At 51.1% G+C, this 1,136,503-nt stretch overlaps 20 protein-coding genes, 16 long non-coding RNA genes and 1 pseudogene across 102 annotated transcripts; 16 read left to right on the top strand and 21 right to left on the bottom strand.

Annotated features, from left to right (window-relative positions):
• Positions 1 to 8,860: 8,860 nt before the first annotated feature.
• Positions 8,861 to 17,802, bottom strand: NAGA (alpha-N-acetylgalactosaminidase). Of its 3 annotated transcripts, none has more exons than XM_082420656.1 (10): positions 17,675 to 17,802; positions 16,956 to 17,047; positions 16,008 to 16,143; positions 15,288 to 15,459; positions 14,230 to 14,407; positions 13,809 to 13,903; positions 12,885 to 13,046; positions 11,148 to 11,345; positions 9,957 to 10,100; positions 8,861 to 9,492 (listed from the first exon to the last, which is right to left on the bottom strand). In XM_082420656.1, exons 2-10 carry the CDS (start codon positions 16,969 to 16,971, stop codon positions 9,358 to 9,360), a joined length of 1,236 nt encoding a protein of 411 aa, XP_082276782.1. In that variant the 5' UTR covers positions 16,972 to 17,047; positions 17,675 to 17,802; the 3' UTR covers positions 8,861 to 9,357. The 3 variants fall into 3 exon arrangements, with proteins under 3 accessions (XP_082276782.1, XP_082276781.1, XP_082276783.1); XM_082420655.1 differs by lacking the exon at positions 17,675 to 17,802 and adding an exon at positions 17,469 to 17,621; XM_082420657.1 differs by lacking the exon at positions 17,675 to 17,802 and adding an exon at positions 17,500 to 17,521.
• Positions 17,803 to 18,371: 569 nt separating this feature from the next.
• On the top strand, positions 18,372 to 24,754 carry PHETA2 (PH domain containing endocytic trafficking adaptor 2). Of its 6 annotated transcripts, none has more exons than XM_082420705.1 (3): positions 18,372 to 19,890; positions 21,647 to 21,730; positions 22,542 to 24,754. In XM_082420705.1, exon 3 carries the CDS (start codon positions 22,547 to 22,549, stop codon positions 23,333 to 23,335), a length of 789 nt encoding a protein of 262 aa, XP_082276831.1. In that variant the 5' UTR covers positions 18,372 to 19,890; positions 21,647 to 21,730; positions 22,542 to 22,546; the 3' UTR covers positions 23,336 to 24,754. The 6 variants fall into 6 exon arrangements, with proteins under 6 accessions (XP_082276831.1, XP_082276828.1, XP_082276826.1 ...); XM_082420702.1 differs by lacking the exon at positions 18,372 to 19,890 and adding an exon at positions 19,899 to 20,114; XM_082420700.1 differs by lacking the exon at positions 18,372 to 19,890 and adding an exon at positions 19,899 to 20,240.
• A 304-nt stretch (positions 24,755 to 25,058) lies between these two features.
• Positions 25,059 to 28,405, top strand: SMDT1 (single-pass membrane protein with aspartate rich tail 1). The gene is made up of 3 exons (XM_082420753.1): positions 25,059 to 25,487; positions 26,947 to 27,087; positions 28,160 to 28,405. Exons 1-2 carry the CDS (start codon positions 25,302 to 25,304, stop codon positions 27,082 to 27,084), a joined length of 324 nt encoding a protein of 107 aa, XP_082276879.1. The 5' UTR covers positions 25,059 to 25,301; the 3' UTR covers positions 27,085 to 27,087; positions 28,160 to 28,405.
• Positions 28,406 to 29,911: 1,506 nt separating this feature from the next.
• On the bottom strand, positions 29,912 to 36,514 carry NDUFA6 (NADH:ubiquinone oxidoreductase subunit A6; the record flags this gene model as incomplete). 2 transcript variants are annotated; one of them, XM_082420738.1, is made up of 4 exons in its annotated part: positions 29,912 to 30,117; positions 30,835 to 30,950; positions 34,265 to 34,309; positions 36,376 to 36,514. In XM_082420738.1, 4 exons carry the CDS (start codon positions 36,512 to 36,514, stop codon positions 29,986 to 29,988), a joined length of 432 nt encoding a protein of 143 aa, XP_082276864.1. In that variant the 3' UTR covers positions 29,912 to 29,985. The 2 variants fall into 2 exon arrangements, with proteins under 2 accessions (XP_082276864.1, XP_082276865.1); XM_082420739.1 differs by lacking the exon at positions 34,265 to 34,309.
• Positions 36,452 to 62,081, top strand: LOC309641057 (uncharacterized protein). 11 transcript variants are annotated; one of them, XM_082420731.1, is made up of 9 exons: positions 36,452 to 36,557; positions 53,144 to 53,225; positions 55,050 to 55,088; positions 55,931 to 55,974; positions 56,492 to 56,568; positions 60,485 to 60,550; positions 60,702 to 60,740; positions 61,021 to 61,209; positions 61,923 to 62,081. In XM_082420731.1, the coding sequence occupies exons 2-9, from the start codon at positions 53,200 to 53,202 to the stop codon at positions 61,980 to 61,982; spliced, it is 540 nt and encodes a 179-aa protein (XP_082276857.1). In that variant the 5' UTR covers positions 36,452 to 36,557; positions 53,144 to 53,199; the 3' UTR covers positions 61,983 to 62,081. The 11 variants fall into 11 exon arrangements, with proteins under 11 accessions (XP_082276857.1, XP_082276851.1, XP_082276856.1 ...); XM_082420725.1 differs by lacking the exon at positions 36,452 to 36,557 and adding an exon at positions 36,739 to 36,872 and having other exon boundaries at positions 37,374 to 53,225; XM_082420730.1 differs by lacking the exon at positions 36,452 to 36,557 and adding an exon at positions 36,739 to 37,603.
• Positions 62,082 to 63,505: 1,424 nt separating this feature from the next.
• CYP2D6 (cytochrome P450 family 2 subfamily D member 6) lies at positions 63,506 to 67,926 on the bottom strand. Of its 2 annotated transcripts, none has more exons than XM_082420622.1 (9): positions 67,617 to 67,926; positions 66,725 to 66,896; positions 65,991 to 66,143; positions 65,760 to 65,902; positions 65,156 to 65,332; positions 64,861 to 65,002; positions 64,459 to 64,646; positions 63,859 to 64,000; positions 63,506 to 63,758 (listed from the first exon to the last, which is right to left on the bottom strand). In XM_082420622.1, the coding sequence occupies exons 1-9, from the start codon at positions 67,800 to 67,802 to the stop codon at positions 63,580 to 63,582; spliced, it is 1,482 nt and encodes a 493-aa protein (XP_082276748.1). In that variant the 5' UTR covers positions 67,803 to 67,926; the 3' UTR covers positions 63,506 to 63,579. The 2 variants fall into 2 exon arrangements, with proteins under 2 accessions (XP_082276748.1, XP_082276747.1); XM_082420621.1 differs by having other exon boundaries at positions 65,742 to 65,902; positions 67,617 to 67,922.
• A 6,407-nt stretch (positions 67,927 to 74,333) lies between these two features.
• On the bottom strand, positions 74,334 to 243,782 carry TCF20 (transcription factor 20). 7 transcript variants are annotated; one of them, XM_082420562.1, is made up of 7 exons: positions 243,704 to 243,780; positions 179,146 to 179,196; positions 122,880 to 128,624; positions 89,359 to 89,452; positions 81,423 to 81,472; positions 80,217 to 80,344; positions 74,334 to 74,449 (listed from the first exon to the last, which is right to left on the bottom strand). In XM_082420562.1, the coding sequence occupies exons 2-6, from the start codon at positions 179,149 to 179,151 to the stop codon at positions 80,261 to 80,263; spliced, it is 5,979 nt and encodes a 1,992-aa protein (XP_082276688.1). In that variant the 5' UTR covers positions 179,152 to 179,196; positions 243,704 to 243,780; the 3' UTR covers positions 74,334 to 74,449; positions 80,217 to 80,260. The 7 variants fall into 7 exon arrangements, 6 of the variants coding, with proteins under 6 accessions (XP_082276688.1, XP_082276690.1, XP_082276685.1 ...); XM_082420564.1 differs by lacking the exon at positions 179,146 to 179,196 and having other exon boundaries at positions 243,704 to 243,782; XM_082420559.1 differs by lacking the exon at positions 243,704 to 243,780 and having other exon boundaries at positions 80,217 to 80,311; positions 179,146 to 180,097.
• Positions 243,783 to 252,433: 8,651 nt separating this feature from the next.
• LOC309641071 lies at positions 252,434 to 265,978 on the bottom strand. The gene is made up of 3 exons (XR_014252496.1): positions 265,733 to 265,978; positions 259,097 to 259,217; positions 252,434 to 254,955 (listed from the first exon to the last, which is right to left on the bottom strand). It is a non-coding gene; the product is annotated as an uncharacterized lncRNA (long non-coding RNA).
• On the bottom strand, positions 254,970 to 259,086 carry LOC309641088. Its single transcript, XR_014252518.1, has 3 exons — positions 258,062 to 259,086; positions 257,656 to 257,724; positions 254,970 to 256,742 (listed from the first exon to the last, which is right to left on the bottom strand). It is a non-coding gene; the product is annotated as an uncharacterized lncRNA (long non-coding RNA).
• Positions 262,937 to 274,737, top strand: LOC309641083. Its single transcript, XR_014252512.1, has 3 exons — positions 262,937 to 264,645; positions 264,869 to 264,976; positions 266,317 to 274,737. It is a non-coding gene; the product is annotated as an uncharacterized lncRNA (long non-coding RNA).
• A 1,990-nt stretch (positions 274,738 to 276,727) lies between these two features.
• Positions 276,728 to 310,307, bottom strand: NFAM1 (NFAT activating protein with ITAM motif 1). Of its 3 annotated transcripts, none has more exons than XM_082420698.1 (6): positions 295,099 to 296,011; positions 293,843 to 294,172; positions 292,559 to 292,671; positions 287,837 to 287,935; positions 278,965 to 279,051; positions 276,728 to 277,256 (listed from the first exon to the last, which is right to left on the bottom strand). In XM_082420698.1, the coding sequence occupies exons 1-6, from the start codon at positions 295,196 to 295,198 to the stop codon at positions 277,197 to 277,199; spliced, it is 789 nt and encodes a 262-aa protein (XP_082276824.1). In that variant the 5' UTR covers positions 295,199 to 296,011; the 3' UTR covers positions 276,728 to 277,196. The 3 variants fall into 3 exon arrangements, with proteins under 3 accessions (XP_082276824.1, XP_082276823.1, XP_082276825.1); XM_082420697.1 differs by lacking the exon at positions 295,099 to 296,011 and adding an exon at positions 310,029 to 310,307 and having other exon boundaries at positions 276,748 to 277,256; XM_082420699.1 differs by lacking the exon at positions 295,099 to 296,011 and adding an exon at positions 296,018 to 299,246 and having other exon boundaries at positions 276,748 to 277,256.
• A 1,088-nt stretch (positions 310,308 to 311,395) lies between these two features.
• LOC309641074 lies at positions 311,396 to 324,243 on the bottom strand. Of its 3 annotated transcripts, XR_014252501.1 has the most exons (8): positions 323,533 to 324,243; positions 323,243 to 323,378; positions 322,062 to 322,336; positions 320,952 to 321,481; positions 319,729 to 320,137; positions 319,197 to 319,361; positions 315,970 to 316,132; positions 311,396 to 315,175 (listed from the first exon to the last, which is right to left on the bottom strand). It is a non-coding gene; the product is annotated as an uncharacterized lncRNA (long non-coding RNA). The 3 variants fall into 3 exon arrangements; XR_014252499.1 differs by having other exon boundaries at positions 323,243 to 324,243; XR_014252500.1 differs by having other exon boundaries at positions 322,062 to 322,275; positions 323,243 to 324,243.
• On the top strand, positions 323,470 to 341,615 carry LOC309641089. Its single transcript, XR_014252519.1, has 3 exons — positions 323,470 to 323,481; positions 331,857 to 334,145; positions 334,506 to 341,615. It is a non-coding gene; the product is annotated as an uncharacterized lncRNA (long non-coding RNA).
• Positions 341,616 to 347,335: 5,720 nt separating this feature from the next.
• LOC309641085 lies at positions 347,336 to 354,189 on the bottom strand. Its single transcript, XR_014252514.1, has 2 exons — positions 352,158 to 354,189; positions 347,336 to 350,697 (listed from the first exon to the last, which is right to left on the bottom strand). It is a non-coding gene; the product is annotated as an uncharacterized lncRNA (long non-coding RNA).
• A 13,713-nt stretch (positions 354,190 to 367,902) lies between these two features.
• Positions 367,903 to 376,606, top strand: LOC309641253. Its single transcript, XR_014252583.1, has 3 exons — positions 367,903 to 370,928; positions 371,454 to 371,729; positions 376,337 to 376,606. It is a non-coding gene; the product is annotated as an uncharacterized lncRNA (long non-coding RNA).
• A 5,001-nt stretch (positions 376,607 to 381,607) lies between these two features.
• On the bottom strand, positions 381,608 to 387,743 carry LOC309641252. Its single transcript, XR_014252582.1, has 2 exons — positions 387,400 to 387,743; positions 381,608 to 383,671 (listed from the first exon to the last, which is right to left on the bottom strand). It is a non-coding gene; the product is annotated as an uncharacterized lncRNA (long non-coding RNA).
• A 44-nt stretch (positions 387,744 to 387,787) lies between these two features.
• SERHL2 (serine hydrolase like 2) lies at positions 387,788 to 403,834 on the top strand. Of its 3 annotated transcripts, none has more exons than XM_082420940.1 (12): positions 387,788 to 387,896; positions 388,709 to 388,858; positions 388,972 to 389,085; positions 389,468 to 389,509; positions 389,933 to 389,952; positions 390,406 to 390,480; positions 391,988 to 392,097; positions 392,489 to 392,568; positions 397,980 to 398,014; positions 400,392 to 400,474; positions 402,349 to 402,445; positions 403,371 to 403,834. In XM_082420940.1, exons 1-12 carry the CDS (start codon positions 387,893 to 387,895, stop codon positions 403,488 to 403,490), a joined length of 930 nt encoding a protein of 309 aa, XP_082277066.1. In that variant the 5' UTR covers positions 387,788 to 387,892; the 3' UTR covers positions 403,491 to 403,834. The 3 variants fall into 3 exon arrangements, with proteins under 3 accessions (XP_082277066.1, XP_082277065.1, XP_082277067.1); XM_082420939.1 differs by lacking the exon at positions 387,788 to 387,896 and adding an exon at positions 387,903 to 388,041; XM_082420941.1 differs by lacking the exon at positions 387,788 to 387,896 and adding an exon at positions 388,075 to 388,212.
• On the bottom strand, positions 402,653 to 411,824 carry RRP7A (ribosomal RNA processing 7 homolog A). Its single transcript, XM_082420942.1, has 7 exons — positions 411,716 to 411,824; positions 409,942 to 410,084; positions 407,307 to 407,432; positions 406,449 to 406,566; positions 406,038 to 406,135; positions 405,463 to 405,661; positions 402,653 to 404,304 (listed from the first exon to the last, which is right to left on the bottom strand). The coding sequence occupies exons 1-7, from the start codon at positions 411,786 to 411,788 to the stop codon at positions 404,219 to 404,221; spliced, it is 843 nt and encodes a 280-aa protein (XP_082277068.1). The 5' UTR covers positions 411,789 to 411,824; the 3' UTR covers positions 402,653 to 404,218.
• Positions 411,825 to 425,154: 13,330 nt separating this feature from the next.
• On the bottom strand, positions 425,155 to 448,002 carry POLDIP3 (DNA polymerase delta interacting protein 3). 6 transcript variants are annotated; one of them, XR_014252494.1, is made up of 10 exons: positions 447,807 to 447,975; positions 437,161 to 437,551; positions 436,308 to 436,394; positions 435,013 to 435,108; positions 433,068 to 433,247; positions 432,430 to 432,507; positions 429,949 to 430,078; positions 428,495 to 428,561; positions 427,081 to 427,496; positions 425,155 to 425,460 (listed from the first exon to the last, which is right to left on the bottom strand). XR_014252494.1 is itself a non-coding variant. In XM_082420649.1 (9 exons), exons 1-9 carry the CDS (start codon positions 447,863 to 447,865, stop codon positions 427,319 to 427,321), a joined length of 1,266 nt encoding a protein of 421 aa, XP_082276775.1. In that variant the 5' UTR covers positions 447,866 to 447,975; the 3' UTR covers positions 425,155 to 427,318. The 6 variants fall into 6 exon arrangements, 5 of the variants coding, with proteins under 5 accessions (XP_082276775.1, XP_082276776.1, XP_082276778.1 ...); XM_082420649.1 differs by having other exon boundaries at positions 425,155 to 427,496; XM_082420650.1 differs by lacking the exon at positions 447,807 to 447,975 and adding an exon at positions 446,985 to 447,031 and having other exon boundaries at positions 425,155 to 427,496.
• A 1,299-nt stretch (positions 448,003 to 449,301) lies between these two features.
• Positions 449,302 to 457,609, top strand: LOC309641078. 2 transcript variants are annotated; one of them, XR_014252507.1, is made up of 3 exons: positions 449,302 to 449,413; positions 450,628 to 450,805; positions 457,495 to 457,609. It is a non-coding gene; the product is annotated as an uncharacterized lncRNA (long non-coding RNA). The 2 variants fall into 2 exon arrangements; XR_014252508.1 differs by lacking the exon at positions 457,495 to 457,609 and adding an exon at positions 452,020 to 453,288.
• On the bottom strand, positions 452,905 to 477,846 carry CYB5R3 (cytochrome b5 reductase 3). 2 transcript variants are annotated; one of them, XM_082420693.1, is made up of 9 exons: positions 477,709 to 477,846; positions 468,606 to 468,737; positions 465,387 to 465,459; positions 464,922 to 465,028; positions 462,549 to 462,678; positions 461,965 to 462,048; positions 461,658 to 461,743; positions 457,616 to 457,715; positions 452,905 to 454,033 (listed from the first exon to the last, which is right to left on the bottom strand). In XM_082420693.1, exons 1-9 carry the CDS (start codon positions 477,727 to 477,729, stop codon positions 453,861 to 453,863), a joined length of 906 nt encoding a protein of 301 aa, XP_082276819.1. In that variant the 5' UTR covers positions 477,730 to 477,846; the 3' UTR covers positions 452,905 to 453,860. The 2 variants fall into 2 exon arrangements, with proteins under 2 accessions (XP_082276819.1, XP_082276820.1); XM_082420694.1 differs by lacking the exon at positions 477,709 to 477,846 and adding an exon at positions 474,354 to 474,848.
• Positions 477,847 to 477,968: 122 nt separating this feature from the next.
• LOC309641080 lies at positions 477,969 to 827,028 on the top strand. The gene is made up of 2 exons (XR_014252510.1): positions 477,969 to 478,301; positions 826,804 to 827,028. It is a non-coding gene; the product is annotated as an uncharacterized lncRNA (long non-coding RNA).
• Positions 494,039 to 793,996, top strand: LOC309641093. Its single transcript, XR_014252523.1, has 2 exons — positions 494,039 to 495,678; positions 793,665 to 793,996. It is a non-coding gene; the product is annotated as an uncharacterized lncRNA (long non-coding RNA).
• On the bottom strand, positions 515,448 to 541,324 carry A4GALT (alpha 1,4-galactosyltransferase (P1PK blood group)). Of its 6 annotated transcripts, XM_082420672.1 has the most exons (6): positions 541,185 to 541,301; positions 533,791 to 533,880; positions 533,461 to 533,495; positions 527,295 to 527,455; positions 518,738 to 518,879; positions 515,448 to 517,323 (listed from the first exon to the last, which is right to left on the bottom strand). In XM_082420672.1, the coding sequence occupies exon 6, from the start codon at positions 517,278 to 517,280 to the stop codon at positions 516,216 to 516,218; it is 1,065 nt and encodes a 354-aa protein (XP_082276798.1). In that variant the 5' UTR covers positions 517,281 to 517,323; positions 518,738 to 518,879; positions 527,295 to 527,455; positions 533,461 to 533,495; positions 533,791 to 533,880; positions 541,185 to 541,301; the 3' UTR covers positions 515,448 to 516,215. The 6 variants fall into 6 exon arrangements, with proteins under 6 accessions (XP_082276798.1, XP_082276800.1, XP_082276802.1 ...); XM_082420674.1 differs by lacking the exons at positions 527,295 to 527,455; positions 533,791 to 533,880 and adding an exon at positions 536,097 to 536,434 and having other exon boundaries at positions 541,185 to 541,303; XM_082420676.1 differs by lacking the exon at positions 518,738 to 518,879 and having other exon boundaries at positions 541,185 to 541,302.
• Positions 527,405 to 531,383, top strand: LOC309641091. Its single transcript, XR_014252521.1, has 2 exons — positions 527,405 to 527,494; positions 530,909 to 531,383. It is a non-coding gene; the product is annotated as an uncharacterized lncRNA (long non-coding RNA).
• ARFGAP3 (ARF GTPase activating protein 3) lies at positions 568,375 to 627,756 on the bottom strand. Of its 3 annotated transcripts, XM_082420611.1 has the most exons (16): positions 627,536 to 627,756; positions 621,045 to 621,163; positions 613,430 to 613,502; positions 610,933 to 611,064; positions 609,921 to 610,004; positions 607,095 to 607,182; positions 603,258 to 603,320; positions 601,906 to 601,952; positions 601,181 to 601,323; positions 595,929 to 596,057; positions 594,903 to 595,025; positions 584,088 to 584,219; positions 576,546 to 576,666; positions 575,441 to 575,531; positions 570,837 to 570,958; positions 568,375 to 569,457 (listed from the first exon to the last, which is right to left on the bottom strand). In XM_082420611.1, exons 1-16 carry the CDS (start codon positions 627,602 to 627,604, stop codon positions 569,440 to 569,442), a joined length of 1,554 nt encoding a protein of 517 aa, XP_082276737.1. In that variant the 5' UTR covers positions 627,605 to 627,756; the 3' UTR covers positions 568,375 to 569,439. The 3 variants fall into 3 exon arrangements, with proteins under 3 accessions (XP_082276737.1, XP_082276738.1, XP_082276736.1); XM_082420612.1 differs by lacking the exon at positions 609,921 to 610,004 and having other exon boundaries at positions 627,536 to 627,708; XM_082420610.1 differs by lacking the exon at positions 568,375 to 569,457 and having other exon boundaries at positions 570,642 to 570,958; positions 627,536 to 627,713.
• Positions 627,931 to 633,585, top strand: LOC309641079. The gene is made up of 2 exons (XR_014252509.1): positions 627,931 to 628,359; positions 633,150 to 633,585. It is a non-coding gene; the product is annotated as an uncharacterized lncRNA (long non-coding RNA).
• PACSIN2 (protein kinase C and casein kinase substrate in neurons 2) lies at positions 638,635 to 774,324 on the bottom strand. Of its 5 annotated transcripts, XM_082420630.1 has the most exons (12): positions 774,166 to 774,319; positions 746,325 to 746,415; positions 678,152 to 678,290; positions 661,892 to 662,048; positions 659,655 to 659,890; positions 657,307 to 657,462; positions 653,177 to 653,352; positions 650,997 to 651,117; positions 647,184 to 647,305; positions 644,971 to 645,093; positions 644,332 to 644,528; positions 638,635 to 640,428 (listed from the first exon to the last, which is right to left on the bottom strand). In XM_082420630.1, exons 3-12 carry the CDS (start codon positions 678,209 to 678,211, stop codon positions 640,316 to 640,318), a joined length of 1,461 nt encoding a protein of 486 aa, XP_082276756.1. In that variant the 5' UTR covers positions 678,212 to 678,290; positions 746,325 to 746,415; positions 774,166 to 774,319; the 3' UTR covers positions 638,635 to 640,315. The 5 variants fall into 5 exon arrangements, with proteins under 5 accessions (XP_082276756.1, XP_082276755.1, XP_082276757.1 ...); XM_082420629.1 differs by lacking the exon at positions 746,325 to 746,415 and having other exon boundaries at positions 774,166 to 774,324; XM_082420631.1 differs by lacking the exons at positions 746,325 to 746,415; positions 774,166 to 774,319 and adding an exon at positions 726,105 to 726,211.
• On the top strand, positions 731,889 to 746,418 carry LOC309641075. The gene is made up of 3 exons (XR_014252502.1): positions 731,889 to 733,964; positions 734,005 to 745,761; positions 746,316 to 746,418. It is a non-coding gene; the product is annotated as an uncharacterized lncRNA (long non-coding RNA).
• TTLL1 (TTL family tubulin polyglutamylase complex subunit L1) lies at positions 797,622 to 834,678 on the bottom strand. Of its 8 annotated transcripts, none has more exons than XM_082420642.1 (13): positions 834,516 to 834,678; positions 831,111 to 831,142; positions 826,075 to 826,148; positions 825,536 to 825,676; positions 822,620 to 822,736; positions 816,186 to 816,394; positions 814,326 to 814,506; positions 813,009 to 813,143; positions 812,137 to 812,245; positions 807,906 to 808,049; positions 804,229 to 804,315; positions 802,268 to 802,431; positions 797,622 to 797,883 (listed from the first exon to the last, which is right to left on the bottom strand). In XM_082420642.1, the coding sequence occupies exons 5-13, from the start codon at positions 822,730 to 822,732 to the stop codon at positions 797,754 to 797,756; spliced, it is 1,272 nt and encodes a 423-aa protein (XP_082276768.1). In that variant the 5' UTR covers positions 822,733 to 822,736; positions 825,536 to 825,676; positions 826,075 to 826,148; positions 831,111 to 831,142; positions 834,516 to 834,678; the 3' UTR covers positions 797,622 to 797,753. The 8 variants fall into 8 exon arrangements, with proteins under 8 accessions (XP_082276768.1, XP_082276772.1, XP_082276767.1 ...); XM_082420646.1 differs by lacking the exon at positions 834,516 to 834,678 and adding an exon at positions 834,290 to 834,373; XM_082420641.1 differs by lacking the exon at positions 825,536 to 825,676 and having other exon boundaries at positions 834,516 to 834,668.
• LOC309641095 lies at positions 798,423 to 800,184 on the top strand. Its single transcript, XR_014252525.1, has 2 exons — positions 798,423 to 798,894; positions 799,207 to 800,184. It is a non-coding gene; the product is annotated as an uncharacterized lncRNA (long non-coding RNA).
• Positions 834,679 to 839,955: 5,277 nt separating the features above from the next.
• LOC309641304 (mitochondrial import inner membrane translocase subunit TIM14 pseudogene) lies at positions 839,956 to 847,352 on the bottom strand (annotated as a pseudogene). Its single transcript has 3 exons — positions 847,299 to 847,352; positions 842,985 to 843,167; positions 839,956 to 842,476 (listed from the first exon to the last, which is right to left on the bottom strand). The product of its transcript is annotated as a mitochondrial import inner membrane translocase subunit TIM14 pseudogene (transcript).
• Positions 847,353 to 876,408: 29,056 nt separating this feature from the next.
• Positions 876,409 to 885,318, bottom strand: MCAT (malonyl-CoA-acyl carrier protein transacylase). Of its 2 annotated transcripts, XM_082420541.1 has the most exons (4): positions 884,829 to 885,311; positions 883,551 to 883,638; positions 880,717 to 880,934; positions 876,409 to 877,731 (listed from the first exon to the last, which is right to left on the bottom strand). In XM_082420541.1, exons 1-4 carry the CDS (start codon positions 885,246 to 885,248, stop codon positions 877,312 to 877,314), a joined length of 1,146 nt encoding a protein of 381 aa, XP_082276667.1. In that variant the 5' UTR covers positions 885,249 to 885,311; the 3' UTR covers positions 876,409 to 877,311. The 2 variants fall into 2 exon arrangements, with proteins under 2 accessions (XP_082276667.1, XP_082276668.1); XM_082420542.1 differs by lacking the exon at positions 880,717 to 880,934 and having other exon boundaries at positions 877,527 to 877,731; positions 884,829 to 885,318.
• Positions 885,319 to 892,254: 6,936 nt separating this feature from the next.
• On the top strand, positions 892,255 to 903,679 carry TSPO (translocator protein). Its single transcript, XM_082420555.1, has 4 exons — positions 892,255 to 892,396; positions 900,507 to 900,717; positions 902,627 to 902,765; positions 903,243 to 903,679. Exons 2-4 carry the CDS (start codon positions 900,536 to 900,538, stop codon positions 903,429 to 903,431), a joined length of 510 nt encoding a protein of 169 aa, XP_082276681.1. The 5' UTR covers positions 892,255 to 892,396; positions 900,507 to 900,535; the 3' UTR covers positions 903,432 to 903,679.
• A 3,400-nt stretch (positions 903,680 to 907,079) lies between these two features.
• On the bottom strand, positions 907,080 to 925,516 carry TTLL12 (tubulin tyrosine ligase like 12; the record flags this gene model as incomplete). 3 transcript variants are annotated; one of them, XM_082420540.1, is made up of 14 exons in its annotated part: positions 907,080 to 908,514; positions 908,978 to 909,116; positions 909,718 to 909,786; positions 911,392 to 911,473; positions 911,846 to 911,997; positions 912,740 to 912,851; positions 913,188 to 913,382; positions 913,498 to 913,614; positions 914,827 to 914,903; positions 917,878 to 918,011; positions 918,092 to 918,251; positions 919,095 to 919,293; positions 921,418 to 921,590; positions 925,307 to 925,516. In XM_082420540.1, 14 exons carry the CDS (start codon positions 925,514 to 925,516, stop codon positions 908,363 to 908,365), a joined length of 1,971 nt encoding a protein of 656 aa, XP_082276666.1. In that variant the 3' UTR covers positions 907,080 to 908,362. The 3 variants fall into 3 exon arrangements, 1 of the variants encoding a protein (XP_082276666.1); XR_014252481.1 differs by lacking the exons at positions 907,080 to 908,514; positions 908,978 to 909,116 and adding an exon at positions 910,260 to 910,404; XR_014252482.1 differs by lacking the exons at positions 907,080 to 908,514; positions 908,978 to 909,116 and adding an exon at positions 910,260 to 910,401.
• Positions 925,517 to 925,806: 290 nt separating this feature from the next.
• Positions 925,807 to 938,782, top strand: LOC309641004. 6 transcript variants are annotated; one of them, XR_014252487.1, is made up of 5 exons: positions 925,807 to 925,937; positions 930,380 to 930,631; positions 936,300 to 936,391; positions 936,678 to 936,850; positions 938,518 to 938,782. It is a non-coding gene; the product is annotated as an uncharacterized lncRNA (long non-coding RNA). The 6 variants fall into 6 exon arrangements; XR_014252489.1 differs by having other exon boundaries at positions 936,161 to 936,391; XR_014252485.1 differs by lacking the exon at positions 936,300 to 936,391 and having other exon boundaries at positions 936,693 to 936,850.
• A 4,370-nt stretch (positions 938,783 to 943,152) lies between these two features.
• On the bottom strand, positions 943,153 to 1,077,160 carry SCUBE1 (signal peptide, CUB domain and EGF like domain containing 1). 2 transcript variants are annotated; one of them, XM_082420538.1, is made up of 23 exons: positions 1,076,956 to 1,077,160; positions 1,073,179 to 1,073,310; positions 1,055,129 to 1,055,257; positions 1,030,620 to 1,030,754; positions 1,006,748 to 1,006,873; positions 1,001,874 to 1,001,990; positions 999,141 to 999,230; positions 982,368 to 982,484; positions 975,890 to 976,012; positions 973,314 to 973,430; positions 971,729 to 971,851; positions 961,084 to 961,203; positions 960,616 to 960,720; positions 959,517 to 959,633; positions 958,594 to 958,731; positions 957,171 to 957,374; positions 953,883 to 954,044; positions 952,384 to 952,551; positions 950,301 to 950,462; positions 948,487 to 948,684; positions 946,775 to 946,927; positions 946,309 to 946,388; positions 943,153 to 944,141 (listed from the first exon to the last, which is right to left on the bottom strand). In XM_082420538.1, exons 1-23 carry the CDS (start codon positions 1,077,041 to 1,077,043, stop codon positions 943,989 to 943,991), a joined length of 3,057 nt encoding a protein of 1,018 aa, XP_082276664.1. In that variant the 5' UTR covers positions 1,077,044 to 1,077,160; the 3' UTR covers positions 943,153 to 943,988. The 2 variants fall into 2 exon arrangements, with proteins under 2 accessions (XP_082276664.1, XP_082276665.1); XM_082420539.1 differs by lacking the exon at positions 999,141 to 999,230 and having other exon boundaries at positions 1,076,956 to 1,077,148.
• Positions 1,077,161 to 1,136,503: the final 59,343 nt, after the last annotated feature.

Genomic DNA, 1,136,503 nt, shown 5'->3' with positions numbered 1-1,136,503 from the left:
TTTTCTCATCATAGATGACACGGTAGCACTGAATTGCATTCTGAACAGCTGCTGCAACCTTCGTGTACTGTTCTACATTCGGGTCCTGTGCCTCAAAAACTAACAGTACCTCCTCAAATAAAGAAAATCCCCTTGCTATTTCCTGCATCGTGAATCTCTTCAGTTCTTCAGTTACTTCTTCCTCTTGTCACTCCACTCCCTCAATTATTTTCGTTTCCATCGTTATTGCTTGGTGCTTCTTAGCAGTACCAGCTACATCACCACTGCTTTTATGCTTGCTTCCAGACATCCTGGGCTTGAAATAATGATACTGTACTGCTGTACTCTATACAGTACTGTACAGTAAAGTACACAAAAGCACAACCACTTATAGAGGATACACGCATGTGACAATGTACGCCAGACCCATGAACTAACTTGTGTGACTGGACATGGGAACGCACGTTCGCATCTTTGAAAGTTCACAACTTGAAGTTTCACATATAGGGGACTTACTGTATTACAGTATCAGAGTATTCTGGATTTGACTATATACTTACCTTTACCATTGTGTTATGTAGTTTCATGTCACCAATTAGCCTACTTTCATTTCAGCTTGAAGAGCTCCTTGCAGCATTTCTTGTAAGGCACATCTAGTGGTAATGAAATCCCTTAGCTTTTGTCTGGGGTGATCTTTATCTCTTCTTCATTTTTGAAGGACAGCTTTGCCAGATAAAGTATTCTTGGTTGGCAGTTTTATTCTTTTATCACTTTTAATATATCATCCCATTCTCTCCTGCCCTATAAGCTTTCTGTGGAGAAATCCACTGATATCCTTATGGGGATTCCCTGGTAAGTTACAAGCTTCTTTTCTCTTGCTGCCTCTAAGAGTCTTTCTTTGTCTTTGATTTTTGACACTTTTTATCATAATGTATCCAGGAGAAGATCTCTTGAAGTTGGGTTTGCTTAGTGACTTATAAGCTTCATAAACTTGGATAACCATATCTCTCCCCAGATTTGGGAATTCTCAGCCATTATTTCTGCCTTCTCCCTCTATTCTCCTTCTGGGACTCCAATAATTTGCAGATTGCTTCTTTTGATGGTATCCTATAGATCATATAGGCTTTCTTAATTCTTTATTTTGAATTTTATTTTTTTTATATAGAAGGTTCTTATTAGTTATCTATTTTATATATATTAGTGTATACATGTCAATCCCAATCTCCCAGTTCATCCCACCACCACCTCCCCCCCGCCAGCTTTCCCCCCTTGGTGTCTGTACGTTTGTTCTCTATGTCTGTATCTCTATTTCTGCCTTGCAAACTGGTTCATCTGTACCATTTTTCTAGATTCCACATATATGCATTAATATACAATATTTGTTTTTCTCTTTCTGAATTACTTCACTCTATGACAGTCTCTAGATCCATCCACGTCTCTACAAATGACCCAATTTCGTTCCTTTTTATGGCTGAGTAATATTCCATTGTATATATGTACCACAACTTCTTTATCCATTCATCTGTCGATGGGCATTTACGTTGCTTCCATGACCTGGCTATTGTAAATAGTGCTGCAATGAACATTGGGGTGCATGTGTCTTTTTGAATTATGGTTTTCTCTGGGTATATGCCCAGTAGTGGAATTGCTGGGTCATATGGTAATTCTATTTTTAGTTTTTTAAGGACCCTCCATACTGTTCTCCATAGTGGCTGTATCAATTTACATTCCCACCAACAGTGCAAGAGGGTTCCCTTTTCTCCACACCCTCTCCAGCATTTGTTGTTTGTAGATTTTCTGATGATGCCCATTCTAACTGGTGTGAGGTGATACCTCACTGTAGTTTTGATTTGCATTTCTCTAATAATTAGTGATGTTAAGCAGCTTTTCATGTGCCTCTTGGCCATCTGTATGTCTTCTTTAGAGAAATGTCTATTTAGGTCTTCTGCCCATTTTTTGATTGGGTTGTTTGTTTTTTTAATATTGAGCTGCATGAGCTGTTTATATATTTTGGAGATTAATCCTTTGTCTGTTGATTCATTTGCAAATATTTCTCCCATTCTGAGGGTTGTCTTTTCATCTTGTTTATAGTTTCCTTTGCTTTGCAAAAGCTTTTAAGTTTCATTAGGTCCCATTTGTTTATTTTTGTTTTTATTTTCATTACTTTAGGAGGTGGGTCAAAAAAGATCTTGCTGTGATTTATGTCATGGAGTGTTCTTCCTATGTTTTCCTCTAAGAGTTTTACAGTGTCCGGTCTTACATTTAGGTCTTTAATCCATTTTTAGTTTATTTTTGTGTATAGTGTTAGGTAGTGTTCTAATTTCATTCTTTTACATGTAGCTGTCCAGTTTTCTCATCACCACTTATTGAAGAGACTATCTTTTCTCCATTGTATATCCTTGCCTCCTTTGTCACAGATTAGTTGACCATAGGTGCATGGGTTTATATCTGGGCTTTCTATCCTGTTCCATTGATCTGTATTTCTGTTTTTGTGCCAGTACCATATTGTCTTGATTACTGTAGTCTTAATTCTTTTTTATTCTTTTTCCTTTGTTGTCCTCTGACTGGGTAATTTTAAAGTTCCTGTTTTGGAATTCACAGATTTTTTTTCTCCTGATTGCTCCATTCTGCTGGTCATTGATGCTCTCTCTCTATTGCATTTTGCATTTCATTCATTGTATTCTTCAGCTCCAAAATTTCTGTTTGGTTCTTTTTTTAAATGATTTATCTCTTTGTTAAACTTCTCATTTTATTCATGTCTAATTTTCCTGATTTTGTTGAATTGCCTTTCTGTGTTTTCTTGTAGCTCGTTGAGCTTCCTTAAAACAGCTATTTTGAATTCTTTATCAGGTAAACTGCAGATCTCCATGTCTTTGAGGTCAGTTACTAGAAGATTGTTGTGATCCTGTGGTAGTGTCATGTTTCCTTGATTTTTCACGTTCCTTGGAGTCTCACATTTTTGTCTTCACACTTGCAGTAGTGGGCACCTTCTCCAATTTTCACTAACTGACTTTGGGAGAGAAATCCCTACCATCAGTCCTGCTAGAGATGCTGAGGCTTTCTCAGACCATCTATGGATACACCTCCACCATGCTTCTTGCGCCCTCTTGTGGCAGAATTCTTAAGCTTGTTTACCTTCTCTGGATCCTGCAACACACCAAGCCAGGTGCTGACAGCCTCCCTTTTGTTTTCCCAAGGGCTGAGCTAAAGCTCAAGTGTGTGGTCTCTCCCTCGCCTGCAGACTCAGGCTGGCTTTCTACATATGCTCACAAGCTGTCTGCCAAAGCTCACTCTCACCACCCCCAGGAGTGTGCACAGAGAGCTGGCCACAGGGTAGGGGTGTGAGTGGGTGAGGCACACGGAGCACTGGAGGTGCCTACAGGCCAGGTGGGGGGATCTGCAAGCAAGGTGTCCCCAGCAGCTCCTGGGCAGGCTCCTTGGAGTCTGCAGCACAGTTAGTAGGATCTGCATCCTTTAATGCCCTCCAAGAGTCCTATCTGCCACTCTCCCAGCCTTTCCCCACCCCCGCATCAGCCAGCTCACGACTCCGTACTCTGGATGGAATGAGAGAGAAATGTGCCTCTTTGGCAATGTCCCACGCAGCTGGGGAAGTCAGGTGCGCACTGGCATGCTTCACTTTCCCCTGTGGGAGAAATCAACGGCCAAGAACGTCTCACCCGGTACTGAGCTGTGCTGCCTTGGGGGAGGGGTGATGTGGGTAAAATCAAACTCTTCCTCTTTTCCTCTCCAATGTGTCCAGACCTCTATTTTCTTTCTCCAGTGGTGTGCTGGAACTTCTCCACTGGAAACCTGGACTTCCACAAAGGCTCGTTCGTCTGTGGGTGATTGTCTTTTTTTTTTTTATAAATTTATTTATTTATTTATTTATTTATTTTTGGCTGTGTTGGGTCTTAGTTTCTGTGCGAGGGCCTCCTCCAGTTGCGGCGAGCGGGGGCCACTCTTCATCGCCGTGCGCGGGCCTCTCACTGTCGCGGCCCCCCCCGCCCCCGTTGCGGAGCACAGGCTCCAGACGCGCAGGCTCAGCAGTTGTGGCTCATGGGCCCAGTCGCTACGCAGCATGTGGGATCCTCCCAGACCAGGGCTCGAACCCGTGTCCCCTGCACCGGCAGGCAGACTCCCAACCACTGCGCCACCGGGGAAGCCCAGGGTGATTGTCTTAAGACATTGTTCTCCAGGGTCTCCCACACTGTGGCTGAGAGGGGCTGGAGCCGGTTCACAGGCCACTGCAGGGTCTCCAGCCAGGACCGAGGTCCGCATGCCTATTACCTGATGCACGGGTGGGTGAGACTTCTCCTGGGTCTCTTGGCACATGGTGCTGGATCCCACAGGTGCTACAAGGCACTTCTGTCTGTGGATGGATGCCAAATTGTTGTTGAGTGCAGGGATATGTGAGGGCTGTCTTATTCAGCCATGTTGCTGACGTCACCCCACTTGAAAAATTCTTACTCTTTACCCTGAATATCCAACTGACAGATGATATTCTTCTCCCCCTCTTCTTGTTCACCCTTTCATGGATGGGAATGATCTGGGAAAGAGTGAGGATGGCTCTATTCCTGGAGCCATCTGATCGGGTAAAGACGGCAGAAAAGTTTGGATAACATTGAATGGGAGAAAGGGAATATTACAAGATTGTACTGCATTTTACCAGGAGTCTGGAAAAAGAAGGAAATAGAGCAAGAATCATTAATGGGAAGCTGACATCTGACTCTGATATATCTGATACACACAATCACCAATAGTGGTAGAGAAGATGTCCATTCCTAATGACACCCAGTTCCATCCTTCTTCATTCCTTCTCTTGGGCATCCCAGGGCTGGAAGATGTGCACATCTGGATTGGATTCCCCTTTTGTGTATACTGTTGCTTTCCTGAGGAATGCTGCTGTCTGTAATCCAGACTGAGCGTATTCTCCACGAGCTCATGTACTGTATTCTAGCCATGTTGGACTCTTATTGACCTGGACTTTTTCACAGCCACCATCCCTAAAATGCTGGGCATCTTCTGGTTCACTCTCAGGGATATATATATATATATATAGTAAAAAACACAACACAGTTTATCTTCTTAACCATTTTTAAGTGTACACTGCAGTACTGTTAACTATACTCACATTGTTGTGCAATGGATCTCTAGAACTTTTTCATTTCGCAAAACTGAAACTCTATACCCATTGAACTCCCATTTCCCTCTCCCCCAAACCCCTGCCAACTATCATCCTACTTTCTGTTTCTATAGACTACTTTAGATACCTCATATAAATGGAATCATATAGTATTTGTTTTTTTGTGACTGGCTTATTTCACTCAGCCTAATATCCTCATGCGGCAGTTCTTTACTTTTGTGGTTGAATAATATTCCATTGTATGGTGAACCACATTTTGTTTATTCATTAATCAGTTGGAGGACATTTAGGTTGTTTCCACTTTTTGGCTGTTATGAACAATGCTGCTATCAACATCTGTGTATAAGGTTTTGTGTAGACGTATGTTTTCATTTTTTTGGGGTACATACCTAGATGTGGAACTGCTGGGTCATGTGGTAACTCTGCTTAACCATTTGAGGAATTGCCAGACCATTTCCCACAGTAGCTGTACCAGTTTTACATTCCTATCAGCAGCATATGAGCATATGAGGGGTTCCAATTTCTCCACAGCCTTGCTAACACTTATTATTATCTGACTCTTCTAGCCACCCTTTTGGGTGTGAAGTGGTATCTCAGTTGTTTTTATTTGCATTTCCCTAATGGTTAGTGATGTTGAGCATTGGCCATTTGCATATCTTCCTTGGAAAAATGTCTATTCAGATCCTTTGCCCAGTTTAAAATTAGGTTGTCTTTTTACTGAGTTACGAGTTATTTATATATTTTAAATACAAATCCCTTATCAGATATATGAATTGCAGATATTTTCTCCCATTGTGTGGGTTGTCTTTTCACTCTTTTTAATATAGGCAAATCACAGCTATTAATTTCCCTCTGGTCACTACTTTGACTCCATAAGTTTTGGTATGTTCTGTTTTAGTATTTTTGGTGTTGTGTACTTGTCTTCATTCATCTCAAAGTATATTCCCTTGTATGTGATGAGTCACTTCTGTCTTGCTTTCAAAATTCTCCCTTTGTCTTCTGAGAGTTTGATTATGATGTGTCTAGGTACGGATCTCTTTGACTTTATCCTACTGGTAGTTTGTTGAGCTTTTTTGATGTATAGATTAATACTGGTCATCAAATATGCAAAGTTTTGAGCCATCATTTCTTCAAATATTCTTTCTGCCCTTTCTCGTCCCCTTATATCTATGCTGCATGGTGTGTCATAGGTCTCTGAGCCTCTGTTAATTTTTCTTCATTTTCCTTTCTATTCCTTGGATAGGTTAATTTCAACGGACCTATCTTCAAATTTGCTGATTTTTTTCTGCTTGGTCATGTCTGCTGAGCCCCTCTAGTGAAATTTTTATCTCAGTTACTGTACTTTTCAACTCTAGAATTTCTATTTGGTTCCTTTCTATAAGTTGTCTCTTTACTGATAGTCTCTATCTGGTGAGACACCATTCTTATCTCCTCTAGTTCTTTAGACATGGTTTCCTTTAGCTCTTTGAACATATTTTAAATAGCTGACTTAAAATCTGGTACTAGGGTAAGTTAAAAACTCTAAAAAGCTTTCTGTTCTTACCAAGATTCTACTGTCTTTTTTGACTGAACACTCTCTGGGTTACTGAAAGCCTTTGGTTAATTTCCAGAGTTTAAAGTTGATTCTGATTATATATGGCAGATTTTTCATTGGTCTTATAGAGAGAGCAAACTTTCGGTGGTTCTTATGGGACCATTTTTGTTGACCCTTTGCTTGGATTTTGATTCAAATAAACTATGGAAAAATATTTTTGAAACAACTGGTGGGAGTCCCCTGGTGGCCACATGGGTGAGGATTCCAGACTTTCACTGCTGTGGCCCGGGTTCAGTCCCTGGTCTGAGAACTGAGATCCCGCAAGCTGTAGGGTGCAGCCAAACAAACAAACAAAACAACAACAAACAAAACAGAAACAAACAAAAAACCAACACAGCTGGCAAAAACTGAACACAGACTGGTTATAAGATTAAAAATTTTATTTTGTTGGAAAAGAAAATTGTATATTCAAGACCCTATTATCTGTTAGAGCTACATAGAGGTGGTTAGAGTTTTCTTTGATTTGCTCTCAAATACTCCAGCTTACATGCAAAAAAAGTATGTGTGGGAGGAGAGATATGAAATAATGGCACATGTTGATGGTTGTTGGATCTGGGTGATGGGTACATGGAGGTTCACTTACCATTTTATTTTTATGTTCAAACATTTCTATAATAAAATGTATTTTAAAAAACAGAAGGGGTACCCTTGGGTCCAGACAAGGCTGCCTTGAACTGGGAAAAATTAATTTAGTCCCATACTGGCCTTGGGCGGAAGGGAGTAAAACAATGTCCTGGAAGACAGAGTGTGCGTTAAGAGAATAAAGGCTAACGTGATAGAACCAGTCAGGTACCCTCAGGATAAAGTCATACAGCAAGTAAAGACATGTAACTATCTCTGTGTCTGGGAGGCAAAGGAATTGACTGGTCAAATCCATGCTGGTCCTTGGCCCCAACTCCCAAGTCTGGTAGTCTCCACCACATCCCGGGGGGGTGGAAAAGATTTCTTTCCTGGGGCTAGCGAAAGGAGTGTTCCTGCCCGAAACCATTCCTCTTGGCTTGAACAGCACTATGACCAAGACCCGAAGCTGGAGCTATGCATAGGGTGACAGACCTCAAAGGGCAGAGGCCTGGGATGAAGTAGGCTTCTGTCCTAAGTGATCCACAGCCTCAAGACACCAACTGGGGAAAGGGAGCTTCCTCTGATGACCCCAGACTCAATCAGTGAAGCTCCAGAAATCTTAAATTACACTATAAAATGTACGTTTGTGAGCTCTTTATAACATACTCCAAATACAACGACCTTAAACCCTGAGGGAGGGAAAATGGGAGATCCACCCAGAAGAGTTCCCACAGGGCAGAACCATGCAAAGCCTGAGGTACTGGGCACTCCCACATTCAAAGCACAAGGAGAACTTACCTAGCCTGGTCTGCTGCCAGCTTTCCAAAGGGGAACAAGAGCCACTAAGGAAGACAGGTGCCCTGAGGCCGTAGCTAAAAAGAGGGCTTGGGAAATAGGTACCAAAGGAAGGCAGTCAAGAACCTGCCATTCTTTAATACCCCTTTCCCTAGGAGGAGGAGCAGGATATATATTTTAAGACACAAAGAGCCCCTGGACCTTTCTTTGGACATAGCTGAGGGATTTGAAACTCCTCTGCAGCCAGGTTAGGAGAGGAGAAACTAAGGGAGGAGCTGGGGCCACTGGTGGGCAGAGGACAAGCTACACAAGCCCTGTGGGAGAAAGGCAGAGCTGACTGCCCTCGGCTGCACCCAGCCCAGGAGCGTCACTGCGCGAAGCCCTGTCAGAAAGGGGGAGAGGAGCTGAAAGAGGCCGAAGACGGTAACGCAACGTTCCTTAGCAGGTCAAGGGCCTTTCACTGTGCAGCAGAGGGGCTGCTGAGTGGGGGCAGTGGCTGGCAGACCCTGTAACATCTGAATGGGGTGGGGAAGAGGGCCTGGGACCATCACTAGTCTGCCTCACTGTGCTGTTACCACCACCATGATGCTGGGCACAGCAGGGATAACTGGGGTGGGACGCAAGCCTGGCATGGCCAGAAGTACAATCTGCAGGTCGCTGTGGAATGAGGGGCCAGAAGAGGCCATACATCTTCCATGTGAGGTGAAATCTGAAACCAGCACCTTGTGTAGTGCCACCCAGAGTCCCCACCTGACCAGCCCATGGCCCCAGGTCCATATTACAACCACTTGACTAAAGAACAGCTTTATTGGTGACCCGAAGGAACCAAGGTCACTCTCAGGCAGTGTCAGCCTGTAAGGCCTTCTCCGGGCAGGAAAGTCAATCACATAATTCACGGGACTTCCCGACAAGAGGTCAGAGCTCCACTCCTAATTTTAAGAAAATTCCAAATCCTGATTTCAGAGTCAGTAAAAAGAAGGTCAGAGACTAGAATCCTGACAAGTATCGGTGCCTCTGCCTATGGGGGCTGAGGAGGCTGGCTGAGTTGTTCAGCAACATCCGTGGGGCTGTACAGATGAGGTAGAGGCCAGAAAGGCCACAGGAAGTCTCCCGAAGACAAGTTTCCAAGAGAGTTCACACTTGTGCAGGGCGTAGAACCTGGCCCTGAGATTGCACTTTGGGTCTGATGGGTAGCAGAGGACCCCACCTACTGGCCCTCAGCACGTGGAACCTCCGTGGTCTGGGCTCAGTGGTGCTGCCACAGCCTGTCACACGTCCCAGCTCCTCACTGCTGGGGCGTCCCCAGCTTCCTGATAGGATACAGGTACCACATCACCACCCCGGAAGGGTTGATGATCAATGTGAAGTTGGTTTTATCCTGGAGGCCACTGATGATGTCACCCGTGTAGACGTTCTGGGCCTGCAGGGGGGAGGACAGCACTGTGCCACCCTAAGAATGGCTGCACAGGGACAACCCCCCACCCGCCAGCCAAGGGGATGTAAGAGCCTGGACTTTGGCCTGTGTTGAGCCTCCAGCATGCCCTACAGAAGTGGGAGCCTGAGTCCCCATCACTTCCCCTCTGGCAAAGCCAACAGATGCCCAAGTACTGGCAGTGGTGAGGGCTCAGCCCACCAAGAACCTGAGAAATGTGCCAGCAAGACTGAAGAGGGGAAACACGCGGCCTCGGGGGCTGACGGGACTCATTTACACACGGTAGTTCATTTGTGTAGCTTGAAAACACCAGTGCAGAGCACAGCACCAGCCAGAGGACCCAAGGCCCACGGCTTAGGGGACGGTGTGTGAGTGAAGGGGCCCCTGTGTGCGTGAGGACCCAGCAACACCCTCAGGGAAACCCAAAGCGCTGCAGGTAGCAGGGCACTCACCTCATACACCTTGGAGCTGGAGAAGTTCAGCCGGGCGAGGGAGGTCCGGTAGTGATACGGCATATCTGTCCTGCGGCTGAAGAAGACTATGGCGCTGGCCTCATTGGCCAGGGGCCGCACGTACACTTCAATGTGGGATTTCTCCTGGGCGCAGAAGGTGGCTACTGGCTGGGGTCCCTGCTCAGCAGGCCCTGAAGCTCCCTTCCCAACCCTCCCTTGAGCTCTGGGTCTCGCCAGCTCACAGTTCCGTGTCAGGCAGAAGCTTGGAGGGGAAACCACAGCCCTCCAGCACCCAATTCGTCTAACTCTACCTTCCTTTCTTCCTTCCCTGACTCAGCAGACGCTCCCCGACACTCACTCTGTGCCAGGCCCCAGGCCAGGACACAGATAAATGCTGCATGAGGTCCTGCCTCAGAGAGCTTACAGGATTACGGGAGAGACAGACGTGGACAGCCCCTGGCACCGTCCAGTTAGAACGATGAGCTCTGCCCTGAGCAGCCAGGAGGGTGAAGCCACAGCCTCCAGAAGGCCCCTGGGCCTGGCTCCACCATCAGCCCCTCTGGCAGGATTAGTTATCGCCTCTGGGCATCACCAGTTCAGCAGGTGCCTCCTATATTGGTGTAGATTTCCTTTTACTAGAGAGGCAAGGATCTGGGCAACGAGCACAAGCTTTGAGGTGACACTATTGGCATCTAGTCCTGTTGTACCACTTACCAATTGTGTGGCCTTGGTATAAAGTTACTGAGACTCTTCAAGTCTAAGTTTCCTCATTTGTAAAACAGGGAAGGAGCATCGACCTTCTGAGAAAATCTATCTAGAATGTCTAGCACACAGTAGGTGCTCAACAACTAGTATACACTAGAACTAGTTAGTAGTTGTCCTCCATGGCTCAAACAACTCCTAAACTCTGAAGGCAAGCCCTAGTTCTCTGCCAGCCCTCACAGACTTGTGCAGAAGTCTTGTAGTTCCAAACCGAGGGGCCACACTGATCCCGTGTGCACCTGTGGTGATGTCTCCCTTCCCCAAATCCCACGAGCTGTCCTGCTCTGGCCCTGCTCTTACCCAGGCAAGTGAGGGACAGTCGAAGCAGCTCCCAGTACAGACTTCGACTGAATGCAACTACGAGGGATTGAGCGGATTTCAGAGGCCCAGTCCCGACCCCTGAACCTCTGGCCTGCAGACCCCCAGTACCTTGAGAATCCTGCGTCCTTGGATGCCTAAGGGATCCTGGTTGATTTTGATCATGAGTGGATTCTGCAGAATGTCCATGTTCTGGGCGGAGATGGTACGCAGGTCCGTGGACATGAAGAGGGGGGCTGCCAGCACCGTCCACAGGGCCATCTGGGCCCGGGCTTGCTCGAAGCTGAGGCCAAAGTTCCCAATGAGCAACTGGGGGCAGAAAAGAGGATTGCTCAGCTCTGCCCTCTTCAGGGCGGTGGGCGTGGGGACCAACCCTAAACTTGTAGCAAGAGAAGACAGAGATGGGGGAGGACGGCCAGGTGTGGGTCCTGGTTCTGCAAACACCATTCCCCAGCAGCGTGGCCTTGGGGTGGGTCAGGTCACTTTTCAGAGCCTCAGGTTTTTTCTTCCATCAAGAAGATAGGGGTGATAATATGCTCTGACCATGTCACAGGTTGTTCAGAGGATCCAATGGATCCTGTTGCCAAAAGCATTTATAAACTGGAATATGCAAGTCAAGAAATACAGCCAGGATGGTAGTAAACCAGACCTGGACAGAGTCTCTGCTCCTGCCACTAGCCACCCACCTGCCCTAACGACAGCTGACTACACCCACGGGCACTCCTGTCCCCAGGGCAACCAATACACCAACAGGACACAAACGATTATTGCTAACTCAACACTGTTGTGTACTTAGTGACACCAATTTAACTAAGCACTGTATATGTGCCAAACCATGCCAAGCATTTAAAGGGTCATCCTTTGGGGACTTCCCTGGTGGTCCAGCAGTTAGGACTCCTCACTCCCACTGCAGGGGGAGCAGGTTTCATCCCTGGTTGGGGAACTAAGATCCCGCACGCCGTGTGGCACGGCCAAAAAATAAAATAATTTTTAAAAAAGTACTTGGCCCTGGGCCTGGTGCCTAGCAGGTCAGTGAAGGTCAGCTCCCTCGCATGGCTGTTTGCAACATCAGCCATGCGCTGGCCTAAAAAAAAATAAAATAAAAATAAAGGGTCATCCTTTGAACCCTCAAAACAACCCTATACATATAGTAGCTACTATTATTATTTCCATTTTCCAATTGACAAAGCTGAGTCACAGAAAAAATTAAGTCACGTGCCCAAGGTAAGTGGCAGAGCTGGAGCTGGAACTCTAAAGCAGGTCAATTTCTGTTTCTCCAGGCACCTCTACATCTGGCCTAGTATTTGTAATTATTATAATCATCACTGAAAGTAAATACTTGTTGACTAAATGAAGAGATAGCTATAAAACTGTAAGATAAATTGCAAAGAAATTTAAGTGATCAGGGCTATGAGTGAGGTAGGTATGAGAGGCCAGTTCTGCCTGTGGAGAGTAACACTACAGAGCATTGAGCGAGGGGTCAGAGGCAGACCTGGCAAAGCGTCTAGGGAGGGAATGGCAAGAGAGTGTGGACTGTTTGTGATCTTCACCCTACAGAGGAATAGTGTCTTACACAAGAGTCACTACAGATCAAGTTCTCAAGTTTCAAGACACATCAGAACCGCCTGGGAAGACTGTTAACAATGGGCATTCCCAGGCCCTCTCTGAACATTCTGAGCCAAGAGGTGGGGTGGGGCCCTGGGAACAGAATTGTAAGCCCCCAAGGCAAGTCCAGCACGGCTGGTTCAAGGACACGTTTCTGAGATGCTGATCTAGAACCTGGCAATGAGCGTCCAGGAAGACAGCATAGGGCAGTTGGCCTTGGGCCATCCCCCTCCATGCTGGTACCATGTCTGGGTCGTTCCAGTGCCCAGGGCCTGCCACCGGCTGCAGAATGTCCTGGTGGGTCACAAACCAGTCCAGGATGGAGAGCACGCTCCTCCAGGAGTCCTGGATGTCGTCATAGTTGCGCCAGAGGTTGCAGATGTCCGCCAGCAGAGTGTAGTTCACCTGGATTTGGGGGGAAGGCAGAGTCCAACACCAGAGTCACACTCTGCTGCCTGGGGCCCTACACAGGGGCTGGGGAGCCTCAGCAGGAGACACAGAGGGTAGGGAAGGGGGAAGAGAACAGACCTTGAGCGTGTTCAGGATGAGGAAGGCCTCGGAGGGAGTGGCTCTGCTCTGGGGCTGCCCAGGCCTCTCCTCCATGCGCGCTGGTGCCAGAAGCCTACCCCTCCCTCTCATGCCAGCTGGGGCCAAGCCCAGGGTATGGACCCAGGCTGGTGTACTCATAACCTTCCCTACCACACACCCACCCCCGTGTTCTCTCAGTGAGTCCCACCCTCTGCCAGGGTTCTCCCTCCAGTCTGCAAGTCTGATTCCACCCTTTCTAGCACCCTACATGCTGAAGGGTCCTTGGTGAGATGCCCACAAGGCCTTTCAGAGGCTAGGCCCCGCCTGCCTGGCCTCACCAGCCTTCTGGATCTCCTAGCCTACTCGGCAAAACCCAGGATTCTGACTGCTTGTTGGGTGCTGTGTCAGCACATGACATATGGTTCCCATGCCTTGGATACCCATCCCTTCAGCCCACCTGACAAGTGTCTCCTCTAAGACCCTGGGCTGCCTCAGGCCCACTCAGGTGCTTATGACCCTTTCCTAGACCTACAAATCAGCATGTGAGCAACTATGATGAGAGGAGCCCTGACTGCACAGAAGGCAAGGATTCCTGGGTATGAGGAGCATTGCACAGAACGGGTGCACAGAATGGCTTACCTTTGGGGGGAGGCCCCCTTCGTAGGCTGGCCAACTGCAGGAGAAGGCGATGGGGCGGCCTGTGGCATTCAGGGCAGCAGCCATCTTGGGGTACCCTGGAGAAGTCCAAACCTCACGTTTTAGGATGAAGAGACACAAGATGAAATCTGGGGCCTCAGCCCAAACCTCCCACCAAATGGGAGGAAACTACGGTTCAAGGAGGTGCTTCCCCTGTACCCAGAGCTGCAAACACTTCCCAGGTAGGGCATGGTACCATCCCATCTTTAGGGAGTCTGGGAGCCAAGATCCCCCTAGGCCCTGGGTGAGGGGAATTGGGAAACGCTACCCCCTAGGGGCCATACAGACAGATGGGCACTGCGGGGCCCTCCATGGCCACCCCTCCCTGTCTACCTCATGGCCCCCAGCCAGTTGTGGGACCCACCCTCGGCCCGTTCCTCGGGGGTTGAGAAGCAGCCATCCAGCTTCAGCATGTCCACCTTCCACTTGGCGAAGGTTTGAGCATCCTGGACCACCTTGTCTAGCGTGGTGCCTGGGTAACCCATGCAGGTGAAGTTGCCCATGTCCCCGTAGATGCCCAGCTTCAGGCCCAGGGAATGAGCCTGTGGGGGGTTGAGAACACACTGGGCTCAGGCAGGACCTCAAGGAGCCGCCTCCCAGGCATATCTGACCAGGCCCCATTAAAACCTTCAATGATGGGACTTCCCTGGTGACGCAGTGGTTAAGAATCTGCCTGCCAATGCAGGGGACACGGGTTCGAGCCCTGGTCCCGGAAGATCCCACATGCCGCGGAGCAATTAAGCCAGCCCGTGAGCCACAACTACTGAGCCCGCATGCCACAAGTACTGAAGCTCACGAGCCTAGAGCCCGCACTCTGCAACAAGAGAAGCCACCGCAATGAGAAGCCTGCGCACCCAACAAAGAGTAGCCCCCGCTCACCGCAACTAGAGAAAGCCTGCGCACAGCAACGAAGACCCAACGCAGCCAAAAATAAATTAATTAATTAATTTAAAATAATAAATAAATAATAAATAAATAAATAAATAGATAGATAGATAGATAGATAGATAGATAGATACCTTCAATGACTCCCTAAAGCCCAAAGGAAAGGGTCTCAGCTTGCTGGCCTGGCCTCTGCCAACCATGATGCTTCCCCTCCCTCCAACACACACACCTTGCATGGGCTGTTTCTGGCCTCTAAGCATTTGCTTCTGCCATTCCCTCTGCCTTGAATGCCATCTCTCCGGTATCAGCTCAAGAACTGCTTCCTCCAGAGAACCTTCCTGAAATCCCAGGCTGAATAAGATGTCCTTCCTTGCTCTCACCCACTACAGTGGGTCAAAACTACCTGTCCATGAATCTATTTCCTCCACCAGACTGTGAGTTCTCAAGCAGGGATTATAGAAATGAGCCCTAAGTCGGATGGGGTGGAAAGAGGGGTCTGGCCCCCAGGCCAAGGGGCAGGGCTGGGGTGGGGCTCACATAGTCTGCCAGGAAGGCCATGCCGTTGGGGAAGCGCTTGGGATCAGGCACCAGGTTGCCTTTGGCGTCACGTCCACCAATCCAGCAGTCATCGATGTTAAGGTACACGTAGCCCAGGTCCCGCCATCCATCCTGTGCCAGCCGGTCAGCCATCTCCATGAAGAGCCGCTCACTGGCGAGGGGTAGGGGCCAGGGCTGCTCAGTGGCCCAGCACAGGCCTAACCTTAACCCCACCCCACCTTCCTCAGAGCTTTTCAAACTTCTTAGATGCTCTGAGTGTGAATCCGGCCTACAAGTACCATGGCCTTGCTGTCAGCTGAAGACTAAGCCAGGTAACAAGTGTAAGGGATACCAAGGATTATGTCATGAGCCATGAGCAGGGTAGAGCAAGAGGAGTGATTCGGCCCCCAAGCCAAGAAGCAGGACTGGGCCAGTGGGAAGCACGTGGGGTCTGGCCTGGCCCTTAACTGTTATCTCCTTTCCATTATCTCAGGGGCTGCGTCCACCACAGGGTCCCTGCCCCACAGGCCTGAGGTCACCACAGAGGCCCCAAGCTGGTCATGAAGCTGAGTGTCAGAGGTCTCAAAAGTCACCTCTGGTTGCTTTCTCTCTGGGATGGGGGGCTCTAACCCTGCCCTCTTTCCTAGCTGACCCCCACTCCCTGCTCCCACTCTGTGAGGGCCCTAGGCAAGCCTGTCGGGTGGTGCAGACCTTACTCACCTGATGCAGTTCTTCGGGTCCTCGTTACAGTCAGTGTTGCAGCGGAAGCGTTCCCAGGCCAGCCAGCCCATGGGTGGCTTCCGCAGGAGCCCATTCTCCAGAACCAGCACCTGGGCCACCAAGGCCAGCAAGAGCACTGCAGGGGGTTGGAAGGATAACTGTGAGTGGCTCCTATAGCTCCAGCCCTCACCCCACCCCATCCACATGCTGCCCAGCCCTGCAGAGGCTGCTGGCCTGCACATTAGGGGAACTAGACTCTCGCGCTTAAGGTGGAATGGGCTCTTCCTGCAAATCCTGGCTCCAGGAGTGCTGCGAGTGGGCCGGACGGTGCCTGGGGTGGGGCGACGTGTTTGAGGCCCAGATTCCCACTTTGCTGTTACCACAGCAGTGCTGGAATTATCAAAAACTAACACCTGAGGTCATATCCTTTCTACACCCTGACCAGCTCCTCCCACTCCATTCACACAGAACTTGACAGTACACTGTAGCCGGACTCCAGGTCTCCTGAGTCCCATCCAGGGCTCTCTGTTCTCCATAGACACCCAAGAGGCTTCAGAAGGGCTTAAGAGGTCAGCCGGTTGGACCTGCACCCAGCCAGCTCACTTTCCCTCTAGGGCCTCAGTTTCTTTATCTGCAAGATGGAATCACTGTACTGACTTTACAGGGCTGTTCTCATTACATGTTGATGTTAATAAGATAGGGCCTCTGTGCTTTGGGGTAGAGGGGGTGAGCAGGGAAGAGGCCCCTTTGGAGGGGAACTGATTCCTAGGTGGGGAGCACCTTCTCCTTTCCTGGCCCACTTCCAAGAATAAGAGAGGAACATGTCTCCCCACACACCCACATCAGGGAAGGAGGCCCAGACACCACAGGACTGGAACTTCCTCCAGGTAGCTCCCACCCCCAACTGGTCACCTACCCTCCCAAAGCCACCCCCGTCCGTGTAGGTACCTGTCTTCAGCAACATCGCTCTGGACTCAGCGTCTCAGGACCTGACCAGATCTGCTCTGCTTTTACCAGCTTTATATGTTGGGCTTTGGAAGCTAAGAAACGTTAGAAAAGCACTGGGGTCACTACTGCCTGGCTAGCCCTGCAGCCCTTAACCTTGGGTGTGGATCCCACACTGGGTCCCCACGCCCTCTCACAGCTCCCCCCCTCCCCCAGCCATCACTTCCCCGAGCCTGGGTTCTTCCTGAGGAAATACTAAACAAGGCATCTTGGACGTTAGACCGCACCCCCTCTGCACTGCTGGGAACCCCGAGCGCCCAAGGGCGGCCCTCTGCCAGACTGGGGTCAGAGAGAGGCAGCGACAGGCTCGAGGACGCCCAGGAAGAACGGAAGCGGCGGGCCGGGACCAGGCTCCGCATTCCCTCCGAGTCTGGGTTGCCGCCCCTCGTCCCCAAAGACCGCAGGCCCAGCGGCCCAGCACGGGGACCCCAACCAGAGTCCACATTTGACACTCACCCCTTCCAACTCCCGCGGAACTGCCGCCTGCCTCGGTCTCCGGAACCAGCCACCACCGCAGTCACCTGATTCGCCTCTGGCGTTCCAGAGGGGCGGGGCCTCACTGCGGCTAACCTTCCCCGGAGAACCTAACAGAATCCCCCTAGCAACGTCCCGCCCCGCCCTCTACCGGCCCAGTAAGCCCTCGGAACCTCCCAAAGCCCCACCTCCTTCGAGCTCCGGCTCTGCGCGCCCCCGAGGCAGGCACGAGCCAACCGCGGCTTCACGTGAAGCTAGTCCTTTCACCTCTGCTGGGTTCCCTGAAGGCGAGGATAGTGCACTGTAGATGACGCTCAATAAATAGCTGTGGCGTGAATACCTGCTGAGGGCTTTTTTAAGAAAAATGGGAGAATGCCCTGAAGCAGGGCCCGTAGTAAGCCGCTCACAAACAGTAGTGGAAGATGAATAGGCACCACGAGGAGGATGGGTGGGAGAAAGCAAACCAGGTGGAGGACACAGCTCTTTCAAAGCCAGGAGACCCTCCTTCCCTACCTGACACTTGGACCACCCATTATTCTTATCCAGGCACTTTGCATATTCCTTCCTCTTTCATTCATCAAATACTTATTGAGCAACCGCTAGGTACCAAGCACTTCATTCTTGGCACCTTCACTTGGATGATCACTGGGCATCTCAAACATAACTGGCCCCAGACACCTGCCACTTCCATATCTCAGGTAATGGCAACTCTCCTTCCAGGTGCTCAGGCCAAAACGTTGGAGTCCTCCTTGCCTCCTCTTTCCCTCACTCCCTACATCCAACCTCTCTGCAAACCTTGCACTCTCTACCTTCAAAACCCATCCTGAATTTGGCCACCTCTCTCTACTCTCCCAGCCCCCATCACCTCTTGCCTGGATTACTCCAGCAGCCTCCTCACCGGTCTGCTTCCACCCACATTTATTCTCTCCTTAGCAGCCAGAGAAATCCTTTAAAACAGGGGTCCTCAACCCTCGGGCCGCGGACCGGTATCGGTCTACGGGCTGTTAGGAACCAGGACGCACAGCAGGAGGTGAGCGGCGGGCAAGCATGTGAAGCTTCATCTGCCGCTCCCCGTCTCTCGCATTACCGCCTGAACCATCCCCCCACCGCCCCCGCTCCCCACTTCCGTGGGTAAATTGTCTTCCGCGAAACCGGTCCCTGGTGACAAAAAGGTTGGGAACCGCTGCTTTAAAACATAGCTCAAGACCGTGTTTATTTCAGCCTTGAGTATCAGCTCTCGCAGATTTACAAAGCCCCAAGCCGCACATTCTGACCCCACCTCCTGCTGCTCCTCCCTGCCCCCCTCCCCGCCCTTGCAGTTCCTCAAACACAACAGGCCTCTGGGCCGTTGCACTAGCTGTTCCATCTGCCTGGAATACTCTTCCTCCAGATTTTGGCACGACTGGCTCCCTCATTTCCTTCAAGTATTTCCCAAAGGTCACCTTCTCAGTGAGCCCTACCCTGACCATTCTTTTTAAAATTGCAACTGCCCTACTCCCCCAACTCCCAGTCTCCTTGCCCCTGCTCTATATTTTCCACAAAATTTATTGCCTTCTAACACATTTATTATGGTTTCTATTACTTTTTAAATTTTTATTTATTTATTTTATTTTTTGGCTGCCTTGGGTCTTCCTTGCTGTGGGCAGGCTTTCTCTAGTTGTGTCGAGCGGGGGCTACTCTTCATTGTGGTGCACGGGCTTCTCATTGTGGTGGCTTCTCTTGTTGCAGAGCATGGGCTCTAGGCGCGCAGGCTTCAGTAGTTGTGGCTCGCGGGCTCAGTAGTTGTGGTGCACTGGCTTAGTTGCTCTGCGGCATGTGGGATCTTCCCGGACCAGGTCTCAAACCCATGTCCCCTGCATTGGCAGGTGGATTCTTAACCACTGTGCCACCAGGGAAGCCCAAGGTTTCTATTATTAACTGAATAAAAGTTAATGGGGGAGACATAATAAACAGGAAGTAAAAGCATGAATGTAGGGAAGCTTTTTTTATGAGTGGTTAGTGCTATAATGAAAATACAACCCAGGGATGTGACAGAGACCTGCAGGTAGGCTACTTTCTCATGGCCAGGGAGGGGACATTTGAGCTGAGACCTAAATGATGTGAAGGAGCCCTGAGGAGTTAGAGCCGAGGGGTAGGGTTGAGAAGGAAGAGCATTCTAGGCTGCAGGAACTGCAAGGGCAGAACTCTGACGCAGGAACCAGCAAATTCATGGGCAGATGTTCTGAGCTCACCGGTTTCCAGGGCTGTTGGGAAACCCTAGCCTCCTGCGTTTGGTTGTGCACTCCTGAAACCTTCACTGCAGGCCTAGCTGTCGACTAACTCCAGGCAGAGTCTGGCCGCTGAAGTTGCGTTTCAGGCCGGCGGGAGTGGCGGAAGCAGAAATGGATAATCCCCAGAAGCAGAGGTCCGGGCGACTCCAGGGGCCGGGTTGGGTGGCTGGGAAGCTGGGCCGGGCCTCGCGGGCTGGATAGGAGCCCGCCCAGAGGAGGCGTCTGGGCCGAGGCCGTCCCAGACTTGGCTCTGCGGGAGAAGTGGGCCGGGCGGGGAGAGGGGGACTGGAGGGGGGAAGGGAAGGTCTCCGAGTTCTCTGGGAGGTGGACTGGGTCCGAGGGCCCCGGACGGCCTGAGGTGGGACTCTGCGTTCGAGGCCTCCCGCCACTGACCAGCACTGTGGCTCAGGCGGGTCACGGCCTGTCGGGCCTCAGTTTCCCTCGGGCATGGATCGCGGGGCGGCTTCGCGGATCGCGAGGCCTAGTGAGTCGTGGGCGGGGAGGGGCGGGGGCGGTAACTCGAGCCGCCCAAGCGGGGTCTTTCGCTCCCGTGGCCAAGTTAGCGGCGCGGGCGGAGGCGTGGGGTCCCGAGCCGGAATCGCCCCTGGCCGCGGCCGCAGCCCACCCCGCGGGTCGCCCTCCTGGGCTTCGGGGGCGCGGAGGTGAGAGCGGGCCCGGCGGGCTCGGGAGGAGGCGGCCTCCGGGAGGGCGTGGCCCGCGGGGACGTGGCGGGACAGCTCCGTGCGCGATGGGGAAACCGAGGCGGCAGCCGCACCCGGAGTCTGCGGCGCTCGCCGAGGAGTTCCTGGTGAGGCCACCCTGTTTCAGGGCGACAGCGGGTTAGGGGCTCACGGCGGTGGCCACCGGCCAGTGGGTCCCACGCCCCAGCCCGCCGCTCCTCTAACAAAAGAATTCAGAAAAACGCGGTGCACCGGCTTCCCGCCGGGGTTGAAGTCTGGGCCTCGCATCCCCGGAGCGGGGAGGTGGGTAGGAGAAGACGCCTGTCCCTGTGAGGGGGTGCGGAGACAGTTCGGTGGGCTCCGGATCCCCTCTCCGCGCCCCGGAGCTGAGGCCACTCCTCGAGGAAACATCTGTGTTCTCACCCTCCTTCTCCTCGACCACCATCGGAGAATGGCCCCTCCCCATCTCAGGACCCTGCTTGCTTCACTCCATAGCCCTTGTCAAGACCGGTCCTTACGTTATTATTTAATTTTAAAATTCACTAATTATTATTTATTTTTGTCTTTTTTTTTTACAGCGTGTCTCCCCCGCTGAAATGTAGGCTCCAGGAGGGAGAGACTTTATTTTGTCCACTGTTGTAGTCACAGTTATTTTAACAAATCCTTTCAGAGGGCCTTTCCAAGCCCTGCAAGGGGCTGGATATTGGGGGTTCCACTGGGAGCCAAGCCCAGTCCTGCCCTAGACATTCTGGGGCTGGGGACAGCAGTGTAAACACAAAGGAGATCATTGCGGGATGAAGGAAATGAAAACAGAAGTGAGGGGGTGCTAGTTGGGTCACCTTAGATCAGACCACCTTGGTGATCAGGACAGGCCTCTCAGATTAGGTTACTTAAAGACCACAAATAAACTGTGACAAGTGCTAGAAGGGAAAAGCAAGAAGCTATGAGGGCATTTAACTCTGACCTAGCATTAGAGGGCAGGGCAATGAGGTCTGAAGAGTGATGATCAGGACAATGGGACTCAGCTCCTTAAACTGGTCATAAGTGCAGGGCCTGGGTGGTCCCGTGATGGTGGTGGTGGTGGTGGGGCGATTATCAGGGGTCAGGGAAAGCTTCCTGGAGGAGGTGGTGGTTTCATTTGGCCCCAAAGCCTGAGTAGGAGCTTTCATCCTTTAGGATGGGTTGACTGGGTTTGAGAATTCTTTTGCAGGTGCCCCGGAAACCACGTGGTCAAAGGGCTGAGCCGTGTGGCCAGACAAGAGAGGCCCCTGCCCCTGCCCAGTGAGCTCTGCTGGTAAGTGGGTCATTGCCAAGACTTGCCCCCAAAGGGTGTGAGGGAATCAGGAGACCAAGCTCCGCTTCTCACTGGCCATGTGACCGTGGGCAGTTCACCTTCACTGTCCTGACCTCAGTTTTCTGTGAGTCAGGAGGACAGTTGGATGAGATGCCACTTGTGACCTATGGGGCACCAACGTTCATTGGTTGAGGTTGATCCTACTCAATCATGCCCTGTGTTTGTACTTCGCTCTTATTTACTGAGCAGGTCCCTGTCTGAACCCACACTGATGGAGGAATGAGGCAGGCCTGCCCCACCCCAGCCCTATCTGGCCCTGAAGGCTACTAAAGGACAGCTGTGCCATTAACAAATGAAAGGCCAGCAGGGGTCCACGGGGGTCACAGAAACCCTGGATGTTTGGCTTCAGGGTTGGAGCTAAGGGGCCCTCAGATTAGGGGATGGTTTAAGCACGATGGTTTTTATGAGTTTGGGGTCCATTTCAGCTCAGCTGATGACTTTTCCTTTGGGTTTTAAACAGCTGTGTCAAAGCCCTGCCATACCTCCTGGTCTGATACAATCGCATTATCCTTTTCTCTGAGTCCTCTGATGTCCAGTTTTTTGCATGATCCTCACAACAGCGCTTTGAGAGAAAAGGCAGGGGAGACGAGCCCATTTCACAGAGGAAGACACTGAGAGCCTCAGGGCACAGCAAGTGAGAAGAGCCCACAGGCCTGGGGCCCAGGTCTTTCCAGAGCCAGTGCTCTTTTTCCCACAGGGGCACAAGGGCTGCCTCCCTCTCTGATCTGTCTCCACCTCTCTCACCTCACAGTTCTTATGGGAGCCATGAAGCTGAACGAGAGGAGTGTGGCCCACTACGCCCTGAGCGACTCCCCAGCAGACCACGCAGGCTTCCTGCGCACTTGGGGGGGTGCAGGGACTCCACCCACCCCCAGTGGCACTGGCCGAAGGTGCTGGTTTGTCCTTAAAGGCAACCTGCTGTTCTCCTTTGAGAGTCGAGAGGGCCGGGCCCCACTGAGCCTAGTGGTGCTGGAGGGCTGCACAGTGGAGTTGGCCGAGGCTCCCGTGCCTGAAGAGTTTGCCTTTGCCATCCGCTTCGACGCCCCTGGAGTGCGCCCACACCTGCTCGCGGCAGATGGGCCAGCGGCCCAGGAGGCCTGGGTGAAGGCACTGTCCAGGGCAAGCTTTGGCTACATGCGCCTGGTGGTGCGTGAGCTGGAGAGCCAGTTGCGTGATGCCCGCCACAGCCTGGACCTGCATCGCCACTCATCCTGGAAGGCCATTCCCAGCCGCTGTAAGCCCCAGGCTCCTGACCACTGGTCTCTTGGCCTGGAGAATGGTCACTCCCTCTCCAGAGATTGCAGCCCTATGGGCTTGGTGGAAGAAGGGGGCAGCAGGCCAGCAGGGCGGGGCTTGGCCGAGTGGGAGTTGCAGGGCCCTGCCAGCCTCCTCCTAGGCAGGAGGCAGAGCCCTGTGTCCCCGGAGACCTCCTGCTTCTCTACTCTACATGACTGGTATGGCCAGGAGATTATGGAGCTGAGGCGGGCGTGGCTGCAGAGTGCCCAGGGGAGCCAGCCAGATTGCGAGGAACAAGATAGGCCCTGAGCCTGGGCCCTTCGGGTTCAGCCCTTGTCCTGCTGGTCAGGACACCAGGGCCAGTGCTTTTTCAAGAGTTTAATGTTTACTGGTTTCTGAAGTTGCTGTTGGATGTGAGTTCTCCCCTTCCTGCTTTTTAGGCTTACTCCAGGTTCCAAATCCACCCTTATGCCTAGAGGGGACTGAGGAATCATTAACTTTCAACCCCTTTATTTCCTGAGGGCCAGAGAGGAGAGGTGGCTTGCTCAGCAGCCACAGACCTAGGTCTCCTGACTCTGCCCCTCTCTCAGGGGATATTAATGAAATGGAGGAAGTGGGGAATATTACATGACCACAGACCGCTCTGCCTTTCACCTACACACGATTCTACAGACACAATTTCCAACATGGGGAATCTTGTATAAATACCAGAAGTTGACTGCAGTGTTGGCTTGAGGGACTGATACTGTCAGAAAAAGTGGGTTTACTGTGTTATGGGGGTTTCTGGGGCCCGGCTCATCCTGAGTGATGAGAAGATTGGGCATGGGACCCCCACTCTGCAATTTGGACAGGACCCTTTGGAGGGAGAGGGCACTTAGCCAGTCAAGAGGGATTTATCCTGCTCCGAAAGTGTTAGGGCCCCGTCTTCTTTCCCTGGCTGCCCTGTCAACAGACAGTGCTTGGTCATTGCCCCAGGAGGGCCAGTAGCTTTTATATGTCAGCAGAAATCCTTCCTGTACTCTGTCCTCAGCTGCCAAGTAGGAAGCTGAAGTGGGGAGGCAGTGAGGCTCCCTGGGAAAGCCAGTTTCTTACTTTGGTTTTCAGTCCTGGGCATTCTAGGAGCTTGGGCACAGGATTCCTGGCACCCTGTGATAAACTCTTCTGTCTTGGCTGGACTCCCAGAGAGATGTTCCTGATCCTGAAACCCCCTAGGAACTCGTTCACAGTCTTGCTCGGCACCCGGTGTGTACCTGCCAAGATCCTCTTGTTCCTACTCTCACCAGCATGGCGCCAAGCATTTGCTTTATCGATTGTTCTGAGAGGAAAAGTGGCTGGTTGGACAGAGCCAGAGGCCAGATCAGCCTGATAGCCTAGGGGTGTGGTGGCAGAGGCTGGATGGAAGATGCAGAGCCTGGTCCAGTCATCCCCCTACTCCAATATACACAGTCTCCCCCTTCTTAGCCTCTCTCCCTTACTGGGGCCTTGGACAGCCTGAGCTTGAGGCTTGGGCTCAGAGCCTCTTAAGTCCAGGAGGCTGACATGCCGTCCAGGGTCCTGGACCAGTTCCTAGGAAGCCAGGCCTGTTTCCCAAGAAGAGGGGCCACCTTCCCAGCCCTGTATGGGAGCCCCACAGCCCCGATGCATCTTGTTTTATACACAGACACTATGGGCTTTTTGTTATCTTGCCTATTGTTATACGATTAAAACATTATGGTTTTTTATTACTTATTTTGGCTCAAGTTTACTTTAGCAATCACCTGGACAGTTTGTGTGAAAGCCCCCATTTCCCCCCTTTTCAGATATATTTTCCATTTAACTATACATAACATATACCTTGGCATGAAATAAAATTCCAAAATCATTCAAGTAGCACGAGTAATAAATTTGTATTTTTAAATTGTTAAAAAAAAAATACAATAGTTTGAAGTTCAATTAAAGTGGTTTCTCATTTCAACAACCCCCTGCTCTGCCACGCCCTGGCGGTCCTGGGTGCGGCAACAATGCCAGAAATCTGAAGGCTTCACAAGGACAACGCCAGTCAGGTGGTCCCGCCCACCAGGCCCCGAATGAGGGGTGTACCGGGCCTTTGGGGTCATCCTCCTGACGTCACCATGTCGGGCCGCAACAGGAACTAGGCGCATTGCGCAAGTCTGTGAGCTGGCCCTCTCGTCTGCTCCCTAAAGCCTCGCGAGGCTTCCGGCGGCGTTCTTCCAGAGGGCGGCAGGGGGGCCGGGTGGTGGGGTGCAGGTGCCCGGACGGGGAGGGGAGCTGGGAGATGGCGTCCGGAGCGGCTCGCTGGCTGGCGCTGGCACCCGTCGGATCTGGGGCTTTCCGGAGCGGGCTGAACTTGGGGAAAGGTGGCGATGTCTCCGCCGGTCGGGGCGGCTTAGTTCGGAGTCTGGTACCATCGAGGTCAGTCATCGTTACTCGCAGCGGCGCCATTTTGCCCAAACCGGTGAAAGTGAGTGTCTGCCTGGAGGCGGGGCGAAGGGGCCGAGGACTGTCATTGTGGGGAGTGTGTGCGGGCTCACGCTGATTGATAGGAGCAAAGGCCAGTCGAACGACCGCCTTAGACCGGAAGACGGATCAAGGACAAAGTTTTGCGCTAATGCGCTGCTAATTTTGACAAATGGGAGGAAATGGTCGGGTTAGATCCGGGAGTTGAGTAGGGTGCGTGGAGACAGAAGATGGGGGGCAAGAGCGGAGAAAGACGGCACTTTGCACTAGCTCATCGTGAGGAGTGCGGTGCCCTGACTCTCCGGAGCCACAAGACTCCGCTTTATGCATCCAGTATAGACAAGTCATGTAACCTCTCTACCATAGAGTTGATGGGATGAAAAACGAATTGTGGAATGACTTTGTAAATAAAGGGTAAGTGGGACAGACCTTATCTTTTTGCGAGTTTTGACCTAGTATTTAATTCATGTGATTGGGTATGCAGAGAATTATTACTATCAGTGTTTTTACAAATGAAGAATCAGGGGCCAGACTAGTGAAGCCACTGTCCAAAGCTAGCAGCTGACTTAGGTTCTGGAATTCAGATTTCCTGCTGCTACAACTCCCACCAGATCCTATTTTTTCCCACCACTGTTATCACATGCCCTCAGTACCCTTGGAGTTTTCTCAGTAAAATAGGAACAGTCCCTTATACCAAGTAAGTTTGCTTTTTGACTCCAGCGCTGTGTGAGAGTTACAAAACATTCTTTTAAAGCTAGTCTGGCCGACGCAAGCTCACACAAGGTGAGTTCAGGGTTGTTTCACAGCAAGAAGCACGGTCATGTTGGGGAAGAGCTGCCTTTAAAGAGGCACAACTGAAGAGAAAAAAAAACTTTTTTTTGAAACTCCGTAGGAAAGTATGAGAGGAAATGTTGAAATTTTACTGAAACTCCGCCAGTCCATTTAAATAGCTAGTCTTTTAATATAAAGACATGCTCAATTTTCAAAACATATTTCTAAAATTTAATGTAGTGAAATCACATTTCTCAGGCACCAGGGAACCAGTTAAAGAACTGTATAGAATATCCCTTCACTGTACATGTTCATTTTTTTGTAATCTGTTTTCATGTATTTAGTAGTTTCTTCAAGGAGAGCTGAACTCTATTCCCTAGTCCAGCTCTTGGTACTTTCTCACCTGTTTATGAGTATCTGCAAGTAATTAATAGGTTGGGCCCTAACTTTTAGATGTCCATAAGAGTGCCTTGTACTTGTCTTTCCAGTGTACAGTTTGATGGCCATAAAATCACTTTATCTCTTCTTGTAATTTTTTTTCTTGCTCTGAACTTTTCCAAGGACTTTAAAATCAAGTTGCTTATGATGGATATCAGGTCCACAGGAGGGAATGCCCCTGAGAGGGCCAGGCCTTCTGTGGTCCTACTAGAGTGGGCTCTGGCGCTCACAGCCACCACTTTGACCCTCTGCAGATGTCCTTCGGCCTTCTCCGTGTGTTCTCCGTTGTGATCCCCTTTCTCTATGTCGGGACGCTAATTAGCAAGAACTTTGCTGCTCTACTTGAGGAGCATGATATTTTTGTTCCAGAGGATGATGATGACGACGACTAACAGGTAAGACTTGCTTTTGATGCAACTGTGATGCAGTTTAGCCTGGTAGCAGAATGTGGACACTCGAAGCAGAAGCACAGACTTTTAATGCATTGACTCTCTTGGTGACTAATGTTTTTATGTCACCTTTTCTCTATGCTGGATGAAGGAAACTATCTTATTGACTTAGGAATTCACTGGCGTCTCTTCCAACCAGGTTGGATCCCAGCCAGCCTTTTCTATTTGCCCTTTTATGTACCCTCAATTTTCTCAACCCACAAATTTTCTTGACAATTTAATATGCCTTACACACCCACCACAAACAACTTCATTTCACCAGCTCCACATTGAAATTTAGAAACTGCAGGCCCTCATCAGTGAGCTCTGGTTACCAAGCTCTGCACCAGCACAGCCTGTACACAGGCACTGCCGCCCGGTTCATACACTGCTCACAAACCCTTCCCCTGTGCCAGTTCCATTCAGCTTTCTTGTGCTGACTTCCTGTGCCCTAATATGTGCTGACTGGCTGCATTACTGTTATAAACAAGGGCCCTCCTGACTCTTTAGTCTGGCATTTAAGGCTTGCGATGATCTGGTCACACCTGTTCTTCCAGCCTTATCTTCCATATTCCCAACCACATACCTATCCCCAATATTCACTATCTCTTGAGTTACTCACTCTCTTACCCACTCCCAGTGGCCCATTATTCCTCCCAATTGAAAGATTCTCACTGCTCTGTCTCATTTCCACCAATTCTTCATTATATTTGATGAAGTCTTTCCTCCATTTGAAAGTGACTGCTCTGTCTCCTAACTGACCAGTACCTCTTGTGACAGTCAGTATTATATGCTTAAGATATACCCTAAACTCTACTTGACCATATTCTTGCTGCAGGGAACATGTCTTTTTATACCTTTAGGCCCCCAGTGCCTGGTCTCTGGTGAATGTTCAGTATATATATGAATGAATAATTGAATGTACTCAAAACTGCCTATCTCCTGCCATGTTTGGTAGAACCACTCTATGGAATTCTTTCAGTATATGGTAAGAGGAAGGCTCTGTCACCCAGTTCACTGCTGCTTTCCTTTCTTGCAGGGCATGGAGAAGTATAGAAAGGAGAAAGCCCTAACTTAAGAAATGGTGATGCTCGCAGCCTCTCCTCCTTCCCTATCAATCAGCAGATGGGCCCAGGGAAAGCCCTCAGCCTCCCAACCCCAGTGAAGCCTCCTGCATGGTCTGTGACCATAGCTCAGATCCCCAGGCTCCGGGAGGTTCCTAGAGATGTGCTGTCCACTGAGCATAATCAAATTATGAATCAACATAATAAACATCAGTTCTGTAGGACTGAGTGATGGCTGAAGTGTCTCAATACAAGTAGGCTCTAGTTGCAGTTTCTTCACCCTGCTGTCCTATCTCTATCAGCTGAACAAATAGGTCTTTGATTTACAACCCAGGGCCTCCAGGCCCCTATGGATCCACAAGGTAATCATGGGGACCTGGGACCAAGTTTCATTATTTACAAAAGCCCAACAGCTACACAGGCTAACTAAAGGCTCAAGCTTTTGTGTTGAGTAACACTGGCTAGTTATCCCATGCAATCAGAAGAAGCTTTGATTGTTTAAAACTCCTTGAGAAATACCACTTTTTAGAATTCTTTCAAAACTTGGTTTCCTTAGATGAAAAAATAATAAAGGGCAAGAGAAAAACAAATACCGTATGCTAACACATATATATATGGACTCTAAAAAAACAAAAAAAAGGTCATGAAGAACCTAGGGGCAATATGGGAATAAAGACACAGACCTACTAGAGAATGGACTTGAGGATACGGGGAGGGGGAAGGGTAAGCTGGGACAAAGTGAGAGAGTGGCATGGACATATATACACTACCAAACGTAAACTAGATAGCTAGTGGGAAGCAGCCGCATAGCACAGGGAGATCAGCTCGGTGCTTTGTGACCACCTAGAGGGGTGGGATGATCGGGTGGGTGGGAGGGAGATGCAAGAGGGAGGAAATATGGAGATATATGTGTATGTATAGCTGATTCACTTTGTTATAAAGCAGAAACTAACACACCATTGTAAAGCAATTATACTCCAATAAAGATGTTAAAAACAACAACAACATAATAATAAAGGGATTGTTGGTGCTGAAAAATTTGGGAATCCTCAGGGTGACTGTACCTATAGATACTGAACCCCTTTCTCCAGCATTTAGACTGTCCAGGGAAGGAACAGAGAAGACTACCATCCAAAGCAAACAGATCAGGTCTTTAACCTGGGTCAAGACTTATTCTCGTCGCTAGAGCTACATTCCAGTTTGCAAAGGGAATACTTCTGTGCGTGCATTGAACAGCTGTGTCCCTAGCAGGATGCCTGATTGAGAAGGAAGTTAATTTCATCTTAAGGACCAGTGCTTGTTGCGGATAGGGGGTTAGGCCTCTGAGCAGCCATTTTCTTCAGAACCCAGGGAAAAATAGCCCAGCTTGTCAGCTCTACTTCTGGGCCTCTTAGTGCTGCTCGGATCCTCCTCCAATAGCAAGAGCTGGCGGATTTTGGATGATCTGTGCCATTACACCAAAATATCCAATCCTGGGGGCTGTAGAAACAGCTAAGTTAACAAAGCCATCCAGCATCATACCCAGAATGGCAGTTTCTGAGCAGATGGCCTCACCATTCCTGTTTACCAACATGCAAGGCTCTGAGAAAAGAGAATCTAATTTACTAGAAACACCACACTTCAGGAGAAGGGAAAGAACAGGTGGTGTGTTCAACTTGTTCAGACAAAAAGTGAGACTGCAGAAGTAGAGCTTCTCATTGGTTCACCAATGGAATTCTATCATGAAATGACCATCATATATTGAGTTTATTTGTGCTCTAAAATATTTAAATATCAACATGCACTTTTCCATTGAGTGATTTCACGGGTCGTGCCCAACATAGAACTTGGACAGGAAATCCTTTGGCCTTGGTGCTTCTGTTTCATGGAAAAACCGCATAACGTGTGTCCGCTGCTTCCACACTTTAATTGTTTCTTCCAGTTCCATCTTTCCCTGCACAAGTGAGGGGAGAGGTCTTCAGTCAGAGTGGTTGAGTGGAAGGAATACAACACTGAAGGCCAGGACTCGATTCTCTGCTCTGGCACTGACTTGCTGAGTGACCTTGGGCAAGTAACATATTGTGTCTAGACCATACTTCCTGCATCTGGACACTGAGGTGGTTGGACTAAGTAATCTCTGAGACCTTTCAAATACTCCTTAACTCTCTGGCTGACTGGTTCCAAGAGGAGATTTTAGGTCACCAGGCCTCTGCCCCCTGACTGCCTAACCTGACTGGCTTAAGTTACATTCCTGCTTAACATTCTTTCCGTGTTATTTACTGGACCATGCTGAAGTTGCCACTGACGCTAATGAGATGGACCAGAGAGACAGAATCAGGCCCAGGATCTGACTCCATGGCCTGCTCTTCCGGCTGAAAACTGGCAACCAGGTGAAGCAGTAACTTCCAGGGATGAGGTTCAAGAAGAGTTCAAACTTTCCTCTGTTTTTAGTTTTAAAATGTAAGCCCCAGTGGATTTTCCCTTGAATAATCTTATAATCTATTTAACCAGGTGAGAACCTCCAAGTTGAACTATTCCTTTGAAACACTATGTAACAGTTGCTGACCTAGTAGTTGCTTTTAAACTTGGAGATAAAGTGTTCATCTGAGAAGACTGAGAAGCTCTGGATAAGTTGGCTACTCTTTTAAATCAGTCAGGGAGAGTCAGTTACCTTAATGACCAGAAGATCAACCACCCTGGGGTCTATGACGTGGGCATTCTTCATAAACATTTCTCGGACTTTATCCCGTCCCTGTTTCACAGAGATGTCTAGCTGGAATAAATGCACTAAAAAGAAAACATGATTCAGGGTAGAGATGGTTAAAACGTGTTTTTAAAAAAATTGAGTCAACGGCTAGTCATTGAACACATAGGTTGCCCGTCTATTCCATTCACCAAATACTAGCCTGACCTTAAGCTAGGTGCTTGAGGATGTGAAGAAGTGTGAGATATGGCACTTGCTCTCAAAGAGCGTAAATTTGTTTGGGGAGACAAGCCCACTGCATCTGAAGAGGCAGTATAGCACAGTTCAAGAGTATGAACAACCTGGGTTCAAATCCCAGCTCTGTCACTTATCAGCTACATGATTCTGTGCATGTTCCCTTCTCTATGCCTGAGTGTTTTTATTTGTGAGTGAAATAAGGACGACAACAGCACATATGACTACAGAGCTGTGGTGAGGATTCTATGAGAGAACAGTGCCTGGCATGGAATAAGCTCTCCATAAATGTTAGCATAACAGCTGGCAGAAGATGACACGGTTGAAATGAATGCACAGTGACACGGTGTAGGCTTGTGCACCACGCAAACTCAAGAGTTGAGGGAGCCTGCGGAGTGTGCAGGTGGGGAAAGGCATCAATCCAGCAAACAATTACTACCGTATCAGGTTACCTGGAGGAAAGAGAGAAGTTTAAGATGTAGCTCCTGCTCTCTAGGTCTTAAATCCATGAGTGCAAATATTAAAATCACAATATTCAGCAATCCCTGATTAAGCGCTAAAATAGTGGCACAGACTCAGTGACCTGGGAGTTTGACAAGGCATATAGACGTCCTTTGAAAATTAGGTGATTTTATTCTCATCCTCTGGCAGTTGGCCTTCAGTGGATTTGCTGATGGCAAGGACATGAACAGGGCCTTGTGTGGTACGTGGAATAAGGAGAGAAGAGAGGGGCACACGAGGCTCAGGGGGCAGCATAACCAAGACTCAGGCTAGAATGAGCGCTGGGGTTGAGGAGAGCAGCGGGCTCATGCGGTGAGGACACCCGGTGGTGTGGCCATTCCTGTGACATGTCCGCTCTGGTCTATGGAACTATCACAACCAGCTCTGAAAACCATGAGGGCTATCTAGTGACTGGATTAATCAACAACCAAGTTTGAATCTTTAATTATACTCATAACTTAGTGATAGCAATAGAAAAATAAAGCTTCTGCTGAGGGAGAGATCATGCCAGGCCGATTCAACCAAAGAATAAGCAATAGCAGAAATCTGATAGGAGAAACTGCATCCCAGCTTTGTAAGTAAGTGTTAACAGAGAAGACAGAGGATCACATGAGAAAGAACTCAGTATCCAGTGGTGTGCCGGAGCAGGCCGCCATGGTGAGCCAATTATACACATCTCTTCCCAAATCGGCCGTCACTGACTTCACTTTGATAGCTCAAAATCAACCGTGGTGGGAGTACTTACATCATTGAAAATGGTAAACACTATAAATCTAGATTTCCTGACAGAGAGTTAGCTGTTAAACACCACAGTATCACATTTGGAATTTTAGAAAAGAGCAAACAAAGGGACCATAAGAAGACAGAGACACAAATTAATGCAAACTAATATGGATCCTGGAATTTAGAATCTTACCACTAGAGGCCTGTGGGGACTTGCCTTAAGTCAGACTACTGGTCCCTGGCAAACATGGGCCTAGAATCCAGGTTGCTTATTGTTTTTTAATTTACAATTTTGTGCTCTTTTAAGGAAAGGAGTATGAGGAATGTTCCCCTGCTATCAGTGCTTACCTTCCCTGCGTTTTCATATTAGAATCCTGCCCAACCTTGGGAGACAAAAGCAAGGTGCCTCTGTGCGTACTGGGGGAGCTGGTGTCCACCTACTCCCATTCCACAAGGTCTCCTGAACCACACACCAGCGCACTGGCTGTATGAATCTTCTCCTCAGGAAAATATTCACAGGCACAAATGCAAAGTTTTGCCTACAATGTCAGTTCACGGATCCCTGAATGCCCATCTTCCCAGGTTAAGAATCCTTGTCTCTAAAGAGGCAAACTCATAGCTTTGTCCTAGTCATCCTTCTCCCACCTCAACCCCCTGAACACACCCCCTCCGCCAGTGAGAAAGGCTGCAGGAAGGCAAACAGGAACAGCCTAAGCTATAGCCCACTGAACTGTCCTTTGGTCTAAATCAGTGGTTGTCAAACCAGTGACGACTTCTGCCCACCAGGACATCTGGCAGCATCTGGAGGCATTTTTGATTATCACAACTAGCGGGGAGAATGCTAATGGCATCGCTGGGTGGAGGTCAGGGATGTTGCTAAACATCCCACAATGCACAGGACAGTCTCTACAACAAAGAATTATCCAGCACGAATGCCGCTGCTGAGAAGCCCTGGTGTAAGTCATTTCCAACTGTTCTTTCTCAACTCTGACTCCTGGCTTAATCTTTGAATCCTGAATATTTTAATTTCAATTTGAAAAAATCTGAGAGGCACAAAAAGAAGATATGGAAGTGCCCCTTTTGGATGAAGGTAACTTCCATAATCTGTGTGTTTTCCTTCAGTTACTGTTAAGGCTTTTCTGAGTCAGGGAGGCTCTGACAGGTTAGGAAGGATGACACTGATCTGGTTCTCAGCCGTCTGCTCCAATTCATTTTGGAAGCATTCATACCAAGCGCCGGGAGATCCTCAGATGGGAAGGCAGCATGGTGTGATGAAAAAAGAGCACGGGACCTGGGGTCAAACAAGCTGGGTAAGGTCTCCACACCATCATGAACTAGGACCTTGCCTGGGGTGCAGCCTCCTCAGTCTATTTCTGCATCTACAACATAGGGAAGACAATAACCTCTTACCTAACTCCTCTACAGGAATGTGGCGAAAATCAAGTGACAACATCTTATAAACAGTAAAGCATCGATACAGATGTTAACTATTAAACATTTCAGCACTTACTTCCCATACCTCTATTATATTTTGGGTTTTAATGATCTGGTTATATATGCCTATCTTCCTGACTAGACCATAAGACCCTTGAAGGCAGGGTTGTGGTTTAGTCACTTTCATCTCTCTAGGCATCTAGTACTGACCCTGTAGTACAAGAGGTACTCAATGAAATGGAAATTAAACAAATGGATAGTTTCTATAGAAAGTCTCCTGTTATGTTGGAACCAGCAAGCAGCATGTAGTATTTCTTCAAAGGAGGGAATCCAAGGCAGTTTTGTTCTGTGCTCCCATGCGGAGGCAACCACCCAGGCAAATGCCACTCTGTTCCACAAGCGCAGCATAACTGGGTCCTGTGAGATTCAGGGAAAACTACAGCAGAAGCTGAGCCAAGTTCAACAGTTGGACAATCAGGGTCTGAAGTCTGGCTCTTCCACTTACTAATGGTGTGATGTGAGACAAGTTTATGTGCCTCAGTTTTCTCATCTGTAAGACAGGGAAATAATTAGAACCCACCCTAAAATGAGGCAATGTAAAGCATTTAGCATAGTGCTGGGCCATATGTATGCATTTCAATGAATGTTAGTTATTATCAATACTTTTACTTATTTCCAGTCCTTAGTTTGGATCTTCAGCTGGAATCCCCAATGATGGATGTCATGACACCAGTGTACACACAGGCCTGAGCAAACGACAAGCTACAGATCACTGATCCTCCCCATAAGGGTGTACCACCCCACTGACCCCCCGCCAACCTCCCCCTGCTCTACAGGCTCCTATAACCCCCTGCCTTCTCCTCTTCTCAGGACCCTTCTGACTGTGGGCTTATCTTCTCAAACAGTATTTGAGGGAAAGTCTTGGAGGGTGTTGATTTTGAATGAGCTAGATACCTGGGTTCTATCCTCAACTCAGTCACTGATTTTTTTACCCTTTGCCAACTATTCTTTCTGCCATCTGGGTCTTGTTCGCCACCCCCTGCTCCTCCCTGCAACAAGGAAGCATTCTTGGGCAATCATAGAAGTATTCTGCTAGGCAAACCTGCTTTTAAACATTTGCATTTGAATACACCCTCCACACACACACACCCAAGCTACTGTCACTCCCCTACGCCTATTATCCATCTGTCCCCTGAAGGCATGTGAGTTTGTAGTCCCTGAACCCGCCCTCGATCACTCCGGGTTTCTCCCTCCCTTGTATCCTGTGGGTCTAAGTTATGGTCATGGGCAACCTCTCAAAAAGTCAGCTTGAAGACAAGTGACACTGTGAAGCAGACACAGCTCCCGTACATTAAAGAGCTGGGTTCTGCATGGAGAGTAAGCCCTACACATAACAGTAACAATAATAACAAGACAGCAGTAGCAGCCAGCACTTAATGAGCGTCTAAGTAAGTGTCAGACACTATCCTAAGCACTTCAGATTCATTAACCTATTTAACAGAGCAACTCTCTGAAGAAGGTACTATATATTATCATTTTACAGATGAGGAAACTGAGGCATAGTGAGATGAAACAACTTGCTCACGGTCACCCAGCTACTAAGGGGAAAGTGGAGGCAAGTCCAGTAACCACCACATTCTACTGCTTCTCACACATCGGCAAGGAAGTGGCAGCCCTAAGGGGTGCTACGGTGCTCTAGCTCACTTAAAAACACGATGAAACACACTAAATCAAATCAACAAAATTACCAAATATCGACAGTCCCTGACATCTGTACTGCCCTTGACAGTTCAGATGGGATTTTCCCCAAGTTTTCTTTCATCGGGTACACTGGGCAGCGCTGAGGGGGATGCCAAGATGAAAAAACAGTCTCTGAACCCGGGGAGCTTATATTTTAATCCTTCGGGTGAACAGATTGGTTCTCTGACATCTAAGCGAAGACAGGGGTTCTGGGGGGGCAGGGGAAGGAGTTCCTAAGGAATACTAGGGGCCTGTGGAACTAGGTAAAAAGACTTCGGAGACTGGGGAGGGAGCCACCTCACCCGGAGGGACTGGAAAAGACACCACTGTCTTACTGGATGACCTTGGGAAAGTCACTTCCCTGCTCCGGTTCTGCTTCTTTCTCTGTGGGGGATGTGGGAACCAGATGATCGCTCAAATCCCACCGCCCCTTTGTTTATATAACCTAATGGATGTCTGTAAACACATTCAGGAACTCTAGAGTTGACTCTGGGTTCCAGATCCACCAGGGGCTGGCTCTGGGCCATGCGCGGATCACTTCGCCTCTAGGTGCCTCAGCTGCCTCACCTATAAAGTGAGTGTGTCACTGACAGTCCTTGCTCTCCCTCCCAGGGGTTCGGGAAGAATTACGGGGGACAAAAGGGCAAGGGCGCCTAGCAGCGCGGTTCCGACGCAGAGCACGACTGGTCTGACCCTGGCGCCGCCGCCGCCAGGTCAGGCCCACCAAGGCTCGTGTGACCCTCCTCCCCTGAAGCGCTCGGAATCACCTCTGCCCAAGTTGGTGACCTCGGCTCGGCCCGGCAGAAATGGGAGGCCGGGACGGCGGCGACCTTGGGCGGCTGCCTCTGGGGCCCCGCGTGCGCCGCTGCCTCTCACCAGTGTTCGGCACCTCCCGATACCAGGCGCGGTAGAGCTCGCGCACCCTCCGCTTGGCCTCGTTCATGTCCCGACTGAAAATGGGCTTCACCGAGGTGGTGGCCGCAGCAGCAGCCCGGCGGAGGCCGCTCGCCGCCATCTTGCGAAAGAAACCACCTCCCAACTTCACCCCGTTTCAACCCGTAAGTCCGGCCGAGGGACGAATCTTTTTTCTCATTGGCTAAAACTTAAAGTCCCGCCCCTAAACTACTGGTGGGCGGGAGAACGGCTATGGGGCTCTCTGCTTGGCTGAGAAGCCTCTCGCTCCTCTCTCCCTCTCCCCCTCCCTCCCTCCCTCTCTTCCTCTCTCCCTCCCTCCCTCTCTCCCTCCTCTCTCCCTCTCTCTGTGTGAGAGAGGCAGGTGGAGGCTGCGCAGGCTAACTTAAGGAATCGTACGCTCGGCCGTTGAACGTCCTAACGGTCGCCCGACCGCGCCGCCAGGGGGCGCTCGGGCCCAGGTCAGCCGTTGTGCCGCGAGTTGGCGCGTGCCTGCTGTCTGGCGTCCACTGCGTCACGCCCGCGAACTGCCCCGGGCGCTGGTGTAGTAGCGCTCGTCCGCACGCACGTCGTGGATCTTCCTTCCGCGCCCGGGCCGTGGGCCCTGCTGAGGCAAATAGTGGCGCCTGGGCTGCTGTGGTGTTGGCCTGGCACCTCTGCGGCTTTTCCGCAATAACTTTTTTCCGCCCTATAAACCAACTCTTTCGAAGCGCGGTAGAGACGTGAAAGCGCTCTCCTGGCCTTGAGCTTCTGAGCTTCTCGGCCCTTCTCCACAGCCCAGGGAGGTGGGTTATATCATCAGCCCTATTTTAGACGGGGACGTTTTCATCCCAAACTCTGGATCTCCATGAAAAACAGCCCAGAATTTTGGGGCTGGAAGGAACCTTAGGTCGTCCATTCTGGGTACCTCTCTCTTTCCTGGCATTTTTCTTTTCTTTTCTTTTCTTTTGGCCTTGCTGCAGGGCATGAGGGATCTTAGTTCCCCCACCAGGGATTGAACCCGCGCCCCTTGCAGTGGAAGCACAGAGTCTTAAGCACTGGACCAGCAGGGAAGTCCCTTTCCCAGCATTTTTCTACTGAGGATATCTCTGAACATCAAGGGAAGCCTGGAAGGGTAAAGGGAAAAATAACAGCTAACATGTCAGGCCATGCGTGGATATTCTACTTAGTCTTCGTTAATCTCATAGATCAGGTAGGTACTGTTAGCATCCCCATTTTACAGGTGAGGAAACTGAGGTGGTGCAGCCTAGGTCACTTGCCATTTTAGGTTCTGCCCCAAACTGACTCCTGCCTGGAGTCCATTGGTCATTTCTGAAAATGCAGTTGATAGATACTTTGTGAATTTTGGGGAAGGAGCAGGGGTCAGGGCTGAGCTTAGCTCTGGGACCCCAGCCAGCATGGGGGATGGCCCTGCATCTAGCCCAGTCTTACCCATTTTAAAGGGTAAAAAATTGGATTTTTTCCCTGTATTATTTTTTTAGATGTATTTGTACATTTAAATGAATTATGCATGAAAAGAAAGCATGTAACATTGTGACCACCTAGAGGGGTGGGATAGGGAGGGTGGGAGGGAGATGCAAGAGGGAGGAGATATGGGGATATATGTATATGTATAGCTGATTTACTTGGTTATAAAGCAGAAACTAACACACCATTGTAAAGCAATTATACTCCAATAAAGATGTTAAAAAAAAAAAAAGCTGAGATGATAAAACAAAATGAGACAATGTATCTATAGCCTGCTGTTAAAGGCATCTACTAGATATTAGTTAAGAAAGCACTTTTGAAATATAAAAATGTGGTAACTGTGAGATGGGGTAGTGGAAAGAAATAGAAACCAAGAATAAAAGCCTTACCCAAAAGTTAAAAAAGCATGTAACATATGTAGGTGATAAAGCATGGTAGAATGGGAACTTTTGAACTTCAGTACCCACCTCAAGAAGTTGTAGTACAGTTAAGATTTATGTAATGTGTACCATGCTCCTGGTAACCACTGTTTTACATTCTCCAGGCACATTAACTTGTTTAAGCCTCGAAACACACCTGTGAGATAAGTGCTGTTATACCCATTTTATAGATGAGGAAACTGAAATACAGAGGCTAAGTTACTTGACAATACTGGGTTGAGACCCAGGTAGCTGACTCCAGAGTCTGTGCTCTACCTCTGATACCTACCTGTGTAATTCTAACCTGGTTCATGCTCCTGCCTCCTCTAGGAGTAACCACTGTCATGAGTTTAGTGTTTAATATTCTTATTCATTGAAAAAAAAAGGTCTCTAATACAACTCACAACTGGGGGAAGATATTTGCAAATCGTATATTCCATAAAGGACTTGTATCTGGAATATATAAAAGACACTTACAACTCAAAAAAAATAGTCCAATTTAAAAATAAGCAAAGCTGACAACACCAAATGCTGATCAGGATGTGGAGCAGCAGGAACTCTCATTGCTGGTGAGAATACAGCTAGTTTGGAAGACAGTTTGGCAGTTTCTTGCAAAACTAGCATACGCTGGACTTCCCTGGCAGTCCCGTGGTTAAAACTCCGTGCTTTCACCACAGCGGGCTTGGGTTCGATCCCTGGTCTGGGAGCTAAGATCCCACATGCTGTGAGGGGCAGCCAAAAAAACCCAAAACGAACAAACAAAAAAACCCAGCACACTCTTACCGTATAATCCAGTAATCACACACCTTGGTATTTACCCAAATGAGTTGAAAACTTATGTCCACACAAAAACCTGTACATGGATGTTTATAACAGTTTTATTCATGATTGTCAAAACTTGGAAGCCACAAAGAAGGCCTTCAGGAGGTGAACAAATAAACTGTCGTACATTCAGACAATGGAATATTCTGGAGCATTAGAAAGAAATGAGTCATGAAAAGACATGGAGGAAACTTTAATGGATATTACTAAGTGAAAGAAGCCAATCTGAAAAGGCTACATACTGTATGATTCTAGCTATATGACATACTGGGAAAAGGCAAAACTATGGAGACAATAAAAAGATCATTGGTTGTCAGGGACTAGGGTAGAAAGAGGGATGAATAGGTACAACACAGAGGGTTTTTTTTAAATTTAAAAATTATTTATTTATTTATTTTTGGCTGTGTTGGGTCTTCGTTTCTGTGCGAGGGTTTTTTTCCTCTAGTTGTGGCAAGCGGGGGCCACTCTTCATCGCGGTGCGCGGGCCTCTCACTATCACGGCCTCTCTTGTTGCGGAGCACAGGCTCCAGACGCGCAGGCTCAGTAGTTGTGGTGCACGGGCTTAGTTGCTCCACGGCATGTGGGATCTTCCCAGACCATGGCTCGAACCCGTGTCCCCTGCATTGGCAGGCAGATTCTCAACCACTGCGCCACCAGGGAAGCCTAACACAGAGGGTTTTTAGGTCAGAAACCATTCTGAATGATGCTATAATGGTGAATACATGTCATTATATATTTGTCCATACCCACAGAGTGAACCCGAATGTAAACTATGGACTTTGGATGGCAATGATGTGTCAATCTAGGTTCTTCCATTGCAACAAATATAGCACTCTGATGGGGGATGTTGGTAGTGGGGGAGGCTGGAGGGTGGTCAGGGCAAGGGGTATATGGAAACTCTCTGTACTTTGCACTCAGTTTTTCTGTGAACTTAAAACTGCTCTTAAAAAATAGCCTTTTTGTTTTTTAAATGGGCAAAGGCTTTGAATAGCTGTTTTTCTCAAGAAGTGATACAAATGACCAATAATACATGAAAAGACACTCAACATTCATTAGGTAAATGCAAATCAAAACCATTAAGATACCATTTCTCACCCACTAGAATGCCTAAAATAGAAAACACAGACAACAGTCAGTGTTGGTGGGGACATGGAGAAATTGGAACCCTCGTACGTTGCTGATGGGAATGTAAAATGGTACAGCTACTTTGGAAAACAGTCTGGCAGTTTCTTAAACAGGTAGACATAGACTTACTATATGATCCAGCAATTCCAATCCTAGTATCTACCCAGGAGAAATGAAAACGTTTGTCCACACAAAGACTTGTATGTGAATTGTTATAGCAGCATTAGTCACAATAGCTAAAAAGTAGAAACAATCCCAAAGTCTATCAACTGGATATACCAACAAAAAATTTTTTTAAGTGGATAAACAAAGCATGGTACATCCATACAATAGAAAACTCTTCAGCCAGGATGAACCTTGAAAACATTATGCTCAGTGAAAGAAGATAGACACAAAACAATACAGTATGATACCATTTGTATGAAGGGTTCAGGAAAGGCAAATCTATAGAGACAGAAAGTAGATTAGTGAGCTGAGTAGAAATGAGGAATAAATGTAGCATAAGGTTTCTGTTTAGGCTGATGGAAATGCCCTAAAATTAGTTCATGGTGATAGTGTACAACTTTGTAAATATACTAAAATTTATTGAATTGTACACTTAAAATGGGTGAAGAATGAATTTTATGGTATGAAAATTGTATCTTAATAAAGCTGTTGGAAAAAAATGGTCTCAGGACTTCCCTGGCGGTCCAGTGGTTAAGACTCCGCACTTCCAATGCAGGGGGCGCGGGTTCGATCCCTGGTCAGGGAACTAAGATCTCACGTGCCACACAGCGCAGCCAAAAAAAAAAAAAGTCTGATGATTTTTCAAATGTGTAAAGTCCACTGTATTTTAATAATGCCTTCTTCCTTTCATCACCTTAAGAAAGGAAAAAACCCTATTTGTCCTCATTAAAAACAATGATTTGGGCTTCCCAGGTGGCGCAGTGGTTGAGAATCTGCCTGCCAATGCAGGGGACACGGGTTCGAGCTCTGGTCTGGGAAGATCCCACATGCCACGGAGCAACTAGGCCCGTGAGCCACAACTACTGAGCCTGCGCGTCTGGAGCCTGTGCTCTGCAACAAGAGAGGCCGCGATAGTTAGAGGCCCGCGCACCGCGATGAAGAGTGGCCCCCGCTTGCTGCAACTAGAGAAAGCCCTCGCACAGAAAGGAAGACCCAACACAGCCAAAAATACAGAAATAAATTAATTTAAAAAAAAACAAAAACAATGATTTTAGAAAATTGGACGGGACAGCACAGTACAGAAAATAAATACCCTCTATAAAATTAGAGGCGATGTAGCATATAGTGAAAAGAATTTGTCAGTCCCTGATACCAGTTACAAGCTGCATGTTATCTTTCCTCCATGAACGTTGGTTTCCACATCTGTAAAACGGGCATAACAATGGCTACCACGCAGGGTTGAGAGGATTAAATGAGATAATGTATATACTATGAAGCGCCTGGAAGAGTGTCTGGTTCACACAGATGTTTGATAAATGTCAGTTTTCTTTGCCTACTAATCAGATTATGAGAATCCCGTTAACTTTCTTTAGCCTCAATCCCTACAACACGTTTACAGAGTAGATCCTAGTGACCAAGAACCAGTGGAGGGTGGTAGTCTTGTTGAGGTGGGAGGGTTGGAATACACCCAGGGGATTGCCTAGATGCTGTGTTTGCATCTTAAGCCCCCGTTTTTTACTTACATTATATGTTATGGATTAATACAAATAGAGATTTCTAAAGGTGATTTTATGCACATTTAACCCAAGTTTTTTTTTAAATGTCAATTTTCTGTAGAAAAGAATATTACTTGTTTTTGGTAGGGGACATTGATGTACATATAGGTTAAGGACTAACCACTACCCCTAGCCACCTCTCGCCACTGTCGTTCATGCCCAGTGAATGTTAAATTGGGTTGAATTGAAGACCTCAGCATTTAAGATACTTGTGCTGTTGGTAGTGGAGTGAGAACTAGATCCCAGAATTTTTTTTTTTTAAGGTTTTTTTGACGTGGACCATTTTAAAGTCTTTATTGAATTTGTTACAATATTACTTCTGTTTTATGTTTTGGTTTTTTGGCCTCGAGCTATGTGGCATCTTAGCTCCCCGAATAGGGATCAAACCCACACCCCCTGCACTGGAAGGCAAAGTCCTAACCACTGGAGTGCCAGGGAAGTCCCAGCTCCCAGAATTTTTTACGTGGGTTCGGTGTTGTTCTTCTACTCCATCCCTCCTCTCACCCCACTTTTGGCCTTGATTTAAAGCTCTTCTATCTAAAATGGTTGCATCCTTCTTCCTGAGACCACCATCTTAGAGTCAGAGATTTGAGCAGAGGGTCTTTTGGGTTCCAGTGGTATATGGGATCATGGGGTCCCAAGATGGAAGCAAAAGCAAGGGGGAGGTATCAGGAATTGATCCATCAGGGCCAAGATACACAGCCACACGCCTTATACTCAGCCTTTTCTTTCTGGCCCCTATAGGGAAGGGAAAGCAGCTTTTATAATTTTCCCTGTATTATACTACACATTTTAAATTAAACTTTTAAGATAATTATAGATTCATATGTATAAGAAACAACACAGAAAAGTCAGATGTACCCTTTACCCAGTTTTTCCCAATGGTAACATATTGTAAAACAATAGTATTATATCACAACAAGGATACTGACATTGTTATAATCAAGGTACAGAACATTTCCATCACCACAAGGATCCCTCATGTCATCCTTTTCCTTCCTTAGTCCCTCCCTAATAAGGGGACTCCATTTTTATAATTTTCTTATTTGAAGAATGTTTTATAAATGAAATCATACAGTATGCAACCTTTTGGATGGGCTTTTTTTTTTTCACTCAGCATAATTCTCTTGAGATTCATCCAGGTTGATATATGTATCAGTGGTTTATTCCTTCTTATTTCTGAGTAGTATTCCGTGGTATGGATTTACCACAGTTTAACCATTCACCCCTTAAAGGACATCTGGGTTGTTTCCAGTTTGGGGCTATTATAAGTAAAACTGTATGTATTTGTGTACAGCTTTTGTGTTAACACAGGTCTTCATTTCTCTAGTATAAATGCCCAGGAGTGCAATTGCTGGGTTATGTGTTTGTTGCATATTTAGTTGTGTAAGAAACTATTAAATTGTTTTCCAGAGCAGCTGTACCATTTTGCATTCCGATTAGCAATATATGAGTGACCCAGTTCCTGTTCTGCTTTTGGTGAAGCAACTTTTAAATTTTAGCCATTTGATAGATGTATAGGAATAGCTCATTATTGTTTTAATTTGCATTTCCCTTATGGCTAGTGATGTTGAACATCCTTTCACGTGCTTATTTCCCATCTTATATTTTCTCTAGTGAAATGGCTTTTCATGTCTTTTGCCCATATTCTAATTAAATTGTTTACCTGTTGAGTTTTGAGAGTTCTTTATATGTTCTAGGTGCTAGTTCTTTGTCAGATACGTGGTTTGCAAACATTTTCTACCATTCTGTAGCTTGATTTTTCATCTTTTCCACAGGGTCTTTCACAGAGCAGGAGTGTTTAATTTTGATGAAAGCCAATTTATAATTTTTTTTTCCTTTTGTGGACTGTGCTTTTGGTGTCAAATTTAAGAACCCTAGCCCTAGGTCCAGAAGATTTTCTATGATTGTTTTCCTAAGAGTTTTATGTTTTACATTTAAGTACATGGCCCATTTTGAGTTAATTTTCATATAAGCTGTTAGATTTAGATTGAGGGGTTTTGTTTTGTTTTGTTTTTGCCTATGGATGTCCGATTACTCCAGAACCATTTGTTGAAAAGCCAGCTTTCCTCCATTGAATTGCTTTTGCACCCTTATCAAAATTCAGTTAAAAGCTACAATAATCAAAACAGTATGGTATTGGCATAAAAAACGGACAGACAGATCAATGGAACAGGAAAAAAATGAAAAGGAAAAAAGAAGGAAATCTTGACATTTGTGACAACATGGATGGATCTTGAGAAAGACAAATACCATATGATTTCACTCATATGTAGAAGCTAAAAAACAAAACAAAACAAAGCAAGCAAAAAACAATGAGCAAATAAAACAAAAACAAACTCATAGATACAGAGAACAGATTGGTAATTACCAGAGTGGAAGGGAGCTGGAGGGTAGGCGAAATGGGTGAAGAGGGTCAATTGTATGGTGATGGATGGTAACTAGACTTTTGGTGGTGATCACTTTGTAGTGTATACAAATATCAGATTATAATGTTGTACAACTGAAACTCATAAAATGTAATATACCAATTTTACCTCCAAAAAAAAAAAGTCAGTTGAGCCTATCAGTTGGTGACAAATTCTCTTGGTTTTCCTTCATCTGAGAATTTCCTGATTTCCCCTAGCATTCCTGAAGGATATTTTCAATGGATATGGGATTCTGGATTGACATTTCAACACTTGAAAGGTACTGTGTCACTTCCTTCTGGCCTCTATGGCCTCTAATGAGAAATTACCTGTCATTCAAATTGATTTTTCTCATATAGGTCCTAGATTTGTTTTTCTCTGGCTACTCTCAAGGTTTCTCCTTTATTTTAGTTATAATATCCAAAGTATGTAAAGAACTCAGTAGCAAAACAAACGAACAGAAAAACCAAATAACCCAATTAAAAAATGGGTGAAGGACCTGAATAGACATTTCTCCAAAGAAGATATATGAAAGGCCAACAGGTACGTGAAAAGATGCTCAACATCACTAGTCATTGAGAAAATGCAAATTAAAACCACAATGAGATATCACCTCATGCCTGTTAGAATGGCCATCATCAAAAAAACAAGAGATAACAAATAATGGCATGGTTGTGGAGAATAGGAAACCCTGTTGGTGGGATTGTAAATTGGTACAGCCACTATGAAACACACTATGGAGGATCCTTAAAAAATTAAGAATTAGAATTACCATATAATCCAGCTATTCCATTTCTGGGAATATAGCCAAAGGAGATGAAAACACCAACTTGAAAAGATATCTGCATCCCCATGTTCATAGCAGTGTTATTTATAATAGACAAGACATGGAAGCAACATAAGTGCCCACTGATGGATGAATGGATAAAGAAGTTGTGGTCTAAATATACAATGGAATATTATTCAGACATGAAAAACCAGGAAATCCTACCATTTGCAACAGCATGGATGGACCTTGAAGGCATTAGCTAAGTGAAATAAGTCATACAGAGAAAGAAAAATACTGTATGATCTCACTTACATGTGGAATCTAAAAACAACAACAACAAAAAAACCAAAGTCACAGAGGCAGAGGGTAGAGGGAGGGGGAATTAGAGAAAGGAGGTCAAAAGGTACAAATTTCCAGTTTTAAGGTAAATGAGTACTAGGGATGTAATACACAACATGACTATAGCTTACACTGCTCTATGATACATAGGAAAGTTCTTAAGAGTAAATCCTAAGAGTTCTCATCGTAAGGAGAAATTTTTTTTCTTTTTATTGTATCTGTATGAGAAGATGGATGTTAGCTGAACCTGCTGTGGTAATTATTTCACAATATATGTAAATAACACCATCATGCTGTATGTGTTAAAATTTTACAGTGATGTATGTCAGTTATTTCTCAGTAAAACTGGAAACAAAAAACTAAACAGAAAATAATATAATATCATCAGGATTTTGATTGAGATTGCATTGAATATGGATTATAATTGAATATAGAAATGACATCTTGGGAATTCCCTGGCTGTCCAGTGGTTAGGACTCTGCGCTTTCACTGCTGAGGGTGTGGGTTCAATCCCTGGTGGGGGAACTAAGATCCCACATGCTGTGGGTGTGGCACCCCCCCCCCCAAAAAAAATGACATCTTTATACTGCTGAGTTTTCCTAACAGGGAACATAGAATGCTTTACACGTAGTATGTGTATGTATATTCAGACCCTAAGAGAAACTCAAGACCTTTGGATGGGGATCAGAGAACAGAACATTTGTTACTCACAAAGCATCTTGTACCTGTTCCCCACACTAATTCTATTTTCTGCTGTGTCTGCTGTTAACCCATTTGGTCCAGTGAGTTCTTTTTTTTTTTTTTTTTATGGAATCTGTTATGCTAACCCACATATTTATTATTTGCAGTGCTCTTTATTTTTCCTGTGGTTTTGAGTTACTTTCTGGTGTCTTTTCCTGAAGGACTTCCTTTCCTCAGTATATCTTATAAGACAACTGCTAGCAACAAACTTACTCAGTCAATTGTGTATCTGGAATGTCTTTATTTTGCCTTCATTTTTGAAGAAGAGTTTTAAATTTTTATTTATTTATTTATTTATGGCTGTGTTGGGTCTTCGTTTCTGTGCGAGGGCTTTCTCTAGTTGCGGCAAGCGGGGGCCACTCTTCATCGCGGTGCGCGGGCCTCTCACTATCGCGGCCTCTCTTGTTGCGGAGCACAGACTCCAGACGTGCAGGCTCAGTAATTGTGGCTCACGGGCCTAGTTGCTACGCAGCATGTGGGATCTTCCCAAACCAGGCCTCAAACCCGTGTCTCCTGCATTGGCAGGCAGATTTTCAACCACTGCACCACCAGGGAAGCCCGGTCCAGTGAGTTCTTAATGTCAGATATTGTATTTTGTTCTAGAATGTCTATGTTATCTATTGCTATGAACAAATTACCTCGAAACTTATCAGCTAAAACAACAAACATTTATTATCTCATGGTTTCCTATGGACCAGGAATCCAGGTGAGGCTTAGTTGTGTGCCTCTGGCTCAAGGTCCCTCATGAGGTGGTCGTCAGTCAGCTGGCACTGTGGTATCATTGAGGGCTCACCTGGGCTGGGGAAGAGAGTGTGAGGTGGTATCCACTTCATGGTTGTTGGCAGGCCTTGGGCCCTCATCACTTGGGGCTCTCCACAGGGCTGCCTCATTATAAGGCAACTGTTTTCCCCCATAGCAAGTGTTCAGAGAGTGAGAGTGAGTACAGTATTCAAGATGGAAGCCACAGTCTTTTTTGTAAACCTATTTTGGAAGTGACATCTCACTTCTACCAAATTTATTCAATAAATCCAGACCACACTCAAATGAATACTAGGAAGTGGAGGTTATTAGTGACTATCTTAGAGGCTGTCCTACCACAGCGTCTATTTGATTTTTTACTGATTTGAATTCTCTGTTGAATTACTCTAGCTCATCATCTGTTTTGTCTTTTTGTCTATTTTCTTTAACATGCTAATCATAGCCATTTTTAAAAGTCCCTATCTGCTAACTCCAATATCTAGATTATCCCTGGGTCAACTTCTTTGACTGTTTATCTCTTAATTATCAGTTAATTTTTCCTGCTTCTTTATAAGTTTAGTAACTTTTAACAAAAATATTTATTTATTTGGTTGCACTGGGTCTTAGTTGCGGCTTGCTGGCTCCTTAGTTGTGGCTCATCAGCTCCTTAGTTGCAGCACATGGGCTTCTTAGTTGTGGCATGCATGTGGGATCTAGTTCCCTGACCAGGGATTGAACCCAGGCCCTCTGCATTAAGAGCGTGGAGTCTTAACCACTGTGCCACCAGGGAAGTCCCAAAGTTTAGTAACTTTTATTGTTAGCTGGACATCATGGATATGTTGTAGATTATGTTAATTTTTCTCTAAAGGAATATCAAAAAAAAGAATAGATACATGTATATGTATAACTGAATCACTTTGCTGTACACCTGAAACTAACACAACATTGTAAGTCAACTATACTTCAACATAAAATAAACGTTTTTTAAAAACCACAAAAAAATAAAAAAGGAACATCAAGTTTTGTTTTGGCAGGCTTTGAGGCTTGAATTTAGGTTTCAGTTGATTGGAAGTATTTTAGTTTTGCCCATACTTGTAGATGTAGTCCTTATTCCTAGGGTGATGCTTTTCTGGAGTCTTAACTGAATGCCTGGAGTATACACCAAAATCTCTTCACTTTGGCCAGGCCAGAGTGTTTGTGTTTGTTTATTGTGGGAAGGTAAATCCAATACCAGCTACTCCCTCACGGCTGAAACTTTTAAGTCTTTGAAAAGCCTTAGTGGGAAGCCGATATTTCACCAGCTCTATTTTTATTTCCACTGTAGCTGTTTCTTTTCCCTAATAGACAATTCACTTTTATGGGTGCCATATCCTCTCTTATCTTTTTGAGGATTTTAATATTTACTTTAAAGGCTCTTTTGATTTTCTCTATTAACTCTTTTCCTTAGTCATTAGGTTTTTTTTGTTTGTATAGTGTTGTGCCTCTCTTTTCTACTGTTGGTTTTCTCCAAATATTTGGCAAGTTCTGGCTAAGTGCTCAAGTCTGTCTTTGAGATTCTCTGATGGATTCTCCTTGAATGGTTTTATTTACTGTGAAGTGGCATTAGTCTCTATGGAGTCAGGATAAGACATTGCTAGGAAGGGTACACTTGTGGTTAGACTTTGGGATACTGGGGGTCCCCATTCCTGCTGGGTGTTACCAGCCATCCAGCAAGGGGCCTCACAATCATTGCTCTCACCTGGTGGTTGATGCATCTATTTTTGTCTGCTTGGCACAGGTGGGGAAAGAGAGGAAGTCAGTCATCTTTTTGCTTCACATGAATCCCCAAACCAATCATCCCAATAAGTTTCTCTCCTACTCCCCAGATCTGTCACTCTGACGGACAGAGACTCCCAGGGACTCTCTGCCTCTCACAGTGATGTTCTCCTGCCTATATTTTGTTCTTTGGTTTCCTCTGTCAACCTCATCCTGCCTGCCTTCCATTTCTGAGAGATTCCTTATGGCTCCTGGTTCAACAGGGTACCACATTTTGCTTTCCAGCACTATTACGGATTTATTTAAAGATCTACTTTCTTTTACCTCTGTTGTTTGAGGTAGGAGAGAGAGGCACCGTACACAGATGGCAGTCTGAGGTCTGGCCTTAGTGGCTCCTGAGAACCTTTCTGTTGTCTTGACCCCGAAAGCTGACTTGGCTCAGCATAGAATTCTTGAGTCACATTCATTTTTCCTCAAAACTGTAGAACATGACTACACTGTCCTTTAACATTTAGTATTTCATGTGGTAATTCTTATGCCATTCTGATTTCTGATTCTTTATTCTTTTTAGGTAACCTTTTTTTTTTTTCCTGCCTTAATGTCTTCTTGTTCTTTACATTCAAAAATCTTAACCAGGATATGTATACATATGGAAACCTTTGTGTTACTTTTGCCTCATTAAGTCAATTTAAAATTATATGATTTAAAGGTCAAGGCTTCCTTCACTTCAAGGAATTGCATTTGCACCTTTGTCTAAAATCAACTGACAATATATGGGTCTATATATCTAGACTCTATTCTGTTCCATCTATCTTGACATCAGCAATCTCATACTGTCTTGATTACTGTCCAACTTTACTTTTTCAAAATTCTAGGTCGTTGGCACTTCCATATGGACTTTAGGAACAGCATATCAATTTCAACAACCAAAAAAGTTTGCTGAAAATTTTATTGAGATTACACTGAATCTATAGATCAGTTTGAGTGTGGAATTCACATTTTAATAATTTTGAATCTTCTGATTCACGACCTTGGTTTATCTCTTCATTTATTTAGGTCTTTAATTTCTTTCAATAATGTTTTGTAGTTTTTAGTGTACAGATCTTCCACATATTTTTTGTCAGAGTATTTCATATTTTTGATGCTATAATAAATGGTATTTTTAAAATTTCAATTCCCAGTTGTTCAGTGCTATGAACAATTGACTTTTAATACATGTTTTTAAGAGCAGTTTTAGGTTCACAACAAATACAATTGATTTTTATATATTGATCTTATATCCTTCACTTTGCTAAACTCTGGTAGCTTTTTGGATGATCCCACAGGATTTTATACACAATTATGTTGTCTGCAAAATACAGGCAGTTTTATTTCTTCCTTTCCAATCTGGTTACCTTTTACTTCTCTCTTTTATTTTTTAATTTTAATCTTTGTAGTTCATTGAAAGAAGTGATCATCATTTAATGGCTGATTGTATCAAATTTGAAAAACATTAGTATAATCAATGAGCAAAATTATGATATAGATGCAAGTGAGAGGTTTTTGTCTCATTTGCAATTTGCAGCATAAATTGATGAGAGAATGTTAACACAAGTAGTTTTGTAAGTTGTACATGTAAAGGGCTGAATCATCGCAGTGATGAGGTTCTGACTCTAGAAATCTGTTACTAAAAGTATACAATTTGACTTCAGGAAAAAAATCAACAAGTGATAATAAATCAGATTTTAGGTTGATTACTGGACTAGATGAGGCATGGTAAGGGAAGTCTGATGTTATGCTTTTTCTTTGACATCATTGCCCCATTCAGGAGTGTGGTAGGTTTACCGATGGTGTAGGGATAATTACTTCTATTTCTCAACTTAGTTCACTGTCTAAAACTTCCAGTACAATGTTGTATAGAAGCAATGAGAGCAAACATCCTTGCCTTATTCCTGAATTTAAGGGGAAAACCTTCAGTATTTTACCATCGGGTATACTGTTCGCTCTAAGTTTTTCATAGATGTCCTTCATCAGGTTGAGGATGTTCCAACTACTCCTAGTTTGCTGGAAGATTTTTTTCAGGAACAGATGTTGATTTTGTCAAATGTTTTTTATGCATCTGTTGAGATAATCATATGATTTTTGTTTTTTAGTCTATTAATATGGTGAATTATAGTGATTGGTTTTTGAATGTTGAATCAACCTTGCATTCCCGAGGGTAAACTCTTTTGGTAATGATGTATTATCTTTTTATATGTTGTTGGTTTCAATTTGCTAAGATTTTGTAAATAATATTTGCATCAATGTTTATGAGGGATGTTGTTTTGTAGTTTTCTCATGTCATCTTTGTCTGGTTTTGACATCAGATAATGCTGCCCTCATGAAACAAGATGGGAAGTATTTCCTCCTTTTTTTCTGGAAGAGTTTGTGTAGAACTGGTATTATTTCTTCCTCAGAAGTTTGGTAGAATTTACTAGTAAAGCCATGTGGACCTGAAGTTTTCTTTGTGGGAAAGTTAAATAAATTCAATGTCTTTAATAGATATAGAGTTATTCAGGTTATATATTTCTTCTTGCATGAGCTTTGGTACTTTGTGTCTTTTAAAGATTTTGTCCATGTCATCTACGTTGTCAAACTTATCCTCATAGCATTGTTCATAATGTTCCCTTATTTTAGTATCTATAGACTCTGCATCAGTCACCTTTATCATTCTTGATATTGATAATTTGCATCTTATTCATTTTTTCCTGATCTATTCTATCTAGAGGATTGTACACTTTGTTGAGCTTTTGGTTTTATTGACTTTTTTCTTTTATTTGTCTGTTTTCTATTTCATTTCTTTTCACTCTGATTTTTAAAATTTCCTGTGCTTACGTTGGCTTTTATTTGCTCTTCCATTTCTAGTTTCTTTTTTTTTTACAAATTTATTTTTATTTATTTATTTTTGGCTGCATTGGGTCTTTGTTGCTGCGCGAGGGCTTTCTCTAGTTGCGGTGAGCGGGGGCTACTCTTCATTGCAGTGCGCGGGCTTCTCATTGCAGTGGCTTCTCTTGTTGCGGAGCATGGGCTCTAGGTGCACGAGCTTCAGTAGTTGTGGCATGTGGGCTCAGTAGTTGTGGCTCATGAGCTCTAGAGCACAGGCTCAGTAGTTGTGGCACACGGGCTTAGTTGCTCCGCAGCATGTGGGATCTTCCCGGACCAGGGCTCGAACCCATGTCCCCTGCATTGGCAGGCAGATTCTTAACCACTGTGCCACCAGGGAAGTCCCATTTCTAGTTTCTTAAAGTAGAAACTGAGGTCATTGATTTGAGACATTTCTTATTTTCTTTTTTAATTATTTATTGAAGTATAGTTGATTTACAATGTTGTGTTAGTTTCTAGTGTAGAGCAAAGTGATTCAGTTATACATATTCTTTTTTATATTCTTTTCCATTACAGTTTATTACAGGATGTTGAATTATAGTTCCCAGTGCTATACAGTAGGACCTTGTTTTTTATTATTTTTATTTTTTTTACTTTTTGGCTGTGCCACGTGGCATGCAGGATCTTAGTTCCCTGATGCCCCCACGCCCCCTGCAGTGAAACCCACATCCCCTGCAGTGAAAGTGCAGAGCCTTAACCACTGGACTGCCAGGGAAGTCCCATGTTTATCTATTTTATATATAGTGGTTTGTATCTGCTAACCCCAAACTCCTAACTTATCCTTCCCCCACCCTCTTTCCCCTTTGGTAACCATAAGCTTGTTTTCTAGACACATTTCTTATTTTCTAATATAGGTGTTTTAGTGCTATAAATTTCCCTCTATGTACTGCTTTAGCTGCATCCCACAAATTTTGATATTTTTTCTTTTCTTTCAGTTCAAAATGCTTTCTAACTTTCCTTTTGATTTTTTATTTCATATATATACATATATATATATATATATATATATATATGTATACACACACACACACACACACACACACACACATATATATATTTTAGCTGCACCGCAAATCCTGTGGGATCTTAGTTCCCTGACCAGGGATTGAACCCAGGCCCTCGGCAGTGAGCACAGAGTTCTAACCACTAGACCGCCAGGGAATAAATATTTCATGTGTATGTGAAACTAAGGCATTCTTCAGTTTTAACCACCATAGTTTTGTAATTATTATTTAGTTACATTTATAGTAATTTGGGGGAGGGTATAAAAGCTATTGTCTTGAATCAGAAGATGTCTATTTGACTTCTTCAAGCACCTTGAGGGCAGTCTGTGTGTCCTATTTACCTTTCTATCCCCTCAGCATTTTTCCTGGACCAGAATGAAAGCTCAGCAGACACTGGCAGAATAAATGGATTACACTTAGAAATGGTCAGGCTGTGTTCTTGTTTTTCATTTTAAAAACAAGATTATTGTGTTATGTGACAAGACTGAGTCTTATACACCTTTGTGTCTTTGTGTCCCTACAGGACTTTGCATAGAGCTTGGCACATTGCAGGTGCTCAAGCAGCATTGATGGCATTGAATGGAACAAAAGAGATACCTACAAAGGTGCTTTCTCTGACTGGTTGGGATTTAAAGCCACCCTGAGGCAATGACAAGCTACTCTGGCCAAGGTTGGAGAGGTTGTCCTGTCATAAAGCCCCCTAAGACATGATGTCACACACAGACAGTGCTCTCCTGTGAAAGGGAGGAGCTGTGCACTGGACTGCCAGAGCTCCAGTGCCTTTCTCAGTCTCGGTCCTGGAGCCTGAGGGGAGGTGAATAGGTTGCCTGTACACTGATATGGTCAAAGGATACTCTGCAAATCACTAACGTCATCAGGATCGGTAGATTTGGTAAGCAGTTTCAAAAGGTTGCCCTCAATAAACCACCCAAGCAGGTGAAAATTGTCTTTACGACTACTAGCCTGCCTTTCCTGCATCCCTTTCTACTTGACGTTCCCCCTTTCCCCCTCTTCTTCTCTCACTCAGGACTCATTTTCTCTCCTCCAAATCTTCCCTCAGAAAAAGCCTGATAACTTTGCTCACACCAAGTTATAAATAACTAAAAAGCTTACTGTTGAGTATACTGCTAGCAGTATTCTCAGAGAAGGTAATTCAGTATGAAGAGAGGTGCTGTAGTTCCCTGCAGAGAGGTGAAGTGAGCTGAGGCCCGAAAAAGGCCCACTGGATTTGGTGACTAGGAGCATATTGGTGACCTTGGTGAGACAGGCTTCAGAGGTTGATGGGGACAGAAACAGATTGAAGTGGGCTGTGGAGTGAGGGAGAGGTGAAGGGGGTGAAGACACGTACTGCAGTCGGCTCTCTCAAGGAGCCTGGTGTGAAGGGTAGGGGACAATAAGGACGGTATCTGGAAAAGGGATATGGGTTCAAGGGGGAAGGCCTTTCTTTTTTTAGTGGAAGAGATGAGTGATATGTTTAAATACTGATGGGAAGGAGCCAGGAAAGGAAAGGATGAATATACAAGTGAGAGAGGGGACCCCCAAACACCCAGGTCATGAGAAGCCCAGATGAATGGAGTACACGAGGGGGCTAGCCCTAGAGAGGGGGGCGCAGCCTCCTCCCCTGAAGAGGAAGTGACCTGTGAGAAGCAGAGAAAGGGTGAGTTGGCGGCAGAAAGTCGAGGGAACACCCATCGGATAGTGCCTGTGTTCCCTGGTGAAAGTGAGGAAGGCAGAGGAGGGGCTGGAGGTTTAAAGAGAGATTCAGAAGTAGTCCCTGTGGAGAATGGGGAACTCACTTGGGAAACAGAGGCTCACCAGGCCACACTGAGGTCCACCTCACCCTGGAGACCTTGACTGTACCACGGTGTCAGCTTATATGCAATTTGACACTGAAGGTGGGATTCTAGACAGGGAATTTCTGAGGCGGCTAGGGAATCTCCCCCAGTACTCCCAAGATTATTCCAAAAATGCCGCATAGCACAGAAAATACTTTAAACTGTTGGTAGTTTTTAATCATTTTTATTTACTATTATAATTAGCCACCTACACCTGGGGTCATTTTACACAAATGTTTAATAGAGCTATACCTTTTTCCTAATCCTCTCCCAACCCCGCTTTTCCCATCCTGATTCCCTGGGACCTACCTTTCCAGCTCTGAGGACATTGAAACCAGCTTTTGTTTGGGGCTCTGCGGTCTCGGGAGAAATTACTGAGCATTTTCCAAGCTCCTAGTGCTAGCCCACTCCATCCTGAGTTTAGCCTCCAGCTGTGACCAGCAGGCTCTCCCCTGGATGAACCCTGCTTGTGGAGGTCCTGCCATCCCCCCAACTGCCTCTAGCCCATTGCAATCCCTGCAAGCCACGGAGTAAAGGAACACCAGGACCCTGGGTCTATGTGATGCATTGACTGTTGCCATCTTTTCTTCTTAGACTGAAAATGGTGTTTGGTCTGTGCTGCCAGAGAGAGAGGTAAAGTTTAGGTGGGCCCTGTTACCATGCCCCAAAAGACCAGGAAAGGGGACCCCTCACTTGGTGCCACAAGGACGGGAAAATAGGGTTCTATATTCCCTTTTCCCTGACTGTTATAGTGTCTCTGGGACTCAGGGTCAGAGTGGAGGGCCTGGTACTGACAGGTGGGACATGCCTTTGTGTGTGTGTGTGTAGGCAGGGAGCCATCATCCTGGCAGTGCCAAGATGCTCTGTTTGAGGGAGTTCCCTGGTGGTCTAGTGGTTAGGATTTGGTGCTTTCACTGTGGAGGCCCGGGTCGAGGAACCATCCTGCATGCAGCGCAGCACAGCCAAAAAAAAAAAAAAGATGCTCTGTTTGTCCCAAGGGAGGGGTCCTAGAAGAGGAGGATGGACAATGAGATATTATTTCTAATCCAGGTTGTGGGATCTGTCAGTCCAGAGTAGGGAGGGCTTTGGGGGGAAGAGCTAATCCAGCACTTGAATGAACAACTATGAATGTCCAGCCAAGGCTAAGTCCCTGCCTTCTGGCTGGAGAGGCAAGATGGACCTGTGTAAACAAGTAAAGAAGGAAAGGAGAAGGGAGTGGGTCAGGGGGTCCTTGTGGGTTCCAGGCGCCAAGTCTGGCTTTCTCAGCAGTAGGCAGAGGCACAGAGTCATGCTGGCCAGTCAGCAGGGAGCCCAGGCTGAGCCCTGTTACAGCTGATGGATTCATTCATCCACAAGTATTGATTGGACGAGTGCTGGTGGAATAGGTCCTGGGGCTTGGACTGGGGAGGAAAACCAGCACCCACTGGTGAGGGCACGAGGCCCCAGCCTCACACTCAGCTCTGCTTCCCTTCCAGGCTATACACGTTCCTGTATGTGGTACACATCTTCATTCTTGCAGGTAAGGGTCTGGGTGCTGGGGTAATTTGGGGATGATGGCAGGACCCAAGGAATGGGTTCTTGTCTCAAAGCCACCCCAGTCTCCAGCTACTCACCGGGATTCCCAGAGGCCCCCTCCTGCGACTGCCATGTACCTGGCTCCCCAGGGCTTGTCACACTGCTCAGAGCCAAGGCTAGTCTTCTTTCTCCCTTTCTTCCCTCTGCACCTTCATGGTGAGTCTGGGATTTGAACCCATATCTCACTCTAAAACCCAGGCATACCCCACAAAACCCGGAAACAAACCAAAAAATGCATACAACCAAATAATGTCCTACAGCAGTGATCTTCAAATTTTTGCTTGCATACCTTTTGAAAAACTATCCCTTCACACATTGTAAGTTAATATCTAATATCTTTCATCACACATTAAAATAATTTAAAAGGATATAATTTCTGGCATATTGTAAATACTGACATTTTGAAATAATTACATCACTCTTTTAAATGTTTTAACGAGTCTTTCTTCATCTACCTGCAGGAGTGGTGTACTACTATTTTCAGGGGTGTGTGGGGAAAACAGCCCCTGACCATGAGATTGCTGGGGAATCATCACAGGTAGGGACCTCTGTCAGAGTTTAGAGGGACCGTCTCACTGTAGCAAAAAAAGAGGTCATACTCCTTGATCTCAAATGGTCAACCGTGTGTGTGTGTGTGTGTGTGTGTGTGTGTGTGTGTGTGTGTGAGAATGTGAGGGCTCTGGAGAAATTCCCTGTGTTCCTGGCAAAGTGTCAAACAGAGGTCCCACCCCCCATGGGCTGGCTGTATGGTCACCTCAGGGCTCCGTAGCAGTGACCTAGACAAACCTAAAGGAACAGATGACCCCTAATGCATGTGAGTAGCCCTGGAATATGGTTCTACACTGATATGTGAATGGGGTGGTGGTGAGCAGGACACCTGCCTGGGGTTACATACCCTCTTTAATGTCCCAGGTCCAGGAACCTATGGCAGAAGCCCCTACTCCCAGCCCTCTGTCAGGAAAACACAAATGGACACTGGATGCCCACTAAGGGCCACGTGCTGGATTAGGTGTTGCCCGTCTATTGAAACCTCACAGCAAGCCAGCAGCTCCCACTTTATAGAGGAGGAAACGTAGGCTCCCAGAGGAACGGTGACTAGACCCAGGCTGCCCAAGGTGACGGGACAGAGCCACATACCTGCTCTCTGGAGGCCTCCTGCTCTCCATCTAGTGCTATTGGCAAGAGAGGCTTTTCGTGGGGATGAGCTTATCTGTGACCCAGCAACACTGAGAAGTGTGCGCTGCATATTTAGGGAGGGACTATTCAGAGGTTGGAGAGCCCCTAAGAAGGCCCATGTTGGCAGGTGCCTTAGAGACAGAGTCCTATGTTGCTTCCTTTTTTTTTTTTTAATTAACCAAATTTTCATTTTAAAAGTTTTATTGTCATCAAAGATATACATATACATAGTTCAAGGAGTCAAAGTTTTCAGACTTGAAACAAAAAACTAGCTGTCTTTTGTCCCAATCCTCTTCACCCATGATTCCCACAACCCAGGGTGGGAGTCTTTCCAGCTTCCAATTTTCTAGCTGAAGCCTTTGATTTTGCCTCCATGGTTCTAAATAGGAAGTTTATCCTGCTTTGTCTCAATTTTTCAGATTTAAACATTATCCAATGAATTCCTACAACGAAAGATGAGGATTTAGCTCTCGTAACAGCTGCACACTTACTGCCACCTCCAGCATACATCTCACCTTTCTCTAGTCTTCCAGTATAGTTATATCCTAGTTTTTGGCATTGTAAATGTTTTATTCTGAGTAATGACATCTTCAGTTGTTAAAAAATTTTAAGTATCATTTTTGCTTTTTTGCTGACTTTTATATCATTTTGGCTTTTTTAAAAATAATTAATTAATTTTTATTATTTATTTATTTATTTTTGGCTGTGTTGGGTCTTCGCTGCTGCGCACGGGCTTTCTCTAGGTGCGTCGAGAGGGGGCTACCCTTTGTTGTGGTGTGGGGGCTTCTCACTGCGGTGGCTTCTCTTGTTGCCGAGCACAGGCTCTAGGCGCGCGGACTTCAGTTGTTGTGGCACATGGGCTAGTTGCTCCGCGGCATGTGGGATCTTCCCAGACCAGGGCTCGAACCCGTGTCCCCTGCATTGGCAGGCGGATTCTTAACCACCGAACCACCAGGGAAGTCCTCATTTTGGCTTTTAAGTCCCTCTCCCACACAGTGGGCTCTTTTCACTCATTTTTTAAAAATTAAGGTATTATTTATACAGAGTGAAATCCATCCTTTTTAGTGTGCAGTTCTGTGAGTTTTGACAAATGTATGCAATTGTATAATTGCCACCACAACCAGGATACAGAAGAGTTTCATCATTTCAAAAAATTCCCCCATACTCATTTATAGTCAACCTTTCCCCCACTCCCAGCCCCTGGCATCCAGTGAGCAGTTTTCTGTTCCCATAGTTTTGCCTTTGCAAGATGGTCATATAAATGGAAACATCCAGGAACTTCCCTGATGGTCCAGTGGTTAAGAATCCGCCTTCCAATGCAGGAACGCGGGTTCGATCCTGGTCGGGGAACTAAGATTCCACATGCCATGGGGCAAGTACTGAGCCCATGCGCTGCAACAAAGACCCAGCACAGCCAAAAGTAAAATAAATTAATAAATAAATAAACAACAAAAAAAAACCATCCAGTATGTAGTCTTTTATTTATTTATTTGGCTGTGCAGCAGGATTGTGGGATCTTAGTTCCCTGACCAGGGATTGAACCAGAGGCCCCTCCAGTGGAAGCACAGAGTCCTAACCACTGGACCTCCAGGGAATTCCCCAGTATGTAGTCTTTTGAGCCTGGTTTCTTTCACTTAGCACAAGGCATTTGAGGTCCACCCAGTTGTGTGTAGCAGTGTTTGTTCCTTCTTATTGCTGAGTAGTTGTCCATTGCATGGAGGTACCACGGTTTGTCCATTCACCAAGTGAGAAACATTTGGATTGTTTCTAGTTTTTTGGCAGTTACAGATAAAACCACTATAAATGTTCATGTACAAGTTTTGTGTGAACATAGGTTTTCCTTTTACTTAGGTAAATACCTAGCAGTGGGATTGTGGGGTCATGCGGCAAGCGTATATTTAGTTTTGTAGGAAACTGTACAACGTTTCCAAAATGGCTGGCACCCATTTTGCATTCTCACTGGCAATGAATGAGAGGGTCCATTTGTTCCATATCATTTCCAGCATTTACCTTTTTTTTAGTCATTCTAATAGGCTTGTATTGTAATTTTATTTAGATCAATATTGAGGATTTACATTGTGTTTATTTATTTTTTTATTAATTAGTTAATTTTTGGCTGCATTGGGTCTTTGTTGCTGCGCACGGGCTTTCTCTAGTTGCGGCGAGTGGGGGCTACTCTTTGTTGCAGTGTGGGGGCTTCTCACTGCAGTGGCTTCTCTTGTTGTGGAGCACGGGCTCTAGGCGCACGGGCTTCAGTAGTTGTGGCTTGAAGGCTCTAGAGCTCAGGCTCAGTAGTTGTGGCTCGTGGGCTCTAGAGCGCAGGCTCAGTAGTTGTGGCGCACAGGCTTAGTTGCTTCACGGCATGTGGGATCTTCCCGGACGAGGGCTCGAACCCGTGTCCCCTGCATTGGCAGGTGGAGTCTTAACCACTGCGCCACCAGGGAAGCCCCAGATGTTACTCTTTATTTGGGGGGAGCACAACCTCCGGTTGCTTCTTGAGGGGTAGTCTTGAGACACTACATATCTGAAAAGGTCTTAATTCATATTTAACTAAGTTTGGCTAGGTATAGAATTCTAGACGAGAAATAATTTTCTGACAGATTTTGAAGCTCCTCATTTTCTTCTGGCTTCAAAGGGTTGGTGTTGAAAAGTCTGATGAAAGTTGAATTCCTAAAACAGACTTTTTCTTCATATCTCGGGAAGTTTTTAGGTTCTTTTCATCCTCAGTGTCTTGAAATTTATTGATGGCATAATCTGGGGTGGGTCTCCTTCATCCATTGTCCTGGACACTTGGCAATTCCTTCTCTTCTGGAAAATCATGTCGCTCATCTTTGGGAAATTGTCTTGGTAAAAAATGAACATATTTATTTGATATCTCTCCCTGCCACCCCAGTTTGTTGTCTCTGTTCCCTCTTTCAGAAAGATCTATGATGATTTAGCTGTTGGACCTCCCACTCTCTTCTCTCTATTCTTTACCTTCTACAGTTTGACTGGATTTTTAATTCTTAATTTTTAATTCCTATTATAATATCATATTTGTTTTTAAAGAATTAGAGATTGTTGTTTGAACATTCCTATTTTAGCGCCTATACTTGTTTTGTAAATGCAAAGTTCATCTTTCTAAAGCCATCAATTATTGTTTGTGTGAAGTTTTCCTTAAATCCTTGGTAGTCTTTAGGTGTCTTCGCAGCAGGCATTGACAGTGGACTAGTACATAGCTGAGCCCTTAATATGTCACCTCAGCCTTCCTTCTCTCTCTCTTTCTCCTTGTCGTGCAGCCCTTAGGGGAGACCTTAAGGCCAGTGTGGGGACTGATGGATAAATGCTACCCTGTGACCGCTCAGGTGGGTAAGGGCTGGGGACTCCTCCTCCCCTGGGGTGGGGTGGCTGTCCTGGGCACCCTTGGTAGGCACACACAATAAGAGGATGGGCCAGGCAGGGAAGGCCTCCCAGACACTCATAGCTGAATGTCACTTCCCCTGTTTCCCGCTGTAGAGACACAGAGTCAAGAGTGGGGAGAAGCAAGACTCTGAGGTAAGTGAGGCCTGCCCTGGAAGGGCCCGGGCCCGGGGCTGTGTCCTGTCAGAGCTCCCTGGGACTCAGGGATGCCCCAGCTCACGGCCAGGGGTCCCAGGGAGAGTGGCAGGGCCCGTCTAGGAAACTTACAACCCTACCACAGCACGAGCTGAGAAGGGAGGGGCTTCCCTGGAAAAACAAAGAACTACTCACACTCCAGGTGTGGAGAACAGGGAGAGGGGTTAGGGGATCAGTGGGCCTTTCTGCCCATATTCTGCCCTCGTGTCCCTCCCTGCAGGCCATGACCCCCAAGGCAACAGGAGGACCGAATGATGCTGCCCCCAAGGAGGAGACTGATAGCTTATCTTCGGATGAGGGGGAGATGAGGTCCCCAGGAGAGGAAGCAGGCAGCCCCATTCCTTCCCCCATTCCTGCTGGGAAGGAGGTATCTGAGGAGGAGGAGGTGGCAGGGACCCCAGGCTGGGAGGTAAGGAAGCCTGGTGCCTCGACTGGAACATCCCAGCATGGGTCCTACTGAGAAGCCCCAGGGCACTGCAGGGTGGAGTGGAGACGCCCTGGGGAAGGAGGGCAATGGGGGCGGGGGCTGGGGCACCCCCAAGATGACTGAGCCTAACTGCCATCTCAGTCGAGCAACAGCTCTGTGAGGAGCTGAGAGGAGTAGACATGGCCTGAGCAGAGAGTGGATCTGAATCCTGGCCTCCCCTGACTTCTTGTGAAGTGAGGCCTATTTCCCCATCTGCTCAACGTAGAACCTGTCTCACCCCACCACCGTCTCCCTTCTTCCTTCCCAGGAAAATAAAAAGGTCTGAAAGGAGATTGCTGCATATACTTCTGGTAAGACAACTGACCCCACCCTGCTGTAGCAGGACTGCCCTCCTCTCTAATCTCAGTGACCCTGCAGAGGTCACAGACAGCTGAGCTCCTCCCTGACCCTCCTGCCCCAGGGAGGGGAGGGAAGAAACCCAGGTAGCCAGATGCCCTGTCTTTCCTGATGAGCCCCCCTGCCTCCTGCTTCCTTCTTGGGTTGGCAGGACTTGAGGCCACTGCGCTTGAGCTGGAGGAATGCCTAGCCTTATATCAACGCTGACCTGCTCCCCTGGCACCAGAGGGTACCCTGGCCCTGGGGAAAGGTTCCTCCCAGCAAGGAACCCACAGGGCATGTCTGTTTGTGCTTTTTAGAGGCTTCTGAGGTGGACATCATGGAGGAAAGCCCTGGGGGCTGGGTCCCCCATCTCCTGAGGAAGCTCTGGCTGGGCCGGTTCCCAGCCTCTGACATCCCCAAGACTCAGAGCCACGAATGACACAACATCCAATGAATCCACAGTTGCTGCTTCTGCAGGCCTGGCTGCTTCCTTTCAGGGGCCTCAAGTTTCCACAAACTCAGTGTGGTTTCATCCACGCTCCCTGTTCCAATAAGCTGCAGGAACACCACCTCCTGCCACTAAGCCCACGACAGGGGATACGCTGGAGACTGAACGGGGCCCTGGCTGGTCTTCTGACTCAGTGCCAAGGGAGAGGCCAAGTTCCCTTAATGCTAAGAGCTGTGGAGCTCACTGTCATGAAGGCGAAAGTGGCCTGGCTGGGGGCGGTGCTTCTGCCTTGGGTGTCTGTGGTCCCCCAGCTGTTAACCTAAATGTACCAGGAAGTCTGCTTACGACTCAGGTAAGCAGACAGTCATCAGAAGCCCCTGGGTGGTGCCTGTGCGTGCTTAGAGTCCAGAACAAACTGTCGGGGTGGTGGGCACAGGTAGAGGGTGGCAGTCCCCGCCCTCAGCTAGGGCTCCAGGCTAATGAGGTCCCAGCCCCAGAGTCAGAGCAGGGAGACAGGCCCCAGCAGCCATCTGGTGCAAACTTCTCATTGGCTGAAGGGGAAATAGAAGCCTGAGGTCACACAGTGTCATAGCAGAGCGAGGACTGGAGCCAGGGTGTCCTCCTCCGAGCTCCCTACCTGGCCTCCTTCTGCCCTGGCCACCCCATTGTCACATGGGCCCAAGGTTGACCCCTGTCCCTAGGGCATGCTTGTGGCCCACAGGGGCTCATTCCCTGACCCTGCCAAGCCTCCTGAGTGCCTGGCCTGACCGGGCCACTCAGAGGACGGAGCCCCGGGTTGGAGCCTAGATGAGTGTCCTCCCACTCCAGCGTGGCCATGAGTGGCAACTCCTATTGGGCAGGGGCTGGGAGATGAGCATCCCTAAGGGGCAGGGAAAGGGGGCCCATCCTATCTTGGGGTGACTAAGAGGCCCAGGGAGGTGGCTCACTCCTGGGCTGCCATCAGGCTTCCCAGGGAGAGCTCTGGCATCTGAAGACTGAGCTGCAGGTGCTAACCCAGCACATTGCTTCCCAGCCATCCCTGAGTTCGCCACCTTTTGGGGCAGCAGACTTGATGGTGCTGGCTGAGCTGCTGGCCTGTGGTGCAAGCTGAGTGTGGCTGGGCCTGAAATGTGGGCATCCAGGTTGAGTGGGGCCCTCCTCATCCCCACTGGGGCCTGAAATCTCTCACCAGCCTATTCTAGTTCCTTCCGGCAGAAGCCAGGACCTATTTATAGACTTTGTCACTAACCCAAGTAACCAGTATTGGGTCTCCAAGGGTGACTAGGGGGTAAGGTGTCACCTTCTGAGCCTCGGTATACCCATCTCTCAAATGGGGTCAAATGTCAGGTAAGGATGGATCAGGCAGGGGTAGGGGCTGGATCTGGGGAGGCTGCTGAGGCCCCATGACCACCAAGGGGCTGGTCAGGGGCCCCGGGTGGGACTCAAGGCAGGTTGGAGCCACCAGACTGGTTTATTGTACATCAGGGCTACTGCTGAGGAGTGGGTTGGGGGCTTGGTGCCCACCTCTAGCGGGGCAGAGCACAGAGCTGGTAGGGGGATGGGGTCACCAGGAAGGCAAAGACACCGTGGCCACTGGGGCGGGGCTGCCCAGCGGGCACTGAGAAGCTGAAGTGCTGCAGGAGGCTGGTGAAGAAGAGGAAGAGCTCCATGCGGGCGAGGGGCTCCCCAAGGCACGAGCGGCGGCCTGTGGGTGGGCATGGGGGGTCTGTGAGCCTGGGGGCCTGGGCTCCACCCCTCCAAGACTCCCTCAGGACAGGTAAGCAAACCGGGCACCCCACAGGTACCTGCTGAGAAGGGTATGAAGGCCTCCTGCTTGACGAAGCGGCCCTGGGCATCCAGGAAGTGCTCCGGGTGGAAGTGGAAGGGCTTCTTCCAGATGGTCTCGTCCTTCAGCACTGATGACAGGTTGGTGATGAGCGTCGTCCCCTGGCAGGAAATGTCTGGCATGGGGGGGTCTGGACTGGGGGGTGCCTGGACCCCTGCGACCAAACACACGTGGGCACACACCCTCTGCCTGGCACGCACCTGGACTCTGCAAGTAACCCTCAGCCCAAGAAGCTTCTCGGCACCCTCCCTGTCCCCATGGCAGGGTGAGTGACTTGCCTCCCATGGGTGCCCTTACTGCCACCTGTCCCTTGGTGAACGGGCTCCTCCAACACTCTGTGACACGCTTTAGTTTGTCTTCCCTACCCGACTACGGGCTCTGAATGGACAGGGCCAGCCCTGCCTCTGCTCTCATCCCCACACCCACCCAGCCTAGGACATTCAGTGCCTGAGGATTGGGGGGCTTGGATTCCAGTCCTGACCCCACCTGGCAATTCCCACGTTGGGGCTACCAGGTGGCAGGTGGTGCTGAGCTGGGGTGAGGAGAGCCGCAGGCCTACCTTTGGGATGAGGAAGCCCTGAACTTCGATGTCACGGGATGTCATGTGGGGCAGGCCCAGTGGGATGATGTCCCCAAAGCGCTGCACCTCATGGATCACGGCCATGGTGAAGGGCATGAGGGCCTGATCCGCCATCTCTGGTGGCCTCACCTGCCCTATCACCTCATCGATTTCCTGTTGGACACGTCCTGGAAAAACAAGCATCCTCACAGTGGTCAGACCCAAGGGCTGGGCTCTGACCTCCTCCTGACTCCTGTGTAGGGCTGTGCCCACTCGGAGGAGGAGGGCACTGTGACCTCTGCACAGAGCTGCTGCTGGTGGCCAAACCCACCAAGCTCAGGGGCCTCAGTCTGTCCCTCTCCTCCCTCACCCATGCCACCTGGCCCCTCGGGCTCGGCTCACGCTGCACGTCTGGGTGTAGGATCATGAGGAGGAGGGCCCAGGCCAGCGTGGTCGAGGTGGTGATCATCCCGGCAGAGAAGAGGTCAGACACCACCAGGCGCAGGTTCTCATCATTGAAGCTGCTCTCGGGGTTCCCCTTGGCCTGGGCCATGCAGAGAAGGTAAGCTCAGGGACAGAGGGAGGAAGCCTCCAAATGGCCTCCCACTCTGCTCCTGTCAGCCCAGGTGTCTAATCTCTGGGTGATACACAGGCCTGCGCTTGCCTCACGGGGCCCTCAACCCTCAACCCACCTCACCTTCTCCACCTCGTCCAAGAAGGCGTCAGTCAGGTCTCGGGGTGGCTGGGCCCGGTCCCGGGTCATCCTGTGCTCGGTGACCAGCTCATCAATCAGGGCCATGAAGGCCCTCTGCGCCGGAAAGACCTTGGCAGCCAGCCCTGGGATACGCAGGAGCACGGGGATTGCTTCCAGCACCTGTGGGGGTCACAGCTTTGGGGCCCTGGGACCTTGTGGTGCTCAGGCTTTCACCTGGACCAGTCAGGTCCTAGCCTCCTCCAGGATGTCCCCACCATTGACCTTGTTCCTCCCTAAGTGCAGGCCTCGCCCCTCTCTCCTGGCTCTGGGCCCAGAAAGATAAACCTAAAGTCCACATCTCATGGGTGCCGGTGCCTTCCAATGAAGGAACCCTCCCTCCCCTAAGCCCGCTGAACCTCGCCCCGCCTCTCCCATCTGTGTTGTCTGTCATTTCCCCACTTCCAGGCCTTTTCCCTTGCAGTTTCCTCTCCCGGAATGCCCTTTCCTCCTCTGGCCCTCTACGCAAATCCTCCTCCGGGGAGGCCCTTTGCAGGATGGAGGCCTCCTCTATGCAGCTCCCTTCCCGCACCTGGCGCACGAAGCCAACCTCCTCCTTCAGTCCATCCTCCAATATGTCCTGTAGCTTGAGGATGCGAAGGTCGTTGTACTCGAAGCGGCTGCCGAAGGTCAGGGAGGCGATCACGTTGCTCACCGCTTTATTCAGGAGGGCGTTGGGGCTAAAGGGACGTCCTGGGAGGGAACGGTGCAAGTCAGGGCGTCGCCTCCATCTCCTCTTCCCCAGCCTCTCCAAACCTGTTCCCTGTCCCTCAGCACCCACCGGCCTGATCGGCGAAGGCGGCACAGAGGCACGAGGCCTCCTCGGTCACCCACTGCTCCAGCGACTTCTTGCCCAGGCCAAAGTTGCGCAGGGTGGACAAGGAGAAGCGTCGCTGCTCGCGCCAGGCTTTCCCATAGCGCGCCAGAATCACTCCTGGGGGCGGAGCGGGCACGTGGGCGTGGCTCGGGTGTGTCCCGGCCCCGCCTTCTGCTCGCCCACCGCGCTGGCGGGCTCGCCGGTCCTCCTCGGCCCGCCCCTCCCGGTGTTCTGCTCACACAGCCCCGCCCACTTTGACACCCCCTTCCAGCTGGGGACCGGTCCCACTCTCTGCCCGCCCGCGTTGCTCGCCTACTCTCCCCTGCTAGGGTCAGGTCTTGGCTCCAATTTTTACTTTGCCCACCGGGACCCCCTTTCCCCTTCGGGGAAGGTCCTGGCCCGGCCCTGCCCCGCCCACTCTGACCTTGTCCTCATTCCTGCCCACCCTGACCTCCCCTTCGTGCCCGCGATGGCCCTGGGCCGCCCTCTCTCCGTAAGGCCCCGCCCCCTGCCTCGCCCGCATTCCTCCTCCCCCGACCCTTGGCACAGACTCCTTTCTCCTCCTGCTGCCCCTTCAAATTCGCTGGCTCTTCCCTGCACCGAATGTCCGCGACCCTGCCTCCGCTTGGCCCTGCCGGTATTGGGTCACTGCTGGCCCAGTGTCCGTCGGGACGCGGTCTGCCCCCTCCTCCTCTTGCCTTCCGAGCGCGGCCCGTAACCCAGGTGCTCGTAGACTGTCGCAGATGGGCGGTCGGAGGTATCCTGGCTGCGGTACACCAGCGCCTCTCGCACAGCCGCCAGCCCGTTGAGCACGACGACGGGAGTCCAGACCTGCTGCAGGCTGAACACGTCCCCGAAGCGGCGCCGCAGCTGCAGTCCGAAGGTCGAGGGCGTTTGTCAAGCCCAAGCCCCGCCAGGCTGCGGGCCCAGCCTCATGGCGTGAGCCCTGCGGGAACCCTGGGCCCCCACCAGGAGCGAGGGGGTGCAAAGATTTTATCCAGTCTTGTGAGCCTGGGGGTTAATTACATCCACCACGGTCTAGGACCTCAAGTTGGATCAGACCACCCAGCTATGACTGTGCAGAGGTCACCAAAGTTGTCAATAGACCAAGTTAGCATCCCAGTTTACAGGTGAAGAAACAGATTCATAGAGGTAAGCAGTGAGGTCCAAGGTCTCACGATGGCAAAAGATTTGAACCAGATCACTGTACCTCTCTCAGCCTCAACTACCTGATTTAAATAGGGCTCAAGACCAGACTCCTCTCCTCCATTCTCGAGACCTTTCCTCCTGGTGTAATCATAAGGGACTCAGGCTCACATAATGTAAGAGCTGGCCAGCTGAATCCCCAGCCTGTTGCCAAGTCGTACTCCCCCACTCCCTGTCCTTTGCCCTCTTGGACCTCTGTTGGGAAAATCCAAACTGTTCTCGGGCCCTGAACAAATGCCCTCCCTCAGGAGGCCTCTCAAATCTGCCTCCTCCTCTTGGCCCAGTTCCTTTTCCAGCCTGTGACTTCACCCACCACCCACTGTCTGCTGCTGGGTGGGGTCCCCAGGACCTCCGCTGCCCACTTCCCACCCCCACCTTCCTCACCTGGCTAAAGCTGAGAAGCGGGTCCTGGAAGTTCACCTGCAGCAGGTTACCCAGCCCAGGCAGTGGCATGGGACCTGGCGGGTAGCGTGCAGCCCAACGTGAGTGCCGGTGCATCTGGTCCACCAAGAGCAGGAAGACGGCCACGGCCACGGCCAGGGTCACCAGTGTATCCCCAGTCAGCAGCATGGCTGCCTCAGTGTGCACAGGGCTCCTCACCACATCAGACACCTAGGGCTAGGCCAGGCAGGGCACTCTAACTGCACCTCCAGGGCTCAACCAGTCTGGGTCTTCTTTATAAAAGGAGCTGAGACTGGCCTTTGCACTCTGCCCTGAGCCAACCTGCCAGAGAGAGTGTGCTGCCAGAGGGTGCAGGGAGGGGTCAGGGAAAGTGAGGTGCACAGATGGCCACTGTCCCTCCTGCCCTGTCCACGTGCTTACGGAGGGTAGGGCGAGGACACAAGAAGTCCTCCCCTCCCCCTAGCCAGACTCCCCAGCTCTGTAAAGATTCTGAGGAAGAATCAGGGGTCTTCAGACTTGATCCTGCCACCCACCTGTCACTTTAGGCTCACACTCTCTAATGTGCTCACAGCCTCACCCCTAGAACATGTCCTTGTCCTCCCATGTATCACCTGCCTCCTCCTGAGTGGCCTTCACCTCCCAAGTTGGTTACTGGCTCTTGCCCAGTGCTGGAGGGAGGTCCTAATGATCAGAGGGACCACTGTAGGGGGATAAAGTCCTTGGTGTCCCCTCACTTCACACTAGTATGCTCAACACACACACAGAATCACACACTCATAAACCACACTTACACACATTCACATACTGCCTGCTCACATGCTCACATGCATATTTACACACCCACAAAGCCAGACACATTAACACATATGTACCACTTACACGCTTGCACAGAGACCCAGCACCAAGTTCTCGTAGTTCTCAGTGGTTGCCTGGACCCAACCCACCTCCTCCCACCTCGAGGCTGCTCGCAGTGATGCTGGGGGCCTTCACCTGGCTGGCTGCTGGCTTAGCTTCCTTGGTTTCTACCCATTTCCGCCTGGTTGTGGCCATGACAAGTTTGAATCTGGGGGTGGGGAGGCGGCAGGATTGTCTTCAGAGCTCCCTAGTCACATGACCAGCTGGTCTGATGGCCCAGAGACCCTTTCCTAAGTTTGTCACAAATTGGTCCTTGGACCTTCTAGCTCTTGTGGCCACCCAGGTGATGAATCTCCTTCCTGTCTGTGCCCATTTCCTAACTTGGAGACATGTGAGGTGGGCACTTTACCTTGCTGACTGGACTGCCAGTAAGCTCAGGGTACTAGGGTGGCTTAGCATAGGCTGTGACTGTCCTCAGAGGAGTGGGCCTGCCTCCTCCTCCTTGATTTGTCCTTGAACATCAGCTGTTCAAACTCTAGAAGACAAGGGCATGGATACCAGATGGGGATGTAATTTCTTTACACCCTCACAGGCCTGCTGAGCACTACAAAGAATGGATTCTCAGGCCTCTCCCTTCGCAGGCCTCCTCCCTCTCCATGGGCCCAGTCCGCCCTGGCTCCAGCCCCACACCTTCCAATCCTGACTCTCTGGTCCCCTTCAGTGGCTCCAGTCCTCAACGAAATGTGCAAACCTTGGTACCACCCTGCACCGGTGTGTGCCACCTCCAGGCTGGAATTGTGGCATTTCCTGGGTAGGGGTCAAGCCCCCTCACCCGTCCCAGGGGTATGTGAGGCAACCTCTCTTTCTGAAAACAGCTGGAGTATTCCAGGGTCCTGGAGGTGCTCGCCCCTAGCTTAAGGAGAGCCTGGAGGAGGCACTCCCCACTCCCGTACCCTGACACCCCCATTCCCTCCCTCCCATCTCACTCCCCAACGGGGAGAGGACCAGGTTCTTCTCGGGGTGCATGACAACACAGAGTGCTTGTGGTCTTCAGGTATTGACTTTCAACATTTGCAATCCCTGCTTGGTTTGTGAAAGCTGCTCCTCCCCTTCCAAATTCTCACATCTCCACTCTCCTGCCAGGCCCAGGGCCAGAGGGTGTAGCTGGCTGGGGCCCGACTGGGCCTTCCTCAGTTTATCTGGCCTTTCCTGCATCTTGCCTTGGCCAAGGCTTGGGTCCTGTCCCACCCTATCTGGATGCACCCTGTGCTGGGTGCTGGGCTGGGCACTGGCAGCATGGCGGGAAGGCGACGGTGGGCCCCTGCTTCAAGGTGCTCATGACCAAGAGGAGTGGGAGCCAGAGAGCTGACACACCAGGCCAGCAGTGCAGGGACTGCGTTGAGGGTTGTGGGGACATTGCCCCAGGCTGGAGCACACTTTCCGGGAAAACTTCCCAGAGGACTTCTGCTGGCTTGGCTCTGCAAGCCAAGGTGACCTGGCAGCGGGACTAAAGCACCAATGCAAAGCAGCAGGACGGGGGCAACTTGAGGCTGGGGCTTTGCAAGTCTGGCAGAGGACTGGATTGTGGGAAACCGGGGTTCTTGGGCCTCAAAGAGGCGGGGAGACCAGTTTTGAGGCCACTCAAAAGACTGAGAGGGTAAGACCCATGGGCACCCTGGGGACTTCTCAGATCCAGCCTGTGGTCTTTCATCGGGCTCAGCCAGCTAGAGAATCAGGTGGTGTTAGTCGGGCTGGCAGGATGGTCCATCACAGGTTTGTCACAGTGGCCCTCGATAAATTGCATCTACCCTTTGTTTTGTATGTGTCATGCCCTCCCCAGTCACTCTAATGGACATATGAAAGGCAGTGACAGACATGCCTGTAATTCAGGCAGTGCCCTCCCGTTACTGGGGGCCTATTGTCCAGGACAGGACTTGAGGAAAACCTGTGATCGTGAGGCCAATGGCCTTTTTCAATCATTGTGCACACTCACATGCCAGGCACTGCTGTTCACTCCCCATCCTCTCCACACCCTGTAAGGTAGGTGGCTTTATGGTCCCCAAGGCACGGAGTCTCAGGGATCACGGGGTCAAAGTCACAGAGCACCATTAGGGTCTATCTCAAAACTCATGCTCTGAGCTACTGCTCTACAGTGGACAAACCTCTATGAGGGCCAACATTTAAGTTACTGAAATTTATTATTTTAGAAACATACTCAGCCTGCCCTTGCTGGCTTCCGCTCTGGTGAAGCTGCTGGTGCTAGAGGGATGAGCCCCCCATTCCCTCCCCTCCCCCAATCTCCGTGTCACAGGTGTTCGCCCGCGCAGGGAAGGCCCAACTGGACACTGCGACCTGAGACTGAGCCCGGGGTGACGTCAGCAAGATGACGGACCAGAAAGTGCCAGGCCCTTGGGCCCCCAAGCACGGAGACCCAGGCCTGGGACCCCAACGCGATGCGGAGCAAACCCCTTGGAGAGAGCTCTAGAAAGCAGGTACGGAGCTGCAGCGCCCAGAGAGGGCGCTGGAAAGTTGGTGGCATTTTACTCACTCCCTTCCTCCTCCCCCGCACCATGGCCAAGCCCGCGGAAGAAACCCCTCAATTTCCGCTCCTCCCCGGGGACAAAAGTGGGAGCTGGTATCCGACTCGCGGTACGGCCCACCCGGGCCCCACTGGGATCCAGGTGGAGGGCCGGCCGGTGGGGTGGGGTGGGGTGGGGGCGTGGCCGGGGAGCGCCACGGGCGGGCAGCGGGCAAGCGAGCGAGCGGGCGGGCGAGCGAGCGGGCGGGCGAGCGGAGGTGGGGCATGGCCGGCCCCTCCGGTAGTTCTCCGGCAACAGGACTTTGGCTGGACAAGATGAAAAAGTTCTGGAGCTCGGCTGCGCAATAATATGAATATGCCTCACAATACTGAACAGTACACTTACCGGTTAAGATGGTAGTTTTGCTATGTTTTTAAACCATGGCGTAAAAATTACTTTAAAAAAGTACATCACCACTGCACACCTATTAGAGTGGTCAACATCCAGAACACTGAGAACACCGAATGCTGATCAGGATGTGGAGCAGCAGGAAGTCTCATTCCCTGCAGGGGAGAATGGAAAATGGTACAGCCACTGTGGAAGACAGTTGGGCCATTCCTTACAAAAAAAACCTGTACACTGACGTTTATAGCAGTTTTATTCATAATTGCCAAAACTTGGAGAAACCAAGATGTCTTTCAGTAGGTGAATGGATAAACTGTGGTATGTCCAGGCAATAGAATATTCTTCAGCACTAAAAAAGAAATGAGCTATCAAGCCATGAAAAGAGGAACCTTTCATGGAGGAGGAACCTTAAAGGCCTATTACCAAATGAAAGAAACCAATCTGAAAAGGCTACATACTGTGTAACTCCAACTATATGACATTCTGGAAAAGGCAAAAACTATGCAGACAGTGAACAGTCAGTGGTTGCCAGGGCTCAGGGGAGGGAGGGATGAAGAGGGGGAGCACAGAGAATTTTTAGGGCAGTGAAACTACTCTGCATACTATAATGGTGGATACATGTCATTAAACGTTTGTCCAAACCCACAGAATGTACACCACCAAGAGTGAACCCTAACGTAAACTATGGGCTCTGGGTGACAATGATGTGTCAATGTAAGTTCACAAGTCATAAAGAAAAAGCACCACTTTGGTGGGGAACGCTGATACTGGGGGAGGCTGTGCACGTGTGTGGGGGCAGAGCATACGAGGGAAACCGCCGTACCTTTTGCTTAACACTGCTATGAACCTCAAGCTGCTCTAGAAAATAAAGTCTGTTAAAAAATACATAGAGCTCAAAAGTGGCAGGAGTTGAAATGCACATGAACAGCTGAGGCTTCCTGCAGAACCGGGAAAGCTAGTCAGGAGTGGAGCCTGGAACAGGGCCACTCCCCAGTTAACGGTCATTTCAGTAGCCAGTTTGAGGAACCATCAAAAGTGCCTTACTCAGAGTATCATCAGCAAGTCAAGAGAGGACAGAAGAACAAAAGGCAAAATGATGAACCGTCAGGAAAATATTTTCCTTAAGATGCATGTCTTCCAAGTTTTGTGGTTTAGTTCTCAACACCTGAAATCTATCAATTTCATTTGAACAGTGTTAATGCCAAGTCAAGACCAGATGGGAAGCCAAGGAGCTCAAAAAGCCGTCATTTCTATGCAGGTTCCGTGGCCCACACAGCACACCCACCCACACAGCTCCATCCTGGCCGAGCAAAATTATAAGTGGACCGCACTGCTTGATGTAGCTATTACAACAAAATTAATCTGCCATTTCTGCAGCCTCAAATTGATGAGCACACAAGAACTCATTTATAATCGCTTATTTCTACTTCACAACATTCCTTCCAGTATTACTGTTCTCTAAAATAAAGTCCGTTAACATTGCATTATTTTTTAATAACCTTTAAAATTAATGTTGATTGGAAATATGTCCTCGTATCAACTTAAGCAATCTGGCCATCTCCATACATGGCTGAGTTCCACCCTCGAGGGCAAGTGGCAGAGTCCTCGGTTTGTTTCATTCCAGGCTCTGCTGCAAGGGCTGCTGGGCCTTCGGGAGGCCAGGACGGCTGGACCAGTGAGCTGGCAGCCGCCCCTGCAGCAGAACCAGAGCCACCCTGGGGACTGGGATGGGAGGAGAAAGAGACGCATTTGCTTTAAACAAAAAAGGAAACAAGGTTAAAATGAAGTTTATTTTTTTTTTGATTTTTTTGTTTTGTTTTTTAAATAAAACTGTTTGTGAAACAGCTATTTTATCCCCACGGCAGAGTGACCCCTGAAAGATGCACTAACCCCTTCTTAAGGCCTTAAGATTTTTTTTGTACTTTTTTCTTCTTTTTTTAAAACTCAGATATTTAAAAATTGTACAATTTACAAAACAAAACAAAACAACATAAAGAATCATGTAGCATGGGGCTGCTCAACCGACAGGCCCCCTTTTCCTTTATAAAAATGAAAGCAAAAGAAAAAAGGGTGGAGTGGGTGTTCCTGGTCAGCTTACCTCACACGATCATACCTGACACTGTCCCTCCCTGTGTCCACTCTTACAGCTTAGATTTCCGTCCCGTCTGTCCTGGGGTTCAGGGCACAGCTGCCTGAAACATGCCCAGAGGCGGCCATCCCTTGACCCTGCCAGCTGAGCCACTTAGTGGGACGCTCGGGGCTCTCACCAGCCACAGTGACCCAGGATGCAGCTGTGACCTTGGGGCATGTGCCAATTTCACCCCCCCCAAAAGATAAAAATCTTAAAAGTAATAAATAAATAGTGTTTCTGGAAATGAAAAAATTTATTTTTGTGTTTAAACATCATTCTCCCACTCTTGAAAACACGGACCATCCCCACTTCCCTCCCCCTTGACCTTCCCACTTTGAGACAAATTACTGACAAAAGAATAGTTTGGTGTGGTTTGTTTGCTCTTCCAACCCTGGGTCTAGAATCTCTGAATTAGGTAAGTTGGGCTAAGGATCTAAGTCACCCCTGTCCTTGTGAGATGAGAGTTTGTTCAGTTCAATTTCACATTTAAATTTCACTGTCATTGGAACAAATTTGGAGTTCTTAAGCTAGATAATTTTAAAATAGAATCAAAAGGGATAGCGCACCTTTCATTTAAACAAAGTCTTTCCAGACTAAAAATAGATTTATATATATATATTTTTATCCCTCCCTTTTTTAATTCCCCCCACCCTTTCCCATCATCCCCCCTCCCCCCTCCCCCCACATTGTCACTATGGAGATTGTGTCCATGGAAACAGCCATTCCAACTTCTTGGGTCTTTCTTTCCTGTGGTGTCACCAGTCTGAGAGTGATGTAAGAACTTAGGAAGGAAGTGCTGGCACGGGCAGGCACGCGGGGTGGGGCGGGGTGGGGTGTGGCTGCACAGGAGGACCATTTCCATTCCATCACAAGGGTCCACCACCTTCTCATCTCCACAGTCTCACCTGCAAGACAAGCAGACACTGGGTGCTGGGAACCCCCGTGTGGTGCTGCAGCCAACAGCCCCTGCTCCGTGGCAGCGCCGGGGTGGGGGACTCTGCAGGGTCCAGTGGCTGCAGAACCGCTGTGAACACGCTGCTCACACTGCAGACACCCAAGACCAATGGCGGAGCCAGCCGTGTGGCTCTGGGCCTGGAACAGGGTAAAGGCAGCAATGACCCGGCCAGCTGTGCCAGGAGGATGGGACTCTTGAGTGCCCTGGCCCGGGTGTGTGGAAGGAACCGAGACCAGGAGAGAGTTCTCTGATCCGCCAGGTGGGGCTGCCCTGGAGTGGGGCAGCTCTCGGGGCGACCCCTTGCTCAGGACCCCACCATCTGGGGCCTGCAGGTGGGCTCGGCACTTGGTGGCAGGGACCAGTCCTCACAGAGGTGGCTGAGCGCCCAGCCAGTCTGTGGAAGAACCGGCTCAGGACCATGTGATGGCTGCTTCCAGTCACAGGCAGCTCTTTACACCTAACAGCGAACACTCCTCCCAGGAGCTCTGACAGAAGGCAGGTCTCAGCTCATCCTCTGAGGCTCCCCAGGCCCTGCCACTGGCGTCTCTCCTTCCAGCCCAGGCTCCAGGCTCAGGAAGACTATCCTGGTGATCACGTGGGGTACGTGGGGTTGTACCAAGCGCCTCCTCAAAATGCTTCGTGGGTCATTCACTACATGTGCAAAGATCTCAGAGAGACACAGCAGTTTCCAAGGAATTCAATCCAGAAAAATTACGCCAGAAGCCAAGAGTGGTGGCACCCTCACCTTTCTGCCAATCACAGCACTCTTGGAAAGTGTGTGTGTGTCAGAGGGCTCACCTTGCTTCTTCCTCAAACCCTCTTTGGTGCCCTCCTCCAACCAATAAACCTCAAGAAAACCCAGACACCACTATCCCCTTTTCTGTTTCCACGAAACTTACTAATACGCAAGATAGTTTAGACTGGTCTGTGTGCACGAGCCATAAAGAGGTTCCTAACTGCATGACAGAAAACATGAATCAACAGGAAGAGACTCACAGAGACAGCAGTACAATGTCGCCACCCTCAGGTAAAAGCAAACCCTGGGACTCCAGCTGGAGGCCCTGGGGACGTGGGCCAGCGGCTGAGCCATCCTCAGGACATCCCCGGCCACAGTGTGGCTTCCCCAGCACTGATGGTGGCTCTGGCCCCATCTATGTGGTCCATGCTTCCCCCTCCCCCAGCACGGACACTCTCCACTCCTCACTCTGGTTTCCTGAGGCTAAGGCTGCCAGGAAAGGGGGGAGAAGCAGCCTTCTCAGGCGAGGACGGAGGACAGGTGCCATGCATATCCTGCAAAGCTCTGCTGGCGGAGGGAGGGACAGGGCAGGGTTTGCCCTCTCCCCAGCACTTGGCACAGTCTTGGGCCTGCACTCCTATCCTGCTCTTTACTCACAACAGCAGGCCCCAGCCCAGCGCCCATCCTCAGAATGAAGGCTGTCTCGGCACCAGGGTCTGCCTGGCCGGCGGGCTGTGCAAGCTGCTGACCCTGGGCTCCTCCCCTGGTGCCACAGGGGGACCTGGTGGTCCAGGCAGCCTCGGCCCTTCTGCACCTCCCGTCTGGGGCTTTGTCTTCCAGCCTTCCCAGCAGGGACCTTCCCCAGGGTCTGATACTAGACTGGCCCAAACACATGATACCCTGAAATGTAATGGGACCCTAACTTCTCAGTTGCTCCTCAAAACTGTTCCTTCAGTAGGGAGAATGGGAAGAAAATTCTTTAAGCACCTAGTAGGGGCCAGGCACTATGCTAGGAGCTTTATAGACATTCTTTCACAGTAACACTGAAAGGCCTGACCCCCATATCTTGGAGATGAGGCAGCTGAGGGAGGTGACACACGTGGCCCAAGGCCACGTGGCTGGTTAGAAGTGGGACTGGGGCTCACATCCAGCAAAGCTCCTCTGCTTGGGCCCCAGGGACTCTGCCTTCCAGCCTCCATTGTTGTGGGCCCCATTCAAACGCACAGGACGTGGCTGAGAAGGCAGCACCCCAGGCAGAGCCACGGAGCAGGCGTGGAGCCGCTGCGCCAGTGAACGAGCGAGCGGCCCTCTGTGCTGAGGACCTGCACTCTTCTCTGTAAAAGGGCATCTGCACGTTCAGCTGCCGGCGAACGGGACTTCACGCTGGGCCAAAGCCTTCCAACACCCCCGCCCTCGTCACCCTCCTTCCTGCTGCCCTTCAGCTTCACCTCCGTGGCCTGAACCTGGGCCGGGTCAGTCTGTCCTCCAAATCCTCCCGCGTCTGAGGCCAAGCTGCCCTCTCCACCTGCGGCTAGGCGGCACCCCCTCAGCCCCACGGGACCTGGCCAGGGTGTGGAGGGCGGCCTCGTCCTCAACCTGTACCCATCCGGGCGCCGTGAGGTCAGCACTCTCCTCCCTGGGATGCAGGTGCTCCTCTGTTTAACACAGCTGTCCGCCCTGCGAGGACAGGGACTGCCATGTGCCCCCTCCGGCCAGTGCACGACGGGACGGAGACAGCGGTCCCTGAGGGCTGGGCAGACAGTCCAGTGGAGATGCAGACAATACGTGAACACACAAATGACTCGAGATTGTGGTGATGCCAGGAAGGCTGCAGAGTGGGGACAAGGGGACTTGGCAGGCTGCCATGAGGAAGTGACACAGAAGCTGAGAAGAGACGGAGGCACAATGTTCCAGCGCAGGGAGCTAAGCGCGAGCACCAGGGCTCCGCGGGAGGAAGCTCAGAGGACCCGAAGGAGCCTCGCTGGAGACTCCAACGGGCCCTCAGAGGCGTGCTGAGCAGTCTGGACTTAATCCTACCGGGGACGGGAACCTCTGAAGTTGAGCGGAGCTGCAGTTGTGGGAGGCAGTGAGGGGCTGCCGGAGCTGGGCTGGGAGGGAAGGGGAGCCCCGGGACATGACGCTGTTCACACGCGGGCCGCTGTGTGACATTCCGACCACAGAAGCTGCTCGGGAAGGCCCAGCTCCAGGGCAGGGAGGCTGCTGTGTGCAGCTGGCACCCCCTGGCACCCAGGACAAGGCAGCAGATGGATGGAGGTTACTACTTCCTGCCCACTGGATCGGGAGACCTGGGGGGTGGGGTCTCCTTGTTTACTTAGATGAGAATGGAAGACGGGGGGAGGGATTCCGCGGTCAGAGCCCTGCCCATTCGCTGCCCTGAGCCAGGGAGGCTTCAGCACTGGGGAGAGGGCGGCAGAGGCCAGCCACACGGCTCCCTCATCCACAGAGCCGGGAGGAGGCGGCCCACGGACGGCTGCCCGAGGAGCTGTCCTCTGCGGCACTGCTGGCCTGGTGAGGGACAAGCGCCAGGTACCTCACGTGGTGGTGGGAGATTAGAACTCACATCTCCTTGCCCCAGCCCTGGGGTTTTCTGCCAGACAGGGCAGCTGCAGGGTCCGATTTGCGGCTCTGACCCTCCTGCTCCTCCTGTGCACGGATGAGAGGGCAGTGCGCCCAGCACTTGCTGACGCCACACCCCAGGCCAGGCTGCACTGGGCACGGTGGAAGCATTTCTTAACTGAATCCTCACAAGGCTGGCCATTGCTATCCCTCCTTTTACCGAAGGAAAACTGAAGCACAGAGACATTAAGTGGCCTGAGCCTGGTCACACAGCACTTTGCACACCGCTCTGGGTGAGAAAGTGGGGCGCCACGAACCGGAACGCACATGTACAATCACTGTCCCTTCCCTGCCTTGTCGGGAGACCCAACGATGGTGGCTCTGTGTCCTCAGCACGGACCCCGAGACGAATGCTCCTTGAGGTGGGGGGCTGCGTCTCTGTCCCCAATCACTGGGGCTTCCGCACAGTCTGCAGAGGGCTGACAGCAAAGGCCTGCAATGTGACTGCTGCACCGCGAACCCAGGACGACGGGTCCAGCCTCGCGGGGAAGCACTCGATGACAAGCAGTTAAGGTGGACGAGACCAGAGGCGCATGTCCGTTCCTTCCCTCCAAGAGGTGAAGGTCTGACCTCAACAGACTCGAAACGACCCCAAACCGAGGGACACGCCACTTAATCACTCAGCGCCTCATTTCTTCTGTATAAACAGGAACAATAACACCAAGCTTCTGAGGAATGAACTATGAAGCTTACTGTCCCACGAGAGCCAAGGGCTCTGTCAGCTGGCAGAGCCCAAGAATGAGCAGAGAGAAAAGCGATGATGAACAAAATTAAAATTTCCAAGAGGAGATTTGCCCACCAGGCCCAGGGCCCAGAGTTCTTCTTTTTCTCAAACACGGGCTGGGATTCCAGGACGGGAACAAAAGGCACTGAGTAACCAACAGTTGGTTCTCTCCCTAACTGGCTCTTCCTGGACACTTCCAGGAACATTCCACGTGGCCTCCTATACAACCCAGCCCTAACCACCTGAGCCAGGAAGGTGGCAGAGCCGCCTAGACACAGTAGAAGGGCCAACAGAAACATTCTTGAAGACCACCCAGACTGCTGCTTGCCCTGAGGGTCAGTGGACCCCGCGGGTTCTAGAAGTGCACAGGGCTCCATGTGACGACCCACCCTCCCGCCCTGCTCTGCTCCCTCCACTCCCAGCCCTACTCCCTGGAAGAGCAAGACAGAAAAGTGTGAGTGCAAAGTCCTCACTCAAGGAAGCACTGTAACCCCCACTGGCCCCAGAGACTCATCACTCAGCGCAGGGGCCTTCTCTGGAGGTCAGTACCGGAACCCACCTAAGAAACAGGTGACTTCCCAGATGAAAACTGCCACATTCTGAGGTGAATTCTGTTTCTTCCTCAAATTACTGTTGGGTATTCCAGAGAAAGGCAGACACCCCCCACCCCAACTTGTAACAAGGGGGAGGGAACATTCCACAGAGACTCAGGCACACGGTGCTGCCCCAGAGAGCCAGGCCTAGCACACCTGTGTGGGTCTCAGACACCTGGAGTAAACACAGATGCCCTCACTTGCAGAGAAATAATCCCTTAATGAACAGGTCTGAGACAACCAGCCCCCCACCCCATCCTGTAGAAGCAAGTGCCCCAAGTTACATTTTGGTTTTTCTTCTCATGATCTGTTTTGCTCAGTGAGGACGGGGCAGGTGAGGAAGGCAGTGGGAGCACCGCAGGCCTGCTGCTTCTAGAGGCCCAAGTCCCATAATCCTGCTCTCACAGGCACACGCTGCCAGCCCGGACCACAAGCCCCCCCGACACACTCACAAAAAGCACAACTCAACCTCCTGAGATTTTAAAAAGTAAAGTTAAATGGGATGCTAAAGTCTACTAAATTGTTGAGGGGATTTTCCTTCCCTTTGTACTTCTAGGAAAAGGAATCCTTCATAGACCTGGGGGAAAAAAAAGATTTCAAATAACAAAACCTGGGATATTTTTGGTTTTTCAAAGGAGAACCCATCATAAGCTTTAGAGATATTAAGTAAATTAAGAAGAGGCCTCTGGCGAGAAGCCTTTCTGAGACAGGGAAAGAGCAAGGGCTGCCGGCACGAGAGCCCCCCCACCCCAGAAGCTCCGTCCCGGAAGCCAGCTGCGTTCTGCCCCCGGGGACTCCACACACACAAGGCCTGAACCCCAGCGGAGGATGGGACCATTTTAAAGCCCCACGCCACCTTTCCACACGTATTCTGGGGAGCTGAGCAACAGATGGAAAGACACTGAGTCCACCTGGTGCTGGAGCCCATGCGATTAAATGCCGGTGGGGCAGCCTGGCCTGGGGCAAGCAGGAGGCAGAGGCCCCGACACCCACTCGGAGTCCGGCAGGGGTGGCGGCCCCGACTCACCTGTGCTTGCTGTACTTTCCATTCCCACGAGCACACTGCCCCCCTCACCCCCGCTCCGACTGCTCTGTGCTGAGGCTGCCTTTCGCTGTCTTGTTCTGCAAGTGGGGGAGAGGGCACGGGAGGGGAGGCTGACGCCGGCAAAGCCAAGGAGACAGGACAGGAGGGACAGACAACGAGCGTGGGGGTCGGGGCAGGCGGAGGTGAGGAGAGGAACGCACATGGAAAAGGAAAGAAAAAGCAGAGTCAGTGCTGAGTGACAAACAGGAGATACTCAGACAGGGTCTTCTGAGGTAAAATGTGACCATTAAAAAAGGAAAGTTTTTAAAAATAAAAACATGTAAATTAAGTAAAAAATGGAGAGAAAATTGTAAGATCCTATGATCCATACTGGGAAATAATTGTTAAAGAAAACCATAAGTAAGCATCTTTCAGAAGCATTTTGAGGGCAGAGCTGTCAGGACGACCTCTTTCTAGTACTTTCTGGCCCCACTTAGAGACTGAAAACTGTTAGCACCAGTGGCCACCAGGGGTCAGTGTGACCTCAGCTGGAGGAGAGTCGCCGCTGCAGGGACTGCCAGGTGGCGGGTCTCCACCATCCCAGTCCTTCCCTCGGGTCCCTTTATCCACGCCCTCCCATCTCCACACTCGCATGTGGTGTCTTGGAAACAGGCCATTCACACACACCTCCGCCCCCATCTTCGTTCCTTTCCTAAATTTAAGAGGTGACCAAGTGACCACCTCCTCAATCAGCAGCAGACACCACCTGCTTCAGCTGAAGTAAAACCTGGAGGAAACTGTGAGTTTCCCCAAAAGCCTGGAGTCAACTCTCTTTAGTCTGGGAAGACACCTGTGCTTATGTACCTAGACCTACAACCAATCTCGCCTCACGCCAATCTGTGATCTGGGGTTTCACTCAACTGCGGGGGAAACCAGGAGTTGTGTGTGTTTCTCTTCCAATTTTTCTTAACAGACAAACATCTTTCTCCCCAGCTGCGCCACCCCATGGGTGCCGACCCCACGCCACGGGGCTCCCTCCCATGTGCATCTCGGCCCTTCCGGGGCCAGGAGTGCTCGGCAGCCCGGCAGCCTGGGCCCTGGCGGTGTGGCCGTGACTCTGCAATGTCTGGTCTCCAGGTCTTTCAGGAGGAGCCCCGCCGCCACCCCCAAGTCCTGCGGGGAGCACAGGCTCTGCAGGCTCTGACTCACCTTGTGCTTGGGGCATCTCACCGAGAAGTTCTCCTCATGGAGCAAACAATCTGCAAGACAGAAGGGGACAGTCAGGAGGAGCCTGGCGTGCGGCACAGCCTGAGGGGCATGGGGCCACGCTGGCCAGGACAGACAGGGTGACACATGGAGATAAGAGGTCTCCACACTATGATTTCTAATAGGAAAACACGCAAGACACCCCCAAATAAGCTATGGCACCTCAACATGGTGGAATGTCAGTCCAACGTTAAATGTTTCAGAATAGTGAACACAATGCAAATTGCTCAAAAAACCAGGATACATAAATGTACAAGTACAATCCCCATTTTACCAAAATATTTTATATGCATAAAAAAGGACAAAGGAAATCTACCAAAATATGACAGTGGTTCTCTTTGGATAGTAAGATTATAGGTGATTTTAATTTTCTTTATTTTTTCTGTATTTCCTTGATCATATTCTATTATTCTAATCATCAGAAACAATCTCCAATAAATATTATTTTTAGAATTCCTTATCTTAGGCTAAGGCCATTCCACAGGCCCACGCCAAAGCTTCCTTGTGAAAACACTTTGAATCTGGAGGCATCTTTTCTCCTCTGTGGAGAGTCACAGGTCAGAGACAGCAAGGAGGCCAGGCCCGCGAGCCCCGCTTCCACCCTTGCCCCCCACACAACCCATGGACACACTGCAGAAGCCCCATAATCCCTGCTAAATGCTTCAGAGGAATGTGAAATCCCATGGGGGGCGATTAATCCTTGGAGGAAAATCACTCATTCCAACCGTTAACACGGTGACACATCCTCCATGACGGCAAGGACGCGCACCTGCCTCCAGGGGCGTTGTGCTCTGCGGCACAAGCGTCGTGCGCGGAGCAGGGCAAGGAAACCGAATTATTACGAGCTCATTCTGCACACCACAGCTCCCGAAGACCGACAGCCAGGTCGCTGGTGCGAGATGCAGTGGCAGAATGTTAATAAATATTGATCACACATTCTCAGAGAGCTCCCAGGCACCAAGGCGGGAGGCGGCCGTGGTACTTAGCCTTGTTAAATTTACAATTTAACTCAGGTTTAAAGTGAGGTCCAGATTAGCGGCCTGTGTACCCACAGATTTCAAGTGAAACAGTAATAAGCAAGGCAGCACACAAATGGAAACTTCTGAGGTCCTCTATAATCTTAAATAAATAAAGACCCTTTCATAATTTGGCTAAGCCACCTCCCCTTCTGGAGTCCTAGAATCTCTAGGGTCGGATGGGTTTAGTCTTCACAGTTCCCGGGGCAAGCCTGGGGCAAGCCTCGGGGCACGAGAAACAGCAAGTCCTGCTAACCTTTGCATCCCCATCCCCTCCCCCCTCCAAGCAAACAGCACAGCAGTAAATGAAATGTGTTAATTTAAAACCCACAAGTACATGGTGTGACCGAGGCTCCTGCTGCTCCAATCTGCCAGAGAGCTCACGAACAGCAGGAGACGGACAGCTGGAGCTCGAGGGAAGCACCTTCTCCTTACCTGGGCTGTGGCAGCAGAGCATGCTGGCAGAGTCTATAGTTTGGGCCAAAGAGAAACAGCACAGGCCACGGGGGCGGGGGGAAAGGCCACCCTTACACCACAGGGGTTTACAGAAATAAGGAGGGGGGCCGTGTTAGCTGGAAAAGATGCCATCAGAAAGGCAGAGGTGGCTCAGGTACCCTCACTGCCACGGAACAGTGACCAGCTGTGATGGACCATTAGTAAAACATGCTTAAAGCTAGGAAACATGTTCCCTCAAAGTTAAAAAGAAGAAATAAAACAATGTAAGTAAACACTACAGGCAACTTGGAACTAATGCCAGGTACTCCTGGGAATGGAAGTCTCCGAAACAAATCTATGAGACGGGGTGCACCTTTTGGCTAGGCCTCCCGAGCAGGCAGGGGCTGCCCCCGCTCTCGTCATGTCCACCGGGCATCAGGAACTGCACTTCCTGCTCCTGGCAGGGTGAGAACCACAGCTGGAGGGCTTAGACACCTGCAAGGGGCCGGGGAGCCTCTCCTGGGCTGCCTCCAGCCAGGCTCTGCTGGGGAAGGGCCAAGAGTGGCAGGAAGTGCAGTAAAAGCTCTCCTGAGGGCTCTGGACAGGCGCCTGGCCCCACACTGCCGGCCCGCCAGCCTCTCGTTTGATTCCTTTAAGCCCCTGGCAACATCCCGCACTGTGCAGAGGGCCTGGTCAGCACTTCCCCACAGTGAGGTCAGAGTCAACGGCTGGATCGTCATGCAGGCTGGAAGAGACTCGCCAGCTTGTCTAGTCGGCAGGGTGGCTTCCAGGCACAAACATCAGCACCCCAGAACAGTGTTCCACTTTGAGTCCTCTCTTTAGGCTTAAAGGCAGAGGACTCTGCTGAGCTCCTCATAACAAGCTATGTGGAGCTTCAGATACCCACATGCACCCATATATACCCCATGCTGAGGACGGTGAGCCCGGGAAGGGAGAAAACGAAAGGATGTCTAGCGTCCTTTGGATCTGCTAAGCCCCGACAGTCTCCAACTCAGCTACAATCTCCTCAGAGCTACGCTTAGTACTCATAATGGCAAAATCCAGGCTGGGACTCAGGGACCCGCCAGCCTCACCCTACCTCGCTGAGAGGCAGCCTCAGCTCCTGGGGCCAAAGGAGGGGAAAAAGAGAGCAGGAGCAAGGCCCTGTGATGCAGAGAGCTCCTCTCCAGGGAGAGGCCAGACCACCAGTTCTTTCATATGACCCATCTGGGGCTCTGAACCCACTGCCGCAAGATCAAAGTCAGCAGTGGAGAGAGCAGCTTTAAAATGCTGCTGGAAGGGTGGCTACAGAAGTGAAATTCCCAGCTGTGTTTCCTCATGAGGGTAAAAGAAAAAGCCCCTCTAGGCAAGATTCTATATGCACAGTGGGATTATAAATGAGCTACCACAGCTCTTTTTTCCTTTGGTATTAATTGTTGTGGCTCATTGCATTTAAATACATTAAATCTTTTTTTTTTTTTTAAACAGCGCTCATGTTCTTATTACTGCATTCTCCCACCTGGAGACAAATCCTGTGCCTGTGACATAACAAGCAGCACAACACAGCAAACTGTGATGTCACAAATGTGCAATCACTATTAGGAAGGGGAAACGCTGCAGGAGCCACAGATCCTCATGTTTCCATGGAGATGTCCCTGGTGATAAAAGTTTTCCCTTCGTTATGAACAGCTCTCTAAGGTTTGGGCAGCTGGCAGCAAGGCAGAGATGAAAATGCCAAACTGTTCCTTACTCCATACAGAGATGGGGGACTCAAACTCAGGGACTTATTTTTATTGTAACTAGAAAGAAAGTCAATCAATGAATGCCTTTCCTGGATACAAAGATCCATTACATATAGAACAGAATTCCTAAGACTGTGTGGGATAAATACAAGCAGCAAGCTACACAGAGCAGTGCAGGCTCTGGGTCACTGTGACTCAGGTCATCCAAGAGACCAACAAATGCCCAAGACACGGTCACCTTGTTAAGCTGCTTCTTTGGTCCCAGCTCCGCACGGAGGAGCAGTTTGCAGCAGCTGGGACAGCAAAGCCAGAGGGCCAAGGCCCCGACCCAGACAGCCTCCCTCTCCCTGGATACTCGGCCACCAACTTCTGCCAAACAGAGACGTTACCAACTTATCTGGGCAGGCCACGCAAGGCAGGCTCAAACAGAGTGACAAGGAAGTCCTTTGCTTCCTAACACTCAGCTGGTAGAGCAGGCCCTGCTTCCCTGCTGGTGGTGCGCGCTGGAGGGCCTCCACTTGAGGGAGGAGAGCCCGGTGCCTGTCCCGAAGAACCCCCAGCGCCTGGGCTAGAGCAGGGCGTTCCATCTGCCAGCTGCACATGGCCATGGGAGTCTAAACGAAAGAAAAAGCTCAGTCCCTCATTCCCACTAGCCACCTTCCAAAGCGCTCAGTGGTCACACGTGGCTTGTGGCTACTGTATTGGAGAGTACAGATCTAGAACATTCCCTCACCGCAGCAAGTTCTACCGAGCGACTCCACTCAACCCCTGGAGAAACTGTACCTGAAGGCAGGTGCCCCGAGTGCACACAGGGAGCACGCTTGCGGGGGGGACGAGGCACCTGCCTGCTGCTCACCTGAGGCTGCCGGGCAGAGCCTCCGTGCAGGAGACCACCTCTCACCGCCCACCGACGGGGAAAGCCAATGCTTGCAGCATTCCCCACAAAAGACTTACGCACAACTGCCGAAAACCCAGAACTTGAACATCTTCATTAAAAACCACGAAGCTTAAACTAGAGAAAGAAACAAAACGTTCTGATGTAACCCTGGGCGGTATCATGAAAATGAGAAAAGGCAGTGGTTGGGCTTCTGAGAGAGAAGGATTTAACGGCTGTTCTATAGAGCATGCCAGACCACGACCCAGGGTGAATTACAGCTCAGACTCAACAAGTAAACATGTAGAGGAGGACAGAGGATGGAAGGGACAGACTGAAACCCAAACTCCCTGAACTGACATTTCAAGGCTTTTTTTTTTTAAATTTAACAAATTTATTTATTTATTTTTGGCTGTGTTGGGTCTTCGTTGCCGCACGCGGGCTTTCTCTAGCTGCAGTGAGCGGGGGCTACTCTTCGTTGTGGTGCGCGGGCTTCTCATTGCGGTGGTTTCTCTTGTTGCGGAGCACGGGCTCTAGGCGCACGGGCTTCAGTAGTTGTAGCACGTGGACTCAGTAGTTGTGGCTCGCGGGCTCTAGAGCACAGCCTCAGTAGTTGTGGCACACAGGCTTAGTTGCTCCGTGGTATGTGGGATCTTCCCGGACCAGGGCTCGAACCCGTGTCCCCTGCATTGGCAGGCGGATTCTTAACCACTGCGCCACCAGGGAAACCCTCAAGGCTCTCTTCTTACTGCCCACTTATCCCTCTGGCCACACGGCACCCTGGCCACCAGCTGCCCTTCAGCACATGCAAACAAACTTTCATGAGAATCTAACTTTGGCATAAGCATTATCTTTCTGTACCTTTCTTTCTTTTTTTTTTTCGCCACACTGTGTGGCTTGGCAGGATCTTAGTTCCTGACCAGGGATCAAATCCAGGCCCCCAGCAGTGAAAGCCTGGAATCCTAACCACTGGACCATCAGGGAATTCCCTTTCTTGTTTTTTTTTTAGCTGCACCCCCTACACAAACCTGGAAAGAAAAGAGGGAGGAAAGGAGGGGCAATGAGAAGGATGTGAAAGGCAGGGGGACGCGCTTAAGCAAACGTCAGGAGCGCTGGGAGGAAGGGTGGTCAAGAGGAACTCAGATTCCTCCCAGGCCTATTGGATCCGACTCCATGTGCTTTACGCCTCTGTACCTGCTCCCATCACCTGGTTAGCCACCAGGCCATTTGAGCACTCTCGTTTGTCTTCCCATTTTCTCTTCCTCCATCCTGACTGAAAGCATGAGAACCTGCTAGGTGAAGGTCTCAGACCCATCTGATGCTCAGAAAGTAACTGGTGAAAACAATCAACAAAAAGCCAAAAGTCAGGAGGAAGAAAGAGGATTTCCCAGGCTGCTTGAAGCTCTGAGTCAGAACTCCAGTCTTCTGCACTGATCATTGGATGGCACTTCTCAGACAAAAGGTGTCCTTCTTTCAACAGTTATCACACTGCAAAACACTGCTCTGATCATCTCCAGAGACCTGGAAAAAAGGTTTGATAAAACCCAACACCAGTTCACGATAAAAACACACAACAAACTAGGAACAGAAAGGAACCTCTTCAGTTGCATCAAGAACATCTATGAAAAGCCCACAGCTATCATCATAATAGGTCAGAAACAAGATAGGATGTCGGCTCTTGCCACTTCTTCTTTTTTTTTTTTTTTTTGGCTGTGGACCATTCTTAAAGTCTTTATTGAATTTGTTACAATATTGCTTCTGTTTTATGTTTTGTTTTTTTGGCCTCGAGGCATGTGGGATCCTAGTTCCCCGATCAGGGATCGAACTGCACCCCCTGCACTGGAAGGCGAAGTCTTAACCACTGGACTGCCAGGGAAGTCCCAGCTCTTGCCACTTCTATCCAACATTATCTAGAAGGTCTAGCCAGGCAACTAGGCAAAGAAAAGAAAAGGCATCTGATTGGAAAGGAAGAAGTAAAACAATCTACTCACAGATGACACATCTTGTATATAGAAATCCACTAAATAACTATTAGAACTAATCAGTGAGTGGAGCAAAGTTCCAGAATACAAGATCAATACACCAAAATCAATTATATTTCTATACACTCACAGTGAACAATCTGAAAATTGAATTAAGAAAACAATTCCATTTATAACCACACCAAAAATAATAAAATACTTAGGAATAAATTTAACAAAAAAGGTGCAAAATGTGTACTGTGAAAATTACAAAACACTGTTGAAAGAAATTAAAAACTGAAGTAAATGGAAAGACAGACACCCCATGATCATGGGTTGGAGGACACACTATTTTTTTTTTTATAAGGTGGTGACAACTCCTAACCTGATCTGCAGATTCAATGCAATCCCACCCCCCTCAGAAATGGATAAGCTGATCCTAAAATTCATATAGAACAGCAAAGGACCCAGAATAGCCAAAACAATCTTGAAAAAAAAAGGAACGAAGTCGGAGGATTCACACTTCCCAATTTCAAAATCTACTAACAAAGCTACAGTAAACAAGACGGTGTGGTACTGGAGAGAGTACAGAAATAGGTCCATACATCTATGGTCAACTGGTTTTCGACAAAGGTCATCGAATGAGATAAGAGTAGTCTTTTCTACAAATGGTGCTGGGACAACTGGAATCCATATGGAAAGAAATGAACTGGACCCCTACTTCACACCACATACAAAAATTAACTCAAAATGGATCGAAGACCTGTGTAAGGGCTAGAACTATAAAACTCTTAGGAGAAAACATAGGCATAAATCTTTGTGATTTTGGATCATGCAATGGCTTCTTAAATATAAGAAAAGCAACAAGCAACAAAGAGCATAAATGGCAAAAGAAAAACAGATAAACTGAACTTCACCAAAGATGCTCAATATCATTAGCGGACAGGGAAGTGCAAACCCAAATCACAATGAGATACCACTTCTTGCCCACTGGGATGGCCATAATAAAAAAGACATAAAAACAAGTGTTGGTGATGATGTGGAGAAACTGGAACCCTCACACACTGCTGGAGGGATGTAAAATGGTACAGCCACTTTGGAAGACAGTCTGACAGTTCCTCAAATGGTTACACATAGAGTTACCATATGACCCAGTAATTCCACTCCTAGGTTTATACCCAAGAGAAATGAAAACATTTAGTCCACACAAGGACTTGTCTGTGAATGTTCACAACAGCATTATTTTGTATTATTACTGTATAATAATACAAAAGTGGAAAACCTAAACGTGCATCAACTGAAGAATGATAAAATATGGTATATCCTTACAATAAAATATTGTTAGAAAATAAAACCAATGAAGTACTGACACATGCTGCGATGTGGATAAACCAGAGAAACAGGAAGATAAGTCACACGAAACCCATCACAAAGACCACATATTGTGTGATTCCATTTACATGAAATGGCCAGAAAAGGCAAATCCACAGAGATAGAAAGTAGATTAGTAGTTGCCAGGGGCTGGGGGTGAGAGAGAGACCACCAACAGGCAGTAGTTTAAGACGTGATGAAAATGCTCTAAAATTAATCGTGATTGTGCTTGCACAACTCTGTGAATATAATGGTAAAAATCATTTAATTGTACACTTAAATAGGTAAATCTTTTGTGAATTATAAAATTTATAAAAAATATCACCCCATTTAATTCCTTTTTATTATCTTCTCTGCATTCCTTCAGAATTTACAAACAGAACAAGGTCAGAAGAGACAAAAAGAACTATAAAGAGAGAATCAAAATGTTATTTCCTACCCTTCGGATGCTCTGAACAAGGGTCTGTGGTCCCATCTTACCTGCGTCAATGGCACACGGGTAATGGTATCGGAAGGAGCAGCCTTTGTTGTAGCAGCCCAAGGTGGCGCCCGCCTCCTGGCAGTGGGAACATTTCTGAAAGGAAGGAAGAAGTCAGGCATGTCAGCATCCCAACTTCACCCCTCTCCCCCAGGCCTTCCCCAGACCCCATGGGTCAGACCTCAGCGCATGTCTCTGTGGTTACAGGAGTCTGGCAGCAGGACGGGCTGTCAATTTCTAACCACCACTCACTGACCACACCATGCAAGGGATCCAGCAGTAATGTTTTAGGCCAGGCCTTACAAATGTTCACAAATAAATCAAACAGCACCCAGCCCTGCCCTTGGTGTGCCCATTGTCCACCCGCCTGCGAGCCTGCCTGTCCTTTCCTCAGTCCTCACCATTATGGTGAACTGCCTACAGATCTTGCCCATCTATTTCTGCTGTGGAAGTCTGGGGTAGGAGAAGAGGGTACGATAGTAGAGCTATATATAAACCTTTTAGAATTAAAAGTGGAATTTGGTTTCTAGTTTTTATTTTCATAAGAAGATTTTATTTTTATTCTGCGTATCCCAAATGCCCAATACAAGTATATTTCTCTTTTCAGAAAATATGGGCTCCTGTGTGCAAACGGTATTTTTACACACAAATCCTATTTTAAAGGCACTAGGAAACCTGCCATGAATTTCTGGCTGAGACATTATTCTGTAATTGAGATGCTCCTCCTTCTTCAGTCAGGTTTTCGTAAAGTGGGGCACATCTCTATCATGTGATGCGGCTGCCATGAGCGCTCAGTCCTGTGTCCTGTCAACAATAATCATACTTGGAAAAACTGCACTGGCCCTACTGAGGAAAGATGCAGACCCTTCTGGTGGCCGAGGACACACAGCTAAGGCTACCTGAACGATACAGACACTTGTTCCTGATTCTAGGGAAAATAAAAGTGCTCCATAAGCAGTTACACTTGTGGAAAATGACTCCCCAACACATACTGCACCCTTCCTGGGACAAAGTGACCAAAGGGCGCCCTTCCCTCTTTTCTCTTTTGTCTGGGATGTCAGCCTATCAGGGTCTGTGTGGCTTGCAGGCCTGCAGCAGTCAGGAATGCCTCACCTAGTGAAGTGAAGCCCCCCTGGACGGTGCCATGGAATGAACACCTCCAACTCACAGCAGCAGGAGCAGGGTGACAGGGAGCTGGATCAAGCTTCCCTAACGCTGATGCTGACGGAAAACCACACAGATGCCGGCAACAGCACAGTCCAGTGCTCACCCTGACTCACGCGTCACGCATCATCCGAATGATGCGGCTCATTTGGTCCTCAGAGCTACCCTGCGACACCCCCACTCTACAGATGAGCTTCCTAAACCACCATAAGGGGAAGCAACCTGCTCCAGGTCAGAGCTGATCCCAGCTGACCACGCCTGGCATCCTCCAGAGGCAAATGCGGCAGGAACAGGGCCGTAAGACAGCCCTAGAAGACCAATATTCTTCTGGGTGCTGACAATCAGTAAATGTTTATCGTGTGCCCTCACACCCTTGCCAAGAAACAAAAGACTACTTGGCCCAGAGTAAACCAAGGACAGTTGGCAGCTTCTCGGGCAGCCCTAGACTTTATCTGCTTTTCTCAGTGCCACAGGGCACCTTCAGTACAAAGGTCTCACCATCAACCAGAGGGAAGGAACATGGCTAATTTCTCAGTGGTCACCCACAGCCATTCCCATTACACCCCTTCTTCCTAAAGGAGCCCCGAACGGTCAGCCATCCAGAGGACTCATGCTCCAGTCCCTCCCCACCCCCCTGGGGGGTGAAGCTCAGTGGTGGCCATTTAGGAATGGGTGTGTCAAGCATTTCTGGTAGTGAAGTCTGCAGGGAAAGGGACTTCTGGGAAAGTTTTGCACTCTTAACAAGGACACAAGACAGAAAGGCAGGAACAGGCCATCTTCTCGCTCGACCTCTGTGAGAAGGGGATGGTGAGATCTGTAGCAACCACCTTGTCACCACAAGGGGACAGCTCTGAAGACAGAGCCCAACCAGCTGAGGGCTGCAGAGTGACAGGATGGAAAGAACCTGGATTTCTGTGACATGATTAAGCGCTAAAGTAACCAACCCCAGGACCATCCCATCTCCAGACTTGTTAAGGGGGAGGACACTTTTCTTAAAAAAAAACCAAACAAATCACTTTTTAGTTTAATTTTGTAACTTGCAGTCAGAATATCCTGATTGATACAGAAAGGGACCTAGTACTTGAGGCCCTGCTGTATAAGGTTAAGGATGTGGGCTCTGGAACCTAAATAACTCCCTGGTAAGTGATTCCACCACTGACCATCTTTGTGTTGTTCTTGGCCAAAGTCCTAAACTTTGTTTCTTCAAGCTGCAAACGTGAACCTGGTAATACGAGCTACCTCACAGACATATTGTGAGGGTTAAATGTGTTAATCCAGGCTTACAACAGTGGCTGATCAAAAGCGCTCAGTAAATGTGACCCAAGATGACCATGTGCCAGACACACGACACAGACTGCCAAACAGCCACCTGTGGAGCAGCCCTGTCATCACCCTCGGATCCGAACACTGTCCATTTCCTTCCTACCTCAACACACACCCCTCTGCCCCCAGCAGGGCTTCTCAAAGCTTCTTGCCCTGAACCAGCCCACAGGCCCCATTTTTCTCATAAAGAAAGCAAACCCATCCCTCACCAGGAAATCACATCAATAAAATGATGCGTGCTTCTTTCACTTAAAAAAGCACAATTAATTTACTATATTACTTCCAGAGGAGAAAGACCCTGCATGACCTATTAGGTAGGGCCTTAGAGAAAGGACCTTAAAGAGTTTAGGTCAGTGGTTCTCAAAGTATGGTCCCTGGACCAGCAGCATCAGCATCGGCATCAGCATCAGCTGGGAACTTGTCGAAATGCAAATTTTGGGATTCTGGGAAGACTGTAGAGTAGTAGCACTGGGAATCTGTCCCCACACCTGGAAAATAACTGCACTGGCAGAATCTGTCTGATGTAACTGCTCTGGAGCTCTGGAGTCTGTTGAAGACCTGCAACTTCCAGGGGAGATGTGGATGATAAATAGCAGTTAATTCTGCCCATCTCCCACTCCCAGCCAAGTGGCAGGCAACCTAACTATACAAGTTAAGGAACTATGAAAAGAAGAACAAACTAAACCCAAAGCTAGCAGAAGGAAGGAAATAATAAGGATTAGAACAAAAATAAATGAAACAGAGAACAGACAGAGAATAGTAGAGAAAAACCCAAGCGGGGACATTACTATTGATTCTACAGAAATAAAAAGGATTTTAAGAGAGTACTATGAGCAACTTGTACACTAGCAAATTGGATAATCTAGATGAAATGCACAAATTTCCAGCAACACAAAATCTACCAAGATTAAATCACAAAGAAATAAAGATTTGAATAGATCTATAATTAGTAAGGAGATCGAATCAGTAGTCAAAAAGCTCCCGAAAAAGAAAAGCCTTGGACCCGATGATGGCTTCACTGGTAAATTCTACCAAACATTTAAGAAGGAACTAATACCAGTCCTTGGGAAACTTTTCCCAAAAATTGAAGAGAAGGGGACATTTTCAAAATCATTCTACTGAGGCCAGCATCACCCGATACCAAAGCCAGAAAAAGGTGCGCACACACACACAGATGCAAACGTACACAGACACAAAAACCCTACAGACCAATACCTTTTATGAACATTGATGCAAAAATCTCCAACAAAACACTAGCAAACAGAATCCAACAGCACATTAAAAGAGTTATACACCATGACCAAGTGGGATTCACTCCTGGAATGCAAGGATGGTACAACACACAGAAATCAATATAATACGTTATGTCAACAGCATGAGGGAAATAACTATATGCATGATCACCTCATTATATGCAGAAAAAACATTTGACAAAATTTAACACCTTTTATGATAAAAACACTCAACAAACTAGGAATAGAAGGAAACAAAAGATGTATATGAAAAACCGACAAGGATTATCATACTCAATAGTGAAAGACCAGTGGCGTTTCTTTTAAGATGAGCAACAAACAAGGACACTTGCTTTCACCACTTCTATTCACCATAGTACTGGAAACTCTAGCCATAACAATTAAGAAAGAAAAAGAAATAAAAGGGATCCAAACTGGAAAGAAAAAGGTAAAATTATCTCTGTTTGAAGATATGATCTTATATGTAGAAAACCCTAGAGATCACAAAGAAACAAAAAACAAAAACCCTGCTAGAATAAATGAATTCAGCAAAGTAGCAGGATACAAAGTCAACACAGAAAAATCAGTTGCATTTCTGTACATGAACAATGAACAATGAACAATCTGAAAAGGAAATTACAAGAACAATTTGATTCTCAATAGCATCAAAAAGAATAAAATACTTAGGAATTAACTAAGGAAGTGAAAGACTTGTACAATGAAAACTACAAAACACTGCTGAAAGTAATTAAAGAAGACATGAATAAATGGCAACACATCCCATGCTCATGGATTAGAAAACTTAGTGTTATTAAAATGTTTACAAAGTGGGGCTTCCCCGGTGGCGCAGCGGTTGAGAATCTGCCTGCCAATGCAGGGGACACGGGTTTGAGCCCTGGTCTGGGAAGATCCCACATGCCGCGGAGCAACTAGGCCTGTGAGCCACAACTACTGAGCCTGCGCGTCTGGAGCTTGTGCTCCGCAACAAGAGAGGCCGCGACAGTGAGAGGCCCGCGCACCGCGATGAAGAGTGGCCCCCGCTTGCCGCAACTAGAGAAAGCCCTCGCACAGAAACGAAGACCCAACACAGCCAAAAATAAAATATAAATAAATTAAAAATGTTTACAAAGTGATCTACAGGGTGACCTACAGAGTCAATGCAATCTATCAAATCCCAACGACGTTTTTTGCAAAAATAGAAAAACCTATCCTAAAATTTATATGGAATCTTTTTTTTTTTTTGGTTGCGCCGCACAGCTTGCAGGATCTTAGTTCCCCAACTAGGGATTGAACCTGGGCCCTTGGCAGTAAAAGCACAGAGTCCTAACCGCTGGACCGGCAGGTAATTCCCATGTGGAATATTAAGGGAACCTGAATAGCCAAAACAATCTTGAAAAAGAACAATGCCGGAGGACCCATACTTCTCATTTCAAAGCTTACTACAAAGCTACAGTAGTCAACAGTGTAGCACTGACATAAAAACAGAGATACAGACCAATGGAATAGAATAGAGAGCCCAGAAAATAAACCCTTCCATATATGGTTAAATGATTTTTGAAAAGGGTGCCAAGATCATCCAATGGGGAAAGGACAGTCTTTTCAACAAATGGTGCAGGGAAAACTGGATATCCACATGCAAAAGAATGAAGTTGGACCCTTACCTAACAGCATATATAAAAATCAACTAACAAAGGATCAAGGACCTAAATGTAAGACCTAAAACAATAAAACTCTTAGAAGAAAACATGAAACAAAAGTTTCATGACATTGGATTTGGCAATGATTTTTTGGTTATGACACCAAAGGCCCACATAACAAAAAGTAGACAAACTGGACTTCATGAAAATTTTAAAATGTTGTGCATCAAAATACACTAGCAACAGAGTAAAAAGATAACATACAGGATGGGAGAAACTATTTGAAAATCATATATCTGATAAGGGATTAATATCCAGATTATATAGAGAACACCTAAAACTCCACCAAATAACAACAACAAAAACCCCAACCAAAACAAAAAACCCAACCCATTTCAACAATGGGCAAAGGACTTGAATAGACACTTCTCCAAAGGAGATATACAAATGGCCAATAAACAAAGGAAAAAATGCTCAACATCACTCATCATTAGGGAAATGCAAATCAAAACCAAAATGAGATACCACTTCACACCCATTAAAATAACTACTATCAAACAGAAAACAACAGTGTTGGTGAGGATGTGGAGAAACTGGAACACTTGGGCACTATTGGTGGGAATGTAAAATGGTACAAGCACTATGGAAAACAGTATGGTAGTTCTTCAAAAAATTAAAAATACAATTATCATATAATCCAGCAAGTCCACTTTTGCGTATTTATCCCACCAACATGAAAGCAGAGTATGAAAAATATTTGTACACCCATGTTCACAGCAGCATTATTCACAATAGCTAATATGTGGAAGCAACTCAAGTGTCCATCGATGGATGAATGGCTAAGAGAAATATGGTATATGAATACAATGGAATATTTTTCACTCTTAAAAAGGAAATTCTGACACATGCTACAACCTTGAGGACACTGTGCTAAGTGAAATAAGCTAGTCAGCAAAAAACAAATACTATATGACTCAACTTATATGAGGTATCTAGAATAATTTAATCATAGTATAATGGTGGTTGTCATGGTATGGAGAGAGGAGAAAGTGTGGAGTCTTATTTAATGGGTATAGAGTTTCAGTTTTGTTTTGTTTTTTTTTAAACCTGCACACAGATTTTTTTTTTAAATTAACTTATTTAATTTATTTATTTTTGGCTGCGTTGGGTCTTCGTTGCTGTGCGCGGGCTTTCTCTAGTTGCGGCAAGTGGGGACTACTCTTCGTTGCGGTGCGAGGGCTTCTCATTGTGGTGGCTTCTCTTGTTGCAGAGCACAGGCTCTAGGCGTGCAGGCTTCAGTAGTTGTAGCACATTGACTCAGTAGTTGTGGCTCCTGGGCTCTAGAGTGCAGGCTCAGTAGTTGTGGCACACGGGCTTAGCTGCTCCGCGGCATGTGGGATCTTCCCGGACCAGGACTGGAACCCGTGTCCCCCTGCATTGGCAGGCGGATTCTTAACCACTGCACCACCAGGGAAGCCTTAGAGTTTCAGTTTTACAAGATGAAAACAGTTATAGGGACGTATGGTGGTGATGGTTACACAACAATGTGAAGGTATTTAATACCACTATGTACTTAAAAACTATGTATTGGGTTGGCAAAAAAGTGCCTTCGGTTTTTAAGTAAAAATAAAAGACACATTTTTCATTTTCACCAAGAACTTTATCGAACAACATATGCACCCTTTTGTTCCACTATCTTCTGCCATTTTTCAGGCAACTTTGTAATTCCATCTTCCCAAAACTTTTTATCTTTTTGAGCAAAGAACTGTTCCAGGTGCCCTTTACAGTCTTCCAGGGAACTGAAATTTTTTCCATTAAGAGAATTTTGTAAAGACGGAAATAAATGGAAATCCGAAGGTGCAATGTCTGGTGAATACAGTGGATGAATCAGAACTTCGCAGCCAAGCTGTAACAGTTTTTGCCTGGTCAGCAAAGAAACATGCGGTCTTGCGCTATCCTGATGGAAGATTATGCATTTTCTGTTGACTAATTCCGGATGCTTTTCGTTGAGTGCTGCTTTCAGTTGGTCTAATTAGGAGCAGTACCTTGTTGGAATTAATTGTTTGGTTTTCCGGCAGGAGCTCGTAATAGAGGACTCCCTTCCAATCCCACCATATACAACTTCTTTGGTGTGGTTGGTGGTGGTTCATTTCGCTTGCCCCACAATCTCTTCCGTTCCACATTATTGTACAGTATATCCACTTTTCATCGCCTGTCACAATTTGTTTTAAAAATAGAATGTTTTCATTACATTTAAATAGAAAATCGCATGCGGAAATATGGTCAAGAAGGTTTTTTTCGCTTAACTTATGTGGAACCCAAACATCAAAGCAATTAATATAATCAAGCTGGTGCAAATGATTTTCAATGCTTGATTTGGATATTTTGAGTATGTCGGCTATCTCCTGCGTGGTGTAACGTTGATTGTTCTCAATTAATGTCTCGATTTGATTGCTATCAACTTCAACTGGTCTGCCCGACTGTGGAGCATCATCCAGTGAGAAATCTCCAGCACGAAACTTCGCAAACCACTTTTGACACGTTCGATCAGTCACAGCACCCTCTCCATACACTGCACAGATCTTTTTTTGCGTTTCAGTTGTGTTTTTACCTTTCTTGAAATAACAAAGCATAATATGCGAAAAATGTTGCTTTTTTCTTCCATCTTCAATATTAAAATGGCTACACAAAAATTCACCAATTTTGATGTCTTTTTTTAAATGCATGCTGATGCAACAGCTGTCACGATACAATCTAACAAAATTGTTTCCAATGAAGTTAAAGACAACCAAGCACTACTAGAGCCATCTTACAGAAACAAACAAACCTTTTGGACAACCCAATACTTAAAAACGGTTAAACCTACAGCTACTAACATCATACTCAATGGTGAAAAGCTGAAAGCATTTCCTCTAAGATCAGGAACAAGACAAGGATGCCCACTCTTGCCACTTTTATTCAACATAGTTTTGGAAGTCCTAGCCACGGCAATCAAAGAAGAAAAAGAAATAGAAGGAATCCAAACTGGAAAAGTAAAACTGTCACTGTTTGCAGATGATATACTATACACAGAAAATCTAAAGACGCTAACAGAAAACTACGAGAGCTCATCAATGAATTCAGTAAAGCTGCAGGATACAAAATTAATACACAGAAATCTACTGCATTTCTATACATTGACAACAAAAGATCAGAAAGAGAAATTAAGGAAACAATCCCATTTATCATCTCATCAAAAAGAATAAAATAGGGAATTCCCTGGCGGTCCAGTGGTTAGCACGCCACGTTTCCACTTCAGGGGGCACGGGTTTGATCCCTGGTCAAGGAACTATAAGATCTCACATGCTGCATGGCACAGCCAAAAAAAAGAAAAAGAACAAAATACTTAGGAAAAAGCCTACCTAAGGAGGCAAAAGACCTGTACTCTGAAAACTGTAAGATGCTTATGAAAGAAATTGAAGACGACACAAACAGATGGTAAGATATACTGCTTTCTCGGATTGGAAGAATCAATATTGCTAAAATGACTATACTACCCAAGTCAGCCTAGAGAGTCAATGCAATCCCTATCCAATTACCAATGGCATTTTACACAAAACTAGAACAAAAAAATTTAAAATCTGTATGGAAACACAAATAGCCTGAACAGCCAAAGCAATCTTGAGAAAGAAAAATGGAGCTGGAGGAATCAGGCTCCCTGATTTCAGACTATACTACAAAGCTACAGTAATCAAAACAGTACTGTACTGGACCAAAAACAGACATACAGATCAATGGAACAGGATAGAAAGCCCAGAAATAAACCCATGCACCTATGGCCAATTAATCTACGACAAAGGAGGCAAGAATATACAATTGAAAAAAGACAGTCTCTTCAGTAAGTGGTGCTGGGAAAACTGGACAGCTACATGTAAAAGAATGAAATTAGAACATTCTCTAACACCATATACAAGAATAAACTCAAACTAGATTAAAGACCTAAATGTAAGACTGGATACTATAAAACTACACTAGTAGAAGTAAAGCTGTCACTGTTTGCAGATGACATGATACTATACATAGAGAATCCTAAAACTGCCACCAGAAAACTACTAGAGCTAATCAATGAATTTGGTAAAGTAGCAGGATACAAAATTAATGCACAGAAATCCCTTGCATTCCTATATACTAATGATGAAAAATCTGAAAGTGAAATTAAGAAAACACTCCCGTTTACCATTGCAACAAAAAGAATAAACTATCTAGGAATAAACCTACCTAAGGAGACAAAAGACCTGTATGCAGAAAATTATAGGACACTGATGAAAGAAATTAAAGATGATACAAATAGATGGAGAGATATACCATGTTCTTGGATTGGAAGAATCAACATTGTGAAAATGACTCTACTACCCAAAGCAATCTACAGATTCAATGCAATCCCTATCAAACTACCACTGGCATTTTTCACAGAACTAGAACAAAAAATTTCACAATTTGTATGGAGACACAAAAGACCCCGAATAGCCAAAGCAATCTTGAGAACGAAAAATGGAGCTGGAGGAATCAGGCTCCCTGACTTCAGACTATATTACAAAGCTACAGTAATCAAGACAGTTTGGTACTGGCACAAAAACAGAAATATAGATCAATGGAACAGGATAGAAAGCCCAAAGATAAACCCACGCACATATAGTCACCTTATCTTTGATAAAGGAGGCAAGCATATACAGTGGAGAAAAGACAGCCTCTTCAATAAGTGGTGCTGGGAAAATTGGACAGGTACATGTAAAAGTATGAAATTAGAACACTCCCTGACACCATACATAAAAATAAACTCAAAATGGATTAAAGACCTAAGTGTAAAGCCAGACACTATCAAACTCTTAGAGGAAAACATAGGCAGAACACTCTATGACATAAATCACAGCAAGATCCTTTTTGACCCAGCTCCTAGAGAAATGGAAATAAAAACACAAATAAACAAATGGGACCTAATGAAACTTAAAAGCTTTTGCAGAGCAAAGGAGACCATAAACAAAATGAAAAGACGACCTACAGAATGGGAGAAAATATTTGCGAACCATGTGACTGACAAGGGATTGATTTCCAAAATATACAAACAGCTCATACAGCTCAATATCAAAAAAACAAACAACCCAATCAAAAAATGGGCAGAAGATCTAAATAGACATTTCTCCAAAGAAGACATATAGATGGTCAACAGGCACATGAAAAGATGCTCAACATCATTATTAGAGAAATGCAAATCAAAACTACACTGAGGTAACACCTCACTCTGGCCAGAATGGCCATCATAAAAAAGTCTACAAATAATAAATGCTGGAGAGGGAGTGGAGAAAAAAGAACCCTCTTGCACTGCTGGTGGGAATATATATTGATACAGTCACTACGGAGAACGGTATGGAGATTCCTTAAAAAGCTAAAAATAGAACTACCATATGATCCTGCAATCCCACTCCTGGGCATATATCTGGAGAAAACTATAATTCAAAAAGATACATGCACCCCAATGTTCACTGCAGCACTATTTACAATAGCCAAGACATGGAAGCAACCTAAATGCTCATCAACAGATGACTTGATAAAGATGTGGTATGTATACACAATGGAATATTCTCAGGCATAGAAAAGAATGAAATAATGCCATTTGCAGCAACATGGACGGACCTAGAGATTACCATACTAAGTGAAGTGAACCAGACAGAGACAAATATCATATGATATCGCTTATATGTGGAATCTTAAAAGAAAAAAAAAAAAAAGAAGATAAAAGTGAACTTATTTCCAAAACTTACAGTTACCAAAGGGGAAAGGGGGGGTGGGGAGGGATAAAAAAGGACGTTGGGATTAACATATACACATTACTATATACAAAATAGATAAACAACGAGGATCTACTGTATAGCACAGGGAACTATACTCAATATTTTGTAATAATCTATAAGGGAAAAAAATCTGAAAAAGAATATATATATATATATGTACAACTGAATCACTGTGCTGTACACCTGAAACATGATATTGTAAATCAACTATACTTCAATAAAAAACAAACAACAACAAAAAAACAGTTAAGATGGTAAATTTTATGTTAAGTGTATTTCAGCACAATAAAAGAATTTAAAAGATAAAGAAATCCAAATTCTCAAGCCCCATGTCAATGTGCAACAAATCTCCAGGGAATTCTGATGCGCCAATACAGTTTGAGAACCACTGGTCCAATTTCAACTCCCCAACTTTAAAAAATTAATTAATTTTATTTTGGTTGCACTGGTTCTTCATTGTGGCGCGCGGGCTTCTCTAGCTGCAGTGTGTGGGCTTAGTTGCGGTATGTGGGATCTTAGTTCCCCAACCAGTCATCGAACCCTGGCCCCCTGCATTGAGAGCGTGGAGACTTAACCACTGGACCACCAGGGATGTCCCGTCAACTCCCCAACTTTTTAGATGAGGAAAACAAAGACCCAGAGAGATGCTACGACTGGCTGAGGTAGGATTTCAGGATTCCTGGGAGCCATTTAGTGCTTTCGCCATTATACTTCTGTCCCCGGCAGACTAATGTAGACAGTGGGGCATGATAGGCAGAACTGACTCCCAAAGATGTCAAAGATGTCCAACCTCATCCTCAGAATCTTTGCCTCACAGCAATGGGACTGTGCAGATGAGGAGGGTAAGCTGGATTATCCAGGTGGCCCCAATCTAATCACACAGTTCCATAAAGTAAAGAACCTCTCCCAGAAGTATCAGAGCCGTAGGCTTTAGGGAGATGTAATGATGAAAGCAGGGTCAGAGAGATGCAACACTGCTGGATTTGAAGATGGAGGAGAGGCCATGAGCCAAGAATGTGGACAGCCTTTAGAAGTTGGAAAAAACAAGAAAAATTCTTCCCTAGAGCCTCCAGAAAGGAACACAGCCCTGCTGATGCCTTAATCTGAACTGTAAGATAACAAGTGTGTGTTTTCAGCCACTGAGTTTGTGGTAATATGTTACAGCAGTGATAGAAATCTAGTAAGTGGGGATTTCCCGAGAATCTCACAGTAAGAGAAGTGACCGTTCATTTTCCTGTTACATCCCTCAGTGTAACAAGCTTCTCCCTCATGGAAACCCCCACAATTTCACTCACTCTTCATTAGGCATCAGACTTGTCTGGCATCAGATCAGTGACACTGGAACTGGAAAGGACACTGGGTCTGTCTTCAACACCTTTTTTTTTTCTGGTTCAAGAAAGAGGCTAGAAGCAAGGTGACCTGCTGAAGATCCCATAACTAGAAGTACCAGAACTTAGAACTAAAGCCTCTTTTCTTCTGAATCCCAAGGTTCAACCATTCTTTATACCACACCATGCTGCCTTCTAGTCCCCTTCATTTACTCAACTATCCAACATTTGAAAAGTACTTCCTACATGCCAGGTGCCAAAGACAATATAAAAACTTATCTGTATAATAGCTTCTGTTTCTATTTGCCCTTTCTATCCTAAAATCAATACCCAGGCCAGTACCATTTCCAACTGGATTTTTTGTTCTTTAGTTTTCACCTGAAGAAACTATGCATACTACCACTCTCCCATAGTGCAAATAATTTAATAAAGTCAGTGTACAGCTAAATGTCCTTTGTTTTTGATGCCACTGTTGTTACAAGTTTAATGATATTCATCTCCAGGAGAGACAAGTCCACACAATACTGTTGCCCACACAAGTGAGACACACAGTGGGACTTTTCAATCATGGTTTCTAAATCAAAGTACTTTTAAAAACAAGCAACAGTCCAATCATCTCAACAGTGAATCTTTCGTTTATTTAGGGGGGAATAAAGGTTATTTTTAAGCAACTTTGCATTTCTTGATACTGTAAATCTTGGGAAATACTGGAGGTGGCAAATTGCTGGAGCCGAATCACCTAAAAGCAGTTTAGTCCATATCTGAAGGAAGCTCTGAGGGAGAATTTTGCATGCCTCTTCATTTACAGAAATGTCTTTCCTATGAGAGGTAATGGCGACCTGAATAGTCGCTCTGCTTAACGAGCATCTCTGAGCAGCCTCAGCGCACTGAAGCATTTGGGTCAGGGTATTGTTAGTGTTGATGATGATCAGTTCCGTTAGAGCTTTAAAGATCACAGACGTTGCCACTACTGTGCCCAAGATGGCTTTTAGCCAGCATTGCACACACTTCTGCTCGTGCTGACAGTATTAACTTTTTCATGTCTGTCCACCCTCCACCCCCCCAAACTGCGAGACTCATTCTTGTATCCTCAGGGCACGGCACACTGTAGGAACTGTAAATGTGGGCTGATGGAATGAACGCGATGCCTGACACACTTGAGAACATGGAGATAACTAACGAGAATACTCTTCAACATGAGTTAAAAAGCTGGTGCTAGTAGAGCGTGGAACATGTGGAACAAGGTATGTGTTAATTTTTGGCCACCAGCAAGATCTTCCTTTTCCTTTTAATTACGCCTTCCATATCTAGGACAGAAGCCTCTGCTGCCCGAGCAGTCTACTCCAGCCACGTGGCAGCAACACAGTCTACCTGTAAAGAGCTGCCCTTTAAGGGCCTGGGAGTGGCTTTCTTTGAGGCAACTCTGCACCCTGTCAATTTTCTTTCAAGAGCACTTCAAGGTGTTGGCCAAAGCAATACATATAAAAACCCTCTATGTTTTGGGTTCTTGCTTCCTTAGAGTTAGATAATCTCTTTATGTCCCCTGAAAGCTCATGAGACCAGCCGTAAAGTTCTGCTGCTGTTTGCCATTCTCAAGACCTGGAAGAAGGGATTGGCACCAGCCTCTGGAGCCTACACCACAGCCCAGAGCACCACTAAGGCTTCAGAGCCCCCCTCAGGGGGGAGAGACACCCAGTCCTTCCACATCCATTTACTCAGTACTACGAGAGGTATATATTTTAAAGTAGCATCTATGTCCCATAGCTGTTCCAGCAAAACCATTAAATCTTAAAAAATTATGATGATACTAGTTTAAATGCCATCAGTCATGTCAGCAGCATTCACTGGCTAACGGCTAACTGTGCCTTAAGACAAAAGCTCCCGGTCTGACTGGCTTTTCAGAATAAACATGGATGGTCTAATGTAAATACTACCCTCGTGTGAAGCAGCACAGGGACCAATGGAAAGAGAACCTGAGGGTGTCAGCTCTTGCGTGAAAGCCAAAAAAGTCACATCAATTTTATCATCTGTAAAATGGGGCTAACAATACAGCTGACCCTTGAACAACTCAGGTTTGAACTGCTGGGTCTTATATGTGGATGTTTTTCAATAGTAAACACTACAGTAGTACACAGTCCGTGGTTGGTTGCATCTGCAAAAGTGGAGGAACAGAGGGTATGGAGAGCTATCAGTTATACTCGGATTAATCCCCGTGCTGTTCAAGGGTCAACTTTGTTTTCCTTCCTCAAAAAGTTGTTCGAAATAACTGTGAGAGTGTTGTATAAGCTAGAAATAGTTATATAATTGTTAGGACTTATGTGTCTTTTTTTTTTTTTTTTGGCCACACCGTGCAGAATGCAGAATCTTAGGTCCATGACCAGGGATCAAACCCGTGCCCCCTGCAGTGTAAGCACACAGAGTCTTAACCATTGGACTGCCAGGGGAGTCCCTATAATGTGTCATATTTTTGGCAGTTATTGATGTCAAAATTAGAAAACACATACCAAGTAGATTCTATTAAATTAAGACAAACTAAGTTTAAAAATTGTTTTTTGGAACTAATTTTTTCCTTTAGAATACTGCCTGAAACAAGCAGACCCTGCGTGGTCCTGAGCATCTGCTGTCAGTCTTTTTGTAATTTGAGTTGCTGTGTGTGTTTCAACAGTATTTCACCTCTGAGGGTGTGTACGGACAGCTCTTGGCCAAATCTCTGAACACTGCATCTCTTAGCTACTATTCACTATTACTTTCATTTTATTTCCCCTCCTAATTCTATCCTTGAACAGTACAGATTAATGGGAAGTATTTTTAATGTTTTGTGAAGCACTTTTGCATTGGAAGGAAAGGTTTTAAATAAACAAGGAGGGGCTTCCCTGGTGGCACAGTGGTTAAGAATCTGCCTGCCAATGCAGGGGACACGGGGTATGAGCCCTGGTCTGGGGAGATCCCACATGCCGTGGAGCAACTAAGCCCATGCACCACAACTACTGAGCCTGCGCTCCAGAGCCCGTGAACCACAACTCCTGAAGCCCGGCGCCTAGAGCCCGTGCTCTGCAACAAGAGAAGCCACCGCAATGAGAAGCCCGCACACCGCAATGAAGAGTAGCCCCCGCTCTCCGCAACTAGAGAAAGCCCGCGAACAGCAACGAAGACCCAACACAGCCAAAAATAAATAAGTAAAATAAATAAAAACAAACAAGGAATAAAACAATCAAGTACAAATTAAACACTAGCAGGAGGTCAAAAGTGTCCAAAGCTGAGCAAAACCAGAATGAGGAAAAGGGCCCTGTGGGCTGGCCTGCTGTGCTCTGTAGGTACTGCCCCCTGCCTGTTACACGACGCCGATTCAGGCTCTCTGCACCAGTTGTCACCTGCCACGTGCTCCTAGCCACAGTTCTCCCAGCCTGTCCCCACCCCTGTTATGCAACCCCTCACTCACGTTAGGATAATCTACAGTAATTTCCACCTCTGCTTCTGGATCCCTCACGATGAGGGGCTGAGACCCAGCTGGTGGTACTGCTCCTCACAACATACCCAGAGCCCTAGCGGCACATCTTCTCTGCCTCCAGGATAGAGTCATCTGCTTCCCCTCAAAACCAGGAGACAAAACACACATGCACAACTTTCTTTAATCCAACTGTCATCTTTTAGATATAAAAATCTGGGATAAAATTACTCATTTAGATTCCCATTTTCCTCCCATAAAAACCCCAGTCAAAAAGTGGTTCTGCTGCTGACCCTGAAAAATATTAGCTTCTTTGAGAAAGCTTTTCAAACCACACTATAAACATATAAAAAATGTCTTTGTGGCTGAGTGGGAGCTGAGGGGTGACTGGCCCTGGAAGTGGAACAAAACGCATGACAGCATGACCAAGGTCAAAATCTAAGTGCGGCTGTTCTGGCAGCGTCTCCCAGCTACATCCCTGGCCTCTGTTTCGATCCATGAGGAAAGCCTGTTCCGTGAATTCCCTTCCTACAGTCTTTGTACTTGCAGATGGGTTTACACTGAAGTTTTGATGCTTTGAATTAGGCTACAAGGTTTGGGATTAAAGGACTTTTTTTCTTCATTAACAATGTCCTTTCTTGTTTTTCTGTACTTCGTCTGCCAAACAGAGGAGGCCAGAATTTACCCACAACCTTGAGCACATGAAGAATACATTTAGAGTGCACATGCCTTTCTACGATGGATTTGTTCACTTTACCATTCAGCAAACAAATAATGAATACCTATTAGTTCTAAGATGCAGCTGGGGAAGGGTGTCTTTTCTCTAGACGATTCTATCACATCTCTTTTTTTGTTGTTGCTATTTTACAAATCTGGACTTTCACACGTTAGGTGCACTGGAAGTAAGGCATCTGTTGTGCCTCCATCAGAGGTGAAGGTGAGTAACCACTGGCTAACAGTAAAAAGCCAGGCTGGTGCTTCTTTACAGAATCACGAAATACAAGTTATTCTACTGAAAATGAAGAAAGGATTTTGACTTCCTAATGAGCTGTTCTTGGGACTTTTAATTTGCCTTATTAACACGTCAATCCTGAGTCTACAGCATAGAACTGCAAAGTCGAGAAACTGGAAACATGGGCTAGAAGAAAATTAATAAGAACCCAATTAGTTTGGTCTGTGTTGGCTCAAGTTTCTCTATTCCTTATCTTTCCCTCTAATATCCTGGTTTCTCTATAGGTTGTAAGAGACCGTATGATCAAAGTGCCTTTGATTCTCAGTGGTCTTTGACTTGATATTTAAGTTTTCTTAAACTGTATCAACTTCAGAAACATAATCATCTTTCCTTCTTATTCATTCAACAGATTTTACCTGCCTATGTGCCAGGCAAGGGGGCTGAACTGAAGAACAAAAGTCTGCCATTGGGGAACTTATGGGATGGTTTGTAGGTAAGACACCAAAATTGTGGTGTGTTAAGAGGTAAATAGTACTTTAGAGCTTAGAGGTAGTATCCCTGACCTCGTGAGGCAGGTCAGGAAAGCATTCAGATGTCAGGGCAGAAGGAACAAACTGCCGTGTAGGAACAAGCACTCAGGGTGTGGAGAGCTGACACAGTGGAGCAGGATTCTGAAGGGGCAGAGAGCTGATGAGCAGGAATGTGGGGTCAAAGATGGCCTGTTGCTGGGTTAGGCATGTCATGGAAGAGTTTGGGTATGGGGGTTTGGGGGTGGAAGTGCATACAAGAAGCTGCACTTAGAGATCTGGAGATAAAACCAATAGGACTTGGTGATAAGCTACAGCCACGGGGGTCTGAGACGGGGGTCTGAGATGTGTCTCGTGAGCCCTAGGTGTGTGTGGCGTAAGTGGAGGGACCCTCACTTGGCAGGCACAGTGGAAGGGGAGCCCTTCCAGCATCTGTGCAGCAGGACTCTGATGAGGAGAGGACACAAGTGGCCCCTGCTCTGACAGCTACTTCCTCTTAGAAAAATTCCATTTAAGAATAGAATGTTGTGGACTTGGAGCAATATCTCAACTGGAATGACGAGGAAAGGGTTTAATTTCAAATGACATTTTCTGGGTAACTGAAGGTAAAACTAGAAACCCTTTCTGGAACACATGAGTCTACACTATTTTGAATTGAACTGATTATTCTCTATTGCCTCAGAGTGATGATTCTATTATTAGGAATACTCTTGTAAGATACTAGGTAGAGACTAGGCTTTTTTTTTTTAAATCAAAGTGACTCCGAGGTATAACTTAAAACTTGCTTTTCAAAATAAATCTCTGCTATCAAGCTTTTTTCCTTATCATTTTCTTGTTTATCCTAAAGTGGAGGGGAGAAAACAATCCAGTGAAAGACATGTTCCAGTTCGTTGCTGACATCTCCTGGATTTGCCTGCCTTATATTCAGTGGGCTCTTTTTCTTGGTTCCTGCCCCAAATATAGGCAGCCTCAAAAGAGACAAAGACACAAAAAGAGAAAAATGGAGAGACAGCTGGGTTGGAGAGGAGGCTCTGGGTTCTTTCCTGGGGCCGAGCTGTCCAGGGAAGTGGCGGTGGAGGTGGACCGGCAGCAGGGGCTCCACAGGAGACAGGAGACCAGCGTCTGGCCCTGCCTCCTCCGCTAGACCAGCTTGGGCCAGTTAATTAATTTCAGCCTCAATTTCGTCTCAACAGTAAACTGGGAACAGTACCCAGATGGGAAAAAAGGAGGAGGGTGGAGAGAATCTTTTAAGAAAATCAATGAGGAAAACAAACCAAAAATCCCCCCAATCAACCCAGAATGTGCTCGACAGGGAAGGAGAAGAGTATTTTTTAAATGACGTGTAGGGTATTCCTAAGACACTGTATAAAAACAGAAGGGATGGGACTTCCTTGGCAGTCCTGTGGTTAAGACTCTGCACTTCCAATGCAGGGGGCACGGGTTCAATTCCTGGTCGGGGAACTAAGATCCCGCATGCCACGCGGCCAGGAAAGAAAAAACTGATTAAAAAAAAAAAAAAAAAAAAAGTAGGGAAAATGAGGGCCTAGTAGCAGTCCCAGGATGGCCTCCTGAACAGCAGAGACCTTTGGGCTTATCTGCAAGGACACAGGAAGCTGGGGATGGCAGTGCAGGCATCCAGGAGGAGCTAGCTTGTAAAACAATCCACTACTAATGCTTACACCCAGCAATGTTGCCACTTCCATGCACTTGTTTTGAACAGCATTTTTTTAATAGGACAGGCATAGTATTTAACGACTTTTTTAAAATGACGATAATGTTCTCTAAACATGTATTAGTACAGGTACTAGTAATTATTTCTACCAAGGTGCTCACAAAGCTTAAAGTTTTAATGATCACATATGGAATGAACTTCAAACGTGGATATGGGGCTTCCCTGGTGGCGCAGTGGTTGAGGGTCTGCCTGCCAGTGCAGGGGACACGGGTTCGAGCCCTGGTCTGGGAAGATCCCACATGCCGCGGAGCAACTGGGCCCGTGAGCCACAACTACTGAGCCTGAGCGTCTGGAGCCTCTGCTCCGCAACAAGAGAGGCCGCGATAGTGAGAGGCCCGCGCACCGCGATGAAGAGTGGCCCCCACTCGCCGCAACTGGAGAAAGCCCTCACACAGAAACGAAGACCCAACACAGCCAAAAATAAAAATAATAAATAAATAAAAAATAAAAAATAAAAAAAAAAAAAACGTGGATATGGTGGGCACAGATGCTGGCCATTCACTGTGGGTTTTAAATATTCTATAATTCCCTGTCTAATTCTCATTCTCCTGGGTTAACAGTCTTCAGATTCAGCAATAACAAATTTACAGAGGCAAAACCAAAGCAATACAAAGCAATTTCCCAGATAAAATGTATCTACCTGCCACAATTAAGTTAAAACCAGTCTTCATCCCTGTCCCCCTTCTAGAATATTAAAGCATTATAAAAGAAGGCTTAATCATTTTTCTCTTGATCTTAAAATGTACATTGCTATGTAAATACATATTCTTCATAATTCCACTTACAAGAAAGTCAACACAGGCCTCACTAATTATGTTTCTTTTGGCTTAATCAGACTTTGGTTTTTTCTTGAAACAGTTTGCATTTTATCTAACTCACAGGTACATATATTCCATTAAAACAATTGTAATCAGAGGTTTTCTTTTACAGCTGGAGAAGAAAGCTGTAACTCTGTTGAGAACATTATATATTTTGTCTGAGGGGAGTTTCCACATGGTAGGAAGAAAAGGGATGTGTGCCCTTTAAGAAGTTAGAAAGGAGGTTTAAGGCAGTAATTAGCATGTTTGCTCTGAAAAGCAGCTGAGAACCTGAGAAAGGCTAGCTCAGCAGGAGGAGGAGCCCTGCGGCAACCCTGTGAGAAGAAAGAGAACAGCTTTCTCTCTGTGTACAGATAAATGCTTATAGACAGAGTTTAAAACACTGAAATTTAAGTTACACAAGACTACATACTAGCTTAATTTTTTTACCCTTTCCTCAAACAGTGGATTGGCCTACAAGGAGAAATGACTGCCTTTTGTGCTTTCTGAATCTAAAAAGGCATCTTTTTTTTTTTAAACATCTTTATTGGAGTATAATTGCTTTATAACGGTTAGTTTCTGCTTTATAACAAGGTGAATCAGCTATACGTATACATATATCCTCATATCTCCGCCCTCTTGCGTCTCCCTCCTACCCTCCCTATCCCACCCCTCTAGGTGGTCACAAAGCACCGAGCTGATCTCCCTGTGCTATGCGGCTGCTTCCCACTAGCTATCTGGTTTACATTTGGTAGTGTATATATGTCCATGCCACTCTCTCACCTCATCCCAGCTTACCCTTCCCACTCCCCATGTCCTCAAGTCCATTCTCTACGTCTGCGTTAAAAAGGCATTTTTTAAAAGAAATTACCTGCCAGGAAAGTGACTCTCAGTATAATCCTGCTCCTCTCCACTGCTCATCCAACACCGAGTTGGGTCTATGCATCCAGAAAGGCGCTTATATTTAACTGTTTACAATTTCAGTGGCAGAAATGATGAACCTGCTGCCACAACAGGCCTCCTTTAGCAAGATCTCAAATCTGTGCAGCTTATACTGGAACTTAAAGCTCCAAAGAAGTTCCAAACTCTTGGAGATCTTTTTCCTTATTTTCACTGCCTCTCTTCCTACTTGCATTTGTTTTATACTTTCTTGACCAGATCTGCTTCCACCTCACCCACCCCCATCTTCCCAACAGAACAACTGAGTATTGCAAGTCAAGATCTTGTCAGGCAAAGCCACCCTATTCCTGGAAGTGGCAGGTTCTTTAAGGACAGGGGCAGCCTAAAAAGGGACAGACAGCAGAGGCACTTTTATATGGGGGCATAGTCCCAGCAGAAAGGAACTTTAAAAAATGAGGACATCTTGGCATATTTAAGCTACCGCCACGCCAATTCAACTATCCATAGGGTCACTGGTCCCCACACCCTAGAGCCAGATCCCACCAACCCTCTCAGCAGGCTTTATGGGGCCACTTAATGAGGTGATAATGTGTGAGACACCTCACAGGGCATTTCAGGTCCTTCCATACCTTGACTTCCCAGAAACCTTGCACTGGAAAAAAAAAACTTGGTCCAAACCTAGAATGGAAACTTTGATACCAAAGTTAGTTGACTAGCTAAACACTGAGTTTTCAGAGTTGATTTCAGTCTGTCACCTGTCCCGGCATCACCAGAAGCGTTGTGGCCGCCACCCAGAAAGACTGAACATGCAGCATTCCAGGTGTTTCTTACCCCCAGGAAAGTCTAACAGCTATTGGCTCAATCCACCTTCGCGGATGGGGACACTTTCTTCTTCATTTCAAGAGCAGGAAGATACTCAGCAAGAGGCCATCCTCACTTCAACAGATGGAGGAAATGGGAATTTGGAAATAATATGACCAAGATCAGAATTAATTAAATTCAACGACTACCTCCCCCACCTTCAATTTTTTAATGTCAAGTGACTGTTCGACATTATCTCATTTTACCCCTTACAACCTGACAGGGTAGATCAGTTATTATTTCCACTTCACAAGTTAAGAAATTAGGTTGGGAGAGGCTGAAGTGACTTGTCTACCATAACAATTTTCCAAGAAGTCAATCCCTACCAATATTTGGCTGAAGGAAAAAATGAGATCTATAACGTTCTGTAATCATCACTCCTCCCCAACAATCTCTTCTAGTGTCTTCGGAGACCATCTGTGGGGTAAATCCAAGAGCCTCTTTTGCTCTCCTTCTGGTCCCTGTTCTCTGGGCAGCCTGGTCAGGACACAGCCTTTATGTGATGAAAGGTGGTTCCACTATATATGGGTTTTCTTTCATGAGTGAGATTACAAAGAAGCAACAGAAGATGGGGTTTCACAATTCCCAAGTCAAATTAAGGAGCTAAAGGCAACAACTGGTGTTTGCTGGTGGTCTCAGTGTGTGTGTGTATGTGTGGCTGGATCATTCCCTGGGCTTCTGAAAGTTAATTTGGAAGGTTTTGAATGGAGAGTCTTCCAGAGCTGAGCGATGAGATCTTGTTGGCATATTCAACTTAAATGGAATTCTCTTTTTTGCAAAGTGTGGGTGGGGTAGATGGTTATGGGAGAACGGAATTCCCTTGCTGGAGAGGTAGCATCCTTGGAGGTGACTGGCTTTAATGAGGAAAAGGTCTGCAGCACTGCAAAGCCTCTCCTGCCAGGAGGCAGCAGCAGCAATTTATAAGGATGCCACCCACAACCGCATGGTAGCTCTGCATGTTGTTCCTCAGTCTCTACTGCGGGTGCTTTGCCTATACCCTTGGGCTGACATGTCACTCTTGGAGAGTACCTGGACCAGAGTGAAGGTGCAAATATTAATGACTGTTTGTGTCCATCTGTGAGGGATAAGGGGACAGAGGTAGTGACACTGAGAAAGCCAGGGAGGGGTTGTTCAGAGAAGAGAATTAAGAGTGTGCTCCTGGCGGACTGTGAGTTTCAGAGGGCTTGATGGAAGGGTTTGGGAAAGCGGGAAGGTGTGGATCGTGACGTGGGCCTATTTTTCCCACCACTCACTCTGAGCTTTGGGCTGGTCCGAGCACACAGTAACTCTGGGCAGGTCGGGCCTCCGGAGGCTTCCTGACTCACCTTTCCCCTCGCCCAAGTTAGGTGCAGCTTTTCGGTGTTTACACAGACCCCACACCCTCACAGTCCTTACACACGTGCTGGTCTAAGCTAATCTAGAGCTGCTCTTAGCCGCAAGGAACTATCCATCAGAAATTCATTAATTCGTAAATGGTCACTTGGATGTCTAAAAGGGAGGCATCTTAGACTTAACATGGACATGATACACCTCCTGATCTCCCCACCAAAACCTGCTCCTCCTCCAGGCTTTCCTGTTTAAAGAAATGGCACCGCATTCACCCAGTTGCTGTTTCCACTCCTGCCCACACAGGCCATGGGGATTAGCTCCTGCCGACCTTTCCAACCTCATTACCCTCTCCTCTTTTCTGCTACTGCCTCACCACACTGGCTTTCTTCCTGATCCTCAAATCCACCAAGCTCCATTCCTCCCTGCAGCCCCTGTACCCTTTGTACCTCTCTGATCTCAAAGGCTGGCTCGTTATACCACTGCCACCTCAGCACCTCCAGGAACTTCCCCTGGGCTCCCAATCTAAAGCAGCTACCTGGTTACTTTCTACCACATTGTCTTCTTTTAATTATGTGCACCAATCTGTTCCTGGCACCTATCAGATGCCAACTAGTAAAGGGTGTAAGTAAACCAAGGTTGTAAGCAACGGCATGGCCACACTTGGGTTTTAGAAGGATCTCTTTAGAGTGGAAAATGGAAGGGGGTCAAACTAAAGAGCAGAGAGACTGATTAAGATGGTACCTAATTGAAAAGATGATGGTTGTGGGGGCTGGGGTGTTTCAATGAAGGTATGAGAGACTTGAGTTCTCTAGGAAACAAGAACAATGACTGTCTGAATAGGAAACAGGGGAAGGAGTCTATGATGGCTCCAAGGGTTTTGGCTGGGGCAGAGGAGAGCACAGAACTAGGCAGGGGACACACATATGCTGGTTTTGAGTGAGGCCAGTGGGCAGCTTCATAGACAGATCTGGAACATGAGTTCTGAGTGTCATTAGGTCATATTCTCATACAGGGACTGTTCCTCTCCCTTCTGAGTCAAATCTCTCCTCTAGGTGGTCAGTCTAGGACAATAAACCAGTGTTAGGACTCTGGGTGACTGACCTCTGGATCTCATATTTTTGTCTCAAAGGGCACACAATAAAACACAAACAACAAAACCTTTGGTGAGTGCCTTGTATACTGTGCCTCACAAAGAACTACCGGGATGAGCAATTAACACTACCATGGTTGACTATCTCTCAAACATTAATTTTTTTGCTGAAACTATAAAGTGGCATACAGAAAAAACTGTCACTCAGTCTCATTACCAAAACACACTTTAACATTTCTCTTCAATTATTGCATGCTTCGAAAAATACTTTAAATAACATCCAAAGGCCCACCTTCCTCCACCAGATATTACGTTGCTCATTACATGTCTTTCTTAAGTCACAGGTTCACCCTGTGCTGATCAGCCCTGTGTCATTCTCTACAGCGCGCCCCAGGGCTGACCTAGCCCCTGGGGAACCAATCTGGTGAGGAAGACAGCCACAGTACATGGTGCTAAGTAGCGCAACAGGTAAAATGGGAGTGCTGGGGACCTGCTGCTTGGGGAACCAGGTGACAGGTGAGCTGGTTTTTTAAAATCCATGTGCTTTTCATGAACAACAGTGGATTAAAATGCCCAGGCCTGTTGGGAGGTGCAAGGTCTTGTGTCAGCATACAAATATATTTTGAGGGGCTGCCTTTTCAAAGCATTAACATATTTTGATTCTTTCCAGAGAGAACTCTACCTAGAAACAAGCAAAGAGAACCATCTGGCAATTATCCTATTGCTTATCTTAACCAGTTTTAAGTAGTTTTTGAATGAAAAAAAAAAGTAACTCTCAAGCAAACAAAGGACCTACATCTGATATCTGTCTGAACCAAGATTTAAATTTCAAAGACACTATTTTCAAAGTCTGGAACCACCTGGCATCTCCACAGAGCCAGTCACAATGAGTATGCCTGAGAGTTGTTAAATGAACATACGTTTTACTAGAAACTCTTCTACTAGCTGCTTAGTGAAACAGGTGAGAAATAAAATGTCTTCAAAGGTGATGTCACAGGAGAAAAGGGAAACTTCCTACACTGTTGGTGGGAATGTAAACTGGTACAGTCACTATGGAGAAAAGTATGGAGGTTCCTTAAAAAACTAAAAATAGAACTACCATATGATCCAGCAATCCCACCCCTGGGCATATATTCAGAGAAAACCATTATTCGAAAAGGTACATGCACCCCAATGTTCACTGCAGCACTATTTACAATAGCCAGGACATGGAAGCAACCCAAATGTCCATTGACAGATGGATAAAGAAGATGTGGTACATATATACAATGGAATATTACTCAGCCATATAAAAAAGAACGAAATAATGCCATTCGCAGCAACATGGATGCACCTAGAGATTGTCACACTGAATGACGTAAGTCAGACAAAGGCAAATATTATATGATACGCTTATATGTGGAGTCTAAAAAAACGGTACGAGTGAACTTATCTACAGAACAGAAATAGAGTTACACATGTAGAAAACAAACTTACAGTTACCAGGGGGTAAGGGGTGGGGGATAAATTGGAGATTGGGATTGACATATACACACTACTATATATAAAATAGATAACTAATAAGGACCTACTGTATAGCACAGGGAACTCTACTCAATACTCTGTAATGGCCTATATGGGAAAAGAATCTAAAAAAGAGTGGATATATGTATATGTTTAACTGATTCACTTTGGTGTACACCTGAAAATAACACAACATTGTAAATCAACTATACTCCAATAAAATTAAAAAACAAAAGTTGATGTCACTGCAGCTGGGTCTCACTCCCATCAGAAGGGGCCTGCACCACTTCAGACTTGAAGTTTGTTATTTTGTTGGCCTTGGTCTCATGCGTCTGCTTATGTAGCAGCTCTTTAGTTCTGTTCTCACAAGGCACATTACTTGACAGCAGTATGCTGCCAATATATTCAAATCAAGCGTCAGTCATAAGCACACATAGCCAAAATCACTCCACTGTACCTGGATTAGTGGGACAGGGTCACATAGGGCTGAATTTTCTCTTTGGTTTGACTTCTACCCAATAAGCTTAATGACAGGAACACACTTTTACTAAAATGACATGTGAGGACACCTTCTAGGACTAACATCAGCCCACAGTACTTATTTCATCTAAAAACCACAACTCAAAAGCCTCCAGGAATAGTTTGGAACCAACCAATTGCTGGTGGTTTCGCACTGCCCATAAATTAAAGGCTCAATCTCAAGACTACAATAGAGCCCTCTGTGGTCCATATATACTACACATATTAACTATTTTTGGTGGGAGGTGGAATGTGGTTCTCCCGAATCATTCCATGAATTCTTAATTATTTTGGATCTCCTTTATAGTGCTGACCTGTCAAAAATGTTTATTTAAAAAATTTTCTTACTAGGTAGACTCTCTACTGTGGCCTTAGATAATCATTATCAAAAATTTACCAACTCACAAGAATATTAATGTCTTTACTTAATGTGAAGACAGATTTTATTCTCTTCCTTTTGCCTCCTCTCCTTGAGGACTCTAATTCCTGAGAGTGTTCATGTGGGCTAATGCTATTTCATGAGACAGTAATTAATATTACACCTTAAACACCATGCTCCCCGCTCCCCACAAACTTGAGTTTCCCACCAGAGTAATAAAAATGAGGAGAAACTGTTTGTTTCATATGCAGGGCAACTTTGCTATCCAGGAGGACACGTTCTGGACACTCCTGGGACGAATCACTAACTGTGCTAGGATGGAATGATATAAACCACAGCTTATTGAGCTAGCTTATAACAGGAACACATCTTTGCCAAAACAACATGTGAGGATGCCATTCTAGGGCAGACACCAGCCCACAGTACATGCCAAGCATTTCTCTATGTACTTTCCAAAGAGTAACTCATTTAATGCTCAGGACAACCTTCTTTACAGCAGGTGCCATCAGCTTCCATATTTTACAGATGAGGAAGGTGAAGTACAGAGGTTAGTGACTTGAGCAAGTGACCAGCTAGGAAATTCACAGGAAGCAACATGATTCCAGGTCTTTGACCTAGCCCCCTACCCCAACACACACACAGCTGCTGAGCAGAAGGGCAAAGGCAGAAAGGTGAGGACGATCTTTGAGGGCAACCATTAAGCTGACTGGACTTTCCCTTATTAGACTTCTTTCCAATACATGGGAAGATGGGAAGAAACTGGTCTGCAGCTGTGGCCTTCAGGTGTCTGCAAAACTGGCCTTGGCTTGGGATGAGGGGGCGGAAGCTCCATTTTTCTAACAAAGCTGGGTAAAAGAAGCTGTGCCTCCCTCGTGCAGGAGCTGTGCGGGGCAAGGCACTGCTTTCTGCAGGAAGCGAGCGAACCTTCCTGACAAGGTCCAGGAGCCCTCACACAGGGCTTCTCTTCACGTACCAGCCCTGGGGCCCGGGGCTGAGGCTCACTCACCTGTGAAGTGACAAAGGTCCCTCACAGCATTCTAACTTCAGACTTCTATTGGTTTTCTAACAAGGACTCAGATATTTGTTGAATTGAAATGAATACTTACTTTTACATACTATTTGATCATGTGAGCTCTTTTAACATATCAGCAATAACTAGCTTAAAATCTCAGGGATGAATTATTTGGCCTAATATACAGTGACTTGTCAATATTCTTATTTATGGTCCTTCAGCATTTTCAAAGAAGAGTCTGCCCCTTGTAAATTTTATTTAAAAATCAGGTGTAATGCTTCTCTCATCCCTAAAAGAAATAAAGAAATAGATTGTAGGAACACTAAGTCTTTCAATTTGTAAGGTAATATAAACAATAAAATTCTAAACTTCAAATTTCACAGGAGAGTCCCTAGAATTCAGAAAAACCAAATTCTGAAAGAAAATTAACCCTTTCTCTGGAGGTTCAGTCTCAAGGCCATCATGTAGTGTTATAAAAAGAGATATCTATCACACAGGTAAACGTTAAGAAAAATAGGAAATAAGGTAATTACACAACTTTCTGCTGTATGATAAAAGTCATGGGAATAGAGAGGTGAATGGGCCTCGGTGCCTTAATGTGTAATGTGGACAGGCTGTGACAGAAATGAGCTGTGATGACAAAGACCAAGTGATGGGGGCTGGGGAGGGAGGGAGTGTGAGGAAGACGGAAGAGGAGAACGAGGAGAGAGAGTGTGGGAATGCGAGAGAGGGAGGGGTAGAGTAGAGGAGCCTGCAGGGGTGATGAGCTGGGGGTACGGGGATGAGGGAAAGGAAAGAGTCAATGGGGGGAAGAGGGATACTGGAGCTAAGAGCAGAGACCAGGAGTCTACGGAAGGCTTCTGCAGGACCTGGGCTGGTGGCAGCATGCTTGCCAGGCTGCTAACTTAAGGAGCACATAGATGGGAATTCAGTGAGAATATGCGACAATGCCTTTATTTTACAAATAACCGGAGAAACTAACCTGTTTTTGACATTTTAACACGTAGTCACACTTCACAACATAATCAACGTATTAGTACTTTTACACTTGTCAAATTATGTTTTTTGTCACAATTTAAAGTAAATTAAGGAGGATGTTAGCCTGTTAGATGTGTGAAGGCAAATTATTATTGTCCATTATTTAAACTTGTAATAAAAATAAACTTTAAATACTTTAAATAACCTTTAAATATAATCTTTAATATACTTTTCAAGATTGAAAACCATCTATTTGCAAGGGGTGCCACCAGCCTAGGTAGTGGAGGAGGGGAAGGGAACAAGCACAGGCCGGCAAAGCTGAGATGTGCAGTCTCAAGGGACACACCAGAGATCCATGGCCACCAGATCCCTGAAAGCCTTCCCATTCCTAAACATATTGAACAGGTTTTTATGTAACAAATTATTTGTATGTCTGTTTAGAGGCAATTACTTCTGTCATACCACCCATGTCAGAGGATTCACATATATAATTACATCAAGGTAAATAATCAGAGGTCACAGTTAGACAAAACCAAAGAGGACACTCAGAAAAGTAAAGACAGTGAAGGCCGTTTGTACAGGAATGTTCTACTTTTCAGCTATTTTTAGATTAGTGTGAAGCTTACAGGGAGAGGAGCTATTGTTTGTCAAAGACTTTGTATTATTTTGTTATAATATCGTGCTTGTCAAAACACCTGATAAATACATAGGCCAAAATGGATCTTTAATCAAATATATGTGACCTTATCGCAACACGACAGGATTGAGAGCATGCTTATTAAGCAGACCAAAATCGAAGGCATCTGCTAAAACCCAAGATAAAACGAGACTCAAAGTGACCTTGACAAATTGAAACAGCATCCATCAAATTAAATAAAAGAAGGCAAGTTAGTGTAATTTGTTCTCGAGTACATTAAGAAAAGGAGAACAAAAGCTAGGCAAATAAAACTGAAAAGGATCTTGTAGTCATAGCGGAACGTCAGCTCCAAGAGCCAAGAAGCATAACTTTTTAAACCATTTTAAAAATCAACACATCACTGGGCTATACTACCTGAGCATGTGTCACTAAAGCCACGCCATCCTTTATTCTGAGGGTAATGGAATGGTATCTTCTCTCTTCCTATCTCATTGAGTGGCTTGTGAGAATAAAACAGATGTGCAGTGTACTGAAAAATTCAATATACAAAGCTAGCATTCTATTCTAAAAGAGGGATGTAAAAAAAATAGAATGGGATCAAGGGAAGAGAAAGGTAATATTCTTAAAGGGCACTGGTATAGTAAATGAGTACAATATAAGAAAATAAGCTTAAAGCTGCAGTATGAGATTTAAGATTGGTCATGAAACTAATATAATGTTATATGTCAATTACATCTCAATTTTTAAAAAAAGGGTTGGTCAACTGTTCTGAAACCTGTTATTAAAGGAGAGTGGAAGATGCAAGAGGGAAGAGATATGGGAACATATGTATATGCATAACTGATTCACTTTGTATAAAGCAGAAACTAACACACCATTGTAAAGCAATTATACTCCAATAAAGATGCTAAAAAAAAAAAAGGAGAGTGGAATCTGCAGCCCTGATGGTGCCATCACAGAACCCCAAGATCTAAGTTTAGAGCCTCTACTATATAGAAGAAGTGTAGGGACAAAAATACCTGTTTTTATGCCTTTTACCTTAAATGAAACTTTCCAACTTAAACAGTAGAGGCTGCAATTAATATTTTAAAAATCAAAAACTACTTTCAATGTTCTCTACCTAATGTGCTTCATGTTATTTTAACCATTTTAGTCAATGAAAGCTATGGGTTTCAATGAGGGATGGGTTGAAGAGACTGATTTATCATATTCCGTGTATTTGTTCCAATTATAACATTCCAGATTTTATTTTGGGATCAAAGCTGACAAGTAGAAGACTAAATTGTCACTTTCTGAAGACATGATTCCGGACTAGGAGTTTTAAAAGGCAGGCCTGCTGTTTGGCCCTTTTGAGGATGGAGGGAGCTGTGATTTAGGGTGGTCGCATCATTTTAGGGTGCTTTCTACTTTCTATAAACTAGACTTGAATTGAGACATGGGACCTAGTGGTTTGCTGAGAAGGATTTAGTCTGCTGATTACTGGTTACCAGTTATTACTAGAGAATGTTCAAAAGTTTACACACAAAAATTACTCTGAGAGATGTTAATAATGTTCTATGTTGAAATAAAGAAAACATGGGCAGATAGGGACACACACCAAAAAGTAACAAATAAAACAAACCAAACCACCAAATATTGTAACCTTCAGAGTAAAGTTGGCAAGCAGGCCATCAACTGGGGCAAGATGATGATTAATGGATTACTGAGCTCTCAGAACTGACTAAAGAATTTTGTGTTTACTTTAGAGTCTTAAATGTTATGTCCCTTTAGGACTTTTGCATTTTAAAATGCCACTGTGGGGGACTTCCCTGGTGGCCTAGTGGTTAGGATTCTGGGCTTTCAATGCCGTGGCCTGGGTTCAATCCCTGGGCGGGGAACTGAGATCCCGCAAGCCAAGCAGTGTGGTAAAAAAAAAAAAAAAAAAAAGCCACTGTGTCTAAGAAGCAAATCTATTTCAAACTTGGGGCTTTAGGAGTGACAATGATGGTGGAGAGAGGGAAGGAGGGAGAAAAAAGATCCTGTGGGGAAGTGGCGGGGGGAGGGTGGGGACAATGTCTTGGAGGGAAAGGCAAACTCCTTGTGTGGCTGAATTAGAATGTTCTAATTTAAAATATATGTAAATTTCACATTAATTACATTTTTTTGGACTATAGTTTACAAGCACTTCCTTTTCATCAGACACTGTTATAAATTCTGGGGATAATGCAATGATAAAATACAGTGCTTTGTAGGGAAGATGTAGTGGGGAGGAGAGGACAGTATGACGTGTCCAAGAATACTTTGACCCTGGCTGATAAAACCCTTATTAAGTATGACTTTAAGTCATCTGTACATCTGTCAAGCATGGAAAGTTTTAAATACAAATCAATACAAAAAACTCTCATCTGATTAAACATCACAGACTGAACATACATTTACACATCTGTTTCCTTTCCACAAAAATAAAGGGATAAACTTATAAATTCATGAGGACATGAAGAATGGGAGGGGAAACAAACAACACATAGGAGATGTCCAAATTCTGGAAACCGGAAATAAAACAGACAGAGCAAGTGCTTCAGCAGACTGAAGGGAAGAAGAGGGGAGAGTGCAGGGGAGGAGCCACTAGAAATCCAGCCACCTTGTGGCACAGAGCCTGGGAAGCACAGGTGTCTCAGAAAGTGGGGGGTACAAGGTGGGGCTGGAAACCAGAACATCAGCTCAAAGTCTGTATGAGGAGTTAGGTCCCTTACTCAGCCCAGTTTAAGCAGGTAACTGTCCCCACAGAGGGATATTCAGAGAAGAGAAAGTTGTTGAAAATATCAGAAATGAAAATAAATAAAAGGTTGATTAGATGATAAAGTTGTAGAAAGCATGGAGAAATCAGAACAAAAAGAGAGAAAGAACACAGAATAGGAAAGAAAAGACAAAGCCAGAAGATCAATCCAGGAGGTACAATTCCTAATTAATGGGAATTCCAGAAGGAGAGAATAAAGAAAACAGAGGGAAGGAAATTATCAAAGAAGTAACACGTAAACTTCCTGATCTAACAGCCATGAGTTACAGATGGCAAGAAAAGGCCAACCTCAAGGCCTATCATTTGAGATTTCAGAACTCTAGGGAAATGAGAAGATCCTTAAACTTCCAGAGGAGAAAGACTCAACACGTATTAGGGCCAGAAAATCAGAGTAGTTCCAGTCCTGTCGACTGCAACACTAGGAGGTAGAGGACAGGTCAGGAAGCATGACTCCAAGATAGTGAGAGGCAACTAGATTCTATACCCAACCAACCCTCCATCAAACATGAGGATGCGATAAAGACGTCCAGATACATAAGATCTCAATGTATTTACCTCCCAAGCATCCTTTTTCTCAGGAAAATACTAAAGGATGATGCACTCCATTAAATGAGGGCCCAGACTAAGTAAGGTAAAGACATGGGTAAGGTAACAGCATTCCACAGAGGGAAGAAGTAAATGATGATGATTGTGATGATGAACGCCCCAGGAAAAGTTATGAAAGAGACCTGACATATATGCACTAATATGTATAAAGTAGATAACTAATGAGAACCTGCCGTATAGCACAGGGAACTCTACTTCACTTCGCTGTACAGTAGAAACTAACACAACATTGTAAAACAACCATACCCCAATTAAAAAAAAAAAAAAAGACCTGAAGAACAAAAACCCCCTTGGAAGGAGCCGTTTGGATTGGAAAGATGTGGTCCAAGAAAATAAAAAGCAAATAAAAACATGAATTAATAATTCTAGAGAAGTGAAAAGTTTTAAAAGAAAGAAGTTATATCCATAGTATATATTTCATAAGTATTACAGAGTCAGATGTTGAAAAATGGGAAAAAAGATCCATAGATAACACAAGTAGCAGTATAAACTTATCGTTTAGAAACAGAGGAAACTGGCAGAGGAATCAGGTTTGGGAAGGGGTGAAACAGGGACGTTTGTTTTAATGAGCTGGAGGACAGTAGCATGACCCTGTAACCTGTGAACACATATTGCTGATAAAAGTAAAAAGTGAAACAAATGTCCAAATTACTTAATTTTCTGTTATTTGGGTCTAGGAGCTTTATTATTATTTTTTAATTGAAGCATAGTTGATGTACCATATTATGTAAGTTACAGGTGTACAACATAGTGATTCACAATTTTTAAATGTTATACTCCATTTATGGTTATTATAAAGCACTGGCTATATTCCCTGTGTCGTACATGAGCTTAGGGGCTTTAATTTGGAGGAATCACCATGTGATATGAAAGAATAAAAAATACGGCTGAAACAAGTGAAGGTGGAAGAAAAGGAATCAAAAAGAAGTAACAAAAAGAGCAACTGGTAATGGATTTCTCGTACTCACCATCTCTCTGGCTATTTCCAGCGCTTCCTGCAGGCCATAGAGCCTGCCACAGACCAGGTAGATTCCATTGGCCCAGAGAATACAACCCTCATGGACCCAAAATTCATTGCTGTCAAGAGGTAGTTCAGGGATTTGTAACTCCAACTCGGGGCCGCCTTCTGAAGTGGTGGGCACGGAGGGCTTTGAGTCCAAAACAGTCTTTTCGCTGCTGCCCTCGGTGGTTGCTTTTTTACAAGGGAGCCCTCTGGACAGGGAGCGGGGGCCTCCGCCACAGTCTTCTGAGCGGTGTCGCCGCTTAAACCTGGGGTGGGCGGCCAGGCTCCTCTGCTCCTTCTGCTGCTGCTGCTCTTCCTCCTCCTCAGTGTCCGTCTTGGAGCCATTGGAAGCGCTTTTGTGCCGTACCTTAACTTTGCTCTGCATTTCCGTGGCCCTCTTAGGAGGCGGATTCTTGGGGAGAGTGGCTGCATAATCTTGGGGATAAAAGGGTCCAAAGAGGTCGCCCATGTTCCGGTAACTGGCCCACTTGCCACACAGACAGCAAACCAGGTGCCCCATAACAGAAGACTCTGTCACGACAGGTCCCTGCAGCATAAAGGATGAAGCTGGGAGCACCTTGCTTTCAGTGCTGCTGGGTGGAGGGGTCAGGGACCTCTGACCCTTCCGACCCCTCACCAATTTGGTCTGTTCTTCTTCTTCAGCATTGATGATTGTACAAACGGCTCCAAGTTCACACTTATTTACTACATGGATATAAGGGAAAAAAGACTTGTTCTTGGCATCAGTTTTATCCAGTGGCTGAGTGGCATACTTCAGCTTGATCTCAGGTTCTTGGGGCTCTACGATGGGAACTGCTTGTTTGGTTTTCCGCTTCCTTGGCTGCGCCCCAGGCTTCCTTCTCTCCCTCCTTTGCCTCTGCTTTTTTGGCTTTGGCTCTCCATCTGCAGAACCTTCTGGTATCTGAGGGGGCTGAGGGGGTGCAGGTGGCGGCTGCTGTTGTTTCTTTTGCTTATTCACACTACCAATGGGTCTCCCCTTCTTCTTTCCTGATGGGAAATAACCCTTTGGGGGGAAACCCTCCTGTTTGGGGGAAATCGTCACTGTATCGTTCTCCTTCTCTTCAGCCTTGGGGTTTGCCTCAGGAGCCAAGGAGCCCGCTGGAGGTACATTCTTGGAGTCAGGAAAGATTAGAGGTGCTGTCCCGCCCAGGGAACCATCTGTTCTCCCTTGGTTACTCCCAGGCTTCTGTGAGGTTGAGGACATCATGGCACCAGGGGGTTCCTTTCCAGCAGTGGCCGTGTCTGGGTGTGTCTCGGTCTTCACTTTGTCATCCCCACTGCCACGCCACTCCTCCGAAGACCGTGCAAGAGGCTTTTCTATGCTCAACTCCTGGTTTGTTGGACAGACTAGGTCAGACACCACCTCACCTTTTCTCTTCTCCATCTCGGCATCCTGAACAGCACCACTCCCGCCTTCGGGAGGGCCGCTCTTCAAAGACAGGATGTCATCGAGAGTAACCGTGTCTCCCCCAGCCTCTGCACTGTTCGAGGATGCACTCCTCCTAATGTTTGGGGATGTGATCTTCTGAACGATAGCTTCCAATTTCAACCCCCGTCCTTTCCGTGGGGGCAGTATTTTGGTCTTAGCAGGACTTGTGAGGGTAACAGCAGGGCAGTTTCTACCATCTGGACTTGGAAGGTCCTTGGAGGATTCTCTCTTCGGGATGGACTTGATCTCCTGGCTGTGAGAAAGATGGGCATAGGAATTGAAGGCTTTATCAGCACCTTCTTTTGGTGGGTGAAGGAAGCGCCCTTTATCTTCAGCGTTACTGTTCTTCACATCTTGTGACTGTCTCTTACTGGGAATGGGAGAGATAAAAGAACGGACACGCCTCCTCATGATTAAGGGGTTTTGAGAAGAATGATCCTCTTGACCTGGAAGCCTTAGCATAACATTACTAGGTTTGGATGACTGTGTAGACTCAGCTAGCCCATGTCCGTCGGTCTCATGGGGTGGTCCATACCTTTTTTGACTGGACATTCCTGGAGGACCACTGCTTTTGGCTGGAGAAGTTTGCCGAGAAAGATCCCAACAAGATTCTTGTTGTAACTTCTGGGAGCTGTGCTTCAATTCGATGCCTTTGTTAGAAAGACCATCACTAGACATGAGGCAGCGCCCACCGTCCTGACCGCTGGGGTCATGGTAAGTCCCCATCGGTGGGCCATACATCATGCCATCTTTGTCATTCTTCAGGGGGCTCCGTACTCGGTCAAGAAACTGCTGCTGCCTTGGACTCTTGCGGGGTCCTTCCTGCCTGTGCTGAGCCGCAGCGATCACTCCCTGAGCAGAACTGCTGCTCCACTCCTTATATTCCTCTTGTTGCTGTTGGTACATCTGTCTCTTGTAATGGAGCTGAGAATTCAAACCTGCATTGGGGTCCCCATAAGCATGAGCGCGAGTGTTTGTGTGATAAGCAGAGGCCAGGCTTTCTGAGTTGGGAGAAAAGGGAGTGTGCAAAGAACTCCTGTTGGCCCTCTCTGAAAAGGTCATATGTGGGTTTATGTGATGAGGGTCTCCCCCTGGGCCTCTGCTCCTCCCAGGAGACATCTTCAATTTTTCTGAAAAGTCATGATACTGAGAAGGGGAACGACCCCTCATGCCCTCCCGACCACCAACTCGGCCAGGGACTCGCCGCATTGGCGTGGGTCTGCCGTCCTGTGGGCCATAGTCTGAGATGGAATCATGGGTAGCTGCTCCAGGGCTGGCGTTGCCTCGGTAAGACTCATGCTTGATGCTAGTAGGGTGGCAGTGGTCTCCAGATTTCTTGTTGTTGAAACTAGCTTGGGACTTGGATTGTTCAAAGTCTTCCTCTTTTATCTGCCCACTCTGCGATTTCAGCTTTGTTTCCATGGACACCAACCCACCTGGAAGAATGACCGACTGACTTAAACTTGGATTGAGACGTTCATTCCTCCCAAGTCTGGTGTCGGCACCCATGTGTCCCAGTGAGTGAGCCCCCGGGTCTCTGACAATCTGTCTTAGTGGAGAAATATCACAGATCACTGATCTTCTTTCAGAGAGGGAACCCCCGGGCTCATGGGCTGATGACTGAGGCTCTATTTCAAACTTTCTGGGAATTGGATAGTCAGCCAAATTGATCTGTTTCATTTCAGGAGCCGAGCCACTTGATTTCCTTTCCCAGGGGCCCCAATGGGGATTTTCTAATAGGGAACCAATGCTTTTGTTCAAAAGGCCCCTGCTAGCTAATTCATTGGTTTGACTAACTAACACATTAGGCCTTGTGGCTCCTTCTAGGCCACCAGCCATGCCCTGGTGCTCCTGAGTACTCCTAGAATATCTCCTGTCAGGGTGGTGGTGGTAACCCTGAAGCACTTCCTGCAGGAGGCTAGGGAACTTCTCATTCCTACCCTTTCGCTCCCCATGGCCAGTGAAGTCCCCCTTATCTTGTCCTGTAGGAAACTGAGGAAAGCCACTGACATTTCTTGGCACGGCTGGCCCAAAGCTATCTTTGTAACTATAGCGCAAGCTTCCAGGAGATTTGCTAGGCTCAGTTCTGCCTATAAAACCAGAGCCCCCTGTGGAGTGCCCGCTCTGGCCGTTTCCTTCTCCATTGTGGTTGGAGTTATTATCTCCATTTTTGTTTCCTTTATTTCCTCCTCCCGGAGGCTCTGGCTGTGGAAGTGACGCATGACTGGTTTCCTTTGCCCCGCCAGTGCTGGGTGGCCTTTGAGTGGCTGCAGGATCATCCTCTTGGGAGCCTTTTTCTTGCCCACCAGGTTTTTCTACCCGACTTGTCATAGCTTCCCGGGAGACAATCACCCCAACTGTCTTCTCACTGACTTTTGGGTTGCCCTCAGATGACAATGGCATGTCCTTAGCACCTGGCGAGGCAGTCTCTTCTCTGGCTACAGGACTGGCACTGAGTCTGGGGGCTTCATTCTGAGTGACTTGTGCTGGTGAGGAGCCTGCCTTCTCTGAGGCTCCACCCTTGTAGGTGGTGTCAGAACTGGTGCTCTGGCCACTCAGCTGCCTCACTCTCTCACCTGGGTCCTCGGAACTGCTGGAGCAGCCTCCATCCAGCGACTCTGCCAGAGGGGACTTCAGTTGTTCTTCAGCCTGTGAGGAGCCTTCGGAGTTTGTGCAGCTGTCTGCTTTCTTAGAAGATGAAGAAGGCCTCTTGGAGGTCTTCTTCTGAGGTGTCAGGGCATCGGAAAGTAGCATGTGTTGAACAGTATTAGGAAGATTGGCCACTTGCGTACTCAGGGCACTCAAACTACTCAACCCAGGATCTGTCAGCCGCTTTTCTGGCACCCCTTCTAGTCCAAACCCTTTGAAGCCTGCAGCATGAGAATTAGGACTGGGCATCATTGATGGGGTTGGGCTGAGTTGAGGCATTAACTGTAGAATTCTGTTTCTGGAACCCATCGGCACATTGCCTTGCCCACACTGGAGATTCTCCCCACTCTGCATAAGAGGAGATGGGGTAGAGCTACAGCTTGGAGACTGAACCACAGAGGCAGCCGGGGAAGGGTTAGAAATGGGGCTGAAGTTCTGGTGAAACTGCATGGGGGACCTCACAGGAACCTCGGGCTGGCTGTACTGCCCCACCTGGCTTTGCAGCGGCAGCTTGGTGGCAGTGTTGGTATACTGCATCACATGCTGAGGAGGAGGGGGATGCTGCTGTTGCTGTTGCTGCTGCTGCTGCTGCTGCTGCTGTTGCTGCTGCTGCTGTTGCTGCTGCTGCTGCTGCTGCTGCCCCTGCTGGGTCCCTTGTGGAATCTTCGTCTGTTCAAAATTCTTCATAGATTGAGGCTGATAGCTGTAATTCGATTGTGTTCCATAAGCCTGTGCATTAGAACCCACATTATGTCCTTCGTACTGGGATCCAGCATTCACACTGTAACTGCCGTCATAGCTCTGTCCAGACTGGCTGAAACGTTGTGGTGAAGGGAAGGAGGAGGAGGAGGTCGCGGCAGAAGACTGGTAGTGTTGGCCAAACTGACCCACTCTTAACTGGTAACCGGTGGCAGAGGCTGGCAGAGTTGAGGGCCGCTGCATCGGCTGCATGTGGGATGAGCCAGACGCTGGCTGGCCAGTGGCCTGCGGCAGAGGCTGATGGGACTGGTAAAGCTGCTGTCTCAACTGCTGCACTTGCTGCTGCTGTTGGCTGGAAGGCTGCTGCTGGTACTGAGCGCTCCCTGGAGAGAAAGGTCCCGTGTAATCCTGCTGATAATGAGACACGCCACCAAGGGCAGAGTGCTGTGCTTGAAACTGGCCCACATGACCCTCACTCCCATACTGATTGCCAAAGCTGCTCCCCTGGGGGGGTCCATAGCTCTGCACAGGCCCAGAAGGCCTTCGCTGAGCAGGCTGCGGGGTTCCGGCTGCCACGGGGTCTTTGCTGCCTGCCATGTAGTAAAAGTCTCCAGCCTCTTTCCTGAAACCCTGGTAGCCCTGATGGCCGGAGGTTTCGCTAGCCATTGCCGCTGCTGCAGCAGCAGACGCTGTTCCTCGTCGTCCACCACCACTGCTGCCGCCACTGCCACCACTACTGCCACCTGCACCCCCAAAATTCTGGAACATCTGGGCCTGGCGAGGGCTGAACTCTTCTATCCGGGATGAGCCGTGTACCTCTTGTGGGTAGCTCTGCTGGTTTCCGTGGTAACTGCTTTGCTCCCGGAAGGACTGCATACTGTTCAGCAGCACCGCAGCAGGCCAACAGCCCTCCTGGAAACGGAAGGAAAAAAACCCGAGTATTAGACATGCATCTCCTCAGTACAAATAAAATCAAGTTTAGAGATGGAGGGGATGTGAAAATTCAGATGCCCAGATGAAGTTAACTGGTTTGAATTTCATCTCCTTTATTTCATATCTTATCCATTTCTGAAGCTGCAAATAAGCAGAGAAACATCCATAAGAGTGAGGCAGAAGTCTATGGTAGTATGAAAAGAAACATTCTGGGCAAATACAAATTCAATACAGTAAAAACCTCACTATTAGATAAAAGAGCCCCCAAAATTCAACTGGGTTAAATATGGGGCTATATTATTATTGTCAATAAAAAATCCAACAATTTTTTAAAAGTCTTCCAGTTATGGTGGGGGAGGGGTGAGAAAAAAAACACTTTCATTTAGTTTGTTTCATGTATTATTAGACTGATTATTGAACTGAGAGTCTCACATAATGATGAGGCAGTTACTCCCCTCCCCGACTTTGAGAAATGGAACTGGCCTGAGAACAGAAGTCAGCTCCTTATATCCTAATGCATGTGACTGCAGGTTTACTATAATTACCAACAACCTGTGATGATGGGTGACCCCGGGACACTCAACTCTTAACACTGCATGGATTCCTTATTGCTTCAGTCAGCTATACAATCTTAGGGGTTAACCTCTTCTTGACACATAAGTATGTCCAAGCCCCACCACCCGCTCCCATCCTCAACTCCCAGGTACAAAGGGCTAGGCATCATAAGCCAAAGTAGCAGTGACTATTCGTCCAGATTCTTTCCGGAGGTTTGCAAGAAGTTTTAGCATCTCTAACTCCCATGTAGTTTTTGACTTGCCAATCTAGTATTCACAAAGTTATTATTGGCCATTCCTATGAAAAAGGGAATTCAGTCATACAGGAGAACAGCAAAAGATATAGAGGAAAATTAGAATTCACCAAGCCTAGGACCTAGACTCTTCCCAAAGTCATCTGATTGGGTCAACACTTTGCATGACCTTTGCTAATGTAATTCTCATGTAATATAATACTCCTCTTAAACAATTAATCAAGAGCTGTTTTTTTTTAATTGGCGTATAATTGCTTTACAATGTTGTGTTATTTTCTGCTGCACAACGAAGTGAATCAGCTATATGGATGCCTATATCCCCTCCCTCTAGTTCTTCCCTCCCACCCCTACCCCCCCACCCCGCCCATCTAGGTCATCACAGAGCACCGAGCTGAGCCCCCTGTGCTGTACCGCAGGTTCCCACTAGCTATCTATTTTACACCTTTTGCCTGGGCCTGTCTCCTCAGAGTCAGAGATGAATAAGACAAGGTCAAACTGCTCCAAATGACTTTAAAATCAATTATTCAAAAAAGAAATTACAAAACACACATGGGTTAGGGTAAGTTAAGACAAAGTTTTCCTACAATGGCTTATGAATCTACTTTAATTCCCTCTCAGGGGAGCTGAAAAAGAAGTTGCCGGCAGGAAAGTCAGTGATTCTTTTAAAAGGTAAGTTGGTAAGCTGGATTCCGTATCTCCAAGCCCTGCAGTGGCTCCCCATTTCATCCCAAGTGAAGCCGGTCTGGGAGGCCCGCCCCCCACCTCCTAACTTCTCTGACGTCCTCCTCTGCCACTCTCTGCCCTAGTTCTGCTGTCTCCTTGCCTCTGGGCCGGGCCACCAGCATTTCTACACAGGAACTTTGCTCGTGCCCGTGATGCTCCTCCTCCAGAGGCACATGGCTTGCCCCTTTACTTCCTTCCAGGAACCAGTCTGGCCTTCCCCTGGCCATCCTATTAAAAAACAGCTAACTCCACACCCTCACCTGGGCCTTCCTGATTCCCCTGCCTTGTTTCCTCCCCAGTATTTATTCCCAACAGGTACATACGCGCTACTTCTATACTATCTGTTCCTGCCCCCACTAGAATGTAAACTTCCAAGGGCAGAGACCTGGTGCCTTGCTGTAATCCTCCTGTCATTAAAACAGGAAGGAGCACACAGCAGGCATTCTATAAACCAGTAAATGCACAAGAAGTAAGCCTCAGAGAACCAGGCTAGAACTTCCATACTCAAGAGATGGTGGTGTGGCAGTGAGATGAGAGAAGAGCAGGAAGAGAAAATAGAATATGACTGATCTGAAAGCAGAGCTAGATGATGCTTAAGATCCTGCCTGTAAAATTATCCAGTTCCAGAGGGAAAAAACCCAACTTAAGTCCACATGAGAGCTGTGAGGAGACTGCAGAAATTAAACATGGACCACAGCTGAAGATGGTCAGTAACTCTAAACTCTGAAAGCTTGACCCACTTCTTCCTGAACTATCTTAAGTCTAAATAGCTAGACAAGAGTCTACTACTTGGATATTAAGTTTGATTATATAATCACATGACCCAAAGTCACCTTTAAACATTCAAGTACAAATAATCTCAGAATCTAAAGGAAACCTCTTCTCTTCCTCTTCAAAATGCCTCTGCAACAGACAGCTATTTTCTGTGTTCCAGTGAATCTGCTGGGCAACAGATAACTCCTACTGGAGGGCTTACTGTAGTGCTTGATACTGTACCAGCACCTTACAAGCACTGACTCACTGAATCCTCACAAAATCAGTATCCTCATCTTCCAGATGAGGAAACTGAAGCACAGAGTTCACAAGGCTGGCCTGGCAGTCTGCACCTTCAGGCCACGTTCTTAACACTACAGTACCCAGAGGATCTAATATGCAGTCAGTGACAACTGCCACTTGTCCTGTCAGAGGTCAGCCTTGAAAAGTGGATGACCCCACTAACAATACTTCGAAGTTATGTGCTTCTCTATTTCCCTCTCACAAGGACCTCCCCACTAAGCCACTCAGGGTAAGTTAGTAACCACCTTAGGAACTAAGACTGTCAAGACCAATTCTGTCCACACAGGTATTTTTCCTGTTTGTGGTGTCCTTCTACCCTAGCTCTTAATGCCAATGGCTTTCTCTACATGATAAAAGGCAGCTGATGGGTTAAATAGAACAAAAAGACTAAATCTGGCAGTTTAATGAAAAGCTTCCTTGAGAGATCATCTCTCCATAAATAAATATCTTACATGTTGTTTAATTAATCCTTCTGTAAATAAAATCAGTCTTCTGAAAAATGAGTGTATAAACAATGTTGCCACTTGCTCCAAATTTTTCCTCAACAAGGGCTGCTAAGAAGAACACGGTAACATCAGCACTTCCCGCCTCCACCTCCAGCTGCCTGGCTCCTCAGAGAATCCCATCTCCAGAGTGGGAGACAGATTTGGGTACGGTTCCTTCCGAGGTGTGCTCTCAGCCCTTCTCGGAGGTTTCCTGTCCTGTATGATGTCATCCTCTTCCCTATTGTTATTGTTCTGGTTTATGGACTAGATGAAAAAAGAAAAAAAAAAACCCCACAGCCAGATATCTCCTGCAGGGTACTAGTCAAGTTAAATACTCTCAGTACACATGAAGTATCTGATCACCAGCAAGTGGGTGCAAGTTCATTTTTTAGTATTTCCAAGTAAAGCAATTAGGAAAACCAAGTATACCAGCAATTGAAAATGTAAACCCAAAGTACTAATTTTAGCATTAGTGTATAAAATAAGCTACTAATAAATAATTCCAATACTGTCCCATCATTTAAGAAAAGCAGAGCATCAGTGTAATCAGTTTTATAGCTTCATGATTAATAGTGACAAATGCCTGAATTTCCTCATTTGAATGAGTACAGATGCAGTAAAGAAAATCTGACACACTCTAAAAGGAAGCAAAGTCACCCATAAGGAATTTCTATACCTAATATGAAAAAGGTTTACCAACTCGCCTCCCTCCCCAACTCTCCCTTTCCTGGTTCTCTCCCATTTTCCTAACCTTCTGAATGGTTTCGGGAGGGCTATGGAGGTGCACTGGTGAAGTCCAGAACGCAGTGCCTTATGTGTTCCATGGTCCATGATCCAGAGTCCACACTGACCTCACTACAAGCACTGCTTCCCCCTGCAGCCACACTCCCCACCCTACCCCAGGGGCCAACGACCTTGCCGTCTTGCAGAAAACCAACATTAGCCTTCTTTGTCCTTCTTCCTCCTTGTGTCCAATATCATCCCACTCCCCAAACCATTCTCTTCTCCACAAAGTTTTCCAAACTGTCTTCAAGACAGTTTCCTTGAGAGATCTTTTCAAGTACCTGCTTCCTCTTTTATTTCAGGTTTAACCTTTGATTTTCTGCTTATTGTCCTCCCTTACCTTGAAAAAATGCTTTAATCCTCAAGATGTTAACAACACAAATACTTCTAGTTATGGACCCTGTCTGGTGGATTATTCTGCTTTCCCTCCAACCTTACTCCTCACCCACCTCCATCCTACTGTCTCTGGGAGGGGGCACCATAGGGACTGTCAAGAGGCTCCACTGCCCCTCTGGCTTCTGGTCCAGTTGCCTGGAAGAGGCAGGAGGAGGGTGAGGAGGAGGAATTTACACTCCTGGCTCCCACCCTGCAGTGGCTGAGGCTGGCTGAGATGACCCACCAATGGCCAAGCCCCGGGTGGGCAACCTCAGCAGCCGCCTTCTCCAGGCTCGAGGAACGGCTTCCTCCTCTTGCCTTCCAGGCCCAGGGATACTAACACCTCCCGCTACTGCTAGCCCAGGAGACTCCACTTTCTCCACTGGTGTCCCCAGTCCCTGCTTGCCCTTTGTAAATCGTCCCAGTTCCGCACTGTGGACAACTCAGCAGCATTGTGACTACCCTCTTTCTAAGTTCTCCGCTGCAGATCAGAACCTGGGAGCTACCTTTTCAGAACCCTTTTTCCAGCATAATCTGGGTTGGAGTTTACAAAGAGGAGCACAAGCAAGATTTGAAAGGCAGAAGACAAGGAGAGGGTGATACTCCCGGAGGCGGCTGCAGCAGACATGGATTCACAGCGGCTTCCCCGTGAGCTCAGGAGAACCACTCACTGGGGTGTTTCAGTGTGAGATGATCGGTAGCAGCTTCCCTGACCTTCCCAATCCCAGTTCTTCCAACAGTTGGGTAAATCCTTAATTCCTCTATCAAAACTCTTCATACCTGGAATAGAAACCTTCCTTTTGCCTGAATGAAACAATTAAATGCTCCTTAAAGTACCCAGTTTGAGTGTGCCATCTGTTTCCACCAGGACGCTGACTAATACCGTTCTTCTCTCATTCCTAGGATTTCAGAGCAGAGTATTATCACTTGGGGAGCAAGAGACTTCTATTTCATGCAACATACCAGAGGGTCTAAAAATCCTCCCATAACAAAACACCTATCAATGTCAGACGAAATGCACAGCCAAGCTGCAAGGAAGAAAGAAACGCCCAGGATTCAAAATTGGTTGGGACTCTGACTGCCAGGGATGGGGTGGGTCAGGGGTGCAGGACTTATTAACCATATGGTAATGGTTTTAATGACAAGCCCTCCAGACCTCTTTTGGTGGTGGTGGGGAGACAGAACAGTCACTTTTGTATGTAAAGACTCTAGGCAGTGTCATTTGTGGCTGGATTAATTTCCATAAAGATGACAAAATACATTTTTAGGCAGTCACCAACTCATTCTCAAGGACAAAAATGTTCTTTCCTCAATTGACCCAACTTCCTATCCCCAAGGAGAATCACGATCACCTCTTAGATATCCCTAAGCAAGACGCTTTAGAACAACCTCAAACTCATCTCTTCCTTGAACTCTTTGTATTTATGGTGTTACCTAATCCTGTGACTTTTCCACCTCTTGGATTTGCCCTTTTCCTCTCCAGCCTTGTCACTGCCATTCTCATCTTTCTTGGACTAGAATAACATCTCTAGAAGGTCTCTTTCCCAGAACCGATCACCTGGAACAGCTTTTCTTCACCTGCTGTTTTGACAGCATTGCCTCCCCACATGCCTTGAAGCCCTCTGGCATCTTCCCAACCCAGTTTCTGCTCATCTCCACCCTCTCAATCAAACCTGCTCCGTCTGCTCTGGGCCATTGTCCTGCCCTCACCTTGAAGCCATCTCTGAAACATCCCTAGGTCCACAAATTCCTTCCTACTGAGTCAGGTCATATGGTTCCCAGAATCTTAAGAGCTCCTGAAATGTGACCTTTTCCACAAGTCTTCCTTAAAGCAGGTCATTTGTTGGCTTTTCTCTGTTAGTAAAAACAAACTTAGTGAAGTGCATTTGCCTTTAACCACTATCTAAAGGTATGTGCTATTGATGATGATAGCTACCATTTATTCTGTGTGTCAGGCACTGGGTAGTTTTACATATATTTCAACTTACAGGTGAGAAAAAAAAAACAGATAAATTATGTAATTTGCCAAAAGTCACTCTTCTAGGATAAACTGAAGCTGATATCCTATAACTCAAATTCTTTTGGTTCTAAAACCCACTTTCCCTTCTTTCACTGTACCACAAATTGAGCAAGGAGCGCTTAAATCCAGGTTTTAAATATTCCTAACACTTTGGGTCTTCCCTGGCGGTCCAGTGGTTAAGACTCCACGCTTCCACTGCAGGGGGCACAGGTTTGATCCCTGGTCAGGGAACAAAGATCCCACATGCCTAGCAGCACAGCCAGGAAAAAAAAAAAAAAAAAATTCCTAACACTTAGACAGTAACTGTAGCTATCACCTATTTCCTGCATCTCTAACACAAGCCACACACTGTACCAGGTGCTTTATGTAAATATTAATGTCTTTAATCCTCACCATGCTCTAACAAGTATTAGCACTCCTTTTTGTAAAGTGAGGCTCAGAGAAGTTAAATAAGCAAAACATTCATAGTAAACAGACAGGTGGGATATGGAATGCCCACCCCAGAACCCAACCTGTACTTCTGACAGAAGCCTTCCGTGAAACAGCAGCAAGACTTTGACAGATTGGGAGTTATTTTAGAAGGAAATCTTGAAATTTTCTAGAGTTGAATTGACTTTCTATACCTGGATAGTTCTGTTATTTGCTCTATGTATGTGCAAACATGGAATCTTCCTAAGTAGATCAGGCAAAAAGATTTACTCAAGGTTTTGATTTGATATTTCATATTCTATATCATATTTGCAGATGAACAGAGCCTAGACCTTTCTTGGTGGCTGACAGGTGTCTCAGTACAATTAGGCCTTAAGAGTAAGATAATGTGCTGATGGTGCTGGCCTGTCCCTGGCTTGGGAGCCCAGAAAGCAGCTTAAGGAACCAACTCGGAATTTGCAAGTCAGTCATCTAGAGGAAAAGACACCCACCAGAGTGCTACAGATCTAAAAAGTTTGCTCTGAGGGTCAAACCCTGTTTTGTATTAACCATGCAAGCTATAAAAAACATCCACCTTCAAACACGATCAAATACATGCTGGCAAAAAGTGGGAGCACAAATTTATAGCTATTAAATTAAAAAAAGAAAAAAAGCAGAGATGATATGACACCTGGTGAGGTTGGGGTGAAGCTGGTACAAACAATAGCAAAAGCAGCATAAATTATTACAACCCTTTGGAAAAGCAATTTGTTAATAAAAATATTAATATCTTTTGACCCAGTAATTCTATCAATATTTACTAGATTTCTATCCTAAGGAAATCTCAAAACAACCAAGCAAAAACGAAGGTACCAACATATTCACTCCAGTGATATCTATAAGCAGAAAAGATGGGCAAGAATCTAACTTTTTAGCATTTGAAAATGATTAAACACATTATGGTATTTTCACTCAGTGAAATAGTACATATTCATTGAAAACAACTGTGAAGATTCTAGCACCATAGGAAATACTTATTTTATATACTAAGATGAAGAAAAGTAACCATATCTGTGCTATGGTTACAACTATCTGGAAGTCATTTGGTCCAGGGCCAAACAGTACGGAAAAATGAAAACCTTTCTATTATTCAGCGTGGCAGGATTATGGATGCATTTTCATTTCTACAGACATTAATACCTGCATAGAAAATAATCACTTAAAATCTCATTAACCTTATTTTAAAAATATACCTCTCACACTATCTCAAAAATATCTTTGTTCTGCTGACAGCAAAGCACTTCCCTGACTGAGAAGGGAGAAAGGAAGGCAGAGGAGACCCTACAAGCCCAGGGGCAGGTGGGGGAGAAAGGCAATGTCAGGCAGGAATCCTCGCTCTAGAAAACCTGGCACCAACACCACACATACACTGTGGTGCCCAAGTGAGTGTGTACACAGAAAACGCCAGCTCTCTGAGCTATTTTTCAGAATTAGACCTAAAAACAGCTGAATTCCACCCCAGAGTGGGCAGCCCTATTTTTAGACATAATCTCAAATAGCTAAGAGACCACAGCATCCTATCACCACATGTTTCTGTAACTGCATGGAAACGCCATAAACTTCTCCTGGACAGGCCAAAGGGGCTCAACCCCATTCCCATTAGATAGTTGCCTGTCTCATATTCACAAGATCAATCTAGATGACCTCATCTGTGGGCAGGATGGCCAATAGTTTTGGAAAAGGGGTAGAGCTGGTGGTATCTCTGGATCTAGCTGGGGCTCCCTGTGGGTTTTTCCTAACTATTGAGCCTGAGGGCTTTTGAGATGTTATTAATTTTTTTTTCTCACTTAAAGGTTGTATAAGTACATAATTTCTAAACCTTCACAGGCAAAAAGGATCACAGAAAGCAATCAGTGTTGCCACTTATAGGCAAAAATGGCTTCATTTTATAATAGCAACAAAATTAAAAAGATACCAGAGGACTAATCCAAAGTAGAAGTAGGCAAAAGCTACATGTCGAAATAAACTTTACCAAAGGACTCCAAAGAAGAGTTCAAAAACAAAACAAAATAAACCAACCCACCAGGGAAACACATAACGTATCTAGATGAAAAGACACAGTATCATAAAGAGGTCAAGTCTCCACAGATCAGTTTATAAAACTGATAACGTTCTGGTCAAAATCTCAGTAGGGTCTTAAAAAATAATTTATTTTGAAATAATTTCACATGTACAGGAAAGTACAAGAATAGTAGAGTGCTCACATACCCCCTTTAACAAGATTCCCCAACTGATAATATCATTTTATTTTTTAGTTAATATTTCATATCATTTGCTCCACTACCTATACATATTCATTACCTATACAGTCAACCCTCTGTTATCTATGGGCTCTGCATCTGTAGATTCAACCAACCACAGACCAAATATATTAGGGGGGAAAAATTCCAGAAAGTTACAAAAAGCACAACTTGAATCTGCTTCCCCAGCAACTATTTATAATATATAGTACTCACACTGAGTTTATAACTATGTGTATGTAATGCAGCATTTACATTGTATTAAGTATTGTAAGTAATCTAGAGATGAAGTATGGAAGGATGTACATAGTTTATATGCAAATACTATGCCATTTTATATAAGGGACTTGAGCATCCACAGATTTTGGTGTCTGAGGGAGTCCTGGAACCACTCCCCTGCAGATACTGAGGGATGACTATATATACCCTGTATAAATACCTATTAGCTTCTTCCTGACCTCTCTGAGAGTAGGCTGAAGACATGAAGCCCCATCACCCCTAAATAGTCCAGTGTACATTTCCAAAAAAAGGAACATCCATCTACATAACCAGCATAAAACCCTCCACACCAGGAAATCAACATTCATACTACACCACCAATCCAATCCACAGAGTCCATTCAAATTTTGTTAACTGTCCCAACAACGGTTCTTTTTCCTTTCTGGCCCAGGATCCCATCCAGGAATACAAGTTGTCATGTCTCACCAGTGTCTCGCCAATCTGAAATAGTTCCCCAGTGTTTTCCTGACTTCCATGTCCTTAACAGAGCATAGCCCTTTCATTCTGTAGGATGGTCCTCAACCTGCATGTCCAGGCTCAGGTCCCGCTTTCTTGGCAGTAGTATCAGAGACGTGATGCTGTGCTCTTTTCAGTGTATCACATCAGGGATGGATGGCAGGCCATCCCTCCACTGGTGGTGATGTCAATCCCATTCACCTGGTCAAGCCCATCTCTGCCAGGTTTCTCCACTGTAAAGTTACCACTTTACCTTTGTAACCGGATGAGTATCTCATGGGAGAATCCTGAGATTATGCCAACATCTTGTTCTTTGTCAAACATCCACTCATTGATGACTCCCATGTGAATCAACCACCTCTAGGATGGTTACCAAATGGTGATTCTCTATCCATCACTAGCAGGCAGAACTTTCCCTCCTCACCCATGTATTCATTCATCTATTTGATTCTCAAACTATCCACATTTGGCGAGTGGAGACGTCTTCAAACTGGCTCCTGTATCCTTTTGACATATTCCATTTCTTGAGCATTCCCTTACTTCCTGGCACAAGATGTTTTAGGCTCATCATTTACTTTCCCCACCCCCACCCCTGGAACTAGCCATTTCTCCAAGGACACTTGATTCATTTTAGAGGAGGATAATATTTAGAAACAAGGATCTGGGTGCTAGGATTGTTCATTGCTACTGGGATGTCACTGTTTCTAGCCAGAAAATATTATGCACGTACACGAACACCCACACCTATAAGTACTTCTATATCTACAGTTGTATATACATTTAAGAACCACGTGTTCATCTTGACACCTCCAATTCCAACCCAACACCCTCAAGGATCTTTCCAACCTCCCATCTTTCCATGTTTGTAATTCCCTCCTCAGACAGTTAAGACACCTGGCTCCCATTATCCTCAATATATACTTACATACTTGCTTAATCAATTTACTTATTTTGCTCAACATAACTAATCTCCCAAGCTCTGAAGCCTCATCCTTCAAGTCTCCTCACCATCACCCCCTCAACCAGACGACTCTCCACTGTCTCTGTGAGGCTTTGATAAATGAATTCTAAAGCTCAATTAAAGAAAACATGTGAAGCTAGTCAAGAAAATTTGGGAAACTATGAAAAGTCAGAAGATATTTGTCCTACCATGTATCATAACTTTTTCTAAATTATAATTAAAATAAATTAAAGGGTACTGGGATAACATGTTACATTTCTGGAATTTTTCAGTGAGAAAAATAATTGTGTTAGATCTCATCTCATGATAACCATAAAAATAAACTCCAGGTGAATTAGAAAGTTAAACATTAAACACACACACACACACACAGGCATTGTAATTTTAGAAGAAAACGCTAATAATCCTAGGGAACCAAGCTGACATTCAGTTTTGAGTTTATAAATGCCATTCCTCACTAAATGGAACCCAGGCTTCTTAGAAAAATGGCTGATCCTCCAAGGGGCAAAGTACAAGGTATGAGCCTATAATACTTCAACCGTGCCAGAAAGCCAGGATATACTTTCAGCCGAATGGAGACATGTCAAACCAGCCTGAGGGGGTACTTGTGATTTTGTAGGACCACGCTTTTATTCCTTTTACTATATTAGATGAATTAACAATGGAAAAATTCCAAACTAGTTCTCTAGCTCTGTATGTATGAACATAGATAAATTTTAGAAATGATACATATGAAAAAGGCCTGGTGTTTGGGAATATGGTTCTAAGTGGAGGGAGGGAGGTACTCAGGAGGATCCAACCGTGACATCTGTTAAATCTGGGTGATGGGTACACAGGTGTCATTAGACTCTGTGCTTTTCTGCATGTTTGACACATTTTGCAAATAAACAAAATTCTGGTTTCCCACTTAACCAGTCTGAGGAAACACCACAGAGTTCACAGCATGGAATTTAAGATTCTTCAGCTTCTGACACCAACAGAATTTCCAGCTCCACATTTCATGATCTCATTTCACACCTCCTACTCCAGTGACACCGAACTTCTCTCCATACCCCAAAGGTGCTTCAGACCTCAGGTCTTTGCCCAAGCTGTTACCATGTCTAGAATGCTAGTTCTCTGTCCACTTGTACCATCTGATTAACTCAGACGCTTCTGGGAAGACCTGCTCAAACATCCCTTCCTCGGGAGCCTCCTTCCAGCAAGTCAACCACTCCTGTCTCTGTCCCCACAGCTCCTGGCAGCATGATGTAGCAGAAAGGGCATGCATGGACTCTGAACCCGGACACAGGCAGATTCTGAACTGGGTTTTGCATCATACTGTTAGTGAGATCTTGAGCACATTACTCACTTCTTAAGCTTCGGTTTCTTCAACTGTAGAACAGAACTGCCCTGGAGTTTGCCCTTGATAAGGTGAAAGATACAGTGCACTATTCCACTAAGAAGACTTCTCCTGATACTGGAAGCAAGTCCCATCTTTTCCTTTATTACTGATAAATTTCAAAATAATAAGTCTAGAAAATGGCTGAAAAGGATACATACCAAAACATTAACTAGGGGAGGAACAACTTTTTACTTGTTTGATTTTTTTTTTTTTTTAGTAAGACTATAGTCATGTGTTACTTATATAAAAAAAGTTTGGTTATGAGACAAAAAAGGTTATTGAAAGCCCCCAGAACGGTCTGGCAAACAGTAGCTAACAATCACTGAAGACTGATGCTATGAGGGTGAGGAGGGGTATGAGAGGACCAGAATGAGGATTCAGGCTAAACACCTAAAATGCAAAAAGGAGTAAGGAAGGTCCCTTCCCTCAAGGGGCCCATGTCTAACAGGAGAAACATTTACACATATGTATATTCATCTTTCAATACACATTTGAGCAAATTATCACGTTCCAGGCACTGATTCTAGGTTCTGGAGATACAGCTATGAACAAGTCTCAAGTCCCGACCTTCCATGAAAACAGCAAATAAAGACAAAACAATTACAAATAAATACACGCCAGGAACTAAGAAATGCTTAGGGAGAAGTAAGGGAGGCTAAGGGGACAGAGAGAAGGGTGTAGGGGAAAGGGTGGGATTTAAGCAGGATGGTTTACACAGGAAGAGAAGCCTCCTTGAGGAGGTGACGTGGGACTGGAACGAGGTGAGGGGATAGGCTGTGCAGAGACCTGTGGAAAGGAGCACAGAGGTGAGGCAGGAAAGGGCTTGGTGAAAGGATCAACAAAGTGGCCAACGTGGCCAAGTGCAGGGAGAACAGTGGGAGGCGCGGCCAGAGGAGAGGACCCTGAGCACACAGGCCTTGTTATCATGGGGTCTGCAGACCAGCAGCACTGCCGTCTGGGTTCTTGCTGGAGATGCAGAGTCTCAGGCCTCGTGAACCTACAGAATCAGAATCCGCACGTTAACACACTCAACAGTGAGTCATATACATGCGAAAGTCTGAGAAGTACAGATGAAAGGCCTTTTAAGCCACATAAGGACGTTGAATTTTATTAGAAGGCTTTGGAGGGTTTGAGCTAGAGAGCAACGTACTCTGGTTTCAATTCTCAAATGGCAACTCTGGCTGTTTTGTGAAAAACAGACTTTGGGAGGCGCAAGGGCAGAAGCGGGGAGTTAGTTAAGAAGCTATTTTGGTCGCCTGGGTAAGGGATGTTGGCCGCAGGGATGGATGTGGTGTTGATGAAGGTGGTGATGTGTGGTCAAAGAGAGGATACATTTTGAAGTCAGAGCTAATGGAAATTGCTAATGGATCAGAACTGGATGTGAGGGACCCAACAATGATGACAAATACCAGCAGCCATGTGCCAGTCAATGCTCTATGTCCTTTACAGGTAAAAGTCCATTCGGTCTGCACAACAGTCCCAGGAGGAAGGTATAGTTGAAAACCCCACTTTATTAAAATGAAGACAGTGAGGTAGAGAGAGGTTCAGCAACTGCCCAAGGCCTCAAACCTCATCAGGCGGCAGCGCCAGGTCCAGGGAGCTTATACTCCAGTATCATCCCTTACTGAGCAACTGTGACCACTGCACCGTTTATGGAGAGGGACAAGGCAGGGAGGGGGAGAGACTGAAGGAAACCAAGAGTGCTTCGCTGGACATGTTAACTTTGAGATTCCTAGTGACGTCCAAGTGGAGATGTCAGGTAGACAGCTGGCATGTCTGGATCTCAGGGGAAAGGTGGGGATGGAGATATAAATGGGAAGGTCATCAGCACAGAGATAGTATTTAAAACCAAAGGAGTGGATGAGATCACCCACAGCAGTTTTTCAAAATGAAGGTTGTGAAATCAATTTAGTGGGTCATGAACGGTACTTTAAAAAAATGAAATAGAACAGAATGGCAAATAACAGAGTCCATGGCTCAGAGTAAGATGAAGTATGAGAACTTTCTTATGAAACTTCTGCTTCAGGCGTGAGTGTCTAGGTGCATAAGTGAATGTAGTGTGCGTATACCAGGTTGGTGTGTAGTTTGGTCAAAAAAAGGTTTAAAGCCACTGGTCTAGGGATTATGTGTAGGATTGATCCCTTAATCACTCCAACATTTAGAGGCTGGGAAAGAGGAAAAGAAGCCACAAAAGGAGAGTGAAGAGAAGAAACAGCTCTTGAGGAAGAAAGGCAATGTGGGATCCCCGGAGCTGAGGGAGTGTGACATGCTGGACTCCAGATGTGCTAGTGAGGGTTGTGCAGTGTGATTCCAAACAGGTGTACACAAATGATTATGGGATGGAGAGGTAAGCACACAGTGCTGTGGAAGCACTGGGGAGGGTGACCTGTTTAAGGCCTCACAGCTGAGGGCAGAATGAAAGGGGGAGGGGAGAGAAACGAGATTAGGATTTTTAGACCCTGACTTTGAGGGGACAACAGGATATCCAGTCTATAATTTCCATAAACAGCAAATATTCAGTCGTTCAATTTTATTTTTTTTTAATAGCACCTACTATGTGCTGGGCTCTTTACCAGGCCTGGGAATACAGGGATGACTAAAACTATTCCGCCCTTTTGAAAAAGCTTACACTCTGGAAAGGAGAAAACTGCAAACAGTGAGATCAGTGCCACAAGGCAGAGCATGTAACAGATCTGACGAGGGCACGGGCAATTCTCCTTTCCAACCACACTGCTCACTGCTGGCCAACTCAAGTCCACCATTCCATCCAGACCAAGTGTCAATACCTGTACTCCTACCTCTTGACTTGTGATTTGCCCCTCCCAAAAATGTTTCCCAAATCTGCATCATTCTTCAAGGCTTGGCTCACATCTGACCTCCTCACTGAAGCCTTCAGGAAACACTCAGTGATCCTGCCTTCCCTGAAGAGCTACAGCATTCTTGTCCACACACCACTATCCAGTGCCTGGTCCCTGCCTGGTCCTCACTTCCCTACCTCAGCTGAGTGCCTCATTTCCCCAACTAGGGTTACATAGTTGAAAGCATGTAACAAACCTCTTTGACATCTGCCTGGCATTCTAACAGCCAAGCAAAGACTTGCTTCCCCACTACAGCCCAATCTGAATACATTTCAGCATTATTACTAAAACAGATCTGATCATGTCACTCCCTGACCTCTAAAACCTTCCCTGGCTCCTAATCATTAGTACCACACACAGACAGCTCAGTCTTGTCTTCTAGGAACGCCATACAGCGTTCCTCTTCCCTGCCTCCCAAACACTCTAAAGCTGGAACAATGGCAATCAAAACAAATATAAAGAAAAAAGATGTACAGACATGAAATTAAAAAGGAGACATTCATCCAACTGTTGACAACAGCTGTCTTTGGAGTGAGATTGCAGGGGACAGTCACCTAGGAACTGGTTTAATGAACATGTTAACTTTAAAACAAATAAAATTTAAAAAGCAAAGAAATTTAATGACTGCAGCTATTTTTACTGAGTCCTTACACTATGTGCTAGGCAATATATTAGAGTCTCATTTAATGTTAACAAGTCTATGATGTAGTTATTAGCCATTCTGCAGATGGAGAGACTGAGGCTCAGAAAGCTGAAGTAACTCTCACAAGGTTAGTTAGCTAGTCAGTGAAGAAGAAATGCTGGGATTTAAACCCAGGTCTAAAAAGAATGTGCCCTTAACCTCTCCTGTCCTTATTCCTGTTCTGTGCATTCGCCAGTGTCCCCACATACACCTCAGCAATCCTTCCTTTGTTCTAGTTGGTTCCTCTGCCTGAATAATGTTAGCTTTGCTGACATGCCATTCACCTTTAAGGCCTAGTGCAAATTCTGCTTTCCCCCTAACTCCTCCCTAGAGGAGTTTACCGACATTACCTGAGAGTAATTAAACCCTCTATTTCCCCAACACCTAGTGCTTTGGCTCTCCTACTGCCATACATGTAGCAAGCATTCAAAGGCTGGGTGAATTTAGTTAACAACGTAAATTCTCCTTCTGACAAAAGCAAAGATAACAGATGGAAACCAAAAGCTTTCATCTGTGAGGGAAGTTAATCTTGAGAACGAGTTTCTATGATCCCTCCCTCATTCCCCGCTTTCAGCCTCACCTCTCTGCACCTCTTCCACAAAAGCTGAACATTATAGATCGATCGCCACTTCTGATGAACAAAAACCACGTAACTTATTTAAAAATGTAAATAGTGTAAATCAAAAGTTTTCTTTTTTAGACATCTTAAATAGTTTTGAAAATTGGTTACCTTTTCCCAAAGGCTCTGACCTTTGAAAAAAAGTATTTTTTAAGTTTAGCACAAAGAAATGTAAAAATATTAAAAATACTATACATACACATAAACACGGAGAGACAAGAGCCAGTGAATCAGACATGCTTAAAATGCAAAAAGCTCTTTTAGCACCATCTGACCACATCTGAATTTATGAGCAGAAGTTGAGGCCAAACGAACAACAGACTGTAAAACAAAAGCATGCCCCAGCAATCTTAGAAAGGAAATACAGGATGGGATGAACAGATTTTAATGTGTCCTTAGCTTCCTGGGTAAAGCGATGAGAAATGCAGTCAACTGAAGCATTAAGACTTGATTTTACTGGAGGTACCAAGACCACTGGTCAACCTGCCAAATGAAGCAAAGGCAGAACTGAGCTCTATGGGTGTAGTCCACTCCAGATAAAAGCCAATGGACCTTTTTACAGTTTATGGGGTCCTCTCCGTATGGCTGGGGATGCAGGCATGGGAGGAATACTGTCTGGATGACTGATTCTTGTGAAACAGCACAGGAGTTAAGAGGAGCTGAGGTGAGCCAAGTGGACACACACTACAACTTGCACCATTGCCTCAAACTCACCACAACTTGAAAATACTGAGAGACAACGTTTTGGTTCCTGTTAAATGCATGTATAAGCTAAGTGTCCTTCTAAAGATTACTGAGCTTCCCACTTAAAAAGACAGAAACAAAAAACAGAACAAAAAACCCCACAAAAATTCCACACCTATAAATAGCTGGAAGAATTGTTTCAAACATGTAACAAACTTCTAAACCCCAACTCCAAACTAAAGAGAAAGAGTCAACTTTAAGTCTCCAAGAAGAGCCTCAAGAATCAGCAAATTGATCTGGGGTTGGAGGATTTTAAAGAAATAAAAAGACAGATCATTTCAGTAGCATAGGATCTTCGTGAATGGCTTTAGCTCTAGACTGTATTTTATGTTCTCATTTCATTTCAAAAAGGAAAAAAAAAAAGGGCAAGCCATAACCATAACAAGGATAGTGCCAAGTGTACAAATAACAGGCACTGAGAGACAAAAGAAACTACTCCTGACAACTGTTTGCTGTCTTTCTCTAGAGATTTGCAAAACGGGACTTCCCTGGTGGTGCAGTGGTTAAGAATCCGCCTGCCAATGCAGGGGACAAGGATTCGAGTCCTGGTCCGGGAAGATCCCACATGCCATGGAGCAACTAAGCCCGTGCGCCACAACTACTGAGCCTGCGCTCTAAAACCCGCGAGCCACAACTACTGAACGAGCATGCTACAACTACTAAAGCCCGTGCACCTAGAGCCCGGCTCCACAACAAGAGAAATCAAGGCAATGAGAAACCCACGCACCGCAATGAAGAGTAGCCCCTGCTGGCAGCAACTAGAGAGAAAGCCCGCATGCAATAATGAAGACCCAACGCAGCCAAAAATAAATAAATAAATAAATTTATTGTTAAAAAAAAAAAAAGAGAGAGATTTGCAAAGCAATAACCATGAAGCCATCCTTGACTGCCCCTGCCCAATCAGCACACAACCATTTCTCCCCTTACCGGACAGTGAGAGCACCAAGCCTTGCTTTCTTACCTAGGAGTCAAACCAAATGTCTTGAAGAAAGAGACCAAAAAAAAACATGTTTAAAAAACCTTCTGGAAATAGAATTTTATTTTAGTAACCCAAATGAACAAAAATACAACTTTATTTTTGCAAGGTACAATTGCTTTCCCTATTAAACCTGTTTTCAATAGATTCTCCTGAGTGATGCATTGGAAAAAATACTACATTTAGAATCAGGAAACCTATATTTAAATACTAGTTTTGCCGCACTTGTTCTGTGACTTGGGCAAATTACTTAACCTGAAAGTCCCACTTTCTTCATTTGCAAAAATGGAGTTACCTACCTTGTTGCCTCACAGGAATGCTCAACAATAAATCTGTAAACTGCTAAGTACCACATAAATTAAAGTGATCATTATCAGTACTACCATCATCTCTCACTTTCCCAGGTAAAAGTCTGAACCAGTGACAAAACAGGCAAAAGACAAGCAACAAGGAAAAAAACTGGGAGAAGTTATCTATCAATCAAACAAACAAAATACAACAAAACCCTAAAAAACAAAATAACAAATGACTGATAGAAAACCACTCTGTGACAGTTAATTTCTGTGTCATTCTCTAATTAAGAAAGCTCCCATACCCTGGGGTCTATAGTCCATTCATAAAAATCACAGCAGGGTTAAATTTAAATCTTCATCACTGCTCATAATTCACAATCAAAATGCCAACGGAGCACATTCTTATTCTATAGGCAGGAGCCGCAAGCCACAAGACAAATCCCCACCTTCCCCACTGAGGGACAGCGGCTTGACTGTCAAGACCCACTTGGAGGCAGTTAGTCTCTGACAAGCAGGGGAGCGTCTCTTCCTTCCCTGACCACTGGCATGGAATTAGCAAACACCAACTTTAGTTATTTTGAAATAAGCCCATAGAGAACAGGTGGCTGATGAAAAGGCATCACCACTTGCAATCCCTAATTTTGAAAATAAAAGTCAAAACAACATAAACATCTTCTGAATAATCAGCAATTTCCAAACTTTCTAGATGGTTATAACAGTAACTAAACTTTATCTGGTGATTACTATGAGTCAGGCAATATTCTAAAAGCTTTAGTTATTAACAAATTTAATCAGCACGACCACAGGTAAGTACAATTCATAGTTTCATTTTTCAGACAAGAAAACAGAGGCACAGAATAGTTATTTGCTTAAGGTCACACTGTTAATAAGTGGCAGAGCTGGGATTCAAAAATCGGGTAACTGGCTTTGGAGACCCTCTCTAGATACTGATTCTTGGAGAATCCTCTGACCAACACTGCTTGGTTTTCCTGACCAGTTGTGCCATCTTGTACTCAGTGTCACATTGAGATGTAACCGAGACCACAGTGTAGTGTCTCTCACCTTATGGTCACTTGTTTCAAGGTGAATGTTAAAATAACTTGAGCCCATGAAAATAAGGTCTCATTTTCTGCATTCAATAAAATAATTTGGGAAAAAAACTTAATGAAATATATATACATCTTTTAAAAAGTAACAAGAAGCTAACAGGATAGTGAGGAATTACCAAGTTAATATCCTAGAAGGAATGGAAACCCAAAGATGTAATAAGACCTGAAGGCAACTGCTGATCTGCCAGAGGTGGTCAAGGGGCCCAGTGGCATGCCTGCCCTTCTAGGCCCTGCACAGGGAGACACTCGGTAACCTCGGCCCAGCCCCAAACCAGGGGACTGAGGCCCTAAAGGGCTGCATCCTAGGAGTAAGAGTGAACTAGAAGTAAACCAGTCTTCTCATGGACTCAGCTTCAAATCACCAGGATAAGATCTCAAACTCTCAACCCGGATTAAAGTAATCCTAGTTCGCTAGTGCCCTCAGGCACCTGGAAAAAGCAAATGAAAATCTTCCTTGGAAAAAGACATGAAGGCCTCTAATTATTTCTATAAATAATGTTTCAAATACTACATCCAGCACACAAACACATGAATAGACAAAACACCATGAGTAAGAACCATCATAAACAGTCAAAGACCCAAAGGGACTCCAGATAAATGAACTGAGAAAAGGAGATTATGAAACAACTATATTCACTCTGTTTTAGGAAATAAAAGCCAAGCTTGAAAAATTTAGCAGGGAACAGGAATCCATAAAAAGCAACACAGCAAATTTGAAAGGACCCAAACTTTTCAGTTTTTATTGTATTTTTCAATACAATAAACCTATCCACTGAGTTCTTAATTTCAATTAAACGCAGATTAGTCAAAGAGAGAACTGGTTAAATGGAATACAGGTCAAAAGAAACCACCCAGAATGAAAAATAAAGAGGATAAAAAATACACGAGAGGGCTTCCCTGGTGGCGCAGTGGTTGAGAATCTGCCTGCCAATGCAGGGGACACGGGTTCGAGCCCTGGTCTGGGAAGATCCCACATGCCGCGGAGCAGCTGGGCCCGTGAGCCACAATTACTGAGCTTGCGCATCTGGAGCCCGTGCTCTGTAACAAGAGAGGCCGTGATATTGAGAGGCCCGCGCACCGCGATGAAGAGTGGCCCCCGCTTGCCACAACTAGAGAAAGCCCTCGCACAGAAACAAAGACCCAACACAGCCATAAATAAATAAATAAATATTTAAAAAAAAAATACACGAGAAGGGATAAGTGATCAAAAGGAAACAGTGAGAAGGTCTAACATACCCATATAACTGGAGTCGCAGAATGAGAAAAGAATGGGGACAAAGCAGTAGTATGTGGAGAGAATTGCTGGGAATCCTCCAGAACAGATGAGAGAAATCAAGCCACAGATTCAAGAAGCCTGGTGAATACAAAATCAGTGATCTTTATTATCCTAGAACGTCTTCTAAAAATAACATGGCCTGTTCTGTAAGTTTAGTGCCACATCTAATTAACTAGGGGCCAGACATAGAGAATGTAAAGACATAAAGCTCCCAGAATGTAAAGAGCTCAAAGTCAATCACTTAGAAGAGATATGTAAAATCACAATAATCTAATACTCTCTCTACCTTTGCACTACTGAAAAGAAGGGGGGGAAGAAAAGAAAAGGAAAAGGCAGAAAAAATGCTAGAGAGAAGTATTTAAAAGGAAAATGGGTTAAGCTTAAAGGCAATAAACTAAAAGGCGCTTGCAGGAGTAAAAGGACCCTCCAATGTTAGCCAAGTTCCAGGCCTAGATGCTATTTCCATTCCGTTCACTGTGCTAATTAAGCATACCTCACAATCTAAACTCAAAGTCCTTGGCATGAGAAATTCAAAGAAGAGTCTTTTCTTCATACCTTCTCCCCAATCTACCTAATTAAAATTTTTTTAAAATGTTAAATCTAAACAGACAATTCTGACTTAGCTCTTAGCTCTATTCATGGTGACATAAATAATTCTAATGAGCATCTTTTCCTCTATTAGTTGAGACAACATGGAGAAGCTGGCTCTTGGAAGATCAGGCAAAGGAAGGACAGTTCCACCAGGAGCTGAGGGAAGAGCAGTCATTTGGGAACAGAGACTACCTGTAGCAGATAATCAGGAAACAAGTGAAAAAGTCAAGTGCATTTTTCAAAAAACAAGTGAAAAATATAATTCATGGAATCCTCAAGCTATATGAAAATCAATCTTGTAAAAAGCCCAAGGATCTTTGCCTTCTAGAAAACTCAAACTGCTAAGGGAACCCTCTAATCCAAGGAGATAAAACACAGGGAGGGAAACAGCTTCTGTTGTTGCCCTTCCCTCAAGCTTCTGTAGCATGTACATTCCCGTACTGGGAATCAAGTGGGAGAGGAGCTGGCATTAATGCATAAACCCTGCTCCCAAGTCAGAAAGCTGACATGCAAAGAAGCAGGTGATACACTGAGCAATGTGTTGATGAAATAAGACAAACCCTTTCTGAAGCCTAGTGCTACTGAAGTTTCAGGATAGCCTGTCCATCACTTGGGAGCGCTCCTGTGATTCTGTGTTTGGAATATGACCTTCAGACTAAAACACAGAGACATGATTCAATTCATAACTGTAAATGCCTCTGTCTTAGGAATAAAGTGGCTTACAATATTTTATGCATACTAGGTCTGCCTCTCAAAGCTTGGTTTCTCCAGATCTCATGAGTCTTCTGAGCTGTACAGGCTTCAAAGAGATCAGGAAAAAATACAATGACTAAATAAATATACAGACATCAAACAAACTTCAAAATCATTCAAAATTTCTTCTGTTTCTGGGATTCAAGTACTGTTCAAATGTGCAGACAGGCTTATTCATATCTAAACCAATGTGTCAAAAAAATAAAAATAAAAATAAATAAACCAATGTGTCTTGGGAATTCCAGTGGTCCAGTGGTTAGGACTAAGAGCTTTCACTGCCAGGTCCCAGGTTCAATCCCTGGTCAGGGAACTAAGACAATGTGTCTAAACTAGCTTGTTCAAATGTTACTAGCAAAAAAGAATCCCAAATTCTCAGACAATGTAAATCATATATCTGATATCTGATCAGAGTCTAGTATCTAGAATACATAAAGAACTCTTACAACTCAACAATATAAAGACAACAACCCAATTAAAAAATAAGCAAAGGACTTTCATAGACATTTCTCCAAAGATATACAAATGGCAAACAAGCACATGAAAAGATGCTCAACATTATTAGGGAAATGCAAATCAAAACACAATGAGGGCTTCCCTGGTGGCACAGTGGTTGAAAATCTGCCTGCCAATGCAGGGGACACGGGTTCAAGCCCTGGTCTGGGAAGATCCCACATGCCGCGGAGCAACTAGGCCCGTGAGCCACAATTACTGAGCCTGCGCGTCTGGAGCCTGTGCTCCGCAACAAGAGAGGCCGCGATAGTGAGAGGCCCGCGCACCGCGATGAAGAGTGGCCCCCGCTTGCTGCAACTAGAGAAAGCCCTCGCACAGAAATGAAGACCCAACACAACCAAAAATAAATAAATAAATAAGCTTACAATGAGATACCACCTACCCGCTTGGATGGCTACAATCAAACAAGGGAAAATTACAAGTGTTGGACAGGATGCAGAGAAACTGGAATCCTCATATATTGCTGGTGGGAATGTGAAATGGTACAGCCACTTTGGAAAACGGTTCCGCAGTTCCTCAAAAGATTATATACAGAGTTACTATATGACCCAGCAATTCCACTCCTGTAAATACCCGAAAGAACTGAAAACAGAGACACAAACAGATGCCTGTATGCCAGTGTTCACTGCAGCACTATTCAAAATAGCTAAAAGGTGGAAACAACCCAAGTGTCCATCAACAGATGAATGGATAAACAAAATGTGGCATATACATACAATGAAATATTATTCAGCCATAAGAAGGAATGAAGTTCTGATATGTACCACAACATGGACGAACCTTAAGAACATTAAGCTATGCGAAATATGCCAGACACAGAGGACAAATATTGTACGATTCCATTTATGAAATATCTAGAACAGGCAAATTCAAAGAGACAGAAAGTAAATTAAGATGGTTAAAATGGCAATTTTGTCATATACTTTTTTTTTTTACCAAAATAAAAAAAAGAGAAGTTAACGTGCAGCCATTTTTTTTTTTATTTGGCCATTCCTTGCGGCATGCAGGATCTCAGTTCCCCAACAAGGCGTTGAACCTGTGCCCCCTGCAATGGAAGTGTGGAGTCTTAACCACTGGACCACCAGGGAAGTCCCATGTGCAGCCATTTTGGAAAATAGTTTGGCAGTTCCTTACAAAGTTAAAATAGTCTTATACAATCCAGCAGCCAGGTTCCTAGCTATTTACCCAAATGAACTGAAATTTATGTAAACACAAAAACTTGCACATTAATGTTTACAGCAACTTAGTAAACTGCCAAAAACTGTAAGCAACAGAAATGTCCTTCAATAGGTAAATGGATAAACAAATTGTGATATATACATACACTGGAGTATTATTCAGTCAAAAAAGGAAAGAAGTACTGATACATACTACAATGTGGATGAACCTAAAAACATGCTAAGTGAAAGAAGCCAGGCACAAAAGATCACATATTGTATAATTCCATTTATATGAAATAATCAAAATAGGTAAATCCACAGACAGAAAGCAGATTGGTAGTTGCCAGGGGCTGGGGGAAGTGGAAAACTGAACCATCTGCTTAAGGAGTATGGGGGTTTCTTTCGGAAGTGATGAAAATATTTTGGAACTAGATAGAGGTTGTGGGTGCATAATGTTGTGAATGTACTGAATACCAATGAATCGTTGAACTGTTCACTTAAAAATAGTTAATTTTGGTCAAAGGGTACAAACTTTCAGGTGTAAAATGAATAAATTCTAGAGATTTAATTTACAGCATGATTAGTATAGTTAATAATAATGTATTATATTAAAAATGGTTCGTTTTATATTGCGTGAGTTTCACATCAATTAAAAAAAGGAAATAAAACCAAACCCAAAGGAGGTATCTTGAACCTAGGACACCCAAGAGTGAGTCATCTCATTACTTCGTGCCCCCCACCCTTACTCATCTCCCTCAATCCTGGCTCACTCCTGTGACTTTCAATCGCCAGTCCTGCAAACACGTGAACTACTGAAGAACAAGCTGCTATATGGGTTTCAAACACTAAATTCACCATTGTTTCTTTTAATACTAACCTACTTCTCCCTTAAGATCTGAGCTCAAACACTAAAAGCTAACCTTTCACCAACATTGTTCTAAAATATCTTTGTGATACCTTCTGCGATGCTCACTTAAGGGGGACAGGACAAGGGATGTCTTGACCCTAAGACTGCCTCCTGCTGCATGACGCCAACCTTTCTGCCCACCTGTTCAGGACCACAATCTTGCTAAGATTGCTGGCTCTTACTGCTATCACTTCTCTAGAATCAACAAATGTCTTCTAGCACCTTCTCTTCTCTACGGCCAAATTTTTTATAATGTATAATCACTGATCTACCTGTTTGCTTCCCTCACTATACTGCTGAACACCCTGAGGACAAGTGCCGGCTGGGACTCATCCCAGAACTCTGAAAAACAACTGCTGCTGCTCACCCAGTCATTTCTGGCTTCTTGTCGTCTATTCTAACGTAGGAGACCTGCTACACTTCATTCTTTTTTTTTTTTTTTTTTTTTAATAAATAAATTTATTTATTTTTTATTTTTTTAAGAGCCTCTTGGCTCAAGTTGACTTTTTTTTTTTTTTTTAATTTATTTATTTATTTATTTTTGGCTGTGTTGGGTCTTCCTTTCTGTGCGAGGGCTTTCTCTAGTTGCGGCAAGTGGGGGCCACTCTTCATCGCGGTGCGCGAGCCTCTCACTATCGCGGCCTCTCTTGTTGCGGAGCACAGGCTCCAGACGCGCAGGCTCAGTAATTGTGCCTCACGGGCCCAGTTGCTCCGCGACATGTGGGATCTTCCCAGACCAGGGCTCGAACCCGTGTCCCCTGCATCGGCAGGCAGACTCTCAACCACTGCACCACCAGGGAAGCCCTACACTTCATTCTTTACCTACCTCCATCCTGACTTCTTTTCCAAAAGGTTCCTAACCACCAAAACAATCCTTGGATAAGGACAAGTCTTCCCTGTGCCCAAAGTAAATACAGTTGGCCCTCTGTATCCACGGATTCAACCAACCGTAGACTGAAAATATTTGGGAGAAAAAATAGATTCCAGAAAGTTCCAAAAAGTAAAACTTGAATTTGCTGCACTCTGACAACTATTAACTAGCATTTACACTGTATTAGGTATTATAAATAACCTAGAGATGATTTAAAATATATGGGAGGATGTGCATAACTTATATGCAAAACCTATGCCATTTTATATAAGGGTCTTGAGCATCTGCAGATTTTGGTATCCCTGGTGGGGGTGGGTGGGGTGGTGTCTCCTGGAACCAATCCCCAGCAAATACTGGGGGACAACTGTACCATCGATTCTGTGCTTTGCCTACTTTTGTTCTTCTCTACTTCAAAAACTATTCACAGTCTGCTCTCATATTCAATGCACTGCAGAAAACATAAGGAGTGTTGACAACCACAATCCTTGGCCTCAAAGAGGACTGGGAAAGGAGGGCAAGAACATGTTTAGAAGGGTATAATAAAAAGTAAAGATTAAATGTACCCAAGAAAATTACAAAATGCCACGAGAGAAACACCCAGTTAAGGGAAGGTTAGGCTTCATGGAAGAAAGAGCATTTAAGAAAGGCCTTGAAAGATGGTGATCCCAGTAGATGACAGAGAATGGGAAAAGAGGGTACAGATGTATGCATTGAAATGGGAACACAGAAGCTGCACTAGAGAATACGTGTAGGGAAACTGGGGGATGGGGCTGGAAAGGCAGGAAAGGCTCCTACTGCGGATAACAAAGCAAGGCATCTACATTTACTTCAGCGCACAAGAGGTGTATTTTATTTTTATTTCTTTAATTAATTAATTAATTTTTATTTATTTTATTTTTGGCTGCATTGGGTCCTCACTGCTGTGTGCGGGCTTTCTCTAGTTGCGGTGAGCGGGGGCTACTTTTCATTGCGGTGTGCGGGCTTCTCATTGCGGTAGCTTCTCTTGTTGTGGAGCACGGGCTCGAGGCGCATGGGCTTCAGTAGTTGTGGCGCGTGGGCTCAGTAGTTGTGGCTCGCGGGCTCTAGAGCACAGGCTCAGTATTGGTGGCACACAGGCTTAGTTGCTCCACAGCATGTGGGATCTTCCCGGACCAGGGCTTGAAACCATGTCCCCTGCATTGGCAGGTGGATTCTTAACCACTGCACCACCAGGGAAGCCCAAAAGGTGTATTATAGAAGATCTGGCAGTTGTTAGGAAGAGACCAAACCACGGTCCAGGGAAGAAGAGTTATTATTCAAGAGGCTCTGACAGGGCTTCCCTGGTGGCGCAGTGGTTAAGAATCCGTTTGCCAATGCAGGGGACAAGGGTTCGAGCCGTGGTCTGGGAAGATCCCACATGCCGCGGAGCAACTAAGCCCGTGCACCACAACTACTGAGCCCACGTGCCACAACTGCTGAAGCTCACGTGCCTAGAGCACATGCTGTGCAAACAAGAGAAGCCACTGCAATAAGAAGACCGTGCACCGCAACGAAGAGTAGCCCCCACACGCTGCAACTAGAGAAAGACTGCGCAGCTACGAAGACCCAGCACAACCAAAAATAAATAAATAAAATAAATAAATTAAAAAAAAAAAAAAAAGAGGCTCTGACAGAGCTCAGGCAGGTCTCCCACTACGCTCGTCCAAACCACTTCTAGTCCCCACCTCCACAACAGCCTTGTCTCCTACTCAAACCGGTTCCTCAGCATCTTTTCAAGCGACTCCTCCTTCAACTCCCTAACTTAAATCACTATACAAAAAGAAAAATAATTTAATAGTTTGTCCACAAAAGTAATTAAAAGCAAATCTTATAGACTGATACAGCCTATGGTACATATTCTTCATAACAAATATGTGGGCTCCTACTGGGTGCCATGTACTGCTCTAGGCAACAGAGATGCAAAGGTGAAGGAAGCACAGTTTTTAACCACGGAATTTACATTTTAGTGGGGGAAAAAAAAGATAGACAAAAATGTCGTTTAAATGCTGTGAGGAGAAAAAGTGGGGCGCAGAGAGAGAAAACCTGTGTGTGTGGAGGGGGGCTTCTAAGCTCAGATGGGGGGGAAGGAAGCAGTGATGCAGTATGTATTTTTACAAGGCACACACTTTATATTAAAAGGGAGAAAAAGGTTTTGAGCCACACAGAGTTGGGTTCCAGCTAGGTTTCATTAGAATTAAATAAAATAGTGAAAATAAATACTGTGCACTGTGCCTGGCACTTGGTAAAGGATGTATAAATGTTAGTCATTAAATCAGTGGTTTAATATACAAAGAAAAAAAAATTTTGCACTGCAATATTTAAAAACTAGGTAATAATTTAGCATCAACTGTCTGAAACAAATACTTAAGAAGTCTTCAGGAGGGACTTCCCTGGTGGCGCAGTAGTTAGGAGTCCACCTGCCAGTGAAAGGGACACGGGTTCGAGCCCTGGTCCAGGAGGATCCCACATGCCATGAAGCAACGTAGCCCGTGAGCCACAGCTGCTGAACCTGTGCTCTGGAGCCTGCGAGCCACAACTACTGAAGCTTGAGCAGCAACGAAGACCCAATGCAGCCATAAATAAATAAATAAATTAATTAATTAATTAATAAAAAATCTTTAAAAAAAAGAAGTCTTCAGGAGATGAACCACCTGCAAACAGAAACCTCGGAATATTTTGTAAAACAGTATTAAGAACCACCTTCATCTACAAATAAAAAGGCAGTTCTGTTATTCGGTGCTAAAAAGAAGTGAGCTATCAAGCCATCAACAGACATGGAAGAAACTTATGCATATTACCAAGTGAATGAAGCCAATCTGAAAAGGCTACATACTGTATGATTCCAACTATATCATATTCTGAAAGTCAAAACTATGGAGACAGTAAAAAAAAACAGTGGTTGCCAGGGATTAGGGGGATGGAGAGATGAATAGGTAGAACACAGAGGATTTTTAGGGCAGTGAAACTACTCTGTATGATACTATAATGATGGATACAGGTCATAAATTTCTCCCAACCACAGAATATACAATATAACACCAAGAGTGAACTGTAGCATAAACTATGGACTTTGGGTGAAAATGTGTCAAGGTAGGTTCATCAATTGTAACAAATGTATCACTTTGGTGGGAGACGTTGATAATGCGGGAGGCTGTGCATGTGCACTGGCAGAGGGTATGTGGCAAATCTCTGTACCTTCCTCTTAATTTTGCTGTGAATCTAAAACTGCTCTAAAAAATAAAGCCTATTTTTTTTTTTTAAGTACGGGATATGCACTAAACTGTAAACAATAGTTATCTCTGGAGAATAAGGTTATACACCTATGTAGTGTTTGAATTTTACAACAAGAGCATGTACTAATTTTATAATAAAAGGATACATTTCAAGAAAAAAAGTTCTAAAAGTTGTTTCAACTAAAACACTATGCTAACATTCTTGACATTTTTTCTTTAACATATGTAATTATTTCCATGTATAACTATTTCAACAAAAGTAACTATTTTCATATGACCATTTTAACTCAGAACAAAAATACCGTTAGAGTAGTAGGATTTTTTTCAAATTTTTAATTTAGTAGAGTTAAATCTTATTCTTAAAAGGAAATAAAATATTACGAAGTATATCTCTTAATACAGTATTAATAAGCTGAATCAAGTCAACAAGAAAAACAATATATTGGCTTATGGAACCAAGTCTTTATGTATCTCTAGATGGAAAGACAAAATTTCCCATTTTCCTATCCCAAATGATTTAATTTAGAATGAACTAAAGCAGAGCGAAAACATGTCTCTCCTCCTCAGAACCTATATCACCTATTAATTTGCTAATGAAATCAGATATGTGACTTCTACATAGTCAGTGTTGTGACTTTACATTAGCAGAGACACCTCTTGAGTTGTATTATCACTGGGTTCCTGGAAGAGATTTCCTAACGAATTACTCACTGAGGAAGGTTCTTTAGCAGATACAGAAGGACCAGTATCGAATATTAAGAATATCTGAATTGGCAAAAAAGGGGAAGTAGAGATAACGCTTGGTCTGCTGAGAAAAGATTCAATAAACATATAATCAACTACTATAATTAGAAATCAAGGGGCTTCCCTGGTGGTGCAGTGGTTGAGAATCCGCCTGCCAATGCAGGGGACACGGGTTCGAGCCCTGGTCTGGGAGGATCCCACATGCCGCAGAGCAACTGGGCCCGTGAGCCACAACTACTGAGCCTGCGCGTCTGGAGCCTGTGCTCCGCAACAAGAGAGGCCGCGATAGCGAGAGGCCTGCGCACCGTGATGAAGAGTGGCCCCCGCTTGCCTCAACTAGAGAAAGCCCTCGCACAGAAATGAAGACCCAACACAGCCGAAAATAAATAAATAAATAAATAAATATACAAAAGAAAAAAAAAAAAAGTCAATTTCAATTCTTAATAACATTTCCGAGGTTTACATCTTAAATATAAGCAAAAAGCATCAACAAAAGGAATCTTGTTTATATAAAAAGATTTCTGCCAAAATCTTAAAACCTAATATTTTGATTTTGAAAATAAGTTGCTGATTTTTTTTAATCTAGAGAACAGTAGACTGGGCTGGCATCCTTTGAAAGCTGACTAAGATAAGTTCAATAAAAACAGGTAATAAACGCATGGAACTCATTAATTCAGAAAGGGGAAAAAGAAACTGAAGCTTCCATGGCACATTCCTTTGAAAGCTGGCAGGAAAATTCTACTTCATTTATTAATTCACACAAAAACTATTTGCTGAGCACTAACTACACGCCAAGCACTATTCTAGGTGCCGAGGATATGATGGGGAACCGCCCTCACACAGATGTTGTTCTAACAAGTAGGCCCAAAATGGCAATTCTGGACTCCATTCTATTTTTTTCCCCCCTAAATCCAAACCCAAACTCTTCCCTTCAAAGGTGTCACAAACTTATTCTGCAAGAGTTATTTTCCAGTTCATCAAATTAAGCACAGAATCGCACAGTGCACAAGTTAAGGGCACAGAATGTGGAGTTAGGATGCCTGATTCCAAATCCTGGCTCTGCTACTTTTTAGATGAGACCTTGGGCAAAGCACTCAACCTCTCTGTTACAGTTTCCTCACCTGAAAAAATGGAGATAATAGTATGCCCTCATAGGATTTTTATAAGAATTAAGAGGGTTAATATTTTCAAGTGTTTAATTATATAATTATTTATTATTTATTCAAAGTTTTTCATAAATAAAATATCCTTGCCTATCTGTTTTGGAATTGAAGTGGGTTGATGCCAACATTTCCTATAAGCCCATGTTGTTTAAACCAGCTTTAGTTCCTTCTCATTCAGACTAGGGATTTGGCCATGGGAAAACCTCCGGAACAGGAACAGGAAAAGATGATCAATTCATCATTTGCTTCCAGCCCTCCCATCTCCTTCCCACCTCCACCTCTCCTCACAATCGACAAGTCTCTCAACCACATATCACAACTCTCTTCACAAAACCTTGTTTCATTAGTGAGAATAAAGTGCTCTAGCCCAGATTCAAGGCCCATCATCAAGCTATTCCCACTTCACCCTTGGCCCATACTTCCTCTGACAGTCCCTTTCCTGTGATCTCCAGGCCCCCCTAAGAGCCTGCACTTTGCTCTCTCTCTCTCTCTCTCTCTCTATATATATGTATATAACATGCCACATACTTCCAAGCCTTGCTTCTTGAAGGACCTTCCCTTGGAATGCTCTCTCCTATCGATCCTTGCAGATCCTGCTCACAGGTCCCCTCCCCTCAGTCTTCTCTGATATTCTTCCCATTCTTAATCAGGGGTAAACCTCTTCCCTAGTTCTCCCCTAGAACTCTGGCTGCACCACTATTATAGTCTTGCAGATCCTATATAGATTTTATGAATGTTAATTTTCCATGTCTGACTCCCACAGACACTGAACTCCAGGGAAAGGGAAGACATTTTATTTACTTTTGCATTTTTTGTGCCTAGCATGGTATAGATTTAGCAATCTGGGCTGAATTGAAATAGACATTTTCTTTTTCTTGTATTTTCTCTGATGTTTCATTCCCACAGGCTTCACTTGGCCTCTGTCTCTCATCTTTAGTGACAGCCAACTTTTAGCACTTCGCTAACCAATGTAGCAAAATTTCAGTTAAAAAAAAAAAAAGACATTTAATAAGTGACACAGGCTGCAATGTCCTTCACTCCAACTCAAACCTCTCTTATTCAATATGTTAGAACTTAACTCCACTTCCACAAAGACTTCTTAACTAAACGATGAAAATTCTACTCCCGTTATGTTTAAACTCACATATCCACTAGGTAAAAGCAAAACAGAACAGCAGCACTAAATTCAATGCAATGTGTACTTTTTTGCTTATGTCTGTTCACTAATGTACAGGTGCCTGTAAGTCTTCAGGTTCATTTACACTGTGTATGTTGAGGGTGTAGGAGTCATTTGGCTGGAATCTTGGAGGCATGTTCGCCATGCCTCTGCCATCAAGTAGGAATTATTGCACATAAATGAGTCTATTCTACTGCCTAAAACTCTCCAGGAGAAATTCCCAGAGTTCCTCACAGGGCAGGGAGTTCTTTGGTTTGTCCACCCAAGCCACTAGCACTCCCTCCTACCTCATCTGCTGCTGTTTTCCTTCTCAGAGTTGAGGAACAGCAGGCCATCACTCTTTAACATACCCTAAGACCCTCACTAACTCATTGCTTAGGATACTTTATCAGGCTAAATTAACTCGTTTCTTTGGCGGATATTTTCTCTGAATTTTCCCCCTATTCTTCAACTATTTTAGTTACTCTTAAAGATGCTTTGCAAGTTTTTTACAACAAATCCAAACTTAACATTACTTTAATACATACTATGTGAAGGGGACATAAAGAAAGATTAACAAGGCATGGTGACCATATAAGAATACAACCTTGTGGTGAAACAGACACATTCCATAGTAACTGTAACATATGGATAAAGACAGAGGAGAAAGATAGGGCATTCCAGGCAGGGGCTCAGAGGCAAAATGGTGCATTCACTCTCAATGCATTGATAGGCAATGTGCCAGCTGCTGGGGCTATAAAATAAAACACAGCCTTGACCGCAAGGGCCTTAGAGCCTAGTGCAGTGGTATTCGAAAATACTTTGCAGTTTTTCCAGCAATAGTCTTCCACAGATACCCAAGATAAGAAGAGAGAGATGGTGAGAGTTGCTCTAGCTGTGGCGTTGGGAAGAGGATGACTCTTACTTCTTCCACTACAGCCAGGCCACCTGGCGTACCTCAGGTCCAAGGGGATAAGAGTATCCCCCACCTTTCCTGTTTTGATACAACACTGAGAACACTGCCACCTACCCAACACAGTGAGTGCTTCATAAGCACTCGTTAAATAAAGCATGAGAGCTCTGGAATAATGTATAAGTCACTGGTCTAATGAATGGGAATGGCAGAAGCTTATGGGGACACCAGGCAGGAAAAGCTGAGTCTAAATCACTGGAATCCAAAACTAGACAAACAACTGTAAAGGTCTGACCAGTTTCTCTAAAATCCTGGAGGCAGAAAGCTCATCTTAACTACTTTTTACTTCCCCCTGCAGTTCTTGTTTCCTTAGCCGGCTCTATCTGCTTGCCGCAGCAGTTTCTTCAGACCTTTCCTGTATTCTTCAAGCTTCCAACTCTCCACCTCGCTCTTGCCCCTCCACAGAGGACCTTCACAGAACTCACAGAGAAGCACTCCTTACCTTCCTGCCCCCATGCCCATCTGTTTCCCGCCCACACACCTTGCTTTCCCCTGGAAGCGGGTACTCTTACTACCAAAAGCCAATCGCCTGGATCACACTGGGCCCTGAGTTCTACTGGAAGGTCCTCAACCCAACACTCTCCTGCATCTTCAACACAGCCCTGTGCTGGCTCCTTCCCACCTCAATTTACACATGCTTAAGGTTCTCTTATATTTAAAAAATGTCTTCGCTTGACCTGAGACTCTCCCTATAGCTACTTTTTACTTTCCTCAACAGCCAAATTTTAGGAAGGTTTGACTCCAAACTTGTCTCCACTTCTTCACCTCACTTTCTCATCAATACACAACCACCTGGCTTTAGTTATCCCCTCTCCTCCCAACTGACCCTTTTCAATAAACCTCAGCTACCGCCTCTGACTTGAGACACTTTCTTTCCCCATGCCATGCTCTCTGGGTTTTCCTCCTAACCTGTCTGGTTGCATCCTGTCTGCTCTTTAAACACTGCCCTGCTCCCTTAAACGTTCACATTCCTCAGAATTTTGTCCTGACCCTCTGAGCACTTGTCATTATTAGCCACAATAACATAACTGGGGCATGGGCTTGGGGGGTGGGGAGTGTCTAAAACTACAAAACCTTCTAGGGGCTGAGGTATGTAAAGTCCCTGTTACTGGAGGGAGACACCCATCACTCAGGCAGGAAAAAAGGAAGGAACCACTTCTCCACATACTGACATTCCCTGTTCACCCCCGAGAGCAATCTCATCTACTCCCAGGCTGGAACATACACGCTAACCTCTAAGTCTTACTCTACAGCCCAGTTCCTTCTCCTAAATGTCAGTTCTGTGTCTCAAACACTTGATGCCTTCCTTACAGGCATCTCAAACTTAAGTCCAAAATTAAATTCATCACTTTTACCCCACCCCAATCTTCTTGTTCTCCACTGTTTTCTATTTCAATGAATGGTATCACCACCACCTAATTTCCAAGCCAGAAGTCTTGACTCTCCTTGGTTGTTCCTTCTCCCTCACAAATCTACCTCCTAGTAAGCTTGCTCTCATCTCGTCATCACCAGCCTCAATATCTTCACTTAGTCAATACATATGGCCTACCATGTGTCAAATACTGCTGTTGACATTGAGTGTACAGCAGTGAACAAGCCAAGCTTAATCCTAGAGGGAGGAGACAGGCAAACAAATAAAAGGATGAGACAACTTCAGATGGTGACAAAAGTTATGAATAAAATAAAGCAGGCTGATGTGATGGAGCACTACTTTAGGCTGTGAGGACTAGAGAAAACCTCACAGAGAAAGAGATATTTAAACTGAACCTGGGGACTTCCCTGGTGGTTCAGTGGTTAAGACTCCGTGCTTCCAATGCACGGGGCATGGATTCAATCCCTGGTCCGGGAACTAACATCCTCCATGCTGCGTGCTGCAGTGTGGCCAAAAAAAAAAAAAAAAAAAAAGATAAACTGAACCAGAATGACAAACAGAAACAAGTCTCACACAGATTTGGGAAGCAGAGTGTTCCAGGAGGCAGAAGGAAGGGCTGAGGGCAAAGTTCCTAAGGTAGAAATGAGCTTATGAGCTTGAGGTGTTCAAGAAACAGAAGGAAGGTCAAAGAGGCTGGAACTTAAGGGAGCAAGGAGGAGGCCAGGTCAGATGGGCTCAGAGGGAGACAGGGGTCAGAGAGACCCCTGTCGGCCACCATGAAAGCAATGGAAAGCTACTGGAGGGTTGTAGGAAGACAACTGACATAACCCAATTTGAATTTTTAAAGATCACTTTAGCTGAAAAGCAGAAAAAATGGTTTGGGAGGGCAAAAAAAATTGGGAGTTGGAAAACCAGTCAGGAAGCTAATAATACAGTTGTCCGGATAAGAGGGGATGGTGCTTGAGATGGGAAGGAACAAGTTTACGATGTATTTTGGACATAAAATGAACAAAACTTGCTGGGAGATTAAATGTTGAGAGTGAGAGGGGAAAAAGAAATCTAGGACAATTCGTAGGTTGTGTTTAGGTATAATTTACATACAGCAAAATTACATACAGTATATCATTCAGTAAGATTTGATGAATGCCTATCAAGACACAGAACATTTCCATCACTCTAGAAAGTTCCCTCATGTCCCCTTCCCAGTGAACCCCCTTCCACCCAAGAGGCAAACACTGATTTGATTTTTGGTATCACAGACTACTTTTGCCTATTCTAGAATGTCTTATAAATGGGGTCATCCATTATGTACTTTTTTTGTGTTTGGCTTTTCACTCAGCATAATTTGTGTGAAATTCTTCCTTCTTCCTTGTTACATGTGTCAGTAGTTTGTTTCTTTTCACTGTTGAGTGGTCTTCCACTGTATGAACATGCCGTTTTATCTATTCTCCCACTGGATGGACGTCTGGACTGTTTCCAGTTTTCGACTATCATGAAAAAAGCTCCTAAGAAGATTCTTGTACAAGGCTTATTTGTGGACATATATTTTCATTTCTCTTGGATTAATACCTAGAAATGGAACCGCTGGGTCACAGGGTAGACATAACGTTCAACTTTTTAAGAAACTTCCAAAATAGTTTTCCAAAGTGATGGCATCATTTTATAGCCTCATCAGCAGTGTACTTGGGTTCTTGCTGCCTGACTCCCAGGTGTTTCACTTGAATAACTACCTACACCACAGCCAAACTGACACTCTTTTAGCTCTTCAAACATTTCTATTTTTTTTTTTTAAGACCTTTGTAGATGCGCTCCAAGGACACTTTTCCTCCTTACCCCATCCCCTTTATTGCCTGTCTCATGCTATTTATTTTCATTCAACAAATATCTTGAAAGATGAGAAAAGGCTGGGTTGGCCACAGTGTTCTGAGCAGAAGCAGCAGCATATAACAAGTCCCTGAGATGGGAAAGAGCTTGGAGCCTTCAGAGGACACAGAGAAAGTCCATGTGTCTGAAGGACGGCAAGCAAAAGCAGCAGAGAGGTGGCCAGAGAGGTGGGTAGGGGCCAGGGGACTCAGAGCCTTGGGAGAAATGGAAAGGAGTTTGGATTTTCTATTAAGTGCTATGAGAAACCATTAAACGACTGTAAGGGAGGAAAGACAGGTGACTATTTGGCTGCTCTGGGCACACTGGAATAGAGACAGACAGACGGGTAGAAATGGGGAGGCTGTGTTAAAAGGCAATCACAATGTTCCAGGTAGGAGATGATGGTGGCTCAGTGGTTGTGGCAGTAGAGTGGACAGATTCAAGTCGTACTATGGAAACAGCACTGGTGTCACCATTAACATGGTGATGGATTAGATATGGAGGGTGGTGAGAAAAAAGGAGGAATGTGATTTGAGAGAGTGGGTAAATGGTAAAGCCACTCATGGAGAAGGGGACAAATGGAGGAGAGTTTGAGAAATACGTGTTAGTTCTGGACTTACGAAGCTCAAGTTACTAGTGAGATATTCAAATGGCAGTGTCAAGCAGGAGTTGGAGGAGCTAGGAGAGGTCTGGCTGAAGATATCAACACGCGGGTCATCAGCTGATGGGCAATCATCAAAGCCTAGGGATATCCGACAGCACCCAGGGAGCGAGGGCGATGAAATAAGAGGGTCCAGAGAATGCCAACAGTTAAGCAGAAGAAGGGGAGGAACGAAGCACAGAGGTGGGAAGTGATTGGTGAGACAAGCGCCTGGGTGAGGAAGCGAATGGTCCTCCCTTGAGAAGCCTCCTGTGACCTTTCAAGTCAGGAGGACATATCTTGGTACAGCACCATGTACTCCCCCATCAGAGCACTTTCAATAGCCCTGTTTAATTGCCCTTCTCTACTGAGCAGATATTGGAGGATGTAAAATCAACAGGATTGTCAGGAACCAGCCCCGCTCTAGACAATGTCTTGGTACACAGTACTATGTGGAATGTTTGTTTAATGGACAACTACACTACCATGCACTGAGTGCCACCTATAGGTGGTGCACTCCACTATATACTCTTTCTATTTTAGTTCCTTCTCTCACCGGCCCTGAGGAAGATGTATCTCCATTTTACAGACAAGGAAACTGTGGCTCAAGCAAAATGCCCAAGGTCACTCACTGCTAATAAGTGATGGAGCCAGACTGAGGCCACACATCCTCCTTCACATGCTCTGCTGCCTCCATAACCTTCCCATCATATGGACTTTCTATTGCAAGAATGTCCTCTCATATTACTGTCAAAGGCATACAAACCTATCCCCAGGTAACTCACCCACCAGAGTACTAAGTCAGGGAAATGTCCAGGGAAGTAGTCCTGCTCAAGAATCCCTACTCTTGTCAGGCACAGTGAATAATCTCCAGGCTCCCAAAGTAATGCTTTACCTTAGGACGCTTCTAAATGTAGAAGTGAAACCTTCCCTGAAACTTGAGGTCTACAGGTGAAAAACTTAGGACTGCTAGGGCCTTACCTCTTTTGAATTCCAGAACTCAATTTTAGGCACATACCAGAAATTTCTCCCTACATCTAAAGGGCCTAATTTGAACCTCACAACTAATGCTGAATGTGGCAAAGAGCTTCTCCACGTCATCCACTGTGGACCAAGACATAATCAGGGTGAGGCTGTATCTCAGTGGGTCCAAAGAAACCAATACTACATAACTTTGTGAAAAGTAACAGTAGTACTCTGCTTTCAAGATTGATGTACTGTCTTTTCCCTGACTTCTTAAGATTCCAACTACACAGGTTTTTTCCTAAATGCATACATTAGCACCCAGAGGCTTCCTTTCTTTTTCTACTCAGGAGCAACTGTTAACTATCAACCCTCTGGTCAGAGCAGGGGCTACGGTGGAAAGAACACCAGCCTCGCTGGCAAAGAACAGGGTCCTAGCCTTGACTGTCAGTGTAAAGCCGCATAACTTTGGGCAGGTCACCACCTTCTTGGCGTCTTTCCTGAGTTGTAAAAGAAGTTGTAAAGTGCCAGACTAGACGATTTCTTAGGTTTCTTTCAGTTCTCTATATAACTCTACCAGAGAGCACAGAAAGGGTGGGTGAAGGTATGTAGGATGCCACTGGCTGGCTGGGAAAAGTGCGGAGGACGAACCCTCCTGGCTGTGGATGACGAAGCCTGTCTGACCTGCGCTGTTTCCTCTCCTGCCAGAGCCCCCACTCTCAGCCACCCTCGCTCCCTCCAACAACTCCCTCCCCAACCCAGGGTCACCTGGGATCCTCCATCTGAAGCAATACCTAGCAGAGTGTCCTGCATACAGATATCACTAACTTTTGCTGGCTTCATTTGAAGCTTTAGCAAAGTACAATGATTGTAACACCCCAATCCAACTCCTCAACAAAGAAACATAAACGTAATTAAACGATGTTTCTAATAATGCCTAGCACTCATCAACACAATAACACATCTCTGGCTTTTTTTTTTTCGGTCCCACGCGTGGCTTGTGGGATCATAGTTCCCCAACCAGGGATCAAACCGGTGCCCCCTGCAGTAGAAACATGGAGTCCTAACCACTGGACCGCCAGGGAATTCCCTACACATCTTTTTTTTATGAGAACAATTTTAATAAAGCAGACACGTTCTTTTTTCTTACCCTTTATAAGGTACCACTAATGATCCCCCTTAAGTTCTTCTGAGCCAGGTCCCCATTCACAAAGCATAGATATAAACAGAGGGAAGACTTCAACCAACCCACTTCTACTCTTTGTATTAACTTCTCAAGATGCTCAGGACTAAAGCACATTATTTACTTTGTTTAATGCCATTTTCATCCATCCCACAGATCAAGTTTGACTGCCCTGCTGGCAGAAAACACTTCATAAGAGGGTACATCTTCATGACCACTCTGAAGCAGCATCCCTCGAGTCACTATCATATTGTCTTTTTATTCTCTTCATAGCTATTATCACCGCCAGACACTCCTACTTACTGTCTACAATCCCTCTCCAGAGCAGGCTCCTTCTCTATCTTGCTCACCACTGCATCTCCCATGTTTAGAACAGTACTTACAAAAGCTTGTTAATGAAACTTATAACACAGAGGACCTTAATCCATGTTTACTGACGTGATGTTCAAACATGGTAACCACCTTCCAATCAGGATGATATTCAAGTGTTCCAATGAACTTCCACCCTTTCCCACAGAACAGCTTACATATGCAGACTGCAACAAGGATATTTTTCCCTGTAGCTAATGTTTTCTCTTTCTTCCCCACAATGAAGCATCAGATAACAAGCCACAGATACACCAATAAGTCACTTTATAGTTCTTCTTCCTGCTGGGTCATGCACATTACCTACAAAGTAAACACAGCTCTAATGCAGAAAGTACTGATTGTGTTTGTTGCCAAGAGAATCTTTCCATCCATACTGCATGTACCATAAGTACTAAGAGAACTTTCAAGGCTACCTAATAATATAAAAAAACTATTCAGTCTAAGTGCAATGTGACCAAATCATGCTCTATAAAAGCCCTGATTTCACTATATTTCAAATGTATGATTTTTATGTACAGTATTGCTCCAATATAAATAGGGTTTTATTGTTTTGGCTTTATTTTGTTACTCTTACCTCCACAAAAAGAAAATGAAGGCAGCCGAGTCAGAAGCCCCAGACAGATCTAACGAACACTAAGGTGCCTTGAACATAAGCCCCCATGAGGAAGAGAGCTTAAGGCATACTGGGGAAAGGGTTGTCTTTTGTAAATATATCTTTTGAGTCGCATCTGGTCAAACTGAGAGCAGGCACCAGATAATGATTCCTGTGCATTGTAAACCAGTAGTAACACAGACAGGAAGAGAGATAGCCCCTTACATATTCTATCACTCTTTGATCTGATATAAGAAGTTTTCAGCTCAAGATAGAATGGCAGAATTGGGTATGAAAGAGAAGTTTTTAGATTAAATCTCAGGTGCACTGGCAAAACTGGCCAGGTACGGGGAAAGTGAAATTTTAGAAAACTCCCAGAGGTCACTAAACTATATGGCACAGTCACAAAAACCATCCTTTCCAGTATTTTGCCCGAGTCCAGATTTCAGATTCATTATAACTTAAAAAAAAAGAAGGGGGACACAGCAGGAAATCTGTATTCCAAAGCCAACCTACCACTGGCTGATTTGTGTCTTGAGCTGGCAGTGAGCTATAACAGACCTAGTAAAGACTCTGGAGCCAAGGGGAGGACGGTCACAATCAAACCCTGACTCTCATTAGCTCTATGACCTCTTAGGAAAAGGAGAAGTGATATATCTCTCAGGTCTGCTGGGTGGATTGTGCAAGATAAGTTAAAATACCTCGGACAGAATCTAGCATTCTGAGGTGTTTCTGGTTTTGTTTTTTAAAACGAATGTTAGCATCCTTTCCTCTCTTTCTGAAGAGAAGGTTGAACTCACCAGAAGTCCAAATCTAATTTCTTGGTCTACATTCATTACATTTTATGAAGGTTAAAAAAAAAAAAAAAGGTTGCAGAACCTAAAACCCACATCTCCTGACATCTTACCACCTTGGCAACCTTATCTCACATACATAAACACAAACAAACTTTTACCTCTCTAAGAGTTCTATAACTTTTCCTCATAAGTTACGACAAAAATGTAAATTAACGTGTGGTAACTGTTTACAATTTAAGTAACTATAAGGTTTCAAAAAGGCCACAAAAAACACAAGGTCATAATTCAAACACCAACATAGAATAAATTGTTTAGTTTTGGAAATTCCAAATAATCAATCTTTATAGCCACATAAAAGTGTCTACCTATGTGACAGGCCTGATGTTAACATACAAGAAAAAGTCTACCAATGCGTCTCCAAAGTCAGCATTATGAGCATACCTCCCAATGCTGTGACCCTTTTTGAAACTGTCTGCACTGAATGAATAAAAAAAAGGTCCAAGAAAGACATATTACACCACATTAAGCACATGTCCTTCAAGCATCCCAGTACTAGAAATTTAAGACAAGCAAGACCAACATCTGAGGTTGGTCCAGAAGGACTAACCAGTCAAAGGCATGACCTAAGGCCCTCACACACCATAAAATCAGTGAAACTGACTGGGGTTCCTCAGCATCTGAGAGGAAGCGTCCAGCTCCCATTAAGGAATAAATTGGGGATGGGGATGCAAATAATTAGTGCACCCTGAGGTGACAGTTAACTCCACTAGCACACCACTTCACAAGCGATATTATGGAATTCCACTTTATCCCTACTCTGAGAATACTAAAGCTGGAAATTCCAAAAGTTAGCCGAACACCAAATACCCCTTAAAAGAACTTTAAATAAGATCCCTCCACAGTGCCCTGCAGAGAAAGATCTTGGAACTCCTAGGAGCCAACCAACACACACAGACCCAAACACACATTAGCCACAACTCCAAGTAGTCACATGTTCTCTGAAAAACGTTTTTCCTGATAACTACTTCTTGCAAAGAGAAAAAATACAAGGCACATTCAGCATAGGCTAGAATATTTCTGAGAAGCACAGACCAGCAACTGGGATTTGAGGAAAAACTGCACCCCGACCAAGTCTTACACTCTGTTGGAGAAGGAACAGGCTGAAAACTAAAAAGTGAGGCTTTTAAAAGCCAGGTAAGGGACAGCCTGCATTTCTCAGGAAGTCGCCTATGACTAAAACAAAAGCACAAGATGGGGGCGGCGGGGGGGACTACCTAAAACCCCTGTAATGTTTGACCTGAAGGAGAGCCTTCACTGAATGGATGAAAAAACTGGAGCCTTGGGGAGGTAGGTAACTTGGCCAGGGTTACAGTTTATTTGGTGGTAAAGCTGGAAGTAGATTCCTGGACCTCCAAGTCGAACTTCAGTGCAGTTTCCCACTTCACCAAGCTGCCACCCCATTTAAGACGTTTTATAAAACTCCTCACTGAGGCAGTTAACATAAGGGTCCAATTATCATTCAAAGATCTGTCTGTTAGATAATAGCTCGAAAATTCCATCCATTTTACAGCATTTATCAGAGTCATCTAATCTTCAAGGGAGAAAAAAAGCAAAGAGGAAAGGGGGAAAAAAAAAAAAAAATCCCAACTTCGATCTGTCCCCTAAGGGCAAACTAAAGGGTTGCAGACAGTGCTAGTATCCACAACCACAAAAACAAGCAATAATCCCCACCCACGGGCCCAGGAAGGCGGCCCCTCCTCTGCACCGCCCGCCCCCCGCAACTCAGTAAATTCCACTCCCATCCAGGCGCACGGGAGATGTTCCACCTCCCGCCGCTGACAGAGCGGGCTGGGCCGCATCGGCCACTCTCCTTCCACCACCACTTTCCCCCACCCCAAAAAGGACCAGAAGCCTAGAGCACCACCGGGCCCCCAAACGAGCGTTCGCTCGCACACGGGGACCACCGGATCAAACACCCCGCCCTGCTCACCGCGGCGGGGGAGGGGGAGAAAACCCCACGCAGGAAGTGTGTCCCGCGCTCCACTCCCCGCCCCCAGGGCCGGGACCTTGCGCCCTGCCAGCCGGTACCTGCCCTCCGCCCCCAACAGGCGAGAAGCAGCCGCGTCCACATGGCTTCAGGTGTTCACATGGCAATAAACGGGCCCCCGGCCCTCCCGTGGCAGGGGCGCGCTCCGGCGCCCCAGCTCCGCTCCCGCCCGCTAGCCCGCCCGGCCCCTCCCCAAGCCCGGCCCTCAGCCCGCCCGCCTCGCCCCCAGCGAAGCGGCGAGAGCCGCGGGATACCCGGGGCTGCCAGGGACCCCGGGGCGGGCAGCGCTGACCCCGCCGATCCCCGGGCGCCGCCCGCTCACATCCGCCGCCTTTGCGCCCGAGGCCGCGACGAGCAGGTACCTTCCCCCGGCACCCTCAGGCCAGGACCGGTGCCCAAGCCCGGCCAGACTCCCAGGCCGGCCCGAGACTCCTCAGCGCCCTGATGCCAGGCCGGAGCCTTTCCCCTCAACGCCCCGAGGCCAGGGCAGGCCGCTCCTCTCTGCACTCCCGGGTCGGGCCGGGCAGGGACAGTCGCCTCAGCAACCCGAGTCCCGGCCTCGGAGTCCTGGGGCTCAGCACTCCCAGGTCGGGCCGGGCAAAGACCTCTGCCCCCAGCCCCAGAGGCCAGACACCCTGCCTGGCCCTAGCTCCTCAACCCTGACCTCTGCCCCTCCCCCTCAGGCCCGGGCATGGGTTACCTGCGGGAGCCCCCCGCCCGGTCCCTCGGCTTTGGCCGGGGGCGGGAGGGGAGGGAGCGGCGGCGGACGGCGCTGCGCGGGGTGGGGGTGGGGGACCTCTGCCGCCTCCAGCTCGGGCGCCGGGGCCGGCGGCGGGGCGGGCCGGGGCCGCGGCCCCTGGAGGCTCGCTCCGGCCCGCGCGCTCGCTCCCCGGTCAGGCGCGCCTCAGGGCGGACTCTCCTGGCGGAGGCCGCGGCCGCCTCGCAGGGGCCGAAAGCGGCTCGGCTCGGGGTTTTTTCTCTCCATTCTCCCAACACACAGGAAATAACAGAGCGTCAGGTGACGGTTCGCGGCCAATCGAGAAGCTCCGGGCCGCGGCGCGCGGGCGGGCGGGAGGGAGGGCGCGCGGCGGGGGCGGGGCGGCAGGGGGCGGGGCCGGCGGGCGCGCGCGTGCCCACCCGCGTGCGGCGGCGCCGAGGCCTGTGCGCGCCGGGCCGCAGGAGACATCCGCCCCGCGGCCGGGGTCGCGCGGGTGTCCCCTCGGCGGCCGTGGGGTGCGTCGCGCGCGTCTCGCCGCTCGATCAGTGCCATCTTGGCCCGTAGCTCCCGGCCGTCCTGGGAGTGGCTGCGAGCCAACTTTCTGGGGAGTTGGTGGCCCTGAATCTCTCCTTAGGATTTCTGGAGTTCCCTGGAGCCGCCAAAGCCGGAATCGCCTCTGTCAGCCTTGGGGAGTCCGCGGGCGAGGGCCCACTCTCCTCCCCGTAACCCGCTTAGTGGTGCCGGCTCCTGCCCGCCTAGCGCCCTCCCGGCCCTCAGGCCTAGTGCCCTCAACGCCTCCGCCCCTTGGCGCCGCGTGTCCTTGGATGAATGACTTGGGCCCTCTTGGGACTCAGTTTCCTCCGCAATACAAGCAAGGAGTGGGGAGGCCCACCAACCTCACATGTAAAATAGATGCTCACCAAACGCCAGCCGCCTTCGCCTGAGGCGGCATTAAAAAGCTGCCATGCCTGGCTGACTGGACCCAGGGTCCAGAATTAATTTGGAGATAAGGTGGAGGATTTGCGGTGCCAAGGCCTCGGGCCGTTCCCAGCCTTCTTTTGCAAATCTCATGTATGTTTTATGGAGCAAAGAAATGGTTGTCATTTTTTTTCTTTTTAAAGAAAATCTCGGTTGTAAAACAGTCAGAGATGTTTGTGCCGCCTGACCCACTGCTATCAAAAGTGAGAAGACCAGTGAGGCCAGGTTGTGCTTGGAGTGTTTGTGACCCTCCCTCTGGCTCACCCAGAGACCTGGCCAAATTCTCTCCCCACTCCGGGCCTCAGTTTCCCGTTGGTACAATGGGAAGGAGAAGAGTGTGGACTGGATGTCCCTAACGTTGACTGAAATTGCTGATTCTAAATTAGACCCCATCTGCCCTAGATGTTAAGGGAGTATGTGGCTTCCTTTCCTGAAGCAACCCAACTTGAAAGTAAATTGGAATTGGAAGAAGAGGGTAGCAGGTGGAGGCTGATAGGAACCAGGTGTGGCCTGGGGGCCCAGTTTCAGTATATCTGAGGTCCATAACTCCCCAGGGCCTGGCTCTACCCTTTCACCTCTCACCCCACCTAGACAGAGACATTAACGCTTTGCCTTGCCTTGGGCCATGCAAAGAGGGTCCTGGCTGTGGCGGCACCTGCCCCCAGCAAAGGGATCTAAGGCAGGGCCTGAGTTGGTTCTGGCACCCCAGGAGGATATGGCTGGGGAAGGCAGTGATTTCTCCTGGCTTCTGTCCAATCACACAAAGTGGGGGCCGGCTCCAATGTGGGTCAGGGCTATTCTTGGAGACTTGATTCCCCAGCACCTCCTGCATGCCAGGCAGGGTGCCGGTCTCTTCCGGGGGCAGAGCTGAACAGGCCGCCAAGCCCTGCCCTCTGGCTGTTCCCATTGTTCTATGAGTTTCATTTTCAAATTCTCTGGCACCAAGACTCAAAAGGCCAGTGCTGGCTTCTGCTTGAGTCAGAGCTACAGAGGGAAAGAGGGAACTCTCAGCACAGACCCATGTTTTCTGGACAAACACAGAGAGATGCATGAGAGCTTCCACTTGGTGTTGGGAGCACCCTCAACTTCTTGAGAGACTTCAGGAAGAAAAGGGAAGGAAGCCCATTTCCTTAGAGTCTCCTGCCCCATCGTTCTTCCCTTCCTTTCCCTTCTTCCTCAGCTCATTCGGGTCTCAGACTCGGGGACCAGAACGTGAAATGGATGGTGACAAGCTATGCAAAGCCTCATGCAGAAGGGAAGGAATGCAGACAGATAACTGAAGTCCAGGCTCTTGTTTGTTCCTGCCTCCTGTCCTGAGACTGACCCTACAGCCCCCTCCCCACCCCTTTGGACCCTGCCGGAACAATGGCTAGTTAACCTCCACCTGGAAACTTCCCCAGTCCTAGGGCTAGGCCAGCCTGGACCTCTTCACCCCTAACAGCCACTTTCCCTTTCAGTACCATTTGGAAAAAGAACATGTGTGGGCATTATGACCAACAGACAGATTTGAGTTACGCTTGGGCTGTGTGGCCCTGGACTAGTCACTTCACCTCTCTGAACCTTGGTTTCCTCAGCTGTAAAATGGGGATAATATGACCTCACTCATAAGGTATTATGGGAATCTTAAGAGAAATGCATAAAATATTCAGTACAGTATCAGGCACACATTAGCAATAGCTACAGTTCTATGATGTGGACATACAAGCAGACTGAGGTTCAGAGAGGTTAAGGCACTGCTCAAGATCCCATAGTGGCCAGAGCACAATAACCGGGAGCTCCCTCCTCTTTGATCACATTAGTGTCTTCTATTGTTCTCTCACTGTCTCATCTGTGAGAATCCTGTTTTTCTTTTTTTTTTTGAATTTTACAATTTTATTTTTTAATACAGCAGGTTCTTATTAGTTATCCATTTTATACATATTAGTGTATATATGTCAATCCCAAGAGAATCCTGTTTTTCCTACCACGGTTTAAGGAAAGGACAGTAGATTAGTTGGAGGATTTTTTTGTTTTTGTTTTTTTCTCTCTCTTCTAGCCCAGTCCACTCAAAAAATACATATTGAATTGAATCAGTGTTTTCAATTCCAGAAGCAAAATTAATCCTTTCCTTCCTCCTCCAGCTCCGAGATGGCTTTTGGAAACCCTGTGTCACTCCCTTTATTACAAACTCCTCTGCCCTCCTCCAGGCGCCTGGGCCACTCCGGGATTACAAATGGAGCCTTCTGCCTCTAGGTCACTGATTCCGCTACCATCTGTCAGCATGGATTGATTGAGGAGACTGGCCCTGCTCGGCAGATCAGTGACTTGTGCGAAGTGAGCTGGGCTGTCGGTGCCTTCAGCGGCAGGCGGATGTCCTTCCTCTCACTCGCTGGCTCTCTTGAGCACAAGTACCGCCCTCACCTTTATCCTTCAGTGGGCCCCAGCTCTCCTTCCTCTTGGGAGGGGCCTCCCGCTAACTCTAGCACGCCAAGAGGGAGGCCTCCTGGAACTCCTGCTCAGTCCTCCAGGAGACAACTTACCAAAAAAAGCCTCTGGTTAACAGAGTGGGGAACCCCCCCCCAAAGCGTCCGGCAGAGCCTGTCCCAAGCCAGGCACTTTTCCCACGCAAAGCACAAACATAAGGGTGGCCTTCATTCCACACAGAGCACCTGCTGTGTGCTGGGCTGTAAACCCTGATGGAGGGAACATAGGGCCTCAGAATAAGTCTTTCTGGGGCAAGGGCAGGGCAGGCTCTAAGGCTAAGGGGGTGGGGAAGGCTCCAAATAGAGAGTCCGGGAATACCAAGCCTTAGCCACGTGGGGACAGCCACTGCAGGTCCCAGGAGGGCTGTATGCAGTGCAGGGCTAGGGGAGCGAGAGATGAGGCTGCAGAGGTGGGCAGGGGTGGGGTCCTACAGGGCCTTGTATCTGTGACCCACTTGGCATGAACTGGTTCCACAGGGTCTCACAGTGACCTCTGCTCAGGAGATTTGCCCCTCAACCCCGCCTTCCACCTCATTCCTCCAGGGCCCAAGTTGTGGCTCCCTCCTCCTCAGCTCTCACTGATCACACTGGGTTGTCTGTGCCTGTGTCTGCCTCTCCCACAGGACCGTGAGCATTCACAGGGCAGACACCTCTGCTTCCCTCGGGTCTCTGGCATCCTCTGCAGGGTAAGGCACCATAACCATAAAAATGATAACATTAATAATGACGATACAGCCCAGAGGAATCCAAGCTTACTGGGAACAGGCCCTGTGTGTCTGTAGCGACATGATGAGGTTGGTACTGATCTCATCCCCACTTTACAAACGGGACGACTAAGGGGCAGAGAGTTGAACAACTTGTCTCAAGTCACACAGCATGGAAGAGGCCAAGCTGGGATTTGAACCCAGGTCTTTAGAGGTTGCACTCTTAACCACCAAGTTTCCCAGCACTGGGTAAACACTGGAAGGATGGATGGACACAGACGGTTGGTGGGTCCCAAAGTTTGCAGGCGGATAGGGAAACAGACTTGAGGGGACAGCAGGGTCGGCACCAGTCTCCCCCCACAGGTAACATGGTAAAGCCCTGGAGACTGGGCAGTTTGCAGGCGTTGGACCCTCAGACCCCATGCCTGGAAGACCCAGGCCTAACCGACAAGCAGCAGGAGCCGTGCATCAGCACACTCGGGACACTGCGGGAGACAAAGGCAAGCAACGGGAGGCCCCTGCTGGCTGGCCTCACAGAAGATCACCCTTCAGCCCACTCAACACTCCTGCCACTAGTGCCTCGAGTCTCCCTGGGAAGTCCCTGGCATGGTGGCCCAGCACAGGTCACGGAGCTGGGGGTGTAGCCTGGTCTCACTGATCTGTGTCCTTTAGCAAATCATCCAATGGCTCTGTGTCTCGATTTCTTCATCTGGAAATTGGAATGCGTGGGAGGAGGGGCCAAGTGGCCTGCCTGCCTCCAGGAAGTCGGGTCCCTTACCTGGCTGACCCCGTTCACTGCTCCCAACAACAGTGGGAGGCAGGGATTGTCATCTTCATTGTGCAGAGCAGGAAATGGACACACAGAGAGGTTAAGAGACTTGCCGGAGGTCACACAGCTAGCAAGCAGCAGAGCTGGTTTGAACTCAGCCTTCTGGCCCCCGAGCCCCCGCTGAGTCACTTACAGCACTGCAGAGTGTTAAAGTGAAGATGGAATGATCTAACAATAGCAGTGACAAAGCCACGTCTAAGCACTTCACCTGCGCTAACTTGCTTAATCCTTACAACAGCTCTCCGAGGTGGGTACTATTATTACCTCATTCTGCAGATGAGGAAACTGAGTCACCGAACAGCTAGGCAGAGTTGGAATCTGAAACCAGGCAGGTTAGGCTGCAGAGCCCCTGCATCGCTTTATCACAAGAGAACAATAGGGAGGCTCCTTTCCATTGGGATTATTTCTGCTTGAAAGCTCAAGACTTTTAGCCCCATCACTGTTGGGCTCCACGGGAAGGCAGTGCCGCATGCTGAGGCATGCTGGGAAAAGACTTTGTTCCATCCTGCTTTGTTGACATGCTCTTCATTTTAAGCCTGAAACCCCAGCTTCCTGTGAAGAATTCAAACCGTGGAGAAAAATGTGGCCATGATACAGCCACTACTTCCTGCGCCTCCAGTGTTCCCTGAGCTTGGGGCTCCGTGTGTGTCCTCACACTTAACCTTCACAACACCCAAGTAGCCCCCGCTTCACAGCTAAAGAAACTGAAGCCCAGAATTGCTAACAAGATGCCCAGAGGCACACAGCTGCTAAGTAGTAGATCTGAGACTTGTCCCCAGGTCCTTCTTGAGAATCCTGGCTCTTCTGACCACAACAGCTGCACCCCCATGGGGTACGTGGAGGTGGGGAGGTGGGTCTTGTTTGCTGGGCGTTGAGGGAAATGCTGCTGCTCATCTTCCGCCACAGGCTGGTCCCTCAGTGTCACAGTCCCTGGGCCACAGGGAAAGCACCAGGACACAGGTGTGAGAAGTGTGGACATCAATGTCCCCTCCACTCCATCTCTCCCTCCAGTGATTCAAGAATGGCTCCCCTGCCACCAAGGTGATTGTCTTCCGGAAGCGGTCATGCCCTGTGAGGTTCCTCATCACTGCCCTGCATCTCCCCGGGAGCTCACAGGATAACTCCAAGGCACATGTGTGATTCCGGGGAAACAGAAAGCAGCAGAGTCAATGGATTCTCCAACTCCCAACTGGTCTTGTTGATTGCAGCCTCTTTTCCCGGCCCACCCATCCCTGCAGCAAACTCATTACAGTTTCCAGAAGCCAGAAGCCTTTGACCCTACTACCCCTGGCTCAGAGGTTGCTGGTGGGCCCCAAGGAGCTTCAGAATTCAAGTAAATTCTCATCCACCTGGAACACAAAGCCCTCGCCTGGCCCCAGCCACCTCTCCAAGCTTCTCTCACACGTCCCTTTCTGCTTCTTTGCCAAACCAAATGGGTTGTGTCCCTACCATGTGCCTGTCTGCTACCGGAAGCAGGAAGCCCTTCTCTCTTCCCTACAGAGTGAAATTATACCCTCTTTCAAGTCTTACTCAAATGCCACCGCCTCCACGAAGCCTTACCTTAACACTCATCATAAATTCACTCCACAAACATTGATTGAGCCCCTACCATATGCCAGGCATTGAGCCCAAGGGTCCCTGTTTTCATGGAGCTTACAGTGCCATAGGACCATTAGAGCAAACAAATGATCACATAAATAATCATTTGGTAACAGCCATGAAACACATTAGTAAGAAAGTGGGCAGGTGCACAGAGGGTGTATAATGGGACCCTGGGTCTTGGGGATCCAGGACATTTGAGCTGAGACCTGAAGGACAGATAGGAAGTTGCCACGTGATGAGGTTGGAAGAGAGCTCCAGGCAGTGGGCACAGCACAGGCAAAAGCCCTAAGGCAGGAGGGAGCGAGTAGATTTCCAGGAATGGAAAGGAGGCCAGTGTGATTTCAATGAAATGAGTAAGCTGGAGATGCAGTTAGAGCGAGACAGTGCAGACCACGAAAGGCTTGGGGACTTTATCCCAAAGGCAAAAGGGGGAACCGCTGAAGGATTCTGAGCAGAGAAAATAGTCAACATTCATTTATAAATGATCCTGCCCCGTGGCTGAGTGTCTCCTGAAAAGCCTAGGCTTTGCGTCCGGCCACCCCTGAACCTTGGCTGTCTGGTTGTTTGGGAGTGAAGTTTTCAAACCCCTCCTCCTGGACTGAGCTCTCGAGGGCAGGGCTGACCTCCGGTTCTCCCACGTCATCCTCAGCACGTGGAGCTACTCCAAAAACATTTGTGGAACGAACTAACAGATAAGACAAGACACTTACCAGCATTTCCCCCGGAAGAGGCCAGGCTGCCTGGGGGGCCTTCCACGTTCTCTGGAAATCACAAAATTCAAGGGTTTTAGTGAGGTCACTACTCAGGGAGCCCTTGATAGCACAGCCGGCATCCCATGGATGCCCACGCCCAGGGCCAGCATGACACCGCACAGGCATCTGCCCGTGACCGTGTCATGAATGACCAGAAACAGAACCAAAAGATCCCAACAGCTGTTAAGGTGCTTTCGAGTTTACAAAGCACATTTCACAAGCAGCCTCACCCAGGGTCAACCCTCTTGGGTGGATACAGTTGCTGCCCTGTTTTACAGATGAGGAAACTGAGGCCCAGACAAGGCAGGGTCTCTGGCAAGTCATCTCAAAGCCAAGACTAGAACCTGACAACAGCTCAGGCTACTTATGGCTCCCATGGGGTTAAGAGAGCTTTCTGGAAATTTTTTTAAAAAATGTTTTAAAGTGACATATTTCATCAGGATGTCTGTCAGCCAGCAGTGGGAGCCAACACACCAATTCTCACAGGCCGTTCCCCCTGCATGTCAAATCTGCACACTCAGCCCCAGGCCCTGAGGCTGGTGGCTTAGCCCAGGGCACGGGAGGGGCCTGAGTGATGAATCCTTGGCTCCCTGGGCTTGGTGCTGGCACAAAGCAGGTGCTCAGGAGACTCTTGAGTGTTCTCCAGGGGAACCTGAGCTGATCTGAGGGATAACAATAGAGAACACTCCCACGGCTCTCACGTGTGCCAGGAACCATGCTAAGTGAGTTACCCGCATTAACTCCGGTCACCCTCACAACAAGGCTATGAGGTGAGTACGCCAATTTATCCCTATTTATAGGTGTGGAAACTGAGGCTCAGAGCAATAGCTCATTAGCCTGTGATCACACAGCCAGTGAGTGGCAGAGCTGGGATTTGAACCCTTTAAGCAACCCCATGCCCTGGCTGAGTGAGTGAAGGTGGGCAGAAACCTGTGCATCCTCAAGGACTGTGACCATGTGGGGTGCCCCTCCTCCACACGCTTGATGACCGTTATTCCCATTCCCCATATATCCTGTGTGGGCGAGCAGTGACAAGCTGGCATGGTAACTACCTCATCTCCCCAGCCTCCCCTGCCCTCGTCCCGTGGTCTCTGGGCTCCCTTTACCTATCCTGCCACCTATGGGCTCCCGCCCCAGTTCCTTTTTGGTAGTAGGTGGGGTGTACAAAAGAAAGGGAGGGCAGAGGGCGATGCTACCTTGAGAAGGCTCCGTAAGCTCTGGAGCCTCAGCTTTTTCACCTGCAGAATGGGGATATTAACATCGCCCGCCACAGAGGGCTGCATCCACACAAGTGCTTAATCCATGACCTCACACCTAAGTGCCGGTTCCAATTATTCTGGCCTCAGATACCCCTTGAGGGGGAATCACTCGTCCCGTGAGCAGGCAGGCTCAGGGAAATACGGTGCCCACGGTCACCCAGCATCGATCACCCAGCACAGCACAGTGGAACAAGGAATGAGCGGTCTGTCTGACTCTGAAGCGTGAGTGGAGCAGAGGAGGGAGGGTAAATGAAACGTTTGGGTCTTCCACGTAACTCAGCGTCACACTGCCAGGTGTGGGCTGGGTTTGGCTCCCGAGTCCTGTATCCGCCCACTCCCAAGGCTCTCCCCAAATGGTGCACATCGAGTGGCGTTGGGGGAGTCCTGTGCCCTCCTGGGAGCCACTATCTTGCTGGACCCTCTCAGCCCCCTTCCCCAGACCAGGTGAGGTGTGCTGGTGGGGACAGGAGGAGCAGTGGGAAGGCCAGACATCGAAGTTGTTCAACTGTGGGCTGACTGCAGAATAAAAGGGAAGAAAGCATCCTTTCCGGAAAAATCAATGGACAGATGTGACCGCCCAAGTCACAACCTACACGGAAGCCATCCAAGAAAATCAAAGAGACGAGAGAATTGCCACCCCTTACAGCAGCTGAGAGAGGTGAGCGAGCCCAACCCCCCATCAGACAGATAGGAAAACTGAGGCCCAGGGTGGGGCCGTGACTGGTCCAGGGCCCCACGGTATGTCTGAGGCTCTGCCACATGTGAGGGTGAGGGGTGTCCAGTCCCAGGTGGCCCATTTGCAGTGGTGGGCGGGCCCTTGTGGTCCTCATGCCTCACAGCCCAGCCGTCGTCCAATTCCCTCTGGTCTTGCCCACATTACCAAGGGTGTCCGTTTAGCCTCGCGCAGAAAACACCAAATCTCTGAGGCTCTTCCCTGCATGCTTTTGGCTTCTGGGGTGCTCTACCCCCCACCCCACCCCCCAACCCTCACATGTTAGGCAGAGTGAGGGAAGACTGTATTCAATAAGCTACTACATAGTTGTGCAATTAGAACAGAGCCTGCCTGACTCGCAGTAAGTGCTCATAAATGTTAGCTTTTTTTTTTTTTTTTTTTGGCCGCACCAGGCGTCTTGTGGGATCTTCGTTCCTCAACCAGGGATCGAACCCGGGGCCCTCGGCAGTGAAAGCACCGAGTCCTAGCCACTGGACCGCCAGGGAGTTCCCAATGTTAGCTATTATTACTAGGCACGATTATCCTGGCCCACAGACACTAGATGCTAGAGCCTTCACTCTCCTGCGCTGACTTTTCTTTGAGCTAACAGTTGTTGAGTGCTTTCTGGGAGCCAGCCTCTGGGCCCACTGCTTTGTGAGAGTTATCTCGCCTAATCTTCACCACAGCCCTGTGACTTAGGTACTGTTATTACCCCAGGAAACCAAGGCTCAGAGAGAGCAGGTGAGTTGCCTGAGGCAACACAGCTGGTAAATGGCACAGCCAGGGTTGAACCCAGGCAGCCTGGCTCCCGCTATGAACTGGGGGGAGTTGCGGCCCTGATCTCTTGCAGGAGCTTCCAGTCACGTCAGGGTCCCAGGCAAGAGAAGCTGCTCCAGGAACCCTCACCCAAGTTGGGGACCAGGCATCTACTCTGATTCCCCAGCAATGTTGGCCCCGGCTCAGAGTGGGGCCTGGGCTGGGCCTGGCTGCCAGAAGTCCTGAGACTCCAAATTAAAAGGAGACCCAGGCTGGTCCTTAAATTCCCAGGCTGTCCAGGAATCCCAACACCACAAGGCCACCCTGAGAGAAGCTAGAACAAGCCAGCTTTGTGTGCATCCTGCCCACTCTCATCAAGTCAGGCTCTCCCTTCTTCCAGAACTGGCTCTCACTGCCGAGAGAAGGTGTTCCCTCTCCCCCTTCCCCTTCCTGGGCTTCAGCCACTCAAGGTGACTGGCCTGTTACACCTGCAGCTCTCTGCTCTTACCCTTCCTTCTGGTGGTACACCCTCCCCTGCCTTAGCCTGGCAAACTCCTACTCATCCTCCAAGACGTTCAAATGCCACCTCCTCTCTGAAGCCCCTCTTGATTGACCTGTCAGAATTCACAAGGGTACACCAGGGAAAACTTTTTTTGTTGTGCCTCTAGGGTGCTGGCATAGCCAGCTCCCTCATAATCACAGCTGCCATTAATTGAGCACCTGCTGTATACAGGTGCTGCACCTGCAGTCTCCTTAATCCCTACAACAAGCCTGCAGGTAGAGTTTACTACTACCAGGTCACTGCCTTTTAGAACTGCATCTCTGAGAGATTAAGTAACTTGCCTACGGTCATATAGCTAGAAAGTGGCCAGGGAAGACTGCAACTCAGGGCTGACTCCAAAGCTCCTGGGGTCCATCAAATTGGGGGCATACAGAGGGAAGGGGCTTGCTGTTCTTCTTCCATCTATATATGCCAGGAGGGTGGGCATACGGCTCCAAGTGGGCAGGCTCTGTGAGCCTGGGCTGGGTGAAATGAGCTGACCAGCCAGTTGGAACCTCGACTGGTACTCCCAGCACCTCTGAGAGAAGGGTCTCGAGCCCAGGCCTGGAACGGACCCAGCACCCTGGCCTTGAGGAGAGTCTATCCACTGTTCCTTCCTTCTCCATCTGACAAAGGAGGCTCCATGGGGCACCAGAGCCCCGCAGGCGAAGGCGAGGTGCTCCTCACACACAGCTCCCTGGCTCCTCTATGCAGGTTGGCTTGTGGGCCCAGGACCTGAAGGAAATGCTGGGGTAGATGAGTGAGCCCGCCAGCAGTTTCCAAAAGGACATTAGCCACATGAGGCTCTCCTGCTTGGGGCAGATGTCCCGGTCACAGGCATAGCTGTGGCTTGTCCCCACATGTCAGGCTCCGTGGGGAAAAATCCCCTTCGGGTGGGCTTGCCCAAAGGAAGTGAGCCCATCACCCCTTCCAGGGTGTGAGGCAGGGTGACTGTTCCATCCTGGTGGCCCACCTTCCTGGGGTATCAGCAGGTCTGGATCTGTTCCCCTGGCTTCCAGGCACACACCCACTCTGTGCTCAGCTCTGGGCGGGTGCTGGGAACACTGAGAGGAGGTCTTAAAAATCCTGTACCCAAGAGCCTGACAGTGGCCACACCTCTCACAGCACTGTGAGAGGGGGCATGGGGATGGGCAGGGCGCAGGCCCCCAGACCATCCAGGTTGAGGGCAGGGAAGGCTTCCTGGAGGAGGCTAACTGAATCCAAAAGGACTTGACCAGGCAAAAGAGGCAGTGAGGTCCAGGTGAGGAACCAGCTCCTGGGGAAGGAGGGCTAGAATGAGGGCTACAGTCTGAGGCCTAGTGTGTGACAGGCTGGACCCAGAGGGCCTTCCCCTGACCCTCCATCTGAGGTGGGCTCCTGCCTCGGCTTCTCAGCTCAGATGTCTCCATCCCTGCTGGGGTCTGAGCTATGGCCTGGCCCTACTAAAGCCCCACTCTCTGTGTTCTCTGGAGACCTCCTCTAGAGACTGACCACCTCTGTACATGCCACTGCTCCTGCCTGAGCCCTGCTGCAGCCCAGAGCCTAGAGCTGTGGTTGCTTCCCAGCCCAGGTCAGGCTCAAGCTCTCTGCCCTCATGTGCCTGTCAGAGGAGACAAGGTCCTGGGACACCTTGCCAACACCAGCCCGGCCACAGAACCCGTTGCCACCCTCCTGCAGCCGGGGGCAGACCCATCTCTGGCCTTGTATCTTCGAACCCCATCTGAGCCTCAGTCCCTGGCTCTCTGTCTCTGGTTACCCTTGGGAAGCAGCTGTGGGCAGAAGTAGCCTTCTGAGACCTCAGGCCGCCCAGGCTAAGAGAATGACAGGACCGTGACCCTGGCTGGGGACAGAGAGACCTTGCAGGGAGGCAGCCAAGATGGGGCAATGGCTGGGGGTCAGGAGAGCAGCCTGGGCTTCCTACAGAGTGAGGAGGGGGCTGGTGTGCCAGAGAGGAAGGAGGACCAGCTCCTCCCCGCCATGCTGGCCTGTCTGTCTCCAGCACTTTCACTGTAAAAATAAATGGAAAAAGCACACACCAGACAGAAAAAAGGGAGGAAAAAAAACAAAACAAAACCCCAAACCGCCCCACATGGGCTCCCTCAGCGGGTTTGGGCCAAGGCCTTGGCCTGGGTTACTTGCTGCTGCTTTTCCCGGGAAGCTGCTGGTGCCAAATTTGCATTTACCACAAACAGAGACAACACAATGTCATAATCCTTCTCCTGTCACTCTCCCCTCTCTTCCTCCTCCCACCTCAGACACGCACGCTAACACAAAATGACGGCTCCCTCGACAGCCTGAATGAGCAAAGCCCTCGATCTGCCTCTTAATTGCTGGCGTTTCTCTCCGGCCCGCGCTCCGTGCCCCTCGCCCAACTTGCAGCAGACCACCCACGGCCCCCTCCTTTGTCCCGAATCACCGCTGACAAATGGCCTGCTGGAGGTGGAAGAATAAGCCTGGAAATAACGGTGGGGGGAGAAGCCAGCCCCGGCCCACCCCCGGCCGCCTCTGCACCCTCACTGCCAGGGTCCCAGCCACGGAAGCTGGCTGGACCTCAGGGGACGGGGCGGCGGGGGCGGGGGGGGCGCAGCGAGAGTGACTCAGCCCCTGGGACTCTGACCCGGAGCCCTGCCCTTCACGCCCGGGCCGCCGCGCTCCCAGAGCAGCCGTCTCTCCCCCCTCCTCTCCCGGCCACCCTCCCGGGCACCGCTCTGAACATCCCCCGCGCTCCCCTCCCTCCATGGCTCTTTATGGCAGTTTCAAAGCTGCAGCCGCCGCTCGAGCAGCTGCGGCCTTTGATGGGGACAAGGCAGTGAAGGCCGCCCGGGAGGCCCCTGCCCGCCCCCGCCCGCCCCTCCCCGGGAGCCTCGGGCCCGGCAGCGTGGCGCGGCGGAGCGCCCAGCCGGCACGCCTCGCACGCCAGAGCAAACTTTCGTGACCGGAGGGAGACACACGGCGCATGCTGCGTTACCTTTGCAGCAGCATCCTTCCTGGCACTTGCTCCAGACCCCTCCAACAGCCCAGGGCGACCGGCCGGAGGAAGACAACTCCCAAGTGAGGCTAGGGAGGAGGGGAAAGGGAACAAGGAGAAGGAAAAGGAAAGGGGGCAGTTTCTCGTCTCTCAGCCTCCTCGCGGCTCCTCCTGCCCGAGCCGGCAAGTGAAGTCACAGGGCCGGGGCGGTGACATCAGCCGAGCCTCTGACATCACGGCCCCTGCCAGATCTCACCTCTGCAGGGTGGAGATGGAGGAGCAGCGGGGAGGAGGGGATGGATGGAGGAGGGAGGGGAGCACAGATTCCTCCATCGCCCTCAAATGCGGAGAGCGCGTGCCAGCGTGGGGGGGGGGCGGGCAGGGGAGGGGCGGGTGGCTCATCTCTGAAGAATATGTTTTATCTCTACAGATAGGGGCGATTATGTGTCTATAACTGGCCCCCGAGTGAATGGCTTAAAAGGGCCGAACGCCCACCACAGGCAAGAATCACAGCTGACCGCTGTTCTTGGAGCCCAGTGGGTCAAGGCCAGCGTGACGGGTCGTGGAGCACCTACTGTGTGCGGGAACTCGCACCCAGCATCTTGGGCGGTGATCGCAAACACCCGGTGTGGCACAGAGAAGGAAGGGCCTCCCCAAGGCGATGCAGAAGGAAGATGAGCTGGGATTTGAGGCACGTGGCAAAGAGGGTGGGAAAGGGCCAGTCACGGCCAGCAAGGGGGCCCAGAGGCTGAAGGGCCAGCCAGGCAGCTTCGGGGCTTTTTGAAGCCTTTCACCGGCTGCAGGATCAAGGCCTTGGATTTGATTACTCAGCCTAGGCCACCCCCCAGCAAAGTTGGGCTTCAGTAGGCGCAGGCAGAATGCAGCAGTCCCCATCACCCCAAATCCCATCTCCAGGGGTGGCAGCAGCAGGCAGCCTGCCCTCAGCGTGTGGCTAGCAGCACCAATTCAGTGGGCTGAGCACCTACTACTACGCGCAGTCCCAGCACCAGGCATTCATGCTCCCCCTCTTACTCCGTGGCAATGCCTGAGAGGCAGGCACCAAAGCCCCATGTCAAGGTGGGGAAACTGAGGCCCAATACATGGTGGGACAAAACAGAGACCCAGGTGTCCAGTGCCTGGACTCCAGACCACGGCCAGATCCTTGGCCCTGCAGTGCCCTCGGCCTGAGCCTCCTACTCTACAGCTGCACAGACCATCCCCGATGCCCACTTGCTTTAAGTAAACCATGAGTGCTCTAGCCTCTGCCCTCAGATGAGACACCACGCAACCTGCTCTGCTGTGTTCCCTTTAGCTCAAGACCCCAGCCCAGCCCAGGCCCCGCCAGGCCCCAGTGTGGCAATCCCACCACAGCACCCTCTTCCCTGGCACCATGGAGCACCTGGGCTGCTGAACATCGGCTGCCCCTAATTCGGCTCACAATTTCATCTGAGCTCCTGGGCCTGGCATTGGGTGAGGGCCTACTAAGCGCCAGACTCCAGCTATCTCATTTCACCCTTCCCACATCCAGGATGTCAGGGTTAGAGGCCAGGAGACCGGGCTGCTCCCAGGGCCTGGAAAGTACTTCCCTTTCTCCCAGGCTTTCCCCAAAGCCTGAAGCTAACGTTCCCACCTCAGTTCTCAGGACTCCGGCCATGCTTTGCACCGGTCCTTCCCCCACCAGGACCTGGCACGGTGCAAAATCCACACCAGCCACTCGGTAAAACCTTGTAGTAAATTGACCCTACTCACAAAAGATGTGCGCACAGGCGCAAACACCAGCGAGGAAACCCAGAAGAAACACCTCCATTCAGTTCCCTAAACAAACCACGCTCCCTCTGGTCTCCAGGCCTTCGCACCTGCTCTTCTGCTGCTTGGAACACCTCACCCCACCGTCACCCGTTCCCTGGCTGCATGAGGGTCTCAACTGAAACATCACTTCCTCCGAGAAGCATCTCCTGACCCCCAGGTCCAAGTGAGATGCGGCTTTCCATGTTTATCCCCCATCATAGCTCCTACTGAGTGTCCCGGGAGGCAGCAGGAAGTGGTGGAAAGGGATGGGGGCTCCAAGGCAGACTGCTCGGGTTCAAATCCCGGCTTCCCAACTCACTCACCGTGTGACCCTGGACAAGCCACCTGACCCCTCTAAGTCTGTTTCCTCCTTTGTGAAGTGTGGGCAAGAACAGCAGTGCTGTTGAGAGGGTCTCAGCACAGTGCAGACCCTCACCAGATCCAGCAGAACTGTGCCTGCCTGCCTCCCCAGCCAGGCTGCTCAACCAGCCAAGGAGACGGGTCTGCTTTGTCTTCTGACCCCTGGCACAGGGCCTGCACACAGTGGGGATTCAAGAAATATGCACCGAGGAAACCAGGCAAGGTTGGTTGACACAGTGAATTGGAGAACTTTAATTCAGTTCGGCAGGCACCTGGTTTTAAGTCTTGGCTCCACCACTTCCTTCCTGTGGGACTGTGGGCAAGTTACTTAACTTCTCTGAGGCTCATATGCTCCACCTGTAAAATGGGTATAAGAACAGAACCTGCCTTATAAGGTTGTTGTGAGATTACATGAGGAAGGGATGCAAAATGCTTAGACCAGTGCAGACTCGTAGCAGGAGCCAGATCCGTGTTAGATGCCATCATTACCTTACGTGATCTGGGCCTGCGAGGTGCCACAGAGGACAGAGGGGAGTCTGAGAGAGATGTGGTGCAAGTGGGAAGGAAGTGGACTTTGGAAGAACACAGACCGGGCTCTGACACAACCTCAGTGAGCCTCAACTTCCCACTCTTGAAGGAATGTAACTAACGCTCCTTACTTCGCTGAGTTTTTGAGTGGGTAACTGCAGACAAGGAATATGAATGAGCCTACCACAGAGCCGGGCACTTAGTAGATACAGAATAAATACGAGTTCCCTTCAGTCCCCTCAAACTATGGACACACATGGACAGTTATTCAGTAACTTTTCACAAACATCTCAACGTGGGTGAGGTGGGATCACCAAGTGGGGAGCAACAGATGCAGAGAAGAGGCTTAGAAGGGACGGCAGCTGGGGGAGGCACCAGGAAAGGCTTCCTGGAGGAGGAGGTGTGTGAGCTGGTTCAGGAAGGTTCAGGGGAAGGGAGGAGGGAGTAAGTGCATGGACAGAAGACCCAACCCCCCAAAGGCAAAGCACATTCCAAAACAGCAACTCAGAGGGTAGAGGGGGCACTGTCGCCTCTGTTTGGGAACATGGGGTTTTGGTAGCACAGTGGCTGAGCTGGAGGGCTCCATGAGCACCAAGGTTTTGTGCTGGGCATGTTGTCATGGATACAGGCCAACAACACAGAGACCAGAATAACTGAGCTGGGTGGGATGCTGGAATCATCTGCCCCAATCACTCTACAGATGGGGAAACTGAGGCCCAGAGAGAAGAAGGGACTTGACCAAGGTCACATGGTAGTTCAGTGGCAGGGACCTACCTGCCCACACTTAGTCTCACAACCCCTAGGTCAGAATTCTTTTAATGGTAACGGCAAAGACAAGTTAATGGTACTTACGTAGTGCTTATTGTGTGCACCTGTGTCTTAGCTTCTTAGGAAGATGAACTCATTTGAGCCCCACAACAACCCTCTGGTGAGGGTCTACCATTACTCCCATTTTACAGATGAGCAAACTGAGGCCTAGGGAGCTCAACTGAGTTGCCCAAAATCACACCGCCAATAAAGAACAGAGCCAGGATTCAACCCCAGGGTATCCAGCCCCAGAATCTGGGCACTTAACCAATACACCCGACTGCTCTCATCATAGCATGCATCCATCCCATCATGCAAGTGTGCACCCATCCACCCAATCAGGCATGCATGCATTCATTCAAGCAGTATTTATTTGAGCTCCTACTGTTCCAGGCACTCAAGAATCAGCAGTGAATGCACAGCCAACCCCACGGAGCCCTGCCCGCCTCTCTGTGACCCATGCTGCCTTGTACTGTGCCCAGCCAACTCAGAGCTCACTAAAAACCGTCCTCCTGAAAAGCCTGGTCTCAAATTTAGCTGCTCAAGACCACAGACCGCTCTATTGCTGGGAAACCACAAACCAACCCCCTTTTAAAAGCCATTATGTCGCTTGCTTAGGAAAGTGGGAGTGAAGACGATTGATCCAGTATCAATTTCTGGGTAGAATGGTGAATTGCATGGATGTCAGACGCCTCACTGGCCCAGGGGAAAAAAAAAAAAAAATCCTGCACATCAGATTTGGAAATAGTACACGGGGCTTGAAGCAGTCGAGCGAAGAAGTTTAATGGTTGAGTTTTGCCACCACAAGAGCTTTCAACAAGTCCAACCCCCTGGGCAAGGAGGACGCAGCCCAGTCGCATGCACTGGGCACCCTTTCAGATAGCCTTCGGGGCTCCCAGCAGACCCAGACCTTCTCCTGCTAATAGCAGACTGCCCGCTCTGCTCCAGGCCCACTACACTGTTCTGCCCCAAAGGCTGGCATGACTGTCCCACTCCCCAGAGGAGGAAACAGACTCAGAAGAAGGAAGACTTTCCCAAAGTCAACAGAAACCAGGCCTGGCTGGTTCCAAAGACTGTGGTCCGCCCTCAACATTGCCACTTCAGTGCAGCCTTGGGCAGGCCTTGTGCCTTCTCTGATCCTCCAGTTTCCTCTTCCTTAAAGTGAAGACACTGGGAAACAAGAGCAGGAGCTCCCTTCCAGCCCTGGCCTTCGGTGCGTCCATCTGACAAGGCTGCAAGATTGGTGCCAAGGACAGGAAGAAGGGCCGGCAGATGTTCCCCCAACCCACACCACCACCACCACCTTCATCTCACCTCCACTAGTAGCCAACAGCCCCAGAACAACATATCTTAAAACAGAAATCCACTTCAGGGAGGCGAGGTATTTTAATACCCATTCTACAGATGGGGCTATAGAGTCCAATCTATAAGGGAAGTACTCTCTCTCTGCCACTGCCTCCCCCAACACACTGAGAGGTTCTGAACATCATCTGCCATTGCCCGAAGCAGAGACAAAGCGAGAGGAACTGGGTGGCTACTGAAATCAGGTTATTAGTAGAATTATTAATAATAATCCCCAACATCTGCATAATAGCCACCTCCTGGCTGTGCAAAGGCTCACAGCCTCACTTTCCTCTTCCATAAGACGGGAATAATAGTGATTATTCTTCCCTGAGATGGCAGGACAAGAATCATGCATCCCATTTTGCAGATGAAGAAACCGAGGCCCAGAAAGGTGGTGTTAAGTGCACTGAAGCCACAACTCGAACATGGGTCTGTGACACAATGCAGGAGGCTAAAAGGAAAGAAACGTCTGGGGTGGCCTGAGATTCTGAACCAAGCACACTTTTATCTGCTGGTAGTCTGCTGATGGCCACAAATGAAGGGTGATTTGCCTGCCCGGGGGCCATCAGGGGCCTGCAGCCTGCTCTGGGCACAGCTGCCACCCTGGCAGACCCCCAAAGAGCCACCCAAAGAATCTCTGCACTCCTGAGCTTTTTTCCCATTCCAAACATGCCAGAGCCCCGCGGACCCCGGAGGCTGCTACTTAGCGCCAGATTAATCACACCCAATTCTCCATCCAGATACTGCGTGCAGGCCGAACTCCCACCGCTAATCGCCATAATATTCTCCTCGGCGTGTGCAGGCGGCCGGGGCGATGTTCCAGGAATATTAATTCTCCACCGCCGGCTCACTCTCGCCGCACGCATGCGCCCCCTGCATGGCCGGCTGCTGTTCGGGGATCAGGGGGCCGGGCAGGGGGACAGGGGGCCAGCAGGAGGCAGTGCCCAGGTCAGAAACCCTCCCTGGGGGCTGGGGCCTGCCCGGTGCTAAGCGGTGGCCCCAAGGCCTGGCTTACATTTTAACCTGTGCCACCGCAGGGCTGGAGGTGGCTCATGCCTGCAGTGAGGGTCGCCCCGCTCACCCTGTCTCTTCTCCCAGTTTTGCCCCCAAGCCCCCTGCCCCAGGACCTGCAGGAAGCTCAGGTCCCCTGAGAAGCCACAAAGCATGAGTCCGCTGATGTTCTCTCAACACAACAGAGCTTTGAGGAAACAGGCAGCTAGGGACCAGCTAATCCCAGCCAAAAAAAAAAAAAAAAAACAGAAGAACACACACAAAAAGGAATGAAAGTCTTTCATCTGCTCAAAATATAAAACCGTGGGTGGTGGAAGGGACTCAGGTGAAGGAAGTTGGGCTCTGCTGTGGGCCTGTCCCGGCCTGGAGGGGGCAGGCCTCTGCTGCTGGCAATACCTGACCCTTGCCTAGCACAAGGAGGGGACCCTCTCCCCATAGTGTGGCCACTAATAAGAGGAGCCCAGGAAAGGCTGGTGGGGACAACTTCTAGCTTCTGGAGGGTCCCTGAGGAGACGGATCACACCTCTGTCCCAAGCCCACTGGCTCTGGTCGAAGCGTATGCTGTTGGGTCTGGGGACAGAGACACTGGCCTGTCTTCAGGGAGCGCCCAGCAATTCAAGAAAAACAAGAGCTCCCCTGAACACAGGCCCTGGGAGCACGCCTCCTGCCCACCCTGACCCCTAGAACACCGCTGGGAAGAGTCGCATCCTCAGGGCCTTTGCAAAACACTCCTCTTACCTTATCCTGGTTCAAACTCAGTACAACCATGGGAAGCAACTTTAATAAGCCAGTTCACAACTAAGGAACCTGAGGCACGGAGAGGTGAAGTCAATGGCCCAGCCAGATGGGTCCCCCAGCTGTCAGAATTCAAAACCAGTGCCCTCTCCTCTCCAGGGCACAGCCTCACTCCACACCCCCGTCCCTCCCCTCTCCAGGGCTCCATCTCCTCTTTTCTGAAATGATCTTTAAGGTCCTTCCTGCTCTCACGTCCTGGCCAACAAGCAAAAGCATTTACTGAGCACCTCCTCTATACCAGGCCCAAGGATCCAGAAATGTACAAGGTTGTGTTGTTCAAGGAGTTCACAGTCTGGTGGGAGGAAAGAAAAGTAAACCAGTGACCACACTCCAGTCTGAACCGCAGGGGAAGGGGCCTTCCCCCATGGCCTTGGGGTTAGAGAGGGCTTCCCAGAGGAGGCAATCATTGAGGAGAAAGTGGGTGGGGAAGGGATCCCTGCACTGGAGTCTGGACCAGAGTGGACAGATCGGGCTGAGAGTGGTTTCTGTGAGTGGTACAGTGAAAGCTGCCTCTGTGTGAGGAATCAGATGAGAGCAGGAAGGGTGTGGCTGTCGGTGGGATGGTGTGCTGGGTTGGGCAGGGCCCCAGGCCCAGCGTGGATCCAGGTGGGCTGAGCCAGTACCTGGCTAGGTTGCCTAGGCTGGCCCAGGCCAGCCAAGGGCAGGGCCCTGGGCCATGGAGGGCTGAGGAAGGGGCCTCTTGAACCTGGGTCTCCTGACTCCTGGTCCAGTGATCTGACTGGGAGGCAGGGCCTGTAAGAATACCCAAAAAGGGGGGTCCAGCCTAAGAAAGTGAGCAAAAGGGGCCTACGTGAGGGTTTGGGGCTCAACCCAATTCCTTTCTGACACAGACAGGTTAAGAGAATCAAGGTTTAAACCACAGAGGTGGGAATTCCCAGGTAGTCCAGTGGTTGGGACTCCGCACCCAGGCTCAATCCCTGGTCAGGGAGCTAGGATCGTGTAGGCCACATGGTGTGGCCAAAAAATAAATAAATAAATATTAAAAACAAAAGAACAGAAAAACACAGAGGTGAGGGATGGAGTTCAAGCCCCGGGCCTCCCCCACAGCAGCCAGCTCCTGTCCAGCCTGAGGGCCACCAGTCACCCCCCGCCCCCTGTGAACACAAGGTGCCTGACCTGGGCAGGTGCCCGGCACCCCTCACACACCCCTCATAAGCCTCATGAGCATTAGAGAACCAAGGGGTCTCTCACCCATTTCTCAGATAAGGAAACGAGGCTGGGAGAGAAAGCACGGATGGAAATGAACACTCGGGGCCCTCCCACAGGCCGGGCTCTCTGCCCATAATCTCACAGGGTGGGATTATGAGGAGGGAGCTCACTCAGGTCCCACAGGCAGCAGGAGGCAGCTTTTTATGGCTCTTACGTTTGGGCCTGTGTGTTCACTGTCCTGTCCCCCAGGCCCCGCTGTTCCCGATCAGAACATGCACACAGAGGCCAGGCTGCAGTAAAAGGAAAGCTTCCTGCCCGGCTCCTGCCCTTACAGTCCCCAAGCACCAGTCCCACGCCTTGGACTCACTTTTGAGAAATCCAAGGCAGGGCTGGGCTTAGCTGGGACCCAGAAGTTACTCCGAGACTTGGGGGCAAGCCAGGGCCCAGCCCTGCCCTCAAGGAGGTAACATCCCAGCCTGTTCACTGTAACCAAGGTGGACCATGGGACCCCGGGAAGGTGGGCAGCAAGTTACCCTGGGAAAATCCCAGAAAGCTTCCTGGAGAAGAGGGCATTTGGCAGCAACCTAGAGGGCAAGGAGGCCTGTGTGAGCTCCAAAGCTCCATACACGTGAGACACAGGGCCCCATGACTTCGAGGGAGACTGGGCCCAGGTTCAACTCTCAGCCCTCACCTCCCTCCCAAGCCCATTCCAGGCCAGCCCCTCCCCATTCTCTGCATCCCTACCTTCTGCCTCCAGGGTACCTTATGCCTGTGGCCAAACCCAGTGAAGGCCCAGTCCCAGGAAAGTCCAACGGAATGACCAATATGACCACAGTGGCACAGACATGTGCTTGGCGTGCCCCTGGGCTCCAGTTCCACATACCACTCCCACTTGGCACTGACCACCAGGAGTGGCAGGGCCTGGGTCTCAGGTGCTGGGCCCTTGCAGGCAGGGCAGATGGACCAGGGAGTCAGGCTCTGGGCTTTCCCTAGATTCAGCCCTAAAGCAAGGCAGGGGATAGGGCACGAAGCCTGAGTGAACCAGGGGCCCAGTCCCCCCACAGGAGGCCTCCTGGTCAGACCAAAGTCCCTGGAGGAGGCTGACAAGTGTCCTTCCTGGGCACCAACCCCCAAGAGATTCAACAGTATCAAGTGTTGGCTCCCGGCCCCTCCAACCAGGGAAAGACCCGGGTCCAGGCCCAGCCTCCCCACTCCTGGCTGAGACTCTGAGAAAACCACCTCTTGGCTCTAAGCCTTAGTTTGTTCATCTGAAACATGGACCGGCCACACCTATCTTGCAAAGTTATTGTGAAGATTCCGAGTGATTAGTTGTCTGAAAGTGAATGACAAACGGAGGGGGTAAATGTTGGCTCCTTCCCTAGGGCTGAGCATTTAAAGAGACCCAGGGAAATAAAAACAGGTCCTCTCCTGGACAAGGGAATTCACATTGACCTCCTTTATGGTTCGTGACAGCCTGGAGAGGGAGGAACTACTATTCTAATTTTACAGGTGGGAAACTGAGGGCAGGCAGGTGAGGGGGCTTGCCCAACGTCACGGAGCTCCAAGTCCCAGGTGTTCCTTGCCTGATTCTCTAAGTGGGCGCTTTCAGGCTTTGCAAAGGGGTGGCAGGGAGGCCTGAGGCGCCAAAAACCAGCCCACTGGCCAACCCCAGCCTGAGGGCCAGGCTAGGGAGGCAAAAGGCTTAGCTTGGCCCCAAACCCCAGCCCAGGAAGAAAAGAGCCCGCACGGCCTGCATCCCCAAGCCTGCAGCCATCCTGGGCTCTGGCGGGGGCTTGTTTTGAAAGCCAGGAGCCTATCAGCCCTAGCATGGAAGTGAGGAAGGGGCTGGGAAGTGGGAACATCCCCGCAGGATGAGCTTCCTGGTGGGGAATCACCGCTGCCAGCCTCCTGCCCGCGGAGCCTGCAGTGCAGCGCATTAAGGGGGCACAAGCAGTGTGCTCACGGCACAGGCAGGCACCTGCCAATCTCAGCCCACGGCCCCCGCCCCAGCCCCCTCTCCCGGAGGACAGATAATTCTCTCGCTCTCCCAGCCTGACAAAATAACTAATGCTAACTCAATAAAGTCCCCCTTGAAGGTTTTTAATTACCAGACTGTGCTGAAGACTAAAGACTCCGGGAGCGGGAGGGAGGCCAGGGGAGGCTGATGGAGGTCGGAGAGGCGGAGGCAGGGAAGCAGCTTCCCTTCCAACCCAGGGAGAGGGCAGGGCCAGGCCGCTGCTGTCCAGGGTGCTGGGTCTGGCGGTCACAAGGATTTAGGATTCATCTCTGCAACAGCGGCCACTGATGGAGGCAAGGCTAGTTTCCTGGCAGGGACCTGACGAAGATTATCTCGTTTAAGCCTCACAGCCAACCACAGGGTAGCCACTGATGTCCCCACTGTACAGATGAGGACAAGGAAGCTCAGAGAGGGACCGTGGCGTGCCATGGTCACACAGCCAAGCCTGGACTGTCCAGCTATACTTGGCGACAGGCAGAGTGCCTGGCTGCCTGCGGAAGGAAACACAAGCCAGGGATGTGGTTGGAGGGTCTGGGGGCACAGGGCTGATCCTTAGGAAAGGTCTAACGGTGCGCAGTGGCTTCTGTGCAGTAAGATGGGCTGGGCCATGGACACAGCAAAGCCAGGAGCTGGCTGGCTAGAGGCTTCCCAGGGGGACCCATGCAGAACCTAAAGGCGGGAGGAGAACATCACCAGTTACGGGGCAAGGGGGCTCAGGGACCCCCATGATGAACCCTCGCTGCCACCAAGGGAGATGATGAAGAGAGGGAAAGGCGAGGGTGTGGCACAGCCTAGTACCCAAGCCAAGCCTCCCACCCCTGGCCTGAGCACTCCCCCTCTGATAATAACACCTGAAGGGACCTGCACGGCTGCCTCTGTCCCCGCACAACTCCAAACCCCTCCCTGCCCTGCCCTCTGCGGCTCCTGCCCACTCCACACTCCCAAGCCAGGGGCCTTACTTCTGCTCCTTCTGACTTGCCGAGCCTGTTCCCACTCCCTGGGACGGTCTCCCCTTACATTTTTACACAACTGGCTCATGTCATTCAGGTTACAGCCCAAAGGTCCCCTCCTCAGATAAACCTTCCTTGAACTCCCTACCTCGTCCTTCTCTGTCAAAGGCCCTGAGCAGCTGCCGGAAGAAATGTTGTGCAGCCTCCGGCCCCAGCCCCGCATCTATCCCCTCCTCTGGGCAGCCTTCCCATGACCCAGGCAGAGTGACCGGCTCCCCACGCGGTACAGGCCTCCCTCCACACTCAGACCCTAGGCATCCTTGAGAGGTTGACTCTGAAGCCCTCTTGCTGGGGTTCAAATCCTGCTTCAGTCACTTACTAGCTGTATGAACGTCTCTGAATCTGTTTCCTCATCTATAAAAAGTGGGAGTCGGGGGTGGGTGGGTAAGTCCTCTATTTGTAGAGGACTTGGTGCCTGGTAAGTGCGCGGCGTTGCCTAGAATCATCATCACCATCACCATCAGCCCATCCTCCCCCCGCCAGGCCTCAGCTAACTGGATGCTGTATCCTTTGGCCCCGGCACAAGCCCTAGACATGTGCGCATCAGTGAGTGCTTGTTAGCTGACTGACCCTGTGAGACAGGCCATGGAGGTACAACTGGCTCCTTTTTCTAGATGAGGAAGTGGAGGTTGCCAGAGAGGCCTACCGCTGTTCTGTGAACCCACCGCCCGGCTGTGCTCTTTTCGCTGCTGCTTCTGTGAATCGGCTCTTCTCAGCTCTTCGGAGGCACCAACTTCGGGGGCGGTGCTGAGAGCCGCCGCAGCTGTGCCTGGCTCCCGAGGGCTGTGTGCAGTGGCTGGAGGCCCCAACACCCAGCCCTGCCTGGAGCCTCCTGGCTGGGATCACAGCCCTGCGGCGTTCGAGCTGCTGCCCACCAGCCGGCCCCCTGGCATCAGGCCCGGGCCGCCAGCCAGCCGGGAGAGGAGGCAGCTTGGCTGGCAGCCAGCTCACAGTACCCGAGCTGTCAGCCAGGAGGCAGGCCAGGCAGGGCCGAGACCCCCGCCCCTGAACGGGGCCCTGGCCAGGCTACCGGGACAGGGCCAAGCTTCTCACTGCCACAGCTACAAGGGGGCCCTGTGGCTGCCAGCCCCAAGCAGGGCTCGGGACGTCATGTCTCCGGGTGGGGACCCAGGAGGACTCGTTTGCATTTACTCAGCTCAGCTTTTCACTATTGTGGAAGTAGCACGTGGAGCAGAGGGAATTTTCAAGTCAAATAATAATAAAAACAGCAACAACTACAGCTGACATTAGCAAGCAGTTACTCCGTGCCAGGTGTTTTATGTGTGACTGCACTGACTCCTCCCAAAGGGAGATGCTATTATTATCCCCTCTGCTGACATGGCAACTGAGCTCAGAGAGGTGCAGCAACTCACCCAGAACCACACAGCAAGCTGGGGGTGTACTCAGAATTTGAACTCAGGCTCCAGAACCCGTGCCCCAACCCTTCCACTCCACTGGCTCAGGCAGGCCTAGGTGCCCACACTGGACAGTCCAGCTGGGTGACCTTTGGCAAGGAAGCCACCCATCTGTGAAATGGGCACCATCAGAGAGGACCACTCTGTACAGTTGACCAGGGGCTGAAGATAGAAAATCAGGACTGGGCAGAGGACGTGTTCCCTAAATACAGCCTGGGGGTTGGTCACATTCATCGAGCAACAGAACAAGGAGTGAGCCCCAGGATGAGGAGACCCATCTCATCAGAGTCTCTGCGAACCTGCCTCCATCTCCCCCCACCAGCCTCCAGGGCACCCTCCACGGCCACGGCTGGCTAGAGGGAATGGGCGCTGGGGAGGGGCAGTTCCCAGGGCCAACTGTGAAAGTCCACCAAGCCAGGGCCCTGAGGATCAGCCCCAGGACCTGCCCCTTCATAACTGCCTCTCCCCACCCCAAGAAGGTAAACTTGGGAAAAACTGGCCAGAGAATAACAGGCCAACAGATTTAGACAAACATGTGCAGACACATCTTGTGTGATCTCTCTGGTCTCTCGGCCCAGATTCTCTGTCCCCCCAGCAGCTGGGGACCATCAAGTAGGGCCCACCATTCCTGGTTCAAGGTCTCATAGGAAGGACACAGAGCAGTCAGTGGTGAGTGCGTGCCAGGTTCAGGGCTGGGCACTGAGGGTGCAAAGGCAACCACTCAGCCCAGCTGCTCACATCTGTACAAAGTGCTGGGGGCTTTTTTTTTTTTTTTTTTACCATCTCTCTTCTTGTTCAATTCAAAACAAGCCCATGGGAAAGACGATATTGCCATCGTCCCCATTTCCTACATGCCCAGAGAGGGACAGTGCCTTACCCTAGGCCACACAGCTAATCAGGGTGCAAACCTGGCACACCTATCACCAGATACCCTAACCCAGGGAGGGCCACGCCCTTCTGCTCAGAGCCACTGCTCAGCTCCCAGAGCAACTCCTCCGAGAGGCTGAGGGGAGCAGAGGAAGGACTGCAAAGGATGACCCTCTGGGTGGGTAGAGGTCCTCTGGAGAGAGGGTAGGTGAGGATCGGCACACGGGCAGTCACCCTGACAAGCTGACTGTGGCCGGGGGCACCCAGTGGGCACCCAGAGGCAGGAGCCAGCCCCAGCATCACTGACTGAGGCTTCGAGGAGGGAAACCCGGCAGATGCCAGGAGCCCTCCTGGTGACTCCAGTGGGAGAGCTGGTGAGAAATGCCCAAGGTCCCAGTGGCATCACAGAAGCCTGCTCTGTGCCCTCCTGCCAGACACCCGGGCAGCAGGAGGCACCCTGATCCGGGATGGGGGTAGGGATGGCAGACGAGGGTCTGGTCTCCGGCTCGGCTGTGTGACTGTGCAAGTCTTGGCACCTCTCTGAGCCTGGGCTCCTCAACTGTGCAGTGCTGGAGCAGGACACACGACCCCCTCACTGCCTCTGGGACGCACTGGGCACACAGTAGGCCTACCGGCCTGCTGGCACAATTACAGTTTTTGCCCTAATTGCTTAGTCTCTGCACTTGCCTTTCACGGACACGCCTGCCAGGAGGACAAATTTAACCACAGAAAGTAGAGCAGGGACAGGCCAAAGCCTGGGGGCCAGCTGGTGGATGTCCCTCCCCCCAGCACAGATCGCCCTCCTCAGGCCAGTCTGGAAGCAGCCAGCCCAGCACCCTGGACTTCATCCCTGTTGCCAGCCGGCCTAGAGGAGGCCCCCGCTCACGCGTCCTCAGCCTCAGTGACTGCGGCCCAGTGCACTGGGCAGTGAATGACCCAGGATGGGGTGGGGTGGAATCGCAGCCACCCCTGCCCTCTGTGGATGGGGAGAAAAATGGAGGCTCTATGAGGCCACCAGACAAATCTGGATATGGGCCCTGGGGAGTCAGCCTTTAGAAGGCTTGGGGAGACAGGCAGGGGTGGTGGGCAGATGGCAACCAACTGGGGATCCCAGAGAGCATCCACTGGGCAGGAGAGGGCAGGCAGGAGGGGACGGAGGGCTCCTTCCCAGCTCTGCCCCTCCCCTCCCTCCAGCCCCCTCTGGGCGTTCACAGCCTTCCCTGATTGCCTCTCACACCCGCCTCCCACCTGCACCCCATCTGCTCTCTGCACTGCGCACTCCTATATTGCTTATTTCCCCCCCCAAATCACTCCCTGGCAGTCCACTCTCTCCCCTCTCCCCTCCCTCCTGACAGTGGGCCTCCAATGCCCCAGGCCCCAGTTTCCCGCCAGGACAAAAAGGCTGCAGCCCTGAACTGGGCAGCCTTGGCCTCAAGGCCTCATGAATAAAAGATGCTGGCAGTGGTGGGTCACTCAGGAACAGGTAGGACTGGGGCACAGGAGGAGGCAGGTCACTCCTCCACAGTGGACACAACCCTCACTGGTCAGGAGTTCTTCTCTCTTTCCCCAGCCAGCAACTCACCAACCCCCCCGCACCTCTCCCCGGCAAGGCAGCCCCCTCCCCAAAACTTCAACCTTCTGGGGTGACCTGGCCAGGTCTGTAATGTCAGGAAAGGAAAGCAATTAGCAGGCACCTGGAGGGGGAGGAGGAGTGGGGAAGAGAGAACGGTAGAGAAGAGGAAGTGGAGGGGAAGGGGGAGGAGGGAGAAGAAGGGAGGAAGGGGAGTAGAGAAAGGGGGGGAGGAAGTAGGGGAGAAGGGAGGAGGGGAGAAGAGAGAAAGGGGTAGGAGGGAAAAGTGGAGGGGGAGGGGGAGAAGGGAGGGGGAGGGGAGGAGAGAATGGAGGGGAAGGAGGGGAAGGGGAGAGGAGGAGGAGGGGAGGGTTGGGGGGGGGAGGGGCGCCTGAAATCCCGAAACATCAAAGCCTTCCCAGCCGCAGAGCTCAGTCACGTGCTCGGCCTCGTTCCTCTCGTTCCTTCGCTGGGAGAAGCCGCTGGGCCTGGGGCTGCTGAAGGAATTTTAAAACGAGGCAGATTGCCTGGAATATTGGGGGGTGGGGGGTGCAGTCCGAGAGCTTTGTCTCAAGGCAGGTTTTGAAAGCTTTCCCTCCAAGGAGGCTGTCAGGGCAGGAGGGGCCTCTGGTCAGCCGCTGGGCAGGTGGCCGAGGGCCAGGGCCACCCAGCGACTCCGAGCCCGCTGGTGGGAGGCCGGCGGCAGGGCCAGCCCAGTTATCCAGAGAAGCCGGAAATCTGGAGTTTTAGGTGAAGGCTTCCTCTTTTTAATACTGGAGAGAGAGAGAGAGAGAGAGAAAGAGAAAGAAAGAACGAACACCACATGGGCCAGATAGAGCAAGTGCCAACCTGGGTCCAGGACCCCAGTCTGCTGGGCTCCAAACCACTTGTATCACAGGTGAGGACACTGAGGCCCGGAGAGAAGAAGGGGCTTTTGCTCAAGGTCAGGCTGGAGCCTCCAGGTCAGGCAGACAAGCGAGGGTCCCGGAGCCCAAGGGGCGCGCAGGGCTGTGGCTGATAGGGAAAAGCTTGGGCAGGGGATGGTGTCAGAACCGCGCCCCCTCCACGTCCAGCGGGGGGCCAATGCGCCCACCACTCATCTCCCCCAGACCTGCCCCTCGGCCTCCACTCGGCCTGCTCTCCCTGCCCACTTCTCACATTCCGTCCTGACCCATCGGCTAACTCCTTCACTCCCTGAGGCCCCAGGCTCAGCTGCATTGTTATTAATTCACTCAGTTATTCATTCTGCTGTCCACTCACACCCCACAAATAAGGCCAGGACGGGGGACTATGGTTGGGACAGAGAGGCTGGGCTTCCAAGGAGGCGGCAGCTACCTCTGTGGAGTGGTGACTGGGGTGGGGGGTGTCTCTCCAAAGGAAGGTCCAGGGCCGGGGACTGAGAACTCCAGGCCGAAGATGATGGGGGCTGAGTGTAAAGGGCTGCGGGCGTCTAGAGGTAAGGCTGGGTGGGAGGTGGATGTGGGAGCCTCAGAAACCACACTCAGAAGCTTAGGAGGTCTCTCTTGAGGACACTGGGAGCCCCTGGAGGTGTCTGAGCAGCAGGGAGGTCAGCTCAGATCTTCGCTGCCGTGGAAGTCCTTCGTTCCTCCATTTGTTCCTTCCACAGGTATTCACCGCGCACTGACTCTGCGCCAGGCCCCAGGCGGACGGAGGAGAGGCAGTCAAATGGGTGCCGGCCCTCAGGTGGTGGGGGAAGCCGTGTGAACACCACAGACACCACTGCAGGGTGAGAGGGCTGTGGTGAGGCCTGGACTGGGCAGGCAGGCGACTCGGACTGAGCTGGCCTGGTCCCTCCGCGTAGGAGCCCACCTGCGAGCTGAGGGCCGAGGGAGCGGCAGGTGCACTGACCCAGAGATGAGACGAAGCAGGGCTTTTCCAAGTGTCAGTAGTAGATGCGGCTCAGCAGGCTGAGGTGACACGGCTTCCTGACTTTATCCCAAGGGCAATGGGGGGAGTGAGGGAGGGAGCGAGACAACTGATGCTTGCAGGGTGAGGGGACCTGGCTGCATGCCTTGGCCCTCTGAAGGCCATCACGGGGTTGGAGGGAGGACTCCCTTTCTATCTGTAGAACCCGAGCAGATGGGCAGCTGTTCCTGCAGACAGACTTCATTTCCAGTTAAGAAAACTTTCTGGGCTTCCCTGGTGGCGCAGTGGTTGAGAATCTGCCTGCCAATGCAGGGGACACGGGTTCGAGCCCTGGTCTGGGAAGATCCCACATGCCGCGGAGCAACTAGGCCCGTGAGCCACAACTACTGACCCTGCGCGTCTGGAGCCTGTGCTCCGCAACAAGAGAGGCCGCGATAGTGAGAGGTCCGCGCATCGCGATGAAGAGGGGCCCCCGCTTGCTGCAACTAGAGAAAGCCCTCGCACAGAAACGAAGACCCAACACAGCCAAAAATAAATAATAAATAAATTTTTTAAAAAAAAAGAAAACTTTCCAGAGCACAGAGCCTTTTGGCTGGGCAGCCACACGGGCTGGTGTGAGCAAGACTCAGACTGACAGGCCCAAAGTCCGGGCCCAGACAGCGGGATGACTTCCGGCGGGTCCCTCAACCTGAGCCCCAGGAGAGGAGCTACTGGGGGGCTCGAGAGAACCCCTACAATGGACCTAGCATGGCACTGACCCCTGACCCCGGAGCCGGCATCAGAGGGGCAGCTAAGGGGACAGTGGGGAAAGGGGTCAGTGCTTGGGGGGAGTTGGAGGGTACCCCTCACTGAGCAGGAGCCTTGACGCCACCAATAACAACACTACAAGGTGTTATGAGCCCTGTTCTCCAAATGGGGAAACTGAGGTGGGGCTCCCACACCAGAGTTAGGACAGGCACTGAGGCTGGCAGAGACCACAGTCAGGGTCTCTGGAAGGAACAAGGACAGGGCAGAAGGGCCCCAGCAGAGGGGCTGCTCTGGGACAAAGCCTAACAGAGCATCCAGAGGGTGGGCAGCTTTCTCCTCAATCCTGGACAATCTACGGATGGCTGAGAGTGGGGACTGAGGGGGTGGAAGGGAAGACCACCTGGGCGGCCTGCCTTCCTTACTGGTACTTCCATTCGTCCACGATGTGCCCAGCCCCGGGGAAGGTGGAGCTCAGGAGACCAATCTCTATACTCAAAGAGCTCCCACCCCACCTGCCAGCCACCAACGACCCCTCTTTTACAGATGAAGAAACCAAGGCAAGGAGAGGATGCTTTACCAAGGTCACCAGCCAATGAGAGGCGGAGCCAGGTGCCAACCCTCTGTTCCTTGATCCTTCATTAGTGGGATTCCTGGATGTCTCACGGTGGGGGTGGGAGCGTGAAGAAGGAAAGGAAAGGAAAGGAAAAGGGTAAAGGAAAGGAAAGGGAAAAGGAAAGAAATTGGCCGTGCTGGTGGTCCTGGCCCAGACAGCCTCTCCCAGGGCACCTCTCCACCATCCTCAGCCTACAGAGCACACAGCCCCCTCCTGCCTGGCAGCTCTGGAATGACTTCTTCACTGGGTAGAAGCCCTCCTGCTCCAGGGCTGAGGCCCCACTTGGCTTAACCCCAGCCTCCAGCCCTGCACACAGTAGGAGGTTCCTAAACACTGGGGTGAATTATTCGTGGAAACCACCATGTGCTAAGTCCTGTAACACATGATCCTTTTTATCCTCACCACCCCATCCTATGAGGGAGTGGGTGGGGAGTATGTTATTCATACCATTGTACAGAGGAGGAAACTGAGGCCCAGAAAGGTCCAGCCACTCCCCTCAGTCACAGAGAAGCAGTGACTTACAGCCAACACACAGCAGAGACCCAAGCACCTTGCATTTTTACTCACGTCACTTTCACCACAACCGCTTAGGCAGCTATTACTGTGTCCCCATTTTCCAGACGAGGACCTGGATGCACAGAGAATTTAGGGAACTTGCCTGACAAGCAAGAGCACTGGGGTTCAATCCCAGGCTGTGTGGCCCCAGTCCACACCTTCAACCACCTTCTCCCCTTATCAGCCTCCTGGTGAGGGAGGAAGCGGGACTCGCACCCTGCCTGGTCTCCGAGGCCTGTGCCATTTCCACACATTCACTGAGGGGACCCTCATGGATGCCAGGGGGTTGGCCTGTGGATGGGAGGTGTGCACAGGTCCGAACTGGCTCAGGCCAAAGGGAGGAGGAGGAAGAGAAGGGGGAGGAGGAGGAAGAGGAGGGGGAGGAGGAGGAAGAGGAGGGGGAGGAGGGCATGAGGGAAAGCAGAGGGGGAGGGAGAGGAAAGAGAAGGGAAAAGGGGTGAGGGAGGAGGGGAAAAGGACAAAGGGGAAGCAGAGGGGGTGGGAAGGAAGAGAGAAGAAAGTGAGGAGGGGGCCCCTCTCCCTCAGGGGCCACATTCCAGCCCAACTGGGACCAAGGCCCCAGCCCCCTCTGTGCCAGGGAAGATCTGCCCAGTCCCCCTGCCGCTAGTACATCAAAGCTGGTTCCCAGCCAGCCCCAAGGTAGCGTCCTTTGAGGTTTGGCAGAGATGGGGCCATATTTCAGGCTGATACAAAGCAGGCTGCACCCACCCCCTCCTGCCCAAGATCCCCATCTGGATTGTCTACTTAATACCCCATTACGGAAGAAAATATACAGTCAGCTCCTGCTGGCCTCAGCTGCCCATTCCTCCCTCCCTCGGAAAAGATCAAAGCTGTGCTAGATTCCCGCCCAGGAATTCCGTAACCAGAACACAGGCTGGGGGAGAGGCAGGTAGAGTCCAACGCAGTGGTGCCTCCAGAAAGTGGGGAGGCTGGGCAGGTGCAGGTGGCACCAGGCTTCCAGGTGGGTGCTGGGGTGGCTGGCTCAGGAGCTTGGCAGGGAGAGAGCCCTGGACTTGGGGTGGGGAGGGTCACATCTCACCCTGGGTCCTGGGTGCCTACCTGGCCAGCACCACCCACAATGCTCCCCCGAGCCCTCCCTTCTCACCGTCCCCTTGGCTCACAAAGCTGGTTGCCTTTATGTCCATGATGCCCTCTGAGATCTCCCCTGGCCCCACTGCAAGCATTGGGGGCGAATGACAGCTACAGATCAACCTGTATCTATTGTAATCAGCACATCACAGCTCAGGCCGGCTGTGGGCCAGGCCTATGCCAGGTAGGCACTTGGATGAACATTTCAGTGTCATAGCAATGCTGTGAGGTGGGCAGAAGCATCTCATAGCTGGGGAAACTGAGGCACAGGACTTGGGTGACTTGCCCAGGGTGGCAAGCAGCTGCAGGTTTGGGCTGCCCAGTGTCCATTCTTCCATATCGAGGCAAAAGACTTCCACTGAGGAACACCCTCACTTCAGGGTGGTCTTGGTGGGATGTGAACCAGGTGTCAGTCTCCCCAGAGAAGCTGACACCATGTCCTATACAGTGGGGGCAGGCACTGGACCCTCTTCCAGGCTGAGTCCCCGGAGTCTCCAGCTAACCTGGATAGCTTCTACCAGCAGCCCCATGCCCTAGGGTTTGTCTCCATGGCTTGTGCCCTTTCCAAACCAAGGAAATAAGTTCAGAGAGGTCCAGAGGCCTACAGAAGATGCACAGCCCCTGGGGAACTCTGGGCACATAATAAACCCTTTCCCTGGTCAGCCAGTAGGGAGGGAGAGAGAGCAGGACCATTACGGCACACCCTCTGGGTCCTAAAACACAACCAGAGCAAATATCAGCTCTGCTCCTCCAGCGCTGTCTCCTGGGCCCTAAGGCTGTGGGTGAGTTTTAGTTAATGAGCTGGGCCAGCTCCCTAATTCATACTAGGTAGTGGCTGACCCCTTCCTCCTGATGAGGACCACACCCCTCCTCCCTCCCCTGTATCTCCCTGCCTCTTTCTCCAGGAGAAGTCCTGACCACTGTCAGGACTTCCCTGCTGGTGCAGTGGTTAAGAATCCGCTTGCCAATGCAGGGGACACGGGTTCGAGCCCTGGTCTGGGACGATCCCACATGCTGCGGAGCAAATAAGCCTGTGCGCCACAACTACGGAGCCTGCGCTCTAGAGCCCGCGAGCCACAACTACTGAGCCCACGTGCCACAACTAATGAAGCCCACGTGCCTAGAGCCCGTGCTCCGCAACAAGAGAAGCCACCGCAGTGAGAAGCCCGCGTACCGCAACAAAGAGTAGCCCCCGCTCGCCGCAACTAGAGAAAGCCCACACGCAGCAACAAAGACCCAACACAGCCAAAAATAAATAAACAAATGAATAGATTTATTAAAAAAAAAAAAAAAAAGAAACGGCACTGTCATCTACCTGGGGCACCCCACCCCCTCAACCCACAGCATTCTCCCTGGTCTTCCTATGTCCCCCTCCCGGACACTCTCCACACTGGCCACCCCATCAGTCTCTCTACACTGTACATCAAACCAAGCCTCCCCCAGCTCCCAGGAGAGACCAAACTCCTTGCCCGGGATGGACACCTGGCTTGCCCTTAAGTCCATGTCATTATTTCCCCAGCAGCTGTTTAACTGACATCTCTGGGATGAAAGGATGGATGAAGTCCAGTTCCTCGGCACATGTTGTTCCAGAACTGGGGAATCTCTGTCCTGTCCCCGCCCCGCCCCCCCACCCATCCATCCTTCCAGACCCTGGGCTCCCCATTCTCTGGTCTTCATCCCTTTGGTCTGACAATGACCCTTGGCCAGGTGTCATCGCTGGCATGTCATCTGCCTCCCCATGGCGGGAGCTCTCTGAGGACCAGGTGATGTCTGCCCTTCATCTGCCTCCCCACGTCCACCCCACCCGGGCCTGGCCCTCAGAGGCACTCAGATGCTGGAGGGCAGGAAGAGCCTCTCAGGAGGGATGCTCGAGGCGCTGGCTGCCCCACGCTCATCCCATCAGGAATCAAACGCAGAGGCAGGGGTGCCCCTGGGGGCTCAGGGACCTCTGCCCCCTCACGGTCCACTCAGATCCCTCAGATCCCGGCCTCCACCCCCCTTCCCCACTGGCGATGGAGCAGCAAGCGCAGGGCGAACCAAGCAATTTTCCAGACCTAGTGGGGCTCGGCAAGACAATCTGAACATGGGACAAACCTCTGGCCTCTGCGAGGCGGCAGAGCGAACAACGTGAGCACAGTGGCTGCTGCGGTCCCTACAGCCACCCCCACCTCGAGCAGAGAGCTCGGCTGGTCAGGAGATGCTGCGCACGGCTGCCAATTCCCCGGCTCAGCGGAAAGCCTCCATTTTGCAGGGAGAAATTAATGAAAGGGAGAAGCCTGGGAAATTACGAGTTGCCACCTGCAATTTCTCCTTCCAAGGAAAGTGGCGCAATGGCTGATTAAAGCAGCAGCCGCCCTGCCCGGCTGGGCCAGCAGCTGAGGACCTTGTCTGCCTGCTAGGAGGCAGGTGGGAAGCAATGGGGGGTGGATTGTAGGGGACCTCAGGCTTATACAGCCCCCCCTGGGAACCTCCAAACTGGGGAAACCTCCAGCTGAGAGAAACTTCCTTGCCCCCTTTATCAACAGGCAGTCGGTGGGCCTCTGTTGTGACCCATGGAGCCCCATGGATTAAAAGTACACCCCCCTCTCCACCCCTGGGTGCTGGGTTCTTCGTAGGCCAGTGGGAGAATTAGGGAAATGGCGCTGATGGGGCTTCACCCATGCCTGGGGCTGTGCTGGGTGCCTCCATCTACTGAGTCCATAATGCCACTGGGATGAAGCTATTGTGGCCATTTCACAGACCAGGAAATGGAGGCTCAGAGACCAGCACTTGTCCGAGGCTGAGGACGAGGGAGAGCCAGGGCTGGGTGCCAACCCAAGCCACTTGGTGGCAACAGTGGGACTCTGTTGACAGCAGAGGGCAGCTCCTGAGATGAGCCGAGGGAGGACAGTTGGACAGGACACCCACTGCAGTCGCCATGACTTGCATCTGACGAGCGGCACTGAATTGTCAAATCACGGCCGTCCTCCCTCCCTGCCTGGTCACCACCCCAAGCTTCTCCTTCCATAATCAAGCCAAGTTCCCTGATCCTGGCCTGCTTTCTGTATCCAGGGCTAGGGCAGTGGACAACTCAGAAGGGTGACTTCAGAGCCACTGCTCTAGGTCCCACTGCCCCACCTAATCTGACAGGAGCCAGACCATTTCTCCCTTCCAACAGCCCACAGGTCTCCCTCAGATCTCAGCCCTCATCAGCATATGAATTCAGACTAAGGTGTGAATGACTGATACGAGCTTCATCTCCCCTCCTCTAGGGTTTATGCATTTGGAGGCACTAAACTTGACTTCCTAACTGTGAGGACGATGGTTCACACGGGTGAAGAGACCCCTGGGATGAGAACCTGGGAGCTCCAATCCTGGCACCAAGCATCAAACACAACAGAATGCAACCACCCCAGAGGAAGACCAGGACTCCTCTGCCAGCTCATCCTCTTTGGCTGTGCATCTTAGGGTAAGCCCCATGACCTCTCTGAGCCTGAATCTCCTCTCATTCTCCCATCTCCAACCGTGTGACTCCAGGCAAGTCCCTCAGCCTCCCTGGGCTCCAGCTCTGAGGGCCAGGAGGCAGCCTGCTGTGATATCCTTCAGAAGGCAAACTTTGAGGCACTATCTCCCAGCTCCATGGCCCTGGCCGTATATTATTATAATGGCCTTGGCCAATAGGGGTGCAGGCTATTAGAATGAGTTAAGACCAGATTAATCTGCTTAAAAAAATATGCCTGGTTTTTACGCTGTGTATTCCCTCCTAACAACTCAGGCTCCTTCCAGGCCATTATCTCGTTTTATCGTTAATTCAATTCCATAAACATGTATTAAGTGTCTATTATGTGCAGAACCCTGGTCTGGTAGCTGGGGTGGGGTGAGGGGGCTACGGTGCCGGCAGCCCCAGCCCCCAAGGTGCCTACAGTCAGGCAGGGGACCCACCTGACCCTCAGATCTCATCTCAACTGGGACATGAAGCGAGTGAGCCAGAGCTCAAAGGAAGGAGGTGCTCACCAACCTGGAGGATATAGGGATGCTTCCTGCAGGAGGGGGCCCATGAAAACTGGGATTGGAGATAGCAACACGTAACGTGGACAGAGGGTCTGCTATGTGCCAGGTACTGTTCTCAGCACTTTACACACAGAGACTCAATACTACCAACAACCCAGGGGGTGAGCACTAATGTCACCCCATTTCACAGATGAAGAAACTGATGTTCAGAGGGGTGATTTATTAGAGGTCCCAAAACGAAGCCATGAAATCTAACCAGAGTCTGGGCTTTGACCTCTATGTAGGACCCCCAGTGCCCAGAGGGTGCCTGAAGTGGAGGGCAGGCACATAGCATCCGGGAATGAATGAAAGAGAGAATGGAGGGAAGAACACTGAACCTCAGCCACAGGCCAGAACTGAGTCTGGTCCTTCCAAGCAAGGCCTTGAAGGACGGTTGGATTTGGGTGAGCAGAGATGAGGTGGGGCTGGGGGAGGGCCCCCCTGGGCAGGGCCACTCGGGAAGAAGCAGGACCGTGGAGCCAGTCAGACCTGGGTCCAAATCCTGGCTCCACCTCACTGGCTGGGTGCTCACACACTGTTACTTAACCTCTCTGAGCCTCAGTTTCCAGCTCTGTGAAAATGGAGCGGTAACACCTGCCTTGCTGGGCAGAGGTGAGGATGAAATGGGCTGGGACTGCCCACTTGTACCTAGGGTGGACACTGCTGCCTGCAGCCTGGGTAGAGGACTGACAGGACACACCAGAGAGGCCAGCTGGCCCAGACCACTGGCGTGGGAGGCCATGTCAGAAGCATGGACCATGGGTCTCAGAGAGGTAGCCCAAGACTGGACTTGGGGGAGCAGGTAGCACATGACCATTACGTAAATGAGAAGACAGGTAAAGGGGGACCCGGCAAATGCTGCGTGACAGTCACTGGGCTCCTTCTCCTGTTCTCTCCCAAGGATGTATAGACAGCAAACAATCCCCAGGGGCCCCCACCTGCCCTGTCAGCCTGGAGGGAACAGGGTAGAAGCTGGACAAGCAGAAACAAAGGACTGTGAGCCTGGAAGCTGCCAGAAACCAGAGCCCACAGTGGCCACATGCCGGGACCACAGCAACAGACCACATGCCCGGAGCTCCGATCCATCACCCAGGCCCTCTGCAAGCACCCGGGTCCTGGTCCTCCCTGCTCTGGCCTGCCCACTTCCCCAACCTCCTTCCTTATCATTCCCCTTCTCCCTGCTCCCAGCAGCCCCCAGGCTCCCGAGCCTCCCCACGTTCAGGAGTTCCCACTCCTACACCTCCGGTACAGCCTGCGGTACAGGGGTAGGCCCTGTCCCTCTACACCTTTGCCTGCAGTGCCCTCTTTGCCTGCAAGAACATGTGCTCTTCCTTCTAGTCTCACCATAGACAGTTTTTCCTCTGTGAAACCTTCTGTGTGACCCCACCCCTGGCCCACAGACATGGGAGGAGGGGGCTCCTCTACATTCTTACAGCCCTTCACATTCCCCTCAGTGGAAGCAGAGCAGCAAGTGACAAGGAATGCAGCTTTGAGTTCAAGTCCAACTTTTCATGAATTAGCCACAAGTTCCGTCACCTCTCTGAGCCTTGTTGTCCTCATCTGTAAAATGGGGTAATACTGGCACCTCACAGTGTGGTGGTGAAGATGAAATAAGAAAAGCATAAGACAATTGCTTGGAATAGTGCCTGGCTTTTATCACCATCAGGATGCTCTGAGGCTGCAGTCCATAGAGCTAACTCCTCACTGATCCTAATCTCCATCCCTCCCGGCCCTGTCTCCCCAGTGCCCTGCACAGGACCTGTGCCCAGCTGCTGCTGGATCAAAGGGCAGAACCACTCTGCCTGGAGCAGCCAGGAAGGCTTCATAGAAAAAATAGTACCTATTGAGGTTTTGAAGGATGCACGGGAGTTTTCCAAGAAGAGCACAGACAAGGAGAAAACTCCAGGCAGAGAGAACTGCTTCAGTTGGAGCCCACAGGCCTCAAATGCCGCACTGAGGAGTGTGGACTTTATCCTACCGGCCATAGGAAACAAATTTTTTAAGTAGGGCTATGGCAGTCACCTGATATTCATTCACGAAACATTTGCTGAGGGCTTACTACGTACCAGGTACTGGGGATACTTTGGAAAACAAGATGAATGTGGTCCTGGGGCCACAGAGCTGATGCTCCAGTGGAGGAAGACAAGACAGTAACAGGGATTCTCATAAATAATTGAGTGATTCCAGCTGTCTGGAGGGTTCAGCTGGAGAGGTAAGTGGTGCTATAAGACCACTGACAATTAACAGGAATCCAGCCTGGTGTAGGTGGGAGCTCTGAGGAAGTGGTATTTCAGCCAGACCTTAACAACAGGGCGTTAGCAGAGACAGGAGGGGACAGAGCGTGAAGAGAACATCCTAGGCAGAGTGAACAGCACGGGCAAGGTCCTGGGGTGGGAAGGAGTGTGGCCTGCGGGAGGAAGTGGTGGCCTGCATGGCTGGAACACGACAATGCGGCACCGGGTGGCAATGGGGTCCGGAGGGGCAGGGCCTGGGGGCTGAGGTGAGCAGCTTGGATTTTATCCCTCAGGCAATGGGTAGCCAGGCTGGGAGCCTGAGAATGGAAGATTGCCAGGTCCTGGTTACCCTGCAAATTCCTGGACAGGGAGCAATGAATCAGCCCCAACAGGTAGATTTGTGGTTTGAGAAGACCACGCCGGGAGCCCGGAACCTCCCACAGCCCAGCCCACAGGCCCGCCCTCTCCTCCCCAGCAGAGTGGCCACGGGCAGATTGATGGGGTGGAGACCCGCTCCATCTTGAGTTTAGTCTTGAGTTTAGCTCAGCTCCGGCTGTGTCTTGGGTGACAGGGGCTCATCAATATTTGAGGAAATACAGGCTGGAGGGTGGACCAGTTAGGAGCTGTACCGCTGACCAAGGGCCGGCCAGAGCAGCGTCCGTGGACCGCTCCCCTCAGGAAGGTGGACGTGGAGGGCGAGAAGAGGGGGAGCAGCGGGGAAGGTGGTCGGGCTGTGCTGCCGCTCCCCGACCTGCCGCTGGCGCCACGCCGGAGGCCCCGCAGGGACAGCAACTGGGGCTGTGGTCAGGGAGACCCAAGGGGGCTGTCCGAATGCTTCATCTCCTGGCACCAACACCAGCCCTGAGCCCCTCACCCCCCTATGCAGGCAGCGGGTGGTGTTGTGTACGAGTGGGTGCTCTGGCTCTCACACCCCGTCGCTGGAGGGCCACGCCTGAGGCCCCGGGCCTCTGCGTGCCTGTTTCCTCATCAGACAAATGGGAACGTTTCTGCCTCAGAGGGTGGCTGCAAGGCTCAGACCAGATTCTGGAGTGACTGCCTTTCGCTACGAGGCTACGAGGATCGGGCCCTCCTTCGGCAGCCGCGAGCCCAGGGGAGCTGCCCGTGGTGCCCTGCCAGTGCCCCACAATGTCTTGGGCAGGAGGGAGGCGCAGTAAAGGGCGTGGAGGGGAGCCACACGGACCCGAGTCCAGCTGAGGAACCTGCAGGGGGCCTCAGCCTCCTCCCCTGCACAACAGGAACAAAAACACCTTCAGCCCAGGGCTGTGGTGTCAGATAAGAGCAAGGAGAGGTAATCCCAGGCACAATGCAGGCGCACAGAACCTGCCACTTGTCCTCCTGACTCTGCCTCTTTTCCCTGTTTCTCTTGTAACCCCCTGAGCCGCAACCCTGTACAGTCAAGACAGTGTTAGCCTCCTAGGCACGTGGGTTACCCAGAAACTGGGACTCAAAAGGGTCTCCTCCCTGAAGTGGGTACTGAGGGTTTGCCTTTTAGGAGAGGAACTTGGACAGGGCAATAGTTATGCCAAAGGGATGAATCATTAACGGTAAAATTTCTGCCAACTGGCACAGACAAGGGAGGAAGACACTGAAGGCTGGGGAAAGACCTTCCTAGGATTTTGAAATCACCTCGTAGATATGGGCAGTAATTTACAAGGTACGCACTATATGGCTGGCAACATACCAGGCACAGGGGCCATAGAGAAAATGGAGAATCTCAGATGTCTAGGAGGTGCCCATCATGAATGAATGAATAAGCAGGTGACTGGGGGTTAAAGCATCAAGGACTCTACCACTGGCTGTTTCCTGCTGGTCAGTAGGCTGCCTGCCTGGCACCAGGACAGCACACTCAGCCATGGCCCTGCCTGCTCTGGCCAAACTTGCTGGGAATGGGATCCTAATGGGCGCAGCAGAAGAGGCAAATACCTTGGCTGGATTTGACCTTATAAATGGGGGTCTGACAAAGCCAGGCAAAGTGGGGCCCCAGGCCTTAGAAGAAGAATCCATGAAGGGAGCTGTGAAGGTGGGCGCAGGGGACCCGGGGTTGAGGGACCTTCAATTCTGGAATCCTCTCTCCTTGCCCTGGCAAAACAAGTGTCAAGACCAAAGCCCAAGATGACAGCCCACGTTCACGGCCACCACCATCCTCATTACCATCCCCCACTGTACCCCATGGGGACAGACAGCCCATGGCCGCCCTGGCTCAGCCATCATTGCTGTGAAGCCCCACCCCTCCCATCCCTGCTCTGAGCCTCGGGCTCCTCATCTGCAAGATGTAAATGGTCACCCCGGCCATGAAAAGCCAGGAGGCCACAGAACCCCGGAAGCTCACAGAGCATCTCCTTCCCCTCCCCGTGTCTGAGCAGGAGGTGAGGGCATGGGGTGCCCAGCTCCTGGCCTCCAACCTCCCCATACCCCTGCCCCACATCCCAACGCCCAGGCCTCCGAGCACAAGTCCACATAGCTCAGGGGAAAGGTGCCCAGAGGACAGCTGGACTTGGGGACAGGTGTCAGGTGTGCGTCATCAGTCCCTGTCCAGGAATGTTCAGGAAAACCAGGTTCTTGCAAACTTCCTGGCTCCCCTGCCTGGCTCACACCACCACCACATATGGCCCCTGGACAAGCCTCTTAACTTCTCTGGGCCTCAGCTTCCGCACCTGGGAGTGCAGGTGATAATGCCCCCCTGTGGGTGGTGTCCAGAGCACCTTCAGTGCCTGGCACTTGGTAGGCCTGCGATGAGTAGAGGTAGCTGCTGGGATGTGGGTGGGCTTCCTGGTGCATGGCCCGACTCCAACCCCACTGCTGCTGAGGCCCTGGGGCCGATGGTATGCGGCTGACCAGGTGCACTTACCAAGGCTTCTGAGAGCCCGAGGTGGCCCGCAATCACTCAGTCCAATATGGCATCGTCTCCCCAAGTCAGAGAGGAGCCCACGGCTGCAAACAGAGCCCTGCCCAGCAGGCATTCTCCTTCTCACCGTCTGGGCCTCAGTCATGCTGCTCCTGCCTCCTGCAAGGCCCCTCCTCATATCTTATTCCACCCGGCCAAATTCTGCTGCCCTTCATGGCTTACGCCCAACACCATCCCCCCCAGGGGTCTTCTTGATCATCCGCCAGAATTCTTCTTGCTTCCTTGGACACCTCCAGGGCACTGTTAGGACCCTGGCTCTAACCCTGGATAATTCCTGGGCACCTGAGATTCACAGCAGCCTAAACAGAATTCTGTTCTGTAAACACAGCAAGCTTAGTCTCACCCCAGGGCCTTTCCACATGCTGTTCTCTCTTCCCGAAATGCTCTTCCCCGAGACCTACGCATGGCAATCTCCTTCCTGACCTTTACCTCTCAGCTAAAATGTCACTCCCCCAGGCAAAAGCAGGGGCTCTGTCTGTTGTGTTCAAAGCTGTACCCTTTGCACCTAGAACAGTGTCTGCAGCGAGGTGGATACAGGGAAGCAGGGATGTTCCCCTCCTGAGGGGCCCCAGGCTCCTGCTGGGGCTGGTTCCACCGAGGGCCCCGCAGGGCCACCCCAGCGTTGGGGGAGACATGTCCACTAACCCAAGGGCCTAAAGACAGACTTGGAGGTGACGTGGTACGTATCTGAAACTGGCCAGAACCCATCCCTTCTGGATGTGTGCTCTGGGGCAGACGCCTAATGTGAATTGTTTCTGTCATCAGGACACAGAGGGGCTTGACACGGACCAGCTGCCGTTGCCGGGGACAGGCTGCTGGAGCGCCGATGGGCTCTCAGCAAAATTGATGACCGTTGTCAGAAAATGATTTCCCCGTGGCCCGACGCAAGGCCTAGGAGGAACTCAAATCCCAGGCAGTGATGCCTCCCAGGGCGGGTGGGCGGGCGGCCAGGCAGGCAGCCAGACAGGCGCCTGCACCTGGCCCAGCTGTTTCCCAGGGCCGGGGAGCCCGCAGTTCTCAGGCGAGAAGAGGAGCCAGCAGGGCCCACACCCGGGAGGCCCGCACCCCGGGAGCCCTGCCTCCCCGCGGTGAGAGCGGGGGCTCCTGCCCGCACCCCTTTTATTCACTCTGTACATCCAAGCCCAGCGCAGAGCCTGGCACAGTGCAAGCACCCAGAGAATGCTTGTTGAATTAATGAGCAAATAAATGACAATTCTAAAAAGCTTCAGAGGATACCACACCAGCATCTAGAGAAGAGATGTGCCAAATCGACAAGGAGAGCAAAGGGCATGGGAGTCTGGCCACCCAGTGCCTGCCCATCCACGCACGGACCCAGTGAGGGAGGGAGAGACTGCATGGCGGGAAACGGCAGAATGAGACCCCCACCGCGGTCCACCCTGGGCCAGAACCCACCTCCCAGCCCTCCTGACACAAAGTCTGCAGCTCATACCAGAGGTGTCCAGGCAGAGGGGACAGTAAGGGTGTCCAGGCAGAGGGAACCATGCAAGCAAAAATACGAAGACAAGAGATCGCATAAAGAGAGGGGCTCAGACTTTATCATTTATCCGAGTAGCAGGGGACCCAGGCAGGTTCTGGGATGGGAGTGACCGGGCCACATTCGCATGCTAGACCAGAAAGGTCACAGAGTAGAAATAGGGCAGAGGCTGCAAAGTGACATGCAGGTTTCTAGGGTCAGGGTAGTGACGAGGAGGTGCCCCGAGGAGGCTCCCAAATGCTGACCCTGTGAAAATGTGACACCCAGAAGTGCACAAGTGTGGGGAGTCTCACCTCAGCTCAGACCTCTGGGCTCATGGGGCCTGCATTTCACCCACCCCCAGGGCCATCTCCCAGCCGGGGGACACTGCAGCCACTCAGTAAACACAGACTGACCCACAGATTAACCTGTTGGTGCCGGGAGGATCGGAGGAGCCTGGAAGGGTGAGGCAAGCAGAGGCTCCCCACCTGTGCCCTGGCCCAGCCAAACCACACCTGCTCCCAGATCGGTGCCTTTGCTGCGGCTGTGCCCTCTGCCTGGAATGGCGTCTCTTCCTGTCTGGGCAACTCTTCCCTCAAGACGCCCAAACGTCCCCTTCTCCAGGAAGCCTCCCTTGACCTCAGGGCTGGGTGCCAGCCTCCTCTGGCCCTCGGTGCTGAGCCCACCCCAGCACTGATCCCCTGGGTGGGGTCATTATTCATCTGTACACCTCCAGCTCCACTGGTGAGCCCTACACCTGGCCATCACAGGTGCCCAGGGCCCTGTCCAACCCTGACACCTAGCAAGGGCTCTGAAACTATGAGATGAGGGGAAACGAGGTTTGTGGAGGGGAAGGGAGAGGTGATGAACATAGGGACCCCCTTGCCCGGGAATCCTCCTCACTGGCTGCCAGCAGCCTCAGGGGTGGCCCAGGCAGAATTCCCTCCCGCCAAATACACAAAGCCGCACCTGTGCCACGGCCCGAACACAACCCGTGAAAACCTCGGTCCCAGCACGAAGTCAGCAACCCTGCCCATCTCTGCTGTCCCCTCCTTCCAGAATATTTGGGGCAGTGGCCTTTCCCTTCCACTGCTCCCCACTGATCCCGGGGCCCAGGAGAACAAATGCTCACATCTGCTGTGCTAACACAGGCTCCACAGCCTAGGACACGTTGCCCGCAATGGTCAGATGAGGAAGCTGAGGCCCAAAGACAGATCATCTTCCCTGGTCCTTTGCCCATGGAAACAGCAACTCTTGGCTACAGGGGCTCCCAGAGGGACCGGAACCATCCATGACTATTTCCGCCTCACACTCAGCCCTCTTCAGCCCATCTTTTCTTTCTGAAACCAGGATCTGATCACATCGGTCCCCTGCTCAAGTGCCATCGATGGCTCCCACTGCCTCCAGGACCGCGTCCCGACTCCTTGGCTTCCAGCCCCTCTGGGGTTGGCACCTGAACTTGCTAGTGGCCTCTCCATCAACCTCCCCAGTCACAGCCAAGTATCGCCCCTCCCCCAAATGCTGGGTGTCCTTTCCCACCTCTGAGCCTCTGTGCCCACCCGCTTCTCTCCCTGGAATGTCCCCCACCCCCCCACCCCCCGCCTTCACTGCCAAGGGGACTCTGACTCACCCTTAAGGCATCAAAGGTCCCACCCCTCAACAATCTTCCCAGACGCCCCCAGTCCCAGGGAGCACCGGCGAGACCATCTGTCTGTCTCCTGAGCCCACTGAGCGCTCCTCATGCCTGGCCCGGCCTGACCCACCCCTCCCTCACTCAGCACACCCTCAGCATTTGCTGAAATGAATGAATTATCTCATTTAGCCACAGAGCACGCCCAGCTCAAATGTTGGCAGTTCAGCCAAGAGCCCTCGTGTGGAAATCACCACAATGAAGGTGGCAGTATTTCACCTCTCCCAGAAATTTACTGTAAGCTCTCAAGTCTCACCAGAATGTGCGTGTTTGTGTATGTGTGTGTGTGTGTGTGTGTGTATGTTGGGGGGAGGGGGCAGTGCCGGGTGACCGAGCTTCAATTTAAACTGAGATGACAGAAAATCTCCTCCTCCTCCAAATGTGTCCAGCCCATCAAGCTCACCCAGGCCCTTCCCCAGTGTCACCTCATTAACCCCTCACCACCCTGTCAGGTAGGTGGGCAGGGAAACAATACTCCCATTTCACTGAGGTGGAAACTGAGGCTCAGAGAGGCCAAGAGACCAGCGGGTAGTATGAAGCCACAAATGAAAGGCTCTGCTCTCTCCCCGCTATTGGGTCTAGGCAGGAAAGGGCGTGTTGGATGCAGCAGTGGAGCACCTGGGCGGGAGTCTGTGGGCCTTTCCCACGGCCTGGAGGTGGAGGGGGGAGCCAAGTGGGCACGGGGTGACCCCTCCCTCACAGACCTGAAGAGAAAAATGGCAGCAAGCCAGCAGGGCCCAATTAAGTATCTGGCTTCAAAGACACCCATAAGCCAAGGGGAGCCAGATTCCACTAGAGCCCGGGCAGGGAACCATCCCGGCTCCACGCCATGCATGCCCGCCCATCCCCTGGCAGCCCCGTTGGCCATGCTCCCAGAGCCCCACGGGGCAGGCAGGCCCGGACAGCCTGGGCCCCACACTGGAAGGCCCCTACCAGCCCCGCACAGGGATATGCCAGGGGGGGCTTGGGCCCTGACCCCACCACCAGCCCCAGCCCGCTTACCTGTCAGAGGCCCAGGCCATGGCCACAGGCCCTGCTGGGGCAGCCCAGGCCCCACCCTGCTCACCAGGCCTTATTTGCATATGCTAATTAGCTGCACATCCCTTGCTCCCCTTGCCAGCTTGTTTAGGGAACGGCTGGATCCGGCTATACCTGTACCGTGCTGATGTCACGCAGAGCTATTTCCAGCCTGGTTGCCATGGAAACCACAAGGCCTCAGCTCCAGTTAGGAGTTCAATATATAATTTACTTACTCCCCCATCCCCCCAGCCCCACCCCAAAGAGACTGGGGCATACAGGGAACAATCAGCTAAAATATACAATAACACCCTCCACTTTCCTTGGCCTGTGAGGGGAGAGGAAAGGGAAGGGGGAGGGGGCCATGTGGCACAGCAGAACGGTAAATCCATTCTGGAAGAAGGGGGGATGGCAGAGAGGAGAGAAATGCTTTCCTCATTAAGAGGAAAAACAGAGGCTGGCATTTAGGGATGATTCCAGAGAGTGGGCTCAGCCCTGGTGAAGGGGGCACGATGGGGCCTCTACCCAGCGACCCCAGCACTGCTTGGCCAAGCCTTCATCAGGGGCCTCCAGCGAGGAATGACTCCAGGCTGAGCCATCAGGCTGCAGGTGACCAGCTTCACTCTGAGAGACCCCAGGGCTTGGCAGCGCACTGCTCTCTCGGGTGTTGCCAGGGCCTGCTGTTCAGAAGCTATCCCAAGAAAGGGGCATTGGCCACCTCCAGGCCTGAGTGTGCAGGATACCCCCGATCATTGCCTAGCCAGCTGGGGCCTGGTGCCATGGAGTCAGCCAGGGGTGGCACTTGCCCAACAAGGTTTAGGGCCCTTGCATTCCCCTGGCCTGAGGTCCAGCCAGCTCTGTTCTACAGGCATTCACTGACATCAGCTCCATGCCATGCCCTGTGAGGGACACTGGGGGTGCGGGAGGGCTGGGACACAGCCCCACAAGCAGGGACACCCCAGGCTGGGTGGAGGAGGACAGATCCTAGCACCAACAAGGTCTACGCTGAGTGACATGAGCACAGGGCTGTGGGGGCACCAAGGTGGTGTGTGACCTTTGGGGACAAAGTCAGAGAAGGCTTCCTGGAGGAGGTGCTGGCCTGAGCTAAGACTTAAAAGAGTGAGGACTTGGCTGGGGGGCGGGGGGGAGGGCATTCCAGGCAGCAAGCACAGCATGAATGAAGACCATCACAGGTGTTCCTATGGTCCTGCCCTTGTGCCCCACAGGCAGGGAGACCTGAGGGCTGCGCCCACCTGCAGTGCTCCAAGCTCGAGTTACCCCAGACCGCTCCTGCTTGGGCAGACATGGAAAGCCATGCGGCCTCACTGTACGTGTGTGGAGGGAGACACAGGGGCCTAATTCCAGGTCTTTCTCTCTCCTCCACACTCCATAGCCCTTTGGGCTTGGCCACATTAGGACCCAGAGGGGCTCTGAGCAAGTCACTCCCTTTCTGACCTTCAGTTTCCTTCCCATAAAATGGGGAAACTTCATGCACCCCAATTGTTCATAGCAGCATTATTCCCAATAGCCAAGATAAGGATGCAACCTAAGTGTCCACCGACACAGATGAATGGATAAAGAAGACATGGTAGATATACACAATGGAATACTACTCAGCCACAAAAAAAGAATGAAATTTTGCCATTTGCAACAACATGGATGGACTTGGAGGGTATTATGCTGAGTGAAATAAGCCAGAGAAAGACAAATACTGTGTGATATCACTTATATGTGGAATCTAAAAGATAAACAAACTAGTGAATATAACAAAAAAGAAACAGACTCACACACACAAAAAAATGGGGTCATTATTTGAGCCCAGAGAACCCAATGAGACAGCAGGTGGTCAATAAGCAGCACCAGAACATTACAACCATTATATCTAATTCTCACGAGTATCAGGATTCCCATTTTCTGGATGAAGAGACTGAGGCAGGGAGTGGACAACGAAATAAAGCATCAGGGCTGAGCTCTGAGGGCCCTTCCTCACACCAGGCAGAGGCCTATGTTTCCCGGTGGGCAGGCAAGGGAGCCTGCTGAGAAGTCCTGTTTTTTTTTTCTTTTTTAAGTCTTTATTGAATTTGTTACAATATTGCTTCTGTTTTATGTTTTGGTTCTTTGGCCATGAGGCATGTGGGATCTTAGCTCCCCAACAGGGGATGGAACCTGCACCCCCTGCATTGGAAGGCGAAGTCTTAACCACTGGACTGCCAGGGAAGTCCCTGAGAAGTCCTGGTTTTCTGATCCCCAGAGCAGGGCTGCACTGCGGATGAGCAACTGGGATCCCCCAAATGGGTCTTTCCCGGGAAGCCTCCCTCTCCCTCCCACCCCAGCCCCTGGGCTCTCCCAGCCCTGCTCCTTCCAGGAATTTCCCTGCTGCTCATCCTGCCCCACAGGAACCCCTAGATCCTGCCCTACGGCACAGTTCTGCCCTCTTCTGTTTACCATCCCTGCTCTGCCCCACTGCTGCCTTGATTCAAGAATCAGAAAAGGGAGCACAGTGAGCCCCCAGTTCCTCAAGATCAAGCCCCTCAACTTCTCCACCCTTCCTTCTTCCACTCTCACCCCCAGTCACTCTGTTCCAGCCACACTAGCCTTCTGACTGCTCCTCAAATTCACCAACCACATTCTGGCCCCTGGGCCTTTGCATGTACTGTTCCACCCATTTGAAAGGCCTTTTTTTCCCAGAGAGCTGTGGAATAGAGCAGTGAGAACACGGACGATGGAGCCAGAAGGACTATGTTTGATGCCAGCCTTGCTACTTAGCAGTTGTTGACCTTGGGTACCGTCTGCAAAATGGGCACGATGACCCCCACGGCCTTGTTGTGCAGGTTGGATGAGTTAACACGTGCAGAGCAGGGCCTTGGTCAGGCACAATCAGCTACTGCTACCACGACCACCTTAGAGCCACTCGGCTGGTTCCCGACCTCCTTCGTGTCTCTGCCTTTCTCCCCAGGCTCCCAACTGACCTCCCCCCACCTCAGGCCCTACTCCCATCCCCCTACCCAGCTCTCCTTTCCTCTCAAGGCCGTCCCAGTCCCCGGCACCATCCGCCTGTCAGGTCAATATCCATTGCCCAGAACACCATCTCGGGAAGACAGGACGGTCAGCTCTGTGCGTGCTGTGTCTCCAGGCTGGGTGCACAACAGGTGCTCAGCATGTGTCTGGGGATGGATGAGGGGATGGACACACTGGGACATAAAGGATGAGGCACACGTGACCCACAGCCTCACCCGGGCTCCGGAGCGATCCCTAAGCGGGATCCTGAGTTCACCAGCCACACGGCGGCCTCCGCAGCTTCGGGGTGGACTCTGGACCGCGAGCGCCTGGCTGGCAGAGGACGCCTCTTGTGAGCGCTCACAGAGGCGCCCGTCCACTCGCCCCTGGTCGGCCCCCAGGACCAGGCACACTCACAGCTGTGCTTGTCCACGTGCATGGCCGTTCCCACTCCCCCACCGCCCCAGTGATGTACACACGGCCTCCCAGGAAACTGCAAAAAATGAGTTAATATAACATTATGGCTGAGAATTTAACTACACAGGAGTCAGGCAGCGCAGACTTACAGTTCCCCAAGCAACTGTAAAAATCGCACAGGCAATTCAGGAGTGAGGGCTGGGAATGGATTTAAGGCCTTCTCGTTCAGAGGCAGACCCGGGGGCTGCTGTGCCCTGACCTGAAGGTGACGGACAGAGGCTTCAGACAGACGGTTCTTCAGGGCACAAGGGAGCACCGGGCACCAGGGACACGCAACTCAGGCCACGTGGCTCACTGGACACGGCCCCTTTGGGGATCAAGGGAGGCACCAGCAGGGGCTGAAAGGAAGACGCCACGGCCCTATGAGCTGGGCTCCCCGTCTCCCCCATCTCTGATGCACCCACATCCCCCGCCCTGGCTTCTAAGAGCAGCTCACTCTAAGTCAGGACTCAGGACCCACATGCAGCCTGACACTCGTGTCCTCTCTGTCTGCAGAGGCAAGTGCCACAGGGCAGCTTCCCAGGCCTCCTGTGCCCTCTTCAGCAAAACAGATTCCTGCCTGTAATGACTGACTCAAGAACACAGGCTCTGGGGCCCTGCTGGGTTTACATCCCAACCCCCTACTTCGGAGCCCTGTGACCGTGGGCAAGTGGCTGGCTCAGTGTACCTGCTACCTCACGTGAATGGGGGCACTAATACCTGTCTCACAGGACTGGGACAACTGGATGAATTCACACACGTAAAACATTCAGAACAATGGCCAGCATGTAGCAAGTGCTCGGTAATATAAGCAATTATTATTGCTATCTTATCGTTTTCCTTTCCAATTCAAAAAGAATCTGAGGAATTGCAAAACACAGACAGTGGCACCTAAGTGAGGGAAATGGAGTAAAGAATTCATTCATCCACTTAGTGAAGACTGATTGAGGGCAGCCACTATGGAAAACTGTGGAGGTTCCTCAGAAAACTAAAAATAGAATTACCATATGATCCAGCAATCCCACTCCTGGGCATATACCCGGACACAATTATAATTCAAAAAGATACATGCACCCCTATGTTCATAGCAGCACTATTCACAATAGCCAAGACATGGAAACAACCTAAATGTCCATCGACAGATGAATGCATAAAGAAGATGTGGTACATACGTACAATGGAATACTACTCAGCCATAAAAAAGAATGAAATAATGCCATTTGCAGCAACATGGATGCAACTAGAGATTATCATACTAGGTGAAGTAAGTCAGAAACAGAAAGACAAATACCATATGATATCACTTACATGTGGAATCTAAAATATGGCACAAATGAACCTATCTACAAAACAGAAACAGACTCACAGACATCGAGAAGAGACTTGTGGTTGCCAAGGGGGAGAGGGGTAGGGAGAGGGATGGACCAGGAGTTTGGGATTAGCACATGTAAACTATTATATATAGGATGGATTAAACAACAAGGTCCTACTGTATAGCACAGGGAACTATATACAATATCCTGGGATTAAACCGTAATGGAAATGTATATTAAAAAAAAGAATGTCTCTATGTGTATAACTGAGTCACTTTGCTGTACAGCAGAGATTGGCACAGCACTGTAAATCAACTCTACTTCAAAAAAAAAAAACAAAACAAAAGACTGATTGAGGGCTAAGTGTGTGTCGGGCCGCATTCTGGGCACTGAGGGGCAGCTGTGAACACTCAGAAGATAAACGAGATGACCCTGGGGGAAGTGAGTCCCAACACACAGCATAAGCTCCTCCAGAGGCTGCTGCAGATCTGGCTCGGGGCGCCCCAGCATCCATCACACAGAGGGAGGAAGAGGAGGGGCGCTGGAAGGTATCAGAGCGACAGCAAGCCCTTTGCTTGATCACGACATCAAATGTCAGCAGGGAGGGTCCAGGGTCTCCCTGGGGAGGACGCGGGGAGGGACTTCCAGTGGAAGAGACAGGAAAGGCTGCGGAGAGGTAAGGACGGACATTCATTCCTTCACTGGAGAAGCATTCGTTCAGCACAGAGCATGTGGGCAGCAGAAAGATTCCTAATATGTTAGTGTGGAGTGAATGAATGAATGGGTGAATGAATGAATGGGTGAATGAATGAATGAATGAGTGAATGCAGGTGAATGAGTCCAGATTCGGATCACTCATCCAGCTCAGTTCTCTTTGACCTCTAGTTCAGAGGCTGAGGCCCCCATTGGACAACCCAACCAAGGACATTTGAGTTCCAGGACCCAAGTACGGGAGTGTCATAGAAGGCTGGGGTGGCAGCCCCTCCCACAGCCAGGAGAGGAGGGGGCCAGCACACGGGGGGCCACTCAGACAAGAGCTGCTGGGTTCTGAGGACGCTTGGTCAGTCAGGGGTGACCTGGGGAGGTGACGGCTGAGCTGAACCATGCACAGATCTGGAGTGAGAGCCTTCCAGGCAGGGGATCCTGCGAGCACAAAGACCAAGAGGCAGGGACAAGCCCTACGGGACGGAGAAACAGGAAAGAGGCAGGTGAGGTGAGCAGGGGGCGAGACCAGCACCAGGTCTCCTGCTCCAGCCGACCGGCCAAGTGCAGCCACGTTTTCTTCATTGAGGCAGGAACGCAGGCGAAGCTGAAAAACAGCGGGCACCATGGTTCAGAGCACAGACCCTGGAGCCAGGGTCTGGGTTTAAATCCAGCTCTGAGCCTCGGTTTCCTCATCTGTAAAATGGGGATGACAACTGTACCAACTTCAGGAGGCTGACGTGAGGATTGAGTCAATGTGCTCCAGAGCAGACTCTGCGGGAGGTGCTGTTATTGTTATTGTTATTATTATTATATGAAGGGGCAGGGACCAAGGGAAATGAGGACATAGGAGGGAGGAGGACAAATTAGCCAGCAACAATAACAAGTAAACATTAATTAATTTCACTAGGCCTGATAAGGAGCTGAGAAAAATGGAAGCTAGAAGACAAACAGTAGTGATAACAGAAAATAATCTACAATTGAGAAAATAATCACCATTTGTTCTGAATTGTATGGTTTGCTAATGTCCTTTCACAGCCACTGGCTTGTGTGATCTCCCGGCCACCCAGAGAGTACTATTGTCCCCATTTTTCAGGTGAGGACACCAAGGGCTAGAGAAGCCAAAAGGCTGGTTCAAGGTCACCAGCATGTCTGTGGATGAGGTGAGACCAGAAGAATCCCAGCCTGGTCCTTTGCCCCACGCTCTGCACAGGTCTGGGCTCAGGAAAAACTGCTGAATGAATGAATGAATGAAAAAATGTCAAGCAAACATGAGTCAGATCTCACACTGGCAGCCCCTGTTCCAGGCACTTCTTCCAGCTTTCAGGCCTCCCAGCTGGCCCTCCCTGACCAGAGTTCTGCTTCTCCTTCCCACCGGGCACAAGGACACTTCAACAAAGCCACCAAAAGGTACCAGGGACTGTATCCCCCATCATTGGGTTCCCCTGGCTGTTCCAGGGACAGGACCAGGCAAGGGGATGTTCTTCCCTCAGGAGCCCAGGAGAGCAGCAGCCACTCCCGGGCTGGCCTTGGGAGGGAAAAAGGCCCCCACGGTGTCCCCTCCTGCCTATTGGCCTCTCGTCAAACTCCTCTCTCTCACCTCACCAAACGGGGCCTCGGGGGCCAGGCCGCCTGCCTGTTCCAGCAACACCACTGTTTCCTACCCAGCAAACCCTGCCTCCCCTCCGTGGGCACCACCAAGAGACAGGGGCTGGCACAAGCCCTGACCATTCGTGACCGCAAGTCACGCTGGCTGGGCTGGGGGGTGCCAAAGGGGGGCTGCAGATTTCATGCAGCTCTGCTGGTGTTTGTGCAGCGCCACGGGCCTGGGCATTGTGCCAGGAGTCTTGGGTGGGCAGGACACCACGGTCTTGCCCTCAGGGAGCTCAGACTCCAGACCAGGGTCTAAGCTGGGCACGAGTGACCTCAGTGAGGGCTTGCACCAGAGAAAAGGGCCTCGAAGCTAGAAGGACCCAGAACGTTCACCTGCCAGGGCTTTGAGGAGAAGCTGTGACGGAGCTAAGACAGCCTTGAACAGAGAGAGAAGAGGGCACTCCTGGCAGAAGGGACAGCAGGAGCCCAGGCCGGGGTCTGACGGCGTGTGGTGTGCTGGGAAGTGGAGGCCGTGGGGTGCAGGGTGCCACGTTCAGAGCCCCAATTCTGCCACTTGCTGCCTGGGGGGCCTGTGCACCTCTGTGGGCTTCAGTCTCTCAGGTTGAAAGTGGCAATCAGGAGTCCTACCTCGCAGGGTTCCTGTGGTCAGAGGCACAGAAGGGCCAGGGGCTGTTACTGCCATCCTCGAGGAGATTAAGCCGCTTGGTGCCTGGCTGGTGATGCCACAGGACGCCTGTCGTAGTGCACCACCCAGACTCCCTTTAGGGCCAATGTGAGGGCTTCCCCAGCTGCCAGGGATGTTGGGTGCCAGGGACTCACAGCCACGTGCCTCATTAGAAGGGAGGCCCCCCAAGAGAGGCATGCCCTCTCCCCGGGAACAGCTGCACCAGTGATCAGTCAATGCAGCCCTGCAGGACCACCGCGGCTCTGGAGTGCACATGGGGTCCTGAGGTCTCTGCTGTGACTGCATCGCAGCCCAAATGCATCCCATGCCCCCAACAAGCACTGTTCCACGAGCGCTCCCCAGTAAGCCTCCCGCGCGGATACCCTGGAGTCTGTTTCTGGCGAAGCCAAACTGTGACAACGTCCCCTCCCACCTTGCCGGGGCCCAAGGCCGTGCAGCCAATTCCCAGCAGACATGAAACACGGCACCTTTGCCATAGGTTATTCTGCAGTCTCACTTGGGACAGACCTCGCGACGCACATCAAACGCGCTGCTCTTGGCTGGGATGTGTGCTGATGCCCTGCTGGCCGATGCCAGGTTCTGGGTGAGGAGAGGGGACCCCCAGCACAGGCCGGTGAAGGAGCACTGGACTCAGGGCCTCGTGGAGCAGGCAGCATCCTCAGCTGGGCTGTCCCAGGCCAGCACTTCACCCCTCTGGGCCCCCGTTTCCTCATCTGTGAGACCACCACTGTGGTTGGGACCAAGCTTTTAAGTTGGCAGAGAACTGCCACATTCACCCTCTCCGGTGGCTTTACCAGACCTTGTCAGCCTTGCTCACCTTCCACATAGGAGCCCAGAGAAAGCACGTGACCTGCCCAAAATCACACAGCCAGGGGACCCCAGAACTGCAGCTCCAGGCACAGCCGGCCCTGTTCTACTAGTGGCCACTCAGCCATTCAGTCCGTCCTTTAACGAGCACTTACCAAGTGTCTTTTCTGGTGAGGAAAGTGCACACCTTTCTCCACAGCCTGAAACGAATCCCCGTGGCCTCATATCAGGAAGGGGAAAGAAATTAATGTGTATTAAATGACTACTGTATGCCAGGCATGTCCCCAAGGGACTCCAACCCTCATGACAGCTGCATGAGGCAAGTGGCGCTATCTCAACTTAGAGGGGAGGGGCGGAGGGACAGAGCGGTCACAGAGCCAAGCCAGGGTTCACCCCACATCTGCCTCCAAGGTCGGCACTGCTGCGGTGGGGCCGCAGGGAAGCTGGGGGCACAGCGAATGAGAACACTGCTGGACGCAACCTCTCCTGACAACGTCTCCAGGTACAGAGATGCCTTGTGCTGAAGGAACAGAAGGGGGGAGTGGTGGGCACCTGCCACGGCCCTCAGAAGACCCATCCCGAGGCAGGGAACCTCTGACCTTGGCCATGAACTCATCCTTTCCCAACCTGCCAATGAGACGGAAGCCAAAGGCGGGGGGCACAGGCCTCCCCACCAACCTTCAGAGGGTGAGTGGGAATCCTGGGAAATGGGGGAGGGAGGAGGGCTCGCTCATATCATGGGTGGTACCTTCAGGGCTGGGGTGGGGGCACCTCACACAGGCATTTCACACACCTTCCCATACGGACGGAGTCCTCACATCTAGGCTTTGATGGGGGCAGTGAGCCCATGTTATAGATGGGGAAACAGAGGTACCTTCCTTACCCAAGAAAACACACAGGCCTTCCCTGGTCACGCAGTGGTTAAGAATCCACCTGCCAATGCAGGGGACACGGGTTCGAGCCCTGGTCCAGGAAGATCCCACATGCCACGGAGCAACTAAGCCCGTGCGCCACAACTACTGAGCCCGCACGCCACAACTACTGAAGCCCACGCGCCTAGAACCTGTGCTCTGCAACAAGAGAAGCCACCACAATGAGAAGCCTGCACACTACAACGAAGAGTAGCCCCCGCTCGCCACAACTAGAGAAAGCCCTCGTGCAGCAACAAAGACCCAACACAGCCAAAAATAAATAAAAATTAAATAAATTTATTTAAAAAAAAAACAAAACAAAATGAAAACACACTGAGGAAATGGTGGAGCTGGGCCATAAACCCTGAGATTTCCAGGCTTGGAGCTATGAGGATTCCCTGGATCCACAGAATCTAAAGGTGCATGTGTGGCATCTGATTTGATCACTCCTCAGCCTAAACCAACCCCCTGGGGGTCCTGCTCCATAAGGCACCACATCCCTGCCCCTAGATCTTCTTGTTCCTGCCACACGTGCCTTTCACGTCCTCGGATATATGGCACTCCCTACCACAGGGCCTTTGCACAGGATTTCCTTCAGCTTGACACACTGGCCCCTGCTTCTACCCATTTAATTCCTATCTCTCCCATCACAGCTCTGGGCCCCCCCGCTCCAGGAAGTCTCCCTGATCTCCCTCAGTCTTTGCAGCCCTTGTCTCTGCCGCAGTGTTATCTTTGTAGCTGAGAGCATCTAACCTGCCATTACTGTTGTTGGGTCATGCTCTATCTTCTCTTAGATTAGAGGATGAACTAATGCATCCTCTCCACCCACCCTCCCTGGCCTGGCCTGGAGAGGCTGTGAGCTGCTCTCTCCACAGTAAGACCACATTTCCGCACCTCTCTGCCTGCTCTGCCCACCTGTTCCCTCCAGCCAGGCTGAAGAACCCCCCTGCAGAGTCCAGCTCTCCAGAACCTGGTAATTTGCTGATAAACAGTAAATTACCAGGGTATCCTGAAGCCCTGGCCTCCCTGAGGGGTGACTTGGAGGGCTTCTGAGACAGGACAGAACAGGTGCCTTCAGGATCTGGGTGCCTGATGGCCCTGAGGTCCGGTCCTCACCAAGGGTGTGTGTGGAGGCAACTTGGTCCCAAGACCCCAGAAGCACTCAACCCACAGGGCTCAGGCCCGTTCTCAAGCACAGCTCCCACGCTACAACCCACCCTGAGCCTGATCACCTGTCCAGCCTCCTTACTTACCCCCCGTCTTTTGGTTACAAGCCCAGTCCTTAGCTTCAGACCGCCCAGGATGAAACCCAGCTTACTCCCTGGCTGTGTGACCCTGGGCGAGTCACTTAACCTCTCTGGGCCTGTTTCCTCACGTGTAAAATGGGGAGAGGGACCATACTCCCTTACCTGGCTGTGGGCTGGGGTCAAGGGTATGATATATGTGAAATGCTTAACGTGGGCCCAGCACGTGGCAAGGGCCTGACACACCTTTGGGAGCGTCACTGTTCATTCTCGCTGAATTCATTTGCTGTGCCCTGTTCCTGAAGCCGGAGGAAGCGCCTGACACGGGCCTCGGCCAGGGAAGGGCATAGCAGGTGGGAGAAGGAACATGAGCACAGGCTCAGGGACGAGGAATCACGAGTTTAGTTTTCCGGTGCTCTTTGCCAGCCCACGCCTCCCTGCCCACCATTCGTGAGGCCTGAGACGCCTGTAGCAGTTGACCTTCAGCCCAGGGGAAGCTGGGGCCCGCTCCATCCATACCTGCATCCCACCAGCCACCCCCCAACCCGGGCTCACTCCACATCCCCCCTTTGGCAGCCTCACCTCCCTGCATCTCTCTCTGAGCCAGTGCAGAAAGCTGGTGGGGTCTTCCAGAGGCAAGAGGCGGGTGAATCTGATAAACTAGTTCTCTTCCAGAGCCACCACCTCCCCAGACAGGCAGCAGCAATGGCAGCAGTCACACCACGCAGCAGTGATAAGGAGGGAGCAGAGTGGTGGGAATTCCTCCCTCCCTGCAGTGAGGCCATAAACCCGTCCTTCATCCCAGCCCTCAGGCTGCCGAGGGTTGCTCACGTCTGCCCTGCAGTGGAGGTGAGCGCCTGTCGAGCCTGGCACACACCTGCTCTGAGAGTGGCACACACAGGACGGATGGCCTCGCAGGACCCAGGGCCCCACACTCCCCTCTCCAGGAGGAAGAGGCTGTGGTCATTCAGGGCACAATAAGGAGAGCAAGGGGGCTAAGTAAGGAGAGGAATGGGGGAGGAGGCTGGGAGGCCATAAATGCTGGGCCAGAATGTGGGCTTCGTGCTGTGGCAGCAGGGAGCCATGGACAGTATGGGGGGCAGAGAGTGTCAGGACAGAAAGTGGGGAAGGATGGGCACAGTGGACACACGCTGGAAAGCCACCCAGGAGACTACTGCAGGGATACAGGAGGGTAGAGATAAGGCCTGGCTGTAGATGCCAGCAGAGAAAACTGGGAAGCAGCCAAGGGTTGGCCATGGGGGAGGCCGGTACCCTCCCCCACTCACACCCATTCCCCCAGCCTTCTCTGATCCAAGATCCAAGCCAAGCCCTCAGCAAAGGGTAGCCTCAAGCTACTTGGAAACAGCTCCCTGGGTGGTAGAGAAAGTGTGGGCTCAGGAGCCACTAGGTTCATACAGGTCCTGGCCCAGAGTAACAGGAGACCCATTCACCGTTCAGTAGAGGCCCCAGGCTGCCTGCTGGTCCATCTCCCTGCCCTCCTCTGCTGTGCAAGGCTTAAGCCCTGGACAGGGTCCCAGGCCCCAGCTCAGCCCCCTCCTCATCTGAGTGCCCATGTGGACTTAACCCACACTGAGCTGACCAATCCTGGTCCGGGGCCTCTCAGGGGGGCCCCAAGTAGACCTGAGGCTACAGAGGCCTGCAGGGTACCACACTCCCATGCTGTGGGCCTCAGTTACCCCATATGCAGCATAGGACCATGATCCTTCCTTCCAGGGCTGTCAGAAAGATTAAATGAAAGGTGAACTTGCCCAGAACAGGGCATGAACTAAGTCCTTTCCCTGGGAAGCACTGACACCTTCAGCATGTTTCCAGATGACTCACATTCCTCCCCAGCACCACGCTCTCTCCCTTCTACCTCAGGGCCTTTGCACATGCTATTCCTCTGCCTGGAACACTCTTCCCTGTGTCGCTCTCTCCTCTGGTTGTTCTGGGCTCAGTTGCCACCTCCTCCAGGAAGCCCTCCCCGGCTCCCCAGATGAGGTCCAGGTCCCATGAGTCTCTCCCACTAGAATGCAAACTCCATGAAGGCAGGATGGTGATTGGCTTGCCCACGGATGTGTGTTCTCATAAATATTTGCTGAATGAATGAATGAGACACAAGGACAACCGTCCAGATCTTCAGTGACAACACAGGGCCATAGGGGTAATGGAGCCTGTCTTTTTTTTTTTTAATATTTATTTATTTATTTATTTTGGTTGCACCGGGTTTTAGTAGTGGCAGGTGGGCTCCTCAGTTGCACTTCGCAGGCTCCTTAGTTGCAGCATGTGAACTCTTAGTTGCGGCATGCATGTGGGATCTAGCTCCCTGACCAGGGATCGAACCCGGGCCCCCTGCATTGCGAGTGCTGAGTCTTATCCACTGCGCCACCAGGGAAGTCCCATGGGGCCTGTCTTGAGGGCTGGAGGTATCTGTCAAGGCCTCTGACTCAGCCTGCAGGGTCTGAGAAGGATTCCCAGAGGACGAGACTCATCAGTCTGAACTCTCGATACTTAAAGCTGCAAGGAACACCCACTTTACAGGTGGGGAAACTGAGGCCTAGAGTCAGGGGGTTGCCCTCTAAGTGTCCTGAGAAGCTGCCCTGCTCCACTGTCCAAGGCTCTGACAGTCCCCCACCCCTGGGTGGCCCATCCCACCCCCCTGGGACTGCTCCACAGCCCACCCAGGGCCACTGCCTCCTCTCCTGGTCACCCCGGTGGCAGGGCCACTCGGGGCTCGCGTGGCGCTGGGCGTGCATTTGCACGGCTGAGTTGGGCAGCTGGCAGCAGCGCAGCTCCGAACCAGCTGTTTGGATGACAAACTGCGTTCAAGCTTCATTAGGGTAATCACGGGCTCCCCTCCTGGCAGCGCCGCGGAGCGCGACTGTCAACCTGAACTAATCAAACCCGGCCCCAGGACACCCGCCCGCCTGGCTGACAAGCCGCTAAGCCGCTGAGCCACCTCACGCTACACATCTCCCACACGGCTCCCAGCCGAGGCCCGGTCCGGCTGGGCCCTGGAGAAGGCCAGCCTCACAGAGACCTACCCTATGCTCCCCAAGATCTTGTGAACCTCAGAGGCCCCATCAGGGTGGGACGACTGTGACTGTCACTCCCATTTCTTACAGCTGGGGAAACTAAGCTCATGAAGGGAAGCCATCCAGCTGTAAGGGGGTGCAGCCACGCTCAAACCCAGGCCCCCATCACTCGTTCCCACTGCCTCCCATGCCCAGCCAACCCTACTTTTTCCTTCCCTTCCAGGCCTAGCAGGCCAAGCCTGGAGCTCAGAGGTTGGGCTGGCCACACGGCCTTGGCAAGCCCCTTGATGGCCCTGAGCCTTGAGCCCTGAGCCCCAGTAGGGACATCACAGGCTCTGGTGACACAGGTGTGGAAAGCACCATGCCAAGCGCTGGGGCCAGCACTTGAGCAGGCATTGCTGTCTGGGTCAGAATCTGTCCTCTAGCCTGCAGTCACCTCCCTGCTCAGCTGGGCTGCCCCCCCGGGCATCTGCCAATCAAAGCCAGCCCATCTGCCCTACAGCCTCAAAATCAGGACGTGGCTGGAAGGGGCAGGCCTGGTGCCTTCATCTGACAACAGGGGAAGCTGAGCCCCACAGAGGCAGTAACAGAGATGATGGAATGTAGTGGAAAGAGTATGGGCTTTGGAGGCAGATGGATATTCATTCATTCATTCATCCACCCATTCACTCCTTCAACAAATACTAGCTAAGAGGCTGCAGCATGGCAGGCACTCCGTATTTGCTGAATGAACGAACAGATGATGAGAAGGATAGGTGAATGAATCAATGAATGGCGCCGGGGACACAGCCGTGAACCCAACGGACACCATCCCTGCCTCCTGGAGTTTACTGTCTAGTGGGAGAAGCAGGTGCTTAACAGACAATTAATTACAATTGACACGGGCAGTGAAGAAAAAGCTGAACTAGCCTCGTGACATCCAGCAAGAGGGCCCAGCCTGGTCGGGGAAAGTCCAGGCAGGCAAGCTGGAGGAGGTGACGCTCCAGGTGGCCACTGGAAGGAAGCTGAGGGTGGACAGGAGGAAGGAACAGCATGTGAGAAGGCCCTGAGGTAGGAAGGAGCTTAGGGTTTTTGAGGACGAAAGGCCCACCCGTCTATGAGCCTGGGGGGCGGTGACAGGCGCAGCAGCCGACAGGAGCAGGGCCTGGGGGAGGATTTGGGTCTTTCCTCCAAGGGCGATGACGAGCCACTGGAGGGTTGTGGGCAGGAGTGTTCTCTCGGTGCCGTGGGCAGAGTCACTGGGAGGGTTCAAATCCCAGTTCTGCCAACTTCTGCAAGATCAACAGCACGGACAACTCGCCCAGACGTCACGCTGAACCAAAAGGCAGACACCAGACGGGGGCACACCGTGCGATCCTGTTTATGTGAAGAGCAGAGACGGACAAAGCCAGCCTCCACTGTTAACGCCAGGTGGGCGATGACTGGAAGGGGGTGCGAAGGAGCCTCCTGGGGTGCTGGGAAAGTTCTAGGTCTGGACCTGGATGGGGGTTACAAGGCTACACGTGTATGTGAAAATCTATCCCTCTGTACACCTAGGATTGGTGCACTTTCCTGTATTAAGTTATATCTCCAAAAACAAAGTAAATAAGAACAAATCCTGGCTCTGCCGCTCTGCCTCTCTCAGTCTGTTTGTGCCTCTGTGAAACAGGGAGAGTGACAGGACCCGCCTCGCTGCACAGAGGGTTGAAGAGGATGGTGTGTACCTCGGCTGTGTGCAAGCCTGGCCGACAGCCAGTGCACCGAGAACACAGGGCACGCCCAAGCAGAGACACATAAGGCTTCCCCTACACCTTGGCCCTCTGAGGGCCTCAGTTTCCCCATCTGCAAGGGGCCAGTATCTCCATCTGGCTCAGGGGCAACAGAGAAAAAGGGGTAAAAACCCTCATACCCAGGCTCCTTTGAGTTCCCCTCCTCCCAGCCACAAGCCTAAGAATAATTCAGAGGGTGGCACCCATGGTTCTCAGGCGTCTCTGCCAGCTCTGCACACAGTAGGTACTGAACCAGCAACCTAGTGCCCAAGGCCACACACAGCAGGACTGAGGCCAAGCCCAGACCTCCAGTTACCCACCCTTACAGGCAGAGAGTAGGCCCTTTCTGGGCACCTACTTTCAATGTGCCAGGCCCAGCCCGGGGCCTCCCCTCCAGCAGGAAAGCCAGCCCACCATGGTGGCTCCTCCAGAGCCCACTAGGATTCAGGACAATGGGCACGGGGGCAGTGGGAACCCAGGCTGAGGGGCGGGCCCCTGCCTGGAGCTGGAGCTTAGGACAGATTCCTGTGGAATGCACTCTGTGAGGCCCTGAACAAAGCTGATTCAATGTAACATCACCCTTGACATCGGAGGGGCCTCTGGAGGTAGGGAGAGGCCTGGCTCCCTGTCTGGAGTTTGAACGTCTCACTGGCCCCCCAGAGACCTTGGGCAGCCTTGGGAAATCAGATGGTGTCATTGCCAACTTTCCTGTGGGCTCAGGGCCCTTTTAGTATCATTTTCTCATGAGTCTGCCAACGACCGAGGATGGGTCACAGGGTTCAGGATCACCTTCAGCTCCATTTCTCAGAGGAGGAAACTGAGGCCTGGAGAGGTATGGTGTTCCAGGACTATCCAGATGGCTAGGATCCCAGTGGTCAGCCTACCAGGCACAGCCCAAGCTCCCAGAAGGGGAAGCCAGTGTAGTTTGTGCCCTGTCTTCCCCGCCACCTGGGGCCTGCTCACTCATGGTTATTTCATTCAGTCAGGCAGTCAGTCAACAAACACCAACAAAGAACCCACTGTGTGTCACAAGCACTGTTCTAGGAGTTGGAGGTAGAATGCTGAACAAAGCTGCTGCGACACAGATTCCAAATTAACAACAGCTCTGTCTGTTACTCACTCTGCAAATGCCAAGAATAAGCACAGTGGTAAGGGCAATACACCCGGTACCTGTCCTGTGCCGAGGGCTGCACTAAATATTATCTAATTTAATCCACAGCCTCATGAAGGAGGCGGCATTGTCATGCCCATTTTACAGATGAGGATACGGAGGCTCAAATTCAGTGACTGCCTGAGGCTGGTCTCACAGCCTCTAAGGGGAGCAGGATCTAATCCCAGGCTTGCAGGCTCCTCATTCCTGTCTGTCTGTCAAGCCCTTCACAGGCATTATCTCACAGGAGTCCGTGCCCATCCCGTGCTCACACTCAGGCCCTGGATGGGTGCACAACCTAGCTGCACGCTCCCAGGCCCACACCCGAACCTGGCTTTGGCCTCTGCCTATGTTCCCAGGATCTGGGCTCCACAGGGCCACCACACACCACCCCTGATCCTGGGAACCCTATGCAAATCAGCTTAGCCCCAGTGAAGACCGCAGCTCTGCGCTGGCTCCCATGAAGCATGTGGAGTAAGGGAGACACAGAAAAGCAGACAGCCCCGCCTGGAATGCTCTCCCCCTACACCTCCCATGGCTGGCCACTTCTCTTCCCTGAGGTCTCGGATAAAAGCCTCCCTGACCACTCTGCCTCCATTAGTGCCCTCCCCCGCCCCCCACACAGCCTCCCCGGCATCCCTCAGCTCTCCTACATAGCTCTGCCCACAATCTGGCACCAGACATGTTTTTGCTCGTTTACTAGGTGACTGTCTTTCCTACCATATTGTGAGGGTGGGGACCTGGTCTGTTTTATTCACAAGTGCATCACTCCCCACACCTCACCCCCCAACACAGTATCTTGTGCATAGTAGGGCCTCAATATCCTTATTAAGTGAATCAATTTGCTGAATAAATGACGCGGAGGGAAAAGCCCAGGGGTTGTGAGAACACAGCAGGGGCATGTTACCCCCGATCTGAGTCGGGGGAGGAGGGAATTGGGAAGTGTTTCAGGCAGAAGGCACAGCAAAGGCAAGAGCCTGATGGCAAGAAAGACCTGGGCTCTGGGGATCTCTAGGTGCAGTCACTGAGCATGAGAGGAACACAGAGTGTGAGACTGGGAGGCCAGCAGGGTCCCGGAGAGGGTGCCAGGGGGCTCTTTGCAGGGCTCCAGCTCTGGGGCAGGGGTCTCCCAGCACCCAGATCACGTACCAGCCCTGCCTAGGCCAGCCTGACACCCCAGCCCACAGGCACCCAGAGCACAGTCCTGGGTGCCCGCCTCTGGGTCAGGGAGCTGTCGACCACCCGTGACCGTGGCCACATTAGCACGGCCTCCTCCAGCAGAGCAAACGAGTTGGCACCAAGAGACAGAGCAGCTTGGGTGAGCTTCTCACTGCAGAGGGTGGCACAGCTATGGACAGCAGGCTATGTCACTCATGTGCTGCGGGCAGGACCTACGGGAGGCGGGCAGGTGGTGGTGGCAGTGGTGGCAGAGAGAACTGGCTGTGTTCAGGCCACCAGACAGCTCTCACATCCCATACCAGCACACCCTGGCACAGCGGGGTGGTCACGTGCGAAAAGCCACTCCAGACGCCCTCCCTCTCTCCAGGCCTAGGCCAGGCCTTGGCGCCCACCTCCCCTCCCCTTGGACAACTTCAGCTTTAACCACCACCAGCTCTAGCTGCCCCTGGACCCCTTCACCTAGATGTTCCCCAACTTAGGCCTGCTCCAGGCATCTCATCTCCACAAATCTCCACCCCCGCCCCCAGGTATTCAGCCCAGAAACTGGTGCCTTCTCCTGGCCTCCTCTCTCCCACCTCCTCAAACCACATGGACCTCTCTCAGCTCCAGTCCCGCTGCCATCTCCCTCCTTCCTCTGTCTCTGCCTCCAGCCCTGCTTCTGAGACCCTCTAAAGATTCCCCATCACAGGGAGAATAAAGCCCAAGCCCCTTCCTTTCTGCCCCTTGAAAGGCCAAACTCAGATCTGCCACAGGGCCTTTGCACCTGCCTCTGCCTGGGATGCTCTTCCCCCTGATCTCCCCATGACTGGCCCTCCTCGTCCTTCAGGTCTCAGCTCAAATGTCTCTTCTTAGAGAGGCCTCCCCCAGAGGACCCTGGCCAATGGCACCCACACTCCAGTCACCATCACTTCACTCTTTCACATTCTCATGTACCTACTTCCTGGCTCATTGTCTGTCTCCCCATCAGCCTAGGAGGTGCTTGACTCTGTGGCTGTGTCTGAATGGTCACTTGCTGTGTCCTCAGAGCCTGGCATATAGTAGGTACTCCATACATCTGTTCAACAAATTAGTCCATCAACTGTCAGTCAGTCTCCATGGTACAGCTGGACCTAACCACATCAGGGGCTCCCGGGACCCTTTGGATGCTGTGGCCTCATGTCCAAGGCCCGTGTGATCTGGCCTCTGCCTAATTCTCCAGCCTTGCCTCTGGGGCTCCTCCTCTCACTCTGATTCCCAGACTCACACTGTGCCAGGATGCCCTCCCTGACCCTTCTCTGCCAGCAAAGTCCTACTTATCCTCTCCACAGCACCTTCTCTGACCTGCCCAAGCCCATGCCTCCTGCTCCTGACCATCTCTTCCACAGTCCTCAGCACCTTCATTCTACACCCCTCCTCATTCACTGCCTCGCATCGGCTTCCATCCCTCACCTCCTTTCCTGTCCTTTGTGCTTACAAGCCCTGGTGCCACAGGCAGTACTTAGCGTCCCCCACATCCTGCACTTTCACATCTCCATGCCTTTGACCCCTGCTGTTCCCTCGGCCTAAGTGCTCTTCTCTGCTGCACAAACTCCTACTCATCCTTCAAGACCCAACTCAAAATGTCACCTCTTTTGTAAAATCCTGCCTGTTTTTTCCCATCCATCAGGATTCTTTTGGTTGTAAGAGAAAGAAATCAACTCAAGATAGCTTGAGCCAAAAAGGGGACACGTCTGTGTATGTAACTGAAAACTCCAGGGGTGGTTTCAGGCATAGCTGAATCCAGAGGCCCAAATGAAGTAATATATACTTTCATCTCAGCTTTCCTTCCCTCCATGTGATGACCTTATTGGAGAGTCCCCACCCTAGATATGGTCATGCAAGAGGGCAGTCAGAGGTCCCATATGCACACCCTCTGGGTTCAGCAACCATAGCCAAATCAATCTCCCCCACAGGCTGTAAGTCAAAGTTCCAGGAAAGCCTCTGATAGGCTCAGATGGGCCATGTGCTCATTTCTCAACCAATCATTGTGAGCAGGAGGATGGGGTGTTGGGCTCACCCTGGGCGGTGGAAGGCTGTGGGTCCCAGGACCTGTGGGTGCCAGGAAGACAAGCCTCTCAGGCCCCGGTCCCACTCTGGACACACCTCCCCCTCAGTCTCCATGCATCCCTGTGCTGTGGGTTCTGTCTACCCAGCCAGGTTCCTGGATGCTCACAGCTTCGCAGGACAAGGAATCCTATGTCCCTCACAGCTGGTTCCCTGGTGCCTACTCAGTGACAGCCCCAGAGGGCAGCCTGAGAAACTTTTTGCCTGAATGAACGGAGGTCGGCTGCACAGAGGAGTCTACACGTGCCGGGTGTGTAATAATGGGTTAACCGTCACCCCTGGCAGGCAGCAGATCTGCATTTCCACGGAGGCCTCAGGGGGACACAAAGCTTTAAATGGCAATGCAGAAGGTCTGAAGGGGGGTGCCCACAGCGGGGGTGGCGGGGGTGCCCTGCGGAGCCCAGTCCCAGCAGCCCAGCCTGCGGCGGCCACTCGGCCAATCCCGAAGAGCTGGCTAAGGGGCTGCGAGTGGAAGGGCTGGGAAAATAATTACTGAGGAGGCCCGGGAGGGAGGCGGGGAGGCTGGAGAGAGGCTTAATGAAACTGCTAACGCGTTAGTGATTCCTGCCTGCTTGGGAAGGCGGAGGCAGACAGCCATGTTGCCAGCTCCCGCGACTGAGTCTGCCAGGCGGGACGGGCTGGGCACGGCGAGGCGGCAACAATAGGCACCTCTTCATCATCTGCCTCTCAACATGCGACTTTCAAAGGGCAATCTTAATATACTGAAGTCGGATGACAGTATATTTCAACACATCTCATGTTACATCGGGCTGGAGCCCGTGCAGATCCATTACAAACAGAATGGCTAAAATTCTGATTAAACACAGCGTCACAGCGATCTAAGGGCCACGGTGAGCAGGGTGTCTGCTCCCATTTTCCAGCCAGGAAATGAGGGCCCCAGGAGGTCATCCACCTCTGGGGAAACAGGGTCATTCCAAGAAAGCATCCAGCCCTTTTAGCCCTCCTGTGAGCAGCCCCTTTGCCCAGACCCCACACGGCTTTTCATTCTCAGAAGAGCTCTGTGACGCAGGCAGATGCCACAGCTCCCTTTAACAGATGTGTCCAAGAGTCTTGCCCAGAGTCACAATGCAAGGCCAAGAGGGCCAGAGCACCACCCCGGGCTCAGGCTCTCGGTCCAGCGCTCCACCCTCCACACTAGGTGGGCGCTTATTTAGCAATGCAATCTGCACTGTGGTTTTCAGTTTACATCTCATTTCAGCTCCAGGTGAGAAAACGAAGGCACAGAGAGGTTACGTGATGTGCCCAAGTCCCCACAGCTGGTTGGCTACAGAGCAAAGACTCAGAGCTGGGGTTTTTGACTCCAAAACCATGTGCTTTTTGTTCAAACATTCCATGGTGCACAGTGGGTACTTGGTACCCCCTGGGCGGTTGACAGAGAGATTTGGGGCCTCAGAGAAGCCCACACTCCACTTAATCAGGGTTCTCTGGGGAGCAAACAGAAGTTGGGGCAGCTGCCCGAGGCAGAAATGACCACGCAACAGCACTCAGTGTGCTCCACTCTGAGCCAGGTGTGCGCCCAGCACATAGCAAAGTGCCATCTCCATTGTACAAATGAGGAAACAGGCTTGGAGGAGTGAAGTCAAATGCTTTACACAGTGACCCCCAGCTAGTGGGTGACACAGACCGAACCATTCAACAATTCCATGGGGTAGCCCTGACCCAACTGCTGCCTACCCCCAGCCTCAAGCAGGCACTTAGCCAGCCAGCTGCTCTTGGAACCCAGTCCCAGATACAGACTGGAGGCCAGTGATACCAGGAACCAAGTCGGGCCCACCCCCCTCCCCCCTCCCCCCCCTGCCCTAGATGCACAGGAAAGGTTGGGCGACAGGAGTGGGTGTGAAGAGAGGGTCTCGGTCCCTGCACACCGAGCAAAGCATCCCCTGCTCCCACGCTGGTCAACAGCCTAGTTGGGGGACTCAGGAGACCAGGAACTTGGTGCCTAGCTGGATGCCCATATCAGAGTGTAGTGCAGACGAGGCCTGCAAGGAAAGACTGCACCATCTCTACCTCACAGGTGTCCCCTTGGAGCCTTCCAGATATCCCCAGGCTTGGGGAGACTCCTTTCTAGGGGTTCTAGCAGCTCATCTGCTCCTGGGTTTGTTTCCCCAGGGAGGCCTCCAGAGGGTGAAGCCACTTCTCAACCCCCCTGTGAGTACAAGACGGCAGTGCAGGAGGCGTGTCCTGAATGAATGAATGAACGAGTAAGTGAATGAATGATGGGACAAGCCCATGCCTCCTGACCTGCCACTGCTGTCACTTCCCACAGCAGCCTCCACCCAGGGAGGAGGCTCTGTTTCTGTCCGCACAAAGGGACTCCCGCTTCCCGAGACCAGCCCTGGCCCTCAACCATTGCCAGACAAGGAAAATGAGCTTCGGAGAGCCCAGGGCCTCACGGGAGGCGGGAGCGCAAGGATTAGGACCCAGAAACCTGGACTTCAGTCTGTGCCTCAGCCGCAGGCTCTGACTTGTCCTCATTTCTAAAGACAAATCCACACATGCTCCCTTGTCTGACCCCACCCACCCCAGGGGGCACGACCATGCCCATCCCATGGATGAGGACACTCGGTGCAGAGCAGTAGAGGGCCTAACCCAAGGTCACATGTTCATCAGGTTGCACAGGTCTCAAATCCCTCTGATCTTCCCATTCTCATCATCCATTCCATGCTCCAAAGCTGCCTCCTTGCCCATCACCAACACAGTAAAGAAGGAGAAGGGGAGGGGGAGAGGAAGGGGGTGAGGCGGGAAGGTCCCCCCGTCCCCCCCCAGCGGGCTCCTTTCTGGTCAGGGGAAAGGCCTCTAATGAAGGCCCCACGGATGCTGCTGAGCTGGTGGTGTCAGCCTGGGAGCCCCGCGGAGCTGCAGGGCGCGCATCTCTGCTCCCAATTAGCACACAGGTCCTCCATCAAAGCGCACGCCTGCTGCCAGGAGCAGAGGCCAGAGGGACGGCCCCTCTAACAGTAGGAGGAGGCCACAGCTCTCTGGCAGGCCCTGGCCCCTGCACCTTGCCTTTCTGCGGGGAGTGCAAACCCCCCAATCCCCTCACTCACTCACACCCTCTCCAATCAGCCAGCTCAGGGCAGATGCCGTCACCCCGGGGGACACGCTAATGAAGATGGCCGACATTAATCTCTTCCCTCTCCCGACAGGTCAATTTATAGTTCCATGGGGAGACCTGGCACTTGGCCAGAGGGCCTGACATAACTCTCCCTGTTCCCCAGGAGGACGGTGCGGGTGGGCTTGATGGGGCAGAGGGGGCTAGGGGCCCCAGGGACAGGGTAGGGAGGCCCCTCCACTTGAGTGTCCACCATCATTGCCCCAACAAATCCAGGTGGGACCCTGGCCCCTGAACGCAATGGCTGAGGGTCAAGGCCTGCAGGTACCCGGAAGCAAATCTGGTCCTCAGCGCTTCAATCCAAGGAATGCTGCTCACCAGCAGGAGACCCCAAGGAGGCAGGAAGCTTGTGATTTCCCACTCCTCACAGATTCCCATGGGGTTAGGAGAGCCCCTCTAAGGAGCTACGGTTCATCTGCTTCTGACAGACTCCCCGGCGTTCATTCCTCAAAGATCACTGAGCTGGCCAGAGCTTGCAGTCTGGTGGGGGAGGCCGACGTGGAAGCATGTTGCCCCCTGCCGAACCGTGCTGAGAGCCATATGGAGGGACTCACCAAGAGCTGGGGGTGCCCAGGGGAAGGAGCATTGATGGCACCCACCCAAGAGAGGTCAGGGTCTGGGAGGACCATGGGGAGGAGAGGACACAGCTAGGCCCTGAGGATGAGCAGGAGTTCAACAGGCCAGAAGACATGGAGGAGGCGCTGTTTGGGGATGAGACCATCTCAGTCTCAGGGGTGACCCAGTGCTCAGGGGCTCTGCAACCAAAGGACATCCGGCTCACAGGAGTGAGGCTGCAGAGGGGGGCAGGGCAGACCACAGAGAAGCCCAGCCTCAAGAGACGGCTCAGGAGTTTGGCCTAGTTTAGGTTTGTGGACAGCTGAGGAGTTCAGAAGCTCAGAGCTGCTTTTAGAAAGACAGCTTTGGCTATGGTGTCCCAGAGCAATGGTGGAGGCTGGGGAAGAGAGGTGGGAATGTCCGGGTCAGAGGGTAAAAGGAGGGAGAGATGCTTGTGGGGTAGAACCAGCGGAACCCTGTGGTTGATTAGATGGATGGACAGGTAAAAGTGGCCGGGAGGCCATAGGCCTGGGGGTCTCCACTTTGGGCGCTGATGGAGGCGATGTCATTGGTCTGGGATAGGATAAGGAATTGGGCCTGATGCTAAACTTGTGAGTCTGGAAGGTCCCAGAAGGAGCAAAAACCCAGGCCTGGGCTTGGGAGAAGCCAGGACCCAAATGTTGGCCCTGGGGGGCAAAATTCTGAGCAGCGCTGGACTCCGCCCGATGCAATTCACTTCCTTGGCAAAGGTGAAGCCAGGGGACCATCCCCCCCCCTCCCAGGCACTCCAGGAGGAAGCAGGGGCCTGGCAGAGGCAGAGTGTGGAGGCAGGCAGTCAGTCCCACAGTGCTGGACAGAGCCCTCCTACAAGAAGCATATATGGGCCAGGCTGCCCCCACCTCCCCCAGTGCCAGAGCCCAGTGCTGGTTCTGCACTTAATAGGTGCTCCACGAGTCCCTGCTGAAGGGACTCCCCTTTCTTTCAGGCCCTGGCCCCTCCCCACCCCACCCCCCCTCAAGGCAACCCACCAGGTCTCATCTAATCCCCTCAGCAACCCTGGGAGTGTCTTCCATTTTCCTAAGCTGGAGGCCCAGGCCCAGAGAGCTAAGGGATCTGCTCAAAGCCTCTCAGCTTTCAGGTGCTAGAGTCAAGATGGAACCAGGGCCTAAATGACCCCAAAGCACACATTCTTAAAGAAAGGGGGAAAAAAGAACAAGGCTGAAATAAAGAACCTAAACGCTTACAGTGGCTGCATTATGGTGGTGGGACAATGGCTGATTTTTTCCTTCTCTTCTACAATGAAATATTCATACCCTCACTCTGTGGCTGTGCGTGCCCTAGTGGGGAGAGCTCCAGCTTTGGCGTCAAACAGCTGGGGGGGTCAAATCCGGGCTTGGCCACTTCCTAGCTGGGGACCCTGAGCAAGCTATTTGCCCTCTCCTGGCCTCTGCTTTCTCATCTGTACAATGGGGACAAAAAAACCCTACTTCAGACGAGCCGGTCACACCCGGCGCACAGTAGGCACGCAGTAAGTGCCAGCCTTAGAGCATCACTCCCCCGCGTTCTCGCCACCTGCCCGGCCTCCAGAGGGAACTTGAGACGCCCCCACGTGCCAGACGCTGGTGCTGGGCGGGCACCGGGTCCCCCGGGCGGGCGCCCACCCACCCTTCTGCCTCACCCCGCCGCGTCCGCGCAGCCCGCTTACCCTGGCGGCCGGAGGGCCGGCATCGGTCCCGCAGGAGAGCCCGGGCAGCTGGGCCGGGCTCCGGAGCGCAGGGCGCGGGCGCGGGCAGGGCGCGCGGGGGCGCGGGCCGCGCGCTCCGGGCCGTGCGCCCCGCGGCCGCCGCGTCCTCGCCTCCAGCGCGGGCCCCGCGCGCCCCGGCCGGCCCGGGGGCAGGCCCTGCGCAGCGCCGCGCCGGGTGGGGGCGGGCCTCGCGGGCCCTGGAGAGGCGCCCGGGCGGCGCGGGTTCCCGGCGGGCGCGGGCGGCGCCGCTGCGGTGGCCCCGCTGCTGAGTGGTGGGACGCGATTTACTGGCTGCAATTCCCGGCGCCCCTCGATGGCACTTAAGAGAGACCGGGAGGGAGCCGGGGAGAGCGCGCGGAGGGCGGGCGGGCGGAGGAGGGGCGGCGGGAGGCGTGCGCGCCGGCGGGGGAGGGGCGCGGGCGGGGGCGGGCGGGAGGTGGGGAGAGGCCCGGATGGAGGCGGCGGGCGGCCGCGGCGCGCCCGGCGGGGGTGGTGGGGGGGACCCTTGCCTGCAGCCCCAGCCCACCCGCGCCCAGTTCCCCGCAAGCACTGGCGCCGCTGGTGGGGTTAAGCCAGCGCCCACTCAACCGGCCCACCTCAGCCCAACCTCCCCATTCACAAATCCCCCACCGTCCAACCGGCCCAGCCCTTCACAGCCCCCCTAACTTCTAAGCAGCCGGCTCCACCTCCTCGCCCCCTGCCCATCACCACCACCACCGGAGGTCAGAAACTCTTGGCCCACGGGCCCGATCCAGCCAAAGCCGTGCTTGCTTTGACCTCATAGTAATTTTTATTTTGAATTAAAATTAATTCCCATCATTTAAAAGTCGGTAGTTTTCACAGACAAATCTCCATTTCCAGCTTAGTTCGGAAAAGAGGAGGCTCAGGCGGAAGCCTCTCCCCTTGCATTGCCGCTTGGCAGCAGCCTTGCCAGAACACTGGCCTGCAGCTCGCCCCAGTCCCCACCAGGCCCGCCTGCCTCGCCCTGGAGGCCTGTTCCTTGTCACACTGGCACCTGGCCTTTCACACACCGGCCCCCGCCCAGTGCCTTTGCAGGTCCCTTTCCATAGGATACCCACCCCCACCCCTTGAGGCCCTCTCCTGGGAAGCCTCCTCGACCTCCACACCCACAGCCGGTGGCCACCCAGCCCCTCCCTGCTCTCACAGCCCCCCAGGAGGTGGTGGCGCCTGCCCTGTCCTGCCTGATTCCTTGCTGGCTGGCACTGTGGCCTCTGCGGCTGCGCCCTCGCCACAGGGCTGCTGCTCTCTGGCTGGATTCTCCCTCCCATCCTGGCTCTGGGCCTGGCCCACAGTAGGCACTCAGTAAGTGCTGGCTGAGTGGCAACCAAAGAGGAACAGCCGGTCTGGGATTCCACAAGGCGGCCTGGGCCGTGGCGGGCACAGGGCACGAGTCCCTGCAGCTGATGTTCATTTTAAAAGCCCCAAATGTTCATTCCGGGCGGCTCTTGCCAACCAAGGAAACTAATGATTTCCACGCTTCATTTTTCTCCACCTTAATCCCACTGCCAAGGTTTCAGGGCCTCTGCTGCTGCTGCCCTCAGACTGGCATCAAATTCCTCCCTGAAGGTGCAGTCCACCTGGGGAGTGTCCAGGAGGCTCAGGGAGGGCCCAACTGTGCCTCCCTCACCCTTGTGAGGTCACAGCAGGCTTCAGGGCCACAGATCTGAGGTCAGAAGCTGGCCAGTGCCCATGGGGGAACAGAGTAGCCCAGAGAGCCCTCCTGGGCTGGTGCAGCTGTGATGACTCCCCCGGGCAAGTGTCTCTGGTACCCCTTCATCCTACTGCTTCCTGAGCAGAAGACAAGGGGGCGCCAGGCAAGAGCCACCCCTCTCCAGCTACCAGATACACCACAGAGTTTTCTAAAAAGCTGTCACAAATCCAGCCAGATACCAGGATCCCGTCTTACAGAGAAGAAACAAGTTGAGAGAGGGTGACCTTGCTAAGGTCACAGACTGTAGGGCACTAAGCCAGGAGCCTTTGTGGCCCTCCAGAGTGTCCCTGCCCCGTAGCAAAGTGAGACCCCCCTCAGGGCTGTATCCAAAGCTAAGTCTAGGAGGTGGGACTGGTCTGTAATGGAGGAGATGCAGGCACCTCGACCCCAGAGCTGGTTCTGGGCAGGCCTCCCTCGCAGAGCCTTGCGCACCTGAGCAAACGTCTCAGGACCCTGTCCCCATCCCCTCAACACCTGGCCACAGTGGCCCAACCAGGTGCCCTTTCAGTGCGGGGGCCAGGAAGCAGGCCTGGCTCAGCAGCCAGCAACCATGAACAAGTCAAAAACACCTTCCTGGGCTTTGGTGTGCCCATCTGCAACATAGGGGAACAACCCAGCCTCTATGGGCTTTCGGGGGCACAAACACGACAGCAGATAAGGAGGAGGGAGAGTCAGGAGGTTAAATGCTTAGGTTCTGAGGTGAGCTGGTCTGAGTTTGCAGTCAAATGCTCTACCCCTGATCTATACCCTCTGAGCTGGTCTGAGTTTGAATCCTGACTTCCCAACCTCTCAGCTGTGACTCACCCACTTGGGGCCTCAGTTTCCTTCTCTGTAAAAAGTGTAGCAGCAGATCATAAGACGATCAACTGGCTTCAGAGACTGTAATGAGGCTGACGTGGGACAGTGCGTGTAGAACCACTCAGCACAGCCTGGCAGTCATAAGGTTCAAGACTTATGACCTTGACCAGCAATAGTGAAAAGCATGGGCCCTGGAGGGTTCACATCCTAGCTCTACTGAACCAGCTGTGTGGTCTTAGGCAAGTTACACAAACTTGCTGGGCCTCAGTTTCCTTGTCTTTAAAATAGGAATATTAATGACAGTTCCCACACCATCTGGTTGTGCTGTAGATTAAATTAGACAACTCAGGTCCAATATTTAGAACAGTGCCTGGCACCAGGAACACTTAGACAGCATTAGCTCACTGCTCATTACTCTCAAGATTAGTAAAGGCAGCCAGTCCCAAGCTCAAGGACCCAGGACAGTCCCTTGACCGCAGGCCGGGGAGCCCCAAGGCTGCCTAGCCTAGAGGCCTTGGTAGCAGTGATTGGCAGTGGGGAGGGAGGACTAGCTGAGTCCCTCAGGGTCCAGGATTGTCCTGGAGGCAGTCCTGTCCAGAGAGAGGCCCACCTGGACAGAGGGGCGAGGGACCCTTACAGAGGCCTTTCCTGACCCCTTAACTTCAGTACTTCCCGATTGTCCCATCTTACTGTCTCTGTAGTAACGATCAGTATTTTAAATCGTCTTTATTCACCTGTGGATGGTCTGTCTGTCTTTGCCCTCCCTCCATATAAGCTCTGTGAGGACGGAAATTTTTGTCTGTCTTGATCCTTGTCATATCTGAGTCAGAGCCAAGCACATAGTAGGTGCTCAACAAACATTTGCCACTAGAAAAGAATGATCAGATGATAACATTTAGCCAGATGGGTGGAATGGCAGAGCTCCCCTTCCCAGAAGACAACCCAGCCCAGCTGCTGCCCCCTTGTTAGCTCAGTCCCCCACAGCGGGGGTCGGGGGGCCGGAGTCCTCGCTACTCTGCAGCCAGGAAGCATGTCACTGTCACTGCTGTGCAACTGGGCCTCTTGGGTGAGGGAGGGACCCAGGCAACCTTCTGGCTCGCAGCTCATTTCAGAGCTGCCTGCTGACACAGACGGGCCCACAGGCTCAGGAAGGCCCCGTTCCAGCAGATGCAGCCTGGGACTCCTGCCCTAGAGCCCGGCAGGGCTTCTCCACCCCCGGAACTGGAGGGGTTTCCAGGCTGAGTCCCAGGATGTCATTTGGGGGCTGGGCTACCACCCCCTCCCCAGCCACAGTCCCCTCACGTGTGCATGGCACTCCCCCGTTACAGTTTACAAAGTGCGTTCACAGACATTATCACATCGGCTCCTAAACGCCCCCTAAAAACCACAATAAATCTCTCTCTCTGGCTCCCAAGCCCACCGGCTGCTGCGTAATCAGCAATCAGCAAGCAGAGGGGCCTCAGGGCCCAGAGCCTGCCAAAGCCGACACCAGCAGGGGCAGAGGGGGTTCCACGTGGGCGGGTAGCAGGTGGTGGGTGGCAGGCCCAGCTGGGGCGCTGCGGGAGCGAGGAGCAAGCCCGAGGCCCAATCCTGCAAAGAAGAAAAACGCTGTCTGGGAGAGCAGCCAGCAGGGCTGGAGGGGAGAGGTCTGGGAACCACACTGAGGGGCGGGGCAAAAGCTAGGGAGGGGACAGGAGGGTTCCTTAGCACTTAGGAGCCTCACGGGGCAGCTGGGCCCATGGCGAGGCACCAGGGGCCCAGGGACGGGCAGCCTCATCCGGCTTTTCACCTGCTTCTCTCCACCCCTGAGATAACAGCCCTGACCAGTTGGTTCCCCAGTGTGCCAGGACTCCGTGCTTGCTGTCCTCTGCCTGAATGCCTTTGCTGCCTTTTTGACATCCTAACCCTCCTTGAAGGACAGTTCAGAACTCTCCCACCTGTAGATCCCTCCCTAGCTTCCGGAGGCTGCACCTCAGACCTCAGCTGTGCCTGGGACCCCTCTCCTTGAATTGTCAGGCCCCTTTCCCTCTTTGTACCTTGTGCCCCTGAGGGCAGCAGCTTTGCGGTGGTCCAGAGCCAACCTCCCTCCCCACCCCCCCTTCCCCCTGACACACACTGAGTCACAAGCAATGGCATGAGGCTGGGGGCTGCTGGCTGGCCAAACACCCCAGACCAGATGGTTGTAGAGGGAGGTGAGACCCCCCACATGACAGGCCCAGCCAGCACTGCTCCTGTGTTCTCAGCCCAGCACCCAGCTCCAGGCAGCCACCGAAAAAGAACTCCCCAACGTCTGAGCCAAATCAGCCAGCAGCCGTGGTTGGGTTTTGTTTTTTTTACCATTTGCCTTGATTCTCAATGTTATAGGAGCTCAGCTTACAAACTGTGGAAGGTTCAGGAAAGTTTAAATAAGCAGGGCGAGGGAGGGCCTGGCCCGAGGGGCCTGCGGCTGCCCTGGCAGGCGTCCCTCCCGCAGACAAGCCTGTGTCTTCCCCCTGCTGCCTGCCCATCAGGCGGGTGCCCAGGCAGGCTGCGGGCTTGACCTCTGGGATGCAGAGGCGGCTGATCTGTCGCAGCTGAGATTGTGGCTGTGTTGCAGAGGGCGTGGAACAGGTGGCAGCTTCTCTGCGGTCACCTCTGAAAGGATCGGCGTTTTCCCTTTTCCTTGATATGAAAACCAGCTGCTGGGCCCGGGCCCCGGTGGGTGGAGACACCGTAGTTCCTGTGAAGTGTTCATCATGCGGTGTCTCAAGTGGGTCAAGGCAGTGGACGCGAGGGAGCTGGAGGCGGAAGGTGACGCCGGAGTCCCTCTCTGAGACCTCGGAGACGGCACCCAGGACTGGGAGTGCGGAGCTCAGGGAAGCCCAGGGCCTGGCTCCTCGGCCTGGTGTCCCAACTCCTTTTCCCTGATGAGGGATTTGTATCCAGAAATATAAAGACCTCTTACAACCCAACAATAAAAGGACAGGAATTCCCTGTCGGTCCAGTGGTCAGGACTCGGCACTTTCACTCACGTGGCCTGAGTTCAATCCCTGGTTGGGGAACTAAGATCCTGCAAGCCGCGTGGCACAGCCAAAAAACAAACAAACAAAAAACAATAAAAGGACAAATAACCCAATTTTAAAATGGGCAAGGAATATGAACAGACATTCTCTAAAGAAGATGTGTAAATGGCCAAGAAGCACATGAAAAGATGCCCAACATCATCAGTCATTAGTCAAAACCACAATGAGATACCATTTCTCACTCACTGGGATGGCTGTAATCAAAAGACAGGCAATAACAAGTGTTGCTGAGAGGATGTGGAGAAATTGGGACCCTCATACACAGCTGGTAGGAATGTAAAATTGTGCAGCCACTGTGCAAAACAGTCTAGCCACTTGTCGAAAGGTTAAACAAAGAGTTACTGTACAGGGACTTCCCTGGCGGTCCAGTGGTTAAGACTCTGCACTTCCACTGCAGGGGCCACGGGTTCGATCCCTGGTCGGGGAACTAAGATCCCACATGCCATATGGCACAGCCAGAAAGTTAAAAAAAAAAAAAAAAGAGTTACTATATAACCCAGCAATTCCACCTCTAGGTATCCACTCAAGAGAAATGAAAACACACATCCATACAACAATTTGTATGGAATGTTTATAGCAGCATTATTCATAATAGGGCCCAAATGGAAAAAACCCATCTGATAAATGGATGAATAAAATGTGGAAATGTGGTCTATCCATTCAATGGAATATTATTTGGCCATAAAGAGGAATGACGTACTGATTCATGATACAACATGAATGAATCCTAAAAAAAAAAAAAAAAATTATGCTAAGTGAAAGAAGCCAGACAAGAAAGTTCACATATTGTCTGATTCCATTTATGTGAAATGTCCAGAATTGGCAAATCCATAGGGACAGAAAGTAGATTAGTGGTTACTCAGCCCTGGGAGTAGGGAGAAATGAGGAGGGATTACTAATGGGTACAGAGTTTCTTTGGGGGATGAGGAAGGTGTTCTGGAATTAGATAGTGGTGATGGTTGCACAACTCTATAAATATGCTAAAACTAGTGAATTATACACTTTAAAAAACATATATTTATTTTTGGCTGCGTTGGGTCTTCGTTGCTGTGCGCGGGCTTTTCATTGCGGTGGCTTCTCTTGTTGCGGAGCACGGGCTCTAGGCGCGCAGGCTTCAGTAGCTGTGGCTCGAAGGCTCTAGGGCACAGGCTCAGTAGTTGTGGCGCACGGGCTTAGTTGCTCTGCGGCATGTGGGATCTTCCCAGACCCAGGGCTCAAACCCATGTCCCCTGCATTGGCAGGCGGATTCTTAACCACTGCGCCACCAGGGAAGCCCGAATTATACACTTTAAAAGGATGAATTTTATAGTATGTGAGTTATATCGAAATAAAGCTTTTTTTAAAAAAAATGATAAAATGATAAATATCTCAATTAAGCTAATTTTTAAATGAGAAAAGGTCCCATACCTCAGTCTACCCCACAGGCCCCCAGGAGTTGGCCCTGCCACCTGCCCAGGCTTGGCCCCTGATGCTCCCAAGCTGCCAACTTTGGACAAAGGTGGGGTACCAGGTAGTGGAGGCCTTGCTATGTGCACAGGACCCTGCAATGAGTCCCACTGGTGTCTGCCTCAGGCCTTTTGCTCTAGCTATTCCTTCTTCCTGAAACACTCTCCCCCTCACCACCTCCTGCTCATCCTCTGGATCTCAGCTCAGATGTCTGGTCCTGAGAAAGGCCTTACCTGTTCCCAGACCCCGTGACCGAGTCTCTCTACCCTCACACAGTTCCCAACCTTCGATGCAAGCGTGGTGCCAGCACGGAGTACGTGCACAGTAAACCTTAGCCAAACGAGTGAAGCAGGAACAAGAAGTTCAGTCTGAGGCTGAACGTGTTGGGAAGCATGGGCTGCAGAAGGGAGCAGGCAGGCCGAGGAGGGCCTGTGCTGAGTGGGCTTTCCTCAGGGTAATGGGACACCATGAGAATGAGGAGGGTGGCACGCCAGACTCAGGTTCAAGAAAGATCTCTTTGGCTATTCTGCAGGGGATGGGGCAGCAGTACGAGGTTGGAGGCATAAGGCCAGGAGGAGGCCATGGCTTTGGTCCAAGCCTGGAGAAGCAGGGCCCAGCCTGCGACTGCACAGGCACAGGGGAGGGATACACTGGGAAGAATTTGGGAGCCAAAATCAAAGTGACTTGGAGATGGCACCAATGTAGGGGAGAGGGGGTCCAGGATGGCGCCAAGTACTGGTGGTGCAGAGGGCCAGGTGTGGATAGGGACATTTCCAAGGTGGGTGCACTGCAGTAGGACCACGTCTGGTGTGAGGTTATCCGAAGTGGCCAATTGTGGGACCTCAGCAAGTGGTGCCCCCACCCCACTTACCAGATCTATACAGTTACCCCCGATCCCATATCCATCCCCCTTGACCCCTCATTCTCCTGGGTCAGGTCTCAGCATCCCTACTGATCAAGGCCACAGCCTCCTCACTGGTCTACCATCTCAAAACAATTTGCCTTTTCTCATTCATCCTCCGTGGTGCCGCCACAGGGTGGGTCATTCCCCCAGCTCAGAAACCTTCAAAGGCTTCCCACTGCCCTCAGAACAAAGGCCAGATGATCCATCAGGGCCTATGAGACCCTCCGTGGTCAGCCCACCTGGCTTTGCAGAATCCCCCCACCCTCATGCACCCTGTGCCTTTGGGTATGCCATGCTTCCACCCCAAACGCTCTCTCCCCCTCTGTGTCCGGGTATAAAGACCACCTCCTCGGGACCGCCCCCCCCATCCCTGCCTCCCTGAGTCTTGGCAGCACGGAGCCCTCAATTCTGCCAGTCTTTCCTGGAACCCAAACCAGGTGACATGACCTGACCAAAGATTTTTAGTGATGGAGACTTTGTTTGAAATGACTTAGAAATGTTCAACAATGAGATCACATGTAGTCACAAACTTGTTGAGTGACCTTAAACTGGAAAGAAGCAAGACTATCCTTTGGTCTTATTCTGCCCCATGGAGAAGTTGCTTCAGGCCTGGACACGAGATGTCCGTCCACGAGAGCAGAGATTTGTCTCCTGAGTTCATGGACACAGGCCCAGTGTCTGGGACAGCACCCGGGTAGTTGGGGTGCTGAGGTGGGGCTGGATGGGTGGGAGGAGGGTGGGTGGGTAAGTGGATGGATGAGTGGATGGGTAGGAAGGATGTGTGGAGAGGGTTCATATCGGCCATGGACCACTTTAAGCCCAGCCCCCAGTCCAGAGCACAGAGAGGGTGACCCTTCCCGGGGTTGGGCTGGGGCCCGTGTAGCCCCCGTGGGCACAGAAAGCCCCAGCTTTCTAATCCACCAGGGGCTGCCAAGCTGGAGAGCCCTCTTGGCCATGGCATCTGCTTGTTTGGGGCTCAGCCAGCCCCCACCCTTCACAGCATCCCTGGCCTCCCTCAGGGTCTCTGCTGAGCCTCTAGGCTCAGCCAGCCTTTCCAGCAGTTTGACCAGAACTCTCTGGAGCCATCCTTGACACCTCTGCTTGCTCATGCGTTCCCTGTCTCTCTCTCTCTCTCTCTCCCACATCCAATCCATCAGCAAATCCTGTTAGATTATTTTCAGCAGCCTCCTATCCGTCTCCCTGGTGCTGCCCTTGCCCCTCCCCCAGTTTCTTCTCCACTCAGCAGCCAGAGGGATCCTTTTAAATGGTGAGTCCAGGAGGCCTCACCATCTGGCCCCCATTTCCTCTCTGAGCTCATCTGCTACTGCCTCCCCCTCCCTCACTCCCCTCCAGCCATGCGGGCCTCCTTGCTATTCCTTGACCGTGTCAGGCACGCTCCCCGCTCCAGGCCGTCGCCCTGGCTGATCCCTCTGGCTGGAATACTCTTCCCCCAGAGATCCATCTGACTCAGCCCCTCACCTCCTTGCCGTCTTTGCTCAAATGTCACTTTCTCAATTAGACCTTCCTTGGACACCTTATTTATAAATGAAAGAAAAAAAACCATCCACCCCTTGTTTCCCTTCACTGTTTTATTTTTCTTCTTAGCACTTATCACTCTGGACCACAATATATTTTACTTCCTTATTATTTTTTTTGTCTGTGTTCCTCCATCAGAAAGTGATCTCCATGAGGGCAGGGGTCTTGTCCACTGCCCTGTACCCAACACTGAGCATGGGGTCTGCATGGCACAAATGAGGTGCTCAACAAACACGTGTAGAATGAAGGAAGGAATGAGTGAACCTCTCCAGGGTCCAGGCTTTCTCCTCCCTGAGCTGGCCTGCCCTAGGCTCAGCGCCCATGCAGGCCCTCCCAGCCCCATCACTGCCCTTATCCCCTGGCCACTGGCAACTCTGGCCCACCATGCGGCCACTTTGAAGAGTCACAAAGCCCCTCCCCTGCCTGAGGGCTGCCCGCACCCTCTCAGAGGCTGCTGGGATGGGTGCAGGTACCGGCGGCTCCCAGAGCTGAGTTCAAGGCAAGATGATCCAGGGCTGGCCCACGCCCCACTTGGTTCAGAACCACGTACGGTTTACGCAGCACCTTCCCCAGCGGGCCCAGGTGGACCCCAGGAGCTGGGACTCCCCTGAATACCACCCCCAGCCACCACTCTACATTCTCCTGTTCTTCCCCCTTTAATCCTCCACGTTCATTGTCCGACTTGAGCCACAAATCCAGCCTGACCTGGTAGACAGAGTGGATGGGGTCCACTGAACAAATGAGGAAACTGGAGCTCAGAGAGGTCATGTGATCTGCCCAGGGCCCCCAGCAAGGGCCCGGGCTTCCCTGGTGCTGGGCTGGACGGGACTGGATGGAGGGTGCTGGCTCCTCCCTTGCGGGCGGTGGGGCCCATGCACGATGAGCCAACAGGAACTCCAGTGAAATCAGCTTGGGGACTGAGGCCAACAAATCGATCAGCAGTGACAGCTCGACTCAAATGTTTCACACAGGCTTCACGCCGTTGCGGTTGCAGAGACGTGGCGGAGACGTGGCTCTGGAGACCGGTGAGGGGAGCTTGTTGGCCGCGGAGGTCAAGTGTATGTGTGCGCATGTATGTGCACCGCATGCACATGTGTGTGCGTGTGCCACAGGGCACAGGACTCACGAACAGACAGATCACCATGGGTCCCGAAGTCTACATCCCCTCACCCCAGTGACTCCAAGGGGTGGCCTGGCGATGGGGAAGGGCACCCAGGAGGGAGAAGGGGGCGTCTGGACTATGCAGCAAAGGGCATAACAGGACAGAGTCCTAACCAACTCACAGCCAGACACAGGTGCGAAACCCAACTCAGCTGCTCGTTCTCTGCGTTTCAGGCCTAAGCTCTCTAAGCCTCAATTATATTATCTGCCAATTGGGTCTAACAATTCCCACGTTGAAGGTTAGTCAGGATTAAACAAGATGATGTAGGCATTCAATACACGATAACTATTTAGGTTACTGGTAGTTTTATTAGAGTTCACATTTGCACAGGAGAACAGGCTGCCCATTTGTTCTGGAAGCGATTGCCAAGCCCCCCGCTTCTGCCTTGCAGTGAGCAGGACATCAGACACAAGGCCTTACCCTCAAGAGACTCACAAATACTAATAATGATGTGCATGAACGTGTATGTCCCAGCTGGCTGACTTTCGGAGGCGGTGTGGTTTGCTGCTTTATAAGCACAACCTCATTTAATCCCCTAGAGAACCCTGTGAGTTGGGGGCAGCTGCTGTCATCCTACAGAGGAAAAAACAGAGAAGTGAAGTAGCTTGTCCCTGGTCACCCAGTGGGCGAGGGGCAGAGCCAAGATTTGAGTCAAGGACCTTGCTACCACGCACAGGCAGGACACAAACCTGCGTGACCTGAGACACTGACTGCTCACATCAAGGCGGCACTTGGGGCCGTGGGAACACCGGGGAAGGAGGATGTGGAGAGGGGTGGCTCAGGAAGAGACGGACAGGGAACTCCACTGCCCAGGGACTTAGAGGCATGACGGCTTGGACAGGAGAAGGGGAAGGGTAGGCCAGGCAGGGAAGACAGCCTGGGCAAAGGCCCAGAATGGTGACAGGGCAACCCAACCCAGGCCTCCTCCCTTCTGCCTGGCTCCACCCTCCCAGCTGATGCGGCTCTCAAGGGCCTACTCACAACCTCTTGCCTCTGCCCATGCTGTTCCCTGTTTGCATGCTGTGTCCCTTATTCTTCTCCCTTCCAAGTTCGGTGGGGGCAGGATTTGGAAACAAGCCTGTGGATCCCTGGCTACACTGCCTTGCTTCACAGAAAGGGTGAGACTTAAGCCAAGAGAGACCCAGGGTAGAGAGGAGTCTGCCAGGAAAAGCATAGTGAGCAGAGGGAACAGAATGTGCAAAAACACGAGGGCAGAGTCAGGACTGGGCCTGGATCTGTCCTCCTGCAAAGCCCAGAGTCCCCACCACCACCCACCGTGCTCCAGGGCTGCAAAGCCAGTGCTCCTTCCACTGCCCTGCCCGGGGGACGCAGAATGCAGAGAACGCTCACCCCTGGGGATAGAAGCCCAGCTCTGATGTTGTTCAGCCCAGATGCTGCTTCTCCCTGAGCCTTGGCTTTCTCTCCTGTGACGTGAGATGGTAGGCCCACCTCAAGAATTATTTGAGCAAAGGTAAGGAAAGTCTCTAGCACAGAGTAGGTGCTCTATAAATACCAACTGCCTGGAGCACCGTGACAGAGCCCATTGGAGTGAGATTTCACCAGCTCTCTGGGTCCTGGCATTGAGCCATTTCCTAACCAGGGAGGCAGGAAGCTCTGGAGGGCAGGGAGGCTCTGGGCTAAGCCTGGGTGGGGCTGTGATTTAGAGCAGTGAGGCTATTACGAAGATGAAATGTGAGCCCTGCCTCCTGGAGGCCAGTGTCAGTGGTGGCAAGAGGCCTGTGTCTGCCCTCAAAGCTGTGCTTTTCAAAAAGTCATCGTTGGGGGGTGGGGGGACTTCCCTGGCAGTCCAGTGGTTAGGACTCCACGCTTCCACTGCAGGGGGCCCAGGTTCGATCCCTGTCCGGGGAACTAAGCTGCACGGTGCAGTGTAAAAGAAAAAAAAAAGAAAGAAGTCATTGTGGGGCCTCCCCGTTACTCAAGGTACCCCATGGCCCAGCTGACACATGAGACCAGGAGGCAGTTGTCTGGGACTCCTAGCCTGACCTACCCCCCCAGCTCCCCATGTCAGGGAGGCAGCAGGGTCTGCGGGGCTGCTCCACAGGGACAGGGCTGTTGGAGGTGGCCCCTTTGCCACTCTACCCTCTAAGCTTGGCTGTTATAGGGGAAGCTTGGGAGCCCCAGGAGGGGACAGTGGCACTTACTGGGCACCTTTTGTGGGCTCCTTGACTCCTAATGCCTCTGACAGCTAGGTATTAGTTTCTCCATTTCACAGATAAGGAAACTGAAGCTTGGAGAGGTCAAAGAAACTTGGACTGCTCAATCCAACATGACTTTAATCTCCCCTCCCTCCACTTGCAGAGGTTGTTGAAACTCCTGCAAAGTGTCCATCTTGGGCATACCTGGAAGAAAGTTCTCAGTGTAGGCTGAAATTAGCCCCGTGAAACTCCCGCTTTAGGCCCCAGCACCAGCTCTCAGCTGTACATGGAGCTAGGCCCTCTGTCCCTAAAGCAGCCTCAGAGGATGAACCCAGCAGGACCTCCCCATTTAACCTATGTGCCTTCCCTGGGTAACTGCTCCTCTCCGAGCCTCAGTTTCCCGACCTGTCAAATGGGGATAAAAACAGCCCCTGTTCGAGGGGTGGTTGGGAGGCTCCAGGGAGTCAATAATCCTGGAATATTCCAGGAGCTTCCAGAGTCTTCAGAGAAGTTCCAGCCAAGGGAAGAGGCTTAGAGGGTTTCCAGAGGCCTGACTCACCTCCCCCAAAGGAGGAAGTGGCCTTGATCAGGGCAGCCCTGCGGTGGGGGCATGGGACTCAGTCTCAGAGCCTGGCATGAGCAGGTTCTCACCTGTGCGATCCTGGCTCCCCGAGACCTGGCCCACCCACAGGTTGTGGCTCAGTCTTGCGAAAGGACAGCAGGGAGTGGGGCCAGGTAGGTCTGGATTCAAGTCCCTTGTCTGCCACTTACCAGCCATGTGGTAATGTGGCTGCCAGTCACCTCTGCTCTGAGCCTTGGCTCCCCCAGCTTCGAGGGCCTGCCTCAGGGCTGTGGTGCTCAGCCGAGTGTGAGGCCAAAGTTGGGTGGCCCCTCAAGTGGAGAACCAGGCATGCTCCAGGGCTGGCCCCCGTTGGGGACAGGCAGGCTGCCCCTTTCATTGTCTTCTCTGTCTCGCTGCTCCCCGAGGGACCGACTGGAGAAACACATCCAGAAGAAAGGCCCCATGTCTTCGCATATTCTGTTCCCCCTGCTCACTATGCTCTTCCTGGCATTCTCCTCTCTACCCTGGATCCCTCCCTCCAGGTTTAAGTCTCACCCTCTCTGTGAGGCAGGACATGCAGCAGAAAAGGCACATAGTCAGGAGTCCACTGATGGGAAAACTGAGCTGCAGAAAAGAGAAGTGATGCATCCAGGATCACGCCGTTGGAGGGGAAGAGCCAGGATTCCAGCCCAGGCTCTGCCGCTCCTCCTAACGCCTCTCCAGGCAGCACTTAAGACCTTCCTCAGTCCATCCCCGCCAGCCACGCTGCCCACACTCATTCCCGCCTCGGGGCCTTTCCCCACATGGTGACCCCAACCTGGAAAACTTGCCCTTCTCTCCACCCACCTAACACCTATTGACTTTAATATGAGGTTACCTGCCCACCAGGCTGGTCCTCAGCCCCTGGAGCACACTGCCCACCTGTCTGCCTGACCCTCCTCCCTGCCCAATTCCTATTCACCTTCCAGGTCGCCCTGCGTATGCCCCCTCCTTCAGGAAGCTCCCTCGGACCGGCTGGACCAATTCCTCCTCTGAGCTCATTCCCGGACACCACCCCATTCCACCTGCTTCGTGATTTCTTGCTTGGCGTCTGTCTCCCTCCTCAGACTAGGGCTCTGTGGGTGGGACAGGAGGTCTTGTTCACATGTGTTGCCTCAGCACCCAGCACAGAACCTGATACAGACCAGGTGTTTAGTACTTGCTGTCCCTTCATGGAATCCATCCATCTAGCTTTTCATTCAACAAATGTTTATTGAGCATCAGGGATACAGCAGTGAGAAGACAGGCGGGGCTCTGCCCTAGTGCAGGTTACGTTCTAGTAACAGACACATACATGTATAACATAAGGTCAAGTGGGAATAGTTGCTGAGGAGCAACAGAGCAGGGAAAGAACACCACAGTGGGGAAAGGATGGGGCAGGGAGGTAAGGGAAAGTCTCTCTGAGCAGGTGACATTTGATCGATGTAAATACCAGAAGGAAGTAGATACTGGGGAGAAGGAACAGCAAGTGCAAAGGTCCTGAGGTGGGAATACACATGGTATGATGGAGGTCAGTGAGCAAGATGGGGGGTGGCAGGAGCTGAGGGCAGAGAGGGAGCAAGCGGGGGCCCCAGGCAGGACTCTGCTTTGACCCTGAATGAGCTGGGAACCATTGCTGGGTTTTGGGCAGAGAAGTGCAGGATCTGGCCTAAGTTCTAACAGGGTCACTCTGGCTGCTGCATAGAGAATGGATTCCAGGGGGCCGAGGGGGAAGCAGGAGAACCATGAGGAGGCTGCTGCACTCATACAGGTGGGCAGTTCAGGTGGAGAAGGGGTCAAACTGCTGGTATACTTTGAAAGTAGAACCAATGGTATTTGCTGATGGTGAATGGGGGGTGAGGGTGGGGTGGAGAGAAAGAGAGCTTGAGATTATGAAAGAGAGAGAGAGACAGGAGTCAAAGATGATCCCAAGGTTTTTTGGCCCGAGGAACTGAGTGGAAAATGAAGGTGCCGTTACCTGAGATGGGGAAGGTTGTGGAGATGAATTTCAAGAGCTCGGTTTATGATTGCTGAGGTGAAGCTGCCCCCTGGCCATCCAAATGGAGCTGTGGCAGGCAAAAGGCATCGGTTGGACAGGCCTGGAGTTTGGGAGAGAAGACCAGGCTGGGTGTGGGCACCTGCCGTATGCGTCCCCACATGTTGCACATAGTAGGTCGTCAGTGAGTGCCTTGTGAGGGACACAAAGCTGGCCACAGCACAGCTCCTGACCTGTAGGTAAGGTGGACCAGGGTCCCGAGGGCCAACCACGGAGAGCCGCATCCTGAGGGGGGCACAATGGGCCCCGCCAGCATTCCTTGGATGACATGACTGGAGGGTGGTCTGGGAAGGCCTCTTGGCCAAAGTGGCATAAGAATCTTGGCAGACAGAGATGGGGCGGGCATTCTGAGAAGGCAGGTGCTCTGGCTTTAGGGATGAGGTGGGAAACAGGAGGGGGAAGGCCCAGTGAAGCCAGTGGGGCTGGGATTAAGTGGATGGTGCAGGAGCCCAACCCCTGGCTCCAATCCAGGCTCTGGTACCTGAGGCAAGATACTTAACCCCTGAAGTCTCGTCTTTGCCTCTAAAATAGGAATGATAACCATATCCCCTGCATGGGTTGGTGTGAGGATCAAATGAGTTAATCCATTTGATCCAACCTGATGGCAGGTTCTCGAAAATGTGACCTACCCATTAGTACTGAGTCCAGAGAAGGCGGTGTGCTCCAGCTGGGAGGACGAGAGAGAAATGAGGGGAGAGAACAGTGCATGAGGTCCAAGTGTGAGGTACCTGGGGCCCAGTTAAGGAGGGGAACTTTATTCCCTTTGGGCAATGGGGAGCCACGGAATGTTCTGTGCAGAGAGAGGAGGGGTGCTCTATTCAGTCCTCGATTATCCTCTACCTGTGCTCAGCTTGACACACCCCCTCCCATCCCAGGCCCAACAGTCCTACCCAGCAACCCACCTGCTGGGCTCAGGGGCACGTCTCACGTAAGAGCTAACGCTTGGTGAGCGCTTACTACATTAGTTCTCTCAACTGCCCCGTGTATGAAGTTTGTCCGATTATTATTATGGTTTGACAAATGAGGAAACCAAGGCACAGAGAACGTCACACAGATCAATGTGGTCACGCAGATGGTGGCTGGCAGAGCCGGGACACAAACAAACCGAGGCAGTGGCCTCAGCTCCAGAACCTCCCCCGGCCTCTCCCGGCTCTGAGACAGACCCCAGAGCCCTTTGAAGTGGCCGGGCATCGTGTAGAGCATCCAGCACTAAGTTTCTCCCAGCAAGCAAGGTGGTGTCGTTATGCCCACTCCCAGGGGCAGAGGCTGCAAGGTGAAGGGCCCCACATCTTGTCCACGGAGGAGCTAGGACTCCAATCCCGGTCTCTTAGACTCCACATGCCCGCACTAGGGACCTGGCAGGTGCACCACCTGGAACCCAGAGCTTCCTCTAACCTGAGCCTGCAACAGGGGTGAGCGCCCTCAGCCTGGAGCTGTTTCTGAGGTCCTCGCTCCCCTTTGGGAGGATGGGGAAGACAGTGGATCCGTCCTCCCAGGCTGCCCGGGGGCTCGTATCGCAGGCTCCTTCACTGTCTGTTCTCCTCCTTTATCCTTTCAAAGTGGTTTTCATCCCAAGAACCGACCTGGCTCACCAGGTCCCGGCCCTGCCCTGCAGAGAGGAGACTGAAAATCAGGCTTAACTGCATCCTCTTAGCAGTTTCACAGCCAGAAAAACCAGCAGAGGGAAATACAATGTTTGCAGACCGGGTCAGGTCCAAGGTCACTCCATAAAAATGGATTCCTAGAAAAACATAAACCAGCAATTTACCCAATGAATTTTATTGGCTCAAAAAAAAAAAAAAAAGCTATCCCATTTGAATAACGAAGGGAGAGAAACCATTCCCAGTTCCTCCTTTATTAGTGAATAAGGACACACAAAACTCAACAGAAATGGAATGTTCACATGCAGCTTGAGGTCTGATTTATTAGCCGCTTTCGTTTCATAAAAACCAGCATTTTCTATTAAAATAGGATGATGTCCAAAAGGTCTGTTTGCTTTAAAATATTGTATTTAATACAGGTCAGGTCCTAGTTTTATTTTTTGTTTTTTAAACAAAGCTCATATTCTCCTGACTTCACGCCTGTTACTACAGCCAGAGGGAAACTGATTTCAGAATCCATCTGATATGTCGGATTTCTTTGTGGCATCCACTTCATCGCTCAGCAGCCAGCCATGATGTCATAAGCCCATCAGATTTCCGGTAGGGGGGAAACGCTGGGGAATTGGAAAGAATGGATGTTTCTTACCCGTCAGGAAGGGGAGGGAAGGGGCTGGGTGTGTTTGGGAGGCGGGGGACGGGAGGCAGCCTCAATGTTTGTGATATTAAATGTCAGGCAGAAACCTGAAAAATCCAGCCACCCAGATGTTTTCTAAATATCCAGATGTCTGGCACCGAGCAGACCACGCTCCTCCCGCCCCCTCGCGTCCCAAGAGGAGCTCGACATTTCGGCTTTGACCTCAGGTCTCCAGCGAGTGTGGGCTGCCAGGAGCTGTACATCCTTGAGGTTGCCCACCCTCGGGTTGGGAATTTTTTCTAAATCTTTACACATGGATGACAGGAGTAACCACGTCCAGATTTTTAAAAGCTGTTGAAGCAGTGATTTGAAAAGTTCAGTCCCTGGAATTAGCTTCCACGGAATACACTATGCAAGCCAAAAAGGAGGGAAAAAAAAATCCCTCAGCCAACACACACACAAACATATGTGACTCTTAAGCCATAGGAGTTAAAAACCCAAAACAAAACCAGCGAGTCTGAGAACCAAGGACTCGGAACTGACACTGAGAAGCGATGAGCCCTCCCACAGGAGCACGCTTCCCCCAAATCAGAAAAACACCAAACAGCTTTGTTCTTCCTGACAAAGCCCCTCGCTTCCAAGGAACAGACAGTTGCCAACAAAAGCACAGGGTAGAACTAATTTACACTCAGACTCGGGCTTCAAGGAGTCATAAAGTACAGAAATGGAAATGGCTTTGCCTGGGAATCTGCCTCCCCACCACTGGCAATGGGGACCCCCGGGCCTGTGGGAGCGCCGCAGGCCACAGACGGAGCAGAGTCCTGGCTTCCAGTGGCCTGGCCACACGCCCACTGAGGCCACCTCCAAGGCCTGTGGCTAATTGCTCCTGAAAATGAGCCAAGAACGGCAGGCCCCTGGGGCCCAACCCTGCAGACTTCACAGGGAGCCAGGAGGAGAGGCAGCTGGGGAGGGGGACCACCTCCAATTAGAGATGAGTGCTTGGATAACGAGGAAAGGGGTGGCCAAGGGAAGGTGTCTGGCAGAGGGCAGGAGGAGGTGAGGGGGGGCTCAGGGCTGGAGGTGGGGGGCTCAGTGGCATCATATCCTAGAACAACCCCTGTGCTTTTCAGATGCAGAAATAGAGGGCCGAGAGTGGCTGAGTGGCCCACCCAAGGTCACCAGGCTAATTAGAGGGACAGCCAGTACTGGGGAACAGAAAACACAGGCGTGGCATTGCATGGCTCTTCCCTGAACGTTATCTAATTTAATCCTCACAACACCCTGGGAGGGAAGGATTATCATTAACCTCAGTTTCCAGAGGAGCCAATGGAGGCGCAGAGAGGTTAAGTAATTTGCCCAAGGTCACACAGCTCATCATTAGCAGAACTTGGCGTGAACTGCTGAGTCGCTGCCCGACTCCAAATCCAGTGCTCTTTCTGCTGGGTGGGGGTAGGCAGTTAAGGTTTAACTGGGAGCAGTGAATCTGATTTAAATACATCTTTAAAATGCTGGTGATCCCCCTAGAACAAAAGGGAGTGAATCATTGCAAATTAATTTATTTTTATTTTTATTTTTTAACATCTTTATTGGAGTATAATTGCTTTACAATGGTGTGTTAGTTTCTGCTTTATAACATAGTGAATCAGCTATACATATACCTATATCTCCATATCTGCAAGTTAATTTTTTAAAGCAATTCCAGTCAGGAGGGCTGGCTGGGGGGCTGGGTGGGGAGGCCGTTTTTATTCCGTCCCTGCCAGAGCCTGAATAAAGCATGCAGACACTCTCTAGCTGCGCGTGGAGGCCGCTCAATCCCCTGAAGTGGGGAGGATGGGGGGGCACTAAAAGCTTTGTCAGGCATCCGTGAGAGCATAATCTGCCACAGGAAAGCTGCCAGGCGCACAGGTCTGTCAGAGCCAGGGGAGGGAGAAATTCACTGAGTATAAAACTATGAAAAATGAAAATAAGAATTGCCCCTCTAAGCCTGATTCCTACTTTCCAGCCAGGAGTTTAAATGAACTGTAGATCACCTGCGCTGCTATTTGTGGCCCAGAGGCCTGACTCTGGGTCAGAGAGGCACTGCCCTGAGTCCTGTCTGTCCAAGATGTGGGGGGAGGAGGGGAGTTGCTGTGGCCCTGTACCCTGGCCATCCTGGGGACCTTGCTGGCCACCACCTTCTCCCAGAGCGGCATTTGAAGGAAACCAAGCCTCCCAGAGCTGGGACAGAAAAATGAGGAGTAGGCTGATCTGAACTCAGAGAACAGGACAGTCACCTGTCCCCAGGCCTCCCCCCAGAAGGGTCTCTTCCCTTCCCGAGGGACAGGCTCGGCACTCCAGTGGGCCATCTGTGCCAGGCCTTTCCCTGCTCTCTTCCTCACCGGGCCTGCTGCTTTCTTTTACTTTGTATCTCTGAACAGCAAATGGGGTGTGGAGCCCAGGACTCAGGCCAGGGACGGGGAAAGAAAAATTTCTGCTGTCAGGATGCCTGACCTGGCTGAGCAGCTCCTGTTTTTCTGGGGAAATTCTACTCATCCTTTATTCGCTTGGCCTACCATCTACCCAGAAGAGATTCAGGTCCGGCCCTCATGCCTCTTACAGTTGAAGGGAGGAGACAAACATCAACCCAATAATGACATAAAAATGTCCACGGAGGGAGTGGTTCCCGGGCTATGAGAGCCTGGCATAGGGAAAGTGTCAGGTCAGGGAGGTCAGGGAAGGCTTCCTGGAGGAGGTAACTGATGATGAGGCATTAACCCTTCTGACTCACTGTCACCTCTGCAGAGAAGCCTTTCCTCATGCCCACTCAAGGTTGCCTCCTGTCCCCATTTCTTTCCTGACTGTTGTTCACCAGCTATGTCCCTGCACTGGTCTGGAAGTCCTGTGAGGGCAGAGACGGGGTTTGTCTTGTTCACCACCGAGTTGCCTGTGCCTGGGACACAGTCGATGTTTGATGACTACTTGTTGATCAGAAAAATAAATAACATGTGCAAAGAACCTGTGAGGAATCACAGAGACTAGGAGGGTGTGTGAGAGTAAGAACGGGGACAAAAGACACAGAGAGGTGGAGCCACCCCGAGAACCACCCTGGACCTGTAGGTGTCCCTCCAGCCTCTGGGCCCCCTTCTGCCTTTCCCCTGTGGCAGAGACTGGGGTTGGGTGTCTTCTCCTACAGAAGAGTGTCACATAGCTACCCTGCCCCACTTGATCTGCACCAGACACAGCTCCCCTGGGTCGAGGTAGGTGAGCGCTAGCATCACCTGTCCCATACTCTCCCCCCACCCCCTTCTTCCCTCCTCCATTCATTCCCTTGCCTGATGCTGTGAGGCCACCGGGAGACACAAAGGGGCAGGGGGAGGCAGATCCGGGGGTCCCGATCCAGGGCCTCCTGACACCCCACCCCCAGGTTTCATCTGCACTCCCCCCCCAACATCCTGGCGCCCTTTCTCCTCCCTGAGGCAGAAGTGGAAGGAGAGAAGGAGCAGGGCTCCGGGCTTGGACCAGACCGAGTTGGAGTCCCCTCAGCTGATGACCAGCGCGTGGACACCAAGCTGGCTCTGCCCCTCACAGGTGAAATGGAGATGCCCCAGGCTTCAGCGGGGACAGAGCAGGTGCTGGGTGGACCTGCCTGAGAGGCTCGAAATCAATCTCTGGTTTTCCTCTAGGGCTCAGTTCAGTTACTGCCTCCCCAGCTCCCTTTTCCGCCTCAGCTACAGAAGCTGAGGCTGGGGTTTGGGGTTCCCCCAGGGCGCCTCTGGCCCGGGGAAGCGGCTGAGGCCAGTGGCGGTGAGCGGGGTCCCAGCCCCAGCGCGGCACCTCCGTCGGCGCGCGGACCCTGCGTCCGCGCCGCGCGCTCCAGCAAACTTTCCGCGTGTGCCACCCGCCCGCGTGTACACCTGCTCGTGGTTCTGCGGCGCGGGTCCACACAGCCTCACCTGCCCCCGGGTCGCTGGAAGGTGCCTCAGTTATAGTCCGAGTCTCCAGTCTCACCCGCCGCGAGTTACGAGGACCGTCAACCCCAGCCTTAGGAATCAGTCTCCACTACCTCGGGATTTCGGGGGCGCCTCAGCCCGCTCCCCTGCGCTCGTCTACACCACCTCGGCAGCCCCCAAGTCACTGAACACGTCTCAGCTCAGAGGCCGCGTCCACACCGCCTCGGAGATGCCTCATCTCTGGGGCCGCGTCCACACTGCTCAAGGCTCACGAGACCTTTCAGAGCGCGGACCAGGACACAGACCCCGCGACAGCCGCTCAGCATGGGAGGTGGTGCCCCGATCTTCTCTGGGTGTCCCCCACGCCCGGAGACGCCCGCCGGGTGCTGCTTACCTTGCCCGCGGCCTCACGCTCCTGTCCAGGCGATACCGTCTGTTTCATACATTGTGCAAGATTGTCGATGGTGAAAGAAAATGTTATATATCCTCTGCCGGTCACTTGGCAGTTCCCCACCCTCCCCCCTTTCCTCTTTTTTCGGCCCTTAAGACAATACTTGGCCCCAGCGGCCGGCCGCCGGCCAGGGAACTCCGGGCAGGCGCGGCTGACCGTGGTGGGGCGGGCCTTAGGCGGGGAGTGGGCGGGGAGTGGGCGGGGCCGGGAGGGGCGGGGCACGCGGGCTCCGGCCGCCCTCCCTGGGGAAGCCTTGGTCTGCGACTAGAGCTCCTGTTCCGGCTGCTGATTAGTCGGCAGGCCGGCGATGCTGGCGCCTGATTGGCTAAGGCAAAGAAGGGGTTCAGACAGTGGGGGTGTGGGGTTTCGGCATCCATTCTTTGACTTTTTTTTCCCCCTGTGTCCGCCACTACTCTTTTGGGTCCTCCTGAGATCTGTATCCTTTTCCTCACTGCTTCTGTACACCTCATCATAACACTTAACTACCTCGAGGGTAATGCGTTTCTTTGTCTTTTTCTACCAAATAGGTAGCACCTTGAAGTCAGGACACCGGGTTTGTGCCGCTCACTGCTGTATCCCCAGGACCTGGCACTCAGGAAGTGCTCAAAAGATGTTGATTGAATTCATGGAAAATGTACATATAGGTTTTTAGAGCTATCTTTAAGGCTGGTAACATCCCTAGAGGGTGGTATTACTATTCTCCTTCTAGAATGGGGAGACTGAGGTGCAGAGAAACGCTGTCACTTGGGACATGCTTACATCACTGGACCTCAGATCCCTACACAGCGATGCCCTGTGGAGTGTCCGGGCCTGAGTTTCCCATCTATCAAAAGGGAGTGGATTAGAGCAGATGGGTTAGAAGGTGAATCGTTTCAATGAACAGGCTGCACCGAGCGCTGTGTTTGGCAGTATGAGTGAGACAGCCCTGCCTTCGTGTTAAAATCCTGGTAGCCTGCAGCGCCCTCTCCCTCTCTGACCACTCCCCCCCACCCTCCCCGCAATCACAGCAGAAGTTAAAAGCACTCTGCTCAAACCAGTGTACCTTGCCCACTTCTGAGGGTTTGCGGGCGTGTGGGAGGATTTTCCTGGGGGAGCCCCAGGGGTTATCATTAAGTAAACTGACTTGAGCAGGCATGCTGTTCTGGGGGGAGGGCAGTTCTTGGGAACCTCCACCTCCCAAGAGAGTCGTTTTGATTGCAGGTTGGTCTTTGATATGGGATAGGGGAGAGAGCTTCCTCTGACAGAGGAGGATGTAGGAGCTGCTCCTGGAGTTGGGTGGGGGAGGGTTAATCGACCAAAGAAATGCTGAGATCCTGGGCAGTCAGATGCAGGTGTGTAGAGGAGCCAGCTTGGTGGCACAGTGAGTTCTCCCTGTGTCTCTGTCTTCACATGCCCTTCTTATAAGGATGCCAGTCATTGGATTTAGGGCCCACTCTAATCCAGTATGACCTCATCTTAACGTCATTACATCAGCAAAGACCCTATTTCCAAATCAGGTTACATTCACAGGTACTGGTGGTTAGGGTTCCAACGTATCTTTTTTTGGGTCACAATGCAACCCACAACCAGACCCAATATGGAAAGACCATTCTGGTCAGAGGGGAGCAGCAAGAAGAGCAGGGGCCCTGAAGCTGCACAGGGTAGGTTACCCTCCTAGCTGCCCACTGCTCTTTTGGGGCTTCTCTCCAGCTCATCTCAGTTCCTGGTACGTGGCAGCTGCCTAAACAGAGCCAGGAGGGAGCTGACCCCCTGGATATCAAGCCTCTCCTTCCAGCAGACCCTGCTCAGCCTGGGACCCTGAGGAGAGCCCAGCCTGCCTTCCCTCCTCCCCCTGCCTGCCTGGTCCCCACCCCCACCCGCATCCCACATGCAAGATGGACAAGGACAATAAAAGCTGTTTCACAAGCAGGTGGTGATTAATTGCCAAGTTAATTAAAGAGGCAGTAATTACTCTCGGATTTCAGAGGAAGGAGTGATGTCTTAGGCAGGGGTGGGTGGTCAGCCTTCAGGTCTCCCTGAAGAGGTGGGGCCGGAAGATAGAATTTGAAAAGCCAGGAAGCATAAACAAACAACATTTAAAAAAAACAAGTAACGTTTAAAAGCTTCAGTCTTAGCTATATAGCTATAGTTTTATTTGACAGAATCAGGTGATGGGCTTAGATGTTTAAGCCTGTCTCCGTACTTTCCCATCTTTGAAATATTTCATTAACAACAACCAAAAAAAAAAAAAAAAAAAGGCAGCGGGGAAGTTAAATATTTCTAAACTCCAGTTTGGGATTTATAAATGGCCTCAAATACACGTTGCCTCGCTTTACACAATGGAGAGGACCTTAAAATTATGTGTAAATCGAATCCCGTTTGCCCACCCTGTACATCTTAATGCCAGTGATGCTCTGTCTTCATTTCTGATTGATTTTCCCTGGCAGAGGCGCAGAATTCTTTGCTTTAAGTGTCAGGCTCTCTCTGTCAAGTAGTTAATGACCTATAAAGCACTTAAAACGTACTGGAGGAGATGCTATTTGGAGGCACCCTGTGGTGTACCCTCTCCTATTGTCAGTAATCACCCCTCATTTATTTGCTCTTATTGGTTTGGAATTTGCTATCAGGTTTCCCTAAAGTGGAGCCCACCAGGAAAGGTCCAATTCCATACGGACCCAGATGAGTGCTGGGGTTGGCACCCAGGGGCAGCAGCAGCAGCTGAGGAGGGAAAGAGACCTTTCCTTAAGAGCCTTTCACCATGGGTGCCCTGGTCACCTCTCAGCACACCTTCCCTGATTACCTCATTCCTCCTGCCACTGTGGCCACCACAGCCTTCCCAGTTTCTCCCCATCCTCTGCAGCCTCAACCTGTCTCCTGTGTCCTGACCCATTCTCTCGGCTGCCTTCGGGACACCTCCCCCTGGTTGCCACCTGGATTTCCCCCCACGTTGCCTCTCTACTCCTGTACATCTGGTTCTGTTTACTGAAACCAGCCTCTGTCCACTGGATGGGGGCATGGACATCCCTTCACCCTTATGCCTTGAGGCCAGTAGGTCACCAAGTCTTGTTGTCCCCTCTCCAAAGTGGCTCTAGAGTCTGCTTCCCTGCCCCAACCTCTACCTCCTCGGTCTCAGTCCCAGCCCCAAAGCTTTTGCTTTTGGAGGCAGCAGCCTCCAAATGGAACAGGCCACCCTCCCCAGAGCAACTCAATCGAGTTGCCTCCTAAAGAACGATGTAGGGGATTTCGCTCTCCTGTTGCCCAAGCTCTGTGTGCTCCTCAGCCTCAGCCTGGTATCCAAGGCCCTTCATGACCTGGGCCTGGTGTCATCTCTCCAGGCTCCTCCCAGTGCTTCACCTTTCCTGCCATCTCACTCCTTCCATCTTCAGACCTTTGCTCATAATATTCTCTACTGGAGTGCCCTCATCCTTCAAGGGCACCTCTTCCAGGAAGCCTTCCTTGGTTTGCTCAGGCACAGTTACCACCCTCCTTGTGGATCCCATAGCCCTTCCCACGATGTGTTTTTCGTGGGGTTACTGTGTCTGCCTGTCTTGTCACTCATTCAGGGACATTTACCAAGTGTCCACCAGGAGAGGAGTTGTTGGGAGCACAAGCTCTGCTATCAGACAGGCCCAAATTCAAATCCGGCTTTGCCCCTTGCCAGCTAAGTGACCTCAGGCATTCACTGCCCCTCTCTGAGCCTCAGTTTCCTCCTCTGCCATGCCCTAGAGCTGGTGCATGTCCTTGGGCAACTGGAAGATGACGCCAACCTGGCAAGGTCAGTGCTGGGAGTGAGAGGAGAGGCCAAGGCTGGGGTGAGCAAAGAAGCTGTGGCTGCAGCAACCTCCAGGGTCAGAGCCGTGAGGAGGCATCACAAGGAGCACAGAGTGGGAGTGAGCCACTGACCGGGGGGTGGGCCTGGGAGGTTGAATTGGCTCTTCCAGGAGGAAAAGTGTATCCGACTCCTAGGTTGCTATAACCAATTGCCACAAGCTTGGTGGCTCAAAACAGTATACACTTTTCCTCTTACAGTTCTGGAGGCCAGAAATCCAAAATCAGTTTCACTGTGCTGAAACCAAGGTGTCTGCAGGGCCATGCCACTTCAGAGGCTTTGAGGAGAACCTGTTTTGTTGCCCTTTCCAGCTTCTAGAGCTGCATTCCTTGGCTTATGGCCTCTACGTCCAGCTTCAAAGCCTGCAAGGTAGCATCTTCAAATCTCTTTCTCTCCTTCCATCATCACATTGCCTTCCGCCTTCTGTCTGTAATCTCCCTTTGCATCCCTCTTATAAAGACACTTGTGATTGTAATAATCCAGGATAATCTCCCCATTTTAAAATCCTTAATCACAAGTACAAAGTCTTTGCCATATAAGGTAATAGTCACAGGTTCCAGGAATTAGGAGGTGGACATTCTGTGGGGGGGGGGCATTATTCAGCCTATCACAGAAGGCAACCAAGCGAAGCGGTTCAGATCACTAACTCTGAAGCCATTTCTGGGGCCTGAGCACCCTGAGCCTTCCTTACCAAGCCAGCCACTCTCAGGGTGGTTGTGACCTAGCCTGGACACTAGGACCCACAGGGCTTCGTCAGTGTTCCCACCCCACACTCCCCACTGGGCTCAGTCCTGCTGGCTGCTTGGAAGGTCCCAGGCCCCGCATGGTCAGGGCTGTCTGGCCTGGCCTACAAGCCTCTGAGGCAGGACATTGCTGAGTGGGCTGAGACATCCCCCTGGCAGTGACAGCGGCTTCTGGGATCAATTAGCAGGACCACCCTAACAGGACTCACGGCCCCTGATGTGCGCTCCACGGGCACGCATCAGCATCATCGACTGATCGGAGCCCCTGACAGCCTCCACGGCCCAGAGGTGAAGCGAGGGGCCGCTGCTGGCCTGTCTGATGTGCCTGGGCTTGGCTTCCAACAGTCCAGCACAGAGCTTGCCCCTTCCCATCAGGCGACAGGGGGCTGCCTTTTCACCACCTGCACTTTCATTGCCTTGCCTATCCTGGTGGTGTGGATGCAGCTACATGTCTTTCTCAATCTTCACATACGTAAAATGGGTCACCTACTAATTAGAGATCGCTTCCTGGAAATCTGGGGAAAAAATCATTCTCCCTTTTTCAGCAAGAACCAGCACTAAATCACCAGCAAAGGAATAGTTGAATTTATTCTTTAAGCAAATGGCTCTTGGGTCCCTGCTATGCGTCAGGCAGAAAGAGAGACGAGTAAGGTATTTGCATGCTCAGGGAGCTCAGACCCTCCTGGGGATGTGTGTGAACCGATTCAATGCAAGGAGGTCAGAGCAGTCAGAGAGATGAAGAAACTGCTTGGTGGGGGGAGGGAGTTTTAGGGAAGGCTTCGTGGAGGAGGTGGCATTTGAGCAGGAATTCCTGCTCAGGTTCAGAGGTGGGGAGTTTGGCACCAGGGGGAACAGCAGCCATGATTGGAGCATGGACAGGACTTGGGGTGACTTTGGGCCAGTGGGAGCTGGTCAGAAAGGAGGCTGATGGACTCCATGAGGAGAGAACTGTCTGTCTCTTATCCCAGCCCCAGCACGGGGCCTGGCACATAGTCAGAGCTGAACAAATGTTGAAAGAATGAAGGGATTGTAAGAGCCCTGTATACAGGGCTGAGGGGTCAAGCCTCCAACCTGTGGACAGTGGACGCCACTATGAGGTTTTGTACAGGTTGTAAGGTAGGGGTCCTGCTTCATCCTTTCGCGTGTGGATGTCCATTTCTCCCAGCGCTATTAGTTGAAAAGACTGTTTTTCCCCATTGAATTATCTTGGCCTGTTTATTGAAACGAATTGACCATAAATGTAAAACTACTGCAGGGTTTTGAGAGGGGAGTAACATGGTCAGATCTGTGCTATAGGACGATCAATTTGGTGGCAGAAACTGGGAAGGGCTGGAAAGAGGAGGGGTTGGAGACTAGATGGGTGGGCTCGAGGGAGGAAGGAAGGGGGAACTAGGGAGAAAAGCAGTCCCCAGATCAGCCGGGGCCCATGGTGGGGAGCCAGGTACAGGGCTGTGCCAGAATGTGACCACCCGGGGCCTGTGGCACTCACTGGGGAAGCAGGATGGGGTGGGTAAGGGGGTGACAGAGAAAAAGCCTGTGCTCCTCAGCCTCTCAATGGCCACAGAGTGGTAAAATTAAACCCTCTCTAGATATAGCCAATGCGAGTAGGTTTTCAGGTAACGAGAGGATTGTAAATGCAAAACAATGCCAATTACAGCAGCATTACCCCAGATTATAAAGCTTCCAAGAAGCAGCTCACACCTCCAGGCGTGCTGTGCCTGGAAATTTCCAGGGGAGGCTTGGGATCCAAACAGCCAGGCTGCCTGAGGCCAGGCCCCACGGTGGGTGTGGGCAGCTGGGCAGGCCTGGCCCTGTCACTCCTACTGACCTGCCTTCATTTCCCCAAGGAAATAGACCACTGAGGGGCAGGAGGACACCCCCGGATCCCCACAATTCTGAGCAATATTCTTAAGGAAATTTGTCCCTTCATGGGCCCCCCAGCTTGGGGGGCACAGAGTCCCTCCATGGCTCTTTCTGCCTCCCCCCCGCTGCCCTTTGCCTGCACACAGTTGGAACCAGCCCAGCGCTGCCCCTTCTGTGCTACATGACCTTTAGCCAGTCAGCTTTCCTGAATCGCAGTCTCTGCCTTGGTAAAATGGGGAGACAAGTCCCCCCACTTCGCAGTGTGTTTTCAGGAGTAAATGAGATCTTGTAGATAAAGAGTCTGAACAACAGAAACCGGTACAACCTCCATGCACGACGATTTGGCAGTGTCCGTTAAAATAGTAAATGTCCACGCCCTGGGCCCCAGCGATTTCTTCTCGTCATTTCCTGCAGAGAAAGTTTTGCAGACACGTCCAAGGGTGTTCCCTGCAGCACCTTCTGTGAGGTTAGAAAATCATAAACAACTGAAAAGGGCATTAACAGGGGCCTGATTGAATTAGGATCCATCAGTCCTGTGGAATCCTTTGCTGTAATTAAAGAGTCTGGCAGTTCCTGTGTGCTGTCACCGGCAGATCCCCACCACGTGGGACTGCATGAACAAAGCAAGAGCAAATAACACCTACAGATGATTCCATTTAAGCTTTTCAGAACCCCACACAAACACTATATATTTTATGTTTGCATATAGGTATGTAGATGCAATAAAAACAGCCCGGAAGAAAATATGCCCGAATGACCCAGGGTTGCCTCTGGGGAGGGGATTGGGATGGAGGCTGGGAGGTGGCAGGAACATCAAAGAGAATTTCGCTTTGCTGTATTGTCTACGTGTTTTACTGCAGTACATGCCTGTGTCCCCTGCGGAGAGACACACATACAAAACACACGCCAACACCAAGTGCAGAGAATAGTAACGGTTAGCCTGACCCACGCGCCATCAAGGCTCAGAGACCACAATTCTGACTGCAGGTCAAGGAAGGCACCTAGGAAGGAAGGTGTCTCAGTGCCTCCTGCCACTGTCCGCAGCTCTTAGAGTCTGGATTCAGGTCTGGGGAAGCCCCTCAGGTGGGCAAATGACATCCCCTGGCGGGCGGGAGGGATGCACTCTGTTAGCCTGGCTGAGCCGAGGCCACAGCCCGCCTCTCCTGGCTGAGCGTTCTGCCAAGAAAACTATTGAACTACATAAAAATCCATCCTGGAAATCCCAGAGGCATCCTTAGAATAGAGCATAGCCTTTCAATTAGAATGGGGAAAAAAAGGCAGATTTGCCTGTAACTTGATTTCAGGTGAGTGAGGCCCAGTGGCCAAAATGCAACGTCTGCGCCTGGCCGTGGCCCCCACGCCAAGGTCCTGCCATGTGCTGCGAAGGGGACCCCAGGCCCACCGAGGTTTCCAGTGTAACCAGCACGTGTTCCCATGGAAACTCTGCTTTGCAGAATCCTTTGGAAATTGTTTCCGAGGAGGGGGAACCGCTTCCCACACCCACTTTGCATTCCTGGGTTTGGTTTCCAGGGATGATTTTCTCCAAGCGCTGAGAGAAGCAGGAGCAGAGGGGAGGGCTGGAGGCTGAAACCTGCCCGAAGGGGCAGAATGGGCCATTTCGGAGCCACTACCCTGGAGAGGCGAGTGGAGGCTGAGGGTGTCAGCAGTGGTTGAGATGGTTCAGATGCCCAGAGGCCTTGAAGAGGGTGGCAGGGGTGTGACCTAGAGATGGTAGGAAATCCCAGGTCAGAGCTAGGGCGGGTCAGGCAGAAAGAAGCATCGGCCGAGACCGTGACATACATGTCCGCCCCCCTGTGGTGAGGCTGGGGCGGGGTCCGGACAGGAGAAGGCAGGGCCCTAGGCCTGGCCGTCAGGGGCTGCCAGGGGCTTCTGCTACAAGCTCTAGGCCCAGGGGTCTACCCTCAGGATGGCTGCCATCTACCCTCCTGGTCTAAGGCCCCCCTTCACCTGGGTCTCACCTGTTGCTCCTCAGCCCCCTCCCCTCCCTTCCCTGCTGGCTAAGCCCCTCTCCGGCCCTCTCAAGGCCCCTCCTGGGCCCAGACCACTACACACACACACACACACACACACACACACACACACACACACACACACACACGCCTCTCTGCTTGCCTCGCCCCCACCCCCAGGTGCTCCCTGCAGGGGGCCAAAGAGGGGGGGTCCCCACCTCCAGGGAGGCCTGCCCCTCACTTAGCAGATTCCCTCTGCACTGCCCAGTGGCAGCCTGTTTTTCCTGAAGGATGAGTGGAGAAGGAAACGCACACCCGCTGAGCCTCTGCAGAGCAGGGACTTCCCCATCTGTCCTCTCTGAGCAACACTCAGCGTCTTGATTGTCACTGAAGCCAAGGCTCAGGTGGACATGGCTGCTGGGAGGTGGAGCTGGGATTCGAGAGAGGCCAGCGGCCACCCAGCCCCGGATGACCCCCAAGGGCGGCTCCTCTCTCTTCTCTCCTCCGCCCACTCGGGGTCCACGCAGACCTGCCCTCCAGGAGCTCAGTTCGAGGCCCCCTCTGCCCCCTTCTCCCCCCTCGCGGCCACCTGCACCCCCCTGCAGTCATCGGCCACCCCTCACCCCAGCACCAGCCCCTCTCCGCAGGCTCCCGGTCCCAGGGGCTGGGGAATGAGGGGTGCTTAGTCTTCTTGGCTCCATGCTGGGTGTCCCAGAACATTCTCCCCTGAGGGTCCCCCCTTCCACCTTGACCCTCCTCCCTGCCTCTCTCCTTTCTCATTGAAGACCTCAGCGCCTGCCCAGCCTTGCCCTGAACTGAGTTTGGTCACCACACTTGACAACGTCTGTGTCCACGAGAGGGGTGATGAGTCGGTCCCTGAGGGCCTCATAGGCCGCAGGGAAGAGTTGGGATTCTGTTCCAAGTGAGGTGGGAACGGTGGGAGGTTTTGCACACGGGGAGGGCCATGGTCCTATGTAGGTCTCATCAGGATCTTTTGGCTGCTTCGTGGAGAGGGGACTGCAGGGGGCTGGGCCAGGGCCAGGGGCGCAGTCTCTCCAGGCTCCCCGCACTATCCCAGGGGCCAACCGGAAAAGGCTGATTCCCAGCCTGAGGGTCTGGGGCCAGGGGCTGAGGACGCTCCGGGGCCCAGCGAGGCAGCCTCCTCCTGGTCTTGCTGCCTTTGGTCTTCCCTGGAGAGGCTCCGCTGCACGCTGAGCGGCCTGCCTCCCTCACCCGGACCCCAGCCCCGGCCTCTGCCTCAGGCTGACCGAGTCAGGAGCCTGGAAGGCAGCTCTGCTGCAGGCAGCTTCGCCTCCCTAAACAAGCTGGGAGTTCCTTAAACTGCCTTCTGGCGAGCGGGGGCCTCTCCCCGCAGCCCCGTGATTCCACTCAGAGCCCTCCTTGCTGTGCGCTCCAAGGCCAGGCTCAGAACCAAGCTGAGAGGCTGTGAACCGTCCCGTGGGCCCGAGGGGGCCCCACACAGCCCTAGCGGAGGGGCTGGGGCTTCTTCCTGACGTCAGCCCAGGCCCACCCTGCCGCCCCCAGCCCATATCCCTGCAGGGGCGTGGGGTGGGGAGGGGGCCGACCTGCAGGGCTGAAGGTGCTACCCACAAGCCACCCGGGGTCCGGTCGGGGCCTGCGCCTCGGGCCACCATCCTCCCGGGCACATTGGGGTTTGTGTGCGAGGGCACCTGAGGGACCTCTGGGGGCAGCACTGGGTGTGTGGAGGGAGGACTGGCCTGCCCATTGCACGAATGACCAAATAGTGGAAAGCAAGGGAGGGATGGAGGAGAGCAGGGGAGGGAGGGCTCAGAGCCTGAGAGCCTGGGTGAGCCCCACCCTCAGCCCTGGTCTGCCTGTGAGGTAGGTTACCGTGCGGGGCTGCCGTGAGGTGAAATGAGGGGTAACATGAACACTCGACCAGCAGAAATGGCTCAGGGTCAGACACCGAGGGGCCGTGGGGCCTGAGCTTCTGCAGCACAAAGGGCCCCTCCGCCCACCCCAGGGGAAGGCCCAAGAACAGAGCCGTGCAGCTAGACCACAACAGAGAGGGCTGGCCTCCAGGCAGCTGGGACCGGCCCTGCGCAAGGAGGGAAGGGGCTGGGCTGGCCTCGATCCCCAGGGGCCGGGGCTGGGGCACAAGGCAGATAAACACAGAGGAGGTGGGAGGGGTCGAGATAGGCCAGGTGGGCGGGGGACTCTGGGGAACTGGGCTGTAGGGTAGAAGGAGGAGCAGCTGAGACCCTGAGGCTGGGGAAGGTTTGAGGTGGTGGTGAGCAGGGGGTGGTGAGGAAGCAGTTGGCACACAGAATGTAGGGGGCCAGGCTGATGGGAAACAACCTTGGGGTCCTTGCTGGGGGAGGCAGAAAGCTTCCTGCGTGTGCCCGGACCCTCCCAGTCCCAGGCCCCCAGAATGATGACCACCACTTAGCCACCTCCCCAGCCTCCAGCTCTGTCCCCGAGACCGGCCCAGCCCAGCCTCTGCATGGTTCATTCTTGCCCACACCCCATACCCCCCACGCCAGCCCCCGATCTACTTAGTGTGGTCGCCTTGTACCTTTGGCCTAGTTGGGCAGGGGGCGGGGAGGCGGGGGCCATTTGCCTAGTTGCTCCTTTATTCATCTACGCTGGGACTCCTGTGCACACAGTACTGACAAGGGTCCCTGGCTGGAACCTCCTGGTGGTTCAGGCTGGTGCAAGAGAGCCCGTGTGTCTAGAGAGGGTAAGAAGGGCTCTGGGTGGTGTTCAGGAGAGCCCTTGGGGAGGGAGGGAGGGCGGGCCCGCCTGGCAGAGGGAACAGCTTGGGCAAAGGTCCGGAGATGTGGCACACCCGGTGGGTGTGGCCGGGCTGCAGAACGGGGGGCGGGGCCAGCCAAGGCAAGAGGGCACCCTCTTAAATGTGGGTGTGAGGTGATGGGGCACCCCTGGGGCCTCGCTCCTGGTACAGATCAAGTCCTTTGGAGGGAGAGGCTGCCCCAGGGCCTCTGATCCAGGGCAAGACCCATGGGCAGGCAGAGCTTGTCCTAGAGATTTTCATAGACCAGGTTAAATTCACTGTCACCCTCAAATCTATGTTGTTTCTCCTGGAAAAAAAAAAAAAAAAAAAGAAATAAAAAACAGTAGGGAGGGAAAAGAACAAACTTGCACAACTTTAGTTTTAGGCAGAGGCAGACAAACAGATGGCTTCCCAAGTAGCTTTGACAGGGAGACCTGTCCTTGTCCCCAAGCCCACCTCACCAGCCTCTTCTCCCATCATTCCAGCCCATGCCTGCTCCCTGCCCTCCAACCCCGCAGACGTCTTCTTTCCTGCCTTGGGCCTCCCCAGGTGCCCTTCCCTCTGCCTGGGGTGCTCCCTCCGTCCTACCTGTTCCCTGGCTACCTCCTCCTCACTCTGCACCCCCGAGAGCCCCCTTCCCAGCTCTGGGCTAGTCCCTCCCCAGAGCCCACCCTTCACAGGGGGCTACAAATGTCTCTGCGTGTTTGTAAGATCAGTGACCCTGTTCCCGCAGACCCGAGGATCCTGGAGGGCCGGAACATTTCTAGTCATCCTGCCAGGACTTCAGGGCCTGGCACATGGTGGGCACTGCCTGGGACCGCCCAGACATCCTTGGGGAAGCTCTGCCTCCAATCAGAGCCTAGTTCAGGGATGAGTATAGAAAGGGCTTTGAGAATAGGAGATTCAACAAACAGAGTCAGCCTGGGCCAGCGGGGCCAAGCACTTGCTCCCCTCACTTCCTGATGGCTTTTCCAAGGTGCCTACCCACAGCCCTTGAGCTCCTGAATCCAACCTTGCACTTGATGGTGTCCAAAGCTCTGGTGTAGATGCTACTTAACTTGGAACTCATTTGAATTCAGGGGCAGTTGATTTTTCAGTAAAGTGTCACTCATCCACTTTACAGATGAGCAGACTGAGGTTTAAGAGAGAATCATGATCGGGCTTCCCTGGTGGCTCAATGGTTAAGAACCCACCAGCCAGTGCAAGGGACACGGGTGTGAGCCCTGCTCTGGGAAGATCCCACATGCCGCGGACTAACTAAGCCCGTGAGCCACAACTACTGAGCCCGCGTGCCACGCTACTGAAGCCCGCGCTCCTGGAGCCTGTGCTCCGCAACAAGAGAAGCCACCGCAGTGAGAAGCCTGCGCACCGCAATGAAGAGTAGCCCCCGCTCGCCGCAACTAGAGAAAGCCCGTGTGCAGCAACGAAGACCCAACACAGCCATAAATAAATAAATAAATGTATTTTAAAAAAAAGAGAGAGAGAGAGAGAATCATGATCAAGTGATATGCCTTAGTTCCCATCGTGATAATAACGAAGCCCTGTCCAGACCCTCCCAGGCTGGCATCAGTGTAGACTCCAGCTCCCAGCTTTAGCCACCTTCAGCCTGGGGACAGCTAGAAGCCAAACACCCTTGCTTTACTGGCCAGTGTAGACACTATACCGTGCTCAGTGGTAGTTACGATTGCTCATCTTGCACGGCGCCTACAGGGTCCCAGGACAGCATTTGATCCTCATGGCAAATCCAGGAGGTGAGTGCTGTTAGGCTCCTCAGTGTACAGACAAGGAGAAGCAGGCACAGAGGTTAGCCCCTTGGCCAGGGCTGCACAGCTGGTAAGGGGTGGAGCAGGGATTCAAATCTACCAGACCTCCTAACCACTAGGCCAGCTGCCTCGGAGAAAGGGCTCTGATTCAGCAGCAGGTGGCTCACTCCTCTGGTCCTATTGACCCCATTTCCCAGACGAGGAGCAGGACAAATGGAGTAAGAGGAGGCTTGCTGCCCAGCCCCTGCGTACCTGGGAGAGCAGGTCCTGGGGGGAGGGCGGGCTGCTGGCCTCACTCTGGATGCAGTCGTAGACCTCGGTCTCTCGGCGCTGCAGGTCCTGCAGGAGACGTGGGAGGGTCAGAGAAGGGTGAACAGAGGGGCAGGGCCCCGGCCGCAGCGGCCTGCTATTCCTTCCCCGCTGCCTGCGGGAGCCCAGGGGCCGGGCAGACCTGTGAGGGGACACCCACCGCCCCCCGCCTCGCCACTCGCAGTCACACGGCTGCACCTGTGCACCTGCCGTTCCCTCTCGGAGGCATCTTACCCCTTCCCCGCTGGTACAGTGCCACTCCTCTCTGTGCCCCTTGCCACCCCCTCACATCACCTCAAGGCTCTAGTACAGCCTGTGCTCAGCCCGGTGGGCTCTCCAGGCCCCCACCTACCTGGCAAGAGGAAGGGCCCAGGCCCCCTCCCACCGTCCCTGCCTGTCCTTAGTTCCTTTGGTGCAGCCAGCAACCCCCGGATGTGACTCCCATGGCCAAGGCTCCAATAGGAGGCTCTCCTGGCAGCACCCCCTCACTCCCCTGGGCCAAAGCCCTGTCCCTGTGAGGGTCCCACCCACGCATCCACCCCTCTAGGTCTCCCTTCACCCCTCACCCCAGCCTGTGCTCACAGATGACCTAGGTACCCGCTGGAGTCACACTCCTTTCCCACAGCTGTGCTTGGTTTGTTGCTGGGTCACTGTAGCTGTGGTTGGCACACTTGGAGAACAGCAGCAAATGAGCTATGATGAGGGGGCGTCTCGCTCAGCTAGATGTGTATCTTAGGGCCACACTCACTCTTGGCCCAGCTCTGAACAGCCTGACCAGAGGCCTCAGGATGGTAGAAAGAGACGGAGCTTTGAAATTAGACAAGCCTAGGTTCAACTCTCAGCTCTGACACCTGCCAGCTATGGGCAACCCCGGAACCTCCCTGTGCCTCAGTTTCCTCATCTGTAAAATGGGAATAATTGTATCTCTCTTTCAGGCTCAATGGATGATTAAATGAGATATTGTACATAAAGGGCCCAACAGAGGGTCTGGCAAATCACAGGTGCTTAATAACTGTTGAATGATCATCAAGGGAGGCTTGATGCCTCCCTCCCCTCTCTGTGGTCACAGCCTGGACCCTACCTCAGACCCTGATGGGCACCGGAGTCCCAGGCAAGGGGCAGATGCTGCTCCTTGGGGGATGTCAGAACAGAGCTACCAACAGCCTAAGCAAGAGGCAGGAACCTTTCCTTCCCACGTGTACATGTCATATGGATGCCGGCTGGTTGCCAAGGAGGTGGTTTCCCTGGCAACAGGCAAGCAGGGGTTGCCGAGGCAGGCTGGAGAGACAGGTGGTGCTCTGAGGCAAGAGAAGGGAGGGGAGGTGGGGTGAGGGGAAGGAGGCTCCGAGAGGCAGCGGGGCGTGAAAACCTGTGTAATAAGCCATTTGGCACTTGGGAGACCCTCACTTCAAGGGCATCACACACAGGGATGGCAAGTCTGCCCTAGGGACCTCTGCGTCAGAAAGAGGGAGGGTCGGGACTTCCCTGGTGGCTCAGTGGTTAAGAATCCGCCTGCCAGTGCAGGGGACACAGGTTCGAGCCCTGGTCCGGGAAGATCCCACATGCCGCGGAGCAACTAAGCCCGTGCGCCACAACTACTGAGCCCGCGTGCCACAACTACTGAAGCCTGCGTGCCTAGAGCCTGTGCTCCGCAACAAGAGAAGCCACCGCGATGAGAAGCCTGCGCACCACAACCAAGAGTAGCCCCCGCTCGACGCAACTAGAGAAAGCCCGCACACAGCAATGAAGACCCAACGCAGCCAAAAATAAAAATTTTAAAAAAAAGAAAAAGAAAGAGGGAGGGTCTTGGAAGGGGGGCTTCCAACCTGCCTCCGGGTAGGGACGGGGGCAAGGCTGTCCCAGGGAGGAGCCCAAATTCCGGTGAAAGGCATTTTCCAAGGCCTGCCCTGGCCTGTTGGGCTTTCATGCCTGCCCAGAGCACTAACCACTGCCGGCAGGCCTGGCACACGGGGTGGGAATCTGCTTCTCAGCAGCCCTGGGCCTCCACCGCCTGTGTACCCAGACCTGGATCCACAGATCTGACAGCCCCCCAAGCTGGTTGTTTCTGGTCACAGAGTGAAGGGAGAAAAAGGGCCTCCTGGCTGACATGTCAGCGGGAGAGCAGATCTCGGGTCCCACAGATGGTTCCCTTCTCCCTCGTGTCCAGTCCACGTGGGCTGCCCACCACGCATTAGCCCAGAGAGGCCCAGAGATATCTCAGGTCACACAGCCCCTCCCGCCCTCCGCGCCATGTGCTCCCACTGGCCTGGGCACACAGCTAAGTGATTTCCCAGCCAGAGAAGAGCATCCTGACCTGGGACCCCACAGGCCTGTGCCCCACATTGCGGGTGGTCATGCTGTGGGTTGGAGCAGCTGCAGGGCGGAGGGCAGGGGAGGCTGCAGAAGTTGCTGCCAATTAGCAGCTGCTGAGTGAAGCCTCTGACAAGTCCTGACCTGCTGGGCTGCATTTGCATGCAGGGAGGGACCTGCATCACTAGGCTGTGAAATGCAGGGCAGCCTTGTCAACAGGATACCTTCTTCGCCTTCCTTGATGGTGATGGGGACGGCCTCCCTCAGGGTATGCCTGCGGGGAGAAGGCCAGGCCTCTGAACGGGGTGGGCTGGGCTGGGCTGTACTGGGATACCGGTCTGGGATCCAGGCCCTCTGAGCCCTTTGCCTCCTGCTGCCCAGTATGGGCAGTGATGCTGAGCCGAGTGGTCACCAGCCCTGGCAGAGGTGTGAAGTCCGTGCCAAGGCCTTTGTCCAGGTGGGCTGAGGCCAGAGCTGAAATCAGCTGCCCTGAGCCAGGACCTAATCTGAGGGTCCTGGACATTGGTCCCCCTGTAATACCCACCCCTGTCACCAAGGAAACACAAGAGCTGTGCTCTCATGGACACCTGCATGTTGAGATTTGCATGATGCCCTCTGCGGGGCAGACGGGTGAGATCCGGGGGCCTTGTTGAGCAAGGAGTGGTACTCAGGAGAGACAGAGCACATCTGCTCTAGGTCAAGGTCCTGGCGTGTCTGAAGTAAACAGCCCACGGCAGTGACAGGAGTCTGGTGAGGCAGGGCTGGGTTTGGCCTCCAATGAAGGCCTCTCGTGCCAGGCTGAGGAGTTGGCAATGGGGAGCCACTGGAGGTTTCTGAGTGGGAAGCGACAGCATCAGTGGTATGTCGGAAAGGCCCCTCCTGCTGCCGTGAGGAGCGGGAGGGCTGGGGGCTGAGAGCAAGAATGAGGCACTGGGCCAGGCAGAGGATGGAACACAGCTGAGAGGGGGTAGTGTCCAGATGCTTCCAGGGAGCGTGAAACCACAGTCCTGATGCCCCACATTCGCCATGGCACCTGCTCTGTGCCCAGCACCGAGCCCCAGGGAACCCCAGCCAGCTGGGAGCTGAGAACAGGCCTCCACTCAGCTGATCGCTGAGCACCTACTATGTGCCAGGTACTGGGCTGGTGCGGCAGAGGGCACCAGGCAGACCACAATCAGAAAGAAATCAGTGGCCGTAAGGGCCACGCAGAGACCTAGAGAAGGAAGATGGGGATGTTGGCTCATGGAGAGGGTGGGGAGGTCAGAAAGGCCTCCCTACAAAGGTGCCCTCTGAGCAGAGAGCTGGGGAGTGAGGGAGCAGCCCCTGGACGGCTCCAGAAAGGACACTCTGGAGGGGAGGGCACAGCCAACACCAAGGCCCCGCTGCGAGGTGGGCATGGGGGGCAAGCCTGGTGCATCTGGAGAACAGCAAGGAGGCCAGTGTGCCTGGAGCGAGTGAGTGAGGGGAGAGACAGTGGGAGGGCCTGTGGGCAGCGCTCTCAGAGACCACTCTCAGGGCTCCGGTGTTGACTCTGAGTGAGACAGAATCTATCTCACTAGACGGCCGAGGCGGTCATGAGAACGTGATCCGCAGACCTCCAGCTCCAGGGATCAGCATCGACCCAGGGTCCCAGCTGCTGGGCTCTGAAACTCATCATTACATGTGCACAGAAGCCACCCCGCCATGGGCTACCGCCAGCCAATGGCTGAGCTCGGCAGGGATGCCGTCACAGCCTCCCGTCCTGGGAGACCTGGGGCTCCTCTGACTGGGCTCCCCATGGCCTGCTGAAGCTTCGCTAGATGGTGCGGCGGTTGGTGCATCCTCTCTGCCTTCCTTCGCCCTTTCCTTTACCCAGGATGAGATCTGCAAGAGTCTGACGGCTCTCCCAGTCTTCTGCATTTTCTCTCACAGGAGGTTTCCCTAATAAAACGATCACACATTTACCCCTGTCTTGGTGTCTGCTTCTCGGGGGACCTAGACTCACCAGGGGCTCTGAGCAGAGCGGGATGTGATCTACGTTTGGATGGGATCACTCCGCTCCTGCTGGGTGGAGCACAGACTGTGGGGCAAGGATAATAATGGGCCAGCTGATTAGAAACCAATTGCAGGACTCCAGGCACGAAATGGTGGTGGCTCCCACCAGTGTCAGCCCTGGAGGGGTGAAAAGGGTCAGATTCTGGATATGTTCGAAATAAGATGTGCTGATGGATCCGATATGAGCAGTGATGGAAGGAGAGAAGGAAAGGGCAATTTCAAAATGTTTAGCCTGAGCATCAGGAAGGATGGAGCAACCATTCACTGCATGAGGAGGACCGTGGGAAGAGGCACTTCGATGGGTAAAGAACTGGAGATTGGTCTGAGAGAGAAGCCGATGAGGGGTCCAAATGCAGTTGCTTCTGGTGTTCAGAGGAGGTGCCTGGGCTGGACGTATAAATTTGGGAGTTGTCAGAGTGTAGAGGGTCTCAAAACCTTGAGGCTGCTTCACTCCCAAGGAGGGGAGTGAAGATCAAAGAGAAAGGGCCCCAGGCCTGGACTCTAATGTTTAGACGTCAGGATTTCTCTGGTTCCTAAGAAGGAACCAGGGATGGAGGCTGAGGAGGCATGGTAGTGAGTCAGAGGGGCATTAGGAGAGAGTGGAATGTTCCGGAAGCAAGTAAAGAAAGTGTGTCCAGGAGGAGGGAGAGCTCGATGGTGTCAGATGCTGCTCATCAAGAAAGATGAGGACTGGGAACTGACCACTGGGTTTAACAATGTGGAGGTCAACGGTGACCTTGAGAAGGAAGGCTTTGGTGGGCAGAAAGAAGAGGTGTGCAGAAAGCCTGACTGAGTGGGTCGGAAAGGAGAGAGAGAAACTGAAGACAGGGAATTTTGACAGATCTGTTATAAGGAGTCGTTGAGAAAGGACAGGGTCACTGGAGTGGCTGTGAGCTCAAGATAAGGAATTTAAAATGGAAGAAATCATAGCATGTTTGCAAACTGTAAATGTAATACTGTATCATTGGCCCTATATTAAAGGTTATGAAACCTAGACTCAGAAAGTTTAAGTAGAACCCGTGAGGAAAAGAACTAGGCTTTCGGACTTCCCTGGTGGCGCAGTGGTTAAGAATCTGCCTGCCAATGCAGGGGACACGGGTTCGAGCCCTGGTCCGGGAAGATCCTACATGCCGCGGAGCGACTAAGCCCGTGCGCCACAACTACTGAGCCTGCACTCTAGAGCCCGCGAGCCACAACTACTGAGCCCACGAGCCACAACTACTGAAGCCCACGTGCCTAAAGCCCGTGCTCCGCAACAAGAGAAGCCACTGCAATGAGAAGCCCGTGCACCGCAACGAAGAGTAGCCCCCGCTCGCCGCAACTAGAGAAAGCCTGCGTGCAGCAACAAAGACCCAACAGAGCCAAAAATTAAATAAATAAATAAATAATTTATTTAAAAAAAAAAAAAGAACTAGGCTTTGAACCCCAGTCTGTCTGGCTTACTCCAAATCCATGCTCCTTAATAGGTCAACTTTTCACACACAAAAAAACTGGAGTAGTACAGCTTTTTTTTCCTATCACAATATATCATGAGCATTTTTTCACGTGAATAAAAAGCAACAATTGACATAATCAGAAGGAGAAATATACAATCTACAAACAAATGCGCAGATTTTAACTCAATTCACTCAACATCTGATAGACAAAAAAATCAATAAGGATATGGCATACTTTAGCAACACAATCAATAAACTTGACCTCACTGACACATATAGAACACTCACTCAGCCACGCACAATGCACATGAAATATAAGCCAACAACAAAGCAAGTCTCAAAAGACTTTGAAGGATTAAAATCCTACCGAATGTATTCTCTGATCACAGTGGAATTCGTGAAAAACAAAAAACAGAATGATAACTAAAAAATAAACGTTTGAAAATTAAGCAAAAGACTTTTAAATAACTCATGGGGCAAGTGAGAAATTTAAACTGAAAGACAACAAAACTATGACATATCAAAACTTGTGGGATACAACTAAAGCCATACGTAAAGGGAAGTTCATAGCCTTAAGTGCATAAATTAGGAAAAAAGAAAGATTGAAAATCAGTGATCTAAGTATCCATCCAAAGAAAGTAGAGGAGAAGTATACAAAAATCCTTCCCTGGATGTTGTCCACCGTCACCAGTCTTGTTCGCCATCACTGTCTGAGGCAGTGTGATAAAACAAGAAAAAAAGAAATAAAAGGTATGAAGATTAAAAAAGAAGAAATGAAACTTCCATTATTCATAGATGACATGACTGGGTTCATAGAAAATCCAAAGGAATTTACAGAGAAACTATTAGAATTAATTAGTGAATTCAGCAAGATTACTCTCTATATAAAGTCAATATACAAAAATCAATCATATTTCTACATACCAGCAATAGACAATTAGAAAACAAAATTAGGGACTCCCCTGGTAGTCCAGTGGGTAAGACTCCGCACTCCTAATGTAGGGGGTTCAGATTCGATCCCTAGTCGGGGAACTAGATCTCACATGCATGCCGCAACTAATAAGCCCTCATGCCGCGACTAAGGAGTCCACATGCCGCAACTAAGAAGCCTGCATGCTGCAACTAAGACCCAGCACAGCCAAAAATAAATGAATAAATTTAAAAAAAAAGAAAATTAAATTAAAATGGGGACAACACCTGTACCCTGAAGCCCTATTATGAGTATTAATGAGATAACAAGTGTAAAGTCCTACCACGGTACCTGGCACGTAGTAGGTACTCAACAAATGACTTCGTGACATCATCATTGCTCTTGTTAACGTCATTCTTATCTGCCCAGGTCCAACCCCAGCAGCTAGGGACTGGTCTCAAGGGCTAGCAGAGTCTGCGGCCTCCCTTCACATCTCCTTTCCAGCCCTAAAACCTTTTGAAGCCACCCTGCAACCTGGCAGAGCTTTTGGACCTCTTCCTCACACTCCAGATAAGTCAGCCTGAGCCTCAGAGAAGTCTAAACACAGGCAAGAAAGATGTTCCATGCAAAAGTGAGTCTCTTCCATTAAAAGTAATCTTAGAGAAGGATATTTATTCATGTGAAAAGATGTTCATGAGCTATTGTAACATGAACAAAAATAGCTGTACTACTCCAATTTTTTAAAAAAAGTATGTGTGAGTGTGTGTATGGGTCTCTTTGTATGTATTTACAGAAAAGACCGGAAGGTATAGAGGTCAATGTTACTAGTATTTATACTGGAAGAAGATAGGCTCAGGATGATGGCTATTTTCTTCTTTTTGATATATATAGAAAGATCTCGTGTGTGTGTGTGTGTGTACGGAGAGAGAGAGAGAAATGTTTTTATTTAACAGCTGACACCAGAATTCCTCCTAGGGAAAATACCACGATGAGTTGCTGGGAGAGAAGAGAGAATATGGGGAAGTGTGGGGCCACGTGGGAAGCAGTGGCTGCTGGAAATTCCCTGGGGTGGAGGGGCTGAAGGCCCCATGAGAACTGGCCGTGTTATGTTCTATTTGGGGTTATCGGCGCTGCCCTGTAGGAACGCTGCCTTTGCCTCGTCCCCATCTGCCTCATCCTTAGTAAACCGGGCCATATTCTGAGCGCCCTCTGTGCGGGGTTTTGTGGACATCGAGGAAGGGCCTGAGTTTCGTGTGTGAGTCTGGGTGGTGGGGACGGGAACAGCCCCAGCACATACAGGCAGGGTCCCAGAGCGCATGCCCCTGGAGGACCTGCAGGGCCCAGACATGGCCGTGCACCTCCCAGGCGTGGAGTCAAGACCGCTACCTGGCGGCCGGAGGCCCCGTGGAGTTGAGACCCCAGCTGACACTGGGTGGCATTTATTCTTCACTTTCTCCACAATGAGCACATGTTACTTGTTCAACTAAAATAGATGTAACTGAAAAAAGAATGTCTGTCACCATCCCAGCCACCGGGCAGAGTGACCACGTGCTGACCAGATGGGCAAGCCGGGCTGGGGGAACGAACAGCATCCCAGCCGTGTCTCTGCTTGACTGTAAGGACATAAAACAGTGTGTGTGTGTGTGTGTGTGTGTGTGTGTGTGTGGTGGGGAAGGCGAGTGTGAAGAATTGAAAATCATTGTTGTGTTAAGGGCATGGGACACTGCCTGACTTTTTCCTCTTTTTGTGATTCTTGTTGTTGCTCCGATGTTGTTTGTGCAATAAAAACAGGAAGGAATTGGTGAGCAGGTCAACGTCATTTGGTCAGATGAAGGACCTTTCTTCATTCCTCACCAACTGTGCCCTCACTGCCCCTCATTCCAGAAGTGGAGGGGCACGCCAAGGAGGGGACCCCAGTGGCACCTCACACCTACACTCTTTCCAGGGGCCAGGGCCACACACTGGTAACCTCGGTTCACCTTCACAGAAATCCCTCCAGGCAGGAATTCTTGTCCCCAGTTTACAGGTGAGGAAGTGGAGGCTCACAGAGAGGTCACACAGCTGGTGCACCGACCGGGCCAGGGAACCAGACCCCGAGCCAGGCCTGAGAGGGCGGAGGACTCACTGTGTAGATGGATTCGGATGGAGGCTGCTCCCGGCTGCTGGCAGCGCTGGGGCCCGGGCACTTCTGGGCACTGTGCTTCCGTGGAGCCTGCATCTGTCTCTGTGGGGAAAGGAGTCAGGGCTGGGGACCAGAGGCTCTCCTTCTCCCCACCCCCGACCAGACCCCACCAGAGGAAAGGATGGCAGGTTGTCATGAGGCCACTCAGAAGTGTATCACTCAGCACCTTCCATCCAACTTCTCCAGGGAAACGGGGCAAATACCTGCAAGACCTACATCAAACCACTCATCTGCCCAGGGACACCGGAAACGATAAAGATCCCGGCGAGGCAATTGCCCACCACCCAGTGCCTGGCTCTGGGGAGGGAGGCGCTGCAGGGCACAGTGCCAGCAGTGTGACAGGGTCCCCGGCTGCAGACGATTACTGTGGGTGTTGCTGAGTGAGCCAGCGCAGGTCAGACCAGGTGTCCAGTCCCTCTCTGCCCCTCACTGGCTCTGCGGCCTCACTCAAGCACTTACTCTCTCTGGACCTCAGTTTCTTCAGCCATCACCCTCCTTTGTGAGATTGCTGCACAGATTCAGGGAGGTGATGAGGAAGTCAAGCACTCTTGACACTCGTGTGCCACTTATGTAGCCCTTGGCCAACCACACACACTCTGGTTAGCCAGGCGGTGTGAAGAAGGGGACACCATCCCTGCCCTCCCGGAGCTTAAGACCCGGTGGGGAGACAGACAATGAACCAGCAGTTTTACCACGTGTGGTTCATGCGCTGACCGACAGGGACAGAGCCTCTGGCGCACGGGAGGGAACAAACGCCTCGCCTGGCAGGAAGGGATGTTCAAGGCTGAGAAGTTCGTTTGGAAGAGAGGGAGGAGAGGCAGAGGCAGCAGGTCTGGAAGAATTTAAAGACGGTCAGCGTGGCCGGAGAGGCGAACCTGCCCTGGTTGGGTCAGGATGGCCATGCTGGGCTTCGAGAAGAGGGTGGACGGTGGAAAACATCTGAGGGCTTTAACCAGGAGACGCCAGGATCAGAAAGTGGTTTCAGAAAGCTCACGCTGGGTGCTGCGTGAAGCGCTAATGGTCGTGGAGGCCGGGGCAGTGGGCCTTCGAGAGGGTGAGGGCTCAGCTCCTTCCAAGGCAGAGGGAGGCTGTCCGGACGCCCCCCTCATCTCAGGCACACCACGCAGCCAGCAGTGAAGCAACACAGCCTCATCTCGGGGCAGGACCTAATTAAAAACCCTAGCCGCCTGCCAATCCCCGGACCATTTACTTGGGATTAGCTCTCAAGAGCTACTTAACACTCAGGCAGAAGCCAGCGCCACCCCAGTCACAGCATAATAATGGCTCAGGCCTACCTGGAGCCTCACTGGGGGCCAGGTGGGGCTCTAAAGGCATTACTTGCCTTATCTCCTGCGCCGCTCAACAAACCTGCAAGACCAGTCTTCATATCATCCCTGTTCCACCCATGAGGCTGTGAAGGCTCAGAGAGGCCTGACACCTTGCCCGAGGTCACAGAGCCAGAAGTGGCAGGGGCAGGATTGGAACCCAGGTCTGTGTGATTCGCCAAGACGCTGAGCTGACAGTACCTGGAGTTTTCACTCCCCTGTTTTGTTTGAAAGTGTAGGTCTCACAGACAGATCGGTGCAGGCATCCGGGCAGCACGTTACAGTTTACAAAGAACTCTGGGACTTACTGTCATTTAATTCTCGTAGTAGCCTAAGGAGGTGGGCATGGACTTCCCACTTGCCAGAGGGGGAAACAGGTTTGTCCAGCTAGTCATTGACTGCCCTTGGATCAAACCCAGATGCCCTGTTCTCAAATCTAGTGCCCCTCCCCTGCACCACCTACTTCACTGCCAAGGCTGGTGGTGTGGGCTCATGGGCAGGGGCTCTCCTGGACCCCATGGTGAGCAAGACCCAGGCCTGGCCTCGTGGCATTCCTATTGAGGCTGGTGGGGCCGCCAGGGAGGTAAGTGCCACTGTGGGTTCGTGAGAAGGAGTCCACGTCTGCCAGGGCCTGGGGCAGACTTCTCAGGGCTTGCTTGTGCCCTGAACATAGGACAGGAGTGTGAGGAAGTGTCCCAGGCCATGGAAACAGTGTAATGTTATTACTGGGGTAGTGACGCTCCTTGGAGCCAGCCTTGCCCCATCTGGGTGCCCTGTCCCAGACCATCAACATTTACCCTTCCAATTGTGATTTTCAAATGAATAAACCAATCGGCAGCTCAGGAAACCTGCAGAGCCTCTGTTTCCCCCTCTGTGAAATGGGAGCGATACCATCACCTCGCCCACCTCACAGCCTGGCCACCTCCGACTCATCTTTCAGGTCTCAGCTCTCATTTACTCCATCAGTCCCTCCATAAGCACTGTGTGTCAGGGTCCCACAGACACTGGGGACACCAAGTCCCTTCTTTCTGGGGCTTATGTTCTGGTGGGGGAGACGGTAATGACACAGAAACAAGGGTGTGGGGAGCAAAGCAAGAAGAACCAAGCGAGAAGCAGGGAGACCCACATTCCAGGCGAGGGGTGATGGAAGCCGGGGCTGGGGGTTGGGGCAGGAGAGAAGGGGCTGGATCCTGGACAGACTGTGGGCAGGACTTGCCGAGGGATCAGCCGTAAGGGGAGGGAGGGGGCAAACACAGCACCAAGCCTTCTGGCCTGAGCATCTGGGGGCCTGGTGCCATGTGCTGAGCTGGGACCGACTTGGGGAGACTAAGGAGAGCTGTTCCTGACCAGGTGGGTGCAGACGCCCGTGGGTGCCCGCACGGAGTGGACGTGATCTGGAGCTCGGGGGTGGGGGCGGGGGGCTCTGGGCAGCCACATTGGGTGGGACTGTAATCCCGGGAGCGGGGCAGTCACGGAGGAGCGTAGACAGACGAGGAGAGCTCTGAGGAAGGGGCCTGGGAGGTGCCAATGTTCAGAGGCCACGAAAATGTGGGTGACCCAGCACAGGGCCACCGGGGGATCCTAGGACCAAGGAGGGAGTGTGCCATGGAGGAGGGAGACCTGCTGTGTCTGATGCCCTGCGAGGATGAGGACGGATCAGCATCGGAGGCTGCCTGCTCCGGGGAGCCAACCTTGACCCCAGGCTGAGCGTGAGCCCTCGAACCTGCTCTCGGGACAGGAATCAACCGCCTCTTCTGAGTCAGTAGCTCCCGGCTTTGATTCGCTTATCAGATGTGCTCCTGGCGTCCTCCATGCCTCTTCCTCCTCGGCCCTGTCCTCTCGGCCCCCGTGGCTGGCTGCCGGGCCTGTCTCTGGCCGGGGCTCCCACTGCATGCTTTGTTCCTGCGCTCAGCTCATGGTTCAAACGCTGGCCATCCAGTTCTGGGGCAGCATCTACAGGGGCCACGTCCGAATTTGGATCCAGCTCCGGGGAGCTCTGGGAACTTCTTTGGCAACACAAACCCAGCAGCAGCTTCTGGCCTCCTGAGTTCTCTCTCCTTTAAGACCAGGTTCTCACAGCAAGTGCAGGGAGGGACAGCAGGAAGTGTCCACGCACTGTGCTCCCCCAGGGGTCAGGCCCCAGCTGGTGACTCGCAAATGTGGTCTCTTCCACCCTTTTCGGGTAAGGGTGGGGATCCGTCCTTACCCCCATTTCTGGAGGAGAAAACAGACCCGGAGAGGGTCGAAGCTTGACAAGAGGACAGGGGCTGCATCTGTCTTGCTTTCCACTGCGTCTGGCACTTAGTCCAGTGCCTGGCACACACTAGACACTCAACAGCTATTCCTGGAAGGAGAGGAGGGAAGGCGAGAGGGAGAGGGACGAAGGAGGCAGGGTCTCCGAGGCCGTGTGGCAGGAGGAGGGGCTGGGATCTGAAGTCAAGCTGAGGCTTCGAGGTTCAGCCTCTCCTGTCCTCCCTTCGAGACTTTACTGAGCACCTACTCTGCACCACTGTCTCCCTGGCCTCTCAGGACACTGAGATCAGTCATTAAAATCCTCTTTTTGCAGAGCAGGGGCTGAAGTGAGGGCTCAGGGTCAAGGTCTTGCTCTGACCCTGCTCTGCCCTCACTGGCTGTGCTTCACACTTCACGGGAGGCATTTGTGTGGTCACACAGTAAGCCAAGTGGGGGGGTTCCACAGAAGGAGTGTGAGTCCCTCAGCACCCCTGCCTGAAGCCCAGGTACTGTGTCCACACCCAGGTTGCAGCCTGGGAGCTGCTCAGTGAGGGCAAACAACAGCTGTCCTGCCTGTACCCATCCTTGGAAGAACAGCAGGGTGGGGAGGAAATATATTAAGGGCCAGTCACCGCCTCTCTGAGCCTCACTTTTCAGAGCTGTAAAGTGGGAAGAAAACTCTCTCACCGAGTGACGCTGGGACGCGAACCAGAGCACGCCTGGGAGGGTGCCTGGCACCCAGCGGCCCTGAGGAAATGCTTCTTCCTTCCTTCTGGGCTGCTGGGGATCCTGAAAATCTGAGATAAGGTTTCCTAATCTGGAGAGCTAGAAATGGTAAGCATGCGGGCTCACGGCTTCCATCAGACACTCAGAGGGACCCATGACCCAGAAAAGGCTCAAGAGCCCTGATTTCCTGCAACAAGATCAGAAAGGACCTGGTGCTGATGAGTTGGCAGCACAGGCCCAGCCACAGGGCAGGGAGAGGGAGGGGGCCCTGGCGCAAGTGGCCACGAGGAACACTTATTCCAGGCACCCCCTCATGGGGTGGCGTCCCTAAGCCACAATGAGTGGGGTGGGGGCAGCGTTGCCGTGTGCCTGCAGCCCCTACCTTCTTCCAGAGCAGCAGGGCCGTGGCCAGGATGCTCAGGACAGTCAGGATGACGATGAAGCAAACAAGCAGGAGCTTCTGGGGGCCCTGCGGGGGCTCTCGGTACCCTGTGCCTGGGTGGAGGGCAGGGAAGCAGAGACGTTAACTGTCTGGGAGAGACGCACCCCACCCCCCAACCCTACTTACAACTCTCCCCCACCAGGACACCCCAGACCCCGCCTCTGCTGAGGTCCTCCTTCCCACACTCGCCTCGGCTATGTTTCTATGTTTGCTGCCTTGATTCTTGTTAAGGGTAAGGACTACATCCTTTGCTTCTTAGGTGCCCCTGCCTCGGTGCCTTGGCTCCACCGAGAGGTGCTTATGGGACCTGGGTGAGTCATTTCGCCTCCTGGGGCCTCCTCCTTTCCACACGTGAAGTAGCGATCATACGGGCAGGAGTGGTGAGGGTGAAGGGGGTGGGTTTGTACAAGGCCTAGCAGGTGCTGGCTGGCACCAGGGGTAGGTGAGAGCACAGCCCAGCCCTTTCCCTTGAGCCATCCAGCCTTTCATCCACCCCTTTCTCCTTCCATGCCTCTGTCCACCCCTCTGTCCGCCTGGTTGGCCAAAAATTGCGGAGTGCCAACCACATGCCAGGCACATGAGCGTCTGTTATTTAACTAGCACATCCTACTACCGGACGCCAACCCTTGCATTCAGAATCTCACTCATCCCAGGAAAAGCCTCTGCCAGGCAGGGTATTGCCATGAAGAGTAGGTGCAAGGTGACATCCTGGCAAGCAGCAGGACTGGGGGCCAAACTCAGGTCCGTGGGACTCTGTAACCCTGGCCCCTACCAGTGGGAGTCACAGAGGTGGCTCAGAGAATCATGACTTCAGTGATAGACTGTTTTAACCTTTTGGAGTCATTACTCTTCTGAGAATGTGATGAAAACTAGGAATCTGTCCCCAGAAAGGTGACACAAGCCGTGTCTTTGTTCACAGGTCTCTACAAACAGACGTGCACATGCCCCATTCTGTGCTCACCCAACTAATAGTGCCAAAGGGACCCTGAGAAAAGGGCCTGCCAGAGGTAGCCAGATCCACACCCCAGGCCTCTGTCCTTGCCACACAAAGATGGGCGTCTCGGCACACCTGTGCGGCCAGGGGCTCCCCGAGGCTGCTCTGTTCTGTTTTGCCAAAGCTGAACAACGAGGCAAACGTTCCCCACTTCAGCTCCTGTGCCCCAAAGTCTGACGGATGAAACCTCTGGGCCCTTTGCCCTGGGAAGGGCCGCGGAGGAAGCTCACCTCTGACCAGGATGAAGGTGCCGTTGCCTGTCACCGTGGAGTCCGGCCAGCGGACGGAGCAGTAGTAGGTGCCAGTGGCAGATGCGCCAGGCAGCTTGGGGGTGATCTGACACTCTTGGGTGTTGGTCTGGTTCTCTCTGCCTGGACCAGGTTTGCAGCTGGTCTTCTCCTCAGAGCTCCTCTGGCCCTGGAGGTCCACATGAAAGTAGCTGACTGTGAAGTCCTTGAACTTGGGGGTGTATGGGTAGGTAATCCTGCAGCTGAAGGAAACGGCCTTGTTGGCCAGAGAGACCACAATGGGGAGGCCGGTGTGGGTCACTGACTGCCCTCCTGCAGGGGAAGGAAAAGGAGAGAGTGGTAGCTTCAGTCCCCTGCTTCCCCTTGAGGACCGTGGCTCACACACATCCCACGCCCTCAGTGTGTGCAGGTGGTGTCCAGGTGCTTTACACGTTGTGACTCTATACTTCCCAACACACCCAAGGCACAAGTGTGTAAGGGCTCCATTTTACAGAGAAGAAGAGTCTGGGGTCAGGGAGGTCAAGCCGCTAGCTTTCAGTTTCTCTGCAGGTATGGAACGGAGTTGCCACCTCCCCCCCACCCCAACCTGGGCTGGAAGACCCCAGACCCCACGCTTCCAACCACTCTCTCTCCCAAAGGTCAAGAAGCCACGTTGGATAAAAGCACAGGTCTGAGACACCCCAAAGCTGGTGAAGGATGAGAAGTAAAGAGGAAAGAGGCAGGAAACAAAACAACGAAACACTTCCTGGCAGGAAGAAGCACTTCCTGGCATAGACAAACACACAGAAGGAGGCAGGTCTGCCCAGGGCTCTCCCCAGCCTGAGGGGGAGGCATGCCAGGCATCAATCAGGAGAGACAAACCTCTCCCTGAATCTGAGCTTGGAGAAGAATTTGTCAAGTTTTTATAGACTATAACAAGCAACGCCCCAGAAGCAGTTTTCCAACAACACAGAGGTGTTCCATATGCAGCCATTTGGCCGTGAGCATGACGAAGGCAGTTCTCTGGGAGCTGTCTTCTCCCGCACCCCCATGTACCACCCCCCTCTCATCAGAGGCACCTAGGAAAACAGTTTGAAAGCCCCCAAAGCAGCAGCCTGCCTGGCTGGGCGTCCCGCCCTCCCGCAGGCTCTGAGGCGCTGATCAGATCCTGTGCTGGGCCAGCAGCTGCCACCTCCCCCACCACGGACTTCAGCTGCACAAGCCACCCCCCAGCTTCAACATGCCCTGTCCCCCAGCACCTTCCTTCTCCTGCAGCTGAACAACAGACAGCTCTAAACTGAGGTCGGCATCGAGCAGCCAAGAACATGCTGGCCAGGTTGTTAATCGGGAGAAGATCATGTGTCGGAGCCACTCGGAGGGAGAAGCGGGATTTATCTGGCTGGGGAAGTGAGGCGCGGCCTCCCACCTGCGGTCGGTGTGCGTCTGGCGAGAGGCCAGGTCGGTTTCTTTGGTTTCTTCTTGGGTCTTTTCAGCTCAGCCCTGGGCCGGATCCTCAAGGGAGGTGAGGCCAGGCCCTCTGGGAGACTCGGCGACAGGGGCAGAGACGGCCCTCCACACCCGTTAATCCCTCCAAGCTCGGGCCAAACTGATATTTTGAGCTTCCTGGGGAGCAACTAAAGAGACACTCCCTCCCCCAAAGAACTCAAGCCAGTTCCAGGGAATCGACTGGCGTGTCTGGATGTCACAGTGGGTTGATTTTGTCATATGTGAAGCTCATGCATGGAGACGCCACTGAGCCAGCCCCGGGGGCTCCCCTCTGCTGAGCGGTGGGGAGACGACTTCACACCGCACTTTAGATCTCTGGGCTGGTAGTGGTTGTTGTTTAGCTATAACGATATATTCGTTTTGTCGTAAAACAAGGAGCCTTGATTCAGGGCTGAGGTTTGAGGTGTGGCAGGGGCAGGGTAGGGGTGCAGAGCCGGCGGGAGGGGGGTTGTGCACGATCCCCCAGGTCCCAGGTGGGCCGAGAAGGACAGAAGGCGAGATGAGCAGTGCTCGCCAGCCCATGCTGTGTCCTTCCTGCACACACAGGCCACCGCCCCGCTCTGCAGCCACCTCTGCTGTCCCCTCTGCCTGGGACCGCCACCTCCTCACCTGGCCAACTCCTAGTTAGTCCCCCAAACTCAGCTCAGGAACCGCTTGCCAACTCTTACGTACCTCCTCTCATTTGGTTCTCATGGTGACCCTGCGAGGCAGCCAGTCAAGCGCCAGCAACAGGCTGGTGTTTCCTCGTGAGGGTTGGGAGGTTGGAACCCAACCAAAACCACCGGGAAAGTGGCTATGCCGAGGCCTCTCCCCCTCCCCCAGGGCCTCCTGTCCTCCTCTCCCGTATCTAAGAGGCCACTCCAGGCCCGGGGAGGCTGGACATGCTGTCAGCACGGCGAGGCCACCTTCCTGTTTGTCCTGGCAGGAAGACATTCATCCAACTGTCTTAAAAAATTATCCCCATTTGAGGTATCTTTCTAGAAAATGAAGGAATCTGCTAGGGCAATTAAGCCAATCTTTTACATTTCTGGGGAAATCTATAAAAATAGATGACCATGGTTCTGTATTCTTCTGGGATTTGTTATTTTAAGGTCAGAGGGACAGGATTGTGGAAGTGTATGGTCTTGGCTCAGGTCTGCCACAGAGAGAACCTCAGACCTCAGGTGAAACTGCTGTCTCCAAAAAGTGAAGGGATGAGGCCATCTCTGTGGACCAGTAAGGACAGCCAATCAGGAGACAGCAGGCCAAAAACAAGGAGGAGGACGGGAGGCCTGCTCTTGCAGCAAAGGCGATTGGGTTCTGACCTGAGCATGTAGCTAACTGCTTCCAGTGGCCCTTCTTTTTACTGGGTGTCAGCACCCCAGAGCCTGGACCATGGCAGCCCAGCTCCCACCTCCTCTCCTGGACCTGTGCCTCCAAGAAGCCCCTCTGGGGTCCAGGCTGCTCCAATTGGCTGCCACCTAGAAGCATCCCCCAGTTAAGGCTCCGTGCTACAGACAGGTTCAGGGTAATTCCTGAGTCCACAGATGCTTTTCAGCTACCAGTTGTTTGCAGCTCCAGCAAACATTTAAGAGTATCAGTTAGATCACAGGCCCTGTTTGAGGTCCAGAGGGGCTCCCTGCCCTGGCAATGTCCCCAGTCTAACAGGGACGGGAGGGAGCCTGGAGTGGGAAGGCTGGTGGGGAGGTAACCACTAACTGTGACTAGGGAGGAGACGAAGGGGTGGTGATGCCCTGGAGGTCTGGAAGCAGGAACACACATGTACAGTGAGGCCAGAACTGGCCCAAGGACAGAGGGGAAAGAAAACATATTCTGGCTCGGTGTGACACAGACCCTATGTCAACTAAACACCGTGACAGGACTTCCCTGGTGGCGCAGGGGTTAAGAATCCGCCTGCCAATGCAGGGGACACGGGTTCGAGCCCTAGTCCGGGAAGATCCCACATGCCGCCCGTGAGCCACAACTACTGAGCCCGCATGCCGCAACTACTGAGACCTGCGCACCTAGAGCCTGTGCTCTGCAACAAGAGAAGCCACCACAATGAGAAGCCTGGACACCACAACGAAGAAGAGCCCCCTGCTCGCCGCAACTAGAGAAAGTGCATCAACGAAGGCCCAACGCAGCCATAAATAAATAAATACATAAATTAAATTAAAATAAACATCGTGACAATTCTATGAGGCAACAACTGCAACCCCATTTTGCAGAAGAAAAGAAAACAGGCGGTCTTAGAGATCCAAAGCCACAGAGTTCCTAAATGGTAGAGTTGGGATTTGAACCCAAGTTTGTCTGACTGTGCTTAAGGAAGAAAAGCCAGCACTCAGGCCAGGTAGCAGAGTCAGACCCAGCCGAGTGTGACCGGTGCCGGACTGTGAGCGTTCGTGGTGGCACCAAGCACAGGAGACATCAGATGCTAAAGAGACCGGTTTGTCAGACCCCTGGTAGGAGGCATACTTTTTCACAGCTGGAGGCTGACAGGTGGCTGCACAGCTGCAAGATCCCATGGAAACCACGGACCAGACAGTGTGGGTGAAGAGGGGGCTTGGACAGAGCTGCTGGGGCACCCAACCTGCCCTGCGGGGGCCTGCTCCTCACCCTAGATGCAGAGGGGCTTCCTTGGGACGCTCACAGAGCTTAAGGAGTGCCCCCTGAGTGCCACAGGGATGGCACACTGGCTGGCGTCTGTCTCATGCCCTGTATCAGCTGCATCACGCTTTGTCCCTAGCTCAGCAAAGGGAGTGTGTCTCCCAGGGCACAAGGTGGGCCAGGGCCGAGTGAGCCAGCCTGAGGATTCTCTTAGATTCATGGGCTGCCAAGAGGGGTAAACGGCCCAGGGAGGAGGACCGGGGTGGACCTTGGATTCCTGAGGCTGTAGCAGGAGGGAGAACCACAGGAGCCCGGTTGGGGGCCCCTGAGTGGCCACGAAAGTGCCCAAGAGAGTCCACTCCACACCCTGCAAGCACCGAGAGACAGGCCCCGTGTCCACCACACCTGATGGGCAGGGCTTCTCGCCCCTTCCCGCTCCACCCGGTTGACACGTGGGGATGCTCGAAGAGGGGATCTGAGCAGAGAAAGAGGGAAGAGGGCCCTCACCCCTTACTCTCACCCCATGGCCCCAGGAATGAGTTCAGTGTGAATCAGTTCTGAATCTTGGCTGTGACTCGGGTTCGGAGACTTGAAGAACTCATTTGCGATGGTAAGTGACCGCAGGGATCTGCCGTGCTCAGAATGGCTGGAGCAGCTCCAGGCACGGAGGACTCTCCGCACACCAAGAGATCTGGGCTGCAGGAGCATCACAAAGTTGCTTTTGGATAATTCTGTGCGTCCTGTTGCAGCCTAGGCCTGGACAGGCACCGGGAGGAAAGCATTTCAAGGAGCCTGGCATGTTTTCTGCAGGAGGGACGGATTGGTGGCAGGAGGGACGGATTGGTGGCAGGAGGGACGGATTGGTGGCAGGAGGGAGAAGGGGCTGGAGGTGGCTGCTCTTCCCGGTGCAGGTCTGAAAGGAAAAGAGGGGGCGGGAGGCGCAGGGAGAATTTGAAGTTCGAGTCCAGGGGGAGCTTTTCTGGATGGGAGAACTGTGAGCCTGGGTCAATGTGGATGGTACGGGACCCGGGAGGGGGATGCAGCCCTGTTGGGTGAGGTCCATGGCGAGTGGCAGGAGGCTGGGAGCAGGGCAGCCAGAGAAGGATTGGGAAAGGTTGCAGCAGGGCGTCTGGGAGGGCTCCACTCCCCAGGGCCACCACCCCAGCCCCACACAACCGCAAGCACCCAGAAGCTTGCACTGGGCAGCACAGCTACCCCCCAAGCCCTGCCCACTCCTACTTTGCAGGAGATGGTGTTTTCAGGGATGGTACATCCTCCATCCCTCACTTATTGGCAGCTCCAGGGACTGCTAGGAAGCCTGCGGCCTGAACAGAAATGGCAGGGGGAGGGGTGGGGGGCGTGGGCAGGGTGCCTGGGAGAAGACCAGTTTCCGGAGGTAGCAGGCCTGGGTTTGGATCCTGGCTCTGCCATTAAAAACTGTGCAACCTGGGCTTCCCTGGTGGCGCAGTGGTTAAGAATCCACCTGCCAATGCAGGGGACACGGGTTCTAGCCCTGGTCCGGGAAGATCCCACATGCCGCAGAGCAACTAAGGCCGTGCACCGCAACTACTGAGCCTGCGCTCTAGAGACCGTGAGCCACAACTACTGAAGCGCACGCACCTAGAGGCCCTGCTCTGCAACAAGAGAAGCCACCGCAATGAGAAACCCGCGCACCACAACGAAGAATAGCCCCCGCTCGCAGCAACTAGAGAAAGCCCGTGCGCAGCAACAAAGACCCAATGCAGCAAAAAAGTAAATAAAATAAAATTAATTAATTAAAAAAAAAAAACTGTGCAACCTTAGGCAAGTGACTTTATTTCTCTGAACCTCGGTATCTTCCCTGCAACAAGGGGAGAAAAACAATGCCAAACTTGCAGAGTTGTCATGAGATAAAATGGGTCCAAGAACACAGCATGCCTGCCACAGGGTCAGGCTGCCTTTCCCCAGTGACAAGGAGTCAGGGAAGCCAGACCAGTCCTAAGTCCTCACTGTGAATGTGGAAAGGCAAATGCCAGCCTGACTCTTCTGCCCATGTAAGTGAGAAGCCCACAGCACAGGGCACTGCAGCACAGGGTGGCGTCCGGGCATGACAGGACCCCCAAGGACTCCCTGCCTCCTGCCGCAAGCCTGTCTAACACCTCAGGCCCTGTGCCGGGCCGGATACCAGGGGGTAGGCGACACCGTGGGGCGTGGACCCTGGGCCTGGCCCTCGAGGCTCGCCTGCCTGGCTGAGCAGTGTGTGTGCAGGGGGCTCTGAGCCGGGAGAGCCCTCCCCACCAGCACCCTCCTGCTGCTCCTCCCCCATCCTGCCTGCTTGTCTGCCGCCCCTGTTGGGAAAGACTTTATCTACCACCCGCTGGCGCCTTATTCCTCCCTTTTCCGGATCTTCTTTTGAATCTGTGGGCGCTTGAACTGTGGGTTTGGGAGCTGGTTGGCAGTCGGTGCCTCACTCCCCACTCTAGCCCAGGGACTCCATGCTGCGTCTCTGGGGGAGGGATCTGTAATGAAGGAGCTTGACTGGGCGTGGGAGGGGTGCCCACGCCATCAGACCTTTCCATGCCCAGCACAGCAGCCTCCTCTTCCACCTTGACAGCTCCAGCATCCATCCTTCTCTTCTCCCCAGCCAGGCTTGCCGGGCATTGCCCTCAAGGGGGACCCACCAGCCATCCTGCTCCTGCCCTGCCTGGCCCTGCCTGGACGCCTCACCAGAGGAGGCCCAGGAAGGAGTCTGAAATCAATTTACAGGGTCAAGACATGCAATTAAAAAAAATAGAACATGGAGCATCTCGTTGGTAGTAAGGACGCTGTTTGTGACCTTCTGGTTTGTTATATTCCTACAACTGGATTCAGACAGGGTCACGCTGTAACGTGCATCCCTTAACTTTGGGCCACTGTTAAACAAAATTTTTTAAGTCCTTGTCCTGGCGGATCCAGTTCATTCCCTCAGACCCTGTGCAGCCCCACTCAGCTGCCCTCGGTCCTCACTCACTCGCTCCCCGACAGACGCCAAGTCTACTAGGCTCTTGAGCCTTTGCCCACACTGTTCCAGCTGCTCAGAATGCCCTTCTGTTCCCCTCCTCTCCCCAGGCTGTGGAGTCACCCTCTCAGTCTGCAGGACTCGCTCACCTCCTCCCTGAGCCACTCCTGGGTGCACGGCCCTGCCCATAGAGCACAGACACTCAGCCTTTGCTGTCAAGCCTCCAATGATAAGGACTAACCTCCACTGGGCGTGTTCCCTTTTGCAGATGAGAAAACTGAGGCTCAGAGAAGGGAGGAGTTTTGCCCAATTGGCACAGTAGTTAGTAATGGAGGAAATGGGATTTTAAGCTGTGTCTCTTTGAGCAGATAACCCTGCACTCTTATCCACTACTCTGGGCTACAATGTTAAAGTCTCAAAGCAAGCAAAAGAAAAAACTTTTCAAACGAAAGAACTGCCCTCTTTTAAAGGGAGACAAAAATTCAGAGGCCTTTCCCTTAAATTTGGGTCATCTAATAGGGAAACACATCTGACAGCCCAAAGGGGTCTGAGGATGGTGACTAAATAACCCTGCAGCATTAGGGGGACCGATACTGTTGCCCAGCTCAAGACAGCCTGTGGCTCCCAGAGCAGAAGCCAGTGGCCCCATGAGGCCTGTACAAACTGGTGCTGTGGCAGGGCCAGCCAGAGTCCCTCCCTCACCGCGGCCCTCACATCCTCTCGCCCCTAGAATCTGGCACTCTCCCCCCTCACGCCCCTCCCTCCCCGGTCTCTCCAGCTGTCCTGGGCCACTCACTGCTCCTCTCACCAACCAACCCCAGAGCAAGGCCCTGGCCCCAGCTTCCCCCTCTGCCTGGAACTCAATCCCTTCTAGGGCACCGAGCCAAGGGTATGAGAGCCCAGAGGTGGTGATCAAAGGTATCCATTCCAACTTAGGTCGATTTTTAAATGAAAACGCTTTGTCCAGCTACAGAAGAAAGCAGTTCCCACGGTCTTTATTTTAGGCATGGAGTTTTGCCCTCCAATTTAATTCTGGCGTCTCTCAGAGCCATGCCTTTTTGTCAAGGCCCTTCTGATGGGCTGCTAGGGAGACACAGATGCGGGGCTGCTGGTTTTATCACAGAGCTCTGGCCATTTGCCTGAGCATGAATCCCAGGATGCCACAGAAAAACAGGTGCGTCCTTCGGGACACACGCATCAAACATGACGGTGCGTGGCCAAGCAGCTGATTAGGGAGAAGCACAGAGCAGTCGTTGGAAGGCAATCTTTGAACAGAGCGTGTGTATCCTGGAGCTTTTAGCGCTGATGCCCTCGGAACGCTGCCATCAGACTGGCTGTCACATCTTTCAACACCTCCGAATGACAAAGATGCTCACGGATGTGGCTTGCCTGGGGGTGGGGGGGAGGGCATTTCCACGCCTGCCTGCGTGCGGTTCTCACGCCTCCAGACTCTGGACCCTGGGTGCACAGCGACCACACGGAGACACAAACCGAGGGCAGAATGTCAAATGTTTAGTCCCAGAAATATACAAGCTTCACCGGTGTTAACTGGTATTTTTATAGCAGTCACCTCCCTTTTGGCCTGTTTTGCAAGGCAAGTCGCTCAAACTTTGGAGCTCGTTTGAGGGTGTGGCCTGGGGACTCTGTTTCTCCCTTTACAACCGGCTTTACCCTTAAAGTAGGGGGTCAGGATGGGGTGGAGGTATGATAGAGCCAACGGGTGGAGAGAGGTCCTGCTCCTTGTCTCTGAAAGGGGAGAAATGGAGCAAGGGGGATAGACCCCACCAGGACGCCTCCTTCAGCAAGGAATGTGTGTCCCCCACAAAGTCCCACTGCCACTGGGAAGGGACCTGCCTCACGAAGCTGAAAGTGGTGAGATAAAGGGGAGTCTCAGGGATGGCAGAAGCCCAGTGGAGGAGACCCAGCCCAGACAGAAGGGGCAGGGGCTTCCTGGAGAGGCGACCCTTGGAGCTGGCGCTTTGTTGTTTAAATTATAACTCTTTAGGGCACACACACCCCTCCCCCCCGCATTATAAAAGCGCAGCGTGCTCACTGTATAAATTCTAGAAACCACAGCGAAGGATCAAGAAGGACGTCAAGCTTGTGTGCAGTTCTCCACCCCCCGTGACATCACAGCTGTGAGCATTTTGATCTTTCTTTCCCATCTCTTTACCGAGCTGAGCTTTGAAGGAAGAGTCATTGGAGGCGGCCAGGTTTAGACGGGAGGGTCGACGCGAGGGGGTTTAAGCACAGGAAAGCTCCTGGGTGAAGCTTCTACAAGGCTTCAAACAGGCCAAGGAGTTGGGGGACTCCAGAGCCGTGGTGGAGTTGAAAGAAAGGGTTTGAGTGGGGGCCAGGGGGAGGTTGAATGTTGTCCTGGAAACCTGGGGAGCCTCTGTGGGCCTCAAAATTGGGAAGCGACATGATCACACTTGATGTTAGGGAAATGACAAGAGAAATACTAGAGAGCTCCAAACAGCCTTCCTCAGCCGCCTAAAACCCTTGCGTTAGTGACTCGTTCTGTGGGATTCGGCGTCCCCCACCTCCAGCCTCCTTTTAAAATATAAATGCTTCTGGCTGACAACACACTAACTCCTTCCTGCGGATGCCTCCGCCAGATCACACTTTTATCCTGACTTCTCTTAAATCTCCCCCTCCCCAAAGATCCTATACCCTCCGGGCACAAAATCACTCAACTGCCCTCCATCTTCCTCTCCCACCCCTTCCACATCCTCCAGTCTGCCAGCCTGGTCCTTCCCTCTTGTCCCACCCCCTCCCCTTCCAACATCTGATGCTTTCCACCCAGGAGGTCAGCAAAGACCCTGGCGGCTAAGCTGTGGCTCCTGTTTTTTCTGGCCTTGACCCTGGCCCCATAGACCCCTTCCTCTCCAGCCTTCCCCTTCTCTCTTTCTTACACAGCCACCTCCTAAGGTTGGGTACTTGTTGCTTGGCTGTCTGTACCCTCACCTGACCCAGGTAAGCTCAGTCATGCGCCACACCTCTGAGCTCCTGCACATTCAGAACCACAGGTGAACACCCTGGGGAGCAAGGCTGGTTTGTCAGGGACTGGGAGAGTCGACCAGAAAGGGCACCACAGAGGAAGTAAGAAAGTACCAGAGTTTGACCTTGACCAACAGGTTGGAGTCACCAGGTGGGCAAGTGAGAGGACACCTTCCAGACCAAGGGAAGAGCAGGAGCAAAAGCTCAGGGGCAGACAGTCATCAGCATGGCTCAAAGTGGGGTGTGGCGAAGGGGGGCAGGAACCTGGGAGGAAAGGGTAGCCCAGGGCCGGGGTAGGGGGGGAGTGGGGAGGGGGGAGGGTTCTATCGAAATTCTCCGCAGCAAGAACCAGCTGATGGCGATGAGGTTGTCTGCAGCTGTGCTCCATGGACCCAGGGGTGACCATCCTTATATATACACACTCTCTCCTGGGCCCCTAGCTCCTTAGGACAGGTCTGAGAAGGGGAGGTTCTGATTTAAAGGGTATGCATGTTTTAAATTTTGGTATGTGTTGCCAAGTATGAACTTGCCTTCGGAAACGTACCCTTGGACCCTATGACCAACGCTGTAGCAAGTGCCTCGCCTGACTGTCTGAGGATGGGCTGCCTGATGGGAGGAGGCCAAACCTGCACTTGAGCTTGGGTCGCACCCACTTGGTGCCTCCTTCCCGCCCCCACCCCTACCCCACAACCTGCCCATGAGCAGCAAGCAGGGACCAGGCCTAGAGCCTCAAGAGGGCCCCAGCTCTAGCCCTACCCTGTCTCCACCACAGCCCACACAGTCTTAGGGTGGCTGTGTGTGTTGATGGGGGAGCAGATACTCACCAGGCCCACCCCCTCCTCCAGGCAGCCTGTCCCCACGATGGAGACCTACGAACCTTCCCTGAGGGGTCCCAGGTGACAGCCCTGGGGCCATCGGTGGTCCTGGATGTGCCCTCCTCTTGCTACTGGCAAGAGGCCTGCATAGGAGGGTACTGAGTGCCATGACAGGGAAATAGGAGCTCAGAGTGGTCAGGTGACTTGGCCAAAGTCTTCCAGGACTCAAACCCAGGTAGGTCACACTGTCCTTGCCAGGAAGCCAGGTGCTGCACCTGCCAATATCACATCTACTCCCTCTCCCTCCACCTCTCCAGGCTCATTTCAATCGCCCCCTTCCCTTCCTCTGGCTTTGGCCCCCACCCCAGTGCCTGACACCCGTACTCCCACTACCGTGAGGCCCCACCTAGATCCTTAACAAGCAAGCAATCAGGTGTAGGGTCAAATACTGTTTCCCGGCTTATGTTTACCCAGCACCCCGACATCCACTCCCTCATTCACGAATCAGGAGGGTTTTGTCACTCCTCTCCCGGTGGCATCACACCTCCACCCTGCTCAGAACTCCAGGGCTTGTCTGGCTGCGAGTTGAATTCATCCTGTTACTGTTAGTATTTCCTGGGCATTCTCTGGGTGCCAGGCGCCATGCTGTGAGTCAAGGATTCGAAGCCAAGTAAGTCCACACGTGTTCTGCCCTCTCGAAGCTCAGTCCATACAGGGAGACGGACAGCGCAGAGAGAAGCAGCCTTAATGGGAATATACCCCCTGGAGGCACCGAATACACGTGTGCCTGGAGACCACACATGAGCATTCACAGCCACAGACAGGAACACCTGGGACGTCAATCATAACTAAATAGATCGCAGTATATTCATTCAATGGGACGCTCCACAGCAGGGGTTGACAAACATGTTCTGTAAAGGGCCAAGTACTAAATACTTTACACTTTGCGAGCCATATGGTCTCTATCACAGCTACTCAACTCTGCTGCTGTGGGGCAAAAGCAGCCATAGATGAGCCGTGAATGGCTACGCATGGCTCTGTTCCAATAAAACTTTACTTATGGACACGGAAAAGGGGATACCGTCATCATTCGGTATCCACGGGGGATTGGTTCCAGGACCCATCACGGATACTAAAATCCACAGATGCTCAAGAGAGGGGGTATCTTGTGCAGGTTGAGGGGTACAGGGGCTTTGGGACACTAGAATGTTCTCTTTCTTGAGGTGGGTGGTAGACACACAGGACTATTTATTTAATATGTATTGTACTTTTCTGTGTCTGTATTATTTTTCATAACATAATGGCATAGGGTTCATAAAATGGCATAGACCGTCAACTGGATATATCTTAAAAAAACATAATGTTGAGGGACTTCACTGGTGGTCCAGTGGCTAAGGCTCCACACTCCCAATGCAGGGGGCCCAGGTTCGATCCCTGGTCAGGGAACTAGATCCTGCACGCATGCCGCAACTAGGAAGTCCGCATGCCACAACTAAAGATCCCACACGCCGCAATGAAGATCCACGTGTCGCAACTAAGACCTGGAGCAGCCAAATTAATTAATTATTTAACATAAATAAATAAAATTATTTAAAAAAACAAAGCAAAAAAACATAATGTCGAGTGAAAGATGCAGGTCACAAAGAACACCCACAGTATCATTCTGATTATACAAAGTTCAAAAACAAGCCAGACTAATCTATATTACTTAGGGACGCAAACTAAAGGATCAAAGTATAAAGAAATGCCAGGAAGCGATTGCCCCAAATTCAGGATCATGGTGCCTCTGAGGGGAGAGGGGTTGTCTTGGGGCTGTCCAGAGGCTTTGGGGCACTAGAATGTTCTCTTTCTTGACCTGGGTGGTAGACACACAGGATTTTGTTTTATAATATTTATTGTACTTATTTATTGTGTTTATTTATTTATTGTATTTATTGTGTATGTATGCTATTTCACAATTTTAAAAAAGAAAGCAATGACAATAGGACCAACTGGAATGGCATCTGAACCCCTCCCTGACGAGCATTTATAATCCACCTGGAATCATATCCCAGTGGGAGTTGTATCCCACAGCTCTGCTAAGAGACCCTCCACAGTCAAACTGAACCTCTCACCATTCCCTCCCCCTGGCTCTGCCTTCTGGCCTCCCAGCCTTTATTCATGCTGTGCCTGCCACCCACCCACCTGCTCTGTCTCCTCCCTGTCTCCCCTTCCAACACTTCCCCTGCCCCACCTCCAGCAGAGAGGTGCTTCTCCTCTGCCTGCCTTGAAAGCTCTTTATTGGGATTAGACGAAGATGAAAAGCAGAGGCCAGTCCTGACAGAGGCCCAGAGCTGCGGGAAGGGAGGCAGCAGACTCCTGAGCATCTTGTGGACAACAAAGGGAGCGGCGACCCTGAGCCCAGAGCAAACGGGGGAGGGGAGGCAAGCCTGCATCGGTACTCTGGCCTCGGGTCTTGTTCTGCGGGTGAGTCTCACGGACTCCACCAGGCTTGGGGTGGGGGCTGTGGCTTGTTCACCACCAGGTCCCCCCAGTGCCTAGAACTGGTCCTCTTCAATGAACATTTGAGAAATAAATACAGCCCAGAGCTCTGGAAAGGCCAGGGAGAGAAAGAGGACTGACTTTTTTGAGGACACTGAGGCTCAGAAAGGTTAAGTAACTTGCCTGAGGTCACACAGCAGTCAATATAAGAAGGCAGGACTTGAACATGGTCTGTCTGGCCTCAGAGCCCTTGGAGGTGACTTGAGGCCTGGTGGAAGCAGGGCTAGAGCAGGTGTGCAGCTGCTCCCAGGAAAGCTGAGCCTCAGACTCAGATGATTCACCTCTGAGGAGAGCAGATGCCCACGAGACCAGAGGTGGCTGCTACACCCTTTGAGAAAAGTAGAATTTGCCGAGGGCTCAAGAGACCAGAGTAGAGCAGGAGGAGGAGGGTTGGGAGCAACAGAGGTCCTGAGATGCCATCCGAGGGTGTGCTGGAGACCCCTGGAAAAGTCGAAGTGACCCCAAGGAACCCGTGGGCTCCCCAAGATGTAGAGCCAGCCAACTGAATCTTGCATTTCGATTGGCTCCTCTAGGCTGGCAGGTGGTTGACATTCTCTGAGCCCTATCCACATGCCCTAGCCTCAGTCTGGGGATGTGCCACCAGCAAGCACTACTGTCGCACCCACTTGACAGATGAGGCCATCGAGGCACAGCAACATTAAGAACCTGCCCAGGGGCCCAGGATGAGTTGCAGAGCTCAGACCCAAACTCAGGCTGAACGCCCCTGGCCTGCACTCAACGCTGCATCAGGGAAACGGTGCATTGAGTCCAAGCTTCATGGACAGTTCTCCGCAAGGCCCCCGGTGGACACAGTTGAGGCCACAGGCTGGGTCTTGGTGCTGGCAGTTGGTGGAGCTGTTTGCACCAGGCTGATGGGTGAGGTCAGGGGAGGTTTGGGGGACGTGGGAGAGGTAGGATTCCCTCCACCAAACCCTCAAAGCTCAGAGAGAAGAGGGTGGGGAAGGGGTGTGGCACAGCAGAGAGAAAGAGCCAGGCGCCCAGAGGGGAAGGACCAGGAATAATGGGGTGCTGTCTGCTGCTCCAAGAGGTTCTAGAAGGGACTTCCCTGGTGGCCCAGTGGTTAAGACTCCACGCTCCCAATGCAGGGGGCACGGGTTTGGTCCCTGGTCGAGGAACTAAGGTCCCAGATCCCGCATGCTGCAAGGCGCTGCCCCAAACTAAGAGAGTTTCTAGGAGACCACAAGGTGTTTCCACCTCTTGCGAAAGAGCAGACTTTCTCTTTTGTATAACGTTTGCTGCAATGCTGGGGGAAAAAAAATCTGTTGTTTCTTTGCAGTCAAGAGAGTTACAGAAATGCTTTTCACAGCAGTACCCCGAAAAGTCTCTTCCACTCAGGTACTAGGATGTGCCAGGTCCCTTTTGGGGAGGAGGGACCACACAAAGAGAAATGATGGGAATTGGGGGGAAATTAAGTTAAAAATGAAAAAGTAGGAGTTCCAACACATTGTCACCAACAAGCCACATTTCCTCAGGCCATCTTTGCATCTGTCCATGAGTGGGTGAGTGGGGGGGTGTGAGGTGTCCAGATGAAAGGAGATGACCTCACAGGGGGCCGGGCCTCGAGGCCTGCAGTAGGTACCACACAGTCAAGTCTTGCCTCCCCAGGGGGGTAGATTTTTCTGTGAAGAATGTTCTTTACAAAGAAAGGTAAGAGGATCCCCAGAGCCCACTGCCAAGGGTCCTGGCTCGGGGCTGAACCTGGCCTCTACTTACCCTCCAGGCCGTGGGCAAGCTACCTGGCCTCCCTGGGCCTCAATTTCCCAGTTCCTAAGTGGTGCCAGTGGGGACAGCACCCCAAGGGAGCCTCGAGGGGGCCTGAGTACGCGTGTGAAGCCCAGCTTATGTGCTCAAAGAGGCTAATTCATGATAATAAGAATAGCTGTTATTGTTTATGGTATAACCGAAAGGCAGAGGATGAAGTAGAAAGGTGGGGAGCAGCTCCTGGAAGGCTCATAAAAGTCAAGGTGAATGGGAAGGAAAGCACCTAGCCTGCACAGTGGGGTGGGAGGAATCCTGGGGCTACCAGAAGGTTGGCACTTCCCAGGTGAGACTGAGCCTCAGGGACCCCAGGGTGGGCAGCCCTGGCCAGGGACGCTCCTGGGAGTTCCCTGGCCTGGATGAACTCGCCCCAAAGCCACTCATCCCAGGGCCTGGCTTGGATCCAGGCCACCCAGCTTCTGAGGGAACCTGGGACCAGGAAAGGGGCACAGTGTCAGCCCCCGGAAAGTAATGATGTGGCCTCTGGTTGTATTTCAGGAAGTGGGAGGTGCCCCCCTTTCTGGCAACGGCGGCAATTCTGTGCCCCAGGCACTGCACTCCCATGGCCAGCAGCTGCCTCCCTCCTCCCCCGGCTAAGAGGGGCCACACCTGCGCAGGTCCCATGCGGTGGCTCCACTGTAAGCTGCCTTGGGAGTGGGCTGTCCCTCCCCAGGGATCCCGCACCCAACTGGATGCCCCCAGGCCGCAGCAACGCCCACCCACCTCTTTGAAGGGCCAGGAGGTCAGGCCGTGCTGGGAGGGAGGCTGCTCCAGCAGCGAGGGTGGGGAACGCTGCCCCCCCCTGCCTCTTCAAAAGCCACCTTGGCAAGGCCTTAGCTAAACATCTCCTGGTCCCTGAAGGCTTCCCCTGTGAAGTCTGCAATGTTCAAACGCAACCAGCAAATCCCCCGAGACAGGTCCCGGGAATTAGCCGCGGGGCAACACGAGCCAGCGAGGAGCGCGTGAGAGGAGGAGGATGGCGCACCTGTGCCTGCGAGCTGCAGGGTCCAGGAGAGCAGGAACAAGCCCAGGAGCCGGGGGGCTGGGATGCGGCCCGGCGGGGCCCGCCACCAAGGAGGCCCGCTCTCCATCGGGGCCTCCGGGTCAGTGTCCCTCCTTCCTCTTTAGCTCACAAGAGGGGACAGCCTGCTGGCAACCACAGTTCCCCTTCGCGTAGCCAAGAAGCTCCTCCCTGGCCGCCCGCCCTTCCGCTTCCTCAAAGCCTCAGTTGGCCCGCTTGTCCTCTCAATAACCCCAGAATTTCCACTCAAGTAGTGGGAACAGCCCCAGGCCAGGTGGCCGGCCTCCAGGTGAGGATCTGGGGCTCACACTTGTCCAGGAGAAGAGCTGGGAGGGGCTAGGCCTCCCAATCGCCCTGGGGGTTGGGCTTCTCCCCTCCTCGGCCCCTTTCCAGCTGGTGGCCTGTCCAGAAGACACTGGTGACAGAGGCGGGCACAGGATTTCCACGGGATTTCCAGGGCTGGTTTAGCTGCTCACGTCTGAAACTCTTTAAAACAAAAACAAAAACAAAAAACCAACCCCATTCACAGAAACTTCCCCCCAGAAATAGACCAGGAGCCCGTTGGATTGAGGTGCTCCTCAAAGAGTAGGGCTTTGGGTGTGGGAGCAGGGGGTGGAAGCGGTCGGGAGGATGGGACGGGGCAGGCCGTCAGGGGGAGGGCAGGCGCCCCAAGTTCCCAGCCTTCCACGGGGCCAAAAAGCCCGTCATTAGCCCAGCGAAGACCACCCTGGGTCCCCCGCAGAGGCCCAGCCAACGCCTCCCCTCTGACCGACCTCAAATGAGATGTCTTCCCTCCCTACAGCTTCCCTGAACTTGAGCCACCCCTTCCCCACCAGGAGACACGTGACTCTCTTCCCCATCCAGCCAGAACAACAGCCCCTGTGCTCCCCTCCACAGGCACCAGCACAGGTAATTCTCTGCCGCCTGGGCCTCTTTCCCCCACAGACTGGGAGCCGCTCGGCCTGGCCTTCTGGAGCCCAGCACCGGGCAGAGCCGAATGTGGGGGGACAGAGGTCTGCCGCGTGTCCGGAGTGGCAGAGGGAAGGGGTCTGGGGTGGCGGTGAGGAGCCAGCTGGCACGGGAGGAAGGCGGGCTGAATTGAAGGTGATGAGTTTCAGCACAAGCTGAGCACTTCCCCTCCTTTCCCCATTAGTGCCCATCAACCCTCAAGATAAAGGTTTTTATCCCAATTTGACAAACTATGCCCCCGAGAGGCAAAGCAACTTGCCGAGATCAGGGTGGGTACCTGGGGCCGGCATTCAGTGCCCAGCTGTGTGAAGCCGGAACGTCTCTCCCCACCCCTGACGCGGCCCCCAGGGATAGCAGGACGGGGTCCAGTTTCCGCCCTTCGTCTGAGTACTTTCCCCTCAGCCACTTAGCACACAAACAATGAAAACCAGAAGCCGTTTCCCACCAACTCCAGGAGTGCCAGGAGGATGGCGAGCAGCAGGGCCCGCCCACCAGGTGAGGAAGACGTATGAACACCAGACATTTCCTACCGGCTGGGGGGCGGCGGGGACCCCAGTGGTATTGACTGTTGATCCATCACAGTGATACATGATAGCATATGTCACAGTGAGACACAGATAATCTGCTTCACGCTGTTTCCGAGCTCCTGGGGGGAGCAGGTTGTCTAAGCACCTCGATGCCATGGTGATAGACGTCATGTTAATGCCTCCACGCACGGAGGGAGCACTATAAAGGCATCAGTCTGTGCCTCTGGGGTCCCTTTATGACTCGGCATCGGGAGGCGGCCGAGCGTCAGGCAGCCTCGGAACACGGACCCGGGCTCTGCCTCCACACTTGCCTGTCCACTCCGGGGCTGCTCTACCTTCCCCCGGCCACCAACACAAGGCCCTGGGCCCCCTAACAGCGCAGCCCACCTCCGGATCTGCACGCTCGGAGCCCCAGGAGCTTTGCCACCTCTGAGCCCAAGTCCAGCCCACGGTCTCTTGCCTGCCTGGGGCCTCCTGTTTGTCTTCTTTACCTCTGACCACCCCCCCTGAGCCTAGCACAGTGCCAGCACCTAGTATGTGCTCGATAAATATTGGTGCATGAATGATGGATGAATGAGCATAAGACGGGGGTAAAGTGCCTCCCTCCCAGGCTTGCTCTGAAGGTGGGTGCCTAACATCGAGCCTGGCACATAGTAGGCTCCCTTCAGGCCCCTGTGGGATGGCTGGACTCCAGGGTGGGGCGGGAGGAGGGCCATGCCCTCCCCGGGCAGATGTGACTTGAAAAGAAGTGGCTGGGGGTCTTGGGTCATTGTTGAGTTTCCTAGATGCTCTGAAGCCACCCAGTCTCCTGGGGAGAGGCAGGCATGGACCTTGGGTGGGGAGCCAGCGGGCCCAGGCTGTACTATCTGGGCCTCAGGAACAAGGGTGATGGAAGAGAAACCACAGCACATTCAGAAACCTCATTTTCTTCAAGACTCTCCACCTCCTCTCACTGAAGTGGCCACCGAGCAATGAACTTGCTGGACTTCGGTCCCTAGGCTTCTCCTCTCCCCTGCCCTTGGTGGGAGCTTCGAATAAGTGGGTGAAAGGAAGAGCAGAGGACATGAGGCTCTGTTGGCATCTCCGGTGGGCAGCCCAGGAGCTTCGCGGCCTTTGGGCCAGGCCTCCGCAGCTGAGTCTGCAGGCGAGGGCCCCGGGGCCGGCGCGCTCAGCTCCTGCTCCTGTCCAGGCATCTGTCTGCCTCTCCAACCATCCATCCATCCATCTCTTCACATTTTGCTGAGCACCTGTTCTTCACCAGGCACTGGCCTCAACAGAAGGATGCAGAAGTGAAAAACCCCAGCTTCGAGGAGCCCATGTCTCGGGGCAGGGGGAGAACTATAATCAGCACAATTATACAATCACATGGCAGTTCAGAGCAGTTACTCAATGCCATACACCATCCAAAATGATTTTAATCTACACAGCAATTTAATCCTCACTGCAATTCTACGAGGCAGGTACTATAATCACTACCATTTTACAGATAAGGACACTGAGGCACAAGGAGGTTAAAATAAAACTTGCTCAAGGTCACACAGCTAAGAAATGTGTCCAGGGGAAATGACTATGAGGATGACCCCAGTCTCTGCTCCTAACCACTGCTCCAGCCCGCCTCAATGGCAGAAGTGTGTACAGAGCAAAGAGGGAGGCAGGGGAAGAAGTGAACTACTCGGGGTGGAGGGAGGAGGGGCTACCCAGGAGGACTTCATGGAGGAGGTGGCAGCTGTGAAGCAAGAGGAAATGGGGGAGCACACACATCCCCTGCAGTCCTAAGGCGCCTTGTCCACACAAAGACTAAAGCTTTCCAAACTGGACCGCAATTGCTGGCCTCCATACACATATTAAGTGCCTACTGTATGCCAGGCAGTGGTAGTACAAAACATAAATCATAGTTTTGCCCTTACGGTGCTCCCTGTCTAGGGAGGAAAACAGAACCCCCAGACAGGATTTCCAACTGCCCCAAGTGAGTGAGGGTGAGTGAGCAAGTGAGGTGAGGCCCCTGGAGCCACGTTTGGTTCCGATGTTCAGGATCTGCCGTGTCTTCTCTGCGTTTCCTCCCCAGGCTGCACTGTGGGCAGCGGGTGCACGGGAAGCCGGAGGAGACCACTCTCCTCCCTTTCCCACCTGCAGGAAGTCACTTCCTTCCTCCGTATAGATGCCAGCACCAGGAGGAGCCCACCAGTTGGAGGGGCCCCCTGAGAACGCCCTCTCAACTGGCCTGGTGGTCGAGATGGAGAATGTCCCCTCTGTCGGGCCTCCACGTCCCCACTGCCCGGGGTACCAGGGGCAGCTGGGTCGGCTCCTTGTTTCCTTCCATCCTCTCCCTCAAGCACCCCCGCACTGGAGAGAGCGGTGTGGAGGGCAGCCTCCCTCCTCTCCTAGCAATACTCATGTTCGCCTTGGAGGCCCCCTTTCTGCACCATGTAGCAGCCTGCAGATGGGTGGTGCTGACGGACACCCCCCCCAACCGCTGACCTCACTCTGAGAGTGGACCTGACCACCAAGCCCAGGGGGCCTGAGGACTGGCTATAACTCAGTCGAACGAGACCCATCTAATTGTGAACTTTCTCAGGAGGGAATGAGCTCTCTGTTACTGTAGCTGTGCAAACCATCCACCCTGCACGCTGCTGGAAGATGCCTGCCTGGCCTGGAATGCTGACCTGGCCCATCTCCAAAGTCCCTTCGCAGTTCAAGCTGCTCCAATTTTGGCCTGTTTATGAAATATTTGTTTCATGCCAGATACCATTCTAAAGGCTTTACATGTATTGAATACTTCAGTCCTCATAGAAACCTCATGTGAGTAGGTGTTATTATTGCCCCTACTTTACAGATGAGGAAACTGAAGTTCAGAGACTGTAAGCCACGTAACCTAAGGCCACACAACTAGTAAGCAGTGGAACAAGGACTTGAGCTCCTCGGCTGCGTTTTTAATCACTATGCTCTCCTGCAATTCATTTGATTCTCCCAGGGGGGGCTAGTATTACAACCCTCATTTAGTGATGGAGAAAAATAGAGTAAGTGGCCTGCTTGGGGGTCACAGAGGGGACCAGAGTGCAGGGTTTTCCTACTGGACATATACCCAGAGTTAGATAAGACTTTCCTTGCTAACTCTGTTGTGGGGGAGGCAGCAAGGAGCTAGTGCCCCCTCCCCAGCTCCTGCCACACTGAAAATAATCCTGAAGATCTGAAAAACAAAGGTGGCATCATTTTTCAACCTTTATTTCATGTTCACCACGTGCCAAGGCCTTGTTAGGTTTAGGCTCTTGGTACAACTGTGTCCCCAGGAGAGACAAGCACCGACCAGGAGGCTAATCACTGGAGGTCCTTGGGTGGCGGGGACCAGAGCTTGAAGGTCCCGTATTCAAGCTGCCACCCCCTCCAGCCACGAGGACAGCCCCTGGGTTGTCCTGTGCTGATGGCGCCACCTGGTGGCACATGTGGCTCTCACCTGTGACGTCTTCCTCTCCAGGTTGCTTCTTCCCTCTCTGGGGTCTTGGGCTGCCCAGAGGCCACTACTCAGCAAGGTCAGAGCAGGACTTGAGAGGCCACATGATAAAGTCGCAGGGGGCAGGGGGTGGACAGGGCAGGCAGGACCAGGCATGTGCTGGGGGCCTGTGGGAACAGAGGGCAGGGCATGCGGCTGTAGGGCCCCAGCCCGCCTGCCTCCCTGATGCCTTTCCTGGGCACCCACAGGAGCCTCCTTCAGAGCCCGCCCCACTCTGTCCTAACAGCTGCTTTGGCTGGGAACACCTTAGAAATTCCTCTTGGGAAAGTTTCATAGGAGCCAGTTATTGGGCGCCAGGAAAACCAGTCCATGGCTTTGCAGGGACAACTGGGGACTTTCCTGGCAGGGCTCCCCATAGAGAGTTCAGCCAATTAAGGAAGCAATTAGCTTCCCCTGAGGCTAATTCATGCATTGTCACCTCACACAGTTTTATGGTTCTTTGGGACAGAGGGCCTCAGTTCCCTGTGGGCAGAGGGGGGTGTGTGGCAGCCACTCGTTACAAAGATTCCTGGTCCCACCCCAGCGATCCAGCTCCACAAGGCTTTGGGAGGCCAGAGGACCTGTGTTTTAACAGATGCTGGTTCACACACTTGAGAAACTGCCCGAAGTGCTTCCCAAGGCAGATTTCCAAGGGGCTGTGGGCAGGGTGATGGGCAGCTCTCCAGGGGGCCTGCTCGGAAGGGGCCCCTGGCCAGGAGGAGCCTTTCAAAGAGGCTGGGTCGTCCCTCCTCCCTTCCTTCTCCCCCCTTCTCCTCCACTCGTCCTCCCTCCCTTCTCCCTCCCCCCTTGGAAGGCCAGTGTGGTGGAACTGGAACAAGCCCCCTCCGTTTGCATCCCAACCTTACCTCCTAAGCCAGTGGGGGCAGTTTCCTCACCTACAGTATGGGGGTAAAATACCCACCTTGCACGGATTGGATGAAGAACAGTTGTGGTAACAGAGGTGAGAGTGCTTGGCAAAGAATGAGATGTTGGTTGAAAGTAGCTGTTTTGCCTTAAGCCTTTGAGCCTCTCTCGAGTAGGTCTCTTTACAAGAGGTGGGCCGGCGGCTCGGACGGGAGCAGGTTCTGCAGAGAACAACAAGGGTCCAGCATCAGGAGATGAGGCAGGTGTAGCCCCCAAAGGTGTGCGGTTATGGATGAGGAACTCTGCCTGGGGGACGGGTCTGGGGGCAGCAGGGAGACACGCGGGAAGGGTGGGGAGTGGGAACAGGAGGGGAGGCCTTCCAGGCAGCCTGGAGTCCTCGAGCTGGCCCCTGGTAGGTTCCAAAGCAGGGTGCAGGGGGCTGGACAGCAGCAGGGGACTTTCCCACCAGCTGACCCCTCAGGAAAGCTCTGCTCTCCCCTCTCCTCCCTGCCCAGAGGTACCTTTCACTTCTCTTCCCATCAAACTGTGTCTAGGCCCGCTCCCTCATACCCTCTGCCTGGGGAGACCTAGCTCAAGATCAGAAGGCCTTAGGTCTACAGCAAAGAACCCGGGCCACCACCTCTAGTTCCTACAGGAGTCCAGAAGTCCCTCCAATGACCCACAAGGAACTTTGGTTCGCTCATTCATTCATTCAGCAAACATCTCCAGGGCGCTGCTCTGGGCCAGGCCCTGTCCTGGGCACCTTCCATCTAGGACAGAGCTTGACACCCACACATCTAAGTCACAACCCAGTGGGAACCCAGTGTGAAGGGGACACAAGCCCAGATCAGGCTGAGCCTGCCATGGAAACCAAGGCCACAGCATTCACAGAGTCTTGGTAAGATGCTCCAGGAGTAGAAGAGAGAGGGCTGGCAGGAGGGTCTGGGACATCAGGTCCAGGCTAAGAAGCTGAGACAGGAGAGGGGTCCAAGGGAGCCAGAATGGGACGGACTCCCTTCTCCCCCATCCTCTGATGAAGCTACCTTCTCTGTCCAGTGTCAACAGTCAGATGAATAAAACCATTTATTTTTCTATTAAAAAATTACTGGTATTGCAACTAGTACAGATTCCTACTGTTTTCATTTCACATGTACAGATTTTCAGCCACACTCTGAGTTAAGCGGATTCCTGGCTGTTCCTGGAAGCCCGGCATCATTTATGACACAGTTTCTGAGTGGAAAGACTTTCTCCAGAAGACAGCTCATTTGGAAGTAAAGAGATTTCCTGCGTTCACTGGAGTGAAAATCCCGTTCTTTACAAAACCGCCTGCAACACTGAGGAGAGGCTGTGGGCTTTTTAGGACCAGAAATCTTCATGGGGTGTGCTGATCGAGAAGACCACAGTCTGCCCTTCGTCCAGGTAGAAAAAGGAAGGGAAAAAGTCAGCTGAGTCTAGACCTTTGGATGCTGTGCCGTGAAATTTCCACCAGGTCACAGCAGATGGGCAGCAGCCTGAGAGCCCAAAGATTTCACTCACCCGGAAACCTCCTCCCCAGGAAATTCCCCCACCCCCATGGAGCCCAAAGGAAAGTATTTTCAGGCTTCTTTCATTGGACTTGGGTGAAAGTATTCCTAAGCAGCGGCCCAGCCTGGCTGGGAGCCCGGGCCTGAGTCACCGCATCCCTGCGCCCTGCTGGCCACTTCTTTTCCTTTCTTCCCTCCCTGAATCTATCTGCTGATCTTTGTGTCACCACTTTCTGGAAGATGGGCCATGCACAGGCCGTGGCCATCCCTGAGCTGCCCATGGGACCGGGGCTGGGCTCCTTGCCAGATGCAGCTGACCTCAGAGTAGGCAGGAGGCCCTTTGTCACCCGGCCCAGGGCCTGGACCCAGGCAAGGGCCCCCTCTGACACCATCCTGCCCCCTCCACCCCAGAGGGGGAGGGGAGGAGACTAACAAATGGTCCTGGGGTCCGGGCAGCTGAGGGGACAGCTGAGCTTGGGGTCAGGTGGGAAGGGTGGCAGGAGGCCTTGGCTGTTTGGGGAACAAACTGGGGGAGGAGGAGATGAGGGGGGAATGGGCTCAGTGGGCTTCCTGGGGTCTGCAGGCAGCCTGGGGCTCCTGCCACCTCTCCCTGGAGCCCTTGTGGCTTTGCTCCCTCCCCTCCCCACCCCTCCCTCTGCTTGTGTTCCGCCCGTGATGGGAGGCTCTCAGGCTCACAGAGCCGCCCCTGCCCTGGATGAAAAGTCATTCCCTCGGAGGTTTTTTTTTTAAGAAGGATACAAGTCCTCCTTTTTTTTTTTTTTTAATCTATTTATTTTTGGCTGCGTCGGGTCTCCGTTGCTGCGCGCGGGCTTTCTCTAGTTGCGGCAAGCAGGGGCTACTCTTCGTTGCGGTGCGCGGGCTTCTCGTTGCAGTGCCTTCTCTTGCTGCGGAGCACGGGCTCTAGGCGCGCCAGCTTCAGTAGTTGCAGCATGCAGGCTCAGTAGCTGTGGCTTATGGGCTCTAGAGCACAGGCTCAGTAGTTGTGGCACACGGGTTTAGTTGCTCCGCGGCATGTGGGATCTTCCCAGACCAGGGCCTGAACCCATGTCCCCTGCACTGGCAGGCGGGTTCTTAACCACTGTGCCACCAGGGAAGCCCTTTCCCTCGGAGTTTTCACCTCCAGGTCCTTCTTCCATTTCCCGAGCAGGTCTCTTTCCTTCTCACAGGTGAGGACAGGGGGATATGGTCCCCTGCCTCCCCCTCTTCAGGACAGGACATCCCTGGTCCTGTTCATTCCCCCCACCCGGCTTCCAGACCCTTCCCCATAGAGGGCTCCTCCAGCCTGCATCTCCCTGGTGCCCAGCTGGGGTCTGACCAGGGCTGAGGTCAATGGGACCATGGCCCCGCCCACATTCTGGACAGATGCCTCCTGAGAATCCCCTACCTCCTTCTGGGTCCCTGTTTCCCCTGAGCTGCTGGCCGACCCTCTGCTGTGCCCCCTCTATGCCCCAGAAGCCACCCCCCACGTGGGTCCTCTTTTGAAGTAACTCATGATGTTGACTAACGTCTGCCTCTCACGTGGCAAAGCCTGCCCTTCCCTGAAGAGGCCCATCAGGGCGGCTCGAAGGGAGAGGCACTGTCTCAGAAGACCCCCTCCTTGTCTCGAAACTCTGATCCCAACCCCTCGCATCATTGGCTGAGATGGTTCACAGGTCATTTTGATTTAGAAAAAGGCTTTCTCAGGCTCTTGGGATCCACTCTCCATGCGGAAGTTCAGAGCAAAGGCAAAGATAATACTCACCCACTTAGCGGGGCCCATGGGAGGAACTGAAACCATCTTTGTGAGACACGCACCAGGAAAAGACGGAGGGAAGGGGCTAAGAACTGGCATCTGTTACGGACGCAGGAGGCCTGCAGGCACTTTACACACGTGATGTCACAGCCCCCCAGGAGGGACACGATCCCCCTGTTGACAGAGAAAGAACCGAGCTGGGGAGCCCAGCCAGCCAGGATCCAGAGCGAGGCAGTGGTAGGACCAAGCCCCTCTCTTCTCTGTAAACCGCCTGCTCTCAGCACAGAGGAAACTGGGGTCTGAGGCTTACAGTTTCAAGGGGATTTTTCACTGGAAAAAAATCCCTACAACTGCAAAGCCTATTTTAGGTATGACTGTGAATATTAACTTCCCCTTCTTGTGGGAACAGAACTCACAAGTTACAAGTTCTAAAAGGCTGACAAAACCATAAACGTCAAGCAACTCAGTAACATAAAATATTCTGTATTAAGTGCCCGACCGCCTCTATAAGGCATTCCCTGTGATTTTGTACACTGATCACCTCTTTGTTGGACAAGGATTCTGGAACGTCATATTCTATCGAGAGAATATAAACTTCGACCAAGTTTCCTTCATAGATGAGCAGGAAGGATTCAGGGCATGTCCAGTTTCCTCACACGGGGACCCTCCTGCTCCTTGGATGGACGACCCTCGATGCCCGGTGTCGCTGTGATGTCCTCTCTGCAGGGACCTATTTTGAGTTATGTGTTATGTTCACTGATGTCAATATTTCATGTCAAATCACCAGGAAATTTAAACCTTATTCCATCGTGTTCATCAGATGCCCTCTTCTTCATTCATCGGTGGGAGAATTCCTGGAAGCCATCTGGACCCTCAACAGCCCAAGAACTGGCCTCCACGTGGAGGAAACTGGGAGCCACATAACCCAGGGCCAGTCCAGCACCAGCCGCCTGGAAGAGAGAAGGGAAGGGAATCGAGGGGAAAGAGGTTTAACTAACTGAGGTTAAAATGTCTCACATCTGCAAACCTTACAGAAACCTATGGTCATGTGAACTCAATGCAATTGCGTATTGCAATTCAGTGGCCGAAACAAAGCCTGTGTTTTTACTGAATGGCACTGACTGAGCAGGTACATCCAGGCGGAGCCAAGCCACCCCTTGGCTGTTCCAGAGAAAGTGCCCCAAAGAGGATGCGGCAGCCAAACTCCCGCTAGTTTTCCGTCTCTCTCAAAAGGCGCAGCGTTGGAAATAACCCTTGCAGGTAGGGGTGGCCTCTCTGCCTTATAGGAAACTGAGTCTGGACTTGGAGGAGGCAGGAGATCTGGGTGCAAGGCCCGGCCCGGCCTCCTCCTACCTGTGGGAACTTGGGCAAGTCATGAGGGTCCGACCTGAGCCTCCCCTTCCTCCTCCGTGAGGCAGATGAGGAGAAGAACAGCCGCAAGGAGAGGGAGTGCCTGTGAGTGTGAGAGCCCGTGGATGTGCGTGGGGCTCTTCACTTCTGTTCGGGGATCCTTCCGTCTGGGGCTCTGCAGGGGGGCCCAGGAGCCCGGTTCTGGGAGCTCCTCTGTCTCCCCAGGCATAGAGAAGGGGTGATATCTCTGATCAGGATTCTGAACCAGTTCCCGCTAGGCTGTGGTTTACCAGCAGGCGGGGCGCCAGCCTCCCGCCCTGGCCTGGGCCTGCCCTCCACACTGGGGCGCTCTGACCAGCCCACCCGGCCACCTCAGCAGCCAGGCTCCGGCCTCATTTCCCTTTCCTTTCAGACCTGACGGATGACTGACGGCTCCTCCTCCAGCTGCAGAGAACTCCAGCCCGCGCTTTGCCTCCAGCTCGATCATGCAGGACCCAGCTCCCCTTCATCCTGGCATCAAACGTCTGTTTGATCAGCTTTTCATCCGTTTTCCGAAAATGTGGTGATTTGAGGCTATTCTGAATCTTGCAGAACTGTACGTGTTGCACCCTGGCAAGATATTGATGAAGCCCCAGAGCTGATACTGGATGGATGCCCTGCTCTCTGACAGCCCCTTCATCCCCTCACGGCCCCCGCCATGGCCCCCACAGCCCCTGGCTCTCTCCCCTTTGCCAGGACCACCGTGAGGGACGGAGGGTCAGCTGAATGTTCTTAGCAGAGGGTCAGAGAGGCGGTGAACCTCACTGGGTGGGGATCCTCTGTCCCGCCCCCCCCCCCGCCATCAGATGGGAGGGGTGGGGTGGGAGGGGCGTTGGGGTAGCATAGAACAAGTTGGCATCTCTGTCCAGACATGCTGGATTCCATGGCCCCTCTGCTCAGCCTTCCTGACAGTAAAAAAAAAAAAAAAAAAAAGATTGTTGCAGTGCTGGTTAAGTGTTCTGCATCTCACATCTTTAGTAATAAGCTTTCTCATTTGACAGCAAATCCCAGTTTTACAAAGCATTTTTTCAACCATTTTTTTCCCTTGTGCACAGACCCCTGTAAGGTAGCAGCTCCCCAAGTTTTCAGAGAAGGGAGCCAGGCATCGGAGAAGCTGTGGCAAGTTCACGAGTTACTGTCAAGGATGCTCATAGGTCGATCCAGCAACAGAAAGGCCAGGGGTACCCTGATTGGGAGCTGCGGGCGTCAGGGCAGGGAGCCAGGGGCCTGGCAGGCAGGGTTGTGGGTGGTGGCAGTGGACCTTGGACCAGGGCTCAGGATGCAAGCTCTGAAATCCCAAGGGTGAGGAAGGAGGGAGAACAGAGCAGGGCAGAAACAAGGACCCAGTGAGGATGCTGGGGGACAGAGTGAAATCAGAGCTCAGAAAGTGTAATAATCAAAGATCTATAAAGACAAAGCTCATCACCCCCGCCCTCCCACCCCTCAGTCCCTCTCCCCCAAAGGGGTCTACACCCTCAGGCTCACCTGCAACCCTCCTCACGCTTCTGACCTGCAAACAAACAAAGCACAGAGCCACACACAGCCAGGGAACTGGGTTTGTTGGTTTTTACTGCAGTAGGGCCATCCTCACCCTTTTCACCTGAATGCGTCTTGCTTCGGGCTGGTGGGCAGGCCGGTGTGGGCAGCTCCAGCCTGCGCCTGGCCGGTCAGCTAAATCAGGAGGGAGGGCCAGGCAAGGCTGCAGAAAAGCAAAGATCTGCTGATCTTCTCTGCCCGGGGTGGGGTTGTGGGGACTGGCCCTGGGGGAAGAGGCAGAGGGCAGGAAACTGAAAAAAGCCAGCTGCGGGTGGGGACAGCCCTGCCCGATTAAATGACCTGGAGAGGGCAGGAGTCCCCACAGGACAATCAAGGCTGTTCCTAGGGTGGGGTGGGGCGGCAGGGGGAGCAGGGGAGGATGCTGGCCCAGCAAAAACTGGCAGAACCGCCCCCATCATAAAAGGATATGTTTTCGTCAGGCTTTTTTCTAATCCATACTCCCCTCCCCCCCATTTCTCCCCGTCGCCTTGTTTCGCCACAGACACCACTGGGGAAATTGCTGGGAGAAGGAAGGAGGGAGAAGCAATGGGGTTTATTAGGAATGGTGACTTTGTGATTTTCTGCTGCTAAGTGGCAACGCTAGCTGCCCTCCCCCCGCCTGCCGGACAGAGGAGATGGGGAGAGTGAGGCGCAGCCCCAGCCCGAGGTCTGGGAGTGACAGCAGAGGACAGCGAAGGCTACAGGGCCACCAGCGAGCACCAAGGCTCCAGCTTCCCTCTGCCCTCTCTGAGACAGTCTTACTGAATGTAATCGGTCGAACTGTGTTCCCCAAAAGATATGTACAAAGACTAACCCCCTGTGATTGTGACTTTATTTGGAAATAGGGTCTTTGCAGATATAATTAGTTCCTTTCATCTCGAGATGAAATCATCTTGTATTTAGGGTCGGCCCTAAATCCAATGGCTGGTGTCCTTGTAAGAAGAGGAGGGGACACACAGAGACACAGGAAGGAAGTCCACATGAAGATGGAGGCAGAGACTGGGGTGATGTAGTTACAAGCCAAGGGATGCTGGGGGCCACCAGAAGCTGGGAGAGGAAAGGAAGGATTCTCCCCCGGAACCCTCAGCAGGAGCGTGACCCCGCCGACATCTCGACTTTGGAGCACTGACCTCCAAAACTGTAAGAAAACAAGTGTCTGTTGTCTGAAGCCACTCAGTTCGTGGTACTTTGTCACAGCAGCCTCAGGAAACGAATACACCGAATAAAGAAACCAAGCAGGGATCATTAGGAAGGATGATGACTATCCTGAAGAAGAGGCAGGTAAGGGATTTTAAACACCTCTGAATCCACTTGGGAGCAACCCTTTTACAACAAGGAGTAGTAAGAGAGAAGTAGGTAACCTTTTATTGTAAAGCCATATAACCTATGAAAAGTCTGGAAAATAGAAAAGCACATTTACCTGTTATCCCATGATACCCTTTGGAGTCTACAGACCTGGGTTCAAATCCCTGCTCCATCTTCCTTTTGACTTGAACGTAATTCACTTCTCTGAGCCTCAGTTTATTCATCTGTAAAGTGGGGATAATAATCCTGCCCTCCCAAGTTTGTTAGAATTAAACAAGAAAATACACACGAGGTCCTAGCACGTGCCTGGCTGGCTACTCACCAAATCTTAGTAAGGTGCTTGTTGAATACTGGTTCCTCCCTCTCTCTGATAAAAAGCTCCAAAATGATGAGATTGGGTTTGTTTTAAAATCCCTAAATGTGGATGTATCACAACTTTCTTCTTCCTTTATTTGGAAACAATGAAGGTTTGCGGGGTTTTTTTAACTTTTAGAAAGATTTATTTTTAAATTTACATACAGTAAAATTCACTCTCTTGGGTATATAATTCTCTGGGTTTTGACAAGCGCGTAGAGTCGTGTAACCACTACCATAGTCAATATAAAGAACATTCCAGGGACTTCCCTGGTGGCCCAGTGGGTGAGACTCCGCGTTCCCAATGCAGGGGGCCGGAGTTCGATCCCTGGTTAGGGAGCTAGATCCCGCATGCATGCCACAACTAAGGCACCCGCCTGCCGCGACTAAAAAAAAGGATCCCGCACACCGCAACGAAGATACCGCGTGCCGCGGCTAAGACCCCGTGCAGCCAAAATAAATAGATAATTTAAAAAAAAACAGTCCATCACCTCCCAAATTCCCTCTTGCAGCCCCTTTGTGGTCAGACCCCAGCCGCACTGGTCAGACTCCAGCAACCACTGGCCTGTTCTCCTTTTGTCTTTTCCAAAAAGAGGTTCATAGAAGTGGAATCGCAAGCACGTGGCCTATCGCGTCTGGATTCTTTCACTGGACATACGCTTCTGAGGTCCGTCCAAGCTGTCGCGTGGCTTCCCCCGTATCGCGGGGGGTTCCCGCCGAGTGTGCTCGGGTGTGGATGACCACAGTGGCTGGTCCCTCCAGGTGAAGGATGCGGGCTCTTCCTCGATTTCAGTGATTATGAATAAAATTGCTATAAGCATTCATGTCTGGGTTTTCGTGTGACCATGAGTTTCCATTTCCCTTGGGTAACACCTGAGAGTAGGGTTCCAGGTTCCCATCAGGTTTCTAATGGCCTCTGAGTCAGACCTGCTCAGAGGTGGGGCGGGGAGAGGAGCACGGTCTGGGAAGATGTGGGTCCCTGTCACAGCTCAGGGATGACAAAGGTCAACCAACTGAGGAACACACTGAGGCTGCGGTCACCTCAGCCTCCTCCTGATCTGCTTCCCTTCTCTTGGAACGACCAGGCCAGGGCGGGGAGGAGGCCAGCGACGGCCCCTGGGACTAACCCGAGTTTTGTGGTATAATCCACATGTTCCGCTGCAGCCCTCCGGGGTGGGGAGGTGGGAGCAGCTCTGTTTAGTTCTGGTGCTACTGGGCCTGCAAGCGGGTCTGTGCCATCCTTGCTCCTCGCGGCTGTTTCTGGACTATTCTCCTCCCTCCTCCTTACAAAGCCTCCCTCTGCGCCTCTCGTCCTCAGTTCTTCTTATGTGTCACCGGTTACCTCTCCTTGCAGCAGGCACCCAGACCTCCAGGTCACGCTGCCCCCGGCCCTTGAAGATCCTAGCGCATGGCCTACTGTCCCATCCACCAACCGCTCCTGTCTTCTCAGTGATTCCAGAATCCGTGTCGATAGTCCTTAGGCCTCTCAGTCCTTCACTTTCACTCCTCCAATGGCTTTGTCCTCCTTGAAGCCCAAGGACCCAAGGCACGCTCTAGACCTTGCACCTGTGCTCAGATCCTTCAGCCCCTCAATTTCCAGCACTTCTTTGTCACCACCTCCTACCATCCATTTCCTGCTTCTGGATTCCTGCTTCCAACAACCCTTGCCTGCCTCAGGACCTACGAGCCATGATCTTACCCTCACCCCATCCTCACTCAGCATCACAGTCACTCTGACACCTGGACCCCCCTCTCCATCCTCATCCTACTTGCCTGGGGAGAGCCCGGCTCTGGTCAGATCCCACCCTCCACCCACCTGTGCACACGCCCACTCTCCCCAAGGTGGCTGGAGGCCGACACACATGCCCGCGGACCGCTCTCACTCACGATCCAAACCGCCCACCCCGAAGGGCCCCACTGCCACCTGGTCCAGTCCCTGCCCCCGCTCCTTGGGGAATATCCCCACCTCCCCTCTCTGCTTCGCCCACCTGCTTTATTTTCCTGAGGAAAAGGAGAACCGGCCAGCAAAGAACTCAGGATCCCTCAAGATCCCTTGCCTCCATCCTTCTGCTTGTTCAGACTAAAACCTCGGGGTCGTCCCCACGTCCCCGCCTCCTCTCACACCCCACCCCTCCACCTGAAAGTATCCCCACAGTACAGCCCCTCACGTCCCCTCCACGCCACCGGGCCCCTCCGAGCCCCTGTCTCCCACCTGGTTCACCGTGGAGCCTCCCCACCAAGCGCCCGTCTCTGCCTACGTGTCCTTCCCCAGCTTGTGCTCAGCAGCAGAGGGATAAGCCGGGTCGCATCCCACCTGCACACCCTTCGTGTCACTCGGAGTCAAAGCCAGCGTCCTTGAGCCCTCACAGGCTCTCTAGGACCTGCTGCCGCCCCACCTGTTACTTTCCGTCCAGCCTCCTCCCCTTCTCTCTCAGGCTCACCCACTCACCACACTGGCCTCCTTGCTGGTTCTCCAGCCAAACTCGCTCCCCTCTGAGACTTGGTACTTGCTGATCCCTCTGCCTTGAGCCTTGTCCCCCCACCAATATCCATGACAGTCCCTCCTGTCACCGTTTTCCCAGCTTCACTAAAATGTTCCCCTCCTAGGGAGGTCTTTCCAGGCCACCCCATCTAAAATGGCACCTTCTCCAAGCTGCGTCTCCCTCCCTGCCTGTGTTCTTCTTTGGCACTACTGCAGTGTCTTTTTTATCTTTATTTACCTTGTTTGCTGTCCATCTCCCTTTACTGTACTGTGAGCTCCACGAGAGCAGTGAGTTGTCATTTACCCACTGCTGAGTTCCCAGCACTATCGCAATGCCTGGCACATAGCAGGAACTCAATAAGTTTCTGCTCTCCTACGCTGCCCGCGCCCCCCCGGGACCTCTCCTGGGGCCGTATCCTGTCCTTCTTGCCAACTCAAGCTGCTGCTTTGGAAATTCTCCCTGGCTCCTGCATCATTCCCCACTTGCTGTTGGGTCATTTCCATCAGTGTACAAACGTGCAAATACACTGTAATTTCTCCTTCTTAAGAATAAAACAACCAAGGACTTCCCTGGTGGCGCACTGGTTAAGAATCCCCCTGCCAATGCAGGGGACACGGGTTTGAGCCCTGGTACGGGAAGATCCCACATGCCGCGGAGCAACTAACCCCATGTACCACAACTACTGAGCCTGCACTCTACAGCCCGTGAGCCACAACTACTGAGCCCACGTGCCACAACTACTGAAGCCCGTGCGCCTAGAGCCCGTGCTCCACAACAAGAGAAGCCATGGCGATGAGAAGCCCGCGCACCGCAACAGAGTAGTCCCTGCTGGCCACAACTAGAGAAAGCCCGTGCGCAGCAACGAAGACCCAACACAGCCATAAATAGATAAATAAATAAATAAAATTCTAGTTCTTTAGGAAAAAAAAAAGAAAGAAAGAAAACCTAAAAAATAGGATCACACAAAGTGGGAGAGAGGGAACAGTGTAGAGAGGATAGGGGTAGAACTGGACCTCTCTAAACATACCTTGTTTTGTAGTTTTGACTCTGGAACCATGTAACTGCCTTATTTAATTATAAACTGAAATTAAATTGAAATGAAAGAATCCCCTAAAAAAACAGAAGCAAAAGGATGGGCTTCCCTGGTGGCGCAGTGGTTAAGAATCCGCCTGCCAATACAGGTGACAAGGGTTCAAGCCCTGGTCCGGGAAGTTCCCACATGCCACGGAGCAACGAAGCCCGTGTGCCACAACTACTGAGCCTGCGCTCTGGAGCCCGCAAGCCACAACTACTGAAGCCCGTGTGCCTAGAGCCCATGCTCCGCAACAAGAGAAGCCACCGCAATGAGAAGCCCATGCAGCTCAACGAAGAGTAGCCACCGCTCGCCGCAACTAGAGAAAGCACGCACGCAGCAAGGGAGACCCAATGCAGCCAAAACTAAATACATAAAATAAATAAATAAATAAAGAAAGAAAGAAAGAAAGAAAGAAAGCAAAAGGAAACGAATAGATGTAACTGTGTATAAAGTTGATGGCTCAACCACTCAGGAACTATTTCAAGAAAAAATAATTTGACTGTACATCCCAGAAAAAATACTGCAAAGATTAAAAAAAAGAGCAAATAAATCTTAAATTGTTTCCAGTAATCATATTGTTAGCAATAATATTGGTATTTTTCTGAAATATATAATATAAATAAAATATACTATATTCTATATTATAATACATATTATAAAATATATGTTACATATAATTATATATATGGATAAAACTAATAAGTAATTATGGTAATGTTTTTAGGAGCCAAGATTTTCAGGATGAAAGAAAAAAGAAACAAATATAAAATCAAAAAAAGATAAGTAAAAACCCAATCACCCTAAATTTAAGCTAGAAATATAAGCATTTATATTTCTATAAATAAATATAAACTCATTATGCATTTTCTTTTTAAAACAAAAGGTATTTCCCAGGTCTGTCCACTAAAAAAACCTAGAAACTAATAAGCAACAAGTAGCAAAGTATTCAGCTCCCAGCTTGCAGTCTCTAAACACCATTTGTCACTAAAAGGAGGTAGGGCTCTTTGCTTGATTCCAAATCTGGGTAAAAAGAAAGGACAAGATGAGCCTGTAATACCTGCTCACACTAGAAAGGTCTCACTGACTACTCCGGCTCTTCCTCTTCCCTTCCCATCTTTATACAATACTTACTTTATTTTTCCTTCCTTTTTTCACCCAAATCCACTGGGCAGATGTGAACAAGGTAGGTTGCTGGGAGCCTGCAGACCCTAATTAGGTTGGGGGTGGGGCGGGAGGTGTCAGGCCCCACACTCAAGGTAAATGGCAGTCCACAGAGAGAGGAGATTGGTGTCAAACAGAGAGCATGAAACAACAGGAGCCCAGTTTCTCTCGGCCAGAGAGTGGAGATACAAATATGGAAAGTGGGAAAGCTAGAATGAGCCCTGTAGTACTAGACTGGAGTTACAGGCAATGCTGGGAACTCACGGTGTCTTAATAGATGGGAGGGGAGAAATGGAAACACACTATGGTAAGGTTCTTACACTTTCCATGTAGTGGTATATTATCACTTAAAGGTAAACTGTAATTAATTGAAGTTGTACTACAAACCCTAAAGCAAACATTAAAATAATAAAAGTCTTATAACTAATAAACCAATAAATGAGATATAATAGAATGCTAAAAATATTCAATTATGCCAAAAGAAGGCAGAAAAAGAGGAAAAGGGAAATAAAAGACAGATAGGACAAATAGAAAATGAATAGCAAGATGGTAGATTTAAACCTAACCATATTAATGGTCACCTTAAATATAAATGGTTTATATATCCAAATTTAATGGCAGAGATTGTCAGATTGGATAAAAAAGCAAGATCCAGCTGTATGCTTTCTATAAGAAACACATTTCAAATATAAAGACACAAGTAGATTAAAAGTAAAAGGATGGGAAAAGATACACCTTGCTATCACTAATCAAAATTTTAAAAGCTGGAATGACTATATTAAGATCAGACAAAGTAGATTTTGGAGCAAAAGATGTTACCAGGGATAAAGAAGGTATATAATAATGACAAAGGAGTCAATTCATCAAGAAGACATAACAATCCTAAATATTTCTGCACCTAATAACAGAGCTTCAAGATGCTTGAAGCAAAAACTGATAGATCTACAAAGAGAAATAGACAAGTTGACAACTATAGTTGAAGATTTCAATACCCTTCCTTCAATAATTGATAGAACAACTAGACAAAAAATCAGTAACTACTTAGAAGACTAACAACATTAGTTGAACAAAAATTAGTTGAACAACATTATCAGCTAACTTGACCTGACATTTATAAAGCACTTTTCCCAATGATAGCAGAATACACATCCTTCTCAAGTTCACACAGAACATTTACCAAGATAGACAATATTCTGGGCCATTAAAAAAGTCTCGTTGCATTTAAAAGGACTGAAGTCACACAAGGTATGCTCTCTTATCAGAGTGGAATTAAATTAGAAATTGATAACAGGAAGATCTCTGAAAATGTCCAAGTATTTGGAAAATAACACATTTCTAAATAACCCATGGGTCAAAAAAGAAGTCAAAACAGAAATTTGAAAGTATTTTGAACTGACTAAAAAAGAAAACACAACATATCAAAATTTGTGGGACTATTAGCTATAGATATTTTGCAGATGCTCTTTATCAAGTTGAAGAAATTCCCGTCTATTCCCAGTTTGCTGAGAGTTTTCGGTTATTTTATTTTATTTTTTAAAATTATTTATTTATTACTTTGTTTGTTTGTTTGTTTTTGGCTGTGTCAGGTCTTAGTTGAAGTGTGCAGGCTCAGTAGTGGTGGCACTTGGGCTTAGTTGCCCTGTGGTGTGTGGGATCTTAGTTCCCCGATCAGGGATCGAACCCAGGTACCCTGTGTTGGAAGGCGGATTCTTAACCACTGGACCACCAGGAAAGTCCTGGGCTATTTTAAAATCATGAATGGATGTTGGATTTTGTCAAATGCTTTTTCTGCATTAATTGATATGATCGTATAATTTTTCTTCTCTAGCCTATTGATATGGTGGGTTACATTAATTGATTTTTGAATATTGAGACAGCCTTGCATACGTAGAATGTGTTCTGCTTGATTGTGGTATATAATTCTTTTTTATATTTGTTATAAATTTGATTTGTTAACATTTTGATGAGGATTTCTCTATGTTTGTGAAATATATTGGTCTGTAGTTTTCTTTTTTTCATGCTGCCTTTGGTTTTTATATCAGGGCAATACTGGCCTCATAAAATGATTTGAGAAGTATTCTCTTCTCAACTATTTCAGGAAGAGATGGCATCATAATATTGGTGTTAATTTTTCATTAAATGCTTGGTAGAATTCTCTATTGAACCCACCTGGACCTAGAGGGTTTTTTATGGGAGATTTAAAATTATGAATTCAATTTCTTTAATGGTTATAGGTCTTTTCAGATTATGTATCTCATCTTGCTTGAGTTTTGGTAGTCTGTGATTTTCAAGGAATTGGTCTGTTTCATCTAAATTATCAATTTATAAGTGTAAAGTTGTTTATAGTATTCCTTTATTATCCTTTTAATGGCTGTAGGATCTGTGGTGATATCCTTGTGTCATTCCTGATATTGGTGATTTGTGTATTCTCTCTTTTTACCTTGTCAGTCTTTCTAGAGGTTTTTTTTTTTTTTCAAAGAACCTGTTTTTGTTTCATTGACTTTCTGTATTGTTTTCAATTTCATTGATTTCTACTCTTTATCATTTCTTTCCTTCTGCTTGCTTTGGGTTTATCTTGTCTTTTTTCTAGTTTCTTGAGGTAGGAATTTAGGTTATTGATTTGAGACATTCCTCTTTTCAAACGTAAGCACTTCGTGCTATATATTTCCCTTTCAGCTTCACTTTACCTGCATCCCACACATATTTTCATTTTCAGTTCTATGTAGGGGATTATTTTTTAAAGTGGCACCAAGATGTCTGGAGGAGACAAAGACAGCTATCTACCAAAAGGCATGCTCTTCCTCTCAATGGCATAGATGTGTCGCCAGGAAGTGGCTACCCGACCAGGGACTAAGTTTCCAAGTTGTCCTTGTCGCTGGTGAGGCAATATGAACAGTTTTTGCCAATGGAGTGTGAGAAGTACTGTATGCCAGTTCCAAGCCAATGCAGTTAAGAAATAAATATTCTTTCTTCATCCTCTCCCTTTCCGTGATGGAGGCAGGTGATGATGATGAAGCCTTAGGGGGTAGTGGAGCCACAAGACGGAAAGGCTATGGTCCCTGAATCACTGTATGAAGGAACACCTCCCACCAACTGTGAACACTCATATTGGTCTGTTATAGGGGTGAGACACATGTCTTTTTGTGTTAAACTATTAATAGTTGGGATTTATTTAACAACAGCTAGCATTTCCTTGCTGTTAACCTCAACAATCAGCAGTGTAACTTGAAAGACATCTTTTAATAACCTGTTAAGGGCATGGCATCCATAAATATACCTGAACTTATTGATTTCATCCAGAATCAATTCTTGGGTATGAAAGGCCTCACTTTTTTTTTTTTTTTTAAGAATTCTGCTACCATTTAGTTTTTATTTATTTATTTATTTATTTATTTATTTATTTATTTATTTATTTATGGCTGTGTTGGGTCTTCGTTTCTGTGCAAGGGCTTTCTCTAGTTGCGGCGAGCGGGGGCCACTCTTCATTGCGGCGCGCGGGCCTCTCACTATCGCGGCCTCTCCCGTTGCGGAGCACAGGCTCCAGACGCTCAGGCTCAGTAATTGTGGCTCATGGGCCTAGTTGCTCCGCGGCATGTGGGATCTTCCCAGACCAGGGCTCGAACCCGTGTCCCCTGCATTGGCAGGCCGACTCTCAACCACTGCGCCACCAGGGAAGCCCAGGCCTTACGTTTATTGCCTCGTTATACCTACTATACTGAGAACATAAAACAGTAGAACATTTTGGACAAGAGACCCGATCAGAAATCCCAGTTCAAAAGCATTTGGCAGCAATTCAGAAAACCAAAGCCCCAGAGCTATCGTCTCTGACAATGCTGCTTCCGCTTTTCCCCCATGAACGTCTGCTGAAGACAACCGTCTGGAGAAATGAGAATCCCTGCACTGTCTCAGCGGACAGTTTCTGCTCCCTATGTCCCCATGGTATGGGCACATGGATGCCTTGGGAAGAACTGATGCTCTTAGGCTCTGAACCTGCTCTCCTGAATTTATGTTTCATTTTTGTAAATCAGAGAGGACGTGGTCCGGGACCGTCTACAAAACACAACCCCAAACTGCTTCTCGATGTATTTCCAGTTAAAACGAACAACTGCTCTAGTCTCAGATCTCCTTTGCATCATTTGCTGTAACTGTCTCATTGGCCTCCTCTTTTTCAGAAAAATGTACTTTCATTTAAAATAGAAAGTGGTTATATTTTTAAAAGCTAAATGTCTTCCTCGCCAGGCCAAATGAGGGTGCTTTCCCCCCTCTTTTTTCTCTGCACTTCCTCTCACATTAAAGCTATTGAATTTGAGCCCTTTTGACTCCTATCTGGTTTATAAGCTCTGATTTATAGAACAAATGACCTATGTAGCGCTCAGGAAGGCACCTGTCTGTCAGATAACCCTGGAGTTTGATTTCTCCCCCTGCCCCCGCGCTCGTTTGTTCATTCATGGCAGGGAGACATCCGGAGGGCCAGAACAATTTCATCAGCCCTTGGAATTCACGTACTGTGAGCCTCCTTCTCCCCAGACCACGCCGCTACCATAAATAGACGTCACGTGGCTTCCTTTTATGATAAGGTCGGAGGAAACGAGTGCACAGGGAGAAGCCGCTGGGAGAGTCAGAGCTCTGGGTTTCGGCTCTAAAACCTGATCAGTGCTAGTCCTCTTGCCTGGGGGCCAGCTCAGAAAGGAGGGACGAGGTGGACGACCTCGTGGGCGGGTCGCCTCCCGAGGGCTCCTCTGGATGCCTGAGCGACTCCCTGACTCGCAGCAGTCTCTGCCCTCAGCCATCCCTACCCCTCGTGAGGAGGCCCGCAGACTCCTTCCCGCCCCACATGCCCGGCCAGGCTCTGCGGCTCCCCCGGCTCATTTTCTGATAGAGCTGTCAGTTTTTATTGCTGATGGGAGAAATCATTTTCTCTCTTAGCTGAATGTTAATTGGCCTTTCCCCGCTCTTTCATTCAGCTAGTACATGCAGTCCCCTAGTTTGTTTCCACTCCCCAAGGGAAAAGCACCTTAGTAGAGAAGCATTCCAGCAAGACAAGGAAGGTGTTTCTTGCAAAACTGCTAATTGGTAATTGCTAAATCAGAGGTTAAGAAAAAGCTAAAGAGGAGAGCAAGGAGGCGGGTAACCAGGCATTTCGGTTGTTGCACAGGAGTTTTACCGCCTGCAGGCTCACAGCTACAGTACCTACCACTGTAGAGGGCTCAGTACTCAATAGGGAGACCCAGGAAGCCAGCTGGGTCTGGTTGAAGAATCAAATGAGCATCTTCAAGGTGCCAGGCACCTAGACAGACCCGAGAGGTGCAGAGATGACTAAGATGTAGTCACAGGAGGCAAACCAATAAACTGGGGACATTGGTTTCCATGTGACCACAGCAGTGGCAGAGGTAAGCCAGGATACTGCGGGATGCACAGAGCGTCAGAGAAACTTCCTGGAGAAAGCCACGCTGCAGCTCAGAGGTATAGGATCACTAGGAGGCCAGCAGCAAGGGCATCCCAGGTGGAGGAGACGGTCTGTGCAGAGTCACGGTGCCTGGAACGGGGTGGTGCATGGGAGGAGTTAAGGTCATGTGGAGGTTACGGTCACAGCAGGGCTTTGGTGCTCAAGCAGGTTTTTTTCCCCATATAATTTTATGCCCTTAAAAAAAAATAGTCTTGGAGTTCCCTGGTGGCACAGTGGTTAAGAATCCGCCTGCCAATGCAGGGGACACGGGTTCGATCCCTGGTCCGGGAAGATCCCACATGCCGCAGAGCAACTAAGCCCGTGAGCCACAACTACAGAGCCTGTGCTCTAGAGCCCGCGAGCCACAACTACTGAGCCCACGTGCCACAACTACTGAAGCCCGCGTGCCTAGAGCCCGTGCTCTGCAACAAGAGAAGCCACCCCAATGAGAAGCCCACTCACCACAATGAAGAGTAGCCCCCGCTCACCACAACTAGAGAAAGCCCGCGCGCAGCAACAAAGACCCAATGCAGCCAAAAAATAAATTAATTAATTAAAAAAAAAAATAGTCTTATTGAGATTTAATTTATACTCCATAAATTTACTGCTTAAAGTGCACAATTCAATGGTTTTAGGTTTTTTCATATATTTAAAGAGTAATATTCCTGTATATTTACAGAGTTGTACACCCATCACCATAATCTAATTGTGGAATATTTTCATCATCACCAAGAGAGACCTTCTGAGTGGGGTTTTTGATACGGGCCTGGCCAAATTATGCCTCACATCAGTTGGCAGCAGGGCAGAGAGGGGTTTGGAGGGGCCAGCCTGGCCTCTCCCTCATCGAGCCCAGAACATGAGCAAGGAGCACAGCAGGGACCGAGCACAGGGGCTAAAGATCTGTGGCAGCGGCAGGTAAAATTTACTCCATCTCTTAGAGTCTTCTTTCTTGACAGGAAAAGAACTAGGTTATGAACACTCAGGCTATTTTTTGCTGGCTGGCTATTTAGTGGTAGTGATACAAATCAGTATTTTAGATGGATGGTCGCCTACTTACAAAGAAAAAAGACAGAGGCCATATCACAGCAAAATGCAGAATTCTGAAGTTTCTGCAAAATGGGAGCAGCACAGAGCACTATTCATATGTTTCATACAGCAAAAACCACAGCTGGTCTGTCCCCAGAAAAGGGCAGGAACTCTGTCCTCAAAGTCTCTGTAGGGTGACTGAAGTGTGGTCACATGAACCAGGGTCTTGAGCAGGCCTGCCTCTGTGTAGTACAGATCGACCATTCATACCCAAAGTTCTTAGCAAAGCAAGGACCAGAGAGAATGGGTGTACCTCTGCAGTGGCTTTGGGGACAGGTGGGTCTGATCCGAGCATGATGCTATGATAATTGTGTGTTATTTTTTAATATTTGTTCATTTATTTATTTATTTGGTTGCACCGGGTCTTAGTTGCGGCAGGCGGGCTCCTTAGTTGTGGCATGCATGTGGGATCCAGTTCCCTGACCAGGGGTCAAACCTGGGCCCCCTGCATCGGGAGCACGGAGTCTTAACCACTGTGCCACCAGGGAAGTTCCTAGGTTTATTTTCTAAATTGCAACTAAGAAACAAAAGCAAAAACAAATTAAACCAGCTTTCACAATAAAGGGGACTCAGTTCTGACAAAATCTTGACCAGTGTAATGTGAAAAACTCTCCATACAAAAACATAGAAATACGGGATAAAATATAACTACATAAAGAAACTGTAAGTGCAGGCTGAGTTAGCAAGCAAGAAAGGGATCTCCCCAGGGGCCAGAACAAAGAGGGAGAAACCAGAGCAGTAATCATGTGATTTGACCCCACAGCTGCCTCAGGGAGGGATGCAATTAGAGCCAGTAACCCAGGGGCCTTGGCTTTGGCCTCCAGATTGGGATGAGATGTGGAGATGGAAGGTTAGATCTTCAGAGGACAGGAGGTGGAGAGGTGAAACTGACTCCCTGAAAAGCCAGGCTCCTCTGAAGGCTGATCTCTCAGTGAAGGGGTGAAGAGCTAGGAAAACCCTATCCCCTGGCATGAAAAGATAACAAGAAGCTTGTCTATCACAGCACAGGCAAGAACAGGCAACATACAAAAGGATCCTCTGAAAAATCCAAACCTCACCTACGTGCTTTGAATGGGTTTGAGGTCCAAATTGGTATTGTATGCATGGTCTGAGATCCTCATGCCAAAAGAAAAAATTGGTCCCAGGCTGGTGATAACCCTGGGCCACCTGGCAAAGCAGCTGCAAAATGGCTTTAGAGGGAAACTCTTACAACTCAGGTAGCAAGAAGTTCTCCTGGGAAAAACAATATCTCCTCCAAAGATGAGCTCACAATATCAAATTCCAGTACCGGCACGCCTTGTTTTATTGCGCCTTGCTTTATTGTGCTTCACAGATACCGCATTTTCTACAAATTGAGGGTTTGTGGCAACCCTCTGCCAAGCGAGTCTTTCGGCACCATTTTCCAACAGTATTTGCTCACTTCATGTCTCTGTGTCACATTTTGGTAATTCTCACAATATTTCAAACTTTTTCATTATTTTTTTTTAATCAGTCATCAATTTTATACACATCAGTGTATACATGTCAATTCCAATCGCCCTTTTTCATTATTTTTATATTTGTTACAGTGATCTGTGATGTTACTATTATGACTTGCTGAAGGTTCAGATGATGGTTAGCATTTTTTAGCAATAAAATATTTTTTAATTAAGGTATGTGCCTTGTTTTTTTTAGACATACTGCTATTGCACACTTCCCAGACTATAGTATAGTGGAAATATAACTTTTATATGCACTGGGAAACCAAAGAATTCGTGTGACTCATTTTATTTTGGTACTCGCTTTATTGTGGTGGTCTGGAAGCAAACCCACAATATCTCCAAGGTATGCCTGTATTCATGAAGAAAGAGGTCATCTTGAACACAGCAGATGCCACAAACAGAAGGATTAGAGGCCTAAGACTCTGAGATAGTACAACAGCAGGGCCAAAAGAGATTGTGCGATAAGAATGCTTATAATGATTCAAGGCCAAAATGAAAGGTTCAAACGCTCAAGAAAATAGCAATACATCATGAAACAAGAATAGGCAGATTTAAACAATATTTACAGATGAAATGATATGATATTTGAGATTGCCTCAAAATAATCTCAGAGTGGACAGCTGTGTGGGTTGGTACTTGTGGAAGGTGAATAAGCATAAGTACATAGGGGTTTCATATTCTATTAACTCTAATTTTATATATTTGAGATATCCATAATAAAAATTAAAAACAAACAAAATTAAAAGCTCCAAATAGAACTTCTAGAAATGAATAATATAAAAAATGAAATTTAAAGCTCAAGACAGGGTTAATGGCAGATCAGACAGAGATGAAGAGAGAATTGATGAACTGGAAGATATTAAAAAAAAATATCCAGGATGCAAAGTAGAGGAGAAAATGTAGGGAAAACTTCAAGAGAAATTAAGAGACACAGAGACACAGAGGATAGACAACCACTTTAGAGTGCAATTTTTAAAATATTTATTTATTTATTTGTCTGCACCGGGTCTTAGTTGTGGCATGCAGGATCTTCATTGCGGCATGCAGGCTCTAATTCCCTGACCAGTGAATCAAACCCCTGCCCCCTGCATTGGGAGCACAGAGTCTTAACCACTGGACCACCAGGGAAGTACCTAGCGTGTAATTTGACATTATCTGGTGATGCTATGACCTGACAGTTTTACTTCTAGTTTTGCTTCTCACGTAAAAGTATGAGCACTAGAGCTATGTGTAAGAATGTTCATAGCAGCATTACGTATAATAGAGAAAAGATGGAAATAAGCTGAATATCCTTTAGTGGCAGAGAAGATAAATAGCTTACATCTTGGTCATATAAAGCAGTAAAAATAAATAAGCAGCAACTACATGTCTCTCCATTAATAAATTACAGCAGGATATATATATATCTATATATATATATATAGCACATTTTCTTTGTCCATTCATCTGTCGATGGACATTTAGGTTGCTCCTATGTCTTGGCTACTGTAAATAGTGCTGCTATGAACATTGGGGTGCATGTATCTTTTTGAATTATAGTTTTCTCCGGATATATGCCCAGGAGTGGGATTGCTGGATCACATGGCAACTCTATTTTTAGGTAAAACTGTTTTTTTTAACCCATATGTTTTAAAATTTAAATTCACGAATCATCCAATATAAGGGTCAAAGAAGATATCATAAGGGAAATCAGAAAATATTGAGAACCGAAAGAAAATTAGATCACTATGTGCTAAACTAGAAGAATCCCACTGCAGGATTATGCAGGGGAAGAGTTATAATCGTAAACACACACATTAGAAAAGAAGAGGACTTCCCTGGCAGTCCGGTGGTTAAGATTCCACGCTTACAATGCAAGGGGCGTGGGCTCGATCCCTGGTCAGGGAACTAAGACCCCACATGCTGTACGGTGCAGCCAAAAAAAAAAAAAAAAAGAAGAAACACTCCAAATAAGTGTCCAACTCTAGAAGGAAGAAAGAGAATAGAATAAAGCAGCAAAATAAAAGTAGAAGGAAGGAAATTAGGAAATAACAAAGGTAAGAACTGAAATTAAAGAAAAAAATAAGAGGATCAACAGAACCACAGCTGGATCTTTGAGAAGACTGATAAAATAGGCAGATCTCTGGCAGGAGTGGCTGAGAATGGGAAGGAGAAGGGACGAGGCATGTTAGGAATGAACAAAAAGGACACAGCACAGCTAGAATAGAGATTCAAAAACTAATGATAGCTCATATCTACAAGTCAGTCTTTCATACCTCATTCTATAACGCAATACTTATTCACAGTTTAGGTTGAAATACAAATCTTTTCTACAGAATCTTCTGCCTGGGTATAGTAACAGTGATGGGCTAACATTTATACAGAACTTACTAGGAGCCCCTGCACCTGCCATGGGCTCTCTTGCCTCCACCCCTTTGGTTAGGCTGTTTCCTCAGCTCAAAATACCCTTTCCCTCTCACACATCTTGCAAGGTTCGGCTAAAATGCAACTCCTCTGGCTGTTCCTGGAAACCCATTATCCACTCTGCCCTTCTTCTTTATCAATAGAACGATAATTTTTGTTCAGGATAATAAGATGCCCCATTAAAATAACCACAACTACAATACTATAGCCCCAGCTTCCTCTACATCTCAGGGTGGCATGGGACACCATTTGGTCAATGAGATATAAGTAGGAGTTTGCTAGGTACATTTTTTGAAGATTTTTTTTTATAAGTTTATTTATTTATTTATTTATTTTTGGCTGCATTGGGTCTTCCTTGCTGTGTGCGGGCTTCTCATTGCGGTGGCTTCTCTTGTTGCGGAGCACAAGCTCTAGGCACACGGGCTTCGCTAGCTGTGGCTTGAAGGCTCTAGAGTGCACGCTCAGTAGTTGCGGTGCACGGGCTTAGTTGCTCCACGGCATGTGGGATGTTCCCAGACCAGGGCTCGAACCCGTGTCTCCTGCATTGGCAGGCAGATTCTTAACCACTGCACCAGCAGGGAAGTCCTGAAGATTTTTTTTATCTATCCACCCATCCATTCATCCACCTCCCATCGTTTCACTCATTCATTCACCCTTCCATTGTCCACCTGTCCATTCACCTACCCACCCACACACCTATCCATCCATCCATCCATCCATCCATCCATCCATTTCTGAGGGCCTTTAAAGTGCCAGGCACAATATTTAAGTACTTGACATAGAAAATGAGTGATATTTGTCCCCTGCCTTTAAGCAACTACACTCTATCTGGAAAGACAGATAAGGAAACAATTTCAGTACATTTGTGGTAAGTGCTATGCTAGAGGTAAAAGAGAAATAAAAATCTTGACATATTAATATTTTTTCCTTCTCTCATTCATCCAGAGGCACCTGTTTGTCTCAGGGAGGATTGTGATTTTTGTAGTAGAAATGTAACAAGAGAAAAAAAAAAAAGACCCTTTTACCATTGAGTGTTAAGAACAACTCTGAGTGCAGATGAGATAATAGTCTTGAAACTGAACTTGATTCAGAGAAGAAAGGGATTTTCTAAATTCGAAGGGCTCCCCTTTAAGAAACAACAACCGAATCTGGTGGACTTGGACCCAGAAGCAGGATACAAGGTCAAAGGATATGACTTGGGAAAGTTCCCATCAGGTAGGAAGAGGCAGGAGATCAGATACAAAGGCCTTGGCTCGCTCCCCCAGGTAATAACAGGCGTGGAAAGGCCCAAGGTGAACGTGGCTGGAGAACATGGGAGGCCGGGCGGTGGTTTCGGAGGGTTCTGTGGCCAGAGCCCTGGGCTGGAGCCCAAGGACCAGGCCGACTGCTGCCCAGTGGGCACAGGACAGGCAGCCCAGGAACCACCTCAGCCACACGCCTTGGAGGCAGAAGCCGGAGCCCGGACGCTGTCTGGGAAGGCGTGGGGAGAAGGAGCCCTGACAGGAAACCCGAACCTGAATGTACTTGAACGCTTATCTTGATGTGACTGAGTTAACTCGGAAGGAGTTCTTGAAGCCTGAAGAGACTGAGTTAGCTTTGATGAGCAAGTTCACGGTGTTTAAATTTTCTTTTTCTTTTTTTTGCCCTTAGCAGGAGTGGGGACTTGTGAGCAAGACAGAATCAATTATAGACCATTTTCGGTTGCATTTCTGTGCCCCTTTGCTTACAGCATGCAGATTTTATCCCATGAGGGAGGCTTGCACCGGGTGCTGAGAAGCCAGAGGGCTGAGAGGGGGTGTCAAGGGGGCTGTGGGCTTGCATCAGGGCAGTCACACAGGGCCCCAGGCTCAGGAGGGCCCCGTACTTAAGGATTTCATGCTCCGTGGTCGTGGTCTTGAAATGCTTAATAATTTTACCTTTGAATTTGTGTTTCGTAAGTGAAGTCTGATGGGGCAATAGAAGGCTGGGGGCTTGGGGTCCTGCGTCCCACTGCCTCCTGGGACCAGGAACTAGACGGTTCTCAGCGACCAGCTCCCCGGCCTCGCCCTCCCCACCCCAGCCTGCTGCTGCCCGCAGCCCAGGCCAGTGACGGGGTCATGTCAGTCGTGGGGGGGGAGTGACAGAGAGGCCAGTGTGTTTCTGGCGCCCTCAGCTCCCAGCAGGAGCCTCAGAGCAGGCAGCCGTCCTCGCCCCGGGCTGGCTGTGCCGTGGCGTGTTTAGCAGGTCCCTTGTAGGAGGCCCACCCCTCATCCAGGCACCAGGTGTGTCTGTGCATTCTCTCGGGATTCCCCTTCCACCATGAGCTTGGGTGGCAGGCCCGTGGGAAGGGGAGGTCGACTTCCCACCCCTGCCCGGGCCCTGTAGTCCAGTAGGTGGCGGGAACGGGACCCTGGCAGCCGCTGAGGGTCTGCACCTTCACTTTGAGTGCCCTCACGCCTGATGGAGCGTGGCATTAAGTAGCAAATAAGAAGCATCACGACAGGCTTACAAGAAAGGAAAAAGCTGTGTATTGTTAGTATCTTTAATAGCACCGTTTCCTACTTTTCAGACAAGAGGCCTGCATTCTCATTGCACACTGGGTCCCACAAATCATGCAGCCGGTCCTGGCCTCAGGGAAGCTTTACCAGAAGGAAGTCTGCTGGGTCTTAGGCCTGCAGCCAAGCTGGTCCACCAGGTAGCAGTTTTGACCACCTCGATGGTCAAAACTCAAAAGGCGGGCTTCCCTGGTGGCGCAGTGGTTGAGAATCTGCCTGCCAATGCAGGGGACACGGGTTCAAGCCCTGGTCTGAGAAGATCCCACATGCCGCGGAGCAACTAGGCCCGTGAGCCACAACTACTGAGCCTGCGTGTCTGGAGCCTGTGCTCTGCAACAAGTGAGGCCGCGATAGTGAGAGGCCTGCGCACCGCGATGAAGAGCGGCCCCCACTTGCCGCAACTAGAGAAAAGCCCTCGCACAGAAACGAAGACCCAACACAGCCAAAAATAAATAAATAAAAAAAATTAAAAACAAAACAAAACAAAAAAACTCAAAAGGCATCACCCTGCTTGGTAGGCTAGCCCAACCACACGATCAAAGCAGGGCTACTGTTTCAGAAACACTGAGGCCAGATTCTGGCCTCACCAGCAGCATCTCCAAGGCCCTTTCCACCAAATATCTCAGCGTCTCCAGGGACATCTCATTTCTTTTCAAGTACTATTTTCTCAGCTAGCACATGATTTCTGCCACATTCCTTCTCTCCTTCCCGGGATGGCTGCCTTTGGAGCTGTCTGCAGCCCTCAAAGCCCGAGAGTACATTCGCCACTGCCCACCACTGAGTGCCTAGATTCCGGTCCCCACTGACAGATTAGCGATGAGTAGCTAGGATGTCCGCTGTGCCTGCCATGCGCCAGGGACCCCCCTGAGCACTTGACTCATTGAATCCTCTCATCAACCCAACCAAGCATGCACTTAGCACTGCTTTCTTCCACATGAGAGAACAGAGGCACAGAGGGCACGGGTTGAGCAGGGGATGGACTTAGGATTTGAACTCAGGCAGAAAAAGTGATAATTTCATTGATAAAACAAACGATGTCACACCTGAGATGGTGTGCTGGAAACTCGAATGCAGTAGCTGAACACGTGTTTAAGCTGCCAGAAAGGATCTTACCAGCGAAAAGGAAACACTGACTCATTAACATGATGGTGACAATGCACCCAGTTTGGAGAGCTTCAGTGCGGTTGGGCGTCCCCTTTGTGATGCAGAAGGGCAGGGTGGACAGTTATGGGATGAGGAACGTGGGGTCAGACGGCTGGTGGTACAGATACATCTGACAGCCCGCAGCAAATCCCTCACCTCTGCCCCAGGCCCCAACTCGACCGGACCCAGGGGAGCAGCCTGTGTCTCCACCACCTGACACCCCCCAGACCCCAACTCTAGTCTCACAAGGCCAGTCACAGACAGTCAAGATGCTCAGTCTGGTTGGTTTAGAAGCCAGGGTTAGATTTAAATTTTTAATAAAAATGTTACATACTTGGCCATAGCTGATTTATTTGAAGGTTACCTTAATTTCTTTCAGTCCACAGGGGCCCAATTCAATTTGCAAGGTTGATTAATTCCTCCCTCCCTTCCTCACTGCGACAGTGATCCCACAGAGCCCTCTCCTTCCTCATCTGACCCCAGGGCCCCTCTCTGCGTTTCTCCTCCAGTGATACCTGGAGCCTTTGGTGTTTCTGTCCACCTGTGGTTTTTGATCGTCACAGCCCTTTCTAGGAACAGATAAAGATCTGCCCTGCCCAGAATCTTCAGCCTCCCCCAGCCTGAAGTTTGCTGGGGGTCTGTCCTAGTTTCACCATCTTAGGGCCAAAGAGGGTCTGGAGGAGGCAGATACTGCCTCTCCCGAGGGTCGGCCACCCATTCTCCAACGCAGCACAGGTTACACTTTTAAGGTAACTCTCTGCAAATTTAGAACCATGACATTTTGGATACAGTAGTTTCTGGGAAAGTGCCTGCATTTTGTTTAGACACATTCTTACCTAGATATTTGCCAAAGAATCCTGGAATTAAAATTCAGTCATTTGCCAATTAAAACTAATTTTTGAAAGGATATTTAACTCTGTGCTGCCAGTCTGTGTGTACATACACACATACATATTTTATGCATACATGCATGTGTATTTAAGTCTCTTTGGTTAACTGTGGAAACAAACAAAGACCAACCAAATGAGGAAAACAAGGCTATTTGTTCTGAACTTGCTATAGCGAAGGAGTGGGCCAGTGCCGCCTGCGTTTTGGCAAAGACTCAAAGGCAGGCAGAGTTGAAAGCTTTAAAGTGGGAAGAAAGGGAAGGCCTCAGGTGTGCCCTGATTGGAGGCTGTTGGCCTGGGGAAGCTGTAGGCAGGCTGACTACAAGCAGATGTCCTATGTGATTGGTTAAGGATACAGATTTGGCTTTCTCTGATTGGTCCTAAACTGGAAGAGAGGACATAGATTAAGAAAGCTGTTGGTTATTAATCTAGAGCTGGTCATTTGGGGTCAATTGTTATAGAATTTGTTGTTTAGTTTCTTGGATTGTCACAGAGGTAGGAATCTGGCTTCCTATCTCTGCAAATCTGATTTACAGCGGGCTGGCTTCCTGGGTTGTTTATTGCAGGGAAGGGGTCAGCTTCCCAGGCAGGTTGCTGCAGGCTGTGGGTAAAATTTCTGTTCTTATATATGGTCTAGCCATTGTCTTTATATATTCAGTCTCTCATGATAATTACGTAAGAATTGGTCAAATACGTCCATCCCTTCTCTTTGAAGGGTAAATCAGTCCATTCAGCAAGTTTAAAAGGTGACCTTATTAAAGAGTAGCAATTAATCTGCTTAATTCTGTCAGATCTCAGACAACTTCACTGAACAAATCCACAAAAATCACACATGATCAAAATGCAGCTATCTCACACATAGAACCAAGCTCGTGTTTGGCAATAGCGTGGAAATCGTACGTGACCTAGATTGGGAGAGAAAACCAAGGCATCTCCTCAGAAAGCTTCAGACAGCGCCTCCTTCCCACCTTCCCTGTCCCGACCCCCCTCAGCGTCTTGCCAGGCAGTGCTACTGGGTGAATTCTGATGGAGGACAGAACATTAAGGAAAGGAAAAAGTAGCTTGGTAACGCAATTCAGAAAAATGCATGCTCTCCTCCTGAATTATTAGGACAAATAACTCTGCTTGGCAAGAGCACCCTCCCTTCTGCAGTGGGGATGAAGCGGGTACTTTGGAGGACCCGTCCTCGGTGTCCCGTCAGTCTTGATGGTGGGAACAGAGGTGATGCTCCTGATTCTTTTGGGCCAGCCCAGTTCAGTGCCCTTTCTCATATCAGGAGCACTCGGAGCTTTTCCTTGGGAAATTAATTCCCCATCATTGGTGCCTCTGCTTTCCAACCTGGGCACTTCCAAGATGCTTACTTCACTATGGTACCAAATTTCAAACAAAGGCAAGGAAATGGACCAAGGATGTGAGGCAAGGAGGCCGTGAATCCACAGCCGCGTGCTGCGGTGGTGGAGTCGGACGACCTGGACTGATGCACAGTTTTGCCCAAGTCAGCAATGATTTGGGCAAACCATTTATTTAATTTCTTTTGTTTCAGATTTCACATTGGTGCAACGAAAATTAAAATGCTATTTCACTCCACTGTTTCACTCACGATACGTTGCACGGCTACTCTGTGCCAGACAGTATATGCTGGGTGCTGAGCAAGACAAAGTCCCCACCCCATGGCTCGCCCACCTACACAGAGGAAGATGATAAGCACATAGCAAATCAGAAACTCACAGACTTGGAAAGTCTCTGAAGATGAACATTCATCCTCGGCTTCCCTTTCCCTCACCCCACTTCCTGTCTGAAGACAATCCTCTCAGCTCCATCATCAGACGTGGTCTCTCCAAGTCCACTATGCAGGGGCCCCTGGGGATTCCAGGAGACTTTACTGGCCTCCTGCCTCTGCCCTCTTGCCCTGAAGGTCAGTTCTCACCCTGTCAGCTAGGAAAATCCTTTTAAAACATAAACTCAGTCATAGTTTTCTGCTCAAAACTCTCCCATAATTTTCCACCTCTCCTGGAGTAAAAGCCAGCGTGCGCACGGTGACCTGCAAGGCCGTACCACACCCGCCCCTTGCCTCTCAGACCTCATTCCTGCTCCCTCCGTCAGCCACTGTGATCCAGCCACCCGTCCTCGCTGCCGGGGGACCCTGCGCTGAGAGGGGCCAGGTTCATGACTGTTGGTCCAGCACGGTTATTAATGGTGCCACTTCCGCTCTCAGAGGCCCCGGTTTGGATGATGGATTAGACGGCCGCACTGGCTGCTCACTTGCTATTATGTTTTCTCTCCTCTGCCCGGCCTGCTCCTTCCCGAGAGAGCTGCTGCCTTCCCTCACCTGCTTCGGGTCTTTGCCCACATGTCGTATTCCGTGACCATGCCATTTACATGGCACACTCCCCAACCCCAGGACCCCCATCCTCCTCCTCGATCGGCTTTTCCTCCCTAGCACTTATCACCACACTGTTTATTTTTCTTATCTGTTTATTGTGTCTCCCTGCCCCCCATGCAGGCTCTGTGAGGGCAGAGATTTTTAATGTCTTGTTCATTACTGTACCCCTAGTGCCGAAAACACTGCTTCGCACATGGAGGTGCCTGAGAGAGTAGCTGGATGAGGGTGGGGTTGCTACTTTGGATACGGTGGTCAGAGGCGACTTATCTGAGGGGTTGGCACTGAAGTTAAGGTATTAGTTTCCTGTTGCTGCTGTAACAAAGTACTACAAACTTAGTGGCTTAAAACAACACAGATGTATTATCTGACAGTTCTGGGGGTTAGAAGTCCAAGATGCATCTCAATGAGCTAAAATCAAGGTGTTGGCAGAGATTCATTCCTTTCTGGAGGCTTCAGGAGAGAATTAGCATCCTTGCCTTTTCTAGCTTCTAAGGGTCACCCACATTCCTTGGCTCCTGGTACCTGCCTCCATCTTCAAAGCCTGATGGTCGGCCAAGTCTTTCTCACGATGCCGTCTCTCAGTTCTGAATCCTCTGCCTTTCTCATCCCAATTTAAGGACCCTTACGATTACACTGGGCCCACCCAGATAATCCAGGATAATCTCATTAAATCAGTTGATTAGCAAACGTCATTCCATCTGCAACCTTAATTCCCTTTGCATGGAACATAATATATTTACAGGTTCCACGGATTGGGACATGGATATCTTTGCAGGAGGGGCATTATTCTGCCCTAGTGGGGATGCTTCTTTGGATAAGGTGGTCAGGAAAGGCCTCCCTAAAGAGTTGGCATTGAAGGCAAGATCTGAAGGACAAAGAGGAGCCACCCGTGTGAAGAGTCAGAAGAGGTTTTCAGGCAGAGGGAGTAGCATGTGCAAAGACCCTGGGGCAGGGAAGAGCTTGGTGTATCAAGAAGCAGAAGGTCTGGGGCTTCCCTGGTGGTGCAGTGGTTGAGAATCTGCCTGCCAATGCAGGGGACACGGGTTCAAGCCCTGGTCTGGGAAGATCCCACATGCCGCGGAGCAACTAGGCCCATGAGCCACAACTACTGAGCCTGCACGTCTGGAGCCTGTGCTCCGCAACAAGAGAGGCCACGATAGTGAGAGGCCCATGCACCGCGATGAAGAGTGGCCCCCGCTTGCTGCAACTGGAGAAAGCCCTCGCACAGAAACGAAGACCCAACACAGCCATAAATAAATAAATAATAATTAAAAAAAAAAAAAAAAGAAGAAGCAGAAGGTCGCCCAGAGAGGCTACAGTATATCGAGCAAGGAGGAGAGTGGTCCCAAGTGAGGCTGGGGAGGGAGGCAGGAGTCAGATAGCACAGATGCCATGGTTTTCTCTCTCCCAGGCTAGGTGGTGTATGATCCCCATGCCGTTGGTTCTGTGTGTGAGGCAGCTGCATATTTTTTAATTTTAAAAAAATTTTTTATTTATTTTTATTTATTTATTTTTGGCTGCATTGGGTCTTTGTTGCTGCACACGGGTTTTCTCTAGTTGCGGTGAGCGGGGGCTGCTCTTTGTTTGCTTCTCATTCTGGTGGCTTCTCTTGTTGCGGAGCATGGGCTCTAGGCATGCGGGCTCCAGTAGCTGTGGCTCGTGGGCTCTAGAACGCAGGCTCAGTAGTTGTGGCGCACGGGCTTAGTTGCTCCGTGGCATGTGGGATCTTCCGGGACCAGGGCTCGAACCCGTGTCCCCTGCATTGGCAGGTGGATTCTTAACCACTGTGCCACCAGGGAAGCCCATGGGCAGCTGCATTTTAATAATATGATTCTTGTGGGTTTGCTCTATGAAGTTGTTTGCAATCTGACAGTATAAAGCAGATAATTGCTATTCATTGACAAGGCCACCTTTTAAACTTGATGAACTGACTGATTTACCCTTCAAAGAGAAGAAAAATAATTTATTCTCTCACAGTTCTGGACAGTAGAAGTCTGAAATCAAGGTTTCAGTAGGACCACGCTCCCTCTGAAGGCTCTAGAGGAGGATCCTTCCTTGCCTCTTCTAGCTTCTGGTGGTTCCCAGCTGTTATAAACTGAATACCTATGTCCCCCAAAATCCAGATGTTGAAACCCTAACCCCCCAGTGTGATGGTATTAGGACATGAGTCCTTTGGGAGGTAATCGGGTTTAGATTAGATCATGGGGGCGGAGCTCCCATAATGGAATTAGTGCCTTTATGAGAAGAAAGACAAGATCTCTCTCATCTTTCTCTTCCTCTCTCTGCCATGTGTGAACACAGGAAGAAGGCAGCCATCTACAAACCAAAAGGCTCAGGGAAGGAGGAGCTGAGTGACACTGTAGTCAGAATGCTGTTCTCCATCGTCTCCCAGCGGACACTCACTGCTGCATCCTGTTACTCAGATGGCCCTAGAACCCATGGAGGCCACTAGCCATCCTCCATTTGGTAAAGGAGGAAATTGGGGTTCTGGAGGTTTACAGGACTTCCTCAAAGCCACAGCAAGTATGTGATAAAAGGAAGGCTCTGGAGTGAAATTGATGAGTGGTTTCTTTTTTTTTTTTTGAGTGGTTTCTTAATATGATAAAATATATATACTTTGTTCCTAAAGCTAGACTCTAACTTAATGGGTAAATACTAAGGGCATTTCCATAAGATCAGCAATAAATCAAAGAAGCCCTCTACTATTCAACATTGTATTGGAGGCATTAGGCAAAGTAGTGAGAGAAGAGAAATCAATAAGAGGTACAAGAATTGGGGAGAAAAGGAGTAAATCTATCACTTGCAGGTGATATGATTGTGTACCTGGAAAGCCCTAAAAGTATTTTGTATTTGTCTTCATTGTTACATTTCTGGAGTTGTTCATTTCTTGGTGTAAATCCAGGTTTTTATCTGGTATCATATACCTTCTGCCTGAAAAACTTCCCTTAATGTTTCTTATAGCACACGCCTGCTGGGAATTAATTCTCTTGGCTTTTGTTTTTCTAAAAACATCTGTATTTTTGCCTTAATTTTTGAAAGATATTTTCACTGGGTATAGCCTTTTTTAAAAAAATATTTTTAAAAAATGTATTTATTTATTTGGCTGCGTCGGGTCTCAGTTGTGGCATGCTGGATCTTCTTTGAGGAATGCGGGATCTTTCATTGCAGTACTTGGGCTTCTCTCTAGTTGCAGCGCACAGGCTCAGTAGCTGCAGCATGGGCTTAGTTGCCCTGCACCACGTGGGATCTTAGTTCCCCAACCAGGGATCAAAACCACGTCGCCTGCATTGGAAGGCGGATTCTTAACCACTGGACCACCAGGGAAGTCCCTGGGTATAGCCTTTTGAGTTGACAATATTTTTTCTTTCAGCTCTTTAAAGATGCAATTCTTATCTTTGTTCCTCTGAATGTAATGTATCTTTTTCTCTGGCTGCCTTCAAGATTCTCACTTTACCTTTGGTTTTCAGAAGTTTTAATATAATGTGTCTAGATTAAAAAAAAAAAAGGAAGGCTCTGGAATCATGCCTCCACTTCTCTACCCAATCTCCCACCTGTTGGCATCCAAGCCTTGGCCACCAACTTGCCACCAACTGGTCCTGTAAGATGACAGCAGCTACACTTGGTGCTTGTAATAGCCAAGGGTCCCACCTCCAGCTAGCTCAGGTCCTAGAAAATGTGCCAGCTACACTGTGCCACACAGGGCCACAGCCGAAGGGATGTGGGATATTATTGCCTCTGGGGTGGGTAGTGGAAACTAAGAGGAAGAACTTACCAGCTGTTTAAACCCTGTTGCATCCACCCTTCAAACACTCTGCTGGCTCTGCTTCAGTAGCCCCCCGTTAGTTGGTTCCCATCTTTCAGGTTTTCTAAACATGCAAATGAACTGCGCAATAAATCCCCCCACAGGCAAAGCCACGATTTCCTCAGCAGGTGGATGCGGAACGCTCGGAGACCTAGAATAATCAACGCTTTGCAACAAGCACTTTTTCTTCCTACTCATTATCGCTGCGCTTTAAGAGGAGAAAGGAGTAACCGCTCTCGCACGGTTACAAAGAGACACTTGGAAACGTGCTGCTGGGGGCCGCTCTGTCACCAGGAAAGACAACGGAATACGTTTTAAATGTCTTTTCCCCTTGCTCTGCCAAGCAAAAGCATCGGAACCCTTCTGGGAATTCACTGTCCCAGGAAGGAAAATGAGGCCCCGCGGTCGGCGCCACTTGCGCCCCCTCCGCTCAGCCCCCGCCCAAGGTCGGTGGCCGCCGCCCGAGGTCGCAGGGGGCGGGGTCGCCAGCGCGGGCTCCCAGCGGTTGTGTAGTTGGGACGCGCTCTCTAAACGCAGTCGTTCTCTGCAATGGCTCACGGCCTTTTCTGTTTTGAAGGCGCCTCTGTTTATTCCCATTGAACCGCCTTCTGCAGAGGGCGACACCGATTGCAAAGTCCCCAAGCGCTGTTTTCCTCTTCTTCTGTCCCCACTGGACAGACCCTTAAGGCTCCGCGTACCTTTGGTGCCCAACAGAGGACCTGGAGCGCGGCGACGCCCGCTAATGCTTGAGGGATGGATCCCTACTCTGTCGCCAACGTGCGATCCCAAAGGGACACCCATTTCTCAGGCTTTAAAAAATTCCTCTTGAAAAAAATTTTTAAAGTCACCAAAGATTCTAGCCAGCAGGAACTTCAAAGATGGAGAGCTTGAAATTACTTGCTCCGAACGTCTTGCTAAACCAGCAATGTCCTGATCATCGATCTGCAAACCTGCTGGGTCAGGAATCAACGCTGGTCCCGGTGCTGGTGACAATGGTGTGTGACAATTTGGCCAATTTGGCCCACTTGAGGGAAAGGCCAATCTGAATCAGTGAAAGTTCTGAATTAGACAAAGTGTAATAAAATTTAAGCATTTTAAATGACTGATTTACAATCTTATTTATAAATTATTCATGCATACTATAAAGAAAGGGTTTATTAAGGTAAATTTGGGGCAGGCCCCTATCAGTCATACTTGAATGAAATAATGTTTTGACTCTTGCTGTAAATACAATTGAGGACCAAAGTAAATCATTTCAACTTTTGTCACTACCCAGGAGGAACAAAGATTCAGTATTTATCACCAAACAAGACACCAAGTAAAGAAAGTTTTTCTTTCGTTAACTAAACTTATAAAACAGCATAATAAAATCAACAATACTTAAATAAAAATAAATAAAAGTATAATAAAATATCTGCGAAAAACATGACCAAATGAACAATTTTTTTTTTTTTTAAAGTATTTTATTTTATTTTATTTATTTATTTTTGGCTGTGTTGGGTCTTCGTTTCTGTGCGAGGGCTTTCTCTAGTTGTGGCAAGCGGGGGCCACTCTTCATCGCGGTGCGCAGGCCTCTCACTGTCGCGGCCTCTCCCATTGCGGAGCACAGGCTCCAGACGCACAGGCTCAGTAGGTGTGGCTCACGGGCCCAGTTGCTCCGCGGCATGTGGGATCTTCCCAGTCCAGGGCTCGAACCCGTGTCACCTGCATTGGCAGGCAGACTCTCAACCACTGCGCCACCAGGGAAGCCCAACAATTTTTTTTTGATCAATTTTTAAAAAAATCAATATTTGCTATTTAGAAGCCAACATATCCTTACCCAGAAAATAAGGTTCCTAATACCAGAAAAATCATTTTAACCATGATCTTTGACCCATCTCTTACTAAATGTTCTTTGCAGCTAGGACTTTAAGAATGTTTAGATCTGGACCTAACTTGTGTTATTCAGAGTTCTGCAGAAAGGTTCACTAGGCAAAAATCAACTCTGAGTTAATGGGAATTCCCTGGCAGTCCAGTGGTTAAGACTCTGCTCTTCCACTGCAGGGGGCACAAGTTTGATCCCTGGTTGGGGAATTAAGATCCCGCATGCCGGGCGGCCAAAAAAATTTCAAAAAAAAATTTAAATCCTGAATTAAGACCAAGACTGAGCTTGAACTCCCCCCTCGAGTTGCAAAATATTTATTAAATACCTTTAAGGGAAAAAAAATATTTTTTTGGCTGCGCTGCTCAGCTTGTGGAATCTTATTTCCCCCACAAGGGACTGAACCCGGGCCCTGGGCAGTGAAAGCACGGAGTCCTAACCACTAGACCAGCAGGGAATTCCCATAAGGGAAAATCATTAAGTCCACTAAACTATGCATCACAGACAACCTATGTGGGGCATATGTTTCTGTTCTTTTAATTTAAAACATATTCACACACACAAAAATATTTTCCAGAATCCTTGTGCCTAATAATTGTGTGCTTACAGAAAATGTGGGCCAAATGGCTTAAAATTATTACCTTCAAGAGACATTTCGGGGGACTTCCCTGGTGGTCCAGTAGGTAAGACTCCGCACTCCCAATGCAGGGGGCCTGGGTTCCATCCCTGGTTGGGGAACTAGATCACGCATGCATGCCGCAACTAAGAATCCACATGCCACAACTAAGAAGTCCATATGCTGCAAGTAAAGATCCCGCATGCCGCAACTAAGACCCAGAGCAGCCAAAATAAACAAACAAACAAACAAAAAAATTTTTTAAGACATTTTCATAAAGATTACGGGATAATTCATCCCTCAATACCTAACTTCCCCATGGTGTGTTTTTTGGTCCCTTTTATTTTCTATTTGCAAGCTTCTTTGGTCAACACCCACTTTATAAACAAAAGAACTGGAGCACAGAGGCCACACGCTGAACCAGTGATAGAACTGATCACAGACACATGAGCTGTCCTCTTCCACCAGAAGCCACGGTCCTCGAGGGCTCCACACCCACCCACTTGTCTATCTGTAGGACTGAGTATTTTAGAGATGCATAGAGTTGAACAATTCAGTAACTAAGTGCAAACTTGTTTTAAAAGGCTGCCTACAGTTCCAGTAAGTTTTTAAAACCTGATTTGATGTTTAATATAAAATAAATATTGAATATCAACCATATAGTGAGGTTTTAATGAAAAATATAATCCAGAATCCAGAAGTCAGGTTTACAGGTGACTAAATGACATACAAAGCGTTGAGATGATAAATGATGCCCATGCATGAGATGCATACTACAAGATCCAGCATGCAATTCATTTATCAGGTGACCTTTTGTGCTGTTTCTATTTCCTTGCATTTTAGGGTTTGGACCCTAAACCTATAATTTTAGAAAAAGTACTGCTAACAATTTTTTAAATCAGGAATACATAATAATATCTCATAGAACTACTGTTTCATGAAATACAGTTTGGGAAATGGTGTTTTCATATAAATCCAACCAGTTTTAAGAGGATGAAAAAGTATTTTTTTTGAGGATGAAAATTTTTTCCTTTACCTCCAAAGTTTAAAAAAATCAAATCAAGACTACAATGGCCAGGCTTCCCTGGTGGCGCAGTGGTTAAGAATCCACCTGCCAATGCAGGGAACACGGGTTCAATCCCTGGTCCGGGAAGATCCCATATGCTGCAGAGCAACTGAGACCGTGCACCACAACTACTGAGCCTGCACTCTAGAGCCCACATGTCACAGCTACTGAAGGCTGCGTGCCCTAGAGCCCATGCTCCGCAACAAGAGAAGCCACCACAATGAGAAGCCTTTGCACCACAACGAAGAGTAGCCCCCGCTCGTCGCAACTAGAGAAAGCCCGCATGCAGCAACGAAGACCCAATGCAGCCAAAAATAAATAAATAAATTAATTAATTTTTAAAAAAAGAATACCATGGGCATAGTCTAGAAGAAAAACCTACAGGCTGAAGTCAGGAGGTCCTGGGAAAATGATTTCATTTCTCCAGGTCTTAATCTCTTTTCCCCAAGGTCCAGGGTTCAGCTTACACCAGGCTCTGTGACCTGGCCTTACACCTCACGCCATGGGCCTCCTCCGCAGCTATCAGTACAAGGCTGCTCCACAAGGGCTCAACATATTTTTGCTAAATGAATTAATGACCCTAAAAAAACACATACAAATTACCACGGTATGGCGGTGTTGTGAGGAAAATTGAACAGCCATCTCCCTATAAAGCACTGTCAGTAAAGAGGACATTTATCGGGCTTTTAAATTATTTCAGCTTTCCAATCTTTTATCTACGCATTAATATATTTTTGTAATATCCTATTTGGGGCTCACTTGCACAGTTTGCCAGGAGAAGAAGAGAGAGGAATAGTGGGAGGTGAAAAACCCATATTGCTTTCTGTGTGCTTCTACTGACACCAAAGGTGTATCGTGAAACTGACACTCTGAGCCCAATCTCGCTTGCCACGAAGACTGTCGAGTATACATCTGCTCTGGTTGTCCAAGAAAGGCACATGAGGAGCTGTCTGTAATAGGAAAACGAGGTATACCTACTGACTGAGTCTTTTTTTTTTTTTTTAATTTATTTTTTGGCTGCGTTGGGTCCTCGTTGCTGTGCGTGGGCTTTCTCTAGTTGCGGAGAGCGGGGGCTACTCTTTGTTGCGGTGTGTGGGCTTCTCATTGCGGCGGCTTCTCATTGCGGAGCACGGGCTCTAGGCGCGCGGGCTTCAGTAGTTGTGGCTCGCGTCCTCTAGAGCGCAGGCTCAGTAGTTGTGGCGCACAGGCTTAGTTGCTCTACGGCATGTGGGATCTTCCCAGACCAGGGCTCGAACCCGTGTCCCCTGCATTGGCAGGTAGATTCTTAACCACTGCGCCACCAGGGAAGCCCGAGTGTTCTTTTTAAGAGAAATTCCAAAAGTATTTCTTTTTTTAAAAAATATTTATTTATTTGGCTGTGTTGGGTCTTAGTTGCAGAGCACGGGCTCAGTAGTTGTGACGTGCGGGCTCAGTAGCTGCGGTGCGGCATGTGGGATCTTAGTTACCCAACCAGGGATCGAACCTGCATCCCTTGCGTTGAAAGGCAGATTCTTAACCACTGGACCACCAGGGAACTCCCCAAAAGTATTTCTTGATCAATGATATGATCAATGTAAACATTCTAAAAATTACTGATAAGGGTATAAAGTACATTGTCTATATCATTGGGGAAAAGTATATTGTACTTCCTATTTTACACATATTTCTACCTAATTTTTAAAAGGCTTTCAGGAACCAAATCTTCTGACTCAGATTTTGACTGAAGTCTGAACTCCCAGAGTCACAACACTGGCATAGTACAGTCCTCTGTGACACTAACAGGATTAATTGTAAAGTTTCCAGAACTGAGGCCCACCCTGCTGCGGAGGCCCTTCACCCCTCAGGCTATAATGCAATATTCAGTTATCTTCCAAGTTGAAATACAAATCCTTTCTACAGGATATTTTGCCCCAGTAGCATATTATTAGCGATGACAGCCCTATTGTATATTCAAGCTTACCATGAGCCACAGAACAGTGTGGGCCTTTATGTGAATTACCTTGTTCAGCAATGACTTACCCCCGCTCTACGATGAAGGGACTGAGGCTCAGAGAGGTGAAGTAACCGTCCAGAGTCACACAGCAGGGACTGGCTGGGCCAGTATTCAAACCCAGGCCGTCAGCTTCCTGAGCCTGCGCGCGTACCCTTTGCTGCACCTCCTCACAAAACTGGTCTTGAGAAAGTTACTGCACTATTTTTTGTTTTTATTTTTATACATTTATTTCTTTATTTTTGGCTGCGTTGGGTCTTCGTTGCTGTGCGCGGGCTTTCTCTAGTTGCGGAGAGCAGGGGCCATTCTTCGCTGCGGTGCGCGGGCCTCTTACTGCAGTGGCTTCTCTTGTTTCGGAGCACAGGCTCTAGGGTGCGCAGGCTCAGTAGTTGTGGCTCGCGGGCTCTAGAGCGCAGGCTCAGTAGTTGTGGTGCACGGGCTTAGTTGCTCCGTGGCATGTGGGATCTTCCCGGACCAGGGCTCGAACCCGTGTCCCCTGCATTGGCAGGCGGATTCTTAACCACTGCACCACGAGGAAAGTCCCATGCACCATTTTAAAGTGGGGAACCGGAGGCAGAAAGGGCCAACAGCAACTCTCACAGGCATCCAGGTGGCAGGCAGTCAGCAGCATTCAGCAGACACGTTTGGGGCTGTCCTGAGCCAGGGGCCCCTAACATTTTGTGAGTCAGGGGTCCTCCAAGACTCCAGTGAGGCCTCTGGCACACTCTCCACAAACATGCACAAGATACACACACACAAAACTTCACATAGTCCGTGGGATCGTCTAAAGTGCATGGGATCCCAATTAGGAATATGCCTTGCTCCCCTCCCCAATCCTAAAGGAATTTCTGTTTATCTGAAATTTTAGAATTTTTGATTTACTAATTCCAATAACTGAAATGTCGGGAAAAATAGGTCACTTTTTTTCTTCAAGACCAAATGTCAGGACTTCCCTGCTGACACAACTTCCCTGGTGACACAGCTAAGCCCCTGCGGCGCCACAACTGCTGAGCCTGCGCTCTAGAGCCCTCGAGCCACACCTACTGAAGCCCACGTGCCTAGAGCCTGTGTTCCGCAACAAAGAGAAGCCACTGCAATGAGAAGCCCGCGCACCGCAGCGAAGAGTAGCCCCAGCTCGCCGCAACTAGAGAAAGCCCGCATGCAGCAGCAAAAACCCAACGCAGCCAAAAATAAATAAATCAATTTATTTAAAAAAAAAAAAGACCAAATGTTCCACTCATCCTTGGCTCCTTCTATTCCCCCCCTCTATCTCCCCTCCTAATAAATCTGTGTAAAGCCCACGGGTTCGTTGCGGCATGCATATGGGATCCAGTTCCCTGACCTGGGATCAAACCCAGGTCCCCTGCATTGGGAGCGCAGAGTCTTATCCACTGTGCCACAAGGGAAGTCCTCACTTGTGACTTTAGAATCCATTGTAAGGATGCTGGCTTTAACGGAGGGAAAGGAGGAGCCATTGCAAGGTTTGGACAGGGCATTACTCTGGCTGCTGTGTTGAGAATAGATTTTAGGAAACAAAAGGTTATATAGGGTGAGGCACTCTGGCAGTATTTCAGATGCGAGATGAGGGTGGCTCCAACTGCCTGGCAGCAATAGAGGTGGTGAGGAGCGGACGGATTCTGCACTTATTTTAACGCAGAGCCAATGGCATCTCATGATAGATGGGTTCTGGGGTGAAAGAAGAAGAGAAAGAAAGGATGATTGTAAGGGTTTGGGCCTGAGTGACAGGGGCTGGAGTTGCAGTCAACAGAGAGAGGAGGACTGAAAGGCAAGATGAGACATGCGGATTGGGATGGCCCAAGACAGATGTGGACGCAGGGGTGCTGAGAAGGCAGCGGGGTGCACGAGAGGAGAGGTTCCAGCCAGAGATAGAAAGGTGGGAGCTGTCAGCCATCACCGAAGCCATGAGAAATTACTGCCAAAGGAGAAAAAAGGTAAAATTTAAAAATTAATTTCTGGTTCATTTAGAAATGTTCATTTCACTCAGAGAAATAGAAGATCATAAGTATAGTAATTAGGATTTTTACAGAAAATCAAGTTATCACATATAAATTTAGTACAAGCTACAATGGAGTAGATGATACTTTCAGCTCTTCGTTGGGCCTCTTTCCCTTGATGCTATTCCTGTCAGTTTTTTTAAAGTGTAAAACATTACATGACATCTTAGATTGTGTTAGCTATTGGGGTTATGTGTCTATTTTATTCAGCTCAGGATTATGCTGGCCTTTCCAAATGGCCAAAAAGTTTTGTAAACTTTTTGACATCAAATCAGGGAAGGTGAATATAATCTATTTTAAGATAAAAATTAGGTTCTGAATATGTGACTAGTATCTTATTTCAGAACTGCCATTGCTGCATCATTTAATAGTTTTCACCCATGATCTGATCTGATGCTGAAAACACCCATGAGGTGAGTAGGAAAGCACCATCCCTGAAGGCTGAGGGGATCACTGAATGCCTGACAATCTTCCAGGCTCTGAATGCGAAGCCTGGGGATTCAAGGACCTGCCCAGGCTCCAGTCAGACCCTCTGGCTCCAGGCCCAGTTCTCACTCTACTTCTCATGGTTCTTCTTGATTAAAAAGGAGAAACCCATCAACTTGAGGAGAGTCAGAAAACATGGAGCAAAGGGAAGCATAAAGAGAAAACATTCCCAGATAAGTAAGCATGAAGACAGCAACAAAGAAAGGGCAAGACAGCAGCTCTTAAACTCCCATTATTCACTTAAGACCCCAAATTCAACCATCAGTATTGCAGTTTGGCACATATTAAAAAGATTCTATATTTTAAAGGGTAAAATTCATCCCCTGTCCTACTGCGCAGTAATGCAGAGCCCTTTACCAGATGAGACCAGCTGCTGTCGAATTTCTTCAAGTGCGAGGAATCACGGGGGACCTGGCCACGCCTTCAGCTTCCAGGAAGCCTTCATATCCGTGTCCTTGACCCCATTTCCCTCTCCTTAAAAATGAGCCTCCATTTTTACCTCTGAGGAATGCTAGTTTATGAATATATAAATAGCCAAGAAGCCTCTATGACCTATTTTAAAACTCCAGAGAGAGTAGCCTCCACCTTTGAACTATTCTCCTACTTACCTCAAAGCTGATGCTATCTTAGAATGGATCCCCAACTAGAAGGGGAAGAAAGGCTATAATTTCTTACATGGTTACTGGTCAGACATGGAGGTGCTTCACAGGAGCTGGATTTGGAGTGTGTTCTCACAAGAGTCAGAAGACCTGGGTTATTGTCGTGGGTCTGCCCTTCATTAGCAGGGTGACCTTGGAAAAGCCCTTCATCCCCATCAGATGGTGATGTGGTTTTGCTGGCCTGTCTCAAAAGGATGCTGTGATCCAATGAGAAAATTCACTCAGTCAGTAAATATTTGGTAAATCATGCATGAAGAAATGTGGTGTAAATTGTAAAATGCTAACCAATGAAAGATATTGTTACTTTTCAACAGAAGGCAATGAACATTGTATTCTATTGGTATACAAGATCCCAAATGCCCATGGCACCCTCTGAGTTGTCAGTGGAGGAGGGAACAGCTATGAACAAAATCCTACTCATGACTTTAGGTGCATACTCGCCAGTCTTTTTGTTTTTGTTTTTGCTTTGTTTTTTCTATTAGTATTTAATGCATGCCTACTTTTTAATATAAATTTATTTTTATTTTTATTTATTTTTGGCTGCGTTGGGTCTTTGTTGCTGCCCACGGGCTTTCTCTAGTTGCAGAGAGTGGGGGCTTCTCTTCATTGTGCGGGCTTCTCATTGCGGTGGCTTCTCTTGTTGCGGAGCACAGTCTCTAGGCACGCGGGCTTCAGTAGTTGTGGCACGTAGGCTCAGTAGTTGTGGCTCGCGGGCTCAGTAGTTGTGGCTCGCAGGCTCTAGAGCACAGGCTCAGTAGTTGTGGTGCATGGGCTTAGGTGCTCCGCAGCATGTGGGATCTTCCCGGACCAGGGCTTGAACCTGTGTCCCCTGCATTGGCAGGTGGATTTGTAACCACTGCGCCACAAGGGAAGCCCCTACTCGCCAGTTTTTAAAAGAAGGAAGGAACAGGTATTTCGTGAGTGCCTGCTCTATATTATCCAAGGTCTTTTCTGTCTGTTTTGATCCTTGCTGTATCCTCAGCACTTTGAAAGATATCTGACACTTTTCTTTTCCATCATATCTAAGATGCCTTTGGTTGTAAAATGAAGCATTATTTTATGTACCATTAAGCAAGAAAAAACTCTGATGATTCAACTATGATATCCAATGATAGTAAAATTCATCCCAGTTTAGGAGATGTGAAAATGTGAAAAAAAAAATGGACATTTTGCAATCAATGAAATACAGACATTCAATAAATATTTTCTGAATGAATACACACTTTCACATTAAATACATTTTATCTTATGATCCCATCTAGCTAAAACTAAGCTGCCTAAGGGCAGAGAATGCGTCCTATGCTTCCTGTGTGCCAGCACAAGGCCACATGTAGAAGGCACTCAAAATGTTTACCTTCAGCGATGCCAACAGTAGATATTCTGAAGATCTAAAGTAAGGAGAAGAAAAAGTTATTCCAGAAAGTGGCTAGCCGGGCTCCTCTGGTGGCGCAGTGGTTAAGAACCTGCCTGCCAATGCAGGGGACATGGGTTCGAGCCCCGGTCTGGGAAAATCCCACACGCCGCGGAGCAACTAAGCGAGTGCACCACCACTACTGAGCCTGCGCTCTAGAGCCTGCGAACCACAACTACCGAGCCCGCGTGCCACAACCACCGTGCTCCACAAGAGAAGCCACCGCAATGAGAAACCCTTGCACCGCAACTAAGAGTAGCCCCCGCTTGCCGCAACTAGAGAAAGCCCGCACGCAGCAATGAAGACCCAATGCAGCCAAAAATAAAAATAAATAAAATAAATAAACTTACTAAAAAAAGAAAAGAAAGTGGCTCGCCATCTCTATTATTTGGACAAAAATACAAGCAAAGGAGGATTAGGAGATGAGGAGCTAGTGTTTAACAGGAACAGAGTTTCCTTTGGGAAAAAGACAAAAAAGTCCAGGCATAAGATGGTGGTGATGGCTGCACAACAATGTGAACGGACTTAATGTCACCAAACTGTACACTTACAAATGATTAAAATGGGGCTTCCCTGGTGGCGCAGTGGTTGAGAATCTGCCTGCCAATGCAGGGGACACGGGTTCGAGCCCTGGTCTGGGAAGATCCCACATGCCGCGGAGCAACTAGGCCCATGAGCCACAACTACTGAGCCTGCACATCTGGAGCCTGTGCTCTGCAACAAGAGAGGCCGTGATAGTGAGAGGCCCGCGCACTGCGATGAAGAGTGGCCCCCGCTCGCCGCAACTAGAGAAAGCCCTCGCACAGAAACGAAGACCCAACACAGCCAAAAATAAATAAATAAATAAATTTATTTTTTTAAAAAATGGTTAAAATGGTAAATTTTATGTAATGTGTATTTTTTCACTATCAAAAAAAAAAAAGCAAGGGCACTGATGGGTAAGTAATATGTCTTATCAATTTTGTGTCTCTAGAATCAGCCGTTAAAGAGATTTACAGGGACTTCCCTGGTGGTCCAGTGGGTAAGACTCCACGCTCCCAATGCAGGGGGCCCTGGTTCGATCCCTGTTCGGGGAACTAGATCCCGCATGCCTGACGCAACTAAGAGTTTGCATGCTGCAACTAAGAGAAGTCCGCATGCCGCAGCGAAAATCCCACGTGCCGCAACTAAGACCCGGCGCAGCCTAAATAAATAAATAAATAGTTTTTAAAAAGAGAGAGATTTACAAAAATGTAAAACAATGCCACTCGACTCACTACATGGTTTCTTTTTTTAATAGTTATCTTTCATAAAAATATGCTATTTATGTTAACATTTAATGGTGGGCTTATTGTTATTTTCAAACGCATGAATACCTATTTTTTTCAGTTTCTCAGCTTTAATATCGTTAGATGTAATCCACATAAACCACAGCTCTCTAGAGTCCTCAGTGTCTACGAGTAAGAAGGGGTCCTGAAACTAAAATGCTTGGGAACCGCTGGTTTAGTGGAAGAGACAAACAAGTGCATAGATAAATAATCAGGAAATGTCCAGCACATGTTGGTAGGAAGAGAAGGCCTCTCTAAGAAGTGGAGCCCTGAGGTCGGGAAGGAGCCAGCCCCGGAAGCACGGAGGCCAAGCAGGGGTCACAGGAGGGAGGCTGGCATTTCCTCAGGCCTGATTAAACAAAACAAAACAAAACACCTCAAAATCCAACTTCTGTGAAGCTGCATGGTGGTTAAGCAAGAGAGGGCTAGCACAAGAGGAGGGCCAGATCGTGCAGGGAGGGGCGTGGACCTGACCGATGCTGAGCGAAGGATGCGCTGGAGCCGGTGGTGGTGAACCGGGAGGTGCTGGGACCCCGGGGCGGGAGCTCGGGTGAGAGCAGGTGCCTGGCCTCGCGGGGAGGGGGCGTGCTCAGATCTTTAAAGACTCACCGGGGAGCCACGTCCTGCCCGGGCTCCCTGTACACACCTGGCGCGAGGAGGATTACCCTGAATTGTCAGAGTCTGCTACCCTGCTCCCCCACTGGATGGCGAGCTCCTTAAGGGTAAGAACTATATTCTCATCTCTGTGCATCCACCACCTGGAGCCGTCCCAGCACATGGCAGAAACAGTAGTAACAGCAATACTTGCAAGTTCACGTGCCAGCATGGTTCTAAGCACTCCACATACATTATTTCATCCTCCCAGCAAACAGATGAAGGAAATATGACTAACATGCCCACTTCATAGACTAGGCAGCTGAGGGACAGCAGGATGAAGGGCTGGTGTGAGGTCACAGCCCTGGTAGTGGCAGCGGCAGGATTCAGCCCGGGCTGCCTGGCTCGGGTCTGCCTCTCCATTGCAGGTAATCAACAACTATTTGCTATGGGAATCAATGTGTTAATAAACACAATGGAGCATTTTTTAATAGGTCCATGGTACCAGCAAAATGACAATGTCAGCCTTCCTGATTACTGTGCGGCAATGCTATACTCTCCATCTGCTGACATCTTCACCCAGCTCTCAGTCTGAATCAGTGCAACCCATCTGGCATGATTCCAGGAAACAAATGTCTACTGACCACCCATCTGTGCCAGGCACGGTGCTAGGCACAGAGGATGCAGCAGTGAAAGAGGCAACAAAGTCCCTACGCTCGGGAAGCTTCCATTCTAGCAGGTAGACAGACGGTAAACCCTGGAACAAATAAGAAGGGACTTTGCATGTGGTAAGTGGTCAGAGGGGAGATGGGTGAGGGGCTATTTATTTTTATTTTTTAATTAATTAATTTTATTTATTTATTTTGGCTATGTCGGGTCTTCGTTGCTGCGCGTGGGCTTTCTCTAGTTGCGGCAAGCAGGGGCTACTCTTTGTTGCAGTGCGTGGGCTTCTCATCACGGTGGCTTCTCTTGTTGCGGAGCACAGGCTCTAGGTACGCGGGCCTCAGTAGTTGTGGCTCGCAGGCTCTAGAGCGCAGGCTCTGTAGTCGTGGCTCACGGGCTTAGTTGTTCCGTGGCATGTGGTATCTTCCCAGACCAGGGCTCGAACCGGTGTCCCCTGAACTGGCAGGCGGATTCTTAACCACCGTGCCACCGCCACCGGGGAAGCCCTGGGGGGCTGTTTAGATGGGATGGTGCAGGAGCAATAGGGGCAAGCGCCCTCAGGGCCCTGGAGGTCTTGGTGGGGAGCTGGACTTAATTCTGAGTGGCTGGGAAGCCGGTGAAGGATTCTGAGGTGAGGCGTAGTCTGGTCTCACTTACATTTTAAAAGGATCATTCCATTTGCTCTGGGGACTGTTTCCTTAGTGCAGGGGCGGGAGGGGGTTGAAATTAGAATGGGCTTTGGGGTGGGGGGAGGAAGAAACGGACCGACTCTGGATTAATTCTGAATATAAAGCCAGTGGGATTTGCTGATGAACTAGAACACTTTTACCCATTTTTTAAATTCCTGCTACTACCTTCTCTATCGTGCCAGGTCCTACTGGTTCTACTTCATATGCATCACTCAAGTCAAGGCCCATTTTTCTGCCCAAATGTAAGTGGTCAGGGCAGCCCCTGTTGGCTGCACTGGCCTCCTGCCCTAATCCAGCAGCACCGAGCAAACTGTACAGGCAAACCTGAGCCCGAGATTCCACTGCAAGTGTTCACGTGCATTCACTGTGTGTGTGCTGTGTGGCCTTATCTAAAAGCATGAATGGATGGCAACAACTTGAATGCCCACCCACAGATAAATTACGGCACACCCATACTCTGAAAAACGACAAAATTGTTAAAAAGAACGAGGTAGATATATACGTGCTGACAGGAAAGATGTCTGCAACATAGATATTTTCAGTAAAAGTAAATTGCATAAAAATATGTACGCTTTCCGTTTTTATTTAAAAAGACATGATCTATATATTTGCATGAGTGTAGAACAGAGAGTTAGGGAGGACACGTACCCCATTGTGAACGGTTACTCCCCCTACGTGTGGGAGGAGAGAGGTCGAGAGGGAGGACCATATGTATCTCTGTGCTGTTTTACTTTTTTACAATTATTAAGTGTTGTTTTTATAATAAAAAATGAGATCTTTTCCCCAAGGGTCCTGTCCGGCTCTTGCAGGAACTAGGGGACCATCTCTGCCCCTTCCCACACCCTCCATCTCCTGCTCTCTTCTCTCCCAATACCTTGCCCCCCTAGTCCTGCCAGGCAGTGCCTGCCAGGCTGTTTCTGGCTCTCAGCTTTTGGCTTCACTCCCTGGACTCCATTAAAGCCTCTTTTCCATCTGGCAGTGCCCACAACCCGCCACCTGGGGATGGCCCACACTCCAGGATCCTACCCCGCCTGCCTAACCCGACCACTAAATGCTCCTGGGTCCCCTTCTCTAAACTGGCCCCCGTGCCCCTGCCCTGGAATGTCTAGAACACTGATACGCTTTGAATCACTTCTCTGCTGGGAAACTTCCAAGGTTTCCACTGCCTATGAAATAAAATCCAAACGCTCTGGCATGGCAATAAAGGCCCTTCACAAAACTTGGCCCAATTTCCCTGCCCGCTTCGGGCCATTCTCCTGCTTCCTGTTACCCAAGCTCAAGCCACACCAAACCGGTCAGGGTTCCGAATATGCCACGCCCTGTAGGCCTTGTGGTCCTCATGCCTTTGCTCAAGGAGCCTGGAATCAGCTCCCCATTGGTCCTTATGCTCCACCCCCTTCAACTGACCCCAGGCAAACAAATACTTAACTGTCAAAGCCTGTGTAAAATTCCCCTCCTCCTGGAAGCATTCTCAATCCTACCTCAGTCCTGCAGAAATAGTTAACCCCTGCCTGCTCTGTATTCTGTAGCATTTTGTACGTACGAGGTCTGTCATAGCCCACTCCAGGAGTCAACGAAACATGGCCCGTGGGCCAAATCTAGCCTGCCACCGATTTTTGTATGGCCTGCAAACTAGGTGTATCTTTCACATTGTTAAGCGGTGAGCAAAAATCAAAAGGAGAATACTTATGACACATGAAAATTATATGAAATTTAAATTTCAGTCCATAAGTAAATTTGATTGGAACACAGCAGCACTCGCGTACTTAGTTAGCTAGGGTCCATGGGTGCTTTTCACGCTGCAGTGACAGAGTTGAATAGACTGTATGACCACAAAGCTTAAAATATTTACTATCTGGCTTTTTATAGAAAAAGTTTGCCAACCCCTGGGCTACTCTTTTTTTGTTTGTTTTAATTTTGGCTGCCTTGGGTCTTAGTTGCGGCATGCAGGATCTTTTATTGCAGCGCGTAGGCTCTTGTTGCGGCTGGCGGGCTTCTCTCTAGTTGAGGTGTGTGGACTCAGTAGTTGTGGCATGTGGGCTTAGTTGCCCCACAGCATGTGGGATCTTAGTTCCCCGACCAGGGATTGAACCCACGTCCCCTGCATTGGAAGGTGGATTCTTTACCACCGGACCACCAGGGAAGTCCTTGGGCTACTCTATTTTTGTATTTATATAGATGTCAATTTTCAACAAGACAGTAAACCCACAAAAACAAGAATTTATTGTACTTCTCTGTTTATTTGTAGCCCTTAATACTGTATCCAGCATGTAGCAGAATTTCAATATTTAGTGAACAAACGCATTGCTGTGTTCTTGAAAGGGAGAATGTACTGGGTTCCTAATTCACAGAGGAAATGGCACCATAAAAGAAAGATCAATGCCAGATGCCACTGGGATCGGAGGTTAGCATTTTTTTCATGAAATGGAGACAGAATAAAATGTGTCACAATCTCAATTCCACTTACAATTCCTACTGATTAAGGACAAAAACTGAGATGTAAATAAACACTTAAAAGTTGTTTTTCATGAAAAATTCCCAGGCTGTATTGATTCCACTGATCTTATCATCCTAACACAGGCTCTTTTAGTAGGAGCTGTATTTACCTACGACTTTGTTTAAAATACACAGGGCTGGGACTTCCCTGGTGGCGCAGTGGTTAAGAATCTACCTGCCAATGCAGGGGACACAGGCTCGAGCTCTAGCTGGGGAAGAGCCCACATGCCGCGGAGCAACAAAGCCCGCGCACCACAACTACTGAAGCCCGCGCGCCTAGAGCCCGTGCTCCACAACAAGAGAAGCCACCGCAGTGAGAAGCCCGCACACGGCAATGAAGAGTAGCCCCCGCTCACCGCAACTAGAGAAAGCCCATGCGCAGCAACGAAGACCCACCGCAGCCAAAAATAAAAAAATTAATTTTTTTAAAAAAGAAAAGATACACAGGGCCTCTCCATTTCCTATCTTATCACATCTAAAGAGCTGATTAGTTTCCAAAGTCCACCATAATTTGGTCCCGTCCTACCCATCCAACCCCAAATCGGAATTCTCTCCCCACAGGCAAGGTTGGCTCTCTAGTCTGCCCAGGCACCTGTCTCCTGCCAAGGCCACCTATCAAACTCTAAGCATCCTTGAAGACCTACCTCAAGCCCACTCCTCCTTCCTTGAAGATTCTGACTCCTCTAGGTTTCCAGGACATGTATTAAAAACAAAGCAATTACCTGTGCTAGACCTTTTGGCACTTGATAGAGCTTGGAAAGCTAGTAGCCATAAAGGAACTGTATATTCTCTGTGAAAGAAAACTTCATCTCACCCCGTTTGTGTATCCCACATGAGTTGAGACCCTCAGCAAATGCTTAAAGGTTTCTTGAGTTGGTGGGGATCAAAAGATGAGTAGCCAAGATTAGACAAGAACCCAAAAACTGTAATGAATGGAGAGCTAAAGTTAATTCTATAATGGAAAATATACATAGGATGCTAATGGCAAGCCAGTGGGCTCAGCAAGGGGTTTAGGGAATAGGTACCTGTGAAATCATCGGTGAATGCTGGAGAAGTTTTTAAGATACAGAACTAGGATAGATATTGCAGACTAAAGGTACAAAAGCACCACATAGGGGCTCCCCTGGTGGCGCAGTGGTTGAGAATCTGCCTGCCAATGCAGAGGGCACGGGTTCGAGCCCTGGTCTGGGAAGATCCCACATGCCGCAGAGCAGCTAGGCCCGTGAGCCACAACTACTGAGCCTGCGCGTCTGGAGCCTGTGCTCCACAACAAGAGAGGCCGCGATAGTGAGAGGCCCGCGCACCGCGATGAAGAGTGGCCCCCGCTTGCCGCAGCTAGAGGAAGCCCTCGCACAGAAACGAAGGCCCAACACAGCCAAATAAATAAATAAATAAATAATAATTAAAGGTGCTAATAATTTAAAAAAAAAAGAAAGAAACTACACCTCTGCTTCATTTACTAGGTGATTATTAAGAAACTAGAAAAAGCTGGGTATGCCATTTATTAAGCTATTGCCTCTCAGCTCCCAGCCCAGCCTTAAAAAAAAAAAAAAAAAAAATTTAGTCGGGCTCCTCTGAGTCCTCTTCTCCACTAGACCTCAACCTTGGCCTGTAAGAATTGCAGCTTTTAGCACAATCTCAGCCACCTCCCCACACTAAGAGACTTGAACAAACACTAGCATGTTTCCAGCAGCTCAAGGCTGTCCCTAGGATGAGGACCCCAAGCCCCTTAAAATGTCTGTCTGAGAAAGCTCAGGCTCCCGAAAGAATGTACCTGAAGAATATTCAAGAATATTTAAAAATAAGTTATTTCTCTCATGGACATTTTTATTTTGACTATTATTTCAGAGGTCCAGCTAATAATAGCGATAATAACAGCTAAGCTGCTATTTAGCACATACTATATCAAAACTGTGCTAAATATTATATATTTTATAAAATTATTTATATAAAAATAAATTTAAATTAAATATAAGTATTTTCTTTAATCCTACAATAAGTTTTAAGTATGTAGCTCCATTTTTAAAAATACTTAAGCATTTTAAATCAGTAATGCTAAAATATAAACATTCAAATGAAATGTATGCAGCTTACAATAACTTGACATATTCTTAAACTTAAAATACATCACACCAAGAAGCTTAAAAAGCAGTTAAAATTGCAACCTTTGAACATTATATGTCAGTTTTCACATAGTAAAACAGAAGAATTTTGACTGTGTACATAAATTGCATTTCCAATAGGCTAAAGTGGCATTAAGAAGTTTTCTATCTATAGTCTCTTTTCTCATTGAATAAATTTTTCATGCTATTTTTATCTACCATTTATTTTGTGTAGGACACCGAGCCAGGCACCCTACTGGCATTATCTCATTGATTAAATGATTCAGTGCACAAAGTTCTAAGTAAGACCCATGCTGGGCATAGCAAGTGCTCAATAAATGTTGGCCATTATGATCTCACTTAAGCTTCACATGCTGCATCATTCCTAACGAGGGAAGGAGTATTATACTCCACCACAAATCTGGACACTGTGTTCAGTCCAGAGTGACCCATCTAGTACGTGGCAGAGCCCAGCCGAGGTCAGGTTTGTCCTTTCTTGCACTGCCACTTCTCACTTCATACTTGATTTCAGAACATTCTTGGAAAGGATTTGGTGGCTTGTTAAAAAATATAGTCCATTTCGGACACATGGCATAATGTAGATTCCATGTGGACAGGAGACAACTGACTCATTCCCTGTGGGAATTGGAGGAGATCCGTGGAAGAGGGAACACAGGGCGCGGAGACTGCCAGAAGACCACATGAGACCTGGTCCTACCCTGAACACAGCTTCTGAGAGGGCTCTGCCTCTGTGCCAGGCAGGGGACTGATGCTGAGGTGCTGACTGCCCTGGGGAGCTAACTGACTAGCAGCAAAACAGCCCAAAGACAAAGAGAAAAGAGCTGCAAACGGGGATGGATGACGAAAGCAAACAGGGTGCTGAGCTGGGGACTAGAGTTACAACTTTAGATGTTCAGGTAGCAGTTTCTTATACTTTTCCTACTAAATGTTTTATAATTAAATGCTATGGACAAGAGAAGCTATATACTCTCCTTCTTTCCTATCCACCTGGCACTTTCCATAATGGTAAACTGAATGGATACGTTTTCTTTTCTTTTCTTTTTTTTTTTTTTTTTACTTCATAGGACAAAATTCTACTCTTGGGTGACAAGTGCCAGAGTATCAAGAAAGTTTTGTTTATGTGCCTTGACAAGGAAACATCTAGAATGGGGGAGGGGGCGGAGGGCGGGGAGTGGGGGAGGGGCGGTGGAGGCGCGGCATTTGCTAGGTTAAATACCTTGACTTTTTTTTTTTCTCATGTTTGCTTTCAGGATCCTCCAACTGCGAGTTTCTGGGGCAAAGGGTAGATGCCCAGACATTCTTCTTTGGAGCTGTCTCCACAGACAGCGATTGATAAGAGGCAAAGGAAAACACAAAGAGCTCAAGGCAGATTTAGACACTGAGTAGGTGTGTGTTGACCTATGCATTAGTAATGAACTAAAAACCTACCAGGATGAACCAAACAGATGAGGGCTTTTTTTTTTTTTTTTTGGTGTTATAAACTTCAGTTACTCTCCAACTATGTATCTAAAGCATAAGGCTCCAAAAAAAACAAAAAAAAGCATAAGCTCCCTTGGGTAAAGCCAACAATATTTGCCTCATTGTCCTAGTAAAATCCCAAGTTAGGAAAGCAAAGTTTTATTTCAACTGAAGATATTAGTTGACCTGAAAACAGTTTTGAGAAACAGCTATATAAACAATATCCAATCTATTTTCAAGTTGAAGGCAGGGGGTAGCGTAGTGGGTGCTGGGAGTGGTTGGGTGGCTATTTTCACATATACTTGGTCTAAAACTTAGGACTATGAATTCCTCCAATATGAGCTGGTCTCCCACTGTCTCCAAGGATATGAAGTTAGTTGCAACGTATAAAGATGGCATTTGGGATGCTTAATTTACATATTCTTTGTGAGCATTATTATTATAATTATTATATATCATTGTACAGTTTCATGTTTGAAGATGGATGAAAAAAGCTAGAGAGAGAAGAGACAGAAAATACATGATATGAAGATAGGTTAAAGACTTTCATTATTTAACCTGGAGGAAAGAAGGTTGAAACGCATACAATTAATAATTGTCTTCAATTATTTGGAAATTTATCATGTAGAAGTTAATGATAAATTGCCCTCCATTTCCAAAAGCAACAAGAGATGGTGTGCTAAAAGTGTAACAGAAAGTGTTTAAGTTAGAACTTCGGAAGAATAAATGTTATGAGACCAAGGAAGAAGGTGAAATCTATTTCTTTCCAGCCCTGTATCGATGGACCAATAAGTATGTTCTTCTAAATGATGCAGATACGGTGGGTCTTATCACTAAATCGGTTACATTCGGAAGCCCTTTCTGTCTTACATTACTTTGATAAACCGTACTCTATCAACCGCTAGCCCAACTTGGACACAGTTCTAGAATACTCCGAGATCCCAGGATGTCCCTGGTGCCATCAATTCAACCTAAAACAAACTGACGATCCTTACAATTCCTGCCTGGTGAATCAAAAGTATTCTCCAATACTGGTTCTGAGTTGACCCCAAAGATCCTCCCGGCAGTTTAAGAAGCAACGTTCAAAGAATCAAATCACAAACGAATCAACAAGTTGTAAAAACAAACAAAAACATTATTCTGTTTTCTGTACATATCTGAAGCCCCATTCCCAAGTGCCAAATCTGACTTTTCAGTGACTGTCCAATTAAAAGCGCCCTAAGACTTTGTACGGCAGCAATAGGAGATGTGCTTTAGAATCTTTGACCCCGAAGTGGTCCTTGAACCAAAAACGTCTAGAGAACCCCACCGGAGTGTATGTGTATTCCTCTCCATTTTCTCACACAGGGGTCGGAAGGAAGACCCTTCTTCCCCTTTCTCTTTAAATTAAGGCCAGATCAGTAGCAGCCTAAGCGCGAAGGGACTGCAAGCCTTGGTAGGAAGCCGCTGCATGGTCTCGCGGCGCCTGCCCGGGTCCCCACGTCCGCCCGGGGAGGACGGCGGGCAAGGGCTGCAGTAAGGCGGGGGGCCGCCAGGGGGCGCTCCAGTCCCGCCCGGGAAGCGCCGCACGGCTTCCTGGGGGTTGACCCGCGCCCGAGGTCCCCGCCGCCCGAGGTCTGCGCGGCGCTGCGTGTTTGGGGTCCTGCGGCGGCCGGGGCCTCCGTGGACTGTCCAGCGCCCCCTCATGCGTCTCCCCCTTTCTGCTCGCACTCACCCTAAACCCCGCAGCGCCCACCTGCGTCCTCGCACCGGGCGGCTGCCGGCGCTGCCCGAGCCGCTCTCGAAGGGCCGAATTCCGGGTCTGCAGGAGGCGGGTCTTCTTCGAACTCTATGTCCCGGGTAAGATGAAATGCCTCCCTCCCCTTCTATTCGGCCTGTCACCCCACTGCCCTCAATTCAGGAAGCTCTCTTTCTCCAAAAAAGTGTCGCATAAGTCGCGGCCAGGATGGAGACTCGCCCCGCCCCCGAAGGGGTTCTAGAAGGAAGGAGAACGGGGGTTGGGGGGGCGGTGAGGACCACACACACACACACACACAAACACTCGCTCTCTCTCTCCTCCACCCCTTCACCCCACCTCCCCACCTCCCAGCCACGCAGGCAGCCCCCGGCCCCAGAACGGTTCCTCTGGCCCCAACCCGCCCCCGCTCCCATCCCCCACGGTACCCGCCCGCACCCCGCCTTCCCCGCGCCCCTTGCGCACCTGGAAGCAAATTCGCGCCTGGAAACCGTCCAAAGGGCGGGAGGCGGCTGGTGCTGGGCGGTGAGAGAATCAAATTGAAACGAACCTCTCAGTCGTTGGAAACGCATTTCCCCACCCGCTTGTCCCGGCCTGCAGGATTGGTTAAAATACTTCTGTTTCCTCAGTGGCAATACGAGAGGTTTGGATGAAATTTTTTTCTGGAGCCCATCTGAGGGCCTCTGAGCGTCTATACTGCCTTCAGCCTGGAGACTTTTCCAGATTCTAAATGGGGACTGAGCTGCTGTCTCACCAGAGGAGGAAATTCCTTGAGACCAGGAACAGGAGCCCAAGGGGAAGCACCGTGGTAAAAATGCAGCTGGTGGGAATTAATGCACGTGTGTGTCGCCTACTGCAGGGATCAGAGATGGGACCTGGTCCAGGGCACTGTGATGGCGAGATGGGTAAGGGAAGGAGCCCCGCACCTTGTGGGCCCTCAGTCCTTGTTGAAAGAGAGAAGCCGGCTGGGCTGGGTGAAGCACCTCACATCTCTGCCCTAGGACGGTGGGGGGACCTGATGGGCTGTGTGAGGGAGGTTCAGAAAAAGGATGAAGTGCCAAGGCCAAACTTTACCTCCCTTGCAAAGTTGTCCCCTGGCCTACCCTGCTATGCTGGAGGCTGAAATGATTACCACCCTGACCTCCCTCAAACTATGTTCCATTTAGTAAACATTAATCTAGGAAGACCCAGCACTAGAGCCAGCAAGGAAACAGAGATGCTTATTGGGAGGAACTACTGCATCGTCATAGCAACCATCAGTTACACCACCAGTCCCTTTCAACTATAAGCCTCTTATCTTAGGTTGGGTGCCCTGGGAAACAAAGCTGGAGTCTCTTATTAGTGCGTGCAGAAAGCTTATTGGGCAGCCTCTCAGGAACCGGCCTTTGAGTAAATCAGAGAAGCTGCACTGGACAAAAGTTGAACGTCGATGCAGCTGGGAGCCTGACCCAATTCCATAGGGAGCTCAGGAGCTGGGATGGTCCTTCAGAGTTGTCCTGAATCAAGGTAGGGGGCCAGCCCTTTGTACCCCTGCATGGACCAGTCATTGGTGGTGGACTGCGCTAGGGAGGTCATATCCTTGGTCATGGCTGGTCCCTTCAGTAAAGGGCAAGTCTCAGGGAAGAACTCAGCTGTGAGCTGTCACAGCCGATGGCTGGAGGAATGGCACCTCAGCCCTCGGAGGATCTGGCTGGCACACCACAGCACCCCCTCCGCTCCTTGAGGGCATCCTGTTTCATTCTCCGCTGCTCTATGCACATCTGATTTTTTTTTCCCCACCACTTAGGTTGCAGGGATAGATGATGATCATACTACAGCTCCTAATTTTTTAAAAAAATGTGTTCCATTCTGAAGACAGGCCTAGAGTAAGGCTGGAATATCAAACCCAATTCCAGATTTGCGGGACAACTTGGCCCAACTTGGATCAGGTTGCCCACCCCAGTTACTGGTTGTGGCCTAGGGACAGAATCCAAGATACAAACGTGGCTGTCCTGGTGACTCTGTGGATGGGAGGGGGACAGATCTCCCCAAAGGAGAATTCTTGTGAGTTAGGCACACGTCCAAAGGTAACCCCAGCAATGAGCAGGAGCTTCTAGACTGGAGTAAAACATACGCCAAGGCATGGGAGAGTGAAAAGTACGACATTTCAGAGAATTCATGCATTTATTCATTTGACAAACATTTACTGAGCACCTGCTATGTACCAGATGCAACTTCAGGCTAGAAATACAACTGCTAAGAAACTGGGAAACTGACGACAGAGACGTTAAGCAGCCTGCCCCGGAGCACTTCCCAGCAGTGCTGAATGTAGAACCTACCGTAATAATTCCCTGAGATGTTTTGGTGAGATGTTGATGTATAAAGTCGTGTTGGCAGGGACTTCCCTGGTGGTCCAGTGATTAAGAATCTGCCTTCCAACACAGGGACACGGTTTCGATCCCTGGTCGGGGAACTAAGATCCCACATGCCACGGGTCAACTGAGCCCACGCGCCATGACTGCTGAGCCCGTGCACTCTGGAGCCCTCACGCCACAACTAGAGAGAAGCCCGGGCCCTGCAACGAAAGATCCCGTGTGCCGCAACTAAGACCTGACGCAGCCAAATAAATAAATAAATATCATTTAAAAAATAAAATAATGTAGTGTAGGCAGAGTTGACCCTTGTCACAGTCATTGAGCAAAAAGAAAGAGAAAACCTCACTCTGTTACATGGTAGGAGTTGAAGAATTCTAGTCTGTGTTGCTCTGGTTGCTTAATAAACCATGAAGAACCTACCCCCTTTTACTGTGGAGACCCTGGCGGGCAGGATGCAGGATTCAGGGCAAGGACGTGCCCTGAAGCTGACTGGGGGGCGCTAACACACTAGAACTAGGAGACACGGAGACCACACACTGCTTCATTTTACAGCAAGAAAACGTGTCGCATACATGACTTGGAGTCAGAAGAACTAAACGCAGTTGGGCTCCCTGTTCTGTGCTCCTTTCATAACTCAGGGAAGATTTGGGTCCTGGGCTCCTCTGTCTGACGCTGGCAATAACTACATTGACAATCTGTCAGCCCTCCTCACTCCTGTCCCTCTCCCCGAGCTCTCCCTTGTGGCTTGAGGATAATGATATTGCCTATTATTACTGAATGCTGACCGAGTGCCATGCATTGGGCTAGGAGCTTTCTCTGCGTTATCTAGTCTACCCTATGAATCAGGTGTTAGGGATCTACTGGATTGCTTATCTTCTCTTCCCCTGCCTCTTATAAGACAATCGATTTGATAAAAGATAATCCATACTATGTGAATTTTTATAACAAGGATTTATTCATTTTGTGATTAAAAAGGTAAAGCAGTTGTCCATATGTGTGACCATATGTGAGCCCAAGCTGTAATGACATTTTAAGGAAGCAAGGACAACCTAGAATGCAGTTCCCTTAATTGTAACCTTTGAAAAAAAGAGAAGCCCAAAGTGAGAGAATCTCTGACTGCTTGTCAGGATTGTATTTCCTGGGCAACAGCAAAGGTCTGTGGGTTATGCAGTCCTAGGCAACTTAGGTCTATGGCTAATGCCCAGGTGGCAGCAAGGGTCTCTGGGTAATGCCCGGGCGGCAGCAAGGGTCTCTGGGTAATGCCCGGGAGGCAGCAAGGGTCTCTGGGTAATGCCTGGGCGGCAGTAAGGGTCTCTGGGTAATGCCCGGGCGGCAGCAAGGGTCTCTGTGTCGTTTAGTCCTGAAAAGTGCAAGGGTCTTTGAGGCATGTGTTTCTGGGTAACAGCCAGTGTCTATAGGTAATGCAGTCTGTCGCTGGTACGTGACATGAATGACATGGTTTTACTTAAACACCCAGAACATGTTTCTGGTGCATTTGGCTACACCTCCTCTTCCTCGTGGAAGGACTCTGTTTGGGTCAGCCCCTCACCCACTTTGCACTTGTTCATTGTCAGGATGGGTAACGGGAAGCCCTTCTGGAGGCTCACACCGTGTGGACTTCACTGTAGAGGCCCACGCGGCTATCATCCCATCCCAAAATATCCGTGACCAGGCTCCAGAACAAGAGATGCCTATGTATTGTGTCGTGTATAATTTTTGGTTATTAATTTACTTTTAAAAATTCAGTAATTCTCATCCCAGCATTCCTTCTCTGCTGCCTTTGTTTCATTTATGGGGGTACCGTGTTCTTGTGCCAGCCAGGGCCTCATGTCAGAAAGGCTGAATCTCAGCCTTGTGGAGCCTCTTGCCCTAAGCTTCTCAATCCTTCCTTATTCACTTTAACCTCAGCCCCAGAGGTGCTCGCCCCTGCTGGGTTGCTACCTCAGTTACACCTTAGAGTTCTCTTTTACTCCATCCAGTGGTTAACTATCTTTTACCTTGTTAATAATTCTTTGTATTGAAATTTTCCCTGTTCAAATTACTTGTATGATTTTTGCCCCCTGCCTGGACCCTGAAAGATAGATACTGGTGGAAATAAGAGCCTGTTTGACTCACAGACTTAGAGAACAAACTTATGGTTACCAGAGGGGAAGGGATAGTCAGGGAGTTTGGGATTGACATGTGTACACTGCTTTATTTATTTATTTATTTATTTCTGGCTGCATTAGGTCTTCATTGCTGTGCACAGGCTTTCTCTAGTTGCGGCGAGTGAGGGCTACTCTTAACTGCAGTGCGCGGGCTTCCATTGCAGTGGCTTCTCTTGTTGTGGAGCATGGGCTCTAGGCACACGGGCTTCAGTAGTTGTGGCACATGGGCTCAGTAGTTGTGGCTCGCGGGCTGTAGCACTCAGGCTCAGTAGTTGTGGCGTATGGGCTTAGTTGCTCCGTGGCACGTGGGATCTTCCCGGACCAGGGCTCTAACCCGTGTTCCCTGAATTAGCAGGCGGATTCTTAACCACTGCGCCACCAGGGAAGTCCGTACACTGCCATATTTAAAACGGATAGCCAACAAGGGCCTACTGTATAGCACAGGGAGCTCTGCTCAATGTTATGTGGCAGCCTGGATGGGAGGGGAGTTTGGGGGAGAATGGATACATGTATATGTATGGCCGAGTCCCTTTGCTATGCACCTGAAACTATCACAACATTGCTAATCAGCTATACTCCAATATAAAATAAAAAGTTAAAAAAAAAAAAGCCTGTTTGAAGTAGGTTCAAGACAGCTGGGCAGAGAGGGGGCAAGTCAGTGAGAGGAGACATCTCTGAAGGAATTTTGATATGAAGCTGAATTGAGAAATGGGGCCAAAGTTGAAAGGGGATTGGGGGGGTTGTTTTGTTTTGTTTTGCTTATTTAACATTTTATTATGGAAAATTTCAAACGTATACAAAAGTAGAGAGCATACACCCCATGTATAAAAAGAGTATAACAAACCCCCATATACCCATGTTATGGGTTGAAATGTGTCCCTCCCAAAAAAAATACGTTGGCATCCTAATCCTCAGTACCTGTGAATGTGACCTTATTTGGAAATAGGGCCTTTACAGAGGTAATCAAGCTAAAATGAGGTCTTAAGTGTGGGTCCTAATCCAATATGACAGGTGTCCTCATCAAAAGGGGAAATCTGGACACAGAGACAGACACACACAGAAGAAAGAAGATGTGAAGACACAGAAATCACCATGTGAAGATGGAGGCAGAGATCGGAGTGATGTATCTACAAGCCCAGGAACACCAAAGATCTCCAGCAACCCCCAAAGCTGAGAGAGAGGCCTGAAGAGATTCTCCCTCAGAACCAGCCTTGCTGACACCTTGATCTTGGACTTCTAGCTTCTACAACTGTGAGACAATAAATGTCTGTTGTTTAAGTCCCCCAGTCTGTGGTACTTTGTCCCGGTGGTACTTTTGTACCCAGGTGGGTTGGAAATTTCATCTCCACCCATACCCACTTCTCCTTCTCAGATGCTTTAAAGGCAACAGGAAGGAGGAGGAGACATTCCAAATGGAAGGCCATCCTGGGCCAGGGCCTATGCTGGGGTGGGGATGGGTGCCATGGTGGTCCCAGGAGCCCTCTGGGAGGAACACGCAGAAGAACTGGAAGCATTCAGTTGTTTCAATGATGGGGAGACAGGCGTGGACGGGCCTTTCCCTGCGGAGTGTGGTCCTCTCCACTGCAGAGGCCAGGCTGAGCCTTATTAACTTTTCCCTGAGCCTTTGCACTCACTCCAGACAGGTGGCCAGGATGTATGAATACGTAATTATAACACAAGTATACAAATTAAACAAATCCTTCTCCATTCCAATCTCTAGACAAACCCTAATCAGTTTCAGTTGGCAGGGATGTGACTTCACCCTTTTTTCTGACCCTTGTCTTTCCTCTTCTACTTTTTTGATTTGAGCTTTATTACACTTTTCTTTCAAACATTCCCAGGTGCCTAAGTACCTTGCCCTGCCCTTGAGACGGAGCCCCTGGAAACCGAGCCTGGCCTTGTTGCCTTCCCACCTCACCTTCTGTTCACTCCTCAATGCACTGTATCAGGATACTGACCCCATCTCACCAGTGAACTGAATGATAACCATCCCCTAACCTTACACTCCCATTAGCACAGCTCCAGCTTCAGCTTGTGTTGTTCTCTCTGCAGTGCTTGATTCTATTGACCACTCCCTTCTTTTTTTTTTTTTTTTTGGCTCTGTACATTAGACCGCTCCCTTCCTGACAGTCTCCTCCTTTGGCTTCCCGGAGATCGCACACTTCCATGGGTGGGAGACCACTTCTCCTCCCAAGGGTCTGACTGCACTACATAAGGCTCCCTTTGTGGGCTCCCCTCCCCTTGCCTGTCCAGGAAATGCCAGGGCTCCTTAGGATCTCCCAGACCTTTCCCCTTCCTGCACCACACGCCCTCCAAGTAGACCTCATTCATGTCCATGGCATCACCTGCCACCTGTATGCCCATGGTTCCAATTCTATATCTCCGTCCTTAAAGACACTAAACATTGTATTTTAAATTGTATGTCATATATAGAAGAGTATGTAAGATATCTGTAACACTTTGAAGATTTATAAAAACAAGGCAAACACTTACATAACCACCAAACAGTTTTGGAGCTAGAACATTGCCATCATTTTAGATGGTCCCTATGTGTCTCTCCCTGATCATATTCCCAAGACTAATATTCCTCCCCTTGCTATACCTTATAGTTTACCACTATGTATTAATCCGTAAGCTATATTTTTTATATATTCCACTTCTATTGAACCAAGTGGCTTCTATTGAACAAGCTTACACAGATAACAATTGCAAATTCTGGGAAAAATATAAAAAACAATGACCTGAAGGCACCAGAAAGCAACCAAAGCAAGGCAGATACTGGATGGGGGTTGACACTTGGAAAAGAAAGGAACTGAGTGAGTTTCCCACTTCTTAAAATGGATTTAGGCTAAAAGCAGGCCCCAATCCTCACAGCTAAAATAGGCATACAGGCAGCTAAAACCTGCATAGAACCCCACAGTCCTCCTAGTTTGGAAACTGAAAACCAGAGATTGTGGCAAAAGCACAACAGCTGGATAGTTAAGTAGGGAAGTTCCAAAGGAGAGAACCAGAGATGAGGAGCCCAAAAATCTGTATATATATCCTGTCCAAATCTCTGATTGACCACTGAATTATGTAGGCATGGGGTAGACTCCAAGAAGCCCAGCTGAAGCTAAAAGAACAAAACTGAAATTTGAGCTGCTTTTTACTAAAAGGGAGACCAAATTTGCAGAAGGAGTTCAGCCAAGTTAATTGCTAAAATAGATAAATCAATATTCTGTGGAAGAGCTGTATCCAGACTCCATATCATGTATTATTCACAATAACCAGAACAGAATCCAAATTACTCAACATATAAACAGGAAAATATGACCAAGAGAAAAAAAAAAAAAAAAGCAATGGAAACTGACCCCAAGAGAACCCAGATGTTGGAATTAGAAAAGATATTTAAAGTAGTTGTTATAACTATGCTTAAGGACATAAAAGAAAATACACTAATAACTATTGAAAAGACAGTAAATTTTAGCAGAGTAATAGAAGCTATAAAGAAGACCCAAATGTAAATTCTAGAACTGAAAAGTACAATATCTGAAGTTTAAAATTCATTGAATGGGCTTAGCAACAGATTGAAGATGACAGAAGAAATAAAGAACCTGAAGACAGATCAATAAAAATTATCCAATCTGAAAAACAGAAAAAGATTGAACAATATGTATGTATTAGTTTTCTATCACTGCTGTAACAAACTTAGTGGCTTAAAAACAACACAAATGTATTATCTCACAGTTCTGTAGGTCAGAAGCCTGACACAGGTCTCACTGAGCTGAAAATCTATGTGTCCACAGAGCTGCGTTTCTTTCTGAGGCTCTAGAGAAGAATCCATTTCTGGCCCTTTCCAGCTTCTAGAGGCCACCTACATTGCTCGGCTCATGACCACTTCCTTCATCTTCTAAGCCAGCAACATTTCACATCTCTGTGCCTTTCTTCTGTAATCACATGTTCCACTCTGACTTTTCTATTTTGCCCCCTTTTCTGCTTTCAAGGACCTTTGTGATTACTTTGAGCCCACTTAGATAATCCACATTAATCTCCCCATCTCAAGGTCCTTATTATTGCATCTGCAAGGTCTCTTTTGCCATGTAAAGTAACACATTCACAGGTTCCAGGTATTAGGACACGAGCGTCTTTGGGGGGCTTTTTTCTGCCTACTACAATGTACTTTATAGTTTTTCTCCTTTTTGAACTCCTTGTAAAGTGTATTACACTGTCATTCTCTCTTTTTTAAAAAAAAATAAGTATATATTTATTTTTGGCTGTGTTGGGTCTTCATTGCTGTGTGTGGGCTTTCTGTAGTTGTGTCGAGCGTGAGCTACTCTTCGTTGCGGTGCACGGGCTTCTTATTGCGGTGGCTTCTCTTGTTGCAGAGCACAGGCTGTAGGCGCGCAGGCTTCGGTAGTTGCAGCATGTGGGGCTCGGTAGTTGTGGCGTACGGGCTTAGCTGCTCTGTGGCATGTGGGATCTTCCTGGACCAGGGCTCGAACCCATGTCCCCTGCATTGGCAGGCGGATTCTTAACCACTGCGCCACCAGGGAAGTCCCTATCATTCTCTTTTGTGTACTGCTTCTTTCACTCACCATGATGTTTGTAACTTTCATCTCTGGTAATGTGTGTAGCACTCATTCATTTTTTTGTCATTGCTATATTGTAGTCCATCAAATTCATATACCACAATTTATTTATTCATCTTTGTTGATGGACATTTAGATCGTTCATCTTTTGGCTTTCACAAGCAATACTACTTGTGCATATATCTTAATGCATATGTGCACCATTTTCTCTAGGTTTATACCTAAAAGATAAACTGTTGGGTCATAGAGTATTAATCTTCAACTTTAATAGCTGATGTCAAACTGTTTTTCAAAGTGCCTCAATTTATACACACACACACACACCCCACCCCTGCCACCAGCAGCTTCAATTGCTCCACATCCTACCCAATACTTGGTATTATCAAACTTTAAAAATGTTGCCGGACTTCCCTGGGGGTGCAGTGGTTAAGAATACGCCTGCCAATGCAGGGGACACGGGTTCGAGCCCTGGTCCGAGAAGATCCCACACTGCCACAGAGCAACTAAGCTCGTGCGCCACAACTACTGAGCCTGTGCTCTAGAGCCCACGCACCACAACTACTGAGCCCACGCACCACAACTACTGAAGCCCGTGCGCCTAGAGCCTGTGCTCCGCAGCAAGAGAAGCCACCTCAATGATAAGCACGCACACCGCAACGAAGAGTAGCCCCCGCTCGCCGCAACTAGAGAAAGCCCGCGCGCAGCAACAAAGACCCAACGCAGCCAAAAATAAATAAATAAATTTATAAAATTAAAAAAAAATTTTTTTGTTGATCTGGTGGGTATGTAATCACAGCAACCAGTGTCTAGTTAAGTAAACAGAAAAACTCTAGGTACTTCAACAGAGGGAATTTAATGAGGGAAATTGTTTACAAAAATGTTGATACAAAAGGAAGGGCAAACTAAGAAAGATTGCAAGATTAGTAATTGCAAGAAGCTGACACAGCTCCTAGGGCTGATGCAACAGAAGAGAGGAAGGTTGACACATCCTCCAACACTGGCTGCTCAGAACTGATAGAGGCGCACTTGACATTCTCTGGGAACACAGAAGGGGCTCCTCCCGTGATGCTGTTCCTAGGGTGAGTCTGGGAGGAGAGTTAGTTTCACTGAGTCAAGATCTGTTGGTTTGGGTGAACTCTATTTTGTGACTTTTAAAATTAATTGATTGATTGATTAATTAATTAATTAATTATACAGTAGGTCCTTGTTAGTTATCTATTTTAAATATAGCAGTGTGTGGTTTATGACTTTCTGTTTTGTTTTATTTTAATAGAGGTATACTTGACATTCAATATTATTTTTAGTTTCAGGTGTATAACATAGTGATTCAACGTGTGTACACATTGTGAAGTGGTCACTACAATAAGCTCAGTTACCATGTGTCACCTTACAAAGTTAATACAATATTACTGGCTATATTCCCCATGCTGTACATTGTATCCCTGTGACTTATCTTATTAACATCTTGATTGGAGTATAATTGCTTTAAAATGGTGTGTTAGTTTCTGCTTTATAACAAAGTGAATCAGCTATACGTATACGTATATCCCCATATCCCTTCCCTCTTGCATCTCCCTCCCACCCTCCCTATCCCACCCCTCTAGGTGGTCACAAAGCACCGAGCTGATCTCCCTGTGCTATGCAGCTGCTTCCCACTAGCTAGCTATTTTACATTTGGTAGTGGATATATGTCATTTTGTGACTTTTTTTTAAAATTTATTTATTTGTGGCTGTGTTGGGTCTTCATTGCTGCGCGCGGGCTTTCTCTAGTTGCAGCGAGCAGGGGCTACTCTTCGTTGTGGTGCGCGGGCTTCTCATTGTGGTGGCTTCTCTCGTTGCGGAGCACGGGCTCTAGGCACGTGGGCTTCAATAGTTGTGGCACGTGGGCTCAGTAGTTGTGGCTCACAAGCTCTAGAGCACAGGCTCAGTAGTTGTGGCACACGGGCTTAGTTGCTCCGCAGCACGTGGGATCTTCCCGGACCAGGGCTCGAACCCGTGTCCCCTGCATTGGCAGGCGGATTCTTAACCACTGCGCCACCAGGGAAGCCCCATTTTGTGACTTTTAAGGTCTAAATGAAATGAGGTGAAAACCCAGACTCCCTGGGCAAAAGAGCTAAAAGGGAAGCTGTGGGTATTCTCAGAAGGGGATTGCTATGTAGCCCCTCAAAGAAGGGGTTTTGTTTGTGGCAAACAAAAAGAGAGCAGAGTCAATTCCCTCCACCTCATCAGTCACCTTAGGGCTCTAAGGAAACAGGTCAGGCCCTGCCTCAGGGCAGGAAGGGGAGGGGAGGCGGGAACAGCTAGCTTGGCAGAGGGTGCTTAGGCCTCTGCGCTTTAGGCCAGTAGGATAGGGCCGGCTGGCAGCCAACGCAGCCTAAGGACAGCAGGGCAGATGCAGCTCTTATGACTACACATAGTGGAGTGACAGAGTGTATTACCAGCCCTGGGTTCAGGTTTCAGCACAGGCTTTTAATAGCTCCAGAGGGTTTGCCAAGCTGCCCTGGACTATGTCACTTACTCTGAAGCTACTTGCCCAGGGCCAGGCACACCACAGGGACCCAGCATTTCTGTCCATCCCCACCTTCAGGCATTCAAGTACCCCTCGCCGAGACCCCGGGCACACCAGCCCCTCAGTCCGACCAGGTTGGGCCAACACCCGTCATTGTCTCAGTTGGCTCTGACTATACTCTATGTCCCCTAAGTTACAGCCAGTATCCCTAAACCCGTGCCCAAACCAAAGAGGATCTGCTGTCTTGAAGCCTCAGGAGCGTGCGGGCACTCACTCCTGCCCTCCACGCAGAGCCCCGTCTTCAGGGGGTGGAGGGGGGAACTGCCCTGAGCCCATGAGGGTCACCCTCTGTCAGGGCCCCCGTGACCAGGTGTGTATTTGTGTAGAGTAGGGAACTCTCTAACGGTTTTTTCTAACAGTGTGAAACTACCTGACCCACAGGGGACTGAAAATGCGATATGAGCAACGTCCCACACAGAGACTGACCCACAAAACTGGAAACCAGAGGCCCCGAACATCCTAGAGCACTCTCCAGGCACTCTAAGGAACTAAAAAGAAAAATACAATTTTTCAGGTACGCTGGTTTTCCGAGGTTATGTATCATTCCTTATTCTTTCATTCATTAATTCATTTAACAAATTTCCAAGCTCCTTTCATGTGCTATAGCTGTTCCAGTAACTTACTGCTGTGTAACCATCCACCCAAGACTTAATGACAAAGGCCTTTCTGCGGATGACTCAAATCTAGAAGTGAAATAAGAAAAGATGGCTGATTCGACTACATAAAAATTTAAAAACTTCTGGGTGGCAATAGATTCAAAAGTCAAATGACAAGCATTTAGGAAAAAAATATGCAACTCATATCACAGAGAAAGAACTAATCTCTCTAATAATTAAGAGTTCTAAAAAATGAGGGGGTGGAAATAGCAAAAATAGAGACAGCACATTCTAAAAATACAAATGGCCCTTAAGTTCATAAAGAGATCAAGCCCACTTAATCCAAAAAGAGAACTTCTAATTATAAGTGCCCTGTGATACAATTTCTCATCTATCAGACTGACATAAATTCAAAAGCTGGATACTGGCTCCCTCTGTCAAGGCCACGCGGGAGTAGGCAGGCTTGTCCAGCACAGGTAGAGGGCAGAATGAGACAGTCTGGCGATGTGGAAGCATCCAGCAACATCACAGATGTGTTAGCCTTTGCTCTAGCTCTCCCTCCTCTGGGAGATTCTTACAGTGATCCCTGACCGTGGTATCCTATGCAGCATTGCTGTGAAGCAAAAAATGGGAAACAGTCAATTTTCTCTCTGTAAGGGACAGATAAATAAAACTGGCTTATTCACACAGTTGAAGACTACATAAGTATAAAAAAAGCATGAGGACATTTTTTTTTTTTAATGAATATGGACAAAGCTCAAGGATATACTGCTAAGGCACAGAATAGTAAGTATAGCAAGCTACTCCTAGTGCCAGAAAAGTGGGAAGATTTGCCCACACGTACATTACAAACAAAAAACCAAAAAACCACGAAGAATACTAAGAAATTAATAGAAGTTTCCTGAAGTGAGTGGTGGGAGTGGGTTGGCCAGGGATGGGATGAAAACAAGATACCCCACTGCACACCTTCTTGTGTGTTTCTTCTTTGAACTACATGAGTACGTTATCTCTTTTAAAAATTAAATACGCATAACTCAATGAGAAGGAAATACACCATGTCGAGTTATACGGGACACAGCTAAAATCGTCTTTAGAAGTTTAAAGCTTTAAATACGTTGAATAGGATACAAGAGGGAAAAATTTTTTTTTTAGTTAAAGAAAGTTGGAGCAGAGCAAAACAGGCTTGTTAATAATGGCTGTACATTTCACAGTGCAACACACAGGCTAGTCCCTCGTGTATTATATTTAATCAAATCTAAATTATAAGTCAAGTTTCTTGTCAGGGTTGTTTTTTTTAATGAAACTCTTAAGTTTTGGTATAATTTTAACTCACAGAAAAAGTTGCAGAGGTACTACAGAATTTCCTCTGTGCCCTTCACCTAGTTTCCTGTGACGTTAATGCCTTGCATAACCATGATACAAAGCTATACATTAACATTGGTACATTACTGTGAACTAAACTCTGGATTTTAGATTTTTCCAAGAATGTCCCTTTCCTGTTTCAGGATCCAATCCAGGATACCACACTGCATTTAGTATCAAGGATTGCTTTTATTTCATAAACTTAACCGAGGGACTTTCCGCTTGCTGATGAAGGAGGAACTCCTGGGCACATTTCTGTCTCTCACTTATTAATACCTTCCCATCTCTCTGGATGTGGTCACTATTTTAACCTGAGGAACATAACCAAGGTAGTAAGGACATAAGACCTTAAGAATTACTCCCTGACTTCCCCCACTGTGTGCTGCTGCTTTTGTGAGCCCAGAGGGACAGGCTGGGAGGGAATGTTCTTTGTAATTCTCAGCCAATTCAATCGGCAGAAGTTGATTGAGCCTCTACTGTGTGCAAGGTACTCTGGTAGATGCTAAGGGGGAAAACAGAGTTGAGTAAGACCTTTTCCTAATTTTAGGAGCTGACCCACCCAGGGAGTGGACCCAGTTGAATACAACACCAGACAAGGGGTGAGAGGCAGCATACCAGCAGCAAAAACAAGAGATGGGGAGATGCATCCCACCTGAGAGGACTGAAGAGGGCTTCCTGGAGCAGGTGACTTTCGAACCATGCCTTGAAAGAAGGGTAGGGTTTCAATGGTTAGGCAAAGGGGAACAGAATTCTGGACCGAAGAAATGGTGTAAGCAAAGGTGCAGCAGCGTGAAAATGTGGGCACATGCAGAGAACCGGTAGCCCGGGATTCCTGGTGCTGGATACGGTGTTAAAAGGAGGGAGACTGACCTCAGGGAGGGCCTCCAGTGCTCGGCGGGAGATCCACCTCCCTCCAGCGGGTAGTGATGCCAAAGGTCAGAGCTGCAGCCATGCTGTAGGGCAAGCTGGTGGCAATGGGATACGTGGGGTGGAGCAGGGGGCCTGGGGGAAGGGATTTCTCTTGTCTTCCTGGGGTGATGTGCACCCAGCCCAGGGGGTGTCACTGGAATGCAAGGGGGCAGAGGCAGGCAGGGAAAGGCTGCGGTGGGATCACAGTCAAGATGTGAATGTGAGGATGAGGAAGGAGGCGGAGGTGGGTGACTGAGGCGAGCCTGAGGGACAGAGATGAGGCAGCGGATATGGCCTGTGCTGAAGGGGCTGGTTGGGCTGAGGGAATCTGAGGTCAAAGGTGCTAGAAGTCCCCACTCAGAGGTCAGGCTGGAGCCTGGTGCCAGGTATAAATGTGGCATCATCCATGAAGAGGTGGCAGTGTGTCCCCAGGGCAGAGGAGGAAGGAGCCTCTTCACAGGGGCCATGTCCCCATTGCTTCCGTCAGCTAAAAAAATATATTCACAACCTAAAAGTTGAGAGTTATGTTTTATTCGGCGCAAATTTTTAGGACTTCAAGCCTGGGAGGCAGCATCTCAAGTAACCCTGAGAGAACCGCTCAGAGGAGGCGAGGGGTGGGGGGAGCCAGGAAACATGGGAGTTTTGCAACAAAGGGCAGGTAGTTTGAAAATCAAAAGATTATTGTTAAGTAAAGAAAACCAGGGACTTCCCTGGTGGTCCAGTGGCTAGGGCTCCGCGCTCCCAGTGCAGGGGGCCTGGGTTTGATCCCTGGTCGGGGAACTAGATCCCGCATGCCACAAGGAAGATCGCATGTGCCGCAACTTAGAAAAAAAAAAAAAAGATCCCGCATGCTGCAAGGAAGATCCCGCACGTGGCAACGAAGATCCCTCGTGCTGCAACTAAGACACAGCGCAGCCAAATAAATACATAAATATTAAAAAAAATAAAATAAAAAATAAAGAAAACCAGATATCTCAAGGAATTCAGTGCTTTTCTGTGTATGGGAAGATGCAAGAGTCTGGGCTCACTGAAATTATTCCTTTGATACACAACCTCGGCTATCTGGGGCCAGTATCCTGTGTTTTCACATCCTGAGTTTCCTCAGGGCTCACCGTAGGGAGTGGCTGCAGTCTGATGGCTACTAGATGGCAGGTATTCTTTCCTTCCTGAGTTCCCTCAGGGCTCACCAGCTCACCACTGGCTGTGGCTGCAACTGCTGATGAACTGTGACATCCTTTGTTTACTGATATGGCAGGCAATATTCCATTGATCACTTCTGTCACCTCAGGATTTGTGACCCCCTGCATACCTTGTCAAGGAAGCCAAAGCATTTCTGGAACTAATGGACACCACTGTGCATGTAACCACCTAGAGATGGTCTTGTCAACCCCAGCTCCCAGCCTCCCCAGACCCCCACCACTCAGTAAGGTCCAAACTCCTTAGCTCCACACTCAGACCCATCCTCACCCTTATCCACATTTTCCAGCCACCAACTTTCCCTGCATTGTGACCCCCAGCCCCCAGCATGTCCACCACCCCTGTCTTCAGGACCAGGGTCTCTGATCACCTCCCCCCACCCCCACACACACCCCAGGGAGAATTCACTGTACAGCTCTCTCTCCAGCCCTCAGCTGGCTGGATTCTGGTTCCAGTTAGGAGCTCTGCTGGACCGCGACCCCTCAGGGACCACATGGGTTCTCTCCTAGGCCTTCCAACTAGCAAATGGTGCTGAGTGAATAGGAAATATTTTCCCTTATTTGTCCTAGACTAGCCACTTTCAGAGACTCAAAGGATGCACACTAAAGTGCCTTTATTATAGGATTTAGGACCCCAAACATCTCCTTGGGGTACTTGATCCTCTCCAGGCTCAATGTCATTGTCTATAACCCTTCCTCACCTGGGGGGTTCCTCATGTTCCCAGTTTATACATTCATTCCTTCACTCGTGCAACAACTATTAAGGCTGGCTCATGCCAGGCAGGGTGAGGACCCCAGGACACAGTGAGAACACGGTGGACGCAGCCCGGCCTTCCAGGAGGACATTAAACCACTAAATAAAGAGTCACCCCACCTTTAGCCCTACGGTGCTGGTCAGTGAGGACCCACGGGGTGCCCCGCTCGCTGGGGCAGCTCCTGGGCCTTCGCCAGCTCCTGGTCCCGCACAGGGGCAGGGGTGGCCATGTGGACTGTCCAAGGGTCGCGGTTCCACCACCCACGTGTCAAGCAGGGCCGGCTCCGCTCCCTGCGACGCGACCCCGGGTGTAGCCCGAGATTTTGAAGGTCGTTTGGCCACAGCCCCCGGGTTCCCCAGCCGCTCGGCTCACAGCCTGCGCCGGGCGGGCGCGGACGGCTTTCCCCGTGCAGGCGGCGGGCGGGAGCTGAGGGTCAGATCCCACCACCACTGGGATCCAGCCAGCCGGCCGGAAGTCCTGCGGGCGGGGCGGGGCGGGGCAGGGGCGGGGCTGGCCGCTGAAGGGCGGAACCCGGAACTCTGGCGTCTCTAGGCTCCGGCGCGACTTAGCTGGATGGAGAGACGGCCGCTTTGAGACCGCGGGACGCGAGCGATGGGTGAAAGTCCCCAGCCCGGGGCCCCCTAGACCGGAGTGTGATGGGGGAGGCCGGAGTGTGATGGGGGAGGCCACGTGTGCGCTTCCATCCGCCCACCCACTTACCTGGGACCGCGGAGGAGGGGGGGCGCGCCGCCCTCCTGACGGTAGCAAGTCCTGCGTCAGCAGCCTGCCGAGCCACACCGGCCCGGGGGCGGGGACATGGCCGCACTTGACCTCCCAGGGTTCCGGGAGCCCCAAGTTAGAGAAGCAAGCTCGCGGGCGTCTGGGGGCAGGCAGGTCTCAGGCCCGGCCGGGAGAGCCTGAAGGGTGAAAAGGTCAGCCCTGGGCGACGGAGGAAGCAGCCCTGACTTGAGCAGGCCGGAGACAGTGTAGTGCCCGGCGGTCGGGACTGGGGCCTGGGGTCGTGCCGCCCGCGCTAAATCCTCGCTCCACCTCATTCTCTCTGTGTGACCTGGAGAATGGCCTGCACCTCCCTGTGCCTCAGTTTCTGGGTTTGCGAAGGGACAGAAAAGGAAACTGAGGGTTGAGAGGTTTTAGTAACTTGCTCAAGGTCACACAGCCAGCAAGTGGCAGAGCCCAGGCCTAGCCAACCCCCCAACCTATTCTAGAAAGTTCTGCTGTGAAGCCCTCCCAAGGTTTTCCTCACCCAGTGGACCCAGCTTAGCTTTCCTCATCTGGCTCTCTCCCCATAACCCCCGGGGGCAGCGCAGGCAGCTGAGCCCCCGGGTAGTGCCGATGCTCTGGACACATTGGGTGTGGATGAGGGGCTCCGGAAGTGCAGGCTCCATGAAGGGTCACTCTGTGTTTCAGGTCTAATCTCAGAGCTGAAGCTCGCTGTGCCCTGGGGCCACATTGCTGCCAAAGCCTGGGGCTCCCATCAGAGCCCCCCAGTTCTCTGCCTCCATGGGTGGCTGGACAATGCCAACTCCTTTGACAGAATCATCCCTCTTCTCCCAAAAGGTGGGCGTGCGGCTGAGTGGAAGCCAAGGGGTGAGGCAGCGGGACTGCGGGAGAATCAGGAAGGGGAGGTGGCTGACCTAGACGCCTTCCCCTACCCTTTCCCTCTGTCTCAGACTTTTATTACGTTGCCATGGATTTCGGGGGTCATGGGCTGTCATCCCATTATAGCCCAGGTTTCCCGTATGACCACCAAAACTTCGTGAGTGAGGTCCGCAGGGTCGCGGCAGGTGAGTAAGAGACAGAGCCTGTATGTTCGTCTCTGTGTGTTGTTGGTGTGTGTGTGCGGGGGGGTGTGCTCTGGGACATGCCCTCATCCTTGGAGTTGGGTGTGGTGGCCAGGAAGCAACGCTGACCTGGGCGTGACTTGGGGTCTGGCCCCAGTTCTGCCAGGAATTCACGGGTGACTTCGGGAAAGCTGGAGAGAGCTGGCAAGAAGAGCTCGCTTCCCCCTGCGAGTTCCACCCCTGCTGTGGAACTGGGGCCCCTTTAAGTGGGTTTCCTGAGTGGGGCATCCCAGATGCTGGGGAGGGATTTCCAGAGCACAGCTACTGCAGGACAGAGGGTGCGGGGAGGCTGGGCCCATCCAGACCTGGCTCCGTGTGTTTTCAGCCCTGAAATGGAACCGATTTTCCCTCCTGGGCCACAGTTTTGGTGAGTACACTTTGACCAAGACCTGACTGGTCTTGGGCTGTGGGACTGTGAGGAAGGGAGGGGAGTTGGTACACAGGTACCTTTCCCCTGCACTTCTGGAACTGCAAGGAGAGATGGAGGGGGTTCATCAGACATTGACCCTTGGGCACCATGCCCTCTGGCCTCAGGTAGCTCCCCAAGGGACACGTGGCCCCATAGATAGCTGTCTGTGGATCTGACGAGGGAAACAGGTTCAGGTCTGATGCAGGGACCTCATGACCCCAGAGAGGGAGCCTCAAGTTTGATAGTGAATGCAGAGCCCGGCCTGCTGGTGGGAGATGGGAGCCTGGCCCCTGGCTCGGGGGTGGCTCGACCCCTGGGAGGGAATTTTAGAAGGACTTTGAGAGCTGGGGAACATCAGCCAACCATTCTTTTGTCCCCCAGGTGGCACTGTGGGTGGAATGGTGAGTAGATTACAGTGACCATCTCCGTTCCTGCTCCAGGTGGGGTGGGGAGAGCAGGAGGACGAAGGGGAAGTTACCTGGAAGGGGAAGTGCCTCCTCACATCAGGAGTTTCAGGCAGCGTTTTAGTGACTGTGCCAGCTTCCTTTGTAGGTCCCATGATAATCACTGTTGTGAGGACATTGCTGATGGAGTTAAGTGTTCCAACATTGCCCATCTCCTCTGTCACAGAGAACCCTGGAGTCCAGCCATCACCAGGGTCAGGAGCTTGATGCTGGATGCAGACTGTGGGAGAAGGGGAGAGAAAGGTGCCCTGAAGGGATAGGAGATTCTTGCTGGCCTCTTGGGCAGCACCCTTTCCCCAGCCTAAGACACCGGTGTCCCCGCAGGAAAGTGTGAGTCCCTTTCCCTGCCTACTCTCCCCTTCATTTTTCCCTTTTTGTGTCACATTATAGTTTTCCTGTATCTTCCCCGAGATGGTGGATAAACTTGTCTTGCTGGACTCCTCGCCATTTATCCTGGAAAGTAACGTAAGGACAGGGCTTTCATGCGTGCTGTCTCTGGGGGAGACCTGGGTCTGGTCCCAGGTAGTGCCCTCAGCCCTGCCTCCCTCAGTGGGGCAGGAGGAGGCGGCAGAGGGTAGACAAGGGGCCTCAGGGGCCCCCCCAGAGGACAGGGTTATGCTACTTACACCCTAGGAGTGGGCAAGGAACAGGGTATGCGGGCCTGGGTCATCCTTGGGAACCCCGTGTGTGGCCTGGAGTCTGCAGAATGCCAGCTGGGTCACGAGGCGGCAGGGCTGAGCGAGGGTAGAAGCAGTGGGTTGAGGAAGCTCTGGGGGCGCACGGTTGGGTGGACCCACCTGCACTCGCGCTCAGTCAAGTGCCTTTGAGCTGTGCACACACTGCACAACTGCACACAGGAGACCTGAGTGTGGACCAGTGGGAAAAGCGCTGACCCCTCTCGCCACCACCACCACCAGTGACAACAACCAGTGCTGTCTCTGCATCTGAGTGCTGGCTCTGCCGTTTCCCTGCTCTGTGACCCTAGGCAGGTCACTTTGCCTCTCTGGGCCTCAGTTTCCTCACCTGTAAAATGAGGAGGTTGGAGTAGAGGATTGTGGAGGTGCCCTCCAGCTCTGACAGGTGGTCATTCTGTTCCCGAGGGCTCAGCCTCACACAGGTCCTTCATCAGTTTCAGTTTTCTTGTCCATAAAATGACCACAAATTCCATAAGGGCAAGAACCATAGCTGTCTCTTTACCACCACCTGCCCAGTCCCGGCACATAGTAAGTGCCCGATAAACGGGCGTTGCATGAGCAGAGAGCTCGTAGGTTCCTGTGAGGATTCACCGAGCAGAGAGCTCGTAGGTTACCGCGAGGATTCACCGAGACAGCGGTGGCTGCCACTCTGCTTCTTTACCGGTTTCACCCACTGAGTTGACACACGCAGTGCCCCCGGGGGCTTCCTCCTGGGGGTTCTGGTGACTGCTCCTCCCTGTCTCCTGCACTCTCGGGGTGGATGGAAGTGTCACTTAACCACTGCCGCTCCAGGCAGTGGACCGTGGACAAGGCCAGGCCGTTCTGAGAGTGAGCTGGGCTGGAAATGGTACACTGGAAGCCCCCCGAACTGTACCCCCTCTGCCATCTCCTCTCCGTCACGTGGAGTGATGGCGTTAATTAAAACAGGTGAAGTTGCCAACCCTGGATGGTCTGTGACTTAGGGACCCCGATAGTGCACCTTTGCAAAGCACTTGGCAGAGATTTCCTTTCCCCTCCGTCTTCAACCTGGTCCCTCCAGCTATCCCGGGCCGCAGGCAGGGCTGGGCTGGCTGTGACCGAGGTGGTCACAGGGCTAACTAGCCGGGACTGATCCCATGCCCCCGCCCCCTGGGTCAGAATGCATCTTGGGCTAAGCGGGTGTGCAGCTGAGGGGCTGCTGAGGGTGGAGGGTGGGCTGGGCGAGGGAGCAGGCCCCTTTGTGTGCATGCAGCTGGGAGCCCCGCCCTGCCCACCCAGCAGAACCCACGAATCCTTAGGAACTGGAGAACATGCTGACCTACAAGCGGAGAGCCATAGAGCACATGCTGCAGGTGGAGGCCTCCGAGAAGCCCTCGCACGTGGTCAGCCCCGAGGAGATGCTGCAGGGGTGGGTGCCGGCGGGTGAGACCGGTAGCGTCAGAGGCCTGGGGGGGCTCTGGACCACGGAGGGAGGAAAGCTCTGGGGCACGGAGGAAGCTTCCTTCTCCTACTCCCAAATCCACAGCAAGCCTGCTTCTCTCTGTGCTCACCTGGCACTCCTTAGCCGCCCCAGCTGGGGCTTTATCTGCATTCTCCCCACTCTGTAGCCATGCCCTTCACCCCACCTCTCCGCATGCTCTCTGCCCCACTCTCCACACACACACACACACCCCACTGATGCGAACATCCCCATCGGTACAGGCCTGTGTCCTAGTGGGGTAGCCTTTTCCCTGCCCTCCTCTCCTTTCATCTGGCCTCCCCTGCCCCAAGGCATCCAGTGGTCTCCTTGTCTCCCCCAGGTTCCTGAAGAACAACAGTCATGTGGGAGACGAGTGTGCGAAACTCCTCCTGCAGAGAGGAACCACGCAGGTGGCCACAGGTAAGGGACTTGCTGTCCAAGGCCGTTGCTTATTGGCACTGTTCTTACTGAGGAATGTTGATGGCTAAGCTTTGTGGCTGCTTGCTCTGGCCCAGGCACGATACTTAGTGCTTTACAAAAAGTATCTCATTTAGTGCTCCTACTGCCCTATTTTCATCCCATTTAAAGCAGGAGAAACTGAGGCTCGGAAGGGCCAAGCGGCTTGTGCCGGGTCAGACGGCTACTGCCTACCCTGGAAAGCCACGTCCTGTGGGGAGCTTGGTCAGGGGTCTTGGGACTAAATGTTGGGGTACAGCACAGCCCTGCCCTGCTGATCCTGTGTGGTGGGCGTCTGGTGTCCGAGGCTAGGCTTTGAGGACTCCCGTGGGGCAAGCGACTTTGAAGATGGTTTTCAGAATGGAGAAGTGGAGTTGGGGGCACCTTGGCTTCAGGGCAGCATCAGGCCTGTGTTTTCTACACTTTATTTCCCAACATATTCATTCAGGAAACCTTTTACTCAGAGTCCGCTCTGTGCCCAGCCCCTTGCGAGGCTGCAGGAGCGTGGTGAACCAGAACAGACACCCGCCCTCTCCTGGTGGCCCAGTACCCAGCTAGCACAACTCCAGGGGGCGCCATCCACAAGTGCCCTTGCTGGCAGTGACTGCCCCAGGAACTCAGAGATTGTGGGCAAGCTCCTTCCCACCGTCAGACTCCGTGGTCTTCTTAGGTGACTTCAGTTTATAAAGAACCAAACGAGGCAGGGGTCAAAACCCCAAATGCCTGTGGGAGCTGAAGAAGTTGTGAAATTGTCCCGACTGCTGGGAGTGGGGCCATGAGAAGCGGTGGGGATCGTGGCGCTGAGACCGCGTGCCCTGCAGGAGGGCGGCTCCCAGTGGTTATCACGTGGGAACTCGGGTCTCCTGTGGCCAGAATTTCTAGCTGCTCAAAAGGAGCCAGAGGTCTGCTGTGCTGTAATTTTTTTTTTTTTTTTTGGCTGCACCACGTGGCATGTGGGATCTTAGTTCCCCAACCAGGGATCGAACTCATGCCCCCTGCAGTGGCAGCGCGGAGTCTTAACCACTGGATCGCTGGGGAAGTCCCTGCTGTGTTGTAATTTTTCTCAGAAGTTGCCAACACACCATTAGGTCGAGTGGAATATACCTAAGGGGATTGGAGACCCATTCCTGTCTTGGTTACCATCTCTGAGCCTTTGTCTGCCCCTCCCTGCAAATCCGTCATGGAGGAGGGAGGTCACAAGGGGAGAGGGCCGTGGGCCCCAGCTTCCCTGATGTGCTGGCACAGATGGCGGGCCAGAGGGGCCCCCGTGCAGAAGTGGGCTAATCCAGAATTAGATGTGCACCTGGCCTGGGAAGCCGATTTGGCCAGCCCAGGGTCACGTGAAACAGTGAGCAGAGGTCCGCTGAGCCACTTGTCAAGGGGGTGGGGAGAGGAGAAGGGAGGGGTGGGCAGTGGGCAGGCGGCTGGATCGATGTGTCGGGCCCAGCCCCTCCGCAGCAGTGTGGCCCTTTGAGGCCCGGGGTGAACCTAAAAGAAGACCAAGCAGCCTCCCAGACCCAAGTGGGCGGGGTGACAGTGGGAGAGCCGGGGTTCCAGGCTCCTCCTGAGCCCTTTCCCTCAGGCCTCAGAGCCTCTGACAGCCCCCGTTCCGTTCTGGGGCAGCACACACCCCCATCATCCAACCCCACACCCCCCAGCTCTGAATTCCTTCCCTAGGGCTGCCGTTACAAAGTCCCACAGATGGGGCAGCTTCAACAGCAGACGTTTACTGTCTCACAGTTTTAGAGGCCAGAAGCCAAGGCCAGAGCGTTGGCAGGGCTGTGACAGGCTGTCCATGCCTCTCTCCTGGCTTCTGGCGGCCTCAGGTGTTCCTTGGCTCGTGTGTGACCCTCTCCCCACGTCTTCACAGAGTGTGAGGTGAGAGCGCTTTGGAAGAAACAGCGGGTAAAGGGGTCAGGATGTTCAGTAGAAGGGCCTGGGTTGGCCTCGTGGAGAAGGTGACTTCTGAACCCCATGATGCAGATGAGCTGCCAGGAAGGGCTTGGTGCGCGAGCTGGATCAGGCTTGTGGGAGAAACGGGAGGCGGTGAGCCAGGGCGAGGAGGGAGGCCAGCTCCTATTTTATCTACCGCTTATCTGCGTTCCCACCACAGCCCTGGCCCAGGCCTTCGAGAAATGAGGTCAGCGCGTTAGCGCGAAGGAGGGAAGGTCCAGCTCCGGGTGGGGTTAATGACCGAGGACTGTCCGTTGTCCGTATCCACCCCCTGCAGCCGGCCCACCATGGGGGTGCTCAGAGCCTGTCACAGGCTGGGCTGCCCTGGGGCTGCGGGCATGTTTTCTTTTGACTTGCACAGTTTAAACGCAACAATTTGGCACGAGGGGGATTTTGAATAGGTTGCTCATATTTAGAAAAGAGAGAGTTTATGTAAAAATGGAGATTTCCGGTTTCTTTTGAAAAACGGGAACACCTGGCAGCACATTCTGCCTTCCCCATAGGCAAGAACAGCTGCGCGGAGACCCTGCTGTGTGCGAGCGGGCGCTGCACCCACTCTGCCCAGCCTCTGCGGGTGAGCCCGTGACCTCAGCAGGTCCCAGCAGAGGAAGCGGGTGGTGCAGCCACCATCCTGATACCTCCCCGCGTCCACCAACACAGAGGCTCTCCAAACTCCGAGATTTTTCTGGGGGCTTTATCACATAGGCGTGAATGATGGTTAACCCAGGCTCTAGCCGCTCTCCCTTCCCCGAAGGGCCGAAGGGCCGGGCTGGGGCTGGAAGTTCCACGCTCCTAATCACGGCTTGATCTTTCTGGTGACCAACCCCCATCCTGAAGCCATCAAGAACCCACCAAGGGTCACCTCATTAGAACAAAAGACACTCCTATCGCCCAGGAAATTCCAAGGGATTTAGGAGCTCTGTGTCAGAGACCAAATGTTAGGACAAAAGATGCTCCTTGCACTTTCACCACTTTAGGAAATTAACGCAGTTTTTAGGAGCTCTGGTTAGGAGCCCAGGACCAGGACTAAAATATACGTTTTGTTATATCACAGTGTCCCAGTCCCTAACTGTTGGCAGGGAAGCGGGGAGTCTATGGTCCTGACAATATCTCCTGCATTCAAAACCATTTCATTTTTAAAATTATTTAATTATTTATTAATTTTTGGCTGCGTTGGGTCTTCGTTGCTGCACACGGGCTTTCTCTAGTTGTGGCCAGCAGGGGCTACTCTTCGTTGCGGAGTGCGGGCTTCTCATTGTGGTGGCTTCTCTTGTTGCGGAGCATGGGCTCTAGGCGCGCAGGCTTCAGTAGTTGTGGCACGTGGGCTCAGTCTTGGCTCACAGGCTCTAGAGCGCAGGCTCAGTAGTTGTGGCGCACGGGCTTAGTTGCTCCATGGCACGTGGGATCTTCTGGGACCAGGGCTCAAACCCGTGTCCCCTGCATTGGCAGGCGGATTCTTAACCACTGCGCCACCAGGGAAGCCCCTGGACTCCTTATTTAAGTGACATCTGCGCTGGCCCACTGGTCTGAGAAACACCATTCCTGCCCTCACAAAGGTCATTGTCACAGGAGAGGCAGACAGAAAAGCAGCCGGCTGCGGGAGTGCCTGGGGCACATCAGGATGTGTCAGGTGGAAGCGAGGCTTGAAAAGAGCTGGAGGACTTGACCACAGGGAGGAGCAATTCTCAGGGCAGAGAAAACAGCACGATGGGGGTCCCCAATACCTTGGGGGTCACTCCACCCCCAAGAAAACCCCCTTTTTAAGTCTTTTCACATTCTCTCAGCACCTGAAACCCAGGCCTGGAGGAAGGAGGAGGGCAGTGAGCCTGGGGGCGGGGGGACCCAGGGGTCACCCCTGGTCCTGCACATGCAGCAGGGCCAGTCATCTGTGCAGGGAGGTTGTGGCCAGAACTGAAGGCAGCCCAGAAGCCTCAGCCTCGGTTTGATCAGGCTGAGATGATCTAGTAGTGCAGAAACCAGAAAACCTTCCAACGACATGGTCCTTCTAAGTATTTTGAGTCACAGATGCCTAAGAACCTCTATCAACAATTAGCTGTGGGGCTTCCCTGGTGGCGCAGTGGTTGAGAATCCGCCTGCCAATGCAGGGGACACGGGTTCGAGCCCTGTCCCGGGAAGATCCCACATGCCCTGGAGCAACTAGGCCCGTGAGCCACAACTACTGAGCCTGCGCTCTAGAGCCCGCGAGCCACAACTACTGAGTCCACGTGCTCTGGAGCCCGTGAGTCACAACTAGAGAGAAGCCTGCGCACCACAATGAAGATCCCAGGTGCAGCAACTGAGACCCGATGCAGCCAAATAAATAAATATTAAAGAAAGAAAGAAAGTGCTGGGAGTTTTGGAGAGAAATAAATCAGCGGGGGATGGAGGGGCTCCGGTAGGATGTTTGTGGGTGTGAAGGGGAGGTCCAGGAGGCCTGGCTGGGACGGTGGCATTTGAGCAAAGGCGTGTAGGGAGGAGGGAGCAGCCTTGCTTCTCCCGGCCGGCACGTTCTCCTGGGGTGACCCACATCAGCGTATCGTCTCCCCTTCTCCCTGCACTGCTCACATCAGGCAGCCTCCAGGGTCTGAGATTCTGTGACCTCCCTGAGACCTTGCAGCCCTTTTTTTTTTTCAGTATTTATTTATGCATGCATGCTGCGCCGGGTCTTAGTTGCGGCACGTGGGAGTTTCGTTGTGGCACACGGGCTTCTTAGTTGCCGTATGTGGACTCTCAGTTGCGGTATGTGGCCTCTTAGTTGCGGCATGCAGACTCTTAGTTGTGGCAGGCATGCGGGATCTAGTTCCCCAACCAGGGGTCGAACCCGGGCCCCTTGCATTGGGAGCACGGAGTCTTATCCACTAAACCACCAGGGAAGTCCCCTGGCAGCGCTTTCTTGAGGAGACATTACCCAGGCGGGAATTGCTGGGTGTCCATCCCCGCTAGGTGAGGCCAAGTTGCCCCCACTGGGACCGTGGCAGAGAATCCAGCTGGAGCTGGGACCACCCAGGCCTCTCGACCCCTCCAGCCTTTCTTTTTTGGCTCGATTTCTCTCCCCAACAAGTGCTGATGCGATCCTTAGCTCTTGGGCACTTCCTGGTGCTTAAAGATCTGAGTGAACATTTAAGGTTCTCAGAGATGAGACTACAATGCCGGGTGGGTAATTGTCCCACCACCGTCATTCTGTGCTGCCCTCTGGGACGGCCGGGGAGGCACCTGCGTGGGCGTTGCTGTCCGTGGCAGCGTAGCTGTGGGCAAGCTCTGCTCTGGCTGAACCCCAAGAGGATGTTGGGGGTGGTCCCCGCAGGTCCAGGCTGAAGAAATGAGCCCCGGCTGCACGGGCCCAGGGTCCCAGGGGAGCTGAGCTGAGTCCCCCCGCTCCCTGACAGGTGGCGCTGAGGCCATGTCTCCGTGTTTCCTTCCAGGTCTGTTGCTGAACAGAGATCGGAGGATCACTAGGGTGAGTGCTACTGTCTTCCCACCCTTCACAGTGTGACTGTCAGCTTCTTTCTTTTTCTTTTTTTATGGTAGTAAAATATACATAGCATGATATTTATACTATATGTAAATTCTGTGCCCAGTAATCCAATCCTAGATATATACCCGGCAACAATGTGTGCTGTGTGCTCCGAAAGACATGTATGAGAACATTCCTGGCAGCTTTCTTCATCATAGCCCCAAAGTAGAAATCACCCAAATGTCCATCAACAATAGAATGCATAAACTGTTATACATTCATACAATGGAACACCACACAGGAAAGAAAAAAACACATTTACAGAGCAAAAGAAGCCCAAACCAAAAAAGAACACAATGATTCTATGTATATGAAGTTCAAAAAGTGGCAAAATTGATCTGGGGTGGGTGCCCTTGGAGAAAACCCCTGAAGGGCGCCTGCTGGGTGCTGAGGGGTTCCAGGCCTTCATCCGGGTCATGGTTGCATGGCCGCATCCGTATGTCAGAGGCCATGATGGGCTGACACCCAGGTCTGTGGACTTTGCTGTAAGTTATACTTGAATTACAAAAGAAAAATACAGATCAGAGGATGGAAGTGGACTAGGAAAAGGAGGTCAAAGGAGAGATGGAGAGGAAGAGAAAAAAGAAGCCAGAGGGACTTCCCTGGTGGCGCAGTGGTTAAGAATCTGCCTACCAATGCAGGGGACACGGGTTTGAGCCCTGGTCCGGGAAGAACCCACATGCCGCGGAGCAACTAAGTCCGTGCGCCACAACTACTGAGCCTGCCCTCTAGAGCCCGCGAGCCACAACTACTGAGCCCACGTGCCACGGTAACTGAAGCCTGCACGCCTAGAGCCCGTGCTCTGCAGCAAGAGAAGCCACTGCCATGAGAAGCCGGCGCACCTCAATGAAGAGTAGCCCCCGCTCGCCGCAACTAGAGAAAGCCTGCGCGCAGCAACGAAGACCCAATGCAGCCAAAAATAAATAAATAAATTAAAAATAAAAAAGAGGCTGAGAAGCTGGGGTAGGAGGGGGTGAGGGGCAGTTCACGCCTGAGCTGAGTCCTGGCACCACCTCCTGTTAGCTGTTGACTGTGACACAGGGACTTAGCGTTTCTGATCCTTCAGGGAGGAGATAACGTGTGACGTGTCTGGGTCCTCAGTAAATGCTCATTCATTGGGCCTCGTGGTTGACAGGGGAGCCTCTGTTTCTGGAAAAGCACCTGAGGTCACTGCGGCCCGAGGAGCAGGAGGTGGCTGGGAGGGCTTAGGGCAGAGCAAGGACAGTGAGTGGCTGACCAGGTAGCTGTGTGCCTGTGTCTTCACAGGAATCGTAGCTTCATCACGATGCTGTAGCACAACGCAACAGTCAGTCCGTATGGGAGCTCTCTTGAATTAACCCACTCAGTACACGCTCACTGAGCCCCGCCTCTGTCGTGCTGTGTGCCGAGAGCTGTGAACACAGAGAAAATCCTGAGAGCTTCTGCCCTCAGAGGGTTCTTGGCCTAGAGCGGCACAGTCCAATAGAAGTATAATGTGAGCTCGTGTTAACGTCACGTCTTCTAGTGGCCATATGAAAAGAGTGAAAAGAAACAGGTGAAATCAACTTTAATAATATTTTCTAACTCAGTGTATCCAAGGTGTCACCACTTCAGCATGTAATCAACATAAAAAATTATTGAGATATTTGACATTGTTTTCTCATACTAAGTCTTCGAAATCCAGTGTGCAGTTTACATCTACAGCGTGTCTCAGGCTGGACTAGCCCCATTTCAAGCACTCAGTAGCCACAGATGGCTGATGGTTACGGTGTGGACAGTATAGACCTAGACCTCTTAAATGGTCATAAGACGGGGAGGTCAGGGCTGTGATGGAGCCCAGCAGCGGCTGCGGGGACACCAAGGTGCACTCTTTGTGCACTGTGGCTTAAGCAGATTTCTTTCTCATGGAAACGGTCGGTGGAGGTAAGTGGGCTCTGCTTGCCAAGAGTCCAGAGCCCAGGCTGGCTGGGCAGCGTTACAGGGCAGCCCGTGGACCAGGAAAGGAGGTGTGGAGGGGCCACGCCTCAGTCCCAAACCTAAGCCCAGAAGTAGCCCAGGTCACTTGTCTGCATTTAGTTGCATGGCCACACCTGGCTGAGGGGAGTCTGGGACGTGTTGTCTAGCTGGGCAGCCATGAGCCCAGCTTTGGAGGTGGAGGGGGGTACATCTCTGGCCTGAGGGAGTTAAAGCCCTCTGTTGAGGCAGTGATATGGTTGGGCAGTGGGCTTGGTCCTGGTTAGGTGGCCGAAGGGGCCCCCACTGCTCCCAAGAGAGACCGCTTTCTGCCCCCGGCAGTGCCAGGGCCTTGTGGTGAGAATTCACTGGGGTTTTGTCTCTGCAGCCAGAGTATTACTTCAATTTCATCAGCAGGGAGCTGTTTGTGCATTCCATCAGGAAGCTGCAGGCCCGCGTCCTGCTCATCAAGTAAGTCTGAACCAAGCGCCCCAGACAGACGTGAGTGCCAGGAATCTCCAGGTCTCCTGGTGTGAGACCTCGCCGCCATCTTTCTTGGGCAGCCCCCCGGCCGCTGGTGTGTGGAAGGAAGGCAAGGCAGTGGGAGGGCTTGGGCAGCTGGGGATGGGAAAGGACCGCACCGCACTTTTCAGCAGGTGTCTGTATCTGTGGGGGGCACGCCCAGGTAGGGCAGAGAGACTGGCAGACACTGGAGTCTGGCCCTTGCCCTCTGCAGTCCTCCAGCCACCCCAGGCCCCTGACATCCCCAGGCCTGCACTGCTCCTCTGTCTGCGGTCCTCCCCTCCCCCACCTGCTAGCCAGAAGCCATCCACTGCCTCTGGGTGCCACAGCACAGTGAACATCCTTTGGTGTGGCTTAGGTGCCACCACCCACTCCACTGCAGCCATCCTGGACTGGCAGGAACTGTGACTTCCAGGGACACATCTGCCGAGCCCAGGGGTTTAGAAGGCATGGACTCCATAGGGGCAAATCCAGACCACAGTGAGATACACTGCACATCCCTAGGATGGCTGGACTCTAAAAGTGAGATAACAAGTGTTGGTGAGGATGCGGAGAAACTAGAACCCTTGCACGCTGCTGTAGGATTGTAAAATTTTTTTTTTTTTTAATGGCTGCATTGGGTCTTCGTTGCTGCGTGCGGGCTTCCTGTAGTTGCGGCGAGCGGGGGCTACTCTGTTGCGGTGCGTGGGCTTCTCATTGCGGTGGCTTCTCTTGTTGCAGAGCACGGGCTCTAGGCGCGCAGGCTTCAGTAGTTGCGGCGTGGGGGCTCTAGGGCATGCGGGCTTCAGTAGTTGTGGGGCGCGGGCTCACTAGTTGTGGCGCACGGGCTTAGTTGCTCTGCAGCACGTGGGATCTTCCCGGACCAGGGCTCAAACCCATGTCCCCTGCATTGGCAGGCGGATTCTTAACCACTGTGCCACCAGGGAAGTCCCTGGTATTGTAAAATGGTGCAGCCGCTTTGGAAAAGTCTGGCAGTTTCTCAAGCCATTAAATTACCATGACCCAGCAGTTCCACTCCTAGGTGTGTGTCCAGCATCTGTGCACACAACAGCTTGTACTGATGGCACACAGCAGCATCCTTCATAATAGAATGAATAAGAGTGTTAGAGGCAACCCAAATGTCCATCAGTGGACAGATAAGCAAAATATGCTCCATCCATACAACGGACTATTTTTCAGTGACAAACGGAATGAAGCACTGATACACACTATGACATGGATGGACCTTGAAAACATTAGGCTAATTGAAAGAAGCCAGTCACAAAAGTCCAGGTAGCATATGATTCCATTCACATGCAAGTCCAAATAGAGAAACATATAGAGACAAGGCTGATCAGTAGTTGTGTAAGACTGGGAGCTCTATGTGGAAACTGTAGGTGCGGGATTTTTTGTTGTTGTTGAGGTGATCAATTATGTTCTAAAATTGACGGTGGTGATGGTTGCACAACTCTGAATATACCAAAATCCATGGAATTGTACACTTTAAATGGGTGACATTATCTCCATAAAGCTGCTAAAAAAGAGAACGAGAACGCATGGACTCAGCCCGTTCAGATCCCAGCTCTGCCGTTCAGTGGCTGTGACCATGGCCGGGTCCCCCGAGATAAACCTGAATTGCTTCACTTGTGCAGGCCTCAGTGAGCTGTGAGTGCCTGCGGGGACTGAATAACTCAATCCTGAATTAAACCTGGGCTCGAAGGGACCCAGCTGTGGGAAGATCAGAGGGATGCCCAGGCCGGTCTCGGTCTCAGAGCCTGGAGCCCAGGGCTGGGGGAGAGCATGCAAGAGGTGGTCCCAGGTGAACCTGTCTTCTCGTTTCCCAGAGCAACCCAAGGGTATTATGATGTGAGGAGAGAGAATGATGCCAACATGGAGCTCATGCTATTCGTGACCAACTCACTGAGATCCATCCTGAAAGAGGTGGGTACGTAGGGCTCAGGGCAGCTGGAGTTCAGGAAGGGCTGCCAGGCCGCCCCGTGCTCCACCTCACACATCTCTTTTCCTGCACTGGGACCCCTGGTCTGGCCCCAGGTCCTAACAGGTGACCCCCAGGAGCTACCAGGCCTCACTCCCTGCTGTGGTCCCTGGAGACCTGGGGTCACATATAAATCAGCACAGAAAGCAGACTTTTCATTGGCAGAATCTCCCGGTTTTATTGTCCTCACATATTCCCTGGGCCATACCCAACTCAGCACTGTCACAATTTCCTAGGGTCCCACACGGGAACAGATGACCAGTCCCATCAGTGGGTGCTGGCCTCCAAGTTGGAGGGCTGGGACGTGTGCTGTGATGTTGCCCTTTGCCTGGGTTCCTGGGAGCACCTGGCATTTTATGACCATCATCCACCAGAAACACCTGACCCTGGGGCCTGTGCAGACGACTTGGCGGTGTCACAAGAGGGAAGCCCGTATGGCTGGCCGGCCAACTGCAGTGCTTCCCTGCCTTGGCGGCCTGTCTCCCGGGCAAGGGCGAGTTTGAAAGGCTGATGGTCTATTCTTTTCGCAAGTGGACCTTATATGACGATCAGAGCCAGCAGCAGCCCCGACTACCAGCCCCCTCCCCGGCCTGGCTCTACAACTTCAGCTCAGAATGGCCTAGAACCCCAGGGTGTGGGCTCTTCCCTCCCAGACAGGCCTTTCTCACTGGCTTTGAGCCAGGCCCTGACTCCCCCCAGGGGGTGCTGTGACTGACGGGGGCCCGTGAGGCCGCCACTGCCAAGGCTCCTGTGGGGGACGCTTGGAAGCCCTAGGAGGCAGCAGGCCATGGGAAAGCCCTGCTGCGCCGGAGGGGCCCGCGGAGCCCCGCCACTGGGTCCACCTCACCACGTGTCCCCTCCCTTCCCCAGAGGTTCCAGTACGTGCAAGTCCCCGGCAACCACTACGTCCACATGAACCAACCCCAGCACATGGCTGGTGTCATCAGCTCCTTTTTACTGAGCAAGGAGAGGATCCGAGCCCAGCTGTAGCCCTGGGCCCGGGGCTACAGACGCCTGCTCAGCCCCGGACTCCCAGCTCCCAAGCCCAGGCCAGGCGTGGTGGGGACAGGGCCCCCTGGTCCTGAGGACCAGCATGGCCGGAAAGAGAATCCTGTGGCAGAGCTGAGGGCGGGGGTGGGGTGGTGTGCGCAGGGGATACAAGATTCTGACTCTAACATCTGTGACTTCAAGGGGGAGACAGTGTCTGGGTGTGGGAGTTACCTGTTTTGTGACTGGGTAGCGGGCAGAGGGAGGGGCTGGGATAGGCCCACCGGCCTTTTGTAGCCTTCTCTTGCCACCCAGCTGGATGAAAAATAAAATGTTCTTGTATTTTCTCTGCTTTTGAGGCTGTCTCACTGCGCGCGGGGGCTTCTCCGTTAGGAGGAAGGGGAGAACACAGCAGACACTCAGCCCTGAGAGGAGAGTCCAGAGACAGGCTGGGGACAGAGCCCAGGACAGGGAAGGAGCCACTTCCTGAGCCAGTGGCTTCCGGAGTCCAAGTCCTTGCGCCGGGCCCCAGGACTGCCAAAGCACAGGAACCAAAGGGTGACACTGTCCTGCACCCCACATCACATGGGCTCAGATCTCTGGGGCTGACGCGTGGCCCCTCAGCCTGGGCACGGCCACTGAGATGAGTATCGCAGGCCCTGTGTCCTCGCTGGCCGCGCGCTGCCACCCAGTCACCACCCCTCTCCACGGGGCCCGCGGGCGGGTGAGGCTCAGTAGGGTCGGAACTTGCGCTGGGCCCGCATCAGCTCGATCCTCTGCTTGTCCTCCTGGAACTTCTTGCGCAGCTGCGCGAGATCTGGGGCGAGAGGGGGGAGGAGACAGGGCCGGGATCAGGCCTGGCGGGAGCTGCCCCCGCTGCCCCCACTCGCGAGGGCAGCCGCCCCTCCCTCAGTCCCCACTCCCCGCTGGGGGCGCTCAGCACGGTGCCCCCATCGCCTCTGCGGTGGGAACCGGAACCGGAACCGGACTGCAGCCCAGTCGGAGGGCAGAGGCTGAAGTGGAGCGGAAGGCACGCCCGAGGTTTCAGACGGAAAACTCACCAGGTCAAAGAGAAAGCAGAGAAAGCAAAAGGGCACTTGCCCCCTTACCACCCCGCCTCCAACGCCCCCCCAAGGTGAAGGAAGAAGGTCCCGGGACACCTCTCCCAGCCCCTCCTCACGGCAGCTCTCAGGCCGGGGGCGCGCAAGTAAGGGGCCGCCACCCCGAGGCTGCCACAGAATTCACGCGGCGACTCTGGTCACCGAGTGACCGGGTCGGGGCGCCAGGTGTGGGGTTTTGAGCCCAAGGCAGGGGAGGCTGGTGGAGGCCCGTCAGGCGGGTCCAGAGGAACGCGGAGCGAAGGAGCGGAAGGGGGTGGGCAGGGTGTGGGCAGGAGCAGTGGGGCAGGTGAGAGCACGGTGTGACCAGGGCCTCCCCCGTGCAAGGCCAGGACCCTCTCCCGGGTCCACAGGGAAGCCGTCCTGCCAGCAGGAGACCAGGCGGCCCGGGCCGCGAGCTCAGCGTCACTGCCACCGAGAGCAGCCACAGGTGGTCAGGGGCTCCCCCCAGGCGCTCTCCCCGCAGGCCGCCCCCCGGCCCCGCCCCCAACACACCCCCGCCGTGAGCTCCTGAAAGCCACCCTCTGCGTGTGGCTCCGTGCCGGAGGCTGACGGGGGCCTGGAAGTGGGGCCTACATCCCAGGTGCCTGTGCAGCCTCAATACCCAGAGACACCTGCAGCTGCCTTGGGAGCAACAGGGAGCCCACGACACGGGGACGCTGCCAGGCTGGGACCCTAACCCCAGAGCCTGTTGGGAAGTCTGCGCCCAAGAACGCCCTACCCTCCCGCAGGCCTAGCGCCTGCCGTCAGGAGCTCCATGTCTGGCCAGGGCTGGCAGAGCGGCCACAAGACCGCGTCCACAGCCCGGGCGCCCAGGGCAGGGGGCCGAAGGACAGGGGCCTGGGGCGCGCCCTTACGCTCCATCTTGGTCTCGCGGTGCTGCCAGGCATAGAAGTTGAGCAACTCCTTGCGTGCACGCTTCCGCTTCTCCCTCTCCAGCACCCGCAGGCTGGCCGCCTCCGTCCTCGGGAGCACTGGCCGCCGGCCGCGGCGGGTCACCTTCACCCAGCCCTCCTCGTCGGGGACCCCTTCCTCCTCCTTGGCCTTAGCCTCCTCCTGCAAAGAACGTGGCCCTGTGACGGGCAGGTGCCTGGGAGCCGCCCTGCAGCCCAGGAGCACCTCACCTCCTCCTCTCCGCTCTCCCTCCCGTGCCCAGGACCACCCTGGCACCGGGACTGCCCTGGCACGGGGACCACCCTGGCACCGGGACCACCCTGGCACCAGGACCGCCCTGGCGCCGTGGCACAGCGTGAGCGGCTGAGTGTGGGGAAAGGGTGGAGAGCAGACGTGCCGACACTGCCTCCTCCTCTACCCTCGACCGTCCGTTCCCTAGAGACCATTCCGCGACTAGATGTTACCCAGCCAGGAGGCCCAGGACTCAGCAGAGAGAGAGGAGCCTGGACTCCACCAGCCGCCCGTGCGGAAGCCCCACCTCAGCCATCTTCTCGTCGTACGTCTCCATGAACGTGTCCACCTCGACCCTCAGGGCCTCGGGGTCCGGCACCGAGTCTGCGTAGTCTCTGATCCACTCTGAGGGAGGAGGGAGCGAGAGACACGGGATTCCAGGCCCGCCCCTCGGGGCCCCGCCCAGGACCTGGCAGGCCAGTCGGGATCTTCTCACACAGGCCGCAGGGATGGAGACTCGTGGGCCAGGGTTCGGGGGGTGAGGAGGAGCCTAGTGGTGGCAAGCTGGGCCCTCACCTATGCCCACCCCGAGTGCCAAGCTCAAGCCTCCCACACCTGCTCTGAGGGCGAGGGGACACGGCAGACGCCAGCCCACAAAGCTCCCCTCCCCGACCCCGGGCACAGGAAGGAGGCGCCCGCTGGCACCCGAGGTACTGACTGTGAATGCCACTCTTCACAGGTTGACTCTCTGTCGAGACCAGCAGAGGGCCCTTCAGGGCCAAGGCAGCTGACACCCCACGTGGCTTCTGGAACACCACGTAGGCCACCTGGAAGCCCTGGGAGGAGGAGAGATGTCAGTGCCGGCAGCCTTCCCATCCTCCCAGCCATCCCAGGCCTGGCCCAAGGGCTCCCCCCTGCCCTCAGCCTGACTTGTCGCGGGGCCGGGGGAGATGTGCCGGGCTGTTCCTGAACGTGAAGGTAACCAGGAGGTTGTTCTAATCCAGGGGTGGGGCGGCCACACTCCTAGTTATGCAACTTCTGCTAAAAATGACCCGATCCCACCTCTTCACCAGGGAGAGGTGAGACACTCAGGGCCTTTGTTCCAGGTGTGGGAGGGACTCAGTGAAGCGCGTGTCTCCCTGGGCCAGGAGTGGACAGACAGATGGGGCGCTCACTAGTTCACACTCCACTAAACAGGAGGAGGTGTGGACTCAAGGCACACAGGGAAACGAGGCCCAGGCCACCAAGCCTCAGGAAGAATCAACCTCAATGCGGGACGCAGGGGGTGGCTCAGGGAGGCCCCTCGGTCAGTGAGCAGAGATGCCTCTGAGCTTTCACCCAGGACAATGGAAAGAGCCAGACAGGAAGCTAAAGGACACGGCAAATCTGGGAAAGGAGTGGCAGCTGTTTACCTGACAGCCCTCCTAGACCACACAGGCCAGGACTGGCCTGAGCACAGGGAACGCTTGCAAGTCCCACTGCCGCCCCCGACGCCACCTTCCCCTTACGCACTGGGGACACCGCCCTAGCCCGACCCACACCATCATTCAAGCAGACCCCAGTACTGGAGGCTTACAGGAACTGGCTTGGGGTGAAAGAACTTTGACTTTGGCTCCTTTGGGCTCTCAGCAAGATCCGGCTTCTCCTGTAACTCCACCGACTGGACAGGGCCGCAGGGGGACAGCAGGCGGGACAGGCACTCCTGCCGTGGCCAGAGAGAAGCACAGTATGAGCGGCTACAGGGCTTTTCTGGAGCCTCCCTCCGCCCTGGGCAGCACTGCCAGGGGACCGGGGCCCAGAAGGTCTCGGAGTCCAACCTGGGGGCGTGCACAGAGGGCCTGGGCAAGCCACCACCTCCTCAACACAGAGGTCACAACCCCGGCCCCCCATGGCCCCAGACAGCAACCTTGTGAATTTTCACTTTCAAAGCTGTGGGGTCCACTGGCCGGGGACTCGGGAGGGAGGAGACAGAGGTGAGACAAAATTCAGGTATAAGCTTTTTGGCTTTATGACAGGACCCTGCTAGAAGCATGTGCCCAGGGTACGCTTGGTCTGTTCCTGAAAGGGATTTCTCTGTTTGAAAGTGAATGATCCGGGACTTCCCTGGTGGTGCAGTGGTTAAGAATCTGCCTGCCAATGCAGGGGACACGGGTTCGAGCACTGGTCCAGGAAGATCCCACATGCCATGGAGCAACTAAGCCTGTGCACCACAACTACTGAGCCTGCGTGCTAGAGCCTGCGAGCCACAACTACTGAAGCCCGCGTGCCTGGAGCCCGGTGCTCCGCAACAAGAGAAGCCACCGCAATGAGAAGCCCGCGCACCGCAACGAAGAGTAACCCCTGCTCGCCGCAACTAGAGAAAGCCCGCGCACAGCAACAAAGAGCCAACGCAGCCAAAAATAAATAAATAATAAAATAAATAAATTAAAAAAAAAAAAAAAAAAGTGAATGATCCGTAAAGTAGGAGTGGGTTCTCAACTTTTTTAAAAAAATTATTACAAGAGGTGGGAACATTTTTAGTTTTATTCTGAGTACTCTGATTTTATAAGACAACCAACTAAGTTTTACTACCTGAATCAGCCATTTAAAAAGAGTTAAATTTGGGAATTCCCTGGCTGTCTAGTGATTAGGGCTCCATGCTTCCACTGCAGGGGGCACGGGATCAATCCCTGGTTGGGGAACTAAGATCCCACATGCATGAAGCACAGCCAAAAAAAAAAAAAGAGTTAAATCTACTCCGTTGGAATCAGGATGCTGGTTATCCTTGGTGGGGGGGAGGGGCATGACGGGATTTCTGGGGGTGCAGGTGACGTTCTGTTTCTCGACCTGGGTACTGATGACACAGGTTTGCTCAGTTTGTGAAATGCAGTGAGTGCTACACTTGGGTCCAGGCCCTTCTCCATACATACATTAGTCTTCAGTAAAGGTTAAAAATGACACCCTCTCCTCTTACTGTTTCTTTTTCTCTTTAACGGTAGAGGAATCTTTTTGAAATTAGTATTTCTTTTCTGAAAAAAAACATCGAAAATCCAGCAATTCCCTTAGTTTCTCTTCTGTAAATTAATGAAATACTAAATTTAACAGCTTTTGTGAAAAAAAATTAAGACATGTCTGCATAGTAGACTCAGAGGTAATTTTATTTTCTTCTACTTTTCCTATGGACATGTATCAGATTTTTATTTTTTTTTAACATTTATTTACTTATTTGGCTGTGCTGGGTCTTAGCTGCGGCACGACGGATCTTTGTTGTGGCACGCAGACTCTTAGTTGCGGCATGCGGGATCTAGTTCCCCAGCCAGAGATCGAACCTGGGCCCCCTGCATTGGGAGCACGGAGTCTTTTTTTTGTTTTGTTTTTGTTTTTGTTTTTTTTTTTTGGTTTTTTGTAAAAAATTTTTATTTATTATGTTTATTTTTGGCTGTGTTGGGTCTTCGTTTCTGTGTGAGGGCTTTCTCCAGTTGCGGCGAGTGGGGGCCACTCTTCATCGCAGTGCGCGGGCCTCTCACTATCGCGGCCTCTCTTGTTGCGGAGCAGAGGCTCCAGACGCTCAGGCTCAGTAGTTGTGGCTCACGGGCCCAGTTGCTCCGCGGCATGTGGGATCTTCCCAGACCAGGGCTCGAACCCGTGTCCCCTGCATTGGCAGGCAGATTCTCAACCACTGCGCCACCAGGGAAGCCCAAGAGCACGGAGTCTTAACCACTGGACCACCAGGGAAGTCCCGTCCCTCAATTTTTTTAAAAAATGACAATGATTATGTTGTCAGATGTCACACAAGTAGTTGGCACAACTTTCACAATACTCAAGAAAAATGTTTGAGAACATGTGTCTCTGTCTTCACATGGAATTATGGTAGACAGAGACAGTTATGCATCGATCGCTTTAAGCGACAGAACATTTCAGCTGTATTATTAACAGTACCTGCAATGGACATGTATTAATTTTATAATCAGGAGAAAAAAACACATAACTCAAACAATTCTGGGTAACACATTAAAAGCTCTGGGTTCCCTAGAGAATTATATTTTTTACAACACACCTTTAAAAGGCCAATCTCCTGTCACAAGAGAGGCAGCCTTACAGATACCACCCCTCAGGGCTTCAGTTAGCTGTTTCCACTGCACCACTAAGGACTTGGTGGGGGGCCCGTAGGAGCCCAGCTCTGCCTGGAGCCCCCGCCCCAGGCTCAGGTTCCCTCCCAGACAACAGTTTACCTCTGTGCAGTATGGGGGCACATTGAGGACAAAAAGGGTCCTTTTCTGAGGCCAGGAAGACTTGGTGCCTTCTCGAACTTTGTGCTCTCTCACGTAGAGGTAATGAGAAGACTGCTGCTTTTCAGAGAATTTGATGGGAATGGCTGGAAGGAAAATGGGGGCGGGGAGGGACAGCATGAAAGTCAGGTTCAGGCTGTCCCTTTCTAGTCCTGTGTGTCTGTCTGTCCATCCACCCTTCACTGAGCCCTTCCCCTAGGCAAGGCCTGTGCAGGCTATTATGCAGGCTGGGAGGGTGAACAGATAATCTGCCCAGAAAGGGCTCCCAAGCTTGTGGGAGAGAGAATGTGAACAGGATGCGAAAGGAGAGAAGTTCAAACTCCGCTGCTCTTGGGGTAAACAGCCAAATCCTTACCGTGGCCACCTCTGCAGCCTCTTCTCACCCCACCCTCCCCCCTCCACACCACATGCTGGCCCCTCTGGCCTCCTCTCTGTTCCTCCAATAAGCCAGGGCCTCACACATGCTCTCCCCTTCCTGAAACATCAACCCTCATCCTTCCACCCATTCTTCAGGTTTTCACTTCACTTCCTCAGGAGAGCTTCACATGCCAGGTTAGATCCACCTGCTCTGTGCCTTCTTAACTTCTCTCACGGTCTCTATGTCTCTATTTGTGTGATTTTTTTTTTTTTTTTTGGCCACACCATGGCATGCGGGATCTTAGTTCCCCGACCAGGGATCGAACCCGTGCCCCCTGCAGTGGAAGCACAGAGTCCTAACCACTAGACCGCCAGGGAAGACCCTCGTGTGATGATCAAGATCATCGCTGGCATTCCCATAAACTCTAATCCTCATCAAGCTAAGGAATGTTCTGCTTTTCTCACCACCTTCTTCAGAGCACAGTGAGGATACAGTTGCAATCCCTGCACTCAGGAAGCTCGCATGGTGAAGGGAGAAAAGGACAACAAGTAAGCATGTAACAAGGTCGTATCAAACAGGAAGGAAACACACAGAGTGAAGTAGTGCAGGGTGATGGGTGGCAGAAGCCTTAGGACAGGCCATCGATCGGGACCACCTCTTTGAGGAAGAAACATTAAAGCCTAGACCAGAATGACAGGAAGCCATGTGGCAGCGCAGAGCTGTCTGAGGAAGAAGTCCCAGTAAGTACAAAAACGCTGAGGGTGTAAAGCTTGTTGCCTCAGAGGAACAGAAAGACAGAGCTGTAGGTTAGCCGGAGCCAGGCCATGCGGGGCCACGCAGGTCAATGGTGGGAAGTCTGGATTTTGTTTTAGGTGCTAACTTTAGCCACTGGAGGGAATTCAGTGGGTATGGGCGTGTGAGGCAAGATCTGCTTTAAATCTGACTTTAGAAAGAACGTTCTGGCTCCTGGGTGGAAAACGGAAGGCAGGAGAACCAGTGCGGAGGGCACAGGAGGTGAGCGCTGAGGGGGCGGACTAGGAACTGCAAAGGGGAGCTGGTAAGCGGATGGGCGCACCTCAGGGGGAGAGTGTAGACGGACGCGGGTTCGCCCTGGGAGAGTGTAGACAGAGGTGGCTTCACTCAAGGGAAGGGTTGGCCAAACTAGGCTCGTCCCGGGCGAGTGGAGCCAGATGGGAACAGGGCGCCGCGTGGGTCTTGGGGGGCCCCGGGCCTCACAACCTTCAGGGGCTCATGTCCAACTGTGTGGCTGCTCCTGGGGGCCCCGAGCCACTGCCGACCCCGAGCCTCCTCCCGACGAAGCCTGGCCGTCCCCCGGCCCCGCGTCCCGCAGCCCCTCACCTGAGTAGCCCGGCGGGCTCAGAATTCCCTTCTCAGGGTCCCGCGCCGCACGCTTCCTCCGGCGCGCCACCATCTTGCCAACCGGAAGCCGCGGGGGCCGCTGGGAGTTGTAGTTCGGCTCAGAGAGCCGTTTCCGTGACGACGGCGCCGCCTGGGGGTCCCGCCCCTCGGTTCCAGGCCCGCCTATCCCGGCCCCTACTCCCCGCCCCCCCGCCCGCTCCCTCCTGCAGTCCTCCCAGGGCGCCACCTTCATTTGCTCGGAATAAAGTCTGCGCGTGAATGTGGGGATAAATGGCGTAGAGCTGGGCCGCTCACGGGTGCGACCTCTACTTTCCGTTCATTCATTCATCCATTCCACAAATAGCAGTGAATACTCCTGGCACTGTCCTCAGCGCTAGAGATACAGGGGTGAAATAAAATAGAGTCTTCCCAGAGTTTATTTCCTAACGAGGGAAAGAAACTATGACCCCAGGGACTTCTCTGGTGGTTCAGTGAGTAAAACTCTGCGCTCCCAATGCAGCAGGCCGAGGTTCAATCCCTGGTCGGGGAACTAGATCCCGCATGCATGTCACAACTAAAGATCCCGCATGCCGCAACGAAGACCCGGCGCAGTCAAAAATAAACAAATAACTTGAAAAATAATAATAATAAAAAAGAAACCAGTAAACATCTAAAGAAGCAACGTATAAAGCATACGCATCAGTGCAAAGTGCGGGGAGTGTGGTGAGGGAAGGTGTTGTCATTTTAAATAAGACGAAGCCCTCATTGAAGTGACATTTGAACAAAATACTGAAGGAGGTGGGGGAGCAGGGCGTTCAGGTGAAGAGATTCTGGGCAGAGGGAACTGGCGAGGGGCCCTGAGGCTGGAGCCTACCTGGTGTGGTAGAGGAATAGCGGAGAGCACAGTGAGCCAGAGGAAGAATCGGTCAGGGGGCAGGGGGCTTGGTGGGTCAGGTAGGATCAGGTAGGCCACTGGAAGCACTTTAACTGTTACTCTGAGTGTGATGGGGGCCCCTGTGGGATTTTGAGCAGAGAGGAGTCACTGTGTTACAGTTAGACTGTGGGGGGCAAGGGCAGCAGTAGGGTTTTTAGGACACCATCACAATAATCTGGGGGAAAGATGATGGCTTGGTCACCAAGGAAGTAGCAGTGGAGGTGGTGACTAGTTGGATTCTGGGTATGCTCTGAACAATTCCAGTGGGATTTGCTGACCGATCGGATATGCAGTGTGAGAAAAAAGAGAGATCCAGGACTACTGCCAGGTTTCAGTGTCTGAGCAACTAGAAGAATGGTGTTGTCATTTACTGAGATGGGAAGACTGTTGGAGAGGTGGGGTTGGAGCAGGAAAGGGTGGGCAGATCTGGACTTCGCTGCGGACCACGTTGAGATGCCCATTAGACATCCCAGGGGAGAGGTCAGGTGGGCAGATAGATATGAAACTGAAGATCACAGAAGAGGTCTGACTTGGGAAATACATGTGGGAGCTGGTGATGTACAGATGTTATTGAAAGCTATGAGAGAGGGTGCCATCACCCAGGGAGTGAATGTAGACAGAGGAGAGAAGTCCAAGGACTCTATTTTTCTGATGACCAAAGGCCCACTCAGACCATGTACCCAACTCCCCTTGAAATTTCCAGTATTCCCCTTGTCCCAGTGTACAGTTACTTCTGGGAAGTGGCTGTGGGTCCCTTTGGGGAAGGCCTGGTGGAATTGCTACTGCAAATGTTCGCTCTGGCATTACAGCATTCTTCTCAAGGGGACCCAGCCTCCCTTTCAATCAGTGACCTCTGGGTCTGAGGACTGACTTGGGCCCAGAAACTGGATGAGGGGTTGAGATTTTTCCATTAGCAGCTGGCGTTAGCCTCCTGTTTACTTGTTTTCCATCTTTCTTTGATGATAAAAGTCAAGAAATATCATGGTTGCCATAGTCCCTGGGAATACCATGGTCTGCTAGCCATCAGCACAGAACCCTGCAGGCCCAAGCTCCCTGGCTGCCACTTGGCCTTGCTCCCGTTCTGGTAGTTACATCAACCCAACCTCTGCTCTCTGGAATCCTATCATCCCCACTGACCTCTGGGAGCCCAGCTCCAAGGTACTGTCCACCCCTCTGGCCTCAGAGGCAGCCCCCCGAGCCCCCTGTGGTATCAGTGCTCCTCACTCGTGCATTCATTGTGCTTGAGTGAAGGCAGCTCCTGTGGGCCCTCTGAGCATGCAGCCAGCTGGGTTCTCTGGTCTTACGTCCACCTCTGAGCCTTTTGGTCTCTTCTCAATACCCTGCCAAGATCGTTCTGTTACCTCCCTCTTATTTAGTGGGGCCACCATTTCTTCCACACTTCAAGGAGCCATCTCAGTGGTATATCAGGACTGGCTCCAGGGGTCTTGCCAGATCACATCCTGAGCCTCGAGGGAGTGGCTCCCTGTCTGTAAACTCTCCCTCACCCAACCTAATATTCTGCTCTCTTCCCACCAGAACCCTCAAGACCCACCTTGGACGTGTTCTTGTTCCTGCTGGCACATCTCAGCCAGTTTCTGCAGCCAGTGTGGGGAATCATCTCAATTCTCTCATGGCAGGGACAGGACTTCCCCAGTTGGGCTGTGGGGAGACTCGATCATAATTATTGGTCCAGAAGCAAAGAGGGAACTTAGGGGAGAAGATCTTGAGGAGGGAAAGCATTGCTTCAAGGCTTCTACCTTAGGGGGTGTAGTAGTCAGGGTTCTCCAGAGAAACAGAACCAATAGGGTATAGAGATGAAAGAAAGAAAGAAAGAAAAGAAGAAAGAAAGAAAGAAAGAAAGAAAGAAAGAAAGAAAGAAAGAAAGAAAGAAAGAAAGAAAGGAAGGAAGGAAGGAAGGAAGGAAGGAAGGAAGGAAGGAAGGAAGGAAGGAAGGAAGGAAGGAAGAAAGAAAGAAAGAAAGAAAGAAAGAAAGAAAGAAAGAAAGAAAGAAAGATTTATTATAAAAATTGGCTCATGTGATTATGGAGGCCAAGAAGCTCCACGATCGGCTGTCTGGAAGCTGGAGAACCAGGAAAGCCGGTGGTTTGGTTAAGTTTGTGTGTGGAGGTCTGAGAACCAGGAGCACGGATGTCCGAGGGCAGAAGAAGATGGACGTCCCAGGTCAAGCAGAGGGAGCCAATTTACCCTTCCTTTGCCTTTTTGTTCTGTTTGGGCCCCCAACAGATTAGGTGATGCCCACGCACACTGGTGAGGGCCATCGTCTTATCCAGGCTACCAATTCAAATGCTGATCTCTACTGGACACACCCTCACAGACACACCCAGAAAGAATTTGTTTACCAGTTGTCTGGGCTCCCTTATCCCTGTCAAACTGACATATAGAATTAACCATTACAGGGAGCTCCCTGCTGGCCTAGTGGTTGGGATTCCGGGCTTTCATTGCTGGCTGGGGTCCAGGTTTGGTCCCAGGTCAGGGAACTGAGGTCCCGCAAGCCTCACGGGGCAAAAAAAAAAGAATTAACCATCACAGGGGGTACTTTGCGTGGTCTCCAGGTAAGAGGCTGCTATTCTCAAGCAAGAGGGAATGGGCCACTTCTACTGGCTCAGGGGGTTAATGGGAATCTGGGGTTCAAGATCCTTAAGCCCATCTACCAGATGTCCCCGTGCTAGGTTTCAGTGTCTCACTCCTTCCCTTCTGTGACCACGACTGGAGCACAGGCTTTAGCAGAGTCATCTTTTTGGCCTGCTGCAGAACTCTACTCTTCTCAGGAAGGTTCTGGGCCTTCACCAGTACAGGCTGCCGTAGACAAGAGTCTTTAAACACTGATATTGAAGCCTCCTGGCTTTCACACTGGGCCATGGATTGATAAATGTCTGTCCTGAGCCTGTTATTTTCTTCCTCAGCACATCACTGCCACTTAATAATAATCAAGTTCACTTTCCATATAAATCACCATTGCCCCATGTATCTCAAATGTTAGAGACATTGCCTAAGCCAGTGTACCCCCTTCCCCAATGTGCCCCATCCCAGGGCAGAAGAGATGAGTCTTAGTAATTATGAGATTCAGCATGCCAAGTGTTATCACCACAAATTTCAGCTAGCTGTTGCTGCATAACAAATTTCCCCACAACTTAACTGCTCAAAACAACAGCTGTTTTATTATCTCTCATGATTTTGTGGGTTAGGAATTTGTGCCAGGTGATTCCTTTGCTCCATATAGCATTGACTGAGGTCACTCTGTGGTATTCAGTTTGCATATGGTCTGGTCTGAAGGGTCCAAGTCAGGTTCACACATATCTGGCATCTTAGCAGGGATGGCTGTAAGGCTGGGCTCATGTGGGACTGTCAGCTAGAGCACCTACCCATGGCTTTCCCAGTATATGGTCTCAGTAGTGAGTCTTCATACGTGGTGGCTCAAGGCCTCCAGAGGGTGTTCCAGGGGTAGGAAGTGGGGAAGTGGCCAACCTTTCAAAGTCTGGGGCCAGAAGCTGGCTGACTCATGTCTGGTTAAAACAGTTACAGAGCCTACTCAGATTCAGGAGGGGCACAGACCCCACCTCTTGAAGGGAAGAGTGTCAAATAATTTGCAGCTATCTTTAATCCACCATAATACCTACTCCAGTTACTGTCACCAACTGGATCTTTGTTGCCATCTAGCTGTTGAGTCTTCGAATTCCAGAATCTAATTCTGAGTATCTATTTCTTAGACTCCCTTCTGGTACCAATTGTTCTAGAGTGGGTTCTCCCAGAAGCAGACCTTGGGACAAGGATTGAGGCGCAAGTAGTTTATTTGGTAGGTAATCCCAGGAGATACCACTAGGGAATTCAGTGCACGGCTCTAAGTTCCAACACGCCACCTTGAGTAGACTGATACCTTTGTCTCCTCTTCCCTCTTTAGCCTTTGAAATCCAGTATTTAAGTCCTTGTATCAACAAATACCTGTAGGGTAGCTATATCTTCACTGCTAACTTAACATTCCAATATCTAGATTCTTCATTTTTGTGCCTGGAGATATTCCTTATTTTCACAGGTGTACAGCAATGAAAGGAAGGTTGTTATATGAAGAGTTTCTAGGTGTTTTGTAAGGAGAGGGTTTTCCATATAACTTAGTTCTGCTTATTGCTGGAAGCAAAGGTCCTATTTTTTCAGCTTCAAATAATCTCTGGGAGATTTTTTCTAAAGATAGCTGCCAACAATTCCTCCCAGCCCTGTAAATACCTGCCACTCCTTTCATCAAGAGCTGGAGGCTATGTCCCTACTTGAATCTGGCCAGTCTGTGACTTGCTTTGACCAACAGATTGTGACAGAAGTCATATACTGGGGTTTTCAAGCCCAGGATTTAAGCTTATAGCCTCCATCCTCCTGGGATCTAGCCATATAAAGAAACTTGACCTAGACTTCTGAGAGAGAGAGACCAAATGGAGAGAGGGAGGCTGCCAGCTGAGTTGTGTGAATTAAGTTGTATCAGTTGTTCTAGCCCCAGCTGTACTGATGGAACGAAGCTGTAGGAGTGAACCCCACTAACACCATGTGGCGGAGAGACGAGTCATCCCTGCTAAGCCCTGCCCAAGTAGCAGAATACTGAGAACATAAATTATTCTTGCTGTTTTAAGTCACTAAGTTTTTCATAACAGCTTTATTGAGATATAATTCACATACCATAAAACCCGCTGTTTCAAAGTATGTAATTCGGTGGGTTTTAGTATATTCACAAGGTTGTGCCACCATCACTGCTATCTAATTCTAGAACATTTTGAGAATCCTAAAAAGAAACCCCATACCCATTACCAGCCACCCAATCTTCTCCTTCTGCCTTCAGCCCCTGGTACCCACTAGTCGCCCGCTATGGACTTGTTTATTCTGGACATTTCATATATATGGAATCGTACAATATGTGGTCTTTTGTGACTGGCTTCCTTTGCTTAGCATAATTTTTTCAGAGTTCATCCATGTTGCAGCATGTATCAGTATTTCATTCCTTTTTTTAAAATTGTGGTAAAATAAACATAAAACTCACCATTTTAATCATTTTTAAGTGTACAATGTAGTGGCATTTGGTACATTCACATTGTTGTGCAACTGTCCCCATTATCCACCTCCAGAACTTTCTCACTGTCCCAAATTTAAAGTCTGTACCCACTTTCCCCTCTTCCCAGCCCCTGTTAACCACTATTCTACTTTCTGTTTCTATGAGTTTGACTACATTAGGTACTTCATATAAGGTCCTCTTGCATCTTATTTCACTTACCATGTTTTCAAGGTTAATTAACGTTGTAGCATGTATCAGAACTTCCTGTCTTTTTAAGGCTGAATAATATTTCATTGTATGTATGTACCACATTTTCTTTATCCATTCATCTGTCAATGGACATATGGGTGTTCCTACTTTTGGCTGTTATGAATAACGTTGCTATGAATATTCATGTACAAGTTTTGTGCAGACATGTTTTAATTTCTGTTGGGTATATAGCTAGGAGTGGAATTTCTTGGTTATATGGTAATCTATGTTTAACTTTTTGAGGAACAGCCAAACTGTTTTCCAAAGTGGCTGTCCCATTTAAAAATCCCACCAGGGCTTCCCTGGTGGTGCAGTGGTTAAGAATCCGCCTGCCAATGCAGGAGACACGGGTTCGAGCCCTGGTCTGGGAAGATCCCACATGCCGCGGAGCAACTAGGCCCGTGAGCCACAACTGCTGAGCCTGTGCTCTAGAGCCTTCGAGCCACAGCTACTGAAGCCCATGCGCCTAGAGCCCATGCTCCGCAACAACAGAAGCCACCACAATGAGAAGCCCGCGCACAGCAACGAAGACCCAACGCAGCCATAAATAAATAAATTAATTAATTTTTTTAAAATATCCCACCAGCAATGTATGAGGTTTCCAAGTTCTCCACATCCTCACCTTGACTTGTTATTATCTATCTTTGATTAGAAGTATCTTACTGGAAGATACTGTACTGAAGTGGTATCTTACTGGATTTTGATTTAATTTCCCTAATGACTAATGAGGTTGAGCATCTTTTCATGTGCTTGTTGGCCATTTGTGTATCTTTTTTTTCTTTTGAGAAATGTCTATTCAAATCCTTTGCTCATTTTGGGAGGTTATTTGTCCTTTTATTTTTATTTTTTAAACTATATATTTATTTATTTGGCTGTGCTGGGTCTTGGTTGCAGCACGCGGGATATAGTTCCCTGACCAGGGATCAAACCTGGGCCCCCTGCATTGGGAGCACAGAGTCTTAACCACTGGACCACCAGGGAAGTGCCAGTCCTTTTATTGTTGAGTTTCATTTTTCATCTTTTCTGAACACAATTCCCTCATCAGATATATGATTTGCAAACATCTTCTCCTATCTCCTGTGAGTTGTCTTTTCACTTTGTCAAAGGTGTCCTTTAAAGCACAAATTTTTAAATTTTGATGAAACTTATTTTTTGTGGATATCCAGTTGTCTGCACCATTGTTGAAAAGACTATTCTTTTTCCCCACTGAATTGTCTTGGCACCCTTGTCAAAAATTGATTGACCAGGGGAATTCCCTGGTGGTCCAGTGGTTAGGGCTCCACGCTTCCACTACATGGGGCATGGGTTCGACCCCTGGTCAGGGAACTAAAATCCTGCAAGCCACCGGACACAGCCAAAAAAAAAAAAATTAATTGACCGGATATGTGAGGCTTACTTTTGGACTCTCCACTGTATTCCATTGATCTATATGTCTATCCTTATGCTAGTACCATACTTTTTTTTTTTTTTAAGAATTTTCTCATTTTCAAGACTTTCTATACTTTATTATTAAAAAAAATTTTTTTCTATTTCTTTATTTAATTTATTTCTTTATTATTTTTTTGGGCTGTGTTGGGTCTTCGTTGCTGCACACGGGCTTTCTCTAGTTGCGGCGGGCGAGCGGGGGCTACTCTTGGTTGCGGTGCACGGGCTTCTCATTGCGATGGCTTCTCTTGTTGTAGGAGCACGGGCTCTAGGGGCACAGGCTTCAGTAGTTGTAGCACGCAGGCTAAGTAGTTGTGGCTTGTGGGCTCTAGAGCGCAGGCTCAGTAGTTGTGGCACACGGGCTTAGTTGCTCTGCGGCATGTGGCATCTTCCCGGACCAGGGCATGAACCCGTATCCCCAGCACTGGCAGGCGGATTCTTAACCAGTGCGCCACCAGGGAAGCCCTCTATACTTTAATTTTAATAGTTAGGTTTTTTTTTTTTTTTTTTTGGCCACGCCACACGGCACGTGGGATCTTAGTTCCCCGACTAGGGATCGAACCTGCGCCCCCTGCATTGGTAGCGTGGAGTCTTAACCACTGGACAACCAGGGAAGTCCCATTACCACACCGTCTTGATAGCTTTGTACTTAAATTTTGAAATCAGGAAGTGTGAGTCCTTCAATTCTTTTTCAAGACTGTTTTGGCTACTCAGGTTCCCTTTAAATTCTTTAAAAATATGTTTTATAGTTTTCAGACTATGAGTTTAACCCTTGTTATATTTATGTAAAACTATTCTAACACTTGTTACATTTATGTATAAGTAGTTTATTCTTTTTGATTCTATGCTAAGTGGAATTGTTTATTTTCTTAATGTGATTTTTAGATTTTTCATTGCAAGTGTATCGATATCCTGCAACCTTGCTGTGTTTATTAGTTCTAGTTGTCTTTTAGTGGATTACTTAGCATTTTCTATATACAAGACAATGCCATCTACAAATAGAGATGAACTTACTTCTTTCTTTTCAATCTGATGCTTTTTTTCCCCCACTGAACCCCCTGGCTAGAACCTCCAGTACAAAGTTAAATAGAAGTGGTGAAAGTGGACATCCTTGTCTTGCCTTTGATCTTAGAGGGAAAGCTTTCAATGTTTAACCCAGGGATTACTGATTCCACTGTGACCAAGGAGCTTGTATGGTCTCAATTCTTTCACATTTGTTGACTTTTGTTTTATGGGCCAGAATATGGACTATCTTTGTATACATTCCATGGATATTTGAAAAGAATGTGTCTTTTTTTGGGTGAGGTATTCTATATTGATTGGATCATGTTGGCTGATAGTGTTGTTAACTTCTTCTACATCCTTACTGGTTTTCTGTCCAGTTGTTCTACCTATTGTTAAGAGAGAGGTGTTGAAGTCTCCAGTGGAAGTGTGGATTTGCTATTCTTCTTTCAATTCTATCAGTTTTTGTATCAGTTTTGCAGCTCTATTGTTTCATAAATACATATTTAGGATTGTACCTTCTTGGTGGGTTGACCCTATTTTCATTATATAATGTCCCTCTCTGTCCCTGGTAACTTTTCTTTGCTCTGAAGTCTAATATATCTGATATTAATATACCTACTTCTTTTTTGATTGTTTGCATGATATATTTTTCTATCCTTTTACTTTCAACCTTATAGTTATATTTGAAGTGAGTTTCTTGTAGATAGCATGTAGTTAAGTCACACTTTTTCATCCACTTTGCCAATCTCTTTCAATAGATATATTTAGACCACTTGCATTTAACAGAATTAGTGATGTTATGGCTTGAGTCTCCCATCTTTTTTGTTTTCTGTTCTTTTCTTTTTTCTGCCTTCCTGTGGGTTACTTGAATTTTTTTTTTTTTGAATTCCATTTTGATTTATCTATAGTGTTTTGGGGTGTATTATCTTTTTTTAGAAGTTGTTCTAAGAATTACATTAAATATACATAAGTTACCACAGTATACTGTTGACATTTTATCAATGTTGTTGACATTTCTAAGTGTAGAAACCTTCCTTCTCTTGATATCCCTTAGTCGTTTCCCATTTATAAAGTAATTGTTTTAAATATTTCCTTTACATACATTGAGAACATCAATGTTATAATTTTTGCTTCAACCATCAACCATAATTTAGAAAACACAAAAGAAGGAAAATATTTACCCAAGTTTCACTATTTCTGCTGTTCCTTCTTCCTTCCTTTTTGATGCTCCAAGTTTTCTTCTTTTATTTTCTCCTTTATGTTCAGAGCTCTTCTTTAGCCATTCTTTTAGGGTAGGACTGCTGGCAACAAATTCTCCTAGTTTTCCTACATCTAAGAATGTCTAAGTCCCCTCTACGTTCTGAAGGGTATTTTTTACTTGATATAGAATTCTCAGTTGACGATAATTTTCTTTCACTACTTGAAGTGTGCCACTTCCTTCTGGTCTCATGGTTTCTGATGAGGAATCTCCTGTCCCTTTATAGGTAAGATATCATTTCTCTTTTGCTGTTTTTGAGAGTCTCTTTTCTTTAGTTTTCAGTTTAGCTGTGATGTGTCTTGGTGTGAATTTCGTTAGGTTTACCTTGTTTAGGCTTCTCTGAATTTGCAGGGGTGTTTTTTCTTTTTTTAATCTTTTGGCCATGCTGCGCAACACATGGGATCTTACTCCCTGACCAGAGATCAAACCCACGCCCCCTGCATTGGAAGCGTGGAGTCTTAACCACTGCCAAGGAAGTCCCACGCAGGTTTTCATCTTTTGCCATTTCTGGGAAGCTTACAGCCATTCTTTCTTTCTTTCTGTTTTTTTTTGCCATGCCACATGGCTTGTGAGATCTTAGCTCCCCAACCAGGAATTGAACCCAGACCATGGCAGTGAAAGCCCAGAATCCTAACCACTAGGCCACCAGGGAACTCCTGACAGCCATTATTTCTTCAACTACTTTTCAGCCCCACGCTTACTTTTCTCCTTCTGGGACTCTGATTACACAGATTTTAGACTTTTTTAGTACCATAGGTCCCCAAAGTCCTTCATTATTATTATTATTTTTTTTAAATTATTTATTTATTTATTTATTTATTTATTTATGGCTGTGTTGGGTCTTCGTTTCTGTGCGAGGGCTTTCTCTAGTTGCGGCGAGTGGGGGCCACTCTTCATCGCGGTGCGCGGGCCTCTCGCTATCGCGGCCTCTCTTGTTGCGGAGCACAGGCTCCAGACATGCAGGCTCAGTAGTTGTGGCTCACGGGCCTAGTTGCTCCGCGGCATGTGGGATCTTCCCAGACCAGGGCTCGAACCCGTGTCCCCTGCATTAGCAGGCAGATTCCCAACCACTGTGCCACCAGGGAAGCCCCCATTATTATTTTTTAAGTCTATTTTCTCTGCTGTTCAGGTTGGGTAGTTTCTATTGTTTTAACTTCAAGTTCATTGATTCTTCTCCATTTTGGGGGGTGGGGAGTAATTGTATTTTTCAACTTTATTTGGCTGCACCGCACAGCTTGTGGGATCTTAGTTCCCTGACCAGTGATAAAACCCACGGCCCCAGCAGTGAGAGAGCAAAGTCCTAACCACTGGACCTCCAAGGCATTCCCTGTATTTTTTTTTTTTTAATACCTTTAAAAAATTCATTTATTTTTGGCTGTGTTGGGTCTTCGTTGCTGCACACGGGCTTTCTCTAGTTGCCGCGAGCAGGGGCTACTCTTTGTTGCGGTGTGCAGGCTTCTCATTATGGTGGCTTCTCTTGTTGCGGAGCAGACTCTAGGCGCGCAAGCTTCAGTAGTTGTGGCACATCGGCTCAGTAGGGGTGGCTCACAGGCTCTAGAGTGCAGGCTCAGTAGTTGTGGCGCATGGGCTTAGTTGCTCAGCAGCATGTGGGATCTTCCCGGACCAGGGCTTGCACCCGTGTCCCCTGCATTGGCAGGTGGATTCTTAACCACTGCACCACCAGGGAAGCCCTGTATTTTTCAACTTTAAATGGTTCTTTACATTTTCTATTTCTTTACTGAGACTTATTGCAGTGTTAATTGCTCGACACATTTATGATGGCTGCTTTTAAATCCTTGTCAATAATTCTAACATCTCTGTCATCGTGGTGTTGATGTCCATTGTCTTTTCTCCTTCAGGGTGTGATTTTCCTGATCTTTGGTATGAGTGACTTTTGACTGAAACATGGACATTTTAGGTATTATGTTAAGAAGACTCTGGATCTTATTTAAATCTTGTTACAGCACACCTCCTCTGATGGGCATGAAAAGGCACTGCTTCATTACTGTCAGGTGTGGGTGGCAGTGAGCTCCATCATCCCACCACACCTCTGCTAATACCCTGGTTGGGAGGGGCTGGGGTGCCCCATTTCTCCTCAAGTGGCCTCCACGGACACCAACACCAAGTCCCAGCTCCCTATCTGGCCTTCTCTTGACCCCACCCCTGCAGAGATTTGGGGGTGCCCCCAGTACAGCCTAGCAAGGATTGGAAGTCTAAGACCCAACTTGGCATTTACTGGTGAAGGTGGGGCTGCAGTTCTTCCTGTGGTGTTTCACTAGAGTTTTCTTTCCATCTTGTTAAGCTAACCCCTTTCCGGTCCTCACTTGGGTTTTTTGGTTGTTGGTCTGCTTCTCCAGCACCCAGCTTGGCTTATTATGAAGCAAAAGAAAACCCAGGGAACTCAATGCCAGTCATTCATTGGGTCCCAAGGTCCCCAGCCAGTCTTTCTTCTCTCCACCTTCCAGTCTTATGTTTGTTTTATATAAAATATCCAGGGTTGTATTTAGTGGAAAGGATAGGGATAAGTACTTCCATCCCATCTTCCCATATAGGAATGTAAAATGGTGCAGCCACTGTGGAAATCAGAATGGTGATTCTTCAAAATATTAAAAACAGAACTGCCGCATGATCCAGCAATTCCACTTCTGGGTATATATCCAAAGAATTGAAAGCAGGGTCTTGAAGGTTTTGAAGAGATATTTGTACACCCATGTTCATAGTATTATTCACAACAGCTAAAACATAGAAGCAACCCAAGTGTCCAACAGATGAACGGATAAGCAAAATGTGGTGTATACATACAGTGGAATATTACTCAACCTTAAACAGGAAATCCTGACACAGGCTACAACATGGATGAACCTTAGGACATTATGCTAAGTGAAATTAGCCAGTCACAAGACGACAAACACTGTATGACTCCACTTACATGAGGAGTCAAAATCATAAAGGCAGAAAACAGAAGAGTAATTGCCAGGGGCAGGGGAGGATCTCGGAAGAAGAATGAGGAGCTGGTGTTTAATGCAGAGAGTTTCAGCTCTACAAGATGAAAAAGCTCTGCAGGTGGATGGTGGTGATGGTTGTACAGCAATGTGAATGTATTTAATACCACTGAACTGTACACTTAAAAATAGTTAAGATGATAAATTTTATGTGTGTAATTTTTTTTTCTAATGCATAGTTGATCTAAGAAGTAAATTTCACCCATAAGTGTAATTTCAAGGCAAAGGCTCCCCCGTTCCCTATGAACAGACCTAACTCTATGTTGGAGCTGACCATGCTTAATACACAGTGAGGCACTTTAGGCCCAGAAGGTACTGAGTTCCTCTGCCAGGTGTTTCCAAGACATTGATGCTCACATTCTCTCAGCTGTGGAGACTGCAGCTCAGCGAGTCCTGGGAACAACTGTCCCAAGGTCATAGCTGGTGAGCCGTAAAGCAGAGGCAAATCCTCGTTTTCTTGTGCCAAATTCCATGAGGCCTCTTAGCATAATCTTTTAAGAAATGACAGCTCAAAAATAGGAATAACAAATGTTTATTCAGAAATGGGTAACACATAGTCTCCTCCATCCCTTAATGCCTCTTCCTCTCCTTTTGAACAAGAGACACAGATGGGGAATGCAGGGGAGTGCGAGGCAAAGGACACAAGGATTGGCCTACCACCTTCTCTTCTGTCTCCCACGATGACATCCTGTAGAACAGTGGGGCAAACAGGCTCTGCCCTGCAATGTACCATATGGCCAGCCAGAGGACAGGGCCCAGGTGGCAGGCGGCTGCAGGCGGGCTCGCTGGAACCCTGTGTAAGCAGAGCAGCCTGGCGTGGTACTGGAGGGGAGACAGGAGGATAAAGCCGTGCAGTCAGGATACGCACCGTCCCTACCGAAAGCAGAGTCCGCGCAGTGATCTGTCTCCAGTACCTGCGAAACCAGGTCCTAGTGTCTTATGGACACTCTCTGGGGCCAAGGAGGGGAAAGTGTAGGAGGCATGTCTTCCAGCTGCTGAAGAGAACTAAGTTTGCACCCATTCAAAGGGGGAGAAGGGAATGAAAGCAGCCTTATTTAAAGTACTGGAAAGTGGAGCACCATCAGGCAGATTCCTTGGACTTCCCAGGCCTGGGCAACCTCAGACCTGGAGGACTGAGCTCGCTTCAAACCCTGGGTCCCCCCTGCTTGACAGATTTCGCTCTGTGGAAACGAGTTTCCAGGTTTTTCTTCATTGGACTGGCCCCAAGTAGGCCATGAGAGATTCTTAGTGTCTCAGGTCCCCTTTATACTTTCTAGGCTTGTGCCTTTCATACCACCTGCTACTGATTTGTAGCCCTCTCAGAATCCCGCTCCCCAAAACACGCCAGCTCTGCTAGGCTGGATTCCCTTTACAGTCCCAACAAACGGGCAGGAAACGGAGAATGAATGTCACTGGAGCAATGCTGTGCTGGTATATTCTGGGGCTGCCCCAGGTTCTACAGTTTTGCCCCAAATGCCTGGAACCATGCTGAGGGAACAACACACCAGCTTGCCTGGAAAGGCTGCTTTGCTCTCTCAACTCCCTCCCCACCACCCACCGCTCCCCTACCCCGACGGCTAAGGCAGGAAAATACCCTGCCATCAGGGATGGATGGGTCCCTCACAATAGTGGACCAGTGCCCCCTGGTGGCTGCTGGATATCTGCCGAATCTCAGCATCCCTAACTATTGTCCTGTACGTGTACCTGAGGCCAGAAGAAAAAATCTAGGAGTAAGTCAACAACTCTTATTCAAATAACCCCCCAGACCCACAGAGTCACAGAACGGGAGGCAGACCCTTTGAACACCCAACCAGCAGAGAGCTGGCGTTTGCACCAAAACCAGGGTGTGACAATGCTGTACTGAGTGAGAAATGGGAGGCTAATGATGAAAGCCCCTCCCAGCAGTGACACCCAGAAAGCCAAGAGAGCTGGGGTGGCGCACGCGGCACAACTCAAGGGAAGAGGGGAGCGTGAACTCAAGAATTTACTCTACGTTGACTGAGACGGTACGGGTCCCCCAAACCAAGAGCCAGCGGCGCACTCTTCCTAGCAGAGCAAGTCTCACCCTGCCCTTGCCACATGGTCCTCTCCAGACCACCCTGGTCTGGAGCCAACTGCGGTGAGAGGACAAGGGGCCTGTGACCTGATCCCCACCTAGGCCACCTCCACTGACCAGGAGAGTGAGCGGCAGAGTTCTTGAGCTGACCTGGTTCCTATTAGGATGGCAGGGGCTTCCATTCCCCACTTTGAAAAGTTTAAAAAAGAGAAAGGGGAGTCAAACCCTCACCCCTGAAGAAAGCAGTGTCCTTCAAACAGCCCCTGCCCTGCATTCCACGGGGCCACAAGAAGGCCACCCAGAGAATTCAGGGCATCATTTCCAGATTAAAAAAAACAATTCAGGGCTGAGTTTAGGGGGAGACACTCTGAGCAACACAAGCTTACCTTGGTGATGAGGCGAAGAGAGAAGAAACATACTACAGGAAATGTTAACATACAGAAGGGCACAGGGTAGAACACAACACAGAAAGGCGGGTACCATCCAGTGAGGAAGCTCTCTACCCCCGGCGACCCTTCCCACGCTCAGGGGCCTCCAGTCCAACGGCCCATAGGTCACAATCTTTGTTTTGGGAAACAGAGCCACCCTCCTCTGCCCCCGCTTCTGGCTGTCTCGCTCCCCCGCTCAAAGTTTGATTTTGAATTCTGTGGGCTGTGTGGTCACAGAGGCCCCTGAGGACTTGAAAAGTGCCTTCAGGATGGTGTCAGGGTCCACTTCAGCAGGAGGGTTGGATGAGGCGGCAGAATTCACCCTGCGAGGCAGCTCACTCTCCTTTTTCACTGAGGGGCTGTCGCTCAGCCGTCTGTAGAGAGCAGAGAAAAGTCAAAGTCCTTGTGGGTTTCCCTTAGGTAGAGAGTGGTCCCACCGTTAGCTGAGGATCTCTTAAAAGCTGGGCACCAAACATAATGCTTTCCATACCCTTTTACTCCATTTCTTATAGCAAACCTATCATTTTTCAAATTTGATGATGAGAACATTGAGATGCAGTCTGGGGTTCTAAGTTTAGGAAACACTGCATGTCCCTCAGGGATGGTCAAACACACACCGGCATATTACACGTTCTGAGAAGTCTCGTAGATTTAACTGGGTTTAGCCCAGTGGTTCCCAAACTCACTAGGTCATAAAACGCACATTTTTCAGAATACAACTTAATCCTGGAACACAGTTTAAGAAACTTATGTAAGTCACACAACGCAATATCCAGGGTTCAAAGTGCCGTCTTTCGGTATTTCAAAGTCTATTTCAGGCCTGCCCCACACTACCCCTCCCACCTCGGCAAGGCTAACATTCTCCCTGGGTCTCTGCATCCTTGTCTACAAAAGGACTTCCTCCTGAATGTCAGTCTAGACATTTTCTGCATCTCAGGCTTCAGAAAGTCCTCAGTGCTGGACCAGGCAATGTATGCCTGGGTATGTAACAAAACAAGGGGCAGCACCCAGCACTGTCCCCCAGAGTCAATCATGAGGCAGGATTTTCCGCTCACCTGGACAATGCACACACAGTTGTGCAAAGAGGGACACAACTGGCCTGCTCGCCACTTTCTTCTCAGGTGTTTCTAAATTATAAGGCTGGGAACGAGGTCTTAAAGTTAGCCCCTGTGGGGTCAATCCCCTGCAGAAATGATGTGACAAGCCACTTTGTACAAATTTAAGCTTCCTGATTGGCTGCCTATCAGAGCAGAGGAAATGGAATGGAGCTGTGATACAGGCAGTTTACCCCTCAGAACAGAGAGATGGTCATGCAGAGTAAGCGAGCAGAAAAGCTCATCCTGGTCCCCAGCACCCCACCTTTGGAACTTACAGCAGGATGGGCTGGTCTGAGGTGATAACGTTCCCATTCATGTGGAGGTTGCATTTCATCGGTTGCCCTGAAAAAAGAAAAGGCTCTGCCATGAGACTTCAGCTCCTCACACAAAAGGACAGGGACTGCCATTTTCATCACCAGGAGTCAAAGCATGCACCACTGGCAGCTCTGGCTGCACAGCCAGGGATGGGGCTGTCAGGTTTCGGCAAAGCCCAGAGACTGAGGAAACCCCAGGGTTATGAGGTCCATGAAACCTTGCCAATGATGGCACCAAGAAGCCAAGTGGCAACAGAGCTAGCTTCATGCAGGAGGTGAGAGTCCAAGGAAGGGAGAAAGTGGACTCAGCAGGAAGCAATCCGAACTAGTCTGTGACGCGAGTAGTAAGGAAAACGCTTACGGCAGAAAATTAAGTGAGAAAAAGATTCAGAGTGTATGTTCAGATTCTACTTTGTCCATGAAGGATTAACCTTACAAGTACTGGATTCCCACTTTATATAGCATGTGATAAGTGTAACAATAACAGGACAAAAAAAGGGGAAGAGGGAATACAGCCCTATAGGAGTGATATTTCTAAATCTCACTGCAACTGCGTTAATACTAATCTGAAATAGATTCTGATAACCTACAATGTATACTGTAAACCCTTGAGCAACCATTAAGAAAGTGACTCAGGGCTTCCCTGGTGGCGCAGTGGTTGAGAGTCTGCCTGCCGATGCAGGGGACACGGGTTCGAGCCCTGGTCTGGGAAGATCCCACATGCCGCGGAGCAACTAGGCCCGTGAGCCACAACTGCTGAGCCTGCGCGTCTGGAGCCTGTGCTCCGCAGCAGGAGGGGCCGTGACGGTGAGAGGCCCGTGCACCGCGATGAAGAGTGGCCCCCGCTTGCTGCAGCTAGAGAGAGCCCTCACACAGAAACGAAGACCCAACACAGCCAAAAATAAAAATAAATAAATTAAAAAAAAAAAAAAAAAAGAAAAGAAAGTGACTCAAAAAATATAGTGGAAAAAAATCATTAAAAGAACTAAAATGCTGCATTAGATTTTCATATAATGCAAAAGAAAGCCACATAAAATGTGAACGGATTAAATAATCCCATACAAAAGCAGAGGCTGAGATAACCAACATGGATCTACTGTATAGCACTATACTCAATATTTTGTAATGACCTATATGGGAAAAGAATCTGAAAAAGAAATGTGTGTGTGTGTTTGTGTGTGTGTGTGTATCTATCTCTGGATCACTGTGCTGTACATCTGAAACTAACATTGTAAATCAACTATACTTCAATTAAAAACATAACATCTCTGCTTGCTCTTAGTACATAGGTGGCCCCGGAGGGTTTAACGCACCAGGAGGTCCACCCACCCATCTCAGAGGAAGGCTTTCTCCGAAGGCCTGCTGTGAGCAGTGAGGAGCAGCAAGGTGAGGTGGCTGCTTTCTCCCTGACTTACCATCCAGACACCGGTTGTTATACTTCTTATATGCGGTGATGGCATCGTCCTTCTTCACAAAGACCACCTCTGCTACCCCAGGATGGACCAGCCGAGCTCGCTTCAGGGCTCCACAAACACAAAAAAGCTCCTGTGAAGAGCAAGGAGGGTTAGTTAGGGTTGGGGGAGGATTCTGGGCAGTCATCCTCCCTGCCTGCCGTTCACACACCCCAGACAGGGCTCTGGGCTCACTGGTGGCCGTGCTCTGACTGCATACGCCCAGCAGCCAAGATTTCAGGGAGGCTCCGTTTGAGGTGGTCCTGGGACACCCACAGGCCTCAACCTGGGACCAGATGAGGGGAACAGCTGTTCTGGCAGTGAGCACTGAGTCTGGGCTTACAAGCCTTGGAGTCCCTGTGACTCCAAGTCACCCCCAAAATCCTCCTGCCTCAGTGCCAACTTCCTCAACAAGGGTAATAGTTATGGAATACGGGATTTCTGTCAAGAGTGTCTGTAATGAGAATGGACAGACATATAGGCTCATCAAAGACAGTGGCTAATATATCACCTGGGAATCAGAAACACAAATTCTGGAGCTCTATGCAGGGTGACCAGTCATCCTGGTTTGGCTAGACTGAGGGGTTTCAACTGAAATCATTTTCAAGGCAGTGCTTTGTACACCTGTGTCATCATCATCATTTATTCCAACTCCAATCCCTCCTCAATTCACAGACTGAGGCCAGAGACGGAACCCAATATGGATACAGACTGCAAAGGCCGACTAGCACCCAAGCCATTTCTTCACCTGCAACTGCCTTCACAAGGTGGTTATGGGGACAAAAAGAAGATTTACGAAAAGGTCTTTGAAATGATTTGTTTCTAATGATAAAAGGGAAAATGCTACATATCAAAACCAAGATACGGAACTGAATACTAAGTGTGATTCTAACTCTATTAGTTTTTCTTTTAACATTACCTATTTGGGTAGAAAAGAGGTGCGAATGACTATTATTGGCAGTTCACTATGATTATTGGCAGTTTACTATGAGTAGTAATCATTACAGGTAATTCGTTTTTCATTCCTCTGTAATTTCAAAGATCCTGCATACAAAATGCCTGCCACACAGTAAGTATATAAATAATAATAGCTATAATTACTCAATAAATAACAGCTATTATTACTTTTATAATCAGGAAAAAACTGCTTTCTTTCTAATTTGTCAAGTCTTATACAAAGTAGGCGACAATTTCCATTCTCATGTGCACCGTTCACAAAGTGATCACCTAGCACTCATGTTTCACAATTAAAACCATTAACAAATGTGGCGGCCAGTGTGGGCTGTTACAGAACCTGGGACTCAGCTGCAGGGAGAGGCTGGAGTCCAGCTGCATTCATTCTGTGATCTAACAGTTGAGTGAAAAGGGCACCTGGATTCTTTAACTGTCTTATTGGTGCCTGAATGAAAATGAGGTTGAAAAGTCCTGGCTAACTCTGGGCCACCCTTCCCTAGGTACCTGAATTGGGTTTTGCCTATGACTGCCAAGGGTGGGACAGGATGACCAGAAGGGCAATCCAGAGGGCCAACCACCAGGTAACACCAATCCATCTCATTCCTTTTACTTTGGAGCTATCATGAATACCCCTAAAGGAGGAAGAAATTCCAAAGACTCAGGAAAATATGAACCACTGGATTTTGCACAGTGGGACTAAATGATCCCATTCTAGCACAATTCCCTGGCCCTGAGATTTAGGTTGGGCACCTGGCTCTGGTTTATTTGTTTTAGTTTTTTTTGGGGGGGCCACACTGCATGGCTTACAGGATCTTAGTTCCCCGACCAGGGACTGAACCCAGGCCCCGGCAGTGAAAGTGCCAAGCCCTAACCACTGGACCGCCAGGGAGTTCCCCTGGCTCTGGTTTAGAAGCTGTGAGGGACAGGGTTGCACACCTGGCCTGACTGCTCCCCCTGGAAGGCCTGCTTCCAAGGCCGGCCCTCGGCTGGCACCTGGGGACCTGGATCCTGGAAGGGCTCCCAGCACCCTAACTGACAAGAGTGGCGCACTGAGCCTCAACTGTTTGTGCCGACAATGTGGTTTATGCTAAACACTTGCTTTCCTTCCGAGTCTGGAATTTTGGTGTTAGGCAGAGGGTGCCTACATGACTCGTCCCTGATAAAAATCCTGGGCACTGAGTCGCTAATGAGCTTCCCTGGTTTCACACGTGTCATTACAACCAACTGCTGGGGGAATAAAGTGTATCCTGTGTGACTCCAATGGGAGAGGACTCCAGAAGTTGGAGTCTGCTTTCCTCCAGCCTTTGCCTCACGAACATTTTCCCTCTGTTGATTTTGCTTTGTATCCTGTAATGAATCTTAGCCCTGATACAACTCTATGCTAAGTCCTGTGAGTCCTCTTAGAGAATCAGCTAACCGGGCGGTGCTCTTGGGGACCCTTGAAACAGAAGTGGCCTGAGATTTGAAATTCTGGCCGGCCACAGTACTCACAACAATGTCCTCCTCGGTGACTCGAGGGTGCAGATTATTCACGGTCATCTTGGTGCCTTCCAAAGGGCTGAGGACAGGCTGCCACAGACAAAAGAACATTACCGGAAGTCAGTGAACAGCAGAGCTCACTTCAGGCAAACGACCAGGAAGGCCCAGAGGAAACCCCCATGGAGACCCTGTCACAACTGGGCCCCTCTAACCATGCCATCACCCTATGCTAGGGAATGGAACCTCTCATCATTTCCCAAATACGCCAGGCCCTTTCAGGCCCGAGCCTCTGCCTGGAATGCCATTCATGTTTCAAGACCCGCCAGGCTCAGATGGCACTTTCTCCTTAAAGCCTTCCCGTATCTGTCCAGTTGAATTAGATGCTCTTTCCTCAGTGCTCCTGGCAGCCCTCTGTTGTATCACCAGGCACAGTGCTCTGTCTGCAGCTCTGTTTTCCCTATTTGCCTGTGAGCTCTCTGAGGGCAGGGGCCACTGGATCTTGGTTTGCTCATTTGTAAAATGGGGGCGGCAACACCTACCTCACAGAGGCACTATGAGGACCCGACAGGATGCACACAGCACGCTGCCCACCCAGCACAGGCCAACTCTCAACTAGTGCGGTCACTTCCGCTCCTTCACCTTCACCTCACCTCAGCGGGCGGCAGCTCTTTGGGGGGACCCTCCTTGTTCACTAATGTCCGGGACATGCTGGTCAAGGCTTTAGTTCGAACAGAGGAGGGGAGAGCAGGAGCGGTGTATGCATCGTTCTGAACCACTTTGGTGAGAGGAAGGGCCTTGGACATGGAAAGCTTGGAACTGCTCACCCCAGCCTAAACAAAGAGGAAGAGAGGAATCTGAAAAGCTAGGGACCCAGACACCCCAGGGGGCTGACAACCCCCAGTATCTCAAGGCCTCCCCCACCTCCCCAGTTCCATTATCGATCTAAAGCCAGAAAGGTGCTAGGTGCCAGGGAAGGGGCAGGAGGAGAGAAAAGCAGCCTGCACGTGTGTTCACAGAAGCCACTTTCCAGCGCGGGAAGCCCTTTCCAAGAAGCTTCCACGCCGTCCTGAACAGGTGCCACAGGCTCACCCGTACCATTTAGACTTTATAAAAACCCTACAACTTGGAGTTAGAGACCAAAAGCTTGGGGTCAAGTTCACTCCTAGATATGCTTCTATCACGATGGGCTGGCTGGGAATAGGAACTCACTCGTAAGAAGGCCCGGACTCCCAGCTTTTTGGTCCCTGTTCTGCATAGAGGAACCATGTGTAGCCCTGCCTCCTCAGCTCCCAGACTGTCAGGGACGTGCTGGCAGAGTCAGCATGTGCCAAGCAGCAGAAACAGCTCCCTCCCTCCCCTGTTACCCCTAACTGCGGACGTGACCCCTTGGAAATATAAACCAATGAACTCCCTGGTTTTAATGTGTCTGAGGAAAAAAAATGCATGAGGCAGAAGTGGCAGGTGGTCTTGTCGACTTAGGAAAAAGGAGGAATGCAGCAGCCAGACAGGAAGATGATGGGACAGGGTCAATTCACCAGCTTCTCCCAATCCAGGTGAATCTACATTCATGCTGGATCCCACATTTCTCCAGCTGTTTTCTGAGTCTCAAGAGCCAGTGAGTGTAGTGGTTAAACACGTAGCCTGGGAGCCAGACTGCTTAGGCTTAAATCCTCGATCCACTACTTACAAGCTGAGCAGATTTATTTCACCTCTTTGTGCCTAATTCCTCATCCGTAAAATAGGGGTAAGAACAGTACCCATCTCACAGGGTGGGAAGGAAAGGAAGTCTTAAGTAAGTTAATATAAACACAGGGTTTTTTCCAATTAGGGTTAGCCACTAACTGAGTTAGGAAAGGCCCAGCCCCTTTGTAACAAACTGGCATCATTCAGCTTCACACATCACGTTAAGAGCTTCCATGGTAACCAGGAAATTAGTCCACATATTCAGTGCAGTGACCAAAACTGAGTCTTTGGGTCTCTGAAGACCAAACAAAGGCACTTAGCCTGGGCACCCACTCGCCTCCCTATGTGTCATTTGGCCGCGTGCACTGAGCTGAGCACGATGTTCAGAGGTCCCTGATACTCCGAGAAACGACTTCCTTTCCTTCTCTGCACGGCACCTCAGCATCCTAGTCCATCAAGCTTTCCCGGCATGCAGGCTGCACCTGGTGGAGCCTTCAGGCAAGGCTCAGTTTATTCTGGCTAACACACTAACCAAGGGAATCCAGACTCAAGAATGGAGCCAGAGCTGCTGACCATGGAAGGAAGGGGACCAGGCAGAATGTCCTGCCACAAAGGAAATAAAATGTGATTCTGTTCTGTGGGATCACTCATATTTCCCCTGCAGTGACTCAGACACAGCAATTGGGAGCTGCAGCTCTGCACTTCACTATCTGTGGGATCTTGAACAAGTCAGTGGACACGCTGCTGGTCTCAGCATTTATAAAAGCCAGAGGGTGGACTAGTTCCGGTTCTGATAATCTCATGACCCCAATGAAGAAATATTTCTGAATTGAAAGGCCCTACTCTCCACCACCTCTCCCATGAACCTGATCAGACACACCCAGAGTGTAGCAAGAAGGTAAGATGTCATACCACGTGGTGGAGAAAGCTGCCTGAGGCTGCAAATGTCATCTGTTTACTAGGAATGGGAGCTATAACATCATCGTCTTCATCCAGGTCATATAAATTCTGAAAATAAAGAAATATAAGCTAACGTGGTATGCAGGCTCTCAACAGACATTTGGAGTAAGGACAACAGGGAGATGAGGGCTGGAGTAAGTGAGGCGGGGGGAGAAGTGGGTGCAGGGGGAGTGTCTGGGGAAACTGGTCTGGGAGACTGGGGCTCAAGTCTTGGCAGGCTGCCTCCCTGCCCCCAAGGGCCCAATGAAAGTGCTGCAATTCCAGATACATCAGAAGTACCTTTCTACAAGTGGGTACCTTGTAGATACCTATCAAGGGCCCCTAAAATGTCTGTTTATATCCTTTGGCTTACAAAGTCTGTGCCGGGCAATCTGGCCTACAGAAATAAACCCAAACTCTAAAAAGAGCTTTTTTCCTCCAAGATGTTCATAGAAGGATTTCTAACAGTGAAAATTACAGGAAAATGGTTGAAATAAACTCAAATGTCAACTCAATGGATCAAGCAGTTATTAAAATGTTTACAGTAAATGTGAAACACAGAAAAACGCTTGAGTTATAAAGTGAAAACAAAACAACATGAAACTGGATAATAACATAATCACAACTACAACTATGCATTAAATAAATAATAATCACACACACACACCCCCACACACCACAGGAAGGAACCAGGGCAGAATTCCAACAGGGGTTGGCCGTAGGGAGCCAGAGCGTGAGGACTTTTTTTTCCCCCCTCCTTAACCTTTCTCTGTTTTGCAAATTTTCTGTATAAGCACATACTACTTTTATAAAAAAAAAAAAAAAAAACTTTCAATTTGCCTCTCTCTCCCTGTGCATTAAAGAAATTTCTTTTGAAAACTCATACACTGCAAAAAGTGTCAAATGTAATTAATCCCTCCTCCAACTCTTCAAATTGGAACCTTGGGCCAGGCCTCAGTTAATCCACTTGGAAGGCCACATCAAAACACGCAAGTGTGGGGGACTTCCCTGGCGGTCCAGTGGGTAAGAGGTAAGACTCCGTGCTCCCAATGCAGGGGGCCTGGGTTTGATCCCTGGTCGGAAAGCTAGATCCTGCATGCATGCCGCAACTAAGAAGTCCGCATGCTGCAACTAAGAGTCTGCACGTCACAACTAAGAAGTCCGCATGCCTCAACTAAGTCCCAGCACAGGCAAAATAAATAAATAAACATTAAAAAGTTTAAACAAACAAAACCACACACGTGTGTATACACACACACACAGTCCACCTGTTTGGCCTGATGGTTATTGACGACGTTGATCCTCATTCCAGCAGGATGGGCATGAGTCGGCGCCATGGCCTTCTGCTGCGGAACCTAGAAATACCCAGTGGTCACAATTCATCCCACAGGGCCTGCATGTGTTCTCTTTATGAGGAGAGGATCACTTAACTTAAAATACGGTGGCCACTCAGTTTTGGCCTGTGGTGAAAGGCCCTACAAGAGTGCCTCATGCCCAAAGCAGGAAAGCGACAGGAAGACTCATCATCCCAGAGATCATGTGACAACGCGTTTGCAGGGCTCAATGAACCTGGCTTAATAAATGTTCACTGCTGCTGCTGTTCCTTTTACCAAAGCTGCTGAGAAGATTAAATGATATTGTTTCCATTCCCTTTGGGGTGGCAGCTGTGCAGGTGGCCAAGACCCTGCACTAAGAGCCAGGTCTGATTGGGCTTCTATCCTGGTCCTCCCTCCCACTGACCGGTTGTGTAACTGTGCACAATTACTCACATCTCTGAGACTTAGATTCTTCTTTTATAAAACTGGGGTAATAGTCCATGGTTGCAGTGAGGAGTAAATGTTAAGTGCCTGCCACACAGCACGAGCTCAACAAATGTTTTGTTCTTTCCTCTCACTTCCCTCTACTACTATCTCACTTACAAAATCACTTAATTTCTCTGGACTACCCCCCACCCTTTTCTTTTACAGAAAAGTGAGATGATATCTTGCCTTCCTCATATGGTTACTATACTAACAGCTGGGGGAACTGTCATTTTGCCTAAACACTCCTGGTCCTTGGTCCCTGCCTGAAACTACAGCTGTTACTGCTTTCCAGGAATTTGTGACAGGAGCCACAACCTACCTGGATGGTTTTAGTGAGCTTCAGAGCAGGGGTCACTGTCCCGATGGGTGGGCTCATGAAGGCAGCAGGGGAATTCCGCTTCAAGCTTATCTTCTCCCGGGCATCAGCCACCTGGTGGGGCTTCTGGGGCACCGTGCTCTGCTGCTTGCGGGAATTCAGCATCTCTCTGGCATCTTGCACTTTCCCTTTGATCCGGAACCGGGCATCTTTCTGCAAAAGCTTTTCCCGGGCATCCTTGACTCCCAGCTTGAGCCGGGCATCTGAGAGGCCAATCTTCTGCCGAGCATCAAATCTCTGCTGGAAGGTGGTTGTGCGTGCTGGCTGGCCGAGAAGGCTCTGTTGGATCCCAACACGAGATCGGACACCTCCAACTCCTGGTCTGGCATTGAGCCTGCAAATAAAAACTGCAACATTAAGAGGATCTGGATATCAACAGCAGGCTGTGGAAGTAGAGCCATGGTAATACCGGAAACAGAGGAAGTCCTGGAGAAACCAGAAAGCTGCTCCTTGTCAGAGGAAACAATTAATAGAGACTTCTTTCGTAGTTTTATGACTTTTAACTCTGCATTGTAAACAAAGTTAGGAAGGAGGGCCTGCTGGTTTCTATCACCAGGTAAAACTGTTTTTGCTCCCCAGACCAGGTGTTTTTAGACACTATGATAGACACCTCCAAACAATATCACATAAAATAAGCATATCTCCCAGACATCATAACCCCACACACCTGAAGAGCAACTTCAGTTTCCAAAGTGCTTCCACATCCTTGCTCTCAATCAGCACTCTCAGCGCCCTGTGAAGCGGGCATTATTATGCCCATTTTACAGTAAAAGAAACAAGCTTAGAGAACTTAAGTGATTAACAAAGGGTGCCCAGCTGGCCTCTGGCAGCCTCCTGCCTCCAGGGCAGGCAGATACCCCCCCACTGGGCTGGGACCAAGAAAGCCAACACATGGGTCTGGCTTGGAGCCAGAGGACTAACAGACTAAGATATAAAGACTTGGTAGAAAGAAAAATAATCACTCTGAACTGTTTCTATTCACAACACTCTGACTCCAAATGTGTAGGTTTCTTCCTCACACCAACTAATTCTCTAAGTCTCTAGACACCAACTGGGTGTCTGACAGCTCAATTCTGACACTACCTACCTAGAGTTGGCACAGACTCCACAGGTTAAAGGCTCAGTCCCACAAGACTGCCCTCAAGTCAGAGGTCAATTCCAAGTCCTGGGCTTCCTGTTCATCTGATCGACGGGCTATAAATGGAGGGTTCACACGACCCCCCCTCCTCAAGTTACATAATTTGCTAGAATAGCTCATAGGACTGAGGAAAACAGTTTACTTATTATTACCAGTTTATTACAAAGGATACAATTCAAGAACAGCCAAACAGAAGAGATGTGTAAGGCAAAGTACAGGGAAGGGGTATGGCAACACCACCCTCCTGGCACATGGATGTGTTCACCAACCCAAAGTTTCTCCAAACTCAATTGTATAGGGGTTTCTATGGAGGTTCCATTACCATAATTGATCAAATCACTGGCTACTGATGATAAGCTCAATCTCTAGCCCCTCTTTTCTCCCTGGAGGTCCAGGGTGGGGAGTGGGGTGGAGCTGCAAGTTCCAACAGGCTAATCATGCCTAGGTCTTTCTGGTGACCAGCCCCTGTCCTGAAGCTCTCTAGGGGCCCACCAAGAGTTGCCTCATTAGAACAAAAGATGCTCCTATCACCCTTATCACTCAGGAAATTCCAAGGGTTTTAGAAACTGTGTGCCAGGACAAAGACCAAATATATACTTATCACAATCTGCAACAACAAAAATGTCAATCCAGAAACTGTTAAAACTGGAAAGGAACGAAGCTCATAAAACAAGCCCCATTCTCTGCTGGGGCTCCTTCGTTGGCTCTTCTAATGGCTTGCGAGGAAACAGAAGATGCTTCTAGTACAATCCTGGAAGTCCTCTCTGGGATCTGTGGGCTTCTGCCCACCCCACCATAAGGCTTCCAGCCACACAAACAGTCCTGCGGCAGGCACCCTGCCTGGGGACACCAACTCCTACACCTCCTCTTTGGGAAACCCTCTCTGATTCTTCCAGACCAGCCCTCCTTTGTGTCTATTATCCTTTGAGTTCTTCCTTTCTCTCCCTACCCTGGACTGGGAGGGAAGTGGCGGATGGGGCTCATTCCTGATTCACCGCCCCGTGCTTTTTAAGTGTTGCTGAGCCCTGGCTCAGTATCAGAAACATCTAAAGAGCTTCTTAAAAATATAGATAGCTCTAAAAAAAAAAAAAAAAAAAGAAAACTAACAAAAAAATACAGCTCTCTAAACCCCACCCCAGAGCTACTGAGTCCAAAATCTGGGTGAAGGCCTGGGCATATGCATTTTTCACTCAACAGGTGATCCTGGAGAACAGCAGTGTTGAAAATCTCTGACCTGGAATTCGAAGGCAAAACTACTGAATGAACAAGTTCCTATACCATGTCCCACATCACTGTGCAGGCCTCCCAGGAGGCATCCTTCATAGTGGGCAAGCCACTGGGTTCTCCTACTGCCTCTTTCTTCCTCAACCAGCTGGAGTGAGACTGTCCACCAGCTCCTCTGCTAACAGCAGGAGTGCAACCAAAGGTGAGTCTTCCTGGCACCAATAAAAGAAAACCTGGACCTTCATCTTGTTATTCTAAGCATAGTGGAAAAACACCTGCTGCCACTACTATGCCAGAGCCCGACCTAAGGCAGTGATGCATAATGTCATTTTTCTTTGAAAAACGGCAAATTAGGATTTAAGTACTTTCCGGTGGGTTTATACAAAAAACAGGTGGAAGGGACTTCCCTGGTGGTCCAGTGGTTAAGACTCCGCACTCCCAATGCAGGGGCTCCGGATTTGATCCCTGGTCAGGGAACTAGGTCTCACATGCCACAACTAAAAAAAAGATCCCACAGGCCACAACTAAAGAAAGATCTCACACGCATCAACGAAGATCCCGCATACCACAACTAGGATGTGGAGCAACCAAATAAATAAATAAATAAATAAATATTTAAAAACAACAACAACAAAAACAGGTGGAAGAGAGAGTGGAAGGGGTCATTTACAGAATCAATCAGATTAGGTTTAAGGTTGGTAGGTGGGACTGCTTGTCCATCCTTGCTCTATTTTCTGATGTAGAGACTCTGGGAGACTGAGGGGACTTCCCTGGTGGCACAGTGGTTAAGAATCTGCCTGCCAATGCAAGGGACATTGATTCGATCCCTGGTCCGGGAAGATTCCACATGCCACGGAGCAACTAAGCCTGTGCACCACAACTACTGAGCTTGCGCTCTAGAGCCCGTTGAGCCACAACTACTGAGCCCGTGTGCCACAACTACTGAAGCTGCGAGCCTAGACCCTGTGCTCCGCAACAAGAGAAGCCACCACAATGAGAAGCACGCACGCTGCAACGAAGAGTAGCCCCTGATCGCCGCAACTAGAGAAAGCCTGCGTGCAGCAACGAAGACCCAATGCAGCCATAAATAAATAAATAAATGTATATATATTTTAAAAAAAACCAAAAACCGAAATTGAGTTATTTGTAGTGAGGTGGATGGACCTAGAGTCTGTCATACAGAGTGAAGTAAGCCACAAAGAGAAAAACAAATACCGTATGCTAACACATATATATGGAATCTAAAAAAAAAAAATGGTTCTGATGAACCTAGGGGCAGGACAGGAATAAACACACAGACGTAAAGAATGGACTTGAGGATACGGGGAGGGGGAAGGGTAAGCTGGGACAAAGTGAGAGAGTGGCATGAAATATATACACTACCAAATGTAAACCAGATAGCTAGTGGGAAGCAGCCGCATAGCACAGGGAGATCAGCTCGGTGCTCTGTGACCACCTAGAGGGGTGGGATAGGGAGGGTGGGAGGGAGACACAAGAGAGAGGGGATATGGGGATATATGTATATGTACAGCTTTGTTGTACAGCAGAAACAGAACACTGTAAAGCAATACTACTCCAATAAAGATGTCAAAAACAAAACAAAACAAAACAAAGTCTGTGGGGCTGTGGGAGGGCTTAGAGGTAGCCCAGGGTTTCTGGAAAGAGTAGTGTCAAAAGGCACCCTAGGCAGACCAAATGTGGAGAGCGCCCCCTACAACCCACAGCTTGTAGCTTCTTTGCTCTCGCAGAGCGGGAGGGCGGAGCTGAGGAGGCGTTTACGTTTTCCCCATTTCCCCACCCTCAAGAGCATTCCTTCACTTCTCCCATATAACTTCCACAGCTGAAGGCTCTCTCCTTGGAGCCCTCAAAGCACTGAACAAAGCTTCTATTAAAGCACCTACCACGCAGCATCACAATGATTTGTTTACAAGCCTGCATCACCCACAGGATTAAGAGCTTCCCAGGGGGTACATCCTACAACTCCTCCCCTATGTCAACACTGCCCCAGGGGAATGACAAAGGCTCAAAGAGCTATGTCAGGGACCCTACAGGGCTACTAACTTACATTCTCCTTTTAGGTTCACAATCTCTGAGATTACCTGCCATCACTTCCATTTTACAGAGAAGAAACCAAATCAAAGAGCTACTGGCATGGCTGGGACTGGACCCCAGACTCCACTCTTTCCATTATAACAGATTCCAAGCTTCTCTCTTTCCTACTCCAAGCCCCGGGGGAGGTAAGACGGGAGAAGGGGTGGCTGCCCTGGAAGGGCTTCTCCTAGAGAAGACTGCCCCTGCAAGGCCAGTCCTCCACCCAGCCCTCACCAACTGGTCCAGTGCCCTGCTGGGATCCTGGCCACCAATCGCTCTCCCAGCTGAGAGAGGGGCACCAACACAGCCATGGCACAGGGCCACCCTGGCCCTTACTCCAAAAGTGGGACCCACAAGGATCTTGCCGAGCTGCAGGAGCTTCAGGAAAGGCCTCCTGGAAGAGAAAGCAGCTGGTCTCCGACTGAGTGGACATTACAAAGGGAAGCAGGCTGCATAAACACTGACAGTGGAATACTTCATTGATGACCAGGTCCACCACACAGTGGAGGTGAGACACATCTAACCCAAACTTGAGCCTGGCCTCCTGAATGAAGATTTCCTATCTTCATCTGTCTTCTCCAAATCCCACCTCCTCCCATCACCAGGGTACCCCTACCAAAGGTTCCTGATCTTTATAACTACAGGAGATGGGATGATCTTATCGTGCGATACACCATGATTTTACAATACCATAAAATTGGGCAAATCTAGACCCAATGGCATTATGCTTTCAAAAAGTCAAGTTACCCAATTTCACCAGTCATTCAAGCAATTAAACGTTATTGCCAAGAAAAAACGGAAAAAAGAAAAAGCTACTGAAAGCAACTATTTTGAATAATTAAAGGAACAATGAGATTTTTTTTAAAAATGGATGTAGGATTATCAGGTTATCTCGTTTTTTAAAAAAATTTATTTTATTTATTTGTTTTTGGCTGCGTTGGGTCCTCGTTGCTGCATGCGGGCTTTCTCTAGTTGCAGAGCGTGGGCTTCAGTAGTTGTGGCACATGGGCTCAGTAGTTGTGGCTCACAGGCTCTAGAGCGCAGGCTCAGTAGTTGTGGTAAACGGGCTTAGTTGCTCCGCGGCATGTGGGATCTTCCCGGACCAGGGCTCGAACCCGTGTCCCCTGCATTGGCAGGTGGATTCTTAACCACTGCGCCACCAGGGAAGTCCCAACAATGAGATTCTTGAAAACAAAATTCATATCCTTGAACAGAGAATGAAGAAAGGGGCAGATTCAAAAGTTTTCTGGTTCATTCCAATTGGGTCTGACCAGTAAACCTTTGCAGAAGGAGGGGCGGGGGAGATTAGGCTTCTGCAACCTTAATTTATTCATATTCCTCAACAATTTCCCTTCTCTGATAATTTGTAATGGCTGTTTGAAGTGTTGCATTGAGAATTCACAGAAGTCTATGGTTGATAAGCAATGTCTGCCATGGTCACACAAGGGGCAATTGGCTACCAGGGTTTATGAAATATTTTACAAAGAAGGCACTCTCAGCTAACAGTTTTGAGCACTTACTACAGATCCATAAACTTTGACCCACCTCCTTTAACCCTCACAACTCTGAGAATTAGGATATTATCCACCTTTTATAGATGAGGAAACTGAGATTCAAGGAGAGTAACTATCCCAAATAACAGAGCTATAATGGTGAAGGCTGGATTTGAACTTCACTATACCTAGTTAAAATACCAATAAATCAAGCGTGGGTCAAAAATAAAGAACAGGACTCGAGGAGTTAAGGAAGGGTGAATACTGTCCCCAGGCTAAGGAAAAAATTAGGACTGCAGTCACATCCAGGGATATAGCGTACCCTCTAGTGACGAGAGGGTGGGCACACACACTGAGGCTGGCGGACAGTGTACCCACCAGAGACCCACACACCATACTGCTTGTCTAGCAAGAAAGACCACCAAGATGTCCCGTGCTGGTATTTTTATCTATTTGAACAGCACAAAAGGTACATTTCAGGGAGGGAGGTGATACAGTTGTGGAGCTAAGAGCATGAGTAAGCTACTTTCCCTCAATTCCATATATTCAGTTCCCTGGTTACACCAATTCTTTCAACTCCTTTCATAAGCAGCTTTAAGGGGTTTCAGTGTTCAGGCTTTTTATAATCATTGCTCCTCTCCTTGCATGAAAAGACAGCCATTCATCCCAGCAGGCAGCAGTACTGCTTATATGGCGGGCATTAGTCATCAGGAATTTTTCAAATAAACATTCCTGCTAGAAGCAGGTCTCTAAAACATAGAACCAGTTATGTTACCCTCCTGCTCCAAGAACTGCTAAGAGTTCCCTAACAAAGCCCAACCCCTCAGTGGAACCACTAGTCTGGCCCCCACTGCCTGCAGCCTCACCTCCCACGGCAGACTATCTGATGTTCCCGAAACACATTCTGCACTTTTGGCCTCAGTAAATGTTCGGGAGGGGGAGAGAGGGAGGTTTTGAGCAAGTCTCTTAACTGCCTGGCCCCATCACACCTGAAACAGTGCAACTGTACACTGCTTCCAGACGCTCACCAGGTACGCCACCAGGTCCTAGGAAGAGTGGTGTGGGCGAGAGGGCAAACACCCTCTGGAGCCTGAGCCCCCTCCCCCAGTCCCCTACTGGAGCCTGGCATACACATGACCAGGGAGGGTCTGTCTGAGGCTAGAAATGCCTCACCCTCTTGGATCTACCTGTGGAGAGCAGAGTGGCAGCTGGCTCTGGACAGATGTCCAGTCCAAAGGATTCGGGCCCACAAGGGGGACCCTGGACTACTCTAAAGTGGGTTTTAATCCATGGGGGTCTCTGGGTTAGAATGTGTGTGTTGAGGTCATCTTAGGGAGAAAACACAGTTTCGTTTTAACAATTACTGAGGGTCTGAACTATGTGCTTTAGAGACACCAGGAAAAACAAGACACGATCCCCTTACCCTCCAAGAGAGTTTTGTGCAGATGTTCCATTTAAAATTATAATTCTTCCTTTCTAAGCTAATGTAACAACTCATTTCCCTCCTCTTTGTTTCAGATCTAATTTCCTTTACCTTATTTCAATAAGGAAACCAGCAGTGAGTACCACGACCAGAGCCCTGGCCTGAACTCGAAAGTTCCCTACCTCCTCTCCCCATGGCTCCAAGGACTCTCACATATGCATCTGGCCCAGAGCTGCTCACCTCCAGCACACTCAAGGCCCAACTTCCCCACTAAGGCTGCCATGTCACCTTCATCTAACTACATGGAGGGAGTGACAGATAGCTATCCTGTGAGGGGTGAACTGAGCAAACCAAAGACGGGGTGACTTGACTAACCAAATCAGTGATACTCTCACATCTAAAGGAAGAAATCGACAAGAGTGGCAGGCCCACGCTGCAGCTGGTGCCCAGTGCTGCCCTGGGAAGACTCATCTATGGGTCTTGAACAACTGGAGCCACTAGAGATGTGCTGTGTGTGGGGAAGGAGAGCACCTCACCATGGCCTGGATGAAGTACCATAAAATCATTCCCCCCTTTCTCTAATTTCATATTAATCAAGGAACCTTGTGATGATTAACTTGGGGCCAGGTAATAACGATGATAATGACACCCTTCTTGACTTACACGATGCGATGAACACAAAACAGAGTGGCTGCTCTGAAGAACAAGCACATTCCACGACCTGTGAAAAGGGGTTATTTACACTTCCACGGGCTCAGTCCTCTGCTATTTCCACTAAGAAGAGGAAAGAAGTTTTCTGAGATGGTCATAGGTTCTTTCTTCCTAAATTATTAAGCACAAAGTTCTTCCTGGGACAACCATGCTACATTAAACCAATGTTTCCAGTAAGGTGATTTCTTCTAGGAAGCATGTAAAATAGCCGTTTGTTTACTGTAGGAAATGACATTTGTTCACTGAAATTTGTTCAGACCTTTCAGTTCTTGATGGGGACTCCCTCCCCACCCCATCTAGTTTTTCCCTTTGCTGGCTGTGCAAGCAAACTAAAAATGGAGTTTCCAGCAGGTTTAACCCAAACACAGCATGCAGTCCAGTTTCTTCTACACTGTCTCTTGGCCTGCACTTCCCCCAATCCAATCTTCACATAAAAGCAAAGCAATATTCTCACACTGAAGACTGGATGTTACTTCTGTACTTAAAAGCCTTCAGTAACGATGATGACCACTAACATCTATTGGGCACTCAGTACCCATCAGATGCTTTTTGATGTACTTTAGATACATTGATTGACTTAGTCCTGACAATACCTAATGAAGCAAATATCATCCATATTTTATAGATAAGGGAAGAGAGGCATGAAGTGGTTAAGTAACTTTCATAAGATCATATGGAAAGTGGGAGAAGCAGGGATTGAAACTTGGCAGTCTGACTCTAGGACCCCAATGCTTAGCTATTATGTCCCCTGGGGGGAGGGATTTGGGCTTCTACTCCTTTAAAGTCACTTGCTAAACCCTTACTATCTGGTACAAACTTTAAAATATACATTCTTACATTCTCATTTAATTCTCTCAACCACATACCAGGAACCATTATTACAAATGAGGAAACTGCCCAGCTCAGAAGTCACCTGGCCAGGGAGGCACAGAACCCAACAATGGGGCTTGCCAAGGGACCAGGTCCGCCTGGCTGCACAGTCCCTGCTCTTCCCAGGGGCCCACACATCCTCCCTTCGCTGCACGCTCACCCAATGCCCAACACAAGCCTCTGCACGCATCAACACCAAAAAAGTACAGACCGCCTGCAGTCAGGAACTGAGGGGAGGGACTGCAGGAAGCGCAGGTCCTGGGAAGCTGGCTCCTTCAGCAGCTGTCGAGCAAACCTGTGAAACCTGGACGGCCTCAGAAGTGGCCCGAGGACCCAGCACCAATTCCACACCAGTTACTAGAGGGAAGACCTAGGAGACAACTACTCACACGTAATGGTAGAGAAAACTAATGCTGGGTGCCTGTCATGAACCAGAAGCCAGGTGAAGTGCTGGCTGGTGAATTCCGTGGTGGCGGGCGCAGTGGCAGTGGCTATGTGTGCAGAGGTGAGGGTGGGGGGGATACCTTTCAGAAAGTAAAAGAATCCATTTTCGAGCCACAGGCACGCAGGCAGTGTTAATAAATTCACGTCTGCTGAGTGAATGACTATCTGAGAAAACTACATCGACCTTTACAGCCTGGCTGTTTACAAGAACATCTGAACTAATTTAACGCGTGCTAGAAAACTACTGGCCGAAGTTTCCACTCTTTCATACAGGTGAACTGGACCACACAAAGGCTGGAAATGACTCACAACATTTGAGGGTCCAGCGGAAGTCTGGAGCACCTAACTGAGAACCACCCCCCCGACTCCTCACCCAGATACAGAACAGTCTTCTCTGCGAACCATCGAGAAACGGCCGGCCTCCAGCCCCGTCCCACCTGTTTTTCTGCCCAAGCCTGAGGCCAACTCAGCCAGCTCATAAAGTGCACTCGGCACCCATCTCAGCTCTCCGTGGCTTCGGGCAAGTCACTCCGCCTCCAGCTCCTCATCTGGAAAACGGGGAAAACATTAAGAGCGGGCCAACAGGATTGCGAAAAGAGCAAATGAGACCGCCTGGGCAGCAAAGCGCTTAGAGAACCTGAAATGCCGCACAAAGGGAGTCGAGTGTTAGAGGGGAGCCAGGCGCAAGATCTAGAAATTAAAGGTCTGGGTGTGGGTCTCGGTTTCGGCACTAACAGACCGGCAGAGTCTGAGCAAGTCACTTCCCCGCGCAACTCCAGTCGTCCTAACTCTGAGGCCGCGCTGAGACCGTGGAGCAGCGCCCGGCTCCTCAAACGAAGGGCTGCGCCGGAGAGACCCTCCGGGCCGCGAGCAGCGCGTCCCCTCCGCAACCGCAGCTCCGCCCCCCGCGAGGCGCCCCTCGGGCCGCTCCCACAAGCCCCGCAGTCCAGCCCCTCCGCCGTCAGCGGTCCCACCGGCCTACCCCCGGCCCGCCGGAGCGACGGCGCCTGCAGCCAGTGGGCAGCCGGGCGGCCGGGCCCGCGGCGGCGGCGGCGGCCGGGCCAATGGGGAGCGCGGCTGTGGCAGGGGGCGGGCGCAGACGGCCCTCCGCGTCGCGCCCAGACCGTTCCCTCCTCCGCCCCGAGCCCCGCTAAGACTCGGGCCGTGAACCCCGAAAGGAGAAAAGGCCGCTCACCGCCCCTTCGCCGCAGCCCCTCGCTTCCGGATGAGCTCGTCCAGGGAGATGTCCGCCATCTTGCACCACCGCGCGAGCCGCGAGCAGTTTACCGTCCCCCGGCCCTCGAGCCCGCCCCTTCGGCCGCTACGGAGCAACTAGCGGCTTCCGGCGTTCGGCTGAGGAAGTCTCGCGACAGATCAAACCGAGCAAGGACCGGAAGGGGCGGGGCTCTCCCCGTGAGCCTTTGCGACGTCCTCTGCTTATCTGCATACGGCGGGTCGTAGCCCTACGGTTCCCTCTTTCTCAAGATGAGCAAATGAAATGAAAAGCAACAGAAAAGAACTAAATAAGTAAGACAATCTTCAAAGGAAAGAGGTTCTCGGTTCTACGGTCAACTTTGACACTCACCGTAGGGCTAATGAGAATGGGATTCATTACCTAGGAACGTAAGCATTAAAGAAGTTTATGCCTTAAACTTATGAGTAAGGAAAATAACGATTCGGGGTGACGCCCGAATCCTCACTGCTAATGTGAGACGAATTTTTGAGCGGGTAAAGGTTGCCCCTATGGTGACTCGCCTACTTTGCGGGATGCCTGGGAGTTGCGATCTGCCCGTACCTCTTGCATCTGAAAAGCAGAATATAGTAACTTAACTGAGAAAAACGAAAGAGAAACTAAGGAGTTTTTCGAGTTCGCCGTTGTTGAGTAATGGAATGGTCAAACCTCACGGGGTTGTCGGGGACTGTTAACCCGTAGAGCTGTCAAGGTTGGGTTTAGTTAATATAGTTAGTTTTGTTGGAGCATATTAATTGCAGTAACGGAGAGTGTTATTAGTTCGTTCTTTGGGGGGCAATAACGTACTGCACACAGGAGGCTCGTTATGTGGTCTATAAGGCGGTGCTCATGTACCACAGCTCACATTTCCGGGCAGTAGAATTTTTACAACGAAATGTTTTCGCCTTCCTGACCTGTAAAATGGGGCAAATAAGCTAGATCGCTGCGAGCGTCAAATGGAGTGTTTCGAATGTGGAATTTTTTCACTGCTATAATTTCAGTCTCCAGCACTGATCCTGGCGTCAGGTTCAGTATGTCGAACCAATGAATGAAGAATACAACAACAGCAAGAAACGGAATTCCTGGGCGGTCTAGTGATGAGGTCTGCGCGGTTCTGCTTCCGCGGGCCCGGGGTCAGATCCTTGGTCGCGGAAGTAAGACCTTCGCCTGCCGCCCGGTGTGGCCAAAACAACACCAACAACAGAAAAACAGAAACATAAAGACTAAAGGTGCAACGCCCTTATAGCAGTGCCGAACATATAGACTAAGTGTTCTATGAATCACTACTGTAAGTACAACGCCGCGAGTGGAGTTGTGTGTTCTTGAGAGAACATAACACCACAGTTGAAAACCTGGCATCAGAAAGGATTGGAGAGACGAGCTAGTGAAGACTGGGAACCAGACCGAGGAGGGAAATCCAGGGTCCCGCCTGCGCAACCGTGATTGGGTGCTGGCTCGCCCTCCTTTCCTCAGCCGTGAAACAGGACTATTAACGCCTCCCTGCCGTGGGTGCCGGGAAAGAACGCGGAAACCAGGAACCAGCCGCGGGCCGGCTGTTCAGCGGAGGGCAGGTGCGGAGAACTAGGAAGGGACCAGAGGAGCGCGGGAGTTAAGGCCCTTTCGCGCCTCCACACGAAGAAAGCGAAGCGTAAAAATAGCGCTTAAATCTCCTTAAACTACCACAATAGGGTCATTGATGTCATGTAATTCTGTGACTGCGCGATGGCCCGCCCCCAGAAGCGTTTCGGAACTTCGTGGGGTCGTGTTTGGTTGTCGGAACGGCAAGGATCCGGTCACGTGGAGGCGGGGATGGGATGGGACGTCCCGCTGGCTCTCCCAATGCCCGGGGCGGAGGGGCCGCTTAACGATTCTTTGATCCTGGGTTTCGCTCCCTTTCTTGTATGAACACGCAGGACTTTTTGCCTGATGTAAACAAATATGGAATTGCCAGCAATGCACCTGCGCTGTAGCCAAAGGAACTGGGTCCCGCCTTATTTGGAGACTACCCAACAATTGTGCCCCGCCTCGGAAAACCGCACCCCTGTCGGCAGAGCGGGGAAGGCGGGCGGCATTAGGGGCTGCGCCAGTGCAGGGACCCTGCGTCCATGCAGACTCCTGATGCTTCCGTCTAGGGGCCTTGGGGCCAGCATTTACATGCTGAAATGTGCATCATTTTATAAAGTCCTTTCCTTTTTTGCTTTTATAATGTAAGTTGGAGTTTTGCGTTTTTGTTTTTAATATTCATTTATTTATTCGGCTGCGTTGGGTCTTAGTTGTGATGTGTATAGGCTCTTCGTTGTGGCGCTCAGGGCTTCCTCTCCAGTTGTGGAGCGCGGGCTCCAGAGTGCGTGGGGTCAGTAGTTGCACGCAGGCTCTAGAGCACGCAGGCTTAGTTGCCCCGCGGCATGTGGGATCTTAGTTCCCTGACCAGGGATCAAACCTGCGTCCCCTGCATTGGAAGGCAGATTCTTAACCCCTGGACCACCAGGGAAGTCCCCTTGGTGTTTTTTAAAAATTCTGTATAGGTAGGTGATATCAGTGGTGACTTCACTTCAGGAGAGTAAAGGGGCTGTTGTAAATGTTTTTAAATGGTGTCACGTCTGAGAGGGTGGAGAATCACGGGCCTCTTTACTCACCCATTTTACAGATGGAGAGACAGACTTATAAGAGAGTAGGGACCAGGTCCAATTTATGCCCTTCTTCCCAGCTTCAGCAGACAGCCTCTTGTGGGCTCAGGCAGTGTGCAGCAAGTCTCAACCCTCAAGCCTGTTTTCTTACCCTCCAGACGGGGACAGGCACCAGGAGCCCGAATGTGTGTCAAGTGCTCAGCAGAGCCCTCAGCAGACAGTAGGTGTGGAGAAGAGCCATCAGGGCCTGAGAGGCCCAGGCTGAGTCCTGCCCCTGCCCACTGAGGAGTCCCAGCCCTGCTCCAGGATGTGCGAGGGCCAGAGACAGAATGGAAAGTGAGAGATGAGAGGGGAAAGTGGCTCCCGGCCCCGAGGCCTCCTGTGAACTCCCCCGTCTTCTCCTCTTCCCCACTCCACTCCAGCCACACTGGCCCTCACTGTGTCCCAGGGCCTCTGCACTTGCTGGTCACTCCCTCTGGAGTACCCTAGTCCTGCCTCCTTCTCCAGTCTCATCCTCACTGTCCCCTCAGCCACCTGCCTTCCTTGATCTGTTTCTGGAAGTTTCTTCCACAAGCTTGTTCTAGCCACAAGGCCTTCACACTTGCTGTTCCGCCTTGAACACCTACCACAGCTGGGCCAGCTCCCTCCCTTCACATCCCAGCACAAAAGTCACCTCCTCAGAGGGAGTTCCTGCTGCACAACTCTGAGAACAGCCCTCATTCCCACACTGTCCCGTCTTTTTTAAAAATTTTATTTTATTTTTTGTTGCGTTGGGTCTTTCTTGCTGCACAGGGACTTCCTCTAGTTGCGGTGAGCGGGGTCTACTCTTCATTGCGGTGCGCGGGCTTCTCATTGTGGTGGCTTCTCTTGTTGCGGAGCACGGGGTCTAGGCATGTGGGCTTCAGTAGTTGTGGCACATGGGCTCAGTAGTTGTGGCTCGCAGACTCTAGAGCGCAGGCTCAGTAGCTGTGGCACACAGGCTTAGTTGCTCCGAGGCATGTGGGATCTTCCCAGACCAGGCCTCGAACCCGTGTCCCCTGCATTGGCAGGCGGATTCTTAACCAGTGTGCCACCAGGGAAGCCCCACACTGTCCCGTCTTTAACTTCCATCTTGGCATTTCCCATCACCTGTTACTTGTATAGTGTCTTTCTCGAGAGCACCCCAGGAGCAGGGAAGGGTGTGTCTGGAGCAGCCCTGGCCCTGGAACAGTGCCTGAATGAATGAAGGCACTCCCTTCCTCACCTGTAGCTTCCCGAGGACAGGGCGACACCTGCCCTGCCTCGGGCCCTGCCTCAGGCCCGACCTCCACCCTGAAAGCCATTCACTGCCCTGAGCCTCACTCTCCCTGTCGGAAAGAGGTGCTACTGACTTCTACTTCTCTCAGGGCTCTCCAGAGGACAGAGTAAAAAGGAAAACACTGGGGACACACGGGGCTGTCCAAAGTTGGGACTGGGGACACCTTTTAACACGGCTGAGATGTGAATAAGGCTGGGTGTGAGGGGAGGGTTAAAAGTTGGACCCCCACTGTCCACACTCCATCTATTCCCAGGTATCTACCCTAAAAGAAGTCATCAGAAAGGAGGGTGAAGGACTGCCCTGCTGGCGCAGTGCTTAAGAATCCGCCTGCCAGTGCAGGGGACACGGGTTCGAGCCCTGGTCTGGGAAGATCCCACATGCCGCGGAGCAAGTAAGCCCGTGCGCCACAACTACTGAGCCTGCGCTCTAGAGCCCATGAGCCACAACTACTGAGCCCACGTGCCTAGGGCCCGTGCTCCACGACAAGAGAAGCCACTGCAATGAGAAGCCTACGCACCGCAACAAAGAGTAGCCCCCACTCGCCACAACTAGAGAAAACCCACAAGCAGCAACGAAGACCCAATGCAGCCAAAAGTAAAAATAAATTAAAAAAAAAAAAAAAGAGGAGGGTGAACATGGCCACTGTTATTTACAAAATCCGCAAACTTTGAACAGCCTAACTGTCCAACAACAGGGATTTGCTACATAAAAAAATCATGATCCATCTGGGCCTATGGTGAGTTTCTGACCACAGGGGGAAAGCACATCTGACATTAGGGGGAAAGCAGAGGCCACACAGTGGATGATGTGGTTTCATCCAAGTTCTAAGTGTTGGCCTCTAGATTCCGGCATTTTTTTTCCTGTATATACTCTTCTGTACTCTCCCAATTTTTTTTTTTTTTTTTGGCTGCACCACATTAGCTTGTGGGATCTTAGTTCCCCGACCAGGGTTCAAACCCAGGCCCCCTGCAGTGGAAGCACAGGGTCCTAACCACTGGACTGCCAGGGAAGTCCCCAAATTTTCTACTACAAACACAAACAAACAGAAATAAAAGCCAGGCCCTACACAGCCCCTTCCTCCCCCACTCCCTTCCCCACAATGACGTAGGTCACAGAGCCTCCAGGAACTGCAAAAGTGTTCAGATTAGCAAAGTTTTACTTCAACGTTATGTTTGCTCATAAATGACTCTGAAAAGCCGATATGCAAGAGGCTGACACGCTGTGGTCTAAAGGCAACGTCGAGGCCACTGAGAATGTCCCTCAGACAAGAGGCTCTGCTCAAAATCTCCCCCACCCGGGGTGAGGGCAGCAGGAGGGGGGTCTGGGACAGAGGGATAAACACATCATCTTAGCTCTCCCATCAGGACTGGCGGCCCGGGACCCCAAGCTGGTCGATCAGAGGTCGACTGCTTGGAACTCCCAAAGCTGCCCGAATGTTTTGGTGTTTTGGGGAAATGCTAAGGCTTTGGGAGGGCCCATGTGCCAGATGGAAGGGCCCTTGGTCAGCCCCCTCCTCCTAGTCCAGCCCCAGGGAGAGCCCAACTCCCTGCTGGCCGGGCCTGCTGTGCCCTGGGGTTGGGGCAGCCTCTCACCCCAGCAGCCCCTGTCAAGAGGACTTTTTGGTGTTACCTATCACGTAGTGTCAGGTGCTGAGGCCTGGCTGTGGCCCTGAAGCAGGCAGTGGGTAGGGGCCTGGCACCTGCAGCTATGGGCTGCCCGTATATTTGTGTTTATTTCCAGAGTGTGGTATGTTCTGGGGAGGGTGGGCAGCATGGTGCTGGCAGCCTCGGCCCAGTAGTGTGTGTGTTTTGTGCGGGGGCGGGGGGGGGGCATCTCCAGTGAGGCCCAGACAGGAATCTGCCCTAAAGGTGGCCGACAGCGGCCACCTGTAACAGAGCCCTGCTCCCAAAGGGGCCCCTCGGGGGCCAGCCCAGCGGGGTGACCTCCCAGGCACGGGCAGGCCAGGCTGAACCCGGCTGCAGCAGGAGACGTGGGGGAGAGTGGTGTTAACAAACAACAGCAGGAGGGGTGGGTACAGACAGGGCGACAGGGCGCGGTGAGTGCGGGGCGGAGCCAGTGGCCAGGGCCGGCCCATCAGAAGGCGAAGCAGCGCTCCTTGGGGTGGCCCACGCGGTCCAGGTTGGGCAGGCAGGCGTACTGGATCATGGGCTGGGGTCCGCACATCAGCACCAGCGGCTCCTCCTCTGGGGGCGGAAGGTGGTCCCGGATCATCTCCTCGTTCACAAAGCCCTGGCTGTAGTCCCAGGCTGCGGGGTGGGAGACCAGGTGAGCCCGAGTACGGCCGTGTGACCAACTGCTGACTGCCCACCCGCCCAGCACCCTCTCCTCCGTGACAAAGTTCCTGTGCCATGAATTCCTCCCTTCTTTCCACAAACACTGAAGAATGAAGAGGCTGAGCCAAATAAACCCTCACCCTGATCCCCTGCCCCCAAGCCTGGCTCACCTGTAGCACAAAGGCAAGCCCATCAACGTTCCCCCACCACGCTTCACAGCGTGCAAAGCATTTCACTTCCACTGGCCTCTCATGTGGCCCTCAGAACCGCCCTGTGGGCGGACAGGGCAGGGGTTACTGATCCCGTTTTACAGATGTGGAAACTGAGGCCAAGAGGACCCAGAGTTGAGTTGTCCCAGGTCACACAAAAAGGCATGGACAGGGCTGGGACGTTAGCCCCAGGTCCCAGAGGTCCCCCAGCCAGCGCCAGGCTGGTCAGGGTGACATTTCCTACCCCACCACCCTCCATGCTACCTACCGGCCCTGTGCCCACCGTCTGACTCTTCCCTCTACTACGTGTCGGTACACGAGGAGCTGTGTCTGGTCCACAGCTGTGGTCCCAGTGCCCAGACAGCCCCCAACACAGTAGTTACTCAATAAATAATGAGTAAAGGAATGCGTCCCAAACAAGCAATCGGTGAGCCTGAAAACAGCAAGGCCAGGACCCAGGCTGAAGCTGCAGATGCAGGACCCTCGGGGCAGCAACAGCTCCTCTAGGTCCTGCTGGCCTCCCTGTCTTTCACACACACATGTACACGCACAGTGTGTCTCCAGGTTTCACCTGAGATCCAGAGCCACCTTTTATTCCTACAAGTCACTGCTGGTGCCCCGAGGCTGGCAGGGCTCTAGTCCTACCCGGGCCCTCAGGACTGACCTGCCAGCAGGGGCTGCTCAGGGATGGGGACCAGCCAGTTCCAGGCGCACGGTGGGCCCACGAGGACGGCAGGCTGTCAGGGCTCTGCCAGGAGAATGGGGCTCTGATGACTGGGGCCCGAAGAGAGGGGGAGGAGGCGGCACCCAGCCCGGCTCCGCTCTGGCTCCGATCTACGCCTTGGCTTCCACATCTGCGCTCAGGGCTGTCCTCCCCCATCACGGCGGACAATGCTCTCTGCATCACATCATGTACACTCCATGGGGGGGTCCCTTGCGAGGGGCCAAGCCGGTCCCAGCTGGTCTTGGGATGAGGAAGAGTCTGCTGTGCTGAGCAATGGGGAATTCTTTACCTCACGGACACTGAGCTAAGTAACTGACCACATCTCCCTTTTCACTGTGGCTGCTGGGAAGCTCAGAGTGACACACGTGGCCACCCACAGCGAGTGTGCATCAAAGTCCCTGCTTCTGTACAAACCTCAGTCCCAGCTCCATTCGATGGCCCTGCCCTTGTTTTTCTTTCACTCCCACTTTCCATTTATACCACTCTGACTCACTCTATGAGTCTTTGTAAGGTGCCTAAAATCCCTCTGGAACAAGGCGGGACATAGGTAGGTAGATAACATTTTATTAACAGATCTAAAATTACTTTGAAAAAAACTGCATGGGACTAAACCATATTTGCTAGTGTAATGAATGTACAGGTGTGTAAGACACATCTCAATTTCACAAGGACGTTTTTAGATAGTGTATTTTTCTTTACATGTATACTGAAGGTGACTTTGTAGGGGAAACATAGTCAGCTGGCCCCTCTCCCCTGTTCTTTTGCTTAGCTCCACAACTGCCCGCTGGCCTGGTACCATTTTCCTTCTCAGCACCTACCCTTTTCAGCTTATACCTAATGTTACGGCAGTACCCGAACTACTCTCGAACTGTGGTCAGGGTAATAATAAATGTTAGTGTAAAATACCGGGAGACTTCCCAACTGTATCTCTCCTTGGCCAGTAACTGGTTACTCTTAAAACTGTCCCCAGGAGGCACTTCGGTATAGGCGTTGCCGGGTGTCACCACCAGAGGGCAGTGTCCACTCCTCCTGCGGCCAGGCCGTGTGCAGGCAACAGGGGTAGAAGCCCCTGCAAGGACACGCCCACCGTGGCCAATGAGCCTACCTGACCACACTCTAGAACCTGCAACCAGAAGGGAGCTAAACCAGCTTTCATTTTCCCCTTTTGAACAAGACGTGGGTACAAGATGACTACTCCTTTCTTTATTGGAAGCTCGGACTCCCAGAACCAGTGCCTCCTGTCCGACCTCCACTCTCTATGACTCTACTTTGTCTTTCCTGGGTCTCACTAATCACCTGCTACTGTACTTTATAATTTACTAATAAACCTGTTTCCCATTCATCTTCCCCAACTAGAACATCAGCTCGGGCCAGGCTGGTTTCGGGAACACACAGAGTGAGGGGTCTGACCAGGAGGAGACTCACTGAGACGCGGGTGGGCCCAGGACGGCTGGTCCAGCCAGAGGCCCCGGAACAAGACTGTCGGGTCCACGGATCCACCAGGGGGCCCAGGATCTGATTTGGTCAACCCAGGAGGGTGGCTCCTCTCTCAGGGATGGACCCTCTTGAGATGGGTACCCCCAGAGCCTGCCTGCTCATTTCTGGGGGAAGCAGAGGGTGGCCTGTTCCCCACACTGTGGTGGTTGAGTCCCAGGGAACCGGTGGCTGTGTGAGGAGCAGGAGGCAAAGCACGGGCAGTGTGGCAGCAAGCTGGTGCCCATGTGGGTGCTTTGAAAATGTCCAGTTTCTAATATTTAAAAATTTCCCATGAAAGTTCAGGCCCCCAGCTTCCCTTGAAAAATGGAAAGGCTGGCCTCCAGGGCGGTACTCCTGCACAGCAGGGCTGCCCGCAGCTGGGACGGGGCTGCCCCTCTGCACAGGCAGATGCTCTCCAATTCACCACAGTCCCCACCACTCCCTATAGTCTCCTAACCCTGAAGCCAAACATCACTGGTGTTGTCTACCAAGAAGCCTCAGCTGCTGCTTTTCTTACAACAGAGAAGAAGTTAAGATATTTTTTGTAGCCACATCTACCTAAGGCAGGAGAATGGAGTAGAGTTTAGCTCCCAGAGGGCAACCTCGTTTCAGGTTTCAGGGGCAGCCCTCATTCACCACCTCCTATGTGACCTTGGCAAACAGTTTAAACACCTGGACAGGTAGAATGAAGGTAACTGTACATCAGCCCAGCCCACACTCCAGGGCTGATGATTAGAGAGAAAATGGGTGTAAAGTGCCTTACAGGGTATACATTGCAACGTGGAAACACTCACCCTCACCCCCAGCACTGGCCCTGGAGACCTGCCCCCGAGTGAGCCCCAGCCCAAGGGGAGAACGCCGGCCTTCTTTGTCCAGCTGAGAGCAGCGCAGGCAGGGGAAGGTCTGGGGCTCTGGAGGAGGCAGGTGTGAACTCAAGCCCTAGCTCTGGGCTTTTCTCACTGTGTGCTGTGGGGCACTTGCGTTCCCTCTGTAATCCCTCTTTCCTCATCACCTTCCTCTCACAGGGCCCCAGTGATGAGCACCAAAGGAGACCATGCGAGCACAAGCCTCCGCAACGGCGGAGGGCTCCGCCAGGCGAGCGTGGGCCGGCGCCTCCACCCAGCCCACCCGCCTGGGCGCGCTCACCTTCGGGGGCTCTGTCCACCGTGTACCAGAGCTTGAAGCGCGCAGAATGTTCGTTCCTCAGTTCCTCCAGCTCGGGCCGCAGCAGGATGTCCTTCTCAGTCTGCGGGGGGACAGGACCCAGCGGTCAGGAGGGACAGCAACAGGGACTGCCTTTGGAGACCCTCGTCACCCCGCCCACCCACGGGCCGCACACTTGGCGAAGCTTCCAGGGAAAATCCAAGTCTTCCTATGTTCTGGCGTCTCAGCTTGTATATCCACAGCCTAGGAAATACAGATACCACTTCCCCCGATCACACCTGTCCCTCCGCAGCCTTGCCCACGGCAATCTCTCTGCTTGGCCTGCAGCTCCCCACTTGCCATCCCCACTGATTTCATTTAGCCAGCCCCACGTGGCCCTGTAGAGTGCAGCTTGTCACCTCCTCCAGGAAGCCTTCTCAGACCCCCAGGGAGCATCAGCAATCTGCTCCCGAAACAGCCCCTTTCCATTCCTAACCACAGACTTTGCCCTGTATGTTTGCAGGTCACTCACAGACGGACAGGGCTCCTCAGGCCAGTGGGTGGCATGACTGATCTCATAAGACTGTTGTGAAACTGGGGGCCAAAGAACTCTGTCGACCAGAAAAGGTCACTGGCTCACAGACCTCTACTGAGCCCCGGGCTGGGTGAGGCAGACGACGGGAGAGGTGTGGAGATTGTTCTGAGCATACTCTTTTCTTTTTTTTTTTTTTTTTAAACATCTTTATTGGAGTATAATTGCTTTACAATGGTGTGTTAGTTTCTGCTTTATAACAAAGTGAATCAGTTACACATACACATGTATCCATCCCCGTATCTCTTCCCTCTTGCGTCTCTGAGCGTCCTCTTTATGAACAGTGCCTCTCTGACCACCCTCACTGCCCTGTTCCTGAGGATAAACTTGAGGGAGTGGAGTTCAGGGTAGAAAATTCCACATGGTTAGGGCGTTCAACACACGCAGCTGCTTTACAATCCCCCGGTAGGTCACACCAATGCACACACCAGCAGCATGCCCAGGAGTATCCCTCTCCCTACACCTCTACCAGCACTGGGTAATGATCCTGTAAGCTTTGCCAATCAGATTAATGGAAAATAAAGCTTATGTTTTTGGGTTTTTTTTTAAAAAAGCCAAGTTTTTTTTTTTTTTTTAATTATTTATTTATTTATTTATTTATTTATGGCTGTGTTGGGTCTTTGTTTCTGTGCGAGGGCTTTCTCTAGTTGCGGCAAGTGGGGGCCACTCGTCATCGCGGTGCGTGGGCCTCTCACTATCGCGGCCTCTCTTGTTGCGGAGCGCAGGCTCAGCAATTGTGGCTCACGGGCCTAGTCGCTCCGCGGCATGTGGGATCTTCCCAGACCAGGGCTCGAACCCGTGTCCCCTGCATTGGCAGGCAGACTCTCAACCACTGCGCCACCAGGGAAGCCCTAAAGCTTATGTTTTATTTTTTATTATTAATAAGTTTGTCACTGGTCTAGTAATATCTTTTATTAGTTCGTAAAAACTTTTTACATGAAGGATATTAATTTTCATTGGTGATGCATTGTATGTCTCATCCCCAGTTACTTATCTTTCTACCTTATTTAAACTTTGTGTTTTTCCCCAGGGGAGCTTTTCATTTTTAAGCAGATGGTTCCATCAATCTTCTCCTTGACGGGCTCTCCCTGGTGTCTTGCTTAGACTAACCATCCTTGTTCACTCATTCATCAATATTTCCTGTAAAAATGCTCACCTTCTACTTTTAAAGCTTCAATTTTTTACATGTATATCTTTAACCTAAACTCCATTTTTGTATAAGGTAAGGTAGGGATCTACTTCGTTTTTTCCAAGTGCATAGCAACTAACTCAACACTCCTTTTCCTTTCTCTTTTCAGGTTTGGTATGTCACCTGCATCAGATACAAAGCCTCACCTACACTTGGGTCTGTTTCTAGGCCAGGGCTGTTCAACGGAGTGTTCCACAACAGATCTGTGTTATCCAATAGGGTAACCACTGGCCACATGTGGCTACGGAACCAATGAAATGTGGCTAGTGAGACTGGGAAAGCGAGTTTTTAATTTTGTTTAATCTTAATTAATTTAAGTGTAACTAGCCACATGTTCCAGCATGTCCTAGCACAGTCTAGGTTTCCTGTTGTGCTATCCAGAAATGCTTAGTAAGTCCAGTAAGCCCAGGTCTCATGTGTGGCTCCAGAACCATGCTATTTTTATCACTGACACTTTTTAGTATGTTTTAATATCCAGTGCGCTAAGTTCTTCCTTGTCACTCTTCTTTTTCAAAACTTTCTTGGCTGTGCATGTGTACTTTGTCTTCCAGGCCATATTGCATCATTTTGTCATATTACAGGGGAGAAAATATCCCCACTGGGACTTCGAGTATTACTTTATGAAGAACCGACACCTTCAGAATATCAGTCTCCCTGTCCAAGAACCAGGTCGCCCCGCTGTTTATTAACACTCCCTAATGCCCTTCTGAAAAATCGTGCTTCCCTTAGGCTGAGGCTGGGGTCAGAGCCCCAGCCTCCCCTGGACTCAGGGTGCCGTCCTCAACCTGCCTCCCCACCAGCCTCCACTCCCGGTCACTCGGTCACTCCAGGAAGCATGCACATGTCTGCAATGTTAAACGCTCCTATCCAAGGCCATCTCAACCCTCACAACCTTCCCGAAAGGTGGGTCCCCCGTTACCCTACATTACGGATGGGGAAAGGAGGGGCTGTGGTCCCCGTCCAAACCGAGCACGGAGGTCACTGAGGAGGGGGGAGGGAGGGGCAACGACGCAACTGGAGCAAAGCAGCAGTTCCCATAGTGTGGCCTGCGGACCCCTGGGGTCCCCGAGACCCTTCAGAGGGACCTTGAGGTCAGAACGATTTTCATATGATACTTTATTTGCATTCTTCACTCTCCTCCCTCACGGGTGAGGAGTGGAACTTCCAGAGGCTACATGACTTGTGACATTGCACTGACTGAAATGCAGAAAGAGATACAGAATCCACCGCCCCTGCTAACGGGCACAAAGATGCCCGTCCAGGCGACAGAGGGCTGACGGCCTCCACAGAGACTGCCCCAGCACTACCAAGCTGAACGCTGCCCACCCTCTCAACCCCACCAGCCAGCTTGGAATTTCTGGCTGTTTCCACCCACCCCTAGTCAAGGCCACCTCAGTTGGCCTCAGAGCAGTTTTCTGCAGCTGTGTGGGACCTCAGCCCGGGGACCTCAGCCCGGCCCCTCCGCCTCCAGGCTCGGTGTCCTCACAGATGACACGGGGCGGAGCCTGGGCCAGATGGACCCAGGGGCAAACTGACCTGAACCATATCTGAGAGGCGCAGGGGGCCTGGGCATGACCCCCTCACAGGCGGGGGGGGTGCCTCGTCTTAGCTTCCCCCAAAAGGGGCATCACTATAAGATCCACATATTCAGTCATGAAACACTGAACCTAGAAAGACCCTTGTGATGACCTTGCTTCATCAGCTCATTCCACAGTGAGGGAGCAAAGCCCAGAAAGGGAGAGTGACTTGTCCAAGGCCACACAGCAGGCCAGGGCGGGCAGGCAGCGGGTGTGGGGAGGAGGACATGCATTCAGGAGCTGGGGAGCCCAGGTCCAAACCCTGTCCCAACTCCCCCAGCTCAGGGACCTCGCGCAGCTGGGACCTTGGCACATCGTCTGTGAAAACGGCCCTTCGGGCTCCTCCCACTTCACTGGTGGGTTCCAAACTCTGTGTGCGGTGAAGGGAACCCTGAGGTTCCAAGGCAGCAGCCGGAGGAGCGAACCTCGGGGTGTGGGTGCTCCAGGTGCCTCACCCCTCCACCAAAGCAGCCCCACTCGGGTCAGACGCTCTGAGCTCCGCACTGAAAAGCCCGACCCCACCAGCCCCTGCGAGGGCTGCTGTGCACAGAGCGTTCAGAGCACCCCCCCCATTTCAGCCTCCCTGAGCATCTCCGCAAAGCCGGGCAGACCCCTGAGCAGTGCCTGCTGGGCCTCGCCCCCTCTCAGCAGGAGTCGGGTTCGCAGACCTCAGGACCACCCACTGACCTGGTTGGCAAAGAGCAGGTGGCACACGGTCTGATCATCCGGGTCCTTCATGATGGCACGGATCAACTGCAGCATCGGGGTGATGCCTGCAACACAGCCGCCCCCCACGCACCGCGTGAGCGCCTGCCGCACACACGCAGGCCCGGTGCCAGGCAGATGCCCAGAGAGGTGCCAGGACAACGGGGTCTGGGTCCCTGACCTTGGGAAGCTCCCAGTCACTTGTTATCTGTGCCACGTCCCACACCCTGACCCCGAACCACGACATCCGCCCGCTAGGGACTCAGTGAGGGGCTCTGGGTCCACATACCCGTTCCTCCTGCAATCATGCCCACAGACTTCACCGTTGTGATGACAGGGTTGGATTTCTTGTCTGGACGGATGGCAAACTTTCCTGGGGAGAGGAGAAGGGGTGAGGCCCAGCTCTCAGACATGCTGTGCTTGGGGATCGGAAGGGCTGGAGAAGCTGCCCCCGCCTCAGGGGTTCGGGGGTGGCGGCCACCATAGCCCGCAGCCAGTCAGGGTGAGGGGGATGGGAAGGTGGGATGGGGACCAGCTCAGATGCAAAGAGGAGCACGAGGATGAGTTCCTCACTGCGGATGGCGGATGGCGTGGGGGGCAGGGAGGCTGGAGAATCAGGGGCGTTCCAGCTCAACCCTCCCCTTTGTTTTCAGCCAAACAAAGCTGGTCTGTGGGCCGCATCTGGCCCCCAGAGGCAGCTGGTCTGCAACCCCCGTGCTGGCCACCTTAATTCCTAACAGCCAGGGAAACGGAGGCCCCAGAGAGGAGATGGCTTGCCCTACGAGAGTCACCCATCCAGACAGCAGCAGAGTCGGGACCCGCACCCAGCATCCACCGCCCCCACTGGGTCCTCGGGGAGTCCAACCCGATCACCTTTGCCCTGGTAGACCAGCAGCCCATTTGGGCCTCGGAACTCAATGGTGTCTCCAATCTTCATGCTTTCCAGGTACTGGGACATCTTCCCTCCAGCGGGAAACTTGGGGTGGGTGTCTTTGAAGTAAATCTGCAAGACACCCATAGTCCTCAGCTCCCCGTTCCCAGGGCTGCCGGGGTGAGCTCTGGGCCACAGTGGGAAGACCCTCTTCTGGGGTCTTCTGCGGCCGTGTGTGGCCTTCTCACATGATGCCCCTTCCACCCATCAAAACTTACCCGTCTGTGTCCCGTCCCCCCCAGTGGTCTGCCCTCCCCATAACATCCCCTTGGAGGGCAAAGCATCAGCCTGGTGTCCAAGGCAGCGACCCGAGGGCTTGCTGCATAATGTTCTGCCACGAACCATCTCTGTGACCCCCCTCCCGGCAGGAGATCCCCATGGCTGTCAGCTCAGTAAAGGCTCTGGGAAGCCGGCTCACCAGGCCCTCCTGGTGGATGTTCAATTCTTTCCACTTTGTGCTACCATAAAAACATCACTCTTGGAACAATTTCCTTCCCTGTGCCCTTTGGGATTTCAGCTTTGGAAAAAGGGATGTGCTACAACCCTCGTACAAAGAGATGGGCAGACAGGGGAGGAGCTCCAGGGCTGGGGCGGCTGCACCAGGGGGTATTTCTGCTGGGCCTTGAAGGGCAAGCAGGAGTGATGAGCAGAGAAGGGGGAGAGGCAGTGGGGGAGGGACAGCGTGGGCAAAGGCCAGGAGGCCTAATAGGGTTTGGGGCCTTCGGGGTGGGGTGGGGAGAAGAGCTTGTGGCTACAGCACAGGGGATGTGTCTGTGTGTCTGGGGTGCAGGGCAGGGAGAGTGGAGGGAGAGTGGGCAGAGCCGACTGTGTGCCAGGCTGGGGCCCTGACCTTTAGCCAGGGCCAAGGGGAACAGTGAGGTCTCCAAGCCAGGAAGGGCCTGGTCCTGGTGAGTATTCCGTCTCTACTTGAATCCCCCCAACACCTTCTCCACATCTGGCTCGAGTGACTTCAGCAAGAACAGATGCTTGAACTCTCACCACCTTCCCTTTCCCTCCGGACAAAGCCCCAGACTACCAGGGCCTCCAAGCATCTGCCTGGCCCTGCTGACCTCTCCCTTTTCGGTCCCTCAAGGCCTCAAGCCTCCTCCTGACCTCAGGGCCTTTGCACCTGGAAGGTCCTCTTCCTCCGTCTCCAGCTGGCTGCCGCCTCGTCAGCCGCCAGATCTTGCCTCACTGCTGCCTGCTCAGGGGGGGCAGCTCTCATGACCCCACCCCCGCCCCAGCTCTGGTGCCCATTCTAGGTGCTCAGTCTCTTGCGCTTGTCCCCTGAACAAACACTGACCTCTGTGTGACCACCTGTTCAGTGTCCACCCTCCAGCCAAAGACAAGACACCGAGGCCGGGTGGGGCCTGGGCACCCAGCACAGGGTCTAAATGACACCAAGCGAAGAGGAGATCCAGGCCAGAGCCGGGACTGACAGGCCCAGCTCCCTTCCTGCCCTCACAGACACAGCGCCCAGCCCAGGACCCTATAAGACCCAGGGCTGAAGCTGAGGCCCAGCGGGGGTCTCTGCTCCTGTCCCCCCACCCAAGGGTCCAGGGAGGGGGCCCTGGGGCCTGCACAGTGGAGTTGAGAGAGCAAGCCTGGTCCCCGGGGGTGCTGAGCCAGGGCGGCCGTGGAGGTTTGGGCCTTGACTAGGGAGGGTCTCTAACACCCAGCCCACCGGCCTAGGCTGGTTCTCACTTTTGGGTGTGTAATCAGAGAACATGGATCACTGCTGGAAAGTTTGTGTTTCTAATTTTCATAAAAATGTACCGGGCTATAGCTGTCATTTCTCCTTCTGTTCAGCATCTTGTTTTTTAAGATCCTTGCTGGTTGTTCTCTGTCTCTCTGGTCTGTTGCTTCTAATGGCTACATCTTCCCACAGCGTACACCCAGCCCCTGACCGGTGATGGATCCCCGAAAGCCCCTCACCCCAGCTCCCAGACAACGTCCCGAGAGCCCCTCAGACTGCACCCCCAGCGGGCCTGCGGGACGCTTCTCAGGGGATGAGCAGGTGCCCAGCTCACTGGGCTTCGCCAGTCCGAGAGCAGGAAGGTGAGCCCTCCGCAGGCTGGTGGGCCCGCCCGGTCCCTCTTCTGCAGGTGCCCTGTCCTTGTCTGAAGATGCTCAGCCTGGCCCCAGCCCCTGCCCTCTGCCGAGACCCCGAAGCTTGGCTCGTGCGAAGAACTATGATCTGCTATTCACTCGGAAACCAGGCACAGCGAGCACGGGGCCTTCAGAGGTCAGACTGTGGGGCCTTGGCTGTGAGGTGGTCACCCCCGCCCCAAGCAGCTGTGGCCCCAAGACCTCACCTTGATGACCAGGTCCACAAAGCCCTTGTCGTCATCGCTGGAGATGGGCGTGTAGGGCCGAATGACCAGGTTCCCATCGATTCGAGCCGAGAGGTAGATGTGCTGGCCTGCAGGACAGCAGGGGTGAGTCTGGGCTGACTATCCCTGCAGGGCCCCCTGGGTCTTGTCAACCCACTTCCCTGCACCCCGTCCAGCGTTCAAAGCCTAGCCTGACCTCGGCTCCCACTGCTCGCTTCACCACCCCCAGCGATTCCCATCACGTCCCATCTCTTTGCCTTTGCTCGTGCTCGTGCCACTGCCGGGGACACTGAAGCATTTGGCCTCTTATTCTGACACTCACCCTTGAAGGCCCAGGGTGGCTGTCACCTCCTCCCTGAAGCCTTCCCTACACTAACTGAAATGCAAAGTCCCGACCTCTCTGTCCCAGCACCGGCTCCACGTGCGCTGGGTTGGGGCCGCACTCACCGACGGGGAGGCCCAGGATGTGCTGGGGCGACGGCAGAGCAAAGCGGAACCGGCGGGTATCGTGGCTGATGACCTGCAACGAGGCGTGAGCTGCTGGACGGCACCCAGGGCAGAGGGGTGGCTGGACTCAGAGTCCCCCCCCGCCCCAGCACCGGAGCGTCACTGAGAGAAGTGACACTGACATGCAGACATACAACCTGCACACGCGTGTGCAAGGGCACAGAGGTCAGGCACACACTGGGTGTGCCTCTGCTCTCACTGGCCCAGAGAAGGGCAGTGACCCACCCAGGGCCACAGGGCAAGGTGATCAGAGAAGAGAGTGAGCTCAAGATCCCAAAGGGAGGGACTTCACTGGGTGCAGTGGTTAAGAATCCGCCTGCCAATGCAGGGGACACGGGTTCAAGCCCTGGTCCGGGAAGATCCCACATGCCGTGGAGCAACTAAGCCCGTGCCCCACAACTACTGAGCCTGCACCCTAGAGCCCATGAGCCACAACTACTGAGCCCTCGTGCCACAACTACTGAGGCCTGCGCGCCTAGAGCCTGTGCTTTAAAAAAAAAAAAAAAAAAGATCCCAAAGGGAGGCTGCCAGACAGCCCAGAAAATTCCAGGGACAGGAGGAAAGGATCCACCTCCGCCACAGCTTGAGAAGTGTCCTGGGGTGGCAGAAACAGCTCAGGGACTGGGCCAGCAAAGTGGGGCAGAGCTGAGACAAGGCCCCACGTGCCCAGGCCTGGGACTCAAGAGAGGGGCTCTAGAAGCCACTACACTAAAAGCCCCCCCGAGAAGCGGGACGGCACGACCGTGGCTGGGCTGCAGAGGGCAGGAGGCATGGCAGCCGCGCTGCCCAGGAGGTCACTGGGGCTGGCCACGGCCAAGGCAGGGTGTGCACCCAGGGAGTGGGCAGTGGGTGAAGGCCACTCCCCCTCCAGGGCGGGGCAGAGGCTGCTTAAGAGCGAGGCTGGGCCGAGCAAGGAGGCCAGTCTTGACTGGGGCCAGGTAGGCGAGCATCCCACAGTGAGCTGTGTCAGACCTGGGAACCGAACCCAGTGCCCGGACTCCGACCTGGGCTCCGGAAGGCCCCTGTGAGGTCTCCCCTGCACCAGGTGCAGCAGGATGGTGGGTGTCGAGGGGCCGTTTGGAAGGCAGGCGGCTAGCGGTCCAGCACATTTTCATGCCCACACGAGGCAAGGTCCAGTGATGGACAGTGTTACCACCTGGAGGGGAGACGCCAGACCTCTCCAAAGGGACAGAGCATCACTCTAAGCATCACTGAAGCATGCGAGCCAAGGCAGGTGGCCTGGATCTCAGGAGAGACGGTGCCCAGCCACCACTTAGGACGCAGTGCTTGTTGGCAGCCGGTGGGCCTCTCTGCCCCACAGTCCAGGCCTGAAGCTGCAAACGGAGCCCTAGGGCCTCCCGCAAGTGGATCCCAGGATTATCAACTGGTCCTGGGGCTCAAGGTCAGAAACCCACGTGCCAGATGTTTTTGGAGGAAGAACAGAAATGAGAGAAAGACACTGATGATTACTAGCCCAGCACAGCAAAAGCCATGAGGCTAACGTCTGTGAGGGCTTGGCACGGTGCTGGCCGTGATGGCCTGAGCAGCAGACTCTCAGAGCTGTGGGCAACCTTGCTGACCACCTGGTCCAGTCCCGTTCAGAGAGGGGAAGGGCCGACAGCCGGGACCCCTCCCTGTGCCGCAGCAAAAGTATCAAGAGCAGCCCCACCTGCTGACCCACCACGAGGCTACAGTGGGGGAGGGTAACCGCTAGCACGTGTGCCTCCCGCTCAATCAAAGGGGCCTGGAGGGTCCACTGTGTGACATCCCTGTGACAAAATACCAGACAGTCGTCAAAAATAATGGATCAGCTTTGGGTTAGACATGTAAAGATGTCCATATTGTACAGCTGGGTAAAAACTCAGGTTATTAAAAAAGAGAAACTAAGTATACACACACCTGAACCTCCACACATCATGTACTACCAGAAAGGCTCACGGTGATCCGTGAAGGGGACCCTCTGCAAAGGGGTTATGGGGGAGGGGAACATTCACACCTCACGAACACAGCACATATAAATATGTGCTTTCATTTTATAAAGTAAAATTTTTATAGCGAGCACATATAAATCATACATTACTTTGGGAATTAAAAAACAACAAAGAAAAAGAACTTTATAAAAGGAAAAGCTTTTAAAACATTATTATTTCATTTTAGTAAGAAAAAATTGTGTGTAAGATATATTGAGAGGATAAGTGTGGTCTCATCTGGGAAGCAGTAATTTTTCTTTCTTTTTCTTTTCTTTTTGCCTCTCTCTGGTTTTCAGCTTCTGTGAAATCCTGGTACAAGTACAGTCACAGGAGCCCCAGCTCTCATGTGGAGCCCGGGTGCAGACTAGAGCTCAGGACTCAGGCTTCGGGCAAGTGACTGACTTTCTCTGCCCCATGACTCAGTTTTCCCTGTCACACCCCTCCTGAGGCAGCTGCGGTGGCCAGAAATAGCACTTGGGAGGGGCTCTGATGAGAGAGAGTAAGGAGGGAAACAGCCTTACAGGGTGGGCAGCTGGGCAAAGGAGGGAGAGGATGGTTTTAAGTCACGATCAGAGGTTTGAAAAGGAAAAGCATCAAGTGGGGAGGGCAGGAGCAAGCCTGTCGGAGGAGGAGATGGAGCCGATCGCGAGATCGCGAGATCACGCAGGGAATCTGACAGATGTGAAAGACTCTAGGGGCCTTGAGCAGGTGACCCTGCGGGCAGGGGAAGGAGGAGGGGAGGAGACCTTATCTTTAAGGAAGGGGCACTGGGATGGGAGGCAGCTGGGATGACCACGAGGCCTAGGCCTAAGTCCTGGTCCTGCCCCTAACTCCCAGTGCGACCTGAGTTACTCCTCTCTTGTCCTCTGTTTTCACAGCCATTAAATGGTTACTTGGACCCCAGAGTCCTTACGGGGTCCCTCCCACTCTGACCTTCTGGGGAATAGTGAGTGTGGTTCAACGAACCAGCTCTGTGGGCAAAGACCTGAGTTCAAATCCCTCTGTCGCTTACTGGTAGCCTTAGAAAGGGGCCACCTCGCTTTCCCCATCTGTAAAACGGGCAGATAATGGGACCTACTTCACAGGGGCCCATACCCTGAGCACATAGTAGGCGCCTGTGAAATGCTGTGATGCTGACAAGGACAGAGAGGTGCCCATGCCCCACGACCCCCTCAGGCCCCACACTGACCTCCTTGTCAATCAGCCGCAGCGGGTACTTGATGTCCGGGTTCTCGAGGGTGATGGCCGGGGTGGAGCGCTGGAACAGCTTCATGAGCAGGCTATACAGGAACCAGACTGGGGAGAGGACCACGTGGCCCAACTGAAACGACAGGACAGACCCACGAGGTCAGCCTGCCCCCTGCCCTTCCTCCAAACACACCTCCGGGCCTCTCCCCTACCAGGAACGCCCTCTCCCCATCATGTTCATTCAGGGAACCCCAGCTCCATTTTGGTGCCAGTTGGGAGAAGTTACAAAAATCAGACTCATGAAACCTATCACTGTGTTACTGAGTCGTTGGAAAAGCTCCATTTTCCCTGAGGAATGGGGACAAAGAAAGCTACATAACTGAGCATGTAGCCCTTTTCACTTTGGCTGCCAGGAAGCTCAGCATAAAGTTCCCAAGTACCTGTGCTTAATCTTGAGCACTGTGTATCTGTGCTCCCTCCCTCCCTCCCTCCCTTTAGTCAATTTCCCTGGCCCTATTAAGTGATGTCAAGTGCTAGCTCTATTTAGACAAACAGACAAACCCCTGAGCCCTGGGGTTCTGCCTTCAGGTGGGAGGGGCAGCCGAGGCAGAGCTAGACACTAGGAAGCTCTGCTCCTTGCTGGCTGTGTGACTCTGGACAAGTCCCTTCCCCTCTCTGAACCGAACTGGACCAGGTGATCTGCAAGATCCCCTCAAGCTCTGAGAGTCTACTGCTCAGCATCATGCAGAGCCCTGCACAGGGGTTAACCTCATGACAACCCTATGAGGTAGGCACTGTCATCACCACCACTTTACAGATGAGGAAACAGCTCAGAGAGGTGAAGCAACTCACCCACAGTCACACAGCGGGCAGGTGGGGAGCTGCAACTCAAACCTGAGTCCACCTGCCTCCCCAATCACACTCTTAAACATCAGGCCTCACCCTCATCGTCACTCACCCTCTTGCGTGGCTCTGAGAGCCTCTTCCTTGCCAGCCTGCTGCCCCCCATATCGCAGCCTCACAAAGACCCTAGAGGCAGTTTGGATTTTTTAAAAACAGAGAAAACATATTGCAGCCTCACAAAGACCCTAGAGGCAGTTTGGATTTTTTTAAAAACAGAGAAAACCCAAATCCCATGGCCAAATAAAACTGCTTAGGTTTACCTGGAGAGGACACCCTTGCAAAGAAAGACAACCAGCCTGCTGCCCTTTCTAGCTATTTGTGTCCCTGGGAAAAGCACTTAGCCTCTCTGCCCTGTTTCTCCATCTATGAAATGGGGGTCATAAGCTACACTCTCTGGCTGTGAAGATGGAGATCAGCCATGGAAAATGGCTAACCCAGGCCGTTCCCCCAGCAGGCACTTGACCTCACTGGGTATCTGTGTGCAGCAGCTACCCTTGGCCATCCGGAAGTCGAGTCCTGGGCAGCCTCCACTATCTGGACCACAAGTGAGACTCAGGAAGAAAACAACAACGGCCTCAAGACCGCTCAGACCAACCCTACAGTGGAGAACCTGGCAGACCCCACCTTAACCAGGGAGCAGCACAGGAAAGGGGCCAGCTGACACCGTGCACCTCCTGACACGAAGCAAGAAGGGCCCAGCACGGCTCTGTGCCTTCCTTCAGGAGCACACAACCTGCCTCTAACACAAGGAAACACCGAGGGCCTTTCTCTGCGATAACTGGCACCACTCTTCAAAAATACCAAAGCCATGAGAAACGAAGGCCAAGGAACGGGTCCAGATTAAAGGAGGCTCTGCTGGGTTGGAGGGTGCTCCCCTAAAACTCACGTCCACCCAGATCCGGGGGGCGGGAAAGGCTTTTTGCACGTGCAATTAAACAAAGGATCTTGAGATGAGATCCTCTCGGATCTCCCCGGTGGGCCCCAGATCCCACGACAGGTGTCCTTCTAAGACAGAGGAGAAGACTCCGAGGAGAAGGCTGTGTGAAAACAGAGACTGGAGTGATGTGGTGACAAGCCAAGGAGGCCAAGGACTGCCGGAAGCCACCAGAAGCAGGACGAGGAGGAAGGACCCTCCCCTAGGCCTCCAGAGAGCACGCCCTGCCAATACCTTGATTTCAGACTTCTGGCCTCCAGACTGTGCAAGAATGAATTTCCATTGTTTTATGCTACCTAGTTTGTGGTAATTTATATGCAGCCGTAGGAAACGAATACAGTTAAGTCCCCTACATACAAACGAGTTCTGTTCTGAGAGCACGTTCGTAAGTCCAATTTGTTCGTTAAGTCCAACAAAGTTAGCCAACTAACACAATCAGCTATACAGTACTGTACTATAATAGGTTTATAATACTTTTCACACAAATAATACACAAAAAACAAACGAAAAATAAAGAAAACATTTTAAATCTTGCAGTACAGTACCTTGAAAAGTTCAGTAGTACAGTACAACAGCTAGCATACAGGGGCTGGCATCGAGTGAACAGGCAAGAAGAGTTACTGACTGGAGGAGGGAGAGCAGGTGGGAGATGGTAGAGCTGAAGGATCGTCAGCAATAGGAGATGGAGGGCAAGCTGCAATTTCACTCACGCCTGACATTGACGTCTTTCACTCACACACGTTCGCACCTTTGAAAGTTTGCAACTTGTAGGGGACTTACTGTACAGAGGCCAAAGAGACAGAACAACTGAATACAATGCGTGGTTCTGAATTTGATTCTGGGCCAGGGGAAAAAAAAACAGTTGTAAAAGACAATCCTGAGACAACAGGTGGGATATGCATGAAGGCCCATAGATGAGACAATAGCACTGTATCAGTGTTACATTCCTGATTTGATCATCGTCTTGTGATTACGCAAAAGAATGTCCTTGTTCTTAGGAGATAGATGCTGAAGTATTTAGGGGCAAAGAACCATCATATCTGTCGTTTACTCTCAAATAGTTTAAAATACACACACACACACAATAAAGTAAATATAGCAAATGTTAATATCTGGTATATCTTGGTGAAGAGTATATAAGGGCTCTTTATACATTTTTCAACTTTACTGTAAGTCTGAAATTATTTCAAAATAAAAAGTGAAGAAGGGAGTCCACACTAGTGGTTCACATAGCGAGGTCAACAATCGTAAGTTCTCCCAAAATACCGGTTCTCAAGAAAATTGTTTCACAGCTTGTTCACTCACCTTCCCTAGTGTACCTCCCTGACTTTAGTTCTCACAGCAGATGACCGTGTGTATTCTTATCATAACACTACAAATTCCCCTTTTTGCCCTGGCTGCCAGGAAGCTCAGAGCCAAGTTCCTTGCTTACATGGAGGCCTCTCTGCTTCCTTTGCAGGCCTCTTGAGGTAGCATGTTCTGCAGAGAACAGAACTGGAATGGGCCCCTGCCCTATTCAGGGTCAGGTGAGAAGATTCTCACCTCTCAAGGCCCAGCCTCACTGCTCCCTCCCTTCCCGGAAGCCCTGCCAGGAACCCCCACTCTATCAACTGGGGAGGACACTCTGGCTGAGTACCTGAGGCCTCTCTGTGCCTTGGTATTCTTGGCTATAGAAGGAAGGTGAGGGCCACCGCCTGGCCAACAGCCCAGGGGAGCTGGGATATGAGATGAGATGGAGGGCTGAGGTCACCAAAGGGTCTATAACCTGGGGAATGTGGGCACACACACAGGAGGTTTTTCTACCACCCTCATGGGGCCACCATCACCCAGGAGACAGAATACCCAAATGAAGGAAGGGTAGAGGCACCAAGATCCCATACTGGGCCTGGCCCTGCCCCCCAAACCAGCCCAGCTGCTTCAAGTTGCCCAGCCGCAGCTTTGGTTACAGGCCTTTTGTTGGGCTCAGAACACCATGCCTCTCCCACAGGCAGAGCCTCCAGGCTGGCTGCAGCCACGGCCTCGCCCCACGGGGCCCCTGGTCTGTAACCAATGGGTCTGAACAGAAGGCCTGAGGGAGCTGGCCCCAGCGCACCCCTCCGGCCCGCACAGGGCCACACAAAGGGTCTCTGGCCACCTGCCTACTTAACCAGCACCTACCATGTCCTGGCCACCAAGTGGTATTTCACCCACCCCAGGTCGAATTTAAGGCCCGTTGGCAGCCCTGGACTCTGGGGTCAGGAGACTTGGGTTTGAGACCCAGCTCAGGACTTCAGGAGAGAATCTTCACCTCTCCACGCTCCACCTTCCTCAAGTTCATGAGGACAGTCCCACCTAGGGCTGGGGAGGAATCGAGGCTGCAAAAGGCCATGCATGGAGCAAACTGGCCAATGTCCCCGAGCTGGCACTGCTCCAAGAGTGGGATGTGAATTCTCTGGCATAATCCTCACTTCAGTCCTAGGCTATCGGTGCTGTGATTATCATCAAGTTACAGATAAGGAAAGTCAACCCTCAGAGGACTCACGCCCATTTCTCAGGGAGGTTAAGTGACTCGCCCATGGCCACGAAACCCAGGCCTGTCTAGCCCAAAGTGTGGTTCTTCCCAAGCCACCTCCCAGGACAGATGCCCTGGAGCCCACAGCCCAAGTCCCCTTGCTCCAGCACAGTCCCATCTCCCGGCTCCCGCAGTGAGGCCCCAGCTGCCCAGACTAAGGGGCTGCTCCGCCACCCCCAAACACCCACCACGGCTCCCCACTGCCAACACTCAAGGTCCCCACTATCCAGTCACAAGCCTTTCTTGCCTTAGGCCTTTGCACACTCTCACTTCTGCCCTGAATGCCCTTTCTCTTCCCTCATCCAACCACTCTTATTCCACTTCCAGAGCCCAGCTCAAACGTCAGCTCTTACCCTCTAGCTGAGCAAGCCCTCAGCAGACTTCCGGAGCCCCCGCCCAAGCTCTGCAAACCCCACGGGGATGAGGGCGACTCTGATGATTCCTCAGCTCCAGGCCTCTCCCACATCAATCAGGGAAGCCATATCCATGGAGAACATTGTTTAGGGGAAAAGTTGAGTGAAGTTACGTTTGCAGGAAATCACCATTGTTGGGAGTCCTGGAAATAAACTTAAACGACCTTAAGAGCCCAAGTGGAGTTATGTTTGGTGCTCTCTGGAGTTTTATTTCCCCCCAGCACAGCCGTTTAAGTGCTCAGCCAAGTTTAGTAACTAAGACCCCCTGGCCTGCAGCTCACTTCACAGCCTGCAAAGCACCTTCCCTTCCATTTCCTCACCGACCCTCAGCACTGGGAGACAGGCCAACTGCATTCTTCATTTGACAAATGAGGAAACTGTGGCTCAGGGAGGCCCAGGGTGGAGTCTGGGCTTCGGTTCCCAATTTTCTGTCGCTCACCCCAAATCCCTCACCTGCCCCAAATGCCAGCCCACGGTTACGTGCTGGGCCGTGAAAAAGACTCATTTGTCAACAGTTCTGAAGACGAGTCCTCAACACTGGCCTTGGCCCTTACACAGAACTTGCAGATCCCAGGCGCCAGCTTCGTGTGCCCTGGATGCCAGCCCTGGGCTCAAACGGCTGGGCCAGGGTCCCCATGTGAGGTCACAGACAATGCGCGACGGCAGACCCAGGAAGGCGGGGGACCTGGTGTCTCATCTCTAGCACTCAGAGCAGAGACACTCAGTAAATATTCGTGGATAAATTCACAAAGGGACAAGAACAAGCCCCTGCACTGCAGGCTCTCTCTGACTTTTCTTACTTTGTCGGAAAGTTTCAGCAACCAGGACAAGAGACCAGATGCCTCCAGGGGGAGGGTGGGGCTCGGCCCTCCACGGAGCACGGAGCACGGGGCTGAGGGGTTGGATCCTGAATTCCTGGCTGTTTCCACACGTGCTGGGCACACCTACCTCCCAGGGGTGTGGTGGGACTGGAGCCGCTGCTGGAAGGAGCTGTGCCAGTGAGTGGTGGATCACGTCAGCAGCCTTCCTTCCAGCGCCCGTGCCCAGACGCGACACTCTCGTATCTCACACAGTCCTTGAGCCCAGGACGCGGGCGCTATGGCCATTCCACTTCAGTGAGGACACTGAGGCAGGGTGAGAACTGGCATCCAGCTCGGCCCGTGCACTGAGCCCCAGCCCCGCACAGTCCCTCTGCATCTGCGGACAGTCTGGCCACTGAGAGAGCAAGGGTGGACTTCGTACAAATTCCTCTCTGGGAGGCAGCTGTGAGCCGACCCTCACTGTCAGTCGGTCCTTCAGGTCACAAACCCCAGTGGGCACAGCTGCCAGGGCCCGTGTGGGATGCGGCGGACACAGGTCAGGGGACCCCGTCCCTGGGGAGCTCAAGCCAGTGTGGGAGATGGACACGGGCAGAGAAAAGGGTGCCGTGGAAAGGCGAAGCTTCGTCTCTGGAAAACTGGAGGCTTTACCAGACTCACAAGGGGTTGGGATGCCCTGTTCCCCGTCCAAGGCACCACTCCCACCCCTGCAAGCAGTGGGCAGAGTAAACAGGAGGCAGGCGGCCAAAGCCAAGGTCCCACCCCAGCTCCTCCTCAGCTGTGCTGCTCACACACACACACACACCACGTCACCCCAGCTCCCCAGGGGAGCTAGGGGACAGCTGCTTCTCCAGGCCTTGACCTGGTGCCCCATAGGCCACACTCTGCCCACCAGGAAACCCACCACCTGCCTTTCCCCACCTCTGATAACACAGGAAGGGGAGAGGGAAACGGGGTGCCAGAGCCCCAGGATGTCTCCAGGGAGCCCCAGCTCACCCACCACAGCCGAGGGGCTGGGTAGCCCTACTACCCCCGTGTGGCACCCAGCCAGCTGCTCACCCCCTGGAACTCCCCACCGGGACCCTGCCATCCACTCTACCCAGGTCAGGTCTGGGTGGGCAAAGGGACCTGCCAGGACCCCCCAGCTGCCAGCCCCCTGTGCTGAGGCTTACCTGCCCGCTGCCTGCCCGCCAGCTGTCCGGCTGGGATCTGTGTGCCCACCTCCCTCATGGCCCCCTTCTCGGGAAGTAGGAGCAAGTGGGAGGGAGTGGAGGAAGCTCTGCAGTGAGGGGCTCCTGGCTCAGCGCATCTGGGAAAGGGAACCAGGAGGAGGGGCAGGTGGACAGCGGAGCTGCCCTCCATGGGGGAGACCCAGCCCTGCTTCCCAGGGGCTGCGGGTCTGGACCACGGACTGGGCACAGAGCTGCCAGGGGCAGGGGCAAAGCCTTGGACTCTACCTGTGGTGGCGGCCTGTCAGGGTCCACTGAGCACTCACAACTGTGCTGGGGGAAGGGAAGCCAGAGTCGGGGACGGCAGGCTAAGCCCCCAACATACCCCCAGGTGGCTGGCAGGTTCAAGTGCCAACCCCTCGGCGTCCCCCCTTCCGGTGTGTGGGAGGAGGCCTCCCTCTGGGCCTGCACATCTCAGATAAGATGCCTGGTGCCCAAAGCCCGGGCTGGCCTCCCGCAGACTGCGTGGAGCCGCTGTGCCAGGAGGCCTGGCTGGGGGCTGCTCCGGGTATTTGGGGCCAAGTGGGGACCCCGGCAGGGCCCACGAGGAAAGGGCAATCCTCCCACCCTTTGGATAGAGGAGGCTTAGGGTTGGTGAAGGTCTCCTGACGCTCAGGCGGGGCTCTGCCCCTCATAGAGGGGCTACAAGGGGTCCTTGGCTACTCAGCAAAAACACTGAGCAGCCAGATCCTGGGGACACAGAGACAAACCCAACCAACACGGCAAAAGGTGAGAAGCACTGTGGGAAAACAGCAGGGGCGGGGGTCTGGGTTCCCGTCCGGAGGCTGAGCAGTGAGGGAGGAAGGGGATTTCTGGCAACATGGTCAGGACGTTACGCTGAGCTGGGGTGATGCCCCCAGGCTTGCCCTGGGCAAAGCTGCCCCCTGGGCTGAATGTCACCCAGAGTCCTGGGCTGGGCCACACATTCACAAGCCAACACCCAGGCCAAGAGGCTTTCTGCCGAGTCCCCAAGGGGGAGCCCCACAGAGCCAGAGGGAGGAGGTGGAGGAGGATGCCAGGCAAGAGGCTCTGGGCCTAATCCTCCCAGTGGCAGCCCTCCCCAAGCGCCCCCAGCCAGCGCCCAGGCGCCCGAGTGTGTGGGTGGGGACCGCCCTCTGGCCACAGCCTCAACGTGGGTCATGCACCACCGCTGCAGCTTCTGAAAGGCCCGAGGGCGAGGGAGGGCAGCCCTGGGCCGAACCAAAGTGACAGCATGACGATGGACTTTGCAGCTCCACAAGGTCGGACTCCGCCAGCCCGGCCGGTGGCCAAGTCTGAGTGGCATTTCTTCATCTGTAAAATGGGGCCAACGGCTGGGGCCTCTCAAGTTTGCTGGGTTAAGAGAGACCAGAGCCTAGCTTGCAGCCCACGGAGAGGGCTCAGGGGCTGTTGTCGGTAAAAACTCTGCGATCCAGCAACACCGCACGTGCGTGCACACACACACTCACTCCACACGCACACACACGCGCACACACTCACACACTCACTCCACACGCGCACACACACTCCACACGCATGCACACACCTCACACACACTCCACACGCACACACACTCACTCCACACGCGCGCGCACACTCCACACGCACACACTCACTCCACAGGCACGCACACTCACTCCACACACGCACACACTCCACACGCGCACACACACACTCCACACGCACACACTCACAGGTACAGTCACACTCCCGCACACCTGCTCACTCTTTCACTGTCACTCACCCCCATACTCCTGCACACGCACACGTCACACCCGCACACCCGGTCACACACACGCCCTCACAAACTCACACTCACACGTACGCGCTCCCTCCTTCACACTTCACACGTGTTCAGTCACACTCACACTAACTCACACGCGGGGGCACCGGCCATGTTCACCCGCGCACTCGCTCAGCACTCGCGCACACATCCGCACTCCTCGGCCGGGCTGAGGGGGGCGGCGGCGGCGGCGGCGGCGGGCGGGGCTCCCCGAACGCGCGGCCGCCAGCCTCCGGGTGACGCCCCTCGGCCGGGAGGGCTGGGCCCGGGGGCAGAGGCCCGGGCGTGAGTCACGGCCGCACGGGGACCACCGGGGCGCGGCGGGCGGGATGGGGCGGGGCCGGGTGGGGTCCTGCGCCCGCGTCCGAGCCCGGCCCCCCCCCCCGCCCCTAGCGGCCGGGCGCAGTCGGCGCTGCCCGAGACGGGGGTCCGGCGCCCGCCGGCCCGCAGCGACGCCCCGGGCCCGCGGCAGCCGGCGTCCCCTCCCCGCCTACCGTGCTCAGCTGGGCCCCCATGGTGGCGCCGCTCTTCGCTCGCTCCGCCGCCGCCGCCGCCGAGACCGCCGCGCCCCGGGCCAGCCCCCCGGCTGCGTCACCGAGGAGGAGGGGCGGGCCCGAGCGCGGCCCAGTCGGGGCGCGGGGGCGGGAGGCCGAGCTCGAGGCCCGGCCCCACCCCGCCCGCTTCCGTCCGCGGGGAGAGGGTTGGAGGGAGAGGGGCCGTTGGAGCGCGAGGCCGGCCGCCTGCGCAGTCGCCCCGGCAGCCTGCGGCGGGGCTCTGACCCGCTGTGTGGCCTCGGGTGGGACGCTGGCGGTCTCTGGGCCTCGTTTGCCATCCTATAGGGGAGAAGATGGCGCCCCCCATTGATGGGATCTAAAATAAAATCCGGAAACTCCGCCTCCAAGGCCTGCAGGAGGAAGCCCCGCTTGGCCTGACCTCAGCCTGAGACCCTGAGCACGTTGCTGGGCCTCACAGGCCTTCTTGTTCCTCAAACTGCTTGGCTTGGTCCCACGTCCAGGCCTTCCCCTCTCTCTGGAACACCATCCCCAACTGCCTCAGGGTCAGCCCTGGCTTCTTGCTTGGGCATCAGGTGAGATGTTCCATCCTCAGCAAGGCCTGCCCTGACTCCCTCTCCAGGCAGCCTCTTGTGGTCTTCCTGGCACTTAGCATTGAGCTAAAGTCATCCTGTGTGTTTTTTCAGGGATGGGCTGCCCCCAGTCCCACCCCATCACAGTGGACTGTGGGCTTCCTGAGAGCAGGACTCTGCTTTGAAGTCCCCTGCCTGCCTGGAACCTAGCACAGAACATAGAGTAGCATGTAGTAGGTGCTCAATAGATACTTGTTGAATGAGTGAATTCAACACAGTGGGCAGGTGCCTGCTCTGTGTAGGCCCATGCTGGCCCGCCAGGGCTCTCTGGCCTTGATTGCAAAGCAAGTAATCAAATAGGAAAGCTTAACTTCAGCATGTGCAGCCAGTAAGTTCTCATTGCTAGGTGCTTCCTAGGCCACCCATGGCACAGGTGCTCTCTCCAGAGACACCTTCCACAGAGGCCAGGGGAGCCACAGACCACCCCGAACCTCAGCATTTCCCCCAGTCACTTCTGATTTTCTCCGTGTTCTTTGTTACACCTGGATTGATGATGGTTATCACGAATGTGGATGTCTGATGTTGGATTTTCTTCTCGTGAAATTTGGAGGTGACGAAGTTGGCTTTCTCCTTTTAATCATCACCTAAATGGCCTTAAATAAACAAAACGTAAATACTATTTAGACTAAGGCTATAAATGCTAGTCCAACAAACAGTTCTAAAAAATCACAATTAGGATGGAATCTATTTTTTCGTCTTGTCATTTAAATTATTACATGCACTTGTAGACTCAGAAAGGAAACAGCTTTCCTCCTAAAGTTATCATGCTGTTGTTGCCTCTCTTTAGATCATATTAACTGTCCATTTCTTTTCTTATTTATCTGTCTGAACCTTTTCATAATTGTTGCAGTATATAAGATCAACATTATAACAATATAAATTATTGAAGCATTTTGCTCTCACTACAGTAAAAGCTGTTGTGTTTACACCTCACCCCACTGAAACACTCCAGTGTGTGAAGCACAAAAGGAGATTTCACTCCTGGTTACATCTGGAAGCTTCCCTAGAAAGTATCCCACCTGCCAGGCTTGGCCTCGCATGAGGGAGTTGTGGTCCAGTTTCTTTGGAGAGGGGCAGGGTGGATCTCTCCCCACACTCCGGGAGCTGCTCACCTCCTATATGACTGTAGGGTGGCCCCAGGGGCAGAGTGTTGGCGGCTGAGGGACGGCGGGGAGAAGAACGAGAGGTGACACTGGTTAGGTGGCCCATTCCTGCTCTTGGGACTCAGACCAAGTGGGGAGGGTTCAGCTGCCACTCACTGTGTGACCACAGGCCAAGACCTTCCCCTCTCTGGGAAAGGGTCAGGGAACAAGGTCTTTAAGACCCCTTCTACTTCTGATATTTTATTCTGGGTGGGTGTTCCTTCAGACTTTTTATTTGGAAAAATGTCCAATGTACAGAGAAGTTGCAAGAATAGTACAATGAACTACCGGATTCACCAGCTGTTATCCTTTGACCTCTTTCTCCCTTCCTCCCTATCTATCTGTTTGCTCTGGCTGCACCATGGAGAGTTAGTTGCAGATATGTAGCCCTTCACCTCTACCCACTTCACCACACATCTCCCAAGAACAAGGCCATTCTCCTACATACCACTGTGCAAGTATCAAATTCAGGGAATTTAACATTGAAACAACACAGTTGTCTAATCCCCAGCCCACATTCCACTTGTCCCAGTTGTCCCATAATGTCCTTTCTAGCCATTATTTTTTGCGGTCCAGGCTGTAATCCCAGGTCAGGCATGGCCTTTACCTGGCCGGGTGTCTTTAGTCTCCTTTAGTCTGGAGACAGATTGGATCAAAGGGCAGGTGATGGGTCACCTGCCTGTTGGCGCCTGCCTGGTCTCCCTATTGTAAAGGTAACTTTTACTTTGATACCCTGTGAATGTCCTAATTCCCAACAAACTTTCACCCAATGCTTTTAGTTGATGATCATGTCTGAATCAATTACCACTGAGGTAGTTTAACTGGTTTACGAGGTACTTTGGGAAAAAACAAGCAAAAAAGGACCTTTGTCTTAATTATTCCTCAAGGCCCTTGGGTGAGCCAAAGAACAGAAACTCTCACAAGCCTGTTTGCCTTCTGGGTGCATTCGGTCAGCTGAGAATCCCCTACTCGACTCAGGTGTTTGATCCTTGGGAGAGGTTGGGAAACGGGGCAGAGAAACCATGAGTTTCATTTTACAGAGAAGGAAACTAGGCCCAGAGAGAGGAGAGAAGTGGGCAGCAGTGGAATAATTCCTCCCAAGGAGTCTCTGGGCTCCCGCCCCTTCCAGGTACCAGGGCAGAGGTTTGGAAAGGAGGCTTTCAGGCTGACTGCAGGGCAGAGTTTTCAGGGTCCAGGTTGGGGCTGTCTGACCCTTGCCATTCCCCCTGGTCCCTGTTACCTATGTAGGACCTAGGTTGCCAGATTTAGCAAATAAAAATGCAGGATGCCCAATTAGATTTGAATTTCAGATAAACAATGAATCAGTTTTTTGGTATAAGTATGTCCAAGATATTGCACTTAAATGTAGCTATACTAAAAAATTAAACTATAAGGGGACTTCCCTGGAGGTCCAGTAGTTAAGACTCTGTGCTTCCAACGCAGGGGGCGCAGGTTCGATCGCTGGTGCGGGAGCTAAGATCCCACATGCCGCATGGCACAGCTGAAAAAAAAAAAAAAAATTAAGCTAAAAAAAACCTCATGATGTTGTCCAGGGTGTTTGGACTGACATTAGCGTTGCCAGGTAAAATATAGAACACCCAGTTCAATTTTAATTTCAGGGAAACAATGAATAATTTTTTTGCTCGGATGTGGGGAATTGAAAAATGCATGGCACGTGTTATCAGATATAGGAAAGAAGGCAGGTAAAGTCAGTGGGGCCTTGAATGCTGGGATGAGCTCTCCTTCTGAGAGTAGCTGACAGCCTTGAAAGAAGGGACTTAAGTTTGGAGGCCCTTTGCCAGACAGTTCTAGAAAGTTCTCTTTGCTATGGAGCATGGGCAGAGGGGAGCAAGACTAAAGGCCAGGGACCAGTCGGGGGAGACTGCAGTGGCTGGTGACATGCCATGAGGCTCAGGCCAGTGGTCAGGGGATGAAAAGAGCATTCAGGAAGCAGGACTGATGGGGCCTGAGGCCCACCAGCTGGTGTGAGTGGGCGGGAGGCTTCTGGCCTGGCATGGGAGGGGGCGGGGAAAGCCTGAGCAGCAATGGAATCCGGTGTCTGGAGTTCAGCAGGGGCTGGGGCCGAGGAGGAGAGAGTGGCCCTGAGGCAGGGAAGGAGGGACACAGAGGTAGGGCAGTGTGATGGGCGGTGGAGTGACCTCCTAGGAGGCATTTCTGCCCAAATTACTCCCCCATGACATTTCTGCTGTGGGAGGAGCTGGCTGGACCTCTGGGCCCTGGGAGGGGAGGGCTGGGTCTCCCCACTCCTGGAGGTGGAGAGGGGTGAAGAGCCCAACCAGACAGGCCACCTGCCCACCCCCTCTCATAGCTGAATGTCAGGAGAGGCCAGTGAAATGATTTGTTAACCCCCTCGGGCATTTACAATTTGAAGAGAGAGCTTGTTAAAAAAAAAAAAAAAAAAAAAAGAAAGAAGCAGCAGGGACTGGAATAGCTTTTTAGCCGGTGACTGAGGCATTACTGGTAGAAGCAGGCACCTGCTCAGGCTGTGAACGGGCTTCAGCAGGGAGGGGGTGCTGGGACCGGAGATCGGCTCCGGTGTCACCAAGCCTGTCCTGCGGAGGCCTTTCTGGAAGCCACAGTCTGCTCCGGTGCAATCTCTGTGCCAGCAGAGCTGGGAGGTTGATGAAACAGGAATGGGTGCCGCGCATGCGCTGTGTGGCAACCGCATCAGAGTTCTCCAGAAGTATTCACAGCACAGTCCCAGCCTGCAGGATCCAAAACCCATGGAGCCAGTGGAGTCTGGCCCGCACCCCTGGACCAGCCGAGCCTGAGAGTGAGTCATCGCTTACCCAGGGCATCCTGTCTCCATCTCACAGCGGAGAGGCCGTGGCTCAGAAAGGGAAGGGCCTGGCCCAAGGTCACACAGCTGGTGAGGGTTGCGGCTGGAGTTTGAACCCAGTTCTACTTGCTTCTGAAACTCAGCTCTCCCCACGGCCACTTGCCCCCGGAATTAGGCATCTGTTTTCCTTTTCCTTGTTGGCCTGAGCCACCTTACAGAGAATGTCAGGGACTGACTCGGGGGCAAGGGGGTCTGTGTCGCTGCCCCCATATCTTGCCTTCTCCAGACCATAGATTTTCAAATCTTGGCTCTTGCTGTGTGACCTTGGGCAAATTACTCCCCTTTCTGGGTCTCAGTTTTCTCGGTTGTAAAATGGAGGATCATCTAGAATCTAGTAGAATCCAATAGAGCAAAGGTTGCAAACTGTTGGCCAAAGGTCAGCATCCAGCCCTCGGAAGAGGCTGTTCTGGGTTTTGGCTTCATTTGAATCAGTTGCCAAGTTAGGATTTCTGGCTTCTTGTGACAAATCTGAGACTCTTGCTGTACCAGCTCCCAAAGGCAGGCCCTGCAGGTGCTGGGTTTGCAGCCTCTGGTGGAGCTGATTCTACGATCTTCCCAAGGTGCCCCCATAGAGTGTAATTTTCACACTCTTTGCTCCCTGGGAAGCAGGAGACGGGTTCTAGGTGTGGCTCTGCCCCCAACCAGCTGTCTGACCTTGGGCCAGCCATCATTCCTCTCCCGGTCACATCTATAAACAGGGGCAACACACCCATGTCAGAAGGCTGTGGTGAGGATGAATCGAGATGCCAGGTGTAAACCTGCTTTACAAAGCTGGATGTGTGGACAGGTGGATATTAGACCTAGCAGCACCATTACCTGAGTGTCTGTGGTATGCTGAGGGCTAGGCTGGGGAATCACAGATGAATGCGGCTCAGCCCCCAGAGACACACAGAAGCACCAAGCTGAAAACAGTGGGTCCAGGCCATTCACGTGTGAGTGAAATCAAGGGAGACCTCATCAAGGAGGTGACATTTGAGTTGCTACCACCCGATTCATTCATTCATTCCTCATATCTTTACTGAGCCCCTACTTTGTTCCAGGCACTATTCTAGATGCTGGGGGTATAGCAGTGAGAAAGACAGACAAAAATGCCTCTGAAAAGCTGACATTCTAGTGGGGGTGGTGGTGTGGAGAATAAACAAGAAACGAGTTTTTAAAAACAGACATGTAACTTCGCTGAGAAAAGGAAAGGCAGAGCAGGGTCAGAGGGTACAAGTAGTAGTGGGAGTTGCTATTTTTTATACGGGCCAGGGAGGCCTTCCTGAGGTGATGCTAGCAGAGACCTAAAGAAAGTCAATGAGCAAGCCCTGTGGATAACTGGGGAAAGAGTGTTCCAGGAAGTAAGAGCAGCAAGTGCAAAGACTCTGAAGCAGGAGTATGCTTGGCTTCTTTTTTTTTTTTTAATTAATTAATTTATTGATTATTATTTTTTTGGCTGCATTGGGGCTTCACTGCTGCGCATGGGCTTTCTCTAGTTGCGGCGAGCAGGGGCTACTCTTCGTTGCGGTGCGTGGGCTTCTCACTGCAGTGGCTTCTCTTGTTGCGGAGCATGGGCTCTAGGCGCGTGGGCTTCAGTAGTTGTGGCTCACGGGTTCTAGAGCGCAGGCTCAGTAGTTGTGGTGCTCAGGCTTAGTTGCTCCGTGGCATGTGAGATCTTCCCGGACCAGGGCTCAAACCCATGTCCCCCGCATTGGCAGGCAGATTCTTAACCACTGCACCACCAGGGAAGCCTGCTTGGCTTCTTTAAGAAGCAGCAATGATGTCAGTTTGTTCCATTACTGTGAGGCTAGCTTTTCTTTTTTTTTTTAATTTTTATTTATTTATTTTTGGCTGTGTTGGGTCTTCGTTTCTGTGCGAGGGCTTTCTCTAGTTGCAGCGAGTGGGGGCCACTCTTCATCGCGGTGCATGGGCCTCTCACTGTTGCGGCCTCTCTTGCTGCGGAGCACAAGCTCCAAACGCGCAGGCTCAGTAGTTGTGGCTCACGGGCCTAGTTGCTCTGCGGCATGTGGCATCTTCCCAGACCAGGGCTCGAACCCGTGTCCCCTGCATTGGCAGGCAGATTCTCAACTACTGCGCCACCAGGGAAGCCCGTGAGGCTAGCTTTGACCACTTGGCCGAGCCAAGTCTGCCAGGCTTCTCCCTGTAAAGGTCTTTTCCCTCTATTTAATAAGTCATCCATGGGATGGTCCTTTGAGACTGTGATTATATGATTTGACTTAATCCTCACAGCAACCCTAAAGCAGTTTTAAAACATATCTGTAAATTCTTTGATATCCCATCCATTGGGAGAGGGGGGTCTGTGTCCCCTCCCCTTGAATCTGGGTTCTGTGACTTCTTGACCAATAGAAGCTCTGTGACATTGCCATTTTGGTGGGAGCCAGACCATAAGAAATCGGTGGCTTCCACTTCCTGTCTTTTGGGATGCTAGCTCTTGAAACCCAGCCACCATGCTATGAGGAAGCCCAAGCAGCCCATAGAGAGGCCCACGTGGAGAGGAGCCGAGGTCTCTGACCCTCAGCTTGGCTGAGCTCCCCAGCCAACAGCCGACACCAATTTGCTGGCCATGTGAGTATACCATCTTGGAAGCAGGTCCTCCAGCCCCCAGTTAAGCACCCCAGCTGACACCCTGTGGAGAGATGACCCACACCCCACAAGCCCTGCTCAAATTTCACATCCATAGGCAAATTAAAAGACTACTGTTTTGTTTTATACCACTAAGTTTTAGAGCGGTTGGTTACATGATAATAGTTGACTGGAGCAAACCTCATGAAGAAAGCCTCCCCATTTTACAGACAAGAAACTGAGGCAGAGAGGGTTGAAAAGTTTACCCAAGTTCTCACAGCCAGTTAGTGGGGGAACCAGCATTTGAAATCAGCTTCTTAATGTTATATTTTGGTGAACAGAGGTTTTTTTATTTTAACGAAGTCCAATTTACCCATATTTTCTTTATGATTAATATGTTTTGTGCAGATATACTATTTTGAAAATTTTTTCACATATGACTACGTAATCTCTTTTGATGTTAAACACATAATGGTGTTTGATAGTTGCCCGATGTTCTGTTACATGGGATGCTATCATTTATTTGACCAAGCTCCATTGATAGGTATTTAGTTCTTTCCTAACTTTTCACTGCGTTGAACAACACTGTGGGGAACACCTTGCACATATATCTCTGCATTGTTCCAATTATTCCGTAAAAATAAGTGCTCAGACATGGAATTGCTTGGGCAAAGAGTGAGCAAAGTTTTAAAGCTTCCTAGTAATATAGCCACACTGCCAGTGGGTACATTATGTAAGTGGGTATGGGTTTTCTGAGGCTGTCATAACAGATTACAACAAACTTACTGGCTTCAATAAACAGAAATTTATTCTCTCACAGTTCAGGAGCTCAGAAGTCTGAAATCAAGGTTGGTTCTCTCTGGAGGCCCCGAGGGAGAAAACTTTCTGTGCCTTTCTCCTAGCTTCTGGTGGTTGCCAGCAATCTTGGTGTTCCTTGGCTTGTGGCAGGATAACTCCAATCTCTGCCTCTGTTTCCATATGGCCTTCTTCTCTCTGTGTCTGTGTCCTCTCCTCTTCTTCTTTATTTTTTAATATTTATTTATTTATTTGGCTGTGTCAGGTCTTAGTTGTGGCACTTGGGATCTTCATTGGGGTGTGTGGGCTTCTCTAGTTGCAGCGCGTGGGCTTCTCTCTCTAGCTGTGGCGCACAGGCTCTCTAGTTGTGGCACGTGGGCTCCAGAGTGTGTGGGCTCAGTAGTTGCAGGGCACGGGCTTAGTTGCCCCATGGCATGTGGGATCTTAGTTCCCTGACCAGGGGTGGAACCCATATCCCCTGCATTGGAAGGCAGATTCTTAACCACTGGACCACAAGGGAAGTCCCTCTCCTCTTCTTTTAAGGACACCAGCCACTGGATTTAGGGCCCCCTAAATCCAGGATGATTTAATCTTGAAATCTTTATATAATTGCATCTGTGAAGACCTTTTTCCAAGTAAGGTCACAGTCTGAGGTTCCATGTGGAACCCACTACAACCCACTACAAACCTGGTCTTTCTTTGTTCCTTGGTTAGAAAGGTTGTTGGGGGTAGAAAGGATATCCCCAGGGCTTCCCTGGTGGCAGAGTGGTTAAGAATCCGCCTGCCAATGCAGGGGACATGGGTTCGATCCCTGGTCCGGGAAGATCCCACATGTTGCGGAGCAAGTAATGCCGTGCACCACAAATACTGAGCCTGCGCTCTAGAGCCCATGAGTCACAACTACCGAGCCCGCGTGCCACAACTACTGAGCCCGCACCACTAGAGTCTGTGCTCCGCAACAAGAGAAGCCACCGCAACGAGAAGCCCGCGCACCGCAACGAAGAGTAGCCCCCGCTCGCTGCAACTAGAGAAAGCCTGTGCAGCAATGAAGACCCAATGCAGCCAAAAATAAATATAAATAAATAAATAAATACATACATTTTTAAAAAGAAAGAAAAAAAGGAAATGATATCCCCAACTTGAGCTCAAGCTAGGGCTCAGGCAGATCTGAGCAGATCTGGGCAGGTCTGGATGGAAGTCCCTGATGGTGATGGGGCAAGCCTGGCTGATAGCTGTTTGTGTGAGGGGCTGAGCAGCCCCCTGGGAGGGCAGCTACCTTGGAGCAGGGAGCTGGGCACCTCGTACGACAGTACCTGCACTTCCTGAGCACCTCCCAGCACTGTCCGGGCACTTCCTCGGGTGCCATGTGAGGTGAGCTGGACCCCAAAACAAAGTTAACCACCAAGGGAAGGGGCAATTCTGAGTCTCTCTCATGGTGTCCATCACTGGCATTGGTCTCTGAGCCATCCCTGGGGCTGGGCTGCCTGCCATCTTGCCACTACCCATGTGAAAACAAGAGCCCGAGCAGGCCAGTGAAGGAAGGGCTGACCACTGCAGCCGGATCATTAAGGAAAGTCAGTGTGCAGGCTTCAGCAAGAAGGAAGCAAACCATACCCAGGTATTCTGATGGGCAGACTGAACGACTATGGGTACCACATGGGAGGGGTCAAGGGCCCGAGAAGGCGTAGGACCCAGAGTGCTCCTGGTTGAAGAGCTGATGTTATTGAGAGCTTCCTATTATAACTCATTCAATCCCCCAACAAGCTGAGGAAACTGAAGCACCGAGCTATTCAGTAACATGCCAAAGGCGACACACTAGTGAGTGCTGGAAGGGACTCAAAGCCAAGGCTGGCTTGCTCCAGGGTCCATGTTCTTAACGTGATCGCAACTGCCTGGGACGGAAACCTGATTCAAACCACCTGTGCAGGAAGAAGTTTACTGAAGGCCCCTGCCAGGACTCCCTGCCCCACTTCTTTGCCTCTTTTTGCCAACAACAGGTGTCTTCCCAGGGGGTGGACCTCCTGCCCCACAGCTGGGTCTGAGTAGAGAAATCCTAGAGAAGGACCTTAATTGGTCTGTTTTGCCACGTGCCCATCTTTGGACCAATGAGTGATGCCAAAGGGCTGGCACTCTCCAATTGGCCCAATTTGGGTCAGGTGCCTACCCCTTAGCCAATCACTCTGGTGAGGGAGGCGGAGTCAAGTGGGGAGTTGGTAACTCCCCTTGGGATGGAAAGGGTAGTGCAAGGTGGGCGCGGGGAGGGTTCCCAGGATAAAGGGCTAGCAGGCCTGTGACCACGGTGGGGTGGTGCTGGTGGTTAAAGCGAGCTGTGAGCTGGGTGCCACCCAATGGGAGTCACCACTGGATCCTAGAGCTAGAAAAGGCTCCATCCCTGACTTGCTTGGGCAAGGGGAGGATTGGAAGGTGCTCTGAGAACCTCAAAACACTGTGTGATTTTGTCCAAGGAGGAAGGGAGCCAGCCCCACGCGAGCTGCACTGTGCATGTGGCAAGGGCCAGGCGCTTTGCCTGTGTGGAGAGATCGGATCAGAGATGTTGATCTGGGCTCTGCTTTCTCTTGTTTTCCCCTGTATTTTCCTCCTTCCCTTTCCCTGTGCTCACTGCCTAAGGGGAAGGGTGAGGCAGAGCAGAAAGCCAGCAGCCTGCCTGGGGTACGGGGAGGATTCCCAGCATAGACAGAGCTCCTTGAGGACACACGGAGGAGGAAAGTCTCCCAGCCCTGACTGGAGAGGTGAGGTGGACCCAGGGCTGGAGCAAGTGGGGAGCAGCTAAGGGAGAGTGTAGATCCTGGAGCCAAGGCATCTGCCCCCAGCACTACTGCTGGCTAATAGGATGGCTTGTGTGAGTTCGAGGAAGGTGCCCCTCTGGAAGATGCCCCCACCTCTGCCCCATGCTGGGATCCAGGGCTTGGTGAGTGACCACACTGTGTGTCAAGCTGGGTTTCCACTCCCACCTCTGCTGGGTTCTTGCACAACGGGACAAGATGTTTCTAACTGTACCTGCTTCCTGAGTGGGCTACACTACCAGAGAGCAGGGGCCTTCCTGGTGTATCTGGGCCACTGGGACCCAGGCAGTCTCCCCAGAGAAGCCTCTTGAACCCCATAGGGATGAAGAGAAAGCAGGGAGCTGCTCAGTTTCAGCCATCCTATGCTGATTTGTGAAGATGGGTGACCAGCAGAAACCTGTGAGGACAGGTGACCAAGGACCAGCCCCACCCGGTCCCTCCTCTGAAACTCCCTCCCTTCCTTCTTCCCTCCTTCCCTCTCCTTCCCCTCCCTCCCTTCCTTCCTTCTTTCCTTCCTCCCTTCCTCTCTTCCTTCAGATTGTTCAATCTTTGCCTATTGGGAGCTCTTTCAGTTGGCCTGTGTCCCCTTAATGTAGTGTGTGTGTGTATGTGTGTGTGTTTGAGCCCTTCCTTAGTTTCTGGCACTGCAAGGTGCTCCAGGCTCATTTTGTATAATCCCTGCCCTAGTTCTAGAATCAGGCATTTCTCCAAGGAGACTGGGTTCCTTTTATTGGAGAATGGCATTAGAAACCAAGGTCTGGCTGCATAATATTCCATCATATGGATATATACTTATCCATTCATCTATTTATAGATGTTTAGACTGTTTCCACTTTTTGGCTATTATGAATAATGCTGCTATGAACAGCACTTGTGTACAAATTTTCTACAAATTTGTGTACAAATTTTTGCGTGGGCGTATGTCTTCATTTCTCCTGGTGATATACCTAGAAGTGGAGGTCATACAACTCTATGTTTACCTTGTTGAGGAACCACCAGTTTTCCAAAGTGGCTGCATTATTTTATATAACCACCAGCAGTGCCTGAGCTTTCAGCTTCTCCACATTCAAACCAGTGCTTGTTATTGTCTGTCTTTTTGATTCTAGCCATGCTAGTGGGTGAGAAATGGCATTGACCTGTATTTCCCTAATAGCTAATGGTGTCAAGAGCATCTTTTCGCTTCTTTGGCCATTTGTGTATCTTCTTCAGAGAAATGTCCATTCAGACCCTATGCCCACTGTTAATTGGGTTGTCTTGATTACTGCTTTTTGGTGCCCCTTCAACTTGGGCCTGAGGAGGTAGCCTCTCTGGCTTCTTCCAGCCCCGACCTTGACTTTAAAGAAACGAATGGGGCGCAGTGGGCCTTGGTAAGGGGCCACCTCATCAATTCCCAGAGGTTTTGGTGACCAGGTGTGTGATAAGAATGTGGCAGCCGCAAGGATGAGGAGCCCTAACTCTGTGAAGCGGGGAGGGGGCTGGAGGGCACGCTTCGTCCGTAAAACTGTAGGAGTGGGGACCATTGGGGCATCTGTCCTTGAATAGCTGACACAGAACAGAGGCAGAACTTGCTCCCTTCTCTGGCACCCCATCCCTCCATGCCCATAGGAGCCCTACTGGGCTCCTCCCCAGGCCACTGCACCTGAATGAGATCCAGGACATTTGTCCCCAAACTGGTTTGTCCCTGTTGAGTCTTTGCTATTGTAACCCCTGAAGTAATTGAATGTTATGTAAGCTGCTGAAACTTGAGGGCAAACAGAAAAATTGTGGAGGTTTCTGTGAAAATAAACTTGAATCCCGTGGAAAAGTTTGATATAGGTAAGTTACTTAACAATTTTCTGCGGAATGGGGAAATTCCCTGGCGATCCAGTGGTTAGGACTCTGCGCTGCCACTGCAGGGGGCACGGGTTCCATCCCTGGTCGGGGAACTAAAATCCCATGTGCTGCGCAGCGCAGCCGAAAAAAAAAAAAAAAAAATCTGCAAATGAGGTGAGTGAAATGACTGTTTAACATTGAGAAGAAATCATCAAAATCTAGATGGGCTCTGTACTTGGATGGCTTCTCAAGCCTCTGAAGGTTTGACCTCTACCTGGGAGCCAAGCATGGAAGTCCCAGATGCTGCCTGATGGGGGTGGGTTAGGCCAAAAGCATGATCGTGTCTCCAGGCAGCAGCCCCAGCCTCTAGAAAGGTCTGGGGTCCTCATCGACAGATTCCAAGGGGATGTCCACTTACACCAGTTAAAGCAAACTGTTTAAGGCACGTGTGTGCCGGGACTTCCCTGGTGATCCAGTGCATAAGACTCTGCGCTTCCTATGCAGGGGGCCTGGGTTCGATCCCAGTTGGGGAACTAGATCCCACATGCATGCTGCACTAAGAGTCTACATGCCGCAACTAAGAGTCCACATGCTTCAACAAAGAAGTCCACATGCCTGCAACTGAAAGATCCTGCATGCCACAACTAAAGATCCTGCGTGCTGCAACTGAGACCCGGCGCGGCCAAAATAAATAAATAAAGAAATAAATATTAAGGCACAAGTGTGCCTCTAAGTCCATGGGCTTCTTCACTAACTGACCATCCATGTCCCAGCTGGGGAGGACGAGACAGCTTGACCATATGACAGCACCCCGTGTGGGGAGATGGATGAGAGAGACCCAGTGTCAGGGAGAGGAGGGAAGCGCAGTGAGGGCCGGGTTTCAGTGTCAGCTTGCCTACCACCTCCCTGGTCCCCCACTGCAGCCCTGTGTGGGATACGGGCAGAGATTGCCCAGAGGCTGTGACTGAGGCCCACAGCAGCGCGGGAGCTGCCCACGGCTGGTTGGGGGGCCGGCAGTGCAGGGCTCTTTCATGCTTCTGGCTCTGGCCCCAGTACGGAGCATCATGGGAACAAACAGGCAAAAAGAACCGAGTCCAGAGAGAGCCCTGGGGTGGGTCCCTGAGGAGTCGGCCTCCAGGATTCAGTCTCAGTGCAGCTGGTTGGGCACAGGAAAGAACACAGGTCTGGTGTCCAACAGACCCAGGTTCAAGGCCCAGCCCCTCCACCCACTGGCTGTGTGACCTGCGCACGTGGCTAGGCTAGCGTCTGTTTCCCCATTTGCAGCGTGGAGATGATGACACACACGTCCTCCGTGTGACATACACCCCTTCTGTGGGTCTGTGCTCTCTCCTCCACAAGGGGGTACTTCTCAGGAACACGAGGGCCAGTGGCGAGTGCTTTGGAGACAGAACTGCTGCTCAGGCCCCTGACACTCCAGGGCTTTGCCATCCCAGCCCCTAAACCCAGCTGCTAGCCAAGGTGTGGGCTCCTGGCCCTGTGAGAAGGGGTCCAGGCTCTGGGGTGCCAGACGTGGGTATGGGAGTGGGGGGAGGCAGATTCCCACTCGGTCAAGAGGCTTTCACTGTCATGGTCACTTCCCCGCTCGGGGCCTCAGTTTCCTCATCTGCGCAAAGGGATGACACCACCTACCAGGTGTCTGGGAGGCTCGAAGAGCACACGCTCCATTTCCTAATCTCCAGCCATTCCAGGGCCTGCAAGAGGTTTGTTCCACTGAGCCCCATCTCTTTTGTTAAGTCTTTAAATGGATTCACTTTTTTCCTTAAAAAAGAAACTATGTCAGGGACTTCCCTGGTGGCACAGTGGTTAAGAATCTGCCTGCCAATGCAGTGGACACAGGTTTGAGCCCTGGTCCGGGAGGATCCCACATGCCCTGGAGCAACTAAGCCCCTGCACAAGTACTGAGCCTGTGCTCTAGAATCCGTGATCCACAACTACTGAAGCCCGCGCACCTAGAGCCCATGCTCCGCAACAAGAGAAGCCACCGCAATGAGAAGCCCGCGCACTGCAACAAAGAGTAGGCCCCACTTGCCCCAACTAGAGAAAGCCCGTGTGCAGCAACGAAGACCCAACGCAGCCAAAAAAAAAACAAAAAAGAAACTGTGTCATCACAAGTATCACTTGCCAGAAATAGAAACCATAAAGATAAGCCCAGTGGAAATAGACTACATTTCAACTGCGTGCTGTGGCTGGCCAGAGGCCTGAGCGGGGCCTGCCCTCCTCTGGGTATAAAGTGTGCTCAGCCCGAGTCACACAGGTGTCCTCACACTGAACCAAGCTTTCTCCTCTACCCAGACAGAAGGCTGGAAGGAGACTTGAAAAGGTAGGAGCTTTCTCTCCATGGAAGTCCACGTTAGTTAACGCCACATCCATGTAGCACTAAATGACCTAAGGACCCCCTGGCCCCAGCGGGACGTGCCCACACTCAGGGGAGCTGGGCAGGTCACCCCACAGGTGTGTCCTTCTGTGTAAACTAGGACCTGGCCGCTCTGGGTTCTTGGTCAGTTTCTTAGAGTCTGGTTAACAGAAAGTCAAGTCCCACAGTCCATTCCTGCTGGGAATGCCAGGGGCAGAGGACCCCACGGCGGCGCCCCTGAGGTCCTGTCCCGCAGAGCCCCTGTCCTGTCTGGACACACCTCTCTACCCACAAGGGGATCTTGTGCTGTTGGTGTACTCAGCACACTGCATGGAGGCCCCTGTGGGCCTGCCTTCAGGAGCTGCAGGAATGGGGGCTCAGGCCCAGAAACAGGTGGTGACAGAGAGGTAGATGGGGGTGGGCATCAAGAGGAGGGAAGGCCAGACTTCTCCCGTGAGCCTGTGAGCAGCCCCGTGAGGTCACAGCCATCTGTCTGGGCCCTCAGCTTTAGGACAAAGATGGAGAAGGAAGAGGAGGAGTTCTGGTGATGGAAAAGGCGAGGGGGCAGGGCCCGGGGCCTGGCTGGTCAGGTGAGAGGCCAGAGAAGTAGGGCCAGACCGCCCTTATCCTGATCTAGGCCGGATGTGTGATCTTGGTCAGTACAGGCCTGGCCTCTCACACTCAGGGCTCTGGAGGGTGAGCAAAAGATGCCCCCTGGTGGTCTGCCCGGGCCGCTGGGCAGGTGTTGGGGAGGAGCAGGTGAGCGGAAGCAGGAGGGAACAGTGCAGCCCAGAGGGGAGGCGTCCTAGGCCAGTCGGCGCACAGATCTCTCTGCAGAGCTCCCGCCGCAGCCTTGTTATCCAGCGCCCCCAGGTGGACAATATGAGAATGACTGAAAACCCTGAAAAAGGAGAGAGGAAACGGGCATTGCCCTCACTTTCCACGCAGAGCAGCGTCAGGCAACCCCATCTGAATCTGGCCTCCACCTCTTACCTGCTCCGGGGCCTCAGGCAGGCCACTGGAATTCTCAGTTTTGTCATTTGTAAAGTGGGGTTCAATCCCAGGAGGCCCTCAGCTAATTGGCAGTCCCTTCCTGCCCCTCACACTGTTTTTTTTCACTGGTGTGGCCAAGTGGTGACAGGAGGACGGAGCCCCGCGGTGACCTTGTAGGTCTCAGAAAGTCTACAGAAGGCTGGAATACTAACATCCCTGCCACCACCCCCCTGAACAACCCTGGGTACGTTATTTTCCCTCCCTGGGCCTCAATCTCCTCCTCTGTAAAATGGGGTAAATGAGATGGTATGTAAAACACTCAACACTGAGAAGACCTCGTCATCTTCCAGGTGGGACTATTCTGAGGATTTAATTACAATAAGTTAATTTAAAGCAAATGAGACAATGCATGCAAAATATATATATTTTTAAATATATATATTCCTAGGGCAGAGTCACCATAATAAATGCTCATCCTGCTGGGGCTCTGAGACACCTCCAGGCTCAGCTGTTCCAGGTGGGGGTGGGCAGGCAGCGCCTGGCGGTGGCACCCAGAGCAGAAAGCAAAGTGGGCCAGCTCCTCCCCTGCCGCCTACCTCACGTCCCAGCCCAGAACCCCAGGGTCCTCCTCATGGGTCTCTGTGCCTCAGTTAGCACCCAGAAACTGGGGCCCTGTCCAGATCACACAGCAAAGCCGGGGCAGAGACCTGGGATGACCAGGGTAGACTTGATATAAAGCCTGACGTTCTTCGTCTGAGCCCACATGCCCACCGGAACCTGCTCTCTCTGCCCCCTTTAGATCCTTCCTCTGCCTGGAGGGCAGCGGCCCGCTCCTCCCTCTTTATCAAACCTGGTGGAAGGGAGGGAAACGTCTTTCTCTCTTACCCTCCTACTTGTGACTGCTCCATACCTCTCCACTCACCAAGGCTAGTCTCCTGTGTTAAGCTGTGTTCACAGGTGAGACATGGGCGGCTGCTGAGCTGGGCCAGCTTCTCCTGCAGGAGAGCAGGGCCATGGGTGCCGCGGAAGCTATATGGACTGTGCCAGCAAGGGGTGGGTAAGGCCTGGCAGGGGACCAGGGGTGCGGGTGTCCCAGGAGCTGCAAGGTCACAGGCATTCAGAGCAGGCAACATTGGGCTCAAAGAAAGAGACCCTAGCTCTGCCACCTTCCCCTTGTGTGACCCTGGGCAGGTGACCTGACCTCTGTGAGCCTTGTTTACTGAATTGTAGAGAATCCTATCTTTCACCAAATATATTGATTATGGGAGAAACACCAAATAAGCATCTCAGTAGATGCTAAGGTGGTATTTGATAAAGTCCAACATCCATTCTTAATTTTAGAAAATGACTTTATTGATATAGGAACAGATTTTATGCTTTAACATGATAAAAATATGTAAATATATGACACTAAAAACCAGTATTATATTCACTGGTGAAACAGTAGATGCATTTCCATTAACTTCTGGAATAAGGCAAGGACTTCCTGTCACCACTACCATTTAATGCTGTTCTGGGGGAGCTAACCCAGGCAATTAGGACACACAAATAAAATAGATTAAGTTTTGGAAATGCAGATGCAAAATTTCACTGTTTTTAGATTATTACCCGGAAAAGCTAAGAGAATCAATTAGAAAAACTATTAGAAACTTCAAGGAGATTAGAAAAAATTAATATTTAAAAATCAAGTGAAACTACTCTGTGTGAGATTATAACGGTGGACAAATGTCATTACACATTTGTCCAAACCCATACAATGTACACCTAGAATGAACCCTAATGGACTTTGGGTGACAATGATGTGTCAATGTAGCTTCATCAATTGTAATAAATGCACCACTCTGCTGGGGAACATTGATATGGGAGAGGTTCTGCACGTGTGGGGCAGGGAGTATATGGGAAATCTCTGTACCTTTCCACTCAGTTTTGCTGTGAACCTAAAACTGCTCCAAAAAATAGTTTATTAAAAAAATCAATTGTCAAAAAGAACTTAAAAAAAGGAAAAAAAGAAAAAAAAATCAATTGTCTATTTATAAATATAGATATATAGTAATTGATTAGAATGTCTCTGAAGAAAAGACCTCATTCATCATGGCATTTAAGAAAAAATCCTTCAGCAAGGATTGTGTAAGCTCTATGTGAAGAAAGGGGTATAAAGACTTTAATAAAAAGACAGGCTTTAGGGACTTCCCTAGTGGTGCAGTGGTAAAGAATCCGCTTGTCAATGCAGGGGACATGGGTTTGAGCCCTGGTCCGGGATCCGGGAAGACCCCACATAGCGCAGAGCAACTAAGCCCCTGTGCCACAACTACTGAGCCCACGCACCTAGAGCCCGTGAGCCACAACTACTGAAGCCTGTGCTCTGCAACAAGAGAAGCCACCGCAATGAGAAGTCCGCGCACCGCAATGAAAACTTTTAGCCCCCGCTCACCGCAACTAGGGAAAGCCCGCATGTGGCAACGAAGACCCAACACAGCCTAAATAAATAAATAAATAAATTTATTAAAAAATAAAAAGACAGGCTTTATTCTTGTATGAGAAACCCAACATCATTAAAATGTCTATTTTTTCTAAATTACTTAATCATTTAATAAAATTCGAACAGGATATTTAAAAATTAATCAAATGATTCATCTAGAAGAGTAAATGTGTGAGAATAGCTGTAGGAAAATTCTGAAAAGGAAGAGTAACGAGGAAGGACTGACTCCATTAGCTATTAAAAGAGATAATGCTTGTTATTATAATCATCTAAGGTAATTGAGCATTTATTATATTCCAGGCCCTGTTCCAAGGGCTTTATAAAGACCACACCATTTGATCTTCATTACAACACTTGCAGGAGTAGGGATTAGGGTTTTAGGGGCTTAATACATGGACCCTTTTCCCCGGTCCAAGTTCAAACCCACTGAGAGGAGGACAAGGAAGTCAGGGATCGATATATCCTTCTTACTACTGATGGAAGCTGGGTTAGAGGCTGCAGCGTAGATGGTGGCAACAATGGGCTTTTTAAAGTAGAACTCAAGAGAATGAAAAGGCAAGTAACAGACTGTGAGAAAATACTTGAAAAACACATATCTGATAAAGAACTTGTATCCAAAATATACAAAGAACTCTTCTAATAAGAAACTCTTCAGCAATAAGAAAACCCAGTTTAAAACAGACAAAAGATCCAAACAGACACCTCACCAAAGAAGATATACAGATGGCACATAAGCACAGGAAAAGATGGCCAATATCATATATATTAAGCAATTGCAAATTAAAACAATAGTGAGATACCACTACAGACCTGTTAAAATCCAAACGGCTAAAACCCAAAAAACTCAAAAACAAACAAACAAACCAACAAACCCTCCAAATACCGACATGGAGGTGGAACAACAGGAACTCTCATTCATTGCTGGTGAAAATGCAAAACAGCCACTTTGGAAGACAGTTTGGTGGTTTCTCACAAAGCTAAACACGGCCTTACCATATGATCCAGCAATCACACTCCTAGGTATTTACCCAACTGACTTGAAAACTTATGTCCACACAAAAACCTGCACGTGGATGTTTATAGCAGTTTTATTCATAATTGCTCAAACCTGAAAGTAACAGTGATGTCCTTCCCTAGGTGAATGGATAGTGGAGTATACATCCAAACGACGGAATATTATTCAGTGCTAAAAAGAAATGAGCTATCAAATCACAAAAAGACACGGAGTAGCTTTAAATGCTATTGATTAGTTAAAGAGGCCAGTCTGGAAAGGCTATATACTATATGATTCCAACTATATGACATTCTGGAAAAGGCAAAACTATAGAGACAGTAAAAAGATCAACACCTGGGGTTCTGGGGGAGTGAGGAGAAGGATGAATAGGTGGATTTTGAAGGACAAACAGTGGATTTTCAGAGCAGTGAAATTATTCTGTGTGATACTGTAATGGTGGCTCCGTGACATTTTACATTTGTCAAAGCTCATAGCACTGTGCAACACCAAGCACGGACTCTAATGTAAATGGTGGACTTTTGTAAATAATAGCGTATCAATATTAGTTCATCAATTTTAACAAATCTAATGCTCTGATGGTGACACAACGGGCCAGAGATCTAAGTGTTGGGAAAAAATCCCTTCCAGGTAAAAGGGTTCAGAACATCCCACCTCAGAATATGCTGCTTTGGAACACTGATTACTTTGAGCTAAATGTACTTGAGAAACAGAAGATGCAGGAGGGACTCTCTGCCCTCCCCTTTCTACCTAAAAGCAGGTCATACACTTCCCAAGAGAAAGGTGCCCTCCCTGCACCAGGAAGAGAACATTCTTATCACCAGAGACTGGGGGTCGATGCTGAAGGGGATCTGTACAAACTGCTAAAATTACCCCAGTTGGGACTTCCCTGGTGGTCCAGAGGTTAAGACTCCTCGCTCCCAATGCAGGGGGCCCGGGCTTCAATCCCTGGTCAGGGAACTAGATCCCACAGGTGGTAACAAAGACCTGGTGCAGCCAAATAGATAATAAATAAATAAATAAATAAATAAATAAATAAAATAACCCTGATTTTCTATTAGTTTTCCCCACGTATTTCCTTGTCACTGTCCTACAACTTACTGCCCGGGCCCCAGCCCCTTCATCCTGTCACATCCCCACAAAGTGTCTTCTTTATGTAAAAAGGCATATAAGCTTTGGGGCCCAATGGCTTCCTTGGGTCTTCATTTTTCTTCTGGAGACTCCCATGTTGTACACCTAAAGATACTAAATAAGTTTATATGCTTTTCTCCTGGTAATCTGTCTTATGTCAGTTAATTCTTGGCCACAGAACCTAAGAGGGTAGCAGGAAGTCTTCCTCCCCTACACAGGGAAACCAAAGCGGGAGCAGGCGGTGAGAGGAGGCTCCCAGCCCCACGGAAAGCCCTATTGCTCTCCCTAGATGAGAATAATTGGTTCTGTCCAATGCAGAGTAGACATCAATGGAACCCTTTGAGAGTCCAGAAATAGACCTAAGTATAAAGGTGGCATTTCAAATTGAGGAGGAGGAATGATGAATTAGTCAATAAAGAGGCTGGGGGAGACTGCAGAGAGCCCGCCCCCCGCCTGTCACATGACCTAAAATTCCACCACCACGGCTCCTCACTCCGGGTTAAGGTGCAGTCACGCTAGTCATTGTCAACACCACTCTCACAACAGGGCTAGCTTATCCCGTATTCTGTTCCGGGGTGGGGGTGGGGGTGGGGGTTCTGGCACATGAGTGGGTCATGAGTGAGTGGGGAGTTTAAAGGCCTGGTCTGGAAGGTGGGCACCACCGGGGATTCCGGGAAGCTGGGGAATACCACCCCAGCCCTGCAACTAACCTGAGCAGCAAGAGGGATTGGGGAAGGGGGGCGGCAAGGCCTGGGGAGCACCATCTGGTGATGACCCAGGCGAGGTGAGGTGGGCAGAAGGGTGGACCACGCTTACAGAAAGGGCGGTGTGTCTACGTGTGTGCGCGCGCATGCACAGGTAAGGTGTGCGAGCGAGTGTCGTGTGTGTCAGTGTGTGCACAAGTGAGTGCATGTGTGGGGTGGGCCGTGCGTCAAGCGTGTGCACCCGGCGCGTGCGTGTGTGCGCACAGTGTGCGCGTGTCACCCAGAGGAGGGGGAGTCCGGGACGAAAGGCCGGGTCCGTGCTGATTCGGATCTGCCCTCCCGCCCGCTCCTTCTCGTCGCCCGGGTATTCATCGAGGAGGCGCACCCTCTGACTCACAGACCTATCGATACAGTCGGTCCTCCCAGACCACGAGGGCCCTGGGGAGAGGTGGGGGGAGGCTCTCAGAGGCGCCCGGGGTCGAGGATCAGACGCGGGGGCGCGCCGAGCCAGGGAACGTACCTGCTGGGCGGCTCCGGCCCCCAGGGGGCGCCCTCGGGCCAGGAAAAGGCTCCCTGCGCCCGCGCCAGGTCCTGCTGTCCCTTCAACCACGTAGCCGGTCCTGGGGGGCGGGTGTGCGAGTCGGCGGGGGTTTACCCTCCACGCCCCGCGTCTTCGCTGCTCCAGATATTCCAGTTCATTCGGCGTCTGTCCATCGCAGCCCTGCGGACCCCTCGGTGGGGAGGAGAGGACGCTGTACCCGAGGGCTGTGGGGCTCCGGGGAAACCGGAGGCAGGAGCAGAAACTCTGGCCAGGGGCGCGGTGCACGGCCAAGGGAGGCTGCCTGGGGAGGCCCGGGAGGACGAGGAGTTTAATGCCTGGATGAAGTGTTTCAGGCAGAGGGCACAGCTTGAACAAGCGCCCGGAGGTGGGAGAGCTGGGGATGCTGGGAGCGCCGAAAGCCCAGGGTGGGAGAGGCCGGCCGGGGCTCTGGTGAGGGGTCGGGGGTCCGCCTGCCGAGACCTGCGTCCCCACCCCCGTGGCTGTGGTCGAGGGCGCCCGCAGACTCCCCGGGAGGCGGCGGGTGTCCCCTGGAGCCTCCGGGCCCTCCGTCTAGGTCCCCCGCGCAACCTCAAGGAGGCAGCACCGAGCCTCCAGCGCTCACGATAATCCTCCCTGTCTCCGTCTCCAGCTCCTTCCCTCGCCTTCGTTTCTCCGGTTTATTCCCCCGCTGCCCTCAGCATTTCTAGCCCTGTCCCGCAGTTCTCCTGCGCCTGCGACCCAGGGGCTGCAGAGGTTGTTGGATGAAGCGCTCGAATGGAGGCCGAGTTGGCGTCCGCGGGGCGGGCCGTGTGGAGGGCTCAACGCTAGGCGTCCCCACCTGGCGGGTTCAATGAGGTCGCGCAGGTCAGGGCTGAGGACAGAGCCTGGCAAAAGAACGTGCTTAATCCACGTGAGCGCTTCTTAACAGCAGTCTTCCCCAAACCTCTCATAAGTGCCAGTCAACTCCCCCTCCGACTTCCACACTCTGGAACTTTCTTCCATCCCTTTCCACTACCCTCCCTTCAAAACAAACTACTTCCTTTCACTAAAAATCGAGAAACACACCCAGCCCCTCCCTTTCTTTCTTCAACCCATTAAGAACTCTTAATAGTCCTCCCTCAGGGTAATTTCTGCTTCGTGGGGAAGTTCCGGGTACATACCACCTTAAACCCAAAGGAAGCAATAATGGTGCAATTCAGGCAGAGCGCCAGGGCCCTCTGATCCAGCCAGCTGAGGGTGAGGTCCTGCGGGTCTCCAAGTCCAGCCCCCCTGTCTCCATCCACCTGGGCAGGCACAGGTGCTGAGCCCAGTGGGAGAGGGGGAGGGGCGTTCCTGAGCCAACATTTTCCAGGGGACTTCCTGCAGCACCTGAGCAGGTGAGACCTGAACGGGTGAGGCCACAGGCAGATTTGGCTGGAAGGTACAAGCTACTGCAGGACCTACACCATCTCAGGCCACCTGTCCTCTTGGCCATTGGTGACGAAGGCTACCTGTGCCCTCTGTGAAATCCTGCTGCGTTAGTGCAGAATTCCAAAGAGGGGGATATTACTGAGGGCAGAGGGGGAGCCTGGGCTAGAGCATTTAGGCCTGCCTTTGACACTGACTTTGACCTTGAGCTTGTTACTTATCTCCCTGAGCCTCAGTTTCCTCATCTGTAAAATAAGAATAACTGTACCCATTCTGTCTCTGCAACCTTTTTAATGCCTCTGAGCTTCAATTTCCTCATCTATAAAATGGGGTTAATTATAGCCTTTCCTGTCTATCTTACAGTTTTGCAATGAATTCCATTCATCTGTTCATCAGATGATGATAACGAAAGGAGAGTGCTTGCTATATGCCTGACACTGTGCAATACACCTTGAATCATCCATTCCTTCTGACCACTCTGGGAGGTAGATGTCTGTATTACCACCATTCCACAGATGAGGAAACTGAGGCCACCTACTCAGCATCACACAGCTGCATGTGATTCAGGCCTAGGCAGTCTGGCCCTAGGCTGGACACAGTCCACTGTACCAGGGACTGGTGCATGGTAGTCCACGATATATAGTAGTTGAATGAGTGACACTGCAAAAGTGCCCTGTGAAGAGAGCGTCTGGCCCAAGTCAGAGTGGGGTCTGGGGGTGTCCACACCCCACCCTGCTCATTGACACAGATGAGCTTTGCAGGTTTGTGCATTGTAACATGCAAAGGATGGGATTTGCCATGTAGTCTGTTTTCATTCCTATCTGAGATCGGGGACTCTGGTGGGTCCCCTGGGTAGTCACAGGGCAGGGTCTTTGGGAGACAGCTTGGGACTTCCTGGTGTGGTTGAAAGAGCATGAGTTTTATTCCCAGAGACAGGAGTTCAAATCTTGATGACTTCTCTGAGCCTTGATAACCTCATCTCTAAAATGGGAATGTTTATGACAACTTAGTAAGGTGGGTGTGTGACTTAAACAAGAAAACGTGGGTGAGAAAACCTGCATAGTGAACTGGACCTGTGGCAGCCTGACCTGCCCACTTCCTACATGCCCACTGGCTCCCTGGAGGAACCTCAGAGCGACCAGCCCCTGAGCCCTCTGCGTCCCCTATTTGACATCACTGACCATTTTCTCTGGGAAACAATATTATGGCGGTTGAAGCAGAAAAAATTAACTTTGCCTGGGAAATACTACCTTCTGGTACTTTTTGGTCATCTCAGCTCCCTAGGTGCCCTGCTTGTTGCTCCGGTCACTTGCTCTGCTTAATTAAACTGTTCACAGAAACAGACTATTTGCAGGTAAAGAACTTGCTGAAACTGACACAGGACCTGTGGCAGGACACAGGCATCGGAATGCATTTTTTCAAATAATAATGCAGTTAAGCAGCATGCCAGGCTCTGTCCTCGGCACAAACACAGCCAAGATTTTTTTGAAAACATTCATCCTGACAACCTCATTCCTAAAGAAATGAAATACATAATAGTTTATATGTCTGAAGCCAACAAATCCTAGCTCCTTTGTATTTCCTCTTAATTCTGCTTAAAACCTGACCAGCTTCTTTTTGGATCCTAATTCCTCTTGTATTTTATCACAGGCAGCTGGCAGAGGATACCTGGCATTTTCAACATTATGCCTGGTAGTTCCTTTAACCAGACCTACATCTTCACTGGACACTTGGTCTATCTTCCACACCACCACAGCCACTGGTTTTGCTAAGCATTGTGGTATAAAGACTAAAATTTAGGCCCAGTGTTATGTACTGCCTTGACTTCTGGTGAAATTGGGAGAACCTCAAATGGCCTGACAGCAAATGCCCTGCACAAGAACTCCGTTCCTGTGGATAAGGTCCCCTAGCTAAACAACCCACCTTGTCACACGGACCTGGTACAATTCCTGCTTATCCCTGTGAAGCGGGTTTCAGCCCCCTGGCAGCCTGAGGAATTATACAAACAAACCCCATCACATCCGCCCATGGGAACCAGAGGCACCTCACCCTCTTGATACTGCAGAGCCTGGCTTCCCCGCCCCTGGTTGTTCACACTGTTCCTGAGGGCAAGTTAGGTGTGGGTCTACATGGTGTACAGTGTCCTCTTTCCCTGGGCTGTGAGTATATATGATGCGTAAACAGATTGCTGTCTCATCTGTCCAGTGTTGGGTGTTGTATTTTCAGCCATTCCCACCACCTTCAGATGGGGGATCCCTCTCTCACCAAAGAGGTGAATAGGAGGAGATTAAAACAAGCGTCTGCTTTTATCCAACTTCGGCTACATAACTGGGGTCCTATTTTCTTCAGCATCCAATAGCACTCTCCTCACTGTTCTTTAAGCTTTCACAGTTTCCTCGAGGCCCTTCCTGCCATCTGGTTCCCAAACTAATGCCACATGTTTAAAGTTTTAATTTAATTTAATTTAATTATTTATTTATTAATTATTTTTGGCTGCGTTGGGTCTTCGTTGCTGCGCACGGGCTTTCTCTAGTTGCGGCGAGCAGGGGCTACTCTTCATTGAGGTGTGCGGGCTTCTCATTGTGGTGGCTTCTCTTGTTGCGGAGCATGGGCTCTAGGTGCACGGGCTTCAGTAGTTGTGGCACTCAGGCTCAGTAGTTGTGCCTCACGGGCTCTAGGGCGCAGGCTCAGTAGTTGTGGTGCATGGGCTTAGTTGCTCCAGGGCATGTGGGATCTTCCCGGACCAGGGATCGAACCCATGTCCCCTGCATTGGCAGGTGGATTCTTAACTACTGCACCACCAGGGAAGTCCCTAAAGTTTTTATTTCAATAGCATCCTACTTCTACATATCAAATTGCCTTCTGGTCGTCTATCACTGCATAAAAAACCACCCCCAAATTTAGTAGCTTAAAATAACAGTCATTTCTTTGCTCACAGTTTGCAATTTCATAGGCTCAGCAGGACCATCTCTCAGCTCTGTCGGGAACCAGCTGCAAGCTGACACAGTCCTTGCAGCTTAAAGCATGGCAAAGTCCTGCTTAATTCTTGACAGGACCCGAAAGAGTTATTAGAGAAGATATGAGTCTTGGCCTGTGAGGTTGCTTCCGGTTTCTCTAACTATAGTTTGTCCTTGGCATATTTTGGTAATCACAGTCTGTTCTCACGCACGTTTATATTCTGGTTTGCAGAATGTTTTGTACTATAACTTCAACATTAAGGAAATACTGTCTGATGATTCTGTCTTGTGATTTTAACAAAAACATGTATTGCCTACTGCAATCTATAAAAAGAGTTTTGATGGGAAATAAAGTGTGTGTGTGCTTGTACACCACCCTCCTGACCCCGTCTCGTCTTAATCCCCTCACCTGCTCTCAGGACTTGTTCCTCAGTCTAACAGCGACTGACACAGCTCCACATGGCATCAGCTGGGATAGCTGACTACCTGGAAGGTCCACTTCCCAGATGGCTCACTCACAAGGCTGGGAGCTCAGTGGAGACTGTGGGTGAGCTGGGAGCCTAGTAGCCTTCCATGTGGGCCTATCCATGCAGCTGCTTGGGCTTCCTCACAGCATGGCATTTGAGCTCCAAGAGGGAGGAAGTGAAAGCTGCCTGTTTTCTTAAAGGTCAGGCCCAGAGTGGCCATCACTTCCACTGGGTCCTAGTCCCAACCCAGACTCAAGGGGTTACATGTAAGCTCCACATCTTGATGGAGGAGGGGCATATGTGTACAGAGAGGGTAGGGATTGTTTGGATTCATCTTTGGAGACTAGCTACCACATCCCTGATTTTACATATGAGGAAACTGAGACTCAGAAATGGGACTAGAGGCTCAGGGGGTGGAAGAATAATAGAACTAGCATTTATCAAGCTTTTCCTATGTGCCCAGTATGGTGCTGGGTACTCCCACATGCAATCTCACAACAGTCAAGTAAGGCAGGGACAATGATTATCCCCATTTTACAGACGCGGAAACTGAGTCACAAACAGGTAGGTAACTTGCCCAAAGCCATTTGGCTTGTAGGAAGAGGGCCCAGAGTCAAACCTGAGCAGTCTGCCTCCAGAGCCCACCCTCTGAACTAGCAGCAAAGGCCAGTAGTCATTACATTTTTTCTTGAGATGCAATTTTGGCATTAACAACAAAGTGGAACTGTGCCCAAGATGCTAGCGAGTGCCAAATAAAACAAAATGTGACATTCATTATGTTTCAGCACAACTCATTCTGGAAATTTGTGCCATAGAATGACTTGCATTTTCCCCTAGGAGCCCTCTGTGGCAGACATGGCCAGTTCCTCCCCAATAGCCATTTCTCTGTCTTATGTAGCAGTAGACTTTTTAGCTGGGCACCTGGCTTCCCAAATAACAACTGCTTTTTTTTTTTTTCCCCCAGCTTCCCTTGAGAACAGAAGTGATGGGAGTGATCTCTGGGTCAGGTCTGCTGGCTGACTATGGGTGCAATGGCCGGAGCTGGAGCAACTGCTTTGGACCATGAGATGAAAGCTGAGTGTGGAGGGACAGACAGGGCAGCAGAAGCCTGGGGTGTTTGAATGACTTTGGGGAGCAGCTAAATCCTTGAGCCCTGACTCCCCACCTCTGGCCTCTTACCTAAGAGAGAAATAAAATTCTACCTTCTTTAAGTCATTGTTAATTTCAGTGTTTGTTTCCGCATCTCAAATTGTACGGTAATTTATAGACAATCCAAATGGAAGGGAAAGTGCTTATCCAGGGATGTAACAGCTGGGCCAGTAGGTCTACAGTTCCTCCCAGTCCTGAAATTCTGTGGCTTTGTGATGGGAAAGGGTTGGGCTGGGCTGAAGTCTTCCAGCAGTTTCTTGGCTCTGGATTGGATGCCGATCTCTTTTTCTTCGTGTGAATATTTTCCCTCAACCTCAGTTCCGAACTTCGGTAATCGAACTGGGGGTGGGACTGCATTTAAAACCCAAATGGAAAGTAAGAAGGTGATGGCAGATGAATTTTCTTTTCAGTCTCTCTGGGAAGTTGGGACAGTTTATGATCACTTTGCAATGGCCAGAAATCCATTTTGTGAAATGCTGCTTTTTGTTTGTTTTTTTCTCTACCAAAACATCACAAAGTCATCGGGGGTTTTATGAACTCTGATTTAAAAAAAAAAAAACAAAAAACTTTTTTTTCCTGCGTGGTTAGGATGTGGAGTTTCCTGGTGAAGAAATATTCAGGTTTATTTGGTTTCTCTGAGGTTTTTGGGCATGTAGAGACTTTCCTGGGACAGAGAGGGAAGAGAATGGGGAGGCTCAGGGCTTAGGGGAGATGACATCAGAAGTGAGAGGGGAGGTGGGGTTACCAGGGGATGGAGCCTGGAGCCCTAGCCATGGCGAGGCTCAGGCAGTGGCAGAAATGGAGGAGAGGGTGACGGGGCAGCATCGGCTGAGGACAGAGGTCTGAGGGCAGGGAAGCCAGGTAGCTGTTTCCAGGGGCACAGTCCCCATGCTGGCCTCTTTCTGATGGGGTGCTCCTATCCAGGCGGACTCACCTGGCATGGCTTGTCAGGAGTCAGACTGGCCAAACATGGAGGAAGCGGAAATTGGTTAAAGACCAATGTAAAAATGACATTGACTACAAATGAATTATCCTGACTTAGAAGGTGCTTCCAGATCTTGCAAAGTGGGGTCAATATACACCCTTCCTCAAAGGGTGAGTGTGAGGATTAAATGAGTTAACATGTATAAAGTGCTTATGCTAGTGCTTGGCTGAGAATAAGGGCTGGAAAACCAATCGTCACCATCATCATTCCCCCCCTCCTCCATTTAAATAGAAAATTATTCACTGGAGTCAGCTGTGTTCTTTCAAACCAAGAAAGGTTTTGTTATAAGAGAGTTCCATGCTGCTATTAAAACAGTGGATTGCTAAAGGCAAATAAGGAGGTGCTTCGATTTCCCTGAAATTTGAGGAAATCTAGGTTCAGGATTTCCATCTTTTAAGCACAAACTTGACGCACATCTTTTGCATGGCTTTCAAGTTCAGCCACTGACTTTGCCATAGTGCTTCCTGACCTTGCCTCACACTTCCCATCTCCTTTTTATTTTGATTTACAAAAATTAATTGTGGGGACTTCCCTGGCTGTCCAGTGGTTAAGAATCTGTTCTTCCATTGCAGGGGGCGTGGGTTCCATCCCTGGTCGGGGAACTAAGATCTTGCATGCCACGTGGCGTGGCCAAAAAAAAAAAAAAAACAAAGCAAAAACAAAAGATTGGTTGTGGTAAAATATACATAACATAAAATGTATCCTTTCAACCATTTTTAAAAAAATGTATTTATTTATTTATTTTTGGCTGCATTGGGTCTTTGTTGCTGAGCGCGGGCTTTCTCTAGTTGCAGCGAGCGGGGGCTACTCTTCGTTGCAGTGCGCGGGCTCTAGGCGTGCAGGCTTCAGTAGTTGCGGCACGTGGGCTCAGTAGTTGTGGCTTGTGGGCTCTAGAGCGCAGGCTCAGTAGTCGTGGCACACGGGCTTAGTTGCTCCGCGGCATGTGAGATCTTCCCGGACCAGGGCTCGAACCCGTGTTCCCTGCATTGGCAGGTGGATTCTTAACCACTGCACAACCAGGGAAGCCCCTCAACCATTCTTAAGTGTAAAGTTCAGTAGTGTTCAGTACATTCACATTATTTTGGCTCATCAGCATTTTCTTTTTTTTTTTTAATTAATTTATTTCGTTTTTTATAGAACTTTAGTTGCGGCATACGGGATGTTTAGTTGCAGCATGTGGGATCTAGTTCCCTGACCAGGGATCGAAGCCGGGCCCCCTGCATTGGGAGCGCAGAGCCTTAGCCACTGGACCACCAGGGAAGTCCCCATTATTTTCATTTTGAATATTATCTTGCAGGATCTTGGTGGTAAAATGTTCTCTCTCTCAGCCTTCACTATTCAATCCTTGTTGTTTCCTCCCAGACTCCAGTAAAATGAACTCTTGCTGAAAATTTCAGCTGGGGGTGGGGTGGGGGTCACATCTCGTGACTTTAGACCAAGCTGGGGTCAAAGGTGCTGCTCCCCCGGCCCTTCCTCTGCCACGGGCCCTGCTCAGCAGCACTGGCGAGCACAGCTGGGCACACTTCATCCACAACCCAGCAAGGGATCTTCCAGGGCAGAGTGAGCCTTTATTAAGCTATTGTCTCTAAGGTACTTCACCACCCAGAAACAGCTGGTCCAAGAATATGGGGCGTGACCTACTGAAGACTCAAGGTATGTCCCTAGTTGGGAGGCAACACCTGAAAAATGGGGTCCTGACTTAGAGGATAAAGCGTATGTGCTGAATCAGAGGCCAACATATCCCGTAACAGAACACACAGTGAGGAATCATGACTACACCCAGTAATCACTCATGGAATTTTTGTTTCCTGTTCCTGAAACTTGCAAGGGGAAATGTTTCCAACAGTGGACAGAACAATGGTTCCACTGAATTGGAAGCTGGGACTGCCAGGGGGCCATGTTAGGCTCCTTATCCAAGGGACCAAAATAAATAACTAAAATAAATATATATATATAATATATAAAATATAAATTATATATTTAAAATAATATTATTATTATCACCATAACATTTGCCCAGTGGTTTTTTGTAGTATATTCACAGAATTAGGCAATCATCATCACTAATTTTAGAACATTTTCATCATTCCAGAAAGAACTGCCATTCCTATTAGCAGTCACTCCCATTCCCCCCTCCCTCAGCCACTAATCCATTTTCTGTCTCTATGGATTTGCCTATTCTGGACATTCCATATAAATGGAACCACACGATATGTGGCTTTTTCTGTCTGGCTTCTTTCACTCAGCATGTTTTCAAGGTTCATCCATGTTGTAGCACGTGTCAGTACCTCATTCCCTCTAATTGCTGAATAATATTCCATTGTATGGATATATCCATTCATCAGCTGATAGATGTTTGGGTTGTTAATGCATTTGGCTATAATAATAGTACTGCTATGAACATTCACATACATGTTTTTATGTGGATATGTGTTTTCAGTTCTCTTGGGTATACAACTGGGAAGGGAATTTCTGGGTCATGTGGTAACTCTATGCTTAGCTTTTTGAGGAATTGACAGACTGTTTTCCAAAGCCGCTGCACCGTTTTTACATTCCCCCAGCAATGTATGACATCTCTCTGACACTTGTCATTGTCTGTCTTTCTGATTATAGCCATCTTAGTGGGTGTGAAGTGGTATCTCATTGTGGCTTTGGTTCCATTACCCTAGTGATTAATGATGTTGAACATCTTTTAATGTGCTTTTTGGTCATTGTATATCTTCCCTGGAGAAATGCCTTTCAAATCCATTGTCCATTTTAAAATTTTTTTGTTGTAAGAATTCTTTATATATTCCAGGTATAAGTCCCTTATCAGATATATGACTGATAAATAATTGATTCCATTCTGTGGGTTCTCTTTTCACTTTCTTGATGGTGTCCTTTGAAACATTAAAAAAAAAACTTAATTTTTTTTTGTTTGTTTTTTTTTGGCTGTGCTGTGCGGCTTGTGCGATTTTAGTTTCCTGACCAGAGGCTGAACCCTGGCCCTTGGCAGTGAAAGTGCGGAGCCCTAACCACTGGACTGCCAGGGAATTCCCCCCAAATTTTAATTTTAATGAAGTCCAATTTAACTATTTTTTTCTTTAGTTATTTGTGCTTTTGGTGTTATGTTTAAGAAACCATTGCCTAATCCAAAATTGTAACGATTAAATCCTATGTTTTCTTCTAAAAGTTTTACGGTTTTAGCTCTTACATTAAGATCTTTGATACATTTTGAATTGGTTTTCATATATGGTGTGAGGAGGGGGGTCCAACTTCATTCTTTTGCATGTGGATATCCAGTTTTCTAGCGCCATATGTTGAAAAAAACTATTTTTTCCCCATTGAATTGTCTTAGAAAAAAATCGATTGACCATAAGTGTAAGGGTGTATTTCTGGGCTCTTCAGGCAGCAGTGGCACTTAGTTCCAGTTTCAGATTTTTTTCCACACTCTGCATCCCACCCTCTCAGAGACTCTGGCACCAGCTGACTGGCACCCCATCCTCAGAGGCCTGGGGCTGGCTCAGTGGGATCCTTTCTCCAAGCTCCTGAGGCAGCAACACCAGGGGAGCAGCATTTGCCTGGGCTGAAGAAACTGGCTCATCCAAGGTCATTTCTTCTTCCAGAGACAGCCTGTATCCAGAGACTGATCAATGTGAACTATAAGGACCCAGCTCCTTGCCCCAGCTCAGTACAACTCTGCAAGGCCATCTCAGCTCCAGAGCGACAATGGGGTTGCCTGAGCCTTGTAATGGGACTGCATCACAGTTCAACTCCTCCTTTGCAGCTAAGTTGTCCTCTAAGTTCTTATAAATGAAATGACATAGAACTATCACATGCCCTGGGGGGTTATTCTCAATCGACCTAAGCCAATCCTGGTCATTCCACTGCCTTTGCTAGTAATTGGAGCAGGAATGCACACATGATGCTATTCTGGCCAAGGAAAGTTAGGGGAAGTCAGTTGGAGAAGGGGGCTTCTGAGAAAGTTTTCATAGACACAAGGGAGGAACATTCTCTTTTCTGCCTTTTTGCATTAGTGCCTAAGGGTGTGATGCTGTAGTACTGGCAGCCATCTTGAGGCCATGAGGGGACCAGCCTGAGACTAAAAGTCAATATACTGGATCCCTGAAGACATGAATATGTTGGTGAGCTGGTGAATTAATCAACCCTAGAGGTACCCTATCACCAGACTCCTGTTGCTTGTGGCAGGCACTGTTAGCGGTCCTCTAGTGTCCATTCCTCCTGTCATCCTTTTAGTAATAGAACCTACTGAGTTCTAGCTGGACATTTAGTGCCCCCCCCGCAGTTGCAGACTACACTTCCCAGCATCCTTGGCAGCTGAGTGTGGCCATGTGACTAAGTCTGGGCCAATGGGATGTGAGCAGAACATCCCATTGCAAATTCTGGATCATCTCCTTAAAGATGTTTGCCTTGGGCACTCTCTTCCCCTGTTCTCACTCGCTGAAAAATAGCAACAGCTGGAGCCCTTTGGAAGCCCTATCTCGGAGATGACAGAGTGGTCCCATTGGCCTTGGAGCACTCACGTTGGGGCTGCGATGTGAGAGAGAAACAGTCTTCTACCTTATTTAAGTGACTTTATTTGGGAGTCTTTTTGTTACCAGCAGCTTCCCAAGTACTTTAGCCAATATATCATGTGGGCTAATAAAGGCCCTCCTGATTTCAGCCACCTGAGTTGTTCCTAGCAGCCAGGACCTCGTCTCTGCTCTTTCTCTCCTTGGAAGTTGATGGGGGCTGGGGCTGTGTTCTGATTTTCACTGACTGTGGACTATGTGGCTACAAGGAACGTCTTCCTGTTTGGGGGCGTCTCCTCCCCCCGCCCCACTGAGTTCAGTCTCACCCACCACCTTGGTTCCCTCCTGCTGCTGCTTCCGGCCCAGGGAGGTGGATGCCCTCCCCACACCCCACCGCAGAGCCTACATCACACTTGAGCCCACGGTCAGTTGTCAGGCCCCGAAGCCGTGTCCAGTCCTGACCCCTCCACCTCACAGCAAACTTCCCAGCATGCCTTGCACTGGCTGGTCCACTTTAGGACAAACAGAGATTTAGGAACAAGTGAACCATGAAACCAGACTTCCAGGAATATGGTCCTAAGTTACTCCTCATCCTCGTTCTCAGATAGAGGACATTCCAACCGAACATGTAAACAAGAAGTTGAATATTGATACAGCAGCAAGGGGGAATTATTCCCCTACTCCAGAGCTGCTGGAAAAGCTACTTCCTTGCTTGCCTGTGCCTGGCCAGCCGGGAAGGTTCATTAAATAATTGATAGCAAACCTGCCTTGGGCCCCTGCTGCGCCACTTGCTGCCCCCCAATAAAGGAATGGGTCCACATCTTCTTCCCCAACCTCCAGACATAAACATCTGTAAACACATCTGCCAGAAACAAATAACATGGTTCCTAGGATCTGATGACTGTCCCCAGGGCAGCCTTCCCCGGGAGCCCGCCCCTCCCTTCCTTCTCCTTTCCGAGAACTTAAGAACAAATGCCCAACAAATGTTCCAGCTCCTACTCCAAAGGTGGGGGTGGGGCGTGGGGGTGGACAGCCTGAGGCTGCCAGGCGTCAGGCCGACCGTGGACTTGGGATGGGGCAGAAGGAAGCACGGCGTCTCTGGTCCAGGCAGAGGGGCCCAGGGAGGGCTCTGGGCTCCCGTCCGTGGGCGTTGCACAAAGGAGGTGATGAGGAGTGCAAGCTCCCACCCCAGGCTGGCACTGGAGCCCTCTCTAGCCCCCCAGCCAGCCTCCTTCCTGCCCTGAGCTCTTTCCTCAGGACAGCCAAGGCCTGGGTTCAAATCACAGCACTGGCTGAGCCTGTTTCCCCACGTAGAAACAGAGGTGTGTTGTATATAACGTGCTCCATGCCAGGCGCTGTGCTGGCTCCTGTGATCGTCACAAGCAGGCTAGGAGTGGGTACCATCCGTCTCCTCATTGTAAAAGAGGCCACAGGCACAGCTCTGGCCAGGGCCGGGAAGCAGGGAAGGGTGATCTTTGGGCCCCTCTGCCCTGCCCTGGGCATTAGGACGGTTCCTCCCAGCCCAGAGGAGGTACCAGAACACAGCACCAGGACAGGCGAGGCTGGGGGCCTCCAGGCTAGGGGGTGAGGGCAGCAGGGGGCACCGACTGGCCTCACAGCCTGGAGACGAATCAGCCTTTCTCCTGTTACCTTGGCTCCGCCTACACCCACCCTCGAGGCCTCTCTTCCCCAGGATACTGCTGTTATTTCTGGCTGGTGGATCCTGCCTGGTGTAGAGCTTGCTGCATTAAGAGGCTGGGTGTGGGGCAGCCTTAGTGAGGGGAGGGCTCAGCGAGGTACAGCCCACAACCATCCTGGCCAATGCATGGAGGGTCCTTACTAGAATGTGAAAGAGAAAAAAGTCAACCCCAAACCTCTGTGTCCCCTCTCTGTCCCTGCCTGCCCACCTTCTCAGAGACAAGGATGCCAAGAGCATCTGAGAGTTCGCCCATCCTTGGAGGGCCCTGCCTGGCATGGTGTGAGGAGACTCTAGGGATAAGGCTGCCGCCCTGACCACCATGCCAGGATGGGGTCCTCTGAGGCCTGTAAACCTGCACTCCTGCAGAGCTGGCCGCAGCTGCTCTGGCCTGGCCTGATTCTTTGGGTTAGAAGGTGTCCAGGGTGGCCAAGGGCCCAAGGAGCCCTAACTGATGCTCCCAGCGAGAGGGGGGTACAGAGCTGGTCCCTCCGGGCCCTCAGCTCTGCATGGACTGATGGGAACTTCTTGAGGCCTCTGCAAAGCCACATGGATGTCCCCCTGCCATGAGCCTGAGCCCAACCTCAGGAATGACCCTGAGAGAGCCTTGACATGGCTCTGCCCTTCAAGATCTTTGGAGGGACGGGCCAAGACTCCAGTGGTCACGGAGGATGCCTGAAAGCTGTGGGGCTGGAGGAGGGGGCAGTCAGGGAAGGCTTCCTAGAGGGGACATCAGCTTTATGGGAAAGAACAGGAGTTTGTTGGTGAAGGTGCTTGGGGAGGCACTGCAGGCAAGCAGCAAAGGCATAGAGAGTACCAACACATGGCCATTAGGGTGGGGAGGGGAGTCAAGAATGTAGTTTAATGCCAGTGGAAGGCAATGCTCAAGGCTGGAGAGGGAGGCTGGGCCAGATTATGGAGGGCCTTGAATGCTGGGCCCAGGAGTTGGGCTTTGTTCCCTAGGCAACAGGGAGCCAAGGAAGAGTTTAGGGTGAGGGAGTGACATGTCTGTTTCATCTCTGTATGTGACCACTTAGTAGGCACCCATGATATGATGGCCAAGTGACTAAACAATGCTTCGGGACTTCCCTGGTGGCGCAGTGGTTAAGAATCCGCCTGCCAATGCAGGGGACATGGGTTCGAGCCCTGGTCCAGGAAGATCCCACATGCTGCGGAGCAACTAAGCCCGTGAACCACAACTACTGAGCCTGTGCTCTAGAGCCTACGAGCCACAACTACTGAGCCCGCGTGCCACAACTACTGAAGCCCGCAAGCCTAGAGCCCATGCTCTGCAACAAGAGAAGCTACAGCAATGAGAAGCCCGTGCACCGCAATGAAGAGTAGCCCCCGCTCACCACAACTAGAGAAAGCCTGCACGCAGCAACAAAGACCCAACGCAACCAAAAATAAATAAATTTATACAAAACAAACAAACAAACAAAAACAATGTTTCACACTAAGAGGTCATCCCACTTGCTCGAGTATATATATATATATATATAGAGAGAGAGAGAGAGAGAGAGAGATTGTTTGTATTATTAAAGTAAAATCTACTCATTCTAAGAAAATTTTAAAAGATAGGTGAGGTGACGTTGTGGTTGGAGAAATAACTGACACAGTATTCATGGTTCTCATCAAAAACATTACCTGCTCTTGAATACCCCTACAGCCATGGATCTCACCTCCTTACCAGGCTGCCCAAGGCCTTTTTTTAAAAATTAATTAATTAATTATATTACTTTTTGGCTGTGTTGGGTCTTCGTTGTGGTGCGTGGGCTTCTCCTTGTCATGGCTTCTCTTGTTGCGGAGCATAGGCTCTAGGCACGCAAACTTCAGTAGTCGTGGCACGCGGGCTCAGTAGTTGTGGCTCGCGGTCTCTAGAGCGCAGGCTCAGTTGTTGTGGCGCACGGGCTTAGTTGCTCCGCGGCTGGGATCTTCCCTAGCCAGGGCTCAAACCCGTGTCCTCTGTGTTGGCAGGCGGATTCTTAACCACTGCGCCACCAGGGCAGTCCTGCCCGAGACCTTCTGCTGGCAGAATCCGGAGGCCTCTCAACACCTCCCCCTCGGCTGCCACAGAGCAGCCTGCTGAGGCCCAGAGTTTCTGACAGCATCGCCCATCCTAGCTTCCTACAGGGAGGGCTTCTCCAGCCCGGCGGAACGCCCAGCTCACAGGCAGCTTCCGTCCTCAACACAAACCAGCTGGGGCCTCACCCTGCAAGGAGCAGATTTTCCTCTGCCCATCCCTGGGGCTGCCGGCACGGTACTTCTGTCTCTCCTAGGTTCTCTGCCAGACAGCCAGGGTGAGGCAGGAGAGATCCCACAGGCCTCACACCACCCTCCCTGGGCCTCCCCTAAGCTTGGAGGTACACGCCCCCAGTCTGGTGGTGGGCTCCGTATTTGGCTCAGTTTAGAACAGATTCAGGCTCATTATGGGGTGGGGGCGGGCATGGGGCCTGACTGAGGCTGTCTGTGAGCCTTGAAAAGGGAGGTGGGAAGCAGGCTTCTCCCATTCCCCACCGCAGTCGCTCTCCGGCACCGGGGCCGTGAGCCTGCCCAGCGGCCAGGCCCCCGGGCCCCCCTGACCTAGGCAGGCTGCGTGACCTCACCGTCCCCACCACCACCACCGCCAGCCCCAGCTGCCTCCTCAGCTGCAGGGTGAGGCCAACAGTGCGAATGAATGTATATCATCAAGCAAAAAGCACTAAATATTGTATTTATTATTCTCACTTTTATTGTGTTTATTGCGGGTAGGGTAAGGGGTGTTTCCTTTAAAAGGCTTTTCCTGAGCCACAAGAACTCCAGGGCCCCTGCCCGTGAGTGGGCAGCTGGCACGTGTCACTCCTGCAACATTTCTGGAAAGAAGGATGAGGTGGGCAGGCAGGCCCTCCCCCAAAGAGCTCCCCAGGCCAGCTCTGCCGGCCTCGGCCCCCCTGAAAAAGAAACCCAAACCCCAAAAGCACCCCACCCCTTGGGCTCACGAAGCTGGGTGTGCACCCCGGCTACCCCACAAGCGGCCTCCTCTCCCTCCTTCCTACCCCCTTTCCTTGGGCTTCTCCGTGCCCCCCTCATGGGCACTTCAGCCCCAGCCTGCCTGCTTCCCGCGCTGCCCTGGAAGACGCTTTCATACTTGCCAGGCTTGCCTGTTGTCTACGAGACCCCAGATGCTTACCCGGTGCACTCCAGCTGATTCTGGCTGGGCACCCTTCCCCCACCACTGGTCGCCTCTGCCCTGTGACAGTGCACTGGCCTAGGGGGTAGGGGCGACCAGGCCCACCAGCCTCCCGCTAGCTTGAAGGGAGCAGGTCCCGGGGCCCGCAGCACGCCTTCCGGTAGCAGCTCTTGGGCCGACAGTTCCCCGCCCTCCCCGCTGCCTCTGCCCCAGATCCCGGGCTGCAGCAGCTCAGGTCTCCCCAGGAAGGGTGGCCGATCCCTTTCTTTCAGGACGCCGGGGGCACGGAGGGAGCCAGCCAGGCCCCTCACAAGTAAAGCTTCATGGCCTTGTGCGTCGTGGGGCAGTAGCGGGCGTGGAGCTGGGCCAGCAGTGCCCTGGACGTGGCCTTGAAGTGCGTGCCCTGGCTCTTCTTGTTCCACACGTGGACAGCGTAGGTGGCGTTGAGCAGCCGGGACAGCTCCTCGGGGCTGACGTCTTCGAAGTACTTCTTCCAGTTCTGCCAGGGGATGGGGTAGAAGGCCTCGTAGGGCAGGGTGGTGACGCCGCGGCAGGCGTGGCTCTCGCCCAGGCTGCGGATGGAGCACCACTTCTTGAAGACCCGCGTGAGCAGCTGCGGGCCCTGGTGGCCCCAGATCCAGCCGTTGTAGTGGGCCACGAAGTCGCGCATGCACAGCGCCATGAACTCGTGGTGGCGCTCGAAGGCCAGGAAGGCGCCGTTGAGGACATAGCGGGACTGGGTGCCCAGCGCGTTGGTCAGGTTCCCCAGGCTCTTGAGGACGATGAAGTCCGTGTCCAGGTAGATGCCTCCGAACTTCCACATGAGTGCAATCCTGGAGGCATCGGAGAGCACGGGCAGCACGTAGGGCTCCCACCGCCGCTGCAGGGCCGCGTACCAGGCTGCCAGGGGCGTGTCCCGAAACAGCTCCTGCAGGTCCAGCGGGAGCATCTGGACGTTGGGGAAGCAGCCCAGAAGCGAGAGGCCCAGGTGCCGGGGCAGGGAGGCGTTCCCGCCGGGCAGCCCCTTCATCAGGACCGCCACCCGGGACTCAGGCTGGGCCCTGGCTGCTGACTCCACTGAGCACATGAACAGGAAGTTGGGGTCCGTCCGGTCGGAGGTCTCCAGGAAGAAGATGTTGCCGGGAGGTGGGGTGCCGGAGGGCGGTGTGTGGGGGACCAAGCGCGGGCAGGGTATGTCAGCAGGCAGGTTAGAGAACTGCCCTTGGCCCCCGGGCTCTCCCACAATGTGCCAGTAGACCATGACGGAGACCAAAAACGTGAACTTGAAGCCGATGATGAACAGGGTGCAGACCCGCTGCCTCGGGGCACCCCGGAGCAGCCGCAGCAGGCAGTCGGGGGGCCTGGACGTCATCTCCCCAGGTGATATCAGGAGCCTCCAGCAGAAACTGGCTGGTCTGTAAGAGACGAGCACCGCATTCGGGCAGGCTGCTGGCATCCCTGACCCAAGAAAGACACTTCTTACAAACATCAGCCACAGCCGACGCCGGCTTCCAGAGCCCACGGGCCTGCCGGGTGGTCAGAGCCCCGTCTCCGTCCTCATCTGTAAAATGGGGGCAGCGGGCCATGGACTGAGACCTGAGCAGGGTCCCTTTCACTCTGTGACATACCTGTGAGCTCCCCAAGGGCTGGGCCAGCACCACCTACGACGTGCGGCCAACATGGGCCCAGGGCAGGGTCTGGCCTCTCTGCCTGGCAAGGCCTGTCCCCTTTGAACCACGAGGCTGGTAACCTATGATCTGAGGCCCAATGCATGCACCTCTCGGTCCCATTCAGTTCCACCAGCCGTGCCTGGAGCTGGTCCAAGAGGAAGAACTGCCAGTAGCCACAGGGACTTTTAGCAGGAGGCCTGGGGCTCTGGGGGGCCCGGGTGCTGGCAGCCAAGCTCACTCCGGAGCAGGACGGGCGGACTCTATGCACGTGGGCATGCTGGCCGGGTCCCGAAGCCCTTGGTCAAGACATGACGGGGTCTCCTGGGCCCCTGGCTTCCCCAGCCCCTGCCTGGAGGGAAAGCGACAGGGAGGTTGTGCTATATATAGTCTGTGACTTGACTAGTACTGTTGCCCTTGGACTCTCATTCTCTCCTGATGCCCAGGCTGCTGCTGGCCAGCAGCAGGAACATTCTTGGGTGCCTTGCAGGAGGTTGGGAGGAACAAGAGAGGCCTGCGGTGGGACTGTGTGAATGCCTGGGACATGAGGGGCCCCAGGTCTGCCTGAACCAGCAGCAAGACGGTAATACTGGAGCAAGGGTTATATTCATTCATTCAGTGAATACTGCCTGTCCTCCACGCACATGTCAGGCAACCTTCTCAGCATTTCACACATACTAACTCTTTAAACACTCGCAGCCACCCTGTGGTGAGGAAACTGAGGCACGGAAGTCTGGTAACTCATGCAGATTCCTCTGGCCAGCAAGTGGCAGGGCGGGGTCTGAACCCAGGCCACCTGGCTCCAAAGTCTGTGTTCTCTCCACTGCGCCATCCTGCCTGGCACACAGAGCTTGCAACCATGAATGTGCCTGGCACTTGGGGACTTGGTACACACTGACCAGGACAGTGCTCACTATTAAGAGAGTCCTGGCCACCATTTACTGTAACCCCAGGGGACAGCTGCATAGTTTCCCCTTTAAGGCCAGGAAGCCTGGGTGCAAAGCGGTGGGGGACTGGGTGTAGCCTGGGGCCAAGGGGGGCCGGTGTCAACCCCTCCCAGGACAGAGGGGCCTTGTGGCCTGAGGGTGGTGCCAGGAGCCCGTGACTTGCTCCCCAAGGCTGAGGCAGGGAACCGTGACCACGTCATGGACTGGAAACTGACCAGCCTGGCCGGCCCATGGTGGCGAGGTGGGGATCCAGGCAGCCTGGCAGGCCTCCTGGAGACACGCCCTGGCTCAGCAGCCAACCTCCTCTGCCAACAAGAACTCGGTCCTTCCACACGCTCTCCATGCCCGCAAATCCATCTGCAAAAGATGGCGAGAGACAGAGTGAGGCCAGGCAGGCTGGGCCTGCGGCTCCTTTGTTCATTGATTCCTCCAATCTCTGGGCCCCTCGGCCCCTTAGGGAACATGCTTGTGAGAAGAGACGAGTTAGGTGCAGCCCTGCCCTGGAGGAGCACTCAGCCTAAGGGGAGACCATTTGGAGAGAGACAAGGACAGTAAACTAGATGATGGCTGAATGGAGCAAAGGGGCCAGCAGAGCGGGAGAAGGTGGATTCCTGGGGGAGGTGACACTTGATGAGAAGGGAATTAGCCAGATGGGCCTCCATGAGCGCTGTGGGGGCCTGCACACCTCTCTCCCCAGGACCCGGCTCAGTGCCTGGGACACAGTAGCCACACAGGAAACGGACTCTCTGTCTGATTCACTCAGCAGCCAGAGGACCGCTTTAAAAACACAAGTCCAGCCAGGTTGCTTCTCTGCTCAGACCCTGAGTGATGGGGGAGGCCCAGTCCACGAGGGGCTGCGTGTCCCCATATCCTGACCTCACACACCCACTTCTCTCCCCATCACCGCCTGGCCTCCTTGCTCTTTCTCAAACCCATCCCCCCACGCTGCTGTCCCAGGGCCTCCGCACCTGCCGTTCCCTCTGCTTGGAACGCTCTTCCTGCAGGTGTTCACACGGCTCATTCTTTCACCTTCCTTTGGTCTTCACTCAACAATCATCTTCCCACAGGCCCTCCCCAGCCCCTCCAAGACTCCAACTCCCCCACCACTTCATAGCCTCCCCCTTTAGTTTATTCTCCCTAGTACTTATGCTAACATACTGTACGTTTTTGTACTTGTTTGTTTGGGTTATTTATTTGGAACATAACCCTATGAGGACAGGTATTTTTTTTGTGTTTGGTGTGCTTGGTTTAGCCTCCAGAATAGTGCCTGGGTCTTGGTATGCAGTAAATAAATATTGAGTGAGTGAGTGTCTCAGCGTGTGGACCAAGTGAGTGAATGAAGGAGCAAACCAATGAGTGAGCGGAGCTACGAGTGATCAGTGAATTAATGAATGAACAGATGAATGAGTTAGCGAATCAGCGAGTCACGAAATGAGCCAGTGAGCATGTGAGTGAGGAAACTGCGGGTCACGGGGAGGGTGAGCTGCCTGGGATCCCCCAGCCAGGGTCGTGAGTGGCAGAGCCATGATGTAAACCGAGAACCCTGTGTTCCCCTGGCCCTGGTTTTCCCCTGCAGGGAGAGAGGCTATTTCGGTCCTGAGTATTTTTAATCCACTATGAACCACACAGACAGGCAGATGGAGCGAGGCCGTGGTTGCCTGGGGGCCCGCAGCGCTGGAGTGACCTGGCGCTGCCACGGTGTGTGGGGAGTAGGAGCCCGTCAGGGAGGCGGGAGCCCTGGCCGGCCGTGGTCGAGGGGGACAGACACCAGTAGCACCGTATTTGGTGCTGGAGCCCAAGACCCAGGAATAGAAACTGTGTACGGGGCTAAGTTGGCCGCAGCCCAATACCCGTGTGACCTCAGGCCCAAAGCATCCTCCCGGTCCCCTAGATGGGCCTCCCAGCTGCAGCCCAAGTCCCGGCCTTTGTCAGTGGAGCCTGGCATGTTCCTGCCACCTCCTGTCTCCCTGCCCACCACTTCTAGCCCTGCACTGGGGAGATATTCCCAGTTAGCACAGAACTGTGGTCACGTCTCTGCTCTAAGTCCTTCTGTGGCTCCCTGTCATCAAGATCCCCTGTGATCCATCTCAGGTTGGAAGTAAGGGCGTGGCTGGTGGAGACAGAGGGCTAAAGGTCTGACCAGAGAGAGCCCTGTTGACCTGGCCCTCGGCACCAGCTCTGTGGACCCCACTTTGGGAGCACTGGCCTCGGGGGCCAGGCTCAAGCGCCTAGAAAAGGCTCCCGTACTGGGCACTCATCACCCCTTCATGGCCTGCACCCACCTCTGCCCCACAGCAGGGGCGCTCCACCCCTGACCCTCGCTGGGCTCCTGTGTCCAGCCCAGGGCAGGAGAAAAGGGTTATAAGTCACGTGTAGCTGGGGTTCCCAGGGGAGATGGAGTGGCTGTCTGCTGGTTTTGCTTGCCCAGCATCCAGTCCCACTTCTTTTTTTTCTTTTTTTTAAGTTTTTTTTTTGATGTGGACCATTTTTAAAGTCTTTACTGAATTTGTTACAATATTGCTTCTGTTTTATGTTTTGGTTTTTTGGCCGGGAGGCATGTGGGATCTTAGCTCCCCGACCAGGGATCGAACCCGCACTCCCTGCATTGGAAGGCAAAGTCTTAACCACTGGACAGCCTCATTCCCACTTCTGATAACAGCACTCCAATTTCCTTTGGGGAACCACCCCTGCCCCACAGATTCCACTCCCAACTCTGGGGTGGCCCCGTGATTCAGGTCTGGCTACTGCCCGTGTCGTGTTCCTCCAGCCACAGTGACTGGCCCCACTCTCTACCTTCATAGCTTAGAAGGTGCCATGGATGCTGGTGACCTGCTCACCGGGAGAGGACATGCACAGGACCAAGCGAACACAAGACAGAAGCCCTCTGGCACTTACCGGGTTTAGGAGCCACGAACTATCCCAAACTAGAGACAACCTGCCCAACCTCTCATGCTAGAGGGGGTGAAATTGAGGCTCAGATATGCTCAGACCCACACAGAATCACAGCTGAGGCAGGACCAGAACTCAGCTCTCACACCAGCACACGTGCAACTAGATATCAGGGTGGTGAATTCTCCATTGTTTCCCTCCCACGGGCCCTGGGGGATGGGAACCAGCTCTGGATGTGGCCTCAGGGGATGCAGGCAACTGCCAGTCTTCTTCTTCTGGGACAGGTCACTTAATGCCAGGGGCCTCAGTTTCCTCACCCGTGGAAGGGGAGCGCAGTGACTGCCCTAGGTACTGCGTGCATTTCTACCTGCACTTGGACCTTGCTGGCTCTGCTGTTGGTTGCGGGGCGGGGTGCGGTTTGGAAACCAAAGCCTGTGGGCAGATATGCATAGGAAGGGCAGAGGAGGCACTGCCAGAGGGTCTTTCTCTTCCTGGAGACCCACAGGACTGAGGAGATAGCAGCTGATGGGACCCTGTCCTCTGAAATGCAGGGCGGACCACAACCTGAGAGGAAAGGAGAGTCTCAAAGCAAATGATCACACCTTCTGAAGATTTCTCCAATCAGTCAATCAATCAGCAATCAATCAATGCCCTAACCCCACTCCGTCTCTTCCTCTCTTCCTGCTTTCTGTCCCTGGTCTCTCTCTTCCTCTCCCTGCTGCCCCTCCAGGTCTGTCTGTCTGTCTGTCTGTCCGTCTCTCCCTCCATCTCTCTCCCTCTCAGCCAACCCTGGGATGCCTTTTTTTGGTCCCTGATCCCACGACACCACATCGGGGGCAGGGTCACAATGGAAAGACACAGAGAGAGACAGGGGCCAGAGACCAGGTTGACAGGACCGAAAGGACCTGGAGGGGCAGCTGCCTCTTCCCTCGCCCCAAATAAGCTGCTCCCCGAGGGAGGGACATGAAGGCCCCAGCTGGCACCTGTGCCCCATGCCAAGCAGAAGAAACCAGGATTAATTATGTACTGGGAGGTTTGGGGCTGGGGACCCAGGGGGGATGCAGTGGGTGACAGAGAAGACAGGGGAGTCTGCTGCATCCTTCTGCTTGATGAGGAAGCATCTCATGGGGTCAGGAGGCCCTGGCCCGGCTTTAACTTTAGTGTGTTTCTCAGTTCAGCCTGACCACCAGTGAGGGGTGCAGCTCTTATTCCAGCTAATCCCAGCCCCCGCTCCCCTGTTTAACTTTCAGAAAATTTAGGTGACTTGTCCAAGGGGCCATAGCTAGTGGCACTGGGGCTGGAGCCAGCTTCCAGGTCTGCCCAACCCTGCTGAATTTGCTGTGTGACCTTAGGCAAATCACTTCCCCTTTCTGGAGAACAAAGCTAACCAAACATTCTAACTGTGGGGACACAGGGCATGTGCTGATCAACTTCCTTGATAAGTTAACATTTTGATAACCCGAGGCTATACACTGAGGTATCCAGGGGAAGGTCACCAGGCCAGGAAATGGAGCATAGAATTCAAACCCAGGTCCCTCCTGACAGCTTCTGTTCTGCCACTAAGTGGCTATGTGACCTTGGGCCTGTGCCTGCCCCATATCCTTTTCATCCACAAAACTGAGTGGGGTGGGCTCTTCGGTCTTAGAACTCAGACCCTCCTGGGTGTGAAAAATCAATACTTAGAGCTTCCAAACCCTACTTGAAGGGTCTGCTGTCCTGTCTACCCCCGCTCTTTCAGGGCATAAATAAATGATTTCTGCTCAAGAATTAAAAGTGACAGTTACTAGACGTCAGTGATCCTTGTAAAAGTGGCTGTTTTCAGAGCAGAGGTTATAAAATGTTCCCCCTCCAAAGCCTGTAAGGTATTCCAAAGCCAGAAATCAAGCAGGCAATGACTTGCTCTTTGGGGGATATTACAAACAGAAAAATAAGAGAGGCGGAGACCTCTTTTTCCAATAGGAATAAGGCAGATTCTTAGTTCTGAATCTTTCGTCTTCTACTGATGTCAGACAGAGCAACAGGGCAAAGAAAAAATAAAACACAAGCTACAGCATTAGGGAAATCAGGAGCAGGAAAACCCCCTAAACTCCAAGTTACATGTAAGTGTGGCACAAAGCACCTGAGGCCAGCAGATACAGCAGTGAGCGGGGGGCGGGGGGAGGGAAAGAATGGGGTGCAGGGGGCGCCCAGTAGTGCAAGATTGCAGAAATCACCACTTCTAAAAGGAAGATGGGAACTTCCCTGGTGGCCCAGTGGCTAAGAATCCGAGCTCCCAATGCAGGGGGCCCGGGTTCGATCCCTAGTCAGGGAACTAGATCCCACATGCCTCAGCTAAGGATCCCGTGTGCTGCAACTAAGACCCGGCTCAGCCAAATAAGTAGATAAATAAATAAATAAACAAAAGGGAGATTAATAAGACAGGAGCTGGGGGCTTAATGAACCAGGGGGGTTCAAGATTGGAGGCAGTGGCCTCATTTTATAAAATAATGGCAGTTTTATTTTATTTTTTTATTTTATTATTTTTTTTGGCCATATCATGCTGCATGTGGCATCTTAGTTCCCAGATCAGGGATCAAACCCGTGCCCCCTGCAGTGGAAGTACAGAGTCTTAACCACTGGACCGCCAGGGAAGTTCCCGGCAGTAGCCTCTTGAATCGGGTTGGGTACTGAGAGGCAACAGAAGAGTGGATGCAGACAAAGGCCATATTTTAAAGGAACAATCCATTCATGTAAAAACAGAGGAGGGGGCTTCCCTGGTGGCGCAGTGGTTGAGAATCTGCCTGCCAATGCAGGGGACACGGGTTCGAGCCCTGGTCTGGGAAGATCCCACATGCCGCGGAGCAACTAAGCCCGTGAGCCACAGCTGCTGAGCCTGCGCGTCTGGAGCCTGTGCTCCGCAACAAGAGAGGCCGCGATAGTGAGAGGCCCGCGCACCGCGATGAAGAGTGGCCCCCGCTCACTGCAACTAGAGAAAGCCCTCGCATAGAAACGAAGACCCAACACAGCCAAAAATAAATAAATAAATAAATTTATATATATATTAAAAAAAAACAGAGGAGGGAGTCTTTCAGCAGAGAAATCTAGAGAACAATCCTGGCCTCCCTCCCAATTTCCACCAAAACCTCCTGTTAGTTGCTGGTCCAGGAAAATTCAACTAATTCAAATAGAGAGAAAAAAAAATTGTTAAAGGCATAAACACAACATCCATACAAATATGCTACGTGAGTGAAGAGGGAAAGGAACACTGATGTTCCCTCATGTATAAAGAAGATTCACTATAAAAATATTGCCACAAAACAAAAACTCTAATCCAAAATTGCAGCATGAATTTAAAACAGTCAAAATAAAAACCTTGAGAAAGAGTAATTCCAGCTTGAAGAAAGACCAGAAAGCAGAAATACAAGAACTGGAGAAGAAATGGACAGAAAGAGTGATGGCAAGATATGAGGATGGGGACTTCCCTGGTGGCACAGTGGTTGAGAATCCGCCTGCCAATGCAGGGGACACGGGTTCAAGCCCTGGTCCTGGAAGATCCCACATGCCACGGAGCAACTAAGCCCGTGCGCCACAATTACTGAGCCCTCGTGCCCCAACTACTGAAGCTCACGCGCCTACAGCCCGTGCTCCACAACAAGAGAAGCCACCTCAATGAGAAGCCCACGCACTGCAACGAAGAGTAGCCCCCGCTCGCCGCAGGTAGAGAAAGCCTGCGCACAGCAACGAAGACCCAACGCAGCCCAAAAAAATAAATAAGCAAATAAAAATTTAAAAAAAGATATGAGGATGATAGGTGAGCACTGATAGACATGCTACATAAATAGTTGCATGTGTGCAGCAAATTCAAGTTTTGCTTTTTTGGAATGTCCTAGAATTTCTTTTCCTTTTAATATTTTCTACCCACAGTTGGTTGAATCTGTGAACGTGGAACCCACAGATACGGAGGGCTGAGGGTACAGCCAAGCTGTTCTTTAATACAAAGGTTAGAGGGACTTCCCTGGTGGCGCAGTGGTTAAGACTCCACACTCCCAATGCAGGGGGGCCGGGTTCCATCCCTGGTCAGGGGACTAGATCCCACATGCATGCCTCAACTAAGAGTTCGCATGCCACAACTAAGGAGCCAGTGAGCCGCAACTAAGGAACCCACCTGCTGCAACTAAGACCCGGCGCAACCAACAGCCACTATGGAGAACAGTATGGACGTTCTTTAAAAAACTAAAAATAGAACTACCATATGACCTAGCAATCCCACTACTAGGCGTATACCCTGAGAAAACCATAATTCAGAAAGAGTCATATACCACAGTGTTCATTGCAGCACTATTTACAATAGCCAGGACATGGAAGCAACCTAAGTGTCCATCGACAGATGAATGGATAAAGATGTGGCACGTATATACAATGGAATATTACTCAGCCATAAAAAGAAACAAAATTGAGTTATTTATAGTGAGGTGGATGGACCTAGAGTCTGTCATACAGAGTGAAGTAAGTCAGAAAGAGAAAAACAAATACCATATGCTAACACATATATATGGAATCTAAAAAAAAAAATGGTTCTGAAGAACCTAGGGGCAGGACAGGAATAAAGACACAGACGTAGAGAATGGACTTGAGGACACGGGGAGGGAGAAGGGTAAGCTGGGATGAAGTAAGGGAGTAACATTGAAATATATACACTACCAAAGGTAAAAAAAATAGCTAGTGGGAAGCAGCTGCATAGCACAGGGAGATCAGCTTGGTGCTTTGTGACCACCTAGAGGGGTGGGATAAAAAGGGTGGAAGGGAGACGCAAGAGGGAGGGAATACGGGGATATATGTATGCATATAGCTGATTCACTTTGTTATACAGCAGACACTAACAGAACATTGTAAAGCAATTATACTCCAATAAAGATGTTAAACAAATAGTAAAATAAAATAAAGGTTACACACTAATAGTTTCAAAATATAAGGACTTAGGCAATAATGTATTATGAGGAAAACTGAGGAATAAGCACAGCCAACCAAATGGTGATTGGAATAACTTTAGTAACAGGACTGAATATATTTAACTTCAGCTCCCCGCTCCCCCACCCGCCTCCAAAAAAGAGATGGTAGGAATAAGGATGACATAATGGAATGACAATGTTATCTAGTCAGGCCATGTAAAAATGATACAACTAAAAAAATTGGTAGGGCAGGCAGAAAGAAGGTAGAAAGTAGAACAAGCTCAGTGGTTGCCTTATCTTTAACTGCTAGGGGTAAAAGCTAAAGTAGTAAAAGTTTAAGCATATTTAAAGTACAAAGGTGATAGTAAGAAGGATAATACTACCCAATTTTATTGCATCTAATAAGATACATCATTATGTCATATAACACTAAGAAATTAAAATGCTGCCAACTAAGCAATGTTACTTTGCTTTCTTATTATGTAGAATTTTTCTTTTGCAAGAATGTTTTAGTCAGATTTTTTAGCGTTTATTTTTTTCTTTTTTGGCTGCACCGCACAGCATGTGGGATCCTAGTTCCCCGACCAGGGATCAAACCCTCACCCCCTGCATCCCTGCATTGGAAGGGCAGAGTCTTAACCACTGGACCACCAGGGAAGTCCCTTAGTCAGATTTTTAAATCACCTATCACACCTGTGCACACATAAGAAGGAAAATAAGTGAAATAAATTTAGTAGGGTGTTCCTGACACTTCACCACACGTAAAACCTGAATCTTCTGAATGACTTCAACTCAGTGTCACTGATGTCTGTGTTTTCCTACATGGTACCATCAAGTCCAGTTTACACAATGGACTTGAGCATCTGAGGATTTTGGCAGCTGTGGGGGTCCTAGAACCAATTCCCTGCTCGGATACCAAGGGATAACCATATATTAATCTTTGGCTCACACTTACCATCAAGCGTGGGTGACACAGCACCTCTTAAAAGAGTGCTTCACTCTTGTCTCCAGAATTTTCTTCTGAGCTGTGGACACCCCTTTAGGTTGTCCTGTCACTGCATGTGCAGGAAGTGGCAACTATCATGAACACCACCTGACTGAGAGCTTCCAGAGGCACTGGGATGGAAACAATATATGCCTTACTCACTCAATACAGTATCAGCTGAAACACGGTAGTGACAAGAGAAAGGAGAGGATGAAGAAACAAGTTAAATTTAATGTTGTTCATAGAAGACAAATAATAGATACTATCTAAAGAAAGAAGGAACTAAGAGGTTATTTTTTTCATTTATTTATCTCTTGGCTGCATCGGGTCTTAGTTGCAGCATGTGGGATCTTTTGTTCCGGCAGGCAGGCTCTTTGCAACACGCGGGCTTCTCTCTAGTTGTGGCACGTGGGCTCCAGAGCATGTGAGCTCCGTAGTTGTGGCACGTGGGCTCTCTAGTTGTGGTATGCAGGCTCCATAGTTGCGGTGCACGGGCTTAGTTGCCCCGCGGCACGTGGGATCCCTGACCATGGATTGAACCCACGTCCCCTTCATTGGAAGGCGGATTCTCAACCACTGGACCACCAGGGAAGTCCCTAAGAGTATTGTATAAAGGATAAATATCAATGTAGCCACTAGAACAAAAATACAAGCTTTCCTAAATATCAGACTATTTTTTTTAAATTTATTTTATTTATTTATTTATTTATTTTTGGCTGTGTTGGGTCTTCGTTGCTGCGCGCGGACTTTCTCTAGTTGCGGTGAGCGGGAGCTATTCTTCGTTGCGGTGCGCGGGCTTCTCATTGCAGTAGCTTCTCTTATTGTGGAGCACGGGCTCTAGGCGCGTGGGCTTCAGTAGTTGCTGCACACGGGCTCAGTAGTTGTGGCTCACGGGTTCTAGAGCACAGGCTCAGTAGTTGTGGCACACGAGCTTAGTTGCTCCGCGGCATGTGGGATCTTCCCGGACCAGGGATCGAACCCGTGTCCCCTGCGTTGGCAGGCGGATTCTCAACCACTGCACCACCGGGGAAGCCCAGACTATTTTTTTTTAAATCAAAGAAAACAGACCACACAGTCAAAGAATAAAGAATATAGCCCTCCCACATGCACAAAGACACATACATACATATGCACATAGCACGAGAGAAAAGATAACAGACATCAGTCATATCAATAAATATAAATAGATTTAACTCACTTATCTTTACAAAGAAAAAGATTTTTAGTTTAGATCTCAAGCAAAACCAAACTCTATCCTGTACTTGAGAGACAAACATCAAAAAACGTGATTTAGAAGGTTAAAAGTAAAAGAATGAGCAAAGGTTTAAAGACACATACAAACAAAAACAAAGCTGGGGCTATAATTTTAGTATCTGACAATGGGAGTTAAAGCCAAACATCACCAAATGAGACAAAGAAGCGTCATTTATAATGCTAAGTGGTATAATTCACAATGCACCAAAAACACTGCAGCAATTTTCAGGAAGAAGAAACTACAGGGATATCAGAATAACTAGACTGAAACACACTAATAACAGACTTTAATTCACCTCTCTCAGCCCAAGAAACACAAATAAGAATTCAGAAGACCTACAAAATAATCAGAAGGTACTACTCTGTATCAAACTCTCAATTCACTTTCTTTTCAAGAGCTGATGGAACATTTGTGAAAATTGAAAACCTCAGCAACACCCATAAACATAAAAAATGCAGACATTTTATAATCACAAGGCAGTATGACTAGAAATTAATTTAAAAGTCAGGAAATTAAAAAAAAAAACCCTCTCTTGGACAATTCTTGAGTCAAAACGGAAAATACAAACTGAACTTATAGGATTTCTAGAAAACAACCATAATCAAAATATCATGAATCTGAATCTATATGATACAGCTGCAGAAATAATCAAAAGAATATTTACAGGGCTTCTCTGGTGGCGCAGTGGTTGAGAATCTGCCTGCCAATGCAGGGGACACGGGTTCGAGCCTTGGTCTGGGAAGATCCCACATGCCGCGGAGCAACTAGGCCCGTGAGCCACAACTACTGAGCCTGCGCGTCTGGAGCCTGTGCTCCGCAACACGACAGGCCGCGATAGTGAGAGGCCCGCGCACCGCAATGAAGAGTGGCCCCCGCTTGCCCCAACTAGAGAAAGCCCTCGCACAGAAACGAAGACCCAACACAGCCAAAAATAAATTAATTAATTAATTAATTAAAAGAAAAAAAAGAATATTTACAGCCTCCAATACATGTGACAAGTAAAACAGGACAGTTTAAAAGAAAGAAAGAAAGCACCAGGCTAAAAATGTTAGAAAAAGAACCACAAAATAAACAGAAAGAATAAGGAAAGAAAGATTACAGTAGAAAAAGTTAGGAAGCAGATAAGCAGTAGGACTAAGAAATAGGGCCAAAAACTGGCTCTTTGGAAAAAATTCAATAAAATATATAAATCACCATTAACCTAATCAAGGAAAACAGAAAGTGAAGGGGATGAGGAGAGAGAACCCAATGCAAACCAAGACATGCCAAATGGGAAAATAACCAAAGAAGCAGAGGAAAACTTCTTTTTAAATCATAAGATAGTACTTTGCAAATAAAATTTAAAACTGGAAAAAAATAATTTCTAGACAAATGTAATAAATCAAGCCTGTTCCTGGAACAGACAGGCCAACTTTCACATAAGAAACAGAATTATACAAGATCATTAAGAAACAAAAGCAACAGGGCAAGACATTTTTAGAGAGGAATTTTACAAACTTAAATAACAGAAAATTCCAATGCTTTTAAAAGTGTTAAATAGCAAAATATATGAAGGAACACTTAAAAAAAATTTTAAGTGTAACATAGACACCAAAACCTCACAAAGATTGCACAAGATACCCTACTGACCGATATTGCTTATGAATATTATTGTAAAAATCCTAAGACAAGCAAATAGAATTCAGCAGCACATCAAAAGAATGAAACATCAAAACCAAGTGCGGGGGCTTCCCTGGTGGTGCAGCGGTTAAGAATCCGCCTGCCAGCGCAGGGAACATGGGTTGGAGCCCTGGCCTGGGAAGATCCCACATTCCGTGGAGCAACTAAGCCTGTGCGCCACAACTACTGAGCCTGCGCTCTAGAGCCCGCAAGCCACTGCTACTGAGCCCACGTGCTGCAACTACCAAAGCCCATGTGCCTAGAGCCCGTGCTCTGAAACAAGAGAAGCCACTGCAATGAGAAGCCCGCACACTACAACGACGAGTAGCCCACGCTCGCCGCAACTAGAGAAAGCCAGTGCACAGCAACGAAGACCCAACACAGCCAAAAATAAATAAAATAAATAAATTTATAAAAACAAAACCAAACGAAGTGGGGTTTATTCTTGGAATGCAAGGGTGGTTCAATATTAGGATATCATTAATATTATTCATCCTATTCCATAGATCTAGGGAGAAAAAAACATACTGTCTTCCCCAGAAATGCTAAAAAAATTTGATAAGATTTCCAACACTCTTTCTGGATAAATTAGGAATCAATGGATACTTCCTTAACAAAATTATATATATCACCATCAAAGCCAAGAGCCAGCTTCATAGGGGAGTATGAGTACTCAGCTTCACACATGAGGGAACTCCTGCTGAAGACAGGAGAAAAACAAAGGTGCCGGGCTTCCCTGGTGGCGCAGTGGTTGAGAATCTGCCTGCCAATACAGGGGACACGGGTTCGAGCCCTGGTCTGGGAGGATCCCACATGCCGCGGAGCAACTGGGCCCGTGAGCCACAACTACTGAGCCTGCGCGTCTGGAGCCTGTGCTCCACAACAAGAGAGGCCGCGACAGTGAGAGGCCCGCGCACCGTGATGAAGAGTGGCCCCCGCTCGCTGCAACTGGAGAAAGCCCTCGCACAGCAACGAAGACCCAGCACAGCCAAAAATAAATAAATAAAATTAAAAAAAAAACAAAAAACAAAAAAAAACAAAGGTGCCCAGAACCTCACGGGCGCTGGAGGTTTTCATCAAAGCAATTTGACAAGAGAAAGAAATTAGAGCTATAAAAACTGAATAGGATAAAAAACAAAAAACAAACCTGAAAAGAAAAAGTTGAAACAGTTATTATTTTCATACGATACTGCTGTATACCTGGAAAAGTCAAGAGAAACTATTGAAAAACTACTACTAATAAAAGAATACTGTAAGGTGGTGGGAGACACACACACACACACAAGCAGACAGAAGCAGAAGATACAATGAAAGAAAAGATTCCCACCTACAGCCACCACAATACTTAGGGTTAAACTTAACAAAAGATGTTCAAAATTTACGTGAGCAAAATTTTAAAGCTGCTGACAACACAAAATAAAGTTGAACAAGTGGAAAGTTGCACTATGTTTTTGGATAGAAGATTCAGCTTCATAAAAATGTCGATTTTCTCTAAGCCAATTTATAAATTGCACGCGATTCTGGAATTCAACAAATTGATTCTAAAGTTCATCTAGAAAAATAAACAAGCAAGACCTACAGGAAAACTCTGAGGAGGAGGAACACATGAGGAAGGACTGGCCTTTTAGGAGAGATATTAAACACAAAGTACCAATAATTAAAACAACCTAGTCTTAGCATATGAACAGACAGGGCAATGAAACAAAAGAAATCACAGAACTATTGGATTGGCCAAAAAGTTCGTTCAGATTTTCCATAAGATGTTACAGAAAACCCCGAGTGAAATTTTGGCCGTCCCAATAATATGGTACTTGCATATCCAGTAAAGGCAGTGTTTCCAAACAGTAAAGCAAAAATGGATCTCTTAATACAGGTGTTGGGCAAGCAGAGAAGCCACTAGGGAAAAAGAACCAGATGAATTCATACCTCAGAATGTGCCCTAGGATAAACCCCAAATACAAAATAATAAATGTTTCGAGGGGCTTCCCTGGTGGCGCAGTGGTTGAGAATCCGCCTGCCAATGCAGGGGACACGGGTTCGAGCCCTGGTCTGGGAAGATCCCACATACCGCGGAGCAACTAGGCCCGTGAGCCACAACTACTGAGCCTGCGCGTCTGGAGCCTGTGCTCCGCAACAAGAGAGGTTGCGATAGTGAGAGGTCCGCGCACCGCGATGAAGAGTGGCCCCCACTTGCCGCAGCTAGAGGAAGCCCTCGCAAAGAAACGAAGACCCAACACAGCCAAAAAAATATATAAAAAATAAATAATAAATAAATTAAAATAAAATAAAATAAAATAAATGTTTCGAACAAAACATGGGTGAATTCCTTTATAACCTTAGAGTTGGAAAGGTTTTCTTAATTATGTGTGAAATCCAGAAGCCATAAAAAAAAAAAAAAGAATAAACTTGACTCGAAAAAAAAAAAAACTTCCCACAATCTTTCGCCAAATACCAAGAAAGTCGAAAATACAAGTGACAACTTGGGAATGACTTTTGTGTCCCTGAGATCCCAGAAGTCTAATTTTTCTAAGTTATAAAGAGATCCTACAAATCAAGGAGAAAAAAACCCAACAATCCAAAAGAAAATGGGCCAAGGACAGTTCACACACACACACAAACACACACACACACACAAAATGATGCTTAAACAGGTAAGCAAGACGGGGGAGCTTTTTGTAAGTAAGAGAAATGCAAGTCAGAACACCCAGCATCTCTCACCTGTCAGATATGCATGAATCCAAACCTTTGACAACACATTTTTCTGGCAAGGCTGTGAGGAAACAGGCCCCCCCGCACAGTGCTGGTAGGCAAGCCAAATGGCCCTGCTTCAGGGGCGGAGGGCAAGTGAACAACATCTATCAAAATTATACATACACGTGGGACTTCCCTGGTGGCGCAGTGGTTAAGAATCTGCCTGCCAATGCAGGGGACATGGGTTTGAGCCCTGGTCCAGGAAGATCCCACATGCCGCGGAGCAACTAAGCCCGTGCGCCACAACTACTGAGCCTGTGCTCTAGAGCCCGCGTGCTGCAACTACTGAAGCCCACGCGCCTAGAGCCCATGCTCCGCAACAAGAGAAGCCACCGCAATGAGAGGCCAACACACCACAACGAAGAGTAGCCCCTGCTCGCTGCAACTAGAGAAAGCCCGCGTGCAGCAACGAAGACCCAACACAGCCAAAAATAAATAAAATTTAAAAAACAAAATTACACATACACATACCCTTTCGCCACACCATCCCAGTCTGTGAATTTATCCTACAGATAAGTGATATTTGTATTGGTCACAGGTTTGTTTGCAACTGCAAACGCTTAGAAACAACCCAAGGTCTTTCTTGAAGGGACTGATTAAATACTCAGTGACACCAATACCATGAAAAACAGTGTCTGCTCCCAGAGGGCAGGGACCAAGGCCACTTCTACTCATTAGTCTGGTCCCACATGGCCAGCACAGACCCTAGCACATAATAGGTACTTAATACATATTTTTTGAAAGAATGAGTAAATGATCCCTAAACTGCCCAGAAAGCCAGGATCAAATGAGGTAACCAACCTAGGGGAGTGCCATCTGCAAACTGTAAACCATGAGCGGGTGCAGATTACAACTGTTGGAAAGTGTAATTGGTACGTTCTGCCTCTCCATCTGAGGGTACAAAATAAGGTCAGAGGCTGTGTCCCTTAATATTGAAGTACCTGAGTACTCACCTGTCCCAGGAGAGAAAAGGTGACCTTCCCAGCTCAGCATGGCTAGTATACAGGGGAGGGGGAGTAGGGTTTGCCTCAGGTATGCCTGCCTCCAAGTCTCAGACCTCCTCTCTTCCCCGAGGCCATCCCTCCCTCCCAGGGTCACTGCAGCTCTGCAGTGAAGCCTGGGCTGAAGGCCAGGCTGCCTGGGGCCAGCTTCTCATGAGCAGGATGGAGTCACTTTCTGCTCAGTTCCGGGAGCTATAAGTCACCATGAATCTGGACACCCACACATTTGCTCTCAGGGAAACTGGGCTGGGAGGACTGGGGGCTGGGGTGCCACTTTATGAAGAATGGTTAGGGATGGCCTCTCTGAAAAGCTGACATTTGTGCAGAGACCAGAAGGAAGCGAGGCACACGCTGTATGGATATCTGGGGAAAGCGTGTCCAGGGAGGAAAATCAGTGAGTGCAAAGGCCCCGAGGCACGTGTGCCGGAGGTGCTGCCAGAGTAGCAAGGTGGGAGGATGAGGGCACCAGGAGAGGAGGCCAGAAGGACAAGGGGACACTGGGCCATGGGGGGGCCTTGAGGGTCACTGGGAGGACTTGACAGCTGATTGGGAGGGGCTGCCATTGGGAGATTTTGAGGAGGAAAGGGTTATAGTGTGACTCATGTCTTTTTTTTTTTTTTTTGGCAGCACCCTGCGGCTTGTGGGATCCTAGCTCCCTGACCAGGGATTGAACCCAGGCCCTCGGCAGTGAGAGCGTGGAGTCCTAACCACTGGACCGCCAGGGAATTCCTTAGTGTGACTTATGTCTTAAAGAAATCTTTAAGATCTGGCTGCTTTTTAAGACTAAACCCCAGGGGACATACAGCAACAAGAAAGCAGTTATGGGGCTATTGAGATAATCCAGGGGAGAGGGAGCTGTAGACAGGAAAGGAGGGGGAGAGCTTCTCTGAACAGATTTCCCCCATGCCTCTCCCTGCCCCTTCAGCGCCGCGGCCACAGCCCAGCTCAGCTCTCCCCGTCTCTCTGTCTCTGTCGGGGGACCCACTACCCCAGCCTCCTCCCTGGCTTCCTGCCTCAGCCCCGAGAAGGTCTACAGATCTCACAATGCTGAGGCCTTGCGGGCACTTCCCCTCAGCGCTGCCCTTCTCCAGGCCCACGACCTCCAGACCAGCCAAGCTGACATCTGCCATTTTGCTCAAACCATCAGGCTCTGGGAATTCCAGGCTTCTGCAACATGCTCTTTCCTCTTCCCAAAATGTCCCTCCAAGCTCCCCTGCCCAGGAACTACCGGAGCATAAGAGGTAGGAAGTTTGCCACCTGCCAAGAACACGCCGCTTGTCAGGCACCCTACCAAGCACCGCTCGTCCTGTGTTTTCATGTCCACCACAGTGGCCCCTTTTACAAACGACAAAACTAAGGTGCAGAGGAAAGGGGCTACCCGGCTAGTAAAGGTGGGAGGCAGGATTTGCACCCACCCAGGAGTGTCTGCACCCCAGTCTCAGGCCTTCCTTCCTCGGTCTCTCCCGACCTAGGTGAGTAGAGCCGCCACCTCCAGGAAGCTACCTGGATTTTGGCACAGCTCTCACTGTGGCCCATGGGCTGGGTCCCCAGTGCTGCCCACACCAGCAACAGTAGGAGCTCGTGGCTACCTTCCAAAGGAGCATGTGTGTAAGCAGCACTCACCGCAAACCCTGTGCTTCACCCACAGCCTAGACCACCGGCAGACCTTCAGCGCCCACGGGTACGTCCTCTGGGGAGGGGCCAGGGTGAATTTGGCCTTGGAGTTTACTGGGATCAGAGGAAAGTCGGCAACGAGCCAGACGCGGCCCACCCTGCCGAAGACTATAAATGACATTAAATTAGGGAGGGCCTGGCGCATAGCAGACGCGCCATAAATGCATGACGACTGACTGAGTGGTGAGGGATACAGCAGAGCCATCCGGATACCCTCAATGCCTTTGAAAATGATGGTAAAACCTTGAAAGGAAAACCAACTCCTCTCTATTGCTCAACTTGGGAATTCCAAGTTTCTGAAACATGCTCTTCCCTCTTCCCAGAATGTCCCTCCACCTTCCCCTACCCGGCAACCTCCTAACCCCATCATAGGTAAGATGAGGGCCAATTGCCAAGAATCCACCACAATTGCTGTCCCGGTTCTCTTCATACCTTTGGGTACTGCCTCTGTATTTCCACAGCACGCATGCACAGACACTTCGCCGACGGTGGGATCACAGCCGGTGGGGCTCCCAGTCTTTCTAGAGTGTGTGTGTGCGTGTGTGCATGTGTGCGTGTGTGCGTGTGTGTGTGCGCGCGCGCGCATGCGCACACGCACACATGGTGGAGGTGCAGGGGAGGTCCAGTCACCACCCTGCAGTGACACCTCCTGCTTTGCTCTTTATCTTGAAGACTTGAGGTGAGGGCACATGACATGTCAGCATTTTGGTAATACCCTTTCTAGTCCTTTTCTGACGCCTCCACTCACACAGAGCAGTGTTTACACAGAGCTGTGGACAGGAGACGCACAAAAAGTGATCCTATTACACCCACCGTTTTACACCTTGTTTTATTTTTCACTTAAAAATATGCGGGGCCCCTGTCTTCTAAAACTAGATGGTGGTGGTAGTTACATAACCAGACCCACTTCTTAAAACTCATCGAACTGTACGCATGCAATGGTATGTAAATTCTACCTGAATAAAACTGTTTGGAAATATATGCTATGCCTTCCCATTATGTCAGTAAACACAGCTCCATGCCCTAACGTTCCAGGGCTACACTGTATCTCATCATCTGTATCCCATCTTGACTACTTTGACTCCTGGAAATGTGGCTTCTATCTTTTTGCTTTTCTAGACAACACTGTGGTGAGTTTCTTAGCACTTACATATTTGAACACATCCTTAATTACTTCTATAGGACTGGTTCCTAGAAATGAGCTGCTTGGGTCAAAGGAAATGTCATTTAAGGTTTTAGATACAGATCATTCACTTGTCTCCGGAAGGGTTTTAAAAAGTCCAAGTTCTCTCCGGTGTCAGGGCGTGCTCGCCTTCCTATCCTCTCACTGCAGGAAGGGATGGGCGTGGCTGAGTTAACATTTATTAAAAGCTCCCTGTCAGGCATGGAGCTATGTGGTTTAATAATAACAAGAGTGTATATTTCCTGAGGGCTTACCATGCACAGCCAATGGTCAAAGCGGTTTTCCTTGAGTAACTCGTTTAATCCTCCCAATAGCTGCGTGAGGCAGGTCCTCTTATTATCAACTAGTTTGAGTTGGAAATGAGGCACAGCTGGGATTCAAACACCTTCTGCCAGGTGAAAGGAGCCAAGTTCACCTGGGACTGCACCACGGCCAGGGGCTCAGATCTCACTGTGGTAAAGAGGCGCTTGAGTCTGAGTCTCAGTTCCCTCATCTGTAAAATGGGGCTGACAGCACAGGATGGCTGAGAGGGTTTAAAAAAGATCAGGTAACAAAGTGTCTGGCACCTAGAGGGGGCTCAGTTCATGGAAGCCTGCCCTCAACTCAGGCGATTGCCTTGGAGGCCCCTGGGGAGAAGCAATTGAAGACTTCAGACAACTGGGAGGGGAGGGGTGCCTCTCTGGGCTCTGTATCTGTATCTGGGACAATGGCTTCTGTGCTTTCAAATCAAGCCTGCTCACAGAATGTAAAGATCTCTTTTCCCATTTTCTCATGTTCACCCAGCAACTCAGACTTTGCACAGGTGTGACATCCAGAAGGCTGTGTGCTCCTGCTGGTCTTGGCTCCTGCTGGGTGAGAGCATGGGCACAGGGGAGACTGTGCAGGCACCCACAAGGAAGGGAAGGGGAAGGGGCCCTCCTAGTCCTGTGGCCAGCCCTGTGGAGCTGGAAGCTCCTGGACTCACTGGGGTCTTTCCAGAGAGAAGAGACAAACAGAGGTAGACAGGGGAGGAAGGGACGCTCACTCACCAAGCACCAGACAGAGTAAGATGGGTACCGCTTCCCGATATCTACTAGAGATGGAGGCTCGGAGAGGAAAGCGATTCTCAAGGGCATGTGGTTAGTGCAGGGAGAGCCTTCTTTGAACCCAGCCCTGCCATTCATCAGCTGACTGACCCTAAGCAAGGCACTTCCCCTCCCTCTGGAGTTTGTCAGTGGGGGTGATAACACCTGCTACCTCCCAGGGAAGCAGGGAGGACTCAAGGGAATGAGGCGGGCAAACAGCAACAGGGAGCTGGGGACCTCGGGTGCAGAACCCTCTCTCCACTGATGCTTTTTTTACCTCCTTCTCTAGGAAGATCAAAGACGATTCATAAGATGTCCTCCCAGCCCCCTCCCTCACACCTCCTGTCCTCATCAGCTCAGAAGATCCCTCTGGACCAGTTCCAGACCCCTCCCACCTCCTGCATCCTCTGGGACCTCATTCTACCGACCTGCCCCTCCTTCTCCAGGGGCTGCAGCCACTCCCTCTTCTGGCTCTTTCCCATCAGTTTATAAGTGCAGCCAAGTCTACCTTACTGAAAAGCACACACACAGATAAAGTAAAATAAAAAGTAAAAACGTGCTGCTCAAATACACACACCATCAGCAGCAAAAATAGAAGCCGAATGATAACCTGGGAGATCTTTGCCGCAGAGACCAGACAAGGCGCAAATATCTCATTGATGAACTCAAACAAACGATTAAGAAACACACAAAGATCCTAGGCGTTCATGCTCCTTGACCCAGTAATTTCACTTCCAGGAAATAACAAGAAATGCACACTCATAGCCCAAGCAAGTAGGCAATGGTACACTCCCTTTGGAGAGCCTGCTGGTTCTGGGTATAACCATTCTAGAGGTTCATATACAGTGACTACCAAGTAATTCCCTTTCCAGAAAAAAATCTGGCAATGTATAAATTTATGTATGAACTCAATGTAACATCTAAAAGAGCCAAATATTTAAAAAACCCCAACAAAACCTAAATGTCAAATGAGATCCATTAACTAAATAAGATGTAACAATATCTAAGCACTGAAAAATATAAAAAATAATTTGAGAAAGGTGAGGAATTTAAAATGTTTGTATAAACAAGACACTCAAATATGTACCAATGTGTTTTTTAAAAAGTCTGGCAAAAAGGGCAACTTTTAACAATAGTTATCTCCAAGTGATGTGAATGTGGGATTTTTTCCCTACTTCTTTCAGTTAATTCATTCAAGCAAAATGTAGTGAATGCCTACTATGTGTCAGGCTGGGCACTGGGCTTCGGGCAAGCTTCCTCCCTCCAGGAGCTTCCAATCTGGAGAGAAGGGGTTAGGCAACGAAATGTAGATCAATCAACGGGAGTTGAGGGCACACCTAAGAGGTACCTGGCTGGAAGGAAGTGCATTCCAGAGAGCACTGCCTGAGCAGAGCTTGGGTAGCCAGGTCAAAGGTGGAGCCATCCCCTCTACCCACCTGGAGGTGCAGCAGCTGCGGGGTGGGGGAGTCGTGGTGGGGAAGAGCCGTTTTCACACGTCAAGCTTCCCTTTTCTCATCCAACCCTTCTTCTGGTCTTGTTAAAAATGTACCCGGCAGCCACCTTGTCTCACTCTGCCCTGGTACCTACTCAGACCCGAGGGGACCTGCATCCCCTGCTGCCCCGGGTCCTTGAAGATCTGGACCACCACGGCCGCGTGGGTTTGGGAGCTGCTGGCTGGGGCTGATTAGGTAATGTGGTGAGTCACAACTTTATGATGTTCCAGGTAAGTCACCTTGAAAGATTCTGCCAACCCTGCACACACTGGGGACCTGGGACCCTTGCACACACCAGGAGCAAGTCCACTAGCCTAGGCAGCTATAGGGCTTCGATGGGTACAGGGAAGCAAAACACATTTTACAGAGTTTCCACTTCGGTGTTTGTCCTCTGATATCTATCGCATGACCCTAGCAGACAAGGAGGGACAGGCCCCAGAGGCACTAGAAACATGTTTGGGAGGAAAATGAACAACTGAGAGGGTTCCATCTCGACCCTCCTTTTCTTTTTTTCCCGTTTTTATTCGGGCCTGATCTGGGGACTCCCCTAGGGGATGTGGCTGTGGGCACTGAGGGGACAGTCCCCCCAGCCTGGGCCCTGCTTTGTCACCCTGAGCAGGATGGCTCCTCCTTCATTGGGAGGAGGTAACAAAGGGGAAGTCCTTGGACAGCTGGAGTGGAGGCAGCGGGTGGGGGGTAGCGCCAGAGAGGGAGCATAGCAGGTGCTCCCGGGTGTTTGTTGAAGGAGGGCACAGATCGATTTCAGAGACCCCAAGGGGCCTCCACAGAGCAGTCAATCACTCAGCATTTGGGGGAGACCAAAAGGGTGTCCTTCTGAGAGAGGGGTGGCTTTTAACCCTCTCAGAGCTAGAGGCTCAGCTGAGTCTGACGAGGAGGAGGGAACCTCTACCCGCAGGTGTCAGATGTGGAAACTGAGACCAGGGGACTCCCCTAGCGCGAAGGGGCGTGGCCTCTGCGACTGCACCTCCGAGCCAGAGCCTCTCCCAAGCACACCGCCGCTCCCGCCGGGACTCAGGGTTTCCCATCTGGAGGAGAGGGAGGGAGAGAAGCACTCCCGAAAGAGGGAGTGGTCTAAGGACCCGGATCCTTGAGAGCGAGCGCTTAGGCCCGGCTTTCGCCGCTTCCCGGATCCGACCCAGGCCGTCCCTCCATCTGGAGAGCCCTCTCCCCTTGCCGGCCGGCCAAAGCCTCAGCATCCCTAAAGGCCCGGGGGGACGCCTCGCATCCCCCGCCGTCTCCCTCCAGCCGGCCGCTCCCCACCCCTCTCCCCAGCGGCGCCCCCTCCCGGGCCAGGGGCGAGCGCAGCGAGCGGTGAGGCCTCCCGGGGCGATTCCGTGCCCCCAGACAGAGCGGCGCGACTCGCCCAAGGACGCAGCGCGGGCCGGCGGAGCCCGCACTCGGACCCGGGCTTCTCGCCCCCGCGGGACCCCGGCCCGGGCGGCGCTGCCCGGAGGGCTCCCGGGCGGGGTGCGTCCTCCCTCCGCGGGCCGGGCTCCTGGCCCAGCCGCCGCGCTCAACTTGGGGCGCAGCTGGGGTGGAGGCGGCGGCCGGGGGACCAGGGCGCCCAGTCGGTGCGCACACAAGGGTCCCTCCGGGACAGGTGGCCCGGGCGGGCGGCGGCCGAGCCCTCCCCACCCCTCCGCAGCCCCTGTCCCTTCCCCTTCCTTCTTGGAGCGCTCCTCCCCACCGGTGCGCGGGGAGCCCCCAGGTCAGCGTCCCGGAGCCCGCCCAGCTGCACCCTCCGCAGAGCCCCTCATACCTCCGGCTCCCGCGGCTCCGGGAGGCGGCCAACTGGGCCCAGCGGGCCGGGCGGGCCGGCAGGAGGTCGGCGAGGCGGTGGGAAGGTAGTGCCCCGAGCCCGGCAGGCGGGAGCACCGCCCCTCAGGCCCGGGGCGTGGTCAGCACCGCCCCGCCCCGCCCCTGAGGGGTCCCGCGCATCTTCCCCGCTCCCGGCGCCCGGGGCTGGACCATCACCAAGCCGCGGGCCGGCAGGTATGGTGCGCTCGCCGTGCCTCCCTGCCGCCTGTTCTATGGGTTTATAATCCCATTTCCCCTGTTTAACAGATGAGAAGAACGAGGCTCAGAGCGGTTAAGTAACTCAACGTCAAGCAACTGGGAAGGGGCAGTGTCGGTGTTTGAACTCGGGCCTGCCTGATGCTACTGTATCCCCTCACAGTGTGACCCGTGCTAAACGTTTTGCCTGCATCACCCGGTGTTCTACCTTTGCCGCTCTGTCCTCTCCCCTCTCACTCTCCTCCTGGCCCACTGCACACTTGCTGTGTTGTCTTCACTTCCTCCTCGCCCGTCCTCTCACTCAGCTGATGACCAGTGCCCAGGCCACTGAGAAAATGCAAACACTCTATCCCAGCCCCGGGAACAGTCTGCCTCTTAGTATGTGCCGCTGAATGAACGACTCAGAAGAAAATTCCCACCAGCTTCCACCACCCATCCGTCCACCTCCTGAGATGGTGCTCAACCTCCCCTTCCCTCTAGGGACCAGGCTGAACTGGCCCAGCTGGCCCGGAAGCCCCCTCCACTTGTCCACAAGATCCCACCCTTCAAGCCAACACTGATCCAGTGATTCTGCCCTCTCTCCCCTCTCCTCAGTCATTCCTGTCAATTCACACGCTGTTACTTCTGCTATCCTAAAACTAAAACCAGAGAGAAAAACAACAACAACAAAACCCTCTTATGACCTGTCTGCCCCCTCCAGCTGCGGCTGCCTCATTTCCCCCTTCCCTTTACAGCAAAAGTCCTCCAAGGGTTGTTTCTCCAGGCTGTCTGCAGTCTCTCTCCCCCATTCTCCTTTAAAACCCATCTAATCAGGCTCTTGCTCCTCTCCCCACTAGTCCCCCAGATCTGTCATTTGGGGGCCCCAGTGATGTTCATGTTGCTGGATGCAATGCTGAGTCTCTGTCCTTGTCTTACTGGTCCCTCCAGCAGTATTTGTCAGCGCTGCCCACTTCCTCCCCTCTGATGCGCCTTCCTCTTTTGGCTTCCCAGACACCACATTGCCTGGTTCTCCTCCTCCTCCTTGGTGACCCCCCATTCTCTTTTGTAGCAGCCCCCCCAACTTCTAAATGTCACCCCAACCTGTGGCTTTGGAGGCTTCTTGCTGCGGATGACACCAAATGTGGCCTGCAGCCTGGACCTCTGCCTAAACTCACGTATCTAACTGTGTGCTGGAGACCTCCCTTATCTCACCCCATCCAACGTCCTGATCTCCCCCAAAGTTGTCCTCCTGCATCTTCCCCATCTCAGCTAACGAAAACTCCACGTTCTAGGTACTCAGGCCCTAAACCTGGATCCCTCTCTCTGCCCACAATCCGCATACCCCACATCCACTCCAAGAGCAAATCCCATCTGCTCCACCTTGAAAATATACCCAGAATCTGACATTTCTCACCCCACCCTCTTGTCCAAGCCAGCAGCCCCTCCCCAGGCTGAGTGCAGAGGCCTCTTCTCACTCGTATTCCTGCCTCCACCAAACCCCTGTCCAAACAGCAGCCAGAGAGATGATGGTACAACTAGGTCCACATCACATCCCTCCTCCGCCCCACCCCCTCCAGTGGCTCCTCATTGAACTCAGAAGCCCCACCTCTGCCCTCTGACCACATCCCCTTTTCCATCAGCCAGACCCTGCCCAGCCACACTGGCCTCCCTGCTGGCTCTCACCCCCTCCAGGGCCTTTGTTCTTGCCACTCCTCTGCCTGGAACAGCCTTGACTACGTATCTGCTCAGCTACTTCTGTCACCTCCTTCAGGTTCAAGCTTCAATGTCAGCTTCTTTGTGAGGCTTCCCTGACCTCCATTCACACCCCAACGCCTTCCCTCCTCAATTTCCCCCCCGTACACCTATCAGCATCACCATGTGACCTGCTTCACATTTCTCTTAGGCATTTATTTTATTGCCAATCCCCTGCCTAGAATGTGAGCTCCACAGGGCAGGGGGTTCCTGCTGACTTGTTCGCTGCTGTGACTCCCTCCTGGAACGGTGTCTGGAACAGTAACTGGGCACCCAGCAAGCATGTGTGGGATGGACAAACCTGTACCCTTTCACCGCTGGTAATACTCACAATACTTTTTCTGTATATTGGCTTTTTCATTCCAATAAATATATTTTAAAAGGAAACTTTATATCACTGCCCTGGATGGAGCGCCACCATCACTAGCCTAGAATAGAAGGAAACAGTGAAAATGAGAATAAAGCAGCGCTCTAAGGCTCTGGGGGTCCCGTGGCCTATCCAAGGGCTGAACCCTCTCCCGCTTTCTCCCTGTGAGGAAGTGAGATTCACAAGATATACAGAGGCAGTCAAGACAGGCCAGCACCTAGCAGAGACCTGCCCCTGGACCTAAGCAGAGAACTTAAAAAAAAAAAAAAAAAAATCCAGAATTGAGAAGGCAATGGCTTTCTTCTGGGAGCTATCTCTTGGGCTGTGCTCAGATATCCCCAGGGAATCTGCCTCCTTGCAGCTTAATTAATCTCACAACGATCCTCTGAGGTCATGCTATCCTCACCCTCATTTTACAGATGAGGAGGCTGAGGCTGAGATGGGAACTGGCCCGAACTCACAGAGCATGTTAAGATGGGCAGAGACTAGAATTTGAGCCCCTGTCAGACTCTGAGGCCAAATCCCTTCTAGTCTGACCTGGCCTGGCTGTTGGGGCAGTTTCGGGGGAGGCGATAATGGGGATGGAAGCTCTGGCCTCAGTTTACCCATCTATAAAGTGCTGCTCTGGCCTCAGTTTACCTATCTATAAAGTGCTGCCTGGGAAGCACAGCCTGGCCACCAGGGACTTTTGTTGAACTCTGGGAGAGAAGGGTATCCTCTCTCTTCTGTGTGGGCACTGGGTGTACTCTCTTTGTTCTGGACGAGGAGTGGGGAGTGTGTAGACCAGAGCTTTACGGTGTCTCGCCACCACCAGATGAAGGGACGACCCGTCTCAGAACAGAGCCCATCCCTCAGGGAGGCCAAGACACGTGCAGTGGAACTTGACCTCACTGGAGCCTCTGTGTCCCTCTGGGCTTGATCTGACTGGCCCTCGGCTTCCCCATTATAAAGTTTGGTTTAACCAGATGAGCTGGATTCTTTTTCCCTGTACACAGAAGAATCCTAATTGATACAGTTTTCACTACAGCACTTTCTGCTCTGCCTATAAGCAAGCTGGAGCCTGTCGCATTTTAATAAAAAGGATAAGAAAACAAAAAGCAAAGTCCCCCCTTTCAGCCCATTACCTCCAGTTCTCTCCTGCCTTCAACCAGGTTTCTCCAAAGAGTCACCTCCACTTGTTGTTTCTGTTCTTTCCCTTCCTAGTCTGCCTTGCCTGTTGTCATCTGCCTCCTGCCCCCTACTGGGAATGGAGGCTTTTGCCAGTATCATAGTGACCTGTTTGTGGCCAAATCCCATCAATATAGGATAAACAACAGTACTGTTAACCTTTGTTAACAAAACAACAGACTGAAAGAATTGACTGTAAACTTAAGACCTTAAAGATATCACTATTTCCAGCTTTGTTTCTGACTAGCGAGGCCCAAAAGCCACAGTAACTTTTGGTCTGCCACCTCCAAGTCTCAGGGACACCCCAGTGCCCAGACTTTGGTTTCTAAGACCTTCTTCACCAAAGGAAAACAGGGTTCCTTGGAACATTAAAAAAAAAAAATTTGGAGTGGGGGAACAGTCCAGAATGTCCTGTTGTGGCCAGGAAGTAAGGCCACCCTCAGAAATACTAGGAAAGCAGGGGAAAGATGATGAACAATCAAAAGTCTCCCCCAATGCTAGCCAGCCCATAACAATACAGGCATCAAAAGTTGTTAATGGAAATATAGTTAATTCGAATAAATTCACTCTGTGAAAAGCCATGGCTATAATGATACTCAAAAGTGAAACGTTACCATAATGTGCCTTCAAAGAGGGTTGTAGTATAAGAAAGATGACTGCCATATGACTTGTTTGAATTTTTATGGAACTTATTAAGTTGGGATGTGTTAGTTTGTGTATCTATCTTGTTTCTTTTATTGGTGTTAACTAATTAGAGAGACATGTTTGCTTTATCTGTGTAATCAGAAAAGAGTAAACTCAGAGCCCTGGGCTGGAGGCCGGGGGCAGGCAGAAACTGCACCATGAAAGGAAAGGCTGACTTGTGGTGGTCTCACAGGACCACCGGGTTGATGAGGCTCCTTCAGGTACGCAGTGTGGGGTCACCCTCAGCTGTCCAGGAGAAGGAGGGTTCACAGAAAATGTCCACAATGATTAATTAGCCAAGTGTCACCCCAGTAGAGATAGTCAAGCCCTGTGTCCTAGCCAAGGACCAAGGTCAAACATCCAGATGCAATGACCTCAGCTTATCTTGGGAGATTATCACAAACATGAGAGGGTATCCAAATTCCATCAGCAAAGCCCTGGGGAGAAACCACAACAAATACAGCAAAATCCCTAAGAAGAAATAAAAGCCAAGTTGGAAATGATGCTCACGGTCTTGACATTTTACAAGAGTTTTAAGTATAAATGTTATGACAGTGTTGTTCTCGGATGTAGCCATAAGAAATCTGTAACTGCAGTTTAAATCGACAGGGATTTACTTATTCAAGTTTGTAATCAAGGTTGGAATACTCAAGAAAAATTGGATTTTTAAGTTTTTTTTATGAAGTAGAAGAGCTTTAGGGTCCACATAGTTCTAGGGACTGAGGTGTCTTGATAGCAACAGCTCTGTCAGCAAATGCAGCGGGTGGTTTACAGGCTGCCTCTCGGATCCTCCCGGTGGCATCTGACAGTTGACCATGAACTCTCTGTGCCCTTGGCCTCCTGACCCTCTGACTCGTCATCCTCTACTGGACTCTTCCTTCTCAACCCACCCGTGCCACACACAGGAGTCCTCAGGCCCTTTTCCAGCCCCCTCTCTCCTTGCCGTGCACAGTCCCCATGTGTCTCCTGTACCTGTGGCCTGGCCTCCATTCCACCCTGGCCTCCTTCCAAAGCTGAAACCTTGTCCAGCCCGCAGAGGGGCTGCAGGTGCCCAGAGCTGCCATCTCCTCAACCTCCTGAAACGGCAGCATCAACGCTCCTGGGCCCTCATCTCTCCCGCTCCCTTGTCCAATCAACCACCAAGTCCTGCCAATTTCACCTTCTCACTCTCTAGAACACGCCTTCTCCTTTCTGTCCCCTTACAGCGGCCCTCAGCTAGCCATCAATCCATCACTCGGTACTTTCTGACAACTCACAATGTTAAGGTCCTAGAAATACAAGGCGGACCAGGGCCTGCCATTCGGAGCCTAAGCCAGCACTTCTCAAGCTTTACTGTGCACACCATTCCTGGGGGACTGGTTAAAACGCAGATTTTGATGCTACAGGTCTGAGCTGGGGCCTGTGACTCTGCATTTCTAAGAGGCGCCCAGGTGCTGCTGCTGCTGGTGGTGGTCCCAGGCCCACTCTCTGAGTACCAAGGTCCTAGATTACACAAGGGTTTTGAGTCTTGCCAGACAGAATGGGCAGAGGGCCATGGAGGGGCCAGGAAGGAGGGGTCTTTTCACCCAATTGACGTTAAGTCCTTCTCCAGGGCCAATGCAATAGACTCTGGTTTATTTCATCAAATCAATTTCCCTAGGACAGGGCTCTTCTGCTATTCTTGGCTGGATCAGGGAATTTCCCATGATGCTTAGTGGGCCTCTTGCCTCCTGAGCTTGGTAATTAAGATGCCCAAGGCTTTCACCCCGTCTCTGGAGAAAAAAACAAACAACACTGCCTTCAACCCCTTCCTCTCTCATTGCATCCACCCCAGCCTCTGAAAGGGCTTTTGCCTGGCCAGCCCTGCGCTCCTCCACCAGCAGCTCCTGAATGGTCTCCTGCTTCTAAGATACCTCATCTAATTTTTCTTTCGGAACTTCCCGAAGCTCCCAGGGCTAAGGATGAGGTCCAGCTCCTTTACACTGCCCTCCAAAGGTCACCCTCCTGGACTTCTCCACTGCCTTCCAGCCCAGGAGTCACAGGTTTGCTCTAACCAAGCAGAAACATCCTTTCCCTCCTGCTTCTCTGCTCTCCTCCTGCTGGTCCTCAGCCTAAGAATGTGCTTCCCAACTCCTTGACTGACCCTCTAACTTCTTAACAGGATTTTACAGTGTTTGCATTTATTTAATTTCTGTGCAAGCTTAAGAAGAACATATTATTTTGACCATTTTGTAGATGACAAATCTGAGGCTCGGAGAGGCTTGGTCACTTACCTCAGGTCACACAACCAGGAAGGCATTGGGTGGAGATTAGAGCTAAGCCTTTCACTCTGTCCTTCTGTTGGGCCACCAGAGTTCTGCTTGTTTTGAGCATTTCCTCGTGAGCCATACTTTGATGGAGGGCTATGCACGGTGTGATGTGAGCCCAGAGGAGGCTCATCCGCCTGTTCCGTGCCTGAGCTGACTCATGTCAGCTGGAGAGAGCTGATGGCGGGCATCTCTTCCCAACTCATGTTCAGTGACATCACATTGGTAGCATGAAGTTGTCTATGCTGGGAGTATTTACACCATGGAAGTTGGCAAATGCTACAAATCAGGGCTTCTTTCCTGCAAAGCAAGTGGTTAAACATTAGCCTGCACACCATTGCAGCTCATCCAGTTCTGGGAGGTAGAGACAGCCTCCCGGAGAAGATGACTTCTGAGCTGAGCCTGGCAGGATGGGTCGGGGGTGGGCAGGTGGACAAGTGTTGCCTTCACCTGGAACATTCTACCTGTCTGCTTAAGTCTCACAAAAAGTGAGCAAGGCACTTGGTCTATCCTAGAAAGGAAGCAAATGGTTTAGAAGAGAAGAATGCTAGGAGTGCAGAGGGGGTTCTAGTTGGAGGGCAGAGCAGGTACAAGGGCCACCTGACCTTGTGTTGTCACCTGGGAGAAACAGAGTTTACCCTGCATACACTTGGAGGCCAGTGGTGGTTTGCGTGCAGGAGAGAGACACAAGTGAACGTTTGGGGGGAAGATCTCCCTGCTAGCAGTGGGAAGGAGTAGAGGATGGCTGAGAGGGGCCGATGAGGGGGCCACTGAGACAACCCACGGAAGAGATGCTGAGGGCTCTAAGACAGCTGCCGGGGGCTGGCTGTGGGTGAACCAGCCAGCCGCAAACTCCATGACACCCTGGCTGACAGGTACTGTGGGGCGGGGAGAGAGGCAAGCGTCTAGAAGGAAGCTTAGATTTCTGGCTTGGGCACCTGGATGCCAGTCACTTGAGACAGGAAACCTGGGCTGTGGATTAGTTTTGGGGGAAAAGATGGTGAATTCAAGTTACGTGTGTGTGATATGCATTTGAGGCACCTGTGCCATCCAGGTGGGAGGTCAAAGGCAGACAGACGTTGGAGCTAGATCTCCAAACACAGATCTGGGCTGGAGATACACAGTTGGAGGTCATTGGCTCAGAGTGATAGACACCTGGACAGAGCTCTGAGGGGCACCAGCGTTCAAAAACCCATCAGGAGAGTCGCCAGATGTCCACTATCAGGGTGGTGGGGTTTTTTTCTCTTAAAAATAATGAGAACTTCCAGTTTCCAGTCCAGCACGTAAAGAACTTGAAAGTCATCACTCCCATTCTCCCAACAAGAAAAAAATCTGAACAAACTGAAAATCAATAACTCTTTTCAGATCCCTCAGAGAACTGAGGTCACAGGGCAAATCAGTGGCCTGAAAACTGGAGAGAGAGGTGGATGCAGAGCTACCCCAGAGCAGAAGCCCACAGCTAGATCCAGCGCTGCTGGTAGGACACTTATATGGCGGGTGACAATTGCTGGAGACTCCAGCATAGATTAGCCTGAGAGTTAAAAACTTAAGGGGACCCCAAACTTTCACGCTTTGGGCAGGGAGAGGGGAAACCAATTATTTGGAAATACATCATGAGCATTCTGTTCTCTGTAATGTAAGGGAAATAAAAATTGTTCTCTACCCTCTTAGGGTTTCCAGCTGGGACTGACATAAAAGAGATTAACGGCAGAAAAGCATACGGATTTTATTTACATATAAGTGGGAGCCCTCACAACAAAAACAGAGACCCAGAGAAGTGACTGAGACCCAAGTGAATTAACAGTTAGGGTTAGCTGGGACTTCCCTGGTGGCGCAGTGGTTAAGAATCCGCCTGCCAATGCAGGGGACACAGGTTCGATCCCTGGTCTGGGAAGATCCCACATGCCGCAGAGCAACCAAGCCCATGTGCCACAGCTACTGAAGCCCATGCTCCACAACAAGAGAAGCCACCGCAATGAGAAGCCTGCATACTGCAAACGAAGAGTAGCCCCCTCTCGCCACAACTAGAGAAAGCCCACGTGCAGCCCAACACAGCCATAAATAAATAAATAAATTTATTAAAAAAAAAGAAAACAATGACAGCAGCCATGAAGATTTAATTATAAGATTATAGAATGTTTCTCCTTCATAACCTTCCAAAACAGAAAGCACCAGGCCCAGATCGTTTCGCTGGTGGATTCTACCAAACATTTGAAGAAGAAATGACACAGAAGCAGAGGAGACACTTTCCTAACATTCTATGAGGCCAGCATTACCCTAATACCAAAACCAGATGAAGACATTATAAGAAAGGGAAACTATACAGTTCATACAGCACAATATCAAAACAACAAACAACCCAATCAAAAAAATGGGCAGAAGACCTAACTAGACATTTCTCCAAAGAAGACATACAAATGGCCAACAGGCACATGAAAAGATCCTCAACATTACTAATTATTAGAGAAATGCAGATCAAATCTTCCCTCCTGCTGCTTCGTGTCTCTTGCCATGGCTGTGTTATGGTTATTTAAATGGTCCCCTCTTTCTGGACACCCTTTTAATCTTTTTTTTTCCTTTTCTTTTCTTTTTTTTTCCCAAGGGGGAGTGGCTCTTACAAACAGTGCTGTAATTAAAATGTTTGTGCCTATTAAATCAGACTGGGTTCACATCCTACCTCAGTTCTGTTCCAGCTGTGTGATCTTAGATATGTTCTGTAATTTCTCTGTGCCTTGATTAATTTTCTTTCATTCTTTCTGGTTTGTTAACATAAACAAGTCCTGTCATTTAATATGTATAGAGCATTGCTTTATCCCGTATCCCAAAAGTTCTGACACGTGCTTTTATTATTGTCTTCTCTAAACGTTCTGCAGTTTGAATTTTGATTTCCTTTTCCCCCCCAAGTATTGTTTAAGATTTTCTGAGTGATAGGACCTTTGAGGAATTTGTTTATTTTACTGTCTGTCATGGGCTGAATTGTGTTCCCCCGCAAAGTTCATAGGCTGAAGTCCTAACACAGTACCCTCCCACAGTACTTTAGAATGTGACGGCATGTGGAGATAGGGTCTTCAAAAAAATTTTTTTTTTCTATTTTTTGGCTGCATGGCTCAGCACGCAGGATCTTAGTTCCCCCACCAGGGATGGAACTCGTGCCCCCTGCAGTGGAAGCACAGAGTCTTAACCACTGGACGGCCAGGGAAGTCCCGAGACAGTGTCTTTAAAGGGGTTATAAAGGATTCTTAACCACTGCACCACCAGGGAAGTCCCTGGATGACCTGCTTTTAGGTAGAAAGGGGAGGGCAGAGAGCCCTTCCTGTATCTTCTGTTCCTCAAGTACCTTCAGCTCAGAGTAATCGATTTCCAGAGCGGTGTATTTGGGGGTAGCATGTTCTGAACCTCTTCAAATCCAAATCTTGGGGAAGGCAGAAATGCCCCAAAACTGGGGCTCAAATGCCACCCCTCCCCACCCCCGCCAGAAGAAGAGGGCTCTCCCCCCACCCCCCCGTCCTGATCTCTCCTAGGGACCAGCTTCTTCCATGGGGTCAGAAACGGCTCTGCCAAAGGCTTCCAAGTTCCACCCTGGGGAACGTGACATTCTCGTCCTCGGCTCCAGTTTGCAAAATCCCGGTTCTGGGTTCTGACAGGTCCTCTCGGCCCGTTGGCTGTGGTTTGGACGCGCCATGGCTGGTCAGCATGTTCTCTCCCTCTGGGAGGACCCTCCCCTCAGTGGCCGTCTGGTGTGGCAGGAAATTGAAAACCTGTGAGGGTCTGGGGTGGGGGACACTCAGACGGGGCTGGAGCCAGAGTGGCCTCAGTCCCGGGCTGCTGACCGACCACTCAGAGGACGGATGCTTCATTTTCGGGCATGTCAGTGCTTCCGGGGAGCTCCACCTGTGCCCACCTGACCTGCCCCCTCTCACCTCCCCTACTAGGGCCCCCAGGGGATTGGAGGGAACATCTGGGGCCCCCTGACTGATATCCACCCCCAGAGACTGGGGTTGTAGCCCCTGGTGGGGTGGGGGTAGGCATTTGGAGCCAGGCTCAGGCTCGGCCCTGGGGATGGGCCTGGCAGGAGACCCGCCTGGTCTCCCCGTCTTGGAGCCTTTGTTCTTTCTGTCATTTGGCCTTTGTTTGCCCCCAGTTTCCTAGGAAATTTGCTTGAGGGAGATTCCCTCTGGTCTCAGCTAAACCAAGAAGACAACACTCTGGTCTGTGCTCATCCCTCAGGTTTGTCAGGCTGGGGCCTGGGAGCGTCCCTGGAGATTGGGTTTGGGGGCGCAGGGGAGTGTGAGAGGGAGGGAGAGAGATGCGGGGAGAAAGAGAGGATGAAAGAGTGATGAAAAGATACAGAGAGAGGACCAGAGGTGGGGCAGAGAGGGAAAGGGTCATGAGGGAGGACGGAGACCAGGCCCAGAGGCAGGGAGAGGAGGCCTTGGGAGGGAGCCCTAGAGGCTGACCCCCTGCCCACCACACACTCCATCCCCAGGGACCTGAGGTCAGTCTCAGCTCCAAGCAGTTTGAGGCCTTTGGCCACCTGGGCCAGAGGCTGAGAGCCCTGGGGGCCCCCTTTGATCCCAGAGCCTGGAGAGAAGGGAGTTGAGAGCTGCCGCTCGGGCCGTGGGCCTCCCGGGATGGACACGTTTGGGAGCCATGCTCCCAGGGTATTGCCACGAACAGTGGGAACACTGTTACTGGACTGAGCCAGGCCACACGCCACATCGGCCATGACCACACCACCCCTGGGCACTGGTTACGGGCCCGGGGCTCCCTCAGTGCGACCAGACCCGCAGAGGCTACTGGGGGTAAGGCTGTGGCCACACTCATAGCAGCACAGGGTATTCTCAGCGGCAGACCCTCTCATTCATTCAGCAGACCCTCTCATTCATTCAGCAGACCCTCTCATTCATTCAGCAGACCCTCTCATTCATTCAGCAGACCCTCTTGGAGCACCCTCGGAGCAGGATCTGTGCTGCCGGCTGGGGACCTGGCCACCCGGGGGGCTCACGCCTTAGCGAGGGGGACAGGCCAGTCCACAGTCAGGGCAGCACAGTGTGTCCAGGGGCCACGGGAGCCCAGCAGAGGCTTCCGCCCCAGCGAGGCACGTTGGAGAGGCTTCCTGGTGAGAAAGCAGAGAGGAAAATTTGGCTGGAAAAGGCGTTGCAGGCAGGGAGACAGCCTAAGCAAAGGCCCAGGGGTGGAAGGACAGGAGCCCACTGTGGTCTAACCTGTTTTTATATTGCTAAACATTTGAATCTTGGTTTTATAGTCTAAGTCTGATATCGACTACCTGTAGTCTTCGGTGTGGGGGGAATTATGGCTACTTTTCTCATGTGTTATATCAGCTCTCAGAGCCTGTGTGTGTGTGTGTGTGTGTGTGTGTGTGTTTGGTAAATTCATATGTTGTTGAACTTAATCTGGAAATCCAGAGAGCTTGAATTGGGGACGTTTCCCTCCGAAGAGGATTTGTACTTGCCCGTGCCAGGAGCCAGCCACAGGCCTCGTGAGCCAAGGCCACAACCAGGCTCAGAGCAGGGCGAGCACAGCAGAGGGGAACTGAGACCACCCAGCAGCGCTGAGAGGAGGGAACAGCGGAAGGGCTCACATCTCCCTCAGGCCCACGTGGGATGAAAGAAAAACTAAGCTCATTATAGCCGCATGAAGCTGGGATCTTCAAAGGGCACGAAAGTCCCAGGTTAGTGATAGATAATCCAGGAACCTGGCTCCTGGCACGGGCAAGTACAATTCCTCTTCGGAGGGAAACGTCCCCAATTCAAGCTCTCTGGATTTCCAGATTAAGTTCAACAACATATGAATTTACAAAACACACACACACACACAGGCTCTGAGAGCTGAAATAACACATGAGAAAAGTAGCCATAATTCCCCCTCCCCACCGAAGACTACAGGTAGTCGATATCAGACTTAGACTATAAAACCAAGTTTCAGATGTTTAGAAATATAAAAGATGGAGTAAAAATAGTGAGCAGGGAACAAGAGACCATCCAAAGCGGTCAAACTGATTTAAAATGAAACCAAATAGAACGTGTAGACGTTAAAAATACAATTTTTAAAAATTAAATTCTCAACCAAGAGGGGCTTAAACAGTACATTAGGCACACAGAAGAATTAGCTGGAGGGTATAGCTGGAAGAGAGATATAAAGACATTACTCAGAACACAGCACAGAGAGGCCAGGAGACAGAAGTAAGAAGACATAGCCCATCTAACCTGAGTCCCAGAGGGTGGGGGCGGGGGGGTGTGTGTGGCAAAAGAAGAGATAATGGCTGAGAATTTTCCAGAAACGGTGCAAGTTGTGAATCTACAAATATAGGAATCACAACATATATTAAGCAGAATAAATAAAAATAATCTAAACCTAGGTATGTTTTTGATGCCGAAAGCACAGCTTCTCTGTACACCGGTGCAGAACTGAATCTCAGAGACAGAGTTTTGGGTGAAGTAGAAAAGGATAGCTTTATTGCTTTGCCAGGCAAAGGGGGCCACAGCGGGGTCCTATCCTTGGAAACTACGTGTCCCAAGCCAGGGGAGTTTGGTGAGGAGTTTTACAGCAATGGTTCGAGGGTGGGGTTGCTGATAAGATTAGGGTGTGTGTAGGGCCTCTCTTCCTTTAATCTCACCCCAGGTAATCCTTTTTTTTTAACCTTAGTTTGGCTGTTCTACATGCAGGATCTTAGTTCCCCGAAGAGTGACCGAACCTGAGCCCCGGAGTCTTAACCATTTAACCACCAGGTCACCCTCAGGAAATCTTCTCTGGTCCCTTTAATCTTGCCTCAGGTGGTTTCTTGGTTGCTTCTCCCTTAATTGGCAACTGTATGAATCTGCTCTTTGGAACTCAGGGAAGGTCCTGGAGGCTGGAATCTTCCCTACAAGAAATGGGGGACAAAAAAGGCCTCCGTTCCCGGGAGCCCCACAGGGTCCCATTCGATTTCATTTTCACAAAACTGCAAAGTTCAGACACCTCCTCTGAGCTCCCGTGGCCCCTGCACACACCGTGCTGCTGCCCCGATCAAAGTCAGCTCCCCTGGCTTCACAGCTGGGCGGGATGCGGGCTCACAGACTTCCAGGGACTTGCCACTCTGCTGCTCCCCCAACCCCTTCCTCTCCTGAGAGCTGCGCTTCCGCCCTCCCCAGCCTCGTGGGCCAGGTGGCTGGCCCTCGCCACCCCCCGAGCCAGGTTGGGATGCCCCTGCGTCACTGCCCGGTCGCCAGGCCTGGCTGGGCCCGTTCCTGCAGGCTCCCTGTCCTCAGCCTCAGGAGGCCTGGGTCAGCCACTGAGCCTGTGTGGTCCTGGCTAAGCCCCTGGCCTTCTCTGGGACTCAGCTTTTTCCTCTTGAAGACGGAATGAGGCTCCCTGCCCCAGCAGCAGGAGAAGCATGGCAGCGCGGGGTGCAGCTCGCCCTGGAGCGAGGTTTGGATTCTTCCGTGGATGAGGGTCCTGAGCCCTCCTGTGGGGCTTAAAACACCTCCCTTCCTACCCTGTGCTCTCCTGAGTTCTCATAGGCTGGGGCTTGGCTGTGGGAAGAATGTCTGGCCTGCGTTTCCTTCCAGTGTCCGCCGGGCCCCACCGTCCCCGTGGGACCTTGGGTGAAACACGTCATCTCTCTGAAGCAGAAATAAGCGTAATTACTGCCGCACAGCACGTTCTCAGGGTGGACGGGAGCACCTGCTCAGAGCAGGAACTCAGCACAAGGTAGAGCTTGTATTGCTTCTTTGTTTCCTTAGAGTACGTACCTCATAGTAATTGTTCTTAACAAGATGGGATCATCTTGCAAAGCTCAGATGCTGCCTGATTGCACCTGAGGGCTGCCCAAGTGTCCCTGCAACTGTTATTTCCGGGTCCCCTGTGTGTGTGGAGGTGGCATCGGGACCAGGCATGATGGTGAGCGTCCTGGGCACTGAAGGTCCTGCCCCCCACCTCTTTTTGGGATGAGGGGTGTGTCCCCAGCATGTCCCATCTTACTGGGTGGTTTCTCCAGGTGCCCAACTGCCCCTGTCAAAGGCTAGGCATAGATCCAGCCAGGCCTCTCGTCACCCTGAGTGTAGGTCCATGGTTGGCCGATGACCAATGGCCTCAGCCTGGGCCCAGGTCCTTCATCACTACTGTTGATGAAAAATGAATCAATAGTCGATCTAAGACAGAAATGGAAAATTTTATTCGAGCCAACCTGAGGATTATAACCCAGGAGACGGTCTTTCAGAAAGCTCTGAGGACTGTTCTGCCCATGAGAGGTCAAGGCACAGTGATTAAGTGTTTGAGACAAAGGGTTATACGTCAAATGACATGTTATTGACGGTTTACACAATCCAGATCTACGTGTGGAAAGCAAGTCATAGGTCGTTGTGGCCTCTTACAAGATTAAGGAAGGTTATCTCCTAAGGAGTTTTGACCTTTGGTGAGATTAAGGAGGAATGTTTTCTCCTAAGAAGGTCTGGTTAATGCAGACGCACAATATACACTAAAGGGGAGGGAGGAGGCCCAAATGGACAAAGAAAAGGTTTATATTTAAATTTTTCTCATCTCGCTGTAATACAGGAACTTCATTTCATCATTATAAACTACAGCCCCGTGAGTTTTGCTTTCCCATCAGCCAGAGCTCTGGCTCCCCGTCCACTGAGCACCGGCTGCGGGGGCTGGCTCGGCTCCAGGGCCTTCTGGGCCTCTGTTCACCAAACAAAAGGCAAAATCAAGAACACACGCGGGGAGGGAGCGTGACGACCAGGTCGCTTCGCCCTCCTCCCCGAGCCTTGTGAGGTGGGACCGGAGGACGAGAAGGGGGACTGCAGCCAGCAAGGGGCCGGCAGCCGGGGCTGAGTCGGGCTTTGGAGCTGGGCCCCAGGACCCCAGGGCTCTGAGAAAGCCAAGAGCCAGGCCTTCTTCTTAACCTTCTTCCTTAGGCAGTGGGCCCAGACACAGCAGGATCAAGGCAAGGTCCCCCACGGCCAACATTTCACTATAAACATTGCTCCCGTGGAGGTGAGACCTCCCAAAGGGCGAGGCCAGGGTGAGTGGAGAGTGAGGGCCATGGCAGCTGTGCACACCCGCTGGCCCCCGTCCTGCCACCCGAGCTCAGAACCCGGGTCGTCTTTGTGGGGGGCCTGGGGCTGGGACCACAGCTCCACCGGCCTCTGGCTGTCTCACAAGTCGGCAGGATTAGGCTGCCCCTGGGTGGGATCTAACTTTCTCTCTCTGACTACCCCGCTTTAAGCTGCTTAGACCTGTTATTTGTAGTCAAGCCAAACAGGATATAAAAATAGTCCCCTAAGGAGTTCCCTGGTGGTCTAGTGGTTAGGATTCCGGGCTTTCACTGCCGTGACCTGGGTTCAATCCCTGGGGGAACTGAGATCCCGCAGGCCCCGAGGAGTGGCCCCCCCCCAAAAAAAAAGAAAGAAAAAGTCTCCTAATCGACTTAAAAATGGTTCCCCAGAAAAGCAGGACAGTTGCTGCCCAGAATGCGTCAACCATTTAGGAACCAAGAGAGGACTTTAAATTGTCCTTCGTATCACAGACACATGTGGGAGGGGGTGACAGGCGTTCCTGGTACTCAGGCAGCATTGAGAGGCATTGTCCCTGGGTCCCCCTGCTGGGCAAGGGGAGAGAAGAGGGGCAGGAATGCCAGGGCCCCCCAGTCCCTCTAGGCCAGAGGAGGAAGGGGCCGAGGCCACACCAGACTCCCCACCACCCACCCCATGGTCCACCCCGCCTTGGGCTTCCTTGGGTGTCACTCGGCTGTTCATCCTCCAGGAGACTGTGGGCCAGCCAGAGCCTCGTTTCCTCATCCTCAAACTAGAAATAATATTCATGCTTCCCTCCCAGGTTCAGCGTGAAGTGCCGGCTGCCTGGGGGCCTGGGCAGGGAGGGCACCATGGAGGTGGACAGGGTAACCCTCTCGCCACGAGGGCTTGTGCTTCTGCGGTCCGTGGCCTCACCCCCTTGTCCTCCCAGGACACTTGTCAGGCTGTCCGTCCACACAGCTTTGGCCCTAACCAAATTATCTGGGCATCTGGCTCCAGTTCTGGCAGATTCCCTTGCTGTTCCACTCTCCAAATGGATAAGACAAGCAGATTAAATACCAATTATGTCTCCATGATCCATGGCTGGGTTTTCCTGGCCTGATGTGGTATTCTTCTGAGTAAGAGGAAGAAGTCATCGAGGCAGACTCCTGCCATTTCCGAAGCGCCTTCGGTCTTCTGGGTGAGTTCCAGGGAGACTCTCTTACCGCCACTACCCCTACCCTCCAAACCCTGTCTGCATCGCCTCCAGGAAGCCCCAGGAATGTCTCAGCTACAGCCACCCTGAAATATGTCCCCTCCTCAGGCGGGTTTGTCTTTCTCTTTGGGCTCCGAGACCCTGTCCTCCAGCCGGAGCCAGCCGGGAACGATGGGCCAGAGTCACAGCCCCTCTCCGGTTGCAGGATGCTCTGAGAACTGTAAAGTCACCCCAAATGTTCATCGTCGTCACCGTTCTCCTCCAAAACAGCCGTGGGGCTGGATCTGTCTGGATTCAAATTCCAGCTCCGCCGTGTGAGCACTGCCTGTGCGCTGTGGGCACGTCCCCTGGCTCCCGAGCCTCAGTCTCCTCCCCAGCAGAATGGGGACGACAGTGAACCACAGGCAAGGCCCGGCTAGGGCCAGCCACGCCACAGGGCTCAGCAAATGGGGCCGATTTCAGGGTAGCAGCTGCCTAGGCCCTGCTTGTCCTTCCAGCACTGGTGTGGTCCTTCAGCTTTAAGGAAAATTTTAAGAAGATTCACAATTGTGTGTGTTCTTTTTCATAAATTTATTTATTTATTTTTATTTGTTTACGTTTGGCTGCACTGGGTCTCCGTTGCTCTGTGCGGGCTTTCTCTAGTTGCGGCGAGTGGGGGCTACTCTTCGTCGCGGTGCATGGGCTTCTCATTGCTGTGTCTTCTCTTGTTGTGGAGCATGGGCTCTAGGCACGTGGGCTTCAGCAGTTGCGGCACGCAGCCTCAGTAGTTGCGGCTCGCGGGCTCAGTAGTTGTGGCTGACGGGCTCTAGAGCGCAGGCTTCAGTAGTTGTGGCTCATGGGCTTAGTTGCTGCACGGCATGTGGCATCTTCCCGGATCAGGGCTTGAACCCGTGTCCCTTGCATTGGCAGGCGGATTCTTAACCACTGAGCCACCAGGGAAGCCCTCACAATTGTTGAAATAAGAGAAATAACATGTAAGAGTTCAAAAACTAACAATAGTAACAATAACACACGGCTTTAATAAATGGTGTTCAGTCCATGGGATATCCATATGGACATAAGTGAGTTTCAGCACCATTCCCCACATAATGGAGCAGGACCCTATGGGCCTTCCTAGGACAGAACGACCCCCGCAAAGTCCTCTGCCGGCCTCTTGTCTGTAGAAAACTTTAGTCAAACAATACATTTAATCAGAAAAATGAAAAAATACAGCAGCAAAGGAAAATAGTCAAACAAGACAAAATAATAACAGTTTAGTCATTAAACAAAGTCAAGGACCTTTAGTTCCTCCTCAAGGGCTGTAGATAATATTCTGAGCTGCATCCTTTGCGCTATTTTATAGGTACTGAAACCCCCACCAGGTGGAAGGAGTTAACTACATGATGACCAGACTGTAGCCATGACATAAGCTGCTCCATCTTACACAGTTCAGGGAACTGGCCTCAAGGAAATGAGAACAAACCGACCTTGGAGCTGAAGATTAACTGTATTTAAAATCATCAAGATGACCCTGATCAGACTACCATATGACCAATTTTAAGATGATTTTCAGAGCTAACTGTGCTGTTCTGCATGTAGCCTCCCTACACCCCTGCCTATGCACCCCTGAAATTCCCCTTTAAAAACTCTTGCCCCTCGGGACTTCCCTGGTGGTGCAGTGGTTAAGACTCCGCACTCCCAATGCAGGGGGCCTGGGTTGGATCCCTGGTCAGGGAACTAGATCCCACATGAATGCTGCAACTAAGAGTTTGCATGCCACAACTCAGGTGCCCACCTGTCGCAACTAAGAAGCCCGCCTGCCGCAACTAAGACCCAGTGCAACCAAATAAATTAATAAATAAATATTTAAAAAACAAAACAAAACCAAAAAACTCTTGCCCCTTGATCAACAAAGGGGAGTTGGTTCTTTGGGACATGAGTTCACCTTCTCCCCAGGATTGCCAGTTTCCTCAATAAAGCTCTCTTTCCTTTTACCCAACACTTGTCTCTAAGTATTGGATTCTTTCTTTCTTCCTTTTTTTTTTTTTTTGGGCTGTGCCCGCATGGCATGTGGGATCTTAGTTCCCCAACCAGGGATCAAACACATGCCCCCTGCACTGGAAGCTCAGATTCTTAACCACTGGACCACCAGGGAAGTCCCATCAGTATTGGATTCTTTTTTTTTTTTTTTTTTTTTAAATATTTATTTATTTATTTATTTATTTATTTAAGAGCTCCTGGCTTATTTATTTATTTATTTTTTTGGCTGTGTTGGGTCCTCGTTTCTATGCAAGGGCTTTCTCTAGTTGCGGCAAGCGGGGGCCACTCTTCATCATGGTGCGCGGGCCTTTCACTGTCGCGGCCTCTCGTTGCGGAGCACAGGCTCCAGACGCGCAGGCTCAGTAGTTGTGGCTCACGGGCCCAGTTGCTCCACGGCATGTGGGATCTTCCCAGACCAGGGCTGGAATCCGTGTCCCCTGCATTGGCAGGCGGATTCTCAACCACTGCGCCACCAGGGAAGCCCAGTATTGGATTCTTGAGCAACAAGCAGCCAAACCTGAATTTTGGTAACACCCATACCATACATAAATATCAACTCCCAGTGTACTGAGAGTCAAACAATGAGGACAGCGAACAAAGCTTCTAGAAGAAAACAAGGGAATATCTTTATTGGGTTATGCAAAGCCTTCTTAAAGAGGACACAAAAAGTGCTAACCATAAATGAAATGATTGCTAAATTAGGCTACACTAAAATTAAGAATTTCTGTTCATTAAGAGAGAGAAAAAGGTAACACACAGAGTGGGAAAAGATATTTGCAACATAGAACTTCCCTGGTGGCACAGTGGTTAAGAATCCGCCTGCCAATGCAGGGGACATGGGTTCGATCCCTGGTCCGGGAAGATCCCACATGCTGCAGAGCAACTAAGCCTGTGCACCACAACTACTGAGCCTGCACTCTAGATCCCGCGAGCCACAACTACTGAGCCTGCGTGCCAAACTACTGAAGCTCGCGCACCTAGAGCCAGTTCTCCGCAACAAGAGAAGCCACCGCAACGAGAAGCCCGCGCACCGCAACAAAGAGTAGCGCTACCCTGCTCGCTGCAACTAGAGAAAGCCCACGTGCAGCAACGAAGACCCAGTGCAGCCAAAAATAAAGAAAGAAAGAAAGAAAGAAAAAAGATATTTGCAATATAAATGTATGACAAAGGTCTGTATCTAGAATATATAGGAAACTCCTACAAATCAATATGATAAAGAAGATCAAAACAGGAGCGAATGACTTCACAGAAGAGGATCTGGAAAAGGTCAGTAATAAAAGCGTGGACGTGCAGATGTGTTAGTCATCAAGGAATGAGATTAAAGGTATGCTGCCACATCATAGCACTGTTTACCCGCCAGCAGGTTTCGAGTGAAAAGACAGATGCCACTCACTGCCGGTGAGACTGTGGAGGGGGAGGAACTGGGACACCCACGCTGCTGGTGAGTGTGCCCACGGTTACAGCCTCTTTGGAAAACATTTTGGCAATATCTTCCGAAGACACACACCCTATGACCTAGCAGTTCCACCCCTAGGTACATACAACAGAAAGTGCACAGATGTTCCCCCCAAATCTCATACCTGAATGTTCATAGCAGCTTCATTCATAATAACCCCAAACCAGAAACAACCCAAAAGTCTCAACAAGAGAATGGATACACACCCGTGGTGTATTCACAAAATGGAAAAGTAGCGCTGAAAATGAGCAAATCACAACACCACAACAACATTGTGGACAAAGCCCACCAATACAACATTGAGTGAGAAAATGTAGACACACAAAAAAGAACAAAACACGCAATGCTGATTGCGGTTTGAGAAGACCTCACGATGGGAGATAGTGACTGGGAAGGGGCCCAAGGAGACTTTCTGGTGCTGGTTTTATGGGGGCATCACTTGTGAAAATCCATTCTGCTGTGTGTATCTTTGTAGTCATGGAATACGTAATTCGAGAACCTACTTTAAAAAAGAAACAGTAATAATTTAAAATCCAACTCCAAATCCTGTCCCCAGGAGAAAGCTGACAGGTTGACAGCTTTTCCTAAATGCATTTTTCCCCAGATTAAGGATGCATATCAAGCCTTAGATCATGTTGGTTCCTGATTCTTCATTTCTACTAAACTGGAAAATTCTATAGGCCATCGGGGTTGACTGGAACCTGCAATGGTCAGTTTTATGTCAATGTGGCTGGGCTATAGCGCCCAGTTATTCGATCAAACACTAATCCAGGGCTTCCCTGGTGGTGCAGTGGTTGAGAATCTGCCTGCCAATGCAGGGGACACAGGTTCGAGCCCTGGTCCGGGAAGATCCCACATGCCGCGGAGCAACTAAGGCCGTGCACCACAGCTACTGAAGCCCGCGCACCTAGAGCCCGTGCTCCGCAACAAGAGAAGCCACCGCAGTGAGAGGTCTGCGCACGGCAATGAAGAGTAGCCCCCGCTCGCCGCAACTAGAGAAAGCCCGCATGCAGCAACGAAGACACAAGACAGCCAAAAATAAATAGTAAGTAAAATAAATAAATTTTAAAAAAAATTTTCACACACACACACACAAAAAAGCAGAGGACTTTCTTTGGCTGGAGGCAGGAGACGTGACGGCGATTCCAGGAGTGAGAGGGACTTGACGCACCGCAGCTGGCTCTGATGGAGGCTCCCTGGGTAAGGACGGGGAGCCCTCAGGGTGTCAGGGCAGCCCCAGCTGACAGCCAGCAAGACAGCAGAGATTCAGTCCATAACTGCAAGGAAGCCAATTCCACCACCAACCTGAATGAACCTGGAAGCAGATTCACCCCCCGATCCTGCAGAGAGGAACGCAGCCCTGTTCAGCAGGCATTAGGCCATCTCCAAGTTCCCTCTGACTTATATACGGGACCAGACTATGCCACTTTGGCATAAGGATGATTTTGAGCTGGAGGCATATGAGAATCAACAAATGCAGAAGGATGCCTTCCTGGAACCTCCCTCACCTGACTTAAAGCAGAAACCTCTGAAAAACGGGGACTGCCGCGAATCCCCTCTCCCGGGAGAGCTTTACGGCCACAAAGAAGATGGAAGCTCTGGGCCAAGATGGACCTGCACGAACAAACATTACTCCATTAGTTTCCCTGTATATTTACCTTCCCACAGTTTGCTGCTCTTGAAAGCCTAAATCCCTTTTCCTTTGTCTTCTCACTTCTCCAAGGATTTATTATTCTTTTCTTAAGATGCTGGGGGCTTCCCTGGTGGCGCAGTGGTTAAGAATCAGCCTGCCAATGCAGGGGACATGGGTTCGAGCCCTGGTCCGGGAAGATCCCACATGTCGCGGAGCAACTAAGCCCGTGCACCACAGCTACTGAGCCTGCGAGCCACAACTTCTGAAGCCTGCACACCTAGAGCCCGTGCTCCGCAACAAGAGAAGCCACCGCAATGAGAAGCCCGCACACCTCAACGAAGAGTAGCCCCCGCTCACCGCAACTAGAGAAAGCACGTGCACAGCAACGAAGACCCAACACAGCCAAAAATTAATTAATTAAATTAATTCATTAAAAAAAAAAAAAGATGCTATAGAAACCTTGCTCCTAACCATGGATGCTCCCATGTGTATGTGCGATACACGTGTTAACACACTTGTGTTTGCTTTTCTCTTGTTAATCTGCCTTTAGTCAGTCTAATTTTACAGGGCCCCAGCCAGAGAAGCTAGGAGGGTAGAAGGAAAAAGAATTTTTCCGCCCCTACACTTACTACACTGAAGCCAGGTTGGGCCTCTCTCAGCCTCCCCTCCAAAGCCTGAGGAACTCGGGGAGGGGGCAGGACAGAGGCCTGAATGGGGACAGAAGGGGCACAGGGAGCCTGCTGGGCGCTGGGTGATGGTCACTCGGGTGTGTGTTGAGAGCACACGGCGGGTGCTTCAGTGAAGGAAGGAGTGAGACCACTTCAGTGAGGCCGCCCTGCAGAGGGGGACCCCAGGCTGGCACCCCCCATACCCGCATTTACCCATGTGACCTGAGCACATCCTGGGCACACTCCATGCCTCCGTGCTTTCTCTGTGAAGGGGCAGGGATGCCTTACCTACCTTCGGGGGCCTCAGCCAAGGGCCCAAGCCGCAGGCCTACTGTGTGCAGGGGGGCCCCCACTAGGCGCCTCATGCACTTCCTGTGGCTCCTTCCATCACCCGCGAGGCGGTGGGCCCTGCTCTTCTCCCCATTTGGACGATGAAGCGGTGAGACTGTCATCGCCCCTCGTAGCCTGTTCACCTCCTGAATCAGCTCTTACCCACCACCCGTGAGGGTTCCTCCCAGCGCAGGCAACCGCTGGGGAAAGGCCCGGAGGAGAGACAGAGGCTGGCTGCCCCTGGGCCCGCGAGGGGCCGACAGGAAGGAGACCCGAGGGTCTGTGGACCACTCTGAGGGAGCTGGTGCAGGGCGCGAGCTGGGGGGACAGGGGGGCCTCTGTGTGTAAGTGAGCAGCTGGAGGAGGGGCCCCCGGGGCTGCAGAGCCCCCCTGGCCGGGGACAGCGAGGGCTCAGCTCGCGGGGAGGCCGTGGGATTGGGCACACGGGGGAAGGAGGCTCTGCACGAGCTCTCCGCATGCAGACGGTGGGAGCAGCAGCAGGGCGGCCAGAGCAGCCGGGCAGGGGCCTGGCAGGTGCCGCTCTCGCCACGGCCCCGGTGGTCCTTGGAGGACCAGGTGCGGGTGAGTTGGGGAGGCGAGGGGGGAGGCTGCCTGCAGGTGAGGGGTCGCAGGGGCCAGTTTGAGGGAGGAGGGGTGGACTCGAATGCCCGGCAGGGTTCACCTAAACTCAGGCCGAGCCCTGGGTGCCTGAGCCCCACGTGCGGCCCGGGGCCGTCTGCGCTGCTGGAAGGGAGGCCAGTTCCCACACCTGCGGCGTGTGGTGCAGACGGGGCGCAGTGACCCAGCCGACAGGAAGGTCAGAGAGTGCAAGAGAGGAACTGGGCGCTCAGAAGACTGAGGTCATGTCTGGTGCAGGCGGCAGGGTGGGGACGGGGTAGGAAAAGGGTGACCCAGGCGTGGGGAGTCAGCACCAAATCCTCAGGGCAAAGCTGGGACACTCAGCGGGCAGGGGGCCCCATGACCCGGCGCCTCGGGCCCCAGAGAGGGACCAGCACAGAGGGTGGAGGGCAGGCGAGGGAGCCTGTGTGGTCAGAGATACCCCTGGTGTCTCCGTCCGTCTGTCCATCCATTTGTCCAGGCCAGGCCCACGGCTGGCGTTCCTGCCACTGCGCTGTTGTTTTCAGCGAGACAAATGACCTGGGCAGGCAGGACGATAAGAACTACAAATAGAGGAAAATGGACCCGGAATGGAAGGGACGGGAGAAAGCACAGGTGCCTTTGTAAATCGATCACACGACTCAGTGCAAACAAGGGTGTCTGAGCCACGTAACCACGGAGAGCAGAGCAGTTTTCGGGTCTGGGGGGAAGGTCAGTGACCCCACATCCTGAGCGCAGGAGCACCACTGGGGGGAGGGCTGGGGCCTTAGGGTCTGACCCTGGGAGGTCACGGTCACCTTGAGTCCCAGTGGCGGACCCAGACCCTGTTGCCGGGCTTCCCGAATCCTCTTACGCCACTGCCACTGCCCACCGTGTGTCCTGGGAGGTTGTCACCCGTCTGCCCACCTTAGCAACCTGCTTTATATGGCAGTGGGCCCGCCGAGCTCTTGGGGGGGTGGGCAGGGAAAGCGTTGTGAACAAACCAAAACGAGTGGTGGTGAAAGAGATGGCTGGAAAATGTGCCTAAAACAGGGATTGCGGCACGGGGTTAGTGGTGCCGGGAAAGTCTGTCCAGGGTTCGAGCCCCAGCGTCCTGCCTGAGGCCTGGCCCAGCTCCTGCTTCAGCATCTCCTGTCACACTAGCACATCACCCTCTGCAGGGCAGGGCTGGGAAGACGGAATTCCTTCCCTCAAAATGTGCTCCAGCCACGGTTCTAGGCACCGGCAGAACCCGTGAACCAGACGGACCAACTACCCTGTCCTCAGGGCGCTTGTGTTCTACCAGTGCTGGGAAGACACAAGCAATAAACAGGACGAGGGAGGCAACTGTGGGAAAAGGCGGAAGGAGAGCAGGACTGGGGCATCAGAAGTGTCTCGGGGAGGGCTGCGATTTCTAGAAGGGAGATCGGGGTCACCGAGAAGGACGGAGACCTGAGGGTGGGGCCTTAGGTGGGAGGAGGGGCACGCCGGCCAGCAGCCAGGAGGCCGGCCTAGGTCCCAGAGGGGCCTGGCAGAGTGGAGGTCTGGGGGAGGCTCTGACAGCTGGACGGGGCCAGCGAGGAGACCCCGGCTTCCCTAGGTGGCGTCCCACGATTTGGGGGAGAGTCACATTGGAGCCAGGTGTTCAGGCTGAGTGTCCAGAGGCGAGAAGGATACAGGTGTCCTGAAGCCTCAAACTGCCTGTGAGCAAGTGGGAGGGGGTAGTCTGGCCGGAGTCCTGGCATCCGTCTGAGGCCTTTGGGTCGGCTCTGCTCAGGCCCCCAGCGTCACCCAGGCCCCCCAGGCTCCCCACCCCACTGGGAGCCCCATGGTCTCACTCTTGGGTTCAAGCTCACTGGGAAAGCCCCCTCCAGGCAGCACCTACATCTCCATTCACATCCATTTACCTACATTCCCAACAGCTCTTCAAGGTGATCAAAAAATGCCGCATTTTCACAGAGAGCTTGTTTGGTAAAACATTCCCTTCCGCTTCCCCTTTCTCTCCCTTTGCTTTTCCTAATTTCACAGAAATACCTGGCCCTCACTGGCTTTGCTCTCAAGAACAAAAGCATAATAAATATCTTTTTCAAAGCACCACTGCTTAACCCTACAGCTCAGTCTCGGCCAGTTTCCTTCAGGTCCTTGGATTGTCATATCATCATTTTCTTTTTTTTTTTTTTTTAATTAATTAATTAATTAATTTTTGGCTGCGTTGGGTCTTCGTTGCTGCGCACGGGCTTTCTCTAGTTGCGGTGAGCAGGGGCTACTCTTCGTTGCGGTGCGTGGGCTTCTCATTGCGGTGGCTTCTCTTGTTGTGGAGCACGGGCTCTAGGCACGCGGGCTCAGTAGTTGTGGCTCGCGGGCTCCAGAGCACAGGCTCAGTAGTTGTGGTGCACGGGCTTAGTTGCTCCGCGATATGTGGGATCTTCCCGGACCAGGGCTCGAACCCGTGTCCCCTGGATTGGCAGGCTGATTCTTAACCGCTGCGCCAGCAGGGAAGCCCACCGTTTTCTTTTATTTTTTTTAAAAATTTTATTTATTTATTTATTTATTTATTCATTCTTGGCTATGTTGGGTCTTCGTTTCTGTGCGAGGGCTTTCTCTAGTTGTGGCAAGCGGGGGCCACCCCTCATCACGGTGCGTGGGCCTCTATCGCGGCCTCTCTTGTTGCGGAGCACAGGCTCCAGACGCGCAGGCTCAGCAGTTGTGGCTCACGGGCCCAGTTGCTCCGCGGCACGTGGGATCCTCCCAGACCAGGGCTCGAACCCGCGTCCCCTGCACTGGCAGGCAGACTCTCAACCACTGCGCCACCAGGGAAGCCCACCATTTTCTTTTTTAATCAATAGATCCCAAATGTGACTTGTTAGAACAATTATTAACTACCATCTTGCATCATGCAAATTGATTACAAAACAAAACACCATGGGGCGGGTAGTGCTGTGCAGTGGGGCGAGCCCATCCAGATGGGGCTCCTGCCAGCCACGGCCCTGTGGTCCAGAGGCCCTTCGTGTGAAGAAGTTCAATGATGGAGAAAAGCAAGGCCACATTCAGAGTTGGGGGAGGACCTTTCACTGAGTCTCACTCGCTCCCCCTGTAAAATGGGAACATAACCTGCTCGGAGGGTTTCCTGGAGGTGGACTGAGCCCAGGCCCCAGCCTGGAGCAGGGCTAACTCAGTGTGGGAGCGTCTCATGGACACTGTTATGGACGGAATTGTGTCCCCCTAAAGTTCAACATGACTGCATTTGGAGATGGGGCCTTTAAGGAGGTAATTAAGGTTAAAGAGGCCCAGATCCCACAGGACTGTGCCCTTATAATAAGGGGAAGAGACAACAGAGGGACCTCTGGTTCTCTCCGACGAAAGGCTGGGTGAGACACAGAAGAGAAGGCAGCTGTCTGCAAGCCAGGGAAAGAGTCCTTTCCAAAACCACCCTGACGCCACCCTGACCCTGCACTTCTCGCCTCCAGGACTGTGAGAAAGTACATTCCACTGTTGAGGCTGCCTGGGCTGCGGCACCTTGTTAGGGCAGCGTTTTGGGCTTGAAAGACGCCACTCTGCACACCCTCACTTTCAACAAGGGCTCCAGCCCTGCTCCGGTGCTATGGACGACACCTCAGTTCAGGACAGCTGCACCTCAGGCCTCAGAGACACCCTAAAAACAGATCCATCTGGAATTACGTGCTAATCAAATGTACATCAATGTTACAACATGAGCCTTGATTTATGATTCATTGGGAAAGCTTTCGTTAAGAAAAAAAAGTAGGCAACACGATCTGCCGCAACTGTTTATTGTATTTAGAAGTCTACAAATTTGAGCTTTTAAGAAAAATTCACAAAATATTCAGTTGAAACCACATTTCTGGTTCATCAAATGTCAAATATATTTTACTGTGCTGAACAATATATTCTAATGCTGTCTAAAACACAGCCAAATTATTTTTCTTTCATTCATTTGTACACATTCTGTAATTTTTTGAAAACCAAGATTAAGATAAAAAATGTTAAGAAAACTACCCAATTACAATGACTATTTTCCCATGTACTGGAATATTTTCTGTGGGTGTGTCTTCTTACCTTATTCATTTTTACTTCTGTACACTATTCGATTTATAAATGCACTTAGGGAGTTCTCATCTTACATTTCTCATAAATTCAAACAGCAACGCCTTGTCAAAAAGATTAATTTGCTTGGCAATGTAGAAGCTTAGGCTGTTAAAAGCACTCACTGAAAATTATTTTTAAATTTATCGATCATCCAAAATAAACAATTTCAAAGGGACAGACGTCTTTAAACATTATTTTGAAATCACCTTAATATGTGGAAATATAAATGAAGCAATCTGTCAAATTAGACACCAGCCATTTTTGGTCTTTTGTTTTTATTCTTTGTTCCCTTTTTAATGAAATATACGTTGTGAATTTTGTTTCTCCAGGCCCTTCTCGTATCAGCTGACGCTGGTAACCCTTAGCCCATGAGCCTCACAGCACTGACCGCACCCCCACCGCCCCCAAGGAGAGGCGGAGGAGCCCTTGTTTCCAGACCCCCAGCTGTTGAAACCAAAGAGTCCAAGGAAATAAGGCAGGGGTGTGCACGGATATGCCAGAAGGAAGGTGTGTGCACGTAGTCACGCAAAACAGAAATCGCAAGGAAGCTTCTACTACATCAAAAATAACAATTTCTCAAAAGAAATATTAAAAATCAGTAATGTATGTATACCCTGTGAAAAAGTAGCAAAACAATCCACAAAACTGGCTGGTCTTCACTGCAGTCTGTGATGTGGTCACTGGTTCATTTAAAGAGGAATTTCTCCAGGAAATACATATCGCAACGTCAGTATTAAGAACCATAGCGATCCTACAGAAAGAACCAACACGAAAGTTTACGACTATCAGCATCAGTTCCTCATTCTCAGTGCCACCAAAACGGGTGCCGCAGCGACGGGAACCCGCACCCGAGGAAGTGGGAACTGGGAGCTCCTGGCCCCCGCGCCGCGGCCCCTGGGCTGTGGGAAGGACTGTGAGGGGTGCAGGGCCCCATGGTGAGCCCTCCGGGGGGCAGGTGTGATGGGGGGACAGAGGAACCCTGAAATTCTGGTTCAGCTGAGTGATCTTGCAGGAGCACCTGAACCTCTCTGTGCCTCTGTTTTTCAATCTATAAACTGGGGATGATCACCTACAAAAAACAGGGATGTCACCTCCGCGGGAGGACTGATGTGGGCTCGGCTGACCTAAGGGACGTGAAGGAGCTCTGCGAATTCTAACCAAAGGTTGTGTCACCAACAGCAGGAGCCCCACAGTGGGGACACCTCCCCAACCCGGGACAACAGAGGACCTCTCCACAGTGGGGGCGCCTCCCCAACCCGGGACAACAGAGGACCTCTCCACGGTGGGGGCGCCTCCCCAACCCGGGACAACAGAGGACCTCTCCACGGTGGGGGCGCCTCCCCAACCCGGGACAACAGAGGACCTCTCCACGGTGGGGGCGCCTCCCCAACCCGGGGGCCCCCTTTAGCGGCAGCAGAGCCCACATCGATTAGGTCCTACTCCCTACAGCCGTGTTTTACGTTAATAATGGCGTCCTAAAATAACGTGACGTAAGCTAGAAGGTTCACAAAAGAGTCTTCGTATAATCAGAGTCAGCCTTAAAGCGTTACACATGAGCATGTTCCACTCTTGCCTCATTTAAAAGATTGAAATACAATCTAAATACCCAACTCGGGGAATATTTAAATAAATGACATCTATTTTCACTCAGAATGTGGTTTCTGAAGACTTTTTCACAACATGGAAGTGCTCATAACAAAACATCATGAAGAAAAAAGAGGATGCAAAACCACATATACAATACAACCCTTTAAAAATTATAAACAGGTATGCACAGAAGTCTAGAATTAAAATAGAATAAACCAAAATATTAACGGAAGTCTCCCCTGTGAGGTGGGATTATGGGTAATTTTTTATTTTCTTAATATTTCTGTTTCAATATAGGAAAAACGTAGGTCATGATCATGACAATTCCTGTAACAATTCCTCTGGAGTCATAAATTAGAAAATTTAAACAAAAATGAAATTATAATTTCTGGTTTTCATGATGTCCTGGGTTACACTGTAGCAAACATATAAATCAATAATATAAAATCTAATTTTCCAGCAATTGAAGAGTGGCCCAAATCTCATTTTCAAAACTATGAACCCACCATCAAACTCAGTTAACGTCATCCCCGTTTCACTAACCTGAATCGAAGTCATGACTCCGTTAGCAAAGACGGAGAGCTTTCCAGCAACCGATCTCACTCCCTGCTTAAACTGGGCCATGTCGGGGGCCGTGGGCAGCATGCTCGTGAGGTTGTAGTTTCCTGCACACAGAGCAGACGCTGGCTCGTCACTACTGCAGGGATGGCACAGCCAGTGCCCAGGGACCCGATGGCTTTGGAGAACTCAGCCCCCCTCCCCTCCAGCCCATAAGCAGCAGCTGTGGTTAAGGGAAAAGGAGCCTGCGGTGGGTTTCAGCGCCAGCCCTACCACGAAGCAGCTGCAAGACCCCACGGTGAGAGAAGATGCAGCACTAGGTCTTAGGACCACCATGGGTTCAAATACTGGCACTGCCACTTCCAAGCTGTGTGCCTTTGGAGAGGTTCCTTACCCTCTCTGGGCCGCTGTTTCCTCCAGGCACTTAACACAAGACCTGACAGAGAAGTAGTCAGTCAATGGCAGACGGGTGGACATCTGTGGGTTTTTTCGGACTCAGCATCCCTTCCCTCTTTTGGGAAAAGCCCTCCTCCCTTCCTCTGCAGGAGATCTCTTCCCCAGCCCCCTAAACCACGCGTGGGCACGTGACCCAGACCTAGCCAATCAGAGTCTTCCTGGATTCCCGTATTCTCAAGGGAGGGGAGCCGTTTGCTTGCTCTGGGGTTACTGGTGGGGACGAGGCGCCGCCGCAGCCGTCTGGGACTAGGGCTGTCCCCTCCCACTCACTCCTCAAGGAGGGAAGGAGGGAGCCTCTGGCAGTGCGGGAGGAGGCTCACCCCAGGAGGAAAGCCAGATGGTGGGTGAGGCTGTCTGCCGACTCAGCAGGGCCAAGCGCACTGCCAGCGCTCCCAGGTAGAGGCCGAGCCCTCACCTTCAGCGAGGCCGCCGTCGGCTGGGTTTCTGTTGCTTAAGTTTTGGTTGTCCCAACACAGACAGCAGCATATTGCACACAGGTGAAGCGCATCAGAGTTACTACACATAAAGGGGTCCCTAGAGCTGACAGATGGGCTTTTGCGGCGCACTTTTGTCACACAGCTGTAATAAGGTGCCGGAGGGGCTCAGAGACTTTGTGAGAGAACCCAAACCCTGCAGATCCTCCAGGGAGCCAGCCCAGCTGCCCCATGGCTCCGCAGGTCACTCTACACCCACCTGCCCCTTAAGCAGCAGCAGAAGCCAGGTCCCTTTCCAAGAACCAAATAGGAGGCACGCATTTACCCTCCAGCACGGACGCCACCCAGGAGAGACAGTGTGTCTTCCCACAGCGCCGTCCCGTGCCCAGCACTTGGGCAGGGGCCACAGGTGCGGCTGCTTCTCCTCTCTGCCTCTGGGTGACATTTTAGAGTCTTGTAGCCCTTTGCCAATGACAGAGCGACAGCCCAGCCCAGTGACGGGACTTGGGTTCTAAGCCCAGCACAGTGGTGCTACCAGCCGGGAAGATGCATCTGAGAGGAAATGAAGAGCTAGTGGGACATCCTGAGCGCAAAGGGCCAGAGTCACAGCTGCTCCGTGGCGTAGCGAGGTCCACAGGGGCGAGGGAGCTGTGCCCCAGAGGTCAGCGGAGGTGACCTCAGCAGAAGTGCCTCCACTTACAAGCTTCCAACTCGAGAAACGTTGAAAGAGGAGAGCAGAGCTGAGGCAGGAGGTTTAACGTGGAACCAAAGCACTGCGGTGGCCGCTCCACTCGGGCGCACAGACGCCCCTTCTTTTCGCTCAGGTTGACAAGACTCTGGTTTGTGTAACTGAACCTGGCTGGCGACAGCACCGCACAGCTGTGACGTATGACAAACACGTTCAGCAAATCACCAAACAAAACCGCCCGACGGCCGACTGAAGTCAGTGCTTTGGAGGCCGACAGGCCCAAAGAGGCCAGGCTCCTGGACCCCGGGCCAGAGCCAGGAGGAAAGGAGAGAGTGGCCAAGGTGCCTCCAGGGAGCCTCGAGAGCCAGGGACAACAGCAAACGTGCCAGGAGCCCCTACGACCCTGGGCAGTGCGCACCGAGCCCGGACAGAGGTGTGCGTCCGCAGCGCCCTGGGCTTCCCAGGTGGCCCTGTTCAGACTCAAATGATCAGAATCAGGTTTTGGAAAGAAATACACCGGAGGGGCAAGCTGGGTTTCCAGCTTCGTTTGTTCCGACACTGCTCTCAACAAAGAACAAAGCCACCTCTGCTCTGTCATCTGGTTCCCTCTGAGCCTGAGTGGCTCCCTCTGAGGCAGTGCCCAGCGATGGCCGTCCCCCGTCCCCCAACCGACCCTGCTCTGGAGTGACGGCAGGGACGGACACTGTGCCAGCTGTGGATGCTTACGTGTGCTCCTCATCCACTCCCTCCAAGACCGTGGAAGGGAATGGCCTCCGAGCAAAGCCAGGGTTAAAGCACGCCCCCAGGAAGTATTTCACTTCACCAGGAGGCATTTCTAATTTGGAGCTATCTTCCCCTTAACCCTGAAGAAATTATAAAGGTGATCTACCCAGTGGCACTGATATTTCACGGATGGGGAAACATTTAAGATAAGGAACACAGAGTACTCTCTTAAAACCAGCTTTTGCTCTTTGCTGAAATGCACTCTAAATAAAAAGTAAATATTTAATGAGAATTGTTCAATGCCCTTGCATTTAGAGCAGTTATTAAAGGCATCTGATGAGAGATGGAGAATGAGGGTAATCGCGGTCTGAACCATCTGGGTTTGGGATGGAGGAGGGAAGGGGAGGGAGGGCAGGTGCTGCGAGCTGGACCACTGGCCGCCGGGGAGGGGCTGCCTCGCACCCCAGGATGGTCCTATCATGGTTGCGAGTCCCCAGGACGGGAGCTTGTCTGGGACCCACAGAGGGCCAAAAAAATCAATGGACCTTTGTTCTCTGAAAGGGGACAGGAAGGTAAACGTCATCGCTGGCTGCAACCTTCCTTCAACAATTGGAAAGGCTGCTCATTTGATCTCTGAAAGGTTTTTTTAACAAACAATAACCTTTCAGAGTGAAACTTCCAGTAACTTGAATTACAAAAACACACACGCCCAGGGGTGAGTTTCAACCTGTTAGGTTCTCTGGACTGCCCTGCCCCCTGTGCCAGGGCGCCCATGAGGCAGCCCAGCACTGACCCACGGGGGCGGAGGCGGGACCCTGGGAGGCCTCCACAGGAGCCGAGCGCCCCTCTGCCGGGCGGCCGCCCAAGGAAGCGCCCTGACAAGGGGCCCGGACACCGGAAGTTCACACAGGAGGACACAGGCCCGTGAGCCGCACCTGCCCCAGCCCAGGCGCAGTGCAGGAAACGGCCAGTCAGAAAGCAGCCCCTCGGCTCGAGGCCAGAGGGCGGCCTAGGATGCTTCCTGCCCGGGGCCGCGCACAGGGCCTGCGTCCCGCGGGTCTCCGGTCCGCCCACCTGGCTAGAACCCTCCCTCTCACTGCAGCACCGCAGCCTGGCAGTGCCCGCTTCACCCCGGGGCCACGGCGGCTCTTGAAACGCCCCCCAAGCCCCAACACAGAAGGCCCCAGGCGTTCGGGTCTCCCCCATGACCTTCTCTGTGGAGGCTGTTTCTCTCTGGACTCCGAAAACAGTTGTTCTCTGTGGCTGCAAGGCCCAGCGGCCGTCCGCGTGGGGTCCCTCCGTGCCCACGCCCAGCTCCTCCAGGGTTGGAGACGAGGGGTGGTCCCGGGCCTTGAAGGCCTTGGAGATTCCCCCCCGCTTGGGTGCTCCTGCTGACGAGTGGGCTTCTGAAATGACCTCAGAGGACCCTGCTCCTTGAACGTCGGCCACGACACAAAGGGGACACGTGGCCCTCCCCTTACCCCCGAGGCCTGACTCAGGGCTGACTGGGACCGGAACACGGCTTTCCTACGGCTCAGGGTCAGAGGGACAAGCAGAGAGGCGCTTGGTTCTGGACGCCCGTGACGGGCCTGTGTGCCGAGGCTTACTCCCTGGGGGGGCCCAGACATCTCCTCACCGGGGTCTGGACCCTCCTCTCCACCTGCCTGGCTCCAAAGCCCCACTCTGTCTCCCCTGGGAGGCGGAGGCTGGTGCACTCACCTGCTCTATCTGCTCTGACCAGCCCTGGGGTCCGGGAGGGGCCGGGGAGGGCCTGCCATGTGCCAGACCCCGAGGTGACACTTTACATAAAGGACCTCATTTCAGCCTCAGTACAAACTGGTGAGATAGGTATGGATATTACCCACCCATTTTACAGAGGAGGAGCCCGAGGCTAAAGGCGACCTGAAATCCCCCAGGTCTCACAGTTAGGGAGTGGGTCCCATCACACGGGAGCCCAGGGCTGTCCCCTCCAAGGCTGTGACACCACACGAGCCAGACACCAGGTTCACACCATGCTAGGCACCCCACCCCCCGTGGCGACAGTTCAGGGAGACGACATGCCAGGTAACTTTGGGGACGTTGCTTAAATTCCATGACTTGGTCTCTTCACGTGTAAAGCCCAGAATAATAACTTCTGCTCTGCCTGACTTACAGAGGCCATAGGAGCATCAGATAATGGCCGCTAACAATCCTGGAAAAGTGAAAAGTCCTATCCGGAGAAAACGTGTTCACGCCGCAGACATGGTGGAGGCCAGCCCCGCTACCCGCCTGCCCCTTCCCCACGCTACCTGCTGTCTGCTTCCTCTGCTCATCAAACAGATCAGCCGAACTGATGGACGAACTTGCCGAAAGCCTCTCCAGCCGGGCCCTGGTTTCATACTAGAGGAGACCAGGAGAAAAGAAACATTAGGCTCCAAAAACCATGAGCAATTTTGCAGAAAGAATCACTGAGGAGCTATCACGGCCGGGCTGGGGGCCGGCATGACGCTCACGTCCCGCGGGTCCCAAGCAGACAGATGAATGCACAACGCCACGGCCAACAACGGTCAGTGGAGGGGAACCCAGAGGGAGAGTGGCAGGGACAGCTCTGTCATGTGCCGCCCTCACCCAGCTGCCAGGAAAGGCCACTCCAAGAAGCTCTCTCCCAATAGCCTTATGTTATTTCTTAACTGAACTTGAATGTTGTCAACTTTAAAACAAGGCAGATTTTAGTGGGTGGAGAATAGCCAAGTGGCAACTCTAAATACACTCAAAATGCTAGTGGAATTTCTACTGCTACAAAATAAAATCGGTACACTTGAGGAAATAATTATTCTCTGTATCGTGCAAGAAGCCTAGTAATAACACTTATCTATAAGAGTTTTGCGTAAGCACATTAGTGCTTCACAATTAGAAGGAAACCTTTAAGCTTCCCATTTCCATTTGAGTCTTACTGCTTAGCCAGACTCCACTAAGATAAGCTCATTAACATTTCTGAGAAAAGAGGCAATAATCTCTTTTCTGAAAATAAATATACCTACCATTGAGAAACTATCTATATACTTCATTTAACTATGGTTAAAAAATTGCTAAGTAAATTACAGGTGTATCAAAAATCTCCTGAAATTTACTCAAAAGATATCGAATGGATGGCTATTCAAAACACTGCGAAAGGAATAAGAGAAATATGAGACACTGTCCCTACCTTCCAATCACTCCTCTAGCTGGAGCGGCAAAGTGGGGAGATTAGCCAGAAAGACCTGGGTTCGAGTCCTGCTCCAGCACGCTGGGGACAGGGGTCCCTTGCAGCTTGACTCCATCTCACTCAGCATCCAGCACCTCCTCCCACACCTCCCGTGGCCCTGCTGGCTTCCTGCTCTGTGGGGACCACACAGAAACCCCCTGGGCACTTACATCAGCTTTGGCTTGTCTTCCAAAGTACATATCTGAGGAAATGGCTTTGACATTGCCAAACTTCTTCTGGGCCTCATCTGTATTTTCAACTGGCTCATAGTCTGGCTTGCGGCGAGCAGGTCTACAGTTAGCAACAGGCAAAACAGGAATGACATCAGTAACATGATGGAATAGGAGTTTTCTACCATTACCCCTTAGAGAACATTGGTTTTGACAATCACCCACAGATGAGGATGCCTTTGTGGGAGTCCAGGAGTCCAGCAGAGAGGGTCCAGCACACTGCTGGAGCAAAAAATCCAAGATTGGATGCATTAAAGAGGGTAAGAGGAATAGTTTCACTGGGCCCATGTCACTCCTCCTCCAAGGCAGCACAGCTCAGTGCCAACAGAGATCCACGTGGCCTGCAATTTCTCCCACAGGGGAAGGTGAGAGGGTGGTGAGCGGGTGCCTGGTCTCCCCAGTTGTGTGGGACATTGCCAAGGGTGCCTATTTCTTTCTCATCCCACCCAGGATACTGAGGTGACCAACACGGCTTAGGGGCTGGGGGAGGCTGGAAGCAGAGCAGCCAGGGCTCAGAACTCATCAAAGCCACGTGGATTCCACTAACCACTTACCGAACTCCACGAGGAGGTCTGCTCACAAATCACTGGATACACTTTGCCCGGGGAGCCCCCAACTGGCCCTCCAGTGCTCTGCATGCCTCACCCATGCACCTTTGGCCCCGCAGCTGGCTCCCTGCACGTGCCCCTGCAGATGGTGAGGGCAAGTCTTTGCAGACAGCAAGTGAGCATGTGCAGAAAGTCAGCCCAACTCTGTGGGATTCGCAGAAAGCACACAGACTTGAGCATTTCAGGGCACCACCCTAGGGAAAGCAAGCAGGAGGCTCTCGGCACCTGGTCCTGCTTTGTGGGATTGAGAGAAGACGAACCATCCTAAGACGTCACCCCCCAAAAGGAATAAGAAGTGTGGAGTGAGTGCATCCATAGAAAAGGTCTGCGTAAGCCTCAGCGTCTCTAAGCAGGGCTGACTGTTGAAGGTATTTCCCACCCAAAGCCAGGCAGTACAGACTGGAGGGGGTGATTGCTCCTTCAAATGCAAAGACAGCAACACAAGACTCCAAGGAACATGAAAAACCAAGGAAACACGATACCACAAAGGGAAACAATAATTTTCCAGTAACTGATCCCAAAGAATTGCCTGACAAAGAATTCAGAATAATTGTTTTAAGGAAGCTCATCAACCTACAAGAACACAGACAACTCAATAAAATCAGGGAAATAATACACAGATAAAATGAGAAGTTCAACATAGAGATAGAAATCATAACCTCTCCCCATCGCTCGCATTACCGTCTGAGCTCCGCCTCCTGTCAGATCAGTGGTGGCATTAGATTCTCATAGGAGCGTGAACCCAGTAGGTTCGAACCAGAACTGCGCATGTGAGGGATCTAGGTCGGGAGCTCCTTATGAGAATCTGATGCCTGGTGACCTGAGGTGGAGGTGAGGCGGTGATGCCAGCGCCGGGGAGTGGCTGCAAATACGGCTTATCATCAGCAGGGAGGTTTGACTGCACAGAGACCGTAATAAATCAATTGCCTGCAGACTCATATCAAAACCCTATCAGTGGGGACTTCCCTGGTGGCACAGTGGTTGAGAATCCGCCTGCCAATGCAGGGGACACTGGTTCGAGCCCTGGTCTGGGAAGATCCCGTGTGCCGTGGAGCAGCTGGGCCCATGCGTCACAACTGCTGATCCTGCACTCTGGAGCCCACGGGTCACAACTACCGAGGCCCACGTACCTGGAGCCCATACTCTGCAACAAGAGAGGCCGCTGCACTGAGAGGCCCATGCACTGCAGCGAAGAGTGGCCCTGCTCGCCGCAATTGGAAGAGGGCTGGCGTGCGGCAGTGAAGACTCAACGCGGCCAAAAATAAAAAATAAATAAATAAATAAATAGGTAAAATAAATAAATTAAAAAAACAAAACAAAACAAAAAAACCCTATCAGTGAGTGGCAAGTGAAAACAAGCTCAGGGCTCCCATTGATTCTGCATTATGGTGAGTTGTATAATTATTTCATTATATATTATAATGTAATAATAATAGGAATAAATACAATAAATGTAATGCGCTTGAATCATCCTGAAACCACCCACCCCCCAATCCCGGTCCGTGGAAAAATTGTCTTCCACGAAACCGGTCCCTGGTGCCAAAAAGGTTGCGGACCGCTGAAGCAGAAGAAAGAATCTGTGAACTCGAAGACAACTCATTTGAAATTATCCAGTCAGAAGAGAAAAAAGAAAACAAGAAAAAGAGCCAAGAAGCCTATGTGAATTATGGGAGTCCCAGGGGGAGAAGAGAGGGAGAAAGGGGCAGAAAGCTTATTTAAAGAAATAATCTCTAAAAACTTCCCAAATCTGGAGAGAGATACGGACATCCAGATACATGGAGCTCATAGGTCCCCAAACAGATTCAACCCAAAGAAACCTTCACCAAGAAATATATAATAACACTGTCAAAAATCAAAGACAAAGAGAGAATTTTGATAGCAGCAACAGAAAGAAACTCATTCTATAAAATGGAAGCCCTGTAAGGCTATAAGCAGATTTCTCTGCAGAAATCCTGAAGGCCAGAATATAGTGGGATGATATATTCAAAGTGCTGGAAGAACAAAAACAAAAACAACTGCCAGCCACCAGACCTGTCCTACAAGAAATGCTAGAAGGAGTTCTTCAAGCTAAAATGAAAGGATGCTAATTAGTAACATGAAAACATATGAAAGTATAAAACTCACTGGTGAAGGTAAGCATATAGCCAAATTCAGAACACTCTAATACTGTAATAGTGGTATGTAAATCACTTAACTCTAGTATAAAGGTTAAAAGACAAAAGTGGTAAAAATAACGATAGCTACAATAATTTATTAGTGGATACACAATATAAAAAGATGTAAATTATGACATGAAAAACATAAAATGTAGGGAAGGAGAGTAAAAGAGTAGAGATTTTGTATGCAATCTAAGTTAAATTGTTATCAGCTTAAAATAGACTGCTATAACTATAAGATGTTTTATGTAAGCCTCATGGTAATCACAAAGCAAAAACCTATAGTAGAAACACAAAAGAAAAAGAGAAAGGAATCAAAACATACCACTATGGAAAATCATCAAATCACAAAGGAAGATAGCAAGAGAGGAAGCAACGAATAGAAGAACTACAAAAACAGCCAGGAAACAGTTAATGAGATGGCAATAGTATATGCTTAACTATCAACAATTACTTTAAATGCAAACAGATTAAATTCTCCAATTAAAAGACACAGAGTGTCTGAATGGATTAAAAAAAAACGAAAACAAAAACAAGATACAACTATACACTGCCTGTAAGAGACTCACTTCAGCTTTAGGGACACACATAGGGTGAAAGTAAAGAGATGGAAAAAGCTATTCCACATAAATGGAAACCAAAAGAGAGCAGGGAGAGCCATACTTATATCAGACAAAACCGACTTTAAGTCACAAACTGTAACGAGAGACAAAGGTCATTATAGAATGAGTAAAGGGTCAATTCATCAAGAGGATATAACAGTTGCAAATATTTATGTACCCAACACAGGAACACCTAAATATAATAAGCAAATATTAACAGATCTGAAGGGAGAAATAGACAGTACTGCAATAATAATAGGGTACTTTAATACCCCACTTTCAACGATGGACAGATCATCCAGACAGAAAATCAATAAGGAAAACTGGACTTGAACCAAATGGAACAAAAGACATATTCAGGACATTCCATCCTATAGCAGCAGAACACACATTCTCAAGCACACACAGAACACTTTCCAGGATAAATCACAGGCTAAGTCACAAACAAATCTGAATGATATTTAGGTCTTGACAAATTTAAGAAGGTTGAAATCATATTAAGTATCTTTTCCAACCACAATAGTATGAAAGTAGAAATCAATAACAGGAGGAAAAGTAAAAGATCCACAAATAGGTGGAAATTAAACAGCACACTCCTGAACAACCAATGGGTCAAAGAAGAAATCAAAAGGGAAATTAAAGGATATCTTAAAACACAATCTTCAACAAAGGAGCCAAGAATATACAATGGAGAAAAGACAGTCTCTTCAGCAAGTGGTGCTGGGAAAGCTGGATGCTGTAAATCAATGGAGTAGCACACTCCCTCACACCATACACAAAAATAAACTCAAAATGGCTTAAAGATTTAAATATAAGACATGACACCGAAAAACTCCTAGAAGAGAACATAGGCAAAACATTCTCTGACATAAATTGTACCAATGTTTTCTTAGGTCAGTCTCCCAAGGCAAAAGAAATAAAAGCGAAAGTAAACAAATGGGACCTAATCAAACTTATAAGCTTTTGCACAGTAAAGGAAACCATAAACAAAGTGAAAAGACAACCTACAGAATGGGAGAAAATATTTACAAGTGATGCGACCAACAAGGGCTTAATTTCCAAAATATACAAACAGCTCCTACAGCTCGATATCAAAAAAACCCACAAACAACCCAATCGAGAAATGGGCAGAAATAGACATTTCTCCAAAGAAGACATACAGATGGCCAACAGGCACATCAACAGATGCTCAACATCACTAGTTACTAGAGAAATGCAAATCAAAACTATAATGAGGTATCACCTCACACTGGTCAGAATGGCCATCACCAAAAAGTCTACAAATAATAATTACTAGAGAGGGTATAGAGAAAAAGGAACCCTCCTTCATTGTTGATGTGAATGTAAGTTGGTGCAACCACTATGGAGAACAGTATGGAGGTTCCTTAAAAAACTAAAAATAGAGCTACCACATGATCCAGCAATCCTACTCCTGGGCATATATACAGAAAAGGCAAAAACTCTAATTCTAGAAGATACATGCACCCCAGTGTTCATAGCAGCACTATTTACAATAGCCAAGACATGGAAGCAACCTAAATGTCCATCAACAGATGAATGGATAAAGAAGATGTGGTTTATATGTATGTAATGGAATACTACTCAGCCATAAAAAAGAATGAAATAATGCCATCTGCAGCAACATGGATGGACCTGGAGATTATCATACTAAGTGAAGAAAGTAAGACAGAGAAAGACAAATTTCATATGATATCACTTACACGTGGAATCTAAAAAAGATGATACAAATGAACTTTACAAAACAAACAGACTCACTGACAAAGAAAACAAATTTAAGGTTACCAAAGGGGAAAGCTGGGGGAAGGGATAAATTAGAAGTCTGGGATTAACAGATACCACTACTACATATCAGTGTAAAACAGAGGGCTTCCCTGGTGGCACAGTGGTTAAGAATCCGCCTGCCAATGCAGGGGATACGGGTTCGAGCCCTGGTCCAGGAAGATCCCACATGCCGCGAAGCAACTAAGCCCGTGCGTCACAACTACTGAGCCTGCGCTCTAGAGCCCGTGAGCCACAACTACTGAGCCCACATGCCACAACTACTGAGCCCACATGCCACAACTACTGAAGCCCACGCACCTAGAGCCCGTGCTCCGCAACAAGAGAAGCCACCGCAGTGAGAAGCCCACGCACCGCAACAAAGAGTAGCCCCTGCTCGCCGCAACTAGAGAAAGTCCACACACAGCAATGAAGACCCAATGCAGCCAAAAATAAATAAATTAAAAAAAAAAAAATCCCACCAATTTTCTAAAAAATAAAATAAAATAGATAAACAACATGGTCCTACTATATAGCACAGCAAACTACACTCAATATCTTATAATAACTTATAATGGAAAATGATATGAAAAAGAATATATATATATATTCTTACATATTCAGTTGCATCTATCTATCTATCTATCTGAATCACTTTGCTGTACACCAGAAACTAACACAATATTGTAAATCAACTATACTTCAATTATTAAAAAAAAAAGAAAAAAAAGGATATCTTAAAACAAATAAAAATGGAAACACTTATGGGATATAGCAAAAGCAGTACTAAGAGGGAAGTTTAAGACCAACAGGTATATGAAAAGGTGTTCAACATCAGTGATCATCAGGGAAATGGAAATCAAAACCACAGTGAGATATACCACCTCATACCTGTTAGGATGGCTATTATCAAGAAGACATGAGATAAGCGTTGGTGAGGATTGGAGAAAAGGGAACCTTTGTATACCACTGGTGGGAATGGAAATTAGTATAGTCACATGGAAAACAGTGTGGGAGTTCGTAAAAAAATTAAAAATAGAACTACCATATGATCCCACTTCTGGGTATATATATCTGAAGGAAACAAAATCAGTATCATGAAGAGATCTCTGCAGTCCCATGTGCACGGCCGCATTATTCACAATAGGCAAGATATGGAAACAACCTAAGTAGCCGTCAATGGGTGAATGGATAAAGAAAATGTAGTATATAATATACAATGGGATAATATTCTGCTATAAAAAAGAAAGAAGGAAATCCTGCCATTTGTGACAACATGGATGAACCTGGAGGAAGTCAGAGAGACAAATACTGTATGTCCTCACTTGTATGCAGAATCAAAAAAAAAGAAGTTGAACTCAAAGAAACAGAGAGCAGAATAGTAGTTCCCAGGGAGATGGGGGAAATGGGCAGATGTTGGTCAAAGGGTACAAACTTTCATTTATAAGATGAATAAGTTCTGGGGATCTAACGTACAGCATGGTGATTATAGTTAATAATCCTGTAGTGTTACTTGAACTGTGGGAAGAGAGCAGAGCTTAAATGTTCTCAGCACAAAGAACAAAAACAGCCAAACTAGGTTAAACTGATTTGAAGTAAGGCAAATGCACTTCTCATTTATAATGTATGCACATGCCATTTTACTTTTTAAAAAGCCAACAGCAGTAATTTTGTAAAAGGATTTTAGGCCACTTTGAAAAGCCTGAAAATTCTAATTAGAAAAATGAATAAATATCCAAACCACACAACATTTGAATGAATTTTGCTATTTAAAATAGGCCTGTTATTTCACTCTTCAGTTAGTTCCACAGATCAATTAGTAAATATTGAATATATTGTCATGCACGTAAGACACTGCTCCGCATTATGTAGGATACAAAATGAGTAGGATGACGGTATATCCCAGTCACCGAGGACAATCCCAGGTCACACCTGTTGTCCCAACGTACTAGTATTGTCCCCCTGCACTCTAAAGAGTTCCCTGGTTTGGATGATACATTACACAGCTCTTCACTCATAATCACCAAAAACTGGAGACAGTTCTTTGACAGGTAAATGGATAAACAGACTCAAAAATAAAGAGGGAGGAACACAGCAACATGACTGAATCTCAAGTGCAGAACGAAAAGTCAGAGAAGCCTGTCTAACAAGGCTGGTTACTGCACGACTCCAGTTACATGACGTTCTGGGAAAGGAAAAACTGTGAGGTCAGAATACAGACCAGGATACAAAGAATATTCTTGAAAGAGTACAACAAAATCATTTACTAGTGTTAGAGAATTTCCCTAGAGATGCATGGAGTCACTATTTACAATCCCACTGCTCTGGTATTCATACCTGTCTGTGTAGCCTGTGGTTTTCAGAATTACGTCAGTGTCTTTGATGGTCTCTTTTTTCCAGTAGGAATCCGAACTGTCATCCCAGCTAGAAAAAGAACTGCTCCTTAACTCCACTGGCTCGTCAAAGTACCTGTGTGAGAGAGAGCAGAACAGTGACTTGGGAGGACGTTTCCGATGACCACTCACATCCGGTACGTGGGGACTGCCCTTCCCAGCCTCTTCGAAGTTGGGGGCGGCCACGTGATCTGGCCAATGCAACAGGAGCAGACATAAGGCGAGTCATTTCCAAGGCCTTTCAGGTGCCCAGTCTTCTCTTCCCTCGCCGCATGGAAGAGGTCGGGTTTTCCAGGTGCTTCAGCCTCGGGCAGGTGAAACCACCATCCACCTGGACAATCAGGATTCCACCAGAAGGACAGGTAAGCTGGACAATCACCTGTACCCTCAGCTGACTTTAGTGAATGAGAGACAAACCATCACTGTGTTAAGCCCTTAAGATCGGGGCGGGGGGATGGGGGGCAGTATTTCTCCCTGCAGCATAACCTAGCTTATCCCAACAGCGCATGACGCCTTTGAGTGCTACCCCACTCTAGGTTAGTCACAAATAATGCTTCGACCCCATCCGAGGAGCTCTCTGCCGGCAACCCTGCCACGTCAGCCACGGTGTAAGGCATCACCCCGAACAGCAACCAGCACTGAGTGTAAGTGGTGCTGACCAGCCTCCTGCTGGAACCAGTCACAGCGCTGCGATCGCTGATCACAGGACCCCCGCCCCGAGATGCCCTCTCGGTCTGGAGCTGGATGTGAGCTTTGTCTGTAAGCATCTCAGGGGAGCTGCTGGCCTTCTGGGTGGGTTTACACTTTCATTAGCTGAGCGCCACTGAGCAGGGCATCGCTGAGAGAGCAAGACTCAGTGACAGCTTTTGGTCCTGGGTGGTGGGAGAAAAATCTTTGACCAAGAGCAGCAGGGTTTGCCTGGAACAGGACAGAGATTGATAGGTGAGGCGGATGTGCCAGAGCCGCAATGAAAAGTGACCGTGCCATCTCAGGATTCAGGACCGCTTAGGGTGGAAAAAAACCCGGCCAGGCATGCACTCCGTATAAAGGTGGTTCCCGAAGTTCAGAAGAGAGACGCGGATCCCAGTGCTTGGGCCTTAGGAGAGGAAGGATGATGGAAGAGGACACAGAGGCTTCAAAAATGTCACCAAGGTTTCTGCAGAGAGTAAGAACGGAAGCACACAGGAAACAAGGTGAGGGCCAAGCCCCGAGGGCATAAGGAGTTCAAAGATGAGCTAAGATGGGGGGCGGGGGAAAAGACTAAATATACTCTTTTATTCTCACAGAAAAAAAAACCAGAAGAAGGAGGGGGGATAAACCTGCCGTTTGAAGCAGATGGTATGACTTCATATGAATAACAGAAAAAAGGCAGAATTTCCAAATGTGGTTTCTGCATTCTCTGGCAAGGAGGTCATTAAGAACAAAACTTGTTACACTAGCCTTCTCTCCCCAGGAAGGAAAACATGCAGTGTTCAAAGCCTATCTGGATTTCAGCTAGAAACTGACCAGGCTCTCCCTGTGGCCAATCAGCGGATGAGCCCTGAGCCACTGCGCTCTGCTCAGAGGAACAGAGACAACCAATCCCTGTTCAGAGAAGAGATCAGAACAGCGAAGAGGCTTGAAGTCACGTCTGAGAAAGAAGCTTTGAAAGATGTGACTCACGTGTTGGCCTGCTAAGTTACCTTCAAATATTTGAGGGACATATTTCTAAGGGACCAAGTGAAAGAACTAGGACCGATTCAATAAGGAATTTTAAAACTACTTAATAATTAAAGACAAAGAAAAATTACTGAAAGCAGCAAGGGAAAAACGACAAATAACATACAAGGGAACTCCCATAAGGTTAACAGCTGATTTCTCAGCAGAAACTCTACAAGCCAGAAGGGAGTGGCACGATATACTTAAAGTGATGAAAGGGAAGAACCTACAGCCAAGATTACTCTACCTGACAAGGATCTCATTTAGATTTGATGGAGAAATCAAAAGCTTTACAGACAAGCAAAAGCTACGAGAATTCAGCACCACCAAACCAGCTCTACAACAAATGCTAAAGGAACTTCTCTAAGTGCGAAACACAAGAGAAGAAAAGGACCTACAAAAACAAACCCAAAACAATTAAGAAAATGGTCATAGGAACATACATATCGATAATTACCTTAAACGTGAATGGATTAAATGCTCCCACCAAAAGACACAGACTGGCTGAATGGATACAAAAACAAGACCCATATATATGCTGTCTACAAGAGACCCACTTCAGACCTAGGGACACATACAGACTGAAAGTGAGGGGATGGAAAGAGATATTCCATGCAAATGGAAATTAAAAGAAAGCTGGAGTAGCTATACTCATATCAGATAAAATAGACTTTAAAATAAAGAATGTTACAAGAGACAAGGAAGGACACTACATAATGATCCAGGGATCAATCCAAGAAGAAGATATAACAATTATAAATATATATGCACCCAACATAGGAGCACCTCAATACATAAGGCAACTGCTAACAGGTATAAAAGAGGAAATCGACAGTAACACAATAATAGTGGGGGACTTTAACACCTCACTTACACCAATGGACAGATCATCCAAAATGAAAATAAATAAGGAAACAGAAGCTTTAAATGACACAATAGACCAGTTAGATTTAATTGATATATATAGGACATTCCATCCAAAAACAGCAGATTACACGTTCTTCTCAAGTGCGCACGGAACATTCTCCAGGATAGATCACATCTTGGGTCACAAATCAAGCCTCAGTAAATTTAAGAAAATTGAAATCATATCAAGCATCTTTTCGGACCACAACGCTATGAGATTAGAAATGAATTACAGGGAAAAAAAACGTAAAAAAGACAAACACATGGAGGCTAAACAATACGTTACTAAATAACCAAGAGATCACTGAAGAAATCAAAGAGGAAATCAAAAAATACCTAGAGACAAATGACAATGAAAACACGACGGCCCAAAACCTATGGGATGCAGCAAAAGCAGTTCTAAGAGGGAAGTTTATAGCTGTACAAGCCTATCTCAAGAAACAAGAAAAATCTCAAGTAAACAATCTAACCTTACACCTAAAGAAACTAGAGAAAGAAGAACAAACAAAACCCAAAGTTAGCAGAAGGAAAGAAATCATAAAGATCAGAGCAGAAATAAATGAAATAAAAACAAAGAAAACAATAGCAAAGATCAATAAAATTAAAAGTTGGTTCTTTGAGAAGATAAACAAAATTGATAAACCATTAGCCAGACTCATCAAGAAAAAGAGGGAGAGGACTCAAATCAATAAAATCAGAAATGAAAAAGGAGAAGTTACAACAGACACCGCAGAAATACAAGGCATCCTAAGAGACTACTACAAGCAACTCTATGCCAATAAAATGGACTACCTGGAAGAAATGGACAAATTTTTAGAAAGGTATAACCCTCCAAGACTGAACCAGGAAGAAACAGAAAATATGAACAGACCAATCACAAGTAATGAAATTGAAACTGTGATTAAAAATCTTCCAACAAACAAAAGTCCAGGACCAGATGGCTTCACAGGTGAATTCTATCAAACATTTAGAGAAGAGCTAACACCTATCCTTCTCAAACTCTTCCAAAAAATTGCAGAGGAAGGAACACTCCCAAACTCATTCTATGAGGCCACCATCACCCTGATACCAAAACCAGACAAAGACACTACAAAAAAAGAAAATTACAGACCAATATCACTGATGAATATAGATGCAAAAATCCTCAACAAAATACTAGCAAACAGAATCCAACAACACATTAAAAGGATCATACACCACGATCAAGTGGGATTTATCCCAGGGATGCAAGGATTCTTCAATATACGCAAATCAATCAATGTGATACACCATATTAACAAACTGAAGAATAAAAACCATATGATCATCTCAATAGATGCAGAAAAAGCTTTTGACAAAATTCAACACCCATTTATGATAAAAACTCTCCAGAAAGTGGGCATAGAGGGAACCTACCTCAACATAATAAAGGCCATATATGACAAACCCACAGCAAACATCATTCTCAATGGTGAAAAACTGAAAGCATTTCTTCTAAGATCAGGAACGAGACAAGGATGTCCACTCTCACCACTATTATTCAACATAGTTCTGGAAGTCCTAGCCACGGCAATCAGAGAAGAAAAAGGAATACAAATTGGAAAAGAAGAAGTAAAACTGTCACTGTTTGCGGATGACATGATACTATACATAGAGAATCCTAAAACTGCCACCAGAAAACTGCTAGAGCTAATTAATGAATATGGTAAAGTTGCAGGATACAAAATTAATGCACAGAAATCTCTTGCATTCCTATACACTAATGATGAAAAATCTGAAAGAGAAATTATGGAAACACTCCCATTTACCATTGCAATAAAAAGAATAAAATACCTAGGAATAAACCTACCTAGGGAGACAAAAGACCTGTATGCAGAAAACTATAAGACACTGATGAAAGAAATTAAAGATGATACCAACAGATGGAGAGATATACCATGTTCTTGGATTGGAAGAATCAACATTGTGAAAATGAGTATACTACCCAAAGCAATATACAGATTCAATGCAATCCCTATCAAATTACCAATGGCATTTTTTACGGAGCTAGAACAAATCATCTTAAAATTTGTATGGAGTCACAAAAGACCCCGAATAGCCAAAGCAGTCTTGAGGGAAAGAAATGGAGCTGGAGGAATCAGACTCCCTGACTTCAGACTATACTACAAAGCTACAGTAATCAAGACAATATGGTACTGGCACAAAAACAGAAACATAGATCAATGGAACAAGATAGAAAGCCCAGAGATTAACCCACGCACCTATGGGCAACTAATCTATGACAAAGGAGGCAAAGATATACAATGGAGAGAAGACAGTCTCTTCAATAAGTGGTGCTGGGAAAACCGGACAGCTACATGTAAAAGAATGAAATTAGAATACTCCCTAACACCATACACAAAGATAAACTCAAAATGGATTAGAGACCTAAATCTAAGACTGGACACTATAAAACTCTTAGAGGAAAACATAGGAAGAACACTCTTTGACATAAATCACAGCAAGATCTTTTTTGATCCACCTCCTAGAGTAATGGAAATAAAAACAAAAATAAACAAATGGGACCTAATGAAACTTCAAAGCTTTTGCACAGCAAAGGAAACCATAAACAAGATGAAAAGACAACCCTCAGAATGGGAGAAAATATTTGCAAACGAATCAACGGACAAAGGATTAATCTCCAAAATATATAAACAGCTCATTCAGCTCAATATTAAAGAAACAAACACCCCAATCCAAAAATGGGCAGAAGACCTAAATAGACATTTCTCCAAAGAAGACATACAGACGGCCACGAAGCACATGAAAAGATGCTCAACATCACTAATTATTAGAGAAATGCAAATCAAAACTACAATGAGGTATCACCTCACTCCTGTTAGAATGGGCACCATCAGAAAATCTACAAACAACAAATGCTGGAGAGGGTGTGGAGAAAAGGGAACCCTCTTGCACTGTTGGTGGGAATGTAAATTGATACAGCCACTATGGAGAACACTATGGAGGTTCCTTAAAAAACTAAAAATAGAATTACCATATGACCCAGCAATCCCACTACTGGGCATATACCCAGAGAAAACCGTAATTCAAAAAGACACATGCACCCAAATGTTCATTGCAGCACTATTTACAATAGCCAGGTCATGGAAGCAACCTAAATGCCCATCAACAGACGAATGGATAAAGAAGTTGTGGTACATATATACAATGGAATATTACTCAGCCATAAAAAGGAACGAAATCGAGTCATTTGTTGAGAAGTGGATGGATCTAGAGACTGTCATACAGAGTGAAGTAAGTCAGAAAGAGAAAAACAAATATCGTATATTAATGCATGTATGTGGAACCTAGAAAAATGGTACAGATGAGCCGGTTTGCAGGGCAGAAGTTGAGACACAGATGTAGAGAATGGACATATGGACACCAAGGGGGGAAAACTGCGGTGGGGTGGGGATGGTGGTGTGCTGAATTGGGCAATTGGGATTGACATGTATACACTGATGTGTATAAAATTGATGCCTAATAAGAACATGCAGTATAAAAAAACAAACAAACAAAACAACTCATACTAAACTTTCATTGGGTTATTTGTATGGAAATATGTTAATATAAATGTTTCAGACATTACATGAAATTTCTAAAAATCTTATATTTGTATTTGTATGGAAATATGTATGGAAATATGTTAATATAAATGTTTCAGACATTACATGAAATTTCTAAAAATCTTATATGTTCTGGTATAATGTTATAAGTAATAATCCTAGTTATTACTTTAAAATGTATATCTCAGAAATAACTAATTTTCTTGTCAACTGCATTATTATGAACTTTCATCAAATCTTTAACTGTGGTCATTTTTAAGTCTTCTGTCATTTACAGACAGTTCTGGGTGTACTCTGATGCTTTTGCAAATATGTTCCTATAAAAGGGTTCCATCTTCAAGAAATTCATGGAAAAGACTCTGACAAGTACAGGTTTCTGGTAACTGACTGTACTGCTGAACTGAATGAATAAGCATTTTCAGAACTCTAATGAAAAACTGATGAACTCAAAAAAGTGCTAACAAAAGATCAAGATGAAAAAAAAATTTAATTACATGGGACTGAGTGAACTGATGAGGATGAGTATAATTTTTGTGACTTTCTGTCTGAATTAAAAAAAAAAAATCCCACAAGGACTCAGAGGCAAAGAATATACAAATCAATTTTCACTGCAAAGTAAAGGAGCTGTAACAGTGGAGGATTACTGGACTGAATGTCAATATTATGACATAGTATGAGTGTGTTTCAGGTTTGGTAATTGCAATCATTGTTGCTTTTGTTGTGGTCATCCATGTACAATGCTTGGTGTCAGTCTATTTATCTCTTGTAAAAATAAAATACAGTGTGTGTGTGTGAAAAAAAAAAAAAACTACTTAATAAGCACCTATGAGGGGCCAGGCACTTGCTGGGTGAGGATACTGGGCAAGGAGACATACTCAGACCCTGCCCTTACGCGGTTGGCTGATCTGAGCTCAGAAACCCGGGGAGATATGTAAGCATAGGGCCGTGTTTCTCATGGAGCTGCTGTCGGACTGAACGGCTGCCTGGAGGAGGAGGAGGGGGAGGGGGAGGAGGGAGGGGAGAGGGAGGGGGAGGAGGGAGGGGAGGGGGAGGGGGAGGAGGGAGGGGAGGGGGAGGGGGAGAGAGAGGGGAGGGGGAGGGGGAGCGGGAGGAGGGGGAGTGCTGAGGGGGAGGAGGGAGGGGAGGGGGAGGAGGGGGAGCGCTGAGGGGCTGCAGCGTCCCCTGGAGGGCTCTGGGGTGGGGCTGGGGGTGAGCACTGGATGGAGGTGGGTGGAACTTCCAGGCCCTTCACAACTCTGAGGCACTGGTACTCATGACTTTTCGAATTTAGTATCACTCTAAGGGAATATTCTTCATTCTGGTAAGCCAAAGTGCTTATCCTGGAATGTAGGGCCATCGGATTTTTTTTTTTTTTAAATGACTGGACAATTCAAAAATCAGGAGAGAGAAAGTCATTCTGCTAGGGTCCTACTGATTAGCAGGAGCCCGTTACGTCGCATTCTCTGTGCTGCGGCGGGGAGGGTGCCCTTCCCACCAATCACCAGCGAGGCTCCCTGTGCCTCCTACACGGTGTACACGGTGCGGGAGGGCCTCCAGATGCAGCAGGGAGGATGCGGTGGAGGATGGGTACCCACCAATGGCTGTGGGGCACCTGCCTTTCCTCGGAAACACAACAGCTGCCCTGGATCTCCAAATCTTTATTGACTTTCTAATGTTTTGATTTCTAGATCCTTGTTCTTAATACATTTCATTTTTATTTTTGCCCTCCCAGTCTGTCTTCACCCAACCTGAAAACATTCCTTACAATCCCTTGATAAGAGCCCCTAATAGCACATATCTGATTTACAGCTATAGACAACTGTCTATTCCCTTGAAGGCCACACTGGCTTTATAAGGCTGAACAAATTGTTCTAGTTTCATTATTTGGTACTCAATATATAATTACATTGTTTATATCCTGGAAATAATGGAACTCAAAAAAACAAACAAACAGAAAAACAAAAACAAACCCCCAAGATACGGTTGGTCTTATTTTTAATAGAAACAGTACTCTTTCATAATTCATAATATTCAAGTTCTAATGGGCTAATGAATTATTTGGAAGCAATGAGAGCTCTTCATGGAATATGCCTGCTTTCCGAGAGTCCATGTTTATTTGACTTCATTTGCCAAAGTAAGTATTGTTCTACCAATAGTGGCTACCACAAGGAGGACCAGCAGAGGCGCTTACGTTCCCATCAGACAACCTGCAGGTGATGACAAACAACACACCAAGGTCTCTGGCAGGAACCCAGCAAGTGCGGTCAACATACAAACGCCATCTGCTCCCCGGTTTCAAACCGTGAATAACTGTTCCATAGCAACGAAGGCCTTTAGGGCTAACTCTTTTGACTAAGCTTTTGGAGAGGGAGGCCAACAGGATTCCTAAAGCTCCCAACGGGCAGAGAAGCCCCACAGGAGCCCGGCGGCGGCCTGGAGTGGGCAAGGCTCCCCAGTTGCCCCCCCAGGGCCCGTCCTCACCCGTAGCCACCTCTCCTTCCAACCCTGTGACCAAGCGGCACCACTCATGGAGCTGGAAACCTACTTCCTTTACTTGCCTATGCTCTCCTCTGCAGGAGTTGTAATGAGCAGTGAAATAATCAAAAAGGCTTTGTGGAGAAGCCAAGCGGGCGAGTGTAGACCCTGCACCACTGGGACTTTTCTGGACCCGGACACATCCTCTCATCTAGTGTGCACACCTGAGGTGACCTGACACACATGCAGCCTTCAAATCAAGTTAGACATTTAATTTTAGCCTGTAGAAAATGTATTTAAATACTTTAAAAGGCATGATTTGGAAGTTACTTCTAAGTAACCTGAAACCCAGTATGTTATATAGGTTACTCACAAGCGGCAAACATCAAACCATCCCTGTCTCTGAAAGCACTGACAGGGAACACCTCTAAACTACTAACTTTTTTTTGGGTAAAATATCTGGACTTGAAGTAATCTGAAGCTATGCTAGGAGAATGATTTAAAGATAGTTCTCTGTATTACAATTCCTTACCTACGAACTTTGATAGGAGAATACAGAATTTCAGGATTAGATTCTAATTAGTTAACATATATTTATATCTGCTATGTATATGAAAACGCTTCAAGCCTGTATAATTGCCAGACAACAGTAATGCCCTTTGAGATGTGGGTGAGTGATGGCGTCTCCTTGTAAGGACCGCCCATTACTGATGGGCACACATTCAATTTCCCCAAACTCCAAACTTGAAGGTGGCCCTCAATGCGGTTAACTTAAGTATCTAACAATAGTAATTAAACATTTAGACTGAGTCACACGGCTCCTGAACTGAGTTTCTATATAATAATAGCAGCTAAACATGACAGCACTATTCCCAGTGCTCTGTATTAACTCATTTAACCCTTGCACACCCTGAAAGGTTGGTACTGCTGGTGTCCCTAACTTACAGCTGAAGAAGCTGTAGCACAGAGAGGTTACACAGCTCGGCCCAGGTCACACAGTCAGTAAGTGGCAGGGCCAGGGTTCAAGTCCAGGTCGCCCAGCTTCCCAGCTGGTGCCCACCTCCTGATATCCCAAGTTCACTTGGTGCCTGTGAAGCAGGCCTCTCCCTGTGCTGCTCAGTTTCTTGGAGGAACCGCACAGAGTGAGTCAATTCAAGTTAAACTTGTTTCCGGCCTCTGCGGGCGGCTTGAACCTGAACCACGGCCTCTCCATGGTCAGCTTCACACTGGAGTTAGGCAACTTGTCCCCGTCGGATGGGGAGTGCTGAAGGATGGGACCTAGGCTTTATCCTGGGACACCCCTCTGAAAGCAACAGTGTTTTACGTTCATAAATATGCACACACAAAGAGCATTTATTTAATATTCTATCCTGCCAACTGGAGACTCCAGAAGCTGGTATTCTGAAAACAAAAGAAGCTGCTGAAGGCGCAGCTGTGAAATATTCCAACTGTTAGAATAAGACTAAACAACTTAACATATACCTTTGGGATTTTACATATTTCTCCAATTTCACATTTTAGATAAATACAACTTTCCCACCTCTACTTTTAACTCTGGGTTGCAGAGTTTACTTTATTTTTTTAAAAATTATTTTATTTATTTATTTTTGGCTATGTTGGGTCTTCGTTTCTGTGCGAGGGCTTTCTCTAGTTGTGGCAAGCGGGGGCCACTCTTCATCGCGGTGCGCGGGCCTCTCACTATCGCAGCCTCTCTTGTTGTGGAGCACAGGCTCCAGACGCGCAGGCTCAGTAATTGTGGCTCACAGGCCTAGTTGCTCCGCGGCATGTGGGATCTTCCCAGACCAGGGCTCGAACCCGTGTCCCCTGCACTGGCAGGCGGATTCTCAACCACTGCGCCACCAGGGAAGCCCCAGGTTGCAGATTTTATTATCAAACATTTCAATATTAGCAAACATCATCCACTAAAGACGGTTACCCCAATTTTTTTCCAAAGGACATCCTTGACTCCAGCCAAAGCTTTTAAAAACAATGAACTAAACGGATTTGTATTTGTTCCTAATGCAAATAAACTCGTGAGTCCATAGTGATCACGGCTTTTCAAAAAGACACTTTAAAGATGATTTTTAACAGGTTACCTTGAGCTGGAAGCAAAATACGAGTCATCACTGTCATCACTATGCTTTTTTCTTGGTTTTGCTGTGATTGGCGTTTCCTGTTCAATGGTCTGCAAATCTGAAGTCACTGAATGTGAAATACCACTTGAGAAAATAGAGAATAAAATGGAAAAGAATAATATTAGTTCATGAAGACACTTGTGTGTTCACCAAAGAACGAATCGTTTTTTTTTTTTTTGGCCTCGCTGCGCGGCTTGCGGGATCTTAGTTCCCTGACCAGGGATCGAACCTGGGCCCCCAGCAGTGGAAGTGTGGAGTCCTAACCTCTGGACCGCCAGGGAATTCCCATGAATGTTTTAATTTATACTCTCAACAAAAATATACTTGTTAGTGGGGTTAAAAACATGAGCAATAAAAAAATATTCTTTTGGTGTAAGCATTGAAAGATACTGGACCTCAGTGAGGACTGTGACTGATTATACAAAACACAGTCACATGTGTCAGCTATGTTCACGGCATCCACTTAATGACAAGTCAGACCTGTTTCCTTTTACCTAAGAATCAAATGTGGAATTTTTCATGCTACAGTGAACACCACTGTCCCTCAGCTTCTGAGGGGGATTGCTTCCAGGACCCCAGCAGATAAAAAAAAATCCACAGTACTCCTTTGTACTTTAAATCATCTCTAGATTACTAATAACACCTAATACAATGTAAATGCTACATAAATAATTGCAAATACAATGTAAATACTATGTAAATAGTTGCCCTTAAGAGTGGTATATGCAGCAAATTCAAGTTTTGCTTTTTAGAACTTTCTGGAATTCCCCCCCCAAACATTTTCAATCCCCAGTTGGTTGAATCTGCAAATGCAGAACCCGTGGATACAGAGGGCTGCGGGCGGCCTGTATTAGAGCAAAAGCAAAACAACTGAAGAAAGTGAGTAATGAGAAAACATTTCTGAAGTTGAAATTAACAAGGAAAATCCGTTCATGATTAGCAAACTAGTTTAAATTCTGAAATCCAAGAAAGCAGAGTCTTACATACCTTCTGCAATTTCCAAATCCCATGCCAAGTCTCTCTGATTCCACCTTCTTTTTGCCACTCATGTTCATCTTTTCATCTTTCTTCATTTCAATTTTAAGATCCTTATAGGCTAATCGTAATGATGACACACTGCCAGAAAAACCAAATGCTCCTTAATTTAGCTTTAATTCTGTGTTCTTAAGTTAAAATACGAAGAACATTAAACATATCACTCTACTTTTAGCTTTGTGCTTCTTTCCATAAAATAACAATTATGAAGGCAAGTTGGCATTTTTTTGGGTAAAGGTCTTTTTTGAGTAGATGCTCAAGAAAATCTGAATGAGTTTACAGATACTTTTTGGTTGCTGCTGAACTTACACTACTATTCTAGTTTATATCACTTATTATCATGTCATAACATGATGTATACTGAAATTATTTCTCTAAAGGATAGTAAAAAGCAGAATTTCTTATTTGGACTAATATTTTACTATACTTCAACATTACATATCAAAAATACGAGGTTAGTCTTGTTGGTTTGCTCTGGTTTAAGATAAAAAATATATACAAATTTGACTTAACAAATAGATAAATTAAGAAGGGATTACTTCATTGCAAAAGGGTTCTTCAGTTTACAAGAAAATCTCCTGTAGGGTCTCTTTATGTAATCAGGCTCTGAGAGCATTTAAAATGGAGTTATCTCCAGTAATACCACTTCTGGGCATATATTCGGAGAAAACCATAATTTGAAAAGATACATGCACCCCAACGTTCATTGCAGCACTATTTACAATAGCCAGGACATGGAAGCAACCTAAATGTCCATCAACAGAGGAATAGGTAGAGAAGATGTGTGTGTGTGTGTGTGTGTGTGTGTGTGTGTGTGTGTATATATATATATATATATATATATATATATATACACAATGGAATATTATTCAGCCATAAAAAAGAACGAAATAATGCCATTTGCAGCAACATGGATGGACCCAGAGGTTGTCATACTGAGTGAAGTAAATCAGACAGAGAAAGACAAATATCATATGATATAGTTTATACGTGGAATCTAAAAAAGGGTACAAATGAACTTATCTACAAAACAGAAATAGAGTTACAGATATAGAAAACAAACTTACGGTTACCAGGGGGTAAGGAGCAGGGAGGGATAAACTGGAGATTGGGATTGACATATACACACTACTATGTATAAAATAGATAACGAATAAGGACCTACCGTAGAGCACAGGGAACTCTACTCAATACTCTGTAATGGCCTATATGGGAAAAGAATCTAAAAAAGAGTGGATATATGTATATGTATAACTGATTCACTTTGCTGTACACCTGAAACTAACACACCATTGTAAACCAACTATACTCCGATAAAAACTAAAAAAAAAAAAAAAGAAAAAACAATTGGAGTTGTCATTCCTCAACCAATAGTTTCCTCTGCACCACCAGGCAGATACTCATCACCTACCTCTCAAATATTTGTGACAAATAATGCACCCAGGTGAGAAACAACGAATAAAACACTGTCTTTTACTCTCAGATTTCCAAAAATGCTATAAATACTTAATTTTTCATAAAGAAAACCAGGCCTATATTAACAATTACAAGAGTATATTATCATATTAGTAAAACAGCAACAAAATTTCAGGACCTTGAAAAATGATATACCTACCTTATCATGATTTCTGAGCTATCATCCATTTTATAAAATTGTGTAAAACGTCACGAATGCTTCATAAGAAAGATACTGTATAAATTCCATAATAATATAAATACATTTCTCTGTAGTAAAAGGGAATGACAACAGAATTTCTTACTAGGAAAAAATAATCTTGCTTTTGCTGTTTCCCTCCTTAATGAGTCAAGCAGGATTTCTATTTTGTTTTAATCTGGCAGTTTGTCTTCTTTACTATTATTCCTACAGATCAGGTAATGGTAATATACCCACTTTATTACTTGGAAAATATAATATACTCTTTCAAGTATAATTTTTGGAGGAAAACAATAGATCTGTTTAAAATCAGTAGAACTGTGGTAACAGAGTCTTCTGGAGATGAATGGATAGGGGTGGTATGAGATGGGGAAGTTTTCCTTCTTGGGGTACTTGATGTACGATTGGGTCTATCCTCCATTAAAAGTGTGCACTTTTAACAGCCGGGCCCTGGAAGCACTAATGGAATAAGGAAGCCAGGACTCCAAGCTTCTCAGACCCGCAGAAGCCCTTCCAGCACCAGCTCGGCTCAGGGGAGGGCTGGCCAGACACTCAGGTCAGCAAGAGAGCAGCTCCAGCGGCGCCACTGTGTCTTCTTACTCTTTCTACCAACTGTGCACACAGACGCCTCCGAGGATGGGCCCAGAGACTGCCAGGCGAGGCTCAGGCTACTGCACGCAGAGTTTAGTTTCACAGTCCGACAACACAAGAAACGATACTGCTCCTGACAGCTGACTGAACTGAAATAAATTTATTTACAGCCGTTAAAAAAATGAACTTGCAGAAGACTAACATAAAGCTTGGGCACTTCCTCATAGCTGGCACAGCGCTAGTTTGGTGAAACTGACCTGTGATGTGTCGGAGCGGCAGGACGGTGATTAGGGCGTGGTGGTGCAGCTGCTCTGAACAAGGCCACGAAAGGGGTCAAACTGGGTTCCCGAGTCCAGTTCATAAATACCCCATGATCTGCATCTTTGCTTTTATGCTGTACTGAGTGGTCCTAATGAAAGAGCCACGTTGAGGCTGGTGTTGTTTCTAATAGTAACACGCTAGCGTCCGTCCACCTGACCTGCAGGGAGGGAGCTGCTGCTTCCTGTGTTCCGTGTCTCCTGCTCTGATCAGGCGGGGATTTCACACATTCTCTGGGAGAACCTCGTGCACAAGCAATCTGGACAGAGCCTGCTCCAAACATACTCAGATTTTTTAAAAACTATTTCTTAAAATTTATTTTATTTATTTATTTTTGGCTGCGTTGGGTCTTCGTTGCTGCACGTGGGCTTTCTCTAGTTGTGGCGAGAGGGGGCTACTCTTCGTTGTGGTGTGTGGGCTTCTCATTGCTGTGGCTTCTCTTGTTGCGGAGCGCAGGCTCTAGGCACGCAGACTTCAGTAGTTGCCACACGTGGGCTCAGTAGTTGTGGCTCGTGGGCTCTAGAGCGCAGGCTCAGTAGTTGAGGTGCACAGGCTTAGTTGCTCCGCGGCATGTGGGATCTTCCCGGACCAGGGCTCGAACCCGTGTCCACTGCACTGGCAGGTGCACTCCTAACCACTGCGCCACCAGGGAAGTCCCAAACATACTCAGATTTAACCTTCCCCCTTGCCCAGTGTCAAAAAGCCTAGCGAAGTCAGAGACATCAAAGTGAAGTCTGTGACAACTCAGCGTAAACCTGACATAGAGCATTTCAAATCACATTTTACCCAAATACAGTTTCGTGCTGCCCCCTAGGTTCTGTGAGTTAAAGGACAGTGAGGAATAAGGAGCGATTTCAAATGATCCGGGCTCATCACATGAGAGTCCTCTTAGCGCACCGTGAGCATCGATAGCAAGAAGTCGCACTGGCTGAGCACCTACTAGGCGCCAGGCACTGTTTGATGCACTTTAATGAGAATTCACTAAAGGAATCCGCAAAACAACCTCATAAAGTATTTTCTTCATTAGGCAACCCGTAGTAATTAACTTAAGCTAAAACAGATACACATGAAAATAAGAGAAAACACCGTATAAATAAAATAAACACGCATACAAAACAGGAGCCCAAGTCGCCTTTCCTCTATTCTCTCCTTACCATCCTCTATGCCCAGTCACGGGCACTTTCCAGACGGCCATGTGTCCCTTCTGTTTTCAACACAAACGAAAACCTCTCAGGAGCCTTAAGTATCTACCTAAAACAAGTCTCTAGTCTGGCCTCCTGGCCTCCAGTTTTTTCCCGTTCCTTCTGTCCTGGATATCGCCACCAAACGCACTTTCTAAAACACACCCCTTCTTCACAGCACTCCCCTCAGATGTGATGTAAAACTGCTGGCCTGACTTCAGGGTGACCCACAGCATCATTCCCATGTCCCCAATCCAGGCAGGACCCCAATACCACCATCTGGATTCCCTCTTCTTCATTCTCTTAGGCTCTTCCTGCTCCCCCTGCCCTGTGCCAAGTCTGACTCTGAGACTCCTTCAAGATCCAGGCTCAAAAGCTCTGGAGATGCCACCATACCCACAACCTTCCATCATACAATTAGAATTTAGTCACCAAGTTCAACGGGGCTTCACATTATAAACACTCTTTTCATTACTGAGATATAATTCACATACCATAAAATCCACCTTTCTAAAGTACACAATTCAGTTTAGCATATTCACAAGGCTGCCACCGTCAGCACTATCTAATTCCAGAACATTTTCATCACCCCCAAAAGAAACCCCTGCCCATTAGCAGTCACCCCGCGTTCTCTCCCCTGCCCCCAGCCCCTGGCAACCACTAGTCTGCTTTCTGTCTCTGGATTTGCCTAATTTGGACATTCCATTTCTAAGGAATCATACAATATGCGGTCTTCTGTGGCCAGTTTCTTTGTTAGCATAAAATTTTTAAGATTTATCCATGCTGCAGCACGCGTCAGTACTTTATTCCTTTTTATGGCCGAATAATATTTTATTGTATGGACATACACATTTTGTTTATCCATTCACTACTTGATGGACATTTGGGTTATTTCTACTTTTTGGCTACAGGGATTAATGCTGCTACGGACACGTGTACAAGTTCTGGTGTGGCTACATGGGCATATTTTAATTTCTCTGAGAATGTACTGAGGAGTGGAATTGCTGGGTCATATGGTAACTGCCACCAGCAAAGCACGAGGGCTCCAGTTTCTCTGCATTCTTGCCAGCACTTGCTGTCTGTCTTCTTGATTGCAGCTACCTTGAGTGAAGTGGCATCTCCCTGTGGCTCTGACTTGCATCTCCCTGACGACTGACGATGCTGAGCGCCCTTCCTGCGTAAGCACCTCCTGAGCGCGCTGTCTCTCCCCTCCCGCGACCCCATCCCAATCCTGCCTGCACAGCTGCAACCGGAAAGGGCGGCTGCCTCCTTCACCCCTGGTCTCTCCGCTTCTAATCTACACGTCCATGCAGTCTTCGTTATCATAAAACTGAATTTTGCATTATCCTCCTCACACACATGTGTAAGAATAAATGGCATTTGGAAAGCAAATCTCAAGAGTTGTTTAATTAATAGGGTTAGTCACTAGAAACATATTACTATGACCCAATCAAACTTACACTGATTCTTCATTAGGTGCCGCCCTGCCCAGAAGGTCTTCCTGTTCCTTCATTTTATCTACGGCTTGGGCTTGTTTTTCAATTTCATTAAAGCACGTATTCGTCAGTTTCTGGGCTCCCAAACTTCCTTTTTTGGCCCCAAGCTAGAAGATACAGTATAAGATTACATTCTACCCAAACTGTTTGAAAACGTTTACAACAAAAGTTAACATTTATCGAGGGTTACTACTTAGTCCTCACGACTCCATGAGGCCGGCACTGTCACCACCCCCGGGTGATGGATGTGGACCTGAAGCTCCCGCCAGTTTAGCGACTCAACCAAGATCCCACAGCTGGCAAGTGACGAGGTCGGGACTCAAACCCCGCACCCGCCTCCGGAGCAGGGGCTCTGACAGGAATCACGGCATCTCAACATTCAACCAATGACAACTCTCCCAGCCTCACCAGACAGCACTGCTTTTAGAACCGTAACCATGACAGAAACTCCCAGGGAGCCTCTGCTGATTTTTTTCAGAATTTTGTCATTGACAGAGAAATGTTAAACACTCATTCTAGAAAATCTTCACTAAGTATAACATCCCCTCATTGAACAAAACGAGCTTTTTATCAAAGCCACATTCATTATAATATGGCTCAAAATAAAAGTACAATGACAAAGGTGGCTTTTCTGAGTGCATAAGCCATTTTACAGCTAAACTACCAGATATTTTATACATAATACTCACTCCTCTTTTAGCTTGATTCGGTTTCTTTTTTATGATAGAGGAAACCTCTGTCAAAAAATAAAAAGTACAAAGTCAGACCAATGGAAATATATAACTTCAGTGTATATTTTCAGTGTATTTTTAAAAATTCTAAGATACTGTGTTTTATTATTTAAGAGCCTATAACATTTTCCACATTAGTTTGTCATCCAGAAGGCTCAAGTATACGAGTGTACTTTAGATGAACAGAGCTCCATCAAAATAGAGTCCTCAGTATTTCCACGTAGTATCCAAACTCAGAGAGTTCATATTTTTTTGGAACACCACACTAAAGAGAAATAAAGAGACTAAGTTTGCCCCATTCACTGCTTTCTTCAGGAGCATTTCATATTACCTTAGAACAAACCCTCCTATTAATCTCTACTCTTCAAAAATTTTCAAAATTGTTTTAAAGCAGAAAGTTAGCCAGGCATTACGTATACAACTAAAGCAGTGAAGTGCTTTCCACTCTGATTTATGTTATCATATTAACCAATAAGAAATATAAAACACTCTATTATTTTGGTAGCATTACATTCTAAATTGCACAAAAATATATGATGCTTTCAGATAAAGTTTCTTAAAAATTGCTTTCTGGGTAAATTTTAATCATAGATTACATATTCTGTGTTTAGAATTATGTTAAAGAGACCCAGTAAGAATAAACCATTATTTTCTTACAAAGTGAGAATGTGCTTTAATAGGAAAAAGATAGCATAAAACCACAAACAACAAAGATTAAAACTTTTAGTCCTAATGAGGGAATAACCTCATTACATTTCAAGTGTAAAAAAGCCATCCATGGAAATTCTCCTTTTCATCACTTTCTTTTAGATTTGTACTGCAGTAGTCACATAATCTGCTCCCAATCTCTTACAAGTCTATTATAAATACATGATGAAAATACCTGGAACATTTCTAATAGTTTAGTTATTTTTCACCAAAGCAGCTGCTTTCCAATTAATGCAGTGTAATATGCACTAATTTCAGGTTGTATTTCCCTGATAATGAAAAATTAGAAATTAAGTTCACCTACAATAAAATCAGAAAGAGAAGAAAATGCTAAGAGTTCTTGAGTAGCTAGGAATGACTTGGCTGCTCTGACCTCTGCTTATGCTGGGACATAAACCAGCAAATCAAAAGCATCAACAGCAACCTTCGCCGGGTACAGAGTCTGCTGCATTTCACAGGCATCAAGCTGGCCGAAACAGAACAGCATTTTTTGCTTAAATAAATCTCATTACATTTTAAGTTCTAGGCACAATGTAAGGACAGGATTCATTTTTTTCTTAGTTAATCTCACTCTCTAAATCAGAATATAGGGTAACACACACCACCTAAAGCAGCCTTTGTTGGTACATTAAGACCTTCCACACTTGGTCCTTGTTCTGGTCCACCTGAAAGTTGAAAATATTGATATTAACGCAGAATATAGACTCATCAAATGTACTTTTGAATATATAATACACTCAACTTGCTCAGTACTACGAATCTTATCCAATTCTGTCAATGATTGTCTTTTCTTTTTAGCTCCATATTCTATTTTATCATTTTAAGAATTTTAATTTAAAAGTCCATTAAAACAGAAGTATATTTTGTATCCAGTTGCTTTGTAGAATAAAAATGTTATTGGTCTCCTTACTTAATATCATTTGGAATTCTACCTTATGGTCCGGTGTTTTATTTTACTTTTCTTTCTTTCTTTCTTTCTTTCTTTCTTTCTTTATTTGGTTGCAATGGGTCTTAGTTGCAGCATGTGGGCTCCTTAGGTGTGGCATGAGAACTCTTAGTTGAGGCATGCGTGTGGGATCTAGTTCCCTGACCAGGGATGGAACCCGGGCCCCCTGCATTGGGAGCGCGGAGTCTTAGCCACTGCGTCACCAGGGAAGTCCCATGGTCTGGTGTTTTAAAGTAAACTGTTCTGAGGGACTTCCTTGGTGGCACAGTAGTTAAGAATCCGCCTCCGGTTTGCAGGGCAGAAACTGAGACACAGATGTAGAGAACAAACGTATGGACACCAAGGGGGGAAAGTGGGGGGCTGGTGGTGGTGGGATGAACTGGGAGATTGGGATTGACATGTATACACTAATATGTATAAAATGCATGACTAATAAGAACCTGCTGTGTAAAAAATAAATAAAATAGAATTCAAAAATTCAAAAAAAAAAAAAAAAAAAAAGAAAAAGAATCTGCCTGCCAATGCAGGGGACACGGGTTCGAGCCTGGTCTGGGAAGATCCCACATGCCACGGAGCAACTAAGCCCATGCGCCACAACTACTGAGCCTGTGCTCTAGAGCCTTCAAGCCACAACTACTGAAGCCCGTGCGCCTAGAGCCCGTGCTCCACAACAAGAGAAGCCACCGCAGTGAGAAGCCCGCGCACTGCAACGAAGAGTAGCCCCCGCTCGCTACAACTAGAGAAAGCCTGAGCGCAGCAACAAAGATCCAACACAGCCAAAAATAAATAAATAAATTAATTAATTTAAAAAAATGCTTTATAAAGGAAACTGTTCCGAGATACCAAGTACATATGTGGACTATACACCCAATATATGTTAACATTTGGAAATTCTAATACCAATTATATCAGTGATAGAAACCTAAATTTTCAGTTGCCAAGAAATCTGCTCTGTTTTCTAGTTGATCTAAAAAAAATGATTCTGGTTAGGAACTCTATTAAAGTTTTTATTTTAAAAATGTTGTTATTTTAATTTAATTTTATTTATTACGTTAAAAATGGATAAACAAAATATAGTATATCCATGCAATGGAATACTATTTGGCCATAAAAAGAAATGAAATACTGATACACGCTACAACATGGATGAACCTTGAAAACATTATGCTAAGCACAAGAAGCCAGTCACAAAAGACCACGTAGAGTATGATTCCATATATATGAAATGTCCAAAATAGGCAGATCCTTAGAGACAGAAAGCAGGCCGGTAGTTGCCAGGGGCTGGGACAGGAGAGAATGGAGACTGACTATTAACGGGTAGGGGTTTCTTTCTGGGCTGCTGAAAATGTTCTGAAATTAGATAGTACTGATGGAAGCACAACCTTGTGAATATACTAAAAACCACTGAATTGCATACTTTAAAAGGGTGAATCTTATGGTGTGCAAATTATATCTCAATAAAGCTATTTTTAAAAAAATAGCAGGCCCAACAGTGGTTTAGAGGAAACTCAAGTATTTTATTTTTTTTTAAAAGGTTTTTTTTTTTTTTTTTAACTTTCGGTTTATTTATTTATTTACTTATTTATTTATGGCTGTGTTGGGTCTTCGTTTCTGTGCGAGGGCTTTCTCTAGTTGCGGCAAGCGGGGGCCACTCTTCATCGCCGTGCGCGGGCCTCTCATTATCGCGGCCTCTCTTGTTGCGGAGCACAGGCTCCAGACGCTCAGGCTCAGTAGTTGTGGCTCACGGGCCTAGTTGCTCCGCGGCATGTGGGATCTTCCCAGAGCAGGGCTCGAACCCGTGTCCCCTGCATTGGCAGGCAGATTCTCAACCACTGCGCCACCAGGGAAGCCCTCAAGTATTTTATTTTTATACATTTTTTAAAAGTAAACTCTAGGGCTTCCCTGGTGGCGCAGTGGTTGAGAATCTGCCTGCCAATGCAGGGGACACGGGTTCGAGCCCTGGTCTGGGAAGATCCCACATGCCACGGAGCAACTAAGCCCGTGAGCCACAACTACTGAGCCCGCGTGTCTGGAGCCTGTGCTCCGCAACAAGAGAGGCCGCAACAGTGAGAGGCCCACGCACCGCGATGAAGAGTGGCCCCCACTCGCCGCAACTGGAGAAAGCCCTCGCACAGAAACGAAGACCCAACACAGCCAAAAATAAATAAATACATTTAAAAAAAAAAAAAAGTAAACTCTAGTTAAGGCATTTAAATAGGCAAAGCAGGATGAGTGAGGACAATGCCAATTTGTAGAAAGAGAACTGATTCTACATTTATTGATTACTTACTCTGGGCCAGGAACTGCTCCGGGCACTGGAGGAACAGCAGTGAACGACAGCACAGAAGCAGAGCATTGCAGGCCCCACATTCTATTTGTTAAAATTCTTTTGTTCTCTCGTTTTCACTGTGTGACCCTTACATTTACTAGAGACTGTACCTTGTCACCCGATGCTAACACATGAAATTCTGGGTCAAGCCTTGAGACGACAAGTCTCCCTAACTAACCACAGCTTAAGAAAAGTTCTAGATGGAGAAGAGAGAGGAAAATGTTGTTGCAGGTGCAAAAGAGGCGGGATTCCAAACAATAAAACCTTTTAGGGGAAATTCGTCAGCTAGGGACGCAGCTTCTGAGAGATTTCCAAGAAAACATCTTGGTCTGCATTCAGTTCCCTTAGCTTTCTGTTAGTAAAACAAACGGAGACATCTGAACTTCAGAGGTTACTAGACCTCCCGTGGCAGGTAACCCTCAATCTCAGAAAGTGTTTTATGCTAATAAATTGTAAGAGTTAGAATATTCAAATTAGGGGGCTTCCCTGGTGGTGCAGTGGTTAGGAATCCGTCTGCCAATGCAGGGGACACAGGTTCGATCCTTGGTCCGGGAAGATCCCACGTGCCGCAGAGCAACTAAGCCCATGAGCCACAACTACTGAGCCTGTGCTCTAGAGCCTGTGCTCTAGAGCCTGCGAGCCAGAACTACTGAAGCCCGCGAGCCACAACTACTGAGCCTTTGCTCTAGAGCCCGTGTGCCACAACTATTGAGCCCACGTGCCACAACTACTGAAGCCCGCGTGCCTGGAGCCCATGCTCCGCAACAAGAGAAGCCACTGCAATGAGAAGCCCGTGCACTGCCATGAAGAGTAGCCCCTGCTCGCTGCAACTAGAGAAAGCCCGCGCACAGCAACGAAGACCCAACGCAGCCAAAAATAAATAAAATAAAATACATTAAAAAACAAAACAAAAACTGTAGCAAGTTGAAAGTAAAAATCCTCAGTAATTTCATTCTCCAGTGAACAATTTGGTGTTAACTGTGTGATCTGGGTTCTGTTTTTTATAAAAATGAGATCATATTCCGTGCTCAGTAATCTTTTCTCCCCACTTTATAACTGACCATGGGCATCTTTCCCTAGCAAATGCAAGATTCTCATTTTCTAGTAGTTCCACAGATGCCAGTGAAGCACAGGACAGCTCTACAGGGCAGGTCTCAGCACTACCTTCATTGTTTGCTGGAGGAGCGTCCACGTTCCCTGGTGTTAAAGAAGATGGTTCTGGTTCTGCTGATGCCCACCCTGTGCCACTCACCTGAAGCAAGGGGAGAAAAGTCGTTACCAGCAAAGCAAGAAAAGTCATAAAAAAAAACAAATAACAGGGGAAGAACCTAGTAATTTAAACAGTCACCTTCCCACCTGGATTAGTGGGAAGGAAGGATAAGATTAAAATATACCTGTTCTTAAGTCTCTGTTTCCATGCTCAAATTCCTTATTTTCCTCCTTTTCTTTAAATAAAAATTTTATTATGCAATAATTTCAGACTTACACAAAAGTTGCAAAGATAAAAGTTTCTATGGACTCTTCACCCAGCTTCCTCTGATGTTAAAATACCCAGGGTACATTTGTCAAAACGAAGAATCATCACTGGTACACTATTCGCTAAACTCCAGACTTTATTTGGATTTCACCAATTTCCCCACCAGTGTCTCTTTTCTGTTCCAGGACCCACCCAGGACCCCACGCTGCATTCGTCAGGTCTCCTCAGTCTGCTCTGCTTTGTGACAGTTTCTCAGTCTTTCCTTGTTTTTCAGGACCTTGAAACTTTTGAAGGGTACTGATAGGTGGTTTGTAGAATGCCCCTCACTTTGAGTTTGTCTGATGTTTTCTTGTGATTACACTAGGTCTGGGGGAAGAACAGCAGAGAGGAGGTGCCCCCTCAGTGCCTCGTGTCAACACGACTGTGCACTGGTGATGCCAATCGTTTTCACTTGGTTAGGCTGGCGCCTGGCAGTCTTTTCCCTGTAAAGTTACCGGTTTCCCCTTTCCATCCTCTAGTCCTGGGAAGCGTCACTAAGTCCAGTTCACAGGCAAGGGGAGGGGGGTTAAGCCCCACCTCCAGAAGGGTGGAGAGGTGTATGCATGATTTGGATTTTCTGTAAGGAAGACTGTCCTTTCCCTCCGTTTCTTTGCGCAACCACCCGTTCGTATCAGTGAAGACTGTCCCTTCCCTCCATTTCTTTACGCAACCACCCGTTCGTATCAGTGAAGACTGTCCCTTCCCTCCGTTTCTTTACGCAACCACCCGTTCGTATCAGTCTGGATATTTCCTTATTCTTTGGATTAGAGTCCAATACTATCATTATTTTGTTGTTCAAATTGTTCCAGCTCTGACGACTGGCACCTCTTCCAGGTTGGTTCCTGAGTCCTTCAGACATGTCCTCGTCCATTCCCCCTGCCCGGCCTCCTAGCACTTCCTTTCTTCTAGCACCACAGGGCGCTCCAGGCTTATCTGCCGCAGCAGCCCCAGTCCTAGAACCGGCCATCTCTCCAAAGGTAGCCCTGGGTCCTTCCACTGGAAAACAGCATTTAGAAACCAAGGTGTGGGTGCTGGGTGTGCCTGCTGTCCCGGGGTGTCACTGTCTCTAGGCCTCTCAGTGGACAGAGCTAGGTCATATATCTGTGTGTACCAACCCGTGTGTACACACGTATCTGCAATTAGTTCTCCATCACGTGTATGTGTGTGTGTGTGTGCGTGTGCGTATAGATATATAAACACAGAGAGAGAGAGACACTAAAATAAACATGAATTCATACTAATATCTCCAACTCTAATCCATCCCAAACTGTTCATATCTCTCCTCTTTTTAGCCCATCATTTCTATTCCTAACATTTCTCAGCTACTAATCATGGATATTCTGTATCTAGTTCTATATTAAACAACAGCAGCAGATCACGATAGCACACCCTTCTCTTTTGTTTTCTGTTCCCATCTTTTTTGATAACTATTTCTGGTAACTATTGATTCTGTCAAAGATAACATGTACATAATGTGCAAATTACAATAGCAAAAAAAAAAATCAAGGTTTAGCAATGTATACAACTTTACATAATTTTCACTTGAAAATCAGTTAAAGGACTGAGTAGCAGTTAAGCGAACGGCGGCCCCGCCCCATCGGGAGTGGAAGACGCAAGGCAGCTAACAGAACATCTGGGGCTGTAAGCCGGGGTGGCAGCATTTTCTTAAAGGACCAGCTAGTAAATACTTCAGGCTGTGCAGGCCTCATGTTCCCTGATCTGAGCGATCTGGGGAAAACGCACAGAGGGACCACGGATTGTTGTTACTACTCCTATCGGACTACGAAGATGAGGTTAGTGAAACGGCACTTGTTGAAGGCTTCCTCTGCGCTAGGTACCAGCTACTTTTATCTGTGTTAACTCACTTCATTCTCACAATAGCCTTGAGATATGTTCTACGTACACAGCTAAATAGGGGCAATGCGTTTCAAACCGCTCTTAAAATCTGGGTTAAAAAAAAACCAACAAAAAACCGTCTTCATTCTTTGTCAGTTCCAAAGCTCTGAACTGCACTGGGAAGACCCCTAGTAAGACGTCCTCAGCCTCCCTCGAAGCTGGGTATAGGGCATGGGACTGAATTCTAGCCAGCAGGCTATGAGCAGAAGTGACGTGTGCTACCTCTAGGCTGTAAAAGGATGGGGCGCTTGCTTTCCCGAATGTTTGTCCTCCTCCCGCTGGCTGGGAAAGGTCATGAACTGGAGCGGCCACTCTGGACCCTGAGGTAGGAGCCACACAATGAGAAGAGCAAAATCCATACCCTGGTCAGCCCTGGACGGCCCACCTCTGCACTGCTGGTGGGAAATTAACTCCTACCTTATTCCAGGCCTGACTGTATCTCAGGGCTGTTTGTCACAGCAGCTTAGCCAATATCCTAACTGAAACATGGTAATATATGCCCTTTATAACTTTACTGTTGATAACTTTAGTTATGTCTTAGAAGCACACATGAAAATTATGTGAAGTGTAACACATACCTCAGGAGAAGCATGAGAGGCAAAAAAGTCTTCCTCCTTTGGTGGAGGGGACAAAGGTGGAACCACACAGCTATCAAGCCACAGCTGGAACAAAAACACATGCACCGCTCAGCATTTCACCTGCTTTAAAGTGTTTATTTAATGCTCTTCACTCCCTCTCTGGAGGCCTGTCTGCTAAAGATTTGTACTTTCCATTATTATAAAGTCAGGGCCCCTGAGCACATTTTAGTAACACATCAATCCAGTAACTTCTGCCACCAAACCCTATGGAAGACAATCGCCAGCTCCCCAAGCCAGTTCCGAAAAGGAAAGAGCCAGGGCTTCACGTCTAAGTGCAGGTTCCAAAGTACAGTCAACCCCCATCATTTGTGGATTCCATGTCTGTGAATTTCTCTACATGCTACAATTGACTCGTGACCCCAAATCTGCCGTCCTGCATGGACACACGCAGAGCAGCAGAGAATCTGTCACCCAAGGTGCACGTTCCCAGCTGAGGTGGAACAAGGCAATGCTCTGCTTCCTTGTTTCGGCTCCTGCTGTAAACACGGGTCCCTTTTACGGGCTGTTTACTGACACGCTTTCCACATTTTTGTGCTTTTTGATGGTGGATCCATTGTTTACAATGGTCCGGAGCACGGTGCTGAAGCGCCACCTCGCGTTCCTAAGCACAGGGATGCAGTTAGATGAGTGTCACTCAGCTCGAGCCACAATGCCCTTGGCCGCCAGCTCAGTGTCAGTGAGTCAACAATATACACTAAAGAAGGTGTCTTTAAACAGAAACACAGGTAAAATAAGGTTAGTGTTGATCAGCTGACAAAGGTGATGCTGCAGGACGCTCCTGCAGTGTTCACAGCCACGTTATCAAGCAGGACCGTGAATAGTAAGAATCCACTATATGCTGTTTCCTTGTAAGAGAATCCGGCTAGCAAGTTTTACTGTTTGGGGTAAAAACTACTTTTTCTACTGAAACAAATGTTCCTCTGAAGGAGACCCCCCAACCCGCTGTGCTTACGTCAGTGCCATGCTTCCGGGTTGCCTGGGAGGCCAGCCCCTTGATTCTCTCCCTGTAGAGCTGGGCAGTGCGACTGTTGTACTTGGCATTGGTGTCGTTGGTGTCACACCCGTGTTGATGGAAAAAGGAAGACTGCAGAGGAAAATATGTAGGTTAATAGCAACGCTGCATTAAATCTAACATGGTGATCAAAAATGTTACTGCATGCTATGAAGAATTTTTTGGAAAATACTAGTGAAAACCAAAATAATTTAAACCATGAAAAATTTTTATAAAATTTTTCCTTGTAAAAGGGGTAATACCTTCCACAGACGTAACATTAATATTCTGGTAAAAGTGGACATGAGATTTGCCTCACAAAACAAAATAACTGGCCCTTCCTTGCTCCACTAAGCCACCTCCATCATCCTGAATGTTATTTGGGGGGACGCTTTCCACTCAGGACTACTTTTAATTCGAGGAATCCACTTTACTTTAGATTCCACTAAACTGGAATATTTTTTCTTTTTTTCTTTGTATCTATACAAGATTTTTTTTTTTTTTTGGCTGCGCCGTGCAGCGTGTGGGATCTCAGTTCCCCGATCAGGGATTGAACCCGGGTCACGGCAGTGAAAGCCCAGAATCCTAACCACTAGGCCACCAGGGGGCTCCCTACATTGGAATTTTTGACAAGTCAGGAGCCACGCTAACCTTCTCCTTGTCGAGCACTATTTCTTCATCAGCGGAGACCACAGCATAGGCAAGGTGATGAAACAGATGCTTAGACAATTAGAGGACACTGCTTTCAACCACCTCTGATCTATGTACAGACATGAATTACAGTATTCATATCTTAATTGAAGCAGGTGTTCTAAAAGGCTGCATGAGGGAGCCTCTTATTAACTCAATGGGACGAGTAACGGTACGGAGCACCCACACGTACCAGGTCTTGTCTGGTCCTTTGTGGGCACCATCCCGTCAAATCCTCGTGGCCAGACTCTCAGACAGTCGGGGAAACTGAAGCAGAGAGGTTCAACAACTTGCCCAACGTCACACAGACAAGCGAGGGGCAGAGCTGGCACTCAGACCCAAGCAGGATGGTTCCAATTCCACTGCCTGAGCTGAAGGACCCCTGACTGACCTGCCTCACCCCATCTGCCCCATGTCCGCTGGCTGAGACAAGGAAGCTGCTCTCTGGAGTTGGTGGGGGACTCTGCAACCTAGGAAGGTTTAGTAACAAGGACAGATACTATCAAACCCACAGTATTAAGTTGAGGAACAAGTTCGTGGACATAATGAAAATGCGTATGGGTTTCTAATAACATGCTTGAAATACTTAAGGCACGCATTCTCAACAGGGGCAAAAATGGTTTCCTGGAAAGTGGAAAAAAAAAAAATCTTAGTTATTACAATGGTTTGTAGCCTTCCAAAGATCACCCTTACCTGACAAAATCATATTCCCTAGTATTTAATTTCTCTCACTAGGGAAAACTAAATCCAATTTAGATTTAAAATAAGTTAATCAATTAATTCAATTTTTCTGCTTAAGGAACAATAATGAAAAAAGGTTGAGATACACTGGTCCAGGGGCATCTGGGTATTTTGAAAACTACTATTTTAGATTTACTGTTTTAATTTTAAATATTTAATTGATGCTAGACATAATTTTTATTTGAAATGTAGACAAATTTGATTTCCAATACTTTGAATGTTTAATGGTATGTCTAAAGGAATTCTATTTACTCAACCTATATCATTTTGGCATACCATTATAAAAACACAATGGTATTTTATATAAAGGATGATTTTGCTGGCTAGGTTTATAAGGCTGACAGTTTAGCGTTTTAGAAATCAGATATACTGAATTTGTAAATGAAGTTTAAAATGTGCGAGGATCCTTAACTACGTTTGTAAACGGGGTTAAGGAAATTTGCTCTTTTAAAATTATAAATTAATTGAAAACTTAAAAAGTTATTTTTTACACAGAAATTACTAAGTTTATAAATTGATACATGATATTTAACTGAAGATTTGGAAAACAGGTTTTTTAATTTGTAGATTTAATAAATTAAATAAATTAAATAAAATTCAGGTAAAAGAAGCTAGAAGCATTCCATCTGAGTACAAATGTCACCCTCAGATATTAAAGAACTGTATTATCATAAAGAAGTCTCCCAATTCCTCTATGCCATCACCTCCTGGTTTAATTTTCTTCAAATCACTTATCACTACCTTTTACTTTGTTTATTTACTGCTTTACTTGCTCTCTGTCTCTGCCTGTAAGGGCGGCGTCTCATTGGTCTTGTTCATCACTGTATCCTAGCCCAGAGCTTCGTGTTTATTAGGTTTTTAATAGATTTCTGGATAAACAAGCGAGCTGGGTCGTCCAGCTCCTAAGCCCATGTCTTTCCGCGGTCCGACAGGGCCTCCCAAACTCTTACATGGAAACGTTGAACTTCTTTACTAGTGCAACACATACTTATACAAGAAGAAAACGACAAGTCTGAAATGAACTTACTGCATTAGCATTTCCTCCAACTTGCATGCATCGCAATTGAAACCAAGACCAGTTAGAATCCAACTCTGTAGATCTAAATGGAAAAAATATTCTTAAATGTTAATACTGTTCTTCCCCATAATCAAGCCACTAAACTTTTGAGGATAAGCTTTCCTCGATCTTCAGGATCCTGAAGAATTCTAAGTTTGTGTTAACAGTGACACATGCTTCCAGGATGCTAGGACTCCAGGGTGCACAATAGTTGGTACAAGCCACTCCTGGCCCCTCTCACCCTTCCTAGAAGCCAAGGCTCCAAAAATAGATGTACTGTTTGGATTTTTTTCAGGTTGGCTATCGATTTGTCCAGTGTGACCCCTAACAGGAGCCTGGAGGATGCTCACGGTCTTATCATCAAGTAGAAGGGACCTACTCAACATCACCACCATCAGGGAGCGGAGAAGACTCAGGTTTTAATGCTGCTTAAGTGAAAACTGCAAGTGCCTCCTATCCCCCACCGACACCTTATGCCCTACTTATCTATAATCCAAGATCAAATCAGAGCAAGAAAAAGGCAATAATTGTAGTCCCTAACAAAAAAAAATTCACCAAGTGATCACCGTAAAGCAAGATGTGACCGCGCGACAATATTGGAAATCTTTCTATTGAATCCATAGACATGAGCAAAAAGCAAGGCTAACCCACATTCAACACTAGCTTGTCCCTCACTAACTGGAAAGGAATGTGGACGTTTTAAAATGGGTATACGTTGAATACCCTTTACCAAATGGGCAAGGTAGAAAGAAAAGAAGCTTTAGATTCACCAAAAAATGTCTTTTATGCTGCCGTTCCTATTTCTCTTATTTCTCTGCCTATTGGTATGATTTAACTTTTGTAAATACTAGGATGTTATTTTGAAGCCAATAGCTACCGTAAGATTAATAATAATACTAATACATATTATTATTACATATACATAGGACAGATCGCCTTCATGGTAATATATAAAAAGTAAAAATTAAACCATACTTTATAAGAAACAGATTTCTTATAAAGACAAAAAAAAATCTCTTTTTAGAATTTGATTACCAAGCAAGGTGACTAAATTATATATCTTGCTCTGAAATCCTTTCCCTGAAAGATCTTGCTTAGTCACCACATTTTTAGGTTGAGTTAGGTGCCATCCCCACCCCCCTTGGTCACAGGGTGGCAGTTAACAGCACAGTCTCTGGAGGCAGCCTGAAAGTACAAATCTCACCTCTGCCATTATGAGCTGTACGGCCTTGGAGAAATTACTTAACCTCTCTGCACCTTACTTTCCTCATCTGTAAAGTAGGTTTAATTATAGTATTATCCATTTTGCTCTCATAGAAATTAAATAAGCTAATATCTGAAAGGTGCTTGGCTCATGGTAAACACCACATGGCTAAAATGCTCATCACCACCATCATGATGATGATAATCGTCATCACCAGTATTGTCACCGTCACCATCATCATCATCATCACTATCACGACCATCATCACCATCACCTTCATCACTACCACCATCATCATGATGATCACCATCACCATCATTATCATCATCGTGGTGACTCTGTCACACTGTTATAAGCGGCAAGCTCCAGAGGACAGGAGTCTCCCACATGTTTCTCTCAACTCCTCGCACAGGCACGTAATAGGTACCTGAATATGGGCTGACTTTAAACATTTTTAAAAGTCCTAAAATTGAGGATATACGTACTCAGATTTGCTCATCTGCCTTACAACACTTTTTAAATTAATTTTTACTTGAGGATAGTTTCTTTACAATGTTGTGTTAGTTTCTACTGTACAGCAAAGTGAATCAGCTATTCGTATACATGTCCCCTCTTTTTTAAAAAAAAAATTTATTTTATTTATTTATTTATTTATTTTTGACTGCGTTGGGTCTTCGTTGCTGCGCGCAGGCTTTCTCTAGTCGCGGCGAGCGGGGCTACTCTTGGATGTGATGCGCGGGCTTCTCATTGCCACGGCTTCCCGTTGCGGAGCATGGGCTCTAGGCGCGCGGGCTTCAGTAGTTGTGGTACGTGGGCTCAGTAGTTGTGGCACACAGGCTTACTTGCTCCGTGGAATGTGGGGTCTTCCCGGACCAGGGATCGAACCCGTGTCCCCTGCATTGGCAGGCAGATTCTAAACCACTGAGCGACGAGGGAAGTCCCTCCCCTCTATTTTTGGATTTCCTTTCCATTTAGGTCACCACAGAGCATTGAGTAGAGTTCCCTGAGTTATACAGTAGGTTCTCATTAGTTATCTATTTTATACATAGTATCAATAGTTTATATACGTCAATCCCAATCTCCCAATTCATCCCACCACCCCCTTTCCCTCCTTGGTGTCCATACGTTTGTTCTCTATTTCTGCTTTGCAAATAAGATCATCTATACCATTTTTCTAGATTCCACGTATTTGTGTTAATATACGATATTTGTTTTTCTCTTTCTGACTTACTTCACTCTGTATGAGTCTCTAGGTCCATCTACATCTCTAGAAATGACCCAATTTCGTTCCTTTTTATGGCTGAGTAATATTCCATTGTATATGTGTACCACATCTTCTTTATCCATTCCTCTGTCGATGGGCATTTAGGTTGCTTCCATGACCTGGCTACTGTAAGTAGTGCTGCAGTGAACATCGGGGTGCGTGTGCCTTTTTTTTTTTTTGGCTGTGTTGGGTCTTTGTTGCTGTGCTCGGGCTTTCTCCAGCTGCAGCGAGCGGGGGCTACTCTTCGTTGCGGTGCGTGGGCTTCTCACTGTAGTGGTTTCTCTTGTCGCGGAGCACAGGCTCTAGGCACACGGGCTTCAGTAGTTGTGGCACGTGGGCTCAGTAGTTGTGGCTCACACGCTCAGTAGTTGTGGCGCACGGGCTCAGTTGCTCCGCGGCATGTGGGATCGTCCCAGACCAAGGCTCGAACCCGTGTCCCCTGCATTGGCAGGTGGATTCTTAACCACTGTGCCACCAGGGAAGTCCCCATGTGTCTTTGTGAATTATGGTTTTCTCTGGGTATATGCCCAGGAGTGGGATTGTTGGGTCATATGTTAATTCTATTTTTAGTTTTTTAAGGAACTTCCATACTGTTCTCCATAGTGGCTGTGTCTGCCTTACAACTTTTAATCCTAAACTATCTTTAAAAAAAAAAAAAAAAGGCAAACATTTCTCTATATGTTTCTTAGAAATGAAGGTAAGAGGTAAGAACTAATTGTCCTTGAACTGACCTGACGGGGATTTTCTCTCCTAACACTGACATTTCGCAATAAAAGGTTGGTGGTAATGGACTCTGGACACAGTCGGCCGTAAGAGCACCCGAACTGCTCATCAGCTCCCATCCCTACAGCAGGGGCGGCTCCATGTGGGTGGCTTCTCACCTTAATTTAGATTAAGAGCTACGTGAAAGGAAGGGGTCTGTGACAGTGCTAAGAAAACAGTAAAGCAGAGAAAGTAAGAGAAGTTGGAGAATTCATGTCACTTTAACAAAATAGCTTCTGTTAACGAATTAGGTAAATGAAAAAACAGGTTTCCCACAACCTCTATAATCCTTATATGAGTCAAGACATAACCTCCTTAAAAATTGCAAGAATTAGCTTCACTAATGGCTACCATAGTCAGTATTTTTTTTTTTAAGTAGAGCATTTAAATGGATTTCAGAAACTTATGAAATTCCAATGACTCTCACAAATAAACATGACAAAGTTAGGTAAGCAAAATTTTTACTTTTATTTAGTTTTTTGGCTGTGCTGTGTGGCTTGCGGGATCTTAGTTCCCCAACCAGGGATCAAACCCTGCCCCCTGCAGTGGAAGTGCGGAGTCCTAGCCAGGGAATTCCCTGTAATCAAAATTTTTCAGTGGAGTAAATTACACCATACTTAATCCAGACTCGTACAGACAAGGCCAGCAACAGCTTCCAGGCAGCCATTTGTTTATAACTGGCTTGGTTGATTGATTTAAATCATGAGAGATGTTGCCTTTCTAGGCTAACATCATAAAAAGGTTCTCCTCGAGCTGGCACCCAGATAATTCAGATCTGATCATCATCAACAAGCTGGGGGGCTTCCCTGGTGGCGCAGTGGTTAAGAATCCGCCTGCCAATGCAGGGGACACGGGTTCGAGCCCTGGTCCGGGAAGATCCCACATGCCGCAGAGCAACTAAGCCTGTGCGCCACAATTACTGAGCCTGGGCTCTAGAGCCCGCGAGCCACAACTACTGAGCCCGCGAACCACAACTACTGAAGCCTGCGTGCCTAGAGCCCGTGCTCCACAACAGGAGAAGCCACCGCAATGAGAAGCCCACGTACTGCAACGAAGACCCAACACAGCCAAAAATAAATAAATAAAATAAATAAATTTATTAAAAAAATAAAAACCAAAAAAAACAAGCTGGGGTCTGGCCACGTGCCAGGATTCATGTGAGTTCATTTGCTCACTCCTCCCAAAGCCCTAAGATGAGTATAAGCCTTCCCATCTCCACTTTTCAGGGAAGGAAACTGAGACACAGAGAGGTAGGGAACAGGCGCAGAGCTAGTAGGGGACGGCGACGGCATTCAGCCCCCCAGCAGCCTGGCTGCAGTGTCCGCTCTCCTATCACCCACCCAGCACTGCCTTGTGACTCTCTGGGGCGCCTACTGCACCCAGGCTCACATCAGCCTTCCCGTCCCACGTGTACCCCCAAGGGTCTCAGGGGCATAAAGTTTAAGCTCCCACACTGGCCCTCCCAAGGTCACACAGATCTTCCCCTTTGAATCTTATTTCTCCTCATTTTCCTATGCATATAAAAACTAGCTACTAAACATTTCACTTTTTCCCATCTCTATATCTTCTCTTAAAGTCTGAGTGCTGCCCTCCTTTTTCCCTACCTTGTCTCCATTATCAAAATCTCACCAGACCTTCGAAGTTCACTGCAAATGTGACCTCCTCCTTTACACTTTGCCTAATTTTCCAACCGGAAGTAGACACAATGCTCTGTTTCTATCAATGTTCTTTATAGTTTATCTTCTTATTTATGTTGTATTTGTACCCCCAGCCCAACAACAGTGACGCAAGGGGGAGACCCCCTGCACGTGTCACAGCTCATGACATACTTAATGGTGAACTTGAGAATAAACAGAGCCAGAGACAGGAGCACTGGGAGACTCAGCGGCACAGGCACTGCGCGAAGCGCTCCGAGTCCCGGGGGGTGGGGAGGGGCCAGACAACCAGGTCCACTCTGCAGTCAGCTCCCAATGCAGCTTGCCATTTCCATAGCTGCCTAACCTGCCTTTTCCTTTTTGCTTGGCAAAAGCCGTAGTTTAAAATTTTTTTCCCTTTGTAAACTTGTTGACTTGAAATTCTACTTAAAAACAAAACAAAACCAAACCTCCTTTTAAATAAACATTCCACCCACGCCAAACTGTTAATATGTTCAAGCCTGGGAAATGGGACTCTGTGTGTGTGTGTGCACGTGTGTGTGCAGCCAGCTAGCACGGGGAGAGGAAGGAGAGGGAAGGGGGTTCTAGAGCGGGGACTTTCACTTCCTACTTTATCTACTCTGGGACTGTCTGGATTTTTTTCCCAGTGAACTAATGTTTGTAAATTTTTTAATCAATAAAAAATGTTTAAAGAGCAGCCCTCCACCTCTTAGAAAGAAAATCCTTAGTACCCTTATCATCCTTGACTTTCTCTTGCCCAAATCCTAGACTGTTGCCCTTGGGTTATATGTACAGTGATTTTTTTTTAAACAGTTGTTCTTGAATCATTTATAAGCATCATGATTCATACAGTTATATTTATCTAACTTTTAAAAGGGTAGCGATTAAACCTGCCACATCCCAAACAGGCCCTGCTGTCCAGCCTCATCAGGCTCTCAGGCAGCCCTGCCCTCAGCTGGGGAACACGTCAGAAAACCACCTGATTTCCTGGAATGGTTCAAACTGGTGTTGCGCTGCAGTGGTGAGGAAAAGGGAGGGCCGGGTTCTGATGGGCGGGACCTCGCAGAGAGGAAGAGGGAAAGAGCACAGTAAGAGAGAAAGGAAGACAACAAACTACGTATTGCCTCGAGTCTAGGCATCGCGGCCTCTGGACAGAGTGGGTCACCATGTGCCAGCTGGTGACAACTGACCTGGGGGAAAAAGTACATGAAGAATAAACTTGCCCTGGCAACCAAATCCCTCCACATTTCAAAAAGAGACAAGGTCAGGGGAGTGTATTAAAAATATCCTGGGTCCAGCATCTAAGAAAAAAGAAAAGACAGGAAACTGATAGATATTCTGAAAGTAGTAAGAACACCCAAGAGAAATCCCTTTTCTAAATCATGACCTATGGAGTTCTATGGCTATAATATTTAGCCCATTCTGCTTTGATAAACTGATTTCTGAAAAAAAGAACTCAGGAAAGTACACAGTTTTTTTCAGTTAATACATTAAAAAGAAAGCTATGGGGACTTCCCTGGTGGCACAGTGGTTAAGAATCTGCCTGCCAATGCAGGGGACACGGGTTCGAGCCCTGGTCCGGGAAGATCCCACATGCCGCGGAGCAACTAAGCCCATGCGCCACAACTACTGAGCCTGCGCTCTAGAGCCCGTGCCCCGCAACAAGAGAAGCCACCGCAATGAGAAGCCCGCACGCCACAACGAAGACCCAACGCAGCCAAAAATAAATAAATAAATATGCTTTAAAAAAAAAGAAAGAAAGTTATGTTGTTATTATTACTGTATAGTTTTTGCGCCAGGATACAAAATATCTTATTATAAATTATCATAGATTTTACCCTACAGGAACAAATGCTCTTTATGGTAATCACACTGTAGTATCAGTATTCCTCAAGTCATAATATAAAATAAAACTGCTTGCCATGATTTCAAACAGCCTGCCTGCCTAGCTGGCTCCTTCCCTGGAAAAATAACTGGCAGGGAAATAGGTGAACTAACCTGGGGAGGCCAGCCACACAGAGATCTGAGCCACGATTGCTCAGGGGTGCCCCTGCACTTCCAGCCTCCTACTGGACTGTGGGACTGTGTCCAGAGGGGGCATCTTTCTCTGATGGCCACAAAGGCCCCAGACAGGCTACTACCAAGGAGTCAGAGCAGAGACAGGGACTCGCCAGAGGGGCCCAGGCAGCCCACGTCTTTCACATTGCAAACATTTGAAATTGCCACTAAAATTCATGCAAAAATCATTCCCTCGGGCTCTGCTATAAGTGTCCTTGGAGGCTGAGCTGCCGGATTTTGCTGGGGGCACAGCCCTGCTCTGACAAGGGTCTCCCGCCACCTGCAGTGACTCTCCACCTGGAGGAGTGACAGAGACCCCATCCCCCAGGAGGCATCAGAGCAAGACTCCTGTGTGCTGCTAATCATCAGAGACAAGAAAGGAAAAGGAGATGCTGCCTCAAGCCTTCTGTTCTGACTGTGGCTTCAGCACCGCTTCCTCTCACACCAAGCTCTACAGCACAGCGACCAAGTAGAAAATAACTCATTTTCCGAGTTTACTCAATTACATAAGATTTAAATCTCCATAACTCATAACCAACCTCTCATTTTACTTGACGTCAAAACAAACATAAAGGAAAAGGGGAGAGAGACCCACGTAACGAGGTAATCACTCCCACCCCCAGTGAGGAAAGGTCCCCTTACCGAATAAAACTCAGGTGGACGCCAAGCGAGCGGTGTGACCCCGAGCAGTCTATGCACAGGAACACCCCGTAAGTGATGCTGGCCCAGCTGGGATTCTTGGCACCGCAGTCAAAACACACCTGAAAGAAAATTTCAAAATTCAGTAATTCATCGATTCTTATTAGCCAAATGAGCCATCCTATAGGACAATACAGGATTTGGCTTGAAAGCTGCTTAATCTTTACAATTTAAACTGATTATTAGAGGGAATCCCCTGGCAGTCCAGTGGTTAGGACTCAGCATTTTCACTGCCAGAGCCCAGATTCAATCCCTGGTGGGGGAACTAAGATCCCACAAGCTGCACGGTACGGCAAAAAAAAAAAAAAAAAAAAAAAAAGAATAGATAAACAAACCGGTTATTAGAAAAATATCTCACCTAGATTTTTTTTTAAAACCTCAAATTTCTGTTTCTTTTATTATTATAATAATGTTACTGTATTATGTAATTATATATCAATAGACTATTAACATAATGCATTAATTATAAAGTTATATAGTATTGCATATCTATTATAACAGTACGTAGTACGCGTGGTGAAGAGAACCTAGAGGTGTTTATTGTCTCAAGTATGACTCATGCATGAGCATCAACAGGGTTCCGACCAGTCACATGAACGAACACTAGACAGGGATGTCCCCTGCTGGAAAGGCCCAAGGCCTCACTGTGCCCTGGGCAGTGGCTCTCTACCAAATGGCCGGCGTCTGTGCAGATCTCTTCTCTGCCAGAGGAAGAGAGCCCCCGGGATGCCCCCCTCGATCCTGCCCTCCTGGTACTCCCCCCCTCATGTAATCCCCACCCTCGATTTGCCCAGGAGGCCTTTGTGACCAATGATACGGCAGAAGTGCTGGCGCGTCCCTTCCGGGGTGAGGTCATAAAAGACCCTGGGGCTTCCTTTCTCTCTCTCGCTCTCCCCCCTGGATCACTGGTTCTGGGGGACGCCAGGTGCCATGTCTTGAGGACACTGGGTCGCCCAGTGGAGAGAGCCACGTGGAGAAGAACTGAGGCCTTTAGTCCAACGGCCAGTGAGGAGGGGAGGCCGGCTGACCATCACGTGAGTGAGCGTGGAGTGGAGGCCCCAGCCTTCGGTGACTGCAGCCTCCTGAGAAGCCCTGAGCCTTCCTTCCTCAGCACCGACTAAAGTCAACATTCTTCACCTGATAACAAGAGCACAAACGTACTTTAGAATACACAGTGCTTGCTGTGGAAATGAAAACTTATGAGTAAGTAGAGCCAGGACAACAGGACAGTTAAAAATTCCGCAAATAATAGACTTGTTTTGAATTGTTTTCCAGGAAAAATAAAACCATATTTTAGCTAACTGAGCCACCCCCAGATTCCTGGCCCTCAGAACCTGTGTGAGACAACTTGTGTTTGTTGTTTTAAGATGCTGAGCTCCGCAATAGATGCTAATAGAGAGAGCTGTCCCTGTGTGAAATGCCGTGTCCTTCATGACCTCTGCCCCCTCCACTCTGTCCAGGTCACTGTTATTACTCAGACACACAGCTCACATCCAAGGAGTGGGCCCCCTACTGCACAGCTCGGAGCTCCTGCAGGGTCGGGGACCCTTCCCTCACCTTGCCTTCCTCCTGCATCTGCACAGAGCCCGGACGTGGCTAACGCTCAATAAATGTTTTCTGTGTGTTTTTTCCTCTCCCACAGAGCCTGAAAAATAGTGACCTACCCATACAAAGCATTCAGGAAATATATGTTAATCAAATGAACAACTTACAAAACTTATTACCAGCTCAAAAATTAGCACCAGCCCCCTCAACAATGAAGTCAAACATTCTTCATCTGGTAACAGGACACAAAAGTATTTTAAAATACACAGTGCTTGTCATGGAATTAATATTTGTAATGAATTAACATCAGCACAACGGAGTGGTAAAAATTCCACGAATAGGAGGTTTTTTAAAAGCCCGCATCTTTTAGTTATGCTTTATAGGCAGAGCCACCTATGTGAAGGTCGTCCCGACTAAAACCATCAAGAAAGATCTGGGGACTTCCCTGGCGGTCCAGTGGTTAAGACACCACACTTCCAATGCAGGGGGGAGCGGTTCAAACCCTGGTCTGGGAACTAAGATCCCACATGCCATGCAGTGTGGCAAAAAAAAAAAAAAAAGCAAGCAAGCTCTGGCTTCTGGCCTTTTGAGGGCAATACAAGCGTGAAAACACGCGTGGATTTTCCAAAGCCCCTCATGGTGACAGGTTCACCATAAGCAGGCAGGAGCAGTGGCAGAGCGGTGACAGCTGACACGAGAGGCACCAGGCCTTCACTTCAGTGTTTACTGATTGCCTGCTGTGTGCCAGGCACTGCAGCAGAGGCTGAGGTATTAAGAAGCAGATGGCGGCACTGACTCCACAAGCGCTTGCTGAGTCTCCCCACCTTCCCCTACCCCCCGCCCCGGACAGGCCACTGAAGTGGGAGTAAAGGACACGGAAATGAAGATGCCCTGTGGTAACAGCCATCAGAGTAAGGAATGCCCTCCCCTGGGATGCCAAACAGTGGGCCCGACTCTGCCAAAGGTGCCGTCCCTCTGCGAGAGGCCACTGTGATCCCTCACTCACTTAGCTAACAGCTGTCACTATCAGTATGCCCCCGGCACACACGGAGTGCACGTACAAAGGTGGCCCGGGAAGAGTCAGCCCGCATGGAGCTCACGGTCCAGCAGTCCCAGCGGGCAAGACAACTAGTTACAATGTTGAACCTTAGTAAGCAAGGACAGGATGCAAAAAGTTTTCTAGACAGAGTCCAAGTGGCATGTGGGATGTCAAGAATAGAGTCTAAAAGGGCAGAAGGGGCAAAAGCCTGTGCAGGAAACGGCCCTGTGCAGGGACATGACCCAGAGATTGGGAGCACACAGCCCAGAGCAGGCAAGTCTGAGAATCACTCCCGAGGTGGTCGCAAGGCTGGTTACGAAACGACAGCGGCGGGGTTTCTAACAAGAGGCCTCAGAATCCTCCTGACCCACCAACTAAGATGAGGAATTGCAGGCCTCTCGCCTTCGGAGATGGCCCACACTCTTGTCTGTGGAGTGTGTTTCTCCCAAGGCCGTTCTCGCCTTTTGAGACAGACCGCATTCGGTCTACAGAATATGTATCTCTCTAAATAAATCCATTTCTGGACTCCCCTGGTGGCGCAGTGGTTAAGAATCCGTTCCACAATGCAAGAGACACGCGTTCGAGCCCTGGTCCGGGAACACCCCACATGCTGCGAAGCAACTAAGCCCATGCGCCACAACTACTGAGCCTGTGCTCTAGAGCCCGCGAGCCACAACTACTGAGCCCACGTGCCACAACTACTGAAGCCCGTGCACCTACAGCCCGTGCTCTGCAACAAGAAAGCCACTGCAATGAGAAGCCCATGCACCGCTCGCCACAACTAGAGAAAGCCTGCACGCAGCAAACGAAGACCCAAGGCAGCCAAAAAAAAAAAAAAAAAAAAAAAAAAAATCCTTCTTTCTCCTGAAAAAAAAAAAAAAAGATGAGGAATTGCAGAATGTAGCTCTGTGAGGGCTGGGGCCTTGTTCACCTGAGCTGAGCGCTGAGCACTGAGCTTGGCACAAAGTAGGCACCAAATGCAAATACAGGTGGTGGAAGAGCTCACGAGCTGAGACTGGGCCCTGGGGAATCTGAGGTCAGAGGGCAGTTCGAAATCCAAGTCTGGCTCTCTGTTGGAGCAGGGACTCCATTTTGTTTTGATGGGCAATCCTAAACCAAAGTGGAGATATGGTTTTCTAAGCAGAATATCAGTTCTTATGGTGATAAAAAGTAGTCTGGGACGAACAATTTGTTTTGCCACATGGTGAGAATAATTACTATAGAAATCACAGCTAATATTTAGTGTTTGCTCCATGTCATGCACTGTTGTTGGCCAACGGAATCTTGATAACAACCCTATAAGAAGGTACTGTTCTTATGCCTATCGGAGCCAGCTTCCGGGCATGTGTGTGATCAACGCAGTCACACAGGACACTGCACACAGAAGGGCCCACGGGTGGTTAATGCTCTGCTGTCTCATCTTGAAATTCTTAGTACTTTTCAAACAAGGGCCCTGCACGTTCACTTTACACATTTCAAGTTCCCTGCAGAGTATACAGCACCAGTTTTCATCCCCGTGTTAGAGAAAACTAAGGAAACATGAAGTTAAGTGTCATAGCTAAGACGTGGTATCACAGGGACTGGACCCCGGGCAGTCTGCCCCGGATCGCACTCGTCACCCCTTCACTACACTGCCTCTTACCCTGCCAGGCAGCCCTTTATCTGTCCTCCAGGCACCAGATAGACCACCTGCTTCCTGAAGGCAGGAGCCTGTCTCTTTTTCCATCAGTACATCCTCAGTGCTCTGCAGTGCCCGGCACGCTGCAGGTGCTTAACCAATATTTGCTGAATGAATATTTGCTGAGTAACTCAAACAATCAATATAACACTAAGGGAACAGCAGAGACAAGGGAGGATTTCACAAACTAGAAAACTGACCCTTTGAGTTAAAACCTTTGATCCAGAGTAAAGATTCATCACACATGAGAGGGAGAATTGGACACCACATTCTAAAAGTAAACCGAGGTGTTTTTAAGTACTTTCCTGTCTTGTGTGTCTTAGAGCTCTTTTTAACCACCTCATTTTAAAAATGCTTATTAACTCTTCCACATCATTAAAACTAGTTTTCATCTTTGCTTAGGTAATGGTTTCTTATTAACAATCAAATAAAAAGTCTTAATCAAGAAATGTAGCACAATACTGTGGAACACTACCAGAAAATATTTTTGCTCGATGCTTTTATGAATCCTACTACAGAATATAAAATTTTCTACAAGTGTGTTGTTCATAATTAAAATAATAATAACAAAAAATTGCTGACATGTATTGAGGGCCAGTATATACAGGTACTGCTCTAAGTGCTTTTCTTGGATTTTCTCATTTAATCCTCACAATAATAATAATAATTCAGATCTCTGAATTAGATCTAGTTCATGCCCCATTTTCAGATGAGGAAAATAAGGCACAAAGTAGTCAAGTGACCTGCCCGAAGTGACAGTTAGGAAGTCCCAGGGTCTGGATAACAATTTACAAGCAAGCCCACACATGTCCCTCAAAAGTGTTCTTGGTATAAAGACACTGACTTCTTATTTAAAAGGGGCATCTTTTGATGAATTCAGTCAAAGAGAATATATGTTGGGTTTCTGAGATAAAGCAGACAAAACAATGTATAGTTTCTACACTGCTAACTGCAGATCCTAATCTGGTCTAGTTTACATCAACCCCTCTTTATAAACAGATTAACCTAAATTTGAAAATCAAGAAAATAGCACAGAAATTGGCACTGGAGAATTCCTGGACCCTTTCCCCTCCTGACTTTCCTATGTTCATCAGATAACACCTCCAATAAACTGTTTCCTCGCTCACTTCTCTTAGGCTGTAAAAACATGGGCTCCCCTCCACCTAGACCTAAAACAAAGACATCTAAGTTTTGTAAAACTCTGGGACTTTCTTTCTATGCCATCATGTCATGGCACACAGAGTCCACGCTGACACGACGGCCCTTTGCACTGTCCAGGTTCCACTCTGACCTGTGATCCTCAGCGGAGGGTGTCACTTTAGCCCGATGTGTCACCACAACATCTCCAGCCAGTAGCGAAAAGTTGTAAGAGTCATGGGTGGGGGGAAGGGACAGTCTCTGGAGATGAAAAAAAAAAAAGGAAAACCCCCATCTCCAAAGAGAGAGACAAAAGGGAAGGAAGGGAAAGGGGTCTGTGGTGGGCTTTCTTAGCAAGAGACAAGAGCTCGAAGCCACTTAGCAGTGATCACTTAGCAGCTTTATCAGACAGGGAAACTGAGGCTGCCGCAAGAGGACACAGCTTCCCTGAGGAGCTTCAGAGGTGAGCTCGGAGACGGGGAGGGGGCGAGCCGAGCTTACCCGAGCGCCCAGCGCTACCAGCTGGAGTTTCTGGCCCGGCGCATGCTTCCCGGCTGGGTCATAGGTGGCCTGCGGTCTCCGCCCCCAGTCGCAGGAGCCGCGGGTACGCCCCCTAGCCCTCTCTCGGGCCCCCGAGCTCGCCCCCGGCTCTCTCAGAACTCCTGTCCACTCCACCCCCACCAAAAGCCGCCTCCGCCCCCCGTACGTTCCCCGGCCCGGTGTTAGGAGCCCGCAAGTGTCCGCCCCCGGGCCCCCCAGATGCTCTCGCCTCCCTCCCGCCCCCAGGACTCCCAGGTGCCCGCCCTGCCTCGGACCCTGGGGTGCGCCCCCTCCCCCGCCCCTCCCTTGCTGAAGCTGGGGGGCGGCGCACAGTCCGGACCCAGGCGAGGCCCAGCCGCTGCGGCCGCATAGTGCGACGTGTCACAGGCCGGGGCGGCTCCTCCTCCCGCGGCCGCGGCCACTGGCGCCGCAGGGGCCGCCCGCAGGGTCCGGCAGGGATGCCAAGCAAGCCCGAACACGCACGGCGGCCGTTACCTTGTTGGTGGGCACCGACCGGAGGCGCCTGAAGATGGTCAGGATGTCCTGCTTGCTGGGGTCCCCCATGGTCAACAAAGAAACGAGGCGCAGCTGGCCCCGCCAACCGGGAAGGGGCAGAGCAGGAGTGGTTGCCGCCTCCGGGAGGTAGACGATGGCCGAGTGGCGGGGCTGCCCGTGACGAAGAGACCCGGCCTCTCGATGTCCCCGCCCACTGCCGGGGCGCACGCGCCCCTCTCCCCCGTGGCCCTCGCTTAACCGTGCCACTGGCTCCGTCCACTCAGGCCCCGCCCCAGTTCCTGCGCAGGAGGTTCGTGCGCCTCCTCCAGGCTTCCGCCGGGCCTCCGCTCCCGGCGGTGCGTGGCGAAGCCCGGCCCGGGTCGGCTTTGTGCCTACGCGCACGGCTGGTCGAGCCACCGCCGCTTCGGCTGACGAACTGCTTCCTCGGCCAAGGTCCTCTCACCTCCTCCCCGTGAGAGCGGCAGAACCTGTCACTCCAAGTGGCAAAGGAGGAAACTTGCGGGGCAAGGGCCTCCCCGCCGTCTCCCCACACCCGAGGACTCAGTCCAGGCGCCGGATTTTCGCTAGTCGCCTGAGCCCTGGTGGGAAGCGTCCTATGGCGAAAGGGATCAGTTTGGGTTACGTCAGTGAGAGAGTCAGCAGTTCTCCTGAGGCAAAAGGCGCTCAGTCAAATCTGATGAATATAGACAAGAAAAGAAGCTGGCCCTTTCCTACCCTTCGGCTGACATTACTAACTGGAGGGTTTAAACGCTTGGAGAAAGGTGCCTGTTTTGCGTTAGTGGGTGTGGAGCCACTAGGTAAGTGTCACCTGAGGTTCCGCGGGTCAGGAGAAGGATAACAGGTTTTGGAGTCAAATGCAACACCTTGGCTCCAAGCTCAGTCCAGCCAGCTCCTTCCCAGCTCTGTGACCTTGGTCAGATCACGTCTCTAAAGCTGGGTTTGCTCCTCTGTACAGTGGGGTGAGAGATGGGGTATCGGTGCTGAGCAGTGCAGGAGAGCAGTTCCCAGTGAAGCCCTGGGAAAGGCTTTGGCAGTGGTCTTCCAACCTGTCTGGTTAGATGCCCTCAGGGAAGTTGGAAGCTTGCAGGGTTGGAACTATTCTAAGGAAGGGAAATGTATTACCTTCCAGAACAGTAAGTTACTTTTACAGTAAGTTTCAGCTGTGACTGGAAGTTCTGCCTTGTATTGAGTCAAAGTATATACATACCCCTGTACCTTGTGTCCCTAGGTACGGGTTTGACCCTACACAGAATACCTGGCATGTTTATGAGTCCTGTGCTTTCTGATGGGAATGGGAACGATGGTCCCATTTACTCTTTGGAGTTGAAATCTTCTTACCAAGTTATATATCAGATTTCAGGATATTGTCTACTCCAGTCTCCAGTACAGAGATCCCTGAGAAGAAGGAAAAAAGTGCAATGAAGTGTAGACAGTATCTACACTAGTTGGGGCATAAGGAGACACAGACACCCCAAAAAAATACCATTTGTACACCCATCTTTCTCTTTTCTATCATCTGCTTAAGCATTCTTCATAGAACTTATTATCACCTAATGCCAATAATGTGTAATACTCCCCTCAACTGAATATAAATTTTTTGAGATCAGATGTATTGCATCTACCTCTCTATCCCCAGCACCTAGAACAAAGCCTGGCACATAGTATGCATTCAGTAAGGATGCGTGGAATGGGCTTAGAATGTAGAAAGCTGCAAAGAATGTCACTCCTAACATAATAATGAGAAAAGGCTGGATACCCTTTAAAATCATAACTTCTCTTGAGCCCATCAGAGAGCTGAGGTTGCAAAGCAACCAAGTAAACTGAATTCCAAAGAGAGCCTAGCCTCTCCAAAGACACTTTGAACAAAGAGCTCTTTCACCTTTGGCAAAGCACAGGGGAAAGAGGTGGCTGCCACACAAGTGGGCAAGAGGAAATAAGTTAAAATTTTAATGAATTCTTAGAGGCCAAGCATGGGCTAGCATGTCAATTTGGAATAGCTAGGAGCCTCAGAAACAACAAGAGTTTACATTCATTCACAAGCTCTTTTCCGTAAACCTCCATCAGAAATCTTTCTTCATGAGAAAGATGGAGACAGAGATCTCTGACACCAGAGAGAAACCCCTTGGTAGGGCAGGCATCCAACTTTTGGGGGACGGGCACAAAACCCCACCCGCTTCCCTTCTCTCTTAGAAAGCAAAAGCAGCAAATTCACTCTCCCTCAGGTTACAAGCAAAGATCCATTGCTGCCAGGAGTAGAAGCAAAATCTAGTCATACTAAATCCTGAAGAGGAAAGGAAATCCTCTTGCTCTCAAAGGAGGGTAGGCAGAAATTCATTGCTTCAGATCTGAGCATAATAGAACACAGAAGAGCTTCGAAAGAAGGGCCCAGCCAACAGGCAGGCCCACGTTGCTTTCTGGGTACTGTTCTTGCCATCTGTGTCTTATGGGGATATCCTGGTGTGGCTCTGGCCAAGTGAGACAACATTTAGTTTATTTAGTCCATCCAGTCGGACAGGAGCTTGCTGAAAGCCAAGTGCCACTCTAGGAAAAACTGGACATGCTTACATAGTTGTATGATGAGTCACAAAGTAAGAATAAGCGCAGATCTCGTCCTTGCCCTGGTGGACTTTAGTTAGTGCTGAAAAGAAAACAAATTGCTGACTTTAAAAAACAAAACAAAACAAAAAAAACACACAATGTAAGAGCTGTGAGTTGAATTTATTCAGCGTCTTCCTGAGGATTGTAACCCAGGAGACAGCCTTTCACATAGCCTTGATGTACTGTTCCAAAGAGGTGAGGGAGGAGCCAGGATATATATGAATTTGGGGGGGAGGGGCTGGAAAAAAACATGTATTTGAAAGTCAAAAGATTACTGGGAATCACAAAAACAGACATCTCAAGTTAATGATTTTAGTGCTTTTCTCTGTATGGGAAGATACAAGAATCTGGGGTTACTGAAATTTTTCCTTAGTTATGTATCTTAACTATCTCAGGGCCAGTATCCAAAGGACAGAATGATTCCTGTTTTTCTCCATCCTGAATTCCCCTCAGGTACACTGTCAGTGGGTGACTGCAGTGGCTGTTGGCTTGATCCTTGTAGAACTGGTATGGCAGGCAACATTTTTTTTTCTTTACAAAGTGAACACTATCTCAGACATGCCATTTCTGTACAGGTCAGATACTTTTGAAAATGAGCCCATGGAATCATGAGCAACCTTATCTGCTTTTTTTTTTTTTTAAATTAATTAATTAATTTATTTATTTTGGCTGTGCCGGGTCTTAGTTGCAGCACATGGGATCTTTAGTTGTGGCATGCGGGATCTTTTAGTTGCAGCATGCGGGCTTCTTAGTTGTGGCATACATGCGGGATCTAGTTCCCCGACCAGGGATTGAACCCAGGCCCCCTGCATTGGGAGCGTGGAGTCCTACCCACTGGGCCACCAGGGAATTCCCAGTCTTATCTGATTTCCACCAATCCATATATGCTCAGGCAGTGCACTTGTTACCAAACTGAACTTGGGTCTGCTTGCCCACTGCACAACAAAGCCAGTTTACTGACACTGGGTTGTGGTGAAGGAAAGCATAGTGTTTATTGCAGGCACCAAGCAAAGGAGAATGGGCAGCTCATGCTCCAAGACCCAAACTCCTCAATGGTTTTCAGGGAATGGGTTTTAAAGGCAACATTGGGGTGAGGGTTTCAGCTCGTGGGCTTTCTTCTGATTGGTTGGTGGTGAGTTAACAGGGTGATATTTCAGGAACCTTCTGGTTCCAACCAGTCTGGGGTCAATGTGCTTGGGGTCAGCGTGTAGTCAACAACCTCCACCTGCGTGGGGTCTTAGTTTCTTCAGAACAACTCAAAGATGCATCAGATTGTTATGACAATTGTTATGAGGAGGAACTAGGACTCTGCTCTATCGATGAACTAGTTTCTTGACTGCTTTTCCTTTGTTTCTGCATTTCCTCACTTCCTTGATTAGTAGCTGCTTGAGTCTGGTCTTTGGAACACAGGGAAGTTCTGGGAGACTAAAGCTGTTTTTCACAAACAAGAGACAGGGGACACAGAAGGGCTTTTGTACCCAGGAGGGCACCGTGGAGTCCTGCTTGGTTTCACACTTCTGGAAATTCACAAATGCCCTCTCTGCCCCCGTTTTTTTGGCTGCACTATGTGGCTTGTGGTATCTTAGTTCCCTGACCAGGGATCGAACCTGTGTCCCCTGCAGTGGAAGCGCGGAGTCCTAGCTCCTGGACCGCCAGGGAATTCACCTTGATTGATTTTTTAAAAATAGAAATTTAGGACTTCCCTGGTGGCACAGTGGTTAAGAATCCGCCTGCCAACGCAGGGGACACGGATTCGAGCCCTGGTCCGGGAAGATCCCACATGCCGCGGAGCAACTAAGCCCGTGCACCACAACTACTGAGCCTGTGCTGTAGAGCCCGCGAGCCACAACTACTGAAGCCCACACGCCTAGAGCCCATGCTCCACAATAAGAGAATCCATTGTGACAAGAAGCCCGTGCACTGCAACGAAGAGTAGCCCCCACTTGCCACAACTAGAGAAAGCCCGCACACAGCAACGAAGACCCAACTCAGGCAAAACTAAAATAAATAAATTTATTTAAAAAAAAAAAAAGAAATTTAAGCTGATGCCATTACCGCCCTTAATGGGATAAAAGATTTAGAATCCTCATTACTGTGACATTTGCAACATTACAATATTATAAAAAATAATTGGATAGTGAAATGAAAAATTATGTTTACACAAAACCTGTACTTGAATGTTTATAACACATTTATTTGTAATCAAAAACTAGAAACAACCCAAATATCCTTCAATTGGACTGACAAACCATGGTAAATTCATTCAATGTAAACTACCCACAATAAGTAGTAACAAACTGATCCATGAAACTACGTGGATGGATTGCAGACGAATTACGTGAAGTGAAAGATAAGACAATTTCAAAAAGCTACATATTGTATGATTCCATTCATATGACATTCTGGAAAAGGCAAAACTATGGAAACAAGACAGATCAGTGGTTTCCAGGGGCTGGAAATACAAGGAGGGGTTGATTACAGAGGACCAGGCAGAAATCTGGAGAGTGAGGGGACAGTTCTATATCTTGTTTGTGGTGGTGGTTACATGACTTATGTGCATTTGTCAAATTATACACTAAACAGGGTGCATTTTACTGTATGTAAATTATACCTTAAGAAGTAAAAAAAGATGGGAAACAAAGACATGCTCAGCAATATGAGACTTCTAACACATGGAATGTCATGCAGCCATTAAACATTTTTAGTGGAAGCATATTTAGGGACAGGAGAAAATGCTCATGATCAAATATTAAGAGAATGAAGCAGGGTACCAAACTACGTTTAGAGTATGATCCCAGTTTTGTAAAAAACACACACATTAATGATAAGGACAATGAAACATGGGCACATGTGTATGTTTAGAAAAAAGACTAGAAAAAATGCACCAGAATGTCAGCAGTATTACCTCTGGATGTTGGGACTTCAATGTTTTTCTGAATACTTTTGCTTAGTTTCCAAGTTTTCATCTGAACCTTTGTTCCTTTTACAACTACAGAGTGGTCATTAACATTGTTTTGTGAAAACTATCATAGAGGGGCAGGAGGAGCCTGGCTAATCTCGACCAGGAAGTGGCCAATGAGCTGCACACAGTTCGCTTGCAGTCAGTTTCACCTTGTTGATCAAATGCCATGCGGCTCGGGCTTCCCTGGTGACGCAGTGGTTGAGAATCTGCCTGCCAATGCAGGGGACACGGGTTCGAGCCCTGGTCTGGGAAGATCCCACATGCCGCGGAGCAACTAGGCCCGTGAGCCACAATTACTGAGCCTGCGTGTCTGGAGCCTGTGCTCCGCAACAAGAGAGGCCGCGATAATGAGAGGCCCGCGCACCGCGATGAAGAGGGGCCCCCACTTGCCACAACTAGAGAAAGCCCTCACACAGAAACGAAGACCCAGCACAGCCATAAATAAAAAAAAAAAAAAAAAAAAAAAAAATGCCATCCGGCTCGGGGCTTTTTGTTCTCAGACCTCTTGGCCAGGCACTCGGGTTTCTGTGGCTTTCGGTTGCCATGCTGCATGGCAGGGCTTTAGCCCGCTGACGGCCGGTGTTAGTTATCCTTTCCTCAGAGAGTGATGTTATTTATGCAGTTCATTTGTTCATCTGTTCCTTCCTTCCTTCATTTCCTAGCCTTTTCCACAGAGGATTTGAAGAGGTCTAAAACAGTCCAATCTGAGTTTTATTGGGTGGTCCAAAATTGATTTCATTTTTTCTTTTCAGTTTCGCTCCAAAGCACTGGGGCTAGAGAGAAGATTAAGGCCCAGTGTCTGCACCAAGGAGCTTGCTGTTTAAGCAAGAAGACGTGCCAGTAGTGGCACTGAGGTGCTCCAGAGCACGGAGGAGGGCCTTTCAGGTCCGCCGTCTCCGAAATGGGGTAACTCCCATTCTGGTAGGTATGTTAATGAGCGCCACTGGGGGCAGGCACATCCCCGCCCTCTGAGGCAGGCGACCTCGTTGTCCAATAGCACAGCCTAGTGGGCAGGGACTGTACTGCACTACCCACGTCTGAACCTAGCTCTCTTGGCTGTACGGTACCTTGGGCAAGTTACCTAACCTCTCTGTGCCTCAGGTTCCTTACCTATAGAAATAGGAATAATATTTACCTAGTTCATAGGGCTGCTTTGTTAAATATTAATAAATGTTAAAGAGTTTAGAACAGGGTCTGGCACAGAGTGAAATACAAATGTTTACTATTATTGCCATTTTATAGATGAGCAAACCAAGCCTCGGAGAAATTAAGTATTTTGCTCAAGGTAACGTAGCTACGTAAGGTCCCACAATTGGAGCCAAGTTTGAGTGCAGAGAATATGACCTCACAGTCCATGCTCTTAACCACTGGCTTCGTTTTCACACCTTTGTAAGACTCGTTAATTTTCAGAGAAGAAAAAAATATTTTGTCAAATTTTGGTGCGGAAAACCCAGCCTTCTTCCGTACAGTTTCAGAGATGGATGAATATACGGCTTGGAGGAAGCATTCACGCCCAGCCTCTGGCTGGGGAGGATCCGGAGTCTCCATCTGGGGTCTGCATACTTTGGTTATTACCGGCTTGAGTTAGGATGGTGTTTGGGGGTGAGACCACTTTCACAACAAGGTGCCTCATATTTGTGTGTTTAAACAAGCACTTTCACACTCTTGACACCAAATGATGATGAAAAAGAAAAGATAGGAACCATTTCCCCATTTTCCAGATGAGGAAACTGAGGGTCAGGGACACAGGGTGCCCATCCGACCCTCATGAGGCACCTCTCCCTCTACTACCTGGCTGCCTCCTAACCCTCCCTGCCCCTTGCCAGGGGTGGGAGGTCACGTTGGCCTGTGTCCCTTGCTCCCTGGGCTCTCTTTGTCCATACCGTGCCCACCTCCTCGGCCCAGACTGGTTGATCGGTCTCTGGGTCCCCAGAGCTGGGTTAGGAGCATCTGCTGGTTGTATGAACAAATCAAGGAGGACACGGAATCGCTGGTACTTTGGGCAGCTCTGACTTGCTCAGAGGGTGGTCCTGGGTCAGCGTCAGCTGGGGACTTGTTAGATATGCAAGCCCTGGGCCTCACCCCCAACCTGGTGACTCAGAAACTCTGGAATGTGGCCCAGCAAGCTGGGTTGTAACAAGCCCTCTAGATGTTTGAGAACCAGCAGTTTAGACAACAGCATCTGCTGTTTGGAGTTGGGCATCGGAGTTCAAACCCCACCTCTACCCTGACTTGCTGTGTGGCCCGATGTAAGTCACTCAAGCTCTCTCGTTTGTTTCCTCATCTATAAAATGGTGCTCATACATCGTGAGGAGATTTCTATGATCCTTTGCAGGGAAAGGTGCTCAGCACAGGGCCTGGCATGTAGCTGATACATGTTTAGCCCAAGGCTGGTTGGAAACAGCAGGCTGAGAAGCTGCCTGTCCCCCAAGAGTGCCGGCGTCAGCGTGGCTCCTCTGACCCTGTGCTTGGCAGTGGCCCTGCCTGGTGGGGCATGAGCCTCATACCTCAACCTGGGTCTGTCCTTCCCCGGGCAGCGGAGCTGCTTCTATCCCAGGCCCAGGCGTCTCCACCAGGGGGCCCCAGGTCTGTCCATTGAGGCCCTGTGGCCCGGCCCTTCTGCTCGCTCCCTCCAGAGACCACAGAGATCCAGCCCGGAGGTCACTGCGGGCCCGTCTAAGGGAAAACTAAGGCCCGGAAAGGGGCACACACCTCCTGCCGGTGTCTGGGCAGGGGCGCAGAGGGGGGCAGCTGCCACCCTGGAGAGAGCTGGGGCTGTGAGAGAGGGTGGGGGGATGAGAGGTAGTTTCCAGGACACCTTGAGAGCAGGGCCCCGACCTGGCAAGTTCTCCCGCTTCTGGACACCCAGCTCAGAGAGGCTCAGGCACCTGCTCGGGCTTCAGGGCCCCCAGGGGTGGAGGTCCCCCCAGTCTGCCCACAGCCCAGCCTGACCTCCACGCAGGCGGGGACGCTTCCCGCTGGAAGTGGGGGAAGCAGCTCAAGGACCCCATAGTGCTCCGCCCCTTAGGGTCTTGGAGCCGGGTTGGGAGGCCCTGTTTGTCCAAATTTCCTGAGACTTGTAGGCTGACCTCCAGAATCCACCGCGCACACTCAGGAGACCATCCTGCCCCCTCCTTTCTGGCCACTGCGGCCAGTATCACAGTGACTCCGTCCCTCCCTGATCTCTGGAGTCCCCTGAAGGCAAACGTGGGCCCTTCCTCATGTCTGTCCTGGCACCACCAAGTCTTGCACACAGTAGGTGCTCAAGAAATGCTTGGTGAATGAATACAACCCAGGAACAGAAAATAGGGAGGGAGGGAGCCAACTGCCTGCCAGGAGGGGCTACTCGGGGTCAGACCTGGCTCAGCTCCTCCAGCCACTTGCTCTGTGGCCACAGGCGCGTCACTCCTGACCCTCACTTGGCCTCAGTTTCCCCGTGAACAAGGAGGGGCCCCTCAGCCTCCCACACCCCTATCCCACGGATGGCAAGCGGCCCCCCAAGCCTGCCCCCTAGGACTTGAGGCGTTGGCACAGCCCAGACCCACAGGCCACCCAGAGAAGGCCAGGCCAGGCAAAGGGACCGGCCTGCCTGTGTTTAGGTGGATAAGGGCCCTGCAGGGAAGCCTGGGACACCGAGGCCAGCCCTGTCCTCCATCTGCAGGGACTTCAGAAGACCCAGTGTTTTAGCTCGTATTGTGGCAGCATCAGATCCCTGCCCAGGTCACTAGGCCAGAGGTCACTTGCCCTCTGGGCATTACTGGGGGGCTTGGAGAGGAGGAAATACTCCCCCCCGCCCTCCCCCCGCTGAGGGAAGTGGGGTGGGCTGCTGAGGGCCCTGGGGACCCCTGAGGGTGGTGTGGATGCAGCAGTGACCCAGGGGGAGAAGGGGCAGCTTGGCCCAGGCAGTGGCTGTGGGGGTGGGGAAGGACAGAGAGGCAAAGAGAGCTCAGTGGCCCAGCATGGAGGGCGTGGGAGGGGCAGCCAAGGATGCCAGGGGGTCCTGACGGGGGACCAGGAGGATGAGGTGTCACGCATAATCATGGCAAAAGTTATCACCTCCTGAGCACCTGTGGCCTTTCACCCCTTAACCCTGACCCCCACCCGGGGAGGCAGGTATCACTCTTGCCTGAGAAGATGAGGGCCAGGAGCGAGTTAAGGTTTCCAGGCTCACCCTGAGGGCCAGGACAGGAGAGGGCAGGTGGGCAGTGTGGGCCCTCCAGGCTTCCTTGCAGGAGCTCTGAGGATACAGGAAGCTGAGAAAAGGGCCTCGCCGAGCAGCGGTGGTGTCGGCCCGACTTTTGAGGGTTCCTCCTGCTCACCCACCTTGTTCTTTATCCGCCAGTGGAGGGAGCGAGGACGGGCTTGCCCTCGAGAATCCTGCAGATGTGGGTTTGAATCACGGTTCTGTCACAGGGCCTTGGGCAAGTCACTGGACTTGAGTTTCCAGACCTTCTGTGTCTTCTGCAAAGTGGGGTGACTCCAGCCTCCCCCGTGCGCTGGCATCACAGAACCTGAGCTCACCAGAAGCCCAGGGCTGGCTGGCCAGCAGGCCCAGCTCAGGAGATGGGAGTGGGAGCCTGCTCTGACCCCCCCTGTTCTGCCCTGGCCCAGCCTGTCTCTCGGAGGAGCCTGGGGCTGGCGAGGCAGAAGCTGGTGACCGCCCTGGGCAGCAGGCAGCGGCGATGGGCTCCATCCAACTCCTCCTCAGAAGCGGACAGCAGGGGCCCCATCACCATCAGACCAGGTGGCAGATGACAGAGATTCATCCTTGGCCCTTCATGAGCTGGGCAAAGTTTACCCCTGCCGTGGCAGCTACCCCCTCGCTCCTTCTGCTCCCCTGTGAGGCCCTGGTGCCCAGGTGGGGCGCTTCTCTGGCAGCCTGACCGATGTGAGTGAGTCCGGCAGCCCTCACATCTCTCCTTTCCCGCTTTGCCCCGGCCTCCTTTCGACTCAGGTCACCCCCGAGGGTGAGGGTGGAGGGCTCTTCAGGGATTTTACTTGGTGCCACAGACCAGCGGGGACTCCTTGGGTGAGTCTGGCTCTTGGAGCCTCTGCTTCTTTCTCTGTAAAATGGAGACGGGGAGACTCATCTCACTCACAGCGTGTTTGGAGATGGGCAAGCTCTTTGCAGATAAGGTAAGGAGAGAGGGCCCAGTGCACAGCGGGTGCTCGGGAAATACGTTCAAGGAAGCTCGGGTGAGGAGTGGCCTCTGGTCTGGTCCTGCTATTTGGGCCTTGGCGAGTGGGTAGGGAGGCGCCAGCCTGCTGCCCACACTGGGGGAGCCTAGGCCACACAGCGGCAGGTTTCGGGGAGAGGAGAACTGCAAGGGGCTCCGGTGCCTCAACTCCCCAACCTCTAGCTTGGCAGGGGCAGTGGGACAGGGACACGGTCCCCTGGGCAGTGGTCTTGTACCTGGGATCTTGCCCGGCTCCAGAGCTGGTGCATAAATGCCAATGAAGACACGTCCACCAGCTGATGAGAGCGTGAGGCACACGCACAGCACAGAGACTGTCATACTCACGAGATCAACTGTTTATTGATTTTTTTCTAAAATACTATGCGTTTAAAGAAACACCTAAACTGAAAAGACGTGACAATTTTTGGTACATCTGTAGCAAAGGAGTGAGGATTTCTGCTGGTAAGTGTTCATGACAGACAGACACACATCCATTTTCCAAGCAAGACATCAAGCTCACTGGAAACACTGAATAAAATGCATAGCTTGTGATGGCAGCAGCCATTTCTCCAATGTCTGAGTTACACAAAATAAAGGTTATCCCTCCCTCCCCTGCCCCGTGACTACAGTGTAGCTTCCTGCCCCAGCACGCCTGCTCCCTGATGACTAAGGATGCTGAGAAGAGACCCTTGTGCTAGGGGGGTGAGACCCAGCTTTTGTTTGCTCACGAGGAATACAGATGACAGTGAAATCTGCAACTGCTGGAAAGACACGGGAGGTTTGTACAGTGTTCTGCTACAGAAAGGACTAAGGCTAGTTAGAAGTTGGACCCACAGCCAGCCAGTGAGGACAGACTTCCCTACCGCAGGCTCCACTTCAGAGAGGCCCAGGGCCCGAGCCCGGAGGGTCTCAGCCGACCAGCCAGGCCTGTGCCCAAATGCCACGGTCTTCAAGCAGTTTACAAATTAAACCCACTGTCAAAAGCTGTTAAATCTCATTAACACAGTAGACGAGCTCTTTAGATTCTCTGAATATCAAATAATATATACAGATATACACCAAGACATGACAGTCTAATATAAAGCATCTTAACTATAGATGCATTCACTTGAAAAGTTAGTCTTCTTATTTTTTAACCTTTCAAATCACTGATAAAATTGTTAATTTGCATGAGTGAAGTTTTAAGCACAGAGTGAAAATAGTTTTTAAATATGGTGACTTTAGAGAGTACGACATAAGGTTATTTGCGAAACTCACATTTGGATGCCCCAAATGTGGACAGCATTCACAACAGGAATCCAACCATGTGTTCCCATCTTTCTACTGCAATCTCTTGTCTCAAACATTGTCTGTCCAAATGAGCTACCGGCTCTCGCAGCTTGCCCCAGGCAGTGGCATGGTTGATTAACAGTACGACATGGAAATAGAGATATTTCCTTAAGACTGGTGTACATCCATCTATGCCATAATTTAAGTATAAATGAATGGAAGAACATGTATATAAAAAAGTAACTGTACACAGCCTTTAAATTAAAAACCTCAAAGTCCTCCCTCAGAAAATGGCATTTAAGTTTGTTCATCTAAGTTGCAGGTGATGGGACTCGTCAGAGAAAGTAATCAGTGGAACCAGAATCAGTGTAACCCACCATTACCATGGACTTGGAGGAGAGGAGGAAAGACAAGGTCAAGAATATACAGATCCATGATAAGCCAACACACAGCGAGTAGGGGAGCGGGAGCGGGGGCGGGGAGGGGCCCGGCGATTTCTGTTGTATTGCATCTTCCTGTTTGCACATCTCTCCATTTGCACTGTGGAAAGGGTGCCGAGTCCCAGGTAAAATGACCAGCTTGTCTGCCTTCAAGAGACACCATGAAGCCAAGAGCAATGGAACCATCATCTTTTGCAGGAAAAGGAGTGGATGCCCACACAGCTGGCTGGAGGCACCAGAGCCCGGGGCCAATGGCTAACAGAGCTCCTGGGCCCTCCACCTCCACCCCTCCGCCAGCCAGCCCACCAGCCCGTCACTGGATCGCCTCGACGTAATTCGCTGGGTACAGGCCAACCTGTCCGTTGTCCAAGCGTCCCTTGCACCAGCCCTGCTCATCCTCATCCCCTATCTTGGTCAGCTCATCCCCTGCAAGACAAAAAGGAAGCGGTCTTGGTGACCACCGGGTCAGAGAGTCACCCTCGTGTTTTAGCCCCCACCGTGGGCCCACAAAGGGTCCCTAACTTGGGTGGGAGGGGCAGGCATTCTCCTGGGGGCAACGTGGCCCGAGGGCCTGGCTCTTTCTCTACCAAGTTGCATCTGAGGTTTTGTGTTTAGCCATGGGGGCCTCTGAGAGATCTAAAGACGCCGGTCTCTCACACAGTGACCCCAAAGCAAGCCATTCTCAGTTGCCAGCGGGGCTCCCAGAATTAAACGCTGCAGAATTAAACGCTGCAGGACTTTTGCCTTCCTGACTGTCCCAGGCCAGGTCATAGGAATCCTTTCACAGGGTCCGTGCCACCTCCCTCACAGCCCTGTACTGCCATCCTTCCTTGCCCTGGGCCCTGGCCCGCCTGATCTTGTATCTCCTCCAGCACTTGTTGCCATGGTCTTGGTGCCTTCATTTAATGTGTGTCTGGACTGCAGGCTGTGGGAGGGTTGGGGACCCATTATTCTATCCCCAGCACCTAGCTCAGAACATTTGTCCTCTGACTTAAAGAAATCAACCCCTCCCAACACTGAGAGTGTTGGCACAGTTCTGGAGTCTCCCCATGGCTCTGTGTTAGTGCAGTTTATCTGTCGTTTGTTCAAGCATGAAGGAGCCTCTACATCACGCCAAGGCCCTGTGTGGTGAAGGAGATACAGACATGAGAGAGGGACAGATGGAGCCCTGGCCCCTCCCGGAGACAGGCCAGGGGACGAGGACCAAAGGTGTGGTCAGGGCTGAGGTGGAGGGAGGTCCAGGCCTGGGCCTCTCCTGTTCAGGACGGCAGGGCAGCCCAGCCAGGCGACGGGAAGGAGCTCTGGCCGGTGAGCGCCCTGCAGCGACGGCTGTGGGAACTGGCGGAGGACAGGCCAGCTGAGGCCCCTTCTCACTGTTCAGTTTGCAGCTTTGTATTTCTTGCTGGCATTTTGGTCCATTTTTCAGGCTCAGTTGCATTTTTTTTCCTCAGGCAATTACGCCTTGTTTAGCAACATTTCCCTGACTCCTTACTTTGTGTAGCAGCGATACTGATCCAGATGCCTGGGGGGCCAATACCTGGGCTGCTGGGAGACCTGGCCAAGGCCCCGCCCCTGGGGCCTAGTTTCCTCATCTGTGGACCGGGGGAAGGGGTGGGGGGGCGCTGTGAGGACTAAGTGTTAAAACACAAAAGGGCCCTGGGTCTGTGTAGCGAGCACTCGGTAAACGGCGGCTGCCGTTACGCCCATGAGCGAGATGGTTCTCCTGCCCGCTGCTGTGCACACGACCCGCTTCTGGCAGCACCCGTGCTCGTGCAAGTCTGGCTTGGCAACATCAGGAGCGAATGCAGGGGGCCGAGGCGTGGCGTGCTGAGCAGTAAACCTCATCTTCGCCCACCCCCAGGTGCCCCCGTGGGCCCCCGGCAGGGCCGACACTGACGACTGGTGTTTCTCCCATCAGGCCCTGATGAGCGAGGCTCCCCGGAGCCGACAGGGCACCAGCTCTATGATGCTGTCACGTGGTGAAAAGTGCACCAAGCAAAGACTCCGCAGGCTCCCAAGGCCCAGAGACGTGGAGAGCGGCCAGAGCGTGCTGAAGACAGCGGAAGCGGTATGGGCCGGGAACTAATGTCACGTCGGGGAAAAGGAAAATAACACGGAAAACAGACGAAACTAATAGGAACCTTCCAAGTTGTGAAAATGTAAACCGGTGACTAGAAACATTCATTTCAGTTTGCTTTTGGTAATTCACTGGGAACGGAAGGAAACATTTTAAATCTATAAAACTGCTGACTAATCCAATAGGTAAAATTTAGAGGGAATTCCCTGGCGGTCCAGTGGTTAGGACTTGGCGCTTTCACTGCCGGGGACCGGGTTCAATCCCTGGTCAGGGAACTAAGATCCCACAAGCTGTACAGTGGGGCCAAACGAGAAAAAAAAAGATTTAGAAACAATGAGAAATTGAAAATCAATCAGTCAACAAACAAAGCAGGGGGGAAACAACCCCAACCAAAGATGTCAGAAAACTCGAGGTAATTCCCTGGCGGTCCAGGGGTTGGGACTCTACCCTTCCACTACGGGGGGGTACGGGTTCGATCCCTGATCAGGGAACTAAGTTCCCGCAAGCTTCAAGGCACGCCCCCCCCCCAAAAAAAAAGAAACAAAAAGAAAACTCAACAGAGGTGTTTAAAGACACGTAAGAACTTTCTACATCCAGGGCTTCCCTGGTGGCGCAGTGGTTAAGAATCCGCCTGCCAATGCAGGGGACACGGATTCGAGCCCTGGTCTGGGAAGATCCCACATGCCGCGGAGCAACTAATCCGTGTGCCACAACTACTGAGCCCGCGTGCCTAGAGCCCGTGAGCCACAACTACTGAGCCCGAGTGCCACAACTACTGAAGCCCACGCGCCTAGAGCCCGTGCTCCACAACAAGAGAAGCCACCGCAATGAGAAGCCTGCGCACCACAATGAAGAGTAGCCCCTGCTCACCGCAACTAGAGAAAGCCCACGAGCAGCAACAAAGACCAAACACAGCCAAAAATAAATTAATTAATTAATTTAAAAAAAAAAAAAAAAAAGAATTTTCTACAACCAGCCATAGGCACCCAATGACCAACCCTGGGGTCGAGTGTCTGGGGAGAGCTGGGTGGCCTGCTGAGTGCAGAGAGGAGGGCTTCCGGACACAGCCCCAGCCGAGGTGGGGTGGGTTCAGAAGTGAGGGTCTGTCCCAGAGATGGAGCGCGGAGGGCACACTTCAGCCTGTGCTGGTTGAGTCAGGGCCCAGCACAGCCCCTGCCCTGGAGGGATGGGTGCTGAATCTGGGCTGACTTTGAGGAGGGGCAAGGCAGAAGGAAGGAACTTGGCTCCCTTTGGGCCCACCTGGCGCCAGGCCGATCAGGCCTCTCTGGACAGGATCGAAGATAGTGCTCTTCAAATGGAGGGTTGCAACCCATTTGGTGAGCTGCAACCAGCATTAAAGAAAAAAAAAAAAAAGGACAGGATAGAAAATCTCCACACGCAGAGCTCATACAATCAGGATCCAGACTGTTCTATAAAACCGGGGCTTCAGCTACTGGCAGCAAAGGTGTGTTGGTGGTAGGCGTGCACACAGCATGGCTGCAGGAAGAGCGTGAAAGGCACTGCCCCAAGATGAGGCTCTGCGGGCCCACGGACACGCTGCCTGCTGTTCTGGGGTCTGGGCTCCTCTGCCAGCTGTGGGCCTCTGGAGAAAGGCTTCGCTTGGGGACCCGTAGGGCAGCTGCTTCCAGGGGGCCTGGCGATCAGCATCTCCCGTGCACAGGCCTTAGCCCTGCTGGGGCAGCATCTTGGGCAAAGGCACATGGGCACCTCGCTGTCTTCTAAGCTTTGGTGTTGAGGATCTGCTACTTTTTTTTTTTTAATTAATTTATTTTAATTATTTATTTATTTTTGGGTGTATTGGGTCTTCGTTGCTGCGCGCGGGCTTTCTCTAGTTGCGGAGAGCAGGGGCTATTCTTCGTTGAGGTGCGTGGGCTTCTCATTGCGGTGGCTTCTCTTGTTGCAGAGCACAGGCTCTAGGCAAGCGGGCTTCCGTAGTTGTGGCACGCGGGCTCTAGAGCGCAGGCTCAGTAGTTGTAGCACACGGGCTTAGTTGCTCCGCGGCATGTGGGAACTTCCCGGACCAGGGCTTGAACCCTTGTCCCCTGCATTGGCAGGCGGATTCTTAACCACTGTGCCACCAGGGAAGCCCCCATCTGCTACTTTTAAAATGGGGGGTGGATTGGCGAACACACAAATGAAACTAGCAGGAATTGTAGCAGACTTAAAACAACCAACCTCCCCCAGCAGGCTGGAAGCACTCGCCCCCGATGCCAGCCGGGAAGTCCACCTACCAGTCTTGAAGCTCAGCTCATCGTGCTCCTGCCCTTCGTAGTCGTAAAGGGCCCGGACCCGCACTTCCGTCCCCGAGGGTGTGTCCTCGTCAAATGGATTTGAGTCCCCGTTGGCGTCCGTGGAGGAGAACGGGTTGTTAGACTCGTCGTCGGACCAGTCCGTGGGGTAGCTCTGGGTCTTCTCGTAGCTGCTCACACTGCAAGAAAGGGTTGACCCAGGGGCCTGAGCACGGGGTTGGCAGAGGCCTGAGGCCCTGCCTGGAGCCGTGGTCCCCGCCCGGGTGGCCGAGGGAGCCCTGGGGCTGGGCTGGGACCCCTTCTGCAGGATCACGGCCCCCTCAGCAGCCCTGCGTGGGCAGGCTCCCTGCGGGGCCACCCGGCACGCCCATCTTCCTGTGCTGGTGTGCCGGGACCTTGACATGGGTTAACAGAGGGCAGAGAAAAAGCAACCACAGCTTGTTAACTGGTGCCTCCCTCCCTAAGAGATCGAGAAGCCAGAGACCGTCCACCAGCTGGCAGCCGGGCCACCTCCTGCAGGCCTCATGCATTGCTTTGAGTGCCGAGGGGGTGAGACCCTGGACAGAGAGGAGAGACAAAGGGAGCGAGGTGGAAACCAGAGGGAAACGTTTGTTCACCAACTTTTTGGCCTTAATGTCCTCCTTCTCACTGACGGTGCTCCCCGTGTCGTCCTCGTCCTCGAAGGGGTTGTAGCTGGACAGTGAGTGCGCTGACCGTGCGGGGTTGCTCGGGACACTAAGGTCGCTACGGGGAGAGAGAGAGCTTTCAGGGGACCCCAACTCGGCGGCCCCCACGGCCCCGGTGCTCCCAGCTGCAGGATCACAGGGCCAGGGTTTGAAGGGACAAATCAGCTCCCCGTCAAATAGGAGGACTATGTTGTTGCGCAGAAAGCCTGTTTCAGCAAAACACTTGGCAACGCTTTGGCTGTTAAATGCGCTTTAAGTGTCTAAGAGAGAACAACGTTTCCCTTTGCCCTCCTTGTGTCTGAACACAGTCTATCCTAACAGGAGCCCTGGGGTGCGCACAGGCTGTCGCTGGAGCAAAGGGCTTCTGGGCTCAGGGGTTCTCTCCATAGTCTGCCCCACCTGGCTCTCTGCTGAGAGCTGGCAGCCGACAGCCTGTGGGGCTCAGCCTGGGGAAGGTGACAGCCGGGGAGGCTCAGAGCCCTGCCGAGAGCAGGAGGGAGGCTCCCGGAGCTCTCCAGACCCCACAGCGCAGCGTACCCTCTCCTTCTGACTACAGAAGGGCCCAACAGCCTCCGCCCTGGTTCTCCTGGGTCTGCAACTTCCAAAATCAGAACCAAAGCCTGCTGAATAGCCCTTTCTGGGAAGAAAGGACCCCTTTTGTGCTCCAGAGAGGGAAAATCCATCTGCATAACTGTATCAACTGCCTACTGTGTGCCAGGCCCAGAGGGTACCAGAGAGAAATTTGACCCCAGCCTGGCCTGAGTGCTGACAGCCAGGCGATGAAATGCAGTGACTACAGGTACAGAGTGCAGAACAAGACAGTAGAGATAAGACAGGCCCCCGAGAGCCCAGGCACCCCACTGTAGAACTCTGAGCTGAGGGACCGCACCACTGAGCTGCAGGGCAGGGCTCCCCAGGCCAGCACCACCTCCCAAGCCAGGGCGGCATGGAGCGGGCCCACAAAGTGCTGGGGGGATGGCTCAGTCAGAACAGGGGAGGGTAGGCAAGGAAATGCTTCAAATGCCACCAGAGTGACCCCAAGTGGCCGGCAACTGCCTCACTGGTTTCAGGCCAGGCAAGAGGCACTGGGCCTACGCCTGCCTGCTGCCTACATCCGGGCCACATGTCTGAGACCACCAGGCCCTCCTCCCTCCTCGGCACCTTTCTCCAGCTGACCTGAGAGGGGGTTGGTGCTGGGCAGCTGAATTTGTGCAGCAGCCCTGGCCAGCCTAGGCCGCCCCACCCCGCCCCTAGTCACACAGGTGCTGGCCTGACCCCTGGCACGGTGCTCACTGCTGCAGTCACTTAACCAGGCCCACCTGCCCAGACGATGGCACAGCAGCTGAATGACAAGTGGCCATGTCAGCCCAGGGAGCCTGGGTGGGGGCTTCACTGCCCAGGGCTACAGAAAGGCCTGTGGAACCTGTGCTGACCCTTCCCAGAAAGCCACGAGCCTGAGGTGTGTTATCACCCAGCATGCCGTGGAGGCCTCTGGGCCCGGGGCCTGCAGGGCAGCCTCAGCTCTGCAGAGGACAGCAAGATTTATCTGCTGGGAACTCTGTGGCCTCATCTGGCACACGCTTTCCAGGAGGTTCTAAAGGACCTCAGTGCCACCTCTTTGATCCAAACTCAGTTTTAGCAAACAATGAGGTCAGAAATAACCAGTGCTCTCAGCAAAGAGGTAATTTGAAAAAGGGGGCACTTGACAATGCCCCACCCCCGAATCAGGCACCTGCATACGGCATGGGGAAGTAAGTACAAACCTGGCCAGGGCACCTGAACCCGCCTGAAGGACCCCACCGACAGTGACCTCCACCTGCCCGTGTGCACCACTGGGGACACATAATGACCAGCACCTAACATCAGTTCTTCCCCTCATTTGGGGACCAAAGCACGTTTGTGGCAAAGGCTCCCCCTCTGGATCTTTCTGCAGCTCTGGCACCAGGGGGACTGATGATTCTCCCCAGAGATGACCTTGGGCCACTGCCCAGCAGAGCGCGGGCAGCCAGGGAGTGTCTGGAAAGATGGCCCTGGGGTTCCCTGCGAAGCCCCATCGGGGAGTCTCCCGGTGTCCCAGGTGGGGGCGTCCCAGCCCGTGCAGAGGACCAAGGGGACCTTTCCAGGGATTGAGGCTGCCCCAGTGCCCACCTGCTAGGCTTGCTCTGCAGAGCCTGGTCGCCGGTCTGGTTGATGCCCGTCAGGGTCACACCATCAGCAGTCTTCTTCTTCTCCCTCCGGCTGAGAGTTCGGTTCAGGTCTGCAGACCACTCCTGAGCAACGGGCACCGAGGGAGAGAAGTCAGGAAGTTCATTTGTTTGAGGCCACATCAGTCTAAAACACCGGCCAGCGAGCCAGTGGCCTGCCCCGCACACTTAGTGACGTCTAGCCTTGCTGCCTCTGCTCTCCCTTGTTTCCCAGCAGACCCCGGGCTCATGACACCCACCACTGACCCCTCCTCACTGTGCAAAGTGTGGACTCCTCAGGGGGCCTGGAGGTCAGCACCAGGCCCAGCCTGCAGGGACGGATGGATGATAAGAAGACTGGAGCCGACACTCAGGGATCCTGCATTCCAGTCCCAGGGAGCCTCCCCGTCCTACCCCTGTCCCTGTGGCACTCAGCCTCTGGACCCTCAGGCCCGCAGCAGCAGCCAGAGGCCTCGCCAGGTTTCCTCGCGCTTCCAAAGGAGACAGAGCCCACCCTCCGAGGGGCTTGGCATTCAGTGCTGAAGACTCTCCCATCCATGCCCTGAACTGTCAGTAGGGCAGGAGAGCTGGGCGTGGGGGCCTGAGCAAGCCTGCAGTGCGGGAAATGGGCCCTGGGTGCAAACAAAATCAGGGGCCCAGGGGAGCTCCCGCATCACTGCAGGGGCAACCCGGCCACTCAAGTCTCCAAGGAGCAGTGCCCTCCCCTGCCCAGGAACATCCTCCCCCATCTGAGCAGCGTGCTGGGGGCTAGCTAACAAAGCAAAGCAGTGTTTATCTCCCCAGAGGTTCACTATTTTTCCAGCATGTGAACAGGCTTTTATCAACTGCACTGAAAACACTGGGAGAAAAGCACGTGTGTGTACACATTTAATGAACTCTTCCCCCTGCCCCATTTCCACCCATTATCAAACAACTTTATCTGAATTAATATTTGGGGTGACTTGGAGCTTTGCTTTGAGTCATGAGCTTTGCTCATGTGTAGTTATGGAATTTCAAGGCTAGAAGCCACCTTAGAAACATTCAAGTCTAACCTGCCAATTTGTCAGATGAGGAAACCAACACCCAGAAAGAAAAGTGACTTGCCCACGCAGAGTTGGTGGCAGACCTGGGCCCTCAACCCCAAACTTAGGTCACCTATTTATTTGTTAATTATTTTCTTAACTGAAATAAGCTGAGAACTCAACTGGCACTCAGAATCCCCATAGTGACCTTTTTTAAAAATTTTTCTTGAATTTTTGAATTTTACTTATTTTTTACACAGCAGGTTCTTTTTTTTAATTTTAAAGAGACATGACAGCTGAATGCAACACATGAGTCTGAACTGTATCCTTTTGCCCTAATTACATTATTAGGACAACTGAAGAAATTTGAATGGAATCTCAGCTATCTATCTATCTATCTATTTATTTATGGCTGTGTTGGGTCTTCATTTCTGTGCGAGGGCTTTCTCTAGTTGCGGCAAGCAGGGGCCACTCTTCATCGCGGTGCGCGGGCCTCTCACTATCGTGGCCTCTCTTGTTGTGGAGCACAGGCTCCAGACGCGCAGGCTCAGTAGTTGTGGCTCACGGGCCTAGTTGCTCCGCGGCATGTGGGATCTTCCCAGACCAGGGCTCGAACCCGTGTCCCCTGCATTAGCAGGCAGATTCTCAACCACTGCGCCACCAGGGAAGCCCTACACAGCAGGTTCTTACTAGTCATCCCTTTTACACATATTAGTGTATGTATGTCAATCCCAATCTCCCAGTTCATTCCACCACAACCACCGCCCCCCCGCCAGTCTCCCCCCTTGGTGTCCATACGTCTGTTCTCTACGTCTGTGTCTCTTTTTCTGCCCTGCAAACAGGACCTTTTGAAATATAAATCCGTCCTGATGGGGTGGCTTCCAAGGGCCGATGTGATCAACACCAGGCCAACTCTGAAGGGAAGGGTCCGCTATTAACTTGGACAACAAAACAGCCTGGGCTACACTGTGGCCACGGTTCTTTAACCAGCACACGCTGTTAGAAGCAGGCTGCGGACGCCACACACAGACCCACCTGGGCTGAACACACACTGCAAGAGGTTTGGAATTCAATAAGTTAGCCATAAAATAGGAACTTACTTCATCCTTGTGGCATGGAAAATAAAAACAAATAATTTCATTAGAGAAAGGAAGCATGGTCCTGTAAGAGCTGCAAGCATGCACCACATGCAGGCATGGGTTCCCGGCCCGTGGGACCCACAGAGAGAAGGGCCACCATGGGCTCTGGCCAGGACACCCACCCCAGCAAGACTGCCTGTCAAGTCTTCCTTTCCAGACCATTCTGTTCTCTGGGTAGGGACGAACAACCCTAAAGGACCTGGGGGCTGGAGGGGATGCATGTCACAGGGGGTTTCCTGAGCCTCTCCTGAGAGCAGCAAACACTCCCCCACAGAGGAGAATCCAGGTGTGTGCACAAGTCCCATCACCAACTCGCTTCTTGCCCGTGTGCCATCACCAGGGGGAGGAGAGGCCGGGCTGTGCTGTCTCCTCTAGGTCCACTTCCACCTGGGAAGGCCCCGGGCCTCTGCTCTTGGTCCCTGTTGGGAGCAGGTGTCCTAAAGGCAGTGCAGGGGGAATGCTCAGCTGCAGGGACCCACACTTTCATCTGGAGGAGCTTTCTTGAGAAACTCCAGGAAACAGAGGCACAGGGATGCGGACTGAAAAAACTATAGGCTAGGACGGGGCCAAACAAGCTTCTGTGTGGTGGGCCCAGGGGCAATACCCAGTACGGACCAGGTCACTGAACCGCCAGCCACCAAGAAGATCGGGGCTGTTGTCATCCCCGTTTTACACATGGGAAAACTGAGTCACAGAAAAGGGCAGATGACTTACTTGCTCAGCATCCCACAGCTAGTAAGTGCTGAGGCAGGATCTGAGTGCAGCCTGGGCTCCAGCCGCTACCGAGTCAGCGGGGCCAGGTGGTTGGAGCCCAAGGCAGGGGGGCTGCCTCCAGCATCCTCCCCGGGGGAAGCAGCAACCATGGCCCTGTGGGGCCCTTCCCAGCCCCTGCTTCGCCACGAGGTGGGGAGAATCCTTTCCCTCAGAGAACAGGGCGGTGGGACTCGTGGCCGCTGCCTTCTCTGCTATCAGCAGGAGGCCAGGTGGGGCCTGGGGACCCAATTCTAGGGCTGGAAGAGTCTTGAGATCCCCAGGCCCTCGAATTTTGCATGTAAAGAAACTGGACAGCTTGGACCCATGAAAATGGGAAAAGAAGAAAGTTAATCCTACACCAAAGCTGGTTGAATTTATATAAGAAGATAAGGAAAAGCCCTCATGTGAAGGGTGAGAACAGCTACACACTGAGACCATGCTCCCCTCTCGTCCTGGACCAGAGGCTGCTGAGCCAGTGCTCTTGGCCCACCAGGCCTGGAATGCACTGTGGCCACTCCTTCCCTGGCCATCCCGCAGGGCTGAGCAGGGAACTGTGACTCCTGCAACTCCTGGGACTCACCACGAAGGGAATGCCAGATGCTCAACAAGTGACCGTCAAAGTTGTCAATTACAAAGAACATAGCTGCATCTTCACCAGGGATTCAGAAGGCCCTTTGGTGATCCTGAAGCCCCCCGGAACATTAAACATCCACTTGGTGTCTAGGGTAGCCACGTGTAAAGGCTGCCACATAAACAGGGCACAGGCCAGCTCTGAGTTGGATGGAGAAAGAACCGTGTATGACTCGACCCTGTGGGCCTAGGCCCCTCCCAGGCCAACAGGTCACAGGCAGAGCCTCCTCTCACCTCAAACTGTGGCCAGTTCATGGACATGCCTGGCCCGTGGTTGGCTCTGAACCACCTCAGGTCCTCCACCGCGTCGGCAGCTTTGATGCTCTGCTCCAGGTCTTGGTAAATGTTTTTGTAGCTAAATCAGAGAGAGAGAGAAGCGTGACTCTTTTCGAAGGAAGGGAAGGCCAGCCCTCAGCCTCGCCCAGGGCCTGCCCAGAGCTGGCGCTATGGTCTGCAGCCGCACGAGAGTCGACTTCACAGGGCAGACCAGACCCCTGCCCTGGCTCAGCTGGACGGTCATCTGGCCGTGATGCACACAGAATGGGGCAAACAACAACCATGGCGTGGAAGCCACAGCTTCAGCTTCTGACAAATCAAACCAGGTGGCAACAACCTGGCTTTGCTCTGTGTCAGATAATACAAAAGGTGCTGGCATCTGGGCTACATGGGCCACCAATCTGTGTGGTCCCATTCAACCAGGTCCAGAATTGAGTGTCAGAAAGCTCCCCCTCATCCCTTCAAAAAAGCAGGAAGGTTTACACTCAGCTGTGCAAAAACAGTAAACAAAGATTGGCCAGTGCTGTGGTGGCTGCAGACCCCACGAGCCACCTGGGGGGGACTCCTGCTTCTGCGTGACCGCTCAGAGCAGCTCGCCTCCCTAGGAAGCTGACCGTGTCAGACAGGAGTGTGACCAGCGCGGGTCCTGGTGTTTTCACTTCTAGTCTGTACGGCTAGCAAGTCAGTTACCCTCTCTGGGCCTGGCCTCAGTGTCTTCCTTCACTGAGTGTGCATAATGCCACCTGTTATGGGGTGAACTGTGTCTTCCAAAAAAGATCATGTTGGAGTCCTAGGCCCCAGTACCACGGAATGGGGCCTTATTGGGAAATAGGATCTTTACAGAGGTCATCTGTAAATTAAAAAACCACCTTTTTATAAAAAGGGGGAAATTTGGGTACAGAGACAGAGGGAAGACAACGTGAAGACACAGAAGACGGCCATGTGACTGGAGTGATGCGTCTCATCTACAAGTCAAGGAAGGCCAAGGATTGACCCCAAACACCAAAAGCTGGAAGAGGCAAGGAAGAGTCCTCCCCTAGAGCAGAGCCGTCAGAGGGAGTGAGGCCCCGCTGACACCTTGATTTCAGAAGCGCAAGAGAAGAAATTTCTGTTGTTCTAGGCTGCCCAGGTTTTGGTATTTCATTATGGCAGCCCTAGAACACTACTACACCATCTCCTCCCCAGGGTGGCTTGGAGGACTAAGGGAAGCAAGGCACATCAACCGAGGACACGCCCTCGCACGATGGGAGTTACTCCACCCGCAGAAGAGCCTGGCAGCCCCAGCCCTGCGCCAGCCGGCGGTGCAGCCTTGGGCAAGTCCCTTAACCACGCCAGCCTGCTCCCTCATCAGCAAGATGGGGAATACTGCCCCTCCTTCATAGACACTCATAAGGACCCATTAGTTGTTGCCAGAGGAGCTGAACAATAATTGTTGCTTTTGATGTTTTTCCTATTAGAAGGAGACAAAAGGAATGTAATTTCCTATTCACGACAAGCTTTAACTTGTGAGTCATTTCTAAATGGCTCTGCTATGTGGATGACAGAAGTCTACGTCCAGGGTTAGCACGGGCCTCTGCCCCGACGAAGGTGTCATGGGACCAAAGACAAGGAAAGTACGGAAGGAATATCACAGCCTCGGCGTCTCCGTTCAGAACCGAGTCTCTGAGGGTCTGTGCTGCCCGCGGCCCAGAACCACTGGAAGTCAAGGAACAAGCTGGCAGCCAGTTGCTCTGGATTGAAAGGACCTCGTAAAGGTCCTCAAAGAAAGGCCATCCCGGGGGCAGGGTGTGCCAGCCCCGGAACTGCTCGACTCGCTCCCGGGTTGATTTCAAATGTGCAACTGTGGCGGGTCCGAGCCGCGGCCCTCCCTTCCTGCCCAGACGCAGAGGACTGCACCCAGAGCTGGCAGAGAGTGGCAGGCGGCTATCCGACTCAGGCCAGCGAGCAGCCGTCCCAGGCAGCAGGACACTGCATGGCCGCAGGCAGCCTCGGCCAAAGGGCCCTCCCTGGGCAGGGGAACTTAAGACCTTCTGACAAGCACTGCCACCCCAAGGCTGGAGAGCAGCAACCGATCTTTATTCCAAAGCAACTTTCCGCTGACTTCCCCGGGATGTGCTTTTCAGCTAAGGGACACTTACCTGGCCACGTTCGACAGGTCTAGGTGCTTCTGAACTTCCAGCAGAACTTCCCGGAAGAAGCGCAGGCGCTTCTCCTCAAACTGCTGGCACTGCTCAAACACCTGCTCCATGCCCTCCATGTACTGCGGCGTGCCCTGGCCCAGCTCCTTCAGGGACTTCTCGTACTTCTCTTTGGTCTACGAGAAAGTGCAGGCACACGAGTTGAAGACTAACTTCCACTCAGCCCGCTTCCCTCTGACCGAGAGCGAGCGAGCCCGGCTCTGCACTGCCCTGTCCCTCGCCCGGCCCTTGTCCCCCTCCGCCACTTCTGAATCCATCGGCATCTAGACTCCTCCTCAGGCGACCCCGCGTCCAAGAAGCACCCGATCTATCGCCTTTGCCCCGCAAGCTCCTGCCCAGAGGACTCACGCCCCACCTCTGCTCCTGACGGGGCAGCCACCCAATCCGGCCGTGAGACAGCCCTCCGCACTCCACACGCCAGGCCCCCCCGGCTCATCTTGGATGCTCTCCCCACCACCAATGTCACCCTTGGGGAAAGCTGCTCCGTCCCCCAGCCGCCCCAGATTCCAAAACCCAAAGAGCACAAGCTCCAGAGTCTGATAGAATTCCAAGTTCAAGTCCCAGCCCCTCCACTTCTGAAATGCAAATCACACTCCTGGCATCTGCCAGGGCTCTCAGCTGGTGTAAGACCGAAACAGGTAGCCACTGGGGAAGAGGCGGTCACTTGGAGCCCAGTGTGCGTGGCCTCGAGCCCCACGTCACTTGCCCGTGTCCTCTCTCCCACGGGGAAGGGCTGAGCCTCGGATCTTGCCCACAGCAGCAGTGGCTCGACAGTTACCTTAAAGGCGAGATCACAGGGCTCCGAGCGCCAGACAGACCCGTGGCCAAAGCCTGTGCCGCTCGTTTTCTGGGAGCTTCGCTTTCCTTCTCAGAAAACGGAGTACTTCTACTTCACAGTATCCGGATACTCAAATGAGGTGACAGACAAGGACACCAAGCAGCACCAAGGCGTTCAGAAGGGTCCTCGTCCCCTTTCCTCCAGCCCAAGACATCCCCAACACGGCTGTTCCTCCCCAGACTGTCCTCAAGAAGGGGTTTTACCAGAAAGAAAATATGAGTATAGGTATGCCCTATTCTCAAGGGTGTCTAGGGACAGTGTGTCATGTCTTTAGCCTAAGAGCCACGGCTAAAGTTAGCACGTTTACCTCGCAGGGATGTGCCCGGGGTCAGTAAACCCATGCAGTCTTCCCTGCACCCCACATCGTTTTTTTGTTTGTTTTTTGTTTTTAATATTTATTTATTTATTTGGCCACATCAGGTCTTAATTGCGGCCCATGGGATCTTTGTTGTGGCATGCGGGATCTTTTTAGCTGTGGCATGTGGGATCTTTTTTTAGTTGTGGCATGCGGGATCTTTTTAGTTGCGGCATGGGGGATCTTTTAGTTGCAGAATGCGGGATCTTTAGTTGCGGCCTGTGGGATCTAGTTCGCTGACCAGGGATTAAACCCGGGCCCCCTGTATTGGGAGCGCAGAGTCTTAGCCACTGGACCACGAGGGAAGTCCCCCTACCCCAACATGGTTTTGATAGTTGGTGGGACCATCAAAGTGATGGTAGCCTCCGAGGGTAAAGTTAGGGATGGCAGGGCTGGGGCCGCTCATTTATCACAAGTCTTTTCCACTATCAAGACCCTGAAAAATGGGGGTTGATCGCGGATGGGTGGGCTGGTCACCTAGGAACTTTGCTTTTCTGTTCCTGACGACAGCGTGGGGCCTTCTGAGGAAGGAATGAACCCTCCCTGAGCTTTTGCGGGACCCCGTGCTTTTAAGACCAAGCCCTGGCCTCAGGGCCCGGCCCCTGCCGCCTCTAGAGCAGCTTCTCTGCCCCCATTTGGGATCCAAGTCCACTCGCCACCTCCCCTGCTCCTCTCCCAGACGACTTTCTCTGACTCATGCCCTGGAAGACTCCCCTTTATGCTCCAAAGAGACCCTCTTCTTGAAGCCTTCCCCAACCTCCAGAGAGCAGGCCTGCCCACCCCCGGAGCCCCCACCTCTGCCCCTCACCCCTCGCCTGCTATCTTTGGTTCCTTGTTCTCTTCTAAGCCTCCTGCCTTGGCTGGGCTTGGGTCCTCTGTGACCCCAGAAGAAGGTCATCCCTGCCAGAGTTTGGGCATCCCCAGCGGGAGCAGGGCTCCACAGCTGCTCTGGTTATTCATCATCAACTGCCCGTGCCTATACGTGCGAGGCCCCTCGCAGCAGCTCGAGCTCAGACGCCCAGAGACAAGCAGCTGTGGGTTCAAACACTATAGTGGTGCCATCAGAGTGACACAGAGCAACCACTTCTTGGGCTCCTTCACCATTCGGTAACCTCCCAGGACCCCTGGTGGTGGCGGGGGGGCTTCACCCGGCCTGTGCTCACGAGCAGCCCCGTCCCAGCACAGGCCAGGTAGAGAGCACGGTCATTGGTCATCGCCATTCGGGGAACTGCTAGCACAGAGAAAGTTCCCAATAAATACTCACGGGGTGAAATGAGAGGCAGCCCCCCCCCCTCCCCCAGTGTGTACTGCGATGCTCAGCACGGAAGGTGAGAGGCCCCCCCGACGGCGCTGCGAGATGCAGGCGCTGCCTGGCCCACACGCAACACAGAGGACGTGTGCAGCCGGTTGGTGCTGGTTCTTAGAAACTGCTGAGAAGGGCAGCGGGAGTGAGCTGCCCTCCTCTCCGGGCCAGCTCTCCGCCTACAAGGACCATCGTGCCCCGAGGTCACCGGCCAGACCACAGGGGCAGGGAGGGAACCCTCTACAAAGCGCCCTGGTCATCCTGACACGTGCCTTACGTCTGACCTCAGGCCCTGGGTTTGTTGTGCCAGCGTATCAGTTTGGCGGAGTCTGTGCTGGGTGGTTGTAAAACATGAAAGGCACGCACCACTCTCTCTTTCACACACACACACCTGGGTATGGAGATGCCTCATCTCTCCTCTAGGCACTTTCCTGGGCACCCGATTCCCTGTGTACCTGATGAAGGCAGCCCCGAGAGTCCCCCGAGCCTGTGTTCCTTGAGTCCAGGTGCCCCCCACATTCAGCAGGTGGTCCCAGGTTCCTCACCTGATCCCACGGAGGAGGCCCCCAGGCTGCTCCACAACCCCAGATTCCTGGCTCAGGCCCAGTCTTAGAGACAGGCGCGGGCGTGGAGGGATTCTCCCCGAGGGATTCTGACACTCGCTCTGAGCAACGAACTCCCCTCTCCCACCCTCCTTGCTATGCGAGGAGCACTGGAGAGGGCACGGCCTCTCCCACGCTCACATCACTGGGTGGCACCTGACTGAACCTCTCCGAGGTTCCTCCGTTTCCTACGTCACAAAACAGAGATGACACCACCTAATTCCCTGGGGCTCAGCGATGCTCATCTGAGGCCCGAAAAGGTGGGCAGGTCGTAACACATCAGCTCGGGGCTCCTGCTTCCCCTTTCGGGGTCACGACCTATTCCTGAAGCGCACCTCCTCTCTAACGTCATCTTTTTCTCCAAATCCAGGCTGGGACTCTCTTCCGTGAACACTGCAGCAGGGCAGGCCCTTGACACGGGCAGCCTCCGGCCGCCCAGCCCTTAGAACAGAGCAAAGGAGGAGGGTGGGGCTGGGGGCCAAGCTGGGAGCCAAGGGTACAGGCCCAGAGCCTTGCTCACGTCGGCCCGCCCCTCCCAGGCTCTCGAACCTTCTCCCGGTGGCTCCCTGCCACAACGCCCCAAGCGCCTCACTTTGCCTGCGTTGCAAGGGCGCCGGCCGTCTGGTCCTCATAACCCTCCGAACCAGCTCGCCCATCAGCTCCCCGCTGTTGACATCCACAACTCGTGTCCTGCACAAGCTCTTCCCTCCCGCTGCCCCACTGCCCTGGCCCCCGCGCACAGGAGTCACCCGTGGCCCCTGCCTAACCAGAACTCGGTTCTGCCCTGGTCCTGAGGCGGGCACTAATGGCTGTGGTAAGGTGAGGCGTGACCCTGAGGGCAGGAATGTGTTTCATTGACGCAGCCGTCTGTCCGAGCATCCGACCAAGCAGCGACGAAGGTACACTGCGTGCCAGACACATGAACGGGTGAGGCGTGTGCTCTCAATATGTAAAGAGAAGTGCACGATTTACCTTAAGAACATCTTGCTTGCTTTTTTCTACTTTGTCTTGCAATTTCTTAAGCTGTTCAGGGTTGAGGGATGGATCCGCTTTGCTGTTGGTTTCTCGTGATATTGCCAGCTTCTCCTCTTTGCACGCTGCGTGGTAGGCTTTCTTTGCTGCTTCTACCTACAGGGAGAATGAGTTCCTGAACACCACGTTTAAAGTTCAAAATCCTCGCTAGAGGTTACACAGACTGTGGGAAGTGCTTGCGCTCTCAAGAGGAGAGGAAAGAGCAGGTACAAAGCTGTATGTTCAGTATAATTACAACAAGTAAAACAAAGGAGTTCATTCACCCACTGCTGGCGGAGCGCCTGCTTTGCTGTCAGGAAACATGTAGGCAGCAGGCGTACAGTGCCAGTCAAAAACCTGGGCTCTCATGGAGCTTACCGTCTAGCTGGGAGAGGCAACCCCAAGAAACAGTTCAAGTACACAGTAAATTAGAAGGTGGCAAATGCCAAGGAGGAGAATAAAGCAGGGAGGAGAGGCAGGTGCAGTGGGTGGGTCTGGGCTGGTAGAGCGGTCCATGGAACGGTTAGAGAAAACCACGCACACAACATGGAGCAAGAATGTGACGGAGGTGTGGATCTGAGGCAAGAGCCGCCAGGCAGCTGGAAACCTAACGCAAGAGGAGAGTAATGTTGGGAGGCAGGGTTATGGGCACATTCCACACACACACACGTGTATATATAGATATGGATGTGTGTGTATGTGTGTGTATATATGTAATTTAATAGACACTTCTTACTTGAGCCAAAGTCACAGATTTCATTCTAGAGAAGAAAGATGAGTTTGTAACCACTGCCTCATGAGGGGGATAGTGTCATTACAAATGGAAGCAGAGACAAGAAGGAAGGGAAAGGAGACGTGGCAAAAGCCAAGGCACAGAGCACAGAAGGAAAGCCTGTTGTTACAACCTGAAGACAGAGGTCTGTTCTGGGTGATTCTGAGAAGGAGGAAGGCGGTGCAGCTCCTGAGAAAAGCCAGTGGCGGGAGTGGGGTTGGAAGGAAGTGGCGTGTCCACCCCGAGCCCGGGCGGACCAGGCTGTAGGTCCTCACGTGCTGAAGGCTGGGGGGTAGGTATGACAGCCTCCAGCAAGCCAAGGCTGGGTGAGACTCAATGGTTTCCATTTGCTACTTTTACAAAAATGAGTATCAGTATCATTGCAAATTTGAGAGAAAAACCCATACAAGAGAAAGAACAATTTAAAATTATCCTTTTTACTAGTCCAAATGGACTTTTAAGTCTCTGTAATAGACAATTTCCCAGGGTTGGGGGAGGCATTGTTAGTGGTTAAGAGCTGGGGTTTTCCATCTAGGATATTAATTACTAGCTCCTGAGTGCTACCAAGAGCTCTTCTAAAACTGTGCTATTCAAAATGTAGTCCTTAGACCAGTGGGCGTGGCATCACTTGGGAGATTATTAGAACTGAGCATTAATAGGCCCCGCTTCTTTTTGTTTTTGTTTTTGTTTTTGGCAGTGCCACGTGGCATGTGTGATCTTAGTTCCCCGACCTGGGATCAAACCCAGGTCCTCGTCAATGTAAGCACGGAGTCCTAACCACTGGACCACCAGGGAAGTCCCATAGGCCCCACTTCGGACCTACTGAATCATTATATCTGGAGGTGGGGCCTGGGAATCTGGGTTTTAGCAAGTTGCTTAAATTTAAGAAGCACTATTCTGCAATAGTTTAACCTCAGATAACCTTTGGCAACTGTGGATTTAATTTTTTTTTTAACTTTTTTTTTTGAAGTATAGTTGATTTACAATGTCATTCCAATCTCTGCTGTACAGCAAAGTGACTCAGTTTTACACAGATATACGTTATTTTTTTAATATTCTTTTCCATTATGGTTTACCCCAGGAGATTGGATATAGTTCCCTCTGCTATACAGTAGGACCTTGGTGTTTATCCATTCTAAATGTAATAGTTTGCATCAATTTAATATTCTTGATAGACCAGAAGGTTCATGACATGGAGTTATTGGGAAAAAAAAAAAAAAGAGAGAGAGAGAGAGTTTGGGTTTTGAGTTCTACGCCCTGTGTGTGGTTTTCATCCTGTTTCCAAGACTGGGAAATGGGTTGATAAGGATTATGTAAAGGAGGCACATAAAGCACTCAGCGTCTTGAAAATGGGTAAACGTTAGGCACCACAGGCTCCGGGCCTGAGCGCGGGCCTTTGTCTACCAACTGCAGCATTCTGTGCCTAAAGCTGAGGCAGGAACCCCTGGGAGTGCAGGAGGGGGCGCTGCAGGTGGGAGGCCTGGCCAGCGAGAAGCAGGCTGCAGGGGCCAGGCAGGGGCCTGCAGGAGGGATGCACCTCTTTCAGCTTCTTGGCCCAGGGCTTCTGTGCCTTCCGAAAGCCATCTTCGGCTTCTTTGGTCTCCTTAAAGCCTCCCATCATTTGCTTGTGAAAGGCCTCCTTCTGCCAGTTCTTGATCTTCTCGAAGTCCTCATTCATCAGCGAGGCCTTCACCTCCAGGTGCAGCTCGCTCACCTTCTCTGCCTCGGACATGACGGCCACCCAGGCCTTCTCCACCGTCCCGTACTGAGGCCCTGGCACAGGAGAGAAGCGGGTGGGTTACTCGGCACTGCGGGGCCCAGACAGGCCCTGGGGGAGGGGATTTCCTCTATTAACCTCCCTCAGCTGTTGGGATGGGGTTTTAGGCCGGCAGTCTGGCTGCCCGGCGGGGAGGTTTCCTTTTGGTTGTTTCAGATATTTTTCTCTCAGTGCCGTTCCTTTTTCAGTTCCTGGGATGAAGAAAAGAATAAGGAACTGAAGCTGGATCTGTTCTTTTGTTAGGGAAACTGGGGGATTACACACATTTCCTTTCTGTAAAGTCACTGAGCTCTTGAAAAACTCAAGTTTCTTCATCTTGGAAGTTTTGACTTGCTTAAGGTTGGCTAGAGAAGGAGGGCCTTCTGAAATGAGCTGACCTCTCTGCCAGGCCACTCTGAGCCCACCCGCGTGGGCTCCTGCTGGCCCCCTGGCTCCCGCTCCACTGGACCACAAGTTCTCCCAAGGCCCATTCATTCCATGCAGAGCAGGACCCTGAGAACTGCTTGTCGAATGAAGGACTGTCTCCTCAGCAGAATGGAAGCTCTGTCCTGGGGAAGGAGAGGAGGAGACAGGAATCTACTCTGGCCCAGACAGAATTCTCTAGATAGCAGTGTGGGGTTGCCTGGGTCACCCCACTCACTGTTCTCAGGAAGAAAACTCCTAATCTGGCCCGTCATTTTGTTGAGGGTGTGGCGTGAGGTGATGGAGGGAGAGACGGGCTATGACAGAAGCTGAGGATGGAAATAGGAAGACCCAGCGCCTGCCCTCAAGGCGCTCCCGGGCGTCAATGACTGTTGGAGCCGGGTAATGACACAGAGAGGCGTGGTGTGTGGGTGGGTGAGTGTGTGCGTGTGTGTGTGAGTGTGCGCGTGCATGCATGAATAAACGTAGAACATTAGCCCCTCTGAACCTCTAACCCCTCATGTCTACAAAACGAGCAGCTCCCTGTCCTGCCTAGGTCTTGTGGCAGGATCCACAAAGTGAGCGGGCAAGAGTGCTTTATGAACCTCAGGTTCTGAATAAACAGAACGGGCGGCGCTGACAGCTGGATCCTAAGAGAGGGGATTCAGGCAGGTGGAAATAAAATAACAACAGCTACCGCTTCCTGAGGGGGCTGGCTCATCCCCAGTCACCCCTCACCCAAGCGCGGCTGCCCCACTCCCTGGCACCCACTCTGTACCATGGCACTGTGCTAAGCTCCACAGAAAACCCGTTTCAGCAACAGGTGAAAGACGGGCAGCTGCTCTAGACCCAACTGAAGTCGCCGGGGGGCCCCTCGCCCTAGCCTGGTTTCCCCTGGTCGGCTCCCCTGAGGACAGTCAGTCACGGTAGAAGAGTCTGCCCCAAAACATACCCTGAGAAAGCCCCGCTAACCCACTTCTGTCCCAGGACGTCCTGTAATCAATCGAGCTCCCCCTCTACTGCTGGGAAGTGCGTTCTGAGCACAGTCCGTATCCACAGCAGCATTGTCACTAAGCTCTAGAATCTTCTGAGTTTTTGCTAGGGAGGGAGGGGAGGCAAAACCTGCATCATACGACACCTGTAGTTATTCCTGTTAAAATTCAATATTAGAAAGCCTGCCCGATGTCGCCATCTAGGCTTATCTGACTTGCTACTTGGCCAGGCTTACAAATAAACAGCCGGAGTGTCAGACACCACGGTGCTGAGCAGCAAGGCCTTTGACCAGATAGGAGGCTACTCAAGTCTGGGCCCCAAAGGAGCCGTTCTTTGTTAACTCGGCAAGCGCAGCACGTCCTCTGGACAACAAGGACTGCCACAGGAGTCTTGGATGCTGTCCGAGGACAGGAGTCCTGTGTCCCCAGGAAAGGGGAGGAAAGCTCATGCAGCCTATGCTGCCGGGTGACGAATCACAGCCCCCCGAAACTGTGAGACAAACTCCTGCCCCGATCTTCCAAGAGAGGAAACTGGCTCAGAAAGGGTCGACGATTTGCCCTGGGTGCCTGGGGCTGAGACGCCCCGAGCGGTGGCCTCCCTACCCTTGTCCACAAGCTGCCTCCAGCGCCGGGCCCACTCGGTGAGCTGCTGCGCGTACGCCTTCTCGATGCGCGCCCGCTCGTGCAGGCAGTTCATGAGGTCGCTGCACAGGCGGTGGCCATCCTCGATCCGCTTCACGGTCCGCTTGTAGTTCCCGACCTAGGAAACAGAGCCACGCTGTGAGGCCTGGGGCCGCGGCTGCAGAAACGGCTTCCACGCCAGCCCGGCTCTCGGGTGCTCATGCCCCCCTCCTGTTTCAAAGGCACCCTGCGTTGCTAGATGACCAGCTCCCCGTTTTTATCACTAGCAGAAACACGCAAAACAGTGATTCGGAGCTTCTCAATGTCCATGCGGCCGGCGTCCATGCTCTGACCCGTGGGTCAGGGAGGGAGACAGGCCAGAGTGGGAAGGGCTCTGATGGAGGGAAGCGAGGGGCTGAGGGCACCCGGAGGGCATCTCACGCAGCTTCCCAGAGTGGGTAATGTCTAACTAGAAAGATGAAAAACAACAAAAACAGAAAAATAATTTTTTAGTAACTCAGATTAAAATGATTTTATAATTAACATTATAGACTCTTGGCTAAAGGCCTTTTGAGCATTACTGGAATAAGCAGGTTTTCAGGTGCCGACTGCTGAGATGTCATCCCATGCTAGATTACTATTACTTCCCAATTAGAGCAACAAACACTATTTCCCACTTTCTGAGCACATGCCAGGCACCACAGTAGGTGTTCTACACCCCCAACATTGCCACTGCCCTAATGAGTAGGAATAACTGTCCCCATCTTAAGATGAGGAAACCAAGGCTCAGGGAAGTTACACTGTTTTCTAAGATCCCACAGTCGCAGTCCTAGAGGCTGGGCTGCAGCTGAAAGCAGGTTTTCAAATGGTTCCAGGTAGGAGTCTCGATGGCAAAGCTCACACTCTTATCTGCTTTGACGAGAGCCAAGGTGAGGCTTGATTACTTTATCTCACATATGACAGGAGAGTTAGCTTATCTATATTATAAATAATAAAAGAGTCATTGAGAAAATATTAGCGGCTAATTTGGAGTGAAAAATCAAAGTGTTCCATATGTTCCATTCATTGACCTGCTGATTAGAAAGGATACCAGGTAGCTGATACTGGAGCACTTGGAGGAAATATGACAGAAAAATGATCAACTGTATTTTCAACCCTTTCCTCCCAACTGTCTCCAAAAACTGTAGTCACCTTTTTGTCAGTTTTTCCGTTTCTAAATGTCTCTGCCTGGCTAATCACTCTCATATTTCATCTCCATTTAGAGTCAGTCTGGAAGCTCCTGGAGAATATGGAGGACTAGTTCCCACTTCTACAGAAAAGGTCACAGTCCTCTCTCTGCCACGTAGCCTGTTTAACTCTGACTTATGAACAGTTCAAACTGCCTGAGTCCCTCCCATCTTGTGCTGAGTTAGCCAGGTGAAGAAGAGGCTACACTGGAGTGGCAGGAAGACCTTGCAAAGAGACAGAACACATGGAGATGGGCATCGGGAGGAAAGGGGACTGTGCTCCCCCCAGGAAGGGCTGTCCCTGAGGACAGAGCTCTGAACAGGCTGAGATGACCCACTCCCGTGGGAACCAGAACGCTGGGGAGCAGCGAGGATCCCTGGCAGGCAGGTGGTCTGGGCGGGCTTCTCCAGAGGTCTGCTATGATTCCCAGCAGTCTTGCTGAAGTGCGCAAACAGCTCTCAGGCCCCACCATCAGTCATCGTTTCCTCCACAGACCCCTCCCGCCCAGGCGTGGCCTGGCTGCTATCCCCAGCAAGGAGAGCAGGTCAGCAGCTCACCAAAACACAGAAGGCGAACCGGAGTTTTCAACTCCATCCTTCAGCGGCCCCTTTTTAGGAAGGAGAAAGCAAGCATTTCACAACCAATTAGAAGTGACATCACATGTTCACTTCCCTTAAAATAGGGCCTTGCTGTCATTTTGAAATTTACAGCAGGATGAAAAAAATAACCAACAAAACACAACTCAGTATTGCTGAGCTGGTGGCAAGAAGAGCTAAGATAATCACAGCTCAATACAGACTTGACAGCCGACAGGAAACCACGATGTAGATCTGGTTTTCATCCCACTGTTACCAACAATATTCAAATTGGCAATCAATATTAAAATATGTTGGCTCTCCAGAAACCTGCCCGCCTCTCTGATTTTCAAAACCCTTGTAAAAAGATTTAGGGAAAAGAAAAGGATATTTCTTAACAAGGTACACATTGGTACAGCCCATCAACACATACCATAGATACTGTTCTTATTTATGTATTTGTTTTATTTATTTATTTAACATCTTTATTGGAGTATAATTGCTTTACAATGGTGTGTTAGTTTCTGCTTTATAACAAAGTGAATCAGCTATACATATACATATATCCCCATATCCCCTCCCTCTTGCGTCTCCCTTCCACCCTCCCTATCCCACCCCTCTAGGTGGTCACAAAGCACCGAGCTGATCTCCCTGTGCTATGCGGCTGCTTCCTACTAGCTATCTATTTTACATTTGGTAGTATCCATATGTCAGTGCCACTCTCTCACTTCGTCCCAGCTTACCCTTCCCCTTCCCCGTGTCCTCAAGTCCATTCTCTATGTCTGCATCTTTATTCCTGCCCTGCCTCTAGGTTCTTCAGAACCATTTTTTTTTTTTTAGATTCCATATATATATGTGTTAGCATACGGTATTTATTTTTCTCTTTCTGACTTACTTCACTCTGTATGACGGACTCTAGGTCCATCCACCTCACGACAAACAGATAATGTTCATATTTAAATGACAGCTCTTGAAATCTGAAAAGCAGCAAGGAATACGAAGGTTGCTCCTGGAAGCATGCGTTTTAGGTTTAAATGCCGGGGGGGTGGTTCCTGCAGGCTGGACCTATCAGGTGGAGAGAGCGGAGTCCTCCTCCTTTCCAGAGTCCTCCAGAAACCAGTCTCCCGCCTCCCTCCACCCAATCACCAAAAGGCCTGCCTTGGGCTCACCAGGAGCCCGACCAGTCCTGCCGTCCTCCCGGGAATCTGAGTCGCTCTACCCTTTTCTACCCTCAGTGCCCTTCACCTGGGCCCAGAGGCCCCTTGCTGCCCGCCGTCCTCCCAGCTGCCTGTGAGTCTGGATCTCATCATTCCTCTGGCTTTCCTCTGCCCCAGGCCCTGAGAATCCAGCGTCACACAAGCCTTGGTTTCAGTCAGCTAAGACGAGTCTGGGGCTGGAGTTGCAGACATCCCCTGGCAGAAACTGCGTAATCAGGAATCAGAGCAGAGACAGTGGGCTCTGCCTAAAAACCAGCAGGTTTATAATTACAGGGGTGCTGGGAAGGACTGTTCAAACAGGTCGCACCAGTTCCTCATTTATCCTCTGGGTGTAAACAGTCTGGAACTGCCTTTCACAAGGACGCTGGAGAATGTTTGCTTCTCCGACTTTACAGCCTACTTACCTTGGCCAACTCCATTCTGTGGAACACAGTGGCCAAAGGCAACAGGAAAGCTGGAGGATTTCCGCAGGTCAGTGGGACCCCTGGGATCCCAGGTGGATGAGAGGGAGTGCGAATGCGGACGTGCAGCTCCTCCCACCTGTTGGCCCCCAGTGCCAGTGCTGGGCCCCCGTGCCAGCTCAGTTACCATTACCTCTGTGAACTGCGGGCTCAGGTCAGAGAACCTATGGGGTCACCTCACGTACATCTTCCATGTTATTCCTTTTACCCTTCTCTTTGGTCGGTGACCAGCGAGCCCATCTCGCAGACAAATTGCGTGATTACAACCAAAGTCCCAGGGTGAAACCAGTGGCCCAGGTGAGAAGGGAACCGGCAGGGACACCCCAAAGCTCACGCTCTCCCACCCCGTGCTGCCTTGGCCCTGAGGCACGAGCCTCTTCCCTCCAGTGGCTCATCTCAACATCACCGAGAATCCCTGTGGACTCTGGATGCCCCCAGGAACCCCAGCGAGCTTCTGGCTGTCTCACTCTGACTTGATGCACAACACAGAGGGTGCTCCGAGGCCTGCGGCCCGGACCGCCCTGCCCTCCCCCCGCCAGCCCCTCTGCCCATGCCGCCCCCAGACGGCCTCACTGCCCGCCGTCCCGGGCCTGGGCAGACCAGAGCCCGCAGCACACAGGACACCAAGCCCACGCACCTTCCGATGGTGCCGCAAAAGTATGCACCTTTGTCTTTCTTCACTGTTCTTTCTCGACTGCCTTCCACTCACTGGGTCTTGTCAGGCACTCAATAAAAATGTGAAAGGTAAAACCATAAAGCGACTCGAAGAAAATGTAGGCAAATATCTTTGTGACTTAGGGCAGGGCAGGATTCCTTAAACAAAATTTCAAAAGTAAAAGCCATAAGGTTACGTACACACACATCCGTGTGTGTGTGTGTGTGTGTGTGTGTGTAAATAAATTTTATTACTTCAAAAATTATGGATTTCTGTTCAGAAACCAATAACAAGGACAAAGTTAACAGATTCAAATACTGTCTACTAATCTGTCTAAATTGTCTAAATTGACAAGGGACTAAAATCTGGAATATCCCAGGAAATCCTACATATCAACATGAAAGAGAGGCCCCCGGGGAAGACGGGCAAAGGTATGAAGTGGTAACTTCAGAGGACCCAGCCACATGGCTCCAGAGTTTTATCCCCATAGATATGTTGGCTCGGGTCACAGGGCACGTAGGGGTCTCCTCCTTGGGGAATGCATGGGTGAATGTGGGGGGCACCCCAGTGTGGCAGCAAGAAGGAAGTGCAGGACTGTGTAGACACCGCAATGGAACAGACCTCACACACAGTGCAGAGAGGAGAAAAAGAAACAGAACGGCAGGGCACAGGATGCCTTGATGTGAATTAAAAATAGCTGCACATGAAGCAAGGGTACAAAGTTTACAAGAACACACGTTCACAAAAGCCATAATATTAGAAAGGGGGAGAGATTAGGTGCCAAAAGCACGGAAAGAAATGGAGAAGGAGGTGGTGCTGAACGAGTCCCCTCCTACCTGCCCCAGTTTCAGCTCTCTGCTAAGGCTCAGCTGGTCTTCCCCACAGAGGCTGCCCTGACACCGCCCGCCATCCCTGCCGGACCACCAAGAGGGCGGGCCTGGATCGCCTGCACTAGCAGACAGGCGACACCAATTCCCCACCATGGGGTCCTGCTGGCTGGTCCACCTGGGGGTCACGAGGGCCCTTCCAAACACTGCCCCCATGCCCCGCAGTCGTAGCTTGTTCCACATGGGTCACAACTGTGCATGTTAGCCTCCCTGCCCTAGCTGGACTGCAAACCACTTGGTAACAGCCGCCACACACAGAGTTTCTCCATCAGTGGCAGCATCATAATAGAGCACACCTACACTTTGCCAGGCAGCGTGCTCACAGCTCTACATGCAACCTCATTTAATCCTGTGATGATCCCAGGCAGGAGGATTTTACAGAATAGGAAACAGGTTTGAAGAGGCAAAGTCACCCATAATCATGCAGCCAAAAGGAGGCAGACCCCACCTTCTAGAACCTTCCTCAGGCTGAGAACAGAGAGCATGTAGAATGAAGACTTAACGGGTCCATATCAGGTGATGTGTATGTTTCCAACCAGCCCTGCAGGTTCCAGGAAAGGCCACAGAGTTCAGGACTGTGAGGCAGTATATGAGCCCCACTCCTGAACCCCCCGACTCCTCTTTGTGCCGGTGAGGCTCATGCCGGGACCCCCAAACCTGTACACTACTAAGACCGCTTGACAGAGATGACCTTGACTTTACTCTCAGAATGCTCATGCTCTTTAACCTGTGACTCTGAACTCCCAAGCCCCAGAGCTGCTCCCTCTACACCCTGGAGAGGCAGGTCCGAGAGTGAGCCAGCTGTGCCGAGCTGACCGGACAAGAAGGAAAAGCGGCTGGTGGTGCCCCTCCAGGCATGTGCACAGAGTCAGAGACCAACATTCTGTCCGAAGCTGCTGCAGTATGCCCAGAGGCTCCAGGAGCTTCTCCATCAGCCTGAAAGATAAGGATGAAAGACAAGCCTGAAGAGGTGGCCATCAGCCCCTGGCCCTCTCTGATGAGGCCGCCTTCTCTCTACCCCCTCTCACGAGGGGGGCAGCAAAGAGCTGGCCCTGCCCTGAAAGAAATGACCAGGTCTCTCTGCCTGCATTTCTTTTTTTTTTTTTTTTTTTTTAATTAAACCTTTCTTACAACACTTCTTAATTTTATTTATTTATTTATTTTTGGCTGTGTTGGGTCTTCGTTTCTGTGTGAGGGCTTTCTCTAGTTGCGGCGAGTGGGGGCCACTCTTCATTGCGGTGCGCGGGCCTCTCACTATCGCGGCCTCTCTTGTTGCGGAGCACAGGCTCCAGACGCGCAGGCTCAGTAATTGTGGCTCACGGGCCCAGTTGCTCCGTGGCATGTGGGATCTTCCCAGACCAGGGCTCGAACCCGTGTCCCCTGCATTGGCAGGCAGATTCTCAACCGCTGCGCCACCAGGGAAGCCCCTCTGCCTGCATTTCTATGCCTTCAGCTGTACGGTGGATTTTGTGAGGACGTACGCACTGGTAAGTTCACAGCATAGGGTGGGTTTTTTCCCAGTCAGACGTGCTCTTAGCCTGGGGCAGCCATCACTTGACAAGACCTGGCCATTTCTTCATCTTGTCCCTCCAAACACAAAATGAAGAGAGGGGACAGGAATAGGTGACCTCCAAGGGACCTTCATAATTCCAGGTAGCTGGCTGGCTACCTCCCGAAGCACTCAGAACTCTGTTTTTGAGGGTCTGGCAACACCCTCTTGCCACTCACAAATACGGGGTGAACACCTACTGTGCGCCAAGGACTATGCAAGGGGCTAGGGATGCAATGGTGAACGAACTGTCATCATCCCTACCTTTGTGGGACTTCGGTCAAGTAACAGTTACAGACGGTGACAAGTCCTGGAAGGAACACTCCAGGAGATCGGGGCTGCCTGGAGGAAACGATGTTTGAGGTAAGAGCCAAGGGACCTCTGGGGCAAGGCCACTTTCTGAAGGCTTGAGGCAGCATGTTGAGGCCCACAGAGCATGAGCTATATGCGATGCCACCCCCTCTGTGCAGGTCCCCCCTCCCCAGCAGCTCATCCCTCCCTGTTACTTTTGCCACGATGTCTGCTGTCACATGCAAAATGTGGTAACATATGGGTTTTGAGGGCAAGGACTGTGCCTTTATTCTTCTCCATCCACCATGCCAGGCACACAGAGGGCACCCTGTAATATCTTCTCAATGCCTGAATGATGCTGGGAGCAGAGATTCCATTCCATGTAGACAGGAGGGGACTGAGAAGTTGCTGAGTGCCCAGCTAGAGGCACAGACAATGAAATAAGTCACGATCCTTTATTTATTGAGTTCTTAATCCAGTGAGTCCCTTGAGCTCTCCCCACAAAAGCTAAAAAGGATCACCTCTCAGCACATTATCAGATATTAACTCCACAGATGACAAGTGAGCAACTAACTAACACTTCTGCCAAGCACAAACCAGCAGGAGAGCCTCGCAGTTCCTTCATTGCACCTGCACGGCTTTCAGTCAAATTCCAATTCCCAGTCAGTTTACCTCCACGTCCCGCCATGTCCACGCAGGCCGAGAGGGCTCCAGGACTGGGCCTTTCAGTGCCACTACTTCCCCACCCGCACTCCCTGCGGAGTGCACAGCAGAGGCCATATCCATACACACCAGCAGGGCCTCCCGTCTCAGGCACCCTTCTTCAATCCATCCCAACCCCTACTCTGAACCTCCCTTTCCAAACAAGGGGTCACAATCGATCTTAAGGTTGTAAAATCTGTGATGCGCTTGAAAGGACCAAGGAGTAAGGCGTATCCTTGGAGAACCATGAACTCTGTGCCTTGCTCTCAAACTGGGCTCTGGCAGTCCTCGTTTCTACAGGATTCCACTTCCAGTTCTCCAACCTACCTTCCAGCTCACCCACCATCGGGCTCCCAATTCGTCCTGCACTGGAGCAGAAGGTCTAGGATCTCCTCACCTCAGTGCTCCCCTGAACCTGACCTCACCGGGCTCCCCATGCTTGAAACAGGGTAATGCAGTTTACCTGGCAGGGCCCCAAGAGGGTTAGACATCAGGCTCCTTGCCGGCCTGCTGCTGCTGTCGTTTATTTACAGCCTCAGTTTCCAGCCACCTTGAGCCTGACCTGTGTGCTGACCCAAACTAGTCCTGTCACTGCCCCGGGCCTCACTCAGTCCCAACTCCTGGTTTTCAGATCTCACTCCCAACACTTACCAGCCCTACCCGCTATTCCTGGAATTTGTATTCATCAAGTAGGAGGGTGAAGAAATTGTGGCTCATCACCCTTGCTGTTTGAGAGTTTTAAAGCACAAATCCCAAACTTCAACAATGTTAAAAATAACTGCATTATCAATCTTTAATCTAAATGTTCAAAATGACAAGCTGAAAAATGGATGAAATGGAAAGTGAGAAATTCCAGTTCTCAGATCTAACTCAAAGCAGAACACATAGTAACGTACAGAGGAAGGATGTGTTTAAACAGTTATTTTAGACCTGAACTCCTCCTCAACACTGGTCAGCCAGGCTCACCGTGCTCTGCCCTCTCGGCACACGTTGCTCAGATGTCAGGATAAAGGCCCAGCGACGCCTGGGGACTTGTTCCTGAGCACAGCACATGCCCCACCTGTGAGCCACCGCCCCGAAGACCCTGCCCTGGAGCGCCCAGTCTCCCCGGCATGAGTGTACGTGCACACGCTCATGCTTCAGCCAAGCGTCCGGGAAGCAGCCTGAGCACACGGCTGCCTGGTGGCCAGGTCGCTGCCCCTCTTATTCCCCCTCATGCTCCAGTAGGTGCTGCATGAGTGGCACCTCCTCGCTCTAAGGGCTGCCGCCAACCCTGACGGTGAGATAAGTTCCGGCTCTGTTAAGTAAGGGCTCGCTGAAGACCAAGCCGCTTTTGGCAGAAACTCTAACAGTGAAAGGAGGCAGGGATGGTTAGAGAGATTTCTGAAATCGGTGAACCCCCGGGGTAAAAAGCCAAAAGACCTAGTGTGGAGATCATCAGATTGGAAACGTGGGAATGAACAGCACCTCCTCCAGGGAGCACCCCGCTTCCACCATGTCCACCCGCTCCCCAGCTTGCGGCTTCCGCCCCGCCCCGCCCCGCCCCCAGGTCCCTGGTTGAACCCTCCTGACTCCTGTTAAAAAAGGAAACCCTCCGCCCCAGGACTCGAGCGCCTCCGCCCCATCTCCGTGCCTGGGCCCCTCAGCACCAGGCCCACCGTACGCACCCACACATTGCATAAAGGTGTCCCAGTGCAGCCAGGCCACCACAGGCTAACTGAGCGCTCAGGACTTCTCCAGTTCTAAAATCATGCATTCCTATTTGTTACTGAGTAGAAATAGAAAACGTTTTCTCCTACAGGGCTTACACAAGTTACTTTGACATCACTGAAATCAAGAGAGAAAAAAAAAAATCTATCTTCAGAGAATAAGCTTGACAGCAAAACATCTTGAGTGTTCGAGTCTCTCAAGGCCAGAGCTGAGCGGCTCGCTACCTGGCATCTAGAACAGCGGCATTTAGGCAGGGGAGGGGCAGGCCTGCACGGACCAGGGGAAAGGCCACCTGATTCGTCTTCGCCTGTCTCCCCAGGTGCGACGCTCACACGTGAAGAGGTGACGCTTTGAGACCACTCGGGCTCGGAGCCATTCGGACCCTGGCGCTGCTGGTGTTGTCTGTTAATTCTCACAACCATCCTGGGAAGTAGGAATTAGCAATGCCATGTTCGCGCCTAGGACACTGAGCAGGTTACTTCTCTTCCCTGAATCCTCAGGGTCACACACTAAGAAACGCTGGCACCGGGCTTGAACCCAGACAGGATGCTACTTCCTCACGCCGAAGCAGAGGCATTTAAGTACGTGGCGGTCACTGCAAAGGAATGCCTCTCTTCTATAAGGAGCTCCCAGGAGGCTGAGAGCAGAGGCAGGAGAGCAGTTCTACAGAGCAGGTGCTTGGGCCCAAATCGCAGCTCCACCCGCTGCTAGCACCATCAGACCACCCGAGCCTCAGCGGCCCCACCTGTAAAGTGGAGCTCACAATCGCAGAGGCCGTGGAGAGGACCGAGAGCGCCCATGTGAAGCAGAGTAGGTGCCTGGCACAGAGCAAGTGTGCAATAAATGCTAGCCGCTGTCACCGGTTTCCACTGCTGAGCGTCTTGTGTGGCTTAACATTCCCACAGAGAGTGCACAGACCCTCGCAGAGAGCTTACGGGCACCCCGCTCCAGGACTTGGCAGCACATACACACCCATGCATGGGGTACAAGGGGCGGCAAAAGTCACTGCTCTCCTGACGCCACCCCTGACATGGCGCAGTCCACCCGCTCAGGAGGGAGGGCCCTCTTCCACAGCCTCACAGCATTTGCCAGATGTAAAAGTCACTTTTGTCTGTTTATTCATGCTGCACCCTCAAGGCCTAGAATAGGATCTGGCACGTAGTGGGTGCTCTGTAGGTGTTTACTGAAATAATGATTTCTGTTCAGTATTACGGCTATTTGCATACATATTTTAATTCCAAATATTTGTTTGTAAGCTTCTTATGAGCAGGGCATATCTTATTACCAGCATTAAACCTTATCCTTTCTCTGATTCACCTGTACATTCAATCAACAATCATTTACTGTGTCAAGCACTGTGCTAAGTATCAGATTCCCAGGAAAGAATCACGTCTTTGCCCCTAGGGAGTTCACAGCCTAGAGGGAGAAGCAAAGGGTACAGCATGCTAGGCAGGCATGCACGAAGGCTGCCTAGTCCTGCCAGGGAGGACCAGGGAAGGTTGCCTGGAGGAGGGGCTCCCCGGGAAAGAAATGGAGGTCAGGCTGGAGAAAAGACCACTGCTCTCAGCCCCTACCCTCCCAGGCAGGGAGACAGCTTTTGGTGGATGGGAGCCTGGGGGGGGCTCTGCTTGGCTGGAGCCCAGGGCAGAGCTCCTTAGGAAGGGCCAGGTGTCCAGCAGCTGCCAGCACATGCTCAAGTCTTAGGCATGCTAAAGAGTGCGGCTTTACTTTGAAGGTGATGCAGAAAAGTGAAGCTTCCTACCCGGGGCAGGGAGTTGCACAGGTTTGCTTTTCTGGATGGGCTACCCTGGTTGCAGGGTAGAGAACAGATGGAACGCGGCACAGGGGAGGCTAGTGCCCTAATGCTTGGTCATGGTTCAGCAAATGCTAGTTTGCTTGAAAGAATGAATTAATGGTTCTATTTAGAAACTTTAGTGAAATAAAGGTAAGCCACCAGCCTGCTGGGAGCTGTGTTCAAGTGCTGTGGAATAGTGATAAGGCTGACACACCCACAGTAAGGCTGCCATGCAGAGAAGTCCATCCAGATCTGTGTATGTGGGAGGTGGCTGGAGAACACATGGAATGGACCACTGCTGCTGAGAGGCAAGGTGACAGTTACTTTCATACACCTCGTGCTTCCACTCACGGCACCCACCCAACCGCCCATGACTGCCCGCCACTAAAAATGTTGGCTCTGGGGTCCCAAGACTGTGCCCTCATTTTGGGACCCCAGGACTCAGCCCAGGGCCTGGATCGTGGCAGGTGCCAAATAAGGCTTTATGGACTCCATGAACAGGGGGCAGCAGCATCTTCTAAATATGTTACCTACAAAATTGGTCTAAAAGGATGGGAAAAGTACACACCATTCCACACGGATGGCTTTCCAGACGAAACACTGATGCACATGGAGATGTTCTCATGTGATGTGCTGTGTCCACAGTGCTCGAGTCTGAGAGGACCCTGCAGGGAGAACCTTCTCTGAAGGAGACGGCAAATACTAGTCACGTGCCAACTCTTTAGGGCTAACGTTCCCAGAACATTTTACAGCAAGATATTTATGTCCTCTTCATCTCCAAAATATCCTTCTCCTCAAAGGCTCCTTGTGCCCACAGAGAGTGCAGTACAGGCCAGCCCCAGCCTGGCTTCAGCCGGGGAGATCTGAGCTCTAATTGCACGTACTGCTGACAGTTGAATAGAGCTCCTGCCTCAGGGATGAGGCAGATGCAGGGCCCAGTTCCTGAAATCAGCAGTTTGCCCTCCCAGCCTGGCCCCAGGAGCCCTCAGAGATTCAGGCAGCAGCCCTCAGGCCTGCTGGGGCCAAACCCGCTGTCGTGTTCCCAGAGCCTACGAAGGGCAGAGGGGGGCCAGGCTTCCTAGGAAGCACTGGTAACACTTGAAAAGCACCATGGCCTGCAGCCTAGGCTCTCTCTGTATCCCAGCCCCCAGAGCCAAAGAGGAGACCCAGAAGGAGGGCCTGGAAGTGAAGGACGTGGGGGACACCTGCAGGCTCCCTGCGCGAGCCAGGACTTGCCAGAAGCGACCGAGCCACCCACGCCCCACTGGGGAGCCTGTGGGCAGGATGTGCCAGCCTCCAACTGCAGCCAACTGGTGGCTAAAGGAGTCATCCTCTTGGGGAACCACCTCCACTAGGCCTCGACCTACCTAATCCCACATGACTTCTCACCTCCAAAACAGACCCTTGGCTCCAAAGAGGTCAAGATCCTCAGCCCTCTGCAAGGCCATGCTCATTCCAACCTCCAGACGTTGCTCCGGCCTAGAATGCTGTCCCTGCTCCCAACTCATAGCCCAGCCCCACCCACCCCACATATCTTCTCTGGTGATGCCAGCAGCAGACCCCTCTCCTCTGAATACCATGACCCTGAGAAGCAGAGCTGTGGCTTGGCCTCACTGCCCTCACTCTCCATGGAGGCCACCATCCTTTCTCCTCCCAACACCTTCACTGTGGGAATCAGATATCCAACCCTCTTCTCTTCTGAATCGTTTACTACGGTGTTGGGGATACAGAAAGTGTCCCCTCCAAATGCCCACTAAATACTTCTGGCTGATATTATGTCCCTGTGGGTAATCTCTCCTCCCAAGATCACTACTTGTTCACTCATTCATCTAGCAAACATCTGAGTGCTTAGTAAGTACCGATCCTGCCCATCTTCCATGCTACCTTTCCTGCCCCCCACCCTAGGGGGAGCCCTACCTCCCCCTTGCACCCCAGCAAATTCTGTAGCACCTCAAACAATGATCTGTCTCCTCCCTCAGGGAGCTTACCTCCAAATGTCACAGCCAAAGGCTCCTGGAGGGCAGGGCCATGTCCCTCCCGTGCAGGCACACAGCCAGCATGCAAAAGATGGTTCTGGAATGACCCACTTCAGTTAGCACCTTTTGGTGGGAAGGAGTAAAATTAAGCACAAAAGACTTTTCCACCTCGAGACCGCAAGGCTTTCTTTAGACTGTACAGCTCTGTGGGTCACACCAGTGAGAAGCGGCCTTCCATGGGGAAGAGGGAACTTGCTGGCAGCTTGGGAGCTGTGCACCTGGCAACGTGCGCCTAAGCTGCTCAGAGACGAGCAGGGCCGGTTCAGCCCGAGCAATCCAGGGCACATCCACCAGAGGAGGAGGAGGAGGGCGGCACTGCTGATTTATATGAGATGAAGAGTAATTTCAGGGACAGCATCACAAGATGAGCAGAGCCTGAAGAATCCTTAGGATTCTTCATACAAGAGATGTTCTTGTCTACCGACATCGCAGTTAAGAATTTAACAGGGTGCCTAAGGGTTTACATCAATGACAGGACTTGTTCAAGCTACTTGACTTAACATATGCTGACAATACACACTGGCAACTTTCACCTACTTTTTTCTTTTTTAACCAGCAGCTGAAGACTTCTGTAATAGCACTATATTCAGCTACTTAATTTTTCCACAGCAGCTTCTGGCATCTGGGTAATTACGGCAACGCTGACCAACACACCCCAGAGGAACAGATTATATGTCGTGTGTGTGCTGATGGCCCCCCATCCCCCAGAGCAGAGGGACAGAGCTCCCAGCCAGCACCTGTCTTGAGGCCCGACACCACTTTACATGCATTTGTTCCCTTAACTCTCACAATCTTAGGATGTGGGTACTGTTAGTATCCTCATTTTACAGATTGGGAAAGTGAGAAAAAGAAAAAAAAACTTGCCTAAAGCCACACACACACAGTTAAGTGACAAGGCAGGGAGTCAAACCCAGGCCACTGGCTCCAAAGCCTGTGTCTGAACCTGTCCTGCTGCCTCTCCTGGTCTATCCCTCAAAGGCCGTTCGTGTGCTCTAGCCTCTCCATACTACCACCTCGCTCAAGGCAGGCGCTGATGGCAATGTCACGACAGTTACCAAACAGAAAGTTTCCCCACGACTGTAAAGGATTCTGTCCATAGTTTCAGATCAGTGTTGAGAAGAACAGGAACCTGCATGTCTAAAGGCCAGCTTCACAGGAGCTCACAGGAAGTCTCTGCAGCCAGCGCCAGCTCCCCAAGTGCTTCTGCAGTGCTGGCGAGGCCACAGCCTCCCCAGAGGACAGCAGGCGGAGCTTGCCTGCCTGTGAACCCAGGACTGCATACGGGACCAGAGGGGCAGTCCTGAATCCCAGCGATGTCCCAGAGGCACCTCCACACTGCATCTTGGAACTGCCTGTTCTGATCCATTTTTATCTAGTTTTACCACCGACCTTCCCGCATGCTGTGAGAATGCACCTGACTATGCCAGGGAGCTGCTGCTGCTGAGCGGCTGGGATGCGCCGCGACTCCGTTGCTGCCCCGTCACTCTTGCTGCCTTCGGTGAAATGTTTCCCGGGCCACATGTGCCTCTCTGGCTACTGAAATTTGAGCTCCAGCCTGGACACCCACCAGGAAGGCTGCTACCAGCCGAGGGGTAGGGACTCAGGCTGTCACATTTCCCCCTGGAACTCACAGGGTCTAGCACACAGGAGGTGCTCAATAAACACACACTTTTAATAAAACGAAGTATTCAGCTAAAAGTCAATAATGACATTTCCCCCAATACCCAAAGAGGAAAAGTGTTGTGACAATTTTGAGTCCATCTTTTGAAAACTTGGGCTCCTGTGATCACTTGTCTCTGTTAGACTATAATATCAGATGGGGGGCTTCCCTGGTGGCGCAGGGGTTAAGAATCCGCCTGCCAATGCAGGGGACACGGGTTTGAGCCCTGGTCCAGTTAGATCTCACATGCCGCAGAGCAACTAAGCCCATGCGCCACAACTACTGAGCCTGCGCTCTAGAGCCCACGAGCCACAGCTACTGAAGCCTGCGCACCTAGAGCCCGTGCTCTGCAACGAGAAGCCGCCGCAAGAAGAAGCCCGCACACCGCAACGAAGAGTAGCCCCCTCTCACCGCGACTAGAGAAAGCCCGCGCACACCAGTGAAGACCCAAAGCAGCCAAAAATAAATAAGATAAATAAATTTATAATATCAGATGGTATTTGATGTCAGACAAAATTATACACCTAATTAATCTAAGTTCATAAAACTAATGTATTTTAGTTTCCAGCAAACCCCAGGGCCTCACCCTCATCTTTTGCAGCACTTGAGCCTTTTGTGTCAGGAAAGCACCCACATGGCGCCGATGTCTCCATTCTTATTTCATCCTGGCAACCTCCCTCGAAGACCAGTATCATTTTCCCTCTTAGAGATGAAAACCCTGAAGCTCAGATTAGTCAAGCGACTTGCCCAAGGTCACACAGACAGCTAGTAATGGCACAGCTGGGATCAGAACCCAGATCTTTCCAACTGCAGAGCCAGTGTTCTTTCCACTAAGCCCACAGATGCTGGGAAGGTTCCAGGGGTTTTGCCATACGAACAAAATTTTATCAAACATGGACTTTGCTTTAACCAGCAGGCAGGAAGTAAGTGGGGTTCAGGAAGAGTAACCTCCAAAAAAAAACCACACACACCACAAAATAATCTGATTAGGAAAGGAATTCCTCATGGGCACAGACTGACAAGAAGATGCTCCAGCAAGCTCAAGGGTAGTGTGTTCAGCCCTCCGGCCACTTGCCTGTACTGTCCAACATGATGTCACATCACCGCCGTCCATTTTTCTATACAAAACTCAAAAGTAATGCCGCTTCTCAGGCCAAGCCCGGTAATTAGTGTACATCACGCCAAGTCATATCAAGGCTAAACGTGGAAAGGAAGCTCTGAGAATGGACAGATTGACAAGACCTTAATTAACACCTCTAACCTCTCTCATTAATCCAACTCTCCTAACAAGGTAAGTTTACCACCTTCACTGAGAGCTAAGCCATACCTGCTGCCACCTAGATCTGACCACAAATGCCTGGCTGGTTTGGGGGTATGTTCATCTCATCCCCCAAATCCCAGCCAAAAAAGAGGGAGGGGGTGTCAGGCACGATAGGCGTGGTCTCTGCATTCATCCAGAAGAAATCATGGGCATTACCTCCCAGAAGCTGTCGCTGGACACTTCGACTCCAACGGAATCATCATAAGTGACAGACATCTCTTCAAAGGGTGAGGGAGCAGCAGGGAATGCTTAAATTCAGAGGTCAGCTTCAGATGCTCAAAATCCGTAGACAAACCTATAAAAGAAAAACATATCATTGTGGTTTTAAATTTCCAAGGTAAAAAAGCAAGCCATCTCCATTTCACTACTTCCATTTCCATTACTGCCTTCAGTACAGAGCAGTCTAAAATGTCTCCTTTTGGTGGGAGAAAGTCAATAAACTCTAAACTTGGCACTGACATACATGTGTGTGTTACATGCATGTGTGTGTGTATTTCACAGTAACAAGAAAACCTTTCAACATCTTAATTGAGGAGCTCAAAGAGCTTTCTGCAAACAGTCCGTGTACTTAAATCAACAGATTGATAACCTTAATCGGCCTCATCCCTTGGAGAAGGGGACAGAGAACATGTGAGGAGAACACGCCACAGCAGAGTCCCTGCATCTCTGGGCCCACTCTGTTCCAGCCTGTCCTACCCATCCGACAGGACTAGGACCTGGGGTAAAATGTGAGTGGAAATAACCCACCTTCGACACCTGACTCCACTCTCCAGAGAGTTTCCACCAGGCTTTGCTTGTGTTGGGCACTGTCTCCCCCTTTCCACGACTGGCTCATTTCAGCCACTGATGCCCCGATTCAGACCAATTTATTCTGATACAGTCTGTGTGAGGGTCAGTTAGAAAGAGTAAAGTTCTAAATCCAAGCAAGGGTAACAGGGTGATTATTTCCCTTGCCAGAGAGAAGAAGTTGAAGGACCCCCCGCTAGATTCACAAGCACAAGTCACATTGATGGAATGACCCGTCCACAACCAGATGAGATTCCCTGACTTCTTGGTGAAAAAGTGATTCCACCCTCCCTTATGTATCACTCTGCATTCAGACCACACAGCCAGAGATCTGAAACTTTCCTAACTGCCGCAGTCAGGAGTCCAAAGCCTCAGCTTAGCCACAGGAGGGAGAAGGTAGGGCAGGGTAGGCAGAGTGATCTACATTGTTACACTTACAAGGTACAAGACTTTGCTTTGTTCTACGTACTTTCCCACATGTTATCGTACTTAATCCTCGTAATTCCCTGTGAGACAGTCTAGAAGCAGAGTAAGGAATACCAGCTGCCTGGGCTCTAATCCCAGACCCATTACTCACTAGCTGGGCAACAGTGGGCAAGGTACCTAAGCTCTCTGTACCTCAGTGGCCTTATCTGTAAAAGAGAGACAATACTGCAAGGAACTACTGTGAGGGTCAAATGCAGCAGGACGTACAGGGGTGAATAGTACGTGGTCTCCAGTTAACTGCTATGTAGTAAATGATAATGTAATTATTATTAGATAGTAATTATTATCACTATCATTACTTTTATCTCTACTTTACAGCTCAGAAAACTGACGCTAAGGGAGGCTAAGTAACTTGTCCATGGTCACCCAAGCAATGAATGGTGGAGACCAGCAGGACACCAACTGTGCCTGTTTGTTAAGGTAATGTTCTCTCTATCATACCAAGATGTTTTCTAAAAATGATCTCAAATTTAAATAAATCAGGTATCTTATAACCTAAGATCTAATTGTTAATTAAAAGGTTTAATCTGATGTATTTCACAGCTTCCCAACTTGAACACAGCCCTGTACGGACAATAAATTTGAAGTAAAGAGCAAATTATGGTACCTCGAAGCCAAGTACTCCAAATGCACGCACTCTCTAACCAGGCAGAGTCGCATGGGTGCCACACACGCGCTCTTCCAGACAGCATGCTGGCAGGATCTCTGCTCCATAATCACAGAGGCAGCGTGTCCTTTTCATCCCTGGGATATAACAAAGGCCGGACAGGCTTCTCTGGCCTGGGCCCTGGTGCTACGTTTCACAGCATTCCCTTCCTGTGGAATCCGATGCTCTTAGCCAGGGCCCTCCTAGAAGCACCCCAGTCCATGATTGCAACAGCAGAAAGTTTTCTACCCAGAGCAGCTGGTCTCTGCTCCAGGCTCCTCAGGGAATATCTGGGCTTTCGGCTCAGGCGAGTCTCAAAGTGGCCAAATCCAGCCACTGGCTGGGCTGCCTGGCCAGCTCCGGGGAGCAGCTGCAGGGGACAGGTGCAGGGAGATCGGGCACCTGCTCTGGGCAGAGAAGCAGCTTGACACCTGAAAAGCTCATCTTCAGGAATTCATTTTCTGCCTGGGTTCAGCCCTGGTTTAGACCCTAACAGAAGATGAGTTTTGCACAAGATTTATTAAGAGCCTACTAAGTGCCAGGAGCCAAGAAGAGGTTGCCACCAGGCTCAGCACGAAAAGACACAGACTTCTAGGAGCAAGAGACTGAATCACCGAGTACGGATGCCCTGCCCAGTAACAAAACCAAGAAACACCAGAGCTGCAGAGGGCACTGGAGATGAGGCATGGGCATACCTGACCAGTGGAAACAAGGAAAGTCCACCTTTCTTTGCCCAAGTCACACAGTGGCAACTTGGTAATTTTCCCTGTCAGTGCAGGGACCTGTTTCTCACCGAAGCACTGTGCTCAGTGACTGCGACATTCCCAAGATCAAGGCCAAGCTGACTCCACCGGCACCCCGTGTAGCCACAGTCCAATGTGCAATGACTGCAGTCAGCTCACCTATCTGCATGTGTGTTGTTTAGAGTTGCTTCTAATGCAGAACCAGCTCCCCCGCACAGATTCTCAGCTCTTGTTCCCCATCTCCCCACTTACACATTCTCCAAGCTTATATATGAATGTCATTGAGTAAATGCCATAATCTAAGTAAAAAAAAATCAGGAAGGCCAATCTCTTTCTGTAAAATTGTGCAAGGCCTTCCATTTATATTACTAAATGACTTTTGGAAGCTCTGTGCCACCACTTCACTTCTGACTTGTAATAATTCAGAATTGATGACACTTCCCTTCTGAACCCTCAAAGCAGATCTGTTCAGTCTCCTCTAAGAAGTCAGAAGTCAGCAAAGACATTCGAAGTCCTAGAGAGGAAACCGAGGCAAGGCATAAAAAAAACCGAAGTAGACATAGAAAGTAAGAGGAAGAACTGAAGATCTCCTGCCCAAAGAGTTAGTGAGATAATGTAGATGAAAGCCTAGGATGGTGGCAATCAGGAAAGCTCAGATTCACAAGCTCTACCACTGATGAGCCAGGTGACTGTGGGAAAGCCATTCTGTTCTCTGAACCCCAGCTTCCTGAGCTGTGTTCTACCAGGTTTGAGCGAGGGTTAGACGAAATGGTGCATGAAGGCCCCAGGATCCCAGGTTGCAGCCCATGGCAGGGCCTCCCTCAGTGGGAGCCTTGCCCTGGGCCAACACCCTTGGCTCCAAGTGTCCTCACTCTTTCCTTCAGCTCCACATGACAGTCGTAAGGCAGACAGGAAAAAAAGAGGGGCCTGGGGGACCAGGGTCTGTACCACAGAGGAAAGCCCAACTGGTATTAAAGCACCAGTTGACCTGAAAACTCATCTCTGACATTCACAGAGCAACACCAACTTCTGCGGGGCTTGAGGTCAGGCCATCGCGGTCGCCCAAGCGGAATTCTCAACCAGCATCTCCCAAGGTCCCCCTTTCCTGCCCTGCAGTAGGGGTCCTGCCCAACCGTCCACCCCTCCCAAAGCGCCCTGTACCAACCTCAGTGATCCTGGTCTCTCCTGGCTCTCTCCTCCCTCTCTGATAACCCCCTCTCCTTCTCCCCATCACTGGCACGCCCCATGGTCCATTCTTGAGGCTCTCCCTGTACCTCCCAGCAATGTTTCATCCCTTCCTATGACTTCAAATGTCACCCATATGTGGGAAGCAGCGGCACCTCTTCCAAGAGTCAGCGCCTCAATAAAATAAGAATGAGAATATTTTCCTCACAGGACTGTAGGAGGATTAGAGACAGGGAATCAAAGTCATGTGGCATACATCTGACACCCTAGAAGTGGTAGCCATTGCTCTTAAAATCACCACCCAGCAAACCACCAAAAGGTAGTGAGAAATGCCAGTGACTGGGGCTGGATTTGCTTTTTGTTTTCCCATGACTGTTGCTACTGGGATAAACACTTGTACGAGGCTTCCCCTACCACCCTGATACTATCACCAGCCCTCCTTCACTCAGCAATGGGGAGGCCAGTCATCACCTAATGCCTGGGAAGACATTCTCATGAGCCGGACACTGCACTAAGTGCCTTGCATGTGCTGGCAATCTGCAAGGTGCTGACCTAGGATGAGCTTCCACTGAGGGAGGCCCTGCCATGGGCTGTGACCTGGGGCCCTGGGGCCTTCATTTAACCCTAATGACAACCCTCTGAGGGAAGTGTTAGAATCATGCTCCTTGTTAAAGGGATCCTGAGTCACAGGAAGGGTAAGGAGCTGGGCCAAGTGGTGGAGTTGAGATCTGAATAAAGGCAGGTTCACACCAGCCATGCTCTTAACCACTGACAGTAACCACCTCAGTGCTGAGCTCAAATCTTCTAGAACATAAAATGTGAAAAACAAAACACTTGCTGCTGTTTCTTTATGAGTTACTACTGAAGTCCAGTCCTCACGGACAGTCTGCTGATCTTAGCCTTCAGATGCATGTGAGTTGTAACACTGATTTTAATCTGATTTCCCTCACTAATGTCTTGTATAAATTATATGCGTTGCCCTATGTCCTACCTTTTCATTGCTTAATGGTGCCACCTGTTGCATAAATATTCTTAATTTTAATATAGTCTAACTTCTCAAATATTTTCTATTATAGTTAGTGCTTTTTATGTTCTGTTTAAGAAGTCTTTTCTTGGGCTTCCCTGGTGGCGCAGTGGTTGAGAATCTGCCTGCTAAAGCAGGGGACACGGGTTCGAGCCCTGGTCTGGGAAGATCCCACATGCCGCGGAGCAACTAGGCCCGTGAGCCACAACTACTGAGCCTGCGCGTCTGGAGCCTGTGTTCCGCAACAAGAGAGGCCACAATAGTGAGAGGCCCGCGCACTGCGATGAAGAGTGGCCCCCGCTTGCCACAACTAGAGAAAGCCCTTGCACAGAAATGAAGACCCAACACAGCCAAAAATAAATAAATTTAAAAAATAAAACAAATAAAATAACAAATGTTCAAGTACAATTGGTGTCTAAAAAAAAAAAAAAGAAGTCTTTTCTTATGCTGAGGTCATAAAGATATTCATTTGCCTTTATTATCTTTTAAATGGTTTTGTTTTGGTTGGTTTTTACTTTTCATACCGAAATTAATTTTGTATGTGATATGATATACAAGTCAAGTTTCATTTTTTTCCATATGGATATCCAACTGTTCCAGCATGATTTGTTAAAAAGAGCTTCTTTACTTCCGTATTCTGCAGTGCCACCGTTGTCCACGGATGTGTGGATCTTTACGTAGGCTCCCTATTCTGTATTCTGTCTGTTCTTGTGACAATACCACATTGTCTTAATTACCACAATCTTATAAGAATTCTTGGCATCTAGCAGAAGAAGTCCTCCGACTTTATTCTTCAAGAGCGGCTTGGCTATGCTTGGACATATGTACACATGTATTTATTTAGCTGCACTGGGTCTTAGTTTCGGCATGGGGGATCTTTTAGTTACAGCATGCGGGATCTTTAGTTGCAGCATGGGGGAATCTTGTAGCTGCGGCATGAGGTCTCTAGTTCCCTGACCAGGGATCGAACCCAGGCCCCCTGCATTGGGAGCATGGAGTCTTAACCACTGGACCACCAGGGAAGTCCCACGGCCCTCTGCATTTCCATATACACCTTAAAATCTCCTTGTTCAGTTCCAACCAACCAACCAACCAACTAACTCTGCTGGGATTTTGATCAGGATCTCGTTGAATCCTCAGACCACTCTGAGTTAATGGACAACTTTACAGTACTGAGCCTCCTAATCTGTGGAATGTATTTCATTTATTCAGGCCTTCTTTAATTTCTCTCAATATGGATCTGTACTCTTTTTATAGAGTTCACGCACACCTTTGGTCAGTGTACTACTCAGCATTTAATATGACATTGATATTATAAATAGTATTTTAAAGTTTTTTTCACTTTGTTTATTGCTAACATATAAAGCAACTGATTTTTGTATACTTACCATGTATCCACCAACTTTGCACTATTTATTTCCTTTTTTTGTACTTATTATTTCTAATTATCTATAAATTCATTTGGATGACCTATACACACATTCATATCATATTCAAATAATGACAGTTTTATTTCTTCCTTTGCAATTCTTAGGGCTTTTATTTCTTTTCCTTGCTTTTTTGCACTGGAGAGGACTTCCAATAAAATGTAGAGATCCTTTCTGGTCTCAAAGATGAAGTATTCAACAGTTCACCATTAAGTATAATGTTTGCTATAGGACTTTTTTTAAAATATCACTTTGCAGGTTAAGAAAGATTCCTTCTACTACAATTCTACTAAGAGCTTTTATCACATATGGATGTTTGTGTAAGATTGGATTTATTTTTCCTTAAATGTTTGGCAGAATTTGTCAGTGAAATAATCTGGGCCTGGAGTTTTCTTTAAACAGTTCTTTTTTTTTTTTTTAATTTATTTTATTTATTTATTTTTGGCTGTGTTGGGTCATCGCTGCTGCGCGCGGGTTTTTCTCTAGTTGCGGCGAGCGGGGGCTACTCTTCGTTGCGGTGCGCGGGCTTCTCATTGCGGTGGCTTCTCCTGTTGCGGAGCACGGGCTCTAGGCATGTGGGCTTCAGTAGTTGTGGCTCACGGGCTCTAGAGCACAGGCTCAGTAGTTGTGGCGCACAGGCTTAGTTGCTCCGCGGCATGTGGGATCTTCCCGGACCAGGGATCGAACCCGTGTCCCCTGCATTGGCAGGCGGATTCGCAACCACTGCGCCACTAGGGAAGCCCTCTTTAAGCAGTTTTAATGACAGATTCTAGTTAAAAAGTAGAAGACTAGTCACATATTTTCTATTTCTTTGTGATGATTTTGTAAAGTTGTGGTTTTCTAGAGAATCCAGTTCATTTTTTCAAATATATTAGCAAAAAGCTGTTCATATTATCCTCTTATGATCATTTTAAAGACTGAAAGACCTGTAGTAATGTTCCCCTTTTCATTCTTGACATTAGGTTTTTGTGCCTTTTCCCTTCATCAGTCTCATCAAAGGTTTATTGATTTTTGTTCCTTTTTTCAAAGAATCAACCTTTTTTTTTTTTTTTTTTTTTTTTTTTCCGGCCGTGCCGGATGGCTTGGTGGGATCTTAGTTCCCTCATCAGGGATTGAACCCGGGCCCCTGGCAGTGAGAGGACCAAGTCGTAACCACTGGACTGCCAGGGAATTCCGCAAAGAATCAACTTTTAGCTTTCTTTCAGCTGTCTATTGAATATTTGTCCTCTTTTTCCTTGATTTTTTCCCTTTATTATTTCCTTTCTTCTACCATCTTTGGGTTCAAGTTGTTCTTTTCCTAACTTATGGAAATTAAAGCTTAATTCATTAATTTTCAGCCTTTCTTTTCTAATGTATGCATTTAAAGCTATAAATTTCCTTCTAAGCACAGTGTTTTTTTGTGTGTTTCTGTTTTTGTTTTTACTATTTATTTTTTTATTTAGGCTGCGCCAGGTCTTAGTTGTGGCATGCATGCGGGATCTAGTTCCCCGACCAGGGATCAAACCCAGGCCCCCTGCATTGGGAGCACAGAGTCTTACCCGCTGAACCACCAGGAAGTCCCTAAGCACAGTTTTAGCTATATTCTACAATCTCATTTATTTTTTCATAAGAGTCCCACGAGGTAGGCATATTTATTTTCTTTTTTGCAGATGTGAAACTAAAGGTCAAGTAACTTTTAAAAAATTTTTTTATCGAAGTACAGTTGATTTACAATGTTGCGTTAATTTCTACTGTACAGCAAAGTAATTCAGTTATGCATATATATACATTCTTTTTTATATGCTTTTCCATTATGGTTTATCACAGGATATTGAATATAGTTCCCTGTGCTATACAGTAGGACCTTGTTGTTTATCCATTCTATATATAACAGTTTGCATGTGCTAATCCCAAACTCCTAATCCATCCCTCTCCCATCCCTCCTCCCCCTGGCAACCACAAGCCTGTTCTTTATGTCTGTGAGTCTGTTTCTGTTTCATAGATAGGTTCATTTGTGTCATTTTTTTAAAATTTATTTTAAAAAATATTTTATTTATTTATTGGGCTGCATTGGGTCTTAGTTGTGGCATGCGGGATTTTTCGTTGTGACGCACAGGCTCTTCGTTGCAGCACATGGGCTTCTCTCTAGTTATGGCGCACAGGCTCCAGAGCACGTGGGCTCTGTAGTTTGCGGCACACGGGCTCTCTAGTTGAGGTGTGCAAGCTCAGCAGTTGTGGCACACGGGCTTAGTTGCCTGCAGCATGTGGGATCTTAGTTCCCCAATCAGGTATTGAACCTGCGTCTCCCACATTGGAAGGAGGATTCTTGACCACTGGACCACCAAGGAAGTCCCTCATTTGTGTCATATTTTAGATTCCACATATAAGTGATATCATATGGTATTTGTCTTTCTCTTCCTGACTTACTTCATTTAGTATGATAATCTCTATGGCCATCCATGTTGCTGCAAATGGCATTATTTCATTCTTTTTTATGGCTGAGTAATATTCCATTGAATATATATATACCACATCTTCTTTATCCATTCATCTGTCAATGGACATGTAGGTTGTTTCCGTGTCTTGGCTATTGTGAATAGTGCTGCTATGAACTAAGGGGTACGTGTATCTTTTGTTTTCTTGTTTTTTTTTTTAATATTTTAATTAATTAATTTATTTATTTATTTTTGGCTGTGTTGGGTCTTCGTTTCTGTGCGAGGGCTTTCTCTAGCTGCAGCAAGCGGGGGCCACTCTTCATTGCGGTGCGCGGGCCTCTCACTACCACGGCCTCTCCTGTTGCGGAGCACAGGCTCCAGACGCGCAGGCTCAGTAGTTGTGGCTCACGGGCCTAGTTGCTCCGTGGCATGTGGGATCTTCCCAGACCAGGGCTTGAACCCGTGTCCCCTGCATTAGCAGGCAGATTCTCAACCACTGCGCCACCAGGGAAGCCCTTGTTTTTGTTTTTTAAATATATTTATTTATTTTGGCTGCGCCGGGTCTTAGTTGTGGCATGCGGGATCCTTTGTTGTGGCATACGGGATCTAGTTCCCCGACCAGGGATCGAACCCGGGTCCCCTGTATTGGGAGCATGGAGTCTTACCCGCTGGACCACCAGGGAAGTCCCTGCATGTATCTTTTGAATTATAGTTTTGTCTGGATATATGCCTAGGAGTGGGATTGCTGGATCATATAGTAGTTCTGTTTTTAGTTTTTTTGAGGAATCTCCATACAGTTTTCCATAGTGGCTGCACCAACTTACATCCCCATCAACAGTGTAGGAGGACTCCCTTTTCTCCACACGCTCTCCAGCATTTGTTATTTGTACACTTTTTAATGATGGCCATTCTGACTGGTACCTCATTGTAGTTTTGATTTGCATTTCTCTAATAATTAGTGACCTTGAGCATCTTTCCATGTGCCTGTTGGCCATCTGTATGCCTTCTTTGGAGAAATGTCTATGTAGATCTTCTGCCGATTTTTCTATTGGGTTGTTTGGTTTTTTGTTGTTGAGTTGTATGAGCTGTTTGTATATTTTGGAAATTAAGCCCTTGCTGGTTGCATCATTTGCAAATATTTTCTCCCAGTCTGTAGGTTGTCTTTTTGTTTTGTTTATGGTTCCCTTTGCTGAACAAAGGCTTGTAAGTGGGTTCCATCTTTTTTTTTTTTTTGCTTTTATTTCTAATGCCTTGGGAGACTTACAGGTCAAGTAACTTGCTCAAAATTATAAATGGTGACAAATGGTGAAATCAAGGTTCAAAACCAGGTTCTGTGCTTCTAAAATTCAAGTTCTTCCTATTATAGTACATTACATATAATTAGTAGTTTATAGGTATTATGAATAAAATGCTATGAAAATATCAAGAAAGCAAAGTCGGGTCTTTTCCTCCACAGGATGTGGGAAAAGCTAGAAAGGGACTTACAGGCAAATAGGCTCTGCTGAGGTACACAGAAGAAGGGCTTCCTATCTGTAAGCAGGGGAAGAGGGGAGGGGCAAGAGGGATTGACAAGATGGGTTAACAGAGGCCAAGAAAATCTCATCTGTCCCTGGAAATCCATGATTGGTGATTTTATAAAAGTAACAGAATCAGCTCTCAGCCTTCAGGGCTCACTCAAGAAATGCTCTCCATGATGAACAGTTCGATCCATTCTTTTATGACCAGGATTTGACTGGCATCACGATCAACCACTATCCCTGGGTCCACATGACCTCTTGAGTCATACCAGTGATAGCCAAGCTCAGAGACGGTCAGGAAGGGACTGGAAGAAAAGAGCACAGAAAGCATCTTGTGGCTTAATGACACACTGGTCTTGTGTCAACTTAAAACTGGAAAGAAGGGAAGACCTGTCATCCTCAGCTGCTCTTGGGGAGCCTCATTCATGCATTCAACAAAGATCTAAATTTCAAGAACTGAACTAGTGCTGGGAATACAAACAGCTTGTAGGCTAGACCTCAATTTCTTTTAAGTAAAAATGAAAAACTAAACTAGACTAGAATAATGGGAAAATCAGGAGATACTCAAATGTTAAATTTGTCAAACACAAACAGAATACTCTTTGCCCTTTTAGTACTGTAATTAAAGTGAAATTGGTAGTAAATGCTTGATGACAATCTAAATAAAATCACAGGATATCTGCTCTACAAATTTATATAAGACAAGAGAAACTGTGATACTCAATGCTATGGGGTCTTAATGTACCAATCAACTTGCAATGTTTTTTCTTTTAATGTATTTGTAACTAAAAAAAACAAAAATAACCCATGTTTTCCATAGAGAACTCAGAGAAGAGAGTTTGGGAGAGAAAGGAAGGACAGGAAGAAAGATTATCCATAGTTCCATCACTCAAAGACAACACAATGCATGCTCTTCCCTCAAAGCTTATTTCCAGTCATCACTTAATTCCCTCCTTAAAGTGCGAAGTGGGGTGGGAATAGGGGTGGACATGTGTGAATAGGGGGCTTGGAGCTGCAGACAAATAAGTCTAAGGTAAGAGGAGAGGGCACAGGGCACAGCCTACACACAAAGAGAAAAATAAGATTTCTGAACAAAGCCCCCGAATGTCCAGCCACACACTGGCGCTCTGTTCTAGTGTGTGCAGGTTCACTTTAGTATGCCCCCCTCCTGAGGGGGGACCAGCTGCAGACCAGGTCGCACCCCAGGAGCACTCTCAATCCCATAGTGAAACCAAGGCCACCAAGGAAGGAACTAGAAGAGCTGCCTAATGGCACCACTCAGGTGTTCAGTAACTATCTAATGACTGAAAGACGGCCCCAAAGAAGGCTCCCTGGGCTGAAGTCAGCCATGTCTGTGTCAAGTAAAGCAAGCCTGCTTCAACCAGGTGTGGTTCTGTTGCTCCACCTGGAGCCCAGGGTAGGCATAAACCAACATCTAAGCAGCTTCCACATACCGGGCACATCTTAGCACCAGCTTTAGACATATTATTTTTGTTCCTCAAAAACCCTGCAAAAGTGAATTACTGTGCCCATTTTACAGGAAGGCAACCGAGGTGCAAACCATTCAAACCATTCGTCAAGGGCCCCACAGCTTGCAAATGCGAGGCCGTGACTCAACCCAGCCTGTCTGACTCCATACTGCCCAACCCTAGCAGGACACCTCAACTCCAGCCTGAGTCATTCCCAGCTCTGGGAACCCTGCTTGGCTGGGAGGCTGCTGCCTAGAAAGGGGGCTTGATTCTCAGAGCTGTCTTATTAAGGGCCAAAGACCCTGACGTGTCAGGGAATATTACTCAGAATTTTTTTTTCCACACACAAACATCCTTAACCATAAAAATGAACCTGGTTTCAGTACACTCTGGGTAAAGAAACACGTAAGTTGGGGAACCTGAGGCTTCTGAGGGCAACAAGAGAACCTGCAGACTCTGTTTCAAAGGGAGATCAGGTTGGGCACATTTCCTAGTTCTGCTTCCTTCATTCTTTCAGGGTCTTAAAAGACATGCTATGGCACAAGTCGGTCTCTAATGCCAAATGGTACTGAATGCTCCTAAGATACATTTATCAATGCCAACAACATAAATGTATATTTAATAATTAATTGGGTGCGTCTCAACAGGAAGGTGAAGTTCCTCAGAAGACAGTGTGAGGATGGGTGGAAAACAAGTCTCAGCTTCACCTCTGGGAACCCAGCCCCCTATCCCTCCAGACGGCCCTGTCCGCCTCTGTAAGGCAACGGCATCACTGGTGCTCCTGCCCTCCCGAGTATGAAGAGGCTCAGGGGTGGTAACGGATGTGGAAGAACTTTGGGAAAGTGCAAAGTGACAGACAAGTGAGTTGGTACTGCTCTTCCCAAGGACAGGTACTGAGTCTGGCACTTCCGTAGTATATTTCAGACTGTCTAGCACCCAGCAGTTGACTGACTATGTCTCCCTAAAGAAACTGAACTACAGTACTCGACGATAATGCTGAATGAGCTCAGTTGCCTCGGAACACACGCTGCACGTGAGGGAGAGCACTCCTGTCGGACACTCCTCCTGCGCACGGACCCGGTCCTGATTCTATCTTGTGGGCTACACTGCGCGCCAAACACGCTGAAACAGGCTTTTACACTCTAACCTGGCGATAGGAGAATGCCATCTGAATCCCAAACAACCGCTCTGAAATGAACTTTTAGGATGAGGTAGTGTATACTGAGTCATTCTTGATCCCTTCCCATCACAACAGGAGAAACAGACAAGAAAATATGTTCCCCATGTATTTCCTTCAACTCTGTTTCTCTCCCCCAAATCACACTAAAACAGCCAGTTCAAGAGAGGTGCACACATCTCTCCCTCCCTGCCCCTAAGGGCCCACTAGGTTGACAAGAAGGAACCTGTAACAGTGCAGCAACAGAGCAGCAGGGAGGATGTGCTAGAGGAAAGCAGACAGGTCTGGGCTGGGAGGAAACTAAGAAAACCATCCCAGAGGCCAGGGTGGGGACGAGCCTTCCCAGGGCAGGGGTGCCGAACAGAGCTGGGGGAGGGGGGACTGAGAAGCAGCCATCACGGTAATTTTTAAAACTGCACTTGTGACCATCGAGCCCAGACACCCTTCAGGGAGGCCCACCTGGGGCCTTGCCCAGCCTCTGCTGAAACGCAGACATCCTCCCTCTTAAGGCAGAGGCCAACAGGGAAACCCGGATCAGCTTCTTAATCAACCCTCTTCCTCTCTCATGAACATGAACTGATAACCAAGGATCTTCAACCATTAAATAAATAATAATGAAATAAAAACCCAAACCATGAAAGAGTAGGACCAGGATAAGCAGGATGACTTTTACTTTGAATTGATCTCTGGGGAAAACACAGATATTTCAGGGAACAAGAGAGAAATTCTAATAAACGCTGGTAAGAATTCTCCAAGAAAGTCAAGGGTTATTGTACCCGTAAAACAGGAACAGGCTGCTATGAAAAAGGAGTGATTAGGTAGTAAGTAAATTTTTTTTCTTAATTTTTAAGAACCTTATTACCAAAATAAACATTTTAATGTTTGGTGTGTATAATAGAATGACAAGATTAAAGAGGAAGCTAGTGACCTAGATGATAAGATCACAGGAACCTCCAGTCACATAAAACAGGGGGAGTAAGAGGCTGGTTAAGGGACAGGGAGGAGCCAGGCTGGAGGTCTCGCAGGCGGGGAGGCGCAGGGGAAGCCCTGGACTGCAGGCTCTGCCATGTGTCTCACTTACCACTCGGCTCTAGTGCCCCCCAGTGCTGCACACAGTAGGTGCTCAACCAAGATCTGAGTGAGTGAATAGCAGGTGGGGATTTCCAACCTCTCCCTCCTTTTCTGAGGCCTCTGGGAGGAGTGCACCTCCACTGTGGCCACTCAGGGAACTGCTGGTCATCAGTGGAGTGGGCAGGCCCTCAGGCAGGCTCCTCTCGGAGATTTTAAAATTCCAGTTGCACAAGGGGTAGGGGCAGTGTGTTTCTGCCCATTGAAGGTGTAAAAGCAACAAATTTGAGACTTGAGAGCAAGAAAATCCTAAGTGTAAAGATGTACAAATCATCCCCCCTCCCCCTTCCCCTCCCAGTCCTGAAAAACACATTCGTGGTCCCCCATGTGTGTCCTGGGAACACAGTAGGCCCTCAAAAGATACTTGCTGAATACATTCAGGAATCCAGGAATGACCGAGGTGAGGGAAATGGTTCCCAGATCTCTGGATTCCAATGACTTCTGCCACTGATGTAAGTAAACACCGTGAGTCAGAGCCATTCCCAAAATGGTGCACAGAGTATCAGAGGTTAACGGAGGCTGCCAAGGGTGCCCTTGGTCCAGGCTGGGAGCTGGCATAACATCTTTCCTCCCCTCCGGGCCTGATAACACATATATCAAGTAAAGAAAGGTACAAATTACATAAGTACATTCAGCTCCCCCTTAATGCCCTTAATTCATTCCAAGAAATAAAAACAGAACAGGTCATTAGGCCAAAAGGATATTACTATAAAGCAAGAACATTCCGAGGGGAGGCACATGTTGCTCATCTCTCTGAAAGTCAGCCTTGGAGAAGCCATCTCTAATCTCTGTAACTGCAGAAGGCAGCACAGAAGGAAGGCGTCCTCACTGCTGCCCACATACAACGCTGGCCTGGCCTGTGCTGCCCTGCAGACCTCGCCGTGAGCACACACTGGATCTAAGGTTTGTTCCTCCTTCATTATCCAGGGTGGGAAATTCTTCACTCATTAGAAGTGACTACAATTTCTTCTAAGCCACTGCTTGGCCTGGAGTGAGGGGAGGATCAATCCTTAAGCAAGGAGTGGATTTACCCGTTCATTCTACAAACAGATGTTTGAGTACTTACTATGTGCCAGGCACTCTTCTAAGTCCAGGGTTTGGAGCAGTGTACAAGACAGACACGGCCTCTGCCTGCCTGGGCCTGACGTCCTAATAGGGCAGACTGACACACAGTAAAGTAAAAACAGCCACGAGTGTGAAAAGGGCTAGAACGGAGGTAAGTAAGGCGTTATGAGAGAGTGGAGGGAAGAACGGGGGGAAGGACTTGTGAAGGTAGAATGGTCGGGAGGACCCAAGGTGGAGAGCAAGTGGGGGTGTGAAGGACGGGGAGGGGCCTTTCCAGCAGAGGGAGGCCCCAGGGAACAAAGGTGGCTGTTCCAGTCCCAGCAGGGCAGGAGCCCACAGGCTTGCCTGAGGTGCCACTGAGGACGCCAGGGAGGAATGGTTGGCGTCACTGGTGAGCTGCGTGGTAACTCAGATCTTGTATCTGTGCTAGCAGATAAAAATTCAAGCCTCAAGTGCTTGTAAGATATGCTACTGAAAACCAAGCACGTATATACGCATAGTCTTCCATACCTGTCTGTACCTGTGCTGCCTCTCAACATGTGATATATTTAACCGAAGAGAAACACCTAGCCTTTGACCCAACTATTTCTTCTAAAATTTCTCCTACAGATAAACTCACCCAAGGATTACAGGTATTCACTGTGGCACTGTTTTCAGTAGCAAGAAAAATAAGACGCTGAAAACCACCTCACTGTCCATCAAGAGTCGCAAGTGCTGATACACCTGTGGAGTGGAACACAGGCAGCCAGAGGAGAGAGAGGGTGGGGAACTGCGTGTACAGACGCGGAAGAATGACACATCGGTGTTCCCCCATATCAAGCGGAATCAGCGGGTTGTACACGGTGATATAATCTGATCCCACTGTATTAAAACACAGTTAGGTACCCACCAAAGTGTGCCAACGCACAGAAAGTCCCAGTGGGGTCTCAGACTTGGCGGGGGGTTGGACTTTCACATTTCACCTCGTTCTAACCTGTTTGAAAATTTTGACTATCACCATGTAATACTTTTAGGATACAGCAACTAGTTAATAAAAAATACCCTACTTTGTTTCATTAATGGCCTGTGCTGGAATGAAGGAGGGGGCCCTGTGTGCCACGTGACTGCACCACAGCCTCAAGAGAGGACTGACCACCCCCTCTTCAGAGGTGCCCGAAGCCCCCGCCCCAGCACCTCTCCGTTGCATAACCGCAGTCATCTCCCAGTGGTGTCCTGGCTCCCCCACTGCCTTTCAGTCTATTCTCAACACAGCGACGCTTTCAAAACTCAAGTCAGACCACAGAGCAGTCACTCAGTAAAAACTTGCTAGATGAATTCAGGAGGAGAAAAGTTGAACTGAAAAGTCTGGGTAGTTTTGATTCATACAGACTGAAGATCCACAGATGGAAAATACTTGGGGCATTTATGTGAAGATGCTTTAACTCTAGTGGTTAGAACTCTCTTATAAATACTCTGCACATGTTAAACTAAACCACAGCTGGGTTTAGTAACCACCGTGCGGGACACGTGGCTCAGTCCCGGCTGTCTACCAGCAGCCACACAGGAAGCCCTCCTCCTGCTCAGCCACGGGGCCTGACCACCATGGGCGCCCACAAGCTCCTGGGTCCTCTCCGCCTCCAGCTCAGGCTATTCCTGTACGTCTAGTCAGTCCCTCCTGAGAAAGGACGGGCTTTCCTGCTTCTCTCTGGCCCTCAAGCCACCTCCCACCCGGCCGGTGTCCAGGGAGTAGGGCCTGAGGTAATACACTCCTTTGCACCATTAGCAAAGCAGGAACGCTTTTTTTTAATGGCTCAAATGTCCAGCACAGACTATTTTGTTGCCAACGATTTCATCTGGAAAAGTGAACATTCCTCAAAGGAAGAGATAGAGATCAGCAAATAAAGTGACTTATATCTCTGGAACATTGTGTAGTGCATTGACTTCAACAATGGAAAGCAGCTTGTGCACCGCGAGATGCTCAGTTTTAAAGGCTGCCCACTCCAAGGGAAGCACATGCCACACCTCGGCAAGTCCCAGGCCCCGGACGGGGCGGGGAGCGTCCTCCAGAAGCACCTACAAGGGCGGGCAGTGTGGGCCGAACACACTCAAAGGTACTTCCAGAGACGAAAACAACAGTCAGCATCTCTCACAGACAAAGTTGGTGCTGCTGTGAAAACCACCTCCTGAAACTAGTAAAGGATTCGCAACCACTTGATGGCACAGAACTACCTGCTGCGAACTGAAGTAAGAGCTGGTGAGAGGAAGGGGAATTTCAAGAACTCTATTAGGACACAGAGCCATTCTGCCAAAAACAAACATGGCTCAGACCCTGGAATGTCACAGTTCAGAAGAAAAGACAAAAAGAGTGGGGGAAAAAAACACATCTTATTTTGTTTAGTCAACACTACAGGGCCTCTTCCTCTCACAGAAAAAAATCATGTTGGGTTAGGTTAAAGAAAAACAAAATTTTCTAAACAGGGAAGCTATTCCACAATATCAAATGTGGCGCTGCTTTGGTTCAGCACAGCATCAGTTCCAAAGCAGGTGCGTTCCCACTCAGGTGTGACCACCCGGCTGCCATAGCTTTGCTCATTCAACCCGCCCTGTACTGCTAAGCCCGTGACAGTTTCAAGCCCAAATGTCTATTCTTTTGGTCACCACAGGGCCGTCAAAACCAGTGAGGGCTCCTCGTGGCGGGGCTCTGCTCTGCTAGCCTTCATTCTCATTACTCAGCCCTTTCTTCTCCTGTCATCCACTGTCTGTCTGTGCTGCAGTCACGGCCAGCAAGCCACCCTGAGAGCACCTCCCCTGCTGTCCACGCCGTCTCCCCATCACTCCTAACGGCTATACAGCATCGCGTCTTGGCCCCGCATGACCACGCCAGGCCCTCACAGTCACATCTCGGGGGTTTGGGTCTTTCCCAGTCAGAGCCAAGACTGGGGGAATGTCACGGTACATACAGCTTCCCACTCTGTCCAGTTACTTCACTGGGGGTTCTGGGCTCACACGTTCTAACGATATTTGGTGAACCTCTCAAATACAGTTTAAAAAGCAGGAGTTCAATCTGACATCCTCAATCTACATTTAAGGGGGCGATTACACACGCATGAGAAAGGATGGAAAGACACCCTGAGAGGCACGGAGAAAAAATGACCCCAAAACACACCTTGGCCTTTGGGGTCTTACTTGTTTCACACAATGAATCTGAGGATATTTTTTCTTTCTTTCTTTCTTTCTTATTTATTTATTTGTTTGTTTGTTTGTTTGGCTGCGTTGGGTCTTTGTTGCTGCATGCGGGCTTTCTCTTAATTGCGGCGAGCGGGGGCTACTCTTCGTTGCGGTGTGCAGGCTTCTCATTGCGGTGGCTTCTCTTGTTGCGGAGCACAGGCCCTAGGCGTGCAGGCTTCAGTAGTTGTGGCACACGGGCTCAGTTGCTCCGTGGCATGTGGGATCTTCCCGGACCAGGGCTCGAACCCATGCCCCCTGCATTGGCAGGCGGATTCTTAACCACTGCGCCACCAGGGAAGTCCCTGAGGATATTTTAGGAGATGAAATAGCACCAATAATATTACACATGAATAAGAAATGGACAGAAAAAGGAAAAGAATAAGCTCGTGTGAAAAGGAGACTTAGCTGCAGTGGGGACAAATGAGCCTCATCACAGCTTCTGACTTCTCGCTTGGTAAATACAGAAATCAGATAGGCTGTGGTTTTTTGTTTGTTTTTAAAAAGCTTCAAGTAAATAAACATGCATGAAACTTATAAATATGAAATTCCTGTGAGGTATACATTTGCAGAGTGTTCAGGACTCACTCCATTCAACCTTACCTGGACACCTGTTACCCACGCATGGATGTCCTGGTGGACCGACGTCCTTTAATCTTAGTGGGATGTTGTGAATGTCTGAACACAATTAATTCCCCCCAAGAGGCAGCGATGGTGGTGGTTAATCAGTCTGGTTTAGGGAATCACTGGGTACACCTTGCTGGGAATGCCAATTTTTAAAGAAAAATACACACAGATATTCATATACCTCAAATAAACAAATGAACTTGGTAAAGCGGTACTGAACATAATTTAATTTTTGATGATTCCGAAGTCATTTTTTACTCTTACAAAGGGCTCTCAGGGCCAAAATTTAGAAGACTCGTTCCAAATTTGCCACTAAACAGCTGCGGGACCTAGGGCATTTTCTCAGCATCCCACTACCTTCACCTAAAGAGTGTGGGATTAAGCAAACTCTTAGATGTCTCTGAGTTTAAAATGTTTTAAAAGAACCTCCAGGCTTCCCTGGTGGCGCAGTGGTTAAGAATCCACCTGCCAATGCAGGGGACACGGGTTCGAGCCCTGGTCGGGAAGATCCCACATGCCGCAGAGCAACTACGCCCGTGTGCCACAACTACTGAGTCTGTGCTCCAGAGCCCACAAGCAACTACTGAGCCCGTGTGCCACAACTACTGAAGCCTGCGTGCCTAGAGCCTGTGCTCCACAACGAGAGAAGCCACTGCAGTGAGAAGCCCGCGCACTGAAACAAAGAGTAGCCCCTGCTCGACACAACTAGAGAAAGCCCACACAGCAACAAAGACCTAACGCAGCCAAAAATAAATAAATTTTAAAAATAAATTTATAAAAAAAAAAAAAGAATAAACAGCATACTGATAAAAACAAAAAAAAACACCTCCATGATTTGGGTGATCCAATCTCTCAACCTGGTTTGAGTCAATGGGAAAATTTAAGAATTACAAAATGAAAGCTTCTGACAGTTCAGGTTCAAAAGTAAATTTATCATCCTAAGTGAAGTAAATCAGACAAATACCACATGATATCACTTACATGTGGAATCTTTAAAAATGATGCAAATGAACTTATTTACAAAACAGAAACAGACTCACAGACTTAGAAAACAAACTTATAGTTACCAAAGGGGAAAGGTAGGGGGAGGGATAAATTAGGAGGTTGGGATTAACATATACACAGTACTATATATACAACAGATAATCAACAAGGACCTACTGTATAGAACAGGGAACTCTACTCAATACTCTAATAACCCGTATGGGAAAAGACTGAAAAAGAACAGATTTATGTGTATGTATAACTGAATCACTTTGCTGTACACCTGAAACTAACACAACATTATAAATCAACTATACTCCAATATAAAATAAAAATTAAAAAAACAAAAGTAAATCTAACCTTGAAGTAACTGTATTTTATTTCTTACTGATATTCCTAATGTTAGAGACAGATGCTAAATGTATAGTGTAATGGTTTCTAATGAGATGTTAGATGAGCTTGAACACTTAAATTTGAACTAATATTCAAGTTCCTGGTATATTATATTCTGTGTAACTTAAATGTATTTCCATGTGCTTCACTGACTAAAAGAATGAAAATATTAAGCAAATGAAAGTAATAATCTTAGAAACATCACTACTAAGGCTGCAGCAGACACAGCAAAGGCATAACAGCATCTGGGCAAAAGTAGGTGATGAGGGGTCATTTCAGTTATCGGTTACTGTTGCTAAGAGGGGTACTGGCAACACATGAGCTGATATAATAATTTACTGGACTAAAACGTCAAGACTGATAGGCAGCGGGATGGGTAGAAGGGAGAAAACAAGTAGGACAAAACAAGGAAACCTGCCAAACCTAGGACAGTAGGAGAAAAGACCAGGAAAAATAAGGGGCCAAAAGCTGACCACAGTTCAGGCCGTCCTGCCCCTCACAAGGGTCCCACAGGGTCAGCATCCACGTGCCCCACAGCCACCAGACGCACACCAGCGTGGGTGGAACTCTAACCTGGACAGTCACATGCAGCCCAGTACCACATCCCACCTTTTCTTCCCTCATCCAACGTTTACAAGCCCTGAACCAGTGGCAGACACCATGGTAAGACTGGTGAGGGGTTCACAACTGCCCTTGGAGTTGTATGGGACACAGGTCCTGTCCTCACTAGATGGCAGAAATAACAGTAAGTCAATATTTATTGAGCACTTCCTAGGTGCTAGGCACCATTCATTCTCAGAACAGCCCTACAAGGCAGCTATTATCACCCTCATTTTACAGGTGAAGAAACAAGGCACAAAAGTGTTTAAATAACTTGATCAAGGCCACAGAGGTAGGAAGTAGCAGAGCTGGGATTCAAACCCAGGCCAGGCACCCCAGAGCCTGCCCTGTAGCCGCCAGGCTACATTCCTCCTGGGTGAGACAGAGGCGATGGAAGACTGAAGGAGAGGCAGAAGGGAGGAACGTGGTGAGCATGACTCCGACTAAACAAAAGGTTGGAGGCCTGACGGGATGGCGCTCCAACCAAGGCCCCAGTAAGGGTAGGATGTTAGCATTCACGCATTCATTCATTCAGCATTCACCAAGCACTGTGGAGGAGTCCTGTTCTGGAAGCGTGCCTGCTCAAGCAACTCAGGGTGGTTGGGGAGGGAGACAGACACATAGCCCACACCTGCCTCACTCACAGGTGTATTTCAGAGGTGGGCACAGCGGCCAGCATGACAAGGCAATAATGAGAGAAGGAATGAACAGTGAATGAATCCCTGCCGCACACTAGCTAGATAACCATGGGCAAATTACTTAACCTCTCTGAGCCTCAGTTTCCTCATCTAGAAAATAAAACTAATACTTCCTGTTACTCCTTGGGATTCTTGGGCGAATGAAATACCTTAGTTCAGGGTGGACATAGCTGCTCTCCACCACGGTGCTGAGGAAGGCTGGAATAGCACTGTCCAGCGCAGACAGTTTCCCAGCCTGGGGACGCCAAGCTGAACCCTGAGGAGCCAGTGGGAATCAGGCAGGTGTACAGGTGCAGGGGCAGGGTGTCCCAGACAGAAGAATCCTTGGGGAAAGGGTGGGGTTGGGAAGATGGGGGTAGAGAGGGGGCACAGGCCACCCGGGCTTCAGAGCGCTAGACAGCATGGTGGGGTGCCCACCCTGAAACAGGAACAGTGAGGAAGGAAGGAGGAACTGGTGTCACACTTCTATACAAAAATCCCCATGTGGTTTAAACTTGATGAGTTTCTCATAACTTGTAATCGTCCAGCTGCTGGCTATGCTGGGAACTATTTTACACACTACTGTATTAATAATTACAAGTTTTCATTGACAGGATCATGCAGAGATCATTTTACCATTATTAACAACCAGAGTACATTTACTTACACAATACCTCTCCTCAAAAAGAACCCAGAAAACTTCACAAAATCCCAGATCACTAGGAATGCAGGTGGTATTAATAACTCTAAAATTTCAAATCTAAAATGAGAACAAAAGTTTAATGTTTTTCTAAGTAACCCCAATGTTAGGTAGAACAGAAAATCTACCCTCACTTTCAATTTCTAGTCCCCTCAGGACAACCTTCAAAAATACTTAAATCCTGTCACTTCCCTGCTCCAAACCCATCGCACTCAGAGCTAAACCCTAATTCATCACCTTTGCTACCGGTCCCATCCTGACTGGCCCTTGCCTGCCACTTCGGCTGATCTCACCCACTGGCTGATCCTGTTCTATCTCAGCCACGATTATCTTCCTGCTGTTTCTCCAACACACTAAGCTCATCTCTGCCTCAGAGCCTTTGTACATGTTGTTCCCTCTCCTTAGAATGCTCTTCCTTGAGTTAAGTGTGTGGCCAGCTCCCTGACACCACAGGAGCCTCTGCCCAAAGATCCTGAGAGGAGCTTCCCTGACCATCCTCTCTCATCCAGCCCCACCTCCTACCACCATCACCTCTATAAGATCTATAAGATCTTTACAATAATATACTGTTGTTAGTAATTTCATTCATGAAGCTATACAGTGACATCTCTTGGATTACATAAGAAAGAAAAAAGAGACTAGTTACTCAGATTATTAATCACAAATGTTTCTTGAGCTGAGAGCAAAACTTAATTTTTCAGTGATTCTTTAAAAGTCAATTATTCTATAATGGCCAGCTTGTATAGTCACTCAGTCGGAAGACCTTCCCATGTGGAGCCTCCTGGGCAGCCTCCAGAGCACTCAGGACCACGTTTTATTTGGGTTTTGTTGTTGGAAAAGGGGTCCTCTCTGAATCAGTGGAAGCGGCTGTGTTAGTAACCAAAGGTCCAGTCAGTGATAATACACTTTAAATTCTCAAGTATTAGGAATTGCTCTATCATTAAGTCAGCATTAATATTTATAGTAGAATTTGAAAATGTTTGGCCAGACGAATCCCCTATAATATGCCTTAGATACAGGCCCAGAACCTAGTCTGATACTGGAAAATCTGGTTATCCCTGAAAAGTGGAAGAGGTCAAAAACTTTAAGAGACTGGAAACAAACTACCTCTACAACTCCATATTGCTCTGGGACTTTCTCTAAATCCTGAACAGTCCTTTAAGAAATACACATTTCTCAAAGCAGTAAAATTCAGAAAAGTATCTCCTTGAATAGTCCTGAAATGCCAGGAAGAGAGAGCAAGGCAAACTTCACCAGTGACTGCCAGGACCAGCACTGTTTTTCTTTTGACTGCAAAATCTTAAAACAAGAAACCTTCCCAAAGTGGAAGCCTCAATCAAGTCCAAAAATAAATGAATAAACAAATAAGAGCAAGAGAACAAACACACACTCGTGCTTAAGGAGAACCAAGAACCAAGTCTGTTGGATGTCTGGACCAAAACATCCAGTGCCATCACTTCCCAAGCAAAGGTGGCAGCTGCCTGTCTATCCTGTACGCTCACTATGGGACCTAAAGGGGAAGTGGCTCCAGACAGACACCACCGGTCCCCTGCTCAGACGGCCAATGGGCACCCCCTAATAATCTCTACCCACCCTACTCACTGCATGGTCCTTCACAGAACCAAACCTTCTCTCTCCCCAAAATCTGTACTGGGAAAAACAGCTAACTTTTTCAATTTGGAGAAAAATGCTATTGCAGCTGGAGAAACATTCTTGGATATCATGAATAAGATATTCTAATTCTAAGGAATTGTAAATTTGATACTAAAGTGTGTGAAAGTATGAACAAGCAGATTTAAGGAAATATTATGAAGCCATGGTAACAGAAACCACGGAAGAAACTCCAGTTGCACAGAACTGTTTAAAAATAAACCGGATACTAAAATACCAGCAAAAAGCTACAATGACTCACACTGTTCTCCTCAAATACTTATGAGAACAGCCAGTTCTTTGACAGTCTTCCAGGCATTTTCCCCATTGGAGAAACGTGAGACAAAGAAAGTGAAAAGAAGCTTTGAAATTTTCCTCTAATTTTATGAGCAACTTGATATGAATAGGACCTTATAGGTTTTAAAGTTTGATGGGAGTATGGACATGTACATTCATGAAGAGAGAACTTTTTTGAGGCTTTTAATAAAAGCCAAACTAATTCAAAAATAACCGAGGCCGCAGAGTGCGCTATACTAAGTGCTCAAATACTAGTAAATGTGGTAAAGAACTGCAGCACAATTTCTATCATTAATGTACAACCTTTCAAGGCATTTTGTGTGTGTGTGACCACCTTCTCCCTTTCTTCACCTGCATGAACACCCCACCTCCTTGTCCTGGACCCCATCTCCACTGCTTGTCCTTTAACTACACATACACACCTTTTAATGTGCAGCTTCACACAGAGGACCCTCTTGGGCCCACACAGAGAATAAACCCACAGGTCTCCGGCCTGGGGGCCCCACATGTACAGCACAGTGCTGCCTGAGACTGACCTTCCTCAACAACTCCTACTCATCCTGCAAGCGCCAGTGTGAGTGTCATCTTCTCTGAGGAGCCTCTCAACCACGCCAGTGACCCTCTGCCTAGCACTGTCCCAGTATAATTCCTCCATGGAGCTATTATTTGGCTGCTATAACTCCATCTCCACAACCAGACTATTAGCTCCTGGGGGTACCCTGGTGCCTATCACAGTACCTGAAGCTCAGTGACAGTCACTGAAGGAAGAAATGGAGCCAGGGAATGAATGCATCTCTCAGGAAACCTCAGAGTCCCGGCGTGTCTGTGCCATATCCTCATTAGTCAGGACCTGGCTCCTCCCTGTTCCCCCTTCCCCAGCCTTACTCACCATATCTCTTCTCTTCTTCTCCCACGAAAATAATTATTCTCCTGACCAAAATGCCACTCTTTCACATGCCCAAAGACCTGTTTTGGACATACTACATACTCACCTACAATTCTGTCTGGAGTCAGAGCACCAGAAGAACTTGTTGGCGAAACAGCTTTCAACTGTTTCAGTTTGCTGTCAACTGATAAACAGTTTCAATGAAGAAACTGTACTTAGGCATCCCTTAAAATTCACTTTGCTTGTTTAGGGCTAATTTTTTAATCTTTTGCAACATAAATTATTTATCAAGTCCCACAATCACTGCGATTCCAATTTGGTTTGTTACCAAAAGCCCAGAAGAACCGCCCCAACACACACTGGCTTTGAGCCACGGAAAGTGTTGCCCACAGAGACAAAGGTCAACTTGAGAACGAGCTCACGGCAAGAAAATGGAACACACTGAGCCAATGAAAACACAGGTGACCGACCAGCAGCAGCATCAAACACCACCAGGCCTGGACAGCAGGATCTCGATGCTCCCCGCCACCGCTGAGGAGGAGACTCCCTGTGCATGCCGTGCGGGGCTTCGGGGGTGTCTCCGAGAGCACCGGCTGGGAACAGGACTGGCCCAACCATCCAGGTCTGACTAGCCGTGTGCACCAAGCAAATCACATTACTGCCCTGTGCCTCTGGTTTTCCACTCATAAAACGAAGGGGGATGACCATGCACACCCTGCAGACTTCTTAACGAGGCTTAGCTTAGATAATGCAAGGAAGTGCCTGTCTCTCATGTGGCAAATGATAAATGTTGGTTCCCTTCCCTGGCTCTGGTGCAAATTTAGTGAGATGGAACAGAATGACCTTGGTCTCAGCACAAGACTCCTTGGGGCTTCGATTTCCCTGTTCATAAAGTAGGTGATCTTTAAGTCCTGCGTAGACTCTAACATGCTAAGGGGAGCCTGGGAATGCAGGCAAAGGATGGATGGGGCTGGCACTGGCTCAAAGTTTTAAGTGAAAATGTGTATTATGCATTTTGTTTCAAAACAAATGGAGAAAGATGATTTTTTTTTAATAAATCAAAGCAGCAACCAAAAGGAGGTTTATTTTTAATTAAATTAGCATATATCCATTGGGAATGCATTGGTAATCTATCCACCCTACTGCTTTTATTTTCCATTCTTTCCACACTCGTAGTCACATGATGTGCTAGGGAATCTAACAGGGTATGGAGCAGACAAAAATCTCTCCACCCTCATGGAGTTTATGCTCTAGCACAGATGACTGACAAAGAAAATAAATCACACAGTAGCAGCTATGCAGAGAAATAAAGCAAGGAAATAAAGCAAGGAAGAAGGATGAGGGTGGACGTGGAAAGGAGACTGTACTTTTAAGTAGGGTGGCTAGAGCAGGTCTCACTGAAAAGGTGACATCTGAGACAAAATGCGAAGGAGGAGCCCTGAGGACCTGTAGGGAGAAGGCCCCCAGCAAAAGGAAGATCACATATGACGGCACGGAAGGCCTGTCTGGCATGTCTGAGAAACAGTGAAACAGCTACCTAAGTATTTCCCAGGGAGGGATGACGGTGGCGGAGACCACACAGACAGCAGGAGAAACAATGATACATGAGTTTTGAAAGAATACCGAGGATAAAACAAAATGGCCTCATTCTTTCAACTTCTATCATACCACAATGTCTACCCCAACTCCCTGACTAGGTTTCCGGGCTCAAGCATTCAACAAACATGTGCCCAGCAGCAATCGTGCCCTGTGTATCCCTGAGCTCAGCTCTCCCTGACCCAGACTTTCTCAAGACCCGCTGCGGATAAGGAGCGGGGATGTGGGCCCCAAGCCCTTTCCGCTGAAGCCACGTAGTTCTGAGAAGCAGGAAAAGTCCAGCACCCCTGCGGGTCCCACACTGTTGGGGGGCCAGCTGCATAGACATGAACCAGAGCAGCTTCTCCTCCCCACCGAGCAGTCCTGGACCCCCATCTCCAGAAGCCTCAGTCTTCCACTCAGTAACTTCAGAACGAGACCGGGAGGTAAGAAGTCTTGCCTGTTCTGCGCAGCAGACTATTCCCAAGCTTATTTCCTCACCACCCCTACCCACACACGCACAGAGTAAAACAAAATCATCTTGCTGAATGCTAGATTGAAGCTGACAATCCTAAAAACCAATGCCATTGAAACTGAGCAGAATGTAAAATGTTTTTGAAGCACACCAGTCACTTCAGGTAAGTTTAGAGAAGATCTTTTGAAATCACTCACTCTGGATCTGCACAAGGACTTTAGTTTCTAAATTGTTTTCTGGACTCAAGAAACAGCAGAAGATATGAATAGTGAATACTCAGCTGTGAATTCCTAAAGCCTGAGAATGAAAATTAAGAGGGTTCTGTAGATCCGGAGAAAGGTGTGTCTGTTTATTTTATTTTTACAATTGGCCTGAAGAAGAAAGTAAAGCCCCAGATGCAGAAAGACCTTAATAAAGCCTCTACCTTTGGGATATGCAAGAAGGTGTTAAAAGGCTTGACCTTTCCTTTCCGATTATCTTACAGGAAATGAACTCAAATCTTAAAACTGTTCTATCACACAGCTGGCTTCAGAAGCAGTTAGGGAAGTTCTTTCTTTCAGAAGGGCTCACCGAGTACGTACTGTGTGTCAAGGACCACACCAAGCAGAGGGTGTACAAGCACGCCTGGCCCCAGACAGGCCGCTTGGCAATTTCCGTGTCCTTCAGGCTCCGCCGTTTCCTCCTGCCACGCGCCATCTGCACAGGCTCACAAAGGTCTGTCTCCTACTTTACTTGGAATCCCACAGGGGAAGGACTCTGCTGTCTTTTATCTATGTATAATCCAAAACAGGTGCTCAAGAAATGAGACTGGACCACAAGGTAAAGGGAAGAGAAGGGCAGAGAAGAGGTGCTGAGTTGGATCTTGAAGGTTACAGAAGGTGACAGATTTTCTGTGCAAGAAATCAGTATTAAAAAATACTAGATTTGGAGTCATGTAGTCACCCTTAAAATGACTATGTTTTGCCCCTCGTGTCTTTTACATCCTAATAGCTGAAAGAAAACAAGTGATGGCCAGCTCCCTGGTCATTTTCTGATGGCTTTTCATGTTCTGGGTAATAACCGTCTCAGGTTACAGAGAATCGGCAGCAAAGGTAGGATGAGACTCCAAGTCACCTGGCCTCGGTCCAGCCTATCAGCTGCTGGTTCACCCACATGATTTAATGAGGAGCTGGAGCAAACAGAATTTAGACGTGTCCCCAAAACTCATTTTTCTTATGTAATGGAAACATGTCAGCTGACAGGTCCGAGCCTTGGACTTCTTTGCAGTGGTACTTTATTAGACCTCTGGTTGGCAAGCACCCTGGGAACGTGGAGACTCAGGCTGAAGATTTCCCTAAGCTAAATACTGAGTTAATGCTCCATAGGTTTAAAAATAGAGAAAGTTACTTTAAAAATGACACATTTTCAAATCTACTCCCCTCCCCACAGCTCCTATGAGGAGCCAACCCCACAGTGGGAATGGGACACATCCCCACAGGGCAATATTTTTATGAGAAATATACCCATGTTTTTAAGATTGGGGTGGGACTGGAATGTACAGTGAGACCACAGAGCCAGGAGACCTGGACTCTAGTGCTCACTCTGGCTTTTACCTGCACAAGCCATTTCCCAGCCAGCCTCAGTTTCCTCGCCTACTAAAAGAGACACAATCCCTGCCCTGACTAGCTCTCAGACGATGGAAGGACTGTTAGAAATTGCTGCACAAACAGTATCACTGCACTGAGGCCAGTCCCTCTGGTCATTCGCTTATTTACCAATTAACATATCTTGTGCACCTACTATGTTCAGGTAGGGGAGATCACATGAGCAAGATAAAGTCTTTGACTTCATAGAGCTTGCTTTTTTTTTTTAATTGGAGTAAAACTGCTTTACAATGTTGTGTTAGTTTCTGCTGTACAATGAAGTGAATCAGCTATATGTATGCCTATATCCCCTCCCTCTTGGACCTCCCTCCCACCCCACCCCATCCTACCCATCTAGGTCGTCACAGAGCACGGAGCTGAGCTTCCTGTGCTGTACAGCAGGTTCCCACTAGCTCTCTATTTTACACATGGTAGTGGATTTATGTCAAACCTTATCTTCCAGTTCGTCCCACCCTCCCCTTCCCTCCCTGGGTCCACATGTCAGTTCTCTACATCTACGTCCATGTTGTTGGATTGGAAGAAGAGCTTGCATTTTAAACGTGGGATTTGCATATACCAGGCCGTTGATAAACTGTTGAATTTGAGAATGCTCCACCTAGCACCAGACCCAATTAGTAGATTTCGGAAGCTGGATTTTCTCCCCCTGGCCCGCTGCATTAGTGCAGCCTGTTGCAGGGAAGCTCCTCAGAGGGTGGTGAGGCTCGAGCAGGACGATCACTGTGATCAGTCTAACAAATGGTTTCGATCACTATCATTACACAGCCATTAAAGAACAAAAACTAAAACTAAAACTAAACGGAAAGAAGTCATGCTGGCGTAAAACCTCAAATTCCTTCTTAACCACTCAGCAATTAAGACAGCATTTTACTCCAAATACAGATTTTTATATTCTATGCATCAAAAGGAAAGAAACGCATCGCGAAGTATAATTAGATTGTGATCTGCTCCAGGCAACCCATGTCGTCTTCACCTCTGCATATCAGAATCTGCACGTGGCAGAGGGTCACCACGTGTCTGCTGTCGAGTAAGTCCCCACAGTTGGCGAGAATGAAGGTTACAGCAGAGAGCCTGTGGTGCTCCAGGGACTGTTCCCACTCTCTTTAATACCTGCTTGTCCTTCCGCAGACTCAGAAGCTGAGTCACCGTGGTCAGTGAGTTCAGTAGGAAGTGGTGTCACCAGAACGGAGCCCTGCACTAAGGACAGGTAAACTAACGTGGCCTGGAGATGGAGACCCGCCAGTCCCAGTCCCTCCCCTTCCAGCTGGCAGCCCACACCTCCCTCCTCCTCCTCCTCCTCCCTCACTGTGGGGTTTTGTGTTTAACCCTGAAAAATCACAGTTCAGGAGGTTCAAGAAAAAACAAAATTTTGTTTCTACAAGTGAAAAAGATCTGAACACATCTCAAGAAAAGACAAAGGAATGATATTATTTGCCAGGAGAAGTTGAGGGAGGGGTAATGGTTTAAGTACCTGAAACTTTTGCTATTTTTTCAACACCTTTATTGAAATATAATTCATACACAATTCAGCCATTTGACATGTACACAATGATTTTTAGTGTGTTTAGAGTTGTGTATCATGACCACAGTCAATTCTAGAACATTTCATCACCCCCAAAAAAAACTCTGCACCCCCATTCCCCTCTCCTCCAGTGCCTGGCAACCACTAATCTACTTCTGTCTCTATGGATCTGCCTATTCTGGACATTTCATATAAATGGAATCATACGATGTGATCTTTTGTGATCATATGTGATCTTTTGCGGCTAGCCTCTTTCACTTGGCCCAATGTTTTCGAGGTTCATCCATGTTATAGCACTTATCAGTAGTTCATTCCCTTTTATTGCTAAGTAATATTCCATTGTATAGATATACCACAATTTGTTTATACATTACCAAGTTGATGGGCATTTGGGTTGTTTCTACTTTTTGGCTATTATGAATAATGCTATGAGAATTTGTGTACAAGTCTTTGTGTGGACATATGTTTTCATTTCTTTCAGGTACCTAGGTATGGAATTGCCAGGTCACATGGTAACTCTATGTTTAACCTTCTGAGGAGCTGTTTTCCAAGTTAGTTGTTTCCAACAGTCAGCCAGACTGTCTTCCAAGCAGTTTTACATCCCCACCAGCAGTGTGTGAGGGTTCCAATTTCTCCACATACTCACCAACACTTGTTATTGTCTGTCTTTTTTATTATAACTATCACAGGGGGTGTGAAGTCACATCTCATTGTGGTTTCAATTTGCATTTCCCTAATGACTAATGTTGTTGAGCATCTTTTCATGTACTTATTGACTATTTGTACATCATCTTTGGAGAAATGCCTATTCAGATCCTTCGTCCATTTTTAAATTACGTTATTTGTCTTTTTATTGGTGAGTTTTACCTGAATTCTTTATATATTCTAGGTATGAGTCCTTTGTCAGAGATATGATTTGAAAATATTTTCTCCCATTCTGCAAGCTGTCTTTTCACTTTCTTGATAGCATGCTTTGAAGTACAAATGTTTTAATTTTTATAAAGTCTGATTTATCTATTTTTTTCTTTTGTTGTTTGTGTTTTGGTATCATATCTAAGAAACTATTGCCTAATCCAAGGTGACAGATTTATGCCTGTTTTCTTCTAGGAGTTTTATAGATTTAGCTCTTTACGTTTAGGTCTCTGATTTATTGTATCAGTTTTGTATGTGGCGTGAAGTAGAGGTCCAAATTTATTCTTTTACATGTAAATATCAAGTTGTCCCAGCACTATTTGTTGAAAAGACTATTCTTTCCCCCACTGAATTGGCTTGGCATCCTTGTCCAAAATCAACTGACCATAAATTTAAGGGTTTAGCTCTGTTCTCTAAATTCTATCCCATTGATCTATATGTCTATCCTATATGCCAATACCACACTGTCTTTTTTTTTTTGGCCACACTGCACAGCTTATGGGATCTTAGTTCCCCAACCAGGGACTGAACCTGGCCATGGCAGTGAAAGCCCAGAGTCCTAACCATTAGGCCACCAGGGAACTCCCCTACACTGTCTTGAATACTGTAGATTTGTAGGACTTTTTGAAATTGGGAAGTGTGAGTACTCCAAATTTTGTTCTACTATTTCAAAATTATTTTGACTATTTTGGGTACTTTGCATTTTAATTTCCATGTGAACTTTAGAATCAGCCTGTCAATTTCTACCAAAAAAAAAAAAGGCAGCTGGGATTTTGATAGGGGTTGCACTGAATTTGTAGATCAATTTGGGGAGTAGTGCCATCTTAACAATGTTTCAATCCATGGATGTGGGATATCTTTCTATTTATTTAGGTCACCTTTACTTTCTTTCAAAAATGTTTTATAGTTTTCAATACAGAAGTTGTGTACTTCTTTTGTTAAATTTATTCTTAAATATTTTATTCTTTTTGATTAAAAATTATTTTGATTATAAATGAAACTGTTTTCTTAATTTCATTTTTGGATTATTCATTGTCAGTTCATAGAAATACTATTATTTTTGTACATTGATCTTGTATCTTACAACCTTGCTAAACCTGTATATTAGTTCTAATAGGTTTTAAGTGGATTCCTTAGGATGTCCTACACATAAGATCATGTCATCTGTGAAAAGAGATGGTTTTACTTTTTCTTTCCCAATCTGTACACCTTCTATTTCTTCTTCTGGCCTAACTGCCCTCGCAAGCCTCCAGTGCAGTGACTAGAAGTGGTGAGAGTAGACGTCATTGTCATTTCAGTGTTTGACTTTGCAACCCTGTGAGTTTTCATTCATGCCTTTTATCAGGCTGAGGAAGTTCCCATCTATTCCTGTTTCACTGAATGTTTTTATCAGGAAGGGGTGTTGTACTGTTCTGCTTGTTTTTTGTTTGTTTGTTTTGTTTTTTTGTTTTTTACTGTTACAGAACAAAAAGGTACGACCAAGGACCAAAGTTAACTTAGATTAAAACCACTTGATGTTATATACTTGGATGAGTTTGAAGTGTCATATGGAGCCAAATAAAAATCTACTTTAAGCAACTCAAAGAAAATAGCTTATTCTCTGGCTTTCAGAAAATGATAAATTTGTAATGTTAAAGAAACAAAAGATATCAGAGAAGAAGATGGATGTGCCCCAAACTTATAATATTTAAACGTCTGCACAATAAAGTGTAATGCAGAAAGCAAAGAAAGATGGATTTGACACAACTGATAATCTTTCTCCCTAAAATATACTAAAGACTGATATGAAACTGAAGACCCATTTCCACTGCATAAAGAAGTTGTCAGAGATGAACATACAGGAGAGAAGACAGCTGGGGCACAGACAGGAACGCTCACAGAAGTTCTCTCTGCTAAGCCAGGTCACATAACTAGTGAAAAGCCTGTGCAAAGTCCCCAGCCTTCTCCTGCCTGCCTGTCATCCACTGAGGAGGATCACACTGCAGCTACAGGAGAGCAAGGTCTCCTGAGTCAGCGTGGCCCCAGAGTGACTGCGTGGACTTGCACCCCAATGCCCCACAAGGGACATGCAGAGCAAGCAAAAGAGACATTTTGTTATGTAAGCCTCTGAGATTTGGGGTTGGCTTGTTACTGCAGCTTAACCTAGCCAAATCTAACACAACAAATTAACGTGTGGGGAAAAAAGCACAGCTTCCTTTAAAAATGGAAATAACTTGTAAAGATGAGAAAAATTAAAATGACAATGCCACTGGGGCTACAGGAAAAATAGGAATGAACTCGAACATTGCCAATAGACTTCATGGAAAAATCTGGAAACACAGAACAAGGCAGATAACAGTTACCAACCTCTGACCCTGCAGTCCCACTCTGGGGAATAAGCCTCAAGCAAATACATTCAAAGAAAAAATAGCTTGAACAAAATGTTCATCCCAGTAATATTTATAACGGCAAAGACTGGAGACAAGTCAAATGCTCACAAACTGAGAAATCATTGGTGAACTGACAGAGTGGACACTACGTAGCCATTATAAAAGACAAGTAGGGGAACCACTTTATATTCGAAATTGGGCATACGCAAAAAAACAGAATAAAACAGCACACAGACCTTCATTACACACAAGTGTTAAAGGCAAGGATTATGTATTTTCATCTTTGTAACCCCAGTGCTTAGCATGAGGTAGACGCTCAAATATTTGCTAAGAGACTGAATGTCTGAACCAACAAATAACCAAGTCGGGGGGTGACAAGGTCTGGAGGAGACTCTGGGGACGGAGTTGAGTGCCCCTTATTTCTGTAAAATGACTTCAGTGTGTACACTTTAAGATGCATATATTTGAATTAGGAAAAGGGAAGTAGTATTCTTCCTTCATGTAACAAAGCTGGATTAATGTTTCAAGGGGATGGGTCATGACTTTACACAAAGAAAAACTCACTAAAATCCAAGCTCTGAAACACTAGGAAGGAATCCTCAGTAAGTGGTAACTGTGAAGTTCGAGGAGAGGCTGGCAGGTCGTGGTCTGTGCTGGGCAGTGGGAGAAGCAGGGTCAGGTCCCGAGGAGCTGGTTTAACGGTTTTACTTGTATTGTAGATGCCGATGTGCCGAACCACTTTATAGTGTGTGGACACGTACTGTAAAGGTGCATCATTCCGCCACCTGGACACTTTCTTAGACGTCCCCAGTGTCTACTTTCAATTGAGTCCTATCTGTAATCATAGAACCTCCTTCTGTAACTATAAATATCCTGTTTCTTCCTTTGGACTAATATTCACATTAATGGAAAAAATTCACCAGAAGCTCAAAAGAAGTAATGCTGAGTTGTCACCACACCTCCTCTCTCTCCTTTGTCCTGGACTGGCTGGTGCCACCTGTCTTCAACCCTCTTCAACGCTCAGGGCAGCACTGGAACTAACTATGTCAACTCCTTGAGTCGAATTCTTCCTTCACACCTGCCTGGTGAAAACTCTGCCCTCTACCTATCACGTGGCCCTCAGCCTCCTGCGCAGTTACAAGCAGTCTGCCTTCTGTCTCCCAGCAGCTCTCCCAAGCCCTGCACAACAGCTCTTGCAGACCTTCTCTCTGGTACCTCCCTGCCCTTCACAGAACATGGGCAAGTGGGCAGTCAGAAGCTCCTCTGTTTCTTGCCACCCACAGGCCGGCCTCTCCACACACACTCCCGTCTAAGGCTGACCCCTCATCTGCCTCTTCCCACTGCCACAGGACCCCCTCCAGCCATCAATCCCTTTCTCCGTCTTCAGCCTTGACTCCCAGACCCTCTCTAGCAGTCGCTCACCCCTCTTCCCTTCATAGCCAAGCTTCTTACAAGAGCTATCCACTCTCAAGTTCTCCAGTTCTCACCCCACCTGTTCATTTCTCAGCCTACTGCTTCCTCTCCCATCTTTCTTTCTCTTATTTTAAAATTGATTAATTTATTTATTTGGATGCATCGGGTCTTAACTGTGGCAAGCAGGATCTTTCGTTGTGGCGCACGGGCTTCTCTCTAGTTGTGGCACAGGAGCTCCAAGAGCATGCGGGCTCAGTAGTTGCACTGTGCGGGCTTAGTTGCCCCACAGCATGTGGGATCTTAGCTCCCCCACCAGGGATCGAACCCACATCCCCTGCATTGGAAGGTGGATTCTTAACCACTGGACCACCAGGGAAGTCCCCCTCTCCCATCTTTCTAATAAAACTGATCAGACTAGAAAGCCCAAGACCTTCCTGGTGTCAGGTGCCACCCTAGTGTTAAACCACCCAGCTCTTTCAGGTCTTCTCACTGCCCCTCCTGCACGCTCTCCTCCTACAAGCAAGCCCCTGGCGTCCACAACACTGCATCTCCTGATTTTTCTCCTCCTCTCTCCTCAGGATTCTGTCCCAGGCCCTGCTCTCTAGCTGCACACTCTACCTCAGCAAGATCCTCTGTCCCCACACATCAAACTACCTTTAACCTCATAACCCTGGATACGCATCTCTGGCCCCAAACTCCAGACCCACACATCTGACTGCCTACTGGATGCCTCCACTCAGCCATCACACAGTCCCTGCAAACCATTTCCTACCTTCCCTGAGCCCACTCCCATCCTCGGGTCTCCTCCATCAGGAAATGGTCCCACCATTCACCCAGCTGCTCAAGCCAGAAACTCCTTTTCTTCTCACACCCAACCCCTACCAACCCCTACCAACCCCACTACATTTAATCAGTTTCCAAGACCTGACAACACTAGTTCTTCAGTATCTCCTGAATCTTCTTACTTTGCCAGTTCCCACAACAATGGCTACCTTTATTAAGGCCACCATCATTTTTTGCCTAGTTCGCCAATGGCCTAACTGATCCCCCAGTCAACAGTCTGGTCCCGCCTCCTGTCTATCTCCATGATGCTACCATGGTGGTTGGTGGTATGTCTTTTGGAAGATCAAGTTATGCTTCTACTTGAAATCCCTCCAAGACTTCTTACTGTGGCCAGCAGGGCCTCCCAGCTCTAACCACTGCCCCCTCCAGGCTCAGCATTCACACCGTGCCCCCAGTCACCCTGTACTCCCTCCGCCAGTTAACAACCTGCAGTCAGCTCCACACAAGCACCACGCTCCTCTAGCCTCTGCGCCTTCACACATGCTGCTCCTGCTGAACAAACGCAGGAGTGAATGAGAGGAGGAGGAATTAATTTCTCGCTGCCAAACAGTTTCAAAAGCAAAACTATAAAACTCCTTTCAATTAGTTTTACAATATAAAAAAAATGTTTAAATTAATGTGAGTACAACGTAATATAGCTAATATAATCCAGGGTGAGTGCCCAAAGTCTGCCTCAGTCTAGAAGTGAAGAACAGAGGAAGATAACAAAGCCCCAGGACTTGTCAGGGCAGGGGACACCGCTGCCAGACTGAGCACACGTCACTGGTCCCTCCTGGCTTCTGACTTGGTGACAGCAGTAATGTGCTGTGTGCCCACCACGCTCCAGGCCATTCTCCACAAGGCCCCTCACGCTCACAGCAAGTTTGTAATAGGCCCCATTTCACATGTACTCGAACAAAGGCCGAGCCACCAAGTAACTCACCCCAGGCTTCTTCGCATGAATGGGGAAGGGGCTGGAGTCATTCACAGATCTGTCCCACTCACTCTCTTGACACTCAGTTTTCCCTTCTCCATAATGTGGGGGTGGGCTAAATGATAAGGGTCTTTGCAGTTCTGATTTTCTATCATTCCAAATGGAAAAGGGTTATGACCTGTGGTCATCAGAATCTCAAGGAAGTATCTGCCAGCCACGATTAAACACATTCAACAGATGTGGCTTCTTCTGTCCCCAAAATGTAAGCATTCTATGATGATCGCCCAGGCAGTCACATTCAACAAAGACTCATTTTACAGCTCCAAAGAACAAGTACTCATTGATTGGCTACCATGTCAACCCAGCAAGAAGCCCCAGTTACACCACAGCACGCAAAGCTGCCCGCCAAGGCTGAAGCAGTGTTATTCTAACATAATCTTAGAACGCCTTCACACAAGTGGCATCACGCATACACACACACACCATCCTGGAAATTCGCTGCTCCTCTCTCATGTCCAGCTGGCGGTCAGGGTTGGGAAGCAAGCACATGGGGACGCACTGGCTCATCACCACCACTAGCTCCCCCATTCACTTCAGGATGTCTTTACATCCTAACACAGCACCTAACAAGAGACAGATGTCACAGATACAAGAGATGTGTATGAAAGTTGCAGGGAACTGGGCTGTCGATTCGGGCACCCTCATTTCATCTTTATTCCTTGAAATTCTCTGTGCGGCTCCACCTCCCCTGTGCCAATCTTTGAGGAGCACCGCCAGAGACAGCTATTAAGCTTTATCAAACACTTCCCAAAGATTCCTTCTCTCAGTGAGAATCTCTTGTCCAGTGGGTTACTTCTTCCTTGAGCTGCAAGTTTTCCAACTCAAGAGACATACTTAAACACTAAAAAACAAAAGTCAGACGAGACAGAAAGATTCTTCTGGCAAATGTAGAAGGAAAAAATACAGAATGGGTCAGGAGGTTGTCCTTTGTTCAGGCAAGAAAATGGGGGTATTCAACAAGGGCAGATGTGATAGGGAAAGAGGGGAAGAGAAACACTGACCACTGAGAGCAGGCAGTTATGGGGCCGCCCTCCAAGCTCTGTTAAAGCAGGTTCCCAAGATTCGACAAAGGACATTATTAACAACAAGCATGAGTCAGAGTGGCCCCAGGTCAACCACTTCAGCTTCTTTCAACCCCTCCACTTTGAGGCGGCCCCTTCTAGAAGCAGGACTTCCTGTCACACAAAGGGCCTCTGTGGGCAGTTCCTCGGCCTCTTTTCCTGTGCAGAGCACCAGCACTTTCCGAGGCTCTTCCCTCCCTCAAAGTCTGACTGAGCACTGAGCACTCTAGCGGGGCTGCACCCCGGCTCAAGGGGTGAAACTTACCCGCCCTGAAAACTAGACACAGCAAGAGAGAACAATACCAAAGGACACGGCACACCTGGATGCATACAGCTAGAACTGAAATCTAGCCGCTGAAATCTGCATCTATGATGCTTCACAGGACATGCTACGGTGATCCCTTGATGGCCTCATCACCTCAGGCAAAAAACTCAAGAGGTCTGTGATTGACACTGCTCATCTGTAAAGTGGAATCCAATCTGCCTTAGAGGTAGTGCAGATCAAATGGAATCTGTCTGGTGCCTGGCCCAGTGCCACTGTGGGGGCCTCCAGAGTGATGGTGACTATGGGCCAGCTTCAGTCAAACAAGCCAGGCGCCATCACTGAGGCACTCCCCTTCCCACAGGCTTGACGGACATTTGAACAACCTCCTCCAACACAGCACCAAGGCCTAGGAGAGAACACACTATTGGAACAGGAGGGTCCTGAAAGGGTACATGGGGCTGACATTTCAGTGGGAATTCATCAGCTGGAGAAGTAGGGAAGGGCATTCCAGTAGAGGAACCTGCATGGCAAAGAGAAGGTGGGATAAACCAGTGCAGTAGAGGGTCACACAGATCCTGAGGGCAAGCCCTGGGAAGTGGCTTTTAAGGAAAGAGGAGAGATAATTTACAAAGGGCAGGGTGCTGATGGTCACACCATCTGGTAGCCAGCCTCAGTGGCTCATTATGCTGCAAGAAGAGTAACTTCTGCTCTGTCCACCTAACAGCAATAAAAAGCAGCACATCCTGGGGGACTTCCCTAGTGGTCCAGTGGTTAAGAATCCGCCTTCCAATGCAGGGGACGTGGGTTCGATCCCTGGTCGGGTAACTAAGATCCCACATGCCGCGGGGCAACTAAGCCCTCGTGCCGCAACTACTGAGCCACGCGCTCTGGAGCCTGCGCACCACAGCTAGAGAGAAGCCTGCGCGCTGCAACTAAGAGCCCATGTGCCGCAACTAAGATGCGATGCAGCCAAATAAACTAAAAAAAAAAAAGCACATCCTGAAAAAAGCCCACCACGAGAAGGCTAGGAAACCACTGACTAGACTTCACACCCATCAGAGCTCTGTCAGGAAACAAACTACTCAAATACTTCTCAAGCAGTGCTGTAAATATGTGCCTTTGAAGTCTAAAAAAAAAAAAAAAAAAAAAAAAGTCATGCAAACCACAAAAGGGTTTGGTTTTTAAGTATTTTGTAGGTATCTACGCACTCAACTACGGGGCCACTTTCTCAAGACACTATTACATTTCATTCAAACGTACAAGCTGGAGCCAAAGCATTCTGTTCCAGGGGAGGAAGGACACAGTGCCAGTGTGGACCTCGAGTGACAAACTGACAACTAAGTTCTAACTTGACTGTGATTTTATTTTTTAAAAAGTTCCCATAACGTGAAGGACTATCCAGTAATTTGGAAAAAGGAACAGGGAACCCACTTATCAAGCAACAATCTAAGGCTACTGAGCTAAATAAAGTTTCCCTTAAATGGGGAAAGAGAGAGCAGGGCTTGAATTAGCAGTGGTAGCTATGATAGGTGTAAGTTTTAACTTCTAAGCCTCATTCTTCTCACCTGTAAAATGAGGATAAACATGGCTGACCTGGGGCTTCCCTGGTGGTGCAGTGGTTGAGAATCTGCCTGCCAATGCAGGGGACACAGGTTCGAGCCCTGGTCTGGGAAGATCCCACATGCCGCGGAGCAACTAGGCCAACTAAGCCCGTGAGCTACGATTACTGAGCCTGCGCGTCTGGAGCCTGTGCTCCGCAACAAGAGAGGCCACGACAGCGAGAGGCCCGCGCACCACGATGAAGAGTGGCCCCCGCTTGCCTCAACTAGAGAAAGCCCTCGCACAGAAACGAAGACCCAACACAGCCAAAAATAAAAATAATAAATAATAAATTAAAAAAAAAAAAAAAGAATCTAAAGATACCAAAAAGGTAAATTTAAAGGAGAAACCCTAGAATAGAAGTAGATAAGTCAGCTTTCTCTCTGAGGTGACAAAGAGAGAAAATACAAAAGAAAGACTAATAGACTTGGAAGAAATAGTGAAGTCTAACTTACAACTCATGAAGTTCCAGAAGGAGATAACATTAAGAGCGGGGAAGAAGTAATATTTAAAGATAATTTTTCAGAACGCTGAAAGACATTACATCACAGATCAAGGAAGCCCAGTGAACTCAAGCAAGACTTTAAAAAGAAAGAGAGAACCATACCAAGACAAATTAAATTAAAATTGTAGAACCTCAAAGGTACAGAAAAGATCATAAAAGCAGCCAGACAGAATTGATATATTTAACATGCTAAGCAACAAAAACTGCCAACCAAGAATTCCAAACCCAGCAGAATTAGTTTTTAAGAACTAAGAACTAGACATTTTCAGAAAGACAAAATATATACCACCCAAAAAACCCCTGCAGAAAGGGAAATTTTAAAGGATATACTTCAGGCAAAAAGAAATGATCTCAGCTGGAAAGCTTGAAGCACAAGAGAGAATGGTAAGTAAATATACTAGTAAATACATGGATAAATCTAAACAGCATTGACACTATAAAACACAGTATCTAATTTATAGGATTAAAAAATTCAGAAAAGAAATACTGGACAAGTTGGGAGGGGATGTGGAGTTAAAATGTTTTAAATCCTTCCATTAGTCAAGAGAAACATAAAGTCATCACTTTAGATTTTGTTAAATGTTTTTGTTAAAAATGGATATCTAGGATAACCACTGAAGGACTAGACAAAATTTAATTTCCAAGCTAAGAGAGAAAAACAAATGCAATGATTGGGGTTGGGGGGGGAGCAGGAGCATGGTGGAACTCAATCAAAACAAAAAGGCACACGAGCACGCACACACACGTAAACACACACACACACACACACACACACAGAAGAACTGTAGCAAAGAGAAGGCACAGGAACAAGAAAGGGCTGCATCTATTCAGTACCACTTCTATTCAAATTGTACTGGAGGACTAGCCAAAGCAATAAGAAAAATAAGTAAAAAGTATAAGAATTAGAAAAGGAGAATCAAAACGTTATTTGTAGATGATATGGTTTTAGCAAGGCTGACAGACACTAAAGATATCTGTCTAGAATGACAGCTCTCAGCTATGACTTGAGAGCTGTCTAGTTAAGTACAGTGCTGGGGGCTCTACACATTTGGTTTCATTTAACATGAGGGAAAGACCATTATAATCTTCATTGTACAGAAGAAGAAACCAAGAGTCAGAGGTTAAATATCTTGCCCAAAGGCACATGGCAAGTAAATGGTTAGTTTTGAAATTAAGCCTATCTGTCTCCAAAGCTTAGCCACTATGCCTGCCACAGAGCGATAGACAAACGACGATGGCACCACACGATAAGCACCATCTGTGCTCTCTCACAGCCGCCTACGACGGTGTGATTACAAGTACTGGAGTACAAGGAGAAGGAGATTAACCTGAAGAAAGCCAGCGAAGAGAGCCTGGAGCTAGGTCTGAAGTGTGCAGTAGAATGCACAGACAGCAAATGGTAGGTACTCTGGAGAAAGACAGAACAGCATGTACTAAGGTTAAAAGGTATGAAAGAATCAAGAATGTGACAGTGGGAGAGCAAAAAAGGGAGTAGCTGAATACAAGGCAAGATAGGTGCCACCAGGCTGGGGGTCTTGAAGGTCACACTGGGAATTGGGAAAGTTATGGGGAGGGACCTGATCAAAGGCCCGTGAAAGAAAGTTCCCTCAGACAGAGAGCAGAGAACAGATCATCAAGCCTGTAGACCTCGGCTGTCCAATACAGCAGCCACTAGCTACTGAGTGCTTGCTTGAAAGGCAGCTAGTACAACCAGGTAATTGACTTTTTTGTATTTACTTTTAATTCATTTTAATATAAATAGCCACACATGGTTACCAACTACCATATTGGACAGTGCAGCTCTAGAGGTTAGAGATTGGAGAAAGAGAAAGGGTTAGGAGACCAGGAAAGAGGAGTAATATTCAAGAAAAGAACAGGCAGGATGAAGTAACCTGTGAATGAAGGGCGGAGGGGGAATAAGGCTTAAAAGTTCCTAGTTTTGGAGGCAAGGTAGGTGGTGATGCCACAAAGAGAAACAGAAAATTCAGAAGAAAGAACTGGGTTATGATGAAAAACACTGGCCTGGGCCAGATAAATTTGACGTACCTGAAGCCCAGCTACATATATACTACTGTTCAGCCGTATCAAACTCCCAAACACGGCATATTCCTTCTGACCTCCTTGCCTTCGCATATGTATTTCCCCCTGCTTCTCCTGTCTGCCTGACAAACCTCTCTCTCCAAAACACACCACCAACCTGTGAAGTTTTCCCCGACCTCCCCCATTCTTCACAGCAGATAAGGTCCCTGTAGCACTGTAAGAAGACGTATCACTCTGGAGTTTAGAAGTCTCTTTATCCGTCTGGACCGTGGGCTTCTCAGGGGCAAGAACTCAGTCTTAACCATCATCATGGATCCCAGGGCCTACTAGCATCATGCCTGACACAAACTGAGTGCACAAGAAACTCCACCAAGCGGGTAAGTTGAATGCATGCGTGCCCGCACAAGTGAACGAAGCAAGTGATCCAGCCAGCCAGCATTTAGGTGGACTGTCCCTCCAGGTAGTGACCTAATGGATGGTCAGAAATAAGCACAGGGCTCACTCAAGTGCCTGCATAGCTGTTAATGAAAGTAGTCAGGTGATGGAACAAGCACAGTTTACATAAGTCTCACACTATGACTTTTCATCATTATGACAACCTCTACCCATCCCAAATTCAAACTCTTCAACCTCAGAAGTCTACTGGATGTGCCTAAGATAAATTAATGCCTTAGAAGTCAACATTAAATATGTAACGAATTCTCCTCAAAAAATGGTCCTGACACTTCTCCGCATGGCCTCGTAGTCTTGTTGTGTAACATTCTTCCCGCACAATAAGGGTCGGATCTCACGAATAAGTGAACCTGAGCTGAACACCCTCAGAGGTGGTAAGTTAACAAAATATTTCTGTTTTCCAAGTCAACAGACACTTGGTCATAAGTGCCCTGTGCTATTTTTTCTTTATGTGTCACCTCATACCAGAAAAGAACCATAAAAAGATCACTTCATTGTCTCCATATTGCCCTGTGCTTCATTTATTTTGCTAAACGAGCACTACCAATACATGTTAGGAACTTGAGAATCAAAGAAAATTCCAAATTGGTAAGTTCAACATTTTAGCCCTGTTAGTTCCATCAGTAACATCTTGTCAAGTAGCAGTCTCCAGCAAAATCATTCTCCCTGATCTCCCTCAAGGACTCCACTGCAGAACAAATTGCAATGAGAAACAGTCTGAGTATGAAATTCGTAGCACAGGCTTCCCATTAACATAAAGAAATTTTAAATCCCGTACTATTGTGATGGCCATCGTCACACATTTCAAATTCAGAACACTTTGTGTTAGATTCTTTAAGTTTTCCAAAAGACAGAACATCGTGCTTTGCGAGTCCACATAGAGATTCGTGTCATATGATTCACGTATGACAGTCTAATTAGAAAAAAAATTGAGGCCAGATTCCCAGGGCTGTTGGAGACATTAAATAGACACCTAGTCTGCCACTTGACATCAAGGCAGAACTGTGAGATGCAAATGCATTTAGACCAGCCCAGTGAAACACAACTATAGTGCCTTCAATCTCTGTGGGAAGGAGACCATTGCAACCCTTTCATTCGTTCACTCACTCATTCAAATTAATGGCCCATGTTTTCCATTGTTACTATTCACCCCCACCCTGACCCCCAGCACACACACAGTCCTCTTCACCTGCCTCTGGAGCCTGGGATCTACTTGGGCTACTAGGAGAAGTTTCTTCAAAGCCTTAGCGGTGGTTCTAAGGCCACCGCTAGAAGCTGGCGTGCAGAGATGCCTCGAGCAGAGACGGAAGTGAAGAAGGCCCAGACAACCCCAACCTCACACACTCTCAGAGACTTCTGGGCCAACAGCAGCCTCAGGGGCTGCCTTTAAAGTCCTCCTCAGCCTGCAGCAAAGCCAGCAACACATCCCCCTTCACATATTTAAATCTCACAGGCACAATCAGAATTTACACTAATGTGGACAGAAGCTAGGGGCAAGGAGGAATGTCAAATATTACTTATTACTGACTAGGACTATTATATATTAATTATGTTTATATATACATATATATAATTATATATTTATTAAGGCCAACCCGACATGTATTAAGAAAAGGAAGCCAGTTAAAATATTCTATAGTTAATATGTACTGAAAATACAGCAGGACATATAAAATGCTGACTGGGGAACAAAGGTAACTAAATTACGGGAGAAGTGAACTAAGCCAGTCCCTGAAGCAGCCTCCTCACCCTTTCTTTAACCCCCGATGTAGTCATCTGGCTCACCAACTGAAAGCAGCTTCTTCAAGGACAATGACAAAAAGCGGTACCAGAATACCAGGAGGGAAGACACAGTCCCAACCTAAGTGCACAAAAGCATTGCTCATCTCCAGGCAAAGAGGGCAAGAATGCATGTCCACAGTCAGCGTTAATAAAACAAAACAAAACAAAACAAAACAAAACATTGCTCATGTATCCTACTTCATTCCCAGGTTTTATAAATTAAAATAGGTATGAAGTTATTGACCACAATTTCAAGTACAATTAAAATATTTATAAAAGTGCCTATTTTCCTGTAGTATATTTGTTTCAGAAATTTTCCACAACATATACTCTAAGTACTTCAGAAAATACAAATAAGTGCTATTCTATGAACCTCTCCAAGGCATTTTAAGGTGACTTTGGACAGAGTGGGAGCCACATCAAGGTCTAAGAACAGTCACTCACTGTTCTCAGCATGCCTCTATTTGCATCTAATTCCCATACTTGAATTTCAGAGGATTCAAATTCAATTTTTAGGAGAGACTATTTTTAAATGTTTCTGGAAGGTTGTAGATAAATTTCATTTTTATAAATTAAATCACTACCCCTTTTATTTACATTATAACGTATTATTTTAAAGTCTATCCTATTCCAAAACCCTGTCAGTCCAGACTGAGAGTTAGCAAGATAGAGTTGTCAGTATTCCTTCCTAGGGGCCAAAATGCTCCCACAGAGTTCAGGGTTTTCCTTTCACAATCTGAAGAATCCTCTTTTCAAAGAAGAATCAAGTACTTTCGTCTATTTTTTTATTAGTTATGATTTTATTAAGTATGGATTTCTCATCTAGCAGATAATCATATAATGAGGTTTTCTTATAACAGTAACAATTGAGTAAGACCTAGTTTAGGGGAGAAACAAGAAAACCTTTATAAAATAGAGAACTTTTTGTTTTTAAGAAAAATCTCTCACAAAGGGAGAAATGTCAATGCTCATTGTGCTTGACAGGTAATTTGTGCTTGAGGTAATTCATTGCACACCTGTGCCGAATGGTGCTCACTTAGGGAAATTCTTGAATAAAAGCTGAGTATTTGAAAATGAAACAAATGAAAATGGACTCATAAGAAGAAAAAAGCCAGTCTTGGCCAAGTCCTATTAATCTTGAGATAATATGTGGAGAAAGCAGATAAAGGAAAAGCCAGTGGCCCAGAAGTCAGGAGAACTGGGTTCCAGACTCACTCAGCCACCAACAAGCCATGTGACCTTGGACAAGTCAGCAAGGCATTTCACCTCTCAGTCTTAATTCCTTTGTTTAAAAAAAAAAAAAGATGAAGGGGGACTTCCCTGGCTGTCCAGTGGTTAAGACTCCACGTTTAAAAAAATGGTTCTGAAGAACCTAGGGGCAGGACAGGAATAAAGATGCAGACGTAGAGAATGGACTTGAGGACACGCGGAGGGGGAAGGGTAAGCTGGGACGAAGTGAGAGAGTGGCATGGACATATATACACTACCAAATGTAAAAGAGATAGCTAGTGGGAAGCAGCCGCACAGCACAGGGAGAGCATAGCACAGGGAGATCAGCTCGGTGCTTTGTGACCACCTAGAGGGGTGGGATAGGGAGGGTGGGAGGGAGACGCAAGAGGGAGGAGATATGGGGATATATGTATATGTATAGCTGATTCATTTTGTTATACAGCAGAAACTAACACAGCATTGTAAAGAATTATACTCCAATAAAGATGTTTAAAAAAAAAAAAAAAAAGGACTCCATGCTTCCACTGCAGGGGGCGTAGGTTTGAACCCTGGTCAGGGAACTAAGATTCCCACATGCTGCACGGCGTGGCCAAATAAATTAATTAAATAAAAATTAAAAAAAAAATTTTTTTTAAATGAATGGGCCTGACTATAACGACTCCAAGAGCCATTACAACTCTGAAGATCATGTTCCCGCCTTTTTAATTATGCCACCTCCTAAATAATAGAATTATATGGCTGAGCAAAACAGAATACTAACAATGTATAAAAGTAGGGGGGGGGGCTTATTTTTACTACTGGCATAAATCTCAGACCTATAAGACATGCTTCAGTTTGAAGCTAGGATACCTGTTTATCATTTTCATAAATGCAGCATTAAAGTTCACCTAGAATTAGGTAAGATATCTTATATATGAAGAAAGAAGGAAGTTGAGATATTCTAAATCAGCGGTCCCCAACCTTTTTGGCACCAGGGACCAATTTCGTGGAAGACAAGTTTTCCACCGGCAGGGGAGGAGGGAGGTTCAGGCAGTAACTCCAGTGACGGGGACGGCAGATGAAGCTGCGCTCTCTTGCCGCTCACCTCCTGCTGTGCAGCCCGCTTCCTAACAGGCCACAGACTGGTACCGGTACCGGTCCACGGCCCCGGGGTTGGGGACCCCTGTTCTAAATTATAAGAGCAAGGGTGAAACCTGATTAACGTCTGAAAATAGGAAACCTGATTAAGGTCTAGAAAATAGGAAATATGCAACCTTAAAAGTGTTAGAAATACATACATCACACTAGGTAATGACCTAACAAGAAAACATGCTTGTGCGTGTGGCACAGACTGTACCAGCATGGCGCTTTCTGGAGAACAGAAAGAGGACACTGCCTTTCTAACGTTCACAGCAATAGGTAAGCCAATAAATAGTGATGAATCACTCACATATCGGGATTCTTTAAAAAAATCTTCTAATTAGAATGACAGTACTGCATAAACAAAGGAAAGGGAGAGGGAGCCAAAATTTTTCAATTCCAGAGTACGACTTCAAGATAAGAAACAAATATGTATGTAAAGCTGCTCAGCTATTGAAACAATAAAAGTTTTCCATTTTGCTATCCAATAAAAATGAAAATAAAGTGTCCAGTGATAGCAGTCAGATGGAGACGAAAGCACAGGGTCCAGATGAGAAGAAAAATAAGAACTGACTGAGGAGGAAGACAGAGGGGGGCCTTGGAGCAAGCCGCATGCTAATTCTGGGATTCTGGAAGAGCCGGTCATGAAACAGCAATTACAGTTAACTGGAAAAGCTAATTTGTTCATTTTCTATCACAAGTCCCAGTTATGAGTTTGTAGATTAGCTGTGGCTGTTAAGAAAGGAAGTTGCAGCATGTAATAAACGTAATGCCTGACAGTAGGGGGAAAAGAAACCAACCCTCTATTAACTGTTAACTCAAGTAATTCATTTAGCTACACAGTAAGAAAAAAATACAGCCAGAGGTATGCAAACTAGTCTAAAACATGCCTAAGTTTTTAATTTATTCCCTCTATTTTGAAATGAAGCATGCACATATGTTCTAAAACCAGAGTAGAAATTATAAAGCATAGTCCTTCATTTGTTTAGGTCAAGATGAATTCACCAAGAAAATCAAACACATACTCTAACATCTTCTCAAAGCATTTTGGATAAAACACTCCATACTGTTCAGTTGATATTGAACTGAGTGAACATTTCTATCAAGAAGCTCTAAAACTAGGTGTGCTTAAAAGGTAAGGGTTCTGTTAAATCAATCACTCTGGAGGGAAAAAAAAAAAATCAATGAAAATTTTACTTTCAGAAGGTCTCCCTTAAAGGAAATGCATGTTCTAAACAGCACACTCACGTTTTCCTGTCAAAGGCGGCTTCAACTGCCTAACTTGGCAGATCAGCTTCCGTACCTGCCTCCTTCCGTCCCTGCTGGTATGTCTGACCTCGGCTCCCAGCAGAATTCTCCCAGCACATTTCATCATTTCCTGTTGGCTGCCGACTCCTTGCAGCCGAGATAAGGCCATTCCCCTACACTGCTGCATTCACCCTACAGGCACCAGGTTCTCAGACCGCCGCTGCAAGCCTGCTGGGACCATCACAGAAGAGCTTTCTTTTCAGTAAGTAGCCAAACAGAAATCTCAGTATTCCATGGAAAGTCAGAGAGAAAAGGACTGAGAACGAAAGTCAAATCACCGCCCAAAATCAACTTACATATAAACTAACTTACACTGTACGTGATGGTCTTAGAGTCTCTTCTTGTATTTGGGATCCTCCCACTTAGGAGGAAAAAAAGACATGCTCTGTTTCTAAGGAGCCAGGAGTTAATGTGACAGGGGTTTACTTGCATGGGGTAATCTTCCATTGCCCCTACGTGTAAAACTCAGCTTCTCTCTGTGACTCCACACACAAGGCAAAGCAGCTTGACAGTGGGAGATGCAGGGGAAGCCTGACGCAGGCTCATGCTGGACACAGGCAGGGGACCCTGGTCTCAGCAGTGTGACTGCCTCCTAGGAACTAGGGCACTCAAATATGCAAGTGTGATTCCCTAGGAGTAAAAATCAACACAAAAGCACCTTACTTCCTAGAGTTTTACAAAGAACTGAAAGTGAAGGAAAAAAAGAATAATATAACTTTAGGTGAGGAGGAAGAGATCCTGTCTCCTCATTTTATTTATTTATTTTTTAAGTGTTGAGGGGTTTCCTTTTTTAAAAATATTTATTTATTTATTTGCACCAGGTCTTAGTTGTAGCAGGTGGGCTCCTTTTAGTTGCGGCTCGCGGGCTCCTTAGTTGTGGCATGCGAACTCCTAGCTGCAGCATGCATGTGGGATCCAGTTCCCCGGCCAGGGATCGAACCTGGGGCCCCTGCATTGGGAGCACGGAGTCTTACCCACTGAGCCACCAGGGAAATCCCCCTATCTCCTCATTTTCAAATGTATGTGCCCACAAGAACATACTGTATAATTCCCATTAGATAAAGAGAAGGCACAACTCTGTGCCAAGCGAGGCCAGGACAGGGCAGAGCAGAGAGGGACAGAGCAGGAAGGGGTCACCAGGAATGCTTCTGAGCAGTGTTCTGTTTTTTGAGCTGTTATGGATGTGGTGTATTCGTGAAAATTCATTGGTATACACACGTATAATATGCACACTTTTATGTACATATATTTATACCTGAATTAGAAGTGTTTTAAGGGGCTTTCCTGGTGGCCCAGTGGTTAAGACTCCGCGCTTCTATTGCAGGGGACAGAGGTTCCATCCCGGGTCAGAGGAGATCCCACATGCCGCAGAGCAACTAAGCCCGTGTGCCACAACTACTGAGCCTGTGCTCTAGAGCCCGCGAGCCACAACTACTGAGCCCACGCGCCTAGAGCTCGTGCTCTGCAACAAGAGAAGCCACCGCAATGAGAAGCCCGCGCACCGCAACGAGAAGCCCGCGCACCGCAACAAAGAGGAGCCCCCGCTCACCGCAACTAGAGAAAGCCTGCGCACAGCAACGAAGACCCAACGCAATCAAAAATAAATAAATAAAATTGATTCTTTAAAAAAAGAAAAAATCTCGGTTTAGAAATTCCTTAATGGAAAAACACCAATAAAGCAAAGACCATATCAACAAAAGCCTCAATTATTTGACATGTGATTATCATTCACACTACTCAGAAAATTATGATACCACTTTCCCCTCACTCTCCCCACGAAGTCAACCCAACGCAGACTTCACCGTACTCTGCTGCCAGCCTAGTTAAGTCAGTTACACCCTTACAGAGGTGCACACGCCACAGCAGCATCCTCTGTTCTGCGGGGAGGCTGGCCACTTCATCCCAGGGTTTGCCGTGGGACAGACAGGATCAGGAACTGAAGGTCTAATGGCCCTAAAGGTCATTTTGTCCAATGGTGGACACTAAGGCTGGAAAAGGTTGAGCAACAAGTCAAAAGGCTTGTTGAGTACCAAGACAGGCTTTCTAAAACCAATGGCATGGCAGCTCTCTTTCAGAGTACGTGCTTTAACTAAGCTTAAGCAGCATAAAAATATGCCTTTGTCACCAAAGCCTTTGTCTGGGGGTATTTTCTTCCACTAAGAAGGAATACACACCTGAGTTGTTCTAGCAAAGCAAGCTGATTGTCTACCTCTCCTTGCTATCAGCTAGCATGACAGAAAACTCTTCTTTGCCCCAGAGCCCCACTTAGCGCTCCTGGTTATGGGAGGGACAATCACAGCAAGGTTTAAGAGCCTCATGCTCTTTATTTTTTCTAAAATCCAACAAACAAAGGCTGCTCAATAAACATTTATATAGTGCTTACTTTATTTATGGTCAATCATGAAAATAACCTTATGAGGGTAAGGACTGTTACCTCCTCCATTTTCCAGGTGAGATAACTGAGGCACAGAGAAGTTATATTACTTGCCCTGTGTCCTGGAGCTGGTTCATGGCGAGGGCCAGGAATGAACCCCATGCAGTCAGCCTCCAAAGCCCAGCTGTTAACCACTACACCACACTGCCTCTCCATCTTGGCTTCCCTAAAGAATCAGAACTGGGTCTTGGATACAGCTGCTGCTTAATAAAAATTGTGTATGAACTGAATTAAGAACGCAGATAGCAGTAGGACTATGAAGTAGCGAGACCAGCTTTCCAGCGTGGCCAGGGCACTTTCTCCCTCCTCATAACTTCAGCCACATCTCACCAGTGGATGCCTGGCAGGAGGCAAGCTCTCCTGGCCCTCTGGCAGCTCTCCCATCCTGGGGCAGGGGTGCAGCCCCTGGAGGTGGTGCTGGGACAGAAACACTGCTCCAAGGAAACCCACCTGCTAACTTCTAGCATGTGGGGTCTAAACTGGTATTTCCAGTTCCAAACTGGTTTGTCACCAGACTTGAAACCATTGGGCATTCATTCAACAAACATTAGTGCCAGGCACAGTGCTTAGGGCCTCGGGGCCCCATGACTGAAAAGCCAAGGTCCCTTCCCTGCATTGCTCACAGTTTATGGTCACGGCAGAAGTGTAAATAAATTCAAATGGCACGAGCTGATAAATGCTAGAACCAACGTGCCCCAAGGGTTGAGGGAACAGCGTGAAGGGAGCAGTGACCCAGGGTGGGAAGGCTTCACAAAGCAGGGGACACAAGTGGGCTCTCCAAAAGCTTGCCACCAACCTACTCAAACCATGTGGATTAAGGCAGAAAAAAAATTCAGAAGCAGACAGTCCAGCAAATTAGCTAAAGACTGCCAGGGTCATCCATTACCTCAGTCATCGTTACCAATGCACAACAGCAGGGGGATTCAAGTGAACAGCGGTTAACCTAGCAGAACTCACAGACATCAGGACAGCGTCTGACCACGCTACCTCTTCTATCTGATACCTTTGTTATATGACTGTCACGTGGTGAAAATGGCTGCCTCTACCGAGCTCTTTTAAAAGATCCCATAAGATAGGTACTACTAGTCCCCTTTTACAGAAGGGAAACCAGCACAGAGAAGTTAAGTGACCTGCCCAAGGTCACCCAGCTAATAACGGCAGAATGGGGATTCAAACTCAGGTTCACCTGATACTTCAAAGCCCATCCTCTTTCTGCCACACTCTTATGCCCCCCATGGAACTAGAGCTGTGAAGCAAACTAGGATATTTAGCAACAGGTCATGTCATATGGGGAAAGAGTAAAATTTCTATGATGTCAATTTCCCCCCATTCCTCTATTGGTCTGTCCTTGCTCTAATACCACACTTTTAAAAAAAATAGCTTTATTGAGGTATAATTCACATACCATACAATTCAGCCATTTAAAGTGTACAATTCAATGGTCTTTAGTATATTCACAGATATGGCAACCATCACCCCAATTTTAGGACATTTTCATCATCTCAAAAAGAAACCCTGTACTCTTTAGCAATCGCCCCTCTCCCTACCCCACCATGCCTTCCCCCAGCTCTAAGGAACCACTGCCTCTTACAAGGTGACTCTTTCTGTGTTTTTTTGTTTGTTTGTTTTTTGGCCACACCACAGGGATCTTAGTTCCCCAACCAGGGACCGAACCCGTGCCCCCTGCAGTGGAAGTGCAGAGTCCCAACCCCTGGACCGCCAGGGAAGTCCCACAAGGTGATTCTTAAAGAGGTTATGGGCACACAGTAATTGGGTTGTTAATAAAACAGTGCAAATTGCAGTTCTGTGCTTTATTCCTCCCAACTGGGCTAAAGCTAACAGCTGAGCCAGGACAGAGCAGGACAAGAGCCAGACGACTCAGAGGCAGAGGCTGGGGTGGGAGGCGGGGGTGCCTGGCGGCCCCATGCTACATGTGCTCCACGGTTCACATGTCTCGGAACTTAGCAAGCCCTAAATGCAGAGCCAAGCGGCCTAGCGCCAGCAGGGATGGCACAAGTCATGCAAAAGCCCTAGAAGAGCCTCTCTAGTCACAAGACCTTAAACCATTCGGAATGCCCATCCCCCCATCTCCAGAAAGACAAACACCAAGATCATATCGGCTGCCACAAGCTAAGGGTCACCAGAATAGTGTTGCTCTGAGAAGCCAAACCACTTAAGGACTAACAAGACTCAAGGCTCTGATGAAAAGGTGACACCCCTAAAATCTCGGTTTGTTTATTTGCTCTTCCTCTCAGCCTTCCTCAATGCTGAGGAAAGTTGGGGGAAGAGGGTATTACAAACAGACTATGTGTATACTCCTGCAGAGCCCTGATTTCTCTGCCACACTTCTCCTTACAGGACATCAAAAAACAACTGTGGGCAGCATCATCGACACGCAGTGGAAAACTACTTGGCGCTTAAAAGGAATGAGCCACTGACAGAAGTAACATGAGGGAAACACAGAAACATCATGGTGAGCAAAAGAAGCCAGATGCAAAAGATACACACCGTGTGTCTCATATTTACATGAAATTCTAAACCAGGCAAAACTCACCTAGGGTGACAGATCAATGTATGCCTGGGGCTGGGGACAGGGGGGCTGACTGCACGGGGGCACAAGGAACTTTTTGAAATGATGGAAATGTTCTATGTCTTGATTAGGACAGTGGCTACACAGGCGTATCTATTTGTCAAAGCCTCTAAATGAGGGCATTCAGTTGTATGTTAATTAATATCTCAGTAAAGAGAAAAGGGAGGGGAGGAGGGGGAGAAGACAGGACAGGAGAGAAGAAGAAGAAAGAAAAAGAGGAGGAAAGGAGCCCTCTGCAGAACTTGAAAAACAGAACTTTCTCCTGCTCCCAGCATCTGCATCAGCGGTACAACAGCGACTGACATTCACCAGGAATTGAACTTCAAGGTCCTCTGATTCAAAGGCCAAATGAAATAAGTTCTGTGTAATGTTAGCACTAAGTATATTTTATTAGGTCTCAATTCTTAGACTAATTGATCCTCTAACACACACAAATGATTCTGATGAGCCTGAATGGTCCACTTTCTAACCAGATTAGCTCAGTTCTCTCCATCATCACTGCAGTAAAATTTGATAATGCCAGTCAGCAACTTAGAAATGGCAGCTCTCAGTGACAAGTTTCAATGGTTGACAGTCAGTAAATAAGTAAACTCTAAGAACGATAATTACAGGTATTAGCTTTTCCTTTTTTTTTTTAATTGATAAGTAAATCTTAAATTCTAGAAACCTACCATGTTCATAAATGGGTTATGTAAAAACATTCTGGGGCTTCCCTGGTGTCGCAGTGGTTGAGAATCTGCCTGCCAATGCAGGGGACACGGGTTCAAGCCCTGGTCTGGGAAGATCCCACATGCCATGGAGCAACTGGGCCCGTGAGCCACAATTACTGAGCCTGCGCGTCTGGAGCCTGTGCTCCGCAACAAGAGAGGCCGCGATGGTGAGAGGCCCGCGCACCGCGATGAAGAGTGGTCCCCACTTGCCGCAACTAGAGAAAGCCCTCGCACAGAAACGAAGACTCAACACAGTCATAAATAAATAAATAAAAGAACGTGAATTTCTAAAAAAAAAAAAAAAAAAATTCTGATCTTTTTTTTGTTTTTGTTTTTTGGTTGGGGAGAGGGTAGTGGCTATGTTCGAATCTTACTGGTTAGCCTTTCATATTTTTCATGAACCAAGACATAAACAGAGCCATCTTACCTTTACTCTTCTCACATAATGTACATAAAAAGGAATAAACAAAGCCAAATTTCTATCACTCTCTATCAAAGAAGTTGCCAGGACAAGCTAAGTACCAGTTCTATCTTTGGCAAAGTTAAAATTTAAAAAAGGGTAAAACCTTTTATATAAGCTTCTTTGCTTCTCTGACACTTGCTCAAAGCTTAAAAAAAAAAAAAAAAAGAGAAATAAAATCTGAAGCCAGGCTAATTAAAGCAGAAAGCCCAATTAAGAAAAACTTCAAAGCACCAATGTGATAGAAAAAAACACGTTAATTTCTTTCCTTATGCATTTTATAAAATGCCAGCATGAGAAGCAACACCTGGAATTCTAACACAACATCTCAGTGGTTAGGATGTCATACAGCTCCTGCTGCTGCCCCCCAGTCCCGGGAACAGCTCGAGCCTTCTTTGGGCAACACACCCAAAGAAGAAGGTCTGAATTCAAAGAAAGAGTGGTGAGCAGAGTTTGCGGTGAGTTTTGGGGTATTTTCAGGAATAGAGTTAAAGACATGCTGTGCTAATGTTTTATTAGGGGCTTATTGGTGTCATTTCCCCCTCATTTATTTATATGTACGCTCTCTCTGCTAGACTCTGGAAGTCACAAGCTAAATAATTCACCACACTTTTCCTTAAGCAGCTTAGAGTTCAGTAGTGTAGACAGACAAGCCCCCAGAGGACCACACGGTGTGACAAGTGCTACGTAATAGACCTAAGCAGGAGTGAAGGGGGTTTGGGGGTGGGAGGCTGGGAAGAGATGTGGGAAGACTCCCCAGGAGAGGGGACCCTGAGCTGAGTCAGGTAAGAAGGGGTTGTGTCACTCTGCACCTCTGGCTATGGCTTCCTCTTCCCCAGGGGAGAGGGCAGGGCACCATATGAAAGCTCCAACTTCACTGACCAGTGCCTTTCATTAAGGGCATGTGAACTAAAATATTGCCTGCCGTATCAGTAAACAAAGGATGTTACAGCCATCAAGCCACCACATTACAGCGGCCCGACGGTGAGCCCTGAAGGAACTCAGGATAGAAACAAGATGCCCACCATCTAGCAGTCAATTGCCTCAGCCAACCCCAATGGTGCACCCTGAGGAGACTCAGGATGAGAAAGCACAGGATGCTGGCCCCATGTAGCTGAGGTGCATATCAAAGGAATGATTTCAGTGAGCCCAGACTCTTGCATCTTCCCATACATAGAAAAGTGCTAAATTCCTTAACTTGAGATATCTGGTTTTCTTTTATTAACAGTAACCCTTTGATGTTCGGACTACCTGGTCTTTTGTTACAAAAACTCCTATATATCCTGGCTCCCCACTGTGCCTCTTTGGAACAGTTTCTCAGCGTTATCTGAGAAGCTGTCTCCCAAGCTTGAAGTTCTCAGAATGTCCACCAAATAAAACATAACTCTCAACTTTTAGGTTGTGCATTTTTTTTCGGTCAACAGGCAGAATCACCCAACTTAAGGCTGCCAACTTTACTCTGTCCACTAAGGACGTTAAGAAAAGAGAAAACCTAGCACTTAGCATTATTCCATTTCAAAGGCATTTTAATAATTTTAAAAAGGTATTTTAACACTAAAATGTGGGTCATACAACTTCAGAATAAACGAAAAGCCTCAAACTAAGTGTCTTTAGCTTAAACAATGATTATACTGTTGATATTTTAGCGGCACAGCAGTAAAAATACCATCATAAACTTGTGTTTGGAAACCCTGCAAACAGAGGATAAAATTAGGGACTATTTTATGACATTTTATATACATTTGCCAGGATCTTTACATACAATGAGTCTACACTTCATGATAGCCCTACAAGGTGGGAGTACTGTCCCTATTTTTCAGATGAGGAAACTACGGCCGACGGGGCAGTGGCTGTGCATGGGCAGAACTGCTACACTTGGTTCCCTCTGACAGCGGAGCCTGTCCTGGGCCCCACAAACACTGAGTAGGAGCGTTCTAGGTGACCTCTGAGGTCCTTATCAGATACTAAACATCTATTTTATTGCTGTTGCTTTGGGGATAGCAAAGGAAGCCACCTTTTACTTATTTATTTATTTTTGATAGTCTCAAACAACCAACTCAAATCCTTTGTGAAACCAGGAGAGGTATAAATACGTAAATAAATGAACGTGATCCCAAGCACTCCAGAATGCTACCATTACCTTCTCCTTTCTCCTTCCCCATTTTGGACCTGTGCTAGGGATAAGATGGGAAAGATGGAAAAGATCAAGAACCCCATGTGCCAAGAAACTGGAAACATTTGAACTCTTATTCAAGATTTTCAATCCTGTACTTCAATTTGGCATGTAATAAGAATACATTAAGTGTTTAATAAATGAATGAATCTAAAGCTCGCAGGCACTGTTGAGTGTTATAGAAAGTCAACTTAAAAGACATGGTCTCTAACCTCTAAAAGCTTCCATTCTCAGTCTGAAATATGACTATAAGTATAATACAAACTTAGGAGTGTATCTTGTTTTACAAACTTGACGTTTTTCTTCTACTTTCACCATTTCAAATGGAAGTCTACTCTACGAAACAGTCTTTTAACACAATGTTCCCAGTCATACTCTGGCACGGGTCACGATCCTGCCGTGTGAGGACACAGGCCAGGTAACCATTGGAGGCAGGTCCCCTACAGGGCCATCCACAGACTTCTGCGTGAGAAAAGCAGCACTGAGTGGGGGCAGAGATGAGCAGATGCAGGATCTTGGCCAGTCTGTAAGCTTCCTGTGCCTCTACCTGTAACATGAAGACGGCCTCAATAACCACCTCAGGGCTTGGGGAGACTGAGTGAGATAAGGTACACGTAGTGTGTTTTTCAATGGTAGCCATGGAGATCACCTCCTGATGACAGAACTGGACGCTCCAGAGGATGCTGGTCACAACTAAAGTCAGGGAAGGGTCAAAGGGGCCTCTCCAAGGGTAGGGCTGAAACACAGAAGGCACATACTCAGGCAGCAGCAGCATAAGGTTAACCCCCACGAAATTCAGAGAGTAGGCAATCAGTAAATGTCGGAAAATCAATGAATCAATGCCATAACAATCCAAATGGAAACGAACTCACAATGACCACAGGAATGGAGTATGGATATGGAGAGGCTGGTTCAGAAGGTCTCATGAAGGAAGATAAAGTGAGGGAACCCTGCCAAGAGGCTGACCGGGCTGAGCACCTGGCGGGAGTCACAGGGAGAAAGCAAGCCACTCAGCCTGGCAGTGGTCACTTTGCATTTGTGACAGGTGACCCATCCTAAGGTGAGGGACATGTATCTCCCATGTGTGAAACTAAGCTAAAGACGGACAGGTTACAAAACAGTTTAAATATTATGACCCCGTTTGTTTTGCTTTGTTTTGTTTTTAAAGTTGCTATCCTTTAATCATACCAAAAAGTTAGCCCTAATTTGATAAAATATCAAACAGAAAAACTGATTAATCTCATTGATATCTTATAGGCAGAGATGCTATTGAAAATGTCCAGCATTTGACAGGCAAAGGGGATGAAGCACATAATAACAGATTTGAAAAAATATGGAACGCTTCACGAATTTGCGTGTCATCCTTGCGCAGCGGCCACGCCAATCTTCTCTGTACCGCTCCAATTTTAGTACGTGTGCTGCCGAAGCGAGCACCCCCGTTTGTTTTTAAAAACCACATTTGTGTGTGTGACTTTAACAATCTGGAGAAGTGTACATCTAGGGACTGACAGTGATTTTCTCTTTTGAAAACCTATATTTGTACTTTACAAAGTACATGTACTGATTTTATAATGAAAAAATAAATGAGTTCCTTTAGGAGTTTTTAAACCCAGAGAGACGATGCCAAGGCTGGGTTCAAAAGGGCTGTCCAGATCCCCACTACTGAGAGGGGGTTCAGGACCACAACTCGCAGAAGTCCTCTGTAAACCGACAGATACAGCGAGGTCACGGGCAAACCCCTGCCTGCAGGGCATGTCACCTCCTGCAGCTGGCTTCACCAATTGTGCAATATTTCTTGGGGGAAAGAGGAGGGACGGGATTCCTGAGCACTCCACAAAATTTATTCCATAAAGTCTGAGATTTTACAAACCATTTCTGTAAAGAAACACAAGTTCCAGGAAGAGTTAAGACTCTCCAGCTGCGCTGAAAAGCAGCAGGTGCTGGCCCCAGCCTCAAGCCAGAAATCTCATCCACAGTGTGGAAGTTCTTTAAAACCTCCACATCACATGAATTAATTCCATGCAGAGGCAGGTCTAAGGGAGACAATCTGGTATATAATCAAGTCTCAGTTTGCTGGATGAAGAGAACCAAGTGAAAGGCCCCATCCCTAGCGCCATCCACACACAGGCAAGGACGAGACTTAGGCTCTCAACAGCCAGACCGCCCCTTCCCTAAGAGGGGACAGTGCCTCTGACAGCTCACATGACTGGTGACCACCAAACGCATTCAATTAACATACACACACAAAGCTGTCATAAAGGCCTGAAACAGGTAAGAAGAGACAAACCTACACACCGGGAGTAGGGCTGGGGGTAACTGTATAAACAGTCACAAGTTAGTACTAACTTCCAGAGCCAACATCTTCTTAAAGTGTGACACCACCAAGTGTGCTTATTATATATCATGACAATGTTCACTTTTACAACTCATAACTCGGTGACTGTGTTTGCAGGTTAACTGAGGGAGCACAAAGACAGCAAGTTTATCCAGATCCTGGGTCACTTTGTGCTTGTTCCCTCAGTATACCCTTCACAATCCACTCACAATCCCCCACCTCTTAGAAAGTGTCTTGGGGTTCAGAAGGAGGAGCTAGGATCTTTAAATGGAATCAGTATTTCTCTACTACATTCACTGAAAGACCAGACTCACAATTTGTAAGGTCAAATTGCTGCACGTATAAGAAATAGGCCGCATCCAAATTCATTAGATTCAAATGTTCTTTACAGTAAATTAGTGACAATAGTCAAGATTTTCTTTCTATTCCATAAATATATTCCAACTAAGTTGTAACCTCATTTTAATTGGAATTATTGTCTGATGGCACACTAATGATTTTTCTTCTTCAAAGATGTTAAGAAATATTATTACATAGTTATTAGCAGTACCACTTAACATTGGTTTAGATGCAAGTTTTTCTTCCTATCCGGGCCTTGAAGAGGAAACAAATACATTTAAGATGAGTAACAGCCTGAACAACTCTGGCAACAATCAACATCATAACACCTACACTATCAAAAACAACCTGGGATTCATTATAGCTGTAGATTGGAAATGTTTTTCTCTCTCTCTTTTTTAGATTTATTTATTTATTTATTTTGGCCGCGTGGGGTCTTTGTTGCTGCATGCGGGCTTTCCCTAGTTGCAGTGAGCCAGGGCTACTCTTCATTGCGGTGCACAGGCTTCTCACTGGGGTGGCTTCTCTTTGTTGTGGAGCACGGGCTCTAGGCGCGCAGGCTTCAGTAGTTGTGGCATGTGGGCTCAGTAGTTGTGGCTTGTGGGCTCCAGAGCGCAGGCTCAGTAGTTGTGGCACACAGGCTTAGTTGCTCCATGGCATGTGGGATCTTCCCGGACCAGGGCTCGAACCCACGTCCCCTGCGTTGGCAGGCGGATTCTTAACCACTGCGCCACCAGGGCAGCCCTTTCTCTTTATTTTTTATCGAAAATGTTAAACATATAAAAAAGAGAGACTAGAACAATGACCCCTAGTTTCAACAATTATCAACACATGGCCAATCTTGTTCCACCTATGATTATGAAAATTGTTAAATGCTCACAGAAGCATGCAACTCAAATACATCTTTACTTGACCCTGCAGGTCCACAGCACGCATCCTCATGCTGGGAAGAGGCACAAAGCAAGAAGAGCAGGGGCCTTGGCCTGAAAGGACTAGCAACCCAGTGGGGAACCAGAGCCACATAAAACATGTATAAAATCAAGGAATAAAAATACTAAGCCTGCAAGGTGAACCTCTGCAGTGATAAGCCATGATGACGTCACTGTACTCCCTGATGCGATACAATGAGGACAGCACTTCACCTCTGCATATTCTTCACCCAAACTCATCAGGCCAGCCTAACAATGTGAAAAACACCAGGCAAACCCATACTGAGGGCCAGTCCACAAAATATCTGACTAGCACTCTTCAAAACTGTCAAGGTCATGAAAAATAAGGAAAGACAGAAAGTGTCACAGATGGAGGAGACTAAGGAGCCAAGAGGACTAAATGCAATGTGATATCCTGGACTGGATTCTGGAACAGAAACAGACCGAGAACCTTACTAGGGAAACTAGTGAAATCCAAGAAAAGCCTGTAGTTTATTTAATAACACTGTCCAATGTTAATTTCTTAATTCTGACAAATGTGTCATGTTTAGGTTAAGTTAACATTAGGGAAAACTGGGTGAAAGGTACATGAAGAATCTCTGTTTTATCTTTGCAACTTTACTGTGTATCTAAAATTTTTTCCAAAATAAAGTTTATTACAAAAATAATAATATAAAAAATTTAACTGGCTAATGAATATTCATCATATCCTTCACAAGAAGGAGTCAGTGACAATGTAGTTTTCATTTCAAAATTCAGCCTGGGAGGATGAAACCGAAAGAAACAAAGCAATTTGTTACGAAGTCTCAAAGAAAGTAAGCACCTTGAAATGAAGGCAGGGCCCTCGGCCACACCAGGTGATTGGTGGCAGCACACCACTGGGGAACCTGTGACTGTGATAATGAACTGGGCTGACAGCCAGAAGTGACTTCCTAACCTTGAGGCTGCCCCTGCCTGGTCTCCCGCCCCACCCAGAGCAGTGCTGGTCAGGCGCCAACCCAGTCTCCTTGTACCACCCTAAGCTGCCCCCAGCCTCCCCCCAGTCCTCTCCCCCCGAGCTCACCCTCACAGCACCAGCACCTCTCTTCATTCACTCAGCAATCTCTGAGGGGCTGCAGGTTACCACTAAGCTGAAAGCAATAAAAGGAGGCAGTATTACAAGCCACTACATAATAATTCATTTTAAAAAAATAGTAGTTTATCTAGAGCAAAGATGACCTGTGATCAGAACTGTGCACCAGGAGACCTGAAGCTGCAGCCCTGAACAAGGGAGGGGCTGGACGCAGCAGCAGCGGCAGCACCCTACCTTCAGTCTCTCTGACCTGGAGACCACGTGTGGAACAACCGAGCCTACGAGCACTCACTCGTGCTTCTAAATAGCTTTGTACGTGCTTCTTTATAACAGCACCATCCTCCATTTGAAACAGGACACAATTCTAGGAATGAAAGTACAGACTGGATTTTCAAACTAAGAACAGCATGTGGGGATTTCATTCATTCTGAAGCAGATTTAAGATGACTTCTGTGGCTGGGAGCAACGCAAAAGTAAACACCCGTGGCAGAGCAGCCGGATGTCTGCCTTCGCGCAGAAGCAAACGTGTCTTGCGCTTGAATGTCAGCCCAAATAAGAACTTATATGAAATATTCCTGCCCAAAATGCCCTGCAACAAAATTACTGAAAGACAAAGAGAGGAAACCAGCACTGATGTTTTTAAAATAATCTTAAAATAAGATGACAATCTAAAAAAGTTGTACTTGTTCTCCATAACAATTTGAAAATGAACACATCTGCCATGTTTCTCATCGATGAGGCAATCCCTCCTCAGCAACTTCATTATTTCTGCTTATCCAGTAATTGAAGAGCGTCTTACAAAATGCAAGTCAAAGCTCCCCCAGTGCCCTGAAGTATGCAACTAGGAATCTGGCCAAGACTGTCACTGCTCAACAGCCCTCCACTGAGGCTTCACCCTTTAACGTCACATTAAGAAAAAGGCTACATATGCTTCCCCCATTCATTTTTTTAATGTTTTCTTAAACTAGAAACTTTCCGAATACGCCTTGGACTCTTTACACATTTGTCAGTTTTGCACAGTTCATGGGAAAGCTCTCAGGCCACACGCCTGTGGCTCCAGCAGGTTTGACAAGCCCCGCACCAGTGCCAGGCGTGGTCCCCTTCCCCAGATAGCCGGTGGGATGGGTGTTCCCCTCTCTGAGCTGCTGTGGAAGCAGGCTGTTGTACTCCATCCAATCTTAGGCCTGTGCCTGTCCCCCCCTCCTCCCTTCCCCATCCTGTCTCACTGCCCTCGTTTCCTTGGCACCTAGGACAGGGCTTAGTACCTAGGGGCACAGCATATACCAAAAGAAGAAAGGAAAAAAAAAAAAATCCATGAGAGAAATGGCAGCTTCGCCCTTGGGCATGTACAGCTCAGGTGTGAATGCCAGGACTCAGGAATAGAAGTGCACCTCAACTCGAAGCCTAGAACAAATCCCAGCTCACAACCTACCGGCTGTGGCCTCACAAAGTGATTTCACTCTGAGTCTCAGTTTCCTCGACTGTAAAAAGACCAGCCCCTCCCACCCCTTTTCTTTCTCTCTCCATCCCAGACCAACACAAGGTAGCCAGGTGGAGCAAGCGTGTCTGCTCTACGGAAGCAGCTGACCTTTGCGGAGTCTGTGCCAAAGCCTGGAACACAGTCAGGGAAAGTCAGCACGTCCCCCGGCTAGCGCGGCATCTGCTGCGCGCACCATATCCTCCAGACCTGTTACAAAGGTGGTGTTTTGGTCACATTATGACTCTCTCGTATCACTCTCTCATAGGTCTGAACCTGAGTGAGTTTAACTTATGAACTCTCTCAAATCCAATGCTAATGCTCAATTATTAGCATTTATTAAGCTCCCACCATACGCTCACCACAAAGTTAAGTGCTTTCAAGGGATACAGAGATCCTTTAAGTCAAAGTCCCCATTCTTGTGATTTACTCATCAGGAAGAAAGAACAAAAATAATTCTATTAAAAAGCAGAATAGAGGAAGGAGGGGTTGCCTCTTCTTATATTGACCAGGTACAGACCAGAAACAGACCCACAGGCTGTGGGGAGAGAGGCATGGAGAGTTATCGTTTAGTGGGGACAGAGATTCAGTTTGGGACGATGAAAAAGCTCTGGAGGTGGCTGGCTGGCGATGGTGGCTGCACGACAGTGTGAATGTATGATATTTAAGGCCACAAAACTGTACCGTTAAAAATGGTCAAAATGGTCAATTTTATGTTATGTATATTTTACCACACACACACAATTTTAATTTAGAAAAAAAGACACAGACCCACACATATTTCAAGATTTCCTAAGTGACAGAGGTAGAGTCCCAAGGTTCAGGAGGGCCACTCAGTAGTGATGCTGTCTCAATCAAACATGCACTCAGAAGAAAAGAAAACTAGATTTTTACCTCACAGCAAACTCAAAAATCAGTTACAAATTACTCCAGAAAGACTAAGGGTTAATATGAAAAGCAAAAACTTAAAACTGTTAAAAGAAAATACCGAATATCTTTATGATCTCGCAGCAGAAAAGGATTTCCTTTAAAAAGTCCTTAAAAATACCTATCATAAAAGAAAGGATTAATATAGGCAACTACACTGAAATTTAAAATGTACAAAAGACAACATAGTGAAAGTGAAAAGACATGCACAAACTATGAGACAATTCCTGTACCTCATATAACCAATAAATTAATTGGTATACAGAATGTATAAAGAAGCCATACAAATCAATAAGAAAAATACAGACAACCCAAGAGAAAAAATGGGAAAAGCCTTAATCAGGCATGTCACCAAGAGAACCCATGAATTGTTAATACCCATGTGGAAAGAGACTCATCACCCTCAGTAAGCAGGTTAAGTTCAGACTAGAATGAGATAACATTTGACATCCACTAGGTGGGTAGGGTTAAGAAGCATGACCATTAGCCCGTCTGGGTGAGGATGTGAGCAACGGGAACTCACACATGTGCCAGGTGGGAGAGTAAACTGGCACCCCCCTGGGGGAGGTATTTCTGCATGCTGAGCACACTCGACCCCAGAGGCCGCAAGTCTACTCCTATATAAACCTTTGAGAAATGAGTGCACCAGGAGACCTGTACAAAGAAGGTTCATAACCACAGTACTCCTACTGGTCAAAAAAAATGGAAGCAACGCAATATCTGCTGACAGGAGGATGATAAATTGTGGTCTATGCATGTGATGGTTAAGTTTACGTGTCACGAAATACCCAGATATTTCATCAAACATTATTCTGGGTGTTTCTGCAAGGGTGTTTTCTGATAAGATTAACATTTTAATTGGCAAAATAGATTGCCCTCCAAAATGTTGGCGAGCCCCAATCCAATCACTTGAAGGCCTGGATAGAACCAAAAAGCCAACCCTCCCCAAGTAAGAGGGAATTCTCCACCTGTCAGCCTTCAGTCTTCCTTTGCACCATCAACTCTCCCGGGTCCCTAGGCTGCCAGCCTTTGCAGGGAACTGGAACTGCACTACCGGCTCTCCTGGGCTCGAGCCTGTGCTGAGTTGAGTTTGCTAGTCTCCATAATCACGTGAGCCAATTCCTCAAAATAAATCTCTTTCTGTACATATATAGATCCTATCGCTTCTCTTTCTCTGGAGAACCCTAATACAATATACACGGTGGAATATTATTCAGTAGTAAAAATGAAATTCGCAGATTACTTGATTCCCTTTTGATAAAGCTCATAAAAACTGAATATATTATTTATAGACACATATATATGTGTGTAAGTGTTCTCTGTTTTAAAAAAGCAAGAGAATGATCAAATATCCTGGAATACCTCTGCCCCTGGCAGGAAGCCCCAACCAAGAGCCTCCCTGTGGTGCACACTGGTTTCAAGCTGGGAGGCTGGTTTTGAGGTTTTTATAATTATGCTTCGAAACTTACATATCCATCATCCATTGTTTACATAAATTTTAAGCTAATAAAGCATTTCCAAACTAGAGGCAAAAAGGAAAAGTGCTACAAGAAAGACCCAAGGAAAAAAACACAGGTGTTCAACAAATGCCAGGCTAAAATCAGACCAATGCTGAGACCCGCCCCTCCCACCAAGGCTTTCCAGGCCAGTCTGGAAGGTCTAATCTGACCTGTACCCCTCCAGGGTTCAGATCATTCAGGCCTTCTCTCCCTCTCTCATGTTGAGAACATTGGTCCACTTATTTTGCATGCGGAAGAGGAAGGGGAAGGTTAGAAATTACGACTGGGCTAATTCCTTGCAGAGAGAAAACAGAACCATGTGCACCTGCGAGGCTAAGCCACCTGCTGCTGACCCTCGGTGCCCTAGATGTCATACTTGGTTCCCAGTGCTCCTACTACTACAACAAAACTGCTCCCCTGGCCATTTAGAGGTGGCTTGTTACTTTTTGCAATCCTCTTCCCCCCTTGACCCCAGGGATTTATTCCTGGTTCCTGCAGGGTGAGGGCAGAAGCCACACCCACGGTGCAATGGGAAGGGCAGGCCTTAGGGACAGGTGGTCATGTGCTCCAGACAGAAGAGAAACACAGGGCCAGCTCAGGCTGGACAGACACTGCCACAGCGGCTCCTCTGGCCCCTCTCCCCACAAGCCTGCCAAGTCCGCAGGATCATCTGGGGATTCATAGATGTGAGGGAAGAGTGCTGCATGCAGGCCTCCCCGTCATGCCTAGAGTTTAATTAAATGGCCACTTAACGTGCTCACTGCTGAGTTCCGGTAAGTATTTCTGTACTCGCTCTATGACCACTTTTCTTAGATTTTTATTAGGATTAGCTGCAGAATTTTATTATATGCCTTCCAACCATCTGCTGATTTAGTCAACGTAGGTTTTCTTTTTGTGTAGTGAATTGTTATGCATGACATTTAATTGAGCACTTACTATGCACCAAGCCCTGCTCTAACCACTTTACATGTAATATCCCATTTAGTCCTGACACCAGCTCTGTATGATGGCACTCTTCTTGTCCTGCTAATTTTACAGATGAGGAGATTGAAGCTCAGGGAGATTAAACAATTTGGCCAAAGTCAGAGTTAGTACATGGCAGGACTGGCATACACTACATGCTCTAAGCCCTGGGCCACAGCTTTCTCTAGCTGACACAATTCCTCACATGAGGCTACCCTTGTACTTCTGGAATAAACCTTGCTTGGTCATGGAGAATTAATCTTTTACTACACTACTGTATTCAAGTTATTGTTTTACTTAGAAACATATTTAGAAATGTTGCAGATATACATATATATAAACATATATATGCACACACACATAGGAAATTGGTCTATAGCTTTCTCTAGATAATAGATGGAGCAGGAAATAGGAAACCTAAACACTATAAAGAGATAAGCATATTTGACTACATAAAAATCTTCAAATTTTATGGAAAAAGACATCTAAACAAAGGAAAAACAAATCATAGAAACAGTAGCCAGGGGGACTGTTGTATCTGCAATACTAACAACAAAGGATTTATAGCCCAATATACAAAACCTCCTAAAAACTGAAAAGAAAAACAATTCAATGCCGGGGCGGGGGGTCGGGGGGGATGACAAAAAGTATGTATATAGAATTCACAGAAGAAGAAGAAATACTAATGGCCAATAAACATGTGAAGTGATGCTCAACTTCACTAGTACTCAGGAAAATATAAATTAAAATAACAATGGGAGGGAACTCCCTGGCAGTCCAGTGGTTAGGACTTGGCGCTTTCACTGCCCAGCCAGGTTTGATCCCTGGTCAAAAAAAACACAATGGGATATGAATTTTACCCATCAGATTAGGAAAAAAAACATCTAGTGCTGGTGGAAATGCCCAGTAAATGGTGTCCTCATACACTGTTGGTGTATGTCCTACAAAAAGGCTGAAGCTATTCAATCTGGCCTAACTTCCAGAAACTACTGACCTGGAGAGATACCCAGAGTATAGCATTCATTCATTCACTCAACAATAAACACCTACCACATGCAGAGCACTTTGTTAGATCTTTGTTCTGAGAGAGCTTAAAATCAGGAGCGTAAAAGCTAAAGGGAAGTGAAAACAGCAAGTTGCTGAGTGATGCCTACAGTATTACTCCTTTTATTAAAACACACACTGATGTTTGTGAGAGCATGGAGGAAGTTGTGAAGGCTCTGCTACACTGAAGTGGTCAACGCTGGTTCATCTCAGACTGTTGGTGTTGGAAGTTTATTACCATCTTGCTGTGCATACATCTTTTTTGTTTCGCTTGGCATGAGCATATAGCAAAAAATGCAATAACCTGTAACTTTGAGAAATCTAATAAAGAATACTGCAAACAGCTGTCATTGCACACAACAAAGAAGAGCACAAGGTCCACATCAAGTTTGCGGCAGAGCCAAGAGTCCACCCTCTGTCCGGCTGACTGACCGCAAAGCTGGGCTCTTCACTCCAGATGATACCGTTTCTCCTCACTTGAGTTCACCCACCCACACAGGGCAGAACTCAGGAAGGCTGCTATGCTCATGCGGGCAGTAAGTTTCGGGAGGCAGTCTGGCAACATTTCTTGAATTCATAAGAATCACATATTTCTTGAGCTCCTACGGGTGATGTGCTATGTTTTTTTTGCCTCTAGAAGCTCAGGTGGACTCATTGGAGATAATACAAAAGTGCATTTGCTATCAGGATGCATCCTGGCCTTTGGTTAATGTGTTATCCATTTCATGGGCACTCTACAAAGCGTTTCCCAACAGGCTGCTCTTTGTCCAGCACCCATTCCTCCTCCTTCTGGCAACAACATTCCAACTGGGCTTTGAGGAATCCCCCACCCACTGGAAACAATCCCCTCCCCAGCTCCTCTGCAGGGTCCCTCTGGGTCTGTGAAGCTACCTTACCCAACATCTCCCAAGGAAGTGCTTTTATGCTCAGGTTAGCTTAGCACCACAGAACTGTGACCGGTACATTGTTTCCTGACTAAAAGGAACACCATCCCTCTTGAGGAACCCCCAACAACAGGGGTATTATGAAGCTTTGTCACTTAGGAGAAATAGCAAGTGCTTCTACAAAGGACAGACAAAGAAACCTCAAAAGCCTTCAGATGTTCTTACCACTGCCTAAGGCCCAGTGACAGTTACATCTGTTTATATCTCTACTAACAGAAAAATATTCAACTAAAGACAAGGAAATGAATGGCCCAGGTCAAATACCTGCTTCTCCATGAATTCTCTGATCCCTTCCTGCTGGGAGTACATGCTGTCTCTGAAGGCATCTGCCGCTTTTTAACTTGTGTTACAGATTCTGAAATACAGAAATTGCCCCCACCAGGCTGGAAGCTTCCTAAGAGCAGAATCCCTGTCTAATTTACTAAAAGACCCCCTTGGCATTGTGGCCACATGTGACAAACAGAACCGCATGTTGCCCAGTGTGCTAAACAAGTGTTTGTCCCCAAACCTGTTTATGTCAATTGTACATATAAATTGCAGGGACCGCTCTGGTGGCACAGTGGATAAGAATCCACCTGCCAATGCAGGGGACATGGGTTTGAGCCCTGGTCCGGGAGGATCCCACATGCCGCGGAGCAACTAAGGCCGTGCACCACAGCTACTGAGCCTGCACTCTAGAGCCCGCGTGCCACAGCTACTGAAGCCCACGCGCCTACAGCCCGTGCTCCGCAACAAGAGAAGCCACCACAATGAGAAGCCCATGCACCGCAACAAAGAGTAGCCCCTGCTCACCGCAACTAGAGAAAGCCCACGTGCAGCAACGAAGACCCAACACAGCCAAAAATAAATAAAATTAAATCTTAAATAAATAAATGCATATGTACTTATATATATGGATGTGTATATGTGACTGTATATAAATACATACATATACACATACATACACACTTAACTATATAAGCCTATAAAATAAGTGTACAGTTGCTAAGATTTTTAAAAACTTTAAAAACCCTAACTAAATCATAGGTGTGGGTAAGACAGGTAAGATAAGTGGACTGGGTGAAAATTTGTAAAATCTAGGATTTAGCAACTCAGGTTGCTTTACATATCCAAGTTCTCAATCCTCTTCAGGCAAAAACCAAATATCAAACAATAAATTATAGGCGTAGTTTATGTAAGAAAACAACTGACAAGTCTGATCAGCTAATTCAAAGTAAAAGAAAAGGTCAATGAAAGATTGGCACATGAAATATAATCTTTTTTTAAAGTTAGAAATAAAATGCCTAAACTATGTATTTTTTTAATGATTCTTGCTTTACCTAACTTCTTCAGTTAGCTGACTACTGGCCAGTCTCAGTCCCATGAGACAAATGCTAAGCTACCACTGGTCAGGGGTCATATCAAGTACTGGGGACAGCACTGCCTCATGTAAAATAAACTAGTATAAGACTCAGCTGAAGGAGCTGTGCACAGGCTATGAGGCACCACACTTAGCATGGCATTAAAAACATTCTTCCTTGCCATCAGTGAAAATAGAACAGCTATATAATTCCCTTAAAGACCAGGACAAATTAAAAAGAAGTATCTAGTTCAGAATTCTCAATTTCCAATCTAAAAGAAAAAGCCCCAAGGAATTCCCTGGCCGTCCAGGGGTTAGGACTTGGCCCTTTCACTGCTGTGGGCCCCGGTTCGTTCCCTTGTCCGGGAACTAGGATCCCACAAGCCGCGCGGTGTGGCCAAAAAAAGGAAATGAAATAAATAAAAATAAATAAAAGAATGGACTTCCCTGGTGGCGCAGTGATTAAGACTCCATTCTCCCAACGCAGGGGGCCCGGGTTCGGGGCCCGGGTTCGATCCCTGGTCAGGGAACTAGATCCCACATGCATGCCACAACTAAGGAGCAGGCGAGACCCAGCACAAAAGAAAGAGAGGAGGGGGGAGGGAGGGGGAGAGAAGGGAAGGGAGAGGGGGAGGGAGAGGGGGAGAGAGGGGGAGAGAGGGGGAGAGAGGGGGAGGGGGAGGGAGAGAGAGAGAAAGAGAGGAAGCGAGAAAGAAAGGGAGAGAGAGAGAGGAAGAGAGAGAGAAAGAGAAAAAGGCAGGACGGGAGGGAGGGAGGGAGGAAGGGAGGGAGGAGGGAGGGAGGGAGGGAGGGAGGAAGGGAGGGAGGAGGGAAGGAAAGGAGAAAAGAAAAAGCCTCAGGTTTCCCTGAAGGTACTCTGATGTTGATATGTTAACCTAATAAAACTTTGCTCCCAAAGGGGTAACTAATAAGGACCTGCTGTATAAAAACAAAAACAAAAACAAAACTTTGCTCCCAGCTGGCACTCATCCACCTCCCCAAATTGAGCCTGGAGATAATGTGAAAACCCACCTGCCAGGGACAAAAGCATGATGCCTATGAGCTTTTGTGCCTGACCCAGGACAGCTGGTTAGCTACACCTGATGCAGAGATGGCTCCAAGTGGAAAAAACACTCCCTTTAGTCGCTGCTTCAGGACATCTGGGAATAAGGAGCAAAGCAAACCGGAAGAAAATGGAAATTAAATTTCTCTTACCTTACCTGTGCCAAAAGATTACAAAGCTTTGGCCTATTTGACCATTACAAGATTAACTTAGCCTGGGGAAGTGTTTAACACCTCCCCCTTACGGAGACAGAGGTCTCCTCCTTCCCTTGGCTCATCAACAATGCCACCAATTTAATAACGATGAGATCTTGAAGTCAAGCTGTTGTGACTACACCAAAAGAGGCAAGTGCTTGCCCAAAAAAAGCGGTGTGGGGCGGGGACAGTGGTTGGAAAATAGAAATGAGGCCACTACTTAATTTTCCTTGTTCTAAATTAAACCCTAGAGATGGATACATATTGGTTTGTTTCTTCTGTTTGATAACCAAAGGTCAGGAAAGCCGGATGCTCCCTGTAAAGAATGAAATCCGGAAGTGTGCAGGGATGGCGCGACCAGACAGAGACCCTCTCCTTCAGCTGCGCACCTCTCAGGGCGGGTTGCTCACCCCCAGAGACTGGCTGGCTCCTCCCGGGGCTGCTCCTGATGGGCTCCACACTCTGCCCCCTGGGGCCAGCACATGGGCATGCTTGGAGGCTCCATGGTGGTCCCAGGCTCTACACACCCCTGGCTTCACTTCCTTCCACACCCAGACCCAGTTCCAGGGCTCAGCAAGGTTACCCTTTACTAACCAGCACCCCCATCTGACCACATGAACCAGTCCTCAGCCAACCCCTCAGAAGGGCCTACCTGGTTTTGAAACACTTGCTAACATAAAGAGAACAGCACAAAGAACAGCCCCACCCCCGCACTCCACACCCCAAACACACACTCACACGTCTGTCTTCCAGCTTCAGGTGGTTTTAACCTCTGCCTCTACACCACATCATATTCTGAATGAAGGGGTCAAGTCTGAAAAAGACCTTGAAATCTGACAAGTGCTCCCCACCCTATCCCCACCCAGAAATCACTGAGTACACCCACATTCTCACCCCGGACTCTACAGCCCTATCTCCACTTGGAGCCATTCCACCCACCTCCACCCCACCGTGCCCTCCCCTCGCCGACTGCAGGGTTGATGTCCATTATGGGTTCATATGGAGCCACCAGCCACCTATCCTCACCCCCACACCACCAGCACAAAGGACACATCAAGGTCATCTTGACTGAGCCTCAGGGTCTGGCACACCGCAAAAGTCCAGAATCAGGAAGCTCGAATTTTAATTTCAAAATGTTCTACATTATCTGGTCAGGCAACTCCAAGTTGATTTCCCTTTCCTCAGAATTAATACAGAAAAAACAAGCATTAGACAGGGGAGAAACATGAAAACGGAGACCAGGAGCTACACTGGAGACTTAAAAGAGGGCAATGATAGCTAGCAAAAGAAAACTTGCTAAACGGGAAAGGAAAAGCCATCCAAACTAAACAAAATGATGCCGTTGTCATAAGCCACAAAGCTCGCCCACAGAAGTGGTCAGCAAGTCTGGCAAACATTCCAGCTGTTTAGGAAAAAGCAGTGGCCACCCAACTGGAACATCCACAAGTATAAGCCAAGGGCAGCATTAATCTGGTTAAACGAAATTAAAAAGAAGGACCTTGGAGCCTCTCTCCCCTTTCCAGCCATGCTACCACCAGACCAGCTCCAACCCACCACATCTTAGATCTCACACCACAACTGCTCATTCACACCACACGTTCATCAGGGCCTTGCAAGGCCCGCACTGTTCTGAGAGGAGAGAATACGGGACAGACAGGCCGCTGCTTGTGTGATGGTCTAATAGAGAGGGATGGAGGTAACTTAACACGCACTGAGATCCATGTGGGAGCACGATGACTTCAGACATGCAACAGAGACAGCAGGACAGGGAGCAAGTTTAGACTGAGTAGTCAGGGAAAGCCCGCTGAGGAGGCGGCTTTGGTGCTATAACCAGAAGGATGAGAAGAAGCCATCCAGGCAAAGGACAGTCCAGGAAGTAGGAACCACATGTGCAAAGACTCTAAGAAGGGGCAGTTGTTACTGCAACAAACATTTGCCTCTCTACATCCAAACTCTACCCTTTTCTAGCCATTCCAGAAAACTTTCCTGAAACCCAGATCTGATCTTATCCTACTCTTCTGCTTAAAAACCTTTGTTGATTGCCAATGCCTATATAATATCCAAGTCCCTGAATTTCTCAAGCGAATTTTACTGTATGGAAATTATGCAGACCCACACCACACAGAGATACAGACATCTCCACTGTCTCCATGAAGCCTCTCCTGACTACCATCTCCGGGCTGCACCCACAGCTCTCTCCCCTCACACCACTCTGACAGCTGTGGAGTCTGCTACCCCCTCCGTACTTGGTTAATGAGAGGAGACATTTCCCATGGCTGGGGTGTGTCCACATCTCTGCCCCGCAACACAGACCGGGACGGAGCCATGCACATCACAGCATTCAGAGGAACACAGGACAGACATAACCACTGACACCCCCAAGCAGAGCTGTGTGTGAGCGGAGGCCGCACGCTCACATCCCAGGCTGTCTTAACTGCCCTCTGCGGCCGGACGCTGAGAGGAGAGGCTGTGTCAAGGAGCCCAAGGGTGCCATACGCCTACCAGCCCCGTGCTACGGGTAAAGACCAAGACCGGCCTGCCTTCAAATCGTGGCTCTGCACCTCCTAGCTGGTAACACTGAACAAATAGCTTAGCTCCCTCTCTGAACCTGTTTCCTTTATGTGTAAAGAGGAGGTAACAGTGTTAGCCTTGAACCCCTGCAGTGAGGGCTGGATATAATGTATGTGAAGTACCTCCCACATGGTAGGGGCTGGAACATTGATCCCTACCGTTATCTTTCAGGCTGGTTAGCTCTCCACAGAGGAGAATTCTATCTCAAGCCCCTAAACAACACCCCTAAACGCAGCTGGCTCTTCCCCTCAAGGACCTCACTGGCCACCCACCGTGGTGGTTCAAGACCACCCACTCTGAGCTCAGGAGGAAAGACTGCACACACCCCTACTGGCACCATGTTCAGAAGTCAGTCATGCGCCAAGAGCAGGAGTGGACAGCTACCAAATAAAACGTAAACCCATTTTCATAAAGATACAACTCAACCTTCTATTTCCCCTCCCCCTCCCCACACACACACCAACGTGAAAGTAGACGGGTAAGATTGATTAATCCTGCCTCCTAGTAATTAAAGCAAAAAATACATTATGCAATGAACTGGAAATTTAATTCAAAGGTTCATATCTCAACGACCCAGGAGAGTCCAGCCTCAGGATCCATCAGCCAAAAGTCTAAAATTCCTTGAACTACAGCAGCTCAGGACTAAAAACACATAGTCACAGGCATGTGGACTACAGTGAAATGCAGCAAAACACTTCTAAATAGCTCTCTGTACTAAACACAGTTCAGTTAGCATTTCTTGCCAAACTTCTTTCTCCTTCAAAAACAGACACCGGGACTTCCCTGTTGGCGCGGTGGTTAAGAATCTGCCTGTCGGGCCTCCCTGGTGGCGCAGCGGCTAGGAACCCGCCTGCCAATGCAGGGGACACGGGTTTAAGCCCTGGTCCAGGAAGATCCCACGTGCCGCGGAGCAGCTAAGCCCGTGCACCACAACTACTCAGCCTGCACTCTAGAGCCCGCGAGCCACAACTACTGAGCCCGCAGGTCACAACTACTGAAGCCCGCATGCCTAGAGTCCGTGCTCTGCAACGATAGAAGCCACCGCAATGAGAAGCCCGCACACCACAACGAAGAGTAGCCCCCGCTCGCCGCAACTAGAGAAAGCCCGCACGCAACATCGAAGACCCAACGCAGCCATAAATAAATAAATAAATAAATAAAATTAAAAAAAAAAAAAAAAAGAATCTGCCTGTCAATGCAGGGCACATGGGTTTGAGCCCTCGTCCGGGAAGATCCCACATGCCGCGGAGCAACTACGCCAGTGAGCCACAACTACTGAGCCCGCGAGCCACACCTACTGAAGCCCACATGCCTAGAGCTCCACAACAAGAGAAGCCACTGCAATAAGAAGCCTGCGCACTGCAATGAAGAGTAGTCCCCACTCACCACAACTAGAGAAAGCCTGTGTGCAGCAACGAAGACCCAACGCAGCCAAAAATAAATAAATAATAAATTTAAAAAAACAAAAAAGAGAGAGACACCAAACGAAACTTGATCCATTCTAAGCAATCCATGCTGGCCCCAACATTCCAAAGAAACATTTTCTAAAATTATTTATTGAGCTTACCATAAAAATTACAATGGCATCACAGGCATCTGGGGAAAAAATGTAGAAATTTAAATTTATGATCTAAAAGATGGTCAAAGAAATAGCATTTTTCTTTAACACAATAGAAAACTCATTCTCATAGAGGGAAAATAAAAAGATCTATGTAAGTCTCACTCAGGATTTAAAGGAATCACTGAATAATGATTTTTTTTTTAATTAATTAATCAATTTTAGCTGCATTGGGTCTTCGTTGCTGCGCGAGGGCTTTCTCTAGTTGTGGCAAGCGGGGGCTACTCTTTGTTGCGGTGCGTGGGGTTCTCATGGCGGTGGCTTCTATTGTTGCAGAGCACGGGTTCTAGGCGCGGGCTTCAGTAGTTGCGGCACATGGGCTCAGTAGCTGTGGAGCAAGGGCTTAGTTGCTCCGCGGCATGTGGGATCTTCCTGGACCAGGGATGGATCAAACCCATGTCCCCTGCATTGGCAAGTGGATTCTTAACCACTGCGCCACCAGGGAAGTCCCAATAATCCTTTTTAAATGCATCAACATCACTTTCCCCATGAAGGCTGCCCTGGGCGCCTGCAGTCATAGATGATATTACAAAGCAACAGGTCTGAGAACTGAGGGTCCTCATATTATTCATGTCACATTTGTTCATCCCACAAATGTCTGCCTTCTGTCACATGCCAGTACAAAGCTAAGAACTGTGAATTCCAAGGTAAAAGGCAGTCCCTGCCCTCCACCTCACCTAGCCCAGTGGAAGAAGACCAGCAGGTAGTCAGTCAATCATACCATACATGAGAAGCACTGGAACAGGTGTGGACCTTGCACTCTGTAGGCCCAGGGGCAGGATACCTTAGGTCAAGGAGAAGGGGGTGAAACTAGAGTTGAATTTTGAAGGATGAGTACGAGTTCAGCAGGCAAAGATGGGGAGAAAGGGCATTTACAGCAGATGTAACAGGGTCTGTGGAAAGCACATGTGAGAAGGGAAAAACACAGAAGTTCAGTGTGGCAAGATAAGGTTGAAGGGGTAAGCAATGGCCAGATCACAAGTTTGGATTTTACTGTGATGGCAACAGGGAGCCACGAAAGAATTTTAATCTGGGGACTTCCCTGGTGGTCCAGTGGTTGAGAATCCACCTTCCAATGCAGGGGACGCGGGTTTGACCCCTGGCCAGGGAACTAAGATCCCACATGTCGCGGGGCAACTAAGCCTGCGTGCTCTAGAGCCCGCGCATCACAACTAGAGAGCCTGCATGCTGCAACTACTGAGCCCACACACTCTGGAGCCCGTGCGCCACAACCAGAGAGAAGCCCAGGTGCCGCAACAAAGATCCCACATGCTGCAACTAAGACCCGATGCAGCCAAGTAAATAAATAAATAAGTAAATATTAAAAAAAAAAAAAGAAGAAGAATTTTAATCTGGTTAAACAGTTAAACTGCGCCCCACTGCTGATAAGGAAATGAAGACTTAGAAGAGAGAGCCCCATAAACCACTATTTCTATTTTGTTTCATAAGAGTTAATGACAAATGTTAAATAAAATCCCTCCTCCAACAGTGAATGATGGAAAGCACGGCCCAAAGACTTCTCACACCTGGCCTTCTCTGTGTCTCAGTTTCCGCATCTGTAAAATGGGCTGTAGCCACCCTATAGGGTTGCTGTGAGGACTATATGGGTAACACAGGTAAAGGGTTTAGAGCAGAGGAAAAGCTCCATTGCTGTTAGATGCTGGTGATGGTACTAGTAGTGCTAGTACTAGTAATACCAGCAGTATATGAGCCAAGAGAACCGCACACGGGTAAAAAGCGGACAAACATTTTACTGCCCCCTGTGAAGCTGCTGGGTAGTGGTACAAAGGTGGAGGCCTCTCAGACCCCTTTGTGACTGAAGAGAAAAGAAGAATGAACACCCATTCCCTGCACACACAGTCATAAAGCTGAGCTGAGGCGGACCAGGAGCCCAGAGTGGAGCCACATTCTCTCAGTCTGATGACAGGTCACACTGCTGCCAGCCCACACAGAAGAGAACGGCCCCTCCCACCTTCCTCAACTGCAGCCACATCCCCAGCCTGGGCACACCCCCACCCATCCAGGCACAGAAGGCTTATTGTCCCTGCACTTCTCTGTACCTGGCAGGCCTTCACAGTCACCTCTGGAAATGAGACACTGCCCGGAACCCACCCACCAGAAAGACCTTCAAGGCTCTGTGCCCAGGGATCTGGAAGGTCCGGAGTAGGGGAAGAGACCGCCTCGATCCCAGCAGGCATCACCCAGCCCCTGACTCACATGCTGCCCAGTGGTAGCACCTCTGCCATCAAGGGGCTCAAGACATGCATGAAATAAAGAGAAAGCCAGGCTATGTGAAACTGTCATGAAAGGGGAGAAATCAGGGTGCCTAGAACCACAATTCCCAAACCTTTGGATTTCACCAACTAAAAACTTCTCCCCCCCCTTCAAATGTGGAGGACTTTTCAACAAATAGTACTGAAACAATTGGACATCCACAGGCAAAAACTAAATTTCAATCCATACCTTACACCATACACAAAAAATAACTCAAAATGGATCACAGACCTAAATGTAAAACTATAAAATCTCTACGAGAAAACATTTGTCACCTTGGTTAGGCAAAGATTTTAGTTATGACACCAACCAAAAATGCACAAACCATAGAAGAACAAACTGACTTCATCAAATTTTTTAAACTTCCGCTCTTCAAAACACACCGTCAAGAGAATGAAGACAAGCTACAGACTGGGAGAAAATATTTGCAAATCATATATAAGGACTTATATCCAGAATATATGAAGAAATCTCAAAGCTAATTAATAAAATAAAACCCCCAATTTTTTAAATGGGCAAATGATTTGAATACATAGTTCACCAAGGAAGATATAGACAGCAAACAAGCACTTGAAAAGATGCTCAACATCACTGGTCATTAGGGACATGCAAATTAAAACCACAATGAGACACCACTACAGACCTATTAAAATGGCAAAAATTAAAAAGATGACCATACCAAATATTAGCAAAGATATGGAGGAACTGGAATTCTCACTCACTGCTCATGAGAATGTAACATGGTTCAGCACTTTAGAAATAGAGAATAATTTGGCAGTGTCTTAAAAAGTTAAACCAACACCACCATTATCAACAAGTCATACGACTCTAGTATCTACCCAAGAGCTATGAAAACATACGTCTATACAAAGACTGGTACACAAATGTTCATAACAGCTTTATTAGTAACAGCCCTAAACTACAAACAGCCCAAATGTCCATCAGTAGGTGAATGGATAAACAAACTGTGGCATATCCATACACTGGATTAAAAAGAATGAAACACTGATATATGCTACAACATGGATGAATCCCAAAATAATTTTGCTGAGTGAAAGAAGCCAGACAAAAAAAAAAAGCGTACACTGTATGATTCTATTTATATAAAATTCTAGAAAATGCAAACTAATCTACAGTGACAGAAAGCAGACCAACAGTTGCCTGGGTATAGTGAGGGGCAGGTGGGAGGAGCTATAAAGTGGCTCAGGGAAACTCTGGGGGGTGACAGATATGTTCATTATCTTGAGTGTGGTGATGGTTTAACAGGTGTGTTCATACGTCAAACCTTATCAAATTGTATACTTTAAATATGTGCAACTTACTGTCAGTTATACTCAATAAAACTGTTTAGAATTTTGGAGAATTACATAAGGCTGCTAACTTTTTATTTTGTTAAGTAAGGATACTCTTTAAAAAACTACCAGCTCATATCAACAACACCAAAAGAAAAGACATTTTAAAACTAAAAAATACAGGACTTCCCTGGTGGCGCAGTGGTTAAGAATCCGCCTGCCAATATAGGGGACACGGGTTCGAGCCCTGGTCTGGGAAGATCCCACATGCCGCGGAGCAACTAAGCCCGTGCGCCACAACTACTGAGCCTGCGCTCTAGAGCCCGTGAGCCACAACTACTGAAGCCCGCGCGCCTAAAGTCAGTGCTCCGCAGCAAGAGAAGCCACCGCAATGAGAAGCCCGCACACCACAACGAAGAGTAGCCCCCTCTCGACACAACTAGAGAAAGCCCACGCACAGCAACGAAGACACAACACAGCCAAAAAAAAAAAAAAAACTGAAAGATAAAAGGTCACCATCTTATACTAAAAGAATCCTTCCCAAGAAAATGCAGTTGCTAATCTTAACACATAAAAACTACACTGTGAGAACACGGTTTCAGACCAGCTCTTGTGACCCTCTGGGCTGGGGACACGCTGAAGACTCCACAGTCCTCAGGCAGTCCCCACGCTTGTCTCCATCTCCAACCTGGAGCTACTTCTGGAGGGACGGCACTCCAGCTCCAACGCACTGGGATAGTCACGTGTACTGTGGGACACTGCAGCTAGGGCAGTGACCCGAGACACTGTGTCCCTCCCCTCCTGGAGGACAAGAAGTCACAAGAAGAATGTGCCCTGAAAGGTTCCTGGAGCGCTGCTTTGCTGCTGCTGAAGTGAACTGACTTGTTTCTAGAAGAGCTATTTACCCCCGAGCCAAAGTATCTGTGCTTTGAGGCAAAGAAAAGTTATATATGACAACGTTAAAGCTGTTCGCTGGGAATCTTCCAGGCTTAAGTCCATGGATAAAATGAAAATAAAATATGAGCTCTAAAAAAGACCATGATATAAACTAGAATCCTTCTGATACTGTGCCAGAATGCTAACAAAATCTAAAAGACCTCAATCAGCCAAGTCTTAGAAGGAGACTTTGGGTAAAATGGCACAGTGCAAGCGGTCCTCCTCTGGTGTGGTTGATTTAATGCTAAGAACAGCCGAGCAGGGGAGGCCTGATGTTGAACCCACCTCCCCAAGCCCCAGCTATGAGACAGGGAGGGACACCTCCAAGCTCCGCAGGGTACCGTGAGCAGCAGAGGTGGCATGGGACAAGCACACTCAATAAGTAAGTATGGACTTTGTTATTTCCAAAAGTCAGATACACAATGAATCCAGAGCAGTGAGTGCCCTGCTCCACAAGGACCCCCAGTGCACTTGTGGGGACACTCCAGCCTGCACACCCAAGCCCCATCCACACACACACGCCCTGCGCACAGCCACCACTTGACCACCTCTCAACCTGAAGCATATGTACACGATGGCATGGTCCACCCGGTCCGGTGGGACACAGCCAGGGAAGAGGCCCAAACGGGTCTTGCAATTGGGTAAGGGGTTACTGGGACAGGGAATTATCATCTAGAAGGGGAGGCCAGGGAAAGAAGCCACAACAGATGCCTTCTCCAACCCACCGTGCTCAGAAATCCTACAGGTTGGGCTTCAAACCTAGACTCCTCCAACCCTGCCTGACCTTTTAGACTGGAAACTCCATTTAGAACACCTCCCGGACTCTCTCAGGACTCGACTTCCAACAGTCGCCCCTTGGTCACATAACAAAGGGACAACTTCCCCCTCCGAGCCTCAGGGCTTCTCCGGACCCAGCTGCCCAGGAAGGACGGCTGGACACTGCAACATTTAATTAGCACTGAGCCAGACCCACAGTCCAAGTGTTCCTCCATGACGTGAGATGGCTATAGAGAAACTTCACCCTGGCATTTAGTCACGTTTCAAAATAACTTCAAAGGTGCAGTTTTGTGTTTGACATGAAGTTGCAGCAAGCCTTAGAAGGAAGCAGAGATATAAAGTTATTAAACGTAAATATTTAAAGAACTAACAGCTGTTAATGCCAGGGGGATGGCAGCTTGCAAACCTCCAGTCAGAATAATGACTCTGTTATGTCAGGGGCTGAGTCAAGGTCACTAATACTGTTTCATTCCACCCTCTGCAGAGAATACAAAGTTTTTTAAAGCAACTTTTCAGGAAGTTATTCTGTTCATTGGGTAGTGCCTTAAAAATTAAAACAAGAAAATAACTGTCTGGTGTGGAAAAAACAGTGTGCATATAAATCTCTTTAGCCAAGTACTAAATAATGTGCATTTCAAATGTCACTCATAGGCAGTTATTTGGGACTGAGGATGGAATTATGCAATCTTGCTAACAGTAAATATATATATTTGGTAACTTCAAGTATCTGTAACGTCTACCATGTAGAGGCCTGAAAGCATGTTCCACTCATGTTTCCAGCCTTGAGCAAGGCAATTTGATGTGACAGGTGAAAAATTTCTGACCGCTAAAGGAACCAGTCAGAGAATGGACATGTCCAGGACAAAATGGTCACACTTAATTTTTGTTGCCATTTCTGATGATGTCCTCAGGCCTGGCTTGCTGAATTCCACAATCCTAAGCTGCAGACTGATCAAAAGCACCACACTTCCTAGCTATGAGGCCTGTCACTTAACCTCTCTAAGGCCAGCTTTCCACCTGCAAAACAAAGTTGTCATAAGAGTAAGTGTAATCATGCATGGAAAAGTAGAGTACCTGGCACAAAATACGCCTCAATAAATATTAAATCGTTAAAAATCTATGCGATAATGATGGTGACGTCAAAAACCAGTTCAGGAAGGTGAAAGTTGGAAGTGAACTGGGAGGTTGGCAAAGAGCCTAGCCCCAAGCAGGCAGGATGAGGCCTGGATGCTCCAGCCCACCGAGGCTGACCTTCCCTCCATAAGGGACACGAGTTGTCTAACCATATTCTGTCTCCCCCGACTAGAATGTATGGTCTTGGTCTACTGTGTTTCTGCTGTAACCCCAGTGCCTAGAACTATGTCTGGCACATGACAGAAATTCAAATATTTGTTCATTAAATGAATGGGGATTTATGAACCTGTCAGAAGTGAATGCAAAAATGTTTGTGTCCATTTTGCGGGGGGGGGGGTGGGGGGATGTAATCTGTTTTCATGAAATTCTGAAGGAGATCTGAGACCCAAATAAAGGTCAAGAAACACAGTGCTGAGTTTCAAGCACATATATCAGAACACCGATGACCAAGGTTAGGTGAGTAGGGAAGTAAAATTGCAGAGCAAAATCTAACAAAGAGGAGAGCTTTCCTAGAAAAGAGAAGGCCTCTCAGGGGCTGGCCACCATGCAACTGGCAGCTTAGCCAGGGGCAGGCCCCAGCCTTTAAGTCTGTGGTTTGGATTCGGGAATGTACTTTGCAACTAGAGCCTTACGTTAAAGAGGAGCAGGAATTTGTTGAATTAAAAAATATAAGGACTTCCTTGGTGGTCCAGTGGTTAAGAATCCGCCTTCCAATGCAGGGGACACGGGTTCGATCCCTGGTCAAGGAACTAAGATCCCACATGCCGTGAGGCAACTAAGCCCGTGCGCCGCAATTACTGAGCAAGCGAGCCACAACTAGAGAAAAGCCTGCGTGCTGCAATGAAAGATCCCACGCGCTGCAACGAAAGATCCCACTGCTGCAATTAAGACCTGATGCGGACAAAAATAAAATAAAATAAAATAATATTTTTTAAAAAATAAAAATTAAAAATATATATGAAAAAATAAAAAATAAAAATAAAAATATATATGTATCACTCTGCCCCAGGAAGGCACCCTAGGAGACACTAGTGAGGGTGAACCAGAATCAATGCCTCAGAGAATCGAGGGATCCGGCAGAATTCAAGATCCCTCAGGTGTAAGTACCTTCTTTGCTCCCATGGAGACTTCAGATGTTCCTCCTGTTTGAACCTGGTATGGATTCTGGGCTCCCAACCTTGCTTCCAGCTCACAGTTCGGCCCAGCCACAATGGAGACTCCATCTCCACAACATGCCCTGAGCCTTGAGGAGGCATGCAGATGCCAGACATACAGAAAGACATACACTAAAATACAGGGCAAACAACTACTGAGCTTGCACTCTAGAGCCCGCGTGCCACGGCTACTGAAGCCCACGTGCCTAGAGCCCGTGCACCGCAACGAAGAGTAGCCCCGGCTCCCCGCAACTAAAGAAAGCCCGCGTGCAACAACAAAGACCCAATGCAGCCAAAAATAAATAAATTTATTTATTTTTTTAATTTGAAAAAAAAATACAGGGCAAGAAAAGGGCAACAATAAACATCTACTGAATTCTCCCCCCAAAAGGACCCTTTTTTAATATTAACAAGGTCCTTAGATCCCTAGATGATAGTACTTTTCGCATTCAATGATTGAGGAAATCAAGGTGACAAAAGGCTACAATAAATTCAAGCTTTAAAATGAATTGGTATTTTATTCATCGTAAGCACAGCCATCATTTTTATACAGTAACATATAAATGTTTTGTGTGTCTGTGTGTCTTTGCTTGTGTACAGGGGCAGTAAAAAAAGAAAAAAAAAAAATCCCCCTACAAAGTATGCCTGGTGGGTATAGTTGTGAGTGAGCCATCCCTTTGTAATCATCCCCTAGCGTCCTGGAGAACCAGGGTCCCTGTGGGGAACCACTAGTGCACTGAAGAGAGAACCTGAAGGCAGATCTGGGTCTAAGGAGTTATTAAGCTTCTGTGAGCCTGTTTTTTCAACTGTAAAGTGAGAATCAAAGAGTCACGTGGCAGGACAGTTGGGAGGCTCAGAGGCACACAATGGCTACACTAAATGGGGCTCTAAAAGTGTAGCACTGCCCCAACCAAGTACAGGACACATACCCATTCATCCAGTCCTCACAACAATCCTATCATTATCCCCATTTTAGAGGTGAGGTAACTGAGGCACAGAGAGATCAGTAACTTGCCCAAGGACCCACCATAAATTGCAGAACTGGGATTCAAGCCCAGGCAATCTGCCTGCAGAGCTTGTGACGTGATAAACTCGCCACGTAACACCTGCAGCACAGAACATCAGGCTGGCCCATAACCAGAACTCAGCAGCGCTTGTCCCACTGCTCCAAGAAGGCCCTCCTACAGGGGAGAGCAACCTGGGACCAAAAGCCAGCCCCCCATCTACAGCAGGAGCCTTTGCAGCCCCTGTAGATACTGGCAATCTTCTACCCCTACCCCAGGGAGGGAAAGCCCCTCTTCTTACCCACCCCCCCCAGGAGTTCTGGGGCGGGGTGCAGTGGGGGGTAGGTTGCTGACAGAGTTCGCCTCTCGAGAGTGGGCCTCCGTCTCTTCCAATCACACCACTAACATTAAGTTTCTGTAAGGCAGGGATTTAAAGGTTTGGGGGGTTTTTTTCCCCTGCTTCTTTACTTGTTAGTTAAGAGAGCATGTTATTTTCAACTATTTCTAAATTTCATGAACCTGTAAGTTCCTACTGGAAGTTACAGACAAAAAAGCACAAGTCGAAAATAACAATTCTGGAGATTTGCTCCAATTCTGGAGCAAAAAAAAAACTTCAAGGAAGGTGACTTGTCTGAACTTTAAAGTGAGACAATGAGGGACTTCCCTGGTGGCGCAGTGGTTAAAAATCCTTCTGCCAATGCAGGGGACACGGGTTTGAGCCCTGGTCCGGGAAGATTCCACATGCCGCGGAGCAACTAAGCCCGTGCGCCACAACTACTGAGCCTGCGCTCTAGAGCCCGCGAGCCACAACTACTGAGCCCGCGCGCCTAGAGCCCGTGCTCCACGAGAGAAGCCACCGCAGTGAGAAGCCCGTGCACCACAACGAAGAGTAGCCCTGCTCACTGCAACTAGAGAAAGCCTGCGCACAGCAACAAAGACCCAACACAGCCAAAAATAAATAAATAAATAAATTTTTAAAAATAAAGGGAGACAATGAGACAGCCCAGCCCAGCCCACCCCCAATCAAGCAACTTCAGACCCACACCTGCAAGAGCAAGAAGGAAAGAAAGAAATCCAAAAGATAAAAAAAGTCTGGAATGTACTATACCAACCACTTCACTCGGTTTTCATAAAAGGAGGCATACTGCAGCACTCCAATTATCCAATCAAATTTTTTTTTTCCATGACTTCCGCATGGCCAGGACTACCACCAGGGCCCCACTTCAAGGCCCTTTTTTTGTGGGACTCTCAGGCAAGGCCTAGCTCTGGACTCCAGTCACCGGCCCCAGTTCTAAGAAGCAGAAGAAACTTGATGGAACAATGTGCACCTGTCCAACCCAGAATAAAGCTGAGGTTAAAGGCTGCTAAGGAATCATGCCTCATGGTCCAAAGGTCCATGTCCTGAAATAAAGTAGCCCCATTCCATGACATGCCACACCCTGCCAAGCTGGGGCAATTGGGCAGAGATTTCTCAGGAAATAAAACAGGAAACGTGGAAAAGACAAAGGGAAGCCAAAAGCGTGTGCCTCTGGGGCTTGGTAGTTACCATCCAGCTTGGTTGAGAAGCCATAAGGATGCCTTGGTGCTTCCACCCAGCCTCTACCAGAGCCTTCACCACACACACAGCCAACAGCTCGGCCAGTTGCCCAGGCAACAGCCAACTTAGACATGTTTAGGCGTCTGTGGAAACCAGGGCAAAGTACAATTTCTGTACTTGTGATAAAAACACAGATTACCCAGCACAGAGCAAAGTATTACTCTAAAATTTGGGTTTATTGACTAAATAAACGGGTAGGGAGGGGAAGCAGGAAGCTAGGCAGCACCGAGCTGAGCCAATGCAGTCAGACTAGCCCTACAGTGCTGGCATCAAAAACCTACTTGTGCCCGAGAAACAACACTCTTGTTATGCTTCTGTGTTGTTTGTGATTATTTCCTCTAATTTCTACCTTAGTACATAGTAATGTTTTCTGTTTTGTTGTGTTGTGAACGTCAGACTTTCTTAGCTAGGATAAGAGGAACCAAGAAAAGAGGAGTTTTTGCCCAGGATGAGGCCAGAGAACTAAAGAGGAAGCAGCCTTCTGGGGGTGGAGGAGTGTGATGGAGGCACAGCAGGAATCCAAGGGAGAGAACCCGAGGGTGAGAGTTGAGGTCTGGCCACTGCTCCCCACCTGGGGCCCTCCTTGTCCCTGCTAAGCACCTTTTCCTTTGCAGACCCTGAATATGAACCACCAGGAAAATAGGACTCCACTTAATCTTCAGGTGAATACCTAAGGAACAATGGAAGGTGAAAAAGTAAGCCAGCCCATGGTGAAGGGACATGGTAAAGGACACAGTGACTTCAGAACAGAAAAACAAACAAGACAAAAAAAAAAGAAAAGAAAAGGAAAAAAAAAAGTGTAAGCACCAACACTATAAACCTCCCAATACTTCTCGAACTTCCCTGGTGGTCCAGTGGTTAAGAATCCGTGCTTCCAATACTGGGGGCACGGGTTCGATCCCTGGTCGGGGAAGTTCCACATGCTGCGCACTGCAGCCAAACAAACCTCCCAGTATTTCTCTGAGATGTTTGCCTCTAGCAATGGTAGGAATGTCTGTGAGAGCAGCATCTAGAAGCTACACAGGCAAAATCCAAAGGATCGCGAGATCCCCCAGGCTGTCCTGATATGTGACGATACCAGCAGAAACAACCTTGCATGGTCTTTCCCACTATGCGTATTTCAAGTGAGGAAAAGAAAAGACGAACAAGTTCAGAGAGACTGTGGTTCAGAGTATCATGACAGCTGAATTGATGAAGGAATGCAACCATAAACATTTACAACCTAGGGAATGCAGAACATTGGCTCAGATGATCAATAAAGAAAGTAGTAAGGACTTTTTCAAAGACTGTTTCTTGTTTATGAAAGTAAAAACATCTAATTCAAGTAAAATGATATCCAGAAACTTAGGAGGAAATGTGACTCATTTAAGAAAACCTCACAAAAGTTTATCTCACAGATACTTGGAAGTTCTAAAGGCCAAAGCATTTTAGAGAGAGAAAAAAAAAAAAATCCCTCAATTTTTTTCATCCATAAATATCAGAAAGATAAACCCAGAAGCAACGGAGTAGGCTTTCAAAACACTCTAAGATGTTCATACCCTTTAATCCAAGATTTCTATTTCTGGGAATTTATACCCAGGAACTAATTACACAAATGAAAAAAGAAAAATGAAACTGTAAACTGCAAATTCATCTACAATAGCAAAAAAAAAAAAAAAAAAAAGTGGAAATAACCTAAAATGTCCAGCATTAGGGGAATGTTTTAACCTCATTACATTAACAGGATTACACAACCATTAAAAATCTTTTTAAGGACAATGATAAAAACATGATATTTGATAAAATAAGGGAATCTGAAGAATACAATTGTGACAGTGTAGATTGACGAGAAGGGGACAACCCCATGTAGCCAGTGCAGGCTTCAAATTCTCTCCCCTGTTTACAACACTGATGACCTTGGACTAAGCACATGATCTCACTACCTGCAGGGCCCTCATGTTCAAACTGGTAACCTCAGAGCCTTGAGTGTTGCTGTGAGGACAGAAAGAGGCAATGCCTCTTGCCTCTTCTGAAGTGTGGAACAAAGTAGTCAGTAGGTGGCAGCTACTGCTTCTAAGATACATAAAAACCCCTATGCATATGCAAAGTAAAATACAGAGTTCTTTATTAAAAAAAAAAAAACAAAACTCTATTTCCTATGTTGTACCTTCAATTTTTAAAAGACTAGAAAGCAAAAACACAAAACAAAAAAAAGCCTTTTGACACAAAAGTGACAAATATTTACAAGCATAAAAACAAAGATCTGCTCTAAATTACCTGTACAAATGATGTTCATTTGATATCACAATGTCAACAAAATGTGAAGCTTTTACAAAGTGTAGTGCAAATGAATGCTTTACAGAAATGTAATTTCTTCTCCCCTAAATAAGTGCTTTTTCTCTTTTTTTAATTTTTATTTTTTAAATTTTTTATTTGTTTGTTTATTTATGGCTGCGTTGGGTCTTCGTTGCTGCGCGCAGGCTTTCTCTAGTTGTGGTGAGCGGGGGCTACTCTTCATTGCGGTGGCTTCTCTTGTTGTGGAGCACGGGCTCTAGGCGCGCGGGCTTCAGTAGTTGTGGCTCGCGGGCTCTAGAGCACAGGCTCAGTAGTTGTGGCACACGGGCTTAGTTGCTCCGTGGCATGTGGGATCTTCCCGGACCCCAGACGGGCTCAAACCCATGTCCCCTGCATTGGCAGAAGGATTCTTAACCACTGCGCCACCAGGAAAGTCCCTCCCCTAAGTAAGTGCTTTTTCAATCTCATATGACACCAAGGCGAGGCGAGAGCACTCCCACCTAAGCCAGGAGCTCTGGACTGTTTAGAAGCCTCTCCCTTTCTGCCCTTATCTCCCCATTTCGTAAATTATTGCAAACTTTTGGATTATCTTAATCAAGTTAGTTGTAGGCATAGATCCTGTCTTAAACAAAAGACCACATAACTTGCCTCTTTTCTATGTTTCTGAGAAGTGGGGAAGGAAGATTAACTTAAAGATTTTTTTCATATTTGAGGGCAAGTGACTCAGAATCCACTTATTCAAGACAGCAGATAAGTGTGGCTTCAGAGCCAGGCTGAGGGTCAGCTCTGCCGGTGACCCTGTGAAGGTCACTTCATCTCTCAGAGCTTTGGTTTACTCATGCGTAAAGTGAACTTTATCTTGTTGCAAGAATTAAATGAGCAGGAGCGTGAAGTTTCTTGTATGGTCCCTCAGAAACCCCCAGAGGCCTGTCCCAGACAGTGATGCCCTGCCCCTGATCTACCCTCCTCATTGGCTGCCCATGCTCCTCAGCTGATGGTTACCTTCACTGGTGCAGAGGGCACAATTGCTTCCTTAATTAAAACATTGTCATGTCCAAGCTAAACAGTACCCAGGTAGGCCAGCTCCATCCTCCAGCAATCAGTCAGCTACAAAACCCACTAACAGCAGGCCTGGAGGTCCACATGGGGTGCAGAGCCTGCTCTGTGGTTCTTCTGAAGACCACAACTCACAGACTTGGCACGCTCAGTTGGCGACAACGTAATTGGATACAATGGAACACAAACGTAGTTTAAAATATGAAAATGTTCACAAACTATGGTTTGGGTATCACTTTACAATAATAAAATTTCATTTATTCAATAGGAAACTTCAAAGCACTAGCCACAGCTTATTCTATATGTGAAAGACCACCCTGCAGGCCCCGGCAGAGACCCCCGTAACTAGGCTCTCTAAGAGCTATAGACTTGGGCTGAGGCCCACCTGGGGTCCTGGCTGGCCAGCCTCAGGCAAAACCAATGACCCTCCAGTCCTCCCTCTTATCCTCCTCTGAAGAATGAAGAGGGGAGCAGACCAACAAGGCTGTTCTGAAAACAAAATCAGGACTATGGGAAAATTCCTAGTAAACTGAAAATGCCTACACAATCAAGCCATTTATATATATAAATGTTTTTTTTAATTACAGAGTCAAGTTATTACTTAAATATTAATTCTAAAAGTAAAAGGGCAATGGAATAGTTTGTAAATCAAGGAGAAACTTTCCGTAATTCTACAACCTTCACTACAGTTGCTATATATTGTTTTAATATTTTACACTTGTGATGAGTATACCTATTGCTTTACAATTTGCTTTTTCAAGCCTTTAAATTTTTCATTACTTAAGTATGAGCTACTGTCACCATCACACATGGTCCCTTCCAATTCTGAGTCACTAAGGCTAGTCACAACACCAAATGTCAGGTTTTCTATAACCTAGGTAACATTCAACTCAAGCACAGAATCACCAACCCAGACGGGAGCAAGGCCTCTGTGTGGCAGGGCTGCCCTCAAAACCCAGGAAAGAAAAGATCGCCCTCAGGCCTTCACCCCAACAAAGGGGACAGAATCAGAGAGAAGCCTGGAGGTGGAAAGAAGAGACAAGACAGGCCCTGTTAGGGGTGGGATGGGAGGGTGTTCCATGCAGGGTCAGAAGCCTCATCCGTGCCGACAATCTCAACAGCATCCCTGTGACCCTGAGTCACCAAGGAGAGGTCCAAGTACACTGAATACACTTAGGCTGAGAAAATAACACATCTTAGAAGGATTTTCAATAGCATTGGATAATATAACATCAGTTTGAGCCCTTTAAACATATATTTCTCTTAATTAGCAAACTCACTCAAGTAGACACTGCACTTTGAGCGATACCAAAGTTACTGAGCTGGCACCATGAACCAGGCACAGGTGCTGAGCTCTCGGGGTCTACGGTCCACTCCCTCACATTGCCCTCCCCAAGTCGTATGAGGAGGGGGCTGTCAGTATCCTGGTTTTGGGGATGTTGAAGTATTTGGCCAAGGAAGACCACGGTTACCTAGTAGTAGAGCTGGAACTCAAACCCAGGGCTGTGTGGCTCTGAAACCACGCTACTTCCTATACCTTACTGCAAATACTCCCTTTTTTCTGCAGGAACTGGCGGTGAAGGTTACTCACTAACTGCATGGATTTGTGAGCATAAGCCATATGAAAAGAGAAGCAGAACCCAGGCAGCTGCTGTATTACCAACTAAAAACGTAAATTCAGGCAAAGGAACTGAGTTAAGACTGACGCCAGTCCTACTGTGGAAGCCCCTCTCATCAGAGTTTAGCACTGCTTCCTAAGAACTTCCACACTAATCCTTGAGCCTCCAGGGACATAAGTGACTTTTGTTAAAATAAGCCACTTGAATCACCCCTCCCCCATCTGCATCTCTGACTTCTCACCTGACCTCTCACTTCGTGCAGAGCTTCAACCTGCTGTGTCTACTGCCCCAAAACAGCTCCCCATTGAACTCCACCCTTCAGGAGGAGGTCCAAACCTGAGCTTGGCCTGCAAGGCAGGTCACACAACCTGAAGTCTGCCCACCCAGCCTTCCCCCCCTCCACCCTCAGCAGCCCCCTCACACCCCCACGTTCTTTACAACTCCGTGCCTCTGCCTGGAGAGCGGCAAAACCACTCCGAAGTCACCTCCCTGAAGGCCAGCTTCTGTGCAGTGTCCTGAGGGCGGTCAGATCCACCCTCCTGTGTCTGCCCCAACTTTGTACACACTCCTATCTGCTACTGTCACAAAGATGGGATTGCTTCTAAGCTCACCTCCTGACTAACAGTCACCTGAATCTCGGGATCCCAGAACTGTGAGGAGACACAAGCGTCAGGGGCACAGCACACACAGTGGCCAGGAAGGCTCCCTCCGACCCACCTTGCCCAGTTCCCGTCATCGGCATACACTCCTTCCAAACACTCAGCCCGGGAGTGAACTTTAAATAAAAAGCAGGTACTTCGACATAGCAGCCTAATGGAGTTCCCCAGCTCATTACTGACAACTCTGCCGCTCTATCAATATATAAATCACAGACAGGCCTCTGGAAGAAAAGAGCCAACAGATGCAAGTTTCCTGGTCAGAGAAGGGCCCGTGAATACTAGCAGACCTCACGGCAGGTTGTGTAGTTAACTGGATGCCATCCCTGCACGGTGGCGGCAGCCTGGAGTTCACACTTCATCGTGGGCCTTGCCCTCTAACAGCCTCATCTCCTCACCAATGCCTCTCTGGAGAGCAACTCACCTAGGGAAGCTGACACATGACATCAGGCTTTATGTTCGATGTCAGTGAGGCTGTGCATGTCTGCCTCATCCTCTCCAGTATTCTAAAGAAATGCACTGTGAAATGAGCAAATACCCTTTTCCATTCCTGGAAAGTGAATGATGTCGGCCAATCTCCTTACAGGTATCAGACGTAACATAATAGGAAGACTGGAGGACACACACATATACCACATTTGAGTGGTACCTACTGTATACCATCCTATTACCTCCATGTCTGATTATTCAAAACATCTTTATTATGATGATTCTTTTCATCAGGAATAAACCATTTAACATCTGTGAGGCTTTAAAGTTTAGTATTCTTTTGCTTACACAAGCCTTTTATATAGCTGATACACTGTATTCTGTTAATAAACTGGAAAAAACCCGTCCCTAAAATATTCAGAATCTGGCCAGAAGGCCACAAGAAGTCACTGTTGGATAGTCATGGTCATGGGCACAATCCACACCCAACTCTCAAACCCACCCAGCGGCTCTGGGCCCAGGGAGGGGCCTCTCAGGCTGCAGGAAAAGTCTCATCTGTGAGGACATATTCGACAGAACCAGTCAAATGTTTGGAATTTTCACTTAACATTTATTTCACAAGTTTCTCAAGTGCCACTCAACTGAAAAGTAATCATCTCAATGTACTCTTTAATCAATAAACATTAAACAACTCTGCTCAAAACGCTCAAGTCCCACAAATGTTTCCCTATGAAAAGTATGGCACAAAAAAATAACAAAAACAAAATAAGTAACCTTTTGACAGTCAGGCAGAAAGGTGTTTAGTGATCCAAATTCAGACAAAAAAACAGTCCTTTCAGCAGATGCACAAGTATTTCCTCTGCAAGCGACACATTCTGGGATATTTACACTGCCAAACATAACCAACCACCAAGGAAGCAAAACCTAATGGAAAAACCCCAAGCTGGCAACCAGGAGCCCTGACTCTGGTCCCAGGACAGGCCGCTGGCTGTGTAATGCTACTAAAGTGGTGGACAGGTCTGGTACCCCTTTCTCCATCAGAAGAAGGAATAACCATCACCACCCACGCTGTTCAGAAATATTTTGGGGACAAAAAATGAGAGGTGAAAATGCTTTGGAATGTGTCTTCCATAAATACAAGTCATCATTATTATTAGCTCAAAGATGAACAGGAAAATAGGATTACAGAATATCAGAGGTGAGAGGGAGCTTAGAGATGGGATGATCCAGGAATTCCTAATCTGGGGTCCAGGCCTCTGACGCTGTCCACAAGTGTGCCTTCTGGGAAGAAGTCCATAGTTGTTATCAGATTCTCAAAAGGTTAAGAACCTCTAAGCCTCTCCTTTTACAAACATGAAAACTGAGACCATAAGATACACGATTGTCCTAGGCCTCAGGGTTAGTCAGGAAAAGGCTGGACAGAGCCCAGGGTTCCTAGTCTCCATCTATGCTCCTCCCCCTCTACTATCCCACATTCCAGGGAGGAAAAAAGTCACATAAAGCTCATATAGCTAAATAAATAAATTAAAAACAAAAAAAAGGGACTTCCCTGGTGGCGCAGTGGTTAAGAATCCGCCTGCCAATGTAGGGGACACGGGTTCGAGCCCTGGTCCAGGAAGATCCCACATGCCGTGGAGCAACTAAGCCCCTGAGCCACAACTACTGAGCCTGTGCTTTAGAGCCCGTGCTCCGCAACAAAGAGAAGCCACCGCAGTGAGAAGCCCGCGCGCCGCAACGAAGAGCAGCCCCCACTCACCACAACTAGAGGAAGCCTGCGCGCAGCAACGAAGACCCAACGCAGCCAAAAATAAATTAAAAAAAAAACAAAAACAACCACACACGTGGTTTCTAAAGTTATAGCAAAATTTCCATCCTTTTTTTTTTTTTTCTTAATGCTTCTGAGGCCTTTGATTGTTGAGATAGCGTTTTATCCATTCTATATTCTCATATGTTGTTCTTTCAGTGCCTAATGTCAGGAAACACTCAGATGATGTTTTAATATTGAAAATAAAGATTTTATTCTAGGAAACACGAAAACTAGACTACATGATGCTCTGTTTTATTAAGCAAACAGATAAACATACAATCATGGGAATGACTACAAACTAATATATAACATAAGTAAGGAGTTTTTGTTATTTTGTGTTTTTAATCAAAATACCAAAGCTTGTGCTCTTAGATGGCCACTGCCCCTCAAATAGCTACCTTTGGAACCACACATACGCCAAGAATGTTGCATTGCGCAGAATACTCTGAGAATTCTTCTTTTAACACTGCCTCCAGTCAGCATAGCATAATCGTCTGAATACCACCAGTCTCAAGGAACTCCTACACAGCCATCCCAGGGCCCACTACTGGGCCCATCAGGAACCAGGTTTCAGGCACTGACATGCTTTCAGGTATGCGAAGGATCACTGCCAGGGCCATAAAGTAAGGTCTCTACCTGTGGAATGCACACTGACGGACTTCGTAACTAAGGCACTGCTGCGCTGCCTTCAGGTATGCAGCTGCACTTCCAAACAATCTCAATTGGAAAAAAACTGAGCCAGCACTATCGCTCATGTGAACGTGGTCATTACCCAAATGATCTACAGGGTGGCCTCCACAAAGTCACCAGTACAATGTGATGGCAGATAAGGCAGGCCCGAGTCAGATGGGAGGTGCAGGTAAGGGTAGCCAGAGAGCACTTGGTAAAAGCTATCATGATCTCTAAGCACAAGGTGCCATTACCATTATTAAGGAATCTGTGCCACCTTTTTGATATTCCGTAACATCCTGGAATCAGCTGTGACCTGGTCAGAAGGAGGAAACCTGAGCACCAGGCCCTTAACTTGGTCTGCACAGACTTTCAAGTGAATAATAAGAAATGAAAAAATGTAAGGACAAATGCCCCTCATCTCCCACCCCAGAAATTGCCTGGCCATCAGAGATCTGGACTGGGCATCCAAGACTGGGGAAAGACAACTTTATCTCCCAGCAACAAGCCATGTTCAAAACCTAGATATTGGGACTTCCCTGGTGGTCCAGTGGTTAAGACTCCACCTTCCAATGTAGGGGACATGGGTTCGATCCCTGGTTGGGGAACTAAGATCCCACATGCCGCGGGGCAACTGAGCCCGCGCGCCCAACTAAGACCTGACACAAATAAATAAATGAATGAATGAATGAATGAATTTTTAAAAATCAACACGCTTTATAAAAAAGGACATGGAGTATTTATTTAAAAAAAACAGATACAGCTTTCTATATATGCCTGCTTTTAGATCATTTAAATATTATGACCTATATCTTATACATTTGAGACTAAAAGTAACAAAGTTTCAGTTCCCCAACAGCATGAGCTAAGAATGATATTTCCATTCAAATGAATTTTTATTCTTCTCCAAAAAAGTGAATTAAGAGTACAGACCTAATCACTCATCTATTCCTCTGTGTTACGTTACTTTCCCAAGTAATAAATATCATCAGCCTAATGGCCAGTTTCTTTAAAGCTTCAAGACAATTGTCAAAAGAAAAACACACCACAGAAAAGTTTTTGATGTAGTGGTCTCATATCTCAACTAACATAACCTCACCAAGGAGACTGTGAAACTCTAGAATTAAGTTTAAGTGCACACAGATTATTGTTTCCCATGTGAATCAAGAGAAACCCCAGTTGCACTGGCTCCCATTCAATGCCTCTATGGGGAGGCTGTAGACAGGCTTGTGAATCAAGTGGAATAAGAACTTTCATGCAAGAAGGGGAGGGCTGGCATTCAACCGAGCGCACCTGGTTGGCTCCCTTGCCCTGGGTTAAAACAGAACTTCAGCATATTGGGATAACTGGAGAGGAAGGAACTGCAGAGAAGGGAAGGAATTGGTGTGAGCTCACCGCCTGTAGCCCAGGTTTAAATCCTTTGAGCTGGTCTCCTGATTTTCATCAGGACAGCCAGGGCGTGTTTGGTAAACGGAGTAATGAGTAGCCGTGGAGACTCTGAGCAGCCAACCCTCCTTCACCACAGAAACACAAGACAGTTGGGGTAAAGGAGAGAAGACAAGACCCAGGAATGGTGCACAGACCCCACCTGAAGGCCACCTTCCCTCAGGCACCCAACCCGAGAGCAGCATCCTCAAAGGCTGCAGCTGTGTGGGGCTCCCCGCGACAGCACAACTCGCTGCCCTGACCAACTCCTCTGAAAAGAAAACCAGCCTTCCCAGGTGGAGCTGAAACGCAACAAGCCACTGAAATCGAGCAGCAGCAGAAATCACTACCTCTCCAATCCCAGGCCTCTCCGGATGCCCCAGCAGGCTGGCAACTCACGTTTCTAAAAATGACGGTCTGGGAAAACTCCGAGGGGCAACAGGGCAAACACCCCCAGCCTCTCCTGCCTGTTCCCCCAGCCCTAGGACCTGCTCACAAAGAAGGGCTTGCCATCCCCCCGCCCCACAGAACCAGAAGAGGGACAGGGAGGGTGGGAAGGAAGGAAATGGAGGACGGTCATCAAAGCGCCCCAAATAAGCGCATCCGCATATGTGTCCCGCCTGCTCTGGCCGCCCCCTCCCCTCCAGGCCACCCTCGGGCCCAGCCCTGCCCTCCAACCGGCGCCTACCGGGCCCCCTCTCCTCCGGCGCGGCTCCCCGAGCCGCCCGCGCTTCCCCCAGGGAACCCCTGCACCCCTCGGCTTCCCCGCGTCCCCTCCCCAAGTCTCTCCTAAAGTCGTCCGTCCCCCCTTCTGCAGCAGCGCTCTTGCCTCCGCGGGCCCCGCTCCCCAACTTCTCTCTCCAGCAAGCCCTCAACCCGAGAACTCGTCCTCTCCTCTGTGGCGCCCCCGCACCAACCCCGCACCCCTCGGCCCCCAGCTTTCCTCAAGCCCAGCCCACCCGCCCTCCGGAGGCCCCTCGACGTCCTCTCTGGCGCCCCCCTCGGCCCCCGGACGCCCCTCGGCGCCCGCGGTGGCCCCAGAACACACCCCCTCCCACAGCGACAGGAAGTTCGCGCGCCGGCGGCGCGGCCCCAGAGGCTGCCCTCGGGCGCGGAGCGCGGCCCCAGCGTGGCGGCCTGACAGGGCGCTGGCCCGGCCGCCGACCAGCGCCCCGCGTCCGCCCGCGGCGCCCCAACCGTCGCGGCGTGCCCCTCACCTTGGCCGCCGCTCGCCTCCCGACACGCCGTGGACCCTTGTCTGGCCGCGACCGCGTCTCCTGCCCCGGATCCGGCTCCGGCCCCGGCCCGGCTCCCGCCCTCGCTCTGGCCGAACTGCCCGGCCCTGCCCTGCCCCGCCGCGGCCGCTTCTGCCGCCAGCCCCGAGCGCCCCGCCCCCGCCGCGCCCGCTGTGCTCGCGCCACTGGCTGCTGGGAGCCGTGCCCCGCCCCAAAGCCCCTTCGGCGTCCCTGATTGGGCCAGAGGAGTGAAGAGGCGGCACGCCCCCTAGCGCGCCAGAGGGACCTCCCCTGGGCGTCATTGGTGACTACCTCTGTCAATCAAAGAGGGAGAGCCTACTTAACGGAGGAGAGGGCGGCTGGGGTTACTTTCCTCGAGTCGCTCAAGAGGCTGAGGTCAGCAGGACTTACTCCCTGGAGCCAGTGTTTCGGCTTTGCGGGCGCCCAGAGGTGGGGACCGCGGGAGGGTAGCACCGCACTTAACTGGGAATTCAGGGAAGGTAGTGTTTCTGAAAGTTTTCTCCCGTAAGGCACTCACAGAAGCCAATGTCGTCAGGGCTTCCTCAGATTCACTTGAGCCGGCTTAGTTTAAGCAAGACGGAGAGCGGTGTGTGTGTGTGTGTGTGTGTGTGTGTGTGTGTGTGCGCGCGCGCGCGCGCGTGTGCACAGAGCCCACGAGAGGGTTTGGGGAACCGATGCCAGGTAACTTGCCAGGGTGGTGGGGGGCGGGGCGGCCCGGAGTAAATAAATAAATGTCAGAGCCAGGATTAGAAACCCTGGTCAGCCAGACCCCAGGCCTGAAGTGGATCCACATCACCACCTTGAAAATAATCACGACGATGGTGCAGCAATATGGAAAAACGCTTAAACTAAAATGTTAAAAGGAAAAGCCAGATACGAAATGGCGGGGACTCTAAAACTGCTACTACATTTGCACAAGGACCAGAAACAGAGTGGTTTTTCCCTTTTTAAGTATTTGTTCTGTTGCAATGTGCTTGTGATAATAATAATTGAGAAAGAGGAAAAAGAAAGGCACCACCTGCTTTGTGACCACCTAGAGGGGTGGGGTAGGGAGGGTGGGAGGGAGACGCAAGAGGGAGGGGATATGGGGATATATGTATTCACTTTGCTATACAGCAGAAACTAACACACCATTGTAAAGCAATTATACTCCAATAAAGATGTTACAAAAAAATAAAATCAAGACAAAAAAAAAAAGGATCCATACAGTCTAAAGAGAAAGGGGGAGGGGAGGTGGGGGAGGGATGGATTGGGAGTTTGGGGTTAGCAGATACAAACTATTATATATAAGATGGATAAACAACAAGGCCCTACTGTATAGCACAGGGAACTATATTCAATATCCTGTGATAAATCATAACAGAAAAGAATATGGAAAAGAAAGTATATATGTGTAAAACTGAATCACTCTGATGTACAGCAGAAATTAACACAACATTGTAAATCAACTATACTTCGATGAAAATAATAATAATAATAAAAGAGATACAATTGATATATATATTTTAAAAAAGCACTACCATGCTGTGCCAGGACCAGCTACTACCAAGAACTCCCTGCCATTCTCCAGGACTCAGCCCTCAGGGACCACTCTGCCACCCAAAACACCTCTGGACCATGTGTGCAGAACCCAGTCATCAGCTGGGGTCTCCCAGACCTCTGAGATCTGGGGAAATTCCAGGTGCACTGCTTTTCCAGGCCCTGTGAAGATCCAGAGTCTCCCCATGGTTTCCGAACAAGTGCGTCACCTCTGCCTCCAGCCTCCTGCTCTTTCCCACATGTTCGCTGCTCCTTGCCATCATCCCCGTCTCCATTTGCACACACACTCACATAATCCCCCGTCACGCCGACCACTGGTGAAGCTAGCAGGGGTTCCTGCAGACTGGACCCCACAGGGAGGCATCCAGCCTGGCACTAGTGGCCTGGCAACATGAGACACCTCCTGAGCCCTTTTGGCCTCTTGGCCCTGAGGTCACTACCTGGCTACGTGACCCAGGCAGCGCTCTGGCCTCTGCACACTGGCTCCCTTCTCTTCTCTCCCCTTCCTTCTGAAGACAAAAACAAAATTCCTCTCATTTCTTTCACCAGAACTCTGACACTTGCTCAGCTCTTTGAGTCTCGTCTCTGTTCCAGCAGCTTATCAGGCTATTTTTCCAAAGAGAGCGCCCCTTTCCCAGCTGTGAGCATCCCAACTTTGACCCCCACAAACATTTCACAGTGTTGCACCCACCTTCCTCCCGTCACATCCAAACAGGCCTGGAGCCCAATCCTGCCTCTGCTCCTCCCCCACTGAGGGGCCTTGGGCAAGTCGCTGCAGCTCTGTGCATCTCTGTGTTCCAATCTGTAACACGGGGGTGATGACAGAGCCCACCTCACAGGACTGTGGCAAGGAGTAAATGGGGCAAATCAGGTAAAAGCACGGGAAGCAGCTCTGGATGCAGGCGTGAGTGCTTAGTATCTGAGCAGTTAACATGGTCACGCTTTGTCAATGTCATTTAGCTCCCTCCTTCTTGCAAAATGTGCTCATTACCTGAGTCTGGGGCAAAGGCTGACTGGTCCTTTATTAGCCATTTCCCACTAAACAGCCAGTATAAACAGACAGCCGATGTTAAAACATACTTTCACAGAGAACAAAACGTTCTCCAAAAAATTTAAAACATCCAGATACAGTTCTTGTACAGTGATATACATGTGTCTTCCAAGAAAAAAAAAAATCAAAATCTGTTACAGATATTCACTTGATCGACAATTACTTCCAATGTTTAGAGACTGTGCAGGGCAAGGGATGGGGTAGATTGAGGGAGGGACGGACCTGGGTCCTGTTTGTGCTCCTGGGAAGACTCAGCAAGGACGTAGAGTCTAAAAGAGGCCTCCCCGATGAGTGACCGCAGTGATCCCTGGAGGGTGACAATATTGAAGGCAGTGATATTTAACTGAGCCAAAGTGGATGGAAAGGATGCGGGCAAAGGCCCAGAGACAAGAAATCCTGCTGTCCAGGGAGACAGGAGTGTTCTGCTTGGCTGGAGCATGCAGCTGAGCAGTGAGTAGCCGTGTGATGCTGGCAATCTGCTTTGCCACTCCAGGTCTCAGTTTTCTCAGCTGTAAAATGGGTATAATCACAGAGTCTAACGCTTGGAGAAACTGCAAGGATTCTTGAGATCACACCTGTGATGCTCTTAGGACACAGCTGGCACAGCCAGAGGTTGTTGAGTGTTTTCCAAGGACCTATTTGCATTTTGTAAAAGTGCTCTTTTTAAAAATTTGTGATTAAAAAAAGAACACGGGCCCAAGAACATGCTCTCTGCACCAACTGTTAATATTCTGGAGACATCAAAGTGTTAACTGTTGAGGCCGGAGGAACACATTTCTGAATATACCTTGGAATGAAGCTCTCCTCTGCCAAGTCATGTAAAGATCTGAATTCCATATAAATGTGTCCTTGATTAGGAGGCAATTACCCCAGCCTTTCTTGCTTTGCTTTGTTTTGCTCCATGCTGGCCTGTACGCGTCTGCTCACATAAAACTGTACCAGCAAGTACACGGCTCCACTCACATGCGCCACGCTCAACTCAACACCACTGGGCAAGACCCCTGGGCCTGGAGCCTGCTCCCTCCCAAAGTCAGCAAGATATGGTCACGTCGTCTGGGTCGCGTTTCCCAAAGTGGGCATCTCCAGGATGCCCTGCATTGGGATCACCCCATTTTCCACAAGTTCCTCAATTGGTTCTTATGCCTCACACAGTTTGAAGCTCTATTCCTGACACTGACAGATACCCTAACTTTTACTAAGTGGAAAAGCTCATTTGGGGAGTTCAGGGTTACAGTGTTGCCATTGGTGCCAAAGTGGAACAAGTATCAACAATGAGACAAATAGGTTCAAGTTGAGTGTTTTGAAACTTTGAATGAAGGCCTGGCAATGCCCAGACTTTATGTGATACATTGTATTTTCTACCATGTGATAAAGATATAAACTCCCTCAGGAACTCCTTCCTTGAGTCCCTGAATTTCAGGAGGATGAGGAGGTCCTGAACACCACAGTGATTCCATTCTGAATCCAAAGTATCATCTTACCCTTTTTCAGGCTCCCAGATCAGATAAATTGAAGGTCATCCTGTGATTGTAAAGCAAGATTTTGTTTTACAGTGTTGTCATGTGCATCTATTCTGGTGAACCCAGATTTCCTTGATACAAAATAAAATTAGATACTGAAGTTAATTGTTTTTAAAAACTGGAACAGTCGTGCCTCCCTGGTGGCGCAGTGGTTAAGAATCCGCCTGCCAATGCAGGGGACACAGGTTCGGGCCCTGGTCCGGGAAGATCCCACATGCCATGGAGCAACTAAGCCCGTGCCCCACAACTACTGAGCCCGCGTGCCACAACTATGAAGCCCACGTGCCACAGCTACTGAAGCCTGCGCGCCTAGAGCCCATGCTCCGCAACAAGAGAGGCCACCGCAATGAGAAGCCTGTGCACCACAACGAGGAGTAGCCCCCGCTCGCTGCAACTAGAGAAAGCCCACGCACAGCAACAAAGACCCAACGCAGCCAAAAAATAAATAAATGAAAAAAATCTATAAAAAACAAAACAAAACAAAAAGAACTGGAGCAGTCTCAAACTGTGTATTCATCAAAAAAGTAACATTGCTCTTATTATTGGTTAATTTTATAATATTGGTTCATTTAAAATATGTAAATGTTATGAACTTGAACTTTTAAAAGTTGTACACCAATACTTACATTATAAAATAAATGTACACCAATAAAATGCTGCTACTGATTACATGTAGGATGTCATGGAAAGACTCCCACAATTAAAAACATAAAGAGGTTTTGAAACCACAGTTGGAGACAGTGGGGAGCCCTCAAGGACTGCTCTTGGCCCCCAGACCAGCTATTACCAAAGGTTCTGCTGACCAGGAGTGACCTTCATCCGTGTGTCCATGCCTGACTTGTTGAATCACCATCTGTGAACACCAGACAGGGGCTCTGCCTGGGGGGCGTCCACATCTCGCCTGGGTTGGGCGTGGGCACTTCCAGGTGGGTGGGACTTGGGCCCCCTCCTCAGCCAGGGATCGGGATTATATGTGGCTCAATGTTACTGTCACGGCAGGAGTACAAGAAGCAGCGCTGGAGGTCAAGCTTCCACCCCAACTCTGGTTAAATATTTAATTAGGTCCTGGTCACTTCCTGGTGTCAGAGGAAAGGAGGAGAGGCCTGAGGGCCACAGGCCCAGTTTTATCCTTTGCAAAAAAGAATCCCCCCCCGTCCCCCGCCAACAATTAGGGAAACCTAGGACTCAGGCAAAGGCTCAGGGGTTCCTTGTTCTTTTTTTGCTTTGTTTTTGTTTTTGTAGAGCAGTTTTAGGTTTACAGGTTTGGACACGTCACCTCGCTTCCCAGCCTCAATGCCCTCATCTGGACAGGGGAACAGCGGCTCACCACCCGCCCGGGCGGGGGGGCGGGGCATGGAGGAATTAAACATGCTAATGGATGAAAAGGACTTTGCATGGTGCCCAGTGCACAGCAGGCGCTCGCCCGACCGATGCTGATGTTGGTATTGGCCCAAACCATCAAGCGCCTCCTTGGGACTTCCCTGGTGGCACAGTGGGTAAGACTCCGTGCTTCCAATGCAGGGGGCCCGGGTTCGATCCCTGGTCAGGGAACTAGATCCCACATGCATGCCACAACTAAGGAGCCCACATGCCCCAGCTAAGGAGCCCACCTGCCACAACTAAGACCCGGTGCAACCAAATAAATAAATAATAATTAAAAAAAAAAAAAAAGACTCTGTGCTTCCGCTGAAGGGGGCAGGGGTTTGATCCCTGGTGGGGGAACTAAATCCCACGTGGCGTGCAGTGCGGAGGTGGAGCGGGGAGCCCCTCCTCATCTGTAAAGGGGAGGGCAGGCAGGGGAGGGGCCTGGCAGGGCCCAGGGGACGTGCCCGCTCCCGCTCCCTCTCCCTCTCCTGCACCCCCGTCCCACAAGAAGCAGAGCCACGGGGCGCTGCTCCCAAAAGCGGGCATGGTCCAGGGAAGGTGGACTTCCAGCCCAAGTGAGTGCCAGATTCACTGGCCTCATCACCCACGAAGGAATGTGGGCACCATCCCTCCGGATCACCGGCCGCCCCACCCTGCTGCCTGTGTTCCCACTCCCGCAGCCCTCTCCTCTTCCCAGGCCCAGTTCCTGCCCCCGCCTGGTCTCCCTGTGCACCCTTCTCCCTCTGTGCGAGACTCCGACCAAGTCTGAGATCCGTCAGAATCCACCCTCCCATCCAGACAGCCCCACTGTGGGCAGGGGGTTGGGGAGGCCAACTCCACGTCAAGCTCAAGAAATTCCTGTGCCCTGTGGACTGCCCACGGTCACCCACTCTCTCCTCTCTCTGGGTCCGGGCAGCAGATGGTAGAGCCACACCAGAGCCTGCCAGGGTAGGTCACGGATGGTTTTGAACCATCTGAACTGGAGCTGTGTATGCCGCGTGGCAGGTGCTCAGAAGTGTATGTGACGAAGGACTATTCCTTTTCCTCTCCAGGAGCATGAATGATGGACAGTAGTTCAGAATAGGGGGTCAGCAGGGTAACAGGCGGAGGGGCGGCATTTCACATTGGAGTGCAGTACTGGGCAGGGGGTGGGGTGGGTGGGAGAGATTGGCGGAGGAAGCTGTTTGGGGGCCACAGAACATCAAAGCCAGAGACCCCAGAGGGTGACCAGGTGAGTCCTTCCCTGCGTCTAAGGTGAGGAGGTGGAAGTCCAGGGAAGTCAGGTGAGTTACCAGAGGTTTTCCAGCAGCCAGGGCCAGAGACCCTCGCAAACCGGGGCCTCCTGGCTCCTTCTCCTGTGTTCCTTACTTCCCCACAGCGATCCCCCCTTTCCCTCCAACACAGCAGACATGTGACGCCGGGTATCGAGCTGGGCAGGAATGAAAAACACGCATTCCCCACTTCCCAGCAAGTAATGCTGGTGGGGGCCAGAGGAGGCGGCTGTGAGCAGTGATGGTGAGGGGCCCAGGCAGTGCCCTGGGGACGGGGTCCCGGAGGGCTCCTGAGAAAAGCAGAGTTTGAGTAGATTCCGGAAGACTCACAGGGCAGGACTTGGGAGGACGGGTCTGAGGGGCAGGTAATGGGAGCAGTGGGAGTTGGGGCGGCGGGTTGGGGGGGGGGGTGGTCAGTCAGCCCAAGGTGGAGCACAGGCTGATTCCTCAAGGCTGTAGGCAAACATCCCTCCTTATGGTTTGAGACCAAGGGCGGGGGCGGCCAGCCGAGGGCACGCTCCAGGGAGCTGTCCTCTGGGCGTCTGGGTCCTGGCAGCTCCTGGGGGGCTGGGGGGCGAAGGGCCGAGGCTGCCTCCGGCTGTCCCTCCAGCAGGCTCAGACACGCCCTTCCTGTTGGGACAACTCTGTCCTCTGTGCAACTGGTTCTAGCCCATGGCTTGGGTTTCAGATTTCGGCCCATGCACTCTTTGAGGCTGATGGGAGTATCTGTGGACCCTGGGGAAAGCCAGCCCGCCAAGCCAGGCCTGGCTTCATTACAGCTCACAGCTTTCTTGTTGTGCGCCCAGAGAGTGGGGTCCCCGGGCCAGGTGCTCCCGGGGACCAGGCCTGGGAGACTGCCGCTACTCACTCGTTCAGGCAGCCTTCACCCTGCACCTACTGGGACAGATCACCTGCTGGGTGTCCACGGAGGGCCCAAGGGGCTGAACTGGCCCTGGCTTCTCCCAGGCCCCAATAACAATCACATTCGCCACCAAAATGACCCCCTTCCATGGCGACAGGCCCCAGGATGGTGTTTTATACAAGAGAACTCCTGCTTCCTCACGACAAGTCCTCTTTGCACTTGGGGAAACTGAGGCTCGGAGGGGTAAACTGACTTGTCCAAGGTCATAGGCTTTTGTCTGGCTCCAAAGCCATACCCTTTGCACTACCCCACACCACGCTGAGTCTCCCAGTAGAGAGGGCACGGGGAGAGCAGAGGCCATGTCACTCGTCAGTGTCCCCTGGCCTGGGGGCCTCCCTGAGCACTGGCCTTGGAGCCTGGCCCGATGTCGGGCACTGTTTCCAAGCACTTGCTCTGTGGTCTCCGCGCCCTCTCCCACTTCCTTGCTCTGGTGTCCCCCAGTCACCTGCTAATGTGCCCTCAGTTTATGGAAAAATTGATTAGAAAGTACAGAGTTCCCACCTACCCACATCCCCCCCCCCGCAATAGTTTCCCCTATTATTTACGTCCATATTAGTGTGGTGCATTTGTTATAATTGAGGAACCAATATTAATACACTATTATTAACTAAAGTTCAGAGTTTGCATTAGGCTTCATGTTTTGTGCTGCACATTCTTTGGATTTTGACCAATGCATAATGACGTGTGTCCATCCTTATTATATCCTACAGAATAGTTCCATTGCCCTAAAATCCCCCTGTGCTTCACCTATTCATCCCTCTCCCCACCCCAACCCCTGGCAACCACTGATCCTTTTACTGTCTCCATAGTTTTACCTTTTCCAGAATGTCGTAGAGCTGGAGTCATACAGTCTTACATTTTCGGAGTGGCTTCTCTACTTAGCAATATGCATATAAGTTTCCTCCACATCTTATTGTGGCTTGATAGCTCATTTCTTTTTATCTCTGATAATATTCCATTGCCAGAATGTACCACAGTTTATTTATGCATTCAGCCACTGAAGGACATCTTTGTGGCTTCCAAGTTTGGGCAATTATGCATAGAATGGCTATAAACATTCTTGAGCAGGTTTTTGTGTGGACAGAAGTTCTCATTTAGGTAAATACCAAGGAATGGTGATATTTTTTTTCAGCTTTGTATTTACAGGCTTTTGTGTCATAGAACTGTGAGATCAGAAAAAGCACCTATGAGAAATTTGGATAAATATGTGTGGAGTTATATGAAAATGTTTGAGGCCACCAGAACCATACTCAAGCTGGGGGGAAAAGTGAGGATGATTTAGTGGGAGGAGAGAGAGGTGAGAGGTGAGAGTGAGTTCACTTGTGTGGAACTGAAAAGTCAAGGGCAGGCAGAGAAGAGTGGCAGGTGCTGGGTCAGAAGATGGTTTAAAGACTCAAGGACGTGGTCGTTTAACTGGGCCTCAGGAATGGGCAGGATTTCAGCAGGTGGGGGAGGGGAGGGGAGGATGCCAGGTTGTGGGAACAGCAGGAGCTGTGGTCTTGAGGCGGGCATGGGGCATGAATGGCTGCGAAGCGGGATGCCTGCAGGTTCCACTGTACCTGTAAGTAGGAAACTTGCTCCAGGCCAAATGACAGGCCTTTCCAGGTACGGGAGCTGAGGCTCCAAGAACGCTTCCAAGCTGAAGGGATTCCTGGGCGGCCAGTTCACTGAAATTTTCCATTTGTCCTCCTGTTTCCTTGCTTTCTCAAAGCCTTTCTGTTTGGGCTCACTCGCCTGGAGGCATGGGACACAGCACCCTCCGGGCAGGAAGTGAGTGTAATGTAACCATGACACCCCCCTAGCCCAGTTTTTATGGCTGTGACTCAGCCCTCACCAGCCCAGAGCTCTGCCCGTTCCCCCTCCCCTGGCACTCGCACACACGTTCCCACTCCCCAGCTGGGCTGCTCTCCTCCGCAAGCCAGCTGTTGGGACCTGGAGACTGCTGCCCAGGGGACAGTGGGAATAGAGAAGGTGGACCCACAACAGAGCTTTGTGATCACTGCTGCTAAAAATAGCAGGACAGCAGGACTTCCCCGGCGGTCCAGCAGTTAAGACTCCACGCTCCCCAATGCAGGGGGCATGGGTTCGATCCCTGGTCAGGGAACTAAGATCCCACATGCTGCACGGTGCGGCCAAATAAAGTTAATATATTTTAAAAATAAAAATAAATAAAAATAAAAATAGCAGGACAGCAACCAGGGCAGCCCAGACCCAGGTGCACAAGCTCGGCCACTGCCTCTTCCCAGCTGGCAGGTGAGGATGGCAATCACCCTCATGTCATCATGCACACTTTGGAGACAAGGAAACAGACTCAGAGACGTGATGGAGTGGACCCCACACAGACAGTCAGTGGACAAGTGTTCTCCCGGGACCCAGATTCCAGAGTCAAGCTTTGAAATCAGAGATTTATTGAGCACCTACTATCCACTGGCCACTGTTCTGGGTGCTGTGGTGAATGAGATGACAAGTCCCTGTCCTTGTGGGGCAGATCCCCTGGGGCAGAGGGGGAGAGGGATACTCCACAAATCAGCAAGTGAACAGAAAATTTGCTCGCAGGGCCCTAGAACTTGGCCCGTCCTCTCCCCGCCAGCGGGGCTAGGCTGGTGCAGGCAAGCTGATCTCTTTCCTCCCCATGCCCTGAAATGACTCTTCCCCTTAAGCCGCAGATGAAAATTCTAGGTCACCTCTGAACATTGGGACAGCACATGCCTTCAGCTCAGGGAACTCCTAGAGGCTCAGAGGCAGAGAGGCCCTACCAGCCACCTGTGCCAGTCTTATCCGTGATGGATGCCCTCTACCGCACCCCTGGGAGTGGTACCCTCCCTGAGACGCGAGGCTCATAAGATGACCCATTCTGCACCCAAGCAATGCTACCAAGAAAGGGCCCCCTTACACCAAGCCAACATCTACCGTCCCACTTCTGCCCTCTGCTCCTGGGTCTGCCTTCTGAAACACCCCGACTACATATTATTCCTCTTCACCTAACAGCCCCTCAATTTTTTAAAATTTTTTAATTTTTTTGGCCATGCCGCACAGCTTGCGGGATCTTAGTTCCCTAACCAGGGATTCAACCCGGGCCACTGCAGTGAAACCATGAGTCCTAAACACTGGACCACCAGGGAACTCCCGGCCCTTCCATATTTTGTGTCACCCCTAAATCTTCTCTTCTTGAGACTAAATTTCTTCCAGTTTTAAACCGTTCCTCACACACCGTTTGATCTTGCTCTGACTTGTCACTGCCGCCAGTGTCTGCTGCTCTAACGCTGTCCTGAAGTGCTTCACACAGTGACCACTGAGGGCCCCAGCCACGCAGGACAAATGCCAGCCCGCCCAGGTCTTCCTTACCTCAGCCTGGGGGTGCGTGGCCATGACCCTGGGGCAGCAGGAGCCACAGAGGTGAGGGCGAGGACCATCACAAATGAGCAGGCACCTTAGACTCCTTCAGTCAGTCATTCAACTGTCATCCATCAGGTGCGTGCCATACTCTGGATCGGGCCAAGCAGAGGTTGTGGTGCCCTCACAGAGTTGATGGTTTTGCGGGGGAGAAAGTAAAAAAGCAGGTAAATACCTAAGATAACTTCAGATAGCGATCAATGCTTTGAAGAAAGCCAGAGAAGATGATAAGACATTGTGGCTGGAAGGATGATCAGGAAAGCTTCTCTGAGAAGATGCCCCAAATGATGAGATGGAGCCGGCCCCGCAGAGATCAAGGGGAAGAGAATTCCACGTAGAGGGGACCGCCAGTGCAAAGGCCCCGAGGCGGTGGTGGGCGTGGCACCCTCAAAGGCCTCTGTGGCTCCAGCAAAAGGAGCAAGGGCAGAAGGGAGAGTGGGCGGTGGGGAGATGAGGCTGGAGCTTGAGTTTATTCTAAATTACAGGGGAAGTTTTCTCGGAGGGCGTTAAGTCTCAGATATGATCTGACTTATGCTTTAAAATTTAAGAGAAAGGAGAGACCAGTGTAGACAAGAGCATCAGGAAAGTCTTCGTGGAAGAGTCAATGGAATCTTCTACCAAAGAATAAGAGAAAAGTCACAGTCTCCTAGGAGGAATGGAAAATTCACCTCTTTAAAACAGTTTCTCCCAAGAAGACATAGGAATGGTCAATAAACCCGTGAAAAGATGCTCAACATCTTTAGTCATTAGGGAATTGCAAATCATGTGAGATACCATGTCACATCCAAAGGATGGCTATAATTAAAAAGACAAATAATAAGGGCTAGCAAGGATGTAGAGAAATTGGAGCCCTCACACACTACTGGTTGGAATGTAAAATGGTACACCTGCTTTGGAAAATAGTTTGGCAGTTTCTTAAAAAGTAAACATATATTTACCTATGACCTAGCACTCTTAGATATCTACGCAAGACAAATGAAAACATTTGTCCGCCTGAAGACTTATACACAGATGCTCACACAGCATTACTCACAATGGCTAAAAAAGTAAAAACAACTCAAATGTCATCAACTTGGTAATGGGTACATAGAATGTGGTATATCTATCCATATGATGGAATACTATTAGGCAGTAAAAAGAAATGAAATGCTGATACCCACTACAACATGCATGGATCTCAAAAACATGATGCTAAGTGAAAGAAGCTAGCTGCAAAAAAAAAAAAAGAAGAAGAAGAAGAAGAAGAAAAACTCCACATACTGTAGGATTCCATTTATATGAAATGTCCAAAAAAGACAAATCTACAGAAACAGAAAGTAGATTAGTGGCTGCTGGAAGCTAGAAGTAGGAATAGGGAGTTACTGCAAATGGGCATGAGAGATCTTGTGTGGCCAATGGAGATGCTGTAAAATCGGATTCTGGTGATCACTGCACAACTCTGTAAATCTGCTAAAGGTCATTGAATCGTACACTTAAAATGAGTGTGTTTATGGTGTGTAAATTAGACCTCAATAAAACTGTTCAAGATGATGATTTCTCCTCTAGCACCCTCTGGATTTTATGCTCCATGATGACAGGGACTGACCCATCTTGTTTAGCGAAGTGTCCCCAGGACCTCGAACAGCTATGGTACACAGTGAGCACCAGTAAATACCAGTAGAATGAATGAATGAATGAAGCCTATTAAAAGTTATAATCTTCAGTTGGGTGCACAGCCCCTCAGAGCCTCCTTCTCTCTCCTCTCCTCTCCCTCACCTCCCTACTTGAAAGACTTATCCCCACGGCTGGTCCACTTCCTCTGGGATCTCCCTGCCACACTGCGACCCTGCTCTCACCAGGCCCACCATAGCCCCCGGTTGTGAAGTCCCAGAGCCCCTTTCAGGGCTGAGCTCCTATGACCCCACGTAGCTCTCGTCACGCTTTCCTACATCTTGGCTTCCATGAGATGCGGAGCTGAGCTCCTCACTCCTCCCTGCCTGCTCCTTCTCACCCCCTTCTTGTTGTTCCTTGTGGCCTCCGCCCTCAGGCAATCTCCTGGAGCATCCCTTCCCAGCTCCACGCCAGTGGCCCTCGATTCTATATCACAGTCCAAGTTCAGATCCTCAAGTGCCAACGTGACACCCCACAGGAGTGTCCCCAAGATTCCTCAAGCTCAACATCCCTAAAACTAAAGGCATCATCTTCCCCTGAGCCCCCCATGAATGGTACCTCCTTCCAGAAAGCTGAGCATCCTTCTTGAGGTCTCTCTCCCCTTCTTCACCCATCCTCCCCCACCAAGTCCTGTTGACGCTACTTCCAAACACCACTTTTTTCTCCAGGACACCATCATCTATCGTCTGGATGACCATTCTCCCATCTGTTCTCCACACTGTAACCTGAGTGACCTTTTAAAGGTTAAAATTCTTTCAGTTGCAGCCAACTCTCTCTAACTCTGGCTAAAAATAGTGGTGGAGTTACAGGAAGGAGACAGGCAGTGTTCCGTGAAATCGAAGGAAGACCTGAAAGGTCAGGACTGGGGAAAGAAAGTGACCGGACAGCCCCCAGCCTCAGCTTCTGAAGCTCATGGTCCTTCTTTCTGGAACACATCTTCAAGGGGGCTCCACCTCAACAGTTTCTGTGCTGACCCGAGCAGCACAGACATGTCCCCAACACCCGCATGGGGGATCAAGCTCCTTCCAGACCAGGAGAAATCACCTGTGCCCAGCAGCCAGCCCTCCCATCCCCCAAGAAGATCAGATCGCTCCCCTAATCCTGAGGATCTGTCCAGACACAACACAGAGAGCCAGCCTCTATTATCCACTGCCCTCCGTCCCTCCAAAACCTCTGCCCGGTCACAGTCAGCTCTTTCCAGGCCCTTCATGGCCCCTCCGAGGGTCCACTTGAGCAGCCTGCCCTCTGGTCTCGCCCACCTCTGGGAATGTTCCTCTCTCATCTCTCTCCCCTTCAGACTGAACTCTGCAGGGCAAGGACTTGCCTGTTTTGCTCAGGGCTGTGCCCCCAGCACCCAGTGCTATCAAATCACTAATGCTCCTTCAATATTGGGTGATTTAATGGAAAAACAGGGAATTCCGCATGCTAAGGAGAAATTTCTGCCTGGGACAGACCGTGTGTGAGAAGAGTTTGCCTGTCAGTCCAGCTTTCCGGCAGACTCATTTTCATTCTTATTCTGAGTACAAGATTCAGGAACTGAAGCAAACCAGTGACTTTCTCGCTACACAGTTGTTACATGGAAACAACATTATTTCATAGCCATGAATTATAGGCTCTCACTGAACAGCTCCTGGAAAGTACTTTAGTTAACATAACTTTGCCAAGTTTACCTAATTCTGCCTCGAAGGCTCAAACCCCTTTTACACACATGCCCCCTGCTGGTCAACTGAGAATTGCTCCTAGCTCTAAAGATCTGCAACCCGGGGTGCACAGGCCACCTCCTCCACCAACCCTCCCACCCACAATATCCTCCTTAGTCCACAACCTCAGCTCTTCTTTGCTGTGCTTCCCTCCAGCCTCTCCCCACCTCGATCATCCTCTGAACCACCCCCAGAGTCTCATCTCTAAGAACACCTCCCTTGTCACTCTACTCAGAAACGTTCAATGGCTCCCTAGCGCCAAATTCTTTAGCCTGGCATCCAGGATCCTTCATAATTTGGCCCTGAATCCTCTTTCTGAGATTACCCCCCACAACTCCCCTGCCTCCCATCCAGTTTCCACTCATTCTTTAAGACACAGCTCAAGGAAACCACCCCAGATCACCCAGCCGACCCAGAACACAGCTGTTGGAGCATATGTTATTCATGCCACTTCTCTGGCACTGAGCCTATACTGTCTTTTTCATTGTTCTTACAAGAAATAGTTTGTGAACTCCTTGAGGGCAGACACCAGGTCTTAAAACTCAAGTGACAGCAAAAAACTAACTAATTAGTTAACTAATGCTGATTTGGCACTTTTGCAATCATTGTCTTTCCTTCTTCGTGATGGCTTTGTGAGGTGGGCAGGGCACAGATTATAATCTCCACCAGGCAGATAAGAAAGCAAAACTCAGAGTCATACAGCAAACAAGCAGCAGAGCAGGGAGAGGGCGCGGGTCTTCTGATACCTGACTCTGTCCTTGTTCTGTTACCCCCTGCAGTCTCCCTTGTGCATCTTCCAATTTCCCAAACCTTCTGAATGGCAAGTGGCAACCAATATTTGTTGATTTTATAATCTCCAATTTCAACCCCTGGATACTGTCCTGTTACCATAGGGACCTGGTGTTTCCCTGCCTTTTCCATAGGCGAGAACACGTTGTGTTGGAAAGAGCTGGGTGGGAAATCACATGCACCGGATCCCAATGAGCCTCTGTCTTTCACTAGCTGGGTGACCCTGGGGAGTCACCTCCTCCCGCACATGAAGGACCGGGCAGCATTCTGTGTCTCTCAGATTAGGTGCTGGGTTTTTTTTGTTGTTGTTTGTTTGTTTTTAACTTAGTAGGCCCTTAAGGCTTTGTGGGAAATGTAATTTGTAAAAGTTAGATAACTACATGACAACCCCCCCCCCCAGTGCCTGGGCCTCCCTGGTTCTCCCCCGACCTTCCCCGCACCTTGCAGTAAGGGAGGTGGCTGCATTCCTGAGCAGGGACACCGGAGGCCAGCTTCCTTCTCCAAGTTGCTGCTGGGGCCCCTCCATTATCCCCTCCCCACTCACAGCATCTGTAGCACCAACTGAAGAGAAAAACGTGTTTACCTGTTTCTAAGACTGAACAGGACCTCTGCCAACCTTGGGGAAGGACTCAGTCTTTCTTAAAACTCAGCCACGTCAAAACTAGTGCAATTCCCCATGTTAAATCATTAAACATCCTCATAGTCTTACGTTCTTCAGCCAAAGGACAGGAGCACCCTGCGGGGGAACAGGTGGGTGAATCGCTTGCTACCTAGAAGGAGAATGCGCCTGGGACTTTAGGGCACTGGGTGTGTGCTGGGTGACGGGTCTGGGGAGGCGGGCTTTGCTCTGGATTGGATGCTCTGAGGAAGGGCAGGTGATTCTGTGTGACCAGGTGTCTCAGTAAACCTTGTCTACAGGGAGCGGAGCCTGGAGCAGGTAAGAGCAGTGATTGGTGAAGTCAGTCCTGTGGCCGGGACAGGGTCGGGGAAGCTTGGTCATTTTGCGGCTTGGACAATGTTGATACCGCTGTTCAGGTTCAGACACGAGGATGGAAGGATTCCGCCTTGATGATCAGTTACACAGTGGCCTGGTCTGATGCCGATGGTCTGTGCGATTGTTTACATTCCACAGGAGAACACCAAGCTGCGAGGGCCAGGCCTGCTCTTGGCTGTCAGGGCTGCTTTCTCTTCCTCGGGGACAATGTCAGCAGACAAAGCTCAGCACTCGCGGGACTTCCCTGGTGGCGCAGTGGTTGAGAATCTGCCTGCCAATGCAGGGGACACGGGTTCAATCCCTGGTCCAGGAAGATCCCACATGCCGCGGAGCAACTAAGCCCGTGAGCCACAACTACTGAGGCGCGCGTGCCACAACTACTGAAGCCCACGGGCCTAGAGCCCGAGCTCCGAAACAAGAGAAGCCACTGCAATGAGAAGCCCGCACACCGCAACGAAGAGTAGCCCCTGCTCGCCACAACTAGAGAAAGCCTGCACGCAGCAACGAAGACCCAACGCAGCCAAAAATAAATAAATAAAATAAATAAATTTATAAAAGAAAAAAAGAAAAGCTCAGTGCTCGTGGTCTCTCCAGATAGATCAGCCCCAGGTGCCTCCGTGGAACCCCTCTCCTTTTTTTTTTTTTTCTTTTTTGGCCACACCACTTGGCATGTGGGATCTTAGTTCCCTGACCAGGGATCAAACCCTCACCCTCTGCACTGGAAGCTCGGAGTCTTAACCACTGGACCGCCGGGGAAGTCCTGTGGACCCTTTTTAAGGCATCTTTTTCTCACCTCTCGCCATCTGCTGTGGGGCGTAAGGCCTGGGACACAAGGTGAATGGGGAGCCACAGCCTCTGCTCTGCGGCTGGGCAGGTAGGAGGCACACCTCGAGCTCCGAGCCGGCCCAGCTCGATGCTCCAGCCAGGATGGGAGTCTGGTCCCGAGGTAGGAGCTGCCCGGCATCCTCAGCCACCACAGGAGAGACCTCCGGCAGGAGAAAGCCCTCGGAGGCTCTTCTCTGTGGCCCACCCTCTCCCCAGGAGGATCCCGGGCAACACCTGATGGGCCGCAAAGGCAGCTCCGGGGCAGGGGAGGGGGGAGGGGCTGGAGGCAGTGAGGGATGGGGAGGGGTGGAATGAACGGCACGGGGGTGGGGGGAGGCGTGGGGGGGGCAGTGGCAACAGAGGGGACTGAATTCAGGAGGCAAAAACCCAAAAGGCTCAGTCCAGGACTGGAATTAAAAGGCGAAGGAGGGCTTCCTTGGTGGCGCAGTGGTTAAGAATCCGCCTGCCAATGCAGGGGACACGAGTTCGAGCCCTGGTCTGGGAAGATCCCACATGCCGCGGAGCAACTAAGCCCGTGCGCCACAACTACTGAGCCTGCGCTCTAGAGTCCGCGAGCCACAACTACTGAGCCCACGTGCCACAACTACTGAAGCCCGCGTGCCTACAGCCCGTGCTCCGCAACAAGAGAAGCCACCGCAATGAGAAGCCCGCGCACTGCAACAAAGAGTAGCCCCCGCTCGCCACAACTAGAGAAAGCCCGCGGCACAGCAATGAAGACCCAATGCAGCCAAAAATAAATAAATAAAATAAATAAATTTATAAAAAAAAAAAAAAAAAAAAAAAAAAAAGGCGAAGGAGAGGAGCTTGGAGAATGGCCCTGAATCAGACACCACAGGCACGAAAGCCCCAGGGGCATGCGGGCTTGCACTGTACCAGCAGAGACACCACACCGCAACCATTGCTGTCCTTCAGGCAAGAGGGTCACCCACAACCTGCATCAGCATAGCAATCACATTACTGAAAAACCCAGAAAACTTGGGCTTTCTCTGAAGCATCTGACTCAGGTGAGAGAGTAACTAGAGAACAGGGGACAATCACAGCCAGGCCCGGGGAACTCAGGAGGGGAGGTCGCGGAGGCTTGGGATCTGGGGAGAGAGAAGGCACGGGTGTGACGCTTCTTCTCCGAGAACAGACGTGGCCAGCCCAGCGCTGCCGAGCCTGCAGGGCCTTCGTAGGGAGTCTGAGCAGGACTGAGAGCTGGGAGCGGTGGAGCAAACCTGAGAACCAGGTGGTCACCTGTCACCAGTGGGCCCTTCGGTTGAGGGCCAATTCCTTGGGGCTGTCTCTGCTGCTCACCCACTGTGTTCGTGTCCTAGAGCTGCTGGGAAAAATGACCACAAACTGGCTGGATTAAACAACAGAAATTTATTCTCTTACAGTTCTGGAGGCCAGAGTCTAACATCAAGCTGTCAGGGTTGCTTCCTTCCAAGTGAGGATCTGTTCACGCCTCTCTTCAAAGCGGCGGCCGGCAACGCCTGGCTTGCTTGGCTCAGGGCGGCATCTGCCTCTGTCTTCACACGGCCTTGTCCTCTGTGCCTGTGTCCTCTCTTCTTCTGATAGGGACACCAGTCATGAGATTTAGGGCCCACCCCAAATCCAAGACGATTTCATCTTGAGACCCTTAACTAATTATATCTGCAAAGACCTATTTCCAAACAAGGTCACCTTCTGAGGTTATGGCTGGACACGAGTTTTGGAGGGCACTGTTCAACCCAGTATACCCACAGAGAAGTCTGGGGTCACTGGTGTCCCACAAAGTTGAGGTTCTGAAGGTGAAGCCCCTGCAGAAGTAGACCCAGGGGCCGAGTTCAAAGCCCTGGCTGGCACTGGAGGCTACTCAGTGGGAGTCAGGTGCTCCAAGGAAATTGCTGCTGCCACCCGCAGGGCCCATCCTGGCCAAGCTTCCAACCTCCCGGTGTGGAGGCCACTGGGAACAAGGCCAGCAAGGCCCCACTGGCCCCTCTGCCACGGCTCTGCAGCTTGCCTGGTCCCCCTGCCCAAGCTGCTGCTGATGGCCACGGCCACCTGGGCCATCTGCCAGGCCACCTTCCGTGTCCTGTCCAAGCTACGGTGTCCTCACCGCTAACCCCTGGAAGGAGACTTTGCTCAGAATTTGCTGTCTTAGACCCACTCGAGATCCCGGGAGGAGAACCCAGACTCCAGATACGGGGCTACCACGCAGCATTATCATATAAGAAAAATCAAGGGAATTAAACTTGAAAAAGAAAGGGAAAAAAAAAGGACAATCAAGGGGCGGGGAAGCCCATGGCTCCCTGCAGGGGACCCTGCGGACCCTCAGGCTCCCTTCTGCTAAGGGAACACGGCAGCCACGGAAGAAATGAGCACGAGATGGAACGCTCGGAACCCTCTAGGCACAGAAGTACGAGGATGCTATCTTCAGCTTAAAAGCATATGAGGAGCGCTTCCCTGGTGGCGCAGTGGTTGAGAGTCTGCCTGCTAATGCAGGGGACACGGGTTCGAGCCCTGGTCTGGGAAGATCCCACATGCCGCGGAGCAGCTGGGTCCGTGAGCCACAATTACTGAGCCTGCGCGTCTGGAGCCTGTGCTCCGCAACAAGAGAGGCCGCGATAGTGAGAGGCCCGTGCACCGCGATGAAGAGTGGCCCCCGCTTGCCACAACTAGAGAAAGCCCTCACACAGAAACGAAGACCCAACACACCCAAAAATAAATAAATAAATAAATAAAATTAAAAAAAAAAAAAAGCATATGAGGAAATCCCCTGGCGGTCCAGTGGTTAGGACTCCGCTCTTTCACTGCCGAGGGCTTGGGTTCGATCCCTGGTTGGGGAACCAAGATCCCGCGAGCCACGTGGCCTGGGGCGTGGGAGAGAAGCGTATGAGACACAGTATGGTTCAGGCTGGGACAAATCAGAAAAGACATAAAAATACTTCGTCTGCTTGAATGAGAAACAGGAAACAAAATCTGATGGTGCTCCTGTTGCCTCACAGGTGTCCTGAAATGTCCCAGGGCACGCCACTTGGGCACAGCTCCTGTTAATGAACACCTTGTGGGCACTGGTCACTGGGCAGTGCCAGGCGTCGGGCGGGAGGCCGGCTGGCCGGGGTCCCTGCAGCAGACACTCACCTGCTTCCCTGGGCCACAGGAGGCTGATGGCCTGACGCTGGGGAGACCAGGGAAGCTCCTCCCGGGGCTGGCTGGAGAGACAGCAGAGCTGGAAAGTGGACCTAGAGGGATGGTGGAAACTGCCAGTCTCCTGGGGTTAGAAAATCAGGTGAGTTTGGGGCTGGTGGACACCGTGTATGGAGGGCCTCCAGGTCCCCCCAAGCACAGGAGGCTCTGTGGATGGTGCTGAAGAACCACTGTGTGCTGGGGGAAATGGCCACAGGTCAGAAAAATGCTCTGGGCCAGAGGGTGGAACCCAGTTGCATGGGGTGGGGCTGCGGGCCGAGACCCAGTGGTCCAGGTGGGAGGCCCATCGAGGAGCTTGTCACCAGGTTTGGGGACTGCTGGGCTGTGAGACGGGGAACATGTAGGAAGACAACTTCATTCTGGGCTTGAGCATCTGCCAAAGAATACTGAGGGAGCAGCCCATTCAGGAAGCAGGCAAATGATGGGTTTACTCTGGGAAAAATCAAACAAAAAGAATCACTGTGAAAATGACCAGATGCTACAACCCTCAGACTTTGGAAACCACCCCCTCCTACCCTGTCAAATGGAAAAAAATAATGGGAGTTGATAAGAAAACAAAAATTGTCATCCTGGACGATTCCAAATGGGGACACCACTGCCAAGATCTGAGCCGAGTGACTCGACAGTCTGTTTACAGCCCAACAATTTCCCAAGGCCTCTTCACACATCGCATACTTCCTACCCATGTATATTCTAGAAATGTCCAGAGGAAACATCTGCCCCAGAACATGACATCACTAATGTCACAGTCAATATTTGACATAAATCTATTTAGCAGACACTCGCTCTCACCTAGCAACCTGGTCATTGGCAAACTAACTTCTTTCCTCCGTGATTGAACTGCCCTCTGAGCTCAGCCTGCGGTCACATTCCCAGCCAGGGACTTCACCCTTTCCCAGACACATCTGAGAGGCAAAAATAAAGCAACATAACGGAGAACCTGGGTTGTGAGAAGTGGTGGGTGGAAAAGCTGTGTGCAGAAGCTGAGGGTGGAGGCCACCAGCCACGTGGATTTTGTCCCCTCCTGGGGAAGAAAACACCGTCAGAGCTGGAACAAGAGCAAGGTGGGGCAGGCAGTGGCACTTGTTATTTCTAAGGCAAATATAAATAATCCCCTTCTTAAACACTGGGAAGCAAAAGTCCAAAGAGCCACTGTCAGCCTTGGGACAAACTAATAAATGGCAGAGCCAGGCCTCAAGCCCAGGTCTGATTCAGAGGCTCGAAGCCACACCTGCCATCCACAGCGGGCCTAAATATTAAGGAACACACGAAATGCATCGGTCAATAAGCTGGAACTATTTCAGGCTTAACGTGAACACAGCAGACAGATCCCTCCAAATTGCAATTTATTTGGATTCTGGCTAAATGCCATTTGTATTACATTTCGTTCACTTTGTATTGTACCAGATCCATTTAAAAGGACCTTTTTCCCTAAATGGCTGTGAAACATCATTAAATATATGTGAGTACATGTATACACACAAGACATGTAAACATGACAGGTGTTCGCACATGGGTACAGGAAAGACCTCTATCTTCCATGTCCTTGGTGTAATTATATAACAACAAAATCCTATTCCTAACGTTGTAACCAAAAAGAGGTGGGGAGTTGAAAAAGAAACTCAGGACAGTGAATGAAGCATCAATGAAAGATGTCACATGTGACAGTAAAAGGTTCTTACTAAGAGGAACACCCCCATGGGTTATTTGGCCGCATCAGTCGCTCTACAGAGGGACACGGGTTGCCTTCCCATATTTTTCTGTAGGTCAGTGGTGACCAGGGTGGCTTGTGGGTAAACACATCACATCAAGAGCTTATCCCGCCACCGACGGCTGCCAACAGCGTTTACCTCTGCGTCTGTGGCAAACCCACATGCTGATGTCATATAAGCCACATGCTGGGAATTGCCTGGGCTCATCTGACCGACAGACTCACCTACAAAACCCAAGTGAGTTGTCTGAGAGCATCAAGACAAAGGACTTTGTAACGATAAATGCTGAGGAATATTTCTAGTCGCCTGTTTTCCTCCAAATCGCAGTCAAGCTAAAAGGAATGAAACCAAAGCAGCTGTCAGATTAAATATTTTGCTTTCTCACAGCAGCATGATTCTGTAAGATATTCAGGTTTTGGGTTTGTTTTTAATTTAGAAAACAAATTTTACAAACGTGAATACCTTATAATAAACTAAGTCACATGCTGAAGCTGTTACTTTCTGTGGAAAGAGCTCGTTTTATACATTTGTGAATCAATTCTTACAGCCCTTATGAATAGACTGTGATATTGTGATTTATAAGAAATATTTATTTGATCTCCATCCCCTTTCCTGGCACACAGCTCCTAAAACCCTTGTAATTTCCTTTCTAAGAGCTACAGGGACATCTTTGTTATATTTAGTTTTGTTCCCAGTTCCTGAAATTGCTACAGAGCATAAAGGTGAAATGGGTATCTTTTGTTGTTCCTAACAAGTCCCTTTCAAGCAAGCCAGAGTTTGTGCTACTGACTGGAGGCTGGGGCTCCTGGATGGCCTTGGATGTGAGCTGGCTGCCCGGGGAACCAACAACCACATGATTGGAGGCGTGGAACTTTCAGCCCCACACCTCAACCTCCGAGGAAGGGAGAGGGGCCGGAGGGTGAGTCAATCGCCAATGGCCAATGATTTAATCAATCATGCCTGTGTAACGAGGCCTCCATAAATATCCCCAGACTATGGAATCTGAAGAGCGTCCAGGGTGGTGCCCCCGGAGAGGACGTGGAAGCTCTGTGCCCCTTCAACCACACCTCGCCCTGTGCATCTCTCCCATCTGGCTTTTCCCGAGTTGCATCCTTTACGTAAACCAGTAATCTAGCAAGCAAACTGTTTTCCTGAATTCCGAGAGCCCCACTAGCAAATTAATTGAACCCAAGGACAGGGTTGTGAGAACCTCCAACTTACAGCCAGTTGGTCAGAAGCACAGTTAACAACATGGGCTTGCAGTTGGCGTCTGAAGTTGAGACGGTGGGGGCAGTCTTGTGCGACTGAGGCCTTACCCTGCGGGATCTGACTCCAACTCCAGGCAGACAGCGTCAGAACTGAGTTAAACGGTAGGACACCCAGCGCCGCAGCAGAATTGCTTGGTGTGGGAAAAATCTCCATACATCTGTTGTCAGAGTGTTGTGGGTGTGAGCGTAAAGGAGAAACAGGCACTTCTTCCCAATAATAGGCTCCTTAACCTTCCAAAGAAATGCCTTTATTTATTTACAGGGTTTAGGAAAGGAAAAAAGCTCTAGAAAAAGGAAGTTTCCAAAATAGGTCTTCAGCAAGGGTGGGTGCAGGCTGGAGTCTTGCTCTCGCTGGTGGTCACTTCCAGGTTGTGAGGACGGTCCTCCCGGAGTCTCTCGATCGGCCCCCCCTGGGCCCCAGCGACTGGCCCGGCCGACTTCTCAGCTCTCGGTCAGCCCCGTCGCCCTGTGCCAGCTCCTCGTCGTACCTAGAAACAGAGAAGCATCTCCAGGGTTCAGCGGCAGTGTCGCCATGGCTGCGGTGCGGCAAAGCAGCCTGGCCCCGTCCCACACGCCTCCAGCCCACCAACCACCGCCCCTGGCCATGGAACACGAGTACAACCGCGTCAAACTGTTACTGTGGGTGGTCCCCACCCCGGCAGCTGACATTTCATGCAGGCCACCAGACTGAATTTGGCAATGACCCCAAGGAAAGGAAAGAGACCTCAGGGGAGCGAGGGAGAGGAGTGATGTCTGGAAATACTTTACACGCAGCATCTCGCTCAGCATCTGTGGGGCGCGGATGACTAACTCCGTTTCAGACAGGGCACAGGGTGTGAGTGGCCTGCGCAGGAGGAGGCCAGGACAGGGAGAGGCCCTGCAGCTCGCTCACAGGCAAGGCCAGTGCCGCCTCCACCAGCTGTGACCACCCCCCCACTCCTCCCCACCAACGTTCCTGCATCAGGCTGATGCAGCGCTAAAGCACAGCCTGGATAGAAAGTACAGCCTGGGCTTTTGCATCAGAAAGAACTGGCCTAGAACCTCAGCGCCCCTGACCGTTTTGGCATCTGGGTGACCCTTTCTTGCTGGGGTGGGGCCCCTCTTTTGGGGGTCCCATGAGGGTGGTGAAACCCACAGCACCTGTTGTGTGCCCTGGCACCATGCAGGCTCCAGCGAACAGGGTCTCCTACACCCCCCGCTGTGGCTTCACATCACCCTCCTGACTCAGACCAGGAGGTGTTATGATTCCCACTCCCTGTTTGAGGAACGTGGGGCTCAGAGGGGTTTAGTCAGTGTGCTAAAGTCACACAGCTGGTACACGGCAGAGGTAGGATTAAATAAAACCCAGGAGTCCGGATTCCTAATTCGGAGCTTTTTACCCTGTAGCTCAGAGTGTGAAGTTCCTGTCACTGCTGAAGTGCATGCGTAGGTATCACTGCTGACCACACCCTGAGGAGCCTCTGCTACACGTGTGAAGACGTTCACATCAAACGCAAAAGGTACTAAGATGCTCAGTTGTGTTGCATTAGCTACATCTTGCTGACTTCTGGAAGAGGGTGTGCTTCCGTTATAAGCTCATTCCCAGAGTCAAAATCTGTGGGTTGAGTGTGGGTTAGAGGCCTCTGAGGTTGAAGAACACATTCCTGCATTGGGCTTCTGGTGGCAAACGGGGCTGAAAGGGGAGGGGAGGGAGGAGGAAGGCCAGTCGCTGAGTGTTATCTACGTGTCAGGCACAACGGGGTTTCCCTCTGCCGGACGTAGATGTCAGACCACAACACGTGGGCCCCCCTCTCCTCCCCGTCTCCCTACAGAGAGACGAAGCTGGACAGAGGACTCCCCAGGGACACTGGCGGTTCTGCCTGTGGGGGGCTCTCCCGGAAGCCACCCTGGCCCCTCCCCTCCCTCGGGGACTCCCGTTCATACGTCATCACTCTATTGCCTGTGCGCGTCTGCAGTACCCACTGAAGGGCTGGAGTGACCCCTCCCCGCCCCCCGTCTGCTTCACGGTCCTCCCCCGCATCTCACCCGTGGGGTGGCGTGCAATAAGAATCTGCTGAGTAAACAGAGGGGAGACCCACAGGTGGGCTCCCAGTTTCACTGGGCATTTGTGTGGCTTAAAAACAAAACAGACTGAAACGAGCGTTTGGCAAGCAGCTGGCATCCGGGACGGGCTGCTCCCAGGGGTGGTGTGCCCACGGACAGAGCGGGCGTGGAGGAGAGTCAGAGACCGGATGGCTCTTCTCAGGCCCCTCCTGTGCTGGTGGGCTGCTCTCCTGGCCTTTCGACAGGCAGAATCCACTCACTGTCAGGGTTCAGAGCATTTCTCTTTTGAAAGGCCGTTAAAGTAGAACGGGCACCTTCTGAACTGGGCCCCGGAGGGAGCAGATGCAAAGTGCCAGGCCCCGTGGCCCCAAGGCCAGGACGGCGAGCTGGGGCAGCGGCAAGAGCACCTGTTTCTGGGTGCCACACCAGGGGCGCTGGCACCCTCGCTGGGACGCTCTGAAGGGCTCTTGTGAGCACGCAGCGGAATGCAGAGGCTGGCACGCCAGGAGGGCAGGGCGGGGCCCGTGATGTCGGGGCCCTCCCCACGCGGCCCCAGGGCTGTAAGCCCACCCGGGGCTCTGACAGGCCCTCTGAAGCACCGGGAGCAGGTCCTGAATGGAAGGATTCAGAACGGTCGGCCCCGCGCTCGAGCTTTCCTTATCACCTCAGCTGGGGAGAGGGTGGCTGAACGGATTGAGGGGGGCCCACCTTTCTGTCTCTCCAAGTAAAAGCACTGAGGCTTCGGACCACTGCGTCTTCAACTGGAAATGGAGCGTCTGCCCACTCCCTCGAGGAGGCAATGGGTTGATGGGGGCAGAGGGTCCCACAGGGTTCCCACAGCCCGCCTCCCCGCCACCCTCAGCTGGACGAAGGCGGACCCACCAGACCCTGGCCAGACTCCTTCCCCACACAGCCCCCCATCTGTCTCAGGACTGGGCCCGCGAGGCCCTCCATCACGGTCTGACGTCCGTCACCCGCGTGTCACCCTGCACCGCCCACAATGCCAACCCCCGAGGCTCTGGACGGGCCCCATCCTGGCCCCACCAGCAAACTCTCCCTCCCTCTGTGCACTCAGAGCTCTGTCCCTCGTCAGCAATGGACAAAGCACCCCCCATCCTCCACCTCATCCTGGAAGGTCCCCTTCACCTTCCTGCTCGGCAACCTGGCTTCCCCTGCAGCCCCTGGAGTGGGCCTGTTTTCTCTCCCACTCTGGAGGAGACCCTCCCACCGCAAACCTCCTTCCCAGGTCAGCAGAATTCACCACCCTCACCCGGCCTTGTTGGTCACCTCTAATCCTCCGTGTCACTGCCCCTAATTCCTTAAGATTCAGGCTCTCGGCTCCCTGTTGCTGGTGACCGCAGTGACCAAACAGATGGGACCCCGATTCCCTGACCTACTGCCCTCTCCGATGACCTTGTCCTCCACCCCAGCTCAGCCCGTTCCCAGGGCACTTGACCTTGCCATGTTTGGGGACCGCAGCCCCTGCAAAACCTCGGCCGCCAGCCTCACTCTGACCTCTGCCCCTTCTCTTCCCAGTTCACTGTCCTACAGCCCTGACCCCATGACCCCTACCCACCCCCGCACTGTCCTCATCTGCTCACACCCTGACGCCTCCTTGCCCTTCTCCCGCACCTGGCGAGCACCCCACCCCGGGCACGTCCACCCTCTGCCTACTCTCTACCTCACCTGCCTGGCAGACGCGCTGGAGGACACAACCGACCGGCCAACCGGTCGCCCTTTCGGTTCCCGACCACCCTCCCCGGGCTGCACACTTACGTCCACATGGCAGCCGCGCTACCAGCCAAGAGCCTGGGATCTGTGCGCTGTGTAAAGTTCACTCACCACTTCTTCATTTTTTAAAAATGCTAAGTTAAACGTACGTGTTTACTTTTACAGAATCTCGCAATGTGATCCTAGCATATTCAGTCCTTCGGTTGGGTGCTGTTTCCCTCTCTTCCTGGCTCCCCTTCCCCGGCCCACACCCCTGCAGCGGTGGTGTCCATGCTGACCCCCGAACGCGTGTCCCTCCACGCTTCCTGGCCCGTCCACTCTCAGAGCAGCCACCACACGTGGAAATGCCCATCACACCGAGGGAGGGGGCACCGGGACCACTGCCCGTTTCACATGGACCACATCAGGCACCCTCTCCTGCAGCTCGCTTTCCTCCCGGGCCCCCGGCACAGCCCCAGGTCAGTCCTTTTAACGTCCACTCACTCTTCTATGGTGAGAACGAATTGGACTTGCTCGACCACTGCCCTCCTGATGGGTTCTCACTTTCCCCCGCTTTATGTCACTACCAACGTGCCACGTAACCCCTCTGAGCCTTTGTTTCCACACGTGTAAGATGGAGCCATTGACAACCCTCACCTCACAAAGTTGCTGGAGAAATGAAATGTGACAACACGTGTGTCAAGCCCTCAAATGCTACATCTCTTTTCCTCTCGACGCTGTAAGACAGGTCGTATAATCCTCATTTAAAAAGATGTACACACGGAGGCTCAAAGAGATCGATTAGTTCCTCAGTGTCACACAGCTCTCGGAGTGGACCAGGGTGTGGCCAGCCTCTGCTCCAAGGCAGGTGACCAGCTCCTGCTGCCCCAGCAGTGAACGTGGCAAATGCTTTGTTAATGTTTCTCAGGCACAAGACTAGACAGAGGCCTGGTTCAGCACGCAAGCACTTGTCTGCTACAAGATCGACCCCGTAACACCGAAAAACAAAATACTCTACCCGATAAAGTGAGTCCACATATACCTAGAAAATCCCAGTTGGGCCCTGGTGCCCCCCAATCTGACACACACGAGGCCAGCTGCACAGACACACAAACTTACAGAATTTCGTAATTGCCAAGGACTTCCTTTGGGGGTGACTTGTTCCATTTACAGTCTGGAATTTCGCCGTTAGGGACGGCGATGTTGAGGGTGTCATTAATCAGGTTATACTTAAGGATTCGGTCGTTGGCAGTGCTGGAGGTGAGGGATGGGGACGCGTTCACCTACGAGAGGAAAGAGAACACATCCTTTGGCTGGACCACTTACTCGCCTGGAGCGAGGGCCCCGCAACGCAGATAAGGTTGTGATTCACACTGTTCATACCTAACACCTTCAGGGAGCATTTCGTGATCTATCTCATTAGCTGTTAGGTGAAATACAAACGATATTTAAAGACAGGACTAGGAACAGAAGCTACAAATCCGTCACCACGCAAATAAACATCGTAGGTCAACGTCCATCACAAACGTAATTTCAGCGTCTACCTGTGTGATGAGCTCTGTCCTCAGCACCAAAAGCTGCCCAGAGCTTTGCTGGAATCAGTGACCCAATGGCCCTGACCAAGCAGCATCGTGGGTTGAAGGAAAAGGAAAAGGACCCCTTCTGCTGAGAGAGTAAGGACTACCTCACCAACAAAGCAACATTCTGACCAGGTGAGGAGCCCATCCAGGCCTCTGAGGAGGTCAGCCAAGTCACAAAATCCACGTGTTAAAACGTGGCCATTTACTCCGCCGAAAGTCCCACGGGCCCTCAGTCGGTACCTATTTACCCTTATTTTAGGCACAGTTGTAATGACTTTGGTGGGCTGTTTTCTCAGGCCGTGAGAGAGAAGAGACAGCAAATGTGCAAGTTGTTCAGGCTTCCCCCCTCAGTAGTCAGACTGTGTCTTTGTGCCGCCAGCAGGGTGGACCTCGGGTGCCCCTGAAATTACCACCGTGGCTGATCGTATAATACTGTAATTCTTATTACAAATATGCTACAGTTAAGACCTGTTATTATTTTAGAAGTAATGTTCACAATTAAGATCCTAGTTCATCAAGGAAAGCTTGAGTTCCATTCAAGTTATTTACTCTGTTTAAGATGGAGGAAAAGAAATCATAAGTATGTTATACCTAAGGACTGACCTATCTGTCTATCTGTATGTACATTTATCTACACACACACACACACACACACACACAGCTTGCCCTCCCGTAACCTGGTTCTCCTGGCAGCTCCCTGCAGGGCCCCCGCTGACTCCCCTACAAGGGACCACTCACTGCTACTTGCTCTTGTGACTCAGCTTTGGCTGGAAACAGGACTGAGCTAAAGGGCCTGAGCCGTCCCGTCCACATGGGTGTGGTGAGAGGACACGGCACTCAGGGGCACTAGCGGGGAGATGAGTCACCAGAGTGGGAGCCTGCACCCTTTCCGCCCATCCAGCCCTGCGCCCCTCAGAGGCCTGAGCCCCTCTTCCTGGTAGCAGAGCAAAGCAGGACCACCCGGCAAGGTGGGCTCCGTGTCAGGGCCTCAGACGGGTGTGCCAGCGCCCGCTGCCACTGTCATCAGGAAAAGGGTGTATGCACCTCGCCCTTTCTAGAACGGCCATCACTACATCCTGTCTACGCCTTGAAACAGGCAGATGAGTCTCCTTCCAAACTACGCCTTCCTCCCAAGAGGTTAGCGCTCCTTATTTCCGGACAGAACGCTACCGCCTCCCAAGGGCTTCTGGGTCTGTGAGCTCCTTTCCTGAATGGGAACAGCGTCCGACAGGGCCAGGCCCCAGGACCTGGGCTCACCCGGAAGCACCCATTCGGAAGGGGGAGGATGGCTCGGGCTCTGTGGGCTGGGCTCGCCGGAGGTGACAGACCAGGAGTGTGTAGTCCCCAACCATCAGCAAACCGTCAGACCTTAACATCTGCCCCCGTCCTGCCGCGCCCACCCCGGCCTGGGAAACATCTGGCTGGGGCCGCGGAGCCCGAGGCACAGGCACCAGGAGGGTGTAGGGCGACCAGGCACGCGGGCATGCAGCGCGTGGGTACCTCGATCAGCCAGGGCTTCAGCTTGTCGTCGATGATGATGTCATAGCCGTAGCACTCAAAGCAGTGTTTGTCGTTGTTCATCACAGGCTGCAGGGAGAGGACCGGTGGGTTACAGAGCCAGAACTGGGGGGCCCAGCCGAGACCCACATCATGGAGATGCGGGACGTTAAAGCGGCAGGACCCTCCTCACGGTAGTGATGCCAGCGGCTCACTCCTGTGACCAGCGGCTCCCCATCTCCGCCCTCCCCCCTCCCCCCTTCCTCCCAGTGTTTCTCCCACAGGGTCAGGGATGGAAAGGGGGTTCGTGAAGCAATCACTGTCTCCACGTCTCATTCATCAGAGGCTTGACGACCAGCAATGAACGTCTCCATCGGCACAAGACCGTCCTCAGAGTGGACAGAAGTCCAGCTCCAAGCCCAGGCACCCAGAGTTCAGGCCTGTGCGGCTTACACATACACACACACACACACACACACACACACACACACACCCAGAGCCCACCAGGCTGTCAGTCCCTTTACAGACCCCTCGGGATGAGCTTATGAACCTCTGTTCTCTGTGACAAAAGTCAAAAGTCAAATCCACTTACTTAAAAGTTTTGGATTTTCTTAGGTTTCATTTTTTAAATTTATTTATTTATTTTGGGGTCTTCATTGCTGTGCAAGGGCTTTCTCTAGTTGCAGCGAGCAGGGGCTACTTTTCGTTGCAGTGCGCGGGCTTCTCACTGCGGTGGCTTCTCTTGCTGTGGAGTGTGGGCTGTAGGCGCATGGGCTCAGTAGTTGTGGCACGCGGGCTCCAGAGCGCAGGCTCAGTAGTTGTGGCGCACGGGCTTAGTTGCTCCGCGGCATGTGGGATCTTCCCGGACCAGGGCTCAAACCCGTGTCCCCTGCATTGGTAGGCGGATTCTTAACCACTGCACCACCAGGGAAGTCCCTTCTTCTCAGTTTTTAATTCCATTTCAAAAACTGTTCTCCAAGTGCATAAAAAACCCACCAGCCGCTTGTTTATGACACAGATTTCCAGGCTGCCCAAGCTGCCTGGATTAAACCCTCCAGGAGAGGCCCAGCCAGCAGCAGTGCTACGCACTCCCCGGGGACTCTCATGCACCCCACAGCGAGGGAAGCACACAGACACGACCGTGAGGATGGTGAGGTCTATTCATACGTTAGTGGATGCGTGGACTCTCCCTAAAACACTGGATTTAGAACAGGAAACATCGAATGGGGAGAGAGCCCAGTGCAGCCCCACTCACTGGAGGAAAACCAGGCTGGGGGGCTGTTTCATCATGTGGAAATTTAGTGGAATTGCTGCATTTCCACTGAAAGCCTGGTGTCCTAACCCGGCCAGCGCACACACCACTGTCCCCCAAAGCCTCTGCAGCACAGAGGGAAGAGAGGAAAGCCACTCACCCTCTGTCATCCCCCAGCCCCGCTGTCTCTGGCCCTCTGAGCATTCTGCTCCCCAGCTCTGCCTCTCGGCTTCTCCGTGGGCCCCCCACGTGGTCCACGCCCTGCACCAGGCCCTCCTCACGAGTTACCGCAGCCTCCTGTTTCCCTGCCTGCCTCTCCCCTAGATTCCCCGAAGGCAACAACCTGGTAAAAACGAGGTGACCAAATATTTGCTAAATTAATAAAAACTGCATAAATAAATCCCTGCTCCCCAAAGCCTCAGAGCCTTAGAAACCCAACAGCTTTTCAGCTCAGGAGGCTGAGGCCCAGGAGAAGATCTCAGAGGCGCCCGGAGGATCCAGCCTCGAGAGAGGCTGCATGTCCGGGGCCAGGACACAGGTTTTCTTGACTAAACAGCCAACCGTTTCTCAGAGTTCTGCCAATCAGGCCAGGACGGGAGCGGAGGCACTAAGGCTCCCACATCGCCTGTGTTACAGCCGCTGCCATTTACCTTCCCAGCCCGTAAATTAGCCTCCGCGGAGCGTGTTCACACAACCAGCCCGAGACATCAGGGTCGAGATCCCAATTTCACAGAGGAGACCCCCGAGGCCCACAGAGGGCAGGCACTTGTGCCACGTCGCCAGGCGGCACATGGTGGCTTCGGCTTGAAATCTGAGCCCAGGACTCCCCACACATCTGCACCGTGACCCCCACCCAAGCGTCGAGGTTCAAGGCATGGCTTCCGTGGGGTGAGAGACGTGGAACGTGGCCCCTGAGACGCCTCTCTCCAACAGCTAACCAGACTAACTAGACCCTGGGTTTTTCCCCGTCGAGTCCTCCCTGTGGGCCCGAGACGCAGACTGAAGGCACAGGCGGGGCTCATCAGCACTTGGTGAAACAGGAAGAGCTTGATTCAAGACACAGGAAAGCCAAGGTGTCCACTGAAGGGTCACCTTTCCTGTCCATAATTTTCTTTACACAGTTGTTTCAACAAAGCTTTTCACGTACAGGGGAATTAGTATAAGTTGGCATTTTCAAAGATAAAAATGGGAGAGCAAATTCCCCAGCGGTCCAGTGGTTAGGACTGCCGTGGCCCAGGTTCAATCCCTGGTCGGGGAAGTAAGATCCCGCAAGCCGCACAGCGCGGCCAAAGGGGGAAAAAAAGGGGGGAGCGGAGAGGGCCTTAATCTTCCACTGAGAAGCTTTCACATAAATATTTTCACACACATCCACCTCGCTGCCAAACCCACATCACACTTTCTCCAGAACAGCAATCTCCCCACGTTTCCGACTCCAGCGAGTGAAGCTCTTTTCACAGCCCCTCCACTCCAGTGTGTGGGCGCTACTCCAGTCTGCCCACCGGTATCTGCACCAGAAATAGCGGCCTCCATGCTGGTGCTCCAGGGTTTATTCTTTTCTTTTCCTTTGAAAATAGATGCACACCTGCTTTAGAACGGTGAAACGAAACACAAAAACTGCAAACCAGCCAACAGATATGAGACTTGAGTAAAAAATAAGAGAGGATCTCTCCAGCCCTAAATGTCTATGAAATAGCAAAGCAGGAATCCTAAAAATAGGGAGGCTGCTGAAAAGTCCATCTCCAAAGCATCACCTATGACAAAATACTCATGCTCGACTCAGTGGGCACAGAAGAGCCGATGATGACGTCACAAGGTCCCTGCCCTTCTGCAGAGGTTCCAGGGCCATGGCTGCAGCAACGCCAGCCAGGAGCCAGCCCCTCTCCCTTCCCGAGACCACCCTGGCCTCTGGCAGACGTGTAGGAGATGAGACCATAAAAAACAGCTATTTTTGGGCTTCCCTGGTGGCGCAGTGGTTGAGAATCCGCCTGCCAATGCAGGAGGAGACACGGGTTCGAGCCCTGGTCTGGGAAGATCCCACATGCCGTGGAGCAACTGGGCCCGTGAGCCACAATTACTGAGCCTGCGCGTCTGGAGCCTGTGCTCCGCAACAAGAGAGGCCGCGATAGTGAGAGGCCCGCGCACCGCGATGAAGGGTGGCCCCCGCTTGCCGCAACTGGAGAAAGCCCTCGCACAGAAACGAAGACCCAACACAGCCAAAAATAAATAAATAAATAAATAAAATTTAAAAAACAAAACAAAAAAACCCCAAAACCCTCAAGTAAGAAAAAAACAAAAAAAACAAAAAACCCCAGCTATTTTTAACAAAAGAACCACCTGCACCCCCAAATCCCGAACTCTTGCTGGGCTTGCGTGGTCTCCTTCGCGCTCTCTGCTCCCGGCCCCGCCCCCCAGCGCTCCTGGGACTCACCGCCACGGCCTTCAGGGACTGCACGATGACCCAGTGGATCTCGTCGAACAGCTTGCCGGTCACCTCCCTGCCTCGGGTGCTCTCCAGGTACAGCCGCAGGTTGTTCACGGCCCACTTGCCCCCGTGGATGTGGTTGTAATCCTCCTGGCCACAGAAAAGGGGGGGGGCCAGGCAATGCTCCCAGAGGCACCCCGCGCTTGAGCGTTTCCTGGTGCCCCTTGGTGTGCGGGGGGTGGGGGGGCAGGCACCCGGGAACAAAGCAGATGGGCCCTGCCCCTTGGGGATCTGGGCCTCCTACACATGCAATTTTTTAAAAATACAGTTGTCCCTCGGTATCCACAGGGGATTGGTTCCAGGACACCCCTTGCATTCCAAAATCCTTGGACGCCTAAGTCTCTTATATAAAATGACACCGTATTTGTCTGTAACCTACACACATCCTCCCCATCTCCTGTGTACTTTAAATCATCTCTAGATTACTTATAATACCTAATGTGATGTAAATGCTATGTAAATTGGTGTAAACACAACAAAAAGGCTACAAAAATAGTTGCCATTGAGCAGCAAATTCAAGTTTTGCTGTTTTGGAAATTTCTGGAATTTTTTTTTTTTTCCTGAATTTTCTTTGTTTGGTTGCTTCGCGCAGCTTGCAGGATCTTAGTTCCCCAACCAGGGATGGAACCCACGCCCCCTGTGGCGGAAGCGCAGAGTCTTAACCACTGGACTGCCAGGGAAGTCCCTTTCCGAATATTTTCAACCCAAGGCTGGTTGAACCCACAGATGTGGAGCCCTGGGATATGGAGGGCCGACTCTACTCAACTCTGTAGTGTTCTCATAATCAATGCTTCATCCCCTACAGTGCATGCTGTGGATGGAGTGCCACCCAGACACCCCTTCAAGACCAAGGCGCTCCTTCTTGCAGCACAGACCCTTTCAGGGAGCTGCCCTTGGTTAAAAGGACCTGCCTAGTCCAACCCCTCCTCGGGCAGCCCACAGCCGGTGAGGGGTTGGTGCCCGGGTATTGGCCCCTGTCTCCGTCCGTCTGGGACAACTCTTCAGGGGCACCCAGCTGCAGAGCGCGCTGAGGTTGGCTGGGGCCCCTGCTGCAGCTGTGTCCCCACTTGACCCCCCTCTGCCCGATCCGGCTCCCCCCAACTCCTGGTGTTGCCCCTGACATCATGCCCCAGTAAACCTCCTGCATGCTCATCTCTGCCTCTGTTTCCTGGAGAAGCCAACCTGGGACACACCGTGCCCCGGGCACGATGGTTTAAGAGACCCACACATGAACCTCCCTCACAGCGCCCCAGCTGTCTGAGAGACTCGGGCTCAGAGAGGCCCCATTACTTGCCCAAGCTTTCATCCTGGCTGTGAAAGAACTGGGACCTTAGCCCAGGTTTTCCGATGCCAGTTCAGTGCTCTTTCTATTTCTCTGACCCTGGACATTAATTCTCCACACACTGCCTCTTTGGAGGCAAAAAGCTAGAAAATACTGAAGTATATTAGAAAGTTATGAGACTGAGATTTCATTTTCTAAGTATAAAGTTGGTAAATGTGAACTAAAACAAAATCAGCTTAATAAGGAACAAACTCAAAGCAGACTCTGTTTACATATAAAAGCAAAGAATTATCCATATTTTTAATAACATCTTTTCAAGGCCAGAGACAAATTCCTTTTACATGTCAGTTCTTACTAAAATGCCTTAAAAGATGAGGTGCCCAAGCTTGTTCACCTCAAACAGGCTCTCAAATATATTACTTGGTGTTTGTATTCCTAAAAAAAGGACTGTATCCCTAAAATAAATTATAGGAAAAACTAGGCTAACTGTCCAGCAATACCTTTTCTTTTCCTATATACAGATTCTCTTCACTATCAAGAAAAATTTGTTTACTTAAAAAAAAAAGTTCCAGAGGCATAAAGTATACACTTTATGCAAAACACTGTCTTACACGTGCATAGATATAAAAAGTATAGATACAAAGTAATGATACAAAAAGCGCCTGCTTTTTGGCCGTAGGAAAGTTATTTTATCAGAATTATCTCAGAACATTTTTCTCCTATCAACTTGCAAACATTGCGCATTTCAGGACCCACCCCTTCTCTTTCAGCTCCTCCCCTTCCACCCTGGGAAACCCTCCAGCAGTCATGGTTAAGCCAGCCTCCTGGCAGGCCCCAAACCCCACCCCTGCACTCTCAAGGCAGCACTGAGGTCTCCTGACCTTTCCTTACACTCAGTCCTCTGCAGTCTGCCCCTCTGGCTGGACTCTGAGCTTCCCGAGGGCAGGGATGTGTCTCATCATCCTGCCCCAGAGCACGGGGTGGCGCTCTGCCCCCAGGGGCCCTCCGTGGGCAAGCAGATCCACTGGTCAGCAGCATTTCTGTGTTCAATACAACATCTATTCTCTACGCAATGTTAAATTAGAGCCATGTGAAGCTTTCATTCAAGGGCGAAATGGAAGTTTCTCGGAGTAACCTCTTTCTAACATTAAAAAGCGAAGCATTTAGAAATAGGAAGAATATGGAAAGCACCGCTGCTTCCGGTGCATGTAGAGATACCAGGCTGAAGACAGCCTCAGCTCTCTCCTTCCGTCTTTTTACAAGAATGGTTTCTTTTCCTTATTGATGGAAATAGTGACCTCGCGTTTGATGGCCTGAGAAGGCTCGTCAAATGGGACCCTCCCAATTTCAGTCTGGCCCCCCCCCAGGGTGAGGCGGCTTAGCAGGCCAACACATCATGCACTATCCTCGGGACACCAAGTGGACTCGAGGTCGGTCACTGTCATTTCCCACCCCCGCCCAGACTTGACGAAATGTGCTACTTGGCTATGAAGGGTGTGGCGTCAATGCTCAGCTTTCCCCAAATGGCTGATAAGTTCTGTGCTGTGTCACCTGAAAGACCATTTTCCCAAATTCATATGAACAAGGCCTTGGCCGAGTCACCCCTTCTCCTCTAACTGTGAACACTGTAACGACAACACTCTCTCAGTTTGCTCTCAGGAAAACCCGACGGGCAGGTGAACTGGGGTCAGCCCCCCAGGGAAGCCAGTTGCCACGACCAGCAAGGTAAAAACCAGGGCTCCTGTTTGAGAGGGAGGCTGGGTGACTTGCCCAAGTCACCCAGAGGTTAAGTGATGGGCATGGGATTGGGCCCAAGCTGGTCTGACCAAACCCTTCAGTAGGTTACTCAGAAAAGCTTGTTTTCTATCAATATTTACCCTCTTTCTATTCAAATGATAAAAAGATTAGGGTATTCAGGCTTCCATTCAAGCAAGACCCAAATAGAAGAGTCTTTCCTATAGAAATGAGACCTTCAGGCCTTGTTCGCCAGGACTGGACTGTAGTCCCAAAGCCTGCACAGAACCTACCACATCCTGTGTTCCGGCCTCCGCTGGCCTCTACAGGGCCCTCTCACTCCACCCCCCTCGCTCGGGGGCTCCAGCTGCCCCGACTCCTTTCAGCTCCTGTGATGCTCCTTCCTGCCACGGGGCCTTGGCACGTGCTGTGCCCTCTGCTAGAATGCTCTTTCTACTCCTCCACCCAGGGAACCCCTGCTCAGACTTCAGCTCTCTGCTCAAGGCCACTTGTGCGGCGGCCTCCGACCACCTGGACTCCAGGCTCCTTCATTCCAAGCTCCTCCAGGCCTGCATCTCTACCTGCAGAACGCGCATCTCAGTTGCAGTGTGATTATTTGATGACTGTCTTCACCCCCCAGGCTCTAGGCTCCATGAGAGTAGGGGTGAAGGAAGTTTTTGCCCATATTTGTAGCCCTCAGCATGGGACCAACCCAGACAGGTGCTCAGTATCCAGTCTTTAACGGAATGACCAAGCACAAGTCCTCTCATATAATCCTCCCACAAGCCCCACAAGGTAATAATACTATCTCCTTTTACAACTCGAGAGACCCAGGCTCCGAGAGTCAATTAACTTGCCCAAGGTCCCAGAACTACTTGAATGTGGGACTTTCTCCAAATGCCCCACCCCCAGTGGGACAAGCACACTGGATATTTGGGGCTCCCCCTCCCAATCAGTGCCAGAGCATCTTAAATACAACTCCTATACCCACCCACCCTCTCCTGCAAATAGAAAAAGGAAGAAACCCACAAAATCCTCATCAGTGCCAGGGCATCTTAAATTCAACTCCTATACCCACCCAACCCCTCCTGCAAATAGAAAAACGAAGAAACCCATAAAATCAGTCCATTTCCTTAAGCTCAAGGGAAAAGAAGCACTTACCCCGTGTTTCTGAATGGCAACGTTGGTGAGATGAACAAACATGTTGTCCAGCTCACTGGTACTCGGGGTGTATTTTACTGTGCAAAAGCGGCAAAATCCAAGTTTATACCTAAGTGGGAATTCAGATTAGTTCAATACTCTGAGGACAAGTGTAAACAAAATACAACACTTTTTTTTCTCTAAAAGAGCTGCTTTTTGTTTTAAACTTTTTAAACAGCTGCTTTGTTATTTTTTATGGTTCTTTTTATACAACAGCTTTATTAAGATATAATTTATGTGCCATATAACTCATCCACATAAAGTGTACAACTCAACGGTTTTTGGTATATTCAGAGCTGTGCAACCATCACCACAATCAATTTTACATCTGCATCACCCCAGAAAGAAACCCTGCGACGGTCAACAGTCCCTTCCCAACCCTGGTGTTGGGCAAACACTGATCTACTTTCTGTTTCTACAGTTTTGCCTCTTCTGGGTGCATCATATAAACGGAATTGTACAACATGTGGCCTTCTGTGTCTGGCTTCTTTCTCTGAGTATCTTTGTAAGGGTAAGAGTTGCTTTTTGTTTTCAAGATTCACATTCGCGTCAAAGTTACTGCCTTACTCAACATGGGTCACATGCCAGGCACTACTCGTACAGGGAGTTCGACCAACCCTTGCAAGGCCTCCGAGGAGTAGGAAGTATCGCGTCAAAGCACGGTCTTTTTTTTTTTTTTTTTTGGCCACAGTGCGCATTATGCGGGAATCTTAGCTCCCCAGCCAGGGATCGAACCCGGGCCCCCCGCAGTGGAAGCCAAGTCCTAACCACTGGACCACCAGGGAATTCCCAAAGCACTGTCTAAAGAATGGAAACAAAACTCCGGCTCTTACATGTAGCAGCGCAGTGGGCGGTACGTAGACACCAGAACATACAAGCGCAGGTCAAACTTCCTGCCGCCGATTAGTAACGGGTTGTTTATGTACAGAGAGATCACGTAGGCTTCCTTGGTAGACTGAGTCATGAACCTGGGTGTGTCAAAGTCGAGGTTAGATGCAAAGACCAGAGGTCTCATACAGAACAGACTTGTGGCTAAGGGGGAGGGGGTCAGGGAGGGATGGATTGGGAGTTTGGGGTTAGCAGCTGCAAACTACTATATATAGGATGGATAAACAACAAGGTACTACTGTACAACACAGGGAGATATATTCAAATATCCTGCGGTAAACCATAATGGAAAAGAATATGAAAAAGAATCTATATATGTATAACTGAATCACTTTGTTGTACAGCAGAAATGAAAACAGCATGGTAAATCAACTGTACTTCAATAAAATAAATTAAAAAAAAAAAAAAGACCAGAGGTGTTTAGTCGGCTGGTGACAAGCTTGCTGCCTCTCATTAAGTGAGAGGCCGGTTCACGGGGAGAAAACAAGGGTGGGGGTGGGTGGGTATCCACAGAGGAACCCCCGGCTGCTGGCATCATGCAGTCAGACTTAAATGCAGGACACAAGGAGGCATCCCTGCCACTCCTGGGAATTCAGGGGAGCCATCGGCCCACCCGGAAAGAATGGCACCAATGGTGGCCTCCAGGCGCTTGCCGGCAGTTAAGGACCTCGAAGAGGCCAAGAGTGAGCCTTAGACTAAATCTCCTGGTGTCCTCCGTTCTGAGGGGCCCCCAACCCAGAGAGGAGACCTGACCTGACCGCCACCTAGGTCTTCTCTTACACTGAGCGCACACACTGCCTGGCGCTCGGGTCCATCCCCACCTCGACCCCGTGAGGCTGGTGCTATTTGTGTCCCCAGTTTACCTGGATGAAGAACCTAAGAGTCTATACAACAAAACTTACTCAGGTGGTGAGTGCCAGACAGGGGTTCAAGCCCAGGCACCCAGGTGTGAAGCATGTCCTTCGCCACCTCAGAAGCACCAGGACTGGACGGGTCTCCCCCCAGCTTTCAGGACAGAGAGTGGCCGGCGAGGCTCCCTGCTCCTGTGACCTTACGCCAGTTTACCCACCATCCCCAGGTTAGATTCTACGACTGGTGACGCTACAGTGGCCACAGAGCCTTGCCCTGCTGCCACGTGTATACCTGCACAAATGCTGCGCACCTGGAAAGGCAAGCGAGGGCCCCCCCCCCCGGCCGTGGCCAAGAGACTGAGGACGACGTGAGATGGCTGGGAGGCACACGCAACGGGCTCCCCCACTTACGAAGATGTTTTGCTGTCCCGGGACCACTTTTTGATTTGCGAGAGCTTGTTGATCAGAAAGATGCCCTTTCCCTGGGCTTTGCCACAAGGTTTCATGATCCAGGTGCTGGAGGGGCTTTTCCTGAACTCCTCCACGAACAGGTTGTAGTCGGCGGGCAGCATGTAGGTGATGGGGACGAAGTCTGAGGGTAACAGAGAAGGGACAACGGTGAGCCAGCCCTCCGGGGGCCACGGACAGAAAGATGCTGCCACTGCCTCTTCAGCGCCTGTTTCACTACCTCACGCCCCCGCCCAGCATCTAACAGGGCAAGGGCTTCTGCAGTTCAATCCCGGTACAACACAGGCACACCTCGTTTTATTGCGCTTCACAGATAATGCGTTTTTTACAAACTGAAGGTTTGTGGCAACCCTGCGTGGAGCAAGTCTATCGGCACCATTTTTCCAACAGCCTTTGTTCACTTTGTGTTTCTGTGTCACATTTTGGTAATTCTCGCAGTATTTCAAACTTTTTCATTATTATTATATTTGCTATGGTGATCTGAAATCAGTGATCTCTGATGTTACTACTGCAAAAAAATTACAACTCACTGAAGGCTTGGATGATGGTTAACATTTCTAAGCAATAAAGTATTTTTAAATTAAGGTATGTAGGGACTTCCCTGGTGGCACAGTGGTTAAGAATCCATCTGCCAATGCAGGGGACACGGGTTCGATCCCTGGTCCGGGAAGATCCCACATGCTACAGAACAACCAAGCCCGTGCGCCACAACTACTGAGCCTGCGCTCTAGAGCCCGCAAGCCGCAACTACTGAGCCCACGTGCCACAACTACTGAAGCCCGTGCGCCTAGAGCCCGTGCTCCACAACAAGAGAAGCCACCGCAATGAGAGGCCTGAGAACCGCAACAAAGAGTAGCCCCTGCTCCCCGCAACTAGAGAAAGCCCGCACGCAGCAACAAAGACCCCACGCGGCCAAAAACATAATTAATTAATTAATTAAGGTATGTACATTGACTTTTTTTTAAGACATAATGCTATTGTTCACTTGATAGACTACAGTTTAGCATAAGGATAACTTTTATATGCAGTGGGAAACCCAAAAAATTCATGTGGCTTGCTTTTATTGTGGTATTCACTTTATTTTAAAACTTCATTCTTTTTATTTGTTTATTTATTTTTGGCCACACCATGCAGCTTGCAGGATCTTAGTTCCCTGACCAGGGATCGAACCCGGGCCCCTGGCAGTGGAAGCGTGGAGTCCTAACCACTGGACCACCAGGGAAGTCCCATTGCAGTAATTTGCCTTATTTTGGTGGTCTGGAACTGAACCCACCATACCTCTGAGGTCTGCCTGTAATGAGTTTTCTCTTTTAGCTGTGTGCTAAGTACTTTACGAACCTGTACCATTTAATCCCCACAGCAAACTGTGAGATAGGTATTGTTATCATTCCCATTTATCAGATTAGGAAACGAGGCCCAGAGAGGTCACTTATGTACTTTTCCCCAGCTGTGCAAAAGGGATTCTGAAATTACCCGACAGCCCAGCTTTTCTCACCAGGTGGGGCAGGGATGCACTGCGCTCCCCAGGCATTGCGGGACACAGTAACGATCCCTCCTGGCAGTCTGTAACTCAGGGAGTGTCCCCCACGCCCACCACCTCCTGTGCACATTCCCAAGGCACTCACACAAACTCAGATTCCAAGTGGAGCCCCCTCCCCCAATTCTGGAGATGCCTGGAATGAAAGAGGTGCCCACAAACACGTTCATCCCTCAAAGCCAACAGGCACCATCTCGCGGTCTTGTGCCACTCGAAAATACTCCACTATCTATTTAAAACGTGAGGCCGGTGGCAAGGACACAAACCCAGGTAGAGGTATTTTCCACTTTCGTCCTTCTCTGCCAAAGGACTCCCTTCCTTCTCCAGCTCTTTCCTGTATCTCTTGATGTTTTTCACCATCAGATCCTTCCGCGTCAGTTCATAGTGGTTCGGGAAATGGTTGACTATTTGATCATCTGAGAGCCGGTAGCCAGTTTCGACACTAAAAACATTGCGGATGGTTTGCACACTCATCCTGAAAGAGAAGCACAGCTTAAGGGATGTGCAGGACGGAAGCTCAGAATGTGTCCACGTGGAGGCGGGTGTCGTTAAAGCCCGGGGACTCCTGACCAGGAAGCAGGTTCCGTCAGAGCTTACCCGTCCCCAAGCCGGCACCGAGCCAGGAGGTGCCTGGCCCACAGCGGCAGGCTGTGTGTCCGCTGACTGAACCTCAAATATCTGAGGCAGGGGCTGTTTTGACTCTCTGCCCTGATTGGTTGTACTCTCTGGCACAGAGTAGATGCTCAATAAATGTTTATCAGTTAATGATAACATTGATTTTGATACCAAACTAATGAAAGTCAGACTCTGAACTCAGGAAACTCATTGACTCAATATCTGCACCCAAAGTCAGGAAGGACAGGGACCCCCTAAAACCAAAACCCCAGGGACTTCCCTGGTGGTCCAGTGGTTAAGAGTCCGTGCTTCAACTGCAAGGGGTGCAGGTTCCATCCCTGGTCAGGAACTAAGATCCCGTGTGTCACGTGACAAACCCAAAAAATTAAAAACAAACAACAAAAAAACAGGGGTTATTTAAGGACCCTGAGTTGGCATGTGATATTCTTGGAGAGACCCCTGACAGGCCAGCTAAACTGCGGAGCCCCCAGTGAAATGAGAGTTGAAAGAGAAATGGATTCCTTCTCATCCTCTAAGAAAGCCAGTCTCCCTGCCACATCTGTCTGACTTCCCTAGCCGCCCCCCCAGAGAAGCAGGAAGGACGGAAGGGCTGGCACCCACAAGGGAGTCCTGGAGTCACAAGACAAGGTCCTCTCTGTACTCCCTGCCCCCAACCCGCCCCCGCCCCATAGCACCAACCAGAGGGTTTCTTTTGATTCCATAATCATCAGAACAAAAGGATTAAAAAAAAAAAAAACTTTTTATTATGGGAAAGCTCAAACACACGAAGAAGTATAGACAAAAGTGTAACAGAACCCCGTAATCCAGCTTCAACAGTCACCACGAGGCCAGGCTTGCTTTGCCTGTACCTCACAGCACTGGCTTATTTTGAGGCACTTCCCAGATAACATATCATTTCATCCAAAATATTCCTGTTAGAATCTCTAACAGTTAAAGACTCCTTTTTATATTATATGATATCCTATTTTATACTGTTATCACAACTGAAAAAAAAAAAGGAGCACAGCCAATTCCATTTTGTTTTTTTTTTTTTGCCTGCACCACGCAGCTTGCAGGATCTTAGCTCCCAAACCAGGGATCGAACCCGTGCCCCCTGCAGTGGAAGTGCAGAGTCTTAACCGCTGGACCGCCAGGGAAGTCCCAGGAGCAGTAATTCCTAAATATCATCAAATATTACTCAGTGTTCAAATCTCCCCAGTTGTCTGATAAATATTTTTTTACAACTTTTGCAAATAAGGACCAGGCCTTCTGATTAGTTGTTCTCTCTCTCACACATCTCTTTAAATCTATACATTCTCCCCCACCCCTCCTTAATTTTTTTCTATGCAATTTATTTGTTGAAGACACCAGGTAGGGGTTCTCACAGCTTCCTTATTTATCATGCTCCCCAGGGCCCTGTACTTCCTGTAAGTTGGGAGTCAGACCTAGAGGTCTGATGAGCTGCAGGTCGATGGGGGCAGAGCTGCGTCCCGGGGTGGCATCCAGCCGGAGAGCCTCTCCCTTCGGGATGTCAGTGACTAATCAGCTGCACCGCCCAATAGAAACAGAATGTGACCCACAGCTGAGTCACATAGTGAATTTTCTAGTAGTCACATTAAAACAAAAGTTAAAGAGGGACTTCCCTGGTGGCACAGTGGTTGGGAATCCGCCTGCCAATGCAGGGGACACGGGTTCGAGCCCTGGTCCAGGAAGATCCCACATGCCGCAGACCAACTAAGCCTGTGCGCCACAACTACTGAGCCCACACACCACAACTACTGAAGCCCACGCGCCTAGAGCCCGTGCTCTGCAACGAGAAGCCACCGCAATGAGAAGCCCGTGCACTGCAACGAAGAGTAGCCCCCACTCGCCACAACTAGAGAAAGCCCACGTGCAGAAACGAAGACCCAACGCAGCCAAAAAAAAAAAAAAAAAGTTAAAGGAAAGAGGTGAAAGTAATTTTAATGTATCTTATTTAACCTAATATATCCAAAATATTATCATTTCAACATATTACCAACATAAAAATTTGTGATGAGGAATTTTACATTTGTTTCTTCGTGCTAAAACGGGAGCGTACGTCACACTCCGGCACATACACCTCTGTCTGGACCAGCCACACTTAAGTGTCCTATTGTCCTGTGGTCAGCGGCCTCCGTCCTGCACAGGCGTAGATCCTTATGTCGTGAGGGGTTGCAAAACGGTGAAATTCTCCTTTTTCATTCCTCCTTCATTTATTGGCAGGAATATTTCTACAAGGAGAAACTTCCCTGCGTCAACAATTTAGATAACCCATGAATGGTTCCTACAGGGAAGACTGAGTAAGTGTGTGATTCTTTCCCTTTACCAGTTTTCAAAACAGTGAGCTGGTTCCCTACCACCCGCAGACGTGTGATGAGCCGTGTCCTGGGAACCTGTCCCTGCAAAACAATTACCCAACGTTAGCTACTTAAGACAACCACCATTTTATGATATCTCGAGGTTTTGTGGGTCAAGAACTTGGGCAGGGCTCAGCTGAGCGCTCTGCCCCACGCAGCACTGAGGTCGCTGGGTGGGATTCAGCCGGCTGGTCTGGGGGCCCCGAGAAGGCTTCTTCCACATCTGGCACCCTGGCAGGCACGGCTGGAAGGTGGGCGCAGCTGCAACCTCTCTAGCACGACGGTCCCGGGACGGTCAGGCTTCTCACGTGGCAGCTCGGGGCTCCCGCCGGGGGTTCCCACACAGGAGGAGGAAGCTGCTGGTTTCCTAAGGCCTGGATCACACTGACCGCATCCCACTGGCCAAAGCAGTCACAGAGCCCACCCAAGGTCAGGAGGAGGGGAACAAAGACCCCATCTGCAGAGGGAAGTGGTGTCAAAAACGCTGTGGCCATTTTAACGTGCCACAAATTATGTGGGGTTTTGTTCCGTTTCAGTTCTTTTGGGGGGCATTTTTATGAACTCATAGATTCAAACATGATTCATGAGTTTCAGTCTGCTGTAATTATTCTTACGGAAGCTCTAGTTGTCCCATTTTGGGCAGAAGGAACTCTGTAAGTTGTCTCCTGAGTTTTATTAACGTGAATCCAGCAGGCCTCGACGACGTCCTTGCTTTCCCATAAGACAAGCGATTCCGAGCTCACCTTGTACATTTCTTCCTGAGGCCCAGCATCAGGCATTTCTCCAAGGAGCAAAGGACCTTTTGTTGTAAATAAATGTTCACCTACTGTGTAGCCTGATTGTAAAAAGGATCCCAATTGTCCACCCCTCAACTCCCATCAGGAGGTAAAATATATTTCCCCTTGAATCGGGGCTGACCTAATGCCTTTCTTTGGCCAAAAAGAAGGGCAGAAGTGATGGTGTGCCATTTCTGAGACTAGCCCCGAAAGGCCTTGAGAGCTACCACCTCCCTCTTGGGCCCCTGACACCACCGCAAGCCCAGGCTAGCCGGTTGGAGGGATGTGAGAGATTTGTGGAGAGAAGCCCCTGTCGTCCTAGCCAAGGGCATCCTAGACCAGCCAAGCCCCAGATGACCCACCAGGTGACAGTAGATGTGTGAGTGAGCCCAGGCAGGAACAGTGAAGTTCTGCCACACCGAAAGAACCGCTCAGCCAAACCCACAAACTCATGTGCAGCAAAAAATGGTTGTTGTTTCAAGCCCCTAAGTTTGTGGTGTTTGTTACTCACCATCAGTTTGGCAATGGATCACCCCCTCCAGGAGAGCCAGTGTTCACCTGTTTCACTCGCCTTCTACTTCCTGCCCACATGCAAGCTGCTTTTGCATAGTTGTTGTCAGAATACAAATACAATTTCATAACATGTTTTTCTTCACACTTACTGTTATTCAGTTTCCCAAACTGCTTTATAATCGTCACAATTATTTCAATGGCTGTACCGTAATCCACTTGGTTAATCTATTCACCTTTCCCCGACCAGTTAATGTTTAGTTGTTTCCAATATTCTTCCCTAACCAATTTTTAAGACCCGACAGGACACTTAGTGCTTAAAGCATGATCTCTCAAGATATCTCAAATATCCAAACTTATCATACTGTTTAGCTCTTTTCTTCTCTCTGTCATTCCCTTGTTGGTTAAGAAGAGCTCCAAAACGCTCCTCGGCATGAAGAAGCAAGCACTCAAATCCCCCATCCCTGGCGTGTGACCAGCTGCCCAGAGAAGCCGAAAGAATGCGCTGAGTTCTGCTGGGCCCACAGCACTGGGCAGTGGGACACAAAACAGCAAGTACAAAATACTGTCCTGTTCAGCCTTCTTTTCAGAGCTCCCATGAAACAGGGCTCTGGATAAAGGATTTCAGTTTACCTTTGAGAAGAAAGAACGTAAACTTGACACTAAACCATACACAGGCACTGAACTACTCCATAAACGTCCTCCCTCTCTGCAGTCCACGCTCCTGAAGGGAAATTAGGTTGCAGTTTGTTTGTTTGTTTGTTTATTGGCCATGCTGCCTGGCTTGTGGGATCTTAGTTTCCCAACCAGGGATCAAACCCAGGCCCTCGGCAGTGAACGCGCAGAGTCCTAACCACTGGACCGCCAGGGAGTTCCCAGGCTGCAGTTTAAAGGGCAGGTGACTTCACTGCTGTCAGAAGCAAAGCTAGGGTCATCTCTCCATCCACCGCTGGAGCTGGAGGCTGGGTGCTGCCTACTCCGTGCCCAGGCCCGGCCAGGCTCCGGGGATGCTGGGATAAGCCAGGCCAGGTCCTCTTTCTCCAGGGGTTCACAGTGACACTGGAAGAGGGGACAGGTCGGGAAATCACAAATCACGGCACTCAGCATTTGCTGTCACGGCACCTGAAGAGAGCAGCCCGGGAGGGCGCGAGAGGCAGAGGTGGCTTCCAGGGCAGGTGCGCTGGTGCACAAAGGACAGTGATGGCATGCGCTGACGGGGCGCCCGCCACGCGCCAGGCCCTGCCCCGAGTTCTGTGCTTCACTGCTTCCTTGAAACCTCAAACAACGGTGTTTGCAGAGAGAGGCCAAGTCCTCTGCTAACAGCCACACAGACGGCAGTGGAGGAGCCAGGGCTGAAGCCACGTGTGGCTCTGGCTCCAGGGTCTGGACATGTAACCCCTGGATGCACTGCGTCTCCAAATGGGGGGCTGAGGCGACTTAGAAAGCAAAGCATGTACAAAGATGGAAAAGAAAGATAGTTTCAGCAGTGGGTCAACAGGGGAAAACGTGCAGCCTGCTGCACTGGCGGGGAGTAGGGGAGTCGGGGGGAGAAGTGGCTGAGAGAAGCCGAGTGACATCTCTCAAGGTGGCGGCAGGGAGAGTGAGTCTGGGGTGGGGGGATGTACAGGGTGACAAAGCCCCTGCCGACCCTGACGTGTGCCCCCACTGGCCCCCTGCCCCCTCAAAGGTTCACTGCAGCGCTCTGGACCCAGGAGCTGCACAGGGTCGGCGAAGTGTTTGGCTGAGTAACCCAGCAGGGATGTGGAGGCCGCCCCGAGGGAGGGAGCAGACCAGGCCTGGACCAAGGAGGACACAGGACCTCACCCTGAGGAAGTGAGAGGCGGGGAGAGGAGTCTAGGAAGACTCCAGGCTCCTGGCTGGGTGGGTACCACCCGGGACTCAGTGCCCACACCCTGCTTTTCTAGCCTAACTCGCCTTTCCGTGGTTTCTCAGTCAGTCCAGCCAGCACCCTCCTGGCCTAACGAGAGGGAGGTGAAAGGAAGCACCGAGCCCTCCCCACAGTCCTTTCCCCATCCTCCTCCCCACCCCACCCCACAGGATGCTGATCTCCCCAGAGCACCCCGAGGTGCCAGGCAACGGGGCACCACTGTGACCAGCACGAACTGGAGGCGGGTGGGGCTCTGTTTCTCACCCAAGTTCCCACTGCCGTGTAACCACACTCAGCCGTGCTGAGACATCCCGGGACTTCCTGATAACCAGGAGCGTGGGACACTCCGCCACGTATACTAACCCAGGGCCTTCTCCCTGCGCGCACGAATGGGCCCGGGACGAGAAAAGTGTAAGGGGGAGGCGGCACGATGGTGTGGAGGCGCCTGCACAGGACAGTCCGTGCGCCGATACGGGATTAACCACGCTGACAAACGGGCTCTGCAAGACAACCAAACCCTGGTTTATACTTACCAGTAAAAATTCCAGTCCTCGTTCTCTGTCACTTGGACCCATCCTCTCTTTTCAAAGTTATTTATCAGCACCGACTTCTCGATATCAGTGACCCATTTCACTTTTCCTGCCATAATCCTGGAAGAGATCACCTTATCGGAGTCATGAAACTTAACAACTCACGTCCCTTCGCCCAAAGGAGTCCTCTACACAAGGTGAGCAGATGTCCCCCACCCCAAGCTCAGTCCCCCCCCACGGTGGCTCTCAGCCAGCGCAGGTCACCCCCCGGGGGACATCTGGCAACGCCTGGAGGCACTTTGCTTGTCAGGACTGGGGTGAGGGATGCTTGTGGCATCTGGTGAGCAGAGGCCAGGGACACTGCTCAACACCCTCCGACGTAGAGGATGCCCCGCCCCGGCCCCCGCCAACAGAGCATCCAGCCCCGAAGGCCAGTTGTGCGGAGACTGAGAATCCTGGTTAAGCGGGAAATAAAGGCGACACACGCTGAATGGCAGCTGCGACTGGAGCCACGAGGAGAGGCACAAGGACAGGCACCACTGTGAGAGCGGAGGCAGCTGGGAAGGCTGCCCTGAGCGGGGACCCTGGAGCTGACTTCAGACGGGCGGGTGGGAGGACTCGCCCCAGTCTGGGCACCCCCCGTCCCCTCAAGTCCTGCCTATCTCCCTGCTGCTTCCCGATTCGCTACACCAATTCACTCTCTTTAACTGTGGGTGATCTTATTATTATTTTTTTAAAATATTTATCTATTTGTTTATTTATTTTGGCTGCGCCGGGTCTCAGTTGCGGCACGCGGGATCTTTTTAGTTGCGGCATGTATGCGGGATCTAGTTCCCCGACCAGGGATCGAACCCGGGCCCCCTGCATTGGCAGCACGGAGTCTTAGCCACTGGACCACCAGGGAAGTCCCTAACTGTGGGTGATATTAAGTGTTTGACCACATCAATCCCGGTGAACAAGCAACGTGGCTCTCACTGTACTTAAAATATGCAGCCCCCTGGCCCTCACCTGCTTTTCCAGGTACATCTTGTGCCACCTTCTCCCTCACCCGCTGTTCCTGCCACATTGGACTTCTCTGCCCACCTCCTCTTCTACCTCAGGGCCTTGGCACATGCTCTGCCTGCAGCACTCCGCCCTGCTCTGCCTGGCCAAGCTACTGCCCACTCGTCTGCCAGCATAAGTGAATGTCATTTCCTCCACAAAGCCTCTCTGACTCTCCAGACCAGCTACACGGCCCCTTGGCACCCTGCAGTTCTGTCCTTGCTAGAGGGCAGGAGCTGGCTTTCTTTGTCACTGCTTTGTGCCCAGGGCCTGGCACCGTGCCTGGCATGCAGCAAATGATCACTTCAGAGAGAATGAGTGACTGTGGTCACAGGTCTGTCAGTACCACCATGTGACTTTGAGAAAGTTTCTGGACTTGTTTCCTCCTTTGAATTCTGGTTTTCAAACTGCTGGGGCAGTCCAGGATTCCAGGCTCCCACCCCAGCTCCGACCAGAGAGGGCTGCATTTGTTACACTTCTGTGTACCTCTTCACAGAAGGTGAAGGGTTTTCAGGAAGAAGGGCTTCCGTGAAAAACTGGGCTTGAAAGCCAGGGGACCTGATGAGCCTCGAGGGCTTTTTATGAAAGGAGGCACCTCCCCCATGGACTTGTAATAGCTTCACATTTGGGGCAACTTAACAGGGCAGAAAAGGCATGGGACGAAGAGACGGGGATCCAGGTATGTGTTGCCTGGGAGAGGAAAAGCGAAGACACTCTCATGATAGAATCCACCAGGACTCTCGGGGTGCTTCCACCCAGCGTCAGCCCACTCCCTCCTCGCGCTGCCCACGAGGCGGGTAGTGTCATCGAGGCGGGACTGTGGTCAAGCATAGGTCCCGGAGCTTGGGTTTGAGGCCCAGCTCCACCACTCACTAGCTGTGTGACTTTGGGCAAGTTACTTAACCTCTCTGAACTTGTTTCCCCCTCTGTAAAATGGGGATAACAACAGTATCTACCCATGTCATAGGTTAGAGTGAGAAGTAAATGAGTGAACACATGTAAAGCACTGAGAACAGTGCCTGGCACGTAAGGAAGCGCTCAGGAAACATCTCATACTACTGTCATTATCCCCGGTTTTCAGATGAGAAAGCTGAGGCTCAAAGGTTAAGAGCCTGTGTAAGAACAGACCAAAGGGACTGATGGTGGCTTGAGCCAAACCTAGGGTGACCCTACTCTAAACCTCTTTCCACACAGCCCATCCCTTCCCTCTGTGAACTTGGCCTTCATCAGGATGATGACAACGCCCACAGGGTCACAGTGAGGAATAAATGGAACCGCTCTCTGCAAACTCTAAGTGCCACGTGACAGCCACATAAGGCTGCTAACTGATCGGTCATGACCCACGTGCAGGTCAGCAGCGACCACACGGAAATGATGGCAGAAGCACCACAGAAGCCGCGTCCCCGTGTGCCAGTAACTCACGTCTGTACCGGAGCAAACCCCGCACGCCTCACACCCGCTTGCACTGTCCAGGCCGACTGCTGAGGGGAATTTACTTTTTCACCACGGGTGATTTGCACATACTGCATGTTACAAATTGAAGCTTTGTGGCAACCCTGCATCGAGCAAGTCTGTCGGCACTATTTTCCAACAGTATTTGTTCACTTCATGTCTCTGTGTCACAATATTCTTGTAATACTTCACACTTTTTCATTATTATGTATGTGCTACGGTGATCTGTGATCTAGTGATCTTTGGTGTTACTACTATAACTCACTGAAGGTGTAGGTGATGGTTACCATTTTTTAGCAATAAAGTATTTTTTAGTTAAGGCATGTACCTCTTTTAGACAAGTTGCTAACTCCCAATACAGTCTGCAGTACAGTGTAAAGACAACTTTTAAATACAGCGGGAAACTAAAAAACTCATGTGACTTGCCTTCTTGCGATAATTCGCTTCACTGCGGTGGTCTGGACCGGAATCTGCAGTTATGTCTGAGGTTGGCCTGTATTTGATTTCAGTCTGAACAGCCCTGCATCCCTGACCAATCCTGCTCGTACTCTGCCCCCTAGAGTCCAACTGCAGACACAGGATTTCGGTGAGAATCACCCCCAAGCCAGGTAGCGCCTACACCACAACCCACACCCTGCACTTCAAATGCCAGTCTCACTGGGCGACCTCACTCCCGCCACACCTCCCACCTGGAGATGATGCAGAAGTAAGAGCAACAACGCAGAATAATGATAAAGGTTGTACTTTATACGTGTGCTGTGCTTCAGTCATAAAATAGTCTGAAAATGCTTCCAAGGGTACAATCCTAAACCCAATAAGGCTGATGGGGCAAACATTCTCACCTTCACTTTACTGAGCAGGAAATGGAGCCTCCGAGAAAGGTGGGTTTCCTCTCGGCCCCCTGCCCCCTCCACCTGCTGTGTGGACGAGGGGTCACCAAGGAAAACATCTCAGCCCAGACCTACCATAGGTACTTATGGAGCCAACGGGAACGTCCAATTTCTCTTCAGTTTCACCAAATTTTGACTCGGATTCTTACCTAAAATAAAATACACAAATGATTGGCACAAAAACAGACATATGGATCAATGGAATAGAACAGAGAGCCCAGGGACTTCCCTGGTGGCGCAGTGGTTAAGTATCCGCCTACCAGTGCAGGGGACGCGGGTTCGAGCCCTGATCCGGGAAGAGCCCACATGCCGCGGAGCAACTAAGCCCGTGCGCCACAACTACTGAGCCTGCGCTCTAGAGCCTGCGAGCCACAACTACGGAAGCCCATGTGCCTAGAGCTCGTGCTCTGCAACAAGAGAAGCCACCGCAGTGAGAAGCCTGCGCACCACAATGAAGAGTAGCCCCTGTTCGCCGCAATTAGAGAAAAGCCCACGTGCAGCAACGAAGACCCAACGCAGCCAAAAATAAAAAAATAAATGTATTTAAAGAAAAAAAAAAAAAAAAGATTAGAGAGCCCAGAAATAAACCCACATACCTATGGTCAATTAATCTTTGACAAAGGAGGCAAGGATATACAATGCAGAAGACAGTTACTTCAGCAAGTGGTGTTGAGAAAGCTGGACAGCCTCATGTAAATCACTGAAGTTAGAACACACCCTCACACCATACACAAAAATAAACTCAAAATGGCTTAAAGGGCTTCTCTGGTGGCGCAGTGGTTGAGAATCTGCCTGCTAATGCAGGGGACACGGGTTCGAGCCCTGGTCTGGGAAGATCCCACATGCCGCGGAGCGACTGGGCCCGTGAGCCACAATTACTGAGCCTGCGCGTCTGGAGCCTGTGCTCCGCAACAAGAGAGACCACGATAGTGAGAGGCCCGCGCACCGCGATGAAGAGTGGCCCCCGCTTGCCGCAACTAAAGCCCTCGCACAGAAACGAAGACTCAACACAGCCAAAAATAAAAATAATTAATTTAAAAAAAAATGGCTTAAAGACTTAAATATAAGACATGACACCAAAAAACTCATAGAAGAGAACATAGGCAAAACATTCTCTGACATAAATTGTACCAGTTTTCTTAGGTCAGTCTCCCAAGGCAATAGAAATAAAAGCAAGAATAAACAAATGGGACCTAATCAAACATAAGCTTTTGCACAGCAGAGGAAACCATAAACAAAATGAAAAGACAACCTATGGACTGGGAGAAAACGTTTGCAAATGATGCAACTGACAAATGCTTAATTTCCAAAATATACAAAGAGCTCATACAAGTCAATAACAAAAAAAAAAAAACAACCCAATCAAAAAATGGGCAGAAGACCTAAACAGACATTTCCCCAAAGAAGACATACAGATGGCCAACAGGCACAAGAAAAGATGCTCATCATTGCTAATTACTAGAGAAATGCAAATCAAAACTACAATGAGGTACCACCTCGCACCAGTCAGAATGGCCTTCATCAAAAAGTCTACAGATAACAAATGCTGGAGAGGGTGTGGAGAAAAGGGAACCCTCCTACACTGTTGGTGGGAATGTAAATTGGTGCAGCCACTATGGAAAACAGTATGGTGGTTCCCCAAAAAACTAAAAACAGAGTTGCCATATGATCCTGCAATCCCACTCCTGGGCATATATCTGGAGAAAACTAATATAATTTGAGAAGATACATGCACACCAATGTTCATAGCAGCACTATTTACAATAGCCAAGACATGGAAACAACTTAAATATCTATCAACAGATAAATGGATAAGGAAGATGTGGTATGTATATACAATGGAGTATTACTCAGCCATAAAAAAGAATGAAATAATGCCATTTGCAGCAACATGGATGGACCTAGAGATTATTATACTAAGCGAAGTAAGTCAGAAAGAGAAAGATAGATATCAGATTTTAGATGGAATCTAAAATATGACACAAATGAACATATCTATGAAACAGAAACAGACTCACAGACATAGAGAACAGACTTGTGGTTGCCAAGGGAGAGGGGGTGGTGTAGGGAAGGATTGGGAGTTTGGGATTAGCAGATGCAAACTACTATATATAGAATGGATAAACAACAAGGTCCTTCTGTATAGCACAGGGAACTAAATATATTCAATATCCTGTGATCAACCATACTGTAAATAAATATGAAAATGAATATATGCATGTATAACTGAAACACTTTGCTGCACAGCAGAATTTAACACAACATTGTAAATCAACTATACTTCAATAAAATTTTTTAAAAATTAGGGGAACTTCCCTGGTGGTCCAGTGGTTAAGAATCCACCTTCCAAGGCAGGGGATGCAGGTTCGATCCCTGGTCGGGGAACTAAGATCCCACATGCCGCGGGGCAACTAAGCCCGCGCGCTGCAACTACTAAGCCCGTGCGCTGTGACTACTGAGCCCGCGTGCCTCAACTAGAGAGCCCGTGTGCCACAAACTACAGAGCCCAGGCGCCACAAAGAAGAGCCCGCACGCTACAACTAAGACCCAATGCAGCCAAAAATAAATTAAAAAGAAAAAAAAAATTAGGGACTTCCCTGGCAGTCCAGTGGTTAACAGTCCATGCTTCCAATGCAGGGAGCACGGGTTTGACCCCTGGTTGGGGAACTAAGATCCCACATGCCATGCAGCACAGCCAAAAAATTAAAAATTAGAAAAAACATTAATATACAGACGAAATGTACACAGCACAAGATCAAGAGGTGTCCTAACAGTTTATGAATATAGCCAAATGATAACTAACCAGAATATTCGGTGGATGGCGTCTTCTGTTTAAGTGCCCAACGGAGGATGCCTTGGGTTCCTCTCTTGTCGTGATAAGTACTTCTGAATTAATTACTTATTGGCTCCCGCTGACCTTCCCAAGCTGCCAGGCCACCCCTTCACTTCACGCAGCCCTTGCTCTGGCTGAACGCACCCCCCTCTGCTGCTCCGTGCTCACGCGCTCACCCGCGAACCTGTGCCCGCGCTGTCCCTCCATCCGAACGCCTCTCTCCAGCTCTTTATCCAGCTCCACCAACCACGCGGGGCACAGTTCAAAGGCCACTTCCCCCAGGGGGCCATTCTCATCGCCTTCACTGGAATTAGTGTTTCCCTCCTCCGGACCCCCTGCAGACCCTTCCTGCCATCCTTGCCGGCACTCAGAACTTCCCACCTTGCATTTCAGTTCTTTATGTACGTTCCTTCCATAAACGTGTGAGGCGAGGGACTCTCGTAGTCACCGTTTCCCTCTCAGCCCACTGATTCTAGATTTAAAGGGGAGCATTTGCAGCGAACCCCACAGTTCATTTGCCCGACCCCACTATCTCCAGCCCTCCAGCACATGAGACGCAAACAATGACTCCTTGTTGTGTGAGTGACTGAATGGACAAGTCCTCAAGGCTGGGTCCTTGGAACCTGACTCATCGCTTCCCTGGAAATGTTATGGGTTGAACTGTGCCCCTGAAAAGATACATTGAAGTCCTAACCTGGGTACCTGTAAACATGACCTTATTTGGTCAAAGTAGGGTCTTTGCAGTTAAGATGAGGTCATTCGGGTCAGCCTTAATCCAATGACAGGTACTCTTATGAGATGGAAAGTTGGACACAGACACACAGGCAGGGAACGCCTTGTGAAGACACAAGGACGGACAGACAGAGGGAAGGCAGCCATGTGCAGACGGAGGCAGAGATCGGAGGTAATGCTGCAACGAGCCAAGAAATGCCTGGGGCTCCCAGAAACTAGAAGCCGCAAGGAACCCTCCCCTAGAATCTTCAGAGAGAGCACGGCTCTGCCAACACCTTGATTTCAGGCTTCTGGCCTCACTGCGCCACCCAGTTTGGGGCACTTTGATACCGCAGACCTAGGAAACTAATACAAGAGACGACCATCCTAAACACTAGGGAAAAATGAAGAATAAGAAATTTACACCCATAAGGAGGTTTACATATATATATTTGGGGAACAGAGCATAGTAAAGTGCTGAGCAAGAAGACAAGAGAGTCATTTACGGTTCAAAAAGGAAAAAATGAAGTAAGGCCCCCTCTCCCTTAAAAGAACCTCTTTTCAGAAATGCCCCAAATCAATGTGGAAACCACCACTGAGAGCAGATGAAAAGGCAGCCTTGGGAAGAGCCAAAGGAGGGACGGCAGTTCCCTCCACACCCGAGGCTTAGAGACCCAGTTCGCTTAGAGACGCGTCTGAGCCACAGAGCAGCCATGGATCCTGGCATGTCCTCTCCGGGCCTCAGCCTCCCCAGTGAAATAAATGGGAAAGAACTGATTCACTCTGTTACAAAGCAGAAACTACCACACCACTGTAAAGCAATTATACTCCAATAAAAATGTTAAAAAAAAAAAAAAAGAAAGAAAGAAAGTGAAAGCTCCTGGGCGGTGCTGCTGGGATTACCGCAAGGTCAGGTGGGCGTGGACCTGGCACACAGCAGGTTCTCCGAACAGTCAACTGGGTTTGAAACGAGGGCATCAGGCAGAAAGAACGTCACCCTGAAGCTGCCCCTGATTCGGCTCCGCACGTGCCTCCTTTCCAGCTCCTCCTCCCGGCGGGCGTGCCGGGCCCCACCCTCACACAGTAAGTGAGTACGTACTTCTATCATTGCTGAAACAACAGCTACCACTTCCCGAACACCAGGACGCATCAGGCCCCGGGCTGGGCGGTGTGTGTAGATCCTTCTCTACTGGGTACATGGTTACGGCTCACCTGAGGCCGGCAGGCAGGTACTCTCCCTACTTACAGACGGCAATGTGGGGCTTGGAAAGCAAGAGGCAGAGCAGAGACTGCTGCCTTGGCAACCCGCACAGTCTCCCTCCCACACGGGGTGTCAACCGTCATTACTTGCATCCCCCTTGTCAGGCGTCATTGACCCCACAGGGCAGGGGGTGGGTCCCCCAGCACCCAGCCAGGGCCAGGCACAATGAGGGGGCTCAGGTATCATCTGTAGAACAGACTAAGGAACCAGCTGGCCAATCCCCACGTTACAGAAGCCAGGGCTGACGCCTTCCCAACCCTAGGAAATACTAAGCCTTATCTATTTATCAGGTAAATAGATAAATACCTGAGGTCAGATTGTTTTCCTGTGACTTCCTCCTAAAATAGAAGAGAAAAAAAAAAGTGGAATTAGCGGTATTATGTGATGAACTTGACACGTTGCCTCTCTACTGGTTCATATGAACTGACGCCTCAGAATTTTAAGCCACAGGGTCGGCTACTTTCAAAACTGAGCATCATAAAAACCTAATCAGGAAAAGCAGAGAGTGATGTGCTGGCCCTCACGCTGCTCACAGCCTGGAGTCACAGTGCGCTGTCACTACCTGAGGTATGGCAGCCTCGGAAAGCCATCCTGAAACCAGACGGTTGCTGGTTATTTCCAGAACACCGTGGGTCCCACTCCTGGGGCAAGTGGGCAGGATCTTCACAAGCTTGAGAACAGGTTTCCGCCGGGACATCCCTGGGAGTCCGGGCCACCAATAGTGGTGGCCATCTCATCCATCCACTGGGCACCGAAGGCCACTCCGTGCCAGGCGGGTGACGGGAGATGGAAAGCCACCCGGAACCACGTGCTCCTGGACAGTCCTGATCCAGGGAAGGCAAGAGACGCGTTCAACCAGCGGCAGCCCCGGCGGCAAAGTGCTTTAACAACCTAACAAAATCCAACCTCAGTCCTGGGGAGGAAGTAACCATCAGTCCAGTCCAGCAGCAAATCATGCCCGCTCCACCCCCAGAAAATTCCGGATCCGTCTGTGTCTCTCCCCAGCATCCCCACAATCCAGGCCACAACTGGCTTCCTTGGTCCCATTCTCACCCCATTGCAATACAGACCAATCTTTTCAGACACAAAGCAAATCTTGTCACTCTCATAAGCCCGCAGTGGCTTCCCACTGCACTGAGAATAAACCTAGCAGTCCACCCATGGCCTGCAAGGCTGGCCCAGCGTGACCCGGGACCCCCATGCCTCTCGGGCCCTGTCTCCCAGTACCCTTCCCACCTGTCTTCCCTCTCCAGGCCCCAGCCTCTTTCGGCCCCTCACACCCACCAAGCGGCATCCGGTCTTAAGGCTTTGCTCTTCCCCCACATCTGGCCCTTTCTCAAAGGTCAGCTCCTCAGAGTGGCCTTCCCAACCTCAATCCTCCCCCTTTACAGAGCTGTCGCTTTACTTCTCCGTGGCGCTCACGTTGTACACAGTTGTTTAGTCGGTGCCAACTCAAAGCATGGTCCGCGGACCAGCAGCATCCGCATCACAACCTGAAGCTCGTTAGAAATACAAATCTTCCAGCGCCCGCCATGCGCACACAAGAGTGTACACATTCAGAATCTTTGGGAGCGGGCCCCGGGAATCTGTGTCTTAACAAGCTCTCAGGCGATTCTTATGCAAGCGCAAGTCTGAAAAGACCTGGTCTATGAGACTTCCCTGGTGGTCCAGTGGGTAAGACTCCATGCTCCCAATGCAGGGGGCCCGGGTTCGATCCCTGGTCAGGGACCTAGATCCCGCATGCCTGCTGCAACTAAGAAGTCCGTATGCTGCAACAAAGATCCCGTGTGCTGCAGGCAACGAAGACCTGGCGCAGCCAAAAATAAATAAATAATAAATTAATTAATTTAATTTAATTTTTTTAAAAAGGGACTTCCCTGGTGGCGCAGTGGTTAGGAATCCGCCTGCCAATGCAGGGGACACGGGTTCGAGCCCTGGTCCAGGAAGATCCCACATGCCGTGGAGCAACTAAGCCCACACACCACAACTACTGAGCCTGCGCTCTACAGCCCGCGAGCCACAACTACTGAGCCCGCGTGCCACACCTACTGAAGCCCGCACACCTAGAGCCCGTGCTCCGCAACAAGAGAAGCCACCGCGATGAGAAGCCCGCGCACCTCAACGAAGAGTAGCCCCTGCTCACCGCAACTAGAGAAAGCCTGCGCACAGCAACAAAGACCCAACGCAGCCAAAAATAAATTAATTAATTAATTTTTTAAAAAAAGAAAAGACCTGGTCTAGTTCATGTATTTGGTTCCTTGGTGACTATCTGTCTGACACAGATATGTCACGTTGTGAGCAGCAGTGCTGTTCCGCTTTATCTCCTCCTGAATCCCCAGCACCCAGAACAGTGTCTAGCAACAGCAGGCTCTCAACCAATATGTGATGAATTAACAAATATAAAGACGTGAGTTCCCTCCACACACACAATCAAACAAGCACTGTTTGTGCCAAGCAGTGAAGTAGGTGCAGCCCAGCCCTACAGGGGCTGTAAGTCCCAAGGGGGAGACCCTGGAAACAGTCACCCATAAACACTTCCACAGCTTTACCCTGGTGAGAAATAGGAGGCCGGGAATTTAGCTGGTTTCCGCTGAGCAAGGGAACATCTTGGGAAATCTCTGTGCCTACAACCCCAGGAGGACAGAATTCTGCCTAGAGGCCTTTTACCTCCTGGAGTTATGACTACTCCCAGACAAAAGTCAGAACCACCTCTGAGGAGAAACAGCGGGGGGCGGCGGGGGTGGGGGGGAAGAACTCACACTCATGGGAGTCACTTCACTCTTCTGGGTCCAGCCGTCGGAAGATGGGAGCAGTCTCCGCCCTCATCCCCCTACCCCAGACACTTTGATCACTATCAGTTTCAGTAAAGTCCCAGCTAGGCCAGGATCCTTGGACACTTGCATTCTTTTCCAGCTAGTTAAGTCTTTTTTGAAAAGGCAAAAAGAGCCATCTTTAAATAAAGTAACAATATAAATGACGACTTCACATCAGTGCCGTGCAGCATTCGGTCGCAGTTGTGTTGCCCTGTCCGTCTCCTCACCCCCATGCTCCACGTACCTGTTTACCAGTGCCTGTAACTCCCTGAGTGCAGGGCAGGGTCAATCTTTTTGTACTGCCACAACCCAGCACCCAAATGTGCTCATTAAATATTTCCTGAACAAAGAACCGCTTTGCAAACAAACCTCCAAACGGCTTACAACGACCAGATACTTTGAGGTCTAGAATGAATCCCCTGTAATGCCCCAGCTACTCTAGGGGTGTATGACTACCACCACCCCACCCCCTCTAATGATGGGAAAACAGTGCCCCAGACAGAGGTGAGCAGGGCGGGGAACACTTATCTCCTGTCTCCTGTCCAGAGCTCTAGCCACAGGTACACCGCGCCCTGCAAGATGCCAATAGGAACAATACAGATTGCAAATGAATGAAAAAGCGTAGGAGCAATGAAATTCTGGGATAACCAATAATAAGAAGAATGCAATTACAAGGATCGAGCGGCACAAGTTAAGTCATAGGAACTCGGAGGAGGAAGAGGGGCACAGTGGTCAGCGCAGGCTTCCCGGGGAACGCGAGTCCAGCGAGCAGCATCTAAACCGCACCTTCGCGGCCCCGTAGACCAGGGCCCACAATTGTTCGCGCATGCGCACTCGCCCACCAGCACGGCCACACCCTCGGTGCCCAGAGGCGGCGGCCTCGGCGGCGGGGCCTCACCTGTGGGCGCACAGTGCGGAGGAACGCCCAGGAGCGCGGAGCACGTCGGCCCCGCGCCGCGGTCCGGCCCCGCCTCCAACCCCAGTCGGTGCTCAGAGGAGGACGCAAACCGCTACCCGGCGCGGACGGGCTCTACTTCCGGGGCGGCGCCCTGGCAACTGAAGACGCGGCCCTGCCAGCGCCGCGACTACTTCCGGGGTCAGACTTTCCCTGCCGGTGTCTACACCCCTATCCCGGTGGCCCGCTACGCCTGGCGCTGAGATCCTACGAGGAGCCAGCCGTCCACCCTCCGGAGCCTTGCAACCTTCAGGGCCCAGAAATGAGGTTGCGAGGGGTCGGGATAGAGCCTGATAGTGGGAGGTAGAGCGGTATGATGCCGGTGGCCCTCGGTCCAGTAGGCTCTTTATCCCCTCTGCTGCTCAGCTTCAGTATCTGTAAAACTAGGACTGTTCATAGCACCTCCCTCGTAGGGTTTGTTGTAAGGATAAGAAGTTGTGCTCAGCAACTAGTAATCAATAAATGGCCTACTCAAAGGTAACCTCATTGGTGAAGTGTTCCCTGAGCGTGGGACAGGTTTAGTTCCTCAAACTAGATATTTAAAACGCCTTCTGTTAGGAAGAGGCAGCCTAGCCTAGTGAGAAATTTAAAACTGAAGCCAGGGGAATTCCCTGGCGGTCCAGTGGTTAGGACTCCGCGGTTTCACTGCCGAGGGCGCGGGTTCAGTCACTGGTTGGGGAATTAAGATCTCACAAGCTGCGCGCGTGTGGCCAAAAAACCCAGAAAAACAAGCCAGGCCTAGATTGAATCCTCGCTTCAAAATCTACTAGCTTTGTGGCTTTTGGCAGGTCACAGTCACTTCTCCTGCCTCAGTTTCTTGTCTGTAAATGGAACAACAGCACCTATATTGAAGGGTTGTTGGAAAGATTATTTAAAAAAGAAAAGGCACAAATACTAATTGCTCAAATACTTGTTGAATTAATACACAATAAAAGGGCATGTACCCCAGACATCTGTCAGCCATGAAAGTGTACTTGAAGGCAGCATGAAAGAAGAGAAACAGAATTTACATCCCTGCTCTGTTATATTCTAGGTGTCTGGGCATGGGAAAATCCCAGCCTTTTTTTTTTTTTTTTAATAAGTTTATTTATTTATTTATTTATTTATTTATTTATTTATTTATGGCTGCATTTGGTCTTTGTTACTGTGCGTGGGTCTTCTCCAGTTGCAGCGAGCGGGGCCCTCTTCATTGCGGTGCAGGGGTTATCATTGCGGTGGCTTTCCCTGTTGTTGCGGAGCACGGGCTCCAGGTGCGTAGGCCTCAGTAGTTGTGGCACACAGGCCCAGCTACTCCACGGCATGTGGGATCCTCCGGACTGGAGTTCGAACCCATGTCCCATGCATTGACCGGCGGATTCCTAACCACTGTGCCACCAGGGAAGCCTCCAGCCTCTTAATTACAGTTTTTTCATGGAGAAATGGGAATAATGATCTCCATCTCTCAAGGGTGGAAAAGTGTTTAAATTCCTAGGTGAATAGCACCTAGGAAGATGTTTAACATGTCTTACCATGTCCTGCCCCTGTGCAGAGTACATGCTACTCCAAACAGCATCACCAGCAGCCAAAATACCAGACAGCTTAGGTGCAGGCAGTGGGAGGAGACCAACAGCACAAGAGCAAATAGTAGGAAAAATTCTGGCCAATGTGAAGAATTAACTGGGAGCTAGGTAGTCCCAGGAGAAAGACAGGAAACTAAGAATCTCAATGCTAATCTAATCATGTAAATCTAGTTAAGTCTTTAAGGACTTTCCATTGCCATCATGATAACATCCAGATTCCTTAATATGTTATTAGTTTTAATGTAGTTAAAATCTGTTAACCTTTTTCCTGTATAGTATTTCAGTTTCCTGTTGGGCCTAGCCTAGAAAGATCCATCTTCACAAGTTGTAAAAACATAACTTATAAGAGGCCAAAAATACAATCAACTAAGTTAAATGATAAACTGAAAATGTGTCCATCATCTGACAAAGCATTAGTTAATATCCACAATATACAAAGAGTTTGCACAAGCCAATAAGAAAAAAATACAAAAATTGGCAGAAGAGATGGAACCACAAATTCCAGAGCAGAAGGATAAAGCAAGATGATAAGTAAAAATATGAAAATATGCCCAAGTCACTAAAAATTAAGGATATTAAAATGTTTAATGAGGTATTTTTTACTGACAAAATTGGCAAAAATTTAAGATATAGTTACAACTAATGTTAGAAAGGATATGGGAAAAAGCACTCACATCCACTGCTAATAGAAGTGAATATTACCATAGCTTTTAGAAGGCTGGCAATTTGGCAATATTCATCAGACTTTTAATACACGTTTAATTATATACTCTTTAACTTATAAATTCCAGTTTTAGGAGTTTATTCTATAGAAATTCTCTCACAGGTAAACAAAGATATGTGTACAATAGCATTTAAAGCAGTATTATTTCTAATAATTAAAAATTGGGGGCTTCCCTGGTGGCGCAGTGGTTGAGAATCTGCCCGCCAATGCAGGGGACACGGGTTCGAGCCCTGGTCTGGGAAGATCCCACATGCCGCGGAGCAACTGGGCCCGTGAGCCACAATTGCTGAGCCTGCGCGTCTGGAGCCTGTACTCTGCAACAAGAGAGGCCGCGATAGTGAGAGGCCCGCGCACCGCGATGAAGAGTGGCCCCCACTTGCCGCAACTAGAGAAAGCCCTCGCACAGAAACGAAGACCCAACACAGCCATAAATAAAAATAAATAAATAATTAATTTAAAAAAAAAATTGGAAAAAATATAAATGGTTTTTACCGGAAGTCTTATTGGCTAAATTAAAGTTCATCAATTTAATGAAATAGTATTGACCTATTCAAAGGGATAAAGTGGATCTACGTATGCTGACCTGGAAACATATACATAATATATTAAATGAAAAGTGCAAATTACACAACTTTGTATAGTATGATTTTAAAAATCATTAATATGTATATGCATTAAATATAATTTAAGAGGCATAAAAAAAGCCTGAAAAAAGATATGCAGTTACTGTTAAGAGTCATTCTTTTCAGGAGTTGGAATAGAAAGTACTTTCTCGGGCTTCCCTGGTGGCGCAGTGGTTGAGAATCTGCCTGCCAATGCAGGGGACACGGGTTCGAGCCCTGGTCTGGGAAGATCCCACATGCCTCGGAGCAACTAGGCCCGTGAGCCACAATTGCTGAGCCTGCGCGTCTGGAGCCTGTGCTCCGCAACAAGAGAGGCCGCGGTAGTGAGAGAACCGCGCAACGCGATGAAGAGTGGCCCCCGCTTGCCACAACTAGAGAAAGCCCTCGCACAGAAACGAAGACCCAACACAGCCATAAATAAAATAAATAAATAAATAAAATTTGAAAAAAGAAAATGCTCCCTATTTCACTTACAAAATTAATTTTTTAAAAAAAGTACTTTCTCTTCTTATAGCCTATATTTTTTATTGTCTGAATTTTTTAGTAGCACAAAGGTATTATTTTTTAATTTTTTAAAACTTCAGTAAAATAAAGTTAAAAAACAAACTTTTGGAACTTCCATGGTGGTCAGTGGTTAAGAATCTTCCTTCCAATGCAGGGGATGCAGGTTCAATCCCTGGTCGGGGAACTAAGATCCTGCATGCTGAGGGGCAACTAAGCCCGTGCACCACAACTAGTGAGCCCACATGCTCTGGAGCCCATGCACCACAACTAGAGAGAAACCTGTTTCGCAATGAAGAGCCCACCTGCCGCAACTAAAATAAACATAAATAATAAATAAATAAATAATAAAAATAAATATTTTTAAAAATAAAAAAAATAAAATAAATAACTTTTTTCCATTTTGAAACAGCTGACTGAACATCTTTTCACACCCCAAATCTCACTGAAAAGGCAGAAGAAGAAATAGAAAAATACAACAGAAGATTAACTATCCAGGAATCTGAATACCAAAAACATCCAAATAAAGGAATTTCTCTAAAAGGTTTTGTTTTAAGATCATCTGTTTCTGGGAATTCCCTGGTGGTCCAGTGGTTAGGACTTGGCGCTTTCACTGCTGGGGCCGGGTTTCCATCCCTGGTTGGGGAGCTAAGATCCCGCAAGCCCCGAGGCACGGCCAAAAAAAAAAATCATCTGTTCCTAAATCATGCCTTTGTGGCTATTGAGGATCCGTTTGCCATGCTGTGTTATCACTGGTGTTCTTAGCTCCACCAAGCAGGCAAGAGGGATTGCTCATATGGGGCAGTCCCATCTTCCTCACATGGGGAGAAGGACTCAGGCACAAGGGGAGATGTCACCTGGGGGTATCACAGCACAAGTTATGGCAGATCCCAGTTTATACGTTTTGAAGGATAACCATTGTATAAAGTACTGAACTGCAATTGTGCAAATATACGTTGATTGTTAAATTCTTTTCAAAGACATGTCTCCCTTTTGGTGTTAAGTTAGTTGAACTAAAGAAATAGTCTTAATCCACTTTCCAGATTTGGTTTTCTGCATAAGTGATCATCTGCTGGAAATCCGTGACCTAGTTGGAAGACTAGGAGAAATACTCCCTATAGACAAAACAGTGAGGAATTCCTGGAAGATGAGATAAGAACAGATAAATGGGCAACCCCAATAAAAATGAGGACAAATGCTCCCCACCACGCAAAAGAGAGAAGTTCCCCCCAAAATTAGTTTTCTGAACAAAACTCTGAAATTACCCTGAGATAAGAAACAGTGACACGGACAGTTGGCCAGAAAATTAAGTAAGGTAATCACTGGTCGGTCTCCTTAGAGAGCAGACAGTCCTCTGACATTTAGGATAAAGCCATGCGTCTTAATCCGTTTGGGCTGCTAGAACAAAAACACCAGCGACTGGGTGCCTTCTAAACAACACATGTATTTCTCGCAGTTCTGGCGCCAGCAGATTTGGTGTCTGGTGAGGGCTTGCTTCCTGATTCATGGATAATCATCTTGCTGAGTCCCCACATGGCAGAAGGAGTGAGGGAGCTCTCTAGCGTCTCATACAGCCACTAATCCCATTCATGAGGGCTCCACCCTCATGACCTAATCACCTCCCTAAGGCCCACCTCCTAATGCCATCACATTGGGGATTAGGATTTCAGCACAGGAATGAGAGGGTGGGGGTCAGGGGTGAGGGGAGACATAAACATTCAGTTCAGTCCGTGAACCTTGAGAATAGTTCATAAAAAAGAGAGTTCAGACACTCAGCCAAAAACATTGAAGACCAAGAACATTCAAGAAAGGCACAAAATTCAGCAAAAGGAAAACTGAATGCCAAGGAAACAGTTAACACAGTTAAAATACTAGATCAAGAGTCAGCAAACCACTGGCCAAATCCAGCCCGCTACCTGCTCCAGAAAGCTAAGAATGATTTTTACTTGTGACCGTTTGCAGGCGATTTGTTGTTAGGGAACACACTAACTTTGGACCCCAATTAAGTGAAATTATCTCCCCTCCTGCCCCCCAAAGAAATCCAGTCTCCTCGTTAGTAGACCTGTATTACAAAAAAAACTATACTCAATTGTTATTATATTTTTATTTCATCAGTTTAAAAGTTGTGAATTTTTTTTAAAAAGCAATGAAAAGCTAGCAAGAATATCAAATAAAACTTACATTAAGCAAGAAAAATAAATAAATAAAAATTAAAAAGTTGTGAAAATGTGTGGAACTTTTAAGTGGCAGAGCCTGGATTTGAACCTAGGAAACCTGATCGTTCACACTACTGCCTCCCTGAAAAACAAAGAGCCGCCTTCTGGAGAGACGGCTGCACTTTCAAGGTGATGCTCTGAGCTTTGCTTGCTGGCATCCCAGGAACCTCCGCACAACCCCTCTCTGGCCCGTGGAGCTCTTTGCGCCCATCATTATTCACGTTTAGCGCCATCTAGTGGAGCCAGCGCTAATCTGGAGCCCGATTGGCCAGGTTCACACCCCGCTGCTGCCACTGGTCCCTCCTTGGTTCCAGGCCTCAGTCCTTAAACCCAGAATGTGAATGAGAACGGGAGGATCACAGATGGTGTGTTTACCGCTGGCTCATAGTAGGTGTTCAATAAATACTGTTTCCCGGATGAGACGTTCTTTCGATGGCTGGTTTCTGAGGCTGGTTTCTTGGGGCCACAGTCTGCCGGGGGGGGAGACTTGAGATACCAACTCGGGGATGGTCGGGGCCCCATCTTGGGGTGATCTGGCCCAGCCCCTTACCAGCCTCTGCTGTCTGTGGCCCTCTCCTCCCTTGGCAGGTGGCCCCACTGCTCCTCAACCCCCAGGGAGGGGTGCTGTTGTCACATGGCCCCCATACCCTTCTCCACCCCCAACACGGCACATCCTTCACCAGCTCTTTCTGAACGAGGTTGATGGCAAGGTCTGTCCAGGTGTCTTTTTCACTAAGAACCACCAGCCTCCCATTGGCTGAGGGGCAGAACCAGCTACATAATTTGTAGGACGCCATGCAAAACGAAAATGCGGGTACCCTTGTTCAAAAATTATTAGGAATTTCAACACAGCTACAGCACCTTTAAACAAGTGAGGGGCTGATCTGAGCTCAGGGGCCCTGTACGGCTGCCCAGGTTGCAGGCCCATGAAGCCCGCCCCTACTTCGTGCAGGACACCACCCTAAGACCTTAGCCGGAAATCCCCTCATTACACCCTCTCAAGGACCCTGCCTGGTGAGTAGTGTTATCTCATATATTTTTTTAATGTGGTAAGATACACACAACATAACATTTATTATATTAACCATTTTAAAGTGTACAGTTCAGTAGTGTGATAAAGTATATTCATGTTGTTGCGTAACCAATCTTTAGAACTTAATCATCTTGCAAAACTGAAACTTTTCCCACTAAACACTAACTCCCCATTCCCCTCCCCCCAGCCCTGTTGACCACCATTCTACTTTCTGTCTCTATGAATCTGACTACTTCAGGTGCCTCACATAAGTGAAAACATTCAGAATTTGTCTTTTTGTGACTGGCTTATTTCACTTAGCATAATGTCCTCAAGTTTCATCCCTGTTGTAGCATGTGTCAGAATATTTTTCCTCTTTAAGGCTGAATAATACTCCATTGTATGTATTTATCATTTTGTTCATTCATTCATCAGTCAATGGACATGTATTTGAGTTGTTCCCACCTTTTGGCCATTGTGAATAACTCTGAACATGGGTGTTCAAATATCTGTTCAAGAGTCTGCTTTCAGTTTTTTTGGATATATTCTCAGAAGTGGGCTTGCTGGATCCTATGATAATTCTGTGTTTCGTTTTTTGAGGGGTGTCTACACCATTTTAAGTTTTGAGGCACTTTATTTAAAAAAAGTTGGTACTCAAGTACATAAATGAATAAGAACTTAAAATTCATCATATGGGAATTCCCTGGTGGTTCAGTGGTTAGGACTCCATGCTTACATTGACGAGGACCTGGGTTCGATCCCTGGTCGGGGAACTAAGATCCCACAAGCTGCGTGGCTCGGCCAAAAAAAAAAAAAGTAAAATTCATCATACATTTATTTCATTTTTCAGTTTGACCTTCTAGTAAATCTTTAGCATCACTGATTTGGGGCTGCTATATAAGGAGATCCCCCCTTGTTGTGTGATTTAAAAGCATAGCTCGTTAATAAACATTTCTTATTTTTCCTTTATTGGCAGTAGGGCTTACACTAATTACCATGCTAACGCTGCTTCCCATTTTGTCATTTTGGGTTCAAACCCACCTCTGTAATAGCCACCACAGAAGGCATATTTTGGTAGACTTTGAAAAACTTGTTTTACTTGAGGCTCCATGTGTTTCCTGGCTTGCAAAGCATAAGACAGCCGGCAAATCCTGCAGCAGCAATGGTCAGTCCAAATGCTACCACTGTACTGGCCGTGGCTCCCGCTCGGCTCCCCTGGCTCCACCCGGAGCGAGGTTCATCCCAGCCCAGAGGCCTCGACCACCCTGGCTACAGCATTTTATACCCCCGCCAACAGGGCACAAGGGTTCCAATCTCTCCACGTCCTCACCAATACTTATTTCCTGTTGTTGGGTTTATTTATTTATTTAAATAGCAGGGATCCTAATGGGTGTGATAGCCCCACTCTTTAATATGGTATCTGAAAAAAAAAAATGGAATCTGAGGCTTGAAGGCACTAATTAACTTGCCCAAGGCCATGACGCCCATTAATATTATCAATCCGTCTGTGACTGGCACTGAATGACCTGCCTGACTCATGCTGCCTCCAAGGGCGGCTTGCCATTGTCAAGGTGCCAGCCAGAACCATTCAAGGATTTTGATGGAGCCCCAGACCAGTTCCCTGAGGCCATGACGAACCTGCAATGGCGCCCAGCATTACTACAGAACCAGCACCAACCCACCACCCTGCTTAGGCTCAAGCCAGCCGGCTGGCCCTGCCCTGCAGGTACACAGACCTCTGCTCCCCCCACCTTACTGGGGTCCCTAATACCCTCACCCCGGGCCCTTGCTGCGTGAGGCCAGAAGGCCAGAACCAAGATCCAGACCGAGCATCCGCTAAGGATTGAGGAAGGAACTGGACACTGGAGCCCAGCTCTGGTTTTGTCACACCGATTTCTGGCCCCAGGGTGAGGGTGGGGGGAGGGGGGCTGCCTGGCCTGGGGCCAAAGGAGTAGAGTCCCTGTGGGCTCAGAAATGGGTGAAAAGGGGGCTTACCCAGTGGCGCAGTGGTTAAGAATCCACCTGCCAATGCAGGGGACACAGGTTCGAGGCCTGGTCAGGGAAGATCCCACATGCTGCGGAGCAACTAAGCCTGTGAGCCACAACTACTGAGCCTGTGCTCTAGAGCCCGCGAGGCACAACTACTGAGCCTGCGTGCCACAACTACTGAAGCCCGCACACCTAGAGCCCGTGCTCCACAATAAGAGAAGCCACCGCAGTGAGAAGCCCACACAACACAACAAAGAGTAGCCCCTGCTCGCCGCAATCAGAGAAAGCCCGCGCACAGCAACGAAGACCCAACACAGCCAAAAATAAAAATAAATAAATTTAAAGAAAAAAGAAATGGGTGAAAAGGGAATTCCCTGGTGGTCCAGTGGTTAGGACTCCATGCTCTCACTGCCGAGGGCCTGGGTTCAATGCCTGGTCGGGGAACTAAGATCCCATAAACTGCACAGCATGGCGAAAAAAAAAGGGTGAGAACAGACCCTCTTGGGAAAACTCCTCAGGAGTAGCATCTTTCTTGATACTGTGGTTGCCCAAGAGTGGGTTGTGAGCTCTGTTTAGAAGGCAGGACCAGCATTAGAAAACAAACATTGTCATTATCATTTGAAAGATAATTACGGGGCCCTTACCCCAAGCTTGGCTTCAGTGGGACAAACACAGGTCCCCTGGGGGAGAGGGACCATTAGCACATAAGCCAATAAGTACTTACGTACTATTTGTGGACAAGAAATACACACGGGCCCCATGGGGCCAATGATTTCTGACCTCTGCAACCTGTTCCGGCTTCCTCCATTTCACTCCTTTGTCTATAAGCTTCTTCTGTCACTTCCTCTTTCTCTCCTCCCTTTTTTTTTTTGCCTCACCAGCATGGCTTGCGGGATCTTAGTTCCCCAACCAGGGATAGAACCCGTGCCCCCTGCAGTGGGAGCGCAGAGTCTTAACCCCTGGACCACCAGGGAAGTCCCATCTCTCCTCCCTTTTTTTCAAAATCGGTGGTGAGTCTACTCCGGGCCAGGCCCCTTGTACACTTGTCCTTCCCCTCATCCTCCGCCACGCTGCTCCCCACTCAGGCAGAAAACACAACCCCGAGCACCTTGGTTTCCCATCTCGTGCCCGTGTCCCAGGCCTGGCCCTGAATGCCCTGTGGTCCTGTCCAGAAGCCCGGGCTGCGAGGCCGGGGCCCAGGCTCCCCATCCAGCCCCCAAGCCAGGGCTGGCACAGGGTAGCTGAAAGAGGGGTAAATCCGCAAGCAGGTGCCGGGGGACACATGGCCGCTTCAGGCTTCAGCCGTGTCCCAGCTACATGCCCCAGGCGGCTCACGGACCCAGCAGAGGAAGGAGAGAATCCCCAGGGCTTTGAGGCTGAGAGGGAGTTCAGAAGTCAGAATGCCTGTCACTGCACAGAGTGGACGCACAGACAGCTTCTGGAAAGAGCCTTCCATGCCCAGAGCCAGTGGGCGGGTGAGGGCGGCTCCTCAAAGAACAGCCGCCTGGGCTGGGGGGGCGCTTCTGCAGGGCCCAGCTCTCAGTCCCCTCCCTTCTCATCCCTTCTGTGCCCACGGGAGCTCTCCCTTGGTCTTCATGCTGGGCTCCCCCCACTGTCCCCCAGCCGGGGTCCCAGGTGTTCAGGCCTTCTGCCAGGTAGCGCTCAGTAGGTGTTCAGTCAGTGATAGAGGAAGGAGCCGCCCCACCACAGGCTGTGGCTTTGGACGCCTAACCTCGGGGTGTTGGTGCGGTCCCTCCTCTTTCAGATGGAGTTACTAGTAGGTAACAGAACTAGCTTAGGGGGATGGGCGCCGTGAGGATTAACACAGGGCAGGATATCGAGGACAGTTCAGGCACAGAGGGCGCTTTCTATCATTATTGTTGTTGTTATTGCTATTCATCATTAATGAAAAAGAGGCCCTCAGATGAGGATCACATGCTGTGTGTGTGTGTGTGTGTGTGTGTGTGTTCACCCACAGCAGGACCCAGGTTTGGAGAGTTGGGATGAGTGTCTGGGAGGGAAGGGACTAGAGTCTAGACCTTCTCTACCAGACAGAGCTCAGATTCCTGGAGAATCTGCCCTTCCCTCCCTCCCCACCCCTGCGAAAGGCCCCCAGCACAGACACAGAAGCCCCCGAGGGAGACCGGGCTGATCTTCCCAAGACTCAGGGTCCTGCACGCCCCCCGGGCCCAGTGCCCAGTGAGGCTCAGGAATCGAGCCCTTGCAGACACTCTTGCCTCAGCCTCCTCCATATGGCCCAGGCGAGGGCCACTGAAGGATGGAGGGAGCTGGCAGGTGCCAGAGGGATTTGAGCCCAGGTCTGGGGGACTCCGCCTCTGTGGCTCTTTCTTCCATAGTAGCTGGCGGCAGGGGGACTGTGGACAGACAGTTCTGTGAACTGTGGAGGCTGAGAAGTGGGGATACAGGTAAGGGAGGCTCAGGGAGCCCATCTTCTGGGGCCGACCAGGACCAGTCCCCTGTCTGCCTCCTCTGCCTGCCTGTGTCTGCTCATCTCTGTGCCCCATGGAAGGTGACCAGTAAGGACTGGGAAGAAAAGGCCTGAACCCTGATCCTTTTCTTCAGATCTGAGCTCGGTCCTACAGGTTCCTTTCTGGGCCTCGGTTTCACATCCCGGAGTGTCTGTGCACGTGGCCTTGCAGCACTGCCACTGGAATTCAACAAACTGTGCAAGGTGCACGGACCCGGATTTATTTTATTTATTTAATTTTAAAAAATATTTCTTTCTTTCTCCTTTCTTTCCTCTTTCTTTCTTTCCTTTTCTTTCTTTCTTTCTTCCTTCCTTCCTTCCTTCCTTCCTTCCTTCCTTCCTTCCTTCCTTTCTTCCTTTCTTTCTTTCTTTCTTTCTTTCTCTCTCCCTCTCTCTCTCTGCACTGGGTCTTAGTTGCGGCACCCAGGATCTTCATTGCTGTGGCATGCGGATTTCTTAGTTGCAGCATGCCTGCAGGATCTAGTTCCCCGACCAGGGATTGAACCTGGACCCCCTGCATTGGGAGCACAGAGTCTTACCCACTGGACCACCAGGGAAGCCCCCGGACCCGAATGTAATATGCCCTCGTCCCTCCCTCTGGCCCAGCACACCACATGCTTTACCCCCACTCCCCAAAACTGTACCACTGGCCGCTGTTTATAGACTGAGGGTGTGGGGAGGAAAACATCTGGAGGTGGCCGACAGGCAGGGCTGGTGTTGGTAAGGAGGTCATAGAAAAGTTCCTGCCAATGAATTAAGCTACCCAGCCTCCCATGGGAACATGAGAACGGAGGCCCAGTTCTCACCAGGGTCTCCGCATCGTCCCTCTGTGGCCTTGGAGGCTGACACCGTTATCCCTGTTCAGCACAGACGGCACCTGAGGCTCATGGAGGCAAGGAGGCTGGCCCAGGCCCCGCAGTTCTCCTGGGGCCCACACAGACCTGGGCCACGTCCCATAGAAAATTCGCAGGGACATTCTGGCCCAGGCAGACATTTGGTCCTGAAAGGGCTGCACTAGGTTTCATTTCTTCCCTCAGATGCAACAATCCCACCCTCAAAGGCACTGGGGTGTCAGAGGACTCAGACCTCTACGCCATTGGCTGAATAGTTTTTCCCAATGCCAGCCACTCCTCTAGAAGCTGAGTCCCCTGAGGGCAGAGGCTTTGGACAACCTCTGTTGTCCCCAGAGTCATGCTGCCCAGGGGAGATGCCAAGGGGAGTTGGGAATGAACGAATGAGGGACCTTGAAGCTGGACGTCAGTCACACCTGAGTTCAGATTGGAGTTTTATGGTAGACCCGGCCTGCGGCTGAGCCTGTCAGCTTGCTCGTCTGGGAATTGGGCTCATAAAACACGCTTCCCCAGATTATAGAAAAAAGAAATAAATGCTGCAAGGGCTTCACAGGCTGTGCACACCAGCCCCACACAGGCAGCTAAGCATCTGTTTCCAACCTCGACCAGGTTCCAAGCCGGGGCCTCCTCTCCAGAATTCTCCTTCCCCTGAAGCGCATTCGACTCACTGAGGGCTCAGCCCAGTCCTTGCGGGGACAAGTATGTCCTGCCACCTGGCTGGGCTAGCAGTTCCCTCCCTTCCGAGGCCAAGGGCCAGACTAGCCTTTTCTGTCAAACACCCACACTTCAGCTTTCCGATCTCCACACCTTTGCTCATGCTATCCCTTCTGCCCAGAATGTCCTTACGTGAAATATCTGGGTCAGAGAACACGTGCATCTGGCATGTTTTGAGACGCTTATCAAGCTGCCCTCCTAAGAGGCTGCATCCACGTGTATTCTCAAGAAGTGCCCAAGAAGACAGGGTCCCCACAGCTTTGCCAGCGCTGTGTGTTATCAAAGGCTTAGATGTTGGACAGTATCATTATTGCTTTATTTGCACTTCTTTTGTTATTAGTGGGGACATGGGAATACGTACACTTCCTCAGAAAAAAGGGCAAGGCTTCAGATTTTTTTTTTTTTTCTTTTTGCCTCACATTACAGCTTGCGAGATCTTAGTTCCCCGCCCAGGGATTGAACCTGCAACCACGGCAGTGAAAGCACAAAGTCTTAATCACTGGGCTGCCAGGGAATTCCCCTGAAGAATTTTAAGTAAAAGGAAATTGTTTCCTGGAAATTCCTTAGCAGTCCAGTAGTTAGGACTCCACACTCTCACTGCCAAGAACCCAGGTTCCATCCCTGGTCGCGGAACTAAAATCCCACAAGCCGCACAGTGAGGCCAGAAAAAAAAAAAAGAAAGAAAAGAAAGAAAGAAATTATTTCCTGTGAGAGAAACCATCCCCAAATGCTGTCTCCCAGGTCCTCCTCGCTCTTCCAGGCAGGAGAAGGGGAGTTGAGAGAGTGGTGATTAGCAGTCATGAGACAGGGAAACCCAGGGCCTGGAATGAGAAACTGGCTCCTGAGTCCGGTGCACCATTTCACCTGCCTGGCCTCAGTTTCCTCCTCTGTAAAGTGGGACCTTCAGTTCTTAGCCTGGAGGGTTGTTGTGAAGATGAAACGGGATGGCGAAGGAGAAATTCACTCATCTGTGAAACAGATGGCTACTGAGGGCCCAGCATGTGGGGTGCAGAGTGGTGAAAACGTACACGGCCTCCCGTCTCGGGGTACAGACCAGGTCTTCCTAGGGGCTTCCTCCCCCAGAGCAGAGGTGCGGACAGCAGCGGCCGCTGACACCATGGCCAGCCGTCCCTGTTGAGTGCCGGCTGAGGGAGCTGCTAGGACTGCTGTTATTGTTTTGAAAAAATCTGCTATCATGCTGATAAACTCGACTGTCAGAAGGGATGTTATTTCTGGGTGAAAGGAGATTCTGCAGGACTGGGGCTCCTTCCTGCCGGCACCCACGTGGGCCTCGTCCCTCCCGCCAGACCCAACTTGAGCGATAACCTGGGGCCTTGAGGCTGCCCCTGGCGGGGCACAGTGGTGGCCATCACTGCAGGATGTCCACAGCCTGCTGTCCAGGGCCTCTACAATGCTTCAGGAGCAGATATCACCCCCTCCCTGACCCCGGATTCCTGGAATTGTCTGACCGAGCGGAGGCTGTTCTCTGTCCCCCTGACAGGTTGCATGAGATTAGGTTATTTTGGTCACACGGGCCATTTAGTCTTTTGGCCCTAGCGCGTGTCTATTAAATTGGCGTGGCTCTGAGCTGAGCGACCTGGCTGGGTAAGCCTCGTAATCTGCTCTGAAACGTGCTGGTTCTGTTTTCAATTGTGATAGTCCCCTTGTCACCAGCACAGCTGGCCTCTCCGGCTCCACCGTGGGCTCAGCCTGCCAAGGACCCCTGGGAGCTGTAAAACTGGGTCTTGGTTAAAATCCTCACTCCTGGCTGTCTCAGGTCCGGTCATTGTGCTTTGTTTTATTACACTTTAGTTTGTAGTATCAAGTTTTCATTCACATACCCAACAGTGCACAGATCTGAAGCATTCCCCTCAGTGCATATTTACATGTGTAGGTACCCCTGCGACCACCATGCATATCAGTCCAGAAAGTTCCCTCATGCCCCTTTCCAGTCAATACCCATCCCACCTCGAGAGATGGCCACTAGTCTCACCTCCATCATGTGGATTAGTTTTGCCTGTTCTTGAACTTCATATAAATGGATTCATACAGTATGTTCTCTCTTGTGTCTGGCTTCTTTCACTGTTAAAAAGTTACTGTTTTGGGAATTCCCTGGCGGTCCAGTGGTTAGGACTCGGCGATTTCACTGCCGAGGGCGCAGGTTCGATCCCTGGTTGGGGAACTAAGATACTGCAAGCCGCGCACGGCGAGTCCAAAAATTAAAAAAAAAAAAAGTTACTGTTTTATGACCGGAAACATAATACATGTTTATGGCAAAAGTTACAAGTAACGTACAAGAGAAAGAAAAGACCAGTGAGTGATATCCACACCTGTCACCCAACCTTGACCTTCTAGTGTGTTCCTTACAGAACTTTCAAGGCAAATGAAACATATTCTTCTACATAAACCAATTCACATTATACTTATTCTACAACCTTTTTGTCTCATTTAACACAGCACAGGTACAGATGTCTCTCCGTATTAGTACATGTGGGTCTACCTCAGACTTTCACGTTATAGTCCTTAGAAATGAGTCCCCAGGGAATTCCCTGGTGGTCCGGTGGTTAAGACTCTGCACTTCCACTGCAGGGGGCACGGGTTTGATCCCTTGTTGGGGAACTAAGATCCTGCATGCCGTGTGGTATAGCAAAAAAAAAAAAAAAAAAAAAAGAGTCCCCAGATCTGGCCCACATTCAAGGAGAACAGAGCTGCCATCAGCTGAGATGGGGAGACTGGGAGATGTAAGTTTGTGGGAGACGAGTTTAATTTGGCTGCACTGGCCTGAAGTGCCTCTTGCATATCAGGTGGGGAGATGGAGGAGCTTCTTTGAAGTCTATTGGTTGCCCACTTCTGTTCTCCACTGGCTTTCCTGGGGGTCTTAGCCGTCTGTTTCCAGGCCCCTTGGTCCCAGCTCCTGGCGGCGCTCTGCTCCTGGTCGGCGCTGTGGCCTCCCTCCAAGGCCAGAGGCTCTCCTGCATCAGGTGCCCCCGCCAGCTTCTCATGTTCAGAGGCCCTCTGAGCCGGCCCGAGGCTAGAAGCGGCCCAGGAGTTCAGCTGCCTGGAGTTTGGGCAGCGCTGCTGGCCTTGGGCCAGCTCATTACAAGCGGTTTGCAACAAGCAGAAAATTTTAAGGGGCCAGAGGGGCAGAAATCCATCTGCCTATTCATGGCTGTGAGGAGGCTCCTGCCAAAGCTTTGGGGGGGAATTGAGGGAAAAGGTGGCTGGGGTAACTCTCTTCTCTGGGTTTCCAAGATGTTATTCAAGCTGCCAAGAACCAGCCTTGACTTTCAAAAATCATCTTACTGCCACTGACTCTTGTCTCCAGGGGCCTCCCCAGGTGGCACCCAGGGACCCCACCCTACCTCTGACTTCCTCTCCATCTCCACTGGCCCTCGGCCGGAGACCCACCACACACCAGGCTCCAGTCCTTGGCCTTGACCTCGGTCACCCCCGCAGTCCCTGGGAGTTCTCAGAGAGGCCGAGCGCCCTCAGCTGTCACACAGCCTGGACTCCGGACCCTGGAGCCTGGGGTCCTCATGGCTACACCGGTCACACAGCCTTGCCTGGCCCTGTGTAGCAAGTCTAGGCAGGGCTGGCCTGATCCAGGTCTCTGAACCCAATGCCCAGGGGAAACTGAGCCGTGCAAAGGTTCAGCTCCCCCGCCCGGGACCACCATCACCAGACTCCGGGAGGGACCAACCCCCATGGGCTCCGTGTGAATCCCCCCACCTTCCCTCACAGCTCCAGGGACAAGCGTGTAAACGCGCACCCTCACCCCCTACGTGGGGTCCTACAAGGAACAGCATCACCTTCCCCGCACACGCCTTGCTGAAGAAGAAAAGGAAGCTGTGAGCAATTTAAAAATGCCGTTCAAGGGGGAGAACTGTCTGCGCGTCTGAAAAACGAGGGAGGGACAGAGGGAGGGAACGGACCAAAAACAGACGAGCGTGTTGGCCCCAGAATGCTCACCCTCATGCATTTACTTGCTCTGCAGGTATTTACAGAGCACCTACTACATGAGCTGTGAACAAGCCAAGTCTGGCTTAGCCTCAGTGGGGGGCAGGGAGTCAGGCAATAGACGAGTAAACAGGTAAATACATGTGCAAAGAGCAGAAGGTGCTGTGAAGGAAGATAAAGCAAGCGAGGGAAGAAGGGGAGCAGTAGCCCCACCAAGCACTGGGTGACCGGAACAGTCATGATGTATGAGTTGGGTGTCACCATCCCCGTTCCCCAGAAAGTGAGGGAAAGTGGAGCTCTGATGCATTAGGCCAGGGAAGGGAAGGTCCCATCTCTCATCCCTCAGCATCCACACCTCTCTACCCTGCAGCTCAGCTGGCCTCTCTGAGCCTCAGTCTTCTTACCTGTAAAATGGGGATGTAATAAGGTTCCCAGAGGCTTCACGACAGCTCTGTCCACAGAGGGCCTCACTAACTGGAGGACAGTGAGTATGGTTGGGTGTGGAACACAAAATAAAGGAGGCGGAGCTTTGGGGGAGGGGCAACCTGGGCACTGTTACCAGTTGGATGGAGGCTGGGGTGTCCCCGTTCAGGAGCCCTGGGCATTCTCAGAGACTCTGGGGCATCATTTCCCCTCTAATACCTCCCCACATGGCTGCCAGATTCCAATTCCCAAAGGTCTAGCCCCTCTTCTGCTCAGAGGCCTTCCATGGCTCCCAGGTACCCACAGGACAATAAGGCCGAACCCACCTTTCTGTTCCAGTTGGAATTCAGCCCCTTCTCCAGCGTGCCCTAAAATACCTCCTCCTCCAGGAAGCCTTTCCTGATATGTTTGCCTCCTCTCTAGGATCCCAGCTCTTAGTTTTCCCTCTCCTGAGCTCCTGTACTTCCTGCCTAAGACCCATTGTGTACTCTATCCTGGTTCTGTCTCACTTGGAGCAAAAGGCACTTGCTGCTGTCTCTGGCTCAGCTCCAGCCTGGGACAAGACCAAACATACTTTTCTTCCTCTTCTTGGAATAAAAAGTGATGTATTTCTGATACTAGCATAAGTTAATATACTTCTGTATAGAAAATCGGGAAGATACAGAAGAACACAAGGCCAAACATTAAGCCTATCACCCTTATGCCCGGAGATGATCACTATTCCCATTTTGCAGGGCTGTATTTCCTTCCAGACTTTTCTATATGGATTTTTTTTTTTTAATGTGGGATTGTACTGGACACACTGATCTGTAAAGTGTATTTCATTTAATAAATGATGCATCTCCAAGATACAGTTTCTTTTGTGAATATGTCAAACTCTTCACCAGTTCTTTGCTTTTGTTTTTTTTTTTTTAATTTGGTTGTACTGCGTGGCTTGCAGAATCTTAGTTCACTGACTAGGGATTGAACCCACGCCCTCGGAAGTGAAAGCACGGAGTCCTAACCGTTGGACTGACAGGGAATTCCCTCAAACTCTTCAGCAGTTTTTAATCCCTGTCTGCAATAACAGCCTCTGGGTTTACCCATCACCTACTGTGTACCTGGCATCACGCTGAGGGCTTCCTGTGTGTTCATCCTCACAGCAGCCCTGGGAGGTGGGAAATTTCACAGAGGATGGGACTGAGGCTCAGAGAGGCCCAAGCACTTACCTGAGGCCAAGCAAGTTTTAGGTGGCAGAGGCAGGATTCTAACTCAGGGCTGTGTGACCCCGAAGTCCCAGCCCTCACCCACCAGGCTGCAGGTTCCCTCCCCAGAAAATGCTTTTACCCCAATTGCCATTTTGTTTCACTTTAGGGGGTTCACAGACTTCCTGAAGCCTAGCTACAGACCCCCAAGTCAGACAGGTCAGAGAGACCTGGGTTCAAGCCCCAGCCCTGCAATCTCTTGGCTGTGTGGTCATGGACCTCTTAGGACCCATCTCCGAGGCTCAGTTTCTTCATCTGTGAAATGAGGAGATCTACCCTTCAGGAGGCCACGTAGGGTACCTGAACTCACCCAGGCAACACGCTCAGCCCACCAGGCTCTCAACAGCCTCTTGTCCTGGGAAGGTATCCCCACAGGGTGTCCACCAGGTGGGCGTGGGTGGATTGTCACCGTGAGGTTGCTCTAGCTCCTGGCAAGAAGCTCAGGCCCAGCTCAGGAGAGAACCTCGAAGCCCTTTGATGGGTCCCTGCCGATATTACAAAGTCCCTGTCAAAGCTGGAGGATTTTCCAGGTAAGGTGTCCCAAGGCTGGGACAATAGTCTGGGATGGCACGTGGAAAGACAGCCATTAAAACCTGCTCTGGCGTCTGGCTCCACAGGTGGGCCCTGGATGCCAAGGCCAGCACTTGGCAAACATGCTTGGCCAGCCCTCTCCCTGGGGCTCCCACCTGCCCTCTCCTCCCCTCCTGGGCCTTGGGCATAGGAATGTTCTCATCTCTCTGCAAGGCGTCCTCACTTCTCTCAAGCCTTTGCAGGAAGGTTGCATCCTCACCGAGGCTTCCCTTGACACCCTGGTTAAAAGACCCACCCCGCCCCCACTCTTCACACACTGCCTGGCTTTACTCTCCCTCCTTGAGTGCATGCTGTGTGCCCAGCTGCCCAGAGCTCTATTTTCCTGTCACTGGTTTCTCCTCCACTGTCTCCCCCACTTGGATGTGGGCCCTGTATTAATGCCATGAATGTGTCGTCTCTAGATCCCCATCACCTACCCCCGTGCCTGGCATATGGTAGGTGTCAATCAATATTTGTTAAATGAATGATCAAAGAAGGTCACAGTAAGGACAAAACTCAACCCTAAGTGGGAGCAGAGGGTCTGCTGGGTCATGGATCCCTAAACTGCGGAGAGATATGGTCATGGCCTCAGCAGGAGGGGCTTGCCTGGGGCTGGGAGGATCCAGGGGCTCCAGAGCAGGCAGCTCTTCAGGAAGGAGGCTCCCAGGGAAGGAAGGGACTGCCCACGGGATCATGGTGCTTTCTGACAGCAGGATCCACAGCCTGATGGCCCTGGGACAGGCCAGCAAATCCCGATGGGGAAGGGGAAGGTGAGGCCCAGGAGGTTTGGAGGCCAGCCATGGAGGGTGGAAAGGACACTGCAGCAGGAGTAGGGAGACCCAGGCTTCAATCTGCTTCTGCTGCTTAAGGGCTGGGTGGTCTCCGGCAAGTGGCTGGCCTCCTTTTTCAGAGCCTCGGTTTCCTGATCTGTAAAATGGGTCCACAAGGTCTCTCTTGCCTGTACATGGACCCTTTGTGGGTGCACTGGTGTCTGTAACATGGGACAGTGGTAAGAATTATAGGTGATAATAGAAAGTGCTTAGCCCTGGGGTTGAGGGATCTGAGGAGATCATGGCAGCTACTATTGTTATTGTTATTGCTACTATCATTTGCCATCTAATCCTTTTTGGACTGATAGGAAGGCAAGGCCTTCTACAGGCCCAATTCCCATTCAAAAGGTTTTTGCTTCCTCCTGTCCATTTGATCTGCATATTATTTGGGGACCTTGCAAGGCAAATATTTTCACCCACCCCCTCCTTGGGTACTTCTATCCCCCATCTGTCCCTAAACTGTCCTCCTTCCTCCAGCTGTTCTGCTAATGTTTACTGAATACCTACTCTGTACCTGGCACCATGGCTTCAGCCTTGAGACCCCTCTGGAAGCATTCTTACACACATAGATGAGACCATGCCTTTGCTTCCCCTCTGAGTCTCTGTTTTCTCATCTGAAGAGCGCTTTTGGAGAGAGGCCTCTATTTTGGAGGGCTCCTCCCTCCGCCTGTAAAGCACCCTGTGGCTATTAGCAGCCCAGGCTTTGTAGGGCTTGGAGTCAATGTGATTTGGGAGGCCCTCAAAGAAAGCATTACAAAATCAGAAGAGGCCAGAAGAGAGGGTGGGAGGGGCCTTGAAGCTTAAACTCTGCTGGGAGTTTACTAAACATTTGATGATTATCTCCTCTGATCCTCCCTATAACCCTATAGGGTGTGGGGGTGGGAGGGGGCATGCCATCAGCCCATTTCACAGATGAGAACAATGAAGGAAAAATCCGTATCAGTGTCATCACTTCAGAGATGGGAAGAAGGGGTGAGGGTATCTCCAACAGGTAGCAAATGGCAGAACTAAGGGGAGGGAAGCTCCCCGGACCCTGCTGTTTCTCTGTTCCAAGAGGCAGCAGGACTGAGGTAAACAAGCTTTGTTTCGTTCCTGGGACAACAGCTACTTTGTAACCCCAGTGCTCTGCTCTGCATTCCTCTACCTCAACACACCCCAGCAATAACAGGTTGGGGACTTGAGACCCTACACCTCCTTAGCCCACCCCAGGGCTGGGTACCACCCTGCCTGGACCTTTTCTGATTTCTCCTCCCTCCCCCGAGGCTTTGGGGGCCCTTCTCTGCCACCCACCTCCCCCTAGGCCCAGGAGCGCCAGAGCAGGGCGGGCTGCCCCCACTGTGGCAATGGGAATGGAGGTGTGATGGATGGTGCAGCTGGAAGGATGTGGGGTAGGAAGGAGTGGGGCAGGAAGACCCCAGGCTTTGGTAGGATGCTGCTGATGCTGTTTTTCTACAGAAGTTTGAGTCTTAGTTTCCACATTTGTGAAATAGGCTTAAAAATACCTAACGCCTGATGGTTGCCAGGACCTGGGGGAGGAAGGAATGGGGAGTTATTGTTTAGTGGTATACAGTCTGTTTTGAAAGATGGAAAGTTATGGAGATGGATGGTGGTGATGGTTGCACAACATTATGAATGTATTTAATACCAGTGAACAGTACACTTAAAAATAGTAAAGATGGCAAATTTTGTTATGTGCATTTTACCACAGTTTAAAAAATTGAAAAAAAAAACCCCAAACAAAACCTAACTCCTGAAACTGCCAGCACCACAAAGAGCGCCAATATTTGAGCGCTGAATTCATGCTGTCATTTAGCAGGTCATTAAGTCCTCTTTGAGCCTCGTGGGCAAGAAAAAAAGCATCAATCCCCTAGGAGTTCTTTGAGGATATAAAGATCCTGGAATACCCACCCAAATGCAGCCAGGGGATTCATCCACAAATATTCCCCGGAGCAAACCAGCGCACGCGACAAAACAAACTTGCAGACCGCAGGAGGCAGAAAGACAGTAAACAAGTAAACAGATCACACTTGTAGCAGCTCTGTTGCCATTCGGACCCGACTGGGTCCTGGAGTCCGTGCTATCAGCCGGGGAGGCGGCCCTGAGGGCGGGCCGGGGCGGGGCCCGGCGTTTTATATGGTCGCGCGCGCGGGCCCCTAGCCGCAGACAATACGCTTCCCGGCTCGAGCGCTGCGGCCGCCGCCACCGTCACAGCCACTGCCACCGCCGACGCGAGGTGAGTCCGAGCCCTCCCCCCCCTTGCTGTGACCCTAACTCCGCTGGCGTCCGCCCCTCCGCCCAGCCCGAGCCCGGCAGGTAAGCGCCCGGGGGCTGCCCTGGGCGCCGGCTGGAAGGTGGGGTACCCGTACCCAGGTTTTCCTGTCCCGGGTGTTTTACTCGCGGGCGACGTCTGGGGACCCCGGCTCCGAAAAACCTCCTCGCTGGCGGGGGTTCCAGTTCCCGGTTGGCGATCGTGGCAGCCGGGCCCCCTGCGGGCCTCAGTCTCCGCATCTGTGCAATGGGGTGGCCCCTCTGCGCCGCGCCCCGGGAACCCGGCGCCGCATCGCCCCGCTCCTCCCTCCTGCGCGGCCTCCGGGGCCGGGCTCCCACGTCCTCGGGGGACCGGGCCAGAGAGCGGGGCTGCCAGCCCAGGGCCGAGACGGTACAGCCGCGCGGCCACCAAAAAACGGAAGATGGCGTCGAGCACCGGTCCCCGCCGACCCCGGGGTGCCCCGGAGCCGCGCACCTTCGAGGGGCCCGAGACCGGCCGGACTCAGGACGCGGGGAAGTCCGGAACAGGAACTGCGCGCCGAGCGGGCGCGGCGCCCTCCTCCTACCCACGCCCAGTGCAGGTGCGCCCCGCGGGGAAGGCGCCCGGCTCGCTTGTGTAAACCGGGGACCGCCGGGCGCCGCGGCGCTGGAGGGGCCGCCGGGCGCGTTCTATCCGGTGACCACGAGGGGTCCAGCCGCCAGCCCCGCGCGGCCCCAACCAGCCCTGGGGGTGGGGTGGGGGTGCTCCGGCCTCGTTACCTCCTGGGTGTGAGTCGTTTTGTAAACCGTTCATTGTTACTGTAACTTTCGCCAGAAGGAGCCACCCTGGGGGCCGGGTGTTGTTGCTGTTGCTCTTGCTGCCGCTGCTGTTGTAACATTTTTCAAGCACCCATGTGGCTTGGTTTTCTGCGCAGGCTTCGCTCCAGCTGCCCAGGAAGGGAGGAAGGGAGGGTTATCGGCTTTATCCTTACCACGCTAGGGAGGGCTCTGTGCTGGCCAGCCTCCAAGGATGGGAGGCCTCATTTTACAGATGGAGAAACTGAGACATAGTTCAGGAGGCATTACGAGCGGTTTCCTAGAAGCCAGGCCAAACTCTCCACGCAGCCACTTTCCAGCTGTGTTGTCTTAGACGGGCTACTCCACCTCTGAGCCTCAGTTTGCTCATTCTGTAAAATGGGTCCATGAGGTTTCCCAACAGGGACGGAGGAACACCACCCCCAAGTGTTGGTGGCTGTTACTGACTTCTCTGGAGTTAACACTTTAACCTTATTTCTACTTATTTTGGACATGCCCTTGGAATGGGTCCTTAGGAACAGCACTTTTTGGGTGATTTGCACCTGATCCCTAAATGGCCTGGATTCCAATCTCAGCATCTGGCTGCTGGTGCTGCTCTTCTCTGCACCCCCCCCCCCCATCTCCCCTCCCTTCTCATTCCAGGATTTGGGGATTTCCCACCATCTTAACCTCAAGGTCACTGTGGCTTCTCCAGCCTTACCAATATTAGACTGTACAAGTTTATTTTTGCTTGGGTTTGGTTTAAAATGTCTGAGGGGTCTGGAGAGGGTGGCTTCCAGAGTGTGGGCTTTCAGGGAGTGCCTCAAAATGTCCTTTAAGGTGGGGAACTTTTTTTTTTTTTTTAATTTCTTTTTGGCTGTGCTGGGTCTTCGTTGCGTTGCTGCGCTCGGGCTTTCTCTAGTTGCGGCGAGCGGGGTCTACTCTTCGTTGCAGTGCGCGGGCTTCTCATTGCGGTGGCTTCTCTTGTTGCGGAGAGTGGGCTCTAGGTGCGCGGGCTTCAGTAGTTGTGGCTCACGGGCTTAGTTTCTCCTCAGCATGTGGAATCTTCCCAGACCAGGGATGGAACCCGTGTTCCTTGTGTTAGCAGGCGGATTCTTAACCACTGCAAGGGTGGGGAACATTTTTAATCTGCCTTCTAAGATGGCTGCCAGGTGGTCTTTCTTTTTCTTTTTTTTTGGTGGAACTATGTCAGCAGGAATATTACTCCAAGCATCAGGGGTTCTGTGCGGCCTTGCATGGGAGGGTGTGAGGCCTAACACAAATGGAGTGATGCGCTTAGCAGCACGGGTCTTTGTGGATGTCAGACTCATCATCTCAACTCAAATGCTTCCTTCTCTGAGAAGTCTTCCCTGACTACCTGATCTAAAGCCACAGCCCTCCCACTCTTCCCAGCGGTTCCTCTGGCCTAGTACCTTTTTTTTTGGATAGGTAAGAAGTGGATTTATTTAGAGAGATACACATTCCATAGACAGAATGCGGTCCGTCTCAGAAAGTGAGGAACAGTCTTGGGAGAAACACTCCAGAGTGTGGGCTGGCCTAAGACTTGACTTTACTGTCTTCAGGACACTCAAGACAGTGTGGAAATTGTGTGTGCTCACTTCGTGTGATTTACACTAGGCTGTAGTTCCATTAGAAGAGGAATGTAGAAAGGTCACACTCGTTAGAGCATCTCCAGTGCCCGTCACAGCCTGGGCACTCTGGGAAGAAGCTGGTTAGAGGGTTGTATGTGTGTTTATTGTAAATTTTGTTAAGTGGTTAGTAGGTATAAAAACTGAGCTGCAAAGAAAGCAGAGAGCAGTGTTATTCCATTTTTTCATGTCCAATCCTCTAGTAAATGGAAGGGGGTACGCCGCGAAGGGCTCCATCCATCGGTGGGTCTTGACCCTGACCTCGGAGGTGTTTTCCCCTCTCCCTGGAAAGCATCCTGTTTTTAGTGAACCCATTACGTTTGTAGACAATTAGTGGCTTCTTGCTTCCCCTGCCGTGGACATAGTGGATCCCACGAGAGTCCGGCTGTTTTTTTCTTGGCTCAGAACAATTCCAAGGGGTTTCAAGGAAGTTCCCGGCACGCTCGGGATTTTGTTGTCGGCGGCCACCAGGAAGCCTGCAGCGGGTCTGGAGTGGACGTGTGCAGCCGTGGCTTTGTCCTGCTGCGGGTTGGTTGGGGCCGGGCGCTGGATGTAAGCAAATAAGTCCCCGGTCCGAGTCCCTCGTTGGCCCTGAGGCAGGCAGGAGAGGCCAGGCCTGGTGGTCAGGGCACTGGGGCGGGCTCGGGGAGGGCAGCTGATTATCCTAGTGTCAATATTAGGATGTGACAACACAAAACACCCGCTGGGCCTTGTCAGGCACTGCTTGGTAAACCTGTTTTTCTGGAGGTGGGAGAAGACACGGGGTCACCCAGAGTCTGAGAGGAGATGCAAGATCTGGGCCGGAGCGGGCAGCCCCACGTGGCTATCTGGGGAGGGTCACTTGTGTCTGGCTTGGAGCTCAGAGGAGGCGCTGAGGCTGGGCAGGGAGATGGGCCGGATTTCCCGTGTGCCGACAATGACGCATCCGGGAAATCCCAGCTCTGACACAGGGTGGGCGTGCGCCTGTCCTGAGCTCCAGGCTCACCAGACGAGAGCTTCCCATTAGTGAGCGCTGACTGTATACCATGCACGCAGCCTCTGCCTCCTCTCAAAAGGTGAGGCTGTCCAGTCCAGGGTGCCCCAGCCAGCAGCTGACTGTCCTGTGAGCCCAGTTCCCTCATCCTATTGGACATTGTACTGTCTGGTTCCCACTGGGCTGTCCCCGCTCACTGGGTTCCTGCTCTGAGCCGGGGCAGATTAGACAGGTAAACATTTAATGAGACCGTAATGGGCTAAGTGCCTAATCCAGGTCTGTTTACGCAGGATGCTGGGTACGGAACAGTTAATTCTGTCCTGGAAGGAGGTGGGTTCTGGGCTGGGCCTGGAGGAAGAAGCAGGTCCCCGATGCCAACCTGGGGAAGGCAGAGGGAGGGTGTAAAGGTGGGGTTGAGGGTGTGAAAAGGTGGGAGTGGGGAGCTGAGATCTGTCCCAGGGAGGAAATGGGAGCCCCCAAGGCTGCCGACTGGAGCCGTTCGCGACAGGATCTGGTGAGTGGTTGAGACGCCATGGCGCTGGAGGGAGCCCCAAAACTGAAGAAAGCAGGGCGTAGTCCTTCACTTCAATTCTTCTTAGGAACTTTAATTGAAGTATAGTTGATTTACAATATTGTGTTAGTTTCAGGTGTACAGCAAAGTGATTCAGAAAAAATATATATTTTTTTCAATTCTTTTCCATTATAGACTCTCACAAGACACTGAATGTAGTTTCCTGTGCTATACAGTAAATCCTTGTTTATTTTATATATGATGGTGTGGGAACTTCCCTGGTGGTCCAGTGGTGAAGACTCCGCGGGGAAGCGGGTTCGATCCCTGGTCGGGGAACTAAGATATCCCGCATGCCGCATGGCGCAGCCAAAAAACAAAACAAGTATATGATAGTGTGGATCTGTTAATCTGATACTCCTAATTTATTCCCCCCTTCCACTTTGGTAACCATAAGTTTTCTGTGTCTGAGTCTGTTTTGTAAATAAATTCATTTGTACTGTTTTAGATTCCACATATAAGTGATATCATGTAATATTTGTCTTTCTCTGTTTGAGTATGATAATCTCTAGGTCCATACATATTGCATATTGCTGCAAATGGCAATATTTCATTCTTTTTTATGGCTGAGTAATATTTCATTGTGTACACACACACACACACACACACACACACACACACCACGTCTTAAAACCAATCATGTGTTGATGGGCATTTGGGTTGTTTCCATGTCTTGGCTATTGTGAATAACACTGCTATGAACATTGGGGGTGCATGCGTCTTTTTGAATTTGAGTTTTCACCTTTTGTAGATATATGCCTAGGAGTGGGATTGCTGGATTATGTGGCAGCTCTATTTTTAGTTTTTTACGGAAACTCCATACTGTTTTCCACAGTGACTGCATCAGTTTACATTCCCAAAAACAGTGTAGGAGGGTTCCCTTTTCTCCACACCCTCTTCGGCATTTATTGTTTGAAATACATGCTTCTTAAACTTACACTGTAGACCCAAGCGGTATCTTGGCACCCTTCCTTTCTAATGGTGATGGAGAAACACAGGGGTGTCAACAAGGACTTGGTCGACTGGGATCCCCTCCGACCTGGCCTTCCAGGGTCTTCTCACCATGTTTCCCCTGCCTTTTTTCTGTTCAATTCATTGAAGTGTGTATTCTTACAAAATACCACAAGCTGGGTGGTTCATAAGCCACAGACATTTATTTCTCGCAGTTCTGGATTCTGGAAGTCCAAGGTCAGGGTGCCCCAGACTTCCTGTATCCTCAGTGGAGGATGGGGAAGGGAGCTCTCCTGGGCCTCGTTTAGAAGAGACGTAACCCACTAGCAGAGCCCTCATGATCTACTTGCGTCCCAGCGGCCCCACCTCCTTTTCCCATTACTGGGCATTAAGTTTTCAACTGAGGAATTTGGGGCGGGACAGAAACTTTCAGACCTCAGCAAATTGGTTGAAAACCATTTCAAAATTAGTTAAGAGAATTATTAATCTTTTACACTTTCTCTACAGTTTTGTTTTTTTTTAATGGATATTTGAGCAGGAAAGGACAGAAAAGAATCTGTCCCCAATGCTTGTTTTACAAGTGAAGAATTAGGGGTCCAGAGGGGCTAAGGAATTTGTCCAGAGTAGCACAGCCAAGCTGGAGCGGAACCCAGGTGTGCGCCCAGCCCAGGGTCCCTTTGGTACAGCGTTTCCATTCATAAATACTGTGTAAGCAGTGAGACGTAAACATTTGCATAAACAGCAGGTCCTTTGCTTGCTCTTGTCACTCACGGCTAACCGTGACTTCTTTCCATGCTACCCAGAGGCCCCAGCTCCTTCCATTTTTGCGGTGGCCAACCTGCCCAGGTGGGGAGGAGGAGGGGGCGCTGGTCTTGCATCATTCTTTCCGCTGACATTCCGGAGCTCGTTGGGCCAGGCGCTGCGGACCTGGAGCCCAGACAGCCCTGAGCAGCTCCAGCCAAACTGTGACCTTAAACTGCGGCCAAGAGTGTGTCCTGGAGTTGAGGCCAGATTTAATGTAGCTCCTCCGCATACGTGTGTGACAAGCCCTTCCCTGTTCCAACCCTCAGTCCTGACGGAGGCTGGACTCAGTAGATGCAAATAAAAAGGGTGTGGGGTTACTGAGCGTTAAGCACCAGGCCCAGAGTGGGCAGCCTTTGCCTGAGGCCACCCCGGCCGGAAGCCAAGCCGAGGCTGGATCTCTTGCTCAGTGGATGGCAGTGTTTGCACCTGGTCCCAGGTGGCTCAGGCCAGCACCTGTCCTGGGGTTCAAGGTGGAGGGAGGGCTCCGGTGCTGCTGCGGTAGTAGGACTTGAGGGGGGGGGTCCTTTCCATGCTGCGGCTTTCTAACTCCTGCCCACCCCACAGGTGAATTTCCAACCTTTTGCTTGAAATACCTTTCCCTCTCCTTACTTTCTCCCTCTCCCTCCTTTCTTTCCTCTCTCCTTGTCCCCCAGGTATTTCTCTGTCACTTAAGGGAAGTGAGCCCCACCCACGTCAGACCAGCTGCTTGGGGCATCTGCAGGTTCATAAGTCTGGACCTCTCCTGCCAGGTGGGAGGGGCGGGGAGTGGGGCTGGGAGGGGTTGGATGCCTGATTCCTGAAACAGACCTTTAAGACAAACAGCATCTCAGACCGCAAATTAAAGCTATGAACTGGAAATAGTTGCTTTTGCTTTCTTTTTTGAATCAGTGATACCAGCACATGTTCAGGAAGAGGAAAACATTTATAGTAAAAATTCAGTCTCCTTCCTACCTTTGTCCCAGAGAGGCCCCTTCCCCTCTTTACTCGTCTCCTTTCTCCTTCAGGAGATGCACTCACGCGGGTGGAGGTGTTTGTCTTTTCTTCTTACCCCTGTGGCAGCACAGTTAAGCCGTGCTCCTTGCTGTGTGCACGCGCCTTCAGGATCCTGGCGCGGCAAGATCCTGCCAGGTACAGGCCGGCCTCAGGGAGGACACATCTCCAGAAATCGAAGGGTTGTGTGCATTTGTGACTTGGGTAGAGACTGTCAAATTGGCCCCCAGAGAAGTAGGGACTAGCTGTTTCCCATTCCCTTCTGGGTCTGTTGATTCCTTAACCAGCTGTGGAGCCCCTGCTGGGTGGCAGAAAATGGGCAACAGTGGTATCTTTTATTCCTCTGAGCAGTCCTGGAGGCTGTGCCACTTCTGTGCTCGAGAGCCCTCTCTGGTTCTGGTCACACAGCCGTAGCAGAGCTGGGACTGGAAACTGGGTCTGTCTTGCTGAGGTCGGGGCTTTTCCGCTTGATGCTTTGAGCACTGGGTGCTCTGTAAGCCAGGGCACTGCCCTGCTCATGAAGGGGGCGGGAAGCCCCAAAGGAAAAGACTGGGGACCAGGGCTTTCCAGCTGGATCCACCCAGCAGCCACTGGCCTGGCACCCAGCACTCCATTTACCAGATGGCCCTGATGTGGTCCCAGAGGGGTCATCACCTGTTCCTGCTTTGCTGCAAGGCCTGCAGGGATGGGGGAAGGCTGGGCTTCGGGCAACTGAGGGTCCCCCCTCCAAAGAGGGGCCAGCTGTTCCCATCTCAGTGTGTGTGTGGAAGAGGCACAGCCAGTGACACTGCAGGCTGGCTGGTCCAGAACCTGCCCTCCCGTCCAAGCCCTGCAGGCGTCCTCATGGCTGTGGGGACAGCAATTTGCATCCCGAGCTCTGGAGGAAGATGGGTTTCCACTGAGTGTGCAGGAGGGTATGTGTGGGCTGCAGCCTGGGTGGGTGTGCCTTCCTTTCACCAAAGAAGGGTTTTAGACTACTCATTTGCAAATATGCTGGAAAAAAATAGATGCTTGAAACCAGTCCAGGCTCCTGGATCTGCAGCTGCAGTGACCTCAGTACTTGGCTTTGTTTAGTCATTCGACAAGCATTTATCTGCTCTGTGTTGTGTGCCAGGAAGCAGAGATGAACAGTAACGGCAGCTTCTTTTTATTTTTTTTTTTGGCCACACCATGTGGCTTGCGGTATCTTAGTTCCCCGACCAGGGATCGAACCCGGGCCCCCTGCAGTGGAAGCTCGGAGTCCTAACCACTGGACCGCCAGGGAAGTCCCAGCTTCTGTTTGTCCCCCGTGAAATGGCTATTGCTAGCGTCCTTACTGAGGAGTGAGTAAGCTCGGCACAGAGGTTGACTTACCCAAGGACACCCAGCAGGGACCAACAGGGATGTCAAAAGGAGACTGAGGATGGCCAGTGGCACTGCCCAGGCAAAGACTCGAGGCTTGGCACGTCTGGGCACGTGCTCTTTAGTGTGGTGGGAACCGGGTCCAGGATTGGGGTGGCAGGGCTAAGGCGACCAGGGGGAGAAGAGGGCCCTGGTAATGGTGTAGCATGTCTCCCGAGGGGACTGGGGAGCTAAGAAGGGGTGGCAGGGTCAGATCTGAGGCTGCTGAGTGGAGATCAGATTGGAGACCCCAGCAGGAGCAGGGCCAGACAGGAGGGACCGGCCCTGGGCCTCCACTGGGGTGATGGGGCAGCTGGGAGGGACCAGCGCTGGCAGGCTGCTGTAGGGACCCTGCCCCCAGCCCTCTGGCCACACTGTTCTCTCACTCAGATCTAGAGGCCCAAGGCCAGCCTAGGCCTGGCTGCTGAATCTCCTCCATTAACACCAGCCAGAATCTTTGCATTCGCTAGGGGCAAGAGGGCTGAGGACTTGGATTCAAGCTTCACTTCTCTGACTTAGATACAGGATTAAGTGGGGAGCATTTTAGAGTTAATCCATATACAGGGAGGGCTTCAATCACTGCCTGACGATAGTAGATACCCAAACATGAGCCAGAATTATAAGACAGTTAGTGCTGGTTCTTGCCTGGAAAAGGAACCCTATTAGCTTGGGACCATTATCCCCATTTAACAGATAAGGAAATTGAGGGTCTTGCCCAAGATCTCACTGCAAGTGAGTGGGTGGGTTAGGACGTTAACCCAAGATTCCCCCACCTGCCTTGGAGCATCCGTGCAGGGCTCAGATGATGAGCAAGGGGAGAAGAGAGTCTGGTGTCTTTCTTCTCTTCCCAGGCCAGCTCAAGAGAGGTCCAGAGGGGTCTGGGGACCCACATGAAGGTGCAGACGCAGGTCCTGCCCCCAAACAGTTCAGTCTGGTTGGGGAGGCACCACTCCGTTGCTCAGTCATCCATGGAGCTGGTCAGACGCAGCACAGGCCTCACCCCCAGCCTGGCCAAGCTGCCAGTAGCCACTGTCCCTGGTCAGGCACCTGCCCGGTAGGGCCCCTCATCCCATTTGGTACCCAAGGTGCCCAAGGATTCTAGGCATGTCTACTGGGGACGAGGGATATTGGGACGGTGGGTCAAGGTGAGGTTCAGGCCACGTGCCCAGTGAAGTCCCCTTGTGACCCCTTGGGAAGGGGTGTCCACGGGAGCATAAGCCACCTCTGGGAAGAGAAGAGCCCCATGCCCAGGGGGCTGGGCTTGGGTGGAGGGGTGAGGGATCGGGGAGACTGATGCAAATGACGGCTGGGGCAGCTTTCCCTGGAAAATAGCCATTTGCATAGACACCCTGGGGCCTGAGGGCAGCAAGAGCTCCTGGTCACAATTCCTGAAATGCCAGCCTAACACAAGGTCAAGTTCACAGGGCTTACAACCTATGCAATGTTAAAACCTGCCTCCATTTATCTGGGTCTTTTAAGTCCTTTAATGGAATTTAAAATTTTTGTCCGTAAAGATTTTAAGCATCCTTTCTTAAATTCATTCCTGATCAAAAAACTTATATTTCTGTAGATGTATTTATTGTCTATAATATTTTCTAGTTGCCTTGTAGGAATGCTGTTTTTGTATGTTGATCTAGCTTGTTAAGACTCATTTACAATTTTCTTAAGGTAAACCTAACTTAATTTAGTCCACCCCGCCCCAAAGTGGTGTCCATGCACCGCCCCAACCCCGCGGGGGTCCGGGGCCTGGGAGTAGGATTTGTAACCTTGGTTCAGCCTCCCCTAATCAAAAGGGGAAGGGATGAAAGTCAACCCTGGCTACAAAAGTGGCTTCAAACTATACTAGTTTTGTCATCTACTTTTTCCTCAAGGATGGCAGGTGGATCTAGATTCACCTCATGGCTTTTCACCGATACCCAGCAGTCTCTAGAACAAATGTGTGAAGATTTAGGCACCCAGAGTGGTACCTCTGCTGGGTGTGGGGTCTTAGAAAAGTCCCCGTGACTCTCCCTGTAGGTGTGTGCTGGCCTGCTGGTGTGGGGGAGTCACTGGGTCAGGCCTGCTTTTAACACTTTGCCTGCAGGTGCCCTCAGCAGGTGGCAGCACCCTTCCCCCAACACTGCCGGGGGCCACCCTCCCCCTCCACCCACCAGATCTGACCTGACAGCTCCTTTCAGCCCACAGGGGAAGGGGCTGTCCTGACAGGTGCGGGTGGCATATGTCAGGCCGGGGCTCTTTTGTGGCCTTTGTGGCTGTGTTTACACGTCTGATCTCTCCAGCCCCAGCTCCTGCGGACCTGCCTTTCACACTGAGCTTTCATCTGGAACAGATGTAAAACTGTTTCCCTCTTAGGAAACTGAAACAGCCATCTCTCTTTGATACGAATTCTGGGCATTTATTCTCTCTGGAACAATGCTGTCCTTATGTAGTTTTCTTTCTCAAAGGCCAGAGTGCCCCAGACCCCCAAATACCTGTCTGCGCCCTTGATGACGTCATGTCCATCTCTGCATGCAGTTTGGATGCATTGTTGAGAATAACTTGTCTAGACTTGCCCCGAGACACCTGGAGGACCCAGGAACCTTACCTGTGTGCCCACGAGCCCCTGCCCTGTCTTTCTTTGCATTTCCAGCCGTCACCCTTTAATGCTGAAAGCACGTGGTAAGCGCACGCACGCTTGTTTAGCTCCGTGTCTCTGTGCCCGTGCACGTCCTGCCTGCCGTCCGCTTCAGGGATGAACGCTGGTCCACTCTGGCCTGGGGAGCAGGAGGCTTGGGTGTAAGCCAAGTAGTTATTAATACAATTAATTTTTTTTTGGCCGTGCCCCGCGGCATGTGGGATCTTAGTTCCCCGACCAGGGATCGAACCCGTGCCCCCTGCAGTGGAAGCGGGGAGTCCTAACCACTGGACCGCCAGGGAATTCCCTACAATTTATTATTATTATAAGAATAATGGCCTGAAGTACAGAGGTCATAACAGTGCCTGTTCCCCCCGTGTTGCAGGCTCTGCTCAAAGTACTTAAAGGAGATTCCTTCATTCCCCTACAGCCCAGTGGGGGGGCCTCTTGATACGTTACAGATGAGAAAACTGACATCACACAGCTGCTGAGTGGAAGAGCTGGGACTTGAACTCAGGCCCTTTGGTTCTTCATTCACTATATTCTGGACTGAAGGCTGTTTGATACAGTGTGGGGTAAATTCTGGTGAACACGGTCACACCTCACCGGCTATCACAAGCGATGATGTGAACATGTAAACAGAGCTGCCCAGGCCGTGTCTGCTCCCTTTCAGCCCCCATGTCAGACTTCTGAGACCTCATTGACCAGAACTGGGTTACATGCCCACCACTAGCTGCAGGGCGTGCCAGGAAAGTGAGAACAGGAGTGTCGGACTGCCTTAGATGAACACAGATCAGGGCCACCCCAAAGAAAACTAGTTCTATTAGCAAGGAGCCAGGGGGGTGGAGAGGTGAGACAGTCAAGCGAAGAAAGGAGGTTATAAAATACTATGTAAGGAGTGATCCCATTTTTTTTTTTTTTAGGTTCTCATTAGTTATCTATTTTATACACAGTAGTGTATATATGTCAATCCCAATCTCCCAATTCGTTCCTCCCCCGCCCCCCGCCCCAGGAGTGATCCCATTTTTGAAAATGTGTGTGCTGTGCATGTGTTTAGAAACTGGCAATATCCGTCTGGGAGTTGGGATTGTGGATGACTTTTCCTCGTGTAGCGTGTAGTTGCTTTTTCTGCTCGAGGGGCGTAGCAATTGGAAGCTGGCAGAACCCAAGGAATTGGCTCTCCTGCTGGAGCCCAGCCTTAGTCCACTGTGACACCAGACACTTGGGTTTTTTAGTTTGACTACAGGCCTCTTGGGGGCCAGTATTAGAACCTTACGTTTGTAGTCTGGTTTTCTCTTTTTTTTTTTTCGGCCGTGCCCCACGGCTTTCGGGATCTTAGTTCCCCGACCAGGGACTGAACCTGGGCCATGGCAGTGAAGGTGTCAAGTTCTAACCACTGGACTGCCAGGGAATTCCCTGATTCTCTTTTCACAAAAAGAAAAGAGAAAAAGGCAAGGGCACTTATGAATCTTCTCCAAATCCCTGAGGGGTGTATGACAGAACAGAGACGCACGGTGACTTGCCCAGAGGCACACAGCCAGCATACACAGCAGGATTCACGCCAGGGGGAGCTAGGGTAGAGGTAAGGTGACTAGTGAGTGACACCCCAGAGCATCCAGTCTACGTCTTTTTTCTCCAGAGAAGAAATGTATCAAGCAAGACCCCTCTCTAGGAACCTCTTTTTGTACACCTTCCTGCAAAACCATGGCCCTGGCTTCCTGGACGACCAAGGTGAGGGGCTTCCCAGCGTGACCAATATCTTGGAGTTCCACCCTGTCTCCCCCTACAGGTAGGTCCCAATTGCCTCTGGGCCCCGCCCACCCCCATTCCTGGTCAGTGACCGTGGCGGGGTGGTTAGCCGAGCCTTCTGGGTTCTCCAGACAGGGCTGCAGAGTGGAAATTCCCCGGGCGAGGCAGCTGTGCTCTGACAGCAGCTCACAGAGGGGCCCCTCAGAGCACTCAGCATATTCTTAGTCCCAGGATGGCCCTGGGGCACTGGCCATCAAAATGACTCAAGCTTGTGGCCTTAAGACAGGGTGCCTCCTGGCCCTCAGGACCACAGTCACCTCAAGGCCTCTTAAGAGATGGATTCAGTTTTAGAAAATCCGAAGGAGGCCACTTCAGATGCACACCTGACCCCAGTTGTCAGGGCAGCCAAGAAGAGATTGTCCCAGCATCAGCACCAGGGTTCTGGACGCTTCCCCCTGCTTTAGGCCTCAGGAATCTCTTAGCCGTTAGGTCCTGGACTTGGGGTTTGGGACTGGTCGGGGTTTTAGGGCTGGAGGGACCTGAAAACCTGCCACCTTCCCTTCCACGCTGCATCTGTAGATGGAGCCCGGGCCAGTGTTGTCCTGACTTCAGCCCAACCCACTACCTGATCGCCGGCCAGCCCTCCCTAGCAAACCCCTACCCCAGACTGGGCAGGTGGCCAAGGCTAGGCTGGGAGGGGCTTGGAGCCCTGGGAATTCCCAGCCAAGTCACCGGGATGGAATGTGGGCAGCCCGCTGAGAGCAGAGCTGAAGCTGGCCCAGGTGCCCGGTGGGCGTGTGCACGCCCCCGTTTCCATCAGGGACTCATTCAGTGAGAATGGGGGGCCTAGACAGGGGCCAGGTAGCCCCCCCTTTCTGAGAAGGGGTGGTGCCATCAGAGGTAATCTCAGGATTGGGGTCCAGGGGACATGTGCCAGCGTCCCTCCCAGGGTTCTCTGGGGCACTCAGTTGTCCTGGGAGGGGAAAGGGAAGCCGACGGCTGGCACAGGCTCTCAGTGTGTCCCTGCACTCCCACGGGGGGGCGGGCACAGGCTTCTCCTGGGCAGCCCTCTCCCCGGGGTCTAGGACTTGCACTCCAGGGGAGGGCACCCCACGGGCTTCTTCTGAAGCAGAGTGGGAGCCAGAGGAGGGGTGTGTGAAGGTTCCCTGCCCCCGAACCTCGCGACGAGCCTGTCGGTCTGGGGCTGTGGGTCACCAGCGCAACCACACCTAGCTCCCTGTGGCCTCCCTGCAGTGACGGCCCCCACTACTTGGCCATGCAGCTGGCCTCCATTGCCGACGAGATGGAGCTGAGGCTGCTACTGCCCCAGTTCGTCGAGCCCATCCGGATGACCGTGTACAGGTGACGAGCCCCTGCCCGGCCCAGGACCCCCACAGCCCAGGGCTGGCCCCCGGTGGCTCCGCTCCTGGGCAGCCCTGAAGCCCGCAGCTCCCCCTTCCCCCGCTGGGTCCCCAGCTCCTGCAGCTGGCCTGGGCCACAGACCCCAGCGCCTTTCCTCCCCTCGTCGAGCCGAGATAGCCCCTTTGCAGCAGAGCCTTGACTTAAAATGACAGGAATTGCTGAGTGAGCCAAGACGGAGCTCTGTGCCCAGCCGTGTGGGCAGAGCCTTCTGCATGGGACGGGGCTCTTGCATGAGGACTCAGCTTCCGGGAATTGCCGGCTGCCTTGCAGGCTCTCGGAACCTCACAGAATTGCCCAGGTGGGGACGGAGAGACCCTACCACAAAAGACTGGGATGCAAGCTGACATGGTCTCTTGGTCTCCAGGGGAGGCAGCCTTCCTTTGAGGAAGAGGCCCGGGCCTCTCTCAGAACACAGCTCCTCCTCCCCTGGACCTGCCTCAGTGGGCCGGTGGGCAGTGGAGCGTTGCCCTGGGGCCAGCTCCGGGACGCAAGTCCAGACCCCTAGCAGGATGAATACGGGACCAGAAACAGCCCATAGAGAGAGGCCTCTCATTGGTGGAGGCACCCAGGGAAGGGGGATAGGGTGACAGTGGGTGGGAGGGGACAGGCCCTCTTCTCCCCACAGTTGTCATCTACAGTCAAGGCCATCTCTGCCCCTGTTCCTGCATAATGGCCCTGCCCCCCTTTGTCTTACAGCTTGTTTTTCCCTACAGCCACATAGGACTGAGGGACGTTCTTAGAAGTTTTATGGTGGCTTTCACTAACCTCGGGGAGAACAGAAGGCTCTGGAGCTTCCTGACCCTCAGGGACAGGGTAAGCCTTGATTCCATGACCTTGACTTACATTCCTGCAGGTGGTGCCAGCTGTAGAGCAGCTGCTCCACGGGGCATACCCTCTCTGGATGCCACAGTCCCCACCACTCCCTACTACCTGGTCCTGCCTGCTTCCCCCATTTCTACTGCTGCCTGGTCCCAAAGGCCTCTGGGTTTGAGACTCTGGTTTGTGGACCAGATGCACGAATCCTTGCCTGCTTCCACACCTGTGCCGTGCTCTTCCCTCTGCCGGGAATCGCCTTCATCCGGCAGACTGGTTGCTCACAGCTGTTCCTTGTCCTGAGCAGCTTTCCTGACTGCTCCCCTTCCCTCCCCACCAGCACAGCAGCATGTCCCTCCCACCAGTTCATTCCCTCACACCAGTTCCCCGCAGACAGGCAGCCCCTGGTGGGCTGGCCTCCGCTCCTGCCGTGACCTCAGGGCCACTGGCCTCTCCTACCCCTCCTGTGCTCCTCATCTTTCTGGTCACCTCGCCCCAGACCCCCCCCAGTTCTGAGCGAAGTGCTCCTGCGTCCCCCCCCACCCCCACAACCGACTCCCCCGCCCCGCCCCTCGCCTGCCTTGTCCCCGCGGCCACAGAGCTGGTGTGGAGCGAGCAGGCCTGTTGCAGGCTGGAGGTCCTCACTTGTCCCCACCTTCATCCCACAGGTGTCGCCCAGGCCGTGGCCCGAGCTGGCGCTGTCCCTGCTGGTGGTGGTGATGCTCAGCTGGGGGTGCCGCCTCCCCTGATGCGCTGCTGGCCCGTGTGGGGTGGGGCTGGCCCCCCGCCCGCCCAGCCGCCACCCTGGAGGTGGCCTTGTTGGTTTGGCTGTCTTTTGTTTTCTGATGACCCTTTTTTATATTTAAACTCTGAGTGCTGGGACACTGAGGTTCACCCTAGTTTTTCCCTTGTTTTTTGTAAGAGAAATGAATTTATTATACCTCTGGGGTCGTTACTGGTTAATGACCTGCTCTCCTGGCCCCGGCCCGCTCTGCGGTGGCCTGTCCTGCGAAGCAGCCTCCCTCTCTGGGGTCGGTAGAATAGTGGGCAGCGGGGGGGAGTGCTGGTCACACCCCCGTATCTGTGATGCCCGTGGCAAAAAGAATCTGCTGGAATAGATTTCTGCGGGGTGAGGGGAGCTCAATAAAATGTTGGTTTCCAGCCAGCCTCTGGTCCTCTCCGGGGGTTTGCAGCGTGGGCTGCATTTTGCCTGCGGGGTCAGGAGAGGGCAGGGCGTGCTCCTGGCCACCTGTGCACCCGCGCGTACCACACAGCCTCCCGGCTCCTTCCCGCACCTGCAAAGGCTGGCGTGCCTGGCCCAACGCAAGCTGGTTTATCCCTCCTTGTCATGCCTTAGTGCCTGAAGTCTGCCATTAGGGATTATTTCCTTTGGGCTGTCAGTGCCTCTTATAACTGGGCTGCCTGCTCTCCCCACATCTGCTTATCCAGCGCTTCCTTCTGGAGCAGTGCAGTCTGTGGGCATTCTCGCATCGGTGTGGTGCGGAGAGGGGGCTGGGCATGGGGCACGAGGGGCAGGATGCCAGGCCTCCCACACTGCGGGCTCGGCCCACCCCAGACCTGGACCCAGTGCTGTTTCTAGATCCTGCCAGGCCCTTTTGCCTCTCCCCACCCCCAGTCCCCTACCTCATGCCAACCGTGGGCTGGGGTGAGCCACCTTCTTCCAGCTCTCCCACCCACATTCCACTCCCCCAACCCAGGACCTTCTGCAGCCTCGTCTTCCTGCCCCCTCCAGGGCCCAGGGTTGGGGAGCCTTCCCTGCCCTCACTCAGCCCCGGAGCTGATCCAGCAGATGCAGCTGCCTCTCCACCTTCCAGCCGGGCTGGTGAGACCCTGCCCCCTCCAGACCCTGCAGGAGATGCACCCTGCCCACTCCCCAGCACCTTCCAATCCTCATGACTGAAGGGACCACCCGGCCCCCAGGCCTTACGCCACAGCTCCCCAACCTCTGGCTCTTCGCAGCTTTAAGGCCTGACTTTACTCTCTTTCCTCCCTTTCCTAAGGTGTCACTATGTCCGGCCCTCAGAACCTCACAAGGTGAGCCCAGAATCTCCCAATGCCCAGGCAATTGCTCGGATGCCCCATCTGTGGCAGGCTGCTTCATCTGGAAAGGTTACATTCTATCCCAGACAAATACCCCATCCCCACCAAGCTTATAGACCTGGAAGTGACCCCAGGCCTCACCCTGTGTGGATGTACCGACTCCAAGGCCCGGGCACCCACTGTAGAATCAGAGTGCCTAAGGATGTGGCAAGGCCAAAGCCAGAGGCACCTCTTCCAGGAAGTCCTCCCTGACCACCCAGCTTGCTCCATCCTGAGCTCTCAGGACAAACTGCCCACCCAACCATGTACCCACGTGGTTGTGGCCAGGGTTGCCTGTGGCTTCTCAAGGAGTTTGGGGCTCCTCAGAGAGGAGACAGACTGGAAACACTATATGGGGCCCCCAGGTGGCAGCTGATGCTGGCTGGGCAGTGGCCTCTCCCTGCAGGAGTCTGGGGATACATTCCCCAGGATCATCCTGTCCTGGGGTTTGCAACATTCTTTCCACCCATGGGTATCAGGAGACCCCACTGTACTACATCAGCTCTGGTGCAGGTTCTGGGGATGTGAAGACAGCATGGGTGCCTGTCTCAGATCTCACACTCTTTTTAGGGAAGGAAAAAATGCACATAAATCAGCTAAGAGTATTGTCGGATGTGTTCTGAGGGCACCAAAGGACAGAGAAAAAGTGATGGGGCCTGCGGTGGGTGAGAAAAGCCCTCTCTGAGGAGGGGCTGGGGGATCCGAACTGCAGTACAAAGGCCCTGGGCTGGGAGACAGGCCTGGGCATGGAGGCAGACTGGCCAGCTCGGGGCAGCGTCTGACCCACTGTGTCTCCCAGTTCACGCAACCCTGGGGCCTTGATGAGCTAGCTTGCTACAGCTTTAGCTCCCACACGGCGCTTGACCTCCTGAGCAAATGCGGTTCCGGCCGTTTGGACCAGCACCTCACTCTCGTCTGCTCCAGACAAGCCCACCCGACTAGGGGGAAACTGAGGCCCAGAGGCAGGGGATTTGACCAAGGGGGCCCAGGCTTCCATCACACCAGGATCTTCCCATCCCCATCAGATTGGGATCCAGAGTCAAACCCGCTCTGGCTGCTCCACGTGGCAGTTTCCACAGTAGCGGAAAGATGCTCAGCCCTTAGGAGCTGAGAGTGGCTTCCATTTGAGTCAACAGCAATACCAGAAAGCTCTCCAGTCCCTAAAAGGAAGAGCCAGAGGCCTGTCCCTCTCAGGTAGAGGGCAGGGGTGACATGTGGTCACCCACTGGCCTCATGATTCCTAGAGAATTTCCACACAATGCCCCCCCATCTCCTGCAGCAGTTCTATGGCAGGCCCTGGGGCACTGCCACACGCATAGTGGACACAGACCACGGGAGGGGAGCGGTGCCCAGTTCCAGGTAGACCTGGGGAGTCAAGTGGCTGGAAGGAGAAGCAGGCAAGGTTCTCCACGGACACGGAACCAGAGATGTGGTGGCAGGTGCGAGTCCCAGCTCGGGGTGGGCTAGATCCTGCGGACCAAGGACAGCACTGGTATCTTCCCCAAGGGGGCAGGAACTGGCCAAGGTCCTGCCGAGGAACAGGATGTAGGGTCCACCATGGCCCCCAGGCCCTCACCCTAGGACTCCTCCCAAAGCTCCCTTCACAATCCCCCGCCTCTGTCACTTGTCCAGATTCAGGGTCAGCAGGGGCAGGGGAAGGGCCTGCCCACCCAACCCTCCAGGGCTCCTGTAGTAGAGATGCAGCCCTGCCCACCTGCGTCCCTGAGTTCCCTCCTACTGGGCAGCCCTTGAGGCAAAGAGCTATGTCCAGAGGAGCAGTAAGGCCTGCACGCAGGCCCACCCGCCCTCCACCGCTACTCCGGCTCCCTTGCGTGGCACTGTACCCAGAGCTGCCCGCAGACCAGCCAGACACCCACAGCCTGGACTGTGCAGGGAGCTTGCCTTCTCAAAGCTCTCAGCAAAGGGGATTCCAACAGCCTGAGCATTGTTTAAAAACAATAACAAAGTTCTCTGTGAAGGTTTGAAATTTTCTAAAACAAAGTCTGAAGAAATATAATAGTTCTTTCTTCATTGTGCTCCAAAGAGCACGCAAACTCAGGCCATGGTGAAAATGGGGTTCTGTGGCAATATATGCAGTGGTTCTCAGCGTGGAAGGGCTGTGCGAACGTGTGGGCATGTTTGGGGTCACAATGCCCGGAAATGCTACTGGCATGTAATGGCTAGGGGCCAGGACAGCTGCCCACAAGCGCGGACAGTCCCATACAATGAAGACCACTTCTGCTCAAAGGCCAACAGGGCCCCAGTTGAGAAACACAGAACTAAAAATGAGAAACCCTTAAGAGTTTGGGGTTTGAGTTTGAATCACTTTGCTGTACACCAGAAACTGATACAACACTGTAAATCAACTAGACTTCAATTAAAAAAGAGAAACCCTACCCAGGGTTTGACATGTGCCTACACAACAGCAACATTTAAAGACAAGCTCAGGGGACTTCCCTGGTGGTCCAGTGGTTAAGACTTCCCCTTCCAATGCAGGGGGTGCGGGTTCAATCCCTGGTCGGGGAGCTAAGATCCCACATGCCTCGAGGCCACAAAACCAAAACAAAACAGAAGCAACATTGCACCAGGTTCAATCAAGACTTTAAAAATGGTCCACATCAAAAAGAAAAGAAAAGGGCTTCCCTGGTGGCGCAGTGGTTAAGAATCCACCTGCCAATGCAAGGGACACAGGTTCAAGCCCTGGTCTGGGAAGATCCCACGTGCCGCGGAGCAACTAAGCCTGTGCACCACAACTACTGAGCCTGCACTCTAGAGCCCGCGAGCCACAACTACTGAAGCCCACGTGCCACAACTACTGAAGCCCGCACGCCTAGAGCCCGTGCTCCGCAACAAGAGAAGCCACCGCAACGAGGAGCCCACACACCTCAACAAAGAGTAGCCCCTGCTCGCTGCAACTAGAGAAAGCCCGCGTGCAGCAATGGAGACCCAATGCAGCCAAAAATAAAAAATAAAGTAAAAAAAAAAAATCTTTAAAAAACCCTAAAAGACAAGCTCAGAGATTTCATTCCCAATATGGTTTTCCTACTATTGCTGAATAATGAAAAAAATCACCCAAGAAGTATAGAATTACTCATATTTAATATTGATATTAGGAGCAGAGAGTCTGCGCCCGGCTCCTGGTGCGGAGCAGCTGAGGATAAGCTCTGCGGGTGGGCTTGAGCCGAACCAGGCCCCCCCCACCCCACACACAGCAGGCACTCCATGATTGCAGTCTAAAGGGATGACTGGGGGTGGGGGAGGAAACGGGGCCCTCAGCCGCCCTCCCCGCACTACTCCCGCCTTGCTAAAGGACCCTCTTCCCTACCAAGGCAGAGGCCACTCACTCCCTGGCATACAGCAGGCACTCAATACTTTCTGTGCAGTAAGTTAACAGATGGGGCCCTGGGTCTCCCAACTGTTGCGTGAAGGGGTGGACAGAATGGCTGCCAAAGCCCACTGGGTCCTAAAGCCCTTTGGCTTCAGTGACAAAGGAGCTAAGGCTTTGGCCGTGTGTGGCCAGAGGATGCTGGGGCAGCAGAGGAGCCCGTCTGGCACTGGTCAGCCTTGTGGCCATGCCACCTGCCCACGGCACCCACACGGCAGCAGGCCAGGCCTTCCCAGTCCTCGGAACACAGCTGCCAGCCAGGTCCTTCCAGCCCCTTGCACAGAGGAGCCCCTGAGCCCCCGAGAGGCGGAGAGGCCTGCCCAAGAGGCAGGGCAGGAACTCACCAGTCTTCACAGAACCGTCACAGCTGCATCTCTCCCCAGCACTCGAATGTGTTTCAAGGGGGGAGAAATGGACTGTGTCATGTAAAGAAATTCTCATTTTCAGTGCTTTTTATGTGGCATTCAAAGCACTCTGCAAACAATCCCTCCCAATCACTTGGAGGAGGCGGCCTGGCTGGGCTCGGCCCACTGCAGCCCCTTCGGCCTCCTCAGCCATGCCCCCTCCACGCCAAGGTCATGGGAGGCCCCTACACGCTCTAGTCCGGGTCCTTGTCAGCCTCCTGCACCTCCACGTGACTGTAGGACCTCCAGGCCTGCAGGTTACAGCTCTTCAGGATGGTTCCCAGCTGCTTCCCAGGTCCTACTTCAAAAGTTTTGGGGAACTCGGTGCCTTTCTTCCTCTCATATATGGTGTGCATCGTCTGCTCCCACTTCACCGGGGAGACCACCTGCTGGACCAGCAATTTCTGGATGTGTTTGGGATGCATGTATCTATTCCCATTAACGTTTGAGTGGACGGACACCAGAGGCTTCTTGACATCAATTGCCTTTAAAACTTGTGCCAGGGGCTCCAAAGCTGGCTCCATGAGGCTGGTATGGAACCCACCGCTAACCGGCAACATCTTGGTGCGTCTGAAGTGATACTTGGAGGAATTCTTCTGGAGAAACTGCAGAGCCTGGAAGCAAAAGAAGGGAGGTTTAAGCCAAGCAAATCGTAGGGGAAGAAACACACAGAGAGGCAGTCACCACTGGCTGATGTCATCACAGTCCTACGTGTAGGATATGCTTCTCTCTACACACCAGCACGTGTTACTTCATCCTGCACAGCTGCAAAGTCAGTGACCCAGAAGCCCTCACTAGCCCGGTGGCCCCAGGCAACCTCTTTGAACTTCTTTTACTCCATCCATAAAATGAGCACAATTTCACCTACTTCACAAGATTGCTGGCAAGTGATCAAATAGGAGGTATCTGATGAATGAAAAAGCAGTATCTAGTGTTAGTTTTCAATTAGAATTCTGCTACTCTTCATAGTTTTTTTAAGCCTGTTTTCTTGTTACTCCATAACCTTCAAGATGAAAACTCACAAGATTCCAAGCCTCATTTCACAATCCAAGGTCTGAAACCCCTCATCTGGGGTTCTCTAGAGAAGACAAGAGCTTGATTAAAAGGGGCCTCTGGGACTAACGGGCCCAAATTTAGAACCACTTGCAAACATCTTTAAAACAGTATATATTCTTAAGAGACCCTGTGCCCTCAGGACACAGCCCAAGGCCTACCACCCTGACAGCCCTTCACTGGGATCCACCAAAGGCCTTCCTATGCACTAAACCGTCTGCCACGTCCCTCCAACCTGACACCATCCACGGCCTGCTCAGAAGCTGTGCCAGCTGCTCCTGAAGACCCAAGGTAAGTCATGGCAGCTGCATGACCTTGTGCACTTTTACTTTACCTGTCAGTGCCTTAGTTTCCTCACCTGTAAAACGGTGATAACAACAATAGTTATCTCATAGGGCTATGAAGAACTATGCTTGGTATACAAACCCTATAGAAGGGTAGCAATTATTAACTTGTTACCAAGCCCATCCATGTCCACTGGAAAAAATACAGCAGGGTCTGGAGTTCCCTGGTGGCCTAGTGGTTAGGATTCCAGGCTTTCACTACCGTGGCCTGGGTTCAATCCTTGATTGAAGAACTGAGATCCTGCAAGCTGCGCGGCACGGCCAAAAAAAAAACAACATACAGCAGGGTAGCTATTTGTGCCCCCGAAAGGTAGGAGGGACTAATATTTTTGGTTGGATGGAGCTCGTTCATCCCTCTCTGTGGGCCCCGCCCTGCAGGAGTTTAGCCTGCTGCCCAGGCATGGCCAGTTCAGCCCGAGGCCCATCACGTGTCACTTCCCTCTGCCGTGAGCGAGTCCATCTGTTCCACACCGAGGCTGTTCAGCCGCCTGAGCCTCGGGGCGAAATCCAAGTGGAGCAGAGCCCAGCACAGTGAACTGTCACGGAGTGTGAACCATGCGTGTGGGAAGCACGGAGGGGTCTGGGCTGTCACTGCAGCAGAGTCTAACCTGACCTGACTGACCGGGTGCTTCACACCCAATTCCACGCTCCATCCATCCCCACCTCACTGAGGGATGCGCCCCCCACGCCTCTCTGAACAGAAGACTCGGACTTCACAGCCCAAGCCCTTCCCACCACGCCCGGACACTTCTGATCGCCGGCATCTACGGAGACAGCTACTCGGTGGCACTTCTGCACCACTGCCACGGTCTCTAAGTGCTTCCCATGGGAAGTCTCTGGATTCATCCACCTCAAGCCCCAGGTTAGGGCCACAGGAGTCAAGGACACAGCCTCAGGGTCCAGAGGCTCCTGTGGCTGGCTCTCAGGCCAGGCATGGGTCTAGCAAAGGGCAAGGAGTTTCTTCACATCCACTGTTGGAAAGGGACTCACCTGCTCAGGGGACCCTGCCCGCACCTGAGCTCTTTGCTGCAGCACTTCCAACAGCACCAAAGGCCAAACCTGGGAATCCCAGGAATCGCCACCTGCACTGGATGCCCACCTGTCTGGGAACCTGGGAGGGAGACTCCTGCCTTGACTGGGGGGCCCCTCCTGGCCCACTTATGGGCTTCCTTCCAAGGATGTTAATGGGAATAAGCAGCCAGCTCCGTGATTCGCTTGGGGCCACTGTAACTTGTCTTCCCGTCATCTAAGAACTGCCCCAGAGGCTCTCACTGATTCAGAGGAGATACGTAAGGACACCTGCCTACTGGCAAGGCCTTAACAGGGAGATGAACCAGCATGGTCAAGTGGAGGAAACCTGGACTTCAGAGGGACATGGGCGGGAGCGCTCACCCTGCCTCCACCACCACTAAGCACTTGGCTCTCTGCCTCAGCTTCCGGGTCCACAGAGCACAGGACCAGACGGAGGACCGGAGGAGACGAGACGGGGAGGCACCCATCCGGTCTGCGCTCAACGCTCCCCAGCCAGGCACGCGGTACAGAAGTGCCCCTTCCGTCGGGCGCTCCTGTCTGCCTGGGATGCCCCTGCTCTTGGCCACGTCACCCTCCAGGCACCGCCTCCTGGCAGCCTGGTAGTCAGCCTGACCCTCACTGTGCCCTGGAAGCTGGAGCCGTCCATTCACAGCCGCCTTCCTTTAACAGCAGGAGCCCTGGCTGATCCGTCCGTGTCCTCAGTGCTTGCCACCCAGGAGCTGCCCGGGAAAGGGTGTGTGGGGCAGCAGTGAGTGGAAGGATGGACAGAAGGAAAGGGTGCAAAAACAGACACCTAAGAAAAAGTAGAGCAGGGCAGAGCAACCCAGCAGGAAACAGCTTCTCTAAGGAAGCAAGTGGATCAGAGGCTGTGAGAAGCCCAGAATGTATCACAGGAAGGCCCTGGAGATCATCTGGTCCAGCCCCTTGACTTTCCACGTGGGCTGGGAATTTGCCCACGGTCTGTACGTGGTGGAGCGGAGACAGTACCCCAGCCTCCTGCCTCTCTCTGCAGTGCTCGCTCCACCACACACACCCCTGGCCCACAGATGCCTCCCAAGGACCAGGGCTGGGCAGAGCACCTGTTACGCTCTGTGCGCTCCCAGGTGTGGAATAATTCCAACCTTCTGTACTGGACTGGGGTCTAGGAAGGCTGCTCCCGTGAACACCAACCTCCAGGTGTCCTGAGATCACCCTGCAGTCAGGAAAGAGGTAGCTGGACACCTCGCACACGGGGTTCTCTATGCCCAAAGTCTTGCAGTGCTCCTGGGCTTCCAGACAGGCAAAGGTGAACTTGGACTGAGGCTGGCCGAGGACGGACAACATCCCACTGGGGACAGCTTCCGAGGCTTCCTGCATGGCCTCAGCTCGGATTTTCACTGCATACAAACCTACCCAGAGAGAAGTGCATTTGGAAAAATCAAGGCACGTAATGGAGAAGAGAAGCCCAGACCCGAAAAACAAAGCACAAATTCCACACTATGTGCTGGAGACATTGATATTGGTATCCATCACCAGTCTACAAGCCGCAGTTCTACGTATCTGAACCATACATATATGGTACCACCATCATCAAAAGGCAGGGTGCTGTCCCTGGTACAACCTCAGTGTCCACTGACAGATGGATAAAGAAGACGTGGTACATATATATGATGGAATATTAGTCTAAAAAAGAATGAAATATTGCCACTTGCAGCAACATGGCTGGACCTAGAGATTATCATACTAAGTGAAGTTAAGTTAAAAAGACAAATACCATGTATCACTTATATGTGGAATCTAAAATACGACACAAACATAGCTACAAAACAGAAGCAGACTGAGATACAGAAAACAGACTCATGGCTGCCAAGGGGGAGGGAAGGTGGGGGAGGGAAGGATTGGGAGTTCGGGATTAGCGCATGCAAACTATTATATACAGGACGGATAAACAACAAGGTCCTACTGTAGAGCACAGGGATATATATCCAATATCCTGTGATAAACCATAATGGAAAAGAATTTGAAAAAGCATATATGTATAATATAACTGAATCACTTTGCTGTACAGCAGAAATTAGCACAACATTGTAAATCAACTATACTTCAATAAAATTTAAAAACAAAACAAAAAAGAATGGACTGCAATTACTGGACAGCTATCATCCTGGTCCTGGGCCTGCTCCCTGCTGGGGAGGGAGATGACCAGACCAAGGAGCAGTTAAGGGACCAATCCAGGGTTTGATGGGACAACAAAGTCTGAGGAACAAACCCTGCACCCTTTCTCTCTAACACACCTTCGTTTACCCGGCACCGTATATATCTGTACTGGACTTTTAGCCCTTACACAAGCAGAACTGTGGAGCAAATACATTAAAAGCCTGTGTTAGCAGGCAGGAGAGAAACCACAGGAACGTGGAGACCCTCCCAGGCAAGCATTAAATAACTATGCAAATTGTCAAGTGAAAAAACACAGAATGTCAATAATCCTGCAAATTACATACACGTAAAACTGTATTTGTATAAAATAGTTTTATTAGGATGTGGAAATATGAAAAATTTTTTCCACTTCCTTGATAATGCTTCCTTCCTATAATGCTTTTTTAAAAAACAATGAGGTGAATTTCACATAAAATATAACCAGTTTCAAGTGTATAACTCAGTGGTATTTGTTGTGTTCATGTTGTACAACCACCAGCTCTAGTTTCAAAACTTTCCATCAGCCCATAAAACACCTCATTTCTCCTTCCCTCCATCCCCGGTAACCTCTAATCTGTTGTCTCTCTGGATTTATGTATTCTGGACATTTCATATAAAAATATGTGATTTTTGTGTCTGGCTTCTTTCACTTAGCATGTTTTTGATGTTCCACGCTGCAACATAAGTATTTTATTTCTTCTTATGGCTGAATAATATTCCACTGGATGGATCTACCACAATTTGTTTATCCATTCGTCTGATTATGGACATTTGGATCATTTCCACCTTTTGGCTATTATGAATAATGCTGTTATAAACATCTGTGTACAAGTTTTTCTGTGTGGACATATGTTTTCATTTCTTAGGTATAGACCTGTGAGTAGAACTATTGGGTCACATGGTAATTCTATGTTTAACTTGAGGAACCACCAAATTGTTTTCCACAATGGCTGCACCACTTTACATTTCACCAACAATGTGTGAGGTTCCTACATCCTTGTCAACACTTATTATTTTCCTCTTTTGTTTTTTAAATTAAAGCCATCCCAGTGGGTATGAAGTGGTACCCAACTGTGGTTTTGATTTGCATTTCCCTAATGACTGGTGATGTTGCACATCTTTTCATGTGCTTGTTGGTCCTTCGTATATCTTCTTTGGAGAAATATCTATTCAAATCCTTTGTCTGTATTTAACTATAAGCAAAACTGTTTACCTGTTTATACACAAAAATCTTAAGAAGTGGAACTGATATGGCTCAAGATCAAACACTGATTTATTCTTTTTCACTTAATGAGAATCTATTGATGATCTACCACACAACAGGCACTGGAGGTACATGAGTGGACTAAGAATGCACAGTACTGGGAGACACTAAAGCAACAAGATTTCACAAGACTACAAGAAGAAAGAAATTCCCTGATGAACCCTTCAAGCTTAAAAGGGAATCAAGGTGAAGTCTGGTCCTCAGGTCCCATTGTCATCCCCACCCTTGGCTCCCTTCTCTATTACCCCTGAGTAGGTCCAGAATTATTTTTGGCAGTGCCCCTTGTCCTCAGTAAGCTCAGCAAGACAATACCCCATGCATAAAACCGAACCTTGGGACTTCCGTGGTGTTCCAATGGTTAAGAATCCGCCTTCCAATGCAGGGACGTGGGTTCGATCCCTGGTCACGGAACTAAGATCCCACATGCCACAGGGCAACTAAGCCCGTGCGCTCTGGAGCCCGCGCTCCGCAACGAAAGATCCCCCATGCCACAACTAAGACTCGATGTAGCCAAATAAATAAATATTTTTAAAAAACCCAAAAAACCAAACCTCTTCCTATGTACCTTCACAAAATTCCATGGCTCCAGCAAACACTAGGGCTGCAAATTCTCCCACACTGAATCCAGCAGCAGCAACACAGTTCTCAATGACCTGCAGTGACACATGCAGAAGAACATGAGGCCAAGTTCTCAGGCGAGTTCAGCCCGGGGCTCTGCACTTGAAAGCTGACAGGGGTTCAGCAGTTCAGTGAGCCAGGTTCTGCTGGCCTGGTGCTCCAGCTAGAAGACAACACACAGAAGTGGCCTTGACTATCACTGATCCAGCCCTTTACTGATGAGGAACTTTAACTGGCAAGGCAAGTTAAAGCCGACTGGCGGACTCCTTGGTTGAGCTGTGATGCCACCCCAGGGCTCTGGATTCTTTTGCTTCTGCCCTGGTGCTGCCTCTCAGGCTGATGGAGACAGAGGACGCTAAGCACAGAAGTTAAGGGCATGACCTTCAGAGTCACCGCTGGATTTGATTCTTAGCCTGGGAGAGTTCCCTAACGTCTGCGCCTCAGTTATCTCATCTGTGAAATGGGGAGAGCAGCAGGACCGACCTCACAGGGCTGCTGAATTACATGGCAATAACACCCCTAAATCGCTCAGCACAGACCTGGCCCTGGACAGGCACTGGATGAATGTTATTATCATGACCTGACATGACCACTTAAACTAGTTCCTTTAATATCTCTGAGTCTTCTTTCCTTACCCACAAAGTAACAGTACTTACCTCACAAGGTTGTTGTGAGGATGAAATGGGGTAAAGTACGAGCTTAACAATTACTGTTGTGATAATAAATCTTAATAGCAATCATTGTACAACTTCAAGTGAACTGATACTTTCAGATATCACCTTCTCAATGATCCTTCCTTTAAGGGTGAAGCTTAATCCCTCTAAAATCATTTAGTAATTAATTAAATGATTAAGGATCATTTAAAATCGCAACCCGGCCCTCCACTCCCCGGCCCCTTTCCCTGCTCTATTCTTCTTTCTGAAACACTTATCTTTAACACACTACGTAATTTACATAGCATATTTATTCTCTATTACCTATCTCCTTGCCCTAACATGCAAGCTCCCCAAGCGCAGGGATCCTTGTTTTGTTTGTTGTAGGCTGTATCCCCTGGGCCTACAACAGTGCCCCGCACGGGTGGGAACTCAGTAAGGATCTGCCGAACACATCAGACGTTGGAGCACGCCGGCCTGGCAGGCGGGAGCCTCGGCTGGACCGCGACCTAGCTGTGAGAGCTCGGGCAGAGCCCATTCTCCCCGGCCTGCCACCGGGCCTCGGGCCTCACCGCGGGCTGCAGGTGATGCAGTTTCTCGACGGCGGCCAGCGAAGCCACGAAGACGGCAGGCTGGCAGTGCACGGTGCGGTCCAGGGCATCCTGCGGCCCATGCAGGCTCAGCTCCAGCAAGTCGTAGCCCAGCACGCGGCGGGCGGCGGCGTAGAGCTCGCGGACGCGCGGGTAGCGGAGCAGACCGCGGCCCATGCCCACCACCTGGCTGCCCTGGCCGGGGAAGAGCAGCACCGAGCACTGGCCCGGCAACCGCCGCACCGAGGCCTCCCGGGGCCCTTCCTCCACCGCTGTCCCATCTCGCAACAGCTCCTCCACGTCCACCGACCCCGAGGGAGGCAGCAGGTGGCTCGAGGCGCCGCGGCTGCAGCTCACGCCCCGGCCCCAGGCCCACGCAGCCCGCGCGACCCGGACGTTCATGCTGAGGAACCGGCCCCACGCGCGTTACCAGGGCGACCGAGGCCCGACTGCGGCGGCGCAGCGCGGCGCGGTCCTTGACGCATTTCCTGCCGGGCGGGCCGAGGCATCCCCGGGCGGGAAGAAAGGTTCCGCTGTTACCGATTCCGTCCCTGCTCTGAAACCGTCGGCTGTGCGCCGGGTGCAGAAAGTGATCCACACGCTTACCTAAACCTCCGCAGGCAAAAGTAAAACACGACACCGCACCACAATGAGCCCTCAAAAATATTTATTAAGTAAACAACTCAATGCAATGTAATATTCAACCTAGCATGGGAAAAGTGCTTGAAACGCTTCCACATTCTTTCTTGTATCTGATTTTCCCAGCACTGTCCTCTCTTTTGTTTCCTACAAACCAGACACGGTGCCAGGCACAAAATAAGTATCGAATTAATATTTGTTCCATTGAACAAAGCCCTGGATATTTTTCAGACATTAGTCTGTTTAATTCCTCACAGCAACGCTGTGATGACTAGGTGCTATTATTATCCTCAATTTACACATGAGTAGACAAGGGCTCAAAGACAGGTGGTTAGTGACAAAAGGAGGATTGGAAATTGGGGGTGCGAGGCTGGGTCAGAGAGAGTCTAATTCTGACCTCATCTCTAACTACACCCCTTTACCCCCCTGCTCCTCTTTCATTCCCTGCCAGCCTCTTCTAAGGAGCCCAGGACACACACACACACACACACACACACACACACACACACACACACAAGGTCACGCCACACCTCAGAATGAGAAAGATCTAGGTAGACCTGAGGTAGGAGATAGATGGGCCGCTGAGCTGCACAGCTGGGGTTTGTCAAGTGGAGTAAAATTGAAGCTTCGTTCTCACCCAGGCACTCCAAGGACAAAGCTAGTGGCAGAAGCTGAGCTCTGCTAAGGTAAAGAGATAAGGCGCCCACTCCTGAGGTCAATAAAAACTTCCCTGTCTGCACATGCGCAGGAAGGCTCCTTGGGGGTCAGAAAGGGTGCAGCCGCCACCCCATAGTATGTGTGGACATACACCCAGCTAGAAGGCCTCTGCAGTGGGATCCATCTTAGCAAACTGTTGCACATGCATGTTGGGGAGGGTCCTGGGACCCGTCAGCTGTGAAAAAAGAAACGAGATAATTGGCCAAATGTAAACAAAGACCCGAAGAACTGTCCTATATACGTGATTTAAATCACCTCTTTACTGAGCTCCTTATTCAGGACTCCCACACTCCTCTCTGCGTGTGTATTTCTGGCTAGCTTCTGACTTACTGCCCTCCTCCTCGTTAGAGAGGAGGCCCATAGCCTTTCCCTCCAGGTGTGTATTTCTGCCCTGCTTCTGTCTTAACAAACAGACGGTTTGTCTGTGTGCTCTCCCACATGTTATGCTGTGTCTCTAATAATAAACTTTGTACCTGATTTTACAGTTTTTGCCTCCTTGAAACATTCTTGCTTTCAAATGGGGGAAAGAGCTAGGGCCCCTTTGCTTCTAGTCTCTAGCTCCTCGTGGTCTAGCGGCTACGATTCCTGGTTTTCATCTAGGCTACCCAGGTTCAACTCCTGGGCAGGGAACTACAATCTCTCTTAAGGACCGCTCACTGCTGTCTCTCCGAGATCAGACTCACATCATCAAATCTACTACAGTGAGCTTGTCCTGAGAAAAGAATCAGATGAGCTCTCAGGTCATCCGCAGCAGCCTTGCTTTTGACACGGAAAAGGAGGAAATGAGGTGCATATCCAGCAAGAGGAGATTAGTTAAATGAATGATGGCAAATCTATACAATGCTGTGGTGATAAAAGATATGGAGGAGGTTTTCAGGTTAAGACATGAACAGAGCACATGCTGCCTCCAGAAGCACATAAACCCAGAGGAAAGGAAACTTTTAAAGACATAATAAAACACAAGGACAGGGAGAACAGGAAAGGGGGCCCCAGCAACAGAATCTCTTCAAGCTGGAAACCAGGATGACCAGTATTACCTGATTCAGCAGACTCCAGACAGCCGAAGGCTGAGAACCAACCCTTATTCATACAACAGAATCCTTAAATGCTTAGGAACTGGTAGCCCTAGCCACTTCTAGATCTAAGGGTTAAAAAAGGCTGAAATTAAGAGAACTCTTTGAAGGTGTCTTTGAAGAACAGTTAGATCTTTAGATGTCTTCCCTCTCTCTAGCCCCTGGGTGATACCCCTCCCTCATTCTGGCAAATGCTTGGCTCTGGAAAGGGCTGGGCAGGCCAGGGATCATGGTGAACGTGGGTTCTCTGCTGAAACAGGTGGATCCTGACTGCTGAATGCAGAGATCTCCTCCCATGCTCCCCACCACCGGCTCCCAGAAACGTGCCACCAGACCCCTACCCTCCAGGCAAGAACTGGAGGGCCTGGGGGAATCTGACCAGTACAAGAGGAAAATGCTGAAGATATTGACAGTCCAGGAAGTTACCAGACAAATGACCACCAAGTTCAACTTACAGTGAAGCTAATTCAACAAATACCATCCAAAGACTTATTTTCCTTTTTTCTTCTTATCATGAGCAGCCAGCCAAAGATTCCCAAGCATCTGAGGAAAGCCTCTTACATACAGAAAAAAATAAAAGAAAATAACTACAATGCATAGGAATCAGAGACTATGATGAGAGAAGAAAATAATTGTTTTAAGAAAATTATCCTTGATAGTTGAGAAGTAAGAGAAGACATTGCATCAGTGAAAAATGTATAGGAAGTTTTAATTTTTTTTATAGTTTTTTTTTTTTTTTTTGCCACACTGTGCAGCATTCCAGATCTTCCCCAACCAGGGATTGAACCTGTGCCCCCTGCAGTGGGAGCACGGAGTCTTAACCACTGGACCACCAGGGAAGTCCAGGAAGTTATTTTTTTAAAAAAAAAACCTTCAGAAAACAACAACAACAAAAATCCCTTGGAAATAAAAGAATAGGATAGCTGAATTTAAAAAATCAATAGAGGGCCAAGAAGAGAAAGTTGAGGAAACGTCACAGAAGTTTACAAAAAAAGAGAAAAGCAAACCATGAGAAGCAGGAGAGGAAGGGAAGTTAGAAGACAAGCCCAGGAAGTCCAGGATTCTGAGTAATAGGGATTCCAGAAAGAGAAGTGAGAAAATGGAGGGAAGGAAATCATCCCCTCCAAAAATTCAGTTTCTGAAAAATAAAAGATATGAGTTTCCTGAGAGCTGGAACATTGGATGAAATTAGGCCCACATCGAGGAATATCAGCATGGAGTTCCAGAACTCTGGGGACAAAAAGCTTAAAATCTTCCAGGAAGAACAAAAGGGGTTACACACAAAGGCTCGGAACACAGGACGGCTTCAGTCTGCTCTTCAGCACCATGGCAGCTGGAAAACGGCACGTCTCCATGATGCTGAAGGACAATGATCTCCAACTTTGAATTTTTACTCAGTCAAACATCAGTCAACCACGGTATAGAGTGCAAGATCTCAAAAAAGATACCTCCTATGTAGCCTTTCTTAAGACTGCATCCTTGGGGACTTCCCTGGTGGCGCAGTGGTTAGGAATCCGCCTGCCAATGCAGGGGACATGGGTTCGAGCCCTGGTCCGGGAAGATCCCACATGCTGCAGAGCAACTAAGCCCACACGCCACAACTACTGAAGCCCATGCGCCTAGAACCCATGCTCCGCAGCAAGAGAAGCCACCGCAATGAGAAGCCCGCACCGCAATGAAAAGTAGCCCCCGCTCACCGCAACTAGAGAAAGCCCATGCGCAGCAGCGAAGACCCAACGCAGCCAAAAAAAATAAATTAAAAAAAAAAAAAAAAAAAAGACTGCATCCTTGGAGGATGGGCTCATCGCAAACACGGGGGAACCAGGAAGGGTGAGATGTGCTGTCCAGGAAATGAGGAGCCAGCTCCCAGAGGGGTCAAGACCACCCCCAGGCTGGTGGTGAAGAGAGATCCCAGGATGACCTGTGCACCAGGCCTTCGAGCAGCCGGTACATCCGAGATGCACAGAGGGCTGTCATCACCAGGTTGCCACCTGTCACTGTCTGCCTGTTTAGGAACTGAATATCTGGTGAGCCTGGCCTAGATTCCCGTCCACACTTGGCTGTCTTGATCACAGGCTGATGAGACCCTGTTCTCCCTTCCATGCCCTGCTGCCTGGCTCGGTGAAGGACACTGTTCCGCCTCACGGAAGTGTCCACCCCTGCTCCTGAGGTCTGGACACAGGTGCAGGGAGCTCAGAAGCAAGAAGACACACAGCCCATGCCTCTGACTATTTCATGTTGAATGTCCACACCACAGCCTGGCGGGATGTGCCGACAGGGGAGCTGCACACCCAGCCTTGCCCACCGGCTGCCCCAGAGGGACTCCTGTCGATGCTCAGGGAGGCTAAGACCAGTCTGTGCCCCAGAGGCTCAGTTCAGTTTCACCTTCCTAGGGGTCTTCCTCTGCCCCGGCCATCGTGTCCACTCTCTCCAGCCAGCTGCATGCTGCCCCTCAGCTGTTTGAAGCGAATCAATATCGGGCTCAGGGAGACATACCTAAGGGTCTTAATAAAACTCTAAAGGAAAGTAAGGGCGTGTTTAACCCAAAAGTCAAGATAGAGGTGACCTCTGGAGTGGCCGGAGCAATCACCAGAGAGAGCGCCAGGTTCCTAGGGCACTGGGAATCGTCTTCTTATTAACCTGGGGGGTGGACAGACAGGCGTCTTGTTATTACTCTAAAGTGTACACGTGTTAAATGTAGACAAATGTTTGATAATGTAGAAAGATGTTTCTGATTTATTGTAAGGGGAAGAAAACAAATTACAAAACCAATTATTTCATGAAGGCATTCTTGTAAAGAAACATGTGCATATGCTTAGAAAAAGCCATAGAAAAACTCACAAAGTGTTGACTGTGCTTGGGTAATGGGAGAGTGGGTGACTTTTTTTCTATTTGTCTGTATTTTCCAATTTCCTTACAATAAATATGAATTATTCATGTAAGAAAGTAAACACACAAATAAAATATAAGAAAATACTGTACTCAAATCACAGAATTGAGAAGCCTAATGAATGACACAATAGTTAAGAGTGCAGGCCCTGGACTGCCGGGGTATAAATCCTGACTGCATCACTGACAGGCTGTGTGACCTTGTCATCTCTCTGAGTATTCTCTGGGGATTGGGAGGGTGTTTTCCATGCCTCCTTCCTCGATCGACTGAGGCCGGGGGCTGGGTTTGCTTGTGTCGTACCCTCCAGGGTTGAGCCCAGAGCTGGGCAACCTGCGGTGCTCAATATATATGTCCCTTGAGGTTGGCACATGCCAAATGCCCAGGAGAGGCTCCAGTGCTCAGTGCTGTGAAGTTCAGAGGTCACTGCCCGATTAGAGTGGGGGTGGTACAGAGTTGGGGTTCTGGAAGAGCTTCCTGGGGTGACACTGGGGAGCAGTCAGACTTGGACACGTTGAATTGCCTAGGGTGGGCGTGAAGGATCCTCTGTGCAGGGGGAACAGTGTATGCAAAGGCACGGAGGTGGGATGGGGTCAGGTAGTCAGGGCCTTGAGTGCCAGGTAAAAGGCTTGGACTGTATCCTAAGGGAGCCACAGAGGGTCTCGAGCAGAGGAGGGGCATGGAAGGGACTCCCTGGGGGCCAGCTAGGGAGGATGATGGCCGCTGCCCAGGCTCAGGTGGGGTGCGTGGGGTTGGGCAGAGGGGGGCACAAGTAACGGGAGGCTTCCCGGCACCCCAGGAAGGACATCCACATCTCATCTAGACCTGCAGTGTTAACCCCTCCGGCGGCCACTGGCCCTCTGAACTGCAGGGGCTCATCTGTGAAAAGTGCGGGTCTAGTGTTTGTTCTCTGCGCCCCCCCCACTGGGCCCTGGTGCCCAGCAAGTATTTGGGACCAGAAATCGCTGCCTCCCAGGATGCCCCGTGGGCCTAGAGCTCTGCAAGCAGGAGGGGAGAGGCGGGAGGGAAGCTGCATTGCCTCCCCACCACGGGGCTTCCGGGGCAGGCGGGTTTGCCACTCGGCCAAGCCACTGGGCACCTCCTTACAGGAAGAGGGTGAGGGCTGGCAGCTTGCTGGGAGGCGTGGCCAGACCAACTTCGTGAGGAACAGTAGCCACAATGTGTGGGCCCATGGTACCTTGAGGGATCCAGGAAAATATTTTAATTTCTTTTAAAATCACAAGAAAAAGATGAAAAGAACACAGCCTGGATTATACCTGCCTTTATACAAACACAGTCAAAGGTAGAAGAGGCCCATGAAGGCAAAAAAGGCAGGGCCTCGGAAAGTCAGACTTCAGCTCAGGAGGAGCAGGCAGAGTTCACCTGGGCCTCCCGACCCCCACCCCCAAGTGTCCAGTTTGGGCAATTGTGGTTCTGGCAGTCTGCGGGCCCTGCCAGGCCAAGTTAGTCAAGGGGGCAGTGACAGGCCCTGGGCTGCAGTAATAAAGCAGTGCGTGCAGATCAGGCGGTGAAGTGCTCAAGGCCTGCTCCTGGACATGCTGTCCCATCAGGGTGACCCTGGCAAACTGGAGGCCACCTCTGGGCTATGATGGTCACTGAATGCCAAGCGTCTGTGGTCTCCTGCATTACCATGTGGCATCCTCCTTAGTCCCACCATGCTGTGCCCATTTTACCGATGAGGAGATGGAGGCGGAGGGAGCCAGCCACAGAGAGGCTGGGCCAGGACTAAGAGGGCAGCGCTGCCTCCTGTCCTGGGGCAACAGCTAAAGGAACTGGGGTTCTCCTCCGGAGATGGTGGCCAGGGTTGTTGTGTAGAAGGATGTTCAGGGCTCTGCCGTCAGGCGACGTAATTCCCCTATCTGAGATCGGTGATCTCTATCGTCCCACTTTACAGATAGGAGAAATGAGGCAGAAGAAGAGACGCGACCTGCCTGCAGAGCCGGCAGTGTCTGCGCGGCGGGGCGGTCACGGTGGGAAGGAGAAGTGGCCGGGAGGCGCGCTCGTGCCCGGGGGAGGCGGAGGCGCGTCTTCCTGGCAGGACGGCGAGAGGAGGGAGCGCCCCAACCCGCGGGGCTGTAGGCGGCCGCTGTCCGGGTTTCCAGCGAAGCCGGGCGGGGCCGGGGTGGGCGGGGCCTCGCGGGCGGGGCCGGGGCCGCGCCCGGGCCCCACCTCCCGCCACGCAGTGCCCTTCCCCTAGCGAGTCCTCGTCGCTGGTGAGTGGGGACGGGGCTTCGAGGGGGCGGCGGGAAGGGGGCCCCGCACGGCAGCGACCCCCGGCAGGGCCCGCCCGCCGGCGCGGGGCCCGAGGAGAAACTGCGGCGGGAGGTGGCGGGGACCCGGGGGGCGGCCGCGGGGCAGCACTGGGGACCCGGCCATTGGATCGGCCGGCGTGGTGGGGGGGCGGTGACCCCTCTCTCCCTCCACCCGGCCCTGGCCTCCGCGGTCGGCGCTCCTGCGCGGCCGGGTTCCGGCGGGATTGGGGGCGCGGAAGGGGGAACTTGGGCAACCCCGCCCCGCCGCACCCCGCCGGGTCCTCGGGTCCCGCGGGAAGCGGAGCCGCGGGAGGGACCAGGCACCCCCCCTTCCCGCCCAATGCGTAGCTGAGCAGCCGCGGCCGGCAGAGGGCGGGAGTGGAGGAGCGGGATACCTTGAGGATCACAGAGTGCCTGGGAGACCTCGGGCTCCAGATCCGCTTGAGACACCCCATTTCTAGGGGAGGAAACCCAGGCCAGAGAAGGGGAGGTTATTTGTCCAGAGCCAGTGAAGGCCCCGCGGAGCCTTAGAACCGGGTCCCTAGATCCCCGTCCAGTGCTCAGGTGCACTGTAGCCTACACATCCCGGTGTGGGCAGGGCATCCCCTGGGACTTGCCTGTCCCCTGCCCCTCCTGCAAAGGAGCTGGGAGCCCAGGTGGGAGGGGTCGTGGTGTTCCCGGAAAACTGGGTTTGCCTCTCGGGTGGGTGCCGAGCCAAAAGGCACAACCAAGCCAAAGGTCGGGACAAGGAAGGATTTATTACTTCCAACAAGTAAGGAGAGCACCTCGGAGCTTTCCCAAAGAAGTGTCTCCCCAAACAGCAAAACTGGGGAAGTTTTAAGCTGCATATTCATGAAGGGGCTTGAGCAGAGGAGAATTCAGCATAGAATTGGGGCAGAGGTCTGTAGAGTCCAAGCTTTAGTTGATTGAAGTTACAACGGGTCAGCAAAGGTCAGCTTCTTATGCCTTAGGTTCCAGTTGATCTGGTAGCTGAGCACTTGAGGTGGGGTAGGGAGATGTGTTTAAATTCTGCAAAACAGCTCAAAAATGTGTTTCGGGGTAACCTTTACCACTGAGACAGAACTGGGAGTCTTTACAACTGATTTATTATCTTTGCTATTGTTACTTCTCTTGCCTGATAACAGTTGTCTGCTCTTTCATTCCCTTAAGATTATTCGAGGCCTGTTGAAGGGCAAGCACTGTGGCCAGGCTTAGATCACAAAACAGCTTAGGCCTAAAATGGCTTCTCTTGTGTCAAGAAAGCCATGCGTGGTTCTCTTCCTTGGGGGGCACTCGACCCTCTCTGCTTACAGGGGGGCTTACAGCTGTGAACACCTGGCTGAGTGCCAGAGCCAGCCTCGCCGAGGCCTGTGGCCTGGCCTGGATTGGGAGCCTCTCGGGCTGGCCTGCTAGGGCATGATGGTCCCTGGTACCAGCCACATGCTGCAGAGTGGACGGCAGGAGGGGCAGGACTCGAGCCTCCCCTAAGGATGTGTGACTGAGGGTGTTCCAAAGGGTCACGGCCAAGGGGAAGGCTGTGTACAAGGAGCACGGCCCAGAGTGCCTGGTACACAGCAGGCCTGCGGCCCAAAGGCCAGGCTGCTTGGATGTGGCCCGAGGGCCCCAGTGTCTCTGTGGGGAGTGGCGTGGGGACCCCGACACAGGGCAGTGGGAGGCCAGGGGCCGCTCCCAGGAAGCAGTAGCTCTTGTCCACTGGTCGGGAAAGGAGCTGCGGAGCAAGCCTCTTCGGGGAGCAGGGAGACAGGCTGCTCAGCCTCCCCAGGGGGAGGCTCAGACAGAATCCTGGGCCACCGAGGGAGCCCTTTGAACTGGGGGGAAACTGACAGAAACTGCCCAGGGACACAGAGCAGTGCAGCTGGGGTTCAAATGCTCGTGGTCTGATTTCAAAGCCCTGCTTCCTCCACAGTGCATGCCCAGAGGAGTGTGTGCCTGGAGTGTGTGTGTGTGTGTGTGCATGTGTGTGTGTGTGTGTGTGTGTGTCTGCCTGGCCATAACTGAATGGTGTCCATCTGGTTCAGCCAGAAATCAGAAACCGTTGACAGTGGATCGCTGAGCGGGGGTAGCGGAGGTGCTGACAGGGGGCGAGCCTACTTTGTGCCGTATACACTTTTGACTTTTCATTACTTCATTTCTGAATCTGTCTCTTATTTGTATTTTCTTTTACTTATTTTTGATTGTGCAAGCAATGCCTGAGCATGCTCTCTGTCTCAATAAATAGTCTCCATAAAGCAGATTCCCCTTTGTCACCCCCGGCCCCACCCCATCCCAGACCAGCTGGGTTTCCAGACCTGTTGTCTGTTACATTGGCTACTTTCATAATGAAAAAGATTAACAGAGGTTACAATGAGGATGATTAGCTGTGAGTCATTTAAAAAAAAAAAAAGGAGCCTTAAAACAAGTTCCTGGGACCATCCGTGGTGGCTTGAAGGAGAGATAAGGCCCAGGAGGAGCTGGGTACAGCTTGGAGGTGGGGACCAGAGAAACGGCAAAACTCTGTTCTGTCTCTGAGCAGAAGTTTCTGTCACCTTCTATAGGGAGGCCTCAGAGAACAGAAAGCTCCTCCAGAGGCCCACTGCCGCAGCCCCCCCCTTCACAGACGGGGGCACAGAGGCCCAGGAGTGAAGCATCACTAGGACGAGAGATCCTGAGTCTCACCCCAGGGGCAGGGAGGATTCAGATCCTGAAACTGCTGCCCACGGGCCCGGCTGGGACCTGATGCCTCGTCGGGGCTGGGACACTGGCCCTGGTGCTGGAGAGAGTGAGGCTGTTGGTCCTGAGAGAATCCTCTGGCACCAAGGCAGGGGGTGGAATGGCTGAGGTGGGGTGGGAGTGGCCTGAGATGAGCCCTGGGCACCCCCGCAGCTTTCTGGGGCAGGGCTTAAGTGCCTTGTCACGATGGAGGAGGAAGCTGAGAGAGGGGAGGTGACACAGCCCATCGTTGTGACTGGCTGTGTGGCCCAGAGCTGAGGCCAGCAGACTCCCAGATCAGGAACTGGAGGGGTGTTTCAGGAGGTCTCAGAGTCACCCAGACCTGGAAAGTTCTGTGACTCCCTGTGCCTCGGTTTCCTCATCTGGAAAGTGGAGTCCACTGTGGAGGCCGAGAGATGTGGAACTCAGGGCCTGAGAAGAGAAGCAGCTGGCCCCACCCCTGCGGCTGTTGTGAAGCCGGAGTGAAGCGGTGATGACCCAGGATGAAGACAGCCGGGCCCTGCGCCAGGCTCCGCCCCCCCGCTCACTCCCAGAGGCCTTGCACGGTCTCCTGACCCCAAGGCCTGAGCTCTCTGCTTTGCCCGTTCTTGGCCTCTGTTTCAGTGGCCCCAGGCCTTGAGGGCGGGGCCGTTTGGAAGCATTTTCACCCACTGAGTGTTGGGTGACCAACTGGCTGACATTTTCTCAGCCTTGGGTCTGCGCCATGTAGCTGCTTCTTCTCCTGGAGGGATGAGTGGTCCCCAACACTGACCCCCACATCCCCTGGCTTATCTGGACCTCCCTTGAGCCTGCCCACGACCCCATGAAGCACGCAGGGCAGGTTACAGCCACCTGATGTAAGGGAAAACCGAGGCCCAGAGAGGAGCTTTGGCTTGGCTTCACCAAGAAAATTGGAGGCAGAGCCAAGGTTTGGGCTCTTAGTCACCTTCTGACGGAAACAGAAATAAAGGGCAGGTGGGTGGCTTTGCCTCTCTGCCTCAGCCCTGAGCCCCCTCCTGGCCACTGGAGTGGCTCTAACCCAAACCCTAACCCTAACCCCATCACAGGATGGATCTCCCTCAGGCCTGCTTGGGCCAGCTGCCCTGCCCTGCCCAGCCCAGCCCAGCATGACTCAGCTTGGTGGGTCCCCTAATCGGGTGATTCAAGAGCCTGGCAGTCCCCATGAGGCCCCAGGAAGCTCCTTGCCTGGGCTGTCTCCATGTGGGGCATTTGACCTACCTGTTTTCTGACCCTCAGGCTGGGCAGACCCTTTAATCCCCTTGGCCCAGTGGTGCATAAACACAGCAGCCTGGAAGGGTGAGCAGAAGCGTGGGCTCAGGCCTTACTCTGTCACCACAGCGGGGAGAGCCACCACCTCTTCCTGGGTGTCTGTTTGTTCTGCACAGCAAGGGACCAGGGTGGTGGGCTCTCCAGCCCCATCAGCTGGCACGCTGGGGATTTCCTGGGCACCGGCTGGGTGCCGTGGCAGGGTGACACGAGCGCCCCTGCCCACAGCGCCTTGGGGAGAAGTATGGACCCAGGCTGCAATGTGGGTGAGCCTCGAAAACACGCTCAGTGAGAGAAGCCGGACCCCAAAGTCCACATAATGTGTGATTCTGTTTATGTGAAATGTGTGGAAAAGGTAAATCCACAGAGACAGAAGGCAGATGGGTGGTTGCCAGGGGCTGGGGGAGGGAGGAATGGGGAGTGAGTGCTGATGGGTGGGCGTCTTTTGGGGTGATGGAAATGTTTTGGAACTTGGTATGGGTGGTTGCACAACATTGGGAAATGTACCAAATGCCGCTGAACTGTGCACTTTAAAATAGTTCATTTTATGTTTTATGACTCTCATTTCCATTAACCAAAAGCAATAAGAAATAAAAACCAAATGGTCAGGAAACTCTGAGGGGCCTTGGTGGCAGGTGGGTCAGGGGTGGGGCTTAGGGACCGAAGCAGTGACAACAATATCGAGGAGAAAGTAGGAGACTATGCGCGTTAGTGTCCAAACCAGGATCCTTCTTTTCTTTTTAATGTTTCGTTTTGAACTAATTTTAGATTTGCGGTAAAGTTACAAAGGTAGTGCAGAGAGTTGCTGCATACCCTTCACCCAGCTTCCCCTAGTGGAACCAGGAAATTCACACCGTGCCGGTAACCCCGCTAACGTGCTCAGCTGGCCCAGGACCCCGTCCGTCTGGGATCCCACATTGCGTTTAGCTGTTATTTGTCCTTAGTCGGTGACATTTCCCTCCGTCTTTCCTTGCCTTTCATGACCTTGACCCTTTTCAAGAGTGCTAGAGCGCAGGCCAGGTATTTGGTCGAATGTTCCTCCGTCTGGGATTGTGATGTTTTCTCATGATTGGACTGGGGTTTGTGTTTGGGGCACGAATACCAGAGCGAGTGTGTCTACCTCTGTGAACAGTGTCATGTGTCTTACACCGGTGGCGTTAACCTTGGTCACCTGTGAAAGGAGCACTGCTGAGAGGGAGGGGGGCCATTCTTTTGGGACAAAGTGGGCATAAATTGGGACCTTCCTGGGAAAAGGCACAGTTCAGCCCCCAACCCCCTGGGCCTCAGTGTCCCTATCTGTGTGTGAGAGTCAGTGTGAGGTGAAGCCCTCCCACCTGCCCAGCTCATGTCATGGTCCAGGGGACCCCGCAGGCACTGAACACAGCTTGTTACGGTTGCCCAAGGGCTGTCACTTGGCTGCGGATTCAACACATTTATTAAACAGGCTGAGCAGGGCTGTGCCCCATGGCGTAGGTGAGAAAGCCGGCTGAGGTGGCCTGGGCTCCCCTGAGATGACACAGTGGTGGCTGGGTCCCAGGGCTCCACATCCACCTGGCAGCAGCACTGGGCCAGTGCTCTCCTGGCCCCGGGAGAGGTGGGCCTTCATACTGTGGTGAGATCAGCCTCTCAGCCCCACCCCAGGAACAGTTGCGTGCACCCTGGAAACCAGAGGGCCGGGGGGTGGGGTGGGAGGGGCTGGGGGAGAAGCACAGGAAGCTTTACTTGTCACCAGCCAGCCCTGGGCAGTGTTTATCCTCACGGCTCATCTGTGCAGTGATTGTGCGGAATGAGCTCACTGTGCCCACTCGACAGGCGAGAAAACTGAGGCCCAGGGCGGGAGGAATCAGAGCCACTAGACGGCAGAGCCAGATTCTGCTGGATGCCTAACACTCTCCGACTGTCCCTTTTAAAATTATGCTCGTTATAGACATTTCGGAAAATAATAACAAAGCATCGTAAATCCCTCTGCTGAGTGTGGGCCTTAGACTCCCAAGCTACCCGCTTGTGGAGGGGCCCTGGGCAAACGCCCCCGCCGCTCTGCACCTTGGGTCCATCGGCAGGTGGGATAAGATGGTGTGGGTCCCTCGCGGGGTGAGGACAGAAAGACAGTGTTTGGGTCGGGCCTGTGCCCAGGCCGGGCTCACAGCCGTTCCCCAGGAGATGTTTGCTTTATGAGGGTGACGGCTGCTAACGTCTTCACGCGCTTGTTACCGTTTTTAAAATGCATATCCATTTTTTGCTAAAATTGGGATAATTCTGTAGTCAATTTTATATTCTGCTTTCTGCACTTAATGTTATGTTGAGGACAGTTTTCACATCATTAAAGAGTTCTCCAAGCGGGACTTGGGCGTTGACCCATCCTTAACAGTCCCCGGTGTTGGGCACTGAGGTTGCTTCTGCATCTCACGGAGCTTTGTGGCGCCCCAGGCCAGCAGCTGCCCCTTCTGCCTTGGGCAGCCTTCGCCCTTTGCCCGGAAGCCCCGATGGCTCCCCACTGCCTCCGGATGGGCACAGCCTCTTCCCTGTACCTGCTGCCCCGTCTGCCTCGTGCCTCTCTCCACCCCCCGCCGCTTTCCCCTCCCGTGTCCCTGGGAGAAAGTGCTCCGTGTCCTTCCAGCACCGTCTTCTCTCTGATCCTGGGTCGGGGTGCCCTGTCTGAGGTCTGGGCCTCTTCCGCTCCATCCACCGTGGGTGCCCAGCCCCCATCCTAGCAGGCCGTCCTGCAAGTTTGCTGAACATAATCCAGCTGTGTGGCTTCTTATCTCCTACAGACACTCCCGCTTCTCCAACTGGAGTCAGGGCGTGTTAGCAGGAGCTCAGCCCCTTCATTTTGTGGTGGGGAAACCGAGGCCCAGTTAGGGGTGCTGATAGGCTTGGGGTCCCACAGCAGGTTAGGCAGAGCTGGCCCCCGACACCCAGCCCAGGGCTCTGCTTGCTGTCTGGCTGGACTCTCAGCCCCAATGAGCTCAGCTCCCTGGGAGCCTTGAGCGCTGCTGGGCGCCTAGTAGGTCCTCAGCGCAGACCTGGGGGCTGCTGGGCAAGGGGGAGTGTTTGACGAGCAGAACGGAGAGACCTGAAGATTGGGTCCCCTCTGTCCCTGCCTGGGGGGCTCCAGCCCTGGAGGTGGTGGTGACAGCATCCAGGCCTGCCTTGCCCTGAGCCCCGTCAGCCTCTCAGGGCTGCTGAGGGGCCCTCACCAGCCTTAAACTCTGTCCCTTTCCACCCACCACGTCCGTGGCCCTGGGCGTCAGGGCCCAGCAGCTTTTCGACCTGGGCAGAGCCTGACCCCAGAGTGCTGTGTGACCCCAGGGAGGCTGCTTTCCCTCTCTGGAACACAGGGAAGGGGAGGTGATTTTAGGGTGGGCCCGTGGGATGGTGTACAAAGAGACCCCCCTGCACTGGGCTGGACCCAGGTCGGCCACGTTGATGTTCTGTTCATTTGCCGGAGGCCACAGTATTTTGGTGGGGAGCGGGTATTTGAGCCAATCTCTGTCTGATACCTGTTGTTGCATGAATGACGAATGACTGAATGAGAAGTATTGGAGCGTCAGGCGCAGGGTGTGGATCGAGGCGGCCTCGCAGTACCGGCCCGGGGAGGGAGGGCTGGGCAGCCTTCTTGGTGGAGGGGACCCAAACTGGCCGTGATTGAGGCAGCAGAGAGGAGGGGTCACTTGCCAGGAGACCCAAGGTCAAGGGTGAGGGTGAGAGAGCACAGGAGCCTGGCAGCTGGAGCAGGAGCGGACGTGGGGCCGACGGCAGGGGCACCTGGGAGGCTCCTGCCTGTCAGGGCAGCCTCGTGGGTGGGGGTGGGAGTGTGGGTGGAAACGCATTCCCTGGAGCCCTGGGCTGGCAGGGGCTGCAGGGCGGACTCAGCACTGGCCCCCCAACCTCACACATCTTTTCTGCACCTCCTGCGTGTTCCATCAATCGATTGGTTGATCCATGAGTGATGAGGGGCTGGTAACAGACCCACCCCGGGTCTGTGCACAGTAGGTCCTCAGGAAGCGCCGGGGGAAGCCCCACCCCAGCTCTGGAGCCTCACTGCCTCTCACCCCAGCCCTGTCTTCTCTTTCAGAACTTTCCGGAACAGCAGCTGCAGCAGCAATGGCCCCGCCCTGGGTGCCCGCCGTGGGCTTCACGCTGGTGCCCAGTCTGGGGGGCTTCCTGGCCTCCCACTATGTCCGCGGAGAGAGTCTCCGCTGGTACGCCAGCCTGCAGAAGCCCTCGTGGCACCCGCCCCGCTGGACGCTGGCTCCCATCTGGGGCACGCTGTACTCGGCCATGGGGTAGGTGGGCATGGGTGCTGGCCTGGCAGCTGGGTCTGTCCACCTGCCGGGGCAGGCAGGGCAGGGGGAGGCCCAGGCCCGAGGGGAGAGCTTCTCCTCCAGAGTGGGAACTGTCCAGGTGTTCCCGGGGCAGTGGGCACCACTTCCTGGCCTCGTTTGGCAAGTGAGGGTGGAGAAAACTATGGGGCCTGTTGGTTGCACAACTGAACTTTTTCCTCTGGGGCCTCCTGGGAGGGGCGGGCAACCCCGTACTGGCATTCTGGCTGTTTTCACAACAGCAGGGTGAGGCCGGCTCCGTGTGCAAAGTTCAGACGTGGGCATGTGGATGCTTCCAAGATTGGGGGGAGTGCCCCCTCCGCCCACCCCATGGCTCCAGTGGGAACCGCACCCAGGAAACTGGTCGGCTTCCCACCCTCCTCTGGAAGGTTCCCTGCATACTGGTTCTGTGCTAGCCCAGTGCAGGGTGGGACTGCACAGGGCAGGTAGCAGAGACCAGGCTGATGCCCCAGGGTTCTTTTTTTTTTTTTAATTTAAAAATTTATTTATTTATTTTATTTTTATTTGTTTATTTATTTCTGGCTGCGTTGCTGCACGCAGGCTTTCTCTACTTACGTCAAGCGGGGGCTACTCTCCTTTGCGGGGTGTGGGCTTGTCATTGCAGTGGCTTCTCGTTGCGGAGCACGGGCTCTAGGCGCGTGGGCTTCAGTAGTTGTGGCTCGAGGGCTCTAGAGCGCAGGCTCAGTAGTTGTGGCGCACGGGCTTAGTTGCTCCACGGCATGTGGGATCTTCCCGGACCAGGGATTGAATCCGTGTCCCCTGCATTGGCAGGCAGACTCTTAACCACTGTGCCACCAGGGAAGTCCGCCCCAGGGTTCTGATGGGAGTAAGATAGTCCTCGAAACCTGGGTGTCACCTGGGCCACACCCTCTGCCAGCCCCAGTTCCTGCCCAGTCGGGCTGCAGCACTTCCTGCATTCTGCTTTCTCCTCCCCATCCTGGCCCAGGCACCACTGTTTCTGCCTTAACTTGCTCCAGCCTCCAGGCCTCCCCCCACCATCAAGATTCTGATGGAGCATAAATCTGGCACCTCTCTTGTGGAACCCCGTGGAAACTCCCTGTGGTCCTGATAAGGTCCAACCCCTCACAGAATAAAAAGCCCAGGCTCTGGCCTCAGACCACTCGGGTTCAAATGCTGACTCACCTACTGATTGCCTGCCAAGAGCTCTTAGCGCTTTGACTCTCTGTGCCACAGTTTCTGCACCTGTAAGATGGGGGTGGTAGTACTGCCCATCTCATGACGTTATCATGAGAATGAATGAGCTAATGCTCGGAAAGAGAGCAGTGCCTGCATGTGTAAATGCTGGAGGGCATTAGATATTATTATTGGTGGTGTTACTGTTGTCCTTGTGGCCCTAAGAGCCCCATGACCAGGCCCTCTTCTGCTTCACCTCCCCAGTGCCCCCCAGACTTCACCAGTAACATAGGCTGACTCAGGGGATCTCGGGCATGCCTCTAAGCCTTTGCATATCCTCGTTGCCTCCCCCTGGCAAACTCATACTCATCCTCTAAGGCCCAGCCCAAAAGTCCCATCCTGTTTACTTGCATGCCTTATGTGCTTCCCCCGTTACAGCACTGATGATGATAATAATGTCAAATATTTATTGAGTGTCCCATGTGTCAGGTTCTGCCCTAGGCACTGCCAGTGTGTTAAGTAGAATCTCCACAGCAACCCCGTGAGAAACAAAGGCCCAGAGAGGTTAAGCAACTTCCCTGAGGTCACACAGCAGTCAGTGGCAGGGCATGCCTGAGCCATCAGTGTGTGGTCCCAGAGGTGAGCGTGGCTCCTGGCCCTGCAGGGAGGCTCCTGGCCTCTTCCCTGTTGGTGCCCTGACCGGAAGCCTCTCTTTCAGGTATGGCTCCTACATGATCTGGAAAGAGCTGGGGGGCTTCTCGAAGGAGGCTGTGGTTCCCCTGGGCCTCTATGCTGGGCAGCTGGCTCTGAACTGGGCATGGCCTCCCCTCTTCTTCGGTGCCCGACAAATGGGTTGGGTAAGTGTGACCTTGGCTTGTCTCCCTGGTCCCTGGAGACGGCTCCTCTCTTGGGGGACATGGGGCATCACATCCGAGACCCTCAGGGTCAGGGTCTAAAGGCGGGGGCAGGGGAGGCACTTGGCTCCTGGTTCACGTCTCCTCAGAAGCTCTTAGGGGACCAGTGCCCCTCAGCTGCTCTTCTTCCAATGCAGGAAGCCTTGCAGGGCTCTGATGGGTTTAGGGGCCGTTGGTATAGGAGAACCCACATTACACCTGGTGCTGTGCACCCCACACATGGCATAGTCAGGGAAGGGCGATTGTTCCCATTTTACAGATGAGGAAACTGAGGCAGAAAATGGGGGCGGGGCTTGGCCAGGTCACTGAGAGGCGGATGGAGACTTCCCTCAGGCATAGTGGTGGTGGGCAGCTGGGACACACAGCCCCATGGGTACGTGGAGCCTCAGGCCTCCCTGTCGTCCCTCTGTGTCTGTGCAGGCCCTGGTGGACCTCCTGCTGATGGGTGGAGTGGCAGCAGCCACGGCCGTGGCCTGGCACCAGGTGAGCCCACCGGCCGCCTGCCTGCTCTACCCGTACCTGGCCTGGCTGGCCTTTGCGGCCACGCTCAACTACTGCGTCTGGCGGGACAACCAGGACGACAGCCGTGGCCGTCGGCTCTCGGAATGAAGGCGCCCCGCCCTCTGAGGACTGCAGCTGCTGCGGGTCAGGTGTTGCTGGTGGTGGTGGCCCCCGGGCTCTCCTGGCCGCCAGGCTGCCTGTGTGTCCGGTCTCAGCCCAGGGGTCACCAGCAGTTTCAGAGGTGCTCCAGGCCGAGCCCCCACCCCAGAAACAATGTCCTGCGCTTTCTGCACTGCTTGAAGCTCGCTCTCAGAATGTGGAATTTTATAAGCCAAATAAAGTTTTTTAACCTCCTGGCAGTGGCCTTTTTACTTGGGTGGGACCCTTGGCCGTGGGGAGGGCGAGGGGCTCGTCCTCTTGCTGGATGCGTCTGGGCTGTATCATCCAGATGACGCTGGACCCGGCCAGGGCTTCGCCACAATTCTCGGGACCCTTCCAAGAGCGGAGGTGGCCCGTCCAGGCTGGAGCAGCAGACACTGGCATAGCTGCAGCTTAGGGAGGAGGCCCTGCCCACCCCCTTCACGTCCAGGAAGCCCAGCCCAGCCACTTGAAGGGCACAGGCCCGCAGCCTGCCTGGTCCAATGCCTGACTCTGCTCGGGCGCCAAGCGTGGTCCTCTGCTGGCCTCAGCCAGGATGGGGCTGGGCCCAGAGCGGGGGATGCCGACCAACCTGTCCCTTGGGTTTCGGGACTCATGCCAGCCTCACCCCGTCAGGGACAGCCTCACAAACACTCCATCTGGGAGGGGCGGTCAGAGGCAGTATTGGCCATGCCCCAACCCAGCAGACAGCAGCCCCTCCCTGGCCCAGGTCCGCCCAGATTTGGAGTTGTCACCCCCGGCTTCGAATTGGGTGACCTGTGACCTGTGCAGGCAGCTGTTGGGAGTGGGGCCGGGCAGAGCCTCTTACCCGGGCTGCTGCTGGAGCGCCGACCTCCTCTCCCTCTGAGTTCCTACAGCCTGTGCTGCGCCCGGCAGCAGACTCCTAGGACCAGGGCTGGTCCAAGCTTCTGGCCTTTTTGTTGCTTGTCTGTTTTGGTTTCGGTCATTGAATAAGTTAATTCAAATGAAGTAAAAATAAAATTTCCGTATTTAGAGCTCACACTCATTTTGGCAGCCAGTGGCTTTTGTCGCTTCCCCCTCTCACCTCGCCTCTTCTGTCCTCACATCCGGACGTGACTGAACAGTACGAAACGCTCCGGGAGATGGGCAGACAGCTGACTACATTCTTCTGAGAGGAGGGGCAGCTCTTTCAGTGGCTGTCACTTTGCCCACACTCAACCCTGGTGGAATTTCACGTCCCACAGATCGTGCTCAGGAATCCAGCAGCTTGGTAGCCACGGGCACTTAGCTGAGCCCTCGGCCAGCTCCCCAGTTCTTCTTCTTCTTCTTCTTTTTAAAAAAATATTTATTTATTTATTTATTTTTGGCTGTGCTGGGTCTTAGTTGTGGCATGCGGGATCTTCATTGCAGCATTCGGGATCTAGTTCCCCAGCCAGGGATCGAACCTGGGCCCCCTGCATTGGGAGCACAGAGTCTTACCCACTGGACCGCCCGGGAAGTCCTTCCCCAGTTCTTCTGATGCTCATTGCAGCAGAAGAGTCAGATGGGGTACTCTGCACATCCTTTTCACTAATTTATTTCTAAAGTTCTCCAAGACGGTCAGGGGTGCTCCTTGAAGCATCGTGGGCACCCGTGTGCCTGCCAGACTTAGCACATTAAGTGTACCTGAGACTTCTGGAATCTTCTCAGTCGTGCTCATGCAGAGCCCTTTTTTCCATTCGTGGGTTTGCTCATCTCTAGCAACATCCCACATCCTTTCTACTGGCCACAAAAACACACACGGCCATAGAAACACCTGGGAAAACGGGCGAGAGGAGGGTGCGTTTTGCTGTTTTGTTTGCTACTTTCTCACGATGCTCTCCCCGTCTTCATGATTAGATGGCCTTTCTGAGCTGTCGCCACCCACGAGGGACTTCAGCGTTCTGACAGTCTCTGTGTTGGTTTAATAGGAAAATCCACAGCACGCAGATTTGTCAAGTCCTTCTGGTCTGCGTCTTTCCTGGAGCTGCTTCATTCGAGATCTCCTTAAATCCGTGCGTCTGAACCCTTCTCGGTCCGACTAGCCATAAAGGATGCAAGCAAGAGTTCACACAGCCCAGGAGGGCTCGGCTGGCTGGTCGTCAGCAGGGAAGCGACAGTGACTTTCAGTTTGCCTGGCATTTTGATGTTACGGTTGCTGCTCTGGACCCTGCAAGATGAAACCTTGCCTCTGCTATAGCAAGAGATTCTATTCTGTGTCCATGAAAGAGCTGCCGTGTTTATGTGGCCATAGGTCATCCCTGGGGACGTTTTCTAAATTTCACCGTCAGCATCTCAAGCTCTACCTTTTGGATTTCTTCTGTGTCGCCCTGTAGAACTTTGGTACAATTATCACTGCTACTGGGACTCTCCTGTCAAGCCCAAACATCAGAGTCTGACTTCTGATGAATTCTTAACACAGAGAAACTGACTCAGGTGAAGATGGGTACCAGAAAGTATTTAGAGGGATAAGAACTGTCTCCACTGCAACGAGTCTTCTGGGACCCTGGAAGCCCAGCTTGATGGTCTTCCTGGGGGTTGTCTGATTTTCACTGATCAGAGGTGTAAGGACCTCTGGAATTGGGGAAAAGCACATTTATAATTACGGAAAGGCTGGATCATGTGGTCCTCTGATCCCAGTGACTATGCTGATTCCACTGGGATTGCACTGGGCAACCAGGTTCTAAGTTAACTGGGAACGGGCAGGAGCATCCTGGGAGGCATCTGATGAACAGCCTGGTGTGAGCACCTGTTCTGAGGGGCACAGGAAGGACCCTGGCCTGGGTGTCAGGGGCCCTCTGCCTTCATTTTAACCTTCAAAACCACCAGGGGGCGCCACTGTGCTTGCTGACAGAGCCGATAGACCACCCCCTCCTGCCCTGTGGGCAGAGTCTCCTATCATCCCCACCCCCAGGATGAGGAATCAGGCAGGAGGGAACTCCATCCCGAAGCCCCCAGGTGTAAGCACGGAGCCAGGATTCAGGGTTCACAGGGGGACCGAGGCTCCCGGGTGTTGGTCATGATGCAGAGATGGGCCTCAGCTCCACATCTGTCCCTACCTCATCCCACTCTGAAATGGAACCAGTGCTAGGAAACCAAGCTTTGGGTCAGGAACTATTGCCTATTTATACCCTCAAATTCATGCTGAAATCCTAACCCCCACTGTGACAGTTAGTTGGTGGGACTTTTGGGAAGTGAATGATTAGGTCATGAGGGTGGGGCCCCCACATATGGGATTAGTGCCCTTATAAAAGAGGCCCCAGAAAGCTCCCTTGCCCCTCCCACCTCACAAGGACACAGTGAGAATACAGCCAATTATGAACCAGGAAGAGCGTCCCACCTCAGGCAGCAAATATGCCACCCCTGTGACTTGAGGACATCCCAGCCTCTAGAACAGCAAGAAAGAGACCTCCGTTGTTTAAGTCACCCAGTTTATGATATTTTGTTACAGCAGCCCAAAGACAGGGACGTGGAGGCCTAAATACTATCTCATTTCTTCTGTTTCTCAAAGCATACGTCTTGATATTTTGGTTTTCTTTGACAGTGAGCAAGGAAAACAACTGATACACCATGCAGGTCTGTGGTTCCAGGGCCCCCAAAGAGAAAGGGAGGCAAAAGTAGAGAAGGCATACTTTATTGCGGTACAAATCAAGTCCAGGAGGGGACAGGACGCAGCAGCTCTCCCACAGAGAAAACCAGAGATGAGGTGTCCTGCCCTCTAAACCTCTCCTTGGCTGGAGGAAAGGGTGTTTCCCAGAACACAGACTGAACTTCTGGTTAGCAGAGACAGTGGACAGACACACCCCAAAAGACACAGAAGTAGGAGGCGCAGTCAAGTCCAGTTTTGCTACAAGGATCATTCTTGGCTTCAGAATGAAACAAGCACCTCCCAACACACGCATGCATGCACGCGCACACACACGCACACATGTACACACACATGAAAGCTCTGCAGGCAGCTCCTCCACGAAAGTCAGACCCACCGTCTGGTTAGCTGGGCTGGGTACACTGTGGCAACACAAACTACCCTGGAAACTGACTCAAAATTTCAGAAACAAAATTAAGAACGAAAATTTTGTATTTTCTTCCCATAAATGAAAAAGTTACAAAAACCCCACATTCTGACTCTAGCCGGTGGAAGATGGCATTCTCCCTGGAAGCATCTTTCTCAGCCGCCCACTGCCTGGTGCTCTGCTGCCCACACCTGTCCCCGAGTCCCCTCACTGGAGCGTCCCAGCCAACCTCAGGCGAGGCTGGAAACACTGCAGTGCCCAGCGGGCGGGGAGGTGCTGGTGCCACATCTGGCCCTTTCCACGGGGCCAAATGGGAAGGCAACGGCAACCAAAGGCAGTGGCTGTCCTGCCCTGGAGCCTCGAGGGAGGTTGCTGGTGAAGGGGGCGAAGGCTGGGTCTGAGAAGCAGGCTCCTAGGGGGACCTGGGGACGCCTGTCACAGGGCCTGGGGTGGAGCGTGGGAAGCAGCCAGTCTGGGCCTGTTAACCGCTGGGCTCCCACGGGCGCTCCTAGGGAAGCTCGTTTCTGAGAACACCGCGGCGTGCTCCCCAGACCCCTTTCACTAATGCCCTCGGGAAGCACAGCACCCCAGGAACCAAACTCTCCGGAATAAAGCCCTTGGCTGCGCTGAGACTAATCACCGCACAGACGGCAGTGAGGGGGGTGTGAGCAGGGGCCTAGCACTCAGCCCCGGGGGCAGCACGACTGGCCCTGCTCCTGACCGACGGGGGAGGGGGCCCCCGAGCCCCCAGGGTGTGAAGCTGGGGCCACGGCTCACACGGCGGGGGGAGGAGGAGCGGAGGCCGGGGTGGGGGCACGGTGCAGAAGCAGCTCCGGGAACTGAGGCTGCAATCCACCCACGAGCACCCACAGAAGGGCCAGCGGGTGCCTAGACGAGGCGGGTGACGGGGCAGCTGTCAGGCTCGTCCAGGTACAAGGTGCTGAAGACATCGTTGAAGAAGGCCGGGTAGCACCTGCAGGCCCGCTCACAGTCTGGGTTGAAGTTCACCTCTAGGAGCTGCGGCTGCATCACTCGCTTCCCTGATGGCGCAAAAGCACGGGCATCTCACTCCTGGGAGGTGGGCTGGGGGGCCCGCGAGGGCTTCTCTGGGGGCCTGGCCTGAAGCCTGCTTGTCCAGGGGAAAGACCGGAGCCACCTCCAGCCCCAGGAGTGACACGAGCCACCACATCCCGGGGACTCTGGAACGAGGGTGCCCGGCCAGGGCCGCTGCTCCCCCTGCCTTTCACGTAGGGTTCCTTCCCTTGTGAGCTCTCTCCTGACACCACTGCCGCCCACTTGCCTTTCCTGCTCGTGCTCTGCCCTGCAGGCCGTGGCTCCTAAAGGTGGGCCTTCTCTGACCCAGATCTCAGGCTAACTCGAGGCAAGTGCTGACCATGGCGAAGGAGCAACGACGCCCTCCCTCTGTCCCTGTGTGGGCTGAATGACCACCTTTGGGTAAGTGGGGAGGGCACTTTGGATTACGGGGCAGGGGAGCCCCCTCACCATCTGGACGGCTGTCCCACTTCAGCATGAGGTCGATGGCATACATGGCCCGGGATGAGGGGTAGTCGCAGAAGCCCAGCGGGGGCGGCCTGGCACACGCCACCTGGAACAGCTCCGTGAAGGCCTGGAAGATGTCAGCCTGGGGGCCGGGGGAGGCAGGGTCAGGGGCTTGCATGGCTGACACTGGGCCCAGCCCTTCAGAGCAGCCTCTCCATATGGGGTCCACAGCCCCTTCCTGAGCCCTGGTCCCCAAACAGCCAAGTCACCTCCTCCGACATCCTTTTTGACACCAGACCTGGCCAGAGCCACCTGTGCCCTGCTCCCTCACTCCTGGCATCCAGCTCCTGCAGACCTGCCTGGGTCCCCCGCCTTGGAGCCCACGGCTCCTTCTGCACCAAGGCAGGCAGCGCAGCTCCCGAACGCTCACTCCAGCAAGTGGCGGCCAGCTTGTGTCTCTAAGCACGTCCCCGTGTCCCCTCAGGTGTGCAATTCCTGGCACACACAGAGCCCTTTGCCGTCTGGCTGTCCCAAGGGTGTCCTGAATGCCCTGCCAGGCCCCCTCCAAGGAACCCTCACAACACCCCACCCGGGCCAGAGGGGAGGAGGGGTCTCGGCCCACACCGTCTCCCTCACCAGCCCTGATGGGAGGAGCAGACCATCCAGAGGAGGCAAAGGCCCCTACCCGCCTGACGCTGGCCCACGAGGCAAGCCCCAGCCCCTCCAGCTCTGCCAGAACTCACCTGGACGCTCTTCCAGGGAAATTCTGGGTACTGCTTCTCAAACTCCGGGACGAACTCATCGTAGTGCATCTGCAACAGACACAGGGCCCGTCGAGCTCTACCCGGGGCCTCCTCTGGGCAGGGGCGGGGGAGGCCTGGCCTGCCCTGCTTTCACGTGGAGCCCTGATACTCGCCGGGGCCCCAGGTTGGCGCCAGCAGCCTCTCCAGCTCCACCCCCGCAGGACACAAATGGGAGGCAGGACACGGGGTCTGAGCTCTGGACACATTCACTTCTCAGAGTCTCAGTGTCTCCATGTGTAAAACGGGACAACGCTCCCCGCCCAGCAAACCCACTTTGCACGGTTGCTGTGAGGCTCCAGTGAGGCACTGAACGTTGGGAGGCCCGGGCCAACGTGTCACCACATCCCTCTCACGATTGTCACTGGACGCAGAGCTCGGACCCAAGTCTGCAAGGCCCAGGCCTGAGCTCACTGCCCGGTCCTGGTTCAAAGTGCCTGAGGACAGCAAGGGCTTCTCAGGCCAAGATGTCACTCAAAACACACCTGAACAAGCTGGCCGTCAGCTCAGGTTTCTCCCAGAGAGGACCAGGACGGGCTCCCTATGGAAGCCCAACGTTCTCGCCCTGCTGCACACGCGTCCCCACACGCGGGGGCTTCAGAGGAAACGTGACCCTTGGGACGACACCTGCTATGTAGAGGAAAGGCACTCAGGTCCTCAGAGACAACCTCTGCAACATCCCGGGACCCCGGCGAGGGCTCGGGCTCCTAGGGACCAGCTGTCAACACAGCCCAGGACATGAGGAAGGAGCAGCAGCGGCCCTGCCGGCCGTGCACGTGGCCTGGCCACTCGGACGGTGCAGCGCCCCCTAGAGGACTTCTCAGACACGGCACAGCGAGAGCTCAGGGCGGCACATTTACTAACAAATCACCACGTGCCTCGGAAACACAATCCCCACATTCAGCAGTGGCTGCTTCGAGGGAGGTGGGGACCAGAAGGCCACCTGCAGGCCTTGTATGGAGCAGGGTGGGAGAGTGCCTGTGCCCTACTTCCTGTCTGCCCAGAACAGCCATAACCAACCTGCTGGTCCAAGAGGACTTCGTGGACAACACGGGGGGGGCCTATTTCTCCTTCCCTTCTGCCTCCACCCAGAGCCGGCCTCTGTCTCTGCCCAGGCTGTGCCTCCCCTACCTGTCCCAGGTGCACCACTGGCCAGCTGGGGGATCACGCCCTCACCTTGAAAGGAGCTGTGCTGACGCCCTCTGCTTGCGGTGCCCAGAGAGCACGGGCAAGACAGAGGGCCCAGGGTCCAGGCAGGGTCGCAGGCCAGCAGAGCTGCCAGCCCTGGGGGCCGCGGGACACGAACCTGTGCGCCTCCCCACCCCTACCCGTCCTCACGCTCAGCAGGTGCCGAACAGAAGGCGGCCTGCGCTTCCCGGCTGAGACCCTGCCCTGCTCAGACTTGCCAGGGAACCGGGAAGCCCCAGGGGCCCCCTCAACCCAAGCAAGCGCCCCTCAGAGCTGCGGGGGCAGCTGTGGGAGGGGACGCAGGTATCAGAAGGCAGCTCCCCTGACCACTACGCAAGCTGCCCGGAAGACAAGCTGATGGGTGTCGGGTCCCGTCTGTGCCAGCCTCCACGGGAACCCATCCCCAGGCCCCGCCAGGCCCCTCCCTACCTGCTTCAGCACCAATTCCGGGTCGTAGTTCATGACAGTGAAATGCTTCTCGTAGTCGTCCAGGTCGTTGAGTGCGAAGGGCCTGCAGGACGAGCGGACAGACGCTCGAGTGGGTCCCGGGCACGGCAGATGCTCAGAGCCCCCTGGCCGGGCGCCGGTTCCCCCGAGAGTGGGGCAGTCCCACACGGCCCCCGCGCCCCCGGCCAGGGGCTAACCACGAAGACCCCCACTAGGCCGGTAAACATCGTCGTGGTTTGAGGGGGCAGGTGCCTGTTCCACAAGGTGGTGGTGACACAGGCGGGGCGAGAATTACTGCCGTTTAACAGAAACGGGCTCAGCGGGGTCCCTGCTGGGTGCTTGGTGGTAAAGGAGCCCCCGTGCAGGCATTCTCATCCCGAGTAAAAGAGGGGCCCTGTCGCCCAGCCCCCAGCCCCAGCCCAGTCTCCCCATTTACCGGTTGGAGAACCGCAGCCAGAATACGTCATAGACAAACAACGTCAGGGGCTTCACGGACCGCAGGAGCACGATGTAGCGGATGTCGAACTTGACCCTCCCCACATCTTCTCGAAGGAACAAGACGGGACTTTCAATGTATTTGGACACAACCTGAGAACACAGATGCAGGCTCACAGGTGGCTTGTCGCACCTGGGCCAGGACAGAGCACCCCGACCTCCCCAGCTGTGGCTCCCACTCGTGGGACGTCCAAGTGCTGTCACCACGTCTGGAGGAAGACTGACTCCTGAGCCCACCTCCCGTCTCGGTGCCATGAAGGGACCTGCTCCCTGCACTCCGGGTCCTCCTGTCTTTTCAAACCTGTGTCTTAGCTTCAATGAGTTCTTTATCTTCATCTTTAATTGAAGAAAAAGATGCCCCAAGTTTTTAGCTTTGAAAACTGAATACAGATTCTCAGCCATAAACCCACCGACTCCCCATCCCACCGCTGGAAACCTTCACAAGGGTCATCGCAGCGGCATTTTGTCTTGAGCCTCTGTCCAGGTGCAGAACCCTGTGTCCTTCAATTCCCCCACTGATGGGCCCCGTGCCACTACAGCACCTTCGTCCAGTGCCCTGCGGGGCTCCCTGGCCTGGCCACCTCTCTCCTGCCAGGTGGTCCTGTGAGGCGCGGTGCGCATGGGGATGCAGGTCAGACACACCCAGGGGGGCTCCCTCCTCTCACCCGACTGTCACACAGCCCCCCCGCCAGGCAAGGGCAGGGGAAGGAGTGGGGGCGGTGGCTTCGGAGACTCCTGTGAGCTGAAGAACGCTGACACGGGGACCTACCCACAAAGGTCCTGGCAGAGCCCGGCGCGGCCCCCCGCACCCCCGCCCGGCGCCCCAGGGCCCCACCTTGGGGGAGCTCTCGCGGTGCCGGATAATGCTGTGGAGGCTCTTGGTGATGTGGGTGTCCAGGCTGCGGGCCAGGTTCCAGGGCTTGCAGATCCAGTGGTTGTCCTCGCCCCTGGGAGCAGAGGGGATGACCAGGCTGTGCCCTGGGCCCACCCTCCCGGGCACTGTGTCCCCAGTACTGTGGCAGCAGAGGAGGGGCTGAGAGAGGGGTCCCAGAGGAGACCTTAGGGGCTGGGCCTCGGGAGTGAGGAGCCTGACGGGGCCAAGGGAGCCGCCCTCCAGGAGGAAGGGCCGCCGGGCAGCAGCACACCGAAAGTCCGCAGCTCCCGGAACCGTGGCCGCCGCGCGGCAGGCGCTCAGCCAGGGGGTGGGCCAGGCGGGGTGGCGGGGACCGCGGGAGCCTGACGGGCGTAGGGTCTCGGCCGCTGCGGCTCCGGGGGGTCCTCACCGCCTCTCCCGCTGCTGGAAGTAGCTGACGAACTGGGGCAGCTCGGTGCGCAGGTTGAAGGTGCGGGGCAGCCAGGCCGGGCCCTCGGGGCCGCCCGCCCGGCGCGCGACGGAGGCCAGGCAGTCCTTCACCGTCAGCAGGTTCTCGCAGGGGAACTGGTTCAGCAGCACACTGGGCCTCTCCCGGCTCAGCCTTCTGCGGGGCCAGGCAGGCGCCACCGGTCAGGGGAGGCGGGGCTCCGGGGGGCGGGGCTCGGGGGGAGGCGGGGCTCGGGGGGAGGCGGCGGGGACCGGGCTGGGAGGCACCTCACCCGTAGTCCTTGAAGTGCGAGAAGTTGTAGAGGATGTCGGCGTCCGCCTCGCTCTGAGTGAAGGTGAAGCGCGGGTGGGTGAGGTGGCTGAGCACCTGCCGGATGTCCGTGTAGACCCTGCGGGGGGTGGGGTGGGCTGAGGTCGGCCGGCCGGGCTCCGACCCACAGCCTCTGCTTGTCCGCCCAGTGACGGGGCCTCTCGGACCCCGGCGACCCCGGGTTCCCCATCTGTAAGATGGGACCACAGGGCCACCTCACACTCCTCCTGAGGACGAACCAGGAGAACCGGAGCGTTTTATCAGGCACGGGCTCCCTCCTCCCACGTGGAAACGGGACGGGTCTACCGCTGGGACCTCTGCCCTCAGAGAAGGGAGCGGAGGGAGCCGGAGCCCCGGGGGCCTGCATTCCACACGGCCCGGCCCTGGGCGGAGGAGAGGACAGGGCCTGGGAGCCTGTCTACCGGGGGTGGTGGGTGCGGCCACACTTTGGAGTGCGAAGGCAGGAGGGAGGCCTGGCCCTGGACAGCGATCCAGGGAGGAGGAGAGGCGCGGAGCTGGCTGCTCGGGCGGGGCCGGCACGGGGCGTGTAGTCCGCGGCTGCGCGTGGAGCACAGCTGTGGGGAGGGGGCGGGGCTAAGGGGGCCTCAGTGCAGCCTCTGACCTGAGGAGGTGGAGGGGTGCTGGGTGGCGAACTCAGGTAAGGGGAGGAGGGCCGGGCTGAGGGCCAGTGGGAGGAAACCCCCAGAACCTGGGGGAAGGGGCCAGTGGAGCATGGTGTCCGTTCTGGCTGGAGCAGGTGTGGGCAGCCAGAGAGAGGGCCTCCCCCTGGAAACAGAGGCCAACCTGCCCCTGGCTGACCCGGGACCCGCCCCCGAGCCAGCTCGATGCCTGGTGGGCGTCCCCCAGGACCTCCACTTCCTCACCCGTAAAAGGGAGCATCTGCTTCCACCCCGGGTCCAGCCTGGGCTTGCTGGCCTGCCTGGCCTTACGTTAAGCGGCCAGCCCACACCTGCAGACACCTGGGAGTGGCCCCCCGGCAATCTGGGTGGCTCTCCTGGGTGCCCAGCACCGTCACTGTCGGCACTGGCACCCTGCTTCCAGAGGTCGTGCGCACCCCAGCTCACCCTCACTTCTCGGGCGCTCTCTCTGTGACCCTGAGACCCCGCCCGTGGCGTTTCTGTCACTGTCGTGCTGCCACGGGGCAGAGGACTTACTGAGGCCGCCCTGTACCGAGCACTGTTCCAGGAGTCGTGGGGACCGTGAGGAGTGCGTGAGGAAAGGGACCGAGGCAAAGGCTCATCACAGGCTGGGGGCAGGGTGGGCTACGCACTTGAAGACGTGGTCGCAGGGATACACCGCCGGGTTGATGGCCACTGGCAGCTTCTCCTTGTTTTCCTCCAAAATAGCCTAGAAGGAAAACACTGGAGGTAGAAACAGACCTTCAAAAAAAGGAGCACACGCCTCCCCATCCTGTACATCAGGGTTTAGGGATCCCAGGGGCACACCTGGACCTCAGGTAGAGCCCTTCGCAGGCACCGCAGCGCCCAGAGCCCTCTGACCACCCCCAGCCCAGGATTCCGGGGCTCAAGGCCCCTCAGGTGCCGAACAGCCTGTTTTGTGTCAAAAGAACAACGTAAACATTGCTCTAAATCTTCTCATTGTTCTAAATGCTTCCTCCAAGTCACAAGCAGCCCAGAAGGTGCCCAGCCTGTCCTGGGAGGGGGCTACCTGGTCCTCGGGGAGCCCCCAAAAGCCGCTCTGAGCTTAAGCCGTGTGATGGTTTAAACCATGTCCATAGGGACTTCCCAGGTGGTCCAGCGGTGAAGACTCCGCACTCCCAATGCAGGGGGCCTGGGTTCGATCCCTGGTCAGGGAACTAGATCCCACATGCTGCAACCAAGAGCCCGCATGCTGCAACTGAAAAGATCCCAGGGGCTTCCCTGGTGGCACAGTGGTTGAGAATCTGCCTGCTAATGCAGGGGACACGGGTTCGAGCCCTGGTCTGGGAAGATCCCACATGCCGCGGAGCAAGTAGGCCCGTGAGCCACAACTACTGAGCCTGCGCGTCTGGAGCCTGTGCTCTGCAACAAGAGAGGCCACGATAGTGAGAGGCCCGCGCACAGCAATGAAGAGTGGCCCCCGCTTGCCGCAACTAGAGGAAGCCCTCGCACAGAAACGAAGACCCAACACAGCCAAAAAAATAAATAAATAAATAAATAATAATTAAAAAAAAAAAGATCCCACATGTGGCAACAAAGATCCCATGTGCTGCAACTAACACCCGGTGCAGCCAAATAAATAAATAAAATAAAATAAAATAAAATAAAATAAAATAAAATAAAACATGTCCATAAAGTCTTCTACATTCCTTTTGAAAGGCAAAGTTCATTCAACTTCCCTTGAGCGTAGGCTGGACTGAATGAGTTGTTTATAACAAATAGAAAGAAGTGGAACAACAGTTTGCTATTTCACGAAAGGCCCTGCAGTCTCCTCCCCACCTTCTCTCAGATCACTTCCTCCGAGAGAAGTCAGTCACCATGTCCCAAGGACACTCAATCAGCCCCGCGGAGAACCCCACGGCTGGGGAGGAACTGAGGCCTCCTGCCCACAGCCGGCGCCACCTTGCCAGGCATGTGAGTGTGCCATGTGGAAGTCGGTCCTCAGCCCCATCAAGCCTCAGACGACAGCCTGAGCGCGCTCACGAGAGACCCTGGGCCAGAAGCACCCAGCCGGGCCACTCCCCATCTCTCTACAGAAAGCGAGAGATAATGAATGTCTGCTGTCTTGAGCTGCTATGTTTTGGAATAAATTGTTACCTGGTGCTAGCTAACTAATACAGGCAACCCCAGGGCCCAGGGCACAGGCCTGATCCAGACGAGTCAAATGGGGAAAAACAACCAGGATGTTTTAGAAAACCAGTGTCTGGACTCTTTTCTCCTCTTCCTGGCCAGTGGAGGGCATCTCACTCAACCTCCCACAAATGCTCATTTCAATTCATGTTCCTTTAACAACCTCAAGATCAGGAAGTCTTTGTTCCTAAGCCCTTCTTAAACCTCCCCCCTTTGCAGTCACTGACTTGTTCAGGTGTTCAGCACCTACTAGGTGCAGGCGCTCTACGAGGCTCTGAAAGCCACCTCTGAATTGAGAAGGGTGATCCCTGAGTTTTCGACAGAATCAGTTCAATTACCACTGGCTGAGGTTAAATTCAGAGGGAAAAGTGCCAACAGGACCACTGTGTCAGCCCAGCCCTCCCAGCCAGCAGACTCACAGAACCGCTAACGCCACACACACTTCCCACTCTAACGCGAGTTAACTAGTTTACTCCTTTGCACAATCCTCTGGGGCGTTCAGCGAGCATGTGATGTGCTGGTGGGGGCAGGGCAACTGCAACGTGTGGGGCAAGGTTGGAGCCTCTGCCCACAAGTTACCAGGACCCCTTGGTTTTGCACTCCCGCTCTTCCGCCAGCCGTGTGGCCTTCGGCAAGTTACTTAACCTCTCTGTGCCTCAGTTTCCTCATCCTCAGTAAAATGAAGATAAAAATAGGTCCGGATGTCCTATTGTAAGGATTACAGCAGAGCATGCCCGTGAAGTGCTAAGCAGAGGCCTGTGCATCCCTTGGTTTCCAACTGGGACCGGCTGACGGGAAGCAGTGGCAGGAGATGAGAGGGCAGGGGAGGAGGAGAGAGGGCTAGGGTGTTACTTCCTGCTCAGCCCTGCCTGGTTCTGTTCCCATAGGTTCCACTTGCTGCCCTACCCCAGGCTGCACCAACCCTGGCTCCCCAACCTGGCCTGCCTCACGGACTGGGCCCTGCACTAACTCACCACCAGCCAGGCACTTGTCAGTGGTCCCTGGTGGGACCCAGACCGCGGACTGAAGCACTGCTGTCATCCCCAGCAAGGACACCCATGACGACCACTTGCTGGGGTCCTGCTGTGAGCCAGAAGACATCCCGTGCTGTGTCTGAACATAGTGTCCTCACATCCCTGGTGAGGGAGGTGTCAGGAAATGGAGAAACGGTACGGAGCTGGGATTCATAGCCGAGCCACAGAGCGCCCACTGCCCCCGCCCCCCAGCCCCTGAAAACAGGGAAGAGCAGCACCGACCTCCAGCCCACCAGCTCTACCCAACCCACTGGAAGGACGGTTCCCAGCAGCGGGACCCCGGGGTCTGGGCTCCAGGCTGGCACCCAGCTGTGTGGCCCCGGGCAGCTCACGTCTGCTCCCTGAGCTCTGAGCCGCCCCTTGTCTCTCAGACACCCCCAAACTCTCCTCTCCCTCCCAGGGCAGCCAGCTGTTGCTCAGCAGCATTTGGCGATTGGGTGAAGAGAGTTCCAGGAGCCACCAGCAAACAGGCCCAGGGGTCGGGGCTGGAGGCCACACCTGGTAGTGCTCGTCGGACGGCTCGGGCGTGGAGGAGCTGAGGTCCCGCAGGTCGGCGGGGGCCCAGGGCAGCAGCACACACCTCCGGATCAGAGGGTCGGCCTCTCCGTAGGCAAAGTCCCGGGTCACCTCCTCTGCACCAGGACACGCGGGCAGTCAGGGGGTGGCAGAAAGGCGGCCGGCCCTTCCTTGGGGTGGGCGGGGTTTGACTTACCGCCCGTGTCCAGGTCCCTCAGGGGCCAAAGCAGCGTGTAGGCCACCCGCTGGGGCACGTAGAAGAAGGGCGCGGTGGCGAAGCTGGGCACGTCTGCGTGCTGGATGCGCGAGCCGAACTCATCCATGATGTACCACACCGGCACCTTCTCCTCGGCCGTCTGCGGGCAGAGCACATGCCACCCTCGCCCACTGCTCCGCCTCCCCGCCCCTCCCGTCCACGCGCCCTTCCACGCATCCACGACCCAAACACCTACCACCGGCCCGTCTGTGCCCAACTCTCAGAGCCTGGAGCACCTACCACACACGGCTTCAATCCCTTGAACCCGTGGCCTCCGGGCTGGCGGCCCTGCCCTGGCAGACAAGGACAACAGGCCAGCGGGCTGCCATGTGATCACGTGTGTGGCAAAGGTGTACAGAAAGAAGGCACTTAGCCTAGTAGCTACATGGATGTGTTTGGTTCTGTGTGCAGGGGGAGGAGGGGGGAGACTTCTAAGTTCAGGGAAGGCTTCCTGGAGGAGGCAACAGCTAAGCTGAGATCAGGAGAAGCAACTTTTGCCTTTTCCCGGACTGAAAGTGGTGAGGGGCTGGAACGTAAGGGTGGGTCTGGGGAGGCCGGGGAGGGGGTTGGTGATGTAAGCCCAAGGACATGCTGAAGGGACTCAGCTCTACTCCGGAAAGCAGCAGGGTATCACTAAGGGCTTTTAGGAGGGTGAGGGAACCAGAAGAGGCCAGGAGAGTGGCAGCCAGGTCGCCGGGGTCCGGGAGAGGGTTGTGTACTGTGAGCCCAAAGGCCGCATGGATGCCTGGGTCCCCGGCACTGGCTGGCCCGAGGCAAAGAGTAACAGGCCCGTGACAGAGCCGCGGGGAACCAGGGTAGTTTCCACTGACCACAGAAGATGAGTTTCCTCACTTGCGGGGTAAAAGGACACCTCCTGCTAGCCCTGACGGCACGGGGCAGCGAAGGCCTGTCTGCCTCCCCTGGGGCCCGGCTGCCCACTCACCCCGTGGGCCAGCTGGTAGGTCTGGTTGAACTTCCACATCTCCTCCAGAACCAGGTCCACGGCCTCGGTGCTGGGCAGCTCGCCGTGGAACTCGATGCCCATCAGGTTGGCCATGCGGTGCAGCAGCCCGGGCACCTGTTGCAGCTGCTGGCGGGCGTGTGCCATGCGGCACGTCCAGGCGTGGTCGATAAGGAAGATGCTGCGGGCACAGGCTACAGGTGAGCGCGAGGCTACCACGCAGGCAGGGCAAGAAGGGAGGGCGGAGAGAGGGCCAGCAGGCGGGATCTGCCTGAGCAAGAGGCCGGGCTGAGGCCTGGACCCCGCACCGGGCCTGGGTGGGGATCCCGGCTCTGCCGACCACCCGCCGTGCGGGCCTGGGCAAGTTCCTCTCCCTTTTCCGGTTTCTAAAACAGGGCAACACGGTCCCTACCCCCTATCACCGGGCTGACGCGAGCATCAAAGGAGACAAAACAGCATGCTGACCGCACACTGAATCCTCGTGTACTCAGTGATGGCTACAGTGATCACCGCGACAGTTAACTGTCCTCAGCTGGAGTCTGAACTGCTGGAGCGCAGGCCCACGCCCCCCAGCCTTGCTACCTGCAGGCAGACACGCAAAGGAGCCCCACTCAGAGCTCACTCGTGCCTGCCCGGGACTTCTGGGCACTTCTCGTGAAGCGCCAGGGATTTCTGCGGGAGAGGCTTCAAGGCCCCACGTGTACGGACACCTGCAGTCTACACAGTCCGGGCGCCACAGGTGCCCGGTGGGCCAGCTGCAAGGCTCTCACACCAGCGTGGTGGAGGGTGGGGTGTCCCCACTGCAGGCCCAAGGACATGAGTGCCCCCAGCCCACAGGTCAGGCTGCCCGGACACCATCCAAGCCCTGCTGGACTCGGAGGCTCCGAACACCCCGGGTTGTGCCTGCTGGGGAAGCAGCCCTGGCCCGGCCCCCTGCTAACACGGAAGGAACAGCCACCGCTCTGGTTCTTAGGCTGGGGGGCAAGCTCAGCAGTAGTTATTTTACTGCACTTATATTGTCTTTGGTTCGCATATCCTGAAACAAATGATTTATTCCTGTCCTCGTGCGTAGAGTTTGTGACCGTGTGAGACACGGCACAGAGCCAGGCCTTCAAAGTGGAGCATCTGGGGGTGACCTGGGCAGACGCACACAATGGCTGCTGGACACGGTGGGTGCGGGGTAGGATGGCGGCTGGGGCCTGGCCATTGGGGTGGGGTGGGGCAGACTCACAAAGGTCTGGAGGGAAGAAAGGCCCCGGAGCAGGAAGGGCGGTGGAGCCGGGCTCCCAGCCCAGACACCATCCCCATCCCTCCCCAAACCTGCCTGTTGGTGTGCGTGGAGGGGGCAGAGGCCAGGAGCTGCTCGAGGTGGCCGCTGGGCCTGAGCCTCACGGCTGGCACAGGCGGCAGCAGAGCAGGCACCTGTGCAGGTCTGCTGTACCGAACGTAATGAGAACGGGGAGCCTGCGAGTTTCTGAGTCAGAGGGCACGGGGGTGGAGGAGCTTGGCTGCTGTCATTACCCGTGGGGGCCCTCCCACCCCACCAGGGGCTGGTGAAGGAGCCAGACTTCCTGGAGGAGCTACGGTCACAGGTGCCCGGAAACCCCCAGAGGCCGGCAAGTTTCTCCACCAGGGTTCCGGCAAAGTCGGGCAGAGGGACCTGTGGGCCTCTCCTGGCGGAGGACAGCCCCTCTTGGCCCCTGGGAGGCAGGAAGCCTGGGGTCCAGTCTCGGCTCTGGCCTTTCTACCCTGTGGCCTCGTGCAAGGCCCAGGCCCACTCCCAGCCTCGGCGCCTCACTCGAGGAATCAAGCAGGCCACACTGCTCACATGCCGGGGTGCAAAGCCCAGGGCTCCACCCAGAGACTGAGATCCAGCAGGAGCGGGGGCATGCCTGGGGTCCCTGGAAAAGCCCGGGCTCACGAGTTAAGGCTGCCCTGGGGTCGACACCCACAATCTTAACCCGCTGTGTGACCCTGGGCAAGTCCTTCCCCATTGTTTCCTCATCGGCAAAATGGGAACTTGTCACACCTCCATGGAGGGACCACTGCGACAGTTAAGAAGCATCTGGGAGGGACGCTGCTCTCAGGACAGCATGAAACACAACCAACGCAGGAGTGTCGCCAGTGTCGGGGCTGACAGGACCTTGTCTCAGGGCTAAGGGACCAGCGCCTGGCACCCAGGAGCATGAGTGCTCGCGACGACAGCTTCTCCCTAGTGGCGACGACCTTGGTGACATCTTTCTAAAAGGCAGCCCGGCCCTGACAGCCTCGGTGCGGACGAAAGGCGTCGGCCTGCGGCTCCTACCTGTTGGGGTCAGCTGCCTGAAGCCCATTCTCATTGGTCACAATGACCTTGTAGCAGAGCTCGCCGCCTGGGTTGGGCTTCTTCCGCAATTCCCGGGCCACTTCGTCCTCGCCCTCATCCTCCTCCACTTCTTCCACTTGCATTATCCCGAACATCTCCCCAGCGTCGAACACCTGGGGGCCACAGGAGGGGGTGTTGGCAGGAGACCCCATTCCTGACCCGTTCCTTCCGCCACACCCCGGCCTCGAGGACAAACTGAACCCCTAGGAGAGGCAGGACCTCTTTATTGCCCAGCTACCCATTTTACAGGTGGGGAGACGGGTTCCTCATCAGTGAGAATGACGCCCTAACCTCCCCCACTATCGCTGGCGCTATCGTCCAAGGCCCCTCAGCCCGTGGGACCCGAGCTTGGAGGTGGGGCTGCGTGCATGTGTCCCATGATATCCAGTCTGGCCCCCTGCATTACAGGGAAAATGCAGCTCAGAAGGCAGAGCGGGTGGCTCCGGTCACGCGGGAAATGACTGGGAGAGTAAGGAACTTGGTGGCTAGGGATTGCACCCCAACTCTGCTCTCACCAGCACCACCAAGCCAACACCAGGGCAGCGGAGGTGACCGAGAAGGAAACGGGGGACCAAGAGCCTCCTGACGCCACCACGCCAGCCCAGGTCTGCACAAACCATGGCCTGGGTCTAGTCTCCTGAGGTCCTGGGCCAGGATGGGACAGAAGGTAAGGGCCTTGGTCCTTGAGTTTCCCTGGCAAAGGGCAACTGCCAACCACGTGCAGCTGGTGAAGGTGACAAGCCAGTCGGTCCCCATATAGCCACACTCATGTACCTGGTGTCTGCCACAAGTCGGCAAGGGGCCTTAGGGCAGATTCGGCAGCCAGGCTATGTGACCTTGAACAAGACACTGAACTACTCTGTGTCTCAGTTTCCCCATCCATACAATGGGGATACGAGAACCTACCTGAGGGGCTTGTTGGGAGGATTAAATGATTAACACACGTGAAGAGCTTCGAAGAAGCTAAGCTTGGCAAACCTTCTGTAAGCACTTGCTACCATCACGACACTTTTGAGACTAGTCTCTCACCTGGGAAGGGGGCATCATCCGCCTTCCAGGAGAGCTGAGAGCGATACATCAATCAACAGTACACACAGAGTCCGTGGCACATAGCAGGGACTCAACAAAGGCCAGCTGCCCCTAAAACCTTTCTCATGACTCTATTAAAAATGGAAGATAAACTCATCCCAGTAGTTGGAAATCAGCCATCTATTCAGGGACAAGCAGCTTGGATGTGCTAGGCAGGACGGGCACTTGGGGGTATGAGGATGAATCACTCATGACCTCGCCCCAAGTGGCAGAGGGGCCACCTGAGACGACCAGGTAAGCGGTGCGGGGGCCTGGAGGGCCGGGTAAGACTTTACGGGGAAGCCGTCACCTGAGGTGAGCGGTGAAGGAAGAGGAAGATTTAAACGTGTGGCCATGCCGTGGTGGTGCAAGGACTCCAGGCAGAGAAGCTGGGGCGGGAAGGGCTGTGGAGCCGACCAGATCCACCCGCAGGGGAGCTCGGGCACTTTTTGGGACGGCACTTTTAACCCCCCCCAGAGCCCAGGGTGAAGCCACTACCTTCCCTCTGGTTTGGAGATGAGAAGAGAGCGGCTCAGAGGCTGGGACTCACGCCTCGGGCTTCCACCCAGAACCCCGTATCTCCAGCCCTCTACCCCCAAACCTGACAGGAGGGAGGGGACAGTACAGGGCCTGGCTTCTCCCAGCTGTGAAATGGGGGTGACCACCATCCCTTCACAGAGGGACTGGAGGAGGCCCTAACGAGGTAAGGAAGGGGAATGGTATTGCAGCTGGGAAGTTCCTGCAGACAGAAAAGAGCTGAAATTTACTGTAAAACACTCCCCATCCTTTCCAAGGCACCGGGGTCCCCAGCTTTCGGGGGCTGGAGGGGCCCCATTCCTTGGTCAGCAGGTGCCTGTGGACCTCCCCCACACCTGGGCCCACAGCAGCAGGTTTGTCAGAACAATGGCTGCAGGTTTGGGTCTGGCAGTGGTGACTCACAGCTCTGCCCATAACCCGTAACGGCAAGGGAGGGTCATGGAAAAGTACTGGCTGTCCCTCAGCAGAGCAGCAGTGGCCAGGCGGCCTGCAGATCTTGCGGCCAGGATGGAGGGGACATTACACTCTGGTGACTATGAGCTGGGCATGCCTCTCTACCCAATCCCCCACCAAGACCGTGGAAGTCGGAGCCATGTTTCCTGGTCCTCACCTTCCAGAGGGAGACTTGGACTCAGATGGGCAAGTGACTTGCCCAGGTGAGTTCACTGCCCGCAGAGGCTGGCAGGGCCGGAGCCAGGGTGTTTCCACCTCGTGCTCCTTTCACCCAGTACACGAGGACCTTTTTATCCTAACAAACCGCTGGGGTCCCCTCCTGCCCAGCACAGGCCTGGGACTAGGGTAAGTGCTCAGGAAATGCTGGCGAATTGAGGGCAAGTCATAAGGGGTAAGGGAATTCACTGTTACAAAATGTAGGTACCAATAACACTGCACCTTTTTTTATAGCAACTACTTGTGTTTTGGGCAGGAAGGTACCTGGTCCAACCCTGATTTCAGAGGCAGAGAGACTGGCTGAAAGGGTGCGGTTTGTCCAGCAGCCTTTTTCTGGCTCCAGGGTCCCACCTCGCCGCCTGCACTGCTCAGTCTGTTCCGGCCCAGGAGGCAGCCCCTGCAGGAGCCTGGTTCCAGCTCAGAAGGCCGCAACAGAGGGCCCGTGAACGTGCTCTGGCTTCAGCACATGGGCAAACCACCAAAACCCAGGGCCCACCCCTCAGCCAGGACCCTGCGGAGGCCCTTTGGAGACACAGGCTAGAGCACAGGCCAGCAGAAGGGAGCCGACCCCACAAAAAGGGAGACCCTTGAAGCATCTGAGCTCTTTTCATTTTTGTTTAGATTCTATCTCCAACTCCCACAGCCTGTCTTCATTGATCTGCAAAATGAAGGTGACCCGGGGCTCAAATCAGACGAAGAAACACGAAAGAACTCTATGACCTGAACAGTTAAAGCCACACAAACTCACTGGACGTGTTTTCCCTGAGGCAGGTAGTGGCTGAAAGCAAGCTTCTAGTTCAGAAGTCTGACAGACCTTGGGAGTGTCACTTCCTCTTCCTGAGCCTCAGTTTTCTGCACTGTATAAAGGGGGGGTGATGAATCTTACCCCACCCCCCCCAGGACTGCTCTGGGCTCGGATGTGTGGAGGACGCAGCCCAGGGCCTGGCACACAACGGGAGCCAAAGTTCATTTTAGTTCCAGTTTTTGCCGCAGCCCTGGCCCGGCCCCAGATGCTGGCAGGACCAGGGCCACAGGTACAGGCTCTGGCCGCCACTCCTAGGCCACAAACTGCCATGGAGGTAAAGTCTAAGTCGGTCGTCAAGGGATTCGTGGCTCTTCATCCTCAAACCACCGGCCGTTTTCCCTGCATCGTCCATCAACGCCGCCCCCCAACTCTCCGCTGTGCGTCTCACCGAAGCCCGCCCCGCCCCGGAACGCGCTCGCTCTCCTTCTCCCAGCCACCAACTCCCCCAGGCGCCCTCCCAACCTCCTCCGCACGCGTCCTCCAGGAGGCCCCGGGCCGCCCCACCCCAGCGGCTCTCAGCCAAGAGCCAGCCCGCAGACCACACCCTTCCTGGTAGAAGGGTCCAGAGCGACCCACCCCCGGCGCGCCCCGCGCCCGCGCTGTCCCGGACTGGAGGATGCGCGCCTCGAGGACCTGCATCGCAGCTTCCCTGGCACCTCTCAAAGGGAGCCCGGGGCGCTCCGGGCACGCCCTGCACCCCGGTTCTCCCCGCCGGGCGCCTCGCCCTCCTCGCGTCACCCCAGCCCGCACCTCGTGCTCCAGCTTGTGCAGGAGGCGGCCCCAGTACCGCTCGGGGACTCCCGACGCGCGCAGCGCCGGGCCGTGCAGCGCCGCGAACTTGGCCCGGGCCCGCGCGTCCTCCTCCGGGTCCGGGCCCAGCTCCGGGTCCGACTCCAAGCTCGGCGCCGACTGCGGCGTCAGGACCCGGCTGCCGCGCTCCAGCCTCGCGTCAGCCTGCATGTCGCCTCCACCAGCGCCACCGCCAAGTCCAGCGCCGCCGCAGCCCGCGGGCCCGGCCCTCCCGACTCCGCCCGCTCGCCAGCCCCGCCGCCAGCCCCGCCCTCCTCTGGGCTCCCCGCCCACCGCCGCCCGCAAGCCCGCCCACACGCCTGGCCTCCAGGCTCGCCGAAGGCAGCTGGGGCGCAAAGCTGGGGCGCGGGACCCGGGGAACCCAAAGGCCGGGCCTTCCGAAGGGCGCGCGCGCGTCACTGCGCGTGCGTGAGCGCGCGGGGGTGGTGTGTTTGTGGCCTGGGGCGTCCGGCGTGTGCGCACGCGCGCCTGGTGGGGGCGGTGTTTTCTCTTTCAGCCCGCGGTTACCCCGGGGGATGCCGGGAGTGAGGCCTTCCAGCGTCCACGCGGTCGGAACCAGAAGGGACTCCAGGTAGTGTCCAGACGGGGAAACCGAGGCCCAGAGACACCGGTGTCCCGCACCGACATCTTCCCAAGCTCAGAGTGCAGCTACAGAATTTAAAAAATCATTCTTTGATCGTCCTAATTGTTCAAGTTCTGTTGCTTCCATAGGGATGCGTTTCGTTGTTTTCCCATTTGCAACGTATCAGTAATTGTAATTTGATGGAAAGCTCAAAGACTAAAGTTTTTTTTTGTGCTTCAGTTGCTGAATATTTTGATTAAAACTTATTTATTTATTTTTGGCTGCATTGGGTCTTCGTTGCTGCACACGGGCTTTCTCTAGTTGTGGTGAGCTGGGGCTACTCTTCGTTGTGGTGCACAGGCTCTAGGCACTCGGGCTTCAGTAGTTGTGGCTCGCGGGCTCTAGAGCGCAGGCTCAGTAGTTGTGGCGCACGGGCTTAGTTGCTCTGTGGCATGTGGGATCTTCCTGGACCAGGGCTCAAACCCGAGTCCCCTGAATTGGCAGGCGGATTCTTAACCACTGCGCCACCAGGGAAGTCCTTGATTAAAACTTTTAAGCTGAATTTGAACAAAATGCACCAATGTAGAAGACTCGTTCAATGTGACTAGGACACTTAAGTTGTTATGCAAAAGCTCAAACTTCCAAACTCCAGTTGATGACGATGAAATAAAATTCATATTTTATGGCGAGATAAGAAAAACTTAAACATAAAACTTTTATCTGCCTGTTTGGTCCTCCTCCCTGCCCCCCCGCCCCCGCTTTTTAATTTATTTTTAAATTTTTTTACTTTTTTTTTGCCCGTGCCGCATGGCATGTGGGGTCTTAGTTCCCTGACCAGGGATTGATCCCCCACCTGCTGCATTGGAAGCACTGGACCGGTCAGGAAAGTCCCTCTCCCTGCCCTTTAGTGTATTTTGTGCATCCACATTAACCCAACCTCCTTGGGAGATAACCTTCTTTCTTAATCTCATCAAGGATCATTAGTCCTTAGGAGATAACCTTACTTCTTAATCTTAGAAGAGGCCACCGTGACCCATGACCTACTACTTGTTTTGTACACGTAGATCTGGATTGTGTAAACTGTCGATAATATGTCATTTAACATATAGCCCTCTGTCTCAATAACTTATATCCCTGTGCTTTGACCTCTAACAGGCAGGACAGTCCTTAGAGCTCTCTGAAAGACTTCCCAGGTTATAATACTCAATTTGGCTCAAATAAAATTTTCCATTTCTTTCTTAGATCGACTGATTAATTTTTTTCATTGACATGGTGAAGAAACATGTTAACAGGGAAAAACATGTTACTACCATGCTGAAGTGCTTTTTTTCTATCTAACATCAGCTTTGTCACAAAAATTTTGCAGTTCAATTACTCTAACTGTGAAAAAATATTTGTAAATTTTTGACAACTATGATTTCTAATTCAATTGATATAATTTTACAGCTTGTTTGGATGTAATTATTAACCACATCCAATTCCAGGTGTATTTCTGCTTCATGGGGTTCTTTTTTTTTTTAATGGCTGTGCAGCTCGGCACTCGGGATCTTAGTTCCCCGACCAGGGATTGAACCCAGGCCCTCAGCAGTGAAAGCACAGAGTCCTAACCACTGGACTGCCAGGGAATTCCTGAGGGGTTCTTAATTTAGTAAAAATGTTAGTCCCCCTATGCTGTGCCTGTTGAACTTTATGTGAGTATTATCACTGCAAGAAAAAAATGCCTTCGGTGTTCAACTTATATTAGCTGAGTAGCATTCACAATAATGTTAGTTTTGCACTTTGGATAGAATGAACTTCCAAAAGTTTAATTTTGATTCCATGAATCGGAAGCAAGAAATGACAGCATCTAATGACTCTGATAACAATATGGCATCCACACTGGAATAATTCCTCAGCCAGTGGAGCCAACACATTAACAGTGAAATGGACACAAGAAAACTTGGAATTAGAAAAACGAGTGAAGCTAGTGTATAAAAAGTCATTTGATCTAAATGAAGAGTCATGATTTACAGAATGAAATGTCAACCCACTTCTGCAGCTTCACATGTTAATTCATTTTGGGGCACAGCCTTCTTAAAATAATTACTAACTTTCGAAGTCAATGTGATACTTATGAATGAGATTTGTGTCATCTGGTTTGGTTTGCAGTTAATATCTCTTTGGCCCCCGGGGTGAAAGGTAAATGTCCACAGACATTCTGTGGAAGTTTCAGTTTCATAACCGACTCTGAAAAATGGAAATATAAAACTTAATTTTAAATTAAGTGTGGACTTTAAAAAATGTTTATTGCTCCTGAAAAGGTTTATTGCACAATAAGACAAAAAATACTAGTAAACAAAATATAAACAAAAAGCTGTGGATTTATACCGTACAAGAGGGGACAAAACCCTCTGAACAGCAAAAGTGTCCAGACTTCTCTATTCAATCTGCAGCAGGACCACTCAGCCTCTAACTCCTACATGTGACTCACGCACACAAACTCTGTAATTTCCCGGAGGCTTCATGCATCTTCTAGGCCACAGAACAGGCACAACTCAGGTGGTAGGTAGGTAGGCAGGGGCAGCAGGATCTCACTGTGAATATTTAGTACATAATATTACCTTATAACTAGGTAAGAATGACTGTGTACTTCACAGGCCTGATCACTAATAGCAACTATGTTATATTGTTTATCTTGCCTTATAGTCTATGCCTATACAGATATATATCATACTTATAATAATTATTTTGTTATGAGGAAATATATGTTGCACTAGCTGAAAACCTGTCTGTTGTCTTAGCATCTGCATCTTCCGCCCCCTCTGTGTCAGTCTGTAGTTTACCCACTCCATGGGACAGTAAATCCAACTCAAACTGGCTTAAGGAAAAAGGGTATTTATTGGCTTCCACAGAGTTATGGACTGGATGTTTGTGTTCTTCCCAAATTCATATGTTGATGCCCTAACCCCCAATGTGACTGAATTTGTAAATAGGGCCTGTGAGGAGGTGATAAAAGTTAAATGAGGCCATAAGGGTGGGGCCCTAAACCAATAAGGCTGGTGTCCTTAAAAGGAGAGGAATAGATACCAGAGCATTCTCTCTCTTCACCTAGTGAGGACAGAGTGAGAAGGTGGCTATCTGCAAGCCAGGAAGAGAATGCTAACCTGCACCTTGATCTTGGACTTCCTAGTCTCCGGAAAATAAATTTCTGTTGTTTAAGCTACCCAGTCTGTGGTATTTTGTTATGGCAGCCAGAACTATCACATAACACATAACAAAGGAGTTCAGTGGACTTCAGGTTCAGCTTGATCAAGGGGTACAAACATCACCAGGATCTACTTTTTCTGTCCTTGTCTCAGCTCTGCTCTTCTATGCATTGGCTTCCCTCTCTGATAGGCTACCCTCTTGTGTGATAAAGTAGCTGTGATAGCTCCAGCCTACATCCTGCCAGGGATCCAGTCCCACTGGGGAAGGGAGCCTGAGTCTAATAGATTTTCGCACACTGGTCAGGTTATGTGAATGTCTCTGACCCATCCCTTTGACAGGGCAGGCCTGTTTTTCATTCTTCTCCCCAAATGCAAACCCAATCGGGTTAGATCCCTACTTGAAATCTTTTGTGATTACCCAGTGCCCAGGAATAAAAACTCAGCCCTTCATGTGACCTCGAAAGTCCTGCATGGTCCAGCTCTGCTGACCTCTTCAGCCTCCTTTCAGCACACTCTTCCCCTCATTTTTGAGCCCCACCTTGCTGGCCTTCTTCAGCTATAGGAGTGCAATGCCTCCCCATTGCCTCCAGGGTTTTCACACGCTGTTCCTTCGGCCTGGGAGCCCTTGCCCTCTTCCCACCTTGTTAATTCCAACTCATTCTTCAGGTCTCAGCTGAAATGTTACCTCCACAGGGGGCCTCTGAATATGCAGTTTAAAAAGTTATTTATTTATTTATTTATTTGGCTGTGCTGGGTCTTGTTGCATGCGGGATCTTTGTTGCCACTTGCGGGATTTTAGTTGCGGCATGAGGGGTCTTTAGTTGTGGCATACAAGATCTAGTTTCCTAACCAGGGATTGAACCCAGGCCCCCTGCATTGGGAGTGCAGAGTCTTAACCGCTGGACCACCAGGGAAGTTCCTAAAAACAAAAAAAATTTTTTTTTTATTGGAGTATAGTTGATTTACAATGTCGTGTTAGTTTCAGGTGTACAGCAAAGTGAATCAGTTATACATATACATATATCCACTCTTTTTTAGATTCTTTCCCCATATAGGTCATTACAGAGTATTGAGTAGAGTTCCCTGTGCTATACAATAGGTCCTTATTAGTTGTCTATTTTATATAGAGTAGTGTGTATATGTCAGTCCCAATCTCCCAATTTATCCCTCCCCCTGACTTTCCCCCCTGGTAACCATAAGTATATTTTCTACATCTGTGATTCTATTTCTGTTTTGTAAATAAGTTCATTTGTATCATTTTTTTAGATTCCACATATAAGCGATCCTGGGCATATATCTGGAGAAAACTATAATACAAAAAGATACATGCACCCCGATGTTCACTGCAGCACTATTTACAATAGCCAAGACATGGAAGCAACCTAAAAGCCCATCAACAGATGAATGCATAAAGAAGATGTGGTACATATATACAGTGGAATATTACTCAGCCATAAAAAAGAACAAAATAATGCCATTTGCATCCACATGGATGGACCTAGAGAGTCTCATACTGAAGTAAGTCAGACAGAGAAAGACAAATATCATATGAATATGCAATCTAATCGACATAAAGTCACGTCTCTGCTTCACTCACCACTCCCCCCACCCCCCCACCCAGGGAAAAGAAGAGAGGAAAAGAGAGAGTTTGGGGGAGAAAGAATGACCAAGGCACAAGGTGACCTTTGGTCCCCGAAAGCTTCTCCTGCTAGGAGCTGTGCTGAGGGTGCTCGTAGAAAACGTGTTTTTCCTGCACCATGGCGCCTGTTCTCAACCAAAGAGGCAGTGATCTGCTTCCACGCTAGGGGGAAGAGTTGGCCGGTTGCGCTGACCGCTGACCAAGAGACTGTGGGCTTGTCTCCCAATGGCATCTTCCTAAGGAAATGTGTTAAAACCATGCCTCTCCCTTTGTTATCCTTTTAAATAGTTAATGCGTACAAAATTATAGCTGAAACCCTACGTAGGTTATTAACCAACAACACCGCTGTGCTTTCCTCCACTAATTTACCTTCTATCCCCTGGCAAGAGAAGTCATTGTACTGGATTAGAGGTTTATTATTTCCATGCTTTAAAAATTCTTTCATTACATATGATTGTATGTTTAATTAAACAGTACACTGCTTAGTTTTGTTGGTTTTTGAGATTAAAGATACGGAGTTATGATTTATGGGATATTCTTTTTTTTTTTTTTAAATGGTCCATACTTTTGACCAGATTTAATGGCGTTATTTATTTATTTATTTTTGGCTGTGTTGTGTCTTCATTGCTGCACGCGGGCTTTCTCTAGTTGTGTCGAGCGGGGGTTACTCTTTGTTGCGGTGTGCGGGCTTCTCATTGCGGTGGCTTCTCTTGTTGCGGAGCACGGGCTCTAGGCGCGCGGGCTTCAGTAGTTGTGGCACGCAGGCTCAGTAGTTGTGGCGCACGGGCTTAGTTGCTCTGCAGCATGTGGGATCTTCCTGGACCAGGGCTCGAACCCGTGTCCCCTGCATTGGCAGGCAGATTCTTAACCACTGTGCCACCAGGGAAGTCCATGGGATATTTTTTTCCACTCTGTGTTATGGTGTTTTATTTTGTTCAGACCTGTTTTCACTCACAACATTTTAAATTTGTATTTATTTATTTATTTTTGGACATGCTGTGCAGCTTGAGGGATCTTAGTTCCCTGACCAGGGATCAAACCTGTGTCCTCGGCAGTGAAAGTGTGGAGTCCTAACCACCGGACCGCCAGGGAATTCCCACTCACAACATTTTTGACACCAAATGTGTGTGCTTTTTCCCCCACACCAAACATTTCTCCAACTCTTTATATAGTTCAATTCAGTTCTGACACTATCTACCTGGAGTTGGACAGTTTAAGGGCTCAGTCCCACAAGACTCCCCCGCTACAGATGCAAGTCATGTGTCCCAGGTTCTCAACTGTGCTTCTGACCAACCTGCTATAAATACAGGGGGGTTCCCATGACCCCCTTCTTGGGTTCGATAATTTGCTAGGATGGTTCACAGAATTCAGGAAAGAGCTTTGCTTACTGTTACTGGTTTATTATAAAGGATACAACTCAGGAACAGGCAGATGGACAAGATGCATAGGGCCAGGTGTAGGAGAGGAGCTTCCGTGCCCTCCTGCGTGTACCACCCTCCCAGCACCTCCTCATGTTCACCGACTAGGAAGCTCTCTGAACCCCATTGTTTAGGGGTTTTTATGGAGGTTTCATTACGTAGGCATGATTGAATAAATCGTTGGCCATAAGTCAGGTGGTGGAGCTGAAAGTTCCAACCCTGTAATTACACTGTGGTCTTTCTGGTGACCAGCCCCTGTCCTGAAGCCGTCTAGGGGCCCCGAGCCCCCAGACATCTCATCAGCATACGAGACATACAGCACTCTGGAGACTCCAAACGGAACTCAAAGACCAAATACATATTTCTTATTGAATCACACCAACCTTGACAGTCCACACTTTTAAAGTATACTATTCAGTGGTTTTAGTGTATTCACAAGCTTGCATGGTGTGCAAACATCACCATGACTGATTCCAGAACACTTCCATCACACCAAAAGGAAACCCTATACTCAATAGCAGTCACTCCTCATCTCCCATCCCCATCCTCCAACCCCCTGCCCCTCAGCCCTTGGAAACCACTAATCTACTTTCTGTCTCTGGATTTGCCTGTTTTGGACATTCACAAAAATGGAACCATACAACATGTGGCTTTTGTGACTGGCTTCTTTCACTCAGCATAATGTTTTCAAGGTTCATTCATATTTTAGCATGTACTTCATTTATATGGCTGAATAGTATTCCATTGTAGGGGTATACCACATTTTGTTTGTCCATTGATAAATTGATGGGCATTTGGGCTGTTTCTATTTTTTGGCTATTATGAATAATGCTGCTATGAACATTCATGTATAAATTTTTGTGTGAATATGTGTTTTCAGTTTAACTATCTGAGGAACCACCGGCCTGTTTTTGTACAAGTTCTGTACTTTTTTTTTTTGGCCTGCGCTGAGCGGCTTGCGGGATCTCAGTTCCCCAACCAGGCACTGAACCCAGGCCACAGCAGGAAAAGTGCCAAATCCTAACCACTAGACCACCAGGGGATTCCCCAGTTTTGCACTTCTTTTGTTAAATTTATTGCTAATTATTTTATTCTTTTTAATACTATTGTAAATGGAATTTTTCTTAATTTCATTTTCAGATTATTCACTGCTGATGTGTAGAAATATAACCGATTTTTGCATATTGATCTTATACTCTGTAATCTTGCTGATTTTATTTATTAGTTCTAATAGCTTCTTTGTGGATTCCTTAGGATTTTCTATGTACAACATCAGGCCATCTGCAAATAGAGATAATTTTACTTCCTTTCCAACCTGGATGCCTTTGATTTCTTTTTCTTGCCTAATTGTCCCAGCTAGAACCTCCACTGCAGTGCTGGGAGCAGACATCCTGGTCTTGTTCCTGCACATTATGTTTTAAAGATATATCTCTACTGTTGCATGAGGTAATAATTAATTTCACAGCTATATAATATTTAATTGTGTGACTACTGCAATCTTCCACTGATTGACGTTTGGGTTACCTGCAGCTTTTTGCTCTTGTAAACATGAGGATATGAATATTCTTGTATGTTTCCTGGCACACATGTGTAAGAGCTCCTCCATTTATACCTAGCAGAGTTGATCCATATCCTCTCTGACTCTTATTACATGAGACTTAATTTTTGCCAGCCTAGTGTCACAGTGGTATGACTTTGTTGTCTTCATTTGTATTTCTATTTTTATTAATGAGGTTGAGCATCTTTTCAAATGTTAATTGGCCATCCTGTTTCTTCTTTTGCTCTCTTTTTAAAAATTGAGGTGCTGGCCTTTTCTTCTTATTGTTTGTAGGGTTTCTTTACATAATCTGGATACTAATCCTTTGTAAGCTAACCATGTTGCAAATGCCTTCGCCTGTCTGGCCTCGTCTGTATGGTATCTTTTCAAGAAGAGAACTTTCAGGACTTCCCTGGCAGTCCAGTGGTTAAGAATCTGCCTTACAATGTAGGGGTCGCTGGTTCGATCCCTGGTTGGGGAACTAAGATCTCCCACGCCTTGGGGCAACTAAGCCTGTGTGCTGCAACTACTGAGCCTGCATGCTGCAACTAGAGAGAAGCCTGCGCACTGCAATGAAAGATCCTGCGTGCTGCAACTAAGGCCCGACACAGCCAAAATTAAATAAATAAATATTTTTAAAAAAGGAGAGAACTTTCAAAAAATTTTTAAAAATATTTATTTAGGGGCTTCCCTGGTGGCGCAGTGGTTGGGGGTCTGCCTGCCAATGCAGGGTACACGGGTTCGAGCCCTGGTCTGGGAGGATCCCACATGCCGCGGAGCAACTAAGCCCGTGAGCCACAACTACTGAGCCTGCGCATCTGGAGCCTGTGCTCCACAACGGGAGAGGCCGTGACAGTGAGAGGCCCGCGCACCGCGATGAAGAGTGGCCCCCACTCGCCACAACTGGAGAATGCCCTCGCACAGAAACGAAGACCCAACACAGCCAAAAATAAATAAATGAAAAATTAAAAAAAAATATATATATATATATTTATTTATTTAGGCTGCTCCCAGTCTTAGTTGCGGGATGCGGGATCTTCATTGAGGCATGCAGGATCTTTTTAGTTGCAGCATACGGGTTTCTTAGTTGTGGCATGAATGTGGGATCTAGTTCCCTGACCAGGGATCGAACCCAGGCCCCCTGCATTGGGAGCACTGAATCTTACCTACTGGACCACCAGGGAAGTCCCAGAACTTTCAAATTTTAACATAGTAAAACTTGTTTATTTTCTTTATTATTATTATTTTTTATAAATTTATTTATTTTATTAATTTTTTTTGGCCGTGTTGGGTCTTTGTTGCTGCACGCGGGCTTTCTCTACTTGTGTCGAGCAAGGGCTACTCTTTGTTGCGGTGCGCGGGCTTCTCATTGTGGTGCGCGGGCTTCTCATTGCGGTGGCTTCTCTTGCTGCGGAACACGGGCTCTAGGCGCACAGGCTTCAGTAGTTGTGGCGCACGGGCTTAGTTGCTCCCCAGCATGTGGGATCTTCCCAGACCAGGGCTCGAACCCGCGTCCCCTGCATTGGCAGGTGGATTCTTAACCACCGTGCCACCAGGGAAGTCCCTATCTTTTGTTTAATTGTTGGTACTTTTAATGTCTTGTTTAAGAAATCTTTCCCTCTTAAGTTCAGAAATATATATTTTCTAGATCTACAAGTTTTCAAGTTTTCCTTTCATATTTAAGTCTTAATGCATCTGAAATTGATTTTTTTGGGGTAAGGTATGGGATAGGGACCCAATTTGTTTTTTTTTTTAACATATGGATAAGCAATTTTCCCATCATTGTTTATTGAAAAGTCAGCGCTTCCCCAGTGACATGTCATGTACCTCTGTCATCCCAAACGTGTGCAGGTTTCTTTCCAGGCTCAGTGATCGTCAGTAGGTCCGTGTGCTCATCCCTATACGAAATTCATCCAATTTTCATTTCTCTAGATTTTAGTAGCACTTGATTTTGGCTTGGGTTAGTTCTTTCAAATTATCCTTCTTCTGCAGAAGGGTCTTGGCCATTTTAGCCATTTGCTCTTCCATACACACTTATGGGAAAGTTTTAAATTACAGGTTCAATCATTAGTGGTAAGATGATTCTAATTTTCTATTTCTTCTGTGTCATTTGGTTAAGTTAGGGTTTTCCTAGGAATTTATCCATGGTATCTGAATTTTCTTTTTTTTAAATTTTTTAATTAAAAATTTTTTTTGGCCTCACCGTGTGGCATGCGGCATCTTAGTTTCCCAACCAGGGATCAAACCTGCGTCCTCAGCAGTGAAAGCGCAGTGTCCTAACCCCTGGACCACCAGGCAATTTCCTTTGGTATCTAAATTTTCAATCTATTGGCAAAATATTATTTATACTGACCCTCCCAGAAGCTTGCTTGTTAAGAACAACTGCTTTAAAATGTGAATTTCATTTGTGCAAATATATTACATATTTAACCTCTTAATCCTAAAATGGAAAGGAAAAGCAACAGATGGCATCTACACTTTATATGCCAAGATGCTCTCTTAGAGTTTGGAGAGAGTCTGGGAGCAGTATAATGTGGACCAGGCCAGTTCCAGACTGAGGCAGAGCTGGGATCTCCTCCCCAGTCTCCGCAGCTCACAGAGGAAGGCCGGAACAAGCTGGACTGTGGACCTTCTGTCCTCGTAGAATCTGGAATTCACCTTGGATTTTGGAATCTGGAGAATAAGTAAGTCCATGCTCACCACCACATTTCTCTTGCATTTGTGAGCTGCCCTGCCTCTCAGCTCATTTTCCAGTCCAAAGAGCCCGTATCTTTTGATCGTGTTTTCATGGGAGTTTTGGTAAAAATATCAAGAGTGTTGTGTGCTCAGAGGATGTCATCATTGTTTTCTCCTTAAAATTAAAAAAAAAAAAAACTGTGGTAAAAGATACATAATATAACACTTACTATTTAAACCCTCTAAAAAATACAGTTAATCAAAAAGATACATGCACCCCAATATTCATTGCAGCACTATTTACAATAGCCAGGACATGGAAGCAACCTAAATGCCCATCAACAGAAGAATGGATAAAGAAGATGTGGTACATATATGCAATGGAATATTACTCAGCCATAAAAAGGAACGAAATTGTGCAATTTGCAGAGATGTGGATGGACCTAGAGACTGTCATACAGAGTGAAGTAAGTCAGAAAGAGAAAAACAAATATCGTATAATATCGCTTATGTGTGGACTCTAGAAAAATGATATGGATGAACTTATTTGCAAAGCAGAAATAGAGACAGAGACGTAGAGAACAAACATATGGACACCAAGAGGGGAAGAGGTGGGTGGGATGAACTGGGAGGTTGGGATTGACATATATACACTACTATGTATAAAATAGATAACTAATGAGAACCTACTGTATAGCGCAGGGAACTCTACTCAGTGCTCTGTGGTGACCTAAATGGGAAGGAAATCCAAAAAAGAGCGGATATGTGTATGCGTGTGGCTGATTCGCTTTGCTGTACAGCAGAAACTGACACAGCACTGTAAAGCAACTATACTCCAATAAAAGTTAATTTAAAAAAATATAGTTAAGTGGCATTAACTACATGCACATTCTTGTGTAACCATCACCTCCAGCCATCTCCAGATCGTTTTCATCTTCCCAGACTGAAACGCTGTACCCATTAGACGCCAACTCCCTGTTTCTCCTTCCTCCCCAGCCCCTGGCGACCCCCACTCTATTTTCTGTCTCTGTGGATTTGACGCCTCCAGGGACTCATATAAGTGGAATCATATGGTGTTTGTCCTTTTGTGACCGGCGTGCTTCCCTCAGCAGAGTGTCTTTAAAGTTCATCCGTGGTGCAGCATGTGTCAGAACTTCACTCCTTTTTAAGGCTGAATCATATTCCGTCGTATGGATAGACCTGTTTTATTTATCTCTTCATCCATTGACGGACACTTGGGTCGCTTCTACTTTTTGACTATCGTGAATAATGCCCCTATGAACATGGGTGTGCAAATATCTCTTCGAGACTGCTTTCAGTTCTTTTGGGTACATTCTCAGAAGTTTCGTAGACTTTTAAATCACTTCATTAAACCAAGAAAAAAATCTGGTGTTTACTGTGTAATTTGGGATATTGATGTCATTTATAAAATTGTTTTTTCTCCTGTCGAGTGCATGATACCAGAGGGTCTCCACATGACTGAGGAGAACAGTGGTTATTAGCTTTTTTGTGGTTCTAGATTTCTTTGAGAATCTGATGAAAGCCATGGGCCACATTCCCAGAGAAACGCATGCGTGTGTGCTCACAGGCACGCGTGCACACACACACAAAGAACACTGATTGTGCGTCTAATTTCAAGGGGTCCCAGATGCCCTGGTGCTCACTGACCGTGACCCCTGTGTAAAGGAACATCTCTCCTTTCATGATGCCGGTCATGAGGAGAAATGGGATTTGAAACGGAAATTTTACTTTCTGGGGGCTCATTTAGGAACATGTTTCCTAACTTTGGGTGTCCTCCACATGCGCGTCTCTCACTGCTGCTTTGTGTGCCGGAAGCTTTCTGTAGCTCCTTTACTTTCAGTCTTCAATACAGCCAGGGAATTTCTGAAAAAACTGTCTGATTCCAGTTACGTTTTCCACCGGCTTCTGCGCCCCCCGCCTCCTCTGTCTTAACCACTGATGAATGAGAGGAAGGGGCAGTATTTAAGTTCATTTCCTGTTTATTATTAAAGTGATTTTTCACAAATGTTTAATTACATGCATATGTATGAACATGATGGAGAAAACAAAACTTTGAATATTTGAGGCAACTAAAATAAAAATGTGGTTACATTGATATTTGTCACCCTTGCAGGCAGAGAGATTGCCAAAGCGCCTGGACAGTACCGCCAGCACCTTCGCAGAAGCCCAAACTGAAGGCTGCGAGAACGAGGGTCAGCTCTGCGGTCCCCCACCCAACCCTGCACCGCCCCCAGTGGTGTTCAGACAGCCTGTTTCAGGAGTCACATGGGCTGGGTCTGCTCACTCAGACTGTTTTAAGGTTTTGAGCTCAGTGGAATAAGAAGTTTCCCTGCAGATCTACGTGGCCTCTGGACTGAAATACAAAATACTTGGCATCAGCCAGCTTTCCCTTTTTTCCCCTACTTTTCCCCACGCCTGTCCGCTGAGGAACACCCGGAGCTGGCAGAAGGGCAGGTAGGGGAGGGACACTTGGCATCTTGCAGGGCTGTGCGCCGGCCTTGGCTCAAGGCACCCAGAACCCCCCAGGGTGAGCGCCGGGCCGCGGCCCAGCTTACCGGGCAGGCTGTTTGAATGGAAGTGACCTGTCCACCCGGGGAGAAGACAGAAGGCCATCTTTCTCTGAATGAGCTTTTAGCACTTGTTCCAGAGTGGGGAGGTCACTAGGTCCACACCCCCTCCTCCCTCTTGCCCTCTCCTTCATGTCCCCCCACCCCGGGCCCTCCACTGCCAGGCTGACTTGCTGAGTTTCCCAATCTGTAAAATTCAGTGATCAGCATTTCACAGAGGGACATTTCCTACTTTGGGATTAGACGGGCTTGGGTTTGATTCTCAATTCCATGAGTTCCTAACAATTCGCCTTGGGCCTGTCGCTGGGCCTCCCCGCCTGCAGAGCACTGAGCATGTGCACATGTCATGGGGCTGAGCCCCGGGGGGTTTGGCAGGGGGCGGGGCGGGGGGGAGGCACCTCTGGCCCTTCATTGCTTCCTGTTGAGACTTGGGGAGGACAGACAATTTCAGAGACTCCATCCAGGGGCTGGGAGGCCTCAGGGAAGCACAGGCCCCCTGCTCTCGGGGGCCATCCGTGCAGGCTGCTAGGAGGGGGTGTGCGGCCACGCCCGTGTCGCCTGGGCCCCTGGGTGCCGTCTCCATGGAGCAAGGTGGGCCAGCCCTGTGGCTGGCGCACAGTGAGGGCTCAGGACTCACTCCTGCAGGTGATGTGCGGGCGCTGAGGGGCAGGGGCAGCCCTGGGAGAGCAGGAGCTACTTGCTCTGTCTCCACCTGTGCGACGGGCAGGGTCCCAGACGTCGAGTCCCTCTGCCTTTGGCCTGAATGACGTCGGCTCGGCGCTGTTGCCCTTGTCAGAAGAGCTGAGGTGCCACCACGTGTATCTCTGGCGAGGAAAGTGGTCCTTGGTATAAGACACAGTTTGCCAGACTGACGAAACCCCCAAGCATGGAGTAGAGGAGCCAAACGCAGCCACGGTCCCTGGGTGACGAGAAAGGAGGCTCCTTTCTGGAGCACTGACCGTGCCAGGTGCTGGCAGCGGGTGAGGCGTCAGGGCGGAGACCGGTGTCCTGGGCGTGTTGGCTGGGCTCCTGGGGTCCGCAGTCTTGGCTCGTGTGCTTCTCTCTCCGCCCAGCTGGCTGCAGCTTCTCCTTCGAGGTGTCTTTCTTGAAGTGTAGCTTGGTGACCAGGCTCTGCTCTGCCCCTCCTGCAAGTGCCCTGCACCCCACCCGGGGTCCTGGGAGCCGCGGGGGGGAGGGATGGCCTTCTCCTGATGGGAGCGCTGGGCTCTGCCACCCAGGCTTCCATCACCTTTATCTCTGTGACCAGGGGGCTTTCCAAGGCATCCTGTCAGCCCCTGGGCTGTGGTCTCTCTGCCTTTCTAGGAGCCTAGCACACAGTAGGTGCTCAGCAAACATTTGCTAAATGACCCAACTTAGTTCAGTATCTTAGTTTTCAGCTGGGGCGGCGGAGGTGCTGGAAGTCTTATTCGCCCCTGAAATGTCACTTAGGCCCCTGCTCCAGCTCCAGCAGGCGGGGGCCTCTTGTCGTGGAAGAGGGGTAACCTTGGCTGTGTCTCTGGGAGAACGAGGGTTCAGGTAGGAGAGGTGGGTTTGTAAGAGGTGTGGGGGAGAGGGTCTCTGTGGGCCATCGCTCTCTGGAAGCTTCTTGGCCTGGGGTCTCAGTTCTACTCTATCTGCATGTCCCAAACCCATGGGTGGCAGGAGGGAAAGCTGCCCGAGGCCACCACCTCGGGCCCCACGGCCTCCTCGAGCCTGTCACCGCAGAGTCGAAGAGCTGGGAGAGACTGAGGAAGGAGGCCACCACCCCTGGCAGGTGCGACCTGCTGTCTGACCCTAAGCGGAGAGCCCCGGTGGGGGAGGTGGGCCAGCACCACGCAGCAGCTGCAAGGCACAACTGGGGAAAAGGAGCCTAGTTCGGGGAAGCAGATGAGGCGACCTCAACACTCCCTTGCTGAGGGCTTGGCCACTAGACCTGAGCGGATTCCTTCCCTTTCCTGGGCACATTTCCATGGAAGCAGAGTGTGCCAGGAGGTGCCTGGCCCATGGGGCAGAGGCCCCTCAGTCTCCACTACCACCTCTGCAGAGCTGCTCCGGTCGCCCCAGCCTGATGCTCTGCTGGGCCAGAACCAAGCTCATCAGAATCGCCAGGCCTTGGCACCTGCTTTCAGCCCTGGCCAGCGGGCAGGCTTTTGCTTCCAGAAATGTGTTGCTTAGCTCCTTTCCTTGGAGTTTATCAACTGGCTAGCCCCTGAGGGTCCGTGCCAGGCAGGCCCTGGCTGGGATGGGTCTGTGGCTGCTCGAGGCCAACGTCCCGTCCAGGAGTGGGATGTGCTCCTTCTGGCTCAGCCCCTGGGCAGCTCAGGCCTTCTGCACCCGTCTCGGCTTCTGTCCTTCTTCAGGACTCACCGCAGGAACGGCCCTACCTGGGCCAGTCCTCGTCCGCCTTCCCTTTTCTCTCCACCTCCACCTGGAGCCAGGTGGAAGAGCCACCTGTGTCAATCTACCACCTGCGTCCACGACATGGAAACATGAAGAAACAAGCTTTGTTGCCCGGGTAGATCTCCTGGGACCACCAGGCCCCAAGGAGTGGCGACAGCTCTGCGTTTAATACGTGGGACCCCCAGGGTCCCCAGCATGGGGCTGAGGGCTGACGAGGTTCAGGAAAGACCCCAACCCTGGACTTTGAATCCCCTGATGGCGCGGGAGGCGGTTTTACTGGGGAGGGAGGGCTGGATGGTGACAGCGGGCGGCTGGCGGATTTGGGTCATGGGCTCCCTGGCACTCGAGACGGTGCGGGGCCCACATCTGCACTGCCCCGTCCTGCTCTGCCCGGGGCACACGGGGCAGGGTCTGACCACAGTGGTGGCGAGAGCTGTGTATCGGGGTGGACCCACCGAAAGGGTGGGTAGGTTAGTGGGTATGTGGGTGGCAACTGCCGGAAACCGCCCAAAGGAGCAGCAGAAAGGGTTCAGGAGAGATGGGAGCTCTTTCTGGTCTTCTCTGGATCAAAAAAATCCTTTCTGAGAGCGTTAAAAAAAAACCCCAAACCAAAAACCCTTCCCAGTGCCCTCCCCTGGGTAGCTATTGTTGGGGGCTGATTCTGGAGGACACACCTAATTTCTGGGGAGGACCAAGGGCTTGACGCGGAGGACAGGCCTCTTTCTGGAAACTGTGACCGGCCTTCAAGGACTGTGACCGGGGGGGGGGGCAGTGTGGCCTGGACGGGGCTCCCCAGCTGACACTGAGCTACCGACCAAGTGCAGCACCCTCCCCGCTTGAGTTGGATTTTGGAAGAGAAGGTGCTGACGGCAGCATCAGTCAAGCTGGGGACCCGCTGCGGAGGACGCAGGTAACGGCGGTGAGTAACTCCTGAGCGCCGAGCCCCGCTCTGGACTGTAAAATCCGCCGTGACCTGCTCACCACCCAGCCCGGGACCTCCAGGCCTCACGCCCTCAGCGCCACAGCCGTTCTCAAAGGGCGCGCTCGTCCCTAGTGGCACGCGTGGGTCTGGGGTGAGGAGGAAACCACCTAAAGGCGACCAGAATGGTTGACGGGGGTTCGTTTGAGGATTCGCCCGTGTTCCTTGGGATTCTGAATGTCTGTTAACCCTAAAGCTACAGAGCGTCTGCGTGTCCCGCGGCTGGTGGCAGCAGCAGCGTGGCAGTGGGCGAGGCCGCGGCCTGTCGGAGGTCCTCGCTAGCTCCATCCCAGGCCCTGGCTCCTGGCTGAGTGGGACACGGTGCAGCCCCGTCACGCTCCAGACTTTCCTTCTTTACAGAGACACTCTGAGAGGGAGGCCACAGGGTGCAGCAGAAAGAAGACTGCACTGGAAGCCCGGCCTCCGACAGCTGGCCTGCCTCTGCCTGGGCGCAGCCCCCCGTCCCGGTGCCCGTTTTCCTCCCTGGGCCCCGGTGCTCAGCACAGCCTGTGCTCACAGGGGCAAAGCCTTGCCTTCCGGTGGCAAGCGCCCTCAGCTTGAACTCCACGGTCATGGCCTCGGGTCGGACACAGGCCCCTTCTAGAGTTTACCACTGGGCCCTGTGACCCCAGGAAGGGGTCCGAAGGGACACTGCTTTCCACTGCATTCCATCGGAGGGCAACACGCTGGCAGAGCATGGAGCCCGGCTCCGCAAGCGTTTGTACTCCACCGCGTGTCCAGGGCCGACCTGCCTCACCCCCGGCCTTGGAGGCTCCTGGCCTTTGTAAACAGACGTGGCAAGTGCCTGGAGGAGCAGTTTAATCAGTCAGGGAAGCCAGCAACAGCTGGGAGATGACGGGGTGGCGATTAATATTTACAGTTACTAAAGAGAATTCTCCTAAAGTACCCACAAATAGAAGTATATATATCTTTATCTTTATATTCATATACACATAGTACTTAATTAGATGCTCTATCACGGGAAAGCAGAAATCTACAGTTTCCTCTCCCAGCACCTCTTTTCTGTCCCATCACAGAATCCTGAGAGCCCAACCGCACTCGCCCGTGTCCTGGGCCCACGGCCAGAGGAGCTGGCGGGTGTGGACGCCCTGCCGGCATCGACACTGGCTTATCACAGCCCCCAGACGAGCCTTCACCACCCCTGCTTCCACGGCCTGGCCTCCTGTCTTGGATTCTGCCTCTGAGAGCCCCCTTGAGACATGGCAACCATGCCCCTCTCTCCCCTGAAGCACCAGGCAGAGGGCACGTGCAACCTCCAAAGGTCAGCTCTGCCCGGGACCCGCCTGGGTGGTGGCCGAGCGTCCTGGTCCGGGTGGCGTCCGCTGGTGCCAGCTCAGGAGAGGGCGCTACTGGTGTCCTGGAAGGAGCAAGAAAGGCTGCCTGAAGCAATGTTTTCCCACTGGGGCGGCATCAGAGGAGTGCAGCCGGGCTGGGGTCTCTGCCTGGATGTGGTCTCGCCTGCCACGGGCTGGTCGGCGATTCCTGAAGGGCAGACGCCACGGCGATTCCCAAGGCAGCGTGGGGGCCCACGGAGCCGCCTTTAGCTTCGACTGTGGAGGGGAGGAGCTCTCTCCCCCCCGGGTAGCCGGCACCCCAAGCAGGGCAGCTGCACCAGTGTTATTTGTAGGGTCGCAGGAACCGGGACACCTTGGAGCGCAGCAGTTTGATGAAGGACCGCGGGAACATCTCCTTGGACTCCTGGGCTGTGTACTTGAAGTAGTTCTGGGGATGCGCCAGCACGTCGAAGAGGGCCTTGATCAGCTTCTTGTCCTGCAAGACACGGTGCGGCCAGGCTGAGGGGCCTGGGGCCAGGCTGGAAGGCCCCGGCCGCTCGCCTCTGCGATGCCCGGCGCCCTGGAGGGCCTGAGGGTGTCTGCAGGGATGCGGGAAGGGGGAAGAGGCTGGGCTGGCTGGTGTGTTTCAGGACCCTACAGACTCCTTGCCATGAATAGTTTTTCGGTTTTAATAGCCTAATTGTTTTTTTCATAGTCTATTCGTTTTAACTCTTGGAGTTCCAGTCACATTTTATCTTAAAAGGGTGCGCTGCAAAAACACAACAGCCAAACCCCCCAGGTTGAAAACCAGAGCACACAGAGTAGAGAGCAAGTTCTTTGGAGGCCAGTAGGCCAGACTGGAAACCGCAGCTGCACCGTCCCCCGCCTAGTGCCCCAGCCCTGGGAAAATGGCCCTGCTGCTCTGAACGTGAATCATTCATCTGAATGACGGGGTGACGATCCCTCCTCTTAGGGCTGCGCGGAAGAGGGAGTGCGGTCCTGAGAGCCAAGAGCCTGGCCCCGGGGTGCTCGGCACAGGTGTGCCGCGAGGGTCCAGGCGGCCCACACTCAGGCGCCGTCACTCACCAGCTGGGCCCCCTCTCAGAGCCCAGGGTCATCATCTGTAAAGTGGGGCGATGCCACCCTGGGGGAGAACCTCCAGTGACCGGCAGCCACCGCGCCGCATGCTTGCTGCCCCACGAGCTCATCGTCTCAAGCGGCCGTCTTGGGGTGTGACTCGTCCCGGCATGTGCGAACGGGCACACACACGCACACGCGCGTGCACACACACTCCCTCTTCCACGTGCACACATGCACCCACACCCTTGGAGACACTGGTGGAGTTCCTCCCATGTGCTGGGCGCAGTACCAGGTGCCGGGCACAGAGTGCTGAGGGGGAAGCCCTGTGGTTCCTTCCCCGGCAGGGGGGATGGGGGCCAAATAATCACAGGACAAACCTAAACTGCAGGCCTGATGGCCAAGAAGGGGGCCACTGGGGCCCTCAGAGCGCAACCTGGCTCGGGAGGCCCGGAGGATGGGACGCCTGAGCTGAGAGCAGCAGGACGGGAGGACGTTCACTGAGGAGAGAATGGGGAGAGCGTTCCTGGGAGGCCGTGGCCAGTGAGGTGGGGAGTGGAGGCCTGAGAGCCGCTGCGGAGGCAGGTGGTAGCTGTGCCAGGCTGGGCCTCGCTGGCCAAGGCTTGGTCCTAAGAGACGGGAACACTTCTAGTTCTGAAAAGATGCTCCCAGCCGCAGGGTGGGGCAGAGGGCCGGGGCGAGGACGAGAGAGTCAGGCACTGTCAACAGGACAGAGTCGGAGAGGCCAGGACGACCCTCTGGTTCCCACTAAACAGACAGGCGCCTGAGGAGGGCGACGAGGGGCTTTGTGCCCCGAGACCCCCAGGTCTCATCCGGGTGCAGCAGCAGGGGGCCAAATCTCTTGGCTTACAAACTGCCTACTGTGTGCAGGAGTGCTCCAGGCCTGGGCTCGGAGACTCTGTGAGCCGTCCCAGTTTCTCAGACACGAGGCGGGGCTCAGAGAGCTTGCCTGGGGCCGCCCAGCTGGGAGGTGGCAGCCGGAGCAGAAGTTAGCGAGGGACTGGCCAGCCCCGCTCTTGCCCTCCACGCCACCCTCGGCTCCCAGGCTGGGGGTGCTGTCTGCCCAGGGCTGGGCCGGGGCCCGACCCTCAGAGCCCAAGCAGATCCCTGAGTCTGGCTCCTCACGGTGACAACCTGGGCCCTGACCTGGCCTGTGCCCGCCGTGTGACGGCCACAGCCCCCGGATGACTAGGTGGCTCTACTCCTCAGGATGTGGGCGGGATGAGGAGGGAGTCAGTCCCAAAGGCAGCGGAGGATTCTCCTGATTTTAAGAGACCATGCTGTCGAGCTCTCCCCATTTCACAGATGAGTAAAGTGAGGCCGAGAGCTCATAAGGAACCTGCCCACAGGCACGTCAGCAGGTCCTGGGCTAGAAGGACAGAGGCACTGGCCCAGCCCTGCCCCTGGCCGCCTGCTCCCATCACCTTCTCTTCTCCTGTTATCACTCTCCTCCCCTCACTTCTGTGCAGGGCTGGGCTCGGGGCTGGGGGCAGGGATGGCCCTGGATCATCACAGGCCACTATCCCAGGATTATATGATCCCTTCCCATAGGGAAGCTCACTCACTTTCAAAATTTCCTGGTGATTCTCTGAGGCGTAGAGCCGTCCATCGCGGACGATATCTTCTATTAACTGCTGGTAGTCCTCTGCGAAACCCGCCGGTGGGGAAGGAAGGAAGGTGAGGGTAGAGGCTGAAGGCGAAGGTCCCTCCTGCCTCCTGCTCCCCGTCAGCCTCAGCCCTCCCCCAGGGCTTCAGACTGTGTGCCTTTGTCTCCTCCACCCACACTGGTCTCCTCCAGGTTTGACTAGCTAGAAAACCTCTATTCAACCCTCGAAACCCTGCTTGGGTAGCACCTCCCTCTGAGGCCCGCAGACACCACTAATAGCTCTCTCATCTGCACCATGCTGTCCCCCTTATGGGCCTGTCTGGACCCCACAGTCTCCCAAGGCTGGAGCTCCCTGAGGCCGGGGACGTGTGATTTATTCCTGTGTCCCCAGGGCCAGCCTGGGTGCGCAGTGGGGCCACACTCACCGTCGTAGGTGACATAGGGTACTTGGAACCCTTTGCCGCTGTTGCCTTCATTGGATTTGAACTGGATCCAGAGCTTCCTGGAGCGGGAGGTGAAGGCGATGGGCCTCTCGTAGGTCTGGCAGGTCTCATAGGTGGTGATAGAGGTGGGTGAGGCTGGGGGCGGGGCAGGGGGCGGAGGCCCGTCATGGCTGAGCTGCCCCAGATCCACAGCTCCTCACCCGGTCCCTGACCTCCTGCCACAGGCCTCTGGCTTCCCCACTCAGTCAGCCATCCAGCACTCACAGCCCCCAGTCCCCCAAACACTCCAGCTCTCCAGTCCCCGCACTTGTTCCCTCGGCCCCAAATGCCCTTCCCGACCCTCAGCCCCAGTTCCTACTTGTCCCTCTGAGACAAGTTTCTGTGCCTCCTCCTCCAGGAAGCCTCCCTGACTGCTCCTCCCCCACCCTACCCTGTTTCCTCACTGCTCTGTGAACACTGTACTACAGCCCCTCTCTATAGGGTTGTCACTGTCTCCCTGCCAACTGCTCCTCAAGGACAGGGCTCACGCCTGCACCCAGCACAGAGCCGGGGCTGGGGTGGAGGGTCAGTCTCCTCTCCCGGTGAGCAGATGAACAAGGGTGAGCCTGCTGACCCCTGGGGTGCCTGGGGCTGGCCAAAGGGTGCCCCACTTCCTCACTGCTCCCTGGGGGAGCTTTCCTGAGGTGTCCTCGAGGTGGGAGAGGCTGGCCTCCCTAGAGCTCAGCTCTGTGGACAGAGAGTGGAGGGGAAGATGCCGTGGACTAGGGAGGCTGGTGACGGGAATGGGCGGGGGATGGTCCTGGGCTGCGCTCTGACTGGCTGTAGGACGCTGGCCGGGTACCTTGCCCCTCCTGGCCTCGGGCCTCCCATTCACACACTGGGGGCCATTTCCTGCTCATCAGCTACACTGAGTGGGCAGTGCAGGCACCTGGGAACAATGCAGCACACAGTGGGCAAGGCCCTCCCCCCTCCCCCCCACTCTCCTGTTCCTCTGGCCGGTCTCTGTGTATCAGACACATCCCAGACCCCAGTGGGCGGGCACGTTTTTGTGTCTGTCTTGTCCCCCTTCTTCTTCCCTAACATTCTGACCTGGAGCTTGCTCCCTGGGGGCACTGCGGCCTTGCCACAGCAGCGAGGTCCCCAGCCGAGGCACAGGCCGTAAGGGGTTCTACCCAGCGCCTGGGGGTTCTCAGGGCTCCCCACCTTTCTCGCTGCCGTGGCCATCTGGGCACGCGCTTGTGCTCACCCACGGCTGAGGGGCCGGCCCCTCGCCCAAAGTCTCACCGGGAGCCCCCATGGGGGTGGTGAGCTGGGAGGCCGCAGCTCGCGGAGCGGGGGAGCGGACCCTGGGGCGCCCCGTGTGAGTGCACGGGCTGGCCCTTCGCCACCCCTCCAAGCACAGAGGCGGGAAGAGGCCCTGCGGGGCAGGGGCTGCTCCTGGGGGCTCGCCCTGGGCGGTGTGGCAGGATGCGGGGGGCAGCTGGGATGAGAGGCGGGCCTGCGGTCAGCATCGAGACCAGACCTGGCCAGGTCCTGATTCCCACACTCAGGACACACCCTAAGCTCTCCGGGCCTTTCCACACAGCTCTGGGAAGCGCAGCCCCTGGGGTCGGACGGAGGTGAGTGCCCCGCGGAGCTGTGCCGCGGGGGAGGGGTGGGCGTGTGGTGGAGGCCGCCCCCTGGACGGCACGTACCGCTCTTCCTCATGACCAGGACGTCGCCACACCCGTCCTCGATGGGCAGGAAGATCTCGGGGACCACGACGAGGATCCTGCGCTTGGGGGGCGGCGAGATGTGCCACACGCACTCGGCATTGGCCGGGTAGTCGCCGGGGTAGTTGGGGGACTCGATGTAGCCCGTGTAGTCGCCAAGCTCGCCGCCGCAGTGCTGGTCTGTGGGCACCACGGCCCGTGCCCTGGTCAGGCCCGGCTGGCCCTCGGCAGCCTTGGCGGCCCAGGGCAGGGCTGGTAGGTGCTCCGCCCCCTCTCTGGCCCCCCTCTACCCGGTCCTCCCCGCCAGCAGGCCAGGCTCCAGGCCGGTCTTCCCTCGGGGACCCCTCAGCGGGGGGCGGGTCCCCGTTCCGTATTGGTTCTCGGAGGCCCAGCTCGGGTGACCCCCTTCCTGGGCTGCCTCACCTGAACCTCCGCGGCCGGGCCTCGTCCTGGCCTCCTGCCTGGAGCCGCTCGCCACCCGCCCCCCCCACCCCGGCAGGTGCGTCCATGTCCCCGCAGCTGCCAGCTCCCCGCCAGCCCATGCTCTCCTCCGTGTCTCAGCCAAGGCCAAGTGTGCCCCAACGTCCCCTTTCTCTCCACTCACTCGTCTGTGTATCCCTTTGCTCAACATCCCGAGTGCCCCCCAGGTGCCAGGTGTGGCCCTCCCCAGGGAGCAGTCAGGCTCAGGGACCAGCAGGAGACACACTTCCCTATCTATCTTTTCAATTTTAGCTAAGCCGTGCATCCTCAAAGAGGCCAAACGTGACTTTTTTTTAATGAGCTAAACGGTTCCTAGCTTAACTGCATAAAGAAAGTTATGCAAAGAAAATTGAATGTAAATACTAAATATACATAATTTTCTCACACATTTTCATTTAAAGATCTCCTCACATCAAAATTTCTGGGAAACATTTCATTTTCACCTTATCATTCCAGAAGCTTCCCTCCCACTTTTCCCCCACTTTTCCTTATTAGGATGTTTAAACACTTAAAACCCTGCCTGTGCTGAGCTGCAGCAGGAGGCCAAGCCCAGCCGGGACAGCCCGGGCAGAGGGGATGGCGTCCACGACGAGGATTAAATCTCCTTCACGGGCCATTAGGCTGTTCCAAACATGACCAGCAGCCCAGAAAAGGGGTCACTGGCTGGAAATTGATTAGGGAAAGGGTAAAATACCAGAACATATGCCCTAAAGGGCTCTGAAAAGTGAATCAGAAATCCCTAAAGACAGCACCCTCTGGGTTAGGCCCAGATGACTTGCTGGTGAGGGGCTCGGAGATGATCTATTTCCCAGATTGTCTTATGCTGCCACGTTTCTTTTGGCTAAAACGGAGCTTCCTACAGACACAGGGCAGCCGTCTGGTCTCCCTCTTCTGCCTGCACCCTTGGTACACCCCAAGCATCCTGCGCCTACAGAGCTGCAGGGTCTGGCGCGGGCAGCTGCCCCACAAGCCTCCTTGGCACGGGCCCTGACTTTTCCCTCCGCAGACCCAGAGCCTGGAGTGGGGCCTGGCCCGGCACTGAGGCTCAGGTTAGCCATGGGAACCGACGAACGACGGTGCAATCAGGTCGCTCCGTGGAGCGCAGGGGGCCGGCCAAACCGGCCGCACACTCCACACCACAGGGTGTCCCACCGAGTGAACATGCGGATGTGACGGGCCAGGGAGGAGTCACCGGCCTCCCGGTCCGTGTCACCGCGGACACGGCCTGAGGTCAGAGCTCACCCTGCCCTCACAACCTGCCCCCAGTCCCCTCCCGGCACCCGCAGCTCCTCGGCCGTGGGAAGAGCGGCACCTACTTTTGCAGTGTGTGACGTTGGTGGAGCCGTCAAAGTCTGTGCTGGTGTTGCCCGGACAGGTGACGCAGTGGTTCTGGCCAAACTCGGGCTGGTAGGTGCCGACAGGGCAGCGGATGCACCGGTGGGTGGTGGTGTTGTAGTGGTGGCCGGGGGAGCAGTGCACTGTGGAGGGGGTGGGGGCCGGTGGGAAAGGGCAGGCGGCATTCTCCCCAGGGCTCCCTGCCCTTGAGGGCTGACTCAGCACAGAGCTCAAGGCCCCTCCCCACTGCCCGCTAACCTCCCACCACCCGCGCCCAGTCGCTGAGAGGCCGACCCCTCTGCCCCCCGACCCTGCCCGCGACAGTGCAGGGGGTGCTGTGGACCACGGGCTCTGAGCAGCGAGCCAGGCAGACCGAGCCCTGCCCCGGGGCCCACGTCGTACTCTGGCTGCGTGGGATGCCCGTCTGTCCCTCCACTGGGGATAATAAACGGAAAGTGAGATGCCATAGGGCTGGCTGTGGAGGGAGGCGAGGGAAGGCAGCACCGAGGGGACCGGCGTGGAGACCCGAGGAGTGCGGAGCTGGCCCTGAGGTGGGCCGTGTCTGTGCCAGCTGTGGCCGGAGCAGAGGTCAGGGGCCACGGTGAGGACTGGGCTTTCCTGTGAGCGAGGAAGGCCACCTGGAGCTGCCCCGTGTCCCCGGCTGCTGCACTGGGAGTGGGCTCTGGGGGGTGGAGGGGGGGGCGGAGGCCCAGGCAGGACAGGCCAGGGCCATCGGGGAGAAGTGGCGGTGGCCTGGGTCAAGGTCACTCTGCGTCTATTTATTTTTTAGGCCGCGCTGTGCGGCATGCAGGATCTTAGCTCCCCGACCAGGGATGGAACCCGTGCCCCTTGCAGGGGAAGCACGGAGTCTTAACCACTGGACCACCAGGGAAGGCCCAGTCGGGCTGTTTAGAAGCTAGAGCCGCAGGGGCTGCGGACAGACTGGGTGTGAAGGGAGGGGGAAAGAGCCCTCAGAGTGACACCAAGGTTCCCTTGAGCACGTGGCAGGAAGAGCCACCGTGCACTGGAGGGGAGCCCGGACTTGTGGAATCTGAGATGCTTGTTAGACACGATGCGGAGCTGTGGCCTGGCAGGAGGGCAGAGTCCAGTTCAGGGGAGAGGCTGGATGGAAACGGAAGCTGGGGGCACCCGTGCAGAGATGCTACTTAAAGCGAGCAGATGCGTTCATCCAGACTCAAGAGCGGCGAGGGCACGGGGCCTGGGACGTCCCAGCGCTCGGGGGCGGGGCGGGGGGAGGCTGAGCGGGGCCTGGGGCCCAGGCCGAGGAGGAGCAGGGAGAGCGCTGCAAGGGGGCTGCGTCCCAGTCTCGGGAGACGCAGACAGAACGGACTTGGGCTCCAGCAACTCAGGGACCCTGTGGGCCGCCCTGACGGGAGCAAACGCTGGGCGTAGTGGGGTGACGGTCTGGCTGGCGGGGATTCGGAGAGAATGACAGGAGAGGAGGTGGAGTCCAGACACTCCTTCTGGGAGGCTACCAGTCAAGGGGAGAAAACCTGGCAGGAGCCGGGGGAGGTGGGGCTGGACAGCTGGGGAAGATTCAGAGTCTGTATGTCGGGCCATCAGCAGGTGGGGAGGACTGTCCCTCAGTGGAGAGTCAAGCCTGGGGCGGCGGTGGAGCTTTGGTGGCGTGGAGGGGAAGAGGGGCCGCACTGCAGGGCCCCGGCAGCCCTGAAGACCTCTGACCTCTGACCTCGCCCCACTGCCCCTCCGCCTCCTGCCCCACCTCACCTTCCTCCCCTCCCAACCTTCCTCCCAGTGCAGCTCAAAGCCTCCCCAGCGTCTTGAGGAGCTGGCGGCTGGGGGCTCAAAGCTGCAGGCTGGAGCCTCCGTGCCTGCCAGGCTCTCTCATCCGAGCCCCCAGGCAGGCCTGTGTCAGACCCCCGCCGTCCCTGTCCTCGTGCGCAGCCCAGAGCTCGTCACCCGTGTCCACTGCTTGAGGCTCCAGGCTCCTCCTCTGACCTTGGAGGTTTGCCAGGGCAGGAAATGAGGGGCATCCAGGGAAACTTGACCCTGAGCGGAGGGGTGGGGGGGGGAAGTCCTCACCTTTGGCCTCACAGTCTTGGAAGGCGGCTGTGCCCTCGTGCTTGGTGAGCAGCCCCCCTCCGCAGGGGAAGCAGCCCGTGCGCCCAGGCTCTGGCTGGTACGTGCCCACGGGGCAGGCCTGGCAGGGCCTGAAGCCGTCGGTGGAGAAGAAGCCTGGAGAGCACTGGCCTGCAAGTCAGAGGTCACGGCTCAAGCTGGGGGCGGGGCGCTCAGCTCAGCCCTCACCTGTCCTGGGAAAGGCACCAAGGCACCAAGGTGGGGGGTCGAGGGGGAGGAGTGCGCTGTGTGGTCTTGCTCAGGCCTGGCTTTTCTCCTCCCACCAGCTAGAAGGGCTGCGGGTTGAGAAGTGGCCTTGCTCCAGAGCTGAGAAATGTGGACACCACACGTGGAGGTGGGAGGTCGTGGAGGCCATTTATTTAGGGGGCTCTGCCCAGGGGGCGGGCCACACTGTCTTCACATGAGGACCTGGGGCTCTTAAGCTCCAGGCTGATGCTGCCTTGTCTATCTGCCTGGCTGGGCCGGAGCAGAGGGAGGGGGTTCTGTGAGGTCCCTAGGGCACAGCTGGGACAAAGGGAGGAGACAATACATTCTAGCAAAAAGTCAGGATGTAGAGGGTATTCCGGCGCTGAGCGAGGCGTGGGTTTAGTGCCTTCTCAGCCCAGACCCTGGAATTCTCTGCTCCCCCAGTGGCCTCTCTGTGCTCTCTGACAGGTACTACCTCCCCTGGGGCACAGACCACACTCCTGGAGGGGGCAGGGGCCAGAGGGCAGCGGGTCAGCCTGCAGGGACTCAGGGCTGGGCTCTGATCTCTTCTGTCCCCCAGAGAAGGCTGGAGGTCTCCGCCACCCTAAGGGTCCCACTCACCAGCACACCTTTCCCCATCCACTCTCTTGGGTGATCCCCACAATGGGCCAGGAAGGGAGGCTGATGGGGGAAGGCTACAAGCCCATTTCACAGATGAGGTTAAGTGGGGGTAGTAAATGGAAAAGCTCTTTGCAAACCAAATTGTGCTTGGTAAGTTGAAAAAGGGCTCTCCAAACCATCCAAAAAGCCAACTGTAAAGTTCTTTGTGTAGAGCACAGTTCTTCCCCAAGTATCTGGCCGCACTCCATAAAGCATTTCGACAATGAGGGGTGCCCCATGAGGTGTCACGTGTTTGGTCAACTATAAAGTACTACGTACCTCCGCTATAAGCTGACCTGTAAATGAGCAAGTGGTAAACTGTAAAGTCCTTCCCAACCTGCCTGGTGCAGTTTTAAAGGGCACCAAGTGCAGCCCAGCGCCTGCTCACCGCCGTGCATCTGGCGCACGCACTGTGGGTCTGCAACGCACTTTGTAAGTGCAGCTGCGTGGAGGTCCTGACAGGCTCTGGAAACGGCAAAGAGCTTTACAAAAGACCACGAGGCACCCGGGCCTTTGCTTTGGGAACCTCGGTGGAGACAGGAGGTGCCCTGTTCCCCCACCCCCAGCCCCTCTTTCCAGGGAGGGCCCCTACTCGCCTCCACACTCGGATACGTTGCGGGCCCCAGCCAGGCCGAGCCCGTCGCTGCTGGGGCACGGCGTGCAGCTGAGCTGGCCGTTCCCGTCCTGGTAGGTTCCCGGCGTGCACGGCACACACTGGCCTGGCTCTCCGCTGAAGTAGGTGCCAGGCCCGCAGGCCACTGCGGAGGCAACGTGGAGAGACTGCTGGGGGCAGAGGTGGGGAGCAGTGGCCAGGTGGTCTGGCCGTCTGTCTGCTGGTGCCTCAGGCCCAGGCTCTGTCCTTCCACATAGGGCCCAGCTCTCGCCCCTGTGGCTCCAGGGGCACAGAGGGGCCCAGACCCATGCCAGAGGAGGAGGGGGTAGGAGCCAGGCGGCGGTCGTCTGCGAGGACCCTGTCCTGGTCTCATGCGCCCGCCTGGCGGCTGCCACTCAGGGTCCCCTGCAGACCCCTCGCCTCAGCCCTCTCGTAAGTGTCTCTGCAGGGACTTTCGTCCCCCCTCTGCTCCACATGCTGCCTTCCAGCCCTGGGCCCTCAGCCTGTGTACCAACTGCCTCCTAGATGCCCCACAGTCAACTTCATCCAAACCAAGCCCCCCTGCCGGCTCCCCTTTCTTTCCCCCTGTGGCGGAGCTGGCATCTGAGGACGTGGGGCGCAGGTGCAGAGGGGCTGGGGGAGTGACAGGGGCCTGGGGGCTGAGGATACAGAGATGCTGGGCTGAGGAGAGCCAGTGTGGTTGGCTGCACTGGCCACATAAGCAAACTGATGAGTAAGTAAGGGAACAGACTGAGAAAATAAGTTAAGGAGAAAGGGAGCTGAATGCCTCATGGGACAAGATATTTAGAAACATGGAAAAATAACATGGAAAAAGAAAGTTAGAAAGAATCCTGAGGTACTGAATTGGAGGTATTGGCATGAACTCATGGTTTTATCACACACACACACACACACACACACACACACACACACACACAGCTACAGGAATAGCATAGGTACATAGGTCTCCATGTAATATATGCATACCTATACTTTCTAGTTCTGTCCAATGAGGGCCTGGAAGCAGCGACACTCCAGTAGCAATGAGTCCCTCAGCTTTCGCTTTCTACACACTCTCCTCCTCTAAAAGGAACAGGGGTCCTTGGAGATCTGGCTGATTCCAAGGCAGGGAAAGCACAAGCTGAGTCTGAAACATCTTTACTGCCAGACAGTAAGAGAATGCTCAATGAGTGACGGAGCCATGTCAAAAGGACACAGGGGCCAAGCTGATGGGGCACCCACTGGCTGAAGTGGGGACAACCTGAGCACTGAACTACGTCATGTTAGGAGTGGATTACAAGCCAGTGAGGAATCTGTGAGTCCACACTGACATAAATGCATAGATATATAGATACATGCCAACATGTGGGAGAAGGGAAAGCTCTCTCTCACACTAGAATGCTAATAAATGTAGGAGGGATGACAGAAATCAAAAACACGGCTTGGCAACAGTTGTAGAGGTGGCTAATTGGGTGGCTGTCAGCGAGTGGATGGCAGTTTGATGGGGAGCAGGGTGTTGGTGCACACTCAAATACATCCCCATGGAATCCTAATCAATTGCAGAGGGAAAATGGTGAATTAAGGTGGAGGAACCAGTGGTGGACCAGGGCAATACCCTGTGCCTCCTGACGGGGGCGCTGAAGAGCAGACGTGGAGCGTGGTTTTCCTGCCAAGAACACAGGCCCTGAGTCTGGTCACCAGGAAACACCAGACGCAGCTGAGGGTCATCTTACAGAACTTAGGGATGGCCGAGGGCAGGACAGGAGAGGCAGGGGGAGAGCCAGGAACTGCTCCAGATGAAGGATTCTGGAGACATGACCACTAAACACAACACGGAGAGGAAAGGGATGCTGTCGGAAGAGTTGGTGGAATTTAGCAGGTGACGTAAAGGCACACAAGCACGCCACACGCGCGGGAAAGCATGACGGCGCGAATGCTGTAAGACATCCGCAATGGGGGAAACTGGATGAAGAAAATACGGAAGCTCTTTGTTCTGTCTGGCAGTGTTTCTGAAAGTTTGAAATGGTTTCAAAATAAGTGGTTAAAAATAAAGGAATGACATCCCCAAGTCCCTCCCCCTCCCCCCTTGCGGGGGACCGGCCCTCCCCCCACTCCTAAATCCCACCTCCTCTCCAGCGGCTCCCAGCCTGTGTCTCCGGCCCAGGCTACACTCTGTGCTCCAGATTTGTGGCTCCAACCTAGTCAGCGCCTTCACCAGGACGACTCGTGAGCGTCTCAGACTGACAAGGACAGCTGGGACCCCCGCCTCCGCCAGCCCCTCCCCCAAGTTTCTCCCAGATCCGAAAACAATGCCATCTCTGCCCGAGTGGACCGAACCCCTGGAGTCGTCCTGGAAGCCTCCTTCTCCCTCGCCTCCCTCTCCAAAGCGTGCTCTCAATTTCTCTCTTCCTTGCCTGCCTCTCCTGCTGCCCCTGGTTCCAGGCTCTACCGTGCCTGGCTAGGTCTCCGCTCCGCTGCCGCCCTCCACTTGGTCTTCCCACGGCAGAGGGCAGATGCGGCTGCCCCCGGCTCAGTGCGGGCCAGTGCTTCCCAGAGTGCCCAGGGCAGCACCGGGGCCAGCAAGCCCTCACCTGGCCTGCGGATATGCTCACCCGCTGGCTGCCTGCCTTCTCTCCCACGTAACCGTCAGCCCCACTCGTAACCGTCAGCCCCACTCGTAACCGTCAGCCCCACTAGAACCAGGACTCAGTCAAGTTCACCTCTGAGCCGCCAGGGGCTGTCTCTAAACCCGTCCCCTCTCGATGGGGGCCGGTCAAATCCCCAGCCTCGTTCACCGGACCTGGCCGCCCTGCCCACGGCCCCGGCAGTGGCCTGGCCTCCCCTGCTCCCTGCAGCACTGCCCCCGCCCCGCCGGGGGGCCCTCAGCCTCCCGGACACCTTCACCCTCCTCCTCCTCCGCCCTCAGCTCCCACATGCCTCTGCTGGGAAGGCTTCTCGAGCCACACGGACTGGTCCCATGACCCTCACACCCCTCGGCTGGGGCCTTGCTGGCCTGTGCTCTCCCCGGCCCGCCCCTCCTCGGGACCGCGGGCAGGTCACAGGTATACTCGGTCCCGGCCCCAGGGGAGTGCTCTTTCATGACAGCCGTCACGTCTAAGTGCTACGGCACTTCTCCCCGGCAGGCCTCCTTGTCTCCCTGTCCCGGCCCGACATGTCTGTCTCCCGTGGGCTCTTTACCTGGGCCCACACGGAAGGAAGGACAGAGAAAGTCTGCAGGGTGACACTGGAGTGGCTGAGGGCAGGGACTCACCGCATTTGCCGTCCTGCAGCACCTGGCCTGTGCTACACGTCCCCTGGCCCTCCAGGGCCTTGGCCGGCCGCTGGGCCACCTCGTACTCAGTGCCTGCGACCTGGACGGAGAAGTGCTGCCGGCTGACGGACTTGCGCAGAGTCTTGACGGCGGCCTGCAGGCTCTGCTCCACTCGCTTCCGCACGCACTCGGCCTCGCAGGTGTCTGCAGGGGCGGGCGAGACAGAGCTCGCGACCCGCCGCCCCGCCGCCGCGAGCCGTCTCTCCACCAGGCTGCCCTGCCAGGCGCCGCGCTGGGCCGGGCCCCTGCTCCGAGCCTTCTCGCATTGGCCCCGGGCTGAGGTACCCTTGCTGCGAATGTCTGATAGCAGGAGACCGAGGCTCCGAGAGGTATGAGCTGCTCAAGGGCCCCGCAGCAGATCTGAGTAGAAGCCCGGCCTCTGCCACTGCAACACGTCCCCTGCCCAGGGCACAGCTCACTCATGGGGGCCCCGGCTGCTTCTCAAACACCCTTGAGGCTGCCACTGCATCCAAGACAACATCCAGCTCTGCCGCCTTGAATCCCAGGCCCCTCGTGGTCCAGCCCCCGCCCGCCTCACTAGCTCTAACCCCCAGCATCCGACACTCACCGTGAACTCTGCCTTCCGGCCGCCCTGCCCTCCTCACTGCTTCCGGAACACACCCTGCTCTCTCTGACCTCTGGGCCTTTGCCTGTTCTGTTCGCTCTGCCTGAATGCCATCCCTGCCACCAGTTCCACTTGGTGAACTTTGTTTTCAAGTCCCGATTCAAATGGCACCTCTCTGGGGGAGAGTCCGGGCCCCTCTCTAGGGGCGGGCCCTCGGCGCTGTGCCCTGTTCGTTCTCACGCGCCCGCCGTCCGGCGTCTCCCTTGGCTGGCCGTGCCGCCAGTGCGGGGACAAGGGTCTGTCCCCTCTTTCCACAGCGTCCAGGGCCAGGCACACACAGCACACACTTGCTGACAGATCTCTGCTCCTCTGTCACAACTCAACTCTCATCTACAGCCCAGAGAGAACTGCTGGTATGAAACACCAGCCAGCATCCCACAAGGCCCCTGCTGGAACCTGGGAAAGACAGGTCCTTGGCTCAACGGTCCTGGGGAGGCTGCAGGCATGAGCCCTTCCAGGCCCCGGTGAGGGCGTGGAGCAGTGGGGAGAGGTCTGTGGCCGTCACTGCAGGCCCCAGCCCTGCTCCTCTCGTGGCCCCGGGCCTCCTCTTCCACCCTGGGCTGGGCAGCTGCTCTGAGGGCCCGGCCCTGAGCCCTGCCAGTTCCCCTGCTTGCCTGGCTGGCCTCCACCTCCGGTAGCCGTGGCTTGGGTGGCAGCCTGGCTTCATGCCCAGCAGACCTCCCAGTCCACTGTCCTCGCTGAGGCCCTCCGCACCCCTTGAGGGGTCTCCTCACCCACCTGAGGCCTCTTCCATCTTTGTCTCAACCTCGAACTCTGCTGTGATGTGGGTCACCTCCTTGGATGGGGACTTTCGGCCACGGCGCCTCTTCTTGGAGGAGTCACACTTGAGGGTCACAAAGGTCACGTGGCAGTTTTCTGGACAAGGAAGGGGCCACTGTGGCAAAGGTGGCACGGGGCGGGGAGCACGGTCCTACCTCACCCTGCACACAGACGGCTGGTGGCCAGGGTCCCGCCTTGCCTAAGAGTCCATGTGCAGACGGGGAAACTGAGGCTGGAGAAGGCCAGGTCTCAGGAGGGGCCGGGGGGGCTGAGCCACGCCCTGCACCCAGCCCTCCCGAGGCCATCACACCGCTGCACGTGAGGCACTTCGTGCGCCTTCCGTAGCAAAGCTGTGCAGCTCCAGCTCAGGGCCACTCGGCCCAGGTGAGGCCTGCTGGGGGCCGAGGTTTGTCAGATTTGAGGAGGAATCCTAAGGTGTCTGGGAATCTTCGTGGAAACAGAGCTGGCATGCTTTCCTCTGGTCCTTTTCTCCAGGCTCTCCCCCAGCCTGGAACACCCTTCTGGGCCACCCTCATTCTAGAGAGAGCCGCTGAGGGAGCCCGGGATTCCTCCCATTTGGACACGACCAGGCTGTGCAGAAAGCCCTTGCTCTGGGGGAGCTCATTTAACCCCGAGGGAGACGGGCCGACGGACCCCAGGGATGCTTTTCCACTCAAGTGCTGGTTTTCTTCCCCAGGGACACCACCACTGTGTATGGTCCACCAGGCGTGGCTCCTGGGGCTAAGGGACCACGGTGGTGAGGACGAAGAGAGGCCCTACCCCTGGGCTCCCAGCCCTGCTGGACCCTGGGCTCCCAGCCCCCAGGCATGGGGACCTCCCCCCACCCCCCGTGTGGGTTGGTACCAGGGCGACCCACTCACCCAGCAGCAACTGCCTCAGGGCCTCCTTTGCCGGCTCCCGGCTTCGGGGCCGGAGGTGGCACTTGGCATCTCGAATCTTGAACCGGGCCTTCTGCCTGATGAGGGTGGCAGGGGCACCTGGGGAAAGTCCAAATCCCCCCAGGTGGCGGCCTCTCCTTTGGGCAGGGAGGTGATGGGGCCGGGGGCTGCGGAGGGAGTGCCTGAGCGTGAGGGGGCTGCCAGGGGGACAAACCCACTGGGAGCCGTGGGTGGGGACCTCTGCTGCCTTGTTTCTCTCCCGGAAAAAGGTGCAAGGGTGGACGGTGGGGTCATGCTCGCCCCAGGGGCCATCCAGCCAGAGGTCGGTGGAGGAGGAAGGGCAAACCTCCTGCCTTCTCCCCCATCACCAGAGCTACTTTATGTGGCTGGTGCTTTCAGGAAAAGGGGCAGCGCAGACGAGAGAGGGAAGCAAGGAAGGGAAGGGGATTTGAAATGATACAGATGCCAGAGCCGCTGATTCCTTCCAAGAGCAAAACAGACCCTTGGACCAAAGAATCCTATAGTCACAGAAGCTTAGAATTACATCGTGTATGTATTAAGCATATCATTGAATCCAGCATCCTGAATAGGAGAAGCTGCCGAAGCACAGCCTCCTGCTGGCAGGGGATCTGGCTGTGTCCTAAAGTGCACGGGGGTGTGTGTGCCTCCAGTATTCCTGGGGTGGGGTGGGGTGGGTGGGTGGTCTCCCGGGGGAGCTCTGACTCTGGCAGTTTTTAGAACCTTGTGGCCGCAGTAGATGTGACTCCCTTCGCTGAAATGGAATCTGAGATCCACAGACCCATAGCACTTTAGGGTCACTAAACCACTCTGGAACTGTGGCCCAGAGCCGGAAGGGCCCTTCCATGGTCCACTGCCCTTGGGCTGGGACTCAACTTACAGCCTGCTTGCTTCTGGGCCCTGGCCCTGCTCTTAGCTCCCTGGCACCCTGAGCCATACTGGGCAGGCCCCAGGCCAGCAGGCCTTCCCTGGGCCATGCCCCTCTGTCTCCCCCTGGCCTGGTGCTGGACGGAAAGTCAAGGGGTCCCGCAGGTGCGTGCGGTATGGACAGGCCAGGGACTACCTGAGCAGCTGGGCCCGGTGCTGGAGCCGGTGCTGTTGCGTTTCTGCAGCATCTTGCCCTGGAGGCCCGGGACACCGCAGCTCAGGCTGTAGCTGTCGTCCGAGTCTGTAGAGAGGCCAGGGCGGAGGTGGGCCTGGGTGCCCCCCGCCTTCCAGCACCCGCACATCCTGGGGGCCTTGGAGGGGTCACTGAATGCGATGAAGGTCAGGACTGACCCTCACGTCAGTCCGTTTCTGCTACATGACTACAGGCTAAGTGGCTGGGCAGGAATGCGTCCGCTGAACTTTTGAGAAGGACACTGCGGCCCCCACAGAACCAGACAGCTGCCCAGGGTCACTCAGTGACCAGGGCTGGGGGTCCTCATTCCTAGGTTGGGCTCCTCTCCTGGAGAACAGCAGGGAGCAGAGGCTGGATCCCAGGGAAGGGAGCCCCGCCCGCCATCCCATCCCGGGGACAGCCTTGGGTTACCTGGCATGAAGAGTGTGTGGGCCAGGCAGGAAAGGGAGCAGCTTTCCACACCGCCCACCTTGCTGCAGGACAGCTGGGCCTGGGGTGAGGCCTTGGCCCGAGAAAGGCACTTGCCCGTCTCTGAGGAGAAGGAAGACACAAGAGGGGCTTGAGGGGCCAGGGGTGGCTTTCTGGAGCCGGCAGGCCCCCTGAGCATGGACCAACAGGAACTCCCGCCACACGTCCGTCCCCTGGCCAGACCGTCTTGGTGGGAGGCGGCTGGGAGATGGCAGGGTCCGCATCCGTTTGGACGTAGGGGGACGCTGGGCCCAGGAAGCGGTTTGCTCCCTTCTCTCTCCAACACCAGTCCAGGCTCTCTGTGAGAAGGTTCACTCCCTGCGCCCCGATCCAAGGGCAGGGCTGGATCCTCCAGAGCGGGTGTCCCTGCCCATCTGGGGAAAGGAACGGCTGAAAATGGTCATGGGCTTCTTGGCAGTGACTAAGCACGGGAGGGTCACTGGGAAGCCCTCTCTGGGGCAGTCCCCAGACACATCCATTAGCTGTTTGAAGATGCCCAAAACTGAGCTCTTCAGAGTTTCTCATGTGTTTATTTATCTTTTGAGGATTAAAAAATTCCCCAGACTCCTAGGAAAAGACTGACAGTTCTACAGTCAAGGTAAACATGAGTACTGATCGTATCGAATTGTCTGACTGATCAGTGACACCTGGCTCCGGAAGCATCAGGCTCTGAGTCCATCATCAGTGGTGGAGTGGCCCCAGGGAACAGGCTGAAACAGGGGCCTTAGCTGGAATAAGAAACTGCAGTGGGGGAACTGCCAGCCTGGATGGTCTTCAGCATGTGGCTGAACATTTTCAAGGAAGAGTCTTAAAAGGACACAATCTAGAAATGAAAACAAACTCATGGCCCTCCAGATAAAACATCTGGCCCCCAAACAAACTCAAGACCAAAAGTCCTTTGTTCCCAAAGAATCAAGAAACTATGAACAAAAACACCTGCCGTTAACACAAACCAAAAGGGCCGCTGAAGGACCCGTGTTCCCACTGGTTAGGAAACAGAAGGGCAACCATCCACCACCTTCCAAGGGCGACGTCAGCCCCCGGCAGTTCCCTGTACTTCCTCCGACTTCCTAGAGGGGACTGCCGACAACTACAGACGGACAACACAGCTTTCTTGTGCGCGCCCGGCCCTGCGCTTGCCCGCACGTCCTCGTGGGGATGTGGAGGGTGCAGAGCACTGATGCCTCCTTCCCGCAGCCGTTTCTCAGGGTTTTGTTGACAGCGAGCACCTTCTAGGGATGAGGTAACATCTCCCTCCAGACAACAGCAGCCTGGCTCCCGTTCACTACAAAAGCGAGGGGTGGGTTTCCCAAGCTGGGCGTCCTTCAGCCGGGATGCAAGTTCCCTGTCTGCACATCCTCCTGGGTGGACGGGACCTGGGGGGCTGCTTGCTGTGCTGTGAGTTCTGAGGCCCTTGGACTCTGACCCGGGGGTCCCACGAGTCCTGCTGGCGCCCACGGAACAGGGGCAAGCTAGCTTACTCAGCTCGCATGCAGGTGAGATCTGACTCTGCCGTGTAAACCATCCATCCCACCACCTTAGGACATCGAAGCCCTCAGAGAAAAGTGTAGAGTCGCCTAAAAAGCAAGAGTGAAGGCAAATCGACTGGCAGTGAGGAAAAAAAGGGGGGAAAAAAGTACATTTGCCTTATTGTAAGTATATCTGGTTGTGAGAGAATATGCAAGAAGATAAGAAGAAGCAAATTTGAAAAGGGTCAGGGATTTGTAAAAGGCTTGAGGGGACATGAACTTGATTTGCTTTGGTTTATTAAAACCACTCAAGTAAAAACCATAATTCAAAAAGAGTCATGTGGGCTTCCCTGGTGGCGCAGCGGTTGAGAATCTGCCTACCAATGTAGGGCACACGGGTTTGAGCCCTGGTCTGGGAAGATCCCATATGCCGTGGAGCGACTAGGCCCGTGAGCCACAACTACTGAGCCTGCGCGTCTGGAGCCTGTGCTCCACAACAAGAGAGGCCGCGATAGTGAGAGGCCCGCGCACCGCGATGAAGAGTGGCCCCCGCTTGCCGCAACTAGAGAAAGCCCTCACACAGAAACGAAGACCCAACACAGCCGTAAATAAATAAATTAAAAAAAAAAAAAAAAAAAAAGAGTCATGTACCACAATGTTCATTGCAGCTCTATTTACAATAGCCAGGACATGGAAGCAACCTAAGTGTCCATTGACAGATGAATGGATAAAGAAGATGTGGCACATATATACAATGGAATATTACTCAGCCATAAAAGGAAACTAAACTGAGTTATTTGTAGTGAGGTGGATGGACCTAGAGTCTGTCATACAGAGTGAAGTAAGTCAGAAAGAGAAAAACAAATACCGTATGCTAACACATATATATGGAATCTAAAAAAAAAAAATCGTCATGATGAACCTAGGGGCAGGACGGGAATAAAGACGCAGACCTACTAGAGAATGGACTTGAGGACATGGGGAGGGGGAAGGGTAAGCTGGGACAAAGTGAGAGAGTGGCATGGACATATATACACTACCAAATGTAAAACAGATAGCTAGTGGGAAGCAGCCGCATAGCACAGGGAGATCAGCTCGGTGCTTTGTGACCACCTAGAGGGGTGGGATAGGGAGGGTGGGAGGGAGGGGATATGGGGATATATGTATATATATAGCTGATTCACTTTGTTATAAAGCAGAAAGTAACACACCATTGTAAAGTAATTATACTCCAATAAAGATGTTAAAAAAAAAAAGAAAAAAAAACCACTCAGGTAGTGGGACTTTCTAACAACTCTCAGTTCTTTCCCGAGTTCCAGCCTGTAACTGCTCCTTTGGGATCATTATCAGAAGACAAGCCTCCCTTCTCTAGGTCAAAGGCCCTGCACGTATTGTGGGGAGGGATCTCCTCTGCAAATGGAACTGCCAGCTAAAATACACCTACGGGGTTATTGTTAGAAGTCTCAGAAAATTCTCCTATACATGATTCAGATTACAGTCGATGGGAACCTTAATATACCTCTATTATGTATGATCAAAAAACAGAATCCCTGGGGCAAAGTTTCCACGACATCAGCAGAACGATTGGAGGAGAGCCCAGGAAGAGTCCAGACAGTCTTCCCAGACTGCCAGAAATCTTTTTTTTTTTTTTTTTTTTTGGTATCAACATGCAAAGGTTAGGCCAGCCTCTCAGGGGACAAACTCAACAACACGGGGAGCAACCGTGACCAAGGCTTGTCCTTCCTGCCTCAGAGCAATCACAGCCTTGGATAAAGTAGTTGAAACATCTTCAGATCTTGTACTAGAACCACGTTTAAATCTGAGGGTACCACATGCAGTATGATCCCTCCTGTGACCTGAAAACACCCAGTACTTTTTCTGCTTGTCAGTGAACTAATCATGGTGTCTGGTTCCTTTCTCCTTCTCATACTACCATTGAGCAACTCTCATACCCCTTCCTCTTTTTTTTTTTTTTTTTGGCTGCACCGCGTGGCTTTTGGGATATTAGTTCCCGGACCAGGGATTGAACCCAGGCCACAGTCATGAAAGTGCCAAGTCCTAACCATTGGACCGCCAGGGAATTCCCTCTCCTACCCCTTCCTGAAGGAGAGACTCATCTCTGTGTGTCTGTACTTCAGAAGTGTTCATATCCAGAACAGATCTGTTGGAGGCTCCACACCAAATCCCAACTTAATATTGTTTTGTTGATGGGACTTATCTTAAAAAATGAAGAGATCCTAAAATCCATATGGAAATTCAAGGGAAGTTCGAGAATAGCCAGACCAATCTTGAAATATGAAAAACAAAGTAGGAGGACTCACATTTTATGATTCAAAAACACTATAAAGCTACAGTGGTGTATAGGTATGAGGACAAACAAATAGATCAACAGGACAGAACTGAGAGTCCGGAGACAAATCCATACATTTACGGCCAACTGATTTCAAGAGGATGTCAGGATAATTCTATGGGGAAAAAGAATGTTTTTTTTTCAACAAATGATGCTGTGACACTTGAAGAGCCACATGCAGAAGAATGAAGTTGGACCCCTATCTCACACATATAAAATTAATTCAAAATGGATCAAAGACCTAAATGTAAGAGCTAAAAATATAAAGCTCTTAGAAGAAAACAGGTGTTATCTTTGGGAACTTAGATTAGGCAATGAACAGTTTCTTAGAAGTGACATAAAAAACACAGGCAACCAAAGGAAAAAAGAGATAAATTGAACTTTACGAAAATTAAAAACTTTCGTGATTCAAAAGACACCATCAAGAAAGTGAAAAGACAACTCACAGAGTGAGAAAAAAAAATCTTTGCAAATCTTGTATCTAATAAGGGACTTGTATCTAAAACATATAAAGAATTCTTACACCTGAATAATAAAGACAAAGAACCCAGTCAAAAAATGGGCAAAGGATCTGAATAGACATTTCTTCAAAGAAGATATACAAATGTACAATAAGCACATGAAAAGATACTCAATATTATTAGCCATCAGGGAATTACAAATAAAAACCACAATGAGATACCATTTTACACCCAGTAAGATGACTATAATCAAAAAGTCAGATAATAACAAGTGCTGGTGAGGATGTGGAGAAACTGGAGCCCTCACACACTGCTGGAGGGAACGTAAAATCGTGCAGCCGTTTTGGAAAACAGTCTGGCAGTTCCTCGAAATTTAAACACAGGGTTACCATATGACCCAGTGATTCCACCCCTAGGTATATACCCAAGAAAACTGTAAACATACGTTCATACAGAAATTTGCACATGAATATTCATAACAGCGTTATTCATAATAGCCAAAAACTAGAAACAACCCAAATGTCCATCGACTGATGAGTGGATAAACAAAATGCAGTATAACCATAGAGTGGCATGTAACTCAGCAATAAAGAGGAATGAAGCACTGACACATGCTACAACGTGGGTGAACCCTGAAAACATTATGCTAAACGAAATGTCAGTCACAGAAGGCCACACATTGCATTCCACTTCCATGAATGTCCGGAATAGGCGAATTCATAAAACACAAAAGTCGATTATGGTTGCCTAGGACTGGGGGGCTTGAGGGAAAATGGGGAGTGACTGCATGGGGTTTCTTTGGGGAGTAATGAAAATGCTCTAAAGTGGATTGTGGTTGCACAACTCTGTGATTATACTAAAACACACTGAGTTGTACACTAAATGGGTGAATTTTGTGGCATGTGAATTATATCTCAAAAAAGCTGTTAATAAGAGCAAAAAACAAAAAGAAGAGGGGCTTCCCTGGTGGCGCAGTGGTTGAGAATCTGCCTACCAATGCAGGGGACACGGGTTCGAGCCCTGGTCTGGGAAGATCCCACATGCCGCGGAGCAGCTGGGTCCGTGAGCCACAATTACTGAGCCTGCGCGTCTGGAGCCTGTGCTCCGCAACAAGAGAGGCCGCGATAATGAGAGGCCCATGCACCGCGATGAAGAGTGGCCCCCACTTGCCGCAACTGGAGAAAGCCCTTGCACAGAAACAAAGACCCAACACAGCCATAAAATTTTAAAAATAAATAAATAAATAAATAAAAATTAAAAAAAAAACAAAAAGAAGAGAGATAGGAGACTTCCCTGGTGGCGCAGGGGTTTAGAATCTGCCTGTCAATGCAGGGGACACGGGTTCGAGCCCTGGTCCGGGAAGATCCCACATGCCACGGAGCAACTAAGCCCGTGCGCCACAACTACTGAGCCTGCGCTCTAGAGCCTGCGAGCCACAACTTCTGAAGCCGGTGTGCCTACAGCCCATGCTCCGCATCGCAACAAAGAGTAGCCCCTGCTCGCTGCAACTAGAGAGAAACCACATGCAGCAACGAAGACCCAACGCAGCCAAAAATAATAAAATAAATAAATTTAAAAAAAATAGTACTTAAAAAAAAAAAGAAGAAGAGAGATAGTACCAGGCTGGACAGGCAAGAATCCTCCAGGCCGGAATCAATCCCGGAGGGGCTCCAGTTGGCTCTAGGGCTGCACCCAAGGCTCTCTCTAGCGTGTTAAATTGCTAAACATAAAAGGTAAGTATGCCCATGAGCGGAAGCAGTCAACCTTAGAATGCTTTGAAAACAGAGAGGTTTCCTGCCCATAACGGGAGCACAGAGGCCCACAGCAGAAGAGGTGGAAGCTGGTGGAAATGTTTCCGGATCATCATGTGAAATAGGCTGCTCTGGCCGAAGTCCTGGGGCAAGGACAGAGGGGCCCAAGGGTTCCATCACACACACACTATGTTTGGCTTCCCACTCTGTAAAGGAGCGGGGGGAGCAAGTTGTACGAGCCACGAGGATGATACCTGGTGAAGCCAGAGCGGCCTCCTGGGACCACCAGACCACCTCACCCAGACGTCTGCTAACATCTTTCCTAAGACAACCCATACTTGTAGGGACAGACTGGCGGTGACGTTAGACAACGTTGGTGAGAAGCTTTTCCAGGGTGGCAAAGGAAATGGCCAGTTTGCGGTGTGGCTGTGACCTTCAGAATCCTGGGTAAAGTGCAAAGATGGGACGCGGACTGGAATCAAGCCCTAAGGGACACTTAGAGCGCGTCCAGAGGGAGTTCATGGGTTACAATTACGCTCTAGTAACACTTTCTGGATGAACGGAAGCAGTCTCTTGTTGAAAAAAATAACAGCACTCATAGGAGCTAAAATATTATTAGATTTTGTGTTCCTTATTTGGGATATTCCAACTTATTTACTTAGTAACATACAGACACATTTTACTGGGAGAGTTATTCATGAATTACTCAGAAATATCACAGCCTTTATTACTCCTAATTTTTCTTAAGAAATAAAAATGAATTTTTCAGAACTTACTGTAAAGTCACCATTTAGAGATTTTTTTTAAAATAAATTTATTTATTTTATTTATTTATTTTAGGCTGTGTTGGGTCTTCATTGCTATGCGCGGGCTTTCTCTAGTTGCGGCGAGGCGGGGCTACTCTTCGTTTAGGTGCGTGGGCTTCTCATGGCGGTGGCTTCTCTTGTTGCGGACCATGGGCTCTAGGCGCGGGCTTCAGTAGTTGTGGCATGTGGGCTCAGTAGTTGTGGCATGTGGGCTCAGTAGTTGTGGCTCACGGGCTCTAGGGCTCAGGCTCAGTAGTTGTGGCGCACGGGCTTAGCTGCTCCATGGCATGTGGGATCTTCCCGGACCAGGGCTCGAACCCGCGTTCCCTGCATTGGCGGGTGGATTCTTAATCACTGAGCCACCAGGGAAGCCCTAGAGGTCTTAAACTGAGGTTTTTCAGAGAACCCCCAAAAGCAGACAGTTCACAGAAATTGACTGTTACCCAAGATTCTTAGAACCGGCCGACAGCTACACAGAATAGAGAGCTTGTGCCTAATACCACTGGAATAAATTCTCTTAGATGTCTGTAACCACTGATTTCCACACGCTCTTTTGCATACCTTTGTTCTTCATTCTTCGGGTCACGTTTTCCCACCTTATGCATTTAAGGTTGTACACTTCTGATTTACCCTACCATGTTTCCCTTACAAATAACTCACCTAGATCTAGGCCTTACTAGTGATAACCACCATCCTGATTCTTTTTTTTTTTTTTTAATAAATTTATTTATTTATTTTTTGGCTGCGTTGGGTCTTTGTTGCTGCGCGCGGGCTTTCTCTAGTTGCGGCGAGCGGGGGCTACTCTTTGTTGCGGTGCGCGGGTTTCTCATTGCAGTGGCTTCTCTTGTTGCAGAGCACGGGCTCTTAGGCGCGTGGGCTTCAGTAGTTGTGGCACGCAGGCTCAGCAGTTGTGGTTCACGGGCTCTAGAGCACAGGTTCAGTAGTTGTGGCACACAGGTTTAGTTGCTCCGCGGCATGTGGGATCTTCCCGGACCAGGGCTCGAACCCATGTCCCCTGCATTGGCAGGTGGATTCTTAACCACTGCACCACCAGGGAAGTCCCTACCATCCTGATTCTTTAAATCGGTTCTCCCAAGCTATTGCTAGGGAAGCCAACATTTTAAAATGTTATAAAGTATGTTACATGAACGTAATTATGATCCTCTTTGTAGGCAATACATAAAAAATGAAAAAGCCCTCCCATCAGGAGAGACCAGTTCAGTTGTCTTGCATTGTATCTGACTGTTCATCACAACACCACCCACAGACAATACACCTACAGCTCCACTGAGGTTGACCCCGTGTCTCACATGGACATCTGATTCATGGGTGCCACCCCAGGACCTCAGCTAACTGCCCTGTGGGTCTCTGAGACTGTAACAAGTGAATGACTCCCCGGTACCCTCAGTGAACGATGCCTCCTTGCAAAGCATCTAACAGTAGAACACCTTCTGAGGGACATAATAATACCTGGTGAAGCAGACGGCAGAGGCTCTTGGCCCCAACCAGAGGGACTGGACAGCTTTAGTGGTCATCAAAAATGTGTCCCTCACTTAGGGTGATACAGCGAATAATACAGCCTAGGGCATGGCGTTGGGGGCAGGACAAAGCAGTCTGACTCCCTAGTGCAAGTAGTTACAGATAATAGTACGATCTTGGATCTTCTGGGCAACCAGGGGAGTTTGTGCCCCTGCCGGCACTTCATCCTGAACCTGGATTCACGGTACAGGTGAGGTGGAACAGTCTACTTCAAGGTTACATGAGACAGCAACCTGCATACTGTGGAGTTAGGGAGCAGGTGGGACCGATTTTCCCGGTCAGCCCTGGGAACCCTTCAATCATAGTTCTAGAGGGCCTTCCAGCACCTTCTAGAAATACCTGCAGTCACACTTGTCTGTCTCATCATTCCACATCTACCGTCTAGAATATCGACTGCTTTCACGTAGTCATAGCCCCAGCAAATGGCTCAGAGACAAAAATGGGATAAGACCTCCCCGACTGACTGTGACCTGATGATCAGACCTCCACCGATGGCCCTTCATAGAGGCTGGCTTGGTGGCAGTGGTGAAGAACTGGACAAGCCCTGGTGGCCTCTCCTGCAGCTCTGAGGAGGGACGACCAAAAAGGAGACTGAGGATTAAAAAACAAACAAACAAACATGTCCTCATATCCCTAGAGAAAGCCTGTACCCGATAGCTCTGGTCATCGGTAAATACCAGACCTCACATGACCCTAATAATCAGTGGACACACCTCGGAAAGCCAATCAATCGAGGAGGGCGTGGGCTTGGAAAGTCGGCCAGCTCTGGGCCGGTTCACTCAGCGATCAGGTTTCTGAGGCTGGTGCGAGCCCAGTCTCCCTCAGCGCCCTGCAAAGGCATGCTGCTGAGACTGACATCACCTGCCTTCAACCAGCACAACTCCACACGAGCTCTTCCCCCAAACTCCAGGCAAAACCAGCGGTTTGCTTTGCTCAACAAGACTGCCTGAGCAGCACAGCAATTCTTACTTAAGTAAGCAATAAATTCAGCTGTCTGACCTCGGGTTACTAAGTGATGGTATCCATTCTCTGATACTTTCATTCATTCATTCAGCAAATCCTTCACTGAGTGTCTATGGCTGCCGGGTCTGTTCTAGGTGCTGGGAACAAGACAGGCAAAGAATACCTGCTCGGGTGTGCAGAGTGTGTGTTCAGCGAGGACAGACCGACGACACCCCGCGGCAGCCAGTGGCTGCGATGGGAGGAGACGAGCACGGGAGAGCCGAGAGGCGGGGGCGGGCCGAGGGGGGCCGGCTGCTGCGCCAGGTGTGTGGTCAGGAAGCCCCCCACCCCAAGCAGGCCCCTGCAGGGAGTGATGAGTCCTCTAGGCTAAGAGGAGAGCCCGAGCGTGGCTATGTTGAGGTCGGGGGGCCGCTCCTGTGAGGCCAGGGAGGCTGGCACGGGGTGGGTGGGGGTGAGGGTGGAGGGCAAGCAGGCCGGGCTGTAGCAGCCTTTGGGCCATTCCAGGAACCCAGGCTTCGCTTCTGCGCGACGAGGACTCCCTGGAGGGCTCTGAGCCGAGAGGGATGAGCTCTTAGATCTAGAAGGCTTACTCTCGAGGCCCTGGGGATGCTGGAGCACGGCGGGGCAAGGACCTGAGAGCCGTTCCTGGGACCCAGTAGAGGCCCGGCACACAGCAGGTAGTCAGTATGTTTATGGAACCAGTGAATGTGGACCGTCCAGCACTCAGCCGAGAGGTGCCCCAAGGCCCCAGAGCTCAGCAGCAGAGGGCGCGTGAGCCCTGAGCTCTCTAGGAGGCCCGCCCGTCGCCGGGCCTGTGGCGGGTGTACAAAGACCCAGGCGCTCCCCAGTCCTGGCTCTGCTGCTGCTGCACGCCGTGTAACCACCCCTCCCCTCCCACCAGCTTCCTTGGCAGGACAAGGGGAGCCAGGGCTACTGAGGCCTCCGCGCTCTGCTCCCTCTAAGTGTCAGCTCCTCCTGAGCCCACAGCTCCGGCTGCACACGCTGACGCCCAGGTCTCCACCTCCGTGCTCCCCGTGGCCCCCCAAGTCTGTTTCTGTGCCTCTGTCTGACACCAAGTGTGCCCTCCCCGCTGCATCCCCTCTTCTTCTGTCGGCCCTCACTCCCATCAGCCGTACCCCAGCAGCAGAGAGCACGGGCCCAGGAGCCCCAGCCATCAGGCGCCAGGGGAGGGGCTGGCACCCAGGCCCTTCTCAGGGGTCCTCGCGATGGCTTGCCCCAGGGCACTCACCCACGCAGTCCTTCCGGTTCCAGTGGAGGCGCCTCCCTGGGGGGCAGACGCATTCGTAGCTGCCCTTGGTGTTGACACAGCCCTGGTCGCAGCTCCCGTTGTTCATGCTGCACTCGTCCACATCTGGAAGCACAGGTAGGCGTAAGGGCAGGAGGGGGGGCTGGACGGTCCAGCCGAGGCCACACCCTTGGGGCTGGCAGGGCAGGACCCACCCAGGACAGGAGGGCCGAGAATCCCCTGACCCTGACCCCAGCCTGATACTGTCACTGGACGCAGACATGTGGTCGCACACGACACACACACGAGCTTGCACACACACAGGGCTCCCGCACACACCAACACACAACCCTCCCCCAGGAACCTCAGTGGTTTGCTGAACTTGGGCAGCTGAGCCCCGACTTGGGGGAGGGCAGAGAAATGGCACAATATAAAACTGCAGTCAGGTCTTGTGGGGCCGGAATGACCAGCACCGGCCCCGGGGTCCTGAGGCTGTATCTCACTGCGGGACTTTGGACGTGCCCTTCCCAGCCAGTTTCCCTCCTGCACAACAGGCACCTGGGCGCAGGAAGTCTCCCCTGAGGCCCCGCCTTCTTTTGGGCCAAAGACCTGTGTGCAGAAGCTGGCGCCCAGGTTTTTGGGAGTCCCTCCAGAAGCATCTGCAGCTCACCCCACGAGCCACGCCCCTAGCACCGGCTGTGCCTGAGCCCACCTAAACTCCACAGCTGCCCAGCAGAGGAAGTGTGGTCACCACCAGGTCAAAGGAAAGGGAGAGACACCAGGGACCTCAGGGCCATTCTTGACACCCCCGCCAGCTTCACCCCCCAAGCCTGTACATCCCCATGTCCCACCATCCGTGGCACCTAAATGCATCTAGAACCTTCCCTCTCTCCACATCCCTCCCCACCCTGCCCAGGCTCCAGTAGCTCTCACTCCCATGCCTGGAGCCGTGTCCACACTGATGCCCTGGGTTCCACTCTCCTAAACACGTGGCAGCCGGAGGGATCTCGTTACATGAACTTGAGCCCGTCACATCCCCGCATAAACCCTCCAATGGCTTCTCATCGCACTGGGAATAAAGCCACAAGTCCCCGGGGGCTCACGAAGCCCTGTGTCCCCTCTGTCTGCATCTCCCACCGTGTGCCCCTTCCCTCATGGGACTCTAGCCCCACTGGCTGCCTCTCGGTCCCTCTGTGCTCCCTCTGCCTCAGTGCTTTTGCACACGCTGACCCTTCTGGCACGCTTCCCCCATCGTGACCCAAACACTCCTCCTTTAGGAGCCCCCCATTGTCCCCACCCTCTGCCCTTCTCTGTTGTTACCCCCTCCACTGGAATGAACTGTCTGTGGGAGCCTCTGTGCAGCCATCCTCCCTTCCGGACTGGGGTTCCCCAGAAACTGCTGTTTCCAGGCCCGTGTCCACAGCCCCCACCCTCCTGCCTTACCCTTGGCTGAGCCCCTCTGCCCACCAGTCCCTCCCAGGCCCGTCAGAGTCAAGGTCAAGGTCGGGGTGTGGGGTGCAGTGCAGGTGGCCGTGCGGCCGGGCGCGTGCCTCTGGGGGGAGGTGGCCCTGGCGGGCGAGCTGCAGACCTCCGCAGTGGGTTGTCCCATAGAGTGTGTAGCCGCGGCGGCACAGGCACTGGAAGCTGCCCGGAGAGTTGATGCAGATGTGGTCACAGGTCCGCTCGAAGGAGCACTCGTCGACGTCTGTGTGGCCACAGGGAGACAGAGTGTGGGAGGAGGCTCAGGGCGTGGTGGACGGCACGGCCTGCCCCTCACTCAGCCGCTCAACAGACACCTGTGCCCGACAGTCCTGGGGCCCCAGGCTCAGCGCGCGCACGGCCGACACACAGCAAACGTCAGACTTCGCGTCGCTGCCCAATTTTCCATTTTGTCTCCATCAGCCTCATGTGTCTGGGTGAGAAGCTGCCTCACATCTTTTCTGGAGGTGGGCAGGGTAGAAATATTTTGAGTAGAAGGGATTATTACGAATCTCTGCCATTTTGATATCTCCCATTCCAGTGTGATTAGGGTAGGTATTTAATCCACACCTGCAGGAAACTGACGGGCTTGCCTGAGGAAGGGGCTAAACTGGGACATGAAAACAGACCACTTGAATGCCGACCAAAGTGTGTTCCCCCATCACCCCAAGATGTCTCTGGAGAAAATGGGGAAAACAGCACAGACAGAAAGGGGGATGGGAGTAGGGAAGATGTTACCCATGAGGAATAACAAAGTAGCCTTGATAGGATGTGAACTTTGATTCTGACCACCCTGGCAGCCAGGGTAAAAAGGGAACGAGGGAGGGCCACAGAGTGCTTGGTACTGGAAAGGAGGAAATGAACCACGTGTTTGCAGGAGACAAATCTGTCCTGGCCGTAAGTTCTGAGCAAGATGGCCCCCATGGGACAGTTGATGGGGGTCCTGAGGGCAAGGCAGACATTGACCTGCCTCTCCATGGGCACTGTAGTTGGAATTTATTCTTTGGGTACATTTGCTCACATGACTACAGATGCACTCATAACATATGTGTTTGTAATAACACTAGCACGAGGAAGGAATCACTGTGGATGCTCAAAGGAAGATGTGATTCCTCCAGGGGGTGGATCTGGGAAGATCTCCTGGTGCTGTGGCACCTGGGCTAGACCCTGAAGGATGGGGCTAGCCTGGAATGAAGGAATGAGAGTGGGGGAAGGGCACTCCGGGCAAAGGCTGGGAGGTGGCAGCACTGGATCCTCAGGGATTGTGTGGAGCTCAGCGGGCCTGGGGAGGTGTCTGGGGTCCCCATCCCAAGGTCCCTGAGTGCCTGCTGAAGCTGGGGACCCAGGGGCTGTGCTGGAGCAGGGGCGGGCCAGAGTCCCAGGGCCTTGCAGAGCTGAGTCAGGAAGAGGGCGGAGGAGACTCAGCCAGAGCCCGGAGCAGACCTGCCATCGCCTCCTCCGCGGCCGCTGCTGCCCGCCTCTCTCACAGGGCAGCTGGGGATGCAAAGTCAAGGGCCCTCCCTCAGCCCTCCACAGAACGCGGCAAGGCAGACGGAGAAACAAAGTCAAAGTGCAGAGGAGCCTTGATCGGAGCCTGGACAGATGCCGTACTCCCAGTGGGCCCCTGTGCCCTGAGAGGAAGACAGGGCCAGGTCGCCCGAGCAGGGAGGCAGAGGCCGAGCCCAGGGAGGGGAAGCAATGGGCTCAGGTCACATGCTGAGCCCCAGGACAGGCTGGCCCTGGACCCTCCCTTACCAGCCTCTGCTCTCGCCTTCCTCGGGGCCCTCAGGGCCTCGTGCTGCCCCAGGCCAGCCTCTGAGCAGCGCTACGAGGCAGATGCTGCAACCGCAAGCCAGATGCGGCCCGGTGCAGCCTGTGGCTCCTGGGACCTCGTGGAGACGAAATGACGGGACGGCCAGCCCCCCACCCCCCGGCCCCTCCCTCTGCATGTTTCCCTGAGGCCAGCTCCTTCTCAATGGCCTCATCTAGCTCCACAGGGCTCCTTGTGGTTCCTCAAACCCCCTCAGCCCAACAGCGCCACTTCCTGGTTGGGTTTACCTCCCTGGCTCCCCCTGGAAGATGCCTATTCATCCTTCAAACGCTTCACCAGTGTCTCCTCCCGCAGAGCCTTCCCTGACCCGTCTCTCCACTGCCCATCCTCTGGGCTCTCACTGCATCCGGGACGTCTGCGGGACTTGTCCCGGGCTGTGATGCTCGGCATCTGCCCAGGTCTCTCTTCCCATCACCCCAACTCCTGGCAGGTGCCCAGGGACCCTAAGGAAGGGCTGCTGGGGCACGCCTGCCATGTGCTACGGCTTCCACCAGGTGGCAGCATCCACCTGGCCTCTGAAGCCACTGACGGTGGCCAGGGAGGCCCCCTCTGGAGGGCGCAGTGGGCTCTGCTATCTACTTGCTGGGCCACCTGGATACGGCCGACCCCTCCCTGGGCCTCAGTTCCCATCTATATCAGGGAGAGGGGGGGCTGGATGGCTTCTCAGGGCCCCTAGAATCATAAAGGACGGGAAGACAGGAGGGCAAGCGCACAGGCTTAGGGACACAGAAACTACCCCCGGTCCCTCAGGCCCGGCCCAGCCAGTGGACAAGCCCACCCCAGGCTTGCCTACCCTCCCGGGAGCCTGTGTGGCCCGAGAGGGGCGGGACCCCACGAGGACGTGGGCGGCTCACCTTGGCACGTCCGCTCGTCGGTCAGCAGCTTGTACCCCTTCCGGCAGCCGCACTCGAAGCTGCCCACGGTGTTGCGGCAGAAGTGGTCGCAGCCTCCGTTGTTGACCAGGCACTCGTTGATGTCTGCGGAGCCGAGCGGCAGGAGGAGGCAAAGAGAGTGGGCTGGGCCACGCTGCCCGGGCTGCCTCGGGTCCCCCGGCTGAGCCCAGGAACGGGGGCTGGCTCACAGCCGTGGGGGTGGGAGGACGGGAGACACCGCTCCCCCCCCAGGACTTGGCGAGCCTGGCGTTTGTGCACCGAACGGAGGGGAACTGGTGTCTGCGGTGCCGGGCCAGACAACAGGGACCGTGACGCTCCCACGCCCTTTCATCCCCGGGGAGGTGCCAGGGAGGCAGGGAGGCCGGGAGCAGGGGGCTGTGACTCTGGGCTGGGCGAGCTACTGGACCCCTGGGGCCTCGGCCCCCTGTCTGTTACAATAAGGATCAGAGGCGTCCCTACTCGGAAGGACATCATGAGGATGAAATGAATTAACATCCCTAAGGCGCCGGGGCTCAGTCAGTGCCCAAACAACTCTTTAAAAAGTAGGTTTATTGCTCCTGCTTTACCGACAGGGAGACCGAGGCTGGGAAGGTAACTGGCTCCAGGTGCTGCGGCTGGTGGCGGGAAGCGGGCGTTCCTGGGCCGCCTCCCTTCCCAGCCTGGTTCCTCCCGCTCGCCCTTCCCCATGCCTGCCGGTGAGTTTGAGCTGTTTCTTCACTCAGCGTGTCATGAGTTGTGGCTGCACCCTGAAGGCCCCCCAGCGCGACCCCCCCAAGCATCCCTGCCGGTTGGCCTCGGCTTGCACACCTATAGTGATGGGAGCTTCTTCCCTCGCGAGCTCCCCCCGACCCCCATGAGCTCCCTCCCACCCTCCTTGCCCTGCTCCCCTGGGCTTGCCCCCCGGGCTCCCGGTCCACCTGGCGGACTGAGTTGTCAGAGACCCTGTCCCTGAGGTACCTCTTCTCACTCCGAAGTTCCTCTTGGGCTCCGGCCCCCGGGCCCCCCATGCTGCTCACCCCCCAGCCCCCCAGACCTAGCCCAGCAATTGGAAACAGAAGTAGGAGGTGACATCCAGGAAGGTGTCCCCACCCTGATTGGAGGAGGGCACGAAAGGAAGCGGTGAAAGAAGCATCCCCCCGCCCCCCGGCAGAGAGAGGGCTTTCCGTGCTGGTCACTGGCCACATCTTAACAGAGCTGCTGACTCAGACCCCAGCACCCGCTGAGCCTGGCCTGAGTGTGAGGCCCGGACACCCCTGTCCCGTGTAACTGGCACCGCCAGTTGTCAAGGTCAATCTGTCCCCATTTCCCCGAGCCCCGCGGAGGAGACTTGGTCCTATTGCAGAGACTCTGGTCTCAGGCCCAGCCTCTCACCACGCTGCTCCCAGCTCTCTTCCTCAGACCGAACAGGCTGGACTTGACACCTGCTGAAAAGTCCTATGGCAGCACCCCCACAGAATGCTCCTCACCCCAGAACAAACCCCCGAACAACAGGAGAGCAGCGGGGGCGTTAAAGAGAGCAAGGTTGAGACCCCCTGGGTGGGCAACTCTCGGAGCGTTTGCGAGGGGAACGGGCACAGCAAGTCGGGCAGGGGCAGACCCAGAGCTGCTTTCCTGTGGAGGCCCGGGTGGGGCTGGGCTCTGGGGAACACAGGACACCCAGGGGGTGTGCCCGCCACCTCCTTGCCCTTGGCCAGCCTCCCCGAGGTACCTCTGCCCCAAGGACCCATTCTGTTTGTGTATGCTGGCGATTTGGGCGCCAGGAAGATGGGAAGGGCGGGGAACCCGAGGGGGCCCCACTAAGGGAGGCCACTAGGGTGTGTGTGACCCTGGCTCCGCTGCTCACGGGCTGGGCCTTCACCTCTCTGCACACAGGAGGTGCTCTACGTGTGCACCAAAATGACGGCTAAAAACAAGAGACCGCTCAGCACTGGGAACTCTGCACGCGCTCCGAAGCCTGTGTTTCAGGAACAAGGCAGCCTAAGGAGGAGCCCACGCCCCAGCGGAAGCAGTAGGACCCTCTGGGGGTCACGGCACCTGCTAGGCATCACCTCGTGCAGGCGACCAGGCCAAGCACTTTCTGGCAAGGTCTCGTGTGATGGTCAAAACAACCCGAGGCCAGATCTCCCACTTTCCAGGGGAGGTCACAGCTCCACGCAGGAGGCCGACGTGAGCCCAGCCCCAGGTGTCTCCAAAGACGGCCCCGCCAGTGCAGCACGCTGGCCCTGCGGCCTTCAGAGGAAGCAGACCTCAAGTGCAGCGAGGGCCTGTCCAGGACAGAGGCTGGGGCTCTCCGTCGCCCCCTCCCCTGGGGGTTACAGGAAGATGGGGAAGATTCTGGCTAAAAGCCTCTGACAGGAGAACGGAGGCCCCTCTCAGCTCTGTGACCCTGGGCAGGGCAAGGCACCTCTCTGAGCCTCAGGCTCCCCATCTGCAAACTGGGCTGCTAGCAGGTACCTCTCCAGCATCATTCACTACGACTGAATGTGCAGATGGGGCTTGCCTCCTTGGGAGTGCCTCAGGCCTCCTGGAACCCCCTAATCCCATCCCTTACCCCATCTGGGCCTGTCGGCTAAGGGGCTGTCATAGCAACTAGACAAGAGGCGCGAGGCGTTGTTTGCTTGAGGCCCAGGCTGGTGTAGCGGGCTGCCTGGGGGTCAGAGTGGGGGAGGCCCCATTCCAGGCTCTAGCCTCAGCTGTAGTGAGGGGCCAGTGGGCTCGCACGGTCCCTCAGCCTTCATTCTGATGAGCCTCTGCCCCCTCTCCACCTCCCACCCCTCCAAGACCCCCCTCCTTCTCTACTGTGCTCCCACTGGGCCCCGCCAGCGGCCAGCAGCCCCCTACCTGGTTACAGAGGCTCACAGTCTCCCCTCCGCAGCCTGGCCCGGCGGCCCTGCCCTCCTCTTCTCTGCACGCTTGGATTCTGCCTCGGCAGCCCTCACCCCAACCTGCCCGGGGAACAAGCACTCCCTTGGGAAGCCTCCCCTGATGTTCTCTCCAGAGTTAGCTGCTCCCCTGTCATGGGACCTGCCCTCGGGGGGATGACAGACGGGGCATCTGGCTCCCACCTGGAGCCCCAGGGCCCAGCATGAGGCCTGCACAGAAGGATGGGGCACTGAACGAATGGATGAATGAATGAATGAATAAGTGAGTTGGGGGGCTGAGAGAAGGTTAGTGGAACATTCGATGCGTCACCCAATGTTTGAACATCAGTGCGTGTTAGGGGGAACGGTGACGGGTGAGCTATAGGAAGACGCAGTAGGTTGATGTTCCTGTCCCCCTCTGCCCATCCCACTGAGGGGGCACAGCCTGGCGACCCAGGGGCCACGTGGATGAGGGTTTTGGGTGGGAGCAGAGGGAGGGCCTGTGGGAGTGAGCTGGCATCACCTTGGAGCAGCCTAGTGGGGAGGGCAATCTGTTGGGCTGGGCTGGCTGGGCAGAGGCCAGGTGAGGGAAGAGGGCAAACAGGCGGGGATGGGGGCGGTTCTCCCAGACTGTTCTGGCAGGTGCTGGGAGGAGGGGCTGGTGTCCCTGAGGAAATCCAGGCTCTGGCTCAGGAAGTTGAGGTCCCAGACCTCCCTCCTCTCAGAAGGGCCAATTAGCAAGGTGCCCACTTCCCAATATCAAGCAGGACAGTGCCAAACAGGGAGTCTTGAGACTGGACTGTCCACACTCTTGAGACAAAGCAAGGGCTTGGGGAAAATCCTGCAGCGCCCCCCATGGCCCTGATGTTTTAAGGCAGCCCTCCACCTGCCCACGTGATCCCCGGCCGTCCTGGGTTTTCAGCTCTGGATTTTCCGAGACCTCCAGCCATTGGTCTTGCTTAGCAATGACCTTTTGGCTTCCAGAAAACACTGAACCTTTGATATTCTCCTCTGGGCCCCACCAAGACCAGGGCGTACACGCTGACTGAGGAGCCAGAACCCCAGGGCCAGGGCCTCGGTTTGTCGGGGATACCCAGCTGGCTCGCCCCCCGCCCCGAGCCCCCGCACCCTGCCCTGCGCCTCTCCAGCCAGGCCCCGGGAAACTCAGACTGCAAGCCCAAGGCTCTAAGACACCAAACCCTGAGGTCTCGAGGTCAACATTTGGTTTCCAGGGTTCCCTGATTTGAAGACGCTTTGATGTTCATACTATGTAGTTCTGGACCAGTCCCACGATCCCTAAATTCTAATATGTATAACAATATCCAGACTGCTCTTCTCCACCTCCGCTGCCACCCCTGGCCCAAACCATTGTCACCTCGAGCCTGCTCTTCCAGACCCTGCCTAGAAACCCGTCCCAACAGTGGCAGGGACTGTCTCCAAACGAAAGCCTGGCCTGTGCCCCCCTGCCCAAGAGTGTCTGGGGCCTGGCCGAGGCTCGCAGGATGAAGGGCCAACCCCTTCTCCTGGACCTCCCCCGAACCTTCCCCAGATCTGGGCACACTGGCTGCTCTGGGTCCTGGAACCCCAGGCCTCTGCACAGCAGTCATGTTGCCTGGATTAGAGCCTCTTGCTCTAATCCTCCCCGCTCTCCCTACCCCCTGCCCAGACTTTAAAAATTAAAGTCTGTCTTCTTTACTCAAGAGAAGACCCCTGGGCACAAGGAATTTCTGTTTCATTCACTGGTCTCCCCTGCACTTGCACACAGGAGGAGCCCAGAAAACCCATCTGGTACATGAGTGACCGAGAGAACTTCCTCACTCCAGGGCAGTGGGAGTGAGGTTTGGCTAAAGGCAAACGAGCAGCTCTGGTTAAAGGGCCCAGTTGTTTCAACACAGGAAACATGGTCGGAGGCTCAGACTGGCGGGCCGGGGGCTGTGTGGACAGCTCCCTTCAACGCCGCCCCCTACCCCAGACTCAAGGTGGGGTGAGGATGGATGCCCCTCTCGCCAGCAATGATGGGCAGGGGGCAGCGGTCAGCGCCCCCTTAGGTGCTCCTTGTGGGCCACGTGACTGCCGAGGCCCCTTTCCAGCCCAGACAGGTCAGCTCCCAGCGGCGAGCTCCTGGCCTCGAGTCCGGAATTAAGCCCTGCCCTGCCCCTCTGGTCAGCGCTGTGCCTTGGATGGGGTGTGGGTGGCCCGATTCTACCTTCTTCTGTCCTGGCTCCAAGGGCAACTGGCTGGGCCTGCTCTGACTTCGCTGGGCTATGAGGACAGCTGGGTCTGCGGTGGACCTTGGCCAGCCCTCCTGGCATTAAGCCCACGTGGCAAGGCCTCAGAGAACTCCCCCGCCCACCCGGAACACACCTCGCTCTAAGTGGGCTGAGCGGGGGCTACAGAAGGGCTTTATTTGCAAATAAATAGGTGGAAGAACGGTTATTTCTGTCAATAATCACTAGGTTCTGCCCAGCAGAGCGGCTGGGGAGGAGAAGTCATACGCTGTCTATTTTTACAGGCTTCAAAAGCCCATCTCAGACTATTTAAAATCACCCTGAGCCTCTGCTGTCAATCTTCTCACCCACTGGGCTTTGGAAGTTCTAGCTCCTTTGCCCTTCCATGCTGGCCTCCGGGCCTGCCCGCTTCCTGGCAGGGTGATGGGAGGAGGGCAGCCGGCCTTGGCAGGGATCTGAGGGCTGGTCTAGGGAGTGCTGAGGGGCTGCACCTCACTCCTTCGCAAGGGCTGCCTCCCGGCCCAAGGTCCGCAGCTCTGGGGGTTCCATAATACCCCAGATCTTTTTCTGGGCTGGTGCCCCCCTGCTGCAGGGCTGGCCCCTTCAGTCCTAGGGCTCAGCCAGCTCTGGCTTCCCAGCCCCTTCGCTTCCTGTTTCCTGAGGGGTCCCCAACACGGCTGAGCCCCCGCAGGCCCTCAGGAACCTCGGAGTGAGCCGGGGAACAGTGGGCAGAGAAAGCTCACCCTTCCCTGGCTTCCAGCGGCCGGCAGACCGGCCCATTCCTCATCTTCCCAATCCTTATTTCTAATTTGCATCCTTAGTCCTTCAGTTGAGATCCCCCTGCACACCTTCCCTCTTCCAGTGACGAGGACACACAGGGTCCTCAGTTTTCTAACGCCGACAGGAAGACCACCCTGGCCTGGTCCGAGCCCTGTGCCCTGCTGCCCTGCTGCCCCCAGCTCTGCAAAATGCACCCCAGCTAAGGTGAGTGAGCACAGGAACCGGCCTCACCCTGCCCCCTGAGAGGCCACAAGGAACCTCTACTGGCCTAGGAAGCCCGAAGTAAAGGTACCCCGTTTGTTCAACCCAGGGTGAAGCCACATTCTTTGATATCAGAGCCCCGCTTGAACCTGTCAATATACAGTGGAACCGGGGTTCCCTTGAGCCTTGCTGGGGAGCGCTGGTGCTGACTCTCCCTCTTCTCAGCTTCTCCAACAGAAATGCAGGTGACAGCTGACCACCCTTGCCCCTGAAGCCACATGTGGTCGCACACCCAGCCCAAGTGTGCCGCCCTGCTCCTGCCCTGCCTGCACCACCCGGGGCCTGGCGAGGGAGGTGGTGCGCACTGACCTTTGCACGTCTTCCCATCCGGCTGCAGTGTGAATCCAACCGGGCAGCTGCATCGCACGCCGGTGGCCGTGTCCTTGCACGTCCGGTCGCAGCCTCCGTTATTTACTGCACACGTCTCTGAGGAGGGAAAGAGAAAAAGACACTCTCAGTCTCCTTGGACAGAAGCCACCGCCTTTCCCCACCCGTCAGGGGATCTCCTGAGACAGGAGACCTGAGTTCAAATTCTGGCTCTGGGGACTTCCCTGGCGGTCCAGGGGTTAAGACTCCGCGCTTCCAATGCAAGGGATGCGGGTTCGATCCCTGGTTGGTGAACTAAGATCCCAAGTGCCGCGTGGTGTGGCCAAAAATAAATAAATAAATAAATGTTTCCAATGCAGATTCTGGCTCTGATACACTCTAGCTGTGGGGCCTCTCTGAACCTCAGGCTCCCCATCTGTAAAATGGGAGAATGACACTGTTTCCCCTCTGATGATGATGGATGGGAAAACTGTTTGCAAACCGCAGGGAGCCGTGCCAACAGGGTCCACACCACCACCAGGGCCAGTGCTGAGATCGGCCGGGCTGCTATTTAACCACCCAGGGACAGATTCCTAAACCCTTGCCTTGCCTGGACTTGGACTCCAAACCCAGACTGGCAGTTACTGGGGCTCCCAAACTCGTCTCAGTGCGGGATGGCTGGTGGCCCTGGCCGTGGAGTTGCAAGGGGAGGTTCCCAGAGCCCGCACACCACCCATCACCTTGATGAGGCTCTCAGCCCAACATCTGTTCTCACTGAACGATAAGCCAAAGGCGTCTGTTTTTTGTCCACTTGAAGCTAGTCTAGTGCTTTTTTTTTTTTTCCTCTCGCAAATTCAAAGGGCTGGAGTGGCTGGGGCGTAACTAAGGTCACCGAGCTTGTCGTGCGGTGAGAATGATCCTCCCCAGGCCCGGAGAAGAGGCTGGCACAGCCGGGTCACCGGGGCACGTGGAGGAGCCTAGTTCCGGGGCCTCTGAGCCTTTCAACCTGGGTTTCTTCCTGAGCATCTGGCGTGCTTTGATGTTGTGGGAACTTCCCTCTCCCCTTTGCTGCCAGGAAGGGAAGCGCCAAGGGCCCCCACCTCTTATCACCTGACATCCCCTGCCTGTCTACCGTGGCTGCCCCTGGCTGCCTGGCCCCAGCGGGTCTCTCCCCACAACTCTCCCCCTACCCCGTTCGTTCTGTCTGTCCTTCTGTGGTGTCTGCATTCCTGCAAGCTGCATTCCGTTTTCTCCGGGAGGAGTTTGCGGATGAACACAGGAGTGATGACTAAATGAATATATACCCCCAGTTGCCAGGAGTCTCTGCTGCTAATGTCTTTCCTTTGAACTTCAACTTGTAGGGGGTGGGCGGAGCAGGGAGAGGAGGAAACCAGGCTTTCCCTCTGCGTGTGTGTGTGTGTGTGTGTGTGTGTGTGTGTGTGTGTGTGTGATTCTGTGGGGTGACCACGATGGCGGTTGTCCTTAACATCCTGAACTCAGGGGCTGCCTGCTGCATGGGGCCGCTGCCCTTTTTCTCGAGGTTGAAGTCTTCACCACGGTAGGACAAGCTGTAACTGCTACCGCAAGGCCGGTCTCCTCGCCCCTGCCTCTTCCCAGGCTTTCAGCGTGTCTCCCCATGCTCTAGCCCTCCAGCTTCTGTCTGCCTGCTGTGGGGCATGTTGCCCAGTGGCTGGGAGGCCTCCTGCCTGCTCATGGTTCAAGGTCAGCGCAGAGACCTCCACGAGGAGCCTCCAGACGCAGAAAGGAGGCCCCCACCCGCCGTGTGCGCATGCGGGCTGGCCTCGACGTGCGCGTGGGCCAAGCTCTGACCCACACACGCCTGCGCAGGCGCTCTCGTCTCCCCCGCCGCCTGTCTATTGGGGCAGTGGAGGTGGGGAGGCCAGGGTGTGACTCTGGCTCTGTCACTCACTGAATGACCCAGCGAGTCCGCCCCTCGGGGCTCGACCTCAGCACCTACACTTGGCAGGTGAGGATGGCAAGCCTTCCCTCCCAGGGCTGAGGTGAGGATCAAAGAAACCCCACACTCGACAGCATCTGGCCCAGGGCCCAGCCTGGAGTAGCCGCTCAACAAACGTTAGCTTCCTACCCTGAGGTTACAACCAGAGAGGGAAATCCCGCCTCCTGCCCTCAAATCCAGAGCCAAGGTACCCCCAAGTGCCTTTCCAGCCTTTTATGTGGGAGAGCCCCTCTCTGAGAGGGGGGCAGGGAACCTGCCTGTTTTCCAGGTGCAGGTAGTTAAGGCTCAGGCCTTGGAGAGGCGGGGGGAACGCCCGAGAGTGGGGGGCGGGCAGCAGAATGTGCCGAGAGCTTGGGCTGGGGCACAGCTGGGTGGCCTTACTTGGCGACAGCGGGATGACCACTGGGCCTCTCCATGGTGGTGGAGGTGGCATGTGGCGTGGGCACTGGGGGCTGTGTCCCTGAGAAATGGACCCGGCCAACCAGGCTCCAGGGGGCTTGCAGGCCCTTCCCGTCTCTGGAGGCCCTGATGGGACTCGGAATCTCGGGCCTCCCGAGTGACCGGGGCCCTGGAGACCTGCTGGCCGCACCTGTCCTCTGGGTAGAAGGAGGAGGCCGAGCTGGGGCTGGGGTCAAGCCTGGATGGTCACCCGCTCTCTGCGCCCTCAGGGCAGGTCTGTCCCCTGTACCGAGCACCCTTTCAGTCTCCTGTGTTACCCTAGACAATGTTTGGTACAAGAGGCTCTTTGGGCTCCCCTGGGTGCTGACCAGCCCATCCCACAGGCATCGCTGCACTGGGCTCCCCACGCTCACAGCAGCTCTGTGGACGGCTCCTGCGCCCTCGCCTCCCAGGTGCAGAACACTGGGAATTGGCGCAGAGCAGCGTGGCTGGTAAGGGACAGGGCTGGTGGGACCCGATGGGTGTACTCCAACCCCCCGACAGGCTCAGATCTCCATCCCAGCCAGTCCCAGCCGGGGCCCGCACAGCCAAGCGCGTACTCGGCTCTCCAGCTCCTGCCCAATGCTCCCCGCCTCCACGAACGCTACTCCAGCCGCCCCAAGGATGCATCCTAGGAGGCGCCTTCCCCCACCCTGCCTGGGGCCCAGGGCCTGGTCTTGCCACTTCCTTAACATCGGATTCCGGGCCGGTTCTTACTGTTGCTGTTCTGGGCCAGGCCCCCAGTGTCCTCTGATGTGACCTGCACCGACTCCCCAGTGGTCCCTCTCCTCCAGACCACTGCCTCACTCTGCACAGCCAGCACCTTTGGGCTCACGTGGTAACGCTAAGAGCCAACCTGCACCCTGGGCCTCCTCTGCCAGGCCCTGCCCCGGGCGGGGCGGGGGAGAGCAGAGCGAGCCGCCGGCCATCAGCCTGTCCTTGCGGGGCGGTGGGCAGCCTCCTGCACCTGCTCCCGGTGCCCCCGCTATGGTGCGCGTGGCTCGTTTCTGCCGAGCCCACCTCGGCTGTATTGTTCTGAGGTTAGTACGTGTGCGCTGTAAAGCAGGAGACATGTGGAAAAGGTGACAGCAAAGTCTAGACCGTCCTTTGGGCCAAGACGGGGGCTGGGGACTGACGTCTACAACACAGAGCAGGCTGGCCCGGGTGGGACTGAGAGCTCCGTCCCCAGGCGTTTCCACACAGAGGCTCCTGGGTGCTGCTGAGGACGCTCCTTGCCTGGGTCACTCCCCCCGGCCCCCCGTCCCCAAGTGCCTCTCTGTCCCCAAGACCAGAGGCCACCCAGGCCTGCTACTAAGCCACTGCTGCTCAGGTTCAGAAACCAGACGGTCCTGTCCTCTTCCTTGACCACTGGGTCACCCCAAATGCAAACAGCAAACGTGAGCGGGGCTGCAGCAGCGGCGGTCTCCTCCGGGTCTCACCCAGCTCCCACCCCCTCCCAAGGGCCAGAGGAGCTGCGGTCTGAGGGCAGATCTGGTTCTGCAGGCCTGCCCCGTGAGGCCACGCCTCAGCCAGAGGCACACACTGCCAAGGGAAGCTGGAGTCTAGGTGAGGGGGGCAAAGCCAAACCCCAGAGCGCCGTTCCAGGGATCTGAAGACTTTCTTTTCGGACCCTGTGAACCCTCCGGTCTCTCCCTGGACCTGCCTCTCCAAGACGCCTCTTTCTAAAGGCCTCTGCTCTCCACCTGGAGAAACAAGGGGAAGGACACCTCCCAGGGCGCAGCCCTGTGCAGCTGACAACGCACCTTCTCATCCCCTAACCTCCCCGGGCCTCACAGAGCCCCAGGGGCAGGGCCCTTTGCAGGTGGAGAAACTGAGGCTCAGAGAAGTAAAGGACCTTTTTCTAGGCAGGATTAGCTACATGATTTGTGGGACCCAGAGTGAAATAAAAATGAAGGGCCCTTGTTCAAAAATTGTTAAGAATTTTCCAACAGACAGCCGAGCACTCGGCCAACTGTGGGCCCTTCTAAGGGCAGGGCCCCAGGCGAGCGCACGGGTCACACAGCCATTGGGTGAAGCCAGTACTGGAACCCACGACTGCGAGACTCCAGGCTGTTGAGGGAGCCAGGCCTCCGGGGGGATCCTCGGGGGCGGCCTGCAGTGGGGCAGCAGAGCCAGTGGCCTGAGGGGGCTGCGAGGTGTGCCCACGGGCCCCCTCACCCAGAGAGAGGGGAGAACTCTCACCCACAAGGCTGGGCTGGCGAAGGGGGCAAGGCGGGGCATGGCGTCGGGGGACTGAAGTGGGAAGGGGCTTGGGAGCGAGCCCCTTTTCAGCAGACGGGAAAACCCCAGATGTGTTAAAAGCCTAGTCTTTAGTCTTTCCCTGGGGGAGGTCCGCTTTGGGCCAAGCCCTGTGACACGCCCGGGGCACAGAGGTGGAGCAGATGCCAGGCGGGGTCGTGGGGGGAGGGGAGCGGTGGCACGGGCAGCCACTCAGCTGGACCTGCCGTGCAGCCCGGCCAGGGCTCGGACGGCAGCAGGACGCCCCTTGAGCTGGCGCTGGGTGCTTGCACCACCCTAGGTCTGGGGCAAGGTCCGGCCTGAAGGACAGTCTCAGTCACAGCGTAGTGGCTGACACAGGAGCTACAGGGGCAGAAAACACCGCTCGGAATGCTGGCCCCGCAACCTCGGGCAGGTCCCTTCACGTCTCAGAGCCTGAGCTTCTGGCTGCATGTTGTGGAGATGTAACGTCTGCCACCTGGTCCCTGCAAGGCCCAGACAAGGTGTGCACGTGACGGTGCTAGGTGAACTGTCATAGTTGTGACCGCACGCTCACTCCTGGTGCCACCCTTAGAACCTCCGCCTGTGGAGCCTCAGTACCCAAAGTCAGCTGCCGATTCACCTGACCCCTGCTCTGCGCTGGGCAGACGTGCCTTACACCCAGTCCCTGGTCTCTGGAGGTCTCAGCCTAGCGGGGCAGCAGGCGGTTCCCTCCTCTGTCCAACCAACAGTCTGGGATCGACTCCTTTGGTGCTGGGTGGCCGCGAGAGAGGAGCTGGAGATGAACCCGACACCGACCCAGGCCTTGGGGGTTAGTGGTTTATCAGGGGAGACAAAAGAGGGCCCTGCCTTGCCTTTCTCGCAGGAGCCTGGGCTCACCCCCCAGCCCTCAGCCCACCCCCCCCCGAGCAGGGTGTCTGCCATGGCCCAGCCTCCCCCCTTTGTCACGACTCAGGAGGCCCCTCCCGAGCTCTCCTGGCCCGCCCCCCCGGCTCTCCCAGGCCCTGGGCTTCCATTTGGGCGGTGGCCCCCCCCCAGCGACTACTCACTCTCCAGGTGACCCCAGCGCCCAGCACCCAGTGCAGGACCGGCATGGCGAGGGGCCTGATTTCCTCTGAATCAGCAGATGAAAGAACAGGGCTCTGGAGGCCCCGTGAAGAATGAGAGGAAGCGAGGTGACTGAGCCCCTGTCCCCTGCCGGACCTGGTGGGGGATAGTGTCGGAGATGACACTGAGCGGACCATGAGCCTACCAGCAGCAGCCAGTCACGGGCACCGGAAGGCGACGTTGAGGTGGAGGCGGGCTGGACTGAAGGGCGAGGGGGTGGGAGGGACCTCAGGCCTCGGAGGCCGTCTGCAAATAGCACAACACGCTGACCACAGGGGCGCCAAGGTGAGCCGCCTGCGGTGAGCCGCGGGTCCAGAGGCCCGAGTGCCACCCTCAGCTCCCGACAAGCTGTGGGACTTTGGGCAAAAGGTCTTCCACCTGCAGCCTGTCGACCGCGCAGGTTTCTGGCCCCGCCCCCAGAGGCTCTGAGCGGTGGGCCAGGTGTGGGCGCAGCGACCTACAGAGACCCTGCGAGCCCAGGGTCTGCCCTGCCCCTTGACGGCGTCACCCTGGTGGCGGGAGTAGCCCAAAGCCCCTGCCGAGATCTGTCAGGCCTCAGTCGGGGCTGGTCCACCTGTCTTTCTGCCGCCAGGATCACCTGGAGCCCGCTGTGAAGAGGGGTCGGCTACCGGCTCTCCCGGCCCAGCCATGGACTCCCTGACCTCTGACCCTTTCCCCTCAGTTGATTCCTGAGCCTTCTAGGATTCCCATCACTTTGGGATAAAAGCCACGCTCCCCGGCAAGGCCCTTACACAGTGGCCCTGGTCTCCCGGCTGCCCAGTCTCTACATGCTGACCCCCTGACCTCTGGGTCACCCTGCAACCCGTCATGCACACTGTCAGCAGGCTTGTGTCCCTCACCGAGCCCCACAGTGAGGCTGCTCTTCCTCATGGGGTCCCTCTGCAAAGTGAGGAGAGTCAGGCCGACAGAAGCGGCTTCCGCGGCCACCCGGCCAGGAGTGGGGGCGGGGCCTCGTGCCCGCCTGCCGCGTGCCCGCGCCCTGCTCCTATCCACCCTGCCTCTGGGTCCCCGCCTCTCCACGTCTGCCCAGAAGCCCCTGCTCCGCCTCGGTCGCGTCCACTCCAGAGCACCACCTGTGGGGGGCGCTCTAACCCATGGTGCTGGACAAAGCCGACCCAGAGCGCCCGGGCCTCTGAGCGGAGCTGGGCCTTGGGGTGCACGCTGGTGGCCGCTGTGACGGTGACAGTGCGTGTGGAGGTCCTGGGGGGAGGAGGTGGCTGGGGGCAGGCGGTCGTGGAGGCCAGGACTGCGGCCTGACGAGCAGGGGGCTCCCAAGCCTGAGCGTGAGGGCAAGTAGGAAAGGAGGCCTCGCCAGGCCCCACCTGGCACCCAGCCCCGCCCTCCGCCTGAGGCCACTTCATCTCACCGTCCTCGAGGGGCTGGCCTGGCCTTGGAGCACGCGGCCCGGTGAGGGCTGTTTTCACACTAGTGCTGGAGAGCAGAACCTCCCGGACCTGAGGACGGTGCCCTGCGGTCTGTGACGAGAGCTGCAGGGGCTGAAGGCAGGGGAGAGGCGAGCAGACCCTGGGGGAAGGTTTCTTTGTATGCTTTGGGGGAATCTCAAATGGCCCAGAAGGACGCGGAGGTTTTGTACTGAAGCAGGCGGCAGAGCAGGGCCACGGCAGCAAGCCTCATCCCTGGCCTCTGCCTCTTGCCTTTACTCTGACAGTTAAGTGGAGGGGTGCTGAGGGCAGACCGGGGGGCTGCAGGCGGCCTCTCCCGTGAGGCCATCCTCAGGAGCGAGGGCACAGCATCACATACCCGTTCCACAGAAGGTGCAGGAGGCTTGGGGAACTGAAGCAGCCTGAGAAAGGTCACCTGGCCGGTGACCTTTGCTTGGTGCTACGCCACCCCTCCAGCGGTGTGTGAGCGGGGAGGTTTGGGTGTTAGACCTTCTCCCCAGAACGCCCACCAACAGCAGCCAACACTCTCCGAGCTCTTACACGCCAGCCCTGGGCAAGGTGTGGGGAGACAGGCCTGTCACCAGCCCCCCTGCCCTGGAGGGAGTGCGGTGCGCTGCGGGGGTAGAGCAGGATGGTGTGGAGCTGGGCCAGCCACTCACCTCCCTGGGCCTCAGTTTCCTCATCCGAAACGCTGAACGGCACCCTTGCAGGTCCTGGGAACACTGAATATGTCCAGGCACACAAACACTGAGCCCCAAGGCTGCTCAACAGAGGGGAAGCCTCGTTCCGGATTCCTGATGGCTGCCCCAGGGACACGGGACAGGGGGAAGGACAGGCGAGAGGACAGCCTGGGGCTGAGGAAGGCAGGGCCCAGCCCCCGTGCACAAACCTCCCTGCTTCCGGGTGGGGCCTTCAGCCCTGGTGTGTGCCCTCCAACCCTCCTCCCCTGTGACTTCTTGGGGCCAGGGCCGGGGGCAGGGCAGAGCGAAGCTGGCCCTTGGGGTCTGCATCTGCCCTTTCTTTCCACAGTTCCAGTCTGTGAGCTGGGCGGGCCTCCTGGAAGGGTCCAGATTCTGGGCACCTGGCTGGCCTCTGAGAGGTGCTTATTCACCCTTCTCGTTCTCCAGGTCCCCCTTCGGACTGCATCAGCCCACCTACGACCTGACCAAGGCCAGGCAGGCCCTGGGCTTCCCGCCTCACCGCCTGGGCCTCGCCATCTCGAGGCTGTATTCCTTGCTGGCAGTAAAATGCTAACAGCCAGGGGAAGAATGGGATGTGACCGGGCACCTGGCGCGTGCCACACGCACGGCCAGGTGCCGCAGGCCAAGGGTTTCACCAGCCTGCTTCAGAGTAGAGACTACAACCCTGTTTCTGCAAAAGAGGAAGCCGAGGCTCCGAGACGTGAGTGCGGTGATGCGGGCGCAGAGCCCAGGTCTGGCTCCAGAGCCTGGGCCGGGAACACAAACCAGGGAGGGGAGCCAGTGTTAGCGCGACTCCCATCAAGCGTCCCTGCTCTGAGGACAAGCACACAGCTCTTAAGACAAAGACGCAGCCCGGCTGAGCAACCCCAAACCGCCCCAACTTCCTCGGGACAGACCAGGGAACCCCGCCACGGAAAGCCCTGAGCTCTGGCTACGCGCTGGGCAGTAGTCAGCGGCCGCCACCTGGCCTGCCCTTGGCTGGAGCCAGCTAGAGACCCCCACGTGGAGGCAAGCGTGGGCTTGAGGGGCAGGCCCTACCCAGGTGGGTGGGACGGGAACCAGTGGGCAGGGGTACCGAGGCGCTTGGTCACTGTCATCTGTTTCTATACTCTGGGGCTCCTCTGAAAACTGTACTGAGAAAAGAAGAGGTGCCTTGGCCTCTTTGGGGTGCCTTCCATTCGTGGCTCTGGGGAACAATCAGTATTACCACTCCAGGGCCCTCCTGAGTGTGGCTGGGCAGGGGGGCCACGCTGACCAGTAAAAACATCAGGAAGTGGGCATGGGGAGGGGCGATCAGGCAGCCACGGACACTGAGGTCACATCCCTGAAGGGACTGGGGACCCACGTGGACCAAATCCGGAAGGAAAGAGTTACAGCAGGACAGAGAGGGGACCGGCGGACGGGGTGGGGCGGCCTCGTACATGAGGTTCAGGCCCGGAAGGAGTGCGGAGGGCTCAGGTGTGCCCCAGACCACGCTTCCTGGTAGGTGCGCTCTGAGCCCACTGCCCACACAGCTGCAGGGACCCCCTCCACCTGCAGTCCCACCTCACAGAAGCCGCCCTCAGGGTCTCAGGGAGTGCGTGCCCACACCCACCACTCCCGGACCCTGCCCTTGCCCCACTCTCATTTCTGGGGGCTGGGAAAGTGGCATTCAGAAGTGTGCTGTGTGTCAGCTGCCTGTGGAAGTGAAGTCTCCCACGGCTTTCACACTTTGAGATGAGCCTACAGACCGGCTAGAATCAGACTCAAATTTCGTCTGAGGCCCAGATGGAGGGGAAAGCTCTAAGGCCTCAGGCTCCAAAGGAAGCCAAGGGACTTACGGCTGGCTGCTCTGGGCCTTCTCAGGACAGGGGCTGGACTGCTCCCTCTAGCCAGACTTGGTCCCCAGAGTGCCAGGGCCCAGGTGCCAGGATCCCTGGTTCTGCCCAACTCACAGGGGGGGCTGTGGGTGAGTCCCATCCTCTCCGAGCCTCGGTCTCCCCACTCGGGGCCAGCCAGTGCCCTGCCTCCCCTTCTTTTCTCTGATAAGCCCTGCCTGGCACCATCCCTCTCCCCCAAGTTCGATCCCCCGACACAGCTAAGTCACCAGGTCCCACCTCCTTCCACCAGCCCATGGAGCGTGTGTGTGAGAGAGACTGAGGACGTGTGTGTGACTAAACTGAGGACAGGGGCTCAGAGCCTCAGCCGGGGACCCCAGCTGACCAGAGACCAGCCGCACATGGGATCAGTTCAGTGACAGGGGTGAAGTCTGACCACCCCGGTTCTTCCTGAACATGAGCTCAGTGCCTGGGGCTCAGCCCTGTTAGCAGGGAGGCTGTGGCGGGAGGGGAAGGTGCCTTCCCCGGACCGCAAGGTTCACCCGCCATCTCCCTCCAGCTGGCCTTCCTGCTGAGCCTGACCTGGGGAACTGCCCTGTGTCGCCACCGCCCTTGCCTCAGATCTACCCTTCCCATTGCCAGGCTCATCCAGGCTCCAGGTCCCGCCCTTTCTCTCCTTGCCAGACACCTGCCTGCGTGAAGAGTGAGCAGTGAGGCCCTACTCATCCCTGGGCACCTCCTCCAGGAAGCCTTCATTCCTGCTCCGAGCCAACCAGCTTTTCCTGCGCTCCTGCTCTGCGCAAGGCCCTGCACTGTGTCCCCAGGGGCCATCAGAGCTGGCACAAACTTGACCTCTGTCCCTAGTCAGGGGGTCCCAGACTTGTGACAAAACAGGGTGCTGGTGGACGAGGGGAGAGCAGTTGGGATGGGGGTGGCAGGGAAGGTCCAGTTAGGTCTGGATAAACCTTTGCCAGGTAGAACTGTGCAAGATGGCACCTGGGTATAGGGTAGCAGGTGACATGACTCACTGATGCAGGAAGCCTGGGACAGGCTGCGTGTACGGGGCCTGAGGGACAGGTGGAGGGTGGCTTCCAGCCGGTGACTGAATGTGTGGGTCTGGGATTAGGGGTTGGACGAGGTGGCCTGGGACACAGGTTGGTGAAGTTAGGAGAAACCCAGGGACCCTAGAGATGGTGGCTGCAGAAAAGAAGTGGCGGGCGGGTGACCCCTGAGTGGACAGAGTAGCCGGGAGCTGGGGAGAAGGAGTGTGTCAAGAGAAGTGACCTCTCAGGGCAGCTGTGTGGTTATACGAGGCTGGGGACAGCATGGGGTTCGGTCTGTGCCCCCCACATGTCAGCCATTGCTACCGTCATTGCCGCACTCTGCCTGTCTCCCCTTGCCTTCCAGGTCTCCAGCCCCTCTGGCCCCCATCCTGGAACTCTCTCAACAGCTCCCTTACCGAGTACTGTCTTGTGTGTGTGCCAGGCCCCAGCCATCCTTCCGCGCACACCCCCGTCATCTGAGGCCAGCCAGGGAACGTATGATGGCGCTGTACCCATTCAATGGAAGGGGAACCTGGGCTCCCTGCCCAGGGGTGCAGAGGGGCAGGGAGATGGGGAGGTGCCAGCTGTGGGGGTGCAGGGAGAGGAGTTCCTAGCTACCTTTCTGTGCCTCAGTTTCTTCACCAGTAAAATGGGAATTACTTTAGCACCAACCCTCTAGGTGGCTGGGAGGTGGGACTGGGGACAATGCAAGACCCAGAGGGAGCTGGGACTAAAGGTTAACTATTGCTGTGGTCACTGGGCCTCGAGCACAGGTACCTCTGCTTTCCTGGGCTTAGGGGGACCCTTCAAATGGGCTGGCTGTGAGTCTGCTTTCAGGAGGGAAGATTCCACCTGGAATGGACGCTGAGCCTACAAATCTGAGCTTTATCCTGAGCCTCGGGCCTGCTCTTCTCCTGACTTAGGGCCCTGGACTTGGGAGTGAGTCCACAGGCCTTGAACCTTGGCCCAGACTACCGCTCACTGATGGCGTGGCCTGGGCTTTCTCTTCCCTTTTCAGGGCCTCACTTCTTCGTCTGTAAAGTGGGGACAGCTGCCTCTCAGGGCTGTGGGAAGACACTGGGGGTGCTGACTGGAAAGCAGAGGGAGTGAGCTGAAGTGCACTGACCGCCTGGGGGAGCAATGGGCGCTGGGGAGACTGCAGGGGCCGCCGGAAGCCCACCGAAGGGGCGGGGGCGGGGTTTCGGGCACCATCCAGCGCTCCCACACTTCCAGCCCTGTGCTGGGAGATTGGTGGTCCTGGGGATAAAGCCAGTGAAGAGGGCAGATGTGGGTTCTGTCTCAGTGGAGCTTGCAGCAGCCAGATGACCTGGAAGTTTCTTCCCAGCCCAAGTTTGAACCATCTGTGGTCAGCAGAATAACAGCCCCCTAAAATGTCCATGTCTTAATCCCCTGTGACCCTACGTGGTAAAAAAGACTTTGCAGATGTGATTAAATTAAGGAGCTCGAGATGGGAGATTACCCTGGATTATCTGGGTGGGCCCAATGTGGTCATAAGGATCCTTAGAGGTGGAAGAGGGAGGTCAGAGAAAGAGGTGTGGTGACGGAAGCGGGGTCAGAGATGCAGGGCTGCAGGCTTTGAAGATGGACGAAGCGGCCACCAGTGAAGGAATGTGGGTGGCCTGTAGAAATAGAAAAGGCAAGGCAATGGATTCGTTCCTAGAGCTTCCAGAAAACGCAGCCTGTGCTGACACCTTGGCTTTAGCCCAGTGAGCCCCAAGTCAAATTTCTGACCTACAGGAGATAATACATTTGTGTTACTTGAAGGCACTAAGCTTGTGGTAACTTGTTAACAGCAGCAATAGGAAACTAACACAGCATCTATCCCAAGCATACTTGTGGGAAAAGAGCCGATTTAAGACCTGGAGTTGACAAGTCTGACTCACAGTGTCTCATCAATCTTGCTGTAAGCGGGGTCCCAGGCGGCCTGTGGTAAACTGAGCTGGGGACTCAGATGTTTCACACGAGTCAGTTGGCCAGATAATTGAAATTTATCTCTCCAACCCTCGAATCCAAACATTTTAACTGATTTTGATGGGAATCTAAGATCAGTTACATATTTGAGGCCTCTTTAAACATAACTGTACCTGTTCTCGGCCTGTGCTCAGTGACGGGGGGTAGCTGGAAACAGCAATTACTGGGTGCAGCTGACACCCCAAGAGTGGGGCAGAGCCACCAGACCCTGAATGGCCCCAGGCCACCGTGCTGCAGAGCCCTGTCCCTTCAGGGGAGCCTCTGAGAGCCCCGGGCCAGCAGCCAGCGCCGTAATGAGGGAGCAACGCTGCCAGAGTTCAGTCTGCGCTTGGGTTAGTGTTTCAAAACCCGGAACCCCGTAGCTAAAATGCTAGCCCTGGGGGAAACAAAAGCAGGCAGGTTCCCGGAGAGGAACCGAGAGGCTCAAATGTGGGTAAAGGGTCCCACACATTTTGTATGAAGCTCTGGTTTTTGCTTACATCCTGGTTCTTGGCTGTGTTAAGAGGTGAGACTGCTAATTAAACGACTTGCAGACGTCTAAGGGGCTTGTAACCTCTGCAGTCCGGGCGCAAAATATTTCTGAAATAGATCTGGCTCAAACACCCTATAAAAGCACATAAAACCTAAATTCTCCATCTCCGTTTGGGGAAGGGATATTGGGGCGAGCAGGCTGCAGTGAGGAGGTCGGTCACTTACCCTCCCTGAGACACGGAAGGGGCTTTCACCCTGGGCCTGCAGGACAAGTCTGTTGCTGAGGTGTGGTCACCCCTGAGAGTGGCGAGGATGGGCAGGTGCTCACGGAGCCTCTCCGGGCTGGCAAGAGCTGTCCTGCGCCCACTCGCTTGCGGAGGGGGAAGGGAGTCCTTTCTCTCAGTCCTGTCTGACCCACCCTAAAAACGAGCTCCAGCCACACAGGAGACAATCGGCACCTCAGGGCCGGAAGACGCCTGCCGGGCCATCTCAGCCACCAGGTGACCGCAGGACACGTGCCCTGCTCTGATGGAGCCGTGTACCATGACTACAACGGGTTCTGCTCACAGCAGACCATTGTGGGGCATTCCGGCCCCCAGGCTTCTCTCACAGCAGTCCCTTGTCTCTGACCTCCCATGCTGGCCAGCGCAGCAGTCAGGGGAAGCCAGTGTCTGACCTTGCCGTGGACTCCTCAGCGTCTCGGCTTCCTCATCTGCTCCTGGGCCACAAAACAAGCTCCTTCCCCTCTGTCTCTTCTACGCCCATCCTCCCCGACCCCAGGACCTAAAACAGGGCTCCAGCGGCCCACCAGCCCCAGGATCCACTGGGGTGACTGACCTGCCTGTGCTCCCTTCCACAGGCTGGCGACGCTGACCCAACTCCGTCTAGGCTGCTCTCTCCACACGGGGGCCGGGCTCTGAACGTGATGTCCCAGGCGTGCTCTGACCAGTAGGGCAGAATGGGGATGGTCACCTCCCTCACCTCCACTCCTTGCCTCTATTAACCGAGCCTGGGAGCAGCCAGGCCTCATGGGGTCTACCAGTTGGGCTTGAAGTCCAGCAGGATCCTAAGTGTGTCCCGCGTGGGCTGCTCTCAGAGGGGACGGGTGCTAAGAGTTACGAGCTCTTGAGGGGGGAGCTCACCTACGCTCTAGAGAGTGCCTTTCCTGGAAGCTTCTGAGGACAGTGACCTAGTGCCAGGCGTGTGGTCTTGGCCGTTGACCCTTGTCCCCGTTGTTAAGTGTTGTGAGGAGGCCAGAGGAGGGAGAGGTCTCTTCTGTCGGTGGGGCAGGACAGGTTCTAAGGGGGTGGGGGTGGGGACAGAGAGGTGGGAATGCGGGGGCAGGCAATCAGCGTCCATCTCCCTGGCACTTCCTGTGCCTGGCACCGAGTCCCCCGATCTGCTCCCCCAACTCTGCCTCCCAAGCTCGGGGTGAGGGGACCTGTGTCCTCAGTGCTCCCTCCTCACCTCCCAGACCCTGCACCAGGATCTGGCTCTGAGCCACTCTCTCTGCCAGCTCTAATTAGAAAAAGCAAGTACCCACCCACCTGCTTCATGCCAACTCAGCTCAGCCCTCGTCTGCCACCATCCTCTTGCTGGGAAGGGTGCTTGGCACCTGGGGGCCCAGTTCCTGGTCCTGCCCTGCTCTGGAGCTCTGGCCTCAGGCAGCAGTGCCCACCTCTCCTGTGAGTGAGGCCTAGGGGCCTGGGCCCTCTTGGGCCTCAGGGCACCAGCAGCTCTTAGGTTCCCATCACCCAGTGCCAGCCACCTCTTCAGAAAGTCCTTAGTACTGACTCACCCTTTTGTGCAGGGCAGTGGACACGCCTGATTGCTGGAGTCTCTAAGCCCACCCCTTCGTGGTTTCCAGCTCTTCCCAGGCCAAGCCAGACGGCCCAAGTCAATGAGACAGCCTCGTACAGAGAACCCGCAGAGAGCGGGCTTCTAGCCTGAGCTTGTCGCTGTGTAACCAGAGTGAGACCTCTGGCCTCTCCGGCCTGTAATGCTCTCATCTGAGAACAGGGCTATATCTGTCCTGCCCAGCATGGCCCGGGGGTTCACAGAGCTGTCGGTCAGCCCATGGCTTCCTTTGCTCCTCAAAGCCTCACTGGGGGAGACCTCAAGCCTACTCCCCAGCACTCAAGGCCACATCCCTCCCTCAGCCCCACTCAGACCTCTCTCCTCCCTAGATGCCTGGGCTCCTTTGAGGTCCCTACGAGGACCACAAAACTAAGTGACCTCTCTGGGACCTTTAGGTTCTGACCTCCACGGTCCTGTGACGCCGACACTTAAGATGGCCCACGTGGCCGTGACCTCTGGGTTAAGCTCAGCTATGCAGGGTAACGCGTGACCTTGGGCAGGCCAGGGCACCCCAATGAGTCTCAGGTTCCTCCTCCGAGATGTGGGAAATGCACCACCTGGCCTCACAGCTCCCGAGGCTGGTGTGACCTAACAGGAGTGCCACAAAGAAGGTCGTGACAATCCCAGGTGACCCGATACCTGTGCTCCAGAGGCCTGGCAGCTAGTGCCACCCAGGGGCCAGCGACCCCAGAACTGGCACTGACTGAGGGCCAGAGGAACGAATGAATGTGGAGACAGATGGCTCTTCTGTTCTGCAGACTGAGCTCGGTTGCAGAGCAGTTATTTTCTCCTTTGTCCTCACCCTGCCCGGGATCAGCCACACCAGCGGACCTCCAGCCGCCCAGAGCGGCCCCAGGTGTTTCTGGGCAAGCCTCCCTAGAGCCTGGATCCAGCCCAGGGCAGTGCTCAGAGCGCAGCTGACATCACATGGACCCCCAAGGCAGGCGGGGGCCCGAGGCGGGGGCACTGGGGAAAAGTGGGCTGAGACTGCCAGCCCAGTGGGCTTGGGCTGGGGTCATTCACGGACTGGGGAGCCTTGGGGCCAGAAGGGGCTGCCAGGTGACCCTGACCGGTCCTCCCCTCTCTGGGTAGCAGATTTCCCAACTATAAAGCAAGCAGGGTGGATTGGACACCCCTGAGATCCTGCTGCCCCGCATCTAGATGTAGTTCTCTTCCCCCTGGACGTGGCTCCTCTCTGGCGAGGAGACAGATACGGACGTGCTGCCTGAACCCCTGTTCTACACTAACACCCACTTTGCTTCTGCGTCTCAGCGTTGCTTTGCTGACCCTGGAATCCTAACTGCACATGTGGGCATTACTGCGAGTAGAGGGGGTTTACAGAGCACATCTCCTTACAGGCAGAAGCCACTAGACATTGGCTCTGGATTCTTTGCTACAAACACACAGAGAAATACATGTATTCGATGAAGGGTTAAAACCTTAAAAAGGAAAAAGTGAGTTCACATCTGGAGCAGAGCCCCTCACACTCACCCACGGCACGCCCGACCACACACACGTGGGCACACCACACGGATAAACAGCCCCACACACCACACCCCACACGCCAGCACAGCTCCCACAGCCTGACACACAAGCACGCATACAGACACCCCACACGCCAGCACATACCACACACACACACACACACACACACACACACACACGAACAAAGGTGCAAGTACAACAAAGGAAGTGGAAGAAAAGCGTTACCCATGAGGAGCCGCCGTTTCCCCCGCTTGTCCACATCAGCTACTGACGTGGCACTGAGCTGAGAGCGCTCAATTGCAGCCTCATCCTTTTCTAAAACACAAGTAAGGGACAAACACGGAGCCGGTGGTTAATGAGAGCCCACTTCCCGCGGCCCAAGACAGTCAGCCTCTTGGCGTGGCGCACACCAAGCCAACACAGCACGCCGGGCCTCGCCAAGGGGCTAATCCCAGGAACCTCCAGATGGCGTGTTCAGGGCAGAGCGAAGAGGCGGCAGGACGGGGGAGGGGGGCAGAAGAGGGACGACCACAAAAGGACACGGATGGGACACAGGGCCCATCTGCAAAACAGACACAGGAGGAGGCTGAGGTCAGAGCAGACAGGAGCCACGTGCGGAGGGCCGGAGAGGTGGAGAGCACCACCGCGGAGCTCGCGAAGACCCAGGCAGTTGCAGACACCCCGGCTCAGGCTGAAGAGGCAGGCACAGGACAAGGGCCAGGACAAGGGGACAGGACCCGCGAGGTCCGGTGATGGATGCGCCTGGACAGCAGACGCCCTGTCTCAAGGGCGTGAAAACGTGTCAAACACTCATGCAAAATTAAGAACAAAACATACGGGGGGACAAACACGCGTACACTCAACGGTGGATCCAACCGAACAGACACAGAGAAACCAGGGGGTCGATTTGGGCAGCGCTGGTTGCCTGCTTGTCTACGGAGGACTGGAGCGAGACGCCCCAGTGCTCAGCGGGAGGCTGCAAAGAGGGGCGGACGTTTTAGCAGCGTGCAGAGAGACAGACAGCCGGCCGGGCAGCCGGGAGCTGCCGGCATGCTTCCCGTAGAGGAGCACGTGAGGCGAGCTGGCTCGCGTTTCTCGGCTCGGCGGGAGATGCGTGGGGACATCCGCTCCCGGGGGAGCCCGAGGAGCAGTGAGCAAAGGCAGATGAAAGGTCCTCTGGGCCAGCAGGGAGTAACGGCCCAGGGCCCAGGAGCTGGGTCTGGGAAAGGATTTCTAAGGAGAGGGGAGGGGAAGGGGCAGGGAGAAGGAAGTTATGTTAGAGAGCAGATCCAAGCAGGGACCTTCACGTGCAGCGGACACTAAAGGATAAAAAGAGAAGAGAGGATGAGCCAGGTGGACAAAGACACGAAGTGTTAGACGAGGCTGGGCGCGTGTCTGGCCGGCAGCCGTTTGCGCTGGTCCGGGGGCTGGAAGAGGCGGCTCCGCCGCAGACGCAAACGCTGCGGGAGACCCCAGCAGACGAGACAGGAAGGGGGCCGGCAGCCTGGGAGAGCCCCCGGGGGGACGGTGGAGACAGGGAGAGAGGTGGGGGAGGGGGTTCTAGATGGATCAGGCTGCAATAGAGACACTGGTCTGAGACCGGGTTCTGCTTCGAATTTGTTTGTTTTTGTTTTGTTTTTTTAGTTCTTTGGTTTGGTTTGGCTTTTGGCTCTGAAAATAATTAATGAACGTCAGTTATCAGACAAGACAGGCAATCAGGGACCATCACCAGAAAAGCAGGAGGAATGAGATAAAATGAAACCCAAAATGGCTGTCTGAGAGGAGAGACCACACAGAGGAAGGGAGGACCACGCAGGCAGCACCTGGGACGACAGCCGGGACTGGGACGTGACCACTGGTGCCCGGCCCCTCCACCCGACGCCCCCGGGGTGCAAGGGAGCAGAGCCACAGGGGACAGAAGGTGACAGCAGACTCTGGGCTTCATGGCTTTGCTTGCTTGCCAACCCTTTTCTGTTACTTGAAAATCCCTCAAGAAATATCTTCTGAGTCGATAATAAAAAAACAGGGCCTTTTTTAAAAAAATGAATATGATAACTGACTTGTGGGGGGGTTTCTGAACTTGGCCAGTGTTGAAAAGAAAGAAGAGGATGAACTCTGGGCACCAACTTTGAAACTCCTCTTTTTCTCAGTTAAAAAATTGGCTGTTATTTTTGAGTGGGGAAAGAACTTACTAGTGATTATAACTTGAGATAATCACAAATACTCAAGCTTCCCCTTGGAAATAAGGACCAGGAGGACGGAGGTGACAGAGATTGAAACTGACACTCTTGTAACAGGTGAGGTGACACCCGAGGGGTGTCAGGAGGGGGCACCCGAGAAGAAGGGGCTCTAGGTGGGAGAGGAGGTCCAGCGAGAGGTCCCGTAGCTGGGGAGTGGAGAGCAGTTAAAAACACGCAGACCTGACCCAGGATTCACACCAGCCCTCTCCCCTGGTGTTCTAGACAACCAAGACTGAAAGCAGTTTTCTGAGAAAACCTCTTGGTTTTCCAGAGGCTGTGGGCAGCTCACACCACCAAGGAGGTGGTGATGCAGGCCGGCCGAGTCTCCGGTGTGTCTCCACATTAGGGGAGGAAACCCCTGTGCTTCAGGAACGGAAGCTGCCCTCCAAAGGTGCACACACCACCCTCCTCCCCACAGATCACCTGCCTGGAACCACCTGCACGCGGAGGACGAGGCCCCTCAGAAAACCCGCAGTGACACAAAGCAGAGGCGCTTGGTCTGGGTGGATGGGCGACCCTGGGAAGTGTTCACAGAAAGCTCCCCTTGGGGTCGCCCGCCAGCCCCATCAGTACCGTGGGGGCTCCCTTTCTTTTTCCCCCATTAGCTTCCTTCTTGGAAACCAGGATGCAGTGGGGTGTGGCCACTTTCGGGCCACACGGGCACCCCGGGGGGACGGGTGGCACAGAGTGCTGGTGCTTGGCAAAAGCGCTTACTCACCGATGCACGTCCGACCGTCTGAGTGCAGGGCGTACTTCTGGTGGCAGCCGCACATGGGGCCTGTGTCCGTGTCCTCACAGCTGTGCTGGCAGCCTCCGTTTCCATAGTTACAGGTTACTAGTTAGGCCCAAAGTGTACATACGTGTGTATAAACAGAATGACAACAAAAACGATTAGTTTATCGCCGTTGGTTGTTTCTTTAAGGGATGGGGGGAGGAAAGTGGGGACATGAGACAGTCAGTGCAGAGGCACACATTTCCCTGGACATCAGCCCCTCTGGGGTCTTGGATGGAATCGCTCACTCCCTAGAGGCGAACTGGGGTGGGACAGAGAATGGACTTTGGGTCGTCTGGGCTTCGAACAGAGCTGGCACACAGCTGATGTACTCAGATGGTGTTAGTTGAAGAAAGGGATAAGCTAGACAATTTTATCCTTCCTAGGTTGCAAAAGACACTTTACAATAGCCTGTCCCGATGGGGCAAATGTCTGTTAACACCAGGCATACTCTTCAAGGCGGTGGGAGGGGGCAGGCCCATGTGAGGGGTGGCGCTCATTTCCTTAGCTCTCGCAGACCTTTCTTTCTTTTGCTTACGTCTTGGGGCATGTGGAAGGATGTCCCCACGGATGCCTATTCCCTCCAAGTCCCAGCAGCCACCTCAATCTCTATCCACTCTAAGCCCTAATCCTCCCAAGGAAATGTCCAAACAGACAGAACGTGTGCAAATTAATGTCATCTCAGACGTAGGTTTGAAAATGACCTTTTATTTAAACGTGTTACATAGTGCGCAATGCCTATGGCCTGGAGGAGCTGCTGCCCTTCAGCCCAGGATCTTAAAATGTTTCACAGCATCAGCAACCCGGGTCGCTGAAAAGGGGGCTGAACAAGCAGGAGCCCGTCTGAAGTAGGGAAAAGGAGAAATTCAAGTTTACTGAAAAGAAAACACATTGTCCTCTCTTCCCAGGGTGAGGGATATCGCAAAAGGAGATCCAAGATCTCCATGGCAGGGCTTCTTGCTGCCCCTGCTTTACTCCGCTGTAAGGCGACAGGGTGCCCGTCATCTGTATGCAAATGGTACACCGGGGCCTTGAGGACAGGGTGTCTTCCTGGAGACCTTACCCGTTTGTCCAGAATTCTATCTACACTCTGAATTTATTTGAAAACCCTAACGATGATCAGGTATGCAGAAGTAAATCTCAGACCAACCACGGTCAGAGGAGCAGAAAATTCCAAACTGGCAGAGCCTGAATGACGTTTTATCAGGTGACCCATGAGCAGGACTGGGGCCAGAGGGAGGTCACTTGGTGGCAACTCCCCGGTGAAGGATTCCAGGTGTTTCAGAACTGAGTTCTGCAGCTGCGTTTCCCAGGTCCTCCTTTCACCCAGAGAACAGCACGGAGGCTCTGGGGTTTCCAGCCTGAGCGACGCCGGCCCCGTCAACCCGGCCACACGCAGTCTCCCTGCCAGGTGAGGAGGACGCGAGGAGGATGGTCCCTGCTCACTGTCCCAGACACTGTCCTCAGCGCCCAGTGGCCCTGGCGGGCTGCCTCTTCCACAGGGAGCTTGTGACCATCCGAAGGAGGGACCCAGCTTCCGGGGCGACACTTCAAGGACATGCAGAACTGCTTCAGGAAACAGCTGGGGCTTTGTCACCAAGTCCTCTGGCCCCTCTGTGTGGGAGTGTCTCTTCTCCCAGCATTTCTGGGTGCCCGGCAGTCTGGAGTCAGGGCCTCTAATCTCTCTGCACAGGAGGAGCCTCAGGGAAGCCAAGGTCCCAGGGAGCTGCCGCTTAGCACGGATCTCAGGTGAGGCGAGAGCCCCACCTTGGGCTGGACATCATGTGCCTTTCTGGACTAAGAAAAGCCCCATTCAGGGTGGGCAGGGGTGGACCAGTGAAGGGACAGTTCCTTCCAGGCTCTGGGCTCCAGGAGATGGACGGCACCCTGCAAGTGACTCTAAGGAGGGCACGGGCCTGTCTGAGGCAACCGGAGCGAGGGCCACTTTCTCTTGCTTCCTCTATACAGGCCCGCGTGCATCTCCCAGACCACACAGGCCGAGCTGTGAGCACGTAGAGCGCCTATAGCACGTACACGGAAGTAAATACTGGAGCCCTGAGCTCCGGGAAGACCCAGAGAAGGATGGAGGAAACCTCCTCTGGCCCTGGAGCGAGTCCTGGGCTCTGGAGGGAGGAAAGTTTGGGCAGAGTCCCCTGTGGTCCCGCTCGTTCACAGCAGCTGCCTGGGCCAGGCCTCAGCCCCCGACCCAACTCCAGATCTAGAATTTCCTGGGCCTCAAGTGAGCTCAAGGGCTACAGGGAAGTCTCAGAGCTAACTTTACGCTAATCCACATTAACCGCACAGAAGAAACCAAAGCTGACGGGGTGGACAGCCAGGGGTGCCGTCCCTCGCAGGAGGGCTGCAGGGCAGTAGTCAACCACTCCTGGGCTCCAGGATGGGTGCTGGACTCTCCACACACCTTGGCAACACCCAGCCACTGAGCAGAGAGGGTGGGACTCTATCTGCTTTACCAAAAGTTCGGGGCGCGGGCTTAGCTCTTCTCTGCCCGGGTGGGGTGGGGGAGTCTTGGCCGTGCACGGAGCCCTCCTTATCCCTGACCTCTCAGACCAGGTTGGTCCCTCAGGAGATGCTCTCTGAGCAAACCGTCCCCTTGTAGCACTTGTAGCACTCACCCCACACGGAACTATAGGATTAGGCAGCCAGTCAGTCAGTCCCAGCCACTTCCTGGGGCCCACAGCTCTCCCTCCAGCACCTAGCTCAGGGCTTGGCCAGGGCGGGTGTCAGTCAGTCTTGCTGACTGAAGGAACGTGCTTTCCTCCTGGCCGAGTCTGTCACCAAGCCTGCCCACGCCACATATGCTGGTCCTTGGCCTTTGTGCTGAGGAAGCTCAGATTACCCCACGGGGAGGACTGGGAAGCTGGAGTTATTCCTTCTCTGTTCTGAAGGTTGCCAGGTGGCAGGAGGTTTCTCTGCAGCTAAAGGGATCCATCTGGTGTAGAGGACAGGAGGCCCTGAGTTAGAGCCGGGCATTTCCCCATCAACAGTGTCCCTGATTGGTCCTCCCCTTGGTGACAGTGTATGTGTTGATCACTGCGATCCCGCAGGAGCGACTAGAAGAGGAAGCTGGTCCACATCTGGGACCAACCTGGGCAGGAGGAAGTGTCTTCACCTTGGGGAACGGATGAATCAGGAGTGGGGGCTGGAGCACGAGCTCCCGTGGTGACAGGGAATATGTCTCAGGCATGTGGGTCCCCGAGATCTCGATGACTGAGGAGAGCGGAGGACAACTGGAAGAATCACGATGACTAAGGATGACGGGCTGGCAAAGGCCAGCTGTCTTCTCCACAGGATGAAGGATGGAAAGAAAGGCCATTTTCTTTAGGAGAGCTGGTCAGCGTCTGTCTCCTCGCTCAGTGGCCGGCCTGGGAGTTGGACTCAGACTCCTTCATACCATTTTTCTGCAGCAGAAAGTGGGCCTGGCATGAAGCGCTTGTCTCTGGCCAGAGACGGGCAGCACTCACACCAGCCTCCCTCCACTCTTCTCAGACACACGGCAAACATCGCATCAGTCTGGGCATGCTGGCTGCCTGGTGAGCGGAGGCCACGTCCTGCCACCCCCCACGCAGTGTTGGGAGGACGCAGTGCGTCCGGCGAGCGGAGGCCACGTCCTGCCACCCCCCGCGCAGTGTTGGGAGGACGCAGTGCGTCCGGCGAGTGGAGGCCACGTCCCGCCACCCCCCACGCAGTGTTGGGAGGACGCAGTGCGTCCGGCGAGCGGAGGCCACGTCCTGCCACCCCCCACGCAGTATTGGGAGGATGCAGTGCGTCCGCAGCTTTGGAGGACTCAGCGTGCTCAGCCGCCGTCTCACTTCGTTTGCCGGCTCCACTCCTACTGGGGAGTGCTGGGTGACCACAGTAAGAGGCTGGAGTACGCCTGCGTCCTGCAGGCTGACCTCCAAGCTCGTCCTGAAATGGCACCTTTGACCAGAGGCACCATTCAATCCGGATTTCCCAGGGTATCATCATTTATAGGGGGCCTTTCAGGGCTAGGCTGTGAGCTCTGGTCTTTGATCCTGGAAATAAGCTCAGCACAGCCTGCGCTGGGACCCCCGCAGAACCAAGCTCCTTGCCTTCTTTTTTTTTTTTTTTAATAAATTTATTTATTTTTTGGCTGCATTGGGTTTTCGTTGCTGGGCGCGGGCTTTTTCTAGTTGCGGTGAGCGGGGTCTACTCTTCGTTGCGGTGCGTGGGCTTCTCATTGCGGTGGCCTCTCCTGTTGCAGAGCACGGGCTCTAGAGCACAGGCTCAGTAGTTGTGGCGTGCGGGCTTAGTTGCTCCGCGGCATGTGGGATCTTCCCTGACCAGGGCTTGAACCCGTGTCCCCTGCATTGGCAGGCGGATTCTCAACCACTGCGCCACCAGGGAAGTCCCCTCCTTGCCTTCTTTATACCATTCTGTTACCAAGGGCTGCCCTGGCCCACTGAGAACCCACAGTCCCTCCGTTCCTGCTGGAGAGCTCGAGCACAGGGCCAATGGGTCTTTCGGGTCGGGGGCAGGGGGGAAGGAAGGGGTTACGATGAGCACCGGCAGGGCTGTCACACGGGGCCCTGCATTAGATCCAGCCCAGGTCTGGGGCTGTGTCAGTGGTACTATGCCAGGGAAACCCTGAGCCTGGGGCTTACGGCCCCTGTCCCTCATGCCTCCCAGGCCCCTTCGGCGGGGGGGCCCTGCCCTTCTCTCCCCACCCAGGGGACTGAGTGCCCTTCTCAGGCAACGTCCAGCAGACTGGACAGACCCCCCACAAAGCAACGGCAGGAGGCGCGTGGGGATGTCTGACCCCGTTGCCTCCATCTACCTACGTGTGCAGTCCTTCTGGTTGTGGGCAAGGTCAAAGCCGGGCCTGCAGTCACAAGCAACCCCACCTTTGGGCGTCTCCCGGCAGATGTGGGCACAGCCATGGTCTTTGTTCATGCAGTTCATACCCTCTGGGAAGAGACAGACAAGAGAGGGGTTGGGGACCAGGGAGAGAGAAAATTTCAGGCTTAGAAGAGATAACCGGCGAAATGTCACAAGCAAACGTAGTGTTCTTGGGCTGCCGTTGGCACGTGCATGGCATGCACACGGGGGGTGCACCTAGTCCTCCAGATGGCGATCCCCTAGGGGCAAACTGAGGAAACGGTGCCCAGGTCTAGAGCCAGGCCTTGCTCGGATGCCGTCAATGAGCTCGCAGGACCCACGGAGGAAACACTCCTGACCTGGGTCAGATTACAGGGCATGGGCTACAGAATGCTTCCCAGGTCAGGGGTTTAGATGGTTTCCCCACGAAAGCAGATGTGGGTGGCATTTAAAACGATGGAGGTGCGTAGCACTTCTCAGTTTGTACGGGGACGCCACAAGCCCCCGTGGGGCAGGTGGAGACTTGCCTTTCAGGCTGGGCACACAGAGGAGTGCTGACGGGTCAGGGTGCCGACACGCCCCGGCCGGCCTCCAGCTGTCGCACCCAGAGGCGCCGGCAGCCGGCTCAGCCCCCTCTCACTGCACTTCTGCACAAGTCAGACGCTGCCGTGCTGGCCCGCTGGACCCCGGGGCAGCAGAGGCCCGTCCTCACCAGCCCCACGGCTGTGTCCTGAACTAAACACCCCTCCGCCACACACACCATCCCCCAGCTTCCAGAGGGGGTCTCCACGTGTACCTGGTCATTGCAGTGCTCCCCAGGACCCACGGAACCCCCCAGCCTCAGTGCAGAGCCCTGCAGGCCCGCGAGCCCCGAGCAGGCGTCCCTCCGCCCTCCGAGCTTATCCCGGGTCCAGGCCACACACGTCACTGTGTTCCTAATCTCAGCCTGAGATTCCCGCTGGTTGGCAGATGTTCCTCTTTAAAGCAAAAATGTTTGCAAACCTCAGGCACCTTTTCCTCCGAGGCCTCAACTTAAAAGGGCAGTTAGCAATGGACTCCCCTGTTGGCTGGGAAACTTCAGAAATGGGAGACTGCCACAGGGGCTCAGGGCTGGGCCACCCCACTGCCTGCTCCGGCACCCCCAGGCTCTGGCTGCAGCGGGCTTTTTTATCTGGAGGCTTGTCCACGTTAGCCCTGCCCGGCAGCCCCTGCAGCTCGTCCTCTGGCCGATTCGGAAGCCCTGTCCCCCCCAAGGCCAGCCAGGTTCCCTGTCTTCTCCCCTCCCAGAGGCCTCGCTGAGTGCAGAGCTGGGCTGCCCACGGGCTTTGAGGGCAGGAACTATGAACCATCCACCTCCAGAGGCCTGGCCTCTACTCACCACCCACCCGGTCAGCGCCTGCCAAGCATCTCGCCAAAATGCACTCTGAGGGCCCTGGTGTGATCAGGGAGAACAAGGGTTCCCTGGGGTTTGGCCCCTCTTCTGAGTCACCCACAGTTTCTGGGAAATCCCCTCCACCCCAGAGAACTTGATCCCCCCTCCCTGTCTGCCTGGAGCGGCTTGGAACCCCCTTCAGTTGACCCCAGTTGATGTTTATCTTCCTGGTGATTTGTGAGGAGTTTCCAGAATTTATGAGGTCAGGGGTCAAGTGAGAGGTTAGAGGTCACAAGTCCATCAAGAGGCTAAGTGCAGATGAAAGGAAGAGCTGCTGGCCGCCAACACCGCCCTGAGACCTCCTTCCCCAGGTGACTCACTGGCCTCCTGTTCAAGGTGAGGACTAGCTCAATCTTGACCTCGGCCACTTTAAGCCTGGGCACGGGGCAACTGAGAATTGACAGATGTTTTAAAACACAAACACCCATGGCAGCTACCATAAAGGCTGAAAAAAGTCCAAAGTTGAAGAAAACAAAAAAAAGTCAAAATGAATGAAGCATGCATTTTGCTCAGCACACTGACCTCTGGTTTCAGCTGATTTTATTACTATTATTCCTTCACCATGATTTTCTCACTTATGCAAATCAGATTGTCAAACTGGAGCCCAAAGAGCTGGTGTTTCTGTGTTATGGCTATAAATATTTACTAGAGATTAAATGGGGGAAATTTATCTCTATTAGTTTATTTAAAAACGGAAATTTAAACTTTATTACACATTAACATTAGTACATCTTCCGTTAAAAACGGTATTTTCTAAAACAAGGAGAGCTGCCTGAGAGGAGGGGTCCTTGCAGAGAAGGGGGGATGGGTGTGATTCTCGACCGTACTGTCTGGAGCCCTGGCCCCTGGTTCTCCAGGCATTTGTCACCCTTGCCTGCTCTAGCGGGGAGTCTCCGCCGGCTGGGCCTGCCGCAGACTGGGCGCTCTCGGGGCCAGTCAGCTACTGCTGCCGCCCCAAAAGGCGTGTGCACTGTAGCGCCCGTGCCACTACGTCCCTCCCTCCTCCGGGAAGCCCTCCTTGGCCCTCAGGCCAGTCAAGGGCCTTTTGGACACCCACGCCCTCTTGGCTGGGGGGTGGCCGTGTGGCTCCCCTCCGCTCTCCGGGTGACTCAGGCTGAGCTCCGGGCCTCCTCAGTGACCTCACCGTCCAGGGCAGGTCTTGCCCAGGCGGGGATGCTCCGAGTGCCCACGGCGAAGGGAGGGGAGGTGGAATAGCCTCGGGTCGGGGCCTCACAGCTGGCAGCGGCAGCCACCCACAGCCAGGCTCACGTACGGCTGGAGAGCTCCTGCCCAGCCCGAGCGCTTCTGGAGGCTCCTGACATGGTGGTCGTGAGAGCACTGCCATCACATTTAAAAATGACCCTAGCAAGCACTCCAAAGAAGGCTACAACCGCCTAGCTAGGGGCCGGGGGTACGGCTTCCTCTGTGCGGGTGACTCAGCCCCTTGCCCAGCTGTGGACACGGGAACTGCGTGACCTTCCCCTCCACTCTGGGGCGGCGCTGGCTTCCGCGGGCCACGAGAAGCTCGGCTTCATGGCTGGCAGGACCACAGATGGTCAGGGCTGGACGGCTCCCTGCCATCCGTCTTCCAAATGGGGACAATGAGGCCTCGAGGCAGGGGTGACTGTCCCAGATCATATGGCAGGCCTGGAACCCAGGCCGCCGGGCTCCCAGCCACGGCTCTCCTGGTCTGGGGGTCACTGGGCTACCCTTGCGGGACTCAGATGACTGACAGGCAGCATGCACTTTCTGGGGTGAACAGAACCGGGAACCCGGCACAGAGCTGGTCTGATAAACGGTACCTGTTACTATTCGTCGTCCTCAGAATTAAGAGCCTATGAGAATTCAAGGCAAATTCAGACTCTGTGAAGCTCTCCGGGCAGCCCCTCAACGAAGCACAGAACCCCTCGCTGCTCTTTGACCTTCACCCGGCTGCCGCTGAGCACGAGGGCGGAGCCTCAGCTCACCTGCAGAACCACCTCGAAGCCTCGTCTCTCCTGCTTGTGTCGCCCCTCTAGCCTTTCCGAGCAGCGTGACGTTCCTGCAGCAGCCGTGCTTTATGACAGCTGCGGTCCCGACCTCTCACCTGCTTGTCCTCTGCGTCCCCACTCCCCCTCTGCAGCCACCACCGGCCTTCCCACTGGGCTGGAGGTATAGCAGCGCGGCCTCGGGCAGGCCTGGCCCACGCCCTCTGCAGCGGCTCCGTGAAAGGTGACGGGCTCTTATGAGCAAGGTCACTCTGGCGGCGTCCTAAGCAAGGGGCGCGCTAAAGGGCTGGCCTATGAGACCCACGCCTCAGAGCAGCACCGAGTGGAGTGGCTCCCCTTGGCGGCTAACTGATGCCTTCCTTCACTCTCTGGGTGCGGCTCAAGCTCTGTCCCGCAGACCGCGGGTCCTGGCTTTGCCTCTTCCTTCCAGCTGGCACAACGGGGAGGGCCAGCTCTGCACTTCGCCCGTGCCTGTCCCCCTGCAGCCGTCCCGCCCACCAGCCAGTGAGCTCCGAGAGGCCGTGTCTCGTCCCTGCTGTGTCCCGCGCCCAGAACCCTGGCTGCAGCACACGGCAAATGCTCAGGAGATCTTACTGGGGAGCGGATGCAAAGGCGCCAGAGGGAGAGTCCGGCCCCCAGGCCAGCAGGCCAGCCTGGCCACGTGCTCACACCGTCAAAATCCTCTGGGGAAGGCTGAGCCTCGTGCAGGAGGGGCCGGGGCCAGGGCTCGCCTGCTCGTACCTGAGCCTCTGGTCAGATACCTTCTTCCCTTTTCTTAGCTGACAAATGGGTTGTCAGAACGTGTACCTCCGAGGGTTGCCGTGAGGCTCAAATGAGAAGACTATGAAATGTGTGTGGCACAGAGCGGGTTGCTAAGAAAGTAGGGCTGTTCCTAAAGCTTTTCTACACTGCTCCTGCTTCATTCTGCCTTGTGTAAAATGCGAGTAACTGCTGAGTTGCTCTCTCCTGCCAACCGTGGGTAATTTAAGGGGAGACCTGACTTTTATTCTTTTCTGTATCCCATGTACCCAGCACGGGGCCTGCCCAGAGTTAGGGATCAGCAAACAGTAACCGAAAGAAAGCAAAGAAGAATGGGGGTGAGAAAGAGAGAGAAGGGAGGAAGAAGAGAGAAAGAGGGAGGGAGGAAGAGGAGAGAGAAATGAAGCCTTTCTTACCTCAGAGCAGATTAAACCCATTGCCTATTATTTAGGGGACAAGGCGAGAGGCATAGAGAATTTGCAAAGCACTATTGTGGCATCTGCTGCTGTGTGTTCTATGAAACACAGCATCTCAGGTCGCCTGATGTAGAGAATTCACAACACACGTTAAAAGCTCTGAGAAGTCCTGCAGGCACTCGTGGATAGCCCCCACTCACTCACTTAACACAGTATCCTGGGGAGCTCTGCCCCAGCCCCTCTGGGAGGCTCTGGGTTACAAGCTTAGAGACCCCAGGGTGGCCCACTTCAGCCCCTCACCTTACAGATGAAGTCACGGTGGCAGAGGGACTGCGGAGGTGCAGGTCGGGGCAGGGAACACGTGGGGCCTGGCATGGCTTCCTCTGTGCCTCAGAGCCTCAGGGACAGAGCGGACGGCTCTCCCTTCTTGTCCACCCAGGAAGGCGGTCCTGGGCACTGCGAGCTAACAGGGGTAGTACTGGGAGGGCTACTGCTGAGGGCCACGGGGCCAAGTGGAAGTTTGGATGTGAAAGGTGAACCCCGGGGCATGCAAGGTGCGTGTTACCAAGCACTTCTGCTCCAGGAGAATGGTCCTGGGCTCCACACTGGAAGGGACTTCAGGTCCCCCACCCTGCTGCAGCCCCATCCCAGCTCCTCTGAGGCAGCCCAGCCCATTCCCGCCAGCTCTGGCTGGCACACTGTCTCCACAGGCTTCTCCAGAACAAGGGCGGAGCCCAGAACTGGGCACAGAGCAGGCTTCTGCGAGCCTGCGGAACCGGAGGGCCCCGTCTCACTCTGTCCTCCTGTGGCCCCCTGCTCTGTACCGTGTCTACCCTTGGGAGCTGGACCACAAGAGAGCTGCCCCGGGGCCAGGTGCAGCCACTCCCGCGGCCTCACTCCCCATCTTGACACCATGCAGTGCTGAGTCCAGCAGAAAGCCCTGTTCATCTCCCCTCCTCGAGGGGAAGTGAGATATAATTTCAGAGTTGCTCCCAGAAATCCTGGTCTTCAGGGGCCTGGTGTCAGTCAGGCCAGGCTGCCCGCCAGGTCGAATCTAATTTGATCCAATCCATCCAAATCCAATTACGTTCTGCAAACTCGGACCGAGTGTCTCCTTGGTGCCCAGGATGGGGCGGGGAGCAATGAGGACACAGAAGCTTTGCTGACACATCGCCAGGTCCATATTCAGACTCTGACGCTTGCTGCATGACCCTGGGCAATCACTTCACTTCTCTGAACCTTAGTTTTCACCTGTGAAAAGTGACTAGTTGTCGGACCTGCCTCCCAGGCACTCACTCAAGGTGCAGGCCCCTCCTCTGCGCCAGTGAGGCTGGCTAAGGGTGCAGGTAAGGACCTGAGGGACTTTATCCTGGGCAGGGGGAGCCATTGAAAGGTTGTAAACTGGGCAGGGATGCACTTTGTGTTAGAAAGATCTCTGGATGTTGCATGGAGGTGACCTGCTGGGGCAAGAGTGCAGGCCAGAAGCGGGTGGGAGGCAACTGTTATCACCCTGAATGGGACGAAGGAGCCTGCAAGGATGGCAGCGTGTGTGGGGACAGGGACGAAGGCTGGATTTGAGACACACTTCAGAGCCCCTTCCTCTCAGTTTTCCAGAAGACATGATGTAGGGACTCGGGATCTGACTGTACTTCCATTTAATGTAACCCTCACCGTAATCCTGAGAATGGGTATGGCCGTGCCCATTTTACAAACAAGCCCATGAGAGGTTGGATCAGGGCTGGGGAAAGACGAGCCAGGGCCACACCATGCACGAGAACTCCGGGCTGCACCTTCCTCTCCCAAGCGCCCCGAGCTTCCTTCTGACGGGCCCCTCCCCAGGTTCTTGCACTCTCTAGGCCCGGTGACAGGCCCCCGCAGCCCTTTCCCACCAGGGCCTATTTTCCCAAAGGCCTCCTATCATTTTTTGGTGCTCTACAAGAGTGTGCACAGAGGTAAACGATGGCGGACCCTGCCTGCCCCAAACCAGTGCGTACATCGCGTCTTCCGTAGAGCAAAGTTCACGGATGCATCTAAAGCAGGGCAGTGGGGCTGGGGGCCAATCTGTTTGTACTTAGGGGCCAGCCTTTCTCGTAGCCCCCGGCCCAGAATAACAAAGCTGGAATGTGTGCCTCTCAGGGGTCGTTGCTATGGCGACTTCATCAATAACATCATTTTCCGCATCCCTGTCCCTTAAACACGCAGGAAGGGAAGGCAAGCTGGGAACGGCAGAGCAGGGAGAAGAGAACAATTACCTTGTTACGTCCTCCCCCAACTCGGGAGGAAGGGATTTTCCTCCCCTTCCACCGCATCAGTAGAAAATTACGGAGCCCAGGAAGAGGCTGGAGCCTTGGGGGGGTGACAGGAAGAGGCTGCTGCCTTCCCCAGCCCAGACTCGGCAAGCTGGCCAAACCAGGCAGGGAGAAACAAATATGGGCTCCCACATGCTTCAAATGGGGGCGCTGAAGGGAACGCTAGCAAGGTCCCGCCGTGGGGGTAAAGGCACAGGGGCAGCAGCAAGGATGGGACCGTGGGAGAGGTGACGAGGACAGCAGCTGTGCAGGTCCGCCCAGAGCCGCCTGTGTGCCAGGCTGCGCCACACGCTGTACACGTTATCTCACGAATTCTCCCCACCACCTCAGCAGGGCGCTTCTGTCCGGTACTGGCCCACTTAACGGATGAGAACACTGAAGCACCGAGAGGTTAATAACTGAGGTGAGGGGGCTGGATCTATGGGCAGCCCTGAAGCAAGACAGAGTGGGGGCAGCTCTGGGCTGCAAAACAGGAAACTGAAACTCTCTGCAGGCGGAAGACGACCAACCAACCGACCGTAGCTACCATCATTGAGTGCCTTTTGTGCCCTAAGCACTTTACGTGAATAATCACCTTTAAGTCTCAGGACCATTTTTCAAAGTAGATGCTATTATCCCCACTGTGCAAGTGAGGAGAGTAGGACCCAAGAAAGGCTTGGTAACTTGCCCAAGGGACACGGATGAGACAGGCATACCGTGTTTCACTTCAGAACCTGCGCTCCCAGTGGATTTCCTGGAGACAGTGGAGCATTCACGGCCAGGGGAGGGGCAGGGAAACCCGAGCTGTCCCCTTCTCTTCCTTACCTTTCCCCAGGGTGTGAAGCACGGAAACAACCCAGCCAGCCCCTGCCCTCCCTGGCTATGTCCACTTTTCCACATTCTGTCTCTCCAAGCCCATATCAAATGCCAGCTTCTCCAGGACGCCTGATTTTTCACCCCAAACCTCCCCCGAGTCGGGAGTGACACCTCCATGGTCCTCAGACCCCCTGCCTGAGCTGGCTGCGGGCTGGGAGCACACCCTGTTCCCTCCTGATCCGCAGGGCCCAACCCCAGGCCCGGCACAGAGGCAGATGTGAGAACACAGGCCCTTACCATATCACTCTGCAAGGTAAGTAGTTTTGTCATCATTTTACAGAACCATTCAGAGAGATGGAGCAATTTGCCCTTGGTCACTTGGGTAGGATGTGGTAGAGCTGAAACTTGAACCCTGTTCTGTCTGACTTGAAGACCCGCCCTTCTCCAGCTGCAGAAGGAACTTTATAGAGCATAAACCTGACTGTGTCTTCCCATTGCTAAAAACCCTTCAATGCTCCCACCCCAGCCAGGGCCCAGGAAAGTTCTCAGCATTGCACTCTAGGTCCTCCCCATCCTCTGCTTGCCGTGGCTCTAGGGAACAGGGACACTTGGCTGTCGGCCAGCAATTTGAGATTCTGCTTGGGTGTCACCTTTTCTAGGAAGCCCTCCTTGTTTCCACCCTCCCCTCAAGTCCCTAGGATGGATTACGGGCCCGGCCTGGGCCTCCACAGCCCTCTGGACTCCCCTCTCTCATAACACCCACCACACGAACTGTAACTTCTGGGTTTGCTGGGTTCCCCCCACCAGACTGGGGGGGTCCTTGAGAGGCAGGGCCCAGGCCCGAGTCACCCCTTTACCCTCCCCCCACCCCCCAGCCACTGCACTGTGCCCATTTCAGGCCTGAGAAATGTTCGCTAAACCCGGCTACACTGACGAGGGGCCTGGGCTCAGCCGCTCTGGGCTTTGGACTCTGCATCAGAACAGCGGCCAATACTCGGGCAACAGGACGTGTCTGTCCGCAGGCCCGGGCTTGGCTGTTGCCTGCCAGGCAGTGCTGGCCCCAAGCCTGTGCCGCCTGCCCGCCCGCCCGCCGGTCCGGCTCCACCTCGATCTCCTAATTACACTCCAACAGCATCTGTGCCTGGATGGTGCTCGGAGAGCCTCTCATTATGGGGCCTGGGTTTAGCAGAATGCAGGGCTCTGTCTCCCACCCTGTGCCCCTGAAATTACATCCTTCCGGGCAATTCCAGGCCTGGCCGGGGCGCCAGCAGCCGGCTGCCCCGGACTAGACCCCCAGCTGACCATGAGCCCAGCCCACCCCAGGCTGCATCCCTAGGGGTGGCCCCACCTGGGAGATAGGAGTAAGTCTGTGGGCTTCCACTTGCCCAGAGTGCCTCAATGCCAGGCCCCACGCCAGGCTCTTTGCACACTTCCCTAACTGACTGTCTCCACGATGCTGAGTGCCAGGTACCGTCAGCAGGCCCAGCAGACAGGCGACGATGCTGAGGCTCAGAGAGGGCTCCCCCGCCTTGTGTGGTGCAGCAGGGACCCGACCCCTGGCCAGGTGCTCACGTCACACCCCACCAGCCCTGGGCTCACTTGGCTGCCTCGGCGGCCCTCGAGGGGACTCTGCTCTGCTCTTCCTCCAGCGCCTCATTGCCTTCATCAGCCCGATCCTTTCCTCGCTGGTCCCCACTGCCCACTCCCCGGCACACAGACCCTTGGGCCGTCCCACCACCTCCACCCCTGCCTTCAGGCTGGATGCCCCCTGCCAGGGCCCCGGGGGGACTGGCCCTTGTCAGTGTGCACCTTGCCTTCCCCGCAGCACCTGCTGCCCAGCTGGTGCAGCCTCGGCAGTCCAGCCCTTGTGTGATTTGACCCCCAACGCCCTCCATGTTTATCTGCTCACCTGCCTACGTGCTTTCCTTCCACAAGTATTTAGGTAGGGTCTCCCGGACACCAGGCCCTTCCTTCTGCAGGACCAGCCCGCTTCTTGTCTGTGCCTTTCATCCTGCTCTGCTCTCCCAGTGGCTGGACCACAGTTGAGCCCGTCGTAGGTGTGCAACCGACACCCACAGCGTGGCTGGCCCCGAAGTGCCTGTGCACTTACAGACAAAGGCCCGTCTCTGAAACCAAGCCATCCTGCTTTGAGTTTACATACAAGCAAACAGCCAGAATGGACTGGTTTTCTGGAAAGCAAGAATTGGGAGGGACCTTAAAGAGCATCCGGATGAAGCCCCTCCTTTTCCACCGAGGAGGCTGAAGCCCACCGGACAGGACTTGCCCTGGGCCATGCAGCAGTTAGCACGGCGTCCACACGTAACCTTCTGACGCCCAATCCCCTTGGCTCCCCATGCCTTGGCCCTCAAGTTCAGTGTTCTTTTTTTTTTTTTTTTTTTAATTTGTTTGGCTGCACTGGGTCTTAGTTGCGGCACGTGGGATCTTTAGTTGCGGCAGGCAAACTCTTAGGTGCAGCATGTGGGATCTAGTTCCCTGACCAGGGATCGAACCCGGGCCCCCTGCATTGGGAGCACAGAGTCTCAGCCACTGGACAGCCAGGGAAGTCCAAGTTCAGTGTTCCTTCCATCACATCAGAAGGTGGCTCACGAGGCACTGCTGGTTCGGGGCTGTCGACCAGCCTTTAGGCTCACCCTTTCCCTCACTCACTCATTCTACACCTTTGCTGAGCACCACCTGTGTGCAGGCCCTGTGCTGAGGCCGCCAGCAGAGCCAGCCAGGAGGCACACACGTCACAGGGGCATTTTCAGCTAAGACCAAGTCCTTTGCCGCAGCTGCTGAGTGGGCAGATTGTGTGTGCGTGGGCAGGTGGACAGATGGACGGATGGCCAGCTGAGACTGTGGCTGGCTCCTGGAGCACCAGATGAGAGCAGCGGGGCAGGGCTGGCCTGCTCGGAGAGCAGGGATGGACCCCAGCCTCCCGTCAGCCCCTCACCTCCGGTGCCTTGACCAGTGCTGGCACCGGGAGCCCCTGGAAAGCCTCCTCTGTGAGATGGGAGGGGGCCTGTCTGGTGGCTGTGAGGACCACGCGGCAGTGCGTGCAGACACACGTGGACACACGTTTGCAGAGCTGCAGGTGCCACAGGAAGGTCGGCGTCGCTGAGGTGGGGCGGGCCTAGTTTTTACCAGATCTACCTCCCATGCCTATGCCAGCCCTTTCTAAGGTATGTGGCCTGGAACTCGCTTGGTTTCCTCCTCTGTGAAGTGGAGAAGGAAGATCATTAAAGGGCCCTAAAGAGGTGATGGCTCCAGCTCAGGGTCCCTGCCCACCCCCTCAAGGAGCAGGTGGTGCTCAGTAAAGGCTGCCCTGCCCAGCCCCTACCCCGGCCCCGTGTGGCCAGCTCTGCAGTGCCTGTCCCTCCTGAGCCGCCCCTCACCCTGGACCCCTGCCCCCTCCATCCCCTCCCAGGGCTAACCGGCCTTCCTCTTCCCGTCCCCTGCAGTTCCCTGGCTGATCACTAGGCGTCACCACGAGCACATCCAAGCCTCTCTGAGGCCCAGGTGGCTGGGACCACAGGCCTGTGAGACTTGCTTCCTGGGTTTTCACTCTGCTTGGGCTCCAGAGGCTAGAAGTGCCCCCTTCCTTCCCCAGGGCTGCCAGACACAGCAAATAAAAACATAGGATGCCTGGTTAAGTCCAGATCTCAGATAAACAAGTATTTCCTGAGTATAAGCATATCCCAGGGTTGCATGGATCATATTTACACCAAAAAAAGGATTCATTATTTATGTGAAATCCAAACTTAAATGGGTGTCCTGTATTTTATCTGGCAACCTTATCCCTCGCTCCACGGGGACCCTAAAGGGAGCCATGGGGGGACAGTCAGCTCACACAGGCCCCAGGCCATGGCCTGGCTGTGACCTGGGAGCAAGTCTGTTTCTCCCCCTGACAGGGGACCAGACGAACGTAGCCCAGGTGCAGGAAGGGCCAACGTGGCGGCTGAGCGAGTGCTCCCCCAGCAGCTCTGGGGGGCCCTGGAAGAGAAGCTACAAGAACGCCCGGGGATGCGCCAGCAGGAGATTCCCTAAGGACACGAGCAGCTCCCAGGCACCTCAGCCGGTGCCTCACCTCCACTGCCCGCCACGTGCTGGGCTTTGGAGTCGCCAACACCTGGGCTCTGGGCTGGCTCGTCCCAAACCAGCTGTGCCCGCTGTCCCTGCCTGCACCTCCGTTCCCTCCCCTGCACAACAGGGTGGCAGCTGTTACTTCCCAGGGTCCTTTGAGGATTAAAGGGCGCCAAGGACTTGGTACACAGTAGGAACTCAACAAATGTTGAGTACCTTGCCCTTTCCCCAGGGATCGTGTCAAGGGCACGAACAACCACCTTTGGCAACTTACGCTGATTCCCACCACTTATTCTAACCTGAACAGACTGCCGAATGGTCACTTCACTCGGTAAACAGATACATGGGCACACACTGGGTCAGCCACTGTGTGGGCCTGGGGGACAAGGGGGCAAGTTTGGGGCAGCAGGGAGGATCAGCGCTCCAGGAGAGGAATCAGCTCAGGCAGAGAGGCTGACGCGCTTGCCTCGGAGTCAGAGACGGCTTCACAAGAGGTGAAGCGAGATGGGTTTTGAAGGATGACGAAGAGTTCTCCAGGAAGTGAGGGGGATGGGGAATGGCACTTGAGGCAGAGGAAATAGCACACAGCAAGGCCCATGACTGGTAAAGGGCTGCCCGGTCACGGGGAGAACAGAAGGCAGGTGGGGGATGGGCGAGGGGCTGCGCTCTGGAAGGCCTTGGAAGACCTTGGAAGGCAGTGAAGGCCAAGCTCCTGGTGCGGGAGAGACAAGGGTTTGTTGTGGCAGCTTCATGACACGCACGGCAGGGAGAGGAGGCACAGGAAGGTCCTCAGTGGGGAATGACATGGCCAGAGGGTCACGCAGAACAGTGGCTCCCACTGCTGTCAGAAGGCGGATGGGACAGGGAGACCGGGGAAACAGGTTAACTGAGCGAAGGGTGAAGCCTGGCCCCGGGAGGAGGATGGAGAGGCAGGGCCCCGGGGCTGCAAGGGGCTCCAGGCAGTGGGCAACCCCTGCTCCCACCCCTCTATCCATTTGTTCATTCAGTATCGTTGGTCTCAGGAGTTGGTAAGATGTGGGTTCAAATCTGGACTGTGCTACTTACTCACTACGGACAAATCTCTTGGCTTCTCAATCTCCATTTTCTCACCAGCAGAATGGGATAATACAGCTACACAGCACATCTGGTCACTCCCGTCACAGTCTGGGCACAGTGCTTGGCACATAGTGATGCCCAGTGACAGCTGACAGTTTTACCAATTTCAGGTCCAGGCACTCTGCTAGGGGACAGAGTATACACATATTCTCTCATTTTGGTCCTCATAAAAATTTCTATAATGAACACTAATGTTTGTCCCATTTCACAGATGAGAAACTGAGGCCACAGGACGTGCAGCCGAGAAGGGAGCCAGGGCCAGGGCCAGCTACTCCTGCATTGTCCACATTAGGAGGCCGAGGTCTTGCAGCGTGGAGGAAAGCCCACCGCCAACGCCACTAAGTACTGGGGTCCCTGCAGGGCTGCCTGGCAGGGGCTGGCTGGAGGCCAGGCCAGGAGAAGGGCGTGAAGCTGGGCACACCAGCCAAAGGAGTTGTTTATGGGATGGGAGGCTCGTAAAAAATAATGGGCTGGATTTATCGTCCCCGCCTCAAGGGCCGTTCTGGACTGCAAAGGGCCGGGACAGGCCTTCTCCGGCAGCACCATAAATCTGCCCACTAAATGCGAGAGCTGTTTATTCTCCCGCCCACCTGGTCTGTAGGCCGGGGATGGGGGAAGAACCTGCCCCACGCTCCGCCCCAAGGAGCAGCCAGAGGGGCAGCCCTGAGGCTGGGGTGGGGGACTCTCTGGCATGGCCACTGTTTCCCCTCTTTTAAAACAGAAAATTCCCGGCCACACACACCCACGGGGAACCTAGCACCCACAGCTGATGACAGAAAGCCCTGGAACAGGGCAGGGGGTGTCCCTGGTCCTGTAGGAAGCACGCTAGGGTCTCTCAGGTCAAGGCCTGGCCCAGACCCCATCATGTGGGAATCACGCCCCGGGAAGCAACAGGAGCCGGCCAGCCAGGCACAGTGATGGGACGCTAAGCTGGCGTTCGGCGGGGGCGGCTCGGGGGAGGCTGTGAGCCTCTGTCCACAGGCATTTGAGTCCGGAGATGGGGGTGGAGCAGGAGAAGAAAACCTAACTTTGGCGTCAGAACGCTGGCCTCCCATCCCCAGTGCTGCCTCGCGCTGTGGCCCAGCTGGGGTTCCCTCCCGCGGCGGGGTGACAGCGCTCACCCGAAGCGCTTCCCAGGGTAGCTGCGAGCATCACAGCACCGTGTGATGTGTAAGAGCACCGCGAGCTGCGGCGGGGGCGCCGGCGGGCGAGGACCCCTGCTGGCTGGGACGGGAGGAGGGGTGGGAGCAGCCGGACAGGAGACAAAGTCCAGAGGAGGGTCAAGGACCGGCCTGGAGGAGCGCGAGGGGGGGCCCAGGACGGGGGATGGGCCGGGGCGGAGAGGGCGGCCATCTCCCCTGAGAACCACGGGCCCTCTGCCCTGACCCGTCCCCAGGGACCCGCGCCCGAAAACTGCCCGGGGACCTCTGCCGAGGGGTTCCCCGCCGGTCCTGCGGGGGTGTGGGCTTTGGGCAGTGGGCTCGGGGCAAGGCTCCCGGCGGCGGCTGACCCGGAGCGGCTGAGGGCGCAGGGCCTGTGCTCCACTTCAGGGTCTGAGTGCGGCTGGAAGGAGTGCTCTCCTCCAAGGGCCACGGGGGAGCCCAGCCCCCTTCCCCGGCCTGGCCACGGGGCGGTGAAGGGCAGTACAGGAGGCAGAGCACGGCTGGCCCCATGCCCGCTGCGGGGAGCTCAGAAAACTCCCGAGCCCCTGCCCCCCCCCGATCAAGCCCGGTTCCTGAGCTCACACCCACCATCCCGGCCAGCTGCTCGGGTCCCAGGCCGAGTGGGCGAGAGAGCGTGGGCGCCCGCACTGTGCATGAGTTGCCCCGGGCACCTGCGGTCAAGACGCCGAGCCAGAGGCTGAGCAGGACCCGGGCTTCAGCCTCATGAGAAGTAGAGACTGGCTGGTCCTGCTGTGGGCCCCAGGCTCCCCTCCAGGCTTCCGGACTCTAAAAAGAACAAGGCCCCACGTGGTCCAGAGCCACTGGACCCTCCTTCAAACCGCCACTGAAGCACTCCGCACCTACGTGACGCGGGGGCCGGGCCTCTCTGCAGAAGGGCCTGCCTGCCCTGCCGCTCGCCTTCCGCTCCGCCACCCTCCTGCCCACCCACACTGCCCCCGGTGAGGTCCACACCCTGATGGCCACCTCCCAGGAAATTGCTTCATCTCCCTTTCCAGCCCGCAGCGGGTAGCAATCTTCCCCAAACGTGGATCACACGTCCACCCCTGGGGCTGATGGGGGCCCCGTCACTGTCACAGCAAAGTTCAAACTCCTGCCAAACACGGTCTCCTGACCCTCTCACCTCTGGCAGCTTTGGGTCTGGTTTCAGGCTCTAGGACCCACTCTCTGCAACGGGCAAAGAGGGCTGCAGGGACACTGACTCCTCCGGCTACCAGAATAAAGTTGGAACCTTAGACGGTAGAGAAGCCCTGGCCAGAGGCGAGAGGCCAGGCCGGCCTGCATGAAGGGCCCAGGCAGTGAAGTGCAGCTGGACGACCTCAGGGTGAAAAGACAGGGAGGGCGCCGGGGGCGGGAGCAGCAGGAGACCCAGAATCTGTATGTGACCCCGTGAGAAAAGCATCAGGTACAGGGAAGGGGCTCATATCCGAGTCCCCCTTCCTCTCCACTGAGGCTGCATGGCTTACAGAAATGACCTGAGGTCAGGACCAGCGCTGGCACCCAGCCCACCAGGCTCTGCCACAGAATCGCCTCCTCAGTCAGACAGCGCTGGAGGGGGACAAGTGTCTGAGGGCCCTCCCTGCTCAGACACCAACCCAGAACTCAGGCCCAGAGAGGGCTGTGACTGCACGTCTGCCTAGGGTCTCTGCCTCCCCATCTTCAGAGCCCTGCTCCAAGTTGTTTTTCAATGTCAGCTGCCTCCATTACTTTCAACCCAGGTCTGGACCCAGGTGGCCCCGCCAGCTTCTCGCCCTCTCCTTCCCATCACTGCCGCACAATCCCCCAAAAGCCCCCGGCCATGCCGCCCACTCGCCACTCTTCAGCTCCTTCACAGGCCACCCGCCCTCAGGGCCTTCTTCGATCCCTCTTCACCTCCCCCAGGCTCCCAGCCCTCAGGCAGAACTAAGTTCCCTGTGACCTTAACAGGCTGCTGGCTGAGCCCCTCAGCACTGTGGCCCAGGGCCCGAACTGACCACCCAGTACGTGATGCCATGCCACGCCACGCCATGCCACGCCACGCCACGCCACGCCACACCCTGGGTACAGATTTGAGCATCACAGCCCCAATCCAAGTTGACCAGCACACTGGGTGAGGAAGTCCCTCTTCTCTTTAGGACCCAGTTTCCACGCCTGACCAAAGAAGGGGTGAACCACGGGATAGCTGTAGTCTGTTTAAACACTGGAAGGCAGCCACAGAAGGTGGCATGATTTGAACCCAGACCGCCTAGGTGCCAGTCCTGGTACGACTCCTAGGATCCACGTGACCCCGGGCGCACTACCTGCCTCTGTTATGTGCCATCTGCACGTGGCAGTAATAGTACCTACGCCGTAGGGCTCAAGGGGTTATGAATGAGGTAATTTTAGGGTGACGATATGCCTTGGTTTGCTTGGGACAGTCCCAGTTTATACCTGCTGCCCCATCACAATTAATAGCGCCTCCTCTCACTCTCAAAAGTGTACTGGTTTGAACATTAACTTATATAGCCCCCCGGTTAAGACAGGCAAAGTGCTCATAATGTGCCTGGATGAGTACTTAGCTATTCCATTATTATTAAAATGCTAATTCTTGGCTGCTGAGGCGGTTACACAGATCCACATGTAATAAAGTGGCCGAGAACCACACGTGCACACCGTACTAACGCCAACTTCCTGGACTCGATACTGTTCTCTAGTGATGTAAGACGTGACCGTTGGGGGGAACTGAGTGAAGGGTATGTGGGATCTTGCCTTACTATTTTTGCATTTCCTATGACTCTACAATTAGTTCAAAATAAAAAGTTTCAAAAACCCTGTTGTTTGGTCTCTAGCTACAGTTGAGTACAAACTTGCAGATAAAATGAACAGATCCTAAAAATACTTCACGCAGGGGTCTAATAAACAAAAGGATGAACTCTAAGAGAGGTCCCAGAGTATACCTGCAAACTCGGAACTAGGTGAAAACGGCTCCTGTGAGCAAACAGCTGTGGCAGAGCCCAAGCCCCTTCCTGAGAAGCCAGGAGCCCTCAGGCTCCCACAGTCTCCGCCTCTACGCGTGGACCCCGGGCTGCTGGCTTCACATCAAGACCCCCTACAGACAGGGGTGCGGAACGGCAGACAACAGCAGTATCAGAAGAGTTACCTCCAGCCCAGAAGCTGGGCCATTCAGCACGGCGACAGACGTTAACAAGCATTCTCTGGCCTTCAGAGGAGTGGTTGTCTCAGTCACTGAGTTCGTAACAAAAATTGTGAATTGTAGGGAAAAGGGGCCGGGCCAACTTAGGCTGTTCCTCTGAAGAGAGAAGGGACTGGGTGAGCCACCTCGGGAAATCTCCACTACGAGATGTTTTTGAACTCTTGGCGCTTAAAGAGGCACGCTTGGTACCTGGGGCGCTCACACTTGAGGAGCATCTCTGCTTCTCGCAGGCCTCACCCCGCCTGGGCCGGCCGCACAGAGCGGGTGCAAGCCTCATCGGAACCCTCCACACAGGCTTCCCAGGCTCAGAGGCCAGCCCGCCAGAGCAGGCGCCCTGCCGTGCCACTGGCTGCATCCTCGGGCAAGTCTCCGATCCTCTCCGCGCCTCGGTTTCTTAGCCTGTAAGGATGCAACATGCTAATGCATGAAAAGCATGCATCACGGTGCCTGGCAGGCAGTAAGCCCCTAGGACATGCAGCTCTCACCATCACCGTCATCATTTAATGCAGAATAAGCTGAACTTTCCTATTCCTGGCCCCCACCTCTGATTTCGGCTGGAGCCAGTATTACCCTTGATGCCAAATCTTGAGCTGTGTGAAAACGCGGCCCTGAGTGTCACCAGGAATGCCGGTGGTGGGCGGGCAGTGCAGTTTCCTACCCATATTTATATGTGCATTTAAACAGGCTCAGAAGGATATTAAACAGAACATTAAACGCACTCAGGTAAACCCGTGACGCCCCTGCTGAGAGAATGCCAGCGTGGCATCCGCTCTGCACGGGCCTCAGCCTTGCGGGGACACGGATGATCAGCTGCCCTGTGGCCCAGTGCCTCCAGCACGGGAAAGGAGGCAGCACAGCAGGGCTTCGGCGTGCAGGCAACTGTGCAATGGCCTCTCAGAGCCTCTGGGCCCCTACCACTTGGTCCAGAGCCTGGGCAGACCACAGCGCCCACTAGCACGTGCTGACCAGGAACCTACCTGCACAACCCGAGGATGTGGAGCGTCCAGGCCCGGGGAGCCGCCAAGAACTGAGCGTCACTCTCCTTCCTCCCTCAGGTCTTTGCCGTGGGCCCCATGTCAGCACAGGACACAGAGAGGTGGGGAACACGGCCCCCGCCCACAGGGAGCTCCCAGGCTGCAGGGACGCAGGCAGCAGGTAGCAAACTGCCTTCGGTGGCCAGCAACGGTGGGGGTGGGAGACAGGAGCCCCCTGAGCACAGACGAGGCAGGGGCTGACAGGGCTCCCTGGGCCGGCGCAGGACAGGCTGTGCATTGCTGGGCGCTCCCACCAGGGCTGAGCGGGGCACCAGGCAGTCGACAGGGTGGGGTGGGGCACCCCGGAGGCCCGGTGTCCTCTTCATGTCTTGGTTCCCGACTGCCCGTGCCTAGCAGGGGCCTGGCACACTGCTCAAACCTCCACAGGGAGGACGGGGCTGGGCAATCCTGGAGGGCAGGGGCTGGTCTGACCTCTGCAGCCCTAGGCGGGTCAAGCAGCGAGCGAGCTAGTGCTGGATGAACGGCTGTCTTGATGGGCATGTCCTGCCCTGAGCACAGACAAACCCAGGTGCGAGGGCCACCGGCTCACCCCTTGGAAGGGAGTTCCTCGAGGATGAGGCCTGACTCCTGATCGCCTCTTCGCCCTCGGCTGACGCTCAGGCTTCAGCCAGCAGCCAGCACGCATCAGCAGAGCCTGGCTCAGTGTGCACCCAGGCCCTGACTCTGCTGCTGGCTCGGGAAACTGGCCCAGAGAGGGTGAGGCCCTGCCCTCGCTGGGCCTGTTTCCTCATCTGTGGTAAATAACAATAATAAGAGCCCACATTTATTGAAACTTTCTTTTCAGTATCTTTTTAACTCTATGAAGTAGGTACTATGACTATCCCCATTTTACAGACCAGGCACAGAGAGGTTAAGTGACTTGCTCAAGGTCACACAGATGACAGGTGGTGGAGCTGGGATTCCAGCCTAGGCTGTGGGGCCCTGGAACCTGGGCTCCTAGTCATGGCATAACACAGAGGTGACAGGTCTCCTCTGTGCCAAAGGGCCCTCGGGGATGGACTTTGACAGGCACAGCCCCTTAAGCGCCCTTGCCAGCCTGTCCTGCTTCCTCCAGCTGAGGGGACAATGTGACACTTCCTCTCGCTCTGGGGCCTTCCACCACCACCACAGACTGGACCACTGTGGGCACTTGGTGAGGCTGCAGAGCCGAGCCGTGCAGGACAGCTTCCTGCGTCGGGGGGAGGGCACACATATCTCCAACCCACTACCGTCGGCAACAGTGGTGGCCCAGGATCAGTGCCAGTGAGAGAGCAATCCCCCACCAGGCCGGCCAGGAGACCGTTCTCATTACTGTCTCTGCTGTTCAGAGCCCCTAGGTCCCTCCCCGCAGAGTGGTTTTCTCAGCCCATTATTCTAAGGTAACTCCTAGGACCCTTATTTGCATTTACTCCCCTTTCTAGGTGCAAAGCTTCACAGACATCATGCCTGCTTTTGCCCACACGGGGGTCCTGGGCGCCAGCCAGCACCTGGCGCGTGAATGAATGGAACAGTGACCTGCCATCACACAGCTCGTCAGACCTTTTGGAGCTCCTTCCTCTCCCTAAATCAATTTTGCTCAGACCGAAAGAAAGAATTCTTCACTGGAAGGAAAGGGAAAAGTTCATCCAGGAGTCAACACCTTCTTGGAGCATAGATATGACATAAGTTTAAAAAAAAAAAAAGCAGGCACGGGAGAGGGAGGGAGCTCGAACGTGCTAGCTGCTTGGTGGCCTGTCTACTCCGGGACCGGGGAGGCCCCCTGGGCGCATGACTACCATGCAGAAGCGGAGGCTGGGAGTGGCCTGGCCCGGCTGCTCCCAGGCTGTGGGGTGGAAGAGGGACTTGTGGCTTGCCGGACCAGAGGCTGAGTGGGAAGTGAGTGTGGGCTGTGATGGTGCCAGAACCAGCTCAAAGAAGTGCTGAGCAGAGACAGACAGGCCACAGCTCTCAACAGCTGTGGGTCCCCTCCCACCCAGAGCTGGGAGAGAGGAACAGCCTGTGTCCCCAAATCAAGCATGAGTTCTAAAGGCCTAAAGAAGCTGTCCATGTGAGTTGCCACTCCTAGGGCGGGCACTGCACTTGACCCCTTCAAAGCATTTCCCCTAACGGAGCCCTCACTTGCCTAGGAGGGATTGCTGGTCCCAACTTACAGACAAGGAGACCCAGAGAGGCAGGAGTAACGGCAGAGGCCGCGTGACCCGTGGAGGAGAGAATGGCTGAGAACCTAAAACCCCCAACCCCAGCCTGGCCAGATCCACACGCCTCCGGCCAGGGTTTGTGCCGTCGCCTGGGAGGTGGGGCCACTCAGAAGGGCTGAGCCCCATGGCCTTGTTTCTCGGCCAGGAGCCTGGAGCAGACCCTGCTCATGTGTCTGGTCCCCTCTAATCAAACCCAGCTCAGGGGAGGCTCCAAGGGGCTGACAGGCATTAGGAAGAGTCAGGTGACATGAGGAATCTGATCTGGGGAACAGAGGCCACTTAGGTACAAAACAAGCTGGGTCTCAGCACCTTGAACACGCTCTTCTGAGCTCTAACAATTGTCACTGAAGTTAACACACAATCATGATGAGCAACTGTCATGACAACCAACAGAGGCTCAGGAGGGAGCAGCGTGTCCAGTCACCCAGGCCCGTCCCCACCCACAGGCACTACTGAGCGGTTGGCCAACGCCCTGTGCACGTGTCCTGTCCTCTTCGGACCTTCCACAGAGCCTTCGGGAACCCTGGAAATGCTGCCACTTGACCTTCAGCAGGTATCCAAGACGTTGTCTCCTGCTTTTTAGATTGATTCATTGCCCAGATTTAAAACTTAAGAGACTGACACAAAAGTCCTAATGAGAAAAGGGACTTCTTTAACCAATATGTCAGTTAATGTAGATTGGGGTTAGTCCCCCAAATCTGTATTCTGGTTACATCTAGATTCCTGGCTTCACCTATAAATCCAGATCTGGCCACCCAGGCCTTTGGGTGGGGTGAGGCACGTAGACTCCAGGCTCCACTGCACGATTAATTTGAGGCCCAGCCCCTGAAGCATCTGGTTTCCCTAGAAGTCCCCCCGCCCTTCCCCTCAGCATCATTTCCCCGCCTCTGCTTACCCAGCTTCCCATGGCTGCTCCCTGCACGAAATCCAAACTCCCACCCACGTTCCACCAGCCTCAGGGTCTGGCCCCTGCCAAGCTCCCCTCACCCTGGGGTCACCGTGCCCACCATCCCGCCCTTCATTCTGCGTTTCCCGGGAGTCTGGTCCGTTCCCACCTCGGGGCCTTTACACACACCCCGCCTGGCCTCACAGTGGCTCTCCCCCCTTGTTCCATTTCAGCTCACGTGTGGCTTCCTCAAAGAGGCCTTCAGCGCCTGCCTATTTCTGTCTATTCCTCCACCCGGTTTCTTTCCTTACCAGCCTCATCGTGTCACAGCTAGTGACCTGGGCTGGAATCCTGACTGCTATGTCCCTAAGGTATGACCTCGGGCAGGTCCCCTAACTTGACTGGGCTTAAGCTTCCTCACCTGTCGCGGGGTCATAATACCCCGGCCTCGCCAGGCTGCCGTGAGGGCCCAGCTCAGAGTAAGCGTGTGACCTCACAGCAGCCACTGTCGCTGTCCCCCGCATCCTCGTGCCCCCCACCGCCGGCTGATGCCGAGGTTTGCTTTGTAACATCCTTAGTACAACCAATGCTCACAGGCCAAACCAGGACCTGGTTCCAAACAGGACCAGGCCACCGTCTTGCATCGTGCTGTTTCCCCCTTCCTGCTCACCCTCCTTTCAACCGGGGGCACAGCTTCACCTGGAGCCCTGCTCGCGGGAAAGCTGCTCTTCAAAGGAACAGGGCACACACAGCCCGGCTGACAGGGGCTCCGGCCGTCCCGGCTTCGGGGACTTTACAGCTCACTCAGAGCAGCCGCCGCCCGGTAAACCCCTCTCCTCGATGAAAGCAGGACTCCCGTCCCACCCCCAACACTCACTCTCTTAAATCTGCTTTTTATAAAACTCAGTGTGGAGCCAGGGTCCTCGCTTTGGGCAGCTTGACTCCACAGCCCCACAGCTGGGAGGTCTTCTACAGTGCCGTGGACGTCTGGACAACGCGCCTGGAGCAGGTGTCCAGGGACCTCGGAGCTCGGCCTTTCCGTCCTTCTGGGGACCCGGCAGGGATGGGGATTATTGGGCTGTCTTGTCTTTGAGGAAACTGCCTAAACAAACACTAAGAATTCTAAGGAGTCCAGCAGAGTAGTTCTGCTTAATTACCCTGGGTTTTGTACTTCTTAAATGTTTTTTTCTTTTCTATCTCAGGAGCTGTTTTCAAATAAAGATCATGCCCAGGGCCCCCAAGTCTCACCTCACAGCCTCTGTTAGCTTTAGTGCACACCGGCACTTTACTCCCAGGACTGGTCCTATCCTCCAAAGACCCTGCCGGGTCAACACCATGGCCCCATTTTGCAGATGAGGAAGTTGAGGTTCGGAGCTGCAGAGCCGCCTGAGGAAGGGCTCCCAGCTAGGGAGTGGCAGAGCTGGATTCACACCCTGTCGGACCTGGAGCCCAGTGCCCGCCCTTTTATTCCCCGCCTTTCAGTGTGAACCATGCCACAGACCAGAGATGAGGCCCTACAGGGCCCCTCCAGCACCTCCTCCTTGTCTAGGGTCAGCGATCGGCGAGGGGCTGAGGCTGGAACCATGGGGCTGCCTGGTCCTGCTTCTGCATCTGCTCTCTGGAAGGCACAGCACAGCCAGGCCGCAGGAGGGCACAGCCGCTCTGCTGCAGCACACAGCCCGCCTTGAGATTCTGGGCCGTGCCATTATCTTAACCAAGATGTGCCTCCATGCCTTCCAAAAGGCTGCTCGCTCTGCCTGGAAGCCATGTGGGTCCCGGCTTCTGGCCGGCTGTCCCATTTCACAGCCCTGCTGCTTTGGGCCCAAACTGACCACCACCGCCCTGACACCAAGGACCTTCACTTGCTGGGCTCAGCTGGAGGCCAGGCTCTGTCCCAGCCTGGGGCTGTGCCCAGGCTCCCCGGGCACTCCAGTTGGCTGGAGTCTTCCCCCTCTGACCCTCTGCACTGCCCCGAGCCGGCCTGCCATCCCACCTGGCCTCGGAGAGCAGCCGGCTCCTGACCACAAGGACCCTCTGCTGACTGGTGAACCAGTGAACACGCAAGAGACTGAGAAACGAGCCCTCGGCCCGGTCAGACCTCGAGCCCCACCTCAGGGAAAGGGGACCGTCGGGAATGGGGCCCCACTCTTCCTAGCCACATCCAGCCCCCAGCCCAGAACGGAAAGTAGCTTCTCTGGACACATCTGCCCATCTGTGGCCCCATCTCGACCCCATATAAAAACACCAGAAACACCGACAGCCCTGCCGTAGGGGCAGAGGGCGGGAGCTGGGAGGTGTCCCTGCAGAACCGACACCAGAAGCACAAAACAGCCATTCGGGCCACCACCAAAGTTCCCTGCCTTGACCCTGAGGCCCCGAGAATCAAGATGCGGAGAGGGGGTTCCCAGCGGCCACCTGTTTCCACAGGGGAGGGGGCGTGACTGGGCAGTAGGAGCCAGTACTCACCATTGGAGCGGTGGATGCAGGTGTGCTGGTTATCGCTGAGGAAGAAGCCGCTGTGGCACTGACACTCGTAGCTGCCCATGGCATTGACACAGATCTGCTGGCAGCCACCGTTGTTGTCCTGACACTCGTCCACATCTGTGAGAGAAGGAAGAGAAGGGGGCAAGAGAGATCACACCTGGAGCTGGAAGTGAGGCGTGGTCACCTGGAAGGACACGGATGCCATCAGTTCCCCTGGCTGCAGAGTGATACCACGGAGGTACCGCTTGGTGGTACCCCACGGTGGTACCCTCCAACAGTACTTCATGGAGTTACTCCACAGAGGTAGACACTCACAATGGCTGGAATGCTGGCCGGCCCTGGCTTTCCTGTGTGGCCACCACTACTCCAAGCAACTTACCTGCATTAACACCTTTAATGCTCACAGAAACCCTATACATCACATCTAGGTCTGGGCCTATTTTACAGACAAGTAAACTGAGGTACAGAGAGGCCAAGTTACTCATCCAAGGTCCCACAGAGGCAGGATTCAAGCCTGGTGGTCCGCCTCCCAAACCTGGGCTCTCACTGATGTCACCTAACCCTCCCTCTCCAGGAAGACCTGCAACTAGCACAGTCTACCCCCGACTCGAAGAGCCTCGCCAACCAAATCCCACCGTCCCCTTTCTTCAATCACACCTCAGATTTGCAATCAGCAGCACAGACCCTGCAGCAAGGGAGAGGCTGGAGGCCAGGGCAGCCTGCTTTCTGCCTCGAAAATTGATTTCAAGAGCCCCGAGAAGGGGAGGTTTTTAAAAGGCCCTGACCTCTGGCTGCCAAGACTGCTACGGAAAGCTGCCGAGCGGTCTTTCCCACTCTCCGGGAGAGACAGACCTCAGGGCCGACACTCATTTTTGACCAGAGGCTGCTGGCACAAAGGGTGCTATTGGCTGAAAGGAGTCTTTATGAAGTTCTGGTCTTGAACAGAACAGCATGTTTCAATTACCCAAGTCATAACCCCCTACACTGTCAGCTTGTTTAATGAAAGAACGGCTTCTTAAACCTTAATGTGCCATGTCTGTATTGTCATTTTAATAGGCAAATATATGAAACCACAAAGGCAACGTGAGCTACTGGCTGCTTTGAGCCAATCCCACGACCCCCAACACACGGGCGTGCACACACACACACACACACACACACACATACTCACTAGCTTTGGCACTGAACTTTTTAAACAGTTCTTTTTAACACAGCCATCTTTTAGTACTGGCACCAAAAGGATGTGAAAAGGTACAGACCCAGGCAGACTGACCTGCGCTGAACCCGGGGAGAACTCAGCGCTGGCGCTATGTCAGCTGGGTCCTACTTCGGCTCAGGGACGACGGACCACTTCCCCACCCATGAGGCCACGCTGCTGCCTTTGAGGCTGACGGCGAGGCAGGTCATTATTCTCCCGCAAGCTCAAATGTCAGCCGTGTGGCAGCCAGGAGGGAGGGAGAGCTCTGAACTATAAAAGCCACCAACAATTAGAGCTAAAACGGTAAAGGTGGCTCTTGCTGAGAGGAGACTGACGGGGGGTTCCGGGGGAAGCTGGGAAGGACAGAGAGGGAGTTTTCTGAAGACCTTTCCACACTCGACGAGTCTTACTGATGGCCCCCTAAAGGCCCAGTGCCAGGGTCACCTTTGCTGGGGGCACCTCCCCTCCACACCCGAGCGGTGTCTGCCTCTGGGGGTCTGCCCCCGCCTGCACTAGCCCACGAACAGCTCTGAGGCAGGCACCGGGTCCGGTTCGTCGTGTCAATGACAACATAAAGCTCACCGTCCAGGAGTGCTCGTCGCGTGTCAGGCACGGGGCCTCACTCCACCCACACGCTCAGGCCTTGCGGCAACACTGAGTGATCGGTTGTGTTACCGACTCCATTTTACAGATGAGGACACTGGGGCACAGAAGGTGAAGCAACTTGGGCAAAGTCACAGAGCTGCTTGGAGCAAAGGCAGGACTCAAACCCGCTGTCCAGCTCCTGAGCGTGTGCCTTGGGAGCCCCTGCGAAGCTGGCCACGCCGGCAAGTGCGTTCGGACTAAGGTGATGCAGAACCGGCGGCTCCTGAAACGAACTCAAGCTGCGTGTCCCCTTGAAAGTATCTGCAAACACGAAGCTGGAGCCAGCCTGCATGAGTAACTAAGGAGAGTCCCAGCGTACCGGCTCAGCCCCGTTTCTGTCCCAGTAACACCCGCCAGAGGCTCCGATGCCCACGTGCCGGCACACACATGACGATGAGACTTGAACACGGGGAGCTGCTCCTGGGACTCAGTGCAGACCTCCTTTAAGTCACACTCTTTGAGCTTCTTCCCATGGCCCTCAGATTCTTTGCTCTGTACCTCGGCTTCCCCAGCCCTCGCAAAGGTTCAATTGGTAAAACAAACAACAGATACAGGCCCTCAAATACTGAATTCATAGTGTGGAAACACTACTTCCACCCCATCGTCAGTGAACTCCCTGGTGCCACCCATCTGGCCTGGCCCACCCCGTCACCTCACTGGAAGCCAGGAACCAAAGGGCACTGACGTCACACATCTACAAAGCCTCAGTGAGCTGGCAGGGTGGCTGAGCCTTGCCGCTGTTTACACTAGCGGGGAACAATGACTCTCCAACACTGATGAATAATTTGAAACAAATGCGAAGCCATGTAAACATTCTTTTCCGCCCCCCCCAACCCCGCTCCCAAATGATAAAGCCCCAAGATTAAGCAGGAGGGAAGAGGGGGCTGCCCGCTTTGTGCCCTTTTTCCACTGCGGCCTAAACACAGGCCTCCCCCAAGCTGGGCAGGAAATCACAGTCTCAGAATTCCTTTGGGTAGCCTGCAGTCATCACCAACTTCCCTAGAGACTGGCTGAAGGGCCTAAGGCCCGCCTCATACCCCACACACCCCTGTGTCCCCAGCCCTCCAAATGGGACCCACGGTGAGGTCTGAATGGTACCAGCGGAAGCCGTTGGGTCCTTGAGATGCCTGCCCGCCGGCCTAGGACAGACTGGGTTCCCCTGGAGGCCCGGAGCAGGCCCAGCAGGCGCTGTGGGAAACAATTCGCTCCTTGGCCCTCCTGACCGGGGCAAGCCCGGTGCACACTGCTCCTTGGTCCCCACGGACTTGGCACATTCTGTTATACGAGGTGCCCCCTGGCAAGGAGAGAGCCTACACCTGGGAGTCGGGCAACCTGAGTTCCGCCCCCGGCCTCTGGCCCGTGGCGGGTGCCCAGGTCTCATCAACAGGAAGGACCTAGACTGTGTCCTCCAGGAAGCCCTCCTGGAGTGCTTGAGATACACGCGGTCCTCTTCCTTCTCTCCTGGGGAACTGACGGCTCCACGCACTGCTGGGCCCCTATGTGGGAGCCCCCACCTCCTACATGAGTATCCACGTTGACTGGGTGGGGCTGGCAGCCTCGTTATCATAAACAATAGCCCTCACTGCTGGCCAGGGCCCGGCTGGGGGGCTCAGGCACTGTCTTAATACATCTGCACAACAGCCCCACCCAGGGAGCATTATTCTTATCAAGCCGATTCTCACATGAGAAGATGAGAGGGGAAGAGACTTGCCCAGTGCTCTAGACCGGTGGAGGGGGAATAGGAAGCCCAGTGAGTCCGGATCCAAAGCCCTTACTCTACTCTTCCATGACTTGGCTTCTCTCAGTGAGGATGCTTCGAGCCCAATCGCAGAGGCGAGAGTAAGTTCCCTGGGCACCTGTGCTTACAATCCTCCCCCGGCCCACGTGCTCATGTCTCTAAAACCCAGGGCAAGAGCTCCCTCCTCTCCAAAGTCTTCCTGGTGCCGGGCAGAATTTGCTGACCCCTGGCTCCCAGACCAAGCAGACCTTTGTTCACAACTTTCTTCCTCTGCCCCGGACCTCGGGCTTGGCCATCCTGTCTCTGCTCTGGGCTGTTGTCAGCCCAGAGTCTCCTGCACGTCCCTGCGCCCAGCAAAGGGTTGGGCTGAGTGTGTGCTCAGGAGTGAGCAGGATAAACCGAAGGGCGCACGTGCGCTGCACACGCCAGTGACAGGGAGCTCTACCATACTAGGCCAGTCCCCTGGAGCAGGGCGCCGTCGCGGTTCCTCCTGGGCAGGCCGAGGGGCTCATTCACGGCTCTCCATAGCCTGCCCACCTCTCCGGCTGCCCCACCGACACCCGCTGTTCTCTGAAAACCCCCCGTCAATCACACATGCCTTCACGCGCACATGTGCTCCTCTTCCTGGGACGCCCTCTCCCTCCTTGTCCAGACAGAAGTGCTTCTTGCCTTTGAAATCCACTGGAAGCACTTTTGCTCACTCCCTCCGCAGACACTGGGCACCTGCTGTGTGCTCCACTCCCCGAAGTGAATACCACTGGTTAAGCCCCTGTTCGGCGAGCCGCCGGCGTGTGGGAGCCGAGCATGGAGCCGGAGGCTTTGTGGAGGAAGTGATGGGAGCCGAGGGTGGAGAGATCTGTGACCTGAGGCTGGAGGGCGAGGAGTGAGAGTTGTGGAAGCAAAGTCTCGTGGAAGGTGCAGAGCGGGGCATAGGTGGGGAAGGGCCTGCGACTACTGGGGCAGGAGGGGAGTTTGGAAGCTTTGTGGCCGGCACACCCCTCCTCAAGAAGATTCCACCAGGGCTCTCGCGAAGCCAGCCCTGTCTGGGCCCTCCTGGCCCCTGTTCCCACCGGTCCTGCTGGCAGAGGGGACAGTCCCTGGGGGAAGACAACAAGCCAGAGTGTCACCAACCGCCGAGGCCTCGGGTGGAGGCCAAGCCTGTTTCTGATCCGCGATCCATGATCCCTGAGCGAGCTCCGAGCGGGACGGGACGGGGGAGCGCTCCACCTCTGAATCCTGCTGGCAGCTCGTGGTCCTTCGTCATTATTTATGACCACAGCTGAATGTTCCCAGAAGGCAGGGAGCTCCTCGGCACAGGGACTTGGCTACAGAGCGGAGCGGAGGCCCTGCGGGTTCTGGGGCGGACTCTAGGAGGCTCCTCTCGGGAAACCCTTCTAATGGGCAGCAGAAGAGCTGAAGGACAGAGTGTGGAGAAAGGACCCCAAAGGCTTCAGCGCTGTGAGGGTCTGGCACAGAACTCATCGTGGGCTGCCTGGTTCAGCCAGGTCACCCTCTGGGAAGGTTCCGGCCTGCAGCCTCCCCGGGAGAACGTTCTCCCTCCCACGTCTCCCACAGACGTGTCTTCAGCTGCGTCCGGAACTGCTGGAGCCCCCGCTCTTCTGGGTCGGGGTGTGGGTGGCAGGCCAGGGTGCTGGCAGGGGGAGGAAGCTGAATGGCAGCCAGTCCCTGCCTTGGGGGCCCCAGCTGGTGGCGCTGGGGACACCCTCTGAAACAGATCATCCCGTGCGGTCTGGGGTAAAGACATATGGCCTGGGCTTCTCGGAGGCCGCTCCCCAGCCCGAGGCCCCACGCCGGGTGCACAGTGAGGACACGGATGGTGGGAGGGAGGGAGGGGGACAAGGGCGCCCAGGAGGGCCAAAGAGGGCCCTCGCTCTGGCTCTGCCCGCCCCCTTCCCAGCCACCCTGGCCCGAGAAGCCCCCTCCCTCCAGGGGCTTGCCCCACACCCAAGCAGTCACCAAGCCTGGTGACTCTCCCTCTTCGCCCTGCCCGTCTGTCCTGCCTCTACTCCCAGGGCACAGCCTTGCCTTGGGCCTCAGCCTCTCCCTACAGGCGTCCACACGCTCCTCCTGGATCGCCCGGCCTCTCGTCTCTCCCTCGCAATCCCAGGGCCCACTGTGACGACTCTAGTCGGAACGAGACACAGCACCCCGGCACCAAAGATCAAGTCCAAACAAGGGGTGTGGGGTCAGGTGCCCCCCGCCTCACTCTGCCCTGCATGAGCACAGGTCTGGGCGCCGGGGTCGGGAGAGACAGACCTCAGCTGTGATTTCTGCCCACTTCGGTTCAGTGTGCCCACCACTCACGGGGAGAAGGCCGCCTCCACTCCCGCCAGCTGCTGAAGGGTCCTATCTGGGATGGGCCCGTGTGTGGTGACGGACGCGGTTGTTTTCCAGCAAGAAGGCATTCCAGAGCTGGCACCAACGGGCTGCAGGTTGACCTGCTTCTGAAAGTCCTCTGCAGGCAGGCCTGTGGTTTGCCCAGGAGGTTTGCTTCTTGGCCCAAGGTGCCGGTGTTTGTTTTTATTAATAGCTGACTGTCTGTCCTATTTTGGACCCAGAATCCAGGTTTGCAGCTATTTATAATAACTAAAAATTACTTCTGGATCCAGCTTTGGTTGCTTTGTGCTTCCCATGAACGCCTCACAATTTGAAACAGAGACTCTATGTTCTGCCTGAACCCCACCCATGTTCTCCTGGCTGCCAAGAGCCTACTGTGTGTCAGGCCCTGTGCCCGGCCCCAGCACCCCAGCTCCCAACAAGGGTCCGGGAACAGAGGCAGAGGCACTGGCCCATCTCAGAAACCAAACTCAACCTCCAACCCTGAGAACGCCCTCCTGGTCCCCGAGGGCTGAGGCCCCAGCCCTCCCCCTTCTGAGGCTCCTTTCAGAAGGGAGGCTTAGGCAGAAAGTCCTCTTGGCTATCGAGCGGCTCTTGCAAAATTGCATTTGATGAGTTAAGTGTAAATAAATGAGAACCAGATGGATTAGATTTCGGGTAAAATACACATGGGTCTTAGAGCTTTGGGGCCTGGGTTCTGCCAGATCCAGGACACTCCCCGAGCTGTCAGAGGTGCTGGCACAGCAGGCAGGAGGTGTGACTTGAGTCTCCTGGGACCCGCCTACCTCTTGGTCTGGGCATCAGCTGGGGCCTTCTCTGGGGCTCCTGGCTCCCCAGCAGGTCGGCTCTGTGTGGGAGACACAGGGTCTCCCGTTGTAGCCCTGCTCTGACGCCGAGCCCCTTGGGTTGGGCCTGAGTCCAAGCTCAGCGCTGGGAGATGAGGCACATGACTGGTGGGGTCAGCTTTCCAGACCAGCAAGCCCACTGCTCACACCCAGGCCCAAGGAGCCAGCCCAGGGCAGGCCAGAGCTCTGTTGAGGCTGTTGGCCTTCAGGGTCTGGTCACTGCGTCCCTCATCTGGGCCTCACCTTCAATCCCAGCTGCTGCCTGTGGTCTCCCAGTGATGGCTGAGCAGCAGTGAACATCTAAGGACCAGGAGTTTGCCGCCTAACTCCAGCTGATGACCGCTCCACCTTATAATAATCTACATGGTGTCCCCCTGTGACCACTACCTATGGGTCCTGGTTCTTGGCCCCCAGGTCACACCAGCTGGGGTACAAGATTCAGTAAGTAACTTGCTGTGTGACCTTCGGCATGGTGCTCAACCATTTTGGGCCTTGGTTTCCTTCTCTATAAAACAGGGATAATAGTATCTGGAGTTGTTTGGGGAATTAAGAAAATAATGGAGGTAAAGCACTTAGCACAGTGTCTGGCTCACACAGGCCACCAATACACGTTAACAACTGTTGAACAAAGCCAGAACAAGTGCTCCAGGGGTCACAGGAGGGAACACCCTCTGGGGGATGGCAAAGTCCCCCCCAAGTTGGAAAACCGACAACAAAGCGCATCCGAAGGGAGCGCTCAGTCTTTTTTTTGAATTTTATTTTGTTTATTTATTTATATAGCAGGTCAGTCTTGCCTCGGCCTTCCGGTCTCCCAGCGGAGCAGCCTCAGCTCCTGGAATTGCTCCCTCCTGACGTAGGTTCTGGCCTGCTCACCGCCTGAGTCGCCCTTCTTGGGGGAACAGGCCTATCAGCTGCTTAACAGTGGAGAGATGCCTATTCAAATCTTCTGCCCACTTTTAAACTGGGTTGTTTCCCTTTTTACTGTTGAGTTGTAAGAGTTCTATATAAGATATATAATCCTCGATACTAGACCCTTATCGGATCACTTTTTCCGATTTCATGGACAATCCCTCCTTTAAAGGAGCCTTGGGCGGCACCAGGCCCCAGGAGGTCAGTGCACCTATGGGGGCCGCATCCATAAGGCCTGGGCTCCTCTTGGGCTCCGTTCCTGGAAGATGTCACCCTGTCCCATGGCTTTTCCAGCCACTTAACGTGCCAACACTGCCCAAACCTCTAGGCCTGCCTGCTCCACCATCCTCCAGACTCAGAGATCAGCGCCTGTATGTACCTGGATGTCCAACAGGCAGGACAAACCGAACACGGCCCATGGCGAACTCCTAACTCCACCTCCCACAACAAAAAACGGAGGAGAACAAAGCACAGCCCGGTCCCACCCTCAGCCTTCTCCACCTCAGCAAACGGCAGCCCAACCCACAGTCGCTTCAGCCAAAAGCCCTGGTCGTCATCCGGTACGCCCACGCACTGGTGTCTGCTCTGTGCTTGTTCCTCTGTCTGCCCGGAGGATACAGAGTCTTTGAGAACAGGGGCATCTTGCGTGAGGCTGCATCTCAGGGCGTTAAACAGTGCACGGGGCACACGACCCACGTCTGCGGACCGAGCGACTGACTGAGAACTGGTTGGGAGAGGCAGCTCTGGCCCCGAGGCCCTGGCTGCAGGCCTGTCCCATCAGGGATGGGCTGTGTGGCCCTGGAGGGGCTGCCCAGTGAGGCAGCTCTAGGTGAGTGACGGGAGTGAGTGCTGGCTGGTGGGTCCTCGGGGCGCAGAGTGAGGGCTGGTGGGAGAAGAGCTGTGCTCAGGTGCCTGCCTGCCTCAGCCTCGCCCGGCAGTGAAGCCCCATCGTGGCGGAGAGCACAGCCCCGCCTGTGGGCAGCTTGTGGCGGGATCAGGATGGAGCGGGAGCAGATGCCCTCAAACGCTGCCAGCCCGTGAGCTTTGGTGCTCAGTGAACGAACGGAGCCACGTGGGGCTCTTGGTAGGTCAGCACAGCCCAAAGTGTCTTCCTGCTTTGTGGGTGCTTTCACCAGTATGAGGACCAAAGTCTTCAGCTGAAGAAAAGCCGTTCTGACTGGGTAGTGCTTCAGGAGCGGGTGGAGGGGGTAGGGGTTTGAAGACAGCGGAATGCCCTGCTGAATGACACTTCATTGCCCTTTGTCTATGCCACCTATGGCAGGACCAGCTCTTCCTTTAATCTCTCTAGCATGGGCAGGAGAGGAGGCTGCAGGAGACGGAAGGGAAGCCCCGCTCCTGGAGCCCCTGCTCTGTGCAGGCACTCTCGTTACAGTGTCCCATTTGGCCTCAGCCCGGGGCAGTAGCAGCGGTGTTATAACCAGGAGCGCCAAGCAGTGAGCGGCCTGTCCCCGGTCACCAATGCGCGGTGACAGAGCCAGCATGGGAACTGGACGCTTCTGTCCGCCCGGCCTCGGGCCCTCACAGTGCAGCTGTGAACGTGATCCTGGTTGGACATCTACGGGAGGCGCTGGAGTTTTTAGAAATTTCTTTTGATGGGGATAAGAATGGAGGACTGGAAAGAGGGAAGGGGACAAAAGCCAATCAACCAACCAAACCCTGGAACCAAAGCCAGAAGCTCTGAGAAAAGAAGGGGAAATGCTCTGACAGGGTTCTCAGTCAACATCCTCAGAAACGAAACAGGCCCAGCTGGCTGTGATTACCTCCGCGGGCCTGTGGATGGGGCAGGCAGGGGGGTCCCACTGCCTTGGGAAGAACGCCACAGAATCAGGATGGGCCCAGGAGCTCCCCATGCCGCCCTGATGGACACAGGTCCTCTGGCTGGCCCACCACGCCTGACTCTGGCCAGGTCAAATGCCTTGCTTCCAGCATAAATTTCTCACCACTGGTACTGCCTGGAATTCTGAATACCTTCAAGCATCAAATCTTCCCAATTAAACCTTCCACCTTCCAAAGCTGTTGAGTATAAAACCTGGGCCTTTCCACTTATCAGGCTACTGTGGGTGCTTCCTGGAAGCCTGTTCCTGTCCTCCTTCCCGCCAGGGGCCTCCACTAGTGGCTCTGGGAGTTCTCTGTGAATGGGAGGGCTCCCGCCCCAGCCTGCCATGGCTCCTTCACTTGGCTGTCTGCGAGGCGGCCTCTTCCGTCCCACGCTCAGCAGCCCCTCATTGCCAGGCACTGGGTGGGTCACGCAGCCACAACAAGACTGCGAAATGATTTTATGCCAATAGAGTTGACACGTTTAAGAAAGTAGCAGGCAGAGGGGCTGGAAGAGGGCAGAGGTGGAGGGTGACATGGGCACCAGGGAGCTTCGTGGAAAAGGCAGCACCGGGCTTGGCTAAAGCCCCGGAAGGACCCCGTGTGCCTCCCCGTGGCTAGCCCCACCCTACCCCGCCCCTTTCCAGCCCAGGTTGTGGCAGGACCTTTTCATAGCATTCCTACCCTCGAGAACTCAGCATGGGTCCCTATCACTTGTCCAATAAGACTTTTATTATTCCAAAATTTGAATTTACAAGGAATTTTGAAAAACAGCGGAAGAAAAAAGATCAACAAATTTACACTCTAGCCACAACCCCAATCATGAGCATCTATTTTATTTCGGCCTTTTTTCACGTGCTGAGTTTCTGCTAGTAACAAATCACTCTGTACGTGACCGTCCCACCCTTCTTCACTGAAAGCTGAGTTAGTGCCCTTGTCACGCTGGGGCTCAGTCCTGGCCGCCCTTCTCACCTGCCGCTGTCCAGGCCGTAAGGGACCTCCCTCCCACCTCGCTGCGCTGTCTCTCTTCCACCCTGTTAGTAAACTCCCCTGTGAGGGACACGTCTGGGTAGCCGTAGCCCTTTTTATTTTAGGGATTCTTCCTCCAGATGGATTCCCAGAAGTGGAATCCCGGGGCAAAGACCACAAGCTTTTTTACTTCTCATCATTCCCCGTTAGACCCCTGTGACTCTGCACACGGTTTGCTGATTTCCCGCCTTAGAGCGTATCTGCACGAACAGTCGTCTCATCTGAAGTCATCTTTCTTATGCCCACATCTTCCCCGAGAGAACTGGGATTAGCCACGTGTGTTTGTCCATTCATGCACTCACTCAACAAGGCAGGGAATAGGCAGTGAGCATGAGGTCAAGGCCTGCCCTCAGGGAGCTGCCCGACCAGGGGGAGAGAAGTGGTAAGACCAGGTAAGACCAGGGATCGGGAGCCAAACTGAGAGGCAGGGGAGCCTCTCCCTAAACTGCACGAGGACCAGCGCAGGGAGAGGTGTGTTTGGGCATGGGATGCCTGCCGGGTGTGTGTGTGTGTGTGTGTATGCACACGCCTGCACGGGTTTGGTGACGCTGGAGTAGCAGGTAGGGGCCTGGTGGCTGTCGAAGGAGGGGCTCGGAACCAGGCTTGCATCTGACGTGCCCAAGATGCAGCCAAAGGTGATTCCCCTGCCACTCCTACATTTGCAGGTTTAAATCTCCAGATCTCAGACTCGGAGAGCAATCGGCACGCGTGGCTCTGCTGACAGGCCACCATTTCACACACCACTGTCTACTCCTGCGCCCATTCTCCTACCTGACCGAGCTTTTCACCTCTAGGCTTTGCACCTGCTGTTCCCTGCTGCCCTCACCCCACCTCCGCCCCCACCTGGTGACCTTTCACCTATTGCTGGCAGGGTGAGATGGCCCCCATCCCTCACCCCTCTCACCCCAGTACTCGGTGTAGTGTTAATTACACCCAGGATGCCACTCTGGGAGTACTTCTGCACAGAGCCCAGAACTCCCTGAGAGTGCCAGTCACATCTAAATAACCTCTGGCCCCCCTGACCTGGCAGATACGGGCACTCAGGGGCTCAGCTGCTGACCCAGAGTTTACAAATCATTTCTCCCAACCAGACGGCCACAGCAGCAACAGCGGCTCTCACTCAGCGCCCACAGGCCGCCAGGCTCGCCACATCCTGGACTCCGATTCCAGTCCCACATCTCAGCTACGTGATGACACACCAAGAGTGAAAAACGTCTTCTGGGGCGGGGGGAAGCAGCGTACACACATCAGTGCACAATCATAACCATATATAGTCAGTTCTACACACAGATGATATCAGACAAGAACATTAGGACATGAAAGCTGTTGACCTGTTGCGGTGGCGAGCTAATGGGGGAATTATTTTCTGTCTTTTCTATTGATTTCTCTGAGTGTTTCTGTATAATTATTACACTTGTGGAAGATGGATAAGTAAACAGACCTTTTCAGCTCTGCGTGATGAGCACCGTGACTCTGGTCGGCCCAAGGGCAGCGTGGGGACCAAGTCGGGCTGCCGGGAAGGCCAGGGAAGAGGTGCAGAAGGATGGACTGAGCACTCGGGACAGGCAAGGGAAGACGTTCTCCAGGTGGGAGGAAGCACAGAGGGCAGGGGGACAGGCTTCACATTCACATGGAGAGAAGGCCAGGCTGGAGTGGCAGGCGGAGCCCGGAGCCCGAGAAGCCAGCTGCCAGGCCGAGGACCCCAGACTCCTCCAAGGGCAAGAGGGGGCCCAGGAGGATCCCACTCAGAGAGGCCTCCACCAAGGCTCATCCAGATGACTTCACTGGCATCTGACCCCTTGGCGGCCAGCACGTAAGCCAGGGCAGGGCAAGTCGGCCTGTGGGATCCTCTCCCACCATTAAGGTAACACCTGAGGGGTTACTAAAGACCCCAGACCAAGCAGCTGGAAGGCTGCCACCATGGCTACCCACTTCCCACAAACAAGGAGTGCCAGCGGGTGCAAGCCCTCACTGCCGGCTAGTCTACTTCCAGCTGCGTATGGTTGGGATGAGGCAGATCCAGGGAGGGGGCTGGAGCAGGCGAGGCACGGGGGTGGCGAATGGCCACTATAAACAGCCTGTCGGTGTTGGGAAACGATGGTCGCTGCAGCATCTGTACAGAGGCAGCCAGGCCCGGCAAACGTCCAGGGTGACCCCATCGCCACCCAGGGCACAGACTGCTCCAAAGTAAGCAAGGTTACTGGCAGAGGAAGAACGGTATTGGATACGCCGGGGCACACTTACTCGTTGATAAATGCCCCTTTTCAGGCACACAGTTCAGTTCTGGTTTGGGGCATATGTTTTGGTGGTGAAGTATTTTTAAAGAGCCTTCACAAGACACTTATTTTCTGTTTATTTCTCTGAGTTCTGACCCAGCCCTTGGCGTATGAACTGCAAACAAGAAAGATGAAGGAACGTGTCTGCTCGCCTGGCCTGTCCTCTGCAACTGGGTGTTTTTCTTTGCTGTTTATGGACTTGGCATTCTCCGCCCTGGGACAGAGCAGGACTTCTTCCCCAGGTCACCAAACTGAGACCTATTCAAAGGCGAGGCTGGCACAGGGCGATCGACAACAGATTTCAACACAGTCCTACCAATGGGAAGGGCCACCTCGTATTGTGATGTGGTCTCTGACCTGAACATGCAACCAGAGGGAGAGCAGGAAGGAGAGGCAGCGAAGGCTCCTGCCGCCCGCTGGGTGCCCCCCTGCCGCCACACAGACCACCTTGCTTGATGCCTACAGCGCCCTCCCGGGGACATCATCACTGCTCTTTTTGGGGTAAGAACAGTGAGAGTGAAGGGCTGGCCCCAAAGCACTGCTAGGAAGGGAGCTGGGAGCCAAGGCTGAGGCGTCTGCTTCCTAGGTCGCTGCTCTCCCCTCATCTACAACAGAGACTGGAAGGGGCTGGGCCTGGAGATGAGGACAGGGACGGGGGCGTCCTAAGCTCAGCCAGCCACAGGCGGCTGCAGTCACGTGGGCTGCTAAGAGCCTCCTGCCGCCCGACCCTGCTACCGCCACGCAGATCGCAGAAGTTCTGAGAGCGCTGAAGCTCTGCCCCCATGCCAGGCTTGTGCATGCACCACTGTCAAACCGTGCTCTCCTGGAGAGTCAGAATCCAACCTTCTGTCCCCTTCACCGGCCAACCGCCCATCCCTCCATCACACAAAGCAGCCTGCACTGGGCCCAGGAACACAGGGCTAAGTCACTCTGGAGCATGGCTCTCCGGGACCCCCCAGGGCAGGAGAGACCCGCCCCTGGTGTCCAGGGACAAGCCAGGAGCTCAGTGCTGAGGCAGAGGGCAGCCTGAGGGGGCTGTAGGCCCCCAGGGGAAGGGTGTGCAACTCAGGGAAAGCTTTCTGGAGGGGCTGATGCCTGAGCTGAGTCGTGACAAGTAGGGGTCAGCGAAAGAAAGCGTTAATGAAGAGCACGGGGAAGGGTGATTCGGGCAGAAGGAACAGCAGGTGTAAGGATACGCCAGAGCGGGAAAGCGGGGTACCACTGAGGGAAATGGAAGCTGTTTGACATGCTGGAGATTACAGTTCTGAGAAATAAGGAGAAAGAAGTAGACAGGGACTGCAGTTGGTAGGGACGAGGAGCTTGGCCATTGTCCCTGAGGACACTCCATGCCACCAAGTCATCGAATCACAAGATGTTGGAGGGAGAAGGGCTCTGACACAGCAGTCAGGCCAAGGGGTTCCAGACAGTGCTCCTGACCCCAGGGACCCTGCGGAGGTGGGGGTGGGCTCCATGGAGAGCAGGGGTCTCATCCCTGCCAGTCCTGCCTCCCCTTTCAGCCAGAGTAGTGTGACCACCGTACGATTCTGCTTGAAACAAATGGGTCTGCTGCTAGAAACAAGACCCCATGAAATCTCAAAACCATTGGTCGAATCCCATCCCTTATTTCACATATGATGGGGAAACTGAGGCACAGAGAGGTTAGGGAGTTTCCCAAGGTCCCCCAGCAAGTCCATGGCCCAAAGAGCCTGGTTCCTGGCCCACCGCCCTTCTCCCCCAGCACTCACCTGCCCCTTCTGTAAGAAGCACCCCGCTGCTCTGCCCCACCCCTTCCCGCTGGCCCCCAGTCCTGAGCTGGCTGCAGGCATGAGGCTGGAGAAGGCCACTCCACCCCCCCAAAACACACCTGGGTCTCAATCAATCCACCTCCCTCCCCGCTCCAGGATCTCCCTGGTTCTGTAGTGATTTGGGGAAAGAAGGAAGTCCATTTATAAAGATGCACACTGTTGTCCCGTGTGTTTCTTTTCTTCAAGCCAAAGAATTTCCATCAGATTAACAGTTGTAAAAAGCTGGGAGGAGAAGCAAGTCTGAATCCAACTTGTCCTTTGACAGCAAATCCCTCCAACCAAGTGTGTTTAGACCACCTGAATGTGGGCCAAGACTAGGGAAAAGCAGGGAGGGGAGGGCGTAAATAGAACAGGAAGAAACTTCTCCAGTTTACCTTGAAAAATATTGGTGTTTATGGAGTAAGTATATGACTGTCCGAAGCTGTTTAGTTTTACATTAAAATGTTCAGCATTTTTTTTCCCAGTAAGAAATGCATTTGAGCTGTTGAAGTATAAAGACAAATAAACAGAGGCAACTCGAGCCTTCGTTAGGGGTTCAAGGGAGCAACACATTGTCTCCAGCTGTCCTCCAGGATGAGAGAGGGCGCCTTCAAAAGGGCTGGAGCACGGCCCTTTCATCCTGCCACGGAGCAGCCCGGCGCAGGGAGAGCTGTGACCGCTGAACCGACGCGGAGCATCTGGGCCTCTGCGGTGCTTCCCTCCCACGTGTGCGGCTCGGCTCCTGGGCCCTGCTGCCGCCTCCCGGGCTCCCCTCCTCCTCTTCTCCCTCTGCCTGGTGCCCTGTGGTGTCACCTGCACAATCTGATCCTACCAGACAGGGATCATGTTCATTTTGTAGAAAACAAAACTGAGACTGAGAAAGAGGTGACAAGGGTCCAAGGTCACAAAATGAGTATGTGGCAGAGCTGGGATTGGAAGCCCTGATGCCACGTGACCCAGGCCGATGGATGAGCAGGAGGGAGGAGAGGTTTCTGACCCGGGAGGGTGGTGAGCAGTGGCTCGTTTGGCAGGAGCACCGTGCGGAACACAAGGGACAGTCCCCAACAGTCCCCGGAGCTTCACCCCCAGCTCAGGGACGGGGCTCGTCCCCCTGCCTCTTCGCCAGCGCAGAAAGGACATCCATGTTCTTTAAGAAGTATTCTGACTTTGCACACCAGGAGTAAGTGATAAGTAGGTAATTCACATCTGTTGAGCCCCTGTTGTGTGCCAGGCACGTGCCTCGCAAAGCTTATCTCATTTGGTCTCTGCATCACCCCTGTCAAATAAGCACTGCTATTAGCCACACCGTACAGATGAGGATACAGAGGCCCAGAGACGTGAAGTTACCTGCTCACGGTCACACAGTTAAGTGATGGAGCCAGGATTCAAAGCTAGGGAGGCTGATTCCCGATGCTTCTTGAGGGCCGGGACTATGTCATCCATCTCCCAGCTGCGAGCTCCCAGCCCAGGACATGGCACAGGGCAGGTGCTCACGGAATCGTATGAAACGAATGAACGTTAAGAGCTCTGGATTTTGACGCCATTTAGAAGCTCTAGGCTCTCACATTCTCCCCGAACCCCAGACCTGACGACCCCACAGACTTCTGAACTTGTCTACCATTTCCATTCAGATGGCTACGGATGATCTCAAATTGAACTTGGCCAAACAGACTCTTAGTTCACCCCGCTCCCCATTCCAAAGTCTGTCCTACCCCCAGCCTTGCCCATCTCAGCCACAGCAGCACAGCTACACAGTAACTCCGAGCAAAAAACTCGCAGTCCGTCTCGATTCCTCTTTTCCCCTCACTTCTTACATCTAGTCCATCATCAATTCATTTTGGCCCTGTTTTCAAACCATACATGAATTCAACCACTTCTCATTACTGCCACCACTGTCACCTGGCCAACCAACATCTCTGACCCAAATTGCCACAGGGGTCTCTGCCTCTTATTCCAGGTAACACATTCTCTACTGAGCAGCCAGAAAGCAAATCTCTTAATTAAAATGTCAATCCCTGGTTAAAATGTCCCACGGTTTCCCAACTAATTTAGAATAAAATCCCAACTCCCTTCTAGGGCCTACAAGGCTGCACATGACCTGGCCCTACCCGCTCCCGACCTCGTCTCCAGACCCTCTCCCTCCCTCCAGATCCTCCAGGCACAGTGACCTGTGCCCAAACTCACCCAGCTTGTCCCCACCTCGGGCCACTGCCTCTGTCCTCCCCTTCTGCCTGGAGGGAAGGTCTTCCCCAGATCTTCACAGGGCAGCTTCCTCCTCCTCCCTGAGGCCCCCTTCCCCAAGTGCCCCACCCCCGCCCCCAAGAACGTGGATGGACCTTTGTAACTGCCTTGACAGGTAGAGCTGGGTGAAAGTGACTTCTGAGACTAGACTGGAAAACTTCCACGCGCTTGTGTCTTGTTCTCTTAGGACCCAGCGGCCATGCTGTGAGGAAGCCCACACCAGCCCATGTGGAAAGACCGCACCGAGAGGCTGCCCGTAAGTGTTCTGGCTGACAACCAACATCAACCGTGAGACGTCAGCAGAGAAGCCTCCAGATGAGTCCAGCCCCCATCAAGTCATCTCTGGCCTCACGTCTTCCCAGCTGAGGCCCCAAACACCGGGCAGCTCAGACAGCCGTCCCTGCTGCGTCCTGTCTGAATTCCTGAGCCACGGAATCTGCAAGCAGAGTCAAAGGGTGTTTTATGTCACTAAGTGTGGGGTGGTTTTTGTGCAGCAATAGTAACAGGAATGCCACCCTCTCCAACACTGTCATCCTGCCTCCATCACTTTCTATCACCTTATTTTATTATTTTTCACTGGAGTTGACCTGACTGAGCTTACTTTACTGAGTTATGAGTTTACTTGTGCAGTGTCTTCCCCCCTCCCTAGTGCGGGTGCTTGGTTGCTTTTGTTCACCACTCACTGTATCTTCAGCACTTAAAACCAGGCCTGGCACACAGCAGGTGCTCAGAACAATTTTTTTGAATAAACAAATGGATGAATACTAGGTTGGAGGCTTGTGTCACTGCGAATATAGCCCTTTCTACCTGTCATTAGAAGCGTGAACATTTCTGTGTTTCTCATGAACCTGGGAGTCCTGCGACACGGGCTCCATCTAATTCACCTGGATCTCTGCTATGTGCCCCAGCACAGACGTTTGCTGAGCTTGAGGACCCTCTTCAAACTCATTCATTCATTCATTCTACAGATGTTTATTATGTGCCTGTGATATGCCAGACACCACACTAGATTCTGAGGAGGAAGACGAGATAAACAAGATAGCTTCTGCCTGCAGGAGAAGAAGGGAGGACCCCGGCGCAGAACCACGGTGCAGGCGTGTACGACGTGGTCACAGAAGACTCTGGAGCAAAGGGAGATGGAGGTTGGGTCTCGAATGACGAGTAGGACCTCACCAGGTCATGCTGGGGGAGGGGTCTCAGGGAGCAGCCCTGAACAGCAGGGAGGGGTAGAAGGACCGTGCGGATTTAAGGAAGGCTGGGCCAGAGGGCACAGGTGGGCAAGGGTGAGAGGTGAGGAGAGGAGGCTGGCAGCAAGCACCCTGGCCTGAGGGCTTCGTGAGCCGGCGGGCAGAAGAACTGGGTGCTCCTGTGAAAGTGATGGGAGCCACACGAGAGGGTTCAGTAATAACAGGGCTCTGCTCGTTCACACGGGGTAAGACAATGCCCCAAAGAAGCTCAAGGGTGACACAAGGCTCCTGCATGGGCGGCAAGACCCTACCTTGGCCTGGGAGGCAGTACAGATTTGGGGGAACTCTCTGGAGCAGGGGCCGCCCTCACGCCCTTCAGCACGCCACCCACCAGCCTGGCTTGGCAGATGCTAGGGTTTCTCAGTGACTCCCAAACTCAGAGCAGGGCATATCTAACCCCCAGTGAAGGAAGCCCCTCCCTGATCCGGACCAGCCTCCCAGAGCTGGTTCTGTTCTGGGTGCCATGGGGCAAGGGGCGGGTAGTGGCTTATAAGCTTGAACTGGCAAATGCACAGACCTGGGCTCTGGTCCCAGCCCTACCACTTACTGGCTGTGTGACCTTACATAGGTCACTTTCCCTCTCTGAGCCTCAGTTTCCTCATTTGTAAAGAGGGGATACTAATGGCTTCTGCCTATGGATGCTGTGAGAACTAAACGACAGAATGTGAGCACGACATCCTGGGCGACTCCAGGTGCACGGCAGAGGTGCGGCCAAAGTCCCCTCATCTCACCTAAGAGAAGCTGACTATCTAGCACAAGGCCGGGCATACGGTAGGTGCTCCATAAGTGTTAACGGGAATGTAGCGATCTGGTTAACAAAACAACTTTTCTGTTGAACCTGGCTACAGATGACTCCTCTTCATCAGGGGAAAAAGTGCTGAGAAGCAAGTCCAAAATTCAGACCGTGAGCAACTTGAGAACCATATTTTTCAGTAAGTCAAGATAAAGACTGGGGTCGCAGAAAACATCTGGCTAAGTGAACTAATGGCTTTAGGGAGAAAGGAGCCTTGCTTTGTGGAGTCGGGAAAAAATTATCCACTGCTGGTTTTAATTTAAGATGAAAAAAATCTTATTCTATTAGCCTAAATATTGCTCTTATGTCCAATTGCATGGAGTTTGGAATAATATTTTTCAAACAGAACTACTGCTATTTCAAGTAATTACAATGCTAAAAGCAGTCATTTGGGGTTGAGCAAGGATCTCATCATGGTTTCAATTCCCTCTGGTGTCATTTTCTGTTATATTTGAGAAATTCCTCAATAAAGATGTCAAATAGAAACAGGGTTTTACTCCCCAGAGGACAGATTTGGCCATCCTCCAGGACACAGTCCCAGGCAAGCCATCTCCACAAGAAAATAACCTCATTTGTTCAAAAGAAAAGAAAAGGTTCAACTGTGAAAACCCAGGCAAGAAAATAACCCTTCAGCCATCAGCCTCATTTCTCCTAGTTAGCTCAGAATGCTTTTCAAACTGTGCTGACCAGGCTCGACTCCAGCCATCATCCCAAAGGAATTCAGCGGTGGTTGACAGCGGAATGTTACAACCGGACGAGACTTCTGACCCAGACTTTTGGAGACAAAACAACAGGAGACGCAAACAGGCCTAACTGTCCCTGACGGGTGATGGGTTGTGGAGTGGGGCTCAGAGTGACTGACCAGAGACGGTCAGGACCGCGCAAAGCGCGAGAATGCAGAACACAGAACCTTCCGACCACTCACCCCCACCAAACACCCACTGACGCAGGCCCTGCGCTGGAAGCTTCATCAGGCAGCGTGAACACAATTCCCACTGAGACCGAGCAGGCAGTTAAGTGACCAACAGGTTGTGAGCAATAGGGAGCGGTGGGGAGTGCAGCAATCAGGGACGTACACACACCCTCCGCAGGGGGCAGCCACGGTGCGGCTCCTGCCGTTGCTGCTGGGACCACACTGAGACGTGGGCAAGAGGTGCCCCTGCTCTTGGCTCCATGCCCTGAGGGTCCCTGTGCTGCCCCTCCTGTGGCTGCAGCCCTTCCCATAGAGTAAGGAGTCCACAGGGGGTCATGGCACCTGGAACACATACCCATCCTGGGTACGCATGCTGGGTGTTTGAGACCCCAAAATTCCCTGTCCAAATGGCCCAAGCCTGTCTCTTCTCAGAGGGACAAATAACAGGACCAAGCCAAAGGGAAGATGGTTTGGGGGCAAATGGCCAGAGCTTACACATTCAGGTTAGGGTGTCTTCAGGCTCCCTGTGGTGTAGGATGGAGCCAGGGGTGAGAAGAAGGGGCGGGGAGCAGGCACTGCCCACGCTACCACTTTCTGGCACAAAAGTCCAAGGAGTCCTAGATTTCTAAATTCCAGTCTGGCCTTCCAAGTCATTAGGAATGCTTGTCAAGGTAGAAAAGATTGAACATATTCTAGTTTGAAGCTTCATAATGACTTCCACATTTGACCACATGGGATATGCACCCCTGCCCAAGTCCCACAAAGTCAGGGGCCAGGTGACTATGGCCAAGCAGGAACAATGCTGGAAATATTGATTTTTATGTGACACCCCTTGATTTATAAATGTTGACAAATAATTCAGTCACCACCACCATCGTCATGATCATATCATCAACATGGCGGGGAGAGACCAAACACGTTTACAGGCTGGGGGAGGGCTGTGGGCTGCCAGCTTGAAACCTCTGCAACAAAATGACGACAACACCCAGCACCCGCGGAGAATGTCACATCAGTACGTTCAGCTCTTCAGGTCTACTTTCATATTTAATTGTCACAGTGACCCCGAGACAGGCATTTCTGACCCACTCTGCAGTTAGGGGCACTGACACATGGAAAGTCAGTAACTGGTCTCCGACATAGAACTCATGGGTGGTGGTGACAGAATTTGGGTCACATCTTCCAACTGCAAGTCCAGCTTCCTCATACAGCGTTACTTGTTTCAGCCAGTATCTATAAGCCTCCATGATCCTGACACTGTGCTGGGCACTTTTTCAGCGTTTTATGGGTGAGGGAGTCGAGGCTCTGAGAGCTTACGCGGTCAGGCGGGGCTGGAGCCAGTGGGAGCCAAGGTCTGTCTTCTCTAGAGCCGGAGTTTTGTCTTGAGAAGGAAAAAGCCCAAACATAAGGAGGTCTGTCGGGAAGCGTCTGCCCCAGCTAAAAGCAGAGGAGCAACAGAGAGAGCCTTTTGTCGGCTGCCATATGTGTGAGTTAGAGCCTTACGAAGTTGCAATCTGTGCTCGGAGGCGGGGGTGGGTGGAGTCTTACCCAGTTCCTTAAATTGATTAGTGTAAAAAGAATCCGCCGTGAAAATCCTGGGGTTGAAACAAAGACCTGCACAGACTCCATTAGTCTGGAGGTGTTGGGTACACCTGCCGTAGCCAAGAACAAGGGTGTTTACAAACAGGTGACTGCCCAGGTTAAGAGAGCTGTGACGAGGAGGGGAGCCTGTGTGTCCGACACAGCCCGGGGGCTGCAGACGGCAGGCCCGGCCCCCACAAGGTCTCGGGGGCGTCAGACCAGCCCACCGCAATACACCTGGTCTGCAAGTCGATGACCAGACTGATGCCCATTACGTTTGTGCGCTCGGTGCCAGGCACTCTCAAGATGCTCGACATCCACCATCCCACTCAGTCCTCGCAAGAGCCGTGCAAGACAGAGGACTGCGAATTCTGTTTTACAGGTGATGAAACTGAGGCCTGGAGGCGAGGTGGCCAAAGGTCACACAGCTGATAACTGGCAGACCAGGATCTGAGCCCAGAACTGGCAGTTCCCAAGGTCCGTCTTCCTGACCACTGGGGATATCGCCTGCTGTTCATAGAGACCGTCAGCTCTGCCTTCATGGACTAAACAATTTCTGAAATGTACTCTATCATCTGGAAAAAGGGGCGAGCAACTAGTAAAGTTAAATGCTTATGCTCTAGGGAGGATTAAACGAGAGAAAACTTGAACAGCAACTGAACTTGGCATCTGGCACAATGAATGCCGTACAGCCTCGGTTCTCCGCGATCTCACCAAAGGCTCTGCCTGGCCCGGCAGCCCCACCTCCCGCTCTTCCTCCCCACACCCCCTGCCCCGCCCCCCCAGCCTGACCTCGAGGAGCCACCCACAGCTCTCCACGCAGGCTCTGCCCTCGACCCAGTAAACTGCTCGCCTACCTTTGGAGATCCTGTTCGATGCCGTCCCCCTGAGGTGTCAGGCCCCACCCCCCGCCAACCCCATGCAGGGGTAGCTCTTCACAGACCCCTCTGGGCTTTAACAGTCCAGACCTCCGTTTTGGCACTTATTTGGGGTGTAATTACATGTTTACGGATCTGTTTCCCATAACAAGCTAATCCGAGATCCAATACGCATTCAACAAAAACAGACAGAGGAAATGAAGACGAATACACCACTAACTCTGGAAAAGTTTCGGAGCACTTGGGATGTCCAGCTTCCTATGCCATACACCAAAAAACCAGCTGGCACAATGGAAGGTTTACCGAGCCCTTCCAGGAAGCACTGCATCGAAAGCCATAAAAAAGAATCCAAATAATCCTTTTGGCCCAGTAGTTCCGGGAAGACTTGCTAAGGAAACAGTTGGGGAAACAAGAAAAAAAGTTTTATGCCCAGAATCACCTCTGGATTCTGATGGTAAAAACAAACAAAATAAGCAAACAACTTAAACGTCCAACCACAGAAGGGTGACTGAGTCACCTACAGTAATACGAACGCCTGTTTGTTGACTATTTATACTCACCAAGTGCCAGCCACTTCACTTCACTGTGCCATCTTATCCTCACACGCAACCTCGCGAGGCAGACAGCGCGTTATCCCTGTGGCAATCGCGGTGACAGGAACCGCTCTGAGGACTGAGAGCCCCGGGACAGGCACACTTCTCAGCCGTCTGGGCACGATCGCAATTTTTGCTCACAGCAGCGTGTGAGACAGCTGCTCTGCACAACCCCCCCCCCCCCCCCTTTACCAACAAGTGACTTAGGCTCAGAGATGTTAAGAACGGGTTCACAGCCGCACCACACTCCGGCCAAGTCCACGGTCTTACCCTCTAGGCTCCAGCCATCGATCCCCAGGTCACTCAGCAGCTGGTAGCAGAAGAGGGCTTGGGGGACCGGGGCATCTGCTTTGAGACCATGTGGCTTCTACCAGGAGATGTTCCTCCTGCCAAAGGCTGCAAACCACCTCTATTATGGGTTGAATTACATCCCTCCAAAGATGGCGAAGTCCTGACTCCCAGTGCCGGTGAAAGTAACCCCTTCTGGAGATAGGTTACTGGCAGATGATCAAGTTAAGATGAGGTCAGTAGGGTGCACCCTAATCCAATATGACCGTGTCCTTAGAAAAAAGGGGACATTTGGCCACAGAGACAGGCATGCAGAGAGCAAAGACAATGTGAAAACAGAGGGAGAATGTGATCTACAAGCAAAGGAAAGCCTGAGGCTACCAGAAGCTAGGAGAGAGGCATGAAACAGGTCCTCCCTCAAAGCCCCCAGAAGGAACCAACCCTGTTGACACCACAACTTCAGATTTTAGCCTCTAGAACTATGACAGGATAAACTTCTGTAGCTTAAGCCACTCAGTTGTTACTTTGTTACAGCAGCCCCTGGTTGTTAGTCACTTATCAAACTATGAGGCAACTAGGAAAAGGGTGATAACAGGGGCCAGGTAGCTGATCGCAACTACAGTGTGATCACACCTGGCTGCAGAGAGACGCCTGAAGGCAAACACACCAGCGTAACCAAGATACTTTCCAGTTTTTCCTTGTTCTTCTACGTTTCCCCAATTTTACCCAGAAAGTTTGCATTACTCATAAATTTTATACAATGACCTGTTTTAAAAATATATGTATTTGAACCAGGAGAATCTGGAGGTGCGTAAGAATCCTTGTTATGGGCTGAACTGTGGTTTATCCCAAATTTGTATGTTGAAGGTCTAAGCCCCAGTACCTCAGAATGTGACTGTATTTAAGATGGGACCTTTAAAGAGGTAATTACGTTGAAAATGAGTTGTTAGGATAGCTTCTACTCCAGTATGACTGGTGTCCTTACAGGAAGAGGAGATTAGGACAGAGAGAGAGAGACAGGCATCAGATACCTGCACGCAGAGAGAAGACCATGTGAACACCCAGCGAGAAGGGGGCCAGCTGCAAGCCAGGGAGAGAAGCCTCAGAATAAAAAGAGACCCATCAACACCGTGACCTCGGACTTCTAGCCTCCAGGACTGTGAGAAAATAAATTCTTGTTGTTTAAGCCCCTCAAGCTGTGCTTTTTTGTTACGGCAGCCCTAGCAAACTAATACAAGGAACCAAAAGAGGGCAATCCTTCCCACTACCCCCAGGACTGCCAGCTGGAGCTGAGAAACAGGCAGGGTGTGCCCAGCGGGCAGGGCACAGCTGCATCACTCACCCAGGCAGTTGTGTCCATCGTGTGCCAGCATGAAGCCGTCAAAGCAGGTGCACCTGTAGTTCCCCGGGATATTGATGCACTCGTGGACACAGCCCCCGTTGTAGTAGTCATTCTCACACTCGTCGATGTCTGCAAAACGAGGTGCATGAGAGGTGTCAGAGGAAGAGCCTGGGGGTCCCCTCTCCCCCCACCGCTGAAGTCACCAGGACATGAGTGGTTAAGGGGTGACTCAACAGGTATTCACTAAAGTCCTTGCTGGGGGCGGGGGACCCAAAGGTTACAAAGATGAAGATCCCGGCTCTGCCACGAGGTTGGCCACCGCCTTGGGGAGCAGGGCCACGTGCCAGGCATGTTTGGGGTGATTTTCAGATCCCCCCTACAGAGAAGCAGGCAAGATTCCCACCCATATCTGCCGCCTTTGAAGCCCTCTCAACACTAACATAACAGCACGCAGGGACCCTGTCTAAAATCCCCCCAAACTGCCTCTTTTCAGGATATTTGAAAGCTTCCCAGAGGTGGAGACCTCATTACTTGTGAGGCAGGGGGTATGCAATAAATGAACTTTGCACACCACCAAAAAATGTAACTTCTGGAATGAGAGAAAAGTCCACATACTCCCCCCAGAGTTTCCTTCCAGATCAGCGTCTCAAGTCTGAATTTCTACTGCTCCAGTTTCCTTGTTACAACAAAGGCTTCTGTCTCATAAACAATGGCCAATAGCCTTTGTAAAGGTCACCCTTTTTGCTGTTTTAAGTCTTTCTCAACACTTCCCATCAGGGGTCAAAGAGCTATCAGTTCTGAAGTTCCAGAGAGATTTGAGAGACCCTGGAGAGCAATAGGAGGGAGTCTGGTTAACATTCAATGAGCTGCTGCTATGCCCGAGTCCCGGGGGGCGACACCACGCGTCATCATCGACCCAGTCCCCACGCTAACTCTGAGACACAGGCACCATCGTCGTTATTCCAATTTTACAAGGGCATCGAAGAAGCCGAGGCACAAGAAGGCCAAACCCTTGGCAACGGTCACACACCTAGAAGGGCTGTAAGTGGGATTCGAACCAGTGCAACCCCCCAAGGCAGCAGAGGGGAGGGGGTGTTCAACCTACCCACCCAGACCTCCACAGGCTCTGCGGAGAAGCAGGAAAGGGGGCAGCCAGAAGTGTCCCACAGCGGAACCAGAAGTTCCCCAGTGGAACCGGAAGTGTTCCCACAGCCAAACCAGAAGCAGTACTGCCCCGTCTCAGCAGTACTAGAAGTGCTCTGCAAGAGGCTACCACGTGGGAAGAAGCAGTCTCTCCTCTACCTGGTCGAAGAGGGATTTTTGAGGCCAGGCTCCAGCTATGAGAGCCAGGAAGGCGCCAGCCTGAAGAGAGGGAACTGAAAGCAAACCTGGCGGCTCCTGCAAATGCCTGAGGCACAGGGAGACATCCAGCTCCATGCTGTCTCCAAGCGGTCCAGAGGGCAGAGTTACTCACAGTAGGGGAAAGCCAAGGGGGCCAATTAATGTTCACGGGTAGGTATGTCCATCTGGAAGACAGGGCCTGTCTCAGGAGGTAGTGAGCTCCCTGACTCTGGAGGTGATCAAGCACTGTCTGGGACAGTGCCAGCAGAGGGAATAACTTCACTGACAACTGCAGCACTGAACGTGCTGGAATACAGGGTCTGAGCTGCCCAGCCTCCTCCTGGTGCCCACCCACCCTGCCATGACGAGGGAAGAATAAAGTTGCCTGGATCCCCAAAGGTGCAAGAGACAGGAGGTTGCCTGCCTGCAGAGGCCATCAGTGTCAGCTGGGAAGCAGGCTCAATTCTGTAAGTCATTTGAATTGTTTTTAATCATTATACTTAATGTACTTAGAAGTTTTAAATAACATTAAAGCAGGATGTAAGATTTTGTGTTTGAAAGGGCACATGGATTTATAAAGACAGATATTGATTACTTCCCAATCTCTGCAGCTCCGACCTTTTGCTAGGGCCCCAGATACACCAATCCAACCACCTCTCCCCCTAGATCGTCCACACTCACTCCAAAGGCAACACGGCCCAACTTTAACTCATCAATCTGCACTTCCCTGGGGTTCTCCATCCCAGTGAATACTGTTATCCTTCCACCTCTCCACTGACGCCTATCAGCTACCAACACGTGAATTTTCTCCACGCTTAACATGGGTACAGTCTGCTGACTGGTCACCCGTTTCCACTGCCTGTACGCGTGGGCGTCATCTCTCATCTGATGCAAATCAGCAGCTCCCGAACTGCTGCCTCCCTCCTTTCCTTCATTCAAGCAGGTTTAACCAAATAAAGAATAAAATTTTTATTTAACGAAAATTATGATACAACTATAATAGAAAGATGGGAGAAGAAAAAAGAGAATTGATTTCTCAGTTCTAACAATGAAAGCCAATAATGTCTCAATAAGAAATGAAATTATTAGTGTGATATATAGAAATGTGTTTAAAATACCAAAAGAAACAGCCCCAAGAAAAGAAAGTGGTTGCCTCTGAGAAGTGGGATTACAATAATGGAGCAGGCGATTGCTGCTTTTTGTTTGCACTAATGGATTGTTCCAAAATACCCATGCAATAAATTAATAAAAAATAAAAAATAAATAAAAAAAGAAGATGGCCTGACTCCACCTGTGGGGGTGCAGGCTGATCAGTCTAACTCAGACAGTAGATGGCATAGCAACTGCTACGGGTCCCAGGGTGGGCACATGACTTAGGCTGATCAGTCAGACCGAGGGGGAGGACTTTTATTCCATGCTTGGGCAGAAGAATTCTCTCTCTCTCATGCGGAACCTCAGTATGCAGGTACCTACTCCTGAAACATATACCAGCTTATTTAATTTTCACAGCAACCCTCTGGAGTAGGTACTTTAACTCCATTTTATGGTTAAGCCAAGTAAAGGGCAGAGAGGTAACTGCTCAAGGTCACATAGTAAGTGGTAGGGCAAGGATCAAAACAAAAGTCTTTCAGTTTACAAAGCCCATGTCCTTTCTAGTAAGTTAGAATGTCCATGACATGCCAGGCATTGATAGGCAAAGCACTTTATATATGTTATTTCACTCTTGGCACATTTACCCTATGTACCAAGAAAGTATAATCTAATCATCAAAACATCCATTCACACCTTCATCCTTCCACTTGCGCCACATCCATACACACACACACACACACACACGTGTGTGCACCTACCCATCAACCCAAATAACCAGCCAGTCAGTCATGCATCCACTCACCCAAACATCCATCCACCCACCCACTATCCATCCATCTAGTCACTCCAATAAGCTATTCATTCAGATACCCACCCAACCATCCTTCCATTTGTCTATGCATGCTAAAATCTATCCATCTGAATATCCAGTCAGCTGACCATCCTTCCATTTATCCAATCACCTATTCCTCCATCCAATTATCCAGTCAAACATCCACCCATATAAACATGCATCCATCCATCTAAATATTCAGCCAGACACCCATCCTTCCATTCATCTAAGCATCTATTTATCTAAATACTTATCCATCTAAATGTCTAACCATCTATCCATCTATTCATTGATCCAAACACCCACCCATCTAACCAAACACACACACACACACACACGCCTACTTGTTCATCCATCTATCCAGCTAAACATTCACCCATCCATCCAACCAAACACCTATTCATCCATCCATCAGTGACTTCAAACATCCTCCATCTAAACAGCCTACAAAATACATACAGTAAGATTTTCAAAAAGAACAGATGTTAGGATGAAGAAAAAGAAATGAGGGTTGCAGAATAAGGGAAAGCTGGCGAACGTATGCAGAAATACATTTGGTAATTCCAGCACAATTACAAAAGGAAGGCCACAAATATGACTTTGAGTTTCCTAGAAACCAAGGCAAGGAAGGAAACACAATCAGTTATAGAGTCACCACCTCCATAAAATTCAATTGAACAAGCTGTTTTGAGGGTGGTAAGGTCTGAGAAAATTGTCTTTCCCCAATTAGGATAATCATACACCCAAATTTGCCTGGCATAGTTCCAGTTTATGCCTGTTGTCTGGGTATAATTATTAACAGCAACCTTTTCACTATCAAAATGATAAACTACTTGATCACCATACACAAAAGACATTATAAAGAGACTGCTGGACAGTCCATAAAACAACTCTAGCCTTTGCCTTCCTTCGACTCCCCATAGTGTATGCCACAGTGGGCGCTGATGGGCTGAAGAGCGCAGGAACGTTTGCTGCTCATATTTCTTCCCTTAATCCAGTCCCAGAGAATTCCCCCAGATCTGAGCACCCCTTAGAATTATCGGTTCCTCTCCAATCCCCAGGCCTGAAGTGCTCTCACAGCCTTCTGAGGCCAACCTGCTTTACCCACCCACTCAGCATCCATCCTGAATGCAGAATGTCTGCTCACAAACCAAACCTTCCCTGATTCTCTGTGTATGTGCCTTGAATTTTTGTTTTTTAAAATCATGTGAGCCTCCTCCTTTAATACATAAGAGATAAACACATAAACAAATCAACCAAAAAAAAAAAAATCCCTGCCAAAGCTAGTAGATTTATTATTGTAAAAAACATATCAAAGAGCCATCAGCCCCAGAGGAGGTCCTGCAGGCCTCCAAGATGCCCATCAGTCTCAGACCACTTAAAAACAAATTTTTTTAATTTGAAGTATAGTTGATTTACAATGTTGTATTAATGTCTGCTGTACAACAAAGTGATTCAGTTATATGTATATATATATATACATATATATATATATTTTTTTTAAAAATATTCTTTTCCATTATGGTTTATCATAGGATACTGAATATAGTTCTCTGTGCTATACAATAGGATCTTGTTCTTTATCCATTCCATATACACTAGTTTACATCTGCTAACCCCTATCTCCCACTCCATCCCTCCCCCAAACCCCTCCCCTAGCAGCCACCAGTCTGTTCTCTATGTTGGACCACTTTTTAAGGACTGTTAAGGTCAGAGAATGAGGAACAGGCAGTTGGAGAGCGGAGAAGGTAAAGGAATGGAGGGGGGCAGAGCCAAGCTCTCTAGATATTTACTCTTTTTTTAAAATTTGAAGTATAGTTGATTTACAATATTGTGTTAGTTTCAGCTGTACAGCAAAGTGATTCAGTTATATATTTTCAGATTATTTTCCATTATAGGTTATTACAAGATATTGAATATGGTCCCCTGTGCTGTATGGTAAATCCCTGTTGCTTATCTATTTTATGTTTAGTAGTTTGTATCTGTTAATCCCATACTCCTAATTTATTCCTCCCACACTTTTTCCCCTTTGACAACTATAAATTTGTTTTCTATGTATGTGAGTCTGCTTCTGCTCTGCATATAGAACCATCTGTATTATTTTTTAGATTCCACATGTAAGTGATATATAATATTTGTCTTTCTCTGTTTGACTCACTTCACTTAGTATGATATTCTCTAGGTCCATCCATGTTGCTGCAAATGGCATTATTTCATTCTTTTTTTATGGCTGAGTAATATTCCATTGTGTGTGTGTGTGTGTGTGTGTGTGTGTGTGTGTGTGTGTGTGTGTGTGTGTATCTCACATCTTCTAAACCAATTGTCTATTGACGGGTACTTGAGTTGTCTCCATGTCTTGGCTATTGTAAATAGTGCTGCTATGAACATTGTGGTGCATGTATCTTTTTGAATTCAAGTTTTCATCTTTCCCGGATATATGCCCAGGAGTGGGATTGCTAGATCATATAATAGCTCTATTTTTAGTTTTTTAAGGAACCTCCATACTGTTTTCCATAGTGGCTGCACCAACTTACATTCCCACCAACAGTGTAGGAGTGTCCGCTTTCTCTACACCCTCTCCAGCGTTTATTATTTGTAGACTTTTTGATGATGGCCATTCTGACTGGTGTGAGGTGGTACCTCATTGTGGTTTTGATTTGCATTTCTGATAATTAGTGATCTTGAGCATCTTTTCATGTGCCTGTTGGCCATCTGTAGGTCTTCTTTGGGGAAACGTCTATTTAGATCTTCTGCCTATTTTTTGATTGGGTTTTTTTTGGTTTTTTGTTTTGTTTAGTATTTTTGATACTGAGTTGTATGAGCTGTTTGTATATTTTGGAAATTAAGCCCTTGTTGGTCACATCATTTGCAAATATTTTTCTCCCATTCCATACATTGTCTTTTCGTTTTGTTTATGGTTTCCTTTGCTGTGTAAGAGCTTTTAAGTTGGATTAGGTCTCATTTGTTTATTTTTGCTTTTATTTCTTTTGCCTTGGGAGACTGATCTAGATATTTACTCTTAAAGGACTGTTGTGAGTTGGATTGTGTCCCCCCAAAAGATGTGTTGATGTCCTAACCCTCAGTACTTGTGAATGTGACTTGACTTGGAAATAGGATCTTTGCAGATGTAGTCAAATTTTAGGTAAGGTTGTAGTGGAGTAGGGTGGGCCTAAACCAGTGACTGTTGTTCTTATAAGAAGGAAATTTGGATACAGACACACAGAGAGGATGTTAGGACAGAAAAGAGAAAACCATGTGAAAACACAGACATACAGAGGGAAGACGGCCACAGGACCACAGAAGCAGAGGTCGGAGTGATGGAGCTGTGTGGAAAGCAGGTGTGACTGCTGATTCCATTGTACTGATGCCGAGAACGAGGCCCAGCATGGCTGAGGACCTCGTCTTCAGGCCTCCAGCCAGGGGCTGCGTTCAGATGCAGGCTCTATTCCCGTTGGAGCCACAGCCTCGGGGTGCATGAGATGAATACTTTTAAAAAGTGCTTCCTGCTCCAAAAGGTTGTCAAGGAGAAAGGTGGGAAGGAGATGTCACGTGCATCACTGTTTTTATTTCCAAGGTCTGCACCTGCTCTTGAGGTTGAGGGGCAGTGACAGAGACGGTTCATACCAGAGAAAGTGGGCAGGACAAAAAAATCTGACCTGAACGCTAAGGGTGAGAAGTCTCAACAGCTCGCCTTAAACATCCCTGCTCCTTCTACAGCTGGGATTTTTTTTTTTTAATGAGAACTCAATTCCCAACAGAAAACAGCTTCCAACATCCAATACAGCAGAGAAAAACAGCACGGGGAGCTGCTCATTATGGGATTTTAAAAGGTCAGGCAGTTCCACTTTTCCTATATTAAAATGGCAGCAGGCACACACGATCCCACAGCTGTGGTTATGTGCCAGCAACACTGGTGAGGACTCGAGTGGGATGAATATGGTTTTTTTTCATTTAATGCAAAATTGATTCTTGCTGCCCCATAAAATATGTATCTACTCTGTAGTGCCTGTAAGAGATTCTACTACAACGAGTCAGAGATTCTTCTCATTTTACTACTACTTAGGGCATTTTAGTCCTAAAAATCAGACTGACTGGAAAGGTTCTCAAAATGAGGATTTTTAAAGCTTCTCACTCTCCACTCTCAGAGATCACTACCGAAGATATCTTTGCGCTTCCCCTTGAAATTGGCATTTTTCTCAAAATTCCTTGCAGACAGTGGAGACCAAATGCTCTAACAAAGAACCCTTCCCTGGCTGGGCGCTTGCATGTCTTCTCCTTTGTCTGGGGGCTTTAGGAAAAACGGTGCACTCCTTAGATCAGGCAACCATTCTGCGAGAGATGCATGGCTTAGGAAGTTGAGTCCTTATTGGTGAATAAATCTTAATCCAGTTTGTTGGCTAATTACATTCGCGGGAAGGTAGTTTCGCAGGGCCGCCTAGCAGGAAGGATTAAGCCCCCCCCTGCCTTGGCCGGTGGCACAGGGTTAAGCTCTGGGTTTGTAATGACTGAGTAATGAGACCCGCTCTCGGTGGACCCCTGGCATCCATCGATCAGGTTTCCCTTCTGCTGAGACAATGCCAGAAGTGGGCCCAGCAGTTAATTATGGGAAAGGTCAAAGGTCATGCAAAACCAACACAAATCTATATACTTTTTCATTCCTAACTGCACACAATGACCATGGCTCAGCCAGAGGGTGGGAAGGTCCTCCCCCCAGCCAACCCATGATCCAAGGTAACCATGGGGTCTGAGCTGCTGGCTGACCTCTCCCAGTGGCGCGGACGGCTTCGGGCCTCCTCCACGCTTCTGCTCGTGCTGTTCCCTCTGCCCGGAGCTCCTTCCCCTTCCCAGACGCCTACGCCCTTCTGTAGACTGAGCCCCAGCATCGGCTCCTCCCTGAAGCTCCTGCAGACCCCCTGGCAGACGGGACTCCTCCCCACCCTCTGGACGCCACAGCTCCCTGAATGGACACCATCACTACTCTCACTTGCGATGTATGTGTCCTTCGAGGCTGTGAGTTCCACGGGGCAAGAACTGTGTCCTGTTCAGCTGCAGGCTCAGCAGTAGCACGGTGTCTCCTCAAAAGTCTGCTCGGCATTGAACGAATGAGTGGCCAGCTTGACTGGCGCCTCCGTGGACGTGTGAGGCCGTATGCGGGCCCTTTGCTATGAGCACCCTGAGAAGTGGGTACCGACATCTTTTTTTGACCACGAGGGAAACCAAGGCTCAGAGGTGTTACCTGCCCTGCCCAAGGCCACACAGCTAATACAAGTGGAGCCAGGAAGTGAGCCAGGCTACCTGACTTCGGAGGACGCTGTCTCAGTCACAAAGGGCCACGTTTTGTAGGATTCCATTTATAAGGAGTCTCCAGAAAAGCCACAACTATTGAGACAGAAAGCAGATTAGTGGTTTCTGGGGACTGGGGGGCTGGGGGGCTGGGGAGTGACGGCTAAGGGGTACAGGGTTTCTTTCTGGAGTAATGAAAAGGGTCTAAAGTTGATTTCGGTGATGGATACACAACTCTGTAAATACTGAATCGTATACTTTAAGTGGGTGCATTGTATGGTATGTGGATCATATCTCAACACAGCTGTTTTTCTAAGTTAACGCTCTCGGCACTCTCACCCACCGTGCTGGCGCGTCTCTGGGGCTCTGCTGGGGTGCAGATGCTCACCTTGGACTGACCCCGAATGCCACCTGCCCAGCACGGGCTCATGGTGGGCTTTGTGGTTCCCAAGTACCAGGCGGGAACTGGCCTACCAAACCCAAAGGACCAGTTAATGACTCCTTTTCTCCCTCCAAAGCACCCTGGACCCTTCACTGGGGGCTGTCCCCAGGCTCCGACATCAGGCCTGGTAGGTACCGAAGCACCCTGGTTGACAGAGAGCTCACCTATAGTGAGGAGGGGCCCCAGGAGGCTGCCAGCCCAGAGCTGAGGCTCCCACCACCCTCCTACCAGTCAGAGGCGTGGTCGTCCTCCCACCCGCTGAGCAAACTGCGGGCTCAGAGGGGCTGTTCCATGGGCCCAACCCCCTGGGAACTCAACAGGAGGATCATGAGAAACACAGTTGCCTGAAAGCCTGAGCCGCCACTTGGAATGGGTAAGCTGGGGTCCTAGAGCTCCACTGATGCGCCCCTGGATTTGATAAAGGGGTAACCGAGCCTAGAGAGGGGAACTGCGGAGCTAACCGTATCAGCAGGTCGAGGCCGACAGCAACTTGACCCAAGACTCCCAGCTCAGGCGTCTTCCCCTAACCTCACACGCCGCCCTCTGGGCTCCAGCAGCAGCGGCCTGAGCTGCCCTGGTGCAGTTTGATTTCATTCTCTTTCTCCCCAAATCCCCAGTGGAGTTTCTCTCTAATGACAATAAGAGCAGGGACAACTGCCCACCACCACCTTCTAATGGCAGGTGGCTAAACCCTTGCTATAGGCCAAGTAGGAAGGGCTTAACTTCTCTCATCACAGAAAGAGAAACTGAGGCTCAGAGAGCTGAAGTGACTCGCGCAAGACCGCCCAGCTAGTAAGTGGCAAAGCCAAAACTGGAAGAAGCCAGGCAGGCTGGTTCCAGACTCCACCATCCTAACCTTGACACAATCACCTGGAGAATTCCCCACATCTCAGCGAATAGGGAGCCAGGGCCCACGGTCCTCGCTGAGGATCAAGCCACCTCCCCGACTTCTTCCCTCCTATACCAGCACCTTCCCCGTCCTGGCCCGTCGCCCTCAGCCCAGACCCTGGCCACGAGGAGCCGCCAGCCTAGAGGGGGAGGAAGACTCAGAGACAGACGAACACCTCACGCGGGGACAGCCTTGCGGCCAGCGCTGCGGCCAGGCCGGGCCTGCCTTTGGGGCTGTCAGTGGGCAGGGACAGGCGGTTCACAGTCCAGCTGGAGCCCACCTGGAACCCCTACACACTGAGCCCGCACCGGGTGCCACCATGGCAAACAGCACCCTGAAGACAGAGCTGCCCGCTGCAGGGGTCCAAAGGGGCCTGGGGTATCCTGGCCCCAGCCCTGAACTCTGCAGTCAGCACACTAAGGCCCACGAGGTCCACAGACCTGCCCAAGGTCACACACGTCGGCACCCAGGTCTCCAGGGACCTACAGCCAGCTCTACTCCCCTCGACTCAAGGGGCAGGAGGCCCAGACAGAGGCAGGGTGGCTCCGGGAGAGAGGGTGCATCTTGGAGCCCACGGAGGGAGCGGGGCTGAGCCACAGCAGCAGCCGTAATTAACAGGCCAGAAGTCCAAGCCGGCCAGATGGGGTTTTACACTCTCTCCTCCCAGGGGCTGCAGCCCTGGCGCATCTGGAGGACCCCCTCCAAGTACCCTCCGAGACCCCCTGACCTTGCCTGCACACACAAGCCCTCTGGCCCTCTTTGTCTCAAGGCCTTTGGGGAAGGCTGCCATCCACTTCAGTAGCATTCAAAGGCCAACAGGCCCGTGGTTTATTTTCTTAGAAATAATGGTTTTTTCTGGTTAGCATTCCTCCAATGGAAAAACAAATCCAGCCACTGTAATAAGAAGCGGCCAAGAGGAAGCTAGAGGGCCTGAACGAAGGGGCCGAGAGAGGCCTGCTGCCTGGGGAGCTTGGAGACGAGGGGAGGGGGTGGGGGCAGAGGCCCTCTAACTCTAGGAGAAATGGGGATTTAGAGAAAAAAGCAAGCTCGACGACGTGCAGGCCCTGGTGCTGTCTTCAACGCACTCTCACATATGGCGAGGTGGCTTTCCCTCCCCCAACCCCACTCCAAGGCACATTCTGTGAGGCAGGTGCCATTGTTCCCATTTGATGGGTAAGGAACCAGGTCTCAGCAAGGTTAAGTCACTTGCTGGACTTACTGAGTCGGCAAGGACAAAAACAGGCCTCTGCATCCTTGCTACAGACACTTCCGTGGAGCTACAGAGCTGGAAGGAACGTCAGAGACCCGCTCTGCTTTCCTAACTTAGCCCAGATGACACCTCTCCAGGGAGCCCTCTCAAACTCCCCCCTTCCCCAGGCAGAGATATGCGCCCTCTCTCGTCCTCACCCCCACTGAGTCTGGTCTGTATTTCCAATGCTGTACTTTCCACGCGCTGTTACGATCACGTCTTTCCCAATCTGTCTCTCCCCTAACCAGGGAGGTCAGGAAAACGTCTTGGCCCCAGCACCAAGCTTGGCACAGAGTAGGTACTCAGTGAACATTCTTGACACTAAACTGAATCTAGTCCAGTGGACACATTTTACGCACGGGCAAACTGAGGCTGAGGGAGCCAAACACTTCCAATGCTTAAACGCCAACGATTCGAGCTTTCAATTTTTCCTTCCAGAAATGGACATAGACTCCAAGAAGCCTAAACTCTGCAGCAGATCTGGGACCAGTTGTAAGCGGCGCTGTCTAATTGCTAGCTGACAGCAACTTGGAATTTTAAGTCACATCCAATTTCTTCCTGCCCGCTGGTCTGCTGGACTTGAGCGCTTTCATCTTCAGCAGGGCACACATTAGCATGCATAATTGCACGTTTTAAGACTTGAAGAAGAATTTCCCCTCCTCCCTGCTCCCAGCCCACCTCCTACGGCCCTTTCCTGGCCTCCCAGAAAGCAGAATTTTATCTGGAGTCTCAATAAAGCGTGTAATAATGATGATGAAAATGACTGAATAAGGTCATAGACATTATTCCCTCAGAAGGCCAATTGGTCTTAAGGTTTTTTTTTCTGATGTTAAACTAAATGGATCACTGGATGTGTTATTAGGAGTTTTGTTAAAACACTTAATAGCATGCCCTGTAATCTACCTAGCTTCAGTGACTGACAAGTAGACCCTGGGGATATAAAATTCAGGAAGTGACTATTTACATTCATTACATACATGCTAATTTTGTGATCTCTGATGCCCATAAGGTTGTCATTTTTTTTCCTTTTCGCAAAAAAGGGAAAATAGTAATATATTTGATATACTGTGGCCAAAACAAAAAGTTACTTCCCTCAAGAGTTTTAATTATAACATTCTGGAAAAGGCCCGAGTTGGAACTTGCAAGTGGAATAAACCACTTGAATAAATGGTCTAAAAAATTAAGTACACGTAGAAGGGGTGATGTGCACTGCTGGTTCAGACTAAACAGTGATTATCAAGAGGGTCTCAGTTATTTAAACAAGCCATTTGAGGGTGGTTTTCTCCACGTTTGGGGCCTGGTCCTGATTATAAATGAGAGCTTTTAATTAAGATTAGTAAGACCCAATTCAGGCTATAATTTGGTCCTTTTCCTTAGCAAATGTCTATGAAAACAAAGCAATTAAGGTTAAATGAGTTGAAGCATTTAAAGGGGATGAAATGCCCCTTCCTTGTCCCTGGTCTGCCCCCTCGGCAAAAAGAGTACACATAGGACCAACTAATTCAGACCAGGAGGCCAGCACAGGGCTGGCCCTGGTGGCCCCCTAAAGGCCCATGCACAAGGCGCCTGGTGAGGGGGGGATATAGCAGCTTAGCTAAATGAAGAGGGATGGGGAAATAGAATGTGCAAAGGCCCTGGGGTAGGAAGGAGCTGGCAAGTTTGAGGAGCTAGATAAGGACAGTGATACTGGGGTGTGGTTAGAGAGGAAACGACAGAGAATGACAGCAGTTCAAAGTGGTTAGCTGACGGGGTATCTCCCAGCTATCAGGGCTCATAGGGCCCAGCTCAGATGAGCTGATGGCAGTGAGGGGAGGTGTGAAAGGGTCTCCCCAGCCCCCTCTAACACTCCATAGCTAAGGAACTCCTCCCACTGCATTCAAACAGGCTTATGGGGGCCTGGACCACTGCCGGGACCCCAACGCTGACCAGGGTTGGAATCCAGGCCCTGCTGTCTCTCAGCTGGGTGACGTGGTTAGAGACTGACCTCCCTGGGCCCCATTTCCTCAACCTAATTCTGCCACTGGTCCCCACCAGATATCCTTAGACTAATCCCTTCCCCTCTCAGGCCTCAGCTTCCTCATCTATAAAACCTTCAAAGTTTGGGAGGCTCGGACTTCCCTGGTGGTGCAGCGGTTAAGAATCCGCCTGCCAACGAAGGGGACACGGGTTCAAGCCCTGGTCCGGGAAGATCCCACATACCACGGAGCAACTAAGCCCGTGTGCCACAACTACTAAGCCTGTGCCCTAGAGCCCGCGAGCCACAACTACAGAGCCCTCATGCCACAACTACCGAAGCCCGCACGCCTAGAGCCCGTGTTCCGCAACAAGAGAAGCCACCACAGTGAGAAGCCCCCGCATCACAGCGAAGAGTAGCCCCGGGTCTCTGCAACTAGAGAAAGGCCGCGCACAGCAACTAAGACCCAACACCGCCAAAAATAAAATTAATTACTTAATTAAAAACAAAACAAAAAGCCCCACAAAGTTTAGGAGGCTCTGGGAGGCCTTTCCTGATATCCCAGAGATTGATAAGGGTCATTCACTGCCCACCAACACCAGCTCTGGGCCCAACCCTGACTGAAGTCACGTAGGTCATCACAACCCAGTGTGACAGGAGCTCTGAAGGAAGAATGCTCACAGGTGACAGCTGACCTGTTTGGGGCATCAGGGAAGGCTTCCTGGAGGAGGTGACCGCTGGGACTCATCCATCCACCCTTTCACCCAACAGAGGCCTTCTAAGCCCTGTGCCAGGCCTGGTGCTGGGTTCTAGGGGTCAGAGCTGAACAGGTGACAGACCCTGCCTTGGAGGAGCCCACATTCCAGAAGGAGACATGGGAAACATCAACATAGTGTGACGTGGGCTAAACGAAGGCTGTATGGGCCTGGAGAGGGCAACAAACGGGGCGGTCATCTGTAAAACCCGGGGGCTGCCCTGGAGGCCCAGTAGAGTTCACTCCAGCTCTGCACAGCCATGAGTTTACCTCGAGCAACTTCAGATCCTGTAGAAATGCAGATCATCAAGAAAACACTGATTTATCCTCAGCTTTGCTCAGGGTCTTTCCCAATGTCTGAGGCACCTCACTCTGGCTGCAGCAAGCCCCCTGCCAGCGTTAAGCTGACCACACGTGGCCGCGGGCTGCTCCCTGGACACACAGTGGCTGCACATGTGGAAGCCCTGTCATCAGCACACGTGCACCGGCCACATGGCAAGATGGCCTTGAAGGCGTGCGAGAAACCGTCCCCGGAAGGGGGTTCCAGCTGCTTCAGGTGCCAGGTTTGCTAAAGGGTTTTCCTCAAGCAGCAGGAGTTTCAAGGCAACACAGTGAAGAGTACGAAAGGCTCAGTCAGCCTCGCATGGCGGGGCCATAGGCTGATTTCATCCTGGGGAGAGCTAGGGAGGCTGTGGAAGCCACATTCTCTGGACCTGCTTTGCTGAGAATCTGTCATCTGTGTTTACCACAGTAAACAGCAAAGTCTATCAGATCTCTAGGACAAGGCAACTCATTTCCCCCCAGACTCCAACCCCAGGCTCTGCAAAACCCACACCAGCTCAGGACCTGCAGATAAAGGGGCCCAGGGAGGGAAAGCAGGTTTCATCTGAAGTAGAAATGGCTGTCTGCAGGGCCCGGTGATTGATTATTGATGTCTGCTATGGGAGAAAGTGGCAGCATACTATTTGCCAATCCTGGAGTAGGGTTAGCAGAACAAAGGAAAGCCTTCCGTCACTCGTATCTTTTATTGCACATTCTCGGTAAATGGTCATCTGTGAATGGCACACACGTCTGTATGTCTCTGTGGGGATACGGATCTATGCATATGGTTTATCCGAATAGTCAATGAACCAGAACACCCCATTTCCCAGCTGGGAGTTGCTGGAAAGACAAGGCTTCACCCCTTTCATATGTTGGACAACATTATGATCATCGATACCATCAACAACTTCATCTTCGTCATCAATGTCACTATCATCAGCGTCATCACGGTTAACGTCACCGTTAGTACCACCATCACCACCACCACCGTCACCACAGTAACAGCAGCTAACGCTTATTCGGTGTGTCCTCTGTGTCAGGCTCTGTTCACATGCTTTATATACGTTAATTCACTTAATTCTCACACCACCTTTATGAGGTAGGACTATTATTATCTCTATTTCACAAATAAACAAAAGAAGGTCTAGTAACTTGTCCTGGCTACACAGGCAGGATTTAAACCCAAGCAGTCTGGCTCCAAAGTCCATGCTTTAACCACTATGTTCAACTGAATATTGACCGTTCATTCCCTCTTCTCAGAACAGAGAGCCCCAGACAGCAATAATTGTGTGCAGAAATGGCAGCGTGGAGAAACGGGACCACCAAACTTGGGCTCTAGCCCCAACTCAGACAAGACCCCTGCCTTCTCAGGCCTCCATTTCCCCACCTGTGAGCCAGGAAGTGAACACCTGGATGATCCCCAAGGCCCTTTAGGCAACTACTGCCCAGGGCCTGCAAGCCCCTCCAGATTCCACAGCCTCCAGAAACCTCTGCAAGGTCCTCCTGGGGAAGCCAGCGGGGGTCTGATGGCCCACGGGTGAGCACTCCAGCAGGTTCCACCGGTTCTGACCGATGACTGTAGGTGGGTCCCCAAGGATGAGAAAACCTCAGTGCAAGTGGGACAGTGTCCACTCAGGTCCCCAGAACCCCCAGCAGCACTCATTCACAGAGCGCTTCGGGAGCAAGTGGCCAAACGGCCTCCTCCTTCGGCTCCAGGCTGTTCACATGGCAGATCAACAGCTGCCGATTTACCACCCGTACAATCCTCACCTGTTCGCTAAGAATTTCCACTGATACATAATTTCAGCTCATGCACCCCAACTAGACTTGAAGATCCTTTAGGGGAGGGACCAGGCTGCACCGTAACTCTCACCTCTGAGGTATACAGCCGCGGGCGATTTTCAAAGGTCTTCACCATACATGATGTCATTTGAGCCTGAAACCACTGTGGGAGGTGGTGAGAACAGATGATGATGATAATGCGGGTAATGGTACCTTCCCCTGTACGCTGAGCACGTACTGTATACTGAGTACCTACCGTGAGCCAGGCACTGAGGCTGGCAGGGCCCCGGTATGCTACACAGTGGGTCATTCGATCTTCAGGATGCCCTGAAGATTCATTAGGAATTAGCCAGGACATAAAGGGAGGGAAAGGAGCTCCCAGAAGGGGGAAAACCTGAGCTGGGTCTCAGAAACACGGACCGGCCCGGTATACGTATGTGTGGCCGGGGCACAGGGCCTTCTGCGCTTCAGGAAGTGAGGGCAGAGGCCAGAGCCAGGCTGGAGAGACAGGGCTCCTGGCAGTTCCTGAAGCACATTCACAAGCCTCATTCTCTTTTATCCTCATACTGAGGACATCAGGCCCCCGGAGCCAGTGAGTGTGACCCCCAACCTGGGCTCAAGCAGACTGGAAAGCTGAAGCTGGACTCTGCAGGACTTCCGGGCAACAGGTAGGACACAAAGCATGGGCATCCTGGGCTGGGGACAGCAGGAGGCGACCTAAGGAGCTGGGCTGGAGAAGGAACAGGCTGGGTCAGTGGCTTAAACCGGAAGAGATGGGGGTCACCCTGGGCCCTCCCTGGCCAGAGGGCAGAGCAGAAGGTCAGAAAACAGTTGCACAGAGCCTCACATGTGTCAGTTGGAACCACCAAGCTAACGTCCAGGCCCTGCCAGCAGCCAGCCTGCTCTATCTGCCTCCAGCCTGGCCTCTTTCCAGAGGTCCGTGGGTAGGCGCCAGCTCCCCCCTCCGACTTCTGGGTCCCAAGCAAGGCCAGGGATGTGGCCAAACCAGGCACGATCCAGGACAGTGTCATCTGTCCAGCACTCAGCCTTAAGTAGATGCCCAACAAATGAGATGGATAAACAACGTCAGCATCCCGAGGAGGCAGAGCCGCGTCTCCTACAAAACCCAGCTCCTGTAAAGCCTTATACAGAAGGAAGAGGCACCCACCTTGTTCTCAGGTGCCACTTTCCTAACACGAGTCTCACACTTTGAGAAAGGAAGCTGGCAGGGCTCAAGGAGAAGATAAGCGGATGCTAGAGAGCCTTGGGTGGGAATTAAGAGACCTGGGTTCGAGTACTGGCCATGCCACTGTGAAACATGGGCACCTTGCAGAAGAGGCTTCTCCAATCTGAACCTCAATTTTCCTCATCTGTGAACTGGGGGAAGACAGGGAAGATCTGAATCCTAATTCTCACCCAGGGGTGCACATGAGTCATGTAGAGAGCTGTCTCCAGCCCCCTGATGCTGGGCCCTGCCCCAGACCCACGGAGGCAGAATGACCACACAGACCCTCCTGGACAAACGTTCCCAAAGGTTCTGTCCGGCTTGGAAAGTCCTGGCTCCAAAGACAGCTGAGGCTGCTCTTCCCTCCAACCTTCAGCCTGCTAGAGAGGAGGTTTCGAAGGCCACACGGTCAAACCAGAACCCCAGGTGCAGGGAAGGAAGGCTGGACAGACAGACGGACATCACACAGCCACCAGTCTCTGCCCAAGCTCTCATCCTCGAGACAGAAGACCTGAGCCAGCCCCACAGACGCTGCGGCTGCTACGGCGCAGCTCCCCTGGGGAAGCTACACAGGGTACACGGGTAACTTCAGATTTGAAACTAGGGACCTTGGTGGGGTCACCCCAGGCCTTTACCCCACACACATCCAGTCAGGGACAGACGGACAAATATATCATTCAGTGCTCCATTTCAGTTTCTTTTAAAAAAAAAAAACCCAAAGTTTCAAACCCAGGGAGAGTTAAGCACCCCATTACTCCAAATATCTCCTTCAAGGAAGCAGCGCAGGTTCCCGGGAAGCCCGCAGCCTCCCTCCCAAGGCTGACAGAGGCCGCCTGCAATGACTGTGGCGCCCAGGGGTCTGGCTGGAGGGCTGGGCTGGGCTCACCTTCACACTGCCTGCCTTCCCCCTTGTAGCCTGGCTTGCAGAGGCATTTGTAGGACTTGGGCGTGTTCTGGCAGATGGCATCGATGTGGCAGTCGTCTGTGCCTTCCGAGCATTCGTCCACGTCGACGGCCCCTGTTGGAGGGGAAACCACGAGTGAGGCGTGGCCCGAAGAAGTGGGCAGCTAGCGCGGGGCAGGGAGTTCCTTCTGTCTCTCGCCCTTCCATTGATCACCGGGGTAATTAACAGCAACAGCCATCGTATGACCACCTGGTGTGACAGGCAGCGACTGGTAGCACCTTTGGGGTGGCTACTCTGTGCCAGGCACAATGTTGCCAAAAGGCCGGGTCTTATTTATTTTCACAACAACTCCAGTAAGCAGAGCTATTATTCCCACTAAAAAGATGAGAAAACGGAGACTTAGGAACAGAGCGAGGAAAAGCCTCTCTGCGTGTCTTGCTCTCCTCACAAGCGTCTCTCCACCCCTCCTCCACTCTCCTTATTCTAGAATTTAGAGCCAGAAGCGTCCTCGGAGGAATTTAAATCCATCCCCTTTGGGTTACAGATGGGGAAACAGGCTAGCATGGCGCACCGAGCTGAGGCTAAGCCAGCAGGCCCACGAAGGAGATCTGAACACGGGCCCCACCCAGCCCCTAGGCTGTAGAAATACAGGATTCTTCACCTGGCCTCCACAGACCCACACCCTCGATTGGGCTAACCTGCCTCATGGGTGGTTCCGATCTCCCCATCCCCCCCACCTCGGAAATCTAGGTTCAATCCTGGTTCTCATACTCCAACTTCCAAATCCAAGTTAAAGTTAGGTTGTGAGGGCTCCTGGCACTCGCCACCTCCTGCCCCCAACACACCCACATACCCATATACACCTTCAGTCGGAACAGCTGTTGGGCAAATAATGTACAATAGATTCTGTGTATCTGTGTATACACCTCCCCCCCGCCCCCCCCACCCAGCTCAGATAGGGAGAGGACCTTCAGAGCACCGAACAGCCAGAAGAACCGTAGCTGTAATCTAGGCTCATTCCTCGGGTTCTAAACGAGGAAACTGAGGCCCAGAGAAGGCTGCTGAAGGTCGGTAGCTCACTAGGAGCAGAGCCTGGACCCTGTCTCAGGGAAGCAGGTCCAGAGCTTTTCTACGCGCCGTGCTGCTTCCGGCCGGCTATGGATAGAACACAGATGGGTGACAGACAGACAGAAGGACCCAGAGGGGAGCACAGGGAACCCTCAGCAGCCACCCCGCGGGCAGGCACCCAGGGGCAAGCCTGGGGAAGTCCTGGAATGTCCTCCTCTCTTCATGCCTCCGGCCTGTACCCTAGCCTGTCTGGCCCTCAAGACTGTCCACGCTCAATTACTCCCCCCTGAATAGCATCTGGGTTCTAAATCTGCATGGGGGGGGCCTCTGTGAGAGAACCACTGCCCCCCACCCAGGACTCTTCCTCCCGTGCCCTAGTCCCCAAGGCCCCAGTCTGCCCCTAAAGGGAGAGAGGCACCAAAAAGAAACACAACAGAATCACCTCCCTGCATGCTTGTGCGCGCACATACACGCACGCACACACACACGCACGCACGCACACACACACACACACAAGATGGCATCCCTTCTCAGGGTGGTGGTATCTGCTCAGGTGAGCAGCCCATCCTCTACAGCTGCCCAGAGGAAGGTGGAACGGGGGCCAGGAGGCAGTCTGTGCAGGAGACCAGAGCCAGCCATCAGATGGCCAGGGGCCAGCAGAACATACCCCTCTGGAGAAGTGACCACAGAGGGACACCGAGAGGGGTGGCACAGCCTCAAGGGCAGGAAGCCAGAGACCAGAGAGGGTCGATCTGCACCCTCCTAGGGGAGAGGACTGGGGCCGCTTCTGAGACAGGACCAGCAGGGGCAATGGATCACAGATACAGCTATTCCCACTTCCCAAGGCTCAGTGCACGGCGATGAGGGAGGTAAACTGCCTGGGGCTCTGCAGCCCCTTGTGCCCCCAATCTCACACGTAGGTACGTGTCTTCGTGGGATGGAAATGGATGGATGTTAGCCAAGAGGCAGTGGGGGCACCTCCCAACACACCTTTTAAACATGTCTTTCGGTGGCTGCTGGGGAGAGGGCACGCAAGTTCGAGGACAGAGGGAGAGGAAACACAGGCCACGGGTTCTTGCAGGTTCCCTGGCCACAGTTCTGGCCTGGACAACCCAGCCCAGTCCTCCCATCACAGGTGCCTGCTTTGACATTAGTGGTTTCAGAGCACAAGCCTTCCATGGGCTGGGGCTGGGGCTGGGGAGTAAAGACAGACACAGCGGAGAGACCGAGAGAGAGGGAGACAGGCGCATACAGGAACAATCAAACAGGGCTGAGGGACCTCAAAGCCCAGGAGAGACACCCACAGACACATGGGGGTGTGGTAGTAGGGCCCAGTTTCCCTTGGGGCCGCAGGAAAGACAGCTCGGCTCCAATTGTGGAATAGTTTAAATGGCCCGGCATCCTCACTCAGGGTGTAACTCCCAGGAATAGACTTCCTGCCACCAAACACAGACCTCAGGGAGCCCCACGCAGCAGCCAGGGGAGCTCAGAGAAGCCAGGGAGAGCGCAGCAGGGTCTCTCCCCTCCCTCCGAGGAGGGAAAGGAAGGAAGCTCCTCCATGGGACAGGGTCAGATGTGGGAGGAGAGAATGTATCTTCAGCTTTGTGGGACAGCCCCTTCCAGACACCCGAGAGAGCAGGAGGGGAAGGGGTGGCGTGCCGGGGTCCCTGCGAAATCCATGGGGAACTCCCGCCTCGCCTCTGCTGCCTGCCCCAACCATGCCCAATGCCTGATGCTCGATGCTGGTTCCCTTCTCCAGTGTCTCCTGTCTCTCTCTCCTGGACCCCCTCACCGTGTCCGATGTTTGGGCTCCCCTCCCTCTGGTTCCCATGCATCTCCTTTCATCTGTGTCTGTCCCTCAGTCCTCCCCCTCCTGTCTGTCCATCTGTCCACGGCTTTCCAGCCATCCCCATCCTCCTCTCTTTCCCTCTGTCTCGCTCCCTCCTCCCTCCCCCAGTCCTCCCCCCTCTTTCTCTGGTGCCTCTCTGCTTGCACCTCTCCTTCTCTCTCTTCCTTCCCATCCCTTCGTCCTGCCCTCACACCTCCCTCTTTTGAGCTTTTTCCTTCCTGCTGCTCATTTGCCTCCTTACTCCCTTCGGTTTCCTCTTTTCCCTCTTTGGTCTTTCTGGTCTCCACTCTTCCAGTCTGTCTTTCTCTGGGGTATTTTTCCTGTGTCCTTTTGTGTGCCTCCTTTTCTGTCTGTCTGTCTCTCCATCTACCACCTCCCCCTTCTCTTTCTCTCTGCGTCCGTCCTTTTCCCCTTGCTCACCTCCTCCGGGTCTCCCCTCTGGGCCTCCTGCCGCCCGCGCTCCCTTCTCCCCTGGGGGAGCGCCCGTCTGGCTCCGGGGTCCCCACTCCCTCCCGCCTTCAGGCGGGGAGCGGGGGACGGCGGGGGGCCCTCGGCGGGCCGTCGCGCTTTCTTTCTTCCTCCCGCCTTCACACTCCCCACACCCACGGGGCTTCAGCCCACCCCGCCCCATGCTGCGGCCCCGCCGGGCCCCGGGAGCCTCGCTCCGCCCGGGCTGCGGGGAGGGGGCGCCCCGCGCCAGCCGCAGAAGTTACTTTGCAAAAAGGCAGGGCGGGGCGCGGGGCCGCGCGGGCTGTGGCCCTCCCGACGGCGCGGGGCTGGGGGCCCGCCCGGGACCCTGCCGCCGCCGCCGAGCGCCCGCCGCCCACCGGCTCAGGGCTTACCTGGGAGCCCGCTGCCCCCCGCCAGCCGCCCGCGCGCGCCCAGGGCGAGCAGCACACACAAGTGCCAGCGCACGGCCGCCGCGCCCATGCTCACTGCGGGCCGGGCCGTGCGTGCGGGCGTGCGGGGCGCGAGGACCCCACCGACCGGCCGCTCGGCGAGCGCTCGTAGCTGCTGGTTCCGCGGCCAACGCTCGGGCTCACAGTCTCCGAGCCGGCGCGGCTGACGAGCTGACAGCCGCGCGCTCATTGGCCCGCTGCTGCCGGGGGAGGGGCTCCGTGAGCGGCCGGCCAATGGGCGCCGGCCTCCCGCCAGCGGGGGGAGGGGAAGGGAGGGGCGGGGCGGGGGTGTCGGGCCGGGTGTCGGGCCGGGCGTCTGGGGGCGTCTGGGGGCGCCCCCTCCCCTCGGGGCGGGCGGCAGGTGGGGGGTAGGGGCCGGATCGCTCGGCCGCGGGGTACGCGGTCTAGGCCAGGCTGGAGCTGCCTCTGAGACTTCTCCCTCCCTCTGTCCCTGGATCACCGCCCCCCACCCGCGCCCCCCAGCCCCTGTCGTCGAGGGTGGCCGCTCCTTTGGGGGCAGTACCCATCCACCCACCAGCGCGCGCGCGCGCGCGCACACACACACACACACACACACACACACGGGAGAGGAGGGGGCCTGCCCTCGGAGGTCGAGAAAGGCCCAGCGGCATCCATTTGTAGTGAAAGAAACGCAAACCGCTCAAAGCAGAATTGCCCGTTTGTCCATTTGGTAATGTTAATTGAGCACCTACTGTGTGCCAGTGTCTGGCAATGCAGCAGCGAAGAATCCAGACAGGAAAAAATCCTGAAGATCGTTTTAAAAATTTACGTTCAAAACATTGTAAAGCAATTATATTCCAATAAAGATGTTAAAAAAACAAACAAAAAAACCCACAAATGAACTATTTACCACTCCCCAAAGGACAATGGCCTATAAATGTGCTTGTCATAGGACTGCCGCAGGATTCATGTCTGGAGGGGCGCCAGGAAAACCCCGTGTCTGCTTTGCGGTCAATCCTGGCCAGCGCAGCCCATCTTGGGGCTGACCTCTTACCCAGCAAAGTTTGATGCCCACCCCCACCCCCCGCCCCAGAATGCAAGGCCTAGGGCCTCCGAGTGCCAGAGCCCGCGGGATGGTGGGCTGCGGGCAGGAAGAGCAAGCATCAGGTCATTCCACCCAAGAATTACTCTGTCCTGGCCTGGAGTCTACACCTGACTCCTTTGGGACTCAGACCTGAGACCCCCGCCTGGGAGGTGAGGCTGGAAATAAATGGCCCTTCTCAGCCCCAGGCAGGACGCTTTAAGGGAAGAAAGTTCAGCAAACCCCAAGGCCCATCTCCTTGACAACCACCAATAAGAGCTCCTTTTTTCTTCTCCTGCTCTCCAGGCCTGCCTGAAAGACAAGACTTTCCTCTTTTTGTCCACTCTGCTTGCCCCAGTCCGCACCCAACTTTCCTCTCCCCACCAGCTCCCATCCTGCCCCCCAACACACACACACACACACACACACACACACACACACACACACACACTCACATACACCCTCCAACACACACCCTCAGGCATACATGCTCTCACTCATACACACACTCATATACATCCTCACAGACACATACGCTCACACACATTCACACACTTCAAGCACACAGCCTCACACACACAGACACGTGACCACACACACACTCACACAACCTTCTGCAGGCAGTCTCCGCAGCCCTGGGAAGTTGAATCTGTCCAGCCACCTTGCTCCCAATCTGACTTCATATCACAAACAGCTTGTGGCACTGGCCTGCTGGCTGAGGCAAGGGGTCCCCCACATGCAGAGAGGGCCAGCCTTACCCCCCATCACACCAGACATTTCCTTCCATGTGGTTGCTCCGGCTGGCGGCTTAATTTGGGAGACCCTGTTATCAGGCTTTATTTTGCCCTCCTCCCAGTGGTGTGGCTTCGGGTTTCTGGGGGAGAAAGCTCTTGTGCGTTAGGTAACAGGACAAGAAAGGTGAGTTGGGGCAGGAGGGCAGGTCCTTACAGGGGCTCTAACCAACTAGAAACAATGCCCTTTAATGTGCTTGTCCGTCAGGGCGCCCCTCACCCCTGGCCAGGTGCCTCCCAAGCTTGACGGTAGCAGGGGATTCTTCTTCCAGGCTCAAGGTGAGCTTGAGCTTCTTCCAGGCTCAAGGAGGAAATGGAAGCAGGGTGGTGGCCTGTTAGACTGTGACCCCCCCAGATGCCCGAGGCAGTTCTCGCTCACTCACACCAAGTCCAGTCCCTAGCCTGCTCCTCCAGGGCATGCAGAGAAAAAGTGGTTCCTTCCAGGAGGAGATCATGGTCTGGGCTGAGGAGTCAGGGAGCGGAGGAGGAGAGGGCTGGAGACACACACTCAGAAGCCCCCCATGTATGCACTGAAGGAGGTGGCAGAGAAAGAGGTGGTCACTTCTGCCCCAGGGGTGGTCAGGGAGGCCTCCCGGGGCACATGACCCTAGAATTGGGCACCAAGTATGAGTAGGAGATTTCCGAGATGGACAAAACCACGTGCAAGGTCTGAGGGAGAGAAGGTGGGGGCCTAGGAGTGGATGTCCGCAAAGCATCTTGCAAACTGTTAAGTGCTGCACGTGGGTGATGGTGACATGGAAGACAGCTGCTCACAGAGACTGTGGTGTCTGTGAAGCCAGGATGGGCTGGTGGGGTGAGATCCCGTTTGTCTGGACTCCAGCCAGCGGTGTCTCGCAGCCTCTGGAAATTGAGCTAGGCAAGTGGAGGTCCAGGCATGAATCAGACAGTCACTTTGGGAGGGAACATTCCATGGCTCCCCATCACCTTCCAAACAACCCGTGAACATTTTGTGGGACACCCTTTGCCCTCCCCAGTGGTCCTCTCCTTGACAAACCACTGGCAAAGATGACCTCACAGACTTCTTGCTTTCACACCTCCAAGCCTTTGCGCGCGTGCCTCCCTCTGCCAGGATCGCCCTTACTTCCCTTCGTCACGAGGCTCCTCTTCTGCCCACCCCTGCCTCCAGGCAGGGTGTAGGGTCTCCTCTGAGCTCCGACAGACCCTGGGGCTTCCCCATCAGAGTCCAGCTCACCCTGGGTTTCACATCGTCTCTTCCCAGACTGGGGGTTCCCGAAAGTGGGGATCACAGCTGATCCACGTCTGGAGTCACAGCTCCCAGCTGGGGCCTAAGAAATGATTGTTGAATAAATGATGAATGGGCAAAGAAGCAAGACAGACATCACTTAACTGAGAATTCATATTATTCCAGGGAATGGATAAAGATTCTTTGGCTGTTTGATGCAACCTTGGGGAATGAATCCAGCTGCCCACTCTCTCCTGGGCACCTCCATCCTCTGTGCCTCTGAGTTGGCCAGCAGGACCACTGTCCTCCGGGGCCCTTTGGCTCCCCCTGCTGACACGTCGCAGAGGTCTGAGGAGAAGCAGAGGGGAGAGGAGGAAAGGGGCGCTTCTGTTCCTTCCAGGCACACAGCCTCTGCCACCCCAACTCCAGCCTGCTGACCCCAGTCTTCAGCATAAGAAGACCTTACTTTTTTTTATTTCCTCAGGAAGAATTCTCTTGATTAAAGACAGTTGTTCTTTGAAAACAGAAAGTTCTTTGAGAAAATAAAGTTCTCTGCAGGCATAAAATGTCGTTACAGGGATGTGAAGGCTTGGTCTTGATGACTTTAGATGCTTTTGTCATCCTCTCTTATTAAAAATGAACCTTCATAATAATACTGCTTCGTGTTTGCTCACAAAGACCTCCAAGGCTATTTTTGTGTGTGTGTGATCGCTGGTTGACCATGGGCCCCACAGGCCAGGTTCCTTGGCTCAAGCCCCTACTTGTCAAATGAGGGTCTCAGTCCCCAGGAGCCCTGGACACCTCCAGTTCACGTTCCAGACTCCTCTGAAATGACCCTCCTGAGATTCAGCACTCAGGGTATTCTGACCTACCGTCTGCCTCTTTCCCCAGTTATAACAACAGGTACCATGTGTGGAGTGTCCCTTTGTACCCAGCACTGTGCTCAGATGTCCTGTGTGTTACATCATTTATCCTGAGAGGTAGAAACCGCTAGCACCCCCACCTTACACTTGAAAAAACGGAGACTCAGGCCACTTGCTGGGGACCACAGAGCCAGCCAGTGGCAGACGTGGGATCCGAACCCAGGTCTGTGCGACTCCCGAAGACATGATCCCAGCCATTACCGCTAATAAAAGCCACTTGAAGGGCATCAGGGCGCTCCTCCCTGTAATGCACAAAGTGTTACCTTTTTGGCTTTGATATTGAGAAAAGTGGTTTTTACATAGTGGCCAAATTGTACCAGTTCACAATTCATATGGTTGATTTGAGGTACTACCCAGTTTTATGCTCCCCATCTTTCTAACAGGCCCACCCCCCCAACCCATCTAGGATGGCAATACTTCACTCTAGGATACTGGGAGGGGTTGTGTAGAAGTGGGAAGCGGGGAGGACGTGACACACACGCGTACCCCTACCCATCCCCTCAGGGGCGTATGTATGGAACTGACTCAAGCAGCGAGGCCATAGACGCATCCACAGCAAAAGCTGCAAATGAATCCTGGAGACATCCCAGCTTCACAGAGGGGGAAGCCTCAGCACAGCCCCGCAGGTCTGCTGCCCCATGGGCGTGTCCACCGGAGCCCCTCAGGCACCTCAAACTCGCCAACTGGGCCCTCAGCTCCTCCTGCCCAAGCCTGTTCCTCTGAGGGCCCCCTGCCTTGGGGCTGGCATCTCGCCCCGCTCCCCTCCCCACCCACCAAGCCCTGTCAATGCCACATAAGCTCTCCTCTCCATTCCCTGGGCCGCTGACTTTGTTGCGATGACACCAGCTCTCACCCGCATGACTCCACAGAGGCTCAAACCCATACCCACCAGGGTAGCTGGAGTCGGTGCTGAAAGACAGACCTGACCTCTCCCGTCCTTGCTGCCTACAGGACAAAGTCCACTCGAGACCGTGGGAGATGGGTCCACCCTCTGCCTGGTAAAGCCCCACGCTTCCCCTCTGCTCCATGCTGCCTCACACCTCTGAGCCACAGCTCACGCTGTTCCCTTCTCTCACAATGCCCTTCCCCATCTGTGTGCCTGGCAGACCACACTCAAGGCTCAGGAGCTCTGTCCTCACAGCCCACCTCCTGCTCAGGGCCTTGGGGAGTGAATCCAGCTGCCCACTTTCTCCTGGCCACCTCCATCTTCTGCCCCAAGGGGAAGCTGGGCCAGCCAGCAGGACTGCCATCCTCAGGTGCCCAGAATGGGTGACCTGGGGCCCTTGGTCCCACGTGATCCCCCACCATGTGCACTGGTTCAGCTTTGAAACCTGGAACTTAGTTAGTAGATCTTTTGGTTAGTAGATCTGTCTTTCACTTAGGTCAGATATTGCGGTGTGAAGGTTAGTTAGACTTCCTGGTCACCTAGTCAACCTTCCAGACCTCAACCCAAGGTTTCAGTGGTGAACAGGTGGCTCTGGCTGGGCCATTCATTGTATTTCATGCCCCTGGCCATAAAATTGGTCCAGGCAAGGGCATGTGACTAAGCCAAGCCAATCAGATGTCTTCCCTGGGATTCTCTAAGTGGGCTGGTGGGGTGTGTCTACTTTCCTATGTGGGGTTGGAGCATTAAGGATGGATGTCAGAATTGCCTGTCGCTGTGGTTCTACCATGGCGTGGACAGCTGGCCTGAGAGAATGGATCAGTCAGAGAGAAGCAGAGGGAAGATATGGGGAAGGAAAGAGAAGAGAGAGAGGGTAGAGAAAAGGAGGGGAGGGGAAAGGAGAGACCTGACAGTGTTCAAGGCCCTGGCTGCGTGATCCCTTCTGCTCTTAAGACAGTTGTGTTGGCTTCTGTCTTTTACAAACAAAATAGTCCTGCTTAATCAAAGCACAGGGTTGGGGGGTCTCCATGATATGACACCATTTACAAATAGGTGGCCAGGCCTTGTTCTAAACACTACATATATTAATTCATGAAATCTCACAACCACCCCATGAGGTAGGTGTGATTATCCTCATTTACAGATGTGGAATGTAACACAGAGCAGTTAAGCGACTTGCCCAAGGTCATACAGCAGAGCCAGGAATGAATGAATGAATGGGAAGTATTACCCTTGGTCACCCAGCCAATCAGAGTCAGGATGAGAGAAGCTGTGTGCTCTTGATTCCCTGTCCAGGCTTCCTTGATCCTCCCTCTGTCCTGTAGTTTTAGGTGTTCAGCGATGGGGTAGAGGGACAGAACAGAGGCTTGGCAAATCGGGACCTAAATCCATGCTCTGCTACTTACCTGCTTCGTGGCCTTGGGCAAGCCACTGCACCTCTCTGTGACTCAGTATCTTCACCCGTAAAATTGAGCTAAGCATGCCTACCTCACAGAGTAGACATGCGAACCTCATAAGATCACGCGTGTATAGTGCTGGGCACAGAGTGGGCATTGCCACCCTAGCAGCCAGGCAGTTCATTCATTCAAAGGATGTTTACTGAGCAACTGCTTCATGCCAGACTCTGTTCTAGGTGTTGGGGATACAGCAGTGAGTAGGCCAGACATTCTCTGCCTCGGGGAGTTCACAGAAACAAGAAAGAAAAGCCTAAGGTGGTGAAGAAGGCAGTGCAGAGAACTAAAGAGGGTGGTAGGATCAGCTGATGGTGGGGTGCGGGGGCCATGCAGATGGGGGCGATCAGCCACGATCTCCCAGGGCTGGTACCTGTATCAGGACCTGAATATCAAAGGTGCCAAGATGGGAGGGGGGGGCGTGGGAGAGCGGTTGGAAGTCTGTCTTAGAGAGTCATGGAGTAGACCTGATCTCCAAAATCTCTTAGAATCTTTTTTTTTTCTTTTTTTTTTTTAAAGCTACAGTGGAGCTTATTCCAAGTCCCCTGCACCAGGATGACTTAACAAGCATCGTGGGTGTGTGGAGGTATGGGGGGGTGGGAATGCGGGGCGCGTGCCCCAAATGCAGGCCCGAGTGTGCCCTCACCACATGCCCTGCAAAGGCTGATTTGTGCAAGAACGCCTCTTAGACAAAACTTAACATTTTTTCCAATTTGGAAAGTCATATCTGCTCAGTACAGAAAAAAAATCCTGAAAGGATGACAATTAGCTTTCTGCTGTATTTCCTTCCAGCCTTTTTTCTATGAGCATACGCATAGAATTTTATCTTAAAAAGATAAAATTAAGATCATGTTACACATACAGCACATTTTTTCTGACCTCGATGTTTGTTTTTAAATTTTCCTTTAATTATTTTTATAGAGGCATACTTTGCATACAATAAAATGCACCATTTTAAGCGCATAGTTCATTGAGTTTTAAAAAAGTTTTGTTAGTGGTAAAATACACATAACATAAAATTTACCATTTTAGCCATTTTCAAGTGTGCAGTTCAGTGACATTAATTAAGTCCATTCACGTTGTTGTACAGCCATCACCACCATCCATCTCCAGAATGCTTTCATCATCCCCAACTGTAACTCTGTACCCATTAAACTCTAACTCCCAATTCTCGCCTCTCCCCAGCCCCTGGGAACCACCATTCATACTTTCTGTCTCTATGAATTTGGTACCTCATATAAGTGGAATTATACAATATCGGTCCTTTTGTGTCTAGCTTATTTCACTTAGCTAATTTTTACAAATTTCACCCCCTGTTGTAATATGTATCACAATTTTATTCCTATTTAAGGCTGAATGATATTCTATTCCATGTATAGATCACATTTTGTTTATCTATTCATCTATGGATGGACATTTGGGTTTCCACTTTTGACTATTGTGAATAATGCTGCTGTGACATGAGTATAGAATTATTGGTTCGAGTTCCTAATTTCAACTCTTTGGACTATATACCTGTAAGTGGAATTGCTGAATCATATTGTAATTCTATGTTTAATTTTTTGAGAAACTGTCATACTGTTTTCCACAGTTGCTGCACCATTGAATGAGTTTTGACAAATGCACACAACTGTGTAATTTCCACCACAAATCAAGGTAGAGAACATTTACAGCACTCCCCAAACTTCCACTTGCCATTCCTGTCAATTGCCCCAAATCCCCATCCAACTCAGGCGATCACTGGTCTGATGTCTCTGACTATGGATTAATTTTTCCTATTCTAAAACTTTATATGAATGGAATCACGCCTAATGACGTACTCTTTTGTCTGACGTCTTTTGTTCAGCATGCTTTTCAAGTTTTATTCAACACATTCAGCTCTGCAACCTGTCTTCTCTTATCTCATTCAATTTAATAAGCATTACATCTTCTTTTAGGATTGACTTTTTAATAAGCTATGTAGTATTCCATTGCAGAGTTTCAACACAATTTATTTAACCAGTCTAAGCTGATTCTAATTTTTTGCTGTTATAAACGACACTGAATGGAACATCCTTGTACCTGAATCTTTGCTTGCTTCTCTGATCATTGCTTTGCAATAAATCCATGGAGGTGGAGTAACGGGGTAGAAGGGAACCAACAGTTTTTGTCTTCTTATACCTATTTCCAAATTGCTTCTCAGAAAAGTGTTACCGTGTACTATCAACTTCACCTCTTAAGTATCTCTTGAACCTCTGGACCCCTCTCCATCTCCTCAATCTCCTCAGCCCTTTAGGGTCACTACCTGGCACTCTTCCCAGTGACACTGCCCACGGAGGCCACCTGCCTGAGCTGCAAGCATCTCTAAAAACCTAAGCCCAACACAGTCCTCCAAGGAGGCAGAACCATCAGGAAGCCAGGCAAGGGATTCATGGCTGCAGACAGGGCAGGAGCCTTAATACTAGGTACAGAGCAGGGGCTCCGTGAATGAATTAGGGGGTCACTAGTTCTCTTCCCTCCCTTCTGTTCTCAGTGCCCAGCAAGTGGTCTGGCAGGGCAGGCACTGAAAATAGGCATGGCAGTGGAGACATCTGCCTGGAATTCCCTCACATTTTCTCCTGGGCTAATTGGTGGCAGAGGTAATAGACAATCAGGAGGCGACGATGCTGGTCAGCGACATCCCAGAGCGGGTCTCCCAGGATCCCGAAGGAAGTCAAGGGCTCTTGGCCCAGAGACCCATGGCTTTCCCATCCTCTGGGGACTTGACCCAGTTTGCCATTTCAGTGGAACATGCCAGCCCTTCTCTGGTCCTAGGCCTAGTCTAGTTCAACTCCAAGAATGTCCCCAACGCAAAGGAGGAAGAGCTTGTGTCACCATGATAAAGGTCTCCTCACAGCCACCCACGCCAGGCTGCAGACGGACGCAGCTCCCACGCACAATGAGCCATTGTGGTTTTCTTGCCTGACACCCTTATCTTCTAGGACTGTTGGGGGAATGAAGGAGACTGGCCCGAGAGAGAATAAGCTTGACCAGGGAGTTTGGGCTCTCTGGCTCTGCCCCAAGGTCAGCAATGCTCTTTGATGGCTAGCCTCCCTGGGCAAGGCAGAGTGATATTGACAATGGGCATTTGTGCAGGACTTTACCAGACTCATTCACACCCATCATCTTGTTTGATCCTCAAAGTCAAAGGCTGAGGTCACATGTCTCATAACCTCTGTTTTGTAGGTGGAGAACCTGAGTCCAAGAAAAGAAAATACCCCCTGCTGTAGACTTGCATTGGTCCCACCTAAATTGTTAGAGAAAGGAAAGGGGTTATTTAGTCGCCGTGCTACTGCCCAAAAGAGACAGAGGAGGAGTTATTTCCTTTAGAAAGAAACTTACTGGGAATTCCCTGGCGGTCCAGTGGTTAGGACTCCACGCTTTCACTGTTGAGGGCCTGGGTTCGATCCCTGGTTAGGGAACTAAGATCCCGCAAGTCACGTGGCATGGCCAAAACAAACACACCAACAAAACAACAACAAAAAAACACAAACAAAACAAAAAGAAAGAAAGAAATTTACTAAGCAATGACTCCTGGCGCTGGACACTAGGGACACGGGAAGAGACCTGGCCCCTGCCCATGACAAGCTCAGGCTGGAGCGGGAGACCCTGGCACAAGAATGCCGCAGGAAGCAGCCAAGATTCCAGCCAGAGGGCCCTGCCTCTCATATCCACCCTTGTTCCTCTTTGCTGTACTGCAAGTCTCCTGCAACCGACCACACAAACTGCTTTTAGACCTGAGTGGACACAACTGTGTAACCAGCTGTGTGTCCTCAGGGAAGTTCCTCAGCCTCTCTGAGTTTCAGCTTCCCCATATGTAAAATGAGAATAAGAAGCTCTCATCATAAGTGCTCAGTGAGGGAGAGATGAGGTGACATATGTAAAGTTCTTGGCATGGTTTTTGGTATACAGTTGACACTCAATAAAAACTGATATAAAATTTAGGATAAAGTAAGTGTCAAGAAACATATATAGAGCAAAGTGTAGGGAGTGCCAGCTTGGCAGGATGAGGAGCATGGCTTAGAGTTTGTTGGTTGTGACAGAAGGGGGCTCTGGATAACTTAAACCACACAAGCTCTATTGGAAAGAGGTGGCTACCTTACTGAAAAAAAAGAAAGGACAACCTGAAACATAGCCTCAGAAGAAACAGGACCAAGGCAGCTTCGGGATTCAGGTAGCAGGAGCTGGGGCTATGCTCTCCAAGTCCAGGATGAATCAGCTCCAGTGAGCCTCTGTCCCTGAGTCAAGGTTCAAGTTACCGGGAGTGAGTCCAGTGGGTCAAGCTAGGGTAGTGTGCCCACCTTGGCTGGGGTGGTTTGGAAGCCTGGTCTGATGAGCTCACTAGACTGTAGGCTACGAGAGGTTGCGGAGTTTCCAAAGGAGATGCCCTAGCCAGATTGCAGGCACAGCAGATGTCTGCTCTAAGAGAGAAGGAAGAATAAAGGAAACCTCTGCTGAGAACCTCCTGTGTGTCTCCAGGGGGGCTTCTTGGAGGAGGTGACATTGACACTAGGCCTAGAAGAGCAAGGAGAATGCCACCCTCCAAGGGCATGGGGGATGGGGGAAGCAATGCTGTTCTCTGCCACCATGGTGTACCCAGGAAGGACTTGCTGAAGGATGCCACCTCACTTGAGTTTAAGAGACAGTGGCATTTTGGGCAGTGCTTTCCCTGCCAAACCAGTGACTGGGCGTTAACTTCCTCTTTGGGATTCTGGTCCTGAATAGTCAATTCCATAGAACTCAGTGAGAAGAAAGTCCTGTAATTACCATCAAACCACTGCTTTTGTTTGGGTGACATTCTATTAGAGCGACATGCTCTCAGGCATTCAACAAACATTTACAAAGCACCCATTATATGCCGAGTGCTATTCTGGGCACAGCTTCTACCCTGCAGGAGCTTAGAGTCTGGTTGGGGATAGAAGTGAGTAGATAGTTACTTCTCAGAGAGACATCTGAGGTCTGTACAAGGTGCTATTTTAAGATAAGAGGGGGGTAGACATCAACTCAACAGGTCTGGTTGGGTGAGGAGAGGGCATGTGTGAGGGTAAAATTTCACAGAAGAGGTAAGTAGGGTTTTGTAGGATGAATAGGAGTTCAACAGGTGGCTGGCACACAAAGAGCATTCCAAATAGAGGAACAGGAGCAAAACATCCTGGGAAGCAGAGGAAACTGCAAATAGTTTGGTGGGCCTGGAGACAAAGGTGTGGAGCAGAGTGAGGCCAGTCTGGTTGCCCAGGCTATGACTTTATCCTGGAGGTGGTGGGGCGCCACGGGAGGGCTCAAGGCAAGGGAATGACATGGCAGATTTGTGTCCTAGAAAGATCCCTCTGGCCTGGGTGGGACGCTGTGAATAGGGTTAAGACATTTGTTTCACCCCACCCAGAGTCTTCTCTGCAGATGGCTTTCTCTGAGAGCAAAAGCCTGCTACTCTGGGAGCCCAGGGTCAAATCCACTTGCGAACTACCTCACTGTACATACATCCCATCCTCTTGGAGAGTTGTCCCAGCTCTTAGCATATTGAAGTCTCTGGGAGATCCTGCAGGAGAGCCGTCCCATGTCTTTGCTTGGCCCAGTGTGCCCCACATTGATTTGATCACATTCACTCACCTCCTTTATATTAATCATGCAGCAACTGTTAAGATTCTTTGCAACACTCTTTCAGAAACAGCCTAGACCCTTTCTGATTCCAAGGATTTGAAAAAACTGGTTTCAAGTAAACCTTGGGGGCCTCACCACTGTGGACCCCAGAGCCTCTAATACCTGCTCCTCCCTTGCCTTAGGTAACAGAAATCCAATTCCAGGGGCTCCCCTTTGAAACTGGAGAAAGAGCTGGGAGAATGCAGTGAGGACTAGGGTTGGTCACGCTTTCTGTGGGTACCATTCACTAAGTTCTCAAAACCAGCCAGCTGTTCACAACCTTGCTTCATTCACAAAACACCCTTGCCAGGAAGGCGTGACTATCCTCATTTTACAGATGGCAAAACCGAGGCTTGGAGAGGTGAAGTAAGGAGTTCAGAAGCGGGGAGTAGGGAGGGGAAGGGGTTCAGACCAATCCCAAGCTCCTTGTGGCCCAGAGAATGAATTCTTCATGGACTAGAGTAAATGGGCAAAGGATGTGAATAGGCAACTGACAGAGGAGGAACTCCTAAAGGACAGAGTATTTCCAGAAAAAAAAAGTGTAGCTTCACTCCTATCAGAGGAGGGTCAATGGGATTGGCAAAAAAGACAAAGATCAGTAACACCCGTGCTGGAGAGGCTGTCGGGAGATGGCCTTGGACACTATTGTGGGAGGTAAGTTGAAGCAGAGCTTACGGAAGGCTTCTCCGTCAAAATTTTGAATGCTTTTCCTTACCTCTAGGGTGGGGGATTGAGTGGGAGGGCACACACAGGAGCATGCTGGGAGTGCTGGAAATGTTCTATATTTTGGTCTGGGTGGGACCACAGAGATATATACCTGTGTCAAATGTATTGAGCTGAAAAAAGATTAGTGCATATTATGCACATTACTCCATGCATTGTATAAAAAGGAAAAACAAAATAAAATGCAAAACTACCTTTGATCAACAATTGCCCATCCAGGAATCTCTGCAGAAATATTTGCTCATGGACAGAGATAGCTATTCCAGGATGTTCAGGACACAATCATTAGTAACAAGGAAAACTTAAAAACAACCCAAATGCCTTTCAGTAGGGGAAGGGTGGAGTAAATTATGGAACAAACACAACAGAATATTAATATGCAGCCATGAAAGAGCATCTCGGAAAAAAATGTTCCTGCTACATTGTGACAAAAGCAAGTTTTAAAACAAGATCTGTGATCCTGCGTTTGCAAAAGCACAGCAATGAAAAATCCCTTTCTGTTTGTGTGTGTACTTTTAAAGTCTCAAAAAGTGACATCCAAATGTGAACAGCAGTTTCCTTCAGGGAGTGGGATTAGGAGGTGCCACTGGGAACTTTTACTTTTTCCTGTGTATCCATCATGTGTCATGGAGTTGTTTTGCAATTGGCATTCACTGCTTTTGCAATTAAAAAAAAAAACCCATAAAAATAAAATCAATCAGTAGAGATGCCTGGCACGTAGTAGGTGCTCACTGAATATCTGTTGAAGGAAGGGCTTCAACTGTCCTTGGGCTGCGGTGCCTTCTTGCTCAGACTGCCTGCTCCCACCCGGGTGGGACCAACACGCCTGATCCTGTCTGGGTGCCAAGCGCCCCCCATGTCCCATCCCCCTGACCCCCCCACCGGCTCTCAGGGCCTCGGGATGTTGCTGGAATGGATGTTAACGGAAGCTTAAAGCCAGTGGCCACACTTCCCTGGGGGCACTGCTCTAGGGCCAGAGCTCTGCTTGGTTGGCCCCAATTTTTATTCGTGGGGAGATTAAGAAAAAATAAAATAAAACATTTAAAGCAACCCAGCCCTCCTTTCCAAGTCCACTGCGGGTGAACGGTGGGGCTTCGGGCGGCCCCGGCGCCGGCAGAGTCGCCGGCCACAAAACAAACACACAGATCACAGGGACAGAAACACTTTCTGCGCGGCCCCTCCTCCCGCGCTGTCACTCAGCTTCCGCGCCGCCCCCTCCCCTGCCAAGCGGCCGGGAGACCCTCCCCCGTCCCCCCCTACCCCGCCGAAGACTTTATTTTTTTTTTTTTCCGCCGAAGACTTTTTGAAGTTGATCAATGAAACATGTTTTACTTACGGGCCCATTCCCGGGCAGGAACTCTGCAAGGCCTTCATTAGTTCCAGATAATGAAAGAATGGGCCGATTCAACGGGGCTTGGGAGAGAAAAGAGGGAAAATTAGAGTTTGGTCTGCTCACTTAAAAAAAAAAAAAAAAAGAAGAAGAAGAGGAGGGGGTGGGGTAGAAATTGTGGATTTGCTAAATAAAGCTCCGGGCCGCATTCAGAGCCTGCGGAGAGGTCCCGCTCAATCCTCTTACTCCAGACAATGTAGGGCCGGAGACCGGCCGGCCGGCGGCTCGCATTCCACCCCCGGCTGGAAGGGCAATGGGCTGTTTAAATTGCTACTTAAGTTTCCAGCTGTTTTACCAGTGATTTGCCCAACCTAATAGCTCTTTAAGGCTTTAAACAAGAAAATAGCTCTTCTCACGACTCAAAGAAGCGGCCCTGGTTAGTTCAGAGGCGCCCATTGTCCGAGGCTTAAACCCGTCTCTGCAGGATCCTCCCCGCCACGCCGCCACACACAGCGGTCCCAGACTTTGTCCAGCTCCTGGAGACTATTTATCCCCTCACGATTACGGTTTTCTAGGCCTCTGTCCAGAGGGCTTCTAAATAAGTACTTATTTGAGGGGACTGCCTGTCTGCTGCCTTTGGGCATCCGCAACAAATTAGTAACAAATAGTAACAATTAGTATGACCATAGCACCTATGTAGTGAGGGCCTACTGTGTGCCAGACCTTGGGTTAGGCACTTTTCTGCCCTCATCCCATTTCATTCTCGTCTACAAAGGAGGTGGTACTACTATGATGGCCACTTTACAACCGGGACACAGGCACAGAGGAAGGAGTCAAGTCGGCCAAGTTCACATGGGCGGTGGGGGGGCATAGAGCAGGGTCAGGGCTGGTCTGATTTCCAGGGTCTAGACTCTTAACCGCCACCTGCTGCCAGGTAGCCATGGAAACTTGAACAGGCCAGGGGAGGGGACTCCTGGGAACGGGTTCTAGCTTGGTGCCGCTGGCCATGGGCCCTTAGAGGGCCCAGTTTCCTGGGAGACTGCAGGGGTGGAGGGAGTGAGCAGGAGAGGAGGGGGCCATGGGGAAGGGGATGGTGGGGGTCTGACCTTATCCATCTGAGTCCTGAATGGATGAAAATAATTCAACTGTATGAAAATAATTCTCTATCTATTATGACTTAACTCCAATGAGCTAAAAAACAGCAGTTGTTTTTCTGACTATAAAAGTCATACATGTCAATTGTGGAGACCTTGAAAAATATAAAAATGAATAAAGAAGGACCTGTTAAAGGTTTAGGGTGCTGCTTGGCATGGCGTGAACACTGTGTAAGCTGCCATCATCATCTTCATCATCCGTGTTACCCTGATGAAGGTACTGGAGATGAGAGCATTATGGCGTAGTTTCCTCCCAGTCTTTTTTCCATATATATAAACATACCCAATCTTGATCTTAATTATACTATGCACTGTTTTGAATATGCATGCTTTTTTTTCTGAGATTCATCAAGCCAGAAAGCTGTGATAAAGGCTTGTGTAATTTCCCTGTTGACCCGATGCCCTTGGATTACACACTGCAGATTATGAGCAAAACAATTGTGCAAAGGAAGTCATTAGAGATGGATGGGAGAACTTTGCAGGTGAACAAAGCACAGGAGGAGGGAAAGTCCCCAGATAAGGTGTATATTCAAGGCTCAGTTTGGGAAGCGGAGACTATGTGTCTGGCCAGACCATAGAGGAAGGTGGAGCCAGAATCCGGAGCCTCAAGGCCAGACTCAGTCAAGAGGCTTAGCTTTACTTCTGCAGGCAGTGGGGAGCTACTGGTGGTTTTTGAGCAAGGGCTGTGACCAAGTCAATGGCTCACACCTAAGACACCAGGAAAGGCAGCCCTGAGGTCCAGCTTTCTGCATCCTGGCAGAAAAACAATGACTGCTCCGACAGAGTAGAAACTGGCTTCCCAACCTTCCTCAGCCACAGTCAGGGAATGAGACCCAGTCTTGTCTGCCTGGGCTGGGTCATGCTGGAGCCCCTGATATGACTGTGTCTCTGGTGTGTGGGAGGGAAGAGTGGGCAGGGATGGCCTCTCACCTGCTGCTGCCACCCAGACACTCACAGGTAAGACCCATTCACTCTTTGTTATTAGGTGAGTAGGTTTAAGAAGGGTCAATTCATTTTTTAAAAAATCAATAAATTAATTAATTAATTTATTTTTGGCTGCGTTGGGTCTTCGTTTCTGCGTGCGGGCTTTCTCTAGTTGCAGCGAGCAGGGGCTACTCTTCGTTGCAGTGCGCAGGCTTCTCATTGCGGTGGCTTCTCTTGTTGCAGAGCACGGGCTCTAGGCACGCGGGCTTCAGTAGTTGTGGCACCCGGGCTCAGTAGTTGTGGCTCGTGGGCTGTAGGCGCAGGCTCAGTAGTTGTGGTGCACGGGTTTAGTTGCTCCGCGGCATGTGGGATCTTCCCGGACCAGGGCTTGAACCCGTGTCCCCTGCACTGGCAGGCGGATTCATAACCACTGTGCCACCAGGGAAGACCCAGGGTGAATTCATTTTATTCCTCTTATTTTGCAGATGGGGAAACTGAGGCTCAGAGTGCGGAAGAGATATGGCAGGTAATGGCAAAGGCAGAACTAAGAAACATTTTAAACTTTTGTACCACAATTTGTTAATTCCTGTCCATTTCTGCCCTGTTCCTCATCTTTCTTTTTTTTTTTTTAAAAAAACATACTTAACAAAACTATATTACTGTTATAATTTTGCTGCTGGAAAAGGTACAGGGACACACACAAATTGATGAGAGTGTAAATTGCTGTAACCTCGTGGGAAGGCAGTTTGGCCATATCTATCAAAACTTTTAATGCAAAGGTCCATTCAATGAGCAATCCCATTGCCTAGAATTATTCCTACAAATATATTCACATATGTATGCAAAGATGTATGTACAAAGATGTTCACCACAGTACTGATTTTTATACCTAAAACTGTAAGAAAAAAGAACCAGCGACTCTAAATGTCTATAAATGGTGACTTGTTAACTAAACTTTTTGACATCCACACATAGAGTATTATACAGCCACGAAAAGGAATGGAGTAGATCATTTTATACTCCCACTAACAGTGTTTGAGAATGACTATTTCTCTATAAACTTAGGTATTTTCAAACTTTAAAATTTTGGCTGATTCGATAGGTAAAAAAAAGGGTATTTTATTGCTTTTACTTACATTCCTTAATTATGAGTGAGGTTGAAATTTTTCATATAGTTATTGTTCATTTTAAATTCTTTTTTCTGTGAATTTCTTTTTCATATACAGCTTTTGCCTGTTTTTCTGATAGGTTTTAAGTCTTTTTCTCACTTGTATGATCCTGTTTGGCTTCTGTCATGACTTTGCTTATACTTTTTTTTCACCTAGACATTTAAAAATTGTATGTAAGTCATATTTTTTAAACTTTGATTTTTTGGGGGTACAGAAGATATATTTTAAAAAATAGTTGAATCAGTTCTCCTTTCTTTTTTGATTTCCTCAATCATTTTAAAGCCTGGAAGGTTCTCATCTCTCCAGAGACTTGGTCAATATTACTTATATTTTTGGCCAGTCTTTCTAGGATTTGATTTGCTTTATAAACAATTTATTCTTCAGTATATGGAAATGGATTTAAGCTTGTATTTTTCCTCACATGGTCTCACATTTATTCAACATTCCTCCCATTGTTCATTAGTTGGAGAAGACACTGTCATTATGGTTTGAGTTATTTTATATAGGAAAGAGTGTTTCTCTGCTCTCCATTAATCATGGATTCTAATATCAAAGAGGGATTATTCCTCATCTCTTTGGATTTCTCACTCATTTATATCCTCAAATGAATTTTATTATGGCTTCTGGGTATCCTGCTTAGAAAGAGCTTTCCTTTCCAAGATTATAAATAACTTCACTTATGTTTTCTTTTAGAATTTTTATGGTTCAATATTTTTTGTTTAAATATTAGATCCATCTGGAATTTATTTTGGTATAAGGGGTGAGGTAGGGATTCAATTTTATTTTTTCCAGATGGGTGACTACCCAGTTATCTCAATGCGCTGCTTTGACTAATAGGTCTCTTCCCTCTGATATGAAATGCCTCCTTTTTTCCATGGGCTGAATTCCCACAGATTTCTGTACTCTGGGCTGGATTGAATGTCAACTTCTTTTCTAGCACTAAACTTAAAAAATTATTGTACTTTCATAATACGTTTTAACATCTGGTAAAGCCAGCTCTCCTTCATTAGTTTTGTTTTTTCTTAGAGTTTCCCTGGCTGGTCTCACATGTTTATTTTTCCAGATGAAATTTGGTATCATTCTGTCAAGTTCCAAAAAAATAAAAGAAAATAAAAACCCTGTTGGTTTAAGGCCTTCCTTACCAGTGAGTATAGTTCTTTTCCCCCACAGATTACTGTTATTAACCCTTTGTTGGTTCATTTTCCTCCCTGCTAATTTTTTCTGTGGTACAGAAGATTTTTTTGTCTTTATATAGTCCAATCCTCTCTCCTCTCCTTTTAAAAAAATATCCTCAATAATTTTAAAAGCTTGGAAACATCCCATTCCTCCAGAGACCTGGTCAATATTCATTTATATTTTTGGCCAGTCTTCCTAAGATTTGCTTTGCTTTATAAACCATTTTTGTTGCCAGCATCTGTGAAAGATGGGAAGAATACATCTAAACTGGTTTTTTAGGTGCTACCTCTTCCATTGTTCTTTGTCTGCTCAGGACAACTTTATCATATCTTAAATTCTTTTACATGAGAAAGTTTCTCTCTCTCCATTCCGTCTCATCCGTGCCTGCTCTGCTATTTAATCCAGGGCATAATCATCTATTTTAACATCCTAGAGGGCTGATTGCTTACAGTTCTCAAAATATTTTTTGGATTTCTCACCCTTCTGTTTCCCAAAATACCCCAGTCTGCATGATTCATTTGGCCCTCATAAGAACCCTGTGAAAGAGGCTAGAAGCATTAATTCCATTAGCTGAGTGTCCCCTTGGGCCGACAGGGGCTAAGGGACAGATTAGCTGAAACATGGTTGTTACAGCCCCGAGGGAACAAAAGTGTTCCTTTAGGGTCTGAAATTCCCTGGAGGAAGGGAATTGTGTGGCCAGCAGCACCTTTGGTTGTTGAGTCTGACACTTAGAAGAAGAGGTGGGGATGTGTATGCAGCAGGCGTCTAATACTCACCCTCATTGATCAGGGGGCTGCCAGCTGGGAATCTTCAGTAAAGCTGCCACCCACAGCTATGAGTCAGTGTTGGGGCATCAGGAGAAAGGGGCAGGGAGCCCCATCTGGGCTGGGCTGGGGGCATGAGATGGGATAGAGGTTTTCCGCTATGCCTGAGGCAACCTCCCGGATGGATTCTACTTTGTCCCTGTGACCTCAGCTGCTGGGAGTGTCTCTAGAGAGCCCGTGTGTCAGCCTGTGTCTGTGTCATTAGTGTGTGTGGTGACAGCCCTTGGCAGCCCGGCTTCTTTCAGGAAGCGTGGTTCTGAGATGAGATGTCAATACCAGCAGCCCCTGAATGAGCTGGAGGGTTGATGCGGATGGGGTCTCAGCAGGAACCTTCAACCAATCCGGGGCCATAACTCACCCGGTGGAAATGGCCCTGGTGATGGTAGAGGGCCGGGGGGTGTCTACCAGGTCAAAGGCAGAGTCACAGGGGAAACAAGACTCCCTGCCCAGGCCCTGCCCTGGCAGCATTGGCTGGCAGGCTCTGTCTAGGATCAGGGGGATGTTGTTTATTTATTTTCTTTACTTTTAGCTTTTATTTTGATCAGACTTATACAGGCAAATAGTTCTACAAGGTTTGTTAAGAAAAACAACAGTTTCGTGCCGCTGTCCCCCACTCTTTCCCATAGGCCCTTCCCAGAGGCAACTATTTCACCTCCTTTAACTAATTATTTTGGTTTTTACCCCCCTGCCTTTGGAACTGCATCTTGATTTCTGTAGTTGTCAGCTTTATCTGCTGACTTATTCTGGAAGGCGTGGAGTTCGCCGTTTCCCACCTCACCCCCGCTACACACACCTTCCCATGTCCTCAGACCTCTCCGTATAGTCTTAGAACGCTGGCCACCTTTGTTTTCAGTAATTAAGGGCAGGGACCCTGGAGCCGCCTGCCCGGGTTCCAATCTTCCTTCCACCACTTACTAGCTGTGTGATCCTAGACAAGTTACCCAACCTCTTGGTTGATAGCCATCCACCAGGCCTTGCTGGGCTGGAGCTTTAAATGAGTTAGTTCACCTGATTAAAAAGTGGGCAGAAGAATTGAATAGACAGTTTTCCAAAGAGGAAATGCAGGTGGCCAACAGGCACATGAAAAGATGCTCAAGATCACTAATCATTAGGGAAAAGCAAATCAAAACCACAGTGAGATATCACCTCACACCTGTCAGAATGGCTATCATCAAAAAGAACACAAATAACAAATGTTGGCGAGGAGGTGGAGAAAAGGGAAACGTCGTACACTGTTGGTGGGAATGTAAATCGGTGCAGCCACTGTGGAAAACAGTATGGAGGTTTCTCAAAAAACTAAAAATAGAACTACCATATGACCCAGCAATTGCACTGCAGGGTTTATATCCGAAAAAAACAAAAACACGAATTTGAAAAGATACATGCACCCGAATGGTCATAACAGCATCATTTACAATTGCCAAGATATGGAAGCAGCCTAAGTGTCCATCAACAGATGAATGGATAAAGAAGATGTGGTGTGTGTACACACACACACACACACACACTCACACACACACAGTGAAATATTACGCAGCCATAAAAAAGAACACAATTTTGCGTTTTGCAGCAACGTGGAAGGACTTGGAGGGTATTATGCTAAGTGAAATAAGTCAGGCAGAGAAATACAAATACTGTATATCACTTATATGTGGAATCTAAAAAATACAACGAACTGGTGAGTATAACAAAGAAACAGACTCACAGATAATAGAGAACAAGCTAGTGGTTATCAGTGTGGGGGGGAGGGGCAACATAGGGGTGGAGAGTGGGAGGTACAAACTATTGGGTGTAAGAAAGGTTACAGGAACGTATTGTACAACATGGGGAATATAGCAAATATTTTGTAATAACTGTAAATGGAGTGTAACCTTTAAAAATTGTATAAAAATAAAAAAATAAAATTTAAAAAATGAGTTCATTCATGTAAAATGCTTGCTTCAAACAGGGCTCAATAGAGCACATGCTCACAAGTGTTAAGATGAAGCAAAGGCCATACCTGTGACAACCTTTGAGGCTCAGTGGCACCCCATCCCAGCTAATAATGGTCTTGTTTCTCCTTTGCTTAGTTTTCTATGCAGCTGTTGCTAATTCAGTCCGGAACTTGCCTTACAGGACTGTCGGATGCACCAGGCCTTCTCCACTCCTGGAGCCTGGGCTTGGTGAACAGTAGCTCCCCAGGCCTGGGGCCAGGCTGCTGTCTTGGGGATTCACCTTGCCTCTTCCAGTTTCCTGTATCCTATATTTTCCTCTTTTTTTTTTTTTTTTTTACAATTTATCTATTTGGCCTCACTGCATGGCATATGGGATCTTAGTTCTCCAACCAGGGATCGAACCTGTGCCCCCTGCAGTGGCAGCATGGAGTCTTAACCATTGGACCACCAGGGAAGTCCCTTTCCTCTTTCTTGATTTACCCCCATATTCTGGTGAAGTATCTTGACAAGTAATGTCCTGGGAAAGAGTATAAGGAAAGTACAGTCCATTCTCATTATTCGAGGGAGTTACATTCTATGAAGTCACTGCAAACACTGAATTAGCCAATACTGAGCCATTGCTCCCAGGGGAAATACAAGGTTAGGTTCCTACGAGTCTGTGGTCACAGCATCCCACGCGGTTTGCGGGATCTCAGCTCCCCAACCAGGGATTGAACTCAGGCCATGGCAATGAAAGCCTGGAATCCTAACCACTAGACCACCAGGGAACTCCCACAGCATTTTCATCAACTGATCAACACCTAACCTTGCTTTCTGGGTGCTTTATCTGTATTTTCTGTTTAAAGACACCATATTTAATATGTTGCTGACTCACTAACATTGAACTCACGGCCACCAGCCCTGTGACTCATGCCTGAACGAAGCTCATCTGACACACGGATTTCCTCCATAAGGGCACCTCCCAGTTTTCTTGCACTTGGGAACACTAGACAACCCTTAGGCACTCTGCTTGGAACCACTTTAAACAGCGAAACCACCAACAAAAAGCACAAAAAGTGAAAAATGTGGCGCTAAATAGATTGCAAAAAGGACACATTTACAGTGTGAGAGCTGAGGCAGAGCCTCAATTTTTTTGCTACTCTGTGCATGTCTGTGAATGACCATAAATGCACCACAAGTATTGATGTTGAGGTTGCAGATACAGTTTAGTGAATAGCTGAATTTGCAAACAAGGACTCCTTGAAAAATGAAGATGGACTTTAAATGTTTCAAGACTTTGCATGTCTACAAATAGTTTCATTTTATCCTCATGTTGGATTGATAGCTTGTCTGGGTAAAGAAATCTAGCTTGGGAATACTTCTTTATTTTTCTTTTTATTTTTTGGCTGCGTTGGTTCTTAGTTGCGGCACGTGGGATCTTCATTGAGGCATGCGGGCTCTTCATTGCGCCACGTAGGCTTCTCTCTAGTTGTCACGTGTGGGTTTTTTCTACCTAGTTGTGGCACGTGGGCTCCAGAGTGCATGGGCCCTGTAGTTTGTGTCATGCAGGCTCTCTCATTGAGGCACACGAGCTCAGTAGTTGTGGCAAGCAGGCTTAGTTGCCCTGTGGCATGTGGGATCTTAGTTCCCCGACCAGGGATCGAACCTGCGTCTCTTGCATTGGAAGGCAGATTCTTTACCACTGGACCACCAGGGAAGTCCCAGGAATACTTCTCCTTCTGCATCTCACACGCATTGCTCCTGTGCCTGCTAGCTGCTGGTGTTGTCGAGAAGTCTAAAGCTATCTTGGACACTCATGTGTGACCCTCTTCCTTACCTTGTATGCTTGTGGGATCTTCTGTTTGTCCAGGCATCTCAAGTTTCATGATGATGTGCCCTCGTATGAGTCTCTTTTCATGCTTTGCCCAGAGGGGTACTTATGTGCCTATTGGCCATCTGTATGTATTCATGCTTTGGCCATCTGTATGTATTCATGCTTTGCCCAGAGGGGTACTTATGTGCCTATTGGCCATCTGTATGTATTCTTTGGAGAAATGTCTATTTAGGTCTTCTGCCCATTTTTTGATTGGGTTGTTGTTTTTTTGATATTGAGTTGAATGAGCTGTTTGTATATTTTGGAAATTAATCCCTTGTCAGTCACATTGTATGCAAATATTTTCTCTCCAGTTCCAGTTGTCTTTTCATTTTGTTTATGGTTTCCTTTGCTGTGCAAAAGCTTCTAAGTTTGATTAGGGCCCATTTGTTTATTCTTGCTTTTATTTCTATTGCCTTGGGAGACTGACCTAAGAAACCATTGGTACGATTTATGTCAGAGAATGTTTTGCCTATGTTCTCTTTTAGGAGTTTTATGGTGTCATGTCTTATATTTAAGTCTTTAAGCCATTTTGAGTTTATTTTTGTGTATGGTGTGAGGGTGTGTTCTGATTTCAGTGATTTACATGCGGCTGTCCAGCTTTCCCACCACCACTTGCTGAAGAGACTGTCCAAGAGCTCTTTTTAAATTCTCTGAATGTTCATTTTTTGGTAGTGTCCTGTTCTTGTTTCATGGATACCGTATCTTCTCTTCTTTCTCAAAGAATGTCACTGGTAGCTTTTTTATCCAAGTTTTTCTCCCCTCAAATAGTCTCTATTTCTTCCAAGTTGCTTTTCTCTGTTTGTTGTCTGTCTTCACTGCTCATGTGCCTTGCTCTCCTTCCGCGTCTGATTATCTTTGGTTGCCTGCCTGTGGGACTAGGAGCTGGCTGGTCTTCCTGAGTGTGTGGGTGGGATCTGGTGATGTGAACTTCTCTGAGTCATTTGTCTGGGATATTTAGTTTGGGAAATGTTAGTACCTGTATCTAAAGACTTTTCCTCTTGGTCTGGTCAAATTCCCCAGAGAAGTCTCTTCCAATCTCTTGCTTGGAGGGTGAGGGCCAGGCTGCTAGTGTTCTAGGACATGGGTGGGAAAATGCGAGGATTCTCCAAATCCTGTATATACCTGTCCAGAGGGCCTCTGTCCTACCACCCCGCCCTGCCCCCCCCCCACCATAACAAGTGTGTAAACCCAGGCTTCTGCCAAGGAGTGGTTGTGGAGGCTTGTCCTTGGTGGCCTGGAATTGAGGAGAAGACTGTTTTATTAACTATTCCTTGAACAGATGACCGACCAGTCCCCTTCCTCATTTTAGCCGAGCCCCGCTCACTTCCTGGCACTGCCCGGGCCCCGAGCCTTCTGGGGATTCATCATGAAGTCCAGTTGGTCTTAACATGCCTCGCCACCAGCTTAGCATTCAGCTTCCTCACCTGCAAAGTCAGTCCATCTGCTCTTCGGCTTCTTAAATGTAGTTGTTGCTGTCTCCTCCCCCATCCTTTCCATTCTCTTTGGTTTCTGGCTTTCGAAAATCCCTTTGCTATATTTTTAATAGGGTTTGGGGAGGGAAAAAGTTGATGCAGCTGTTGAATCTGTCATCTCTATTGGAAGCCCCTGTTTATTTCTTTAGTGTCGCTCTGGTCCATTAGCCTGTGAGCTTCCTCAAGAAAAGGAGTGTGTCCAATTCCTTGCTGAGTCCCCTGAGTGAGCACAGAAGCAGACCTCAGCAAATGTGAGCTTGATTATTTAGAAGAGAAAAGCAGGGTTGACTTTCCCACAAGGGAGGCAGATCTCAAGCCAGGAGGTCTGACTTCAAATCCCTACGGACTTCCTGGCATTGGACAAGTCATTCTGTTTCTCTGTGCCTCAGTTTCTTCATCTGTGCAATGGGTATACCTACATTACCTCACAAAGTCGATCTAAAACAGAAACTAGAAGGTATATATGAGGGCACTTAGTGAGCATGAGACCAGGTTAGATATTTAGCTAATAGTAAGTATTAGGAAAAGTATGAGCACAGTATTAGAAATGGGCAATGGGAAAAAAATGCAAGATTGGAAATCTGTAAATTTTATAGATTTGAACTCTTCCAATCTTATGTTTGAAGAAATATTCTAGAAAGTAGAGCAAAAGAACAAAGGTGTAAATAGGAGGTATGATAGTTCCTTAGTTCTCCTGGGCTGTCGTCCTGCTTCTGCCCATACATTTTTTTTTAATTAATTTATTTTTTGGCCTCATGGCATGTGGGGATCTTATTTCCCCGACCAGGGATCAAACCCTTGCCCCCTGCAGTGGAAGGGCAGAGTCTTATCCACTGTGCCACCGGGGAAGTCCCTGCCCCTGCTTCTAAAAATAACTTTGAACATGTCTGTTTCCCTCTCAGTTCAATTTCTTGTCCCCCACCATCATCATCACCATCTCACAAGTGTCGATACACAGTAAAATGCAGCATCTGTCATACGATGAACACTTAGTCTGCTCTGAACTCGATAAGCACTGTGATTATATATAATTACGTATATACTTTTATTTGACTGTTATGACAACCTTATGAGGTAGGTTTATTAGCATCACCTCTCTCTTAGGTTCAGAAAATGGAGACTGGGGAAGTGACTTGTTCAGGGTCATGAAGCTGAGAAGAGGTCGGGAAGCCCGCATACCTGGTTTTGTCCGACTCACAAGCTTGCCTTTTACCTCTGAACTTTGCTGTGCCTGGAGCCTCTGGGGCCTTCCTAGTGCTCGTGTTTTCGTGATTCTTCACAAGCCCCGAGGCCACGTGTTCAGGGGCCGAGAGACCGCCTCACATTACAACTTGTGAGCATTTCCTTTCTGACCCTCATTTTCACTGGTTTTACATCGCGAGCATTTCAAGGTGTTTTCCCGTCAAGTTAAAATACACTTTCGCGAGGTTGGCGGATCCGATGTAGACTCTGAGACACTGTTTGGCTTGGCACAGATTCCAAAAGTCTCCCAGCCACGGTTGCTCTATGTTGCTTTTTGCCAGGACCCAGATCAGAAATAACTCAGTTGTGAAAAAAAAAAAAAAAAAAGTAAGCTTGTGGCAGCCCTTGAAGAAGATGAATTGCTGGTGGGTTATTTTTCCCCCTTGAGTCAGAAGTGTGAAGGTAGGTGGGAGAAGGAGCAAGGTTTTGAAAGACCCATGTATATTTAGGTACCAGGATTAGTTCCATTTTAAGAAAGACGAGGGCTGAGGCATCCACGCTCTGTCAGACAGGCCAGCTCATTCTCTGCCAGGCTCTGATGCCCATGGGTTGGGCTTTCTGGTTAGGGTTGCTGAAACCCACAGGCCCCAAATTTGGTTGGTTTGATTCCAGCTGGCAAGAAGTATTTTCATTCTGTAGCACGAAACCTTTTTTTTTTTACTGGTTAGTTTTGAAGCTTTCTGTGACCATATCCTGGTTGAAGTGTGGTTCTAAGCACCAGGGTGCAGCTGTGAAGAACAGTGAGTGACGTGTAAATGTCTTGCACAATTACCATCCTTTCTCCCGACACCTAAGAGAAAGTGTAAGGCAAGGCACTGGTTGGACTTGAAATTCATAGATTGTGCAGATGAAGCAGGGTGGGTGTCGTAATGAGGACTGGTTTGTTCATTCATTTATTCAACTTCCAGCACACAGTTCTCTGGTGCTTTCATTATTTCATCCAGTGAGAACACTGGACTTCCCTTCCTCCTGGTCCTTGAGGAGCCCATGGTCTCGAGGGGAAAACAACACAACAACAAAAACCACAACCACAACAACAAAAACCACAACCACAACAACAAGCCCACGGGTAATCACAGGATGAGGTAGTGTGTGTTAACAGTGGCAAACAGGCTAAAGGCCAAAGCAAGTTCTGGAAAGTTCTCAGAGAGAACTTCTGTTCCTGGCACTCTGCCAGATTAGAGCCCTTTAACAGCTCCCCTGGTTATAATTAACAGGCTGGATAAAATATTTTTTTAACTTATTTCTTGACACATTGCTGAGTTGGCGGGAAAGTAGGGAAATGATGGATGTCTGAAATGAAGTGGAGGTGGGAGCCTTTGACCTTCTGTTTCTGTAGCTGTGTGAGATGGATGCAAGGAACAGGAGATAAACATGGGACACCACTCAAGGGGAGGATTTCATGGGAGACCCCCTTCAAAGTTAGAGTCCAAAGGGCTATGTCCAGAGGGTAAGGAAAGAATGAAAAGTAAATCTCACCCTGCAGAAGAGAACAGAAAGGAAACCTGCCTGTTCTGACCTTGACATTGGGTTGAGAGGAAAAAAATATCTCACTTGAGAATTTGCAGCCACAAGCTGGTCCTCACATGCTTTTCAGTTTGAATTCATGCTGCTTGTGTGGTTCAAACAAACTCAACTGGAGAATTTAAAGTGGCCCCTGCTTGGTTGTATCCCCAGTCAGCTGGCAGAAGCAAATTCTATGCCTCCTTTGAAGAATTCAACTAAGTGTCAGCCTTATAGAATGTCCACAAATACAGTCCCAAAGAAAGGGAGCAGCTCGCAGTGAAAAATAATAAACTTCACAAGGAGAAAAAGAGAACCAGCAGGAACAAGAAACAGTAGAAACAGATCCTTTAAGACCTGAGATTTGAAATTATCCTATGCAGACTAAAACAAATTTAAACAACTATTTTTGTGTTTCTAAAGAAATAAAAGAGAAATTTGACAGCATGAGCAGAGAATAAGAGACTGTCATGAACAACCAGATTCAAAAATGAACCCAAGAAAACTGATGGGAATGAGAAATATAAGACTTATAATTTGAAACTCAATGGACAGGTTGAACAGCAGATTAGCTACAGACAAAGACAGGATTAGTAAACCAATCGAGCCACAGGAATTATCCAGAAGAATAGAGTGACAAGGCCTAGGGTACATCTATTCAGAGTTCTAGAAGGAGATGATAGGATGGAGGGACAGGCAATATATGAGGACATAATGCCTGGTAACTTGGTAAAATTGTTATAGATACAAAACTTCAGATTCAGGAAGCCTAGTGAATCCCAAGTAAGGTAAATAAAAAGAAATTCCTATCTAGACACATGATAGTAAGACTGCGGAACATCAAAGAAAAAGAGAAGAGGCTAAGAGCACCAGAGAAAAAAAGATGATCGCCAAAGGATCTGTCATTGGATGTACAGCTGACTTCTCACTGTCTTCAATGGAAGCCAGGAGATGGTGGGATTATATCTTCTATGTGCTGAGAAAAAACCATCAGCTTAGGGGCTTCCCTGGTGGCACAGTGGTTGAGAATCTGCCTGCCAATGCAGGGGACACGGGTTCGAGCCCTGGTCTGGGAAGGTCCCACATGCCGCAGAGCAACTAGGCCCGTGAGCCACAACTACTGAGCCTGAGCATCTGGAGCCTGTGCTCCGCAACAAGAGAGGCTGCGACAGTGAGAGGCCTGCACACCGCGATGAAGAGTGGCCCCCGCTTGCCACAACTAGAGAAAGCCCTCGCATAGAAACGAAGACCCAACACAGCCATGAACAAATAAAATAAAACAAATGCTTTGGAGGAAAAAGAAAAAAAGAGATGCTCTCTTGGAGAGAGCCCTAAGTTGTTTAAAACAAAAAAACCCCGTCAGCTTAGAGCTCTATACTATCTTTCAAGAGTAAGGGAGAAATTAAGACATATGCAGACAAATAAAAGCGGTGAGATCCTACTACTGAAAGGCCTCACTAAAGAAAATTCTAAATGTAATGTACTTCAGGCAGAATAAAAATTATTCCAGAGAAAAGGCCAGATACATAAGAAGGAAAAATGGGCAAAGATATGGGCAAATATTTGGAAAAAAACTAAAAAAAAAAAAAAGAACTGTATGACTCCACAACAATAATGTCTCATTTATGGTAGGAGAAAAACAAGCTGCTACTAAAATACTGAACAACACCATATAATTTTGCAGGGGATGGTCAAAATTAAAGTTTTCAAATTCCTTCAAGTACTTGAGAAGAGGGCAAATATATTGATTAAGTTTAGATGTTATTAGTTAAGTGCTCAGTGTAAAAATGGCTAGGGTGAGCATGAATAAATAGTCACAGCATGTACAATTGGAAAAATTAGGATAAGAAAAAGATGATAAAAGTCTCAAATGATTGAAAGGAAGGTAAAGAAGAGGGCTGGGGGAAGGAAAATTTGGAATGAATAGAAAATACATTGTAAGGCTATAGAATTTCATCTAGAATATAAGCTATCAATAATACATGTAAAAGGACCAAACTCTTCAGTTAAAAGAAGATTCTCAGACTGGATTCTAAAAGCATCTAGATTATGTTCTACAACAGGAGATAAACCTCAAACATAAGGACCCAGAACTGTTGAAAGTTCAAGTGTAGCAAAAATATACTAGGCAAATAGTAACACAAAGAAAGCTGCTGTGGCTGTATTCATAAGATAGAAATAGAGTTTTGCGGAGAAAAGCATTTTTAGAGATAAGATAGTCAGTAAATAATGATGCAAAGTTCAATTTGCCAGGAAGTTCAACAGTTCTCAATTTATATATAACTAATATCATAGCTGCAAAAATATAAACAAACATGGGAAGGACAGGAGTAGAGACATATCCACCTCATGATGGGATATTTTTTAGGCCAACTCAGTGAAGATACAGGACATTTGAGGACCACAATTACAAGTTCAATATAATCGACATATGTAGACTCTGGTATCCCAATCACATTGTTTTCAAGGATACACAGAAAGTTTAGAGAAGATGCTAAACTGTAAAGCTAACCTCAGCAAATTTCAAAGATTAGGGAGGCAGTTTGAATCTCCTGGGAACTTGACTCTGAGAAGGAGATTAGGGTGCAGGAAATTTATTAGGGAACACTCTTGGGATTGGCATCAGTGGGAAAGAGGGGAAGAAGCAGGCTTGTACAGCAGGAGGCACTGAGCCACAGTACAGTATCAATGGAAGCCTTAACCAACTCCATGGAGAGCTCTGGAGCTGGGATGGTCCTTCTGAGTTCTTGGGTTGGGGGAAGGGCCGGGCCTTTATATGCCCACATTGATTAGATGCAGGCTGCCCCCTGAAGGAGGCATGACCTCAGTTGGGCAGGGCAATTTCTTTAGCCCATGCAACCACTCTCCAAAGGCTGACAGCTGAGGGCCAACTTCTGGGTAGCTCCCTTAGCATCTGGGGGAGTAAGTCCTTCATTCCTGCAGGGGTCCTGAGCAGTAATCACAGCATCTGGCACAATGTGTACACAGACTCTATTCTCTGATCACAATCCAAATAAGTTAGATGTTGATAACCAAAAAGATAACTAAAAAAAGCTCATACTTTTGGAAACTTGAAAACAGACACCTAAATGACTCACAGGCCAAGAAAGAAATCATAACCCAAATTAGAAAATACTTAGTACTGACCAATAACCAAAATATTTGCATCAAGACTTGTGAGATGCCACCAAAGCAGTATTTGCAGAAGAGTTTATAACCTTATATGCTTGTGTTGGCAGATAAGAAATGGTCAAAACTAATAAGCTAAGTATCTAACTTAAAGAGTTAGAATAAGAACAGTAGAATAAACCCAAAGGTAGTAGAAGAAATCAAATGATTATAAGCACAGAAATTAGTGAAATAGAAAACAACAGAGAGGAGGAGAACTGAGGACAAAAGATGATTCTTTGAAAAGAATAAAATGTTCCACAAATCTCTTACAAGATTAATTAAAAGAAAAAGCACATATAATCAGTATTAAGAATGAAAGAAAGGGCGTGATTATAGACAAAGCACAGGCTAAATGGATAATATAAAAATATTATAAATGACCTTATTTATTTGAAGTCGTAAATGATATTGACAAATTCCTAGAAAAATACAACTTATCAAAATTGACTCAAGAAGTAATAGAAAACCTGAATGTTTCCATAATTATTAAATAAATTAAATTAGTAGTTTAAAACCTTCCTATACAGAAAACACCAGCTCCTGGTGGCTTTATAGGTGAATTCTGCTGAGCAGTCAAAGAACAGACCACTTCAAGCTTACCCAAATTTCTGCTCCAGACTGGAGAAACATAGGCCACACTCTTCAACTTACTTTATCGGATTAGCTAAGTTTGATAATCAGATAAAGGCAGTACACTAAAAAACTTTTCAAGTTAATTTCACTCATGAACATAGATCCAAAAATTCTTTTGAAATGTTAGCATAGTGAATTCAGCAATAATAAGTGAAAAATATAGTACATCATGTTTAAGTTGTGTTTATCTTATGAAGGTAAGGTTGGCTTATTGTTAGGAAAGTAATGAACATAATTCATCACATTAACAGTTTAAAGGAAAAATATATGATTATTTCATTACATAAAAAAATTATTCAATAGAACTTAACATTCATTCATTATAAAAATTCTTCCTAAACCAGGAATTGAAAGGAATGTCCTTAACTTGATAAAGAGAAATGGATGTAAATGACATGATACATAATAATGAAATAATGGAAGTATTACCTTTAAGATCAGAAACAAATCAGTGATGCTAATTCTTTTCAACATGAAGTTAGCTTCTAGCCAGGGTTGTAATATAAGAAGAATAAATAGAAGGCATAAAGATTGAAAGGAAGAAATGAAACTAATACTAGAAACAGGTAATATGATCATCTATTCAGAAAATTCAAAAGAATCGACCAATAAATTATTAGAATTAAGTGTCTAGAAATTTTGTTCAGTATATAAGAACACAAAAAGCCAACTGTATTTTTATACACCATCAGCCATCAGTTAGAAAAAGCAATCTAAAAAAGTTGCCATTCGAGGATGCGGAGAAAAGGGAACCCTTGTGGACTGTTGGTGGGAATGTAAATTCATGAGCCACTATGCAAAACACTATGGAGGCTTACCCCCCCACCCCAAATAAAAATAGAACTACCATATGACCCAGCAATTCCACTCCTGGGTATATATCTGAAAAAACCCCAAAACACTAACTTGAAAAGATACATGCACCCCAGTGTTCATTGCAGCTCTATTTACAATAGCCAAGATACAGAAGCAACGTAAGTGTCCATCGACAGATGAATGGATAAAGAAGATGTGGTATATATACCACATATGGCGGAATACTACTCAGCCATAAAAAAAGAACAAACTTTTGCCATTTGCAGCAACGTGGATGGAACTTGGAGGGCATTATGCTAAGTGAAATAAGTCAGAGAAACACAAATACTGTATATCACTTACATGTGGAATCTAAAAAAACCCAAACAAACAAACTAGTGAATATAACAAAAAAGAAGCAGACTTGTAGATATAGAGAACGAATGAGTGGTTACCCGTTGGGGGGAATATAGGGGTGGGATAGTGGGGGGTATAAACTATTGGGTGTAAGAATAAGCTCAAGGACGTATTGTACAACACAGGGAATATAACCAATATTTTGTAATAACTGTAAATGGAAAGTAACCTTTAAAAATTGTATAAAAAATTTTAAAATTTTGAAAAAGAAAAAGATGCCATTTAGCAATAGTAAAAAAAAAAAAAAAAAACTACCTAAGAATTAATCTAGCAAAGGATGCGATAACACCTTACAGAGAAAATTATAAACTATATGGTAAGATTTTAAAGAAAATCTAAATAAATGCAGGTATGTCATGTTCATGGATAAGAAGACTCAATATTTTAAAGACTCAATCCTCCCCAAATTACTATATGCAGGTTCAATGCAATTTCAGTCAAAATCCCAAGGAAATTTTTGCCTTTTTAAAAAGCTGTTTTTAAAATGTAGAAGCGAAAATGTCTAGGGGTAGCCAAGACTTTCCTGAAGATGAAGAACAAGGGAAAAACCGTATCTATCAGATATCATAATATAACATAAAAATTGAGAGGTAAGGTGTTGTTACATAGACAAACAGACCAATGTAACTAATGTAACCAGAAACAAAGCCATGCATATGTGGAAACCTGATTTATGGCAGAGCTGGCATTTCAGAACATTGAGAAATGGCACTGGATAATTGGGTATCCATAGGAAACAGAAGTGAAATTGGGTCCCTATCTCACACCATATCAGGTCTGACGTGTTAACACTAACATATAATAGACAGCTTACATAAGAAGACAATAAATAAGAGAGGCTACCTTTATGATTTTGAGTAGAAAAGTAAAGTTTATATATTTGACTACATTAAAATTAAAATTTTTTAAAAATCAAAAGACTATAGATTGAAAAGACAAGATATGTAGTAGAAGATGCTTGCAACATATATAACGAACAAAGGGTTAGTATGCAGAACACATCCAGAATACCTGAGAACCAATAAGAAAAAGTAAATGACCCAATAAAAAAAGTGGGCTCATGGTGAAGGGTAGAGCTAGTGTCGCTGGCCTAGGAGCCAGGCCCACCTGAGTTCTGGCTCGGGCACCAATATTTTCTTTGCTGTGTGCCCTTGGCTGCATTGCTTGGCTTCTCTGAGCTTCCGTGCTTTCATCCATAGCCTATGTCTCATTGCTTTGGGGCCGAGTGGACCTCCCCTTCTAGCCCTGGGCCATGGGGGAGCATGTGGTATGACCACCCATCCGTCATCTGTCCCCTTACCTGACACCTCAGCCATGATCAGGTCCAGGTCTTCACCTCCCGGCTGGGCCTTGGACGTGATGGCCAGGCCACTGAGTCTCCCCAGTCTAGGCCCAGCAAAGGGACCTCCCAGAACTCCTTGCTCCCTCCCCCTCTTTCACTAGGGAATGCGGAGTCTGTGGCCCGGAAGACCCTAGCTGGGCTCCCAAAGGCCAGCCTTAGGCCCCAGGGGGTGGGATTTGGTGGCTTGTTGGTGGCTGTTGCTATAGGATCCAGCCCTGCACCTCTGCAGCATTCCCCTGGGGGCTAGGACCCAAGGGAAGGGCTAGAACCATGGGAGATCAGCTCCTCCATCAGATTTATGGTGTCCCCTTATGGGAGGACAGGACCCAAACTGGCCTGGAGCTCAGGGCATATGAGGGGTTTGGGGCAAGGTGCTAGGCCGTCAGTGAGCTGGAGCTGAGGGGGTCACCTGCAGTGATGGGGTGTGTGTGTGTGTGGGGGGGCGGGCAGGAGAAGGTTCTGGGTCAGGGAGGCTGCCCCCCAGAACTACCAGGGTGACTCTAGCCCACGAGCATCCCTAGCTATGCTGAACTATGGGCACGTCCCTATTGCTGCTCTCCTGTGCTCTAAGCTGGTCCTTCTGCCTGGATCATGGAACAATGGTGCCCTGGCCTCCTGCTCAGGTCAGGGGTTTGCTCAGTGCCCCCCACCCCATGCCGAGTGCCCCTCTATGCCACTATTAGCCACACTCTGCTGCAATTTCTGCGTGTATGTCTCTCCCACCCCCAAGGCCCCAGCTTTAGGAGGATGGAAAGGTGTTGGTCCAGCTCAATCCCTGGGATAGCCCTGCAGCTCAGGGACCTGCCCAGAGGGGCGCTGGGAGTGTTCATTGATTGTATGTGTGTGTAGGCAACTCATGATAGCTCACAGCAGTAGCATAGGGGACATTTGTCGATGTCTGGAGATGTTTTGGGTCGTCGTAACCTGGGGGTGCTGCTGACACCCTTCCACGTGCAGGGCAGCCCCGAGACAACGAAGAATTATCTGATGCGGAATGCCAATGGTGCCAAGGTTGAGAAACCCCACCTTGCAGGGCACGGCTGCCAGGGAGCCCCACTGGTCTCAAATGCAGATGCCTTCTGAAGCCCAAGGGCTGCAAAAATGTGATGGCGGAGGGGACAGTGGTGTTGAAGGGGATGAAGCTATCCAGTCCAGCAGGAACTTGTGGGCACCAGTTCTGGCTGCCTGATTCTCTGGTTTTCAAGAAAGCCTAAAACTCTGGATTTGGGTATGAAATCTGATTTCTAAATGCTGACAACTAATTATAAGTTTTTGAAAAACTCTGGAGAGTGAACAGAACTGTATACTTCTCTTTCTGTGCTTGGCCGTGCCACAATTCCTGGGGCCCCCTTCCCCCTGGCCACAGGTCCTGGGCCAGCAAGGATGGGAGAGCAGCCCCACAGCGCTGCCCTGAGATGGCTGGGTCGCTGCTGCCCCCCTGTGGCTGCAGTGGGGAGGTGCCGGCTGTGATGGGGAGAAAGGGGTCTGTGATTTTCCACAAGGACCAGGGTCCGGGGTCCAGGCTGCTCCCCTGAGGAGTTAAGGCTGACATTCCCCGGAGACCAGGGTTTGGTTCCAGACCTGCCTGGTGTGCATGCAGTGTGGCCCCAGCACAGCGTGACGCTGGGAATAGCCCTCTTTGGGCCTCCATTTCCTCAGTTGAAAAATGGCGATGGGAGCAGGGGTTCTGTGAGGGTAAAGTGACATAACGGGTGTAAGAGGGTCAAGTACTGGCAAGGGGATTGGTGTGTGCACAGCCAGCGTTCTTCACTCCACATTCAGGGAGGCCTAGGCAACTCTCACCATCAGGTCAACTCTTCTTGCGTGCCAATGGCGCCCCCATGCTCTGCCCTCTGTGTAGAGGGTCATCTGCATTGATCCTTCCACCGTCTAGGAGACAGGTGCTGCCAGCATACTCACTGACCGATGATGAGATGGGACACCAGGGATGGGGTAGGTAACCGCCCCAGTGGCTCCTAAAACAGCGGTGCCAGAACGAGAGCTGAGTTCCAGCCCCTCTTCCACCACGTTTATAAAGAAGTGCACGATTTACCCACAAGAGGCCTTAGGATACCGGCTCCAGGAGCCGCTGCAGATACAGAGAGGGGCCAAAACTTGGAGATGGAGGGGACCCCCCCCCACCCAGGGTCTGGTCCACGGAGCCCCTCAGCTGCCAGTGTGTTGCATCGGTGTCCCCAAGGGAAGTGGGCCTGTCCTGGCTGCAGCATCCCTGAGCTGTCACGTCATCTTGGCTTTGGTCTCCCAAGGACAGGTCACCTTGGGGAAACTGAGGACACTCAGCACCGCTGAGGGGTCTGTGCATCTCTGCACTCGCTAATGAGGGAGGTGGGTAAAGAGGATTCTAATACTTCAGATCAACCTAGACTGGAGGGAAACTGAGGCCGGGGAGGAGACAGTAATTCCCAGGTGCTCCAGGGACCGGCACGTCTTACTGCAGGGCCCTCTTCTCTCCTGAAGGATGGTGGGCTCGTTCAGTGAGAAGGGGTTTGGTAAGGGTGGGGAAGACGGTCTCTGGAAGATGGTATTTGATGACTTGGTGTTCTGTCTGCTCATCCCGTTAGATGGGAGAAGGGCGGCTCTTGTAGGGAGTCTGGTCTAATTCCTAGCAGTGGCGGAAGCCCACCGAAACTGGCCTTTGGAGAAATAGCTGCTCCCTGGGGCCCTGTAAGGGAGGGAGTCGGGGGTTGTTCCTGCAGCTCGGCAGTGGGTCTGCAGGGACCCTGCAGCCTCCCACCTCCTGGGGCCTGGCAGACCTGGCTCCCTATCTGAGCTCCATCTCCTCCTGCTGTGTGTCGTTGGGGGAGCCCCTCCATCTCTCTGAACCTCATTTGTAAAATATCAGTCACATCCTTCCTACCGTGCAGAACTCCTGGGAGGGCAGCTGAAGCAACGTTGCACTCTCTCCTTCCCCATTGAACATGATTATGCCTGTAATTAAATGGCTTCTGAGTAACGAATTGTTTAATCTTGGCCTCCTGCCCTCAGAGCCCACAGGGACCATGACTACCTTGTTGGTCACTATGTCACCAGTGCCGATCACAGGGGCTGGCCCTTGGTACACATTTGGGGAGTTAATGAAGATTTATAGTGCCTGACACAACTCTGATGTGTAAAAAACGTCCCATCTACGAAAACCACGCGGAGTAGCTGTTTGGAGAAACTTGTGGGGAGGAGGATGCAGCGTCCCACCTCCCCGCCAAGGGGAGCCCAGGACACACCTGCCCAGGGCTGATCACCGCCTCGTTCTGGGACCAAGGCCAAAAGCGGGCACCGGGCGCACTTCTCACCTGTGCCCAGCAGGTGGCGCCCGCCCCTGCCCGCAGGCCCGTGGAAGTCTAGCTGCTTGCGGCGGGTTGTTAGGGCGCCCCGTGGCAGTGTATTCGTTTTCGGGGTGGGTCTGCTCACAGCTCCCTGCGGGGAGCAGAGGACTTTTGTGCATTCTTCAAGGCCCAGCTCAGGGGGTGGTTCCAGGTAGAAGCGATCCTTCTTGGGCGCCCAGCCCGGCGTCTGTCTGGGGAAGGTGCTCAAATGTGACCTGAAGGATGGATTGACGCGGGTCAGAAAGGAGGGCTCCGGCCGGGTCGGGGCGGGGGGAAGAAAGGAGGAGCCCTGGGTCCCATGTCTCGTTTGTTTAAAATGAATAAATGTTTAAATGTGTAAAATCACGTGTTTGAGTAGGTAATGGGTGAATATAAAAAGAATTGAAGGAAGGAAGGAGGGAAGGGGGGAGGGGAGGAAGGGAGGGAGGGAGGGAGTAAAAATTAGGTCTTTCCGTCCCGCACTCCACCCCCAGGTCTCCAGCCTAGAGGCTCTCTGTGGTCTTGGCTTCCTGAAGATTCTTCCAGAGACCTCTACCCAGACCTGTGTGTGTGTGTGTGTGTGTGTGTGTGTGTGTGTGTGAGAGAGAGAGAGAGAGAGTGTGGGTGGAAGGAGGATGCCCGAGCCACACTGTGCGGAAAGAGACAGGCTTATCTTGAAAAACCCCTTAGCCAGAAAGATTTGGGTCCACCTAGAGAAAGACCTTCTTGGCAGTTCGTGGAGGTGGGGAAGAGTGGGTGCTTCAGGGTCTGACTCCCAATATTAGCACCCTTCATGGAGGACAGTGCTTTGTAGTTTGCAAAGCCCCCCTTTTAATTTCACACTCAATATTGGGTTTGGGGTTCCCGACAGCTCAGGTTGGGGAGTACTAACTTTCCCCATTGCACAGATGGAGACCAGGGCCAGGGGGTAAAGGGACAGCTCCATGCCACACAGCTGGTGACAGAAACTGGATTGTAGAGCTGAGTGTCCTGTGTGCACTCCCCCACCCCGCTCCCATCCCGACCCCAGTGATCTTCCAGGTCCAGATAGTTAGGGAAAGGCCAGAGGACCTGGGGACTCTGACAGAGGGATGGGTGATCAGGTGGGCACCAAACCAGCTGACCTCACCCAGGCCCTTCCAGCTTAGCAGTTCCTAAAGCCCGTTAGAGACCAGCCTTCAAAATATTTTCTGTTCTCCCTCCTCCTCCTTTTCCCTCCTCCCTCTTCCTCCCCTTGTCAGGAATCTGTAAGAGGAGTGGAGAGCGGATTATAATTGCCCCCCGTGGAACTCACCTGCCATGAAAGGGTGTTAAGTAACACGCAATTTACATGTCTTCCCTGTAGGAAATTATAGACTCAGAGCTTTCAAATTAGCAATAGATTTTCCTAATTGAATCTATTTCCTGTACGGCGGTGAAGTGAGAATCTCCTGAAGAATCTTCAGGAAGCCAGGTAGCTCAGTTTCCCCTGCAAATGGACCACCAGACAATTGAAGGAATTAAATGCTTATTAAAAGTTCAGGTAAAACTGATACTATGTTTCTGGGAAATGTGTCTGTAGAATGATATCATAGGTGCATTTGTGTCCATATGATCACTTTTGTGACAAGATAAAGGGTGTCTGTACCCAAAGAGGAAAAGGGTGTGGACAAGGGATGGATCTGGGAGGAAAAAGGGACCAAGGTGGTTGCCCCTGGGCTACTCACCTTAGCACACAGCCAGGTTCTGGGATTTGGGCCTTGCTCTATCATGTTAACCTCTCTGTTTTTTCATCTGTGAATGGTAACTATAAGATGGTTATGGTGAATGTGAGGAATAAATAAGACAATGCATGGGAAGCACTTAAAATGGTGCCTGGCACATAATAGGTGCTCAGTAAAATAAATATATCTTATTACTATTACTACTTCTTATCATTATTATGTTTGCCTGATGTGTTAATTGTCTGTAATAAACCTCTACAATACTTAGTGGCTTAAAGCCGCACACATTGATTATTTCTTGGTTTCTGTGGGTCAGGAGTCTGGATAGAGCTTAGCTGGGTCCTGCCAGCTTCAGAGACTCTTACAAGGCTACAATCAAGCTGTCAGTCCAGCACCTGCAGTCTCACCTGAAGGTTCAGCCGGGGAAGGATTTACTCCCAAGCACACTTGGTAGTTGGTGGGACACAGTTCCTTGCTGGAGGCCACCCTCAGTTCCTTGCCACGTGGGCTTCTCACAACATGACAGCAATGTCATCAGAACCAGCAGGGGTGGGGGTCTGCTAGCAAGACCAGAGACATAATCTTGTGCTTGTGTAACCTCATCATAGAAGTGACATCCATCACCTTTGCCACAGTCCATGGGTTAGAATCAAGTCCCAGGTCCCACCCGCACTCAGGGGGATCGTGGGGGCCTTTGTAGAAACTGCCTGCCACAGCAATCATCTGGGACCTGAGGCAGAGAGGACCAGCGCCTCAGCTGGTCGTGGTGCCCTGCGGGTGGTGGAGTGACCCGAACCTTCATTTCTAAAGGGTCTGGATTAGTAGTCCTGCTTGGATCGGGCTGTCGTTTCCCATGGAAGTTTTCCCCGTCCCGATTCTGCTGTCAAGGACCAGGGCCACCTTCAGGCACAGGGCACTTTGCCCCTCAGGGTGTTTCAACCCTACCATGTGCGCCCATCTCTAAAGCTTTTTGCTGCCAGGAGTAAACACAAACCCCAAACCCTTTACCCAGTGCAGGAGAAATCGCACTGGGAGAATAAACAACCCTACATCAAACCCCAACACAGGAAAACTTATTGATTTAGGGATTGATGGAAGAATCAAACCTTTTCAACCCATTTCAGAACGTGCAACATGCGTCTTTGAAACATTGAACTTGGTGGAAAAAAAATTGCCACCAAAGGAAACCCACAGTGGCACAAGCTACGACGGGCAAAATGTGACACGGCTGAAAAACTGTTGGGAAGATGAAATTGTCAGTGCAAATGTCATATGGGAAAATATTGATCCCAATGAAAATGAGTGCAATAAAATGAAAATAAAAATGATAAACTAGAAACAGGTTAACCTCACTTGATAGAAGCCTGGCCAAGAAACTAAATTAACATACGGCGCTTCAGTCTGGAAAATCTTGCTCTTGAAAATGACACAGTGCTGATAGAATCTGATGAAAATGTTTGTTATTCATAACAAGGGTTCAGAAGGCTGGACCAGGCATCGCACTCTGCCCCAGCAAGCGCCATGCTCTTCCCCCAGCAGGCTTGGTCTCTCCAGCCCACAGAGGTCCCGACCCCGCACTGTCCCCCTTCCCAGGGACGGGAAGCACACAGCCAGGGCTCCCCAGACCCTGTGGGGCAGGTGCTCCTTTACCAGGGATCCTCAGGTACGGTGATGATGCAGGGAGGGTGTTCAGGGCTGGGGTGATGACAGTGCCCCGAGGCAGAGGTTCCGGTGCAGAGACCAGGCAGGCCGGCTCTGGGCTCGCCCGTGAGAACGAAGGTTCTTCTGGGCCCGCCTGGTCCTGAGCTCAGGAGCCCGGGGCAGGAGTTGTGCTGGGGACCTGGCCCAGCCCGGTGGCCCTGGGGGAGGGGGACCACCAAGCTCTGGGTTCCTAGGTGAGCAGCTTGGGGGGCGGTCAGCTGAGTCCGGGAGATGGGAAGGTGAGGAATGAGGAGAGTCTAGGAAAGAGGGTGGGGGGAAATGACTGTTTATTGAGCACTTACTGTGTGCCTGCCACCTGACAGCTGGTATCCAATACAGGCCTGTAACAACCCCATGCAGGAGGCACCATGTATAAAGTTTGTCCACTTTATACATGAAGATACAGGCCCAGGGTGAGGAGGTCCCCGGTCCAAGGCCACACAACGCGCAGGTTTCAGGCCCAGGTCTGTCTGTCTGTCTCTCTGTGTCTCCAAAGCCCCCCTCAGGCTCACGGCCCCTTAGCCCAGTCTTCCCTCGGCGTCTTTTTTCATGGATTCACTCCCACCACTACCACCAATTATTTCCCCTAATGAAAAGCGCCCTTGTCTTTCCCCTGGCAACCCTCTCTCTCAGGAAGGGCTTCACTCCCCTCTGGCCCTTTGTCCCAGGCCACAGGCCTCCAGGCTTTCCCAACCTGGGCCCGCCCCCCATCCCCCCCTCCCCCTCCCTGGGCCCCATCTCAGGAGGCCCCCGGTGAGGTCATCCCTGTCAGCAGGAACCACACAATAGGGCCGGGGTCGGTCTTTCTGCTGAAGAGGGAGATTTGGGGTGGGGGGAGAGGCCGGAGCTGGCAATTACAGGTTCCACAATGGGGTGCCGTCAAGGGGCCTCCGCCAATTAGAGCTGCTGCTGGGTGGGGGAGGGTGGCTGGGGGACGGCGGAGGGCGCAGTGGGCCAGGCAGGGCCCAGGGTCATCAGGGCAGGTAGGTTCTGACCTTCATTCGTTCATTCATCATTCACTCATTCATTCACGTTAATATTGTCTGAGCACCTACTGTGTGCTAGACACCAGGGACCCAGCCGTGACCCAGCAGATGAGGCCCGGCTCTGATAGCAAACACTGGTAGGTGAGACAGACGAGAGACAGATAAATGCACGTGACGGATAAAATGTGCGCCATACTTTCAAATAGAGTCAAGTGCCACGAGGGAAATAAAATAGCAGGAAATCGGAGAGAGTCAGGGATGTGTGGGTCGGGCAAGGGAGCAATATTACCCAGGTGGTCAGGGCAGGCTACTTGGAGGAGGTGACATTTGAGCTGAGACTTGGAAAGCAAGACATGGCCAGCCGTGCCACAACTGGAGGAGGAACATTCCAGGCAGAGGACACAATGATAAGTGCAAAGGCCCTGGGGCAGGAACACACCTGGTGTATGTGGAGATTAGAAACATGGCTAGTGCGGCAGAAGGGGGGGCGGTGGGAGAAGGAGACGAAAGGGAAGCTGTGGTGTCGTGACGGCTCTCATCCACTCCCGAGGGCCATCGGCACACAACCATTCCCATCTGGGTGTGTAGGTTGGTAGCTTGAAATGGACCGCTGTGGGAGCATTTACACCACAGAAATCAGCAAAGGCTACACGTCAGGGCTTTTCCCCTGTAGACCCACTGTTAAAGGTTCACCAGCACACAGTTGGGGTTGTGCATGAAGGGCCCCATGCATTGTGATGGAGTGTCAGGGTTTTAGTACCAGTATTTAACCTGATAACCATCCCTGGTGGCCAGCCAGGGGGGCTCTTGCCGTTGCATTAAAGGAAGTCTGAGGCCCAGAAGTGGGAAAGACCCACCCAGGTCACCCCCTGTGCTAGTGCCCTGGCCTCTGGCTGTGGGGCGCCCCTGGGTCCCAAGGTTTTTCTCTTCTAGGATCTCAGCACCTCACCCCGCTCCCACCTGAACCCACGCCTCTCCAGGGGCTCACAGGAGCCAGTGTGTCCCCACCCCTCCTGCCGGGTGGATCCAGGCCTGTGTGTGGCCTTGCAGTGTCTTAGGGCCTTGGTAGAGGAAGCCACTTAATGGACACTGACCCTCTGTCTTCCCCAGCGTGGAGGGAACTTGTGTGTGTGTGTTTGTGTGTGTGTATATGAAAGAGAGAGAGGAAGGGAGCATAAATGAGTGAATGAACATCTTTTCCCAACTATTCACAAGTTCCAGGAGGGAAGTGTAAATGAGACTGACATTAATTAAGCTCCTACTGTGTGCCAAGCTCCTAGATATCTCCTGGACCTCTTCATGCACCTTTTCCCATTTCATCCTTGCAAAGAGGCTCAGAGAGGTTAACTGACACGACCAAGGTCACCCAGCTCTTACGTGATGGAGTCAGCACTTGAACCCATGTCTACCTGACCCCTGGCTCTCAGCACGCAGACAGGGAGCGAGGCTGGTCCTGGCCACTCCCCACCTCAGGGCAGCCTTGGCCAACAGGTGTCTGGGCTTCTACCAGGACTGTTGTCTGTTCAAGAGACACCATCCTGCTGGGGCCTGGGCTCCAGACATTTGAGGGGATGCAAGATGGGCCTAAGGGGAATTCTGGGCAGGAGACTCCTGGGAGGGGGCTCTGGGAGAGGACAGAAATTCCTCGAGGCCGCTTCCCGCCCCACTTGCCCTGTGTGAATGATGCGGAGGTGACCTCGGCGCAGACCGCCTTCCACCAGCCTAGGAGGAAGGCCCTGGAGGGCGCCCTGTGGGGCTGCAGCCTCGGGAAGGGGAAGCTTGAAGAACTCTTTGAGGAAGAGGGGGCCGCTGGGCGGGTGGGTGGGAGGGCTGCCCTGGCCCCGCCTGAGGTGTGGCTGCAGGGCTGCTGGCCTCCTGGGGCACATGGGCACTGGGGTTGGCTCCTGGGGAGCCCTGGGAGTCTGACATAGCCCTGCACGCTTCTCCCCTCCTCCTGCCAGTAGTTTTTTTAAAAAATATTTATTTATTTATTTATTTTGGCTGCGCCGGGTCTTAGTTGCCGCATGCGGGATCTTTGTTGCAGCATGTGGGATCTTTAGTTTTGGCATGTGGAACCTTTTAGTTGCAGCACGTGGACTTCTTTGTTGGGGCATGCATGCGGGATCTAGTTCCCTGACCAGGGATCGAACCCGGGCCCCCTGCATTGGGAGCGCGGAGACTTACCCACTGGACCACCAGGGAAGTCCCTGCCCGGTGGTTTTCATCGGGCTGCCTGGGTCAATCCAGGCTCCACACACACACACCTGGTGGCTTTGGCGTGACCTCAGTTTCCTCTTCTATGTTATGAGTCTGACAATGGCCACCTAGCAGGGGTTTCACGAGGATGGAGGTGATGAGTATAAAGCACCATTGCCCCCTCCTCTGGACCCACGGTCCCCAGCACCGATGATGACAGCGGTGGTACCAGCAGTGACATCTTCTGAGCTCGTGCTGTGCCAGGCGCTTTCTAAACGCGTTACCTGTCCTGACTTATTAAATACTTGTGAAGGTGCTACGAGGTGGAGGTTATGAGTGCATCATCCCATTTTACAGCCGAAGAAAAGAGGCCCAGAGCAGCGCACTGACTTGGGCGAGGTCACCCAGCTGGTGAGTGGCAGCGTTGAGGGTCTGAGCCAATGGGCTCCTGGCTTCTTCACCCAGCTTCTGTTTCCCCCTGGGCAGGAGCCCAGCTCAAACACAGGGCTTGGCACAAGGGCTGCCTGTTAAAGAGATGAGGGAGGGAGTGAAGTTTGCCGCGGCAGAGTGTTGACAGCGGGTTAGAGGGCTGATGCTGCAGGCACAGGAAGTGGGGCCTGACGAGGCTGGGGCAGGGCTGGGTGCGGGGAGGGCAGCACACGCGGGCTGCTTCCCCGACAACGCGGAGACAGAGCGCAGCCCTCCACCCACACGTGGTGCACGCTGCACGCGGGGAAGACAAAGCGGGCTACGCCAGCCCTGGGCTGCCGGGGGCACTGAGAGCCCCTGGGACCAGGGCAAACATGCAGCTTGGCACCTGGGCGTCTGCACCTCCCTGACGCAGCCCAATCTCCCCTCAGCCTCTGTTTGCAATGTAAACACCCAGCTTCCTGCTCGTGGCTGCCCAGTCCTGCCCGCCCTCCCTCGGTGCCAGGGGAGAGTGGTAGGGGGTCCACTTGGCTTCCTCGGGCCTCCTGGGCCCACGGGTGGCTGGATGTTTCAAACACAAGCTTCAAAGAGGCCATCTGAGTGGTACCAATGACCGATGGATTTTTTTTTAATGTATTTATTTATTATTATTTTTTGGCTGCACCACGCAGTATGCGGATCTTAGTTCCCTGACCAGAGATTGAACCCGTGCCCCCTGCAGTGGAAGCGTGGAGTCTTAACCACTGGACCGCCAGGGAAGTCCCTCAATGACCGATGTTAAAGAGAGGGACAATGTGACCAGCTCCAGGTTAAGACAAGTCAGGCCAGAGGATGCAGATACGGACCTAGAAGGTCAAGTACGACCCAGGCACACCAAGCAAGGGCACAGGCAAAGGCAAGGAAGTGGGAAGTACTGGATCATATTTATCGGAAACACGGGGACCCTGGAGGTCCCACCACCCCCGGCTCACTGTTGTATCAGAGTGTGTGCGTTCCCGTGTGCTCTCTCCCGTCAGCTACGTGAAGGCAGATCCTCACTGGATCCATCTTTACCTCTCTGGCTGGGTCTTTTTGGTCAACATCCAACATAAACGGGGCTCCTCCCTGTCCGTGCCGGGCGCCTGTTCGAAGGGCAAATCAAGCCTTACAGTGGCCCTGGGAGATGGTATATAAAGGCCATTTTACAGATGAGGAAACTAAGGCTCTGACATGGGGCCCAGACCTGCCCAAGGTCATTCAGGTAGCAAGTGACAGAGCCAGGATCTGAACCTGGCCCCAGGAAGCCATGACACCACTGGAATCTGAGAACCCATCTGCCCTCACGCCTCCTTCCTGAAGTTGCTAGTGTGTGGCGGCTATTCCCTGGAGTCTAGACACAGGTGACCGAGCAGGGCAGGCACCAACCAGGCCATCCCAGGCCTCACAGGGGCTGGCTCTTACCTATCAGGCCTCCCCATGAGAGTGGGAGCACTTGCAGGATGGGGCTTTTCCTGGCCTCACCAGGTGGATCTAGAGAAGGCATCATGGTCAAGCAGAGGCCCAGATCAGGCTCCTAGAAGGAGGGGCAGAGGCCTGGGGAGAGGAAGTCTAACCAGAGCGCCCCACTCTGCCTCAGGGCCATGACCTTCACTCGTAGCATCTTTTGGAGCATAGACAGAGGCAGGAGGAGAGAGTGCTGGGCTGGGCACCCGGGTCCCCAGTCCTGGTGCCAGCTCTGCCTCTGATGTGCTGTGTGCCCTTAGGTAAGCTGCTTCCACTTGTTTTCCCATCTGTAAAATGGGGATAACCTTGGCTTTGCTAGGGGTGGGGAGGAGGCTGGGAATAGAATGCAGCTATTTCCCAACACGTTTCAGACACTGGCTGCTTCTAGCCAAAGAAATCTCTGCCCATGATGGACGTTGGGGTCATTGTTCTCAACATAATGGAGAATTGCTCCCAAGTATGGTGAATCAGGGGTTCAGTGAGATGCCCTGTCCAGAGGGGGTGTCTCCCCTTCTCACTTCCATCACCCCAGCCCCTGTGGGGGTCCTGTCCACAGGGTCTCTTATGACTTTCTGGTTGTTGAATCCAAGTTCTCTTACTGGGGCCTCCTGACCGTCCCTCTCAGACTGGGGTTCATCCTCTGTTCTCCCACTTCCCCAGCAGCTCCTCCCCGTTTTCTCTGCCAGCTCCTCTCCCTGCACTCCTCTCTTGGATGCTGGGGTCCTCAGGACTCAGCCCTGGTCTCCGCCCTTTTCTAGGTCTCTTCCAGGAGGTCTTGACCACTCTCCTGACTTCACAGGCCACGTCTGTCGTGCCAGTGACCCCTAAGACCTCTCTGCCCTGAGGCCACCACGCTCTCCCCTGCTCTCTCGAGTGGGCCCAGAACCTCAGGCTCATGGTGTTTCAAACTGAACTCTTCGTCCTCCCCTTCGCTGGCTTCCCTCCCTCAAGCCTCCATCTGGCCCAGCAAGCACTATCATGCGTCCTGGAGCCCTGGCCAGTGGGCTCCTCTCCCTCCACCTGCCCCCAGTGACTTGGATCATGCTGTTTACCCTCCTAACTCTGTCCCTCATCCACTCCCTCCCTCTCTGGGATCACCGCCTGGTCCTCATTACCAGCCTTATTGCTCAAAATAGGGAGGTCGTCATGCTCGTCCTGCCCCGTGCCCTGAAGTCCGCCCACCTTCCCTGAGGATCCTTACCACTGGGGGCCCCTGCCCCACCCCTCCTCCCTCCTTTCTTCCCAGAACACGCCTGTCTCCCGCCCACCACAGGGCCTTTGGGTTGGTCCAAGGGTGCTGGGGTGCACTACTGAGGGACATCTTGTCCCGGGAGCCTGTCAACCTCCCACCTGTAAATGAGAAACCACCTATGAGCGGCCGCCCCGCTCCCAGCTTCTCCCTTCTCTCGGATCGGCCAGACATACTCCGTGCTATGTGACTCCGCCCCCGCTATAACTGATTGGTCCAGGCTGAACACCTGACCCAAGTGCGGCCCAATGGGATTCTCTCCCGTGAATCTGAAGCCAGAACAAGTAGACCCGGAACCAGGAAGTGGGACAGCGGGGTGGGTACTGCCGGCCGCAGGACCACGTGGGTCTCTCCCGCCACACGCTCGTTTCTCAACCCTTCCTTCAACTCACTGCCCTCCCAGATAATAGCCTTTATCCTTACGCTCCCCCAGGCGTGGTTCCTATTGCAGACACTCTTCCCCCTCGCTGCTTCCCGGCCAGTGTGGCAGCCCTAGACCCCTGTCTCAGCAGGTATCCTCAGGGGCCCTGAAGTGGCAGAGGGAGGCCCCAGACAGGGCGGTCGGCTGCCTTTGCTGTCTCCAGGGGCCCTCCTGCCGCTCAGAGCTTTTTCACTGTGAAAAGAGGGCAGCAGGAGGATGGGGAAGGGCAGTGGTCCGTGCCCATCACCTCCTTTCACCTGTCACCAGGCTGACCAGGAAGAATCAGAATCAGTTTGGCAGAGGGGGAAGTGAAGGCTCAGAGAGCCAGGAGGGTCTCCACGGAGGTGAGCCTGGAGCCAGGGCTGGGCTCTCTTACCCTCACCTCGAAGCCAAGGGCAAGGGACAGTTTCCTGAGGCCATTGGTGTCTCTGTGAAATCAGGTGTCCCCCTGTGCAGCCCTCAGCTGCCTCTGGGGGCCACAGTCACGTGTCCACGCGTGGGGAGAAGCCGCCTGCCAAGTGGACCAACATGGAGCCCACGAGGCCCCGTCTCCCACCCCTAAGCTTCCTTAGCCATCAGGTGCCCGTCTGGGCTGACTGTTGGCTGGCATCTGGGGTGAGTGCTGAGAGGGGGCTTTGAGCTGGGTGATGGTCAGGGCCCTCCTCTGAGGAAAGGCCTGTTCTCACTGAATTCTGAGGGGCTGGTGAGGGGTTGAATGAAGAGCATTCCAGTAGAGGGAACTACCTGCTCCAGACATCTGATTGTCACTCTGATGCGCTGATTTTTTTTTTGTCAATATATATATATATTTTTAAGTTAATTAATTAGTTTATTTTTGGCTGCGTTGGGTCTTTGTTGCTGCGCAAAGGCTTTCTCTAGTTGCGGCGAGCGGGGTCTACTCTTTGTTGCGGTACACGGGCTTCTCATTGCGGTGGCTTCTCTTGTTGCGGAGCACGGGCTCTAGGCGCGCGGGCTCAGTAGTTGTGGCGCACGGGCTTAGTTGCTCTGCGGCACGTGGGATCTTCCCCGACCAGGGCTCGAACCCATGTCCCCTGCATTGGCAGGCGGATTCTTAACCACTGCGCCACCAGGGAAGCCCTGATGGGTTGATTTAACTAATTTAGACAATTTCAAAGGAGGCCTGGTTGATCCCCAGCCTCGGTGTCCTGATTTGTAATGGGGAGGGCTGGACTCCCCAGCTCTGACCCTCCCCTGCCTTCTGAAGCTGTGGGCCTGGGGCTGGGTTCCCATCCTGCTGGCCTGGCATCTGTGCCTGAGATCACGTGGGGAGCGGCCGGAGGCAGGTGTGCGCCAAGGCTGCTGCCGGCACTGCCTCTGGCTGCCTCGGGGCGACGGAAGGAGCTGACGGCTTGGCAGCGGCTCCCAGGGAAGGCAGCAGCTAGGCTGGCGGCCCAGCAGGAGGGAGGGTGGGGGGGCTCCGGGGGCGGAGAACAAAGCACTGAGGGTGCTGGGCTCCAGGGGCAACTGAAGAAGGTGGGAGGTGGGGGTTGGCCAGGGTTCTGGGGCTGACTTGGAGTGGGGGGCCCACAGGAAGACCATGGCGTGGAGGGGTGTGTGGGTGTAGGATGTGGAGCCCACCTCATGGCTGTGTGAGCCCAGGCGGGTCAGTTAGCCTCTCTGAGCCTCAGTTTCCACACCTGTCCAGTTGGAACAATAATACCTACATCACAGTTCACCACTGAACCCTAGTGTTTGCAAAAGGGTGTGGTACAAAGTAGGTGCTCAATAAATATTTTTGGAGTTAATAAATATGGGAGGATGGAGGATGGGATTGGTTAACCCATGCTTAGCACAACGCCTGGCACATGGCAGTTCTAGATAAGCAATAGCTTTGTGGGTTTTGTTTGTTTGTGCTTTTGTTTTTGTTTTTAACCAGGGGCAGAGGACTAAGCCAGCATGGAATCCCAGAGCCAATGAGAAGGAAGTTGGTAGGTGTATTTGGAGAATAGGGTGGGGTGGGGCATGGAACAAGACGGAGCTGTCCCCGGGACCAGGACATGCAGACGCAAGGGCCATGGCCAGGAGGCTGGACTTTGTCCTGAGAGCAGGGGTAAAGGCCCAGATGGCTGGGGGTGAGCAGAGCAGTGATGGACACCGGGAGGTCGCTGGTGACCCTGCCTGGCCTAAGAAGAGGGCGGGGGAGCCAGGGAAGCAGAGGTAGCATGTGTGGAGGACTTTTTAGGAAACTTGGTTGAGAAGGCGAAGGAGATGGGCAGTGGCCGGAGGGTGATATGGGAGGGACAGAGGTCTTATTTCTTAGGTCAGGAGACATGAGAAGGTATAAATGTAAGTAGAGAGGTGCTGGTCCACTGGGGCTGCCTGAAGATGTAGAAAAGGAGGTACTGGCTAGAGGGGTCCCTGAACGAGGCAGAGCTAGAGGGGCAGCCCTGGAGAGGGGGCTTCGGGAAGGGCTGCAGCTTTGGGTTTAGGCCGGGGGGAGTTTCTGTGGCTCAGCGGGGTACAAAGACTGGCCATCTTCTAGGTGGGGAGGTAGAGGCTCCAGAGGGCTGTGGAGAGGGGCCAAGTCTCTGGGGATAGGGCATGGTGGAGGGTTGGGGAGCTCTGCTGGACCATGGTGAGTCCCGGGTCAGCGCCAGACCCCACCCTGTAGGGAAGCGACTGTCTCTGTTACACAGGGAAGGGCAGAGCTGCCGGCCGAGGCCATGGGCAGGGAGGAGCGCAGCGTGTCCAGCGGGTCCTTTGGAAAAGGCAGGTAGATGATGTTTGTAGGGCCAGCACGTCACAGTGGCTGTCTGGAGCCCTGTGCAAGGATTCTGAGGTGGCATCCTGGCTAACAAGAAAGAGCACTGCCATTGATTAGTGATGTCTGCTCAGAGCACACAGTGGAAGGTTTAAGGCTCGTGCCGTTTCTGTGCCGCCCCTCTGGCCCAGGCAGCAACAGAGAGCCAGCGGCCAGGGACGGAATGGTGCCAGAACTGGTGTCACTCCAGCCCTACCAGGGACTCAAGGTGTGACCTTGGGCAAGTCCTTTCTCTCAGACCCAGTCTGTCATTTGTAAACTGGAAATAATAATGCCACTTTTCCGGGTGATCACGAGAATTAAAAGCATAATGTGTGTGCTCAAACACAGCAGCCTTTGTCATATCTGTGATGGGCTGCAGCAGCAGGGTGGTGTTGAGAAGCCTGGGAATGGGAGTCAGGAGGGGTGCTGAATGAGTGACGTTTCACTGGGGCGTTGGCCTGGGGCACACGCACGTGCATCTTTCTCTGCCCCTTGGCTGTGTGCAGAGCATCGACAGAGACGGAAGCATGTGGAGGCTGGGGTCATGAAGATCTGGGCCATTGCAGTGCGCCTGTCGGCCAGGTCACCAACAGCTCCAGCCTCACTTTAAAATAAAATAAGTTGAAATAGGGGGTTATCCTGGTGAATTAGATCGGTCAGATTTATCAGCAGCCCTGCGGCCTCTGGCATCAACCACCCTGGATGGAGAAATCACAAAAGTCTGTTTTCAGCTCCCTCCCCTCCACCCTTGACCCTCCTCTTCAGAAACTGTTTATCCTTCCCTCTAATCTGAGGACAGAGTTTCCCCTCTCCTATGTTTCTTTCTCAATTTGTCCTTAGATTCCTCTTTGTACAGTCCAGGAATAGGGTGAGGTTGGAATAGAAGGGCGCTGAGCTCTCTCCCTACTTTGATGATTCTGATCAAAACTGCTGTTAGGAAAGGGCTGGAAACATTCAGACTAGGGTGTGAATGACTGCCGCAGCCACAGCACAATAGTACTTTGCTGGCTTCTTCCCTCGCCCCATGCCCGCCCAAGAGCTGCATTTCGTCTCAGTGCTGGTCTGGATGCCACAGCTTGTGGGAAGAGGGAGCCTGGGGTTCATCCAGAGAAGAGGACCGAGATGAGCAGGGGGTATGTGGCCAGGTTAGCCGAGGGACAGTTGCGGGATGGGGCTGTGAGTCTGGGAGGAGCGGACACAGGGAGTTCTGCTGATGGCCCTAGGGCTCCTCAGGGCCATCCTGGAGGGAGCTGAGAGTGCAGTCCTGGAGGTGGGTGGGGAGAAAGGGGGGAAGAAGCAACGCGCTCAACAGAAGGAAGAACCTTCTGACATGTAAGAAGACCTCAAGGATGGAACAGGTCCCTGGGGAAGCGGGGAGCGATGGGCTTGGGGGACCTACAAGTAGAGGCATGAGGGCCTTTGCAGGAATGCGGGGGAGAGGCTTCCTTCCCGAGGGAGGGGCGCCGGGGGGCCATCTGCGTGGGGAGGCTGGCACCCCGCCCCCACTGCAATACTTCCCTGGGACTCTGCCTTTCACCAAGGATAACAGCTGCCCAGTGTGGGGATTTCAGGCATCAGCAAAAGTGGGAGTGCTTCCCGGGGCTTCTCTGTCTAATACACCTGGTGCACAAAGTGTCTGCTGAGGACCTGCTGGAGCTGCGGGTCCGGCAGTGAACAGCATGGGGACACCAGTGATCAAGGAGGGGCTGGGGCAGAGGCCTGCCGCGTCTCCTGGGGACCGTCACTGATGTGTACTTGCTGAGAGTCACAGCCAGCACCAGGCGGTTCACAGCCCTTACCCCACGTGACCGGAACAACCTAACGAGGCAGGTATTTTTACTCTCGTTTTACAGGTGAGGGAACAGGTCAAGTGCCCTGCCCAGGACCCCAGCGGCAGACCCAGGCCTGTCTGACACCTCGGACCGTGCTCTCCCCTCCAGCACTGCCTCTCGCGGGTGAGGGGTGTCTGGAGAGGGGGACTTCCAGCTGGAGAGAAACAGGGTGAGGCCCTGGGATGGTGGCAGGAAGCCCCAGCCTCACCTGCTGCTGGGCCCCAGGCCTGCTCAGATGCCCCCTTGGCTCTTGATCCCACCCGAGGTTCCCAGGCTCAGGACCCTGCCGCTGGCCATGGTAGCGAGGTAGAGGGCGGAGCAGCTACAGTCCCATGGTGGGCCCAGGAAGGGTAGGGTGCCTGGGTAACCGAGTCCTGAGAGGGATGGGCAGAGGTCTCCGCACCCCCTCCTCCACAGGATGCAGACTGAAGAGCAGTAGGGAACCACTGAGGGTTCCCAAGCAGGGGAAGGGTGCCCTGACTGCAGTGCGGGGAGCAGGGAGCCCAGGGAAGGCCATGAGGAGGGGCTTGGATTCAGGAGGCAGGTGCCCAGGACTGGGGGAGCCACCAGACACAGGGGAGCAGGGCAGGAGGTGGGCATGTGGCTGCCCAGGTTTCAGGTCTTGCTGCCTTTGAAGGAGGTGCCCGCTCTGAGCTGGTGCCTGGTGCCTTCACCTCCCAGCTCTCTACTCCCCAGGGTCTGGACCAGCCTGGGGGTCCTGCTCTCTGCGTGGTCCTGGCCAGGACACCTGTGCCAGGACCAGGCCTGTGTCCCAAGCATCTTATCCGAGCCTCCCACAGGCTTCCTGGTGTGGGTGGGAGCGGCAGAGGGCTGGGTCTGGGCCAGGACCTCTCTCTCTCTCTCTCTCTCTCTCTCGGTCCTTTCCTGGGTCACAGGAGCAAACCCCGCTTTCTTCCTTCTTTCTTCACATCTGCCTCCGGCACCACCATTGACCCGGCTCTGGGGTCAGACAGCCTAACTTGAACCCGGTACTCCCACTACTGGTCATGGCACCTGGGCCCTCAGTGGGGTTCTTGTGAGAAATGGGGTCACACATGTCCTGGTGCCCAACCTGCTTTGGGGCAGGGTTATCTGGGTGGAGCAGCTCCTAGATGGCCGTCCCAGAGAAGGGAAGATGCAGGGCATCCAGCAGATGGCCAGAGCTGTCCAGAGAGGTCTGGTGAGCTCCAGCAATAGAACCAAATGTCCCCAAAGGCCCGGTTTTCAGGGCCCACTGACAGTCTGTGCTTCACCTGACCCCACCAGGACCCCAGGAGGCAGGCGGTACTTTCACCTGTTTTTCGGATGGGGATGCAGAACTCGGGGACTTTGAGGAAATCATAAGCTCGCTGGAGGGGGATACTGGCAGCCTGTGGACCCCACTGTGTCTCAGTTCCTACCACCATCGCCCCCTACTCCACCCTGAGCTGGTGCATGAGTTTTGAGGATTGAACAAGGAGACATATGTAAAGTGCCTGGGACTTACTATTATCTGTGAGTCATGGAGCCCTGGGCGTTTTGTCTCCAGGGCCCCTCTTCACCATCCCCCTGTCTCCTCTTCACATCATTCACCGCTGAGGGATCTGGTCAGGCTCTGCGTGCCCTTCCCTGGGCTCTGCTCTGGGCTTACAGACGTGCTGGGAGGGGTGCCACCTCTGTCTCTTCCTCTGTCTGAACCCAGCCTTCCTCCACCCCAGGGTTGCCTTTGATTCCTGCCTCTAGGCCTTTGCTTACGTAGCCCCTCCTCCCAAATGCCCTCCTTCCTCTGCCCTTGTCACCAGGCACTGTCTGAGCACCTCCCCTTCTCTGCCCCCAAGAGGGATGAGAGGTCCCCTGTGAGCCCTCAGCCTGTGTACCCCTCTGCTCAGCAGTGTGTAACCATTGTGTGTAGCTGGGACCCATACCCTCTGGACCCCTTGCTCAAGGGCAGGGCCAGCGCCAAGTCCCTCTATGTCACTGGCTTTGCCTGGCCCCAAGGAGGTGGCTGGGATATCTCTGGAAGTTTATCGAATATGAATCACCTCCTGGCCTGCCCTACATTGCACCCATTTTTCAGAAAAGGAAACCAAGGCTTTGAGAGTTGAAGTGTGGTATCCAAGGGCCCACAGGGAGTCCAGGCATTGCAGGGATGTGGGCCCTGGGCAGACCCAGCTTCACCTGTTCCCACTTCTTCAATATCTAGGAGGTCAGAAGAGGTGGCAGCCAGGGAAGGACCAGAGAAAGCTGCAGGGCAGGGCTGGGCTTGGCCAGGACCTTGGACAGCTCAGCAGAGCTCAGCAACCCCTGGCAGTACTGGGATGATACCTACATGTGTTAGGGGCCTTTGGCAGGGTTGGAAGGAGCTGAGCTGGCACCTGGGGGGAGCAGGGCGGGTGGAGGGGAGAACAGGTGTCCTGGAGTTTGAAGATTGGCCTTGCCGTCCCAACTTTACCATATACTAACTGGACAGGTCTCAAATAATCTCTTGGAATCTCAGTTTCTTCATCTGTAAAATGGGCCTTCAGATTTCCCTTCACAGGGAAGGTTGCCCCTAGCTGAGATCCCAGCCAGGCTGTTGTGAGAAATGGACCAGCCATAAGGAATCTGGCAAAATTCTCTAGAAACAATAAAGGGCTCACAGGCAGCAAGTGAGGGGCAGGGTCATGGGACCTGGGACCTAGGCCACCCACAACAGTGGTGACTTGGAGTGGCACCAGGACCTGAAACCTCCCTCGGGAGGCCTGTGGGCTGTAGCATCCTCCTGGCTACCGCAGCCTTTAGGGAGTGGATGGCCCTCCCTGGGCTTGGCCTCTGCCCAGCTCCTGGGGACTCCAATCTTGGAGCGGCACCACCTGGGGCCAGGAACGTCATTCCTGAAGCATGTCTTGGGCCAGCTGTCCAGTGACAAAGGCCTCACCCTCCAGGCCGATCTGCCAGGGGCAGACCCCTGTGGAATGATCAGCTAGGTGCCTGGAGCTCATTTTATACAAGGCCCTTCTCTGCACCTGGCTTTCTGGGTGATGGCCCGAGGGTCACATGGGGGGAGCACCTTGGAACGGGGTGGAGGACTCGTTTGGACAACATCCTGGCCAGATCCTCAGCTGGCGGCAGGAGGGAACTCCTGAGGTCTTTCCACGTTTTGTCATTCATCTTTGAGCAAGCCCAGGAGCAAGCTGTTACATCACTTTTCTCCTCAGGTTGAGAAAACTGAGGCTTGGAGAAACATGAGGATGTTAGTGGCAGAACTGGGTTAGAATCCAGATCCCCAGACTTGGTATCAAGAACTGTGAGTGTTAACAGCCTCCACTTGCTGAGTGCCACCTGTGCACCGGGTGCTCTATGGGCACTGCCCTCAAGTCAGAAATTATTGTACCAGCTTTACAATAATAAAAAAAGAAGAGACTGAGGTTCAGAGTCACCAGCTATAAGTGGCAGAGGCAGGATTTGGACCAGTGGTTCAGTAGTTGGGGCAGTCATTATAGGCTGTATCTGAGCCTAACCAGAGGTGGGCAGGGCCTGGGGTCCCTGACAGGGTGTGGCTTTTCCACCCTGGGCTCTGGGCCAAGAGGAAGACCTGGGTAAGGCCCACGCCAGATGACTGCATTGAAACTGACCTGCCTCTGGGCTGTGTCAGGATCCAGACAGACCTGTGCTGGCAGGCGGAGACCTTGGAGGGGTATAATGGGGCAGAGGTGGGGATGCAAAGCCAGGTTTCATCCTTCCAGCCCCAGCTTGGGTCACCTCCTCCAGCGAGCCTCTCCCAACCCTCCTAGCCCATGCTGACTCCCACCTCCCCTGAAATCCTCTGGCTTCCTCTGCCAGGGTGATTCCCGGGGCCTGACACAGCGCCTGGCATGCTGTAGGGGCCCAGTGAACACCTGCTGAATAATAACCGAACCCTGCAGGCTGGCTCTGAGCCAGGCACCATGGAGGACCTGAGGAGATCCTCGGTCAACAAGGCCCTAGAGTCCTCCAGGGCCTGGGCGTTGCCATGCCTCCAGCTCATCCCAGCCCCTGCCCTACATGCCCCCCCCCCCACTCTGCTCACACCCCTCCCAGAATGCCCCCCTCTCCATCCCTCACGATATTCTGATGATCATAGAAAAATTCAAGACAACAAAAAGGTCCCATAAATAAAGTTAAAAATCACCCATAATCTGATCCCCAGGGTTGGCATTTTGCTCTACCTATCTCCTTTTTTTCTATTTCTCATTTTTCAAAACCCAGAATCAGGTACACTCTTGTGGAACCTACTTCACTTGTTTGTGGGATGTGGGATGAGCGTGGACATTTTCCTGCCACATCACATTTCAGCAACAGGATTTGGCCGCTTGAAATTCCCTGGACATACAGTAATTTTTAAAACCGATCTCCTCTAGCTGGGCATCTAGCTTGTCTCAGATTTGGGGCTATTATAAACAGCCTGCAGTTATTGCCCTGGGACACCTTCCTGGAAGGTGAATTTCTTGGCCAGGGTATATCACACCACGCTCTTCCGAGACTCCGCGGCTTTGCACTCGGTCCCTCTGCTGGGCTATCCCTGTCCCATTTATCCTCGTAGTGAAGTCTTCCTCCTCGGGAGCACACACATCACCTTTCTGAAGCATCCCCAGGCTGCATCTGCAGCCCTTCTCCCTGCCCTCAGCTGCCTCTTCCTTCTGGTGTCATGAGCATCTGCTGACCACCTGCCTCTCAGAGGGCAGAGAGCCTGCCTTCTCTGACTTCTCTCTGGCTTCCAGCACATCGTAGGTGCCTGGGAAGTGCTTCCCAGCTGAACGGGCCATCCCCTGGCTGGTTTAGCAGTGTGGGATTGTGTGGTGTTTCTATTAGTCTCCATGAACAAGTGCCACTCTGTTATTAAATTTTCCAAAAGCAGAATGTCTGCTGTGTTTGCCAGATTGGTTGCTCTTTTAGGAGTGGGTCTACCCTGCCCATCCTTCACTCCTCATTCTCCACCTTTCGGAGCCCGTTCACTGGGCATCTACGATGGGCTCCAGGCCTGCAGGATGCAGGGTTGGGGCCCAAAGCAGCCTGACCTTCAGGAGGCAGCCTGGACCAGGGTAGGTGTGGGTCAAGTTCAGAGCTCAATGTCTGGGACTGGGTGGTGCACGTAATGTGGGCCCCTTTGGTGGGGAGCTCATGCTTTGCTCCGAAGGAAGTGCTAAGTGCCAGGCATATAGTAATTGCTCAATAAATGCATATCCCGGGAAGATAAGAGATGGCATCTGGGAGCTGAGGCAAGGGCCAGTGGGATCAGAGGTGGTGAGGAAGCTGATCTTGGAGGATGAGTGTCACAAGAACGTCTCTGCTCTCCCCTCAAGACCAGGACCAAAAATTCTCCACCATCCCCAACCACATGTCCCCTCGGGTCTCCTGAGGCCACGAACAAGTTGTGGCTTTGTCCTTGGCAGGTGACAGGTGGAGTCTGTTGGGCTACTGAGCCCAAGCCCTGTCTCCCAGGCAGGTATGATGGACCCATGGAGACATTGCGCTTGGGAAGCCTGCATCCCTAGGGGGAGAAAGATGCTCCCCGCTGAGTCTGGGATGCTCCTTCATGCTCCAGAGTTGGACAGCCCGGCTGGAGGAGCTGGGAGGCACTGTGTGCCAAGGGGAGGTTAGGTCAGCAGATCTCATCCTTCATCTGCTTGCTTACTCATTCCCTCACTCACCTGACACTGGCCTTGTCCCGGGTGCTGGGACACAAGACACCACAGAGCATCTTGCTCAAAAGCCTTCGGGGCACCGTGACCTGCTGGGCATGGCATTCAAGGCCTGCCTTGTGGAATGCTCCAGTCCCTCAGGGGCCCGTACCTCCCCCCTCCCCGTCCTGGGCATCTGCTTTCCTACTGTTGGTAGTGCCCACCAGGCTCATCTCCCCCGTCCACATTCTGCCCTTTCTTCCAGGCCCAGTCCTAGGCCCTCTTGCAGGAAGCCCTGCCCCATCCCCCAGGGTGGGCATCTCTCCTTCCCACCTGACACTCAGTCTGGGGTGTTCTCTGGGTGTGTCTCCCCTTTGGCCTTTCATGGGCGCCCCCTGCATCCCTGGCCACCCAACACGGGCCTGGCAGACACACAGTTCCCAGGACAACGCAGGTACCAGATGGATGTTGCAGCCACCTGAGCTGCGAAGCTGACAGTGGACTGACCACACCTTCTCCCCGGCAGCAGGCCTGTGCTTTTACCTGGGGTTTCTTTCCTAAATTCCCGGGTGACCGCTCCCACTCTCCTCTCCACCTGGCCTAGGGCTCTGACCCTCAGGGGGCCAGGAAAACTCGAGCTGGGCACCTGCAAAGGTAAGCATGGCCTCGGGAGCCAGAGCAAGTACTCATGGGGGGAGGGGACTGGGGAACCCGATTTCCAGGACTGGCCCCGGAGGGAGACTGGGTGGCCTGCCATCGCTGTACCCACCCACCACGTGTTTTACCTGTCCCTCCCACTCGCCCGGCTGACCTTGTATTTCCAGCCTGGCCTCTTCACTCTGCCCCAGAATCGTCCCAGCGATTCTGCCAAGTGAGGTCCACAGACAAGGAAGCGGGAGGGGGGTGACCAGCTGAGGCCCCCTCAGCCAGCACCCCCTCCCCCCGTCCTGGCCTCAGGGCCGCTGCCCAGGCCCCCATCATCTCCCTCGGCAACTCCAGCCTCTCCCCTCTTCAGCCCCTCCCCTTCCTCTGTCAGGGCTGCCTGAGCAAACTCTACAAAGGTAAACTCGGTCAGGTGCTCCAGCTCAAAAACCTTCCATGGCTCCCACTGCTGGTCCCTTAGGCAGGCATCCGAGGTCCCTCCAGATCTGGCTCCCGGCCCTCCTCCACATTTCCTCTTTCTTCAGCTCCACTGAAGCTGCCATCCCAAATACGCCAAGGCCTTTGCAAACCCTGTTCCCTCTGCCTGGAATGCCTTTTCCATACCTTCTCCCCTTGCATACACTTAGTTGGGGTGGGTCCACCTCCAGGAAGCCCCACTGGGTAGCTGTTCCCACTTCCCCGCCGCCCTCACCTGCCCCGTCCCTGTCTGCCGCCCTACCAGACTGGCTCTCCCCAGGGGCAGGCCAGGTCTGAGGCACCCACACGGGGTGTCCTGTCCTTGGGGGTTGTGTCTGAAGCTCTGACAAAGCGGAAGTGGGAGGCATGGGGTAATGCGCGTGTGCTGGGGGAGGGGGACCCACAAACATCTGTTGGGGCGCCTTAGGTGGACCTCTGAGGAGTTACACCTCCTTCTCACCTGCCTCTCAGTCTGGGAGGCCCCGGCCTGACCTGTGCCGGTGGACACCAGTCTCCACCCATGGCAGAGGCTAGAGGTCACAAGGGGCCTCTCAAACTCCCCAGGGTAGGGCCACGGAAGCTGGGGTGTTGCTCTCCCCCTCCCCAGTAAGTCAGGGCCTTCTTCAAGCCAAGGGCCGGGTCCTCGGGTCCAGACCAGCTTACCTGCCCACTCCGGGTTAGACCTCTGCTGGCCACCCATTCTACCCCGGGATTGGGGACCTGGGACCCCCAGAGGGAAGAGATGGGGGCGCAGGAGGGGGGCCAGGCGTATGCAGCCTAGGGGCTGGGGTCCACATCTCTCGGAGAGGGGGGGCGGAGGGGAATTCTCAGACTCCTGGCAGGAGGGGTCCGGGGCCGGGTACCCTCGCGGTCCTGGAAGAGGGTCCGGGCCGGGCGCGGGGGCCGCGGCGCCCCGGAAGGAGCAGCGAACGCCCCAGCACGCGGTGCCCGCTGCCGCGGCTCGGGAGGTGAGAGCGCCCCCGCCGCGCTCCCCGCCCACCCCGCGCGCCGCCGGGCCCGGGGCCGAGGAGAGGCGCTGGGCGAGGCGAGGCAGCCGC

This window comes from Balaenoptera physalus (assembly GCF_965194825.1).
Source record: "Balaenoptera physalus genome assembly, chromosome: 13".
Lineage (NCBI taxonomy): Eukaryota > Metazoa > Chordata > Mammalia > Artiodactyla > Balaenopteridae > Balaenoptera > Balaenoptera physalus.
The sequence above is the reverse complement of the archived record's forward strand: the minus strand, read 5'-3'. Positions and strand labels throughout refer to the sequence as shown.

Excerpts from the sequence above, each read along its gene's own strand:
- TSPO (XM_082420555.1), top strand. The coding sequence starts at position 900,536 with ATGGCCCCGCCCTGGGTGCCCGCCGTGGGCTTCACGCTGGTGCCCAGT. Across the intron at positions 900,718-902,626 it reads ACGCTGTACTCGGCCATGGG|GTATGGCTCCTACATGATCT; the intron begins GTAGGTGGGCAT and ends CCTCTCTTTCAG. Across the intron at positions 902,766-903,242 it reads GTGCCCGACAAATGGGTTGG|GCCCTGGTGGACCTCCTGCT; the intron begins GTAAGTGTGACC and ends GTGTCTGTGCAG.
- SMDT1 (XM_082420753.1), top strand. The coding sequence starts at position 25,302 with ATGGCGTCCGGAGCGGCTCGCTGGCTGGCGCTGGCACCCGTCGGATCT. Across the intron at positions 25,488-26,946 it reads TTTTGCCCAAACCGGTGAAA|ATGTCCTTCGGCCTTCTCCG; the intron begins GTGAGTGTCTGC and ends GACCCTCTGCAG.
- TCF20 (XM_082420559.1), bottom strand. The coding sequence starts at position 179,313 with ATGCCTGTGCGGTGTCATGCTGGCCCTGGGCGTGGGCATCCATGGGAT. Across the intron at positions 89,453-122,879 it reads TGGAAATAGCCAGAGAGATG|AAATGTTCCCACTGCCAGGA; the intron begins GTGAGTACGAGA and ends CCTTCCTTTCAG. Across the intron at positions 81,473-89,358 it reads CCCGTGTGCCATTGACGCAG|ATTGTTTGCTCCATGAGGAG; the intron begins GTAAGATGGGAC and ends TCTGTCTTGCAG.
- A4GALT (XM_082420671.1), bottom strand. The coding sequence starts at position 517,280 with ATGACGTCCAGGCCCCCCGACTGCCTGCTGCGGCTGCTCCGGGGTGCC.
- NAGA (XM_082420656.1), bottom strand. Across the intron at positions 13,904-14,229 it reads CCCCGAGGAACGGGCCGAGG|GGTACCCCAAGATGGCTGCT; the intron begins GTGGGTCCCACA and ends GGACTTCTCCAG. Across the intron at positions 9,493-9,956 it reads CCAGCTCCAAGGTGTATGAG|GCCCAGAACGTCTACACGGG; the intron begins GTGAGTGCCCTG and ends TCCCCCCTGCAG.
- CYP2D6 (XM_082420621.1), bottom strand. The coding sequence starts at position 67,802 with ATGCTGCTGACTGGGGATACACTGGTGACCCTGGCCGTGGCCGTGGCC. Across the intron at positions 65,003-65,155 it reads TCTTGGACGAGGTGGAGAAG|GCCAAGGGGAACCCCGAGAG; the intron begins GTGAGGTGGGTT and ends TGCATGGCCCAG. Across the intron at positions 64,001-64,458 it reads AGGGCTTCCTCATCCCAAAG|GGGACGACGCTCATCACCAA; the intron begins GTAGGCCTGCGG and ends ATTTCCTGCCAG.
- SERHL2 (XM_082420939.1), top strand. The coding sequence starts at position 387,957 with ATGGGGGAGGCCACGTGTGCGCTTCCATCCGCCCACCCACTTACCTGG. Across the intron at positions 388,042-388,708 it reads GGCGCGCCGCCCTCCTGACG|GTCTAATCTCAGAGCTGAAG; the intron begins GTAGCAAGTCCT and ends TCTGTGTTTCAG. Across the intron at positions 392,569-397,979 it reads AACCACGCAGGTGGCCACAG|GTCTGTTGCTGAACAGAGAT; the intron begins GTAAGGGACTTG and ends GTTTCCTTCCAG.
- CYB5R3 (XM_082420693.1), bottom strand. The coding sequence starts at position 477,729 with ATGGGGGCCCAGCTGAGCACG. Across the intron at positions 468,738-477,708 it reads TGGGGGCCCAGCTGAGCACG|TTGGGCCACGTGGTCCTCTC; the intron begins GTAGGCGGGGAG and ends CTGTCGTTTCAG. Across the intron at positions 465,460-468,605 it reads TGCGGCTGATTGACAAGGAG|GTCATCAGCCACGATACCCG; the intron begins GTCAGTGTGGGG and ends GCCTCGTTGCAG.
- TTLL1 (XM_082420642.1), bottom strand. The coding sequence starts at position 822,732 with ATGGCAGGAAAAGTGAAATGGGTCACTGATATCGAGAAGTCGGTGCTG. Across the intron at positions 804,316-807,905 it reads AGTCCCTGAAGGCCGTGGCG|CCTGTGATGAACAACGACAA; the intron begins GTGAGTCCCAGG and ends CTCTCCCTGCAG. Across the intron at positions 802,432-804,228 it reads TGAAGCCCTGGCTGATCGAG|GTGAACGCGTCCCCATCCCT; the intron begins GTACCCACGCGC and ends TTCCTCTCGTAG.
- NFAM1 (XM_082420697.1), bottom strand. The coding sequence starts at position 310,134 with ATGGAGAGCGGGCCTCCTTGGTGGCGGGCCCCGCCGGGCCGCATCCCA. Across the intron at positions 294,173-310,028 it reads CCTGCAGCTCGCAGGCACAG|GAGGGCAGTCAGTGACCCAC; the intron begins GTGCGCCATCCT and ends CTTCCCCTGCAG. Across the intron at positions 277,257-278,964 it reads CCCAGGACCTGCTCTCCCAG|GAGAAACAACATAGATTTGA; the intron begins GTACGCAGGGGC and ends TTTTTTTTCCAG.
- RRP7A (XM_082420942.1), bottom strand. The coding sequence starts at position 411,788 with ATGGTGGCGCGCCGGAGGAAGCGTGCGGCGCGGGACCCTGAGAAGGGA. Across the intron at positions 407,433-409,941 it reads TGCCCCCATACTGCACAGAG|GAGTGCCTGTCCCGCCTGCT; the intron begins GTAAACTGTTGT and ends TGGCCACGGCAG. Across the intron at positions 404,305-405,462 it reads CCGCGAGACCAAGATGGAGC|ATCTCGCGCAGCTGCGCAAG; the intron begins GTAAGGGCGCGC and ends CTCTCGCCCCAG.
- MCAT (XM_082420541.1), bottom strand. The coding sequence starts at position 885,248 with ATGAACGTCCGGGTCGCGCGGGCTGCGTGGGCCTGGGGCCGGGGCGTG. Across the intron at positions 883,639-884,828 it reads TGCATCACCTGCAGCCCGCG|GTCATTGAGAACTGTGTTGC; the intron begins GTGAGGCCCGAG and ends GTGTCACTGCAG. Across the intron at positions 880,935-883,550 it reads AGCCATGGAATTTTGTGAAG|GTTTGTATGCAGTGAAAATC; the intron begins GTACATAGGAAG and ends CTCTCTGGGTAG.
- PACSIN2 (XM_082420629.1), bottom strand. The coding sequence starts at position 678,211 with ATGTCTGTCACTTATGATGATTCCGTTGGAGTCGAAGTGTCCAGCGAC. Across the intron at positions 659,891-661,891 it reads GAGGCAGCTTGTGGACAAGG|GGCCTCAGTACGGGACGGTG; the intron begins GTAGGGAGGCCA and ends CTCCTGTGCCAG. Across the intron at positions 651,118-653,176 it reads GACCTGTCGAACGTGGCCAG|CTACAAAAACATTTACCAAG; the intron begins GTAAGTGTCCCT and ends TCTCTGATTTAG.
- ARFGAP3 (XM_082420610.1), bottom strand. The coding sequence starts at position 627,604 with ATGGGGGACCCCAGCAAGCAGGACATCCTGACCATCTTCAGGCGCCTC. Across the intron at positions 575,532-576,545 it reads GAAGACAAGCCAAAGCTGAT|TATGAAACCAGGGCCCGGCT; the intron begins GTAAGTGCCCAG and ends GGTCTCCTCTAG. Across the intron at positions 570,959-575,440 it reads GCAGAGGAAGCAGACAGCAG|GAAACTACAACCTCACGAGC; the intron begins GTAGCGTGGGGA and ends CTCTGTGTGCAG.
- SCUBE1 (XM_082420538.1), bottom strand. The coding sequence starts at position 1,077,043 with ATGGGCGCGGCGGCCGTGCGCTGGCACTTGTGTGTGCTGCTCGCCCTG. Across the intron at positions 1,001,991-1,006,747 it reads CAACCAGAAGGACTGCACAC|TAACCTGTAACTATGGAAAC; the intron begins GTAGGTAGATGG and ends GGGCCTAACTAG. Across the intron at positions 961,204-971,728 it reads GAACCGGAAGGACTGCGTGG|AGACGGGCAAGTGCCTTTCT; the intron begins GTGAGTGCCCTG and ends CCTTCTCCTCAG.
- LOC309641057 (XM_082420731.1), top strand. The coding sequence starts at position 53,200 with ATGGAACAAAAGAGATACCTACAAAG. Across the intron at positions 55,089-55,930 it reads CTGTGCTGCCAGAGAGAGAG|GCTATACACGTTCCTGTATG; the intron begins GTAAAGTTTAGG and ends CTTCCCTTCCAG. Across the intron at positions 56,569-60,484 it reads TTGCTGGGGAATCATCACAG|CCCTTAGGGGAGACCTTAAG; the intron begins GTAGGGACCTCT and ends CTTGTCGTGCAG.
- POLDIP3 (XM_082420649.1), bottom strand. The coding sequence starts at position 447,865 with ATGGCGGACATCTCCCTGGACGAGCTCATCCGGAAGCGAGGGGCTGCG. Across the intron at positions 432,508-433,067 it reads AAGAGCTGCCGCCCGCTGAG|CCTGTCCTCAGCCCTTTGGA; the intron begins GTGAGGTGAAGG and ends TGTCTGTGGCAG. Across the intron at positions 430,079-432,429 it reads TCACCGAGGAGGACATTGTT|GAGCTTTTTTGTGTTTGTGG; the intron begins GTGAGTACTGTG and ends TGCTCTTCACAG.
- PHETA2 (XM_082420705.1), top strand. The coding sequence starts at position 22,547 with ATGGGAGCCATGAAGCTGAACGAGAGGAGTGTGGCCCACTACGCCCTG.